Consider the following 1,153,433-nt stretch of genomic DNA (forward strand, 5'->3'; position numbering starts at 1 on the left):
CACGACGAATCCCCTCGGCCGTTATTCTTGGCTTTCTTGACCGGGGCCGGTATCTCACCGTCAGGTAGCTCCTCAATTCTAATCACGTGGGCTGAGTGGACCTCGAACCAGCCCTCAGGTCCAGGTAAAAATCCCTGACCTGGCCGGGAAACGAACCCGGGGCCTCCGGGTAAGAGGCAGGCACGCTACCCCTACACCACGGGGCCGGCGAAATGATATTGGAGAGTGTGAAATATGTCAAGGAAAACCGGAGTACCCGGAGAAGAACCTGTCCCGCCTCCACTTTGTTCAGCACAAACCTCACATGGAGTGACCGCGATTTGAACCACGGAACCCAGCGGTGAGAGGCAGGCGCGCTGCCGCCTGAGCCACGGGCCTCAAGACAATAATAATAATAATAATAATAATAATAATAAAAACCATCGCCAGTTAACACAGTATGTTCAGCCCGTCAGCGCTAACGCTGGTGGGATCCTCAACAGCTTTGCTATCAGCTGTCATAGATGGCCTAGGCATCACTGAAGAGGCGCACTAGGGAAATGAGGAGTAGAGTATTTCCCGTTGCTTTCCTCAACGAGCCAGAGTTGCTATTACATATCAGTCTGCCAAGCCCACTGAAATGCATGCATCAACCGACCCTATGAGCAACATTTTCACACCATTCATAGCGGGGACTGGCTGCATAAGGAACGGCATTACCAGCATCGCTCATACCTCAGTCACTTTCATATCGTCAAAGCCAAGGATCAGACAGAGACAGATCTATGAAAGTAACAAACTATTAAACAATATTTCCATGTTAACTAAGCTTGGCGTTGATATGGACTAAGCAACAAAAGTCTAAATTAATTATTCTATTGTCATAGTCGGTACTGTAGAACTGTATAAGAACTTGTGTTCTCTATAACTTGTGATACAGTATGTAATACATTTCGATAAAACCAATAACACCGGTAGGCTTTTTTTTTTTTAACATTTTTAGGTAACTTCCCCAAAACTACCATTTTATCCAGCGTGAATAAAAATGATTCATAACCTAGCCTGTAGCGCCTTATTCCCAGACTTTATATACCGATTTTCATTACCAAATCCTGTTCTCATTTTCTCGTGGTTAATATGGACTTAGCAAAAGAAAATAAATTCATGAATATCTCTCTTATAATAGCTGGTACGGTAAAAATGTATAAGATATAGCCTAAACGATTGGAAATTTAATTCTATAAAACTTTAGTTATGTAGTATTTATCAATAGGACCATTAATAACATAAATAATTGAAAATTAAATTTTTGGCGTTCCCCTAAACTACCATTTCACTCAGCGTGAATAAAATTATTTATAGACTAGATTGTAGTGCATCATTCTCCGACCTTACATACCGATTTTCATTAAACTATCTTTAGCCATTTTCTCTTGATGCCCGTACATACATACAGACAGAAAGGATGATAAATTAAAAAGTGTATTTCCTTGTTACTGTGTACGCGACCGATACAGAAATACCATTCTTTTTAAATTCTGAGCAATGTACAGACAAAACTCTTGTTTTATGTATATGTCGTAAAACAAGTAAAGCGGTAAACACTGACTACTGAAATTTTATGTACACGAATTGAAAGATAAAATAACACACATACACGCTATTATTTGTAACAATCTTCTTCTTAATCTATTTTCCCTCCAGGGTCGGTTTTTCCCTCGGACTCAGCGAGGGATCCCACCTCTACCACCTGGAGCTTCAGACTCTGGATCGGGGGATACAACTGGGGGGATGACCAGTACCTCGCCCAGGCGGCCTCACCTGCTATGCTGAACACGGGCCTTGTGGAGGGATGGGAAGATTGGATGGGACAGACAAGGAAGAGGGAAGAAAGCGGCCGTGGCCTTAAGTTAGGTAACATCCCGGCATTTGCCTGGAGGAAAAGTAGGAAAACACGAAAAACCACTTGCAGGATGCCTGAGGTGGGAATCGAACCCACCTCTACTCAGTTGACCTCCCGAGGCTGAGTGAACCCCGTTCCAGTCCTCGTACCACTTTTCAAATTTCGTGGCAGACCCGGGAATCGAACCCGGACCTCCGGGAGTGGCAGCTAATCACGCTAACCACTACACCACAGAGGCGGACATTTTTAATAATAACAATAATAATTCTAGGAAACAGCACCGTATTTTAATTTCGAAATCACAAAGTGACTTACATACCACAATGGCCTAACCACGCGGTCTATCATACATCACCAGACACACGAAACGGTCAGCGGTGTTCAGAAGGAAGTCCCTGCAAGCTGTCTTAAATTTTGAATACGTCTTACAGTTCTTGACATCAGCTGGAAGTGTATTCCAAAGTCGCGACCCAGTCACAACGAAGTATTTATTGTACTCAGAAGAGCGGTTTACGAGAATAGCGAGGGAAGAGCCAGATCTAGCAAGTTATTAAGATTACCGAGCTCGATAGCTGCAGTCGCTTAATTGCGGCCAGTATCCAGTATTCGGGAGATAGTAGGTTCGAACCCCACTGTCGGCAGCCCTGAAAATGTTTTTTTCCGTGGTTTCCCATTTTCGCACCAGGCAAATGCTGGGGCTGTACCTTAATTAAGGCCACGGCCGCTTCCTTCCCACTCCTAGCCCTTTCCTGTTCCATCGTCGCCGTAAGACCTATCTGTGTCGGTGCGACGTAAAACAACTAGCAAAAAAAAAAAAGTTATTAAGATTGTAGAATGAGGACATGAAATATAATTTCGAAGGAATATATAGGGGGAGAATTTCATCTAGAGTAGTTCGATATACCGATGTCAGTAACATGCAACTTTCGCAGCCCCTCGGGTTTCAGCCAGGGAAGAGCTTTGTAGCTAGGAGTTACATGAGAAACGTAACTGAAATTGAAAGCAAATGAATCTGCCTTTTATTGTAGTGGAGGATAGTGTTGTGATTGGTGTGTGAATTGCAGGGATGTTAGGGGACAGTACAAAAATTCAGTCCCTGAGTCAGGGGAATTAACCACTTAAGGTTAAAATCTCCGACCCGGTTGGGAATCAAATCCGGGGCCTTCTGAACCTTAGAGGACTATGCTGATCGTTCAGGCAAGGGGTCGGACAACTGCTAACGGTAAAACTTGTCTACAGGAGAACAATGAGATATTTGCCTTTGGGTGGAACGAAAAATCATCTGACTCTGAATAGAAAGACGATTCATAAGCGATAGAAATTACTTTCCACAAAAAAAAAATATCAAAGCAGACTTAACTTGCATCATGAGCAGCGAATGAAGAATTAGACACTGCACGGATTACCACTACTCCTTCGGTGTGGTAAATCAAGTGGGCGCGCGGTTTGGGACACGTAGCTATCAGCTTGCATTCGGGAGATAGTGGATTTGAACCCTACTGTCGGCAGACCTGAAGATGGTTTTCCGTGGTTTCACAATTTCACACCAGGTAAATGTTGGGGCTGTACCTTAATTAAGGCCACGGTCGCTTCCTTCACATTCTTAGCCCTTTGCTATCCCATCGTCGCCATGAAACCTGTGTCGGTGCGACGTAAAGCAAATAGTAAAAAAAAAAAAAAAGAAAGAGTTAAGGGCTACCGGATGAATAAGCACTCTAATAAACGCTTATTTAATCCCCACACTAAGCAGATTAAAAATTAAAACGCCATATTATCAACAAAATTTGGAAGTGGCATTTTCAATCGTGATACAATTAACATGTCACTCTACAGTGTCAGCAGGCTTATTCCTTGAATCGTTAGAACAATGAACCGAAACACTGGTTATTTGACTACTGAAGAAACCTAAAATGCCTCCATATTTCTTTAGGTGATATTCTAAATTGTCCGCCTCTGTGGTGTAGTGGTTAGCGTGATTAGCTGCCACCCCAGGAGGTCCGGGTTCGATTCCCGGCTCTGCCACGAAATTTGGAAAGTGGTACGAGGGCTGGAACGGGGTCCACTCAGCCTCGGGAGGTCAACTGAGTAGATGTGGGTTCGATTCCCACCTCAGCCATCCTGGAAGTGGTTTTCCGTGGTTTCCCATTTCTCCTCCAGGCGAATGCCGGGATGGTACCTAACTTAAGGCCACGGCCGCTTCCTTCCCTCTTCCTTGCCTATCCCTTCCAATCTTCCCATCCCTCCACAAGGCCTCTGTTGAGCATAGCAGGTGAGGCCGCCTGGGCGAGGTACTGGTCATACTCCCCAGTTGTATCCCCCGACCAAGAGTCTGAAGCTCCAGGACACTGCCCTTGAGGCGGTAGAGGTGGGATCCCTCGCTAAGTCCGAGGGAAAAACCGAACCTGGAGGGTAAACAGATGATGATGATGATGATGATATTCTAAATTGACAGAATTAAATAATGTATACCGTAGTCCCTGTGGCTATGAAATGAAATGATGTATGGATTTTAGTGCCGGGATGTCCCAGGACGGGTTCGGCTCGCCAGGTGCAGGTCTTTCTATTTGACTCCCGTAGGCGACCTGCGCGTCGTAATGAAGATGAAAATTATGATGAAGACAGCACATACACCCAGCCCCCGTGCCGTAGGAATTAACCAATTAAGGTTAAAATCCCCGACCCGGCCGGGAATCGGACCCGGGACCCTCTGAACCGAAGGCCAGTACGCTGACCGTTCAGCCAACGAGTCGGACCCTGTGGCTACGTAGATGGACGACATACGGAGCACGACTAGTGCCTCTAAGTCATATGGAAAATATCACCGAGTCAGTCTTGCTGCAATATCACCTTCTGGACCAATGTGGAAAGCAATGGCTAACTACCTCACTCTTCATCCTTCCTAGCAGGCCTCTCGTCGGCGTCACCATCGATTTTTGTATAACCGTATATATAGCCTTTCGAGGTGATATTCGAGAATCCAAACACCGTCGGGCTGATGACCAAACAAACAAACAAGGTGAAGTAAACTCGTGTCCTCATCCCGAGGTGGTGCAGCACTTTCCAGGCACACCGCCAATGGAGGTGAGTTGCATGTACCATTTCAACCACATGCCAGCCCTCCTGCCATTCTTAATTTTTATATCAGTAACGGGAATCGAACCCGGGCCACCGAGGACGGCAGCTAGTAGTGCTAACCGTTACGCTACGGAGGCTGACAACAAACAAGGTGCCAAAAAGACAATAATAGTAATAATAATAATAATAATAATAATAATAATAATAATAATAATAATAATAATAATAATGGTCCGCCTCTGTGGTGTAGTGGTTAGCGTGATTAGCTGCCACCCGGAGGCCCGGGTTCGATTCCCGGCTCTGCCACGAAATTTGAAAAGTGGTACGAGGGCTGGAACGGGGTCCACTCAGCCTCGGGAGGTCAACTGAGTAGAGTTGGGTTCGATTCCCACCTCAGCCATCCTGGAAGTGGTTTTCCGTGGTTTCCCACTTCTCCTCCAGGCGAATGCCGGGATGGTACCTAACTTAAGGCCACGGCCGCTTCCTTCCCTCTTCCTTGCCTATCCCTTCCAATCTTCCCATCCCTCCACAAGGCCCCTGTTCAGCATAGCAGGTGAGGCCGCCTGGGCGAGGTACTGGTCATTCTCCCCAGTTGTATCCCCCGACCAAGAGTCTGAAGCTCCAGGACACTGCCCTCGAGGCGGTAGTGGTGGGATCCCTCGCTGAGCCCGAGGGAAAAGCCGAACCTGGAGGGTAAACAGATGATGATGATGATGATGATAATAATAATAATAATAATAATAATAATAATAATAATAATAATAATTGTTGCGGAGATATCCGTGGAGCAGAAAGAGGTGAAAGAAGGTGCGGGTGTTGAATGGGTCTAACTACGTATCAGAAATTGAGTTAACACATTAAATAAGGGAGCCTACGTGGCTCAGACAGCAGCGCGTCGGCCTCTCACTGCTGGATACTGTGGTTCAAATCCCGCTCACTCCATGTGAGATTTGTACTGGACAAAGTGGAGGCAGAACAGGTTTTTCTCCAGGTACTCCGGTTTTCTTTGTCATCTATCATTCCAGCAACACTCTCCATTATCATTTTATAGCATTTATCAGTCATTAATAATCACCTTGGGAGTGGTGACCCCATTGTAATAATAGCCTATATATGGTTCATTCATTACATCCCTGACCCAGTCAATGACTGGAAAACAGGTTGTAGGTTTTCATTTCACTTTAAATAAACGTTATATTTCTTTCAGAATTTCAAACTTAACAAATTTTCACTCAGTGAAATAATGAGGTTACAAGTATAATGACAATTTCAAAAATTGGAAAAATCAAGATTCAGAACTTTAACAATCCTGGGCTTCTAGCCCCTAGGTTACAAATTTACAATTTCAAAGTGGTATTATTTAGGCAAGGGCAGAAATCCTCCACTTCACGAGCACTTGGCTCCAACAAACTTACTGCCTTCCAGAGGCTCTCCTCAATATTACAGTAAACTAGAAAAGAGCTTACGTGCTCTCCAACACTCATTCAATTTTAACCGCCTGCTGAAGGCAACATTACACAAAACTTCATGATTTCTGGCCTCTCAAGGCAAAATTTACACTTAACAAAGGTAGTACACAGGGGTATCTAGTACCACCCAACCTACTGGGCCTTAGTAGGAAAAGAACAGGTTAAATTAATGGCCCGAAACACAAACTGAATGGAGGCGTACACTTGCACTCCTAAATAATGAAGTATTAAAACCCTAACAGGGCTCTCGGCCCGATGATACAGGGGCTAATCCCAAGCTACTGAGGTGACTCAAATGAAAGTTAATTTAATACATTACAGGAAAGAAAAACAGTACTAAATTGTAGTCACCTCAAACCAAGTTGAAGGGGAACTCGAGAGGGTAACGCACTCTCTATCCCCGATTTACAGTTTTAAGAATTTATAAAATTTTACATGAAAAGGAAGAAGTTTACAACAAACGGTTTACATAGTCAGGAATTCTGACCTTCCCCTCGGACAGCAAGAAAGATAGAATTTGTGTGGCCATTACCTGGCTGATGTTCTTCCTGCCGAAGAATGGGGCGCCTCCCCTCCTGCCTTAATACACACACTCAGAAAGACGACGATCAATGAGACAAGGTAGCCAGAAAAGCCTCAGCTTATATAACCGAGGGGGAGGTTCGAGAGGATTCTGGACTAGTCCGGACACACCCTCTCGTTTTATTGGTAAATTCAAAAGTTACACCCAAAAAACCAAGAAGAAGCATGTGATAGGCTGAAAAATAAGTACAGAAAATTAATGATTGGTCACATTCAAAAATTGCGGAATGAGAGAGAAGTGTTGCAAACCTAGGTTTATATATATTTTCTTTTTAAAGAAAGTTGATTTACTTGAGAAAACCAATAAACACAAAATTTCTTTCCATAACAGCTTCTTTTACCTTGCACCAGAGTGCATGACCATAGTTTTTGGTAGTGACATCTATGGAGAAATATCCAAACTTCTTGAAGTAAACCACGGCCGACTGGATACCTCGCTGCGCTCCTTATACCGGCCTTGACAATCGCTTGTGAAGCCTAGCATAAAGCTGTAATTGGAAAGTTTCACCATAATGCCGCTGGAGCGCTGGCCTACTACCCATTGACAGGATGTTGTATACCGCAAATTGCCGCATTTCCAGTTTTATTTTTTGGTTTTGCTGTCGTAAATGTTAGCAATGTGTTCGCAATGAGGTGCTTGTTGGCTTGATAATGAAATCTGATAGTTATGCGCTAGTGAGTTTATTTTTTATTGTGTAGTGTGGTGATTATATTTTTTAAAATTGTGTTTACAAATCTTGGAATTTGAGAGATTCTTGTGCACCTTTTCGTACTTCGAGCAGAAATTTTATGGAAACAAGACCAAAGTGATTTCTCGCTGTAACTTCGTCCTGAACAAGGATTTTAATTTATGTGCTAAATCGTTTTTTAATGGTGTGTTGATTTGCTTTTCTTTAACTGTGTTAGGAAATATTCGAATATATATTGCTGTGTGCCTTTTTTGTATTCCGAACAGGAAAAGAACAAAGGGACACTATCATTTTACGAATTTTCTGTAGACCAGGACAAAACTACGTCTTAGTTTTCCGTTTCTATGTCGGGTATTTACCTTCGTTCTTTCTTTCTCTTTTCTTACTCTGTTTACCCCTCCAGCGTTGGCTTTTCTCTCGGACTCAGTGAGGGATCCCACCTCTACCACCTCAAGGGTAGTATCGTGGAGCGTGAGACTGCGGGTCGGGGGATACAACTGGGAAGGATGACCAGTACCTCGCCCAGGCGGCCGCAACTTCTATGCTGAACAGGGGCCTTGTGTCGGGGATGGGAAGATTGGAAGGCATATCCAAGGAAGAGCGAAGGCATCAGCCGTGGCCTTAAGTTAGTTACCATCCCGGCATTTGCTTGGAGAAGTGGGAAACTATGGGAAACCACTTCGAGGATGTCTGAGGTGGGAATCGATACCACCCTCTTCACAGTTGACCTCCCAAGGCTGAGTGGACCCCGTTCCAGCCTTCGTACCACTTTTGAAATTTCGTGGCAGGGCCAGGAATCGAACCCGGGCCTCCGTGAGTGGCCGCTAATCATTTTTACCCATGAATTTTCTTTCATAGAATAATCCTTTAGGCGGTGTCGTATTTGCCATATGACAGCAACACAACACATTTTTGTTCAAGATAATCTGAACTTTAACATTTAAACATTGACAAGTAAGAATCACTACTGCTATGACGGTAAGGCCAGCGTATGAAGTGTTGTTACCTGAGCAATGGGGCCGATGACCTAGATGTTAGGCCCCTTTAGACAACAAGCATCATCATCATCATCATCGAGCAGAGAACAGTTTACACTTTATTTACTCAAAATATTTTTCTCTCACTGAATTTTTATTTAAAATTCTTCTTCTTTCGCTATTTGTTTTACGTCGCACCGACACAGATAGATCTTATAACGCCGGTGGAATAGGAAAGGGCTAGCAGTGGGAAGGAATCAGCCGTGGCCTTAATTGAGGTACAGCCTGTTGTGAAAATGGGAAACCACGGAAAACCGTCTCCAGAGCTGCCGACAGTGGGGTTCGAACCCACTATCTCCCGGATGCAAGCTCACAGCTCCACGCCGCGCGGCCAACTTGTTCCACCCTACTGCATTTCAAGTAAAATTTATTTTCTGAATTTAGCATGACCAGGTTGCCCGGTATTTAATATTCTAGTGAAAGGTATGAATGAAATATAATCTGAAACTATATATATTGAAATTAACATTTAAACATGTTTGAGTCAAAATATTTATGTTCTGCATACAACGAATATGGAAAAAGTAAGACTCTTATGTTTTGTCCAGCCCCCTTCCTGAAAGCAGTGCTTTAAGAATTTTAAAACTCTAATTGAACAATGAATCTTAATCTCGATATTAACATCAGAAAACAAAAGCATTGTGGTAAGTTCTACTATGTATCTAAATGCCATGATAATAAAAACGATTACTATTATTCCTCACAATTAAGGAACGTCAGTTGGACTACTCCATCCTCCGCAGTTTCATTTCACGACGTTGTTTTGGCACATATCAATGAAAGTAGCCTTTAGGATTAATCATTTTAACATTATTAGTCAATGTAACATACTATTTTATTCCCTAAATTAAGATACATCGGCAATCAGAGTCAATATCAGAACGTCAGCTGGACTAAGTCATCTCCCCGCAGTTTCATTTCACGACATCATTTTGGCAAATATCAACGAAAGTAACCTTTAAGATTAATCATTTTAACAGTATTAACCCATGTAATATTCTCCATAGCTCTAAATTACGATAAATCGGCAACCAAAGTCAATATATATTCCATAAAGAAGTGTGCATTTCTACCGCAAATAGGTCGGCCGCCAGCGCCACGTGTCGAGTTGTGTAACTACTCCGATTACAGTACGTGGACCCGATTGTCAAGGCCGGTAAGGAGCTAGCTAGAGCGACGCATCAAGTCGGCCGTGAGTAAACAAACACAAAGCAAATAAATCCAGTCAGTTAAGACGTTGCCTACGAGATATACAAGGCCGGGAAGTGTGCGTTAGTTCTGAGCAAAAAACCGTCCCCAACCAGGTTCGCAATACCGCCGCCAGATGTCTCGACATCGTGCTATAGTGTGCATGTGCTGTGGTGTATTAACATATGGAGAAAAGTGTTTTAATGCGTTTACATATAGATTTCACTTATTGTTAATGTTCAAATAAACTGCAAGTAAATTTCATATACTCAATAAAATATGGTATATCGTACTTTAAGTCCAATTCGTCAAAAAAATGGAGAACAATTGGAGTTTTCAATCATTTCCAGCCGATCCAGTTTTAAAGGAGAAGTGGATAATTGCTACATCCGGACAGAGGGGGGGAATTAGGTTCACTTTGGTCGCCTGGGACGTCATCCAGAGTCTGTAATTTACATTTACTTCAGTTTATGGGTTACATATTCATTAGATCACTTCACTGCCTCCGACTACCGCATCAAAAGACACGAATTAGGCCTATGTTGGCTTTTCGAATGAAAAACTAGAATAACATCCCCTCATTAAAGATCCCCCTGTAGGTGGGAGCGGTAGAATAACACCCACGGTATCCCCAGCCTGTCGTAAGAGGTGACTAAAAGGGCCCCAGGGGTCTGAACTTTGGAGCGTGGGTTAGCGACTACGGGGCCCTTAGCTGAGTCCTGGCATTGCTTCGACTTACTTGTGCTAGGCTCTTCACTTTCATCTATCCTAACCGACTTCTCTTGAACAACGTTTTTTTTCGACCCCGACGATATTAGGTTCTCCAGGCCTAGGGAGTCTTTCATTTTCACGTGGTCCTTGTCTTCCTTTGGCCGATATCTTCATTTTTCGAAGTGTCGGATCCGTTCATTTTCCCCCTCAGATTAGTGTTATGTAGCGGACGGTTGCCTGGTTGTATTTCCCCTTAAAACAATAATCACCAACACCACCACCACCACCTCATTGAAGGAAACCTCCATTACGAAGCCATGAATTTGACATGCGTGGAGGAAACGTTAGGATCCCTTATCATAGATGAAATGGCTATCAAGCCCAGAGTACACTATGATCGTAATCCTGATCAGCAACAATTCTGGAAATACTTGATGAGACGCTCGATGGTAAGCTAACTATTTAATTCGCGATGATTCTATTTTCTTTCAGATGTACTATTTTTAATAGGCCTAAAATATCTGAAAGTTTTTATTGCTATTGGTTTTACGTCGCACCGACACAGATAGGTCTTATGGTGACGATGGGATAGGAAAGGGCTAGGAGTGGGAAGGAGTCGGCCGTGGCCTTAATTAATGTACAGCCCCAGCATTTGCCTGGTGTGAAAGTGGAAAACCACGGAAAACCATCTTCAGGGCTGCCGACAGTAGGATTCGAACCCACTATCTCCCGGATGCAAGCTCACAGCTCATGGACCAGCTCGCCCGGTAGTTTTATATTATCTCAGATGCTATTGATATTAATAATGACACGATGCCTTTTCAGAAAAACCTGTCACTCTGGAGTTGCCTTCCTTGGCCATGATATGTGGTTATCTTGTTCGAGTTGTGAAAGAAAATTCCAACTGTGAATCATGTTTGGGACAGATATCCTCGGCCACTACTGACAGTCCATTGATGTGCCTCATTAGGATGAAAGATCGTGGAGTATTACGCTACCCCTCAAATTAATTTGTTTTCTTCCTGAAAAAATATGTTGAATTTTACGCGTCACCCATTACGTTATCTGGGAAATACGAATTTAGTTTAAAAACTTCACGTTTTTGTTGTTCCAAAGTTCATTGAGGCATTCAAATGTGACGAGTGTGATCAGAGAGTACCGACTGCAACTCTCATTACAAAACTTGTAAAACCAATACTCGACAATGAAGCTCATACAATTACAGATGCTTTTGACTTGGAAAAGAACTTCAGGACAAAGCATTTACGTTGTAAGATCTTAAAAATGTAAGTGATACGAGCAGTGATCATGGTAAGTCATTTTTAATGTATTACTTTTATTAATTATCGCACTTGACTTCGCCTAAAGTAATTCCAAAAATCACTTATATGTGCTTTACTTTATATCCAATCACTCGAAATCACATTTAGGTGCTCCTAACTTCATTATTTGTAGATTTTTACGTCTTTAGAAACCAATATGTGCTATTAATTGAATGTATTTCGCGCGAGCAGCATAGCACAATGTCGAGACCTCTAGCGGACGTTCGTAAAACTACTTGCGACCCTCATTTCTATCAGCCCACTTCCCGGTCTTGTATATCTCGTAGGCAACTTCACAATAACACAATTACTTAATACTTCAGTGGTGACATCTTCTGTTTAATGTTCCAACTTCATGTACTAGCAGTTTCACGTTTGGTTAGATAGATAGAGTTCTTTAAGGCGCATCTTTTGAAATCGCGGAGTTGAGGTGTACCTCCCGGTACCATAATAATAATAATAATAATAATAGTCCTTCTTCATCTTAACCCAGTTATTTCTGTGGTCACTGGAGCAAACTACGCTCATTTTTTATTTGGCCGGATGCCCTTTCTGACGCCATGTAATTTTGTAGATGAAAATCCTAGCTAGAATCGACCGGGATTCGAACCTCAACGTTCCATTTAGGAAGCCAGCAACCAATCCACTGAACTAACTACGTCCCCAAATTATAAGAAGAAGAAGATCGTAAAACGTGTTTATTTTTTAAACGGGATTAGATTAGGTAAGGTAAGGGTTATTCTGCCTGAAGGCAGGTCCGAACCTCCGCAGAGGTGTTCCTGAGCCGGAGTTTACGTGCGGTAGGGTGGCCAGTTCCTTTCCGCTCCTCCATTCCCTTACCCACAACCAACAGCGCATGGCAACCCATCCAACTCCTGACCACGCCCAATGTTGCTTAACTTCGCAGATCTCACGGGATCCGGTGTTTCAACACGGCTACGGCGGTTGGCGGTTTAGATTACATCACTTCTAAATATTCTGCAATAACGGATGAAAACAATTAGGATATATTCAAAAAAACTGAAATAGTGTTTGTAAAAGAGCTATTTTCTCTTAGCATTAAAAGGATTTAGGTCCGCCTCTGTGGTGTAGTGGTTAGCGTGATTAGCTGCCACCCCCGGAGGTCCGGGTTCGATTCCCGGCTCTGCCACGAAATTTGAAAAGTGGTACGAGGGCTGGAACGGGGTCCACTCAGCCTCGGGAGGTCAACTGAGTAGAGGTGGGTTCGATTCCCACCTCAGCCATCCTCGAAGTGGTTTTCCGTGGTTTCCCACTTCACCTCCAGGCGAATGCCGGGATGGTACCTAACTTAAGGCCACGGCCGCTTCCTTCCCTCATCCTTGCCTATCCCTTCCAATCTTCCCATCCCCCTACAAGGCCCCTGTTCACCACAGCAGGTGAGGCCGCCTGGGCGAGGCACTGGTCATACTCCCCAGTTGTATCCCCCGACCAAGAGTCTGAAGCTCCAGGACACTGCCCTTGAGGCGGTAGAGGTGGGATCCCTCGCTGAGTCCGAGGGAAAAGCCGAACCTGGAGGGTAAACAGATGATGATGATGATGATTAAAAGGATTTAGACGGATTTTAATTTTGTACACTCGTACTCTCTATCACGCCTAGCACTAAATCACTATAGTCTCGGAGGTCTCATACTTGTTCACAAAATCCTCCGAAAATGCTTCTCGTTGAACAGTCATGGTCATCACTATCATGTTCGTTAGCGTTTGGCCAGCCTATTACTGTATCATGGTATTTAGCAGAAGCAACCATGAAGGTGTCTCCATCTAATTAAATAATCCAAACGGTGCATGAGTAACATAAAGGCCAAAGGCAGGCATTTATACAAGTGGAGGCACATGCTTCCCCTAGCGCAGCGCCACTGCATTGCCGCTTGCAGTGGTGTCTCAACGGCGCTCTAGCCGCCAGCGTCTTGGAAAAGTGTAGCAATCCAACTGATGAGCTCACTGCTCCACCGGGGCGAAACGTTGGTAATTTCACGACTGAAAAAGCCAAAAGAGATTAAATGTTATTGAACGAGTATTTTAGTTCACATACCTTGGGAGCACCATCACAGACCATTTGGACCTTGGAAAAGAGATCAGACGCCGTATTGAGATTTCCAGATCATCTTTCCAAAGGATGTCATTTGTAATGATAGTCTAAACCTCAAACTGAGGCAAAAGCTGTTGAGATGTCATTGACGCGATTCATTACATTTTCATCATTTAGATTGTATTATTAATTTGTTCGACTCTTTATAGTTGAATGGTCAGCCTTGCGGCATTCGGTTCAGTGGGTCCCGCGTTCGATTCTCGGCCTGGTCGGGGATTTTAATCGCTTCTGATTAATTCTTCTTGTTCTTGGACTGGGTGTTTGTGTTTTTCCCAATACTTTCCTCTTCATATTCAGACAACATACTACACTACTAACCACCACAGGAACACGTGATAATGATTACATCCCTCCATATAGAGTTGGCTTCAGGAAGGGCATCCGGTCATAAAACGGGGCCAGATCCACAAGTGCGACGCAGTTCGCACCCGCGACCCCACAGGTGTGAGGAAAGCGGTAGAAGAAGGCTATGTTAGTAATTAGGTGTCATGCATCTCATCTCATTTCATTTAATCGGCAATATTGGAATTCTGTTTGTAATGATTATGTAAAAATAGTGATATCACGACTAGCCCGCCTGGTGGCCATGATCGTTAAGGCGTTGAAGTCTAAACGGTCCGACGGAGAGATTTCCCGGTTCGAGTCCCGTTGGTCAAAAACGTTTTCACCATCAGAATATTGGCCGGCAGGGTGGGGGAGGTGATGGTATACAATTTCTAATCACTAGATTGCGTGCCAAAAGCCTGGATTAAATTCCAAACCTCTCTGCAGTACTCATATGGACTGAGGGCATATGACGCGGTTGATGGTGATTCGTCCGTCGGACGGACGCGTTAAGTCTTGAGCAGACCCCTTGGTGCTATTCGACAGGAGTAGGCTATGTGCCGGCACCGTGTTTCACCCTGTCCCTTCCTACTATCATATATCACGTCATTCATTTAATCTCATTAACTCCTCTGATGAGGTTGACGTCAGGAAGGGCATCCGGTCATTAAATAAATCGCCACGACAGATTCATCTCACTTCATACCCGACCCCGTAGAGCAGCGGTTGGACAAACAGCTATATCACAAACGGCTACCTACTATTAGGGGAAGATGACTACGATTTACAGAAGAAATCACAAGCGGGAGCAGTTACCTTGTAGCGGGAATGCACGACAGAACATCTTATAGTTTGCAGGACAAATTTGATATCATTATCTTGCATGTTCACCACAAGTTATCTTCAGTTTTTGGGTGACTTAATTTGGGGCCCAACGTGGTGAGGGACATTTATTGCTTTAATTAATGTAAATTTGTAATTTTATTTATTTAGCGGGAACTATCTGCCTTCGAATTCATTATTGAATTCTATGTCCGACTCGTTGGCTGAACGGTCAGCGTACTGGCCTTCGGTTCAGAGGGTCCTGGGTTCGATTCCCGGCCGGGTCGGGGATTTTAACCTTAATTGGTTAATTCCAATGGCACGGGGCCTGGGTGTATGTGTTGTCTTCATCATCATTTCATCCTCATCACGACGCGCAGGTCGCCTACGGGAGTCAAATAGAAAGACCTGCACCTGGCGAGCCGAACCCGTCCTGGGATATCCCGGCACTAAAAGCCATATGACATTTCATTTCATTTCATTGAATTCTATTTAGCATTCGCGAATTGTGTTGGAGAATGAAAGTATTTGTAAATTTATCTGAAACATCAAACAGAACTGTTGCATATATCTATCTACACTATGACAGTGGTCAGGACGTTTGAAACGAGAGTAGTTAACTTGCCTGTATATTACAGGTGATTTCGTTAAAGTCTTCATTTCTGAATGTTCACGCAAGTGAACGTGACGACGTCTGGTCATTACACTTGATAAGAAAATAGGTCAAGTTCAGGTACGGAAGCCGATAACAGCACAGCCACAGTCAACAACCGGTACGGATTGTTACAGCATTCGAGTCTACCACAACATCAATGGTCAGCAAGGTAATTCTAGCAACATATATGTTATTCAGGAAAAATATGAAAGAATGAGTATATAGCGGTTTTAAATTCTTATTCACGTATATGCCTACAGCTTCTTAAAATGTTTAATATGTTAATACAGTCGAACTTCGATATCTCGAACCTCCATTAATCGAATTTTCAGTATCTCGAAGTAACTTAAATTTCCCGGCCGTTTGTTCTATTCTTCAAGAATTTCTCTGTTACTCGAAATTCTGTTACATGAATTTCTCGATTTCTCGAAGTAAACATTTCCTCCCTTGAAGCAAAACACTCTGTAACTCGAATTATATGCAAGACGGCATTTGTGGTTTGTGAGGAACAGTTAACAAGTAAAGAAAGCGTTACAGTGATGCTGCGAGCAAATACGACGGGAACCGAAAAACTAAACTTCTAATGATTGGAAAATCGGCGAAGCCTCGCTGTTTCTCGGGTGTGAATTAATTACCGGCCACGTACGAAAGGAACCCCCGAAGATGCGGATGACAATCTCCATTTATTACGAATCCCGGCTGCGTGATAGTGACGAGAAGTTTCAGCGTGAAGGAAGCAAAGGTTAACAGTAACAAGCAGAAGAGACTAACGGATTTTTTTCCAAAGGTGTTAACCGAGATATGTTTCTTGTTTCACTGCTGTATATACTGTGTCCCGTCATGTAAAAAAGTTACCGTAATATAATAAGGGTTATAATTAAGGTGAAGCCATAAAATAGAGTTATCTTGTATATTTTTAAATACTGTTAAAAATAATGTAATCAGTATAAGCCCGTAGATACATATGACTCGATTATGTGCTATACATGCTCAAAAACGGTATTCTCTATATCTTAAAATTTCAATAACTCGAAATAAAATTTAGCTCCCGAGGTGACTCGAGATATAGAGGTACCACTGTAATTGTAACAACAAATCTCACCGCATATAATTTCAGTGAATTAAAGTATTGCAAGATAATTTTGATTTTAAGCATATTCAGGAATTCAGTTGTATTTTATTAATAACAATTAATTCCAATTTCAAGTTTAATCCTCAGTGTAGGAACGCATCCGCAATATATCTATCCTGATCCTTGCCAGTATGTTGTCAGGTGTGTGAGCTTATCCCCTCACGCTTTGAGATTAGTAATAATAAGAGTCATGCTCTACAATTTCGTCACTTAACAAGAGTGGTTGGCGCTCAACCTATTAAATGAGTTAATTTTATTAAAGTGTATAAATGTGATAGTGGTTGGACAACTACAAGCTGAGCGTGGGCTGACAAACATCATCAAAGCCAGGAAAACACCATTTTTACGTCACACCGATACAGATAGGTCTTATGGTGATGATGGGATAGGAAAGGGCTAGAAGTGGGAAGGAAGCGGCCGTTGCCTTAATTAAGGTACAGCACCAGCATTTGCCTGGTGTGAAAATGGAAAACCACTACTCCCATTTTTATGAGGAATCCAAAACACAGGGTCGTGACTTTTCAATTCAAAAATCCAATATGCAATGGCAGGGATTCTAAGAGTGGTCACCTCTCTGAGGATGTACTCGGTTATAACTTATTTTATTTATGGAGTGAGCTATTATTATTTTAACATATCGGTTTGGCCTCTTAGCATCACGGTTAATAACTTGTCAGGTTTTCTGGATTTCCAGTACTCCTTTGTCGTGATGGAACGTTGCCTGCGCTATAATGCAAGGCCTTGAAAACGCATTAATGAAAAAGGGCGGCATCCTAGTTCACCATTCAGCAACTAGGGTCGCGTTCTTGCCGCCTTGTGTCCGCATGGCCGAATATGTCAATAAGAAAATTATACCCTAAATGAAAAGAGCTGAATGTTTTTGCGAGTATTTACAGCACTTTATTTATAGAGCGGTACGTTATTGGATTTAATAGGTCACTAAAGTTTTAAAACTTCCCTACTCAAGGGCTACTTATCAAGTTTCAAAACTCTCTCTTCTACTTGAGTGGCTCGAAGAAAATAAAGGTCTCAGATTTTTTTTACAGTAAAAGAAAGAGGTAGTTTGTCGTCTTTACACTTTCTAAATTTAATTTCACTTTCAGAAAATCGTACATATTTCCAGTAACTGTTATCGGGATAAGTGCTGCACAGCAGAGGTGACAAATTCCGTCGTGCACCTCAGAAGTGCCACAAACAATGATTTCGAGTAGTATCTTGAAAATTAATAAGACACAATGTTAGACTTTCACTAGCTGGACAAGAGATATGTTCTAAACAAAAAAGCCCCGTGACAAATTTTGGGATCGTATGACGTGACTGGGATCAGAACTTAGGAAAAGAGGCATAGTTTCATCAGCTGGATGTCGTATCTCATGCGTAATGCTTCCTCCGCATAATGTTTCGAACATCGAAACATTCGCCTGGGAGTTGTCGGTCACGATTCCAATCACTCTGAAACCACACTCTTCAATAGCATTTAACGCATCCAAGGCTAATTTTGCAAGTTGTGAGCCCGTAAGGGAGGGAGTGAAATATAAAGATACCGGTATTTTGTAATACGTAGAAAGACCCTTGAACAAAATGCAGAGTAGTTTATTGGCCAACCTATCTTCGATTCCAAGAGCGTCAATTTCAATGTCATGTAGTCCAATAAACATATTTAATTTCCGGCCATACATTAGTATCGGCTTTATGGGCACTTCATCTATTATAAGGGAACCAACCTTTTCGTTATCGTTCACTAACGAGAGTTTTTCTGCCAGTAATCGGGCTTTAGTTACCGAAGATATTCCCGTTTCCTCCAACGTACGATTTCATGGTTCTTTGTTGAGGAAGATGCAAAATATCGAGTATTTTGAAAAGCCCGTAACCCGTTGGTGACCTTGAATGTAACAGCACAAAATTTTTAACTGTAGTGTTCTGGTATTTATATTTCTTTTCCAAAGTTCTGAAGTTTCTCTAACAAAAATTTGCTTTCATATTACTCCCTCATCTATATCGTGAATTTTAGAAACTTGACTTGCAAGATTGCCGTGATCCTTTTTTACCTTACTAAGTTATGCTCCAAGTCACGGATTTTTACCCATCTTCGTAATAATGGTTACGTGTTTTCTATCGCTTCTGATCTCCTTCCTCAATTTTCTGCTAATGTATTTTGGTACTGTTGATTTCAGAACAGGAGAAAAGTGTGTGTCTACTGTTGCGGGGCCTACATTTATCAGATCCGATCCTTCAATATTATCAAGCACAGGAGATGTCGACTATTGCGCACATTTTCTCTTATTTTCATTTGCATTTTCACTCTCCGATATTTTAAACTGACTTTTCTTGGGCTCCTTACTACATTTTTAAATAACTTGTTTGTGTTTAGGAAAATCTGTAAAAACTGAAGGGACTTCATTAGGCAGAAGTGTCTTCTTTGAATTGTTTACTACTTACCCTAGATTTTTCTGTTGGAACCCAGAGAAATCGCGGTTTGCCTCCCTCGCGAGAAATAACAACAAGCCACCGTTCTTTTAAAACACAATTCACTAAAAACATCTTCTTCTTCTTCTTCTTCTTCTTCTTCTTCTTCTTCTTCTTGTTAATCTGTTTACCCGCCAGTGTTGGCTTTTCTCTCGGACTCAACGAGGGATCCCACCTCTACCGCCTCAAGGGCAGTGTCCTGGAGCGTGAGACATTGGGTCGGGGGATACAACTGGGGAGAATGACCAGTACCTCTCCCAGGCGGCCTCACCTGCTATGCTGAACAGGGGCCTTGCGGGGGGATTGGAAGATTGGAAGGGATAGACAAGGAAGAGGGAAGGAAGCGGCCGTGGCCTTAAGTTAGGTTACCATCCCGGCATTTGCCTGGAGGAGAAGTGGGAAACCACGGAAAACCATTTCCAGCATGGCTGAGGTGGGAATCGAACCCACCTCTACTCATTTGACCTCCCGAGGCTGAGTAAACCCCGTTCTAGCCCTCGTACCACTTTTCAAATTCCGTGGCAGAGCCGGGAATCGAACCCGGGCCTCCGAGGGTGGCAACTAATCACACTAACCGCTACACCACAGAGGCGGACCACTAGAAACTTGCGAAATGACATTCCACTACACTTAATTTCTCGTGACTGACAAAAAGGAACACAGGAATAAACAATGACAGGAAGTGCGAGTGTTTAACATCAAACGAATACACACATTCACAACCAACTAACTAACTAACTAAAATAAACACGTTTAAATGCGCGAACCTGGTAGACATGGGGCAAAAAAGCGATCCTAGCGGCCCGGCATTGAACTTCTGTGTGACCACTTCGATAGCGTCTTACGGGCTCTATTTCAAGGCCTTGTGTTATAACGTAGGCAACGTGATGGAGAATGCAATTCTTCGCTTTTCGGATCACTCTGCACCAATTCGTATCCTCACTCTTTCCGGAAGATCCTTTATCCCGTGTCCTGAACTACTTCTTTCTTGAACCAGTGTTTCAGAGATCCTCCACTTCAGTTGTCCATGGAGTGCTACATTCGTAAGTCATGAAATGAAAATCCTCATCAAACTTCCAGCCATTCGACCGGGTCAGAAATGGAATGAAAGAAGCTCCCATCTAGCTGCGAGGATAGGAGTTGTGCCGGCTGCCGAAGCCTGTCGCACTTCTCTGAGGATTAATGACTGACAGATGAAATGAAATTATACTGGATAGTGTTGCTGGAATAAAAAATGAACAGGGAAAACCAGAGTACCCGCAGGAAAACCTGTCCCGCCTCCGCTTTGTCCAGCACAGATCTCACATAGAGTAACCGGGATTACCACGGTACCCAGTGGTGAAAGGCCGGCGCGCGGCCACCTGAGTCATGAAATGATGAAGAATTCTTGGAGATATGTGAGACACGTGAACGAAAAACATAAGACTGCGCTTCCCCATAACAAGTAATAACTTTTCAAATTTAGAGTACAGCTCTGTATTTGATCTCAGGCAATATTCGCCCTGAGAATTTAGACGTGAACCTTAGCAGCTTCCTCTCTTTCCTTTAAATCCTCCCTATCACACCGTGGTGAATGTGGGCCAAGCATTCGCAGCATACTACTGCTTCAGGACACACTACTGTGGTGTAGCGGTGGTATTTGGCCTGCCATCAGATACTGTACCTATATCTGGGCCTTGTTTCATAAAACATATTTCACTAATATTACTAGTCTTTCTTTTTTTCTTTCTTTCTTTCTTTCTTTCTTTCTTAATCCGTTTACCCTCCTGGGTAGGTTTATCCCTCGGACTCAGCAAGGGATCCCACCTCTACCGCCTCAAGGGCAGTGTCCTGGAGCGGGAGACTTTAGGTCAGGGGGATAAAACTGGGGAGAAGGACCAGTACCTCACCCAGGTGGCCTCACCTGCTATGCTGAACAAGAAACTTGTAGAGGGATGGAGGGATTGGAAAGGAAGGCAAGGAAGAGGGAAGAAAGCGTCCGTGGCCTTAAAAGTTAGGTTCCATCCCGGCATTTGCCTGGAGGAGAAGTGGGAAACTAAGGAAAACCATCGAGAATGGCTGAGCTGGGAATCGAACCCGCCTCTATTCAGTTGACCTCCCGAGGCTGAGTGGACCCCATTCCAGCCCTCGTACCACTTTTCAAATTACGTGGCAGAGCCGGGAATCGAACCCGGGTCTTCGGGGGTGGCAGCTAATCACACTAACCACTACACCATAGTTGTGGACAAAATTCCCATTAATATTAAATATGTTCAGTATGGTTCAAAAGTCCGGCTCCATGGCTAAATGGTTAGCGTGCTGGCCTTTGGCCCCAGGGGTCCCGGGCCGATTCCCGGCAGAGTCGGGAATTTTAACCATAATTGGTTAATTTCGCTGGCACTGGGGCTGGGTTTATGCGTCGTCTTCATCATCATTTCATCCTGATCACGACGCGCAGGTTGCCTACGGCGTCAAATCAAACGACCTGCATCTGGCGAGCCGAAGTTGTCCTCGCACACTCCCGGCACTAAAAGCCATACGCCATTTCATTTTTCAGTGTGGTTCAAAGACTCTAACAATAGCAGGGAGCAAAGTGAAACTTCGTTAGACTTGTATACTTCGTGTGCATTCTCCGTTGTTAGATAAATAATGTACCGGGCGAGTTGGCCGTGCGCGTAGAGGCGCGCGGCTGCGAGCTTGCATCCGGGAGATAGTAGGTTCGAATCCCACTATCGGCAGCCCTGAAGATGGTTTTCCGTGGTTTCCCATTTTCACACCAGGCAAATGCTGGGGCTGTACCTTAATTAAGGCCACGGCCGCTTCCTTCCAACTCCTAGGCCTTTCCTATCCCATCGTCGCCATAAGACCTATCTGTGTCGGTGCGACGTAAAGCCCCTAGCAAAAAAAAAAAAAGATAAATAATTCATTAAGTAAGTGATTCCTACAGTACGTAAGAGAAGTGTCATTAAAAGCAGACACAGTTTGCCATAAAGTCTCTCATTGTAGAGCAATAAAGACAGCAGAAAAGAGAGTGAGACAGGGAGTACCGGTATTAAGTGTAATGCCAGTATACTTTAAATCTGACGAAGTGAGCTGAAGCTAATGTTGCGTGAAGTGATTTTCTTCTTTTGTTTTATTTCAACTTTGCTTTAGTGCTACAATTATTATTAGGTCCACTATTAAAGTCTTGGAAAGCGCCCTGCTACTCTCTCTCTCTCTCTCTTTCTCTCTCTCTCTCTCTCTTCTTATCATGCATTTTCCATTGGCTTTGGATGATGAGTTAATGTTGCCTTGCCTTATGTACTAAATTATAGCTTCCGTTGAAGAAAGGCTGCTGTACCTAGTAGCTGTTATAGCATATGCCTACTGCAAGACAAGGATGGAGAATCAAGAAAGGATTTGCTTTTAATATGGGCCGCTTTTATCTTAGCACGGAATCTCGAACTCATCACGATGGACGAAAAACTAGTTTTTCTTTTTCGTTTTAAGAATTCTAATCACACTCTGTAAGGGAGGGGCTATTATATATATTTTCAATCCACACGCAATGGAGGAGAATAAGGGGAGCAGACGAAGAAGAATCTAGGTATCAAAAGACAAAAATTACCCCCACTGTAATGATGAAGTTGTAATGCTATAAAGAAATCAACAATGAATGAAAACAGCAACTACTCTTGCTACTTCTTCTGCTTTGTGCGGTATAAAAACACGCTCACACACACACACACACACACACACAGACACACACACCCACACCCGTGGTCAACTGTGCGATCTAACGCTAATCTAATGCCAACCTGCTCACCAGACATCAAACTCGCACTATGAATTTGTTAAAAATGTATTATTATTATTATTATTATTATTATTATTATTATTATTATTATTATTATTATTATTATTATTATTATTATTATTATTATTATCGTATCGTACCGCAGTCCGCTTACCCTCCAGGGTTGGCTTTTCCCTCGGACTCAGCGAGGGATTCCACCTCTACCGCCTCAAGGGCAGTGTCCTGGAGCTTGAGACTTTCGGTCGGGGGATACATCTGGGAAGGTGGACCAGTACCTGGCCCAGGCGGCCGCACCTGCTATGATGAACAGGGGCCTTGTGAGGGGATGGGAAGTTTGGAAGGGATTGACAAGGAAGTGGGAAGGAAGCGGCCGTGGCCGTAAGTTAGGTACCATCCCGGCATTTGCCTGGAGGAGAAGTGGGAAACCACGGAAAACTACTCCCAGGATGGCTGAGGAGGGAATCGAACCCCCTCTACTCAGTTGACCTCCCGAGGCTGAGTGGACCCCGTTCCAGCCCTCGTACCACTTTTCAAATTTCGTGGCAGAGCCGCGAATCGAACCCGACCTCCGGGGGTGGCAGCTAATCACACTAACCATTACACCACAGAGGCCGACTTTATTATTATTATTATTATTATTATTATTATTATTATTATTATTATTATTATTATTATTATTATTATTATTATTATTTCCTAATCCCTGTACCCTCCAGAGTTGGTAGTTCCCTCGGACTCTGCGAGGGATCCCACCTCTACAGCCTCAGGGGCAGTGTCCTCTGGAGTGTGAGACATTGGGTCGGGGGATACAATTGGGAAAGAGGACCAGCTAAAGTGAACAGGGGCCTTGTTGGAGAATGGGAAGATTGGAAGGGATATACGAGTACAAGGAAGAGGGAAGGAAGTGGCTGTTGTCTTAGGTCCCATCCCGGCTATGCCTGGAGAGCAAGAGGGAAACAACGGAAAACCATTTCGAGGATGGCTAAGGAGGGAATCGAACCTCCCTGCTACTCAGTTGACGTCCAGAGGCTGAGTGGACCCCGTTCCAGCACTGGTACCACTTTTTAAATTTTGTAGGTGGGAATCGAACTCTGGCCTCAGGGGGTGGCAGCTAATCACACTAACCGCTACGCCACAAAGGCGGATTATTATTATTATTATTATTATTATTATTATTATTATTAATATTATTATTATTATTAGTTACACCGGGCGAGTTGGCCATGCGGTTATTAGGGGCGCGCGGCTATGAGCTTGCATCCGGGAGATATTAGGTTCGAATCCCACTGTCGGCAGCCCTGAAGATGGTTTTCCGTGGTTTCCCATTTTCACATCAGGCAAATGCCGGAGCTTTACCTTATCAAAGCCACGGCCGCTTCCTTCCAATTCCTAGGCATTTCCTATCCCATCGTCACCATAAGACCTATCTGTGACGGTGCGACTAGCAAACAAAATGTCGTTTCGTCACAACCACCTACAGATTGCGATTGCACAACTTCCAGCACTTTCTCAAGTTCTCTATCTCTTCCCTCTGTCGCCAGTATTCCTTCATCCATTGGTTTATTCGTACTCGCTTTTCCGCCGAGAATACTCTGTTCTTTTTCGTTTTCTCGTCCGACAGATCTTTTATCTTCGCATTTTTTCTTCTAAAGGCTTCTCTGTTTCGTATGTCTTCTGTCCTAATTCCACACTTTTCTAGATCCCGATGGACTTCTTTCACCCATGGGACTTGCGTTTTGCTGTTCTCCATTTCTACGGAGAAAGTCAATCTTCTAATTATTATTATTATTATTATTATTATTATTATTATTATTATTATGTGTCAGGTAATTTTAAAATAGGGTAGGTAGAACTGTCGGTATATTTCTGCAGTCTTCAGATTATTCTACGTCATTATCAGCTAACTGGTCCTAGACAACCAGCTATTTTTCAGGGATTTATTATAAAACTACCGTTAATTTTGCGGGCAAAACGGATATTGACATTAAAGTTAGGATACGCTAACTGATCATTTTTCCAGGTTCCTGAGAAATCCGTATGAAGGGCGAAAATCAACGTTCTTTCTGTGTTAAGTGTTGGTAACTTCACGAGACTGAAGAGCGCATACGTTGACAATAGACCAGTGTGATCGGCAATCGAATCTAACACCGATGGTTTGATTAGAGTAGTTTAGAGATTAGATGTCACATCGCCAAGTCAAGCCGAGAAAAATGGTGTGCCTGTATTAAACTTTGCAGAGGTTAAGCACACTTTAAAGACAATAATTCTAATGTTATGGTTTTACGTCCCACAAACTACTTGCACAGTTTTAGTAGACGCCACAGTTTACAAAGTTTGAGATGATGGCTCAATTCCTATTTACAGTACCAAGTCATGAATGGTTCCTTTCTCGCATACAAGAGCAGATGACCAATATAAGAAATAGACTAAGCCTCAAATCCGTCAAAGGAGTTGTCTTTATTAAAAGGCAAAGTCATCAGCAAAGGCTTCCACGATCCTTCCACTAACTAACCTCGGCACTTGATGGAGTAGAGCGGTTAGCTCTACGCCCGGCCGCCTTTGCCCCCAGGTACTCATTTTTGGTGTAGGCTGGGTGAACCTCAGGGCCATGTGCACCTCCGGAAGTGGAAATCTCGTTTCTTAAATTTCACGACTTCCTGACGGGGATTCGAACCCACGTCCTTCTGGGCGAACCGAGCACGCCTTTACCGCCTCGGCCAGGCAGCTCCTACTTGTCTTTATTAGTGAAATTTAATTTCATGCAAGTTACGTACAAAGGTAGGTTTGGCTATGGGTATAGTAACAAGTAGAGGTGTGACAAACGGTTATTTTTGTGTAACTGCTACAAATGTCACTGCTACAATAAAGTAACTGTGAAAAGTAACAGTTAAAAATTACGTTCAACGTTACTTTTCATTGGTTACAGCTTGGTCACGGCTGCAAGCTTGTCTCCTTTCAGCTGTGTTGCGAAGTCCCATTCATTCACTCGCACATGCGCGCACGCATCACTACACTGCTGAAAGTCGGTGCAGAAAAACACGCATTCCTGTTCGCTATAAAGTTAACGAGAGACAGACAACGGATGAAATGAGAAGACAACATACCGTCTTTTCAGAAACCTAGAAGAGGGAGTTTGACAATGTCCCAATCAGGGATAGAAAACAAGAAAACATGATCTGTCTGCCAAATCTCGACACAAAGCGCTGCAAGAGGATCGATTAAGTAAAAAGAACTAATGTTATGTTATCTATAATATAAATATGGAAAATTAGCACACTAATTTATTTATGGTACAAGAAAAAATATGTCCGCCTCTGTGGTGTAGTGGTTAGCGTGATTAGCTGCCACCCCCGGAGGCCCGGGTTCGATTCCCGGCTCTGCCACGAAATTTGAAAAGTGGTATGAGGGCTGGAACAGGGTCCACTTAGCCTGAGTAGAGGTGGGTTCGATTCCCACCTCAGCCATCCTGGAAGTGGTTTTCCGTGGTTTCCCACTTCTCCTCCAGGCGAATGCCGGGATGGTACCTAACTTAAGGCCACGGTCGCTTCCTTCCCTCTTCCTTGCCTATCCCTTCCAGTCATCCCATCCCTCCACAAGGCCCCTGTTCAGCATAGCAGGTGAGGCCGCCTGGGCGAGGTACTGGTCATTCTCCCCAGTTGTATCCCCGACCAAGTGTCTGAAACTGCAGGACACTGCCCTTGAGGTGGTAGAGGTGGGATCCCTCGCTGAGTCCGAGGGAGAAGCCGAACCTGGAGGGTAAACAGATGATGATGACAAGAAAAATTATATGGGTGAAACTTATAACAATATTATAACGTAGGTAGCCCTGCGCGATGTCTGAGTCAACGATTACCCCTGAGCAGTTGAATATGTCATAACAGTTTACACGTTAGTTACCAGATGACAACAGCAACTTCAACAAATACACTATAGTGAATTTGGCTTAAGGCAATCTCCTACGAACGCGCTCTCACTTTGAAGATATGTGTACTATCTGAACTCTGAAGGTCACATTCTGTGTCTGAAGCTGCTACCAGTGACAGTTCCCACTTCCCAGTTTCTGTTTTCACTAGTAGGTCATTCCGCTGTCGTTACTCGGTAACCTGTTCTTTTTTTGACCACGTTACACATGTAACAGTGACAGGCTTGTAACGGTGACAAAGTAACTGCTACGTTATTTTTCAGCCATATCTTTTTTTTCTTTCTTTTTTTTTTTTTTTCTGTACGTCGCAACGACACAGATAGGTCTTATGGCGACGATGGGACAGGAAAGGCCTAGGAGTGGGAAGGAAGCAGCCGTGGCCTTAATTGAGGTACAGCCCAAGCATTTTCCTGGTGTGAAAATGGGAAACCACAGAAAACCATCTTCAAGGCTGCCGACAGTGGGGTTCGAACCCACTATCTCCCGGATGCAAGCTCACAGCTGCGCGACCCTAACCGCACGGCCAACTCGCCCGGTCAGCCATCTCTAGTAACAAGGAAAAGTTAAGGAAAATTAATTCTAGTGATAACATTTGTGAGAGCAGGGCTGAGTGCCTCAGACGGTTCAGGCGCTGACCTTCTGACCCCAACTTGACAGGTTCAATCCTGGCTCAGTTCGGTGGTATTTGTAAGTGCTCAAATACGTCAGCCTCGTGTCAGTAGATTTACTGGCACTGGTACGTAAAAGAACTCCTGCGCGACTAAACTGCGGCGTCTCCGAAAACCGTCAAAAAGCATTTAGTGGGACGTAAAAACAATAACATTATTATTATTATTATTATTATTATTATTATTATTATTATTATTATTATTATTATTATTATTATTATTATTATTATTATTATTATTATTATTAAAATGTGTGCAAGAGCTGTTAAGTGATATAAATGACGAAGTTGGTACATGGAGTCTTTGGTGAGAGAATTGTGCCAGTACTTTCAATAAAAGATAAACCTACCCAAGGGAGTCTCGTTTTCACGCAATTCATGGCCCTTCTTTTTTCCGATATCTTCATTTTTCCGACACCTTCATTTTTTCGAAGTGTTGCACCTCTTCCATTTCTGTTCTAATGAATATAAAGAGAGAATGCTTGTCCAGGAGTACTTCCTCTTAAAACAATAATGACCACCACCATCACAATCATTTTCCCTCTCAACCATCGAGATGTTTCTTCAGTTGGCAAGTTGCTTCTCTGGTTCATCTTTTATTTCCGCAATTTTCTTTCTAAAGGCTGATCTTTGCTGAACCTCTCCTTCATTGACATCCACTTCTTCTAAATCTTTGTATACCTCCATTAGCTTCCACAAAGACTGGGTTTATTTTTCACTAAGGGTCAGTATTTCGTGCGCCAGTCTCTCTCGCTTCATCCTCTAGTCTCCTTTGCCTCATAATATTTGTTATTTTCTCGGCTTTTTCGAGAAGTTCCTGATTTAACTTCCCAGGACACAACGTTTTTTAAAGAATCTCCTTCCTTTTTATCAAGGACTGTGTCCGTCACCTCTGTTATTGTGTCAAGGTCCGCCTTGTCAATGCAATTCAAAATCTAGTATATATACTAAACAATCAAATACATAAATATATATAAGTACATGTTTCGATAATTAAAATTCTATTCTACAGCTTATAGATTAAAATCACGTGCATGTAAAAGAACTTATTTAAAGCTATTTTATGTCCTAAAATTTACTGGATAAAAACAACAATACAATAAAAATCCAATCAAAATAGCGAGGATGTTCCAGATTGTTCCAAGTACAAACATTCAAAACCTGTTGACGATAAAACTTAAAATCATACACATGAGACGATATAGTAAAGCTTGTTGTTAAAATTCTTCGACAACCGATTTATTTTATTGTGTTGTTCTGTCCTTGTCCTTTTTTAAGCTTTTTCTTGAATATCTTACGGCTGATGATGTCTACAAGTTAGACGAAACATGTCCCGTATTATTTAATAATGTTGTTTAAATAAATAGACAATAAACTTATGGTATTGTAAAGGTGGAATATTGACTTAATCTTAAAGTATACTTTCCTACCAGCATAGACAGGCTATATAATATCCACAAACGTCGTGATTTTTATTAGCTTAGTTAAGACTAGCTGATGTACCCATGCTTCGCTACGGGTTTTCTCAGAAAGACTAACTACAAAATCATCAGTAGGAATGTAGCGATTAAAAGCAATATTATCATATAAAATACTCGATCAAATGAAAAACCGCACATTTTCTCACTTTTAACGAACAGTACTACGGTGCCGATCTAACAGTCCAAAGTTCCAGAGCTGGAATGACCAGGTCGCAGACAGACGTGAACACTCATCTGCCATTATTCCGTTAAAATGCACACTGCTCATTCCAATCAGTGCCTCAATTTAGGGATTGAATAGCTCGAATGCTATGATGAACCAGCGTGTTTCGTACCCGTAGTATCAGAAAATTTATGAACCAGAAATATGGCATGCTAAAGAAAGAAAGTTATCGAACTCCCCAGCTACTTCTCGCCAATATTGAGGCAGGCTGTTACACTCGGTACGACCGGGCTAGTTGGGCGTGTGATTGGGGACGCGCAGCTGTAAGCTTGCATCTGGGGGATAGTGGATTCGAACCCGACTGTCGGCAGCCCTGGAGATGGTATTCCGTGATTTCCCATTTTTATACCAGGCAAATGCTGGGGATGTACCTTAATTAAGGCCAACGCCGCTTCCTTCACACTCCTAGCCCTTTCCTATCCCATCGTCGCTATAAGACCTATCTGTGTCGGTGCGACGTAAAGCAATATTTTTTAAAAACACTCGGTATGCATCAGTAATCCTACCCATCGGAGATGAGTGGCAACAGAAGACAGTCCAAAAAACAAAGGTCAATGTAATGTTATTGTTGATCAATTTTATGAGCCTTCACATTTAGTTTTCTTTCGACTGTGATATACGGGCGCCTTATAAAATTATTTATAGCGTAGACTGTAGTTCTTATTCTCCGACTTTACACACCGATTTTCATTAAATTCTGTTTACCCATTTTCTCGTGACTCGGCGCTGATATGGACTTAGTAACAAAAATCCAAATTCATAAATATATCTGTGATCCTAGACGATACGGTAACAATGTATAAGACATAAATGATCGAAATTTAATACTCTATAACATTAGTTATGTAGTATTAACAATACGACCACTAATAACATAATATTTGAGAATTAAATTTTAGGCCGTCCCCTAAACTGAATTTTCACTCTGAGTGAATACAATTATTTATGGCCTAGATTATAGCGAACTATTCTCCGACTTTGCATACCAATTTGCAATAAGCTAGCTCCACTAATAACAAATATCTGAGAATTAAATTTTAGGCCTTCCCCTAAACTACTAATTCTCTCGGCGTGAATACAAATATTTATAGCCTGGACTGTAGCGGCTTATTCCACGACTTTGCCTACCAATTTTCGTTAAGATAGACCACTAATAACATTATTTGAGAATTAAATTTTAGGCCTTCGCCTAAACTATCATTTCACTCAGCGTGAATATAATTATTTAAGGGCTATAATATAGCGACTTAATTTTCGACTTCGCATACCAATTTTTATTAATATATGGCCACTAATAACATAAATATTCGAGATTTAAATTTTAGACTTTCCCCTAAACTACCATTTCACTCAGCGTGAATACAATTATTTATGGCCTAGATTGTAGCGACGTATTCCCCGACTTTGCATACCGATTTTCAATAACTTCTCTTCAGCTGTTTTCTCGTGATGCGTGAACAGACAGACAGACAGACAGAAATTACGGAAAATTAAAAAGTGCATTTCCTTGTTACTGTGGACATGACTGATACAGAAATACCATCCTTTTTAAATTCTGAGCAATGTACAAACAAAACTCTTATTATATAGATAGATAGATAGATAGATAGATAGATAGATAGGCCTAGATAGATAGATAGATAGATAGATAGATAGATAGATAGATAGATAGATAGATAGATAGATAGATAGATAGATAGATAGATAGATAGATAGATAGATAGATAGATGCACGCGGCCGCTGCAACCTTTCAGTTAGGTGAAGTAGGAGTTAATTGAAAGCTGGTGAGAAACTGAGTTTCATCTCATTTCTTCCTGTTGCATGGATTTGATACGTGTTCTCGGAAACGGATACGCATGGATGATACGGAAGAGAAAAATTCTCGCGTTGCATCGTATCGTAACACCGGATGATACGCAACGGAGATATGATACGGGGATTCGCAACAAGTCTGGTCCTGCATTTACATTTATATACGTCTGTCTCACTGGTTAGTTACATTTAGTGCCAACCAAAGAAACTGTAATAACCTCACACAATGAAAAATATACGTCAGAGCTTTGTGATAAATATAGTTTCAACACGGTATTTCAAAATATACGGGACGGTTCACGAAAAACGGGACAATATGCGTCCCGTACATTTTTCGCTGGGAGAACGGAACACTTTAGAAAATAAGAGACAATCCCGTAAAATAAGGGACGTCTGGTGACCCTAATTTCGAGCCTCTTTTCATTCTCACACGGGGGGGGGGGGGGTGTCGAGAAAGAAGCGGCAGTACTGTAGCATTAATATCATTACTGTACCGGTACCCCGTGGGCCAAGACTTTCACACACGCGTAACGATTTTCGTTTGTTTATTCGCTCGCGGCCTTCTCGGAAAGGATGTTCTCCAGTAGTGCTCATTGCTGCCAACCGCTGTAATTAGGAACTATGTTCCGATACCTGGTGGTGGTGATTACAATACCTGGTGGTGGTGATTATTGTTACAAGCGGCCCTAGGCCTCTAGTTTCGTAAGGCCATGCGGACGGTTAGGATAGGATCTGGACAAGACCATCGGTCTGGACGGTTAGAAGTCGCGAATCGGCCCTCGGCCTCTTTTTTCGTCAGGAAACACGATTGGTCTGGACAGTTAGGATAGAATCTGGACAAGATTCTTGCCGTGCGGACGGTTAGGATAGGATCTGGACAAGACCATTGGTCTGGACGATTAGAAGCCGCGAAGCGGCCCTAGACGCGTTCCCTCCATGTTGTTTCATTATTGATGCAATGACTGCCTGCGGTGGTTGTGTTATCACTTATACTGACTTCGCAATCAAATATCATAGGAATTTAAACCATTTAGTAGAGTTCTATCAAGACCAACTCCAATCCTCAGACCTTAATGCTACTCTCGATCGTTCAAAGATGGCGAATCGAGTAGCCGGAATTGTTGGAAATGTGGGTTTGTTTTGGTTTGTTGTTATCGTATGTAGTCGGTGTAATTTTATGAAATTTGACGATAAATGTTAGTTTCCTTGTAGAATATAGGTGTGCGAGTGTATTTATATGAGTCAGTGGGCACATAGGATCTGTAATTATACGCAGTAATGTGAGAATGTGCTTGTTTTGATAGTGTTTTTACCCATTAAAGAATATGAGTGCGTTAGGTGGACCAGGTTTTAGTCTATGGCAATGCCTCTCATACAACTATTCTTAAGTTTTCTACGGAATAGAACATTAAGAAAGAAATGGATCTGAAATATACATCGTGATTAGTTTGAAGTCCATGACAAAAGTGCAGCGTGCATACATCATTTTGAGAATAAGTCTGTGGTTAGGAAAGCCATTTCTCTACTTCCAAACTATTCGTGTTCCTCGAAAAATATTAATTTAGATAGAATATAATTGATATTGTGTTATTCCGTCAGTGTCTATGTGCTTCAAAGTGTCGAGTGATTTAGATGCAAGCGTATTTTACAATAATCTGTGCTTTGCCTGCGGAAATGTTTGGATGGATCTTGGAGTATAACAAAACTTATAAGTGTGACAGATGGAGCAATCTGTATACTGTTACACAGAAGAAATAGTGACTTAGAGGGATTAGCTGGGTTTGTAACGTAGGGTTTTACATTACCAACACCTTCCGATTCATGCTGTGGTTATCTGTTATCAAGCAGATTGCGCCGAACTGAAGCTCGTCCAATACCAATGTTTAGTCAAAAGTGTTTTTGCACTCATGCTCCCTTGCTTTAATGGGTAAAAACCTATTATATCTTCAGTGTCTGAACGTTTCATTACTAAGGTTACTATCATTGTGTGAAGTGTTGTTATGCCACATGTCAACATTATTTTAACATTAGCAGGGCCGTTCATTGGGTTAACATAATCATTTCGGGTGTACTTGAGCTGAGTGACTCAGACCGTTGAGGCGCTGGCCTTCTGACCCCAAGTTGGCAGTTTCGATCCTGGCTCAGTACGGTGGTATTTGAAGGTGCTCAAATACGTCAGCCTCGTGTCGGTAGATTTACTGGCACGTAAAAGAACTACTGCAGGACTAAATTCCGGCTCTTCGACGTCTCCGAAAACCGTAAAAATGTAGTTAGTGGGACGTAAAGCCAATAACATTATTATTTCGGGTGTACTTCTCATTCACTGGGTGCTGAATTTAAGAAATTGTCCACCACTTCAAAACTAAGGCAACAAATTATGTTTCATAGTTCTCATGAGAGCGAATAAATCGAGGAACTTCGCACCTAAATTTATTTTGAAACATTCAAAATGATGTTACAAATATCATTTTAACAGTTTTATCATGTATTTTCATCTATCCAGCGAAGTGGAATATAACAGAAAACGTTATTTGACGAATTGAAATTCCTAAATAATCAGCTTGTTGGTCTCTTTTTCTAGTAGAATATATGTGATTCTTGTTGATTATATGTAGTGCGTAATCGTTGGCGAAGCGTTTTCATACGTGCAAAAGTGATTTTCTCTATTACGTTACATTTATCATGTTAACTTACCGCTGTTTATATAATATGTACGTGATATTTTCGTGTTCGCCAATACCAGCAATTCGGCTACTTCGGCCCCCATGTTTTATATATATATATATATTACGGTCTGAGGATTGGAGTCGGTCTTGGTTCTATCAACGCCACGGTTTGCTATCGAATAAGACAGTTTGTGAAAAGTGCGGACGTGATGTTCTATTGCGTGTGATTAAGCGTGGCAATAGAAATGAAATAATTGTTTTTCGGTGTCGACGAGTCGAGTGGGGTGTGCAATGTACTTGGAAAGCTAGTGGAAGAACAAATACGTTATTTTAAGGCTCTAATTTGAGCTTATATCAAATTGGTCAGTTTGCTATCCAGTGGTGCCTTTCACCGAAACCCCTGGGTCCAACTGTGAACTTAAGGTACAGACCCAGCATGCGCCTAGTGTGAAAATGGAGGCGGTGGGGTGAGAATACACCATCTCCCGAACGCAAGCTTACAGCTACGGGACCCAAATCACGAAACCAACTCGCTCGTTTTTATTGAAAGAGTAGTCCAGTTCAGTTTAATTCGTAAACATTTATATGTGTGAATAATAGTGTGAATAATAAACTCAAAATAATTAGATTTGTCTACTATTAATTTATCGCGTGCCAGCCATGGGCGCCCATATGACAGTTTGTAAGGGGGAGCCTAGACTTGGGGGTATGTAGTACTTTTAATATTTTGGAATATGAATGGCGATTTTTATTCCGCGCTAGAATAATACCCACGGTATCCCCCGCCTGTTGGATGGGGGCGGTACCACCTCTTCTACGTAATACCGAATTTTAAATCATTTTCTTGAAAGGAAAACACCTGACTACATTAGATTTTTGCCTTCCCCTGAGAGCTAGAGGGGGGCCACGGCCCCCCACCTTGCCCCCTGGCATGGGCGCCCTTGGTGCCAGCTGCTGCTATATTTCCTAAAGTTCAATAACAGCTTTCAATCTGCACGATTGAAAAGAAAAAAAAAGAAACATATTATTCTCTATCCCTGGAATTACACTGTATAAGAGCACCTAACCGGTATAGCTTCCTCACATAGGATCGCGTGTCGCACTTCACGGGGCACGCCACTCCAGAAGGACATTTAAAATTGTAGTTATGAAACATTTCCGGTCTTCTTTTCTGTGTTATTAAAAACTGGTACCTAACACATAAGCTGCTATCAATAATTAGAGTTAGACTGATCTTCACAGCATGCAGTCTGGAGCTTAGGGGAGTGAACATCAAGTTTATGTTTCCTCAAGGTGAATATTCAGCACATTACACTGGTCTAAAAAAACTCTTTGTTTACTACTGAGAAAATTTCAAGTGTTTCATCCTGAAATTGATGCGCTGATTCCAGATCTATGATGATATTCATAAACGGAAAGGATTTTAGTCCCTAATAGGTTAGCACAACGGTTCTCAACCTGGGGGGCGCGATCACTTGGGCAGGCGTTGGAGAATTTCAGAAGTGGCGTAGTGAGCAATGAAAGACACACACGAATTCGCTAAACATAAAAAAGTTATGATAAAGAAAATAATTTACTTAAAAAATTAAATTTACTTAAAAAATTAAATTTACTTAAAAATTAAATTAATACACGTAGAAAAAAAATTCCTAAAATTATTTTATAGTAACTTTGGGGTCCGCCTCTGTGGTGTAATGATAAGCGTGATTAGCTGCCACCCCCGGAGATCCGGGTTCGATTCCCGGCTCTGCCACGAAATTTGAAAACTGCTACGAGGGCTGGAACGGGGTCCACTCAGCCTCGGGAACTCAACTGAGTAGAGGTGGGTTCGATTCCCACCTCAGCCATCCTGGAAGTGGTGTTCCGTGGTTTCCCACTTCTCCTCCAGGCAAATGCCGGGATGGTACCTAACTTACGGCCACGGCCGCTTCCTTCCCCCTTCCTTGCCTGTCCCATCCAATCTTCCCATCCCTCCACAAGGCCCCTGTTCAGCATAACAGGTGAGGCCGCCTGGGCGAGGTACTGGTCATTCTCCCCAATTTTATCCCCAGACCCAAAGTCTGAAGCTCCAGGACACTGCCCTTGAGGCGGTAGAGGTGGGATCCTTCGCTGAGTCCGAGGAAAAAACCGACCCTGGAGGATAAGCAGATTAAGAAGACGAAGGAATTCGTGTTAATGAACTGTGTAATAAAACGTGTAAAAAATTATTAAAATGCAAGAATTGTTATCATGAAGTATAGTAAAACGTTTTGCATTTTTATACAAAGTTTTTCTACTGGATATGTATAATAAATGTAATAAAATGACATAAAAATGAAAATAAAATACGTTTTGCATTTTTATAATCTTTTACACAAACTTTTTCTACTGGATGTGTGTAAGAAATGTAATAAAATGACATAAAAATGAAAATAAAATAACAAATCAACTGATAAATATGAATTGGCATATATGAAAAATTTACAGGAAATACTTGTAACTTTTTTATTTTATTTTCAAACTGTATTGTGCAGTTTCCACCAACACATCTATGTGAATCTCGGTTTTCTACGCTGGCTTACATCAAATCACAATACGGAGCACGGCTAGATGTTGAAAGAGATCTGAGATGTGCACTATCACATTTGGAAACAAACATTAAAAAACCTGTGAAAGAAAAATAGTGTCAGCCCACTCATTAATCATTACTTCTGTTCTTACAAAATCAAATCGAATGAAATGAAATGGTGTATGGCATTTAGTGCCGAGACTGTCCGAGGACAAGTGCGGCTTGTCAGATGCAGGTCTTTTTGATTTGACCTGCGCGTCGTGATGAGGATGAAATGCTGATGAAGACGACACATACACCCAGCCCCCGTGCCAGAGAAATTAACCAATTATGGTTAAAATTACTGACCCTGCCGGGAATCGAACCAGGGATCCCCGTGACCAAAGGCCAGCACGCTATTTAGCCATGGAGCCGGACTATCAAATCAAATGATGTAGTTTGAAATGTTACTTGCAGTGAGTGTAGAATCCTCCTTAATATATTTACTGTCATTTGTTTTATTTCTTGCATTATTCTTTGTGTTATTCGTGACTTTCTTCGTAAAGTGACTGCATTATAATTATTACTTTAAAATGTGTAATATTATGTATAAAGCAATCATAATTAATAATCATAATAAAATCATTATAAAACATTTTTGATATAAATTAGCCCTAACAGGAAAGTAGTTTTGTAAATCAATAATTCATTAGGGGGATGAAATAATTTGTGCATGAAAAGGGGGCGCAGTGGTGGTGGTGGTGGTGATTATTGTTTCAAGAGGAAGTACTACTAGGCAATCATCCTCTATATAACACTAATCTGAGAAAAAAATGGAAGGGATCCGACACGTTGAAAATGAAGTTATCGGCCAAAGAAAGACAAGGGCCACGAAAGGCGTGAAAATGAAGGACTCCCTAGGCCTCGAGTGCTCTAATACCGTCGGGGTCTGAAAAGAGCAAGAGTTGACCAAGGGAGATCGAATAGGATACATGAAAGTGAGGAGCCTGGCATAAGTAAGTGGAAGCAATGTCAGGACTCAGCTGAGGGCCCCGTGGTCGCCAACCCACGCTCCAAAGTTCAGAGCTCCTGGGGCCCCTTTCAATCGCCACGACAGGCAGGGGATACTGTGGGTGTTATTCTACCGCCCCCACCCACAGGGGGACAAAGGGGGCGCAGGCCCACAAAGGTTGAGAACCAATGCGTTAGAATGAAAGCGTATTGGAACAAGGCGCAAGTATCACCTAGTCGCTCTACAGTTATGTAGGTGTGTTGCATACATTTCAGGGGTTCTCATAGTTCAGATCACTAATATTTATGCAAATATCACTACACAACCGTTGTGCGGGCTAGGAGACACTTGCGCCTTGGTTAAATACGTTTACATTCTAACTTATTAGTGCCTAAAAGTCCTTTTCCTATAGCATGTCAGGTGCTTGAGTTATGAGACATTAGTTCTAAATTTTACTATTCAGTATATACCTGTACCGTGAAGTTTGACAGATATCATGTATAAATTGAGCTTAGTTTATGTATTATTTGCAAATGGTTATATTATTGTAAATTCGTCCGATTCCTACGCCAAATGTACAGCGTTGAGATCTTCGATTCAGAGGGTCCCAGGTTCGATTCCCGGCCGTCTCGAGGACTCTTAGTCGCGTCTGATTAATTCTTCTGGCTCGGGGACTGGGTGTTTCTGTTTTCCCAGCATTCCACTCTGCGTATCCAGACAACACACTACCAACCACCACTGAAACTATTGAGATTACTTCCCTCCATATACAGTAGGTTTGGTGTGAGGAAGGGCGTCCAGCTACAAAACAGGGCCAAATCGACAGTTCTTACCCGCGACCCCACAGGTGTGGGCAAAGCGGTAGAATAATGTAGGTATATGTTGGGTATTCAGCCCGAAGGCGGGTTTGATCCTCCGCAGCTCCGCCAACAGCTGTCATAGATAGCCTAGGCGTCACTGAAGAGGCTTACTAGGGAAATGAGGAGTAAAGTAGTTTCCCGTTGCTTTCTTCCTTTCCTCGCCGAGCCAGAAGTTGCTATTACACATCAGTCTGCCAAGCCCACTGAAATGAATGCACCAACCGACCCTATGAGCTATATTTTCACTCCGTTCATAACAGGGACAAGGATTGTTAATACTGTACTAGCATCGCTCATACCTCGGTCATTTTCATATTGTCAACGTCAAGGATGAAAATGAGACAGGTCAATGGCAGTAACAAATTCATTCTAGCCCATGCCAGAAGGTAACAGTGCACTGTAAACACTACATCTCGCCAGCAAAGGCATGGTGGAATAAAAATAAAAAGAATATTGTTGTAAATACATTGATATGAAGATATACCCTTACAGTATGTATAAGCACTAAAAACTCTGATAAAAGTGCTTGAGGCCTTTGCTTTTCCGCTTATGTTGGCATGTGGTTGATCGCTGTAGGTACCAGCAGGTATCACCCATCATGCTCGGACAGTATTGAACTTGGTACCTGGATTCCGTAGTTGATATGTCCTGATGGAGCCCCTCGCCATGCTCGTCAGATGGTGGTGGTGGTCGTGATAATTGTTTTTTAAGAGGAAGCACAACTAGGCAACCAACCTCTATGAAATGAAATGAAATGGCGTATGGCTTTTAGTGCCGGGACTGTCCGAGGACAAGTTCGGCTCGCCAGATGCAGGTCTTTTGATTTGACGCACGTAGGCGACCTGCGTGTCATGATGAGGATGAAATGATGATGAAGACGACACATACACCCAGCCCCCGTGCCAGCGGAATTAACCAATTAAGGTTAAAATTCCCGACCCTGCCGGGAATCGAACCCGGGACCCCTGTGACCAAAGGCCAGCACGCTAACCATTTAGCCATGGAGCCGGACACCAACCTCTATATAACACTAATCAGAGAGAAAAAGTGGAAGGGATCCGACACTTCGAAAAATGAAGGTATCGGCCAAAGGAAGACAAGGCCCACGAAGGGCGTGAAAATAAAAGACTCCCTAGGCCTCGATACCTAATACCGTCGGGGTCAGAAAAGAAGAAGAATTGATCAAGGGACGTCAGATAGGATAGATGAAAGTGAGGAGTCCGGCACAAGTAAGAGGAAGAAATGCCAGGACTCAACTATGGGCCCCCTGGTCGCCAACCGACGCTCACAATTTAAGAGCCCCTGGAGCCCTTTTTAGTCGCCTCTTACGACAGGCAGGGGATACCAAGGGTGTTATTCTACCACCCCCACCCACAGGGGGCCATGCTGGTCATTTACAGCGCCGAGATTTGATGGAAAAAGAAGTCAAGGTGTGAATGCGACAACCGAGTTTCTGAAACGCACTAAGCATGCCATCTACTAGCTCAGCATAATTATCAGCTCGATAACTTCCTAAAAACCTTCTTGACACCAGAAAAAATGTGGCACAGGCTTCGAGTTCAAGAGTACTCAGTTTTGACCTGAACGTAGTGTCACACATCAGCGTAATCATGAAATAAATAAAATGGAACTAAATGTATTAAAAATGTAAAATTATATATTATTTTAAAATTGTGACGTGAAAGAAAAAACAGACTTCAGATATGTAATCACCACATTCAAATTAGGGTTGATACTCTCGTTTCTGTTACGTAGCAAAATCACAATAAAATTAATAAAATGATTATAAATTTATTAAAAATATAAAAATTTTAATTATTTTAAAATTGTGACGTGGTAGGAAAAGCAAACTTCAGATCTGTAATCAAAACGTTCAAATTAGAGTTGGTACACTTGTTCTTTTCAGTACTAAAATAACAATACATAAATAAATAAAATTGATCTAAATATATTTAAAATTTAAAGTGTTATTATTATTTTAAAAGTGTGACGTGATATAAAAAGCGAACTTCAGATCTGTAATCAACACACTCAAATTAGGGTTGGTATACTTGTTTTTGTTCAGTAGCAAAATCACTGTATTAATGCTAAATGGAGGGTAATTATGATGTTCATTCGAGATGACAAAACAAGTTTCTCATCCTCGAACAACCTGGCTATCTGCATGAAGGATCATGAAAAGGGGTAGGGTAAATAAAGGACTCCGTAGGTATCCTGAGCTTAATTCCAACGAGATTGGATAGGAACACGAATTGAACAAGAGACACTGGCGAGGAAAGATGACAGATGCAATAAAATATCATACAAGTAAGACTAAACAATGTCAGACTCAGTGTCAGACCTGCACGGTTGTCTGACACTCTACGTTTGCCTGCACGGCTACGCCATTTACTTCCTCACAACAGTTGCAACCCTTCCCTCTCCGTCGACCGTATGCAAAATCTTCACGATTTTTACCACAACTTTCTAGAGAAAGGTTTCAGAGCTTGCACAGATTGGCTGTCAAAAGCTTCAGTATGGTCTATACCTGTGTGAAGGGCTATTTTTAAAACGAAACTGTGTAAAAGTCAGATCCGTTCTTCCATGCCAGACGTTCACCACAAAAACTGTTTGGAGACTAACCACTGCGCAGGAACTGAATCAAAACATTGAAAGAAAACGTCCAACAACACAGGTGCCTGATGTCTCGAAGCTGCGCCGAATAAATGTGACAAATGCGTCAGTATATACATAGCGTGTCGTTTTGCCTTTTATTTCTTCTTCTTCTTCTCCTTCATTTCCAGGGTTTTGCCCTCGGACTCAGCGAGGGATCCCACCTCTACCGCCTCAAGGGCAGTGTCCAGGAGCTTCAGACTCTGAATCTGGGGGATACAACTGGGGAGGATGACCAGTACCTCGCCCAGGCAGCCTGACCTGCTATGCTGAACAGGGACCATGCGGGGGAATGGGAAGATTGGAAGGGATAGACAAGGAAAGGGAAGGAAGCGGCCGTGGCCTTAAGTTAGGTACCATCCCGGCATTTGAATGGAGGAGAAGTGGGGAAACCACGGAAAAACACTTCCAGGATGACTGAGGTGAGAATCGAACCCATCTCTACTCAGTTGACCTCCCGAGGTTTAGTGGACCCCGTTCCAGCCCGCGTATTTCGTGGCAGAGCCGGGAATCGAACCCGGGCCTCCGGGAGTTTATTAATTCTTTTGGAGTGTAATAGATTCATCAAAATTGTTGAAATATTTGCTCATTATTTTTTATAACGATCAGTGCATTGTTGAAGTGTACGTTACGATATTACGCTAGTTATCTCTCCATCAAAGTAAAGAACTAATCGCCGGGGGACAGACTTGTTCACGACTTTTAACAGTTGTTTAAGAGTTTCAAATAAATTATTGACTTGTAGCTGCCTAAGAAATAGTTGACTCAATTATAAATTACTTTTTCAACAAGTAATCAGTAAGATTACAATTACAATTACTTTACAGACCGCCAGTCTCAAGTAAATCACTGATATGTTTTCATGTAGGGCTGGGATGATGCAAAAGTTTACAAGAAAAGATTGTTTTTTAATCCACAGTCCGTTTCCAATCATTCGACTGGGTTAGAAATGGAATGAGTGAAGTTCCCATCTAGCGGCGAGGATAGGAATTATGCCGGCTGCCAAAGCCTGTCGCACTCCTCTGGGACAATGATTAATGACTGAAGGATGAAATGAAATGATACTGATGAGTGCTGCTGGAATGAAAGATGACAGGGATACCTCAATACCCGGAGAAAAATCTGTCCAGCACAAATCTCACATCGAGCAACCGGGATTTGAACCGCGGAACCCAGTGTTGAGAGGTGGTGGTGGTGGTGGTGGTTATTGTTTTAATAGGAAGCACAACCAGACAACAATTCTCTATATTACACTAATCAGAGAGAAAAAAATGAAAGGGATCCGACACTTCGAAAAATGAAGGTATCGACCAAAGGAAGGCAACGGCCCGAAAGGCGTGATGAAATGTCGTATGGCTTTTAAGGTTGCTTGAAAAGAGCTCTCGAGCTGTGTAAGTCGGTGGGGACCATGGTGACCAACCGTATTTTGTAAATGTCCCGCGCGGGACGTCATTTCTCCCGCAATTGTTTCGTATTCTATCTGAACGAATTTTTACAATACGCAACTGTCCTGCCATCTAGCTTAGACTAAACATAGCGTAAGCGTTTCCAAAGGACGATCTTTGAAAGTCCAAAGGAGCATGTTATAGAATCTTTGGAGAAGCATTCCGGATGCACCTTCCGACTTCCGAGTTGCTGTTAGTCAATGGAATGGCGTGTGCGGCCATTTTGTAGCACGAAGCGCATCAACATAGACGTGTTGTATCCGTGATTGTATTAACTGGAGTTCTCTAAATTCTTGTGATTTTTTAAATGGATTCGGCATCAAATAGTGATAACTGTGCTTCTACTCCGCCCCCCCCCCCAAAGCCATCATTTAAACCCGAGAAGGCAAAAGGGAAAAGTAAACGCATGTGTGCATACAATACAAAGAGGGAAACCAACACGCCGTACTTATCTCATGGTCGAAGTAACGTCCACAAGGTGTTTTGTAAATTTTGCAAGAAGACGTTCAGTTTTTCTCATTGATGAATGGTCTTCAATTCTTCAACCCACAGACTGTAAAATAAGGTGTACAATAAAGATATAATTTCGTGTGTCTATTTCTAGCCGAGTGCGGCCCTTGTAAGGCAGACCCTCCGACGAGGGTGAGCGGCATCTGCCATGTGTAGGTAACTGCGTGTTATTGTGGTGGAGGTTAGTGTTATGTGTGAGTTGCAGGGATATTGGGGACAGCACAAACACCCAGCCCCCGGGCCACTGGAATTAACCAATGAAGGTTAAAATCCTCGACCTGGCCGGGAATCGAACCCGTGACCCTCTGAACCGAAGGCCAGTACTCTGACCATTCAGCCAACGAGTCGGACACAATAAAGAAAATGTATTGTTCTATGTTATTACTTTAATAAGAAAGGGAGGAAAACTGGCAAGTTCTGTTCATTCTCTATTCAGAAATGGACACGACCCACTTGAGATTGTGACATCATTCAAATATCTAGGTATTAGTCTACAGATCATATGCACAACTTATACTCTGCACATAAAAGATAAAGTAGCTGCTGCATCTAAAGCAATGTACTGAATCCCCAAACCACACAACTTCTCATTAGACACTGCCATGGCATTATTCAAGCTTAAAATTGTTCCAGTTGCTACGTACAGTATATACAGTTGGCAAATATAAAAAGACTTGAAAGTGTAAAGGCCACATACCTAAAGCGAATCCTTAAGCTCTCAAAATTTACAGAGAACCGACTCGTATTCATTATAGCAAATGAATATTTCTTCCCAGAAGTTATAAAAAAACACTTATGGACTTCCTGATACTGCCGCATCGATAGTTACCCTGGACGAAAGACGTCATAAAGCCCAGTAGACCCCTGAAGGCTTCTATGTAACAGAAGTAAAGAGAAGCAACGAAAGGAGAAGACCAGAGTACAAGCTAGGCCACGTCCTCACAAGATTTGGGGTCCATGTGTTCCATGAAAGGATATGTGTAAACTCCAGATTCCATGTTCCGGACGAATGATGTATCTGTCGTCTCTGTGGCATGAACTGCTCTAGGTATCAAATAATGAATGGACTGCAGAAAAAGGACACAATCCATCAGCACATTTGCTAAGGATTGATCAAATTCAAATTTAAAATGTAAATATATAAAATATATCTACACAGTGTGTTTAATACGATATTATATATTTAGTAAGAGTCCTCTTGGTCAAAAAAAAAAAAAAAGAGGGAAACTAGCAACACATTTAATGCTTTTGAAAATATTGCAATTTTTTACCTTTACAATTACAGCTAAGATATAGCTGTCCACCAGAATTGTGGAATGTCCCCCCTTTTTGACTGCTTTGTCTCTCATTCCTTCCTTCAACAGTTTGTAGCTCTAGTGGGAATCCAGACTTCAGGCATTGAAATCCACCAGCTGTATCACCGTAGATAGCAAGAGATAGGCTCATTCTTATTTCTAGAGTACTCTCGAAAGTTGTTCATTCTCCTTCGTCTAGGGGGTTCAGTGTGACTGAGTATAGGCAGTCAGAAAAGAGGGGTGAATTTAACTGTACTAGTGATAATCCGCATGGTTTGGACAGCATCAATCTTCAGAACCTGTGAGCTGTTCATCTATACTGTAGAACAGTGCTGCTGAATATACAAGCACAATAGCTGAAGTGCAAGGCGTGAAAGCAGAGGTTCCCCATGTAGAGCCAGCAAATTGATCATAGAGGTTAAGAAAAAAAACGAAGCTGGATTATCTCGGCCACGATATGAACAATGAGCAAAAATATCGGCTCCTGCAAGTCATACTAAAAGGGAAACTAGATGGTGAAAGAGAATCTGGTAGAAGAAGAACTTTCTGGTTGACCAACCTGAGAGAATGGTTCAATCTAAATTCTGTCCAACTCTTCAAAACAGCAAAGAACAAGCGAATGGTAGCCATGATGACAGCCAACATCCGGAACGGACAAAGCAATGGAAGGGTAAGAAGAAGAAATGTTTTTGAAATATTCCGACAATTTGCAGACTAAATAATAATAATAATAATAATAATAATAATAATAATAATAATAATAATAATAATAATAATAATAATAATAATAATAATAATAAAACAAAGTTATCGTAAAACATAAACAATCCCCACAATTTGCCTCCTTTTCAAGGCAAAAACACAAAATATATAATTTATATTAATAAAGGCAGAGAAAGTTTCAATCTAGAGATTAGATAGCTCTGAAGGAGGTAGGATCAGAGTAGACGGCAGTAATATAGGTGGAAAGAGGAAATCTGTCGGAATTGGCTAAGATAGTATTTTACCTATTTTTGTCAAATCAAAGTACAGTATATTGTTAATTATTTTCACCAATAAAATTCATGTTACTACTGAAGTAAATAACAGCAGAAAAAATATAAAAAATACAAGCCCACCTGGGTTTAAGGCGTGGATAGTCGGTTCGAGTCCCGTTGGTCAAAAAAAATTTCACCATCAGAATGCTGGCCAACAGGGTAGGAGATCAGTAGATTGCGTGTCATAAGTCCGAATTCAATTCCAAACCTCTCCGTAGTGGTCATAAGGAGGGAGGGTATATGACGCTGCTGATGGTGATTCGTCCGTCGATTGGGGACGTTAAGCGTTGAGCAGAACCCTTGTTGCTATTCGACAAAAATAGGCTACGTGCCGGCACCGATTTTCACCTTCTCCCTCTACTACCATATATCACGTCATGCATTTTATCTCATTAACTCCTGGGATTAGATTGACGTCAGGAAGGGCATTCGGTCGCAAAACTAGCTACGAAGATTTCTCTCACATCATACCCGACCCGCAGAGAAAAGGGACAAAAGTTGGACATATGTCCAAATATAAGAAATACGGCAAAGCATCCGTGGCTCAGGCGGCAGTGCACTGGACTCTCACTACAGGGTTCCATGGTTCAAATCCCGATCATTCTATGTGAGATTTATGCTGGACAAAGCGGAGGAGGGGAAGGTTTTTCTCCGGAATCCGGTTTTCCTGTCATCTTTCATTCCAGCGACACTTTCCAATATCATTTCATTTCATCTGTCAGTCATTCATCATTGCCCCAGAGGAGTGCGACTGGCTTCCTAGTCGGTGTACATTATTGAAAGCAACATTCTATTTCATAGGATGTGCCAACAGATAGATGGAGAAATCATCCACGGCGAGAACCTCAGAGTCATGTGCACTTCCAGAATTGGAAATCTCATTTCTTAGTTTTTTCAACTTCCTAGCGGGGAATCGAAACCACCTCTTTCCAGGTAAACCGATCGCGCCTTTATCACCTCGGCTAGGCAGCTCATATTAACAACAACAACAACAACAATAATAATAATAATAATAATAATAATAATAATATTAACAATAAATTGTAATTAGCTTATTTTGCATGGAGCTTAGGATCAATCTCTGAATTATCCACAAGGAGTATTTTTATGACTGAGGAATGAGACTTTCTGCGTACATTTTCAGTTACTCCGAGTGTTCAAAAAGCAGGATCTTTCCCTCCAAAACGAGGTCCTGTCTGTGCTAATGATGGCTACTGATCTGTCAAGATAATCTTTCCGGAGCCTCTTAGGAAGTGAGGTATATTATATTTAAAAGTTAAAACAGGAGCGACTGTTGAATATTCCTCGATGTTCTCCGATAGCGAACCACTCGAGCGTTAACAAAATATGCATATGACAAGGTAATTTCAGTTTTGTTACGGAAAAAAAGAAGGCAGTAAACATTGAACTTTGATAGTTCCTAACATTACGGCCACAGGGGAAAGTGAAGCAACTCAAATTACTTGACCATCAGGAGCAGTGATATTATTCTATAACCTCGTAATTTGCTCTGTAGTACTGTATTTTATTCGAGTGTATTGTTCTCCTTTGGACACGTATTATCAGTATACTTTGATGATGAGAAAATGCCAATCTTAAGCTTTTAAGCGGTTGTTGGTACTGAGAAATGCAGAATGATGGTTTCTTTTTCTTTTATTGTCGATGCTACTTCATGTGAGAGGCTTGAGATATCTTGGTCACTAGCTTAATGTGTGTAAAGCTATGTGATAAACTGTATCTGTACCAATATATTGTTTTAGAAGTTATTTACTAGACGTTCCACTACAATGAAGGTTAGACTACTTGCACTATTTTCAGAATATTTCGATATATTATTACATGTAATAAGCAATATCAATCCTCCTCCTTAATCAATGACATTGTTGTACTGTACCTTAAAAATGTAACCAATCTTGGAATCTCCATCAAGGAGAATCTGACCTGGAATGAACACGTAAATAATGTTCAGTATGTAGAAAGGTTCATGCAGCTCTGTATCCCCTGAAACGTCACAATAATTATTTTCCTCAAAAACTTAAAATTAATCCAAGCACTACTATTCCCAATTCCAGACTACTGTGATGTGGTACTAGTCAATCTAAATGCTGAGCAAGCTTTGAGACTTCAACAAGCAAAAAACTCGTGCATACGATAGGCCTATGCCTTCCAACTCATGTTACGCTCATGTTACACCATATTTCAAAACTTTGGGATGGTTACCCATAAATGAGGGAAGGAATTTTCATCTAATGGCACTCGTTTACCCAGTGCTCTCGACGAACATTCCTACTTACCTATCTTCTAATTTTCGTTTCCTTTCCTCATTCCATGAAATTAATATCCGTTCTGGTCCCCTACTTGATCCACTAAATCGAACGAATTCCTTTTTAGTTATTGCATCGAGACTCTGGAATTCACTCCCAGTTGACATTCGGCACATTACTTCCTCTCATAAATTCAAATCTGTCTGCCGAAAGATTTTCCTGGGAATATAACTGAGTTGTGTGAATGTTGTGTGAAAGGGTTTTCTTCATCTATTGTGCATTTCAGTCATTATTCTTATTATTACTATATTTCCTCTTTATATTATTATTAGTAGTAGTATTGTCACACTAATTGCTGCACTGATTTGTAACTTGTATCCGTTCGTAGTATTATTTCTTTATAGAATTACTATGTCTTACTTTTATGTTTACATTTTTAAATTATTATATATCGTCCCTGTTCTGCCAAAACGTCGAATGTAACAATGCTCTTCCTATCCATTATTTCCCTGAAGACTGGTCACGCCTTCCAGCTATATATTGATATGCGGTCCATCAGAACAATTTTCGTTGAATTCATTTTCTTATGCGCGTGTGTAAAGGAAAATGAACCTTAAATACATCACACTCTAGGAGTGGGTAACTGTCATGCAAGCATACATTCCTTCAGTATGGTACAGTAAGGTTCATTTTTCCCCAGTCTCGGATCACCCGGAACTGGGGAAGGGAGTAATCATTTATTGTACTCCGATATAATTCGGTACATGCATATACAACATTATACATTTACATTTAAAATTCTCACAATTTCAATCTATATCTAGATTGCATTTTTTTTAGATTATTTGTTTATTTTGTCCTAGATGTAAACCTCGTTACACAGTCTAGGACCTGCATGTATCTTACGATCCCTAAGTTGTATTAGTGCTTAAATTGTCTGCCTTTTGAATGAATGGAATAACTAGAAGAATGCCTGAGTGCCTATAATTAATTCGCATGCATTTTAATAGTTAAGAAAAAATGAATAGCGACCCTACAACAATTTATATATTGCTACCTTTAATAAAATCTGTACACATATACGTAATTATGCATCTTCTCCTTCTTTATTTTCTCTTATTGCATCCTCTTTTCATTTCTTTTCCCACATTCCTCTTATGATATTACAAAGTTTTGCTGTTTTTCCTGGTACCTTCCATTTTCTGTCTATTAATTTATCAATGGTGTAAAATTCATGTTCATTATCAATTTTACTTTATATCCTTTCCATCTATATATTTCTCTCTTACCTTTCTTGTTTTGTTTATCTTACACTCTTTTAGTGAGTGAAAAACTTCCATGTCGTTATTACATAAAATGCAGAGATTTTCCTCTTTTTTGTCTTAGAGCTTTATTCTTATATATACTCCCATCAGCCACCAAATTATCCCTCTTATTTCCCTTTTTGTTAACATTTCAGTCCTTACTGTCATATTTTCCCTTATTTTACAAAATTCAACCAGTGTTCTCTTGCTGTTACAGTCTGACCTTATCGTTTATATTCCAATGTCTTTAACTCTTTGAACCACCGTAAAACACAATCCCTTGTCAATTTTTAATAGCTTTCTTTCCCAATAGTACCCCATTCCTATGTCATCCAGTATCTTCTTCATTCCATTTACCCAGTAACCTTCATTTTAGTGTTTCATTTGGTGCTGGTATGCTATCCTTAGAATTTCGCCCCCTTCCCCCGTTTTTAGCCTCCACCAGTATTTCCTTATTCGTTTAACAATATCTCCCTCCACACATCTTTCTCCCTCCACTATTTGCGGTGCAGCTTGGCAGTCTCATTATTATTTTGGCAAATTTACTTACAACTATAATATGTAATATTACAATTCCATCATCTACTCCCCATATTTCTGCTCCATACAATAACTTCGTTTTAACTGTTGGATTAACTACCTTTTTCTGAACTCCATATTCAATGTTTGGCATCTTTTTATCCAATATTTTTATGCTACTCAGAGTACTTACTCCGTTCATTTTACCTCTTTTTATCTGTTCTGACCATCGTCCATTGCTGCTTATGATCGTATCTAGGTATTCGATTTTTTTAATCAACTTCTAATTTTGTCTTATCCACCCACTACTGTTCACATTTTGAGAGTTTGTCTCCCCTTTTACATAACTATGGTTTTCTTTGGATTATTTTTATATTCCACTCTTTACAGTAATTTACTATCCCAGTAATACTGTTTTGCATTTTGACAGGGGTTAATGTGAGCAGCAGGAATATCTTGGTTCTCAAGACAAGGAAATGCTCCTTTCTAAAAGCCTTCGGAATGGAAAATGTCATTAATAAATAATAAAAACAATATTGTTGGTAATTTGCAACCTTGTTTGAGACCCAATTTTGAAAAAAACTCTCCCACTACTACCCCATTTTTCACTTTGATCGAACATTTAAATTCCTCATACATATTTTCAGTTGCCCTCATCATCTTCCTTGATATTCCGAAATGGCTCAACTTACAGACGACAGCCCACCAAAAGCTAAATCGATTGCCGTGATGTACAATTTGCCTCTTTTCTTCTTCATGTATTTATCCATTAATGTTTTAACAACAGTTCTGTTGTCACTAGCCCTCACACCCTTCCTAAATCCTAATTGGAGTCTCGACAGGACTCAGCACCCCTCTGACCAATTCATTAGTCTTTTTGCCAGTAATAATAATAATAATAATAATAATAATAATAATAATAATAATAATAATAATAATAATAATAATAATAATAATAATAATAATGTGAAAATTGTATGTATTTACCCACGCTCTAGATACGGTGTACGTGATTCCAACTGCCATTAAGACCATCACCAATCAGTCTTGCGAACCCAATATCTGTGGATTCAACACTAATCTAGATCATTTTAGATTGTTCACTTCATCTCAGCCCCCGTGCCAACGGAGGCTGAACGTGGATTTAAATGGTATCCAAAGTGTCACATTTCATTCCAGCGACAGAAAAGTAATGGATTCAAGATTAACATCGGTTATTTCCCATTATTTTACTCGTTTTTGCAGTGCCTCTTTTTAGTAGGTACGCATGGAGAAAGCAGACACATTGATATGTACAAAATAAATGCATACCAGTATTTGGGAGATAGTAGGTTCGAACTCCACTGTCGGCAACCCTGAAAATGGTTTTCCGTGGTTTTCCATTTTCACACCAGGCAAATGCTGGGGCTGTACCTTAATTAAGGCCACGGTCGCTTCCTTCCCAGTCCTAGCCCTTTCCTGTCCCATCGTCGCCATAAGACATATTTTTGTCGGCGCGACGTAAAGCCAATAGCAAAAAAACGGCACAAACACCCAGCCCTCGAGCCATTTTAATTAATTTTACCCGATTCGTTCGGGAATCGAACCCGGGACCCCAGGGCCACTGGCCAGCACGCTAACCATTTAGCCATGGATCCGGACATTATTATTATTATATTCCCACATCTTAAATGTTGCTATCTCTAGCTACTCCCAGCGGGGTCGGCGGTATTAAATGTGTAGGAATTAGTAATAATAAAACCAAACCAAACCCCATGGCACTATAGCCCTTGGAGGGCCTTGGCCTACTAAGCGACCGCTGCTCAGCCCGAAGGCCTGCAGATTGCGAGATGTCGTGTGGTCAGCACGACGAATCCTCTCGGCCGTTATTCTTGGCTTTCTAGACAGGGGCCGCTATCTCACCGCCAGATAACTCCTCGATTCTAATCACGTAGACTGAGTGGACCTCGAACCAGCCCTCAGGACCTTGTAAAAATCCCTACCTGGCCGGGAATAGAACCCGGGGCCTCCGGCTAAGAGGCAGGCACGCTACCCCTACACCACGGGGCCGGCATTAGTAATAACAGTGTCCGAAGAACGTGTAAATTTTAGCATTGCCGAGCCCTAGTTACAAAAAATAGTATACACAGTTCCTTTATTTGTTTAGATACTTAAAATGAGAGTGATGCTTCTGTTTCTTATAGTACAGTTCACTCTGTTTTTGCTCAAACCCTGAAACTAACCACAACAATGAGGCCAGTTTTTAATGTGTTTGGTATGCGATAGCAGCATGTTTAATAGCATAATTAATGCTAGATATAAGCGATAATAAATATTTCATTACGAACATATTTGAGTTATTGAATAATACAATCTGTCGGTAACGTAGTATGTATTTGTAGTGTTCAGTGAAGCATTGGAAATATTAAGTGTGAAGTTTTTGTGAATAGTATACTTTAATTATTAATGTTATGTGTGAATTAACGGGTCATCCTAAAAAGAAAAGGAGGACTGGGGGTGAACTATCTCCTGAGGAAATGGGAGAACGCCTTGTATGTTAGATTAGGACTATAGCGAATATAACAAATTACTCTTTCTGTTTTGGTGTTTATTCTGTCCGTTAAGTCACTACGTTTCTGTTTTAATTTATTATAGCAATGTGAAGCTTGGTCTGATATTTAGGATTACAAATGTCAGAGCTGAGTGAAAAATCATGTAGATGAGGGAAATTTGGAAATATGATGGGAATTTCAACTCATTCTGGCAACATTGGATGCACTATCGAATCCACTACACGAGAATCAGAAATTTCTGGGCATTGTGACAAGGAACATTAAGAGTTGTCAAACAACTGACACAGTGACATGCAGTCTTAAAAAAGGTTTTTTTTATCTAGATCCTGCGGCAGAAGTATCTGCCGTGTTGAGGACAAATTCTAGGCCTCCCTCTATGAGCGGCTATTGTTACAGAATAACTTACAGCACACATCAAGGAATGACGAAAACTCTAACAGGTACGTATTACTTAACAATAATAAAAATAACAGCAACTCAGGACAATATAGATGAAATACTAGAGCACGAGTGAAGGCTTGCAATATAGAATGAACAAGATTTCTTACACAGCCAGTAATTACATCATTATAACGTATTTTAACTGATAGTAACTACGAATGATACCAGTAGCATTTATACTCTGTCACCTAGACCTACCAACAAATACAAAACAAGCGAGCATCCAGTTTATTCACTCCCGCCAAATCTGTAATATTTTTTTCGAATATCCGACTGTAGTGTTCTGTGTCATACCTCAAATTAATTGCCATCTGTTCAGTGTTAAGTCGACAATGCAGGCGTAGTGCTCACTTAGTAGTATTATTGCACATTGTATTCTCGTCAAGTAGCTCTGTAATATCGTTTCCAGTCTACTGTAGAAATAGTGTAAGATTGTTCAGTCTTCCGTTGTCGTAGTTTCATTATGTAGTGTGAAATGGATAAATAACTTAACCGAGAAATACTTGAGGATTTATAAATACAGGTACAGTGTTATCTTATTTCAGCACATAACTTACATCGTCTACCTGATGTTAAGGGGAGTATGAAAGGCCTATCCTGGTAATGTTAAATTTAGCAGCTTTACATTCCGGTTTCTCTGGAACTGTCCAAGGTAATAAAACAAAATTTTGATAGGATATAGATTCACATCTGTTACATTTACTGGTCCCCTTTCTTGGTTCTGCATTTATTAGAATTTTGTTTTACAAGTTGCTTTACGCCGCACCGCCACAGATAGGTCTTATGGCGACGATTGGTTAGAAATCAAGATATGGATTTTTTTAATGATGTTCTTAATATTTTAATATTTATGATCACACTATGTGTGATACCTCTACCATTGATGATCCATATAAAACTAATGTCGTTAATGAGAGGTAAACATTTCAGACCTCTAGCTTAAGTAGTTTCTTGAGAAAATGGGAAACATTCACACAAAAATGTAGTTTTTCAGAAATCACACTTGAAAGTGTAATGCCATTTACAAAACTTGAATACTACCATGTTTCCTACCACCAAATAGCTTAATATGATAATAGTGGAAACTCTCCTCACTTAGCATCCCCCTGTGGGTCGGGGGCGGTAGAATAACACCCACGGTATCCCCTGCCTGTCGTAAGACGCGACTAAAAGGGGCCTCAGGGGCTCTGAACTTTGGAGCGTGGGTTGGCGACCATGGGGCCCTTAGCTGAGTCCTGGTATTGCTTCCACTTACTTGTGCCAGGCTCCTCACCTTCATCTATCCTATCCGACCTCCCTTGGTCAATTCTTGTTCTTTTCCGACCCCGATGCTATTAGGTTTGCGAGGGCTAGGGAGTCTTTCATTTTCACGCCCTTCGTGGCCCTTGTCTTCCTTTGGCCGATACCTTCATTTTTCGAAGTGTCGGATCCCTTCCATTTTTTCTCTCTGATTAGTGTTGTATAGAGGATGGTTGCCCAGTTGTACTTCATCTTTAAACAATAATCACCACCACCACCACCTAATTTAGCACGCAGAGCAGCGGCGACAGCACGTAGTGCTGCCATCTAGCAGCTCGCAGGAACACTAACATAACGCACTATTCAAACCCTACATATTTCGACTTCCAACCCAACGAAATACAGATTTTAAGACGTTTGCGTCGTTCTTGTAACATAATATAGGGAAGGAAAAAGGTGGATGTTGATCTGAATGAACCAGTGATAAGAATAAAACAAATGTAATATCAAATTAAAACATTAGATCGTCATGTTATGACTAGGGCCTACAGTCTTCAAGAGCAAATCACACATGCAATATCTTTTTAAACTTAGTATTTTTACAGACAATATTTTTCACTGTTGAGTCATTGGTTCTATTCACATATGCCTTTATAAGGACTTTGAAATACTTGTTTGTCAGTCAGTAATTTTACACAATGACAAAAACCTGTCATTTAATTTTCTTCTAATTCCATCTTTGCTTTCTAACAAAAACTTTAAAAAAACCTATCTTCAAATGTTCTTGATATTTTAGCATCTAACTTTCCCCCACAAATATTCGAAAACATAATTTAGAATTGTCATACTTTTTCATTTCTATGTGCAAGTTTCCCATGCTATAATCATTATCATAAGATCATATTAAGCTAGTTGCTACCACATATACAGCAGATAGGAAATGATATTATCATAGCAACCAATGTAGCCAACTTATGCAGCAGGTTGTCTACTATAAATCAACATAAATTACCGCCTTCTACAGCAAATAGTTCCCGAGATGTCTTGTCTTAACTGAACAAGTGCTCACGAAATCTGTAGAAATAGCTAGTGCAGCAGTTTTTTTTTCATTTATAAATACTTGCAGTTATCCAAAATCAATGAAACATGCATCAAATCAAAGAGGAAACTACAAACAACAATTTTCCTAAGAAGCTAAAAATCGACGTTCACCATCGCCGCGTTTTATACTCCCCTTAAGATAAGTGCGATACTTGCTTGAATAACTCTTGTTCTCTTTCGAGCAAGAATCTTTCCTTTTCAAGCCTTTCATATCCCCTCTCTTTCTTTTACCGATACCATAATACATTAAAGGGTCGATTCTATTCCCTTTTCTCCTATAATTACCGTTAAAAGATGTGGGTTTCATTTCGTTTTACTACGCTACAAACTGTGACGTTTGGAAGGAAGTCACGATTTAAGACGAGTCTCAAGAACCGGAATGGAATGCATCGTGTGTACGAATAGCAATGTCATCTTCATACAGATCATGAAGATGCTTAGAGCAGTGGTTTCCACTATCCGTAACCTCAGCACTTTGTGTGGGATAGAGTGATTTCATCTATGTCTAGCTGCCTTTGCCCCACCAGTAATTCATTTTAGGCGTTGGCCAGCGGTTCTCAAATTGTGGTCACAAATGACATCACAAAACTTTTCCTAATCTCAATATCTACGTGTATCTTGGTCAGAAGATTTCTTTTGTTGCTGAATCCTTGTTTGGCAAGCGCTATTCTTCTTCTTATCTCTTTGCTGCAACGGTTATCATTTTTTATTAGACATCCGAGGTAAGGGAAACTGGCGACTTCCACTACTTTGTTAGCAAGCCTGATGTTGGTGTGATTTCGCCAGGATGTTTACTAACAACTAATATTTTTGTCTTCACACTACAACATAAATTAACTACACTACAATGGCATTTATGCACACACATTAACAGGCTATAGCACTGTTTTACATATCACAAGCACAAGTGATAATAACGACATTCATGAAAACAAATAAACAGTGCACTCCCGAATGTATCTCTCCTTGCGTGAGTTTCAAAGCATGAAAACGTATTTAACAATTTGACCAACTTACAAATAGTACCGTCACGTTATGGTTACATTTTGAATCTTTATTTTAACTTCTGTATAGAACTGAATTGTTTAAATAGTCAGTATGATGGAATTCATTGTTTTGTAAAATGTTTTGGAATTAATCTCTAAAAACAATTAATGTAAGACTTGGGGGAAAAGCCTAGGTACGTTGTAAAGCTATTGGCGATGTTGAGGGCTCCACCATTCAGCGCTTACGCCCGCCTGTACTCTTTCTTCCCCTAACAAGCCCATATCGTCCTTCCAGGATACTCCCACACGCTGTACACTTGCTAACTCTAGGGACCTACTGAAGGCTCTGCCGGACAGACCATACATCCGTCTGCACTCTTCCTTCCTCTGACAAGCCCATATACTCCTTCCGGGCTCCTCCCGCATCTCGCACACTTGCAAAGACGATGGACCTACTGAGTCCGAGTGCCTAAGACTAAAGAGAAAACATCGTACTTGCTGGACAGCAGCCACGGTCTGAGAGCCTTTGCCATTTCCTTAAAAATAGAAAAGCAAAATGTTTACAGCCGAAATAATAAAGATGACGTTGTATAACTGAGTAGCACACGACATAAGTTCGACTTCGCTACATGTGTCCATCCCATTATGCAATCAATTACAGAGTGAAATAACGTTAAATGTTTTTGAAAAGGAGACGGGGTGGCGCCCAAGAGCCCTTCATAAACGAGCCGCCACTGAATGTGACAGAAGAATAGTGGTGTTGTTTCAATAAAATATCGAAACTTTAATCTCACTCGAGATCGCAATTTCGAAAATTCAATATATTGCCGAGTTGATAACCCGGGGAATTTCAAAATTTATTTGAGTTTCTTCGGAGTAATAACGTATTTATTTAACGAATCAACGACTTCTCGCAATTACGGGCTGCCACAATTGACAAAGTATACCTTATCACGATACAGAAAATGTTATGTTACAGAAATATAGTGCAAGAACGGTTTTTAAATGACGGAGGTTCGAACAAGTGAGATATTAGAATGTTTACAGATCCACGTATGGTGATGGTAACTTTATGTATGAGTGTCAAATGTTCTTAATTTATCTAAATATGAATTACAATATATAATACGCTAGCCATATGTATATAATATGTTATATGAACACTGTCGATTACAAAGAAACCACGGAGAAACACCTTCAGGGCTGCTGACAGTGGGGTTCGAACCCATTATCTCCTAAATGCAAGTTCTCAGCAGCCCGCCCCTAACCGCTCCGTAAAATGTAAATAAATATATAAAACATACCCAATACATAATTAAATTCAAAGTGATTTGTGCCGGAATTTAACCTTTCAATATTTCACCGTCCCAGTTTGTCCGTCCAGAAGTTGTCAGTTTACAGCATTGTCTCACTCTGAGCCCCCCCACCCCCATTTCCAATAACAACAACAACAACATTGTTACTATATCTAAATCAGTTATCACGGCATTTACGGTTTTTGTCATTTTAAAATGCCGGGCTGAGTAGCTCAGAAGGTTGAGGCACTGGCCTGCTGACCCCAGCTTGGCAGGTTCGATGTTGGCTCATTCCCGAAGTATCTAAAGGTGCTCAAATACGTTATCTTCGTGTCGGTAGATTTACTGGCACATAAAAGAACTCCTCTGGGACTAAATTCCGGCACCTCGGCGTCTCCGAAAACCGTAAAAAGTATTTAATGAGACGTAAAGACAATAATATTATTACTATTGTGTCATTTTAATCGGCCCCCTTTGTCGCACTGACTATGCGTCACCTAGTAATCTATAGGCCTTCGGGCTGAGCAGCGGTCGCTTTGTAGGCCAAAGCCCATCAGGGCTGTAGCGCCATGGTGTTGGTTTGTCCTTTAGCATGCAGAACAATGCTTTCCAGAATGTGTTATTTAATTAGTCGAGTTATTCAATACCAATTCTCCGTTTTTTCTTCTTAAATCCGTTTTATTTTATTTCCACAAAAATATCGCAAGGACTGATCTTGTTTATTTACACCCCCTTAAGGCGGGTACAGACATGCGCGCCTAACTCCGTAACGTAACCACGTCGCGCGCCAAGGTTAAACGGGGCAATGTTACGCACCGCGGTTGCGAGGTAAACTTTTCTACCCCGCGCCGCAGGTCGTAACGCGTAACCTACCAGCGTTCCGCCAGTTGAGACAGTGCAGCTTTGAAAGATGGATTTAGCTGCAGCAGCCTATATTTATTTGCATTATGCAACTAAACGGAAACATAGGCGATGTTGGCAAACTCGGCTATATTCATGTAGAACTACACATGGTGGTTCAAATTTGCTGGCTGACATGAAGTTTCAGACAGTTAGTGGGCATTATAAACATTTTACTTGCTAAACCTGACCGAGGCGTCGTTTCCGTTTCCAACGCTTTGTGTTGATTTTTGTTTTCAAGTTCCGCGCAGGGGTATTATTGCTTAGGCAATCAAGTCGGAGGTTTAAATGTTTCAATATGGGTAGGTTTTTTTTTACAGATAGGTCTTATGGCGACAATGGTATAGGAAAAGCCTACGAGTGGGAAGGAAGCGGCCGTGGCCTTAATTAAGGTACAGCCCCAGCATTTGTCTGGTGTGAAAATGGGAAACCACAGAAAACTATCTTCAGGGCTGCCGAGAGTGGGGTTCGAACTCACTATCTTCCGGATGCAAGCTCACACCTGCACGCCCTTACCGCACGGCTAACTCGCTCGGTAATATGGGTAGTGAAAGCATAGTAAAACAATTATTAAACACGTTTTTCATCAAGTGAAAATAAACAAGTGATTGACTGTAACCGACCCTGCTCAGCGATTTTCAGGCCTGACGACGGTTTTCTGTACTTTAGTTTTACAATATTATATTATTAGAGTATATAAACCAACGGCCGTAGCCGTGTTGAAACACCGGATTCCGTAAGATCTCAGAAGTTAAGCAACATTGGGCGTGGTCAGGAGGTGTTGGTGGGGGGTAAGGGAATGGAGGAGCGGAAAGGAACTGGCCACCCTACCGCACGTAAACTCCGGCTCAGGAACACCTCTGCGGAGGTTCGGACCTGCCTTCGGGCAGAATAACCCTTACCTACAGTATATACGATTTTAGAACGGTGAAGTGACTGAACTTACCGAAATACACATTTCGTCTTTGAAAGAAAGTCGTAATTCTCTGCAGACTTTTCTTTTTCTTTTCCTCTCCATGCCTTTCTATTACATTCAGGAATGTGCAAACTTATAAGTAATTCATAAATTTAATCTATAACAACGCCTGAACTTCTGGGGCAGGAAATACCACTGTCTTATGCGTGTTGTACACCATTACATTTTCCTGTCAGTTCAACATTTCACAAGAAATTTGTCAAATCTTGTCAAAGACTGTTCAACATTGCTGAAGGTTTGATAAGATTTGAATTGATTTGGCAAGGTTTGATAGCATTTCGCTTTAACATAAAGGAAAGGCAAACAGCTGTTGTAGTTGTTGGACTAGCAGCGGGGTACGGTCTTAAAACGAAGAGAAACGCGCAATAAATCACAATTTACATGGGCAAAATATTAATGTAGTTATCTTCAACATAATTTTTGCAATGTATTTACTGCCATAACATCATTTGTAGAGGTTAAGTTATACTTCATAGCTATACTCGCATTAATTGAATAAAAATGACAGCAATGAAACGGAAATACGTATCTTATTACATGAAAACATATTAGAAATTCAATAATAATAATAATAATAATAATAATAATAATACATGTCTTTCCTTCTTTCTTAATCCGTTTACCCTCCAGAGTTGGCTTTTCCCTCAGACTCAGCGAGAGATCCCACCTCATCAATTTGATAAGGCCTAAAGTTGCTAAGAAGGATACCACATTCAGAGAGGCTATCTCGGTGCAAGAGAGACTGGCAGTGACAGTACGATTTCTAGCAACCGGTGATTCAAACACTAGTCTGCAGTATCTTTTCAAAATATCCAAACAGTCGATTAGTGTTATCGTACCGGAATGTGTCAAGCTCTGATTGAAGCACTAAACGAAAATATAAACGTAAGTAAGGAATTTATTGCTGGGATATTCTATGTTTCATACATCAAACATTATCTATTTTAATTGCTTATTCAACACAGAAACACTACTTTGTAAGTCTAATCAAGTCCTGAAAATCCATATCCACATCGTGGGAATTGCTTACTGTATTTCACTCAGTGGACAGACTGGAGTTGGAGTGAGGAGAATTGGGTGTAGTAGTAGTATTCGGCGAGGATAAGGAAGCTGAAGGAGTGGGTGTTGAAACGGTGTAACCTTGAAAATGTGATGGGTTCGGCAGCTGATGAACATTATGTTGTGCAGCATGATGGGGATATTGGGAATATGTAGAGTGAACCGGAGAATGGAGTGGATGGGGAAAGTGGTCATTCCTTAAAATTTTGTTGAAATGCCTGGGATGGCCAGTTAGCCACAACATTTCCTTAGCTCTGTATATTTCAATAAAATGCAGTGTGTTTTGCTCGGTCCACAACATTTTTACTGATCAAGCAGACAGAGGCGAATGTGTGTTACGCGCCGAGGTCCTGTGTACGTCCAAGCTTGCTGTAACTTCCGCGCGCGCAGCTCTTTGATGTGACGCGGGAAAACCGACAAGCAGTGGAACGCAGCGAACCTCGTTCCGTATCGTTCATGTTGCGGGCTAAGGTTGCGCGACGAGGTTACGCAGTACCGTCCAGACAGGAGCGCGACGCGGTTACGTTACGGTGTTCTGTTACAAGTCTGGACGCGCCTTTAAAACAGCAATCACCTCCACACAACACCGAAGCATTCGCCATCTGTGGACTACAGCTGAAAAGTCCTGCATGATAAAGCTAGTTTTGTGCAACCCACGCTACCTACAGAGCATAGCTGATATTACTTGTGGCTGTCCCACCGCCGTCTCAATCTTCTTCACCGCCGTCTCGATCCTCTTAAGAGGCTTTCCTAGTGTGATGCTCTCTATTGAGCAAAGCTGAGAATGTACACAATAACAAACCAGTAAGGCTACACACCACGTGGTACAATATACACAAGATGGTGGCTGTATGGTTTGAGTGAAGTGTCATTTACTGATGAATTGTGAAGCTTGTCCTTTTAATTATTACCTTCTGCAGCACAATGACACCTAAAGAAAAGGTATGATTTTCATGTTATAGGTGTTGTTTTGAATGACTCATATTTCTCACAGATCCATTGATATTATGTACGGTTCATAAGCAAGCCTAGACTTCAGGACATTTCACTTAAGCGTTTTTTGAAATTTCTTGGTTAAACATTAGTATTTTCTTATTATATTATTAAACATAATGAATAACCTCAACTTCTACTTATCCCATGTAAATTAGTTTTATCTTATATTTCTACTGGAGTTGCAATGGATGAAGGTTGTGAGGTTAGGGTCGTATTTGCATCTTCTGTAAATAACGAATATGATCATCATAAATGGAACAAAAAGCACATTATGTGAAATAAACTGAGTATATCTACCTTGATAAATCGATCAGTGTTCTATATGTATATATTTCCGCGCTTATGACTCTTTTATAAACAATTTTCTGACAGAGCTTAATGTTTTAAGGAAATTTGTATCAATATTCTCTTATGGATCCGTACAATCTGATGATTACATACAATATGTATATATTACTCCCTTCAGGTAAGATTCAGGACTTTAAAGTTAACTAAGTAGGCCTAAGATAGATTTTTAGATCCAAATTTAATTTCTTTAACATTGAAAGAAAAGCTTAGAAACTCCTGTAATTAAATCCATGATCATGTGCATAACTCTTGGAGGAATGCTGAGAAACTTCTGAAATTAAATCCGTGATCATGTACATAACTCTTGGAGTTTCAATGAGGTCACGATTAGACATTCAGTGTTTAATGTAGACATCGAGCTTAGTCAACATTTTGTTGAGAAAAAAGAAAGTTGATTTTTAAATTAATGTTGTAGCTTATATCTCTTAAGCTTCATCTATGTAATTATGTCTACTGTAATTAACAAATATAATAATCATAAATGGAATAAAAAGCACATTCATGCATACATCATACATCATCATTAGGCCTATACACCGTTATGCCTTATCAGCGTTCAGTTTGCAAGACTGTGAATTTACTCAATGTCGCCACACTCCTCTATTTGCAACTAGTGCTGTGGCCTCATTTAATTCTATGTCGCTTATCTTTAAATCGTTAGAAATTGAGTCTAACCATCGTAGTCTTGGTTTCCCTCTACTTCTCTTACCCTCTATAACAGAGTCCACTATTCTCCTAGCTAACCTATCCTCCTCCATTCACCTCACATGACCCCACCACCGAAGCCTGTTTATGCGTGCAACTTCATCCATCGAGTTAATTCCTAACTTAGCCTTTACCTCCTCATTCCAAGTAGGCCTACCCTCCTTCCATTGTTCCCACCTGTTTGTACCAGCAATAATTCTCGCTACTTTCATTTCGGTTACTTCTAACTTTTAACTAAGTCCAACCAGCTTTCACTCCCTTAAAGCAAAGTTGGTCTGAAAACAGACCTATGTAAAGATAGTTTTGTCCGGGAGCTGACTTCCTTCTTACAAAATACTGTTGATCGCAACTGTGAGCTCACTGCATTAGCTTTACTATACCTTGATTCAATCTCACTTTATCATCCTGGGAGAACACACATCCTAAATACTTAAAATTATCTACATGTTCCAGCTTTGTATCACCAATCTGACATTCAGTTCTGTTGAATTTCTTACCTACTGACATCAGTTTAGTCTTCAAAAGGCTAATTTTCATACCATAATCATTGCACCTATTTTCAAGTTGTAAGATATTAGACTGCAGGTTTTCGGCACAGTCTGCCATTAGCACCATATCGTCAGCATAGGCCAGACTGAATTCCTCCCTGCCACTTCATACCTTTCAGCAGATGATCCATGTAAATTATGAGCAACAAAGGTGAAAGATTACAGCCTTGTCTAACCCCTGTAAGTACCCTGAACCAAGAACTCATTCTACCATCAATTCTCACTGCAGCACAATTGTCAACATAAATGCCTTTGATTTATTTTAATAATCTACCCTTGATCCCATAGTCCCCCAGTATGGTGAACACCTTTTCCCTCGGTATCCTGTCATACACTTTCTCTAGATCTATGAAACATAAACACAACTGTCTATTCCTCTCGTAGCATTTTTCATTTACCTGCTGCATACTGAAAATCTGATCCTGACAGCCCCTCTGTGGTCCGAAACCATACTTGTTTTCATCCAACTTCCTCTCAACGACTGATCGCACCCTCCCTTCCAAGATGCCAGTGAATACTTTGCCTTGTATACAGATTAATAAGATACTTCGATAGTTGTTACAATCCTGCCTGTTCCCTTGCTTATAGATAGGTGCAATTATTGCTTTTGTCCAGTCTGAAGGTACCTTACCAACACTCCATGCTTATCTTATTATTCTATGAAGCCATTTCATCCCTGCCTTCCCACTATACTTCACAATTTCAGGTCTAATTTCATCTATTCCTGCTGCTTAATGACAGTGGAGTTTATTTACCATCCTTTCCACCTCCTCAAGCGTAATTTCACCAACATCATTTTCCTCCTCCCCATGAGCTCCGTTGTTCACGACACCACCATGAAGATTTTCTTTTACTTTGAAAAGATTTTCAAAATATTCCCTCCACCTGTCCAGTGATTCCCTGGGATCTGTTATGGGCAGTGGCGTGTGCTGAACACATTCGTTACCCCAGCTGGAAATTTTTTTAAAAAATATAAACAATCGTACCCCACTACACTCTCTAAAGTCAACATTACCATACTGCATTTTTCATGGAAAGATCTACCTGAAAAAGGTCTTTCAAGAATATTTTCAACCACAAACTCGCACATATTTCCAAATTGATAATCAGGGCAGGGCAACACCATCATAACTTAATCTATAGCAGATTTTAAACAATGTACTTACAGTTTCGCTCTGTGACACTTTGTGATAGTACAGTACAGTACAGTCATGATTTTCACAAAAATACACTGCGACTATTTGTTTTTAACTTAAAAGGCCTAACTTAAACTGAATCAGCAAAATTTAACTGGTATTTTACCATTTCCAAAGTTTTATAGTTTCACTCGCTTACTGAGTGTACGTGCATCAACGACAAGAGGAAAAATATTCGTCACGTATAACACACGTTATATTCATGACGAATGGCACAGACTCACGGAAACTTCACCTATAATATAAGAGGAACACTAAGAAAATTCACTATATACCACCATCACAGACAACCAAATGCAAAATTCTTTTACATTGCACTTAGCTCTGTGTTCATGCTGGGCAACCTAAATATTTTTCTGCGGCTATCGTAATACATACTGTACATGTGCCATCAATGAATTGCTCAAAGAAACTTTATACACGTCGAAATCCAAGAATAAAATATATTCTTCTATATTACAATTGATTTCATAAACTGGCTCTATTTTTATTAGCAAGACGATGTGCAAGTGACTGTACTATTAGACCTAACATGTTGATATTTTTCTTGTAGTCTCTAGTGTGTGGCGCTGAACATTTTGAGTGTCAAGTATTGAAACTAACATGCCTTTCCCAAGCTAGCTTGGCCTGCTGCCATAAATTGCTATCGGGGGAGGACCCACAGCCCCGTCCCACACCCAGGACAAGGAAGCTTCAAGTGTATGCGTCAACCAAGTGACTTAAAATTCGCTGGGTTAGCTCTTTCGCACTAGCAAGTAAATCCAGCTCGCTGAACTGTGGTAGAGCGAGCGGATTGTCGAGACAGCTGTACTTGGCTTGGCTTAGATGTTCACACTTTGTTAAACTTGATACGTAAAAAGTTTTTAAGGCATAATAAGAAAATGTAAATACAAAGTTATTTACCCCAGCAGCGCTGGGGTAGGTGGGGTTCAGTGCACGCCACTGATTATGAGTTCACCTGAATTACCCAAAAAGACTGTTCATTTCCTTTTTCCCTTCCTTCCTAAGATTCTTTATTACTGTCCAGAGAGGTTTCCCTGCTGCTTGACGTAGCCTTTCCAGGTTATTACCAAAATCTCACCACAACTTCTTTTTGTATTCAACAACTGTTTGTTTGCTCTGTTTCTTTCATCTATGTACAATTCGCTGCCTGCATCAGCCCTTGTTTGGAGCCATTTCTGATAAGCCTTCTTTTTACGTTTACAGGCTGCTCTCACTTCATGATTCCACCTAGATGTTTGCTTTTTCCCATCTTTACACACAGTTGTTCCTAGGCATTCCCTTACTGTTGCTACTACAGCATCCTTGTATGCTACCCATTCTCTTTCTATACCCTGAACTTGCTTACCATCCACTGTTCAGAACTTCTCACTAATTATATCCATGTACTTCTGTCTAATTTCCTCGTCCTGGAGATTTTCTACCCTTATTTGTTTGCAGACAGATTTTACTTTCTCTGTCCTAGGTCTGGAGATACTTAGTTCACTACAGATCAGATAGTGGTCTGTTTCATCGAAAAATCCCTGAAAAACCCGTACATTCCTAACAGATCTCCTGAATTTGAAGTCAGTTAAGATAGAGTCTATTATGGATCTGGTACCCCTACCTTCCCATGTGTAGCCTTGAATAGCCTTATGCTTGAAGAATGTATTCATAACTGCTAAACCCGTACTAGCATAGAAGTCCAGCAGACGCTTCCTATCCTATTAGCTTCCATATCTTCCCCACATTTACCAATCACCCTTTCATATCCTTCAGTTCTATTTCCAACTCTCGCATTTAAATCGCCCATTAGCACTATCCTATCCTTGCTGTTGACCCTGACTGCGATGTCACGCAATGCTTCATAAAACTTGTCAATTTCACCCTCATCTGCACCCTCACATGGTGAATACACTGAGATAATTCTCGTCCTAATTCCTCCAACTTCCAAATCTACCCACATCATTCGCTTGTTTACGTGCCTAATAGAAACTATGTTGCTTGCAATAGTATTCTTGATGAACAGCCGTACCCCAGACTCTGCCCTTCCCTTTTTAACACCCGTCAAGTACACTTTATAATCTTCTATCTCTTCCTCGTTATTTTGCCTTATCCGAATATCACTTACTCCTAGCACATCCCGATGCATCCTCTTTGCTGACTCAGAAAGTTCTACTTTCTTTCTTCCATAAGCCCCATTAATATTGATAGCTCCCCATCGAATTCCATTTCGTTCGCCAAGTTGTTTCCAAGGAGTCCCTCGCTTGTCATATGGGAGTGGGACTCCGTTACTGCCATAGGTCCAGGGCTTGCTTAAAATGTTCCGAGCTCAGTAAATTCATGAAGCAGGATGCTACCCTACTTACACATAGCCCAAGTGAGGGATCTCTCCTCTAACGGGTTATGGACCACCGGTGAATCGTATAGTCCTAGCCGCCTGAGCACAAGGAGGGCCATGACTCAGAATATGTCCGAGATGCCCACTTCCATTCCGTTGCAACTGGTATTCCGACTCTCAGGACCACTTACTAAGCCACTCAGCCATTGCCCATGGTTCACGAACTTGGACTTGACTATAGTAACCCACACCACGAACCACATGATGCACATTATGTGAAATATACTGAGTACTTCGATCTTGATAAATCGATTAGTGCTGTATATGTACATATTCCTGTGCATAGGGCTCTTGTAAAACAACTTTTCGACAGCTTGCTTCGAGTTATTATTTGATTTGATGTCCCAACTTAAAATTAGTGAATAAGATTGCAATGAATATGATTGAGATAACTTATAACTATCCTTCCCAGTGGCATATACTGAGGGCTACCAAGGCTATCGGTGAAGCCCAAACCTCAATTGAGAATGATAAAAGTCTAAACAACATTATAATGTAACCATCTGTCACATTGTTCCATTTACAAAACTTGAAAGCAGCCAGAAAAAACGGCTCACGTATTTCTGAGAGCTAAGTATCGGAGACTGATATCGCATCCCAGACTCTCGTTCCTCTCCCCTCTACTCGCCGCACGTGGCTTGCTACTGTATATCGTATAGGAGCGGGGACCGGGGGAGATAGGTGTGCTAGGCTTTGGTCCGTCAGATCACCACTGCTAACTATCAACCAAGCGTTACTCATCTTATGCACTTCCACTTCCTCATAGGAAGACACTAAAGGGCTGCTGTTATAGCAGTAATATAGTTTTCTTTAATAGGTAGATCTGCTAAAATGGAAAATAATCTTTCAGGTTCCCTTTTGTTGGATGGAATCGAACCCGTGATCATGGGTCGGATACCACCACTGATCTCCCGAGGAAGCTAATTAACCAGTGAACGATGGGTACGACTGCTGTAAAATTCAACATTTTAATTTAATGTTTATGTTGGGTATTCAGCCCGAAGGCTGGTTTGATCCTCTGCAGCTCCGCCAACAGCTGTCATAAATAGCCTAGGCGTCACTGAAGAGGCGTACTAGGGAAATGATGAGTGAGGTAGTTTCCCGTTGCTTTCCTCACTGAGCCAGCCGTTGCTATTACATATCAGTCTGCCAAGCCCACTGAAATGCATGCACCAACCGACCCTATGAGCGATATTTTCACACCATTCATAACAGGGACTCGCTGAATAAGCAATGGTATTACTAGCATCACTCATACCTCAGTCACTTTCATATTGTCAAAGCCAAGGATGAGACTGAGACAGGTCAATGAAAGTAACAAATTTGATATAGCCCATACCAGAAGACATAGTGCACTGTAAACACTACATCTCGCCAGCAAAGGAATAATAATAATAATGGTGCATGGCATCTGTTAGGCTTGGTGTTGTCCTAATGATGATAAAATGAAAGGCGAAGATATCATAAACACCCATTCCCCAAGCCAGAGGAATTAACAGTATGAGGGGGTTGATTCTGAAAATTGATCCGGGGCTTCGGACTAAAGGCAAGCATTCTATCAATTTAGCCACAAAACCGTACTTTAATTTGCTAAATCTTAGGCTACCATCTCCACTGATCAGGTGTAAAGTATTGGTAGTAGCAGAGGCCAGGACAATAGCTTGTGAAGCAGCCTTCACAACACAGCAAGCTTCTCCGTCGCCTATTGGTTGCAGCTCAAAACGCTGAAAGCTTGACGTTTACTAAACCAACCATCGAAAAGGGGTAACCTAAGTCTAGTGGTAGCCCACGTCTTGATCCCAGCATACGCCACTGATCCTTACCCATTTTCTATAAGAGTTATGATGTGTAAGATTAGGATGTAGGAGAGTAATTGGATGATAATGTTAGATTCTGACCTTTGTTTATGTGTTGATTGCTGTTTATAAATAGAATGGAATAATAAGGATTATGTGGTTGAGAATTTGAATTATGAAACTGGATATCTCTTTCATTTGTCACCTGTTTAATTAACTTAGATAGTTTTTGAGTGATGTTGGAGTAGAAGAGTGGTAGGACTGGAAAAGGCATGGCTGTGGTCTTAGTTCAGGTGCAGCACTGGCATTTTTACAGTGAGAAAATAGGAAACCATTGAATATGCTACCTTCCTCAGGGCTGCCAAACTTGGGGTTCCTGTCCAGTCTCGCGAATACAAGCTTACATTTTCATGACCATACAACATAACTAATACATTTAGTCTCCCTTTCATTTAATAATATCCATGATGTTTAGGTAGGATGTGGCAAATATCTTTAAATATGTTCTGGGATGCTGTTCTGTCATAATTTTCAGAGTAGTCATTCTCTGTATCTTTCTGAGCCCTTGTTTTAAACATTACGAATTTTAAGCAAGATTTCTTTTTCACTCTCTTTCATGTTTATCATTACATTATTCCTAACCTGTCCTTTGTTTGTATTTGGTCGCAGTGGCTCAGACGGTTGAGGCACTGGCCTTCTGATCCCAACTTGACAGGTTCGATCCTGGCTCAGTTTGGTGGTATTTGAAGATGCTTTTACTAGCACATAAAAGAACTCCTGTGGGACTAAATTCTGGCACCTTGGTGTCTCCAAAAACCCATAAAAAAGTAGTTAGTGGGACATAACTAACATTATTGTTATTGTTATTATTATTATTATTATTATTATTATTATTATTATTATTATTATTATTATTATTATTATTATTAGGTAGCATATCATATTCAGATTATCTCGGGCACATATCTCCATCAAGCATCTTAATGTCGTAAAGTGTCTAAATCTCATAAAGATTCAGTTGCGGGCACCCAAAATGGGTTAAAAATCTAACATGACACAGGTAGAAGGAATCAGTGTTAGAAAGTTGGAGCCTTAACATACACAACATCACAGTCTATGTTCAAGAGTGGACAAAAGTTGAATTAAACTTGGACAGCAAGCAAAGACAGTGACAAGACCATTCATTGCACGTCAAGCAAAGTGGGTCTGAGGCATAAGTTCCTAAGTTAGAGCTGCAAAACAGACTACAGGCCTCTAGTGCTTACCGGTAGGCCATTGGCCTGATTTGGTTAGACCATTGGTCTGCATAGGTTAGGTCCAGAAATTGACAAACAAATTTTAATATTGGAGATTTTCCTTCATCACAGCTGGCCAATAGGAACACAGAAAATGACTGCATGTGGAACATTTACACAGTCTTGTTCTAATTCTGCTATTGGCTATAAGTAAGAATACTTCTTTGGGTGGATTAGTGGTTCCCTGGCAGGTTTGAAGGAAGGATCTCTATTTTTTGCTACTTCATATTTTACATCATTTTTATATGCTTTTACTGTTTCCAAAATATGGATACCCGCACTCAAATCACTACCCCATATCCAGTCATCTTTCTCTCCATGTGGTCTTACTTTTTGGTTGCTTATAAACTTTGCAGATGTCATCTTTCCTACTCATAAATGTCAGAAATTTTAGATGGAAAGAAATCAGTTATTCAGGGCTGATCAAGTATAAACGGGAATTCTTTTTTAAAATTTATTGCATCAACCAAAAAAAATACACATGTAGAGATCACTTTTCTATATAGTGTCCTGCCTTCGATATACATTTTCCCCATCGGATTGGTAAGTTTTTGATGCCATCCTGATAGAAAGAAGAGGGACGTGTGCTGCGGAGCCAGTTGTGCACAAACTCTTCTACACTTGCATCATCATCGAACCGCTGTCCTCCTAGATCTTGTTTGAGTAGTCCAAACAAATGGTAGTTGCAGGGCAATAAATCTGGACTGTACGGAGGTTGTTCCAGAGGTGTACAGTGAATTTCCTCCTGTTTTTCCCGCGTTAAAGTGGCAGTAATGTGGCCTTGCATTGTCATGGAGAAGAATGATGTTTCGGATTGGTTGCCGGCATCGCTTGTTGCGATAAGCAGCTTTTGCTTCATCCAAAAGGCGACAGTAATAGGCTGCGTTAATTGTCCTTTGTTTGTGAAGAAAATCCACCAGCAAAATGCCTGCGGAGTCCCAGAAAACAGTTTCAAGTACCTCTCCCATCAGATGGGTGTGTTTTGGTCTTGACTGACCTGCTTCGTCTCTTCGCCACCACTCCATGTTTTTTGGCATCATAAGTCACAATACAACGCAAGAAATGCTATCTTTCCTACTCGTACCAATGCAGGAGTCTCTGACAAACTTCCTGACATAAAGTTTCTTGATCCTGGTTGAGGAGACGAGGAACCCACCTGATAGACAATTTTCTGAAATGTAGTTCATCTTGGATGATGGTTTAGACACTTCTGTAACTTATCCCTACGGCCAAAACAATTTGTGAAATTGTTATTCGCTGATCTTCATCAGTAATGTCAGGAATGGCAACAATGTTGTCTGCAGTGATGCTTGTCCATGGTCTCTTTTCATGAGGTTCATTTTCCACAGCTTCTCTTCCTGTCACAAATTTTTTAGCCCACTCATACACTCGACTCTGCAAAACTGTTTCTTTTCCAAACTGTGCGCGAAGCCGTCTAAAAATTTTGGAAAGTTTGTTACCCTCTTTTGCGAGATATTTGATAATGAAGCGTTGCGTAACATGTGTGCACCTCTTGCTCACTTATGGCATACTGTGAAGCAGCCCGGCTCTCCAGCGTCGTTTGCGCACGCAAACCCCTTCTCCAGGCACCCCCACCAACCTCCTGGCAAAGCCCTGCCTCAGAATTATTACTAACAGCAGCGGTACATTGAAATTCCCGTTTATATTTGATCCGCGCTCATAGTTGGTGTGTCTGAGTGAAAGAAATTGAGACAGTGCTACATTGTGTTGCATTCTAGAATTTCTTTATCCATTTGCAGAGATCTCATTTGTACAGAAAAAAATGACCCAGAAATGAGCTGGCCTCTTATAATTTATGTATATATATATTTATGGTGACAGTTCAAAATACCTGATGAGTTGGATGTTTACCACAAGTTAGAAATGCATGGTAAAACTATTTTTTAAGTTTAGCAGTTGAACTGCATGAGGTATCATAGAGCATTATATACTGTACAGTATTCAGAGAAAAATACTGTATCTCATGAACGCCTGTAATGACATGTTGCTGAAATTTCAATTTTTATGTTGAATTTTTGCAGAAAACAAAACATGTTTCGGCAGTTGGGAACTCTTCCTTATCGAGTCATGAGATAGAGAGCCGGTATGGTGTTGCCCTTTCCTAGGTTGTTTAGTTTCAGAATCAAGTTATATGTATTCTCTTTCTTTCATAATAATTTTTCTCTTTCTCAGATTGCTGCTACCAGTTCTGATACAACTACTTCAAGCAACAGTTCATCATCATCTTCCAGTTCATCTTCATCATCCGGAAGTGACTCAAGTTCATCAGACTCCGAGAACTCTTCAACTTCCCAGGGTAGTGCTGCAAAGAGTGGACATGGAACATCAGACTCAGAGTCTCGTAAGACAACCAAAAAGAAACCAGCTTCTGCCAAAGGGAAGAGTGCCAACACTGCAGGTGATGGTGAAACTTCCAAAATGAAGGACAAACCACAGGCAAGTAAATCTCGGCCGAACAAAGCTTCTAAGGAAGCTGCATGTTCGTCGGAATCTGAAGAAGCTGCTGCCGCTAAACCTGCCCCCAAACGTAAACCACCCGCCAAACCAAAAGCATCTGCGACTGTGACACCTGTCACAAAGCAGGGAAAACAGCCACCATCTAAAGCTGGGAATTCTGCAGGACTGAAAGGTGCAGCAGTGAAAGTTAACACTGCTGCCCAGAAAGCTGCAGCAAATACAGAAAAGAATCCACCAGCAAAGGGAGCAACAGCCCCAGCTAACAAGCAAGCTGAAACTGCTGCTCAGAAGAAATTGAAGACCAAAAGCATCTTTAGTCCAGAAAATAGCAGTGAGAGTGATGATCAAAATGCACAGCCTCCTAAGTTAAGCCCCATGAAAAATACTGCTACTAAAGCAATTGCCCAACCAAAGCCAAAACCAAAAGTAACTAAAAAGCCTGAACGTGCAAAATCTCCACCACCACCCAGCAAGTCTAATAGTTCAGCGACTTCTACATCAGGTTCTTCTGTAACGTCAGGTGAGAACTGTGATTTCTATGTAAATCTATTTGCTCTTCTCCTACTCCACTTCCAAGAGCTTACTCTTTTGTATTTGACACTGTTTTCATTATTCTAGATGAAAATTCATAGGCTATCAGTCATAAGTTAAATACGTTATGGTTAGCTGGGGTAATTCTGACCATGTGGTATTTCCTTCTACATTACCTTCCTTTTCACCCTTGCAATATGCATGACTTAATTTGTTCCTACGTGTTCCTTTCCATTACTTATAATGTGTACCAATAAGTTTCTTGAGAACCAGACCCTTGGCCGGATGATGAAATAGCCAGTTAATCAGAAAATATGAAAATAAAGGGCTTCTTAGTATTAAGATATTTCACCAGGTTTTAAATAATATTTCAAAACATATTTGGCTTATGGAGTTAGTTTAATTACAATAGTGTACAGTATTACAAATTATCTGAAAAAATGAAAATCCACAGCTCCTTTCCAGTCATTTAACCGGGTCAAGAATGGAATGAATAAGCCCCCATCTATTGGTGAGGATAGGAATTGTGCTGGCTGCTGAAGCCTGTCGCGGGTTCGAGTCCCACTGTCGGCAGGCTTGAAGATGGTTTTCCGTGGTTTCCCATTTTCACACCAGGCAAATGCCAGGGCTGTTCCATAATTAAGGCCACGGCTGCTTCCTTCCAACTCCTAGGCCTTTCCTATCCCATCGTCACCATAAGACCTATCTGTGTCAGTGCGACGTAAAGCAAAAAAAAAAAGAAGCCTGTCACACTCCTCTGGGGCGATGATTAATGACTGTTAGATGAAATGAAAGTGTTAAGATATTTCACCAGGTTTTAAATAATATTTCAAAACATGCCAAAAATGGAACTAATGAAGCCCCCATCTAGTGGTGAGGATAGGAATTGGCGCCGGCTGCTGAAGCCTGTCGCATGACTGATAGATGAAATGAAATAATATTGAAGAGTGTTGCTGCTCGGAATGAATGATTAGGCCTACAGATAAAACCAGAGTCTGTCTGTTAGGTCATCAGCCCAGAGGCTGGTTGGATCCTCAAATAGCACCACCAAAGGTTATGTGGTTATAAGGAAACCCCAAAAACCAATGGCAGCACCAAAATGAGGCGTACTAGGCAAGATGAGGAGTGAGGTAGTTTGCCATTGCTTTCTTCACTGGGTCAGAAAGTACTATTGCAGCACGACTGACCCTATGAGCAGCACCTTTCATAACAGTCAGGTGCACTAGTCATGCTTGAATGTCATTACTCAGCACTACCCATACCCCAGCAACTTCCATATTGTCACAGCCATGGATGTTGACTGGGACTTCGGTGGAAGCTACACTTTACTCTGGCCTGTGCCAAGAGATGGATGCAAAAGTACTGTATCCATCATCCGGAGAAATATCTGTCCTCCTCCGCTTTGTCCAGCACAAATTTCAAATGGAATGACCAGGATATGAACCATGGAACCCAGTGTTGAGAGGCCAGCATGCTGCCGCCTGAGCCATGGAAGCTCTTATTACAAATTATCTAATCTGTCATTTTACAATCACTAAAATAGTACTCCTGCTTACTGCACTGAATTATTAGCAGACTGACTAAAAATAGCATGTGCTGTTGTAAGCAGAAAGCAGTTTTATCTGCAAGCAGTGCGAGGTGTGAGGCAGTGCAGGCGCTCACAACCATGGGATACCAGAAGCGACATTATTTATTGGGTTGGTTAGAAGGGCAGCCACTGTACTTGTCTTAATGAAATTTTATCTCATCTTTGTATAAGCATTCTCCTTGATCATCAAACCACTGTAGTACCACAGTGTTCATCTGGTCATCGTTAGTAAATTTTGCCCTCCCAAATATTTCGCCAGGGTTCCAAAAAGATGAATAATCATCTCATGGTGTCTTCTGAGTATAATAATATTGATGGCTTTTTGTGCTGATCAATATCAGCCAAGTCTGAGTAACTACCAGCATCACTTCACCATCGTGGACTTGACATTGCATTTCGTTGTTTTACCATGAATATCTGAGAAGTTTGCACTCAGAATTAATCTTAGTTCCTCTGATCTCAAGCTTAGAGTTACATTCCAGCTGACACGCCATTTTGTGTTCTTGCTTTGTTGCGTCCGTTATGACTGTGAAATAAAAGTAGCTCATTCAGAAGGTGTGGATATAAGATCCATGCAATACATCTACCGTACTTATTTAGCAAAATGACATATTTTATTTTTGAATCACCTGTGTATATGAGAACAGTAAAGAGATTTTTTTTTCATATTGGTGACCATTTTCATGAACTTTAGTGTAGGCTTACTCTTCAAACACTACCGTTTACTAATTATGAGATCTTTTCATTTCAGGGCTTGCAACAACATTGTCAACCATCTGTTTATTGGATGTAAAATCAATCTGATTACCTGGATATAGTGCCTGTGCATGAGCTTTTGTAAGTAATTTGATCTAGAATTTGGAAGGAAGTAGCTGTGATCTGTTTTTATGGTACAGTTTGCCTGGTGTTGAAGTTGGGAAATCACTTCTAGGATGACCAAGAGTAAGATTTCACCCATTTTTTTTTCTCCTTTGTATAATAATATTGGTTTTTATGTCCCACTGACTACTTTTACAATTTACGGAGACGTTCTGCTGTAGTTCTTTTACATTCCAATAAATCTACCAACACAAGGCTGGCATATTTGAACATCTTCAAATACCACTGGAATGAGCCTGGATTGAACCTTCTAATGTGAGTAACTTCTACTGTCTGAGCCATTCAGTCTAGTTTCTCCCTTATTTTTTCAGCCTGTGTGCATTTCATTCCTGTAAGGATTTAAATCCTCAGTAGCAGAGCCAAAAATTAAACTTAGGTCAGTCAGATGGGAAGATCACAACAGTGACTAGTTATTCTTAAATTTTTCCTGTGAAGAAATTGAAAATTAGTAAAGTAATCCTAATACTTAAGTGATTTGAAATATAAAAATCTTGTTATTGATCCATGGAATTTCTCTTCTGTTGATCTGTAAGGGAGTAAAGTAAGTTAGTTTCCTTTTACAAACTAAAACAGTGTCTCATCAGTATTTATTGTCCGGCTCCATGACTAAATGGTTAGCGTGCTGGCCTTTGATCACAGGGGCCCCGGGTTCCATTCCTGGCAGGGTTGGAAATTTTAACCATCATTGGTTAATTTTGCCGGCATGGGGGCTGGGTGTGTGTGTTGTCTTCATCATCATTTTCATCCTCATTACGACGCGCAGGTCACCTACGGGAGTCAAATAAAAAAGACCTGCACCTGGCAAGCCGAACATGTCCTCGGACACTCCCGGCACTAAAAGCCATACGCCATTTCATTTCATCAGTATTTATTGCTGTATAAGCAGATTTTTAACATGGAAACTAATTCATCACCTATGGTAAACTAGTCCACATTCTGTTCTTAATTACAGATCAAAAATACTGGTGTTACAGTTGTACTTTTTAGATAGGATTCACAAGTTAACACATATTGCATCTGGTATAATGCTTACTCGGCACGTAAGGCTATACACTGAAAAGCAATTATTGCCCCCCTATTCTCTTTTTTTAATGGCCCATCACTGCTGGCTCTGGTATAAATTTAAGGTTGATTCGAAGAACCGAAATCGGTTACATTCACCTTGGGTAACACAGCGATAAAGAGAATTTGTCATAGAAAAATGAAGTCATATTCTACCATATTGATTAATTAATCTTGTATATTTCTTCTTCCAATCAATACTATTTTATACTCATTAATTATTTAAACATGCATAGTTTTGCTGTGTTTGAAGGCTTCTTCAGTGTATAATTATTTTGATAAATACCATAAATAGTTAAATGTTAAAGCAACTCATACATTAACATAGTTCTTTTGTGTAAAATAATCAATGTACATTCTAATTTTAATGTATAATTGTTTTAACATTTCATTATTTATGGTGTTAATCAAAAGAATTATGCACTGAAGAACAAGGCAAAATATGTATACTTATAAATAATTATTAAATAGCCTAGTATTGACTGGCTGTTAGAATTGTTATTTCATTTAAGATAAAAATAGAAGTTGGTTAGAAATCACATTCTCTGTTATCATAGAAGTGATATTCACCGGTTTCCCTGATAATTGCCAGGGGTAGTACCATACATACAGACCAAGCATGTCTCCTTTCCAATCCTAGCACATATTATTTACAGATATGCTAGTTCAAACACTGCAGATACACAAGTTATCCAACTTACCAACATATAAGCCATTTGAACAAGATATCCTCAGGCTTGTTATATAAAGCAGCATATTTTTAAAATTATTGTTCTCCTATTTTCAACTGATTTTATGTACAAAATTGTGGTTGTGTGGGTTCACCCTTTACTTATCTAAATTACAAGTGCTGCAGCTTCACTATTGTTCGGATAATTTTTACTTGGACCAACATAAACACTTAACACTATTTGAATGTATGATAAACATATTTTCAAATTTAATTGATTTTTTTAGTTTCATATCTTTTATTATTGTATTCAGTACTTCATAGTAAGCAGCAGCAGTTCAGACTCTTAATGTCGTGTTTCTTCTGTAAAAATCATAAGTTTGTTGTTTTATAAATCCCAGCCCTTAAAATTACTGCTTGTTGATAGAAGTATGAGCTTAAAGAATGAAATATAGAGGACAATCACTGTATGTAGATACTCAATAAATCATTGATAAAGTTGATTTTTTCATTAAGAAACACAATATTTACTATAGTGTATCAGATCCTTGTATTTAAGGTTTCTCTGTGTAAATATTCCCATTAGCATTTCATTCATTCATCTTCCAAAGGCTGTGCTTTGTCAATACAACACTCTTTATCTTCTGCTGCTCATTTCATCTTTGTGTAACTTTCATATCACATTCTCTTTCTGATGTCCTCCAGATACTCTCTCTCTCTCTCTCTCCCTACCCCCTGTGGGTGGGGGACACAGACAAAGAATACACCCACAGTATGCCCTTCAACCCACAGAGGGACAAAATATATGTACACATTTAAAAAAGTTCAAACATTTAACACTTGGAGTAATGGTCTTGTGGATTTGAGTTCCAAAAAGAGACTATAGTTGGTCACAGAATTCATGTAACTTGATATTTAAAGATACTTCAATGTAGCTGTATTCATATAGACACTTAATCAAATGAAAGTGACATAAAATGTCATTGTCTAATAATCCCGCAAGAGAATTTTTTAGTTTCATATCTTTTATTATTGTATTCAGTACTTCATAGTAAGCAGCAGCAGTTCAGACTCTTAATGTCATGTTTCTTCTGTAAAAATCATATGTTTGTTGTTTTATAAATCCCAGCCCTTAAAATTACTGCTTGTTGATAGTAGTATGAGGTTAAAGAATAAAATATAGAGGACAAGGCTGTATCTTTTTAAAATGAAATTATCAATACTGTGAATTTTACTGCTGAGTTCTTTTACATGCCATCAAATTAATTATTTATACATTGTTATTTCCCGGGTGGAAATACATTCCAAAAAATATTGTTTTTTCTCAGACTGGAATTTAGCCATTACAGTTCAAAATTGTGGAGCCTCCGTTGCTCAGGCTGCAGCGCGCCGTCCTCTCACCGCTGGGTTCCGTGGTTATAATCCCGGTCACTCCCTGTGAGATTTGTGCTGGACAAAGCGAAGGCGGGACAGGTTTTTCTCTGGGTACTCCAGTTTTCCCTGTCATATTTCATTCCAGCAACACTCTCCAATATCATTTCATTTCAGCTGCCATTCATTAATCATTGGCCCAGAGGAGTGCAACAGGCTTCGGCAGCCGGCACAATTCCCTATCCTCGTCGCTAGATGGGGGCTTCATTCATTCCATTCCTGACCCGGTCAAATGACTGGAAACAGACTGTGGATTTTCATTTTTCAATTCAAAATTGTAGGTGCCTACACACTTCTATTCATCACCACGGCGACTGGATACCTAGGATTTGTCCAGACCTGTGTCAGTGCAGCAGTAAACCACTAGCAAAGAAGGAAGTTAGAGAGAAAGAGAGAGGGGAATAAGAAAGGAACACTTATAATAGACCAGACACAGTGGTAGTTCAGAGTGGGAAGAGGGAGCAATAGGAATAGGAGACGAGGACAAACATGCAAATACAAAAGGACAATCTCCATATCTTCACACACTTCCATCTTCAAATATATAGGTTCTCCCCTCATCAATCCCATTTCTTCTACATCGATCTCTTCTGAGTCCCCGACAAGCTCGTTTCTGATTCCCAGCTTCATCAGGAGGGTGGGCATCACCACTCGTTGAGAGGCCGTCTTGACAGATCTCCAGTCTTCATGTAATAAGAAGAATGCCAGATAGTACAGGAAAACAGAAGGAACATAAGACGTAGACAAATACAGGTGATAAAAGTATAAGAATTTTTTAGTACAAGTCTCCTAATAACTTGATTACTTCCAGACACATTGAGGTATGTTCTCTGTGCTATGATTACTGCTGTGACTTTAGTAAGAGATAACGGTTTAAGGAGCTGCGGTCAGTTAGGGTCAATCATAGGAAGTCACTTGATGGGAAGAAATTAAATAATTAAAATTAAAATATCATTTAATATTTTAATTTATTTAATAATTATTAAATAATTAAGAAGCCTCCATGGCTCAGACGGCAGCGCACCGGCCTCTCACTCCTGGTTCTTTGGTTCAGATCCCGGTCACTCCATGTGAGATTTGTGCTGGACAAAGCGGAGGTGGGACAGGTTTTTCTCTGGGTACTCCGGTTTTCCCTGTCATAATTCATTCTAGGAATACTCTCCAATATCATTTCATTTCATCTGTCAGTCATTAATCATTGCCCCAGAGGAGTGCGACAGGCTTCGGCGGCGAGCATAATTATTATCTTCGCCGCTAGATGGGGCTTCATTCATTCCATTCCTGACCCGGTCGAATGACTGGAAACAGGTTGTGGACTTTCATTTTCAAAAGTATAAGGACACGTACAAGCACAAAAGGAAAAAAGGATCCCAGTGGGATGACAAAAGAAAAATCAAAGAAAAATCCACAGTTCTAGCCCTTCCCGCAGGCAACTCAGAGTTGGAAACATCCTAGGGTATGAGCTACGAATTTTTGGTAAATAAAATATAAATAAGTATGAGAATATATTCTTTATTTATTCCTAAAAATTACAATTTTTTTCTTAATCATCGTAATCCAGTCGATTAGATTAGCAGTTTGCCTTTTTCTACCACTACGAGCACTAATGTGAGTCGATGCAGAGTTTCACTCAAGCCCGTATAATTACATTCGATGTGGACATCTTTAAAAAAATGAACAAACACCATAGGATATTAAACCAAGGAACATATTACAGAAAGAATTATGTTAATAAGTTAATTTGGCTAGGATTTTAATCAAAAAGAAAACCATTAAAGAAACAAGCAATTTTAGGCTGTTTTTCTGGAACTGTATTTAGATCAGAAGTGATTTTCAAAATTTGTTTTTTTTTTTTTTTTTTTTTTTTTTTTTTTTTTTTTTTTTTTTTTTTTTTTTTTTTTTTTTTTTGTTAGAGCTTTCCAACACTCAAAATTTGAAACATTTCATGGCCGTTTAGCCCTTCAACTTTCAGCACAGTTGAGGAAATTGCGCTTAAGTTTACATTTTTCGTAGTATGGGGAACCCTACTTTGTATACTAAGGAATGTTTTCAACATTAAGGAGCAATTGTACTTCGTCACTAAAAATACTTTCTTACTTGATCAATTTCTGTGCCAACTTTCTGTATATTGGTTTTGATTTCACTGACATTCTTTCTTAAAACCCTATACCTTACTTTTCTTTTTTTATTTGGTTTCCATTTCCTTTCTTTTAAGAATGTCAAATGGCTCCTGTAACATTTTGTTCACTTCCTTTTCTGAATCTAAAACTGTTACAATGTCACCTGTAAATCTGATACATTTGCATTGTGATCCAAAAATTCCTGGTTGCAGGTATTAATGAATGGCCTTTCTATCTTTATGTTCATATCAAAGACTAATACTTAATGTTTGGATCTTTAATACCATAGACAGTAGCTCTGACAGTGAATCTTCGGTGGACTCCACTGCAACAACTAAGGCTACTAAGAAGAAGGCACCTCCCGTCAAGAAGAATTCAGCTGCTCCGCCCGGTGTGCGGTCTCGTGTAGAAACTCCTCCTCAGACTAAAGCGCAGAATGAGTCGTGTCCAATGTCAGAAAGTGATGGCGAGGGCTCCAAGCCAGCTGTAGTAACCAGAAAGCTCACCCGATCGTCAAGTGCTCGACGTAGTAAACATCTCATTGGAAAGGCCAGCGACACAGAATCTGAAACAGGTAACGTGCATCTCCCTTAATTTTTTTACAGAAGCTGTCTTGTATTAAGGATTTCATATTCACTAATCTTAAATTTCTCAACCTGTAGTGCAGAACAGTTGGTCTAAAGATAAATTTTAAAATGAATTAAAATTATCTTTATGAAATAGTAGAGGCTGAAACAAATAATAATTGAATAAGAATTACGCGCATGAAAAGGCTGCTAAACAGGCATGAGACTTTTAGAACTGCTCAGTCATTTTCTCCACCTCTATGTTAAAAGTCATTTCCTATTAGAATTATGTTTTATTTATTTATTTATTTATTTATTTATTTATTTATTTATTTATTTATTTATTTATTTATTTATTTATTTATTTATTTATTTATTTATGACTTATTTTACTTGACGCGGTTTACACACACACACACACTGTATATATACACAGGGTGGTCGGAAACAACATGAATGAGATATATCAGTGTTAGAGGATGTTGATAAATAATTTGAAAGAAATAATTCAATATCTCACGCAGTTGTCATTTTATTAACTGCTGAAGTTAGCCAAACAGATCACTTCACAGGCTTTGCACGGCACTGTTGCTAAATTTGTACGTGGACTAAGACTGGCATGATAGTACCAGTCGAAGAATAAAACTTCGTCAGGGTAGGGTTTTGAATACAGACCTTCATGCTGATAGGATCGCGCCAAAGCAAGTACGCTACAGTGACACTGGCTGAAACCAATGGTGTGCTTGTGTTTGGTGCTGATTTCTGCGCTTGGCTCTGATGCAAACTGTATGGCAGTGCATATCATTTTGCTGACAATTTCTAAATAATGATGTGTAATGATTTTCACTCAGATTGGTCTTTCATTCATTTCATACAGTTATTTTGGCTTGTGGTGAGCCGACCCTTGACATTGGTATGAGAGAATGGGTGATATATAAAGAGCATTGAGTCCATATTGCCATAAATCTGACGTGAGACTAACTGGCTCCTTCCTGCAATTAGCGGAAGGAAGGAACAAATGATGACGGTGAATTGTGACTAATCCAAGTATCGGACCGATTTTATTTATGACTTTTGTGATGATTTTATTAACTGCAAGCTGTTTGAATTTATATTTGTGGTATCTTTGAAGAAATATGTCGTTAGTTGTCGCAAGAAGAAATCCCTCATAAATCTGTCACTAGGGAGGTGGGTGTCAGGTATCAGGCCTATTGTATTATGTTAACAGATCTAACTGTTTCAAATATACCATGTAATCCCGAGTACCACCCACCACCAAATAAGACCCGCGCCCTTAATTTGAGATGGCAGAATATGGAAAAAAATAAAATATCAAATAACTTATATACCTATTTAATTTTCTTCAAAGATACCACAAATATAAATTCAAACAGCTTGCAATTAATAAAATCATCACAAAAGTCATAAATAAAATCGGTCCGATACTTGGATTAGTCACAATTCACCGTCATCATCTGAAGTTTCACCAAAGGAACTTTCGTCGCTGGCATCTTTCCACAAATATTCGTCCTCACTACCATCCATTGAATTTGAAATTCCACATTTCTTAAAGCTTTTGGACACTGGATCGTTGGGAATGTGCGCCCATGCAGTCTTGATCCAGCTGCATATTAGTCCCACTTCAGACCTTTTCACTCATTCCCCCTGTGGGTGGGGGTGGTAGAATAACACCCACGGTATCCCCTGCCTGTCATAAGAGGCTACTAAAAGGGGCCTAAGGGGCTCTGAACTTTGTAGCGTGGGTTGGCGACCATGGGGCTCTCAGCTGCACCCTGGCATTGCTTCCACTTACTTGTGCCAGGCTCTTCACTTTCATCTATCCTATCCGACCTCCCTTGGTCAACTCTTGTTCTTTTCAGACCCCGACGGTAATACGTATGGAGGCCTAGGGAGTCTTTCATTTTCATGCCCTTCGTGGCCCTACTCTTCCTTTGGCCGATACCTTTATTTTTTGAAGTAACGGGCTCCTTCAATTTTTTCCCTCAGTTTAATGTTATGTAGAGGATGGTTGCCTAGTTGTACTTCCTTTTAAAACAATAATCATCACCACCACCACTCTTCACTCGTCCGGTTGGTGTTAACGCCTGATCACCATCAGACATCCATTCGGTGAACAACTGTTTCATTGCAGTTTTGAAAGACCGGTTCACGCACACATCCAACGGCTGTAGAATAGAAGTGAGTCTTCTAGGAATTATCGCAAGATAGGCTTTTCCTTTCCTCATCATATCTTTTACAGCGTCAGTTGTATGTCCTCGGTAACTGTCCAACACAAGCAGATTTCATTTTTGTGACAAAGCTCCCGGGGGACGTTGCCAAACGCACTTCACCCAGTCCTCAACTAAGGCACTGTCCATCCAGCCGGACTCGTGTGTTCTAACAATAACACCGGATGGCAAGTTTCCTTTCTGAAGTGTTTTCCTTTTCAGAACCACATATGGAGAGAGTTTGGTTCCATCCACTAATACGCACAACATTACCGTGCATCGTTGCTTTTCGATACCACCTGTTCTGATAGTTTCACTTTTAGAACCCTTCATATCCACTGTATTTTCTAACAGCATTTCAAAATAGACAGGTGTCTGGTCAGTATTCCCAATTTGCAACAGCAAATAAGAATTTTTCATCCTCAAATGAATAATGTTACGCTGAAAGGCCGTTAATTTTTCTTCATACGCCCTCAGGGAGACATTGTGAAATAGACGTACGTAAGTTTTTCCTTCTTCTTCTGCAATCACAAATACACGATTCATCAATATCGTACTTTCTGCCAATGGCACAATTTCCATATATTTCAGCTTTGCTTACAACTTTAATTTTATCACGCACAGTAAATGACTGCGACGCCGTTTCGAATCCATCGCTTACTATCAAGACAGCACTTTCACGGGACAGATACGGAACTCGAATGTGAGCAAGGTAGACTTCCGTAACCAACAGTCTCGACTCTCGCAAAGTACAATATCCCACAAGATCAGCTATTCGCACACCCAGCATGCCAGCAACACTTGTGAAACAAATGACGATTGAGCATCCACAACAGCAGCTTTCGTATTTACTGCATATTTACCCATATTCTTTGATTTACCGTATTTCATTACCTTACACTTCGCGTTTACATGCCACTGTAACCGTATTGAGAAAAATCAATCTTGTTTTCTAGAATGCCTGTTTACATGTGGTATATTGAGTACGGTAACTGTGTTCAAATCTATTTCAATACTCCATGTAAACGTAGTAAATATTTACGAGAATGAACGGCTTGAATATGACCTGCACCCAGGATTTAGAACCAGTATTTTGGGGGGAAAAGTGCCGGTGTTATTTGGGATTATACGGTAGTCAAATAATTGCAATATCTGCGGATAGCCATTCACGGATGTGGGTACTAATGAAGGAAATCTGATGTGGATAATATTTTGTATACCCATGCAGGGCTCTAACAGTAGTCACCACCACCATAGTTAGTAGTTTCTAAATCGTGGACTTGTTGCCTACTGTGCATTGGCTTTAAGAGGAGGACCTCAGAAAGCTTGGAGATTCTTGAAGAGGCTTAATAATGACTTCACTGAAGTCCTGATGTAACTTGTCCCCTTTCGTCAACTTTCGCCAAGTACAGTATAGACAATACAGGACACTTCCGGATTTAACCTAGTTAAAATGGGAGACAATTCGCAAGTGGCGCTCGTAGTGGTGTGAACTGGAAATTCGCGCTGAATTCAAATATGAATGGAAATTCATTTACGGAAATCGATAAATGAATACGTCTAGAAAGACATTGTTGTTAAGATATTAACTTCAAAGTTCCTTAAGCAATTCTGGATAAATGAAAGAACTATTTAAAAACTGAAATTAGACATATATTCAAGATATGAAATGCACTGCTGTGAAAGAGTTTGACCTTTCATTTATGCATTACTTTTTTTGCTTTAGCATTCCTGGCTGAATGTTTACAGTTCCTCATTCCCTCATTTGCAAAACATTGCATCATCTGATGTTTTATGTTTTATGTTTTAGGAGATTCTGTGTTGGTACAGATCCCGGCTTTGATCTGAGAAGAGGGGTGAAAGAAAGAAAAGCATGAAAATGTTGTCGATAGTTATGTTTTGAGGAGTATTTACGTACAATTACAGTAAAAATATAATATACCCTTGGATGTATAGTTGGGAATTTCTAAAGTCGCTTATACTTATTCAAGCGTTTTCTTGTACACCTTATCCAAATTACTTCTCCCACTTTTTAAAACCTACAGAGCACACCAGCATTGAAGGTTAACTGCTGCCTATACAATAAAATAAGCCTATTATATTTTAAGCCAGTTAAAATATGGGTCGCACAGGACAAAAGTTTAGGAAGTACTGTAAAAATCTCTTTGTTACGGGAAGTCACCCTGGACCAGGCCCTAACATACACTGCAGGAATACTGGACAAAATATCTCAGCCTGGAACAGTATCCTTCGTAAACTTTGCTCAACCAAGTGGGGCGCACATCTAACGGTGCTGAAGACATTTACTTTGCCTCTCAGTTTCTCTGTGGCAGAATACCAAAGTCGCGCGTGATTCAGTTCGGCTTGTACAAAGCGGGTGGATGTAGCTTTGAATGAAACCTGCAGAGTAGTTATAGGATGCCTGAAAGCAAGCCCTACTGAGGCTACAGTCACTTCCTTCCCACTCCTAGCTCTTTCCTAACCCATCGTCACCAAAGGACCTATCTGTGTCCGTACAACATAAAGCAAATTGTAAAAAATATATGTACAAGAGGCGTTCAATATAATAATGCAATACATTTTATTTTTCGGTTTAAAAAAGTTAGAATTTTGTTTGGGACATTCTTGAATATTCCCGCTTCCTCTCGTAGAGTTTCATTTATTTCTGATAGGTGGCAGCATAGGTGGCAGCGCTATAACTAGCCTTACAAATTGGGTGTTTAACGGAGGTGCATACCAAACAGACCAGTTATGGAGTTTCTTTTGGCAGAAAACCAGGGCATCACAGATATTCATAGGCGCTTGCAAAATGTCTGCAGAGACCTGGTTGTGGACAAAAGCAAGGTGAGTCGTTGGGTGAGGCGTATTTCACCATCAGGTTGAGCTAACTTCAGTGGACTGTTCTTCCTCATCCACCCTACAGCCCAGATCTCGCACCTTCTGACTTACGTTTGTTTGGCCCAATGAAGAATGGATTCTTCATGAAGCACTACGTGGATGATGGGGAAGTTATCGATGCAGCATGGCGTTGGCTTCGACATTGACCAGTCAAGTGGTATCGTGCATGCATACGGACCCTCACATTACAGTGGCATAAGGCCATAGCATTGAAGGGAGATTATGTTGAAAAGTATAATATTATAGTAAACGGTTTGGGGAATAACATGATGTATTTGAACCATAAATAAAACTAACCTGCTTTTAGAAAAGAAATGTGTTGCATTATGTATTAAACTCCCTTCGTATATGATGAAAAGTGAAGGATCTAAATTTCCATCATGCACAGACTGTAGCACCCTAGCTGAATTCAACACAAACAGTAGGATCTGCAACATTTTTGTGCACTCTGGAGGCATAATAGGGAAAAATGTCAGAACTTTAAGCCCTCTCAGCACTGAGGTGTGTGAGGTACTACACTCCCGTGCTAAGTGTCTAGATGTTTTACGAGGAATAACCTGAAGTCTGGCTCGCCCATCTTCAAGTTTTTCATTAGGTGAGACCCTCTTTTTATAATGCCATTTTCTGTTTAAGACAGATCCAGTTGCATGCCATTTTTTCAAACCAGCTCTAGTGTAGAACTTTCCATAAATAATTTGTAATACTTCCACAGACAGCTATCATACATTTGATATGTTTCAACATATGCTGTACTTTACCAGTGATGGGAAGAGTACAAAATAAAAGTAATTGGGCTGAATTATAATTACCTGACAAATATTTTATTCATTTACGATTACAGATTAATTTTTTGATAAGTAATAAGTATAATTACAATTAAAAACCAGAACCAAACCTCATGGCACAACAGCTCCAAAGGGCCATGGCCTACCGAGCAACCACTGCTCAGCTCAAAGACATGTAGATTACAAGGTGTCTTGTGGTTGTGGCTTTCTTGACCAGGGCCTCTAATCTCACTGTCAGATAGCTCCTCGATTGTAATCACATAGGATGAGTGGACCTCGAACTGGCCCTCAGATCCAGGTAAAATTCCCTGACCTGACTGGGAATCGAACCTGGGGCTTCCGGGTAAGAGACAGGCACACTAAGATGATCTTCCGCCCTTCAAAAATCCGAATATTTCTGTCATGTTTGAACCTCAGGATACAAGAGCAAAACTCTACCATGCTACCCGTACACCACGGGGCTGGCCAAAATTACAATTACTTTACTTCGCCCTAGTCTTAAGGAATTTTGTTAAGAACACCTTACAGTTAATGCTGGAGTGGAGACAAAGTAGGAGATTATTAAGATAAGCTATAGAATTTAAATTCCTAAATATTAAATAAACAGAGATAAACATAAATATTATTTCTAAATATTTGAGTTTGGCTTGATAGAATCTGATGATGATCTTTTAAGAACAAAACATGTCGTTCTTTTTTGCATAATTTTATCCCTTGTTTAATGATGTTTTCTACAGGTATGTTGTAGTAAAATATTTATATTTAACCTATGTGTTTGACAGACTGAAGAGCTTTTAAGTTACATTTACAGGTCTTAAGGAAATCACCGACTTTCTTCTCTCAAAGCTGTAACAATACAAACGTTTGCAAAGAATAGATATTACTTCATTTTGTATGGGATATTTGAGACATTAAGTAGCTATAATCAGTAGATGAGACTAAACTTGATAGCTTGGAACATTCAGAATGATTTTTTTCATCATTTTTATTTTGTTTAATGACTTGTAGCATTTCAAATAATTTGATATTTACTTTAAAATAAAATAATTGGTTCTTACAATTCTCATCGCTAAGCTTTGACCTCTTGGGGGGGAATAAATCTTTGCATTTACTGAAAAGGCACCCTACTTGAACACTTGAAGGGACATCTGTGTTTAATTTTAATTTTAAGATCATCATTGGGACAATGTTCATGTCTTTGGAAGTACCTCCTCCAGATCTGGTGAAGCTACTGTTTCTGCTGTAATAGAACTGAAAAAGTGATGACTTCCCCCCCCCCCGGTTTCTGTTCCCGAATGATGTTACTAGGAAGTAATGGTTACTATAATGTAATGATTACATTTCAAGAAGGTGCTGGAAATTAGTCCCACAGGAGTTACTTTTTGTGCCAGTAAGTCTACCGACACAAGGCTGACATTTTTTGAGCACTTTCAAATACCACCGGACTGAGCCACGATCGAATCTACCAAGTTGCAAGTAATCTGATTATTTTTACTCAATTACTTCCCATCTCTGTACTTCACCTTGATGGATAATTATTTCTGTCCACTTTGTAATCACATTTATCTTAATGGATCAAAATATCCAAGTAGCGCCTTGCTTGTCCCTTGAGTGGGGATATACAGCCTGTCCTTCTTGTCAGCTCAGTATGTTCTAGACACTCTTGTTTGGGGGCCGTTGTATCAGAACCAGGACAGGAGCTTGTATTACAAACAGCACAGTGTAGAAAGAGGGAACATTAGAAAGAAGAGACAAGGACATTCTCCACAATTTTAAATATTGCCATCTTCACACAGAAGGGCTCTTCCCTCATCAATTCTAATGCTTGTACTCTCATTTCATTTCACCCTCTGAGAAGTTCTTTCCTACTTCCCAGCTTCATTAGGAGGTTGGGCATCAACACTTATTGAGGGGTGTCATCTGAACCGTTCTTAGTTTTCCTTTTCAGTTTTCATGTTAGTCCGTGGCTCTTCTTTCCATTCTGACCTGTTATTGTGTTTGTCATCATCATCCAGCTCCTGCCTGGTTGGGATACTTATGGCACCTTTCAATCTTCCTCTATCTGACAGTCATTGTTCCTTCTTAACTGTTTTCCATTTCAGGTTTCTTCTACTTATGGGCCTACTATTCTTGATCATTTTCAACCCCTTAGTCTAGGTCCGCTGATGTGACAGAGAGAGCAGGGCGAGTATGAGAGAGTAGATGTTTCTGTTGCTATCTGTTATCTCTCTTTCTTCCATATAAACAACTTTGCTTTTAGAATTTGCCATTACACGGAGGTAATATGTTTCTGATAGGATAAAAAACCATATTCCAACAAAGGCGTCAGAAAAATCTCACAGTGAATACATTGCAACACAGCGTATGAGTGCTGGCTGCACTGTCTATTTAGACCTGGTTCCTGCCAGCACACATCTCGGTGTTGCCAAGCCATGTGCAGTAACAGACGTAGCACAGAGCTTCAGCTTCAATGCTGGCTTAACGGAAACTTCTCTCGTGAGGGCCAGGCGAGCACTGACTTGCAGTCACTATTTGGCAGCATGGGGTGATCTTCACTTTGATTGGCTTGTGATGAGACACTCCTCTGTGTAGATTGGAAAGCTATTGGTTTTGCATGACCAGTGACAGAGGAGCAGGAGGGAGTTATTTGAAGTTCACATGTCTTGTGAATTTTCACTTGGAGTTGCTGAACTCTAGAGGTGTGTTTTTTTACATCATATTATAAAGAAATGTTGAATTAGGATTACCATTTTGGAGAGGCTCATGGTCCTGAAAGAAGAATTATCAGAACTTGCATAAATAAAAAGTACCGGGTTGAAGGAGTCTGGAGAATCCTCCCCAATGAAACTGTCTATCGAGAGATTGACCCAGTTACCAGCATGATGAAGAAGAAAAGAATCTCTTATTTCTTTCACATCTTACAATTACCAGAGAACAGGATTTTACGACAATTACGTGATGAGAAATCTGGGAAAGAAGACAGGAGAGCATTGGACCAAAGAAATTCAAGAGGATCTCCAAACAGTTCGACTCAAAATTATAGATACAGAGAACAAGAATAAAATTAAGAATCACAAATTTTCTACTGAAATGATGCACAGAAGGCCTGTAGAGATATCAGATGAATTTAGAACACTGCCATCAGAACGAATGAAGAAGTACTGGCAAATAAGAAGAATCAAACAGTATGACCTTCAAAGAAAAAGTGTATATGGAAGACTCAAGTGGTTTAATGTGGCCAATAATGTTAATAATAATAATAATAATAATACATAAGGAGACTGCTTAAGTTCAGGTTCATTCCAGAGGAACTTATTTTTTGCGGGGATAATGTGTACATATAAGCGCAGCGTTCTGCATAATTTCGAGTTACAGAAACATATTTTACGCCTGGGCTTAAAATATTCTCGAGGTATCAAAATATTGGAGTAATTGAACCTTGGGTTATAGAAAATGTATAACATGTAAAATATATAATTTTCTGTCGGAAAACGTTCGAATAATAGAAGTTTCACTGTAGTCATTTATAGACAGAGACAGGAACAGAAAAAGGAACTTATAACAGGACGAATATAATGGCAGGTCAGTGTGAAAAGAAGGAGCAGCAGAAAGAAGTGGCATTGACAAACATGGAAACATAAAAGTAGAACAGTCTGTACATCTTCATACACTGCCTTCTTTAAATAGCTAGGCTCTCTCCTCATCAATTCCAGTTCTTGTACATCCTATCCTATCATACTTTCCTGAGTTCTTGACAGTGGATCGAACCTACTTCCTTTCCAGTGAATCTTTTTTTTAACAATCTGTTTTACGTCACACCAATACATATAGGTCGTACGGTGACAATGGTACTCGTATAGGAAAAGGCCTAGGAACAGGAGGTTCTTGTTTTGTTTTTTTACCCTACGTCGCACTGTCACAGATAGGTCTTATGGCGACAATGTGACTGGAAAGGCCTAGGAGTGAGAAGGAAGCGGCCGTGGCCTTAATTAAGTAACAGACCCAGCATTTGCCTGGTTTGAAAATAGGAAACCACCGAAAAACATCTTCAGGGTTGCCGACAGTAGGGTTCATACTCACTATTTCCCGGATGCGGCCCTAACCGCACGGCCAACTCGCTCGGCTTCAAGCGAATCGAGCACGCCTCTACCACTAAGGCTAGCCAGGCCCAGCAGAATTTTTTTACAGCGTTATGCCCATCTGTGGAGCGCAATAGAACTTAGTTAGCTGATCTTGATCTTTCCTTCTCCCAAAATCTCTTCATCTGGGTGCTGACCATTTTCCTGTCAACCCCCCGCCCAACGAGCTCGTTTCTGCTTTCCAGCTTCATCCGGAGGGCGGGCATCAACACTTGTTGAGGGGCCATCTTGACAGATCTTCATGTAGGATAACAAGCAAGCCATATAAGTAGAGGAGAAAGGAAGAAACATAAGACAAAGATAAATACAGATGGTAAAAGGTTAGGAACACAGGATAAACACAAAAGGAGAAAAGGATCCCAATGGGATATTGTAAGTACTTACATCCAAGTAATATAGGGATAACTATGAATATAATCTGAGAGGAATGTACGAAGGTCGATCAAATATAAACAGGTTTTTTGTTCCTAAACATCAACAGTTGGTAGGACTGACCCTGCGCTTCTGCCATGCGTAGGTGGGACCGTTAGGAATGGGGAGAGCATGCTGTTAGATATTTCCCGCCGTTTCGTTAGGAACACTCATGATGTCGGAGCAACAATTGCGCCTGTCCACTGCGCAACACGTAATTATAAAATTTCTTGCTCGTGAAGGAGTTAAAGCGGCGGAACTTTGCCAGAGATTGACTGCACAGTTTGGTGATCAAACATTGTCAAGGACGCGTGTGTGTAAGGAGTGGTGGAGGAAAAGGGAGGCAGCACCAGTGAAAACCAAGACTCGACTGTCAGCTGGCAAGGTTCTTGCAACCGTTTTTTCGATCGGCGAGGCATTTTGCTGATTGATTTTTGCATGAGCGACGCACAATCAATGCTGCTTACTACTGCGAGCTGTTGAACAAGCCAAGTGCATATCGCCGCAAAAGACAAGACCAACCGATTCGACAATGCACAGCCCCATAGTGCAGCTCTAACTGTCTCCAAGCTACAGGAAATGCACTGGTCTACACTTGATCATCCTCCTTACAGTCCGGACTTATCGCCCTGCGATTTCCATTTGTTTGGACTGCGTAAAGAAGCTCTAAGAGGGGAACAATTTGAAGATGACAAGAGTGTGGAAGACTTTGTGTGCAACTGGCTGGTGACACAACCCTGTTCTTTTTGCGATGATGGCATCAAAAAGCTGTCCATACGCTGGGACAAATGCGTTTCTAATTGCCTTGTGTTTTTCCAAAAATGAATTTAAATAAAACATTAAATCCCATTTATATTTGATGCCCCCTCGTATATTAAGTTTTCTGCACACCTCAGGAACTACTGTGAACCACAGCTATGCAGTTTCTGTGCTACGTTCAGCAACCACTTTCAAGTGATGCTTACATAAGGCCATATGAGAAGTGCATACATTTTCAGACACATCATAATAATACCCTCTTTTACTTCTTTGGATACCTTCATATCATTTGCCTGTTTACTTGTGCATTGATGATGCATGCCCCATAGCATGCATTCTCCCCATTTTTCGTTGATGTATTGTATATACTTTTCCACCCATCATTCCTACAGTCAGGTTGTCCTTTCCATTATATACAGTGTTCTCCCTAGGACCTTCTTGATGGGAGCACCACCCTGCCGTTTATACAGACCGCCCAGCTAACATAACTTAGGAAATTGCTAGTTGCATAATATTCGTACATATTTGAACCACTGGGTGCTCCAAATTAAAATGTACAAACCGTAAAACTGCTTATTTACATGATAAATCTTCATTATTATCAGCATAATTGCCTTGACTGTCACCTAGTGTAATGTTCGAGCAGTGTCCGGATTAACGTGGAATCACATGCGAGCATTCGATTCCGCATGACTTCACAAACCCGTATGGCACTCCGCAGCAACCAAGTGGTAAGCTCCTGTGTTACATGATTATGAATGAGTAGTAGTCGAACCCCACTGTCGGCAGCCCTGAAGATGGTTTTCCTTGGTTTCCCATTTTCACAACAGGCAAATGCTGGGCTGTACCTTAATTAAGGCCACGGCCACTTCCTTCTCACTCCTAGCCCTTTCCTATCCCATTGTCGCCATAAGACCTATCTGTGTCAGTGCGACGTAAAGCAACTTGGGGGAAAAAAGAAAGAAACGTGCATCAGAACACTGTAATTTACAAATAATCAGTTATGTCTTGTTCATTATATTAACACTAAAATACTTATATTTTACAGTTAATATTTACCTATCTGATGTTATTGATAATAATTCCGAGGGGAATAAATTGAAATTTTAGCATATTCATTTCTAATGTATTATTCCCTGCCTGGCTACTTATTCCTGCCACCCAGCTGACAAAAATTTCTGAGGAGAACACTGATATACAGTTTGTTCAGTACTGTCCAACTCGACTTCTCCTTTTATTGTTTAATGCATCCACACAGGCCTGGTGCAGGTCTTTCTATTTGACACCCATGAACGATGTCTGTGTCTGGGTGTGTGATGGTGATGATAACGATACTGAGGTAGGGAGAGGGTGAAACCTGATGTCGGCACATAGACTGCTCCTATCATATAACACCAAGGAATCTGCTTGAGGCTTAACATCCCAATCTGACGGACGAATGACTATTAACAGCACGATATACCCTCACTCCTTATGGATACTATGAAGAGGTTTGGAACGGGACCAGTGCTTTTGGCACACAGTGTAATGGTTAGAAATTGTATTAAGTCTGATAAATACTAAATGCAAGGAACGAACAGTGATTAGAAATCCCAGAGTATCGTGCAGGACTGCCTGCTTGCTAGGGGATTCACTGCTGGATTAAGATGTTGGTTATGGACACGGACTTGTTATTAATCCCTACAGCTGAAATAGTATCAGGAACAAAATCAGCCAAGATTATACGTGTCACTTCAAACAGCTTTTGGTAATGGATTCTTTTTTTAAATAAATGAAGGTGGTGGTTGTTTTGTTTGTTGTTTTTTACCTAACAATATTTTTGAAGATTCAAGAATGTTAGGGCGTATGTCAAGAAAATGACAAGATATCACAGTCTTCTGAATTATGTAAAGACTCTGATGATATTTAACCTTGCCAGTGAAATGAAATGGCGTATGGCTTTTAGTGCCGGGAGTGTCCGGGGACATGTTCAGCTCGCCAGGTGCAGGTCTTTCGATTTGACACCCGTAGGTGACCTGTGCGTCGTGATGAGGGTGAAATGATGATGAAGACGACACATACACCCAGCCCCAGTGCCAGTGAAATTAACCAATGATGGTTAAAATTCCCGACCCTGCCAGGAATCGAACCCGGGACCCCTGTGACCAAAGGCCAGCACGCTAACCATTTAGCCATGGAGCCGGACACCTTGCCAGTAATTTCCTTTTGTAATCTTCTGTGCAGTGACCCCCATTATAATTTATTATCCCCCCTGCCGCTCGCTCTCTCCACTGTGGCTGAGTTAACCTGGTATTTTTCCTTGATGTTGGAGAACATTGACGCTTCTTCTGTTCCTGTCTTGTTGCAGTTCTTATTGAGTCAGAGTATAAACATAATTATGGTCTGTTTGCTTATCAAGAGCTGAGAAACTGGCTTTTTAAGCAGCAACTTAAGAATTGCAGTTGATAGTACACACTTATAGCAGAAGAAATGCACATGGTCCAAAATTAATTTTGGAAAGGGAAAGTTTGCTTTTCTGTCCCTACTGTACTACTGAGATTTTATTTATTTTGTTTTGGTTCCTTGTATTATTCTATTATTAGCTTTCTGCCTGAGAAAAGTTTGTTTAAATTAAATGTACTAGTGATTAACCTAATTTCCATTTTGTTTCTTCTTAATGTTTAGAGAGCAAAACCAGTGCTGCCAGTAAATCTCCTGTAAAGAAGACTGCTGGTCCTAAAGGTCCTCCGCCTAGGAGTAAGACGAAAGCTCGTGCTGGAGGTAACAATGAGCCCTGCCAGAATCCAACCATCATGGAAGAACGAAAATGTCCATTGGAGGGCTGTGATTCCTCGGGTCATCTGGGTGGCAAGCATGATAAACATTTTACAATTGATGCTTGTCCTGTCTATCACAATAAGACTGCTAAGGAATGTGCGGTAAGTCAAGCGTGTGCTCGTAGTGTGTGATTACTGCAGTAGTTTAGTGTAGCTGCTGGTTTTCCACCCAGAGGTTCATATCCCAGTCATTCTTGAGTTGGATATTTCACCTGAAAAACCAGAAAAGGCATTCAGCTTCTAACCCCCAGCCGACACAACTTTAGAAATTACTGAAAAAAGCTGAAGAATGTTTTACTTTTGTCTGATTTCCGGTGCTGTTTTCTTTTCTTTTTTTAATAGTATGAGGGTTGGGGCATGTCATGACAACAATTTTTTCCTCACATTTGCTAGATGGAATGTGACACTGTTGAACTGGTTGCAATTGAAGACTTAAGTGGATAAAGACCACTTTTTACAAAATTGAGTTCTTAACACAGAATAAAACTAGAACGCATGTTCCATCTATTGGTGTGCGAATTGTAATAAAATACTTCATACTGAATGCGTTAGATGGCTCTGCATGTTATCACTTCATAGATGTCCACTTTTCATTGAGGATGAGAAGTGGACAAAGACCAGTCATATCCTGTTCTCACTCTCATTGTGATAGGCAATGTCATAACATAGCGACTTGTAATTGTTCTGAAAACAGTGTTGACGATCCTAGCTACATTGTGACAGGTTCCAGTGATAGTGATGATAATGTTGTTCTGGAATCTCCAATAAAAACCAAGATACAAACTAAAAATGTGGCACTAGGAAAACAGGTCAAAAGAAAACTAAACCTCAATAGTGGACAAGCGTACATGTCAACCAGCAGAAAATTAGTTCCAGAACATATATCTGAGGAATGCCAGTGCAAGAGACAATGCACAAAGAAGTAGCCTATAGATATAACAAAAAGTATTCTCAACAGTTTTAATAACTTGAAAGAAATGAATTTAGAAAATGCATATCTTGTGAGTTGAATGTCAGTGCAGCCTGTTGGAAGTTGTGTATAATAAATATTATTACTAAAGAGGAAAAAGGAGTATGTCTTCATTCCAGAAGATTGGTATTCTCTATTAAGGAATGCCTCAAAAAAATCTGAAGTTTTCATTGAGACTCAAGATCTCATTAAAGTTTCCAAAACTTATTTGACACCATTTTTTAAGAGGACTATAAAAATGATAGCCCTACGTTGACTTGCCAATTCCTCTGCGTTCCTGCAGGTAAAATACCACAGCGATTTTTGGAAGATGCTGATAAACTTGTTAAGAGTACACTAAAGGAGATCTTATCCCTTCCTACTGACACTCCGGATTCTGTGATTTACTCAGATAAACGGTACAAAGGGTTAGATGTTTTTAGGGCAAGCTGGGAAGTATTGATTCAGAATATAAACAGCTGCATCATTCTGAAACGGGAGGGGAACCAATGTATTGAAGCCACCAGAAATCTAGATGAAGAAATTAAAAAGATGCTTAACTGAGTTGAACGTAAATGGTAAAACTGAGGATATGAAGAACAGGCATGGTGACTATGACACCAACGAACTCAGAAATAAATTACGAGAGTGTGAATTTGGGAAATGGTGCCAGTTGAGAAGTAAAGGTCAGGGAGTGTGTCTGCATAAGGAGTTCCCTCCTGCAAACCGCTGGGTTAGAAACGACGATGACCTTTCTAGCACGGAGTGGAGAGATGCGCTGAAAATGGCATGTAACGTTGCACATGTAAGAGCTGTACCAGGAAGGTCCCTTGATGGTAACCGCTGCAGAAGATGTAGTGAAACTGAAACATTACCTCACGTCTTGGGTTCTTGTGCCTTCGGTGAAGCTCTTCGAAACACTAGACATTACAACATCAGCTCATCCATAGCACAGACGCTCCGTGAGAAAGGATTTCAGTTGCATGAGGAAATCAATGACATTGGAGTAAATGGCAGCACGAGAAGGATAAATGTGATCGCAATTATAGGGAAGAAAGGATATATATTAGACCCCACAGTAAGATTTTAAACACACTCCGACCAACCAGACGAAGTGGACCGAGTCTATCTACCTGCCTACAATGCCGTATTATAAGAATAAATACGAACTGGATGACCTAGAAGTGAGGGGTCTCATGATCGGTGCTAGAGGGACAGTCCCTAAGAAGACGGTAGAACTGATGAATACCTTTAACATCAGTACCAAGGAGTTCATCGACTGGGGGCAGAAAGCGCTCAGGGGTTCTCTTTTGATACTCAGACACCACTGAGACATAACTTACTTATTATTTATTTTTTTATTTATTTTTTAATGAAATTGTTTGTGTATCCTTTGTCTTTGGCAGCCTCCAAGTGGAGGAAGATTTTGAAAATGAAAATAAAAAAATTGAAAAAAAATAATAAATGTTTGTATATTCACAGTGTCTGAAACACACAACATACTAGTATTCCATAACTTTGTCAGTACAAAAAAGGAGTACATGCTAACAAAATTAATTTGGATTTAGGTACAAATCTATACAATACAGATTGTTTTCTTTTCTCTTTTAATACTGGTAGTATGAGGGTTGGGGCATGCCATGGCAACAATGTACGCTTGTCCACTTTTGAGGTTTAGTTTTCTTTTGACCAGTTTCCCTTATGCCACATTTTTAGATTATATCTTGGTTTTTATTGGAGATTCCTAAACAACATTATCACTGTCACTGTCACCCCCATAGCTAGAATCATCAAAACTTTCTTCAGAACAATTAGAAGTCGCTATGATGTATCAAAGAAAACAACATCGGAAATCAGACAATCTGAGCCTCTGTGGCTCAGGTGGCAGCGCGCCGGCCTCTTACCGCTGGGTTCCATGGTTCAAATCCTGGTCACACCATGTGAGATTTGTTCTGGACAAAGCGGAGGCGGGACAGGTTTTTCTCCGGGTACTCCGATTTTCCCTGTGATAATTCATTCCAGCAACACTCTCCAGTATCATTTCATTTCATCTGTCATTCATTAATCATTGCCCCAGAGGAGTGCAACAGGCTTCGGCAGCCGGCACAATTCCTATCCTCGCCGCTAAATGGGGGCTTCATTAATTCCATTCTTGACCTGGTCGAATGACTGGAAACAGGCTGTGGAATTTCATTTTCATTAGCTTTAATGTATTTTTGCACATCCAGGCCAATCTCTGTCATGAGAACAGTGGCCCCTTTTGGTCCACACTCCTTTTGAGAGGCTCTTTTCTATCGCCGCAGCGCATACTGTCTAATTTAAAGTTAAAAACTTCATGGTTGGTCCGTATTGTGAACTGAGAATTACAGTAAGATAAGGTAAATTTAAGGGTTCCACCTTTTCAATACAATACAATTATATTGTGCAATGTATCACAACATGTTTAATATGGTACCGGTTTCGACACTATGTTTGTGTCTTCATCAGCCGATCATTAAAAAGAGCTAAAGAACAAAATATACAAGACAATAAACTCACACATGACACACAAAGAACAAGTGTAACACATAAAAGTAAGATACCATATTAAACATGTTGTGATACATTGCACATAGTGTGTGACGCTAGTTTATAAGCATATACGGAGAACGCGCCTAGCGCGTCATGAGACGGGTGCTAGGAAACGTGAATTACAGGCTTCCCGCATGGTAAGAAAGACTCTCCTTGTCATCCCGCATATCGTGTAAGTCCAATCTACCACGAGGTTCATCCGTAGTTAAATTTGCACATGCCTATTCCGTTTCCCGCATATTTCCTCTCACAGTTTTCGTCATACGTTGTCATTCTTTCTGAGATCTTTGAGCAGCAAGACAATTTCAGTGTGAGGTGAGACACAGAATTTTTGTTTATTATTACCTCAAAAGAATTATGAGTGATTCCGCTTTTGAAATGAATTCCACTACTGCAATAAGTTCAGCAAGAGAACTGAACTTGTAGTTGTCACTTATTCTTCCATCATATTCATGAGCCGTGAAAGAACTTGTGACTGAGTCATGATCCTTATGTGACAATTTTATTTATATTTTGTTCAGATGGCCAACAATGCAGTTCCTTCAATATCACGATTTTTACCAAATAAATAGTGCGCTTCAACAGAAGAAATAACTAATTAAATGAAATAAGTTTCATAATGATAGATCCGTATTGAACTGTGATTACAATAGAGTACATTAATGTATTATTTGGGTCCACCTTTTCAATACAAAATGTGAATAGTTTAAATTACATAAATGATGAGGGACTAGTTTCGACCTAGTACTAGGTTATCGTCAGCCTAAAGCAAAATTAAAACACAAAATATCAAAGAAATTAAACAATGTAAAGACACGTACAGTTTCGTAAAAGTACATACCATGTGAGATATTGTGCAGCACTATGTTAAAAAATAAATCTCTGAAAGAGATTCATAATAAGTCCAGTGCATATTAAAAAGATGTTATAGAGAGGAATTCTTGAGTTGCTGGAATATGCTGGCTCCTTTAAGGTGCAGGTATCCAATTGAAGAACCACTGAGCCGAAGTTACGTCGTTTATTTATGAATAAAGTCCAGTGCGCACTAAAAAGATGTTAAAGAAAATAATTCTTGAGTTGCTGGATAAGGAGATTAGAATATGCTGGCTCCTTTAAGATTTTGATATCCAATTGAAGAACCACTGAGCCGAAGTCACGTCGTTTATTTACAATTTGAGACCAGTACGCCGTGTAGCATTAAAAAGTTGATAGGGATGGAAATTTTTCAGTTGTTGGTCAAGGAATTCAACATATGCTGGCTTCTTAAATTTGCTGCTGTATATTTGAAGAACAACTGAGATGAAGTTACGTCGTTTTTTAAGATATTCATAGACGTAAAAAAACATGGATGCAGGAAAGGCTCTTCAGTTTTTTGGAACTTGAAGGAAGGTGATTGTTGCGCGTGGAGGCTTAGGAATCCAGAGATGCGCTATATTATGTTAAAAAAATAGAGATCCATAAAAAGGTCCCGTGCACCGTATAAAAGTAACAAGTTGTAAAAGTAATACTTAAGTTGTTGGTCATGGAAATCGAAAAAGGTTGGCTTTTAAGCAATGCTGCTGTTCATTCAGAGATCAATTGAAATTACAGTACCGTAACAATGTCTTCTCAAGATGTTTATAAACTTGAAATAAATGTCGATGCGAAGTAAGATGCTAGAAGAAAGCTCTTCTGTTTCTAGAATCTTGAAGGACGATGGATGTTACGCGAGGAGGATTAACATATATGGAGTTAAATAAAGGTGGATAGAAATTCGCAGTTCAGTGCGGACCATACATTCGACTCTGAATAAATGACAGCAAGGAAAGAAAGAAAAAAAGGAAGAAAGAAAGAAATTTGGTCAGGTGGAAGAAAATATTTAAATAAAATATGTCATAAGGGAATTAACGCATGTTGTAATACGCTGAAGAGAGAAATGGGGGTATGTGAGGTTCAAAGGAAATCTTGAGGAGGTGAAGGGAGAAAAATAACGGAAGGAGAAGAAAAGGGGGAGGGGGAGAGGGTATTAAGGTGGGGCTGAGGGATGTGAGAATATGGAAGATTGTTTAAGAAAAGTACTATAAATAGAATAAAAAATCAGACCTTTAACATTAGATTTTGATTGTCTGAAAAGCTGAATGAGCAGGTCAAAAAGAATGTTTGATTTTTCGGAAATGTCATTAAGATTCAAGTTTGGATTAAAATATTGGTCTATTTATAAAGCAATTCTCTGTTATGTTAAGGAGGGGTCCTTTATTCATACTTTTGAGAATTACCATATCATGTTTAATGTCTGTAAATTTATGATTATAATCATTCATGTGTTGACCAACTGCAGAAAATTTATTATGTTTTAGGGCATTGACATGTTCCAAGTATCGTATTTTAAAGCTTCTTCCTGTTTGTCCAATATAAGAAAAATTGCAGCTGTTGCATTTGACCCTATATACACCGGATTTTGAAAAACAATCAGTTCTATTAACAGATGATGAGTTGTGTAAGACTTCAGCCTTTATATTGTTGGTTCTGAAGGAGATTTTAACATCAAGTTTTTTAAAAACGTTAGTGAACTTATAAATATCTTTATTGAACGTAAAGGTAGAAAATAAAGAAACTTTTTTTTTTTTTTTCAGAGTGGTTATAGGACGATGTTTGTATTTATTGATTATACCTTCAGTGAAAGAACTATTGTACCCATTGAGTTTAGCAATCATACGGATATTGTTCAATTCTTTTTTAAGATCACTTTCGGTCATTGGGACAGTATAGGCTCGATGAACCATACTATTATAAGCTGCTCTTTTATGGATTTGTGGATGAGAGGAATCTTGACAAATAGTGGAAGATGTTTGGGTAGGCTTTCTGAAGATATTGAATTTTAAGGAATACAGTTGCCTAATGATGGTTAAGTCTAAAAAATTTATTCTTTGTTCAGATTCAGATTCGAACGTAATTTTTATGTGCGGGTCAATGTTATTAATGTTGACAAGAGTGGAAGCAGCGTCTGTTGTGCTTTCATCTAGGATTACTGAAGTATCATCCACATATCTAGCCCAAAAAAGAATATTATTGAAGTTGTTATTATTATCAATTTTAGTATGTTCTAAAAATTCCAAGTAGATTTCAGCTAAGATGCCCGAAGCCGGCGATCCCATGGCCAAACCCTCCTGCTGATAGATAATACCGTCGAAAGTGAAATAGTTATTATTTAAAACCAATTTCAGGATAGACATAAAATCTTGTATTTCCAAAGCACTTAGGTGGCTGTATTTACTTAAATAGTTTTCAATGATAGGGTATAATTTAGAGGTTTGAATACTAGGATACATATTAACAACGTCGAACGAGTGAAGGGAATGGTTAGGTTGGATATGAAATTTATTAAGATTCTCGATCAACTCTGTAGTATTTTTAATATATTTTTTAGATAAAAAATGATAATATCTTCTTAGAAACTTCTGAATGAATTGAGAAGCATTGTAAAGAGGACTTGGTCTATAATTGATGATCGGGCGGATAGGGACGCCAGGTTTGTGTATCTTAGGAAGGGCTTTAGCGGTCGGAAAGCGTGGATTCATGCTAATAAATTTAGTTTTTTCTTGTTCAGTTAAAAGGAATGAAGTATTTTTAAGAGTATGTTTAAGTAGGCGTTGGATTTTTTGAGTAGGGTCTTTTTTAACAACAGTGAACGAACTGTCAGAAAAGAAATCTTTAGTCTTATCAATATATTCGTTTCTTTCCATTATAACGGTGGTATTGCCCTTGTCAGCCTTAGTGACAATAAGATTATTATCAGAAATCTTCTTTTTAAGAGCGCGTAATCGCTTTTGATCAATGTTCGATTCTTTATTGCCGATAGGGATGTTGGGGTTCATACTTGAGTTAAGAATGTCGTTAATTTTACGTTTTACTTCGAACCTAACTTCATCCTGTTCTTCGAGGGGTAATTTACTGATGGCTAGTTCAGATTCTAAGATCATAGTGGTAGAGGTGTCAAGCATATTAAGATTAGGCCAATTGTGATTAGGACCTTTGGCTAAAATTGAATTTTTGTCATCATTCAGAGGAACATTGGATAAATTAATAATTGGTGGATGAAATTGAATCATTGTGCTAGAGGAATTTCTATTATTAATAGCAAGGCTGTTATTAGATTTAGAATCTTTTAGGATACAAAGCTTCTTATCCAAGGTTTTCTGTTTCGTAGCTAATATGTTGAAAAGTCTGTTATCAATTAGAGATTGAAATAAATTCCATTGAACACTTGAAAGTAAATTTGCATCTTACTTCGCATCGACATTTATTTCAAGTTTATAAACATCTTGAGATGACAATGTTATGCTACTGTAATTTCAATTGATCTCTGAATGATCAGCAGCATTGCTTAAAAGCCAACCTTTTTCGATTTCCATGACCAACAACTTAAGTATTACTTTTACAACTTGTTACTTTTATACGACACACGGGTTCAAGTTCCAAAAAACTGAAGAGCCTTTCCAGCATCTATGTGTTTTTACGTCTATGAATATTTTAAAAAACGATGTAACTTCATCTCAGTTGTTCTTCGAATATACAGCAGCAAATTTAAGAAGCCAGCATATGTTGAATTCCTTGACCAACAACTGAAAAATTTCCATCCCTATCAACTTTTTAATGCTACACGCGCACTGGTCTTTAATCGTAAATAAACGACGTGACTTCGGCTCAGTGGTTCTTCAATTGGATACCATTATCTTAAAGGAGCCAGCATATTCTAATCTCCTTATCCAGCAACTCAAGAATTATTTTCTCTAACATCTTTTTAGTGCGCACTGGACTTTATTCATAAATGAATGACGTAACTTCGGCTCAGTGGTTCTTCAATTGGATACCTGCATCTTAAAGGAGCCAGCATATTCCTGCAACTCAAGAATTCCTCTCTATAACATCTTTTTAATATGCACTGGACTTATTATGAATCTCTTTCAGATATATTTTTTTTATCATAGTGCTGCACAATATCTCGCATGGTATGTACTTTTACAAAACCGTACGTGTCTTTACATCGTTTAATTTCTTCGATATTTTGTGTTTTAATTTTGCTTTAGGCTGACGATAACCTAGTACTAGGTCGAAACTAGTCCCTCGTCATTTATGTAATTTAAACTATTTACATTTTGTATTGAAAAGGTGGACCCAAATAATACATTAATTTACTCTATTGTAATCACAGTTCAATACGGATCTATCATTATGAAACTTATTTAATTTCATTACTCGGCAAACCAGGCAATACGTAAAGCCTATTTATACTTAGGTTTAAAAGTTAAAATAGCCAAATTAAGCAAGGATATCGAGTTTCTTAAACAATGTATTAGGTATAATTTGACACCTAATTTTCTCAAAGGCATATTGAAAAAGATTTCGACCTTCACCTCACATTGCTAAGACCCAAATTAAAACGAACAAAATTTGGCTAAGAGAAGAAATTAAATTCCTATATAAGAAAAAATCTTTCTTAAATCATAGATTATATGAAACTCACCTCGTAGCTGCAAATTTACTTTCAAGTGTTCAATGGAATTTATTTCATTCTCTAATTGATAATAGACTTTTTAACATATTAGCTAAGAAACAGAAAACCTTGGATAAGAAGCTTAATATCCTAAAAGGTTCTAAATCTAATAACAGCCTTGCTATTAATAATAGAAATTCCTCTAACACAACGATTCAATTTGATCCATCGATTATTATTTTATCCAATGTTCCTCTGCATGATGACAAAAATTCAATTGTAGCCATAGGTCCTAATCACAATTGGCCTAATCTTAATATGCTTGACACCTCTACTACTATGATCTTAGAATCTGAACTAGCCATCAGTAAATTACCCCTCGAAGAACAGGATGAAGTTAGGTTCAAAGTAAAACATAAAATCAACGACATTCTTAACTCAAGTATGAACCCCAACATCCCTATCGGCAATAAAGAATCAAACATTGATCAAAAGCGATTACGCGCTCTTAAAAAGAAGATTTCTGATAATAATCTTATTGTCACTCAGGCTGACAAGGGCAATACCACCGTTATAATTGAAAGAAACGAATATATTGATAAGACTAAAGATTTCTTTTCTGACAGTTCGTTCACTGTTGTTAAAAAAGACCCTACTCAAAAAATCCAACGCCTACTTAAACATACTCTTAAAAATACTTCATTCCTTTTAACTGAACAAGAAAAAACTAAATTTATTAGCATGAATCCACGCTTTCCGACCGCTAAAGCCCTTCCTAAGATACACAAACCTGGCGTCCCTATCCGCCCGATCATCAATTATAGACCAAGTCCTCTTTACAATGCTTCTCAATTCATTCAGAAGTTTCTAAGAAGATATTATCATTTTTTATCTAAAAAATATATTAAAAATACTACAGAGTTGATCGAGAATCTTAATAAATTTCATATCCAACCTAACCATTCCCTTCACTCGTTCGACGTTGTTAATATGTATCCTAGTATTCAAACCTCTAAATTATACCCTATCATTGAAAACTATTTAAGTAAATACAGCCACCTAAGTGCTTTGGAAATACAAGATTTTATGTCTATCCTGAAATTGGTTTTAAATAATAACTATTTCACTTTCGACGGTATTATCTATCAGCAGGAGGGTTTGGCCATGGGATCGCCGGCTTCGGGCATCTTAGCTGAAATCTACTTGGAATTTTTAGAACATACTAAAATTGATAATAATAACAACTTCAATAATATTCTTTTTTGGGCTAGATATGTGGATGATACTTTAGTAATCCTAGATGAAAGCACAACAGACGCTGCTTCCACTCTTGTCAACATTAATAACATTGACCCGCACATAAAAATTACGTTCGAATCTGAATCTGAACAAAGAATAAATTTTTTAGACTTAACCATCATTAGGCAACTGTATTCCTTAAAATTCAATATCTTCAGAAAGCCTACCCAAACATCTTCCACTATTTGTCAAGATTCCTCTCATCCACAAATCCATAAAAGAGCAGCTTATAATAGTATGGTTCATCGAGCCTATACTGTCCCAATGACCGAAAGTGATCTTAAAAAAGAATTGAACAATATCCGTATGATTGCTAAACTCAATGGGTACAATAGTTCTTTCACTGAAGGTATAATCAATAAATACAAACATCGTCCTATAACCACTCTGAAAAAAAAAAAAAGTTTCTTTATTTTCTACCTTTACGTTCAATAAAGATATTTATAAGTTCACTAACGTTTTTAAAAAACTTGATGTTAAAATCTCCTTCAGAACCAACAATATAAAGGCTGAAGTCTTACACAACTCATCATCTGTTAATAGAACTGATTGTTTTTCAAAATCCGGTGTATATAGGGTCAAATGCAACAGCTGCAATTTTTCTTACATTGGACAAACAGGAAGAAGCTTTAAAATACGATACTTGGAACATGTCAATGCCCTAAAACACAATAAATTTTCTGCAGTTGGTCAACACATGAATGATTATAATCATAAATTTACAGACATTAAACATGATATGGTAATTCTCAAAATTATGAATAAAAGGACCCCTCCTTAACATAACAGAGAATTGCTTTATAAATCTAGACCATTATTTTAATCCAAACTTCAATCTTAATGACATTTCCGAATAATCGAACATTCTTTTTGACCTTCTCATTCAGCTTTTCAGACAACCAAAATCTAATGTTAAAGGTCTGATTTTTTATTCTATTTATAGTACTTTTCTTAAACAATCTTCCATATTCTCACATCCCTCAGCCCCACCTTAATATCCTCTCCCCCTCCCCATTTTCTTCTCCTTCTGTTATTTTTCTCCCTTCACCTCCTCAAAATTTCCTTTGAACCTCACCTACCCCCATTTCTCTCTTCAGCTTATTACAACACGCGTTAATTCCCTTATGACATATTTTATTTAAATATTTTCTTCCACCTGACCAAATTTCTTTCTTTCTTTCTTTCTTTCTTTCTTTCTTTCTTTCTTTCTTTCTTTCTTTCTTTCCTTGCTGTCATTTATTCAGAGTCGAATGTATGGTCCGCATTGAACTGCGAATTTCTATCCACCTTTATTTAACTCCATATATGTTAATCCTCCTCGCGTAACATCCATCGTCCTTCAAGATTCTAGAAACAGAAGAGCTTTCTTCTAGCATCTTACTTCGCATCGACATTTATTTCAAGTTTATAAACCTCTTGAGAAGACAATGTTACGGTACTGTAATTTCAATTGATCTCTGAATGAACAGCAGCATTGCTTAAAAGCCAACCTTTTTCGATTTCCATGACCAACAACTTAAGTATTACTTTTACAACTTGTTACTTTTATACGGTGCACGGGACCTTTTTATGGATCTCTATTTTTTAACATAATATAGCGCATCTCTGGATTCCTAAGCCTCCACGTGCAACAATCACCTTCCTTCAAGTTCCAAAAAACTGAAGAGCCTTTCCAACATCCATGTGTTTTTACGTCTATGAATATCTTAAAAAGCGTCGTAACTTCATCTCAGTTGTTCTTCAAATATACAGCAGCAAATTTAAGAAGCCAGCATATGTTGAATTCCTTGACCAACAACTGAAAAATTTCCATCCCTATCAACTTTTTAATGCTACACAGCGCACTGGTCTTTAATCGTAAGTAAACGACGTGACTTTGGCTCAGTGGTTCTTCAATTGGATATCAGTATCTTAAAGGAGCCAGCATATTCTAATCTCCTTATCCAGCAACTCAAGAATTATTTTGTTTAACATCTTTTTAGTGCGCACTGGACTTTATTCATAAATAAACGACGTAACTTCGGCTCAGTGGTTCTTCAATTGGATACCTGCATCTTAAAGGAGCCAGCATATTCCCGCAACTCAAGAATTCCTCTCTGTAACATCTTTTAAATATGCACTGGACTTATTATGAATCTCTTTCAGAGATTTATTTTTTAACATAGTGCTGCACAATATCTCACATGGTATGTACTTTTACGAAACTGTACGTGTCTTTACATTGTTTAAGTTCTTTGATATTTTGTGTTTTAATTTTGCTTTAGGCTGACGATGACCTAGTACTAGGTCGAAACTAGTCCCTAATCATTTATGTAATTTAAACTATTTACATTTTGTATTGAAAAGGTGGACCCAAATAATACATTAATTTACTCTATTGTAAGAAGAAATAACGCTTTGGCAGTTGGCAGGTTTGCAATGATAACGACATTGTGACATAAAATTGTACGATAAAGAAGTGAAAATATGAATATATTTATGTTTGTAATAATATTTATGCTTTTGTTTGCTATCCATGGTAAATAATGCACAGTAAACTACCCACGCGCGTGATCCGCCCGATGACCAGATACAACTTTTAAAGAGTTCCTCGCAGATATCTTGCTCAGGTTGATGGGTATGTTATGCTCCACAAATATGCAGCGAACATGTTAAATTTACCTTATCTTATTGTGCATACTGCCTGCATGGGAAGAAACAAAAGTATAGCTATATCAAACCAACAGCCGACAGTTGGCAGCAGTGCTATTCTACTCAGCTCTACTAGTGGAAATTTAGGTATTAAACAAAGTACAGTCACTTCGCGTGTGCCACAGAGTTGCCTCGTGGTACTAACATTGCTGAGGGCACTGTGTAGTTTTGCCTTGTCCTTGTCTTTTTATGTTTGTCCTGTCCTCTTTCTATGTTCCCTCTTCCTACACTGAGCTGCCATTGCGTTGTTCCTATTTTGTTTTTGTTTTTTAATGTTCTTATCTCCGTACGACTTGATTTAATGTAGAATAGATGTAATAGTAAATGTAATTCAAATTTTGATACCATATATGTATGTACTGTCACAGTATTTCTTAAAAGAAATTATGAAGGGTATTTTTACAGACATTTATACCGAAATTAAGGAAGAGCAAAAGACTGGAAATCCTAGAAATCCTATATTAATGTTACTTCTTCTTTCAATTACTGTTTTATTTCTACCAAGCATTCACCATTATATTGCTGCTCCTTAACCCTCTTGGAGCCAAGAGCCGATCTGGTCGGCCGCTCCCCATCAGCTGGAAGAGGCCAGAGCTCCGCCTCCACTCTACTGCTGTAAAGTGCCAGGCCGTTTTCTGTGGAAATACATGTATTTTAAAATTCACGTATATCTGCCGGTGTATAGCAAATACCGGCATGAAATTTTCTACATATCGACTACGTAGAATAAGAAACTGGTTTGGAGAGATATAAAGAGTCAAAGACGTTTTATTGTTGATTTATAGTTGTTGATAACGTTTACTTTTAGGAAGAGAAAAATATTTTCGCACTTTCTCTCTCAATATCTACTTTGAAAAAATAATTTACGATACAAAAGAATATACGTAATTATGTATAATGTATTTCTAAATACAATTCTATAGAATAACTAATTTGAACGAGAAAAATAAAAACGTAAAAAGTAAAAATTCAAACATATGTCACTAGTAAAAACAAGGCAATTTTACTCACCGATAAAATTCGCGTGTATGTATCGATGTTCGGCAAATACTGACAACAAATTTTCTACGTGCGGACAACACAGTATTAAAATAAATCTGAATTATTAAATAAAAAATAGTAGTTGATATTACAGTTTTTTGTTTTCAGAAAAAAAGTTTCTTGTTTTCGGTTGTAGTATATATTAGAAAAATAATTTTACAATACAACAGTATTCACGAAATTAAGAAATGTATGGCACTAAAGCCGTGATTTGCTTTGACCTACTAAGCGACCGCTGCTCAGTTCGGTACCTGCAGTTTACGAGGTGAATCATGGTCAGTGGACGAATCCTCTCAGTAATTATTCTTGGTTTTCCAGACCGGGGTCGCCCTCTCACCCTCAGATATCTCCTCAATTGCAATAACTTAGGGTCACTTAGATTGAGTGAACCTCAAACCAACCCTCAGGACCAGGCGAAAATTCTTGACCTGGGCGGGAATCGAACCCATGACCTCCGGGTGAGAGGCAGGCATGCTACACTTGGCCCGCGGAGACCGGAATTTAGGTAATGATAGAGGACTATATGTGACTATAAGGTTTCGCAGAGAGTAAGTGAAAAGTAAATTGAAGTATGATTTGAGCGGAGAATCAGACTGTAGGACATGTTTAGGTCCAAGAACTTCCTTGAAGGAGACAGGAGGTTGAGGAATGTTGTTGGGTTCATTGGGACAAATTTCCACCAAATGTTCTCCAGAGATATTATCATATTCGTTATCATTAGTTTCATCTACCACTATATTCAGAGTAGTGCTGTTAGACACAATTAAACGTCTCTTCTTTAGTTGTGGTAATTCCGCGGACGTGTCCGGTATAATTTCGTCGCTACTCTCTGAACTAAATTCCCTATCGCTATCCGATAAATCATCCGCGTTAACTTCGCAATGTTCCAAATACTGCATTAATTTATTGTCTCAATACCTGCTGAAAAAATATCACGTGAAAAACATGCCATTTTCCTGTCACAAATCCACTCACTGCAAGGAGCAATCTCTTAATGACCGGTCAGCGGTATTTGTAAACACAGGAAACGACTCTTGTGAAAGGTATAACACCCTCTTAGAACTGCCAAAGCAAGGCCAGGCACACAATAACGTGCAGCCCCTTTACTACAGGTTGTAACAAAAGTATGCACATCACTATAGGTTTCCTCAAAATGATGTATATCACAGAATTTTAAGCCGGCCGATGTAATCGGCTCTGGCAACTTCCGACTGGATTGTTAAAGGCCGACCACATCGGCTCTGGCAATTTAAAGGGCGGATGGTCGCGCTACCACCTGGCACCAAGAGAGTTAACTGTGTTCCAGTCTGAGTTCTGTCTTTTTATACTGCTGTTGATCAAGTCCAACCACCTTAGGCTGGGTCCACCTCAAGTTCTGTTTCATTCGTTCCTAGCCTCCGTCATCCTCTTTGGTATTCTTCCCTCTCTCATCCTCTTAATATGTCCAAACCATATCTTTTCCATAGTTGACAGTATCTTTACCCTTATCGTTTTCGTTTTTAATTTCAAAGAGCATTTAGGACACCTGCACAGCTGCTACCTATACGGTACTTGCCTTCATATTAGAATTTTCAAGAGATATTTCTTGCCTTTGGATCTCTCCTGCCTTTACTATGGTAGATGACAACATTCTCCTGACATAGCACAACCTTATATATTTCTACTCCTCTCTCAACCACCTCTGCTTTAAAAGATTTGTTCCATCTGGCTGAATTTATCAACTTTTGTTTACCTTGACATTGGCCTTGATATTTTGAGGGCACAGTTGACAGTTTGGTTCACATCCTACACACCAACAACAAACAATTCCTCCACTATGACAGTGTTTTCAGTTACTACGGTAGTCATTCATTATTTGTAGAACTAAAGGGTTATATCACTAAATTGGCTGTCCATCACACCATATGTACTACGTGTCTGTACACCAGATTTCCGTATGCTTACTTGTCACGAACATTATCTTTAATTCTATAAAGTACCTGAGATTTATTTTTTAAGTTTTGTTTTGGTATAGGTAGAGTAGTCCCTTTATGATAAATGTGATAGTAACTTATATAACAACTCTTACAGGATGCCTACTTGGAAAGGAAGAAACATGACGAAGAACGACGTAAGGCAGCTGCAACGCTCAGCAAAAAGTCACCTAAGGCCCACCTGACAATTGATCAACGTCATTATCAATTAAAAATAAAGGAGCTGAGAGCCAAGAAGCCACAGGCTAGTGATCAGGAGAATGATAGCAGTACACCGGAAGAGAAGGAAAGGGAACCCCGGCTACAGAGCATCGCCCCTGAGTATGACCTCAAGTTGTTCCAGGAAGCACAGGCTATTGCAAGTGAGAAGATTGTAAGTATAGCTCACCGCTTTCAGTCTCTTCTTTATGTGGTTTGTTGTCGTCCATACTTTCTTGGAAGATAGCTCTTTGATAGGGTATTTCCTTTTCTTCCTCAGTTCCTGGGTGAGGTTATGAATCAAGGACCTCCATCATTGTCTCTCTCCACCACTCTTTTCCTGCCTCCAGTTTTCTTCTGTTTCCTCTTCTCTTCTCTATCCTCTCTTCCACTTTATCCATCCACCCTCTGTAGACCTTCCTCGTGGTCACCTTCCTAATAGTTTCTCCATAAATCGGCGGAGACGGCACTTACTCGTTTCCGAGTTTACAGATTTTCTGGCTAATAGCTCACTTCAATTCACAGCAGTTTGTGTTTGAATTTCCGGTGACTGTACAGGCCATTTCTTGCATAGAACATACCTCCACATGTCGCGCAGCTGAGGGACGGGAGAAATCTTGGCTGGGTTTGGCGAAGTTTGCGTGACTGTTGCTTAATATCTTCATGTCCGCGGTGTTCTTGTTCAAAGTGTTGAACTGAGGCACAGACACTTTGTTGCCAAAGTAAACAGTCCTTGACAAGTGTTTCCTAGGTTTGTGGGTTTATTGCTGCCATCTTTAAGGTTTGTTTCAGTTGGTCTTTGAAACGTCTCAGGGGGGCACCACGTGGTCTTGAACTGAAGCGAAGTCACCGTAGAGGATCTGGCGCAGTGGTCTGGTGTCATTCATACGGCGCACATTTCCTGCCCATCTAAGGCAATGGCCATCGACCAAAGCTTCTACACTCTTAGTACATGCTTTCTCAAGAATTTCAAAATTAGAGATGTAGTTTTCCCAAGTTATGTTCATCATTGAGCGTAGTTTTCGCTGGTGAAAGTGCTCCAGCTTTTTGATGTCACGGCAGTATAAGGTCTACGTTTCACAGCCATAGAGAAGTGTAGAGATGACTACAGCCTGGTACACCATTAGTTTTGTGCAAATTGTAAGGTTTTTATTCCAGAAAACTCTGTGATAGTCAGCCAAAGGCCACATGGGCAGCACGAAGCCTGTTTTCCATGTCCTGTTCTGAAGTACAGCTCTTTGACAAGATACTCCCAAAGTAAGTGAAATGGTCTACTTGTTCTAGTTTAGTGTTTGAGATGGTAATGTTAAATTCTGGAATGTTAGTCCCTGCTGCAGGCTGAGTAAGTACCTTTGTTTTTTTGGCATTGATGGTGAGGCCAAAAAGGTCATATGCATCCTTGAAACTGTTGACTGACTGTTGCAATTCCTCAGGTGTAAGACCCGGTGATGCAGTATCATCAGCATACTGCTTTTCAGTTACTCTAGTAACACTGATGTGTCTTCGCGAGTGAACTCTGGCCAAGTTGAAGAGGCCATCATCAAAGCAGTATTTAATCTCTACGCCGGGGTTGTCTGTTGGTTCATAAAGCATGGCCGCCAGGTACAGGGCAAATAAAGTAGGAGCAAGTACGCAACCCTGCTTCAATCCATGTGTGACTGGGAATGGTTCGGAGAAGTTGTTTTGATGGAGAATCTTTCCTGTCATACCATCATGAAGTGCTTGCATCTGGCCCACAAAATGCTCAGGACCGTCAAAGCGTCTCAGAACTGCCCACATAGCAAGTCTTGGAACATTATCAAAGGTCTTTTCCAGGTCATAAAACACAAAATAGAGATGTTTCTGTTCTCTACATTTCTCTTGCAATTGCCTTGCACAAGAAATCATGTCAACAGTACCTCCGGAGGCTCAGAAATCACATTGAGACTCTGGAAGAGTCCTCTCGGAGATGACTTGCAGGCAGCTAAGCAGGATCCTTGCGAGAAGTTTACCTACAATGCATTGCAGAGAAATGCTACGATAGTTGTCACATACACTACGGTCACCTTTCTTGAAAATAGTAATGATATTGGCATTTTTGAGATCACTGCTTACTTTTTATGTTTCCAAAATTGAGAGGATGGGGGTAAAGAGCCTTGTTTTCAGGCATAAGTTTCCACCTTGAATTAGTTGTCTGATCCAGGTGCTTTCGTAGGTTTCAGCCTATGAAGTGCCTCATAGAATTCCTGATAAGTTGGTGGCATCACCATCCATGGTTGAGGGGGGAGTTGTGGCACATTGCGTAGAAAGTCATCGGCAGCAGTGGAGCTTTGGTTTAAAAGAGTGGAGAAGTGTTCCTTCCAATACTCCAGGATGTCTCTACGGTCAGTAAGGGTGTTAGTACCATCAACTGTTTTCAGAGTTCCAATTGAAGAACGAGATAGACTGTAGATCTCTTTTATTCCCGCATAGAAGTTCCGCAGGTCTCTGGCATCAGATAGTCTTTGGAGTTCTAGAGCCTTCTCCTGCCACCAGTTGTTCTTCATTTCTCTTATTTGAGTCTGACATTTCTGTTTCAGATCTTGTAACACAGCTTTCTTCACACTGGATGGATCTTGAAGAAGGGATAGGTGGGCTTCCCGTTTGGCACTGATAAGGTTCAGAATTTCTTCGTTCTTATCCTCGAAACAGTCCTGCCTCTTTCTTTTCTCGTAGCCATAAATAATTCCTTAGAAACTCTTGTCTTCTCCCATACAGATCATGTATCAATGCTATTTCAGCTTGTTTGTTTCTATCCTGTCCTGTAGTTTTGAAACTCCACTCCTCTTTCTGATTCTAATCCTTTCTTGTCGTCCCTACGATTCATCTCGGACACCTGAACTTGTCCATGTACCTGATGCATATGTTAATATTGGTACATCATCATTGTTTTCCAGCTCCATTTTCCCAGGTGCAGTGTACAAGCACTCGCCACTTCTTCCTGTCAAAGTATAGTTTCTGTTCCTCTATGTCCTCCCACTTGAAATTCCTCTTGCTGACCTCCAATTTCACTGTGTCTATCCATCAATTTCTGGGCCTCCCTACTGGCCTTTCCCCTTTTACTTCTTTGTTAAAGTAACTCTTTGCTGTTCTCATTCTGTCCATTCTCATAACGTATCCAAACCATTGTAGCCTTTGTCTTTCTAAAAGCTCAACTCCTTTTTGCTTCATTTCTAATCTTGACTTTCCTGGTCTTTTGATTCATTGTCCTGATGAATTTAGTTTCTCTTGACTGGATTTTACTATTAGCCTTGTTATGTAGGGTACATGTTTTGAGTTCATAGGTGAGAAATGGCATGAATTATGCATCAAATGTAGTTAGGTTTGCCTTCTGGTGTATTTTATCATCCCACAGTAGATTTATCGCTTGAAAATAAAATTGAGAAGCTTTCTGAGCTTGGAAAATGCATGTGAAAACCTACTAATATGCAGAGAACTGATAGTGATATATAGTGCTCCATCCTCACAGACATGCAGGTCACTTATTAGGAGTTAACTCAAAAGATCTGCATCAGGCCTCTTAAGACGCCACATGCCATTATGATTATTATTAGAAAAGTTCCATTTCCAAATCAAGTCAAAGCTTTTTACTTCCTTCTTGACTGAGATGTACCGAGCTCAATAGCTGCAGTCGCTTAAGTGCGGCCAGTATCCAGTATTCGGGAGATAGTAGGTTCGAACCCCACTGTCGGCAGCCCTGAAAATGGTTTTCCATGGTTTCCCATTTTCACACCAGGCAAATGCTGGGGCTGTACCTTAATTAAGGCCACGGCCGCTTCCTTCCCACTCCTAGCCCTTCCTTGTCCCATCGTCGCCATAAGACCTATCTGTGTCAGTGCGACGTAAAGCAACTAGCAAAAAAAAAAAAAAAAAAACTGAGCTGTAAAGAAGTGCCAGATGAAAATATAGCTTGAGTTCATCATCCTTTCTTGTATAATCCTATAGAAGAACTGTTATGGTATAGATTGAGTTAAACAACTATATTGAGGAAGTGCTGTATGTAAATTCATGGAGGCACGTCACGTTATTTGAAACAAAGAGAGCAGAGTCCAACTAGGAAGTTAGTTGTCTATCACCACTTTTCTTCAGTATTATAATGGATGAGGTTATAAAAGGAGTGAAAAAGGAAGGATCCAACAACAAATGTGCTGGTATTTGCTGATATTGCTATGCTAATAGGATGAGACAGAAACAGAAATAGAAGATAAACAAGATCTTTGGCAAAAATAATTTGAAGGAATGGGATTGTTCATCAGGCAAAGTAAAACAGTTCGTTTGGTGTTGAGTCGAAATCTGAAGCTGTCCATCTGTGAATGCAAAATAAAAAAGTAGGTATGATTATTAACTTGAAATACTTAGGGAGCTTTATTTCTTCTTAGAGTACCATAAACCAAGAAATAGGTATTAGCATACTAGCTGCATCAAAATTCTACCACTCTTTCGGCAACTTCTTCAGGATGGCACATTTTCCCAAGCTTCCAAGATTACATGGTACAGAACATATCTTGTACCAATTCTAACATACGGACTGAAAGCAGCAAGTCACCTACAGATGATTGGAATGAAGCTCCTCTCTTCCTGTCTCCAGAAGACAACGAGAGACAAAATAGGGAATGAGAATGCCCAGCAGCAACTTGGATTGGACAATAGGTCAATAGTTGCAGAGTAGGCTTCGGCCTACAACCATGGTTCTACAGCTCTGCAGTCCAGCTGACCAACCGAGCAGAGGAGTGATGGCCGCGGCTCTGCCATAGCTCTATGCCTCAGCATTCAGGAGATGGAGAGGGGCTGGATCCCACCGTTGGCTCTCCTAAGATTGGTTTCAATGGTTTTCCATTCTCTTGCACTAAGGCGAATGGCAGGACAGTTCCTAGTATATGCTGCGGCCGCCAAACCCCTCACCTTCTCCAAACATCTGCTTCACCATATCATATCTCCCTGCCTGTGTTTGTATAATAATGTGAAGCCCTTCTTCCTGTTATGGTACAGATAGTATGTTGGGTATTCAGCCCGAAGGCTGGTTTGATCCTCTGCAGCTCCGCCAACAACTGTCATAAATAGCCTAGGCGTCACTGAAGAGGCATACTAGGAAAATGAGGAGTGAGGTAGTTTTCCGTTGCTTTCCTCACCGAGCCAGCTGCTGCTATTACATATCAGTCTGCCAAGCCCACTGAAATGCATGCACCAACCGACCCTATGAGCGATATCTTCACACCATTCATAACAGGGACTGGCTGCATAAGCAATGGTATTACTAGCAACACTCATACCTCAGTCACTTCAGTTTACTTGTATGCCAGCCCTAAGTCAGTCTTCTTAACACTGATAAAAATATCAATTTTAATTATGTTTTAAACAACAGTTCAGATATCAGCTCTTAATATAATCTTATAAAAATAATTACTGTACCAGAAATGGAGTGCTTAGTGATTGGGACTGTAACGAACCAGTGTTAGAGTGTTAGTATGAACAATTTTTCTCCGAGAAGATCAGGAAATGTGTTTTAGACTGCAATAAGAGATGGAGCTGTTCACATTTTAATGTAGATTTTATATAGACAATTTATTTTTATGCGAATGTTTGTTATGACATTATTAGGTATTGTAGATTTATGTTCTCCTTAGAAATTTTATTAGTAGCTGAAGAAGATAACACATCTGTTATGGAAACATGTAGTGTACAATGTTAGGATGTAGTAAATAAGTAAACGTATACTATTGAATATTGTTTCACAGGTTTGATGAATGTCGCTAGTCAATAGGGATCAATTAGCAACTGCATATGGTCAAGTTCATTAATACTGCCAACAATAATAATGATTATATTTGAAATTATGGTTACATTTACAGTACAGTATTGTGGCTTGGAAAAGAAAGCATGTTATATTAGATCAGAAGCAAGAACTGGAAATTTTAGCAAGTTGGGCCAAAGTTCTTCGCAGAAAGCTATTGCTGCTGAATAATCATGGACATGTCACTGTTTATAATAACAAAGAGAAGGAAAATGATTTTTAACAATAAGTGAGCAAATTGGGCAGAGAGTTGAGGAAACAAAAAGTTTCACAAAAGAGTGAGAACAATCAACTTAATGATACTATGTGCAGTTCTAAGGTATGCTTATAAAGTGTTGGGGTGACAGAACTGCCATCGAACAGGTTTAGAAACTAAAAATTTCGGACATGTTTCCAGTGAGTGATACTCCATGAAGGGCTTGTTAAATAGTTTAAGCTAATTTAAAACATTATTTCAACACCATGGCTTACAACAGACAAATCGATTCCATGGACCATATGCACAAAGGACACTCAAGGACTTAATTTTTCTAATTGTATGAATGCTACATTGTAATATTGGATTTAATAGAGATATTCAACTAAATTTCTCAAAATACTTCACTATTTCGGCACCCCTCTGTGCAGTGAAGGATGGATTAGCAAAGAGTATAGTACAGTATATATTCAAATAAAAATTTCACTCATATATAAATCATTTATATACTGTGTATATTTCACAGTCACACTTAATATTCCTAAGGCACCTAGAGTTCTGTATTAATTTAGGTCAGGCATATATATTTTTATCGATACACTTTCTCAGTTAAACACTATATTTTCGTGGTCCATGGAATTGATGTTTGTTTGTTATATGCCATGGTGTTGAAATCATATTTTAAATTAGCTTAGACTAGCGTTTGTTACATGGCCCATTTGCTTCCTCCATCAGACATTAGAGGTGAGTCTCATAAATAATTTTTCTCCTTTTTAATTTCTTTTCTATATGTTTATTCATTCCTAATTCTGACTACCAGTTCCAGATTTCCTTCTTTGCCTGAGGTCCTAAGTGAACTTTAAGACATCATATCATGACAAGAAGATAACCATAAATTTTGTTATTATATATAATTTAATGTTATAATTATTCCTGCAACATTATCTTTGTCTGTTATACATATATTTTAGTTATCACATAATCTGTTTAATTTTATTTGGCTGAAGATGGCCACTAAGTGGCTGAAACTAGTCCCAAGACTTACGTAAAATCATTTACTTGATATATTGTATTGAAAAGGTGTCAATTTATTCTTATAATAGCACTTCAGTACGGAACAAAAATGAAATTTAGAGCTTATAACCGTTTCTGCATTTTTGTCAAATCACACAAAACCCATCGTGGTGGAATTTTTCTCTTGCCCGGGCATTCCTTCAGAATGTGAAGCACAGTCATATGCACTAATCCGGTGTCTTGGGCCAGTTCACGAATCGTATGGTGTCAATTATTGTCCAGTAACGTGGCAAGAGCATGCATTTCTTCTTCACTGGGACTAGGACGACCTGGCTGACGCATGTCTGCCACATTTTGGCGTCCCTCATTGAAGGCTTTTACCCACCATGCCACTGTTCTGTAAGGCATTGCAGATTCCTCACAAGCCTCTTGAAGTCTTTGAGATGACACTTGTGCTATATGACCTCTGGCACGTTCAATCTTTATCCAACTCTGTGGTTTCTGTTTCGAAAACATTGTGACACCATGTTCAACCACCAGCAAACACGCAGCTTTGTTCCTCTCGCCAGTTCGCATGCGCTTGATGTGGGAAGGGAGAGTCCATGTGGTCTGAGGTAAGGTAGGTATGTGACTAACTTGTGGTATCAGCGACATTATTAGGTTCTATTTCGTGGCGTTTACAGGAATGTTGCCACTATTAAAGTTCCAACCTTCATAATTAATTACACAATTCGCTGGACTTGGGGAAGCTTCATGTTCTAGTTCGGAGGCTTTTAGCCATCTTTAGTTGTATTCATGTTCACTATTTGAAACATTCCAAACTTCTGATGAACTATACTAAATCTTAAGGTCTCAAATTGTTGTGTTCTTCTGTTTCTTCACAGGAAGACGATCTGAAGAGTTTACCGCACGTGAAAGGTACCAAGTATGTTGAGATGGGAAAGTATGAGATGGAAGTGTGGTACCAGAGCCCTTACCCCGAGGAGTACGCTCGTGTTCCAAAGTTGTATATATGCGAATACTGTCTGCGTTACATGAAGAGCAGGACTATACTAAAGAGACATGTTGTCAAGTGCGTGTGGAGACATCCGCCAGGGGAAGAGGTCTATAGGTGGGTAAATTTACTGTAATACCCTAGGAAATAATATTATAATGTCACCACAACAGTTAACAAAACCCTGCATTCTTTCATTTTCAACTGTTTTTTAGCAGAAATTGTTAAAATTGACAGTTTGTGTTGTGCTGCAGTGGGGTGAGAGTAACAGAGTTCATACTAGTGTTGTTATAATGTGTGATTCCCCAAAAGCAAGGAAGAAAAGACTTTCTATTTATTTGAAAAAATGGGAAGATCAGTACAACTGGATTGCGCCCGTTGACAGTAATTGTTTGAAGGCAAGATGTGTTACATGTAATTGGTCAATTGGACATGGAGGTGAAAGTGACTTGAAAGCATCACATTTCGACCGCACTACATAAAAGATTTGTGAAGCAAATAAGCATGGCCTCTAATAACAAAATTTGTTTTAGAGTGTCAGTAGTGTCATTGCTGCTGAATTAGCATTCGGCTACCACAGTGGTTGACATCCTCGAAGCTATAATAGTGTGTCATGATCTGTCCCTTATTGGCATTTCAAAAACCTAGCAACCCCATTAATGACAGGTGGGTAGCGATATTTTAATTGATCATCCTACCCAGTTTCGTTGCAGTCAGTCTGGTGCAACCCAGACAGTTTCCGTGTTAGTGACTGTTGTTTTCTGTCACCCCTCTTTTTAAGTCTTACATCCCCAATGTATTGATGAGAAATACCGTATTTCACGGCATAATCATCGCACTTTTTATACCAAAATTTTCGAAAAAAATTGTAGGGTGCGACCATTATACGATGAATATTTAATACCAGTATTTTTATTACTCAAAAAATGTATTTATAACTAAATTGTATTTGATACAAATTTAAGATGCACGTAATACTCGCGTTTATACATCAAAATAATTAAAATAGTCTAAAACAAAATTCATAATTTTTCGCAACAATTCGGCGAACGTTTTTCCAACCTGAAAATAAAAATGAACGTATTAAGTTAATTTGTCATTAATTTGAGTATTAAAGTTAAAATATTACACTTGCAAAAAATTATCGCTTTGTTGTGAAATGCGGACTTACCGGTACGCAATTTATTCCAAATCTTCGGTGTCGCTATCGCAGGTTTCGCTATCTGATGCGCCGTCCTCGCCTCTGTTAATACCTGTATCAGATTCTTCGTCTCCCTGCCACACTGCGTCATCTTCGGAACCGTCTAGTGCATTCGAAATCCCAGTCCTTTTGAAGCTCTTGGAGACTAGTTCAGGTGGTATAAGATCCCAACTCTTCTTCACCCACGAGCATAACAAGTCCAAGGGTGGACGCCTGATATTTCTGGCGGGCGTCAATTGCTGATCGCCGCTCATCATCCACTCGTTGTAAAATCGACGTAAGTGGTCTTTAAAGGGTTTATTAACACATACGTCTAGTGGCTGCAAAGCAGATGTTAGGCCACCAGGAATGACTATCTGTCGTGTCTTATTTGTAGTGAGAATTTGCTTCACTTCGTTCACGAGGTGACCTCGGAAACTATCTAAAACAAGCAGAGCTGGTTGTTTTAGTAGTGCACCAGGTCTTCTATTCCACACAGTTTTAACCCAGTCCAGCATGAGTTCTACGTCCATCCAACCCTTTGGGTGCACTCGTACATGAATTCCACGGGGAAACTGTATATTCTTAGGCATCGTTTTCCTCTTGAAAATGATGTAAGGCGGCAACTTTCTCCCGTCAGCTGTAATGGCTAGCATTGCCGTGCATCGCAACTTCTCACTACCGCTGGTTTTCATTAATACACTCCGTGATCCTTTTAGCGCAATAGTGCTGTTGCGAGGCATATCAAAAAAGATTGGAGTCTGATCGGCATTACCGATTTGAGAAAGCAAGTACGAAGTTTCCTTGCGCAAACATATGACAAATCGGTGAAAATTTACAATCTTGTCCGTGTAATCAGCAGGCAACTTTTGGCTTAGTGTTGTTCTCCTTCGCACTGACAGATTGTGTCGTCGCATGAACCCCTTAATCCACCCACGAGTCGCCTTAAACTGAGTTACCGGTATGTTGTGTTTGCGCGCTACCTCCTGTCCCTTAATTTGTAACATTTCATATGATACACTGCAGCCATTGTTACGTATTTCACTGACGTACCTAAACACTTCTTCGTCAATTATAGGAAACTTCCCTGTTTTAGGACCTCTAAACGCGCGTCTAGAAGGTTTTGCGCTTTTTAGCTTGTTTTTTACTTTCCGCCAGTCACGCACCAACTTTTCACTCACAGAAAATTTTCTTTCTGCAGCTCTGTTCCCGTGCTGTTCAGCGAAGGCAATTACGCTTAGCTTGAAGCCCGCAGAATAGATTCTATATTTACCCATAATCACTTATAAATGCTTCACACGTTAATGTTTTGCGATATAAATGACTTTCCGTAATTGTTCACTATTAAAACAAATTATTTCTGCAAACACCCAAAACACAAATTAAAAACTTAAATTCTCACGCACACATGTCTACAGTAATCACGTAAATCTGAAACAAATAAATGCATCTGTGATCTGTCCATTCCAGAGCAGCCAATACTGTTAGGCAGCAAGGAAGCATGCAACAATTTATCAGTTTAGCTCGTTGGTTGCGACACACTACTGCGCTTGAGCAAAGCTTGCAAACCGGAGCTCTAGCTAGCGCGGTGTAGATCTACTGTATAGTTGACTGCTCTCTTTGGTTGACTGTATTCCGAGACGTCAGTAACAAACATTCATTTTTTTCAATTTCTTTTAAACATACGGTAATTAGGTTAATATTTCTTCCCAGTTATTGATGATTTTACATTACATTACTGACGAGTTTATAAAATAAAACTTTAATAGCATTGGATAATAATTATCTTGACTACTTGGATAAAAGTGTTCATCCCATGCCCGGACACTTATGACGTAGTAGTAGGATAAGAGTCTAGCGATGACAACTGAGACATCGTAAATAATTCGGCTGAATAATTCCGTGGAAATCTGCGTTATCGTCTTGGATTTCACTTTGTGCGCAATAACACAGGAGCCGGCCCCATGGTGTAGGGGTAGCGTGCTTGCCTCTTACACGGAGGCCTCGGGTTCAATTCACGGCCGGGTCAGGGAATTTTACCTGTATCTGAGGGCTGGTTCGAGGTCCATTCAACCTACCTAGCCGGTATTTCCTGGCGACGTTGCCGATAAGCGATAACTTACAGCCTTACTTATTTCAAATGGGAACTCATAATATGTAGGTGGTGAATAAATAGTACACTGTCTCGCGACCACGTTGTCAAACTGCCGATAGCCTACCGGTAAGCATAATATGTAGGTGGTGAATAAATAGTACACTGTCTCGCGACCACGTTGTCAAACTGCCGATAGTCTACCGGTAAGCCATGCGTCGTACATATACCGGTATTATTTATTTATACGTTGTGCAACATGTCGCAAACGTGACTGTGTTGCCAAATTGCCCATAAACCATACACGTATTTAAATTGCGCATTCATGTGCAACTTACGTTGCAGTTCCATTTACCTTTTAACCAGATTAGTGAACAAAATTTGGACGTGCGACGATTATGTAATTAAATGTTTAAAGTCCGATTTTTGTATTGAAAATAAAGGATGCGACGATTACGCGGTGGCGACGATTTTGCCGTGAAATACGGTATGTATGCCTTTTCTGTGCCAAGAGGAGGACTACTACTTTAGGCTTATTTCTCTCCTAGCTTTTCTCAAGTAACTTCCTAGTAGCAGAGATGACGTCAATAGTGAATTGATCAGGTCTAAATCAGAGTTGTTGCTGTTCTAGATTAGTTTCAACAGTCATCCTCATCTTTTCTTACAGTACGAATTCATTGACCTTTAAGACCTGGGAAAGGAGTTATGCCTCTGTAATTTGACAATTGCTTCCTGTTATTTATTTATATTTATTTATTTACTTATTCATTTATTTATTCATTCATAAATTTTAAATTGTACATGTACAATCTAGAGGTAGTAGATTGTGAAAGGGTAAGTCCCACAAACACGGAAGTGCATCCGTTGCTGGATATTTACGTATGTATAGACAATTTTAAATTTACATATATTCACTCCAAACACTACTCTTAGAGTAATAATTGTCTTCATTTATGCTGTACATGTTAAGAGTAAGAAGACCCCGTCATTTATATCCTCACTCAGGGAGTTGCGGAGTGCACTCGCGCTATGCAGAGACACGGATCCTGGACTGGATAAAATCCACAATCAAATGCCAACAGAATATGGAGTGAGGGTGAGGGTGTGTTTCCATCTCAATGGCACGAGGGAATTGCGATACCAGTTCCCAAGCCAGGTAAAGATCCAAAAATTCTGGGTAGTTATAGGCCAATATGCCTTACAAATGGTCTTTGTAAGCTATTTAAAAGGATGATTAACCAGTGTCTTGTGTGGGCCATGGAAAAGGAAGGTCTCTCATCTAACTACCAGTGTGGGTTTCACTCTCATCGGTCTGCCACTGATCATCTGGTCAGGCTGGAGAGCGCCATTCAGGAGGCCTGTCTCCGGAAGGAACACCTAGTCGCCGGTTTTGGTTTTTTTTTACCTGGAGAAAGCTTACGATACTACCTGGCGATATGGGATTCTCTCCACACTACACCAGTGGGGATCTCGGGGAAATTTGCCAACGTTTATTGAGAACTTCGTGTTCCTCTGGCTCTTTTGAGTCCGAGTAGGGAATGCATTTTCTCAATATTACGTTCAGGAAAATTAAGTACCTCAGGGATCAGTACTGAGTGTCACGCTGTTCGCAATCGCCATCAACTGCATAGTTGCCCCTGCTGGGCTCGCGGTCGTTCCATCGCTGTACTGTATGTATTCAACTGGGTCTCCATTTTGATAAGGGACTAACGTGGCAGCCCCACATCCGTCAGTTGAAGGTTACCTGCATGAAGAGACTTAACATGCTTAAGTTTCTCAGAGGCACTTCATGGGGGGCTGACCATGCGGAGCTGCTACGATTTTACATGGCAACGGTTCTCTCCCAAATTGACTATGGAAGTGCGGATTATGGCTCAGTATCAAAATCTGCGTTGAGCCATTTAGACAGTATTCACCATTGTGGAGTTAGGCTGGCAATGGGAGCTTTCTATACTAGCCCCATTCCCAGCCTACTCGCTGAAGCGGGAGTTTCACCTTTACAGATAAGGAGGCAGCAGTTACGTACTCTGCCAAAATTTGTGAAATGCCACTACATCCTAGCTATCAGTGCATCTTTAGTACCCAATACCACCAGAGGTACCAAGACCAGCCAAATGCCACACGGCCAGTTGGGCTTCGAATTGATAGCTTGTATCATGATTTGAATATAGATATCAGTGGTTGTCTTGAACAAACTTTTAGCAAGGTACCTCCGTGATTAGTTCCGCGACTGGATATGCGTCTAGATCTACTCCTTGGACCCAAGGTGAGCACGGATTCGTCCGTTTATCAGAGGTATTTCCAGGACTTCGTTCACCAATATCCGGATGCGAGACATATCTTCACGGATGGTTCTGAAACCGGAGAAAATGTTGGTTGCTCTTTCGTCACCGATGATATGAGCATGAAGATCTCGCTTCCTGGTGTATGTAGCGTGTATACTGCGGAGCTTTACGCCATCTTAGAAGCTCTGTAGTTTGCACTGGGTGACAAAAGAAGCCACTGTCTTATGAGTACTGACTCGTTAAGCTCTCTGCAGTCTATTGAAGCCTGTTTCTCGCAACACCCATTAGTGTAGCAGATTCATGACCTATTCAGGTTAAGTGATGTGGCACCAGAATCACTATCGCGTTGCTTCCAAGCCATGTTAGGATTGCGGGAAACTAACTTGCAGATGAAGCTGCAAAGGAAGCGGTACTTTTACCTCCAAGACCTATCAGTGTACCTGCTAAAGATATTTGTTCTCAGCTACATTGAACCATCTTGGTGTCCTGGTAATCGGAGTGGCTATCTATCCGAACACCCTATAAGCTGAAAGCAATTAAGAAGACAACTACCATGTGGCGGTCGTCTTTCTGGCCTTCATGGAGAGAGGCCATAGTATTGTGTAGGCTGAGGATAAGTCAAGGACGATCTAAACACTCTTACCTCCTAAAGAGGGAAGACCCCCCCAGTGTGTTCTTGTGGTGCTGACGTCACTGTGACCCACGTCCTCACAGAGTGTGCCGATCTCTCTGGCCTGAGACGGAGCTTCGTCCTGCAGGAAACACTCGAACGCATACTAGCCGATTTAAAGATAAAAATTTCATTGTTCCGTATTGAAAGTATTAACGTTAACCACAATAAGACAAGATTCTTCGCACCCCAAGCTCATAAACGTGCTACTTATAACAGCTTAATTTTTCGTGCTTTCAACACCCCTGTGTCCAAAAAAGATTTAAATAATGAATTAAACACCATCCGCAACATTGCTAAATTCAATGGCTTTAACAACTCCTTCATAAACCGCATCATCAACAAATTCAAACACCGTCCAAAAACCACTTTATCTAAAGACACAATAAAACCAACTGCTTTTTCCACCTTCACTTTCACTCAGGATGCTTATAAAATAACTAATATTTTTAAAAAACATAATATGAAAATTTCTTTTAGAACTAACAATAGAAATCTTGATATCTTACACAACTCTAAATCTTTAAATAAATCTAATGCTTTTTCTAAATGTGGTGTATACAGATTCAAATGCAACAACTGCAATTCCTCCTACGTCGGACAAACTGGCCGCAACTTCAATATCAGGTACTCTGAACATGTCAACGCCATTAAATACAACAGATTCTCTGCCATAGGACAGCACATACAAGACTCCAAGCATAGTTTCACCAGTATTGACAATGACATGAATATACTTAAAATCATTAACAAAGGCCCCCTCTTAAACATTACTGAAAATTGCTTTATCCACCTTGACCAGTACTTCAACCCTAATTTCAATTTAAACGACATTTCTGAAAAACCCAATATCCTTTTTGACTTCCTAATTCTTCTTCTCAAAAATTCCAAATTCCAAAACCCCAATTCTATTTTCCATGCCTTACAAAGTTCCCACCCACATTTTCTATCTCCAATAACCCACCCTAAACTACCCCTCCTTCATTTCCCTATCTTATCCTTCCTCAATACCATCTAACTTCAATTTCTTTTATTCTTTCTCACTCTTCCTCTGTTAATTTATTCTACCTTCTCTATTAAAAAAAAAAAAAAAAAACATCGACCTTCATTTCGGTTCTCCTCTTTCAAATTTTAACTCTTGTCTTGCGCCAACTTCGACTACTTCAATCATGACCTAAAATTTTTTCAATTTAAAAAATAGCGCACTGTGCATATAAGTTTTCATTTGTTTTCCGATATTGCGCTTTTTACTATATTTTTTCTCTTTACAATTGTTTTTTCAAGTCAACTGTTTTCCAAGAACTTAGCAGGAGCACAAGTACTCATTCAATTATACTGATTTGCGTTGTATATTTCTATATACACGTACTTAACTTCCCGCAACCGAGACAAATACTGGACCTTCAGGATATACTCCATTCTACTTTGACGTTCGAGACCGTAGCGCATGACCTTGAATGTGCCGCGCTGATCACCGGGAGCTGGCGGTTTGCGTCTACAAATCTATTTGTCTGCGACTTCAAGTTATTTATGATCTTCGTATATTATTTGATAGTGTTGTGACTTTGTGCCTGACAGAGTATGGAAACTGACCCTTTTGACTGTTCTCCAATATTCATAAACATTGTGAGACTTCACCTATCATTGCGTGTGCCATACTACCATTCTTAATAAGATGAAACAGTACGTAATATTAAGAATCCAGAGTTTAATTAATCTTTTTCTTTTTCTTTTTCATATGCATTGTTTTACATGTTTTTACAGCTGACGATGACCTGGACTAGGGTCGAAACCGGTCCCATTTATATTTACTATTAAATAGAAATGTAATCACTACATTTCTTTCCTATGTATTGAATAGGTTGAACCTCTTTTTCAATTATTTAATACTAGCCGATGACGCGACTACTGCTGATCTCGTCATCCACTTTGCAGTAGATTAATCAAGGGTATGTAAATTACAAGTGTACTGTTACTCAGGGAACACACGTTCCCTTTTGATTGAATAATTTTTTTTTGTTTTATTTTGTACTGCGTTTCCAAATCCTTCGTTGAATAAATCATTTTCTTTTATTATAAATTTCTTTTCCACTAATTTGTTCAGAGAGGATGATAACCTAGTTGTACTTCCTCTTAAAACACAAATCACCACCCCTTATACCCTCACTCCTACCCCATTATACGCACTCTCCGGAGCTCATACTAATTCCTCGCAAACCCGCACACATACACATTCTCCCACATTCAACTGCACTTGCACGCATCATTCTTGAAATTGTAATTTGTACAAATTATATACATCACATATGGGTTTCCATTTACATGTGCATTTTCTTTACTGCTTGGAGGAAGAGGAAGCAGTTTTACTTCAGATGGTAGAAGGTTCCAGAGACGAGCAGACCATGCGTAAAAATTCATTTAAATATGATGTTCTGGCGAGGTGGGGAACAAGAGTAACTCCCTGACCTCTCTTAACGGAGTAGTAATTAAGCTGCATGCAGTGGAAACGGGAGAGATGTTCGTTGTCTGTCAAGGATTTGTTAAGGAAGATTGTGTCTATTTTTTATATAATGAGTTCACTGGTGGCAATCACCTGGCTCTTTTTAGAGGGATGTGTTTGTTTGTTTATTGTATGTTCTTCTTTTAATAAAGAAATTATCAGCTTTACTTATTTAATGGTATTAATTTTATTTTTCAGGAAAGACAAAATCTCAGTGTGGGAAGTTGATGGTAAAAGATACAAGCAATACTGTCAGAACCTCTGCCTCTTAGCCAAGTTCTTCCTCGACCACAAGACACTCTACTATGATGTAGAACCCTTCCTGTTTTATGTGATGACTATTGGAGACACCGAGGGCTGTCATACTGTCGGCTACTTCAGTAAGGTAGGAAGAAGCTTGCATGCCATATACTATCCAACTTAATTGTTCTGCTGTATATGTTTTTTTGATGATGTTTGTTCTGAAACTTGAAAATTATTAATGTTGCTGTTCATATCCATCACCTTGTTAGCAAAGGAATCTTTAAACATAAATTATTGGACAGTAGATGGTATTTAATGCCGGCCCCGTGGTGTAGGGGTAGCGTGCCTGCCTCTCACCCGGAGGCCCCGGGTTCGATTCCCGGCCAGGTCAGGGATTTTTACCTGGACCTGAGGGCTGGTTCGAGGTCCACTCAGCCTACGTGATTAGAATTGAGGAGCTATCTGATGGTGAGATAGCGGCCCCGGTCTAGAAAGCCAAGAATAACAGCCGAGGGGATTCGTCATGCTGACCACACGACACCTCGTAATCTGCAGGCCTTCAGGCTGAGCAGCCGTCGCTTGGTAGGCCAAGGTCCTTCAAGGGCTGTAGTGCCATGGGGTTTGGTTTGGTTTGGTTTTAGATGGTATTTAATTCAAACATTTTGAATTTGTGGATAATTCAAACTTACTCTGCTGTCCCTTGACATTCCGCTAGAACACAGTGTTTAATATTTAATTTGAATATTATATTGTGTAATTCACAGTAAAAATATACCATTTTAGAACTTGCCTATTTTCAAAAAAATGTTATTGAAGAATGAGGGAACACTGCCTGGGTGGAAGGAAAAAGTTTATAGAATCGTGCATGTGCTAGAAACAGCTGTAGTTGTTACAAAGTTAAATAGATTCAAGCTCTTGGCAACATTAGGGCATCTTTGAATCGTGTTGTAGGTAGCAAACTTTGAGTTTAAATAACTGGAAAAGTCTGCTCATTAGACCTAAACACAGAACTCAAGATGGAGTTGATTGAAAACTGTCAACAGATGAAGTGTTACAATCCACTGGCTAGTGAAGGAGGAGGAGCATGGGGACACTTGGTAAAATATCTGTCATTAATTCAAGATGTTTTAAACGACAATGGTTAGGGTTTGCTACTGACCTAAAACTAATTAGGGAATATACACTTTTTTTAAAAGAAAAAGAAAGAAACATGGAAGCTCAGAAAACATGAAGTGCATTACAAGATGGGCAAAGCAACAGACAACATCAATCATGTTTTCCGTACGTCTGACAACAGGCTGAAAAAAGAGATCCTAATACAAGTATGGAATCCTAAAAGTAAACCTAGGTGGCACCATGCAGTGGCTAATGATTTGAGGCTGAGTGAGATAATGGAACAAGATGTCCTAGATAGACACAACGTTAAACAAAAATCCAGGATTGGAGGGTACCCAAAGATGAGGTCAAACCAGTGAAACGGTGTCCCTGGTCAGAGAACAAAAGTAATGCTCATATGAGGGCGAACCAAAAAGTAACTTACACTAGCTCGCCGTGAGTGCACACTGTGTGTCTTGACCGTGGCCAATGCGGAGCGAGCTACAGTAACTGCTGACACGTCCGATAGGAAGGTTGGTGTGGTATCCAGTTGTGTTGTGTGTGCAGAGCGGGCTAGGCTCAATGGCACGTCAACTGGATGTCACTCCAAATTGGAGGTGCGTACAACTATCAGATTTCCATGGGCTAAACGACTCAATTGCATGGACATTTATCGTAAAATCACTGCTGTAAATGGTGAGCGTGTAATTTCTTGCCCAGGTATTGTAAAGTGGTGTAAGCAATTTGACTCCAGGCGCACAGATCTCAAGGACAAATATCGCGAAGGCAGGCCCGTAACGTCCAGTACCATTGCAAATGTTGACCCTGTGGATGGGATCATTGGAGAGAATCGGCACATAACACTGCAGAATATTGCCAGCATGCTGAACATTTCGTATGGCAGTGTGTTCTCCATTGTTCACCAGCACCTTGGATTTCGTAAACTGTGTCAAAGGTGGATCCCATGTCTGCTCACCGATATTCACAAGGGACAACATTTCCAATCATCACTGGCATTTTTGCAAGGGTATTCTGTAGAGGGTAACGAGTTTCTGTGGCGAATCTTCACAGGGAATGAAGCGTGGGTCCACCACTTCACCCCTGAAACAAAGAGAACGATGGAATGGGCACACACCACATCACCACTATAAAAGACGGCCAACATCCAACTTTCAGCGGGAAAGGTAATGGCGACAGTGTTCTTTGATATGGAGGGTGTGTTGCAAATGGAATTTATGCCGAAAGGCATGACAGTCAACTCGGCTTCGTATCATCAAACATTGAACGGGTTGCATAAAGCAATTAAAGAAAATCAGCGGGGAAAATAGAGCGCTGGTATGATTTTGTTGCACGATAACGCAACACCCCACATGGCCCGCCAAACGTCCGAACTGCTGCAGCGATTCAAGTGGGAGGTATAGCAACATCCTCCATACAGTCCAGGCTTAGCAACATGCAATTATCATGTGATCTCTTTGGACGACGATTCCGAAATGATGAGGAGGTGAAAGCAGCGGTCTCCAGGTGGTTACATAGCGCTGGAGGTGATTTCTACGCATTCGGAATCAGAATGTTGGTTGACTGTTCCGAGAAATGTTTAGTGTCTTAGGGACTATGTGGAAAAGTGAACTTGCGTTGTATGTTGTCATAGCCGTGTTTCCTATGTGTAGGTGGTTTCATAAATGGCCATAACTTGGAAGCGTAACTTACTTTTTTTGATTTGCCCACGTACAGTATTAAGAGAATGAAAGACGTGTGGGCAAAGATAAGTAAACATGGTTGGAAACCTAAATAACTGTGTTCCAATGAGGTCGTAAGAATGTTTTTCAGAAAAATGTGCTTGCAGTACAGTGTGCCGTGTCAGGATACCTACTACTATTTTTTAAACAATTTTTTTTTTCCAGTACAGTGTTGAGGCTTGTCTGGTTCACTTAAATAATGTTTGTAGTGTTGTTGTTGATGTGTATTTTTTATGATAAAATGCCTTGTACAGTTTATGGTCTGTCATTGTTTCACCAAATTCTACTGTCAGTGTAACTCAAGGAATCATTGAAAAGTAGGAATCATTTTGAATCGAGACTCAGATAAGTATGGTGTGTGATATTGTTTAATTTGAATTCATGTGTTTGGTTTTCTCCTGGATCTTTCAGGGTTGATTTAACCATGTTCTACAGTATATATCATATCTCTCTGTAATACTTTCCTGACTATTTACTGTATATTGTACAAATGAAAAGGAGATAAGTATTTGATATCCATCCCAAGTAAACATTCAAAGAAGTGTATTTCTCCGTACTTGAATCATGAAATCAAGTGAGACTGCTGATTGATAGGTTTTTTTCCCTAATGATTATCATGTCATCAGCAAAGCCTAGAAGAGAGATGTTAGGTATTCCTGGAACAACTGGATGCCCATACTCTTCAACAATATTACTAATATTCATAGTTCTTGGAGGATACGGTCCGTAGCATGATCATAAATTACTGGAGACTAAGAGGACCCTTGTTTAACTCCACGACGTATGCTAACAGGTTTAATTTTTCTTCCTCTGGATTCTATTTAGAGATTGTATTTCTAACTTATTATATGGAGAACTACTGGTTAACTAATATCTCAGTCATTAGTCTCATGATCAGGGCTAGAAGGACCATTCTTAATCTTCATCCAGTTCTGGCGACAGTTTGGCCTGAGTGGAGAACTTATCAAAGAGATCTAAATCACCTCGCTCAAAGTTGTTATCACCATACTACAGAACCACTTATAGACTCAGTACCACAATCATGAGCTTGGCCTACTGAAACAGTTTGAATTTAGCTTCTCAGTTCAATTAATTTTATGTTTTATTGTGTTATTTCCTATGCTGTTGTATTCATAGTGTGTTACTGTAATATTTGACCCTCCCAATTTTAATTATCCATATGCTGATTTGAGGTTAGCATACTCTGTTCATGATGGCAGCCTCAGTAGTAGAAAGGGGACTGGTATTAATTTTTAAAATGGAAATGTTATAGTACAGACTGAGAATAATTCAGTACTGTTCTGTGAAACAGTGAAAGGTCTGGGGGTAGTCAGCTTTTCATTCAGTCACATACACTGTTTTTAAGATCTAAGTAAGTGTTTGCCAAGTCAGAATTAGCAGACCAAAGCTTTTTGATGAATCTGCTGCAAATGGGTGCACTGTACCACAGAGCGGTGCACAGGGGCATCGACTCCGGGGATGCTATGGTGCTCAAGCACACCCTGTCAATTTTATGAGGGTGTTCAGCTCCCCCCACAAATAGGGAGATGAAAGATAAAGAGATAATAACAAGATAAATAAAGAATGAATGAATGAAAGAAAGAAAGAAGGGGGAATAACAATACCACGGTATTTTTGTCTCGTACATTACCAGCGGCGAGGCCGAGGAGCCCATTAAGAAATTTTTTTTTTTAACTTTTTTCTCAGTCACAAGTGAGGTATATGGATATTTTATTTATTAGATCTGATTCAGTTCAGTTGCTAAAGATCGCTTAACTATCCCCGTGTTTACATGTACATCAGAACGTTCTTTTTTCCACCCTGAGAATATTAAAAACCTTACCTGCACAGTAGCATGACACAAGGAAAATTGAACGACAACGCAATCATGCATGTCCATAATCAAGAAATAAAAAATAAATTGAACCTCAGATCTGTTCCAGTATTAGACATTATAATTTTTCCAGCTAACTCATTCTTGATTGGCAGTGTTTTGCCCCAGTGTGCCAATTAGGGCTCATCAGTTGGTAACTAGCACTCCTACCAAGGTGCATGGTTAGTGCATATACACTAGTGGAGGCTATCTACAAAAGTTTTCATTTCCCTCGTGTAGGGGAAAGGGTGGGCCACCAAAAGGGTAACGCCCTTAGTGGAGGCCACTGCATGGGCTACTTGCAGCTACAGGCACTGCCAATCCACTTTGAGAGCCTTTGTCTCATTTACAAAAATTGATGCCTGCTAGGTCATCAGATGATGTAGATATTGGTTCCCTTAGGCTCCGTGCATATAGCAATGTGCTGCTGCGGGTGGAAATTACGAGAACTACTTAGGGGCAACTTCATCAACAGCTGACCATAAGACGCTGGAATATGTGTGTTTACATACATAAATGTATGCAATAATTTTACAGTGGTCCTCTATCGCTGAATTCCTTTCTGTGTTTTTGTCTAAAGCCATTATTAGAATCTGAGACCACATTTCCTATGTGTTGATCCGGTCATGTTTGTGATGAAGGTAGCCGCAGTGATGGATCACACTTGTGTGAAGAGTAGAACCTTGTGTCCCTGTACATTCTCTATCCCAAGTTTTGTTTTGTTTTGTTTTCGACACAATATATGATACCTACGTATGTTTTTTCAGCTAATTTCTTTTCTTCCCCTCCTTTACTATTCATATATCATCCTTCTTAGTTTTGGCTTTACTCGATAAAACGACAAGTGGCTGGGTATAACGCGAAAGCGGAACCCAATAAATAAAGAACGAGAACAAGTAGAAGAAGAAGAATCAGTTTACAATGCTGTCTTCAGATGATTATTTCTTAATATCGTAATGTTCGGACAGAACTATATGCTTGTTGGCTGCAATAACAGATACTGTGATCCAAAGGTTTTCTTCATGGCCTCATGAAATGCATTTGAACAGACGGTGAATCATAGCGGTAAATCGCAAGAAGTAATTTGGGATTTATATATTTTAATTAATACAAAATAACTCTTTACAGCATGTATTTTAACCATTTTGCATATAGGTTAACAATTAGAAACAAATTATTATAGCAATATTATATTTGCAAAGCAAGCTGCAGAAAGCCATCTTTTTTAGAGCACTTACATCATAATAGATATATATTGTATTACCATAGTCTTAATTATAGCCAGTATAACAATAATAAATAACAATAATGTACTGTACTGTGGTACAGACCAAAGTGTGAAATTTTATAGTATTCCGTTACAACCTAACGAATTGGATTTGGAATGGCAGTAGACAAATATAATTACAAAAATAGGCCTACATTACGCAATATCAGTAGCTCACAGAAATACCGTATTTTACATTCATAAATTCATGTCCTCGTCCCGAGGTGGTGCATTTCTTTTCAAGCACACCCCTAATGCAAATGAGCTGCGTACATCGTTTTAACCACATGCTAGTTTCTGGCGGTGTCAGGATTCAAGCCCGGGCCCCCGAGGAAGATAGCTAATAGTGCCAACCGTTATATTACAGAGTTGGACTTGATCATATTATAAATAGAGACACACAATATAAATAAGCACTTATTGGCAACTTTATGTAATTCTGAACTTTTCTTCTCATGCATAATTTTTGATAGTGTACATGCAGTTTCAGTATCAGGAATTTCAATAGGTCCAACATCAAGCCTGAGCCTTTTTATCAGAAAAAGTTCCTCTACTCTCTTCCCCCTGTTGTAGTTCTCCTTCCCTACGTTTGAGATGCAAGGTGACATTTTGTGAGCAAAGTCCATAAACAACAGCTGAAATATGGTTACATTTCATGGAAACAATTATTCATCTTCATGAAGATTTTTACCAAGACCTTCCTTAGAAAACGTGGTTTTGTTTAAGGTTAATTAAAATTGAAATTAAAAATGGATCGCCTCCCTAGCAGCATTAACCTACGCTAACATGCTATCGTATTAGAAATATATATCAAGGATATTTTTCTGAAAACATCATTGTTGGATGTGTATATGAACACTAATCTCGTTATCACCACTACTAATACATAAATGACCACGTTGTCTCTATTGTGAAATGGTAGGATACCTAGCGAACCAATGTTTCTTTCTGATCACATTTGCAGTTATTGCTCTGTTGCTATTTCCTGTGAACTGTTTTTCTTGTAAATTTATTACATGACCACTTTCTTCAAGTTTGGAATAATGTGGCCAATGGTTCTTGCATAAAACACTGAAATCCCACTGTTATTTAGTCGGCCATGGCAGCATGCGGTGAGGCGACAGCGGATGTGTGCGCGGTGAAACGCATTAACTTGCAATGTTCCCCACTCGCAGCGCAATGGTGCATTTCTCCCATCAGCACACGGAGCCTATAGGGAACCTGAAATGTTTGTCCTGAAAGAGTAAATTCATAATTTGAATGTAAATTGTCCATTATTGGATATTATACATTTTCCAGCTAACTCGTTCGTGGTTGCCAGCGTTTTGCCCTAGTGTGCTAATTTGGGCTCATCAGTTGGTAACTAGCACACCTACCAGGATGTATGGCTAGTTTATACAGTGGAGGCCACTGCATAGGCTACTTGGAGCCATGGGCAGTGCCAATACACTATGAGAGAATTCGTCTCATTTTCAAAAACTGATGCTTACATTCTTAGTGCAGCCTTTTCTGCTTATTGTTTCAAAGGACTTATCTGTTCAGAAAAGATTTATTAATAACAGAATCTAATAGAAAATGACTGGAAAAAATATTTAATTCCACTTTAATGCTGTTATTAAATGTTTTCTTTTCCAGGTATTTTCTAGTGTTTTCTTAACCTTGCATTAGTTTGAACAGATTGAACAAATGTTAACTAAGTTTGAACTGAAAAAACATGGGTTCCACTTTAGCAAAAAAAAAAAGGCAGGGAGGGATGATTTTGCAGAGTTTGACTAGAAGATGAGATATATTGATAGGACACGTTTTGAGACACTCAGAACTTTTTCAGTTGTTTTTTAGTGATAACACCAAGATTGCAGCAAATTACAGATGGATTGGAGTAGATTGGGCTGCAATTGTTACAATTAGAGATGAAAAGATTAGTATAGGATACAGTAGCATGGACAGCTGCATTAAACCAGCCTATGATCTGATGACCTGAACAAAATATAATAACTCTTTTATGCTATGATTCAAATAAGTTATTACCATAATGTAGCTTCAAGAGGCATGGCTTATCTGCAGTTGCATATCCTAACCACCTGGTCAATCAACTGAAACTGGAATTAAGCCGTGTTAACCCCAGTAATTTCTTGGTTATTGCCTGTAATTATCGTCAGTAAATTACAGATCTGAGTCACGTGGTTTAAAAAAGAAATTAATGCCATGCTTTTGTCAAGCTCCAACACTTAGTGGACAAACAGGTTGTTGTGGCCAGTTGTAAAGCAAGTTATTGTGCATGGTGAAAGAAAGTGATACAGGAAATGCAATTAACTGTATGTGAGGCAGTTAGCTTGAAATTAGTGTGTCCGCACCTGTTACCTGCATGTTATAATTTGAACACTTTTGGGAGAATTTTGCTAATGAAGAGGAATTTCCATAGTAGATTACCGAAGAGTAATCACCGGCTTTTTGAAGTGCAGATGCAATTTCTTGGAGAGGAAGAAGGCTTATGTATACAGTAGTTTTCAACCTTTTAATTATTTCTATTAATTGGATTGTCTTAGGCTAAAGAGAAACTTGCTAATCTGTGTAAATAACATTATAATTTTGTGTGTACACTTCAAATCTTGGCCTGATAATTTGTTTTTGTATCAGGATTAGGTGTACAGAACTCGAAAATAGGTTTAGTTCAAGTTTTGTCTGTCTGGACATTTATCTTGAACTTCGTAGGAAAACGGCCTGACAGAATTTAATGAAACTCCGTATTTAAATTAAGGGCTATACTGTGAGTGATTTGTATACAGTAGCATAGCAATATTAAGGGGATCAAAACAAGACAGGTCAAATTTGCCCATTAATACTCTTAGTTTTATTAAAAACTTGTACATTATAAAAGATGAGTTAAATATAATTTCTGATCTCTTATGTTTCATGCACTTCATTTGACGAATAATAATCATAACAACGGAGATATTCGCGATTATTACATTTTTCATGAACTTTCCATATATCTCTGGAAATATTAATTCTATCTCAAAAGCGTACTGTACATTAAACAATGTGGAAAATCTATTTTCAATCCTTTATGTCTGATATAATTTTTACCGTACGAGATAATAATCGTTGACGTGAAAATATTGGCCAGTCTTCATGGTAACGAATCAGCCGGCAATGATGGTTGTTTTATGTAAGCTGAAAACAGCGTAGTCATTATCGTTTATTGATCAGGAAATTGACTATTGAAATGAGAAAAAAACATGAAGGCACGATCACCTGAAGAACGAAGGGGTGAAATAAATTATAAAAGAAGAGGTTAGAAGCCCAGGCCTCGAATGCTTTAATATAGCACTGAACCAGCAGAAACTAAAATGTTAATTCTATGTCAAAAGTGTGCTGTACATAACGACGATGTGAAAACTCTATTTTTCAGTCTTTCATGTTTGATGTATATATACTGTATATACATTTGCTGTACGCGCTATAATAATAGAGATATTCACAAGTGTACGTTTTTATTGCCTAATCCAACGGCGAGCATCGCATATTGTTCAGTCTTCATGGTAACGAACCGACCGACGATGGTGGTTGTTTTTTATAAGCTGAAAACTGCATGGTCATTATCCTTTATTGATCAGGAAGATAATGGAGAGTGAATGAATGTAATGAGAAGAAAAACATGAAGATGCGATCACTTGAAGAATGAAGGGAAAAAAGAAATCATAAAAGAAGTTGGAAGCCCAGGCCTCGAATGCTTTAATACAGGATCTCTCATATAAACCCAGACCGAAGGCATGGTGTTTGTACTCGGCGCTACGGTAGCTGCAGTATGGGAGGCGCGCGCATACATCTTGACATTGCAAGCCGCTTGCACGTGTTCGACCTGGCAAGCATGAGTCGCCAGTCCGAATCTTAGCTGTTCACATGGTGAGACAGTCATCATTGCACCACCGTATTTTCGTATGTAAATCTTAATGATCGTGTGAACAGTCATAACTCTCGCTATTGGTGTGCAGAAAATCTTGATGGTGTTTATGAAGTCCCTCATTGTGATAGGAAGATTGGTGTTTGGTGTGCTGTTAGTGCAAGACGAATGTTTGGGCGTGGGTGGTTTCAACAGGATGTAGCCCCTGCTCATACAGCAGAAGATTCCCTTCTTACAATCTAGAAAATGTTTGCAGACAGAGTGATCAGTGCTGGTCTATTTTTTCCCCTCGTTCTCCAGATCTAACAGTGTGTGATTTTTACTTGTGGGGTAAACTGAAAGAAAAAAGTGTATCGAACAAATCCTCACACATTGGAAGAACTGAAAGAAACATTACGAATGACATCAGAAATCATTCGAAACATTGCAGTGGCCGGCTGAGTGGCTCAGACGGTTGAGGCGCTGACCTTCTAACCTCAACTTGGCATGTTCGATCCTGGCTCAGTCCGGCGGTATTTGAAGGTGCTCAAATACGTCAGCCTCGTGTCGGCAGATTTGCGGGCACGTTAAATAACTCCTGCGGGACTACATTCCGGCACCTCGGCGTCTCCGAAAACCGTAAAAGTAGTTAGTGGGACGTAAAGCCAATAACATTATTAAACATTACCGTGGCAGAACTCACTCGCGTCAGCGAGAATGTGGTTACCAGATGCAATTCCTGTATAATACAGGAAGGAAGACACTTCCAGCATTTTTTAAGGTAAGGTGTTATAAGATTGGATACACGCTTAAAGCAGGGCGGCCACGCGCGACGTTAAGTTCGGCTGAGGCAGCTGCCGTAGCGCAGAGTACAAACACCTCACGTTTCTACTTTGGTAGGTAACAACTTGTTTCCAGGAAATACTAAATTTGCCCCTCCTCGCTTGTACAGTGGTAGTCCATTTGTGTACTTTGCACACACTGCAGACTCCCCGTGGCGAGATTAAGATAAGCTGATTGCGAGGTCTGGATGTCAACATACTCTATCTAGACTTTGCTTCAGGTAAAGTTTACAATTTGCGATGAGGGATAGCGTAATAAATGCGAGCATCTTATCTAGGTTTTAGTGGGTACCAGTGTTTCTGTTTTTAAGTTCCGTAAAACACTTTATGCTGAAAATGAGGTTTTGACAACGCAAACAGAATTTCTCTCTCTACTAACCGATTTTATTAAAACGCACCGTATTTGATTATATGAGAATCTTAGGGTTTTAATACTTCTGTGTCATTTATAATGGAAGCTAAAATACTATGCAGTATGAAATTTTGATCATCTGTTTATAAACGTGAATGCTATTAATAGAATATTTTACTAGGCGACCCGTGCGAGAAATCTCGCATGTTCATAAAGTATGTGGTGGAGTAGCCCCCTGGTGAACTAAAGAATACACACATCAGTACAATATTAGACAGTCTTAATTGCCACTTAATGTAATCTTTGATTTTTAACATTTATGGTATCCACTTGAACGGAAACATTTGCAAGTACATTATTATCCTGACGAAGTAATTTTTGGCTCTACTATCATTATTTTCTTAACTGATAATTACAGCATATTGCAATGACATAAAACAGGTGTTCCAGTGGCCAAAATGTGAAGTGGACAGCAATGATTGCGCGTATTTTCTTACAGCAACAGTATTTGCAAATCGCACACTTAGTACATCTTCGTACATTTTTAAACTCATTGTTCAAAGTAATTGTCGATATTTATGACGTGAGTGCAATTCGTCACTGCTAATGTATATTCTCTTTCTTTTGAATGCGCATTTGTCACGATCGGTTACTTGTGAGCGCCGCAAGAGGGATCTATACTACTGAAATATGTATGATTAGTACAAACGCGAACTTTACCGAAACCCTGTACTTAATCAGTAATGTTCGCGTTCGAATGTCAAGGAAAGGTAATGTTTCTTCCCTGAGGTCGTTTTACCCGAAATCTGAAAAATAACTGTGAATGATGGATCCCTGACCGTGGTTAAAGCAGTTTTATGTTGCATATAATTGCATATTCAGCCGTTTTTTATTGCTTTGATCATATTATGTTTTCTCATTTTAGTGATATAAGGTCACATTTCGTTATATTTTGAGGATTTATATGTAAATGTCTTAATGTTTTAATTGATCCCACATTGTAAGCGAGTGTCAACTACGGGCTTATCCAGGTAAATTGGAAGACTTCCTGTTGCCAACAGCGGAAGCACCACAGTAGATTCAAACGTTGGACATTCAGATATAACAGATAACACTAATGCCTGAAGTGAATCAATGTTGTTTTTTGTTATTGTGTATATATATTGTATATCATCTATATAATTTCCTTGCCATACGCTAATAATAATGATCATGTGATCGGTCTGGTTTGAACTAAACAGTTCGACAATTGCGTAAAACTGTAAGCTTGTTTGTTTGAGAGATGGTTAAGACTTCTGGTAAGATTCATCCAAGATAGGTCTGCTAAGACAGTGATTCGACCTGTAACTCTCTGTGGACTAGAATGTCGTTCTTTGATTATGAAGCAAATCCAGATCCTCCATGTTATGGAGATAAGAATGCTTCGCTAGACACTAGTATTGACTCGTTGGGGTCGTGTTAGCATGTTAGAAATTAACATGTTTGAAGGAACCGTGGTGTGGCACCGATTGTAGAGAAGACAAGGAAGACTCGACTCCAGTGGTATGGCCATATCATTCGTACTTCGGTAACAACAGAAGCTCTCTGACAAGACCCAGGAAGACCTTCAAAGCGATGGTTGGATAACATCCTGGGAGATAATGTAGGCTGATTCAACCCTGAAGATGTCCAATACCGGGCCAAATAGCGAAAATCAAGCAAAGCAGTGGCCCTTGTTTGTCAGGAAAAATGTTAGGAATGAGATATAGGTCTGTTAGGAAAGTCTACAAAGGATAGACTGATTGTGGAAGATTCATGGCTAAGCTCATAGATAAGATATGAAGGAAGAATGGGTATAGATGAGGAAAATCTCGTAAAAATTGTGAGGACTAAGTTTGTAAATGAAACTGTTGCAAGAAAAAATGGGTACCTAAACAGTTACACAAAAGTCGTTATACAACAGTCAAAAATATTTTGTTTTTGTTTTTTTATGTTCCTTTCATCATCAATATAGGAAGAAGCATTTGTATGTGAAGTGAACTGTATACTAGGCTTGCGTTGTCAAAGAAGCCAACGCCTTGCGGGGGTTGTAGCACTGAGAAGGAAGTAAATAGGATACGTTTAAGATGGATGCCCCTATATCATGGTACTACCAGCATTATTTATTTGACAACATGATTGCTGAACCATTGGCAGCTTTTCATGTTGCTGTTATTGTCATTATTCTAGTATATTAACCATTAATAATTTTAATTTATGAGTGTGGCTAGTTCTTTGACTAGCAGGCCTGTTTTGCATACCAAATGAATGACATGCCAGGCTATGTAGATGTTGTGCGCTTGATTAAGGAAATGATTTTGTAATGGGTTATTAACTGTCATGCAACAGGGCTGTTGCATTGTGAGAAGTAAATAGTCGGTCAGGCAGTGAATGAACATGTTAATATTATCCCGGAGAAGATCGAGACTTCGGTTTCTTTGGATTTAAATCATCAGTGATCCGCAAGATATCTGAACAAAATAATGCAAAATAGACAAATTTAACCTTCTGGTGGAATATATTGTGGATGAAGGCTACGTGTGAAGGCTTATCTAAGAATTAAACATCGGGCCAACACACGCAGGTGTTTTTTGACATTGGGATGGGAAAGAGCTGGGACCGCGGTAGAAGCGACTGTAGCCTTAATTAAGATGAAACCCCAGCATTTGCCTGGTGTGAAAATGAAAAACTACGGAAAACCATTTTGAGGACTGCTGACATTGGAGTTCGAACCCACCATCCCCCGAATGAAAATTAATAGCTACATGGCCCAGCCTGTGCTGCTAACTCACTTTGTTCCCTAGATATTTAGGCACAATTATAGCATGCAGCCCCCCCCCCTAAAAAGAGCAATAGATAAGTACTTGAAATAAGAACATTGTGCATTATGGTACATCGTACAAGCGAAAGGTCAACGGACTGGCTAGCTAGCTGGACTTGCGCCATTGGCAGAGCAACGGTTTTTCAACACCATCGTATTCTATGCTTGGGTGGAGAGAAGAGAGGACTTCATTAAGTTAAATTCCAGATTTCAAGTTCCTTTTAGTGTTTAAACCAAAATAAACATAAATGTTTATACATTTCTAAATAGCTGAGTGTGAGTTGATAGAATCGGATGATGTTCTTTCAAGAACGAAATATGTCGTTCTGTTTTAATGAAGTTACTGCTTTTTCAAGTATAATACTGTTACCATATGTTTTATTTTTAGGTAGTTTTTAAATGTCTTACTCAAAATTAGTTTCGGCAGTTATAAACTAACTGTGTCGAATCTGAAAAGAGATGGCTTCAGATATTACAAATTAGGGCACACAGTACAGGTAATAAAAATGACACAAAATTGGAGTATTCAGAACTTTATAACTCTTAAATATAGCTGCCGTAATACTAGGGAAACCACAAAGGTTCAGCCTGCTGATTTATCCATAAGGACAATAAGAAATTAAAATACATTTAATTAAATTTCATTAATTATTAATTAAAGGCACATTCGCTTCATTCCCATTCCTAGCCATGCCCTATCCCATCGTCACCATAAGACCTTTCTGTGTCAGTGTGACGTAAAACAGATAGCATTCAATTTAAGTGAGTATATTGGAGAGATCATTTCCTTCAATGCATTAGAGAAGCAGCTCTTAAATATCAGGCCGAACACATGGTAACAGTTTTTTTTTTTTTACCTCTGCCAACCCACTTATCAGTCCAGGTCTCTCCCAAATACCGCCACTACACCACAGTTGTACGTCCTGAAGCCCTATCTGCCTCTCGAGTGCTTAACCTAATAAAAGAGAGGTTGCCCTTATTCACTGTTGTGAGATGGAAGAGATTCTGATTAAAGAGAGGAAATTCTTAAGAAAGTTCCTCGACGCACGTAAAAACTCTTAGGACGAATATAGTCTGGGGTCAAAATCCTGATCTGTGCTCTAAATTTATACAGGGTGGGGAAAGTAAAATTGGCCAGGAAAATATTTTAAGACTGACGTGGAATTTACCCTTGTTAATGAACAGGAAATGCTGGGAACCGTGATTTCGATGCATCGATCTGTTGCTGTCACGTGTCTGTGCGTGCGCATCTCCCGCATGGTCTGTCCCGAATGCGTCCCTGTGTCCTTACGTGTGACTGAGTGAGAGGAGCAGACGTGTCTCTTGACTAGTTGAATGCAACATAAAGTGGTGCTCACGATAAAACAGCGTGTGTTCGCTGTCGAGTGGAAAATATGTGCGGAACTGTTTGCGCAAGAGTTTAAGTCTGGAAGTATTTTGGCAAAATCTCCAGCGAAGTCTGCAATGCAAAACTTAGAGGCAAAATGGCGCGAAACGGGCTCTGTAGCGCAGTGGTTTAGGGGATGTAACCGGAAAAAAATATTGCAAACATCAACGAAAACAGGCCGTCATTCCAAACTCATTTTTCAACAGAAAACAGACAATGCCAACAGAAAAGTTCATTTAAGTTCTCGCATCCACTAATCCAATGGTCTGTTTCAAAAATATGTCTTGAAATGACGAACACACGACTTCAGTTGTGTAGTTACATTCAGAGTTGGACGTGGTTGTCCTTTATATATAATTCATTCTACGTTTCTCCGTAAAAGAAAGTATACTAAATGGTTCTCTTAAAAATCGTTCGATTACATAATGTTTAGAATTCAGTTCGGATTGCGCGATAGAGACGCTGAACTACTCTCTGATCGGTGTGATGTCATTTCAAAATCGCATCATTCCCGAATTTTCTTTTTTTGATATTTACTCTACAAGCACACGAAACGGAATTTTTTAATGCTATTTGTTTTGGGCGTCGACCTATAGATATCTTTTGCCCCTACTTGCACCATGTGATATGAACCTGCGTGTAATTGGAATGGAGGAAGTGTAGAGTGTTGAATGTGAGGAAAGGAACGTTAAGGACGGCACAAACAACCAGTCCCTAGGCCAGGGATATTAATCATTTACAATCAAAAAACCCTGGCCCAGCCGGGAATCGAACCCGGGGCCGCCGGGTGACAGACGGACGCGTTGCCCCCTACACCGCGGGGCCGGACAATCATTTATATTACTACGACACATATTTGTCATATATTAACATTTATAGCATAAGGAAAGAACCATCCTAATCAAGAACTCCAGTATTTCACGAAATAGCAAATAAATCCCGGCCACACGCGATATACAGGATTCCACTTTGCACCGCCCTCTTGATGGATGTGGCTGTTCGTTACACATTCCAACCCCACGAAATAGATCAACAGCCAAGAAAAGTTCAATGCTTGTGCTGCCATCTCCGGAGCAGTTTGTCAATTAGCAGCAGTCACTAACCATCCACGCTCTTTTCAACTATCTCTGATTATCGATAACTCTGCGTTTGAATTTTATCTAAATAACTTCCATTAAAATATGAACAATGAATATTTATTTTTCATTGAAAATACAAGGGATGTAACACATCAATTGCATGTATGGGTAATTCGCCACTGCTGTAGCGAATAAAAAACGTAACTATGAAAAGAATTCGAACGCTAGAAAACATTGCTCGAGTGAAGGAAAGCCTTGGTCGGTAGATACAGAGTGAGTCTCGGCCCTCAAGTGGCCACGGCTGGTCCGTGGTCCAACAGCTCTGCACTCTGGCGGCCAACCGATCAGAGGAGGGGTAGTCACGGCTCTACCGTGACTCTACGCCTCTGCATTCAGGAGACGGGACAGGGCTGAACCTCACGGCTGGCCCCAACCGTCGGCTGTCCTGAGAATGGTTTTCCGTGGTTTTCCATTCTCCTGCACTAAGGCGAATGCCGGGATAGTTCCTAGTATAGGCCACGGCCGCCAACCCCCTCACCTTCTCCCTGCATCTCCTTCCACGCAACATATCTCCCGGCCTGAGAGACGGCGTCACCGCCTAAGAGGCCCGCCTCCCCCTTCATGGGAGGAATGAAAACGTTTTAGTAGTAGTAAAGCCTGGAACGAAGTACGACAATATCCCAACGCCGTTTATCTGTGCAAGTGGGAATTAAAAGACCGTCGTGTCGAAGCATTATCAAACATTATCCTTACAAATTTACTGTTGTGCATGCGTTAAGGCGTCCAGACGAACCTTCACGTGTTGAGTTCTGTCTGTAGTTCCTGAGTGAGGTGGAGTCAGGACTTTTGGATCCTCAGTTTTTCATGTCTTCAGATGAGGCCATTTTCAGCGTATTCTGTTATGTTCATTAACAAGCGTCAATTCTGCGTCAGTCCTGTTGTAAATATTTTCCGGGCCAGTTTTACTTTGCCCATCCGGTATGAGGAAAGTGCCTTCTCGAGTTTTAAGATCATCTCTCTCGAATGCCTACCCGCAAAATATACGCAAAATACTTAACATTCTCGTGCCTTGCAGCCGTACCACTTCATGGACTACTACAGCCAAGGACGATCTGACCGGTGCATCTGAGACACTGGTTCAAGAAAGAAATAAGTTATGGAGACATGGGTATACGGGATATGGGGTCTTCCGGAAGGAATAAGAAGAAGAACTGGCGTAAAGTGGCCTGAAGAGTTCTTTCTTAACCAAGATGAAGGAGTGCTAGATATTCAGAAAGGATGCGAACAAAACATGGAAGGTGCGCCTACTTTCGTAAAGTTGAGTCGGCGAACGTATCCTCAGGCGGCAGCTTCTGATCCCAAATGTTGCCCGCCCTAGTGATAAGTGTTGTCAGGGGCGCATGTCGTTTAACACGCAAGTAAGCGCTGTCAAGAGCATGATTGTCATATTTTGCGTCGATTGTTTAAACATGTTAGCATTTAATTTTTTTCTGAAGACAAAATATAAAAACCTGATCATGAACCACAGTACAAACCAATATCGCAGAATATTTTGTTTCGTGCATATCCCGTGCGGTTGTCGCAGATGTTAGAAAGAAAGAAGGAAGGAAGGAAGGAAGGAAGGAAGAAGGAAAGAAAGAAAGAAAGAAAGAAAGAAAGAAAGAAAGAAAGAATTGGCAAATGAACTCCACAAAGAATGTACAATTAGCCGTAAATGATCGCCATAAGCTATTTGTACATACAAATAACAGGTCTCCCAAAATACTAAACTTAAATTCATATCAAAGTAGGCCTATAAATATGACTAGTGCTGCTGATATCAGTGCGTCGCTTTCAATAAAGAAAGTAAAAGTATAATTAGGAACTGGAATAATAATATTAATCATGTGATGGGTTTACGTCCCCTTTAACTAATTCAGCTTGGGCGAAAGGCCAGCACGCTAACCATTTAGCCATGGAGCCAGACATAATAATAATAATAATAATAATAATAATAATAATAATAATAATAATAATAAACATCGGAATGTGTTATTCGGACATAAATTAGCCAACAAACTTAGCTATTTTAAAAAATAAAATACAGTATTTACCTTACCTCTATTCATCGTTCTCGTCATTGTCTGCTAGGTGAATCACAAATCTATCTTGATTGCTATCCATGTCGTGTTTCATATACTTCAATCTAAGAGGTGCGTGGCAACAGATCTGTGAGGATTTATGTTGGGGAATGAGAACTTACGCTTTAAAGCCCACTGCCGCCATAAATCTTCCCCTGCTGGGCAAGCTAGGGGCCAGGAGATTAAATGTATACCGTTTTCTTTGGTACCGCCTGAGGATCGGTTGCCCGTCCCAAGGTTGCGGCGTACCAAACTGTCAATCGTATTATGCACGAATGTCCGCTCCGCTCATACTAGAGATCACAGGAAGTTTAATAGCCGTTCCAGTAGGTCAGTCGACTAGACGTGCAGTAATGAACTAGTGTTTTATGTTTGTCAGTCATATCTCTAACGATGTGTCAGTCTCTTGTTGATTATTTACAGTACAATGGTTTCTTTTGTATTTATAATTTTATTTTATTTTTTATTTTCCTGCCTGTCATACGGTAGATTTTAAAAAAGTGTTCAGTCGATTATATATTTTTTAATTTGCTTAACGTCGCGCCGACGCAGATAAGTATTATGACGACGATAGTAGTGAGAAGGAAGCGACCGTGGCCTTAATTAAAGTACATTTGCCTAGTGTGACAATGGGGAACCACGAAAAACCATCTTCAGGGCTGCTGAAAGTTGGGTTCGAACCCAGTATCTCCCGAATGCAAGCTGATAGCTACGTAACACAAGCCGCGCTGCCGCTTGTTCGGTGGAATATTTCTCTGGATACTACGTGAAAGATTTGTCCTTCCTGCTCTTGATAAAGTGATAGCTTTGGCTGAAAAATGGGGATAATTCGTGTTCGAGTCTCGGGGGCGTCCACACACTTCTGTTTAGAAACGACCGCTTTAAGACAACCTTAAGCCATTGCTACCAGTGTACTTACCGTCGTTATACTGCTGACTTAGAGAAAAACAAATGCTTGTAGTATTCAAATAACAAAACAAAATGGAGATATTTCTCGAGCTAGTTATACTCCGCCAATTGCTGTAGAGTAGTTGTAAGCAACGGAGAGACAGGCATAAACTTGAAAGGGGAGAAGGAAATGCTCTTTCTTTCTCTCTCGCTCTCTCTCTCTCACACACACACACACACACACATAAAATGGTATGCACTCACTCGTAATGCATGTTCCGAGAAGTTAAGTGCATTTATCAGGGTGCATAGCACCGTAAGTTGAGGTCACTGCCTCCTTTTTCCACTTCCTTATGGATTACGCTGCAGTAAAGTGTTTAAAGTAATGAGGAAATCTGTTCAACGGTTGAAACAGTTTATTTTTCTTCTTTTTTAATATAATTCTTAGTTCAGATGTGTTCTGTTTTCAAAACTGCTACGACCCGATTCGTAAACTTCCACCATTTGGCGAACTACAGCGTACAGAATATGACCGACTAACAGTGGATGTTTTTACAATTTGCTTTACGTCCGACACACATAGTTGTTTTGGCGACGATGGGGTAGGAAAGGCCTAGGAGTGGGAAGGAAGCGGCCGTGGTCTTAATTAAGGTACAGCCTCCGGCATTTGCCTGGTGTGAAAATGAGAAACCACGGAAAACCATTCTCAGGGCTGTCAACAGTGGGGTTCAAACCCACGATCTCCCGGATGCACGCTCACAGTTGCGCGGCTCTAACCGCACGGCCAACTCGCCCGGTGTTTGTCATATTTGGCGACAACAATCATGATGAATCAAATAATCAGATCATCAAATCATATGAACACATTTTTGTTACCTTCTGAGCCCAAGATGATAGGTTCGATCCCATGTCAGTCTGGTGGTATTTGAAGATTCTTAGATACGTCAGTTTCGTGTCGGTTGATTTACGGGTACGTTAAAGACCACCTGCGTGACAAAATTCCGGCATCTCGGCATAACCGAAAGCCATTAGTTACTGAGACATAAAACCAGTAATTGTGAGAACTGTATTTTACATGTGGACTTACCTGAACATTCTAAAAGATAAACCATTTTTTATTAAAATTATAGAAGAATCGAGCTCTTTGGCTGAATGGTCAGCGTACTGGCTTTCGGTTCAGAAGGCCCCAGATTCGATACCCGGCCGAATCGGACATTTTTTAAGGGTGAACGTTTTAAGTCCTTTGGCGCAAGGACTAGGCTTTTATATGTGTTTCACCACGCGCACACGCGCACACACACACACACACACACACATCAACCACTATAGAAAACGTGATAGTGATTACATCCCTCCACATAGGATTAGCATCAGAAACGGCATTCGGCCGCAAAACTGGTGCAAATCCATACCGAGTGCTGACCCCAAGTAAATAGGAAACGGTCAGGAAGAAGATTTATTATTTAGAATGTTAACTTCTTGTTTAATTGAAGTAATTTTGAGACGAGTATTGTAATTTTGCAAAACATATTCGGACTCGTGACCGAGATTAGCGGCAAATTAAATCAGTCCCTGCGAAACTTTTTCCACAGTAAAGGTCTTGACTCTACGTACGAAACGGTGTCGATTTAAGTATACGGCCAAGGAAGTACTTAACTGTATTATTAAATATGAAAATGCATGTTCCACCTGCTTTTACATATGATATGGAAATAAAAGTTCGGAGTACATTTAAAGTACGCCTCTTTCGGTATTATATTTTATGAATTTTGGCATTTATCATCCACAAACTAAAATTGTTAATTATTAATTAATGTTACTTCTATTGGCTTGTATGGGCTTCAAAGGGTAGCAAAAGTCATACGAAAACAGTTTCCTGAAATATGTCTACCTCTTAGTCTCGTTTCTTGATACGGGGTCTGGGATAAGGCGAGATGAATGTATATGGCATGTTGTTACGGCTGGATGCCCTTCCTGACGGCCTCTTCGCTCGGTCACAGTTTCCGGAACTTCCCTTTACCCGAAACCAGTTCTTACCCGCTGGGTTACATGGATAAGCGCTGCTCTCTTTTATGCTGATAATTTCAGTGAAGTGCTCTACTCGTTGGCTGAATGGTCAGCGTATTGGCCTTCGATTCAGAGGATCCCGAGTTCAATTCTCGGCCGGTTCGGGAATTTTAACATTCATTGGTTAATTCCAGTGGCTCGAGGGCTGGGTGTTTGTGCTGTCCCCAACATCCCTGCAACTCACACACCACACATAACACTATCCTGGCAGATTTCGCCCACCCTCATCGGAGGGTGTACCTTACAAGGGCTGCACTCGGAAATAGCCACACGAAATTATTATTTCAGTGAGGTTAAAGAAGTATTTAAAAAATCTACCCAATGCAATACAAAAACTAGAAAAGTATGGTTTGTCCCTTCATAATTCTTTCGATCCTAGAGAAAATGGAAAGTGAATTTAAGTGATCCCTTCTAAAATATGAACAAATATTGAGTACAAAACTGTGCAATTTATTACAAAGAAACCATGATTTCAATGTTTTATGCTCTGTTAACAATGAATATCTTCCAGGTGACAGTGTACAGCTCCCAGAGTAAATTCCCCCGGAGCTTGATACTGCCTACAAATAGTGCCAAATCACGTCTTTAGATGTTGAGAGGCCCTTCTCTGCATACAAACTGATATCACCCGATAAACGTCATAAATTAACTGCTGAACATTTGAAAAAGGTCATATTTTAAATATGTTTACAGCATAAATGCATGCCTATTTTAGATATCGTTAGTGCATATAAACCCGAAGTCTAAACATAATATACCTGGCATCCCGTTTTATTTAATTTCATTCTGCCACAGCAGATTACCAAAGGACAAAGAATAACAAAAATAAATAACATGCCTAATAATATCTAATAATAACTTACACGAAACAAAAATATTTATGTGTTTAGTTAATATTTCACCGGGAGAGTTGGTCGTGCGGTTAGGGGCGCGCGGCTGTGAGCTTGCATCCGGGTGATAGTGAGTTCGAATCCCACTTTCGGCAGCCCTGAAGATGGTTTCCAGTGAATTCGCATTTTCACACCAGGCAAATGTTGGGGCTGTACCTTAATTAAGGCCACGGCCGCTTTCTTCCAACTCCTAGACCTTTCCTATCCCATCGTCGCCATAAGACCTATCTGTGTCGGTGCGACGTAAAGCCACTAACAAAAAAAAAAAAGAAACTAAACTTAATATTTCCTGTCATCATCAGTTGCGTGTGTACTTATGAAGCAGTTTGTGAAAGTCAATCCGGGACATAATAATAATGCCTAAGTCATATTCATATTTTAAGAAGACAAATGCTGCTTCAAAAGAGGAGTGAATATATTTTAAGATTCAACGTGGTATTTGTTTCGTCTCTTGATATAAATGTATGTATGTATGTATGTATGTATGTATGTATGTATGTATGTATGTATGTATGTATGTATGTATGTATGTATGTATGTATGTATGTATGTATGTATGTATGTTCAGTCCGTCAGCGATGCCGCTGGTGTTATCCTCAACAGCTCTGCCATCAGCTGTCATAGATGGCTTAGGCATCACTGAAGAGGCGTACTAGGGAAATGAGGAGTGAGGTGGTTTCCCGTTGCTTTCCTCTCCGAGTCAGATTTGCTATTACATATCAGTCTGCCAAGCCCACTGAAATGCATACACAAACCGACCCTATGAGCAACATTTTCACACCATTCATAGCAGGGACTGGTTGCATTAGGATTGGCATTACTAGCATCGCTCATACCTCAGTCACTTTCATATTGTCAAAGCCAAGGATAAGACAGAGACAGATCTATGAAAGTAACAAAATTGCACTAGCCTATACCAGAAGACATAGTGCACTGTAAACACTAGGTCCTGCTAGCAAAGGCATTTGATATAAATAATAAAATAATATTAGTTATTGTTCATTCAACTTCGCTAATCGGCCAACTAGGGACCACGATAAGTCTCACTTTATTATTATTATTATTATTATTATTATTATTATTATTATTTACGAATACAGAAAATTTATTGTGTAGTATTTTAGCTATGTTGTTTTTCTCATTTAAAAAATCCCTTATCAGTTTCTCACTGGTTCCTTGCTACTGTATATAAACGTCGGCACAATACATTAGAGCCCTTGTGGATGGGGGCAGTAGAATAATATCAACGGTATGCCCCGCTTGTCGCAGGATGCGACGAAAAGGGGTTCCTAGGGCTCTTAACTTGGGAGTGTGGGTTGGCGTTCACGGGGCCTTCAGCGGAGTCGTGCCATTGTTTTCACTTATGTGCCAAGCTCCTCACTTTCATCTATCCTATCCACCTGGCCGAGTGGCTCAGATGGTTGAGACGCTGGCCTTCTGACACAAACTTGACAGGTTCGATCTTGGCTCCTTCCGGCGGTATTTGAAGGTGCTCAAATACGTTAGCCTCGTGTCGGTAGATTTACTGGCACATGAAAGAACTCCTGCGGGAATAAATTCCGGCACTTCGGCGTCTCGGATAACCTTAAAAGTAGTTACTGGGATATAAAGCCAGCAACATTATTTTTATTATGGTCATCATCATCATCATCATCATCATCTATCCTATTTGACCTCTCTGGGTTTACTCTTGTTGTTTTCCGACCCCAAAGGTATTAGGTTTGCGAGACCTAGGGAGTCTTTCATTTCACGCCCTTCGTGGCCGTTCTATTTCTTTTGCCGATATCTTCATTTTCTAAGTTCCTGGTAACTGATTCACAGAATATTGTTTCTGTTACAATGTTGGTAAGAATTTATATCAAGAGACGAAACAAATACTACGACGAACCTTAAAATATATTTACTCTTGTATCTTTTGAAGCAGCATATTTCTTCTTAAAATATGACGTATGATTTGTGATGTTGTTGTTGATGTTGTGTGATTCATGTCCATAGACTGGTTTGATGCAGCTCTCCATGCCCCTTATCCTGTGCTAGTCTTTTCATTTCTACGTAGCTACTACATCCTACATCTGCTTTAATCTGCTTGTCATTTTATGCCTTGTTCTACCCCTACCGTTCTTACCGCCTACACTTCCCTCAAAAACCAACTGAACAAGTCCGAGGTGTCTTAGGATGTGTCCTATCATTCGATCTATCCATTTCACCTTCCTTATTCTTGTGTACCACCACATTTCAAAAGCGCCCGTTCACTTTATGAGCTAGTTATCGTCCATGTTTCACTTCCATACAATGCCACGCTCCAGACCAAAGTCTTCAAAAACATCTTTTTAATTCCTATGCCAATGTTTGAAGTCAAAGCATTTATTTTCATAAGAAAGCCATTCATTCCTTGCTTGTGCTAGTCTGCATTTTATGCCGTCTTTAGTTCTGCCATCGTTAGTTATTTTACTACCCAAAGTAACAATATGCATCTACTTTCTTTAAGACTTCATTTACTAATGTAATATTTCCTGCATTACTTGACTTCGTTTGACTGTACTCCATTATTTTTGGACTTATTTATGACCTGTAGTCCTTTCCCAAGACTCTCTTCATGCCATTCAGCAACCTCTCCAGATCGTTTGCTAGTCAGACAAAATAACAATATAATCGGCAAACCCCGGGGTTTTGATTTTCTGTCCCTGGACTGTGACTCCTGTTCCAAATTCCTCCTTGATTTCCTTTATCGCTTGTTCTATATAAACATTGTAAAAGAGGAGGGGGGGGGGGGGGACAAAGTGCAACATTGCCTCACTTCTTTCTGGATTATTGATTCTTTTTTTTTTAACCGTCGATTCTTGTCACTGCAGATTAGTACTTTTACAGAGTGTAGATAATTCTTCGTTTACGGTATCTGATCCCGACCACCTTCAGAATCTCAAATAGCTTGGTCCAATCAACATTATCGAATGTCTTTTGTAGATCTGCGAACGCCATGTATGTGAGAATGTCCTTCTTAATTCGGTCCTTTAAGATCAGACGTAAAGTCAAAATTACATGTCTTCTGAAGCCAAATTGATCTAAGCTCACGCCTGCAAATGTTTAACACGTATTATTTACAGAAGAACGGAAGGACAAGTTTAAATTGAGTTGGAAGATCCGTTTGGCTTCAAGAAGAAATGCCACTCAGCAACCTCTCCAGATCTTTTGCAGAGTCAGACAAAATAATATAATCGGCAAACCCCGGGGTTTTGATGGCATGAACAGAGTCTTGGGAAAGGAGTTCAAGAAGAAAATAAGTCCAAAACAAAAATAATGGAGTACAGTCGAAGTCAAGTAAGTAGATGAATATTGTTACTTGGATAGTAAAATAACTAACGATGGCAGAAGTAAAGACGACACAAAATGCTGACTAGCACAAGCAAGGAATGGCTTTCTTAGGAAAATAAATGCTTTGACTTCAAACATTGATATAGGAATTAAAAAAAGATGTTTTTGTACTAAACTAATGGTGCGGTCGTTTTCACATTTGTTAGCACCGGCTTTCTTGGGATTCGTGACGAATGTATTTTTGTATTTGTAATTCTTATCATGCCATATTGTTTTACAAAATGTTCCAAGTTTCTTAGTTTAAAAAATCAAATACCCTGTTTAACAAACATTATTGGAACCTTAATGTACGGTCATTGAAGTCTGGCGAGTCATCCATAGTTATAACATTGGACATTGTGTTGGGTATTAACGTGGGTATTGGCTGTTAAGGACGTGGGAAGAACTGTCGACCTCACTTTAAGTAAACTCTGGCGAGTATTCCCTATCAGTGATTCTTTGTGCAGAATGTATCAGATCGTTAACGTCCAAGGATTTTGATGTGGTACTAATCTATGAGCTTTGATATCGTACGCACTACGGACGAGGGGGATAATATACACGAAATATATGCAGACGGGTCCACAACTATGAACGTGATGTCCCTGTGAATTTGGAATTAGCGTTCCAGTATTCTGGTCAACGCGGATTGCTCTGAGCACCACAGCCAAACATGGCAGGCTGGGAATTATGAAGTTAGATGGAGAAATGGACATTCAAGGGCACTGACTAGAGGTAGGAGGTACTGTTGGGGTAGAGCGAATCCAGAGACCTTCTTTTATCTTTACATAGTGTTTTTTTTTTTAATGGCACCAACGGTGTTGTTTTATGCGCCTTCCGGAAAACGTTATACTTCGTCTAAATGTATCTTATTTTGTAACTAGCTGTTGTATACACTTCATTGACGGATTAGTTTTTGTAATTGCAGCAGTACTGCAATGCCATCCAGGGAAGATGAGTGCCTGTAGAAGATAAAGCACACCTGACCTAACGTCTGCCTCCGAAGGGTAACACTATTAGCTGTTGTCCTCGGTCGATCGGGTTCGATTTCCGGTTCTGCCAGTGATTTAAGAGTGGCAGGATAGCTGGTATGTGGGGGTGGAATGCCTGAAAAGAGCTGTGCTTCCTCGGGACGAGGACACGAGTTTACCTCACCTACCAAGAATAGTCCTTGCTGTGTTCGTATATTTTAGGGGTTTAGGAGGTGGTACTTCCGTTGATCCTTCGCGGGTGAAAAAGCATTATAAAATTGACGTGAAATGATACGTGAAGTAGCATAGAGGAGAGATCCTTTGCGCTTGCCAGGGACCCATCAACTCAGTCCTAAAAGTATTCTTACTCGTATAAAAAAAAAATGTTAACGGATCTTGTGTACGTCTGAGATTTGTGACCATTGGCCGGCTTCTGTCCGCTGTCATGAAAACAAGTTTTCTGCTGTCACCGATGGAACTCGCATCATGTGTTCCCGCAAGGCTGCCACCTTCGTTGAAAATAATACCGCGCAGTTGCAAATTGTCGTGGCGTGGGCCCGTAACCTTATTTATTTTTTGTTACATTTTAGCAGGATTCTAGCTGATGCTAGAGGCTTGCTGACCACTTTGCGACCCCAGTCTCGGGGCTTTGCTTGTCCCCAGCCCAATAATGGTCTTGTCACTGGCCGGACCTAACCAAGCCAGCCCACTGGTCGTGTCACTAGCCGCACCTAATCAGTCCAAGCCACTGGTCTTGTCACTTGTTCGAGTTGGCAGCCTTAAGTAGTACGCTGTGACGTCGTCCGAGACGCGCCACGTTGAATCTTGTAGCCTATCTTTCAGGAAGGGTCGGCGGGGGCTTTACTGCTTACGACTTCGTAGGTCATCATTTTCTTCCGGCTTTTAACTCTTCGTTTTATGATTCCTTTTTCCCTCGCGTTTTTCTCCTTATTTCGATAGTCATCTTTATTATCTTCCTGATCAGTAAGGGCTGATGTTTACGCGATTTTACACCTTATAAAACAATCACTACTGTACCGCCGTCGCTAGTTAATTCGTCACAATGGCGGCTGACCGCTGTTTCAGTGATGCTGGCCGTTGATGGTCTTATCAAAAATTTGTAAATCCATGAATATGATAAAATGTATCTGACATTAAAGAGCGAAATTTTGATTTTTTTTTAAATATTGTTGTGTACACCTTTTCGATAAAACTAATATTTCTGGAGATATTAGAAGTTTGTTAAAAATATAATAATCGGAAATCATCCCTGTTATTGTTATTGAATTTTCTTCTTTATCATTTTTCGTTAAAAATATTTATGAAGATATTTGAAGTTTATTGAAAATATAATAATCTCGAATCATCCCTGTTAACATTCGTCCAAAGATCGGAAATGAAATTTTACACAACTTTGTTTTCATTAGAGGTAATATTAACAGAGAGAATTGACTTTTCTAATTTGGCCCCTTTATTATTGTTACGGCACTGTACACTAATAAAATAATACGCAGCCTCTTACAGCCTGGCTGTCTCTGAACTTAAATATTGAGCTTGGAGAAATTCTGTTCAGCCGTGTTTTCGTGATGGAACAGACAAGGAGACGAAAATTGAACCGACCCTGACAAATTTTCGACAGCTTAGCGTCCGTTAGGACCGTTAGCAGTTAGAACTGACAAATACCGTATTTGTTTTCACGGATTATACTGGTGCAGTTTCGGGACTGACTCCTCCGTAGTGCGCCGTAGCATGGGTCTCCCATCGTACATTAATAATTTACAGATAATTACACAGGTACGGTATAGACACAATGGCTAGGGCCAGGTTCATTTCTACAGTGTTGTCTCTCGCTAATCATTGGATCCTCATGCCAGTGTTGAACTCGTATCTCACAAAATGGAAAATGCCATGGAAAACAGCACGTACAAGTGGATGGTTTAGTCTCCTGAGGCTCAGAACATTTCTCTTTTGGTTAAATGTCATAAATGTATACTTCTTTAACGGTGTCTTGGTGGGAGACAGTGAAGTGAGAAGCATATTACACCAAGGTAAATGAATTCCCAAAAAATGGAACACGAACAAAAGGTAAATTTTTATTTATTTTATTTTTTAAATATTTCTTTTACGGGATATTCTATTTTTAAACAGTATCCTTTTAAAAGGACACCAGGCCCCAGGAGGTTAGATCAAATTTGGCTAAAAGAATGTGCAGAAACTTGGAAATGGTAGTAGTAAGATTTGTTAGAAATAAATCATCCGTCCCTTAATTTTTGTTATTTATCATTTTTCGATAAAAATATTTATGAGGATGTTTGAAGTGTATTGAAAATATAATAATCTCGAATTATCCCTGTTAACATTCTTCCAAATATCGGAAATGATATTTTACACAACTTTTTCGATAAAACATAGTGTACATAAAGGTCTGGAATACATACAGTAAAAAATAATAGCCTATGTAATTATAATAATATTATTATTATTGAAATTGTTCTAAATATTTTTTAAAGGGAAAATTCATCATTAGCCGTAGATTACGATCGCAGGTATAAATGAAACTATAATTTGTAGGGAATGTCTTAAGATTTATAACAAGACTTTTCTACATCATAAAACGGAATTTTCGAATTTTGTAGGGTAGTGGGGCTGTGTTCTTTGGCAGGGTACCTCTGGATCCAAACAGGAGGCATTTGACAACCCATTAAGATGAAAAAAGTTACAGAGTGGAGTTTTCTGAAGTGCAGTAATTTCTGTTTGCCAGTTCCGAGTATTTTGATATTTTTGTTGCTATTGTTGTCTCATCATTATAATCTCTTCAAACCGAATTTTGGTGGGCAACATGGAAGTACTGTTTTGGCTGCCTTCTCTCAGCCTGTTTGATTTCTAGGTAAGAACGTATTTGTTGTTATCGAGGAATGCTGTTCTAGGTCTTCCTCAGGATATCTTGCCTTCAACACATCCATCCAGTAGCGCAGTGCACCAATTGGAGTGTCTCATCAGGTGGTCGTTCAGTTGCGTTGTCCTTTCTCGGTAGTCAACGCGTTTATACTTCTTGTGTGTTAGAAAGAGCACTTCTTCATTCTCAATATCTCAAATGCACTTAGTCTATCCTCTTCAATCCTTCCGAGGGTCTGTATCTGAGGCGTATAGCGACACTCCATACGTATGTTTTTATAAATCTCTTCCGTGCTGTTAGCTACATGGTTTTTGTTAAAATTATTATTGTCTGACAGACCGAGTTGGCCATGCTGTTCCTTGCTTTCGGGAGATGGTGTGTTCGAATTCTACCGTCGGCAGCCCTGAATATGCTCTTCCGTGGTTTCCCGTTTTCACGCCAGGCAAATGTACCTTAATTAATGCCACGGCCGCTTCCTTCGCACTCCTAGCCCTTTCCTGTTCCATCGTCACCATAAGACCTATCTGTGTCGGCGTGGCGTAAAGCAACGTGTAAATTAAAAAAAATTAAAAATAAACTCAACGATCTACAGCATCTATCCCTTGTGATTATGAAGGATTCTTTGTCCATTTTCTCCACACATTTGTATTTTTATTAGTTGCCTTTTAGGTTTAATTTCTTTTTTATATGTAGTTCGTAATGTTCTTCTAAATATTTTAGGAACTCAGGTTAGGTACCTTAGCGTTGTTTCAGTACTCTCTTTTCGATGGAAATAAGTGTGTTTTGTTTTGACTTCCGGATCCATGTGTCCATACACAAGTGCGGTTTGACATCTCTGCTTGGAAAAAATATAGTCTACATATCTGAGTGGAAATATTGATATTTTGATGTGAATTCACTCCGTAGTAAAGTACAACTGGGAAGCTCAAAAACATCCATCCAGTAGCGTGGTGCACCAGTTGGAGTGTCTCATCAGGTGGTCGGTAAGTTGCGGTGTCCTTTCTCGGTAGTCAACGCGATTATACTTCTCGTATTAGAAAAAGCACTTCTTCATTCCTTTTCCTTTCTGTCCAAGTTATTCGCGACAGCCCTTAATATTTATTTAATGTTTTGTCTGTCTATTAGGTCATCAGCCCAGAGGCTGGTTGGATCCTCAAATAGCATCACCAAAGGCTATGCAGTTATAGGGAAACCACAAAAACCAATGGCAGAGCCCAAATGAGGCGTAATAGGCAAAATGAGGAGTGAGGTAGTTTGCCATTGCTTTCCTCACTGGGCCAGACAGTGCTATTGTAGCACAACTAACCCTATGAGCAACACCTTTCAGGACACTCAGACACAGTGGTTGTGCTATGAATGTCGTTAATCAGCACCACCCATACCCCAGCAGCTTCCATACTGTCACAGCCATGGATGAGACTGGGACTTCAGTGGAAGCTACACTTTGCTCTGGCCTGTGCCAAGAGATGGATGCAAAAGTACTGTATCCATCAAGATGACAGCAGGCAGTATTTAATGTTTTATCAGGCTTTATTTTAATTATTATCAGACTCACCTCCCATGTAAATACAAACCCTGTGGGACACCCAGAACAAACATTAGTAGCATACTCCTCCACAGAAAATAAAAAGAAATAAGAAATAAATAAAGTACAATCAACAAACCCTCACACCTCCGTTACCCATCTTCCCCATCCACACATATTTCCCCACCAGCCCGCATTTCCTGGAGAGAGAAAGGGCGTAACCATTTATGTGGCCCGCCTCACCCCCTCAGGGCAAGGAATGAAAACTGTTCAACAACATATCTGTAAGTTCAGTTGTTTCTGGGTAAACTTGCTCAGTACCATTCGCTCATTTTTTTTAAGCGACCGAGTGAGTTGGTCGTGCGGTTAGGGGCGCGCTGCTGAGAGCTTGCCCCACTGTCGGCAGCCCTGAAGAGGGTTTTCTGTGGTTTCCCATTTTCACACCGGGCAACTGCTGGGGCTGTAGCTTAATTAAGGCATGGCCGCTTCCTTCCCACTCCTAGCCCTTTCCTATCCCATCGTCGCCATAAATCCTGTTTTTTTCATTGCGACGTAAAGCCAGTTGTAAAAAAAAAATAGTAACTGTACATTTGTACAAAGTTAAATTTCAAATTTTAGAGTAAAATAAAAGTCGTATTCATACTTCAAATATTTGAGCTTCGAAAAGATTATCACTTCGTAGTAGCTTCACAAGTAAAATTACTGTAACCCTTCCATAATCCTCCCACAGCGAATGGACGAATCGAGACCTCCTCGTGAGATCGATATTATTCGCGAATGGATATGGAGATACCCGCATTGAGAAATGATATGGCGCCGGTCTGGATCACTGACAGTGTACTCAAGAGAGCGGGCGGGGGGAGAGGGCCGCGTGCAACGACAAGTTACGAACGGTACGCTAGTATTGTAGCCAGCGCAATGAGTGACGAGACAGTGTATAAACCGAGCTGCTTCTGCGTACAACGACGGGGGTGGGGCTCATGCCGTACAGTTGTACTCAGCGAGGTCAACAACCCTGGAAGTTCACTGCCCGGCGCCGAGGCTTTGGCATTGGGGTAGGGATACGACACGATCGATATTTAACGTCTGGGTCGAGGACTCTGTGAGACCCGTCTCGCCCCGCCACGGTTCGCTCTGCTGCCGGTCTGTCAGTCGACCGTAGTACGTACGGAAGATGATTTGAATTAGTGTCAGGGTTAGAATCAAGCATTTTAATAAAGGGTAGAGAGAGAAACCGAGTCTGTAAACGTATCGTGAAATGTTTCAAATGAACAATGACGTTAATGTACAAGGGGGCCTAAAAGTAATTACACAACACTGTACTAATACACATCAAGTCCGTTTGGTCTGACACCGTGGTTAACTGGTTCGAGTCCCGTTGATGTAAAGAATAATTCACCATCAGATTGTAGGGCAGAGACAATCACTAGATTGCGTGTCAAAAGCCTGGATTCAATTCCAGACTTTTCCGCAGTGTTCATACCTGAATGAAGGGCATATGCCGCTGTTGATGGTGATTCGTCCGTCGGATGGAGATGTTAAACCTTGATCATACCCCCTTGGAGTTATTCAACAGGAGTAGGCTGTGTGCCGACACCGGGTTCCACCTCTCCGTACCTCATCCTGACGCGCAGGTCGCCCATAGGAGTCATATAGGAACCCCTGCACCAGGGCTGTCCGGACCGGAGGTCACACACCATCGCTGTCTAATCAGTATGCGCGGCTCTATGTTGAAATCAGAATTAAAAATAGTTTTATGCACCGTTGATGACTTTAGTGAACAGCCCAGTAATAATTTACCTGTGATCAACCTCTCTGTTACGTTTCATCTTGCCGAGCTGAATAACTCAGACGGTATAGCTCCTGAGGGTGATAGTTCGATACCAGCTCAGTTCGGTGGTATTTTGAGGTGCTCAGATACGTCAGCTTCAATTCAGTACAGTAGATTTACGGGCACATAAAGGAAGAAGTGTGGGACAACATTCCGGTATCTCGGCGTTTCAAAAAAAAACGTAGTAGTTAGTAGAACGTAAAATAATATTAATTAGGTTTTATCTCTCCCCTCGCTCGCCATAATAATTAGCGTGTGCAAGGTCGTGACCAGGAAACCATACTTTTTTCCAGAACCTCTACTTCTAACAGATTAGGCAGTGTAGGACCTCAGACCTACATTTCCTTTGGCTTCATCCACATTTTCCTTCATTGCTACCGGACGAATTGGCCGTGAGGTTAAGGTCGCGCAGCTGTGAGCTTGCATTCGGGAGATAGTGGGTTCGAACCCCACTGTCGGCAACCCCGAAATTGATTTTCCGTGGTTTCCCCATTTTCACACCAGGCAAATGCTGGGGCTGTACCTTAAGGCCACGGTCGCTTCCTTCCCACTCCTAGGCCTTTCCTATCCCATCGTCGCCATAAGACCTATCTGTGTCGGTACAACGTAAAGCAAATTGTAAAAAAAAAAAAAAAAAAAAAAAAAACTTTATCTCGTGGAGTTATTATGTCTACCCCTTAGTCTCGTTTCCTGATACGGGGTCGGGATGAGGTGAAATGAAATTGTATTGCATGATTTTACGGCCGGATTGTCTTCCTGACGCTAATTTCAGTTGTGAAGCTAATGAAGATTAAACGAATGATGGTGAATGAAATTGGGTAAGGTGGGGGAAGGAATCAGCTGTGGCCTGTGAAAATGGGAAACCACAGAAAACCATTCTCAGGACAGCCGCCGGTGGGGTTCGAACCCACTCATCTCCAGGATGCAGAGTTTGGCTCCATAGCCATAGTGCATTAACGCTCGTGGCCACTCCGCTCAGAAGACTTTCTCTCGTAGAGTGGAAAAATATAATAATTGTTTGACTTGGACCGCTCTTTTTATATTATCATTATCCTTCTGGTCTTTTCCCAATTTCCTGGGGTCAGTAATTTATGGATTTGGCCCTGTTTTACGGCCGGATGCCTTTCCTGACGTCAACCGTATGTGAGGGTAAGTTTTCAGTCTCGTGTGTTTCTGTGGTGGTTTGTAGTTTGATGTGTTGTATGTTAATGAAGATGTGTATTAAGATGAAAACACATCCCAGTCCCCCAGCTAGAGGAATTCAACCATCCGCAGAATGAAGACATGTTCCACTGTTCAGTGGCGGGTTTAAGCTTGGTAGCCTAGCTGCTGGCTTCCCACCATGAGAGCTGTAGTTCGAATATCGGTCGATTCTCGGTTGACATTTTCATCTCAAAAATCACGTGGCGTCAGGAAGGGCATCCGACCTTAAACCCCAGGCCAAAATCGAAATTATCCTTGGTGGTTCCAGTGACCCCGAAAATAACTGGGGTAAGCCGAAGAAAGTTTGGTCCGGCTCCGTGGCAGATCACCGGTTTAGAGCGCCCCAGCTTCGATTCCCGGTCGGGCCAAAGATGTTAACTGCGTATGTTTAATGATCTGGTTGGGCACTGAGTGTTTATGTTCGTCTCAAACACTTCTCTGCATATGTACACAACACACTACACTAATCACCACCACAGAAACACGCAATAACGAACACATTCCTCTTCATAGGATTGGAGTCGGGAGGGGCACCCGGCCGTAAAACTTATCCAAATTAATGTCAAGCGCTGACCCCAGTATTGGAATTAAGACGAGGCAACGTTGAGTGTATGATGATTGAATGAATGAATGAATAAATAAATAAAATACCTAATCAAACAAGCAAACGAAGTAATTACTGCTACATAAACATTGTTGGATGATCGAGAAGCGTACTCGACTAAACGGAGAGATTAGAAATGTATGACTAGGATGATGGAAAATGACCATCAGGTGTGTACCGTCAACTTGGATTACGAAATAACAATCATACAGAGCCTAATTATAAAGGATTCTTTACCCATCAACAACAGTAATTTGTTTTATTTGTTTGTCAGTCAGTTTCCTTCAACCCATTATTGTATTCTTCTAGACTACGCAGTGAACTATGATATGTTGCAACAACTATCGCTCTGAAAAAGGATTTTTTTAAAGTGCCGGTAAATCTTGTGTAAAACGTACGAAATCAACCTCTTTCGATCACATCTTCAGAAAAGACAAATAAATATGATACGACAAATAGCAGAAGGCAAGTTTGAAGGGAAACATATCCGTGGGCGGAGATTACCCTGGGCATAGAACCTCCAAAAGTGGTTCTATATCCACGATACTACTTACATGCGGGAAACACAAAATAATAATAATAAAAAAATACCCCATGTTGATAACCAGTCTTGAAAATATTCATTGTCATTATTAAAATCAGATTGTTTGGATTCGATATCGCAACGTTGTACGTGTAATGAATCAACAAATACTGCAAATACATAAATACATTAATAACCAAACAATAAAAGAAATAATTACTGCTACGTAAATATTGTTGCGAACTGATACCAACCAAGCACACATCTAAGACGGTAAAGAAATACTACTACCCGGCGAGTTGGCCGTGCGGTTAGGAGCGCGCAACTATGAGCTCGCATCCGGGAGATAGTGGGTTCGAATCCTACTGTCGACAGCTCTAGATGGTTTTCTGTGGTTTCCCATTTTCACACCGGGCAATTGCTGGGGCTGTATCTTAGTTGTGGCCACGGCCGCTTCTTTCCAACTCCTAGGCCTTTTCTATCCCATCGTCGCCATAAGACCTATTTGTGTCGGTGCGACGTAAAGCCATTAGCAAACAATAATTAAGAATAAGATATATTTTTGCTTTAATCTAATAAAATTTGTAAAAATAATATGGCCATAGAATTAATTGTGACTTAGGTCTACTTTATTAAAGCGTAATGTTAAAATATGCTATGTTCGTAGAAATCGTGCCATAGGTTCGCCATCACTGCTCTAGACCTACTAGATGGCAGAATGAACCGAATCTCTCTTGGGCGATTACGGCGGAGTTTTAGTGAATTTTGTCGGGTGAACAGCAAATGTGATACCGAAGACCTTTTCATGCCGACATCGTACGACATCGTACGACATGGAATGTCGAATGCTCTTTTTTTCCGCGTCTGCGGGGTTTGAACCCGATATCCTGGGATTCGGAGGCCGACATTCTACCACTGACCCAGATACTGAAGTTGTAAAGTATGGATAGATAGCACTATAGGAGTATGCTGCACGTAAGTGATCCATTCATTTGATTCCTCCATCGACTTCTCTTTCTGTACAGTGTTACATAAAATCCTTCGCTTTGTGTGACTTTAGTTAGCCGAAAATCATTAGTAACCTTGTACGCTTTAGTAAAACTGTTTCTAATGATTCACTGTATCATATGTCGCAGAGGTCCAATGCCGTCCTCAATATGTTGGATGAGTTTCAGAATTAGACCACAACAGACTTTCCCCGTCTAAATGTTGTTTGTTCCGGTATCACTTTATCATCAGTTACTGCCGCTGCTCTTCTACCACCGATCAGGCGTTCGTAAGTTTAATAAAAGTGTCAGAGGAGGGACATCTAAGATGTATGTATGTTCAGTCCTCAGCCCGAAGGCTGGTTGGATCATCAACAGCTCCGCCATCAGCTGTCATAGTTGGCCTAGGTATTACTGAAGAGGCGTACTAGGGAAGTGAGGAGCGAGGTAGTTTCCCGTTGCTTTCTTCACCGAGCCAAAAGTTGCTATTACATATCAGTCTGCCAAGCCCACTGAAATGCATGCAACAACCAATAATACAGTAGAGACAATACGCGACACCTCAGCGAGATGTCGAGGGACAGCTATTAGAGTTCTCTCTAGCGGATTGACCTGAGAACTACTGATTCTGTCATAAGGGCACGTGTATTTGTGTGTGAAGTTTTTGGTGTTATTTTTGCGTTTTCAGTGAGTTGGCATAATTAAATAGTAGCGTGTGTCATTCCTTGATATCTCCTCTCAACATGAGGGGAAAGGTATGTGCTGTGTTTGGCTGCAATAACTATGTAGAAAAGAATGCGAGGTCTTTCTTCCGTTTCCCTCGTGACAAGAAAATGTAAGTAATATTTTGTTTGCATATATATTCTTCCAGTGACAAAGAGATTTTGTACTTTCATAATCTTCTGACCTGCTTGACCCATATTTTAACTGGCTTAAAATATAATACGCATATTTTATTGTACAGTGCAGCAGTTAACCTTCAATACCGATGTGTTGTTGTAGGTGTGATCTGTGGGTTTGATTTAATTCAGGAAAATACATATGCATATGAGTGTGGCTGGTTGTGTTCCAAGTTACCCCATTTGGAATGCCGTAATGCGTTGTCAATCACTGAAGAAAATATGGGTGATTTAAGAAATGTACATATTTTGTTGAAACAATATGGTTATGCTAATTTGCTTTACCCTAATATAAAGGTTTTTCGGCAAGTATTGCTTATAGGGAAAGTTTGAATATTTTTGAGGCTAAATTTATAGATTTTCTTTCTGTTAGTAGGCTTCAAGTTAAAAGGAAAATTGTCCAGCTCTTAAATGTAAATTCATTGAATCATGTGTGTAAGAAATGTGCCGATATTTTTGTTGACAAGTGTTTTAATATGATGATACAATGCTTTTAAATGAGAAAAAAATCTAGCCGTGAACGTTCAGGCAGGAATTCTAAAGCTAAAAAAGTAATGCATAAATGAAAGATCAAGCCCTTTCACAGCAGTCCATTTCACATCTTGATTATATGTCTAATTTTAGTCTTAAATAATAACCTGTTAAATAATTCTTCATTCATTTATCCAGAATTGCTTTAGCAACTTTGAAGTTAATATCTTAGTAACACTTTCTTTCTAGACGTAATTTATTTATCCATTCCCGTATATACATTTCCATTTATATTTGAATTTAGCGCGAATTTTCAGGTCAAGCCACTAGGAGCGCCACTTGCAACTTGTCTCCCATTTTAACAAGGCTAAATCCGGAAGTGTCGCGTATTGTCTCTACTGTATTTTCAACAACTGACCCTATGAGCAACATTTACACACCATTCGTAACAGGGACCAGCTGCATAAGGAGTGGCATTACCAGCATCGCTCATACCTCAGTCACTTTCATATTGGCAAAGCCAAGGATAAGACAGAGACAGATCAATGAAAGTAACAAAATTGCTCTAGCCTATACCAGAAGACTTAGTGCACTGTGAACACTAAGGCCCGGTTTCATCAACACATGTTGAATATATACTAACAAGTAGTTAGTTCATACGGAGTTAAAAATTTAACATCTTGTTAGGTTTCTTGCGTTTCAACAAACTTTTCTTGTGAAATGTTCAGTAATCGACTGTTAACTCTCCTAATATTGCGAACTGGTGCGAATCAAGGAGGCAGTGGTACGAACATGCTGTTTTACAGCGCGCTCCGATGTGCTTTTGTTTGAGTACAGCTGTAAAATATGGCGCGTGAAGTGAAATGGAATCGTAGTTCTAATTTTTCCTCCTTCGAAAAAGAATTGTTAATTGAATTAGTTAGTAAATATATGTATATAAGTTATTGAGTGCAAGCGCACGGATGTCTTGACGATAAAAGAAAAGGACGAGGCGTGGGAGAAAGTCCGCAAGGGTTTCAGTGGGGTTAACATACTTTTCTTAGCGGGTGTCCACTGTCATCTAACAAAATCACTTCGTTAATAAAATTGTCTCCACTTCAGAACTGTGCTCCGATGTGAGAGTTATTAAATATTGTATTGTCGTGAAATATCCCTTCCGATTACGATATATTTCGGCCCAATTGCCCCCAGGTGATTGGATTCTTACATGTGTGCAATGTATTGCACCTAGAACAAAGACCAGGAAAACGGCTTATTTCATAGAAGTCGCGGATAATTTGCTGACGCTCTTCTACTGAAGGGAATGTTATATACCTCCTTCTCATGGATGCTATTGCTGCAGACACTCGACAAACAACTCTACTAACAGTGGCTTTAGAAATTCCAGCATTGTCTCCGACCAATATGTGAAAAGAACCAGTAGCAAAAAATCGTAATATTATCAGTGCCTGCAACATTGGAGAAAGAGGTAAGTTTCTCTTCGTAGGATATTCCAAGCTCACTCGAATTTCGTCAACAACCTTAGCAACGACTATTTTCGATAACCTATATCTATGAAGAAATTCTGCACCCGTCAAATTTTCAAAGTCATTACGTCGATGAACTCTTCTTCGATCAGGATTATTGTGTAAAAATTCTAAATAGAGCAATTCCGCATCTAAAGGGAGATTCATAGCAGCCATTTTGGAACAGGATGCTAAATGCTAATATTAGCTATTTAACTTGGGAAATGGCTGATGTTGACTTTAATACGCAGTTTAACATATGTTAACGTTAACAGTTGTTGATGAAACGCAAATTTTCTCAAATCGTATCTTAAAATGATTTAACACCTTGTTAAGTACTAACATGTGTTGATGAAACCGGGCCTAAGTCCCACCAGCAAAGGCCAACATCTAACATACGGGGTAAAAGTAGTTTGGTATACTTTCATCAAGGGCTGAAAACGTACATCGTGCCAGGATAGGGCTCTCTACTTTTGGAGTTTCAAGTGTTGAGACTAGCAATGCTGGAGTACGAAATGGAGACCTCAAGTAGGAGAAGAAGATGGAGCGCAGCACTGCCGACCGGAAGTGGAGATGCTTCTAAATTCGGGTCAAAGTTAAAAACCCTGCTTTCCCAGTGACCCACCACTTCCTGCTAACATTAGTCATTTTCCCGTAAGTTATTTTAATCGGTCTATACTTAGATCTTCTCAAAGCGCTGGCTCGTGACACCCCTAGGAATTGATTAGTTGGCACTTAACAGAGCCCCCTTGTTTCTCCAGACAGCTCGCTCCAACTGATATTTCCCGGCTGGCAATGTTGACAAACAATGCTATATTTAAACCCGCCGACCTCACTAAATAGAACTGGGGAGTCATTTTTAGAGGAACGTAATGTAACCTACATACCATCCATACACGACGAAAACAACATGTACAGTTAAAAGTGTCACGGCGACATACCATAATAGATATATTCAGTAAGATCTCTTAAAATGAACTTTTAACCGCGGAACACCACACTTCTAAAACTCATACATCGATATCAAAACGTAGTCTGACAAACCCCGTCAGTGTTTAGTGATTAATATCACAACGTGCGACTCATTTCACCTTACTATTGTAGCCATCTACTGTATAGTTAAATGAAAATCCACAGCCTGTTTCCAATCATTCGACCGGCTCAGGAATGGAGTGAATGAAGCTCTTCCTAGCGGCGAGGATAGGAATTATGCCGCCTGCCGATGCCTGTCGCACTCCTCTAGGGCAGTGATTAATGACTAACAGATGAAATTAAGTAATATTGGAGAATGTTGCTGGAATTAAAGATGACAGGGAAAACCGGAGTACCCGGAGAAAAACCTGCCCCGCCTCTGCTGTGTCCAGCACAAATCTCATATTATGTGAGCGGGATTTGAACCACGGAACCCACCGGTGAGTGACCAGCGCCGCGCTGCCGCCTGGGCCATGGAGGCTTGTATAGTTAAATTAAAAAAATGAAAATGCACCAACCTTCTTCCAGCCATTCAACCGGGTGAGGAATGGAATGAATGAAGCCCCCCATCTCGCGGCAAGGATATGAATTGTGCCGGCTTCCGAAGCCTTTCGCACTCCTCTGGGGGCAATGATTAATGACTGACGGATGAAGTGAAATGATATTGGAGAGAGTTGCTAGAATGAAAGATGATAGAGAAAACCAGCGTATCCGGATAAAAACCTGTCCCACTTCCGCGTTGTCCAGCACAAATCTCTCATGGAGTGATCGGAATTTGAACCAGGAACCCAGCGATGAGAGGCCGGCGTGCTGCCGCCTGAGCCACGGAGGCTCTTCTATAGTTTAATAGTTTAATAATACTGGAACGTACATCTTATAGCCCAGTAGATTTGTGTAAATTTTAGGAATGAGACGTATTATTATTATTATTATTATTATTATTATTATTATTATTATTATTATTATTATTATTATTATTATTATTATTTTTAATTCGTTAGGGCCATCTATGGACCACGGTGCTTGTGTTTTAGCTGTTTCTTGAAGTCATCGTCGTTGTTTGCCACAATTGGTGTTCTTAGCGGCTGGTTTGGCAGCTGTTTTCTTGTTGGTACCTCGAGCTTTCCTGATGGCCCAGTAGTCCTTCATTTTCCGGCTAAATTCAATCTTACGTTCCTCAGACCATTTCCTGGTCTCGTCTTTTGGTCTGTGGGTAACTTCTGTGAGGGATGTTACAAAGGATTTAGTTTTAAGAGTTGTATGATAGTTACTCCGATCAGCTATGTCGTTTTGATTTATGTGGAGTTCCGAAAGGTCCTTCTCCACTTGCTTCATCCACACGAACCCAGTAGCTTTGCCCTTGTTAGCAGCCTTGAAGATCCTATGAGATAATCTATTTGAGTCCATTCTGGATAGGTGTCCGTAAAAAGCCAGTCGCCTTCTTCTGATGGCATCTATGAGATTTTCTTGGTGTTTATATAGCTCACGATTTGGTTGATACCATCGGCTTCCATCTGGTAAAATTCTTGGTCCCACTATCCGTCTCAGGAACTTTCTTTCTTGTACCTCGAGGGCTCTTAGTGGGGTCTTCTTAGTTAAATATAGACACTCTGCTGCATAGAGGACTGACGGTCTGATTACTGCATTGTAGTGTCTTAGTTTGACATTCATCGACAGATTTTTTGAAGCATACAGCTTTCTACAGGCATGGTAAGCCTTATCTAGTTTGAGTCTCCTGTGTTCAAGAGCCATTGTTTCGCTGAGGTCCTCTGAGAACCATTCCCCAAGGTATTATTATTATTATTATTATTATTATTATTATTATTATTATTATTATTATTATTATTATTATTATTATTATTATTATTATTGAGTTAGCAGCTGGGTAGGCTGGTTGGCGGCAGTTCTTCACTCCTCGAGCTTCTCTGCTTTCCTTTTCAACCGACTTAATCAGTTACAGTTCATGTCCTCGGTGATCTGACTCACGTAGTTAAAGCGTGGTCTTCCCCGCTAGTTTTTCCCTTCTATTATTCTCTTGACGAAGTGTGTGTCCAATTAGATGGGTTCATTCTTCCTTTTAAGCTTTTCAGCAGTCTTCTTGCCTTCTGTGCTTGTCCGAAAACTTCATCATTAGTTAGCTTTGTTGTCCAGTTGATCTTAAGCATCCTTTTGTAACTTCAAGCGTCAATGGCAAGATGTCTTTTTTTTTTTTTTTTTTTTTTTTTAGCTCCTGTAGTTCAAGATTCATTCCCATATAAAAGCAGACTTTGTTCATAGGTCTTCAGGAAGTTCTTCTTCACATCCAAATTGCAAATTGATATTCCTAGAGTTCAACAGATTCTTCTTTTTCTTGAATGTGTTCTTAACCTGTCCAATTATACTTATTATTTCTTTAGAGCTTCGTCCGTCACTCGTAACCTTACTACTCAGATAAATACATTCTTTTACTTCTTGTAAAATTTCGTTTCCAACTACAATTATTCGCATGCGATTCCTACGTAGACGAAGAATTCACCCACGGTATCCCCTGCCTGTCGTAAGAGGCGACTAAAAGGGGCGACCAAGGGATGATCAAATTAGAACCATGAAACTACTTGTGATTAGTACCACCACGCGGGAACATCATGGGTCGCTTTTACTTGCGCGTAGTACCACTATGTTCGGTACCAAATAGGTTTGTGATTAGTAGCAACCGAGAGCGCGACGGCTTTTACAGTACCTGTGTTTAGTAGCACTATATGAGCGACACCATGGGATGAGGGGATGAGGGAACCCATTGTTCTGACTTGCATATAATTAGTACCCACTGTATGAGGAACACCACGGGGTAGTACGAGTCCCTGTGGTTAGTACTCTTATGTGAGAAACACCATAGGTTTGCGTTGCCTGTCATTGGCGCCGCAATGTGCGAAACAGCGTAGGTCTGTAATACATGTGCGAATTTATTTACCTGTGAGTAGTACCATAATGTGTGGAGTACCGTGAGTCTACGCTACTCTTGATTAATACCTCAACATGACAAATACCATGGTTCTACTTTTCTAGCGGTAAGTACCATTATGAGGGGCAGATGACTTGGATTTTGAACACCTTTCGACTACAAGTATCATCAATTCAGTATTGTGCTATAGAAGGAGTTCCTTGGTCAGTAATACTATTGTTCTACGCCAGCTTCTGTGCATGTGAGGCGCTGTGGGTCGGTTCACTGATCGTTTTAAATTCATTCTTCGTCCTCGCGTTTTGAATTGTGGTCAGTGGATGTTTTTCGGCTTTTAATTTGTCATTTCATTTCGTCTCATTTCGTACCATTAGGGGCCGATGACCTAGATGTTAGGCCTCTTTAAACAACCACCATCATCATTCCTACTCCAGACCAGGGTTCTCTTTCTGTTGATCTTCATGTTATAGGCATACTCATCCGTCAGGACTGCATCCGTTACAATGAGAATCCTCTGTAACTCATCTTCACTCTCAGTTAGCACAGTTATTACCGTCTGCGAATCTTATCATGTCTACTTTTTCTCCGTATATGCTAACCCCAAATTGGATTTCTTCTCGCACTTTGCCATTTCCTGTGAACATACAAGTTGAAGAGGTACGGGGTTAGCGAGCGTCCTTGCCTCACTCCTTGCTTAATACACACGTTTCTTCTTGGCTATTCCCACATCAAATAATAATAATAATAATAATAACACACTAAAGGCTAAGCCTTGTCGCTGCAACCATTCTCCTCTCAATCCTGCTGTTCTTATTCACTTTCTTGTAGTTTTTACATCTCATCAAGTTTCCCACATCCCACATCCTCGAAGTATGTCTTCATTTCTTTCCTAGTATTTTTCCTTCAAGGCGTTTACTGGGAAGTCATTATGTCTCAGGATATGACCCACAAGTTTTATCTTCTTTCTGTCCATTTCCTTTATCAGTCTCCGTTGTCCATTGATTTCCTTTAGAATATCTCGATTCATCTTCCCCCTGTGGGAGGAGGCAGTAGAATAACGCCCACGGTAAAACCCCTGCCTTTCGTAAGGGGCGACTAAAAGGGGCCCCAAGAGCTCTGAATTTTGGAGCGTGGGTTGGCGACCACGGGACCCTTAGCTGAGTCCTTGCATTGCTTCCACGTACTTGTGCCATGCTCCTCGCTTTCATCTATTCTATCCGACCTCCCTTGGTCAACTCTTGTTCTTTTCCGACCCCGACGGTATTACGTATAGAGGCCTAGGAAGTCTTTAATTTTCATGTCCTTCGTGGCCCTTGTCTTCCTTTGGCCGATACCTTCATTTTTCGAAGTGTCGGACCCCTTCCGTTCTTTCTGATTAGTGTTATATAGAGGATGGTGTCCTAGTTGTACTTCCTCTTAAAACAATAATCACCACCACCATCTCGATTCGTCTTTTTTTCTTCAGTCCAGCATATCCTTGTCATTTTCCTCCAAATCCAAATTTCAGTTGCTTCCAATGAATCTCTTTCCTTTTTTCCAATAGTCCAGCTCTCACAACCGTAAGGTAGTACACTCCAGATAAAGGATTTTACAAAAGCCTTTCTTGTTTCTAATCTTATATGGGTGTTTGTTAAAGGACTTCTTTTATTTTGAAGGACCTGTTTAGCAATAACTATTCTTCTTTTGATTTCCTTGGTGTATCTATTGTCTTAAGTGATAATGCTTCCTAAGAAACAGAAATGTTGCACTTGTTCTATTTTGGACTTTCCTATTCGTATGTTTGTATTAATTTTCCTGCCATCTTTGCTCACAACTAAAATTTTGATTTTCTTACTGTTGATTTTTAGTTTGTAATGTTTTAGTGTATCACACAGAACAGTCAAAATTCTATTTAATTCCTTCTCAGAGACACCTACTATGGAAATGCCATCAGCAAATCTAATACTGTGGACTTCCCATTTATCTTTATTCCATTATCCTTTCCTTTAAAACACATACTGCTTCTTCAATAAAAAAAAAATTGAAAAGGTATGGTGAGAGTAGACAACCCTGCCTCACTCCTTTCTTAATTCTTGCACATCCAATCACCATAACATTTGTACACTGGTTCTTGTCAATTTTTCAGATGAGCCTCCTATCTTTCCAGTCAGGTCCTTTCTTCATACATTTAAACAATGGTTCCCAGTTTATCATGTCAAAAGCTTTATTCAAGTCAGTGAATACTATAAACACCTTTCTGTTCATTTCTAACCTTCTTTCCAATAATAATAATGTTATTGGCTTTACGTCCCACAAACTACTTTTACGGTTTTGGAGACGGAATTTAGTCCCGCAGGAGTTCTTTCATGTGCTGGTAAATCTACCGACACGGGGCTGACGTATTTGAGCACCTTCAAATACCACCGGACTGAGCCAGGATCGAACCTGCCAAGTTGGGGACAGAAGACCAGCGCCTCAACCGTCTGAGCCACTCTGCCTGGCCCTCATCGAACAATTCCTGTCTGATCCCTATAGAGACTGTACGATGTTCTTCGATCTTTACATGCAGTTCCTGCTGTTTTAGGATACCAAACAGCTTATCCCAGCTTACTTTGTCGAATGTTTTTCCTATATCCACGAAGGAAATAAACGTTACTATGATGCGAGCAGATTTATTTTCTTAAGAAAGGTTTATTAAATAATATAAACTGCATTATCGGCTGATCATACCCTCAGTGGAGTGGACAGAGACAGATACAGTTTGTAGTGTAAAGGACCTGCTTTTACTGACGAGACCTATTCGGTACACTATATCTTCTGGTAGGGGCTAGAACAAAATTGTTACTTTCATGAACATGATTGGTATGAGCGATGTTAGTAAAGCCATTCCTTATGTCGCTCATAGAGTCGGTTGATGCGTGGGTGGGTTGGACAGACTGATATGTAATTACAACTACTGGCTCAGTGAGGAAAGTAACGGGAAACTACCTCGCTCCACATTTACCTTTCCAGTGATGCCTAGGCCGTCTTTGACAGCCGATGGCGGAGCTGTTGAGGATCAAACCAGCCTTCGGACTGAGAATTCAACATACGTTCATGAAGTTTAAAGAACATCTGCGGAATGTCTCGTAACTGCTGCTGTGAAATGACATGAAAGTGTTTCGTTGTGTAGCCGCTTGGGTTCTGGAACTTTCGTTAATATAGCTCAGGGGTTTCCAAATGGCGGCCCGCGGGCCGCATGTGGCCTGCGAAGCCATTTTTGCTGCCCGCGAAAGCGCTGTAAGAAATAATGTGTAGAAAAGTCACAAAAATATTTATTAGCTCGTTCAGAAACGTGTTAATTTTTATACGCATTATAGACCCAAGTCAGAACTAATTATTCTTTAATACTGGTTCCTCTTGTTCTCAACATATTATTTTTGATTTTAAAACATTTAAAATCCAAATTTGAAGTAATAATGTAATTATTTTGGTGTCCCACTCACTACTTTTGATGGTTTTCGCAGATGCCGATGTTTCGAAATTTTGTCCCACAGGAGTTCTTTGACGTGCCAGTAAATCTACTGACACGAGGCTGACGTATTTGAGCACCTTCAACTACCACCGGACTAAGCCAGAATCAAACATGCCAAGCTGGGGTCAGAAGGCCAGCGCCTCAACCGTTTCAGCCACTCAGCCCGGCTCCAAATTTCACTCTTTTATGTAATTTTAAAATAATGATTTAAGCAACTGATTAAACCCTCATTCCAATTGAATTATGCATATCATTTCATAATGGTGCTTCTGTACTATTTGCAGAATTTTACGAAAATTGGCCTACTCAAGTGCGGCCCGCGAACATGATTAAGGTTTCCAAAATGGCCCTCAAGCCCTTAAAAATTGGAAACCCCTGAATTATAGCTTGTTCTTAGGGTTCTGAAGTTTGTGACCTAAAGAAGTACAAAATATGCAAGCAAATATGCCCTAAAATAGCTAAATATGACCTAAAAACATTTTAGGGATAGGTTGCAAGTATTAGAGTATTACTAACATTAAACGTGTCAAAAAAGTGGATAGCGAAAATACAGCAGACACATTAATTGAATCATCCAGACTGACAGAGCTACAGTGGGTACAGTAAATACTTATTTCAGTATCATAACCCCGAGGCATGCCTTTGCTGGCGAGATGTAGTGTTTACAGTGCACTATGTCTTCTGGTATGGGCTATAAAAAATGTGTTACTTTCATTCACCGTTCTCAGTCTCATCCTTGGCTTTGACAATATGGGAGTGACTGAGGTATGAGTGATGCTAGTACTACCATTGCTTATGCAGCCAGTCCCTGTTAAGAATGGTGTGAAAATATCGCTCATAGGGTCAGTTGGTGCATGCATTTCAATGGGCTTGGCAGACTGATATGTAATAGCAACGGCTGGCTCGCTGAGGAAAGCAACGGGAAACTACATCACTCCTCATTTCCCTAGTACGTCTCTTCAGTGACGTCTAGGCTATTTATGACAGTTGTTGGCGGAGCTGCAGAGGATCAAACCAGCCTTCGGGCTGAATACCCAACACATACAACCCCGAGGCGCAGTTCTCGTTCTATTTTCCTAAAAAGGAACTAAAAATTAAGTATTAGCATGCTTTTTGGTACCTGTCTTTCCCGGAATCACGTCTTCTAAACCTGCTACCATCTTTTTTTTCTGGAAAAGAAAAATATATCTACTGCAGTATTTTGAAATCCTTTATTTAAAAATCGACGCAGATAACATGTACCTTGTTAAAACGGCGATTCATCTTAAACAAAAATACTCAAAATATAACGGAATATGACCTTATATCACTAAAAGAGCAAAGTATGACCAAAGCAATAAAAATGGACGAAATACGTATTTATTATTATTATTATTATTATTGTGGTTTTACGACCGCATTGGATCACTGTAGTCAATTTCTGTCCGGTCTTCTATCATGTTTTATGTTTTTTCTTTTCTGTTCTTCCAGTATTTCTTCATTCTATCTGATCTTCGTTGTCGTTCTCCTTCTGAAAATACCCTTTTAGTTGTTTCTCTTTTATCACATTTTGGTAGGAATCTAATTTTACTATTCTTCAATTTATTTACTTTGTTTGATTTATTCTTTAAATCCTCCAGTGTTGTGTCTAATTCTTTCATGTCTTCTTTTATTTCTTTTATACAGTCAGGTTGTTGTTTTTGTTTCCAAAGCTTTTCCAAAATTCTGCGTATTAACCTGTCTTGAGGTGTTCTCAACAGATGACCAAAGAATAATATCCTCTTCTTTCTTATGAAATCCGTTATAAGTTCTATTTCCTGATACACGGCTGCATTTGGGATGACACGCCATTCTCTTTCTTTTTTACTTTGTATTAAATGCATATTCTTACTATTATTAAAAATGTGCCTTATGTTATTCTATGTGCATTTATAAATGCAATATAAAATTACTTTAAAGGGGGTCAGGGACCCATCATTCAGGTTTATTTTTCAGACTAGCCGATGTACCCGTGCTTCGCTATGGGATTCTCAGAAAGACTGACTTTGTGGTTTTTATAACTGAAGTCAACATAGGTCATTACAAAAACGTCAGTAGGAATTTAGCGATTAAAAGCGATATTATCATATAAAATACTCGATCAAATGTAAAACCGCTCATTTTCTCACTTTTAACGAATAGCACTACGGTGCCGATCTAACAGTCCTAAGTTTTAGAGCTGGAATGACCAGGCCGCAGACTGCCATTACTCCGTTAAATATGCACATCTGTTTTCATTATTATTTTGTTTCTTTTTTCCAGAGCATTAGGCGTGTCGCGTATTTAATACAAGGCTGATTCTTCCTTTCATTGATTCAGGTCAAAAGAGGTGTATACGAATGAATGTAGTAGTAATGGCAAGATTCTTCAATCAGTTAAATCTCCCGTTGTTCTCTTCCCCCCTCCCCCTACACCTCTAACCATTCTTTTTTTAACATAGTATCATGAATAGCATTACTAAGTCAGACGCGCACGTAAATGAAATTCGTAATATGTTTGACGCCCCCATTGTAAATCCACTGATGAGATCTCTTTCTCTCTCTCTTCTTTTTGTAGCCGATAGACTGCCGTAGTGTGTTCTCTGACGTAATATCTGTAGTTAAGATGATGCTGCGCTCTTCCACATCCTTTCCTGATCCTCCTTCACCCGCTACCAGATTCTTCTTCCCTACTCCAGCGGAGAATAAAAACTCTCCAGATAACATTGGCTATACGTTTTTATTTTTATTTTTTACTCCCCTGGAAGCGATCGTATCTTTTGTAAGTAATGGACCATGCATATCTCATGATGTTCATATATTACTCTCCCCATATTATGCATGAATGGACTAGTGGCGATCGCTAGGACCGAGGTGAATCTATGTTGCGATAATTCTGGAATTATATAAGACCTATTTCATCTATTCAGGCTTGTAAGCATTTCGTATTTATTAAAGTCTGCGCTTCTATTTCTTTACAGTAGAACCTCATTAATCCGGACTAATTGAGGCTCTACTTTGTCCGAATTAAACAAAATTGCTTATGAAATGAGCCAACGTACATATTCAAACACTCTGTTCAGTAAACAGAATGTGTACAGTATAGTATTTTAAATTTAAGAAATACAAAGGTTATCTATATTAAAATAACATGGACTGACTGATTGACTGACTGACTGACTGACTGACTGACCGACCGACCGACCGACCGACCGACCGACCGACCGACCGACCGACCGACCGACCGACCGACCGGACATAAAGAAATTAAATTTTGGGGATACATTTATATTACAGTGTAGATGCTCACTAAGGAAGGATTTTTGGATATTCCGCCGCTAAGGGGGTGAAAAGGCGAACGAATTTTAAAATCATTATATCTATATTTCAAGAACTGAACAGTATAAAGGCGTGAAAATTGGTATTTGGAATCTCCTTTAAAAATAAAGAAACATGTATTTTTGTCTTCGTAAAATCCACTTAAAGGAGGGTAAAAAATGAAATGGGTGTTACATCCTCTTTGTGAGGATACTTATATAATGGAATCTCCTTTTAAAATAAGGAAACACATATTTTCTTATTATCGGAAAATACACTTAAGGGGATGAAAAGAAGTGAAAAATGGGATGAATTTTTAAAATTGGTACATCTCAAATACTTAACCTGTTACAGAAGTAGAAATTGGTAGTTGGAATCTCCTTTAAAAATAAAGAAACAGTCATTTTTTCTGTTTTCGGAAAATCCTCTTTAGAGGGTGGGGGTTAAAGAAGTGAAAATGGGCTGAATTTTTAAAATTAGTATGTCTCAAAAACTTAACATGTTACAGACGTAAAACATTTTTAAAAATAAATAAGCCCGTGTGTTTTTGTTTTCGGAAAATCCACTTAAGGGGGAGGGTGGTTTTGAAAAGAATTGAAGGACTTGAATTATTTTTATGAGGTTACTTATATCTTAAAAACTGAACATGTTACATATGTTAAAACTCGTATTTGGAATCTCTTTCAAAATAAACACACATTTTTATTTGGAAAATCCACTTAAAGGGTGGGGGTGGGGTGTTGAAAAGAAGTGAAGAAAGAATTGAATTGTTTTTATGAGGATACTTATATCTCAAAACTGAAGATGTTACAGACGTAAAAATTGGTACATAGAATCTCCTTTAAAAATAAAGGAATGCGTATTTTTATTTTCGGTAAGTCAACTTAATGGTGGTTTGAAAAGTATTGAAGGAGTATAATTATTTTTATGAAGATACATATATCTCAGAACCTGAAGATTTAACAGGCGTGAGAATGGTATTTGGAATCTCCTTTGAATAAAAAAAAAAACTATGTTTTGTTTTGTGAAAATTCACTTAAGGGGTGAAAAGAATTGAGAAAAATGAGTGTATCGCATAAACTTAACATGTTAGAGACGTAAAAATTGGTATTTGGAATCTCCTTTAAAAACAAACGGACGTGTATTTTTTTTTTCGGAAAAGCCACTTATGTGAGGGAGGAGTGATAAATGGTGTGAATTATTTTTGGGGGATACTTATACAGTATGTCAGAAGCTGAAGATGTTACAGACGTGGAAATAGGTATTTGGAATCTCCCTCAGAAATAAAGAAACACGTAATTTTTTGTTTTCGGCTTGAGAGGCGACTGTTTCTCACTCACATGTACAGTTCTACGTCGCATGTTCCAGAGTTAGCTCTGCCAGTAGCCTGGTCACCCAAGGCCCTAAAGGCAATACCACAAACATGGTTTACGAAGAAGTTAATGGGTAAAAGAAACTCAGTTTTTGATGTGTGTGTGTGTGTGTGTGTGTGTGTGTGTGTGTTTTTTTGGAAGCACCGACACAGATAGGTCTTATGGCAACGATGGGATAGGAGAGGGCTAGGTATGGGAAGGAAGCGACCGTAGCCTTAATTAAAGTACAGCCCCAGCATTTGCTTGGTGTCAATATGGGAAACCACGGAAAACCGTCTTCAAGGCATTGGGGTTCGAACCCACTATCTCCCGGATGCAAGCTCACAGCTGCGCACCCCGTACGTGACGGTGCAACGTAAAACAAATTGTTAAAAATAAAAGAAAAAAGGATTTGCAACCTAATACCGTCGGGGTCGAAAAGAACAAGAGTTGGCCAAGGGTCGTCGGATATGATAGATGAAAGTGAAGACCTGGCACAAGTAAGTTGAAGAAATGCCAGGACTCAGTTAAGGGCCCCGTGGTAACCAACCCACTCCGAAGTCGAAGTTGACAAGCAGGGGAAACCGTTGGTGTCATTCTAACGCCACCACCCACAAGGGGTAAAAAATGGGAAACCATGGAAAACAATGTTTATAGGTGTCGATGGGATTCGAACCTACGGAAAGCGTAGAAGAAGAATGAGAAGAAGAAGAAGATTAATATTATCGAGCGAGCGGCCACGTGGTTTGAGTCACATAGCTATCAGCTTGCATTTGGGAGGTAGTGGGTTTGAACCCCACTGTCGGCAGCCCTGAAGATGTTTACCATTTTCACACCAGGCAAATTAAGGCCACGGTCGTTTCTTCCCCACTCTTAGCCCTTTCCTATCCTATCGTCGCCATAAGACCTAACTGTGTCAGAGCGGCATAAAGGAAATTGTAAAAAGATATTATTATTATTATTATTATTGTTATTATTTTGAAACTTCAGAGGGTAATTTCCCAGTGGAGGACACTTGGACAGCCAGCTGAATACAGAACAGGGTGTCTGGAAAGGAGAATTTTGTGTTTGTCGGAAGTGAATGTCAGCTTAACCAGGTCCATTAATACGTTCTCATAACCATTTGTTACTTATATTTTTATATGATTTTAAAAATCATGCACCTACCATTTGATTTGATATAGGCCTAGTTGGAAAGCGAGAAGAACACATAATAATAATAATAATAATGTTGTTAATAATACTCCACCACTTTTTGCCACACCCTGGGAGGTCGCGGTTGCGAACTGTCATACATATGGACTTCGCCCTATTAGGGTCGGATGCCCTTCCTATCCCCAACCCTATGCGGCGGGATGTGTACAATATTGCGTGTTTCTGTGGTAGTTGATATTGTAGTGTGTTGTATGGGTATAAAGAGCTGTGTCCTAAGGAATTAACCTGACGCAGCTAAAATCCCCGATCCGGTCAGGAATAGAACTCTGCACATTCTGAACAGAAGACTGCGATATAGACCATTCATCCAAGGAGCGGGATACTTTTTATCGGCTTTATGTCGAAGATTTTTCGGCGACACAAGATGGGAAAGGGTTAGGATTGGAAAGTTGGCGGCCATGGTCTTACGTGGTGTGAAAATGGGAAACCACGGCAAGCCATCTGCCGATGGTGAGATTCGAACCCTCCATCTCCAGATTGCAAGCTCAGCGCTACGCGATACGAACCACGTAACCAATTCGCTCGGTGATATTATTATTGTCGTCATCATTACCATCATTTCCCTTCAAGAAGTGTCTTTCACTGCCGTCCTTATCCAGTGTAGGCCACGGTAAAGGATGTGTGTGGTTTTGCGGTATACAGTAAGCTTAACGCGGAACAACGGACTTCTCCAGCTACATTCGTATGACTTCTGTTAGGTCGAAGCTTCGTTCACTGCCTGTTCCAACCGTATCAACGTAATTGACAAATCGATACTTTGGCATTGGGAGTGTGGCAAGAGAGAGAGAGAGAGGGGGGGGGGGGGGGTAAAATATTCAGGACCTTCTCGCTACTCTACCAGGATTTATTGTCTTTGACTTCGTGGAGGTTCACACTGAGCCGCTAGCACATAACGCTCGTTGACCTCTGTTATTTTCGATAATCACAACGCGTTTCAAGAAAGAAGTTCAAGGATGAAAGAATTAAAATGGACCGTGATATATAGTAATTAGAAAATGGCATTACTCATTGTTTTACTGCTCAGAAACAAAGGAACGGAGCTTGCACCAACTTACATATCTAATAGTTTCCATTCACACCGGCATAGGGGCAGTTGCAAAATGGTGGAAGTACTGAACAACGAGTGGTTGCGGGAGGAGGTCCGTATAGAGATCCATTTTCTAAAGGGGAAAACACGGAACTTTGAAACATTTAGGCCGCGTGCACACCGAGCGCGCTTCGCCTAGTGTGTCGCGTGTAGCGTGACATGCTATGCATAGCGCAAGGCGTGCTTGCTGTTCACACCGAAAACTCTACGCCATGCTCTCAGCTTAGTTTGGTGCGAGGCGTTTTAGAGTGGTCACAAACTAATGCCGTTATCCAAGTACACTAGAAACAGTTTACTGATGGATAACAGTTACCTAAAATTGAAAATTAGGAAAAAGAATCGAAAGTGGGTTCATGAATTTAATGAAGAACGAATTACGGTACTTTCAGAGAATTCCATCGTTTGCACAGAGATGCAAGACTTTATCGCGATAAATTTTATGATTACTTAAGAATGACAAAAAATACCTTTGACCTTTCAAACCCTGCAACTGAAATGTGGCGTCAAGTAGCAGAGAAGTATTGGGGGAAACTCAATTTTCCGAATTATCTAGGGGCACCGTGCAGCATACACGTGGAAATTAAATTTCCGGCTAAATCACGCTCTTTATATAATAATTATAAATAGTATTTTGCAATATTGTTACAATTAGCATACACAATCATCGTAACAAAAGTGGAGTAAATGTGTGACAAATATAATTAATAAACAGAAATATTTACTTTCAAGCCCACTACTAGCCTGCAGAGTGATATTTTTCATGTTACCACCCTCCATTGGCAAAATTATAAACCGATATGACAGAGTCTGGGAGATTCTATGCACTTTGTCACAAAGTGTCCGGCTACATGGCTAAATGGTTACCGTACTGGCCTTTGGTTACAGAGTCCCGGGTTCGATTCCCGGCAGAGTCGGGAATTGTAATCATAATTAGTAAATTGCATTGGCACGGGGGCTGGGTGTACGTGTGTATTTATAATCATTTCATCCTCATCATGATGCAGGTCATCTACGGGCGTCAATTCAAAAGACCTGCACCTGGCAAGCCGAACTTCTCCTCGGACACTTCCGAGACTAAAATCCATACCCAAATTCATCCTGTCACAATGTTAAGCCCAGTAAAGTGTGACAGTAGAAGTAATATTACTGTATATGTTTATTGCAGGAATGCGATACGACTGTTATAGATACTTAAGTCCACTTATTTTGCAAAACAGTTACATTTTTATAGTTTTTGTGTCTTGGGCTCCATATTTTTTCTCTTTGAAACACTGCATGAATAATTTCTTCTTCCATAGATTCAGAACCAGCTAGGTAACGCTAAGCAATTAACCAACACTGCGCGTTGTCTGGCGCTTCGCTTAGCTGTAAGATAGGCTTTCAGCGCAGCAGAGCGCGGACGGTGTGAACACCTGGATTACGAACAAAGCACTGGTTATGCTTAGCGTGACGCTTAGCGTTGAGCAACACGCGACACACTATGCGAAGCGCGCTCGGTGTACACGCGGCCTTACATTTGTCTGTCCAACAAGTGCGAAAGTCGTCCCATGAATTTGCGGAAGGTCGAACGACTATGAAGAAAAAAGAAACACAGTGGCCTCGTGAGACCAACTGATGAATGCACAGTATGGGAGGCAAAGTACCCCTTCATTAATAATAATAATAATAATAATAATAATAATAATAATAATAATAATAATAATAATAATAATAATCTATAATAACTGTATGTTTGGTTCTCCAAGACGTCGTGGTGCCACAGTTTTGTTCCGCAGGAGCTCTCTTACGTTCCGGCAAATCTACTGACACGCGACTGATTTATTTGAGCACCTTGAAATACCACGAGACTGGGTCGGGATCAAAGTGGAAAGTTGAGCTCAGAAGGCCAGTACTCTACTGTCTGAGCCACTCAGCCCGGCAGACCCGATGAAGAAAGTCAAACGATACGGCTGAGAATGTTGAGACGCTACAATGGAATAACTGCTTACCAGTGGCGTGCGGTGAACATATTCATTACCCCAGCTGCCATTTAAAAAAATATATATAAACAGTCGTAGACCCACTACACACTCTAAAGTCAACATTACCATCTTATAAGGCTGTATTCTTCGTGGAAAGGTCTACCTGAGAAAGATCTTTCAAGAATATTGTCAACTACACGTTCGCACATACTTCCAAATTGGTATTCACGGCAGTGACGACACCATCATAACTTAATATATAGCAGATTTTAAACAATATATTTACAGTTTCATCCGGTGACGCTTCGTGATGTACAGTCCACTGGGACTATTTGTTTTTTTACTTAAAAGGCCTAACCCAAACTAATCAGCAAAATTTAACTGGTGTTTTACCGCCATTGAAGTTTTATAGTTTCACTCGCATACGGAGTGTACGTGCATCAACGTCAAACGAGAGAAAATATTTCTCACGACATATAACACACCTTGTATTCATGAAGAATGCCACAGAACTCGCGAAACCTTCACCTATAATCCAAGAGGAACACTACAAAAATTAGCTATATACCACTATTCGCGCTTAACTCTGTGTTCATGCTGGGCAACCTAAATATTTTTCTGCGGCTATCGGAACACATACTCTACACGTGCCTTCAATGAATTGCTTGGAAAAACTGTATACATGCCGAAATCCAAGACTAAAATATATTCTTCTATAATTACAATTGATTTCATATACTGGCTCTATTTTTATTAGGAAGACGATTTGCAAGTGGCTATACTGTTAAGATGTTGATATTTTTCTTGCAGTCTCTAGTGTGTGGTGCTGAAGACTTCGAGGGGCAAGTATTAAAACTAACACCCCTTACCTAAGCTAGCTAGCCTGTCACCGTAAATTGCTATGGGGGGGGGGGGGCACAGTTCCGCCTCGAGGAAACTTCAAGTGCATGCTTTACCCAAGCGACCTTAAATTCCGCTGGAGGTAGCTCTCTATGCGAAATGCTCGTCGGCACATCCGGGAAGCGGCTAGAAATTCCCCTACCAACGCCCATTCGGACTCTGAGGACGATATCTCTGAACTCCTCAAGTATCTGATTAAACTCAGAAATCGATTTCTATGGAGACCCTGCTGACTAGGCGGAATACAAGGAACTTGCCAAGGTCGTCCGCCAGAGGATGCTGGAAGCAAAGATTGAAAAATGGGAACAACTCTGTTGCACACTTTCCGAAACGCAGTCAGATCGCGACTTCTGGCGTGTTAGCCGCAACTTGACTCGCGCACGAGAACCGCGACGTGCGATTCATGGCCATCACGGACTCATTTTCTCCCCTCTGGAGAAGTCTGAGGCCTTCGCTGACTCAGTTGAGAGCCAGTGCGTAGTACACGACATGCCCTACGACGACGAAGCACATGAGCGACGAATCACCCGTAAGGCCGCAGCTTTCCGACGTACTACGACACCCCATGACGAATCGACCACAATCACACCGGCGGAAGTCCGTCGGTGTATCAAGGACCGAAATGAGAATAAGTCTCCCGGGAAGACGGAGTTTCTGCGAAGAAACTCAAGGCCCTCCTCTATCGTGCATTGGCGTTTCTTGCCTCAATATTTACTACCTGTCTTTCATTTGGCTATTTCCCTGCGGCATGGAAGGTAGCCAAAATTTGTGTTTTACCAAAGCCAGGGAAAAATCGGCTCTTCCCTCAGAATTACCATCCCATCAGTCTTCTTTCGCAGATCTCCAAAGTCTTCGAGAGACAAACGCCTCAATGTTTACCTTACAACCAACCGCATACTGCGATCGGAGCATTTCGGTTTCAGGTCTAAACGATCTGCTCCTCTGCAGTTTTGTGGCTCGTGCAATTTGCAACGAGGTCGTTCAACATGCGGCGCTTCGTGCCAGCGGTATTTTTTGATGTAGAAAAGGCTTTTGACACCGTCTGGCACGACAATCTCATAGTCAGACTTCTGGAACCCTATGAAGTTCCCCACTTTTTGATCAAAATTATCTCTTCTTACTTACGTCACCGGCAGTTTTTGTCACCTGCGATGGTGCACAGTCCACCCCTCGGCAAATCCTTGCGGGCATGCCACAGCTGGCGTTGAGATCCAGAAATACGCAAACGACATCGCAGTTTATTCCGCTGAGCGACGATATTGCGGTGCCCTGCTGGCTCCAGAAATTTCTTTCCTGGTGTGTCCTTAAGAAGGTTAAGGTCAACCCAGAGAGAAGACCCAGGCCATCATTTTCACTCGAAGAGTCCCGAGATTTCGTCCGCTCAAAATTCGTAAGAAAACTATACCATGGACTAATACAGTCAAGTATCTTGGTCTGAAGCTTGATCGCACGCTCACGTGGCGATGGAGTATTGACCAGGCTTTACAGAGAGCTAACGCTCGAGTTGCAGCATTGCGCCCTCTGCTATGCAACAAAACTTTGAGCGATAATATCAAACGGACGCTCTACCTCACTTGCGTCCGCCCGATATTACTCTATGGCTGTGAGGCCTGGTGTTATATTCCGAAGTCGTCGCCTTCAGGTCTTTCAGAACAAGGTTCTATGGCGCATGAGTTATTCTCCAAGGTACAAATCAAATTTGGCCATTCTCCGGGACCTCAGTATCCCAACTTTAAAGCAGCAAATTCAGAAACTTGTTTTTCGAACGAAATCTCGAATCTCGCAAACCCAGTCAACAGATGAGGGTATCGCCCTGTTCAAACGGGTCCTTAGGACCAAGAAGCCAAGTATTCGCTTTAAGTACAGAGGCCCTTAGCTCCTATATCAAATTAATCTCTCGGCAATCATACATTTCCATATACTCAAAATTCTGTTTCTTTGAGGACTAACCCACCTAGTTGTTACCAATGACCCAGCGAGGGGGTTTCAGTTCTGACCTTCAACAATAAGACAGAGCGATTTTTTCCCCACCAGTGTAGTAATCGCGTGCTTTTTCTTTTCATCAGACACTCCCCGGATACTGATGAGTAAGAGGGTATTTTTCGCCCTGGGGCTCCCATCTGTTTGATACCATAGAAGAGAAATCTCTATCGCGCCGGCAAGGAAACCCGGCTCTCTGAAGAAGCTGAACTAGGTAGTGCGAGCGGATTGTCGAGACAGCTGTAGTTGGCTAGGCTGAGATGTTCGCAATTTTTTAAACATTATAAAAAGCGTTCTAAGGAATAATTAGAAGATGTTAATACAAAGTTCCTTACCCCAGCATCCTTACCCCAGCAATGCTGGGGTAAGTGGGGTTCAGTGCATGCCACTGCTGCTGACTGTCTGATTGGGTGAGTCCTTAATGTCAAAAAAACCGCCATAGCGCTACAATCCTGACGGGTCTTCGCGTAGCAAGCGAACGTTGCTCATTCTGAAGGCCTGCAGCTTCCTAGGTGACGCGTGGTCGACGCGATGATTCCTCTCGGTCGGCTTTCTATACCAGGCCCGTCATCTCATCATTAGATAGCTCCTCAGTTGTTCTGCCGTAAGCTGAGTGAACCTCGAACCAGCCCTCATAACCAGGTAAATATCTCTGACTTGGCCGGGAATCGAACCCTGTGCCTCCACGTAAGTAGCAGGCTCGCTACTCCTAGACCGCTGTTCTGTATGATAGTAAGGTAAGGGTTATTCTGCCCGAAGGCAGGTCCGAACCTCCGCAGAGGTGTTCCTGAGCCGGAGTTTACGTGCGGTAGGGTGGCCAGTTCCTTTCCGCTCCTCCATTCCCTTACCCCCCACCAACAGCGCATGGCAACCCATCCAACTCCTGACCACGCCCAATGTTGCTTAACTTCGGAGATCTCACGGGATCCGGTGTTTCAACACGGCTACGGCCGTTGGCATTCTGTATGACACTGCATTTAATTTTTTAATTAAAATATATGTATGTACGTATGCATGTATGTAGGCCTATAGCGATATTTCGAATAGCACTATAGATTTATTAATTGTAACAAAGCAAACACATGTCCATGCTGGCCAGGAAGGCCCTTGAAGAAGTGGTAGGTAAAGGCTTCCTCTATCCATAACCTCGGCACTTATTGGGATAGACTGGTTGGGTCTTTGCCTGGCCGCCTTTGGCCCCAGCAATTAACCTGGTACTCATTTTCGGTGTACTTTAGATCGAGTGGAACCTCAGAGCCATGTGCCTCTCCAGAGGTGAAAATCACCTTTATGAATTTTCGAATCGAACTCGCGTGCTTGCGGATGAACCGAGTACGCCTTCTTTGCCTCGACTAGGCAGCGCCTACTACAGAAATGTAATGGCCGTGGTCTGAGTGAAGCAACAACCAATGTCATTATCGTTTAGCAGTGGTTCTCAAACTGTGGCACGCGTACCCGTAGGGGTTCGCCTGAGACTTTTAGTGGGAAACGCGAGCAGCCTTCAGGGAACAAATGAAGAAAAATTGAAATATGGAAGTAAATAACAAGAAAGTTAAATATATATAGGCAATATGAGCCACGCTTCGCTTGAGAGTTTACCTAGACTACGACACATCAGAAAACTGTGTGACTCCATGCAGGCATATCCCATTAAAATTTTGATGGTTCGCTATGTCTGAATTTCAGAATTAAGATAGACAATTTTTCATTCTTATTTAAAAGTGTTACATTCAGGCTAAAATCTAGCGTTTTGTAAAACTTTCATACAAACAGGGTATCCTTTGTTACTTTATTATCATCGTATTATACTTTATGCAGACACGAATTGTTTTAAATTTCTTGTGATGTGTTATAACATTTTATTTTATTTCACAGTCTCTTCTTATTTACGATGTTTATTTAAAATAATGGTTTATAATCTACTAAAAATACCTCAATAATTAGACAGGTACTCATTTTTTTTAACCTATCATTTTGGGATTTTTTTCGTAGCGGTACATCGAACTTTTAGACATGTGTGAAGGGTAAAATCTCATAATAGTTTGAAAACCTCCGCCTTATAGTTGAATGACCAGTGGTAATGGTGTTTGTAACTGTCGCTTGTTTCCCCATCTTTCCATCTTCAACTGTGGAAGTGTCTCACCACCACCTTATGTTCGCTGTCTTCTCCAGTTTATTTTTATTCTTGTTATATGAAAGCGAACAGAACCGCCGTGGGGACGTAATGCATGCAAGAGAGGGTGGCTGGTTGATCTGCAGTCTTTGGCACCCTCCTTCTCATTCCTCATAGAGAATGAGGAATGCATACTGTCTTGGCGGCGGCTACAGTAATGTACTGACAGCTCCAAAAACATCTTGTCCTGACGAAGTATATTATCTACACGTTTTAAGAATATCGAATGAACCAACTGTGTTCCTGGCCCTGTTGTGATGTGGAAAAGATTGGTCTGTTAAAGATTTTGTATACTTATTCTATAGTTTGGTTTCTAAGTCTCTCTCGGGTTTTAAATGATCGCGGCTTTTCTGTTTGTTAATTGATTTTTATTTGTCAATCGGTAAGTAGCCATGCAGCCAGCAAAACGTGTTCAAATACATAAAATACATAACATAGGAAATATCTCAATACAACAGGGAAAAAACTAGTTTTAATCCTGGCTCAGTCCGGTGGTATACGAAGGCGCTCAGATACGCCATCGTCGTGTCGGTAGATTTACTGGCATGTAAAATAACTGCGGGACAGAATTCCGGCACCTCGGCTTCTCCTAAAGACGTCAAAAGTAGTTAGTGGGACGTAAAAACTATTATTATTATTATTAATAATAATAATAATAATAATAATAATAATAATAATTTTAGTCACTTCGCAACACACGCAAAAAGAACCTTCGGCGGTAATGTCTCATTTAAATCTTCAGATCAGTCATATGTAAAAAAAAAATGGCCAAATGCGAGGTAAATGTTATCAGATCTTCTTAATAAACATGTAGGAAAAGGGGCGTGAATAAGGGCCGGTTTTGTGATGTAACACACTTTGCGCATGTCGATATTTACTGAAACCGAGAATGATGTGATTAAGATCGGCAGTTTCCTCTTGATCCTTGTCGCCATATAGGAGAATCCACTACTCTTAATTCGATGAAGATGATTTGGGTAGTAGCCATGACCGAGACGGATGCGTATAATGGACGTAAGGTCTCTCATACTGAAACGTGATTTATCAAACCAGGATCGTGTTGGTACGTGAGGCTGATGAGCAGCGTAAGTGTCGTCCTTTTCATCTTCTGCGTTATGTTCCAATTATTCGACCAAAAATTGTGAGATTTGCTGCGTAGTAATAGTATGAAGTCCGTATATGGAACCGCAAAAGCGTTATGGGTTCCATCTAAGATGCTCTGCTTTGCCAATCAACTATTTCGTTATTTATTTATGTCTTTATAAAGTGGCCAAGTTTATGGCGATGCTTTATGCCAGCGTTTCCTTTCAGCCAAAGGAACTGTATATCTATGCCAATGATTTTTTGCACTGTATTATTTTCAAAATGTCAAAAAAGTCGTGTTGTCGCTCTAAAACACTTTGGGCATCTGTGAGATATGAATTTTATTTAAACTGCCCTTACCTTGAGGCTTCCTGTGACGGTATTCAAAATTCACCGGCATTGTCGGCGCATTTTCTGAAACGAATTTGTACGTTCAGAACTGCGGTGTAGAATGTAATCTCCTTCTTCTTTAGCGTTTGTCCCGCCTGGTGACAGGGCCCGCTGTGTGGATTCGTTGTCTCCATTTAATTCGGTCTCGGCCCATGTCTGAATGTAGTCTTACTGCTTTCAGGTCGTTGTGCACTGTATCGGTCCATCGCTGTCTTGGTCGTCCCTTGGGCCTCTTTCCAGCGACTTCCAATGTATACGCTGACTTTGCCAATGTATATCTTCTGCACGCAACACATTCTCAAACCAGCGCAGACGGTTTTCCTGAATGTTCTTCTGGATAGGTGCAACGCCAAAACGTTTCCTAATATCGTCGTTTGAAATATGATCCAGTCTAGTGGTGCCAGATGTTCACCTAAGCATCTTCGTCTCCATGACACGTAGTCGACGTTCTACCTCCTTTGTAGCTGGCCAACACTTGGTGCCGTGGAGAGTGACAGGACGTATAACAGTCCGGTATATCTTAGATTTTAGATGGTCCTTCATCCGACGGTCGCAGGTGACGCCCGTTGTCATTCACCACTTCAGCCAGGCTGCGTGTATCTTTGTGTTGACCTCGTCAGTAAGCCGGCCATCGTCAGAGATTGTGGAGCCAAGTTATTTAAATTTCGCTGCTCGTGGTAGATCTTCACCGTCAACGTGGATTGTTCCAACTTCTCATGGATCTAATGTCATGTATTCTGTCTTCTTTTTGTTGAGCTGCAGACCGTATTGCGGTAGTCGGTGTTCCACTCTTCTGTTTGGCGCTGGAGATCGAGCTTATTCTCAGTAGCCAACACGACATTATCAGCATAGAGAAGTGCCCATGGAATTGGCTTGTGCAGGTCTAATGTAACAGTGTCCATCACAAGAATGAACAGCGATGGTGATAAGGCAGAGCCTTGATGGACTCCTACAGTGATGCGGAAATCATCATGCTCCTGCAGCAGCTTGAACATAACTCTTTGGTTCTACGTAGAGCGCTAACCAGATTAGATCATGTGGCACGCGATCAAAGGCCTTCTCAAGATCCAGAAAAGCGAGATGAAGCGGCTTCTTATTTTCACGGTGTTTCTCAACTAACAGCCGTGCGGCGTGGATTGCGTCTGTTGTGCAACAATTTTTCACAAATCCAGCTTGGTTCGGTGTAGTTTGGCTATCTCGCGAATCCTTTCGTCGAGAATACTTTCGAAGACCTTCATCGCGTGGCTCAGAAGTCTGATCGGGCGATAATTAGAACAATCGGCAGGACTTCCCTTCTTCTTGAAGATTGATACGGTAATTCTCCGCCGCCAATCTGGTGGTATTTGACCTTCTTTGGTGATCTGGTTGAAAAGTTGTGTTAGCCATATTGCCGCATCCCATCGTTGAGAGCACCAGAACGTATTGTGTGGGATATCAGTGATACATTGAAGATTGTTGACTCCAGTTCGTGCAAAGCGTTTGGTTTTCTCCGGTACAGCTCCTCCTCCGCCCATATCCACAGAAAGCAGTCGCAGGGTGTTAGGTCTGGTGTGTGAGCAGGCCACGTCTGCAAATCCATCGACCTGAGAAACGGTCATGTAACCAATCGCGACCACTATTTGCGTAATGTGGGGTACATCATCCTGCACAAATTGCAGTTGTGAATTACTGTCCCACTGAATAATTATTGGCCACACACGTTGTTTTTTTCATATTTTGACATCGAGTGTTGCGTGGATTCCACGACGATATCTCCATATTTACACACGTACCGCTGGTCCCCAGACCTCATTTTGAGCCGCTATATTTGTTCGCTCTTCCAAATTTAACATAGGCGCCTTACTTCACCTGCAAAGAGAAAATACATTAAATAAAACGTTGCCCGTCTATTTTAGTTATCAGCTAGAATGGGGATTAAGTTTGGAATCAGGCATGTCGTTGCAGACATTACAGTACTTCGGCAGCGTGTGGAACAAAGCTGCCATCGAAAATGTGCAATGCCTGGAGTATTTGAACGTGCCTGACACACTGACAGTAAATGAAGTGGCGTGTTCAGCCCTGCATTCAGGCGCATGGTGGACATTATGAGGACTTGTCGTATTAGAATGCAGTATCCTCGCTGGTACACCAACATGTTGACAGCTATTCGCTGTAAGATGCGCTACATAAGGCTATTACTAATGAATAGCCTGTATGTCACTTTTATTCGCTCCCAGCTTAAAATATGTGACAATCGCTCCCAGTCCATTAACTGTTTACACATGTGCATGGCTCACTGCCTGGCTGCCGCCTCTGAGACAATGACCGCTCGAAAACCACGGGAAATTTCACAGGATTATCCCTTTCACTCCAAAAATTGCACTTGCCTTCTGGCCCCACTTCTTCTCATTTTCGTTCCGAGTGTCGTAGTGTTCTGGTCATACCTTTTAGTGCATTCCAGTTGTCCTTGATATGGAAGTTTCAACGAAGAGTCGCGGGAAGACCTCACCTTAACCTAACCTAACAAATTGGCCAAGAATCATTTAGTTGTCCTGAACACATATGTTGGACTCGCAGAGTCAGTGTAACACTTTCTCAGTACGTAGCTGACCTGCCGAACATCGCAGGATTTAAATAGTAAAGAGAGGTGGTGAGGAAGATCCTCAGGAATACTCGTTAATGAGAACAGCCCCTTCTGGGGGGCGATTGTCCATGGTGAACAGCTGGACTGGACTGGTGGACTGCGAGCATTGCAACACGTTTTAAACTCGGAGCGATTGACAGGACATCATTACCAATACTTCCGTACAAAGTTGTAAAGTCTGTAACTCGTAAACGATCGACCGTAGGTCATATGTTCATACGTACTGTTTGTGTTGGTTTGAGGTGTAATATCCACCCCTCTATTACTTCCCACATGTTTGGGAACGTGCATGCTAGTAACATAATATTGTGTTAGCACAAATGAGGAAACTGATGGATTCGTGTTCAGAATCACTCATTCTGTCATGCGTAGACAGGCTAAAACGGCAGCGATGTTTTGATGTCTTAATTGACAATCCTATCAAGTTTCTTTGCAGTCTGTCTGGTCCAACCAGATGCGGTTCTACCCTTATGCTTCACGGACATGTGCCCTACCATTCATGAAGCATTTACTTTGTTTTTAATGTGCTTTTTGTTGCGTTTATGTGTTACGCTCCTTTCTCTTTTGTTGGAAGAAGCTTGAAAACATAGCATTGGTCACATTCTAGCTGCAGACTTCGACGATGTAATAAATCTTCCGCATAGTTCATATTGTACTCTAGATGGTGACAGGAACAATTTTGTTAGGTTCTTTTAGAGCAGTGTCGAACGAAATTCACTTGCAGTATTTCCTTTCTGTGTTTTAGAGCGAACCAAAACAGTGGTGCCAACGTAGCAACTTTTCCACTAGACCTAGTTGATTCGAGATGTTTCTAGTAGGGAGAATTAAGAATAAAATGCAATGTTTATGGATAGATTTAGTGATAATTTCAACGTCTTTTAGAGGCATAGAAACATTCCTTTTCATTTGTGATACAGGAATTTTTCGGATTTTCGTTGCGTGCTTGTCGGTTTTCCATACAATTGTGTTGGCCGGGCTGAACTAAATATGACTGATAATCGGGAAGTAAAAACCTGATTACTGTTTACTGTAGTGTGTGGTTATGATGAATGTCGCTGTTCGATACGTTTTAGGGAAGGTTTTTGTGAATATTCAAGTGTTATTTGTGTGTGGCGTGTCAGTTATACGTGAAATGACTCAAGTGAGGACTGATTACTTGCAATGGGATTAGGTCCACCACGACCAAAACTCTGTAGAACGCATGTGTTTAGGTATAAAAATAGAATACAATAACAGGAACGTCAACAAAATTGTGAACGAAAAATAGGAATGGATGGGTAGTTGTCAGTTTACTAACTTTCTATTTCACTTTTCGTGTATTTAGTTGGGTAGGGAAGAAATTAACACTAGCGTAATAAGACCTAAATCATTGTGAACCGCCACGGGGTCCACCCAAAACATTTCCCTCATTATAGTCGTAATATTGAAAGATGAATTCTGACAGCTCTTAGAAAGAGGTCCGTTTACTGCCTGCCTGGGTGGGGAGAAGCGAATAAGGGATATGGTTGCCATGGAAACGTGGGCAGTCCCACTGTGGTTGCCACGGAGATACGCCTGCTGGCCGGCTCTTGTTGCTTGGAGTTGCCAAACCTCTCACTTTTGAGTTCCCTACAACAGAAGACAGCGTCTAAGCGAACGAACAAGTAAGCCGAAAGTGAAGGGAAAGAGAAAGGAATACAGGAATGTGGCAATATCGTGCAATGCTCCTCCCTCCAGCCCTGTGTGTCAAAACGCTTATTTTAATATTACGGGTATAGTGTAAAACATGCCACTATATTTTGTTATTAGTTGCCTTGAGATTATCGGCGTGTAAACTTCTTACTTTATTCCCACTATACTATTGTTCCTATTTATTATTTATGTGTTCTTTTTTCTTCTGCCTGCACTTGAGATGCAAGCTATATTTTCTTTTTCTTTTTTAATTCGTGGTTTGTGATACAAGTCGCTGCAAGCAAGATATCATTATGAATTTATCAAATGTCCCGCCAATCCCCTAGAACCGTCCGGATGTTTGTGTCTGCATTGCCTAAACTGAAATATAATATTACTGTATTTACTGTATACACCCCTGTAGTTGAAACCTATTTCAATGCCTTTCTCCCCTCTTTAGATTGGCGTTTGAACTGTAATAAGAATATATGTGCTTGCCTGTTATAAGAAGCTATTACAAATTGAACCTGAGAGACTCGGGACCTTTATATCTTCCTTACTGTACCCTCCAGCTTCTCCCAACTTGTGAGCGCAGGGTGATGCCAACGAGCCATCTAGCTGAGTCTGGCATTTCTTTCCCAGTCCGGTTTTGCTAGACTTACCTGTCCGTAATGAACTCCTGCGGTACTAAATGCTGATTCCTCGGCGTCTCCGAAAACCACAAAAGTCGTTGGAAGTAATAAACCCATAACATTATTATTATTATTATTATTATTATTATTATTATTATTATCATCATCATTATTTCTTCGTTATGGAATTGAACTTATTTAGCTGATATCGTTGCCTTTTTATTCTCCCAAACTCTCTTCATCTTCGGGCTGTGGCTTTTCTTGCGATCTTCTAACCAGATTTTGTTGGTTGTAGTGCTTGCATGGTGTGTAAAGTTGTGGTTATCGACCACTTTTCTGAACTTGGTTACAGTGTAATCTGTGATGCCTATTTCCTAAAGATCTTCTCCAACTTTGAGCAGCCAGTTGTATTTTACTTTCATTGATAGGGCAAGGTTCAGAATTCTTTTGGTCAATCTCATCCTCAGAACATGTCCGTAAAATTTCAAACGCCATTTCCTAAATTTGTCTGACATTTTCTCTGAGTGTTGCTACAGGTCATGAGATTTCCTTATCATCCAAATTCCTCCTGTACAGACTTCTTCTTCTGCTTCTTCTGTCCTAGCGTTTAGTCCCATATTGGTGCAGGGTTCGCTTTTAAACATGCCATCCTCCACTTCCTGCGGTCAAGGGCGTAAGCATCAGTCATGCCTGCAAGATGCATCTCTTCCCTGCTGCAGTCGAACCATCGCTTCATGGGACGACCTCGGAATCGAGAACCGCCAGGACCAAATTGGAGGGTTGTATGTATCATTGAGTCTGCTGGGCTTTGGACGACATGATCGTACCATCTAAGTCGTGCTTCTCGCATCTTATCTGGGATAGGTGCCACTCCCAGTCGCCTTCGGACAACATTTCTGACATGGTCCAGTCTTGTAAGACCCAGTGACCAACGTAACATTTTCATCCCCATGCCATGTAGAACCTGCTCATGCTTCTTAGATATGGGCCAGCATTCCGACCCATAGAGTGCAACTCGTCGGGCCATGGATTTGTAGACTTTTCCTTTCAGGCGGGTGGGAATTTTCTTGTCACATAGCACGCCAGTGACCTGACGCCACTTCAGCCATGTAGCATTTAGTCGTGCTCGGGTGTCTGGTAATGTATTTCCGTCTGAGGTGGTGAGTGATCCAATGTATTTAAATTGGTTGACTTTAACTAGATCTTGCCCGTCTATACCAATAGTATCAGCAGTCTACAAGCCACATTGCACATATTCGGTTTTAGTGATGTTAAGGCGCGAGCCATATTCCCTTAAACGGTCTTTCCAAATTTGCAGGAGATTTTCCAGATTCCTTCGGGACTGATCCGCAGGGTCGTCAACGTATAAGATGGTCCACGAGTACGGTCTGATGATGATGCTTGTTGTTTTAAGGGGCCTAACATGGAAGGTCATCGGCCCCTAAGTATGGTTTAAATAATAATAATAATAATAATAATAATAATAATAATAATTAGTTGTTGTTGTTGTAGTAAATAATAAAACATTACACATTGGCCTACGTATATACGTATATGCGCCCTTAATGCAAATACCTCGACGAAGGGCTTCTTGCCTAGTCCGCCTCATTTCATCGCCGCCATATTTATTTATTTTTTTATTTCTATTTTATTTTTTTCATTTTGAGGATTTAACCAGCCTCTGGGCTGATAACCAAGCAGGCAGCAATCTCAAGGAGAAAGACGGGTTAAGATGGCTCTGAGGGTCCCACATACCGTCTCGTGCTTCACGCAGATCTGCAGAGAACTTTGTATTGTCAACATGAAACATGTCTTATTTTCGCATTTTGACATATCTGCTTAAAGGCCAACAGTCAGATATGTAGCATCAACGTGTTATATTCCCTCACGCACTCTTCCTTTCACGCTGACTACTCATTGGGCCAGCCATTCATGACGCTGCCTGCTTAAAAGGCTTGTTTTTTCACTGCTACTTCACAGTTTCCGTGAACGGACTTGAGTTCTGTTGACAAACTTTTGCAGAAGAGGTAAGTTTCTCTTCGTCTTTCTTTATTGTCTGTTATCACACACTGCGCAGTCCATTGTATTCTTCTGAATGTTCTACAGCTAGATGAAATTGGCATTCCGTTCAGTGGCTCTTCGTCTGGATAGAAAAACATCAATTCGAAAGACCACGAACTTCATCGACGTGACATTTTATTGTCCAAGAGTTGCTGAAGGCTTAAATGCTGCCACCATTTCACACTAGTCTTAAAATAAGTTCCGACGTACGTACATGTTGTTGATGTTCAGTCTTGATAATGTCCACTTTAGAAGCTGGCGATACGTCGGCATTCGATCCTCATGTGACGTGGCACAATTTTCAAAAGGCTGTAAGTTTGAATAACATAATTCAGTTTTCTATTTCGTCAGAGTTTTGTAGTGATACAGTACGAAGTCTTGAATTTTAGGTACGTAAAAATTGTGAGATTTTGGGTTATAGTCGTGTATTAATCCAAGTCGAATATTATATTAAAGTTCATTATCGCTGGGCTATGTGGCTCAGGTGGTACAGCGCTGGCCTTCTTAGCCCAACTTGGCAGGGTCGATCCTGGCTCAGTCCGTTGGTTTTTGAAAGTGCTTTTATACGTCTACATCGTGTCGGTAGATTTACTGGTACATAAAAGAATTCTGCGGGATAAAATTTCGGTACCTCGGCGTCTTCGAGAAAACAAAAAAATCGTGTCCTCATCCCAGGGTGGTACAGCTTTTTTCAGGTACACGCCCAATGGAGGTGAGCTGCGTATACCTTTTTAACCACGTACTATACAGCTCATATCCATTGGGGAGGTGCACCACTCGAGGAGTACGAGAATACGTATTTACCCATCTTCGCGTCTGTCTTTGATCATTTGCACATCGTCAAGCGCTGTTATTTAATCTTGACGATGTCTACCACAGAAGATGGCGATACGACGGTATGTGATACTCATATGACGCTACACAGTTTTCGAAAGACTCTGAAACTAGTTTTCATAATAATATTATTGGCTTTACGTCCCACTAACTACTTTTATGGTTTTCGGAGACGAGGTGCCGGAATTTTGTCCCGCAGGAGTTCTTTTAGGTGCCAGTAAATATACCGACACGAGGCTGACGGTTTTGAGCACTTCGAAATACCACTGGACTGAGCCAGACTCGAATATGCCAAGTTGGGGTCAGGAGGCCAGCGCCTCAACCGTCTGAACCACTCAGCCCGGCGAATTCAGTTTTCTTTTTATCATATTTGTGTTGTGATTCAGTACGAAATCGGGATTATTAGGTTTTAAAAAATTGGTTGATTTTGGGTTTAATGAGGAATTTTGGTTATATAATGTATCAAACCAAGTTGAATATAAGATTACTGAGCCAAGTATTATATTCCCTTCTCTGTTCGAGCACTTGCTCTTCGTCAAGCGTTGATTCAACCTTGAGAATATCTACCATAGAAGTTGGCGATACATCGCATTTGATACTCTGTGAAACGACGAATTTTCCAAATATCTTCAATAACAATATTCAGTTTATGTGTCATCAGATTTGAATTATGCTTCAGTACCTTAATTTAAGGCTGTAAACATTGTAAGATTTCGTGTTGGATGAAGAATTCTGGTTATAGAAATGTATCAATCCAAGTCGAATATTGGATTACCGAATAAAGTACGAATAATTATATTATCTTCTGTGTTCAATCCTTGCACATCTTCAAACGCTGATATTCAAATTTGATGATGCGCACCTTAGAAACTGTCATACGTCGGCATTTTATACACTCGTTTGACGCGGCACAATTTTCAAAAGACTCTTAAATTTCAGTTTTCTTTTTCGTCAGATTTCTAATATGACACAATACGAAATCGAGATTTTTAGGCATGGGAAATTGTGAGATTTTGGGTTGGGTAAGAAATGTTATTTATAGAGATGTGCCAATCCAAGATGAATGATAGATTACTGAGCAGAGTATTATATTCTCTTCTCTTATGTGTTCGACCACTTGCACATCGTCAAGTGTGAGGTTGGTAGTCCTGATTCTGGCTGCGTGGCAGGCTGGCCTGGCTATGGGTGGAATCGATACCTCCTCTTCTCTCTTCCTGACTAGCGGGGAGAGGGAAAGAGAGGAAGCGAGACAGAGTACACGTGGAAATTTGGGGAAGGAGGCAGCACAGAGCAGCACAGCAGCAACGTAGGAGCGGAAATGCCTATACACCCTACACTGCAGACGCGCAAAAACTTGCAGACCACACATTCCGGTCGCTAGCTCCGCTATGCATGCATTCTCCTATCGTCCCTCTAAGGTCAGCTGTATCTAGAGTATTTTCTATATATTATCTGTCTTGAAACAAATATAATATAAAACAAGTTTTTCAACGGACATCCATTATTATTTTGTAACACTAACAAGGACGTAAAATCTCATTGCCCACTTATTCTGGAGGATAAAATGTTTTGACAAAACGAATCAAAGCCAATATTTATTTCAAACATTTAATAATCAAATTATTTTTCATTTGATAATTATTAAGAATTTTTACTTGTAAATTCTAATCGCCATGAACAGACGTGTTCAATTTGCAAGATTTGAAAAAGTTAGCTGTCTTTTAATAATTCCAACGTGAATATTTAATTTCATATGTTATTGCATATGTGCCCGTAGAATTATATTATTGCGAGTTCTCAGTCAGCATATCAAGATTGTCTGATATAGGTACTATGGGATCGGTCACTGTCCAGAGTGCTCAGTCTTCACAAAACGTAGCTGCTTATTATCACGGGCACATTGGTACTAACGACCGCAAGATGACCGTGGTAAAGTTTTTCTCGTACGGTCACACAGGCTACACGTCCATTTTTAAGTGTTAAGGAAGCGTTATGTGCGATGTTATATCTGACCTGTGTTACTGGAGACTTGCGCGCTAAACGCTTTAATATGAAGAAATGTAGAAGCATTTGGGATGTGGACGTACCGTCGCCTATTGAAAGTTCCGTGGACTGATCGAATGCAGTACGATGTCTTGAAAAGAATGGGGAAATAGAGAGAATTCGTCCTGACAATCAAACACTTACTGAAATCTTATTTTGGCCACATAATTCGGAATCTTTGACTCCTTGCCTGAACGATTAGCGTCGAGGCCTTCAGATCGAAAAGTCCCGGGTTCGATTTTCGCTCGGTTCGGAAATTTTTTCCGTGTCTGGCTAATTTGTCTGATTCGGAGACTGGGTGTTTGTGCTTCTCCCATTACAATAATATAATAATAATAATAGGCTAATGGTATTTGCTTTACGCTCCACTAACTACTTTTGGTTTTCGGAGACGCCGAGATGCCGGAATTTTGTCCCGCAGTTCTTCTTTTACGTTCCAGTAAATCCACTGACACGAGACTGACATATTTGAGCACCTTCAAGTACCACCGGACTGAGCCAGGATCGAACCTGCCAAGTTAGGGTCAGAAGGCCAGTGCCTCAATCGTCTGAGCCACTCAGCCCGACCCTCTCCCATTACACTCCTCTTCGGAAGATGGAGGAGAAGAAGAATGGGAAATCGCAAATATGAAATGCTTCAGTTGGATTCTTCGAGATAAGTTCATTGGCAAAAGAAGCGCAGGATGAAGAAGAATGCCTTGGTTCAAAAATATACAAAATTGCACATCGATGAGAACAGCTGCTGGACTCCTCGATGTAGCATCTGACTGAATGAAACTCCGACGTATGATCACCAGCATCCAGTAATTGATAGGCAGTGGAAGAAGATGATATTTGACTCCTATATTAAGCTATTTAGCCTTCTGTGTATTAAGTAAGATTAGCCTAAAGTTGGAAAGAACAGTGGAGGGAAGGAGAATCAGATTCATGCCCTCCAGAGACAATAGACTTATTTCCATTAATTTCTCGAATATTTTCATCCTTCAGTGGCTTAAAGTCGACTTCGCTCACTTCTGTGGATGTGCATTTTAGGCTTATATAGACATAAATAGTTTCGTATGAGCATTAGTTATTAGTTTGTTGTAACCCATATTGTTTTGATACATCCGTTTTAAATCATCATTATTACAGTGCCTATTCCTACTACATTAACCATTATAATTAAATCTAAGTAGAGGTTTTATACATGTTTTTCACATCATATTTTTTTTCCTCCTAGATGTTAAAAGTGTAACTTATTCTAGGGCAAACATGTGTTTTATCTTCATTAATTACATTAGTGCATACTTAATGTTCTTTGTTTTTCTTCGTCACGTGTTTTTTATTACACAAACTGATTTTCTTGTCATTCCCTTGTTTACTAGTTTGACATCGTGGCACATATCTGTGCCGAAAGAAGCATTTTTGTCTGTTGGGAGGGAAAGGAAACAACTCATAGCTAATTATTTCGATGTTGATGTTATGTTGAGTCGTCCGTTAAAGAAGAAACATCCCACCTAAAAGATGACAAATCGTAAAATGTGTTTCACGACCTTGATGCGGTGTTGGTTTTAGGAAGTACAACTAGGCAACCATCCTTTCTTAGCACTAATCAGAGGGAAAAATGAAAGAGGTATGAAACTTCGAAAAATGAGGGAATTAGGCTAAGGAAAGGGACGGGTCATGAAGGGCGCTCTAACTTTCGCAACTGGAATACCATCGGGGTTAAATGAGAACAAGAATTTACCAAGAGAGGTCAGATAGGTAGAATAAAAGTAAGAAGACTGGCCCACGTTAGACTCGGATAGAGGCTGCATGGTCGTCAACCCATGGTTTCAAGATTGGAGCCGCTGGGGTTTTCCCTTTCAGTCGCAGGGGGTACTGTGGATTTATTCTATCACCCCCACCCACAGGGGGGTTGAATAATAATAATAATAATAATAATAATAATAATAATAATAATAATATCATTAATTGTATTCATAATATGTTCTGTACACCAGTACACATCAAGTGACCATCCGAAGATTATAACTTGAATTATTCGTGGGGGAGTGAAGATCTATTCCAATTAGTCTTCTGCAAATTCAAGAGCCACGGCACCACCATATGTCACTTGCGACGTCGTTACTAACACTTATCCTTGAGTGTTTTCGCAGAGTGAGTCCGTTTCTGAATTGCATTACAGATTGAAGTGAATTCGCGTCGTATACCCTTTTTTTTTTTAAGTTTTTAACTCCACATTGGCTGACTCGTCGAGAGTTCAAGAAATGTATTATCTAATCAGACTAAGTGCTGAGCGGCGATAAAACGAAGTTAGCTTTGGCTCTAATCGAGTAATTCTGCCTGTTGAAGTGCAGCTTTCTAATGGACTAATGTGAAATACTTTTCTTGTTATAGCTGTCGGTAATAATGTAGGCAGCGTGCTTTATTATATTCTCGACCTTACACAGGGAAATTGCCTTCTCCTCTGTAAGGTTGCTGATGGCAACAGAAATCTTTTTTTGTAGGGGGGTGGGGGGTGTCAGAATCGCATAGTTTATAGCGCTAACCTCTAACATGAAAGGCAAGCTGGCATAAAGGCTCGATTACACGGGCAGAGTAGCGAGGCGAGTTGAGTAGATAGTAGAGCTACTAGCATCGTGTAAACAACTGGGATAGTAGCAAGTAGAGTAGAGTAGCTAGTAGGCAGTAGAGTAGAGTGGGTTTCCGCTGTGGTAAGGTAACTGTACATTATCCTTCCCCCTCCACCGGAACCGAACTCCGAGAGCTGGCGGAGAAGGCCGAGGACGCTCGATTTTTCGGTTGGCGCGTCATTCGACTATTTCCATGTGCGTACGGACGGTATTACGTTGCTTAAACTGAGCATCAGTGCGTTTATTTGGCTGCAAAATGAAGTGGACGGAAGAAGAAACATGCAAATTTGTTGAACTTCACCGTGAAAAAAAATCTTTATGTAACATAAACAGCATTATTTATAGAAACAAGAATATGAGACGGGTGGCGAAAGAGGACTTGATTACGAAAATGGGTAAAGATGGTTTTGGTTTAATGGAACTTAAACAGAAAATTTAAAAAAATACGATGTACCTACAACCAAGAACTGATGAAAATTCGTAAATCCAAGAAGGCTGCAGGTGATGTCCCAGACATCTACACTCCATCTCTTAAGTGGTTTACGACAATTGATGCCCTACTAAAGGATGCAAGGAGTAAAAATGAAACTCAGACTATGGCAATTACACTACATTGTTCATACACATCTCGCATTAAGTACAAAACAATAACATTCACTGTGAAGTTTGTCATCCTGAGTAACGAAGGCCTATATTTTGCAAGGTAATACTAAAAGCTAAGTACCTTAGGCCTATTCATCCACAACGTAACGTTATAGCTGAGTGATATTAAGGGGAGGTACACCTATGGAGGTCGAACAAATGCAAGTGTATTGTCCTATAATGGAGAACAGACTTCCCTCTACCTATACATATAATAGTTTCGAAGATGCAACATAAAATATAAACAAGTGTCAGCTGGATTGTCCCTTTAAATGAAGGTTTCTCAAGTTCCATTGTTACACAGCGAGTTCATCATGTGTCTCGACGTGTTTAAGTTAGGCAAGACAATGGTGCAGGACTGTGTACTTTAATCATATTAATAACATACATAGGGATCTTCTGCATATTACTTGCCATTGCCATTAACTTTCGGCAATAACAGTAATTTCCCCAACAAATTGAATAATTTCCACATTTTGTTTGAAATATCCAAAATAATTATTGTTTACATTGCAATGTCAGATCTTAAAGCTTTAGAGCTACACCTAGGCCGTACAAGCAACGAACAAAAAAAAAAAAGATATAAATAGATCAATAATTCGGGTTTATTTATTTAATCGTATGATGATTATAACTACAAATTTATAAGTCCAGATCCAAGTGTTTCAGCCACTCTACAGCACTTTCTGAAAGATGAAACAGGTCGCTGGGTCTTTCGGAGTAGGCATGAAGAGGGCAGCGCAGGATGACATAGTCCATGGTCTGCTCCTCTTCACTGCATTCACTCATTGGAGAATCCATCCTACCCCACTTATGGCGTAAGAAATTGCAGCGTCCATGCCCAGTTCTCAATCTGTTGAGGCGACACCATAGTTTTCTTGGGAGGTCGAATCCCTTCATTTTCTGGGTTGGATTTAGGTCATGAACATTTGTTCCAGATGTTGAAATTGACCACTCATCCCGCCAGCTCTCGTTTAGATTAAAATTATCCCTCAAGATTCGGCCGGCGAGTATACTTGCTGGTCTCCTAGATCGAAGTCGTCGTGGCGATGGGTAACAACATTTCTGGTGAAGTGGTAATGCGGTATATGACCAGATCTTCTTTGCTTCTCACAGCAGAGCTTCCTTTCTTCTCAGGTGGAGTGGTGGAGTATGACTAAGTACGGGTAACCAGTGGCGAGGTGTTGACTTTACAGTACCAGTTATGCAGCGCATGGTATCATTCAGTTTAGTATCCACTTTATTCACATGTGCACATTTCAGCCATACCGGGACACAGTATTCCGCTGCAGAGTAGACAAGACTGATACCCGTTAATCGTAAGCAGTCAGACGAAGCTCCCCAGGAACTGCCACAAAGCTTGTGCAGGATGTTATTCCTTGTAGCAATTTTGTGAGAGAGCTTGGTGAGATGTTCTTTATTGCTCAGAGTTCTGTCCAGTGTGACTCTTAGATATTTCGGGAACGGGTTGTACTTTAGTTTTTCACCAAGGAATAAGACAGATGGCTCGTAGTTTGCGAGTCGGTTGCTGAGATGAAAACATTAAACCTCGGTCTTAGAAGCACTTGGGATCAAACTCCAAGACTTGAAGAATATTGCCATTTTGACCAAGTCTGCTGAAAGAATGCCTTCTCCATCCTCAAAATTTCTGCTTTGAGCTACCAGTGCAATGTCGTCTGCATAGATGAACTTGGTAGCTGTAGTTGGTGGTAAGTCATGGATGTAGAGGTTGAAGAGAACTGGGGCCAATATTGATCCCTGTGGCAGACCGTTATTTAATTTTCTTTTGCGAATTTTAGAATCACCTAGGAATGCTACAAACTCTCTCTCTCATAGAACATGTTGGAAATTAGGTTTGCAATTTCCAAGCAGGGAATTACTTCCAGCACTTTAAGAATTAGTCTATGTCCCCAGACAGTATCATATGCACTTGTCAGATCAATAAAGACAGCTGTTGATTTTAACTTATTTTGGAAGCCTGCCTCGATGTGAGTGGTAAGAGACAAAACTTGATCAGTGCAGCTACGATTTCGTCTGAAACCAGCTTGCTCTGGGGGAATTACAGCGTCAATGAGTGGTGCTATCCTAGTGAGGAGGACTCGTTCCAAGAGTTTATAAGTGCAACTGAGAAGTGCTGTTGGGCGGTAGTTTTCAGGTCCCTGCTCCGACTTTCCAGGTTTAAGAAGGGCGATCACTTTTGACTGTTTAAACTGCTTCGGCAGGTTGTTAGTCTGAAGAATGTAAGTAAAAAGAGAATGATCCAATTTATGCTATGTGGACCCATATTTCGAAGGAATTCGTTGAAGATATTATCAGGGCCAGCAGTCCTACCGGTTTTCAGCAGCTTCAACTTCCTGAATAGAGAATGGTCTAGACAGTTCCTCATTCTTCTCTGTTCCATGTTTGAGCTCGGTGAGCTTACGTTTCACAGTTTTCGTATGACATTTATCTCTCTTGTCTCGGGTGACTTCAACCATTCTATTTGCAGTGGCATCTGGACTCAAGTTAGTGCACTGCTTTTTAGAGTAATGTTTTCCGGTAAGTCGATTTAAGACTCTCCAAGCTTTTCTGCTCGATTTTGCAAAGTCCATGTCTTTCACTGTTGCTTCCCACTTTTCTCTCCTATTCTTGTCTGATGACAGTAGAAGCTGTGAATCTACTTCATGGCTGCCTGTTGTTTGATATTCTTCATACAGGAGCCTCACTTTCTGGATTCCAACCGGGCACATAATATTTTCTGAAACCTCTCGGAATGTTCGATTTGGCAGCTGAAATGACTAAGCTGACGAAGTCATCATAGTTACTAGCAGTTGGTTCTAGATTTGTATCACACAGCTTCTGATCAAGATCTTTAGAGAATTTATCCCAGTTTGCACGATTAAAATTCCACCTAGGCAAAGGTACTGAGGTCTCCAGAGGTATCTTCATACCTGTTTCCAACAGGACTGGTCGATGCTGGCTGTTTGGGAAACTTGACAATATTGTACGTGTAATACTGAGAGGTTGATCAAAGCAATCCTTGGACACACATGTTAGGTCTGGGTTGTAGTCTCTTCTCCAGCGAGCAGAATTGAAAGTGCCCTTGTCTTTCGCATCAAAAACTAGGTGCAGATCGGATATTTCAGCCCACTGAGTTAATGCCTCACCATCTTCATCAACTGTGTCATGTCGCCAGTTAGTATGATGGCTGTTAAAATCTCCAGTGTAAATGGAGGGATGGCTGAAGGTTGGCAAAATGCAAGGAGGCCATCTGATGCTAGGAGTTATACACGTTAACAACAGTTACGTTATTAACCTGTATTACTATAGAGAAAATGAGATCCTTTACACTAGACTCATCAACCCGAACTCCTGTAAGACTGGATTTGGCATAGGTGGCAATTCCATCTTGCTGATGGTGGATAGCGTCAACTAGGGTCTAGCCCAATATTCGTCCTCTTCTATCAAAGTCCTGTTCATCTGTTGTGTGCGTCTCCTGAATGTTGACGATATCAATGCCGAGGTTATTCAGGTTTTCTAAGATATTCACACTTGGCACGACTTAAGCCTTCAATATTTAGTTGGAAAATACGGACTGAAGGTCCTTGTCTAAAGAATCGTTATTTCCAAAAGAATAATTGGGGTATTTGTGTTGAAGAAGCTACTACAATGGCTATTACCAGTGTCCAAGAATTTTAGTCACCTCAAGCTTAACTATCGGTGTTATCGCATCTCTCATCGCTGTGTCGTGTCTTTGAATTTGCGGTGTTACAGCATCGAACAATGTCTGAAAGTTATCAGGCGTCAACCTCATACACTTTCTGTATTCTTCTTTATCCTCTGTCGCAAGTTCTTCCAGAATTAATGCTGATGTCTCGAGTGTATCTCTCCTACTAAGCTTCACTAACCTCTTGCACTAATATGTTTGCAAATGTCTTTAAACACTTCCTTACGATAGCTTACGTCTTGACATGGTGCTACTACTCTACTCCCATATGAACGATACGAGTGTCAGCTGTACCAGACAGTGGTAGAGTAGAGTAACGTATCTACTCTACTCGCCTCGCTACTCTACTCGTGTAAACGAGCCTTAAGCACCGCTCTAGAGACAAGAACAAACGACTACTACCTACTATTATTATCTTCACTGTCAGATATTTTTGGCTTCCAAGCACATGTCCTAAATAGGCAGTTTTTTCACTACATTTAATTGCAGACAAAAAGAGAAATTCACTATTTTGCGCTTCTTAATACATATCTGTTCCCCTCTTCATCAGTCCAGGATATTTTCCACATACTTCGATGGATCCATATTTCAAATGCTTCTAGTGTTTTAATGGTGCTGTCTTTCAATTTCTAGCCTCTACACCATATATATGAGTCGACCAGATGTAAGTTCTGCCTTACGTAGTTTCAGGATTAGGTTCTCATTGTTGGAGAAGAACGACAATTTCTATATATACTCGTGCTACTTCTATGCAACTTCTGATTTCAACGTCTACAACCTACGGTGATTATGCTCCCTAGATAATTCGAAAGTAGAACATGCTCGACTGGAAGACATGATAGTCGAGATTTGCTTGGTCATGATATTGGCAACTGTATGCCATAAATTTCTTAAGAAGGAGGTCATAATTTTCCAGTACGACTCAGTTAAATGTAACTTAAAAGCTTTCCAGTCTGTTGAACGTACAAGTTCGATATAAATATTACCTTGTAGCATACTTGTAAAAAAAAGCACACAATTTTTGCATTTACCATAAATTTGGTCTTATTTTCATTAATATTGAGTGCAAATTCTTCAGATGTTGTGCTGCTATTGACCAGTAAGTTTTAAAGACCCTCACTGCTGTCTCAAAACGTTTGGTGTCCTTAAACAGATATTGACGGGCTGAGTGACTCAGACGGTTGAAGCGCTGGCCTTCTGACCCCAACTTGACAGGTTCGATCCTTGCTGAGTCCGATGGTATTTAAGATGCTTAAATACGCCAGCCTCGTGCCGGTAGATTTACCAGCACGTAAGAAACTGCCGCGGGACAAAATTCTGGCACCTCAGCGTTCCTGAAAACCGGCAGAAGTAGTTCGTGGGACGTAAAAATGTAATTACGAGGATTGGGGCAAAAGTCATGGTATCTATTTTTTTTCTTGTAGATATGTGAACGGATCACAAATGTGTATGTGTCGTGTGGAAGTTCTGCAGGCATAGCGTGTATGCAGAACAATAGATGGCCCTATGATAGCTGGTAGTAGCGCAGCGAGGGCTGTGAAATCAGTCAGTTGGTGAGTGTCGTGCGAGATGGAAGTACCCGTGTTGAGCAGCGCGCTTCCATCAAAATAGCCGTTCTCCGAGGGAGAAATGCAATGGAATGTCACAGTGAATTAGTGGAAGCCCTTGGGAATAATGGCCCACCATACCGTACAGTAGCACGGTGGGTAGGAAAATTTCAGCAAGGACGTGTGTCAGCCAGTCATGAGCAACGTTCGGCACGACCTGTCAGTGTGCGGACCGACGTGGCACGTGCCGTCATCGAGCAGCTCCTGGATGAAGACAGACGATGGACGCTACTGAAGTTAGAGAGGCCAAGTGGCATATCCACAGGATATTGCATAATGAGCTGCAACTGCGCAAAGTTGCATCGCGGTGGGTACCGCATGAACTGACGGAAGTTAAAGGTGGGTGAGCTATGCAATATGCTCCGACCACCTTGCACGCTGGCAACAGAACGGCGATCAATTCTTGTCAGGAATAATTGCCATCGATGAATTTTGGGCCAGGGCATGCGAACCAGGACTGAAACGTCAGTCCGCGGAGTGGTGACATGCTGGATCACCAAGGAGGTAGAAGGTCCGTCAGAATCCTTCCCCAGTCAAATTGATGGTGATCCTCGCGTATGATGTCAGAGGTGTCATTGTTTGCCACTTTGTTCCACATGGCGGAACAGTGGCCGCACAATACTACAGGGACTTCCTGGTGCGACAGGTACGACCCGGCGTTCGGGAGCAACGTCCGGATCTTGTAGACACTGCAATAATCCTGCACGACAATACAAAACCACATAAAGCAGAGTGTGTAGGGCAGCTACTGCGACATTGGGGATGGGAAGAATTGGAGCACCCACCGTACTCTCCCGACATTTCGCTCTGTGACTTTGATCTCATTCGAAAGATTAAGGAACCACTACGTGGTAGGCAGTTTGCAACACGAGAGGACATTGCTAATGCTGTGCGCCAACAGCTGACCCGATTCACGCATGGTGCGTCAAATGCTGAAGCAGATGGTATTCAGCGCCTCCCACATCGTTGGCAGCGTGTGGTGTCAGTAGCAGGGGACTACTTTGAGGGTCTTTAGTCTCAGGTTTGTCATGTCAACTTTATGTGTACTGTGTTGTCATTCTTTTGCACCGGGAAGGCCATATTGCACTGTATACTACCGTAATAAATTAGTGTGTTACGATATTTCAGTGCTATTTCCCATTTTTCAACCGGACTGGTATCTTCAAGAAAAAAATGGTTAACATGACTTTTGCCCCAACCCTCGTATTATTATTATGATTATTAAACATATATTCAACCAATCGGATGTCTTTTGCGTACGGAGGTGGTGGGGGTAGTGGTGACCATTCTTTTAAGCGGGCCGGGTTGAGTAGTTCAGAGGGTTGAGGCGCTGGCCTTCTGACCCCAACTTGGCAGGTTCGATCCTGACTCAGTCCGGTGGTATTTGAAGGTGCTCAAATAACAGCCTCGTGTCGGTAGATTTACTGGCACGTAAAGGAACTCCTGTGAGACAAGATTCCGGCACCTCGGCATCTCCGAATACCGGCAGAAGTAGTTCATGGATATAAAAGAAATAACATTAGTAGTAGTATTAGTAGTAGTAGTAGTAGTAGTAGTAGTAGTAGTAGTATACAGATATTCGACCAATTGGATGTATGTCTTTGTTTCATGCAGAGATGGTGACGATAGTGGTGATCATTCTCTTAAGCAGAAGTGTATACAGGGCAACCATCTCCTCTTAATTCTAATCAGAGCAAAAACGTGGAAGAGTTACAACACTTCGAAGAGCGACGATATCGGCAAGTGAAAGGGCCACGAAGGGCATAAAAATGAAATCATATTTTTTCTGCTAGTGGTTTTGCGTCGCACTAACACATCGAAAGTTTTCGGCGACGCAAGTATGGGAAACAGCGAAGATTGCGAAGGTAGTGGCCGCGGCCTTAATTAAGATACAGCCGCAGCATTTGCACGATGTGAAATGGGGAAACCATGGAATACCATATTCAAGGCTGCGGACGATCGAACTCGAACCCCTCATCTCCCGAATGCATTCTCACAGCTGCGTGATCCTAACCGCATGGCCAACTAGTTCGGTTGGAAGAATCTGTAGGCCTCGCAAATGTATTACCGTCGGAGTCGGAAGGGAGCAAGAGTTGACCAAGGGAGGTCAGATAGGGATGAAAATGAGTAGCCTAACATAAGTAACTGGAATAAATGATAAATTCACCTCGTGGACAGAGGGTCGTTAAATTCGGGAGCCCCTGAGGATTCGTCCGTTTCAGTCTCCTCTTACAACATGAAGGAGATACCGTGTATCTGTGTACAGCGTTATTCGTAAGTCCCACCGTGGTTTGAAACATTGATAGTGGAATAAGTGTGGTAGACACAGCAAAACGACGCATACCAGCAGATACAGAACCTCTCCTAATGTATTATTTATCTTATGGAGATATTCCTTGGTGACAAAACAGACATCACTTATTTATTCCATTTCGTGCTACACACGTTCCAACATCCCACGGTCGATACCAACGAATACATGCGAGATCATTTTTCGCAATTCTGATCAATCGCGTGGCATAGGGGCGACACACGCGCGCGCGCGTGATCTCTGATGTAACCCCACACGGTAACTTCGCATGGAGTTAAGTCAAGCGATCGTGTAGGCCATTTTGGAAGAGAAGAGTCATACTGTATAACGACCTGCAGATTCAACATTGAGGCGATCATGGACAACCGGATGACAATGTATTTAAGGTATTGCAGTACGATATTTTGCAAGAAATCGCCCTTGCACCGTCACATCTTTCACATTCCATAAATTCAAAGACAATAAATTTTCCTGTCCCCAGTGATTGATGCCTTGTTTGTTAATTTCATTATTGACTGCTCTCTGGCGGTTAATGTGCAAACTTACAGCAATTATGTATACTGTGTCTTGATATGAGTAGTTTTGCTGTGTCTGTCGTAGTTATGGGCTGGCGGGGGGTGGGAGGGACAGTGAATAAACCCTGTATGCGGTGTCCTCAGCCCGGAGGGTGGTCGATCCCAGCAGTTCCACCATTACCTGTCATAAAAAGTACTTGACGTCAGTAAAGGGGCTTATGTGTTCTTCAAGGCTTACTTCACAGCATCCGTCACAGGAACTGGCTGTATAAATAATGTAGTTACTGACGTCGCTCATACCTCAATAAGGGTCATATAGTATTTGTATTATCTGTTAACCCCAACTCCGGCAACAGAAATATGGAGAGTCTAGTGAATAACGGCGAGCCTCACGTACATATAAAATGTTTCGGAGACCATTGTTTAAAATGAAATATTCTCAATAATTACATGGTTTATTAGATAGATAAATCAATAGATAGATTAATACAATTTATCACTGAACATTCATCCTCTCAATCAATCAGATCAGTCAATTCCAATCACCCATTCATTCGCTCATTGATGTATTCGTATACTTTCATTCTGCCACCTCTTATTCATTCACCGAACAAGTTGGTTGCGCTGTTTGAGTCGTGTAGCCATGGGCTTGCTTGCGGGATATAGTGGCTTCGAATCCCACTGTTCGCCGTTCTTGAAGATGGTTTTCCGCGGTTTTTCATTTGCATTCCAGACTAACACTAGGGCGGTACGTTATTGGAGGTCACAGCTGCTACCTTCCCAGTCGTAGTCATTTACCGTACTTGCGGTAACGAAAACCTTCTATGTGTTTGTGTGTCGTTAGACCACTTGCAAAAAAGAATTCCACTAATCACTCATTCTCTCCCACACTTACACGGCAATAATTTTTGTTGATGTTTTCTTTATACACAGTTTACCTTTTGGAAGAGGCAAGTTCCTGACATTGCCTGATATATTGTCAAAGGCAAAGATCGGATCTGAGACAAGCGTCCGTTAAGGACATAGCGTGATTCAATTATTGGGCCCAATATGTGCTTTTGCCGGAAAAACCGTTACGAAGTGTGTTTGCGGTCCACATTAACACACGCCCGTACTCTGCCAACGCAACGGTGAACAGTTGTCGTTGCGATCGCTGGGCTCTTGCCGATCACCCGCCTTACTACCAAGATCCTTCCTTGCGACGTTCACGTCTTTTGGTCTGATGAAGAAATCCCTGAAGAGTAAGAGTTTCGCCACCGATCACGCGGTTTCTGATTCTATGAACAGTTGTTCAATATCCAGCGTGCTCCATTATGGAGGATATAGATAAGTTCAGTGTTGGGAAAGATGCCTGAAGGTGGCCATGGTCATCCGATACATACATATAGCGTATGGTTTCAGACACCAGTTTGTGTTTCAATTAAATAACCCTAACACATTAATTTGCAAAAATAATAAAATGCTCACCACGGACGAATCATGGCAAGTCCAACGAAGGTTGCCACACACTATCGCCATAGGCTCAAGTCAACTGCATTTAATACTGATTGCTTGCGCGGAAGTGCCACTAGCGGGCGTACGGCTGCCTTCCTCATTCAGAGATAAAACGCACCGAATAAGGTTTTAGTGGCACTGTGAGTCACAGAGCTAAGATGACTGCACACGCCGCCTGCTTCGACGACACATTCAGCAAGCCTTTATCTACCTGGATGAGTTTGAGAGAGGTAGCATCGTCGGACTAAGAGAGTCGGGTGGGACGTTTCGGCGCATTGCTTGCCACTTGAACCGTTCTGGCTACTATGTGGGTCGGTTTTGGATGCAGTGGGAACGTGAAGATACACACATGCGTCGAGTTGGACTACGGCGAACCACACCAGCATAGAGAATCGTTTCGTCGTTGGGCAGACTTTAAGCACTCCGCGGGAGTTGCTACGTACCATCAAGAGACATATCAGGAGCGTGTGTCAACCAGTAACATATTCAGGCGGCGAACAGAGCTGAATCTGTCGTCATGGCTTCCCTTACGACATCTAACATTATGGCCTTAGCAGCGCTGAGCACTTTTGAACTTCTGCGAGGAACAGGCGGCATGTCAGCTTGCGGATTAGCGACGAGCGGTTTTCAGCGACGAATCGCGGTTCTGTCTGGATACAGACGACCGACGAATTCAAGTGTGGAGACGTACTGGCTAGCGCAGTGGTTCATGCTTCATTGTAGATCAGCACACCATACCAGCGAGACTTGTCGTGTTGTGGAGTATCATTTCCTTCTATTCCTGTTCCCTACTGGTGGTGATTGAAAGAGCCCTGCCGGTGCGGCGATACGTCCAGGAAATTCTGCGGTATTGTGTGCTTCTATTCCTGCAGCACCTCGACAACCTATTTTCCAGCAGGATAATGCCCGGGTTTATATAGGACAGATATCTCTGACGTGTGTTCGTGATGTCAGCATGCTTCCTTGGCCAGCAAAGTCTCCAGACCTTTCGCCCATCGAGAAAGTTGAGACCAGATCGGATGGCAACTACGACATATTTGGTGGGGAAGTTGCGTCAGCTGTGTCACTATCTATCTCAGAAGAACATCCGTTCTGTACGCCTCCACGCCCGACCATACCGCGGTCTGTCTGCGTGCTACGGGTGGTTGCAACAGTGCATCCTGCAAGTGTTTGTTACCCTGCAATAAATTGTGGGTGTGGTACAATATTTTGATGTTTTCTTTATACCACCATGTCTTATGTCTGTACTCAATTATGTGCCCCTCAATTATGATGCAGATTTATTTTTTATCTAGCAAATTAGTATGGGTCTGAGCTTGAAGCTGTATATCGTTATATAGATAACCCTAATAGAATAAAGGTACTGAATGTTTATACGTACATTTTATGCGATACTTATGGAGAATTTATGGTGTGTTCAGAGAGACAGTGGATAATTGAGTGTTCTATTATGTTTTGCTGTGTGACAAGTGTAGCTCTGTGTTTGTTTATTCCTTGCAATTGAGTGGCATTTGTTTGTACAGTTCTGTGTAAGTTGTGCGTTAATATAACCACGGGTGACTAAATCCAAAGCTTCATGCTTACCGTCTGTATACAGCAGCTATTCTAAACTCAAACCTCCCGATAGTCAGGATATCAAATCCGTACATTACATTGTCTGGAGTGAGTTTAAGAATTTACCGGCCTGAGTAGTTCAAGTTCGAAGGCATTGGCCATGTAATTGAACTTGCAAGTGGCTCGAATCTAGCCTACCAGGTGTATGCATAAGTTTTTGCCGGTTTTTGTGGTAAAGAAAACACGTAATTTTCAAGGGAAATTAATTGTGTGTTTATTCGAAATATTGGCCATCGGCTTCTACGCACTTAGCCTATCTTCAGGTAAGTTATGAATACCATGCCAGAAAACCTGCTTGTCTTTTGCGGCAAACCATTCGTCGATCCATTGTCCAACTTCTTCGCAATTGCTGAAGTACTGCTCTACGAGCGCGTGCCCCATTGATGCAAGGAGGTTATAGATGGTGCTAGTTCAAGGTAGTGATGGGACATTCGATTCATTTTACTGAATCGATTCATTTGATTCCGTTTACGTTACTGAATCGATACAGCGATCCGATTCACGGCTCATTGGTCACTGCTCCTACTGCATCTGTGTAGTATGTGCTGGTAAGACAGCAGCAACAGCATTCAGTGCTCGCAGCTGCCATCTGGTCTTCATACTATGAACTCCATTCTTAGAAAAAAATGCTAGTTACTCTACATCGAAGGTTTCCGGCGACGCAGGGTGGGAAAGGTTAGGATTAGGAAGGTAGCAGCCATGGCCTGAATTAAGGTACAGTCCCAGCATTTCCTGGTGTGAAAATGGGGAAACTATGTAAAACCATCTTAACGGCTGCCGACGGTGGGATTCGAACCCACCATCCCCCGAATGCAAGCGCATAGCCACGCGATATTAACCGCAGACAACTCGCTCAGTCATTTTTGAAAATATGTATTTTTCTATCAGCTGAGGATTTTTTTAAATCGTCATATTTTGTATAGGCTACCCGAGATGTACAGTAGCCCGCTGATTTTCTGATTCAACATACTGTTATTGCGTCTGTCCACATATGATTGAAGTCTTGTGCAACGATGTGACATATGGACTGAGAAAATACTGAGCCGTTTTTCCCAATATAAAACAGGTACTTTTGAGTGGTCATGAGCATGACTCATAGTCATAGGGCAGGCTAGAGTCGAGTTTAATTGTCAAATGTCAACTAAGTTATAATACTAAGTTTCATTAAACTAATAAATGGTATAACCTAATAGCCTACCTACTCACTAGCTACTTCAGAATTATGTTGTGGCTACCTTTTTAACACTGCAAATAAATCCATCTATTATTTAAACCTCCCTGTAAGAAGAGGACAGTGAATGCAAATGGGTATTATTTTCAAATGATCTGAGCTCGAGAGTCCATTATAGCATACGATTCTTTCAGTGTAGCATGGCTCACTGTATGTCTCGCTGTAGTGAGCCGATAAGGAGCCATGCGTATCTTGTGTCTCACTGAGCCGGCTCGTTCACGATTCTTTCCGTGTGCCACGGCTCACTGTATGTCTCGCTGCAGCGGAAGCTCGGCTCTACGCGTGTCCAGTGAGCCGATAAGGAGCCGTGTGTATCATGTGTCTCACTGAGCCGCACTCGTTCACGATTCTTTCGATGTGCCATGATTCACTGTCTCGCTGCAGCGGAAGCTCGGCTCCCCGTCAACGTCCAGTGAGTGCGCCACTCAGCACTGTCCGCTGGGAGTAAGCTGAATCGTGTGCCGTGAGCTCGCCGTTCCTGTGAATCGATTCACTCGGACACTTGAATGAATCGATACACTGCTTCGAATCATGCATTCAGTAGCCAACACTAGTTCAAGGCAGTACGGCGGGTGCGGAAGGGTGTCCCATCCAAGCGATTTCAAGGTGTCTTTCACTGGTTTTACTGTGTGAGACGGCGCATTGTCGTGTAACAGAATCACTTGGCCATGTCTTCTGACCCATTCCGGTCGTCTTTCGATCAATGCGTGATTTAAATTAATCATTTGTTGGCGATAGCGTTGTGCATTAACGGTTTCACCGGGCTTCAAGAATTTATAATACACAATACTGCTCTGGTCCCACCCAACACAAAGCATGGTCTTTTTGCCGAAGCGGTTTGGTCTTGGTATTGAAGGACCGGCTTCGCCAGGTGACAGCCACGATTTTCTCCGCTTCAGGTTTTCAGAATAAATCCATTTTTCGTCACCCGTCACAATTCGGTACAGAAATGATTTTCTTTCATGGCGTTGAAGCAGCATTTCACAAGTGACTGTGTGATTTTCCATTTGCCGTTCATTCAAATTGTGTGGGACCCATTTAGTGAGTTCATTGATCTTCCTCATTGCTCGTAAACGTCTGCTGATTTTTTTTTCTTTTTCCAATTGCTGCTGTGTTTGAGTTGCGTCATCTTCCAGTAACGCCTGCAATTGCTTGTCTTCGCACTTTTGTGGTGTACCAGAGCGCACTGTCTTTCACAGTGAAATCGCCACGTTTAAATAGTCAAAACCATGTCTCATATGTTCTAATCGATGGAGCGTGTTCACCATATGTTTCTACCAGCAAACGATGACTTTCCAGAAACTTATTTTATTAAAAAAACAAAACAAAGCGTGCCGCAAATGTTCTTTTTCAGGCACAAACGTCGACATGATCACTGAACGATACAACACAGACGCTAGTAATTGGCGGACTCAACTTGTGTGTGTTCATAGGTGAATGTCAGACGAACAAACTGACGTATATGTCAAATTCATACGCTGCGTACTGTACGCTGGCGCCTTCTTTTAGGCCGCGTTCACACTAAGGCGATATAAGATAAGTGATATATCGTAAGCGATATACGATACGCGACACGCACAGACAGATATTTGAAATCTAAGAGAGGCGATAAAAAAGGTTCACAGCTGCGCGATTGCACAACATATCGCAGGTGACATATCTCTCGAAGTGCAGCTTGCTAGTCTCTTGCTTTCTTCAGCGATTAGTATCGTACGATATTTCGAGCTGTGAACATGACAGGAAGAAGAGAGGACAGTTCTGTAATACCTTTCATTAATTTAGTGGAACTGACTGGTACAATTTGTAAAAATATATGTAAAAAATTATGAAATCAAAACTGCTAAATTTTATTAATACTGCTTTTTTATATTCATATCTACTTACCTTATAGTAATCAGTTTTTTATCTGAAGAAATGGCCTTCTGAAGTGTGTATCTTTTTTTTCAAGGGTTCGTGACACTAGGTTTTTCAGAAAATGAAATTGTTCAGGATTCATTCGATAAAACTCCCTGGATTTTGATTCATGTTGAGACAGCTTTCGAGAAACAACAGCCGTACTATGGTGCAGATTGGTAAGATTGTAGGGATGTACCCAGTATTTCCGTTTTCTGCTCATCCTACGCCTGAACCAATAAGCCACTAGAACGTATTCCTCACTTGAACTCATATTTTTAACTGATGTAGTGAGAATTGTGTTCCCACAAAATTTTTATCGCCCAGATCGGGCCGATTTATCGCCCAGTGTCATGAACCTTCCTAGCAATATCGTCGCAATATATTCCTTACTATATATCACTTATCTTATATCGTCTTAGTGTGAACGGCGCCTTAGTGAAACCGGAAAAGACATGCATACACCTGGTAGATTATAGACATGTGCCCATGATATCGGAGACCGTAGCAATACTCCTGGTTTTAGTTCCCTGTGCCACTAGTAGGCTCTAGTAATATTACGTATACACAAATACACAGACCAGATGACAACGATGTTCTTAATCCATCCGTCAGTAAACTTTAGTCTACTAATATTCGTGTGCATTTGATACGAACACTATATCTGCCTTGTGAAAGTGTTAATAAATCTTTCATTAAGGACATAAATCTTAACTAAAATGTAAATGAGTTGGATAATTTAGTGGTTGATGGGAACATAAAGTTACAAGACTAAAAACATAAGGAAAATCAATGCATTTGGAAGGTGTTGAAGTGGCACACCTAGCGAAGGATTGCGAAGAAACAAGATAAACTAGAGAAAAATATAACCTATAGATGAAAACGAGATATGTAAAATAAAAATAATCGTGGACCTCACACTCTTTGTTAAGTTATTAAATAGAGAATGATAGAGACCAAGGAGAACAACATTAAAAGAAAATGGAAAAATAAATCTGAAGTCTAGTTTCATGACGACGCTAGATTTCGCAACTAATTTCATGAAATTTCATTAAAATAATGGCATGGATGGTTGTCAGCAACAAGTAGAGATGTGGCAGAGATCTTGTTAATGTTATGCAACCTTACTTAAAGAGATAATTGTAGAATATCCTAAAACTATTTAAGAACCTGAAAAGAAAATTCTATATCTTAATGTGATATTTTCGTAACTGTTTTTCTCAGGAAGAAATTAGCAGTGTTGAACTAAGGATTTCTCGGTTTATAATTTTCTTCCTTGCCACTACCGAGCTTAATACTATTCTCTGTTTTCCTCACTATGCGTTCATTCGTGTAGATGTTTGCTTTTGAGTTCATCAGCTGTCAGTTCATCCAAATAAATTTTGCACAAATGCTGGGACTGTTAATTAAGGCCACGTCCGCTTCCTTCCCACTCCTAGCCCTTTCCTGTCCCATCAGCGCCATAAGACTTACCTGTGTCGATGCGACATAAAGCCAGTATTGTAAAAGAAAGAAGAAAACCTTTCAGAACAGATTTAAGTAGTATAGTGCGTTTTACTTTATTTTTAACATTTACTTCGTTAAAAATCCCATAAACACGTGTGAACTGCGTACACGTCGAGATATTTCACTATTACTTCACATTTTTATTCAGTTTTCAAACCAAGTAATGGATCAAATATTTTATAACCTCTAAATTACTAGTTTCACAAAAGGTTCGAAGTAGCCGAAAGGAGCTTGTGTTGTCCTAACTGCAATAGGCCTATGTACATTCAAATAAAATCTAGTGTCGTCGTCTGAACATGGCTTGAGGAAAATGAAAGTAAATAAATAAGAATGCAGGCCAACTGTACGTAGGTGGTTTGAAAAGTTCTCGGAATGTACTAGAATTAAGTCTCTTACCTCGGTGGAACTGCTTTTATTTTTCAACATAGTCTCCCTGTAGACTAATGCATTTGGTCCAGCGATGTTCCAATGCCTTGATCCCATCTCGAAAATGATATTCCTCCAGGCCTGCAAAATACCTCTCCAATTCGGCTGTCAGTTCTTCCCTTCTAGAAAATCTCCGTCCACCGAGGAAAATTTTCAGCTTGGGGAATAGATGAAAGTCTGATGGTGCCAAATCAGGTGAATAAGGTGGATGTGGCAACAATTCGTACCCCAGTTCATGAAGTTTTGCCATGGCAATAACACTTGTGTGCGGCGGAGCGTTGTCCTGATGAAAGATGACCTTTTTCCTTGCCGAACCAGGCCTTGTTTCGCGTATCTTTTCCTGTAGTTGGTCTAGGAGGTTTGCATAGTATTGCCCCGTAATTGTTTGGGCAGTAGGAAGATAATCTTTCAGTAGAATGCCTTTTGCATCCCAGAAAACTGAGGCCATGACCTTTCCGGCCGAACGCACTGCCTTTGCTTTCTTTGGTGGTGGTGAATCAGCATGTTTCCACTGCTTTGACTGCTGTTTTGTTTCTGGGGTATAGTAGTGGACCCAAGTTTCATCTGTAGTCACAAACCGGCGCAAAACCCTTGTTGGTTGCACTGAAAACGGGCCAGACTTTGTTCGGACATTTCCAATCTGGTGCGTTTATTGTCCAATGTCACGAGCCGCGGCACCCATCTTGCGGATAATTTTTTCATACCCAATTCTTCAGTTAAAATATAATACACCCGTTCAGAAGACATCCCTACTGCTTCAGCACTTTCAGTCGACGATCCTCCATGACGATTTTATGCACTTTTGCTATAAATTCTGGGGTCGTAACACTTTTTGGCACCGGGCGAGTTGGCCGTGCGCGTAGAGGCGCGCGGCTGTGAGCTTGCATCCGGGAGATAGTAGGTTCGAATCCAACTATCGGCAGTCCTGAAGATGGTTTTCCGTGGTTTCCCATTTTCACACCAGGCAAATGCTGGGGCTGTACCTTAATTAAGGCCACGGCCGCTTCCTTCCAACTCATAGGTCATTCCCATCCCATCGTCGCCATAAGACCTATCTGTGTCGGTGCGACGTAAAGCCCCTAGCAAAAAAAAAAAAAACACTTTTTGGCCGTCCACTACGCGGATCATCATCCAAGCTCATCTTAGAGTCAGTAACTTAGTTAAAGTCTAGGAAATACCTAAATAGTCTAAGTTTGCATAATTAATGAAGATACGATGCTTCTGAAGTGAAGCATGGACAATAAGAAAATATTGATGCTAATAGCATTACCACTAAGGAGATAAAGTTCATTAGAAGAACATTGAGATATCCTCAATGGGATCATAAAAGAAATGAAACGGTATTGAAAGAACTCAGAACTGAATCATAAATACAATATATACATGTGGTTATCAAGAATGGTGGAAAAATCATCTTCGAAGACTGGATACAAGAAGATTTCCCAGGTAAATTCTCAAGTGTTACCCCAAAGGTACAACATCCATTCGGCCGTCCAGTGAAACTTTGGCAACGTTGCATCGTAACATGTCACTATGTCTAATACGTGAATGGTTGATGATGATGATGATGATCATCATCATGGGATATATACTGTATATACACTGACTGACAGAGCAAATGCAACACCAAGAAGGAGTAGTTCGAAAGGGATGAAAGTTGGGGAAAAAACAGAGACGGCACGGACGAATAATTGATGTTTATTTCAAACCGATATGCAGGTTACACAATGCGCACGGCATCGACTCAGTAGGATGTAGGACCACCGCGAGCGGCGATGCACGCAGAAACACGTCGAGGTACAGAGTCAATAAGAGTGCGGATGGTGTCCGGAGGGATGGTTCTCCATTCTCTGTCAACCATTTGCCACAGTTGGTCGTCCGTACGAGGCTGGGGCAGAGTTTGCAAACGGCGTCCAATGAGATCCCACACGTGTTCGATTGGTGAGAGATCCGGAGAGTACGCTGGCCACGGAAGCTTCTGTACACCTCGTAGAGCCTGTTGGGAGATGCGAGCAGTGTGTGGGCGGGCATTATCCTGCTGAAACAGAGCATTGGGCAGCCCCTGAAGGTACGGGAGTGCCACCGGCCGCAGCACATGCTGCACGTAGCGGTGGGCATTTAACGTGCCTTGAATACGCACTAGAGGTGACGTGGAATCATACGCAATAGCGCCCCAAACCATGATGCCGCGTTGTCTAGCGGTAGGGCGCTCCACAGTTACTGCCGGATTTGACCTTTCTCCACGCCGACGCCACACTCGTCTGCGGTGACTATCACTGACAGAACAGAAGCGTGACTCATCGGAGAACACGACGTTCCGCCATTCCCTCATCCAAGTCGCTCTAGCCCGGCACCATGCCAGGCGTGCACGTCTATGCTGTGGAGTCAATGGTAGTCTTCTGAGCGGACGCCGGGAGTGCAGGCCTCCTTCAACCAATCGACGGGAAATTGTTCTGGTCGATATTGGAACAGCCAGGGTGTCTTGCACATGCTGAAGAATGGCGGTTGACGTGGCGTGCGGGGCTACCACCGCTTGGCGGCGGATGCGCCGATCCTCGCGTGCTGACGTCACTCGGGCTGCGCCTGGACCCCTCGCACGTGCCACATGTCCCTGCGCCAACCATCTTCGCCACAGGCGCTGCACCGTGGACACATCCCTATGGGTATCGGCTGCGATTTGACGAAGCGACCAACCTGCCCTTCTCAGCCCGATCACCATACCCCTCGTAAAGTCGTCTGTCTGCTGGAAATGCCTCCGTTGACGGCGGCCTGGCATTCTTAGCTATACACGTGTCCTGTGGCACACGACAACACGTTCTACAATGACTGTCGGCTGAGAAATCACGGTACGAAGTGGGCCATTCGCCAACGCCGTGTCCCATTTATCGTTCGCTACGTGCGCAGCACAGCGGCGCATTTCACATCATGAGCATACCTCAGTGACGTCAGTCTACCCTGCAATTGGCATAAAGTTCTGACCACTCCTTCTTGGTGTTGCATTTGCTCTGTCAGTCAGTGTATAAGTAAACTGTCTGTTGTACCTATCTTTGACAGGTCGGCCATGTAGGTAATTCAGGTAAATTGAGAAAGGCAGTCTCATTCGCGGCTGTAAACTTCCCATTCCCTATCAGCGCCTCTATAGTAACGATTGCTATGATGGACCAGTGAGTCTAGTATCAGTAGTTATCTGAATTTGTATGACCCAGACGAATGGTAAGATAAAGAAGAATGTTATGTAACTCCTCTGCTCCTCCCTGTCAAGCTGTTCCACTCGACCCGTCAAACTCGCAGCCCGCTTTGGGACAGACAGTACATTCAAGTATCGGAACCGGTAACCTTTTTACTGCGATAAAAATGTGTAAGGCACGGAAAATCAGAATGAACTATTCCTTCTCTCTTTGCTTCTATGGATTATTCGGTAAAATTAACATTAACAACGGTAATATATAAATAATAGCTTGTGGTCTCCGGAGGGGCCTGGTGCAGGTCTTTCTCGAGTTGCCGCCGTATAGGCAACCAGCGTGTCTGTGAGGTTGAGGCTCTGTCTACGATGAATTCAAATGCTGAATACGGCACACAAACCCAGCCTCCGAGCCATCGGAATTAACCAATGAAGGTTAAAATTCCCAACCCGTCCGTGAATTGAACCAAGAGCAAGCTAACCATTTAGCCAGGAGCTGGACAAACTCGGATCCTCGTCCTGAGGTGGTGCAGTTCTTTTCAAGCACACTCCCAGTGGAGGTGAGCTGCATGTACCATTTAACCAAATACCAGCCCTTCTGTCATTCTTCGATTTCTGGCAGTACCGGGAATCGAACCCGCTTCCGAGGACGGCCATCAGTAACGCTAACTGTATACTGTGCATACAAGTAATGTGGAGTGTGGAATATGTAGTTTATGCAATGGCATGTAATACATGGCGGTGGTCAGTGAGCATAAGTAGGTTAGTCAAAATTATTTTAAACAGTTCTTACGTTTCACGAACTCAGTTGTATTTGAACAACTGTGATTTTTTTTTTTTTTGCTAGGGTCTTTACGTCGCGCCGACACAGATAGGTCTTATGGCGACGATGGGATAGGAAAGGCCTAGGAGTTGGAAGGAAGCGGCCGTGGCCTTAATTAAGGTACAGCCCCAGCATTTGCCTGGTGTGAAAATGGGAAACCACGGGAAACCATTTTCAGGGCTGCCGATAGTGGGATTCGAACCTACTATCTCCCGGATGCAAGCTCACAGCCGCGCGCCTCTACGCGCACGGCCAACTCGCCCGGTACTGTGAAAAAAAGGATATAGCTTTGTTGGCATTATTTATTTATTTTACTTACATCATAACAGCCATTGAATTAAAAATGTATTTCACATGCAATTAGAAAATTAAGTTACATTTGTAATATGATTACTCAAAGCATCGTAGTATATTACTATCATGTAATGGGGCATGCTGTGAATAAACGGTAAAAAAGAAAAATCCCGTACATATATTACTGAAATTTAAAAATTGCATGTCCTTCTTATTCCGGACATGGCCAATACTTGTATACCAATTTTTAAAATTCTGACCAAAGTACAGATAAAACCCTTATTATATATATATATGAATTATATTTTAATTGTTTTGTAACATTTTGTTAGTTGAGCGCTTGGGTAATTCACAGAGGCTTGCAGACTCAACGCCAGCAGTGGTCGTTGGGAATTAGAAGTGGTGGTGGTAGGGAATGTACAGGCAAGAAAAAGTACCGTACCCGGGTTTGAGGGATAACGCGAGCGGGGGGTATACACATCGAAACTGGAGAAAAAGCTACAGAATGGTAAGTTTTTGATGATCTTTGAGCGAATTTTGACAGAGAGGTAAAGGTTGAGAGTTTTACCAACTTAATTGCGGAATAATAGATTTTTGGGGGATTTTGATTCAATGCTATACAATAAAACTTTAACCAAAGAAACAATATTACACATGTATTACCATTAAATAGAAGTACGGCGTGATTATACAACTAAAAATAATTTAGTATTCGACTGAGAAACTAACAGACACTGAAGAGACTGCCCGACTGACGAATACGCGTGGCAAGCAGGTGAATCATACCTCAGTGTCCACAAACTTGGCAAAATATATACCACTGCTACCCTTCCTCACAGTATTTGTGAAGGCTTCACTACTTGCTATGGCGCTATACAAATCTGTTAGCCGCGACGAACGACATTTTGTGCGTATTTCCGCTAATAATTTTATTAATAATTAAATTAAGTAAAAGAAAGAATAAGCTGATAGGACAACAGGGCTTGCACAAATTGTTTTTTTTAATAATTCCTAGTTTCAGTCGGCTAAAATGGAATAAAAATGTAATGTTTTCTCCACAAAGTGTTCCCTCGCCACCCTTAATCGCCGCTACTGCTCAACGCTTAAGTCTATATTGAATATGTTTGCTGTATGTTACTTGGAATATGTTTACTATTTTATATTATAAACATCTAATGGGAAGTAGTAATGATCGCAGTTAATGAATACTCTCTCTCCAGTTGCTAGTCGTCTGTGACTGGGAGAGTGGAGTATTCATTCATCCATCCATCTTCCGCTACCTATTCACAACTGCTGTAACTTTTATCTAAATTGCCATCTGCAAATGTTTAGTGACAGATTGCTTGTCGTATATCGTGCATGTATGAAGTATTAAAATCTCTCTATGAGGAATGTTCGGTTTTTTAATCCCTATTCATTTTGGGTTTGTTTATATTAATGGAAAATATTATTTATGTGAATCCCCATAAAGAATATGTAGTTAATATAATGCTGAGGTAATATGTCGCAGTGTTTTATATTGTAGGGTGCAGTGATTTATGACACGTTATTCATACTTCACTCTTTTTTATTTTATACCCAAGTATATACAAGGGCAGAATTGCTCAATTTACCTTCCTCCCTGCTACTTCTTTTACCTTATCCACTGGTGGGTTGGGGTCGCGGGTACGAACTGTGTTTTACGTGAGAACTTGGCCCTGTTTTACGACCGGATACCTTTCCTGACGCCCCTTTACGGAGGGATATATTCACTGTTACATTTTTTTTGTGGTGGTAGGTAGTGCGCTCTGTGGATATGAAGAGGGGTGTGTTGGGACAAATTGACTAATGGCAGTGTCCGGCTCCATGGCTATATGGTTACCGTGCTGGCATTTGGCCGCAGGGGTCCCCTGTTCGATTCCCGGCAGGGTCGGGAATTTTAGCCATAATTGGTTAATTTCGCTGGCACGGGGGCTGGGTGTATGTGTCGTCTTCATCATAATTTCCTCCTCATCACGACGCGCAGGTCGCCTACGGGAGTCAAATCAAAAGACCTGCATCTGACGAGCCGAACTTGTTCTCGGACACTCCCGGCGCTGAAAGCCATACGCCATTTCAACTAATGGCAGTTAGAATCTCCTGCCCGCCTGGGAATCGAACCCAGAACCCTTTGAACCGAAGGCCAGCCACGCTGATCATTCAGGCCAGGAGCAGGATAATTGAGCTTTTTCCGTGCGTTTTCTCGTATTAATGGCCAACAGTCGGAGAAATAGCTCTTGAATGTCTTGCTAAACGGAACTCAATAGATGTAAGTCAACACGAAAGAAAGACACGCATTTTTTGTATTTTCTTAGTATAATATGAATTATTTTATTCTTGAAGTGTTTTAATATTATAGTGATTATAGAGATGTAAGTTGGGATGAAACCTAAGAGAATTGAATGTCAGATAGGGAATAAAAAATTGGAACAGATGGATAATTTGAAGCACCTACTTAGAATGTTTTCTTCCAGGATGGATGATTTTTTTTTATTTATTTTTTTTTTTTACAGTTTGCTTTACTTCGCACCGACACAGATAGATCTTATGTCTTTCTTTTGTGTTGACTTACATCTATTGAGTTTCGTTTAGCAAGACATTCATGAGCTATTTATCCGACTGTTGGCCATTTGTACGAGAAAACGCATGGAAAAAGCTCAACTGCCGTGGGATAGGAATGGGAAGGAAGCGACCATGGCCGAGGTACAGCCTCTGGTGTGAAAGTGGGAAACCACGAGAAACCATCTTCAAGGCTGCTGACAGTGGGGTCCAGACCCACTATCTCCCGAATGCAAACTGATAGCTACGTGACCCAATACTTGTCGGTGATAGTAGAATGGTAAGTGAAATCGAATCTGGATGTAACCTTAGTTGCGATCAGTTCTGTAAGATCTGAGACAAAATTATCTTAGCTGTACGAGATTGAAAGTTCGGTGGACTCAGAATATGTTATTCATAACTTGAAAGGTTTCTTTTATTTATTTATTTATTTATTTATTTATTTATTTATTTATTTATTTATTTATTTATTTATTTATTTATTTTGATTTAACGTCACTCCAACTCTGACAGGCTTTTGGCGACCATGAATAGAAAAGAACTACGGCTACGAAGGGAGTGACCTTGTCTTTAATTAAGGTACAATCCCAGTAAACTTTATTTCGAATACTTTATGCCATTGTTCTCACATGATCGTACCAACAGTCATTTTCGCTACCTTCGTGTCTCTTACTTCCAACCTGAGCGATCTGGTTTTGCAGATCGGGTTGTGTGGCTGTTAGGAGTAGATTAATTCCTGATGGCACAAACCTGTGCGGATACATGGCCTTGGAGACGAAGGAAGGAAGGGAGCTAGTGGAGGGATATAACTTTCGCTGTGCTGCTCACTTGAGATCTTAACCCGGAACACAGTTACAACTCACATGTCCGGCTCCATGACTGAATGGTTAGCGTGCTAGCCGTTGGTTCAAGGGGCCCTGGGTTCGATTCCCGGTCGCATCAGGGATTTTAACCTTAATTGGTTATTTCCATTGGCTCGGGGACTGATTGTGTGTGTCGTCCTTAAATAGAAAAAGAAAACAAAACAAGTAAAGAATGAAAAAACAGGGAAAAATTGAAAAAATAACAAACATAAATAAAAAAGAATCGCCCATTTTGTGCGCAGCTAAGGTTTTGTGTCATCAGTCGGATAGTAATCTACTTTTACACTGCATTCGAGCTGGTTTATATGCATAGCTTCTTCCTCCATCCGATTCAGAATAATAATCTTCTGCTCTTCCTGTCGGATATTGGATTCCTTATCGATCGTACTGAATCTCTAATCGAGCTTTATTGAATACATTAGTTAACGGAAGTGTCAATCATGTACTTAACTTCGGCTGACGGCATATAATTAGAGGCGTGATTTTTTTTTTTTTTCGCATTAACGATAAACGCGATAAGAAATATTTTGAAGCAATTTTGAGATATCTTAACGAATCAAATGATTATGATTAAGAAATTAGTGATTTTTGTTTTCGCGAATTACAGCGAATTAAAGCGTCAAGACCAATTTAAAGCGAAATTTACTTATTTTTCGATAAGTGCGAAACTGCAGTGAAATGCACGGAAAATAACGATCTTGAAATTGTTTTCCAATATCACTCGTGTGAAGGGAAACAGAAGACAGAATAAGGATTTTTTTATTTCACCAGAAGTATCTCTTCGTATTAATATTCTATAAAATCCCTTAATAGTATGGCCAGGTAGGGTGAGAGGGTAATTTGTTACGTAATCTTGGCTAGGGCTATATTATAGTTCTCACCAAGATTACATCAGGAATGATGAATGATTATCAACATTGTTTCTCTTTAGCTATCTTTGACATAAATAATTCACAATCTCACGAATTAAACCTTTTATGAATACTTTTAGGAAATGATTAACGCAAAATTAAAGCAGTGGGGTCAGCCCTATATCGCGAAATAACGCGAATTTTTTTTTTCCTTTTCGCGAAATCGAACATAAATTAATGCGGAAAGTCATGCCCCTATATAATTTTTTGAAGAAAACAGGGTATCCAGTGTGTTTGGACAGTGGACCGCAATCAGAAAATATACATTTTTAAGACCTTGTTTAGTAAGGACTTAGAAGGGCCAAACTTTCCAGTGTTTAGATTTCGCTTGGCACCAGTATTTTAGATAACGAAGTTATTTTACAGTATGCACTGCGTTTGTCCACATGATTTACAATCTTATCCCTTACGGTTGTTTTATGATAATCGCAAACCACCTGGTCTTTGAAGTATTTATTCATTATCGGTCACTGTACGGGCAACTTGATAAGAAATATTGTGGCCTTGTGTAGCGTGTTATCTGTCTTTTCGGAGACGCATACAAAAGTTAACTGGAGTCCTGTAGTGTTCGGTGTCGCACCTTATCAGCTAGCCCAGCGCATTAAAGCAATGGGCATTGCAAGAACAGATGGATATGGGAGATAAGTAGCTTGGAATCAGGGTTTGCCTAGCGGAGGCGGTAAAGATGTGCTCGGTTCACTCTGAAGGACATGGGTTCAATTCCCCGACAGAAAGTTATGAACCGAGTTCGATAGTTGCAGTCGCTTAAGTGCGGCCAGTATTCGGGAGATAGTGGGTTCGAACCCCACTGTCGGCTGCCGTGAAGATGGTTTTCCGTGGTTTCCCATTTTCACACCAGGAAATTGCTGGGGCTGCACCTTAATTAAGGCCACGGCTGCTTCCTTCCCACTCCTAGGCCTTTCCTATCCCATCGTCGCCATAAGACTTATCTGTGTCAGTGCGTCGTAAAACAAGTTGTTTAAAAAAAGAAAGTCGAGAAAGTTGGAAAAGAGAGTTCGTCTTCTGGAGAGACACATGGAGCTGAGGTTCACTCAGCCTGCTACAAAAATGAGTGGAGGTAGAGAGACAAATCTGCGTGGAGTTATGAGATAGGAGCGGAAGAAAGGTAGTGGAGGGGGGTAAGGTAAGGTAAGGGTGTGTTCTGCCCGAAGGCAGGTCCGAACCTCCGCAGACGTGTGCCTGAGCCGGAGTTTACGTGCGGTAGGGTGGGCAGTTCCTTTCCGCTCCTCCATTCCCTTACCCCCCGCCAACAGCGCGTGACAACCAATCCACTTCTCGACCACGCCCAATGTTGCTTAACTTCGGAGATCTCACGGGATCCGGTGTTTCAACACGGCTACGGCCGTTGGCTGGAGGGGGGTAAGGTACATTTTAGTTTTATTTTTTGCTAGTGGTTTAACGTAGTACTAATACATCAAAGGTTTTCAGCGACGTAAGGATAGGATTTGGAAGGTAGCGGCGTTGGCCTTAATTAAGGTACAGTCCCAGCACTTGCCTGGTATGAAAATGGGAAACCACGGAAAATCGTCTTCAGAGCCGCTGACGATGGGATTCGAACCCACCAATTCTCGAATGCAGTCTCACAGCTACGCTCAGTGGTGTAACTGCACTGCTGCTTACTTGAGATTTTAACCCGCAATACAGTTACGATTATTAGGAGCCGACGTGAACACTTCCGTAGCAACTGGCGGAATGAGCGTTCCTCCCCTCTCGCTCCCTACAGCACAAAGACTCGCTCACAAACGAAACTTATTTTGGGCTCAGCTAAGGTTTCGTGCCATTAGATAATAATCTATCTCTACAAGTTAATCCCTGGGAACGAAGGCGGCCGGGCATAGGGCTAACCACTCTGTCCCACTTACTGCCGCTCCTCCAAGGAGCTTCGTGCCATCTGCCATCCTTCAAGGTTATCCCCCCTCATTTGATATTTCAACGTCAATAAAACGTCAAAAAATTGTTGAGATATGATCTTTCAGCCGATGGCTTTGTCATGTTGAATTACCAGATGCTGTTTCCAAGATCGTTGGTTCAAGGCCGGGAGAGGTAATTGTATTTTTGAAAGGCAAGAACAGAGTCTGCTTTGCACTCCATATTGCACGACATCGGCGTGTAAAAGATCTCTGGTGACACATTTTGCGATCACCCGGCAGAATCAATTTAAACACCCAGCCCCAGATCGCCCAATATTTCTCTGCTGTCTGAAAGAAAACGTCAAAATTGACACACAGGCAGCCTAAATGGCGTCAAATCAAAAGTATTTATTATTATTATTATTATTATTATTATTATTATTATTATTATTATTATATCACATGAGATTTCCGAAGTTAAGCAACATCTGACATATCTTCGTGGGTGAGTTGTTCACGAGCTGTTGGGTGGAGAAGGAAGGAACCGTACTAAGTTTAGTCGAATTTGAATTAAGCGTGTAAAAACTGTTCAGATGAAGATGCAAATTTAATTTTACACCTTTTATAGCCTACCTCACTGACTTCATTGGAGTGTTGTGATATTGCATAACCGCAAACATTTATTTCACAGTACAAAATGTAACTAGTTCAGTTTATTTAGCTAAAACTATATCGTTCCCGTCGTATTTCATTGGGGATTTCGAACAACGTCATTGTGTTCGGTATCGGTAAGTAGTTTCTCCATGACTGAACAGGCATTTAATAAAGTTGTTGAAGGTGGAAGGCTGAATATTATTCTGCTTGCTGCTGGCTGCACTTGGACAAAGCTATTTGAGATTCTGAAGGTGATCAGGATCAGATACCGTGAACAAAGAGTTATCTACACTCTGTATAAAAATCAGCCTGCTGTGATAAGAATCGAGGGCTTCGAAAAGAACCATCCAGAAAGGTGTGAGGCAAGGTTGCAGTTTGTCCCTCCCCCTCTTCAGTGTTTATATAGAACAGGCTGTAAAGGAAATGAAGGAGGAATTGGGGAAGAGAATCACAATCCAAGGAGAGGAATTCAAAAACCTGAGAAATGCTGATGATAATTGTTATTGTTATTGTTATTTTATCTGGGACTGCAGAAAATCTGGATAAATTGCCGAATGCTATGAACAGAGTAGTGGGAAAGGCGTACAAGATGAAAATAAATAAGTTCAAAACAAAAGTAATGGAGTGTGTAGTCGAACGAAGTCAGGTGATGCAGGAAGTGAAGCCTTAAAGGAAGTAGATGAATATTGTTACTTGGGTAGTAAAATAACTAACGATGGCAGAAGTAAGGAGGACATAAAATGCAGTCTAGCACAAGCAAAGAAGGCCTTTCTTAAGAAAAGAAGTTTTTGAAGACTTTCGTCTGGAGCGTGGTGTTGTATGGAAGTGAAACATGGACGATGGCTAGCTCAGGAAGAAAGAGAATAGAAGCTTTTGAAATGTGTTATAGAAGAATGCTGAAGGAGAGATGGATATATCGAATCAGGAATGAAGATATACTGAATCGAATTGGTGAGAGGAGATCGATTTGGCTAAATTTGACCAGAAAAAGAGATTGAATGATAGGACACATCTTAAGACACCCGGGATTTGTGCCGTTGGTTTTTGAGCGAAGTGAACGGTAGGGATAGATCAAGGTATGAATATGATAAGCAGATTAGAGCAGATGTAGGGTGCAGCAATTACGTAGAAATGAAAGGGTTACCACAGGATAAGGCGGCATGGAGGGCTGCATCAAACCAGTCTGTAGACTGATAAATCAAATAACAACAGCTGGCTGCACTAGCGTTGTCACGAAATTTGCAAACCTTGGATATCTATAAGCAAATTTCCATTATACCAAGTTTCGTTGAAATTAGTTATCATATAGACTTCTCTGATAGAAAGAAACACATGCTGCACGATATTTTAAATAGTCTAAAAAGAACAAACGCAAAGTGAATACTTAACTGAAGCTCCTTTGTGACAAAACTCACTCTCTAATGTTCACATATTTTAGTACTGTTAAGTAGTTCCGTCGTCTGAACACTTCAGTCATAAACTGTATCTCTGGTATGGGTTATCTCGTCCATCCAACCTGATTTTTGGAGTTTTGTGGCACAAGCTCCTTTTAAAATAAAGCTTTTAAGTTTTATGACAGGATATTGATATTGGATATCTGTTGGGTAGGTGCTAGAGGTTTCTATGGAATTTTACGAACTATTTTTCTGTTCCGTCTTTAGATTACCAGCTCTTTCTTCAAACTTAGAGTAACATTAAACCTTGAGGAGAATATAAGAACTATTGTGTTTGCAATGGAACGGGCACAACTTCCATTATGTTGGAAATGCCTAATATACAACACAGGGCAATCCTATGGTCGCGCAGCTGTGAGATTGCATTCGGGAGATTGTGGATTCGAATCCCACTGTCGGCAGCCCTGTATATGGTTTCCCGTGGTTTCCCATTTTCACACCAGGCAAATTCTGGGGATGTACCTTAATTATGTTCACGGCCGCTTCCTTCCCACTCCTAGGGCTTTCCTATCCCATCGTCGCCATAAGACCTATCTGTGTCGGTGCGACGTAAAGCCAATTATATTTTTTTTAAAAGATTGTAGGAGAGAATTAGTCAAAAATGTCACATTTTGACAGTGTTTCCGGTCCATCTTCTCTCCCACTCACGTTTGCGCTGTTACTCTCGGCATTCTATCCTCGTTGAAAGGTGAAATCAAGCGATCCAGGTTCGCGTCACCTACTGCGTTCCGAAGAATTGCGTTGTTGCTGGTTTTCGTTATACTCTCATGCGGTCATGTTGTTGACCAGAAATAAAAATGCACACGATGGAATACAAGCAGCAGTTATTGCAAACACCGCTATAAACTCCTTAATGATCCTGAAATATTGAACACTAACTTGACGTGGCGTAGAAACAGGTTTCGCTTCTCCGCTAGAATGGTTACTTGCTGTTATCAAAGGCCTGCCGGTCTTTAACAAATATAGTGCATTTACAATGTGTGCTACCGTAGCAGTTAAGATAATTCGGCATGTTCCGAAAAAGTAGATTGAAAAAATGGAGTTAAAAGGTGGACTTTCATTTTAAGAACTGAAATGTTAGTGACTATTAATGACTCTTATTATCGGGATCATAGCCTCGGAGCCTCTAATTTTGCATGGAATCGGAACCACAAGGTGTTACTTTTCATTTCAAAAATTCTATAAATTTGTTGACAGGGATTCGAACAGTGATGCCTTGGTGAGAGTCCTTGATTACGGCACTCGGCTATCGTGCCAAATGAAATCTCTTTACACAGATGCTAGCAAAGGATCCACATAATGAAATAGAGCTACTTCGGTTTCCAATTCAGCAATTGGAAGTCTTGTTTTCTCTCAAAGAGCCAGCTCAACGCACATCGTTTCTTCGAGAGGTTCTTATGTTAATACTCGGTCGCATTTTGTAATCATTGTGTTCGGATAAAAAGTCTGGACCGGCCAGTCCTTAGTCTCGCCGTACATTCAATGGAGCACGCGTGGGATATGTCTGTCATGAAGTACACAACCTCTTAACGTCGACTCTAGAGTAAAGGTCTGCCCGTGGGCCGGATTCGGCCTAAACTTGACAAATGCGTGACGGATTTGGGTTGGACTCAGGCTTAACTTGACTGATGCGTATCGGGCTGGGGCTGGACTCAGGCTTGATATAAAGACGAAGAATTTAATTTACGGCATCTTTTCAATCCGTGAATTATAATTATTTTCAGAAACACACGCTGACGCTTCGAAAATATTTGATACCTTACCCTGCATTGCACTACACTACACAGCATTAAATTACAAATTAGGATTTTAAAAAAAATAAACCGTCCAAATATATACGATTTAACCGTGTTCTGTGACATCGGTAACGCGCACGCGTTTACGCATGAACAGATCATTCATGACTGGCCGATACACTTTCAAACCTAAACGTTTCATCAGAGGGCCCAAAGATCTGCGTTCGTTGCCCAACTCCTAAGACACACTACTTGTTTTACATCTTTGGGCTTTGTAGGCCTGTAAGTTGCTCAACTAGCATTTCATTGTCCGGAGTTATGAAGTGGCGTATGGCTTTTAGTGCCGGGAGTGTCCGAGGACAAGTTCGTCTCGTCAGATGCAGGTCTTTTGATTTGACGCCTGTGGCAGACTTGCACGTCGTGATGAGGATGAACCTGGGACCCCTATGACCAAAGGCCACCACACTAACCATTTAGCCACGGAGCCGGAATAATGACGCTGGTCGACCACTCCCTGGCGCATCACAGATGAAACCTCTAGTATGAAATTTGTCACGTAACTTGTAAGTGGTTAGCTTATATCCATTTAGCCCATTTTTCTATAACTCTTTCGGCATTCTGTGTATTACAATACTGTTTAAAAAATCCTTTTCCGCTGTTCGTGGGTTAATTACTAGCCATGATGGCACAGGGAAATCAATGCAAACAACAACAACAAACGTTACAATATATGGGACAATAGAGGACAGCTTTTGCACTACTCTGTATCCTCTTCAGAGGCAAGACTGGATGAAGCGAAATAAACATTATTTTACTTCCATTCCTAACACGCAACGGTCGAATTAACTCAGATTTACTAGAAAGAGTATTCGCTTCACATGTATTGCAGATGTGTGTACCCCAATATTTATATTAGTTTGTAACATTTTGGGATGTATTATTGAAAAACGAATGTGAAATGAATTCAAGAGGAAGGTGTAGGAAGATAATGGAAGGGCTTTAGAACCGTAAAACACAAAAATGTAAACTGTTTAACGTGGTCAATATTTTCATTCCATCAATCCTTGTGTTTGCTTTGATGTCGGTATTGTTCTTTCGTACAGCCATTACTTTAGTTTTAGTTTTATTCGCTTTTTTTTTTAGATTTTCAGGTAGAACACGTAACATTTTGTTAGTTTCCTTTTCCGAATCTGCTACTATTAGAATATCGTCATAAAGTCTGATGGCAAAAAAGCAGTTAATGGATCAAGAACAGTAGTATTTTCTAAGGTGTTCTCAGTCGTTTACTGGATTTGTACAGGGGCGTAGCCAGGGGGTAGTTACTGGGGATTAGAAACCCCCTCCTTGGAAACTTTACAAAAAGAAAAGAAAAACCTCACAATAAGCAATAAACTAAATAAACATTCAGAGACATAATTTATTGTAGAACCAACAGATCTGTTGTATTTTGTAAGAAGCCTCGAAAGTTGGATTTTAGATTGTAAACTGAACATGCCATTCACTGTAAAACTGTTGACCTTGATCATATTGTTCTTGTTCTGTAATTTAATGTAAGATTTGGTAGTGCACTGAAATCTGAATATCAACATAATTCAACTTGTATCAGTGTCGTTATAATGACAAGTCTTGCATGCGCGCACCACACACGCACAAGCACCTTCATTTGAGTTCTATCATCTTAACTATACCCCCACCCCCAGTTGTCCGATCCTGGCTTCGCTACTGGATTTGTAAGAACGCGTTATCCCATTCCCCAGCCGAAGTGGTTGTATGTGTAGATGTGGAGGCAATGGTTTATAGCAGTGCTTTTGCAATCCAATTCCTATTGACTATTTTCTCTCCATCTCGGTAACAACTTCTTTAGTCTTTAAAAATTGTATCAATCGGGAGATGACTCCGACAATTGGGTGTGTCTGTATTTCACAAAATGAAAATGGAACGTTGGTGGAAGCGAATGGGTGTGTGAGAGTGGGAGAGATGGCATATTATACCTTTTTTTTTATCGTTTTTCCGTGCTTATAGTGCGAGAAAGGACAGGAAAGGCAGTTTAATCACTTTTCCTTCTCGACAGCGATAAAGATTAGAGATGACTCCTAAAAATGACAAGCTCTTGTTTAAAATTGATCCCAGTTGAGAATTTTCGAGACAGCCTTTCACTTCTGGTTCACGTTTATGAACCATCTCAGATATAAGGGAAGCAAGACATCCTCCGGCAGCAAATTGCGATGACAAGGACACTGCTGTATGAAGAAAGAGAAGCCCATCTCCTCATTCAACACCGCAATCAGACGCGCAGTCTTCTTCTCCCCTCCTGCCTACTCCCACGCATCGCCATGTCCTAAACACCAATATAAATGCTAATTCTAAACTTCCACACGTATATAAAAGAACTAGGTATAAAAGAAAATTGATCGTTTTGCATGTCTTTTTTTATTCTTTCTTCATATCTTCGGCTTTATTGCCCCTTCTCTTCCTTGTCCTTATCCCTTTTATTATAAGGTCGAAGACCTATTTTTTTCCACTCTGTTTCATTTCTCTTAAACGGCGGACGCATTCAAGCAGGATGTAACTGAAACAGATTTTTATACAAGCGTTTCGGTACCCCACTACGATAATACGATCTGGCCAATGACAACGTATTCTTTGAATATGGGGTCTCAATCACGCTTTCTTCCCATAATACTCTCGATGTGGTGGGTCTCAAATTTGTTTAGGTTGGTCAGCTGAGTAAGTACTTGCAGTAGCGGCGATTGTGGATGTTTGTGGAGAAAACATTACATTTTATTCCATGTTAGCCGGCTGAAACTAGGAAATATTTTTGAAAAAAAGGCCATTTCTACAAGCCCGTAGTCTTATCAACTAATTCTTTCCTTTATTTTCTTTAATTACCGAGCTCAGTAGCTGCAGTCGCTTAAGTGCGGGCAGTATCCAGTCATCGGGAGATAGTTGGTTCGAACCCCACTGTCGGCAACCCTGAAAATGGTTTTCTGTGGTTTCCCATTTTCACACCAGGCATATCATGGGGCTGTACCTTAATTAAGGCCACGGGCCACTCTTTCCACGTGTATGGGGCAAGGCTATGGAACACTCTCCCTGTCAGTATACGTAATAGCACTTCAATAGTCTCATTTAAACGGTCTTGTCGAGATGTCCTCTTAAATACGTGATCAGCTTGTATGAGTGCAAGTATGATTTAGAGCTATTGTTAGGTGATGTAGCTAGATAAAATTGTCTGTCTGTTAGGTCATCAGCCCAGAGGCTGGTTGGATCCTCAAATAGCACCACCAAAGGCTATGCAGTTATAGGGAAACCACAAAAACCAATGGCAGAGCCCAAATGAGGCGTACTAGGCAAGATGAGGAGTAGGTAGTTTGCCATTGCATTCCTCACTGGGCCAGCCGGTGCTACTGCAGCACGACTGATCCTACGAGCAACACCTTTCATAACACTCAGACACTACTTATGAAGGTTGAGTCAAATGTTCCACCTTTACAACACCAAGATTCCTTTATATCTAATTATTTACAAATCATTTTAAAAAATAGCCTATGACGGGACATGTTTCGTCTAACTTGTAGACATCATCAGCCGCAAGAGTCTTTAAGAGAAAGCAACAAGGACAAGGACTAAGCAACACATTAAAAGCCGAATGCGTCAATTAAAATGGTGAAGAGTGTTCAGGATTGTTCAGAGCACAACACTTAAAAATGTATTGTTGGCATTAAAATTGTCCATATGGGATGATTCAATAAAACTTGGCGTTAAAATTCTTTTTGAAGGTGCTGTGTTGACATACAATATTCTGTTGTGTCGGTGAAAGTTTGATAATGTGGTGCACATTGTTAAATGCAGTTAAATCCACACACGTTATCATGTTCAAATATTCCACCTAACTTCTCAGCAAGAAATGTCAACATCATGCCAATAAGACGACCTAACATCCGCTCACTGGATTCCTTACACATCGTTTTTATGCTACTGGATTTAACATTGTGCACCACATTATCAAACTTTCATCGACACAACAGAATATTGTATGTCAACACAGCACCTTCAAAAGGAAGAATTTTAACGCCAAGTTTTACTGAATTATCCCATATGGACAGTTTTATTGCCAACAATACATTTTTAAGTGTTGTGCTCTGAACAATCCTGAACACTCTTCACCATTTTAATTGACGCATTCGGCTTTTAATTTGTTGCTTTGTCCTTTTCCTTGTTGCTTTCTCTTAAAGACTCTTGCGGCTGATGATGTCTACAAGTTAGACGAAACATGTCCCGTCATATTTTTAAAAATCATTTGTAAATAATTATATAATAAAGAATCTTGGTATTGTAAAGGTGGAACATTTGACTCAACCTTCAAAGTATACTTACGACAATACGGGCTTTACAATGAAGTTCATTTTATGTAACTCAGACACTAGTTGTGCTCCAAATGTCATTACTCAGGACCACCCATACCCCAGGAGCTTCCATATTGTCACAGCCGTGGATGAGACTGGGAATTCGGTGGAAGCTACACTTCGCTCTGGCCTGTGCCAACAGACGGATATAAAAATGCTGTGTTCATCAAGAAATGGCAACAGGCGGCAGATAATATTAATCATTAAAAATAACAATTATAATATTAATCCATTAATTTAGGTAGTTTCTAGAGATTGTTAACAATATTATTTTTCCAAATCATGTGACTATGTACTGTATGCTGTGGTTAAATATAAGGGAGGGCCGTGAGCCCTAACTTCGCCACAATACAAAGCCACACAATAAACAAATAAATACATAAAATATCCCACAAACCCGGGTATTCTTTGTCTGTACATTTTGACCCCCCCCCCACTTCTAATTCCCAGTTGCCGCTACTGAGTATTCGTTGTAGTGCTGCGTAAGTTACGTAGTTCACACCGTTGGTGGAATAATGATAATTCTTAGGATTTGTCACTTAATTGATATTAATGAAACAAATAATAACCTTGAAACGAAGAGATAATCGGTCGCCAAAATGTGCATAGACTTTGTATCAGTCTTGACAGGCTTACAGCGCAGAAAACAAACTAAATATTTGAATTTGTTGGCTGCTTGGAGACACTGCACTTTCTCTCAAGTATGTTGCTTACTCGGTCTTATAGCTCTCTATGTTGATCAGTGGATCCCGAGATCTCAGATTGAAACCCAGCGGAGATATTTGAATTTTTGAAAGTCGGAAAAAAGTACAACCTGTGACGGTAAAGTTCGGTGAATAGTCATGTACTATCACCATAGATGAACAATGCACGACAGTGACCTTACTGTCCTTCGAAATAGTCCCCTCCCATAACTATGCACTGCTGAGATCGGCAATACATGTCCTGGAAACTTTGCAAGAAGACTTCCTATGGGATGGTGTTCAAAAGCCTCGTCACGTTTCGTTAGATGTCAGGAATATCGTCAAATCTCTTCCTTTTCAAAGCGAGTTTGAGTCGTGGGAATAGGAAGAAGTCTGGAGGATTGAGATCTGGCGAGTATGGGGGATGTTCAAGTTGCACCCCCCTTTTTTGCCATGATCTGTTTGACGGGGGTTGTCAGAAACACTTTCCCGGCCTCTTCGAAAACGGGCGAACCACTCGTACACACACTTCAAGGACAGTGCTTAATCTTCGTAAACACGTACGAGCATCGCATGTGTTTCCTTTGGTGTCTTGCCAGGCTTAAAACAAAACTGTACATTGATCTTTTGGTCGTTCATGTTTCCTGTTCGTAGTTCAGAACCAACGCACTAAACACGCACTGTGTCAAACAGGTCTTACACGGCACACACACGATGCTCAACTGAACAACGTTGGGAGCAGGTGGCCAAAACCTGCTGCTACGCAGTTGCAGCGTGCGTGTCCCCAGTGTTGCCGGATCGACCGTTCTGACTTCATTCACCGAACTTTATTGTCACAGGTTGTATATCCGGCACTCCGATGATGGTGATAAATGTTTTAAGAGGAAGTACAACTGGGCAGCCATCCTCTATTAACACTAATCGGAGGGAAAAGGGAAAGATAAAGATATCGGCCAAAGAAAGACAAGTGTCTGGAAGGGCGTGAAAGTGAAATACTCCCTTGCCTTACAAACCTAATACCAATGGGGTTGGAAGAGAACAAGCGTTGACCAACGAAGGTCGTATGGAAAAGCTGAAAGTGAGGAGACTAACGTAAGTGGAAGCAATGCCAGGAATCAGTTAAGCGCTCTGTCAGGATGAGGGCGTCTGGGGGAAGCGGGGGGGGGGTGTCCCCCTTCATTCGCCTCTTACGAAGGCAGGTGATGGTGGTGAGGAAGTACGACTGGGTAATCATCCTCTATTAACATTAGTCAGAGGAAAAGCAGTGGAAGAGGTCCGACACTTCGAAAAATGAAGATATCGGCCAAAAGAAAACAAGGGCTACCAAGGGCGGGAAAACGAAAGATTCCCTGCGTCTCGGAAACCTAATACCGTTAGGGTCGGAAAAGAGTTGGCTAAGAAAAGCCGGATAGGATAGATGAAAGTGAGGAGCCTGGCACAGGTAAGTAGAAGCAGTGCCGGGACTCAGTTAAGGGGTCCGTCCACGAACCTACTACGCTGGCGTAGCAGGGGGAGAGGTGATACTCCCACGTGGCGCGTCCCAGGTGGCGGATAGGGGGTCCTAACCGGCTTGCCAGCGGACTTGAGGGAAATAAAATACCTCTCGCAGACCAAACACACTACCCCCTGTGGGTGGGGGATGCAGATGAAGAATATACCCACGGTATCCCCTGCCTGTCGTAAGAGGCGATTAAAAGGGGCCCAAGGGGCACTCAGCTTGGGAGTGTGGATTGGCGACCACGGGCCCCTTAGCCGAGTCCCGCATTGCTCCCACTTACTTGTGTCAGGCTCCTCACTTTCGTCTATCCTGTCCGACGACCTAGGGAGTCTTTCATTTTCACGCCCTTCGCGGCCCTTGCCTTTCTTCGTCCGTTACTTCATCTTTCGAAGTGACGGATCCCTTCTTTCTTCTTCTTTTCTGTCTCTCTTTACCCCCTGTGGGTGGGGGGCGCAGACGAATAATACACCCACGATATCCACTGCCTGTCATGAGAGGCGACTAAAAGGGGCGACCAAGGGATTATTGAGTTAGAACCATGAAACTACTTTTGATTCGTATCATCATGCGGGGAACACCATGGGTTGCCTGTACTTGCGAGTAGTACCACTAAATTAGGTACGAAATAGGTTTGTGATTAGTATCAGTTAAGAGGCTGGCCTGGGGGTTTCCAGTACCCGTGCGTCGTTCCCATGTGAGCAACACCGCGGGTCTGGGCGTAGCCTGTGAGTTGTATTGCTATATGAGCGACACCGTCGGTCTGCGTTTCCTGTGATTGGTGCCCACTATGTGAGGAACACCATGGGAATACCGCGCGTGAGATTAGTACACCTAGGTGAGGAGCCTCATCGGTTTGCGTTGGCTGTGAGTGACGCCATTGTGTGAGAAACACCATAGGTCTGCGTTCCCTGTACGAAGTACAATACTTGTGAGTAGTACCATCTTGTGTGGAACACCGTGTGTCTTCGCTACTTTTGATTAGTACCCCAACATGACAAATACCATGGTTCTACTTTACTCGCGACATATCCCATTCTGTGGGGCCTTAGACATGGATTTTGCACCCCTTTAGACATCAAGCATCATTGTGCTTTAGAAGTGGTCCCTTGGTCAGTAATACTATTATTTACGATCTTTTTTGAGTCTGATCCACTGTTTTTTGTTTGTGTTTTTTTTTTGGTGTTTTGTTGGGTTCATGTCCATCCATTCATTCTTCATTTTTATTTTATTTTGGTCAGTGGATGAATTTGAACTTTTGGTTATTTCATTTTGTACCATTAGGGGCCGATGACCTCGATGTTAGGCCCCTTTAAACAACAAGCAAAAAAAAAAAAAAAAAGGAAGAAAAGGCTCCGTCGTCGCCAACACACACTCCCGAGTTAAGAACCCTAGGGCTCCTTTTAGTCCACTCTTACGACAGGTAGGGTATACCGTGGATGTATTTTACCACCCCCGTCTACAGGGCGATATGAGGATGTGTTCTGCTGCCCCCACCCACTCCACTCCATATCGCACAATATCGGCATGTAAAACATCTCTAATGACACATTTGGTGTTTACCCGTCAACATTAATTAAAACTCAGTCATAGAACGCCCAACAGAAATCCCTTTCTATGCCAACTGGTGGTGCAAAACGGAACGTCGAAATTGATTTGCAGGCAGCTATTACATTCGCTATAATAACAAAACAACCCCGTGGTGGAATAGCGCAATATGGCATTGGTCTGCCAAGACGACTGCCGCCTGATGGCCTGCAGATATAGAAATGCCAGGTTGGCGTGACAACATCCTCATCCGAATTGTTCGGCTTTGTTGACCGGGTCCGCTGTCTCCCGTATCATGTACAGTAGCTCCTGAGTTGGTCTCACAAGGCTGACAAGGGAACTGTTTGGGTTGTTCCGGGCAGATTTCTATGGAACTTGGACGAATGATTAATTAATATGTCCCAAATTTAATAGTAATAAATATTTTGCCGTAAAATCAGCGATAGTGATATATTTGATTGCTGATACTGTAAATAGATGGGCGGCTCAGAGTCGTTGTCTGGTGGTAGGTTAGAATATCCTTGCCAATACATTGTAGCAGTATACCGACAGTGAACTCCTTGCCATGTAAGCTTGTACACTATGGGTATAACCTTACTCTTTCTCCCCGGTTAATAGTTTTTTTTTTTTCTTTACGTCGCACCGACACGGATAGGTCTTATGGCGAAGATGGGACAGGAAAGGGCTAGGAGTGGGAAGGAAGCGGCCGTGGCCTTAATTAAGGTACAGCCCCAGCATTTGCCTGGTCTGAAGATGGGAAACCACGGAAAACCATTTTTAGGGCTGCCGACAGTGGGGTTCGAACCTACTATCTCCCGAATACTGGATACTGGCCGCACTGAAGCGACTGCAGCTATCGAGCTCGGTGCTGTTAATACTGAAGACACCAGGCGAGTTGGCCGTGCGGTTAGGGTTGCGCAGCTGTGAGCTCGCATCTGGGAGATAGTGGGTTCGAATCCTACTGTCGGCAGCCCTGAAGATGCTTTTCCGTGGTTTCCCATTTTCGCATCACGCAAATGCTGGGGCTGTACCTTAATTATGGCCACGGTCGCTTCCTTCCCATTCCTAGGCCTTTCCTGTCCCATCGTCGCCATAAGATCTATCTGTGTCAGTGTGACGTAAAGACAAATAGCAAAAAAAAAAAAAAAATGCTGAAGATAGTGATTTATTGTTATTTTCTAATTGTTGGGTTCGATTCAGTGTCACTAACCATACCGTTTACGGACCCTACTTGCCGATACGATGTCTTACAGTTACCGTTTGTACTATGTAGTAATGTTTTTTTTTTTTTTTTTCGTGACTTGCGAAATTTACGTATTGCCAAAATCACTAGTGTTACATTTGCGGGTATAAGTAAAGCATATTTTATTTTTCCTGTAGGATTATAAATCTGCTGGGGTAATACCAGGTAAGTAGAATTGTGGCATCTTCGAATAATGCATTAAATAACGCAGTTGGTGTTAAATGACGAACGCAGCATTTTAATAATACGGTCTTATTTCGTCCAGTTCGTATGGTAAGGGTAAGGGTAAGGGTGTATTCTGCCCGAAAGCAGGTCCGAACCTCCGCAGAGGTGTGCCTGAGCCGGAGTTCACGTACGGCAGGGTGGCCAGTTCCTTTCCGCTCCTCCATTCTCTTACCCCCCACCAACAGCGCGTGGCAACCCATCCAAATCTTGACCACGCCCAGTGTTGCTTAACTTCGGAGATCTCACGGGATCCGGTGTTTCAACACGGCTACAGCCGTTGTGTAGAATGCAATTAGGATGCATAAGAAGCAAGAAAAGTCTTCAGGAACACTCCGAAAAGATCCATTCAGTTGAAATGGAAGGAAATTCCGTTATCAACCTAACTCAACCTAACCTTGTCGTATCGCGACTTTGGTACGGTGTGCAGACTTAGCCTTTGTGTATTCTTATTGACTTACGGCATATGCACATATAATATACTGTATTTGCGTGTGTGTATTCATGCAAGTCCGTCAAGTAATAGCAAATTTCAAGAAGGGAGCTGAATCATATTTCACACCAGGCAAACGCCGAAGAATACGATTAGAGTAATGCGTATATCAAATTAAAGGCAGAAATATATAATATTAAATTGAGTGGGAGGGTGAGAGAAGGGATTTGTTTCCTTAATTCCTCACTGAGCTTGAAAACCGACTTAATTATAAATATCTTGATTGATCATTTACTTAGGTAAGAGAACCTCCATTATTAATACACTTTGTTGGGGGTGATGTCCGTTGATTTCAGTATGTAACTAGTCAAGTTGGTAGCAGTGATGAGACATTTAAAAAAAGATAACAGGGCAGTGATATTTGCTTTTTAGTGAGCCTTGCATGACGGGTACTATAATCAGTGGCGGCTGTTCTTTAGGGGCACAGGGTCTCGTGATCCACCCCCACCCCTACCCCCATCCCCAGCCTCCTGCTTTTCAGGTAAAAATTAAAATTAGATCATAATTGAAGCTAAGCTATTTACATCATCATGGCATAAATACAGACACTTACCATATTCTTCTATTATGCTAGTGCCAGTGCTAAATGCAGCAGCCGGGCATAACCCCTATGTAACTGAAGGAGCAATGGATAAGAAAACCTTTACGCTACTTTGTCGCTGGGCATGTGGACGAGGGAGAACACTGCAAGCAGTACAGGAGCCTCGGTCACAAGCTCAGTGTGTCCGGAGCTCACTGCTGGCACTGTGGGGGGGGGGATTGAAGGTTTCTAACGGGTACTGTCTTTTCACCCTGGAGTGCTGTTCGAAGGGTGAAAACTTGCTGTTGTAGTCATTGCGTTAGTAACTGCGAAAGCAAGTGCGAGTGCGGTGTATAATAGTTATACATCAAATAATGTAATCGTTATATTTAGTAGTTTCTTCGGAAGGATGAAAACAGTCCGAATGATGATATTCTCTTTAATTCAGTGTTCATTACTTACTATACAATACATGTAGTGTATTCAGTTGACTATTTACTGTACAACGACCGAGCTCGATAGCTGCAGTCCCTTAAGTGCGGCCAGTATCCAGTATTCGGGAGATAGTAGGTTCGAACCCCACTGTCGGCAGCCCTGAAAATGGTTTTCCATGGTTTCCCATTTTCACACCAGGCAAATGCTGGGGCTGTACCTTAATTAAGGCCACGGCCGCTTCCTTCCCACTCATAGCCCTTTCCTGTCCCATCGTCGCCATAAGACCTATCTGTGTCGGTGCGACGTAAAGCAACTAGCAAAAAAAAAAAAAAAAAATACTGTACAACGTATTCTATTATGTGCATTGCAATTCACTTTTCTGTGTATTCATAACTCTGTTGTAAAGTTAAACGATCCAGAGGATAATAATAATAATAATAATAATAATAATAATAATAATAATAATAACAATAACGTCAGGCTGAACACTTCTCAAATAGTAGAGCGCTGGCCTTCTGAGCTCAAGTTGGCAGATTCGAAGTCGGGTCAGTCCGGTAATATTTCAAGGTGCTCAAATACGTCAACCTCGTGTCTGTAAATTTACTCGTGCGTGAAAGAACTCCTCTAGGACAAAATTCTGGCACTTTGGCGTCTCTAAAAATCGGAAATGTTCACTGGTGCCTAGTGAGGTACGAATTCATTTATTTCTTTATTTAGTTTAGTTCTGCTCTTGTCTGTGTGACCCCCTCAATTCATATTCCACGAGCCGCCAGTGACTGTGAAAATAGTTATTATGTTATGATAATAATTAAATATATGTTGTTATAAACTATCGCGGCTCCTTATGTCCCCAAATTAATTAATAGATTTAGTTCGCCAACAAAGTATACTGTACCTCGTATGTTTACATTGAAGAATGTGTGGTAAAATTAACGATTGGATGTCTCTTTTACAATATCACATTCAAGGTGTTAATAACGAGCACGAGCTTTGGTTATTGTGAACACCCCAGTTAGTGTATTACGTGAAAGGGCTTGTGAATATTGTGGTTGGTTGTACAGCCTAGACTAGACAGTGGAGTTCTGGCCGCTTCCCATCTGCTGCACACTCCATTTAGCTCAAACCGCTCTTTCCAGATTCTTCTTTCAACCGCATTGCACTTAACACTACTCTTGCTTTACTTGGTTACTTTCTTGTTAGATTTTTCTATTTACTTTTCTCCACTTTTGAGAGAGATTTTAGTTTTAGAAGAAGTGTGTTGATACTACATGAATTGATACTAGTACAAGATCCTTTTAAACAGTTAATGCTGAACATGTGTGTGTGTTGATAACATTTCTCACATGTAGATACAACAACTCCAGAATTAAGGGACTTATTTGAACATGATCTCCCTTATTAATCATGCTGTTTACATCACGCTTGAAATATACCGTATTATTTGGAGAGTGTATGCAGACATGAATGTAAGTATTCGTAAAGCCACTAGGAAACAACCAAAGTATTTATTTGTGGAACTTCCAGTACAAACAAACAAACATACATACGTTTGATATACAGTGAGGGTAAAATAAGTATTCGTACATTGCATGTGCAACTTGTCACATATCTTTTAATAAAAATACAAATACTTTATGCTTTAGTAGGTAGGTAAGGATTATTCTGCCCGAAGGCAGGTCCGAACCTCCGCAGAGGCGTTCCTGAGCCGGAGTTTACGTGCAGTAGGGTGGCCAGTTCCTTTCCGCTCCTCCATTCCCTTACCCGCCACCAACAGCGCGTGGCAAGCCATCCAACTCCTGACCACGCCCAATGTTGCTTAACTTCGGAGATCTCACGGGATCCGGTGTTTCAACACGGCTACGGCCGTTGGCTATGCTTTAGTACATGATTTATATTTCTTAATAAGTCTGAAGAACTACCTACGAATAGAAATTATACAGTCTTTGTAACAAAACAAAACGAATCTTCTGTCCCTCAAAATTAATATTCATACCTGTTGAAACACTGTCCTCAAACACATACCCAGTTCTACAATCAGTAGGCCTACTTCATATGCCTTCCGTGGGCATCTATATCTGCTTGAAGCCTTCGTGACATGGAGCTTACAAGGTTTGATGTAGTTTCGGCATCATTTTTCGACTATTCCTTCTTCAGGTGATCAATGAAGTCTTCTTTTGACGAGCATGTCCGTTTCCTTACTCTCCGCTCCAATAATGCCCACAGATTTTCTACGGGTTTTAAGGTGTGGGAACTGTGGAGGCGTTGGAGTTGCTCACGAACATTATAAAGTAGCCATTCTCTTGTTATACGAGCCGTATGCTTGCGATCGTTGTCTTGTTGTAAAACAAACGAGCCCCCAAGATTTAATTTCGCAACACTGGCCAGCAAATTATCACAGAATATGTTCACCTACGCTGCGGCAGTCATATTGCCCTCAACAACAAGTTCTCCAGCCCCAGTGTAGCTCATGCATCCCCACACCATGACAATGACCTCCGCCATGCTTGACAGTTCGTACAATGTTCTTAGGGTCAAATTCTTGATTTGGTTTATGCCACTCATACCTTTGCCCATCAGATCCAAAAAGGTTGAACTTACTCTCATTCGAGAATACAACCTTCTTCAAATATTACTTAGGTTTGTTGAGATATGCGCGAGCAAACTGCAGTCTTTTCGCCCTATTGCGCCGGTTAATGACCGTTTTTTTCTTTCTTTATTGCCGCTCTGCATTTTAAGTCAGCTTTGTGAACGTAATTCCTTACGGTTAGAGGTGTTACTTCTTTGCCAGTTGCTGTTGCGATGTCTTCAGCAAGCATTCGGGTGCTCACGCCCGAGTTCTTGTGCGCTTGTTGTACTACATATAGCGACTCGCGATCCGTTAGAGCTTTGGGACGTCCAGACCTTCGCACATTCGTCGTAGATCTTGTTCAATTGCATTTGTTCACACCATTCTGGATAGTAGCATGCCAGTGTGTTTTCCTTTTTTCTTTTTAGCAATGTTTCGGTAACTTAAGTCCCTCTTACCATGAGGAAACCCTTTCTTTCACTCATCCGATCGACGACCCATTCCGGTACACCAGGTAGGCCTGCTAATACTCACTGTTATACTGGATACACGTTGAGTGATTAGTTTTCAGCCGTCAGTTGGCTACGATCACATACCAAGCATGACTGTGATCTAATTGTATGTGTTACGGAGTTTTCGTGGAACAGAGAGGTGACAGAAGGTGCTGGTTTGAATGGGTCTATCTACGACAGTCAAAGATTAATTTTAAACTTTAAAAATAAAGGATATATTTCTTTTTAGGTATTAAATTTTAACAAAACTATTCGCTAGGCGAAAGAACAAGATTTCAGGTACAGAGCTAGTTTGGTACAAAGTAGGAAAAACAGAAAAACCCAGTAAGGTTACTTACAAAATTTGAGCTTCAAGCTCCCAATTTACAAAATTACTACGTCACTACATTAGCGCTTAGTTTGATACTCAAGGAGATGAATCTCCCTCACACAATTTTCACGAGCACTGTTTGCTCCAAAAGTTACAAGATACGGCCTTCCAAAGGCACCATTCAGTATTTACTCAAATATCTTTTACATTACCAGAAAGAGCCTCTATGCTCTATAATTCTACCAAGGAGACTGCGCTCCCAAACTCTTACAGCCTACTCAAGGCAACTTTTAACTTTTACATTTGTGATTAGAGCGTCTTTGCTCAATAAAATGTACACTTTATGGCCTCTCTAGGCAGAACCTAAATTCAACAAGACCGTATTAGTTGTCTTTTAAGTTTGCATGGAAGAAATAATACAGGGGTATCGAGTACCCATTCTACCGGACCTTTGTGGAAAATAATAGGTTCAATTACTGGCCCAAAAATCAAAATGTATGGAGGCGGAAACTTGCGCTCCTTGAAATCAAAGATTAAAACCCTACTTGGGCTTGTGGCCCGACAATACAGAGGCGAATCCTAAACTACTGAGGTGACTAGATGGACAAGATAAGTTACAATATACTACAGTGAAAACAGTTACAAAATCGTAGTCACCTCAAGATTAATTGAAGGGGAATTCGAGAGGGTAACGCACTCTCTATCCCCGGTTTTCAGTTTAAGTACTTTTGACTTACTGTACTTGAACTTTTACATGGGAAGGAAGAAAGTTTACATTTTAGGAAATTGACTGTTACATATTTAAAGATTGGAAACCTTCCCCTCGAGTCAGCTTGCGGGGATAACTACTGAGATAGAAAAATGGTGGCCATTACCTTAGCTGAAGTTCTGCTTGCCGATGGATGAGGCCTTCGCCTCCTCTCTTAACACACACACTCGGTAACAAGACGATCAATAAGACATGTTAGCTCGAAAAGGCGTCAGCTTTTATACCCGAGAGGAAGGTTCGAGAAGGCTCTGGACTAAAACCGAACACACCCTCTCATTTTATTGGACAATTGAAAAGTATGTAAAAGTTTCAAACAAATTTATTTAAAAACCACCATTCCAGTACTTTAAAATCTCTAAGTCTAAGATACAAATATTACATACAAGTTAAAATGGGACATGTTTCGCTTAGGTTTTGTAAGCATCTTCAGCCATACTTAATCTAAAGCTAAGTCAGGGCCTGAACTGGGTTTCTCAGTAAAGTATAATAATACAAGATAAAACAGTCATAAAATCTAGTTTGTGGAAAAAGCAATACTTAAATGCAAATAAAATTAAATAATGAACTTGTCATAGTATTATATGTACATGGAATAAATAAGTGCAATTGAAAAGTTACAAGAAGCATGTGATTGGCAGAAAAATAAATACATGCATTTTTCTATTGGTTGAGACTCCAAGTTGGCGGGAAGAGCAAGAAGTGTTGCCAACTGTGATACACCAAAAAGAAAAGATATCCAGTCAGTTTAGGAAACCTTAAAATAACACATTACTCTATCACTTTAGTAGTGACATTTGTTGAGCAACGTCCCAACAACTTGCACTAGTTGTTTAAAGTTTTATGTGTTAGATAGCGTTCTTCAAGGCGCACGGGGTTGAGGTGTACCTCCCGGTACAGTATGGAAACGTTCTTTGTGTACCGTTAAACAATACTTTGTTATAAACCTGGGATATAGTGCGTATACCCAATGGAACGTTACAATTAATTACGTCAAAACAGTAGTGCATCGCTAGTGTTAGTATAAATCGCTTACCGATAATTCCCGTTTGTGTTCTGTTTGAAACCATATATGTATTAATACTTAGTTTACTCAGTGTAAATAAGTGTAAGTAATCACTTAAACGTATGGATACAGTAATGATGCAATTTTAACGTTCTTCATTTTTTAAAAAATATGTCTGTACCAGCTCCAAACTGGACAATGCACTCAATCTTCTGTGGTGACGGTTCTTGAGCGCCCTGTTGCCAACGACAGCTAACGTTGTTCTGTTATTTGGGGCCTCCTTATTAAATCGCTCCTCTCACTGTTCTTTGACGTGAAGCAAACTCGGCCCATTCTGACACACCACTCTTTATGACCGGAAATAATGCTCCACAATAAACACCTTCTCCTCTGTTGTGAGAATCATAACTGCAGAAATCAACACACCACTGAATTCGTATTACGTCCAACTATTACAGGGTGGTTCTAAAATACTTTTACAAACTTTGGGGACGAGTTCCGTACGCCAGAACAAGAAATAAAGGTCGTATAAACATATGTCCAATCCTTCGTTTTCGATTTATTTAAGTTCAGAATGTTATTAATAAACATTTTAACGTGATACATTAAATCTGTTTTGACATTGACATTGTCAGCTTGTTAGGAAGTGTTCAACACACAAACTCATATCAAATGCTCGAAATGTCCTCCTTTTGCGTCTAGACAGTCATCCAATCGTCGAATCATGGACTGTCGCATTCTTTCAAATACTCCCTGACCGTGCCGGATGGCTTCGCAGGCTTGCATGACACCTCGATGAAGAGTTTCTTCATCCGGGTTGTCTGCTGCATAAACCAATTGTTTGAGGTGCCCTCTGAGATAAAAATGCAAAGGACTGAAGTTGTGGGGAACGTGCAGGCCATGGTACTGGTCCTCCTGTACATATCCATTTGTGTACATTTAACTAAGTCGACGCTGGAAAGTATGGCTTCCTTCTTACAAATCCATTTGTCATGGTAGACACCAGCCAGTGCATCTGGAACAATGACATTAAAATGTGTTTGAACCCCATCATGCATTCACCACATGTTTCTTATTAGCTGAACCTGGAAAGCTGGGGCGGCTAAAGCGTGCTCGGTTCACCCGGAAGGACGTGGGTTCGATTCCCCGTCAGGAAGTCGAAAAATGTTAAGAAACGAGATTTCCACTTTCGGAGGTGCACAGGGCCCTGAGGTTCACTCAGCCTACACCAAAAATGAGTACCAGGTTAATTCTTGGGGGTAAAAGCGGCCGGGCGTAGAGCTAACCACTCTACCACAAGTGCCGAAGTTACGGATAGTGGAACCTTTACTTTCCACCACTCCAAGGGCCTTGATGGCCTGTACGGAAATTACTTTTTTTTTTGAAAGTTGTTGAACATAAACGTAAACTCTAATTAATAAATTAATTCTCCAAAGTTTGTGAAAGTATTTAGAATCACCTTGTATATACTGAACAATAAATATGCACTTTGTTGCTAGCGAAACGTGGACTGCAGGTGTGCATTAATTTCACTGTAGTTTCTTTTGCCGCATACCGTATCGTGTTAGAAAAATGAGAGTGAGAGTGTTTAGGGAAATTTGTAACATATTGTATCATTTAAAACCGGGCGAGTTGGCCGTGCGGTTAGAGTCGCGTAGCTGTGAGCTTGCATTCGGGAGATAGTGGATTCGAATCCCACTGTCGGCAACCCTGAAGATGGTTTTCCGTGGCTTCCCATTTTCACACCAGGCAAATGCTGGGACTGTACCTTAATTAAGCCCACGGCCGCTTCCTTCCCACTCCTACTAGGCCTTCCCTATCCCATCGTCGCCATAAGACCTATGTGTGTCGGTGCGACGTAAAGCAAATAGTATCATTTAAACTCGTTCTAAAAGCATAGAAGTTCAAAGTATACATAAACCTGCGCGTACTGACTAGTCAATAAATCTCTTATGATAATGTACTCGTTTGTTTCGGTCTTGCTTGTACTCGGGCAATTAGCAGTAATGGACTCGGCCGTGGAGGTTAAGAGAAGCAGAGGACGACCAAGATGATGATGATGATGATGATGATGATGATGATGATGGTGGTGGTGGTGGTTAAATTTAGTTCTTAATTATTTGAAAATGAATGAAGCCACAGGGCTAGTTGCAAATTGAGGATTGTGGAAGCGTTTACAGATTGAACGCTGAAAGAGATAACAATTTTTAATGAAGTATGTACAGTCATCTGTGGTTGCGTGTAGTGGGCACATTGGAATAGTTTTGGTCTATTCGGAAAAGGAGAATCAAAGGCATCATTGAAACGTTAAGATTTCCCTGTCGTTTCACACGGCTTAAATCCAAAAAGATATTTTACTTGTTAAGTCCATAACCTCTTTCTAATAATGTTATTGGTTTTTACGTCCCACTAACTACTTTTATGGTTTTCGGAGAGGCCGAGGTGCCGGAATTTTATTCTTTAGGAGTTATTTTTACGTGCCAGTAAATCTACCGACACGAGGTTAACACCTTGAAATACCACCGGACTGAGTCAGGATCGAACCTGGCCAGTTGGGCTCAGAAGGCCAGCGCTACTCAGCCACTCAGCCTGGCATAACCTTTCTCTTTCTTTTATATGAAGTAGTAAGTTATACAATATTATTCTTATAGTCATATGACCAGTTTATGTTCATCATTATGCAGGACTTCAGGTTTCTTTTTCCCGTTTGTTTAATTGATTAATTAATTACATCCATGGCACTTTTATGTTGGTGGGATAGCAGCCAATTAGAAAGGAGACTGCTCTGTTAATTATAAGGAGCGTTCTTGTTCATGTTCTTGGTAACTCATTTTTATCTCCTGTTTCCACTGTCTTTTTAAAACCTTTCAGTATATTTTTCTGTTACCTCCGAATACGTTTTGTAGCTGTCTAATGCAAGATACGTCATTCTGTTTCTCTCCTTTTTTTAAAAAGTTAGAATACGTCTTTGGTTGCAGTCGTGTTCTGTGCCGCGCGTAGAATTGCGGGCTTCACATGGGAATGTGTTGTAAGATCGTCATCATAACTTTGCAACTACACTGAGTGGCCAAAAGTCACGGCAAGGGGCGTCCCATTAGAAAATGTTCGTTGTATGATCCCGGAGCGTTGCGGCTAGCTGCGGCGCAGCTGAGCAGTCTGTCACAGACACTAGTGTCGTCAAGATGGCAACACGTGAGTTAACGGACTTTGAACGTGGAATGATCATCGGCACACGGCGCATGAGTCATAGTATTGCGGAGATTACACGTGAATTGGGGTTTCCGAGGTCAACAGTGTCAAGGGTGGATCTTCAATATCTCAGAGAGAATGTTACCACCCGCGTAAACCGCCGCACGGGAATACCATAAGTGTTAAACGAACGGACATCACATCGCCTCCGTAGAACCATACTGAGCTCTTGACGGGCTGCTGTGAATCAGATTATCGCCCAGTTGAATGTTGGGCGTCAGGAACCCATTTCTACCAGGACTGTAAAGGAAACAACCGCACCGCATAGGCTTCACCAGCCGACGACCAACTCGTGTCTCTTTGCTGACACCTCGACACAGACCTCAACAACGTGGATTGGCCCGCGAACATCGGCAATGGACCATGGAACAGTGGCGGCGTGTGGTATGGTCAAATGAATCCCGGTTCCAGTTGTATGGAACTGATGGGCGCGTGAGATTGTGGCGTATGCCCCGTGAAGCTATGGATCCTGCGTGTCAACAAGGTTGTGTTCAGGCGGGATGTGGTTTAGGTCTGGTCTAGGTGGAGTTCTCATGGTTGCAGTTAGGCCCCAATGTCTGGTTGCAGGGAGCGCTGACAGGTGCTCGTTATGTGGTCATTCTTTCAGACCATCTGCATCCCTTTCTGTCCCTATTGTACCCTGATGGAGATGCCATGTTTCAACAGGACAATGCACCATGTCACCGCTCTGTAGTAGCACGCAGGTGGTTGGAAGAGCACTCCAGTAAAATTACGACCATGGATAGGACCTCCAGATCCCCGATCTTCATCCAGAGGAGCGTTTTATGGGATGCTGTCGATGCTGGTATACGCTCCATGAACCCCGCACCAACTATACAAGACCAGTTGTGGGTAGCAGTGCGAGATGCGTCGGTCCAGATCCCTCCCGAACGATTCCAACACCTTGTAGAGTCGATCCCTCGCCGTATTGCTGCCGTTCTGAGAGCTCGCGGAGGAACAACTCGTTATTAGGCTAACATTACATTCATGTCTTCTCATGACGTTTGGCCACTCAGTGTATAAATGATATCTAAATGTATTTACATATACGGTTAAAAAGGTAAAGGATGAAAAGATTCTTTGAGACTAGTTTCAATAGGCGGTGACGTCTTGGCAAGAGGCGGGGGCCTCTACCATTTTGTGTTGAAATTGTTGTCGTGATGCATTCAAATTACTATAGCTCGTGACTCTTTGGTACTAGAGTGTTGCAAGTGCTGTCGTTATATTTGCCTCGTAGAACTCTATGCTAGCTACCTCTGGTCACTGTAAATTCTTGACCAGATCAGACGGAAAGTTGAAAATTATTGCTAAAATTTTAAAATGTCTAAATATATTTGCTCTAAATAGATCAGAAAGTACCTTAAGCGCGTTCAGGAAGATAAAGAGAAATCTGAGGTATCGAAGAAGCTCAAGAAATCTGTAGCAAAAATACCAGATATACTGACAGCACAAGAAAATTTGCGCAGCGGGACGTACATCCCAGTACAACTACCGCACATGTGGAACCTGTGGACTGGGAGTTGGCTATAGAAGACGAGCAGCGGAGGATGACCAGAGTCGATCGGCGGAGGCTGTATCTGGAGTTGGGGAAATCCTGGCATCCCGCGGACAAGGAGTGTAAACACAGCCGCTCAGCTAGGCTTCAAACGTGTGCCGGTCGTTAACAAGGAAATTTCAAGAACTATATATACCTCACGTGTTCTTTTGAGACCTCAGTTTTAGTGGTGAACCTCTTGCAGACACTGAGCACGTTAGCTCAGTGCGTTGCGGCACGGCCAGTTCGGTTGCTAGCTCTGTACTCAGGAGACTGATGGGTTCGAATCCCCTGTTGGCCATCACCGAAATGGTTTCCCGTGGTTTCTCATGTCAGCTCCAGGCTAATGCTAGGATGGGTACTTTTCTGAAGGTTACGGCCACTTCTTTCCCATTTCTAGCCCGTACAATTATATTTACACCCACAGACAATACCGTCACAACTCCTCCCTCCCTCCCCCCCCCATCTGCTGTATCGGGATAACCAGTTACAGAACTGGCGATCCGAACTTGTCCTTGAACACTCAAGACACTGAAAGCCATCCGCAAAAAAAAAAAAAAAAAAAGACATATAAAACTTGAACGCACCAGTACCACGTTTGTTGCCGATCATGGTAATAAATGATCATTTACACTGACTGACAGAGCAAATGCAACACCAAGGAGTGGTTCGAAAGGGATGAAATTTGGGGAAAAAACAGAGACGGCACGGACGAATAATTGATGTTTATTTCAAACCGATATGCAGGTTACACAATGCGCACGGCATCGACTCAGTAGGATGTAGGACCACCGCGAGCGGCGATGCACGCAGAAACACGTCGAGGTACAGAGTCAATAAGAGTGCGGATGGTGTCCTGAGGGATGGTTCTCCATTCTCTGTCAACCATTTGCCACAGTTGGTCGTCCGTACGAGGCTGGGGCAGAGTTTGCAAACGGCGTCCAATGAGATACCACACGTGTTCGATTGGTGAGAGATCCGGAGAGTACGCTGGCCACGGAAGCATCTGTACACCTCGTAGAGCCTGTTGGGAGATGCGAGCAGTGTGTGGGCGGGCATTATCCTGCTGAAACAGAGCATTGGGCAGCCCCTGAAGGTACGGGAGTGCCACCGGCCGCAGCACATGCTGCACGTAGCGGTGGGCATTTAACGTGCCTTGAATACGCACTAGAGGTGACGTGGAATCATACGCAATAGCGCCCCAAACCATGATGCCGCGTTGTCTAGCGGTAGGGCGCTCCACAGTTACTGCCGGATTTGACCTTTCTCCACGCCGACGCCACACTCGTCTGCGGTGACTATCACTGACAGAACAGAAGCGTGACTCATCGGAGAACACGACGTTCCGCCATTCCCTCATCCAAGTCGCTCTAGCCCGGCACCATGCCAGGCGTGCACGTCTATGCTGTGGAGTCAATGGTAGTCTTCTGAGCGGACGCCGGGAGTGCAGGCCTCCTTCAACCAATCGACGGGAAATTGTTCTGGTCGATATTGGAACAGCCAGGGTGTCTTGCACATGCTGAAGAATGGCGGTTGACGTGGCGTGCGGGGCTGCCACCGCTTGGCGGCGGATGCGCCGATCCTCGCGTGTTGACGTCACTCGGGCTGCGCCTGGACCCCTCGCACGTGCCACATGTCCCTGCGCCAACCATCTTCGCCACAGGCGCTGCACCGTGGACACATCCCTATGGGTATCGGCTGCGATTTGACGAAGCGACCAACCTGCCCTTCTCAGCCCGATCACCATACCCCTCGTAAAGTCGTCTGTCTGCTGGAAATGCCTCCGTTGACGGCGGCCTGGCATTCTTAGCTATACACGTGTCCTGTGGCACACGACAACACGTTCTACAATGACTGTCGGCTGAGAAATCACGGTACGAAGTGGGCCATTCGCCAACGCCGTGTCCCATTTATCGTTCGCTACGTGCGCAGCACAGCGGCGCATTTCACATCATGAGCATACCTCAGTGACGTCAGTCTACCCTGCAATTGGCATAAAGTTCTGACCACTCCTTCTTGGTGTTGCATTTGCTCTGTCAGTCAGTGTATTTTGCGTTGCAGTTTCTGACGACTGGATAGTCGGTTTGCTGAGGTCGTGGACAAAAGCTAGTCGTGAATAAAACTGTGCAATTTCCCCTAAGGGTGGTATCAGCGTGGCACTTACGACGAGTCCTGGCAAATCGAGTAGCTGGTCGTGCCGTTAATGGATTTTGTTATAGTTCTTAATTTATATTCGTTGCCGAAGTTCATTTTATAGTTCAATTAAATTCGGGTGCAAAGTAAGAGAAGTGTAATGGAGAGGACTGGCTAAGATAGATCTCCTGCAGTCCGCAGTGGTGTAAATCTCTGACCCTCCCGGCATCCTCCACCACTCTATGGCCAGTAGCCAAACCAAGGGACGCTGAAGTCACGCCCTACTGTCTCCTGATTTGTTATAATGTTGTTATGACTGTGAAAATTAGCTTTACCTCGGTCCATAAATTATCCCTGCCGGAATATTGATTTTATCCATTTGAATGTACCACCCAGCAAATGGATTGCTCGATTGTCTATTTAAGATAATCATTCTAGGTACTATCTAATCATTGTCATCTGTTTATATATTGTATTGTAACGTGGAGCTGTTTAATTATTACCCTCAGTGGCAGGTGGAAGTAAAATATTTCCATTTTAAACCTGGCCCGAGAAGAATTAATTCTAAAAGAACAGACATACATTTAAAGAATGGGTTCTTAACACACACATTCATTTCTCTCTCTCTCTCTCTCTCTCTCTCTCTCTGTGTGTGTGTGTGTGTGTGTGTGTGTGTGTGTGTGTGTGTGTGTGTGTGTCACGGACGTCTTTGATTATCTGGTGAAACATGTAAACTTCCATCCCTATAAAAATGAACGTAAGCACACAAACAACACTTTGCAAGCAATGAATAGGTTTTTATTTTATTGATTGCTAATTGCCTCAAACAACGTATGACTTCACAATGTATGAAAAAAATAAACAACCTTCAGCAAAAATTATGTTCTTCAGTAACGAGTGAGTAGGCCGTGCGGTTAGGGGCGTACAGCTGTGAGCTTGCATTCAGGCGATAGTGGGTGCGAGCCCCACTGTCGACAGTTCTGAAGGTGGTTTTCCGTGGCTTCACATTTTCACACTAGGCAAATGCCGGGGCTGAACCTTAATTAAGGCTACGGCCGCTTGCTTCCCTTTCCTGTCAGAGACTTATTGATACTGCTCCACCGTGTTTATTTGAAGTGGAGTTTTCGTGACCCTGCTTGCCTCTGTTGTGAGCAGATTGCATAGGTTTAAAAGCTGTCATGAAGATATGATGTCATTTTGTAATTTGTGTGTTTGTGAAGCACACGCCGGGATTCGAACCTCAGATCTCCGTATGCTCTTTCCGTTTGAACTACGATTCCCGGCCGGATCGGGGGGTTTTAATCGCGTCTGAGATTGGCTAAGATTGACTGAACTTTTCATAGGATTTGCATTACGTTACTCCGTGGTGTGGCCCTTGGAAGGTGTACGATATTATCGAGCTCCCTGTCTAGTCTGACTGACTGGTGACCCAGACGTCTCATGACCCCATTGCGTACCGCGACGCCTCTCTCTACCCTATACTCTCGCCAAATACTACCATTGGATGGTTGGTTGGCTGGTCGTGCCATTCATTCTAAACAATATCTTGATTTCAATCAGCGCACATCTTTAAGACCGTGGAGACTCCGTATTTTCAGGTCTCTTACTGCCGCAATAACACAGTTTAAGATCTCTGAACACTGTATTTCTCTATTCATTAGAGATGGAAACAAAGAGATATTGTAGTTAAGGTAATTTGGTATCCACACGGGAGGTCAAAGGTTCCTACAAACCGTGACGGCACTAGGGGGTAGTAAATTGTTCGTGAGCATCGTCTTTCTGTGACATCGCCACATCCATTGGCGCGTCCTGATTTCAAAGTCGAGATATCTAAGGCAGTGGTATTCAAACTTCTTCTTGGTTGGCGTACCTCCAAAATCCAATTGTTTTACCTTCGTATCCCCGAAATACATATTGCGATTTTACCAGAAATAACAAATGATTGTTGCTGGATGCCAAATAATATTAACTATAATCATCATCATAATCATCATCATCTGTCGCAGCTTATCCCGCTTGCTCAGGGTCCCAGCACGCACTGAAGCATGAACGAATTGTGGCCGGTGATTTAAGATCACTAAAGCCCGGATTTTTATAGGGGTTCTGATGGACCGTACCCCTAATGTCTATGCAGTCCCCATAGCACAATAGTTGTGAAGGTAGACTATACTTGTAACTCGCTTCCGTAAATTTGCATTCTAACCTATTAATGCATAAAAATCCGGGCTCTAAAGATCACATGCCCTTCCTGACAGCAGGAATCAAAACACGGTCGCCAGGATGACAGGCAAGCAGGTAAGCTGCTACACCACCCTATTCCCCATTAATAACAATAATGTATTGTATGTAATCATCGCTGAGCAAAGGAAGCCTCCGTCGGAGAAAAGTTTACAGAAGAAGTCCAAAACTGAGCGGTCAGCGATGGCTGGAGAACTGTTCCTCGCATTTTCATTGTTTGACGACAGCTCAATTATTCGACCATTGGAGTCTTCTGTTCCCTTCTCAGGCAACGCGGCAAGACTTTACAAGACTGATGGAGGAACGTGATTTTCTTGTGAGTGGAATTACAAGGTTTTCATTGCCTAGCAACGATATGTATATAAGAGTATAATCAATAATGCAACATTAATTACTGTCGTACTTTATACACTGCTACTGAAAAAATTAAATGAGTGGATTTCGAAACAAGAAAATTAAAAGGAGCAATGCAGTATGAGTAAACATTTTTACATACCTAGTTAATAGGCCTTCAGACTGACACGTTTTAGAATGAATACTTCGCAAAATGGACTCTGTTGGTAGTAGTAGAAAAAAACACTAAATCAAAACAAGATTTTTTTGAAAATGAGCAGGCTCAACTCTTTTCTGAACTGTCCACTGGAAATAGAAGCTACGATAAATTACCGTACCCCTTTGAGACAGCCCCGTGTACCCGTACTGGCCCACATACCACACTTTGAATACCACTGATCTGAGGCATCTGTTTGTTCAGTCCAGAAGCTGATTAATTCTCAGGTAGCACGACCAGAGGTTGTGCGCTTAAAGGGAAACCATGAAAACCGATGGTGGCGCCAAAATATGGCGTACTGAGTGAAATAATTTCCCATTGTTTTCCTCACAAAGTGTTATTGCAGCACGACTTACCCTATGAGTAACACTTTTTCAACCTACAGGCGCACTAGTCGTTCTCAGCCATATCTCAGCAGCTTCTACAACCAGGGATATGACTAGGATTTCGGTGGAAGCTGCATTTTGCTCTGGTTTGTGGTGCCAAGAGACGGATACACAAAGTACTGCATCCATCTAGAGATCGCAACAAGCGGTACCCCTGTGGGTGGGGGTGGAAGAATACCACCCACAGTAACCCCTGCCTGTCGTAAGAGGCGACTAAAGGGGGCTCCAGGGGCTCTCAACTTGGGAGCGTGGGATGGCGACCATGGGGCCCTCACCTGAGTTCTGGTAATGCTTCGACTTACTTATGCCAGGCTCCTCACTTTCATCTACCATATCCGACCTCCCTTGGTCAGCTCTTGTTCTTTTACGACCCCTACGCTATTAGGTTTCCGAGGCTTAAGGAGTCTCATTTTCACGCCCTTCGCAGCCCTTGTCTTTCTTTGGCCGATACCTTCAGTTTTCGAATTGCCGGATCATTTCCATTTTTTCTCTCTGATTAGTGTTATATAGAGGATGGTTGCCTAGTTGTACTTCCTCTTAAAACAGTAATTACTACCACCACCACTAGCAACAGGCGGTATCTGACATAGACTAATAATAATAATGGTAATAAATAGCTGGCCTGAGTAGCTTGGCAGGTTCGATCCTGGCTCAGTCCGGTAGTATTCGACGATGCTCGGATACGTCAGCTTCGTGTCGGTAGATTTATTAGAACGTTAAAGCGGGGCAAAATTTCGGCACCTCGGCGTCTCCGAAAGCCTTGAAAGTAGTTAGTGGGGTGTAGAAACAAATAACATTATTATTATTATTATTGTTATTATTATTATTATGATTATGATTATTATTATTATTATTATTATTATTATTATTATTATTATTATTTATTATAAATAATAACAGATTGACACAACAGATAGACCTATTCAAGTACCTTTGGGGGAGATAGTGAACAACAAGCTGGATACAATAGGTCAAGAAAGATTTTGAAATAAATAAAATAAGACTAGAGGAAACTATGGAAAGAGAGATTTAAAAAAAGAAAGTTTTAAGAATGGAAGGATTCCAAGGAAGAATGAAAAGGAAACCTGGTCCAAAGAGGTCTGAGGAGAGGAGAATAAAGCATAGTGCAATGATGAAGGAATACTCAGTAGCGGAAGAGGAAACAAGAAGGAAGAATGATTTGAAATTGACACGTGGTCAGCCAATCAGTTTTGACATTACCAACCGAGTTGGCTACACGGTTCGGCCCGTGTTGCTATTATCTTCCATCCAGGAGATTGTGGATTCGACCTCTACTGTCGCCAGCCCTAAGATGGCTTTCCGTGGTTTCTCATTTTCAAACCTGTAAAAGTTGGACTGCTCCTTAGGCCGTTGTCTCTTATTTCCCTGTTATATCCTGTCGATCTGTCGGTATGATGTAAAACCAACAGCAAAAGGGAAGTTTAGACATTCTGATTAAGTGTGGCCTCCGAAGGGGCCTGCTGCAGATCATTCGAGTTGATGCCTTATAAGCGACCTGCGCGTCTGTAAGGATGAGGCCCTACTTGTGATGATTTCTAATACTGAAGACGGCACACACACAGCCCCTCGATCCATCTGAATTATCCAATGAAAGTTAAAATCCCCGACCCGGCTGGGAATCGAACCCGCGGTCCCTTGGACCAAAAGCCAGCACGCTAACCATTTAGCCACGAAGCCGGACAGACATTCTGATTATTCTCTTTCTTAGCAACGAAGGCAGATTTTTTTCTGGGTGGTTTTTATGTCCGAGTTATTTTAATTTCGTCGGATAACACCGAGTTTGCCACCGTAGATCTACAGATTTATTAGATTATGTATTTTAAGAGGAATTACAACTGGGCAACCATCCTAGATCTAGAGATCTTTAACGTGACGAAAGCAGTGACATTGGGTGCAAAAATGTTCGACTATTCAAAAATCGATTACCTAAGGCGGGAGCAAACCCCATGAACTTGGGATCATGAGTCGGAGACACTGCCACTGATTCATCGGGAGGCAGCTTAGCTAAGACATGACAGATCTGGGGAGCCTAAGTCTTCCCCTGTGGGTGGGGGCGGTAGGATAACACCCACGGTATCCCCTGCCTGTCCTAAGAGGCGACTAAAAGGGGCCTCACGGGCTCTGAACTTTGGAGCGTGGGTTGGCAACCACGGGGCCCTCAGCTGAGTCCTGGCATTGCTTCCACTTACTTGTGCCAGGCTCCTCACTTTCATCTATCCTATCTGACTTCCCTTGGTCAGCTCTTGTTCTTTTTCGACCCGACGGTATTACGTATGGAGGCTTAGGGAGTCTTTCATTTTCATGCCCTTCGTGGCCCTTGTCTTTCTTTGGCCGATACCTTCATTTTTCGAAGTGTCGGACCCCTTCCATTTTTCCTCTCTGATTGGTGTTATATAGAGGATGGTGGCCTAGTTGTACTTCCTCTTAAAACAATAATCACCACCACCACCGGAGCCTAAGTCGAGAGGCTCAATCCCAGGTTTTGGTACTTTTAGCGGCAATTCTATTCCCTATATAGCAGGGCCCGGATTTGACGATATATCTTTTACTGGTGCATCATATGCATTGCTAACTTACTATATATATAAATTCTGATTATTGCCCCTGATTATAGAAATGCATATTTATGATGGGTATTTGCATCATTTTTACAATTCTTCCTTTTTATGTCATGTTTTGCCATTTTGCCGCATTATTTCGTCATTTTCAGCGATTCGTTACATTCTTATTTTTAATCCATTTTTTCTGCGTTAATTATTTAGTCAGCATTTGTGTATTTACGATGGATAATAAACATATAAACGAGATATAGATGCTCAGTTATTTTGCTCGTAAGAACTGGTTTTTTTTTAAAAAAAGAGGACTGAAATATTATTCTCTCAGATGGTTCTGTATTTCTTGTTTTTCTTTAGAATTGTCTGTACGTTGCACCAACACAGATAGGTCCTACGGCGACGATGGGGTAGGAAAGGGCTAGGTCTGGGAAGGAAGTGGCCGTTTGCCTGGTGTGAAAATGGGAAACCACGGACAACAATCTTCAAGGCTGCCAACAGTGGGGGTTCAAACCCACTCTCTCCCGAATGCAAGCTCGCAGCTTCGCGCCCCTAACCGCACGGCCAACTCGCTCGGTGTATTTCTTTCTTTTCTTGATTGTGGCCATCTTAGGACCACGTAAAATAACCCACTGCATTCGTTTCCTTCTTTCTCTCTTGCTTAATCTAAAAAGGTCTGGTTTGTGCGCGTCTTCGGGTAGTAAGCCCATTTCTTCGAGGTCTTTCTTAACTTGAACGTACCACGGAATTACAGTTTTTGTACCGAGCTCGATAGCTGCAGTCGCTTATTCGGAAGATAGTAGGTTCGAACCCCACTATCGGCAGCCCTGAAGATTGTTTTCCGTGGTTTCCCATTTTCACACCAGGCAAATGCTGGGGCTGTACCTTACTTAAGGCCACGGCAGCTTCCTTCCCACTCCTAGCCCTTTCCTGACCCACCGTCGCCATAAGACCTATCTGTGTCGGTGCGACGTAAAGCAACTTGCAAAAAAAAGAATACAGTGTTTGGTTATAAGTCGAAAGTGTTAAAAATATTTTTAAAAAAAATCGTTTCGGCCGTCTATGGACCACTTTTGACAGTTTTTGCGGTATTTTTAGCCTTCTCTACCTTCACTCTCTGCCGGTATCTTTTCATTCTTTCTCCAATTTCCTTCTTCTGCTCTTCCGTATACTGTAGGACCTCCGTTTCCTCACCAGCGTTTCCCCAATCTCCTGGAAAGCACGAAAATTTTGACGAGTTGTCGAAATTGATTTCTGTCTATCTTCCGGAACCCCCATCTTCGCCAAGTCCAACCTCACTTCTCGAAACTATTTCAGCTCTGTCTTCTTCTTCCTGAAGAATTCAAAGAATCTCTTCGTCAGTCTGTTACTGTTCATCCTCAACAAGTGTCCTAAGTTTGAAATAACCCTCTGTATTACAAATAGTACTGTGTTGTGTGCTGTAGCTTTATCAATATGTAAAATCACTCTTCAGTTACTGAATTAAAAAGCAGTCATTGGCCCCTCACAAGCCATGCCCCTCGCCTTGCGGTGTCTTCGGGGTCTTCGGAGTCCTATCGCCGCCACTGCCTTCAAGTATGAAATACTTAAAGAAGGAAGTACGATCGTGATTGACTGCTTTTTCACGTGTGCAGGACTGCTTACGCCTAGCTACAGAGGAGTTCTCCCTCGACGCGCGTGAAATTTGGATTAACATTTAAGCTCAAATATCTCATTAAGCTGATGAGTGCTTTAAAAAGATAGTGTATTTATTAAAGCTCTTCGATTTTATGGTGCTCGCATACTTAGAAGAACATACGGCTGGTTCTCACAGTCTTAGAAAGGTGAGGACCCCTTCTTAAATGTAAATGATTGAGTAAGATACATGTCCAAACGGACAGCGGCAGTGAACAGGACTATATTTGACGTGCTGCGTAAGTTAGTAAAAGCAGTGATTTTTCGCTATAGCGATATTATCTGAAATATTTATAACGGCTTGTAGGCCTACTTGTGTACGTTCATTTTCTACGACATATAAACCACTTTTTAATGTGTTTTGAATAGGTGATATAATGCGAACATTCCTCAAAATGCTAAATTTATACTAATATGCTACTTTGAAATAAAACTCTATTTTTTTAAATACAGTATGTTCTGGAAACTTAAATGGAGGAGTTGCTGCACCCATGGAATGTCCTGTAGAATTTTCCCGAGTAATATATTCGAGGTGTAGGTGATAAGGTATGTTTTATGATTTTCTTCAACAGTGTCACTGATTCATGAATATACAGTCGCTTAAGTTAGTTTTTTTCATTAATCTGATTTTGCATCTATATAAATTTGCCCTCTTCGTTTTTCCTATGTAATGCCTCTATCAGTGAAAAATAGACGTAGAATTTAATTACATGTAATGTATATTTATTTTACTATTAGCTCTACACAAATGCGATTTTAATTTCACCGTTAATATTTTCAAAAGTCATCGCCCATTTATCAGAGTTAGTACAAATTCTATATCTTTTTTCTTCAAAACGCTATGCCGGGCTGAGTGGCTCAGACGGTTGAGGCGCTGGCCTTGTGACCCCAATTTGGCAGGTTCGATCCTGGCTCAGTGCGGTGGTATTTGAAGGTGCGTACATACGCCAGCCTCTTCTCGGTAAATTTACTGCCACCTAAAAGAACTTCTGCAGGACTAAATTCCGGCACCTCGGCGTCTCCGAAAACCGTAAAAGTAGTTGGTGGGAAATAAAGCCAAAACATTGTTATTATCAAAACGGTATAAAGTTCTAAATTACGAATGTATAACGCTACAAAATGTTAAATATACGAATCAGAATGCGATTTTTTTCTCTCTTCAAAAGAACATGTTCATAGCTGGAGTGGTGTGATGAAACGTCTCCGTATACTTCTGAAACCAAGAATATGCAGACCCATGCTAAAAGAGGCAAGCACTTCTAAATCCATCCAATTTTACACCATGGAGATGGCAACGGACGTATGTGTGTTCGCGAGCTTGTTGGTGGATTTGTAGAAGAGACATTTCTTGTCAGCCCGAGAGTGGGCAGTAAACTTGTGTGGCTTTGTAATAGAGATCAATACGGCGGGCGAGTCTGTCAGTCACCAGTGTTAGAGATCACTTCTTCTCGCTTTCTCATTCATTCGGAACGTGGGAGTAGCTCGACTTGGCTTTTATTAGCACTCGTCAGTTCTAGTGAATGGGCGTGATCTCTAGTCTGCGCTCATGGCATATGGCCGGCCTTCCATTTCCGGTCGCTTGAATTTCTATAGTGAGGCCAGCGAAAGAATGGATACACATGTTGACACTGTGCTACAGTTTATCCCCAACTGTTTAAAATCCGAATTCCTCGGGTAACTGCATATAACAGATGGGATCCGATGTTTAGAAGACATTTTGGAGCCGCCTTGCGAGACTCACCCCACCCTCCCTACTTCCCACAATTTTGCTCCAGGTTTATTTGGCCGATGTAAAACCAAATTATTGAACGAAGTACCAGAAAATTGTTTTTGATTTAAACTTAAAATTGGGCTAAATCCATAAAAATATGCCGACCCCAAGTAAATGAAAAGAACATGAAGAAGAATTGGTATCTTATTCATTCGACTATAACCTTTTAAGCTTTTTAGTCTATCGAACACAAAATACAAGTTTGCAAGTTTGCCTACGGATGATATAAAAGTGGTTTGATAGAATCTGAGGATACTCTTATAGAACGAAACATGTAATTCTGTTAATAACAAGCCAGGGCCCGGATTTTGATGACATGTATTTTTTGTTTTTACAGTTTGCTTTACGTCGCACCGACACAGACAGATCCATAATAATAATAATAATAATAATAATAATAATAATAATAATAATAATAATAGTAATAATAAACATGTTATTGGCTTTACTAATATTTGTATAATTTTTTGTTTATTTTCCCAAATATGAATGCACTGAGCAGCAAGATCTGTTAGTTACTCCTACATTCACGGAAATCGCTGAGGAATATTTTTTAAGTTATGATTTAAGTATTAATAACTTAACTATAAAATTGCATTGCTTCTAACGTCTAAATGTTATCTACCAGCAATAATTTAATTTTTAAATTTTAGAATGTATGCATAAAAATGCTAAAGTCATTTAACAGAAGGTTAGGTTTTATAAATTGCATTTAGTTTTGCTTTTCCCATATGTCGGTTGAGTTGGTTACTGTACATTTTTATGATTGTTCTGTATCAACAATAAAACGTCTTCTGTTAATCTGTGTAACAAGAAAGTCAAAAGCAGAACTCATCAACAGCTCGGGGAAATGAGTGAAACTACTCATTTATTCTTCGTAGCAGGTACAATTTCGGTTGGGATTTTATTTTCTCATAATGATATCATGCCCTCATACGAAGAAAATGAAAATATTAGTGTATATTTTTTCTCGTATATTTGTATTTTTGCCTAGTACGCACACGTCCTGAGCATTGTGTCAACTGCGAACTTTCACACACACTGTATTTCCACAAAAACGTGGTATACGACAAATAAATTCCACGAGAAGTATTAACTTAAACTATGAGGTCTCATTATCTTAATAACAGATGTTTTACGTAAATCCTGATATGATAATTTTTTTTATTTATTTATTTATTTATTTATTTTTGCTAGTTGCTTTACGTCGCACCGACACAGATAGGTCTTATGGCGACGATGGGACAGGGAAGGGCTAGGAGTTGGAAGGAAGCGGCCGTGGCCTTAATTAAGGAACAGCCCCAGCATTTGCCTGGTGTGAAAATGGGAAACCACGGAAAACCATTTTCAGCGCTGCCGACAGTGGGGTTCGAACCTACTATCTCCCGAATACTGGATACTGGCCGCACTTAAGCGACTGCAGCTATCGAGCTCGGTATGATAAATTTAAAGAACAAACATGCAGTATACTTAAATATAAAGTTCTGTCTTTCACATTCACAACTATCCAAAGAATGCTCGCAATCCTTACGAATTACATTCACAATTACAACTTGTAACATTCACTTAGCTCGCCTCAATTGATTGGTGCGCTTTCTACAGTACGGCATGTATATTACGAAGGCAGTGATGAAGGCTTCACACACAACCTGCCCCCGTGCCAGGGGAATCAACCAATTATGATTAAAATTCCAGACCGTGCCGGGAATCGAACCCGAAACCCGTGTGACCAACGGGCGGCACGCTAACCATTTAGCCATGGAGTCGGACAGAATGCCAGTGATAAAGCCATCTAAAGCTGTTCGTTGAAGGAAAATTATTTCACAATTCGGCGAGGACATTTTTCCATCCCTCCAAGGGCCTTATGGTTAAACATTTTTTCCTTGATATTTTAGATAATTTTCTCGCTGATTTTAATTCTTTTTTAGTATTTTTACATAGACTTACGTTCTTGGACAACGCGTACATTGAAAGAAAAAGTTTAAGACGCTTTTAGTGTTTGGGTAGAACGTGTATATATATTTAACTTACGTTTATGTTTAATGCCTCAATAGAACAGATTTTTTTAAAAATCGAAAACGTAGTTTTCTTTAAATTGCGCTTCAGCGTAAGACAAAATTTGTGCTAAATATGTGACGTCACACGCATAGGCCTACTCTGTTTTAAGATGGCGCTGTGTTGACTCGCGTGCTCAGTTGGAGGTTAGCTGTCGTTGTGAGTTGATTTGATTAGGATTCGGCTTCCAATAAGCTAGTCTATGAAACCCTCAAAACTCTGCGGCCGTTGCAATAGTGACAGCCTACCAGCAATTTTAGGTCATTTAGCGGTCATTTTTCGACATTTATTAGGTCTTCAAAATCCGGGCCCTGGGCTAACAATGTTTTCTGTGCCAGGTACGACCTACCGTGTTTCATAAAATATATTTTGTGTTTGACATGGAAAACTTTAAGGTTATACAGTATAATCTCGATTATCCGCGCTAACGACCGGGGTTAGTGGCACGGATAATCGGAAAATACGGATAATCCAAAAGCATGTGTTTATTGCAAGAAAAATGCTTTCTATAATATTTTTAAATACTGTACCATATAAATAAGGTTATAATACATTTATGAAGATAACTCACACACATTATTGTGCTCTGAGGAAATCTGTAATGGTTTCCTTCTTTTGAAGGACGTACCACGTATTCTGCGTGCGACAAAAATGTCACTATATTCAAACCCCCCTTTTGTCCCATGTAATCCAACAAGGTAGAGCCACAGAGTGAGACATTCATCACTTTCTTTCTCTTCAACCTCAATTAAACTGTCAAATTCAATTACACTATTTTAATTAGGCAAAAACGTACACGGTTAATCCGCAAACCGGATAATCCGCAAACCGGATAATCCGCGCCCGGATAATCGGGAGTGTACTGTATTACCTAATTCGACACTGAAAAGAACGGCTTCCATTTCAAACACGAAGACGTAAAATGATATTTTATCTCAGGTAAACATATAGAAAACAGTGCGTTTATGAAAAGAAAAAAAAAGATGTGTATAGCAAGAGAACATCACATAAACCATAAAAGCAAAGCTTGTTTAACATCCCATTCGCCCAACTTTGTATCACAATAACTTTATTATTATATAAACTGTGCACGAGAGAGCTCTTTTTATGCGTTGTAGATGTAATATTTTTCTATTTGCATGCGATTTCACCACCACGTTGGCTGAGAAGTGCAGAAGGTATCAGCATGTCGCTATTCGAGCTTAATTACATCCACACTCAGGGGAGAAAAAGAGACTATTGAAAATGATATTTTATTCTCTTCGTGTGTACATCATCGCTTTGATATGGAAGATTTATTGAAATATAAGTATGTCGTGAGAAATAATAACGACAGCAGCATGGAATGTCCCTTCACAGTGGCGGTTTCAGCGGGTGGGCTAGGTGGCCCCAGGAAAGTACCTCATGGGTAGTCATGATTTTTTCGCATTAGTTTATGTTCGATTTCGCGAAAAGGAGACAATTTTTCGCGTTATTTCGCGAAAAGGAAACCATTTTTCGCATTATTTCGCGAAATAGGACTGACCTCATCTCTTTAATTTCGCTTTAATCCTTTACTAAAGTTATTCATAAAAAGTGTAATTCCTGAGATTTGTGAATTATTTATGGAAAAGATAGATAAATGAAGAGAAACAATACTGAAAATCATTCATTACTCCTTCTGTAATCTTGATTAGAATTATATTATAGTTCTAATCAAGATTACATAACAAATGATCCTTTCACCCTACATGGCCATAGCTTTCACCCTGTATCGCCGTACCATTGAGGAATTTTATAGAATATTAATACGAAGAGATATTTCTGTCGAAATGAGAAATCCTTATTCTGTCTTTGTTTCCCTTCACACACGTGATATTGGAATGCAATTTCAAGATAGCTATGTTCCAAGATTTCGCTGCGTTTTCACACTTATCACAAAATAAGTAAATGCGAAAAAAGTTATGCCTCTACTCATGGGAATTACCGTAAGTACTTAAATGAAGGAACGATCTTCATTGGGGTAATCACATAAACGGAATTGTAAGTAAATATTACAGATCTCATCATAGGATTATCATGAGGGTATTTAGTGGTTTTGTAGTAAGTATGTAAAGAAGAGTGCATATATTATTTAATTTAATTTCCGGGTTGAACCGTGTTGTAGTTGTCTGTACACCACGTACGGCAAACTGTACGGTTCAACCCGAAAATTAAATTAAATAATTCTTCACACCAGCTTCACTTCTAAGAGTGCATATAAGTCACTGGTAAGACCACAGTTAGAGTACGATTCCATTGTACATGGGATCCATGTCAGAATTACTTGATTAGAGAAGTGAACAAAGTTCAAAGAAAATCCGCATGAATCGTCGCCATAAGACCGATCTGTGTCGTTGCGACGTAAAACAAATTGTAAAAAAAATTAGCACGATTTGTTATGCGTAATTTCGTAAAGAAAAAAACAACAACAGTAGTGTTACGAAAATGTTGCAAACTTTGGGCTGGGAAGACTTGGGAGTAAGGAAAACGAGCTACTCGACTAAGCGGAAAGTTCCGAGCTGTCAGTGGGAAGTTGGCGTGGAATAGCATTAGTAGACTAAGATTAAGTGGTGTTTTTAAAAGTCGGAAATACACTGACTGACAGAGCAAATGCAACACCAAGAAGGAGTGGTCAGAACTTTATGCCAATTGCAGGGAAGACTCACGTCACTGAGGTATGCTCATGATGTGAAATGCGCCGCTGTGCTGCGCACGTAGCGAACGATAAATGGGACACGGCGTTGGCGAATGGCCCACTTCGTACCGTGATTTCTCAGCCGACAGTCATTGTAGAACGTGTTGTCGTGTGCCACAGGACACGTGTATAGCTAAGAATGCCAGGCCGCCGTCAACGGAGGCATTTCCAGCAGACAGACGACTTTACGAGGGGTATGGTGATCGGGCTGAGAAGGGCAGGTTGGTCGCTTCGTCAAATCGCAGCCGATACCCATAGGGATGTGTCCACGGTGCAGCGCCTGTGGCGAAGATGGTTGGCGCAGGGACATGTGGCACGTGCGAGGGGTCCAGGCGCAGCCCGAGTGACGTCAGCACGCGAGGATCGGCGCATCCGCCGCCAAGCGGTGGCAGCCCCGCACGCCACGTCAACCGCCATTCTTCAGCATGTGCAAGACACCCTGGCTGTTCCAATATCGACCAGAACAATTTCCCGTCGATTGGTTGAAGGAGGCCTGCACTCCCGGCGTCCGCTCAGAAGACTACCATTGACTCCACAGCATAGACGTGCACGCCTGGCATGGTGCCGGGCTAGAGCGACTTGGATGAGGGAATGGCGGAACGTCGTGTTCTCCGATGAGTCACGCTTCTGTTCTGTCAGTATAGTCACCGCAGACGAGTGTGGCGTCGGCGTGGAGAAAGGTCAAATCCGGCAGTAACTGTGGAGCGCCCTACCGCTAGACAACGCGGCATCATGGTTTGGGGCGCTATTGCGTATGATTCCACGTCACCTCTAGTGCGTATTCAAGGCACGTTAAATGCCCACCGCTACGTGCAACATGTGCTGCGGCCGGTGGCACTCCCGTACCTTCAGGGGCTGCCCAATGCTCTGTTTCAGCAGGATAATGCCCGCCCACACACTGCTCGCATCTCCCAACAGGCTCTACGAGGTGTACAGATGCTTCTGTGGCCAGCGTACTCTCCCGATCTCTCACCAATCGAACACGTGTGGGATCTCATTGGACGCCGTTTGCAAACTCTGCCCCAGCCTCGTACGGACGACCAACTGTGGCAAATGGTTGACAGAGAATGGAGAACCAACCCTCAGGACACCATCCGCACTCTTATTGACTCTGTACCTCGACGTGTTTCTGCGTGCATCGCCGCTCGCGGTGGTCCTACATCCTACTGAGTCGATGCCGTGCGCATTGTGTAACCTGCATATCGGTTTGAAATAAACATCAATTATTCGTCCGTGCCGTTTCTGTTTTTTCCCCAACTTTCATCCCTTTCGAACCACTCCTTCTTGGTGTTGCATTTGCTTTGTCAGTCAGTGTATGATATGAAGGTAAAGTTAAAATTCAAGAGGAGAAATTAGGGAAAAGGACTTGTTTATAGGAAGGGGAGTTAGGGATTTAAATAATGTGTCAGGGGAAATGCTCTATATTTTTCCAAGCTTTTTTGAACTCAAAGAAAAAGACTAGGTAAACAAACAACTGATGGGGAATCTGCCACCTGGACGATTGCCTTAAACGCAGATCAGTGGTTGATGGATTTGATTGATTCATGTGTGAACCAGAGGCCACAGAAAATCATCTGCGATTTTCACATTTTAGAAAGAAATGTCACTTTTTAAAAGATTGACGATAATAGAAACCAGATAAAGACATGAGCACATTGAGAATGTAATTTCATATTTTTTCGAGATAATATACAATATTCTCCAGAAACGTCTGAAGAGCTCTTGACCAGAATACAGATATACTTCACACCGTGCCTGCTCCTGATCTTTCCTCAAATTTATTCATGAATTTAAAAAAAAGCCTCTGCACCTTTGCTAAATAATATAATCGAAAAACTGAAAATTTTCTTAGAAATTAACAAAATGAAAGGGTGTTTGAAGGAGATGATAGATTTATTAAAAACTGTGCAAATTCTTCCTGTGACTGCTGCCAAGGTAGAGGTTTCTCAACAATGGAACTTATCAAATCATCTTACCAAATTATACCTGAAAACGATTACGACCGGGGAACGCCATTGTAACCTAGCTATTTCAATAGAGAAAGAGAAAAGCTACCAGTTCATGTGTGAACCAGAGGCCATCGTTGACGAATTAGTCTCACAGAAAATCATGCTGACTTCAATTCACCATTAGCATGGGTATCGGAGTGATGAATGTACGAGTATTTCATAATTTTATATGCATTTTTTATGCGTTTCCCAAAATAACGAGGAAATGCATTGTTCAGAAACAACTCGAATTTTGTTGTTTAAATATTCTAAAACCGTGAACGCATTAGTGGCATTTTGGATATTGCGTTTCTTTTGAATTTAACGAAAATGAGCATGCAAGCATTTTTAAGTTTGAACCCACTAAATATATTTACCCTAGAGCTGCCATGATAAAGTGCACAATTTAGGAATGTGTATCTAAAAGATTTTACCTCGTGTAACATGTAGGAGAGAGAAATGTGTTCTTTGTTAATAGTAAAGACCCACCAGCTCGTCCATAGAAATGTATTTCCTTTGACAGCGAAATATTAGTAATCGTGAGACATTGTCCATGTAACCAGAGTGAAGAACGCTGCAATTGGCTGAAATGTACTAAATATGGCGTCACTCCCAGAATTCAACTCAGATTTTACCTCTGAAATGAATCATCAGCTAGAATACTTGTACGAGCAGTATGAAATCACTCTAATTTGTACTTCGTTAAGGGATTAAACGAATCGTTACGTTTCCCAATAGGAGTTTAAATTTCTTATTAGTGTAGATTACTTTTAAAATCATTAGTATTAACAAATTATGCATTCTGGGGCTGAAGAAACAGTTTCACCCTTCGTGGCCCGTCGTGCGTGATAAAAAGAGGCCGGAAAAGCATGCTTGCATCAAATATTCACTTCCTTCCCATGTGCAGATGGACAACAGACCACAGATCTTAACATCTTTCTAGTTAATATTTTGACCATCTTCTTACAATAAAATCTTGAAGACTGACCGGAAATCCAAGTATTAACAAAGGAATGTATAATGAAATCAATTATTAGTACAGCCTGCCTATCTACTTTATTTATATTAGTTTATATCCGTCTTCTGCGGTGTTAACGGTTTGAAAAGAGCTTCTTGAATAACTTCATTCTTCTGTGGGATTTAGAAATACGATGATTCCAGAAGATTGGAAAAGTGCACTAATTCATCCTTTACATAAGAAAGGAGACAGAACAGATGTAAATAACTACAGAGGAATCTCATTGGTATCTGTTGCCTACAAAATTTTATCTCAGTGTCTTCTCGATAGAGCCCAACAGCAACTAGAACCAAAAATTGGAGAATATCAAGCAGGTTTCAGACCAGGCCGTTCATGTCCAGAGCAAATTTTGAACCTAAAGTTAATCCTAAGGCATCAGAGAATTTGTAGCAAAAATGTAGTTTGTACTTTTGTTGATTTCAAAAAGGCCTATGATTCAGTTGATCATCAATCACTGTTTCAGATATTAAAAGAACAGGGTCTAGACCGGAAAACACTCGCAATTGTAAAAGAGACATTGACAGACACAAAATCTAAGGTTAAATTCATGGGGGAAATCTCAGACCCTTTTCCGATCAAAACAGGAGTAAGACAGGGAGATGGGCTCTCTCCACTACTCTTCAACTGCGTCCTTGAAAAGGTAATACAGGAATGGCGCAAACAGAAGTCTGCCCTCAGGATTGACCAACCAATCACTCTTGGTAGGGGCAAATTAGCAGTAGACTGCCTGGCATTTGCGGACGATCTGGCAATCTTAACTCGTGACGTTTCAACAGCCATAAACCAGATCGAACTCCTGAAAGAAACAGCGGAAAAAGTCGGCCTCCAAATATCGTTTGAAAAAACTGAATACATGACCTGCAGCAAAGAAGCCCCTAAATTCATGGAGACAAAATATGGCAAAATAAAACGGGTCCAGCAATTCAAATATCTCGGTGAAATAATTCAGGAGAATGGAATGGAAACAAAAGCCAATGAAGTTAGATGCCAAAAAATGGAAACTGCGTATAGACTCACCCAAAATATCTATAACAAAAAGTGTCTCTCCAAGCATGCTAAACTAAGACACTATAATACAGTTATAAAACCAGAATGCCTCTATGGATCAGAGACACTAATTTTGAACAGGAAAACTGATCTAGAAAATATTCAGAAAAAGGAACGCAAGATCATTAGAAAAATTTTAGGCCCAAAACTCGTAGATGAACAGTACCGCCTTAGAGGGAAACAGGAAATCAAACAATTTTCTAACATTCACAGCGACATCAGAAAACGCAGATTAAGATTCTTTGGACATATAAAAAGGATGAACCCAGATAGACTTACCAAGCAAATAGTTGAATTTTATGAAAACCGAAGTAAAGCTAAAACGGACACAATAAAATGGATTGGCGAAATTAAAACAGATCTCAAACTGGCAGGAATTACACCTGAAGACATCCAAAGCCGGGTTATCTTCAGAACCAAAGTTCATAAGTGGCAAGTTGACCAAGAGGAAAAACCAAAGAAGAAGACCGGAACAACATGGTCTCAAGAGAGAAAAGAAGCACACAGCAAACGAATGAAGGAAGTGTGGGCACAAAGAAAGGCAAATGCCTGTCTCTAAGTACTTTGCGTAGTCCTAATGGGCTCATTCGCAATATATATATAATAATAATTTCAAAGTCATAAAGGCCCTTGGAGGAATGGAAGGTAAAGGCTTCCACTATCCATAACCTCGGCGCTTGTTGGGGTGGAGTGGTTAGCTCTCCGCTCGGCCGCCTTTGCCCCCTCGAATTAACCTGGTACTCATATTTGTTGTAGGCTGAGTGAACCTCAGGGCCATGTGCACCTCCGGATGTGGAAATCCTGTTTCCTAAAAAAAAATTACTTCCTGGCGGAGATTCGAACCAACGACCTTCCGAGTGAACCTAACTAATAATAACTGTTAGCGCCTGCGAGAAATGTGGCATTCCAACTGATGAGTCTGCTACCACACTAGTGCGAAGCGCTGATAATTTTATGATTTAAAATGCCTAAAGAGTAAAAGTTAACGGTAGGCTTGATCAACAATCTGAAGTACGCAGATGACACTGTCATCTTGGCTGACAGTTCTGAAGGTCTTCATCGTAGCAGAAGGGGATAAACTCGGTCTCAAAATTAACACCGACAAGACCAAGATGAGGGCCATTTTCAGAACTCGTAACACGCACATTCTTATGACCATTTATGGGAAACCACTTGAACAAGTGCGGAAGTTTAAGTACTTCGGCAGCTGAATTACTGAGGACTTAGACACGGATTTAGAGAGCCGTGTACGAATAGAAGTGGCTCGTACCATGGTTTTGAAAATGAGGAATCTACTGTCACAGAAACCTCAGCTTGGAGACTCGTCACAGCTTCGTCAGATGCTATGTATATTCACTGCTTCTGTGCGGCGCTGAAACATGGACTCTGAAATGTAATGTCTTCAAGATGTGGGTGTTCCGAAGGATGTTACTGATCTCGTGGACTGACCGCGTCTCTAATGCTGCCGTACTCAGACGCATAAGGAGGGAACGAGTGTTGATGTGTATAATCAAGAAAAGAAAGTCGCATACCTCGGGCATATTATGCTGAATGAAAAGTACAACCTACTTAAATTGAACATGCAGGGAAAAATTGATGGACGTAGAGGTCGCGTTCGAAGGAAACACTCTTGACTGAGGAACTTACGGGATTGGACAGGACTAGACTCGAGTAGACTGATGAGGGCAGACGAATATCGTACAGACTTCGCTGTGATTGTGGCCAACCTTCAATAATGGAGAAGGCACTACAAGACGAATCTTAGATACTTCCAATTCTTGTTGATATATGTAATTGGTTTTCCGTCCCACAACAGAGTTTTACGATTTTCAGATACATCGAAGTGCCGGAATTTCTTCCGCAGTTCTTTAACGTGCCGCTAAATCTGCCGTCAAGTGTCTGGCGTATTATGAACCTTCAAAAACTACCGGACTGAGCAGGTATCGAATCCGCTAATTTGGGCTCAACGAGCCAGCATTTCTACCGGCTCAACCACTTTGGCCGGCTTTAGAAAAAGTTATTAATGTGTGCATCCTCCCCCAACCTCAATATCATCTCGCACCCGGATGCGTAGGTTGCCCATGGATGTCAGATAGAAAGTCCTGCACCAGGCGAGCCTATCATGTCCTCGGACACTTCCATAACTAAAAGCCACAAGCCAAAGAAATAACTTCCATCAAATATTTGTTGAGGTTGCCATCAACATTGACAAGATCTGCATTTTGCTTATTTGAAGTAAGACGAGCAATTAACAGTGAACTAGAACGATATCATACTGATTTTGATAGTAAACAAGTTAACCTCGTTGGAGCGGTTTTTGTCCGGTTTTGTTCGGCCGCTCTCAGCAGCAACTAACTCCCAGGAGAGGAAGACTACAGTATATGTCTTGTGTCTGTTACCAATATTATGGGTAGAAAGGCTTTAGCGTATGACTAGCTATTGTCGCGGCTTCGCTCGGGTATTTTCAGGAATATGCAGGGTGAAACAATAAGGTACAGCCAAATTTTTAGGGCACGTTCCTCACACGTAGAAGAAGAAAATATTTTATATGGACATGGATCCGGGAACGCTTGATTTCCATGTTAGAACTCATTTTCTACAACTACACAGTTCATTAACCATGGGAAACTCGCCGGAAAAGAACGTACTAGAATACCACATGGAACTCTTTCTTACATGAAGTGTTAAAAATGCTTTCTGTTAGCATTGGTATATAGACCAACCCACCGTTGCATTGAAATTTGGATGCGTTGATGAATCCCTGGAATATTCCATACAGTTTCAAAGCCTTCCACAATACGGACACGAAAGACTCTTTGCATCTTGTATCGGGGTTTGATACAAAAGAGCTTCTAAATGCCCCCACAAGTGGGGTTAGGTCCGGAGAGCGCGGAGGCCATTGAAGCGTTTACGAACCCAAGAACCTATAATACATGTTCTATTATGTTCTACGGTTGTGAAATGTGTCCTGAAAGTTTAGCCGTACCTTATTGTTACACTTTCTATAAAAAGCGAACACTTCATACGTCAGCGCTCATTTCTAGACTTATATCGGACCAATTTTAACAAATTTTATGTCGTTTGAAAACAGTTACTAAGCGGATTCCAGAGCAATCTTAGAGTGGTGTTTTTCTCTGAAATCCTACTGATTAAGTGGTAAAACTAATTCGGTGAAAACTTAAGACGTTTGATGTTGAAATGTACAGTATGCGGCAAAACAAACTGTACTGAATATCGCCAGAAACCTTCGACTGCAACGACAATGGATGAAATAAGATTGAGCTACAGTCCATGCATCGAGAGATACATCGAATTTTATAATTTAGGCCCCCTCTAAAAGACCCTTCATGCCGCATTTTTGAACAATTTATAGCTAAAGTCCCACTCGCCCTTATCTTAAACTTTTTCATTAAAATTCCTGTATTCGTTTTCCTGTGATGCTGTAACAAACAGACGAAAATTAAACTGAACCCGACAGAGGCATTATTTGTCCTGGCCGGTATAAAAATCAAGTAGGCCTGGTAAATGTAAGTCACCTTAATGTGTCGTAGAATAAATCACTGTGAGGAGTTGTTGCTGTTTGAGTCTGTCCATAGACTGATTTGATGCAACTCTCCACACCATACTCTCCTGTGCTAACCTTTTCATTTCTGCTTAACTGCTGCATCCTACATCTGCTCTAATCTGCTTGTCATGTTCATACCTTGGTCTACCTCTACCTTTCTTACCACCTACACTTCCCTCAAAAACTAACTGAACAAGTCCTGTGTGTCTTCAGATGTCCTTATCATTATATCTCTTCTTCTCGTCAAATTTAGCCAAATCGATCTCCGCTCACCAATTCGATTCAGTATCTCTTCATTAGTGATTCGATTTATCTATCTCATTCTTTTGTAACACCACATTTCAAAAGCTTCTATCCTCTTTCTGAGCTAGTTATCGTCCATGTTTCACTTCCATACAATGGCACGCTCCAGACGAAAGTCTTCAAAAACATCTAATTCATATATCAATGTTCGAAGTGAGCCCATTTCTTTTCTTAAGAAAAGCCTTCCTTGCTTTAGGGTTAACGTTGGTAAAATATAGTGTATGATCTTCAAACAAATACATTTTTATGAATTAGACATTTATCAGAACACGGCAAATGCTTGTTTTGCAATGATCTTCAAGCAAATACATTTTTAGGAATTCGACTTTTATTAGAACGCAACAGAACAATCACTGGAATATTATACCACATATTTTGTAACAAAGGTCACTAATCGCCAGTGAGTACCAGTAGGTTTTTATTTTCAATTCAGTTAAAGAAAAAGAAAAGGTAGGCCTAAAAAAATATTAGGGTCCTCTAACCCGAGACCACTGCGTAGAAATCTAACACGGTGGCCGCTAGACCAGCCATGCAATATATATTCCCACGGAAATTACCAACGGGTTTGCAGACTGTTAAACGGTTATTTTCTCGTTAAATAGGGGCCATTGGCACAAACCGTCGGACACGGGGTATATTTTTGACATAGAACAACTTCTCAAAAGTTGAACACAATCGGTAACCCAATAGCTGTGGCCTTTCCTGAGGCGGTCTCGAAAACTATTCATCCAGAAGATGCATATTTTAAATTTTCATGAAACGTTGAGGCAGATAATTGAGAAATGCCGCGAGTTCTGTGTCCCTGCGTATATTTGTTTCCTTGATTATAAAAAGGCCTTCGACTATGTCAAATGGGACAAGTTGTGGGAAGTGCTCAATGAATGTGGAGTCCCAAAACACTTAACGTCATTATTGAAAGGTCTTTATAAGTCATAATGCAACCATAAGGGTGGGTGGTGAATGCTCAGAATTTTTCATTGTGACAAATGGAGTCAGACAAGGTTGCATAGTGTCACCCCAACTCTACAATATCTACGCAGAGTATGTAATGAGAAGAGCACTGGATGGCTGGGATAGTGGAATTTCAATCGGTGGTAGGAAAATCAACAATTTATGCTCTGCTGATGATACTACACTCATTGCAGGAAGTGGACAAGAACTTGATGAATTGCTCTCTAGAGTGACAATCATTAGTTCGCATTTTGGTCTAGAAATTAACATGAAAAAGACCAAACTAATGGTTATCAACCGACAAAGTCAAATCCAAATCCAAATAACAGGATGTCTGAAAGATCTGGAGTTGGTGAATGATTGTGTATATCAGGGCTCCATAATCAGTAACACGGGAAATTGTGATAAAGAAATAAAACGACGGATTGTCCTAGGTCGTGCCGCAATGGTTAAACTCACAAAGATCTGGCAGAACCGGGCATTATCCAAAACAGTGAAAATAAGATTGGTGGAATCACTGGTGTTCTCTGTTTTTTTATACGGCTGTGAGACCTGGACTGTGAAGGCTAGTGACAAGAACCGAATAGATGCCTTTGAGATGTGGTGTTGGCGGAGAATGCTCCGTATACCATGGACAGAAAGAAGAACAAATGCCTCCATTATAGAAGATCTGAGCATCACAAAACGTTTATCTTCCCGCGTTAGTGAAAGTTACCTCCAGTTCCTGGGACACATTTTGAGGAGAGGAGACAATTTAGAAGAGACCATTCTGCAAGGCAAAATTGAAGGCACCAGACCAAGAGGCAGAACAACAAGTAGATGGTTAGACCAAGCAAAGAAGATCACCGGTCTACCTCTTCACAATATATTAAGAAGAGCTGAAGACCGCTCAGCATGGAAAAATCTCGTTAAGGATGCAGTTACTAACGAAGTGAAGAAATGAGGTCACGACGCTCAGCAATGAGTAAACCGACTGATGATGATGATGATGTTGGGATTTAGATAAATATCCTTGTTTGTGGAGCAATTAAGCACAAAAGTTAGGGAAGCAAGTTTGAGGTAGTTTGGTTATGTTAAGAAGAGGACTTAAGTTTATGTAGGAAGGATGGTAATAGAGATGGCTGTGGCTGTTAAGAAGAAACAGAAGATGGGTGGACTTTATAAAGGAGGGTATGGCAGAGCTGAACCTACAGGAAGACCTGGTCGCAGACAGTAACAACTGGAGGAAGTTAATCCGCACCATCGACCCCACTGAGCGTAGAAATAATAAAGCTGAAGAACAAGATATCCTTGTATATAAAAATTGACCAAACTTCAAACATTGTATAGGATATGGATAGGATAAAACATATATATTCTATCCCCAGCGTTGGTAGTCTTGAAGATAGTTGTTAGTGGTTTTCCATTTTCATATCAGGCGAATGCAAGGGCTGTAGTCCTACCTTAATATTAAGGCCACGGCTGCTTCTTTCGATTAGAACCTATCTGCTTTAGTAAAAAAAAAAGGGGGGGCAAATTAACTGATGTACTTTACTTTTTAAATATTTTTTCTTTCTAAATTTATCTTGCCGAGGCGCAGAAGGACATAGGTTCGATTCCTCGTCAGAAAGTTGAAACCTGTAGAAACTAGACTTCCTCCTCTGGAGTGACATGTGGCCGTGAGGTCCACTCAGCCTACATCAGAAGTAAGTTCCAGGTTAATTCCTGTTGACGGCAGGACATAGAACTAGTCATTCGAACCCACTTACGGCCGAGATTACGGATAGCGAAAGCCTTGTACTCTGTACTGGCTTCATAACCTTTACGGAAATAACTCTTTTCTACAGTTGTAGAAGGTTCGTCTTAGAGAAGAAATAACGATGTATGCTAATAGAGTTCCAAAGCAAATTCTTTGAATGTGAACATATTTTGAGATCATTTTATCTGCAGAATAATTCGTGTGAAATAAGCAGAATGAATGGTTCTTTAGAATTGCCAGAGATTCGTTTTTAGTGATAGATCAGCAGACGCTCCAAAAAATGAACGCATGGGATTGTGTAAGTTCCTTGCAGATAAAGCTGATGGAGTATTAAATGGGAGGAACATACAATGCCATGAGCTTATTCTCTTTTTTGAGTGACTATACATATTATTGAATATCCAGTACAGCATGGAGCTGTATTTCTCAAGAGTACATTAGGTCTGTAGTTTATAAAAATATTTCAAAACGAAAGATTAAAGGTTCCATTTGTTAAAAGATGTGCTGAATGACTATACATATTCCTAGGAAGCACGTTTCATATCACTTTACGTCACCCACAAAAAGTTCCCCATTTCTGCTGAAGTCTGGACGCATGACTAGATGCAGAACAAGACTATCGTATTATAAATGCATAATTACATAACCTTTATTGCTAACACTTTTTTTTTTTTGCCTCCCCCTGTCTCACTTCCCATGATGCTAGCCGTAGGAGGCCCGAGTCTTCCGTCGGTTTTGCATGGCTGGTGCTGGAGAATAGAGCCCCTTTCTGCTTGAAATACAACCCATTGTGTGTGTATGTATCGACAGTTATAAGGCTGATAACATGCTAGGCTCCACCCACCTCTTTTGTTATACCCTGCCAGATGTGGTGGCCGTTAATAAACTACTGGTATTTTCCAAGAACACCATCTCACCCCGGCCGGGTTTCATTATATTTGCATCAAAATTTTGAAAAGTTATAATCAGATTCCTGTGCGCGATTATAATTTACTTCAGTTCATTGGCACTCTGCCTTCATGTAATATAAATAAGGGTCAATTTAGTAACTATATTATGAACAGTGGAAGCCTTCATGGCTTGTATGGAGATTTCTTTGCTAATAATAATAATAATAATAATAATAATAATAATACTGGAAAATGTTTTTCATTTAACAAAATGTATTATCAGTAGCATGACCGATAGGGATGATGATAGAACATACTGAAGGTGCTGTGCGTGTGTGATGCGCGCATGAACGAGTGTTTATAAGGACATTGATACCAGTGAATTATGTTGATATTCATATTGCAGTACCGGTACACTACAAACTCTTCCCAAAGTCAGCAGTTTTATACAGCGAATGGTATATTCAGAATACGATTTTTTTTTAAATTTGCTTTACGTCGCACCGACACAGAGAGACCTTATGGCGACGATGGGATAGAAAAGGGCTAGGAGTGGGAAGGAAGCGGCTGTGGCTTTAATTAAGGTACGGCCCCAGCTTTTGCCTGGTGTGAAAATGAGAAACCACGGAAAACATCTTTAGGGCTGCCGACAGTGGTGTTCGAACCCACTATCTCCCGGATGCAAGCTCACAGCTGCGCTCCCCTAGCTGCATGGCAAACTCGCTCGGTAGATTACGGTCAAAAATTCAATTTTGGAGGCTTCTTAGAAAATAGAATCAAGAGATATGTTGGTTTTACGATTATGCCTCTGTGAATGTTCAAAAGAGCCAACCCATTGAGTCGACTTTCACTTGTTTATTATATGTTTCTTTTTATATTGTAAAAAATCCTTGGGAGGTTCTAACCCCAATAACTACCCTCTTGGCTACACCCCAAAATATTTTAACAAAAATGCCTCGCCTGGAACTACAAAATCCTACACTATACAACAGTAATCAAACCAGAAGCACTCTTCGCATCAGAGACACTCAAAGACACCAACACTTGTCCCGTTTCTCAATGGGGTCGGGTATGAAGAGAGATAACTCTTTGTATCGAGTTTTTACGACCGGATGCCCTTCGTGACGCCAACCTCATCCGAGGAGTTAATGAGATGAAATGAAAGGCGTTTTACTCAATCTCCAAAATAAAACACTAAAGGAGCAATTAGAAGTTAAATAACGAAAACTCGACAGAAGGATTCTAGGACCAGGAACGAAAGACCGAGTACTTCACCGTAAACCCAATACAGAACAAATCCCCAATCCCCAAAATCACGGGTACAATATGCATGCGAAGAATCGAATCCTGGGACGCCTAGAAAGAATGTATCCAAATAGACCGTCCAACAAAATCCACACTTTCCTGAAAAGCAAGACTACTTGACCAAATTGGTTCAAGCAAACAGAAATAGACTCTAGAATAAGGATCGTCAAATGTACTGGACCCGGGTGCAATCAGAAAAATCACACAGACACGGGGTATCGAAGAAAAAGACCGCACGACATGGTGTGAGCAACGGGAAAACTCCCTCTCGTTGCATATGAAAGAATACTGGGCTAAAAGGAAAGCCAACAGATGTTGATTCCGCGTGGTCCTAAGTGACCCATTCACGAAAAAAGAATTATGTTGAGGATGGAGATGGTTTTCAGACTGTTATGGAATTTATAAATTTAGATGAATCTCCATTCAAACCAAGTTAAAGCCCTATTGTACGTTGACTAGAAGTGAATGTGTCTATGCGGCGGAAACCATGACTTCGGCGTCTGGCGGATCCAGGAATTGTTAGAAAGAGATATATGATTCCTCGTTAAAAATTTAAGTCTAAAGAAGTTCACTAAAGGATTGCCTTACCTTCCTTTTGAGATCAAGTCAGGGGTTTTATTAAAGAGTCGAGGAAGCAACTACTATGAGGGTGGGGTGACTTCAGAACTGGCTGTCGAAGAGGGAAAGAGAACAGCAAAAAGCAGTCTTTAGGAAAAAATCGCAGGAGAGAGGGATGCGCCCGAGATACATCTTGCCAAACCACGAAATATGAGATGTGTTTTGATATTCTGAGACACTCTTGATTGTGTATTTCCGTATCTTATTATATTCATACACGTCTTATGTTATTGTCAGCCACTTAGTGTGATTTTTTCCCCTGCAAATATAAGTACGTGTATTTGCCAATCACAAACTGAATTATATCCTTTTTCTCTGCCCCATATTGGGATATAACCGGTTGAAATATGTTTGCCGTATTGCCATTTTACATTTTTTTAGCTATTGGTTTAACGTCGAGCTAACATGTGGAAGATAGTGGGTTCGAGCCCCACTGTTGGCAACCCTGAAGATGGTTTTCCGTAGTTTCCCATTTTCACACTAGGCAAATGCTGGGGCTGGACCTTTATTAAGGCCACGGCCGCTTCCTTCCCACTCCTAGGCCTTTCCTATCCCATCGTTGTCATAGGACCTGTCGGTGTCGGTGCGACGTAAAACAAATTGTAAAAAAAAAAAAAAAAAAAAAAAGCAAAGTAACCGGCCGTGCCCTTAATTAAGGTACATCCCCTGTATTTGCCTTGTGTGAAAATGGGAAACTACATAACATCATCTTCAGGGCTGGGGTACTGTGGTGTTTTGAGCCCACCTTCTCCCGAATTCAAGCTCACAGCTACGTAACCCGAACCGCACAGCCAACTCGCTCGGTGTATTGCTATTTATACCATTATCTGTCGCTTAGTGAGATGCATCTGTCTCACACAATTCCATATTATTTGGCACTTAGTGAGACACGCTTGACATACCGGTAAACATAACTTAATTATGTTTGTGATTTTTAATTTTATACTTCTAATTTTTCGAAATATTTTTCGTTATATGAGTATTTTCTGTTTAATGTATAGGCTTGTTTAAAGTATAGCTTTTAAATTGTTGTGCATTGTCTATGGCGCATTACATTTGTTTTTTCGTAATCTTCAAAAGCATGGTATTTAAAAAATTTAAAACTGTTTTGAAATGATACCCGGACGCTTTTAAGATTAAAAGTGGCTCGTTCTTCACCTTGTAAAAAAATATTATTTATAAAGCAAACATGCGTTAAATATTAAAGGTGATATAATCATCTTGGAACTCACGCTGTCGCTGGTCGTAGGCAGCTATCATAAAAATGTTTTGAATATTCAGGGGGAACAGTGACATCAAAACAGTTTCAAGGTGTTTTGTAAGTTGTTCAGTGTGAAGTGGCCTCTCAGACTACTTCTTTGATCTTCCTGTGTCTGTGCTTACTCCTGTCTGACTCAAAAGACCACCACGCACAAAATGTGTTATGAAAAAAAGAAGAGTGATGTTATGTTTGTTTTCCGTTTCTATTAGTGTTGGAAGCCTTTACCAGATGAATGAATAAATGAATGAGAAACAAGGCCGTTTTCTGTGTGTTATAAGTTGCTGACGTCTTACAGTAGCATGGCGCCTAAGAGTTAATTATTACTCTTGTACTAATTGAATTCTTCAAAAGAAATATAGCTTCGAAATACTGCCCATTGTTTAAAAATACCTTTTGTAGTCTGTTATGCAAACGTTTTTGACTGTCTTAATACCAATGCTGTTAATCGAATAATTTTCCCTAAACTTCGGAGTTTTGTTACGTAAATGTAGTAAATGAAAGGGCCGTATCTAGAACTTGTGATCAAAATATTTTTAGTGAGAAAGATCTACTCCATCAGTGAATCCTCGTATTTTCAGGAGATGGGATCATTCTTGTCCAAAATAGTTACTTTTGAAAGGCTGGGAAACGTACATGCTTGCGTATACAAATAAAATAATTCGTGCACATTTTGTCCATATATAAAAATTAATTTCACCAAGTTACCCAAAGAGGAAAGATCTGTTAATGATCATAATATTCGACGGGATGCAGGAATTTTGCCCTAAGAGGGGCAGTTTAACGTGCCCGTAAATCTGCTGAGATCAGCGTCTGGCATTTCTTCTTCTTAAGCCGTCGTCTCCAAACGGAGGTAGACGATCCACACGGCCAGCTGCGATCTTGACGTTGCAGCCATGCCATGTAGATTTATTGGAATATCTCTCAGGATCTTTAATGCAGTGGTTTCCCGTTGCCTTCTGCATCCTAATGCCGTTGACCAAACTGGTTCCTCCGCCTTTGGGAACAATTTCTTGTCCCCAGGACAATAGAGTGTCCTTACCCATACCCGCTCATCCACTCTCAAAGAGACTGTTGGCACTTGGTATAGGGGATCTCCTTATACCGGGAGATAATCGGTCCCTTCATTCGTTAGCCGCCTGCATGTAAAATATTATTTTTATATGCAGTCATTGTCCCCTCTCTACCGCGGGGAGGTGAATGTCAGGATTTCACCGTCATTGAAACAAGGACTAAATGGCATTTCCTTGTTTCTCTGGTTCTTTAGAGAGGGTCTGGCATTTAAGTTCCTTAAAAAATACCCAACTCTCTCTGCTGGTATTCGATTCTGAAACTTTCGACAAAGGAAGCCCTCGACCAGTTGCACCACACTGCCGGATTTATTGTTGCAGTTATTAAACAGTGACCTAAAAACATAATGTTCTGCGCCCTTAAAACAGCAGTCATCATCATGAAAAGCTGCTAGAACTGCGACATATTTCTTGAAGCTCCGTCCTTAATTGCAGGTTTATCTGTAAGAACAATATTTTATGCATATTTAAAAAAAAGATAACCGGGTTCTGTTAATAATAATAATAATAATAATAATAATAATAATGTTGTTGGTTTCACGTCCCACTTAATACTTTTATTGTTTTCGGTGACACGGGGGTGCCGAAATTTTTCTCCGCATGAGTTCCTTTACGTGCCAGTAAATCTACCGACACGGGGCTGGCGTATGTGAGCACCTTCAGATACCATCGGACTGAGCCGGAATCGAAATTCAGGTTCTGCAAATAGCTTTTCAGAAGGTTTGAATTTTGAAAATAACGTGTTACGTAAATATAAGGTCTTTGGAAGTTCACGTCTTAAAATACAATTAACCTGATGTTCGCATCTCTATTCTGTCTTCCGTATTTTCCTCGTGCATTTCTTTCTAAAAATCCTTCTCTTTTCTGCTATCTCCCGATCAGTGCATGTGAAACTTACTTCTTCTTCTTCCTCTGTTTTTCGAAAATAAAAATTGTCCAGAAGCTATATTTTTCTGTATTGTGAAACTCAAGTTCAGACTAAGAATTTTCAATCATTCAACATTTTTTATTGAAGAATACAAATACTTGAAGATTAATTAAAAGTAAATTTCCACATCCTTTTCTCCATCTCTCATTTTCTCTGTCTTCACTCTCCTCATTTTCTTTCCTTGCCTTCATTTTCGATGCCCGGCTCCATAGCTAAATGGTTAGCGTGCTGGCCTTTGGTCACAGGGGTCTCGGGTTCGATTCCCGGCAGGGTCGGGAATTTTAACCATCATTGGTTAATTTCACTGGCACTGGGGCTGGGTGTATGTGTCGTTTTCATCATCATTTCATCCTCATCACGACGCGCAGGTCACCTACGGGTGTCAAATCGAAAGACCTGCACCTGGCGAGCCGAACATGTCCTCGGACACTCCCGGCACTAAAAGCCATACGCCATTTCATTTTCGATCATTCTTTGAATGGTATCATTCCGTTTATCTCGTCTCTCCTTGAGACCACCACGTTCTGAAAATGTACTTCAAAATCTACATTCCTATTTCTGTGCACATGTTAGAGGGGTTTTCAAATGCTAGCTTATGAAAATTGAAGGGATGTATTGCAGTTGCTTTTTACTACACTTCACACAAAGTATGTAATGTTGTTTACGGGGGAGCTGGAGAGGCATTGTTTGTGTAGCCTTGAAAGAGGCAAGTGCTCACGCAGACGGACGGGCTGACAGGAAGGCGGGGAGAAGGCGGACGGAACGTATTCTGTAATTGAATTTCGCTGTGACAGGTCGCTACTCCGAAATTTGATTTAGGGACGCGAATTTCAGCCACAAATTGGGGCAAGGCTCTCGTCTAAAGTAAATAATTATTATTGCCGTAAGAAGACTTCGTAATTTGAGAATTACCACAGTGGTGAGTTGGGGGTATATATCACTTTGTAGTAGTGAAATGTTTTCTTCTGCTGGTGATTTATTATTCAGGTATAGCTTACTTCCTTCGTGTACGTAATCACTTTTAGATCATTATATATCACTAGAGCCTCTATTGTGTGGTGAAAACAGATACAGCGGTGGTTATTTAGCAATAAACCGTTGTTGCTTTAACAGTAATAATGGTGGTGGTGATGGTGATGATAATAAAAATAAGTAGTAGTTATAGTGTATTTTTCTTTAATAACTGAACATACATGAACATAACTACAATAAATTTTGCATTCTTTTTATTCTCGCACTTCACATTTTAGCACTAAAATGTAAACACATCATTGTTTCCTGATTATCTCAGCGAAGGCTAGTTCACCTGTCTTTAAGAATCCCTCCGTACGCAGAAAACCCTCTCTGACTGTCTACATTTGTTGTAGAAAACCATATGGCTTCAAGACACTTCACCGCAACTCATAATTATCAGCCAAATCTTCGAGAGCAGCTGCATCACACAGTCATCATTTCCTGTATTTTCAGAGAGAGAGCTTTGGCTTGCATTTATAGTAGAAAAAAATCTTGTTTTGAAAGTTCTTATGTAGATGTTCTGTGGTATTGTTGTCAACTAATTGCATTTAATATGTTAGAAAGGTAGAAAAATGTGCCTATCAGTTGAAATGGACTTCCTGCTAGATCATCTTTGTAGAAGGAACTAAGATCTACGCGCGATCCAAATTTCACGGCATTTATGGTGCATATTTCGCTATTTGTTTACAAAAAATGTCCAGTTCACTTTTGTGATCCATTTCGAAACGTGGTATTATTTCATATTTTGACCAGTTAAATGAAGAGACAACCTGAGAAATGACCAAACATTTCGGAAAAATTGTTAACACCGAAAAAAAAAAAAAGACAGGCTCTTTTTATCACATTTGCGGTGCTTTTGCTAATAACATAAGGCAAAAACTTTTTGGTAACATTGATGAAAGTAACCTATGAAAATAAGTGTTCCTTTTTTTTAAAAACAAGGAAATATATTCTTCTCCTGGTGCTGTCTGTTCACAGATTATTGATCATCGTCATGGAAGCTTTTTTCTTATTTTCCTCCTCCCGTTCGAGTTGCAATATCGTGGACGTCGAATTAATGTTGTACAGTCTGCGCCTATGATCATCATCTCCGCCCACGTCCATGTTTGCGTTCTGTCTTGCCCTCTGATCAGGCGTATTAAAATGTATTTGTCATTTCGAAAGATGTGACCGAAATAGGCTGATTTCCTGGGTTTTGTGCGGGTTAAGACTTCACATGATCTCTCGGCACGACAGAGTACCTCCTCGTTGGTCTAGCCATGGGTCTTCAACATTCTGTGATATAACAACACTTCAAAATCTTCCATTGGGATCATTGACGAAGTCTTTAGTGCCCATCCTTTCAACACCGTAAATCAGAACACACAACGCTTCACGGCACGCTAATGAGGTTTGAATTGGAGGTCTCGGTTATGTACCAGGTGTTTTAATTTCAGAAACTCGTTTCTTGCATTGCCGATGCTGCGTGTTTAGTTTAAAGCCGAAATCATTGTCTGCTTCGTTGATGCTGTTCGAAAGGAATTAAAGGGCTTGTAAATTGCCAGCAAATATGAAGATGCCATCCAACTGCCGTGTAGCAATCCTGTTTCCGGCCTTCACGGAGAGAGCCGTAGTTTTTTTGTAGGCTGAGGGTAAGTCATCGAAAATCTACGCACTATTATCTCCTAATGCAATGCGTTATCGTGGTGCCGAAGTCATCGTGGCGCACATCCTCACAGAGTGTGCGGATCTCTCTTGTCTAAGACAGAACCTCGGCCTGCAGGAGACAATCGATCTCATACTAGCCGATGACGAGAATACTGCTAATTTCGTCATTTGATTTATTGTTTAGAGTGAATTAATTAAAAGCATATAAATTCCGAGTGTTCTTGACGGTTTAATAACATATTTTTGTACAATTTTAATTCATGTTCAAATTCCTCCATTGAATAAATAGTTTTTATCTTAATTTTTGTGTCCATTTAATTTGCTCAAAGAGGATGATCACTTAGTTGTACTTCCTCTTAAAACAAAAATCACCACCGCCACCACCATCAAGATGGCATCTACACAGTGATGTTTAGTATCCTTGTTTCTTAAGTAATGTGATGTCCAATTTTGATATGAGCTGTCTGGTTCCAAGACAGCTTCTTGATGATGTTTACCGTCAAGCCAAAAAATGTTGTCTGCTTAATTCTTACCTGACGTTAACCATCTTATACAACGTACTACTGTATTTTTATGTTCTTAATTTTATTATTTGTCAGAGAGAATCATATTCTGTTCTTGGGATAGATTTTTTAAAAGATCCTGTCCATATACTAAATAGTAATTTGTATAATAGCATATACGGTACTTTTACATTGTTATCCTCGACCTCCATGGCCACCGTAAGTGTAAGGCAGGATCCGTTCTTTTCGGAATAAACACACAGAATGTTCCTGAAAACTACAAAGATGTCTCAGTAGAGAAACTTTTTGTGGGTTTTTTTTCTCATTCAGAATTGCTAATTTTGTGAATTAATATCCATAAATACTGTCATTCCCGGTCACTCCATGTGAGATTTGTGCTGGACAAAGCGCAGGCGGGACAGGTTTTTCTCCGGGTACTCCGGTTTTCCCTGTCATCTTTCATTCCAGCAACACTCTCCATTCTCATTTCATAGCATCTATCAGTCATTAACAAATCGCTTTGGGAGTGGCGACCCCATCGTACGAATAGCCTATATCTGCTTCATTCATTCCATCCCTGACCCGGTCAATGACTGGAAAACGGGTTGTAGGTTTTCATTTTCAAATACTGTCATTGTTCTATCTTGTTCAAGCCTACTCGAAATAAATATAACTGGATAAATTGAAGAAAATAGAAGTAATGGTTAGGATGTAGGCCTATCGATAAATAGGAATTCAACTTAAGAATGTAAAAAAATATGCAAGAGTGTTTTGGTAAAAGTTTGGCAGGAATTATGTATATGATATTAATTCACTGTGCAAATGACACGCATTATGATTAAGCTTTTAGGACAAACTTCTTTTCATGATGCACAGCTTGTTCTACCTTAATACATTTTGTAACTTCTGTAACTCTTTCTAAATATTTGAGATTAGCAAGTTATGGAAGGAAAGGTCAGGTGTCCGAAAAGAAACCCTACAAATATTCAATCCTTTCTGAGCATAATCTGTTGTTACTTCATGAGTTTGGAATATCGTGGTTAACAGCTCCGCTTCCTCTTCTCTTTCTTCTAAGTTTATTTCAGGGACGTTGTTTCGTATTGTGATGTCAGTTCTACTAAGTTACTGTTATCAACAGAAAGCGGTTTTTTTTTTTCTTACTAAGGCCTTTGAAAATGGATCGAGGTGCACGTAAATTCATAGAATTCAGATCTCAGTAGTGTTCTTTCTAAAGACCATTAAATTTTATTAGTTTCTGCAGCTAGAATTACCTTTTTATTGCCCTCCATTAAATGACGCCAACAGTAACATTTGTGAAGCTCCTTTCATTCGTGAGGCTATTTTTGTCTGCTCGGTCGGAACGATGGCTGATTTATCTGTTCCCGTAAACATCCGCATGAAGTGTGGATTCATCAGCTGACACGGTCTTTCATCCAGTGGTTTAAATGATGTTAAATATTCTCAATCAAACTCCTTTTTTTTACCTTGATCCGTTTTTGAAAAATCGCCCCCATGAGGAAGCAACACGCATTTATTTGTTTTAAATTTAATTAATATATCGTACCCTTACCGTTAAACCTCCCAGGGGTTATATCTAATCAGAGCATGAGCGAAAACCATAGGAAATTATACAATGCTTCCATGTTTTACTTGTAAGATACAGGTTTTTGTCTGAACTGAAGTAGAATGAAGTGATATTCATGTTGTTCTTACTCTTTGTGCTTTTTTATTATCCTGATATTGTTTACATTATGTTTAATTATCTCTTTGCCAGAATAATTATAGTTTTTATACTACGAAAAACTTACAATCATTCAAGAATTTCTTTACTTTAGAAAGTTTATGCCTCTCAAATGGACCTGTTCATCGATAAAGTTAATTCGTGTATTACTCCAAACGATTACGATATTTCAGAAAAGCTACCGCCAAAAAGGCTCTCTGCGATGAACAGTCGTAATTGGGATCATTCTTCTCTGACGAGACTTTTTTCTGTTCGACGGAGGTGGGGTCGATTCATGTTTACAGGCCACGGGGAAATATATAGCCGAGTGTTCATGCAGTGGCCGCATATCTGTTTGTATTAGGGGTTGATATCGTCCACTGCGGCTGTAGTGTTTCATCGGATGGATGGCCGTCTCACATCGGAGCAGTGTTTGGACATTCTGAAGAACATTAAGATGCGTACACACTTGCAAGCATGGTAGTGTGAGCGGCTCATCGCAAGATGCTCGCAAGTGTGTACGGGGTACTGAGCGTAAAGCGAGCATGTTGTGAGCCGCTCACTGCGAGCCGACTGGAGTCGGTTTTCTAGGCGAGCAGCACAAAGGGATGTTCGCGTTCAGTGTGGACGGCCAAGGAACGTGCTCGCAAGTGTGTACGGCTAAAGTGAGCATCCCGCGAGCTTGGCGGCCTGGTTGGATGAAGATGCGCTTACGGACACATTCTGTTTTATGGGACCCGAAAAATGGCGATCACTTGACAAAGAATGGCATGGCGGGATATTGGTACAACAATTGGACGACCCGCGGATGAATGTAAGAAGAAAATTATTTCTTTGTTGGGATCACACCGGAAGGAAAGGAGCGAAGAGAAAAGCAGTGACACTACTGTCAAAAGTTACGTTCTCATGTTTAAAAAAAATGAAGCTTGAACTTCCTTTTTGTACCGTACTTGATGTATTTATTTATTATCTTTTTAAAGCAACAATTGTAGTAAACAAGTAATGATGTAATAACCAATAAATATCAAAAGTGAACACAGGTTGCAATTCAATAGGTAGTACCTATACAATACCGTATTCAATCATACATATTTTGTACAATTATTTTTTGTTTTCTTCTTTTAAAGGAGCTACATAAATTTACAAAAGCCGATGGTTTGCGTATGAAGCTTTGGGGTTCCTCAATGAAAGATATAAACCAAGACAGACGCTAAACACAGAGAGTATTTTTCCTTTTCTTTATCTTTTTCAAGCGTACGTATTTTGCCATGGCAGAGCTCCTTCATTCGTGCAATAATCAGCTATTTCATCTCTAATTTTGTTTACGTAAGCAGAAGATCTCATAGGAACATTTCGTAGCTGTCTCATGGAAGTCATCTCTTCATTGTGTTTCCATGTTCCTTCAATAATCTCTCCGTTCGTTTCATGGTCTAGTGAACCGGGTGGTGTGTATAAGTTAGGGGAATGCATCCTCAGGTAATTATGCAAAACTACTACAGACATAGCAATGATTTCGGCTTTGGGGGGCTCCAAAAACATTGGTTTCCTTAAAACTCGAAACACTGAACTTGATATACCAAAGGTATTTTCCACTACTCGTCGAGCTCTGCTCAATCGATAGTTGAAGATTCTCCTGTAAGTTTCAGAGGCATGATCTCCCGGGTATGGTTTCATAACATTTTCGCTGAGTGCAAATGCATTTTCACCTACGAAAAAGTACGGCAACTTCATTTGACGACCCGGCAGTTCTTCTGGTAATGGCAGACATCTATTACATGGAATTCACAGACTGATCCTGCTCGCAAATGGCTCAAGCAGTGCTCGCGAGCCGCAATGAGGTAATACAGTTCGTGCAGTCATGTCGGCTCCGACAAGTTCAAGCCGATGTATACTGGACGAGGTGTTAAGTCAGGACGAACATGATTAAAAGCACAGTGCCAGATTTCGTGATGAATAGAAAATGCACATGTATTTGGTTTAACACAACACACTCACTGTGGGCGGCCCTGAATATAGTTTTCTGTGGTTTCCCATTTTCACACCAGGAAAATGCTGGGGCTGTACCTTAATTAAGGCCACGGCCGCTTCGTTCCAACACCTAGGCCTGTCCCATCCCTCCGTCGTCATAAGACCTATCTGTGTCGGTGGGACGTAAAGCAAAAAAAAAAAAAAAACACACACACACAACACACTAAAAGTGTGTACATGCAGTAATGCGTAGAGTACGACTAGAATCGTGGTTCTCACTTTGACAGGCGGGTACACTTCCTCGGAGCTAACTGGAACTCGCATGAACACGCTTAATATTGAAGGCTATTTCCCGCTGTGCTTGGCACGTAGTATATTTACACCTCTCTAACAGTCCTTCAAGGGGCCAGTATTCGGAGTGGAAATGCAAAGGCTGAACATAATCGATAATACACTACCCATCTCGCCTAATCTCGGAAGCCATAGATCCGGAAGAGGGTATTTTTTAATGCAATCTTACTTTGCGATTCGTACAGTTTACAAAAGTTAATATTCTGTATAAAAACCTGCAGTAAACGCGTAAATATATAATAAGATATCTGGAAAACATCATTAATCAAAATTTAAAATTTAGAAGTGATTTAGATATTAAACAAAGAAAGTGTGTCCCGAAAGGAGTGTTAGAAACATTATTGTAAGACGTGAAACTTCTCGGACGTGCTTATAGAGGTCACAGTATTATCCTTAGTCCCTTCATATCATGTGCGACTCCTGGAATGAATATTAATATTGACTGTCTAAAGAAAACAAATAATATGCAGACTAATAGAACTACGACGATAGATGAAATGAAATGTGTGGCCTCCGGAGAGGCTTGGTGTAGGTCTTTTGATTTGATTCCCATAGACGACCTGCGCGTCGTGATGAGAATAAAATAATGATGATGATGATGATGATGATGATGATGGTGGTGATGACATATATTCACAGTCCCCGTGCCAGGGGAATTAACCTATTATGGTTAAAATTCCCGACGCTGCCGAGAATAGAACCGGGACCCCTGTGACACGACGATAGATTAATGATATGCTGTAACTATAATCTACATGTACATAATATATTAACAGAGTCCTCTAAGAGAAAAAAATTACCTATATCTGTATTGGAACGCTGGATCTCCTGGCTGAAAACCAAGGACCTTTCCCCTGTAAAACTCTGACACGCCGTGTGAAGTGCTTCACATCGAGCTTCACCTGACAAGCATATCCCTCATTTCACTTATTTATTTAGCCATTATGACAGTTTCTCGTCCATTTCATTGTATTCTTTATGTTATTCTGATATGCGGACAGTTGCATTGTTTACCGAGAGCCGCATTTCTTCAGGAACGTATCGTTTGAAAATAAGCGAGTTACATTTTTGTCGTAGCTGGTACTGACTTGCCCGAGGACAATGATACCCGATACAGGACTTTTAAAATTTTTCGTGCGTCAACTTTTGATTATTCAACTGTACATTTACATTCGTCAATTTTTGATTACTCAACTGTACATTTAAATTCTATGTGAATACTGGAAACATAGCCTAAGAGAACGGCCATCTCATCAGTTACATAGATTCAGAACTAAGACACTAATCGCACAGCGTCGAAGTCAGATTTCTGTTTTCGGTAGTTAAAGGGGCAAAACTAGAAGATTATCAGTGTCAGATGCCCGTTTGGTTATAACTAACGAACGTTATCGAGTTCTCGTGTAAATTCTATCCCATCCTTGTGTCCTTCTATAAAATAAACACGATGCACTTCTATAATGCCTTGACTGAGTTCCATGTGAATTTCCCGCATATATGATGACATTGAAGGTTATACAGCACGCTCTTATTTGAACCAGTTTCATTCGCACTTTCTATTTTATTTTTAATTTGGGGATGTTTTTTAAATTCATTTTTATTAATACAACTTCCCCCATGAGGAGGCTGCCACAAGGACGAAGTGTATTGACTACACAGTATTATGTCTTCCAAGTCATTGCTGAATTTGCTAGTGTGCCGAATAGAAATAACGACAGTCACAAGGCTCAGGAATAAGTTTGGAATGTGGCATGATGAACGGTTCGTCAAGCGCGTTTAAATGGTTGCGGAGTATGGTTATTGGACCTCGTTTTGTGGCGACAGTGATGTCGTGAAGTCATGTCCGGTTGAGACCGAGAGAATTCCATAACTGTTCAAGAAATTTAGGGATTGTTCCTCGAGCTCCGATCATGAGTCTATGGACGGAGATGTTGTCTAGGTGGTATTTGCCTTTATAATAGTTTACATTTCATATTTCTTTGGATGTACTTGAACTTTTTCCCCATTGTTCAATAAAGCTACTAGATTAATACAACATTAATTAATACATTTAGAAGTATATCCTGTTAACTTCCTGACAGACTTTTATATCGTGCAAGGACACAGTCTTGAGAAATGATGGGATATCTGATCACTAAAGGAAGGAAAATATCAGATCATTATCCAGTTCATATTTCTGTGCCGACTTCTTTGGATGCAACTTTCCGATTTTATCGAGACCATAAACGTGTTTTTTTTCTTTTTTCTTTTAAAGTGAACCATGTCCTCAGAATAAACTGACCAACCAAGTTTTAATGGCAATAAATACAAGGCACATTCTTCCCCTCCACCGCCACCAACCCCCAAAAAGTTCCTCCTCCATTTCTCCGTTTACTGTGTATAAGTTGATATACTCGCACAAAGTAAGATGAATGGGATCTGTTTTTTATATCTGAACCGTACAGGCAGGAAAAAGGAAAGAGTAGAAGATGAGAAGCAGTGAGACAGGAAACTTGCGGTGATTTTTCCTCTTCGCTTATCACTCACAAGGGAAGGAAATACGTAACAATATGGTTTGTTAAAAAGAGAAAAGAGCCATCCACAATCGCAGACCAGCTCGAATATAAAGTTAGGCTGACAAGGAAGGAATGTTGTATAGTAGTGTAGAATACTTAGTATTCACAACAACTGCACACGAGATTTCAGGCTGGAAATTTACACGTAGATATTTGCAATAGTGCATACAGAATATCAAAAGTCTAGGTAGAGCTTTGGGTGGGAGGAGGGGGAAGTAAGAGAGAAAGTGGGAATATGTTCACGGTATAGCCAGCGATGTAATAGGCCTATTGTAATACTGATTTTTCAACTCAGTTGATATCGTGGAAACTTCTTAAGCAACAACACGACAGATATCGAGCGAAGGTAAAACAGATGAGCGGCATTGTCCAAGAATCAGCTGATTAAAGGCAATTGCTTTCATGCGTTGGTCCACAAAACTCGCTAAATAATAATAGTATAATACGGCCTCCGGAGAGGCGTGCTGAGGGTCTTTCGGGTTAACGCCCATCGGTGACCTGTGCGTCTGTGAGGATGGGGTCCTACTTAGAATGAAACACCGGGCGAGTTGGCCGTGCGGTTAGCTGTGAGCTTGCATCCGGGGCTCGAACCCCCCTGTCGGCAGCCCTGAAGATGGTATTCTGTGGTTTCCCATTTTCATACCAGGCAAATGATAGGGCTGTACCTTAATTACGGCCACGGCCGCTTCTTTCTCACTCCTAGGCCTTTCCTGTCCCATCGTCGTCATAAAACATATCTGTGTCGGTGCGACGTAAAGCAAATAGAAAAAAAACTTAGAATGAATTTTCCACGCACCCAGCCCCAGAACTTAAACTGATGATGAATTAACCAATGAAAGTTAAAATTCCAGAACCGGCTGAAAATCGAACCCAGCTCCCTCTGAACCAGCCAGTACGTTTACCATATAGCCAAGGAGGCGGGCACAAACGTGTGCTTACAGCTGTAGACCGGACATTGTGTTTAATAAAAGCTTAATAATAATAGCGCGTGGCCTCCGGAGAGACCTGGTGCAGGTATTTCGAGTTGACACCTGATAGGCGACCTGCGCCTCTATGAGGATGGGGCCCTATCTATGATGAATTCTAATGTTGATGACGGCACACACACCGAGCTCACGAGCCATCGGAATTAACCAATGAAGGTTAAAATCTCCGACCCAGCCGGGAATCGAAACAGGAACTCCTGTGACCAAAGGCCAGCACGCTTATCGTTTAGCCATCGAGGCAGAAATAATAATAATAAATATAATAATAAATATAATAATAATAATAATAATAATAATAATAATAATAATAATAATAATAATAAAGTTTTACGTCCCACTAATTAATTTTTTGGGGGTCGTCAAAGTGCCAGAATTTTGTTCCGCAGTTCTTATTTTACGTGCCAGTAAATCTACCGACACGAGGCTGACGTATTCGAACACCTTGAAGTATTGAGCCAAGATCGAACCTGCCCAGTTGGTCTCAGAAGGCCAGTGCTCTACCGTCTAAGCTACTCAGCTCGTCTTAATAAAAGCTAGTGTTAAGGAGGTGTAAGGCGTGTTTCGGTTACTTGGTACTAACTAGGACGACGGCACCGGATGTACGAACCCATAAAGCACACGATACATCCATGTGTACAAGCAGTCGTACGTCATACGTTCGTCATAAGTTCGCTAATGGTTCGATTGCGACCCGTTCTTCGTTGAGAAAATTTTGCTTCTCGTCGTGTAAGCCTACGTTCCACAGTTTTGGCTTGCGCCATCACGTTTGATACTCTCTGTATACATTCAGTGAGCTGAGAGCATATAAAATAATTTTATTTATTTATTTATTTATTTATTTATTTATTTATTTATTTATTTATTTATTTATTTATTTATTGTGAACATAACATATCATGAGTCCCAATTAAGAATGTTAACGACGATTATTACTTAGACGTTAAGAAACAAATAAAAACAACGTATAGCTACAATAATATTACACCGAACTCGATAGCTGCAGTCGCTTAAGTGTGGCCAGTGTCCAGTATTCGGGAGGTAGTAGGTTCGAACCCCACTGTCAGCAGCCCTGAAGATGCTTTTCCGTGGTTTCCCATTTTCACACTAGGCGAATGCGGGGCTCTACCTTAATTACGGCCACGGCCGCTTCCTTTCCACTCCTAGCCCTTTCCTGTCCCATCGTCGCCATAAGACCTATCTGTGTCGGTGCGACGTAAAGCAAAACAAAATATTACAATTACTTCCAGTGACACACAAGTCGCATTAAAAACATGAAGTATAATATAAATAATATTGCTGTACATTACAGTACCAATTAATATTCAGAACCGTATAATAACAATTATTATAACAGGAGTTTCACTTGGAATCTAAGACATTTATGGTTTGCAACATTTATACTATTTTTTTCTTTTTTTAATATCTTCGTAATCTATTAAATTATATTCAGAATTACAGTGTTACATGACGAAATGAATATAGATTCCGTCATATTAGTAATATCAACGTAGGGACGAATATTATTGTAATATTGTGGCATTGCTTTAAATCGGGAGTTCTTATGAATTTAAATCTTAGCCTTTCAACAATTATACCAAATCGCATGGCGCAACAACCCCGATGGACCTTGATCTACCAAGCGAACCCTGCTCAGACGGAAGACCTGCAGATTATGAAGATATGCGTGGTCAACGCGACGAATCCTGTCGGCAGTAATTTTTTGCTTTCTAGATCGGGACCGCTATCTCACCATAAGAGAGCTCCTCATTTGTTCTCAGGTAGGCCCAATGGACCTCGTGTCACCCTTCATATTCAGATAAAAGTTTCTGGCCTGACCGGGAATCGACGCAGAGACTAGGGGTAAGAGACAGGCTCGCTACTTCTAGACCGTGGGATCGGTTTCCGTGTCACGTACAGTCACCGAAAGGAACATCCTCATGCATCCCGTGCTTAACACTCAGAATTGCAGTGTTGGTGGTTAGGCTTTCATGGGTTGTGAGGGGGTGGTGATTCCTGTTTTAATAGGAAGTATACTGTTTTAATAGGAAGTACAACTGGGCTACCCTAATCAGAGGGGGAAGAAATTAGAGGGGTTCGACACTTTGAAAAATGAAGGTATCGGTCAACGAAAGAAAAAAGTCACGAAGGGTGTGAAAATGAAAGACTCCCTAGGCCTCGCAACCTAATACCGTCGGGGTCGGAAAAGAACAAGAGTTGGCCAAGGAAGGTCGGATAGGATAGATGAAATTGAGGAGCCCGGCACAAGTGGAAACAATGCCAGGACTCAATTAAGGGCCCCGTGGTCGCCAACCCTGGTTTCCCCTAGTTCAGAGCCCCTGGGGCCCCTTTTAGTCGTCTCATGGATTGTGAGAAAGGAAATGTATTACACTTGCTGATTAACCTCGATTGATCGAGAATCGGATGCTCACACTGATTTATAATTTAAATATGTGTATAATATATTCACTAGACATTCAGTTAGAGTGCACGCATGTAAGTATGGTAGAGATCTCATCTTTCCGGTTGGAACTCCCCGAAAAACGTGGCATATCACCTGCATAGATTGCAAGATGTATGTTGCACTGGCTCGAAAGTTGCATACGCCTTAATTTGCGAAGGACGATAGCCTCATAACGCAATATTTCTAGGCATGGCATTAAAAGTACTTTACAGAAAATCTGTGGCCTGAAATTTGTAAGTTCGTGGATCCATTTAGATTCTTCTCAACAAAGGGGCTCAATTTAAATATTTTGGTTCGTTAGTTAGTGCTGACGATGACACACTACCAGATGTCATGCTTGAGTGAATGCGGCTTGGATGAAGTGGCAGTACACTACTGGAGTTCTCTGTGATCGACGGATACCCAGTCGCCTAAGTCGAAAGTCTACAAGCCTGTCGTTCGACTAATTGCTCCCCACGGCTCCGAATATTGGCCAGCACAGTCAAACTCGAGGAAACGCTTCATGTTATGGAGATGCCCATGCCTTGCTGATCACTTGATCTAATCCGCCTAGACCATGTCAAAAACATTCGGAAAAGGTTGGGCATCATGGACAAAATGCGCGAAGCTAGACTCCGATGGTATAGCCATGTTCTTCGCAGCGAAGAAACATCTGTCACGAAGACGGCGCTGCATCTCTCTATTTCTCGAAATCGATCATACGGTAGGCCCAAGAAACGCTGGCTTGATCGGATACAAGAAGACGAACCCGAATGACATACTGGATAGAATAAAGTCAAATACAGTATCTCTACTGTATTTGATCAGGTGGAGATCGACGAGTCGAATATCGGACCTTGCGCTAATACGGGAAATATGCTAAGTAGAAGAAGAAGAAGAAGTGTGCTATCTTGAACTGCTCGCAATTATTCTCCCTTTTTGTGATCAGCGTGTCTGCTCGTTTTACTTTTCCTTCTTGATAGAGCATGCTTGTTCCTCCAGACATCGGTTGTTATTTTTGATAGGCTCAGATTTAAAATGGTTGATTCCCTGCATACAGACTATTTTGGCGCTCCCTCCTATTGAACTATAAGTGAAACCTAAAGCATAGTAATGCATCCCTATATTTAAGGATTAGAGAGAAATACGAAAGAGATAACTACCCTATAATCAGGGGTACCGCATGGTAACAGCATCATTACGAATTTAATGTGAACAGTATTAATTTATTACTAAAATATTCCATCCTGCAGTAGCGGCTATCCCCAAAAGGAGCATCTTACCTACCATGATTTAACTGCAGAATATGAATAAATGATGATTGACAATCTGCAGTGAGTGTCTTAAGATTTGTAAAGATACTGTGTATGTTGTATGTTGGGTATTCAGCCCGAAGGGTGGTTTGATCCTCTACAGCTCCGCCAACAGCTGTCATAAACAGCCTAGGCATCACTGACGAGGCATACTAGGAAAATGAGGAGTGAGGTAGTTTCCCGTTGCTTTCCTCACCGAGCCAGAAGTTGCTATTACATATCAGTCTGCCAAGCCCACTGAAATGCATGCACCCACTGACCCTATGAGCGATATTTTCACACCATTCATAACAGGGACTGGCTGCATAAGGAATGGTATTACTAGCATCGCTCATACCTCAGTCACTTTCATATTGTCAAAGCCAAGGATGAGACTGAGACAGGTCAATGTAAGTAACAAATTTATTCTAGCACATACCAGAAGACATAGTGCACTGTAAACACTACATCTCGCCAACAAAGGCATAAAGATACTGTATATTCTCAAAATAAACAGTAATGCCTAAACGGAGGAAAAACGTTAAAACCAAATTTTGAAATAGTTTCTCTTGCGCCAAACAACAGTCCAACTATTTTCCAACCATTTTTCCTCCAAGTATCTGAAACATGGCTCGTAGTGTTTCTATTTTCAGAATCTACTTCTGCTGCGTGTGTGTCGCCTCTTTCAAACCTTACCATAGGTCCAGTTACTAAGTCGGTGTTCTGCTTCCTGTTGATCGCTGTCAGCGTGTTTTTTGGAATCTTCAGCCGAGATACATGGAACTTCAAAATACCCGAATCTTTTAGACATTCGGCAATACTAGTTCTGACTTGATGGTGCCTTAACAGTTCCCCTATTGAGCAGGAGATAAGAACATGTAGCATGGTTTCAGACTTGTTGCTACGGTGGCAAGGGTAGTGGATTATTGATCTACAAAATCATTATTTGTGAGGTTACAGTAGATTAAAAGTGAATGGTTAAAAATACTTTTTTTTAAATGGGTATAATAATACATTTTTAGTCTCCGTAAAACTATATATTAAAAAAAGTTTACTACATTACATTTATTTCTAAAGAGTCTATACAGAGCTCACCTCCATCTTACACCCTGTGCTGTTAGTAGTGAGCAAATCAATCTTAACATACAACATACATGTTGTGATAGGTACAGTGATCACTGCCCGGTGGAGCCTGGTGTTTACTATAAATTCGGCGATTGCCAGGAAATCGTGAGGAAACTCACGATAATACTAAGAGTTTGTAATAATATAGATAATAACTCCCTCCTGCAGTGATAACTGCTGGATGGAGCCTGGCTGTTAACAAAAGAATAAACTGTAATAGGGATAGTGGGCCCTCCACGCAATGATCACTGCGCGTTGGAGTCTAATGGTTACCAGATATTCGGCGCTTGCCAGGAATAGCGAGGCTACTCACGATACTAAAGGGATTTTGGAATAATAGGAATAATTGCTCCCGCCAGTAGTACTAACTGCTGGATGGGGCCTGGTGATAAGAATTGTTACGAATCCTGTTTAGGTTACGTAACATGGAGAGGAAAAGATTAAGCAAAAGTTTACTAAAAACAGCTTTGTCCCGTTCGGCCGTTCTATTGGACCGATTTGCTTCATTCTTTTTTTTAATTCTGTCCGCAATTAACCGCCAGTAAATCATCAGACATTGATAGGTATCTAAGTTCAGTCAACTTTGAGTAATCCTAAAATGAAATCACTAAATTACCACTCCAATAATTTCAGGCGAAGGCTTACCCCAGCCCGCAATACATTTTGTACTTAGCGGGTTGCTTAACAGTTAACACTTCCATTAATATTTTGATACACGGTATGTGATTTTCATCCTTAGTAATGCGATTGCATGCAGCTATATTTGACTACTACCTGTCAAGCCAGAGAGTATAGACTTCCTGATCACGGAATAATTATCTGCTAGACACTCTTTGATTCTCTGTCCTTCCCCAGCTTCTAAATATATTCAGCAGATGGCAGAACGTCCCTAGTAACTTACATGCTGCTAAAAGAAAACAGTCGACTTACGCATAGACGGGAAGGTATCACGTCGACTGTCCTTCTGTATAATAAAATATTCAGTCATGGCCAGTTGTATGTTGCACTTGCTCGGGCAAGATCGTTTGAAAATGTTAAGGTCCAGATGCACCCGAATGGTCGAAGCATACTGAATACTGTATGAAAAGAAGTATTATAAACTACATTACAAATAATTCAATTATTATGGACTGGTAATAAATATTCATAAAACTATTGAATAGTGTAGTCAAAACAATATGACTACAACAGTCACATCAAGAGGAGTTATCTGACCTGTTTGTAACGAATGCTGAGAAGTAGTACGGGTCCACTAGTAAATTTTAATATTTAGATCAGTGCTTTCACGGTCCGTAATTGTAGGCATGACAATAAGGTTTGGGCTTTTGTCGTGTTAGAAAACTAGGTGAAATTCTTTACGTTTCGCAGAGATTTTTGCTCCGCGTCTTCAGAAGAAAATGTCGTCTGTTCACGAGCAAGATTTCCCTAATAATGAAGTTTTGAATTTAAGAATGCTTTACCGTTGGTCTGTAGTAAGTAGTACTCTCCTCCATCACTAAATGGTTCACTGTGTGCTAGGCTTCCGAGCTCCAGTTGAAATTTTTCTTGTTCCATCGTATGTGCGTGCGAAGTAAACAGTTAAGGCCATCAGACGAATCAGGAACCAATGTAGCAGAAGAAAAAATAAATTTAAAAAAATAAAAAAAGAGTTCTTAAATTCAAACATTTATTAGTAGGAAAACCCTGCTCGTGGACAGACGGGATTTTCTCCTGAAGACGCGGAGCAAAGTTCTCGGCGAAACGTAAAGAATGTCACCTTCTTTTCTGACACGGCAAAGGCCAAAAAAGATTATTATTATTATTATTATTATTATTATTATTATTATTATTATTATTATTATTATTATTATCATGTCTGTAAATTATAACTTGAAAATTTAATTAACTCATTGACTTGGGAATATCTTCTAGGTCGACTTGTGAGCAGCACAGGAATAGTGTGCGTGGATTGGTGTTGTCACTTGAAAAGCCTTGATGGGCGTCATCATAATAATTGTTCTTTATTTTGATGTTAAAAGTTCATTCTATTTCAGTCCACTCATATTCTAAAAGCTGCGCATTGTCAGTACGACCTCCCTTCTACTGCTCTCTGCATCTTTGTGTAACGTCCTCATTCGATTCTACTGTTGATGCCCTCCAGATACATTTTCTTAGAGCCGGGCTGAGTGGCTCAGACGGTTCAGGCGCCGGCCTTCTGACCCTAATTTGGCATGTTCAGGCCGGTGGTATTTGAAGGAACTCTGATACATCAGCCTCAGGCACGTAAAAAAAGCTCCTGTGGGACTAAATTTCGGCACCTCGTCGTCTTCGAAAACCGTAAAAGTTCTTAGTGGGACATAAAGCCAATAATATTATCATTTTCTTAGGTCGACTAGATACTTTTTCCTACATCACTCTGTAGATCAGTGGTAGAATATCGACCCCTGGATCCCAAGTTCGTAAGTTCAAATCTGGCGTAGGTAGTCGGATTTTTAAAGCACAGAAAAAAGTTCATCGGTACTCCATGTCATACGATGTCGACATGTAAAAGAACTCTAGTGACACTCTTGGTGTTTATTCTTCAAAATTAATTTAATCTCAGCCGTAGATCACCCAACAGAGATCAGTTGCTCTGTCATCTTGATTATTATTATTATTAATACGTCCATAAAGCATTGTGTTCCCTACAAATGAATGACTGTGCAGATGATGTTCATTTTCTTCGCCAGCTAGATTGATTTTGTTTAGAACGATATTATGCAGGTCGCCGTAAGTATTTCATAATAAAAGTGTATACACTATTTAGAAAAAAAAGTGATGGAAACTCTACTAAATGGATCTTCTCGATTTATTGTTCTTTCAATCAGTCATTCATTCATTCTTTCATTCAGTCATTATTTACCACAAACCTTTACAGTATCTATGGAAGGCCAGGGTAAAGGACAGGCCCCCTAAACGTACTGCCCCCTGACCTTTAGAAATAATTACGTAAATCCTAAACTAAGATAGTCATATACACTATTTACAGGTGAAGTAACAAAGTGTAATGTATACATATTTCTCATTTGCACAACCTTTCACTCCCTGGTTCATTCTTCCACACATTCACATACATTTTCTCACCGCATGTGCTTCCTAACATAACATTTAACTATATTTATATTTTGTCAATTTGCGCACTATCCATATTTCCACTGCTTCAAGTTGTTTTTTTTTACCTCGTTTCCTGATGTCCAGCTCTCATTTCCATAAAGCGATGTGCTCCATACAAATGGCTTTGCTACGTATTTCTAAATCTCTATGATAATGTGCTTACTGTCAAAAGACTTTTTTCTTTGCCAGCTAGACTGATCTTGTGCAGGTCTCCGTATGCATTTCAAGCCTTTCCTAATAGTCATGATATAGACTGTTTAGAAATAGACTGTTAGAAATTCTGTGAAATGTATGACCGGGGCTCGGATTTCACAACCAGGCCCTATTTCGTTATCAGTGGCGGCGGTCGGTACCTAAAGCTGGATGTTGAATCAAAAGTTTCAATGTAACAGTTTTATATGAGAAGCTTACAGAAATAACAAGAAACTCAGTTATCGTTAAGTAATACATAGTCTATTGAAAATGAAAATCCTCAGGCTGTTTCCAGTCATTCGATCTGGTCAGAAATGGAATGAATGAAGCCCCCATCTAGCGACGAGGATAGGAATTTTGTGCCGGCTGCCGAAGCCTGTCGTACTCCTCTGGGGCAGTGATTAATAATTGACAGATGAAATGTTATTGGAGAGTGTTGCTAATGAAAGATGACAGGGACAACCGGAATATCCGGAGAAAAACCTGTTACGCCTCCGCTTTGTCCGGCACAGCTCTCTCATACATGGAGGGTGATCGGGATTTGAACCACGGAACCCAGCTGTGAGAGGCCGGCGCGCTGCTGACTGAGCCACGGAGGCTCTACATAGTCTATTAAAACTGAAATATATCCGGCAATTAAAACACAGAAAATAAGATGCTAATTATAGACTACAGTTTAACTAAAGTTATTCTTACCGCTCTTGAATTGAAAATTTGCCCTCCTGTTTTTCATTGATGCAAAATGTTGGTAATATTGCGGGTGGTCTGGTATGACGTACCCTAGAAGGGTGGAAAAGAAATTACCGTTACGAGAGGATAAAAACCAGCAATCAAGTGATACTACTTATTTGTGTAATTTAACGGGGAGATTTGGAATTGTTTCTCGATAGGGGGCTTGCTGGCCTCGTGCAACACCCAGGGACCTATACTGGCGAGCGTGCTACCTAATGCCTACGTACAGGCTTGAGAGTTGCCGTAGGAAAGCAACCCCCCCCCCCCTGAGTGTGATTCGAAACCGGCAGCGTTTATTGGCCCATTACGAATCATTAGTAGGTATAACGAACGGTCAAAGGTGGTTGATTTTAACATATTTTAGAATATATTATGTTAGGTTTATTAAACTAAAAAGTTAGAAGAAACACTGCAACAATGTCACGCACCGCCCCTGATCATTATCGAAAATTGAAGGCGAGACTGAAGCGTGTTGGGGAAGAGGGAAGTACACTGCACGTGCTGGGCGACAAGCCAGAAGAATTGAGATATCACAACACGGACTATAATCGCTGTCCTGGCAGCATTTCGAAATAAACACGACCGTGACACTTAATGATGAAACTCCTCATTTCCTTTTGCCTTTTGTTGCTACAAATTAATGATTAATGTGACTGTATCTCAGAAGAAAACTTGTTTTCCAAATTTTAATGTCCCAGTAGTAAGTGGGGCTTATATGCGAGATTCAAATGGAGGGGTGATAAATTGGCAATGTACAAAGTTATCCGTCCCTTAATCAGCCGTTGAGTAGATTAACTGTTAGCAAAATAAACAGTACATTTTAATAAATAACTTTGCATTCTTTTTTCTAGAAACTGCCTAGCCGAGGGGTGCGTGGTTCACTCAGAAGGGCATGAATTCAGTTCCCCGCTATGAAGTCGAAAAAAATGTATGTGAGATTTCCAATCCTCGACAGGTGCACGCATGCACACAAATGGTGTCCCGATATAAACAAAGCCTGGTATCCCCCCACCACCACCTCGCTTAACGCATTGCTGCAGCTAGACACCTCGCCACAAGACTGTTGTGATTGATATGGGCACATGGGCGGATGTATAGCAATACACACATTGTGCCTTCAATTCTATTATACCTGTTCTTTTCGGTATGGAATGGCCTTCAACACTACCCCTTCACTCACTCCCCTCCCTTTCAGTACTGGAGTGGGCCAATGTTGATTGTTTATGTCGGGACACAGTTTCTGTGTATGCGTGTACACGACCTCGTGGTTCACTCATCGTACATTGAAAAGGAGTACCAGGTTAATTCCTGGAGCAAAAGCGGTTGATCATTAGGGTAATCACTCTATCCCACTTAGTGCCGATGTTATGTATACCTCCCACTCTTCCAAGGGCCTGCATGACCTGTACAGAGGTACAGCAAACGCCTGAAAACAGCCTTACATCTGATATGTTTTTGACATGCTCTATTGGTGAAAAATATCTAATTCCCTCCATGGGAATTTAGAATTTTCCATTCGGAATTGCTAGGCGGGCAATAATTCCATTGTGGAGATTATCAGACTGTGCCTCTTATATAGGGCTTCTGATAAGCTCACCTGCATACACCCAGCGTCAGTGGGTAGGGTCTGACACATGCCACTCTGACGAGTCTAGTGTCGGACCTAAGACGAAACGCTGGTTAATAGAGCAAATGCCTGAAAAGCCTTACATCTGATCTGTACAGAGGTGGCATTGCGGTATTTTTTTTTTTTTTTACTTTGTCCCACTCGCTGCCGAAGTTACGGAGATGACTATGCTTTGCTTTTGTTTTCAGCGTTTCCTCCCCATTTTCTGTCAACTCCCGGATCATCATCACAATTTCACATCACACTTCCTTGCTTGACTAATTTGTGTTTACCGAGTCGTGACAGCAGAGGTAAACCGTTGCATAAGTAGTTCGCCAGAGCACAAGCGCTCGTCTAACATATTATACTGACTGCTATTACAATACCACCAACCGACAGATATCGAATGTAGTGATCTGACATTGCCTGTTTACGGTTGAAAATACGACTAAGCTGTTTCTTTCCTCAACTACCATTCTGCCCAGGTCGTCCGTTGTAATGGATAATTACATCTGTTCATGTCCAGCAAGTTTTAGGTACTCGTAAAATTGACTGTATGTATCCAGATGAACTACAGTTCTGTGTGGGCGCGCAGCTGTGAGCTTGCATTCGGGAGATAGTGGTTTCGATTCCCACTGTCGGCGGTCCTGAAGGTGGTTTTCCGTGGTTTCCCATTTTCGCACTTGGCAGAATGATGGGGTTGTATCTTAAGTAAGGCCACGGCCGCTTCCTTTCCTATCCCATCGTCGCCATAAGACATATCTGTACCGATCCATGATTTAATGTTCAGGGACCAGGCTTAGTGCCTCAGATGATGGATCGCTGGTCTTAGTACCCTAAGTTGGTGGATTCAATCCCGGTTCAGTCCGGAGGTATTTTAAGGTACTCAGATACGTTAGCCTCGTCAGTAGATTTACCGGCACCGGCGAGATAAATTGATTGATTGATTGATTGATTGATTGATTGATTGATTGATTGATTGATTGATTGATTGATTGATTGATTGATTGATCGAGCAGCAACAGCATAACGCCGAATTACAAAGATCCGGGCTATGTACAATAGATATTAATCTAAAATGAAAGATATATAAATATTTCCAAAGGACATAAATATACACAATAAAACTGTACAATCATATATAACACATATCTACTTGATTTTGATTCGAGTAATTTGTGGTAAAAGAAACCGTCCATCTTAACCTTATAATGGGTAAATACCACATCTGCTACAACCATTTATTTATCTTATTGTTTATTTAATTTAAACAAACTGTTTGACACGTATAGCTTCCTAAGAGTCTTGACCTGTCAAGACGACTGCTGTCCAGCCGGATGGCCTGCAGATGTTAGAATGTCGCAATAGTCAAAGTAGAAGTCCTTCGTCGTTTAACTTTTCATTCTTGACTGGAACGAAACATGAGTAGTAGAAGGAATCCCCCCCTTTAGTTGTATCTTTCCTTAAAGCCATTCATTTAAAATAATTCAGAAACCAGTTAGTATTACATCCAACCGTCAGATTGGAGACTGACGCGACACAGCCAGTAGGAGACGACAAAGAGAAAAAGAATCGATACAGTCCGTGTATACCGTGGTATCTTAATAAATATTTTCTCAAGAACCTTGAAGCTGGGGGACTTATGGTCGGTGCCAGCGGCACGATTACATCTTTGTTGTCTTCTGAAACAGACTCAAAATCACCGAAGATGTCAAATATCCCCTTGCCCTCATTTAATTGATATTGAGATATCATCTACATCCGTCCCCACGTGAATGCGATTACGTTGCCCATTTCTGTTGTTTATTTCTGTTTTAAATAAGAAATCATAGTAGTTTGAGGGTAAATCAAGAGTACAATATCATGACCACAAGTAAATATAATTATTAAAACATAAAAATATATCTGTACATTGTAACGTTGTTACGCTGCACACACTACTTTCTTCAGTAGCATTGCACTTTGTCGTCTTTTGTTACCTGTTCCGGTCCAGTGCTGATATAAAACATTGTAGAGTATTATGTCTGGGAAGTCTTAATATCTTTGTCCAGTTACTCTTGTTTTAGCTTCAGACGATTATGATCTTCTAATGTTACATACCCCTAACGTTGGCTAGCCCTGGACCAGTATTACCTGTAATTAGCAAATAATGGCGATATAGTTCCAGTATTTAACAAATTTTGGCTAGTCCTGGACCAGTAGTAAGTGTAATTAACAAATTATGGCGATATAGTTCCAGTAATTAACACATTTAACTAAAGTAAAGAACTTCGTAAGATATAGGCAGTCTGCATCTTACAAACAAAAGACATAATAAAGCGCAGTGACGTACTAAATAAAGTCCTCTGCGATGCACATGTGTATATATTCATATATTAATAAAAATATTGATTAAAGGTCACTATATTTTACTTTTGATTTACACTAAACCCATCATGATCTTATATTTAAGAGACAAATGAATATTCCAGCGATATTCTTGGTCAATATCACCTGTTAACGCACTCAGTGTGCCGCAGATCACAAATCTTTTTCTTTAATATAATATATACTTCAGTTCCTTTATTGATAATTGTTATAGTGTATTAATTTTTAATCTTTCTGTAGTAGTCTGGATCATTATGGCCACCTGTAATTCAGGCAGGTTAATAATATACATAATTTCTTCTTCCATATATTATTTCTTCAATCCTGATATACAGTTAATGAGTTTCTTTGGTTATATGGAAAGGTGATCACGGCAGTTACTGTGTTTAGTTTGTAATGTACCAGAGCAGTTTTCCTTTTTTACAAATGTCATTTCTTACTCGTGATTTATTCCTTTCAAGTTCTCCGAACATCCTGATGTACTTGTTCGTTTGTACGACTGAAATCATTTTCTGCGTCATTAATTCTTGGCTTGTTAAATTAAGACATAGGAAAAGGAAAACAGAATAGTCTTCTTTAACGCTACGAGCAAAAAGAGAGAGAGAGGATTTTTGTTATACTTCGTGATTACTAAGAAGAAGAGCTATACACTACTGCTGTGGTCTATGGAGTAGAAAAATAATTCTAGGAATGACGACAAGTGTAATAAATTGTTTCGTAGAATTGCACCAGAGCAACTACAGTAATGCTAATGTATAACATCTGCAAGTTCATTCACTTCACTTATGATTAGGGTGTCCCAATATACGGTGCACTTAACGAAGCAGAACTCTACCATCGCCACTACTTCTACAATATATGGGACAATACAGTGTTCGAATTACTTATGCCACCCATTATATGAATAAAGAGGGAAGAACGGTAAGTGTAACGATACAGCAAAACACATTTCACTTCCTGCTTAAGATATGGAACTTGGTCTTTGGAGAAACGACAAGAACACTTTGTTACACAGAACGAGCAATAGTTAGTAACTTTTTTCTTGTTTTATTTTACGCTGTTAACAAAAATACTTACATTCTATGCGTTGTGCTATAACTTTCCTGAGACTACCCCCTTTATATGTTTTTTTTTTCTTTACTTAAAGTGTCATTCTCTCACCCCATTCTCCTCTTCCTCCTCTTCATATAAAAACCCATCCTCTTCATGGAAGTGTTTTCTCCTACATGGGGCTTAAGAAATTATTTGTCTCTTTCGCCCTGGTTTCTCCATTACCACAAGCTTGTCTACTGCCAAACCCCACCCCTTTTGTCCTCTGCAAATGTAAACCACTTCTCCACATCCCTCCAAAGTATACATGTACACCTCTGGGAAGATTAATTCATTTTGTTTCTTTTTTATTTCCCCGCGTGGGGCGTCATTGCCATTATTCTTTTGTTTCTCTCTCTTTCCTTCTTTTTTTTTATTCAATTGACTATCTTTGAATTTTCGGCATTGCAAGGAGTGTGTTTCTGGAATGAAAATGTTTCTGGAATGAAAACCTATTTTGTGCAACTATGACCTCCGATTCGAAAATCTTTAAGAAGCGGTACTTTTACCACCGTGATCTATGAATGCACCTGCCAGGCATGTTTGTTCTCGGCTACGTCGAACCATTTTGGCGTCTTGGCAGTTGAAGTGGTGGCCAGCTTATCGGAACTTCCAACATGCTCAGAGCAATAAAGAAAACAACTACCGTGTGGCGGTCCTCTTTCCGGTATTTGCGGAGAAGAGGCCGTAGTTTTGTGCGGGCTGAGGATAGTCTATGGAAAATCTGCGCACTTTTACCTCCTAATGAGAGAGGGACCCCCACCCCGTCAGTGTGTTCTTGTGTTGCCGAATTCACCGTGCCCACATCCTTGCAGATATCGCGGATCTCTCTGACGTAAGACGGAACTTCGGCCTGCAGAAGACACTCGGAATTTCTCTTTGCTTTCATTCTTGATTGGAGATCACTGCTATACTTTTGTTCACATATCGGCATTGTACGTGATTCTCTGACCGTTCCGTCAAATGTGTGTTGTTGATATTCACGTTACTGTAATCGAACTTTTCAGTACTGTAGACGCTTTACTGTCTTGTATTATAACAAGGAGTAAATCATAACGTTTATGATTACTTAAGATGAAGACTTGAATTTTTTTTGTAGCAGCAAAATAAAACAAATAAACTGGCGTGCACTGTCTTTGATCCGTAGCCAAAAGGCCACTAATGATGATGTAAGAATGGGTTTATTGAGTCATTCCTTTACTGTAAGTCTAAAAGAAGTAAATCAATTCTTCTTCTTTTGTCGGTTTTACCACGCCTTGATGGAGTTGTGGGTGTGAAATATGGTGCACATATGGACTTGACCCAGTTTTACGGCCGGATGCCCTTCATCACGCCAACCCTAAGTATAGTGATGTATTCTACTATTACGTGGTTTTGTTGTGCGTGAACGGAGGTGTGTGTGTATTAAGACAAACATCCAGTCTCCGAAATAGAATTAATCAGACGCGGCTTAAAATCCCCGACCCAGCCGGGGAATCGTCCGACTCGTTGGCTGTATGGTCAGCGTACTGGCCTTCGGTTCAGAGGGTCTCGGGTTCGATTCCCATCCGGGTCGGGGATTTTAACCTTCATTGGTTAGTTCCAGTGGCCCGGGGGCTGGGTGTTTGTGCTGTCCCCAACATCCCTGCAACTCACACACCACATATAACACTATCCTCCACCACAATAACACGCAGTTACCTACATATGGCGGATGCCGCCCACCCTCATCGGAGGGTCTGCCTTACAGGGGCTGCACTCGGCTAGAAATAGCCACACGAAATTATTATTATTATTATTATTATTATTATTATTATTATTATTATTATTATTATTATTATTATTATTATTATTATTATTATTATTATAACCGGGGAATCGAACATCGGACCCTCTAAGCCGCAGGGGCTATTACACTGGACATTCAACGAAGAACCGGGCAGAAGAAATACGTTACGTTTCTTAGAAGCAAACGTTACGTGTAGTGCTTTAATAGACCATTCGACTGTATCCCATTGTTCACGAAACAGGACATAACCTACTAACAAACGTCCACCTCTGTAGCGTAAAGGTTAGCACTATTAGCTACCGTCGTCGGAGGGTCGGGTTCGATTCACGGTACTGCCAAAAATTTCAGAATGGCAGGATGGTTGATATATAGTTAAAAAGATACATAGACTACACTTCTTTGGGTGTGAGAGTGAAAAGCGCTGCACCGCTTCGGCATGAGGACACGAGTTAACTTTTTACCTACAAACTGGTTATCATATTGCAAAAAGCTGTTTCAGTGGATCAGTAATCCTAAGTTCACGGGTTCTATCCTGACTGATGTAGTCGATTTTTAAAAGGTGGTCAAAAATCGTACCGCCCCATGTCGTTGCTGTCTGCATGTTAAAGATCTGTGCGCCACAGTCAGTGTCGTATGACAAAATTCAACCTTTCGTTCTGTTCGATAAAGTTCCGCTTTCGCTGGTAGATAGCAGCTCAATCGGAATGTCGACATTGGCAGGCAGGCCGCTTAGGTGGCACCAGTTTAGAAGGTCTGCAACTTGATAGGTGAAGCCATATTATTATTATTATTATTATTATTATTATTATTATTATTATTATTATTATTATTATTATTATTATTATTATTTATTTTCAGATCGTTTTAGACTGTCGATTCTTCTTCCGAACTCTCTTCTATTTTGGATAATCTCTAGTGTAATTCCAACTTCTTCTGGATCCCTCTAGACATCTTCCACCCACTTGAAGGTGGCCTTTAATCCCATGATCTATTTGAAGATCTTTTGTTCAGTCATTACTCATCCATTCGTACTAGGTGTCCGTAGAATTCCAGCCTTTGTTTTCGCATTGTCCGCGATCTTTTCAGTGTACTTGTTGAGCTCCTCATTTCTCCTATTCTTCCAAGTACCATCAGTATTTTCTGCGTCCATAGAATTTTCCAGTGAATCTTTCTCTCCTTCTTCTCGAGCTCTTTCAGCTCTCCTTCTAAATTTAAAATAAAACACTCTGAAGCGTGCGTTTCTTCCGGTTTTATTACTGAGTTATAATGTCGGATTTTTCCCTTGTAGGATATTTGCCCGTTTGTTATACCTGTTCTGTGTTAGGCCAGATGTAATTTTCTGGCTCTTGCATTGTTTGCCTCTTTATCCAGTCCGTTGGGTTGGATCAGTTCTCCCAGGTATTCGAACTCCTATGCCCTTTTTAATCTTCCCACGTTTTACTGCCATGCACCTCTCACTTTGGTGCTTGTACTCCATATATTCTATCTTTTTTTGATAAGAGACTTTAAGGTCCGCTTTTTCGGCGATTTCATGCAAGCGTCTTCTCGGTTGTTGGCTCCGACGGCAAGGTCATTGGCAAAAGCTAAACACTTGTTTTCTAAGTTCTCTCCTTTCTTCCCTAGATGTATTCCACATATTACTTCCAATTTCAAAGCTTCTTTCCAGGTTTTCATTATTTTCTCCAGTACGATGTTGACGAGGATCGGGGAAAATCCGTCTCCTTGTCTGACCCCTGTCGTTATTCCAAACGGATCAGAGATTTCTGCAGAGAAATTTTAATAATAATAATAATAATAATAATGATATTTGTTTTACGTCCCACTAACTACTCTTTTACGGCTTTCGGAGACGCCGAGGTGCTGGAATTTAGTCCCGCAGGAGTTCTTTTACGTGCCAGTAAATCTACCGACACGAGGCTGACGTATTTGAGCACTTTCAAATACCACCGGACTGAGCCAGGATCGAACCTGCCAAGTTGGGGTCAGAAGGCCAGCGCCTTAACCGTCTGAGCCACTCAGCCCGGCGCAGAGAAATTTTATTATTATTATTATTATTATTATTATTATTATTATTATTATTATTATTATTATTATTATTATTATTATTATTATTATATCTTCGTTATGCTGGTATGCCTTTCAACGTTGTCTGCAAGACTCTATGAATTAAACTAAGCGCCTCCACAATCCTCTGCTTGCAACTACAGTAGTGCTGTGGCCTCCTTCAGTCCTACCACTTCTTTTATCATTAAATCATTGAAAACTGGGTCTAAGCATCGTCTCCATGGTAGTCTCTACTTCCACTCTCTACGGCTCAGTCCTTAATTCTCCTTGGTGACCTTACCTCCAGTTATGGGATATTCGATTCATTTTACTGAATCGATTCATTTGATTCCGTTCACGTTACTGAGTTGATACAGTGATCCGATACACGGCACATCAGAGTCACCCTTCTTGGCTGTGTGTACTGGTAGGTAGCAGCAGCAACAACAACAACAACAACAACAACATTAAGTGCTCCCTGCTCCCGTTTGGTCTTCATTATATGAACTGCTTTCCTATGCATCCAGCCATTAGATTCAGGTTTCTCCTTCGCATCAAGTATTGGTGTTACAAGCATTTCCCCCTCATTGACAACTCCATTAAATAAGTGTACAGAATTAGATGTAAAAAGAAATATATGTCCACGTCCAATCGGCGATCTCGTGACTCGATGGTTGAAGTACTGTGCATTGATGCGATATGCGAACTGAGAGAATCACAAATGTAACTGTGTGTGTACTGATTGCATCATCCTGTAATAAATTAGATAGATAAAGCAGACGGTATTTTATTCGTAACAGCATACCATCATAGAAATACGCAATAATGAATACATCCCTTCACAAAGGGTTGTCGTCAAGAAGGGCATCCGACAGTAAAACTGGACCAAATACACCCCAATAGCTGACCCAAATACATTGGGAAAAGTTATTAATAAAATGAATTCCCTCTCTCCGTTTACAATTCTTGGTCTGACAGATATGTGGGAGGGTTTGCTGCACTTGTGGATACATTAGCAGATATAAATTATTTTCGTTGTTGTTACCATTTCCATGTGTGTATTAAGAGACGTTCATGTCGCCTTGCCGTTTGCTTGAAGCTGGCAAGTTATAACTTCATGTATGTCACTGCCTACATTGCAAGTGGACTGCTAAAGAACTTGCACTTGTGTTGCTTTATAAATCTTGTCACGTGACTTGGACTAGAAATGTACACCCTTGTATCCAGGTCATTGGTCTATGTGTGGGTTGTGGTGACGGCTCACATCCTGTTAAGGCAGGTCAGGCCTTGCTCAAGTGTCTCTCTTTCTTTCATTCTCTCTCTCTCTCTCTCTCTCTCTCTCTCTCTCCCCCCCCCCCTCTCTCTCACTCTCTTTCTCTCTCTCTCTCTCTCTCTCTCTCACAGACACACACACTTCTCATTGGTATTCATTAGAATAATATATAGTCTTCTTTTAATTGCACTGATGCAATATGTACTTATATTTCTTTATCCAACGTGTTTGTTTATTTATTTTAGGATTGTGTGCCGTAGTTGTTATTCAGTTCATAAATCTCAGTCTTCCTCTAAGTAAATACCATCGACCGTGGCCATCTTATGCTTCTGACGCAGAATACATCTTATCATTTCGTTCTTGTACTGGGTACTTCGGCAGAAATCCGTGTGTCCCAAAATAGTCCCAGATTTATTTCAGTAATTGAGGAGCTTTCTTGCAAACACCTCTTAAGTCATTTTTAGCACATTTTGTGTTAAACATTCTTGCTAGAGTGATACTGGTATGCTTGCGCGTTTTCAACTTTTAATTGAGCGTGACTTAAATGTTTTTTTTTTTTTGTTTTTTTTTTGTTTTTTTTTTTTTTTTTGCGGCTGACTTTAGGTCGCACCGACACAGATAGGTGTTATGGCGACGATGGGATAGGAAAGTAGAAGAGAAGCAGCCATAGCCTTAATTAAGGTATAGTCCGAGCATTTGCCTGGTGTGACAATGGCAAACCACGGAAAACATATTTAGGGCTGTCGGCAGTGGGGTTCGAACCTACTCTCTCCCGGATGCAAGCTCGCAGGTGTGTGCTCCTAACCACATGGCCATCTCGCCCGGTTTTGCATGGTTTTATACTGACGCACAAACAAGAATTTTAACAAAAAATGGCATTATTATTTGCAAGAAAGCTTCTCAATTTTAAAACTATAAAAGCTAGCAGAAATATAAGGGTTGGGGCATAAGACATGGGAACTATTTTTTTCCTCACATTTGCACTGTGCTACCATACAATGGTCATATGTCCTGCCTGGAAAGCATGGCACTCATAGTACATGGACACGGCACGAGATGGCTATGCCTTGGACGAGTACCACGCACAGGGCGATGGGATTGCAGTGCATAATGGATGTGACGAGGTAAGAAAACACACTGGTCGTTCGCAGGGGTCGTAATGCCGAAGAATGCAATACAGAGTTTGTGGAAGCTATGGGGAATAATATCCTTCCGTACCGAACCGTTGCGAGATGGGTAGCAGTATTTCAGCACGGAGATTGCAAAATTCACACATGTTGAGGCGACTGGTTTCCGCTGTCCCCCGCATCGTTGCCAACGTGTTGTGGGCACTCTAGGTGACTACTTTAGGGATTTATCGTAAAGGTTACTGTACTCTATGTGAATAATCATTATGTAGCACAAGGATGTCATGGCTGGCAGTTTCTTCGCGTTATATCCTGCACGCGGTAAACCTATTCGGCATTATTCATTCGACCCACAGCACCTTACACTTCCCACTCCCAGAAATATTAATGGATCACTTGAATTTTCAAAGGAAAAATCCTATTAAATTGCGAAACTGTTGTTTTATTATTTTTATGAAAAACTATCTAATTAATGTTATCCGTTTGTTATTGTTACCCTTGGATAATTCTTTCAGGAGGTTCGGCTGTAGTTGAGAATATTATGAACATTTCCGAAACGTCACTGTTTCCTTAATTTTAAGAAATCTGCCGTAAAAGAAAACTACTTGAAACAAAAGAGAAACGAACAAGCCCTAGACGTCCGAGACTGGGCGTAAGGGAGTCTATAGATAACGTCAGAAAGCCGAGGCGGCCGAGCGCCATGACCGCAACCGAGTACCCTGAACTTATTGTTCCCGTCTAGCCTGTGGAAATAGATAAACTCAAAAACACCAGAAGACATAATCGAGTCGATCGACATCAGAAATAGTGTGATTTTGCAACATTCGCAAGTGGAGAACCCGTTCAGGGGTGGAAAAGTACGAAACAAACTCTCTAAACCTTACCTCTGCGCATTCACAACTTTGTAACACCCACTCAGTACTCACACAATGTACTATACGCCCAAAAGACCTGCAACGCAGCCCCTGCACATTAAAAAAAAAAAAGCTCCTGCCTCCATATCAAGTAGACTGTTTCTGTTGTTTATTTTTTGCCGGGCTGAGTGGCTCAGACGGTTCAGGCGCTGGCCTTCTAACCCCAACTTGGCAGGTTCGATCCTGGCTCAGTCCGGTGGTATTTGAAGGTGCTCAAATACGACAGCCTCGTGTCGGTAGATTTACTGGCACGTAAAAGAACTCCTGCGGGACTAAATTCCGGCACCCCGGCATCTCCGAAGACCGTAAAAGTAGTTAGTGGGACGTAAAGCATATAACATTATTATTATTTAGTTTGACTTTTTTTTGCAAGGATGACAGTGTTGTTTAGAGAGATAAATCGAATTAGTATGTAGCAAATCAAATGTCGTTCATACTTCTACTATAATTGGTTATTCTATTTCCCAAGTACCAGTTTCCTGTACTTCCTGTGAAACTATTTCTTACCATGATATTTCCTGCATCAGTTGACTTCATTTAACTGCATTCCTATTTTGGTTTTATATTTATTTATTTATTTATTTATTTATTTATTTTATCATTCATCCATTTTTGTTCTGATTGTCACACTCGTCTCAAAAGATGTATGCACCATTATGTATTTTATTTTTTAAACACTTTTATTCACAGCATGCTCCATTACTTGTAGTATAATACTATATGGATCGAGTAATAATTTTTTCATACGTACATTTTTTTTCCATCTCAACACTGAATTCAAACGGTTATGGCTATTCATATTTTATCAATTATTATACCCTAATAGAAAATTGAAATCGTATTCTTCTCTTCTTCCGGTACTTCGTTCTAGGTTATGCTGGATAATACCGCATTGTGGTCAGAGCAGCTCTCTTTTTAATATTATTTTCCAGTTACTGAATGCATTGGTGCCTTAGTTGGTGAAACCTAGTGTTTACAGTGTACTTTGTCTGCGAGTATAGATTAGATCAAATGTGTTACCTTCAATGACCTTTGTCAGTCTCATCTTCTTATGCTTTGTCCGTATGAAAGTGACTGAGGTATAAGCGATGCTAGTAATGCCATTCCTTATGCATTTGTGTATGTTTTATTGTAAATTAGTTTTTAATACACAAATTCATAATCTGCTGACCGCTGTTTATAAATGCGTGAAGTGTGAATCTAGTAGCGCGAAAAGCGGGCGAGTTAGCTGTGAGGTTAGGGGCACGCAGCTGTGAGCTTGCATCCGGGAGATTGAGGGTTCGAATGCCACTGTCGGCAGCCTTGAAGATGGTTTTCCGTGGTTTCCCATTTTCACACCAGGAAAATGCTGGTGCTGTACCTTAATTAAGGCCACGGCCGCTTCCTTCCAACTCATAGCCCTTTCCTATTCCATTGTCGCCATAAGACATATCTGTGTCGGTGTGACGTAAAGCCACTAGCAAAAAAAAAAAGTCGCTCGAAACGTTTGCCGCGATTGGATGTCGAAGTTGACTTGGGTGCTGCCTTGTCAAAGACTATTGCACATTTTAATCTTATTTAGCTACCGAGCAAGTGGCTGTGCGGTTTGGTCATGTACCTATCAGTTTGCATTAGGGTGATAATAGGTTCGAACCCCACTGTCGGCAGCCCTGAAGATTGTTTTCTGTGGTTCCCCATTTTCACACCAGGCAAATGCTGGGGCTGTACCTTAATTAAGGCCACGGCCGCTTCCTTCCAACTCCTAGCCCTTTCCTATCCCACCATTGCCATAAGACCTATCTGTGTCGGTGTGACGAAGAGCAGATTGTAAAAAAAATCGCATTTGGCTGTATTTATGTTGTATTTTATTTGCACTTGATTTTATTTCATTATCATTGTTTTATGGAGTGGCCATTAATTTGTTCGTGATCTTATTCTTCCTGGCCTTTTCCCAGTTACCTGGGGTCAGATGTTTTTGTGGATTCAGCCGAGTTTTACGACTGGATGCATTTCCTGACGGCAAAGCTATGTGGAGGGATGTATTTATTATTCGTGTTTCCCCGGTGGTATGTAATATGATGTGTTGTGTGCAGATGAAGTTGTGTATTAAATCAAATACCCAGTCCCCGAACTAGAGGAATTAACTGTACGCAGTTAAAATTACCCGACGGAATCGGACCTGGGGCCCTGTGAACTGAAGGCCTGTACGCTGACCATTCAGCCAAGGAGGCGGGCTATTTTTTGCATTATAAAGACCGAAACATGTAATATTTTGTTAAGATTACTTACGTGATTCATTCTTTGTATATGCCGTACGCTGTATGAGGCAACCTTTTTACCATAAAATAAATTATATTCGTTGCCTGTAAAATTGTGCTTATGAGCTTTTGGTCATTTCACCAGATTTTCAAAAGGGTCCATGACACAAAATAAGGTTAAGAACCCCTGCCTTAAAGTCTAAGATAAAACGGAGAGTGCCTGTCTGTCCTCGAGTCATATGATTGAATGGAAGACAAAGATACGACCACTCATTCTCCCTATCAGAGTTCTCACTCGTCAGATAGCTGGAATGTTTCTCGTGCTGTTGACTCTGTCATTATCACAGGCATGTGGGAGCCAGCTCACTGCTATTTCTGTCCAATTCCTTTCTTTTATTGCAGCCTCTTAAATACTTACTGCTCTATTAGTCAAGGTGCATACGGAAAGGGGGAATGGAGGAGGGGGGCATGTTTAACAACCTCTGTCCTTATCGAGAAAGGTAATGCACAAGTGAGCAGGCTCCGTTCGCACCGGTCTCACATACTCTGCTGGAATTCTGAATGGTTCACTGACCTCTAGTAAGGAGAGAGCAGTAGCTGTTACCAGTCACAGATATTTGCTCCGAAGTTTTTGTTCGTATCTCGTTACTCGTTTGAGAAATTTGCTCTGTAGCTTGTGTGAGGATAGCGTGCGAACTAGGCTTGGCAGACGTGAGGCTCTAGTAGGAACAGTGTGAAATTTCCCCGTTTTGTTTCATGCACGCTGTAAATCGTAAACCGTACGCCAAATATTTCGATTTTTGACGTAGGGTATGTCTATGCTTTTTACACCCCTCTTAAGCCGGTGAGCGTTTCGAAAATATGGAAGTTTTAAAATCCGAATTGGCTCCGAGAATAAAAATACGGCGTCAATCAATCAGTACTGATCTACATTCAGGGCAGTCGCCCAGGTAGCAGATTCCCTATCTGTTGTTTTCCTAGCCTTTTCTTAAACGATTTTAAAGAAATTGGAAAGTTATTGAACATCTCCCTTGGTAAGTTATTCCAATCCCTAACTCCCCTTCCTATAAACGAACATTTGCTCCAATTTGTCCTCTTGAATTCCAACAGTTCTAAGAAACACAGTCTCGTTTTTGATATTATTCCAACATACGTGAGGGATTTCAACGACCTTAAAAATTTAAACTATATGATGGGTAATACAATGTCTAATAACGGACCAACCTAATTTTTCTTTCGAATTGGCTCCCAAGAAAAACACTTTTGTGTCCAAATTGGCTTCAAAGCACTGCTTCGCCCCTTTCCACCCTCCACCGTGTCCTCCACTCCATCAACAGTTTTTTTCCCAGTTCAGCAGACTGACTATAATACGTACTGCAAGTCTGGTCTTAAATGTTGCTTATTGCAGTTGTGAAGTACTTCAGCCAGTACCTTCGTCTCTTTAGGTGTTGTCTGTTTATGTTATTGCTTCGTACTGTTCCGTTTGATGTCTGGATACCAATTAAAACATCTATGTCACTAGGTAAGGGTTATTCTGTCCGAAGGCAGGTCCGAACCTCCGCAGAGGTGTTCCTGAGCCGGAGTTTACGTGCGGTAGGGTGGCCAGTTCCTTTCCGGTCCTCCATTCCCTTACTCCCCACCAACAGCGCGTGGCAACCCATCCAACTCCTGACCACGCCCAATGTTGCTAAACTTCGGAGATCTCACGAGATCCGGTGTTTCAACACGGCTACGGCTGTTGGCTCAATGTCACTGATATCCTGTTAAAACCAAGGTGATGCTGTCTGTCCATGTAACAGTAAAGTAGCAAGTGGGACGTATAACTTATTATTATTATTATTATTATTATTATTATTATTATTGTTGTTGATTTTTCCAAGTTGCTTTACGTCGCACCGACACAGATAGGTCTTATGGCGACGATGGGGTAGGAAAGGCCTAGGAGTGGGAAGGAAATGTCCGTGGCCTTAATTAAGGTACAGCCCTAGCATTCGCCTGGTGTGGAAATGGAAAACCGCGGAAAACCATCTTCAGGGCTGCCGACAGTGGTGTTCGAACCCACTATCTCCCGGATGCAAGCTCACAGCTGGGGGTCCTAACCCGGTACCTTTCTTCGACAGCAGATTTTTCTAAACCATCTGCCGCGAAATGTCATGCAAAATATCATGGTTAATTATCAAGGTATGGACAATACAAAACAATTCTGGTTAGTGGTCAACAGCTAATACAATTTTACTGAGTAATCAGCAGGTGGGGGAGGGGGCATCGAAAGAATATGTATCTATTCCCAGAAAAGTATACTGATGTAGATAAGTTTAGGTAATATTTCCTTTGTTTCTACACCGTCCACTTGTTAATGTCGAGTAGTGACAAATAATGGAAAACGTGGGCCGTACACCTGCCTGGCTGCCTGCCGGTACCCTGCAGTGACTCAGTGGTTCTGCGGGACTTCCTCTAAGATCAGCAAGAAGATAGCCGTTGAACAAAGCTCACTTTAGGCAATGAGTCTCAGCATATTTCCTTTAAAAAGTCCATTTTGAAGCATTGCTTTAAGATACTGTCGGTTTTCTGTTGAACTGTGTCTTGGTACCGGCTCCTGAAAATGTTTACAAACTCTAGAACTACTGGTATTTGTTTTTGTTGTTGTTTTTCGATATTTTTGTTGAAGGTATGTGTTGTTTAGTTACAAAACAAGGTAGGCCTAAAGCTATTACCTTTCTTTTTTTTCCTAAATTACGGTTCTACTGTTCATTAAATCTTCACAAGATCCTCCACCATCCGAAATACTGAGCTTCATGACGAGTTAGTTCGTAGGTTTTTGACGTGGGAACGTTTTTACATACAAAGGTGTTTTCAAAAAATTGATGAAACGGATTTGAAGTCACAAGTGAAACGCATAGAAAACAGTTACATTGCACATAGAGCTAACATCACGGCATATTTGCAAAGAGGCAGGGCTAAAGGACTCAGCAAAATAGCGAAGTTGTGTTTATGACGTCATGACACGAAACAAGATGGCTGTCAAGATGACTGGTGATTTCCTTTGTTTCATGGGCATTGTAGAGTCGGAACGAGATGGGGTAGGATCGTTAGGAAGGTATGGTTTTGTAGCTAATGGGTCAACGAACAAAGATAGTTGAGAATCCATAAAGGTATAATTGATGATAACCAGAAATTTCAGGCGATAAATGTAAGCATTGTAGAGTTTTGATGACTTGGTGGCAAAACGTCCAAGTGCATGCAGAATAAGCGGGGGATACACACTCCAAGAACGTATCAAACTAAAATCTAACTAGCCAAAAACGGCATCCACCGAGCGAGTATATCGGTTTAGGAAGCGCCGCAAAGTTGAGGCGGCGCGTGCCGGAGACGGTGCGGTGGTAAGTACGTCCAGGACGCGCCCATTATGGAGACAGACGCCATCGATGGCCGAGGAGGCCATAGGACACTCAGAGAATCAATGCTTCATGTAAACCTTACATTTCAAACTTCTCTTGCCATACCCTTGTATTCAACAAGGTATTGATGGATGAGTGAATGAAACGAATGAATGAATTAATTAATTAATTAATGCTCTTCTCTTCCACTCACGGATGACGACCAACTGGGTGGGGGGGTAGTAGGCTATTCGTTTATTCTAATCTAAATTATTACGTGGAGTTAGTAACAAAGTATTGAGGTATAAATGAAAATACTAATGAATTCTTTCACATAACTAACACACCTATGAACGTTTCCATGCGTAACCCCTGAGGCAGTGCTGCCCCTCCCCCTCCCACATTTTTATTCATTGGACAGAAACCCTCCTTGGCATCAAGTGGTTCAAAGGCAAACCGGAAGAGGGACTTTGTCTTTTTCACGGGTGGGGTATAGCAGAAAAGTGAAATTGGCTATTACAAAAATGCTTGTAAGAAGAATGAGAAAGTAGTGGAGTGAACATGGAAAATGAAGATTGCCAAAATATTCCCTGGAAACAATTTTGGCAAATAATAGAAATCTCTCCAAACATTATCACACCATCTGTATACTGCAGATAATTCAAGAAGTTATGGGTTTACAAACAAATCCTATTGACAAAAATCTTACTTCTGAGAAAAAAGAGATGTGTCTTTCGTTGCCAATATGCTGTCTCAGAATAAGAATATTTATCTATTTATTTAGTTAGGGGTTTGTTAGAATATCTAGAATAATTCCGTAGGGTAGAGTGCAAATGTAAAAACGTAAAACTTGACGTGTTTTACTTATAAACCCGCGTTATGTGAAATTGAACATGATCCTCTTAATGACAAAGAAGATCTTATGAACACGATTTCGAAATAGATGAAAATGTTGACTTCTAAGATGTTCCATTGTTGTAATATTCTATTTGCAAAAACAGACAGTTTCTGTTCAGAATGGTAGTTTCTGTTTGTGACATTTACAGATCTTCTTGGCCAGTCTTTTCCATTTAAGGGGCCCGTAATCATTTATATAAAATCTTTCAGCGTTAGAATGCATTCCTTTAGAAATATTCCACGTGAGGAGGAGCAAGGTGAAATTGTTGAAGTGATTTGTGATGGTTCATTGAATACATTTTTCAAACAGCGTACCACGAACCTGCTACGCAGGCTTAGCAGGAGGAGAGGTGATACTCCCACGTGGCGCGTCCCAGGTGGCGGATAGGGGGGTCCTAACCGGCTTGGACCAAACACACACCCCCTGTGGGTGGGGGAGGCAGACGAATAATACACCCACGGTATCCCCTGCCTGTCGCGAGAGGCGACTAAAAGGGGCGACCAAGGGATGATTGTATTAGAACCATGAAACTACTTTTGATTCGTTCCATCACGCGGGGAACACCATGGATCGCCTTTACGTGCGAGTAGTACCACTCTGTTAGGTACTGAATAGTTTGTGATTCGTAGCACTCAAGCGGGGTTCAGTGTGGGTTTCCAGTGCCCGTGAGTCGTACCCATGTGAGCAACACCACGGGTCTGGGCGTTGCCTGTGAGTTGTACCACTATATGAGCGACACCGTGGATCTGCGTTGCCAGTGATTATAGTCCATCTTCGTAGTAAGCGTCTTTCTGGACGACCGGAGGTGTGGCCTGGCCTCGTGTGCGAGGAACTATGGGAGCGTTCGCGCTGGTGGTGGGGGAAGAACTTGAACCTTTCCTCCAGCTGACACAGTCGAGTTCAGGCAGCGGACGTAGCCCTGGGAACTGACTGAAATAGTGTGGAAAGCTTAGGCGCGATACGTTCCCGGGTCGGGGTGGTCATTATGCAATGGCTCATTGGTGTACATACATCACACTAACTCAAAGGTGTAGGAATTACTTAATATGATAAACTAGTGAAAATAAAATAGTACCGTACATTGTACAAATCGAGTCTTATATTTCGATTGTCTGCCTTAAAACCTTGTCAATTAACTACACAGGCCTTTGAGCATAACATTCTAAAATTTCAGTTCTATTCCAGTACGGAAATACTTCGTAACTTTCGTCGTAGATGTTGGTGACGTCAAGAAATCAGAGGGTCATGCCTAAAAGAATTCATATCGGATGATGCTTTCGACCCAACGTGAAATAAATCTCAGTGTATAGTAAAAGTGGAGGTCAATATTTTGGCACTCTGTAGCCTTTAATTTATTCTTATACATTCTTATTATACATTCTTACGAATATGAAATCTGTTATATAAAATTGAAAGGTTTGAACCATTTGGTAGAAAATCAATTGAACATAAGACAGTAACTTGCAACTGGTAATACTGCGAATAAAGGAAGTTCGTTTGAAACTGTACTGTACTGTATACCAAGGAAAGGCGCATCGGTACGCGCTATCAGTTCATCAATCGCCTAACGAATAGGAGGAAGTTGTTTCCACTGACAGCCTGGAGATATAATCTACTTAACGTGATTTCTAGTGAAATACGTATAAAATAGATTAATTAATGCAAATTTGTCGGGAAAATGCAGAGAAGAAGCATTAGTAGAAATACTTCAGCTACTTTCATAATAATATTAACAATGTCTACTTTTCTTGTCCATCAGAAGAAATATAATAATATATAATACTCTTGAATAACCTGCTATTGTTATGACAGAGAACAGGTCTCCTACAGCAACAGCAGCAACAAAAACAACGAAAACAGCAATAAAATGCTCCGGAACAATAGACAATATAAATCTGTCTCATAAAATCAGAGCAAAAATATTATCGGACTTCTTACGTGTTCTATGATCACTTTTGTTTAATATTCGGAGTTCGGGGATCTTACTTAAAAATTATTCAGAATAATCTTCACTCTCGTCTGAATCAGTGTCATCTGAAGTTTCACCGAGGTTGATGTCGGACTGGTCTAATTCTAATTCCTTATGCATGGTGTTGTCACGCTCCCAGTATTCCTGCTCAGTCTTTTACGTGGTCGCAACATTTTTTCCGTTTGTCTTGCGAATACTGTGCAAGCAATATCCGCAAAGAGCTTCCTTTTTGTCGAGTGTGTCTGCTGTCAAGTCACGAGTGATCTATAAGACAGAGAAATATTTCGTACAGAATAAGCATTTTTATTTATATTGGGAATAGGAGCGCGTCATTTATGAACAGTGAAGGCATTAGAGATGCTATGGCACACATTTTTATGCTAAAAAACTAATTATGCTGTATTACTATTAATTGAGATTTTTTTTTCTAGGGGCTTTACGTCGCACCGACACAGATAGGTCTTATGGCGACGATGGGATAGGAAAGGCCTAGGAGTTGGAAGGAAGCGGCCGTGGCCTTAATTAAGGTACAGCCCCAGCATTTGTCTGGTGTGAAAATGGGAAACCACGGAAAACCATCTTCAGGGCTGCCGATAGTGGGATTCGAACCTACTATCTCCCGGATGGAAGCTCACAGCCGCGCGCCTCTACGCGCACGGCCAACTCGCCCGGTGAGATACATTCTTATCACGGACCTCTCCTTTGATATCTCCCCAAACCGACTCAGCGTGATTGAGATCTGGATGATATGTTTCATATGTTCACTCATGGTATAAACACTTTCACGTGCCTAGCCTCGCAGTGGTCTCCCAGATTTAAAAGAGGACCTAGAAGCCATGCTCGTCACTTCAGTAATTTCAACTTAGCCCGCACGTAACAACACGCGCCGCTTGAGAGACGTTTTCACTTCAGCGCTAGCCTGGCGACTGGACCTGCTGTAGGAGTGGGGGGACGATAGCTCCCACCACTGCATGCGCAACCATTTCTCGCGCAGGACGCTTTCAACCAAAACGGACTATAGTACCCACTATGTGAGGAACACCACGGGAATGCCGGCGCCCGTGATTAGTACACCTAGGTGAGGAACCTCATCGGTTTGCGTTGGCTATGAGTGGCGCCATTGTGTGAGAAACACCATAGGTATGTGTTACCTTTACGCCGTACAATACTTGTGAATAGTACCTTAATGTTTGGAACACCCTGAGTTTACGCTACCTACCTTTGATTAGTACCGCAGCTTGAGAAATACCATGGTTCTCCTTTACTAGCGATAAGCGCCATTATGCGGGATCGTTGACGTAGATATTGGCCCATTCACACAAGCTTCAACGATGCAGGATTGGGCATTGGAAGCAGTCCCTTGGTCAGTAATATTGTTTCTGGGAATTTTAGGCATTGCGCGTCTTATCCACTGATTGTTTTAAATTCATATTCATGAATTCATTCCTCATCACCACGTTTTGAATTCGGGTCAGTGGATGAATTTTGTACTTTTAAATTGTAATTCCATTTCGTCTCATTTCGTACCATAGGGGCCGATGATCTAGATGTTAGGCCCCTCTAAACAACAAGTATCATCATCATCATCATCATCATCATCATCATCAAACAGCGTACCTTCATCAGTAATTCTGGGTAAAGGTATTTTCTGATTATAAGAAAGTAGGCAAAAACGTTCTGAAATGTATTTTTCCGCTTAGTTCCACACGTCTTTGTGAGCGAACATTTTCGATACTTTGTGTGTGAAGAACAAACATACAAATCGCCTCCATTTTGATCCTGATTTAAGGTTGAGGGTAGAAATTATAGAACCAGATGATGAAGGAATTGTTCGAAATAGAGAGAGGCATGTTTTCTTCCTAGATATTTAAATGAATAAGTTACGAGTCTGTTCTTGTTAAATTTGTTGTAAATAAAGGTTTGGTGTAAAGTTACACGTTCTTGTTTTTTAAATACGACTGTTAAAAAGTATGGGGCCTGACCACTGTGACAGACCTTCAGAAAATAGTTGAGGGTCTGCAGCTCTTGCCCAACTAGAAACCACTGTTCCCAGCTTTGGCTAACTTTAGTACTATTTGTGACTTTTTAATTGTAAAGTAAGAAAGTATTTTATCCAGGGGCAATTTTTTAAAACCAGGAATTCATAATAATTTTTTTTTTCAAAAATCAAATAGTCCGTATGGCAAGCTCTAAAAGGACATAATATCCCGGAGGGAATACTACATGAAGACCATTGTAGACACGTACTGGGTGGACAGAATAAAACTGGCCGGAAAAATATTTACAATAGGACTGACGTGGGCTGACCCTTGTTAGTGATTGTCACAGATGATGTTGGAAATGTCCTCATCTGAAGAAACGAAAAACGATAAACTGAGGAACCAAAAGTCCTGACCCCACTTCACTCAGAAACCCCCTGTAGAACTCAACACGCGAAGGTTCGTCTGGATGCTTTAATGCATGCACAACAGTCAATTTGTAAGGATACATATGCAGGTCCTTTTTGATAATGTTTCGACACGATGATCTCTTCATTCCCGCTTGCATAGACAAACGGCGTTCAGATTTCGTTGTACTTCGTTCCAAGCTTTCCTTCACTCAAGCAATGTTTTCTTGTGTTCGAACTCTTTCAGGGTAGTTACGGTTTTTGTTCGCTACAGAGCCCGTTTCACGCCATTTAGCCACCAAGTTTTGTATTGCAGACTTTGCTGAAGGTTTTTCCAAAATACTTCCAGTCTCAAACTCTTGCGGAAACAGTTCCACACACATTTTCCAAGAATCGTACTTCGCATAACACTAGACAATGAACACGCGCTGTTTTATCGTGAGCACCATTTTGTGTTGCATTCAACTGGTCACTAAACACGTCTGCTCCTCTCACTCACAAGTAAATGAAATGACATATAACTTTTAGTGCCGGGAGTGTCTGAGGACATGTTCGGCTCGCCAGGTGCAGTTCTTTTGATTTGACGCCCGTAGGGGACTGGCGAGTTGTGATGAAGATGAAATTATGATCAAGACGACACATACATCCAGCCCTCGTGCCAGCGAAATTTACCAGTGATGGTTAAAATTCCCGGCTCTGCCAGGAATCGAACCTGTGGCCAAAGGCCAGCACGCTAACCATTTAGCTTTGGAGCCGGACTCTCGCGTGTAATGACACGGCGACGTACTCGAAAGATACGCACGCGAGACATGTGACAGCAACCGATTGGTGCATCGAAATCGCGGTTTCCAGCATTTCCTGTGATGGGCAGTTCTCCTGTTCATTAACAAGGGTCAATTCCACGTCAGTCTTTTTCGGGACAGTTTTATTTTTCCCGCCCTGTGCATCGATGCCCGTACCTAAGTACGAAGTCCAGCAGGAACATATGTAAGTTTAAATAGCCTGTACTTTTTTGTAGATGACATCGTGTTAATGGCAGAAACTTTACCAAAGTTTCAGGAAAACCTTCAACAGTGGAAGAATGCCCTCGAGCCGAATGGTCTTCGCATACGTTGACCGAAGACAGTATTTATGCCGCATATCTTCAGTGCCCCACCACATCAGCCAGCGATAACTGATGTAACAATAGAAAAATCAAAAATCAATCAATCACTACTGATCTGCATTTAGGGCAGTCGCCCAGCTGGCAGATTCCCTGTCTGTTGATTTCCTAGCCTTTTCTTAAATGATTTCAAAGAAATTGGAAATTTATTGAACATCTCCCTTGGTAAATTATTCCAATCCCTAACTCCCCTTCCTATAAACGCATGTTTGCCCCAATTTGTCCTCTTGAATTCAAACTTTATCTTCGTATTGTGATCTTTCCTACTTTTAAAGACACCACTCAAACTTTTTCGTCTAGTAATGTCATTCCACACCATCTCTCCACTGACAGCTCGGAAGAACAATTAACAAAATAAGACACGGTACATGGGGGCGTGATTAGCTCGAGTCATTACTCTCAAGTGATGGTACCATAAATACGGATGTCACTCACAGAATAAATACAGCCTTGAACAGATGGCACATACTTACTGGGGTGCTATGTGATACCGGAATGCCAATAAGAACGAAAAAAAAACACCACTGTATTAAAAATGTTGTTTGACCGGTCATACTCCACGAAAGTGAATGCTGGATTGGTAAGAAAACACATTAACAGAAAGTCCACAGTGCTGAGATGCGCATGCTACGCTGGTCAGGAGGATATCATTGAAAGATCAAATAAGGAGCGAGTATGCGTGTGGAAGTTTCAAGGTTATACATATTGGTAAAAAGCTAACAGACGCGATTAAGGTGACACGGTCATGTACTAGGTCGCACAGAAGATTTGTATGATCAAGAAGTGCTTTTTGATTGCCATCCGTAAGAAGACGAGGTAGACCTCTTAAAAATACAAGATTGTCAACCGTCCAGAGAGGCATGAGACTTTGGACTCGAAGAAGAAGAAGAAGAAGAAGGAGAAGAAGAAGAAGAAGAAGAAGAAGAGGCAACGGACGGAAAACAGAGTGCCTGATAATGAATGGCCCCGTTTAACGGGAACAAAACTAGGACGTAGAAGAGGTAGTTCGTACCTTTCATTAATATTGGAATGAAACGTTTTTACTTAATCCAGAAAAGTTTTCCTTAACTGGTTCAGCCGTTAATGTATACATTACCATTTTTCAACTTTTAATTAAATTATATTTTCCAGGCCGTGATAATTGGAAAAGCTGCATTTCTGATCTCTCAAGTTAATTTAGTTTGTTGCGTATTAAGCGCGAAGGCTGGTTTGATCCTCAACACCTCCACCAAGAACTGTTATAGATGGCCTTCGCGTCGTTGTTGAGCATGCTAAGAAAATGAGGACTGAGGTAGTTTCCCGTTGCTTTCCTCCCCGAGCCGAGCTTGTTATTGTATATCAGTCTGCCAAGCCCACTGAAATGTACACACCAACCAACGGTACGAGTGACATTTTCACACCGTTCATAACAGGGACTGGTTGCATAAGGAATAGCATTACTAGCATCGTTCATACCTGTCACTTTCATATGGTCAAAGCCAAGGGTGAGACAGGTCAGTGAAAGTAACAAATTTGATCTAGCCCATGCCAGAAGGCAAAGTGCACACTGTCTTGCCAACAAATGCATTCACAAAGATTCTAGTTTTGCAGTTTTGTGTAAATTTAACGATTCGTTGATAAGATCCTCACTTTTATTTTTAAATATTAAGTTCTTTCTGATATTCGTTGTTTTAAATAATGAATGTATAGTGACTTAAGCAACCTCTAATTGGAGAAACATCTCTGTTGGTGGTATGAAATAAATAAATAAATAAATAAATAAATAAATAAATAAATAAATTTGTATCTACAGTAGCTCCGTGGTGTTGTTTAATCTTACACCTCTTATCATTAAACAAGTAAAAACGGAATATAACCATCCTCGCCTTGATCTCCCTTACTTCTCTTACTGTCCATAGCTGAATGCATTATTCTCGTAGGTAACCTGTTATTACGTGTCAATGCGACTGTCGGCTCTCTTGAAGCCCCGTTCGGTAGTTCTTGAAAGGGATGAGTGAGTTAGGCTGGGAAGCTACCGTCCTGCGGGCATTCGACGACCTCTGCTTCTGTTGTCCGTTTCGTCTGGTGTCTCCTTGAATTTGTGAAGGCGAAACTAGAAAATTCTTATTCTGGTTGTACCCCGAAGATACTATAACTTCATCACCAGGTGTATAAAAAGCAGGCTCGCGTCGAAGAAGGGTTGTGTTGTTGTTGTTGTTGTTGTTATTGTTGTTTAGTCAATTACGAGTCGTGATCTGAGGGTTAAGGTTGTGGAGCGGTTGTGCTACTATGGTCGTCTGACGAGACGTTGTGAGCATGCGTGGTAAGTTGTGGGGGAGGGGGGGGGGTAAGCGTGGCGGCTGCGCATGCGCCAATCTCAAGTCTCAAGGTCTTACAATAAACATCGTTTCCGTCCGCGATGATTCTTGCGAACTGGTGCTGCTGTGAAGTTTCAAATTGGTACTGCACTTGTGCTGTAGTCACACATTTACTGTATTTACTGCATTATGAACGGTTCAATAATGAAGACGCATCTCGCGCTGTTTATCACGACTAATATTTGTAGCTTAATGTAGTATCTGTTACTCGTGCCATACCTACAAACTGCCGCGACTTCTCGTGAGACGCAGATAGCAGTTATCGGTGTTGTCTGGAGTCGAGCAAGTGTGTACAGTCATCACACGTTGTAATAGCCAACGGACGTGCGTTCGAACCTGAATATATGGAACTGCTGTGTGAAGCGACTGTGGTACGTTTGTGAAAGTGAAATCTATTTGTCAAGTTCACGAAAAATCGCCTGTTCCAGGTAAAGACTGTCGGCCGAAGACCCACTGTAAGGACATGAGACTTTTATAAATAGCCAGTCATTATTGAAGTGTTGTTATTCATTATTGAGTATAATTTGTGTGCGTGTGTGTGTGTGTGTGTGTGTGTGTGTGTGTGTGTGTGTGTGCTGACTGGGCCATCCTAGATTAAACTGACTGGGTCATGCTAGATTAAATTACATCCATAAAATAGTCAGTGTTTTACACGTAACGCTATCTTCCTCCATTCGCCTCACATGATCTCACCATCAAAGCCTGTTTATACGTACAGCTTCATCCAAGAAGTTTATTCTTAACTTAGCCTTTACCTCCTCATTGCGAGTATCCTCCTGCCATTGTTCCTACCTGGTTTTACCAGCAGTCATTCCCGTTACATTCATATCTGTTACTTCGAACTTATGAAAAAGATCCTAAGCCTATCCAGTCTGAAAACAGACCGTTTTAAGGATAGTTTCGACCGAGTTTTGAGTGCGAGCTCAGTGTATTAGCTTTGCTGTTCCTTGGTTCATTTCTAATTTGCTGAACGCGGTGTATTACCGTCCTGGGGAGGGGAGGAATACACTTCCTAAACATTTGAAAACCGAGCTCGATAGCTGCAGTCGCTTAAGTGCGGCCATTATCCAGTAATCGGGAGATAGTGGTTTCGAACCCCACTGTCAGCAGCCCTGAAGATGGTTTTCCGTGGTTTCCCAACTTCACACTCGGCAAATGTCGGGGCTGTGCTTAATTAATGCCACAGCCGCTTCCTTCCCACTCCTAGCTCCTTCCTGTCCCATGATCGCCATAAGGCCTATCTGTGTAGGTGCGACGTAAAACAACTTGTAAAAAAAATAAAAAACATTTGAAATGGGTTGGAAAAAAATTGACTTTAGTTATAAACTTATAACATACCATTGGAAACCGGATAAATTCTACAATAGTGATTGTGTAGTTTTCAGGTTTCGAAACTCGGTCGTCAGGCTGAAAAGCTGATAGCTAAGTCACTATGCCTTTACGCCCTCAGCCGCGACATTCAGAATTGCACAAGGTGCGACCCATATTGACCCTCAGTATGGATTTGTTCCCGCGAAGATTGGTGTGCAAAAGTGGCGTTAGAGCTGCTCTGGCTGACGTGGGAGCCGGTCGCTACCTTGGAACCCGCGAGATGCACAAAGAAGGTGACTCTACTTTGCGCTGTTCCCTCGCTCCCATGACGTCACGTCTCAGTGAGGTGAGCTCACCGCGTAGGCGGCAGCCTGCCCGTTCGAATCCGGGTCGGTTTCATTGGGTTTCTTCAATGAGTGATTCAATGATCGCCTGAGCTGGTGATTCACCATTTCTGTACGTAGGTGACTGATAATTTATTCCATTCAGTAATTTACGCTGAAGAGATATTGCTTGAAGAAGGCGTGACTGTATAGATAAAGAAAATCCCGACTGTAAATTCCTTAAACCTTATTTTATAAGACATGTTTCTGATGGAGACGAATCCTGCAAAGTATAGCTGCCTCGGTGAATTAGTGGTAGTGTGTCTTGACTGTTGATCCCAAGTTCCCGGGTTCGATCCTGGTTTGAGGTAGTCGATTATTGAACAGTGGTCAAAATCTTGGCACTCAATATCACTGCTGTTGGCATGTTAAAAATAAATGGTGGCGCACCCATTGCCATGAGAACCATCTAGTACATTTCTGCTTTCATTGCTAAAGAGCCGCACAATCGAAATGTGGAAAATGGTTAGCAGGCTGTTCAGATGGCACCACTTCAGAAGGTTTCTAACTCGGTAGCTGCGGCCAACTTTAAGAAAGCAAGTTGAATTTTACACGAATGTCGATATCAGGAGCATCACAGGACGTTCAGTTTAACGTTTATTCCAAACAAAAAATGTAAAAAATGTTTGTGCATTGCCCGACATTCGGACCGCGTCCTCATTATAAGAAGCCAGAGACGATTCCACTCGGCTATCACCGCTCTTCCCTTTCCCTGTAAGTTAATGATAAGAATAACTGAATAGACATGAGGCTTATGACCTCGATGGTCATCCCGAGTCACGTAATTGATGTTTCTTTATACGTAGCGTAGGCCGAATCATTCAGTTCTGTTCTATACAGTTCAGTGAGTTTCTAGACTTCTGGCTTCGGTTACACATAGGTTATTGCTTGACAAAAGAAAACCAAGGGTTCTTGACCGTGGATTTCCTTTCCCTTATTCCATCACGTATCCGGCGCTCCCAAAATACCTGACAATGAGACAAGGCCAAGGCTTGTGTAGCCACTTCCTGTGCCTTTTCCTTGAAAGAGAAGTGAGTAATATGTTCTTACGAATTAAATTATAAGTCCTTAAATTAAATACGTACATTCACACATACATGACTGATATTTATCATTACAAAAGAGCCGTTATGAATACGAGAAGTAATATTTGGACATGAATTTTCCTATTCTGGAGAGACACATGGTCCTTAGGTTCCCTAAGCCTACACCAGAAATTAATTGAATTAGGTTATTTCCTGGAGGTGAAGGCAGTCAGGCATAGAGCAGACCACTCTTATCACACTTACAGACGTGCCTACTCCCCCGATTTAAACGGGAGACTTCCTATTGTTCGTACTTCCTCCCTCTCTCCTGATCCCAGAGGCTTGTCTCCCGATTTTGAGAACAGATGTAATATACCTGTATTTTTTTATAATCCCAAATTTCTCCTAAAACCCATTCAACAAGGCCAGTGCTTTGAGCATAAATCTAGTTCAGAAATGTAAGGCAGTTACAGTGAAGAGTCACGTTTTCTAAAGCTCAGATACGTGCAGTATTTCAGTATTTATAACTAAGTAAATAAATTCATTAATTAATAAAGAAGAGAAATGACATAATTGAGTAGTATAATGTGTTAAATATTCTTCATTGGTACGTCATCAATAATGCGTTGTAATATGTCGGGATATGCCGCAAGAGAATCTGATTTTTGACTTTTGAAAGTTGGCACGTCTGCACTTAGTGCCGAGGTTACGGATAGAGGTCCATAACTTCCACTCCTCCAAAGGCCTTCATGGACAGTTTGAAGATGGCTTTGCCTAAGCAGGACGGCCCATCTGAAATATATTACCTGGTAGAGTAATAGACACGACTGTATAGGGTAACAGAATGTGGATTGAGAGATGATAGTATTTAATGATTACGAAGTGACAAGTGTAAAACTAGGTAAGATAAAAATGCCAGTGACTCAAACACGGGATATTTAATGAATTTAATTCGCTCACAATGGCTTGTTGACTGAATAGATATATACATAGATATACAACGCACAACACGAACATTATACAGTTATAATAATAAACATAACAACAAACGCTACTGCTATGGAGCCAAGTTCTGCATTGAGTGGGTTGAACCCCGCCATCGGGTGTCCAGAGAATGGTTTTTCTAGTTATCCATTTTCACTTTCAGACAAAGGCCGGGACATTTCCTATTCATAGGCCACAGCCGATTCCTTCCACCTCCTTATCCAATTTCATTCACAACCATTCTTCATTAGTCCTCAACTGAGATTGGCAACAGGAAGGGCATCCGGCCGTGAAACACACCATATACTTTGATCTCACCTGATCCCTACCCCGTATTAGGCAGCGGGACTAAGGCGTAGTGATACAATATTAATTCATTCATCATTAGAGATGGTAGATTTCACAATCGTGATAAATATGAAGTATGGCCAAATGCTCGCGCCCGCCTGTCACCCGGCGGCCCCGGGTTCGATTCCCGGCTAGGTCAGGGGTTCATAATTGTAAATTATTAATATCCGTGGCCTGGGGACTGGGTGTTTGTGTCGTCCTTAATGTTCCTTTCCTCACATTCAACACTTTACACTTCCGCCATTTCCAGTATACACGGAGGTTCATACCATATTGTGCAAAGTAAAGATCTTCTTAGGTCGACGCCCCGAATAAATAGGAAATAACAAAAAAAATGGCCGAGTGCTGAAAAAGTAAACGTACTTGACGTTAAAAGGACGAATAAGTGAATCATTGTGTTTTTTTAATGGTTTTTCATTGAAGGTAAAAATGAAATAATTTGTGTTAAACGTTTGATGGGTGTGGTCAAATGACAAACTAAAATTATTTATTGCTTTGAATGTTTGTTAATGTTCTCGATTTCTCTTCAGTTTAATTACTTTCCTGATTTTAAAGTGCAAAAGTCTTGAAAATCCAGCAATTGATGTTTATTTATTTATTTATTTATTTATTTATTTATTTATTTATTTATTTATTTGTTTTTATTTATTTTTCGTATGACGTTTAGTGCCGGAAGTGTCCGAGGACATGTTGCAGAACTTCTTATTTGATACCCTTAGGCGACCTGCGCGTCTGGATGTGGAATGATGTTGGTAATGAGGTAGAGAGAGGATGAAACCCAGTGTCTGCTCGTAGCCTACTCCTGTCTAATAACGCTAAGGTGTCTACTCAAAGCTTTACGTCTCCATCCGACGGGCGAATCACCATCAGCAGCGTCATGTGTCCTCAGGAGAGGAATCAAATCCAGGCGTTTGACACGCAGTGTAGTGATTAGAAATTGTATACCGCCACCTCTCCTAAGAGTCTCCGTGGCTTAGGCGGCAGCACGCTGGCCTCTCACCGCTGGGTTCTGTGGTTCAAATTCCAGTCACTCCATGTGAGATTTGTGCTGGACAAAATGGAAGCGGGACAGGTTTTTCTCCGGGTACTCCGCTTTTCGTTGTCATCTTTCGTTCCAGCAGCACTCTCCAATACCATTTCGTCTGTCATTCATTAATCATTGCCCCAGAGGAGTGCGACAAGCTTTGGCAACCGGGACAATTCCTCTCCTCGCCGCTAGATTGGGGCTTCATCCGTTCCATTCTTGACCCAGTCGAATGACTGGAAACAGTCTGTGGATTTTCATTTTCATACCACCACCTCTCCTACCCTCCCGACTAACATTCTGATCGTGAATATTTTGTCGACCAACGGAACTCGAACCAGTTAACCATGGTGTCAGATCACGTAGACTTGACGTCTTCAGATCATGGTCACTAGGCGGGGTAATTGATACATGCATTAGTTACTTCATTTTTCGTTCGAAAATATCACTTCCATCGTAAAACTCTATAAAATTCTAAATGCTAACATTAATAATGGTGGAGCCGGCCCCGCTATCCGTTGTCTCTCACTCGGGAGCCGTGGTTTCGATTCCCGGCCAGGTCGGGGATTTTTACCTGGACCTGAGAGTTACTTCGAGGTCCACTCAGCCTATGTGACACAATTGAGGAGCTTTCTGAGATGGTGACCTCGGTTTAGAAAACCAAGAACAACGGCCGAGAGGATTCGTCGCAATGACCATGCATTACCTTGGTAATCTGCAGGCCTTCTGGCTGAGCAGCGGTCGCTCTGTAGGCCAAGGTCCATCAAGGCTCTAGCGCCACGGACTTTGTTGGTTTGTTTAATAATGTTAGGAAATATTATTTTTTTATTGCTAAATTTTAATTGTTAAAGTGCTAAAATCTACTATCTTCATTCATAATGCAAGTCAGCTGGATGCACTCGACAATAATTGCTTTCGGCAGCCCATCTTAAATTTCCTATGGGAATGCAGATGTCTAATGTTGGAGGCAGGGTTTTGACTTTGAACGTTAGTAAATGGGTTATTAAATTAGAGATTAAATATCGAAGCTAAAATGCCTGAGGCGCAAAAATGTGAACGTCAGACTGTATTGTTTAACTTGCAATCAGTTGATTGCGCCCTGCTACATTAAGTATATAATTTGAACACTGATGTTTTCCATCATATCCAATTTTTGATTTAAAATGTTTACAAATATGTAGTTATACCATTAGAATCGCTTGGAGATTAACAGAAAACATAGATTTGTTTGTGACTCAGCGAGAGGTGTTCGACTGTAGTGTTGTTTATTGTGGTTAGGTTACTGAATGGTAGGTGAGGTTAACGTGTGTCCATTGTGATCGAGCTTCATTCCCCTTTTATGCATGAACTCTGCCATTGAATCAGAATAAAGAAATACTGCTCCATTGAATAAATAACAGGTGTCGGTAACCAATTCCATTACTTGAATCCTGAATTACTATCCGTCCTATACTGAAGATGGTTCCAAAGTGCTTGATGGTTGATCTGAAGTTCTTGATAACCCAGAAATGTATCTCATTCTTCCTCTTACTCTTCTTCTTCTTTTTTCTTCTTTTTTTCTTCTTCTTCTGTCATATAATAAAACACTAGGAAGATTGAAGTTTTACATGGCTGTTGAAATCGTAATCATAGCCGCGGGACCTCCAGTTTCACGTTGAACCTTAATTAGATGAACGTGGCTTTTCATTTCAAAAGTTCTATGTAGATTGGCCGGAATTCGAACCGTGACTACATCCCTTCTTCTGTCAGTATACGTTTCCTGCCGTGTATTTTCAAAAGTTCTACGTCTACTCCTGGCCTTTGGTCCAGGAGGTCCCAGGTTCGATTCCCGGCTGGGTCGGGGATAACGTTCATTGGTTGATTCCGATGGCTCGGGGACTGGTTGTGTGTGCCGTCTTCGACATTAGAATTGATCATGGATAGGGCCTCATCCCCATAGACGCGCAGATCGCCTACACTATGTCAGTTCGAAAGACCTACACCAGGCCTCTTCGGAGGGCACACACCATTATTAGCTACAGTATGCAAGCATTTTTATCTGAGGCAATTTAGACTACCCGTTAATTTCGACGTTCCGTTTTACTCTACCAGATGGCAGCAAAACAATGGTATGATGGTGAACAGGATGAAAAATCGGGTTGTAAGTTTCACCAGGAGAAAAATCCTCTCAGCTTTAATTACTGTGTTGATGGGACGACGGTAAATCATGGGGATCACTGTGAGGTGATCTTCATTGGGGAAATCACATACACGCGATTGTGAATAAAGATTACAGATCTTATGAGGGCATTAGGGGATTGTAGTAAGGACGTCACTGGTATGATCTCAATGAAAGTATAGTTCTAGTATATGGAACCCTCACCAGGATTACTTGATTCGAGAACTGGACAAGATCCAGGGAAAAGCAGCACGATTTGTTCTGGATGATTCCCGACAAACGAGTAGTGTTACGAAAATGTTGCAGACTAGGGCTGGAAAGACGTGGGATCAAGGAAACTTAACTGCTCGACTAAGCGGCATTTTCGGAACTGTCAGTGGAGGGATGGCGTAGAATGACATTAGTAGACGAATGAGCTTGAGTGGATTTTAGATCATAATAATATGAAGATACAGTTGGAATTCAAGAGGACAAACCAGGGAAAATACTAGTTTATAGGAAGAGGAATTAGGGATTAGAATAATTTACCAAGGGAGATGTTCGATATATTTCCACCTTCTTTGATGTCATTTAAGAAAAATTTTGGTAAACAAACGATAGGGAATCTGCCACATGGGTGACAGCCCTAAATGCAGATAAGTGGTGATTGATTGATTGATTGATTGATTGATTGATTGATTGATTGATTGATTGATTGATTGATTGATTGATTGATTGATTGATTGTTAGGTGATCTACGACTTAGTTTTTTAATTATTATCGGATAAACACCAAATGTGTTACCTGACGTCTTTAACATGCTGACATCGTACGACATTCAGTGTCGAATGGACTTGACTCCGTCCTTCAAAAACTTATTACCTCTGCTGCCAGGTTTTAACCCGTGATCCTAGGATCCGGGAGTCAACACTACTAGTGATTCCTAGCGATAGCTGGTCCCCATTGGTCGCCACCGTTCTGTGAGTAGCACTAGAAGATGTAACAACAGTCATCTACCTGCTCTTAAGACTTTTTTTTTTTTTTTTTGCTAGGGGCTTTACGTCGCACCGACACGGATAGGTCTTATGGCGACGATGGGATAGGAAAGGCCTAGGAGTTGGAAGGAAGCGGCCGTGGCCTTAATTAAGGTACAGCCCCAGCATTTGCCTGGTGTGAAAATGGGAAACCACGGAAAACCATTTTCAGGGCTGCCGATAGTGGGATTCGAACCTACTATCTCCCGGATGCAAGCTCACAGCCGCGCGCCTCTACACGCACGGCCAACTCGCCCGGTCTTAAGACTTTTCCTAGTCCATCCAGCCACCCGGAAATTAAGTTTCCCTATTTCTTTTCTTGTAAAGTAAACGTATTTAGCTCGAGAATATGTGCATGCGTGACAGATCTATGATGTATCGGCCGGACAAGTCCCTCCTAGTGTCAGTTGCGCAGCAGCAGTGGCTCGAAATGGCGGTTCGAATTCTTTCTCCCACCACCTGCGAGGTTCGGTCTGTAATAAAGTTTCTACGGAAATTGCGATGAGCCATTCAAAACAAGAGGCGTGGAATGTTCAGGTGAGGTGTTGTGCTGATCCACGGCAATGCTCGCCCACATACGGCTCGGCGCTCAGCATCTGTTCTGCAGGAGTTCGGCTGGGAGGTGTTCGATCATCCACCGTACAGTCCTGATCTTGCTCCCTGTAATTTTTATCTTTTGTTGCACCTTAAGAAATTCTTATCCTGTCAGCATTTTCACACGGACGAAGAGCTGACGATGAATGTCACACACTGGTCCCATTCCCCGGCAGCAGACTTCTACGACACCGGCTTACAAAAGTTGATCCCACGATGTGACAAGTGTCTGTTCTGGTGGTGATTACGTCGAAAATAGCTCCAACATTGCTGAATCGGGTGCCAATAAAGTTTTTCATGTAACTATGTTGTCTTTAAAAAACAAATAGGAAAACTTAATTTCTGGATGGCCCTCGTATTTTCTGCATCACGACTGCGTTCCATAATGTTTGTTTTAGATTTATTTATTTTCACCGTGTATTCCTCTAAGTCTGCGCCTCTCCGGGGTCTTGGTCGAATAGTCAGCCTAGTGGTCTTCGGTTCAGAGAGCTCGGGTTCGATTACCGGACTGGCCGGGGACTTTAGCATCCGATTGATTGATTGATTGATTGATTGATTGATTGATTGATTGATTGATTGATTGATTGATTGACGTAGTGTAACGGTTCAAATCCCGTTACAAGATGATATCTGTATTTTTATTATTCAATGATGTTATCTGTATTTTATTATTATTATTATTATTATTATTATGTCAGTATTATTATTATGTTATCTGTGATATTGTACTATTATTGTAATTATCCGTTTTATTCAATTTTGCAATTGCCTGTTGCTTGCAAGATTGTACTTAGATGTATACACATATACGTATGTGTAGTATAACACTCAATACCTGTACAGTGAGAATTGTTGTATATATCAGAGATGGGATGTGACGTTGGTGCATTGTGCAATAGTGTTGGCGATTCTGCCAAGTCATCGCCAAGCCATGGCTACGTCATTGTATTTAGTTAGAATATGCGCGCATCGACTCGTCGCCGCGGGGCTATTTCACCACTGTGTGTAATATCTGTCGCGTAGGTGGGAGTATGTCATTGTTATTTTTGGAGATTACGTAGCTGTGTCAACCAAAGTCTATATAAGGTGGGTGCACATTGTAGCGTCAGTCATTACTTATACGGATGCAGTACAGTGAAGTAGTCTACTAGATCAAGAGGCCTTAAGTGGTCAGCCAACCAGTGTGAACGAGAGATGGTGAAGACTCAGTGAGCCATTATTGGTCATTGAGAGAGTGAGACCAAATGGTTGGTCCGTCACTTAGTGGAAGACGCGGACGCAAGGCTTACCAAGGAGTCAGAGAGGGCAACCCTGGACCTACCAAGAGGTCATACCATATTGACTTACAAAGAAGTCAGATGATATGGAGAAGAAGCAGTCTCAAGGATGTATCACCACGTTAGGCGTGACACATCTACAGTAAACACCAGAGCAATGGATTACGTCGTAATTACACCAAAAGTGTTGAAGGTACAGTCAAGTGAATCAGTGAGGGAAATATTTTGTATAAATTGTTAAATGTCCGGTCAAGTAGAATTCAAATTCATGCCTAGTTTCTTTCAGTTGCAATGTCATAATTTCATATTCTCATCTGTTTTATCGCAACAAGACTCACTATTTTTTGATATATTATTTAAAGAATATATATTGTTCTATCAAACGAATTCATAGTTTTATTTCATTGAAAGTAAAATATCTTAACCTCAAAATTAATGGGGAAACCGAACGCCAATCTCCTTTTCCCAGAACTTAAATGGTATGTTGTCAAAAGTAAGCTTATTACCCCACACCTTAGAGATAGTCAAGAGTCTCATTCTATTATTGCTGTACTGAGTGACAGCTGGCGCCCTTCAAATAACGTATGTGTAAGTAAGCAGGTAACAAGTAAGTGTGAGTACAAGGTCCAACAAGTGTGTATTTTATTTAATAAATGCAGATTTTCAGATTTTTCAATATAAATTCAGATTTCCATATTGAATGTAGTTTTACATATGTGTGTAAATTCAGTCAGACAGTTAGGAAGCTCTCAATGTGTCGACGCAACGTGGGACTCGAATAAATTCAGAATTTGTTCTGAATGACAGCATATCATAGGTTCATTTTGGGAGGAGTGTGCGCATTTAAGCCAACGGAAATTATTACCGGTAAATGTCAAGAGTATAATTTTGTGATATATATTTGTATTTTGGGGATATGTCAAGGGATTTGAAGAGGGAAATTAATTTGAGATCGCGTACTATCACTAGTGAACCAAAGATGGACAAGGAAGACAATAACAAGTCATGTGAGGACGAGGTCATTGCTTCTGCGGACATCCAAGGTGAAATTCAGAGTAGGGAGCAGGTGAATACGATGGAAAATTCTGAGGAAATTCAGGAAAGTGCAGAAATTGAGAAGCACACTGAAACTCAAAAGGAAATCGTGGGGGGGATGAACCAAGATATTCTAAATTTGTTGATGGCCAGATTTACCGAGCTCAGTAATGAAAATAAGCAGCTCAGTGAAAAGAATAGTGAAAATAGTAAGGTAGAGATGAAAGAGATGAAAGAATTTTTTAGTACTAATAATGAAAATTGTAATAAACAGATTAACTCTCTAAGTAATAAAATGGAACAAATAATTAGTAGTAACGAAAATAGTAAGGAAGAGATGAAAGAATTAATTAATACTAATAATGAAAATTGTAAGAAACTGATTGAAAATAGTAAGGAAGAGATGAAAGAGATGAAAGAATTCTTTAGTAGTAGTAGTGAAAATAATAAGAAAGAGATGAAAGAATTAATTAGTATTAATAATGAAAATTGTGATAAACAGATTAACTCTCTAAGTAGTAAAATGGAAGAATTAATTGGTAGTAATAAAGAGAATTTTAATGTGATCAATGATAAAATAGATAGGTTAAGTGAATCACTAAATTCCAAAATAGATACTAAGATAGTAGAGGTAACTAGTCAAATATGCAAGTTAGAAAATAAGTTAAACAAAGAGTGTGTTGACCGTAGAGAAGGTGAAATGAAGTTGAATCGGAGCAGTCTTCATATTCAGACCGAGGAAGTCAAAGAAATATGTACAGAGGACAGCAACAAGATCGTACCGGTAATTATTAAGTTGTCAGAAATGTCTAGTAATCGGGAAGAAATTCATGAGGTAGTCGAGAAAAGATTGGACAAAATTTACAATGCAGTTGGGGAAGAGATGGGGGAACAGATTAGTAGAAATGAACAAATTGAAAGCAAACTTGTGGAGGTCACTGAACTACGGAACGAACAGGAAACGCTATCACAGCAGGTGAGAAAGAGAGAGGAAGAATTGCAGGAAGACGTGAGAATAGTGGAAGAGAATGCTGAGAGAGCAGCGGAAGAAGAAGAAGAAGAAGAAGACGTTGAGAACTGCCAGGGAGGGATACGGCAGAAAGGTAGAGGTAAGTCGGCGGGTGAGGTGATAGTAGTGAGTGGTTTGTTCAGTAGGGATCGTGATTTAACCAAGTTTTCTGGAAGACAGTTCAGTACTATAGAATTTGTAAAAGTAGTTGAGAAAACGTTTGCAAGTAAGTTGAGGAATAATGTTATTGAATGGGAATACGTGCTGAAAATCTTGTCGAATGTTTTTATCGGTGAAAGTAGAATATGGTTTCGAGTATACTGGAATAATATGTCTAATTTGGGAGAATTTAGAGAAAATTTCATTGAATGGCTTTGGAAGGAATGTGTGCAAGGGCGCGCGCGAGAGAGAGAGCGCATGATGTCTGGTAAAAGTAGTATAGTAGAGAGAGGGGGAAAAATGTTAGCCGTGTATCAGAGAAGAGGTAGTGATCATGATCCGCAGAGGATTAATAGTTGTGTTGATGGTGATAGTGGTCAGAAGAGTAACGAGAGAGAATCGGAAGATGGGAGGCGTATGGATTTGAGTTGTGAGAGAGAAGGTCAGAAGAGTAATCAGAGAGAATTGGAAGATGGGAGGCGTATGGAATTAAGTTATGAGAGAGAGGGTCAGAGGAGTAACAAGAGTGAATCGGAAGATGGGAGGCGTATGTGTTTGAGTTATGAGAGAGAAGGTCAGAAGAGTAATCAGAGAGAATCGGAAGATGGGAGGCGTACGGATTTGAGTTATCAGAGGGATTATAATAGTCATAATATGAAGGTTATCAAGGTGTCGTTATCGAGCCAGAGTATTTCAGATTCACAGGGAATCGGGTAAGTTAAGTGGACAGGCCGAAGGTAGAAGATGAACTGGTATTTATTATAAGTAGTTATGTAGTGAAAGTAAATTTAAGAGTAGTGTGATTGTGACCTAAGTAATGTTAAGTGAGGTATTTAAGTAGTGCCGTAGTCGTAGATCATGCAGTAATTAATGGTAGCAGTAAGTTAGACGTAAGAAGTGTTCTGGTAAGTGATGTAAGTACTTATAAAATATTGAGAATGTGATGTAAGTAGTAAGGTAATAACTCCGATGATGGAAATTGTGATATGAAGAAGGTAAGAAAAGGTACTACCAGATATTATAACAGCCGTTGGGTAAGTCATAGTGAGTAAATAAGATGATAGCGGTAGTAATCATAATTGAAGATAATTGTAAGTTTCAACTATGCTTTGTTGTACCAGATCTTGTGTATCCAGTGATTTTAGGAGCTGACTTGGTTGCAAATCATGGAAGTAGAATAGACTTTAATTTAGGTAGTGTGTGTTTGTTCTTGGAAGAAAACTAGCAAAGAAGTGCGTGTTAATTATGATGGTCTGAGGTAAGTGTGTTGGTGACGTGTGTTCTTTGAAATATATGAGAGGTAAATGAAGTTGTTCCTAGTGAGAGGAAATGTTAATGTGTGTTACGTGTCTATACGACCAGTATCCGAGGGATTGAGTGAATTACAGGAGGAGTAATTGTGTTCGATGTTAGGTAAGCATCGAGATGTATTTAGTGGTAAGTGAGGAAGAACACGTACATGAACATAAGTTTGTAGTAAGTGACCATAGATCGTTTGTGGGAGGTAAGTACCCCATTCAACTTAAAAATGCTAGTGACGTCTAAGAACAGATAAACATTATGCTGGATTACGGAATAATTGAACCATCTTGTAGCCATAGTGTTGATCCTTTAATTATTGTTGCCAAGGAGGATGTGATCTATTGAGATATGTAAGTTAATGAGGGCAAAATTGATTCAGTTTGAGTGACAGAGTGCTACTCAGAGTTCCATTTCATCATCTGCAGAGGCGGGAAATATGTTGAAGTTATATTTTTTTATCAGGGGTATTTCACTATTGTGAACCGTATCGGGGAGTGTGCATATTCTTATAAATTCAGGAAGAGGATATTGTCGGTATTTGTAGTATTATATATGTAAAGAAGTATTTCACGTGAGATTTGTTGAAATAAGAGTAAGATGATTAAATTTTGTGAGAAACTGGCAAAATAAAACTAACATCTGCGATATGCGTGTGAACCAAGTGTCGTATTGGTGTATTGGAAGAATAAGTGCTACATTGTCATGTACTGTGTGACAAATAAACGGAGAACAGGACATTGGACAGTTATCTGCGATAACGATATGCAAGAAAAGTTCTCATATAAGTAAATTTTCACAAAATGTTTTGATATGTTAAAAAAAAAAGAAGAATGTAGTGTAATCATCTAAAATTATTTGTATGTGTTTAATCAAGTGCTATATACTCTTGTGATTTGTATGAGAGAAAGAGAGAATGGGACACTGGACAGTTATCTACGATGACAATGTGCGAGAAGAATTCTCATATATGTGATGTATTATAAAATGTATGGATGTTGAAAAAGAAAATTATTGTTGTATACTCATTTAAAGTGGTTATATGTGTCAGTGTTATATATATAATTTTGTTCATAAATCAATCGATTCTTTGTTCTTCGATTTATTTATGAGGGAGGCGAATTGTAACGGTTCAAATCCCGTTACAAGATGATATCTGTATTTTTATTATTCAATGATGTTATCTGTATTTTATTATTATTATTATTATTATTATGTCAGTATTATTATTATTATGTTATCTGTGATATTGTACTATTATTGTAATTATCCGTTTTATTCAATTTTGCAATTGCCTGTTGCTTGCAAGATTGTACTTAGATGTATACACATATACGTATGTGTAGTATAACACTCAATACCTGTACAGTGAGAATTGTTGTATATATCAGAGATGGGATGTGACGTTGGTGCATTGTGCAATAGTGTTGGCGATTCTGCCAAGTCATCGCCAAGCCATGGCTACGTCATTGTATTTAGTTAGAATATGCGCGCATCGACTCGTCGCCGCGGGGCTATTTCACCACTGTGTGTAATATCTGTCGCGTAGGTGGGAGTATGTCATTGTTATTTTTGGAGATTACGTAGCTGTGTCAACCAAAGTCTATATAAGGTGGGTGCACATTGTAGCGTCAGTCATTACTTATACGGATGCAGTACAGTGAAGTAGTCTACTAGATCAAGAGGCCTTAAGTGGTCAGCCAACCAGTGTGAACGAGAGATGGTGAAGACTCAGTGAGCCATTATTGGTCATTGAGAGAGTGAGACCAAATGGTTGGTCCGTCGCTTAGTGGAAGACGCGGACGCAAGGCTTACCAAGGAGTCAGAGAGGGCAACCCTGGACCTACCAAGAGGTCATACCATATTGACTTACAAAGAAGTCAGATGATATGGAGAAGAAACAGTCTCAAGGATGTATCACCACGTTAGGCGTGACACATCTACAGTAAACACCAGAGCAATGGATTACGTCGTAATTACACTAAAAGTGTTGAAGGTACAGTCAAGTGAATCAGTGAGGGAAATATTTTGTATAAATTGTTAAATGTCCGGTCAAGTAGAATTCAAATTCATGCCTAGTTTCTTTCAGTTGCAATGTCATAATTTCATATTCTCATCTGTTTTATCGCAACAAGACTCACTATTTTTTGATATATTATTTAAAGAATATATATTGTTCTATCAAACGAATTCATAGTTTTATTTCATTGAAAGTAAAATATCTTAACCTCAAAATTAATGGGGAAACCGAACGCCAATCTCCTTTTCCCAGAACTTAAATGGTATGTTGTCAAAAGTAAGCTTATTACCCCACACCTTAGAGATAGTCAAGAGTCTCATTCTATTATTGCTGTACTGAGTGACAGCTGGCGCCCTTCAAATAACGTATGTGTAAGTAAGCAGGTAACAAGTAAGTGTGAGTACAAGGTCCAACAAGTGTGTATTTTATTTAATAAATGCAGATTTTCAGATTTTTCAATATAAATTCAGATTTCCATATTAAATGTAGTTTTACATATGTGTGTAAATTCAGTCAGACAGTTAGGAAGCTCTCAGTAGCTTGGTGATTTTGTTCGTTCTTAATACACTTCTTCATTTTCATACAACCACACTACAGATCACCACCTAAACATGCAATAGTGAATACACCCTCGACCCAAGGTTGTCGTCAGGAAAGGTAACCGAGCGTAAAGCTGGGCTTAATCCATATGAATTGTCCGCCGTAGGTAATTGGGAGAAGGTTAGGAAGAAAAGACGACTTTTCTTCCCCAAGATTGAGTCCATACCATTCAACAATTTGTCCATACCATTCAACAGTTTGTCCAGAACTTCTGTACTCAGATAAAATATCAATATCAATAATTTTTATTTCTCGCCTTGATCTTTGATTCCTTTCTCAAACTCTTTTTTTGACTTTTAATTGAGCGTTCTTTATGAGCAATGAAATACAGGAGGAAATTATATCGTCGAAATTTGAGCATCGTCCTTTTGTATCACTACGTTACGTGGTTTGGCTTGCAATCAGTTGATTGTGTCCTCCCATGTTATGTAATTTGAACATTGATATTTTCCATCATATTCACTTTTTGTTGCTTATACCGGATACCCATTCAAGTTCTATCATCTTTGCTCATTTTACTGTTTTTCATGCCGTAATTAGTATATTTAAATATTATGAACGTGAATATTCACTAGTATATATTCTATACTTGCTTTACTTTTGTTTCAGGTAGGTGATTACACACTGAATGTTCCTGCATTATTCATCAGCGTTCTCGTTAAGTCTGCAAAAGGTCAGTATTACGAGAGCATATCAAGAAATAACGGGACTCTGTTTTAATGAACAGGTACCATCGTTCGTCATTTTCTGTGGATAGATTTGACCTTCAGTGACACTGTGTGACGAACGTCATTGTTAAGAAATGACGTACTTAGTTAGAAATTACCGCTCCCTTTGGACGCGTTTCTAATAACCTAATAAGTAATGTTATAACTAGGGCCCGAATGTTGAGGATTTTTTTTTTTTTCGACTGTCCGAAGACGAGGCCCAACATAACGTATGCTTATTCTGGGTCATTGTAGGCCAGAAAAATGGTAGGTTCTTTTTTTTTTTTTTGCCTTTATCGGTGTTTTTTGAATTATTGGTCTTTTTTTAGCCTTTTTAGGTCTTAACGGCTTTTATGCATCTTCACGTTCCTTGGACTGCATTTTTACTGCACATTCTTAATCCGATTCATTAGTTCATCCGTCACCTCTTAAACATTTTTTCCTCTAGTAAATAATTATATTTGTGCCATATCTGAAAAGAGAAAATGAAATTGAAACATGGAACTAGTGCTTTAAAAACCAGGGGTATCAAATTATGTGCAAGATAAATTAAATATTGAAGGGAGAAAATGTTGATGTGAGTGTTTTTGAAGAGAAATACATCTCACTTGCTTCAAGTACTGTATGAACCCTTAAAATCCGTTGATGTGGAGAGAAATGTCTCGATGTTTCACAATATGCTGTCTGAAAACCGACGATCCTTCACACCTAAGAACCAGGAGATGACTATTGTGACATACTGCAAAGTCAACTGAGGTAAGGTTTCCGAATTCCAGTTTCTGTAATCCTAGTATGGTTAAGTCAAATATGATTCCAGTTATACTGATTTCAATTTCTTTCTCCAGGATGTCCATTGAGGGTTCGCTGAATTCATTTTAGGTGGGAAAAAAATATTTAATTGTAAATTCTGCAAGTACATTTTTTAGCAAACACAGAATTCCTTTTTTAAAATTATGTTAAACTAAACATATATGTTGTCTGAAAGAAGTATTTCACTCATATTCTTGCACTGTATGCTGCATACCACGAGAATTTGGCATTTTTAAACATTACAATCCTTCATTAAAATATGTAATTAAAACTACAATTATGAATGAACTTGAATCGCTTTTTACGTCCTTTTTTGTCAGTTTTTAGGCCCTTCTTTGGATATTTTAGGTCTTTTTATAGATCTTTTTAGACAATTTATAGGTCTTCAACTTCCGAGACCTAGTCATAATAGTGAGAATCGTAATGTCCACTGTTTTGAATAATTCTAGGGTCTGCTATCAAACAGGAAATGATAGACGCTAACTTGGATCATACTAGGTATTAAAATATAGACAGATTAAAACATAGACAGGTAATTACTGCACTTTTGGTGATGGTGTCTTTAGGTATAAGATGGATGAATTGTGGAGTTCGATATCAATCAATCAATACTGATCTGCATTTAGGGCAGTCGCCCAGGTGGCAGATTCCCTATCTGTTGCTTTCCTAGCCTTTTCCTAAATGATTTCAAAGAAATTGGAAATTTATTGAACGTCTCCCTTGGTAAGTTATTCCAATCCCTAACTCCCCTTCCTATAAATGAATATTTGCCCCAGTTTGTCCTCTTGAATTCCAACTTTATCTTCATATTGTGATCTTCCCTACTTTTATAAACACCATTCAAACTTACTCGTCTACTAATGTCATTCCACGCCATCTCTCCGCTGACAGCTCGGAACATACCACTTAGTCGAGCAGCTCTTCTTCTTTCTCTCAATTCTTCCCAACCCAAACTTTGCAACATTTTTGTAACGCTACTCTTTTGTCGGAACAAATCGAGCTGCTTTTCTTTGGATTTTTTCCAGTTCTTGAATCGGGTAATCCTGGTATAATATAATTTCGTGTGGCTATTTCTAGCCGAGTGCAGCCCTTGTAGGCAGACCCTCCGATGAGGGTGGGTGGCATCTGCCATGTGTAGGTAACTGCGTGTTATTGTGGTGGAGGATAGTGTAATGTGTGGTGTTTGAGTTGCACGGATGTTGGGGACAGCACAAACACCCAGCCCCCGGGCCATTGGAATTAACCATTGAAGGTTAAAATCCCCGACCCGGCCGGGAATCGAACCCGGGACCCTCTGAACCGAAGGCTAGTACTCTGACCATTCAGCCAACGAGTCGGACAGTTAATCCTGGTGAGGGTCCCATACACTCGAACCATACTCTAGTTGGGGTCTACCAGAGACTTATATGCCCTCTCCTTTACATCCTTACTACAACCCCTAAACACCCTCATAACCATGTGCAGAGATCTGTACCCTTTATTTACAATCATCTTTCCTTATATTAACACCTAGATACTTACAATGATCCCTAAAAGGAACTTTCACCACATCAACGCAGTAATTAAAACTGAGAGGACTTTTCTTATTTGTGAAACTCACAACCTGACTTTTAACCCCGTTTATCAACATACCATTGTCTGCTGTCCATCTCACAACATTTTCGAGGTCACGTTGCAGTTGCTCACAATCTTGTAACTTATTTATTACTCTATAGAGAATAACATCATCCGCAAAAAGCCTTACCTCCAATTCCACTCCTTTACTCATATTATTTATATATATAAGAAAACATAAAGGTCCGATAATACTGCCTTGAGGAATTCCCCTCTTAATTATTACAGGGTCAGATAAAGCTTCACCTACTCTAATTCTCTGAGATCTATTTTCTAGAAATACAGCAACCCATTCAGTCACTCTTTTGTCAAGTCCAATTGCACTCATTTTTGCCAGTAGTCTCCCATGATCCACCCTATGAAATGCTTTAGACAGGTCAATCGCGATACAGTCCATTTGACCTGCAGAATCCAAGATATCTGCTATATCTTGCTGGAATCCTACAAGTTGAGCTTCAGTGGAATAACCTTTTCTAAAACCGAATTGCCTTCTATCGAACCAGTTATTAATTTCACAAACATGTCTAATATAATCAGAAGGAACGCCTTCCCAGAGCTTACATACAATACATGTCAAACTTACTGGCCTGTAATTTTCAGCTTTATGTCTATCACGTGCCTTTGCTGGCAGGACGTAGTGTTTACAGTGCACTGTGTCTTCTGGTATGGGCTAGATCAATATTGTTACTTTCATTGATCTGTCTCAGCTTTATCCTTGGCTTTGACAACATGAAAGTGACTGAGGTATGAGCGATGCTAGTAATGCCATTCCTTATGCAGCCAGTCCCTGCTATGAATGGTGTGAAAATGTTGCTTATAGGGTCAGTTGGTGCTTGCATTTCAGTGGGCTTGGCAGACTGATATGTAATAGCAGCTTCTGGCTCGGTGAGGAAAGCAACGGGAAACTACCTCACTCCTCATTTCCCTAGTACGCCTCTTCAGTGATGCCTAGACCATCTATGACAGCTGATGGCGGAGCTGTTGAGGATCCAACCAGCCTTCGGGCTGAGGACTAAACATACATACACATGTCTGTCACCCTTTCCTTTATATACAGGCGCTACTATAGCAACTCTCCATTCATCTGGTATAGCTCCTCCGACCAAACAATAATCAAATAAGTACTTCCGATATGGTACTATATCCCAACCCATTGTCTTTAGTATATCCCCAGAAATCTGATCAATTCCAGCCGCTTTTCTAGTTTTCAACTTTTGTAACTTATTGTAAATGTCATTGTTATCATATGTAAATTTTATTACTTCTTTGGGCTTAGTCTCCTCTATCTCGACATTATCCTTGTAGTCAACAATCTTTACATACTGCTGACTGAATACTTCTGCCTTTTGAAGATCCTCACATACACACTCCCCTTGTTCATTAATTATTCCTGGAATGTCCTTCTTGGAACCTGTTTCTGCCTTAAAATACCTATACATACCCTTCCATTTTTCACTAAAATTTGTATGACTGCCAATTATGCTTGCCATCATGTTATCCTTAGCTGCCTTCTTTGCTAGATTCAATTTTCTAGTAAGTTCCTTCAATTTCTCCTTACTTTAGATGGCAAGTGATGATGTCTGCATGTGTATTGTATGATGGATGAAGGATAAGAGAGGTAGCGAGGCGATAAGGTGTTTTTAAGTGTATTGTAATTGTATGGTATTTATTCAAGTGATAGTGTCTTTAGGTATAAGATGGATTAATTGTGGAGTTCGATAGATGGATGATAAGAGAGGTAGCGAAGTTTAGATGGTATTTATTCAAGTGATGGTGTCTGTATGTGCATTGTAATGGTTAAAGCAAATGTGGCCTGGAATAGAAGTGTCATGATGGATGGAGGATAAGAGAGGTAGCGAGGTGATAAGGTGTTTTTAAGTGTATTGCAATTGTATGGTATTTATTCAAGTGATGGTGTCTTTAGGTATAAGATGGATGAATTGTGGAGTTCGATAGATGGATGATAAGAGAGGTAGCGAAGTTTTGATGGTATTTATTCTAGTAGGAAAGGTGATGATGGATGGATGATAAGAGAGGTAGCGCAGTTTAAATGACATTGGTAAGTGATTTATTAGTTAATGGCGGATCGGTAAGCAAAGTTGGTTGTATATGATTATTTAAATTAGATTAAGCATGGTTGAATAAGACGAGCAGGAACAGATAAGTAGTGCAGTGATAAAGTTGCAACGTGAGCAGAATACGTAGTAGCAGAATGTGAATGCAACGGAAGTATGGAATCAGCAACCCCGAGGGAGTCAAGTAGAGGAAATGTAGGAGGAATGGAATGTGCAAAGTTTTGCGTGTATACTCAGCAGGGGCGTGAAGGTCTGTGTCATTCATAATACCGTTTAAATTGCATATCTGGGGAAGACAATGGAAATATTCAGGAGAGAAGTTGGACGTGACCCATGGGGAGGACGAGGATGACTACCGTGGTGACCTTCATTTGGGGAGTCACGTTTCCGGAGTATCCGAGGGGATCCATGCCATGCCCAAGGAGTATCATTATTTTACTAAATTGTTCTATTCATTTTCTGTTCATTGCGTGTATTATTTTCTTTCTTTTTCTGTACAGTACATGGAGTGTGAATTTTGGCTTAGGCTGGACATTGTTATTTTTCTCTTTTAACGGATCAAATGGGTATTATTACTGTAGATCTGAGAAAAATAATAATAAATCAATAAATCAATACTGCACTTTTGCCATATCCGTATCTCCACCGCTCCTATTTTATGGTTTTATTGTTTTTGTTTTGTTTTTTCGTTTTATCTCTTATTTCATTATACTGACGTACTTCGAACATAAGTCTTGGCACATTTCTTCTTTTTCTAAGTGTCTACATGCTAATGTAGGCCTACTAAATTTGTTTGTAAGAGTAATATTTAAGCTTGGTCCTTTTAACCTTACTGTTTTGCAGCGTTGTCGGATACCTGAAATCAAAATACGGGACAGATGTGCGATCGAGGAAATCAACGGGCTCGTATTTCACAAGTTATAAACTTCGTTTCAGAATGGTACGTTTATTATTATGTTGACATCATAGTACAGTTTATTAATGACTTCCTTAACATTTATACACAGACTGAAACTTACAATACCGAACATGTTGGCCGCGCGGTTTGGGTTCAAAATACGGGACAATTACCGTCCCGGATACAAACTGTCCGGGACGCGGGACATTTAACACGTATATGGTACTCTCCCGTAAAATCCGGGACGTCCGGCAACCCTGCTGTTTTGTCCTTTTGTATTCTTATTTTGAGTCCATATGGCCAGGAAACCGTTTTAAATTTAACTAATAGTTCCGCTGAGGCCGACCGAACTACTCCAACTAGCCTACTGGTATTTATTTATTTATTTATTTATTTATTTATTTAGTTTGTCTTCTTTCAAGCGACAAAGTAAAGCCGCATGGTCCTCTCTTACACTTAACCACACACCACACTTACAATACTTTTCTGCAGATATAAACCAAACCAAACCAGACCAGACCAAACCCCATGGCGCAACAGCCCCGTAGGGCCATGGTCTACCAAGCGACCACTGCTCAGCCCGAAAGTCTGCAGATTTCGAGGTGTCGTGTGATCAGCACAACACATCCTCTCGGCCGTTATTCTTGGCTTTCTAGACCGGGGCCGCCATCTCACCGTCAGATTGCTCCTCAATTGTAATCACGTAGGCTGAGTGGACCTCGAACCAGCCCTTAGATGCAGGTAAAAATCCCTGACATGGCCGGGAATCGAACCCAGGCCCTCCGGGTAAGAGGCAGGCACGCAACCCCTACACCGCGAGGCCGGCTTTCTGCAGATATATTAAGTTATAATTTAGTAGAATTACATTATGCTAACACACACGCTATCACTCTTACATTTATAAAGGAATTAAAATAAATAACCAATATGAAATAATATTGCTCGAACACAGATTAAATGCACATATTACCGAGCTCGATAGCTGCAGTCGCTTAAGTGCGGCCAGTGTCCAGTATTCGGGAGATAGTAGGTTCGAACCCCACTGTCGGCAGCCCTGAAAATGGTTTTCCGTGGTTTCCCATTTTCACACCAGGCAAATGCTGGGGCTGTACCTTAATTAAGGCCACGGCCGCTTCCTTCCCACTCCTAGCCCTCTCCTGTACCATCTTCGCCATAAGACCTATCTGTGTCGGTGCGACGTAAAGCAACTAGCAAAAAAAAAAAAAAAGCACATATTACACAACCATGAACTAGGTCATGCAGGTCATTCAGGGATCTACGCAGTGAACAACATATTATGAAATGCCACACTGGCGAAGTTATTTTATTAATTCAAACGCACAGAAATGCAATCATTGTAAATTAAAACTACTTGAAAGTACATTCAGAGCTCCTCTTGTTAAGGATTGAGGTGTTAAGAAAATGTAAGAGTGGTTAGGGAAAGTTGATCGAATGGAAAATATGAGCCTGTTTTCGGGATATCTACGGTAGTACTACTCTAGCACATCATATACTGACGAAGCGAAGTAATTTTTGAATGAGTTTTTGGCACCCTCTAATCTTATATATTTATATTACTAATAATATCATAAGGAGAAGGTTATACCCTTTCAGTCCTCTCTTAAGTACCCCTGGTTGAGAAACACGGGTTTAGAATATTCGATCCAATCATGTGCCAGTAGGCTTTGACCTCCCTCGCAGGACTTGGTCATCACAGAACAGGTTTCGCACAAAACATGGCCGATGTGCATATTTGCTCCACAAGTGGGGCTTCCGGAGCTCACCTGGCTATGACTGTGGAACATATCTTGTAATGTCCGTTATATCTCTACCAGAGATCACAAGCAGATCTTGTGGCTCAGTGGACTCAGTGTACAGTTGTGAAGCCGTGAACTTTATAATTTCTCTCAACGAGGGTATTTTATCTTTTAGTCTTGTAACCATACACTACTTACTTCTTCTACCGCTTTTCCCACACCTGTGGGGTCGCGGGTGCGAACTGTATAGCACATATGGATTTGGTTCTGTTTTACGGTCGGATGCCCTTCCTGACGCCAAGCCTTTATTGAGGGATGTAATTACTACTGCGTGTTTATCTGGTGGTTAGTAGTGTAGTATGCTATCTGAATATGAAGAGAAAAGTATTGGAACGAGCACAAACACCCAGTTCCCGAGCTAGAAGAATTAATCAGATGCGATTAAAAATCTTCGACCCGGCATGGAATCGAACCCGGGAGCCTCTGTACCGAAGGCCTTATCGCTGACCGTTGAGCCAAGGGTTAGACCTTGTAACCATACACTAAATAAATAAACAAATACAAAAAAATATTAAAAATATTATATACCCTGTCAGAGCAGCTGTTTCTTTGAATGTAGCTGTAGCTGTGCATACACAGGCAGCTTATTTACTTCTTACCAAATTCGAACCTCGACGTACTGTTAACGAGAAAGCAAGATGCTAGTATTTTGGCTAAAAATATTATGTAGCCACCGAGCCGATCTCTGAACCAAATTGCTGGTGCACATAAATCCGGACTGTAATGAGGAGAGCGCACTTAGCTGCATGTTGGAGAAGGTCATGTGCGGTGAGCAACTGGTCAGGAAAGAATGTCTTAAAAAAGACAAAGTACACTCTTATTTCTCCTCCTAGAAGTTAATTACTTGATGAATGACAGGTGTGGGTGGTACTTGGTAGTATACAGGCTGCATCATTAGCAGATTATCTGCACAGCAATCACGGTGGAAGAGGAGGCCTAATTGCAGTGAGTCATTACAAACACATGCACTCTATATGAATGAGCGCATACACATGTAACCAATGACACTGTGATGCAATTAAAAGAACAATGGTTAGTACTATTACAAATTAACGAACATATTGTGTCTAGACTAATTATAAGAGGTCTTTTCCGTTGTTACGGTTTGTAGTTTTCTTTGGAATTTATGAAGAAAGATATGTTTATTTCTTCCTTTACCTGCACGAGTAAGGGCTCTCGTCCATCGGAGCGAAAATAACCTGCGAAAAGCTGCGATAAGGAGTTCGTATGTACACGCACGAAAACGATCGCAGGATCCAAATCTCTGTGGTCAAGTTGGACTGCGTCGATTTATGTACGAGGGTTGTAAATACAGTAGTGGAAATATTGATAGAACGCAATATTTAATGAACTAACAAGTATAATTGCATTACGTTCCTTCAATGTAGTCACTCGCAAAGTCTATTATCTTTTGCCAAATGTCGGGAAGCCGTTGAGGACCGTTGGCAACACGTTCTCTGTTGACGACAGGGACGGAGCGTTCTACTTTGCAGAGCACAGATGCCACGTCAGGAAATCGGCGGCCTCGGAGGGGATTCCTTCAATTTTGGAAACAGGTCGAAGTTGCAAGCACTCATGTCTGGTGAATACGGAGTGTGTTTCAAGATCTCCCAATGCCACCGTTGAAATAAGAGCTTGACATCGTTGGTGATATGAGAACACAATAGGGCGATCGTCTCGCATTAAACGTGGACATTTGCACCGCATAGCGGGACGCAGATGTCGCTCCAGAAATCGGCAATAGTAGACACTGTTGATGGTTTGTCCCTCAGGCACAGCATGCGTAAGAATATCACCCTCACAGTCGTATTCCCCAAACAGCATAAGCTTCACCCGACTGGGTTCCTGTCAAAATTTTTGTGGATGTGGCGAACCTGGATGACGCCATTTATTCGATTGACGCTTTAATTCAGGCTCGTAGGCTCGTGCCCACGTCTCATCAATGCGACAATACGCTGCAGAATGTGTCTCCTTCGTTGTGGTATCTGTCCAGGTGGATGCCAGCCAGTGCATACCGGTACCATTTCTGTACGTCGGTGAGTTGATGTGGATCCCAGCGGGACGGAATTTTCCGCATGTTCGTCAGTATGTGCCACACCGTTTAATAACAGAGACCAACCTCTACGGATAATTCCCGGACAGTCCATGGATGGTCTATGGAAACGGGACCATTCATGATGCCAATCTGATCTTGATCTGGTCTTATCCGATGCAAATCCGCAGTCTCATTCCGACCCGCACGAAACGCCTTGTCTCATCGTGCAATCGCCCTATGCGGTAAGGCATTCTCTCCACGGGTTTAACGTAATCCTCGATAACATTCTGACACTTTTCACTTCAACACCACACAGCAACAACACTCCCAACTGGATGTCCGTCAAATGCACACTACACATCGACAGCAACGCCACCTGACCACTCCCATATCCCATTTGCGCACGCGCGATCTACTGTGAGTGTCTGGACTATGTTCGCATTACTTTATTTACAGCCCTTGTATGACCAGCATTGTTCGTCAGTGAACGCACGAATACCTGCGAAATGCGAAATATTCAGATTGGTTTGGATTTTTCGTACGAAGAGCTGCGTTTTGCCATGGATGTTGAAAAGCTGATACTTTTGATACAACATAGGAAGTATTTATGGGACCAACCAGAGTCTAGTTAGCGCCTACGGAAAATGCAGAAGAAGTTACGGATTTAGATGGCGAAGGAAGCGGATAAACCTGTTAAATTTCATTTATATACTGTATTTTATTTGCTTAACGTCACTTTGTTTCACTTGTTTGAAGATTATTTGCATAAATTTTAAGTGCCAGTACTTCTACTTTCCGGTCTCGGTATTTCACTTTTACATTTGAGGGTTATTTATAAATTAAGTTTTTTTTTTTTGCTAGTTGCTTTACGTCGCGCGAACACAGATAAGTCTTATGGCAACGATGGGGCAGGAAAGGCCTAGGAATGGGAAGGAAGCGGCCATGGCCTTAATTAAGGTACAGCCCCAGCATTTGCCTGGTGTGAAAATGGGAAACCACGGAAAACCATCTTCAGGGCTGCCGACAGTGGGGTTCGAACCCACTATCCCCCGGATGCGAGCTTACAGCTGTGCGCTCCTAACCGCACGGCCAACTCGCCCGGTAAAATTAAGTTTCAAAACTCGCTCTTTCATATGTTACATCACAGGCTGTAGGACCGAGCAAGTGGCTGCACGGTTTGGGTTACGTAGCTGTCAGCTTGAGATAGTGGGTACGAACGATATCCGTAATGCATCTGTCTGGGTTTACCAGGTGTAGTGAGTGTATCTTGTCAGTATGCGTAGGATGATGTTTCTGACCCAAACTTTTACCCGCAGTATTGAGGCACAATTGCCTGAAGAAAAATATGGTCCAGAATGACGTCGAGATATTTGGGTGTCAGAAGCACGGTTCAGACAACCAAACCTAAAACTTGTCATTCACATTTAACACCGATACGAAGGGCTCAAAATGAACATTTGAGTGCTGGATCGCCTCGATCGATGCCCCACACTCCTTATTAGCAGTGAGTTATAACTAGGGCTCGGAAGTTGTCTAAGAAAGATCCAGAAATATCCAAAAATGGACCTAAAACTGACAAAAAGGACGTAAAAATGCGATCCAAGTTCATAGTTTTAGGTATAATTACATATTTAATGAAGGAATATATTGTTTAAAAATGCAAAATTCTGGTGGTATGCTGCATGCAGTGCAAAAATATGAGTGAAATACTTCTTTCAGACATTATATATTTTTAGTTTCACGTAATTAAAAAAAAATACATTTTTGTTTGTTAAAAAAGTATTTTCATCATTTACAATGAAATATTTTTTTCCACCTAGAATGAATTCAGCGAAACCCCAATGGACATCCTGGAGAAATAAATTGAAATTAGTATAACCTTACCTCCAGTTGGCTTTGAGGTATATCACAATAGTCATCTCCAGATTCTTAAGTGTGAAGTGTCGTCGGTTTTCAGACAGCACATTGTGAAACATCTAGACACTTCTCTCCACATCAACGGATTTTAATGGTTCATACCGGGCGAGTTGGCCGTGCGCGTAGAGGCGCGTGGCTGTGAGCTTGCATCCGGGAGATAGTAGGTTCGAATCCCACTATCGGCAGCCCTGAAAATGGTTTTCCGTGGTTTCCCATTTTCACACCAGGCAAATGCTGGGGCTGTACCTTAATTAAGGCCACGGCCGCTTCCTTTCAATTCCTAGGCCTTCCCTATCCCATCGTCGCCATAAGACCTATCTGTGTCGGTGCGACGTAAAGCCCCTAGCAAAAAAAAAAAAAAAAAAAAAAAATTAATGGTTCATACAGTACTTGAAGCAAGTGAGATATACACTGACTGAGCAAATGTCATGGGATAGCGGAGCACTGATGCGCAGGTGTGTTGTCTGCACACCACACGCCCCCTGTGCCAGCGGCAGTTGTATAGGAGACCTTGTGAACAGTGGTTGTGCATGTGACAGGTGTAATATGAAACGTTGTCGTGAGCTGATACCGTTCGAACGGGATATGGTGGTCGGTGCCCGACGGATGGGAAGTGCGATTTCGGAAGTGGTGCGAGAATTCGGCTTCACACGATCAACCATGTCCAGGATGTATCATGAATGGTTGAATGCGGGTGTCACCGTCTTCAACAGACGAACGACCGGCCGTCCAGCCACCCTCGATGACCGTGACATCTGAGACGGATTGTCAATAGTGACAGACGGGCAACCGTGCAACAAATCACGGCTCAATTCAACACAGTCTGTGCTAGACACGTCTCCCAGTGGACAATCCGTAGGAACATGGGTGGTATGGGGTATGGCGCCGCACATGGGTGCCACTGTTAACCTACCGTCATCGGGCACAACGACGCGCATTTGTAGCCAGTCACCAGGGATGGACACTGGAACCATGGCGTGACGTGATGTGGTCGAATCACGATTTCAACTGCACCATGCCGATATGAGGCACCGTGTATGGCGCAGACCACATGAAGCGATGGATCCCGCCTGCCTCGAAGGTGTGGTCCAGGGCGCTGGTGTCTCTGTTATGGTTTGGGGTGCATTTTCCTGGTATGGAATGGCCCCCCTAGTTGTTCTGGAAGAGACTTTGAATGGTACGCGGTATGTTGAGCTGCTCGGAGACCATCTCCACCCATTTTTGGCCTTCCAGCGCCCAGACGGTTCTGCAGTGTTTCAAGATGATAACGCGCCGCCACATCGCTCCCACGTCGCCAGGGAATGGTTCCAGGAACATGCAGCGGATGTCCAACGACTGCCATGGCCACCCAGGAGCCCTGATATTAACCCTATCGAACATATCTGGGATGTCCTGGAACGCAGGCTCCGTGCCATGGATCCTGTACCCACGAACAGACCAGCATTGGCGGCCGCTCTGCAAACGATTTGGTGTCAATTGCGTCCAGAGGACTACCAGGGACTTGTCGACTCACTTCCACGGCGTCTCACTGCAGTTCGCAGGGCCAGAAGAGGCCCCCACATAATTTGATGTCCCTGGATTTTTCAGGCACTAGTTTCATTTTTCGTTTCATTTTCTCTCTCCTCACATATGGTTCAAATATAAGCAAAAATGTTTAAGATGTGACGGATGAACTAACGATGAATCGAATTGAAATCGCGCAGTTTAAATGTACTCAAAAGAAGAATTTGCAAAAAAAAAAAAAAGGCTGAAAGAAAAGGCAAAAAAAAAGGGGGACAAATAAAACCCGCCCTTTTCTGACCTACATTGCCCCAGAATGGGCTTCGTCTTTGGACACTCGAGGAAAAAAAATCACAAAATCAACGTACTGCACCCTTCGCATGATATTATCTGCGATGAGTCGAACTGGGTTCTGCCATGGCTGCTTCCTAAAAATATATATATACTCACCGCAGGTGACTCTTCTTCAGGGATGGTGACGTTCTCTTGACTGTCTGGGTGCTTCATTACAAAGGGGATATTAGGCTACTAGGCTAAACTATACTATTGAAATAAATAAACGACTGGCTCAGACTGAGGTCAAAAATACGTATAATATTTATTGTAAAAGAAAAACTGGTAAATATAATTTGGGTAACACAAGAAAATGTATTATAATAATAATGAACTGAAGTGCGGGTGTGACCAGTATAAATGACGGTAAAATCACCCCAAACACAGAGACGAGTGATTCCATTCCAGATGAATTTGAAGTGTAACAATGAAGGCAAAAAGAATAAAATTTCTCTCACTAATTAAATACACTCGGAAGTAACCTATCAAATGCAAATTTTCTCAATCACGTCTTTTAGAAGTGAATCAATCGTCCCTGTAACTTTAACTCAGTGGCTACTCACTCATCTGAATCCTGCATGAAAACTCTTACTGAAATTGTTCACTTAAAAATCAACATTATTCTTTACCATTTACTATGTATTAATAGCGTTACACATAGAAATCTATAACTCAGAACATTCAATAATTGCCGGGATTCAATGCTCCCCTACAGCAAAAAGTTAAATCACACACTTCTTTACCTGAATTCAAGTGATCTTTAATGGCTGAGTGTGGCCATCGGACATTTAGAAATTTTGCTCAGAACATTACTAGCCAATACAAGATTATATTACGTTTACACATTTACTGCTGACATTACTGTGAAAATCATATGGTAGGAGGTCAATCACCTCAACTTAAATTAACTTAAATTAATTTATCTAATCATCTGAGCTACATTCGACATCTTTATTCATGACACGTTGTTGATCATATTCGATCTCTCAGGGACCCAAATTTAGCGTATCTAGACATGACAAAATATGTCTCACATATCCACTATTTTTGGATCGACTCTGTTTACTTCAACACATAACCAAAAAAATATCATAAGGTACGCTGTTCAGAGATGTCTAAATTATTATGCTTGCCGTTTAATATCTAATCAAAAAGTGACTCTGAGATGTTGTTTAGTTACGTTGACGCGAGCTCTCTTTACCCTAACCTTAAATCAAACACAGCGAAATTTATTCCGTCATAATCACAGAAAAGCTATCTACAACTCTAATCACAGTCAGTCACCACCTACCGTATGCTAAATTAAAATCAAATAAAGAAAATACATCTAAAATTAAAGATAAGAATTTGCAAATATTCTACACTAATTTATATACACTCCAATTCACGCACATAGTCGAAACCAACACAAGATTTGAGTAGACAGTAATTTACATAATTCTACACCGCGTGTTGTTTTCGATATCCATGGATACCTTCATTTAAATCAGCGACGACTATGACCTGTATTTATGTTATTCATGGCTGTCAACTGCTCAAAAAAAAAAAAAAAACTAAAATATCATCTCATGGCAGAATGAAGGGTAATACTCAAAAATCAAACATGGCGCAAGAGAGATCTCGGCCACATCCTAACCTTTCTAAAATTTCAGAAATGGAAACCATTTGATATTATTATAAAACATCATCTTATCTACGCTGCACGTGTCAGTGTGCCTTATTTATCCATCACGCAAATAAATGTTCGATAATTAGTTGTGCTGGCTGATCATTCAAACTTAGGTCCTTTACATCGTAGTATTGAGCATTTTCTTAACTTCCTAATTCCCCCCTTATTTTTATTTATCCTTAATCATATCGTCGAAGACATAAAATTATACTCATTACCTCGAGTACATAAACAATTACGCTATTTCATCATATACAGAGCTCCGCGCATTTTAATACCTTTATTCGTATTATTCCCGGTCTAGAAAGCCAAGAATAACGGCCGAGAGGATTCGTCGTGCTGACCACATGACACCTCGTAATCTGCAGGCCTTCGGGCTGAGCAGCGGTCGCTTGGTAGGCCAAGGCTCTTCAAGGGCTGTAGTGCCATGGGGTTTGGTTTGGTTTTATTCGTATTATTACTTATCTCACAGCTTAGCCACTGGCGAACAAATTATTAATTTCCTCCTTTACTTTCATCTTATATCACTTGTTTCTCAGCTAAGCCGCTGACCTAGAAATATCTCTTTTATTTCTCTCAGGATAAATTCATGACGAATGCTCATAATTCTTCCCCATAACAGACAAAATTAACGTTCAACCATTCACAACCAATTCATCAACTTGGATGTAGCAACAATAGCTTCTTTACTTTTATTATTAAAAGGACGACAAACAATGTCGATTTGTTTCCATGCCTACCATGATCAGTGAAGATCGCGTAAAATATGCTAACATGAATATCACAATCGCAAGTAGCGGGATAGCATACCACAAAAAGAATATCATAACATTAAAAACATCTCCCTGCGCGAAAATAAAATTATCATTATCATCATTTACCTCATTACACCACGAGAATAAAAATTCCTAGAGCTTACCATATTTGAATAAATCATCCAATGGAAAAATCACCATGAAATATACGTTACTCGTAATACAAAATCTGAGTTAAATGCTGGCGTGGAAAAATATCTTCAATACAATACAACCATCGTTATACTTGTGCGCAACGGTAAACAAAGGTATCTACAAGGTAACGACTGCGACGTAATGCTATATGACTACCCTTAAGTAACCATTAAACTACAGATCTAAAATCTTAGACAACTCGCGTCCTGAACAGATTGTATTTACATAATTAAAATAAACAACATCTTAGATTGGTTTCATTTACTGATTGTAGATTTGCCGGCCGTTTCCTCCATCGTCCCAGTGGCTATTTAAGTTTAAGCCATGGCTCTAGAGATGTAGGACGCCGTTATGAACTAGCTGTATTCAGGCATAATTGAGATGTACACTTATTTTACACACACGCACTGGATCAGCCTGAATGCTTGAAAAGTTAATGTTTCCATCACTGTCTATGAGTTAACAGAGCAAATTCGAAGTTAATGTTTCCCATCGCAGTTTATGTTATAGCACAGGCAAATTTAAAGTTTATAACTAACTTACTCAACTGTTGAATAGATTTAGAGTTGGCGAATCACATCGAGCTGATCAACACACCCTGCGCACAGAAGCAACACTGAGACTCTTGAACAACACTGAGATTCTGAGAGAGAATGCGGTAGGCGGGTCTATTTTATATGTTCTGGGCCACCACGGGGCTCGGCTTCCTGCCCTCGGGGGTTTTGCGTACTTGTATCCGTCCGCATTTGCGTGTGGCTTTCTTCAGCAGAAATAATTTTATCATACACGTCGTACACCTATATTTTACAGGTATTGCTGAAGACACAATATTACTGCAAATACTCTGACGGACGTTACATGAAAGATCGATCGTAGAAGGATTAATTGACTTGTAAGCGTCCGTGGCACTATTTTCTTTTGACGATGCGTTGTGGTTGGGCGTAAACTGACAACACGTGATGCAGAGCGTGGGATCTGCTTTTCACCGACGCACTTTCTCAATTAAAATTATTACACGAGTAATTAATCACAAAAATTGCATGGAAAATCCGCTATTTTCTCCTGCTGTCGGGATCACCCTGTTTCTGCTTTTACATTGTCCAGATATACAAGATTGACTAAATTATTTGAGGTGTTGGTTCCAGATGCATATTTTAAAGCGTTCCCATTGGTTGGATTTTTCTTCAGGGTACGTGACGCACTTCTGGATGGACTCAACCACTAGTAGTCAAGGGGTGTTTGGTATCATTCTATCCTACGTGTGAATGTCGCTTCCCTGTCTCGCTTCCTATTGTATCGGAATTAGGTGTGGTTTTATGACAATTGGCTTCCTATTCTCGTGAGAAACTCAGCGATATAAATATGCGGTCGCCGGTATCCCAAGTTTATTAGAGGGCTGTTAGCAAGTGCAATAACTTTAAGACATCCTGGAACGTGCTTTAAGACTAATGACAGAGCTCAAGTTCCAGTTCCTTCCGCAGAAATTATATTGGACCTCGCATGCCGCCTGAGTGAAACCTACGCAGTAATGGCTGTCTTTTCGATCTAACGTTGAATAATTCTGTATTTTATATTAATTCGGGATATGGGTGCAATACGGAGTATTTTTCGAACCTTGTGCATGACTTGGAATATGTATTTATAGTCTCTAAAGCAGGCTTTTTCAACCGGTGCGCCACGAATTTGCCGCTAATGTGTTGCGAGAGAATGAAAACAAAAGTATTAATGATGCAGATCCTCTTTACAAAGTAAAACACGCGCTATAATAGAACAATTTAAGTGACAAAATTAGCTCTTTTCGTGAGGTAGAATTTAGAAACATTATAAAACTGGCATGCTTGAGCTCGCAAAGCCTTGCAAAATTGACACGTCTCGCAATATTCATTTCAGATACTTTGTCTTCATTGCGTAGAAATATTGACAAGTACTTCCCAACCTCGTCGCAGTGTTCATATGGAGTGACAGACCGCCTCGTGGCCAGGATTGTTAAGCGTCCAGTCCCTATGGTCTGATACCGTGGTTAGCTGGTTCGAGTCCTGGTAATGGAAAAGTAATGTAAAAAAAAATAAGTAGGCAGGGTAGGAGAGGTGGTAGAATACAATTTCTGATCATTAGATTGCGTGCCAAAAGCCTGGATTCAATTCCTAACCTATCTTCAGTATTCATATGGAGTGAGTGCATATGGCGAAGTTGATTTGCATTCCTACGTCGGATGGGGACGTTAAGATTAAGCAGGCCCCGTGCTGTTGTTCGACAGGAGTAGGTTATGTGTCGAACCTGGTTTCACCCTCTTCCTACCTCATTATTATTATGATTATTATTATTATCGTCCTCCTCCTCGTCGTCGGCATCATCATCATCTCACTTGTGGCACAAATCCATATGATAAATAAATAAATATGTAAATAACAATCTCCTTTATTTGTGATCGAATATTTTATAAACCCACCCTCATATTATCATCTTCCAGAGTTAACAGATTCGCGTTTTCTTACGCTTTACTGTGTTTATATCATAAATGGGATGTAGAAAACGGAAGTGAACTTCCACAGCGCCTGTAGAAATATTATTTCTGAAGAGAAATCCAGATTGATGGAATGTCTTAACTTTAAGTGCTGGAGTACAAACTTCTGTTCTTCCTGGATATTTAATTCTGCTGACTGAAGAACAGATAAAGCAAAGGGTTTCTCACCTAGTCGAATACATTGCATTTGCCAGCAGGAATAAAATCTGGGCCTAAAAATTGGTTGGACAATTAAGTACTGCGAGGAAATTACAATTAGACGATGGTAGTCATGATACAGGCATCAGTAACAGAGAAAAAAGAAAGGGTAGTATCATCTTCAAATGGCATTATTTTGGACAGTGACATAACTCAAAAGGCAAACCATATTATTTACAATACAATAGTGAAAACCGTAGTTATTTATGGATGAGAAGTATGACAATTAAGGAAGAATAATAGAGAAATTTGAAGTAACAGAAATGGACTTCTGGCGACGGTCTGTTATAAAACCCAGAAGCCAACGAACCCGGCATACAGTTATAGAAAGAATGGATGTGCATAAATCATTAGTAAATTACATTCATACCAAATAGTTGAGATAGTTTGGACGTGTTCGAAGAATGCTAGACGATAGACTGCCCAAAAATGCTCGTAATTGGTACTCCACAGGACGGAGAAGAAAAGAGAAGACCAAGGAGGTAGGAAAGGTATAGAAGGAACGGTGAGTAAAAAAGCTACAAGAAGATCTGTGGAAAGAGAGAGAGAGAGAGAGAGAGACATGGTTATTTGGAATCGGAAGATGTTGAATGTTATGTGCAGATTATCATCATTGTTGGTAATATTATTTTATATCGATGATTTTGAACTGGTTGCTCGTTGGCTCCAGTCAAGTCATTCCCAGAAAGAGAGGTATTTACAAATTGCCAAGAGAGTAAACCAGGTGTTAGAAGTGAAGGGTATGACTTTTCTTTTAAATGCGCACCCTCAGCAGACTTGATTAACGCAGCGTAATTAATCTAATAATTATAGGCGTACATAATTTGTATTTATTTTTAATTAGACATTGCACTTCGAGATGAAACAGATCCTGAAGATCTCTATCTTGACTTATCTATAATTATATTGTCTGAATAATAAGTTTTCCTCTCTCATTAGACATTGTGCTAACAAGTTCTACATGTACTGTACATCCTCGCTGTAATTAGTTATTGTTGCAGAACAAATTGAATTAACTGCATTGCCAGGATGCAGTAAAATGTGTATTGTTTGTATCTCAAGGTTCATTATTATTATCCGACCGCTGTGATCTAAAGGTTAGAATAGTCACTTCCCGTCTGCTCGGCCCGGTTGCCATTCACAGCTCTGTAAAGTGTAATTTACAGGTCGCCACTGACTAGTATGCCAGTTGGACAGTTGTTGGATATGCGACTTGGCGTCCAGCGACTGGAAAGACAAGATTGCCCATCGCCATTTACATGCTGTCAACGATAGCAAAGGCTGTCAAAGGTGAACAAGCTGGCGTCCAGCTGAACCTTGTCATAATAATAATAATAATAATAATAATAATAATAATAATAATAATAATATAAAAAAGTAAACTCGTGTCCTCGTCTCGAGGTGGTGCAGCTCTTTTCAGGCACACCCCCAATGGAGGTGAGCTGCATGTACCATTTTAACCACATACCTGCCCTCCTGCCATTCTTAAATCTCTGGCAGTACCGGGAATCGAACCCGGACCCCCAAGGATGGCGGCTATTAGTTCTAACCTTTACGCTACGGAGGCGGACAGTATAATAATAATAATAATAATAATAATAATAATAATAATAATAATAACGTGATCCTTAGTAGGCCGATACGAACAAAGAAATAATAATAATAATAATATAGTATGTCTCAACTGCTGTGCGCAGGCATTTTATTTGACGTCTGCACGTCAATTTTGATGTTGCATTTTATGGTAGACTAAATCGGATATCTGATGGGCGATCTACGGCCGTGTTTTAATTGATTTTGACGGATAAACTCCAGATGTGTTATCAGAAATCGTATGGACTTTTTTTTTCGCCCTTCCAAAATCTGACTACCGTACCTCTAAGGGGTTTCAACCCGCGACCATTGGATTCGGAGGCCGACACTTAACCACTGATCCACAAGGGAGCTCTTATTGAAATATCCCATGAGAGAAGAGTTGTTATTCAAAATGCAGTAAGATAATTTATTTCATGCTATGACGTAATTGCCTTCTTCCCGCACTCAAAAGAGTACCCCTTGTGTAATGGACGGTGTGAGGAGCTTGGCCAGTGACTTGAATTCATTGCTTAACGAACAATGTACCTGTTTCCAAATCTTGAGTGAATGTGACATGCCAGGCGGAGCTCTGCGCTGTCCACTGGCAGTGGGTATAGAATGTGTGGTCTTGTGTGGCTCGGTCACTGACTTGCTCTTAATTACTTCCTCAACAATAAAGCCTCACCGCGCCGAGTCGAGCCGAGCCGCGCCGCGCCGTTCCTTTCACGGACCATAGATATCCCGGGTGTTTGACCGGGTTTCCAAATCTTCATTCAGGCAGCCATACTGCTAGCGTCTCTTAACGGTATTAATAGACATCCTTTTCGTATCCCTATGAAGTTTGCGTACAGTGGAATTTGTATGAAGACAAGAGGAACATACGTGTTATCTCGGTTTTGTTAACGAATTCATTTATATCGTTTTGTGTGTAAGATCACCTCAAAAGCCATGCCATGTTACTTCTTCTAGGAAATGTGAGCTCCCGGCATCCCTATCAGTAATCCTAATGTCCAGTAGTAGTGTTTGTTTGTCCAGCCCTTGTCCCGTTTCTCTACAGGGTCGGGTATGAGGTGAGATGAATCTGTCGTGGCGGGTTTTTACGACCGGATGCCCTTCCTGACGTCAACCTCATAAAAGGAGTTAATGAGATGAAATGAATGACGTGCTATATGATAGTACGAAAGAAAGCGATGAAACCCGGTGCCGGCACATAGCCTACTCCTGTCGAATAGCACCAAGGGGTCTGCTCAAGGCTTAACGTATCCGTCCGACGGACGAATCACCATCAACAGCGTCATGTGCCCTCACTCCATATGAGCACTGCGGAGAGGTTTGGAATTTAATCCAGGCTTTGGCACGCAATCTAGTAATTAGAAATTGTATACCACCACCTCCCCTACCCTGCCGGCCAACATTCTGATGGTGAGCCTTTTTTCGACCAATGGGACTCGAACCGCTGACCATGGTGTCAGACCGTTTAGACTTTAACGCCTTAATGATCATGGCCACCAGGCGGGTTCTAATGTCCAATAGTATTATTATTATTTTTTTATTTGATTTCGTTAGGGCCATCTATGGACCACGGTGCTTGTGTTTTAGCTGTTTCTTGATGTCATCGTCGTTGTTTGCCACACTTGGTGTTCTTAGCGGTTGGTTTGGCTGCTGTTTTCTTGTTGGTACCTCGAGCTTTTCTGATGGCCCGGTAATCCTTCATTTTCCGGCTAAATTCAATCTTACGTTCCTCAGACCATTTCCTGGTCTCGTCGTTTGGTCTGTGGGTAACTTCTGTGAGGGATGTTACAAAGGATTTAGTTTTAAGAGTTGTATGATAGTTACTCCGATCAGCTATGTCATTTTGATTTATATGGAGTTCCGAAAGGTCCTTCTCCACTTGCTTCATACACACGAATCCAGTAGCTTTGCCCTTGTTAGCATCCTTGAAGATCCTATGGGATAACCTATTTGGATTCAATCATAATAATAATAAAACAATTGGCTTAAAGAAATCAGTGAAGACCTAAATGAAATTGGCATTAATCAAGAAACCACTAAATATAGAATAAAATTCAGAATCTTCATATTCACAAACACAATTTGTCTGTAAAGAGAATACATTATGAACTGAACTACGTAAACAGGAACACAGCGAGAGGATGAAGAGATATTGTGAAGAGAAGAAGAAAGAACATCTGGAATGAGAAGAGGAAAAGACTAGCAAGTGAAAGAATGAAGTGCTGGTGGAGGAAGAAGAATACAGAATGAACTGAACAACGTAAAAAGGAACAGAGCGAGAGAATGAAGAGATATTGAAAAGAGAAGAAGAAAAAACAAAACAGTACTAATAAGTTCAAACGCACTCTTTAGTTGGGCATAAGGAATCAAAATAATAATAATAATAATAATAATAATAATAATAATAATAATAATCTCAAACAAACCAAAGCGCCTATACGCAGCAGAATGCTTGACGATGAATAGGAAAAACAAACTTGAAAATATCAAAAAGAAAGAAATAAAGAAAAGTATTGAGAAAAATCTTAGCTGCACGTAAGAAAGATGTTATTTGCATTAAGAGAAGTAATGAAGAACTATATAGAAAGACTGAGAGAATAACGGATACAATGAGGAAAAAAGGGACTGATATTTTACGGACACTTAGTACGTATGAATGACAGTAGGCTAACCAAAAGATTATCCAACCACTTCAAAAACAACCCACCGGACGAGTTGGCCGTGCGGTTAGGGGTGCGCGGCTGTGAGCTTGTATCCGGGAGGTAGTGGGTTCGAATCCCACTGTCGGCAGCCCTGAAGATGATTTTCCGAGGTTTCTCATTTTCACACCAGGCAATTGCTGGGGCTGTACCTTAATTAAGGCCACGTTCACAGCGTCCTCTATGTACCTGTCAGTCGTAAGTTTGTAATCACCACAAGGTCCGTTCGGCCGTCGAGAGTGATGCACCGAACTTGTCCACTCTCTGGACTGTTGCCTATACGTATCCCTTTCCACGGCGACAATGCATCCGCAAACGTCCATCAATCACACTGCGTTAGGCGAAAGCGCGATTCATCAGTAAACATCACATTGCACCAGTGTCGGAGCAGCCTGTTCCTATGTGCATGCGCAAATCTCAGTCGATCTTTCCTGTTACGATGCGCTAATCGCAGGCTTTTTTTTTTCTTTTTGCTAGGGGCTTTAAGTCGCACCGACATAGATAGGTCTTATGGCGACGATGGGAGAGGAAAGGTCTAGGAGTTGGAAGGAAGCGGCCGTGGCCTTAATTAAGGTACAGCCCCAGCATTTGCCTGGTGTGAAAATGGGAAACCACGGAAAACCATCTTCAGGGCTGCCGATAGTGGGATTCGAACCTACTATCTCCCGGATGCAAGCTCCCAGCCGCACGCCTCTACGCGCACGGCCAACTCGCCCGGTCGCAGGCTTTTATAAGGATTTCGTGACCTTAACGCCTACATCTCACATTCTGTTGCGAATGGTTTGGTCACTGATAATTCCACCAGTTGCTGCCCGCAGATCAATCTGGTGGTCTCGAGCCGCACCAGTACCCCTTCGAAGTGCACAATTGATCACATACCGATCCTCCCTGACCGTAGATTTTCGCTTTCTACCCGGGCCTAGTCTTCTAGAGTACAATCCTGGTTCTATGAATTGTTTCCAGGCCCAATTTATAACAGATTTAGCCACATGAAGTCTTGCAGCCGCTATAAGAATAATCCAGCCTTCCTGCAACAGTGTGACTGCATGAACACTTTCCGCCTCAATTAGGTACCTCATTTTGACTAAGTGCATGCACACGAGTGGGTTCACATGAACTTGCCACGTAGAGACTACGAGCATCGTTGATCATCCATTCTAGTTTTTCGACATAACACAATATATTTCACTGTTTCGTAAAAGGAATAGTCCTGGCGATTCATTTCATAGGCAACTGACGTTTGTAAAGTATGTCGGAAAAAGACAGTACGAACTTTAGTAACTTACACACTAACTGGTTCAATAGTCAATAGTCATAGTCAAAAAAAGAAGATATCTGTAATTTTTTGAGCACTATATTTGATGCCATATAGCCTGCGTACGTGTCAGTTTCGACTTTCCATTTTACTCTACCAGATAATAGAGAATCTGGAACTCTATTGGATGATGTATTGTTAATGTTTACTTAATGTTGTGGAGTTAACACCGAGTGTGGCTCCAGTGATCTTTTACTTGTGCAGCATGGAGTGCGAAATGAATTTCTTTCTGCCGTCCAAAGGATTGTTTACCTCTGTCTATTTATTAGATAAAACAATGAACTAGGTTACATTACTACACTCTCTTCAAGTAACTATAACGAAATTAAAGCGTGTGCGCGAATAAACACCTTTGTTACTTTTTTGTGAAAATGGAACGAAGGTCTACGATATATCCTTGAATAAATGTTCATTCAGATGTGTACTTTAGCAACATTATTTTCAGATAGTAAATAAGTGGATTGAAAAATGTTTACTTAAAATACGGGCCTTTCAAATTAAAACGCTACCGGCGCAGAGCCCTTTTTGTGAGCAAGCTGCTCCTGGTCGACATAGGGACTGGCCTCGGGTACAGGCTGTTCCAGAAGTGTCATTAGGCAGCACTCATCCCTCTTAGCAGCAGCTGATCGCTGTTATGACCGGGAGCTCACTATGAGGCCTCTGCGGCTGGCGGCGTTTTTTTTTTTTTTTTTTTTTTTTGAAAACCCCTGTTTGTGTTCCTTTCTTGTATGTATTCATGTGTGTGTGTGTGTGTACGTGAATGAGCGCACGCGCCTAAATGTTATGTTGCGTGTATGAAACTAAAGTCTATGTTACCTCACACCACGTAGCCACGCTCTGTGGACGTCATTCAACTTCGTTACCGTTTTTTCTCGATACACGCGAAATTTAAAATAGGTATTTTTTGCTGTTATGCTTCTGTTCTGCATATGACTCTTCTCTTAAAGAACAGCGTTAAGCATTGCTCCTACTTGGTCATGATGTCGACGTAATTGGGGACGGGTGTACTCACACAAGTCTTTATAATGCATTCTACAAGTAATCTATTTTGAGGAGACACCACGTAAGTTCCAAACATACAGTTCTATGAAATTTTGATATAGTTCATATCCTCAGAAGACAAGATATTTTCACATTCCAACTACCTTTCACTCGTTATTTCCAACACTAGCAGGCTATTAATGAAAGTGATTATGGTTAACCGAGCTGTTACGGTCACGCAGCTGTGAGCTTGCATTCGGGAGATAGTGAGTTCGAACCCCATTGTCGGCAGTCGTGAAGATGTTTTTCCATCGTTTCTCATTTTTACACCAAGCAAATGCTGGTGCTGTACCACAGTTAAGGCCACGGCCGCTTCCTTCCCACCCCTAGCTCTTTCCTTGCGTTACCTTTCGTTGCCATAAGACCTATCTGTGTCGGCCCAACGTAAAGCAAATTGTAAAAAAAAATTAAAAACGAATTCTTTACACTTCCTGTCCTTTGCTACATACCACGCTACTGAATATCACTATATGATAGGTTAACATCTTTACTAATATATTAATATGAATATTGATATGTTTTCTTTCTTTCTTTCTTTCTTTCTTTCTTTCTTTCTTTCTTTCTTTCTTTCTTTCTTTCTTTCTTTTCTTTCACGTAAAAACTGCTTGATCGACCGAGCTCAAATTTGACAAGTTTCTAGGTGGCACCCTTTGTTAACATATGAGGTTTCTTAAGTGGATCATACAGCGAAAGAGAATGTGCAGCAAGTCGGAGGAAAATGTGTTCACCTGGAACCCTTAAAAGTGAATAGTCTGCCTAGACGGTTAGTCGTGATTCTTGTCAGAAATGGAGCCGATCAGGTGTACTTATAATTCAGTTTCGTATTTTTTTAAATACGGTATGCATTTTCTTCCTAATAGTTTTCCAGGAAAATGTTTTTTTTCTTTGTTTTGGCACATGCTTTATCCGTGAAACCCAAAATAACGAGTAAACTGTTAGTCTTACAAAGAAAAGGAGCATACGCACAGGATTTCTTAGTAACTCATAACCATTTTGTCAAAAAATTGCGCTTTGTTACGTATTTTAGGAGCATTTCGAGTTTGCAACCGAGGGCGCTGAGTCGAGCAACATATACGTAAAATGCATGGACCATTGTAAAAATCTCCGAGAACTTCTGAAAATGAAGTACACAGCAAATAATATAATAACGATCAATAATATAGCTTATAATATGAATGTTCTAGTTGTAGTAACCTCTTAGGCAGTGTTTAAGAAGTCCCACTCACTTCTTCTACTCCAGATTCAGCTCGCTTGTGTGCGGGTAAGGAGGCGAGGTGAGACAGAAATGTATCCGATTCATGATTCTACTTGTGCGAAGATACAGAATGAGTTAAGGACTTCCTCAAATTTGTTTTTGAGTCCGGTCTTTTCCACCAGCTGTGCTCATACCACTGCCATCTGAATCCTGTACATAGGATTAAGACGGTCGTGGATCATACTGACAAGTTTCACATGCTGTTCGCATGGAGCGCTGAAGCACTACAGATGTCTCGCAGGAAAGCAGACGCGAGCTTCTGTTGGTTGAAATTCGTATCAAACTGGAAAGAATTCCACACATGTGAAGCGGCAAGTAAACGCTAGTAAATTAGTAATTTTATTTATGCTTTCGCGGCCTGGAATTCTGGATTTGATCGTTTGAATTACCATCTCAGTTATGTTCCTGTCTATGCTGCATACTCTTTAATTACCAACCGCTCTTGATAGATTTTAAGAGCTACATAGCGCGGCTCTTATTATACGCAGCCGGCGCTGGAATGTGAGATGACAGTAGCGAGACTTTAAAGAGTGAAGCAGTGTGGTTGGTATTTGTCAGGGCAAGAGTGGCTTATGGAGTAATAGATTGATTTACGAGCCGAGCGCTGGAGAGGAATGCTCACTGTTATATTTGTGTATACGAGAGAAAATGGAACTGCGCCAGTGGTAGATCAGAATTTATCATCACTGCAGTCGCTGCCGCCGCCATTGGAGTGAAAGTACTGTATCCTATATAAACTAGTTTTGGGTACGAAGAAGAAAAATCCCTCCCGCCCACGCGCTAAGCTACCCCACGCCCCTTGTTTCACTGGTTGGTTATAAACCAAAGGTATTCACAATGTGTTGTTAGTTAAAACAGTGTGAGGAAGAGCAAGGAGCTCATATAGTCAGTCCCGTATGATCGTAAAGCTGCCAGTCCCGCGTATTTTCACAGTCATTAACCTACCTTTTATTTATACGTTTTTGTGCATGCACGCCATTCGAGGTCTCTTCTCTCTCTAATGTGTGGGTGACGACCCGTGTTGCCAGATCCAAAAATATATTTCGCAAGATAAACTCGAAAAATTTGGAGTATTTGATGAAAATTTCGGAAGAAGTTTATAAATATATTGTAGTATTGATCAGCCCCTGACAAATGTTTTTAAATCTAATAGCCGGCACTCAAACCTAGGAGCCAGGTAATTTTTCTAGTTCTCGCCTCGTTAACTTACTGGCGTCTAGCCTTCTGAAAAATAAACCATGTTAGTAATAGCAATAGGCCCTAGGTATTGTGATTGTATAGACTACAACAGATTACTACAAACTGTAAATACAACAGGACACTGAACTAAATAAGACATGCCATTCTGAATGCAAATTTATGAAACGAATCAATTGTTGCTTACTCATATTTTTGACACTGTTCTAAGAAACTTGTAAATTGTAAAGTGCAAATAGCAAAGTGAATATTGTCGTCAACAACACCAGATTGTACAATTCTTTTGTGTATATTAGTTTGACACCCTTATTGTGCCTTTTGTGTCCATTCATATGTCTAGGAGCTTCGTATACTGTCATACGGAAATACATTCCGCGAGAGTACGTCCTATTTTTTCTTTACAATAACAGCTCTGTTAAAATAATCGATTTAATAGCAAAAGAGATTTTGTTTTGATAGTAGAGGAGAATCGCAGGATATTATTCGTGTCATTTACATTAATAAAGTAAAGCTTAAAACATTATCTACCTATGCAGTGAATTCATTTGCGGTCATTTATTCTAATTTCTCACAAATATTGTGTTTTTTGTCCTAAAGAAACAAAGGTAAGAAATTACAATATATGATATCAAAATAATTTGCATGTAATTCGAAATGTTAATGTTAAATTGAATGTACAATAGAATTATAGTATATAAGAAACCAAAGGCTTATAACTTCTGAAATTTTACATGATGTGTCGCAAGAAAATTGTTTGTAATACGAGGAATGGTAATGGACTGCAGTGACAGAGTTTCAAAACAATGTCGTATATTTTGATATATTTACTAACTGGCATTTGTACCTGTTCTTTTCATGGGAACTTGCAGTGGATCACATGTTTCCTTCATGAATTTATGCGAAGTGTAATACGCCATGTTAAACTGATACCTTTCTCCGAAACCGCGTGGCAGTAACATAAAGTACGATACAGCTGAACAAATACGAGACAGAATGAGGACGCTTTCTGAATTTATTGTACGGATCAGTTCCTGGTCCGAAGTTGTGCGAAATTCTCCCTGCTTCTCAGTTGCATATAGTTTTGTTGATCTGACCACTGACGTGGCGCAATAACTGTAGACTCATGAAACCCATCATTGTGGATACCTCCCTTATTATCTGCTCTATCGAAAAGAGTAAAATTGCCCTTTATTTAACCCACCTCGAAGTGAAATTGCACGAAGTGTTTTGAGGGACTTGGACTAAAATCCAATTTTTCGTCGTTCTATACATACGTATATGGCATAAACTGACGGAAATAACACATTCTTAATCGTTTCTTATAGGCTATACAGTCTTTTGATAGACCTAATGTTAATGAAGACATTTGAGATTAATCTTCCTATAAACCGTCACACCATGCGATGACATTGAAGTCATGTACACCTGATAAAAACAATTCTGAATGAATAGTATTTGGTTTAAATATGTCCAGCATTTTCCAGTTTTAGGAATACAAACAGACAGATAACCAGGCAGACAGGTTGGTACCAAAGGGAAAATCCTTTAGGTGATGAGTATCACGTATGAATCAAATAATTATAATACAATTTTGCTCATATAACGATCGTACAGGCAAGTGAGATTTACGATGTTATGTATGTAGATGATGATGACGATGATAATAACAATAATAATCATCATCATGTTTCTCATCTTTCCTCAGTGTTCAGTTACATTAGGTGAGATCTATATCTAAGCGGAGTGAAATAAAATGTCCTCTGATTTTTTTCCCGTTATAGATCTTCAACTCACTCACTATTCAGCATTTTACTCAAAATACTTAAGGTTTCAATACCCACTATCTTCTGGCAGTTCAAAGTAGATGTTTTACCTGAGATTTAAATAATGAAATGCATAATGTGGCTGGTAGGGAACTTGTTCTGGTTCTCGCACGACTATTTTAACAACGAAAGGGTGTCCGATAAGCAGACACTTTTCCCAATCCATTCCTTCTAACGTATTTAGTTCCTAAAACTGTTGTCCCCAACAAATGTACCCCTCCCGAGTAAGACTTCTCTAAACCTGCTTGTTCCAAATTCAGTAAAATATGATACTATGCCCAGTGGATTTGATGTACACTTTATATTGGTGGAGTTTGGGAAACACTGTTTAAAATATGGGAATCTATAATGTATTGACGACTGAATCGCAATTTCTCCACTGCTTGACCAAGTTGTAGTTGGTTTAGTATTGTTTCAGTGTCTGCGTGTTCATTTCGTAGGTTGATTAAGAACTAATAATGGCATAGATTATGGCATCCCACACAGTTTCATCATTGATCCAACAATTAGATTTGAGACCAACGAAAACCAGCCGGAAGAGGTCGATGCAGAAAAAAAGAAGAATTTATGAAGAAACGGTGGATTTCTATAAGCGAAAGTATAAGCTCTCATCCATCTCTGTAATCGGCTTGATGTTAAGGTGCTCGAGGAACTATACCTACATTTTTTGTCAACTTCTGCAATACCTTTGGGCTGAATAGAGATTTCATATATAACATTGCGATTACCATACTCAATAAGTCCATCATGATCTTCAAGAACCATGCTTGCGGACCTCAAACAAATGTTTGAGATGCCTCACTCGATTGCCTACACGTAACATCATACGATATCCATATATTGTTGTTAAGGTACTTTTTGTCTTTGGGCAACCTGCAGCTGTTGCAGGAAGATTGTACAATAAAAATAATAATAAGGACTAATAAGGGCTTAGATGATGGCATCCCACACAGTTTGTAGGCAATTATACTACTACCCCCCCCCCCCTGGAAAGGTTATTATTCCTCGAAAGTCGCTGCAGAACTGAATCGTATTTGTTCTGTCGTTCTTTTGGATATCGAGGACGACTTGCTTGTTGGCATCCCCTTGTTCTTCTTCTGCGATTGTGAGTAATTTCAAAATATTCACCAATTGAAAGGAATTCCTGTAGATCATCATCATCATCAGGAAAAGTTTTGAAAGTGCTGGAGAATTTCCGATTGAGGCACAATCGCTAAACTACATATAATTTTTTCCTTCTATTTTACTGATAATTACTAGCTGCACTACCCTCATTTATGGGAAGACACTGATTTCCACTCAACGTAGTTAAAATTGATGGACATTTAGAACATGTCATGTACATGCTGAAGAGGTGAAACATCAGGCTCATTGAAGACCCTCTTGTGATATCCTTCTAACGCCGTTCAGAATACTGTCCATCGTTCGCCTTTCATACATGGCGAGCGTCACTTCAGAGACCCCGATAATCCATGCACTACAGTATGCGACTTTTATCAAAGTTGGGAAGGTGTGTGCCATTACATTTTTCTGACATTTCAGCGCTAATGACTTTACGAATGTCGGCAGTTAGTATCCTAACCTCGGTCCGTAACAGGAAAGGCAAACTTCGCATCTGTCACTCAACCGAGGACATAAAACAAAGAGTTTGTCCAAATATTTGAACTTTGTTTAGTAAGTGCATCGGAGCTTTCAGTTTCAAGTGAAATACACGTTATATAATGTGACGATCATTGAGTAACTGTTAAAAGTTTACATCTGTTTAGATACGCGCCCCTTCACTAGTTGTAACTGAGAGCCGTGCAAGCAACTGCTAGGCTCTACCTTCCATCAGAGCGCACGCATACAGGGTCTCTCATATAAACGAAGAACATCGAAGCTAAGTTTTTACTCTGCGATACGTAAGCTGCAGTATGGGAGGCGCGCGCTTAGTTCTTGACCTTGCAAGCAGCCTGTACGTGTTCGACCTGTCAAGCATCAGTCGCCAGTCTGAATATCAGCTGTTAACATGGTGAGACAGTTATCATTGCAATACCGTATTTTCGTATGTAAAAGTTCTAGATTCATCTTAATGGTTGCGTGAACAGTCATAACTCTCGCTATTGGTATGCAGAAAATCGGAAAATCGTAGTGGTGTTTATGAAGTCCCTCATGGCAGGAAGATTGGTGTTGTTGTGCTGTTAGTGCAAAACGAATAATTGGGTCTATTTCTTTCTAGACGAAACTAAATGCAGGGAGGTGCCAAGATGGCATTTTGACGTCGTGCTTCCATCATTTAACGGAAGAAGAAAAATTGGGTGGATGGTTTCAACAAGATCCATGCCCTACTCGTAGAGCAGAAGATTCCCTCCTTACAATCTCGGAAGTGTTAGCAGACAAAAGTGATCAGTGCTGGTCTATTTCCCCCTCGTTCTCTAGATCTGACAATCTCGCACGTTGGAGGAACCGAACGAAAACATTACGAATGAAATTACAGTGACAGAGCTTACTCGCGTCAGTCAGAGTGTGGTTACCAGGTACAATGCCTGTATAACCCAGGAAGGACGACACTTCCAGTATCTTTCATAAGACTTCATATCGGATTGTATGCACGCTTAAAGCAGGGCGGGTGCGCGCGACAAGTTCGGCTGAGGCAGCAGCCGTAGCGCAGAGTACAAACACCGTGCGTTCGGTCTTGGTTTATAAGAGTAAACCACCTACCTACCTATTTACTCTGGATCGGTCGAAACTGGCTAGAAACTGCCAGGAGCTGAAACTGGCCTCTTAGACTAGAGAAACAAAGTGTAAAAGGTATGTCCTCAAAGCAGAGAGACAATAACGTAGAGCAGAGGTCAGTTAAAACGAATAAGGTGTATTAACATAAGCTTAGCGAGAAAATGTTAAGATATGGGCATAGAACAAGTAAAATGGGGGAACACAGGGAGTCGAATACTCACATACATAGTTCGTGAAGATATATCAATCGCAATCGAGTCGTTTGACTCATCAAATTGGATCTCATGAAATTTTACACTGTCGCAACGGAGGAGCCATCATGAAAAGTGATACAATTATATTCAATCATTACCAGACAGTGGTAATTAAAACGTGATCCAAAATATTTCTTTCTTAGAGACAAGACGTCATAAAGAGGTGAAAGTAGCAGCTTTCACAAAGAAGATTATTATCACGGTTCCCTAGATAAAGTCAAGGCTTTTATAAAAAGAAACATGACTCCCAACAATCTCCGTGGTGACTTTATCCCCAGAAATCGAAAACACCAATGAAGCAATGCTGGCGGAAAAGGAAACAAATATGAGAGTAAAAAAATTAGGGTAAAATCCCGAAATAAGCATGTAAATCGGCTGAGTAAACCGGAAACAATGGCGAGATAAAATAAGAATAATGATAAAAGCAAATATCCATAAGATACTGAAAAATAACAGAGGTTCGATAACCGTACTACGCACACACACACACACAGACCAAATATGCGAAGCAGAATGAATAAATAATATATCAAGATACGTTACGATACGAATCGCAAAAGCTTGACAAGAATCAGTCGATGGCTCATGAGCTTGATCTGAGAGCACAGATCATTTATCGGGGTCGCTGCATATAGGCCTGGCTCACCCAGTCGACACCAAAACCAAAATGACTTACACGCAGTTACACGCCGTATTACACGCATTCATATCGCACATCAAGGCGAACATGAATCGTACAGCATCAGCGTTAAACCATATTACAGAACACAAGCTCAATCCAGACGTCGAAGCCGAAGAGAAATAAAAAGTCTCCAATCAGAACCCAAAAACAAACTCATCACACACGGATCAGTGCTACCTTTCGCTCAACGTAGGAACGATATTTAAGCAGACGTGAAGGAAAAGGAAGGACACTGAAATAATTCTGCAACAAATAAACAAAAGAATAATGCACAGAACAGGGATCTCTCTGTAAACAAACCTACCATAACTACTCTGAACTGGTAGTGCCATACCAGGTAAAGTATGAATCTTTTTGAAAATGCCATTTATATGAAATGAAAATCATCTCGTAGACCAACGTCTCAATCTTTTTTATTCGAGCCATTATTGTCCCCAGATCAGAGATCACACGAATCAATGATGAACTAGAAAGAAATGCTTTGGCAATCCTCCGTTACATGAGGTGCCATCTGTCTAATCGGGATGAACTACACGTTAAGTTAGGCATAGATAATATTAACCAATCACAACTGACTGATATATGACATCGTAAGGAATGCGATATCAGTAAAGTAAGATATGAAGGTAATGAGGTGCGGCACAAGAGTGACCCTGTACTCTGCTTGTTGAACCGATTTGTCTTGAGAGCAGTCCACACACAACGGCTTGTCTGTGCAAATCAGATTTTTGCAAACACGACTGTGGAAACCAAATGTGTCCGCATGGTACAGTTATCAGCACCAATTTTACCACTCAGTATTGTGGAGATAATCATGGAAGGAGTTTTACTGTGGTCAGTCTCTTTGTACTTCAGCACCAAAGCTTCATAGGCCTGGTTGCCTTTGTCCCAGTCACTATATCTCTTGATTTAACACGCCACAAGCACAGAAAGCTCTTGTATAAATTAATGAACTCCGAAAGAAACTCACGTGTACATTGGCGAGGACCTTCCATAGTTAAACGGTAATCTGATAGTATTTCACAAAGACTAGGCAAGTTGAACAAGATTTTGTGGCGATGTTTGAACTGGAGTGTCCACATACGACTCCTTGTTTGTTGTTGGTGCAGATGTTTATGCACTTTGTCTCAAATGTCTACTCCAATCTCTGCGCAGTTCTCAGTTTCCGTTTCACACACGACGACTTGTCTGAACGATCTAATTTGCGCAGATATTTACACTGACTGACAGAGCAAATGCAACACCAAAAAGGAGTGGTCAGAACTTTATGCCAATTGCAGGGTAGACTGACATCACTGAGGTATGCTCATGATGTGAAATGCGCCGCTGTGCTGCGCACGTAGCGAACGATAAATGGGACACGGCGTTGGCGAATGGCCCACTTCGTACCGTGATTTCTCAGCCGACAGTCATTGTAGAACGTGTTGTCGTGTGCCACAGGACACGTGTATAGCTAAGAATGCCAGGCCGCCGTCAACGGAGGCATTTCCAGCAGACAGACGACTTTACGAGGGGTATGGTGATCGGGCTGAGAAGGGCAGGTTGGTCGCTTCGTCAGATCGCAGCCGATACCCATAGGGATGTGTCCACGGTGCAGCGCCTGTGGCGAAGGTGGTTGGCGCAGGGACATGTGGCACGTGCGAGGGGTCCAGGCGCAGCCCGAGTGAAGTCAGCACGCGAGGATCGGCGCATCCGCCGCCAAGCCCCGCACGCCACGTCAACCGCCATTCTTCAGCATGTGCAAGAAGACCTGCACTCCCGGCGTCCGCTCAGAAGACTACCATTGACTCCACAGCATAGACGTGCACGCCTGGCATGGTGCCGGGCTAGAGCGACTTGGATGAGGGAATGGCGGAACGTCGTGTTCTCCGATGAGTCACGCTTCTGTTCTGTCAGTGATAGTCACCGCAGACGAGTGTGGCGTCGGCGTGGAGAGAGGTCAAATCCGGCAGTAACTGTAGAGCGCCCTACGCTAGACAACGCGGCATCATGGTTTGGGGCGCTATTGCGTATGATTCCACGTCACCTCTAGTGCGTATTCAAGGCACGTTAAATGCCCACCGCTACGTGCAGCATATGCTGCGGCCGGTGGCACTCCCGTACCTTCAGGGGCTGCCCAGTGCTCTGTTTCAGCAGGATAATGCCCGCCCACACACTGCTCGCATCTCCCAACAGGCTCTACGAGGTGTACAGATGCTTCCGTGGCCAGCGTACTCTCCGGATCTCTCACCAATCGAACACGTGTGGGATCTCATTGGACGCCGTTTGCAAACTCTGCCCCAGCCTCGTACGGACGACCAACTGTGGCAAATGGTTGACAGAGAATGGAGAACCATCCCTCAGGACACCATCCGCACTCTTATTGACTCTGTATCTCGACGTGTTTCTGCGTGCATCGCCGCTCGCGGTGGTCCTACATCCTACTGAGTCGATGCCGTGCGCATTGTGTAACCTGCATATCGGTTTGAAATAAACATCAATTATTCGTCCGTGCCGTCTCTGTTTTTTCCCCAACTTTCATCCCTTTCGAACCACTCCTTCTTGGTGTTGCATTTGCTCTGTCAGTCAGTGTACACAGACAAGTCGTTGCTTATGGACCGGCCTTTAGATGGTCACAACTATTGCGCAGGCAGTATAGGACTGAATATTGTCATATTGCTGCTGTGACAAACACACATCACCAGACTGAATTGTCATTCGCCGATGAATTTCAAGGTGTTTCACGCCTTCATTATTCCGAAACCGAATAACAGATATCTGTTCTTCTTTTGTGCATGTTGGAAGGTGCGCTGGTCCTTTACTGTACTTGTCTGCACTTCGTTGCCGCCTGTTAGATGTTCGTTAAGGCTTTTGTAACAGTACTGCCAATGGATAGAACCGTGGACCGTTTTTAAGGTTTACATTTGACTCGCCCTTGCAAATAATGTTATTAGTTTTACTAACTACTTGCACGGTTTTCGGAGATGCGGGGGTGCCGGAATGTAGTCACGTAGGAATTCTTTTACGGGCTAATTTATAAACCGACATGAAGCTGGCGTATTTAAGCTCCTTTAAATACAGCTGGATTGAACCCGACAAATTGGACGCGGAAGGTCAGCGCGCTGACGTCTGAGTAACTCGGCCTCTCCGGAGAGGGGCATTTGATAAAAAGTTCCCTTCTATGAAATTGTTCATGCACAATGTGACTAGGAGTATAATAGCAGGTGTCGGATTTCTTCAAATCTGCTTCTATATTTTTCTTTGCACTAGGGTAGAAAATCAATGGCTTCCTTCGGCCTTTTACGGTTGGTATGAAGGTGAAATCACCAAACAAGTTGACTTCATGGTTCGGCAGCTATGGAATTGAATACGGGAGATGGAGAGATTCAGTCGCACTATCGACAGCCCTGAAGATCTTTTCCCGTGAATTTCAGTTTTCACACCAGGCAACTACTGGGGCTGTTCCTTAACTAAGGCCACTCACGCTACCTTCCCTTTCCTAGCCCTTCCCCACCCATGCGTCGCCGAAAACCTGCGTGTTAGTGCGACTTTAAACCATTTGCAAAGAAAATTATTTTAAAAAGGGAGGGGTTGTTACTCATTAGTGTCGCTCTTCGCTTTTCGGCCTTTGTTGCCGAGGTTCGAATCCTTGTGATTAAGAAGTATCCTTCACATGAAATCTTACCCAAAATAAGTCAGGCTGCTTCGTGTGTCCACAGAAATGACAGAATTGAGACCAAGAATTGATGGACTGTTGGATTGTTAAGAATCTATTTCTTTAAATATATTTAATTACAAACATTTTACCAGAAAAGTTTATAGAATATCCGTGGATCTCAGAGGAGTGCCAATCTTAAATCTTTGTTATATTTCCCGTTTTTATTTCAGTAATTTAATGTACCAGTTTTTCCAAAGCCCACCATTTTCGTAGGTTTTTTTCTAGTGCCACAGGGATCAGTGTTAAGTCCATTTTGAATTACAGTGGTCTTGGAAAGTCTCAGCGAGCCAGCTGTACATTTAAGGCAGTTCCATATCTCGCGGTGGTAACTCTTATCATAACAGTATTTTTTCTTTTGGTCTTGCTTGTACTTGGGGATTTAAGACATTTTCAGCCAATCACGTTTTGAGACAAGAAGTGTACCTTACCTCATCTGCCCTCTCAGGGCTTTTAGTTTGATATTGTGAAAAATAATTTAAATAACTGCAGTTCCTATGAAGTGGGTGCAAATGGTACTACTGTGTTTCTACCTCAGTATAGCAGTGTGTCATTCACTTTACAAATATTACAGCACAGTTGTTTCTACTCGGTCGTCATGACTGACGTCATACTGTTATCTCTTCCGCGCAAGATAATACTCACGGAGGCCTTGGTAGTGCCTGGCGTTTGGAGATCTGTTGTAACCTATATGGACTTGATGTTTACAATGCTAGTTTGAGCGTGTATTACATGTTATAGGAATAATTGGGTACGCCCTCATAGAGTGTACCGGAAAACAATTTGATTTAAAATAAAACAAATGAATTGTGCAGTCTATTTGTCTTTAGCCTATCTCTAAAACATTCTTTGAAAAATCCAAGGATATTCTCTCAAATAAAGTACGGCAGATAATATTCCTGTGGCCAGGGAACATTTTATTTGACTCTCAAGGACAGACTAACAGACCCCATGGCGTTACGGCCCTTATGGGTCTTGGCCAACGAAGGAACCGCTGCTCGGCCCAAAGGCCTGCAGATTGCTGGGTGAGGCGTGGTCATCGAAACGAATCCTCTCGTCCGTTATTCTTGGGTTTCTAGACCGAGGTCGCTATCTCACCGTCAGATAGTTCCTGCCTATAAGACCTATCAGTGTCAGTGCGACGTAAAGCTGATAGTAATATTTTTTTTTAAATAAAAAGTATGACTTTTGTGTATCGTTGGCTTCTAGCACATTAAAGAACTCCTGCAGGACAGAATTCTGACACCCCGTTTCTGTTAAGACGGTTTGTAAGTTTTAAGCCTTCAGCTCCGAGGCTGGCTAGATTCTCACGAAGCGCCACTAAAGAAACCGCAAAAACTGATTGCGACGTCGGAGTGAGGCGTATAAGGCATGATGTTCGCCATTGCTTTCCTCACTGGGCCATAAAGTGCTTTTGCAGCACTATGAGTAGCACCTTTCATAACATCTGACGCACTGATCATGTTCCGAATGACATTTTTCAGCAAGGTGGACCATATCATGTGTATTTACCCTAGATGGCACCGGATTACTAAACTCGGCGCTGATACGGACTATAGCCTACTGTATGTGCTTTGTCCCCCCGCATTTTACCCACTGATTTACGGTAATTGCTTGGGTAATGCTATTTATCAAGTCCCGGGGCACCTATCCTAGACACCTATCCTAAATCTAGCCTCAAATAATAACTACACACACTACTACAGACTAAGGAATAATTCCAACGCACAGAAGTGTATTAGGTTGAAGATAAAACAAGTCTCTAGGCTTTTATATGAATCCACAACTACAATAAATAATAAATAGTTTGATTTCTTGCTTTTCTAGAATGTTTATGTCTTTTACCTCTGCATGAAGTTGATAAATGAATGTGTACACGAGCTCTGTTTAAGTCTGTAGGTGTTTGTCGAAATGCAGTCACTAAGTAGAAAATTACTATTTCCATGTACACTCCGTCTTACGTCGCAAAATTACTAGCCGTTGCTTGTGGCTAAAATTCAAGACTACCGTCCTGACGAATCGCGGCCGTTCCATTACTTTTCCTGTGTCGAATATGGCAACACTGAGTCGCGGAATCTTATCTGTCCTTATGTCTACAGCACTTCCTGTGTGTGCAATGTCGTCATTAACTTTGAGACAAGATACTCTGAAACTCTCAAGATATTGAAGTAGTTACATGACCCTCGTGGTTCGGTCATGAGGAAAAGTACTGCATGATTGAGTAAGTTTTATAGTGTTCCTTTTATTCTCCCGTTGTAGCGCCTGTAGTTGGGGGGCTGTAAAATACCCACGATATTTCCTGCCTGTCGTAAGAGCCGCATAAAAGGAGAATTCCAGAAGCTGGGAACCACGGAATCCCTAGCTGAGTGTGACATTAAACTTACTTGCGCCATGCTTCCCACCTTCACCTTGCCTATCCGACCTCACATGGTCAACACTTTTTTTCTTCCGGACCCGATGGAATTAGGTTTACGACGCCTGGAGGTTTAATTTTCCCGTCCGTCGTAGCCCTTCCTTTATTATTATTATTATTATTATTTTTTTCGATACCCTGATTCTTAGAAGGGTCGACCTCTTCTATCTTTTCCCTCTTATTAGCGTTAGGAGATAATGGTTGTCCAGTTGTATTTCTGCTAAAAACAAAATCTCCACCACCATAGCTTGTTTTATAAAATTGTATTTTATTATTTATTGAATTTAGTCGCCTGACTATGAGAATGCTCCAGTTTTTGAGCTTATTTAAAGTAAGGTTTGCATTTCATGTAATTTTGGCTATGGTCGTTTCCTTCCCATTTCTTGCCCTTTCCTACACTATCGTTGTCGAATACATATACAAGTTATTGCGTCATTAAACATCTTATACAGAAAATAAAGTTAATTAAATATACTGTTATTAAGGTCCTATGTTAACAGTCGGTAGTTAAAGACTAGATGAGATGAAGATTTTATCAAATTTATATTTTGTTGTTATAGACTTACAAAAAGTTGCGAAAGTAAATGAAAACTAGGCTAAGTCTGAAGTTGATACGGTTATGCTGTCTCTCAGGCCAGGAGATTTGTGGCGGTGATGGAGATGTGTGGAGAAGGTGAGGAAGTTGGTGGCCGTGGCGTGTACAGTACTAGAAACTGTCCCGGCATTCACCTTAGTGCTGGTGAATGAAAAACCAGGGAAAACCATTCTCAGGACAGCCGACTGTGGAGATCAGCCTCTTTCCGTCTCCCGAATGCAGAGCTGTAGAGCCACAGTAGAGCCGTGGCTACCCGTACTTTGCTCGGTTGGTCTGTCGGAGTGCAGAGCTGTCGGACCACGGGCCAGACGTGGCCTCTTGTAGGCAGAAGCCTACTGTGCAGTCACCGACGTAAAAGTAAGAAACTACTGCTAAAATGTTTTCTTTCCTCCCCTAAAGGGGGAGGCGTGCCTCCTAGACGGTGACGCCGTCTCTCACGTCAGATTTGTTGCGGTGAAGGAGATGTGCGAAGTAGTGTCAGTAGCTTTAATTCTCGATACGAACCTCTTCCGTAGCGAAATTTTGGCGCTCCTATGTCGTTTAAAATCAATTGTAGTTGAAGGGATGGTAAACGTAAATAATAATAATAATAATAATAATAATAATAATAATAATAATAATAATAATCATCATCATCATCATTATTGGTTTCGGCTGCTGGGTGTCTCCGCGCCAGTTCCGACATTTAGATTCTACTGCCATCTAGTGGCCAAGCGGAACTCTATTGGACAGTTAAGAGTAACATCGGTAGGACTGCCTCAGCTAGAGATGGGCACTATCGACTGAAAACCGCTATCGACTAGTCGGGCGATAGTCCCTTCGAACTATCGACTAAATAGTCGAATGTTTTCAGTCGAACAAAAGTATTCATTACTTCCTGTCGAGAAGACTGAACAGTCGAATGAAAGTATTCATATAACGCAACTAGTCAGTCCATGAAAAACATTCGAATGTTTCCAGTCGAAACTCTCCGTATCAAAAGTGGAGAGTCGTACTTTTACGAATTCGGCTCATTTTAACGCAATTTACCAATAATTAGAAATCACTTGTATAGACACGCATTAAAATCCGATTTACCCACTCGTTCGTACACGGGGCTAATAGATAGAGAGATGCCCTTAATACGAACCGACATCATACGAATGGCCTTTCTTAGTGCTAAATGGACAGTGAAACGTAGAAAGACGACAATGAGGCTCTATTCCCGAACAATGTTAACAATAATAATATGTAAAACGCGTTGCTGTAGTACACAATCAAGATATACTGTAGATGAGAACAGCCAAACACAATACTACCGTATTTTCTAGATTATTATTATGGTTATTCAGATTATTATTATCATTATTATTATTATTATTATTATTATTATTATTATTATTATACCTATACCTTATATATGAATAGGGCTTAACGTAATTAACATAAACAAATATGCAACGAAATAAAGAGCATATAAACGACAAGAGAAAATCGCCATATATCGTAGGTACCGATACTTCCATTAGCTTCCATGTCGCTGTGACTTGAGTGCGACTGAATTCAGTCGACTTGTTTTGTGCTGACTGGACAGTGAAACGTGGAGAGATGCGTGGCGGGAATGAGACTGAATTCAGTCGACTTGTTTTGTGCTGACTGGACAGTGAAACGTGGAGAGATGCGAAGCGGGAATGCGACTGAATTCAGTGGACTTGTTTTTTAAAGTAGTCGACTGTTACGATAGTTTAAACTATCGACTAGTTCGATAGTTATCAGTCGATAGTGCCCATCTCTAGCCTCAGCTCTACACCAGTGCGCAGTGCGATTGGGTAAACTCCCCTCGTTGCGATTGCGGTGCTGAAATGCAGACCATCAAACAAATCGTGCAGGATTGTCCACTACATACATATATTTCGTGGTTTTCTGGGAGACTTAACATGCATCAACTCCAGAAGCGATCGATCAGTTGGATAGCAATTCTCAAGATATTTGAGATAGTCTAGTCCTAATACCAAAATCTTATACTTATTTATATATATACAACTTAACCCCATGGCACTACAGCCCAGAAGGCCTTAGCCTACCAAGCGACCGCTGCTCAGTCCAAAGGGCTGCAGAGTATGCGGTGTCGTGTGGTCAGCTTTATGGACCGGGGCCGATATCTCACCGTCAGTAGCTCCTGAATTCTAATCACGGAGGCTGAGTGGACCCCGAACCAGCCCTCAGATCCAACTAAAAATCCCTGACCAGATCGCCACTATTTATGTATATGCGCTTGTTAATTTATTTTTGTTATTATTCCTTCTGTAACTAAACACATGTATATTCTGTTAATAAAAATAAGCCATAGCCTACTCACAAAATAAATTTGTAATCATGTTTACAATAGTAAAAAATGGCAATCAGTGGATGCAAAGTATAAATAGAGATATTGCAAAGATAGGAATAACAGCAAATATAATACAGGGCAGAACAACTTTTGGGAGATTGATGCAACTTTTCAAGGGTTTCCAGGAGAAAGAAAAGAAGAAAATATTACAGTGGCGTGCATTGAATCCCAGCTACCCCAGCGCTACTGGGGTAAAGAATTTTGTATTTACATTTTCTTATTATTCTTCAGAACGTTTCTTTATCAAGTTAAAAAATGAAAACAGCTAAGTCAAGGCATGTACAGCTGTTTCGTTAACCCGTTCGCTTTACCGCAGTCCAATTCTCTCCAGTAAGCTGGGTTTCTTTACTAGCGCGAAAGAGAACTACCCCAGCGAAATTCAAGTCGCTTGGTTTGACGCATGAGCTTCAAGCCTCCTCATGGGCTGTTGGGGTGTTGGCTGGTGGCCTCGCTCGAGATTAACAGCATCTTACGGCGGCAGAGCAGCTAACTTGGATACATGTTAGTTGTTATAGTTAACACTCAAAGTGCTCAACGCCACACATCAAGGACTACAAGGAAAAAAAACAGTATAGCCACTTGCAGATCGTCTTGCTAATAAAAATAGCCATTTTATGAAATCAATTGTATTAAAAGTAGTTGTTTTATTTTTGGATTTCGGAATGTATGAAGTTTTTGATAGCAATTCATTAATGCCACGAGTAGAGTATATTTTATGATGCACGCGGAAAAATATTTTAAGTTGCCCAATATTAACACAGAACCAAGCGCGCAGTAAAATAATTTTGTGTTTGTTGCTCTGTACGTGTGGGTTTGCCTGTAATGGTGGTATATTGTGAATTTTTGTAGCGTTTCTCTTGGATTATAGGTTAAGTTTTCGCTAGTTCTGTGGCATTCTTCGTGAATATAGCAGTGGTATACGTCGTCAGGAATATTTCTCCTCGTTTGCCGTTGCTGTACCTACGGTCATTTGCTCATTCACTTTAGGTCAGGCTTTTTAAGTTAAAAAAACAAAGAAGTTAGTCCCCGTATATTTCTGTGAAAACCATGATTATATTATTACGAAGCGCCAGTGTTAAAATATGCTGCAGCTTAAATTATGATGGTACTATCACTACCGTGAATAGCAATTTGGAAATATGTTCGAATATGTGGTTGAAAATATTCTTATTCAAGTGAGTTATAATAAATCTTTAATATATTTATTTATTTATTTATTTATTTATTTATTTATTTATTTATTTATTTATTTATTTATTTATTTATTTATTTATTTATTTATTTCCAGTTAGCGAGTGAGTTTATAACATAATAATGTTGGATTTAGAGAGAGAGGTGGGGCTGCGATTGCTTTTTAAAACAAATTGTAGCTGGGGTAACGAATGTGTTCACCGCACGCCACTGGCAAAATAATTTCTGGACAGAAGAGAGGAGAGAATAACACAGTAAAATAATGAACTATTGGAAAGCAATCAATCATTCATTCACTACTGATCTGAATTTAGGGCAGTCGCCCAGGTGGCAGATTCCCTATCTGTTGTTTTCCTAATCTTTTCTTAAATGATTGCAAATAAATTCGAAATTTATTGAACATCTCCCTTGGTAAGTTATTCCAGTCCCTAACTCCCCTTCCTATAAACGAATATTTGTCCCAATTTCTCCTTTTGAATTCCAACTTTATCTTCATATTGTGATCATTCCTACTTTTAAAGACACCACTCAAACCTATTCGTCTACTAATGTCATTCCACACTACCACGCTACCACTCAGTTGAGCAGCTCGTCTCCTTTCTCCCATGTCTTCCCAGTCCAAACTTTGCAACATTTTTGTAACGCTACTCTTATGTCGGAAATCACCCAGAACAAATCGAAGTGCTTTTATTTCAATTTTTTCCAGTTCTTGAATCAAGTAATCGTGGTGAGGGTCCCATACACTGGGGTCTTACCAGAGACTTATATGCCCTCTCCTTTACATTCTTACTGCAACCCTTTTATACCCTCATAATCATGTGCAGAGGTCTGTATCCCTCATTTACAGTCTCATTTGTGTGATTACCCCAATGAAGATATTTCTTATATTAACACCGAAATTCCTTACAATGATCCCCAAAAGGAATTTTCGCAGCAAGAAAGGAAGTTGGAAACGAACCGAAATAAATACAGTGGGTTATTTTACGTGGTCCTAAGATGGCCAAAATTGATAAAAGGACATTAATATTCTAGGTTCGAGTGTTTTTTTTTTTTTTTTTTTGCTTTACGTCGCACCGACACAGATAGGTCTTATGGGGACGATGGGATAGGAAAGAACTAGGACTGGGAAGGAAGCGTCCGTGGTTTTGATTAAGGTACAGCCCCAGCATTTTCCTGGTGTGAAAATGGGAAACCACGGAAAACCATCTTCAGGGCTGTCGACAGTAGAATTCGAACCCACTATCTCCCGGATGCAAGCTCACAGCTGCGCGACTCTAACCGCACGGTCAGCTCGCCCGGTAGTTCGAGTGTTATTAACTTGCACACAAAAGTTGTGTCTCATGAAGAATGGGTAGTATCTTCCATGAACATTGTATCTAAAATTAGGCGGAAATTTGAATTTTAAAGTGGGATAAGTTGCTATTTGGTTGATGAACTAAGAGAGAGAGGTGGATACATCGATACCGGGCGGACCAGAGACAAATATTGCTGCAGAGGGAGTTATCGTTATATCGAGAATTTCATCGTAATTCGTTCTCATTTCGACAGGTGTACAAATAAAAATGCTAAAATTGAACTACATTAATTACCTCGCAATTCCTAACATTTATTCCGACAAAGACGAGTTTTGAGAGCACAAAACACAAAGAATTCACAAAACTGAAAACTAGAATGACTCCTTGTCAACCTGCAGAAGTGCACTCATATATACTATGTTAACTCATTCTTGTTTTGTTTGATCAAACTTGTTTTTCACATTAGCAAAAAGCTACAATATTCACTGCATAATATTTTTGTTAGCATTGCTCAAAACTACTGCATATATCGGAAATGACAGTCTGTTTCATGTTCTTTACAGACAGGGAACGCGCAAAAGATCTTATTGCATTGCGAGTCACCAAATGAATCTCCGGATCTCTAAAGAAAATTCGTGAGTATTTCAAGGTGCGTACACACTTGCGAGCATCTTGCGAGCCGAGCGGCTCATGGAAAACATTAAATGTCCGAGTCCGAGCGGCTCGCGAGCACTGCTTGAGCCATTTGCTCGCCATTTGCTTGCAGGATCAGTCTGTGAATTCCATGCAAAGATGTCTGCCATTACCAGAAGTACTTCCGGGTCGTCAAATGAAGTTGCCGTACTTTTTCGTAGGTGATCGTGCATTTGCACTCAGCGAAAATGTTATGAAACCGTACCCGGGAAATAATGCCTCTGGAACTCACAAGAGAATCTTCAGCTATCGATTGAGCAGAGCTCGACGAGTAGTGGAAAATACTTTTGGTATATCAAGTTCAGTGTTTCGAGTTTTATGAAAACCAATGCTTTTGGAGGCCCCCAAAGCCGAAATAATTGTTATGTCTGTAGTAGTTTTGCATAATTATCTGAGGATTCATTCCCCTAACTTATACACACCACCAGGTTCACTAGACCGTGAAGCGAACGGAGAGATTATTGAAGGAACATGGAGACACAATGAAGAGATGACTTCCATGAGACAGCTACGAAATATTCCTAGGAGATCTTCTGCTTACGTAAACAAAATTAGAGATGAAATAGCTGACTACTGCACGAAAGAAGTAGCTCTGCCATGGCAAAATACGTACGCTTGAAAAAGATAAAGAAAAGGAAAAATACTCTCTGTGTTCAACGTCTGTCTTGGTTTATATCTTTAATTGAGGAACCTCAAAGCTTCATACGCAAACCATCGGCTTTTGTAAATTTCCGTAGCTCCTTTAAAGAAAAAAATGTACGAAATATGTATAATTGAATACGGTATTGTATCGGTACTACGTATTGAATTGCAACCTGTGTTCACTTTTGATATTTATTGGTTATTGTATTACTTGTTTACTACAGTTGTTGCTGTAAAATGATAATACATGAATCGATCAAGTAAAAAAGGAAGTTCAAGCTTTATTTTATTTAAACACGAGAACTTCCCTTTTTCAGTAGTGCGACTGCTTTTCTCTTTGCTCCTTTCCCTCCGGTATGATCCCAACAAAGAAATCATTTTCTTCTTACATTCATCCGCGGGTCGTCCAATTGTTGTAGCAATATCCCGCCATGCATCATCTTTCACATTCATTGTCAAGTGATTTTTCGGGTCCCATAAAACAGAATGTGTCCGATAAGTGTCTACTAGCGTAAGCACATCATCTGACCAGGCCGCCATGCTCGCGGGATGTCACTTTAGCCGTAATTACGAACCGGGAAAGAGCCAGGAAAACATGACCTTGAAGAGCAAAAATCTGAAAGAACCATCATTATCTCGGCAAAAAACTACTGCGTCTTGTAAAGGTGCGTACACACTTGCGAGCATCTTGCGAACCGAGCGGCTCCGAAAAAGCAGTCGTAATGAAGAGATTTATCGTTATTGAGGGTATCGTTAAATCGAGATTAGTTTTACATTGAATTAATGGAATTGATTCTGGGATCAGAATATTTTATACCGGGTGAGTTGGCCGTGCGGTTGGGGGCGCGCAGCTGTGAGTTTGCATCCGGGAGATAGTAGGTTCGAATCCCACAGTCGGCAGCCCTGAAGATGGTTTTTCGTGGTTTCCCATTCACACCAGGCAAATGCTGATGCTGTACCTTAATTAAGGCCACGGCCGCTTCCTTTCCACTCCTAGCCCTTTGCGATCCCATCGTCGCCATAAGACCTATCTGTGTCGTTGCGACGTAAAGCAAATTGGAATATAGACCTATATTATTGTTATAGAGGTGATTATCGTCGAATCAGTAATCGTTGTATGGAGCTTTCACCGTATACTAACTCGTAAGCTCTAATTGATGTTAAAATGTGATTAAAGTTTACTACCGTGGTAATGAAAGTAATAGTTTCTTAGATATGACCTACAGAATGGGCCTTAACACTTGCATATTCCATGTGTAGGTGGACGTTAAGGCACGTCCGGCTCGGTGTAATAACCTCAATGGATTATCAGATATCGACAATAATATTTACTCCTTTGGTCTTTAAGTTACCGAGTTGAATTGCATACCCATCCCCGGGCTGTGAAATAACAAATTGCCGCTTCACCCTGTGATACGTTCAATCTAATGTCTGCCGGCTGCCGCGGCGGCCAGGAGCTATTCACCCCGTTAGAACGTGTAATTGAAAGTGGTCCCACTTCAATGAAAGAAAGAGAAGAAAAGAAGAAAGTGAGTGGGTATATGACGCAAGAACCGGCTAGTCTAGACCTGGCCCCGGGTGCAGGTCCAGTGGCCCTGGCCTGGCTGATTCACAGCCATGTATCAGTCGAGCACTGCACTGCCACAAATACGGTATATCATCTTGCTTTTAAATATTTGCAACTTTGTTTGTACGTGCGATAGTTTATCAGATAATTCGTCATCCAACAACTGTGAAGCGTGTTAGCCAAGAGGCATTGCCACTGTTTATTCATCAAGGTGGCCGCGCTTCGAATCCCAGCCATTGTATTTGAGATCTGGGATGAAAAGTGATCTCCTGTAGTGCGGATTGCACTTAAACCTTGAGGTCCTTTTGCTACGATCACGATATTAACAGTCCCGATAATGTGCAAGCTCGCTTGCTTTGTCTGCATCACCTGATTTCGTTCGACTGCACTGAGTTACTTTGTTTTGGATTTATTTATTTATTTATTTATTTATTTATTTATTTATTTATTTATTTATTTATGAAAATGAAAATCCTCAGCCTGTTTCCAGTCATTCGACCGGCTCAGGAATGGAATGAATGAAGCCCCCCCCCATCTATCGGCGAGGATAGGAAATGTGCCGGCTGCCGAAGCCTGTCGCACCACTCTGCGGCAATGATAATGACTGACAGATGAAATGAAATGGTAATGGAGTGTGTTGTTGGAATGAAGGTTTACAGGGAAAACCGGTGTACCCGGAGAAAAACCTGTCCCACCTCCGCTTTGTCCAGCACAAATTTCACATGGAGTGACCGGGATTTGAACCACGGTATCCAGCGGTGAGAGCCCGGCGCGCTGCCGCCAGGGCCACAGAGGCTCCTTTTTCATTTATTTATTTATTTATTTATTTATTTATTTTCATCGATTCATATTTTATAATAATTCTAATTAAGTGTTAATTACAAATTGCTTTACGTCACACCAACACAGATAGGTCTTACGGCGACGATAGGACAGGAAAGGCCTAGGAGTGGGAAGAAAGCGGCCGTGGCCTCAACTAAGGTACAGCCCCAGCATTTGCCTGGTGTGAAAATGGGAAACGACGGAAAACCATCTTCAGGGCTGTCGGCTGTGGAGTTCGAACCCACTATCTCCCGGATGCAAGCTCACAGCTGCGTGCCTCTAACCGCACGGCCAACTCGCCCGGTTTCAAATTAAGTCAGTTGAATATTATATGCGATTAACTTACAGTACCATGCATTTATTTTTATTTTTGAGCGACCATACATCATTTATATATCATTCTTGTGATATAGATCCCTTTTGCGACTCTCACAACCAACCCGTCTTAACAAATGAGGGGTCAAAAGAAAGAGAATTTCCAGGAGCAGTGACGATTTGCACTTTCACTTCATAAATATTAACGATTTCTTTAAAAAAAAAAAGTTTCATTTTTGCAAATGTTGACTCCACCTTTGCCGCCGGGAATTCGTAGTTATGCGGGTCTACAGCGACTCTGTATAGACAGCGTGGCCAACGGGTGGTTCATTCTGATTGGCTACGCTGTCTTTTAGCCAAATGTTCCGTCAGCTAATTTAAACATACCGTATGTATTCCGCACAGTGTAAGATCTCTCTTTTTGTAGGGTAATTTCAGTGAAGTCTATGCTACCTATTTTAACTTTAATAGTACCGATAATATATTTTTTAATTAAGCACGGGGGATTATTAGCTGTTATTAATTTTGAAATGTGTGTGGATTTACGTATTTCTGAGGTCTGAGTTTTGAAGAAAAAGCATGCCATGTTGTTCTGTTTATGGATGCACAAGCAGATCCGAAAAGGGTTTTAGAATGAAATTAGACACTTGCTTGTTTTCAGCTCTCAAGGTAGAATATAAGACTGACCTAGCAACGAAAAGAGCTTTCTCATGCATTATAATGATAACGATAATAGCAAAATGAGTTAATTTTAAGGAGGCCTTAGCAGTAAATGTTAAATTTCTCCGTTAATATTAGCGATATTCAAAACCTGTACTTAACGACAGTTGTTTAGAATATAATTTCCGATCTTTTACATTTCGTGCGATTTTACCGGGCGAAGCATTTTTTTTTTTTTTTTTTTTTTTTTTTTTTTTTTTTTGCAGATGTCCAAATATCCTCAAAAATATCTGTTTTATAGTACATAAGAAAAGTTGTAGCCACGTCCAGTTCTGATTAGTTATGTCTCATTCACATTCACTGTATGAGTTATCATGATGGATATATTCTCGAATTCAAGCTTTTATTGCTATTCATCTCTTAAAGGACAGGGTTATAAGTGCTGCTAGCATCGTGTAGGGTTTTCCCATACATTATAATGATATCGATGTAATAGCAGAACTGATAGTAACGAATATAATGTTTAAAATACAGCGAATATCTACCAGTACTAAACGAACAGGGGCACAGTAATAGTCGCACATCACGGGGATCGAACCGCGTGTGGTCGGTCCTGAGCACACGTACCCTGGAGCTAGGACAATTGCTTGTTTTCACTAAGCAACAAGTAGTATTTTCTCAAACTATACTGTAAAGTGATACCGGTATTTAAATGCTTATCGCGGAGATCAAACCGCAGACGTCATTAACAGAGCACTACAGACAGATACACTGGGACCACGACAGTTGCTTGTTTTCACCACTAAAGAGTAGAAGGTTATTGTTAATACTTATATTAGTACCCCGAGTAGAATGATACCGTATATTATGTTATTCTAAATATGGAGGTAGGTAACATAAGATTGTCTACCTATGGGTTAATACAGGCCTAACTTATTATTATCCATGTTCTGCGTAAAATAAGATTATATATGGACCGATAAGGCATAATTATATTTTAAAAAGTAAGTGTATATGTATGGTTATAGTTTGATAATATTGCTTTGTATATTTTGATGTATAAAAACCTTGTAACCAGGAATATGATCATTTTAGATGTTTTTCTTTAAATGCAGGCGAACTTTAAAAAAATATACAAAATTAAGCTTTCATGAATCAGTGACACCGTTGAAGATAATTATAGATCATATCTGAATATTTTGTCCCGTTGTTGGTGTTCTCGTATCAGTTGCAATTAATTGAACTGTATTTACTGAAATATATTTCAGCATCTACAAACTTGGTAGAACCCCAAGCACATTACAGAACTGCTTGGGATGACTCTGGGTATCTGATCTTAACAGCCAACAGCATTTTCAGGCAGTCCAAGGGGACAGGCATCAACTCTTCGGTTTTTTTTTTTTTTTTTTTTGCTTTACGTCGCACCGACACTGATAGGTCTTATGGCGACGATGGGAGAGGAAAGGGCTAGTAGTTGGAAGGAAGCGGCCGTGGCCTTAATTAAGGTACAGCCCCAGCATTTGCCTGGTGTGAAAATGGGAAATCACGGAAAACCATATTCAGGGCTGCCGACAGTGGGATTCGAACTCACAATCTCTCGGATGCAGGCTCACAGTTGCGCGCCAATAACCGCATGGCCAATTCGCCCGGTACTCTTCGGTTTAAGTTTGCAGGAGAACAATTAAAAGAACATTCAATTACCGTAAGTTTTATATGAAAAAGTCGTCGGTTTCGCTTTTATGTCGCGTTTAAGTATATATTTCTCATTTTGAGTACAGCGTTTCCAAAACATACCATGGTCGTGAGACGAGAAGTCGCGTGAATGTGCGGTACGAGGGTTAAGCACGGCTCCCGCGCATGCGCCCATCTCAAGTCTCAAGGCCTGATAGTAAACATCTGTTCCTTCGTCGGTGACTCTTGCGAATTTAGGTGCTGTCGTGAAGTTTCAAAGTGATAGAGCAGTTGTGCTTTCGTTACACATTTACGGTATATACTGCTTAATGAACAGTTTGATAAGGAATATGCATTGCTTGAGAGAGCACGACTGATGTTTGTAGCTAAGAGCGTAGTAATTGTTACTCCTACTGAAGCTGCCGCGACTTCTCATCAGACGCAGATAGTACTAAAAGGGGATTTCACAGGTCGTGAAAAATGAAAGTAAAAAATCACAAACCTCTATAAGCAATAATAATAATAATAATAATAATAATAATAATAATAATAATAATAATAATAATAATAATAATAATAATAATAATAATTGTTTTTCGTCCCACTAACTACTGTACTTCTACGGATTTCGGAGACGCCGAGGTGCCGGAATTTAGTCCCGTAGGAGTTCTTTTACTTGCCAGTAAATCTACCGACATGAGGCTGACGTATTTGGGCACCTTCAAATACAGCCGGACTGAGCCGGGATCGAGCCTGCCAACTTGGGGTCAGAAGGTCAGCGCCTCAACCGTCTGAGCCACTTCATTCCGGCCTCCCCATAAGCATTTCGCGTAATATCGCTCTTGCGATAACACCCCTAGCCATGACCTTACCCCTGGTTTCTAGTTGCACTCACCTTCTCTTGGGTGTGCTGCTGTGCTCATCACGAAATTTTGCAATGTGAAATGAAATAATACCGTAGTTCAAAGACATCCCAGCTATGAATTTACGTGGTGTGTATTTGTATATCAGTCAGTATTTGAATTATCCTTCCGCTACAGTTAACTCTGCCCTTACACTAAGTTACACGTAAACTTGTAACTTATAGCAAAGAAGGGTTCTCAATAAGCGACCTTTGACTCAATATATACTGTTGACACATTGTAGACTCCGTCCTGTTAATTATTATTATAGCGACCGTGGTTAAGCGTATTGAATGAAGACTTGTCAGTAGTGTGCGTAAAGCAGTGTTAAGCCAAGCGCACCGCCGCGCTGTGAGAACAATAATACGAAACGTAATTGACCTCGCAGGTAATGTCTAGCAGGCGGACTGTTTTAGAAAGTGGCTGTCTGTCTTTCTGTCTGGGGCCGGCGATAATGCTGACATAAGTTGAGTTCCCTGCGTTTCACTTTCCGTTACTTTTTATTTTACGTGGTGCCCTCTCACTTGCGTAATTCTTATCAGAGGGACACAAGTACAGTAATAATAATAATTGCTTAGTGTGTGGCATCTGTAGGTTTGTAGTCAAACCACTCCAGCTTAGAGTTGTTTGTTCTTTCAAGAATAATGTCTGTCTCAGGTAGTGGACATCTTTGTTGACAGTGATCTTTGTTCTAAAAGGTAAAACACTGGGATTATCGCCTCTTGGCATTATCATTGACTGAGAAGACGAGTTCGAGCCCCACTATCGGCAGCCTTGAAGATGCTTTTCCGTGGTTCTCTGTTTTCACACCATCATCATAATCACAAATCGATTTATTCATTTCTGAGTGTCGTGATCTCACTGGCTTTGCTGGTTACATCTCTGCTGTAGCTTCGCCATTCCGGACGATTTGCGGTTTTCCTCGGGGCATATTGGAAGGATGAACCGGTGATAATCTTTACTTGTCATATCCATGTAGTTGCAGTCCTTCCCCGTAGTCTACTGCCCTCAGTTATCCTTTCCATGATTAACTTACCTAGATTTTCTGTAGGTCGGCCCGCAATGTGTCCAAAGAACTACAGTATCTTTTCATTGATACAAGAGCAAAGGCGTTTTAAAATCTTTAGCTCCTGAAGAATGGACGCATTGGTTCTTCTTGCGGTCCAAGGCACACGTGGCATTCTACGCCAGCACCACATTTCAAAGGCATCGATGTTATTTCTGTCCCAAGCCTTTACGGTCCAGGTCTCAGAGTCATGTATAAAACATAAAATACATGGGGTTTCATCGAGTTGGATTTTTGTATTATTAGTAATTCAGCCACACTGTACCCTTAACTAAGGCCACGATCGCTTCTTTCCAGTTCCTAGTCCAGTCCTATCCCTTCGTCTCTATAAGACCTGTTTGAGTGTGTTTAATGTAAAACCAACTGCAAAAATAAGTTTTAAAATCGGATGCAACATCGAACAGTCCTGATAAAGTCCAGTATTTCAACTAGTAACTGACTTCGTTAAAGGCGTTCTCAAAATAATAAGGAAATAATCATTTTCACATGGTGTAGGATTAGAGTTCGAACATTTCATCAAATGGATGGTTTTCTGATTGATTATGTTGCGAAGTCAATTGATTTGTAAGGTATTTCTTCTCCTATTTAAAAAAAAAATGAACTTACTTTTATTGAACAGTAAGAATTGTTGTGATAGTGAAATAACGAGGGTGTACCATCAACCAGAGTGCGTAGCGATTAAAAGTGTAAATACCGGGTGAGTTGGCCGTGCGGTTAGGGGCGCACGGCTGTGAGCTTGCATCCGGGAGATAGTGGGTTCGAATCCCACTGTCGGCAGCCCTGAAGATGGTTTTCCGTAGTTTATGATTTTCACACCAGGCAAATGCTGGGTCTGTACCTTAATTAAGGCCACGGCCGCTTCCTTCCAACTCCTAGGCCTTTCCTATCCCATCGTCGCCATAAGACCTATCTGCGTCGGTGCGACGTAAAGCCACTAGCAAAAAAAATGTAGTTACCAGTAGTAGATAATCAATAATACATAATACTGAATCGTAAAAATCAGAGAATTTTAATTCCATACACGAAGTATTATTTGTAGAAAGCTGCATTTTGGAGGTCTCTGTGTTAAATAGTAAGCAATCAATGTAGGAAAGAAAATGAAGGTGGCTGAGTTCAGTTTGATCCCAAGTGTTGAGAAAATAGCCAGTGAAAAACAGCCTCATCCATTCCACCTTGTCGGGGGGGGGGAATGGGTCGGTAGCATATATCTACGGTATTCTGTGGCTGATGTACGAGCCAACGAAACAGGAGGTCCCAGGTGCTCACAGTTTGAGAGCGTGGGTTGGCGACCGTGGGACTCCTAGCTGAGTCTATAACTGCTTCCTTTTTCTTGTGCTGTAAATGTAAATAAAGTAATAAAACATTCGTTTCACAAGCAGAAAGTAATATTGTAGAAAACCTATAAGAAGATGAACATTAATTCTACTTCATTGTATCTGAAAGCTTAGTTTTTCCATATTAACCCAACAAGTCGCTACTCTCAATCAAAACAGTGCTATTTATATCTCCTTAAGTGTGACAAAGCCTAGTCACGCAATAGTTAACCAACTGTTGCAATGAGATGGCCAACTGGCTGCGCCGTGGTTCGAATCCAGGTCGGGGCCACACAGACACAACAAGTCAGAAGAAAGCTCGTTGGCTAATGGAGAACATAAATAGATGTAAAAATAGACGGGGCGGGCAAGAATAATAAAAACAACTCGGCCACCTGGTGCGTCACTCTCCTACTACTGTACATTAAGACGAGAAGGCAGTTAGATACCCAGTTACCGTCAGAGTTCACTGTAGCTAATCCAAACACAGTATTTTCCAATAAATCGTTAACATAATGCACAATGAAAGAAACAACTTACTCTCACGAACGGAGAGATGGTGGTGATTATTGTTCAACTGGGCTACCATGTTCTCTAATTAGAGGAAAAATGGAACAGGTATGACTGTTCGAATAATGAAAGCATTGGTACATAGAGATACATATTTTTAACCATCCATAAAATCGCATCAACTCAACTGAAATCTAGACACCCTCCTCTGCTGCTGGCTCAAAAACTGACAAAAGAAAATTTCTTAAGATTTAAACCCAGAATGAAGAATGGACTGCTAAGGCCTCCAATGAATAGAGATCGATCCAATCCTACGCAGCCTCCGTCCGGATTTCATTTTCCGTGGAGTGGGTGGGTCCCACTAAACAGAGTGCGCACTGGGCACGGAAGAATCGGCTCTGTAATGCATTCTTGGCGCCTACGGCCTTTTCTAAGCTATGACTGCAAGGAAGAAATCCGGACAGTGCGACACATCACCTTCAAATGCCCACACAGAGCCTTTCCCGAACTACCGACGGCCTTCTAAAACCATCAACAACGGCAATTCAGTCAGTGCAACAACTACACATCCTAGTTTAGTTAATGCTTTTCATCTGTTAATTTTTGTGCTACTTAACTTGCACCATTAGCTAAATAAATAAATTAAATACATAAATAAATAACCATTAACACGTGCATAAGGGCGGGTGATTCCAAGTGGACAGCCCCCATGAATGTCGCACGGCAGCCCTGGGCTCTGATGGCTGAGAGCGAGCAGCCCCCAAGGAGAAAGAGAGAGTGGGAGAGAGACTGAGGGAAGTGAGGAATATGAGTGGCATATAATATGAGACATACGAAGAATTCAAGAATGTAAAGAATCAGCCTTTAATAAATTAATACTACAAAATAAAACTGATTTTTTTTTCTGTTTTTAGGACGACACCTAACTTTTATTTCATTCCACCAACTTAGTGATGCCAGGGGAAATTGTTTGAGCAGAATGAAATTGAGGAATAGCATGCCGCAAGAACTTCTGCACGAAAAATTGACGACCGACTGACCCACCCACCCACCCACCCACCAACCAACCAACCAACCAACCAACCAACCAACCAACCAACCAACCAACCAACCAACCAACCAACCAACCAACCAACCAACCAACCAACCAACCTACCTACTTACCTATCAGAACGGCATTCATTACAAACCAACCAACCTACCTATCAGAACGGCATTCATTACATGCGTTTAATATCTGTAGGCGCTACCCTTCTCCTCTGTTTTTCCGTCGCAATTACCTTGATGTCTTTTAATTCGACATTTTAACAGGCCCACATTTTTCCTCCTATATATTTCATTACTTAATGAGATTCGGGTCATCCTGTAGATTTGTATCACGCCGGATATGTATTAGTTGGCATCACGTTCCGCCTTCGTGACTCTTCCGATGAAATTGTTGATAAGCTCGACTTGAGTTCATTAAACAACATATAGACTGTTGTCCCAAAATGAGCGATTAATCTTGAAGATTAATGGCATCCTACTGTATGCCCTTAATACTGTCGTTGCACTATGCGTTTCACTAAATGAGAACTATTAGGAACGAAGTAATCTTCATATTGTGGCATTATGTTATACGCAAAGATTCATGGAAAGCAATGGCAGTTGCCATGTTAATAGGCGCGGCTCCATAATACGATCTGCAGAGCTGCTGTTACATCCAGAGACTAAATGGAATGCACCCACCAGATTTTGTACTCTTTGGTTTTGAGAACAGTTTTGTTTTATACAAGGAAGAATGTGACTTGTGTAACTATCTGACGAATTCCGTTATATAGGGTAGATTTTCGGGTTCGACGTAACATTAGTGGCGACCGTGACAGGACGTGAACAGAACAGTAATTTGAAATGGATAAGTTGACTAAATCGCGAAAACCAATACGTGCGATGTTCACGAAAACATACGATGCGGTGATGGCGGAAACAGACCCCAACAAGGTAAGATTGCATTTTACTAAACTAGAACGACTAGAAAATGAACTGAAGGATGCCGATGAGAAAATATTAGAACTGCTTCTCAACGACAGTGACGAAGAACGATACACAAATGAATACGATTAGAACTGCTTCTCAACGACAGTGACGAAGAACGATACACAAATGAATACGATTAGAACTGCTTCTCAACGACAGTGACGAAGAACGATACACAAATGAATACGATAAAGTGAATGAATATCGTGATAAAGTTGATGAAGCTCGCCACAGAATGGAGTGTGTTGTATTATCACAACGTACAAATGAAGGAAATCAAATATTGAGTGATGGTTTCGTAGGTTTCTCACAGAAAAAGCTCAAACTGCCGAAAATCGAACTTCGAAAATTTTCCGGAGAGGTTAGGGACTGGTTAGGGTTTTGGAGTCAGTTCCGTCGAATTCATGACGACTCAGACAGAAAAAAAAGATAAATTTCAATATTTGATCCAATGTACTGTTGAAGGTAGTAGGGCTAGGGAGGTGGTAACTAGTTTCCCTCCAACAGCAAAAAATTATGATAGTGCAGTTCAATGTCTTAAAAGTAGATTCGGAAAAGAAGAATTACTCGTAGAATTTTATGTTCGCGAACTACTTGGACTTGTGATTCAAAATGTTTCTTCAACACAAAGACTAACTCTCCTAAAGCTCTACGATAGCTTAGAATCCCACCTTCGATCCCTTGAATCTCTGGGCATGACTGCTGACAAGTACGCAGCATTCTTGTTTCCGTTAGATGAGTCATCTCTACCAGAAGACTTGCTGAGAATATGGCTTAGAAATTCTGTCCATCACCCTGTTAGTGACTCTACCGAGGATTTATATTGTGACAAACTCTCGCAACTGATTTTATTCCTCAAGAATGAAGTGGAAGGTGAACAGAGGCTAGCACTTGCCCAAGAAGGATTTAATACAGCAAATCAGAAGCCTACAAAGCAGAAACATAGGTTAAACGAAATGGAAAACATGGCCACTGCTAGTAGTCTGTTCACAGGAGACATTAAAGATCTTCGAAAGGTATGTGTATTCTGCAGAAAATCTCATGAGAGCAAAGAGTGCTTCAAGGCGCAGAAAATGACTCTAGTGGAAAGAAATAATATTTTGATGAAAGCAGGGTGTTGTTTTCAGTGCTTGAGACCTGGTCATTTTGCCAAGATCTGTAGGGGTAATGTAATGTGTCACTTCTGTGGAAATAAACATGTTGTTCTAATGTGCCCAACATTACCTTCAAATATTTCCAAGGAAAATGTGGAAGAAACACAAGACGAAAAGGAAGGTGCCAGTGCTACCTTGGGTAACCAAAACTGTAGTCAGGATGTTCTTCTGCAGACCTTGTTGGTGAAGATCACAGGAAGAAAAGGGGATCGGGTAGTAAGAGCACTCATAGACAGTGGATCAAAACGATCATATATATTAAAGAAACTGGTAGATACCATCGGACTGGAACCGTCAGGATCTGAAAACATGATTCATGCTCTGTTTGGAGGAACTGAATCAAAAGAGTATCTACATTTTAATTATCAAATACAGTTGAGCAGTTTAGATGGCAGGTACACATGTAAGATCCCTGTATTGGATCAACCGATTATTTGTGGTACTGTCCCTAGAATCCAAAGTGGTCCTTGGATGAAAGAACTCGAAGAAAATAGAATCTTTCTCTCTGATTCTGGAGAAGGGACGCCTGAAATTGAACTTCTTTTAGGAGCGGACACCTACGCAACACTTCTCACTGGAAGAATAAAAAACATGGAATGCGGACCAGTGGCTGTTGAGACTCGACTTGGATGGGTTGTTATGGGGAGGCTATCTCTGAACAGTCTCTCAGACTCATCCAGTATGGTGGTATCATCGATGTTGACTTTAAACACTGCAATCACTGATTTATGGAAGTTGGACACCCTGGGAATTAGGGATCCTGCTGAGAAGACATCGAAGAAAGAAATACAAATGGCTACCTTGGATCATTTTAAGAAGACTGTCTCAATCGACGAGGATGGCCGTTACGAAGTCCATCTACCATGGAATGAGGTATCTGAGGAGCTCCGCGACAATTTGGAAATTGCTGAGAAGAGGTGCAGGACGACAACTAATAAACTGTTGAGTGGCAACAAGTATCAGGAATACAATGTTGTGTTTCAGGATTGGCTTCAAGAAGGGGTGATTGAAGAGGTACCCTTTCAAGACCTTGAAAATAAAGGTCACTATTTACCTCACAGAGGTGTATTCAAAGAAAATTCAACCACACCGTTAAGACCCGTATTTGATTCTTGTTGCAGGGGGAAGGAAAGTCCATCTCTGAATGAGTGCCTGGAGAAAGGACCAAATTTGCTAGAACAAATTCCACCTATTCTGATCAGGTTTCGCCGTCGTGTAATTGGAGTAATTTCGGACATAAAAAGGGCCTTTCTGCAAATTTCTGTTGTTCCTTCAGACAGAGATTTCTTGAGGTTCCTATGGTGGGAGGATTCCTCCATGAAAAAATTCAAGATATTCCGACATCGACGAGTTGTATTTGGGCTCAAGTGTAGTCCATTCTTGTTGGGTGCTGTTCTTGATCTCCATTTAGAAAACAGCTCTCCTGAACTGCAAGAAACAGCACAACTATTAAAAAGCTCATTCTATGTCGACAACTGCGTAACATCCCTTGATTCAGAGGAGGAAACGACCCAATTTGTTGAGAAATCTATGAAACTACTTTCAGGAGCCAGATTTGAACTACGTGGCTGGGAATGCACCTCAAGGGGAAAAGATAATACGTTTGAGAAGATTTCTCCTGTTTTTGGATTATTATGGGACAAGGAAGAAGATGTATTGTACTGTGATGTGAGGCCTCAAAATGAGACTGGATGTGTAACATGAAGAAAAATCATGTCATCTGCTCAGAGGATTTTTGATCCCAATGGTTTTTCATGTCCTCTGACCTTACTCCCTAAACTTCTCATTCAGGATAGCTGGAATTCAAAGATGGGGTGGGATGATCCATTGCCAGAGGATGTACAGAAGAAGTTTAGAAAATGGGAAGCTGAAGTTTGGCGACTTTCTGAAGTGAAAATACCGAGACATTTCGTAGTAAGCAGGTCTGAACAAACCTGGGGTTTACATACATTTTGTGATGCCAGCCGGAGTGCTTATGCTGCAGCTGTCTTCATACGAAGCTGTACCGGTACTGAAGAGATTGTTTCTGTTCAGCTGATCATGGCAAAGACAAGAGTTTCACCACTGAAGGAAATTTTGATGCCGCGATTGGAACTCCTGGTATGCTGTATTGGTAGTTGACTAGCAAACTTGGTCAGAGAAAGGCTGAACTTGAACGTCTCCGAGTTTTATTGGACGGACTCTTCAGCGGCATTGTATTGGACCAAGAGAGATGAGTCATGGGGAGTATTTGTGAACAATCGAGTGAAGGAGATTAGATCTCTGACGAGACAAGAAGACTGGAGGCATGTTCCTGGGGAGCAGAATCCAGCTGACCTTCCATCTCGAGGCTGTTCCGTAGAAGTCCTTATAGACTCCAAATGGTGGGAGGGTCCTCACTGTTTGAAGTTGGCAGAAGGGGAATGGCCGACATTAGAGGTCAACGTGGATGATGACATCATCAAACAAGAGAGAAGAAAAATATCTCCATCACTGATCAATTCCTCAGCGGAGAATGGAGGTGCCTGGTACTTAAGAAGATTTTCCAAGTTTTCTCAAATTATCAGGCCCATTCGACGTTTGTACCCACTGGAGATTACTTCATCGCAGGATACCTTACAACTGGAAGATGATGGAGATAATGAGCAAGAAAGTGTTATTTCTGCTGTAAAAGATGAAGTGAAAACGAAAAGTGGACGTTTGGTGAAACTCCCTGTACGATATAAGACTTAAGTTTTGTGATAAGTTCTTGTCATGTTAAAATCGTGTAGGCGAAATGATTGTCAGATTCTTTTATTGGTTCATTTTGGTTTTCTGTTAACAGGGGAATAAAGAAAACCAAAAGGTGGGAGCTATGTTACATCCAGAGACTAAATGGAATGCACCCACCAGATTTTGTACTCTTTGGTTTTGAGAACAGTTTTGTTTTATACAAGAAAGAATGATGTAAATAAAGTTTTAAGTTTGTGGGAAATAATAAAAGTCATCACCTGTGTAACTATCTGACGAATTCCGTTATATCGGGTAGATTTTCGGGTTCGACGTAACAGCTGCAGAACCACCACAATGAAATACAGCGATTAACTATTCCATCCTTCATAATATTGAGTGTTTATATCGAGCCAAAGATCGATACCCATACAGCTGCTGGTGATCTGGCCACCCTGTTTAGATCCGTGAACGACAGAACATTAGGAGAGCACACTTAACTACAGCTTTCTTCCGATAGGTGGCTAAGGGTCGCCCATAAGGTTCTGTGAACTGCACGCCTTGCAGTACGTCTGACCTATTCCCGTGACCATGCAGTTAGTAAATAATACGCTAGAGACAGCGTCGCCGTCCGTGAGAGAATCGCTGCAGCGAGCGAGCATGTTGAAATCTCAGCTGTTTGGGTAAAGCTCCCTCCATTATACTCATCAGTGTAAATGGAGAACTTATAAAACTGTGTGGATATTGATATGGTTTAAAATTCTTACATGTCAACATTCTCAGATACTACAGTATAGTTGTGATGCTTCTTTTCAGTAGAAAGAAAGCCCAAATAGCTTAAATACAGGATAAATGCGTGATAAAATAGGATAGTTGTGATTAAGTAACACAAAATCAATTGACTGTCCAAGTTAAGTCCTCAAACAACGTACCTTATGATTGGGGGCATATATATGTTTCTATCTATCTTTGATGTAAATGACCAGGACTTCAGCAAAATTCTATCCAACGACCGAAAACATTCTCTCTCGTACGAAGCGAATGAGCGAGTTCTTAGGCCTACAAGTAATCATGACTATATTTCTCCGTAATGGTAGTGAATTTTTCCGAGTTAGGTAGTCGTGAAAATGAAAACAGAAACGCTAGTACCATCAGATGATGTTCTCCATCCATTAAGAAAGCCGGCTGCCAAAGATGTATGCTGGTCTCGGCATCTTTGTAAATATGAATGTGTCGATAGGTCAACATTTTTTTCGATAAGCGGAAGAGGGGCTTTTGTAATCTTTTAATTGTTGTCTTTTGTACAAGTCAGTTATTTATATTGTCGATGTCCCTCGAAATCGGGGGTCTTTCAAATTAAGATGAACGTCCACCTGTATTATTTCGGTACATTTTCGAGAACTTCACACTGATAGGACATGGAGTAAAGCGGGGTTGGAGGACGGATTCACACGGGCTCAGCTGACACTTTCCGTATGCATTACGAATTTAGATTTGTCTGTTACACTCACCGCAATGGACTGGGCGTCACAGAGCAGAACTCCCCAACATTATTCAGCACGAGCCGCCGCTGCATGTTAAAAACTTTTATACATAATCACCGTCTCACATTTACCAGCACTGTTTCACAAAGAAGAATATAGTGTGTGAGCAACGTCACAGCCTCACTTATTCACTTATTCACTGCTCTACCATCACGTCACTTTCTGATTATATTTTCCCCTGGCGTATCCTGGATTCCCCACGGAGGCATACAACTAGTAACCATGCCAAATAAAAATAAAATCTATTTGAAAATATATGCAAGTACCAGGCTATGCCACAGTTGCTACGTAAAGAAAAAAAAGCTATGAATTGATAATGGAGAGTGTTGCTGGAATGAAAGATGACAGGGAAAACTGGAGTACCCGGAGAAAAACCTGTCCCGCCTCCGTTTATATATATATAATAATAATTTGCTTTACGTCGCTCCGACACAGATAGGTCTTATGGCGACGATGGGATAGGAGAGGCCTAGGAGTGGGAAGGAAGCGGCCGTGGCCTTAATTAAGGTACAGCCCCAGCATTTGCCTGGTGTGAAAATAGGAAACCACGGAAAACCATCCTCAGGGCTGCCGACAGTAGGGTTCGAACCCACTATCTCCCGAATACTGGATACTGGCCACACTTAAGCGACTGCAGCTATCGATCTCTGTCGCCTCCGTTTTGTCCAGCACAAATCTCACATGGAGTGACCGGGATTTGAACCACGGTGTCCAGCGGTGAGAGGCCGACGCGCTGCCGACTTGACTTGAAACAACCTAAAATTGTACTTCTGATAGTTCATCGCGCTATCGTAACGCATGCAATGATTGCCTTGCATGCAAGGAGAATACGCCCCTGATATTTTCCTTCTTTTATACTGGTTGACTCAACCACGCCCTAGGTTCGCGGCTTGAGAGAACTCCAGCAGAGCCACGTGCCTCTCCAGAAGCGAGTCTCGCAAGAGTTGCCGCCTCTCCTTCAAGCCGCGTGTCGGTAAACGGAAAGCGCGGTCACCGTCGCACAGTTCCCGTACGCCCGTAGAAAACCCATCAATAGGGCTCGGAAGTTGAAGCCTGCCTTAAAAAAGACCTAAAACTATAAAAAAGGACCTATAAACAGGCATAAAAGACGTGAAAATGCAGTTCAAATTCACTCATAATTTTAGTTTTAATTACATATTTAGTGAAGGAATATAATGTTCAAAAATGCAAAATTCTAGTGGTATGCAACATACAGTGCAAAAATATACGAGTGAAATACTTCTTTCAGACATTATATATGTTTAGTTTAACATCATTTAAAAAAAAAGTAATTTACTGTTTGTTAAAAAAAGTACTTGCAGAACTTAGAATGACGTGTTTTTCCCACCTAGAATGAATTCAGCGAACCCGCAATGGACATCCTGGAGAAAGAAATTGAAATTGGTAGAACTGGAATCATATTTGGCTTAACCACACTGGGGTTACAGAAACTGGAATTTGGGAACCTTAACTCACAAGGGGGCATTCGCTACTCGTCACCTCCGATTTTGCCCAAATTTATAGAACATGCAGGGCTTGGCTAGAAATGAAAGTACCCAAAGTGGGAAATCCAAATGGTCAAGCGTATTAAAAATAAAAATGTTGACGCGGCTCTCGCGCCGTATAAGCCACTTATGTTAGCGCGCACGCCGAGCAGTAGTTAGCGAAGCGGTAAGAGCTTTGGACTAATAATTCTATGGTCGTAGGTTCGACACCGCGTGTGGAGAATATTTTTCTCAATTTTTATATTATTAATTTATTTTAAATCATTTTAATTAATTAATTAAAAGGCCTATAGGACGTAATTTTTTAAATGAGCGCACAATTGTACAAAATCTGGAGTTGTGAACTTTCCCGACGTGTTCAAACAGAAATTCTTCTTTTTTTCTCCTTTATTGGCTATCTCCCCTCCTTGGGGAATGTGCCATAAATTGAATAGTCGTTTCGCTGTAGGGTTCGTTTCCACCTGACAAGTGAAGGTTGCTCCTAGCGGTTGTACAAGAACAATAGATTCTTGGCGCAGGCAGAAAAAAGTCTGACAATGAAATCCCAATTTTTTACCTTTTCAATGCCTTTTGCGTATAAATAAATAAATAAAATGAATAATTCACCTCTTTGCTTAATTTGACAATGAATAATATAAAAGTTGACAGAAAAAACAGTCTCCACACGGAGAATCGAACCCACGACCATCGAATTACCAGTTCGAGCTTTTCCCGCTACGCCAACAACTGTTCGGCGTGCGCACTAACGTAAGTGGCTTATACGGTGCCAGAGCCCCGTCAAAATTCTTAATTTTATTTTTATTTTCTATAAGCTTGGCCATCTGGAGTTCCCACTTCCGGTACTTTCATTTCTAGCCAAGCCCTGCATGTTCTATAAGTTTGAGCGAAATCGGTGGTGACGGGTAGGGAATGCCCACTTGTCAGTTTTCTTTGCAGTATATCACAATAGTCATCTCTAGGTGTAAAGGATCATCGGTTTACAGACAGCACGTTGCAAAACAACGAGAAACTAACTTCTCTCTACATCAACGGATGTTAAAGGTTCATACATGAAGCAAGTGAGATCTTCCTCTTCAAAAACACTGGCATCAGAATTTTCTCCTTTTAATATTTCAGTCCTCTTGCACGTAATTTGATACTCCTTTTTTCAAGCATTAATTTCATTTTTCATTTCATTTCATTTGATTTCTATTTCATTTTTTCTCTTACTGCAGAAAAGATGTTTAAGGGGTGATGACTAATGACAATTCGAACTGAGAACGGTCAGTACAAATATAATCCAGAGAAGGTGAAGTTGCAAAAAAAAAGCGTTTAAGACCTATACAAAGGCTAAAAGAGGACCTATAAGCCAAAAAAAAAAAAGTCGTGAAAGGCAAAAATTGACAAATAAAACCCACCATTTTCTGGGCTACAATGACCCAGAATGAACATATTTAACTTCTGAGCCCTGTCCATCAACTTCGATGAATAGAAAATCAGATTGAAGAACACATAGAAAAACAACAATAACAGTCACCCCTTTACAGTACGTGTTCAAAATGATCCTGAAGAGAAGCATTGTAGCGTGTGATGATATTCCCGTTCACTGTTCGCTCTTCCCAATTAGCCTTCTGAACTTTCAGAATTTCGGCGAGAATTACATTTTCAGTTCTTCTAATGGTGCGTGGTTTACACGTATACACTCTTTCATGTTACCCCGTAAATAGAAGTCTCAAGGCGTTAAATCGGGAGAGCGAGCTGGTCATAAATCTGCAGTAATTTATTATTCTACCCTTGAAAACATCACGCGCTGCATTCATTGAACTGCGAGCGGCAAGGTATGTGTGCTGTAGTCCCGTCTTACTGGAAATATCCGAGTGACCTTTCCTGTTCAGTCATTTAAGGAAAAACAACACGTTCAGTATTAATTCTATGAATGGTGTCGTTGATAAACGGGTCTACGCTTCTTTTAGCACTAATAGCGCACCAAACTTCTATTTTTAGGTTATGAATTATTCTTGTACACAACCATGCCAATAAAACCACGCCTCGTCAAAAAACAGCACTAATTCAGGATTGAATTCACCACTGTTGACAGACTGATGAAACCAATTGCAATAATGCTTTCTTTCGGCCGGATCTCTTGGCCTTAAACTTTACACTTCTGTGACTTTGTAAGGGTTAAATTTCAGTTTTCTTCCCGCTCGCCGTGCAGAAGAATACGAAACCTCGCTTTGATGAGTCAGTTTCCTTAAAGATTTTCGGGAGGATCGCTCTAGTCTTTCGCCATTATCCTGAATGTTTTCGTCATTTAAGACAGTCGGTTGTTTAACTCGTTTTCTCTTTGACACTGAATCTACAGGTTTTAATTTATTCACTATTTTCTTAATTCTGTAACGCGTCGGTATGCGCGCTTCTCATTCTCCCTGCAGATTCGTGCTTCAAAAATCTACAACAGAAGAAAATACGTTATTCAACACTTAATTCAGAAGTCATGAAACGCTTAAACCGATCAATTACTGCTGTGTAAGAAGCAGTAACGTTCTACGCTGTACGGAATTTTATCGCAGACTGGCTGAGCCTATGATATCACAGGGTCAGGCGGCTATTGCATCATCCGCCCACCTAGACACGGCTTAGGGAATAACCAGCAACTGGACTGGAGCTCGCATTCTACCTTTCTCGACTTCCTGGCGGGAATTCGAAATTACTTTCCTCGGGCAAACCAAGCTCATTTTACTGCCTCAACTTCTCATTTTACTTACGCAGTTCTCGCTCCTGTTCATGTGCCTTTCACAGGGTGTGGTGGCATGTCATGTGTGGTTACCGAGTTTTTGCCATAATTTTCTATCCCGTGCTAGATGCGTCGCTTGATGTAGAGACCTCCCAGCCAACTCCATCTGGTCAATCCACCTTGTTTGAACTCTTCCTCGGGTCCTTGTTCCTTGCACTTTGCCCTCCACGATCAGCTGTTCCACATCTCCAGTTCTCCTTGATAAGTGGCCAAAGTATCGCAAATAGGTCTGGCTAATCTTCTTCATCAGCCTGTCCTTGATCTTGAGCTCTTCTAGGACAGAAGATTTCGTCCGGTGCTCGATCTAGGATACTCTTAGAACTCGAAGGTACACCCACATTTCCAGCGCTTCAATCTTCTTCCTGTCACGTTATGAATTGTCCAGGTTTCAGCTGCGTATGTGGCGAACGGGAAAACCAGAGTATTTACCAGCCTGAGTTTGGTGTTGCTAGTAATGGCTCTGTCTTTCCAGATCTTCGTCATCTTCGCTGTCACATTGCGTGCAATTGCAAGGCGTCTTCTGACGTTATCTGAGCAGCCCCCTTTGTTCGTTATTAGAGCACCGAGCTAAACGAATCCGCTGAACACCTAAGCCTCCTGTTTGCCTCAGGTGTGGCAAGTTGTTGTTTTGCCCGGTCCACGATCATGACCTTTGTCTTACCAACGTTGATCTCCATTCCACATTCCCGGCTGGCTCTTGTGAGCCGATCCATGATTATTCCAAAACGCCGCTGTTGAAAGCTCACTTGTCACAGATGTCAATAATTTTCAACTGTGCTTTATTGCTATCTTTATTAGTGACGTAACTACAAGTTGTACTTATCTATTTAGCGTCAACGATGATGAGATAGGTTAGGAAGTAGTGAGAATGGTCGTAAGTGTTGTACAACTGTTGCATTTGCCTGGTATGGAAAAGAGAAACCACGGCTGGCGACGGTGATTTCTCCATCCACACAACCTGAACCGTGTAGCCAACTCTCTTAGTCACTCGGTGAACTTGGGTCTTCTCCTTCTTCCGCTTTTCTCACACCTTGGCGAGATCACGAGCACAGTCTGTCTCTCATGTGACCTTATCTCTGTTTTGCAACCGGATGACCTTCCTGACACCAAGTATGTGTGGAAGGATATATGCACTATTGCATGTTTCTGTTTGTTTGTTTGTTTGTTTGTTTGTTTGTTTGTTTGTTTGTTTGTCGAGACAAACTCAAGTACCCCAAACCAAAGGAATTAACTAGACGTAGGTAGCTAAAATCTCACACCTGGCCAGGAATTGGAACTCCCTGAACCGAAGATCACGACGTTGACATACAGCCACGAAACCGAATTAGTTGTGGGCTACCTGAATGAGGCCAATTCTCCTACATCTCCCCTTCATAAACACATACCCATCTCCTTATTCTTTCACGTCTTCCTAACCCCGTCTAATCTCCTGGCCAGAGAGAAGGCGTCACCTTCTAGATGGCCCGCCCCTCCCCTTCGGAGAGGAGAATTAAAACATTCCGTAGGTCCTAGGTGTAATTCTACACTGACTGACAGAGCAAATGCAACACCAAGAAGGAGTGGTTCGAAAGGGATGAAAGTTGGGGAAAAAACAGAGTCGGCACGGACGAATAATTGATGTTTATTTCAAACCAATATGCAGGTTACACAATGCGCACGGCATCGACTCAGTAGGATGTAGGACCACCGCGAGCGGCGATGCACGCAGAAACACGTCGAGGTACAGAGTCAATAAGAGTGCGGATGGTGTCCTGAGGGATGGTTCTCCATTCTCTGTCAACCATTTGCCACAGTTGGTCGTCCGTACGAGGCTGGGGCGGAGTTTGCAAACGGCGTCCAATGAGATCCCACACGTGTTCGATTGGTGAGAGATCCGGAGAGTACGCTGGCCACGGAAGCAGCTGTACACCTCGTAGAGCCTGTTGGGAGATGCGAGCAGAGTGTGGGCGGGCATTATCCTGCTGAAACAGAGCATTGGGCAGCCCCTGAAGGTACGGGAGTGCCACGGCCGCAGCACATGCTGCACGTAGCGGTGGGCATTTAACGTGCCTTGAATACGCACTAGAGGTGACGTGGAATCATACGCAATAGCGCCCCAAACCATGATGCCGCGTTGTCTAGCGGTAGGGCGCTCCACAGTTACTGCCGGATTTGACCTTTCTCCACACCGACGCCACACTCGTCTGCGGTGACTATCACTGACAGAACAGAAGCGTGACTCATGGGAGAACACGACGTTCCGCCATTCCCTCATCCAAGTCGCTCTAGCCCGGCACCATGCCAGGCGTGCACGTCTATGCTGTGGAGTCAATGGTAGTCTTCTGAGCGGACGCCGGGAGTGCAGGCCTCCTTCAACCAATCGACGGGAAATTGTTCTGGTCGATATTGGAACAGCCAGGGTGTCTTGCACATGCTGAAGAATGGCGGTTGACGTGGCGTGCGGGGCTGCCACCGCTTGGCGGCGGATGCGCCGATCCTCGCGTGCTGACGTCACTCGGGCTGCGCCTTGACCCCTCGCACGTGCCACATGTCCCTGCGCCAACCATCTTCGCCACAGGCGCTGCACCGTGGACACATCCCTATGGGTATCGGCTGCGATTTGACGAAGCGACCAACCTGCCCTTCTCAGCCCGATCACCATACCCCTCGTAAAGTCGTCTGTCTGCTGGAAATGCCTCCGTTGACGGCGGCCTGGCATTCTTAGCTATACACGTGTCCTGTGGCACACGACAACACGTTCTACAATGACTGTCGGCTGAGAAATCACGGTATGAAGTGGGCCATTCGCCAACGCCGTGTCCCATTTATCGTTCGCTACGTGCGCAGCACAGCGGCGCATTTCACATCATGAGCATACCTCAGTGACGTCAGTCTACCCTGCAATTGGCATAAAGTTCTGACCACTCCTTCTTGGTGTTGCATTTGCTCTGTCAGTCAGTGTATTTTATAAAATTATTTTCAGATCGATCTTTATTTGTCATTTAACATTTTGAAATTTACATGTATAAATTTAAAAAGTGGCATTGTACAATTTGCGTAGCTGTGAGCTTGCATTCGAGAGGTAGTGGGTTCGAATCCCACTGTCGGCAGTCCTGAAGGTGGTTTCCCGTTTTCACACCAAGCTAATGCTGGGGCTGTACCTTAATTAAGGCCACGATCGCTTCCTTTCCAATACTAGCCCTTTCTTATCCCATCGTCGCCATAAGACGTATCTGCGTCGGTGCAACGTAAAGCAAAATAGTATTAAAACATTATAAAATTATAAAAACTAACACTGCTAACAGATTTCTTTATTCTCTGTTATATGCACTTGTAAACAGGCCCCGCGGTGTGGGGGTAGCATGCTTGCATTTACCCGGATCTGAGTCTGAGAGCTGGTTCGAGGTCTTCTCAACTTACATGATTACACTTGAGGAACTATCTGACGGTGAGATGGCGGCCCGGTTTAGAAAGCTACGAATAATGGCCGAGAGGATTCGTCGTGCATGCCTTCGGACTTGGCAGCGGTCGTTTGGTAAGCGATGGCCCTTCCGGGCTTTTGTACCATGGAGTTTTATATCTGAACAGAACGCAATATTGCATTGTCGTTCATTTTCAGCTACTGTTTGGTTTTACGAAGTCATAAATTACTTTACATTGTAGGGAGAAAGTGGATTTTGTACTCAGTCTGTCCGGAAGAACGAGGTGGTTAATATTTTACACCCGATCATCCCTACCACGTTGTTTCCAATGAGACAAGACAATAAAAGGCTATTAATATTCATTTATTTGCATAACATGGTTTACTTAATCATATTTTATAGGACTTCAGATGGCCATCATAACGTCATGAATTATTGAGATTAAATTGCAGTAAGTATGTTATCTCGTTTGATTTTTAATCGACAGACCATAACAGTGATGGTAGCCATATGTTTGTGGAGTTTCCACGAGCCTTGACGATATGTTGTTGAAAACACCTGCATTTTGATGCGTATACGTTTTTTCCCCCTTCTTGTTGGTGGGCTGTAAAATTTCCATATTCTTATCTATAACCCTATCTTGTACCCTAGTATTTGAAGGTGAGATAAAGTTTCTGTTCTTTTCAGTTAGTTGGTAGTAAAATTAGCATATCTCCATCTCAGATTAAGATATGCATATAGTACGATTTTAAATGCTTATTTTTATATCCCAAGCCGAGGGTGAGATTGAAGTTTTAGGTGCTTGTAACCCGTGGTGATTACTGGATATATCCGGCCGAGCAGCTGCATAGGTTGTGTGTATAAGTACCGGTACCGAAATCATATTAACTGCCCTTACCGCTCCTTTATTACACATAAGTACGTGATTTGTGAATAAGTAGATAATTTTTGACATGATTATTATATATACACACTGTACATACTTCATTATTGACTGTTAGGCACCGAACGAGTCGGCCGTGCGGTTAGGCTCGCGTAGCTGTGAGCTTACGTTCGGGAAATGATGGGTTCGAATCTCACCGTCGCGGTCGGTAGCCCTGAAGTTGGTTTTCTGTGGTTTCCCATTTTCACTCCAGGTAAATGTGGTGGGGCTGTACCTTAATTAAGTTCGCGGCCGCTTCCTTCTCAGTCCTAGCCCTTTCCAATGCTTGCGTCGCCGAAAACATTCAATGTGTTTGTGCGACGTTAAATTACTAGCAAAATAATAAAGAAAAGAAAAAAGACTGTTATGCCTTTCAGCGTTCAGCCTGTATGCCTCTGTGAATTAACTGTCTCCACAATCCTCTGTTTGGAGTTAGCTTTATTGCCCTTTTAAGTTCCTCATCTCTTATCATCGAATCACTAACAACTGAGTCTAACCATCGTTCCCCTTGTTGTGCTCTACTTCTCCTACCCTCCTTGACCGAGTCCGTTATTCTCCTAGGTAACCTACCCTCCTCCATTCGCCTCACATGACCCCACCACCGATGGTGGTTTTTGCATACAGCTTCATCTATCGAGTTTTCCGACTCCATGGCTAAGTGGCTGACATGCTGGCCTTTGGTCCTGGGGTCCCCGGTTCGATTCGCGGCCAGATCGGGGATTTTAACCTTCATTGGTTAATTCCGATGGCTCAGAGGCTGGGTGTGAGTGACGTCCTCATCATTAGAAGTCGTTAGAAGTCACCATCCTCATAGACGCGCAGGTCGCCTATACGGCGTCAACTCGAAAGACCTGCACCAGGCCTCTTCGGAAGCCGCACGCCATTATTTATTTTTATCCATCGAGTTTAACTTAACTTTTATCTCCTCATTCCGAGAACCTTCCTGTCATTGTGCCCACCTATTTGTCCTAGCAATTATTGACACTGCTTTCATGTCTGTTACAGTGTATAACTAGAATATCCCGAGTCTATCCATATTTCACTCCCGTACACCCAAGTCGGTCTGTAAACAGGCCTCTTTCTTAATAAACTGTTGATAGCATCGGCGAGCTCACTGCGTTTAATTTTTTCACACGGTGATGCAATTGTAGTTAATATACAACCATCCTGGGAGAATACACATCCCGAATACTTGAAATGTCCTCCTGTTCCCCTTTTGTATTTCCTACTTGACATTCACTCATCTTGTATTTCTTCCCAATTGATATCACTTAAGTCTTTGAAATGCTAATTATACAAAAATAAAGAAAAATAGAAGAGATGTGAAGACACAGAAGCTGGAACAATAACGTTATTAAATATTCGTCGAGTCGACACTGAAAAAATCATAGCTTCAATAAAGTCATATCACAGATTTTCTTCCAAATGTTTTAGTGAAATGCTACAGGTTAACTAACTGTCTTATACGACAGGAAAAATTATAAAAATGCATAAACTCGAGAGACTTAGGATGACTGTACGGTAAATACTCAAAGACGCAAATGAAGGGTAAACATTTCATTTTCATTAAACAAATTCATCCAGAGTATTCCTTCCTGTAAGATCTGACATGGCTTCTGAGCGGCGTGAGACAGAATTGTTGAACGGTAATGTCAGACTGAGGAGGCATATTGCCATGATATCCCACAAGTGTCGGATCCATAATAATTGGGCCCGTCTTCTTCTTCTTCTTCTTCTTCTTCTACTTTTTAGGACGCCGTCCCCCTATGAAGATTGGCGATCCAATTGATTATAATAACTCGTGAAACAGCGGCTTCAATGGAAGTTCGTCCATACCAGCGTCGCAGGTCTTTGAGCCAGGAAGTTCTCTGTCTCCCCACAGATCGTTTTCTTTCAATTTTCCCATCGATGACGAGTTGGAGAAATTCACATCGTTCACCTCTCATAAAATGAAATATCGTATGGCTTTTAGTGCCGGGATATCCCAGGACGGGTTCGGCTCGCCAGATGCAGGTCTTTCTATTTGACTCCCGTAGGCGACCTGCGCGTCGTGATGAGGATGAAATGATGATGAAGACAACACATACACCCAGCCCCCATGCCATTGGAATTAACCAATTAAGGTTAAAATCCCCGACCCGGCCGGGAATCGAACCCGGGACCCTCTGAACCGAAGGCCAGTACGCTGACCGTTCAGCCAACGAGTCGGACGTTCACCTCTCATGATGTACCTGAACTCTCGTTCCTTGTTGGTTGTTGAAGCTCTTTTTTTTTTTTTTTTTTTTTTTTTCATATTTAACAAGTTGACTTTTTCATTGGTCTTCCTTTCTTATACCCAGGATTTTCGAAGCATTCTTCTGTACAAGTAAATTTCGAAAGTTTCATCCGCCTCTCCAGCAAAGGGCTTAGGCGTCCAGCCTTTAAAACCATGCAGGACAGCGAAAACATAGCATCGCAACATCCGAACTCGGGGCTAAAGGTTGAGATCTGTGAATAGAGCCCTCGTACTTTTGAACAAATTTTTGGCTTGCCCATTCCCGGTTGATTTCATTCTTGGGATCGCAATGCTGTCACTAAAGTTCCAAGATATTTGAAGGATGACATTTGCTGAACAGTTGTGTTGTTGATGTGCAGGGAGGACTGCTTAGGTGTTTTCGAAAATACAACCAGCTTGGACTTGTGGGCAAGAAATTACCGCGACTATCGTTAGCAGGGCAGGGATTTCTGTGTAAATGTATTTTTTTCATTAGCTAGAGTAAAACTTTTGTCGTATCGTAAAGAATTAGGATATTTGAAGCGATGTAAAACATATTTTATGTTCCATATTTGTCCATATTTCCATCCTTAGGGCATGTTTTTACATATTTAAGAAAAACTCCCATATATTTATATAATTTAACGTTTTATTTTAAATTTCAATATTTTATGGTTACAAAGTTATTCCTGCCAGAAAATAATTTTAAATTACTTTTACTTTTGCTAGCATCGATAATTCAAAGCTGGATTTTAATATTTCTATGAAATATGGAAAAAAAGTTCTGCTCTATGCACATTTTTTTCTTTCTTGCTGGCTTTGGCCTTGTCACTCAACTCGTTGTGACCCATATCCTAAAAGGTTAAACTCTTGTTCTGCGACTGTAATTTAAATTCTTATCTTTGTGGCTTTCATGTTTAAGCAATAATTCTTTAACTGTATTCTGTATATAAGGATTATTTGATGCTATGCCTGGCTCCATGGCTAAATGGTTAACGTGCTGGCCTTTGGTCACAGGGTACCCGGTTCTATTCCCGGCAGGGTCGGGAATGTTAACCATCATTGGTTAATTCAGCTGGCACGGAGGCTGGGTGTATGTGTCGTCTTCATCATCATTTCATCCTCATCACGCGCGAGTCGCCTACGGGTGTCAAATCAAGAGACCTGCACCTGGCGAACCGAACATGTCCTCGGACACTCCCGGCCCTAAAAGCCATAGCGATTTCATTTCATTTGATGCTATATAGATATTTTTCACATTTTTATTAAAAAGTCCATATTTCACTCCATTTTTTTTTGTGCCGGACTGAGTGGCTCAGACGGTTGAGCGCGGCCTTCTGACCCCAACTTAGCGGGTTAGATCCTGGCTCAATCCGGTGGTATTTGAAGGTGCTCAAATACGTCAGCTTCGTGTTGGTAGATTTACTGGCACGTAAAAGAACTACTACGGGACTAAATTCTGACACCGTGGCGTCTCCGAAAACCGTAAAAGTAGTTAGTGGGACGTAAAGCCAATAACATTATTAATATTTTTTTAAAGTCTCTTTATTACATATAAATTCTAGTTCTGATCAATACCGTTGCTACTGAGGTTACTCTCAAAGGATTCTGTTAGATTTATCTGTTTTGATGACCTGGCGGTTTCTTTTTTGGCGGCCCGCGTCTGACTTGAGGGATGTTGGCCCACTGTCATCTTCACTGGGCACGTTAACATTGATTTTTAGAAGGCACTAAAAATTCGTTATTTTCTTGATTTCTGAATCCTGCAATCGTCTTGTATGTCTTTTAGTTGCTCCACTTGTTTCATTCCTATTGCCTTACATATAGATACACTCGGAATTATATCAAATACAACATGAAATTTTGTAGAAAGGGAATAAAAGAAACAGTGGCCGCCGGTGGTCTCTCGGGTCGGGGGCGGCCACAGTACTTTTTCCCACAACTCTTTCTTTCTTACTGACCACTACCAGTACCACAGCATTCATTCAAGTCTTCCGCGCGAAAACAAGCTAATTCATTGCAGCCAAACCTTACAAAACGCGGGATGCAAGCCAGAGGCCCAATTTGAATCAAAATTACTGGCCTCAAATGTTACATATAAAAATAATTATTAATCATTTTTCTTCTTAAAATACAAATAATAGGACAAACAAGGTCATACATTATTATTTCATTTTATTGCATGCGACCATGGTGATTTGGTTGGCGCATGCTCGTATAGGGATTCGTGAGGGCATCTTTACTGCTACCCTGCTACGGATTCTGCCCAAGTGAAAACCTCTTCCTGCTCCCTTCTTGCCCGCGATACCGTCCACCAGCGCGTTTCCTCCTTACATCTCAACCCCCTCACCCACACTATATCCTCGGACGGAAACTCGAGAGTCCGTGTCTTATCTTCAACCTGAAAACATTTACCAGCGAACTGCGCGCTGAAAGTCAGTACCTAAATTTGATATTGCCGAACAGTCTTCTTTATTGATGAGAATTTACAGTTTTACAATAAAATGGTATTTTCTTGGCATTACTCGAGTCCAGTAGTTGACTTCAAATGTGGAGAGAAAATAAAAGAACCTTTTCGTTCTCTACGAAAGACACCGTTCGGGAGTCCTTAAGGGCCGGTCACTACTGAAAAGAAACATACTACACAGAGAAGTTGTTGTTCAGGAAACGAATGGAAACTATCGCAGAATAATCGATATGGCCAGTCTACCCACATACTGTTCGGAAAGAAAGACCGCCAAAAGTTATCAGACAGAACTCATTGAAGCTAACCATAAACCGTCGATACTAAACCTCCATAAAGTCCTTAAACCCTTTCCGGACCTAATTATTGAAGACATGGATTTTTGGAAACTGAATATGTTTTTGTAGTGATGGGAGGTGAAGGATTAGGGAACTACATATCCCAATGGCTGTCACCATATTTAAGTGACATAAATTTGGAGCTATAGTTCCCAGTAACCAAACACTTGTACTCTCACAAATCAGCACATAGTATGGGAATATCTTCATCCATTGTATACTACACAGAATTTCTGCTAATTTACACTGAATACAGCTGTAACCAATATTTCAGGTTGAACAAGGTGTTTCTTCTATATTTCTTCAGTTGAAAGATGTTCCACTGATACAAACTAAAAGAAAAGAAAGAGTGTTTATACGAACTGTAGGGTGGGCTGTATGTGTATGAATATGATATGTTTTAACCTGTCTGTAATATTCAGAATAATACTGTAACATAATAAAATTATCTGGAGATGAATAATCATGCTAAGGTGAAGAACGTAGATTTCTGTGTTTTATCACTACATAAATCCTGTTGATGTATCCATACTGCAACTTAAAATGTGCGCTGTCTGAAACTGAAGCACTTCAGAATAATTTATATTAACGTAGGCCTAAATAGTTTCGAAAGTTATAACTAGACCTCAGATTTGTAGATGCTAACATTTTTATTTTATTTTAGGTGCCTAAAATAGGTTCTCAGTTATGAAAATTTCATTCCATCATTGCTACAAGCGTCACAGAATATTATTTTACAATCCGAAATAAAATAGGAGAAAATTCTGTAACCACTGCTTAATTAAAGACGACTTGGAAGTTGCCACTTTTGGCATAATGCACGCACGGACAACGGAAATGTTCTCAGGGAATGAAGTGGAGAGTTTTGTTTCCGACAGGTCAATACACACTGTCTGCCACCTCGTGACGCACAGGGTATGGGCGTGTTTACTGCAGGCTCTTTAGGACTTTCCGGGAGCGTGGTTTACAGCTTCCCGCTTTAAAGATTATGTTTTGAAAAGTAGTTCAAGAATATACTGTTCAAGATACTGAAAACAAATCGGCAAATGTTTCATTTTCTCGTAATAAATTAAAAGCATTTTTAATCGATTAAGTGATAAAATTCAGGGGTTTTAGGAATACAGGCAAATATTGGCCCTAACATCGATTTAGGCATGTTTAGGCACTGTAGGACCACCGTTTCTAACTTTATAAATGGTACATGAAACGTGTAATTACAAATTCACTTTAAATTCTCTCTTCAGGAAAAAATATTCTGGCGGAAAAAATATCCGAACACCATATAATAAGGAATGTAAAATACTGAAATCTTGGCAATAAACTTATATTAGTACAGGTAACATATTTAATTGATTAAAAGTACACGACCACAGGTTAATATCCGCTCGAGAAAAGCCATCGCAAAAGTGCCATGCTGGCCCATTAATAACCGGCGTAAACGCCTGACTGTTGAGTGCAGGCATGCAAACATAAATGCATCATTGTGTCGTACAGGTGCCGGATGTCAGCTTGTGGGATGGAATTCCATGCCTGTTGCACTTGATCGGTCAATACAGGGACGGTTAATGTCGGTTGTGGATGACGCTGGAGTTGTCGCCCAATGATGTCCCATACGTACTCGATTGGGGACAGATCGGGGGATCGAGCAGGCCAAGGCAACATGTCGACACGCTGTAGAGCACATTGGGTTACAACAGCGGCATGGGAGCGTGCATTATCGTGTTGGAAAACACCCCCGGGAATGCTGTTCATGAATGGGAGCACAACAGGTCGAATCACCAGACGGACGTACACATCTGCAGTCAGGGTGCGTGGAATAACCACGAGAGTGCTCTTGCTGTCATAGGAAATTGCTCCCCAGGTAGGTCCAGTGTGTCGACGCCGCAGACAGGTGGAGTGCAGGCGTTCACCTAGCCTCCTAACCAACACACGGCCATCACTGGCACCAAGGCAGAACCGGCTTTCATCGGAAAACACAACGGACCTCCACTCCATCCTCCAATGAGCTCTCGCTTGACACCACTGAAGTCACAGACGGCGGTGGTTTGGGGTAAGTGGAATGCACGCCGCAGGGCGTCTGGCTCGGAGCTGTCCTTCAAGTAACCGATTTCCATCAGTTCTTTGCGTCACTGCGGTGCCAACCGCCGCTCGAATTGCTGCTACAGACGCAGTCCGCTGCGCCACACCCATACGGCGGTCCTCCCTCCCGGTGGTGCCACAGGGACGTCCGGAGCCTGGTCTTCTTGCGAGCGTACCTTCTCGTGACCACTGCTTCTAGCACGCATGCGCAGTGGAGTCATTCCTACCAAGTCGTTCTGCAATAGCGCGGAAGGAAAATCCACCTTCACGTAGCCCTATTATACGGCCTCGTTCAACTGCAGTGAGCTGTTGATACTGGCCCCTTCGTCGTCATCGTAAAGGCATGCTTGACCCATTCACAGTCACTCCGTCCAATCTCACAGGTAACTAACGCTCTCGCACACTACAGTCCGCATTTAAAGCAAACCTGATGTGCAATGTCATGGGGCCGCAGCTAGCGCCACGCTAATGCGATTTGCGAGAAATCTGAATCAGCGTCATCTTTCAGGTGTATAAACACGCCAACCAACGTTCGTTAATCTAGCACAACCCCTTCTTGGTTTTGGATATTTTTCTCTGCCAGTGTATGTTTTTGCCTAAAATCCGTGGTCTACTTATAACCATCTTTCTGGTGCAGAAAATCACTTCACATCTCAAAAGCGCGCGTTCCTGGCAGCCATTACAGTACATGTGTAAGCAAGCACGTCCGCCAACCTAGAAATTCCAAACATTCCAGAGCAGAATTTCTTTTCTAGATTTTCCGATGTCCACACCAAGTAGCAGCACAAATCAAATGTGAAAATCAGGTCACCCAATGACCCAATAGCAGACAAAATTAGTGGGAATTTTCTCACCCACTGGCCACCCTTGATCGTCTTGACCCCATTGCAACGTGGAATTTTGCGGCCAACAGATCCCAGTCTGTAATCGCACACATGCTCTATGGAATGAAAATCCGCGAACCTTATATAACAGGAAAGAAAATACACAAGTTTACATGATATGTGCGGCGTGCGAAAGTGAAGGAGGTGTGCATAATTACTGTCATATAATCGTCTACTTAATATATGTTTCTCCGGATGTCATTATCACTGTACTGCAGTATTTCTCTCTCCTCAGCCCTCCTCTCCTAACAGAACACAGTAACAGTATAATTTCCTAGACGATAAACATGCGTGAAGAAGTGCGGCTGAAGAAGCCAATTGCCACTTTTTCTCATAATCAGCACTAACGACTGTACTTACAACCACAGTTCACTTTAAATTGCCGGTGATGCAGACTACAAGCCATGTTCTCGCCCATTTTGCTCGTTGTAGTCTTCGCGCTGTGAAAAGTAGAATTACTTTCTGAACATCAGTTGTTTGAAGGTGCCTTGGTCGTAGGAACATTGTTTAACAGCTTGTTGGATTACAGAGTGTGACCATTCAGTTTCATGTTTAGAGGTTCACGTTAATTTCAAGACATGGTTGTCACTTCAAGGTATGTTACAGTAGTTACGAGATGATCGTCTTCGACTGAGATTTTACGTACAGAACTCTCATTGTTCGTTTTTTCAGTAAATGTTGCGAGGAGCCGATTTTATCGTAATTTAGTCCTTGTAAACAACAGTCACTACAACTATAGCCTATCACCGATATAATCATATTTCCAAGATGCATGTCGGAGAGGTCTGGCGCTTTGTAGAAAAGTACATTTACGGTATTTCATGCCAAACTTCAGGGACAGAGGAATTTGAATATAAAATTAGATTTTTTTGTACTAATCGTTTTATCACATAGCTTTTCGAAAGCTCCTGTAACTGGTAAAACTTGTCGTATCCGATCCTTCAGGCTTTTTCTATCTTCGTTTGCATCTGTTTCTTATTGCAGGATCAGGCAGATGTCAGCCCACGAAGATTTTTGGGCTTATACTTTTGTTTAGAATAAATAGCCCGCCTGGTGACCATGGTCGTTGATTCTACATGGTCTGCCACCGTGGTTAGCCGGTTCGAGTCCCATTGTTGGTGGGAATAAAGTTCACCATCAGAATGTTGGACGGAAGGGAAGGAGGGTGGCATATAACTTATACTCCCTAGATTGCATGTCCTCTCCCTTGCTACTATCATATTATAACGTCATTCATTTCATCTCATCTCATCAACTTCTCTGATGAGATTGATGTTAGGAAGAGCATCCGGTCTTAAACATCGCTACGAAAATTCATGTAATTTCATACCCGACCCCGTAGAGAAACGGGACAAGGGTTGGACATACATAGACGAACGTTTTTGTTTATATTGCAAACTGTTCAAAATATTTCGATTCCTCTCGCTTCGGGTTCGTTGATATATATATACAGCACATTAATTTCAAGACATGGTTGTCACTTCAAGGCACGTTACAGTAGTTACGAGATGATCGTCTTCGACTGAGATTTTACGTACAGAACTCTCTTCCTCTCTCACCGTCGGCAACCCTGAAGGTGATTTTCCATTGTCTCCCCGTTTTCACTCCGGGAAAATGCCTGGGCTGTACCTTAATTAAGGACACGGCTGCCACCTTCCCACTCGTACCCCTTTCCCATTTTTTCGTCGCCGAAAACCACTAGCAAAAAAAAAAAAAAAAAAAAATCGCAAGGATGAGTTCGAGTGTATTCTGTAGACCGTGGTTCCGTCTTAGGCCAGCAAGATCGGCCAATCTATGAGGATGTGGGCCACGGTGAATTTGGCACCACATGAATACACTGGTAAGTCTCCCCTTCTTAGGAGGGAAGAGTGCTTAGGTCTTCCATGACCTGTCCTCATCCTACACAAAACTACTTTTCTCCGTCAATGGCGGAAAGAGGACCGCCGCACGACAGTTGTACTCTTAATTGCTCACCTCTTGTTGGGAGTTCGGATAGCCAGCCACTCCGATTCCCAGGACGCCAAGATAGTTCGGGGTAGCTAAAGACAAATTTCCCTAGCAGGTACGTTCATAGGTCTAGGTAGTAAAAGTACCGCTGTTTTTCGCAGCTTGATCCGCCAGTTCATTGTCCGCAATCCCTACATAGCGTCGAAGCCAAGTAAAGGTTATTCGGGTGCCAGCATTGCACAACCTTGCTAAAAGGTCATGGCTGTACCAGTGGGGTAACCCCGTTTCTAACTGCCATTCCGTTATTACAAATAGTCCATTCTCACTTGATTAATTAATTAATTAATTAATTTCGTGTGGCTGTTTCTAGCCGAGTGCAGCCCTTGTAAGGCAGACCCTCCGATGAGGGTGGGCGGCATTTGCCATGTGTAGGTAACTGCGTGTTATTGTGGTGAAGGATAGTGTTATGTGTGCTGTGTGAGTTGCAGGGATGTTGGGGACAGCACAAACACCCAGCCCCCGAGCCACTGGAATTAACCAATGAAGGTTAAAATCCCCGAGCCGGCCGGGAATCGAACCCGGGACCCTCTGAACCGAAGGCCAGTACGCTGACCATTCAGCCAACGAGTCGGACTTCTCACTTGATAATAATGTACAAAATCAGCCATATAAAATGGGTGGTTTTAAAAACAGCATATATTTGTTCATACTGCACGGATTCTGGCGTTTTCCTTCTTTTAAATGAAATTGGAACTGTGGAAGTTCTATGAAGTATCCGAGTGATGTCACCATAGTACATACATTTCACAGACATTACGGCCTCCCAGATAACCATACTTCACGCCATCAGATTTTTTTCCTTGTTGGGTTTCCTTAATGATCGAGTTTATCATAATCGGGCAAGAACAATTAATTGACGATTTGAATAAGAATAATGTCACCGAAATCAACAATATGGACCAAGAGGTAGTGCAGCGAACTGCCAGAAACATGCTTACAGGCAGGAGGAGGGATTTTCAGCATCTACTCCGAGGATAAGCTTTTCTCCCACAGATACTATATACTGTACCTCTTAGAAACTTATTGCATGTTTGTAGCTATCAACAAATAGAAATGAAACATTATTAAAAACCATCCACTTTTAGATTAATTACTCTTTAGGTAAATTAGAGGTTTTCAAAATCCACAATAATGCAGTAACTAATGTTAACAAAAGCCAGGGCAAATAATAATTGTCTGTTAAAATAAAATAGTGGCAATGACTATACACACATTGTCAATAGTTATGCAGTCATGTTAATAAAACGCTGTCCGCCTCTGTAGTGTAACGGTTAGCACTGTTAGTTGCCGCCTGGGGAGACCGGGTTCGATTCTCGGTACTGTCAAGAGATTTAAGAATGCCAGGAGGGCTGGTATGTGGTTAAAATGACACATGCAGCTCACCCTCATGGGGGTTGCGCTGGAAAGAGCTGCGCCGCCTCGGGACGAGGACACGAGTTTTATGAAATAGAACGGTAACGTCCGAGCTTGATAGACTGATACTTGGGATTAAGTTCCTCTAAAGACGAGTGAGAAAAGTCTGTAAATATTTTGTTAACAGTTTTCATTAAAAGTATCCTGCGTAGAATATATTTTTATGACACTGTAACAACACAAACATATAAATTAAAAACATTATGGACAATATTTTATTACTGTACTCTGTTGCTGTTCAGGTGTCCCTTAACGTATTCTGCGTTAAAATATAGACAACTTTTTCATGTTTTGGGGGCGTTCAAAAATGATTGACACTTCCCTCCATAATTCCGGAAAAGTGGCAGTTTGAAATGCGTGCTCGGTGTATGTGGGAAGACTTATTATTGTGCTCCCTATGCCCGTCAGGTGACGTTACTACTGCCCACAGATTGAACAATGCAGCGTCATTCGTGCCGGTGTGCGGGAGCTGGAAAACGCTCAGTCGTGGGCAACGGTGGACTATGTGGTTCCTCTGGTGGAAAGGAGTAGCTTGCTTCTCTCATTCAGACGAGATTAGGAGTTATATGTGGGGAAGCATCAAGTCGCAGAACCGTGACAAAACTTAGCCACACGGCAGTCGCCAGACCAATTGCCACCCTGCCTGAGTGCTCTGGGATAAACCGTGCTGCCTCATCCGCCTTACTCTCCGGATCTTGCCTCCCAGCGACTCCGCAGTGAAAAAAGTGCTTACAGGACGGGCTTCAGGCTGTTGTCCCGCGACGATGAAGTTGCATAGACACTTGTCAGGGAATAACTCTGATATAATCTGTATTTATTTTGTTTCAATAAGTTGTTCCTGTGGAAAAAAAAAGTCAATTATGAACGCCCTAAGTATATGTTTGTGTCGTTTCACTGTCATAAAATAAGTATTCTACGAATGTTTTATAAAAGTGTGTATTTTTGTTTTTTAATCTTCCAAGAACACAGAACATCAATGGGAATGGATCGCAAGTTAATGCTGTAAGAATATTAAATTGCCTGGCCATTTTCTAAACTACCGAAGAACACGGAGCTGTTGACCAAGATTACCGTAGCTCCGTACATAAAGCAACAGCAGCAACAGGAGGGTAACAGTAGTAACCTACATGAAGAGGTATCGAGTATTATTGAGTTCAAGTCCTGAAATGTTTGCTTGTGTGGCATATGGTTGAAGGCAGTGTAATGTGAAGTGTTTGTCTGCCTTCCGCTCTCGCCGTGTAGACGTGAGCCAGTGCTGGCCGGGCTTGGTCGCGCTCTGCTGCGGACTGGGGCGGGGATGGGGAGAATGTAGGTCACTTCGTCTAGCGTCTGGCTGGCCCCACGCTGGGTGAACTGTCTGCTCCGCTACGCGCTAAATCTGCCCTTTTCTTCTGTTCTGTTCAAAAACCTGTATAACTGTACTGTAGCTCACGAACAGCTGGGTTCACAAGGAATAGATCTGTATAACGCTTGTTTAAAATGTTTCCGAGGCAGGGTTTTAACTCAATGTAACTTACATAATATATGCATCTTTTGTATCATCGTCGTTGTAATAAATGACACCAACTTGTAATTTAACTGTTTTGAATTAAATGTACTACTTAATCTTAGAGGGGCTGCCTGACCGAGGCAGTAAAGGCGTGCACGGTTCGCCCGGAAGGACGTGGGTTCGAATCCCCGTCAGGAAGTCGTAAAATTTAACAAACGAGATTTTCCACTTCCGGAGGTGCACATGGCCCTGAGTTTCACTCATCCTACACCAAAAATGAGCACCAGGTTAATTCCTGAGGACAAAGGCGGCCGGTCGTAGAGCTAACCACTCTACCCCAACAAGTGCCGAAGTTACGGATAGTGGAAGCTTTCACCTTTCACCCCTCCAAGAGCCTTCGTGGCCTGTACGGAGATGACTTTTGACTTAATCTTAGCTGAAATCGAAGAAAAGCTTTCTAGTGATCTTTAAAAGAAAGTATATCATGTGGTATTTACTGAACAGGGCAGAAAACAAGAGTCATAAATACAGATTACCCTTGTAAAATAAATGTTAATCTTATTTGAGTTACCGGTAACGTTTTCAAAATTAGATTTTTTGTTTAGATATAGGTGATGGTGGTGGTAATTATTGTTTTCAGAGGAAGCACAACTGGGCAACCATCCTCTTTATTAGATATCACTTAAGTGCTGTATTATTATTTTATAAATATATATTTTAACAAATGATTATGTGTTATTTGTATTTGTATGAGAGTGTATTGTTCCATTCTTCTTCTTTGGACGTTCCTATAGGTCAACTTGCGATTTGTGAAATTGGCATCTGAAAATTACCCGGTTTTGGACATCTGCTGGTGTAATTCCTGCCTGTTTCAGATCGGTTTTGATTTCACCAATCCATTTCATTCTGTCTGCTTTGGCTTTATTCCTGGTTTCTTATAATTCGACTATTTGTTTTTTAAGTCTGTCTGGATGCATTCTTTTAATACGTTTATAGAATCTTAACCTGCGTTTCCTAATGTCACAGCGAATATTTGTGTAGTGTTTATTAATTTTCTGTTTGCTGGGCTGAGTGGCTCAGACGGTTGAGGCGCTGGCCTTCTTGGCAGGTTCGATCCTGGCTCAGTCCTGTGGTATTTTAAAGTGCTCAAATACGTCAGCCCCATGTCGGTAGATTTTCTGGCACGTAAAAGAAATCTTGCGGGACAAAATTCCGGCACCTCGGCGTCTCCAAAAACCGTAAAAGTAGTTTGTCGGACGTAAAGCAAGTAGCATTAGTATTATTATTATTATTATTATTATTATTATTATTATTATTATTATTATTATTATTAATTTCCTGTTTGCCCCTGAGTTAGTACTATCCGTCTGCGGATTTTAGGCCTACAATTTTTCTTGTGGTTTTGGTTTCCTTTCTCTCAATGTTTTCAGTGTCTGTTTTCCTGCTCCAAATGAGCGTTTCTAATCCATGCATACATTGTGGTTTAATGACGTATTTGTCTTAGTTTTGTGTGCTTGGAGCTACATTTTGTTGTTATAGATGTTGGGTTAGTCGATACGCAATTTCCATCTTTTGACATTAATACCGTTAGCTTTTGTTCCGTGTCTATCTTCCTTAATTGTTTCACCAATATATTTAAATTGTGATACTCGTTTAATTTCGTCATATTTTGTCTCATGAGTTTTGGTGCTTGCATGATGCAGGCCATATATTCTGTCTTTTCAAAATATATGTGAGGTCAACTTTTTCCTCAGCTTCTTTCAGGACTTCAGTCTGATTTGGGGCTTTTGAAAGATCTCGAGTTAAGATTGCTAGGTCGTCTCCAAATGCACTTATAATAATAATAATAATAATAATAATAATAATAATAATAAATTATGGATCAGAGACGCTCATTTTGAACAGGAAAGCAGACATAGAAAACATTGAGAAAAAGCAACGCAAAATCATAAGAAAAATTCTAGACCCAAAACTCACAAACGACCAATACCAACTTAGAGACAGACAGGAAATCAAACCATACACAAATATTCACAGTGACATAAGAAAACGCAGGTTAAGATTCTATGGTCATATTGAAAGAATCCATCCAGACAGACTTACCAAACAAATAGTTGAATTCTAAAAAAATAGGAGTAAAGCTAAAACAGACACATTGCAATGGATTAGTAAATTTAAAACCGATTTGAAATTGGCAGGAATTATACCAGCAGATGTCCAAAGCGGTCTGAATTTTCACTCCCACCATCGTATTTCTCATAGTTAATTCCACCAGTCGCACCAGCTTTTCTGGTATCTTGAACTCTTGGATATGCTGATGACATAAATTTGATGGGAAGTACAACAAGGACAGTTAAAGAAGCATTTGAAGACTTGAGTAGAGAAGGCAAAGATATTGGACTTAAGATCAATGAACAAAAGACGAAGGTAATGGTGCAGGCTCGGAGGAGGGAGTATACAAATGACCAACTTGTCCCTGAAGGATCCAAAGTAGAGGTGGTGGATGAATTTAAATATCTTGGTGTACATCTAAGCAACAAGAATGAGGAAATGGTGGAAATACAGGCAAGAATTCAAGCTGCCAACAGAGCATACTTCGCAGTACTACCACTTTTCAGAAGTAGAGATATAAACCAGAGCTTAAAAGTTATGCTATACAAAACCCTCATTCGCAGTATAGTGATGTACGGAAGTGATACGTGGACCCTCCCAAAGAAAGCCGTGGAGAAGATAGTTTCCTTCGAAAGGAAAATCCTGAGGAGAATTTATGGACCCGTATGCGTACAAGGGGAATGGAGAATTAGATATAACTATATTCCCTGTATGGGGAGGCATCCCTGTCGTATGCCATTCGAACGAAGAGACTTAAATGGGCAGGTCATCCAATTAGGATGGAAGAACACCGAATCCCAAAGAAGGTATTCTTAAGAGACTTTGGAGGAGGAAGGCCTGTGGGCAGTCCACGTAACAGATGGGAAGATGGTGTACATCAGGACGCAGCACACATCCTCAAGATCCGGAATTGGAGAGTAGCTGCACGAGATCGACAAGTTTGGCGGAGAGCAACTGGGGAGGCCATGACCTGAAAACGGGCCGTCGCGCCATAGGTAAGGTAAAGGTAAGGTAAGATGTCCAAAACAGGGTAATACCGGGTGAGTTGGCCGTGCGGTGTGAGCTTGCATCCGGGAAATAGTGGGTACGAACCCCACTGTCGGCAGCCCTGAAGATGGATTTCCGTGGCTTCCCATTTTCGCACCAGGCAAATGCTGTGGCTGTACCTTAATTAAGGCCACGGCCGCTTCCTTCCCACTCCTAGACACTTCCTATCTCATCGTCGTCATAAGATTATCTGTGTCTGTGCGACGTAAAGTAAATTATTTTAAAAAAAGGGTAATATTCAGATCCGAAATTCACAAAAGGCAAGTTGACTAAGCGGAAAGACCAAAGAAGAAGACTGGAATATCTTGGCCTGAAGACAGAAAGGAAGCCCACAGTAAAGGAATGAAAGAAATATGGGTACAGAGGAAGGCAAATGCACGCCTGTAAGTACTCTGCGTAGTCTTAATGGGCTTATTCGCATATAATTAATAATAATAATAATAATAATAATAATAATAATAATAATAATAATAATAATAATAATTGTACCGGTTGGTACACCTATACGCCGCACATTTGAATTTTCCGCCTTTAAGTACTCCTGTACAGCTGAAACTCTGAACTTTAAAACTAAATTAATTCAACCGTTTATCAGAAGATGTCACTGTGTTAATTTCGAATTGTTTTTGTTTACTAATTATCAAGAAGTGTGGAGAAACCCCAAACCAAATGTCTTTCCTCTATTCTTGATTCTGAGAAGTAAGATTGGTATGCGAATGTTTAGTGGCATGTATGTGTACATTTTTGTAATAATAATAATCGTATGGCCTAGCTACCATGTGATAGTGCACGAACCCTGTTTAGCCTAATCAGCGTTTAAGATTCTTCCTAAACCTTGTTTAAATTAATCTATGGAGCATTATTCCTGATTATTTTTTAAATCCCTAATTAAAAGTTAAACAGTCAAGTTCGAGCGGTTACCGACCATAAATAGTGATTAACAGTGAACGTAAAATGGCTGCCAGATCTGAAGATGAACTGCTGTATCTGGAATATCTGGAACAGAATGAAAATGGGCGCAAAGGAGGGAGGCAATCCTTTTGAAGAGGTATGCGATAGAAAATTTGCGGAAAGTTTTCGTTTTCCTAAACAGATAGTTTCATTTCTTCTAGAAACGGTGCAAAATGACGTACAATTTCTAAAGCGGAGAAATCATCCTGTTTCCTATCAATGTGCGATTTTATTTCGTGTTTCTTGGTGACTATTTTTTTCAATGTCGTCTTTGTATCTGCTAACTAGGCCGAGGATACATAGGCACTAAAAATAAAATACATGGTCAAATATGCACTCAGAAATCACAAAGTAGGCACTAACATGGCAAAAATAGTCACCAAAAACCAACCCGAGTATACCATCTCCTTAGCATTTAAAATTACTCAGCGTATGTGAATCATTCTCAACTAAATGTTTTACGCCAAGGGACAAGTGGTCACCAAAATCAGGAAAAAGTAAAAGTTATTGTTATTGTTCCGAGGTATCTGTGGAACAGCAGAGGTGAAAGAAGGTGCGGGGGTAAACAGGTCTCAAAATACGAAATTAAAGTTAAGATAAAATTTAACAAGGTTATATTTTCTTTTAAAGATTAAGAAATAACAAATGGAACAGGTACTCAGTAGCCGAAACACAATTCGAAAATGTACAATTACAATGATTACAGGATTTGGGCTCCGAGAGCCAGACACCTAATTCTTGAGCAATGAGCCCAACCTTAAGCTATACAAGTTTCAACAAAGGGGCAGAAGACCCCAATCATGCCCAGGAGCTCTTGCTCCCAGTTACACAGCAAAGCCTCCTCGAGGCATACAGAAACAAATCTTAAGAAAGAGCGACCCGCTCTTAAGTTCAGGCCTATCAACGGCCACACCAAACTCCACCTTCAAGCTGTCCTCCAAGGACACATACACAGGGGTAAGAATACCCAACCTACTGAGGCCTATTTAGAAAAGAAACAGAAATATTACATGGCCTCTAAAATACCAACTTGAGAGGAGGCGTTCTTGCACTCCTAATACACTTTATATAAAACCTACTTGGCACTAGGCCGTTACAGCAAGGGCTAATCCCATACTAAAGAGGTGACTTTTAGAAGGAAACAATTTACATTACGTTAAGGAAGAAACGGTTGTGAAAATAAGTTCACCTCAATGCAATATGAGTGGGAGTTCGAGAGGGTTAAGCACTCTCTATCCCAATATGTAGTTTAAAAGATAGAATAGATACTAAGGGTCTTTACATTTTAGGGGAAAAGTTACATGGTGGAAAGGCTTCGGACCTGCCCCGAGAGTTAAACTGCTGAGCTGACAAGAAAAGAAGTTATTAAACGGCCATTACCTGGTGGTTGAACTGCTGCCCGACGAAAGAGGCGCTTCCCGCCCCCTGCTACGTACTTTACACAAAGATAGGTGTTACTGAAGTGGCGCGGAGACCCGAAAATCAGCAGTTTATAAACCCTCGCGGAAAGTTCGAGGCGTTTGAGGAATGAGAACACCCTCCCACAAGAATTTTATTGGCTAAGGTTAAGCAACATATCCAAGTTGAAGAAGATACACCTGATTGGTCATAAATTAATTAAAGAAATTCGGGATTGGCTAAATTCAAACCTGGCGGAAAGAAGGGGTTAATATTGCCAACATAAACAATAACCGAAAGAAATTTAACAAAGAACAAACTTATAAACACAAAATTTCTTCAAAAACATAGTTCTTTCACTTCGCACTAGGGTGCATAATTGTATTTCTTCAGTAGTGCCATCTGGAAGAGAATGTCCACCCTTCTTACTACAGGCAAAACAAAAATACATCGAAAACGACCCAGTTCAGAAACTTCAAAATTTACAAGTAGTGACATCTTCTGAGAAACTAGAAAATTAACACAGTAGATAAAGTTCAGACTTCCTCCAGTTGAGGAGTTTCAACTGGCGCAAAGTTTGAATTAGCGGCGTGGAGGTGTACCACCCGGTACAATTATTATTATTATTATTATTATTATTATTATTATTATTATTATTATTATTATTATTATTATTATTATTATTATTAATTGAACAGTAAAACTTTGCCTGTTGTCGTCTAATATATTTTTAAATTGAGAAAACGACCTTTCCACTTCACATGATGTCAGGGAGTACTATGTAAGAGGAGCTAGCTCTGCTGGGGTGAACCCTAGTGGTGGTGCTACATCTTTCCCTCCGAGAACAGCACCAATGGCCAAAGCATCCTTCCATCCGAGATTCCTCTGCATTATACTGTGAAATTTGGCACAGATCTCATCTCCTATCTCTCCGTTAAGGTTAACAAAGGTCGCCTCCACCTCAAGAACAATCCCTACTGCCTTATCAAGAGGTAATTCTCTCTCTTCCAGCTGCTTTATTTTCAAAGGTAGCTGTTCAAACTTTGGAAGAAGTGTACGTGAGACCGCCGAAAATCTTGGGGTTGGCCAGTACAGGGTGCAAATTCAAGGCCAGCTCGCTCCATGCAGAATCAGAGGACAGAAAGAACGCTGTTGTCCTTTAATCACATTTTAAGTGTGTGTCTTTGGTAGCTACCTGCAAAGGATGTCTGCTTTTAGCGGCTATCTGGTAAAGAAAACTAAGTAGAGATGGGTGGAAAAGTACGATTTAGAAACTTAATATTTTTTTGTTTTAGGTACTTAGCATGCAAATATCTTCAGAATAGGCATCAATACAAGAAATAGGCATTTATTGGCACTATAAAATCCATTATTTCTTTCACAAATCGACTGAAACAGATTTTAGACTTATGAGCCTACAATTTTGGGTTGAGGATAAAAATAGGCATTTATGATTAAATCCTCGCCTTATTGATGCGATAACTAATTCTGCTACAATACCTGTTTCTAAAGCGGAAAAATTAGACGACTTTTTTTCTCTCTTTTGTTCTTCCATGTCGCTAATAGGCCTAAGTACTTTCAGCAATGGAAAAATGAATAATCTTCCGACTCACAAAGGAAACACGAACTCACCGTAGCGCGTTCATAATTCTCCGTCCGCAAGCAAAACTTCATGCTTGTGTTTAACAACATCGCCAACTAAATGTGCTTAACTAATCATTGATTAAGAGTGGTGCTCCAAGATTTCTTGTAACCAGTCCTCAAATTTAAAACACGTTTACGTACACACTGGTTAGCCGAATCTTAAGCAAGGTTGATACACTTGACCATTAGTATTAACTGTTTCTTTCTTCTATTTATTGTGTAGACATTAGAGAGAAGAAACCTCTGTGCATTTGCATTATGTCCAAGAACAGAGACATTTTGAGCTGTTGAGAATGTTGTTCCTCAGCAACACAGGAAAGGAAGCTACTGTATCCATTTCCTGTTCGACTCCATATTCTCAAATTTTTCAACGTTTGTGTTTGCCAAAAATATTTAAGATTTTATAACCTTGTCAAAGAGAACTCTCTCATCCAATTTGCAAGTTATCCGAAGCTGACTTTCAAAACTTTTAAATAACTACAATACGATATCGCAGACTTTCATCTTTTCGTCTCGGATGTTCCTCTTACTGTATAATATCGCGTATTGTCCGTATAATGCGGCAACCCTCGCTGGGAATTGAAACCGGACTACCAAGAACGGCAACACTAACCGTTAAAATTAGGAGGTGGATTTCATGATAGTGAATGCTCGGATACGCCTTAATTTGCCAACTTTGTCAGCTCTGATATATTTAGTTCCATCACTGAAACAATTCGTGTGCACTCGCAGACAGGTCTAGTGTATTGCAGTCCTACCGCACGATTTCGCTTTTCACACAGATACCAACAGCAGGAGAAACTTCCCACGTACCGTAACTTTACTTCTAGCTTGCGTGTTACCATGTTATTCACGGTTCGATTCTCGATGACTTAGTCACTACCGCACTGAAACTTCTCTGTTGTGTACATTGTCTGGAACAAAGGACACCCACTCTTTCGTTTTTTTATTTCTCTCTCTCTCTGTCTCACACACACATACACACACACACACACACATTGAAATGTTGCGTGGATATATATAAATATCAGAGAGGTAATCAAAACGAGACTGTTATTAATAACAAGAGTTTACATGAACGGGTGGAAAGTGCGTAGAGCGAGGAGTGAGAAACACAGTTGTCGACATTTTGAAGATTTTTACACAAAGAGCGGGTTTGTTGTCTGCATATAGTGTGTTTTTCTGAAGCACATGGCATGTGAAACTTATTTAAACAATCTGAATAAAATGTGGTCCATCGTAGGCCTAAACGAAGAAGAAGAATAAGAAGAAGAAGCAGAAGGGGAAGAAGTAAAATCGTAACGACCGTGTGTCTGCACATTGAATATTTTGACGAAATTTTCGTACAGTTATCCGTTTCAGGTCTATTAATGAACCATCTGCATAATTTTTTTTAGCTTTGATATCTGTTTGAGTTCTTATAACTAGAAAACTACTGGATATATTCCTACCAAACTTCGTATTTAGAATCTACCTGATCTTAGGTAGGTTTGAGGGCCAAAATTATTTCTAAATCCCTACACAGACTTGGGGTTTATAGGAGGATCAAAACTGATTTTACACTCCCACAAAATATATATGACCAACCTTAATATATATATCTATTAAATTAGGTCCATCGAAAGACTGTATATTACAAACGTTTAGGTATATGTTATTTCCAATATTTTATGTCATATACGTATTTATCGTACGACGGTAAATAACGGAGACGCTTACGAAAAATCGGATTTTTAGTCGAAGTCCCGAGGAATACTTGGTGCATGTCACTTTAAGGTGGGTTAACGGGAATAACTATAGAGACATTTTACTTTTTTCGACACAACATATAGTAAGGGAGGTTATCATCAACCACTCCAGTGGTCCGAGTAACTACAAAGTGTAACCGAGAAGCAAGGAGAATTTCGCAAATTTCGGGCCAGGAACTGTACTCTCTGATGGTCCTCATTCTTACGTTGTTCATCTTTATCGTACTTCACGTTACTGCCACGTGCTTTCGAAGAAAAATATCAGTTTAACATGCCGTATTAAACGTTTGAGTACAGGCATGTAACTTCGCATAAATTCATGAAGGAAACATGTAATGCATTGAAAATTCCCGTGCGAGAAACGGGTTCAACTGCTGGTTTGTATGTATATATATTTGTGCTGTTTGCTGGTTTTATTCTGACCGGAAACATTTTTGACTCTTCTATCCCGTTCGCATTCTGGGACTGTATCTCGGAGCGTCCAAGTTCTCTTCGGGATACAAATTGTTTCCATCTTCGGTGTTGATCAGTTTTACTCCCTGCTCGGGTTACATAGGCCTACAAAATTGAGCTCATAGAAAATAGTTTGAAATTTTTCAGCTGACTTGTACATAATTTAACATAATTTAGTGTGTGATTTCAGATATGACAAACATTTTCCTCTATCACATGGGGATGTTTCGTACAGTTAATGTGAGAAAATGGGAAAGGAGTATATCGATACCAAATGATGATGATGATGTGATATAATAATTTTTCTGTGGCTAATATTAGCCTAGAGGAGCCCTTGTAAGGTAGACCTTCCGACGATGGTGGACGGAGTCTGTAGTGTGTAGTAAATCACCGTGTTAGTGTGTGGTGGATATAAAGGAGCAGTACAGCACACCAAGTCACAATTGGGAACATGCATCATTTTCAAAAATATTTTTTTTGAAAAGTACACCAATGAAATAGTATGTAAACGTATTACATTGTGGTACGTTGCCTTGTTTTCTACCATTAAAAAAATATTTAATAGTGCCTTTCCGCAAGGCGAGTGAAACGGCCTCTGACGTAAGCGGCGCGCTGTGACGTCACGATCCAGTACCGCATGGAGCTCTACCAGCCGTTGTGCATCAGCCGCTGCTAAAAGCCGATTGTTTTTTATTCATGATCGCAAATAACTTCAACATGACAGAAGGAAGGTTCAAAACAGCACAATCAGACAATCTATCATGTGTAGATGTCATCATTCTTGAAAAATAGTGACTTTTGTGGCCGCAGAATTTCGCGGATAAAAAACAAGTTTGTAAGTGGCATCTTTTATATACGTGCAATGTACTGTAACCCATAGTATTAGGATAACAACCGAACCTGGATAGATATCACATCACTTTCAACATTTCCTTCTAGACTGATTCCCCTATTAAAGAATAACATTACATGTTCGGGCTTTCAGCATTAGTAAAGTAAGAAATCGGATTTCAGCACTAACATAAACATATAGGTAGCATTATAGTACTAGTCCGCTTCTGTGGTGTAGTGGTTAATGTGTGCCACTCCCGGAGGCCCGGTTTCGATTCCCGGCTCTGCCATGAAAGTTGAAAACAAATAGTACGAGGGCTGGAACGGGGTCTACTCAGCCTCGGGAGGTCAACTGAGTAGAAGGGTTTCGAATCCCACCTCAGCCATCCTCGAAGTGGTTTTTCGTATTTTCCTACTTCTCCTCCAGGCACCTAAGGCCACGGCCGTTTCCTTCCCTCTTCCTTGTCTATCCCTTCCGATCCTCCCATCCTCCAACAAGGCCCCTGTTGAGCATAACAGGTGAGGCCGCCTGGGCGAGGTAATGGCCCTCCTCACCAGTTTCATCACCATACTCAAAGTCTCACGTTCCAGGACATTGCCCTTGAAGTGGTAGAGGTGAAATCCCTCGCTGAGTCCGAGAGAAAACCAACCCTGAAGGATAAACTGATTAAGAAAGAAAGAAAGAAGGAAAGAAAGAAAGATCATAGTACTATAGGGCTATAATCTATCATTCCCAAAATAATATATATTTATGGTTGGGACAACTGGCCTACCCACTTCCGGGGCCCATGAAAGAGAATTAAATATCTTTGTGGAGGGAAAAAGTTAAACATGATAAAGGTAAATATGACTTCATCGAGTTTTCATAAGTCGGGCGGAGTGGTTCAGACTGTTGAGGTGCTGGCCTTCTGACCCCAACTTGGCAGGTTCGATCCTGGTTCAGTCCGGTGGTAGTTGAAGGTGCTCAAATACGTCAACCTCGTGTCGGTAGATTTACTGGCACGTAAAATAACTCCTGCAGGACTAAATTCCTGCACATCGGCGTCTCCGAAAATCGTAGAAGTAGTTAGCGGGGCGTGAAGCCAGTAACATTAATTACATTTGGCTTTTAACAAGCTGAGCATATCAGGAAAGAAAAGTGTCCTGGTGACATTTTAGTCGCTCAATACAGGAATGTTTTTGGGTGCTGTGACTTAATTTTTTTTTTTTTTTTTTTTTTTTGCTGTTTGCTTTACGTCACACCGTCACATAATGGCGACGATGGGACAGGAAAGGCCTAGAAATGGGAACAAAGTGGCCGTGGCCTTAGGTACAGCCTCAGCATTTGTCTGGTGTGAAAATGGGAAACCACGGAAAACCATCTTCAGGGCTGCCGGCAGTGGGGTTCAAAACCCGCTACCTCCCGGATGCGAACTCGCAGCTGCGCGCTTCTAACCGCACGGCCAACTCGCGTGGTTTTTTTACCCTTTGTTTTTACCAATTAAGCTCTTCAATAAAGACATACATAACTGTCCCATGCGAAGATATATTGGTAGAATTAGAGCTGTCAAAATGGTTCATAACCCCTTTGATTTATTATCTTGACATGGATCACCCAAAACATAGGTTAGGTTTGGAGAATACTTTAATAATCAGCATTATTTAATGCACCGTTTATTACTTTCATATTCCAAGATGTAATTGAAGCATTTAAATAAAGCATCATACATTAAAATTTAAAGTTTTACCACTAGAACAGCTGACATGGAAAAGTGATTTGAAAATTCAAACAAATTCATCTTACGTTAAAATCTTCAAAAAAATACTGTAGACTTTTCCGATATATCACCAGCATTTCTCCAGCTCGCCAAAATCCATTTCTCCCTAGTTTTAGCGTCTTTGGAACGTTTATAAACAATTTGTTTGGGATGGTATGCGATGTGCTATTGCACATCGGAACTCTACACCATTTATAAGTTTTCTGCCTCACTGTCTGCGCAGGATTCATTTTAAGTCTAAAATATACCACTCAGATTATTATCCAATGTATAGACCTCGAATTTAACCATACTAGACACTAACGTAAAGTAGAAATACGCGAAGTGTATCCTGCTTCTCACAGCACACTACGTGTTATTTCGTTTGCTAATTCAGTCAACCTGTACGATGACGTCAGGCCAATGAGATCGCGTACTTGCGTGACATGACATTTTCGTAGATTTTTATCATGTTTGGAGTTATTATTTGTACATTCTGATCACATTTTTGAATTCTGCATGCAATTTTGTATCAGATTAGCATATTTTTAATTAAAACCCCGGATCATGCACGTTCCCTATTCTTGTATTGTTAAGGAAGCACAAAGACAAGGGTTGTCTATAGTATGAGAATAAAATTTAGTTTCCCATGATATGTCACTCTGTGTAAGTTAGAATTAAATATTTTTCAATGGAATGATGGCATATCCAAATTCCTAGTGACTTTGATGATCTGTGGATAAGGAATACATGCCCATAAATACAAAATGTTTTAAGTGAGTGTAGTCAAAAATGTTTGCTGCGTTGTTGTTAGTGTACGGTACTCCGGTTAACACGATTGAAGAATTGGAGCAGTGATTTGTAAATGCTTGTCAAAAATTTCAAAAACTACGAGTAAGTACTCTGTACAAGCAGCCTCCGCGGCTCAGGCGGCAGCGCGCTGGCCTTTCACTGCTGGATACCGTGGTTCAAATCCCGGTCATTCCATGTGAGATTCGTGCTGGACAAAGCGGAGGCAGGGCAGGTTTTTTCCGGGTACTCCGGTTTTCTCTGTCATCTTTCATTCCAGCAACACTCTTCATTTCATGTCAGCCATTTATCATTGCCCCGGAGGAGTGCGACAGGCTTCGGCAGCCGGCCATTTCCTATCCTCGCCGCTAGATGGGGCTTCATTCATTCCATTCCTGACCCGGTCGAATGTCTGGAAACAGGCTGTGGATTTTCATTTTCAAGTACTATGTGCAGTCATTGTAACATGTAACTGTAACATACTGCAAGTAAGACAGTTTTCTTGTTCATTAAAAGCAACTACACTTCTACCAAATAATCTAATAACTTTTCTTAATGTTGTATCGGTACCTTTCCTAACTAGGAAGACGTTTACACACAATCAAGTCATTGGGAGCTGGTAAGCACAAATTCTAAATTATCTCCCAAATGGCTCGTTTGCGTGCCCATGTTTACTAAGTTTTTTTTTTTTTTTTTTTTTTTTTTTTTTTTTTTTTTTTTTTTTTTTTTTGCTTCTAATACCGTGTACTTATAGCTGTTTCGATTTGCGCTATTAATTATGAAACATCCTGTATATGCATACACACAATCGGCTGTACGTCTCACCGACACAGATTCTGTAGGTCTTATGGCGACGATGGGACAGGAAATGGAAAGGAGTGGGAAGGAAGCGGCCGTGGCCTTAATTAAGGTACAGTCCCAGCATTTGCTTGGTGTCTAAATGAGAAACCACGGAGAACCATCTTCAGGGCTGCTGACAGTGAGTGTTCGAACCCACTATCTCCCGAATGCAAGCTCACAGCTGCGCGTCCCTAACCGCACGGCCAACTCGCTCGGTATTTCGTATATCCTCTTACCACTATATTGATGCACTTAAAATCTTCATTTAAATGGGAAGCCCACTTCGATATTTTACTTGCTAACGCTCCTTCAGATTCATAAGCAGTATCGGTTTTACTTTGCAGTGTCCCCCAGCCCGTTTTACTGGTATTTGGATGGTGTCAGTTTAAAATTAGCTCTGCTCAATTCTGGCTCCTGGTTAACAAGTCCGGAGAAGACGAGGCAAGACGGGATTGTTATATGAGTCATCGTGCATAGATCAGTGTCCCACGCGCCAAGTTGTTAAGTAACTCTGATTGGTGCTGTGAATGGTTATGTCTTACGGTCCTCACACTTGAGCAGGGCTTTGCTGCCCTCTCCAAGGAACTACGGCAGTAACTTGTACATAGAATTTCAAGGAAGAAGAGCAATATTCCCATGTCAGTGAAGCTCGCCGTTGATGGATTTACCACAAAAATCTAAATTCGTGAATAATTCATCTGATATTAAAGACTCGAAATCGCAATTTCTATCATTTTTGTTACATGCCCTTTTTAGATAGACGTAATATTTTTCGGAGATATTTATAACTTTGTGAAATTATTGCAAATATGACATATAACAGCACAGATGGTAAATCACGTCTCAATGTCTTAATAGAATTTGGACTTGATCAAAAAAACAAGAAAGATTATCGAGGAAACCCTCAGTCAGCAACAAAAATGTACTCAAGGATCAATTATTAGATATTAAAGAACGAAAAACTATGAGAAAAATTTTAGGGGCAAGAGTTAAAAGAATTGAATGAATTATTCTAAACCAGTGATTTTGAACTTTTTTTTGAGCCCGTAGCTCCCTCGACCACCAACGTGCTTTCCGCGATTCCCTTGTGGTATAGGCTACCCAGTAAAAACTGTCGATATTTTGACATTTAGTCTAAGAAAAAAGAAATAAAAATCCACAGCCTGTTTCCAGTCATTCGACCTGGTCAGGAATGGAATGAATGAAACCCCATCTAATGGCTAGGGTTGGAATTGTGCCGGCTGCCGAAGCCTGTTGCACTTCTCTGGGACGATGATTAATGACTGACAGATGAAATTAAAGGATACTGGAAAGTTTTGCTGGATTAAAAGATGGAAAACCGGAGTACCCGGAGAAAAACGTGTCCTGTCTCCACTTTGTCCAGCACAAAGCTCATATGAAGTGATAGGAATTTGAACCACGGAACCCGGCAGTGAGAGGCCGGCGCGCTACCGCCTGAGCCACGGAGGGTACTGACATTTACTCTAAGCATATGTGAAAAAATATACTAACCAACGTACAAGAAAAAACACGTACATTCAAATTGCAATATTTAAAAATATTAAATTATAAAATACAGCAGAGTAATGTTCTTCTCTTTCTAATATTTTTGAAAAGTAACAAGTAAAACAAAAATGAAAGGAAAATTATTAAAAAAACTAAATATTATGAATAAGGTTCATTTTCAATTTTCTTTGTAAGTTGACACAGCTAAACTCCACAGCGCCCCTGGAGGTCAGTCAAGTTGCACCACGGCGCACCGGCTGAAAACCTATGTCCTAAACCTAATTGTGAAATATATCAGCGTGTTTCCAAAATCACAGATACGTTGCGACTGCGACGAATCCAATTTACTGGGCATTTCTGAAAAAATGGACTCTACCAGACATTCCCATAAAATTTACAAGTTTCTGCAAAGCAAGGCCGCTAGACCATAGCGTATGGAAAGACCAAAGTGGTATAAACTAATGGAGAAAGACCTTACTGAAACGGGATCACCAAATCTACTAGATCGGAATGAATTCAGAATTATAATCCAAACACGGGGATTTGAGGAACAACAGGAATCTACATGAGGTAAATGGTCAGAGGATCTACAGGAAAGCTTGCACATTCCTTAAGAATGAAGAACTGCTGGGCAAGAAGGAAAGCCGAAAAGATGTTGATTCTGCGTGGTCCTTGGTAACTCGTTCGCGAAGAAGAAGAGAAAGAAGAACCGCAAATATCTTCGTTATTTTCTTGTATGTTAAAAACGCATGACACACAAAGAATCGGAAAATTATATCTTGTACAACTCGTGTTGTACATTTTTTCAGTACAGCTAATATTCACTGAAATTGTACACTAGTGTCCAAAAGTTAAGTTCGAGTTACGAGTAAGCAGGGCAACAGGAAACAGACCGCAAATCGCACGATATATGCACCTACCAACCTTACGTGTTCGCTCTGTATAGGAAAGGAGTGTTCCCTGCTTTGACTAGCGGCGTAACCGCAAGGTAAACACAGCCAGTGCCTGCGCCCCATACTCCCTCAGTCGTGTTTGCCCTGTTAGAGTGTGCGGAGTGTACCCTCGTGGTGAACGTGGCAACATAATGGCACAACGACGCCATTTGGACCCCGTTTTGCAGGGTAGAATACTCGGTCACCTGGAAGCAGGCCAGACACAGACCGAAGTCGCCGTATCCTTGAATGTACCACAAAGTGTCATTTCCAGGCTTTGGAGACGATTTCGAAACACAGGAGATGTTAGTCGTAGGACAGTACCAGGTCGACTAAGGGTAACCACCCCACATCAGGGCCGATAATTGGCCTTAACCGTCCGACGAAATCGGAGTGCATCTGCAAGACAGTTGTCAGCGGAGCTTGCACCCGTCTCAGGGGTTGCCGCTTCCCGGCAAACTGTGTATCGCCGTCTCAGAACAGCAGGGCTGTTTGCCCGACATCCAACGGTGTGCGTCCCGCTAACTCCAGCACAGAGACGGGCCCGTTTACTGTGGAGCCGTCAACATCGAAACTGGACGATGAATGAATGGAGGCATGTGCTCTTCACAGATGAATCCCGCTGCAGTTTGCAGAACGATTCCCGTCGCACATTAATCTAGAGGGAACCGGGTAGCCGATACAACCACAGGAACATCGTGGAACGGGACCAGTATGGTGGTGGTGGTGGTGGTGGTGGTGGTGGTGGTGGTGGTGGCGGCGTCATGGTGTGGAGCGGTATCATGTTGAATGGCCGTACCGACCTGCACATCTTCATAGGTGGTCCGAGGAACACTGTTAACACTCGGAGATACAGGGATGAGGTACTAAGACCATATGTTCGACTCTTCAGATGTGCGGTTGTCCAGACTTCCTCTTAATGGACGATAATGCTCGACCACACCGCGCTGCTCTGGTGGATGAATTTCTGGCTGGGGAAGGCATTCATCGTATGGAATGGCCACTGAGGTCTGCGGATCTGAATCCTATAGAACATGTCTGTGATGCATTGGGGAGGCGAATTGCATTCCGTCAGCCTCCACCAAGGACCCTCCAAGACCTTCGCATTGCCCTTTCGGAGGAATGGGATCGACTTCCACAAGAGCTCTTGGACCATCTGATAGAGAGCATGCCACGTCGCTGCGAAGCATGTGTGGCCGTTAGGGGTAACCATACACCCTATTAACAGCATACTTTGTTGTGAAAGACATTGCCAAGTTTTGTTAATTGTTGTTAAAGTGTACCTTAGCTATCAGAACCTTTCTGACACTGTTTTTTTGACAAGTTGTGTGACATATGGTATGTGATTCAGCTTCCATTTGTTCAGCAATTCGTCTGACATTCCTATCAGGCGGTGTGGCCTCTAGTGTGTTTCCTGCATTGGCCCACTTAATATTGCCATGCAATTGTGTACTAATCAAATAATATTGTTACGAATAAAACTCCATCTGTTTCATTACTCTAATTTATTTCAGGATGACTTAATAAATGCACACACACACATATATACACACACAATTCTAACCAGTTAGAATGGCCACACTTATTAATTACTCTCTATTTACAAATTGCTCTTCCTTATGGCGCAGCAGGCGGTCCAGCCCGTTACTCTACCTGGGGACTGAGGACACTTAATCCCTACTTTCACTTCCCCAAGTTCAGTCAACTCATACACGAGCTGTGTGTAGACAGCTGGATTTGAACACAGTGCCACTGGCTACACAACACACGATGTCTGTTCGTTAGTTCGATTCCACAGACAGTCCAGTAATTCACAGTCACATGCAGTGAACAACTACACAGCGCAACAGTATTCAACAGCAGGACGATACTCACAACAGCGAACATTAACACAGGTCCATTTATTCTCGCACTCACGATAGCGGGTTTCCTCGCTGGTTCACGACGATCCTCAGTCCACAGAAATACACAAGCACACAGTTCTCTCAGGTATTACACGTCTTCCGTTCCGACGTTTCCAGCCCATCTACTCACTGGTATATCCGACATCACAACAACAGTTCCTGGTTCAGAACTCGGTGGGAAACTAGCGACAGCCAGCACCTCTGTCGCCCTCAGCCCAGCCACCGAACCCCAACACATAGATTCACACAACGACTCCACCTCGGAGCCCAAGTGTCACTCACTATCCGCGGCTAGCCTCTCTTTTTATAGCTCGGGCGATTTGAGCCAGAAGAGCCAGAAATTTCGCGATGTCACATTCCCGTTGAATCTTCAAGAAACCCACATTTAAGCGGCCGACGAGAACAATACACGAAAAGGCCGGCCCCACACCACATGCTGGCTGGGAGATCCCAGGTCGTCTGAGTCACCAGCCCCTTCCTGGAAGTACCGAAAGGGGCTACCACGGGGCTGGCACGTAACAAAATATAGCCTAATGGACAACCCGGCTATCCGTGAATTTAAATACCGGGTTTAAAGAAGTTTGTTGAGCCGTTTTCGCGTGACATCGTAACAAAAGAAAATTTAAAAAAAGAACCGAACAAACATACAGACGAAAATGTAACTAAACCTGCTTTCAACTTTTGTACAGTACATGGGACCATACAATATCCTAAGCCCCTAAAAATAAGGAACAATAATATTGCATTAATGACTTCGTGTGGCTACTTTTTTTTTTTTTTGCTAGGGGTTTTACGTCGCACCGACACAGATAGGTCTTATGGCGACGTTAGGATAGGAAAGGCCTGGGAGTTGGAAGGAAGCGGCCGTGGCCTTAATTAAGGTACAGCCCCAGCATTTTCCTGGTATGAAAATGGGAAACCACGGAAAACCATCTTCAGGGCTGCCGATAGTGGGATTCGAACCTACTATCTCCCGGATGCAAGCTCACAGCCGCGCGCCTCTACGCGCACGACCAACTCGCCCGGTATGGCTACTTTTAGCCTGGTGTAGCCCATGTAAGGCAGTCCCTCCGTCGAGGGTGGGTTCATCAGCCGTGTATGAGAAACTGCGTGTTATTGTGGTGGGCGATAGTGTTGTGTGTGATGCATGAATTAAGGACAGTACAAACCCCCAGTCCCTGAACCAAGAGAACTAACCAATGGAGATTTAAATCTCCCACCAGGCCGGGGATCAAACGCGGGGCCCACTGAATCAAAACCGGGCGAGTTGGCCGTGCGGTTAGGGGCGCGCAGCTGTGAGCTCGCATCCGGGAGATAGTGGGTTCGAACCCCACTGTCGGCAGCCCTGAAGGTGGTTTTCCGTGGTTTCCCATTTACACACTGGGCAAATGCTAGGGCTGTACCTTAATTAAGGCCATGGCCGCTTCCTTTCCATTCCTAGGCCTTTCCTGTCTCATCGTCGCCATAAGACCTACCTGTGTCGGTGCGACGTAAAGCAAAAAAAAAATATATATATATATATATATATATATATATATATAGCTGAACCAAAGGCTACTGCGCTGACTATTCAGCCAGGGAGCCGGACAGTATTACAGTTATCAAGTATTGTTTGTTTGTTTATTTATTTATTTATTTATTTATTTATTTATTTATTTATTTATTTATTTATTTATTTATTTATTATTACTGCCTGCTGTCATTTCTTGATGGATACAGTACTTTTGCATCCATCTCTTGGCACAGACCAGAGTAAAGTGTAGCTTCCACCCAAGTCCCAGTCAACATCCATGGCTGCGACAATATGGAAGCTGCTGGGGTATGGGTAGTGCTGAGTAATGACATTCAGAGCACGGCTAGTGTATCTGAGTGTTATGAAAGGTGCTGCTCATAAGGTCAGTCGTGTTGCAATAGTACTTTCTGACCCAGTGAGGAAAGCAATGGCAAACTACCTCACTCCTCATCTTGCCTAGTACGCCTCATTTTGTTGCTGCAATTGGTTTTTGGGGTTTCCTTATAACTGCATAACCTTTGGTGGTGCTATTTGAGGATCCAACCAGCCTCTGGGCTGATGACCTAACAGACAGATTTATTATTATTTATTTATTTATTTATTTATTTATTTATTTATTTATTTATTTATTTATTTATTTATTTATTTATTTATTTATTCATTCATTTATTTAGCACAAGATACAGCTACACTGAGCAAATTTAACTTGCACTGTCGACAGACTATTTAACAAGCGTAAACTTTCATAATAAAATATAACAAACATAACAGAATATAACAAGATCAGGTACACAGCCTACTAATAACAACTGTCCAAATCGAAAACTATGAGAATGTCCATGTTCATAGCCAAGTCGTCGTGGGTCAAGATGGCGGTATAATCCCTTCACATCAACTTATCTTTAAGATATCTTGTTGTTTCACGGGGTGCTCTGTTTAATAATAATGTTGTTTGCTTTACGTCCCACTAACTACTTTTTAAGGTCTTCGGAGACGCCGAGGTGCCGGAATTTAGTCCCGCAGGAGTTCTTTAACGTGTCAGTAAATCTACCGACACGGGGCTGTCGTATTTGAGCAGCTTCAAATACCACCGGACTGAGCCAGGATCGAACCTGCCAAGTTGGGGTTAGAAGGCCAGCGCCTTAACCGTCTGAGCCACTCAGCCCGGCGGGTGCTCTGTTTCTTCTGCTGCAGCTCATCTCTGCTAGATGGCATTCCCGCAGCAATTATACAAAATATAACCCGTCAACGATGAGCACAGTAGTTAGTATATAATACAAATATGAAACACTAAAGAATAATTACAAGACACAATAGAATTTGCTATTGATATTCGAGGCTATCAGCGCAATAGTGGCCTAACCAACTTTTTTTTTGGATGACGTGTGATATCGGCCTATAATAGTCCTTTATGGTTAAACGCAGTGTCTACAGTGGCCAAAGGTGTTTGCCGCCAACATTCACGATGTGGTAGCACAACAACAGGTTTGTGCACCGAATTTCGGTACCATAAATTACTATTACAGACCGATATTGCACCTCACCGGAAGTGTTCATATTCTTGTTTATATGGAAGATGTTAGCAACACTGACCAAACTTCTTTCACATCGGGTCCTGGTTGTGTCCTGAATGCTATTACTCAATACCACCTATAAGCCTGCATCCACAGTTCCATTCTGTCTCACAGTCAGACATGAGACAGACGCCAGTGGAAGTTACATATTATTCTAATCTGTGCCAAAGGACAAATAAAAAAAAAAAAAAAAAACTACCAGGAGATGGCAATAGCCAATTAATTAAACTAAAATTTGCCGAACGCGTAAATGGAGCAAAATGGAGCAAAAGCTTTTTATTTTTGTTTTTAATTCTGAAGTACTAAGATTTTATTGTTAGGGTACGTCAGTATCAAAGTAAAATTCTTCCTCTCATTCTTCTTTTGTTAAAAGACGAACTGTTTATTTCCTTGATTGGGTTGATCCATTGAAGGCAACAGCGGATGTTCTAAAAAAGTAGTTCTTTCTGCATGTTAGTCGCGCCTAAAAGCAGACGGATTTGTTGCGAAATGCAGAACTGCTCCGTCATGGCCACACTGACCTTTGTAACGTGTTATGCGGGTACCGGCACGCAGGTTGCCCACGTTGAATTATAACTTAAGATTTCACACAGTTTCTTACAGACATAGGTTGGGATGTTTCGTAGCGTGTTGTTTGTAAAGATTAGTTGCAAATCGCTGTCACCTCTAATAAGATGGATTAATATAAATTATTTTAATCGATCATTTTCTGTAAAGAAATTACGAGATCAGAAATGATAATCAGCTATATTATTATTATTATTATTATTATTATTATTATTATTATTATTATTATTATTATTATTATTTTGGTTTCAGTCTTTGTGGTTTGTTGTGATCGGTCAATTCCGAGGTCTTCAAGTGGGTCTTACTTTCGCAGTTCTTAATTAAACATCTGCCTCGATATTCTCAACATTACCATTCGACGAACTTGTAGCCAATTCTTCCTTCACTGTTGAATCAACGTCTGTTATGTGAGCTATTTGTAGAGTTTTAGATATGTGTTCGTTTCTTTTCTGATCTAGTGAGCTGTAGCCTGCGGTCTTTTTTTTTAAAAATCCTCTCATTTGTGATGTCTTCGTCCATTTCTAATGGTCCAACCTCCGCTTTCTTTAGTAAGAATTGTTCTGTCTCGCCATGAGTTTTGTGAATTTTAGTTATGTAGTGACTCAGAACGTATGCGGTTTTAAGGATCTGATTCGTTTATTATCTTCAGTGCTGTATTTTAATTTTATATTTTAATCTGCATACCCCAATTTTCTACGTTAGCCATCGTTTACCCTAAATATCTGAAGCGGCACTTTTATGCTAATATTGAATTCCCAACTCAATGTGTTGGTTCATTACTTCCCAAACATTTTATTATTTCCCTCCAAAAAATTAACAAACATTTCACGATATGTAAATAAAATTTGTAACCCGGCTCCTTGGTAGAATGGTCAGCGTAGTGCCCTTCGGTTCGATTCCCAGAAGGGCCGGGGATTTCAACTGCGTATGGTTAAGTCCTCTAGCTCGGGGACTGGGTATACCTATTTATGTTTTGACCTGTCTATTTAGTCACCTGAAATAAGATTTTTAATGCCTAAATATCCTCAGCCTAGCGATTATACATAATGACACCCTATTATGAATAACTGCCTATTAATGATATTTACCGAATATATTTCTTTAGGAGCATTAGGATTCTCTAGTTTAACCTGCTATTTATAGTGAGATCTAACGATGGGGAACGATGGTGGGTGGGTGAGTTTGAATCGTTTCCTCTTTCGGATAAAGGGATTTCACCAGTCGTTTAAGCTTTGTCCGCTGTTGACGTGCTACTTGGTCATGAAGTGACCACGGTGTTGGCTGATATTGACCACAACTCCCGGGTACACGTCATGGTGCATGACATCATGCATGTATCACACGTATCTGAAAGGTTATCTTAATGTGTTGTCAGCAGAGCTATGTCTAAATTCTGTACGCAATGCTATGAATCAAACAGAGAGGTTAAAAAGGATAGTCTGCATAATAATTTTACAAAAAGTGATCGAACATCCTCAGCTAGTCCTTACAGATACCAAGCTTACAAACACGAAGGTAGAACAGGTCACAAAATCCCTTTATCTTGGGAGTATTATCACACAAACAACAATTCATGAGGAGGATAACATCGGCCAAGCAAGCCTTCATCAAAAAAATATATTCAAGTCAGAAAATACTTCACAGAATCGCTTGTCTGAAGCCTGCTGCTCTGTGGTTGCAAATCCAGGGCATTAGTAAACAAGACAGGAAACGACTCGAGCCGTTCGAAATGTGGGTCTGGAAATGAATGCGAGGATTAAACGGAAAAGAGCTCTAATAAAAACTTCGTGAACGAAATCAGGGCAAGAGAGCGTTATTTACGAAAATGTAGAAAAGGATTGCCGAATTAATAGGGCTAGTAGCTTCTTGACCAACCTTACTGAAGGAAGATTTCTGCGAAAGAGAGAGCGAGGATGACCAGAAAGCTGGGATTGTGGATGCGTTGATATTGCATTTGGAAACTAATAAAACCCATATTTGTCGGAAAAGAACACCGAAGATACGTACGAATATTAGATTCTGTATATGAGGAATCAGGATTGTTCTCTCAGTAAAACGGAGCCTTAGATATTTTGTTTAAACGCCATCGTTACATAATTTGCACGAAATATAGAATTCTGTCTTCAAACAGTATTTGAAGAGAAGATCAAGGTTATTAACATTAAAGAAAAAATTGAATTTCTACAGCAGTGACATCGTTCAATTGAAAGAAAAGTGTAATTTCAAAATAGGCTTACATCTGATGTTACTCGAAACAAAGGCTTCATTTTTCGATGGATACGCATGTAGTAGAAAATCAATTCAGCTAGGATAATGTTAGATTAAAATAGTATTTCAACTCAATATGTATAGCATAGAGTTTTTATTGATTGTTTCTAATTTCACGGTTTTTACCTACCTTTCAAGTGGAGTCACCGCACATCATGGAGACGACTGTCTGTGAGAATTATTCTGTAAGTACAAAAGCGAAACCTAATAGCAATTGTATAACAGTGTTTTCCATCCGCACGAACATTTTAAGTTTTTAAACCATAGTGGTTCCATCACTTCGGGATGTTAGGAAGAGTAAACACTTTTCAGTTTGACATGAATAAACAAAAAACGAAAAACTAGAAGGGTTTCGAAATTATTATCCGGGATTGTGAAGTCCTTCATTGAAAATCCGGATTGTGACATAAAACCAGATAATTTAATAACCTTAAGTTTCATATGGGGAGACTTCATTGGAATAAGAGATGTTTGCACATTCTGATCGTTGTTCTCTCCGTCGTGCCATGCGTACAATGAAGTGTCAAATGTTATGGCAACTTAACTCCGTTTGTCTGATTTGGAAATCGAACCGTCATGTAGGCCTACTGTAGCAGTGAATGTTGTTTCAAGAGGAAAGTCTATCGGAATTATCACACACACACCCTCTCGCCTTCCTTTACATATTGTAAATTACGAGAATTTTTTTTTTTTTTTTTTTTTTGTAATTTCTGTCAATATATGAAAGTACTGAGGTAAAATTGTCCGTGTATTTCGAATTCAAAGTATTAAGATCGCAGAGATCATGGTTATGAATTTGATTTCAACGAGTCTGTTATGACTTGAACTGTTAATGTTCTTTTACCAATCCTAGCCCTACCCCCTCATCGCCATAAGTCCTGTTTCAGTCGTTGCGACATAAAACAAATAGCAGAAAGAAATATTTCAGATATTCATTACCATATCCACGTCTCATCTTTATAGTATCAAAGATTTCAAGATTTCTTTCCATAGTCGGAGTTTCCATTTAGTAGGGTGCCTAGTTCGTTTCTACCCCTTCTTCTCACCTCATCTATTCTTCCCTAATTTTGCCTCACCAAAATGTGCTGGGTTTCAGAGGCATTGCGTAATATGGTCTTTCATCATAGTTTTGCCCTTGTTAGCTTTCTTGTACACAAAATCCGTAGTAAAAAAACTGACAGTATTATAACTACGTAGAAGAACTATTTTAAGGATACTGTAGATCGTTTAAATAACTAAACACTTTGACCGCGTATAACCCACGATCTTAGTACAGGTTGTTCGATGAAAGCTGAAGCCCGGTGTAAACAGGTGCACGTGGGGAAATCGTATTCTGATGGCTTGCCGGCTTTGTAGCGTTGTTCAACCAATACTTCTCAATTTATTAAATTTACGGCATCGTTAAAATTAACCGAATGTATTCCAGAATATTATTTTTGTATTATAACCGTAATTCGTTAGTTTTGTGGAAAGAGATTGTTTTGTATGGCAAATAATGCTCTAAGGATTACTGAACGCGCAGCCATGTTTAACAAATAGCTTCGTTGTGTATAAATAATAGTTGTGAAGCATCTATCTGGCAAGCCTCTGAAAACGGTGAAAAACAGTTTGTTATAAACGTGTTCCACACATTCTGTAGAAAGTATCACCACTTAATGGTGACCGAGCGAGTTGGCCGTGCAGTTAAGGGCGCGCAACTGTGAGCTTGCATTCGGGAGATAGTGGGTTCGAATCCCACTGTCTCTGAACCTGAATATGGTTTTCCGTGGTTTCCCATTTTCACACGTGGTGAATGCTGGGACTGTACCTTAATTAAGGCCACGATCGCTTCCTTCCCACTCCTAGCGCTTTCCTGTCTCATCGTCGACATAAGACCAATCTGTGTCAGTGCGACGTAAAGACAGTTGTAAAAATAAACTTAAAGGCGAAAGAAATCGATTCTTTAAAAGCTTAATTTACCACAATATCTGCCTTGTTAATGGCCAAGTAGCGAGGCACAGCACAACTTTAGGTTAAGGGACTTGCATGCCTTTAATAAACGCAGGTCTAACTCAAGTTGAGAAGTGGCAGACGTGGTGAAGGAGAAAGGGAAACCCGTGGAAGTTAGACGGAATCGCTGACTCTGGTGGTTGCCCAACTGATAATTAATGTAAATGTATCGTCGTCGTTGTCGAGTGAAGACGAGGACTCCGACTCGGATTTGGACTGAGTGGAACTGCTGTCGTTCTTTTAGTCTATTTATTTATTTATTTATTCGTTATTTCAGTCTGTTCTTGATGAGTTATTTATTCTGATTTTTTATGAACAATATAAGTTCGGTCGCATGGTCTAGTTTGACGTAATAATTGCATTTAGGAAAATAGTTCCGCTCGTATGAATAATATCATCGAGTGAATATCATTCTTTTCACCCTCTGTAGACTACTTCTGGTAGCGAACGTTTAGTGATGTAGGGGACCTATTTTGGATTTAAATTCAGTGTCCACTCCAAGTGAGTTGGCCATGCAAGTAAGGTCGCGTTGCTATGATCTTGCCTTTGGGAGATGGTGGTTTCAAATGCCACCGTCGGGAGCCCTGAAGATGGTTTTCCATGGTTTCTCATTTTCAGGCCCGGCAAATAATTTGCCTTTACCTTAAAGGCCACGGCCGGTAACTTCCCAATCCTAGCTCTTTCCCGTCCTTGCTTCGCCGAAAACCTTCGATGTGTTAGTGCGACGTTGAAACACTAGTCAATTAAATGAATAAAATAAATAAATAAATAAATAAATAAATAAATAAATAAATAAATCCCTGTACAGCTCTCCACATGGCGTAACATATCTAACCAATCGGGGAGTTTTCCCAGCGAAGGGATACTCTGTGTTTACATTGGGCAACAGAATACACCAAACGGACCATAGCAATTAAAATGTGACATTGCTTGGCAGGCTGGACGTAGCTTCGACTATAGTGAAACGAACTAGTGATAGTAATAATAACAACGCCGTCTCATGTTTTACGGTCGTGCAGAATTATTCGTGATCATCTTATGACTCGGAAATGGACGACTCCTAGGCAAGTGCAGTACAGGAGGATCTGAGGCACTTGTTCAAGAAAAAAAGTACGTAGTACGGTAAGATCAGGACCTGGGTACACGAGATAAAGAATCTTCGGAAAGAGTGGGAAGGAAAAGTGTTGCAAATTGGTCTGAAGAACGAAGAACTGCATTCTTTACCAAGTTGGTGGAGTCCTGGAAATCCAGAAAGGCTGACAAGTGTTGACCGTGGCCGAAACGATCTGTAAAATATTTATATTATTATTATTAATCAAATTGTACAACCTTCAAAGAAAAAGTGTACATGGAAGACTCAAGTGGTTCAATGTGGCCAATAAAGTTATTATTATTATTATTATTATTATTATTATTATTATTATTATTATTATTTACTTCGATTAGGCCATGAAACATCTTTTTCTTATTGTCTTCCCAAAACGTCTTCATCCTTTCTCGGTGTTTTCTTTCTTCCGTCCATTTATTCCCTGCTTTCTTCTCGGCTTTCTCTATCGATTTATCATCAAATATTGCTTTCCTAAATTATTTTCCATTTGCAATTTATTCTTTAATGTTGAGTAGTTCCAAATCTTTCTCGGCTTCTTTGAAAAATGATGGTTTGGTTTTTTATTTGCATAGTGTTCAATTTTTTTGTTAATCTGTGTTTATTCATTCTGTACAAGTGACCAAATAATCCTATTTTTTTTAAAGCATGACCTATTTTTTCTGATGCTTGTATAGATCTTGTTCTGATGTCAATTTGTATATGCCATTCTCCCAAGTGGGTCCCATAATTTTCCTTATTGCTAGGATTCTCGTTTCTGTTTTGTTCATTCTTCCATCTGAGAAGGTATTCAAACACTGTTGCTTATAAAGCTGCTGGAAGGATTGCAGTTTTGTAGTGTCTCTATTTAGCATTCCTGGATACTGACTTTTTGCTGTATTCATCGTTGTTTGATAAGTTTTTTCATTTTGTGATTTCGTGCCTTCCTCTCCTTCTATACCACTGTTACTGTTATTATTTGAATTATTTGGAATTATTTTGAATTATTATTTGAAATATTAATGAGTTATTATTAGAATTTGTTGACTCTTTTATTTCTTTTTTTTGTTGATATTTTAATTTCTGCTCGTGCATTTTTTTTTCATAAGAAACGGGTAATCCTATTTTGGACGCACACTTTTCAAGGTCTTCTAATTTTATCCTTCCTTCTTCCGGGGTTTTTACTATTATTATTATTATATGCGAATAAGCCCGTTAGGACTACTCACAGGACTTAGAGGCGTGCATTTACCTCCCGTTGTGCCCATATTTATTTTATCCTTTTACTGTGGGATTCCTTTCTGTCTTCAGACCAGGTTGTTCCAGTCTTCTTTGGTCTTTCCTGTTGGTCAACTCACCATTTGTGAATTTTGGATCTGAAGATTACCCTGTTTTGGAATATCGGCTGGGGTAATTCCTGCCTGTTTCAAATCGGGTTTGATTTCGCTAATCCATTTCATTGTGTCTGTTTTGGCTTTGCTCCTGTTTTAATAGAATTCGACTACTTGTTTGGTAAGAGTGCCTGGATGCGTTCTTTTAATATGTCCATAGAATCTTAGCCTGCGTATTCTAATGTCACTGTGAATATTTGTGTATTGTTTGATTTCCTGTCTGCCTGTAAGTCGGTATTGTCCGTTGGGCCTAGAATTTATATTACGATTTTGCGTTACTTTTTCTCAGTGTGTTCAGTTTCTGCTTTCCTGTTCAAAACTAGCATTTCTGATCCATAAAGACATGACTGCATTGTAATGTCTTTAGTTTTGTGTGCTTGGAGATACAATTTTCGGTACAGATATCTTGTGTTAGTCGATATGCATTTTCCATCCTTTGACATCTAATTTCATAGGCTTTTGTTTCGATTCCATTTTCCTGAATTGTTTCACTAAGATGAATTGTGATACTCGTTTAATATTGCCATATTTTGTCTCCATGAATTTTGCTGTTTGTTTGTTTGTTTGTTTGTTGCAGGTCATGTATTCTGTCTTTTCAAAATATATTTGAAGGCCTACTTTTTCCGCAGTTTCTTTCAGGGGTTCAGTCGGATTTTGGACTGTTGAAATGTCTCGGGTTAAGATTGCTAGGTCGTCAGCAAATGCTAAGCGATCTATCGCTAGCTTTCCTCTATCTAAATTGATTGATTGGTGAATTTTGAGGACCAATTTCTGTTTGCGCCCTTCTTGTATCACTTTTTCAAGGACTCAGTTGGAGAATAAAGGTCAGAGTCCATCTCCTTCTCTTACTCCCGTTTTGATTTCAAAGTGATCTGAGGTTTCCCCGTTGAATTTAACCTTTAGTATTATTATTATTATTATTATTATTATTATTATTATTATTATTATTATTATTATTATTTATTTATTTATTTAGTTATTTAGTTAGTTGGTTGGTTGGTTGGTTGGTTGGTTGGTTGGTTGGTTGGTTGGTTGGTTGGTTGGTTGGTTGGTTGGTTGGTTGGTTGGTTGGTTGGTTGGTTGGTTGGTTGGTTGGTTGGTTGGTTGGTTGGTTGGTTGGTTGGTTGGTTGGTTGGTTGGTTGGTTGGTTGGTTGGTTGGTTGGTTGGTTGGTTGGTTGGTTGGTTGGTTGGTTGGTTGGTTGGTTGGTTGGTTGGTTGGTTGGTTGGTTGGTTGGTTGGTTGGTTGGTTGGTTGGTTGGTTGGTTGGTTGGTTGGTTGGTTGGTTGGTTGGTTGGTTGGTTGGTTGGTTGGTTGGTTGGTTGGTTGGTTGGTTGGTTGGTTGGTTGGTTGGTTGGTTGGTTGGTTGGTTGGTTGGTTGGTTGGTTGGTTGGTTGGTTGGTTGGTTGGTTGGTTGGTTGGTTGGTTGGTTGGTTGGTTGGTTGGTTGGTTGGTTGGTTGGTTGGTTGGTTGGTTGGTTGGTTGGTTGGTTGGTTGGTTGGTTGGTTGGTTGGTTGGTTGGTTGGTTGGTTGGTTGGTTGGTTGGTTGGTTGGTTGGTTGGTTGGTTGGTTGGTTGGTTGGTTGGTTGGTTGGTTGGTTGGTTGGTTGGTTGGTTGGTTGGTTGGTTGGTTGGTTGGTTGGTTGGTTGGTTGGTTGGTTGGTTGGTTGGTTGGTTGGTTGGTTGGTTGGTTGGTTGGTTGGTTGGTTGGTTGGTTGGTTGGTTGGTTGGTTGGTTGGTTGGTTGGTTGGTTGGTTGGTTGGTTGGTTGGTTGGTTGGTTGGTTGGTTGGTTGGTTGGTTGGTTGGTTGGTTGGTTGGTTGGTTGGTTGGTTGGTTGGTTGGTTGGTTGGTTGGTTGGTTGGTTGGTTGGTTGGTTGGTTGGTTGGTTGGTTGGTTGGTTGGTTGGTTGGTTGGTTGGTTGGTTGGTTGGTTGGTTGGTTGGTTGGTTGGTTGGTTGGTTGGTTGGTTGGTTGGTTGGTTGGTTGGTTGGTTGGTTGGTTGGTTGGTTGGTTGGTTGGTTGGTTGGTTGGTTGGTTGGTTGGTTGGTTGGTTGGTTGGTTGGTTGGTTGGTTGGTTGGTTGGTTGGTTGGTTGGTTGGTTGGTTGGTTGGTTGGTTGGTTGGTTGGTTGGTTGGTTGGTTGGTTGGTTGGTTGGTTGGTTGGTTGGTTGGTTGGTTGGTTGGTTGGTTGGTTGGTTGGTTGGTTGGTTGGTTGGTTGGTTGGTTGGTTGGTTGGTTGGTTGGTTGGTTGGTTGGTTGGTTGGTTGGTTGGTTGGTTGGTTGGTTGGTTGGTTGGTTGGTTGGTTGGTTGGTTGGTTGGTTGGTTGGTTGGTTGGTTGGTTGGTTGGTTGGTTGGTTGGTTGGTTGGTTGGTTGGTTGGTTGGTTGGTTGGTTGGTTGGTTGGTTGGTTGGTTGGTTGGTTGGTTGGTTGGTTGGTTGGTTGGTTGGTTGGTTGGTTGGTTGGTTGGTTGGTTGGTTGGTTGGTTGGTTGGTTGGTTGGTTGGTTGGTTGGTTGGTTGGTTGGTTGGTTGGTTGGTTGGTTGGTTGGTTGGTTGGTTGGTTGGTTGGTTGGTTGGTTGGTTGGTTGGTTGGTTGGTTGGTTGGTTGGTTGGTTGGTTGGTTGGTTGGTTGGTTGGTTGGTTGGTTGGTTGGTTGGTTGGTTGGTTGGTTGGTTGGTTGGTTGGTTGGTTGGTTGGTTGGTTGGTTGGTTGGTTGGTTGGTTGGTTGGTTGGTTGGTTGGTTGGTTGGTTGGTTGGTTGGTTGGTTGGTTGGTTGGTTGGTTGGTTGGTTGGTTGGTTGGTTGGTTGGTTGGTTGGTTGGTTGGTTGGTTGGTTGGTTGGTTGGTTGGTTGGTTGGTTGGTTGGTTGGTTGGTTGGTTGGTTGGTTGGTTGGTTGGTTGGTTGGTTGGTTGTACAAACTTGATTTTCTCCCTCGTATTTGATGCAGTGGAAAGATGCTCAGTTCGCCCATTAGTCAAAACAGTACTACTTGAGACAGTTAAAAAATGGGAAGGAAATCGATGCAAAGACATGTTAGCGGTGGTCATTTCGGAAACCATATTGGCCGCAGTTAACTCCACGTGTCGTGGTGCAAAGAGTGCCGGCAAGAAGATGGAAAGAGCAGGAAGGAATGTGCTGAACTGCTTCCAACGAGGGTAATGACAAACCTCGATACGCAAATGCAACGCGAGTTTCAGATGTTATAACAGTGCCAACATGCAGTGACATACTTATAAAGTCTGCACGCGTACCATTTACTTGATATATGTTTTCCCGGCAGATGTTAGCAAGTGCCTTATTAAATACAATTTTGCAGTTAAACTCAGAAATTCGATATCTTATTCTAGTTCTACTGAAGTTATCAGTTCGTTTGCAGCTACTCGTTTAACACGAGGGGTGCTTGGAGACTAAAGGAATGAGATGTATTTTGTTCAGAAAAATAATTATTTCATTCATTCATTCATTCATTCATTCAGAATGGAATAATGGTTACCTGAAAAAGAGGAGGGCTTGCTTTCTGACACAAATTTGTTGGGTTCGATCCCGCTCAATGCGTTGGTATTTTAAGGTGTAATGTAATACTAATACGGAAAAAAACCCCTGCGCAACGAGCTAGAATAACATAGAGGGGCTTTATGCCTGACATCAGCGCTCCCTGCGGAAGCAAGTTGATAAGGCTCAGCCATATTAACGGTTGTCAAAACAAAGCGAATTGGCGCGAGAACATTATGTTGAGATGACAGGGAGATCGTGCATGCCATTTTAATTTTCTAAGTTTTCGTAAATTTTAAGAAGTGAAGAGATAGATTGTCGCTTTCAAGAATGCCAGCCGTATGCTCAGCGTACGGTTGTACTAATCGGAGTAATAAAACCAAGGATATATCGTATTTTCTACACTTTTTGTCATTCACGGCCCATGCCCCCTTGTTTGCGTGACCACAGGAAACATGGCGGTCGTCCGTTCTATTAGCTTCACGCAGGCAGCGCTTCCGCCTCTCTATGTTATTCTAGCTCGTTGCTCCTGCGGGAAAAAAATCGGACACCGCAGTGTCTCCGAAAAGTGTAGAAGTACTTACGAAGTAGGACATCAAACCATTATTATTTATCTATTTCTTCTTCTTCTTTCTTCGCTTTTGGCTTACTTCATTTCGCTGTGGTTCCTCTTCCTTTCCTCTGACTACATGTTCTTGGACTTTTCATTTTGCTTTTCCTGGAACACCTTGAATTTATCAATTTTAGCTCGAAACATACCTCTATTAAGGATTTCTTTTGGATTGATGCCAGCTTCTTCCATGCCTTTTCTTGTTTCTTCAACCCATTTAGTAGTTTCTTTTAACTTGGTGTAGTTAAAGGTAAGTAGTATAATACAGGGATTCGGCCGCCACCTCCACCTCAGGCTCCCAGTGGCCACCTCCACCTCCACCTCAGCCAGAGGCCTCCCAGATGCCTCCTCCACCTCCACCTCAGCCAGAGGCCTCCCAGAGGTCTCCTCCACCTCCCGCGGGAAATTTGAATTTGTAAACAAAGCCACGTGCTTTTTGACAGCTGTCATCGACAACAACGCATCGCTAACCTCAGTACTGCCATCTTGACGGGCCTAAACCTCAGTAGTGCCAACTTAACCTAACTAGCGCGAGGTAAACAAAGCCACGTGCTTTTTGACAGCTCTCATCAACAACAACGCATCGCAAACCTCAGTACTACCATCTTGACGGGCCTAAACCTCAGTAGTGCCAACTTAACCTAACTAGCATGAGGTAAACAAAGCCACGTGTTTTTTGACAGCCACGTGCTTTTTGACAGATTTGTAAACAAAGCCACGTGCTTTTTGACAGACAACAACGCATCGCTAACCTCAGTACTACCATCTTGACGGGCCTAAACTTCAGTAGTACCAACTTAACCTAACTAGCGCGAGATAAACAAAGCCACGTGCTTTTTGACAGCCACGTGCTTTTTTGACAGCTGTCATCCGCCATCTTTGAGCACCGTGCTGCCCTCTTTCGTCACCTGTCATCGGCAGTGCTGCCATCTTGACGGGCCTAAACCTTAGTGCTACCAACTTAACCTCACTAGCTCGAGATAAACAAATCCACGTGCTTTTTGACAGCTACGTGCTTTTTTGATAGCTGTCATCCGCCATCTTTAATCTATAGAGTACAGTGCTGCCCTCTTTAGCTACTTACCTTTGAAATGTGGTGGCGGATAATTTGAAAAATGCTTTTCGACAAGCAGCCATCTTTAATCCAGAGAGAACAGTGCTGCCCTCTATGTGGTGGCGGCAAATTGAAAAATTCCACGTGCTCTTGTTTGGAAACAAACTCACGTGCTTTTTCGACAGCTACCATCCGCCATCTTTAATCAACAGAGCATAGTGCTGCCCTCTTTAGTTTGAAATGTGATGGCGGCAAATTCCACGTGCTCTTGTTTGGTAAACATAGCCATGTGCTTTTTTGACAGCTGTCATCCGCCATCTTTAATACAGAGAGCACCGTGCTGCCCTCTTTATCGTAGTAGATGTAAATTCGTCACCTGTCATCCGCAGTGCTGCCATCTTTAGCTAGATACCTTTGAAATGTGGTGGCGGATAATTTAAAAAGAAAAATTCTACAGCAGCCCTCTCTCGACGCTAATTGCATAAGATGGCGGCTATACATGACTCCTTAAGGGTGCTTACGCAAGATGGCTGCTATACACAGGTTCTTATGAGACGCCCTTGGGATGCTTGCGCAAGATGGCAGTTATACATGGCTCCTTATGAGATACCCTAGGGATGCTTGCGCAAGATAGCGGCTGATCTTATGGGACGGCTTAAGGGTCCTTGGACAAGATGGCTTGAGACGTCCTAAGGATGCTTGCGCAAGATGGCGGACACAAGATGGCAGCTATACATAACTCCTTATGAGACGCTTTAAGGGTGCTTGCGCAAGATAGTTGCTACTCTTAGCTTAGAGGCTAACGTGTCATGCTAGTTCGATTCATTAAATTTGGGGCTTAAATGCAAAATGTTAAATATATCGAAAACGGTGCACCGTAGAGCAAAACGGACAAAATTTTTCTGCCTAATACCTCGGTTCGCAGTATGAGGAACAAGAAAAACATAGTCTAATGATGAGATCAACGGTTCGGTTCCTACTTAGGCCCTTTGGCATTCACTCTGTTTTAGCTTGTATTGAAGCGAGTCTTCGTAACATGATCAGGTTTAGCTATGGTAGAGAGTATAACGTGCCGTGCAGGTTCGATTCATTAAATTTGGGGCTTAAATGCAAAATGTTAAATATCTCGAAAACGATGCATCGTAGAGCAAAACGGACACAATTTTTCCGCCTAATACGTAGGTTCGTAGTATCAGGAACAAGAAAAAACATAGTCTAATGATGAGATCAACGGTTCGATTCCTACTTAAGCCCTTTGGCATTCGCAGCTATCTATTTCCACAAGATGGTGGCTGCTCTTATGAGAAACAAGATGCCTTGAGACGTCCTAGGGATGCTTACGCAAGATGGCAGACACAAAATGGTGACTATACATAGCTCCTTATGAGACGGCCTAGGGGTGCTCGCACAAGATGGCGGCTACTCTTATGAAGAAAGCTAGCTTAGAGGCTACTGCGCAAGATAACAGCTGCTGTTATGCATGTGGTGGAGGGCAATTTGAAATTCTATGTGCTTAATCAACAGAGCACCCTGCTGCCCTCTTTAGCTGAAATGTGGTGGTGGATAATTTGAAAAATTCTTTTGACAGCTATCATCTTTAAAAACAATGGCGACTATACATAGGCTGTTAAGGCCTTATCATTCTCCTCCTCCTCCTCCTCCTCCTCCTCCCCCTCCTCCTCCTCCTCCTCCTCCCCCTCCTCCTCCCCCTTCTCTACCTCCTCCTCCGCCTCTTATGTCAAGGCATAGCTTTATATCGAACAAGTTTAAACCTGCATCGTGAAGGCAAGCGTGTGCAGCGATAACATTATTGTGCATGTTTAGACTTTCGAAACATAAGAAGAGTAGAATCAAACGCTGTACTCGATACGACATGTGATCAGAACATTGATTGATGCGTTCAGAAAACAAAATAAGTGATCAAGACTAGAATCGAACGATGTACTCAATACATCATGTGTTTAGAATATGTCAGGGGATACGCTTGTTCTAAGAAGATCAGATTGAAACATAACAAGACTAGAATAGAACACTGTAATCGATGTTGTTAACTTCAACATGTGATCAGAACATTGATTGATGTGTTCAGAACACAAAATAAGTGATCATGACTAGAATCGAACACTGTACTCGATACAACATGTGATCAGAACATTGATCGACGTGTACAGAACACGAAATAAGTGATCAAGACTAGAATCGAACACTGTACTCAATACAACATGTGTTTAGAACATGTTAGGGGGTACCCTTGTTATAAGAAGATCAGAATGAAACATAACAAGACTAGAATCGAACACTGTAATCGATGTTGTTAACCTCAACATATGATCAGAACATTATTTGATGTGTTCAGAGCAAAAGTACAATTTTGATGATTTGCTTAGTGTAAAATCAAAAACTATGGAAACACACTGTGCACATATCGCGTAGCTAACTCGCTCAGTAAGCAATATCGCAAAACTACAACTTCAATGATTTGCATAGTGAAAACATCAAAAACACACTGTACCCATACTGCGCAGCTAACTCGCTCGGTAAACGATATAGCCAAAGTATAACTTCAAATTATTTACCTTCCATCATTCGTCTTGTGTGTAAAAATCGAACAAGTTATCGCATAAACATGGCTGAAAAAAAATCGTGATAGGGTATGGAACCCAGGGGTTACATCTTATCAGAAGGGCAAAAAGGATGAAAGGACTCTTCCTCCTCCTTACCGCACATTCCTTGAAGGGCTAATTGGCTGAAGGGCTAATGGGCAAAAGGGCTAAAGGGCTAAAGGGCTAATGGGCTAAAGGGCTAAAGGAGCAACAACCTCGTCGATCGCTATCAACAAGAACGCTTGTACTTTGTTAAGTGTAGAAAATTAATCTTTATTTGTAAATGGTTTCATGTTCAGAACAAGGAATGGAAAATCCCCGAGGTGCGATGAGTTACGTTTTTCGAACTAGTGTTTGGAACACTGAACTTTTCAAGATGATAGCAGAGAGTTTAGCAATGTTCTGTTGTTGGATTTTAAATTCCGCGCTACAACATGCATAAGGTGGTAGCCTTGAGGTTTACCGCCGTAAAGATGGCAAGAGTGAGGTTAACAATGTTCTGTTGTTGGATTTTAAATTCCGCGCTATAACATGCATAAGGTGGCAGCCTTGAGGTTTACCGCCGTAAAGATGGCAGCAGTGAGGTTAGCGACGCTCTGTTGTCCTTCAAAGTGAGGTTAGGGTTCGTCAAGAAGACAGCTGTCAAAAAAGCACGTGGCTATGTTTACCAAACAAGAGCACGTGGCTGTGACGTCACGGTCACGTAATCAATCCTTAGCTCGACGTCGTTAAGAGCAGTATTAGGGTTAGCTATGCTTTAAAGTCTTGGGAACAGAGCAGCAGTATGAATTGCTATGTTTCAAAGCGTGTACACATGACCTATCGATTTTACATGCATCGACCATCGAACTAAACTTCATCCGCTAGATCGTGCTGCTATCTTAGCATAACCTATACCCATAAAATTAAAGTACAATGCATAGCCATGTTTCAAAGCGTGTACACATCACCTATCGATTTTGCACACATCGACTCTCGTACTAAACTTCTTCCGCTAGATTGTGCTGCTATCTTAGCATAACTTATACGCATGAACTTAAAGTACAGAGAATAGCTATGTCTCAAAGCGTGTACACATTACTTATTGATTTTGCATGCAACAAATATCGTACTAAACTTCTTCCTCTAGATTGTACTGCTATCTTTGCATAACTTATACACATGAACTTAAAAGTAGAAAGAATAGCCATGTTTCAAAGCGTGTACACATTACTTATTGATTTTGCATGCATCAAATATCGTACTAAACTCCTTCCGCTAGATTGTGCTGCTATCTTAACACAACCTATACGCATGACCTTAAAGTAAAAATGTGTGTACACATCACCTATCGATTTTGCATGCATCGAATCTCGTACTGAACTTCGTCCGCTAGATTGTGCTGGTATCTTAGCATAACTTATACACATGAACTTAAAAGTACAAAGAATAGCCATGTTTCAAAGCGTGTACACATCAACTATCGAATTTGCATGTATTGACTCTCGTACTAAACTCCTTCCGCTAGATCGTGCTGCTATCTTAGCATAACTAAGATGCATGAACTTAAAGTACAAAGAATAGCCATGTTTCAAAGTGTGTACACATTACCTATCGACTTTGCATGCAACAAATATTGTACTAAACTTCTTCCGCTAGGTTGTGCTGCTATCTTAGCATAACCTGTACGCATGAACTTAAAGTACGAAGAATAGCCATGTTTCAAAGCGTGTACACATTACTTATTGATTTTGCATGCATCAAATCTCGTACTAAATTTATTCCGCTAGATTGTGCTGCTATCTTAGCATAACCTATACCAATGAACTTAAAGTACAATGATTAGTCATGTTTCAAAGCGTGTACACATCAACTATCGAATTTGCATGTATTGACTCTCGTACTAAACTCCTTCCGCTAGATCGTGCTGCTATCTTAGCATAACCAATACGCATGACCTTAAAGTAAAAAGAATAGCCATGTTTCAAAATGTGTACACATTACCTATCGATTTTACAAGCATCGACTCTCGTACTAAACTTCTTCCGCTAGATTGTGCTGGTATCTCAGCATAACCTATACGCATGGCCTTAAGGTACAAAGAATAGCCATGTTTCAAAGCGTGTACACATTACCTATCGATTTTGCATGCATTGACTCTCGTACTAAACTTCTTCCGCTAGATTGTGCTGGCATCTTAGCATAACTTATACACATGAACTTAAAAGTACAAAGAATAGCCATGTTTCAAAGCATGTACACATTACCTATGGATTTTGCATGCATTGACTCTCGTACTAATCTCCTCCCGCTAGATTGTGCTGCTATCCTAGCATAACCTATACGCATGACCTTAAAGTAAAAAGAATAGCCATGTTTCAAAGTGTGTACACATCACCTATCGATTTGCATGCAACAAATATCGTACTAAACTTCTTCCGCTAGATTGTGCTGCTATCTTAGCATAACTAAGATGCATGAACTGAAAGTACGAAGAATAACCATGTTTTAAAGCGTGTACTCATTACTTATCGATTTTACATACATCGACTCTCGTACTAAACTTCTTGCGCTAGATTGTGCCGCTATCTTAGCATAACCTGTACGCATGAACTTAAAGTACAAAGAATAGCCTTGTTTCGAAGCGTTTACACATTACCTAATGATTTTGCACGAAACGACTATCATACTAAACTTTTCCCACTAGATTGTGCTAAAATCATGTAAGTGTGCTGCTATCTTAGCATAACCTATCGATTTTACATGCATCTACTATCGTACTAGACTTCTTCCGCTAGAGCACGTAGCAATCGCTTTTGTGTATCCCTAACCCATGTGCACGAACTTAAAGCATAAAGATGAGCTATGTTCTAAAGCGTGTACACATCACCTATCGATAATGTATGTATCGAATATCGTACTAAACTTCTCCTGCTAGAGCGTACGAGTATCGCTTGTGCGTGCACGAACTTAAAGCATAAGGAATAGCAATGTATAAAAATCTTGTAAACAAAGCAGCAGCATTACGTATAGTCAAGATTAAATGCGTGCACACATCATGTATCCATGACGCACACAGTACTAAACTTATTCCATTAGAATGTACAAAGTTCGCATGTGTTTGTGCTGCTATCTTAGCATAGCCTATGTGAATGAACTTAAAGCATAAAGAATAGTGATGTATAAAAATCTTGTGAACATAGCAGAGTGTTAACTACGTAGGTGTAGACATTGAACTTTGCATGCTGAGGCAGCATACTACGTGACCGTGACGTCACGACCACGTGCTCTTGTTTGGTAAACATAGCCACGTGCTTTTTTGACAGCTGTCTTCTTGACGAACCCTAACCTCACTTTGAAGGACAATGGAGCGTCGCTAACCTCACTGCTGCCATCTTTACAGCGGTAAACCTCAAGGCTGCCACCTTATGCATGTTATAGCGCGGAATTTAAAATCCAACAACAGAACATTGTTAACCTCACTCTTGCCATCTTTACGGCGGTAAACCTCAAGGCTACCACCTTATGCATGTTGTAGCGCGGAATTTAAAATCCAACAACAGAACATTGCTAAACTCTCTGCTATCATCTTGAAAAGTTCAGTGTTCCAAACACTAGTTCGAAAAACGTAACTCATCGCACCTCGGGGATTTTCCATTCCTTGTTCTGAACATGAAACCATTTACAAATAAAGATTAATTTTCTACACTTAACAAAGTACAAGCGTTCTTGTTGATAGCGATCGACGAGGTTGTTGCTCCTTTAGCCCTTTAGCCCATTAGCCCTTTAGCCCTTTTGCCCATTAGCCCTTCAGCCAATTAGCCCTTCAAGGAATGTGCGGTAAGGAGGAGGAAGAGTCCTTTCATCCTTTTTGCCCTTCTGATAAGATGTAACCCCTGGGTTCCATACCCTATCACGATTTTTTTTCAGCCATGTTTATGCGATAACTTGTTCGACTGATTTTTACACACAAGACGAATGATGGAAGGTAAATAATTTGAAGTTATACTTTGGCTATATCGTTTACCGAGCGAGTTAGCTGCGCAGTATGGATACAGTGTGTTTTTGATGTTTTCACTATGCAAATCATTGAAGTTGTAGTTTTGCGATATTGCTTACTGAGCGAGTTAGCTACGCGATATGTGCACAGTGTGTTTCCATAGTTTTTGATTTTACACTAAGCAAATCATCAAAATTGTACTTTTGCTCTGAACACATCAAATAATGTTCTGATCATATGTTGAGGTTAACAACATCGATTACAGTGTTCGATTCTAGTCTTGTTATGTTTCATTCTGATCTTCTTATAACAAGGGTACCCCCTGACATGTTCTAAACACATGTTGTATTGAGTACAGTGTTCGATTCTAGTCTTGATCACTTATTTCGTGTTCTGAACACGTCGATCAATGTTCTGATCACATGTTGTATCGAGTACAGTGTTCGATTCTAGTCATGATCACTTATTTTGTGTTCTGAACACATCAATCAATGTTCTGATCACATGTTGAAGTTAACAACATCGATTACAGTGTTCTATTCTAGTCTTGTTATGTTTCAATCTGATCTTCTTAGAACAAGCGTATCCCCTGACATATTCTAAACACATGATGTATTGAGTACATCGTTCGATTCTAGTCTTGATCACTTATTTTGTTTTCTGAACGCATCAATCAATGTTCTGATCACATGTCGTATCGAGTACAGCGTTTGATTCTACTCTTCTTATGTTTCGAAAGTCTAAACATGCACAATAATGTTATCGCTGCACACGCTTGCCTTCGCGATGCAGGTTTAAACTTGTTCGATATAAAGCTATGCCTTGACATAAGAGGCGGAGGAGGAGGTAGAGAAGGGGGAGGAGGAGGGGGAGGAGGAGGAGGAGGAGGAGGAGGAGGAGAATGATAAGGCCTTAACAGCCTATGTATAGTCGCCATTGTTTTTAAAGATGATAGCTGTCAAAAGAATTTTTCAAATTATCCACCACCACATTTCAGCTAAAGAGGGCAGCAGGGTGCTCTGTTGATTAAGCACATAGAATTTCAAATTGCCCTCCACCACATGCATAACAGCAGCTGTTATCTTGCGCAGTAGCCTCTAAGCTAGCTTTCTTCATAAGAGTAGCCGCCATCTTGTGCGAGCACCCCTAGGCCGTCTCATAAGGAGCTATGTATAGTCACCATTTTGTGTCTGCCATCTTGCGTAAGCATCCCTAGGACGTCTCAAGGCATCTTGTTTCTCATAAGAGCAGCCACCATCTTGTGGAAATAGATAGCTGCGAATGCCAAAGGGCTTAAGTAGGAATCGAACCGTTGATCTCATCATTAGACTATGTTTTTTCTTGTTCCTGATACTACGAACCTACGTATTAGGCGGAAAAATTTTGTCCGTTTTGCTCTACGATGCATCGTTTTCGAGATATTTAACATTTTGCATTTAAGCCCCAAATTTAATGAATCGAACCTGCACGGCACGTTATACTCTCTACCATAGCTAAACCTGATCATGTTACGAAGACTCGCTTCAATACAAGCTAAAACAGAGTGAATGCCAAAGGGCCTAAGTAGGAACCGAACCGTTGATCTCATCATTAGACTATGTTTTTCTTGTTCCTCATACTGCGAACCGAGGTATTAGGCAGAAAAATTTTGTCCGTTTTGCTCTACGGTGCACCGTTTTCGATATATTTAACATTTTGCATTTAAGCCCCAAATTTAATGAATCGAACTAGCATGACACGTTAGCCTCTAAGCTAAGAGTAGCAACTATCTTGCGCAAGCACCCTTAAAGCGTCTCATAAGGAGTTATGTATAGCTGCCATCTTGTGTCCGCCATCTTGCGCAAGCATCCTTAGGACGTCTCAAGCCATCTTGTCCAAGGACCCTTAAGCCGTCCCATAAGATCAGCCGCTATCTTGCGCAAGCATCCCTAGGGTATCTCATAAGGAGCCATGTATAACTGCCATCTTGCGCAAGCATCCCAAGGGCGTCTCATAAGAACCTGTGTATAGCAGCCATCTTGCGTAAGCACCCTTAAGGAGTCATGTATAGCCGCCATCTTATGCAATTAGCGTCGAGAGAGGGCTGCTGTAGAATTTTTCTTTTTAAATTATCCGCCACCACATTTCAAAGGTATCTAGCTAAAGATGGCAGCACTGCGGATGACAGGTGACGAATTTACATCTACTACGATAAAGAGGGCAGCACGGTGCTCTCTGTATTAAAGATGGCGGATGACAGCTGTCAAAAAAGCACATGGCTATGTTTACCAAACAAGAGCACGTGGAATTTGCCGCCATCACATTTCAAACTAAAGAGGGCAGCACTATGCTCTGTTGATTAAAGATGGCGGATGGTAGCTGTCGAAAAAGCACGTGAGTTTGTTTCCAAACAAGAGCACGTGGAATTTTTCAATTTGCCGCCACCACATAGAGGGCAGCACTGTTCTCTCTGGATTAAAGATGGCTGCTTGTCGAAAAGCATTTTTCAAATTATCCGCCACCACATTTCAAAGGTAAGTAGCTAAAGAGGGCAGCACTGTACTCTATAGATTAAAGATGGCGGATGACAGCTATCAAAAAAGCACGTAGCTGTCAAAAAGCACGTGGATTTGTTTATCTCGAGCTAGTGAGGTTAAGTTGGTAGCACTAAGGTTTAGGCCCGTCAAGATGGCAGCACTGCCGATGACAGGTGACGAAAGAGGGCAGCACGGTGCTCAAAGATGGCGGATGACAGCTGTCAAAAAAGCACGTGGCTGTCAAAAAGCACGTGGCTTTGTTTATCTCGCGCTAGTTAGGTTAAGTTGGTACTACTGAGGTTTAGGCCCGTCAAGATGGTAGTACTGAGGTTAGCGATGCGTTGTTGTCTGTCAAAAAGCACGTGGCTTTGTTTACAAATCTGTCAAAAAGCACGTGGCTGTCAAAAAACACGTGGCTTTGTTTACCTCATGCTAGTTAGGTTAAGTTGGCACTACTGAGGTTTAGGCCCGTCAAGATGGTAGTACTGAGGTTTGCGATGCGTTGTTGTTGATGAGAGCTGTCAAAAAGCACGTGGCTTTGTTTACAAATCTGTCAAAAAGCACGTGGCTTTGTTTACCTCGCGCTAGTTAGGTTAAGTTGGCACTACTGAGGTTTAGGCCCGTCAAGATGGCAGTACTGAGGTTAGCGATGCGTTGTTGTCGATGACAGCTGTCAAAAAGCACGTGGCTTTGTTTACAAATTCAAATTTCCCGCGGGAGGTGGAGGAGACCTCTGGGAGGCCTCTGGCTGAGGTGGAGGTGGAGGAGGCATCTGGGAGGCCTCTGGCTGAGGTGGAGGTGGAGGTGGCCACTGGGAGCCTGAGGTGGAGGTGGCGGCCGAATCCCTGTATTATACTACTAAGGTAGACTCTCGTTCATTCTTGTCAGGTGCCCATAAAACTTCAGTCTCCTCTTACGTATGGTGTCTGTGATCTCTGTCCGTCTATATAGATCTCCTTTTCTCCTCTTCCTCCATGTACCACCCTTTCTTTTTTCGGATCCTAAGATTTTTCTTTCTTTCTTCTCTAGCTCATCCATTTCCCCTTTCTTGTACAATATCAGACATTCTGAACTGTAAAGTGCCTCTGGCTTGATAACCGTGGTATAGTGGTATTTACTTCTTTATTTCTTTACTTTTTTTTCGTTAGGGTCTACTATGGACCAGGTTAAGCATCATTCTCTTCTTCTTCTTCTTCTTCTTCTCCTTCTTCTCCTCCTTTAGATCAGCCCGGTATTTCTTCACCCTTTCGGATTGGGCCTCTTTACGGTCTTGCGACCAGGTGTTGCCGGTCCGTTTTCTATTCGTATAATCTTGGTTGATCGTTTGACCCTATCTGTGTCGGTGAGACGGAAAGCAAATTTAAAAAAAAGTGAATGTGTAAACACTTACTGAGATGTATTTTAGAGTGAATACATGTAATGGTTTAAGCTCAGTCATAAAGGGGAACATACCAAATGATGCCGCAGCTCATTTGTCTGAAAAAAAAAAAAAATATTTTCAAGGATAAGCTCACATGCTTTAGATCTAAACCCAATGGACACGCATGTTTGTCGCCTTATTAGCATAATTTCATCACTGTTCTTGAAAATAAGTGTGAATCATGCTGTAAGAGAGTTGAATGGAAACATATCTGACCGTAGATAGGTCTTAACAGGATGGTGATTTTTAAGCATTTGTAAATTGATATACCAATGTTTCTTTTTTAACATTAAAATAAAGGAGGTAATAGATCTAATTAATCAGTATCGTTGTTATTATTTCGATGTGCTTTTAATTATTTTCATTATCTCCTGTCCAATCTTCCCGTTTCGGGTGCTATTTTACATTAATGCATCGGGATAGAGTAGTGACGTAAGATGGCGGCGGCCGCACACTTCCGGCTTCAGAATCCTGCTGCTCATTCCAGTTTAAATCTATATATGTCTGTGGCCAGTACCCACACTGGTCGCATTTCGCAGATACACAGTCCAGGTTTTAATTCTGTACATGTAAGAATACTTTTTGGGCTGGCTTTGTGGGTCCCTGGTGACCAGAAATAAAGGATATCTCCTCTGGTATCGCTTCACATGATTTTGCTACGCTTTTTCTCTTTCGTAGACATGCGTCCCGGGGACGGAAATGCCACTCTCAAGGCAGTGGCGTAGGTAATGGGAGGGTGATAAGGGGATGTATATCCCCCCACCCTCGTGAGGCGCTTGAACTCCTTATTCTAAATAAATACTAAAACATAACAACATAATAAAACATCCATTTGCAAAATCATCGTTTAAAATGTGTTTTCTTATCCACCCCGTAAGAGCCTCAGTGGCTCAGGCGACAGTGCGCCGCTCTCTCACCGCTGGGTTCCGTGGGTCAAATCCCGGTCACTCCAAGTGAGATTTGTGCTGGACAAAACGGAGGCGAGGCAGGTTTCTCTCCGGGTACTCCAGCTTTCCCTGTCATCTTTCATTCCAGTAACACCCTCCAGTATCATTTCATCTGTCATTCATCAACCATTGCCCCAGAGGAGTGCGACAGGCTTCGGCAGCCGGCACAATTCCTATCCTCGCCACTGAAGAAGGGCTTCATTCATTCCATTCCATTCCATTCCATTCCTGACCCCGTTGAAGTTGGAAACAGGCTGTGGATTTTCATTTTTCATCCTCCCTCCGTAAATTGTATTTAAATAGACCCCTGCAAATTTAAAATGCGTTTATTATTATTATTATTATTATTATTATTATTATTATTATTATTATTATTATTATTATTATTATGGTTCGTTTTGGCCTACTAGGTACCACGGATCTCGTCTTAACTCCTCACTATGGTCTTCTGCTTTTTCTGCTTTCGTTTTCTGGCTGTGTGCCTGCTTCTTTCAATCCGTCCACTTAGGTCTGGTATTATTATTATTATTATTATTATTATTATTATTATTATTATTATTATTATTATTATTCACATCGACACACACACAAACCCCCAAGGAATAGTTGTATCTACGCCATAGCTCTGAGGTTCAGATAATCAACTGATTAGTGTTATAGGAGTTAGGGTATTACGCATGAACATGACAGAGAAACTGGAACTCGTTGAACAACCCTAATATCGTGGTTGTCGGAAGAGCTTGTTGAGTAGATGTAATATTGAAATAAACTGGTAGAAAAGTGCTTGTAATACATGTAGGCCTACTTCGGCTTTAAATAATGGTCATCATTGCCTCATTTAAGTATATATATGACCCTCAGATTAAATAATGAACTACTTAAGGGGCCATCAATCCGGCTGCCAAATATATTTATATGGAAAATAGGGAGGAGCAAATGACGTATACCGTGGGCTGAGACTAGAATAGTGAAGGTGTGCGCTGTACTGGTTAGACCACCGTGTCCGGGTCCCCCTTGTAATGAGCACGGTCCCGTGTGTGACTAACGCCAAAAGTAATTTAAGTAATGTTGTAGTAAGGCCAGCGTGTCTAGACATACAGAGGAGAGACCTTGTCGCTCGGACTGGGACTGGACCAGACCGGTGAATCTGGTCAAGGTTCGACACTCCTCATACACGAACTTTTAAATTCTCTTCCTTTCAGGCGTCCTGTTTCATACCCGCTCCAAGTCCAGTTCGACAAGCTGCCCCTTTCTTCTCTCTTCGGTTAACCTGCGTCCCTTGGTCTGGTTACCTAGTGGAAAAAGTTATACGCCCGAAGGTCTGGCTTTCGAATTCTGATGATAACCGAGGCAGTCTTTAAGAGTGGTCTTTCCTACCCACTCTACCTCCTCAATGAAATATATTCCCTCACACTTATTTTAAGGAAGTGTTGTGATCGTACCTTATTTTCTGTTCCAAAGTGTCCTTTTGCAGTCCTGACCCCAGGTTCGTGGTATCATACGGGGTGTTCCGAAAATGCAGAAAATAATCGGAACGTGGATAGCACAACACTAAATGTCACAATAGATATACGTCCTATGGTCGATTCTCTTGTTTTGTTGGTGGAGATTTATGCAAATTCTGGAAAATGTCATTATTTTGGAATTGGAGTCCTAACTCAACCTGCGTATTACTTTCCACTGCCATAAATACATAATTAACATCATAGTTTCATTAACCGCGGAGAGTTGGCCGTGCGGTTAGGGGCGCGCAGCTGTGAGCTTGCATCCGGGAGATAGTTGGTTCGAACTCCACTGTCGGCAGCCCTGAAGATGGTTGTCCATGGTTTCCCATTTTCACACCAGGCAAATGCTGGGGCTGTACTTTCATTAAGACCACAGCCGCTTCCTTCCCACTCCGAGGAAGGGGAAACCGGAGTATCCGGAGAAAAACCTGTCTCGCCTCTGCTTTGTCCAGCACAAATCTCACATGGTGTGATCGGGATTTGAACCACGGAACCCAGCGGTCGGAGGCCGGCGCTTCCGCCTGTGCTCATCGTAATCACTAGGTGGTAAATTTATTTATACGAGACCTTAACCCTCAAGTGATGAGTTGGGGTCGTTTTTGGCACCAATCAGACTGTACACACCTATCATGTTCCTCCCTTTGCTCCCTAACTGTTTCTTTTACTTGTACCTTATCCTCAGACGAAGCCTAATTCTTGCCTGAAGCGGCTGTTCACTAATGTTGTCCGTCTTCGTACTACCCAGTGATGAAATAATAGAGGTGGCATTATTGACCGCACATCGCCGTTTGCGGAAATGTAATGTATTTTACTTTCTTATATATTTACTAATTTGGCGCCATAAACTTCAACTATTCATGCAAATATTGAATCTAGTATGACCTTCAGCTCTCAAGGAAAGGTTTCTATCGCTGATCCCGATTTTCCTGACTTAATGAGCAGTGTACTGAACGATTATTAATATGAGAGCATTGCAAGAGATGGGTGGATAACGATCCTAAGTTTCATTTTGGAAATTCTGAAACAGAATAGGTCAAACTAATATTGCACTTTGTCGCTTGCAGCCGTCCGCAGTGCCAAAGCTGACGTTCCGTTGTTTGTCACGAGTGTCGAGAGAACGTGAAGTATTTTCACCGCTTTCGAAATCGAAGAGAAGTCCAAAAACGTTTCTATATTTTTATACTCTGATAGGATTTGGTATTGATTTCTCAGTAAGAATTTTGTAATCACTTGTTCCTTTAAAGATGAAAAAGTAGTTTTTTTATGATCTTGCCATTCCTTCTTGAGTTTGGTGGAAGAGTATCATTCAGTCCATTTTTCATACGAAATGTATGAACACATTCACATGGGCTATGTACAACACATACGCCTGAGACTGTCGCTGTGAATGTTTCTTTGGTCTTTTCACAAACTTTAGAATATGTACATTTTTGAGACTTTTTTTTTTTAGCCAGTTTTAATCATACCTCACCATTTACGTCCATAATATTTCACTCTCTATTTGAGGGTTTAGACAGAATTCCTGACTGCAGAATTAATAACAAATATCTCCTCTATTCCGCCGGATTACATAAACAGGTATAACTTGTAAGCGCACCTTCCGCACCCCGATTGTTTTCCACATTTTTGGAAACACGCTGTATAACCACCACAAGCACACCGAGAAGGATGACTCACAACTCATGAGACGTGTTGATGACAGCCATTGGAACTCAACTGAATCCCTCATTGCTTTAACTTACTTGTACCAACATCCTCTCTTTCACGTTCCTTGTCGACCTTTCTTGCCCATGCCTTGTTAAACACCAATAGTGTCAGGCTTTCGAGACGTTAAGAATTATTGTGCTTTTTATGGCAGCTCTTTCCTTTTTTTTCTTTTTCTTTCCTTCCTTCCTTCCGTCTTTCTTTCTTTCTTTCTTTCCTCTGAGTGGCTCATACGGTAGAGCACTGGTTTTTTGAGCCCTAGTGGGCGAGTCCGATCCCAGCTGTTTGGTGGTATTCGAAAATGCTCAGATACGCCAGCCTCGTGTCGGCAGATTTACGGCCACATAAAGAAAATCCTGCGGGACAAAGTTAGATTACTAAATTTATACTGTATGATATTCTTTGCCGATTTGGCAACCTCAGTCATTTGAGGAAGAATAACTAAATACAGTAATAATAGAAATAATTATTTTTTTAACCAATGAGAATGTGTTGCATCTTAAAATGTATCATCAGTTAAGTTTGTGTACATACACGTACTTGCTTTAATATTTTTGCACGCAGACCTATTTAGCATATACATAATGCAACAAATCATTACTGAAATTGCAAACACGATCTGAACATCAAAATATATTCCTAGGTAAGTCAGCCGGGCTGAGAGGCTCAGACGCGTTAGGCGCTGGCTTTCTGACCCCAACTTGGCAGGTTCAGTCCTGACTTAGTCCGGTGGTATTTGAAGGTGCTCATATACGTCAGCCTCGTGTTGGTAGATTTACTGGCTCGTAAAAGAACTCCTACGGAACTAAATTCTGGTACCTCGGAGTATCCGAAAACCATAAAAGTAGTTAGTGGGACGTAAAGCCAATAACATTATTATTATTATTATTATTATTATTATTATTATTATTATTATTATTATTATTATGTGGGTCATCTGACCAGAAAACGGATCTTTTAGCATGCCCCGAATTACAAGGGAAGACAGTTATTTTTGGTGTCCTTGCGGTAATCTGTGTTCATCAACATGTTTGACAATCTACAGGACCTTTATGAACATTGCGTAAGACGTAACGGTGCACGTTTTGAACACATGTTGTACCGACCGCAATTAGATACGCGATGCCGTCGTGGCTTCTCATGTTTAATGACGTGTCTTAATGTTCAGAACATGTTCGTAATTTCAGTACCGAGATGTTTGTTTTTCCGCATAGATTACTGTTTTAAAACATGCCTTTTTTGTATGCTTTATATGTTTTTGTACGTGTATATACTGTTTTGTATACATCCTTTTTTGCGTGTTTTATATATTATTTTGCGCGTATTTGAACTTTTAGGTTTTTATAAATCCTACCTCAACTCATCCATTTGTTGAGGTTGTATAGCTTAGGAAAGGTATCTTGTTACTTGAATTGGAACATGGTGCTCACTGGGATCCATTCGGTCGATCCCGTCATGTACACACCTTGTCTTTGTGGCTTTGAGCGGATTAGAGCGGTTTACAGTTGCATTAGCTTATTGGCTCGCGCTTCCGTTCTCCTCGAATTAGTACGAATGCTTCGTTCTCATCTAGTACTGTTTAAACAAGGCTTTTATATGGGGTCAGATTTATCATTCTACCACATGTATGGAAATTCGACTCTCAACTTGTTTATTTATACTTCCCTTAAACGTGGGTTACTTATCATGACAAAGTATATAAAGTCATGTTTTTATGTCAAGTACAAAAGATTAAGAGAGAATTCTAAATAATTCAGTGTATGGGTAAGACTTCTGAAAATGCATTATAAATGCAAATTGATTCAAAATGGAAATAAAAAAGCGGCGTTCATCTAAGGGATTAAATGCTTAATAAGTACCGTAAAAATTGTTCTTGAGTATTTGAATTGGTCCCTTAATAGCCAGTCCAAACAAAACGATTTTGGTACTCCTAGTGAGTTTAAGAAGTTAACAGCGAATCTGTTCCCCGAGTGCCTTTCAACAATCCTATTACTCTAATGTTATTAATTATGTAGATTTTGGGTTTATGCCGTGTAATGAACTATGTAACACTCAACGCGTTTCAAATGGAACCTTGCCTTTCTTCACGAGGAGAAAATAGAAAAATGAAACATGACGCATCAAAGGTTGCTAAGAGAAAGCAACTGGTGCCCTAAGATGTAATAGGGACGCCATTTTAGCCCCATGCTAGAGACAACGAATGGCAGCAGTAAAGCGTCATTTTTTAATGGTTCTGGTAATAGGTAGCCTTGATTCACCGAGGTCGTAGCCTGTAACGCGGTTGAAATTTTAAAATTCCGATTCTTCACTACTCTCGATATGCTTTAAGACACAGTATCACGGACAGCTTCTCACAACTACACTACAGGATCTTTAATTCATTTATATCTGCTCTGAGAAAAAATGCTGACCTGGATCTCAACAGTTCCTTGCAGAAATGTGTAAATTCCTTTTCAGTGGTGTTACTACATGTGCCATAGCACTGTAAATCGTAACACAAGCCAGCTGTTTAAACGCAACTAAAAAGTAAAATATATATTAAGTTAGGTTTAAAGTATATGAATGTAATGTAATGTATTTATTTATTTATTTATTTATTTATTTATTTATTTATTTATTTATTTATTTATTTATTTAATTAAGGTAAAGATTAAATAGTACATAGTTTAGTAAGTAAATGGTTTTATTACTGATTTAGTACAATTACCATTAAATAGTACGTAGTTTAGTAAGTAAATGGTTTTATTACTGATTTAGTACAATTACCGAGCTCGATAGCTGCAGTCGCTTAAGTGCGGCCATTATCCAGTATTCGGGAGATAGTGGATTCGAACCCCACTGTCGACAGCTCTGAAGATGGTTTTCCGTGGTTTCCCATTTTCACACCAGGCAAATGCTGGGGCTGTACCTTAATTAAGGCCACAGTCGCTTACTTCCCACTCCTAGCCCTTTCTTGTCCCATCGTCGCCATACGACCTATCTGTGTCGGTGCGACGTAAAGCAACTTGTAAAAAAGGAAGATTTACTACAATTACCAGTATTCGTAGTTTCTGTATATGATCGAGAGCTGTTTCTCTTTCTTTCTTTCTTTCTTTCTTTCTTTCTTTCTTTCTTCAAAGAGCGCGTTTGAACTTGTTCATTGGCCTGATGGTTTTCGCCTTCTTATCCTCCCAAAATCTCTTCATGAATGCGCTGTGTTGCATCTTGCGGGCCACGTCCTACCAGTTTTCTTTTTAGGTTTCTCCACGGATTTTCGCCTGGTTACTATTGTACAAAAGGCTCCTCGATCTTCTGTGAAGTCCGTGATATTCATTTCGTAAAGGTCTTCCTTAGTTCCTTCTAGCCAGTTTATTTTGACCTTCTTTGAGTTAATTACTTTAACTAATCTTCTGGTGAGTCCGTCGCTGTCCATTCTATAGAAGATATGGTCATGAAATTTCAGGCATCTCTTGCGTACGGCATCAGTGAACGAGAACCTGTCAGTTAATGAGTCAAGGTCTACTGTTCTCTTCGTAATTCACATCCATTTTCTCTCGTGGGACCATACGTTTTCTGGAGAATTTTCTTTTCTTGCTTTTCAATTTCTATTAGAGTGATTTAGAATGACCTCCAAGGGATATTATTATTATTATTATTATTATTATTATTATTATTATTATTATTATTATTATTATTATTATTATTATTATTATTATTATTATTATAACCGGTAGTATTGTTTATTTGGCTCGCAATTTTGGTTCTACTCAACAAAATATACAAGTACAATAGAGTCTCGTTAATCCGAACTAATTGGGACCGGAGTCTGTTCGGATTAACCGGAAAATATTTTCTAATAATAATGTTATTGGTTTTACTTACCGCTAACTATATTTACGGTTTCCGGAGACGCCTAGGTGCCGGGATTGGATTTTCTTCCGCGGGAGTTCTTTTACGTGTCAGTCTACTTACACGACGAGGCTGACGTATTTGAGCACCTTCAAATACCTCCGGACTGAGCCAGGATCGAACCTGCCAAGCTGGGGTCAGAAGGCCTGCGCCTCAACGGTTTGAGGAAAATAGTTTGTACAATACAGTACAGTACATACTGTAATTTGAAATTTCCATTCTTTAGCATTTACATTAATAAAATACTGTATAAAATTACAATAGAGTAGTTAAGAACCCGTAGAGGAAAAAATGACTAAAACGAGGTTGAAACTTGTCTCCTAAAACTGCTAAAATACGGTAATAGGTTACACTTTCGCATTGTGCCCGGGATGCGAAGAGCTGCTTGTGATGTTTATTTAATAGTTCTGCCGCTCTCTCAGTGGTAGCGCTGCAGAACGTGAACCCGTGACTCACTGATTGATGTTTATGAGACGCTGGTTTAACACTGCACCTTCCAGTAGGTTCCAATCACTACGGAAAAAGAAACTAACAGACTTTGTAATGATAAACGACCAGTGATTGGTGGTTTATGATGTGTAATTATGTTTACATTAAGTTATTCTATTAAAATATGACTAATAAAATGCATAAATCTTCATTCTATAATATGTTCTTTCATTTCAATAAGGAGATTTTTTTAAAACATTGAATATTTTAGTTCGGATTAACCGGACTTTCGGATTAACAGGACTCTAGTGTAATTGCATGAAGTAAAAACTTGTGTGAAGGTGCTTTCGGTGCCATTGTCAATAAATGATAGACAATTTGTAGCAAGCCAGGGGTGAAAATAACTTTACTCCCAAATCGTGCAAGCAAGGAAGCAAGCTAGCAAGTGAGCTGTGGCCCGCAGACCGATCTCCCCGAACGTATGATGTAAGTAAGGGCTAATAGCGAAGAGCCCTGGACTGCAGGGTATAGGCTACTTCTTTTTAAAAGTAATTATATAGCAAAACCTGTCTAGAATGGAACTTTTATAAACCGGAAAACTGGCAATATCGGAATATATCTCTGGTCCGGTGAATTGTGGTTTAATATTCATTGTATGTTTACCTGTATTTAGCGGAACCTGTCTGACGCGGAAACGGAAGAAATTTTTGCTACTCTAACGGAAAATATACGTAAAATTTCTTTCTAACCCTCTTCAATACATGTGTATTCTGAACAGATCTAAGATGGTCGAGATAACATTGGGTCAGGAAATTAACTCGGACCCTCGAGTTGTGAAGTGGCAACACTATCTATAGACCATGGCAGGGATGTTCCGTGTTGTTTGGACATCCTTTACTGTAGGAATGCAGATAAACCGAAACTTGGGACAGGGAACTTAGGGACCTCCTTCGTCCCTATCAGCCGTAAAGGGCATTAAGTCTTTTTCGCTGGCTACAAATGACGCGGAATTGATGAACATTATTTTCCGTGCCACATTTTCATTGAGAACAGTGCTTCCAGGGATAGTTGTGCCCAGCGCACATTTCTGGTTTACTGGAAGAAGTAAATGACAGTATTGTAGAGTATTTCTATTGGTGTTATTTCTGTAAAACGTGTGCCGGGCTGAGTGGCTCAAATGGTTGAGGTACTGGCCTTCTGACCCCAACTTGGCAGGTTCGATCCTGGCTCAGTTCGTTGGTATTTGAAGGTGCTCATATGCGTCAGCCTCGTGTCGGTAGATTCACTGGCACGTAAAAGAACTCCTGCGGGACTAAATTCCGGCACTTCGGCGTCTCCGAAAACCGTAAAAGTAGTTAGTGGGACGTAAAGCAAATACAGTACCATTATTATTATTATTATTATTATTATTATTATTATTATTATTATTATTGTTTTAAAACGTGTAAGTAATATGTATTAAATAAGAGTATGCACTGTGAGGAGGTTCTAAGCAAGAACAAATTTGTGTTAATACTGGTGAACTAGCGATGCTAGTGATTGTGATTAATGTCATTATTGTATCTACTTCCTAACAAAATCATATAAATGTACTGCTTGGTTATCCAACGGAGGTACGTACTTATGTTTTTTTATTTTATTTTTAACCAACTTTATGAATCGGAATCCTGTATACAGCGGAAAAAAAATTCGGATCCCTTGGGTTTCCGCAGACGACAAGTTTTACTGTATTAAGTATATTTATTAACTACTTGCTCATATCATGACTTCGTTATCCATACTCGGTTATGATAGATTATTTTTAAATACTTATTGTAGCGACCTATTTGAAACTCAGAGGGCGGATTTCAGTGGCTTGCGGAGAATGTTGCTTCGTGCTGGGAATGCTGTTGGTTTTCTACTCACCCCAGCTCTTCCCTTGCTTCCGTCGTGTCACACCCTGGTGTAGCGGGTGGACCGAAATAATGGCTATGGTACCGTGTTCCTGACCAGCTGAATAGATGCAGTGGAATTGAACAGAAAGAGGTATTTACCAGGCTTGAAGATAGAAGAGGCTGGTATCATTGTTCACTATTATTAGAACATCCCTTCTTTAACAACATTTTAGTGGAGAGGCGTTAAGAGTTGTAAATGAATGAAGGCTCCAAGAGTGGTGGTGGTGGTGGTGGTGGTGGTGGTGGTGATTATTGTTTTAAGACGAAGTACTACTAGGCAATCATCCTCTGTATAACACTAATAAGACAGGAAAAAGAAAGAGATCCGACACTTCGAAAAATGAAGGTATCGGACGAAGAAAGACAAGGGTCACGAAAGGCGTGAAAATGAAAGACTCCCTAGGCTTCGACACGTAATACCGTCGGGGTCGGAAAAGAACAAAAGTTGACCAAGGGAGGTCGGATAGGATAGATGAAAGTGAGGAGCCTCGCACAAGTAAGTGGAGGTAATGCCAGGACTCAGCTTAGTCGCCAACGCACTCTGTAAAGTTCAGGACCCCTGGGGCAAGAGTTCCAACTACAGTATATAACGTATTCATTCCGAGACTGAAGAAATTCTGTTTTCATGAGGATTTTTTTCAGTATGGAGACTGCTTGGCGGAGACAGGCTCGCAGCACAGGCGACCGGGCGAGTGACATTCCCCGTCATAGATAAAATATTTTCCCTGTATCTTGCCTTCTGTGATCATTTGTATCGGGCTGAATTTTTCGTAGCTGAAGATGTGACAAAAATAGGCTGCGTTTTGCGAGGGCGAAGACTTCACACAAGATTGCTCGGCATCACGAAATTGGTGACATGGCTTGCTTGTGGAATCTTGAACATTCTCTTATACATCCACATTTCAGTCTGTTCATTGACAAAGCCTTTATTGCCAATTCCAAGGATTACATTAATTCAAATGAACGTGAAGAATATTACAAACAAATGCGAATGTACGACGAAATGTACAACAAGAAAATGAAAAGAATCGCGCTCGAACTTTTTCTCCGCTACATGGAAAAGCATAGAATCGTGGATATGTTTTTAGGCTTCGAAGACGAGAGCGTGAATACATATCCACAATTCTGTTCTCGAAGTTACGAATTCAGTGGGTTTACCGAGCCGGTGGATCGTCGTAAACAAGTCCTTTTTTTCCGCTGCATCCAGTACTGTATCGAGCTGGGAGTCGAGTTTAGGATTTCGTTCGATACAGCCAAGACGAACTACAATATTATGGTCTTGATGCAGCCAAGACGAACTACAATATTATGGTCTTGATGCAGCCAAGACGAACTACAATATTATGGTCTTGATGCAGCCAAGATCAACTACAATTAGTTGGTCTTGATACAGCCTTCCGTAAACTTCTTGTCTTCTACGTATGATCTTCATTGTCTTGTTGAGGACATGCTCGGGCTTCACTCCGCGCCTGTCTTGCCTACGAATTGCTCTCGTAGCCATCATAATCGGGAGTGACCTGCACGGTTCACCGAGGTAGATACTTGGAAACGAAAGCTCTTCGGCGTGTTCGTCGTACAACAAACTGTTCGGTTTCCGTGCCAGTGCAAGATTACCTTTCCTCCATTCGCATTACAGTGTGTTGCTTAGCGAAAAACAACTCTTGTAAAGATTCTAAGTGAAACTCATACACTAGAGGAAAGCTTGTTTATTTGGAGTCAACAGAAAATATAACCATTACTTTATTTTAGTTTTGGTTCTGATTTAACAAATACACATTTCTCTACTAAGGTACAAAGTAAGTCAACTCCTATTTCTCATACTTACAAAGAAAATTAATGCATTATTCTTAAACATGCATGTAACAGGTCAAAGTAAAACTTATACACCTCAAGTAGTTCCTTGTTGATGATGCTTGTTGTTTAAAGGGGCCTAACATCGAAGGTCATCGGCCCTCAAGTAGTTTCAGAGCGATCTCTAATAACACAATATTTTTAACAGTTAATACTTTGTTGGATACCCTCTAGCACTTTTCACGGCTCTTAAACGGTTAGGCATAGCTTGTACCAACTTTACGCAATAAGATGGATCTATTTTCTTCCATTCTTCACATAAAGCCATTTTCAGACCATCCTTGTACGAAATCCGGTGTTTTCTTACCGCTACTTCCAAGTAATGCTATAGATTTTATATCACATTTAAGTCTGGTGACTGTGGAGGTGTCTCGAATACCTCTGGGTAATTTTACAGCAGCCACATCCGTACTTTATGAGCTTTGTGCTTCAGCCGGTCGTTATCTTGGTAATACTTAAATCGATCAAGTATTCCAAGTTTTTGAGCACTAGGTCGTAAATGTTCTTTCAGTACATTTAGATACACATGTTGTTCCATGGGCCTATCAATAAAAGTAAACTCTCCTGGTCCACTAGCTGACATGCACATCCAGACAGTTACACTACCTCCACCATGTTCGACACTTGGACGTAGATTGCTAGGTTTCAACTCTTCATATGGTTTCTTCCAGACATTAACCTTTCCATTTAATCCGAAGGGATTGTATTTGCTTTCATCTGCAAAAATAACGGCTCATCAGAAGTCAAAATCTTTTTTCTATATACTCCTTAACGAAGCTCAACTTTTTCTTCCTCACGAATGGTTTTTTTTTTCCTAGCTATTCGTCCTTGCCTGTTACTTTTCCTTAGGATAAGTCGAATTGTTTCTGGATGTGCTCTCTTGTTGCTATGTTCCTCAACCATCATAGCCAGTTACGGAGCACTAATCCATTGATTTTTCTTCACTTGTCTTACTATCCAACGTTCCTCCCTGAGGTTGAAATTCTCCCACTCACTTTGTTTTTATTTTCAATACTTTTATATCTATGTATAACGCACTGTACAGTTGCATGTCTCCTGTTTACAAGTTTACCGATTTCTCGAAGTGATTTTCCTCTCTTATGCTGAAAAATCCATCAGTTCTTTCTCCTTTCGAAGATTGTCCTCTTTGACGCCCCATGATAGCACCGGAACATGTCTGTACTTCACAACTCTCCACAACAAACTGAACGTGGTGTCGAAAACACATACTGTACGTACAGCATTTGTACTTCCCTCTTATGTGCCCATGTAGGACTGTATGAGTTTCATTTTGACGTGCCCCAGCAGCATATAGACAAAGAATCTCTTGCATCTTGCTAAGTTAAGGGATTCGCTAACTAGCCTGTGGTGACTTAATAATTTAAGACATTTCCACATATTGTTCCACATATAAAATGCGAACATAAATTATTGTCCATATTTCTATTCATAAACACATACTAGTTACAGTGGTGTATGAGGTTCATTTTGACTCACTGTAGATACTTGGAAATGAAAGCTCTTCGGCGTGTTCGTCGTTCAACAAACTGTTCGGTTTCTGTGCCAGTGCGAGATATAAATACCTTTCCTCCATTCACATAACAGTGTGTTGCTTAGCGAAAAACAACTGTTTCAGAAATCCGCTATTGTCTGGAATCGAACTAAGAGCTTGCGTGTCCGGCCCCGCGGTGTAGGGGGCAACGCGTCCGCCTGTCACCCGGCGGCCCCGGGTTCGATTCCCAGCCAGGTCAGGGTTTTTAATTGTAATGATTAATATCTCTGGCTTGGGGACTGGGTGTTTGTGAAGTCCTTAATCTTCCTTTCCTCACACACAACATTCCACCCTATCGCCCAATTACACTCAGGTTCATGCAATATGGTGCCAGAAGGGGCAAAAGATCCACATGGGTCGACGCAACAAATAGCATTTGCATTTAAAAATAAATAAGAACTCTCGTTCTTATAGCGACGACCCCTTGCGGTTGGGGGACACACATGTAGAATACACCCGCGGTGTCCCCTGCCTGTCGTAAGAGGCGACTAAAAGGGGCGACCAAGGGATGCTGGTACTAGAACCATGAAACTACTATTGATTACTACCATCACGCGGGGAACACCATGGGTCGCCTTTACTTACGAGTAGTACCACTATATTTGGTACACAATAGGTTTGTGATTAGTAGCAGCAGAGAGTGGTTCCCCTGTGGGTTTCCAGCACCCGTGATTAGTAGCATTGTGAGAAACACCACGGGTCTGGGCGTTGCCTGTGAGTTGTACCACTATATGAGCGACACCGTGGGTCTGCGTTGCCTGTGATTAGTACCCACTATGTGAGGAACACCACGGGGCCCGTGGGACCGGCACCCGTGCCTAGTATACCTAGGTGAGGAAACTCATCGGTTTGCATTGGCTGTGAGTGGCGCCATTGTGTGAGAAACGCCATAGGTCTGCATTAACTGTACGAAGTACAATACTTGTGATTAGTACCATCTTATGTGGAACACTGTGAGTCTTCGCTACTTTTGATTAGTACCCCAACATGACAGATAGCATGGTTCTACTTTACTCGCGACATGTACCATGCTGTGGGGCCTTAGACGTGGATTTTGCACCCCTTTAGACATCAAGTATCCTTGATTCAGGATTCTGCTTTATGAGTGGTCCCTTGGTCAGTAATAAATTATATATGATCCTTTCTTTTTAGTTGAATCCACTAATTTTTTTGTTTGCTCGTTTTTTTTTGCTTCATGTCCATCCATTCCTTCTTCATGACGATTTTTTTTCTTTTGGTCAGTGGATGGTTTTGAATTTTTTGTTGTCATTTCATTTCGTACCATTAGGGGCCGATGACCTCGATGTTAGGCCCCTTTAAACAACAAGCATCATCATCATCATCATCATCATCATCATCATCTTATAGCGACGTACAGATGACAGATGACTGACCTAGTATACATAAACGAACACTGGTTGACATGTCTGGAAAATTGTATGTCCAACGCTTGTCGCATTTCTCTGCGGGGTATGGTATGAAGTAAGATGAATCTTCGTTGCGAGTTTTTACGACCTCAACCTCATGAGATGAGTTGATGAGATAGACTGAATGACGTGATACATGATAGTAGGGTGAAACCCGGTGCCGGCACATAGCCTACTTCTGTTGAATAGCACCAAGGGTTGTGCTCAAGGCTTAACGTCTCCATCCGACGGACGAATCCCCGTCACCCGCAACATAAATCCCACTCCATACGAATTCTGTGGAGAGTTTGGGATTTAATCCAGGCTGTTGGCATGCAATCAAGTTATTAGACATTGTCTACCACCTGCCGGCCAACATTCTGATGGTGATTTTTTTTTTCCAACTGGACTCGAACCAGCAAACTATGTATGGACACGACGCCTTAACGATCATGGCCACTAGGCGGGCTTTCAGTGGTGTCGGGAAATTGATGATATCCATATCTAAAAACGTCTTGAAAGTTGTCCATTACGCAATTTATGACAATTGTTTTAAATGTTATCTGAGTGATGCACATAGATAGGACTGTGTAGATAAGAAACGATTCTTTGAAGTTTTGAGTTGCGAGGGCTTCTCCAAACTAATGGCGGAAATGTTGCGCAATGCCGATAATGTCAGAGCAAAGTTGGTGGGAATTTCATGTGGCAGGTCTCAGTGACAGGCCACCATGATGAGTTTCTGATGGCCCTGTGTGATGTCACGTGGGACATATTCCTCTTGACTTCCTCGCGGAAAATGACAACTACTCGTGACAAGGTGTTTGTGCTTCGCTCGTTTCCTGTCGTAAACTATTGAAGCATGAGCGTATGCCTTCTTTCTAATAAGCTTTCAACTAGTTTGAAGTTAAATTTAAAAATCAGATTAGTCCTATATATATATTACATCTTAATCTCGGAGTTTGCTAACGCCGATGGTTGAATGCTTAGCGTGCCTGCTCCTTCTGCTCATGTTCACGAGTTCGATTCAGGCGAGATTGGTGGTGGGTGATTTTTTGTTTGTTTCTTTAGATAGTATGCCATGTCAGCATTTAAAAGAATCGTGATGCACACATTAGGTGTGTATCGAGTAAATTATTTCGGCGCCCCCTTCTTCCGGGTTCCTAGTTTCGCTACTTGGAGCAACAACCGTAGTGTATCTGTTATTTTTTTTTTATTAAAGTAGTTTATAGTCTCTTTAACTCAAAGGTCTTATCGCGACTCTTACAGGTGATTACAGAGTAATAATAATGTAATTATAAGGAAAACATAATATAACTAAATATAATGCAAGTAAATTGATCAGATTTTGGTGTGCAAGCCAGTGTCCTTGAGGAAGTTGGTGATTTGATGACTCAGTGCTAAAGAAGGCAATGTCACTTCCATTTCTTTAGGTATGTTGTGGTGCTGGCGCCAATGCTGATACAGCTGACATTCTGAGATTATATGCTTGACAGTGAGAGAACAGTTACATTTACTGCAGGTGGGCGGTTGTTTCCTTTCTAAGAGGTATTTGTGGGAGATCTTGGTGTGCTCTATCTTTAGTCGGGAGATTAAGACTAGTTCATGTCTGGTGAGGTTTTGGAGAGGATTTATTCTCGTAGATATTTTAATTTTCTGGAGGTTGTTAGTGGAAGTTTAAAGCATTTTCCATCGCGCATATAGTTTGATTTTGATGTGATGATATGAGAATGTGGAGTGGCAATTTGAGGGTCGTTGATTAGAAGACCCTTTTGCAACTTGGATCAGCTGATTCGTTGCCTGGTATACCTCTGTACGAGATAACATTTTTTTCCCTACAGTCTTGATCTTGTGGTACAGCATTTGAATTTCTTTAACAAGGAGGTGTGTTCTTGATGGAGTTTGTATTGAAGTTAATGCACTTTTGGAATCAGAGAATATTATTGACGAAATGTTGAAATTGTTTGCGCATTTGTCTCAAGGAGCATCAACTTAAATTACATGTTTCGGCAGCGGAGGCCATACGATGTTAGGATGGTAATTATTATTATTATTAATATTATTATTATTATTATTATTATTATTATTTTGAGGCGAGGATTCCATTTTGCTAGATATTTGAAAGTTTATTTAGGTACCCTCATCTTCTTGTCTTCCTAGTCTTTCTTACTTTATTTTAAATAATTAATTTAGCTAAATGTACAAATCCATGGAAATTATATAAAAATAATTGTATATGCATATATTTATGTTTTGGTGCATTACACCTTTTCTTTACTTTTGGTCATATTGCACAATTTTGTATCAAGAATGTAGGTCGTCTACTTCAGGAGGTAGCTTGTAGTCCGTTTGTATGTACAACTTTATCCCTTTTGTTTACAGGGTCGTGTATGAAGTGAGATTAATTTTCGTAGGGAGTTTTTACGATTTTACCCTTCCCGACGTCAGTCTTATTGGAGGAGTTAATGAGGTGAAATGATTGACATGATATGATAAGACCGGGCGAGTTGGCCGTGCGCGTAGAGGCGTGCGGCTGTGAGCTTGCATCCGGGAGATCGTAGGTTCGAATCCCACTGTCGGCAGCCCTGAAGATGGTTTTCCGTGGTTTCCCATTTTCACCCTAGGCAAATGCTGGGGCTGTACCTTAATTAAGGCCACGGCCGCTTCCTTCCAACTCCTAGGCCCTTCCTATCCCATCGTCGCCATAAGACCTATCTGTGTCGGTGCGACGTAAAGCCTGTAGCAAAAAAAAAAAAAAAAGACATGATAAGAGGAAGGGAGAGGGTGAAACTCGCTGCCGGCACAGAGCCTACTCCTGTCGAATAGTACCAAGGGATCTGCCGAAGGCTTAACGTCTCCATCCGACGAACGAATCACTATGCCTTTACTCCGTGTGAAAACCGAAGAGAGATTTGGAAGTGAATGCAGGCTTTTGTCACACAATCCAGTGATTAGAAATTGTATTCCACCACCTCGCTCACCCTTCCGGCCAACGTTCTGTTGGTGTAATTTTTTCGATCAATCGGACTCGAACCGGCTAACCACGGCAACAGACAGTATAGACTTGACGCCTTGAGGATCACGGCTACCAGGCGGGCTCACGAATTTATTATTATTATTATTATTATTATTATTATTATTATTGTTATTATTATTATTATTATTATTATTATTATTATTATTATTATTATCGTTACAGATTAAACGAGGTTTTTATTGAAGAAAGAAAGTGAACTAATCGCTCGTAATTCCTGGAGTGGTATGTAGGTATTCTTAATGTTCTTCCAAAACTTAAATTGTCATCGCCACAATTTAGAGGCAGAGGGAGAGAGAAAGAGAGAGAGAGAATCCTGTACTGCTAATTTTCTCCCCGCCTATTTCGTCATCTGGCGAGACAGTACGTTGTAAAGTAGGCCAGTGAGTGCTGTTGAGACATTGCAATTCTAGCGTCCGGCTCGGCTCCAGTTGTCGGAGGTCAGTGTGTCTGGTCTGGTCTGGTCTTGTCTTGTCTTGGGTTCATGTCCTGAGACCTATTGAAGTCATGATATTGACTGTAATGAATCATATCGCCGGTTATAATGAGGTCACTGCAGTTGTAAAATGTAGGTGGGGGGAAGGAGTTTTATAACAAGTTTTCGCAACTGTTTTGTTTCGTCCCTTTTCTTCTTTCTTTATTTCTTTTTAAAACTTAACTGTAAAACGAGTTTTTTGTGTGTGTAGAAGGGAAAGCGAATGTGGGAAATGGCCGTGGGGACAAAAAAGGCATGAAAGAGTAGGAGGTTTAACTTACGCCATCTAGCACCGTATAACCGTTGTAGGAGATGTCTAATTGGCAGTGAAACTTATTAACTGTCCCTTAGTACCGGTAGGACAAGATCAGACACTGCTCAGCTTCATAATACCGTACTGTATTAATGTTTCTGCTCGACTTGAATATCTTTTGTTCTTCAAGTCACCAGGCTCTACCTTAATTAAGGACATGGTCGATAATAATAATAATAATAATAATAATAATAATAATAGTAATAATAATAATAATAATAATGTCATTGGCTTTACGTCCCACTACTTTTACGGTTTTCGGAGACGCTGAGGTTTCGGAATATAGTCCCGCTGGAGTTCTTGTATGTGTCTGTAAATCTACCGTGGACTGACATATTTGAGTCGGACTGCGCCAGGATCGAACCTGCCAAGTTGGGGCCAGAAGGCCAGCGCCTCAAACGCCTCAGCCACTCAGCCCGACCCCTGGTCGTTATGTCCCCCAGTGCTAGCCGAAAACCTGTATTTTTACGACGTCAAACCGCTTCTTCTTCTTCTTCTTCTTCTTCTTCTTCTTCTGCTTCTTCTACTGCCCTCTCCTGTCCGGATCTTGGCGATCATCAAGCCTGTCTGGCTCTCCGCTTCCCAAGCTCGTGGTCCAGGCATCGAATCTCGCCTCGATAGTGTTTTATTTTCTGTTGCTGTTTTCTTCACATCGATGTCTTCTAAGTGTGTGTCCATATATATATTTGCAATTTATTGGGGGCCTGCACGTGATATGGATTTAGCTCAGTCTTACGAGCGGATGCACTTCTACACGCCAATCATATGTGGAGGGATGGATTCAGTTTTACGCGTTCCTGTGGTGCGTTATCCATCCATCCATCCATCCATCCATCCATCCATCCATCCATCCATCCATCCATCCATCCATCCATCCATCCATCCATCCATCCATCCATCCATCCACCCATCCACCCATCCATCCTCATTATAGACTGTTATGGCTTTCAGCATTCAGTCTGCAAACCTCTGTGAATTTACTAACCGCTGCCACATCCTCTATTTGTAGATAGTTCTGTGGCATCATCTGGTTCTATATCTCTTATCTTTAAATAGTTAGTTTAACCATTGTCGTCTTGATCTCTCGCTATTTCTCTTACCCTCCGTAACAGAGTCTATTATTCTCCTAGGTAACCTTTCCTCCATGCACCGCATATGACCCCACCACCGAAGCCGGGGGCTGACTTTCTTCGTACAGAATACTGTTGATCGCAACTGCGAGCTCACTGCATTAGCTTTACTGCACCTTAATTCAGTCTCACTTACTATACTACCGTCCTGGGAGAACACACATCCTAAATACGTGAAATGATCTACCCCTGTTCCAGATTTGTATTGCAGGTCTTTTGATTTGACTCCCGTAGGTGATCTGCGCGTCGTGACTAGGATGAAATTATGATGGAGACGACACATACACCTAGCCCCTGTGCCAGCAAAATTAACTAATTATGGTTAAAATCCCCGACCCTGCCGGGAATCGAACCCTGGAACCCCGCGACCAAAGGCCAGCACGCTAATCATTCAGCCATGGAGCCGGACAGGAAAGTCACCATACGTCTTTTCTCATGTGAAGACTGAGTCAGGGAATTTTCATTGTAATGGCAGGCTCTCTTGTCTACTATCAGTCACAATCGAGTTGGGCAGTTTTCATTATCATGGCAGACACTCACTCTACACATCCTCATAAATGACGTTAGTAGGAATTGCGCGATTGTAAGCAATGCTATCATATGAAATACTCGATCAAATGAAAAACCACATATTTTCTCAATTTTAACGACAGTATTAAATTGCCGACCTAACAATCCAAAGTTCCAGAGCTGGAATGAACAGGCTGCTGTCAGCCGTGAACACTTCTCTGCCATTATTCCTTTAAGGAACATTCATAAACCAGAGGAATGGCATGCTAAAGAGGAAAGTTATCTACTGTAACTCCCCAGCTACTTCTGGTCAGTATTCAGGCAAGCTGTTATACTCGGTATAGCAGTAAATGATCGGAAATGTAATTCTATGTAACTTTAGTTTTGTAGTACTTATCGATAGGACCTGTAATAATATAAACATTTCAGAATTAAATTTTAGGCCTTCCCCTAAATCTCCATTTCACTCAGTGTGAATAAAATTATTTATAGCCTAGATTTTAGCGGTTCATTTCCCGACTTAACATACCGTTTTTCATTAAATTCTCTTCAGCCGTTTTCTCGTGATGCGCGTACATACATACATACATACATACATACATACATACATACATACAGACAGACATACAGACAGACAGACAGACAGATAGACAGAGATGACGGAAATTTAAAAAGTGCATTTCTTTGTTACTGTGGACACAACCGATACAGAAATACCATTCTTTTTAAAAGTTTGAGCGATTTATAGACACAATTCTTATTTATTATGTATAGATTTCCGCTGCTTAACTGTGTTCAACAGTTCTTTGTTGTTACGTTTGGTTTTATGATCAACCCTTAACGTTCTCAGCTGTGTTCTGTATACCCAGTATCCCCATTTCAAATGTGTCAATTTTCATTTCGAGTGGTTGAGTTAGTTTCCTAGATCCAGCTCCCTATAGTAATACCGGGTAAACGTAGCACATTACCATACGAAGTTTGGCGAAGAGGCTCAGTCAGCTCTCTGCATACAGAATGGTGAAGTTAGAACTTGCATTTTCTATTCTAGATTCGATTTTGACACCGTGGGCCCATTGTTCATTGTTCTCAAGTAGATGAAATGTTACGTCTCTAGAACTGAAAAGTGAAAAAGAGCAACGGCAGGCGGTTACTCACAGCGAAGTGATAGAGGCTAGACTAAGGATGAGTACGTTGGATGAAACTATGCACGTGAATCGGTTTCGAATGTGGGGTTATGTGAGGCGAATGCAGGAAGATAGGTTACCTAGGAGACTGATCAACTCGGCCATTGAAGTTAACAGAGCCAGAGGAGTTAGGTAACGACAGATTCTCGATATTTATGCGTCGCTGTAGGAGCATACGAAGCCACAGTTCTAGTTGCAATAAGAGAATCACTGAGACACATAATTCGTTCACACAGGTTTGCAGACTGAATTATGATTTAAATATTTAAATGGCTAGTACAGATGCCTATATGTATTGTATGGATGGACGGGCGGACGATCTGCCTGCCTATCATCGACATAGACAGTTAAACGATACAATGAGGACTATATCAGGAACCATCCAATCCACACCTTTGGATTGGTTACCAGTTCTTTCAAATATTCCACCTCCTCATCTCCGAAGACAAATGGCACTGAAGAAATAATGGGTTAAATGCTGTGACAATCCTCTTCTACCAATACATCAAGACTCCCTACGTGAAGATCTCAGGCTGAAATCTAGGAACCCTTCTTGGTTACTAGGAAAGAGGCTAGCCCAAGATGAATTTCATACTAACACTGCCTGGCGTGATGGGTGGGCAGCTTCAAACCCTGACAGATTAGGTCTAATTTCGGATCCAGTTATGCAACCTCCTGGTTTCAACTTACCCAGAAAAATCTGGTCATCACTTAATCGGATCAGAACTCAACATGGCAAATGCAACTTCTGGAAACACAAGTGGAAGATTACCAGCGATCCTTATTGCGACTGCTCTGACGTGCCTCAGACCGTTCAACATATCGTCACAGAGTGCCCACTCCGAAGATTCAGTGGGACAATAAAGGATATCCACGAGGCCAGTGATGAAGCTGTGAGTTGGCTAACAAAATTGGACATTCAGCTTTAGCAGCAATGCAGACATTGATGAGTTCAAATGTATAAATATAGTTTGTTTATTACGTACTTGTTTTGTGTGTATAGATGAAACTGTTTTTCGTGTAATTGTACACATTTGTTAATAACCAAATTGTAACAATGTATCCTCATGCCATACGAAATATATATATATCGAGCAAGTGGCTATGAGCTTGGGATCATTTAGCTATCAGCTTGCATTCGGGAGATAGTCGGTTCGAACCCCACTATCAGCAGCCCTGAAGGTAGTTTTCTGTGGTTTCCCATTTTCACACCAGACAAATGCTGGGGCTGTACCTCCATTAAGATCACGACCGCTTCTTTCCCACTCCTAGCCTTTTCCTATCATATCATCGCCATAAGACCTATCTGTGTCGGCGGGACGTAAAGCAAATAGTTGTATCTGCCTATCTATGTATTTATCTGTCCATTTTCCTATATTTTTCTTTAGCCGATATCCTCATTATTTGATTTGTAATAAATTATTGTGACTTCTGATTATGGTGTACGAAGCTCCTGAATGAAGCATTGGTTTGCATTCTGTTTCCTTATACAGATAACCTTCACTCTCCCAACACAAGAATAAATAATCGACGCTATATGTTGCGACGAAGCTTCAACAACAGTCTCTTGAATGCCCTCACAGTGTCACGCGTGGCTGTCGCATTAGAAACAATACCATAAATAAACTAGCCAATCAAGTGCGATGGATGATGTCACCGTGTGACGTCATTGGCCGTACATACTCACAGCACATATCATTAAGAGTTGATATTCATCGAAATTAGATACAATATTATTATATCATCGATGGATAAAATATTCATTATCACTAGATCAACCGACCTCAGCGGCGCAGTCGGTTATTCGTTGGTCTTATTTTCTGATGATAAACAGGTCTATTCTGGTTGAGGTTGGTTGCATTTGAAGGTGTTTAAATTTGAAAAATCCTTATCATTGACTTCTAGCAACACAAAGTTCTCATGCGGCAGACAATTCCAAATTTCTCGTAAAATCTGTAGGATTGGAAGGAGCGTGAAACAAAGAATTATTATTATTATTATTATTATTATTATTATTATTATTATTATTATTATTATTATTGCTTTGGTAGTAGAATAACTGTGTTGGAATTAAGAAAGACATAAAATGCAGACTAGCGGGCGAGTTGGCCGTGCGCGTAGAGGCGCGCGGCTGTGAGCTTGCATCCGGGAGATAGTAGGTTCGAATCCCACTATCGGCAGCCCTGAAGATAGTTTTCTGTGGTTTCCCATTTTCACACCAGGCAAATGCTGGGGCTGTACCTTAATTAAGGCCACGGCCGCTTCCTTCCAACTCCTAGGCCTTGCCTATCCCATCGTCGCCATAAGACCTATCTGTGTCGGTGCGACGTAAAGCCCCTAGCAAAAAAAAAATGCAGACTAGAACAACCAAGGGAAGCTTTTATTAACAAAAGAAATGTGTTCACTTCAAACATAGAGATTGCTACGAAAAAAAACCACTATTTTATTCTAATTTATTCTATGATGACCAAGTCATTGCACACACACACACACACGCGCGCACACACACAGAGAGAGAGAGAGAGAGAGAGAGAAAGAAAATGACAGCACTTCACTTACATTACAAAAGTCTCTTGTTCTCCCAGCAAGTCTCTGGCTGGCTGGTATTTATTTGGAACGGGCGAACCTTCCGTTATTTTTATTGTCAGGTCTCACTTTTCTCTTGGCTTCGTTCACTTCACTCAGCAGCTCAATGCAGACAGGTTCGAACATACATCGGTTGACTGTCACAACGCTCGACTCCAGACAAGGCCGATAACTCACACAATCAACTCACACTGAACTGCTCAACACCTATCACTCGGCAAAACAGTAACATAGCAGCAGCTCAACTACCAGTCAACACTAAAAACTCAGTACTCCAACACTGCAACTAACACTTTTACAGCAATCATTACTTAACTATAACTACTCCAAGATTACCAACACTGTATCATGATAACACACTCGCAACTACTGTTCGCGGTGAGCCTGGTATTATATACCTTCTGATGAACTTCTATGTGGTATGTTTCGAACTGTCAGTGGAGAGATGGCGTGGAATTACATTAGTAGACGAATAATTTTGAGCGGAGCTTTTAAAAGTAAGAAAGATCGTAATATGAAGATATAGTTGGAATTCAGGAGGATAAATTGGGGAAGATATTCATTTACAGGACAAGGAGTAAGGGTTTGGAAATCTTATCAAGGGAATTGTTCGATAAATTTCCAAGTTTTTGAAAACGTTTAAGAAAAAGCTAGTTAAACAATTAATTTAACAATTGATAGGGGATCTTTCACCTGGGCGATAGCCCTAAATGCAGATTGATTGATTGATTGGTTCGTTGGTTGATTGATTGATTGATTGATTGATTGATTGATTGATTGATTGATTGATTGATTGATTGATTGATTGATTGATTGATTGATTGATTGATTGATTGATTGATTGATTGATTGATTACCTTTCCGGGTGAGACCGAAATAGGAATATTCTAGTTCCACCTTTCAGAAAATCCACGGAGATACCAGACGAAAAGCGCAGTACAAGTAGAGGCCATCACATGTCCTCAGATCGGCCGGGAAGTCCCTGGGCTGACTTACTCATTTCTTCTAGATAATACCGAAGGCGGCTACAAGGGGGATGACAGTCACATGAGCACATAATAATGTAGATATTAGAAATATGTTCTTTTAAGACGTTCGTGTTATGCGCAGAAAGAAAGAGAATCGAAGCGTATGAAATGTGGTTTTACAAAAGAATAGTGAAGGTGAGATTGGTAGATTGGATTACAAATGAAGAGATACTGAATCGAGTTGTTGTGAGGAAAGATTTGGCGAATTTTATCCAGAAAATTTTTGGTAGGATACGTTTATTTTCAATTTTGTTTTCACTTAAATTTCTCAGAGAAGATGATTACCTAGTTGTACGTCCTCTTAAAACAAAAATCACCAAATCACCACCTGTCTTCAGACTCCCAGGACTCCGAGTTAATTTTTGTGGAAGGTATAAAGGGGTAAGAACGGTATGGGTAGAACAAGGCATGAATTTGATGAACAGTAATATCGTACTGTCGTTCGAAAATGAATGAGTGCATTTAACATTTTATCAGACTTAAATTTAGCTATCAAAATTAAATTCCCATGTAGGTATAAACCATGTTGATACCGATAACAAACATTATATCTGTCGGTCCTATTGTTTCTGAATAACCGTGCGGTTAGGGCCGCGCAGTTTTAAGCTTGCATCCGGGAGATAGTGGGTTCGAACACCAGTGCCGGCAACCCTGAAGATCGTTTTCCGTGGTTTCCCATTCTCACACCAGGCAAATTCTGGGGCTGTACCTTTATTAATGCCACCTCCGATTCCTTCCCACTCCTAGCCCTGTCCTATCACATCGTCGCCATAAGACGTACCTGTGTCGATGCGAAGTAAAGCAACTTGTAAATTGTTTCTGAATAAAATTAACTTATACAGTACTTTGCGCTCTTTTTTTTTTTCTTTAGCGGCTGCACGCTGTAGTAGTTGTGTAGAAACGAAAAGGCTACCGCAAAATAGTGTAGCATGGAGAACTGCACTGATGGACTGATGACCCAAACAGCAGCAACTTCATTATTCCTAGTTACTGTCATCTATAGGCCACGTTTACACAAGCCACTTACCCTCATATCTGGCAGAATTATGCCTTTTTGTTTGCACTCCCACCAAAGATTCTTCTTAAGTCTTGGACTTCTCCTTTCTCACTTTTTCCTCGAGGTGTTTCGTGCCTTGGCAATGGTGTATCTCTCATTTCCGATGTTTTCTTCCTCAAGACCGATCTTTGTTGTCTCTCTCCCTCTGAGAAGTTCGAGTTGGGCCTATGGTCAAAACATTCCTCTGCGGATTATCGTCGATCCTCGAAGGGTCGAGGTTTAGTTACTCCCCTGTTCAGTGGGGTAGGTTTCTCCATTTATTAATGTTCGGCCACTCGTGTTTATTTGAATGTCCTTCTTAATATTAACCAGTATCGAAATTACATTTTAATATCAATTAAAGACATTTATTGAAATTATTACACTCCCTTTAATAATTACCGTAATAACGTCTTAATTAAAATGTCTATTTAGCAAACATGACATAAGGTTAAAGTAATTTAATCTACGATTAAATCATTAATCACTAAACCTGACGTAGTTTTGAGTACGGACTCTACACCGCATTTAAAACTTATTTTAACTGATTTCCAAATCGCATTTTAACTGTATATTTTAACGATTTCCAAAACTTGTGACTACTGGGGGCAGTTTCATGGGGGCAACTGAACATCCCCCCAGTATCTTGTAGCTCACCGTTCATCTTCTTGAAGTGTCCGTTGAAAGCTAGTCACCTCTTCCTCATAGTAGTCGGTGTTTTCTTGACTTATTCATAAAGGTCCTGATTTGCTTTCAGACGGAAGGTGAGGTCTGAAATGCTCCTTCAGTGACCTCTCTGGACTCAGAATTTTCCTACTGAGTCATATTTCTTGTTTTGTCAACTTTTGGATTCGTCAGGCGTCCCTTGTCAGGGTTCCGTCCTATAGGCATATTCCGTTCTGACCACCGTGCAATGAATGCTTTAATTCGGGTTGAATGTTGAAGAACTTGGATTTGGAAGTTCCATGACGTAGTCTGAAAGCCATCAATTATTATTGTTACCAAAACAAACCCAACACTGTGGCGCTACAGCACTGATGGGCCTTGGCCTTCGAAGTGACCGCTGCTCAGCCTGAAGACCTGCAGATTAAGAGGTGGCACGTGGTCATTACGACGAACACACTCGATCGTCATTCTTGGTCAGCACGGCGAATTTTCTCGGCCGTTATTCTTTGCTTGCTAGACCATGGCCGCCATCTCACCGTCAGATAGCTCCTCAGTTGTAATCGCCTAGGCTGAATGGACCTCGAACCAGTCTTCAGATCCAGATAAAAATCCCTGACCTGGCCGGGAATCGAACTCAGAGCCTCCGGGTAAGAGGCAGGCACGTTACCCCTACACCGCGGGTTCGGCTTGGCTTTCTAGGCCTGACTCTAAATTACTATATTGATACTGTTTTGATGTATACCATGAAAATATTTTAGGCTCTTCCATCAAGATGATTATTTCGTAATTCTTCTCTGAACAGCTATCGCTTCCTTCACTTATAGTTCCCGGAATTGTGTCGACACCATACGATAAGCGAGAGTTGACAACATTTTTCCTTGTACTGCGATAGAAGAGGAAGTCTACTTCAGAGAGGAGCTAAAGGTTTCCCCTGTGTAAATTAGCTTTAGTTTTAGTTTATGAGTGATATATCCAGACGACCACATATACCGCGTTCCTCATTTTATTTTGTTAAGGCTCCTTTATACTTTCCTCTGTAACACATTACGATGTAATTTAGCTGGCGTCTGAATAATGTGATTTTTTAGACTTTGAAGAAGAATAGTAGTTAGACAGTCGTACTTGCTCTGTAGACTTTGAGAGTGGAATGGTGATAGTGATTGTGATTAGTATTTTAATGGGAAGTACAGCCAGTGATGATTGTGATCAGTATTTTAATGGGAAGTACAGCCAGTGACACCAGGCAAATGTTGGGGCTGTACCTTAATTAGGGCCACGGCCACTTCCTTTCCACTCCTAGGCCTTTCCTACACTATCGTCACCATAAAACCTATATGTGTCGGTGCGACGTAAAGCAACTTAAAAAAGACTAGTGAACCGTTCCACGTGCAGATGGAATCTGATAACTTGTGAGTAGAGACGGGCATGGTATGTGAAAAATTGGTCAAAATATGAAATGGATATGAAGGATATGAAGAAAAAAAAAGAAAATCAACATATGCCATATCTTCTGTGTATTATGTTTAATTTGAACTTCGTAACCTATAAACACTTGGGTGAGCCATAATACCTGGGGTCTTGTGAAAGGTCTCATTTGAATTGTATCCATTCTTTGTTTGCGGGGAAATTCGTATTTCTTGCAAATTTTGGGCGTTCAGTTATTTACAAACTGGAGGAAACGACCTAGCATACACGTATCTCCGATACTGCCATCTTGAAATTGGTTCAGTTAGCCTACTTCCTCTCGCTACTGCTTGATAGCTCCAGATCTTTAACTTAGTAAATAGCCGAAGGACATTGAGAACTACTCCACTCGACCGTATTGCAGCTTCTATGCATGTGATTTTGGGTTGTGTATGTCATTATGACCAGCACCGCTGGCCGTCAAAGGAAGCGTGGTAGAACTTACTGAAATATACGTTTTTTGTTGTTGTTTGGGTCTTCAGTCCATGGACTGGTTTGATGCAGCTCTCCGTGCCACCCTATCCTGTGCTAACCTGTTCGTTTCTCCATAACTACTACATCTACTCTAATCTGTTTGTCATATTCATACCGTGGTCTGACCCTGTCGTTTTTACCGCCTACACTTCCCTCAAAAATCAACTGAACAAGTCCTGGCTATCTTAAGATCTACCCTATCATTTGTCTCTTCTTCCGGTCATATTTCTCCAAATCGTTCTCCTCTCACCATATCGATTCATTATCCCTTCATTTGTGATCCGATCTACCCATCTCGCCTTCAGCATTCTTCTGTAATACAACATTTCAGAAGCTTCTGTTCTCTTTTTTTTCTGAGCTCACTCTCGTCCATGTTTCACTTCCATATATTGCCACGCTTCAGACGAAAGTCTTAAAAAAAGGTCTAATTCTTGTATCAATGTTCGATGTGAGCAAATTTCTTTTCTTAAGAAAGGCCTTTCTCGCTTGTGGTAGTCTGCATTTTATGTCCTCCGCACTTCTGCCATAATTAATTATACTACTGCCCAAATAACAATATCCATCTACTTGCTTTAAGACTTCATTTCCTAATCTAATATATCCTGCATCACCAGACTTCACTCGACTGCACTCCATTACCATTGTTTTGGACGTATTTATCGTTGTTAAGCAATGAAAACCTCGTAATTGCATTCCGAAGAAAATCACGTTTCTCTGTCTGCCTTGGGAAGGCTTGTCGCGTTACCCGAGAAGGGAACAGAAGACTCCATTGGTGCAATAATTGGGCTATCGTTAAGCAGTGAAAATGCCAGGAACAGATCTCCGGCCATTGTTGACCGCTCAGCTGTGGGCTTCTTCTGTAAATTTTATTCCGAAGGAGTTGCGAGGTTTCTTTTGCCAGGCGACGTTATTTTCGTCTTGTACTCCTTCACCAAGGCTGTGTCCATACCATTCAGCAACCTCTCCAAATCTTCTGCAGACTCAGAATAACAATATCAGCAAATCTCAGAGTTTTGATTTCCTCTCCTGTTAAGTGTTTTAAGATATCAAAGACGCTTACAAACGTCGAGATATGGCGTCGGTAATAATGCATCAAGACACGAAACTGGAAGTGAGGATATATTGCGATGTATGCTCATTGAATGACAGATGAAGTCTTTTTCAGGCATTTCATTATGAAGGAGAGATCGTAATTGGGCATTTCGTAGCGGATGCTGCAGCAATATAATAACAAAATATTTTCTCAGAGTAAATAATAATAATAATAATAATAATAATAATAATAATAATAATAATAATAATAATAATAATAATATTTATTTATTTATTTATTTATTTATTTATTTATTTATTTATTTATTTATTTATTGTTGCATTTTATGCCGTATTTAACAGCAGACCACAACTGAGTAGAGGGGTGTTCGATTCCCACCTCAGCCATCCTCGAAGTGCTTTTCCACTTCTCCCCCAGGCAAATGCCGGGATGGTACCCAACTTACGGCCACGCCGCTTCCTTCCCTCTTCCTTGTCTATCCCTTCCAATCTTCCCATCCCCCCACAAGACCCTTGTTAAGCATAGCCGGTTAGGCCACCTGGGTGAGGTACTGATCCTCCTCCCCACTTGTATCCCTTGATCGAAAGTCTCACGCTCCAGGCAGTAGAGGTAGGATCCCTCGCTAAGTCCGAGGAAAAAGCCAACCCTGGAGGGTAAACAGATTAAGAAACAAAGAAGCTAAATATCTTTGTCCGTAAATCATTTTAGAGCGCAGGTTTAAGTCATTATGTATAAAATAAGCCATTGTAAATAAACTATTGCTTGTATGTTTTTTTACAACTTTCTTTACGTCGCACCGACACAGATAGGTCTTATGGCGACGATGAGACAGGAAAGAGCTAGGAAGGAAGTGGGAAGGAAGTGGCCGTGGTTTTAATTAAGGTACAGCCCCAGCATTTGCCTGGTGTGAAAATGGGAAACCAAGGAAAACCATCTTCAGGACAGCCGACGGTGGGGTTCGAACCCCCTTGTAATTATTAACATGATACGTACTGCAATACAATAAATCACAACAATAATATTATTGTCTTTCAGCATCATAAAACGCCTACAAAATAAATCACTGTTTACTTTAACTGGACTGGATACGGCTGCATCAGATCACCACGGATCACAAAACAGCTAACGAATGTCACGTCACGCTCTGATCATTGTACCTGACGCTCTATGCCCCTGGTTAGTTTGTAGTGGACGACACAGGTGTATTGGGCTGCTTGGAGGAGGTGTTGTCAAACTGCTGTTGGAAAGAGTAATTTGGGTTTTTAAATATGTAAATCTTACAAAATAGTAATATGAAGATTTTCCTTTAATACGGACATTTTACCAAAATATTCTTAAATATGATTTTTTCTCGTCTGATTTGATTTCTACACGCTGCAAATCTTAAACATTAATATTCCCATAGCGTGAGCAGCCTTTTTTTAAAAACAAGTTGCTTTACGTCGCACCGACACAGATAGGTCGTATGACGACGATGGGCCAGGGAAGGGCCAGGAGTGGGAAGGAAGCAACCATGGCCTTAATTAAGGTACAGCCCCAGCATTTTCCTGGTGTGAAAATGGGAAACTACGGGAAATCGCCGACCGTGGGGTTCACTAAGCTCCTGAAAATGAAAACCTACAACCCGTTTTCCAGTCATTGACCGGGTCAGGGATGTAATGAATGAATCATATGTAGGCCCTAGGCTATTAGTACGATGGGGTCGCCACTCCCAGAGTGATTTATTAATGACTGATAGATGCTATGAAATGAGAATGGAGAGTCTTGCTGAAATGAAAGATGACAGAGAAACCGAAGTACCCGGAGAAAAACCTTTCCCGCCTCCGCTTTGTCCAGCACAAATCTTACATGGAGGGACCGGGATTTGAACCACGGTATCCAGCGGTGAGAGGCCGACGCGCTGCCGTCTAAGCCACGGAGGCTCTATACTAAGCTCCTATTTTTGTTTTTCAAATTTCCTATACAACTTCCCTTCGTCATTTCTTGCTCTCTTACGACTTTGACGTTGTTAGGTTTCTTTCGTCTTCAGATTTAGAGAATCGTGTATTTTACGAAGCCTCCAGTTTTACCGTATCACACTTCCTATGAAGTGTTGGCTTATGGCGTAAAATGAAGCTTGTTTGACCCCTTTTGTCACGCCCCTATAGATACAGTACTACCAGCACATGATTGAAGTCTGCCGCTCTAAAATTATCATTCTTATTCTATTAACCATTTCGTTTCGTCAGTTAAGAGTTAAACAAACAAACAAAAAAATTAGAGTGGGAAATAATCTTCGCCTTGCTCTTTCTTATCTTTCCACATTTTTGGCTATTGGAATACAAAAGAGTAGGGGGTTGGTTTCTCACCCTTCTGCGAGCGAACTTTTCTTGTCAAGGACGAGCTAACTTTTAACGATATCCGTATTGCACCAAGGGCTGTTAATACTAACGTAGCATCAAACGACTAGTAAATAGCTAACCGTCATAGTTAATCTGGGGGTAATGTATGTTTAAACGTAACTGCTTTTATTGTTTTTAAATAATCTGGAAAACGTAAACATTTGTTTTATGCTGCCCAGGCAGAGAGTTCATAGTTATTTAGTAGGAACAAGGGGTGTGCGTGGTTCACAAGTCAGATAAGTCAAATGAATAAAATAACTCATTGTTCTGTATCGGTTCGCAATAAAAGAAAGCATGGTGATTCTTTTGAAGTATCTCCTGAACGTGTGAATCAGATGAATGGGAAGAAAACATAGCAAGTACCGATAGATTTACTGCAGTTCAAGGGGGAAACAATTTTGACCATGATGGTCCTGATTTTTGGACATTAACTCAGAAAAATATGACTTTTCCCAGAGAAAAGATTGGCTTTATGCGAAAAATAAAATGCTAGGTTGTAAGGTGTGTCAAGATTTTACAAGTTTAAGACCAGATTAACAGGTGGAAGATAATGTTTTTCGGAGTTGGGCAGTAGTAAAATCAGTATCTTTGAAAGATAAGAAGCTGGTACATCTGGAGATACGAACAAAGTGTGAGATTCAGTTTATGAAGATAGTCGGGTGTGTACCATCACCTTTTTTCTTACAAGAAAAGAAGTACCGATTTAAATTATTTCTTAACAATTTCATTTAGACACGTATTTCACATTAAAGTTTTGTTACAAGTTTTGTTAGAATATAATGAAGGTGCTTGTGCGTGTGTGGTGCGCGCATGCATTATAAGGACACTAATACAGGTGATTTATGTTGATATTCATATTGCAGTACACTACAAAATCGTACGTTAAAATACAGAACAAGAACAATATGATCAAGGTCAAAAGTTTTACAGCGCATGGTATGTTCAGTTTTCAATCAAAAAATAAACTTTCGAGGCTTCTTAGAAAATAGATTCTACAAATTGGTTGGTTTTACAGTTGTGTGTCTGAATATTTATTTACATTTTTTTTTTTTTTTAAAGTTCCGTTTGGGTTTGCTTTGGACCATGTGGTTCTTATCTCTAGCAGCTTTCTTCTTTGAGCAGTACTCCTTCATTCTTGCACTGTGAATGTCTTTTCGCTCCTGAGTCCATTTCACACCTCCTCTCGGACGTACTATTTTTTCTCTTAGTGACTGGAGAGAGTTTGATGTTCTGATCAACGTTCTGTACCTATTCCTGTCATAAATTTTCACTGGGAGCCATGTCCAATTCTTGAAGGTCTTTTCTGACGAGTCTTTCCCACTTGGCATTAGTCGCTTTCCTTCTAGAGATGGTGTGGAAGATTCTGGAGGTGAGCCTCTGATTGTCCATTCTCATGACATGACCATAGAAGTTCAATCTCCTCTTCCTCATAGATGTTGTAATGTTCTCCAATTGTTGGTACATTTCGTTGTTGTGCTTGATTCTGTACTTGCCTTCTTCTTTAATAGGGCCCATGATTTTTATCAGGATCTTCCTTTCCTTCAGCTCGAGATTTCTAAGTTGCCCTTTTCTTACCATGTTTAGGCATTCTGAGGCGTATAGTACTGAGGTCTCACTACAGTAGTGTAATGCCTGATTTTGAGGTTAAGGGAGAGGGATTTGGATTTGTACATACTCTTACATAGGTGTTGGCGCTTTCCAATTTGATGCATCTGCTGTTCATGGCCTGATCTTCATTCATGTTTGGGGTTATCCATTCTCCTAGGTATTTGAAGGAGTTAGTCCTCTGTACTGTTTTGTTTATTGTTAGTTTCTGTTTATTTTCTTTTTTTTTTTTTTTTTTTTTTTTGTAAAAATTTCATGAGGGTCCCCTCCAGTAAACCCCCCTGGTCCTGGACCTTTCTTTCTTTCTTAATCTGTTTACCCTCCAGGGTTGGTTTTTCCCTCGGGCTTGGGGTCGGGGATACAACCGGGGAGGAGGGCCATTACCTCGCCCAGGCGGCCTTACCTGCTATCCTGAACAGGGGCCTAATGGGGGGATGGGAAGATTCGAAGGGATAGACAAGGAAGAGGGAAGGAAGCGGCCATGGCCTTAAGTTGGGTACCATCCCGGCATTTTCCTGGAAGTGGGAAACCACGGAAGACCATTTCGAGGATGGCTGAGGTTGGAATCGAACCCCCCTATACTCAGTTGACCCCCGGAGCTGTGTGGACCCTGTACCAGCCCTCGTACCACTTTTCAAATTTCGTGGCAGAGCCGGGAATCGAACTCGGGCCTCCGGGGACGGCAGCTGATCACGCTAACCACTACATCACAGAGGCGGACCCTGAATATTTACAATTTTAATTTAGCAACCCTAACATTTTTGTGTTTACTGATTTCCGAGCTTCCAGTTCCTATCATGGTTGGGGTATACGCACGCACAGCTATAGATACAGATCTTTCTGATAGCTGAAGTACTTCTTTCGTTCTGCCTGACGAAGGTTTTGGTCTGATTGTGGCAATATAGCATTCAGCTGCGAGTTAGAAAATCAAGTTCACTGTACCTTTTGTACTCCGCTTGTCATTTCCATATGTGTTGTCTGACTGCACACATTGTGTTATATTCTGGGAAGTAGTGTTGTGTGATGCCCATAAAAGGAGGGAATATTACCCAGGCCAGAGCCAGTGAGCACTCACAAGAGAGGAGAGACTGGCTGAGATGACTCAGGAAAGTACGTCATCGCTGAGGAACTCAGGCCGGTTGGTTGGTTACATTCCAACGCTAGCCCACCCAACCCACGTCTCGCACCGTCATGCTATGTCGCTCGCTCATCATCCTCACTTCCGACCCGTCCTACACACATTCTCACGGTTACCGCGGGGCACTTTTCGCCAACCTACTTGCTAAAATGTTCTTTGTTAATAACCATAAATAACCGAATGGAGGATGGACTTCGTTATATTATTCTCTTAGTGTTTTTCAAGTTATGCATAATTTTGTATTCCGGGATCCTATCTCAACGTACCGTTTGGCTGCGAGTTATGAGCCGTGTGGCTGTGACTTCGAATCCCACTCTCGGCAGCAATGAAAATAGTTTTGTATGGTTTCCCCATTTTCGCAGCAGGCAAACGCTGGATTGTTGTTTGCGTCATCGGTCCGCAGATTGGTTCGACGCAGCCCTCAATGCAAACCTTTTCATTTCTACAACATCCAACCGGGTGAGTTGGCCGTGCAGTTAGGGGCGCGCAGCTGTGGGCTCTCCGGCCGGTAGTGGGTTCGAACCCCACTGTCGGCAGCCTTGAAGATGGTTTTCCGTGGTTTACCATTTTCACACCAGGCTGTACCTTAATTAAGGCCACGGCCGCTTCCTTCCCACTCCTAGGTCTATCATATCCCATCGTCGCCATGACACCTATCTGTGTCGATGCGACGTAAAGCAATTGTTAAAAAGAACTACAGCTTGTATCTACTCTGATCTGTTTTTCATATTCATGTCTTGGTCTACCCCTATTATTCTAACCGCCTACACTTCTCCCGACAAGTACTGGAATTGGACAAGTCTTGTGTGTTGCAAGATGTGTGCTACTAATCTATCTCTTCTTCTGGTCGAATTTCACCAAATCGTTCTTCACCAACTCGATGATCCGATCGACCCTTCATCATTATTCTGTAACACCATATTTCAAAGTTTCTGTTTTCCTTTCTCCACCAGTCATTGTCCACACAGTACCACGCAACGTATAAACACCTTCAAAAAAGTTTCTAATGTGTATTTCTGTGTTTGATGTCAGCAGATATATTTTCTTAAATAAGCCTTCCATGCTCCATTTTATTCTCTCTTTACTTTTGCCATCTTAAGTTTTTTTTTTTTTTTTTTCTTTTCATTTGGGTTTACGTCGTACCAACATAGATATATGTATTTTCACGAGAGTTTAATCCTGATGTAAACATGGTATGTCCACGCCTCCGCCTAAGAAAGAGTTGTGATTCGCTGAGCGTGTAGTACCGACCTCCACCCCGTCAACGTCTCGTGTTCGGACGTACAGGGCTGCGCATTACATACAACAGTGCGAAAATCTGAACTTCTGAATAAACGACTAAACCTGGATTCTGTTCGCTTAGTTTATTGAACACATTCACAATGCACTGCCTATGGTCACTTCTGAGCGGTTTTCTTCTTTTGTGCTTCACTACAGGCGATGGTCTTACCTCCTGCTCCATTTCTCTCACTAGAAATACTGACATTATGACTTCTGCTGCAAGATGCAATACCTTATCTCTGCGCTGTACAGCTTGGGACTTTCCCTCACTACAGGAAGACTTCCTGTATTCCTATTCCTTCACTTCTTAATCACTATTTTATTAAAACAAAACCATATATATACTGATATATATGACAACCATATTTTAATTTGATTGCCTACTCTTCCAAACTTTCTAAATACAATAAAATTAATGCGACTTACTACTTTTCTTCGAGCTCACATACAGTCGAGTAAGTGCGGCGGTTGCTTCTCCAATCAACTACGTCCATGTCCACGTGGATAGGCAAGGTGCTCCGCCTATTTGTTTATATCAGGATTAAACTCTCGTGAAAAGCGGTATAGGTCTTATGGCGACGGTGGGACAGGGAAGGTGCTAGGAGTGGGAAGGAAATGTCTGTGGCCTTAATTGAGATACACCCCCAGCATTTACCTGGTGTGGAAATGGTTGTTGTTGGTAGTTGCTTTACGTTGCACCGACACAGATAGCTCTTATGACGACAATGGGACAGGAAAGGGCTAAGAGTGGGAAGGAAGCGGCCGTGGCCTTATTTAAGGTACAGCCCCAGCATTTGCCTGGTGTGAAAATGTGAAACCACGGAATACCATCTTCAGGGCTGCCGACAGTAGGGTTCGAACCTACTATCTCCCGAATACTGGATACTGGCCGCACTTACGCTACTGCAGCTATCGAGCTCGGTACCGTCACTTAATATACCTGTTGTATACGCGTAGTGAAGCTACAGTATATAGACTAGTCTCTGGGCAATTTTGTTGTCAAAGGGCGCGTTCAGTGGGGTCAGCTCCATGGTACGGCAGAACTTCAGGGTACGTCCAAGATGCACGCAGGTTTTCTGAGTCAGACAGTCGGCGCCGAGTCGGCATAAGTATATCCTTTGTTGCTAAACGGGATTGGCCATAATGCACCTGCGCACTGGTAGTCTGACTCAGATGTTTACCGGAATGATTAGTTCATTCTGGTTTCAGACAACCTGCCGCGCAGGCTGTTGATTTTCGTGTTGAGTGTGTTTGACAATTTGAAAAGAGAGTGTTTACTTACCTCAAGGTGACAACCAATCTCTCTTCCGGAAGAATAGGGGTTTTGTGTCAATTCGCCCAGTTCTTCGTAAGCCTGTGTTCAATTTTTAACAAAATAAAATAAAACGCATCCGAACTCATTGAAATATTCGAAAAATCTGTTTTCGTCGGCAAGTAACTGTGGAAAAAGGTATTTGTACTCCCCGTAAATAGATCTTAATTCATTAATTGGATGTATATCACTTCTCATTCGTTTTACCTTGGTTGTAACATTGTCACTTAGAAGCAATATAGATGGGCGATCAGGCTCTGTTTAGGAGCTATGAACTCTTCACCCACGAACGCTCTCTTAGTCGAAGCCATCGAAATGCCACTTTCAATCAGACGACAGATGCTATCAGATATATTCTTCCTACGCCGAGCTACCCAGATCAACCATCCACTTTCTACTAAAGTACTTATCCTCAGTAGATTAATAAATTCATATCAGCACTTACGAAATTGTCGCACTCCACTGCTGGTGACGAGCTACCATGAACTACGGTATATTTTCCCCCTTGTGCTCAAGGGCGCCTCAGTACCTGCCTTTTGCTACGACTATGAGCTCATATCCTCGCCACCGAACACTTTCTCTATATCTGATACAGTGATTGCAGGGACGAATATGAACACTTCAGTCAAGGTACTCTTACAAACAGCTTGGTCAGAGTTCACATGCATCTACACAGACGGCTCCAAAACTTCAGAAGGAGTAGGATATGCTTACTATTGCCCATTAACAGCAGTTACTGAACAACGGTCCCTACCAGAGCCAACTTCCATCTACACAGCGGAAATGCTAGCAATTCAAGCAGCTATAATTTATGGTACCTCACAACAATTCCAGAAAATTCTCATCCTAACAGACTGCTTCAGCGTATTACAACGTTTAAAACAACCTGACTGGACCACAAAGACTAATAAGTACATCCTTGACATTTTGCAATTAGTGAGAAACGCAGAACTCCGAGGAATAACAGTTCACTTTCTATGGATCAAGGGACATGCTGGTATCGAACACAATGAAACAGTAGACCTCCTCGCTAAACAAAGTACAACTGCAACCAACTTACGAGCCATCCAACTCCCTTATACAGACTTTCTCCCCATTATCCGTATGAAAGCTCATAGAAAATGGTCAACGGAATGGAATACACAGGATCTGCACAAAGGACGATATTATGCCGCACTTCAAGCTAATATCCCTAACAAACCATGGTTCGACAGCATCAAACTGGCCAGACGTCACATCACATCCCTCATACGCATGCGACTCGGACACGGATGTTACGCCGACCATCTCTACCGTATAAAAGTGTTGGACTCTCCCACGTGTGAGTATGACCCTCCGTGTGTCGCAGATTTGAATCACGTTGTATTTGTTTGTTCAAAGTACAGTACTGCTCGATCAGTAATGCTCTCAAAATTGATTAAAATTGGATCTCCATTTCCAACCAGTGTGCCAGCTCTTCTTGCTTCTGCCAGCCAGAGAGTATATGCGATTTTAGCCGAATTTCTCAAAAATAGTGATCTAAATATCTAATTAGTGTCCTTTTAATTTTTATTTTTACCTCTCTTAATCAAAAATTTGTAATGGTTTTCGTCATGTTCAGAAAAAAAAAAGTGCAAATCATGAATTGTGAGTGTCAGAATATCCAAGGCATATGTGTGTGAAGGAGACTGTCTCCAACCAGCGTGCCAGTTTTTCCTTCTCCTATCAAACAGAGAATGTAAGTGACTTCAGCACAATTTCTCAAATATAGCGTTTTAAATATATAATTTGTATCTTTTTGACCGCTCTTATTTTACCAGACATTTATATTGATTTTAGTCATGTTTAAAAAAAAAATGTAAATTTCAGAACATCCAGGAGTTTGGGAAGTGAAAGAGACTTTCAGGCGATTTTTCTGTCTGCCATTTATGTCATTTCATTCCTGTGTCTGTCATATGTATATATATTACTGTGTGACTTGTGACTTTGTAATGTTTTTTGCTGGCTGTATGGTCGATGGACCAAAAGCCAAATAAATTTAAAAAAAAAAGCAATATAGCTGCAGCCTGTTCTCCTGTTAGTTCCATGCTACACTGATCAGTTGTATCTCATATCTTTTATTTTGTGGCAGTTCTGTCTGCGCTGACAACCAGCTTTCTTAATGGCCACATCCCACCTGCCGCTCGGAGTCAGACAGTCAGCGCCGACTAGGCTAGATGTAACTCGGCGGCACGGCTGCCGGAAGTGACGCAAGCAGCAGTATTTTGTGGCAGAAGACGATTAGCGTGACGACACTACAGGCGGGAATTCAAGCTGGTGAAGTTTGTCCTAACTTGGTAATTACACAAATTTCAGAAAATTGTGATAGGTAATGTAATGCAGAACGGTACCTTGACCTTCGCACTTCATTGAGCTGCGCGATTTGAGTCAGTTAGCTGTCGACTTAAAGTTGCTAGATGGAAGTACCTGGAACCCCACGAATGACGAATACGAGATAAGAATTAACACGTCTGCCAATCTGATCAGTTGTGGCCGATGGAAGGTTAACATCAGTAGTGGCCACACCGTGCGGCGGCTTCTGCGCCAGTAGTAGACAATGGATATATAAGTGAATACATTAATTGGGAAATCTTTTTTACTTCGCAATACTTCCCACTCTTTCAAGTGGTGCGGATTGTCCTCTCCGAAATATTTTAAAATCATTAGCTGACACTTCGCAGGTAGGCCTAATCAACCGGTCAAGTGGTACGAAATGTCCGGTGGTACAAAATGTCCGTGGTACGAAATGCCCTAGAACCATATGCTGTACCTTAACCCAGGCCACGGTCGCTTCCTTCCCACTCCGTGCATTTTCCTATTGCATCATCGCCATTAGACCTATCTGTGTCAGTGCGACGTCAAGCAAATTGCAAGTTTATTTCGCTTTTTGGACAACTACTGGAACTATTCGTGGAGATTTCTTAAAGATGCATGATTGTAATTAGCTGTAATCAAGAAAACGATTTTATCAAGTTAGGACCATCAAAAATAGATTTCTTTATGGGTACCTGATCAATACTTTAATTTTTTTGTCCCCAACTGGAGGAATTTCTTGAAATTTTCCTCTCTTTGTTCCCTTTTTGGAAATGTTATAATGCTCGTTTATTACGAAATATATGAAATTCATGTAAGTGATCAGCTAGGTGTAACATTGTGAAACAATCAGGAAAGCATGATTCACACGATGATGTTATCACGCGCAAAATAACGTAAATACTGGAAGATACCAGTCTAAAGCTTCACTGCAAAACGGAAAGCAACCATGCAAGTATGAGTTGAGATTCATTAGGTACTCAGTATTCATTAAGTAATAATACCAATTTTAAAAGTAAGTTTGCTATAACTGGGCTCCTTTCGCACTGTTCTGAACTAGAGAAAAATAAATAAACAAATAAAGAAATTCGCCAGGAACTCTGCGCGACAAATTAACTTTCCTGTCTACTTGCTCTCATCGAAACATTTGAGCCGACTCCTTACCTGGTAGAATGACGAGCTCTTGATGATCATGTAGCCTATTTGCATCAAGTTTATGCTATTCTTTTCTTTCCATTACCGGAATGTTAGCCCATGTCCATCTCTAGTGTAATATAGTGTTTACAGCACAGAAATTCTTGGCTATTGACGGTGCTGGGTTCCTTGAACAAGCTTGGAGATTAAGTAGATATATTTCCATCATTCTCCCTCTAAAGTTCGAAGAGCAGTAGGTAGTTTACAACTCGAAATTATAAAGTTATACAAACTTAGATAAATATTTAGCAATTTTAGTCTGTAAATTGTAGGTTTTTAAGGCATTCGTTTGTAGTTAAGTAGCGGTAACACATTGAGTTTTAAGAAAAATGTTTCACAATAATGTATATTTTTATACTCATAGAATGGACCGTGTTACACTATCATTTTACCTCCTTAATATATCGAAAATTTCCTTCAATACTTTTCCGGGGTTTGATTATTACAAGTACCGAACAAGTGGGCCGCGCGGTTTGGTCACGCAGCTATCAGCTTGCGTTCAGGAGATAGTGGGTTCGAACCCCACTGTCGGCAGCCCAGAAGATGGTGGTCCGTCGTTTCTAATTTCCATACCAGGCAAATGCTGGAGCTGTACCTTAATTAAGGCCACGACCGTTTCCTTCCCACTCCTAGTCCTTTCCAGTAAATATTACAAGTACAAACTTTTAAGTCCTCATAAACTGTCATCGCACGTAAATGAACTCTTGTAGGACATAATTCCGGCACCTGGGCGTCTCTTATCACCGTCAAAGTAGTTAGTGGGATGAAACACTATATTATTATTATTATTATTTAGTAAACCGGACAACCTCCATTTTACTCGGTCCTCATTCTTTGGTAACTTCTTCCTTTCTTCACATCTACTACCATTTCAAAGCTTTTCAAGTACATACTCTTTCTTTTTGATTGCCCACGTTGGTGAGACATAAAACACCACTCCACACGAAACACTTGGTAGACCTCTTCCTCAATTCAATTGGAATACTCCTGGCGGTCAGTAAACCATTTATCTTCCAAAAGATACGTCAACCTCGTGTCGGTAGATTTATTGACACGTAAAAGAACTCCTGCGGGACTAAATTCCGGCACCTCGGCGTCTCTGAAAACCGTCAAAAGAGTTAGGTCCTTTGGCGGCGATAGAATACGAAAGAGCTGGGAGTGAGAAGGAAGCGGCCATGACCTTATGTAAGGTACAGCCACAGCATTGCCTGGTGTGAAAATGGAAAACCACGGAAAACCATCTTCGGGACTGCCGACAGCGAGATTCGAGCCACTATCTCCCGAATGCAAGCTCACAGCTGCGCGACCCTAACCGCACGGCCAAATAACTCTATATTATTATTATTATTATTATTATTATTATTATTATTATTATTATTATTATTATTATTGGTCTGGCCTATCTAAAAATCCAGATATGATGTGGCGGTGAGAATAAGCTACCTGTAGTCTTTGTCAGGTGGGAAGCGGTTTCTACTGAGAAGTACTATGTTGTCACGTTATCCCACCCACTGAATGCGTTGCTCTTCGCGAAATATTTCACTGCGTTAAATATTACCTGCGTCAGGTGAAAAACTTCTTTCACAAAAACAATCACAACGGAGTTATTTAGTTTATCTTCCGGGTTGAACTGTGTTGTTGTTATCTGTACTGTGTGATTGCTGCCTGGGAGACTGACTACCTCGGATCGAGTAAGGGTATTTCAGTCGCCTTGAAAAAGAATACTGCAATGTATTCGAAACTTCGGTAAACTGTACGTAATGTACAGATAACCACAACACGGTTCAACCCGGAAAATAAACTAAATAACTCTACACACCATGGAAGCTTCACCTCTAAAATCACAACGGAGATTCCTGTTTGATGCAGACTATCTGAAGGAAAATGGCCACTTGATGTGATCGTTCGGTATAAGGATTGTATTTTGCTAGTTGCTTTACGTCGCACTGACACAGATAGGTCTTATGGCGACGATGGGACAGGAAAGGGCTAGGAGTGGGAAGGAAATAGCCGTGGCCTTAATTAAGGTACAGCCCCAGCATTTGCCTGGTGTGAAAATGGGAAACCACGGAAAACCATTTTCAGGGCTGCCGACAGTGGGGTTCGAACCTACTATCTCCCGAATACTGGATACTGGCCGCACTTAAGCGACTGCAGCTATCGAGCTCGGTATAAGGATTGTATAGGGTTGTATCTACGCGTAGGGACGTTCCGACATAGCAGGATATCGATAGATAATCAAAGTATCCATATGTCGATATTATCAAAACCAAACACCGATATCTCTCGATATCAATTTTTTTTCTTTCCAAAATACAAGGATTTGAAATTATATTGACGTACTCCGAGCAGTTACCATTTGAAAGAGAGCTCTATAGTGGGAGGCGGTGGGCTGTAAACACAAAGCACTTGCCCATCAGTCTTTTCCGCGCTCATCAAACCTCATTCATTTCAAGCTCCCCTCTCGCCTTCACCTCACCTCAAACCACCGCTACACATCTCGTAGCCTCGTTCGCAGATTAAATTCCCTGTTCTTTGTGAATTTCCATCACAAAATTTTTAGAGTTATCTTAGGTTTAACCCTAGCTGTTAACAAATTGCACAGCGTTAGATTTGGGATCATGGCAGTTCCAAGAAAAACAAGATAATTAAGAGAACCAAATGTAATGGTGAACTTATTTTCCTATATTTAGATACAGTACTTCATATCTTTGTTTTAGGGAAATATATAACAATTAATTGTAATTTTGTGCCAATTGTTGCCGACCCAGCGGTGTAGAAGTAGCGTGCCTGCCCCGGGTTCGATTCCCGGCCTGGGCAGGGATTTTAATCTGAATCTGAGGGCTGGTTCGAGGTCCAATCAGCCTTCGTGATTACAATTGAGGAGCTATCTGACGATAACATGGCGGTCATAAAGCCAGAATAACGGCCATGAGGATTCGTCGTGCTGACCACATGACACCTCGTAATCTGCAGGCCTGCCGGCTGAGCAGCGGTCGCTTGCTAGGCCATGGCCCTTCAGGGCTGTTGCGTCATGGGGTTTGGTTTTTACTCATTGTACCCATTGTTAGACGAATACCACTATTCCTTCATTTTCCTAACGATCTTTTTTAATATCAGAATTTATCATTAAATAGTATCGATACCACAAAAGTCCGATTCCTTGGCTGAATGGTCAGCGTTGAAGCCTTCGTAGGGTCCCGGGTTCGATTCCCGGCCAGGTCGGGGATATTAATCGCGTCCGATTAATTCTTATGGCTCGGGGACTGGGTGTTTGTGTTTGTCCCAACACACTCCTCTTCAAATTCAGAGAACACACCGCACTACCAATCACAACAGAAACAGGCAATAGTAATTACATCCTTCCACGTAGGGTTGGCGTCAGAAAGGTCACCCGGCCGTAATAATAATAATAATAATAATAATAATAATAATAATAATAATAATAATAATAATAATAATAATAATAATAATGGCGTGTGGCCTCCGAAGAGGTCTGGTACAGGTCTTTCGAGCTGACGCCGTACAGGCGACCTGCGCGTCTATGAAGATGAAGCCCTACCTGGTATGAATTCTGATGACTAGCAGTAGCATAATCACCGTTGCTACCAATCTCATCTCACAGTTCAATCTTGATTCCACTTTACCTCCTTCACTCCTGGCTGTTTCCTTCTTCCTTCTTCGCTCGCCCCTGCTAACTTCCGACTACCTTATATTGATTCACACCAATCATCTTCCTCTTCACTCCCGTCTTCCTTCTTCCACGCACCGCTCGCACTCCACTTCTTCCTTACCGGCACACCCGACTCAGCACGTCTACTCCTGCTGACTGTCTAGAAGACTGAAATTCTAATGATGAAGACAATACACATACCCAGCCCCTGAGCCATCGGAATTAACCAATGAAGGTTAAAATTCCCAACCTGGTCGGGAATCGAACCCAAGACCCTCTGGACCAAAGGCCACCACGCTAACCATTTAGCAATGGAGTCGGGACATCCGGCCGTAAAACAGGGCCAGATTCACATATGCGACACGGTTCGTACCCGCGACCCCAAAGGTATGGGAAAAGCGATGGAAGAAGAAGAGTATCGGTACCACACTTATATCGATACTGAATGATCGAATATCGATAGAAAAGTATCGATATTTTCTCATCGATAATGTCCCAACATCCCTATGTACGAGACAGACACGGAGAAGGAACGAAGGAGAACACGCAAGGTACGTAGAATACTCTTAACTACCTTGGAGAACACGGAAGAGTGCGTGGTGCAGTGGCGCCCGCAGCTGCCACTCCCGACTATATTTGGATTGCAGGCAGAATGCGGAACTATTGGCGGCAACAATGTCCAACTCGCTTCTTCAGCCAAGTCATTGAAACACCGTCAAGATTCGAGTTCCTTACGGATTTTCTTAATTACCCTTGCTTATGAAGGACATTAGGCTGAAAATTGTTCATGATCTCGCGCTAACTGCGCTAATTTTCTTGATCCCTTGGGGTTTTTTCCCTCCTATGAACCTGTTATAAGATAAACGGTTTTCGTGCAAACATTATGAGTAAAATGATGTATTTTAAACAGTGATGAAACGACACAAACATGTAAGTGAAAAATTTTATCTGCTTTATTCACTCCTTTTTAGAGGAGCTTGCACTTGTCCCGAGCACCAGCCAACAGGGAAGAACGTGTCCGTGCGGTTAGGGTGACGCATCTATGAACTTGCATTGGGAAAATTGTGGGTTCGAACTCCACTTTCAGCAGCCCTGAATATGGTTTTCCGAGTTTTCCCATTCTCACACCAGGTAAATGCTGTGGCTATACCTTTATTAAGGCCACGGCCGCTTCATTCCCACTTCTAGCCCTTTCCTATCCCATCCTTGCCAAAGACCTATCTGTGTCGGTGCGACGTAAAGCAAATAGTTAGTATTGTTTTACTAATTTCAATCAATAAGTCACCACTGATCTGCATTTAGGACTGTCGTCTAGTTGGCAGATTCCCTCTAAGTTGTTTGCCTAGTCTTTTCTTGAATTATTTCAAAGAAATTGGATGCCAGCTTGCATTCGGGAGATAGTGGGTTCGAACTCCACTGTCGGCAGCCCTGAATATGTTCTTCTGTGGTTTCTCATTTTCACATTAGGCAGATACTGGGACTGCACTTTAATTAAGGGCACGGTCGCTTCCCACTCGTAGCCCTTTCCTATCCCAACATCGCCATAAGACCTCTCTGTGGCGGTGCGACATAAAGCAATTTAAAATAAGTCAAACATTATCCCTTGTAAATTATTATAATCCCCAATTCCCCAGTATCCCCCCCCCCAATTTGTCCTGTTAAATGCCAATTTTATCTTTCATTTTCTAAATCTTCACCTTGCGTGTTGGCCGTGCGGTTAGGGTCGCGCAGTTGTGAGCTTGCATCCGGGAGATAGTGGGTTCGAACCCCACCGTCGGCAGCTCTGAAGATGGTTTTCCGTGGTTTCCCATTTTCACATCCGGCACCTGTACCTTAATTAGGCCACGACCGCTTCCTTCCTACTCCTACACAGTTCCTTACCCATCGTCGCCGTAAGACCTATCTGTGTTGGTGCGACGTAAAGCACATTGTAAAAAAAAATCTCTATTCTAACTTATTCGTCTTCTAATGTCATTCCAAGCCATCTTTCCACTGACAGCCCGGAACATTCCGCTTAGTCGAGCTGTTCGTCTCCTTTACATAACTATTTACAGTGTGTTTATAATGACTAATTTTACTGTTTTATTCTGATAGACAATTATTATTTGCGATAACAGTGTTCAAAATGCACAAATAGATAAAGTAATCATGTAAATAGATTTATTTTTCATACTCTGGAATTATTATGGTTTATGGTAACTGTGACCGCGACAGAATACTCGCATGCGCTATGCGGCTGTTGGTAACGCTATACCAAGTAGGTCCTTCTAAAAAGCGTATTCTGCGTAAAAATGCCCGTGTATTACACAAATCTGGATAAAATCCACATACTTTTTTACTCACTTCGGATCAGTGCCCGTTAAGACGCTATTTTGATAATCAGTTCAGCCTGGAGCCTGAACTGTTTTGTGGAGTGTCTCAGATTGATATGCTGCTGGATCATGAATGGGACTAAATTTGCTTAAAGATGAATCATGTTAAGATTTCGGTATTTCTTCACAAAGGTAACAGAAAGCAATAACCTTTATTGTGTTATCGGTATGAACCTGCAAGTGTGATGTTTTATTACAGAGGGGGATCGTACAATTTTGACAAACTTTAATTATTGAAACAGCACTTCTAATTCACATTTGTTTCACAGTCCATTGTTGTTGCAATTTTCAAGAGGCAACCAACGTGCTGTCGTGGTGGCAGATGGTCAGACACACGGCAGAACTGGTTGTATCCGTTCAAGGGTTTATCGATGTTGCGTTGTATGTTTAAAAATCTGTCATATTTGAAGCCATTTCTTTTCAGTTTCGACTCGGTCAATTCACAATTGTCAGGTTCTTCAATCTGCCGAAACTAATTTATCAGTAAATTAAATTTAGAATCTACCTGAAAAAGAAAAACATATGACAGAATTATGAAGAACAATCACCTGTGTCATTTACAGGGAAATGCTCTGGAAGGCTCTCAACTTGGGGTCTACATTAGCATTAACAATCACATTGCTTTCAGTTGAGCCCGGCATTGTTCATTTGTGCATGGCTCCTCACAATCATCTTCCCTATCTGACCGACCACCCTTCGTTAGTTCTCTTCCACCGATGTTATTACATTTGTAAGTTCCAGCGACTCTTTCTTATTTTTTCGCCCTTCCCTTTCTTTTGCCCGTACTTTCATACTGCGGAGGATCAAACTTCTCCCCTTTTCAGTGTTAACATCCATGAAATTGAATCATAATAACATAAGGGATAATATTACAAACATTGTTCGTACAGACTGTTAAATGAACTATCAAACGGAGCTCAGTTTGTACACGAGATCTCTGGGAGATTTCATGTAAATCCTAGGGAGTTCCATTACCGATTAAACTGGTCATGGTCTGGAAAACTGACATCCATACTGAATTAAATTCTCAGGAACCACTTGTATGGATTGGGACAAATGTTCATGAATGATTAAGTTATCATATATCCAACAAGGCAGAGAATTCCACCAGTGTGGAAGAAACCTTGTCTGGAACAAGAAAGCACCAAGGATTGCATGTTATAAGTCTCATTCCGTATTGACAGCTATCACTTTGCAATAGCAAAATCTTTATGTTATCCTCCCTTTCAATACAGAAGTGTCCATCTGTGTTAGACAAATCAGTCCCATTTAACACAGATGGACACTTTTGTATAGAGGAGGAGGATAACATAAAATATTTTTCTATTGTAAAGCACCAAGGAAATATAAGGATATAATGTACAAAATGTATTATGCACCCATATCGACCTCTGCGACTGAGATCTGGGCAATGACGTTTTGGGAGGAGAGTAGAATTCAAGCCAGTGAAATGAAATACCTAAGAAGTATGATAGGAAAGACAAGGAAAGACATGAGAGAAGAGGTAGGAATGGAAAACCTGAATGAGAGAATTGATAGGAAGTAAACTAAGATGGTTTGGATATGTGAAGAGGATGGAAGAAAGAATACCAAAACAGATGCTAGAGATGAAGTTCGAGGGAATGAGAACAAGGTGGATCGATTCAATAAAGAGGAGTAGAAGAACAAGGACACTGGACGGGGACAAAGTGATTGAAGAGGAATGGTGGAAGGAGAGAGGAAGGTGGAGAGGTGTAGTAAATGCCCCGACTCGGCAGGAGATGCATAAGGAGGAAGATGATGATAACCATTATGATATATTTTTCAATAAGGACCTTTTTTGATATAATGTTGTAGGTTTAATTAGTTTTAAAACTGTATTTTATGTAGGTATCAGTGTTTTTAAGTATACTCCGTCCATCAGGGCAGCCTCAGTATTTGTGGGTGTCTTGTAAAGAAATAAAATATCCTCAGGGCAGCCTCGGTATTTGTGGGTGTGGTATAAAGAAATAACATATCATGTGTTCAAATTTAACTTTCAGGGAAGATCCAAGTGTTGTCAGAAATGAAAAGAAGTGGTAAGAGCTCAGCTAATATTGGCCTCAATGGAATATTTTACAAAGACCATGTTCGGCCTTGCAGTAGGGATGGCGCGCGCTGCTACAGCGGGTTTATGATGCAGTTCCGCATAACAGAACTGAAACAGGTTGTTCATCCCACGAAAAGCGAACTAGGCCGTGAAGTTGACGTGGGAGACATATTATTCCCGCAATGTATGGAAATTACTTAGTGCGGAGGAGTTCCACATGACGTCAAAGAAATAACATCATATTCCGAAAAAAGATCTTGACCTAGATTTTTCTTGCAGTAGGTAGTAAGCACTCCATTTTCTTATTTGGCTGGTAGTTCTATTGCCTCGACATAATCGCAGCTTTTCGATATTGTAAACTGACTTAAAATAAATGTTCTACTTATTAGGTCGTATTGAGTACATATTGTCCATGCTGAAGAGGTACAGAACAAAAATTGGGAACCGAACAGTGGTCCGATTTCACATCCGATGCTCTACCGATGGTGGCCTATTCAATTGTAAAGTGAGTTTTAAAGTTGATTAGATCTGTGTAAAATAGGACTCTTTCTCTTGGTCTCCTTGACTCTAATGGGAAAAAGACATCGAATCCACAATTTCTTCAGCTCCTCCGCAAACTCCTATGAGAAAACAATATACAGTATGTATCTTTTTACAATTTGCTTTACGTCGCACCGACACAAATAGGTTTTATGGCAACGGTGAGATAGGAAAGGGCTAGGAGTGGAAAGGAAGCGTACAGCCCCAGCATTTTCCTGGTGTAAAAATGGGAAACCAAGGGAAACCATCTTCAGGGCTGCCGACAGCGGAGTTCAAACCCACTATCTCTCGAATGCAAGCTGAGAGAAAGCAATATGAGCGAAATATGTTAGAGTTTTGATTTCGTCTCGTTAAACTGTGTTTACAGACTGTTCTATATAAAAATAGAAGAGGAGAAAGGGAAAACTGCAATCCTGCTTATTGCAATGCTTGTCACTACAGTTTGATTTTCGTACAGGTTGTAAATAACTCTTCTTTACGGAGGCGAGTTGACTGCGTGCTATAGCTTTCTTTGCTTATCTTCTATCCCATCCTCGATTATCTGAGTGCGACATTTTACCTCCAGAAAAAAAAAAAAAAAAAAAAAACTTCTTTCTCTCTACTCAATCTGATCACCTCCAGAATCTCAAAAGATCAGGACTAACCAACGTTATCAAAGGCCTAACTATAAATCTACAAATGCCATGTATGTGGGCCTGACCTTATCGATTCGGTTATTTATTAAATATTGTCCTTCTGTGTCACATTTAAAACACAATTATTAATCTGACCCTGGTGACCGAGCTCGATAGCTGCAGTCGCTTAAGTGGGGCCAATATCCAGTAATCGGGAGATAGTGGGTTCGAACCCCACTGTCGGCTGCCCTGAAGATGGTTTTCCGTGGTTTCCCGTTTTCACACCAGAAAAATGCTGGGACTATACCTTAATTAAGGCCACGGCCGCTTCCTTCCCATTCCTAGGCCTTTCCCATCCCATCGTCGCCATAAGATATATCTGTGTCGGTGCGACGCAAAAAAAAAAAAAAAAAAAAAAAATCCCTGGTGACGATGTAAGGACTGGCTAGGGAATAACAGTTCGCCGCAACCGTCGAGTTTCAGCTTCGAGTTCCATTTAGGCCTAAGTCCAACCTTTTAGTGAATGTTCAATATTCAAATGCCAATTTGAACTTCAGTGCTTCTGTGAATTATTGTGGAACATTTTCATCCAAAATGAAAGTAACTGTTAATTAAAGAAGATTCTTGACGAAGTTAGATGGCCTTAAAGTTCATTGCCCTGACATTTCTGAGAAAGCCAGACCAGCTAGACGCGTCGCTGGTTATTGCTACCGTTCAAACTAGTGTGCTAATGTGTGAGCGCGTTATGTTTACGATAACGAGGCGTGCATTATCGCTCTTTTCTCTTCCTACCTTTGTCTCAGGGTATGCGGAGTAACTGATTTGTTTCAGGACTTATTAGTACAGTAAACTCTCGAAGGTCACAGGCTTCACAAACACAGTTCACATTATTATTATTATTATTATTATTATTATTATTATTATTATTATTATTATTATTATTATTATTTCCTGTAAGAAGATTCGGATATCCAGATCAATAGGCCCGAGTATGTATGTATAGTTGAAGTCATATTGTAATTGGTCCTTAAATAGCAAATATACTGACGAAGTTGTCTACGAGGTTCGGGTCACGTAGCGGGAGATGGTGGGTTCGGACCACGCCGTTGGCAGCCCTAAAGATTTTTCCATGGTTCTCCATTTTCACTCCAGGTAATGCTGGGGCTATACTTTAATTAAGGCCACGGACGCCACCTTCCCAACCCTAGCCCGTATCCATCTCCATGCGTTAGTGAGACTTAAAATCACTAGCGAAAAAAGAAATTGCACGTTAGGATTTTAAACGGTAACCTCGAAAAACCAATTCTGAACTAGCTGTAGGTAGACATTTTAAATCTATCCTTTCCACAGTTACGTTGCGCGAAGGTGATTGCATTCTGTTGCAGCCTTTCTTAATTTTGTGACAGAGAGAGGAATTCATTCATTCATTCATTCATTCATTCATTCATTCATTCATTCATTCATTCATTCATTCATTCATTCAAAATGTACGCAATTTATGCTGCATTGTGTTTTTAAGGAAATGACATAAAGCAAATGCTAGGACGGCTACTGTACAATGATAGAAATAATCCAATACAAATAAGGGAACGTAGACCTTTATTATTATTATTATTATTATTATTATTATTATTATTATTATTATTATTATTATTATTATTATTATTATTGGCCTCTGTAACAACACAATATTGGAACATTTGCAGACTGAAGGAACTATGGAACTTGAATCATCATTTTCAGGTGCAGAATTTACGTTCTTATTTATACACGTTCACCCTGGATGCTGTCAGAGTGACTGCTGGAGAAATTGGATCTCTGGCCCCGCCGGTGGTGATGGATTTTCCCTGGGGGACGAAATCTAGTCTAAAAGTCTGTTCACAACACCGCTTTCATCCGAAGGTACATCACTTTAAGCTTCGTCGAAAATTTGCCTCAACCTAACAGGCTTAATGACACAAGTAACTGTATTAGTACATTATTCAGTATCACAGGATTATCTTAAAATCTACGGTATTTTCCAATCCTTACGAAACTAAAAAATGGACGAATTTGTAGCCTCTGTACTAACAAAATTATAACTTTTTCTCTCGCAGGGGCTGCGGTCGCTTCCTTCTCACTCTTAGTCCGTTCCTATCCCATCGTCGCCATAAGACCTATCTGTGTTGGTGCGACGTAAAACAAATTCTAAAAATAATACATATATAAGTTTCTCTGTTTAGCCTATGTCAAATTTTTGCCTCATACTGTATTTTGTTTTTATCTTCGATTAGGTTCACAAAAATCGAGAGGTGGTTCATTCAGTGTTTGTTTGTTTGTGACGTCACGGGAAAACTGAAACCGAGTTTATATGTATTAGGAATGTTGTAGTTTTCTCTGTCTGATAGCAAAAAGTTACAGTAGGGACCTTTAGGGATGACGTGTATCTGTGTGAGTTGGCGGGGGGCTTCAAGTAGCTGCGCTAGTAGAAGTGGTGTGATAAATGGGATTTTAAAACGTGTGAGAGGTGAAGGAAACAAGAAGAGAAACGTTGGCTTGTTTAGTTCAAGGCGAGATGAGATGTCTGGCAGATGGCTGCTCGGTTTATATGCCTACCAACATCACAAGCGTTGAGGAGAGGACTGTGTCACACAAAAACGTCCACGAAGGCGAGATTTAATAACAGTGATTTTCTTACCGCGACACTGGAGTCTAGATCAAACGTTGGCTTCCTCTCCAAGGTTAGCACTGCACCCGAAAGGAGACAACAGTTGATGCAGGTCTAAGGATTTTGTTTTTTTAAACTATTTTGCGTGTTAACGTACCTAACCGATGAACTTGGGAATAATGCAGGGTCTATTCTGTACCTAACGGCAATAAGAGTGGGTCATGTTGAGATTTTGGAATTTCGTAGCTTATGGTAGTAACCATCCCCCCGTCTTTTTGTGCTTGAACATCAATTAACGAGTAAGCAAAGCTATCTCTTTGCGAGTCATGAAGGCCCGTGGAGGAGGAGTGGGTTTAAGTGGAATAAGAGTGGTCAGCTAGAGCCTCCGTGGCTCAGGCGGCAGGGTTCCGTGGTTCAAATCCCGGTCACTCCATGTGAGATTTGTGCTGGACAAAGCGGAGGCGGGACAGGCTTTTCTCCGGATACTCCGGTTTTCCCTGGCATCGTTGATTCCAGCAATACGCTCCAATATCATTTCATCTATCAGTCATTCATCATTGCTTCGGCAGCCGGCACAATTCCTGTCCTCGTCGCTAGGTGGGAGCTTCATTCATTCATTCATTCGTGACTAAGTCTAATGACTGGAAACAGGCTGTGGATTTTCAGAGTGGTCAGCTCCTTGCCTGACAGCCCTTCCCCACAGGAAGTAACAAGGTACTCACTCATGTTCGGTGTAGGCTGAGTGAACTTCACGATCATCTCCCGAAGTTAAAACATATTTCTAACTTTTTTGACTTCTTTACGTGGAATCTAACCTACGCCTTTCCGGGTGAACCGAGCAAGATTTTACGGCCTCGGCTGGAAAGCCCCTATGGTTCAAAGAGTATAACTCGAAATTTTTCAAAGGGGAAAGTATTTAATTCGTTTTACTGTACTGTATATAACATTTTGTTAGTTTACTTCGCTTGAATCAGGTAATCTATAGACTATTTCTTTGCAACTACAGTATAATCCCGGTTAACTGAGATAAAGGGGAAACCGTTTCCGATAACGATTTTTTCCGTCAAGCTATGAACATCTAGCATTATTTTTAAAAATCTAATTACATTATGTTGTCATTCTGAAATGTTTTAACTCTTTTTAGGCAACACTTATGTTTTCTATTAAAGTTGAAATGACATTGTTAGGATTACAGTGGATCAATATATATAGTATCGTTTACAAGGTAAGATTTCATGAAAGATTGTATACACGCTTAAAGCAGGGAGGCCGCCCGTGGCTAAGTTCGGCTGAGGCACCTGCCGTGGTGCACAGTACGAGTACAAACACCGTGCGTTCGGTTTAAGTTTATATGAGAGATCCTGTAGTTAGTTTGAAGTACTCATTCAAAAACTCGGTAATTTTTATTTGTTTCTTCCCAACTTTTTCGAACAGCAATGCCTCGCCATTTTTTCATTAGAAGGACGTCAGCTGGGGTCGACTCACTGCTTTGTTCAGGAAACCTTAGGGCAACCGAAATAACAGCCATGTCTGTGTTATTGTTCTTGTGTTACTTGAAAAGAAAAATGTATTAATTTACTGCTGTAGACTACATCTGATACAACAGTCACATTAAAAAAGCAAGGTATTAAATACTGTAAGTAGTGTACCAAGATGGATTCAGAAACAGTGGGTGCTGGATCAGCGCTGCGTCAGCATTTCCCACGAGGTCATTGACCCCTGGCAAGGTCATTGGCCCCTAGCGTACATACATACATACATACATACATACATACATACATACATACATACATACATACATACATACATACATACATACATACATACTGTCCACGGCGGATTTTGCATAAGAGAGCAAACCTAACCTCACAGTCGCCAGATTGGAGGTGCCTAACATCACTTTTACGGACATATGCCCTTCCCGACGGCAACAGCCGCCATCTTGGAGGGGCCTAATCCCACTTTTACGTCCAGATGCCCTTCCCGATGCTATCTTGAGTAGTAGAGCAATGGGGATTCTCGCGACGCCATCTTGAGTAGTAGGGCAATGGGGATTCGTGTAAGAGATCATGCCTCACCTCGTGGAGGGGTGTAACTCCACAGAGCTTAATTATACGGTCAGATGCCACTCCCGGCGCCATTTTGGAGGGGCCTAACTACACCGTCGCCATCTTGGGCCTAGTTTTACGGTCAGATGTCATTCCCGTCGCCATTTTGATCCTCCCACCAGAGGGGGCGCATATGGCCTAATCTAGTTTTATGGCCAGATGCCCTTCCCGACACCATTTTAGAGGGGCCTAACTACACCGTCGCCATCTTGGACACGTTTTACGGTCATATTCCCTCCTCGTCGCCATTTTGGCGGGGCCTAACTACACAGAGCCCAGTTTTACGGACACATGCCCTTTCCATCGCCATTTTGGAGGGGTCTAACTACATAGTCGCTACTTTCTCAGTTCTCTAACCGTTTTCCATCCTTGGCGTCGCCAAAATGCTTCGATGTGTTAGTGCGACGTTCATCGGCTAGAAAAAGAAAATAGTATTGAATGTATATGGTGTCTCTAAAATGTCTGTATTATTAATCGAAACATTCTGTATACAGTGAATAATCCCTATTTGATGGTGATACACATATCGTACTAGAACTGGTCATTTCCTGTTAAAATGAGCACAGAAAATCGAGTGTCATAACAAAACTTGCCTTTTACAATGCACCTGTCATTCCTAAACTGGTCTAATCCAACTGGCCAATCACAGCTCAGCTGGGAGGTCACGTGAGTACCCGGCCGGCAGCCAGTTAGTTGTTGTTCTTTACTGTTTATGTTGTGTTTGAGTAAAGGTATACTGTTGCTTTATTTGATAAAAAGGGGAAAGGTAGGAAGAGGACCGCAGACCCCGTAAACTGGAAGAGAACCATTGCAAAACTCCAAAAGTAACACACTGTTGTTTACTTCAGTACTAGGCCTAAGTTCCTAACTAAACATTACAGTTAAAAGAACAGTTAAAAGCTGCAAAGGATCCTGGTTCTAAATCAGTGGCAATGATTGGTTCACGTGTCATAAATTACGTCCAAAGGCGTTCTTTTCTAAGCTTCAGGACAGTGCAGAAGGAATGCAAATATTTAGTTTTGACTGTTAGAAGAACTTAGTAGTTCCCAAAGTACCAGACCAATGTGCCTACTATTGTAGGCAACTCTACACCTACACCTACAAAAGTTGACTAAAGACAGAGTACACATTTACACTTGGAATGAAAATGAGTATAGCAAGTCATCCAATGAAATAGCTTCTGCAGTCCATGATTGCTTAGTGAAAACTGACCTGTCTGATACCCCTGTAATCAGGCTCTGTGCTGAAGGTTGCGGTGGCCATGATCGCAATTATATATTGCTATTTATGTGTGCTCATTATTTACTAAATAGTGCTCCACAGAATGCGAAGAAAATGGAACTTGTTTTCCAGTTAGAGACCATCCCTTCTTGCCATCAGACAGGATTTTTGGTTTAATTGAAAAGTCACTCAGAAAAATGCTAGTTATCTATGAACCTGATACATATACTGAGGTCTTCAACAAACATGGAACAGTAACAAAACTAAGTGAAGATTGCCAAGTGTCAGACTTGAAAAACTGTGCCACAGCAGTTATGAAAAAACCAGGACAGTGGCATTTCCGGTTTTTCTTGTGCAAACGGTTCATACTTTCACGAACAACATCAATGAATGATGTCCTCATCAGAGGTGAAGTATCGTACAATTCTGACATGAACGTACCAAGGTCAGTTATGAAGAAAGGTAAAACATTAAAAGACGTAGTTGTTAATGAGGTTCCACGAGGTGTTATGGATAAGCCAGCCAAGATCAGTGACGTCAAAAAACTACTTATCAGCCGTTTGATAATCCATCAACGAACTATCTGAATAATGTTCTCAGTACGTATGATGAAGCTGTTGTTGGTGCCAATGAGGACGAGAATGAAGAACCTTACTGTCGTCAGGAAGAAGAAGGTGTAGACGCAATTGTTTAAAATAAAATCATTCAAGGATTAATGAAACACTACTTGATGTATTTTAAAAAAATTATTGACCTTTTATGTATTAATAAATAAATGTTTAAACGTAATTTTCAAAGGTGTTCGATGTAAACAGATATTCAAAGTAATTTTCGGTTGCAGCAAAACTGGTCTTATCCCATCTGTATTGGAGCAAAACTTGCCTTATCCCATCAGTCATGCCAAAACTCGCCTTCTCAATTTTTTTAAACGTAAATAACTCAGTCTCTACAACACATGGTTTATTTACACAATATTTAATGACCTTGGATGATTTCTTTCTTTATTTTAGAATTGTTTTCATAAAAAAACACTAGGCATCTTGTTAGCAATTCGATTTTTGTGTTTCCTGAAAAATGTGTTAGTGTGGAGAAGGCGAGTTTTGGCATGGGACGCCTCAGTTACTGTTTACTCTTGAAATGTGTTCGCCTGTATGTATTGGACAATGAATGGCAGCATGAGTACATTCTTCCGCGTGTGTTGCCTGCTCTTTTGAATAGCCGCTAGTCACGATATACTCTTAATGACAATCTCTCTTGAAGACATTATCTGAAAGGGTATCAACACAGTTTTTTTGCAATTACCGCTTGCGAGTATTAACAGGCGCCGAGAAGGCAGTTAAGCGATCACTACCGCAGGAAATATTACATTACGTACCTGTGTATGTTCACGAAGGTAACTAGGCTAGTTGGTGTTATTTGTCGCCTGTTCAGATTGTATGATTTGACAATAATGGAGATCGACCCATTGGTTCTGCATTTATTGTATTAATCACAGTGGCGTGCACTGAACACCATCTACCCGAGCGCTGCTAGGGTAAAATGACTTAGTATTAATATTTTTATATTAATCCTTAGAACGTTTCTTATAAAGTTTAAAAAACTGCAAATATCTAATCCAAGCCAAGTACAGCTGTCTCGACAATCCGCTCGCACTACCGCAGTTCAGCTTCTTCAGCGAGCTGGGTTTCCTTGCCAGCGCGAAAGAGAGCTACCCCAACGAAATTCAATTCGCTTGGTTGACGCATGCACTTGAAGCTTCTTTGTCCTGGCGGGGCTGTGGGCCCCTTTCTAGACAGCAATTTACGGCGATAGGTCAGCTAGCTTAGGTAAGGGGCGTTCGTTTTATTACTTGACACACAAAGAAGCGTTCAGCGCCACACACTAGAAACTACAAGAAAAATATCAACACGTTAACAGTATAGCCACTTGCATATCGTCTTGCTAATAAAAACAGAGCTAGTTTATGAAATCAATTGTAATATAGATGAATATTTTATTTTTGGATTTCGGCATGTATAACAGTTTTTCGAGCAATCCATTGATGGGCATATGTAGAGTATGTCTACCGATAGCCGCAGAAAAATATTTAGGTTGCCCAGCATGAACACAGAGTTAAGCGCGAAGTAAAATAATTTTTTTATTTGGATTGTAGGTGAAGGTTTCGCGAGTTCTGTGGCATTCTTCATGAACATAACGTACGTTATACGTCGTGACGAATATTTTCCCTCCTTTGTCGTCGATGCACATACACTCAGTGAGTGAGTGAAAATGTAAAATTTCGGCGACGGTAAAATACCAGTTAAATTTTGCTGATTCAGTTTAGGTTAGGCTTTTTAAGTTAAAACAAATAGTCCCTGTGTATTTTTGTGAAAACCATGACTACTATCACGAAGCGTCACCGGGTGAATCTGTAAGTACATTGTTATGATGGTGTCGTTACTATCGTGAACATCAGTTTGGAAATATGTACGAGTGTGTGGTTGAAAATATTCTTGAAAGACCTTTCTCAGGTAGACCTTTCCACGAAACATGCAGGTGTATAAAATGGTAATGTTGACTTTAGAGAGTGTAGTGGGGCTACGACAGCTTATATTTAAATAAAACATTTTTTCATTTGGGGTAACGAATGTGTTCACTGCACGCCACTGATTAATCATGCATTAATTTTTTTTATTTTTATTGAGAGCTGAGACATTGACTCGCACACCGTTTAAAGCTTTCCACTTTTGTAGGGTAAGTGGTAGCCTGGTGACAGTTCATCCTTTGGAACCGTCAGCGGAGTGTTCAGGTCTTTCTTCCACTTAAGAATGTAAGAATGTAAGAATGTAAATAATTAATTAGCAATATCATATCATATTATTATTATTGACTTTGTTGTCCGTTTCCTTGACTGAGTGGTCGGCGTTCTAGTCTTCGATTCAGAGGCTCTCAGGTTCTTCGATTCCGGGTAGGACCGGGGATTTTAGGCGCGTTTGGTGAATTATTCTGGCTCGGGAAATTGGTATTTGTGTTCGTCGTAATACTCACCTCTTCACTTACATACAACACACTCAACTACCGAAAAAAAAATAATCGTAATTCATCTCTCCACTTAAACCGTTATAATTACATTCGGTGCGGACATTTTTTAAAAAACTCAAAGACGCTTGAAGGTATTGAACCAAGGAACACATTACAGAAAGAATTACGTAAATAAGTTAATTTGGCTAGGATTTGAATAAAACAGAAAACGTGTAAAGAAACAAGCGATTTTAGGCTGTTTTCCGGAACTGCATTTAGGCCAGAAGTGATTTTCATTTTTCTTTTTAGTTTGATACTGCTAACTAAGATTTACAATTTGAAACATTTCCGGGCCCTTTAACCCTTCAACTTTCGGCACAATTGTGGAAATTGCTTAATTTTACGTTTGTCATAGTATGGGGACTCCTACTTTGTCTGCTAAGAAAGGTTTTCAACATTAAAAGAAGCGTTCTTCTGTTGTGTTATCTTGAAATTTTCACTTCACGTTTTAGTTCTACGATTGCGGTCATTAAGCGTAAAGGGTGGAACTTTCTATTATAATAATTCATGTTTGTGGAGATTTACTCTTCTTATTGAGTGATTTATGTCTCTCGGAACCGATCATCAGCAGTGTTAAGCGAGGAGCTTGTCACCGTTTTTTGTATGAAACCTAACAGCCACGCGCGTGTGTACGTGCGCGTCCGCTTGTCGCATTTACAGGGGTGCGCAGGCAATGGGTCAAATATGGCCCTACATTTCATTGTGTATTTCCGGCCAGGGAACGAAATTACCTCTAGTCTTCGAGGTAGGTCGGTGGATGCAGAATGGGTCTCGGTCCACAAGTGGCCGCGACTGGTCCGTGGTCCGATAGCTCTGCACTCCGACCGGCCAACCGAGCAGAGGAGGGATGGACACGGCTCTCCGTGGCTCTACGCCTCTGTGTTTCGGGAGACGGAGAAGGGCTGAACCCCACCGTGGCTGTCTTGAGAATGGTTTTCCGTGGTTTTCCATTCTCCTGCACTAAAGCGAATGTCGGGACAGTTCCTCGTATAGTCCATGGCCGCCAACCCTCTCACCTTCTCCACACATCTCCTTCCCCGATACAAATCTGGCCTGAGGCTCGGCGTCACCGTCTCGAGGCCCGTCTCCCCCTTCAGTGGAAAAATGAAAACATTGAGTGGTAATAGTAGTATTCTTTCTTTCAAAAACCTTCGTGGCTGAGACGGCAGCGCGTCGGCCTCTCACCGCTGGATACCGTGGTTCAAATCCCGGTCCCTCCATGTGAGATCTGTGCTGGACAAAGCGGAGGCGGGACAGGTTTTTCTCCGGGTACTCCGGTTTTCCCTGTCATCTTTCATTCCAGCAACACTCTCCAATACCATTTCATAGCATTTATCAGTCATTAATAATCACCTTGGGAGTGGCGACCCCATTGTAATAATAGCCTATATATGGTTCATTCATTACATCCCTGACTCGGTCAAAGACTGGAAAACAGGTTGTAGGTTTTCATTTTCATTCTTCAGTAGCATTCCTGCATTCAGAGAGTATGGAAAAGAAATCAAAAGGAAAACCAACCAACCAACCAACCAACCAAACAAACAAACAAACAAACTGGGTAAATCGTGTATATGAAGTAATTCCATCAGAAATTATTAACTAGCTGATCAGAGCTGTTGGTTGCGCCCCTCTTGTTGCTCAAGGTTCCGGGATCGAAACCATGCACAGTCAGTTAGTATTTACGTGTGTTTAACTGCGAGATTTACAGCCCCTTTCAGACAAAATTCCAACCCTCCAGCGCAGGCCTGTCAGGGACTCCGGCCACTACGAGAGCACTGCGGCAAGCTTGTCAGTCGTGTGGTAAACAGCTGCTTGCGACGTACTTTGCCTTGGGTCAGTGTGCTGTACGTACAGAGCACGGGATATTTAAAAATGAAGGTTCATATTATATGTAAAATTGAAAATATGTTCGTTCACATACGTGTTCTCATTGAAAGAGATTTCACATAATGGCATTACGAAGAAACTCTGACTGATAATTAACATCCGTATTGCACGATGATTTCTTATTCAGAATACTAGTTTTCATGTTCTTGTGGAGAGAAAGAGAGATGGGAAGACGAGAACTTGGGCATTTTTTATTATTTTGTATTTATTTAGGAAACTTTTAAGCCCATGACAACTACAGTATAGGTCATCGCTTTGGTTACGTAGGCCTTATCACTTTGCGTTCTTATGCTGAGCCCCAATTTTGAAAACCTCTACCCCTCCCCTTCCGGCAGCCTGGTCCCCTCAAATAGAATAACAATTAGAACTAAAACGAATAGAGTTAAAACTGAATTTAACTAAATAATTAAGAAACGAAATTCATATTTTAAAACTGACTGACATAAGTTATATTTAAAACTTACGGCGAAACATCAGTATAAAATAAATCAAATAATTATAATCATTAAAATGAATTAATAAGACATATTTAAAGCTTAAATTAAAGAAAAATTAGAACATTCCTTAGGAACAAGCATAAACACACTAATGTAACAAAGTACAGTACTGCAATAGTGAAGAAATTCTAAGAATGAAAATAAATATAAAATAAATAAAAATTATACATAATAATAATAATAATAATAATAATAATAATAATAATAATAATAATAATAATAATGCAAAATGATTTTCTTACAGATATAAGCAACTCTATATTTCTAAAACGACAAACGCACACACACACACACACTCGCACACACACACATATATGATGTTACAAATTCACAATGCACGTAGACCCTACTCTTAAATGAAATAGTTTAATATTCTTTGAAAACAATTGTGTATCAAGTTGAGCAACTATTAAATGTCATCATTTCGCCACCTGACAATGGAGCCTAGACACTGAAATGCGTTGAGGAGCACAACATTTAATAAAAATTGTGAATGGTAACAGTTTTAATCACGATCGAATTTACCTAACTGCAACGCCTCTGGGCCCAAACAATTTTACACCCCCTTCCTTAAACTTGATGAGACAAAATTGCAGTTACTGTTATTTTTATATAATGAATAAAGTAGTTCAGTAGAATGGCTCCAAGGCAAAATGTCAAACATTAATACGATTTAATAATAATAAATAATAATACCAACTGAGAGAGCAGGCGGCTGTCAACTCGGCACAATTCACTATCCCGTCTCTTTTAAACATTAACACTTAATCAGGACGAGAGTGGAAATTCTCGTGATCCGTTAAACACTGATTTCCGTGATTCCAATCATTGAAGCCAGTTGTTGCAAAATGGGATGTCCCTCCAAAAAGTTTACAAGGAGCACAAAAACAGATCGTTGGCTGGAGGAGTAAACAGTATATTCACTTTTATTAATGTCTGCATTTAAAAGCTTTCTTTCAAACAGCACTTTTGTCAGAAATCGCTAATTGTCTGGATACAACCGCATAGAATTACAGAAATTGTCCTGATTCTGTTTCACTCCATTTTTAGCGTTGTAGTCTCTAGTAACATTATTCACAAGCCAAAAGTAAGGGTAATCGTTTGGTTTAAAAATACCTTCTCTTGGTACTAGATCGTCTTCATGATTTTGACTACAGTTCCAACAGCAGCCCAATGGAACGCATCTAAAAGTGGGCGTACACACATCAAAGTTTACTGTGCCGGTACCATCATTTTTATTTTCGTCATTTCATGAGAGGAAGTTGTTTGAGTTACAGTTTGGATCTTGTGGAAAACATGTCTAATTTTGGTGTTTGAGAGAACAATTCACTTTTCCTCCTTTTCTTCTGTTCTGTAATCTGCGGCAATTTGCGCCACTTACCGTAATAGTTTTCAACCATCCATGTTGTTTACGTAACATTAAAAAAAGCACTTCATAAAACTCTCACAAAATTTTTAGAAAATAGCTTTCACTTTTACGGACCTCTCCGGAACTCTGGGTGTTACGGGAAATTAGCGGCCTTCTCAAGTATTCAGCACCACGCTGTTGTCTCTAGGTGGCGTTGATTCGCCGCCCGCTTGATAAACTTGCAGCCCTAAGTCATCTTGATAGCCGTACGAAGAACCAAGAGGGTCGTGTTTTAACATATAATATTATAATAATTGGTATTATAATATATACTATTTATATTTTATAATATTATTACCGACAACTTTCACATAAGCCGAACGATAATTTCGTTATTCATGCCGGGAGCTTTCGTTTTTAAATACTACGAAAGTGCACGCATTCAAAAACTCGCTTTCAAACTATCAGATCTTTTCATTTTGCACCCTGGTCCGGGCCCATAAGGCCCATGCCTAAATAAGGCTTAGGTTTTAATTATTCACAGTCACGGACAAGGCCTACATAAAACATAGTTATGTTAATTATTTTGCATTATTCTATGGGCCCTATTCCCCTGTGGGTGGGGGCGGTAGAATAACACCCTCGGTATCCGCTGCCTGTCGTAAGAGGCGACTGAAAGGGGCCCCAGGTACTCTGAACTTGGGAGCGCGGGTTGGTGACCACGGGGCCCTCAGCTGAGCCCTAGCATTGCTTGCACTTACTTGTGCCAGGCTCCTCAATTTCATCTATCCTATCCGACCTCCCTTGGTCAACTCTTGTTTTTTTCCGACCCCAACGGTATTAAATCACTCGAGGCCTAGGGAGTCTTTCATTTTCACGCCCTTCGTGGACCTTGTCTTCCTTTGGCCGTACCTTCATTTTTTCGAAGTGTCGGATCCCTTCCATTCTCTCTCTCTGATTAATGTTATATAGAGGATGGTTGCCTAGTTGTACTTCCTCTTAAAACAATAACCACCACCACCACCACTATAGGCCCTATACTTTCTTTTATAAATTCTCCTTTGTTTAGTAACTGAAATTTTCTAACATCAGGAGCATAAATATTTTATTTAGCGTACATTTACAAGGTATTTCGAAATGTTTTTTTTTTCTTTACAAGAAATTAATAATAAATAAATTGCCTTCAGTAATTACAAATAAACAATGTTTTACTTTTATTCAGAGTCACATAATAGAAAACGTAGGTAAATATAGATCTTGTAAAAATGAATGAACAAAACAAACATGAAACTAACTCATCCTTTATTGTAATTTTACTTATTTTGTTTCGATTGTTTTGATTCTATATTTCTTTGAATATTTGATTATATATTGATTTAAACGCAGCCGACGCACGCAAGCTACTTTCTTGTAGAGAACCGTGCATTGAGGGAATCTGAGCTCATTTTACTCCCCAGCTTGTTTGGTCAGAGAACGAACCTGCTGCTAGAACGAACAGAGACAGATTCATAAATGAACGAACCAGTCCTATTGCTGCTCAGTCGAAATGGGCGAGATTTGAACAATGAGCTGCGTGAGTCAACCTAAACTCGGAACTCAATAACAGGTTCAGTATACCATACCATTCAATTGTTCAGTCAGTCATTGGGTGATCAAAGTTGCCATGCTTCTTCAGCTTCACGCGTGTGTTTAGGAGTTTTATGTGCAGTGGCTACAGTATATAAGAAAGATGTGCGGAGAACCAGTGCATTTGGTAAGAGTATATCAATGAATAAGTCACTAGAACTTCGAGTTTCCAAGCTACTCGATCTGTCCACGGTCGTTTCCGTTCATTGTGATCAAACGGAATGGACATTCGGTTTTTTTTCTTTCAGTGATATTGAACGCTTTTTCGAGTTTGGTCCTTCCAAACACTCCTTGAACAGGAAGCTGTGAACTAGTCTAGACTCAGTGGGACCTATTTTTTGTAAATTTTGAGCGAGTCTACACGTCGCTTTGCACAGCTCTACCTTCTTGTCCTACCGTTCATTGCGTTGTACAAGCCACTGTAGAACGGTCTGGCATCGGCTGTGGCCATTGCCATCTATAGCTGAATTTGTGATGCCTACTCCAGCATGTAGTGTGATGTGCTGTAAGTGAAGAAATATGTGATAAGACGAACACTTACACCCATTCCCTAAGTCAGAGGAGTAATTAACTAGATGTGACTTAAATCCCTGGTCCGGCCGGGAATCGAACTCGTAACGTATCCACACAGACGCACATGAGATGCTGTCAGTTGGTACAATACTTTTATTCAAAAATTAATATACACATAACCGTAATCACCGTATCACAAAACAAAAACACTTCACTTGTAGAATATCAAAAAGCCGCCACCTTTAAACAGTTGCCATCTGACACCGAATACCACCGAGGTTACACGTTGAAGCACAGTTGAAAACAGATGACTACCGATCAAGTCAACATGGAGACTGCCTAATTCGGCATGTTAGCCACGTGCTACTAAACAATAACCCTCTTCCAGTGGCTTCCAAACCACAACTCAGCAGTAACCAACAGTAACTGACTTCACCGTCAAGATTGTCTCCTTATATGTATCTGGCCAGATTTCCAGAAAGATACGTTACAAAAGAAACTACCTTCTTGAATATTTCGGAGTGTCAATATATAGATTACAATGTATAGAGTATTCTCAAACGTTCTAGTGTCTATACCATTCTGGAAGTTACAGTATGGTTCATGGTGTGGGTTACTGTAGTCATGTCCTAGTTCGTGAACCATGGGCAACGGTGAGTGGCCTAGTAAGTGGTCCTGAGAGTCGGGATACCAGTTGCTATGGAATGGGAGTGAGCATCTCGGACATATTCTGAGTTGTGGCCCTCGTTGTGCCCAGGCCGGCTAGGACTATACAGTCCATCGGTGGTCCCTAACTTGTTAGAGGAGAGATCCTCACTTGGACTATGTGCAAGTAGGGTAGCATCTTGCTTCATGAATTTACCGAGCTCAGGACATTTTAAGCAAGCCTCGGACCTATGGGAGTAACGGAGTCCCACTCCCATTTGACAGGTGAGGGACTCCTTGGAAACAACTTGACGAACGAAATGGAATTCGATGGGGAGCTATCAAAATTAATGGGGCTTATGGGAGAAAGAAGGTAGAACTGGCTGAGTCAGCAAAGAGGATGCATCTGGATGTGCTAGGAGTAAGTGGTATAGGGTAAGGGAAGATAACGAAGAAGAGATAGGAGATTATAAAGTGTACTTGATGGGTGTTAGAAAAGGAAGGGCAGAGTATGGGGTAGGGCTGTTTATCAGGAATACCATTGCACGCAACATAGTTTCTGTTAGGCACGTAAATGAGCGAATGATGTGGGTAGATTTGGCAGTTCGAGAAATTAGGACGAGAATTATCTCAGTGTATTCACCATGTGAGGGTGCAGATGAGGATGAATTTGACAAGTTTTATTAAGCATTGAGTGACGTCGTAGTCAGCGTGAACAGCAAGGATAGGATAGTGCTAATGGGTGATTTCAATCCGAGAGTTGGAAATAGAACTGAAAGATACGAAAGGGAGATTGGTAAATGTGGGGAAAATATGGAAGCTAATGGGAATGGGAAGCGTTTGCTGGAGATCTGTGCTAGTATGGGTTTAGCAGTTACAATTACATTCTTCAAACATAAGGCTATTCACCGCTACACATGGGAGGCTAGGGGTATACCAGATCTATAATAGACTATATCTTAACCGACTTTGAATTCAGGAAGTCTGTTAGGAATGTGCGGGTTTTTCGGGGATTTTTCGATGATACAGACCACTATCATCTGTAGTGAGATAAGTATCTCTAGGCCTAGGGTAGAGAAAGTGAAATCTGTCTGCAAACGAATAAGGGTAGAAAATCTTCAGGACGAGGAAATTAGACAGAAGTACATGGATATGATTAGTGAGAAGTTTAGAACAGTAGACATTAAGCAGGTTCAGGATATAGAAAGTGAATGGGTGGCATACAGGGATGCTGTAGTAGAAACAGCAAAGGAATGCCTAGGAACGCCTGTGTGTAAAGACGGGGAAAAGCGAACATCTTGGTGGAATGATGAAGTGAGAGCAGCCTGTAAACGTAAAAAGAAGGCTTATCAGAAATGGCTCCAAACAGGGGCCGATACAGACAGGGAATTGTACGTAAATCAAAGAAAAAGAGCGAAACAAATAGTTGTTGAATCCGAAAAGAAGTCATGGGAAGATTTTGGTAATGACCTGGAAAGGGTAGGTCAGGCAGCAGGGAAACCTTTCTGGACAGTAATAAAGAATCTTAGGAAGGGAGGGAAAAGGGAAATGAACAGTGTTTTGAATAATTCAGGTGAACTCATAACAGATCCCAGGGAATCACTGGACAGGTGGAGGGAATATTTTGAAAATCTTCTCAACGTAAAAGGAAATCTTCATAGTAGTGTCGTGAACAACCAAGTTCATGGGGAGGAAGAAAATGATGTTGGTGAAATTATGCTTGAGGAAGTGGAAAGGATGGTAAATAAACTTAATTGTCATAAAGTAGCAGGAATAGATGAAATTAGACCTGAAATGGTGAAGTATAGTGGGAAGGCAGGGATGAAATGGCTTCATTAGAGTAGTAAGATTAGCATGGAGTGTTGGTAAGGTACCTTCAGATTGGACAAAAGCAGTAATTGCACCTATTTTTAAAAGCAAGGGAACAGGATGGATTGCAACAATTATCGAGGTATCTCATTGATTAGTATATCAGGCAAAGTATTCACTGGCATCTTGGAAGGGAGGGTCCGATCAGTGGTTGAGAGGAAGTTGGATGAAAACCAGTGTGGTTTCAGACCACAGAGGGGCTGTCAGGATCAGATTTTCAGTTTATGCGATGTAATTGAAAAATGTTACGAGAGGAATAGACAGTTGTGTTTATGTTTCGGAGATCTAGAGAAAGCATATGTTCGCTATACTGGGGGACTATGGAATTAAGGGTAGATTACGGAAATCAATCGAAGGCATTTATGTTGACAATTGAGCTTCAGTGATAATTGATGGTAGAATGAGTTCTTGGTTAAGGGTACTTACAGGGGTTAGACAAGGCTGTAATCTTTCACCTTTGTTGTTCGTAGGTTTTTTTTTTTTTTTTTTTTTTTTTGCGTCCGCACCGACACAGATAGGTCTTATGGCGACGATGGGACAGGGAAGGGATAGGAGTGGGAAGGAAGCGGCCGTGACCTTAATTAAGGTACACCCCCAGCATTTGCCTGGTGTGAAAATGAGAAACCAGAGAAAACTATTTTCAGGGCTGCCGACAGTGGGGTGCGAACCTACTATCTCCCGAATACTGGATACTGGCCGCACTTAAGTGACTGCAGCTATCGAGCTCGGTGTGTTCGTAGTTTACTTGGATCATTTGCTGAAAGGTATAAGGTGGCAGGGAGGGATTCAGTTAGGTGGAAACATAGTAAGCAGTCTGGCCTATGTTGACGACTTAGTCTTAATGGCAGATTGTGCCGAATGCCTGCAGTCTAATAACTTGGAACTTGAAATTAGGTGCAATGAGTATGGTATGAAAATTAGCCTCTCGAAGACTAAATTGATGTCAGTAGGTAAGAAATTCAACAGAATTGAATGTCAGATTGGTGATACAAAGCTGGAACAGGTAGATAATTTCAAGTATTTAGATTGTGTGTTCTCCCAGGATGGTAATATAGTAAGTGAGATTGAATCAAGGTGCTGTAAAGCTAATGCAGTGTTCTGTAAGAAGGAAGTCAGCTCCCGGACGAAACTATCTGTTTTCAGACCAACTTTGCTTTAGGGGAGCGAAAGCTGGGTGGACTCTGGATATCTTATTCATAAGTTAGAAGTAACGGACATGAAAGTACCGAGAATGATTGCTGGTACAAACAGGTGGGAACTATGGCAGTAGGGTACTTGTAATGAGGATAAGCCGGCTTCGGTGGTGGGGTCATGTGAGACGAATGGAGAATAATGGACTGTCTCATGGAGGGTAAGAGGAGTAGAGGGAGAGCGAGACGACGATGGTTAGACTCAGTTTTTAACGATTTAAAGATAGGAGGTATAGAACTAAATGAGGCCACAGCACTAGTTGCAAATAGAGGATTGCGGCGACGTTTAGTAATTCACAGAGGCTTGCAGACTAAACGCTGAAAGGTTGTTTTTTTTGTTTTTTTGCTAGTTGTTTTACGTCGCACCGACACAGATATGTCTTATGGCGACGATGGGACAGGAAGGGGTTAGGAGTGAGAAGGAAGCGGCCGTGGCCTTAATTAAGGTACAGCCCCAGCATTTGCCTGGTGTGAAAATGGGAAACCACGGAAAACCATTTTAAGGGCTGCCGACAGTGGGATTCGAACCTACTATCTCCCGAATACTGGATACTGGCCGCACTAAAGCGACTGCAGCTATCGAGCTCGGTATCGCTGAAAGGCATAATGGTCTATAATGATGTATGTATGTATGTATTTACATTAATTGAACTCGTATGAATATCTATGTACAACATATGTTCCATGACATAACCTCACACACAATACGTAAATAATAGTAATACTAAATGGATGTGACACTTCCCAGCTGTACATACATGTAATAATCATAATAATTCGAGCTCGATATCTACATTAGTTACCCATGGGTGAGAGAATATTGTTTTCAAGTTATACCTGTTATCGCACTTGCGTCACTCGGAACCGTCTGAACCGAAAGACTGCGCTAACCATTCAGCCATGGAGCTTGACCTTGGTTCCGTCTTGTCAATAATAATAATAATAATAATAATAATAATAATAATAATAATAATAACCGCTCTTGCTCATTCTCCTTCCGCGAATACTCTGTTCCCCTTGGCTTCTTTTCAGACAGAACATTTACCTCCACAGTTTTCCTTCTAAACACTTCTATGTCTGCTATGTCTTGCGCTTTGATCCAACACTTTTCTAGATCTTGATGAAATTCTTTCGCGCATGGAAGGTTTAATTCTTTTGACGTGTTAATAGAAAGCCATTCCCTTCTTCTTCATTGAGGTTTAAATATTTTGAAACTTTTCGTATAACTCTTGGTTAGGTCTTCCTTAGAAACTTTGTTTCTTTCTGTGCTGTTTCTGATCATCATTCCTGGCAACTGTAATTTTAAACGTATGTTTTACTATTGAAAGCAGTGTCATGTTCGTTTGTTATGATATACATTAAATTTGAATAAATCCTCCTGGTGTGTTACACACCCCTGCTTATCGAGCTCTCGCTGCAGCAGCAAAATAACGGGAGACGAGTTAGACAGGGTGGTCCTTCCTCCGCCTTCTGGTAGTAGCTGCTGTAAAACACAAAGCGTTAAGAAGTTATTTAATATTCATAAGGAATACTTTGCTATGTGCCTGTGTTTCTAAAATTCAACGAAATATCTCCGAATATTATAAAAAGTCATGTGTGTATATGTTTGTCTTCTCCAGCCTTCTTGACTTTGCCATGTATGCATCTTTAAATTTGAATGGTGATTTGTATGTCCCGCCTTTAAGCCGAATAATAATAATAATAATAATAATAATAATAATAATAATAATAATAATAATAATAATAATAATAATAATTAAACGTTAGCTATATAGGTAGTTTAACTCTTCGCAAACACGCGAGTTGAAAAAATGTATGGGTAGCATCGTAGAATGTAAATCAAGAGTTAGAAAACATCTATAAACTTCTAGCTCCAATAAGCCTCCTTGGCTTAGGCGGCCTGTCACCACTGGTTTCCGTTGTTCAAATCCCGGTCACTCCATGTGAGGTTTGTGCTGGACAAAGTGGAGGCGGGATAGGTTTTTCTACGGGTACTCCGGTTTTCTCTGTCATCTTTCATTCCAGCAACACTCTCCGATATCATTTAATTGCATCTGTCAGTCATTAATCATTGTCCACAGAGGAGTGCGACAGGCTTCGGCAGCCGGTACAATTCCTGTCTTCGCCGCTAGATGGGGTCTTAACTAATTCCATTCCTGACCCGGTCAAATGACTGGAAACAAGATTTGGATTTTCATTTTTTTCTAGTCCCAGTCGTAATGGGGGATGAATAATAAGGTTTCCTACTTATCCTAAAATCGACAGCGGTGTGGATACCTGTAGAAAATAGTAGCATGAAGAGGAGAGTTCAGTTCCAATTTTATAAGTTACAGACATGCATACATCCCATGTTCATTTAGAACTGTATACTTTTCAACATTCAATCTACAAGCGGCTGTGAGTTTGTCCAAGCTGTTTGCAGCCATTTCTGTGGCCTCGTCTCTTGTAATTAAATCATTAATACCTTGAGTCTAACCACTGTCGCCTTGGTCTTCCTCTACTTCTTTTACCCTCTATGACCGAGTCCATTATTCTCGTAGGTAATCTATCCTCCTCCATTTGCCTCGCATGGCGCCACCACCGAAGCCGTTTTATACGTACAGCTTCATGTATGGAGTTCGTTCCTAATTTGGCCTTTACCCCTTATTCCGAATACTACCCTGCCATTATTCCCCATTGTTTCTACCAACATTAATTTTCGTTACATTCTTGTCTGTTATTAATGAATAAGATATCTTGAGTCTACTCAGCTTTCACTCCTGTACAGCAAAGTCACTCTGAAAACAGACCTTTGTAAGGATGATTTCATTCGGGAGCTGTTTTTTATTTTATTTTTACAGAATACCGTTGATTTCAACTGCGAGCGTTACCTTTGCTATACTTTGATTCAATTTCATTTAGTTTATTACCATCGTGGGAGAATGTTGTTGTTTGGGTCATCAGTTCATAGACTCGTTTGATGCAGCCCTCCATCCCACCCTATCCTGTTCTAACCTTTTCATTTCTACGTAACTACTACATCTACTCTAATCTGTTTGTCATATTCATACTTTGGTCTACCCCTACTGTTCTTATCGCCTACACTTCCCTCGAAAACCAACTGAACACATCCTGGGTGTCTTAAGATGTGTCCTCTCATTCTATCTCTTCTTCTGGCCAGATTTTGTCAAATCGTTCTACTCTCACCAATTCAATTCAGTATCTCTTTATTCGTGAATCGATCTACCCATCTCACCTTCAACACTCATCTGTAACCACATTTCAAAAGCTTATATTCTCTTTCATTCTGAGCTAGTTATCGTCCATGTTTCTCTTCTATACAGTGCCACGCCCCAGACGAAAGTATTCAAAAATATATTTCGAATTACTGTATCAATGTTCGGCCGGTCCCGTGGTGTAGGGGTAGCGTGCCTGCCTCTTACTCGGAGGCCCCGGTTTCGATTCCCGGCCAGGCCAGGGATATTTACCTGGATCTGAGGGCTTGTTCGTGGTCCACTCAGCCTGCGTGATTACAATTGAGGAGCTATCTGACGGTGAACTAGCGGCCCCGGTCTCGAGAGCCAAGATTAACGGCCGAGAGGATTCGTCGTACTGACCACACGGCACCTCACAATCTACAGGCCTTCGGCCTGTGCAGCGGTCGCTCGGTAGGCCAAGGCCCTTCATGGACTGTTGCGCCATTGGGTTCGGTTTTGGTATCATTGTTCGAAGTGAGCTAATTTCTTTTCTTAAGAAAGGCCTTCCGTGCATGTACTAATCTGCATTTTACGCCCTTACTTCGTGAGTTACTCTACTGCCCAAGTAACAATATTCATCTACTTCCTTTAAGACTCATTTCCTAATCTAGAATAGATTAGAATAGAATATATTTCTTCACCTACAGGATGTCCCAATTACAGATGATGTAATAGAAAATTAAATAAACAATAAAATAAAATAATTAAATTAAATAAAAAATTAAATTAAATAATATATACAAATACACATTATATATATCTTCACATGTTTTCTACAGATTATTTACATAATTTACAAAAATGTCTAGTTATCCTTCCAGCTGATTTATGGTCCTAAGGGCTTGCATGAACCAAGAATTTTCTTGTGCAACCGTCCTACATTTGGGCAGATGGAATGTACATTTCTGCCTTGTTCGTCTGCTTGGAACATGAAGTGGGATCAGCCCCAGTATAGCCGGACAGCCCACTTTACTCTTCAAGCATTTAATCGCTAACATTGCGTGCGCGCATTTTCGGCGCGTTGCCAGCGTATTCATTCCAAGAATGTTTACAAATTCTTCATACCTGCTTAAAGAGAGTGGCATGCCCAGGAATCCAAAACTAATCCACTTCATAAACCTTATCTGTACTCTCTCGAGATGGCGTATGTGGCGTTTCTGATACGGGCGCCACACCTCACAACCATACTCGAGACAGGTCTCACCAGGGAACAAAACGGTGTTTTGGCACATGCAATATTACTGAAATCTTTACAATTCCTTTTGACAAACCCCGGGAGTCTGAAAGTTTTTTTAATAATACTATCGGTGTGTTTCTCAATGGATAAGCCATTCCTGTTACTTAGAATTACACCTAGATCATTTAACTCCTCCACACGATTTAACCTTTCTCCACTGATTTTATATCTGTAAAATACAGGTGTTAATTTACGAGTAAATGACATGACACCACACTTGAATTTATTCACTTTAAGGGACCACTTATCACACCACTCGCATATTTGCTTAAGATCCTCTTGTAGACAATCGCCATCACTGTCTTCTTCTGTGACTTTGTATAGTTTCAAGTCATCCGCGTACAAGAGACATTCACTGCTCTGAACGACTGTAGTAACATAATTTAGAAACAAAACAAATAGAAAAGGCCCTAACAGTGATCCCTGTGAGACCCTAGATGAAGGTTGATAGGGGTTAGAGATCAAATCCTTGGACTTGACAAAACAATCTAATATTTCCTGCATCACCTGACTGCATCCATTAATAACAGACACGCCAAGACTGCATCTATTCCATTCAGCAATTTCTCCAGATCTTCTGCAGACTCAAATAAAATGACAATATTATCGGCAAATCCCAAAAATTCTGATTTCCTCTCCGTGGATTGTGATTCCATTTCCAAATCCCTCTTTCATTTTCTGTACTGCGTCTACTGTATAAGCATAAAAAATGAGAGGGGACAAAATGCAGCCGTGTCTCACCCGTGAGTGAATACACATTCCAAATGTCTGTCTGTTAGGTCATCAGCCCAGAGGCTGGTTGGATCCTCAAATAGCGCCACCAGAGGTTATGTGGTTATAAGGAAACCCCAAAAACCAATGGCAGTACCAAAATGAGGCGTACTAGGCAAGATGAGGAGTGAGGTAGTTTGCCATTGCTTTCCTCACTGGGTCAGAAAGTACTGTTGCAGCACGACTGACCCTATGAGCAGCACCTTTCATAACACTCAGATGCACTAGTCATGCTCTGAATGTCATTACTCAGCACTACCCATACCCCAGCAACTTACATATTGTCACAGCCATGGATGTTGACTGGGACTTCGGTGGAAGCTACACTTTACTCTGGCCTGTGCCAAGAGATGGATGCAAAAGTACTGTATCCATCAAGAAATGACAGCAGGCAGTACATTCTAAATATGTACTTGGAATGATAAACCTGCTCAAGGTTTGTATACCTGACCTGACATTCAAACTTCTTACGTTTTTCCCTAGTGACAGCACTTTAGTCTAGGAAATGCTAATTTTCATATCACAATCGTTGGACCTCTTTTCAAGCTCCAGTATAGACGGAAAATTAAATAATCGCCAAACTTACCAATTCGTACGCCATGCAAAGGAGTAATTTTCCACCCGTTTAAGAATCCGACTTTCTTTGCCCTAACTGTGATCAATCAAGTGAGCCATAAAGTGAGTCGATGGTCATAAAACTCTCCTTCCACTCTACGGTGTAAAATTGGTTTCCGGTTGATGTGCAACCATCTTTCAGTTTGCCCACAATTCAATTACATCTCTCTGGAAGAATGTTTGGCTAGCTCTTACATCGAAACTGTTATTGCGTGGTATTACAAAATGAAACTGTAATTATGTTTTCACTGCATAATTATGTGAATCATGTTCGATTTCAAGATATGTGTGTTTTCTGTTCTTATTTTTTTGTTTCCCCTGTCTGATCACTGTCTGTGTGAATTTCAAAATTACCATAATATTATGAGACGTGAGAATACTGCTACTACTACTACTACTACTACTACTACTACTACTACTACTAGCTACCTCTGTGAATTAGTGTTACCGAGCTCGATAGCTGCAGTCGCTTAAGTGCGGCCAGTATCCAGTAATCGGGAGATAGTGGGTTCGAGCCCCACTGTCGGCAGCCCTGAAGATGGTTTTCCGTGGTTTCCCATTTACACACCAGGCAAATGCCGGGGCAGTATCTTAATTAAGGCCACGTCGGTGCGACGTAAAGCAAATAGCAAAAAAAAAAAAAAAAAAAATTAGTGGTAGAGTGTCGTCTTCCATATCCTCAGGATCTCCGGTTCAAACGGTCAGATATTTTTGGATTTTTGAAGGTCGGAAGACAGCCTATTCCGCGCTCCATTTCGATCGACGTCGGCGTGTAAAAGGTTTTCGACGGCACATTTGGTGCTTTTAAAAACATAATAATAGCGGGGCTGAGTAGATCAGATGCCAGAGCGCTGGTCTTCCGAGTTCAAGCCGGCGGGTTCGATCCTCATTGTGGTGGTATTTGAAGGTGCTCAAAAAGTCAGTCTTGTGTCCGTAGATTTACCGAAACATAAAGAAGTCCTGCGTAACAAAATTCCAGGGCCACGGTGTCTCCGAAACCATTGAATTAAAAAAAAAATCTCAACCATAAGTCCCCCAACAGAGTTCTGTTTTCTCTACCATCTGGTAGAACAAAATAAAAAGTTGTAATTGACATGCAGACAGATTAAATGACGTCTAAATCAAAATATCTTATTTCATTAGCTGAGGCCTTACGCCATTATTATAGCGACGTATGGCCTCCGGAGAGGCCTGGGTCTTTTTCTCGTAGACGGCCTATTAGGCGACCTGCATGTCTGTGGAGATGACGGCCCTACCTAGGATGATTTCTAATGCTGAATACGTTCACACACACCCAGACCTCGAGCCATTGGAATGAACTAATTAAGGTTAAAATCCCCGACCCGGCCGGGAATCCAACCCGGGACCCTCTGAACCAAAGGCCAGCACGCTAACCATTTAGCCATGGAGCCGGACCATACGCCGCTGATACTATACTAAAAATTGCGCGTCCCTTATATTTAAGTAATCCTTTTTCCTGTAGCTTATGTTCGTAATATTTTTAGTTGTGTAAAGCAGCAAACTACATATTATTATTATTATTATTATGTCCGACTCGTTGGCTGAACGGTCAGCGTACTGGCCTTCTTCGGTTCAGAGGGTCCCCGGTTTGATTCCCGGCCGGGTCGGGGATTTTAACCTTAATTGGTTAATTCCTACGGCACGGGGGCTGGGTGTAGGCCTATGTGTTGTCTTCATCATCATTTCATCCTCATCATTACGCGCAGGTCGCCTACCTGCACCTGGCGAGCCGAACCCGTCCTGGGATATCCCGGCACGAAAAGCCATACGATATTTCATCATTGTTGTTATTATTATTATTATTATTGGTTTTATTTCCTAATTACTACTTTAATGGTTTCGGAGACATTGAGACCCTGGAATTTTGTTACGCAGGAGTTCTTTATGTTTCGGTAAATCTACGGACACAAGACTGGCTGTTTTGAGCACCTTCACATACCACTGCACTAAGGATTGAACCCGCCAGCTTGAACTCGGGAGATCAGCGCTCTGGCATCTGAACTACTCAGCCCCCGGCTATTATCGTGTTTATTTATTTATTTATGTATTTATTTATTTATTTATTTATTATGTAGTTATTTATTTATTTATTTATTTATTTATTTATTTATTTATTTATTTATTTATTTATTTATTTATTTATTTATTTATTTATTTATGCTAGTGGTTCAAAGGCCCGCTAATACATCGAATATTTTCGGGGACGCAAGGATAGGGAAGGCCGTAATTAAAAAGGTACAGCCCCAGACTTTGCCGGGTATAAAAATGGGAAACCGCGGAAAACCATCTTCAGAGCTGCCGACGGTGGAATTCGAGCCCACCATCTCCTGAATGCAAACTCTCAGTTACGCGACCTTAACCGCACGGCCAACTCGCTGGGTATTATCATCATCATCATCGTGGTCATCATCATCATCATCATCGATCCCTCGCTAGGAAGTCGTAAAAGTCAGAGACGACTTCCGCTTTTGGAGAGGCACTTGGCACTGAGGCTCATTCAGGCTGCAAACAAGGTGGCCGGTCATAAAGTTCAACATAACAAAGCTGGTTTTGGTTCGTCATCATCATCATCGCCATCATATCACAGTTACTTTGTACTTCGTTGAGTTACTGTCTTGAAAGAATAGTCCGAGCACACAGCGCAAAGGATACACGTCGTTTATGCTTGAATTGGGTTTAAATCGTTTGGGTGATGTGTTGTATGAAGTATTCCCTGAACAGCACTTCCCAGGAGTATTGTGCTTGAGCCTTTCGATTATTCCAACGGTCGTATTTCTGTCCAGCTTTCAGGTTTTGTTTAAGAAACTTCTATTTCTAATCTCTGTGTAGTTTTTTTTTTACTCTACCCTCAGCCAGACATTTAGGTGTAGGTCACCATCCGCAGTTGATGATAAAGGAGAATTTTGGCATCTCGAGTTACTACGATATTAAAGAGCATGAGAGAAACAGATGTGAACATGAACACTTGACACCTCAGACTGAATTGACAAGAGTAGAAGAAGGAAGGTCGAATACGGAGAGGATGGAGGGAATGGAATTAAGTGGAAACAAAGCTATAATTATCTGGTCGCCTTCACTTCACAATTCGTGAGTCTCTCGAGTATCAACTTCCTTCTCAGTGTGTCATAATACGTTATGTGCTTCTGCTTGTAATATTACGTAATGCACAGTGGCGTATGCTGGGATCAAGACGTGGGCTACCACTAGACTTAGGTTACCCCTTTTCGTTGGTTGATTTAGTGAACGTCAAGGCTTAAGCGCTTTGAGCTTCAGCCAATAGCCAAAGGAGAAGCCTGCTGCGTTGTCAAGGCTGCATCACAAGCGACTGCCCTGGCCGCTGCCACTGCCAATACTCAACACCCGATCAGTCGAAATGGTAGCCTGAGGTTTAGCTAATTGAAGTCCGGCTTTGTGGATAAATGGATAGAATGCTTGCCTTTGGTCCGATGGCCCCGGTTCAGTTTTCAGAATCAACCCCCTCATACTGTTAATTCCGCTGGCTTAGGGACTGGGTGTTCATGACGTCTTCGCCATTCATTTTATCCTCATTAGGTCACAACTAAGCTTATAAGATGCCATGCACCATTATTATTATTATTATTATTATTATTATTATTATTATTATTATTATTATTAACATCATCATTAAATAAAATGTTGAATTTTACAGTGGTCGTACCCATTGTTTACTGGTTAATTAGATTCCTCGGGAGATCAGTGGTGGTGTCCGACCCATGACCACGGGTTCGATTCTAACCAATAAAAGAGAACACTAAACATGAAAGATTGCATTTCATTTTAGCAGATCTACCTATAAAAATAAAACGATATTACTCCTATAACAGTAGCCCTGCAGTATCTTCCTACAAGGATGTAGAGGTAAACGGGAGTGAAGTACCAGCTTTCTGTTATCTATATAATTAAGTCAGAAGGATGAGGTGAGGAAGTACACTCATGTTCATAAAAAAACAGAGCACCTCGAAAGACTAGAGATTGAAAGTTCATATTCACATGACATGTTCTTTAGTATGCCCTGGAGAAACGATTAGCATTTCAGTCACCTAGGTTCAGCATGTGTCCTGTTGCCTAGTAAGCACTGGGTCCTCCGTGGACACTGATAACTTTTTTCATGCGTGATGGCATCGACACGTATAAGGCGCGAATGGCGTCCTTGTGTATAGCCATCCATGCTATATTTGCCTGGTTCCACAGTTCATCTTTGGTGGTTGACATTGTGTCACAGCGCCACACCCGTCGTTTCATCATATCCCACACATTCTCGATTGGCGACAAGTCCGATGATCAGGCCGGCCAGGGCAACAGTATGCCATCCTGTGACAACAAGAAGGCTCTTGTTCGTGCAGCAACATGTAGTCGCGCATTGTCCTGCTGAAATATGGCGTCTGGGGTGTCGTGCAGAAAGGGTATGGCTACGGGTCGCAGGATGTCATTCGCGTAGGTCAGACTGGTTGCATTGCCCTGGACACGCACCAGCTGTGATTTGTGGTTGTACCCAATAGCACCCCACCCCATAAGACCTTGAGTTGGCGCTGTATGTCTTGTGCGAATGCAGTCAATGTGATGCCTCTCCCCCTGTCTGCGGCGAACCAAACTGCGGCCATCATTTTCAAACAAACAGAACCTGGATTCGTCCGAGAACACTGTCTGCTGCCATTTCTGCCACCAGTGACGTCGTTCCATACACCATTGCAGTCTAGCTTGTTTATGCACATTAGTCAAAGGTAGGCGGAGAAGTGGACGACGCGCCGGTAAGCCAGACCGTAATAAACGGCGACGGACTGTCACTCGTGATAGTGTACGATGTGTTCCACTGTTCCACTGTTGCGCCAGAGCCGAGGAGGACACAGATCTGTCCCGCAATGCCATTCGGATGAGGTGTCGATCTTTCGGGGGGTGGTCTGGGTGGTGCGACCAGACCTATTTCGTCGTGTTCTACGGCCTTCTGTGAACCATTGTGTACACACCCGTTGCACTGCCGACACACTTCGTCCCACACGAGCTGCAATTTCCCGGATGGATGTATCACGTTCTCTCATGCCAGTAATGCGCCCTCTTTCAAACTCACTCATTTGACGGTACGGTTCTCGCATATGTGTGGTAGGCATCCTGCACGTCTGTTCAAGTCACACGGATTCATTTCCTTGGGTTTATAGCGACAACGAGAGCCGCAGGTGCATTTTACCAGTCGGTGGTGGTGCGCCGAGATATCGATGTGGACCTTGAACCCGAGGGCCGACGTGGTTCCAACGCTATGAACTTCCTATATCTAGTCTTTCAAGGTGTTCTGGTTGTTATGAACATTAATGTATATACGATGAATAACGCATGGTTGATAGTTAGCAGTGGAGATCTGACTGACCGAAGCCTAGCACACCTATCCCCCCCCCCCCCCCCCGGTCCCGTGCTTATGCGGCATGCAGCAGCAAGCTGCGTGAGGTGAGTCGAGGCTAGAGGGACGAGAGTCTGGGCTGCAATATCAGTCTCCGAAGCCTTGTTCTCAGAAATACGTGTGACGTTTTTTCTCATTGCTTTCAAGGTTTTTAAGTAGAACAATGTGCCAGATGCTTACATTGTAATGTGTTTTAGTTTTCCCTCGTTCGCCTTTGAGGTGTGGGCTTCACTGATAGCCTTGGTAGCCCTCAGTGTAATCTACTGGTAATGCAGGAACTCACAAAAGGCTTCTGATCCAAATTATATTGAGATGTATCATCATATAAACACCATTCCCTCCGCTGGAAGCTCGCAGCTCGTTCAACATGGGGGTGGCGACCATGGAACCTATCTCATCTTTCTGCCTGGTGCTCACAACTTGTGAAGCTTTGATGTGGCAAACAAGGCACTACATTTCTTTTTGCTAGTTGATTTACGTCGCAACGACACAGATATGTCTTATGGCGACGATGGGATCGGAAAGGGCTAGGAATGGAAAGGAAGCGGCCGTTGCCTTAATTGAGGTACAGCCCCAGCATTTGCCTGGTGTGAAAATGGGAAACCACAGAAAACCATTTGCCGACAGTGGGGTTCGAACCTACCATCTCCCGAATACTGGATACTGGCCGCACTTAAGCGACTGCAGCTATCGAGCTCGGTGGCACTACATTTGAGCCTGTTAATGATTACACTTACGGTAGATTGTCCTTTTCTTTCACCCTGCCTTTGCAACCTCTCTTAGTCAGCGTTTATTTTGTGACCTCAATCGTCTTAGATTTTCCAGGACTAAGGAGTCTTTCGATTGGACAAGCCCCTTCCGTTTTCATCCTCGATTAATGTTAAGGAGGAATAGCAACCTCTTTTGTTGGCCCTGAAAACGACAATAACTGGTTGAAGCTGGCGTTGCTTCTACGCCCTGGTGCCAAATTCCTTCCTTTCATCTTTCTTTTCCCACCCCTCTTAGCCAGCTATTGTTCTCTTCTGACCCTGACGGTATTTGAGGCAAAGATAATCTGTTTTCTCTCCTTGTACAGCCTTTCTTTTAAAATCCTCATTCCGGAGTCGTCTGAACCTCGTCCAGTTTTCATCTTCAGTCAATGCTAAGAGGAAAATAATAATAACTCGTTATTCCCTCTACAGCAGACCGCCACGGCCTTCTTGCATTTTTGTACAATCCTTTGTTTGTATGAATATTTGATCAATAACAAAAGAATATCTCCAATTCGTTTAAAATCATAATGATATGGAAGTCCACCGCTGCTGCCAACTGTAGAATTACATTTCTTCAATTGAAATGCATTTTAATCACGAATCAAACTGCGAATATTTCAATTAGTCATACCTGCTGCGATTAACCTGAATACATGTGCTAGTTTAGATCGCTTTATTAGCTAGGCCTAGTATATGGCATGTTGTTTGCTTGAACCATACTATTTCACTAGAAAATAATAGTCTTGCTCTTTGGCTGGCTGAATGTTACCTACTTTTGCGTTGATTTAGTAGTGTACAGATTGTGTAAGCTAATGGTATCAAATTATAAGCATCCCGGTGAGGCTTAGAGCTGCCGGCTTGGATAATAAACGTTACCTCTCTGTGCATATTCTCACGGAGATAGCTTGTATACTGCACCAGGTAGAGTAGGAAAAAAAAATGAAACTGTGGTAAAAAAAAAAAGAAACAGAAAAAGAAAGAAATGAGCAAAATCTCGTTGTGTTGCGCTTGCAAATTCTTAGAAAGTATAGTCTGCTTTTATTCAAGGTTTGTTCTCGTTTTCCCAGCCGGCGTTTTATTGTCTAATGGAAGACGAGTCTCCTAATCGTCCCTGTGGTCTGCCCCAGATATACTGCTATAAAGGTCTGGAGCGGGTTTTGATTCTGCATTGTGAGGGCGGATGACCGTCGAGGAGCTATCGTAACGAAGTGAAGCTATCTGAGTCCATAAAACCGACATTTACCATTGCGACAGTTATTTAGAGGATTGGTGTGTCGTTGGCTTTATTGCTAACTTTATGATCTGTTTAATATGCATTTATGCATATGCATTTATAAAAATAGGAGTAAATTGATTCATGGTACTTTTTGATTTCTCATTCTTCTTCTCCTTCTTGGCGGCCACAGTTGCAATTCCGGCCAGTGCAGGATGGGGTTTTTGAAGTGAAAATTCACGTCTCTGTGGTTCGGATTCCGTGTAAAACTGGAGGTCCCGTTACTACGATCACGATATCAACTTTCATGAGAAACTACGAGCTTTCTTGTCTTCTTCTTCTACCGCTCTTCCCACACTTGTGGGATCGCGGGTGCGAACCAAGTAGCACATGTGAATGAGGTCCTATTTTTCGGGTGGATGCCCTTCCTGACGGCAAACCTATGTGCAGGGTTGAAAGAAGAAAACTGACACTAATTTTAAAGTTTAATATGGTTGTACCGCGGGATTACGGTCGCGTAGCTGTGAGCTTGGATTCGGGAGATAGTGGGTTCTAATTCCACCGTCGGCATCCCTGAATATGGTTTTCAGTGATTTCCCATTTTCACACCAGGCAAATGCTGGGTCTGTACCTGAATTAAAGCCACGGCCGCTACCTTTCCATTCCTAGCCCATTCCCATCCTTGCGTCGCGAAAAACTTCGATGTGTTAGTGCGATGTTGAACAAACAAAACAAAAATGAATGTATTGGTTTGCATTCTTGATGTGTTGATCATTCATTACCAGGAGTTACAGATTTTTAAATCGTGTATTTCAAGACGTTGGTTGAAGAGATTAACCTGGGCGTGGAATTTCCTATAATGGATCAATTCCACGATTTTTTGTACAACTTGTTTTACGTCGCACTGACTTAGATAGGTCTTATGTCGACGATGGGATTGGAAAGGCCTAGGAGTGGAAGGAAGTGGCCGTAGCATTTTTCTGGTGTAAAAATGGGAAACCAAGGAAAACCATCTTCAGTGCTGCCGACAGTGGGGTTCGAACCAACTATCTCCCGGATGCAAACTCACAGCTGCGCTACGGTAACTATCTCTGATACGGAAAACACAAAATAAGATACATTAGTCCATGATGACCGCCAGTCTTCTATGAAGAAACAACAGAAGAAGAAGACTGCACAAATATTGACAGCAATCGCTGCTGCCGTGTTTTTTTTCTCTTTTCTGAAAAGTAGTACCGTCAGGCGTAAGTCACCCTCTTGATGGGTCTTCCTCAGTCCGTCTCCTTGGGTGAATGTTAAACATAATAGTCTGATTTGGAGGGTTCCGAGTTTGATTTCCGGCCTGGTGGGTGTTAAACGGCTTGATTTATCTGTCTCTGGGATTGGGTGTTTGCGTTCGTGTTAATACACATGTTCATCCACATACAACACATCACACTACCAATCACTACAGAAACAGGTAATAGTGAATACATCTCTCTACATAATGTGGCGTCAGGAAGGGCATCTGACCGTAAAACTGGATTTAATCCACAAGTAGTAATAAATAATAATGTTATTGCTTTAACGTGCCACTGTCTATTTTTACGGTTTTCGGACATGCCGAGATGCCGGAATTTCGTCCTGGGGGTGTTCTTTTACGCGCCAGTAAATCTACCGACAAGAGGATGACAGATCTCCAAGTGATTGAGAAACGCCAAGAAGAAGAAGAAGAAGAAGAAGAAAAACCGTTCTCGACCCAGCAACAACAACAATAACAAAAAAGACACCACGGCGAAAAAGACTGCAACCGGATGTGAGTCACTTAGAGGAAATTTTGCTTATAAACCATCATCTTCCTCGTCCAGTAACTGTAAATGTGCGTGCAGTGTGTCGAGATTCTGCGACTGGGTCACTTATGCGTGGTGGTCCTTCCGTTCTCTGCCCATCACTAGTATTAATGACTCCTTTAAATAGCTCGGACACTTCGACCTCAAAATATTTTGTGTTGTAAGTAAAATTGGCCGGAAGTCCAAACTTAAGTGGGTGAGTTTCAAACACGTTGGTATTTAGAGGAATGAATTTATTTTAAGAAAGTTGGTGGTCTTTTTTTTTTTTCATCTACCGTTACTTTTTATCGTATGTACACGCGAGGGTTCAGCAATTTCGTGAACACTCACATTTTAGTTCGTCAGCCTTTTCTTTTTGTGCACGTTTCGTGCGCTTCACAGTGGGTCCTCATGCCATAGGTTATCGAACTCCGGTGAAGATAACGTGCGTAGAGTATTGGGCTCTTTGTTATTCTTATTACATTATTTTATATGAAGCAACTGGTCTCTACACTGCAAATGAAACAAACTGTTAGACCAACGCCATCGTCTGAATTCAAACCGTTCTGTGGGTGGAAGCAGTAGAATAACACCTGCAGTATCCCTGCCTGTCGTAAGAGGCGACTAAAAGGGGCTCCAGGGGCTCTCAACTTGTGAGCGTGGATTGGTGACCACGGGGCCCTTAGATGAGTCCTAGCATGCTTCCAGTTACTTGCGTTTGGCTCCTCACTTTCATCTATCTTATCCGACCTCACTTGGTCAACATTTGTTTTTCTTGTGACCCCAACGGCACTACGTATGGAGGCGTGGGGAGTCTTTCATTTTCATTTTCACGCACGTGGCCCTCCTCTTTCTTTGGTTGATACCTTCATTTTTCGAAGTGTCAGACCCCTGTCATTTTTTCCCCTCCGATTAGTGCTAAAAAAGGATGGTTACCTAGTTGTATTTCCTCTTAAAACAATAATCATCACTACTAGTACAATGGATATAATCACGTTAGTTGATGCGGTGTATGTTATCATGTGAGATATTACAGTACAGCATCATCATCGTCATTATGCACGCCTTCTTAGCTTGCTATTAGCTGCCGTCCTCGGAGGACCGTGTTCGATCTCTGGTTCTGTCAGATATTTTAAGAATGACAGGAGGGCTGATATCGAGCGAGTTGGCCATGCGGTTAGGGTGGCGCAGTTATGAGCTTGCATTCGGGAGATAGTGGGTTCGAACCCCTCTGTTGACAGCCCTGAAAATGGTTTCCCGTGGTTCCCCATTTTCACACCAGGCAAATTATGGGGCTGTACCGGTACCTTAATTAAGACCGTGACGCTTCCTAGTCCTTTCCTATCACATCGTCGCCGTAAGACCTAAGGCCTATATTACACTATCACATTTCTGTGTCACAGAATATGATAAAATCTTTGATCACATGAATGTGATCAAATTTGCTCATTAAAGACTTCTTGAGTATATTACACTATGTCAAAGCTTTTATCATATGTTATCTCACAGTACTGGCTTCGGGGCCAGATGAGATACCTCCGATACTCCTACAGGAAGGACGGGAGATACTCGTCAATACCCTGACGGACCTCTTCAGAGCTAGTCTAGCTTCATGGTCTGAAGCTAAAGTAGTATTCATACGTAAATCTGGAAGGGCAAACTATGCCCAAACCGATGCACACAGACCATTATGTTTAACCTCCTTCACGCTGAAAGCAATGGAGAAAATTCTGGATAAATATATCAGAAGAACGGTGCAACTGAACTCAACGTTATAAAAAGTAATCATAGAAAGAGATGTCAAGATTATAGCACGTTAAGCTTGGTAACACATGCCTCCAAAATTATTACAAGAATTGTTTACCATCGCATGGAGAAAATAATAGAAGAAAATCTCCCAGAGGATCAATTCGGGTTTAGAAATAACAGAGGAACAAGAGAAGCAATTCTGAGCTTTAGAACAATTACTGAACAAGCCCTAAGAATCAATAAGAATGTCCTAATTGCTTTCATTGATATAGAGAAAGCGTTTGATAATGTTAACTGGAATATTATGCTTAAAGCCCTTAGAAGTCTGAAAGTGGACTACAGAGATCGGAAAATCATCTATCAGCTGTACAAGAACCAGACAGCGCTTATAGGAAAGGAGCATATCAACGCGAAAATAAGAAAGGAGTACGGCAAGGATGTGGTCTGTCATCTCTGTTATTCAATGTGTATTTAAAAGAAGCAATGAAAGAGTTTTCAGCCACCTCCACTAATGGAATAAAAATAAATGGCCAACTATACCAAACAATACATTTCGCGGATGATATTGCTCTCATAGCTGAAACTGAGAAAGAGATACAGACCTCACTAAAGAAATTGAATGATCTACTAGTACTAAAGTGTAACATGAATGTTAACAAAACAAAAACCAAGATAATGAAATGTACTCCGGATGGTAAACAGGGTGTTAATGTTTGGTTGGAAGGAGAAAAATTGACTCAAGTAAATCAGTTCAGTTACTTGGGAAGCATCATTACATCTGATCGGAGGTGTGAAAAAGACGTCCCTTCTCGAATAGCCCAGGCTAAAGAAGCTTTCAATAAAAAATAAGTCTGTTGACCTGCAAGGCAATATCCCTACCAGTAAGAAAACATTTCATTAGGAGCTTCATTTGGAGCATTGCGAACTATGGCTCTGAAACCTGGACTCTGTTAAAGGCTGATAAGAAGAGAATAGATGCATTTGAAATGTGGTGCTGACGTCGAATGTTACGAATACCCTGGACTCACAGGCTAACAAATGAAGACGTTCTGAAGAGAGCTGAAGAGACTATCAGTCTAGAGAAAATGATCGCGAAAAGAAGATGTAGTTGGATAGGTAATTTACTCCGGCATCCATCATGGTGCACCACACTGCTTGAAGGGAAACTGGAAGGAAAGACTAGAAGAGGACGACCAAGAGCAGGGTTCCTCGATGGCATTAAAGGGCGACGTCCATATCAACTAATCAAGCAGCTGGCTCAGGATAGAAGGTCGTTGGACGAGGACAGTCATGCTACTCACCAATCATCAGGTTAAGGAGAACGAGTGAGAGAGACAATGTTTTTGTCAATTTTCTGTCTTCTGTTCCTGTTTTTATAATCTTTATGCTGCGAATTGTACAACATTTCATGTGATTCATAATGTGAAATAAGAAGTTTTGTGGTTACCACAGACCATGTGCACTTATTACCCGCCATTTTCTTTCTGCCTTGTCACAGATGTGATCAAAGGTATGATCGTGAGTATAACTTTTATCACACAACTGTGTCACAGCTAGATGTGATCAAAGATGCTGTATTACACTGTAAAATATTTTATCACATAAACATTATCAAACTTCTGTGACACAGAGATGTGATAGTGTAATATAGGCCTAACTGTGTCGGTGTGACGTAAAACAAATTGTAAAAATAAAAGAGGGCCGATAAAGTGGTTAGAAGGGTACATAAGCTCACCGCCGTTGGGGATATGACTGAAAAGAGCTGCATCACCTCGAGGTCACGGGTTTACTTTGTCTGACTCCGTGGCTAGCTAGTTAGCATGCTTGCCTTTACCGAGTGGTCCCGGCTTCGATTCCCGATCGGATCGGGTTTGTTTACTTTCATTGATTAACTCCTACGGCTGGGTGTTTTCGCCGTCTTCAGTATTAGATTTCGTCCTAAGTAGGACCCTATCTCCACAGGCGCGCGCATGGAAGTCAACTCGAAAGATCTGCACCAGGCATGTGTGGAGGCCATACACCATTGTATATCATCACCATCAGTTTGTGTCCGACTCGTTGGCTGAATGATCAGCGTTCTGGCCTTCGGTCCAGAGGGTCCCGGTTTCGATTCCCGGCCGGGTCGGGGATTTTAACCTTCATTGGCTAATTCCAGTGGCCCGGGGGCTGGGTGTTAGTGCTATCCCCAACATCCCTGAAACTCAGACACCACACATAACACTATCCTTCACCACAATAACACGCAGTTACCTACACTTGGCAGATGCCGCCCACCCTCATCGGAGGGTCCGCCTTACAAGGGCTGCAAACGGCAATAAATAGTGACACGAAATTATTATATTTTATCATCAGTTTGTTATAAGTACAGTAAAAATTTTGTCTGTACGCTTCAGATTTTTGCCTCATTCTCTGCCCGTTTTTATCTCGCTTTAGTTTTACAAAAGACGAAAGTGAGTTCGGTTTAATTTATGTCTGTCTGTCTGTCTGTCTGTCTGTCTGTCTGTCTGTCTGTCTGTCTGTCTGTCTGTCTGTCTGTCTGAACATCTCAGGAAAGTGCACTTGGCTATATACAGGGTGAAGCGTAATTCGCGCACTCGGGCGTCGCAGTGCTACTCCTCACATGCCAGCAATAATAAAATGTCTCTTACAAAATTTCGTCTTGCGAGTATATCCGGCAGAAAAACGACGTTGAAGAGTAGCAGTCTGGCAACACTGTAACCACATGTAGGGTAACTACCTCTGTCAGCAGAAGTTAGTCGTACTGTACACTTGGTGCAGTGGATAGCGTTTTGGCTTAGCATGCAGGAGGTCGAGTGGTTGATCCTGGGTTGAGACGTATGTTTTTTATTTCGTAAATGTAGTCCAGGTGGTATGGTATCTAGCATCTTAATCGTCAACAGCGATTGCAGAGGGTCCTCTAGAAACCATTTGCACTTACATACTACGATCCTAGAAATGGACGAACAATCGTTTTCATTGGTCAGCTTTGAAAGGCACCCTTTCCACGTCGTAGGCGTGAATTTATTCGCACCACTTCATCTACTAGATGTGAAACCTGTTTGTTTCAGCTGCCTATTTCTTATTAGTCTAACCAGGTATTTGTTGTTTCAGCGTTACAAAATGTTGTAAATGTAGGATACATGTGACCTCAGAAACGGTGTCTTACTGTATTACAGTAGGTAATGTCAGATGGAAATTAGCAAATAAAAAATGCGCCTCAACCCAGGATCGAACCATCGACCTCCTGCACGCCAACCAAAAACTCCACCCACTGCAGCAACTGTACAGCACAACGAGACTGTGCTGACAGCGGCAGTTACCCTACATATTGTTACAGTGTTGCCAGATTGCTACTCTTCAACGTCCGTTTTCTACCGGATATACTCGCAAGACGAAAATTTGTAAGAGACATTTTTTTTATTGCTGGCATGTGAGGAGTCGCGCTGTGACGCCCGAGTGCGCTAATTACGCTTCACCCTGTATGATTACTTGATTAGTACAGTTCAAACTCGATTATCCGGACGTGAGGACCCTTTATTTTTTGACGGCGATACGTTACCTACCTAAGTTTTGAGGCGTCATCATTGTTCATAAATGTTTTATATACTGTACTATACTTATTGCGTGTTTATTTTATCATATTCAAATTTTGAATTCGATTGTCTGGTCTTCTGCTTACCCGGACGACCCTTGTACCAGTTAGTCCGGATAATCGAGTTCCTACTGTAAACAGGGGCTGAGTCTTTCACATACATCTTCTTTGTAGTCAGTCGGTACATTTTACACCATCCATTTCATTTCCTTCCGTGTGTCACAACGGACCGGTGACCTCGATGATAATAATAATAGTAGTTTATTCGGTACCGATAATTTACATATGTGAATTCAGAAATGATTTATTAATAAAGCTGGAGAGAAATTCAAATTGATAGGCAAGGAATTTATGCCAACAAAGTCAACGAACGAGTCTAGATATGATCCGGCGAGAGATGGAACGAACCCTTCATCGTGGAGCACCATCAGCAGCTAGGGGGTTCCGTCATACTGTGGTCGACGAACTCCTCTAATTTTTATCCAGAATAACATGACTGGTCTGGTATACAGAGACAACATCCTGCAATCTGTAGGTACAAGATTTGTAGTTCCTGTGGGCGAGGACTTTACACTAGTGAATCATAATGCTCAAGCCAGAGTGGTCAGTGTGTTCAGTCTGGCGTGGTCGGCATATTCTGCGGAAATGTGTTCAACTTGAGTGGCATGAACTGAAGAGAGCAATTGACACCGTCCTTATCCTGCTAATATTGAGCAACTGACTGAAGTTTTTATCTAAAAATGGGATAATCTACCTCAATATTCTTTGGTCTTGAATATGCCTCGTCGCGTTCAAGCGTGCCTCAGAGCCCGAAGTGGCTATGCATGATATTGATCTGCCACACAATTTTGTGTTCAGAATCCCACATAACCAGCGTTGTTTCTTTTCTAGCGTTTCTGTTGATAGTTGATTGCTTCTTGTTTTTCATTGTATGTACGTATTGTAATGAATAATGTATGTACTTAAACATAACAAAATAATATGTGTCCTAAAGCAGAATATGCAAAACCGTTTTGAGCGCTATTTCTTGATTTCTTTTTCCACTTCATGCAAAGCATTTTAAAAACATGGTTACAGAATATAAATTAAAAGTTTAAATAATACTTGTGATTAAATCACTCCCTTCACACTTCATACATGGAACACCTAGTTACAAGTTTCGTTTGACCAACGAATATCTTGAGACATTGATTTAATATTATTATGTAGGCCCATTTTTCTTCCTCTGAAGCTGTCTTCTCACAGTAGATTTCTTTTTGTGGATAATTACAGCCCCTAAAATTATTATTTGCCAACATATCTATTTCTTTTTTGAAGTCTGGCTCCTTGTCTGATAGGGTAGCGTACCGGTCTTTGGTTCAGAAGACCCCGGTACGATTCCCGGTCAGGTGGGATATTTTATCTCCGTATGGTAAATTATTCTGGCTTGGGGACTGGGTGTTTGTGTTCGTCTACACACCAGCCACCACAGAAGCACGCTGCATCCGTCCACATAGGGTTGGCGTCCAGAAGGGCATCTGGCCATAAAACTGAGCAAAATCCATATCAAGACGTTGAACCCAATAAGGAAGAAGGCCAGAAAGAAGAAGAATATTTAATTAATTTAGAAATGGATTTCGTACTGTGTTTAATTAGCATTTACTCGTATGGTAATTTAATTAGTTGTCTAATCTGTAATTTGCTATATTGTGGATGTCAAACAGTAATGTAAAGTAATTTATCCCTCGAACCTCGAACTAAGGAGTGTTTAAAAATAACCTTCAAGTTTCTCGTTTACTCACAAAGTTCCAGTCAACTGGAAAAAAAAAAAATCTAAACCTAGCAATCTTGTTCGAAATTAACAAATTTCGTACCGGGCGAGTTGGCCGTGCGCGTAGTGGCGCGCGGCTATGAGCTTGCATCCGGGAGATCGTGGGTTCGAGCCCCACTGTCGGCAGCCCTGAAGATGGTTTTCCGTGGTTTCCCATTTTCACACCAGGCAAATGCTGGGGCTGTACTCCTAGGCCTTTCCCATCCCATCGTCGCCATAAGACCTATCTGTGTCGGTGCGACGTAAAGCAACTAGCAAAAAAAAAATAAAAAAAATTGTGCAATTTAATATTTCTCGCAGTAGGCCATCGCTGAAGGGCTATGCTTGGAGTAGAATTCCAATTGTGATGACATGAATGTGACCTACATACCAGACACAAACATAAACACAACAGACAGAGGACAAAGACATTAATTGCTGAATCAGTGATGGTGAAACAGTTTTCTACACGTGCCAAATAGTTGAATCGGTACGGTATTGTTTGGTGTTGCCAAGGCTAGTCTTGAGATATTTTAAAACACATGCGCGCCGGCATTCTCTCTTCTATTGTGCAAGCTTTAACAAACCAGACGTCTACTCTGAGCTCTGCTTGTAGTCAGGCATACAGCATTACCAACTTCAGGTTTAGATGTGGACAAACTTGTCTTGGATATGAAAACAAATATTAGAAAAGGAAGGGGAAAAACTAGAGCCAATAGTGATTGTAGGAACCAGGATTTAGTTGTAAATAGGTATATTGTAGACGGAAGAGGGCTAATTTTTGCTGTATACCACCTCAGACAAAGTAGTTGTTTGGTTTGCTTCCTTCAGGCTATTCATTTCTCGGATCGCTCATTGTGGATATGGGGGCTTGAAGACTGGGTGCCCTTCCGGGTGCCATTTGATTCTTCGGGTGAAAATTCTGTCCCAGGATCAACTGGGATTCGAACCTCGGGCGTAGCTAGCAACTAAATCCCTGAGCTTATTACGCCCACTACCTCAGGCAAAGATGTATGGTTACGAAATTTGAAACATCAGCTGCATGCTACTATTGTTACAATATTTGCCTAGAATCATTTTTAAAAGGCTAGATATAGAATTTAAGAAATCAGTTGTCAGTTCTTTAATATTTTGAAAATGTTTTATCATCGAATCGCTGAATTTTGGCACTCATTTATTGCGTTGGTAATCTCTTATCTCCTAACAACAAATAATTGAGAGTTTTGAAACGATAATGTGTAGAGGAGTCTAGTTTAAAATACTTTGATTTCAGTAGAAGATATTTCTATTTTTTTAAATTAAAAAGTACACCTTCACATTTCTTCTAATGTGCTTTGCAAGGCTTTCCTATATAATGGGAAATGTATTATAATTGAATGCATAATGAATATTTTTTCAGTAGAAATGTTTTAATGTAAGTAGTCCGTTTTCTTGGAAATTAGTCTGAAGGGGCTAAGAGAACCCTGTTCCAGCCCTCAATCCAGATGTGAATTCGTTGCACTGGCCGGGAATCGAACACGGGGCCTCTAGGTGAGAGGCAAGCAAGCTACTTCTATACAACGGGGCTTGCCTCTCACATCTAAGCGCTTAAATACCAATTGATGACGCCTGGATTCGATCTCGCAACCTTGAGCATAGATAGCAAGCACTATGCAGATGGTCAAGACGAAGCAACAATTCCATTAAAGACAAGAACGGAATTGTTCTCTTTTTTTTTTTCAAGTTCTTTTTTCCTGTCTTGTTTTTTTGTACAAATGCTGTTGTCCATAGAATCGAAGTGGGGACCGCTTTTGCCTCTGTTCGACTGTAGCCACACCCTCACAACATTCCTGGCTGGTGTGCAGTGCAGTGCAGTGCAGTGATCTGGATTCGACGCGAAACACTCACTCACACCCACTCACGGTCGGTCATTGACCTTGTTGGCATAAATCCCTTGCGTATCAACCTGAATTTCTCTCTAACATAACTTTAATAATAAATAATTTCTTAATTCACATATGTAAGTTATCGGGAGCGAGTAAAAGATTATTATTATTATTATTATTATTATTATTATTATTATTATTATTATTATTATTATTATTATTATTATTATTATTATTATTATTATTTCAAGCCGGCCCCGTTGTGTAGGGGTAGCGTGCCTACCTCTTACCCGGATGCCCCAGGTTCGTTTCCCGGCCAGGTCAGGGATTTTTACCCGGACCTGAGGGCTGGTTCGAGGTCAACTCAGCCTACGTGACTAGAATTGAGGAGCTACTTGACGGTGAGATGGCAGCCCCGGTCTAGAAAGCCAAGAATAATGGCCGTGAGGATTCGTCGTGCTGACCACACGACACCTCGTAATCTGCAGGCCTCGGGGCTGAGCAGCGGTCGCTTGGTAGGCCAAGGCCCTTCAAGGGCTGTAGTGCCATGGGGTTATTATTATTTCAAGGGGCTAAAGATCGAGGTCACCGGCCTGTTATGATACGGAATGAAATGAAATGGATGGTGTAAAATGTACCGACTGACTAAAATGAAGATGCATGTAAAATAGAGCACAGAGAAACAATTCCTTGTTTGAATAAAAACTAGTTAAAATATATGACACTTATTAATTGCCATCTAGCTAATAAAAATTTTACCCTAACACAGTATTTATTTCCGAAATACGAAAAGCAAGACTTAAGCGGACGTATCCGGTGTATAGGACGAATCCACTTCTTTTTACATACGTAATACAGGCAAAATGTCTAATAAACACTCTCCAAATACAGTAGTCCTATATGAGATATTAACAAATTATACGGACAGTTTTAAAAAGAAAATGTCATATTGAGTGATTTTTTTTTCTCGTATTCATTGAGATTTTAAAATGAAACACGCTTCCTTGCAGCGATATATAGCAGGCATGTTTATCAAGTCGCATATATTTATTTTCCACCTTCATAAGTGTAACGGTTAGCGCTATTAGCTGATGTTGTCGGAGGTCCGGGTTCATTTCCCGGTACTGCCAGATATTTAAGATAGCCAAGACGACTGGTGTGTGCTTAAAAGATACCTGCAGCTCGCCTCCATTGGGGATGTGCCTGAAAAGAGCTATACCACCTCGAGGAATGTGAGGATATGAATTTACACTATTCCGGCTTCTTGGCGCAGTTGCCTTTGGGTCAGAGGCTACCGGGTTCTATTCCCGGCCGGTTCGTGGAATTTAATCTTAAATAGTTAATTTCTTTTGCTCGGGGACTACCTGTTTGTTCTGCCCCAACATCCCTGCAGCTCATACACCATACACAGCATTATGCTCCACCACAGTAACGGACAGTTTCCCTTACGCGGCAGATTCCGCCCAATCTTTTCGGAAGGTCTGCCTTACTAAGACTGCAACAAGCTAGCTATTATTATTATTATTATTATTATTATTATTATTATTATTATTATTATTATTATTATTATTATTATTATTTATGATGAGGCTTGCTCGGGACCAGGTGTCAACTTCAGTTCATCCTTCCTTGTTCACTGAAGAGGCATACCCGGGAAATGAGGATTGAAGTAGTTTCCCGTTGCTTTCCTCACTGAGCCAGAAGTTGCTATTACATAGCAGTCTGCCAAGCCCACTGAAATGCATGCACAAACCAACCCTATGAGCGACATTTTCGCACCATTCATTACAGGAACTGGCTGCATAAGGAGCGGTGTTACTAACATCGCTCGTACCTCAGTCACTTTTATATTGTCAAAAAAAAGCCAAGGATGAGACTGAGACAGGTCAGTGAAAGTAACAAATTTATTCTACCCCATACCAGAAGACATAGTGCACGGTAAACACTACATCTTGCCAGCAAAGGCATAACTTACTAAAAATAATGTATTTATCTATCTATCTGCACTAAGAATAAAATGTATACGTCAAAATTCAAGCTATAAACGCTAAAACAGTCCACGATGCCTTGTAAAGTCGATGGCTGTTCGTCATCGGTCACATGGTGTTACTTTCGACTAGGTCCGTGCATTCGGAGATGTGTACTATGGTTAGTTGTACGCCAGAAGTACGCACTGGAGGGTCTTCTCTCCTTAACAAGTATGAACGCGTGCTAGTAAAACTATGAAGGGAGGGAGTTAGGACCTCTTACTATACTTTTTAATATCATTTAAAAAACTGTTCATAAGTGAATGACTTTAAGAGCGAGAGAAATAGATGTACGTATGGGAGCAATGATGTTTGCAGTTAACATTTGATGAACCCATTTGATTTATTCCGTGTCCGGCTTGCCCGCAGTTCCTTGGATCTCCTTGATAGAAATCATTTATCATATTCAGTGTTGTTCAAATCAAGGGGTTCGTGATTAACTCAGTGGTTTAGCTGCTGATTTCCCACCCGAAAGACTGAGGTTCGAATCCCGGTCGATCCGGGGATTTTAACTGCGTATGATAATTCCTCTGGTTCGGTGACTGGGATTTGTGTTCGTTAAATTTATAGTATATACATTACACCACCACTATAAAAAAACCGATAATGAATACATCCCTCCACGTAGAGTTGACGCCAGGAAGGGCATCCGGCCGCAAAACGGGGTTAAATCCATATCAAATTCTGACCACAATAAAATTGGTTAAGACGGGCAGGAAGAAGAAGATAATGACGAGCGACGCTCAAAGCGGTTCGGTGCTGCTCCAAATATGGCAGCCGTTATTGAACAATAAGGATCTACCTGAGGGCCTTGATCTCCCTCGAGTAACTTGACTCGGTCTTAGCCGCATTCGAACTGGTTACGGAAGATGTGGGTCGATGCTGCACAAGTGGGGTAGACTATGTGATCGTCCCCGAGCTGTGATTGTGGGGCGGAGAACCAGACTGTTGTTGATGATGATGATGATGATGATGATGATGATGCTTGTTGTGTAACGGGGCCTAACATCTAGGTGGTCATCGGCCAAACCAGACTGTTCAGCATATTTCAGTGAGTGGCCTCGTAGGGCTTGCCTTCATCAGAATGTATGAAGAGGCTTTACAGTGGTTAAGTGATCTGGACGTGGCAAAGTGACGAATCATCACTTACAGTGGAATACTGTACATTCCTTCTCGTCTTCTTTGTAAATTATTAATTAATGTATGTATTTCGTACTATTAGTCCCTTTAGTGTGTGAAGTATATATAGTCATCAGCCGTGAGGCTGGTTGGCAGCAGCTGCCCATTCTTCACGTGTCTCTGCTTTCCTCTTTAGTTCGTAGTTAGGAATCACACATCATGTCGTCTAATATTTTCGTCATGTGCTATAATCTTTGTCATCCTCTGCAACTTTTTTTCCTCTATGGAACCGTCATATTATATTATATTATATTATATTATATTATATTATATTATATTATATTATATTATATTATATTATATTATATTATATTATATTATATTATATTATATTATATTATATTATATTATATTATATACCATAACCTAAATAAATAAATAAATAAATAAATAAATAAATAAATAAACGGGTTAAGGCCAGGACATAAGAAGAAGAAGAAGAATAAGAAGAATAAAATATTCATGTCTGTCTGTTAACTCATAATCCCAGATGCTGGTTGGATGCCCAGTAGTACCATCAAAGGTTATGTGGTTATAAGGAAACCACAACAAGCCATGATAGCTGTAAAATGAGGCGTACTAGGCGAGGAGTGAGGTAGTTTGCCATTGATTTTCTCAATTCAGTATTCGTGTTATTGGCCTAGAAAGGCGCTAAACATTTTCCGGCCCAGCCAATCCATAATTCTCCATGATCTGAATCGTCGTGTTCATGGGCCCAGGCATCGATATTTCCATGTTCTAATGTTATCCGAATATCACAGTGAGTTTCACTGATGAGATGAGCCCATCGGCCAAACCTGTGGGTGGACTGCTCGTTTGCAGTTGGAAGTGGTAGTTGTGGCCTCGGATAGGATGGCACGGATCGCGACGCGACGCGACCTGACGTGATGTGATGAGACGGCTCGCTCAATACCGCTTGCTGCTGCTAGGAAGGGAAGCGTCGTTCTGAATAATGTACCAGTACTCCTCGTCTTTCTCTGGCCCTATAATTAACTTTCTCACTCAACATATCCTTATTGATCAGTAATGTGCAGCATTACTTTTTAACACCGTCACTGCATACTAACAAAAGAAGTTCCTGAAACACTTCGTGCAAAAAATAGTTCTGTCTGGATGAAAAGTCACATTAACTCGTTACGTTTTCTTCCTGGAAAACGATCGACGACCAGAGACAATAACCTGCACCATAGAAGGATACATTGTAGCTAGAGGATCAATAAACAGTGTCCGCAGGGAAGATTAAAAACTCATTGTCTTGCATACATTAGTGTACATATGCATGTTCACGAACGCAGTATGTTGCCATTATGATTCCGCACCATAATAATTGAAAATTTTAAGTTCAGTGGTTAATACAGCACTACCGAATTTCTTATACACTAAAACCTGTCCTCAGCGAGAACCCACGGGACCGGAATTTTTTTCGTCTCTATACAGGATTCTGGTTCATAAAGGTTGTTCAGAAATAACATAAAAATCGTAAGTGTATTCCGGCTGTATATTGATATGATTTTGTGCGCTAGAAGATACAATAATGACTCTAATCACACACACATATAACTTACACTAGTTTATCTGCATTAACACAAATCTGTTCTTACTTAGAACTTCCTCTCAGTGCGCAGTAGTACTGTGTATACACTTATTTACTACACATTACATGTTTTGCAGAAATAACACCTAAAGTAATACCGTACAGTACTGTCATTTACTTCTTCGGTAATCCAGAATTGTACGCTGGACACAAGTATCCCTGGTAGCACGTTTCTCAATTAAAATACGGGTACGGCAAATAACGTCGAACAATTCCGCGTTATTTTTCGTTGGCGAAACAGACTGAATGTTCTTTATGGCTGATACGGCATGTCGGGAAGACTTCACGTTAGATAAACCATCTTCTTTATCGCCTTCATTCTCGTCTTCATCGCCATCAGTTTCTATTCCTTTTCTTGGAGGTGATGGGTGACGAACTCCTCGATGTTTTTTAACGCCGCCTCTGTCTCAACTACTAGATCAATGGCCATGTAATCTTCTGCACTGACATTACCATAATTACACTGGTCGAGAGTTTGTTGCAGCAATCAGTCACTCGGCCTTCTTAGATCCATTTGGAATACACATGTACTGAAAAGGGTTAGGAAGGAAAAATTACATATTTTTTCCGTTATAGTAGCAAAATTTCTTTCCATTTCCGCGTCAGACAGGTTCCGCTAAATACAGGTAAACTTACATGAATATTCGGGACCTGGAAAATTTTCCGTTATGAACAGTTTTCTGGTTCATAAAGGTTCCGCTAAAGGCAGGTTTTACTGTACTAGTTCTTGTTTGGAAGATTGCAAATTTCAAAGTAGGTGTAAATTTGGTGTGGAGATAGATGGTATATTAAACGTTTTAATGTTGCTTTTTGAATGTTGTGGTTGCTAGTCTTCTACGACCTTATTCTTTCGTGAACATTTCGCAGTTACTTGGGATGTCACTCATGTAGATTTTTCCCCTGTTTTACGACCACGTGCCTTTCTAATATGTGCGTGTTCAGACAAATACAAATACTGTGTTCTCGAGTGAGAAGAATAACCAGACGTATGTATGTGTGTATGTATGTATGTATGTATGTATGTATGTATGTATGTATGTATGTATGTATGTATGTATGTTCAGTCCTCAGCCCGAAGCTGGTTGGATTCTCAACAGCTTCACCATCAGCTGTCATAGACAGCCTAGGCTTCACTGAACAGGTGTACTAGACAAATGAGGAGTGAGATAGTTTCCAGTTGCTTTGTTCACTGAGCCAGAAGTTGCTATTACATATGTCTGCCAAGCCCACCGAAATGCAAGCAACAACCAGCCCTATGAGTAACATTTTCACACCATTCATAGCAGGGACTGGCTGCATGAGGCATGACATTTTTAATATCGCTCATACCTCAGTCACTTTCACATTGTCTAAGTCAAGGATAAGACTGAGACAGATCAAGGAAAGTAACAACATTTCTGTAGCCCATACCAGAAACCCACCCGGAGCAGTCTGAACAGAAAATTTTGATGCCAATCATTCACCAAAGAGCTGGACGCGATCTTCACGATATTATCAACCTTAAATCAGTGGACTGGTTTCTCTAATTCCTCCGGCGTGCAGTTGTCAATCCACTTGATATCGTTTTCAAAGCCAGGAAGCATTCATACCTTCCTTGCCCTACCCATGTGGGTGAGGGCGCAGAATACATTCGTGTATTCTCAGCTGTCCTAAGAGATGACTGAAATGGATTACCTCTATGAGAGAAGTCTTTAATGTGTTGCACTTCGATTCCATTCAAAGTTTGCACGAGGGTACCTGAACTAGTGTACATTCCAGAAGTGAAAACTGTACGTGGGCAGATTAATAATGCTGGGTTAGCTGTTTCTGGTATTGATTCCATGTACTTTTGCCAGCCAGTACGCGTTCATCTTTCCTATCCGACCTCACTTGGTCAACGCTTGTTATCTCCATAGTAGACGTCAGATTTGTGAGGCCTACAGAGCCTTTCATTTTTACGCCGTTCTTGGGCCGCTCTTTTCTTTTGCCACTACCCTCGTTCTTTGAAGGGACATATTCTCTTCCCCCCTCCCACCCCCTACTGATTGGCGTTAAAGAGTGCCTAGTTGTACTTCTTAATATACAGTCACCACTGCCCCTTGCTACGTCGATTGATATCCCCAAAAAATCGTAATTTTAATTTCTTTCAGAACAAACTCATACCGGTATTTAACTGCAGTCCACTGAATGAGATGTATTCTCCTGCATGGTGATGTTATAAAGGAAACGGCGTGTCATACATGCGGTTTAGAAAGCCAGTGTCCTACTTCCATAATTATAGAAACTTTGGAAATTAACAGTTAGTGGACAGCCTGCGAATGTCTCCATATCAATATCGAAGAACCGAAAGTGATTTTTTTTTTTTCATGTGTCGACCGTCCTAACATAATTGGTTAATGAACTCCGGGATTTAGGGCTCGCGTTTCGAGGATGTTTATATTTTATTCTGGCTTCTTTTATAAATTTTTTGGTTGAACTTCCCCCTGATTCAGATAGGAAGGGCTGCGAATGAAGCAGCCTTGATCTTAATTAAGGTATTTAGGTACAGCCCCAGCATCTGTCTAATATGAAAATGGGGAAACGATGGAAAAACATCAGCAGGGCTGCAGATAATGAGGTTTGAGCCCACGATCTCGCGAATGTAAGCTTACAGCACGTTCCATGCAGCCCACTCGCTACGTTCTGTCATATATTCTCTTAAGTCAAGTTTTACTGACCAATATTTTTATTTATTGCATTTTACTGAATATATTTTTCACTCTTTAATATCCTCATGAGGCGTACATCCTCTAGTCTATTAATGCTGCGTTTAAGTAAGTAATATTCTAAGAATAGTGACAGCCAACGTTCCTCAGATATTTCCGTCTATTATGAGTCACTGTGAAATCATCGCAAGGACAACGCATCGTTCATTCATGTGTATCCAAACAGTAAACTGTCTCCTCTGAGTCAGCAGACCCTGAAAGCGCGTTTAGAAAGCAGAACGGATCATAACGGTTCTCACATCTTTGTTGTTGGGGACGGATTTTGAGTTCCTCTCCTTTGCTGTTATGTCAGCCGTACCAACATGCTCAGTTTACTAATAACACCGCCCCTTTCTATTCAGAGAAAAGATTGAGTACGCAGATACTGTAAGTGGAGTAACCCAACCATACGGCATAAAATGCTTATTGACAAATCAATTTCTTTAGCAATCCAAGATTTGGAAAATGAAGAACTAGGACACTTCCTTGATTGTACGCAAACTGTAGGGGCCCACTGTTCATTGTTTGGTGTTTAAAGGTATTTGTATTGACTAGGCTGATTATTATCATTAGATAGGCTACTTTCCTTGAAAAGATGAAAAAATATTTTCTTAATATAATATAATTAGCGAATTGTAAGTTTTTCCAACTTCAATTGAGAATTTCAGAACAACTGCATACAGTTAATTTTGAAAAATAATATTATATTGTTCCTTTGTGAAGTAAACTTGGTTTTATCAATTTCCTCAATATTAGCCATTCATGAGGTCAGTAACAATATTAGTTTCAGATAAATTAGCTGATTTGGAGGTCTAAGGGCTAGCATATCTTTCGGAAGAGTGAATAGGTCTCAAAGGTTTTTAATATCAGATGATATCATTTCAAAGAATTGTAGGCAATTAAGGTCTTATCAAAACTTTTCAACAACGAACTTGACTTGGCACTCTACTTGAAATCTGTTTATCTCCTTGGTTCACGAACTGTTTAATTTGTGAGAAAATCTTATCAATAGGAGCTTTTGGAGCAGGGGAACTCAAGTAGAAGGGAAAAAACGGGACATTGTGTGGTCAAATTATTATTTGTAGAGGGAACCGGGATAGAATTCCTAAAAACGGCATGGTTCGGGTGAAACGGGACATCTCGAATCATTGTTTCTTATCGACAGTTAGTAGGTCGTAAAATTCGATTTTAAAGAGATCAATGAAACTTTTAAAATTTATTTTGTGTATTGAAGTTATGTTTGTTGTGTACTCAGTCCGAAGGCTAGTTGGATCTTCGACATTTCCATCAACCATCATATAAAGCACGGGCATCGCTGAAGAGTCATACTGTGGGGATGAGGATTAAGTAGTTTCCTGTTGTTTTCGTCACTGAGCCAGAATGTCCTATTACATGACAATCTGCCGCATTTCTCGCTCTCTGGTGGGGTTGTTGTGGCAATCTTCTTCGCTCATATGTTCTGTATTTGGTCCAGTCCAGTGTAATCGTTTCGTACGTTGCTGAGACGTGGACAGTAAACAGGAGTGACTAGCGAAGAATTGGTTCACTTAATATGTGTTGCTATAGAAAGATGCTACTCATTCCATGAACAGCACATCGCACTAATGACTGTTGCTAAGAGAAATTCTTTGCTTTTTCTAGGCTGTCGTTTTCACAAGCTTTGCACAAGCAGTAAGGGTACGATCTATCATAACCCTTAGAATTTATGTTACTCTCGCTACATTATGGCAGAGGGGGCGGACGATACGTCCTAATAACCAATTTAGTTTGCATTTTAACCTATTACTGTTGATGAATATAACGTCGTTCTGTCATTATGAGAGTAATTGAAAATGTTGCCGCTTGGAATAAGATTTCATTAGTTAAAATGTCTCGACTATCTTGGACCCGGTTACGGTCTTTAATATTCTTCGGAGTATGTAGTCATGACAAGAGCAGAGCACCAAGATTAACGATGAATTTATCGGAATTATCCTTGTGTGTATTTTTTCTGGTGATTTTATTCATGGTTGACACTTTCACCTATTGAATAGCGTACCTTGCCCCAATTCTTTTCTGGCATTTTACACTGGCCCGTACTTTTTGGCAACTTTTGTTACGCTTTTGTCCGAGTTCGAAGATACATTCAGGATTATATTATTGCTGTCTTCCCTTCATCTTCAGTGTCGCTTGGAATATATTATTTAGGAATCAATGACGTAGTGCAGTGGAAACCGTGTACACATGGGGAAGAATAAAATCGGACATCAAAGTGCATTACTTAAATGTCATTTCAGCCCTTAACCAGGCGCGGCTTTAAATCCCCGGCACGGCTGAAAATCAATCTCGCGACCCTCTGAGCCGAAGGCCTCTATGCTGACCATTCAGACAAGGAATCATACAGTTTACCTGCGGAATATTACCTGCTAATCCACAGAAGAATGACGGAAACTTTTCCTTTAGGTAGTGCGAGAGGTATTGGTCTCTGAATAGGTAGATAATAAGCTCACCGGACAGTCACCTCCTGGAGACCTCGTTCTAATACTATGCAATACCGCCTCCAGCTATGATAACCGCCTTGATTCGGCGATCAAGAGAGTCGACAAATTTCTGCATATGCCATATGCAGTTGTGGCGAAATTGCGGGGATGATAATGTCTGCGTTTCACTCGCTATTTCAAATAGTCCCATACATTTTCTATGGGATTAAGATCGGGGGATTTAGCGGCCAAGTCGAGGTGTGACTGGGTTGTGATGTATTCGTCAGACCAGTCACATATGCATACAGCGCTGTGAACACACTTTCGTCTTCTTGGAAAATTGGAGTGTCCATAGCATACTCATCATGAAGATGTTGAATAAACGGCAGCACTTGGTCATCGAGAATGTTTTAATGAACATCCTCGTTCCATGTTCCAGGTGATCTGAATGGGTGGACCCATGTTATAGTACGCAAGACAGCCCTTAAACATCTACCTTCAGACTGAACTACACCCTTCAAAACGCCTCACAGGGCCGTCGGTACACTCGACGCCTTGCGTCATTTGAAAGCAGGCAAAATTGCTACTCTTCGGACCACACGGTACACGCCGACAGTCAGCTACTGTCTACATTCGGTGTTGTTTGGTCCGTCGAAGACGTTCAAATTTGTGTGCCGCTTTGAATAATGGCCTCCTACGAGGTATCCGACTCAAAAGTTCATTGTATGTAGTTCCCTTCGCAATGTTCAGTCGGAAACTGGTTACTATGGACCTTTATTCATTGTCGACAATACTCCTGTCTGGTTGGAAATCGATTTTCATAGACAAGGCGTGACACTCGTCTCCAGTTCCGGTCGGTTAGGATATTTTAACGACCTCAGTTCTTACGCCGTGCTTTATTTTATTGTTCTGAAGCTCACCATGTGTTTTGAATTCCTTAATTGCTTCGTACAGAAATGTAATTTTGTAATTAAAATCCAACGAAATAAAGGATTATTTGTGAAAAGTTTATTTTATTTTACTCTTCAAACTACAGGAACTAAAAGTGTTGTGCAAACAACTTTCAATTTATTGTAACTTTGTAAGCATTGAGAATAGTACACAGGTTTATATAATATTTTTTTGCTTCTCCTCATGAATCACATCGTATTTGTATAAAGAGTAGTGGTTCAACATGCATTCTTCAAGAGTAGTTGCACAGGTGTAGTTAGGCGTTACATGTAAGTCAGTTTTGTGGAAACCTTAATATCGAAGAAACATTTTTGTTCGTATTCAGTTTAGTTTCTTACAGTGTATTCGGAATATGTGTGGGAATCTTTCCTAGAAGACACATAAGTGAAACAACAAAGAATTAGGATGGCTCTTAAAATTGATGTAAAATAACACATACATCAATGAATCTGTAAAGATTCCATGGTTTGCAAAGAATTGTTTGAAAGTGCAGAGGAAGATGAAAAATGTCTTAAATGTTTAAAACAGTTTAAATCATAAAAGAAATAAAATCTGCAGATCTCCTTGTTTCTCGACCATAATATGTTTATCTGAAACTCCGGAAAATTAACCGCCTTGGTACATTTTATAGAAAAAAATTAGTGGCTTGAATTATCAAGACTTACTCTATTTCTTTATGCGAAACTGGGGTCAGGGAAACGGGCAGTGTGAACCGTATCTCGTGCGCGTGTTATCTCTCAGAAATCTACACGGTGGGTTTCGCACGCCATCAGAAAGCGATCTTAACTTTTTTAAAGGCAAGGAATGTTTCCTGCAGCTTTCATAGATAATATCTTGGTCAGGTGAGGGAAATGAAGTTCACTGCGAGGCTCGTACTAGTCAAGAAACTCACTGTAGTCGAGAAATTTGTCTAATATGCTTCCTGGGCCGATGACCTAGATATTAGGCCCCTTCATAACAATCTTCGTCATCAGTATGCTTATTTTTTATATGAGAAAACAGGATATTATGCAATGGCATTTAAGATAAAATTTTATAATTACATTAGAATAAATTATAATACGTGTCATCATGATCATCATAATCCGGATTGATGTTCCAAAAGTGACAGACCATAGTCCTGGGTTACCCTTCCGAAAAGTGTATCACTCTAGCGCCAGCGGCGGTTGATACTAACCTAGCTATGATTCAGACTTGCGATTGTGCGTATAAAATAAGTCACAACTTTGCCCCTTTGTTTTGTCATTGGGTGGGTATTATTTTTAACTTTGAAAACATTTCCGAGAATTTCAAGTCTCCTTGGACACTAGCAGAAAGCTTGTTGCTGCACGTGTTTTTGTGTTGGGTTGAAAGTTCACGATAGCTCAACAGCTGGTAACAGTGAGTCTATTTCTGAAACACAAACACGGGGTCGGAATGTGCCCCATTTCCGGCCCGATCCGCTCTTTATCCCCGCTCCGGAAATGCCTCGCAAAACAAAACTCAAGATCTCGTCCTAGGACGAGCTTTCCAAGAAATGCATCCCCAGTAGACCTTGATAGCTGCTTGCATTGTTGCCAGCGTATTGGAAATTCCATTTAAGGATGATAAATTATGCTCAGTGTGGCGTGGGCCCGAAGGACAGTGTGTCTGTTACCTGGATAGTATTAGGCCCTACGTTTAATTTGAAAATTACTCGATTTGAGCCCTGGATTAATTCGTTACTCCCATATCATTTGATTATGACATGAATGTTTATTTATTTATTTAAAGTAGTGTACAACGCCCACTGGAAAAAGCTGTCAGTGAATTGAGCGGCTGCTTTGATAAATTTTGTTATGCGCTTTTATAACTGGCCACCTATTCATTACGTTTTCAAATCGGCACTTACTTCACTCGTCGTATTTTTTAAATTTTATACATATTCGTATATGACAGATACTATTGCCAATTACAGCAAATCTCTACAGGTTTCTGTATTTTCTGAAGGTACTGAAATCTACGATAAATGTATTTAATTTTCTAGGTTGAAATTGACTGGTTTCAAACTGTTCCAGGCATTCATTCAATCAATCAATCAATCAATCACTACTGATCTGCATTTAGGGCAGTCGCCTTATCTGCTGTTTTCCTAGCCTTTTCTTGAAAGATTGCAAAGAAAACTCTCCTTCCTATAAACGAATATTTGCCCCAATTTGTCCTCTTGAATTCTAGCTTTATCTTCATATTGCGATCTTACCTACTTTTAAAGTCACCACTCAAACTTATTCGTCTATTGATTTCATTCCACGCCATCTCTCCACTGACAGCTGGGAGCATACCACTTAGTCGAGCAGCCCGTCTCCTTTCTCCCAAGTGTTCCCAGCCCAAACCTTGCAAAATTTTTGTAACGCTACTCTTTTGTCGGAAATCACCCATTGTTGTAACAAATAGTTTGTATGGTGACTGTTAACTAATTCTACGTCTAGCTGAGGAGCAGAATTACGTAACCGTGTTTTAAAATACATCTATCAGCGTAATGTATGCGTCAAATAAATTATACACTTAGAGCGAAAATATAATAAAATGTTTTTAAATGTTGGAAGGGATTCTTTAGCGAACAAGTGATAGATCTGTGATCTTGCATTTGGGAGATGGTGGGAAACCACGGCAAACCAACATGGGTTCCCCGAATGCAAGCTGATGACTGCATGACCCAAACCGTGCAGCCACTTGCTCGGTAGAACCTTTTTTCTCGTCTGATTAATGTTAAGAGTGGCTGGTGGCCCAATTGCACAGCCTTTTAAAACAATGATCACCACTACCATCACCACTCGGGAAAATAAGGGCCGTTTTTACTAATGCCACCCCCACCTTCACCTGTATTTTGGACCAGACTCAATTTTACACTCCTTATACAGGGTACGCGTTTTCTGGAAAAATAGAGAAAACGCAGAACATATACAGGGAAAACTCAGGGAAATGACTTTTGTCGCGCAAAAATTAATCTTTGGATCTATAATTGGACCTGAACGGAATGATCGAGTGTGACATACATAGACGCGACGCGAGTCATACGCAGCGCGTAGTACTTAGAGAGATACAGGCAGGTAGAGTGAGCGCGCACGGTAGTGAAGGAAAGTGAATGAAAAAGATAGATATACTTAACGCTAACCGCTCAAAGATGTCAGTACACAAGGCTTACGACGTATCTAGTATTTCATTACTTCGAGTGTAGTGTAGCTTACAATTCACTCTTTAACGATAACGTAATTCCAGGTCTTTACTTTGATAGCAGTATTAAATGTTCGCACATAACAATTTTGCCCAATTAATCTGTAATTGCCTTCTTCTCATTAAACCAAAACTTAAATTAGAATATTATAAATTAAAAGGACAATATCATTTTTTTAAAATTTGCTTTACGTCGCACCGACACAGATAAGTCTTATGGCGACGATGGGATAGGAAAGGCCTAGAGGAGTGGGAAGGAAGCGGCTGTGGCCTTAATTGAAATACATCCCCAGCATTTGCCTGGTGTGTAAATTGGAAAACCACAGAAAAGCATCTTCAGGGCTGCCGACAGTGGGGTTCGAACCCACTATCTCCCGGATGTAAGCTCACAGCTGCGGGCCCCTAATTGCACGGCCAACTCTCCCGGTTATTATTATCTTTTTAATGTTCCTTCTAAAACTCGTGGTGTTTTTTTAAAGGTACTCGTGTAATTTACATAACGTAGAGGTGCTAACTATTATGAATTACCTATAATTATTACGGATTTCACCTCGCTCTTTAACCAGGGACTATTATGGAAAAACGAAATTATCACAGAAAAAAAAGTTCTGCAAAGAAAGGAATGTGTCACTTGTGTTTGTTTCTATTCGAACTACACTTCCACTTGCTACTGGAACTCGGATCTTATTCTTGAGTTTCTGAACACTAACCCATAGGTTTCTGTTACGAGTGTGTTTGGAACTGGCACGCTCACTTATGCACATTTCAAAAATATTTTCCCTGATGAACACGGGCGTTAGTTTGAAGAGTTATTGGTGGTTACAGTGTTTCTTGTAGTGGCTGTATGCGATGGGATTGCTGATAACCTACTTCACAGATTGGCACTTTATGATAAGGTGTAGCTTGTTTGACTAATATTTATTTCAAGTTCTTTAAGCCATTGTAAGTGTTCGTGAAAAATGTGTTTCAAGATGATTCCAGAGTCGTCCGCTTATGTACCATGGCCCTGTAAGTTTAATACAGGGAAGTCGGGAATATCCCAGGCAAAACGGATTTAAGTTACTAGCTGGCGGCACCCTGTTGCCGCAAATCCCCTGCTTCTTCCGAAAAATATGCAGTATTTGTATATAAAATTCATTTAAACCACCTCTGCGTTAATCATGCTCTTACAGTTAAAGATTTTCAACTTTTCAAAATTATCGCATATAAAATCGTCTAAATTACAATAGAGTGACAACGACAGTGAAAATTGTCAGTCGTGGTGGGCCCATTAGATGCGAAGTTAAGCCCTACAGATTTTGTAATAACAAGCTACTACTAAAAGCACGCCACTACTTCAAAAGAAAGTTCACACACATTTCTGAAAGAAAAAAAAGAAAAAAATTGAAAATGAGAACCCAATCCTCGTCCCTCTCGACGGAAACTTAGAAATAAAAATTTATCAATGTCAGAATTAAAATGTACTGGAGCACAAGTAACATACTGATACCAATACCATTAGCAAACGACCCCCCCCCCCTGCCCCCTACGATGGGGAAAAATGGATTTCACGTGCATGCGTTAAGACCTTCAGGTGTGTGTGCAGCATTCCCTCGTATATGGTGTTGTTTCAAAGCGAAATACAATATTTCCAGCATTATTTCATATAATAAATTCCAACTTGTAAGTTTGACAAGTTCCACCTTAGCACCACTTTAAAATCTTCCTATTTTTCTTAGATTAAACATTAATTTATTTTAAAATTAGTCGGTTCGTGTTTCGGTTTTCATAGAAAACATCTCTTCAGCCGTGATCTTGATCTCCAGTTAAAATATGCACAAAAAACAGGTTACATAAGTGCAAAACACTCGTATAAAAAACAACTTGTCCTTGACAAGATGAAAGGTCTAAATATGTCGAGTCTTTGGTTTTTTCTTCAATGCCACAATTTGACATCTCTTACAAGTTGAAATTTTTTATATATAATGACTACCTGATGTACCCGTGCTTCGCTACGGAATTCTACATTGTATACAGAATTCTAGGTTAGGTAGTGTACACGTTGTGAGTAAGATTGTATTAAATTACATAGATCTTAACGTTGCCCTAGAAACGTGACGGGGAAGTCACCAAACGTCTATTTTTTTATGTGAAGTCTGGGTTAGGGAATTTTCATTGCAATGGTAGGCCCTCTTGCCTGCCATCATTCACATTCAAGTTGGGGATTTTTTGTTATTATGGCAGACTCTCACTCTCCACCTGCCTTTTTACATCCTCAGATAGACTGACTGAGTGGATTTCCCAACTGAAATCAACATAGGTCATTAGAATGACGCCAGTGGGAATGCCGCGTTTAAAAGCAATGCTATCATATGAAATACTCGATCAAATGAAAAACCACACATTTTCTCACTTTAAACGAACAGTAGTACGCTGCCTATCTAACAGTCCAAAGTTCCAGAGCTGGAAAGTCCAGGCCGCAGACAGCCGTGAGTCGTAAACATTCTTTTAATTTCGGGCGGAGAGGGGGGTGAAGAGTGGAGAATCCCGGGACAAAATCTATGCCCTTGTACCCGTCTGTTTCCTAGGAGTACCCGATGAGTTGGAAAATCTCAGTTCACGATACTGGCGGGGGTGAGGGGGGGGGGTCTATCTGACTTGGAGGCAAATTTTTCCTCCAAGCCAGAGGAGAAACTCTCTCTTGGCTGCTAATTTGGAATAAAATGAATGTAGAATTTAATGAAAGTGAAGAGGAAAAAGCTTTTCTTAATAAACGGCCCATTTCGGAGTTAAATTTTGAGTTATTTAGTGAATTGTGGTGCTATCATTTGGAATAGGCCAAAATTGTAATTCTAGACCAGGTCATAAGTGCACACTGATCAATCCAAAAATTGTTTTTAGCTTAGAGTGTAGTTTTTTCCCGACTCTGCATACCGATTTTCATTAAATTCTGTTTATCCAGTTTACCATGGCTCGGCGTTGATATGGACTTAGCAATGAACGTACAACTTCATGAATATCTCTTTTGTCATAGCCGGTACGGTAAAAATGTGTAAGACATAAATGATCGGAAATTTAATTCTATATAACTTTAATTATGCAGTATTTATCGACAGGGCCACTAAGAACATAAATATTTGAGAGTTAAATTTTAGGCCTTTCCCTAGACTACCATTTCGCTCAGCATGAATAAAATGATTTAAAGCCTAGATTGTAGTGGCTCATTCTCCGACTGTACATACCGATTTTCATTAAATTCTCTTCAGCCGTTTTCTCGTGATGCGTAGACATACATACATACATACATACATACATACATACATACATACATACATACATACATACATACATACATACATACATACATACATACATACATACATACATACATACATACATACATACATACATACATACAGAAATTACGGAAAAGTAAAAGGTGCGTTTCCTTATTACGGTGGACACAACCTATACAGAAATACCATTATTTTTAAATTCTGAGCAATGTACAGACTTATTATATATATATATATATATTCCACCACGGACCAAGATGAAATTCATTACTTGTAACATTAGTTCTCTCGTTATTGTATGCGACAGCCTTCCCGGACTTATGTTATTGGATCACATTCCCGAACCATGTGAAACACTCCACATTGTGGAATTTTCATTTGGATCTGTGAAGTATTCACAATGGATGTTTATTATCTTCTTCGGATCCAGTTTGCTTCAAAGGAGTCTATCGTAGAAAACGTAAAATTTGTTTAGCATCGACTGCCAATATGATTTCCAGCGGAGAAAGCAACTAATTAGGGAATCCAGTGTTCCTCCTTCCCCTCTCACAGTATCTTCATGGTTGTGAGGGTGTATGTACTGATTGCTTCTTTTTAGGCCAGGACTTTCCCCTACTACAAGCTCTTTGAGACGAAACTGCTCTTGAGATTCTTGCGTCAGGGAGTTAATAAGACATTGTGTTTTTCACTGTATATGGAATACTTAATCGTAGCTCTGTTGTTCCCTCTTCTTAGGATTAGATAAGATAATATGATGTGAAATCTTACAACCTATTATTAAGATGGGTTCGCCACGCCTGAAGTGGCAGGTGAAATAACATGAATGAGGTGTGGATGGAACATTGCCGGAATTCTTAAACAGGATGGGGAATGAGAATGTATTTTTCCTTTATCATTATTTTGTCTAAGGTATCACGTTCGGAACTCGACCGTAGTGACACCGACAGAAAATATGAGGCCTTCTATCACATTTCTTGATATTCAGTGATTAATAATAATAATACGAGAATGGCGCAGACAGAAATCAGTCCAAAAAATTCAGCAGCCAATCACTTTAGACAGAGGAAAATTAGCGATAGGTTGCCTAAAATTTGCAGATGACCTAGCAATCTTAACCCAACATTCCAACAGCCCAAAATCAGATTGAACTCGTCAAATAAATTGCGGAAAATGTCGGCCTTTCAGATATCTTATGAAAAGATAAAATACATGACCTGCAACAAACAAGCACCAAAATTCATGGACACAAAATATAGCAAAATTAAAGGAGTATCACAGTTTTATTATCATGGTGAATCAGCCCAGAAAAATGGACTCGAAACAAAAAGTCAATGCAATTAGATGCCAGAAGATGGAAACTGCAGACAGAACTAAGACATTAAAATACTTTCATTAAACCAGAACGTCTTTATGGGTCCGAAACGCTAATTTTGAACAGGAAAGCAGACTTTGAAAACACTGAGAAAAAGGAACGCAAAATCGTTAACAATTCTAGGCCCAAAACTCGCCAACGGAAAATACCGACTCAGAGGCAGGCAAGAAATCAGGCAATACATAAATATTGACAGTGACATTAGAAAACGCAGGCTAAGTTTCTATGGACATATTAAAAGAATGCATGCAGACAGACTTAAAAGACAAATATTCGAATTCTACGAAAACAGGAGTAAAGCCAAAACAGACTCAATGAAATAAATTGGCGAAATAACCGATTTGAAACAGACAGGAATTACACCAGCAGATGTCCAAAAGAGGGTAATCTTCATATCCACAATTCACAAATGACAAGTTGACCCAGAGGAAAGACCAAAGAAGACTGGAACAGCGTAGTCTAAAGACAGAAAGGAAGTGGACTGTAAAAGAATGAAAGAAGCATGGGCACAACGGAAGGCAAATGCACGCCTCTAAGTACCTTTCCCAGTCCTAATGGCCTTATTCGCATGTATATAATAATAATAATAATAATCATCATCATCATAATTGTTACCGTGGTTGGTGGATCAGCAGAGGTGAAAGAAGGTGACGGGGTGAATGGGTCTAACTACCAAATCAAAGTTAATTTTAAAACTGTAACAAGTTATATTTTCTTTCCTTTTTTAGAATTTAAAACTTAACAATCTTTCACTAAGTGAACACAATAATATATCAGGTACAATGACAAACTAGAAACATGACAAGAAAGATTCCAATTTTAGTGATTTTTACACTCTTGGGCTTCGCGCCCCTAGTTTTACAATTTTGAGCTCTTAGCTCAATTTTACCAAGGCACAAATTTTAAAGCAAGGGCAGAAATCCCCTAATCCCTGGAGCACATGCTCCCCAAAATGTCAGTGTCAAGCCTCCCAGAGGCACCTTTACAACACTTGAAAAGAGCTGACACGCTCTCAGTTTTTCAAGCCTCTTAAAGGCAATACCAGACTTTACAATTAATTGCCATCAAGACACAACTTACAAAAATGACACGGGGGTATCTTGTACCCAACCTACTGGGCCTTAGCGGAAAAAGAACAGGTTAAGTAAATGGTCCTAAATACCAAAATGAATGGAGGCGTAGTCACCTCAAACCAATATGAAGGGGAGCTCGAGAGGGTACAGCACTCTCTATCCCCGATTTACAGTTAAAGATTTTATGAAGTTTCACATAAGCCAGCAAAAATTACATGTTTAGAAAAGTAGGTTACATGGAAAAGTTTCGGACCTATCCCTCGGGTTAAACTGCGGAGCTAGCAAAAGGTGAAGATATTAAGTGGCCATACCTTGTCGAAGTACTGCTGCCTGATGAAAGAGGCACCTCCCGCCTCCTGCTTCACATACACACACTTAGATGTTGATCAAGTGGCCAAGAGACGTGAAAATCCGCAGTTTATAAACCCTCGGGGAAGGTTCGAAACCTTTCCTGAATAATCAAGACATACCCACGGCGTTTTATTGGTTAACATCTAAAATTACACTCAATATGGAAGAAGAAATACAGAAAATTACAGAAATTAGGGATTGGCGGAATTCAAAACTGGCGGAAAGAAAAGATAAATATTGCCAACCCAAAGATGAATGAACAAATTTAGTAAAGAAAAACTTATGAATACAAAATTTCTTCAAAAAAGGTTCTTTCACTTCGCACCAGGGTGCATGATCATAGTTTGTGTAGTGACATCTATGAGTGAATATCCACACTTCTTGATCAATGGAAAACAAAACAAGTTGAAATTCACACAGTACTGGCAACTTCATAATCACAAAATTACGGTAGTGACATCTTCTGAGGAAAAGTTTAAGTAGGTGTAGTTCCAAGTTCAGTGTTTCTCCTGTAGAGGAGTTCTAATTGGCGCAAGAGGTGTACCTCCCTGTACAATAATAATAATAATAATAATAATAATAATAATAATAATAATAATAATAATAATAATAATAATAATAATAATCGTATGACCTCAGCTACCGTGTGCAGGCAGTTTCGTTTGACGCCTTCTAGGATGCCTGTGTGTTAGTGTCAATGTTCCATTTTACTCTGCCAGATGGCAGAGAAACGGATTCCTCTTGGGCGGCCAATGGCTATTTTTAAAATTAATTTTGTCGGGCGAACACCAGATCAGAGATCATTTATATGTCGACATAGTTCGACATGAAATGTCGAGTTTTTTTTTCTGCCTTTCAAAAAATCATCTACGGGTTTGAACCCGCGACGTTGGGATCCGGAATCCGATACTCTACCACTGGGCCTCAGAGGGAGCTATAATAATAATTGATGCATGGTAGAGATTCTGAGACAGTTCAGACTTAGGTATTACAGCAACGTAATGTTGTCTGAGGTGAATGCACCAGTCAAGAGTTACCAGATCTAGAGGATGGCAAAGAATCAAATGACGAGATGTACAAAATTACATGTTGCCTAAAGTGACTAAAAAAGATGGAAGAGAATGTTCATGCACCCACCCCAAATAAGAAAATAAGAAGTGTAATAATGAAATAATAAGTTCACTCAGATTTAGGCACACAAGAACTTCCACACAACTGCTTTATAGCTCTGATATTGTCACGCATTCAATTCAGTTCGCGGGATGTGAACATACTGAAGGAGTTGTCATACAGTCTGTGGTTATGTAAGACTAGGAGGTTGGTATTGCAGGCTCGAGTACTTCTGTCACGATATGAGGAGAGGTACTTAAAGAAAATTCTCTTTTTTTATTTTTTATTTTATTTATTTAATTGACCTTTGTTGGAACAACATTTGGTCATCCTCCATGTACAAGAAGCACTCACAGCACACTTACAAAAATATAAATAGTATGTATACAGTACATATAAGAATGACAACTAAATCGACCACAGTCTTCAAGTAGAGAGAAAATTCTTAGATAGTTGAATTGCGCAGTGTGTGCATAGTATTTTGTGAAGGACATTTAGTGTGTGGCACGTCAAGACGAGGTCGTGACAGTCGAGTAATTGATGGCTGCATAATGGTTAAAATACTGCAAGTAATGCATAGCACACATGCGGTCTACCGGCGTTGCAGTCTGTTCTGTAAGGCCTATCCCAGTGTCCCTGTTTATTTATTTATTTATTTATTTATTTATTTATTTATTTATTTATTTATTTATTTATTTATTTATTTATTTATTTATTTATTTATTTATAAAGTGGTGAAGTTAGGGCTCCTGGCTCTCTTTTACACTTACCCGCATATGATTTTTAGATTTTTAGAGCATTAATTTAAAATATGATAATCAATTTCAGTTAATGAGATAAGACGATTAAATCAGATAAGGAATAACAATAAACAGCCCCGAAGGGCCATGGCCTACCAAACGGCCGCTGCTTAGCCCGAAGGTGTCATGTGGTCAGCACGACGAATCGTCACAGTCGTTGTTCTTGGCTTTCTAGACCGGGGTCGCCATTCACAGTCAGACAGCTCCTCAGTTGTAATCAGTTGTAATCATATAGGCTGAGTGGACCTCGAACCAGCCCTCAGATCCAGGCAAAAATTCCTGACCTGGCCGGAAATCGAACGCGAAGATTCCGGGTAAGAGATCGGTGGATTAACAATAGTATAATTAATTAAAATTACTATTGATGAACAAACAGAAGGATAAATAGGGAGTAGACAATAACAGAAAAATATCAAATTAATAGCTAAAGAATATATCTACTAACTAGTTTAAAGTAAAATTTATTCTAATTTGAGGCAAAATGAAATAAACTGAATATGACTGAGTTACAATCTGAGTTCACTAAAGACCATGTTACTATGTTATCTATTTCTGAGAACAGTGCATAGTCTGGAATGAGAAGAGTAAAAACGTAAATGTGTCGGCCTAAGATACTTAAAATTTAATGCGCAATGTTTTATTTCATTCACACATCACTTACATTCAACATACAGTCAACTGTATGTATTCTGGAGTGAATGGCTGTAGGTATTTGTTCGATGCGGTATGTACGTCAGCGTAATCAAAGTGAAACAGTACTGGTGTTTCAACCATGGTTCTTATAAAACATACTTAAATCTAAGAGTGAAGCGAAGAGAAAACTCGTTTCAATATGCGTGTGGGGTATTTTTTATCACAGAGAACTGTTGGTAGTGAACGAAGTATGGATCATATGCGAGCAGGTAGACGGCCCGTCATAAACGCCTACTTTGTGTATAGCCATGAATTGAGACTTGTACATCACCTTGAGGGGCCATGATGGCGGTTCATATTTCGTTAGTCGGTGTGTGCTAGCAGGCAGACTGCTCGGCAGCTCCTTCAATGTGCTGCTGTCCTATGGAATTTGGCCCGAGGCCTCTCACAGTCTCGCTGAAGGTTCTGAAGGCCGCGCCAGCAGGACAAGGCCGGCCAGCTAGCCTCTACTCGCCGAATTTCCGCGCCTGCCATCTCGCCTCTCACAAACATCCGTCTTATGACATGAATTTGTGTCAACTGAACTCATTTCCAAACCTATCCAGGATGCTCTGGAATAGAGATGACAAACAGGGAATATTTATCGTGGTATGCGATCATTAGTTCTGTTTGTCAAATGATGCACCCCATAAATCCATTAATATTTCTCGACTTTTTAAAGAAAAAACTGTGAATTTTAAAAATAATTTCATGTATCACAAGCAGTGGTCATATTTTGAAAGTGTAAAACACTAATGGAACTCGTTCCGAGAAAATCAGACTATAAGGACAAAATAACACTCAGGTATTGTGTTGAAAAAAGTCTCAGTCACCCTCTGATTCAGTGGCGTATGCTGGGATCAAGACTTAGGTTACTCCTTTTCGATAGTTGGTTTAGTGAACGTCAAGCCTTGAGCTGCAGCCAATAGGCAACGGAGAAGCCTTCTGTGTTGTCCAGACTGCTTCACAAGCTACTGCCCTGGCCTCTGCCACTGCCAGTACTCAACACCTAATCAGTCGAGATGGTAGCCTAAGGTTTACCAGATTGAAGTCCGGCTTTGCGGCTGAATGGATATAATGGTGGTGATTATTGTTTTAAGAGGAAGTACAACTAGGCAACCATCCTCTATATAACACTAATCAGAGGAAAAAATGGAAGGGGTCCGACACTTCGAAAAATGAAGGTGTCGGCCAAAGGAAGACAAGGGCCGCGAAGGGCATGAAAATGAAAGACTCCCTAGCCCTCGTAAACCTAATAGCGTCGGGGTCGGAAAAGAACAAGAGTTGACCAAGGGAGGTCGGATAGGATAGTTGAAAGTGAGGAGCCTGACACAAGTAAGTGGAAGCAATGCCAGGACTCAGCTAAGGGCCCCGTGGTCGCCAACCCACGCTCCAAAGTTCAGAGCCCCTGAGGCTATAATGCTTGCCTTTGGTCCGATGACCCCGATTCAATTTTCAGAATAAACCCCCTCATACGTTAATTCGTCTGTGTTGAGGACTGGGTATTTATATCGTCTTCGCCATTCATTTATCCTCATTAGGTCACCACCAAGCCTATACAGATCCCCTGCATTATTATTATTATTATTATTATTATTATTATTATTATTATTATTATTATTATTATCATCATTAAATAAAAATATTGAATTTTACGGCGGTCGTACCTATCGCTCACTGGTAAGGCATACAGCAGCAAGATGCGGGAGTTGAGTCGAGGGGAGAGGGACGAGAGTCTGGGCTGCAGTATCAGTCTCCGAAGCCTTGTTCTCAGAAATACGTGCGACGTTTTTTCTCCTTGCTTTCAAGGTTTGTAAATGGAACAATGTGTCGGATGCTTACACTAAAATGTGCTATAGATTTCCATCGTTCGCATTTGAGGTTTGAGCTTCACTGATAGCGTTGGTAGCTCTCAGTATACGCCACTGCTCTGATTGAAATCCACACATTAAGTTATCATGAATTTTTCAATGGGGACTTGATTTCAAGTTTTTCATAATGGAAGACCAGAAAAGTGTTGTTTCCTGGAGAATACTATTTTAAAATGTTATAGAGATATGCAAAACATATTCTATGGAACGCCCAGTGAAAGATAACTTCTCAGAAATTCATCGCCTGATCTCGATTAACAAAATAGAGACGAATCCTGTTTAGGTTCCAAGCAGATTTGGAGAGAGAGAGAGAGAGAGACAGAACAGTAGTCTGAGTGACAAAATGGTAAGAAGATGTACAATATTAGAAGGATCCACCTTTCAATACTGAATTGCTACGATATGAATCAATGTTAATTTTTTGCCTGTGTTCAATGTATTAGTTGTTTTAAGATCTTTATATCTTGCCCTACTTTACTATTTGGCTAATGATGACACTTGTAATGTGTCGAAACCGGTCCCAATAAACAAGTTGTGACTTCTTTTTAGTTCAACTTACAACGAAGTATTGAAAGGTGGATCCTTCTAATATTGTACATCTTCGTATTTCTCTATTCAATACGGAGCGATCATGAATGACAAAATGGTAGTGCGAGAGAGATGGGAGGTATAGGAGCCACACCCTTCCATGGCGACTTGAACATTTAGGAACAAACGCTTTTCTCCTCTGTCTCTTAACATAGCCCTCCCAGGGGTATTTTCAAAGCGTTTTCGGTTAGTTATTAATCCGTTATTTATTTAGCGTATGTTTTTGAAATTGAATCCAGGCTTTTGGTATGCGTCTAGTGATTAGAAATATTGTATACCATCATCTTAAAAGATCACCCAACATTCTGATGGCGATTTCTTTTTTCCTCCAATGAGACTCGAACCGCCCTGACCACGGTGTCAAGACCATATAGACTTGACTCCTTAATGGGCTTTTACGAGTTCACTCGGCAGAATAAACCACCTAGCTGGGCTGGCTATTACTTCCTTATACTCTGTGCGAAGGAAGCTAAATAACCAGCAATATCCTCGTGATTTTACCCTTAAGAAAATAATAAGGAGAATTAGTGACTTTTTGGTGACAGTAGATTCAGTGAACCATTGAACTTAATGAACAGCCGTGGCTGGACACAGGTGATGTGGTTTGTGTTGGAAGAGCCAAGCCTCAACCATCTCCGTTACAAGACCCTGGAGAAGGGCAAGGGAAATGTTATATTATCTCATTACTAGGTATTAAATGGCCAGCCCCGTGGTGTAATTTTAGGGTACAGAAAGAAGGATATAAATCAGTCACATTTCGATAAAGAATTTCAGATCATTAAAGAAATTGCAATGAATAGGGCAAGAAGAACCTCACTGACAAATTGGTAACCCTAAATCAGAAGAAATTAAACATTATTTCAGTGTACTCTTCGTTCCATCATGAGATGAAACAATGGAAGTTGTATCATACTACGGTCCAGTTTCTGAAAAACTAACATCTCTTCTACACAGAGTTATTCAGTAGCTTTTAAATGTAACTCTTATTTTTCAAAACAAAATATAACATCAGTAAATAAATTTAAAATGGTATACGTTTATACTGTATATTTCAGTGCGGTGATTGCAACTTCGTTTAGTCGGTCAGACAGGATGAAAGAACATATTAGATCATGGAAATTACATAAGCCTACAGAGTCGCAGTTGCCAAACATCTTATAACAAACAAGTATTTCTTCATTCCGGAGCAGGACTCTTCATACTGAAACCAAAGGATCCATATTAAATTCTCTAGAAATAATGAAATGAAATGGCGTATGGCTTTTAGTGCCGGGAGTGTCGCTAGATGCAGGTCTTTTCATTTGACTCCCGTAGGCGACCTACGCGTCGTGGTGAGGATGAAATTATGATGAAGACTACACATACACCCAGCCCTTGTGCAGTCAAATTAACCAATGATGGTTAAAATTCCCGACCCTGGCGGGAATCGATCCCGGGACCCCTGTGACCAAAGGCCAGCACGTTAACCATTTAGCCATCTAGCCGGAAGAAACCCTGAAGTGTGTTAAAAATAAAAATAAACCTGTATATACATGTATATTTTCACTGCCCGATTTTGCTTTGTATCATGTGTTAAAGTCAAACCTTCACACTGTAGAAAGTATGCCCAAGTTTCTTCTTTCAAATATTCTTTTTCTTATTTTATTACTTATTCTTGTTTATTTATTTATTTATTTATTTATTTATTTATTTATTTATTTATTTATTTATTTATTTATGTATTTATTTATTTATTTATTTATTTATTTATTTATTCTTATTTTATTCTTCTAAATATTACTTTGTAATGCAGGATAGAATCTAAACTTATAAAATGTAATGAAAACACAGCATGTTTTTCTATTGTATTTGCAAGATGAAAATGACCTTCAGGAAGTCGAAACATAAGTTCCTGAATTCGAACCTTTTTTAAAAATCTACGTTAATTTCCCGAACAGTTTGGGTATATACGAATACAGCATACATAATAATATAAACACTGAAACTGTACTTTGAGATAGCACCGCATCGAACAAAAATACCTACAGCCATTCCTTCCTGGTCACTGCTTCGAGGTTATGGATGTTAAAAAGTCTTGCTCTTCTACGAAGTTTAAAACAGTCTACTGTAAATTCCTCTAGAGTACATACAGTTGCCTTTTATGAATGTATGAGTGAATGATGTGTGAATGAAACAAACAAAAATATATTAAATGCAAGTATCTTAGGCTATCTCATTTACGTTTTACTCTTCCCGTTTAAGGCTTTGCGTTGTTCTTAACAGTAGATAACATAGAAACAGTAACATACTAGTAGTGTAGTTTTTAGTGAACTCAGATTGTAACATAGTAATATTCAGTTCATTTAATTTTGCTTCACATTAGAATACGTTCTATAGTTATTAATTTGGCATTTTTCTGATATTATCCACTCCCTATTTATCCTACATATTTTTCAATGAATTTCTGCCTTCGTTTTTGGTATTCCTGTTACGTGTTTAAAAGACGTTTGATTAGATGTTTTACGTAATTCACTGTCAATAGTAAATCGCCATTTATGCGGTATAGGCAATGAAAAATAAAGTATTCTTCTTCGGGGATAGCTGCACAGCAGCGGAATATCAGATTTAAACATTCATTTTATTCTATAAAAAGTGTGAAAATTTGAGTGGCATTACAGTACATAACCGTTACTTCGATGCATGAATAAATGAGTGCGATACCCTTTGTTGTAGGGCAGTTATCCATTGCGGATTTTCTCTCTCTCTCTCTCTCTCTCTCTCTCTCTCTCTCTCTCCAATTAATTATGTTATTGTTCCTCCTTGTCTGACTTACACGTTTTCTCACGACAAGTGTAGGCCTAATTGATTACCACAATATTTTAAATTAATGCTGTGAAAATCTAAAAATTGTATGTGGTTAAGTGTAAGAGAGAGGGCCAAGAGCTTCGATTGAAAATGACATTCTAAGATTTGAAATAATGCAGAATTGAAGCATTTCGTTGAAGTGCTGTGAGATGAAAAGATAATAATAATGTTATTTGCTTTACGTCCCACTAACTACTTTTACGGTTTTCGGAGACGCCGAGATGCCGGAATTTAGTCCCGCAGGAGTTCTTTTACGTGTCAGTAAATCTACAGACACGAAGCTGATGTATTTGAGCACCTTCCAATACCACCGGACTGAGCCAGGATCGAACCTGCCAAGTTGGGATCAGAAAGCCAGCGCCTCAACCGTTTGAGCCACTCAGCCCGGCGAAATGAAAAGACAACTGTAACCACAGAATGCATTGTACTTATCGGCTATTCTTTGGTGGAGAGAGCTGTGGAATGTATCGTAAATAGCTGAGGATCTAAATGCAGGTAAGGACCGGAAGCGCACACACCCATGTTGTAGAGACCCAGTTGCCTGGCGCCAATGTTATTTCGGTGTTAAGATGTTCCATGTGCCACTTTCTGTCCTGCTGATTCCTCTGTTGAGATATGAAGAAGGTACAAAACACTAAACCTACATATACGATTGTATAAATAAAATTGAAGGTTAATTATAATATGTAGAAACCGGACGTTAGGCAAAAAGACACTAAAAAAATTCAACCGTCTTTGAAAACAGCATTAAAACTAAGTGATAGACGTAACTTTTTTTTTCAAATCCTTTCAAAATTAGTATAGTACTTGTTTTTTACGTGACACCGACACAGATAGGACTTACGGCGACGATGTGGGATAGGATGGGATAGAAAAAGCTACGAGTGGGAAAGAAGCGGCCGTGGCCTTGATTAAGGTACAGCCCCAGCATTTGCACGATGTGAAAAATGGGTAAACCACGGCAAACCGTCTTAAGGGCTGCCGAAAGGGGGTTCGTACCCATTAACACCCGAATGCAAGCTCACAGCTGCGCGACCCTAACCGCACGGCGATCTCGCTAGGCGGGCAAGGTGTTCACTGGCATTTTGGAAGGGAGGGTGTGATCGAGGGTTGAGAGTAAGTTGGATGAAAACTAATGTGGTTTCAGACCGCAGAGGGGCTGTCAGAATCAGATTATCAGTATACGCAACGTAATTGAAAAGTACTACCAAAGGAATAGACAATTATGTTTATGTTTCGTAGATTTAGAGAAGGTATATGGCAGAGTAGGGGCTGCCTGGCAGAGGCGATAAAGGCGTGCTCTGTTCGCCCAGAAGGACGTGGGCTTGAAGTCGTAAAATAAGAAACGAAATTTCCACTTCCGGAGGTGCACATGGCCCTGAGGTTCACTCAGCCTACACCAAAAATAAGTACCAGGTTAATTCCTGGGGGCAAAGGCGACCGGGCGTAGAGCTAACCACTCTACCCCATCAAGTGCCGAGGTTACAGGTAGTGGAAGCCTCTACCTTCCACCCCGCCAAGGGCCTTCATGGCCTGTACGGAGATGACTTTGCTTTGCTTTGCTTTGCTTTATATGGCAGAGTACCGAGGGGAAATATGTTAGCCGTACTGGGACGTCATGGTATTAAGGGTAGATTATTAAAATCAATCGAAGGCATTTATGTTGACAATTGGGCTGCAATGAGAATGATGTTAGAATGAGTTCTTTGTTTAAGTATTGCAGCGGTTAGACAAGGCTGTAATCCTTCACCTTTTTCGTTCATAGTTTACATGGATCATCTATTGAAAAGTAAAAAGTGGCAGGGAGGGATTCGGTTAAGTGGAAATGTAGTAAGCATTTTGGCCTGTGCCGACAATTTGGTCCTAATGGCGAATTGTGTTGAAAGCCTGCAGTCTAATATCGTGGAACTTGAAAATAGGTACAGTGAGTATGATATGAAAATTACCCTGTCCAAGACTAAAGCGACGTCAGGAGGGAAGTAATCTAAGAAAACTTAATTTTAGTTTGAGAATACAAAATTGGAACAGGTATATCATTTCGAGTATTTACGCCTGGCTTACTAAAGAGAACGCAATGGCGACATTATACATCATCTTGCACTCTTGAATATTTTAGTCACCCCTACCTATTCAACGATTTATGTTGAAACATGAGTCCGTTAGTCCCATGCAAACTTATAAGGAACACACACAAATGATTTATCACGTTTTAAATTGATTGTCAACATCTCTAGAAATGTTTATACTCTTTGTTTCTTGCACCACCAGGCCGATGTCACTGCCTGTACGGATGTTCCGTGGATACCTACCCAGTCCCTTTAAATGTATCAAAGCAAATTTCACTATCAGGTTCATCATTAACTGAATTTACTTCATTATTTTACATAATCAGCATCAATTAGTCCATCACCACTGATCTGCATGTAGAGCTATCACCCACGTGGCAGATTCCCTATTGGTTGTTTGCCTAGTCTTTTCTTAAATTATAACAAAGAATTTTGAATTCCAACTTCATCTTCATATTATTATTTCTACTTTTAAAAGGGCAGACGAATTTAGTCACGTGTCAATTTTACTGGCTCGAGGACTGGGTATTCGTCAATTTGACCTAAATCTAAAATATCTGATATATCTAGCCAGAATCCTACAAGTTGAGCCTCACGGGAATAACCTTTTCGAAAGCCGAACTGTCTTCCTTAAACCAGTGAGTAATTTCACATACCTAATCAGGAAGAATGTTTGCCGGGCTGAGTGACTCAGACGGTTGAGGCACTGGCCTTCTGACCCCAACTTGGCAGGTTCGATTCTGGCTCAGTTCGGATCAGCCTCGTGTCCGTAGATCTACTGGCACGTAAGCAAACTCCTGCGAGACTAAATTCCGGCACCTCGGTGTCTCCGAAAGAATGTTTTCCCAGACCTTACATGCAAGCTCACTGGCGTGTAATTATCCGAGGACACGTTCGAATTGGGCGCACGGTCAAAACAGTCCCTTGCGGATTACGGTCGATTCTCCAAGGGTCGGAGGTCTAGTTGCGCCCCTGTTCAGTGGAGGTAGGTTTCTCCATTTGTTAATGTTCGGCCGCTCGTTTTTACTTGAATTTGCTTCTTAATATGAACAAGTACCAAAATTACATTTTAATATCAATTAAAGACGATTATTGAAATTATTACGTCCTCATTTAATGATTGCCATAGGCTAATAACGTCTTAATTAAAACATCCTTTTACCAAACATGTTTGCCAGCAAAGGCGTATATCTTTGTTATCATAGGTAAATTTCCGTACTTTGCAAATATTAGTTACTTCCTCTACCTCCACATTATACTTATATCCAATTATCTTTAAATACTACTGACTAAATACTTCTGCCTTCTGTTCATCCTCACATATACATTCCCGTTGGTCATTTATAATTCCCGAACTCAAATCTTGGACACTTTACTTAAAGGTTTGAAGAAGTTATCAATGTTCGCATTCCTCTTCATATTTTCAAATCAAATCACCTTTCAAACGATAACTAAAACGACTCGGCTGCCCACATCCATCTCCGATGAGATGCAGGGTTCTTAATGTAATTGAAAGTGCCGGATTGGTATTGATCTCAAATCTGTGAAGACAGAATGAAACTCTACTGAAATGACTGCAATACCTTACTCTCCATCCACATCATTATAGTCGATTACTGAGTAATTTTCAAGGGTTTTTTGGTGTACATTTATACCTCGTTTCAGTCAGGTTAGTTCTATATCGGGAGAATATTATCTCAATTTTCCAGTTTGTATTGTCTGCTGACCAACGAGATATATCGAAGCAAAAATTAACGCTTTAGGCCCTTAAATGGCTAAATAGGCTCTAGGGGTCCAGATAGGGATTTATAGATACTAAGCAATGTATCCTATTTGTCATAATTTGACATGAGGCGGATTTTTTTACTTTACTTTGAAGGTTTAGCAATTACAGGAACAAACAGGCATTTAGGGAAAAAAAATATCCTCAGCTTACACTTTACCTTATTTTTTGGTGAAATAAAACTGTTGATTTCGGTGTTAAAACTAACACTATTTCGGTAGGTATTTCGTGAAATAAATTGTCATACTGATCGATGTTTCTTGTGAAATATTCCGTACGGTATGGGGTAAATCTAACTAATTTTGTGATTAGGGGTTTTAAAGTGAACACTTGTAATGTATTAAATTGTTATTAAACCTTAGAACAACCAAATATACAAAATGTTATAGAAATAAATACCGGTAGGCCTATATAAATCACTGAAACCTCGAAACGAAGTTAGGCGGAAGTTAGGAATTTATACATAGCCTACGTTTTTTTTGCCGGTCATGTGGTGTAGGGGTTGCGTGCCTGCCTCTTGACGGGAGGCCCCGGGTTCGATTCGCGGCCAGGTCAGGGAATTTTCTCTCGACCTGAGGGCTGGTTCGAGGTCCACTCAGCCTACCTGATTAGAATTGAGGAGCTATCTGACGGTGAGATGGCGGCCCCGGTCTCGAAATCCCAGAATAACGGCCGAGAGGCTGCGTCGTGCTGACCACACGACCCCTCGTAATCTGCAGGCCTTCAGGCTGAGCAGCGGTCACTGGGCAGGCCAAGGCCCTTTCAGGGCGTTAAGTGCCGTGGGGTTTGGTTCGGTTCTACACGTTTTTACATTTTGAATGACTTGTCTCCAAAGTAAAAACTACGCATGGTTTCAACATTATCAGGATTCAGAGTTGTGCGACAGTCAGAAAGTATATTTTTGTAAACAAAGCAGCCCCTTTCACTGACCACATTAGACGTCGGAAACCATAATGCTTGCGAACACTTGGTGCAAATTTACTGTGGTCTTCTATCGAACCTCCTAAAACTTCACTAACAGTGTCTTCTTTCTTCTATTCTATCAGACGTGCTTTCACTGCATTTTGCAAAGCCATATATCCCTGGAGGATATTTATGGATATGCTGGTGCTGCCCGGCCGGGGATGAGTAACTCAGACAGTTAAGGCGTTGGCTTTTTGAGCCCGAGTTGGTAGGTTCAATCCTGGCTCAGTCCGGTGCTCAAATACGTCAGCCCCGTGTTACTAGTTTTATTGGCGCGTAAAGAACTCCTGTGGGACAACATTCCGACATCTCGGCGTCTCCCTGAACCGTAAAAGTAGTTAGTGGGACGTAAAAACAATAACATTATTACAACTCAACCAGGCGATTTTTTTTTTTTTTTACTTTACATCGCACCGACACAGATACGTCTTACGGCGACGATGGGATAGGAAAGGTCTAGGAATTGGAAGGAAGTGGCCGTGGCCTTAATTAAGGTACAGCCCCGGCATTTTCCTGGTGTGAAAATGGGAAACCACGGAAAACCATCTTCAGGGCTGCCGACAGTGCGGCTCGAACCCACTATCTCCCGATTACTGGATACTGGCCGCACTTAAGCGACTGCAGCTGTCGAGCTCGGTGCGATTTATTTACAATAGGCCTACTAATATCGTCTTGTTTTATAATAAAGTCGGTATTATTTACCTTTCCTTTTATATTCATCCATGTCCTCATGCCAGGATTATCCAGTTTTTCTATAGAAATGCTAGTTTACATGAATGCTTTTGTTGTGTCTATTACAAATTGCTCTCTACCACTTTTCAACTCCTTTGCGATGTGTAAAGTATCGCCGATTGTTATTTGCCGCTTAAAATTATGTTCATTTGCTTCATTCTTCTTCTTTTTGTGTGTTTCTGATTCTCTACAGTATTTATCGCACGTGTCTCTTCGTTTTCACGTAATGCGAACATTACAGTACTTACACATTAGAATCTTTCTTGCAGCATCAAATACATAGAAGGCCTCACTGTTGTATTCCTCAGCCCTCGCAAAAACTGTTGTGACTTTAGTTTTCAGCATTTTTGTACTTAAATGCTGGACATTTGCTGGTAAAGTTTCATAAGTTGCGAACTCTCACTGCGAAAGTGTATAATGCCCACTGCTGTATCTACAACCGACCTTGCTACGAACACAACGCCATTTGCTGTAATCGATAACAGATATCGATTTTTAATGATTGCCTTAGAGATCGCGGAACTGAATACACATACCTCCGATACACAGGGCTCATCGCTTTGTGTACATTTGTGTAGAGAATATACAGCGCTATCAATCAACTGAGAAGGAAACTACTATAGTCAAGTTCTCAGCAGCATTTAAACGTTTATTGGAGATTTTTTCCGATACGATTTCGCATTTTTCGTACCAAGTGGGGTATATTTCGTAATTATTTGGGCGATTCGCGTAATAAATCAGATTTCGCGATATTTCGCGAGTTCATTTCGCTAAAATACGTTACGGTACGGTACCTACAAGGTCATATATAGGCTAGAAAGAAGATATGAAAAATTTCGTGCGTATCGCTATAACCAAAAAATACGGCCCCTATAATAATACAATAATAGTAATAATAATAAAAACAAAAGCCATCTCTGTACAGGCCTTGCAGGCCCTTGGATAGGTGGAAGGTAAATGCTTCAACTGGACGTAACCTCAGCGCAGGTGGGGTAGAGTTGTTAGCTCTAAACCCGGCCGCGCTTGCCCCCAGGAACTAAACTGGTACTTTTTTTTTTTTTAGTGAAGGCTGAGTGACCCTCAGGGCTATGGGCACCTTCGGAAGTGGAAATCTTGTTTCTTAAATATTTCAACTTCCTGAGACGGGGATTCGACCCCAACCCACTTCCTTCGGGGAGAAGGAGCACGCCTTTACCGCTTCAGCTTGGCAGCCCCTTAATAATACTGACAAGGGGGCATTCCCTGTTCATCACCACCGATTTCGCTCAAATTTATAGAACATGCAGGGCTTGGCTAGAAATGAAATGAAAGTACCCGAAGTGGGAACTCCAGATGGCCAAGCGTATAGAAAATAAAAATAAAAATGCTGACGCGGCTCTCGCACCGTATAAGCCACTTACTTTAGTGTGCACGCCGAGTAGTTGTTGGAGTAGCGGTAAGAGCTCGGGCTGGTTATTCGATGGTCGTGGGTTCGACTCCCCGTGTGGAGACTGTTTTTTTTCTGTCAACTTTCATATTATTCATTTTCCAATTACGCAAAGAGGTGAATAATTCATTTTATTTATTTATTTATTTATTTATTTATTTATTTATTTATTTATTTATTTATACGAAAAAGGCATAGAAAAGGTAAAAAATTGGGATTTCATTGTCATTGTCTACCTGTGCCAAGAATCTATTGTCTGTGTACAGCAGCCAGGAGCAACCTTCACTTGTCAGGTGAAAACGAATCTTACAGCGAAACGACTATTCACATTTATGGCACATTCCCCAAGGAGGGGAGACAGCCAATAAAGGAGAAAAAAAAAAGAAGAATTTCTGTTTGAACACGTCGGGAAAGTTCGCAACTCCAAATATTCTACAATTGTGCGCACATTAAAAACTGACGTCCTATATGCCTTTCGCATAAAAATAAGTAAAATAAATTAAAATAAATGAATAATATAAAAATTGAGAAAAGTATTCTCCACACGGGGAGTCGAACCCACGACCATCGAATTACTAGTCCAACCTCTTACCGCTACGCCAACTATTGTACGGCGTGCGCACTAACGTAAGTGGCTTATGCGGTGCGAGAGCCGCGTCAACATTTTTATTTTTATTTTTATTTTCTATACTCTTGGCCATCTGGAGTTCCCACTTCGGGTACTTTCATTTCTAGCCAAGCCTTGGATGTTCTATAAATTTGAGCGAAATCGGTGGTGACGAGTAGGGAATGTCTCCTTGTGAGTTTATATTTTGTCGGGTGCTACTGAATGATTCAGCAGAGATTTTAACATGCCAACAGACCATCCTTCAATAATCGAACTACTGTTGTCGGAATGCAAACCAGGACATTGGGATCATGAGTCAGGCTCTCTACCAATGATCCACCGAGGCATCTTTTTTTTTTAATGCTATTTATTCGGGGCGTCGACCTAAGAGGATCTTTTGTTATGAACGTGCGTGTATTTGGAAATGGCGGAAGTGTAAAGTGTTGAATGTGAGTAAAGGAATATTAAGGACGACACAAACAGGGGTATTAATCATTTACAATTAAAAACACCTGGCCCGGCCGGGAATCGAACCCGCGGGGCCGGACACGTAGGCACCTTACTCAGAGATGTTACTAGTATTTACCTTTTACGTCTGAATACGAGTGCAACATTTTAAAAATACACCTAGCGTGTAGAAATATTGTTTGGTGTCGTTATTTGTCCATTTAACACGCAATTGCACTGAAGACCATTTCAAGCTCTATTTCTCTGTCATCATTGGGGTAACTTAACCTGAGCAATGTGTACATTGTTGAGCTGCTGTAATGATGGCTGTGTGGGTAGGTGAGGGCAGGCCAATGAACCCTGCTCGGCTGAGGAAGGAAGAAGTCCTCCTTGCTTGCGCAACTACTTGTGCCAGCATTGCTTCACGTCATGTCAGCTTCCCTCCAGGCATTTCAACATACCTGTCTGCGAGCTAAATACCACATCATTCCCTTTTAAAACTGTTCTTAAGATTGCCTTTCACATGCGTTTCTTTTGTCTAATTGTTTTTCCGCTCTTAACCTTATATTAAAAGTAAGTTTTTGTAAAAAAATCCTTGTGTGTTGAAACACACTCGAAGCAATCTGCGTGCACTGTATATTATTGACTGGCTCTCCTAACCGACGCTTGATTTACGGCGTGGGAAGATATCAAACATCACGAAAACTTTTTTAAATATTAAAAAATGACACATAGTTATGTAAAACAATACTGCACGATTTGGGTCGCGTAGCTATGAGCGTGCATTCAGGAGATAGTGGGTTCTAATCCCACTCTCGCCAGCCGTGATGATGGTTTTCCGTGATTCCCATATTCGCACCAAGTAATCTTACGGCCGGTATCAAAGTGTGTGAACTATAAAATAATGTGTACCTGTGCTCGTACAAATCGCAGTGAGTTTTAAGCAAAAGTTCAACGATGAATGCGTATTACCATTGGAATGGACCATGTTGCAAGTGAACCAGGTGTATAGTGTTCTTCAAATTAAAGGACTAAAGTCATTCAATAAGGTATATATGTATTGTACCCTATACCGGGCTTTGAATGGAAGACCCGCGCATAATAATGCCTCAGCGCAACCTAGTATATAGTTAAGAGCGACCCAAATAGCCAACACGAGCTTCGAACAGCTCCACTCCTACTTTCTGTGCTAGCTTCGGCAACTCGAGCACTTGGAGGGGGGGGGGGGTTACGTTCGAAAGAAGAAAAGGGAAAATACACTTAAGATGGAGTCTTATCTAATGTGAAAGTAGGATTTCTGGGTTCAACTGCCTACTGGATACTGCTTAGCGCTGCTAGAAATGACAAGAATCATGTAATGGTGTCACGAATACTAATTTATTCTGAATTGTGACATAAAAGGAACAACACTACACAATAAATCCTCCGCCTACTGAGGGCATAGCGAAAGAAATACGCACTTCAAAGTAACTCGCCTGAGGGGCGTTCACTGACCTCACTCAGCATCAACTTCATTTAGCAGTAAAAAACTAATATTGAGGTCTGGCGATTAAAAATCATCTGTCGATCACACCGTGTAATTTTAAATGTCCCCTACATAATACACTCTATTCTTAGCAAGTAATTAACCGGTCCCTATGCTACATAATTGACACAGGAAAATATTTACATAACACACAAAGAAACACACAACACTGAGCTCGACTCCCCGGATGATCCCTAATCTAACACCAAGACAGACAACGTCGAACATCGGTTCTGTTTGAACTCGGAACAAATACACACTAAACGCAATCATATGTACACATCATGTATAAATGGGGCCATTCCTGAAAGAAAACCATGGATATCAATTTATTTTGCCCCGGCGAAAGCTTAAGACAAGCTCGCGCAGGCCGGCTTATTCTGACATGGGCTCGAACTGGGCTCCTTCCGACTGAGAGATACATATCTGAAAATCCCTAGATAATCCGTGGCCTCATACTAGAGGATATTGGGGTATATAATTATTTATTAACTGCCATCTAAAGCATCGTGATATTATCACTTAACACAAGTGCTCTTAGCCCGCACCATTGGAAAACAGACAGTATCAGACCCAGGGTCCAGAGCCTTTCACTTCAATAAATATGGTAGGCCGCTCTGCTACTAGGGGAGAAAAAGCGAAAGGGGAGGTCACTCCTCTATTGTGCGCGACTGGGTCAGCCCATTCAGTGGCCGCGCGGGGTTCATGACCCTTCACAATTATAACGGCCAGTCCCCGTTTCAAGGATACACGTATTTCTTGTCCACTTCATTTGTTTATTCCATTTATTTCATCGTACCGCAGTGCATCCGGGAGATAGTGGGTTCGAACCCCACTGTCGTCAGCCCTGAAGATGGTTTTCCGTGGTTTCACTTTTTCACACCAGGCAAATGTTGGGGCTGTACCTTAATTAAGTCCACGGCCGCTTCCTTCCCATTCCTAGGCCTTTTCTATCCCATCGTCTCCATAAGACCTATCTGTGTCGGTGCGACGTAAAGCAAAGAGTAAAAAAAAAAGTCATCTTACCGCAGAATTCCCAAGAAATATTATTAATTTATTCTCTACTCTCTCATTCTTCATGTTGAGCGTCTAATGTGGGGCAACATAACATTCGAATTATCTCATCGTCGACTATCTCATATCACGTATCCTAATTCCTTGGGGCATAGGGCTCTCATTATTCCTCTCTCAACCCTTCATGTTTCTCTTTGCTCATCGCAAAAATTCTGATCACTCCTTCGAGCCTCCGGCACCTCCGCATTTCACACTGGTTACGGACAAAGAACACTCCAGACAAATGCTGGTCGAATAATCAACAATAAAGGGAAATTTGCGTACTGTCCGTAATGTAATACCTAAATAACACAGTTCTGTATCTCTCTCAGTCAGGACTTCTCCTTTCTTGATGTTCATGCCTTAATTGTACGTATCCCTAACTGACCCGTCAGCTCCCCAGCATATGCGATAGCCATGTTGGACATTAAATAACAACCTTTGGACATGGTATCCCTTGCTCATCAACACTACTGTTTCCGCACCGCCTTAAGGGAACTCGAAATACCCTTCTATCCTTGTTTCTCATACTTGCTGGGATATTATTCATATTAGCAGTAACTGCTCCTCACGATAGACTAATCAAAACGAAAGAAATGGTTTGTTCGGAAAGTTAGCTCCCTTGAATTTACGTTATCATGACAAATCACATCCTGTGACCCCGGTTATGCTTTATCATGCTAAGAAGTAAAATGATATCGACTCATCTGTATGGTGGTCGTTTTCCTTCCACGGGAAACTCATGGCAGAATTTTTACTCCATCACCTCGGCGCTGGAGACTAGTGTGTTATCCTTCGACCGCGGTCTGCAACAGTCCGTAATCCTGGTTGGCTCGTTCAGCTGCTACAATCTTAGAGTAATCCAAAGGGGTGTCAACTCCAGAGCTCGTCACACGTTCCTCTGTTTACAACGACATACACACAGAATTTACACCGGATTTTTCCTTATGCAGGCAGGTCATTCTAATCACAAGCGGCACGCATTCACAGAATGACTTTCGGAACCCGGACTCCGAATAGCGGATTATATACCACCAATTTATTGATATCGCGTACTAATTTAGGCAGGCATTGTTCATGGACGACTCCCGCTATTCATTAACAAATAATTCTAGCAGCCTACTTAATTGACACGCGGCACTGAGACACTTGCCTAGGCTCGCTTGGCTATTGTTCGACTTCCTATATACAATCCACAAGATTTTTAGAATTCACGGCCGCGACGAACACAATAACTCTGTCTTTGTAAGCGGTCAATAGACTGGGGCAGCTTGACTGTAAAAAAAACTGCAAAACACTCAACTGCCCTCTATGAACTGCCCTCAGCGAGGGTCGGGCCGGCTTATATTGTCTCCGCGCCAGAAAACTGGGAGTGGAGGCCTTTCACGCTTCATTCAGGATCGGCTCCGTTCATCACGGGAATTCAAGACATTTAAAGGTGCGTAATGTAGCCCTCGACTTCCTCTTTCATTTGAGCCAAGTGTGATCGCAATCCGATCGGCAGTTCTTACGTAATCAGGCTCCCGCCATTAATTATATCACTCGCGTCCACTCGAGGGAGGAGCTATATTTGAGCGCAATTCTCGGCTTGGGAGACGCTCTGCATTCACACGTGTTAGCCTTACATTAAAGCTGGACATCTGATGACCCCAATTCGCCCCGTGAATAAAGTATTTCATATTTTCAGTCTGGGATACGCAGAAAATTCAGTTCTATTCATTGGTGTGCCTCACATTACTTTCCTATGTCTGGATCAAAATATCACATGATTTTACGCGCTAAAATCCGACGTTGGCATCCGTGAAACGTGCATAAAAAACCGGAAGTTCCTTCTGTTAGTGTGGAACCCTGAGAAACTAGGCCACACCTCTGGGCGTATTAGACTATCGTTGGGTCGCCTCGTATCTCCACCTCTGTCTACAACTTGAGAGGGCTTTTTCATGCGGGCTTGGCTTCAGCCCCACCTTTCCTTTGTCTGCCAGGCTAACTTTCACGGGTCGGGTTCTGGCCACACGCCGCTCGACTCCCGGGGATGTTTCGTTTGCCCATCATGCTACAAATAACGCGACTTTTGAAATGATTTTAATAGGGTAAAAATGAAATGTTTTATGGTTTTTAGTGCTGGGATATCCCAGGACGGGTTCGGCTCGCCAGGTGCAGGTCTTTCTATTTTACTCCCGTAGGCGACCTGCCTGTCGTGATGATGAAGACAGCACATACACCCAGCCCCCGTGCCATTGGAATTAACCAATTAAGGTTAAAATCCCCGACCCGGCCGGGAATCGAACCCGGGACCCTCTGAACCGAAGGCCAGTACGCTGACCGTTCAGCTAACGAGTCGGACTTAATAGGGTAGAAAGACACAGATGCTGTCATTGAGCTGTACAAGACACTGTGCGGTTTCAGTGTATGCTGATGAGCAATTGAATTTGAGATACTTGGCTGGTAATGTGTAGGGCTACCTTTCGCGCTGTGATGGTGGCGATGCAGGGTGGCGTGGGCTCGACTAGATACTGGAAACGTTGGGAAGCCATCGCTGTCCACGACCGCTGTACAGCCTTCCCAAAGCACGCAGATGTGTTAGAATAATATTCCTCAACAGCATTCCAGATGTGCTCAAGTGGATTGTTGTCGGGTGACTTTGAGGGCTAGGCAAGCAGCCTCATGCCCATGGAGTGTTAATAGAGGCAATTGGCCACAGTTCGGTTGGCATAAGCGGGTGAATAATCTTGCTGTATGTGTAGATCTCCTGCAGGGTGTTGAAGGCGAAAAAGTGTGTGGATATGGCCTCACAGCAGGTTCCTATATAGCTTGCCGGTGAGGGACACTTGACATATGTATCAGAGGCCACATTCATCTCCCGTGAACAGTCTTCGCACGAGAGTACTACCATCACCAACCTGAACTGTACCCTGCTGACTAGAGGGATCCATTACCTCATGTGCTTGGCGAGACCTTGTCCTTAGCCATTGGCGTGTAGCAACTGGTATCTCGATTCGTCTGTCCAGGCGATCTTCTAACATGATTCGGGAGTTCCTTGTTGTAATCTAGCATTGAATTCACCAGTGATCTACTGCACTGTGACCCCACTATTCTCTTTTTCTATCCGAGTTAGCAGACGGTGACTCCTGTAATCGACACGTTGTGCTCCATGGCAGTTGACTCTGCTGGCGGTGGTTTTCCCGAATCCTCGTACTCACGGTGCTCTTTTGTCACGGTGGCCAGTGGAATGCCCAGTCCCTGCACGACTTCGAAGATGGAATCGCAGATGTATCCGGAACTGACAATCTGGCCGTCAATAATGCGCTGAGATCTCGTGTCTCACCAATCCTGTTACTCGCACGCCCAGTGTTGATGTCTCTGATGGAGCGATCTACAGCCTGCAGTATCTCGGGAACTGTCCGGAAGCGAATGTCACCTTCCATTCCCCCAGACTCCTGTTTATCTATGATTTTGCTGTCTATATATAAAATAAAGAGTTTTGTCTGTACATTGCTCAGAGTATTAAAAGAATGGTATTTCTGTATCGGTCATGTCAGCAGTAACAAGGAAATGCACTTTTTATTTTTCCGTAATTTCTGTCTGTTTGTCTAAAATGTGTGTATGTATGTTCGCGCATCACGAGAAAACGGCTGAAGAGAATTTAATGAAAATCGGTATGTAAAGTCGGGGAATAAGCCGCTACGATCTAGGCCACAAATAATTGTATTCACGCGGAGCGAAATGGTAGTTTAGGGGAGGTCTAAAATTGAATTCTTAAATATTTATGTCATTGGTGGTCCTGTCGATAAATATTACATTTCCTAAAGTTGTGTAGTATTATATTTCTGATAATTTAGTTCTTATACATTTTTACCGTACTGGCTATAACATAAATATTCATGAATGTGTACTTTTATTGTTTGTTAAGTCCATATCAACACCGAACCACGAGAAATTGGGTAAACAAATGAATGAAAATCGGTATGTAAAGTCGGGGAATAAGGAACTGCAGTCTACGTCATAAATAATTTTTATTCTCCCTGGTTGAAATGGTAATTTAGAGGAAGGTGCATAAATTTAATTTTGAAGCGTGAGTGTCTGCCGTTATAATGAAAATTTCCCAACTCGATTATGACTGGCAGTAGACAATTTTTTTTGCTATTTGTTTTACGTCGCACCGACACAGATAGGTCTTATGGCGACGATGGGATAGGAAAAAAAATAGGAATGGGAAGGAAGCGGCCGTGGCCTTTTTAAGGTACAGCCTGGTGTGAACATGGGAAACCACGGAAAACCATAATCAGGGCTGCCGACAGTGGGGTTCGAACCCACTATCTCCCGGATGCAAGCTCACAGCTGCGCGCCCTTAACCGCACGGCCAACTTGCCCGGTAGTAGACTAGTGGGTCTGCTATTACTCTAAAACTATCTTCACGTGAGAAAAGACGTATGATGACTTCCGCATCGCATTTCTGGGATGACGTTCACAGCTATTCAATTTAATACAATGTTGCTCACAACGTGCACACTTCTTAAACTAGAATTCAGTATACAGTGTAGAATTCCGTAGCGAGCACGGGTACATCAACTAGTAATATACTGTAGTAAATATGTTTAAATAGTGGTCACTGTCCGAAGATTGTATACCTTTGATAAGCTATGCTAAGTGACATAACAGCGTATACTTTCACGACCGGTATATCGGTATTTTCTGGACTTGCTGGCCGTTCTACTACTGACTTTCGGAGAGGGCTTTCGGGCTCAGATTCCGACGAAACGTTGGAGCTAGAAACCCAGTACGACCACAAACTATAGGCCCGGAAAATGGCTTCTATCTTCGTATGTTATGGTGACATTCTCATTCAAGAATGTTGTTTTCGTATTGCCAAATCGTTTCTGAACAATTGATTTATTTATGTTGGTTTTATCATGGTTTAACTGGTCTAGAAAATTAAGAAAAGCGGCCGAGAGGATTCGTCACACTGACCATGCGTCACCTCGTAATCTGCAGGCCTTCGGGCTGAGCAGCGGTTGCTTGGTAAACCAAACCTATCAGGGTGTAGCGCTATGGGGTTTGTTTCGGTTTGGTTTTGTATCAAGGTTAAAAGTCAATTAATAGTTGATCCACTAGTCAGTACTTGATAATTTTATTGCAGTATTAAGCATAGATGTACCGGGCGAGTTGGCCGTGCGCGTAGAGGCACGCAGCTGTGAGCTTGCATCCGGGAGATAGTAGGTTCAATCCCACTATCGGCAGCCCTGAAGATGGTTTTCCGTGGTTTCCCATTTTCACACCAGGCAAATGCTGGGGCTGTATCTTAATTAAGGCCACGGCCGCTTCCTTCCAAGTCCTAGGCCTTTCCTATCCCATTGTCGCCATAAGACCTATCTGTGTCGGTGCGACGTAAAGCCCCTAGCAAAAAAAAAAGCATACATGTTTCACCCTCCTTGCTAAGTGTGATTCCTTATATCAGAGTCTTATAAATATTAATTAACAGATACAATAGACAACACATTATGAACATTTCATATGACCTTAAATATTAAAACTTCAAAATTGAAGCTAATATAAAGTAAGATATCAAATTGCTCGTGTGTGGCTTTTATGTCTCTTCAATATCTTGGTCTAGAAACGTTGCACACAATTATTAATCTTAAGCTTAAATGTCTAATTTAAAATTTTAAATATTAATGCCCAGGAATACAATGTCGCACGTGAGAAAGGGCATCAGTTGAACTGATCAAGGTCGATTGACAGATTGAGACTTAGCGGATGATGCTGCGCTTCTGGCCGAAGGTGATAGTCATCTCCAGCAAATCACCACAGATCTCAACCGTGACGCCAGTATGATGAGCGTACCTATCAACACAGATAAGTCGAAACTCATGAAGATTGGTGCTGGAGACATGCAACTTGGAATAAAAAACTGCCCCTCCACCCAGGCACTATCTACACCTTTTCGAAACTTGGAAGATGAAGGCAAGTATTGTTATGAAAATCAACTTGGAAGCAGCTCTGCTAGATTGTCTACTAATTCACCTATGAGGACGAAACACAAACTGATCTCCGAGCTTGCTTTGCAATAGCTGCAGCTATATTCCATCGACTCTAACCTCTCTGGGCGGCATCTTCCATGTCACTAAACAATAAAAAACTGCCCCTCCACCCAGCCACTATCTACACCTTTTCAAAACTTGGAAGATGAAGGCAAGTATTGTTATGAAAATCAACGCTTTCCACCATCCTTGCTAGCGACGGATACTAAAATCCGTTACATCGACCGCATTACTAATGAAGAAATGCTGAGGGCAAGTCGATTCCGGTTAGATGGCCATGCCTTTCTGTACCTATGCTACGACATGGGATACGAGTAGCTATGCACGGACAGGCCTCCCCCGAACATGTGGCGATTTATGAACGACCTGAAGCTTGTTATCCTGGAACGACACTAAAACTCTTTCAGAAAACCGGCAGCAGAGAGCAGATTTCGTCGTTCGATGCGCAAGAACAACTCAGGAGAATATGAGGCATTAGAAATGCTGAGGATTGCGGGGTACACAAAATGTCAGATACGACTATTTACCTTATTAAATAAATACTTCATCATCTCTCTAAACTATGATTTCAAATGAGTTAGGGAGGTAAGCGAGACTTTAACACAGAAATGTCATGTTATCTCTAGGACTACCAGGAGAAACCCAGCGGTTATTTGTTCCGTGATTGATAACATTCCTTCTTATCGAACATGATAACACTTGCCTCTATCGCTTTGTGGAGTAATACACATATGGTTTGTGGAATTTCACAAATAAAAGGTACTGTTGGGGGTTACAAGGAATAGCAGGGTGTATCACATTCACCGATACTGAAGTTTATGCTGGTATATATATATTGTAATAAAATAGAGGTACAGGAAACTTTATTGCGTGTTGATTGTACAAGAATGGACACCTCGATTGACAGTTCTCGGAGTGACTAGAGAACGCAGTGGTTAGTTGGAATGCTCATGTGCTGCTTTCTTAGAGTGAGGAGAGTTTGCTTTATGTGAGATAGATTGTCTTAAACAGAACATGCAAAACAGTTTACTGTATACGTGTGCAAAATTATGCTATTGGATTAACAGAGTTGTGCACATGGAACCTAGAGCAAAGGAATTTTGCAAAGAAGATGAATGCTGTGTTAAAAAAATTGTACAGAATTATTGTTTTAATGTGTACGTATATAAAATATTCGATTACATTTGTACGTATGCAAATTATCCTCAGAATATTAATTAATATGTTCACTTAAATTTGTGGTGTCAATTGTAACTTTACTGATTCTACTTTTAACTCTAAGTGAATGAATGAATAAATAAATAAATAAATAGATAAAATAATTAACTGAAATGTCCGTCATTTTGGCACCAGAATTCACCAAAATGGATTCCTCGAATTTAGAGAAAAAGTAATAATTTTCTCTTCTCTCCTAGGGCGTGCACATGAGGCTGTGTACTGGTCCATCCACTACGGGCCTTACCCAACCCACTGAAAACGATTAAACGGATGTACCTAAGTTCTTCAGTAACTTCTCCACACTAATTTTAAAATAAACTATCGATATTGTGATACAGCCATAATAATCCGTGTATGACACTTCATCGACACACAATAAATAGAAGCTAGCAACACAGTCAATTAACATTAACAAATACTGGAAGATTCACTCCATATTCCAAAAAATCCGGTCCTGTATTAAAAACATTTTGGAAATACAATGAGAAATGAACTAGCATTTGTAGCGAGACTAACGATGAATGAAAATACATACAGTGGCGGGCACAATAATAGAGCCACCTCTATTGACGGGATTAAGAACTAGGACATCTATTAGTTTGCAAAATCTTCATGAGTGCCGTGTTGTCGGTCCTTTTTAGACAATATCAGGGAAGACGTCGCTGCTATCTGTAGTCGTGCGAAAGGAAGCGTTTGAGCTAGACGTGCGAAAAGAGGCATAAAGGTAAGAATCTTATGGGTCAAAATAATAGAGCCGTTTTACAGAAGTCCCGTTCAAATTGATGTTTGTAGTTGTTTTGGGGGCTAGCGATATTATTTGTCAACAAACCTCCACTCAATATTATTTTGTATGTAAGTTGACGTTTATTTTAATTTACATTCTTCTAGTTGGGCAAAGCAAAGTATACAAGTGATGATGAAAGTATAATAATGTTCCGGATGTTCAAAAGTGGGATGTCCATGAATCAAATAGCCAAAGATTTACACGTTTCGCGAAAATGAGTCCAGAATGCCATTAGACTGGCAAAACAAACAAAGCCGCAGGTGCAGAACAGGGACGATCTCGTGTAACTACTCCTCGCGTAGACAGACTCATCACTAGGGAAGTAAAGAAAGACCCATTTTTGTCAACACCACGACTGAGAGCCATTTTGTTTAGCGACAAAAATTATGTTCAACCATCAACCTCAACGATTCAAAGACGACTGAGATCCGCAAAATTGAATGGGCGCATTGCAAGACAGAAGCCACATGTTTCAAAAGTTAATGTTCGGAAAAGGTTGGCCTTCGCCCGGAGAATGAACAAAAACCTAATATTTGGTGGAGGAACATCCTTTGATCCGATGAATCCAAGTATAATATGTTTGCCTCAGACGAAAAAGTCTATGTGCGCCACCCACCAAACCAGGAATTTAATCCAAGTACACTTTAAAAGCTGTGAAATACGGTGGCGGAAGTATTGCGGTATGTGGATGTTTTCCATGGTACGGCATTGGTCCAATACACCGTATCAACGGCATAGTGAACGCAGAAATGTACAAAGACATCTTGGCAAATGTGATGCTGCCTTATGCTGAAGAGGAAATGCCGCTGAAATGGAAGTTTCAGCATGATAACGATCCAAAGCATACTGCAAGGATCATAAGGCAGACTTTTTCAAGATCACCATATCGAAGCAATAGAGTGGTCACCTCAATCCCCTGACGCATCACCCATTGAGAACTTATGGGAGATCCTAGACAAGAGTATTGACCGCTCAAAATCTACATCTTATGATAAACTTTGGGAAGAAATTCAGAGAGCCTGGTATGCGATCAGCAGCGAAGAATGCAGGCGTTTAGTCGACTCTATGGGTGAGAGGTGCAGGCGATCTTCAAAAATAAGGGTTACCCCACGAAGTACTAATGCACTCCTATGCAAAACGACTGTTCCTGTAAATTTCATAAGACTGAGATAAAGTACAAAATATTTGTGTCAATTGGCTCTATTTTTTTGACCCTGTGGTCTGGTATTCTTTTGAATATTATTGATTGTTTTGAGTTGTGTTATCTATATAACTGACTGTGGTACAATGTGACTCTGTTGTAATGGTTCCTGTACAACGTAAAATTTTGTTTCCATCATAGTACAAACATGTCTAGTAATAAATTTGCACTTTATTCCGAACCTTTGACAGGTGGCTCTATTATTTTGACCACCACTGTATATATGGTGCCCTTTACTTGTTTTGTGTATAAACACAATTTCTCCATAGACACTTGATACCCTGAGTTGAATTATGTCACTTAATAGTATATCTCTTTGTATTCACTGATTTTATCACTTGGTTTAATTATACTTTCACTTGAGCGAAAAGACTCTGCTTATCTATGCCTTCGAACCGTTCCATAGATTATCAAGCACTTTTACCTCATACCACGTAGTTGTTACTATCCATACGTTACACACATCATTTTTTTTTTACTTACCTAAGCATGCTGTAGAAAGTTCTGAAAGAATGTACTTGATCTTCTACAACAAGATATGCGATGAAATACAGACAGAACGACGATATAACAACAATATTCACTAGTGACTCTTAATCAGTAATGGAACACTGGACCGCGACCATCCACACCTAATATAAGCCTCCACCTACCTCCTTCCTCCTGGACACCAGGAAAGCACATAACCCATTAGAATTAATTACAGATTGTACCAAATTATCATAAGTTGCACGCTTAAGAGCATACGTTAAAATGGAATTTAGGACTCATTAGTAGGCAATTCCAAGTTTTTCACTCGCTTACACTCATCAAGTGCAAGCAGTCGCAACGCGAGGTTCAGGAGGTTCAACACGGCATGACGTACCGCGCTTGGGCTGTGGCTGTCCAATCCGGAGAGAGAGGTTTACATTGCTTTATCTCCAACATAGATGTCCCGTGAAACCACACCATGCAATATAGGTCTAACTTTTGGGTCCGTAGCTACCGTACTGTCGTCATCCTTCTGACCGAGTTGTTGACGCGGATGAGACTCATACAGTTCTTAATGTTATCACAACCTCTGTAAATAGCTTTGTATTTCCTAAATACTGTACAAAATAAATTATTAAACTTTAAATTTTCGTTTGTGGATAACATTTATGCGTTTCACTTTCTTAAAAGGAAATATTTAGTATTTGAAAAACCACCAAAACTGAGGATAGGCTTCGAGGTAAGTTCAAAGTGCAAAGATGTCTTATGCTTACGAGCGTATGTTATGACTGGGTTGTCGAAGTAGCTGCACAAGCCGACCAGAACGACTGATTTAGACTGCTACCGTCTTGGATGTTGTTCCCAATAAACTACAATATCTAATTGTGCTTTGAAACATCGACGACATATACTTTCTAGCCAAACCAGTTTACAGGTCATAAAGGAAGGGAAATGAATTTCTTAGGACACATATTAAGACAAAGGCAATTTTTGGAAGAGATAATTGAAGGAAGATCGTGATTAAGAGAGAAAGCCCAAGAAAGAAATATGTGGATAACGTAAATAGCAGGATGGGTTTCTAGAGGTACGAAGAATTGAAGAGATGGGTAGTAATAGGAAAGAATGGCTGCAGCGATGGTGATGATGATGATGAGCCATTCTTTTTTTTAAACGTTGGTATTTTCTGTGTTCCGAGACTTATAGCTCCCAATGTTCCTACGATTATCATCCAACCGGCAGAAGACCATGATGATAACAATTATGAAAAAAAACTGAACTTGATATTTCAATATTTATGATGGTTAGGCACGCGACTCCTATGTTCGGCTGCAAATGAATTAGGGAAGGCCGAAAATGAAGACGTTAATATAGGAACAAGGGCAGCGTCAGCGTTACTAAAATGTCATGCTGAGTTGACAAGTTTCTTGATTGCAGGAACGAACGGCATTGGGCTAAGGTGACATTTGAGCAAGTAAGAAAGTGCCTTGTATATCGACAAGTCGCAACTAACTTTAAGCCCCTAATAATCAGCTGTTCACTGGACAGAGTTGTCGTGTTTTGTGGAGCAAGATAACTAACCTTTGTTGCAGTAAATGTATGCCGCAGGACTGAGCGGCTCAGATGGTAGAACGCTGGCCTTGTGAGCTCAAGCCGGCAGGTTCGATCCCGTCTCAGTCATGTGATATTTAAAGGTAGTATAGTATTTACCGACACATAAAATAACACGTGAGGGATACAATTCTAGCATCTCTGTGTCTCTAAAAACCTTAAAAGTAATCAGTGGGACGTAAAACCAATAATATTATTAGTGGTAGTAAATGCACGTGCCAAAGATAAATATTTTGACCCGTTAGTAAATGAACATAGAGGTTAGGAAATGTATGTGTATGTATGTCTGTATGTATGTATGTTGGGTATTCAGCCCGAAGGCTGGTTTGATCCTCCACAGGTCCGCCAACAGCTGTCATAATAATAGCCTAGGCGTCACTGAAGAGGCGTACTAGGGAAATGAGGAGTGAAGTAAGTTTCCCGTTGCTCTCCTCGCCAAGCCAGAAGTTGCTATTGTATATCAGTCTGCCAAGCCCACTGAAATATTTTAACATACTGCTTTATAGAAGTATAAGCTAGATAATAGGAAAATATGAAAAGAAGTAGTGGGGATATTGTTAAAAGAAATGGCAAGCAGGAAAATTAATTTAATGAACATGTCATTATCTTCATCTGCAATATTTTTGAATAAAAAGTGTTAGGAAGAAAGTAATATATGCACCTAAAAATATGTGGAGGCTATCAGAAGGAGAATGGGATGTGAATGTTCTACGAAGATGAATGAGCAACGGAGGATAAAGTAGAGAGTTGTATCGACGAGAAGTAGCCTTTAGAACATGAATGAAGGATGTTTTTTTAGTGCAGTTTATTGTCTACAGATATTATGTTGTTTTTTTCCTGTTCTCAGTTTACAATGTTACTCGGCCGACGTTCGGGAATTTTTCCTTTATTTAATGATGTTTCTTGTTTTTCTCCCCTTTTGATATCGAACAGGACAGATAAAATTGCTGTTAACCGTGATCATCTGAAATCGGAAATCTGTTTTTACCTCTCTTTTACTGATCTACTGTTCCACATCGTTAAGACAGGTCTGTGCCCTTGTGAGGGAGTGAAATCGTTTTGTATCCAGTTCCATGTAAGTTCCTGTCATGTTGTTTTCCATTTAGGTAATTGCTTTTCGTTTCGAGCATGGAAGAGCTCAAGGCTGCTGAAATTCTTAAGAGAGAAGCCTGTTTATATGTTTTGAAGGGCTTACTGGAAATTTATATACAGGGACATATAATATGACTCGTGCCAAGATACACAATTTTTATATTCGTGTCTTAAAGAAATTAGAAGCTGATCAGATTTATGACTGTTTCTTCAAGTTACTTTTGTGTGTAATATACTGTTATTATCTCACGAGAGCTTTAGAGAGAAATATTCGTGTCATGAAATCTTTCCTCACGAATCACAGTGAAGTTAAGACATCTCTTAACTTGTCTTTGGAGACCGGGAGAATTATTTAGCCATTAGTTTCGGGCTTTCTTTTTGTAGGCTGTAAGGAACACATTATGCCTTTACTGGCAAGACCTAGTGTTTACAGTGCACTATGTCTTCTGGTATAGGCTAAAACAATTTTGTTACTTTCATTGACCTGTCTCAGCCTTATCCTTGGCTTTGACAATATGAAAGTGACTGAGGTATGAGTGATGCTAGTAATGCCATTCCTTATGCAGCCAGTCCCTGCTATGAATGATGTGAAAATGTTGCTCATAGGGTCGGTTGATGCATTAATTTAAGTGGGCTTGGCAGACTGATATGTAATAGCAATTTCTGGATTGGTGAGGAAAGCAACGGGAAACTACCTCACTCCTCCTTTCCCTAGTACGCCTCTTCAGTGATGCCTAGGCCATTTATGACAGCTGTTGAGGATCCAACCAACCTTACGGCTGACGACTGAACATACATACATACATACATACATACATACATACATACATACATACATACATACATACATACATACATACATACATACACATACAAGAAATACATACGAGCTTTCATGGAAATGAGCTACGGAAATATTGTTGGTTTATGTAATATCCTCTGATTTTGAACGCCGAGGTTCGATTCGGAGTATTAAGTCTCGTGCAACAGATATTCGATCCTCACAGTGGGAACAGATTGCCGGTATATCTTTCTTCTTCTTTGTCCTCAGTACCAGCGATTGGGAACAGGAAGTGGGGGGGGGGGATATAGTGGGGGAGAGGTAGGGGCGGTTACACATCAAAATGGAATAAAATAGCCATAAAATGGTAAATTTTTTAAGCGAATTTCGATAGAGACAGTTGACAGTCTACCAACTTAATGAAATGAAATGTCGTATGGCTTGTAGTGCTCGGATATCCCAGGAAGGGTTCGGCTCGCCACGTGCAGGTCTTTCTATTTGACCGCCGTAGGCGACCTGCGCGTCGAGATGAGGATGAAATGATGATGAAGACAACACATCCACCCAGCCCCCGTGCCATTGGAATTAACCAATTAAGGTTAAAAACCCCGGTCCGCCCGGGAATCGAACCCGGGACCCTCTGAACCGAAGGCCAGTACGCTGAACGTTCAGCCAACGAGTCGGACACCAACTATACAATAAAACTTGCACCGAAGGAACAATAATTACACATGTATTGCAATTAAATAGAAGTACGGCTTGATTATAGAATTTAAAAAAACTAATTTAGTGTTTGACTACACAATAACAAAGTAACAGACACTAGGCAGAACTGAAGACACATTGAGTGAGACAGCCAGACTAACGAATGCGCGCCGTCCGCGGGTCTCCACTACTTGCTGTGGCGCTGTACAATTTGGTCAGCCGTGACGAACATTTTGTGCGTATTTCCGCTAAGTATTTTTCTTAGTAATTAAAGAAATTAAAGGAAAGAATTAGCTGAAAAGACAACCGATTTTGCACTTTTTTTAATAATTCCTAGTTTCCGGCGGGGACCCCCCTTCGCCCGCCCCCTAATCGCCTCTACTGTTTGTCCTAGCTTCCGTCCTATTTCATTAGAGGTCGGCTCTCTTAGTTTGAATTCGCCAGTTCCTTCTCTACTAGGTTATAATTGGATTCTATTGAATAAAACAAAAAAGAAATAGGCCTAAACATTATATGTTTAATTAATTAATTACCTTTGTTAACACTCGTCATCCTTTGTGGATTTGCAATACTCCTTCATCTTGTTGGAGAATGAGTTCCTTTGAAGCATGTTCCGCTGGTTCTTCTCAAGCTTTTCGGAAGATTCTTTATCCCGTCTACCCAGGTCCTAAACTTTCTTTTCTTTTCACCAGTGTGTCGAGGCACCGATGGAGTGGTACAATTCCATACTGTTATCAAGTTATGTTGATGACTAAATTTGAATTGCCGATCTCAGTGGCATAGCTGGTTAACTACCCTCCGACTTCAATTCTTCTTCTTTGCTGACCTTTTCCAATCTGTCTGGGGTCGGCATTGATGTCATTTAAGCCCAGTTTTATGACCGGATTCCCTTCCTGATGCCAACCGTATTGACGGGATGTATTCACTATTGCGTGGTTCTTTGATTGTTTATGTATGACGTGCGTGAAATGTATGTCGATGAAGGTAAGTTTTAAAACGATCACAAGCATTCAGCCCCCAAGCTAGAGGATTAACCGAACGCGGCTAAAATCCCCGGCCCGGTCGGAAATCGAACCCGGGGCCCTGCAAACCGAAGGCCACTAAGCTGACCATCAATATCTCATAATATGGTAATTTAAATTATCCTTATTGACATTTATATAAATAATAATAATTATTATTATTATAATTCCTGTAATTAATTAGAGACCATCAGCATCTCATAATACGTTAATTGAAATGTATTTATTTCCAAAAATTCTGGTAAATGGGCGCTGTGAGGTCACCAAAGAAATCTTCAGTTTTTGACATAAATAGGCTATGTTTTCTGACTGTGGGTCATTTGAAAATTTATGTAACGTAACTCGACAAAATGTATGATGGAAGTGTAACCGTAGCAACCGTGCAGGCTATATCTTATGGCTGGTTGCCTTCTGAAATTAGCAGTCGTTGATGAATGGCCATGACCGGGAAACATATTTATGATCATTTGATTTTTGCAAAGGGAAAAGTGGTTCCTTTTTTACGACAGTTGGGGTTATCATAATTCATAGCTACTATTTTTTCATTCTCGCACGAATGCGAGATCTACCAGACAAATGGAAATATACAGACGGGAGTGGGGAGCGAAAGATGCTGTGGAATGTATGAATAATGCCGAGTAGATTTACCAGGTGTAGGATATACAATCTTTGTGCTACATAATGTCGGTGGTTTTTTTTTTCTCACAGACTACAGCAACCCTTACGGTGAACCCTTAAAGTGATCCCCTAAATTGTCTACAACACGTTGCCTATAATGCGGGAAACGACGGATACCTGCCGCGTCACCATGTATGCACTCTCATGTTTCACAGCGTTGGAAATGTTTTCTCGTGTTCCAAATCTTCTCCCACGCAAGAGTTCTTTCATTTTGGGGATAAGGTCAAAATCGCACTGAGACAGGTCGGGTAAGCATGGCGTTCAGCGCTGAAGTTGCCTCCATATAGCCTGTGCTGCATGCAGTCTGGCGTTGTCATGGAGAAGGATGACATTGTTGAGAAGATCCGGCCGTTTGTCCCCAAAGGCATGATTTAATTGACTATGCAGGAAGGTTGTGCAGTACGTTGCTGTCACCGCTGTGCCATGTGGAACGAAACAACACGCAATCACGCCTCTGACGTCGTAAGTCACAATGACCATCAGCTTCACGGGGGAAGGATTTTGCCAGAACTTCTGTCTTCGTGGTGTTCCTGTGGACTGGCGTTTGAGCTTTAGTTCATACGCCCTGGCCCAAAATTCATCCACGGTCGCTGTTCACTCCACTATTTGCTCGCCTTCCTGCCGGTAGCGTACCTAGTGATCAGAGTCTACAGGGTGTAGGCAGGGGGGGTGGGGTGGGGGGGTTGAACACCACCGATGGAATTTTTACTTAAATAAAATAAACAGAAACTGGCAATAAACAATAAACTAAATAAATGTTCACATAGACATAATTGTAAAATCTGATCTGCTGAATCTTTCTAAGAAGGCTCAAAAGTTGGATTTTAGATTGTAAACTGAACATATCATTTGCTGTAATACTGTTCACTTTGATCGTATTGTTCTTATTCTGTATTTTAATATAAGATTCTGTCCTGTATTGCAATCTGAATATCAACATAATTCACTTGTATCAGTGTCCTTATAATGACAGTCATGCATGATCGCACCGCACAAGCACCTTCCGCATGTTCTATCACAATTTTGTAACTGTAACCCCCGCCCTCATCGGCCAATCCTGACTACGCTACTGTCAGAGCATATGACATACCGCATATATAATGAACACATTGTTGCACGATATTATGTAACATTGTATATGCTACAAGGAGCCAGACAAGATAGCAGCTTCGATCCCAGTGCATATTTGCCATGATCTGTTGGTTCGTCACGAATGTAAGCCCCTGATGAAAGGTGGGGTCTTATACGACAATCGTAGGCGAAGTATTCAGTGGTTGGAGCTTGATAGAACCTCTCAACAATTTCCAAAAATAAAAATAAAATAAAATGCTGAGTCCACAAAAGTTGTTATTGTTAGTATGTTAGGCACCAATGAATAATGATTACAAGTCCTTTCCTCCTGGTTAAAGCATTGCTGCCCCGTTACAAGGCTTTGCCTCCTGGTGAAACCATACCGCTACCACTTAATGTGACGAATTGACGAAATACACCTCTCTGCAGTGCTTATATGGAATGGTGGCATATGACGCTGTTGATTGTGATTCATCCGTTGGATGGAGACGCTAAGCTTTGAGTAGGACCCCTTGGTGCTATTCGACAGGAGTAGGCTATGTGCCGGCACCGGTTTCACCCTCTTCCTCCGTATCAGACTCATGGGCTCTTAACTTGGGAGCGTGGGTTGGAGACCACGGGACCCTTATCTGAGTCTCCCCATTGCTTCCACATACTTGTGTTAGGCTGCTCACTTTCATCTATCCTGTCCGACCTACCTTGGTCAGTTCTTTTTCTTTTCCGACCCCAACTCTATTAGAGCATTACAGGCCTAGGGAGTCTTTCATTTTCACGCCCTTCATGGACCTTGACTTTCTTTGGTAGACCCCTTAATTATTCAAACGATAAGTGTCGGGACTCCTTCCATTTTTCGTCTCTGATTAGTGAGAGGCTGGTTGCTCACTTGTACTTTCTTTTAAAACAGTCACCACCACTACCACCTCAATGTGTTTGCCTTCTGATGTTAAGAAATTGTTTTATTGTGAGGTCACTATTTAGTGTAAAGAGCAGCCGTCCTTCATCAGCAATTATGATCGTTGTAGACAACACTAAACCCCATGTGACAAAAATATACAAGACAGAAACTAAGTGGCGTGAAGCTGGAATACTCTCGCACCTTTCACATTTGCCTCATTTCACACCAACATACAATCACATGTTTTATGTCTCTATGTGGAAGACATGGTGTTCAAAAGACTGGGATGATCAGAAAGTACCTCCCAGCATCTAATTCCTTCACAGCAGCGATGTTTCTGAGAAGGTTATTTTAAATTAAACTGTTATACAGTATTATCTCAATTCGAACACTCATTGGTAGTGGCAGGTACGAAACCGGTCATTTAGTTCTGAACTGGTTGGCCTATGTTGATTAGTGGCCTAGGAATTCTATGCGGATAGAAATTCTATGCTGATAGATTCCTGATCCAATACAAATAACATTTGAGACCATAGATGTTTCCATATAGGTAAAGTTACAGCAAGGTGTGCAATAATTAGGTTTACTAAAGCTTTTCGCCACGTTGCCTTTCAATCACGAAAGTAGGCTGGGTAAACTACATCATGACTTTTCTCGTATAGAAGCTGAGTAACGTGAAGTATGAAGTTCTTTCGCACCTTCCATATTCACCTGACTTCGTATCAACATACTACCACATGTTTATGCATCGAATTGTATGAAGTGTTTTTGAAGTAACGCTATATTTCTTAACAATATCCATGTGACGGTGCAAAAAGGCAACTGTAAATAAATAACGTGTTCTGATACATTAGAGAAAACATTGCCGAGTCTAAGAAATCACTTACGCCCTGTGGGTGTGGGACGCAGACGAAGAATGCACCCACAGTATCCCCTGCCTGGCGTAAGAGGCGACTACAAGGGACGATCAAGGGATGATTATATTAGAACCATGAAGCTACTTGTGATTAGTACCATCACGCGGGGAACACCATGTGTTGCCTTTACTTGCGAGTAGTAGCCTATCACTATGTTAGGTACACAGCAGGCTTGTGATTAATACTGTAGAAGCAGAGAGTGGCTTCACTTTACAGTGCCTTTGATCAGTACCACTATATGAGCGACACCGCGGGTCTGCGTTGCCTGTGATTAGTACCCACTATGTGAGGAACACCGCGGGAATACCGGGATACCGGCGCCCGTGATTAGTAGCCTACACCTATGCGAGGAACAATATTGGTTTACGTTGCCTATTGAGTGGCGCCATTATGTGAGAAACACCATAGTCTGCGTTACCTGTGCGACGTACGATACTTGTGAGTAGTGCCGTAATGTATGGAACACCGCGATTCTACGCTACTTTTGATTAGTACCGCAGCATGACAAATACCACGGTTCTACTTTACTAGCGATAAGTAGCATTATGAGGGAACGTTGACTTGAATTTTGGCCTCCTTTGAACATTAAGCATCATCGTTTCAAGAATGTGCTTTAGAAGCAGTCCCTTGGTCAGTAATACTGTTGTTTTAAGATAGTTTCTGGGAAGGTGGGGCATTGCGGGTCAGTTCCACTGTTTGTCTTAAATTCATATTCATTCATGCATTCTTCATCATCACGTTTTGAATTCTGGTCATTGGATGATTTTGGGCTAGATGTTAGGTCCCTTTAAACAACAAGCATCATCATCAAGAAATCAGTTTTCTGCGAACAACAAATTAAGAATAAAATATCGTTAAATGGTAAAGGATAAATTTTTGTTACTCCTTTGGTCGAAAGAAAATTGTGTATAATTGTATCAGACTCTCTTCTAACGTGAACAAACTGTGAATTTTTTTAAAATGTCGAGCTAGCTACAGAAATCGTGAACTTCACATTTTCGCGAATTACTGGAGTGGAATACATTAGCACAAGTGGTTTTGCTCGAGGGCAGGAGCTCACCTTTGTATTAACCTCGTATACAGTCGACTGTTTCGGAGACCCAGTTTATTTTAACTTGTTCAAAATCGACATCACGTTCTCGACAAAGAGTTTGCGTGCCTGTTCCCGTATGTGTTCGTCCTTAAACCTACGTCGTAATATGGGTGAACTTCAAATATAACCTTTTATGTTGAATGGGAGAGACATGCATAATGGGAGACTAAATGACCTTGTGCTTTTTGTATGTGATATCTGTGGAAAGCATCCTAAATTGACACTCTTCTGGATACTTATTTCTCTGCTATTTGTCGTGATTCGACGCTCGACGTGTGTCAGTCATAAAGCCTCGTGTTCTTGGTTAAAACTTTCGCCCTTCAAGTATTCCCTTCAGGAAATTACTGTAATTTAAGAAAGTGTAACATCCTGAATATTTGGCCGAAATATTCAGTGTATAAATGTTTGATCTTTGAGGCTATATGCATATCAACAATTAAAAAAAGGGATGTATACAAACCGCAGACACAGTGTTAGAGCAGCTGATACCTTTTCCCTTGGACGATTGGCTGGTTTGATCCTCTGCAGCTCCGCCAACAGCTATCATAAATAGCCTAGCCGTCACTGAAGAGGCGTACTAGGGAAATAAGGAGTGAGGTAGTTTCCCGTTGCTTTCCTCACCAAGCCAGCAGTTGCTATTACATATCAGTCTGCCAAGCCCACTGAAATGCATGCACCAGCCGACCCTATGAGCGATATTTTCACACCATTCATAACAGGGACTGACTGCATAAGGAATGGTAATACTAGCATCTCTCATACCTCAGTCACTTTCATATTGTCAAAGCCAAGGATGAGACTGAAACAGGTCAATGAAAGTAACAAATTTGATATAGCCCATACCAGAAGACATAGTGCACTGTAAACACTACATCTCGCCAGCAAAGGCATTGATGAGTGGTAATAATAATAATAATAATAACACGAGGAGCTGCCTGGCCGAGGCGGTAAAGGCGTGCTCGGTTCGCCCGGAAGGACGTGGGTTCGAATCCCCGCCAGGAAGTCGTAAAAATTTAAGAAACGAGATTTTCACTTCCGGAGGTGCATAAGGCCCTGAGGTTCACTCAGCCTACACCAAAAATGAGTACCAGGTTAATTCCTGGGAGCAAAGGCGGCCGGGCGTAGAGGTAACCACTCTACCCCCATCACGTGCCGAGGTTAACAATGGTGGTAGCCATTACCTTCCACTCCTCCAAGGGCCTTCATGGCCTGTACGGAGGTGACTTTACTTTGATTTGGGGAGACTGATTATCTCGGATCGAATAGGGGCACATCAGTTGCCTTGATACAAAACGTACCGGGCGAGTTGGCCGTGCGGTTAGGGGTGCGATGCTGTGAGCTTGCATCCGGGAGATAGTGGGTTCGAACCCCACTGATGGCAGCCTTGAAGATGGTTTTCCGTGGTTTCTCATTTTCACACCAGGCAAATGCTGGGGCTGTACCTTAATTAAGGCCACGGCCATTTCCTTCCCACTCCCAGCCCTTTCCTATCCCATCCTCGCCATCCGATCTATCTGTGTCGGTGCGACGTAAAACAAATTGCAAAAAAAAGAGATACATAATGTTGCAATGTATTCGAAATGTCGGCATACTACTACTCAAGGTAAAAAAGTAAAAAACACGATCCAGCCCGGAAAATGAACTTAATAGTAATTTAAAAGACTGCGAAAGCTTCACGTCTAAGATAATGTGATATGTTGATGGTAGATTACATATAAATTTCTTATTCTTGACTACTTATCACTAGCCATTTCTCAACGATCTGCATGTTGTGACCGTCAGAGGTAAAGGGTTGTGTATGGATGCATGTTAAAATAGTCTTCTTCTTTTTTTTTTTCATTCTTTGCCTACGTTCCGTTTCGAGCACCAGTACAGAACACTGTATTATATCAGCTGAGACAGTGGGCGGCACTTAACTTGGATATGTGAATGTAGGGTCGGGTCGTGTGTGCGTGATTTGAACCGGTAAGTATTAGCGAATTCACGCGTGATTGTTTTTTATTCATCCGGGTGTGTTCGCATGCAGACATGCAAGGTGCTGGAGGGCTTCTGAGAAGCACTAGTTTCCTTGTACTGTGCTATGGAGTACTGGCGCGACCATATTTGGTTAGTCCACCTCCTACTGCGACGACTTCGACACAACCTGTTCCTTTCTTTTCGTTCTTTCTAAACGAGCCTACGTTATCTATTTGCCACTGTCTGCTAAAGGGTCTCAAAGACGCCCTCGTTTCAAGCCATCTCAAAATATTTTCTCTTATAAAGATATACGGTATAAACTAGCCCACTTCTTGGCGATGATCGTCACAACATCAAGTCCCGTTAGTGAAACAAAATCACCATCATAATGTTTGTAGCAGGGTAGGATCCTGAAGGCTGGTTGGATCCTCAACAGTTCCACCATGAGTTGTCATATATTGCCTAAATATCGCTGAAGAGGCGTACTAGAGAAATGAAGAGTGAGGTAGTTTCCCCGTTGCTTTTTCTCACTGAGCCGCACGTTGCTCTTACATATCACGTAGAGGCATGATTTTTTTTTTTTTTTTTTGCATTAACGATAAACGCGACAAAAGATATGTTGAAGCGATTTTGAAATATCTTAACGAATCATATGATTCTGGTTAAGAAATTAGTGAGTTTGTTTTCGCGAATTACAGCGAATTAAAGCGAGAACGCCAGTCTAAAGCGAAATTTACTTATTTTGGATAAGTGCGAAAATGCAGCGAAGTTCGTGAACAAAATGATCTTGAAATTGTATCCCAATATCACGTATGTCACGGGAAGCAGAAGACGAATAAGGATTTCACATTTCTACAGAAGTATCTCTTCGTATTAATATTCTATAAAATTCCTCAGTGGTATGGCGATATAGGGTGAAAGGGTAATTTGTTATGTAATCTCGATTAGGGATATATTATTCTAATCAAGAATACATAAGGAATAATGCTTGATTATCAATATTGCTTCTCTTTATTTATCTCTCTTTCATATCAATATTTATTTATATATTTATTTATTTATTTATTTATTTATTTATTTATTTATTTATTTATTTAATTCGTGAGATTTGTGAATTATAATTCAGAATCTTACGAATTAAACTCTTTGTGACTAATTTTAGGAAAGGATTAAAGCGATGGGATGAGCCCTGTTTCGCTAAATAACGCGAAAAATTGTTTCCTTTTCGCGAAATCGAACATAAATTCAAGCGAGAAAATCATGCCTCTGTATATCAGTCTGCCGAGCCCACTGAAATGCATGCACCAACCGACCTTTTAAGCAACATTTTCGCACCATTCGTAACATGGACTGTCCATAGTAGTAGCGAAGATCGTTCGTAGCTAGATACTATCATAATAGAAAAGTGCAAACGTCAGATGCGCTGGGGAAATTCATCCAACACTCCAAGTTTCATTAAACCCAGTGGAACTATTCAGAAGTAAAAAAAAAGAAAAAAATACACAACGACATATATATATATAAAGAACACTAACAGGGGAACTGTTTAGCTTGGACCAGACCGATCGTAATAAAACTTGGTTGGATGATTAATTAAGGCGTCAGAACATCGTTCCACGTCTGTCGTTGTAACATAGCCTGTCCACAGCATGACACATTGAGTGATTAGAACAGGAATTCCTCAGTTTCCGTGTTTGTGCTAAGAAAATATTATATTAATATCATATATATTTATGTACAGATGACCGAGGTTTCATACTAATATTTTAACCTCTATTATAAACGACAGGGAAGTATTAAAAACCTTAATATTTTAATATATTCACTTAGTGTACGTGTTCAAAAAATCGATTTGCACAGCGTGAAATTCTGTTCATGTTAAAATCACATTTTCGGTATAAAGCGTTTCATATAGAACTGTCTAGGATGAGTACACAAGGTAAATCATTAGCTTACTGCCCTGAGCCGCTCAACCATCTTTTCAACAATTAATTGTAACACTACCTTTGTTTTGACCCAATTCAATTGATCACTCACCCAAATTTTATTGATATCTGTCTGGTCCAATCCAAATAGTTTCGTTGTGGTTTCAGATTTTCATATTTTTTAAAACAAAATTGCAGATTAAAAATAAAATAGTATGTAACTTATGCATTGTAAAATCAGGTTAAAGAAGGTCGGCCGGATGTACAAGTTTCTTCTGTACAGAATAATCATGGGCTGGACTGTGCTAGTGTGCTAATTAATATTGTGAGCTGCTAAGATATGTCACACCAGGTGAAGATAACGGGTTGGTTATTTTTAGCATCTCTTATTAAGAAACAGGCTGGGTTTCTTGTACTAGGAATGTTTCCTCTTTATTTTAATGGGTCAAAAGCAAAAGCCGAGCCTTACCAGTTTGCTTGTTTTGGTAAACCGTAAGTACAGTTCTTCTCCAAGCGTGCTGTAAGATCAACATGAAGTCAAGGGGACGATTAAATATTCATACACTCCTTAGCCCACAGAATGTTGTTACGGAGGGGTCCCTCAAAAGGTATGATATAATTTTTTTAACCCTCACCCTATTTAAACGAGTTAGAAGGTTATTCCTTAAATATTCCATTACTGAATCAGAGCGTGCTACAGCTTATGTATTTCATTAAATGAACACAAAATTATTTATTTACTGAACTTTATTTTCATTTCATGTTTTAAAGCGTTCACGTGCCCCGTTTTAATGCGAGGACAAATGCGACATTTCAGAATAAAAAAGGTCAGAACAACGCTCGCAAAATTTCCCCGCTCTACAGGTTATCCGAAGTCTACAACAGTGCAGTTCAGAAAAATAATTCATTTGACTTCTGTGTACCTCTAGACTTGTTTCTACAATAATTCACCATCTCCGTGAAAAATATTAGAATAGTTTAGATATTATGTTATTAGACTGATTTGAAACATTGAAAAATAAACACATGTAAACAATTGCCATTGTAATTGGTATTAGAAATCCTGTAGTGCACAGTACATAAATAAATAAATAAATAAATAAATAAACTGGTCCAAACTCTGGCCAGTACACGAAAAGGAAAAATATAGCTTGCCCATATTAAGAATTGACAGCTTTGTAATATAAAGATATCAGTTAATCTGCATAAGACCCGCTGCAAAAAGTTTTCAGGATGAGAAATCTTGGTCTTGTTATTTCAAATTGTTAACAAGAAAGTACGAATTCCTACTTCAAGAAACTCACTCCAGAGATGTTCGTAAGTAATCGCAAATGGCGTTTAATATATCTTTCATGCTAGGGAGTAAGAATATGTCATATTATAATTATCAGGTCTTTATAGTATAAGTTACTGATTTAATTTTCAACATTTAGCAGAAAGAAACAATTATTAACAAATGAAAATACAATTTTCTGAAATATGTTGATATAGGCCAATTCATTTCAAACCTTCTACGATTAATACATACTCTTGTAGTAAAATGCAGCTGCTTTTCACTTAAACTCTTTGTCTCTGGCACGAAAGATATGCAAACGACAAAACATTTTATATTCATTTAAGGTAATAATTCATCAACTGTTTCCTCTTTGATTAAAAGCACAAACTTAAACATTTGCAAACAAATAGATGGAATGTGGATTCATGCCATTCTTTGTGAACTATTATTTTAATACATTAGTGCACATTAAAAAAAGCTTATTTGTAACTGTTTGATATATTTGATACCATTAAAATTAGAATTGTTGGCCAGTTTTAACCTTTACTGATTATAAATGAAAAATTACGTTATGTTTGTTGTATTATGATCATATGACTAGTTGATTCTAACCTGGAATATAAAGAGGGTTTAAGAAACTGATCCATGTTCAGTTACTGCTTAATTGTTATACTTATGTATTCTACTGCAACAACCATTTTCTGCATTGCTTCTTCACGTATTTGGCCGGGCTGAGTGGCTCAGTCGGTTGAGGCGCTTGGCCTTCTGTTCCCAACTTGGCAGGTTCGAACCTGGCTCAGTCCGGTGGTATTTGAAGGTGTTCATATACGTCAGCTTCGTGTCGGTAGATTTACTGGCACGTAAAAGAACTCCCGTGGGACAAAATTCCGGCGCCTCGGCGTCTCCGAAAACGGTAAATGTAGTCAGTGGGACGTAAAGCAAATACCATTATTATTATTATTATTATTATTATTATTATTATTATTATTATTATTATTATTATTATTATTATTATTATGACATATTTGAGCTGCTCGTAATTTCGGCAGGTAGAGTATTCCAGGTGCGGCTTGCAGAGGCAACGGGTTACTTTTATTACATCGTCGGTTTTTGTGAAGGGATTTTACGAATGACTTGGTGTAGTACTGGGCCTCTGCGTCATGACATTTTGAAGCGGAAGCAGCTAACACGCATAATTCTTAAGTGCCTGTCATGTTGTGTGTAGGAAGTCGGCATCCTTTAAGAGCCCATTGCTTGGTCCATGGGTCACGTTAAGAAAGCATTGTATATTCATCATAGAGTATCCTTACTCGACTTCCTCTGTGTATGAAATGATAGAGTATGCACTTTCACTGATGTCAAAATATTTTCTAAAGTGGAACATCGACCATGGGGCATTGAACTCAGCCTGACTCTGACTCAGCCTACTTATACCACTGTCGGATTCAAAAGTATGAATACTCTGATCTTTTAGCTTTTTTAATCGTAACGAAAGGAGAAATTTTTACATGGATGAGGTACTGAATCGAATTGGTGAGAGGAGATCGATTTGGTTAAATTTGACGGGAGGAAGAGATAGAATGATAGGACACATTTTAAGACACCCAGGAATTGTTCAGTTGTTTTTTGAGAAAAGTGTATGCGGTAAGAGCGGTAGGGGTAGACCAAGGTATGAATATGATAAGCAGATTAGAGCAGCTGTAAGATGCAGCAGTTATCGAACCAGTCTATGGACTGACGACACGAACAGCAACAACAGCATTATGTTTTTGGTCTGGGAGTCCATCTATAATTAGCTTGGACAGTTTTGCGTCGATAGTTTTCCGACCATCACGGTAACCATGGCAGCCAGGATGTCATCTGTGTATACTAGGACGAAAAAACATATCCATGCTTATATGCTTCTGCATGTAGCGGAGGCACTTTTAACACTTTGTAAGAAACCAGACCGGACTTTAAACAACTGAATTATTTATTTTTATTCCATCTTATGATAGTCACATAATACCGTATTATAGGAAAATGTCATGACTTCGAGTGCAAGACCGTCTAAACAGTACCGATGAATTTTTCTTCAAAGAATACTTTATTCAGATAAACCAAATTACCTTTCTTTGCTCTTTAAATTCCTCTTCAAATCGTCATACTCTATACCTTTACACCGCACTACCATCTACTAACTCCCTTTCATAATCTTTGCTGCCAGCTCATGGAATTCTCTGGAATGTGATTTCCTGTAAGACATTTAACATGGACTGCCGAAAGTACTTGCTTGATTAATCAGACTAACTTGTGCGATGACCGCGGTATGAATGTGTGACTGAGGTTATAATTATATATTAGAATTAGTTCCAGAGCTGTTGTAAGTGGTGGGATATCATTGTATTTAGATTATAATTCGTCTACCTATTGGGGTTAGTTTAGAGTTACAGAGGTGCCAACTGTTGAAGTGGATTATCAGTAATCACCCTCCGCACCCCAGAGAATTTTCGAGACAAGTCCAAAGCATGCTCTTCCCTTCTCAAAAATTACACCTCCTTTGCCCTTCCCGACAGCAATCTGTTTTAAAGTATATCATATTACACAATAACATTTGCATACTATCTCTTAATTCAGGGATAAAACATTCCTTGTAACTCGTTTCGCACCCAGCAGCTGCTTTTCAAGGTAGGTTTTCTTCAAGCATCCTTCACCCTCTGATCACTTTTTCGTCACCTGAACCATAAGCGATTCCAGTGTAGATGTACTGAATGTAGGTCTCAATTCTTTCTATCAACTGTCCGGTACACTTAATATAGAAATACATTACTTAAGGATTTATAGCAGAGGAGAACGTATGGGTAGCAAAAGGAAGTGACGATAGAATAAGTATCGTTGTCGTCTCACAAGCACTGAAACGACGAGAATTGAGCAGAAATGCCAAAGGATTTAACATTTTTTCTTTTTTCCGTAGAAAATGATTTCGTGTGAATGTCAGCTTTTCCGTAATAATTTCCCCCTTGACTGTAATGCCGTAATCGTGAAGTGAAATCCGTAATAATTATGGACAATCCGTAATAGTTGGTACCTCTGGAGTTATTGTAAATGGTCAGCTATTATTGTTAATAATTTTATAATTATAATTACTATCAGGTGTGTTTTTAATTTTGTAGCATTTTAATGAAATTACGAAACCGTAGTTAAGTATAAGAAAGGGGCCTGAACCCTAACGTCGCCACCACTAAAGACGAAAACTGTCTGTCTTGTCTATTTTGAAGGTGCTCAAATACGTCAGCCTCGTGTCGGTAGATTTATTGACACGTAAAAAAACTCCTGCGGGACTAAATACCGGGACCTCGTGTCTCCGAATACCGTAAATTAAGTTAGTGGAACGTAAAACCAATAACATTATTATTATTATTATTATTATTATTATTATTATTATTATTATTATTATTATTATTGTCTATCTAAAATACAACTCTTTTTACAATTTTTACAGTTTACTTTACGTCGCACCGATACAGGTAGATCTTATATCGTCGATGGAACAGGAAAGGGTTAGGAGTGGGAAGGAAGCGGCCGTGGCCTTAATTATGGTACAGTTCCAGCATTTACCTGGTGTAAAAATGGGAAACCATGGGAAACCATCTTCAGGGCTGCCGACAGTGGGGCTCGAACCCACTATCTCCTGAATGTAAGCTCATAGCTGCGCGACCGCAATCGCGCGGCCAACTCGCCCGGTCTATCTGAAATAGAAACATATCATCTCATGATATTGAAATTTTAATATGTCAAGTGCAGAATTATGGACTTTATTCTTACCTTAACTTGAGTGGCTCAGATAGCTGAGGCGTTGGTTTTCTGACGCGAACTTGGCACGTTCGATCCTGGTTCAGTCCGGTGGTATTTGAAGGTGACAAGATACCGTACGTCAGCCTCGTGTCGGTAGGTTTACTGGCACGTAAAATAATTCCTTCAGGTCCAAATTCCGGTACCTCGGCGTCTCCGAAAACCGTCAAAAAAGTAGTTCGTGGGACGTAAAAACAATACCATTATTCTTACCTTGCTTCACCTTGGGCTGCTCTTGCTTTCTAGGATTTATAATTTTTCCCACATTCTGATTATGCTACTATCTAGCAACGGAAGTGGAATTATTCTGGTCGGATACTAAGGCTGAGTTAATTTAATTTTGTCGCATAACACTTACGTGCTCCACCAGAGATCTTTAACGTGCCAACAAAAGTGACATGGAGTGCCAAGATTGTTGATCGTCCTTAAAAATTCAGCTAACTCGGAACTCGGGACCGTGACTAGGACACTTTACCACGAATCCACCGAGGCAGCCTAGGGGTTTACCTACAATTTAAAAATATATATTGGAAGTAGTTTTATGTCTCACGTACTCAGATAGGTCTTATGGTGACGATGATATAGGACTGAGAAGAAAGTGACCTTGGCCTTATTTAAGGCACAACCCCAGTATTTTCCAGGTGTTAGAATGGGAAACAATAAAAAGCCATCTTCAGCGCTCCTGACAGCGGGATTTGAACCCAGCATCCCTCGAGTGCAAGCTAACAGCTACTAAGGTACGCGGTGAGAACTGCGAGCTCACTCGCACGGTGTATACAGTATATCGTTTCCTTTGAAACATGAATAGTCTGGCCATGCTTACATATTCTCTCACTAAAAAACTCAAAATTAAACCCCTGAAAGGGGCCTTTTGTTAAGAAGGGAGGTTATTCCCTCCACCCGCCACCCTCCTCAACATATCCCGACCTCATAAATTGTATAACTTTCAAAAAGCGAAGAGGTGGGGGGTGGGGGGTTCTTCTCTGACGGGAGGCAAAATACCGCCTCTCAGCCAGATCGATTTCTTCTCCGCCACTGCAGAAAAACAGATTTTTCCGACTCACCGGGCATTCTCGGAAACATGAGTTAAAGGGCATAGTTTTCGCCCTGGGACTCTCATTTGCTTACCGTCAACAACAACATCAACAACAAACATTTAACTATAGAAAACCCACTTATGGTCTTATCCTAGGCATTTCATTTCGAGGGTTGACAGTGGGATTTAAAGCCGGATATCCTACCAATATCCTGCGATTCTTTTAGGTGAGAATTTCAGCTGGGAGTTGACTGCAATATGAACTTCGGCCCGCAGTATGGAAAGTCTGCAGCTAAGGCATTTAGCCATAGAAGACTTGAGTTTGAGAAAATGTTATTTATGAGCGCCAGTTCTCTCTCCCTCCCTTCCTCTCTCTCTTTCGCTCTCCATCCCTTGTTCTCTTTGTGCTGTTCTTATGAAGGTTCATGATGTAATTCCCGCTGTGCGTTAAACAGACTGAATACAATTAAATAAGATCAACTTTTTTGCAAACGCAGGCTTTCTCTTCTTTCAACAATGACCAGCGTTCAAAATATTATTGGGGCAATAAATAAGCAGAACCTTTATTCCACATTATCTCTTATACCTGCACCTCTCCGTCAGTAAGAATAACTAGGAATAAAATGCAGTAGATGAAAACGAAAAGAAAAGAACGTTCCGCGTGCCCTCTTAGTTAACTTACCGTTGTTATACTCTGTAAGAGCTTGCTTTGGAGCTGAGAATCGATTTTTCGGCAGATGTGCACTTTACGTCGTCAAGCTGTTTAGCAGAATGTCTTTCGGATTGCCCGGAAGGTTCCTGCCTTCCTGGGTAAGGTAGCTCTTGGAGCAGGTGGAACACTCTATGCTGTATGTTTTTTTCCCCGTAAGAGTCATTGAACTCCGGGGAGGTTTATAAACGCATTATGTACACAGATGTCTCGGCACTCTTGTATAGGAGGTAAATATCGATCCTCTGATTAGAAGCATTTGGAAGTAGGTAGTTTACAGATACTCGGGAAGGGGTGGTTAAGAACCTCAATTTGTTTGATGATTTTATAGAAAAAATAGCTTAACCTTGATCAGAGATAGAATATATTAGGTTGTTTGATATGTACAGTAATTCGGTAAGCACTTTAATTCAGGTAACTGCAGACATGAACCGAGCGAATTAGCTGTACGATTCTAGTCACGTAGCTATAAGTTTGCATTCGTCAGATGGTGGGTTGAACCCTAACAGCAGCATCCTTTTCCGTGGTTTCCCATTTACACGCTAGGTATTTGCAGGAGCTTTATTTTAAATTAGGCCACTGTTACTTCCTTCGCGGTCCTAACCCTTTCCTATCCCATTGTTGCCGAAAACCTATCCACGTTAATGCACTAGCTGGTTCGAACCGCACTGGTGGCAGCCCTACAGAGGGTTTTACGTAGTTTCCCATTTTAAACCAGGCAAATGCTGGGGCTGTACCTTGGTTAAGGGCACGGCCGCTTCCCTCTCAGCCGTGGTGTACGCAAAATGACAACTTTTCTTTTACAATTTAAATATAAATGGATAGCCATTCTAATCTTCTTCTACCACTTTCCCCACACCTGTGGGGTCGGTGGTGCGATCTCCGTCACACATATGTGGATTTCGCCCTGTTTTACGGCCGGATGCCCTTTCTGACGCCGACCGTATTTGGAGGGATGTAACCACTATTGCCTGTTTCTATGGTGATTGGTGGTGTGGTATGCTGTATGGATATGAAGAGAAAAGTGTTGGGACAAACACAAACACACCCAGTTCCTGAGCCAGGAGAATTAATCGCGATTAAAATCCCCGACCCGGCCGGGAATCGAACACGGGACCCTCTGAACCGAAGGCCTCATTGCTGACCATTCAGCGAAAGAGTTGGACAAAACAATAGTCGCCGGGTTGAGTGGCTCAGACGGTTGAGGCGCTGGCCTTCTGACCCCAACTTGGCAGGTACGATCCTGGCTCCATCCGGTGGTATTTGAAGGTGCTGAAATACGTCAGCCTCGTGTCGGTAGATTTACTGGTACGTAAAAGTACTCCTGCGGGACTAAATTCCGGCACCTCGGCGTCTCCGAAAATCGTAAAAGTAGTTGTTAGTTTCTCACATTCAAAGTAACATCTGCGACCAGAAGTAACAATAGCCTAGTAATATTAATAATAATAATTTATTTTCATGTACTTATCTACAATACATTTGCTAACGTTCAGTAAGGTAGTATACAAAATCTTTATAGTTTATTTCCACCTTCAAAGCACTTACGTGCTTATCTACCGGTGTTGTTACATATTTTTATACGTTGTTACAATCCTTCCTATTTACAACTTTATTAAAATTGTTACATTTTGTAACGGACTCTTCACTTCATCGGCAACTACTGTTATGAAATTCGCCACGCACATAACCTTTTTTCTACGATTAGTATGGACTTACCCTCATCATGATATAACTGCATTTTTTCTCCAACTGGAACTTGCATACTTCTGTGAATTTGCATACTTCATACTTTGCATGAACTCTACTCTATTCATCTTCACCATCTTCGATAAACTAACTTCCTTTTTGCCGGCTGACGTCACGTGACCGCCTGGTTTATTCGCGCATGCTTCACTAATCTCTGGAATCTTCCAGATATATTTCTCATTCTACTCCACACTATAAATACCTGGCCTTCCTCTGGAAATATTGAGATGGACTTAGGCCTGTGTGGAGGGAGCAACATCCTACGTCAACTCGTCCTTAATTACATGTGCCCAGATGTCTTCATTTGCGGGCAGTTCAATTTGCTTCATGATGAGGTATGACAAACTGATTTCTTTACTGTAAATATTTTAAATTGCATTGGGACAGACTTTCCCTGCAAAATTAAACTGGGAGCATGGCATTTCCAGGCCGAAATTTCACTTGCCCCTTTTGTATTTAAAACTTTTCATTGACGACCTTCGTAACAACTTTCTTTTGAAGTGTGCGTGTGGTGTATTGGCAACTGTGCGACTTCTACTGTATACACACTTCTATTCGTTCAGTGCTTCGCGATATTGTGAAAACTGGTTTAATGGAACTACATTGTGGTTATTTGGCTGTAGAACTACGTCACCTAGTGTTAATCTGTGTGATAACGGAAGTGGTGGTGACCTGCATATAGTATTTGCATTTTGCTCAGATAATTTTCTGCTGGTATACTTGAATTTGCTAACTGAACATCTTCCTTTTCTTGTCGTTCTGGGTTTCTCTTTTTATTGCAGTATTCATCCTTTTCTTGTTTGTCCCTTTCCTTTCCTGTGGCATTCTTTCTCTTGGATATCTTATCTCTTTTTTTATATAATGAATTTGTAATCCGTGTAAGTGGTTGGGAAAATATTATATTTGTATAGTCCTCCTTTCATGTAAATTGTCAGAGGTTTGATTTATTATTTCAATATATATATATATTTATTTCAAAATTTTATATTGGTTTCTGATATTTTCACTTATCATGTTCCTTATTCCTCCTTACATTTTTCTTTAACTTTCCAGGTTATGTAGCATCCTTTCCTTTGCCCAATATCTTGTTACTCAGCAATGTTTGTTTGAGATTTTTAAGACCACGGCCTCCATTCTTAATTGGATAGTTACTTCATTGCATAAATCGTACTGCTTGAGGGGAAACTATTCTTAGATTTTCCCTTAGCACTATTTTACATAATATATGTATATTACTCCCATGGGCCCAGTTACAATTTACATTAGCATTATAATATTTTATATATGACCATATCTTTCTGTGTTGTGGGTTTTGTCACCTTAATCGAAATGAATTGCTGAAATGTATAATTCAGTGTAGAGAATTTCCTTTACGGTACATTTTCCATGTATTTAAATTGTAAATTTACTTTCTATGATCCATAGTTTGACTTATTTTTTTAAATTGATATTTTGTTCAGAAGCGTATGATAAGCGTTCAATAATGAACTTCAGCATTCCAAATACATGTGTCTTGGAGTACTGAAAATTTAGAAATGAACCTTTTCGTTTCCCATCGTCGCCCGAAAACCATGGGGTATTAGTACTACGTTAAATCCCTAAGAATAAAAATATAAACAGCTAATAATCGCTACCGATCACCAATCAAATGTCTCACACTCATGATGACGAGTATAACACGTAAATATCAGTCTGTTTTAGGGGTTGGTCAACTCTTGTCTTCAGAAATGAACGGGTTGCTGACCAGTAGCTCCTTGTAGCTCAGTTATGGAACCCAGGAGGGTAGGAATTCACGGATTTACAGGAAGGAATGTTGTTTTATTTCTGCTTCTCAGACATCTTTCTATGATATTCACAATTTAAAGAGGTTTTCCCATGTTTATACTGATAATGTAATATACTCCTCATAGTCAAGTTATCAAGAAATGATGGCACTGAAGAGCACGTCATAATGGCTGTCTTGTATGATCTATTTTGAATAGCCTGTCTCTTCAGCGAGTTCAGACTTTAGTATTTGCTGTTGTTTGCTCTTGAGTGTTCGTCAGCTGTAACTGTGCCAGGTCGTAATCTAATTTCCCGTAACACAAATAGGTCAACGTCTGAAAGTCGTTGTCTCATATACGCTGACGTTGGAGAAACTTTGAATAAACACAAATCTTCCTTTATTCTGTCTGTGAGTAATATTGTTACACACTCGCACGCACTGGAGGAAGTAGAAATTGTCTATAAGCTTTTGACTGACGTAATTTAGACGTTAATAGGCATAGACAGCAATATCTCTTTGTGGCTGTAATACAGTGAGGAAGGGAAAAACAGATCTCTGCTTGTTACGAGAGGAAAGTTGATCTTGTTGCATGCTTGGTTGCTTCGTATTGGGTTCCGTCGCTTCCTAAACCGGCATTCGTTCCTTCTCTTTCGTCCGTCCCTTCTTTCTACTCTACTGACATCAGTTTAGCCAGTGCTCTGTAGGGCAGTGTTACCAAACCATTCCCTCAAGAAGTCCCTAAAACGGCGACCAGACCTGATTTTAAATAATGAAAGATTCGAGACCTGTACGTATCTTTTCATAATTCAGGTTTCTGCAGTGTGTATAGGACAGCTGTTTCCGACCTGTGGTGCGCGTACCCCTAGGGGTTCGCCGGATACGTTTAGTAGGGTACGCGAGCAGCCTTCAAGGGAAAATGTGAACAACAATTAAAATATGGAAAGAAATAAAGTTGAATATACTGTATTTACTTTTAAAACTCACTCATATCGCTGACGGCGTCATCATGTTTGTGATCTGTTAAACTATCCATAGAAGAGCGGGTTTTCATCCATGATGCACCTAAAAATAAATAAGGTACCACAGTAACCTTAATTTGGGGTCATACCTCGCTTGAAAATTTCTCCTGGAAAACCAAACATCAGAAAAACTGTGTCACACCATGCAGATACACCCATCCCATTGAAATTTTGATGATTCGTAATCTCTGATTTCCAGATTAGATTTAAAATATTCATTCTTAGTTATTTTGATATTGAGACTTTTATACAAACAGCGAATGCTGTGTTAATTTACTATAATTGCTTAACACTTGATGCAGACACACATTTCTTGTGATGTGTTGTAAAAATTCTATTGCATTTCACGACCTTGCCTTGTTTACGATGTGTATTTAAAATAACGGTTTTTAATCCATTAAAACTGCATTATTAAATTAGCCAGGTACTGATATTTTTATACCTGTCATTTAGAGATTTTTGTGAGGGTACATTGAAACTTGCATTATGAGTGAGGGGTACAATTTTATAAAAGTTTGAGAAGCTCTGGTATAGGATTTTACTGTTTTCCTGCTTACAAACAATGCTGCCTATAGATATACTGTATGTAATACATTGCTGTCCGACTTCTTGGCTGAACGATCAGCGTCAAGGCCTTCGGTTCAGATGGACCAGCACTCGATTCCCTGTTATATCTGGTTACGTCCTCTAGCTCGGCCGTTCGCACCCGCGATTACACAAGCGTGTGGAGAATGTGGTGGTGGTGGTGGTGGTGCAATGCATTTAAATTTTATTTCCAATTAATAATCATGAAGTTAAGTCCAAAGTCAGATTAAGATATATTACATTCTTAACTGCTTATTTTCATCAGCTGAAATTCTAAGTTTTTTCTTAATAGTCTAATGATTTCGGTAATCCAAGTTATTTTTAAATCTTTATTTTTAAATCTTTCAAATCAGTGTGTTTTATTTATATGCATTACAGTATATCTTTCAAACACTAAATATTGGTGTGAAGTTGGTGTATTCCTCTTCTTCTTCGGATCGGACCATCGAAGGACCATGTAAAGTAACTATTTGCGCTTATATGCGGTATTTAGTTCCTGCTTCTTTTCTTTTCTTTTCATTTCTTTTCTTTTCTTTTCTTTTCTTGCTCGCCAACAGTTCTTCATTCTTTCGCTTTAGTGTTTCCTCGGCGCTTCCATCCAGATGTAACTTCTTTTCTTGTTTTCTTTCCCCTGGAAACGCTTAAAATATCGTATTAACCTTCTAAACGTTGCTCTTCAGTTATCCTAATTTCTCCCATGTCTTTGTTTATCTCTTGGGGGCGGAGCGCAGGAAGATAGTGGATCCGAACCCACCGTCGGCAGCCCTGAAGATGGGTTTTCGGTGGTTTCCCTGTTTCACACCAGGCAAATACTGGGGGTTGTACCTTACTTAAGGCCACAGGCGCTTCTTTCCCACCCCTAGCCCTTTCCTATCCCATCGTCGCCATAAGACCTATCTGTGTGTTTTGCGATATTAAGCAATTTGTAAATAATAAAACAAAACTCTTAACCCCACTGATTCTATTCTTACTCCTGTAAAGTTTAAAAATTTCTTTGGTGGGTGTGTTGTCGTCCATCTTCAGTATGCGGCCAAAAAAATTAACTTTTCCCTTTCTGATTGTATCCGACATCTTTTCGCTTTCTTCACTCTTGTAGATATCAACGTTCTTCCTGTGCCTAAATACTTCTTTTTCCTGTTTTCAGTGGTCCCCAAATTTGTCTCCGAATCGTCCTTTCCCTTTTTCTTTGTCTCTTCAATTTTTTCTGACTTTATGGCGAACATGCATTTCGTAGCATAGAGGCGTTCGGACAATGTTGGTGTATTATTATTATTATTATTATTATTATTATTATACTGCATATTGAGATTTAAAATGAAGGTAATGAATATGATATGAGCATCAATATTTCCAAGACTAAAGTGGTTTCATGATTGAATGTCAGGTGGGGAATACGGAACTTCAAAAGGTGGATCTTTTCAAGTACTGTACTTACGGTTTGTATTCTCCCGGGATGGTGAGTGAAATCGAGGGAAGGTCACTGGTAAGACTAAGGCTCTAGTGTAGGGGAGCCTCACCAGTAATACTTGATACAAGAAATGGAAAAGATTTAAAGGAAGGCAGCACGTTTATTCTTGGTGATTTCCAACAAAAGATTAGTGTTATGAAAATATTGCCAATTTTGGGCCGAGATGATTCGGAAGTACGGAGACGAACAACTTTACTAAGTGGAGAGATGGCTTGGAATGATAGTAGTAGACGAATAAGCTTGAGAGGTGTTTTTACAGGTAGGAAAGATAAAGTGGGAATTCAAGAAAGGACCGGGCGAGTTGGCCGTGCGGTTAGGAGCGCGCAGCTGTGAGCTCACATCCGGGAGATAGTGGGTTCGAACCCCACTGTCGGCAGCCCTGAAGATGGTTTTCCGTGGTTTCCCCATTTTCGCACCTGGCAAATCCTGGGACTGTACCTTAATTAAGGCCACGGCCGCTTCCTTCCCATTCCTAGACCTTTCCTATGCCATCGTCGCCATAAGACCTATCTGTGTCGGAGCGACGTATAGCAACTAGCAAAAAAAAAAAAAAAAAAAAAAAATCAAGAGAGGAATTAGGGATTGAAATATTTTATTAAAGAGAGATGTTTGATAAATTTCTGACGACTTTGAAATCATGTAAGAAAAGACTGGGTCGACTGCCCTAAATACAGATCAGTGGCGATTGATTGATTGATTGGTTGGTTGGTTGATTGGTTGATTGATTGATTGATTGATCGATCGATCGATCGATCGATCGATCGAAGGATAAACTCTACCAAGTTGTATGTATGAATCAACTTCTGTGGTGGAATCATGTGAAGGGATTGGAGGAAGAAATGTTACGGAGGAGAATAATGGACTTGACCATGAAGGGTATGAAAATCAGTGGTACAACGTACAGACAATTGTTAGATTCGGATTGTAATTATTTCAAGATAAGGTAGGAAAAGTGAAGCATACGAGACGCGCAAGAAAGTCAAGCAATACTCTTGAGGATGTTGTTACGGTGACCGCGTAGAACCCTAATATCATCAGTCCATCGGGCTGGGCAGCTGTCGTCTTGTCATGCCGGTGGTTAAGTTTAAGTTAAACCTTCGCCCGTTATCTACTCGCAGGAAGATAGCTGGCCTCAACTTCCTATATAACGCTGTTAACGGTTTCTTTCGTTATGAACTTGTACCATTTTCCCTGCATATCCCAACTCGCAAAACCAGGATAAATCCACGCCTTCATATTCCGTAATCCCGCTTCTCTCTTGTTCAAATAACTTCATTCATTCGCACACCAGCACTCCAGCCCTCCTTAACTCTTTATCTTTTGACAGGAACTTCGACGTTGTTTCTTTGCATGCTTCCTTTAATCGAATCTTCCTTAACTTAACCTAGCTCTCTTCCTTCATCTTTCCTTTTCTTATTTTCTCTCGGTTCTCTCCTCTATTATACATAATGTAATTTTTTTCTGCCCTCTACTGTTCATTCGTTTTGCTTTCAGTCTTTTATTTTCCTGATTCTTCTCATTTGACATTATTTTTATTGTTAATTATTGTTTCCCTACATTTTAATTGCCTTCCGGTACTTTTGTTATCAGTTAATTGTTTTTCTTCGTTGCTCTTTCGTTTATAGATTTTTTTTAAGTTACGTTGTCTCTTCGTTGAAAATATCTGTTTCAGTGCGGAACTGTGTATTTCGACATTTCGCTGTGGGTACGTGAACTAATCGTATCCATGAAATTTCATTATAATTGTTGTCCTAAATGGAAAAAAAAATAATTGCTTTTAAGCATATTAAGTGTAAAATTAGCGATAAATTAATAAATACGATTAGTAGTAGAGAAATATATAAAGCCCGGCTGAGTGGCTCAGACGGTTGAGGCACTGGCCTTGACCCCAACTTGGCAGGTTCGATCCTGGCTCAGTCCGGTGGTATTTGAAAGTGCTCAGATGCGTCAGTCTCGTGTCGGTAGATTTATTGGCACGCAAAAGAACTGCGGGACTAAATTCCGGCACCACGACGTCTCCGAAAACCGTAAAAGTAGTTAGTGGGACGTAATGCAAATAACATTATTAGAAATATATACATTGTTATATTACGACTGTGAATTCTACTACGTCACAGCGCTTCAGTATGTCATTTGTTCATGCAGCACTTTTGTGTGTGAAGTCTTTGTTCACGTAACTTTTTTGAACTTCTTTGCTTTGCTTGATGGTACATGGTGGGGCGAGTTGTTGACTTGTGCTGTAACTCATTATTTAATATAATTATTTTTCTTTCAACAAAAGTCATTTTTGTGTTATTTACTATATTCTTTTCGGCTCCATTTTCCCGTCAGAGCTGCCCACGCTAGTCATGATGGGCAAAGATATTGAGAATTCACAGACACAGCACTTCCATTCATCGGTGCTAGCCCAGGACCTCAGGAAGGAAACAAAAGACGGCACGATGAAGCGGAATGCCACAGAAGAGAGTCGCCGTAGTTACGTATCTGTATTTCTCTAGTAATAATGGTGTTTATTAATTTACCGCTAATGTTACCGTTGATTTGTGTGAAAGCAATTATTATCCTCCATTTAGGACAAAAATTACAATGAAATTTCATGGATACGATTCGTTCACATAACCTTTCGCTGATTTGGTATCCCAAATAAAAAAATAAATACATGCTTTTTTACAATTAGACTGGTAGGAAACCACGGAAAGCCATCTTTAGGACTGCCGACAGCGGGTTCGAACTCACTATCTCCCGGGTGCAAGGTCACAACTGCGCGCCCCTAACCGCACGGCCAACTCGCCCGGTGATAAATAAATAAATAAATAAATAAATAAACAAAAGGTGTATGTGCCGCTGTGCATACTCCTGTTCTTTTTAAATTGCAAAAGTCAAAACTAAACTTTCTTCGATAGTATAGTAGTATAAATATAAACACATTTCTTTGCTGTATCTTTTAAACTCTCATAAATTCCCTTTCCTGCATCTTAACAGCGTGCGTTCCCCTTAGAGTTCCGCACCCAAAATTGTATTTTTGTAAACCTTGTTGTGACAGTTTAGGGGTAGTCCCGAATTCGATTCCCGGCCAGGTCAGATGCACTCAGCTTACGTTGAGAACAATTATTGAAGAGTTATCTGGCGGCGAGATATTGGGCCCGGTCGAGAAAGTCAAGAATAACGAATATAAGGATTCGTTGCGCGGACACACGTCACCTCGAAGTTGGCTGGTCTTCGAACTGAGCAGTGGTAGGTTGATAAGCCACGGCCCGTGAGGGTTGTGTTTTAAATATCGTTGGTTTACAAGCAAAACGTATTAAGTCGGTTTATTATCTTTGGACATTTTCACACTACCCTGTGTGATTTTTCCTCTCGATTTACAGGTGATATTAAGTCGTACGAAGTCGTTGTAGTTGCTGAATTTTTTCTAATGTTCTTTTCCTTGCCAAGTCTTGAGAGAGACCAAGCGAGTTGGCCGTGAGGGTAGAGGTGGCCGGCTGCGAGCTTGCATCCGTAAGATAGTGGGTTCGAATCCCACTGTCGGCAGCCCTGAAGATGGTTTTCCGTGGTTTCCCATTTTTACACCAGGCAAATGCTGGGGTTGTACCTTAATTAAGGCCATGGCCGCTTACTTCCAACTCCTAGCCCTTTCCTATCCCATCGTCGCCATGAGACCTATCTCTGTCAGTGCGACGTAAAGCCCGTAGCCAAAAAAGAAGTCTCAAGAGAGGAATTTCATTTTTATAAAATACAACAATACAGTTTCATTTACACAGCACTTGGTGTAAGAGAAGGCCTAATGGCCTTAACTACTCCAAAAAAGTCGTTTATCTGTCTATTCCAGATAACGTCGTTGAGCCTAGAAAAACCATTATGTGATAATATTTCAGCTTAGAACTCTGACCAGAAAGATTTTGTCATCTAAGGTTCAGTACGACATGAACTATAAGTATCAACGAATTTTCGTTCTGTTACTTGTGCTGCGGGTCAGTATTTCTCCCCTCAACAGTGTCACATGGCGGTATTTCGAGGCGCAACGACGATTTATTCTAACAATTCCGTTGCATAATTTTTAAAGATAAAGATTTTTATTCTGATAGCAGATATTGTCAGTGAAAGACTGAAAACTTTCCAACCTCTTTTTCTCAGAAGTAAAGTGTTAACAATGTGTTTTGCTGGTAAACGTCCCTAAATTCAGCTAATTTCCGCCTAAATTGGCAACACTGCTCAGACACGATTTGACTGGAGAATTATTTCCAAGAAATATTTCTCTCCTCTTATCCCCCTCCCCCAGACTTTGTCAACACGCATGTCGTGCGTGTGCTTCTTGCTTGCGTGTTGTGTTCTCCAGTTCATCCGGTGGTTCCTTATGCCACTCTTGCTTAACAGTTTGCTAGATTTATTACAGTTATTCGGCAGGATACAATAAAGGTCTTCTAATGAGAGCCCGTTGGGAATTCAATCGCTCACCAACTGTTCTGAAAATGGATCGAAGTTGGAATTGATGTCGGTATTTCCCTTGTGTGCAAAAGTAAATCAAGTGAGTGCAATTTTGAGATCGATTCTTATTATCTGCTAGACTTTATACATGGAATCTCACCCCCCAAGGGGCTCACGATTTGGGAGTTATATATGGCGACTCCATTGAAGCCTGGCATTATTTGTGCCTGGCTCCTCTCTTTCATTCTTGTTATCCTCGGACAACTCATTTTGTTATACGACCACGGTAGTAATAACGTTTTAGGCTTAAGGAGTCTTCCACCCCACACTCCGTTCCCCAGTCCAGTAATACTTCTTTCCTTCATCATTCGAGACCCTCGATCTACAAATCAGAACCACTCTTCTTCTTCTTCTTCTTCTTCTTCTTCTTCTTCTACCGGGCGAGTTGGCCGTGCAGTTAGGGACGCGCAGCTGTGAACTTGCATCCGGGAGATAGTGGGTTCGAACTCCACTGTCAGCAGCCCTGAAGATGGTTTTCCGTGGTTTCCCATTTTCACACCAGACGAATGCTGAGGCTGTACCTTAATTATGGCCACGGCCGCCTCTTTCCCACTCCTGGCCTTTTCCTATCCCGTCGTCGCCATAAGACCTATCTGTGTCGGTGCGACGTAAAGCAAGTTGTCAAAAAATCTTCTACGGGTTGTCGACATTAAATTCAGAGTCCTGAGTGTAGCGAAATAACTTGGCATCCTTACATTTACTTACAGAAGGACTGATCTTCCCGTGTTGTGGGGTCGAACAATGACCAGTTGTATCTATCGATCAATGGTAGAGTATCGGGCTTCGGATTTCAAGATCTTGGGTTCAAACCCGGCATAGATAGATCGATCGATCGATCGATCCCTACATTTATCTAGAGAACCAATTTTTAGTCATCTCTCCCTTTCTCTGTTTTTTTTTTATTTTTTAATTTAAATATTTCCTTTCTTGCGCTTCCTCTACCAGGCTTGCCATAACGTTGGTGCCAAACTACCTGCTGTGGTTTCGCGGCCAGCATAATTTCCTTCGCCCTGTCCACGTTTCCCTTCTATCACACCTCCAATGATCAGTTGTATCAGGCTGTATTCGTCATTTACCGAGCGAGTTGGCCGTGCGGTTAGGGGCGCTCGGCTGTGAGCTGGCATTCGGGAGATAGTGGCTCGAACCCCGCTAGTCGGTAGCCCTGACAATGGTTTTCCGCGGTTTCCCATTTTTGCACCAGACGACAGCTGTGGCTGTACCTTAATTAAAGCCACGGCTACTTCCTTCCCACTCCTAGCCCTTTCATATCCCATCGTCGCCATAAGACCTATCTGTGTCGGTGCGACTTAAAGCAACTTTTAAATATATATTTGTCATTTCGGAAGATGTGACCGAAATAGACTGCCCTCGTGCATTTTCGCATGATTTCACGGAAGAACCGGACTACCTCCTCGTTGGTGAGGCGGTCTACCCATGGCATATATACTCCGTACGGCTCTACTTCTAAATTGACGTTTTAGCAGATTTTGGCTCTGTCTGGTGGTTATGCGCTGAAGCATAGACATCCAACCAATCCCAAGCTGCCATTCATATCGATTTATATCGGCAGAGCACGATCTCGAAACCTAGTTGCCAACTCTAATATTTACATTCGCCACGTAGTTAACCTATCTCGCTCAGCGTGTATGGTATTTGGTACGGTTCGCGATCTTTTTGCATTTTCCTTCAATATTTAGTGTGTTTTTCATATTGTTGGAGGGTTCCAGTGACTCTGAGATCAGTAGAGTGTTCCCTTTGTAGGCCATAACCTTCTTTCTGCGCCAGCCATTAGCCGTTAGTGATGTGTTATTTCCTCATTGTCTTTTATTGTTAATAATATATTCTCTTTTAGTCCCAGATATTGTTAGAAAGTGTAGTTCTTGTGAATTTGTTTTCAATCCATATTCATTCGTTTTTCTGAGTAGGGTATTATATTTTACAAGGGCTGTTTACCGCGGTCATATTGCATCAGCTGTTCTCGCAGGCGTAGCGCGCTGGCAACAGAGGGAAGGCGATGCTCATTTGGTTTACGAAACGTCAGTTTAGAAGTAAGGCCGTGCGGAGTATAGTCCCAGTGCCAAGATTGTGAACATTTTTCGAGTACGCAAAGAACCATCTTATTCTATAGGCTAGAAGAGAACAACAGTAACATTGATGCACGTTTAGCCGATCAGTGACTTCCTACCCGGTTGAAGTATCCCAATAGTTTATTTAACATTATAAATTAGATGATCAGGATAAGTTTACGGGCTTTTAGTATATAATTCAGTGGGGTTTGAAGTTCTCAATGTTTCGCTAAAAGTTGCGTTCAACATTATCAGGGCACTCTCCCTCTCCTGTGTCATCAATGATCACAAGGGGTTTCCATTTATAACCCACGTTGACATCTTCTTAGTTGTCGTAAACAGCGGACTCCCTCGTTGAACGCAATTTACGTTAAATCATAGGGAAATTCGAACCGGCTACATTCCCATAAACTTCTTTTATCGTAGTGATACTTCAGCTGTGAAAGCAACAAGGTAACAAAGTTGAGTTGAAAGACAAGTGCTGGAAATATATTGTAGGGAGAGCTAATGCTAATGGTGATTCAGAACACATTTTACAGCATTATTCCAAATTTATGTTTAGGTTTACCATTTATTTATGTTTCTGCCACACCATCAGAGAGTTTCTCTTGTATTTATAGCGAACGTTGTTAGGAATGGCGTATTACTGGGTTATTTTCTTTCTTTTTGCTTGATATGCGTGCTCAGACTTTCTCACCGTTTGGCTCTTTCCAGCACTTTTTAATATCTTTAGTACCTGACTCATCTAACAATAGCTTCACACCGCGCCGCTTATTGGAGATGTTCCAACTTTGAATTGACAAAGGCAGCCACAGCGCTATATAACGTCTCACATTTTAGATTGCCAAGGTTAGGTGTTTTAGGGATTCTCGCTTATACGTTGGAACATATAAAAAAACTGGCAAAGGAAAAAAGAACCTGGATTATGAGTGCTTAATCAGCTAGTCGTTAAATGTTTTTCTTTCTATTTTGGAGATAATGTTGTGGTTCTAAATAGCGTGTCCTTTTCAGTCGGTAGACACGTAAAAATTTAAAGGTGTAAACATGAATAGGAAATTGGTACACTGTATACGATTTTCTGATGATATAAGAATCATAACGGAGACAGGAAAAGTGATGAATCAAACATACAATATGATAGGAAGATGGGATGTGTAAGGGCTAGGACTGGAAAGGAAGTTTTGGTTGTTTTTTTTTTTTCTTTACGTCGCACCGACACAGACAGGTCTTATGGCGACGATGGTACGGGGAAGGGCTAGGAGTGGGAAGGAAGCGGCCGTGGCCTTAATTAAGGTACAGCATTTGCCTGGTGTAAAAATGGGAAACCACGGAAAACCATCTTCAGGGCTGCCGACAGTGGGGTTCGAACCTACTATCTCCCGAATACTGGATACTGGCCGCACTTAAGCGACTGCAGCTATCGAGCTCGGTGGAAAGGAAGAGACCGTGGCCTTAATAAGGTACCACCTGTCATTTGCCTAGTGCGAAAATGAGAAAGCGCGATAAATCATCTTCATGGTTGCCGTCAGGGTTTCGAACCCACCAGGGCTTTTCTTTCAGGGGGAACGTGGGAGTACGCATACCCCTTAAACATTTGAAGACCTTTTAAGAAAAAAATATTGGCAAATTTCTATCTAGTCCGGCAAATATAACTTCCGACTTGAAGGTTCATCGATCATGTTGCGCCAACAACTGGAGAAGATTTAGAGTAACCTTCGATTTAAATCGACCTATCGAATTAGCTCCTCTTGGTTGGCAACTCGGCATTAAGCAAAATAAGTAAAATGATTAGAAATACTGAGAGCAGTTACCATTTTCACATGTTGACCACACATAAAATAGCGTGATCAATTTTTCTATAAACATGTCAGCCCCAAAAGTGATAACCGGACTGTGCAGAATTGCCGAAAATTGTAAGAGCGTGATGTTTTGTCTAGTACAACTATGAGTAAGTTACCCCTTAAAAATTATTTTTTTAAAGCACTGGAACCCACCATATCCCGAATGCAAGCTAGCAGTCAAACAGCCTTAACCACGTAGATAATTCACTCCGTAATCGTCTTTTGGGACTTCCCTTATCAGTTGTGGATGCCAAAGTGGCTGCATCCGAACTGATTCCTTAACGTCCGAAGAATTGTCGGAATTGATTCCCTAACGTCCGAAGGGTTGTCCGAATTGATTCTCTAACGTCCGAAGGATTGTCCAAATTGATCCCCTAACGTCCGAAGGGGTGACAGACTTGATTTTCTAACGTCTGAAGGGTTGTCCGAATTGATTCCCTATCGTCCGAAGGGGTGACCGAATTGATTCTTTAACGTCCGAAGGGTTGTCCGAATTGATCCCTTAACTTCTGAAGGGGTGACCGAATTGATCCTCTAACGTCTGAAGGGTTGTCCGAATTGATTCTCTAACGTCTGAAGGGTTGTCCGAATTGACCCCCTAACGTCCGAAGGAGTGACCAAATTGATTCTCTGACGTCTGAAGGGTTGTCCGAATTGATTCTCTAACGTCTGAAGGGTTGTCCGAATTTACCCCCTAACGTCCGAAGGCGTGACCGAATTGATCCTCTAACGTCTGAAGGGTTGTCCGAATTGATTCTCTAACGTCTGAAGGGTTATCCGAATTGACCCCCTAACGTCCGAAGGGGTGACCGAATTGATTCTCTAACGTCTGATGGGTTGTCCGAATTGATTCTCTAACGTCTGAAGGGTGACCGAATTGATTCTCTAACGTCCGAACCCCATGCGGGTGGAGGCGGTAGAATACACCTGCGGTATCTCCTGCCTGCAACTTAAAAGGATCTCAGAGGCTCTTAACTTGGGAGCGTGATTTGGCGAGCGGGGCCTTAGCTGAGTCCTGGCATTGCTTCCACTTACTTGTGCCAGGGTCTTCACTTTCATCTATCATATCGGACTTCCCTTGCTCAGCTCTTGTTCTTTTCCGATACCAACGGTATTAGATTTCGGAGTCTAGGGAGTCTTTCATTTTCACGACCTTCGTAGCCCTTGTCTTCCTTTTCCCGATACCTCCATTCTTCTTCGTTGTTCACCAGTTTCAGTCACACTAGTTTCATGAAAATCGGTCAGTCTAAGATTAAAATGCTTGGGCGAAACTGAAATTGTAATTGGAGTGTCTTACACAACAACCACTTCACAATTTTTCACGTACCGTTACCTAATCAAGTTTTCTCACTAAAAAATGTTACAGAACAAACGAACGACACCTCGCGGTACGTTCTATCAGGTCGCAGTCCCGAGTTATACTACAGGTTGTTCAATGAGAGAAGGGCTTTAATATTTGAACGCTGCGAGCGCTCCGTCAGTTGTTATTTACCCGCGCCTTCCTACGCGATTCGGCCGCTTTTCTGGTTGCAATGGAAGTGTACATTGTGTTGACTGCTTTCCTTGTTTACTATTTATTATCCCGTATTATTTTTGAGTATTAGAGTAGCGTTATTGTTCCGTTTGTTGTTATACATTTTGTCTTAGTGTATTAATCAGTTAATTTTAATATTTAGGTTATAAGTCGTAATATTCGAGTCCTTTAGCTTTAGTGATAGGTTTTTTATATTTTTTTAAATGTCAATTTTCGTATTGTATTACTTCCGTATGTGTTGTTTGCGCATGTTTGAATCATTCACCTTGGGCTTTCATGTTCAACCCCCTCATGTGACGACAGTGAGGAAGGGAGGAACGGTAGACTACCTGTGGAGGGATGGAAAATAACGTAGAGGGGATCGAACCCATCCTTACTGATTTAAATAAAAAGCAGTCCAAGTGGCAGTCTACTTCAATTACTACTGTTAAATTGATATTAATATAAGTCTAAACCAGACCCTATCCCCCGCCCCCCTCTTTTTTCATACCACCACCACCACCACCACCACCACCACCACCACCACCACCACCCGCATAGCTCCCATAAAAGTTCTAAAACCTAAGCCTTCTAAGCCTTCAAAAGTACTGGAACCAACGAAGCCGAGGCAGGCGCACCGCTAAGGTCGAACTAAATGCTGCAAATTTAAAAACCCAACATCCGAAATTAACTTTATTCACAATAAATTAGCGCAGTATATACGGCACAGCCATGGCATTCTCAAAAGCAGTACCCGGCATGGTTAGTACACGCATGGACTACCACCCATATCTAGTCATATGCTGTATTCTGTGTCAGTCCTGTTAACTTATATTACAACTATTAAGACTAACACAATATCATTAACTACCGAGCTCGTTAGCTGCAGTCGCTTAAGTGCGGCCAGTATCCAGTATTCAGGAGGTAGTAGGTTCGAACCCCACTGTCGGGAGCCCTGAAGATGGTTTTCCGTGCTTTCCCATTTTCACACCAGGCAAATGCTGGGGCTGTACCTTAATTAAGGACACGGCCGCTTCCTTTCCACTCCTAGCTCTTCCCTGTCCGATCGTTGCCATAAGACCTCTCTGTGTCGGTGCGACGTAAAGCCAATAGCAAATAATAATAATAATAATAATAATAATAATAATAATAATAATAATAATAATAATAATAATAATAAATTATTATTAATAATAAATTATTATTATTATTATTATTATTATTATTATTATTATTATTATTATTATTATTATTATTATTATTATTATTATTATACAGTCTTTCACCTGATGGCGCTGATCGCTAAAACTTCAAGTCTTTAATGGTACCGAGAGAGTTGGTCGTTCGGTTAAGTTCACGCAGCTGTGAGCTTGAATTCGGGAGGTAGTGGGTTCGAACCCTACTGTCGGTAGCCTTGAAGATGGTTTTCCGTGGTTTCCCATTTTCACGCCAGGAAAATATGTTGGGGTTGTACTAAATGAAGGCCACGGACGTTTCCTTCCCACTTCTAATCCTTTCCTATCCCATCAACGCTATAAGACCTGTCTGTGGCGGTGCTACGTAAAGCAAGATGAAAAATCTTTTAAATGATCTGACACCGTGGTTAGCCGGTTCGAGTTCCGTTGGTGGAAAAAAGAATACACATCTGAATGTTGGCCGGCTGGATAGGAGAGGTGATGGTATACAATTTCTAATCACTGGATTGCGTACCAAAAGCCTGCATTCATATCCAAACCTCTCCGCAGTGTTCGTGTGGATAGAAATTCGTTTTGGGACAAACTGATTTTTACCGGGAGTCCCAGTGTTGGAACGAAACGATATCTACCTGAAACATTTTCTGCTTTTCTTGTAAAGATTGAAGACAAACCTGCACGTGCAGTGTAAATGGTCTCTCGGGAGTTAGAGCGTGCAAGTGTTGTGGAGGAGATAATACGACTTATCAAGCAGGCAGGTCATGTAGAAGAAGGCTCATATCTCACAAGTACAGGCTATTCCACACGTGGCAAAACTGGAACTCCCTCATGTTCTACCACTTGTTGCGGCGTGACCTTTCTACTTCACACCACTTTGTCAGGTGTAGCGTGCATGAACCCCTTGTGCTGGTTGTTGTTGTTTTTGCTGTTGTAGTAGTGCTGTACCATTCTCGGCACTGCCAGAAATGTAAGAACGGCGTAAAATGGTACGTGCAGCTCACGTCCATCACGAATGAAATACTGTTTTGTTGAACAAATTTGATCGAGGATGGTCCAATTAGTACACACACACATACACAATAATTACTCGTTGATTGACAACACTTCACTAATTACTGGCTATTTAAAAAACTCCTGTCCTCACACTGGGTCTTCTGCTGGCAGTCTTTACCTGGAAGGGGCGATCCGTCCTTAATCTTCTCTGACAGGTTCCAACTTTCACTTCACTTCCTTCTTGACAAACCACAGTCACTGTAAACAACAGTTCCATGTACACGAACGTTGGCACCGAGCAAGTGGCTGCGCGGTTTGGTTATCTGGCTATCAGCTTGCATTCTGGAGATAGTTGGTTCGAACCCCACTGTTGCAGCCCTGAAGATGGTTTTCCGTGGTTTCATATTGACACACCAGGCAACGTTAATTAAGGCCACGGTCGCTTCCTTCACACTCCCAACCCTTTACTGTCCCGTCGCCATAAGACCTATTTATGTCAGTGCGAAGTAAAGCAAATTGTAAAAAAAAAAAAAAAAAAAAAAAAAAAAAAAAAAAAAAAACAACAAACAAACGTTGGCCATCACAACGACTGTACACTTGGCTGGACTCCAGACAAGACCGATAACTCGCGACTGCTTCACGCATTGATGTACTCAACACGTATCACTTGACATGACAACAACACAACATCAACTGCTGCTGTTAGAGGTGAACCTGCTTTTATATAAAGTTAAAAAGTATCTTCGGGGTGCGGCCAGAATACGAGTGTTCTAGTTTTGCCTTCCAGAAAATTCACTGAGACACCAGGCGAAACGGACAGTAGAAGTCGAGGCCGTCACTTGCCTGCGGCTGGCCGGTAGGTGATAATGTCCCCCGAGAAACGCAGGTGTTTATAGGTTGAAGTTCATGACCGGATTGGTCAGTGGAGCACTGTGGTAAATAGTCTCAGTAGTTGCCAGAGTTATTTATTTTTGAGGCTAGTAAAACGTAAATAATAATTGTTACGGGGATACCCGTGGAATGCAGAGGTGAAAGAAGGTGCGGGCTGGAATGGGTCTATCCACAATACCGAGATATGAATTAAAATTTCATTAAAGGATATATTTTCGAAAATAGCAAAACTTAACAATTTTTACATAGAATTTGAAAATTTAACAAATAACAACAAGTCAACAAATAACTGACACTCGGGTCCAAGACCAGGAAAAGCCAAGATTTAGAGACAATTTAACAAGCCGGGCTTCAAACCCCAAGTTTTATAATTTCTGAGCTCCCAGCTCACAAACACATATTACCAAAGGGCAGAAATCCCCTAATTACATGGAGCACTTGCTCCCACCTAGCAATGTCAAGCCTCCTAGAGACACATTTCCAAATACATAAAAGAGCTGACCCGCTCTCAGTTTTCCAAGCCTATTAAAGGCATATCATACCTTACAATCACTTGCCATCAAGGCACAAATTACACCACTGAAACGGGGGTATCTGGTACCCAATCTACTGGGCCTTAGCAGAAAAAGAACAGTTCAAGTTAATGGCCCGCAATACCAAAGGAATGGAGGCGAGTACTTGCACTCCTAAACACACATTTTAAAACCTAAAAGACACTAGGCCGATGAAACAGGGGCTATTCCCAAGCTATGGAGGTGACTCGTATAAGAAAATTTAACACATTAAGGAAGAGTAGAAAATCGGTAACGAAAATGTAGTCACCTCAAATCAAAAATGAAGGGGAGCTCGAGAGGGTAAAGCACTCTCTATCCCCGATTTACAGTTAAAGATAAATGAAGTTTTTACATAAACAGATAGGTTACATGGTAAAGGTTTCGGACCTTCCCCGCGGGTTAAACTGGTGAGCTAGCAAGAAATAAAGATGTTAAGTGGCCGTTACCTTTACTGAAGAACTGCTTGCCTGAAGAAAGAGGCGCTTCCCGCCTCCTGCTACACGTCCATACACTAAGTCAAATGTTGATGATGTGGCCGAGAGACAAGAATATCAGCAGTTTTTATACCCTCGGGGAAGATTCGAGACCTTTCATGAATGATTAAGACACACCCACATTCGTTTATTGGCTAAAGTACACAGTCACACTTAAAATCGAAGAAGAAAGACACGATTGGTCAAAAATTAATTACAGAAATACTTGATTGGCTAACTTCAAAACTGGTGGAAAGAAAAGATTAATATTGCCAACCCACAAATGAAAGAACGAAATTTAGTAATAAGGAAACTTATGAGTACAAAATATCTTGAAAAAAGTTCCTTCACTTCGCACCAGGGTGCATGATCATAGTTTTTTTTTGGTAGAGACATCTATAAGAGAATGTCCACACTTCTTGATCAAATGGAAAGCAAAACAAGTCGAAATCCACACAGTATTGACAACTTCGTAATCACAAAATTTATAGTAGTGACATCTTCTGAGAAACTTATGAGTTGATCCTGTTTTTAACGTTCAGAGTTTATCCAGTAGAGGAGGACTTTAAGGCGGAAAATTCAAATGTGCGGCGTAGAGGTGTACCAGCCGGTACAATAATAATAATAATAATAATAATAATAATAATAATAATAATAATAATAATAATAATAATAACAGGAAGATTACTTTAAAATTTACCACAGTATTCTGATTTCGCATTAATAGTCACTTGCAGTTAATATCTTGACTAACGAAAAAAACTATACAAAACTATGCATTTTTAAAAGACTAGGAAAATAATATTTCTCTAACAACATTATTTTTTGCAAACTTTCACCAGATTCATCATATATTGTGTATAATGTGACCTTAAATCTTTAAAAACTGAGTCCTTGAACCATTCATGGTTGAATCCATTATTCTCCTAGTAAGCGCATCATCCTCCATTAGTCTCCTATGTATTATTTGTTTTTCATGATATTGTTTGGTGTATGTTTGTTATTACTAAATTTGATTTAATTTTACTTCGTTATCGTACTACAGTAAGCAAGCATTGAACCGGCATATCTCCCAATTGCAATGTTTTATTTGCGCATTTTAATTTGTTTGTTTCCTAAATACGTTAAGCAATCATAAGAATTGTATATCTGGGGGAATAAAAAATTACCATGTAATTGATCAACTAATTTATTTAAAACTACATATTTATTATTATGGTGATTAGAGTTTAAATCTCTTTAAAAAATTAACCTCGGCTTCATCCATGTGGAGTACAAAAGTGAAATTGCACTAATTACTCCATTGTTGTACACATTTCTTTATATCTTCGCCAGAATTGTTCTACACCTAAGGGTCAGCTTGTCAATATCACTCGAATTAGAAATAACTTACCTCTTTACTACAAACATGACAAACAATTAATCTCCCATGTGTGAAAAAGTTCGGGTCACTGTTGATCCACTGCTTGTATAAAACAGCTTTCAGTGACTTGTTCTTGGTCATTATAACTAAGAATTGCTTCAAGAACATTTAATTACATTGTGACTTTTGATGGAAACAAAAATACCTTACTCCTGTCTACCGGAGCTTCCACTTTCACCATACCTGTATGCTTGTTTAAGTTAGAAACAAACAGTGGGCGCTATTTCTAAACGATTCCAGAATTATGCGCTAATGGGCAACATGCTGAAGAAAAACCACTCATAATTTTGCGTCTTTGAAAACGAGCATATCCAAATCATTAAAAGACACTAAATTAGGCAATTATACTTCAAATAGGCACTAGCCATTGAAATGGGTAGTTATAGACGCTATAAAACGAACTTAATTTTAAAGCTAATACCTTAAAACGATGTATTAAAACCATACTTTTCTGTGTCAAGGAAACATTTTTTACGCAGATTAGGAAATAATAAGCAAATAGGCAGGATCCGACCCTACTCATGAGGTTCCAGCCCTCAATCCAGGATTTAAATCCAGATGACCAGCAGTTAATGGAGTGCCACGTGGTCGGTGTGACGAAATCCTTCAGCGTATTGCTTGGCCCCTCCTGTTCGTGACAAGGCAAGACTCTTAATGTGCTCTATGTGGCACAGATTTGTTTGTTTATCCATCTTTAACATAAGCCATCTCAAGACAGTGCATTGCTCTAACCCAGCGTTTTTCAGCCAGTAGTACTTGAAATGATGTCCAGTGGAACGCAACAAGGTGACTGGGCAAAATTTTAAAACATGAATAAGATCTTTAAATTTTACTAGTAAGGGTTCTCTTTGGAATAAATGAGTGTTTCGTGGCCTCTAATATTTAATGGGAAATTCTTTATATCTGCCACCTCTTCGTAGTGGCCAGTATATTTATTCCTACTCCTTCAAGGTTTTGTAGAAAAGAATGGACTCCATTTTGATCCTAGTATGGTGGTAGACATAGCAAACCACTGTTACAACCTGGCTACTTCTATGAATATATTGACCGTCAAGCCTGGATCAGGTATCTATTTTCTGATCGAGAAGTTTCGCCAGCAGAATAATTGACAGGCAGAAAGAGTATGTCATTCAACTTTAGCTTAATACTGCTCAGCGACACATGTATTTTTCTAAATATTCTCTTTCTTACTTTGGGATTAAAACACGATATATATTATCCCGAGCCCACCGGTCAAGTCTTTTGTACCCTTTTCGATGACCTATTTGTACAAGCGAAGATGTTTAAGACTTACTGTATGTTCATCAAGGATAAATACCGTACTGCGTTTCGTGGCCGACCTGAGCCTGATATGAATAAACGGGTTTCAATGTCGCAAACTCAAGTATATCACTAGATCATTAGTATTCCACTTTCAGAATACGATTTTTCTTTTTCTTTCCTGGCCATATATATACCCATAAAACTGGCACTCACGTGCTCACGCAGGGTCGGCCCGGCTGACTCGGAGAAGGTATGTACCACGTTCTTGCACTACATCCAGTAGCACTGCACTTTTCCTTAAATAAGCCTCAGTTCGTTTCCACGTTGCCTTAGAAAGCCCTTTTCCTCTCTTCGGCTGTTCAATGGGAAGAACTTCATGTACTACTATAGATGGTGTTCGTCACGTCTTCTGATGTGCCCGTACCAGTGGAGCTGTTTTTCCTCCATCTTGTCGCTGATGGGCACGATTTTAAAATATTCTTGTTCATGCTTATTGCGCGCATTGTTACGCAGAGTGACACACTGTACATTTCAGTTTGTCTGGCATCCGCTTATCACACAGAACAGCAGACCTCTATTTCGTCCAACCAACACTGATGCGGTGCTTGACATCTGCATCGATATGACCATCAGTTGTGATGACTGATCCAAGATATTTGAACTTGTTGGTCATCATCAGCGGTTCTCCAGCAGGGAAAACAGTGTTGTGTGGTTCCGCTTTCCCGGGCTGCGCAAGGATGAAAAATCTGTACTCTGTCTTCTTGCGACTTATTCTCAATGCCTCTAACATTGTTCGTCATCGTTCCAAGACCGCCTCAACCTCATGACTTGATTCACCTACCAAACCACTGCTCCGTGAGGTAGTTGACGACAATTCTGAACAGTGCGGGATTCAATGCCGACCCCTGATGTACATCGACATCAACACGTCAACTGTTTGAAACACCTGTGGTGGTTTTCACCGTAGCAAATGGGTTTAAGTGCATATCTTGGATGATCTTCACATGCACCTTCGACACTTTTTGATGTTTTAGTGCTGCCCAGATAATATCTCCAGAAACACAGTCAATGTCTTTCTCCGGATCGAAAAATAAGTACCATACGGAGGGTTTTTACGTAGGTCACGGTATATTTCAGCCAAGATCCGCGGAGTCTGAATCGCGTCATTTGATGACATACCCGACATGAAATCACCGTCCCGATGGATGTTAATCAAACCCTTAATTCAGTCGCCAATGACGACCTACGATATTTTGAGTTTGTGCGAAGTGAGTCTGACGATTTATTTAAACATTTGTTTTTCTGTATTGTCTTTATAATGTAGGTACTAATGGCACTTAAAAAGAACTGGAACGTGAAAGGTGGTACTTTAGGCAAAAGCTTGGGAAGCACTGCTCTAACCAGTCACTCCCTTAAATACATTCCCTTACAATTTTTAATAAATACAGGCCGTGAAAGTGAGCACCTGTACGAAACGTTTAGACATCGAGCGACATGTAATATTCCTGACCTAGTCGAAGTCATCCTTCTCATACGACAGATCAAACGTTTTATTAGCTGTGTTTACAATTTAAAGAGTCATTCAATGCCGAAAACCTTGCTAAGTCATTAAAATGAACATTGTCGGAGAAAAAGTTGTTGATACACCTATAAGAACCTTCAGTAGGTAATCTAGTCGTCATATGTAGCGTATCTTGACAGACCAATACTTTTTTGAGCCATTGTATAAGAACCTTCAGCAGGTAACCTAGTCCTCACAGTGACTCGCTATTTTGAAACGTTCCACCCTGTGTAGAAATAAGACGTACAATGTACAAATGGTGTTAATGCTCGAGAAGTGCGTGTTTATGAGTGTCGTGTAATATGAACTTGCATTGTCACGTCACTCGGCCAGATCGTGTGAAAGTCTCGATGCTTGATGTTCTGCAATATTGAACCGAGTCTCTTCTGTAATGTACGAAACACGAAGGCCAGTGTAAACATCTTCACTCTTCTCGCGGATCAGTTAATAAGTAGCTACCTGACAACTGGGTTCTGTCTCTTGGCGAATGTAATCTGACTATTGTCATATTGTTCACGTGATAGTTTCTTATGGACAGTTGTAAAGAGTCGATCTTAAAACAATAAGCCTCTCGAGTAAAAAGACTTAAGAACTTGGACCAATTCGAATTATTAATGAGGAAGTGTTGCGGAATACATTTCCAGAATTTTTTGTTGAGTAGGACTCGTTTCCATGTCGATCGAATGCATTTTCGGCAGTTATTGTGAAGGATACTCCATTATCATGCCGATAAAAGTCGCTTCCAGAGGTGGTTGTGAGTAGCCCTCTGTCACCACCCCGATAAAAGATGTTTGCAATGGTTGTTGTAGATAGTGCTTCATTATCATGCTGATAAAAGATGTTCCCAGCGGTTGTTATGGATGGTGCTCCAGTACTATGACGATAAGTGGTTGTTGCGAATGATGCTCCATTATCATGTCGATAAAAGTTGTCTCCAGCTGTTGTTGTAAATGGTGCTTCATTACCATGTAGATGGAAAATATTTCCAGCGGTGGTTGTAAATGGTGCTCCATATGACCATGGCGATATGTCTCCAGTAGTTGCTGTGAATGGTGTGACTACCAGTAGAGACGCTCAGAATCTATCAATCCCGAAAACATGGCAATGCAGTGGCGTACGCAAGTTGGAGATGCCGGGTTTAAATTCCCTCTGGAAACTTCTGTTTCTTTAATTGAAACACGAAACTGTACATATATAGAATATTATTTATTGAATCTCTCTGCTAGTTTCTCAGGGGCTGCCTGGCCGAGGCGGTAAAGGCGTGCTCGGTTCGCCCGGAAGGACGTGGGTTCGAATCCCCGTCAGGAAGTCGTAAAAATTTAAGAAAAGAGATTTCCACTTCAGGAGGTGCGCATGGCCCTGAGGTTCACTCAGCCTACACCAAAAATGAGTACCAGGTAATTCCTGGGGGCAAAGGCGGCCGGGCGTAGAGCTAACCACTCTACCAGTCAAGTGCTGAGGTTACAGATAGTGGAAGCCTTTACCTTCCACCAATCCAAGGGCCTTTATGACCTGTACGGAGACGACTTTGCTTTGCTTTTTGCTCTGCTAGTTTCTCACATTTAAAGTAACACATGCGACTAGTAATAATAATAACAATAGCCTAATAATTATAAATACATTTCAGCATTCCGAGCACATAGATCCTCCGTGGCTCAGACGACAGCGCGCCGGCCTCTCATTGCGTGGTTCCATAGTTCAAATCCCGGTCACTCTATATGAGATTTATGCTGGACAAAGCGGAGGCGGGACAGGTTTTTCTCCGGGTACTCCGGTTTTCCCTGCCATGTTTCATTCCAGTAACACTCTCCAAGTAATTTCATCTATCAGCCATTAATAATTGCCCCAGAGGAATGCAACAGGCTTCGGAAGCTGGCAAAATTCCTATCCTCGCCGCTAAATAGGGGCTTCATTCATTCATTCATTCATTCATTCATTCATTCATTCATTCATTCCGTTTCTGACCCGGTCGAATGACTGGAAACAGGCTGTGGATATTCATATTCCAAACACATGTGTCTTCGAGAACTGGAAATATAAACACGAATTCTTGTAAGTCTTCAGTGTTTAAACATGTATCTGGTTTTAGAGTTATTGCCCATAATTAAAATACTGGTGAATTGCATTCGAATAACAAGTATGAAAAATAACACACACTCTCCTCCCCCGTGATGAAATTCTGCGTGCGCTACTGTTGCAGCTTCGACTAGTATGATTTCGAATTGTATACAAAGTAGGTTATTTATAATTATTACCATAAAGTAAATAATAAATGTCCACAAAACTTTCGCGAATTCCTGAAGCCGAAGGTAGTTACTTATTTGTGATTGTGATCACGTCGCTAGTTGTTTGAGATTGCCTGGTGTTAAAACAGAATCTTAGAAGCACCATCTTCATGTTGTTTTTAACATTTCTCAAATTACACTTCTCTCTTCTAGGGCATCAGAAATCTGAGTAGAAGGCGATGGACCGCGGCATCGTTTAAGAGCACAGAGTAATAGTGTTTGTTTAGAGTGCAAACAGAAAACATGTGGTTGAAACTATCGTTCGTAACTGCCAGTTTGAAAAAGTAGCAAGCCTTCCATACATACAATTTAATTTACCGTTCGAATCACTGCTTCAGCCATGTGGACTGGACCCCTACATGCTGTGATCCTTGAGAAGATTTCTTTGGGAGAAGTGGGCATGATTTCGATTACTGTAGACCGGTGGTTTCCCAACTTCTTCGACTCGGGAACCTGTTGCACAAAAATTTCTGTTGAACGAACCCCTTATTAATACACCTACATTTTTTGTCAACTTCTGCAATACCTTTGGGCTGAATAGAGATTTCAGCTATAATATCGCGATTACCACACTCAAGAAGTCCATCATGATCTTCAAGAACCATGCTTGCGGACCTCAAATAAATGTTTGACATGCCTCACTCAATTGCCTACACTTAACATCATACGATCACATTATCTACTGTATTATCCATATCCATTATTGTTGTTAATGTACTCTTTGTCTTTGGGCAACCTGCAGCTGTTGCAGGAAGATTGTATAATAATAATTTAACAATTTCTAAAGAATCTAAAGTTGTTGAGGTTAATAGGTTTTTCATAGGATTCCCGCCAGAAAATGATGCAACAACGATTAAAATGTTGAAAAAGAGTTCAAATAATTATTCAGTTACTTTATATTTTAAATACTGTTTAAGATAAAAGAAGGTGGCCAACTTCTGCAGACTGCATACCATCATCAGAGGAACAATATACAGGAAGGGGGTACTGGTTAGTCAGAGTGAGAAGTATGCTAGAGAGGTTGAAATTTGGTAACTATTTGTAACTATTGGAAGAAGGATTTCGAGGTGGTTGAGGAATCACTGAGAAAATTTAATATAAGACTTAGGGATGTTCAAAGACAGTGGTTGGTGTCCGAATGTGAGAGCAGAGCGACCTCTCAGAATTCAACAGGATCAGTCAGGGTATGAACATGTCTGTCTGTTAGGTCATCAGTCCAGAGGCTGGTTGGATCCTCAAATAGCACCACCAAAGGCTATGCAGTTATAGGGAAACCACAAAAACCAATGGCAGTACTATGTTAGGCGAGGAGTGAGGTAGTTTGCCATTACTTTCCTCACTGGGCCAGACTGTGCTATTATAGCACAACTAACCCTATGAGCAACACCTTTCATGAAACTCAGATGCACTGGCCGTGCAGTGAATGGTTTTACTCACCAACACCCACACCCCAGCAGCTTCCGTACTGTCACAGCCATGGATGAGACTGGGACTTCGGTGGAAGTTACACTTTGCTCTGGCCTGTGCCATGGGACGGATACAAAAGTACTGTATCCATCAAGAAATGACAGCAGGCAGGGTATGAACGGTGGAAGTCACACTTTGCTCTGGCCTGTGCCATGGGACGGATACAAAAGTACTGTATCCATCAAGAAATGACAGCAGGCAGGGTATGAACATAACCATTGTTAATGTAACTAGAAGAGAAACACGAGGTGTATGATGGAAATGTTTAAAAATAAGGGGACCGGGCGAGTTGGCCGTGCGGTTAGAGGCGCGCGACTGTGAGCTTGCATTCGGGAGATAGTGGATTCGAATCCCACTGTCGGCAGTCTTGAAGATGATTTTCCGTGGTTTCCCATTTTCACACCAGGCAAATGCTGGGGCTGTACTGTACCGTAATTAAGTCCACGGTCGCTCCCTTCCAACTCCTAAGCCTTTCCTATCCCGTTGTCGCCATAAGACCTATCTGTGCCGGTGCGACGTAAAGCCACTAGCAAAAAAAAAAAAAGGATGGATCAGGGAAAAGGATGCAGTAAGATGCCTTCTCCGTGGAGAAAATAGGGAAGAATTTCACTTGCTGTAAGCTTGTAAAGAAAACCTAGTACTTATAAGGAAATGTATCAATAATAATACTAATAATGTTATTTGCTTTACGTCCCACTAACTACTTTTTTACGGTTTTCGGAGACGCCGAGGTGCCGGAATTTTGTCCCACAGTAGTTCTTTTACGTGCCAGTAAATCTACCGACACGAGGCTGACGTATTTGGGGTCAGAAGGCCAGCGCCTCAACCGTCTGAGCCACTCAGCCTGGCAGGAAATGTATCAGTAGTAATGTAAGACATGCATTATGTCTGGGAGAGAATGAGAATAGAGGGTTCGAACCCCTGAAGATGGTTTTCCGTGATTTCCCCCATTTTCACACCAGGCAAATGCTGGAGCTGTACCTTGCTTAAGGCCACGGCCGCTTCCTTCCCAATGCAGAATGATTAACAAAGAGTGGACTAGGCCGTGTAATCTCTGTCAGTTATTACTAGTAATTAGAAATATGTACACAAGGAAATTGCAAGATCTCGAAATACTACATGCAGGGCAGATTAAGGCCAGATAGCTAAGAGTGGGCCATAAAACTATTAAAAATAGAACAGGAAAGAACGGAATAACTGTAATAATTAAAATATTGATTATTATTATTATTATTATTATTATTATTATTATTATTATTATTATTAATGTAATTAATTGCATGTTGATGTTTTAACGTTCCAATAAATTGAATGTTCTCTCATTAGCTGCTGGAGCTTCCTGACTGTAGGCTGAGAACAGTCAATCAATCAATCAATCAATCAATCAATCAATAAATCAATCAGTCAATCAATCAATCAATACTGATCTGCATTTAGGGCAGTCGCCCAGGTGGCAGATTCCCTATCTGTTATTTTCCTAGCGTTTTCTTAAATCATTTCAAAGAAATTGGAAACTTATTGAACATCTCCCATGGTAAGTTATTCCATTCCCTAACTCCCCTTCCTATAACCGAATATTTGCTCGAATTTGTCCTCTTGAATTCCAACTTTATCTCATATTATCATCTTTCCTACTTTTAAAGACACCACTCAAACGTATTCGTTTAAATATGTCATCCCATGCTATCTCTCCGCTGACAGCTCGGAATATACCACTTAGTCGAGCAGCTCGTCTTCTTTCTCCCAAGTCTTTCCACCCCAAACTGCAACATTTTTGTAACGCTACTCTTTTGTCGGAAATCACCTACAACAAATCGAGCTGCTTGTCTTTAAATTCTTTCCAGTTCTTGAATCAAGTAATCGTGGTGAGGGTCCCAAACACTGGAACCATACTCTAGTTGGGGTTCATTCATTCATTCATTACATTACATTAAAAACATTGAAACTGAATTTAAATAGGTAAGTTAATAATAGAGCCTCCGTGGCTCAGGCGGCACCGCGCCGGCCTCTCACCGCTGGGTTCCGTGGTTCAAATCCTGGTCACTTCATGTGAGATTTGTGCTGGACAAAGTGGAGGGGGGACAGGCTTTTCTCCGGGGACTCCGATTTTCCCTGTCATCTTCCATTCCAGCAACACTCTCCAATATCATGTCATTTCATCCGTCAGTCATTAATCATTGCACCATATGAGTGCGACAGGCTTTGGCAGCCGACACAATTCCTATCTTCGCCGCTAGATGGGGGCTTCATTCATTCCATCCCTGATCCGGTCGAATGACTGGAAACAGGCTGTGGAATTTCATTTCAAGTTAATAATACAAGGGCATATTATTGGAGTTCACACATTTTAATTTAAACATACATTGAGAATTACTTTATTGATAGTATTGAAATGTTTTAGGTTAGCAGCAAAATTTCTCTCTTAGGCTAAAAGTTTTCATTATAGAGTCACTCACCTGTTTTGAAATTCATTGACAGGGATGCGCTTTCTTTGGATGGCACAGAGCTTGGTAGTCGGGAACCCAAGAAGTTAAATACATTCTCAGATCTCTTTGAGCACAACGTCTCTTTCTAGATTTAATTTTAGATGGGCGTATGAAAACATTGTCTGATCCATAGTGAAGGGATTATAAGGTGCAGCACCTTTTTAAAAATATAGCTGTTTTCATATAGATATATATGTGGGGACATAAAATGAAGCGAAATATATACAATTGTTTGCACCTTTTGTACCTTCTTGTAAGGTTACGACATTTTACCACCTTTTACCTTCTCTTTGATGTTTCAGCATCTTCTACCTCCTATTTATCAGCGTTTAAAAAAAATAGACTTCTTTTCCTTTCTTGAACAGATTTTTGTTTATTCACAACTCAACACTAGTCAATAAATATTAAAATATAATTTATGGAAACCACCAGTAATTTATATCCCAGCAACACTGGCCAACTTCAGCAAGAATGGCCAATCTACAGCTGTGTATTCAAATTTAAATTTAAACAATGATGTTGCAACAATTTAAACTAAGTTCAGTTAGTACTGGCATGAATTTAACGGTTCCACCTATCTACTGTCTACTATCTTGTTAGTCGTGTTAGTGTTTTACCAGTCCGGACCAGAGTGTGTTTTTCACAGCACAAAATCATGTCGAAGGTTAAGGAGGAGGTTTGGAGGAATTTAGCGACAACCCCGATAGATTTGCTAAAGACAAATTCGCATTAAGTTTGAAGAACAATCCACATGTGGAAACTTTTGCAACTTCGACTGAACTCCCTTTACAAGTGCTGACAAGATATATAAAGATCTACTGAGCTCAAAGCGCCAGGGACTCACTGTCACTGTGTAATCCAATATAGCATGTTCATTCATTAATAGAACCCAGTACATGTGATAAATAAAGTTCATTTAACTGGTTTAAACCTTAATAAAATGATTTCATCAACACATTTTTTTGCACCCTTTTGAATGTATTTTCAGAACCTTTTCTGGCCAAAATTTTGCACCTTAAAATCATCTCTCTACTTATCAACATCGAGTTATAGTTGTTATATTTCGAAACTCCAGACGTAATAATAATAATAATAATAATAATAATAATAATAATAATACCTTAAGAGCAAAACGAAATCTGCCATTATGGAAACATTTTGGTGAACATCTTCCAAAATTTCTTGGAACCCCTGGGTTAACGATGCTGTAGACTGATGTGAGGGGTGGAGACAAACCTAAGAAATTCGTTCTTGTTTATTCTTGAACTCGCCTGTGATCTTACCCTGTTCTCTTCTACCACCTTCCTTTCCTCGTGTTCCCATCAGATTCTGACAAATTCTTATAACTCCAGTTATTAGATTGCTTTTCATTTCCAGCGTAGCTCGTCATCTCATGTTCCTTGACATCCTTATTTTCTCCCTACTGGAGCCCATAACTGATACGACCTGATGTGGTAACCACGAGACACAAATATTGCTTCCACTTCCCTCAGAAACTTCTTTTTAATCTGTTCCGTTCGACTCTTTCGATGCTCTCTTAGGACCCCGATAGTATTAGTCTTTCATTTTCCCGTCTTTCATTGCCTTTTCCTTACTTCAGCCAATGCCCTTTCTTCGAGAAATCAGACTTATCCTTCTCCTAGGAGGAGCTGATTTTCGCAACCTTGGTGAGGTCGTAACACGCAGTAATAAGCTTAATACAAAATGGATATTGTGTTTAGTAGAAATTAACAACTGTAATCACAGTGTGAATTTGTGGCCCCGTATTGAGAAATACGTCCTCTTAAAAACTACCCAAATTATGCATTTACCGTACCAAGTAAAATATTTGAAGTGTAGGTTGCATAAAATGGTTAGTACTTCATTTAGCATTAAATTCTGCCTGATACTAAAAATATTATATAAATAGTTTAGTTAATAATCACCATCTATGATCTCAGCTGAAGTGAGCAGGCATTTTGATTTGAGGCCATCTATGCTTCCTGCGTGGCAATTTTAACGTTCCGTTTTACTCTCCCAGGTGGTGGAGAAACGGATCTCTGTTGGGCGGTCTGTGCCTGAGTTTTACTGAATTTTGTCGAGGAAATACCAAATACCAAAAAAGTTCTTATACATACCGATGACATGGAGTGTCGAATGGACTTCTTTCCGCCCTTCAATAATCCAACTACTGAGCGAGTGGCTGTCACCTGTATGCGGGAGATAGTAGGTTCGAACTCTACTGTCGGCAGCTCTGAAGATGGTTTTCCGTGATTTACAATTTTACCGCAGGCGAATGTTGGGACTGTACCTTCATTAAGGCCACGGTCACTTCCTTCCCACTTCTAGCCCTTTCCTATCCCATCGTCGCCGTAAGACGTATCTATGCCGGTGTGCTGTAAATCAAATTGTAAAACAAAAGAATAAAATAATAAATTAAAATGCAGCTACCTCCGCCGGGTTTGAACCCGCGATCAGGAGGCCGGCACTGAGTGAGCTAATATTCAAACTGTATGTATTAGATACGAAGCAGCTGAACGATACAGCCTTTAAGCTCTTAGTCATCTGTTTTGACCGTTATGACCCTGTAACTGATTTCATATCACATGTTTGTACATTCCTGTTGTAATTTGTAGTTGTGATGCTGTCTTTGATCTTTGGCCCTTGTTCCAGGTCCAAAGTTAGGAATGCGTTCATCTTCGAGCACATGTCATTCCAAATAATGTAATCTGTGTAATTCTTCTTAGAGAAGGTATGTGTACATCCTCTTTGTGCTTACTAAGGAACTCGATAGTGCATAGCGTAATTCGCGTCTCTAGCTTGCAAACCCTTAAAGCGGTGTTTCTGTATAATGCAGGTGAAATAAAGAATGAGAATGAGGAAGAAAGGTTTACATGTTTAATGTTATTATCCATTTTAATCTAGGATTTTTAAATCTAGGTTTTTAAAGGGAGTGGAAAGAAGATTTTGATAATATTACATATCAGCAGGGGGGGATATGCAGATTTTCGTCAACAGGGAGGTTCATTTTTAAGACTGGTTAGGGGCACGCGTGAGCTTGCGTTCGGGGGATATTGGATTCGAACCCCACTGTCGGCAGCCCTGAAAATGGTTTCCCTATTTTCGCAGCATGCAAATGCTGGGGCTGTACTTTAACTAAGGCCCCGGCTGCTTCCATCCCACTCGTAGCCCCTTCCTATTCCATCGTCGCCATAAAACCTATCTGTGTCGGTGCGACGTAAAGCCAATTGTAAAAAAAAAAAAAAATCTGGTTTATTTACATGGAATTTACCAGTATTTGTATTATTTATGACTACTACTACTACTACAGTATGTAATACTAGGTCTGAATTACACGAGAGGATATATTATAAATAATTGTTTGAATTTTTGCTGCTATCATTATAAGATTATTATTATTATTATTATTATTATTATTATTATTATTATTATTATTATTTCTAATTGCAGGTGTATTTTAAATGTAAGAAATTAACGAAGATATTCAATTAACAATATTCATTGTTTCATATTTCAGTTTAGAAAGAAAATTATAAAACGGGAGCGAAGTGGCGAGGGTGGGTGGGGAGGTTAAACCCGGTATTAGCCTCACGCAGGACATTGTCTGTTAATTCTACAGCGTAGGGGTTGGTTGGATCATCAAATAGCATCATCGAAGGTTATGCGGTTGTAGGAGAATTACAAAAATCAATGTTGACGCCATGATGACGCGTACTAGACAGGGTTAAAAGTGAGGTAGTTAGCCTAGCTGTTGCTTTCCTCACTATTTCAGTACGACTGACCCTATGCATTCACACGCATCATCCTTGCTCCGAATGTTAAAGCACAACACCATCCATACCGCAGTAGCTTCTGCACTATCACAGCCAGAAATGACACAGACAATTCGATGAAAGTAACAGGCCTTTCCAGAAGACACTGTGCTCTGCGAATACTATGTCTCGTCAGAGATGACATTGGGTAAACTTTAATAATAATAATAATAATAATAATAATAATAATAATAATAATAATAATAATAATAATAATTCTTAAATTATTATTGGTGGATGATTTTTAATAAAGACGATCGAGAAACAAGAAAGAAAATTCATCAGGAAAGTCTTAGGACCAAAGTGCGAAAATAGAATTTGGATGAAAAGGAAATCACATGAAATCTATCAAGTTATAGAAAAAATCACAGATACAAACAGGAAACGACGATTACAGTTTTATGATCACTTATATATGATGGATAATAACAGGCTCACAAAGAAAATTTTAAACTTAGCCTTAACAATGAAAAATCACAATAATTTTAAAAGAAATTAATGAAGATCTAAATGAAATGGGCATTAATGAAGAAACCGTTCAAAATAGAATAAAATTCAGAACCTTAATTCGCAAATACACCTTTTCTGTAAAGCCCACCCGACTAAATACAGGATGGACTGAACAACATAAAAATGAACACAGCGAGAAGATGAAGTGATATTGGGAAGAGAAGAAGAAAAACCAGAGTGTTAATAAGTTCAAACGCGCTCCTTAGTTGGGCATAGTGAATCAATAATAATAATAATAATTATTATTATTATTATAATTATAATAATGGTATGTGACCTCCGGAGAGGTCTGATGCAAATCTTTCGGGTTGCCTGATAAGGGACCGACGGATCTGTGAAAATAGGATCCATACCTCCGATGAATCTTAATGCTGAAGACAGCACATACACCCAGCCCATGAACCATCCGAATTAAACAATGAAGGTTAAAATCCCCGACGTGGCCGGGAATCGAGCCCGGGACCTTTTGACGAAAGGCTAGCACGTTAACCACTTAGCCATGGAGCCGGATAATAATAATAATAATAATAATAATAATAATAATAATAATAATAATAATAATAAAGGTCTGCCCCTTTGTTACTTTTTCCGGTACGGGGATGAGGTGAGGTAAAAGTATATGCCGTGATTTTACGACCGGATGCCCTCCTGTCGCCAACTTTAAGGAGTGAAGATGAAAAGAGCAGTGGTGAATGAAATTGGGCAAGGAGTTGGAAGGAATCGGCTGTTGCCTTTGAATAGGAACTGCTCTGGCATTTACGTGGAAGTGAAAATGGAAAACAACAGAAAATTATCCTCAGGACAGCCGACGGTGGGGTTCGAACCCACCACTCTCCCAAATTCGGACTTTGGCTCCATAGCCGCGTGTTTCGGTCACTCCGTTCAATAATAATAATAATAATAATAATAATAATAATAATAATAATAATAATAATAATAATAATAATAATAATAATATAGCCGGGTTGTTCGACGCCTTGGAAGAAAGGTCAGCATTGTAGCCCTCGGATGAGAGGGCCCGGGGTTCGCTTTTCGGCCGAGTAGGGAATTTAACCAGTTCTGGTTAATTCCTCTAACTTGGGGTCTGGGTGTTTGTATTCATCCTAATATACATCTTCATTTACATACAGCGCATCGCAGTACCAACCGCCACAGGCACCACTAACCTTCATACTAACACGCAATAGTGAATACATACCTCCACGTAGGGTTGGCGTCAGGAAGGACATCTAGCCGTAAAACTGCTCTTAATCCATACTTAGAACCTAACCCAAGTATAGTAAAAAGGCCAGGAATAATAAGAAGAAGACGAATAGCCGGGCTGAGTAGCCCAGATAGCAGAGTACTGATTTTCTGCGCCGCGACTTGTTTTAACGTTCGATCTAGCTGTTAATGTTCGTAGCGGAGACCACGATATCGTATTTTTTTGCGCACATGAGTTTCTTAATGTCGTCGAAGCCATTGACATAGAGTTGTCGGATTTAAACGCCCTTAAATACCTCCGACCTCAGTCGATATAGAAGCCACGATCTTGGGAATTGGAGGGGAATGCCTCACCCGACAGCGTCACTCAGGTCGGCAGAAATTGGTGTAGAAGTAATAAATATTTTTCAGAGCATTGACGCAGTCTAATCTCAGCTATGCTCGTACTGTATGAATGAAAAGCAACGAGAACATCTGGATGTTATGATGAAGATGTTATTCATAGTGTCAGTCGTGCTGAAATACCACACTTTCTGGTGCAGTGAGGAAAGCAAATGGAATTCTCTGCTGGCAGTGATGTGACTATCTGCAAACACTCTCTTGAAGCTTCATGCAAGGCGACGTTATACGTGGATTTCGTCTGGTGGCAGAGTCAAAAACCAAATTGATTTCCTACTAGTTAGACGACATTGGAGATCATCTAGATTCAAAGACATTTCCTGGAGCAGATTGCGGTAGCGACTATAGTATGTTAGTTATGAAAATGCGCATTAATCTCCTTCTCAATAGGAGTGAGAAGCAGGTAGGACTTACGGATCGCATATCCCTTCAAGAGTTTGGAGAACGTATAAGACCAAATCTGGAGAACGAATAAGACCAAATCTCCGGGAATTTCGTTCAGACGAGATTGAATCAGTATCGCATACTTAGGATAGAATGAATGCAATGGTTTACTCAGCCGCCATAGAGTTCGCAAAGGTTTTGCCACCTTCAAAGCAACCGTGGCTATCGCCCACCACACTGCAGCTCATTGAAGAGAGTAGAACTTCAATGAAAAATGGCATCCAAACCGCTCCACAAGAACAATAAGATCCTGTGTCAGGAGATGCAGCGAAATTGCAGGAGAGACAGGTCACTCTTTCTAAACAATGTGTATGGTGAAATAGAGCAACATCAAAACTCCAGCCAAAGAAGAGAACCATTCAAGGAAGTCTCCAGCATCACTCGGAAGTTTAAACCCCGCATGTGGACGGTTGGTGATGAAAATGGCATACTCTTTCGAGATAAGAAAGCAGCCATTAACAGGTGGAAACAATGTTGTGAAAAGTTATATTCAGAAGGTAATAACAATGCCTCAGGTGAAAGAGCAGTAGAGTACCTTGAAATGGAACCTGCAATTCTACGCAGTAAAATTGAAAATGCCATTAAACATCTAAAGAACAACAAAGTCCCGGGTATTGATAATATCGTAGGAGAGATGATTAAATACATGGGGGAGGATGGCATAGGCGTGTTCCATTCATTGTGTGATAGAATATGGAGTAATGAAGAATGGTCGAAAAACTAGACATCGTCTCTTTTCATTCCACTGCACAAGAAAGGCCCAGTCAGAAACCGATCTAACTATCACACTATTGCACTGATACCACTTCACCGTATACATCTTAATTCAGCGCGTAAGACCTGTACAACCTGAGATATCCAAAGAACAGGCCGGCTTTGTCTCGGGTGAAGAATCACGTGAGCAGATTCTCAATCTTAGGCAAATGATAGAAAAAGCTCGAGAGTTTTGTCTCCCTGTCTTCCTCTGCTTCCTCGACTACAAAAAGGCGTTCGAGTGCGTTGATAAATGTTGCGGCATGTGCTAAATGAATTTAGTGTCCCGCCTCATCTTATTTCACTGATGAAAGGTTTGTATGACTGCAATACTACAGCTATAAAGGTAGATGGTGAGATCTCAGAATACTTCATTGTGTCCCGTGGCGTCAGACAAGGCTGCATCTTGTCCCATGAATTTTACAACGTCTACGGCGAGTATATCATAAGGAAGGCACTTGATGATTGGATTGGAGACATCTCAGTTGGTGGGAGAAAAATTAACCTCTTGTAGTTTGTTGATGACACCACCGTTCTAGCTCACAGGTCGTTTAAAAGAGTTGGATGTTGTGAACTGTCAGTGATACGGGAAATTTCGATAAAGAGATGAGGAGAAGGGCTTTGCTAGGACGAGTGGCTATGATGAAATGAAATAAAATCTGGAACAACAGAATTATACCCGGTTTATCTTCCCAATGTGCCGTGAGGAAAACCGAGGATCGTCCGGTATGGCAACGCTACAGCAGAGATATAACAGCAAAGGCAGTGGGGTCATGACACTCCGAAATGAGTAAATCTATTTGTGATGATGAAGATGTTGAAGAAAGCAAGGACGAACTACCTCACCCCTTCATCCTGTCTGAAAAACGCCTCATTATGGCGTCGCCGTCAGTTTTTGCGGTCTCACTCTATGGGCTATAACTGCACCTTCTATTTGAGGCCTCCGAGCTGTTAACCTGATGATTACTGTTTTTAAGGGATCAAACATCGAGGTTATCGGGCCCGGCCCCTGCCGAGGAGGTCGGGCTTTTAAAGGACAGAAGAAAATCCATTCGATCTATGTCGGCATGTAATAATCATTTGATGTTTACCGGGCAAAGGTAAATAAGACAGCCATAGATCCCGTAACAGAGATCTAGTTTACTCTGCCATCTGATAGAATAAAACAGAACGTCGAAATCGACGCGCAGACAGCCTAGATGGCGTCAAATCAAAATGCCTGTGTATTTTAGCTGAGGCCATACTAATTATTATTATTATTATTATTATTATTATTATTATTATTATTATTATTATTATTATTATTATTATTATTATTATTAATTATTTCCAGGAGACAAAGGCGTACACACATGGCGCACTTTATCCCTCTTAATGCCGAGATTACGATTTGGGGAAGCCTTTACTTTTTTTCGCACCACCACAGATATGTCTTACGGCGCCGATGGGATAATAAGAGTGGGAAGGAAGTGACCACAGCCTTAATTAATGTGGGGAAACCACGGAAAACCATGCAGCTACTTGCTCGGTCCTCTATTGTGAACTACTCCAAGAGGTTTCATCATCTATACGGCGGTGGCTTTGCTTTATGTTCTAACCGACCATTTACTTGGATGCGCAGGGGCGTCGGGTTTTGAAAATTAGTGGGGGTGCTCTAACTCACGGTTTAAGTCTCGCAGCCACCAGCTTGCATTAGGAAGATAGTAGGTTTGAACCCCACTGTCGGCAACCCTAAAGATAGTTTCCCGTGGTTTCTCATTTCCATACCAGGCAAATGATTGGGCTGTACCTCAAGTAAGGCCACGGTCGCTTCGTTCCTACGTTTAGCCCTTTTCTATCCAATCGTCGTCATAAGACCTATCTGCGTCGGTGCGAAGTAAAACAAATCGTAAAAACTCACAGTACAAAAAGGGCAAATTTTGGAAAATGTCGAAATTTAATCCTCACGAAAACGGAGTTTTAAGTGTTATTGAATGGGCAATACTTATTAGGCGCCTTTTCAACAATAATGAATGAGTACAAACGAAAGTCCGCATAAATCCACATACAGTCGACATAAAATTCACATAAAAGGTAGTGGTGTGTTTTAATAATGAAAAAGTAAGAGTTTTGCATTTTAAATATATGTCAATTAAAAGGATGGAAGCTAAAGAAATACAAATTGTCTCTCTAAAATGTTAAACAAAACAAATAAGAGTCTAGTTTTCTCGTAGAATGATAACCAAACCGAGTTTAAAATAAAGTACTTTGGCTCAAATTTGGCATTTATTATTAGTATAACAACAAAAGTGAGACTAAAAGTGTTAATTCTTTAGTACAAAATTTAAAATCTTTGCATAATTTCTAATTCTCACTCATAAAAAAGTGTGTTCCTACGAACAGTCGATCGTTTGATGAAATTGTTCGCCATAGCTTCGAGGTTCAGTGTAGTTTTTGTTTCTTAATTATGGACATGTATGACAGCGTTGTCGTTCAATTTTCCTTGTGTCGTGTTACTGCGAAGGTAAGTTTTAAATCTTTTCAGAGCGGAAAAAGAACGTTCTGATGTACATGTAAAAATGGGTATAGTTAAAGGGATCTTTGGCAAACTTAACCGCTTCTGGAATTAGTTACCCTTTCTGAAGTTTTGGATAAATCAGATCCTTATAACTCACTTTTAATTGAGAATAAAGTAAGCAGAAGGGTCTTAGTGGGCTCCTCAGCCCCCCGTTGGTAATGTAGGGACAAAAATACCTTGGTATTGCTAGGGTTAAGAACTATGACAAAAAATTCCTCATTTTTCTTTCTTTTATTCTGTTAATATCTCGTTTTTAATCTTTCTTCTTTAGGGGTGCATGGGCACCGTAGCACCCCTCTAGATGCGACTTACTTCTAGCTAATTTCATTTTAATTATTTCAAAAGTAGAAAATTGGACGAATCTCCCATTTATCAGCTGTTGGCTCAAGGGCACTGGACCTCAGATTAAAGACCTCTCGTTTAAATGGTTTCTGTCCTTCACTCGATGCCTCTGCAACGAGCATTACTCGTGGGTATGAGACTATGATTAGCTGCGTCATTGTGAACATGGCGTCTGGCGAAGCAGTTTGTCGTGTAAGAGTTTGATTGATACTGGCTTGTTGTGGGGTAATAATTGTTTCCAGGAATTAACATTAGTACTGCCCACCGAAATAGATATAACCTGACTGCATTCTGCACGGCAAGCCGCTATTAGCAATCGACTAGTAAGTTTCTGGCGGTGTACGGTGTATCAAATGGCCGCAATGCTTTGATCTCTTATCGTATCGGCAATCGCTCTGCCTGCGCGCACCAGTCCGTTACGATACACAATGGGCCTGACAGAATGGCACGTTTTAGTGACCACGAAGCAAAGGCTTGAGAATGGAGTATTTATTTTAGTAGTCAGGTGCACGGCACGGAAGCAAAACATATTCTGAACCTTTTTTTAAATTATTTTAATGAAGTAGAGTAATTCTGTAGTTTCAAAAAATAGTAAACACAATGTTTAAAATTTAAAGGTCTCAAAAAGGGCAATATCCTCTCCGGCTTTTTGTCTGAGCGATCAGCATAGTAGCCTTCGGTTCAGAGATTCCAGCCAAGCCGGGTTTTTAAATCATTTTTTCCCTAGCGTTTGGTTGTTTCCTCTAGCGTGGGGACCGGGTATGTGTGATCGTCTTAATACTCAGTTTGGTAGTTGTTTTTTGCCGGGCTGAGTGACTCAGGCAGTTAAAGCGCTGGCCTTATGACCCCAATTTGGCAGGTTCGATCCTGGCTCCGTCCGGTGGTATTTGAAGGTGCTCAGATACGTCAGTCTCGTACTGGTAGACTTAATGGCACGTAAAAGAACTCCTGTGGGGCAAAATTCCGGCACATCGGCGTCTCCGAAGACCATGAAAAGTAGTTAGCAGGACGTAAAGCCAATGTCTGTCTGTTAGGTAATCAGCCCAGAGGCTGGTTGGATCCTCAAATAGCAGCACCAAAGGCTATGCAATTATAGGAAAACCACAAAAACCAATAGCAGTACCTAAATGAGGCGTACTAGGCAAGACGGGGAGTGAGGTAGTTTGCCATTGCTTTTCTCATGGGCCAGGCAGTGCATTACTCAGCACCACCCATACCCCAGCAGCTTCCATATTGTCACAGCCATGGGTGAGACTAGGACTTCAGTGGAAGCTACACTTTGCTCTGGCCTGTGCCAAGGCAAGAAATGACAGCAGGCAGGTAAAGCCAATAACATTTATAATAATAATAATAATAATAATAATAATAATAATAATAATAATAATAATAATTATTATTATTATTATTATTATTATTACGGGCGAGTTAGCCTTGCGGTTAGGGGCGCGGAGCTGTGAGCTTACGTCTCGGAGATAGTGTGGTCGAGCCCCACTGTCGGCAGCCCTGAAGATGGTTTTCCATGGTTTCCCATTTTCGCACCCGGCAAATGCTGTTCCATATTCGCACTTGGTCGTAAGATTTTCCCGAAGATTTTTCTTTCTTGTTTCTCGATCATCTTTATTCCAGATCTGCCACCAATTAAAATAGTTCCAGATGCATAAAGTGCTTCTGTTTACCTACTGTGTTATAATGTCATAATTTTGCCTTTTTTGATATAGTAATTTTATTGAATCTGTTCCAAGTAATTTTGTATGCTCTTTGATGTTTTACAATTCTTTCTTAGTTAGCTTGCTGATTTAACACTGTTGGTTCAATGATTTCACCTAGGCCTAGATACTTACTTAAATTTGTCTACTTGAGCGATATTTCCATATTGGGTGATGATTGGTTGATTGTTGAAACTTGATCTCGTCCCATTTCATAAGAAATTTGGAGTCCTGTTTTGGCTGCTATTTCATGGATTTTTTCTACGGATTGGGTTGCTTCCTGTTTGTTGTTAGATAGGATAGCAATGTCATCAGCAAATGCTAGGCAAGTAAGGTGAATTTTGTTTTGGATACATCTACCAATATTTATATCTTTAGTTTCATTTTGCCATGTCCTAATCACGTTTTCCAGACCGAGCTCGATAGCTGCAGTCGCTTAAGTGCGGCCAGTATCCAGTATTTGGGAGATAGTGGGTTCGAACCCTACTGTCGGCAGCCCTGAAGATGGTTTTCCGTGGTTTCCCATTTTCACATCAGGAAAATGCTGGGGCTGTACCTTAATTAAGGCCACGGCCGCTTCCTTCCCTTTCCTAGCCCTTTCCTGTCCCATCGTCGCCATAAGACCTATCTGTGTCGATGCGACGTAAAGCAACTAGTTTTACTTTTTCCAGAACTAAATTAAATAGTAAGGGAGATAATCTATCCCCTTGTCTGACTCCTGTTTTCATTTCAAATGGCTCTGAAATTTCTCCTAAAAATTTTACTTTCGATGTTGTGTCGGTCAATGTTTGCTTGATCCAGTTCTCTTGTTTTCTTGTCAACATGGATTTTCTTTAGCACGTTAAACACTCTCTGTCGGTCTACGGAGTCGTATTCCTTTTTGAAATCAATAAATGTGACTACTGTTTATCTGGTTTTTCGAATTTTAAGAATGGTTTTAAGGTTGAAAATTTCCTCTACACACGATCTCCCTTTTCGAAATCCTGCCTGATATTCACCAATTAAGTGCTCAGTTTGTTCTTTCAACCTATTGAGCAGGGTTTTAGAGAGGATTTTATAGATGATCGACAGTAGAGAAATTCCTATGTAGTTGTCCATAACTTATCTGTCCCCTTTCTTATGAAGTGGGTGAATTAATGCACATTTCCATTCTTTGGGGATTTTCTCAGTATGCCAGATGTCCTGTAATTATTCATGGAGTATCAGGGCCAATTTATTCCATCTTCGCGTAGTGCTTTGTTGTCTTTTAATTTTCGAATTGTTAGTTAAACCTCTTCCAATGTGGGGGTGCTGAGTCAGAATTTGGTGTGAATTTCTCAAAAGCAAGTGGGTCATTGGGACTTTTACACTTCAGCAACTTCTGAAAGTAGTTTGCAAGGAGTTTGCAGTTTCCTTGTTATTTGTTTCTATTGTTCCATCTGGACGGTTGAAGCATAAGCTGGGGGCACTATAATTGTGAAATTCTTCTGTACATTTCTTATAGTAGTTTCTGGTATTATTTTTCTTGAAGTCTTTATCAATTTCTACCAGTCTGAACAAGTTCGTATTTACGCTTTTCTGTTCTAAAGGTTTTGCACGTTTGTTTTTGAATTTTAAGGAATTCCTGTCTATTGATTTGTGATTTGTGAGAGTTCCATCGTTGCCATGTCTTGAGTTTTTGATCAGTTACTTTGTCACTGGTGTCATTCCACCCTCCGTGTTTCCTTCTTGGTGGCGTGCCAATCTTTTGCGATGCGTGGTGTATTGAATATTTGAAGTCATTCCAATTAGGTGGTATATGTGAGGGTAAATTTTCAAGAAATATATCCGAATGTAATTTAAGGATTTCAGGATCAACTCTTTGTGTTCTGATAGTTCTCATTTTGGCTTTATTTGGTTGAAACCTTATTTTTACTAGTGACAAGTGATGGTATGAATCTATAATTTCTTTTTTTCTTTCTTTTTTTTACTTTAACGTTCATTATTTTTCTCTGATTCTGCCTGGTGACTACCACATGATCAATTTGAAATTGGCCTAGCTAATGTTTGGGGAATATCCAAGTTTTCTTCTTGCTGGGTAGTGCCAGAAAGTGTGTTGACATTAGTTTTAAATCAAACGTTTGGCAAAAGTCAATTAATCTTTCACAATTTTGGTTCGTCCTTTTATGTGCTGGATACAATCCCACTGTTCTCCTAAATTTCTTTTTTGTACCAACTTGTGCATTAAAGTCACCCATGAGCACTTGACGTGATGTCCTGGTATTTTATTTGTTACTTCCTCTCGTAGTTCCCAGAATTCATGTATCTTTTGCGGATCTTTTCTATTATAGTTGTGTGTGGGATTTAATTGAAGGAAGTGAAATTCTTTCGGAAAGAGATGTGAAATTTAGCACGGAATCGGTGATATTCTGACTGCGAATGCTGTACCCAATTGTGGAGGTTCATTGCATGTGGATATTTTCGGCAGTCCTTTGTTGAATCTATAATTTCCTGATTCAAAGTGATCTTGATCTCTGAGTTTCTTGAAATGCCAGAATTCGAATGTCAAGTTTGTACATTACTTCTGTTAATTGTTTAGTTTTCCAATTTTGAGTAATGTTCTGATATTTAAAGTTCCTATGAATTGCTTGCATTTCGGTTTGAGAGATTGGGGAGTTCCGACACGTTCCCACATGATGTTCTCGGCCCCCCATAATCCATTGGCCGAGAAAACCTATTATGTCTACTAGGGCCTGGGGTAGAAGCCTTGTTAGCTGTTTGTTCCATCATGCTAATCAGTTGAAGGTTATGGGGAGATCGACCGTAGTCGCTCTCAAAATGACAACTAAGATTTTGAGCCCTAGCTGTTGTCTCGGCTCTGTGGTTTTTGGCAGTAATTTTTACGACCGGATACCCTACCTGACATCAACCCTCCTTCTTTATCCGGGCTTGGGATCGGCAACAGCAGTTAATGACCTACTTAATCCACTATTATTATTATTATTATTATTATTATTATTATTATTATTATTATTATTATTATTATTATTATCATTATTATTATTATTATTAGACTCAGTTTACGTACAACGCATCACATTAACCACCACCAAGAAAACACGCAATGTAGATACATCCGTCCTTAAAGAACTACCGTTAGGAAGGGCATGCAGCCGTAAAACTGTTATTAGTCCACATTAGTAGCCGATCTCAGATAATTGGCAAAAGGTCAGGGAAGAGGAAAAAGGACAAATTCCTAATGGCCTTCGATGTATAGTAGAATTCTTTAATGGTCATATTTGCCTTCCTTAAGTGCTTTCAAATCCCATGAGGACCTGCACGGAACAGGTACACGCATGCACAGAAATGGTGACCCGACATAAACACTGCCCTGTTCCTGTACTGAAAAGAAGGGTGGTGAAGGGGTAGTGTTCAAGGCCACTCCTGTACCGAAAAGGAGAGATAGGGAGTGAACAGGTAGCGCTGAAGGCACAGTATGTGTATTTATATACATCCACCACTGTTCCCATTTCAGTCGCAACAGACTTGTAGCGGGCTGTCGACCTGCAGCAATGCGTTCTGGGGGGGACGCCATGATGTGTTTATATCCGGACACCATTTCTTTGCACGCGTGTACGTAGGCTAGAATCTCAAATCATCTGGTTTTCAAATTGTCTGTTCTACATCTTAAAGTTGTTGCCACGATCGAGTTTCTTAGTACCAGTGTGCATTAGTTATAAAGTATCGGCCCCGTATCCCAAGATTGTGAGTTCAAACCCTGTAGAGGTACGGTACTCGAAATTTTGAAGAAGAAAAAACCAAACAGACAAAAACCAATCCATTTGTTGCTCCATATCGTAGGATGTTTGCAGGTAAAAGAGCTCTGTTGACACATTTGGTGTTTACCCGACAACATAAAATAAAACTCTGCATAAGGTCGCACAGGGGAGTTCTGATTTTTCTGCCGTCTGGATGAGTAAAAAAGAACGCCGAAATCGAGAGCTTATATGGCGGTAAATATAAATATTTCTGCACATTATAGCTCAGGGGCTGCGTTCTTCTTCTACTGCTTTTACCACCATTAGACCGTAGGTGTTGCGGGTATGAACTGCGGCATATATATATATATATATATATATATATATATATATATATGTATATTTGTATGTATATTTGACCCCGTTTTACGGCCGGATGCCCTTCCTGATGTTAACCCATATGAAGGGATGCAATCACTATTGCGTGCTTCTGTGGTATTTAGTAGTGAGAAGATGTTTTTTATTATGAAGTGGGGAGAGTGTTGGAACAGACACAAACAGCCAGTCCCACAGCCAGAAGAATTAATCAGAAGCGATTACCGAAGTGCAATATGCTGATTATTGAGCCAAAGAGTCAGAGTGTTGTTTTTGTTTTTGCTGTTATTATTATTATTATTATTATTATTATTATTATTATTATTATTATTATTATTATTATTATGGTTTTATGTCGCACTAGCACAGTAACACATGAAAGATTTTTCACGATGAAGGGATGGTAAAGGGCGAGTGTTGGGAAGGAAGTGGCCGAGGCCTTAATTAAGGTACAGCCCCATCAATTGCCTGATGTGAAAATGGTTGGGAAATCATGGAAAACCATCTGCACTGCCAACGGTGAAGTTCGAACCTACTATCTTCCGAATGTCAGCTTACAGCTGCGGGACTTGAACTGCATAGCCAACTCGCTCAGTGTTTAAAAATGTTGTTTTTACGTCCCACTTACTATTTTTACGGTTTTAGGAGGTTTTTTTTCCTTCTAAAATGCTATACTCTTCCTAAATATAAGGCGAGCTAAAACAATAATATTTACAAATTTCTGTAAGTTTTGCTCTTGCCAAAACTTGGGAGGAGTGTCTAAATTTTGTTATCACAAGAGCATCAGCCATTGAATCGTAAATCGTAAATATTTTGTTCAAGGAATAGGCGGTGCCTTATTTTAAAGCCTGATAGACCTTGGCCTACCAAGCGACCAGTGCTCTGCTTGAAGGCCTGGTTAGCGCGACGAATCCTCTCGGCCGTTATTCTTGGCTTTCTCGACTGGAGCCGCTATCTCACCTTGTGATAGCGCCTCGGTTGTTCTCACGTCCAGGTAAAAATTCCTGTCCTGGTCGGAAATCGAACGCGGAGCCTGTATGTAATACGCAGATTCACTATTTGTAGACCGCGGGGCTGGCTCATATCTTATTCTCTCCGTTAAATATTCTTTTATTGTAAAGGAACATAAGCTATTTATTACCCAATATTATGCATAGTAAAATACATTTCCTTTCAATTTCAACATTATTTTACGTTATGTAAATTCAAGAACAATAATTTATTATCACTAAAAATATTGTTGCTTATTTTCCAAACACCTGGTAATGTATCTCCTTGATACACAAGAGATTAAGAAGCTATTGTAATTCGTGGAAGTTTCTTGACGGTCAAACTTGGAGCCGTTGTATAATATTCTCTGAAACTTGCACTAGTTTAGCTCTATAACGTTAGCCGCTCGAGACTTGAGACTCGAAGTCCCACCCTCATCTTCAAAGTTTGTCATGCAACCCGTGTACGCTATTGTTCAGAGCAACTTTCCGCCTTCTGGGTCAGCTTTGGAGGATGTATTACATTCTCTGTCTCACTCTCTCTTTGGTGTCTAGTCAGTAAATGCGATGTGGAGAATACAGATCTGGAGAATTCACTCGAACGGAAAGATCGATGATAAAACGTTTGTTGTGAAATTATTTATACACAATTAACATTCAGCATTCCTCGAATAGCACTGATCACAAATGGGCGATCTGGTATCCACTGTCTACCGGACAATAATTGACTTTTTTAACGCTCAGTCCAAGGGAGTATCCCCATTTCCTGAGGACCTTCTTTGTCTTGTAAAATTTCTAACTCAATACAATTTTGTGTTAAGTGGAATTTTACTTCGTTAAATACCTTCTGGACGAAACCGACTCCTAAGAAACAGTCTCAACATCATCAGTTATAAATATGGCTAATCTACATCATGGTGTTCCCACAATTGAGTCTCATAGTATCATTGTGAATCAGTGCGTGATTGTCAGAATGCATCCTCAGAATGATGATAACATTTCACGTATCAATTTTATGATTTTCGGAGTTGCAGAAGTATCGAAAATTTTCCCCGAAGGATTTCCTTTACATGCCGGTAAAAAGGCTGACGTATTTGAACTCCTTTAAATTCCACCGCCATCGTCATTCTGCTTAATCGAAAGGGTGCAAAACTGTGCATAGCTGGGGCCATCAGTTTACGACGATTGAGATTTTAAGGGCCAAATAAGAAAGTTCGGGCGTCGTTTGTGAAGATGTAGAAGCGATGTGAGTATCATGATCCATCCCACTGATGTAAAATAAGACTAATGGGATGTTATATCTTCCCAGTTCTAATATGCGGAGTTGAGTCGTGGACCTTGACACAAACATCGAGCTAGAAACTGGAAATTATGGTTGTATCGAGCGAGATGGTAATATTTATATTCGTGAGATAGTGGTGGTCGAACCATACTGTCGACAGCCCTAAAGATGGTTTCTCGTTTACACCAGGCAGATGTTGGGGCTGTTCCTTAATTAAGGCCACGGTCGCTTCCTTCCCGGTGTTAACTCTATGCTATGTTATCGACATCGTCACCGTAAGAGCTCTCTAAGTTGGTGCGACGTACACATAAAATTAAAAATCAGATGTGGCTGTATCGTCGGATACTAAAGATTTATCAGAAATGACACTGTTCTGGAAAGAATGAGAAGGCAGAAAGAAATCTCGTAAACTCGAATATTTGCGACATATGATGAGGAAGAAGCGAAGATATGCTTTTATACTATTGATTCTTCACTGGAAAATAAAGGAAATAGAGGACCTCGAAGACGAATTGCTTGGCTGATGAAGTTGAGAACATGGTTCCGTACAAGTTTCGAGCGACTTTCAGAACAGTTACAGATAAATGATGCGTTACCATGTCGATCACCAACATCCGAAACGGATAGGCACCGGAGAAGAAGAGATTACACCAGATTGAGTTGGAATCGAACTCGCTGTCATAATTGTCTTGTTAGAATGATAGCTACATGATTACCATTTGTTGGATCTTTAGAGCATACATGTCGTAGCTTTTGAAAGAAATGTGAATCTCTATATCACCATTTGACATATAGCTCGAATGTTAGGCGGTCGATGTAGTCCAAGATGGTGAAGATCCTGAAAGGCATCATCATCATTATAGACATTCACCCACTGGCGAGTATAATGGTGTCTTTCGGGTGCCGATTATGGATTCTTAAATGGCTACAGAGATCAGTTCTGAAACCACAAGCTATGCCACGATGCTGCCACAAATCTTCTGAAACTCCTTGTTTTTGTAGAACCTGGTGATCATCTTCTCTGATTTTCTCGCTCTTCTCTACGAGCTTTTTTTTTTTTTTTTTTAAATCAAACTCGTGCATTCGTGACTGTTGTTGATAATGTTGTGGAGCATATTAGTCTATAGAACGTGTTTATGCCACTTTTGGTATCCACTCGGATTACGTAGTCGATTCTACAGTCGAACATTAAGTTTGATCATTATCACCTCAGTGCTCATCGTACTGGCAATTTCCAAGACGTGTAAATAGCAAAATCGTAAAATTGTGAATGATATAAATTATTGATCGCGCCTACTTGATATTAGAAAGGCATTAGTAAACACTCGATGTAGATAATATTCAGTTCCGCAGAGTAAACTAAACGGGTCTGATGTTCCGTTTTTAACGGGGTTGCCCCTTCTTTTACTGTCTGTCCCATTGTCCCAAAGAAACCTTAACAGGACATATAATTGTCCCTTATTTTTCTCTCTGCATTGACTGGAGATAAAAATAACATCCAAGTAAAGTCGTGCCAGCCACCACTGATGCATACTGCAATATACAACAAAATAAAATGGTATGCTGCTTCGTAAATACGATAATGATATACCTATTTAGATATTAACAGAAATAATAATGATAAAAGTAATATTATAATGAATTAATAGTTATAATACTATTATAGTGGAGCCTCCGTGCCTCAGCCGGCAGCGTGACGGCCTCTCACCGCTGGGTTCCGTGGATCAAATCCCGGTCAGTCCATGCGAGATTTGTGCTGGACAAAGCGAAAGCAGAGCAGGTTTTTCTCCGTGTATTCCGGTTTTCCCCTGTCATCTTTCGTTCCAGCAACACACTCCAATATAATTTCATTTCATCTGTCAGTCAGAAATCATTGCCCCAGAGGAGTGCGACAGGCTTCGGCAGCCGGTAACATTCCTATCCTCGCCGCTGGATTGGGGCTTCATTCATTCATTCATTCATTCCATTTTATTCCCGACCCGGCCAAATGACCGGAAACAGGCTGTGGATTTTCATTTTCAATGCTATTATAGTATTATTAATAATAATGATAATATTGACGATAATTTATCATTTAATGTTAAAATTAAGGATAAAGATGAGGTAATTGGGGCATATAGCTGAGTACTACTGCTATGATGTATCTTTAATGATGCAATCTTTAATAATTTATATATTTTTATTTATTTATTATGCCTTTGTAGGTAATAAGAAGGGAGAGCAGAGAAAGTGTCGGCCTATATTGAGGCCAACACTACGTTGAGTATCGAGCTATTTCATTTCTCTGTGCGAGGTTGGTAGTCGATACATGTGAATGTTAGCGTTGTTTTGTAGCGTAACGACTGTTGTCATAGGACTGCCACCACGTGGATGTTGCTAACGTGTATAAGAAAAGAAGATTTGCGGAAACAGTTTCCTTTCGTGAAGACCGTCGCTGATGACTGACGAAAAGAACGCACTTCCCGTAAAATCAGTGCTGATTGTGAAATTGTTCTTCCAAATAAAATGTGTAGACACTGTAGGCCCGGGTTCGATTCCCAGTCGCCTACTGCTTAGCGGGAGGGCTGGTATGTTATGAAAAATGTACACGCAGCTCATCTCCTTTGAGGATGTGCCTGAAATGAGCTGCACGACCTCGGATTGCGTACACGAGTTGATTTTTTTTTTGTCTGAAAAATGTGGAAATAAGGAAGAACAATAATTGTGACTTTTTAAAAATTTTCCAACGTTCCATATTTTGATTGATTTTATTTCTATTATAATAAAAAATCTTAAGATGACAGTAAAATGTTTTGTATTTTTGCGATTCCTTTAGAGGCCTCTGGCCTACGCTGTGTTAAAAATTATGAATGTCCCGTATTTTTCAAAAAAAAAAAAGAAGGTATGAAACATCTAACGCTAGCCACACCACGTCCTTCAAGCGAATGGAAGCACATATAGCATGAAAATGTACTGGGTCTGAAGAAAAGTCCAAAATAATTGAAATCACGTGGTCCATGAATTACTTAAATGATGTGGAATATCCGCGTAACGCCCCTGTGTTGCTGGCTTGGTTACTTTTATGTCGGTCTGTCAGGAGTTATTTAAACCTTCAAGTAAGTCTACCGATTCATGTACTTTGCATTTAAACTCTTTTAAATGCCAACCGGCTGTACAGAGATTCAGTTCTGCAACCTTGGATGCAGGCAGTGAGCACCCACTCTGCTGCATCAACGAAGGTATTACATCATGTCCTTGAGGTTTAACACCTAACTTCTTTAGTAATGCACCTCCAAGAATGAAATTGAATATTGATGTTGCCAGCCCGTCCCTCTTGCGTTGTATCTTCTGAGAGCGTAAGTGTCTGTTCGTGAGTTTAAACATCTTTCTCCTTCTCGCCTGACTATTTAAGAGACATCGACACATTGTGATCAGTTTTTATATTATTATTTTTAGTTCTTCATTATCTCTTAATAACGGTGTCCGTAATTACCTCCTGTTAACATACGAGCTACGTGACTGAGTAAATTGCTTATAGTAGGAGAAGCGAACACGGGACCTTGGTTGTCGCGCTAGCCACCTGTCGCCACGTGTAATTGAATAGGGAGAATCCTGTGATTAGAATAAACAAGTTAGCTATGTCCTAAGGCTAACCTGTATGTCATTAGTTATAAACGTACGGACGGATGGACAGATGTCCTGCTTGAGAATGTTGAGATATGAAAATAAGATCTCTGTTGGAGCCAGTTTTAAGTGCATTTTAAACACGGCTGTTTGTGCAGAAATAATCCCCAATTAAAAGTTCATTTGAATTAATTAAAGCCATTAAGAATGATTCAATTTGGTTGGTCCATAACCTGATTAGGTGTGCGGTTCTTTGGCTTGGGATATTGAGAGATAGCGTGACAACTCACAGCCCAGAGAGCGCGAGCCACCTGTTTTAAGACAAGGTTACTTACTTTCCTTTGAATCTGTCCCTTTTGGCTAGGACACAGAAGTTGGTTGACAACTCAAGGATACGTACTGAAATCTGAAATTTCGATATGAGATTTGATTTCTGGTAAATTTCGCATTTATATAAGAAGTTTCGTTGCAGTGTGTATTATGTCCACTGAACGAGATTTTACAAGAGAAACAAAAACTGATTATAGGTAAGTAATGAACGAAGCAGTGAAAGTGTAGTTCTTCGTTACGTGTGGACTCAGGAACCACGGAAAATTAAATAATTCAGAATTGTATTTTACAAAACACTTCGTACCTAATACGATTCACGAAATAATACAGGGTCTCTCAGACCGAACGTGCGGTGTTTTTACTCTGCGCGGCCGCCCTGCTTTAAGCGTGTATACAATCTTATATGACATCTTACCTTATATAAAATATGCTGTAATTGTCGTCCTTCCTGGGTTATACATGCATTGTATCTGGTAACCACACCAAATACTTTAATACACCAATACCGGACAGCTCTATCTCAACAGCATTGAGTGGAGTGCGAACAGCGACGATGGTGACATCTAGCGTGTTGGTGTGAACTGCATACTTGTCTATGCTACAGTCAAGACCAACGGCAGAGGAATGCACTACACTCATTGGAAATATTTTTGTTAAAATAATTGAATAATAATAATAATTGAATAATAATAATAATAATAATGATGATGAAATTTTAATATATGAAATGCCTCATTCATAAACCTCCAAACGAGCATTATGTTAGCCGTGCCTTTCGCTGCCTTAAAAATTATAAAGCAGAATTTGTTTGAGGATCCACCCAGCCTCTGGGGAAAATATTTAACAACTACTCTCTCCTCTTCTTTTTAGCCTTTTCTCAACTACCTAGCGCAGGATTTTGTATGTACTTAGCCTAGTTTTCCGGCCGGATGCCTTTCCTAACAGCAATCGTATGTGGAGGGATATATACCGTACTCACTATCGCGTGTTTTTGTGGTTGTTTTCTGTATGATGTGTTGTATATACTTGAAGATGCGTATGAATACGAACACAAATCCGTAGCCTTCGATCTACAGGAATTAACAGACGCGATTAAAATCTCCGACTCAGCCGGGAATTGTACCAGCGCCCTCTGAACCGAAGGCCAGTACGCTGACTATTCCGTGGTGATGGTTATTTTAAGAGGAAGTACAACTGGCCAGCCATCCTCTATTAACACTAATCAGAAGGGAAATGGAAGATGTCCAACATAGAATTCCTGCGGGACTATATTCCGGCACCTCGGCGTCTCCGCAAAAGTACATAGTGGGACGTAAAAATATATTATTATTATTTTCTTACAGTAAAAAAAGGTGACTGGATTCGAAACTCATGTCCTTCAATTTTCAATTTCAAGACTACCACGATAACCATTACGCTACAGGCCCACAAGTTTCCGATTGTGAAATTTATGGTATTGTTTAACAATGTGGACCCTCAAGTTTGAGTATACTAGAGTTCCATATTTGTTAATATTATTGGTTTTAGGTCCCACTAACATTTCAGTAGAGTATTTGATTGATTTTCTTAATATAAGAAGCATAGAATGTAACCTCAACACAGATGCGACGTCATTACTTTTTTTATTACTTGCGGTCCTTATCAGTTCCCATGCCCATTATCTTGCTGGGTAATTTGTTCAGCGCATAACACTTTTCTTGGAATATAACTGCAATATAAGATTATTTAGTGACAAACACTGATACATTATAAACAACACGGCAGTGCGCTAAGAATCATACAGATAGCAATATGTTTTTGAAGAGTTGGTCACACCAAGCTGTGTAGGTAGCAGCACTATCGACTTTCTCGCTGAAAACAGCAAGCTGTCCCGTATTGTCATATTAAAGTATTTGACCACACTCTGACAGACGCGAATGAGTTCTACCACTGTAATGTTTCTGATTTCATTCGTAATGTGTGAGGATTTTCTCGATTCACTTTTTCTTTCAGTTTACCCCGCGAGTAAAAATCGCACATTGTTAGATCTAGAGAACGAGGGGGGAAATAGACCAGCACTGATCAGCCTTATCTGCTAACATTTCTGAGATTGTAAGAAGGGAATCTTCTGCTCTATGAGCAGGGGATGAATATTGTTGAAACCACCCACCCGATTTTTCTTCTTCCGTTAACTTATGGAAGAACTGCGTCAAGATGTCATTTTGTAATCTCTCTGTATTTACTGTCATCTCGAACAAAAAGGCCCAGTTTTTCACTTTGCACTAACAGCACACCAAACACCAATCTTCCTATCACAATGAGGGACTTCATAAACACCATTAGGATTTGCTGCACACCAATAGCGAGAGTTATGACTGTTCACACGACCATTAAGATGAAACCAGTACTTTTACGTACGAAAATGCGGGGTTGACGACTGAAGCTTGCCACGTCGAATACGTGCAAGCTGCTCGCAAGGTCAAGAAATGTGCGGGCGCCTCCCATACTGCAGCTCTCGTAGCGCAGAGTACAAACACCGTGCGTTCGGTCTGAGTTTATATGACAGACCCAGTATTTGTGTCGAATCACTTAAATTAAATGTAACTGGCGGAAACTTAACGTTTATACAGGAAATATTGATATTAAAGATAAAAACAGGTTTTTGTTTTTTGTTTAGTTCTACCGTACAGTGGCTACTACTACTATTACTAAATGTTTTAATTCCTCCTCTGTAGGGGGAGGCGGGTCTCCTAGACGCTGGCACCGTCTCTCAGGCCAGGAGATTTGTATCGGAGAAGGAGATGTGCGGAGGTGAGAGCTTTGGCGGCCGTAGTCTATACTGGACCATAATATAAAATTCAAGAAAAATGACGCTCTAGCTAGTTGCTTGCTCATTTACGGTGAGAAGCATTCCAACAACTTCAATTGCAAGGAAACACATATGCTCATAAACAGTCTGGCTCCTAGAAATCAGAAACAAGCAACATATTGGCCGCAGTATTATGTTTGCAGAAATGGAACTATCTGGTGAGCAATCATCTTTCTGTCTGCATACAAACAAACAGATCAGTTTCATCTGTCTTGACAAGAGAAGATCCGCCATCCAGGCTAGAGCAGACTCGTTGCTAACACTCATTATCAAAAATCAGACATAACCTGTATTCCGCGACATGACTGTATGTGCAAAATTCATAAAATTTCAGTAAATTAGAGGACATAAAATCCAACAGATAACCCTCATCTTCGGTACCAGATATGAACAGCAATGAAATTATATTCATTGCCATAATTATTTTTCTGTGTGAATTGGTAAGGAGGCTGATCATTTTGATCTCCGAATAGAGGCGGCTGTCTATTGGATAGTCTCTCTCTTTATATATATAAATAATTTATTAACAGCAGGTTCCATTTTAGAAAATAATACTACGTGTTTATATATACACTAGCTGTTACCCGAGGCTTAGCTCGCGTGGTTTTCATAATTTGATCAAAGTAATCGTTCTTCGGTACTGCACTAAGACATTATCTAAAGTATAAAAACTCACCGAAAAATTCATTTTCATTTACCCCAGAACCTCTTTGTAAACCACGTTTGGGGTATTGTCTTTTGGAGTTAAGATGACCAAGTTACTGGCAGAGCTAACTCTGGAACATGCGACATAGAACTGTACATGGGAGAAACAATCCTATCTTAAGTCGAAAAAAATGTGTTCCTTTATTTTTAAAGGTGACTTAAAGTAGGCCTTAACAATCTTCACGTCTGTAACATTTTTAGTTTTTGAGATGTAAGTATCCTCATTAACATAATTCAACTCCTTCATTTATTTTCAACTCCTCCCCCCAATCGATTTTCCGCAAACGAAAAATGTATGTTTCTTTACTTTTAAAGGATTTTCCAAATAACAGTCTTCACGTCTGTATCATGTTAAATTTATGAGATATACTGTAGATATACTCATTTTAAAAATTCGCGTGCTTTTTCAATTCTTTTCACCCTCTGAAATGTATTTTCCGAAAACAAAAAATATGTGTTTAAGGAAAATACCAAATACCAATTTTCACATCTGTAAAATCCTCCGTTTTTCAGATATAAGTATCCTCATAAAAAGAATTCACTTCCTTCTTCACTTCTTTCCACTGCATCCCCTTAAGTCGTCTTTCCGAAAGAAAGAAAAAAGGTGTTTCTTTATTTTTAATGGAGATTACAGATACCAATTTTCACGTCTGTAAGTACTCCAGTTTCAGTTTTTGAGATGTAAGTATCCTCATAAACAGAACTCAACTCCTCCTTCACCCCCCCCCCCCCCCCCATTTAAGTTGATTTTTCGTAAACAAAAAAATAAGTGTTTGTTTGTAAAGGATATTCCAAATACCAATGCTCACGTCTGTAACATGTTAAGTTTATTAGATGTAACTTTTGTTATGTAGTACAGTAGTTTTCGACAGGACCAATACCCATTTTCTGCATGTCATCCCTCCCCAGAGAGTAAGTCGTTTGTGTACCAAGTTTGCTTGAGATCTATGCTTGATCATACACGCATACATCCATAATCTTAGTGGACATTCCGACTGGGGCTGAACTATGACTTAAACGGCATCCAGATTGTCATAGTTCCTCTCGGGGACCTTGAAAACTATGCATTCGACATGGAACATACATACTTTCATCCGTAATCTCCGTCATTTTGGGCATATTCTTTTCCATCCCTTCTCACCGCCGTGCCAATGGGGCTGATCTTGGACTTAAATTATATCTGGAGTGTGACTATTCACCTCAGCGATCTCAAAAACTATGGATTCTACATTAATATATGTCGTTTTCTATTATTTTTATACTTCACACCCTTTTCATCCCCGCCCAAAGGAGTCCTATGAGTGTCTTACACACAGTTTATTTTTTCCAGATAGTAAGTCATATGTGTACCAATTTTGGTTGACAGCTATGCCTAAACGTACATTCATAATCTCGCTGCTGTAGAATCCTGGAGCTGACGTTGCCATGGTTACGGCAGTTCATTTCTTTATCCGATTCGTAGAGCAGGGGTAGTGTAGTGCCAATATCTCCATAACGGTTGGTTTTAGGGCCTTAAAACATGTTTTTTCGGGCCCGTAGGGCCTACCGAGTTTTGTTATTTGCGTCAAGGGGCTTAAAATGAGCTTTGTCTCGTCTTTGTATGACAAATTCGAGATTCCGCCTATATTAGCCTATTATTTTTATATCTCCCCCCGTCGCCCCCCCCCCTGGAATTGTTTTGAAAATAAAATACAGCTCACGTCCCTCAGGGATAATGTATGTTTAAATTGTTAAAATAATTTTTAGAATCGGTTATGATGATTGTTATCAGATTCCCCTTAATTTAATTTTCACCAAGAACTGATGATGACTCCTTGGGAGTCGAAACCGGTCTTCTTATTAATAAATTGTTGTAATGTGTTGAATGGTGGAACATCCCTCAAACTCTATATTATTGGTTAAACGTCAACACGGAAATGAAGATCGTAACTTACGATCGGTCCAGTAGTTCCTGAGATTAGCCATTATATACAAACAAAGTTTACCTCTTTATATATTAGTATAGATAATGACAGTATTAATTAATACTCTATATGCAGTTAATTACTTACGTCTTTTGCAAATATTAACTGCTTGCTCGTTGTAAGATGTCAGAATTTATTTTGTTTACAAATTTAGAAATTCCTTTACTATTTGCTTTACGTCGCACCGACACAAATAGGTCTAATGGTGACGATGTGATAGGAAAGGCCTAGGAGTGGGAAGGAAGCGGCCGTGGCCTTATTTAAGTTTCAGCCCCAGCATTTGTCTGGTGTGAGAATGGGAAACCACGGAAAACCATTTTCAGAGCTGCCGACAGTGGGGTTCGAACCTACTATCTCCCAGATGCCAGCTCACAGCTGCGCGCCCCTAACTGGGCGGCTAACTCGCCTGGTGAAAATTTATTTAGGTTTTTATCCACGAATTCGTGTTTCTGCACCGGCACGTGGCCCACTGAGTTCATAACACTTCTGCAAAGTTTACCTCTCTCGGAGTTGAGTAGCTTATACTCCCAAAGGATATGGTCAACTGTCTGATGATTTCTTTCACTACACACGCACTAGTAGGGTCTTTTGTTTATTTTGAACCTAAAGAAGTATTCAACAAATTTCCCGTGGCCTGTAGTCATAGCTGTCATATTATGACAGGTTTAGTTTAATTTTCGATCTACTCCGTACATTTGGAAAATATGATTTTGTAATGCTTCAGTTTGTAGTATTTTCCCACTCCCTCTCCCACAATCGAATGGTTTCCTCCCTCAGGTCTTGTTTGATTGTATAGATTGTTCGATTGTAAACAGGTTGTTTGCAGCTTTTTTGGCCAAATGGTCTGAATTCGTTTCCTTCATTGCCAAAATGAACCTTGATCCATGTAAAATGTATGATCCAGTTTTCTCGCTGAGGATATCTTAAAACATTTTGTATTTCTATCATTGTATTGTGCCTGCAGTTGTTTTGTAAAAGATCCAAGGTTATTTTACTGTCAGTGTGTATTACAGCAGATTTGTCATGTATATTGTCTATGTATTTTGTGTATGTATGTATGTATGTATGTAAACGAGTGTATGACATTGCTAATGTTTACGATTTTGTTTTCTATGTAGGAGAAGAACTCGTTCCTCAATTACAATGTGTCGTGTATCCTGACTCTTCCGCCTTACCAACGGCAGGGCTATGGTCGACTGCTAATCGATTTCAGTAAGTAGGCATGATTTATATGAGCATGTTCGTGAGAATTCTATGAATGTAAGTGCCTCTTTTCTTTCATTAATCATGTGTTATTTTCTACGAATTATTGCCGTCCAACACTTAGCACGCATTACAAACCATGTAGAATAATAATGCGTGTTTTCTGCTACGGTATTTCACAAAGGTATCTCACAAGTTACTGACAAGTTTTTTAATCAATCGATGTGATTTGTTCGTCACTGGTGACACTAGTGGCGTTACACTTTTCCACTGGTGAACGGGAATAAAACCCTCTAGAGTCGTCAGTTTTCTTAAAAGAGGTACCTGTGAGTATACAATGAACAAGGGAAGGGGGTGAATAGGAAGTGTATTTCCTCGAATACAGTAGAGCTGTCAACGTCCTGTTATTGCCCAGAAGGAGAAAAGTGAGTGTTTTCCGTTTTACTTTACGTCGCATGCGTAGCAAGTGTTGTTACCGCATTTGTATTCGCTACAAACGGGTGACCATCAGACAGCCATGGCACTAGTGTCTGTGGCACACAGTGGTAGTTTGTAATAATAATAATAATAATAATAATAATAATAATAATAATAATAATAATAATGCTATTGGCTTTACGTCCCACTAACTACTTTGTGGGTTTTCGGAGACACCGAGGTGCCGAAATTTTGTCCCGCGGGAGTTATTTTACGTGTCAGTAAATCTACCGACACGAGGCTGACGGTATTTGAGCACCTTCAAACACCACCGGACTGAGCCAGGATCGAACCTGCCAAGATGGGGCCAGAAGGCCGTGATGGTTTGTAAACATCAAGTGGGCGTTGACCTCGGCACAGACAACAGGACATACGATGGTGGAAATGGTGGGAACACCTCCGAATGGACACCGAATTGCTGAGCGCCGAGCCGTATGTGGTCGAGCATAGCCGTGAATCAACACAACACCTGCACTCAGTATTCCATGCCTCTTATTTTGAATGGCCCTTCGCAATTTCCGTAGAAACTTATCACATTCCGAACCTCGCAGGCGGCGGAGGGAGAATACGATCCGCCATTTCGAACCACTGCTGTTGCGCTACTGACACCAGGCGGGACTTGTCCCTTATTAATCACACGTGTTATGGCCTCTGTTAAGGAGCATTTCGAATCGCATGATCACTCGTAAAATAGTTTACCGACATTCTGAAAAGAAAGTTAGGCCCACACGAGTATTATTGAGAGCTGACGGAGGAATTAATATAGATTACTTACTGTACACAACAATTAGTGTAATATATATATATGAATAATTTACCCTCAGTAAAACACAATATCCATGCATCGTCAGAACTGTACGAAATGTATTACAGATTCAAAAGTTGGACATTCAGATATGATAACAGATAACACTAATGCCTAAAGTGAATCAATGTTTTATTATGTATATAATTTCCTTGCCATACGCTGATAATAATAACACGGAAAATATTTTAAAATATTTACGGAATCATCTTTCACCAATATATTTCTAAATATTAACCTAATCAGCTTTCGTAAACCATGAATCATGCGTTATAAAGTGTTAAGTTATTTTTGTGTAGATATTTCGTGCAATTTCAACGTCAGCGATCCGTTAAAAAAAACCTTCAAAAGTATCCTTCACACTATAATTAACGTTATGATGGACTCTAGGTCCTGGAGGTTTGGGATCGGTGGTAGAAATGTGCATTTTCCAGTGAAATTACTTTCAAAGGATTCTTCTCCTCACATGATTTCGTGTGTGAATTGAAATAAACAGAGATAAAGCCAATACTGATGCTTTAGTAATGATTCGATGTCAGATAAATCTGTTACATAGATCGTTTCTGCAGGAATTGGAATGTGCTTTTCTCTATCAGTATTTTCTTTATTCGTCTGCTATACTCCGATTCAGCTCAAGTCCTAAGCAGTCCCTTTGATGTTATAGATGTTACTACGTACATGAAAGCCGCTTACGTTATCCGCCAGATTCAGGAGGAAAACCGAGATGGAGAAGGGAAAAGAGAGAAAATGTTCACACCCCGAAAGATATTTTCCTAAGTTGTTGAGTTGACTACAGGTATTATCCGCTTAGGACTTACGTTGACGCCGACTATAGATTCTGCTGCCTTGGCCAGTTCTCATCCACAATGGCCCTACGGTTTGCCTCACACTGCATCACCCAGACAATGGACGTCGTCTTCTCCGTTGTCAATCTCTCTGATGCCTTTGTCCATGGATGAAGATCAGATCTAGCCACGTGTCCAGCTCCACTTCTCGGAACTTAACAGTCTTTTATACGTCCTTTACTCCAATTTTATGCCTTATTATGGAAGACACCTGAAACAGTTGGCAGAATAACATTAGGGTATAAATGGAAATGAAAAAAATTCTCTGGACGTATTGTCATATATATTTTGCTTGAAATTATGCTCTATTGTGTTAAGGCTAGTACACACCTAGCGACAAAGTCGCTGGACATTGTATGGGGACAGTTGCGAGACACTGTCCCTAGACTGTTGCGATACAATGTCCTGCGTCCACATCTGTATAGTCAGTTGCACCACAGGAATCGGCGCGAAATGGCGCAAGAAATTGCTGTATGTGCTTTTAATGTTGTGAATCTTTTTCTCCATCTCGTGAATGGACACAGTGAACCTTTTAGCCAGAGACTCCTTTGTTTCCCTCCATTTGCCTCCTTTTTTTATACTCGGTAGACATAACATCCCAAAGTCAAGGCAGGGTGTGTAAATCCTCAATGATTTTTAGAGTAGTTTCCCTCGCAAAACAACAGAACACGAAACATAACACCAACACGTGGCGCCTATCAGCACACTGGCATCGGCGTGTCCCGGGACTTTGTCTCGTGACACGTCCAGACTGCATCATGTTGCGCAACGTTTGTATCATGTATCCCATTTCGAATGGGAGACCTGCGACATGCAACTTTTGTATCGCGACAGTCCCAAATACGGAAAAAATGTCGCAGGACATCCCTGGGACTTGTTGCGATACACGTGTTCCGCAACGTTGTCGCTTGGTGTGTACTAGCCTTTATAGCTAGAGCCCTGCACGGATGTGAATATCCGCGAAGTTAGTGTCTTGGTATGGCACTGCGGATAATTTTGCTGATAATTTCTAAATAATGAAGCTTATCGATTTTCACTCAGGTACCCTCTTACTTTTACCTGTGTTTAGGCGACCCTTGAGACTGATATGGGAGAATGGTGATATTCAAATCAAATCACATCAAAATCTCTTTATTTGCAAATGAGGTGTCTACCTCGGTGGCAAATGGTACACTAAAATACATTATTGTCAAGCACTAAATTTTAAATTAACAAGAGAAGAAGAAAATTTTCCTAGAATACAATATTATACAATTTATGCTAACAATTTTTTCTATTAAACACACAGCTCATCCTTAATGAATTTATATTGTTTACAAAATTCTACTTATAACATCCCCTGTACTTACAAACATAGACAACTCATATACAGTATGCGGAATTACTTCAAATAATACTATACAACTGTATAAGATTAAGATTTACATTACTTTTTTTTTTTACCGACTTTGGAACCTAAGTAGCATAACGACCTGCTGCATCTTAACCAGAGCCCCTTTTTGCCACCACTTTTCAGAGCTCCTGAAGGGCCTTCACAGCTACCGTAGCGGTCCCAGAGCCCTCGAAGTCCCCACTGTACTTCACCCCTACAGGCAGTCCCCTACTTCGGCTGTCCAAACTCCATATACCAGGGGATGGAATTAATTTATTCACACACATTTTTTATTTACAATAACCCGCACTGGTCGAATGCCCCCTAACATTTCATTTATTTTCTCTGTTGTTGTTTATTCTCTTTTTGAATATCTGTACAGAATTTGGAAAAGGATTAAACACTACCCCTGGTAAACTGTTCCACTCCTTCACGCCCTTCCTAATGAATGAAAATTTACCCCAATCGCTTCTGCTAAAATTCCTTCTAATTTTATTCGTGAGCCCATAAGCCGTAAATCTGACTTAAGCCTAACTGGCTCCTGTCCGCAATTAGTGGAAGGGAGGAACAAAAGTTCCGAAAGAGAACTGCTGAACATGTCAGTAGTTGTCACTGTAGAGGGTTTGGTGCCAGGTATCAGACCTATTGTGTATGTTAACAGATCTATCCGTTTCAATCCCTTCGGAGTAATATAGTTAAATATTTACAATATCCGCGGATAACCATTCGCGGATGTGGATAAGCATTCGCGGATGCGGAGCGGATGAGGTTAATGTTTTGTTTATCCGCGCAGGGCTCTAGCAATAGTGCAGTACGCGACAGTCTGCGAAATATCGAGGGACAGTGATTGATTAGAGCTCTGTCTAGCGGAGTGACCTGGAGTTACTGATTCTGTCATAAGAGCACGTGCATTTGTTTGTGAAGTTTTTGGCGTTATTTATGCGTTTGCATTAAGCTGACATAAGTAAGTAGTAGCGTGTGTCATTCCTTTATGCCTCCTCTCAATATGAGTGGAAAGATATGTGCTGTGTTTGGCTGCAATAACTATTAAGTGCTGAAGGATTCACGGTCTTTCTTCCGTTTCCGTCGTGACAAGAAAATGTAAGTAAATATTGTGTTTGTATATATATTCTTCCAGTTACAAGAGCATTTTTATAGTACTTCCTAAACTTCTGATCTGCGCGCCCCATATTTTAATTTGCTTAAAATATAATAAGCTTATTTTATTGTATAGTGCAGCAGTTAACCTTCAATACCGATGTGTTGTAGGTGTGATCTGTGGGTTTTGACTTAATTCAGGAAAATGCATATGCATATGTGTGTGGCTGGTTGTGTTCCAAGTTGCGTTGTCAAGTACTGAAGAAAATATGGGTGACTTAAGAAATGTACATATTTTGTTGAAAAAATATGATGATGCAAATTTGCTTTACCCTAATGTAATGACAAGTATTGCTTATAGGGAAATTTGGAATGTTTTTGAGGCTAAATTTATAGATTTTCTTTCTGTTAGTAGGCTTCAAGTTGAGAGGAAAATTGTCCAGCTCAATGTTAATTCATTGAATCATGTGCGTAAGGAATGTGCTGATAATTTTACTGACAAGTGTCTTAATATGATGATACAATTTTTTAAAGTGAGAAAAAATACAAATCTAGCCGTGAAAGTTCAGGCAGGAGTGCTAAAGCTAAAAACGTAATGCGGTTCATTTCACATCTTGATTATATGTCTAATTTCAGTCTTTAAACAAAAACCTGTTAAATAATTCATTCATTTATCCGAAATTGCTTTAGCAACTTTGAAGTTAATTTCTTAATAACACTTTCTTTCTAGACGTAATTTATTTATCCATTTCCGCATATGCTTTTCCATTGATATTTAAATTTAGTGCGAATTTCCAGTTCACGGTACTAGGAGCGCCACTTGCGAATTGTCTCCCATTTCAACAAGGCTAAATCCGGATGTGTCGCGTATTGTCTCTACTGTATTTAACTGTAGTGGGCGCTGTATAGATGCTTGGAACAGTTGGCAAAATAATATTAGGGTTTACATTGAAACGAAAAATGTTCTGTTGGTATATAGGGAAGTAGACCAATGGTGTAACGTGAAGGCAAGTCTGGGGCTTAAGGTGGTCCGCAGAATTCCCCGCAAAAATAAATAAATTTACCGGTATGCCATTCTGGACGGGAAAGGTTATATAACGATGCTTTTGTATAATGGATTGAAAGGGATTGTTTTTACAATTGAATTCGTAAGTAAATATCAGGTGAATGCATCTAGGTGCAATTATTATTATGTTGAGTCTAGCATAGCCGTCTCTCGTAACATGAGCGGCACGCTCTCTCTCACAAAACACACTGAAGAAAAGAAATCACAATGACAACCTCTGTAACTGACTTGACAGAGCTATTAGTAGTAGATAACTCAATTATAGCAGCCCACCATACCAACGCAAATATGGCTGAAGAAATTGAAACTAACTCGTAGACATCTTTCATCTTTAATTAGAATGCGTCTGGGGCATGGATGCTATCCAAGTCATCTACACAGGATCAAGGTCTTCGACAACCCTCACTGCCCAGAAGACCGTGGCGAAATAGCCGACTTGAACCACACCATAATGTCCTGTAAGAAGTACCCCCAATAACAGAACGATCTGTACTCTTCTATGGTGAAGTTAAATACCCCACTGCCAATTTCAGTTGCCATCCTGTTATCTAACCTTCCTCCACAATTTTGCGCTGTAATTTGCCAATATTTATCAGACTGTAATATTAATTTATAACATATGATTTTTCTTTTCAACCACGAAATGTATGTACCACAAATGTATGCTCACTCTGTGAATGCTGGCCGCATGGTCTTCCGAGGCCTAACGTCATTAAATCAAAAAATGCTCAGTTATAGTTGCAAGTGTCCCAGACTTATGCACGGTGTCTTACCATTATCAAGCTCTTCCTGATCCGTTTGTTCCAGCGAAACTAGAAATGATATGACCCAAGACAGACTCACTGAAATCAGACTCTTCCGCATAGATGAAAGGGCAAGATCCACTGATGTCAGTAAAATCATGAATACATTTCATCCCAGAAAGCACGCCGCATGGCCCATTTTCTTTAGACTTTGATGGGAGTACACTAAAGTTTTAAACATATAAAAACAAAAGATAGAAGTTGATGTATTTCAATCCTCACAAAATATTTGATTTTAAAAACAAAATCTGTGAATTAGTTTTGTAATGATACGGTTGGTATTTTGCACATCCTGTACTGTATTCTAGTAATATAGTTTGCATTAAAGTTTTGTTTGTATTTGCTGCAGTTAAATGTATGCTTCATAAAATTTCTTTGAGGGGCTCCTACTATAATTGCTGCAGGCGGACCAGTATCAAATTTGCTATAAGCCGATGTGGAATTAATTAAAGGTGAACACAAACCATTATTAATAACACATTATTTATACTGATTTAATCAGTTCGCTAAACGTTCTTGACCAACATCATGACGACCAGTTGTGTCTGTCTAGTCAAGAGTTCTATTTTAAGCTGCTGAGAATTTATAATACATTATTGTCGTCGCTGTATGTCATCATCACTTAACTCTGCCGTGATTTAAAACTGACCTTGGGTAGATAACTAGTTACAGAGGGCGTCGACTCTCCTCGTCATATCCATTGCGAGGTGGGCTGACAGAATGTTTGCCAGCTCCATGCCAAATGGTAATTAGTAAAGCTGTGAATGAAATAGCGTTAAGATTCCTTGAATTGTTAAGAGAAAAGTTTGTTTTTCAGTGTTTTGTTCGTAATCAAATTAAAAATTAAACTACGTTGGGTACAACTATTTTTTCCGCACTAATGTGGGAGCTACCAGACAAATGGAGATATACAGATGGGAGTGGGAAACGTGGAGTGTATGAATAATGCCGAGTAGGTTTACCAGGTGTAGGATATACAGCAAGGAAACTGTTAACCATGGAAACCTTGTGCTACATATGCCGAGTAGGTTTACCAGGTGTAGGATATACAGCAAGGAAACTGTTAACCATGGAAACCTTGTGCTACATAATGTTTATTAGAGAGTCCAGTAACCTTTACGGTAAACCCTCAGAGTAGTCCCCTAGATTGTCCACAACACGTTGCCACTTGTGCGAGCGACGTTTGATACCAGTCGCCTCACCATATGTGAATTTTGCAGTCTCATATTTCACAGAGTTGGCAATATCCTCTCGTGCCCAAAACCGTCTTCCACGCAGTGGTCCTTAAACGGTTGGGATGAAGCCAAAATATCGCGGAGACAGGTTCGGTAAATATGGCGGGTGTTCCAGTAATTCCCACGCTCAGCGCAGAAGTTGCCTCCGTACAGCCTCCGCTGCATGTAGCGTGGCGTTTTCATGGAGAAGGATGTATGTTTCAGCTTGTGACTCAATTAGTGTCCATCTTCTGTACAGGTCCAAGCTCGTGACACATTGGTGCGGATACTAACAGATCTTCCGAACCGTTGCACGTTGCTACTTGTTTCACGTCCATGCTGAAATACTGATGCCCATCTCGCTGCGGTTCGTTACGGAAGAGCATTATTCTCCACAGCTTCCACAACCTCTCTATGACATTCTTTTGGCATTGCGACCCCGGCGAACGGCCAGTAAGATGTACTCACATTGTTCTTGCCTTGCCACATCCTTTCTGCACAGAGCCTGATTCCTGTCTCACTACTGCAGTCCCATCGCCCTGTGCGTGGTACCTGTCCAACTTACCGGCATCTCGTGCTGTGTCCATGTAGGCCCTACTATGAATATAATGCTTTTCCAGAACTTTACGACTGCTGTATGGTAGCACCGTACAAATGTGGCGGGAAATACAGGGACATTATTTTATCTATTCGGGGGGTTCTCACTTGCCCGGTTGCCTGCGCTGCGAGCCTGTCTCCCGCCAAGCACTTTGCCGTAATGCGGCCAGCGCGTGTTTTCACACAAGATTTCCTGTACTTTATGAAGATATTTTGTATATACGCGCTCGCATAATGAAAATGGCATTGGAACCTTACACTGATAAAGCTCTCAGCAGACTGCATAGGATGTGAGCTTGTGGCGCCGAGAAGCGCATAACGGCAAAATAAAATAAAATAAAATAATGCCCCAGTTATTACCATGACTTACGTCCCACTCCTCGTATATATCGTTGTGGCTGCTAAGCACAATCGTCCAAACATTTAGTAGGTGCTAATCCAACAAATCATGGCCCTAACTTGATAAAAACATAACATTTAAGATAAAGAAGACCGAAGTAATACTAATTACCAAAAATGGTAAAGCACTAAATGCAAACATTACGATTGGAAACATCGAGGATAGAACAAGTGAAGTTAAATTACAGGGAAAAACAAGGAGTACCTATGAAATTAAGAGAAGAATTTATCTGGCAGGAAAGCATTTACAAATAAAAGGAACTTGTTTAGGAGCAGGCACAGTTATACTGATTCTTGTTGTAGAAACCTTTCTCTGGAGCATATATATGGTAGTGAGAGTTGGACGTTGGGGAAAGAGAATGAGACGTAAAAGGAAACATCAGAGATGTCGGTAAGGCAAATGATAACCCTTAGAAGTCGTGCTGAGAGGAAAACAAGTGCAGTGCATCTCACACAATCCACTTAAGAGCTTGAAATGATCCACTTCAAATATTCCTACTTAGTATTTTCTTGTAGCATTTCCAAGCGTTGAAATTCACTGCTTGGCTGAAACGTTATAATGATGCAGGGTTTGCTTTTGCTTGCAGCCTAGTGGTTCCGAAGAGATTATGAGAATTAAGTACTTGGATTTTTTAACATAGTCGATGACCTTTTCTGTTGCTTACGAAAAATGAGATTGTTTTAGTTTATGCAGCATATTATGATAGTTAAAATGGTATATTTAAATGACCACAATTCCTAATAGAATACAAGTTTGTAATTTTGAAGTTTGAGTTCTCAAACCGTAATTGTTTCGCGTGATACTTTCATTGCCTGTCTCTTACCCGGAGGTCCAAGGTTCGATTCCCAGCCTGTTCGGGGGCATTAATGCTGGACTGGAACGGGCTTCATCCAGCCTCGTGAGACCAACTGAGGAGCTGCCTGATACGAGAGGCAGCGCACTCGGTCAAGGAAGCTAAACAATACAGCTGATGATGTCGTGAAACACATCTACAGGCCATCTGATCGATCAGCAGTGGTCTTGGCAGGTCATGGTTCTAACAGCTGTTGCGCCACGGGTTTATGCTGTGTTGTGCGTTCTTTATTTTCAGGAGTTGAATTACCTTTTTAAGATGCAGTATATTAAAGTTGCGCTGAAGGTTAACTGTTTCACCACTTGTAATTTCGTTGTTACAAATTAAACAAATTGCACCACCGCTTCATTCCATGAAGAAATATGAATGAAATAATTTGTTGGCGTGGAAGGGTTTCGTTTTAACAAGTTTTCTTTCCTGACAAAAAGGCGCGCATGTACTTGCCACCATTTTTACTATAAAGACAAACAACGCTTCCGAGTCGGCACCGCGCTGAAACCTGCATGCAGCACCGCGGAAAACGACTTGGTTGTGCCTGGGAGAGGGCAGAGGTATTACACGAGCATTTACGCTGTTTGAATGGGCATTAGAAGGGAATTAGAAGTGTGAGAGCAGGGGGCAAAAAATTTTCAGGCAACAGAAAGTACCCAGGTTTGTGGGATATAGCAGACAGTGCGGGGAGGGGGGGGGGGGGGGAGGGGGTTATATACATCAAAACTGAAAACGAAACCTAGAAACCTACAAAATGGTAATTTTTTTAATTTCGACAGAGAGAGGTAAAGGTTGACAGTTTACCAACTTAAGTGCGGTAAAAAGTTTTTTAGATTTTGATTCAGTGCTATACAATAAAACTACCAGATCTCATAAATAAACCACGCCGCATATTAAATACAATTACTTAACAAACACTACCCATTCCAAATCTATACAGATGGAAGCAAAAGTGAGGCTGGAGTTGGATCTGGAATAATTCTGTACAGTCACTGACCTCCTCAACAATACCAATTCAAATTACGCAATACCTGTTCAGATAATCAAGCGGAACAATACTCAATATTGAAGGCACTGGAGAAATTACAAGACATCAACCACGAAAATAGAGCAGCAATTATTTACACTGATAGTAACAAAAAAAAAAACCCTGAACCTACGCAAACACAATGGAAAAAGCAACAATCTCGTAGAAGAGATCAGAAGGAAGATGAGAGACCTACAACTACAAAACTGGGAAATACACTTCACGTGGGTTAAGGCTCATGTCGGCACAGAAGGCAACGAAACTGCTGATCAATTGGCGAAACAAGCAGCCAACAGGGCAGACCTAGAAGTGACTTTCGATAAAATTCCTGATGGTGCAGTAAAAATGGTATTGCGTGAGAGAAGTTGACAGTTGTGGGAAGAGGAGTGGAGAGAAACTTCCAATGGATCAATAACGAAAACATATTTCCCAAGTGTTAAAGCAAGACTTGACTCAAAAATTATCTTAAGCCACAATATGACGCTTATGATGACAGGGCATGGAAAAATAGGGACCTATCTGCATAGATTTAAAATCCAAGAGCATGCGACGTGTCGGTGTGGCGAAGAAACGCAAAGTGTGGACCACATCCTATATGAGTGTGAATTATTAAAACACGAAAGTATAAAACTAAAGACAAATGTAACCAATTCAGGAGGCCACTGGCCTACAAGCAAGAATGAACTTATAGGTAAATACTTGAAGTTCTTTAAACTGTTCGTGAAAGGTATCAATTTTGATGACCTGGCGTAGGGCATAGTTATGTCAAGAAAGAACACTTTCATTGAAAAAAGAAAACCTGTAACATGATGTTTCTAGGCTAGACACATTACAATCAGACATGTAGGTATAGGTAACATAATTAATAGAAAATGTAATCACGACTACAAAAGAATACTTATGCATGTAGTATTACTTAAATTGTAATGGAGCATGCAGTTAATGAATATGTTAATAAAAAAATAAAAAAAATAACACAAAGAAAGAATTTAGTCCAGTAAAGGGAAGGTTGATATTATCTCCCGTTGAAATTACAATTTCAATTAAATATAAGTATGGAGGTGGATTACACAATTAAAAATCATTTAATGAAAATGAAAACCTACAACCTCTTTTTCAGCCAGTGACCGGGTCAGGGATGGGATAAATGAAGCCCCTATCTTGCGGCGAGGATATGAATTGTGCCGGCTGCCGAAGCCTGTCGCACTCCTCTGGAGCATTGATTAATGACTGACGGATGAAATGAAATGATAGTGGAGAGTGTTGCTGGAATGAAAGATGACAGGGAAAACCGGAGTACCCGGAGAAAAACCTGTCCCGCCTCCGCTTCGTCCAGTACAAATCTCACATAGAGTGACCGGGATTTGAACCACGGAACCCAGCGGTGAGAGGCCGATGCGCTGTCGCCTGAGCCGCGGAGGCTCAGAAAAAATTCATTTATTATTTGACACTAAGAAACTAACGGACACTAAAGAGACTGCCAGACTGACGAATGCCGGCGGACATTCTCCCTTGACCTTGGGGGGAAAAAATATTTAAATACTCCTGCTACCCTTCCTCACAGCACATGCAAAGTCTCCTCTCCACTACTTGCCGTAGCGCTATACAAATCGGTTAGCCGCGACGAATGACATTTTGTGCATATTTCCGCTAATGATTTTGTCAATAATTAAAGAAAATAAAGGAAAGGAATAGCAGATAAGGGCTTGTGCAAATTGCTTAAAGTGTAAAAAAGACGTAATGTTTTCTCTACAGAGTTGGGGATGGGGTGACGGCCCCCTCGCCCCCTCCCCCTACCCAATCACCGGTAGTGTGAATGGGTGGGGGGGGGGGACTCCGAGGGAAATTCACTCTCACTGTAGCCATTATTATCGTTGAAATTAGTATCTCAGATCTACAAACTGTACCGATTCTCAGTCTGCTATTGTGCAGTGGGACGTAAGTTAACCTTTCGTCTTGCGAAGGTGGGAACTGCTCAGAATTCAAAAGTAAATGCGCGTACGATCTGAAATAATTGGAAACACTCGACGACTATAAGATAAATATTAACATGATACTGAATAAAATAAGAAAAATTGGAACGGGTTAATGTGACTCAAAAGATTGTGTAAATACTCAAGTGGAATTTTTGTTGCAATAAAAAATCACGTTCCTGTGGTTCAGATTTTTCGTAAGATTGAAGGTCTCGTGGCTCTGATCATGATATCAACAGTCACATAAAGTACATGCTTGTTTTAGCTTGAGACTGACGTGAATAAGTGAATATATTAAATTTCACTGAGAAATGTTCTGTTTGAAACCTACTTTTTTTTTTTTTTTTTTTTTTTTTTTTTTTTTTTACAATTGCCTTTATTTCGCACCGACACTGATAGGTCTCAATGGTAACGATGAGATAGGAAAGTGCTACAAGTGGGAAGAAAGCGACCGTGGGCTTAACATTGCAATGGAGCCGTCCCTCTTCTGGACATTATGAGAGTCATGAGGTCTTTGAGACCGATATATTATACATACATACATACATACATACATACATACATACATCATTATAGACCGTTATGCCTTTCCGGCGTTCAGCCTGCAAGCCTCTGCGAATTTACTAAACGACGCCACAATCCTCTATTTGCAACTAGTGCTGTGGCCTCATTTAGTTCTATACCTCTATTCTTTAAAAATCGTTAGAAACTGAGTCTAACCATCGTCGTCTCGGTCTCCCTTTACTTCTCTTATCCTCCATAAGAGTCCATTATTCTCCTAGGTAACCTATCCTCCTCCATTCGCCTCACATGACCCCACCACCGAAGCCGGTGTATGCGTACAGCTTCATCCATAAGTCCATTCCTAACTTAGCCTTTATCTCCTCATTCCGAGTACCCTCCTGCCATTGTTTCCACCTATTTGTACCAGCAATCATTCTCGCTACTTTCATGTCCCATTACTTCTAACTTATGAATAAGATATCCTGAGTCCACCCAGCTTTCGTTCCCGTAAAGCTAAGTTGGTCTGAAAACAGGCCGATGTAAAGATAGTTTCGTCCGGGAGCTGACTCCCTTCTTACAGAACACTGTTTTTCGCAACTGCGAGCTCACTGCATTAGCTTTACTACACCTTGATTCAATCTCACTTACTATAATACCAGCCTGGGAGAACACACAATCTAAATACTTGAAATTATCTACCTGTTCCAGCTTTGTATCACCAGTTCGACATTCAATTCTGTGGAATTTCTTACCTACTGACATTAATTTAGTCTTCGAAAGGCTAATTTTCATACCATACTCATTGCACCCATTTTCAAGTTGAACCGGGTCTGGAGCGCGCAGCTGTGAGCTTGCATTCGGGAGATAGTAGGTTCGAACCTCACTGTCAGCAGCCCTAAAGATGGTTTTTCGTGTTTTCCCAGGCAAATGCTGGGACTGTACATTAATTAAGGCCACGGCCGCTTCCTTCCCATTCCAGGCCTTTCCTATCCCATCGTCGCCATAAGACCTATCTGTGTCGGTGCGACGTAAAACAAATAGCAAAAAAAAAAAAAAGTTTCAAGTTGCAAGATATTAGACTGCAGGCTTTTGGCACAATCCGCCATTAAGACCAAGTCGTCAGCATAGGCCAGATTGCTTATTACATATCCACCTAACTGAATTCCTCCCTGCCATTTTATAACTTTCAGCAGATGATCCATGTAAACTACGAACACCAAAGGTGAAAGATTACAGCCTTGCCTAACCCCAGTAAGTACCCTGAACTAAAAACTCATATTACCATCAATTCTCACTGAAGCCCAATTGTCAACATAAATTCCTTTGATTTGATTGATTTGAGTAATCTACCTTTAATTCCATAGGCCCCCAGTCTGGCGAACATCTTTTCCCTCGGTACCCTGTCATATGCTTTCTCTAGATCTACGAAACGTAAACACAACTGCCTATTCCTCTCGTAGCATTTTTCAATTACCTGGCGCATACTGTAAATCTGATCCTGACAGCCCGTCTGTGGTCTGAAACCACACTGGTTTTCATCCAACTTCTTCTCAACGACTGATCGCACCCAGTGGCGAAGCGTGAACCAAGTAAGGAGGTAGACAGAGATTATTTTATTTAATCTATTTTAATCATATTATATATGGAATTTTGTTTTCAACGAATACAGATCTGTATTCGATATTATATTAATGGTTCTGAAACTAAGACGAACCCTATAACAACCTATAACTATGCGTGCATTCGTTTTATTTTTAAATATAGACTAAATAGGCAGCGGGTGTTGTCAAATAACAAAATACTTCTAGAATAAAAGAATAGATTTCCGTACAAGTCACCTTAAACAATATTCTTGTAAATGAGTTCAATCTGCCTGCCCTTCATTTGAGCAAATATATCTGTTACTCTCGTCTTGAAGTCAGGCGTCTTGTTAAGATGCCACAGCAGTTCCTTCTCTATAGCTAGTTCCCAAGTTGGACAGGCTCTGGTTGGTCATCGACTTTCTTAAATAGGTTTTAATTCGTTTGAAGGTACTCATAGCGCATTCACTATAACTATAATAATAATAATAATAATAATAATAATAATAATAATAATAATAATAATAATAATGGCGTGTGGCCTCTGATGGGGCTGGTGCAAGTCTTTCGATTTGACGCCGTATAGGCGACCTGCGCGTCTGTGAGGATAAGGCCGTACATACGATGAATTCTAATGCTGAAGATGGCACATACAACCAGCCCCATAGGCTTTGGAATTAACCAATTAAGGTTTAAATCCCCGATCCGGCCGGTAATCGAACCCGGAACCCTCTGGACCAAAGACCAACGCACTAACCATTTAGCCATGGAGCCGGACAGAGCGTTCCCTAGAAACTGGCGTAAACGGAATATACAGCATTAAGTTAAGCAATTTTGTTTGTTTCCGTATGCGCACTCTGGAGTTCACTTTTAAGAATGTAAGCCAATAGTTGTTGGGGTTATAATACCGTAAATAATATTGGCGGGCAAGAAAATGCATGTACTTGAAGTACTTTGAGTTTTCCTTAACCTACACCACTGCATATATTAGGCGTAAGTTGGTTATACTTCGTATTTGAATATTATTATTTTATTTTAGACGTGTCTTACAATAAAGTAATTTCAAATTAATTACATTAAAACCATGTCTGAGATGGTGGCCATTAAGAGCACCGTTATAACTGAAATCCAAATACTAGCCAATGAGAGCAAGAAGAGACGCTGGTAAGTCTGTCTACTGGGCGGAGAATTCTCGCTATAGGAAAGTCATAGTTCCACAGTCAGCACCTACAGATAGCATTAGTGTTGCTCTATCTGAAAGCTTTGAAAATCAAAGGGAACATACATACACAGAATGGACAGCGTCTACTTTCGCCTACGTGCTTCGTGTAACTGACGCGAGCCCTAGCTTTGCCGAAGTGAGATGAAAATACGTAAAGTGGGGAATACCATAACGTCACGAATGTGGAAATAATTAATGTTCTGAAAAGTAATTGAATTAACTAGAAAATATTTCGTTCACAAAATGTTAAGGGTACACGCTGTCTACCCTGTCTTCTCTGACGCTTCGCCCCTGATCGCACCCTCCCTTCCAAGATGCCAGTGAATACTTTGCCTGGTATACTAATCAGTGAGATACCTTCCTGTTCCATTGCTTATAGATAGGTGCAATTAACTGTCTTTGTCCAATCTAATGGTACCCTACCAACACTCCATGCTAATCTTACTACTCTGTGAAGCCATTTCATCCCTGCATTCCCACTATACTTCACCATTCCAGGTCTAATTTCATCTATTCCTGCTGCTTTATGACAGTGGAGTTTATTTACCATCCTTTCCACTTCCTCAAGCGTAATTTGACGAACTTCTCCTCCCCAAGAGCTTGGGTGTTCGCAACACCGCCAAGAAGATTTCCTTTTACATTGAGAAGATGTTCAAAATATTCCCTCCACCTCTCCAGTGATTCCCTGGGATCTATTATGAGTTCACCTGAATTACTCAAAACACTGCTCATTTCCTTTTTCCCTCCCTTTCTTTATTGCTGTCCAGAAAGTATTCCCTGCTGCTTGACATAGCCTGTCCAGGTTATACCAAAATCTTTCCATGACTTCTTTTCGGATTCAACAACATTTTTTTTCACCCTGTCTCTTTCATCTACGTGCAAGTCCTTGTCTGCCTCAGCCCTTGTCTGGTGCCGTTTCTGATAAGCCTTCTTTTTACGTTTACAAGCTTCTCTCACTTCATCATTCCACCAAGATGTTCGCTTTTTCCCATCTTTACACACAGTTGTTCCAAGGCATTCCCTTGCTATTTCTACTACAGCATCCCTATATGCCACTCATTCTCTTTCTACAGCCGGAACCTGCCCACTGTCTACTGTTCTAAACTTCTCATTGATAATATACATGTACTTCTGTCTAATTTCCTCGTCCTGGAGATTTTCTATTCTTATTCGTTTGCAGACAGATTTCACTTTCTCTATCCTAGGCCTGGAGATACTTAGTTCACTACAGATGAGATAGTGGTCTGTATCATCGAGCAATCCCCGGAAAACTCGTACATTCTTAAAAGACTTCCTGAATTCGAAGTCGGTTAAGATATAGTCTATTATGGATCTGGTACCCCAAGCCTCCCATGTGTAGCGGTGAATAGCCTTATGTTTGAAAAATGTATTCGTAATTGCTAAACCCTTACTAGCACGGAAGACCAGCAAACTCTTCTCATTCCCATTAGCTTCCATATCTTCCCCACATTTACCAATCACCCTTTCGTATCCTTCAGTTCTGTTTCCAACTCTCGCATTGAAATCGTGCATTAGCACTATCCTGTCCTTGCTGTTGACCCTGACTACGATGTCACTCAATGCTTCATAAAACTTGCCAAATTCATCCCCATCTGCACCCTCACATGGTGCATACACTGAGACAATTCTCGTCCTAATTCCTCCAACTGCCAAATCTAACCACATCATTCGCTCATTTACGTGCCTAACAGAAACTATGTTGCGTGCAATGGTATTCCTGATAAACAGCCCTACCCCATACACTGCCCGTCCCGTTCTAACACCCGTCAAGTACACTTTATAATCTCCTATCTCTTCCTCGTTATTTCCCCTAAACCGAATATTACTTACTCCTAGCACAACCAGGTGCATCCTCTTTACTGACTCAGCCAGTTCTACTTACTTTCTCCCATATACCCCATTAATATTGATAGCTCCCCATCGAATTCCATTTCGTTCGCCAAGTTGTTTCCAAGGAGTCCTTCGCCTATCAAATGGGAGTGGGACTCCGTTACTCCCCCATAGGTCCGAGGCTTGCTTAAAATGTTCTGAGCTCGGTAAATTCATGAAGCAGGGTGCTACACTACCTACACATAGTCCAAGTAAGGATCTCTCCTCTAACGAGCTAGGGACCACCAATGAATTGTATAGTCCTAGCTGTCTGAGCACAAAGAGGGCCATGACTCAGAATATGTCCGAAATGCCCACTCCCATTCCATAGCAACTGGTATCCCGACTCTCAGGACCACTTACTAGGCCACTCAGCCGTTGCCCATGGTTCACGAAGTAGGACGTGACAACAGTAACCCACACCATGAACCAATATATTATATATTTGAAAAATAATTTAACTGTATCTTTGAGGTAAAAATATTATTCATGACAATATTAAGTTTTTTTATTTACAGTAATGGATGTCTCTTATACTCATATCAATATTTCTCACATTTCTTGTGTTAATTCTTACGCCGAGAAATAGCTCTCTTTCCGAGAGAACTTTTCAACTGTTACTTTTTAAAATTTAATCAAACCGGACATTACTGTAAATTATTGATATAATGAACACTAACTGCACGTTACTAGACTTACCCGGTATGTGAGACCGGTACGTTCTTATCTACCCATATGTAGCCGCTGAACTATTCACCGTTTGGAGAAACGGGCGAGGGGGCCGAAGGTACTACGCGGAAGAATGGCCATGGCCAAATAAGTTGGCCACAGTAGAATTATCAAATTTACTCCTGGTCTCGCAGTGTTAATTAAGGTAGAGCCCCAGCATTTGCCTGGTATGGAAATGGGAAACCACGGAAAACCTTCTTCAGGGCTGCCGACAGTGGAGTTCGAACCCACTATCTCCCGAACGCAAGCTTACAGCTGCAGGCCCATAACCTCATGGCGAATTATCTTCTTTTTTTTTTGATTTTGTTATATTTATCACTAATTCATGTGTGTGCTAACGAGTGTGCACAGAAGAGTTTTACACGTCGTATACCTTCCTTTGAAATCGTAAGCTTGGTATCTTCCACGAGATAATGCTTAAACAGAGAATTTATCATTGCACCTTTTATTATATCAGTTGGAAATATTTGTCTTAGATAGGGCGAATAGACTCGCCACGTCCGTAACCTACTATAATCATCCCGCTGTTTATGTATTATGAGTTCCATTACGCATTGCTTCCGCTTTTTGCCTAGTAATTTCCATTGTCGCGTTTCTTAGAATCTCACTTTTTTATTCTCTTTTTCCACATGTTTTCTGCATCTGCACCTTGATTGTTTTCCTTTTTTTCTCCCTCGTCTACTTAATTCTGGTGTCTTCCTGCCTCTATCCCGATGGTCTCTTTCTCTCTCGTTTCTGGTCGAGAGAACAGAGAAATTGGTGCTGTGTGGAAGTCAGGTAGAGCATCTGCTAATGTCAGCTCGCGAACTGAACTGCTTTGCTGTCTCTACCTTGTGGCAGGTCTATTAACAAGCTCTTGACGCAAAAATTGCGATAATACGGGCGTATTGTATTTTTTAATATCGAAAACATTAGTTATGTGTGTAATTTACATATCATATGTATTAAAGAAGCAATCAGGCAAGATTAATACAGGATGGTCGGAAACAACGTGAACCGTGCATATGAGCGCTAGAACGTTGGTCCTGCTGATTAATAATCTGAAAGAAATAATTCAGTATCTCGAGCCTTTGACATTCTATCAGGTGCTGAAGTTAGCCAGTCAGATCGCTTCGCGGGCGAATTCAAATGGGCTTTGCGAGGTGGTGTTGCTAGATCTGCACGTGGCTAAAGACCGACTTGAAAACACGAATCAAAGAAGAAATTCGCCAGATGTGGGATTTGAACACGGACCTCCAAGTTGACAGGATCGCGCCGTATCAAGTACACTACGGTGACACCGACCGAATCCCACAGTGTGTTTGTGTTTGATTCTGATTTCTACGCATCCATAGCTGCTAGACGATCGGTCATTTACGGAAATCTTGCACGCATGCAGTGAAATTGTACTCGCATTGCAATATAAGCTTAGTCAGTGTCGGGATCGCCACGCAACGGTTCTCTTATGCAGAGTTTGCTGATATGCATTTAGCTTATGGCACTGCTCAGCAAAGCGGAGCAGAGGCATGGAGGATTTACAGTGAAAGATGTCCTCACCGTGTCATTCCTTGCAGCAACGCATTTCGATCCATTGCATGGTGATGCCGACCACGACTAAGCTTGCGTTGCAATGTGGGTCCAAGTCCACTGTACGCGTGCCAGATATCTGTAAAGGACCGATCACCTAGCAGCTACCGATGCGTAGAAATCAGCATCAAACACAAATACACTGCTGGTTTCAGGTATACTTTGGTAAAAAAAAAAAAAACAAGACGACCTCGGCACACACAACTACTCTCCAGCGGCAGCCCGGTGTCTATTAACGGCTTGTAGTATTTACTACGTCTACTGTAGCCGGAGTTGCCAAATTGTCCATTGCACTCGACACGAAAAACGGGTAAAGACTAGAGAGAGTGTGAAACCCTCCAAGATAATCACGGCCAGGAACTCTCCGCATTCTTACACTTAAAGATGTCCCAAGACCCCTGTGCTTCTGTCCCTCAGCCTGCTACCCTAAACCAGAAGAAGAAGAAGAACCCGAAGAAAAAGACCTTGAAGATACAGAAGAAGAAGAAGAAGAAGAAGAAGAAGAAGAGACATTGGAGGATGGTCCTATATTTTGTGAATGCGGCTCCCAAACTACCTCACCACCGTCCGAACGGACATCAGCACCCAAACCTCACCACTATCCGTAGAAAAGGAAATCCAAACCGATCCTAAAATCACTCAGCCAGCAACCACAGTACCGACCCAAACTGATTTTCCACAGTTTAAAAAATCTCAAAATCCTCAAACCGCTCAACAATTACTGGCCTCGTTACAACCACAAACACCCCCCTCCCCTGTCTGCCAACCTGCATCTACCTAGAATCGAACCCGTACAAACCCGAAACAAGCCTCGCCCACAAACTTCCGTAATTTACATGTGCTACAATTGCCTTCAACTCAACCACTCAGCAGCAAGCTGTCCAATCCAAACCCGCTGCAATAGATGTGGTGATCACCACCATCACACCGTCTGCCCAGTCCCAAGAGAACAGGCCAAGTGTGCCAACTGCAAAGGCAAACACGCCGCCTCTTACCCAGGATGTTCATTCGTCAAAAAAGCAATAAAAGCTCACTACATAGCGAGCAAACACCTCCGCCACCCACAAACAGCTAATCAACTACTCCCGTCCCTACTAAACCTCAACCACAAGCCCTCTCCCACGCACTATCTAAACCGTACATCACAAACTATCCCCACTATAGAACTGCTAAAAAATCTTATCTCCCTACCAACCAGCAGTACATAATCCAACTACCCCAACCCAAGACCTTGTCCCACACAGGAACGCTGCATGCCCCAACAATGAAAAACGCACCCCTTAAATGAATCCCTTCTAAACCTCTCAACGAGCCCAACTGATGGCTAGCACCTTCCAAAGCACAAATAAGTTAGGCTCCTGTTCCTAAGTCGCAAACAACGGCAAGCAACTGCCACCAGCACATTTCAATATCTCCACGTTCGCCACTCCACTACCTTCCCTGAAATACTGGAAATTAAGTACCAAATAAAACCAAAAGTCTACGCTCTAAGAGCCACACGTCAAGTTGAGATTAAGGACCCAATGAGGTCGGGAATCTCGAACAAAACCACAGCAGTCGCTCCGCGAGGCTCAGGCTCAGAAAGTGGTGTGGCAACCTCTCCACACCAAACAAGGATCACTTAGAACTCCTTAACTCAGCAGGGTGCAGGGCGTGATTGATTGCTGGCTTCCAGCTCGCTTCCAGGAACTGAGGCCGTCATGTTTTGTCCCCAAGTATAGTGTACCTGCTATGGCGTGATCCTGTCAACTTGGAGATCCGTGTTCAATTCTCCCACCACTGGCGAATTTTTTCTTCTATTACTGTTCTCAAGCCGGTCTTTAAGCCACGTGCAGATTTAGTAACATCGCCTCGCAAAGCCCATTTGAGTTCGCCCACGAAGCGATTTGATTGGCTAACTTCAGCACCTGATAAAATGACAAAGGCGATACGGAATTGTTTCTTTCAAATTTTTTTATTAGCAGGACCAACACTCCAACGCTTGTATACCGGTTTACGTTGTTTCCGACCACCCTGTATAAATAAAATAAGAATTTTGTCTGTTCACTCAAAAATTTTCCCCGTACTTCGTGTTTATCTTGTATTAGATGTACAGAAGTCGAAAGTAAGTTCAGTGCAATCTTCGATCTGTTCGTCTGTCCGTCTGTCTGTTTGCTTGCTTGTTTAACACGTCACGATGATCTTGTGTCAGCGTATCATATTTACTTCTTTCCAGGATTGAAATAATGTGTTGTTATGGGGGGCCTTCGCTTTAACGAGTTTCCTTCCATGACAAAACGGCGCATATATACTAGCCACCACTTCAGTTATGAGTTCCATTACGCGTTGCTTCCCTTTTTTTGCCTAATAATTTCCACGATCACATTTCTGAAGAGTCTTATTTTTGTACTCTCTTTTGCCCCCTTGTTTTCTGAATTGAAACTGATCCGACCTTCTGTAATTTGTAAGTTATCTACTTACATCTACGATTCATTCTGTCTTCACAGTGTTACCTATAGATAGGAGGTTCAGAGTGTGCAATAAGTAGCTCGTAATAAGAGCAGGTAATCTTTAAAGAAAACAATTACAAATGCTTCCTTAGAAAAAAATAATGTTAGACATTCAAAGGGTTTTGTGTGTAATTAAAGAAATTTGTGGGAGAAAGGCAAATGGTAGTCGAATGCATGCACGAACGTTTTCAATCCAGTTAGTTCTATCCCTATTCAAATGGATGTTGATCCAAATTGAATAAAATTCTATAGGCTTCCTGTTAAGATCGAACTGTCGACTTAGAGTTTATATGAAGGGTTAAGTAAGGGAAATATTCAGTCGTTTTGATTCTCTTTGGGGAAAGGTAGGTTCTATTTGAAGAAATTGCGTATGAAGGGTCAAGGGGAACAACATGCTTAAGTCACATTTTACTAACTTTTGAGAAGAGAATTTGTAAACGTTTGTGACCTTGTCATGCTGGATTAAATCTGTTTATTAGCATTCTGAAAGCTTCAAATTTATTTTGGTTATCTGTAAAAGCTATTTTCTATGGAATTTACCGAATATGTTATGGTAAATGGCCTGAAAAATTAAAGTAATGGACTTGATTCGGTCTTCCCCTGGACTATTCGTATGCCAAACCCCTTGGTGCTCTTTGTTTCTTCTCCCATTTCAGGGGTTTTCATTCCGCTACCATTCTCCTCTTTTGGGCATTCCGGTACGCACAGTCACATGTAAGGATATGTTCTAGGCTTTTGCGTTATTTTATGTTAGCACCAGCGCAAGATCTTTAGCTTTTATGAGTAGGAATCAGTCAGTCTCGGTTCTGCTGGGTTTCTCGCGCAGGTTCTTCAAGACTTACAAGTTAGACTATAAGTACGACAGAGTCAGACGTCCCATAAGATTTCGTGATCCAAGACATTGTTTCTGAAGGAGGCCAAAGCCGGACCTGTGGGTTTTTTTTTTTTTTTTTTTTTTTTTTCCGCTGCTGCTGACACACTCGACCTGTAACAGATCTAACATTGGCTGGTTATACTTCGTTAGGTGCTAGGCACCCGATATTATATTAGGTTTTACTTATAGTAAAACAAGCATATAAATGTCCGGCTCCATGCCTAAATGGTTACCGTGCTGGCCTTTGGTCACAGGGGTCCCGGATTCAATTCACGGCAGGGTCGGGAATTTTAACCATCATTTGTTAATTTCGCTGGCACGGGGGCTGGGTGTATGTGACGTTATCATCATTTCATCCTCATCACGACGCGCAGGTCGCCTACGGGTATCAAATCAAAAGACCTGCACCTGGCGAGCCGAACATGTCCTCGGACACTTCCGGCACTAAAAGCCATACGCCATTTTTTTTCAAACATACATGCATATATTAAATAATTTGCCCGCTGCCATTTCTTGATGGATGCAGTACTTTTGTATCCATCTCTTAGCACAGGCCAGAGTAAAGTGTAGCTTCCACCGAAGTCCCAGTCTCATCCATGGCTGTGACAATATGGAAGCTGCTGGGGTATGGTGCTGAGTAAATTCAGAGTACGACTAGTGCATTTGAGTGTTATGAAAGGTGCTGCTCATAGGGTCAGTCGTGCTGCAATAGCACTTTCTGACCCAGTGAGGAAAGCAATGGCAAACTACCTCACTCCTCGTCTTGCGTAGTACGCCTCATTTTGGTGCTGCCATTGCCTTTTGCGGTTTCCTTATAACCGCATAACCTTTGGTGGTGCTATTTGAGGATCCAACCAGCCTCTGGGCTGATGACCTAACAGACAGACATTAAATAATATGAATGTGTATTCCAGTATGTAATTTCTCTGCGATCATCTTATACTTGAAAAATGGGATAAAGCTCTTATACATTCTCCATATTATCCTTACATGTCATCTTGAAGTTTCGTCTCCTTTCCCCGGTTGAGATAAAGGCTGAAAAGAAGACGGTATAAGGACCTTATAGGTGTCTAAAAGGCCGTGACGGATGAGCTGAAAAGCATATTAGAAACAGTTTACTTAGACTGTTTTCAGAACGTTCCGAGGCTTCTTTAGGGCTATAAGGTCCATCAGCCTGTTTCCAATCATTCGATTGGGTCAGGAATGAAATTAATGAAGCCTCCATTTAGCGGCGAAGATAGGAATTGTGCCGGCTGCCGAAGCCTGTCGCACTCCTCTGGGACAATGATTAATAACTGGCAGGCGACATAAAATTATATTGGAGAGTGTTGCTGGAATGAAAGATGACGGGGAAAACCAAAATTATATTGGAGAGTGTTGCTGGAATGAAAGATGACGGGGAAAACCAGAGTACCCGGAGAAAAACCTGTCCCCAGCCTCCACTTTGTCCAGCACAAATCTCATATGGTGTGTCCGGGATTTGAACCACGGAACCCAGCGGTGAGAGGCCGGCGAGCTGCCGCCTGAGCCGCGGAGGCTTGCGTTAAGGTCCATTAGTTGGTAGTTTGAATATAGTATTTCTCATTGTTGAAAATTAATATTTATGACGACCGGAGCGAGTGGATCAGACGGTCGAGGCGCTGGCTTTCTGACCCCAACTTGACAGGTTCGATCCTGCCTCAGTCCGGTGGTATTTGAAGGTGCTCAAATATGTCAACCTCGTGTCGGTAAATTTACTGGCACGTAAAATAACTCCTGCGGGACTAAATTCCTGCACCTGGGCGTCTCCATAAACCATAAAACTAGTTAGTGGGGCGTCAAACAAATAACATTACCGTATTAATAATAATAATAATAATAATAATAATAATAATAATAATATTTATGTCGACGGTTATGCTTATAGTTCTAACAAAAAATCAAGTCCAGAGGCCATCGCTTAGTTATTTAACCGTTTTTAATGTACTGGTTTAAAAAAATCTGCAACGATTTAGCTCATATGAACCGGTAATATGTGGTGTATGGCCTTGTGGGAGGCGTAATTAAATGAAACCCGATTCACTGGCTTTATTAAGACGAATGAAAAGATATATCAGCAGATGTAGAAGAATTAAACAAAGCAAAATACAAGGAGACAAGAATGCTCTAGAGTTTGTTAGAAGAAGTTGCTGTAGACATTCAGGCACCCGTCCCACGTGTTTGAAAGGTAGCTGATATTGTTCGCCAGGAAGGACTCGGGTTGCATCTTGAACCACGATGTCTGGATCAGAGTACAATTGCACAAGGTCCGTACTTGTTAAGGTTCGGCGCTACCCAGCCAAATTCCGGTCTGAATTTATATTCATTTGTCACTTTTCGCTGTAGCACCAGCTCTCAGACACAGTGTGTCAGTAGCCCTCAACACGTATTCTTCTTCTCAGAAGGTGCACAAAGGACGGTCTCCAAGCCAACAATATTACGGCATTAACCCGAAAGCAAAGGTGATGATTTATCAACACAGTGCGTGCGTCTGTGTGTATACAAAGGTATGCGTACTTGTTGTGTACGCACTCTGTCTTGTGCGGAGTGATTTACATTGCAAATATCATGATGACCTACTTTCGGGCGGAAAGAGAAGACAGGCTTCAACTCCTGCGTAGTAAACAAGTGGCAGATGCTTGTAAAATTGAAGCAAGGACACACTAGCGGCGATAAACGCCAAATTGTATTGTTCAGAAACGGTTCCGTAGGGCAGCGTTGCCAGGCTTAATAGTATCCTCAAAAGAAGTATAGTACTCGCCACAGGCTCACCACTGTTGCCAACTCGACTAGTTACATATTGAAATCACGAGACATAACCATCAACAAACTTACCTCAATATAAGTATCAATGGGGATTCCCTTACCCAAGTAAGTGACAAATAAATGATCAATCAAGGTATTCATAATTAAGTCGATTTTCAAGCTTAATGCGGGGTATAAATATGTTAGTTTCACTGCTGTTTTTCTTACCTAGAAGTGATTCTGGAGGAGAGATGTGTTCATTACGCTTGCCGAGGCCCAACCGACCCGCCCATAAAAGTACATTTACTTTTATAACCTAAAGTGTCCGACTCGTCCCGGCCAGTTCGAGGATTTTAACCTTCATTGGTTAATTCCAGTGGCTCGGGGGCTGGGTGTTTGCGCTGGCCTTCTGACCCCAACTTCGCAGGTTCGATCCTGGCTCAGTCCGGTGGTATTTGAAGGTGCTTAAATACGCCAGCCTCGTGTCGGTAGATTTACTGGCACGTAAAAGAACTCCTGCGGGATTCAGTTCCGGCACCTCGGCGTCTCCGAAAATCGTAAAAGTAGTTAGTGGGACGTAAAGCAGATAATATTAGTATGATTGTGCTGTCCCCAACATCCCTGCAACTCACACATAACACTATCCTCCACCACAATAACACGCAGTTACCTACACATTGCAGATGGCGCCCACCCTTTTCGGAGGGTCTTCCTTACAAGGGCTGCACTCGGCTAGAAATAGCCACACGAAGTTAATTATATATTACCTAAAGTAGTATCCAGTATTCGGGAGATCGTGGGTTCGAGCTCCACTGTCGGCATCCCTGAAGATGGTTTTCCGTGGTTTCCCATTTTCACAACCAGGCAAATGCTGGGGTTGTACCTTAAATAAGGCCACGGCGGCTTCCTTCCCACTCCTAGCCCTTCCCTGTCCCATCATCGCCATAAGACTTAAGTGTGTTGGTGCGACTTAAAGCAACTTGCAAAAAAAAAAAAAAAATCCAGGCGGCATTATCCATTGCTTCTGCCAAGGATCACGGTCAGTGGCCGACGTTACCAACCACTGCAAGAGAAAAAGACTAAAGACTGTTTCCAACCATTCGATTGGGTCAGGAATGAAATGAATGAAGCCCCCATCTAGCGGCGAAGAGGCCCGCGAAATTTGAAAGTTTTATGGCGTCGGACGGTAACCTTACACTTTCTCAATAATTTCCCCTTTAATCTAGGGGCTAACGGCAAGAAGTAAAGGTCATTTATTAGCTTCGGGGCCACACTTCCTTCTAAGGGCTTTATCTATGGCCGCGACGCATATTGTCCACGCGGCAAAAAAAAAAAAAAAAAAAAAAAAAAAAAAAAAAAAAAAAAAAAAAAAAAAAAAAAAAAAAGCCATAACGAACCAACATTTGGCAGCAATGCTGTTCTACTCATCTCTACTTACTTCACCTCACTCAATTTAATTTTATATATTTCTGCCTTTATTTTGATATACGCATTACTATAACCTCGTCCGGAGGCCCCGGGTTCGATTCCCGGCCAGGTCAGGGATTTTTCTCTCGACCTGAGGGCTGGTTCGAAGTCCACTCAGCCTTGGAATTAAGGGGCTATCTGACGGTGAGATGGCGGCTCCGGTCTTAAAAGCCCAGAATGACGGTCGAGAGGATGCGTCGTGCCACTTGTAATCTGCAGGCCTTCGGGCTGAGCAGCGGTTGCTGGGCAGGCCAAAGCCCTTTTAAGGGCGTTAAGTGCCATGTTGTTTGGATTACTATAACCGTATTCTTCGGTGTTTGCCTTGTGTAAATAATGTATCTCCCTTCTTGAAATTTGCTATTACTTGGACTGAAGAGAAAACACGCTGTAATAATTCTTTTTCTACCGCTTTTCCCACACCTGTGGGGTCGCGGGTGATGTAGATTTGTCCCTGTTTCACGGCTGGATGCCCTTCCTGACGCCAACCTATTGCATGTTTCTGTGGTAGTTGGTAGTGTAGTGTGTAGTCTGAATATGAAGAGGAAACACAAACACCCAGTCCCCGAAGCAGAAGAATTAATCAAACACGATTAAAATCCCCGATCCGGTCAGGAACCGGAGGCTTCCACGTTGACCATTCAGCCAATGAAACCACACTGTAATAATATACACAACCAAATATATTACATGTGCATATGCCGTAACCCTGTAAACCGTACCGAAGTCGTGACAAGACAAAAGGTTAAGTTAGGTTAATAACGAAATTTCCTTCCATTTCAAACGAACTTATATTTATAGAGGAGGTAATGTTGCTTTCCTTTCGGAGGAGTTCTTGCAGATTTTTCTTGCTACTTAGACATCGTAATCGAATTCTATACGTAAGTATTGGTCGAAATAAGACCGTATTATTCAAATTCTGTCCGACTCGTTGGCTGAATGGTCAGCGTACTGGCCTTCGGTTCAGAGGGTTCGATTCCCGTCTGGGCCGGGGATTTTAACCTTCATTGGTTAATTCCAATGGCCCTGGGGCTGGGTGTTTGTGCTATCCCCAACATTCCTGCAACTCACATACCACACATAACACTATCCTCCACCACAATAACACGCAGTTACCTACACATGGCAGATGCCGCCCACCCCCATCGGAGGGTCTGCTTTACAAGGGCTGCACTCGGCTAGAAATAGCCACACGAAATTAATTAATTCAAATTCTGCGTTCGTCATTTCGCACCAACTACGTTATTAAATGCATTATTCGAACAAGTCACAGTTCTACTTAACTGGTATTACCCACACGGACTTATAATTCTACAGAAAAAATAAAATGTGCTTTACTTACACTCGCAAATGTAACGCTAGTGATTTTCACAATACGGCAGTGGCAATTCGTAAATCTCACAGGAGGTAAGGGTGTATTCTGCCCGAAGGCAGGTCCGAACCTCCGCAGAGATGCGCCTGACTCGGAGTTTACGTACGGTACGGTGGCCAGTTCCTTTCCGCTCCTCCATTCCCTTACCCCCCAAAAACAGCGCGCGGCAACCCATCCAAATCTTGACCACGCCCAATGTTGCTTAACTTCGGAGATCTTACGGGATCTGGTGATTCAACACGGCTACGGCCGTTGGCTAAATCTCGCAAGTCACGAGAAAAAAAAACACGTGACTTTATAGTGCCAACGTGCAAGATTAACAGTAACTGTCGGACGTATCGGCAAGTGGAGTCCCTAAACTGTATGGTTGGCGACACTGAATCGAACCCAACAGTTAGAATATAACTATAAATCACTGCCTTCAGTATTAAGAGGGGAGAAAGAGTAAGGTTGTACCCTCAGTGTACAGGCTTACGTGCCAGGGACTCTAGAAACGGTTGAGTTACTCTCGAAAACCACTAGATAAGGGTTCTCCTATTTTATATATTTTTATATATTTACATACTGTAGTAGAGTCCTGACTGGTTGTCCTGAGTTCGATTCCTGAAGAGGGATTAGTCGGTCATTTCTCCTCTTCGACTGTAGGCATGATGCCTCAGTGGATCGGAAGTACTGTGGTGTTTAAGCTGCTTTACATAGATCGAGTAGTCGTTCGAGTTACTTGAACAAGTCAAGGAAGCAGGGAACTTGAATGGTACAAAACAGCCAATCAAGTACTTGAAACAGTAGCAAGGCCTGACAAGTGAGTTGAATGGCATTCAACTTACTTGTCCGTGCAGGTTCCCCCTACATCGGTAGTCCTTACTAGAATGAAGGCCGGAAGACCTCATGTAAACACAAAATTTGAACTTGCAATGCTGTCAGTTCTCTTGAAATTCTAGTTCGATAGCCGATTGGTTTTCCTCCCCAATCGCTGCTTATGCTGGCTAACACAAGAATGTAATCCGGATGTTGAATTTAAAACCAGAATCGGTATTGCAATCAGTATGTAAAAACCTTGTATGCAACCACAACCTCCGATTCGAAGTGTCGTGAAGTGTTATGTGTGTCCACACATGCACAGAAATGGTGTCCCAATATGAACAATGCACGGCATCCCCCCACCTCCTCGCTTAACGCATTGTTGCAGGTAGACAGTCCGTTACAGGACTCTTGTGATTGAAATGGACACATTGGTAGACTAGATGTATAGCAATACACACACTGTGCTTTGGGGGCATTACCCGTTCACTCCCTTCCCCTCCTTTTCGGTAATGGAGTGGCCTTCAATACTACCACCTTCATTCCCTCCTTTCCTTTTCAGTACTAGTGTGGAGCAGTGTTGATTGTTTATGCCAGGATACATTTCTGTGCATGCGTGTACCTGTGCTGTTTTTCGATGCTCAAGAATGGATACTAAAGGCTTCGTCAGTGAACTTTCTGTAGGCCTTTGAAATGCACTGTAGATGCCTCGCGGAAGGTTCAAGAACTCGAGGGTAAGACATGTCATCAACGAGCAGGGGACTTCATCTTGCAGGCAAATGAAATCCTAACCGACTTAACACAGAAAAGAAGCCTATTTCGGTCACATCTTCCAAAATTACAAATACAGCCTGATTCAACTGGCCATAAAAGGGAAAAGTGGACACGGGCAAAAAATATTATTCTGAACGCGGAACGTATGATTGGTTCGACGTCCACGATACGGTCAACTCTGAAACGGGAAACACAAATAGGGAAATACTACTCCATGATGTTCAGAAACCTTATCTGAGGAGACGGCACTGCTTAATTATCACTAATAATAATTAATTATTATCATCAACAACAAAACAAAATGCCGTCCCTCGTGGTATGCGCCCATAGTTCGTCAACTGTCACAAGTTATTGTAACTGGTGACTAACTGGTATAATATTTATTTTTAAAAGCTGTTGATTCTGTAAACACATTAACCGAAAAACATCCGTGCGTCACAACACGAGACAAATATTTCAGTCAAGATAACCCAGCCTAAGCCAAGTCATTTCTTAAAATAGACTCACTGACCGTCATTACACGGAATCCAGGTAATACTATCTGTATCGCAAGGTTGTACCATTAGTCGTTGGGGGAAAACCAGTTCTACATGTCAGTAAAGTGACAAACACCCTAGGACAAGATCCTTTCCAACCAAAAACATTGAGGCGAGTTGACTGAGTCAGTCACACACTATCATATGTCATCTCGTTCATTTCTCTCCCGGCTACCATTCTCGACTTCAACACTTTATTAAAAGAACAGACTAATAAATCGTGAGCCTTTTTTTTAAGTCTTCGTGTGACATTCTTGTCTCATAATAACAGACTGTGACATTCGTAACACATGGAGAAGCCGGAGATAAAGAAACTCAATCCTTCATAATGGGAACCGTATTTAAACTTCTTAAAGCTAATATTAGCTGGTCCCTTGCGAATAAACATTGGAGTGTAAGAAAGATAAGGAACTGTAGCTTCAAAATTTCAAAACTCTCCGTAATAAGCCTACTTCAGTGGTGCCGTTGATAAGTCGTCATTCTGTTCCCAACGAAGCAAGTTCAGTTCAGGCTGAAGTTGGTGGCATATTCTTCTTCTTATTATTACCTACGCTTTTATTCCATTGACTCTATTTTAGTTCGTGTTTGTGAATGTTAATGCGTTATTTTAACTTCTAACTTGAATGATATATACCTCTTTACTTCAAGGCAATGCTTTATTCCATTGTAATCTATATTTTCTATAATGTTATTAGAAAATAAGGCATTGCGAATTCGATCTACTGATTATTTTAATTGCATTATCATTTGTTTTAAATTCTAGTCACCGGGCGAGTTGGCCATGCGGTTAGGGGTGCGCGGCTGTGAGCTTGCTTCCGGGAGATAGTGGGTTCGAATCCCACTGTCGGCAGCTCTGAAGATAGTTTTCCGTGGTTTCCCATTTTCACCCCAAGGAAAATGCTGGGGCTGTACCTTAGGCCTCTGCCGGTTCCTTCCCATTCCTAGGCCTTTCCTGTCCCATCGTCGCCATAAGACCTATCTGTGTCGGTGGGACGTAAAGCAACTAGCCAAAAAAAATCTAGTCAGGGGATATATTTTAAAATTTTAATTTTCATGTCGTTTCGTTTCATCTCGTACCATTAGGGGACGATGACCTAGCTGTTAGGCCCCTTCAAACAACAATAATCATCATCATCATCTCTTCTGCTTTCTCTTCACAGAAGGTTGGCGACCATCCTGGAGTAATTATTCGTCTTTGACCCACGATAATCTTCTCCGTTTATCCAAGTGCTTGTCTGAATTATTACTTATTAATTCATTAATTAAGATTATTTATTTATTGCTGGTGGTTTAACGTCGCATTAACACATCAAAGGTTTTCGGTGACGCAAGAATGGGAAGGGCTGGGATTCGGAAGGTAAGCCTGAGGTGAAAATGGGAAACCACGGAAAAGCATCCCTAGGGCTGCCGACGGTGGGATTCGAACCCACCATCTCCCGAATGCAAGCTTATTGCTGTGCGGCTCCAACCGCACGGTCAGTTCGCTCGATGCTGAATGGTTAGCGTAGTGGCCTTCAGTGCATGGAGTCCTGCATTCGATTCCAGCCTAACCGGGTATTTTAGTTGCGTTTGGTAAAATTATTTTGTCTTAACACACATCTTCATTTATATACAGCATTACACTACCAGCACCACAGAAACACGCAATTGTGAATGTTCCCCTCTACATGGGGTTCGTGTAAGTTAAAGCATACGGTTTAGGTCACGTAGCTCTCAGCTTTCATTCCGGAAATAATGGGTTCAAACCCCACTGTCGGCAGCCCTGAAGATGATTTTCCGTGGTTTTCATTTACAGATCAGGCAAATGCTGGGGCTAATTAGGGACACGGTTGCTTCCTTCTCACTTCTAGCACTTTTCTCTCCCATCATCGCCAGAAGACCTGTCTGTGTCGGTGCGAGCTAAAGTAAATTGCAAGAAGCATGTGTCTGTAAAACTGGGGGAAATCCACTGGAGTGTTGACTCCAGATAATTAGTAAACAGGCTTGGAAAACAGAAGATAGTTTTCTCCGCCTGTATCCACGTTTTCTATGACCAGTTCTGTCAGACTCTATTTGTCACTTCGGAAGATATAACCAAAATAGGCTGTTTCCTCTGTGGTTTTTCGACGTTAAGAACTTCTCATGGTTTTCGGACAAGGCAAAATTCCATTCTAGTTTTCGACGCGGCTTATCCATGGGACCTTCAACATTCTGTTCATTTATTCATCCACTTTCCAAGCTTGGCTCGTAATGGGTGGCCAACTTTTACGATATCAGATAATGCTAACATATTCAGATTTTTGGTGACATTGGGATATGAATGAGTTAGAACGAGAAAGGAAGCGGGCGTGTCCTAATTAAGGTACAGTCTCAACATTTGGTACGTGTAAATCTAGAGCAAACCGTCTTCAGGACAGCCGACGGGTGCTTTGCGAACACTAGTGGTCATACGTCGCCTGAACACTGAAAGATTTTCGGCGACAATGGAATGGGGAATATCTAGGGCTGGGAAGGAAGCAGCCGTTGACTTGATTAACGTACAGCCCAAACTTCCGGTTTGCAAACAAGGCTGTTGGAACCCACCATCTCCCAAATGTAAGTGAATTGAGGAGTTCGTGTCCGGCCCTAGAACCATACTCCAATTGGGGTCTTACCAGTGACTTAGACGCCCTCTCTTTTACATCCTTACTACAACCCCTAAATTATGAATATTGTGCATACCTAAAAATGTATAAAATTTAGTTTTTAACAATAAACAGTTGTTGTTTTTAGGTCATTTTGATTAGATTTTAGGACATTGAGAATTTTGTGGTCATTTTTGAGCATTTTTCGGTCTCTGCTCATTAGTTACGTTCAAATCTTCATGGGGCAGTCTGTTTCGAGCTGTACATTTTGTTCCCTAAGAGCCCTAAAGTTCTGCACCTGCATTATTATTCAAATAATCTCCACTATATAGCAACGTCACATGCTGTCGTGAAAGAAATATTCTAATTAAAAACAGAACTAGTTACAAATAGAGGATTGTGGTGGCGTTTAATAAATTCACGTAGGTTTGCAGACTGAAAGTTGAAAGGCATAACGGTCTATGATGAAGATGTATGTATGTATGTATGTATGTATGTATGTATGTATGTATGTATGTATGTATGTATGTATGTATGTATGTGTGTACGTACAGTGATGGTGGGTAATAATGAATCCTAATAGTTTCCTTCGAAACCGTGAGATTTGCCGATGATATTGTTATTTTATCGGAGACTGCAGAAGATCTCGAGATGTTGCTGAATGGAATGGGCTAAGTCTTGGGTAAGAAGTACAAGATGAAAATAAATAAGTCCAAAACAAAAGTAATGGAGTGCAGTCGAACGAAGGCAGGTGATGCAGGTAATATAAGATTACGAAATGACGTCTTAAAGGAAGTAGATGAATATTGTTACTTGGGTAGTAAAATAACTAACGATGGCAGATGTAAGGAGGACATAAAAATGTAGACTAGCACAAGCAAGGAAGAGCTTTCTTAAGAAAATAAATTTTCGCATTTCGAACTTTGATATAGGAATTAGGAAGATGTTTCTGAAGACTTTCATCTGGACGATAACTAGCTGAGAAAGAAAGAGAATAGAAGCTTTTGAAATGTGGTGTTACAGAAGAATGCTGAAGGTGAGACGGATAGATCGAATCACAAATGAAGAGATACTAAATCGAATTGGTGAGAGGAGATCGGTTTGGCTAAATTTGACGAGAAGAAGAGAGAGAATGATAGGACACATCTTGAGACACCCAGGACTTGTTCAGTTGGTTTTTGAAGGAAGTTTAGGCGATATGAACGGTAGGGGTAGACCAAGGTATAAATATGACAAGCAGATTAAAGCAGATGTACGATGTGATAGTTACGTAGAAACTAGAAGGTTAGCACAAGATTGGGTGGCATGGGTCAGCACAAGATAGGGTGCCATGGAGCGCTGCATCAAAACAGTCTGGACTGATGAGCCAAACAACAATAGTTTCTTACGACGTGCTGTTTTGTAGCAGTGTGCTCGGAGGTGAACAGAGATGTTAATCTCATCCCTGACCTGGCCTTCAGCGGGACAGGTTGGTTCGGTCTAAGGTTATTGCAATATGTCTGGGAAGTTTCCGCGACTCCACTCGTAGACAACCTTGGCTTTCCGGGCACCGACTGCGCGACCCATTTGGTAGACACACGGCCTTCGCACTCATGTCTGGGTTAGTTGACCTGCCATTGCCCATTCACTTTAGAAAAAGAAAACTAATAACGGATTTTCCTAAATGTTCATTGTTCCCTATTTGAGATAAATAACTTATATTTGTATTGTCCGCTTGCCAGTGCCAAGACTTGATCAAGTACGTACTGAGTGTTCGACGTGTAAATAAAAAGAGAGGCCATCGACTTAACGATGCAAGCCCAAGGTCATAGATTCGATCCTGGTTCAGTGACATTATTGAGCAGCAGTGCTTCATCAGTCTTGGGAGTTCCATATTAGGACCTGATATAAATGTTCCCTCGCTTTATCCGGACAGTATAGTCTTGTATATCTGCCTTTGTACTCCCATATGCCTTCATCCCATCAGTGGTTGGTAGTTTCTCTGCGTCGTTTTAGTCTGTTAGGATTCGTTCCAGTTGGGTATCTTCCATTTACACTTCTTGCTTCTGAGGTTGGTGGTAGCGATTATTGTTTTAAGAGGAAACATCTTTTCGTACCAAACACTAATTCGAGGAATAATAGACGTGGTCCTCTTTTGAAGAATCAGAGTACCTATTGGCAAAAGAAAGGGAAGGTAAAAGATAAGAGCTCCCTTAACCTCTTCAATACTGAACCCGCATATATAGCTGTACGTTTCTAAGCGCCGTACCTCGTCTGCCAAACCCGTACCTATAAGTTTTGCTGCAGTGCCTACTTCACCGCGCTCAACGCGATATAGTGTCGCGGGGAAATGTTCAAAGAAGTTTTGTATGGCAGATATACCACTCCATTTCGCGAGTTTTGTTACCGATCTGATGTTATTTCGGCTTCTTTAGAGTGAAACATCTTTCCCGCTATTGGGTAGCCATCATCATCATCATCATCATCATCATCACTGGCGTGACAGCCCTTTGTTGGTCTTGGCCTTCCGAAGAAGATTTCCCCATTATTTCCTGTTAAATGCAGAGCTCCTCCAATTCTTGATTCCAATTTCACCCCCTTCTTCCCACCTTAACTTTGAATCAATTCTCAAGTCCTTTGCACGTTCGCGAGGTCGTCGTAAAAAGGTCAGGCCGGCTATTTCTTCTTCAGATTTCGTAACGAGAGTTTTTTACAGATTGGATGATCAGCCCAACGCCAACCCCCAGCAGTCCTGGAGGGCCGATATTTCCTTTCGGGGTTGTCTCCCTTAGCTGGTGGGTCCCCATTTTGAAGCGTCGGGAACTCGTGTACACGCAGTGTATCCGTTGCCCAGGGGCCACGGTGTGGACGTGCATGTATCGGACTTGATAGGAATAAATGGCATTTCCTGTGTTTAATTAGTATACTTCCGCCAGCAAGAGGTGAACCCACAGGACCACATACTACCCCTTCGAACACTGTGTAGCCATCATGGCGTCTTGAAATATACATTCGTCTCTTATTGACGAAGAAATTGAATGTTTCCTCGAAAATACTGATTCCGGAGAGGAATTCATTGATGAAGATGAATATGTAGGGGACGATGTTAATTTAATATAATGCAGCCAATGGCCATGAAATAGATACATACATTTTCAATCAGTGTACAATATGTTGTTCTCTGCGTTAATCACTACACAATTTGGTCAGAGAAACCACTCTTTTTTCCACATTCCTGAAGGTGATAGCGATCACAACGATTCTTGCACAGCCGACACACACAATCCTCCTGCGGACCATGATGTCTCGTATTGTCATAAATTCTGTGATGAATGCCATGCACCGCAAATCGTGCCATTACAAGTCTTAGCTCATAATTTAGTTGATTCCTACCTTGAATCGTCATGGCGTCCGTGGTATAGAACGTATGGGACGATACTGAACTACAAAAAAGTGTTAGACAAAGTGGTAATGATGAATCTGATGAGGAATTGTCACCACCTCCTCAGATAAGTTTTTCTCAAATGTTCATGGTTTTGATAATACCATTTCCGGAATCACCAGTAATAGTATCATTGAGCTGAGTAGCCGTGCGTGTTAACATGCTGCGGCTATATAGCCAAGATCTGCATTTGGGAGACAAGTGGATTCGAACTCAGCCATCGGCTGTCCTGAGAGTGGTTTCCCTTTTTTGGGGTTGGAAAACTTACACGGAGCCCTTCACTCTATCCAACAGTACTTGGTGAGTCAGAAGTAGGATGGTGACATTTGCACGGAGTGACACTTGCACGGAGTCTCGATTTTCATATACTCCGGTATTTACACGTACAGTACTTCCCATAGCCTCGATTGAAGAGCTGACCTACCTCTTCGGTGTAAGTTGTTGAAATTATACTCTCTGGTTTCCTCGCATTTTGGGGAGGGGGGTCTACGGATTTTTTTCTCTTCACCCGCCACTTCATCCGGATTGTAAACATGACTTACCTCTCTAAAACTATATAATTTTTCTTCCTTTACAGCCGGACTGAGTGGCTCAGACGGTTAAGGCGCTGGCTTTCTGAGCCCAAGTTGGTAGGTTCGATCGTGGCTCAGTCCGATGATATTTGAAGGTGCTCAAATACGTCAGCCCCGTGTCGGTACACAATTTTGGGACCTCGGCGACCCAGAAAACCATAAAAGTATTTAGTGGGACGTATTATTTGTATTACTATTATTCCTTTAGGCGTGCATTTACTTATCTTGAAATCTACGCGGTAAGAAGTAGGCTATATTCCACAATGTACTGATATCCGTTGTAAATCATCAAAGGCTTCCCCTTGGTGGTCTTAGTGAACTCCCTAGCTGTAGAACAATTATCACCAGTTCAACACGGAACACTAGTTGTCACCAGATATCAACTGTAGCAATTAAATCTAAAGGCTTCTATCTTCTATCTATCTATCTATCTATCTATCTATCTATCTATCTATCTATCTATCCAAGACCGACTCCAATCCTCAGACCGTAATATTAAAAAACATGGCGGCCGAAGTAGCCGGATTGCTGGTATTGGCTAACACGAAAATATCACGTACCTATTATATAAACGGCGGCAAATTAACATGATAAATGTAATATCATAGGGAAAGTCACTTTAACACGTATGAAAACGCTTCGCCAACAAGAATCACATATATCCTGCTGGAAAATATACCAACAAGCTGATTATTTAGAAATTTCAATTGGTCAAACAACCCTTTTTCTTAGATTTCACTTCGTTATATAGATGAAAATACATTATAAAACTGTTAAAATGATACTTCTAACATCATTTTGAATGTTTCAAAATAAATTAAGGTACGAAATTCCTCGATTTATTCGCGCTCATGAGAACTGTGAAACACAATTGGTTGCCTTAGTTTTAAAGTGGGGGACACTTTCTTAAATTCAGCACCCAACGAATAAGAAGTACTCCCGAAATAATAATGTTATTGGCTTTACGTCCCACTAACTACATTTGTTACGGTTTTCGGAGACGTCCAAGTGCCGAAACTTAGTCCTGCAGTAGTTCTTTTACATGCCAGTAAATCTACCGACACGAGGCTGACGTATTTGAGCACCTTAAAATACCACCGGACTGAGCCAGGATCGAATCTGCCAACTTGGGGTCAGAAGGCCTGCGCCTTAACCGTCGGAGTCACTCAGCCCAGGTACACCCGTAACGATTATGTTAACCCAATGACCGGCCCTGGTAATGTTGACATAAGGCATAACAGCACTTCACACAATGATAGTAACATTAGTAATGAAACGTTCAGACACTAAAGATATAGTAGGTTTTTACCCATTAAAGAACATGAGTGCAAAAACTCTATTGATTAAACATTGATATTTAACCACATGCACGAGCTACAGTTCGGCGCAGTCTGCTTGATAACAGATAACCACAGCATGAATCGGAAGGTGTTAGTAGTGTAAGACCCTACGTTACAAACTCAGCCAATCCCTCTAAGTCACTATTTCTTCTGTGTAACAGTATACAGATTGCTCCAACTGTCACACTTGTAAGTTTTGTTATGCTCCAAGAGCCAGCCAAACATTTCCGCAGGCAAAGCACAAATTACTGTAAAATAAACTTGCATCTAAATCACTCGACACTTTAAAGCACATAGACACTGACGGAATATCACAATATCAATTATATTCTATCTAAATTAATATTTTTCGAGGAACACGAATAGTTTGGAAGTAGAGAAATGGCTTCTCTAACCTCAGACTTATTCTCAAAATGATGTATGCACGCTACAGTTTGGTCACGGACTTCAAAATAACCACGATGTATATTCGTAATCCATTTCTGTCTTAATGTTATATTCCGTAGGAAACTTAAGAATAGTTGTATGAGAGGTATTTCCAAAGTTAAACTAAAACCTGGTCCACCTGGTGCACTCATGTTCTTTAATGGGTAAAAACACGATCAAAACAAGCATATTCTCGAATTACTGCGTATAATTACAGATCGTGTGTATCGACTGACTCATATAAGTACACTCGCACACTTGTATTCTACAAAGAAACTAACATTTATCGTCAAATTTCATAAAATTACACAGACTACGTACGATAACAACAAACCAAAACAAACCCAGATTTCCAACAATTCTTGCTACTCGATTCGCCATCTTTGAACGATCGAGAGTAGCATTAAGGTCTGAGGATTGGAGTCGGTCTTGATCTATCTATCTATCTACTGAATAGGTATTCCCCTCCCCTGCTTCTGATTTCCAACTCTCCTTGGGCCTCCGTGCAAGTGCCAATGTTTGACAATCCGTACCCGTGTTTGGTAATTTCCAGGAATGTTTGGCGTTCCGCGCAAATGTCAACACATTCCATCTCCGTGCAAGTGTCACATGTTCCCCTTTTTCATTTCCAACCAGATGCCAGGACAGTTCCTATTCATAGGCCATATCTGATTCCTTCCACTTCCTCGCCCAGTTTTATTCACCATTATTTCGTCAACTGAAATTGGCATCAAGAAGGGCATCCGGCCGTAAAAACATGTCGTAAGGTAATCATCTCATCTCATCCCTGACCCCGTATCAGGAAACGGGGCTAAGAGGTAGGTAAAAAGGTATGTCATAAAGTGCTTCCCCTTAAAATAACCTTACCCAGAGGATTCGCCTAGTCTTCAAAAGATGGCACTGAAAAGGTTAACCTCGCAATCTAAATACCGTCGGGGTGTTTAAGTAACACTAATCAGAGGGAAAAAGGGAAGGGATCCGACACTTCGAAAAATGAAGATATCTGCCAAAGGAAGACAAGGGCCACGAAGAGCGTGAAAATGAAAAAGCCCTCGTAAACCTAATAGCGTCGGGGTCGGAAAAGAACAAGAGTTGACCAAGGGAGGTCGGATAGGATAGATGAAAGTGAGGAGCCTGGCACAAATAAGTGGAAGCAATGCCAGGACTCAGCTGAGGGCCCTGTGGACGCCAACCCACGCTCCAAGGTTCAGAGCCCCTGGGGCCCCTTTTAGTCGCCTCTTACGACAGGCAGGGGATACCGTGGGTGTTATTCTACTGCCCCCACCCACAGGGGGGAAGTGAGAGAGATTGAAGAGTGGAGCGTGACACTAGTAAGCAGTACCAGATTGAGCTGATGTACTGTGACTGACAAGTTATGTCGCGTCCAGTAGCGCCGACTTGGGGGGGGGGGTGCCCCTCCCCCAAATGATCTTAGGGGACAGAGTGCCATTTTGTACCCCCCAGAAATTCTCCTCCTAGATGTTAAGTCCCCTTAAGATGTGGAGTTTGATAGTTTCGGTCGCTGCTAAGGCGTCAAATCTGGAAAAGTTGGTAGATGGTTTTATATCAAGAAATGAGATTAGAAAGCGGGCATTCCTTCAGAGAACTGCATTTCTCAATGGGGACTGTTCAAGCGGTACATATGGTGGTAGAGCTTTTCACATTTCATATCACGAAATGCATAATATACAGTAGGTAATAGAACAATTATTGAGAAAATGTATTTATGAAGCAAGTTCTAATTGTTTTACTCGCGATAGTTTCGTACTTAGAACATTCCTACAAAATATTTATTAATGCAGTTCTCTTTTGCTGTTTACTTGTGAACATTATTGAAGACTCATTCAAAAATGTATTTGAGAAATGAAAATCCACAGCCTGTTTCCAGTCATTCGACCGGGTCAGGAATGTAATGAATGAAGCCCCCTTCTAGCGGCGAAGATAGGAAAAATGTGCTGGCTGCCGAAGCCTGTCGCACTCCTCTGGACAATGATTAATGACTGACAGATGAAATGTTAATGGAGTGTTGCTGGAATGAAAGATGAAAGGGAAAACCGGGCTACCCGGATTAAAACTTGTCCTGCCTCCGCTTTGTCCAGCACAAATCTCACATGGAGTGACGGGGATTTGAACCACGGTATCCAGCGGTTAGAGGCCGGCGCGCTGTCGCCTGAACCATGGAGGCTCTGTATTTGAGAAACAAGCTCTATTATTGTTCTGTTTTTCTGTTTGTTTGTGAATATTGTTATTATATAGGAATGTTTGCACTAATAGTTGTCCCTCATTTCATATGCTTGTGTTTATGTTAATCATGCCCCTCCACCCTCACATAATTATCCAAAGTCGGCTGGGGGTGGGGTGTTCAGACACTGTGTACTGTGTCATGACGAGGCGTTTTGAATTGCCTGGTAACAATAAAAAGGAAATACAAGGTATATGACCTTGTATTTCGCAGACAGAAGAACAGATGTTGAGTGCACCGACCGAAACAGTTTCTTGAAAAGTCTGTAACGAACGCTTTTGCGAAATACCTCCTTCACGCTTATGGGTACCTGTCGTGTACCCAGATGTTGTAGTTCTTGGAAAGTGGTTGGGTCAGGTCGGTTAACTTTCATTATTCACTGTCGTCTTTCTTGCATGAGTATATTCTTCCGCCTACTTCAGCTTTTTGTGCTGCTTTGTCTGGTCAACCTGCCTTCATGTGAGAAGCCTACCAACAGAATCGTGCTTGCACTCAAGACAACGCTAAAATTGCCCAACCCTACTGCATTTCTGAAACTTAGTCGATTAGTCGTTAAATAAAAACTTGTTATTTTCCTTCGTTATATCGCAGAATACATTTCTGTACGTTCTCATGCAAAGAGAAAAAAATATGACATTTCAACAATATCCGCCCCGTAGTCATTATATGTGACTGACTAGAAAGGTCGCTACCCCAGTGCTTGTACATTCTTACAATTGAACCTTTTACTCTCCTGCCTGTGTTATTTTGTGCCTGTGTCTGACCGAACAAACGGTTCTGTTCGCATGTTCTGTCCACAGCATTGCGTGCGGTCTTGCCCTTCTCTCGGAGCGTGGTCTACACTTTTCCGAGAAATCCATTCAGCACAGATGTTGCGTCGGCACGGTACATCACAAACCGTTGGCAATTTTACGAAATAGGAGTAAATAGCGATGGCTGTTGTTACAGTACCTTGATGTCTCATCATAATATTCTTACAAAGGAACTGTTTGGGCTGGCTGGACCAGCTAGATTTTAATTGAACTTGAGTGAATGATCCATCAAAATATAACATTGAATGTTTAATCTTAATTTTGCAATAACATGAGCGGAAAGGTTCGATTTCGCGAAAAGGAAACATTTTTCGCATTGTTTCGTGAAATAGGATTTTAACCATCGCTTGGATTTCGCTGTAATTAGTTCCTAAAATATTATTCATAAAAATGTTCGTTCATGTGATTTTTATGAAATATTTATCTGAAAGATAGATATATAAACAGAAACCATATAGATAATCATTCATTATTCCTTGTGTAATCAAATTACTCAATAAATGACCCTTTCATCCCTTATGGTCATACCATTAAGGGATTTCCTAACCACGAATTTAGCTTCATTTTCGCGCTTATTCCAAAATAAGTAAATTTCGCTTTAAACTGGTCTTATCGCTTTAATTCGCTGTAATTCCTGAAAACGAAATTACTAATTTCTTAACTAGAATCATATGATTCGTTGAGATATCTCATAATCTCTTGAAATTATGTTTTGTCGCGTTTATCGTTAATGCGAAAAAATCACGCCTTAGTTATAACTAATTGGTGAAAAATAGCTGGGCGGTTCGGAGTAGTAAGCTGATGACGGAATGATCTTGCATTTGCATGTATATTGCAGAAATATTCTGATGCACGTTTTCATCAACGTCCAACTCGTTGGCTGAACGGTCAGCGTACTGGCCTTCGGTTCAGAGGGTCCCGGGTTCGATTCCCGGCCGAGTCGGGGATTTTAACCTTAATTGGTTAATTCCTACGGCACGGGGGCTGGGTGTATGTGTTGTCTCCATCATCATTTCATCCTCATCACGATGCGCAGGTCACTTGCGGGCGTCAAATAGAAAGACCTGCACCTGGCGAGCCGAACCCGTCCTGGGATATCCCGGCACTAAAAGCCATACGACATTTCATTTCATTTTTCATCAACTAATGATTAGTGTTAACACTGCTGTTAAGTAGACTTAATACACAATTTAACAACATTACCGTCCCATCAAGAATTGTTAACACTAACAAATGGTTTGGCAGAGAATGGAAGCACTCGAAGGATCGATATAATTGTCTACAAAGATACCAATCTTCTTCTTCTTCTTCTTCTTCTTCTTCAGCTGTAGAATAACACCCACAGTATCTCCTGCCTGTCGTAAGAGGTGACTGAAAGGGACCCCAGGGGCTCTCAACTTCGGAGCGTGGGTTGGCGACCACGGGGTCCGTAGCTGATTCCTGGCATTGCTTCCTCTTACTTGTGCCAGGTTCCTCACTTTCCTCTATCGCATCCGACCTCCTTTGGCCACCCCGAAGGTATGAGAGCACTGGAGACCTAGAGAGTCTTTCATTTTCCCACCCTTCGTGGCCCTTGCTTTTCTTTGGCCAATACATTTATTTTTTGAAGTATTGGATCCCTTCCATTTTTTCTCTCTGATTAGTGTTAAGGATATAGAGGATGGTTGCCTAGTTGTAAGTCATCTTAAAACGATAATCACCACCACCCCCTATAGCTGTGGGGTCGCGGGTGTGAACTGTGTAGCATATGTGGATTTGGCCCTGTTTTACAACCGGATGCCCTTCTTGACGCCTATCCCATCTGCAGGGATGTGTCCATTATTGCGTGTTTCTGTGGTGGTTGGTAGAATGTTTTGTTGTCTGAATATGAAGGGAAGAGTGATGGGACAAACACAAATACCTACTTCTCAAGCCAGAAGAATTTATCACACGCTTTTAAAATCCCCGACCCGGCCGGAAATCGAACCCGGAACCGAAGGCCTCATCTCTGACCATTCAAGCCAAGGATTCGGATCTACAAAGACACCAATGTAGGATTATAATGATCGATCCAACCGTCCGCTTCGAATCCTCCGCAAGCCGACCTGACGATGGCAATCGTAAGAAAGAAAGGGAATATACGAGCCCGCTATTCCATTCTACAAGGAAGTATGTAACCTAAAGAGGATCGAAGTCATAGGCTTGCTAATCGGGAGTAGGGGAACGATATCTTCTTTTATATTTCAAGCACACTCACTCTCAAATTAAATCTATAACACATTTGTCTCGTATAATTATAATAACGCTTGTGTTGCCTCTTAGCGTTCACATTTATGTCTTAGAAGTCTTCGCTAACCGTAACCTATAATAATCTCAACCAAATGTGACAAAAAAAAAATCCAGTGTGCTTATTATAGTGCTCTGAGCGCTTTGCGTAAAGAATCAAAAGACAATCACTGTCAGTCACGTTCAGAAATCTCACGGAAACGTGTTAATTTGTCTCTCACAATATTGTTTCGTAACAAATGTTGAAGATGTGTTCGTAAAACATTTAACCGAAGTGTTAAATTAATAACTATTGTTAGTTAACGTACCGTATTTTGTTAAGTGAAATTTAACACAGAGTTGAAGAAACCGGGCATGATAGTTTCTCTATACTGGTAATGAGATTTGGACAATAAAAAAATAATTTCGCCTTGCTGAAACCTATCTTGCTAATACGCACAGTGTGTGAATATAGAAAAATATTATAATATCATAGTTTGACATACTGTGAATTTAATATTATGTCGATTTCTGAAATTATGATTCTTACAACAGAGAAGGTGCTTATCGCGGAATATAATTCTACGTAACATTGTCCTTCGTAAGTCTACGTCATTTGTTGTGTCTACGTTAACCTGGGATTTATCAGCCATCTTGCGTGACAGAAACTGCCCGTGTTGTACAATTTAACGAGGTATTTTATCATGTACCCGTTATCTGCAAAGTTCAACTTTCCCACCAACGTTTCCTCGAAAGTACAACAATTTGCAGAACGCAACGTAAAAGCTATCTTCTTTTAATCTCCAACTAAAACTCTTTCTAGTACTTTTAGCACACAGAATCTTATTTCTTTTCTTTTGGTTTTTGCCATTTGTTTTACGTTACACCGGAAGAGACAGGTCTTAATGACGGCGACGGGATGGGAAAGCGCTAGTACTGGACAGGAAGCGACTGTGGTCTTAACTAAGGTACAGTTCCAGCATTTGCCTGGTGTGAAAATCGGAAACCACGGAAAACCATCTTCAGGACTGCCGGCAGCGAGGTTCGAACCCACTATTTCCCGAATGCAAGCAAACTCACAGCTGTGCGCCGCTAACCGTTTATTTATTTATTTATTTATTTATTTATTTATTTATTTATTTATTTATTTATTTATTTATTTATTTATTTATTTATTTATTTATTTATTTATTTATTTATTTATTTATTTATTTATTTATTTATTTATTTATTTATTTATTTATTTATTTATTTATTTATTTATTTATTTATTTATTTATTTATTTATTTATTTATTTATTTATTTATTTATTTATTTATTTATTTATTTATTTATTTATTTATTTATTTATTTATTTATTTATTTATTTATTTATTTATTTATTTATTTATTTATTTATTTATTTATTTATTTATTTATTTATTTATTTATTTATTTATTTATTTATTTATTTATTTATTTATTTATTTATTTATTTATTTATTTATTTATTTATTTATTTATTTATTTATTTATTTATTTATTTATTTATTTATTTATTTATTTATTTGGGAAACCAAAACAGCGAGAAGCCGAATTACAGAGTTCCACATTGAAAAATATATTTGCAATAGAGTAGCACAACGGAAACATAAAAAAAATTAGTGGAATGTTACTTATCACTGCCTACCCATAAAAATGACGTGAATCATTTTGTGCTGCAGTGGGACTCTTTTACGTGTAACTTGTCTGTTTTCAAATAAATTATAGAACACAAGTTATATTTTCTTTAAATTACATCATTGATGATTTATAGCCAATTTAGACTCCTGTAACAATATTACAGTCCAGTGTTGAGAATATTAATTAATTAATTAATGTTATTTGTTTTACGTCCCACTAACTACTTTTTAAGGTCTTCGGAGACGCCGAGGTGCCGGAATTTAGTCCCGCAGGAGTTCTTTTACGTGCCAGTAAATCTACCGACACGGGGCTGTCATATTTGAGCACCTTCAAATACCACCGGACTGAGCCAGGATCGAACCTGCCAAGTTGGGGTTAGAAGGCCAGCGCCTTAACCGTCTGAGCCACTCAGCCCGGCGTTGAGAATATTAATTCCTCTTTTGATTGTAGTTACATAAAATGGAATCATATGAAGTGATTGTGTGCTATTTTGCTTTACTTGGGCGCTGATATGATTCACTGTGCTTTGTACTATTTACTATCGAAACTCCTGGAAACTGATGTTGTACAATTGTCAACAGACCAAACAGAAAGATATAAACTCAACTTAATATTTTAAAAATTACGAATAATGCAGTATTTCACAAATTTTAGTCAGTCGGATTAGTATTTGGCTGAAAGACAGGAAGTCCCATGGTTCAAATTAGAAGGGCAGGTGGAGGCAGAATTTAAAACTAAGGCAATTTTACTTTTTATCTTCTCCTTTGAGTGTGATAATTTTCACACCTTTGTATATGGATTATTAACAAATACAATGCATTTGAGTGACCTCCTGGCGGTGATGCTTTCGTACAGTAACACCAACGAAATAAAAATAACGTGCATTACATAACAACAACGGCCTATAACAAGTGAATTACATGAAAACATCACAAGAAACTGTATCCAACAAACAGAGAATGAGAAGCTGTATTATAGGCGTAATGAAAGAATAGGACTAAATATGTTATTTCTGTGCGTGATTTTAATCATTTGGATTTATGAGAAGAAGGCGACCTTTTCTGCATGTGCTTTGAATTGGGAGAAAAATCAACTCTCTCTCTCTCATTTTAAGTGTGTTTGATCGCTGCTGACATTTGTTTTATGGTTATGTGTTCACTTTTGTCTTTTGTGTGTGTGTACTAAATATGAATAGTCGTTCTCTTAGGATAAATTGCAGCTTTTAAATCACTCCATTTGTGTCGGCGTCATTCTTTTTTAGTCTGTCTTTGTGGACAGGTTATTTTAAAGGAAGGCCTATTAGTAAAGTTCCGGCTTTGAGAAGATGTAAACAAAAGCGACGAAGATGTTAATCTACTGCAAAAGACAGCAGTAAAGACTATTAAAATCTGAGAAAAGGAAACATTTCTTTTTAATTCTTGTAAAGGAGGTCCGCATCTTTTGTGGCACTTACTCGTTTATTTTTCCAAAGGTCGTATTACTGTAGTGTTGCCTGGAAAGAAATGTAGCTCTCTTTTTCCTCAGGAAACGTAGCAGACCTGTCTGTTCTCTGTTGCTACCAGCAGCCAACTTCTTATCGTAGTGATCACCTGGTAACTATCATTAATGGACTGATCATTTGGTTTAAAGCAGTTCAGTTGGAGGCTGTGCTTGTTGCTGTATCTTGAAGGAGGCAGTATTTTTGCATCTGTCCTTTTGGTGGAGGTCAGAGCAAGATGCAGCTTCCTCTGAAGTCTCAGTCCATTTACGGCTGTGACAGTACAGAAGCTGCTAAGGTATGGGTGATGCTGAGTATAATGACATTCAGAGTACGACTGGATTACCGGGCTAGTGGATGTTACGAAAGATGTTACTCATAAGGCCGATCGCGCTGCTGCAGTAGCACTTTCTGGAGCAATGAGGAAAGCAGTGGCAAACTACCTCAGTCCTCGCACCTCAACATGGTGCCTCCAGCAGTTTCTGCGGTGTCCCGATAACCGTTTAAGCATTGGTGTTGCTATTTGAGGATCCAACTAGCATTCCGGCTGATGACTCACGACCGAAAGGAAGAAGCATTCTATCTTACAGTAATATAACGAAAGCTCCAGAACGTATCTTGAGAGAATATCGAGCTCGACTATTATATATTTTGACTATTTAACAAAATACACGGATGTGTATTAAGACGAACACAATCATCCAGCCACCGAGGTAGAGGAATTAACCAGACGCGATTAAAATGCCCAGCCTTGCCCGAAAAAACCCAGGACCCTCTGAAACCAAAGTCAAGTATGCTGGCCATTCAGCCAGTGACCCGGAATCGAGACTGCAATAGTGTTTATTGGCAAAGTGTGTATTGTACAAATGTATATTAAAAAGTAAGGAAAGAAGCGTTGATCAGAGCTCAAGAAAAGTTTTGCTTATTCTCCTTTAGTGCACTTTTTATTTTGCTGTATGAATGTCCGTACATCATATATTGAATATATTTATATGAATATATTATTATTAATATGCAAAAGCAACAGAAACACTACAGAAGCACAAAGTTGGTAATGTGGAATTTTTAACACAAAATTATCGTTCACTGTGTGGGAGATCAGTACCCTGTACAGCCACTTCGGACCCTGAGGGAAGCTTGAACACGACGAGGCATACATACTCAGAACGAAAGAATCAAACTTGTTTTGGGACAGATCATCCCACACTCTTGGACAGCAGCTTCAGCCAGTTGCACTGAGCGAGTTGGGCTTGCGGTTAGGGTCGAGCAGCTGTGTAGGTGCATTCGAGAAATAGTGGGTTCGAATCCCACAATCGGCAGCCCTGAAGATGGGTTTCTGTGGTTTCCCATTTCCACACCAGGCAAATGCTGGAACTGTACCTTAGTTATGGCCACAGTCGCTTCCTTCCCAGTACTAGCCCTTTCTTATCCCGTCGTCGTCATAAGAGCTGTCTCTGTCGATGCAACGTAAAACAAATGCAAATATATATATGTTGGCATTTGTGTATATATATCTTGCTAAAAGTACTAGGCAGAGTTCCCTTTGGAGATTAAAAGAAGAGAGCTTTTACATTGCGTTCAGCGAATTGTTGTACTTTCGAGGAAACGTTGGTGGGGAAAGTTGAATTTTGCAGATAACGGGTACATGACAAAATACCTCGTTAAATTGTACAACACGGGCGGTTTCTGTCAGACAAGATGGCTGATAAATTCCAGGTTAACGTAGACACAACAATTGAAGTAGACTTAAGAAGGACAATGTTACGTAGAATGTCGTATACCACAGCAATAAAGATAAAACTCTTTCACTGTGGCCGTCGGTCGTCACGGAACATAAAGAGGAAGGTACAAGACTATGGTGACAGAAATGTCTTCATTCAGAACTTGCCTTGATGTAACATTGTCTTAGAAATTCATTGCATTTACCGAGCAAGTGGCTGCGAGGCTTGCCTCACGTGGAGATAGTGAGTTCGAACCCCACTATCGGCAGCCCTCAAGATGGTTTTCCGCTTTTTCCCATTTTCACACTAGGCAAATGCTGGGGTTGTGCCTTAATTAAGGCCACGGTCGCTTCCGTTCAGCTCCTAACTCTTTCCTATCCCATCGTCGCCATAAGACCTGTCTGTGGCGCTGCGACGTAGGCTAAAGCAAATTTTTAATTAATGGTATGAAGTTGATGCTAAAAATGCGTTAGTTTTTTATTTATTTGAATTTAGCAGTGGCGAAGTTAAGGCTCGTGGCCCTTGTTACACTTAACCACGTAAATTACAAGATAATACATACAAAAGAAATGCACTAATCTGTTATAAAATCAAAGATAACTAAGATAAATAACAGATTTGGAGAACATATAATGAAAGAAAGAAAGAACGAAAGAACGTAAAGCTCAACAAATAAGATAAAAATAAAAATAAATTCGGAGCATGAAAGTAAAAAAGACGTGAAAAAGTCGTAATGAAACAGTAACATGCAAACTGAAAAAAGTAAGCCAATGCATAAACAGAACACAATACTGTACATAGTATAATGGAATTACAAGTATGGCCATAAACAGTGATATATGTAAGCCTACATGAGTTAAAAGCTAAAAAGCTAAATATTATGTATTTTACAGAATAATAATAATAATAATAATAATAATAATAATAATAATAATAATAATAATAATATTAACCTGATATTAATTATGTACCACTACATTAAGGTTACAAGCCTCGTTTCATATACATCTAAATATAGCTGTGCTCTTGTAATATTCATTTCTTACTCCTCTTCTTTTCGCCTAATGCGAATTAACTGGGATCGGTAATGTGTATGGATTTAACCCAGTTTTACAGTGGAATACTTTCTGACGCCAACCCTTGGTGGAGGGATGTATTTGTTATTGCGTGTTTCTGCGGAGGTTTGTTGTGCAGTTTGTTGTATGTAAATGAAAATGTGTATTAAGACGACAATCACCCAGCCCCTAGCTAGAGGAATTAATCAGACGCAGTTTAAATCCTCGACTCGACCAGGAATCGAACCCAGCGCGTTGTGAACCGAAGGCCATTATGCTATTCATTAGTTGGACGTGCTTTTGTAAAATCCATGTGGTCGAATGTTGCTGTTTGCGCCATCACGCCGGCGCCACGGTGTAGGGATAGCGAGCCTGCCTCATATCTGAGGCCCGGTGTTAGATTCCCTGCCAGGCCAGAGATTAACTAGGATGTTAGGGGTAGTTTGAGGTTCACTCAGCCTACGTGAGACAATTTTTTTACAGTTGGCTTTACGTCGCACCGACACAGATAGGTCTTATGGTGACGGTGGTATAGGAAAGGTCTAGGAGTGGGAAGGAAGCTGCCGTGGCCTTAATTAAAGTACAATCCCAGCACTTTCCTGGTGTGAAAACGGGAAACCAGGAAAAACCATTTTCAGAGCTGTCGATAATGGGGTTCGAACCCACTACCTCCCGATTGCAAGCAGACAGCTACGCGACTCAAACCACTCAGCCATTCGCTCGGTGTGAGACCAATTGAAGAGTTATCTGACAGTTTTTGTCGTGTGACCTCGTTATAATGACTTGAGGGAAAGCAAGAACGTCTAAATTTGGCGCCAGGGCATCTCGGAATAGACAAAGGCCTGTCTTTTCTGGGTCGTTGACTGTGAAGATGGGGAAACTGGCCGTGGCGAAAGTTACACTACCTTTATCGAAGTGCTCAATTGCCTGTCGCAATATCGTTGAACAAGCGATGAGCACCCTCGCCATGGTCGTCAAATAACACCAGGGATGCATAAAACGCTTCCCTCCTGTCAATTTTCTTGTGAATTTCCATTGAAGGGTGATATACGGCATGTGCGGTGTGTAATACTGTCCCTCAGAATGCACGGTAGGTTTCTTTGAAAAGCTAACGACCTAAACATCTTTCTCCGTTGCTGATCTGTTCTGTCTTCAAATAGGAGTGGGAAGTTGTAATGTTCGGAGATCCGAGGATTTAGTCCCGGCGATGACAGTGCTTTTCCTCGATTTATACGCAGACTAGCTGTTGTGCCCGTCTTATAATCATATTATTGGCTTTACGTCCCACTAACTAATGTATGTTTTTCGGAGACGCCAAGGTGTCAGCATTTGGTCCCGCAGGAGTTCGTTTATGTACCTGTAGATCTACCAACACGAGGCTGACGTATTTGAAACACCTTCGAATACCATCGGACTGAGCTAGGATCGAACCTGCCAAGTTGGGGTCAGACGACCCAACGCCACAACCGTCTGAACCACTCAGCCCTGTACTCGTCTTTAACGCGTTACTCTTGGTGCATGGGGGTGGTAGAATAACACCCATGGTACCCCTGCCTGTCGTTTGAGGCGACTAACAGGGTCTCTTAACATGGGAGGGTGGGTTGGCGATCACGGGGGCCTTAGTTGAGACCTAGCATTGCTTCCACACACCCGTGAAACTACCACGAATGAAATAATCAGTTCTCTAGAGTGTGATGCTATGAGGCCTCATTGATCAAAGAGCCTTGTATCTCAGTCGTGATAGTTGGACTTCCTCTTTAAACAATAATCACTAATCACCATCTCCGTATATTTATCGTATCACACGCACTAATATATACATATAAGTGCGAACTGTACAATCAAAAGACAAATATATAACAACATAACAATCATAACATTTAAAAAAAAAGGTCCCAATGTGATAGATCTGGATTATAGTCTGTAGGTGACTTCCTGTCAAGCACGGTGCTTGGAAAAGCAGATGCGGCGTTGGTTCCTTAATATTAAGACTGTCTTTAGAAATGACGAACCGCCATAGAAGGGTCTAAGAAGACCACAGAACATGGTAGAAGAACAAACTTATATGGTTGCTGACCAAGAGTTAGCCACTTTCACGGGCTCAGATGTTGCTTGCTTGAGGTCTTCCCTAGTACGTGAAGTTGGACACAGTTTGCATAGAAGATGAGGCGTTGTCTGTGTCTCAGTCATGACCATCCATCAGTACATCGCATCACAGCTTGCACTGTTGCTAGGTAACATCCCGTCACACACTTTTTATCGCTAATTTCGTGACACACATTTTCAGATGACCCCCCCCCCCCCCAGCTATGAGACTATTTATGTCAGTATTTTAAGGAAATTAAAGCTGTATTCTTATATTCTTTGAAACAGCACCTTTCAAAAAGGCATACTACAAGCACAACCCGCGCTTCGCCCTATGGATATACCGCAGGATATTTAGTACGCCTACTGAGAACAATTGACCGTAGGGCATATGCTCATAGAGGCTTCTTGTGTTGTTTTGAGGTGTACTAAATCCACCCCCGATTACATCCCACATGTTTGGGAACAGCCTGTGTATCTAGAAAGTTTTGTAGATGAGGCTTTAGAGAGGATTTGTACAGTGTGTTCCAGAGGTGTTCGTAGAAGTCTCTTACGTTAGTTTCTGCTGACAAAAGGATAATTGGAGCTTATCATTTATGTTATTATCTTCTGTTTCGTGGAATTGTAGGGACGTGCTAGCCGAGTGGTACAGTCTCTGGCTTCTCATCACAGCGGCCGCGGTTTAATTCCCTGTCAATGTATGTGGGATTTTCGAAATGATAAGTCACATTCCCGTGGGTCGGATTCCACGTAAAACTACTATGCTCGTGATATAAACAGTTAAGCAAAACTACAAGCTTGCCTGTTTATTTCGGCTGTTTATTTCCATTAATGCACGGTGTGTTCTTGGATTCAGAGGTTGGTGGCAAATACAGCGTGGGGATTCTTTACTGTTGCTTGAGAATCAACATTGGTAGCATATTTGTTGTTTGTCTCACGGTTGTCGTTTATCCAGTTTAGAGCCATCCAAATTCCTTGCTCCTTTGCTTGAACGACCGTAAATAACGCTTAATATAAAGTGCTTTCTCTTGAAAATTTTAGATTGATTGCTAACAGCTTAAAATAGAGTAACACGGTAGCCACCAAGCAGTATGTTTGCAGTGTAATATCCATGGATGTGATGGAATTACGAGACAGAAACATACCGGTAATTGGGTAGTATAGTAATTGAGAAGCATGTTTCCAGAAGCCTGTAAAAGATATGATGATGTTATCTAAGAGAGCCATTACCGCAGTTCTGCTACCAGAACCGCCAAGCATTGCGTGGAAACAATGTCCACAGGCATCCAGTGCAGCTAAATGAGAAACGCTCCGACGTTCTAATAACAGGAGAAGCAACTTCCATTACTTTTGAAATTGGCGCTCTTTATTGAATGACAGAGAGTTTGATATTGATCATTTGCTATGGAATATTTCTTAGAATCCCAACTGTGGTAGGGAATGCGTTGTTAGGGCAGTATTTATAAAGTAATTGGAAATCCCAAGTTCTTTCTTTAAAGGAAACTAATACAAACTTATAAAAATACCACGATACACATCCATGTTCTTGTAAATCACCTATAATAACAGAGCAGACTACAATATAAATGACTAGAGGATCTTTTGAACGGGAATTCATTCGACAATTATGGATCATTTATTTAAACTCCATTCCCAAACCCATGGTAAATATTTGAAAATAGGATTTGACACATGGTAATTAGATTAAAATAGTAACTTGATACGCTGTTTTACAACCGGAAATGGGAATGAATATAATTTATCTAGGGTTTGATGATGATAGCTTGATAATTAACACATGTAAAATCCACCTTCACCCTTAACGTAACATTGTCAAGCCTACCATTTATATCTACGTCTTTCTCTTCCAAGTGCTGATAATTTTAGTGTTATTTTATTTCCCATGCTTTTTTTTTTTTTTTTTTTTTTTTTTTGCATATTTCTTATTGGTTTCGTCTCAGTTCCTTTTGCAAATGGCGTTATCCTTGTTGTTTAAATAGAAAGTCAATTTGCACTATCACAATTGATCACTCGCCCAAAGTGGATTTTTTGTTTTTGTTTTTGCATTTTATCCATTTTTGAACGAAAGAAAAGCTTGAACTACAGATACTATGAAAAATGTCTCTAAAACAAACCTTTTCATGCTGAGATGTCTTCAGTGATAAATGGAAGAGAGATTACTGATTAAATGTTTCATAATGGCTAATAATGTATACACATTCGCACATGATCCATACAGTACGTATGTTGGAGACTCTTTCCCATATTTTCAACTGAAGTAATACTCAGATTTTACTGTACTCTCCGTTTTCCACCCTAGTTTGTTAGAACCAATTTATCGTCGTCGGGCCTGCGAAAACTCCTGTGTGAAATATTCCAGCTTCAAACTTTGGCCTACAGTTCTCTCATTTAAGATTCAATACTGTGCGAGTAAATTCAAAGAATTCACGCTGTTGACGATATATATGTGCTGCGGGTCAGTATTTCTTTCACAGTATTATCACATAGCGGTTTTCGCAGGCGCAACGGCGTTTATGTATGTACTTGGCAGTAGAGATTTCTGGGAAGGTTTTGAAATAAGATGCACGTATCAAGTCTTTCATCAAAACAAACTGAGTTATATTTCTAAACAAAAGAGAAATATGTTACCCTCGTGCTGATAAATTTACCGGCACCTGAAAGAACTCCTGTGGGACAAACTTCCAACACCTCAGCGTTTCTGAAAACAGTAAAAGCTGTAAGTAAAACCAATAACATTATTACCAGTCAATCAGTCGCCATTGATCTGCATTTAGTTCTGTCGCCCAGTTGGCAATTTCCCTATCTGTTGTTTACCTAGTCTTTTCTTGAATTCCAAAGAAGTTGGTAAATTTTTCCAATGCCTTGATTCCTATTCTTCTAAACGAGTCTTTGCCCCAATTTGTCCTCTTGAATTCCAACTTCATATTCATATTATGTTTCCTACTACATTATTATTATTTGAATCAGTTTAGGAAGGCTCGGCTTGTGCCGGTAACATAATGGGCTGACTCGGCCTAAGCAAGGAGTCACCCTCTTGATTATGAAACTACAGGTACCTACATATAGTCTATGTACAAATATTTACAACAGAAATAATTACAACATATACATTTATACAATAAATACAAACAACTTCAGACTTCTTATTTCCCCGTTTTGGGAATCTGTTCTTCAGTATTACTGGAACTGCGGCCTGGAACTTCATGCTGTTTGGCGTGAGTCAGAGGAAAAGTCGTTCCTAGGAACTTTCTCACAATGTGGCAAGTGCTCAGGAGGGTGGCTTTCTGTAGTTCTGCGTATGTGTGATGATGCAGGTTTAATGCGGCCAGAGAGCTGTGCAAGCATTTTGGAATAACACCGGTACATGATATTACTATTGGAACTGTGGTGACTGATTCTAGTTTCCACAGGCGTTGTATTTCTATTGCCAGTTCTGTGTATTTTGATATCTTTGTGGCTATTGTTGTTTGCAGATTGGAGGTGTTTGGACAAGCAATTTCTATAAGGGATGCGGATCTTTTTGATTTATCGATTAGAATAATATCTGGCCTATTGTTGCTGAGCGTGACATCGGTTATGACTTCTCGGTCCCATAGTAGTTTATATGAAGAGTTTTCGAGAATGGGTGGAAGTATATATTTCCAATATGCAGTTGATTATTATTATTATTATTATTATTATTATTATTAAACAGGTACTCCTCGACTCGATTAGCGCTCACTGTATCACATTCGATATCGTACCATTTTACCGAGTCCGACTTAATTTTCTCCTTATCTTTGAATATGCCCTTGCCATGTTCCGTGATACTCGAAAATACTTACGAAGTGTTTCGGTAAAAGCATGTGTTTATTATTATTATTATTAATTTTAAAAACTCCACTCAAGTTTACTCGTGTGCTAATGCCATTCCATCTCTCCACTGACAGCTTGGAACATCCAGCATCTTATTAGAAATTCGTTATTTAAACATTAGAAACCTTCAGAATATTATATAGTCAACCATTTTTTAAAACTATGTGTCAATCCAAGTCATATAAAATACAAGCCCTTCTTAATACTTGAATATACCAACATCATCGACAAAATTGTGGACATTCAAGTTCAAAAATTAAAATGTAGTAGGCCTGTGTAGCTCAAGGTTCACGTAAAATGCATATCGGAAGATGTGTTTAGAAACATTGCATTCTCTTCTAAACTAGCGGACAGCATCAGTTACCAATATCAAAAGTTATAACCTATTTCTCGTAGTTATCACTTTGTCCTTCCGGAAATCGTGTACTGGGCTATTTTTTTTTGTCAGACAGGGTGGTGGGACTCCTGTTCTTACTACAGCAGTATGGGTTTGATTAATCTAAAAGGTTTACACATTTGACATTGATAAAATTGAAGTCTTACGATACACCACTCTTAAAGAACCGGACTTAAATTTCTACCTGAGCATTCGTGGCCTTTTATAATGTAAAACTTTCCTTGCAGCTGCTCATGCTTGTTGCATCTTGTTTGGCATTCTGAGTAAACCTACCCTTGTGCAGGTGTCGTAAGGCGGAAGGAAAAAGAAATCGGTTGCCTGCTTGGGTTCCAACTGGTTGAGCAAAGAGGTTCTATTCCTTTCACATTTAATCAAAATAATGTACTTCACCATCTCAAAAAGATTTTAGTAATTCATTGGCTGTCGTACCTGTTGCTGGCGGGGTATGCCGGTGTAATGGAGACCATCATTTTATTTCAATATTTTTTTTTCATCTGGGGTACAATCATTGGCGTTTCCTCTTAGAAATACAAAAATGTCAACGGAGATCGTTGTCTAAAGAAGAAATTCCTATACTAGACAGAATAGGTAATAAAATGAAAATCAAATCTAATCGAAAGTCCTAACGACAAATAACATCAGAATGCCGGTTAAATCTAAAACAGGTACTCCTCGACTCGATTAGCGCTCATTTGTATCACATTCGATATCGTATCGTTTTACCGAGTCCGACTTCATTCTTTGCTGTCTTAGCCTCAGCCAAGATAGCGGGTTCGAACCCGGCAGAGGTAGTCGGATTTTTGAAGGGCGGAAAAAAGTCCATTCGACACTTCATGTCGTACGATGTCGGCATGTAAAAGATCTCTGGTGATACATTTGGTATTTACCCGACAAAATTAATTCAGTCTCAGCCATAGACGCCCAAGAGAGATCCGGTTTACTCTAGGTCCGCTAGATGGCAGACAGAGTAAACCGGAACGTCGAAATTGACGAGCAGACAGCCAGATGGCGTCAAATCGAAATGTCTGCAAAACGGTAGCTGAGGCCATACGATGATGATGATGATGATGATTATTATTATTATTATTATTATTATTATTATTATTATTATTATTATTATTATTATTATTATTATCTTTGAATATGTCCTGCCATGTTCACGTGATACTTGAATATACTTACAAAGTGTTGCGGTAAAAGCATGCAAAAAATTAATCATAAAATAGGGGATGCACTCTAGTGAACATTTGGTGGTACAGAACTTAGGGCCTGAGAAATTAGCTTAAGGAGATATGGGTTTGACCAAGTCTCCCTATTATTGTTTACCGAATTATTTACAGATAATTATATATGCATTTATTTATATTTAGTTTGTACATTATTCTTCTCCTTCTTCCTGGCATCTTTTACCATATATACCGAGCTCGATAGCTGCAGTCGCTTAAGTGCGGCCAGTATCCAGTATTCGGGAGATAGTGGGTTCGAACCCCACTGTCGGCAGCCCTGAAGATGGTTTTCCGTGGTTTCGCATTTTCACACCAAGCAAATGCTAGGGCTGTACCTTAATTAAGGCCACGGGCGCTTCCTTCCCACTCATAGCCCTTTCCTGTTCCATCGTCGCCATAAGACCTATCTGTGTCGGTGCGACGTAAAGCAACTTGCTTTCCCCATATAACTGGAGTCAGTTTTGGCGTAGTTATACGGCCGGATGCCCTCCCTGGACGCCATTCCTACGTGGAGGGATGTATTCACTATTTATTGCATATTTCTGTGGTGGTTGGTCGTGTTGTGTGTAAATGAAGAAATGCGTATTATGACGAATACTAATACCCATTCCCCAAGGTAAAGGAATTAATCATATACAGTTAAACCCCCGACATGGTGAGGAATCGAACGCAGGGCCCTCTGAACTGAAGGCCAGTACGCTGACCATTCAGCCACGGGATCGGACTTCTAGTTTTTACATTATTTATAGTTATTTTACTTACAATTATTTTTACATGTTTTTGTCCGACTCCTTGGGTGAATGGTCAGCATTGAGGCCTTCGGTTAAGAGCATCGCGGGTTCGATTCCTGGCCGCGTCGAAGTTTTTAATCGCGTTTGATTAATTCTTCTGGCTAGGGGACTGGGACTTGTGGTTGTTCCAAGTCTCTTTTCTTCATATTCACACAACACACCACACTAACAAACCAAGACAGAGACACGCAATAGTGATAACATCCCACCATATAGGGTCGGCGTCAGGAAGGGCATCCGTACGTAAAATAGGGTCAGATCCACAGATGTGGGGAAAAGCTGCAGAAGAAGAGGAAGATTTTTACATGTTATTTTCGTTACATTTTACATTAATTACTGTTATAACTGAACTGTACCATAGCAGAATGGTAGAAAATATACCATCATTGACAAAGCTGAATTAATGTGTGATTTTGATGTGGTACTGTACAGTTATAACTGAAATAATATAAAAATATGTAAAAGTTACCTGAAAAATATCTAGAATACAATAATAATGATAGACTTGTTTAGGCTTAAGCTGGGTTCTCAGATACTATTTTATTTTTATTTTTAATATCCCATGCTATTCAGCTTCCATTAGATAGAGGTTGCCCAGTAGACAAAGCCTTCCAAACAAGACGGTAAGTGAGATTTCTATATGTCCGTATGTATACCCAGTAATTGTCCCGTTACACTATGGGGTCGGGTATGAAATGAATTTACATTAATTATTTTAACCATAATTTTCTATTGTCTTAGGTCCGTATTAACTCAAAATTAATCATACATCCACTCATTTATTTAACCATCTTCGTATGTGTTGTTCCACCTTGTCAATAGGCCTACTACAATATTTTAACAGTCTTTATTATGTTACTTAATGGCCGTACATTTTTCGAGAACTTAGAACGTTCTCTTCTTCAGTAGCATAATAATTACCAATCATTCTCTTGGACTTTTTGCATCATGGTTTCCCATTTTGCACAAGGCAGATGCTAGGGCTGTATCTCAAGGCCACGATCGCTTCTTTCGCAGTCGTAAACCTGCCTTATCCCGCCATAAGGCCTTTCTAAATCGGTACGACGTAAAACAAATAGCAGAATTAATTAATAAATAAATGAAAATCCTCAGCCTGTTTCTAATCATTCGACCGGGTCAGGAATGGAATGAATGAAGCCCCCATCTAGCGGCCAATATAGGAATTATGGTGGATGTCGCAGCCTGTTGCACCCCTCAGGGAAATGGTTAATGACTGACAGATGAAATTAAATGATACTGGAGAGTGTTGCGGGAATGAAAATTGATAGAGAAAACCGGAGTACCCGGAGAAAAGCCTGCTACGCCTCCCGCTTTGTCCAGCATAAATCTCACATGGAGTGACCGGGATTTGAACCGTGGAACCCAGCGGCGAGATGCCTGAGCCACGGAGGCTAGCTCTAAAGTCTTCATTTAACTTGGAAATGTGTTTGTTTGTTACTCAAACAAAATCGTTATATTTATAATGTGTAGGCAAAACTTTAATCTTATTTATATGGATTCAAACTGTCTTGTACTGTACATGAACCGTTCTTGCAGAATTTAATGTAGCTTGTGTCTACACAATTGTTCATAGAATGCCCCACGTATGGTGTGGCGACTATCTTCCATAATTAACGTGATGTCTGATAGAGGGAGTCTCATTAGCCTAATCTGATGTGGCACGGTTTTTGTAAATGTTATGCTCAGGTAAAACCTGTAAGACAGGTTTCTAATAAACTGTTAATTTAATTAATTGATTAACTTTGTGTGGTGGATCTGCGAGCGGAAGTGGATGACGTCGTGCAGGAAATGCTTCGCGTGAAATGTGGGCTGTTGTGTGACCGCTGGCTAGAGAAGCATATGAGTGGAGACTCTGGTGCTATAATGAATTATTTCATTCTCATTTGCATATACTTTTTCAGTCTGTGCATTAAGGGCTGTCACAAATACGTCTCACATAGTGGGGGATGAGGAAGACTGCAGCCTGTTACCATCGACCTCTCAAGGGTTCAGTTACTTTGAAGTGTAGGGTAGTAAATTTAGCTTTAGATTGAATAATAATAATAATAATAATAATAATAATAATAATAATAATAATAATAATAATAGATGGACAACCTATGAAAACCCAAAGTCGTAAAATATCCCAAGGGTCTAAATTCTTGGGGCCGATGACCTTCGATGTTAGGCCCCTTTAAACAACAAGCATCATCATCATGGTCTAAATTCAAATACCTGGGAGAAGTCATCCAACCTCCAGAACTGAATCGTAAAGCAAACAAAGAAAGGATCTCTAAACTACACGATGTTTTAACGCTTTGTGATCAATTGTCCATGGAATCTTTAAATATAAATCTACATTTTTCTATTCCAATCCATTGTCTAATCATGATTCTCGTCAAATTAGTTGCTCTGTATCCATAGGTGAGACGTATGTCATCTTATGAATAAATACGTCGGGAAAGAAATTGGTAATTGGTAATAATTTCGTTGAGAAATTCAAAATCCGACAGAAAATTTTAAGTCATTAATATCCTCTTTAGACTCAACTTCCTCGTGCGTAAACAATTCATTTTAACCAATCAAATTTGAATTTCTCATCAACATTATTTATTTTAGTATAATTTCTCAAAGCTGTTTTATAACCTCACCATTACCTTTTGCCTTGGCTGACGGTAGAGCATTGACAATTTCTGGAAGAAACTATAGTAAATTCTGCATGTAAGGGATGGCGATGCTACATACCACAATATGATTATTGTTATGGTTAGCCCTTATTAAGGATTTCTTTGTCATAAAAGTTAACCCTACAATGCATTAATTTTTATTGTGGAATTTAAAAAATATGAAGAAGGGGAAATATGAATAAAATCAAGGATAAATACTAGAAAAATTCTTGACAACTTTTTCTTGATATTTGTATCCTGTTCTAAAATGTACCGAAAGGCTACACTGTGCATTGGGCTATATTATAATGATTACATAAATATGCAGTTTTAAATTAGAAGTAAAGATGTACGAATGTCTTTGATTAAATGGTTAAATAATGGTAGTTTACAACCTGGTATTCTGTTTCTCAGTACTGTTCATAGAGCAAGTATGTATTCTCCTGACAGATGCGATATAACGAGAATCGAGGTATAAAACTTGTCGAAACAAATATGATAGTACTAGTTTCTAGGAACTTTTCTTGTCAGCTGAATTACTATGTTGCCACTGGCACCACTATCAGACAGTTATTAACTTTTTTCATTTCTAAATAGTGTGATGTGGAATATGTAGAACTGACATCTTACATTTGTGTGCAGTAAGGCCACCTCATCACATTCTCCACCATGTTATGCCACGTGTACTCTTTTCCAAGCAATTATTTGAATTCATATTAGATGTAGCTAAAATGCTACACTATGCATTGTAGGGTTAAGGAAACCTACATTGATAAACATCTTTTTTGTGAATCTCTTCTTCCCATAAATGGGGTCAAACTTAGAATGTTAATAAACAAGATGAGCAATATATTTTCTACTGTCTCCGAACATAATTCTGAATATGATTATTAGTTTGTTCGTATAACTAGACCAGAAATGGCAGAGATCTAAGAAACACGGCATGTGGACAAATTATACCTGGTCGTAGCATCTGTAGTGGAACACCATCTGGATCAAGAAGAGAAGCAACATAGTCTCTGTAAACAAAAGAATACTTTGAAGATAAGAAATAAAGAAAAAGATTGAGTGAATGATATTGTATGTTCCTCTCTTTGAATATTTTCATCAGACTTAATTTTAATTGTAATACAAAAAAACAGTTCACCTTCCATGAAGATAAAAACTCTGTGGATACCTACAACCAGGTCCGGTGACAGAATTGTCGGGTCCCTCGGCAACTGAGAGGTCCGGGCGCCTAAATCCTGGCATACTCCACCCCACCTCACCTCACCCCACCTCACCACACCCCACCCCACCCCACCCCACCCCACCCCACCCCACCCCACCCCACCTCCGCTCATTTAATTTACACCACAACTACGCTTGCTGGTTATTTTATAACGAAGATTTGCCTGATTATCAGCCCGTAGTGGCGGAGTTTGCACCAACAATTGGCGTAATAATGATGTAAATTTGGTTCAAAATTTTTAATCGGTGCATACATGGTGTATTTAGACATAACTAATTTGTTGCAGCAGCGACAATGGATGCACCGATTTAACTCCAGTGAAAAATGCACCAAATCTGCACCATAATTACACCACATTTTTTCACATTAATTTACACCATTTTTACAGCAACAAATTTGGTGCAAGAGAAGTGACATTTTAAACCATAGTTACTCTCAAAATGAAGTACATTAATCAGACAATTTCTGCATCAAGTTCGTGCGAAAAAGACACCACAAAGATTTTTTCAACCTTCTTTATTGTCGACTTCCCTGTTGAACCAAATTTGCTTCAAAAATGTTCCAAAGTTACACCACCACCACCACAAACAACAACAACAACAACAACAACAACAACGCTAACGTCATACTACTTCTCTGCTGTATACTGACTCACGTTCTACATTCATTTGTTTTTTCGCTTTTTAACCAAGAAAATTTGTATTCTTATTGGCAGTTACATTTATTAAAACTTTAAATTTGTATGTTTACCGGGTGAACTGGCCGTGCGGTTAGGGGCGTGCAGCTGTGAGCTTGCATCCGGGAGGTAGTGGGTTTGAACCCCACTGTCGGCTGTTCTGAAGGTGGTTTTCCGTGGTTTCCCATTTTCACACCAGGGAAATTCTGGGTCTGTACCTTAATTACGTCCACGGCTGGTTCCTTCCCACTCCCAGCCCTTTTCTCTCCCATCGTCGCCGTAAGATCTATTTGCCTCGGTGCGACGTAAAGCCGATTGTAAAAAAAGAAATGTTTAATTTTGAGGGCATTTGCCCCCTATGTCGCCCCTTGTCGTCTGTCCTGCCCACAACAAACATTATATTCTATTAATTCAATTGTTTCTGAGAAAAATGTACTTGCGAGGAACCACTCATACGCTCATACTTTCTTGAGCGACTGTACGTATGAGGTAATAAATTCAAAGGTTAGAAACAAAGTGCAACAGTGTATCAAGATAGGCTCTTATTGAATACTTTGAGAAATACTACACGCGGGTGAAATTCTGATATCGTATTATTTTCGGATGTCATATCATTTCAGTGTATTTGTGTTTCTTTCCATACTTACTTAATTAATGGGATTTTTCTTTTAAATGATATAGGTGCCGCTGGTGTGTAAACAGCAAAAATTAATGGGTTTCGAAGAGTTTATGACGAGCCGGGCTGAATGGCTCAGACGGTTGAGGCTCTGGCCTTCTAACCCCTACTTGGCAGGTTCGATATTGTTTCAGTCCGGTGGTATGCGATGGTAGTCTACTCAAATACATCACTCTCGTGTCCGTAGATTTACTGGCACGTAAAAGAACTCCCGCGGACAAAATTCCTGCTCCGGAAACCGTCAAAATAGTTAGTAACGAGTTCGATAGCTGCAGTCACTCAAGTGCAGTCGGTATCCAGTATTCGGGAGATAATGGGTTCGAACCCTACTGCCGGCAGCCCTGAAGATGGTTTTCCGTGGTTTCCTGTTTTCACACCAGCCCTTTCCCGTCCCGTCGTCGCCATAAGACCTGTCTGTGTCAGTGCGACGTAAAGAAAATTGTAAAAAACAGTGTAATATAAAAACAAGAACATTAGGGCCTATTATTAGTTTACGACAATCTCTTAATACGTGCATCTTCTTTCTTTCTTTCTTTTTCTACCGCTTTTCTCACATCTGTGGGGTCGCGGGTGCGAACTGTGTCGCACATGTGGATTTGGCTCAGTCTTTCGGCCGGATGCCCTTCCTGACGCCAACCCTATAGTAGGGATGGTATCATTGTTGCGTATTTCTGTGGTGGTTGGTGGTGTAGTGTCTTGTCAGAATATGAAGAGAAAAGTGTTGGGGCAAACACAAACACCCAGTCCCTGGGCCAGAAGAATTAATCAAAAGCGATTAAAATCCCCGACCCGTCCGGGAATCGAACCCGGGACCCTCTGAACTGAAGGCCTCAACGCTGACCATTCAGCCAATGAGTCAGACTCCTCTGCATACGTCCATATATAATATAAAATAATCATGATCCCACGTTATTAGTTTTATTGTAGGACCAGTTTAAAAATCAATTTGAAGAAGTAGTACGCGAAGCACGTATGACCCTTTAAGGACCGTAGCCTTCCAAGAAGACTACTACCCGCTCAGATAGCCTGCAGGTATTAGTGTGTCATATTTGGTGTGGGACGACTACTTCAGCCGTATTACTTAATAATAATACATTAAGAGAACTAGGACTTAACGACAAGATCAACAGGCTGGTGCAAGCAACCTTGCACAATACCACAGCCAGAGTAAAGTTTAGAGGACAACTCTCGGAGAGTTTCGCCATTAAAACAGGGGTGAGACAAGGAGATGGCATCTCATGTATATTATTTAACTGCGTTCTGGAAAAGATAATTAGAGAGTGGATGAGATTCCTTCCAGAGAACACTGGATTACGGATGGGGATTAAAGCAGACAACCTGAGGATACCATGCCTAGCCTTTGCAGACGATCTGACTTTATTGGCAAATGACATACAGGAGGCTACTACTCAGCTCCAAACACTGCACTCAATAGCGGCTAAAACGGGTCTTTTGATCAACATAGGAAAGACCGAGTTTGTTACTAACATCAAAGATGCCCCTGGAAAGATGAGAGTCAGTGATAATATCTACATCAAGAGAGTCAAAAGTGTAAAGTACCTTGGGGAATGGTTCTCAGAGGACCTCAGTGAAACAATGGCTCTTGAACACAGGAGACTCAAACTAGATAAGGCTTACCATGCCTGTAGAAAGCTGTATGCTTCAAAAAATCTGTCGATGAATGTCAAACTAAGACACTACAATGCAGTAATCAGACCGTCAGTCCTCTATGCAGCAGAGTGTCTATATTTAACTAAGAAGACCCCACTAAGAGCCCTCGAGGTACAAGAAAGAAAGTTCCTGAGACGGATAGTGGGACCAAGAATTTTACCAGATGGAAGCCGATGGTATCAACCAAATCGTGAGCTATATAAACACCAAGAAAATCTCATAGATGCCATCAGAAGAAGGCGACTGGCTTTTTACGGACACCTATCCAGAATGGACTCAAATAGATTATCTCATAGGATCTTCAAGGCTGCTAACAAGGGCAAAGCTACTGGGTTCGTGTGGATGAAGCAAGTGGAGAAGGACCTTTCGGAACTCCACATAAATCAAAACGACATAGCTGATCGGAGTAACTATCATACAACTCTTAAAACTAAATCCTTTTTAACATCCCTCACAGAAGTTACCCACAGACCAAAAGACGAGACCAGGAAATGGTCTGAGGAACGTAAGATTGAATTTAGCCGGAAAATGAAGGACTACTGGGCCATCAGGAAAGCTCGAGGTACCAACAAGAAAACAGCTGCCAAACCAGCCGCTAAGAACACCAATTGTGGCAAACAACGACGATGACTTCAAGAAACAGCTAAAACACAAGCACCGTGGTCCATAGATGGCCCTAACGAATTAAAAAAAATAATAATAATAATAATATTTGCTTTACGTCTCACTAACTACTTTTACGGTTTTTCGGAGACGCCGAGATCCCGGAATTTAGTCACGCGGGAGTTCTTTTACGTGCCCTTCTCTCTTGCCTCCTCCTATCAAAACTGATCGTGTTTACTACCAGACCTTTTTTAAATGTAGAGTTATACATAACCATTTTTCTCGTTAAGTTATAAAAACATTGTTATTAATCGTGTCTTATTTTTCATATCAACGGTACGTCTGTTAATAGTGTATTTCCGAAAACATGCAGGGAAGAGTTTGAATGTGGAGCAAAATTACAGTCTGTTGACCGAATAAGAAAAGAAGGACCGGATAAGTAAGCGTTAAAAGAATGAGTGTGGCCTTTTTTTATTCCTTGATAATTAGTAAGACATAATAATGATCTTCAGACACGACTTGTCACTTAAAACTTATTTATGAGTTTATTACACTAATGAATCGATTTAATATGCTGCGCATCCTCTGAGGTTCTTTTTTTTTCTTCGACAACGTATGCAATTATTACATAATTCCACACAGGGCATGTCGTTTTTTGTGTTGGTCTAAGGTCGAAAGATTTGGGGTTTGAAATTTATCGCTTGCGTAATTTACAATAATAAAATCTATTTTTAATTTGCCACAGTGCTTTGAGGAATGTGAAAGAAACATTTCAGTTCTTAGGACAATGGATTTACACGAAGTAGTGTATTTGTATGTATGAACATTTGCGTAACTTTTTGGTGGCAGTTTTTTTTAAGGACATTGGTATAAGGTGATGTTCTTTAAATCTGTGAGTTATTATGCATGAAGGTCAGTTTCTGTTTGGCGTAAAGGTAAGGCTGAACGGCCAAGGACATACGATATTATTATTATTATTATTATTATTATTATTATTATTATTATTATTATTATCAGGAACGACCCTGATACAGTTTAACAGACAAGTTCGACTCACATGAGTGTACGGGACTGATGTCCAAAAAACTCCTTCGTCCATCAAAAAAAAAAAAAAAGAAGAATATGATTCTTAGTAAAGGTGGGTTTAATGCATTACACCTGCCCTGAGTCATATCTGGTTCTGCAATCTCCTCCCTGGCAGTTACTCAGCGGAAGAACATGTTTTAAGTATTCCACTAATTAAGTGACTAACATTGTGAATGTCAAGGAATGAGTTGGCAGCAATTCTCAGTTTTACCATGGACGGGAATCGAGTCTGGGAAGTGGTAATTACCAGACTAATTCTAAGAAATGAGTAATGAGATTTTACTAAGCAAAGGGTTCGATTCTTGGATATGAATGTGCGGTTATATGCTTATTCATTTCATCTGAGTTCTCTGGTCTGATGGACTGTGCGTATTTTATGGAGAGTTTCTATTAAGTACAGTCTCATTCGTAATTAAAATTGAACATTTAATAGAATAACAACGCAAACATATTAGCTAGCGAGAAAACTTTATACTGTTGGTGACAGCTGATTTTAAATGACTGCTTGTTTGTCAGATAGCGATGTCATGCACATGCAAACTGCAGTAGCTAATTTGGCGTAATATATTTAAAAATCGATTAGCTCGGCGTAGGTGATGGCGTGGTAGGTTCACCCCTGAATCAAAGAAGGATTTACCAAGCGGATTTTCGTGACCTGTTGTGAATAATGAGATATGATGATCCGCTGCAATGTTTTTAATACAAGCAGGGATGATTCAGATAAACTTGCAAACAGCCTTTCATCCAACGACGCCATTGTATTAATACGGACATCTGAACGGCAGTACGTTCTGATTGGCTGATTTCTTATGTTCCGCATAAACTTAAACGCGGAAGCTTGGACCGAATTATTACACCCTACCTCATTAAATAAATCAAAATGGACCCTGGAAAGGCCCGTTTCTTGGGTAGTGAGGTTCCCCCTTCCATTTACTAAATTATCATACTACTTTTTCCAAATTCAAATCAGCGAAGAGGAAAATACCGCCTCCAAGCCAGATGGTTTTCTCCCCGCCAGTGTAGTTAAATAGAGGTTTTCTCGACTCGTCGGGTTATTCAAAATTAAAAGTGTTCTTTTCGGCTCAATACAATTCATTTTCAAATTCCTCCATTGTATAAACAGTTTTTATTTTGTCTCCATTTAATTTGTTCAGAGAGGATGATTACGTAGTTGTACTTCATCCTAGGAAACAGACGATTAAGAGGGCATAGTTTTCGTTCAGGGACTCTACATTTACTCGCCCAAAAAAACCACCATCGTGCATGCTTCTTTGTGACGTTTAATTGCCCGTTTATTTTAATTTTGCGTGATCCATTGTGTACCGTTCCACTCTATTATAGCATCTAGTGTTTATGTTATGTTTAAGTTAATTTTCATTGTGAATGGGTTCTAAGTCTATCGAATCGATTAAGTGGAGATACTTACCTCATAAACCCAAGATTGCGAAAAAGAATTCGGACGTAGCCGGAGTTTACAACTGCTTACATTCTATAGACCTGTCAATTGTGTTACCGGTTGGTTCAAAAGACTTGTGCTTGGTGAGCAAGGCCGAGTGACTCATCCATGTCGTTACCCTCACAGCGTTGTGAAGGCCCCCCCAGTGTGATCTTGTGGTGCCGAATTCATCGTGGCACACATCCTCACAGAGTACGCGGATCTCTCTGGCCTACGACAGAACCAAGGCCTGCACGAGACACTCATCTCATAATAGCCGATGACGTGAATACTGCTGATCTCGTCATTCACTTCGAGAGTGGATTAATCAAAATTAAAGTGTTCTTTTCGGCTTAATACAATTCATTTTCAAATTCCTCCATTATATAAACAGTTTTTATTTTGTCTCCGTTTAATTTGTTCAGAGAGGATGATTACGTAGTTGTACTCACCACCACCACCACTATCAGGATATTGAGACACCATTTGCATTCTTCCTCATGTTAACGTATTCAGAAGCCGCAAATTTATGTATTCAGAGCTAGCTGTTACCCGCGGCTTCGCTCGCGAGGATTTCGTAATTTGATAAAAGTAATCTATACTCGGTATTGCACAAAGACATTATCTGAAAATCCCTAAAGTATAAAACTCACCGAATATTGCATTTCATTTACCCCAGAACCTCTGTGTAAACCACGTTTCTGGTGTTGCCTTTTGGGGCTAAGATTACCAGGCTACTGGCAGAGCTAACTCTGGAACATGGGACATGGAACTCTACATGTGAGAAACATTTTTAGAACAGATTCCAGATACCTATATCCTCACTTCTTTTCACCTTCCCCCACCCTTAAGTGGATTTTTTAAAAATGTGTGTTTATTTTTAAAGGTGACTCCAAATATCAATTTTCACGTCTGTAACGTTAAGTTTTTATGATATATTGTAGATATACTTATTTTAAAATATTACCCACTTGTTCAATTCTTTTCACCCCCATAACGGATTTTCCGAAAATAAAACATATGTTTCTTTATTGTCAAAGGAGATTCCATAACATCTTCACTGTTTGAAATATAATTATACTCATAAAAATAATTGAACTCCTTCCTCACTTCTGTTCACTCCCCCCCCAAGTGGATTTTTCTAAAACAAAAAAATACATGTTAGTTTATTTTTAAACGAGATTCCAAATACAAGTTTTCACGTCTGTAACATGTTAGGTTTTTGAAATATATTGTAGACATATACTCATTTTTAAAATGTTCCCCCCTTTTTAAAAATTATTTTCACCACTTAATTGGATATTCCGAAAACAAAACATGTGTGTTTCTTTATTTTTCAAAGGAGATTCCATATACCAATTTTCGTGTCTGTAACATCTTCAGTGTTTGAAATATAAGTATCCTCATAACATGAATTCAACACCTTCCTCACTTCTTTCCTACCTCCCCCTCCCCGCCCTCCCCCCCCCTCCATCAAAGCGTTTTTTTCGAGAGAGAAATGTGTGCTTATTTTTGTAGGAGATTCCGAATACCAATTTTCACGTCCGTAACATTTTCAAGATTTGAGATACTGAGATACATGTATCCTCATAAAAAGAATTCAACCCTCTTTCTCTGTCCCCGCCTTAAGTGATTTTCCGAAAAAAAAATGCGTGTTTATTTTTAAACAAAATTCCAAATACCAATGCTTACGTCTGAAACAAATTAAGTTTTTCAGATATATTCATTTTAAAAATTCACCCCATTTTAACTTTTTTTAACCCCCTTTAAGCGGATTTTCCGAAAACATAAAATGCTTGTTTCTTTATTTAAAAGGAGATTCCAAACACCAACTTTTACGTCTGTAACATGTTAAGTTATAAGATACGCTTATTTTAAAAGTTCACCCCGTTTTTCCCTTTTTTCACCCACCTTAAGTGGATTTCCCGAAAACAGAAAAAATACGTATTTATTTTTAAAGGAGATTCCATGTACCAATTTTCACGTCTGTAAACCCTTCAGTGTTTGAGATATAAGCATCCTCATGAGAGGGATTCAGCCCCATTTTCACTTATTTTTACCCTTTTCAAGTGAATTTTCCGAAAACAAAAAAGTACGTGTTTCTTTATTTTTAAAGGAGATTCCAAACACGAAATTTCACGACATTAAACTGTTCAGGTTTTAAGATATAGACATATACATTTTAAAAATTCACCCCCATTTCACCCTCTTAGTGACAGAATATCCAAAAATCCTTCCTTAGTGAACACCTACACTGTAATATACAGTAAATGTATCCGCAAAATTTAATTTCTTTATGTCTAGTAGTTATGGCTCGGCGATGATGAATCAGTCAGTCAGTCAGTCAGGACATGTTATTTTTTATATATATATAGTGATTTTTTGTATATAGAGTGCTTTGCATATATGCAGCAACAAGAAAGGGAATTACGCTGGTAATATATAGCTTTGTAAACGAAATTATCCATTCCTCCAAAACCATTTGAGGTACAAAGTTGTAATTTTACGAGAAGGATCTTCTTTTATGTCCTAGGTGTAAAATATCGTATACTTCAAAATATTTCTCTCCTAAGGGGGTTAGATGGTGGTTGGCTCTCAAAAACACAAATATCCATTCTTCCGAAACCGTTTCTGGCACGAACATTTTATTTTTTTTAATGAAGGGTGGTCTTCTATATCTTAGATGTTAATAAATATTGTAAAACATTTGCACCTTAGAAAAGTATTAATTCCTCCATTACTGTTCGACATACAAAATTAAAATTTCACAGATTGGTCGCTTTTACATCCTATATGATAAATAAGATAGGGTTTAAAACATTCAAATTCTTCCGTATGGTGTTCAAATGAGTATTAGATCAGAAAATAAATAATCATTTCCCCAAAACCTTTTGACGTACGATCTGAGGGCGTATTTTACAGGCTCAGCTGACAGTGGACTTTCCAAAATGTAAAACTTTGAATACTAACGTTCAGTTTAAAACCGTAGTGAAGCACGGATATCTTGCTAGCTTAAATATATTTGTTATGTAGTGTTCTGTATCCTTGTGGTCACCTGGAAGTTCGGGCAGATTAATAAATAAATACCGGAAAATTAAAAAAATGAAATATCCAGGAAATTTAAGAAATAGTCGAAAGTATATTGTATCTACTGTATCTTCTTCATCGACAGATTCCATTCTGAAATTATACCTTCAGGGGAAACAGACTTATTACTAAATAAATAAATAAATGTTAGTAATCTTAGCTTCCATAGCCAGTATTCCTTGTGCTGAGGCCCCCTATTTACACAAAGAGAATCCACGAAATGTTGAAGAAATCTGACCGGCTAGTTCTTGGATCCATGATTCGATTTGTGATGGACAACGTACCCAAAATTTACCTAAGTAATTTTTGTCCTAGCCGGCCCCGCGGTGTAGGTAGCGTGCCTGCCGCTTACCCGGAGGCTCCATTTTCTGTTGCCGGCCAGGCCATAGATTTTTACATGGGTCTGAGGGCTGGTTCGAGGTCCCCTCAACCTACCTAATTACAATTGAGGAGGTATCTGACGGTGAGATGGCGGCCCCGGTCTAGAAAGCCAAGAATAACAGCGGAGAGGATTCGTCGTGCTGACCATGCGTCAATCTGTTGGCCCTTGGGTTGAGCAGCGGTCGCTTGGTAGGCCAAGGCCCTTCACGAGCTGTTGCGTCATGGGGTTTGGTTTTTTGGAAATTTTGTCCTAGGAAGTACTGTGAAAGCCTAGACCAATGCATTTTTGTTTCTTTTTGCTATATCTCAATTCTTCAACTACAGAATTTAGTCAGGAATGGTCAGCCCAATAAGCCTCCAAAAAAAAATTAAGAATGTTTATGATTGTTAGTAAGATCGTGAAGACAAGCTTTGAGAACACATCCCAAATACAACTTCTGAGAAATGTTGATGACATTATTGGTAGGCAGAGAATGAGAAGTATGATATGTGGAAATGAATTTGAAGACGATATACCATGTTCACAACGTTTTTGCCTCCCGCAGTTGAAAGTACAGCGTCGTCGATTTGCTAAGCTTTGCTATAGTCATGTATCTTCCCTACCACTCCAATTATCACCGGTACTAAATTTTTTGCCGTGCTTCCATAGTTGCTTGCATCTCCTCACCTGGTAGTGTGCATTTCTCTATCTTTTGTCTGTGTTATTTTATGCTTTGCAGGTTACGAGGAATAGGAGTAAGAACGTTGTTTTCTCTGGTTTCAAGACAAAGGTGGTGTCTAGACTATTATTTACAGACTTACAGGATGTTCAGTGGTATCCACATACCCTGGCCTCTATCTTGATGTACTAGTTGGCAATATGGGTTTCCTTCTTGGTTCGCCTTGTGTTGAGTCTCTGCTTTGGGTAACGTAAATCCTCGATCGGCAGAATAATAATAATAATAATAATAATAATAATAATAATAATAATAGAGATACTAGGAACTATAGAAGAAAGAAAGAAAGATCCTCTTTCGGAGGAAGAGGAAAAATCAAGATCTAAACAAAAATGGAGAAGATTACAGACACAATACGCAGGAAAAGATTGAAATCTATGAATACCTCTTCAGAAAGAAAGAAAGAAGGAAAAAAAGAAAGAATGGATGAATTAATTATGTAGATCGAGAAAGAAAATATTAAGTTACATTATTAAACTAAAGGCGACTACAAAATGGGCTAAAGAAACGAAATACATGGAGGAAGTTGGGATCAATCCCCTAAGGCAGGGGTTCTTTATCTGGAGCCCATGGACCCCTTGAGTGTCCGAGGGTGGTCTTCTGGGGGGTGCGCGAAATTCAGATACAATTTTAACATTTACATTTACTACAATTTTAACGCGGACAGCGGAAGGCATATGAATAATTACATTTTTAGCCATGCATAGTTATACGGTAATTATTCAGAATCACAGTTAAATTACATTTGCCACTTCAGTTGCAGCTATGTACCGTTATGAGGCGGGGTTTTCAGCTCTTGTTTCCATAAAAGTAAACAAACTCGAAATCGATTGTGTGTCAAAGATGGCATGTGTGTTGCCTTGTCAAAGGCCATTTTACAGTTTCATTTTATTCATGCCGAACAACATTATCGTTCACACTGAAATGAACGTAATGCTGAATTTTGTTCAGTTTGCTCTTGATGACAGTATTTCTTTCTTTGCATGTAGTGGTTATTGAACTGCGCATGATAAAAACTGAAAAACATGTTTTTTCGTTCCGAATGTTTACTCTGCTCATACTTCGAACATACTATGAGGCAATCAGTTTTCTATAAACTAAAGTATATTCATTGCCTGCATAGTTGTGTTTATGTGATTACAATATGATCATTATAAAAATGAGGGAGTCCATGCGTTTCACCAGATTTTCAAAGGGGCCTGTGACAGACACGCAAAAATAAAAATAAAAGTTAAGAATACCTGCTCTGAGAGAATCTGGGATAGAAAATTGTTTGTGGTGAAGTTAGACGGATTAAGAGTTCCCAGGAAACGAAAAAAGGAGGATCTTCAGCGAAAGAACGAATAAAATCTGGGAAGAGAAGGAAAAGACTACCTGCAAACCAGTTGTCTCTCGTATTTGACGGGAGGCCAAACTCGAAGAAATACATTTTTCTGTTTTAAACTTTTTTTACTCGAGTCAGAAGCTATACAAATGTTAACATTACACGAAAGGACCACTCCTGAAGATAGCCATTTCAGCAAACAAGTGCACAAGGAAGCAATCGGGCTTAACCCGGGTGGGCAACGTCGGAAAATGAATAAACATTTCTTGACGGCTTATTCTTTCTATTCACCGGGCGAGTTGGCCGTGCGGTTAGGGTCGCGCAGCTGTGAGCGTGCATCCGGGAGATAGTGGGTTCGAACCCCACTGTCGGCAGCCCTGAAAATGGTTTTCCGTAGTTTCCCCTGTTCACACCAGGAAAATGCTGGGGCTGTACTTTAATTAAGGCCATGGCCACTTTCTTCCCACTCCTAGGCCTTTCCTGTCCCATCGTCGCCAAAAGACCTATGTGTGTCGCTGCGACGTAAAGCAAATAGCAATATTCTATTTCAGAAGCGATTACTCTAAAAAGTCCTTTTCAAGACCAGTTTTGACAATCATATAATAATAATAATAATAATAATAATAATAATAATAATAATAATAATAACTTGAAATCGCATTGTGTAAGTTGGAACAGGAATGTACGAGGTCTTGTGGGAAAAACTTAGAAGTATATTTACCCCCCCCCCCTTTCTCCTCCTCTCTCTTTCTCTCTCCCTCAGGTAAATGCTGAGAATACCTGAAATTCAGTATACGTCCACTACTATCACGATGTCCGACTCGGCTGAACGGTCAGCGTACTGGCCTTCGGTTCAGAGGGTCCCGGGTTCGATTCCCGGCCGGGTCGGGGATTTTAACCTTAATGGCACGGGGGCTGGGTGTATGTGTTGTCTTCATCATCATTTCATCCTCATCATGACGCGCAGGTCTCCTACGGGAGTCAAATAAAAAGACCTGCACCTGGCGAGCCGAACCCGTCCTGGAATATCCCGGCACAGAAAGCCATACGACATTTCATTTTCACTATCACAATCTTCGCCTCAATTTATTACACAGTACATACTTCGGTCCTGACGCTACGCTCGTAATATAGGCTAAATATCAGACTAATCTCGCTCTGAGTGCACAGGACTGTTCGCCACGTAAAATGAAGCAACTTCAAGTTATAGAACGGTACTTTCTGACACGGATACGTTTAATTCTTTCTTCTGGGTAGGATCTTTTGTTCGTTACTGCCTCCTCCCCTTGTCTCCGGGAAACCCTGAACTCTTTGATGTGTTGTCTTTAATCTCTCCCTAACCGCTATGTCTCCTTTCACCTCGGTCGTGGCCAAATCAGTTCTCACTTCCCTAAACTATTTCACTCTGATTTCTGTCTGAATAATTCAAAAGTTTCGTCTCATCGACCGGTTTCTGTCCATCCTCATTAAGTGTCCATAGAAGTGTTCTCTTCCTCATCATTTCAACCACCTTTTGTCTTCTGGTACCATTCTTTGTTAGATCAGAGTCTCCTCTTCGCATTTAAAACAAATAATTAAATATTGAACGTTGCGAAATATCGAACAGTAAGCGTCGATTCATGAGATACACAGTGTCATTATCTAATATCTCGTTCCGTCTCGTTATTTTTGACGAAAATATTCTTAACTGGACTTCGAAAGTAAAGAAGAACGATCAACGCAGACACAACTAGCCATCGTCACAAGTGTTGTAACGAGTCGCTCTCGCGGTCCGCCAATTTTTAACCATCGTCCTTGGCCTCATTTCGTGTCTGAGATCTTGAAAGGCAAATAAATACTGTGACAAGCTAACGGCCTTGAAGTAGGCTTAGGTCATCCGGCGGCAAGGTTGACGCTCTCTCACCGTTACTGTTATTATTATTATTATTATTATTATTATTATTATTATTATTATTATTATTATTATTCGTTATGCCCAACTAAAGAGCGCATGTGAAGTTATTTAGCACAACGTTTCTTCTTATCTTCCCGAAATCTCTTCATCCTTTCGCTGTGCTTTTTGCGTTCTTCCGTCCATCCTGTAGCTTGTCTTTTAGGTTGATCAGCAAATTTGTGTTTGTTTATGAGATTTCTGATTTTTTCTGTCTTGCAAGATTTCTTCATTTACACCAATTTTTTATTATTATTATTATTATTATTATTATTATTATTATTATTATTATTATTATTATTATTATTATTTTGACATATAGTTTTCGTCTGGCTTTGTTGTGGACATTTATTTTAAATTATTAGACCTGAGTTGTTATGTTAGTTGATTGAAGTTATCTAAAAGTAATTTGAGGAACAGGCCAGGAAATGGTAGTCGAACCTTGACTAATGCTGCCCAGTAGCGTCGGTAACTCATGCTATATATTGCGTGTTCGTACCTTGTATCATCCCGTGCACAATTATTGTATTGAGGAGAAAGAGTGGCGTGTCGGAAAGCACGAACATGAAGAGGATACCGTTGTTTTATGTTCTGTTGAATCACATAAACATATGAGGAACAAGATTGTCCGAGCCCGGGCGTTAAATCACTCAAAGTGAGTTATTTCAAGATCCAGCGAATCTTGGCCGAAATGAATGCAGTTTCTAAGTACATTAGTAGACAGGTTAACAACTACATGTATCACAAGCCTTCGTACGATTCAGCAGTACCATCGGTAAATAATAATAATAATAATAATAATAATAATAATAATAATAATAATCGAAACACTGGCTGTTTTATTGAACTAATGTAAGGGAGGATGACTGAATGGCAACACTTCACTAATTACGAACTATTTACAAACGTCTCTCGTCCTCACAACAAGTCTTCGGTTGGCAGTCTGTACCTGGAACGGTGTGATCTTCCATAATCTTGACTGATAGATCTCACCTTTCACTTCGCTGCACACTCACTACCGGCCACCTCACACAGCTGTTCCATGTAGTCTGGTTCGAATTCACGATCTTGGCTATTACAACGCACGACGACAGAACACTTAGCTCGACTTCAGACAAGACCGATAACTCGGATAATCAACTCACGTGACAGCTACACACACACTGAACTCTCAGCTCACTGTTCGTAACTGACTACTCAACAATACAACAATCAACAACAAGCAATACATCAGCAACAACACGACGACAACTCTTCGAGGCGAGCCTACCTTTATATACTTGGTGATGAAATTCTACTATCGTCGGGATGCGGCCAGAATACGAGTCTTCTAATTTCGCCTTCCAGAAAATTCTCGGAGACGCCAGACGAAACGGACGATAAAAGACTAGATCGTCACCTGCCTGCAGGCCGGATGGTAGATCCCCAGCCTCTCTCAGGAAATACTAAAGGGAGCTTCAACGGGGCTGATATTCGCATTACCTCATAACGGTAATGATATCTCAACATCATTGAAGAAGAGGAGAATTGCTTTCTGTGGACATTTTCAAAGAATACAACCAGAAAGGTTAGCAAACATGATCTTGGCTTTCCAGGAGAACAGAAAGACACTATTTACATGGGTGCAAGATCTCCATGTAGATCTAGAACAGTGTAGCCTAATATCAAAGGGGAAGACATAGAAAACAGAGAAGTGTTCAGAAGGACAATAGCGACTCTAGACAATCTGTCTGAAGAGAGGCCAGGGAGAACAAATAAGGTGTTCTCGGAAGAAGAGCGAGCCAGAAAATAAAGGAATACTGGCGAAAGATTTAAAAAAAATGGAAATTAAAGAAAGATCTTAAGAAAAATTCTTGGCTCAGTTAAAGGCAAAGATGGATATAGACATCAGCATAACCATGAGCTGTATACTCATGTGTAGGCGACCTCTGATGCCATACGGTGAAGGAGAATTCCATTTTATGGCCGCTTGCTAAGAGTGAAACCAACACGATTATCGGACCAGATCTTTTCCTATTTTAAATATAAGAAGACCCAGCCAACTTGGTTCATAGAAGTGGAAAGGGACCTGCAGAAAATGCGGATCACGTATGAAGATATACAAAAACGCAACTCACTCAGGAGGAAACTAACCGAACACCAGGGTTTTGAAGAAAGGCCGAAGTTGAAGACGGGGAAGACGTGGACGGAGGAAAGAAAAGAGCAACAACACCAGCAACCTATGAAGGAGCACCGGGCAAAGATTAAATACCAGAAAAAGACAGCTGAAATAACGTGGTCCTTAGTAGGCCGATAAGAACAAATAATAATAATAATATGATCAGTGTTCTGCCATATGGCAGGTCTTCACATGGTAGCTCTCCACGCAATCCTATCTCTTCACACCCTCTTTGTTTCCTCATACTTCTATTCTATCCTGATACTGTCCAGCATCTGATATCTTCTCCGTCTTCTTTGTCTTTTTCTATTTACCGTTCCTTCTATAGCATCTACAAGCAAGCAATCTGTCCTCATGCAATGACCAATCCAACTGTCCTTTCTCTTCTTGATTACTTTTAATATATTTCTCTCTTCCCCAACTCTTCTCAAGACTTCTTTATTCTTTACTTTTTCTATCCATTGTGTACTTTCCATTCTCCTCTAAATCCACGTCTCAAATGCTTCCAGTCCTCTTTCGTCCTCTTTTCTCAATGTCCATGTTTCAGCTCCAAACAGTGCCACGCTCCATACAAAGCACTTCACGAATCGCTTCCTCAAGTCTCTATCCATGCCCCCACAAAAAGTCTACTCTTCTCATTAAATGCTTCCTTCGCAATCGCAGTACGAGTTTTCATCTCTCGACTGCACCTCATGTCCTCTGTTGTTACACTTCCCAAGTATTTGAAAGCATCCAGCTGTTTTATTATTTCAGCCCTAACTTTATGGTTCTCTTCACTTCTCTTGTGCTTATCACCATACATTTTGTCTTTTTCTTATAAATTCTCATTCCAAATTCTTCACAGACAGCATTTAGATCTGTTAACATCGCCATCATAGCTCGTTCACTCTCTGCCAGTAGGACCATGTCTTCAGCAAATACATTCTATTCTCTTACAACCAACTTTCACTCCTCATTTTCCATTCATGCATTTCTGGATAATCTCTTCCAAATACATGTTTAAAAAGTATAGGGGAGAGTCAGCTGCCTTGTCTTACTTCTCTTCCAGTTGTGGTTTACTCTGTCATCTCATTCCCTATCTGCACTCTTATCTTCTGCTGTAGATACATATTCTTAATCTGACTTCTCTCCTTCCAGTCGACTCCGTTCCTGCTTAGAATGTCCATTAACTTTTTCCACTGTACTCTGTCAAAAACTTTTCCAGGTCAGGGAACACAGCATATATTTCTCTTCCTCTTTCAGTGTATTTCTCACTTAATGTTCTTAACAGTCCAGTTGCATCCCTTGTTCCTCTACCTCTCATGAAGCCATACTGTTCCTCAGAGATACAGTTGTCCAGCCTTCCATGAAGTCTTCTGTTCAGTACTCTCAGTAATACTTCGGTTGCATGTGTGATCAGATTGATGGTTCTAAAATCTTCACATTTCTTTGAATTCTTTTTCTTTTCAATCGGTTCCATTACTACAGAAAGAAAATCATTTGGCCATTCGCCGCTTTCATATATCTTATTAGAGAGACATGTTAGCTCTTTCACTCCTTTATTTCCAAGACTCTTAAAAAGCTATATCGGTAATCCATCAATCCCACTTGCTTTGCGATTCTTAATTTCTTTCAGGGCTTTTTCTACCTCCCCGTACAAAATGCTGTATCCTTTTTCATCTTCTATTACTCTTGTCTCATCTTCTATTTCTATATAATTTGTTCTTTGATCATACTCATATAGGCACTCCACATACTCTTTCCCTTACTTCTTCAGGTTTATACACCAATGTGCCATCATTTCTTTCTATTTCCATACTGGTCCTGCTTTCCCTCCCTTCAGATACCATTTCATATTTCCCTTTCTTTTCTAGTTTCTCTATTTCCTCATATCTCTCTTTCATCCATGTCTTCCTTGCTTGATCTGTTTCTCTCCTTAATTCGTTGTTCAGATTTCTGTACATTTCGTTTCCCTTCCTCTGATCCTATATTCTTCCATTTCCTTCTTTTCTCCCTCTTGCTCTGCATTGTATTTGTGACCCATTCTTTCCTTATTCTTGCAGATGTCCTTTTCCTAACTACTTCTTCTGCAGAATTTGCGAGGTTTTCTCTCATCGTCTTCCATGTCTCATTTGCACTTTCTTCATTAGAACCTCTATTCCATTTTGACATAGATATGTCTTCCAGCTCCTTGTCTTTACCTTTTTCCTTCAGAATTTCTAGGTGAAAATTTTCTCGTGGTTTACCCTTTCTCACTTTTTTCAACCGCATGTACAAATCTCCCACCACCAAGTTGTGGCCTGAATCTATATCTGCTCCGGGGTATGCTTTTGCATTCTTTAGACAGTTTCTGTACCTGTTCTGTATCATGATATAATCAGTTTGATACCTCTCACCATTCAACATTGATGTCCACGTGTAACGCCGTCTCTTGTGATGTTCGAACAAAGTGTTCACCCCTGTTGTTCCTTCTACCCAGTCCGAATTTTCCAACTACTTTTCTTCCTTCACCAACAACTGCATTACAATCCCCCATTACAATAATGCAGCCAATTATCTTCTCCTTTACCATAAGTTCTTCAATCTTTTCATAGTATTCTTCTACTTCGTTATCCTTGTTTTGGCTTATTGGCATGTCAACTTGTATTAGAACAACATCCTTTTTGTCACCCTTTAATCTAATCATCATCAGTCTCTCACATATATATAGTCCACCTTCAATATTTTGTACTTCAGCCGTTTTCCTGTCACAACTTTCACTCCATTACTACTACCAGTTTCATTTTCTGAATAAAACAACCTGTAGTCTCCACTTTCTACCTCACCACAACTTCTCCATTTTACTTCACACATTCCTAATGCGTCCAATCGATTTTTCTTCATCTCCTGTTTCGCATTTTCCAGCTTGCCACCTTGTAGCAGTGTTAGAACATTTCATGTTCCAATCCTTATCTTCTCTTCATTCTTCCTAACCTGCTTTGGCCTTCCTTTCTCATCTTCCTTCAACTTATCTTTCGTTTGTCTCATTGTTATCCCCTCCCGGAGATCCGATTGTGGGGATGTTTTACTTCCGGAATCATTTACACAAAGAGCCATACCATGTGTTTCCTGGGAAATATAATGTGGTAGTACCCCGACTTTCCACACAATAATCACAATAATAATTTTCTTCTGCTTATCCCAGTTATTTCTGGGGTCGCTAAAGCCATTCTGGCTCATTTTTTGTTCCGGCCGATGTTTTAAGGTCGAATACGTCTTCTCCTGATACCACATGATATTTTTTCCAGTGAATTTTTATTTTCCTCAAGATCCACTGGGATTCAAATGTCCGTCATATGTGTAAAATGCGAGGAGTTATGCCGAGGCATCCAGTCATAGGACTAACAGCTCTTTTCCACTTACTGCCGCTCCTCCATGGGGCCTTCGTGGCCTATGGGGAGACGAAATTACTTTGTGTTGCTATATACAGTACATAGAACTATTAATTTATTTCCAGAAAGAATCTAGTTTTGACTAACCAGAATCTCTTACGAAATTTAGTACACCACCTTATACATTTCCCGGCCTCGAAAGCCAAGCAATACAGCTGAGGCTATCGACACGCTGACCCCGTGGAACTCCACAGGGCTGTATGGCTTAGTAATAGTCGTTTTGGCGAACCAAGCCCCTTACTGGGTTTTATAATTGGTAAAAAGGAGAATGAGCATATGGTATTGCATGCTCCTCTGATTTCATATTTTCAAAATTAATTACCATCGAAATATAATTCACCTTCCGTGTAGATATAAATCCTGCGGATATTTACAGCAAACATGTCTATATATTCAGTTGGTTTTGAGGAAAGTGTACCTGCAAGGAACTTATGCTATAATTTGCGCTTTTCTTTTGTTTCATTAAACGCTCACTAACATGTGTCATGTATCCTTCTTTCTTTTACCTTCGTTGAATTTCTTCCTATATACTTCATCGTAATGATGTTATATAATTTTGCCCTTTTCCTTGGCTTATTCTATGCTTTGTATAATGACGTAGTTGTCATAAAAACTCGTCACCATCTGATAGTAAATCTGCTACTCCCATCTTTATTCAACATCTTTACTCACAGTCATATTCTTTTCCATTTCTAATCTTTGTAGTCTGTTATTCCTATCATTTCACACCTCCATGGCTAAGTGGTTAGCGTACTGGCCTTTATTCCAGAAGGTCCCGGGTTCGTCCCTTCGATTGTAATCTTCAATGGTTAATTTCGATGGCTCGGGGACTGAGTGTGTGTGCCGTCTTCATCATTAGAATTCATCACATGTTGGGTCCTATCCTCGTAGACGCGCAGGTCGCCTATACGGCGTCAGCTGAAAGACCTGCCCCAGGGCTCTCCGGAGGCCATATTAATCATTTCACATTTAGACCGGCTCCATGGCTAAATAGTTAGCGTGCTGGCCTTTGGTCACAGGGGTCCCGGGTTCGATTCCCGGCAGGGACGGGAATTTTAACCATCCTTGGTTACTTTCGCTGGCACGCGGACTGGATGTACGTGTGCTCTTCATCATCATTTCATCCTCATCACGACGCGCAGTCGCCTACGGGGGTCAAATGAAAAGACCTGCACCTGGCAAGCCGAACATGTCCTCGGACACTCCCGGCATAAAAGCCACACGCCTTTTCATTTCATTTCATTTCATTTCATTTCATTTCATTTCACATTTAGTTAGAAGTTTGTGCCATTTTAAAATCATTCTTTAGCTAACATTGTCCCGTCCCTTCGCTGAATGTTCATCGTAGTGGTCTTCGTTTCAGAGGACCCAGTATTAGATCCCTAGCCAGGTTGGGGACTGGGTATTTGTGTTCGTCTTATTAAAAATCTCCATTACAGGTTATTGGGATGAGGTCAGAAAGAAGAGAAGTAAGAAATTGTATATGGCTAACACTACAAAATGGTGTTAATTTCTCCTGTTCTTCACTTTATCTTAATCATTTGCTTATCGATGTTTTCTTTATTTTATTTCTTTATTTCTGAACTTTACGTCTCGTTCAGGATAATTCCCCTTCCAGAACTTTCACAACCCATTTCTCAAGTGTCTCCAATTTTGCGCACAGTTTCTATTCTATTACGAGCAATATAATTGTTCGAAATGGCCTTGAGGACAGCTCATTAAGTTTATATTTCTAAATAGGAACGAGCTAACAATGTAGCCAATATGCCTTCGAAATTATAATAGAAATCATCCTTCTTGGTTCCCAAGAGTGGTCACTACGCAAGGACTTATTATTTCCTGCTTATACTGCTTGTACTACGTATGGCATATCTCCTTGAACATCTGCATTCTCTGTCGACCATTAGCACATGTGAATTCCTATTGTAAAAGTTAATTTTTTGGTTGTTCTTTCTGCTATAACTCTTGCTATTTAAAGTTCTTCATAGGGACCACTCCTCTTCTACTGTGTTATTATGCTTTTTTTTTTTTTACTTAAATGACTTGATTAGCATGACTCATATTTGGAGGATGTGTGATAGAAGCATCTGTTGGGTAATCTTATTGCGTGAGATTTTCTGTTTAGATATTTTTAAACCTAGATACGTCTATAGTTTCGAAAGCGTACTTGGACCCGTGAATGTTACAAAAGAACATTCAAATTCGAAATAATGTCTAGACAACTCGTGCGACGATATCAATATATCATTGTTAAGAGGAAGGATCAGTGTACCTAGCAACAAGAGTCTGACGTCGGTGTGGTACTACGTCATTGGAAGATGAGGTACTAAACTCGCCGTGTTGCGCGACTGATAATTATTGTAGCTCTAGACTCCACGCCATTTCTCCACTGACAGCTTGGTACATCCCACTTTGTCGAGTAGTCCGTCACCTTATGCTTTATGCCAGGCTCGTAGTTCTATCACTCCTCGCCTGGTTCATTCTCGTTCTTTTCGGACCCGCACGATATTCGGTTTGTGAGATCAGGAGGCCTTCCAGTTTCGCTTCCTTTATGGCCCTTACCTTTCTTTTGCGAATAAATTCATTCTTCATACGGATTCGGTCAGTTTTCTTTGTCTGAGTAGTACTGTATTTCCTCTTTAAACAACAATGATCATCTCCAATGCAAGATAACCCTCATTTGAAATAAGTTAATTATTTATGCAAAATTTAATTTTATTTATTTATTTATTTTGTTTGTAACGAACACAAAGGATGTGTTCATAACCAAAACAAATAATGTATGAATTACTTTTGCAGCTTCTTATAAATGGTTTATGTATTTCGTCCTTTGTTTTATTATTATTATAGTATTAGAAAGTTCGAGGGTTTTCAGGAAAAAGACAGAAAGCATGCAACTCTCCGGTCGGATGAAAGGAAAGATCACAGTGAATGAAGAAATACTGGAGTGGCCGAACATAAAAAAGGAGACAAAAACACCAGGAAATTATTTTACGTGGTCCATAGATGGCCGAAATTAAAGAAAGAAAAAAATTACGATTCTCTTTTGGCTGAGATAGTATGCACTTTTAATTCTGTTAAAAATCCTAATGCAGTAGGGTAAAAGAAATTTTTAAAGAGTACCTAAATGTAGTCTTGCGATGTGATTTCTTATTATTACTAGACCTCGGATTTTTAGGTGCTCAAATTTGCATTTTATGTGCCGAAAATAATCACTCAAATATGAAAAAAATAGGTTCTGAAAATATATTTTAGGCAGATTCAGTTTGACGTATTTCACTAACCATTCATCAATTAAAATATTGTTATTTTGCTAAATTGACAATAACTCTTTAGTAGAAATATAAAACAAATTGCATTTCACCTCTTTGCTACAAATGTCACAGAATATTATTTTTCAATGCGATGTGAAATGGGGAAACTCCTGTAACCACTGTTTAATAATTAAAGACGACTTGGAAGCTGACACCTTCGGCATAATGAACGCACTAAACAAACGGACAACAGAAACGCTCTCAGAGAATGAAATAGAGTGTTTTGTCTCCAGCAGGTCAATACACAATGTGTCCCACCTCTTGACACACGGACTACGGGTGCGTTTATTGCGGGAGGTTCTTGAAGACTTTCGGGGAGTGTGGTTTTTACACCTTATCGCTTTGAAGATTTTGTTCGAAAAGTAGTTCAAGAATATAAGTCGAACGTCGATATCTCGAACCTCCATTTCTCGAATTTTCAGTATCTCGAAGTAATTTAAATTTCCCGGCCGTTAGTCTTATTCTTCACGTGTATTTATTTCTCTATTACTCGAAATTTGGTTACACGAATTTCTCGATATCTCGAAGCAAACATTTCCTCGCTTGAAGCAAAAAAAAAAAAATACTCTGCAAAACGAATTTTGGTGAAAATTTAAATTGTCATTTATTATGAGTTTCACAATTAATGTACTGTAGTTGATGATTCATTGTCAGTTTGTGCGATAGAAACATCTGTTGGCAAAGGTTCTCACGCGATTTTTCCCCCTCGTTCCTTATAAAGTGAACATGCTATTAAATATGTTGTGGTAGTCCTTGAAATACCAAATGTGAGACTTCATGCTTATGATTCGTTTATTTGAAGTCATTCTCCAAGCTGCTTTGGAGTCAGGAAATTGCTTGAATTGTATACTTCTATCACTTTGTTGTAATAAAGGCCTTTCCTAGAATCCCGGCGATCAATTTCCTCTAATAATTAACAGGAGCCCAATCGATTAGAACCTGCTCTTTGGTCTTGTGCGTTAGAGGGTTTAATTTACTATGGTTCATAAACTACATGCAATGTCTCTCAGTTCTTTTTACCACATTACTAATTTTATGTTTTTGTTTCTTGATTGCCTTCATCCGGCTGCTTGGATGAAAGGCCAACGTCGTGGCCTTCGATTCAGAGTGCCCCAGGTTCGATTCCAGCTCGGGTCCAGGATTTTAGCCTTGACTGGTTAATTCCTCTGTCCTGAGGTCTGGGTCTTTGTGTTTGGCTCAGTACAAATCCCATTACATACACACAACACACCACACTACGACATACAGAGACCGAGCTCGATAGCTGCAGTCGCTCAAGTGCGGCCAGTATCCAGTATCCAGGAGAGAGTTCGTTCAAACCCCACTGTCGGCAGCCCTGAAGATGGTCTTCAGTGGTTTCCCATTTTCACAACAGGCAAATGCTGGAGCTGTACCTTAATTAAGGCCACGGTCTCTATCTTCCCACTCCTAGCCCTTTCCTGTCCCATCGTCGTCATTAGACCCATCTGTGTCAGTGCGACGTAAAACAACTTGTAAAAAACCACATCACACAAATATACAATAGTGAATAAAACCCTCCAAATTGGTGGGATTGACGTCAGGAAGGACATCCGGCCGTAAAACAAGATCAAGTCCGCTTGTACATCCACGACCTCGCACCTCAGCAGAGTGTGGAAAAAGCTATGAAGAAAAATAATAAGTGTCCTGAATACGTCTCCGATTTAATATATAGTAGACTGCTGGTAATGAGGTGTCAGGTTAAATTCCGTTATCTTTACATCGGGAGGCTCATCTCTGTCAGACGAATTCTTCAATTATTTTTATTTCATACTGTGTGGATTTCATAATATGTTAGCATTCTTCAAAATAATGGAGCAAGTGGAACTCACGATACTGAGTTATTTAATGCGCTTGACTTCTAGAACATAGGCCTACTATCAGAAACGTTTTTCAGTGCATGATCGACTGATTCTTAAAAATATCGGTGTCGACTGCTTGAATGGTAGGCCCTGAACTGAGCATAATTGGCTCGTCTTGAACATTATTTAAATAAAAATAAATTCAACCTTGGCTCCTTGGCTGAATAGTCAGCATACTGGACTTCGGTTCGAGGACCGGAGATTTTATTTGCGTCTCCTGGTTCGGGGACTGGGTGTTAAATGTCCTCATGGTACATAAAACACACCATGCTACTAATCACCACGAAACACGTAATAGTGAATATATCCCTCTGCATAAGGCTGCGTCAGGAAGGGCATCGTGCGGGAAACTTGGACTGAATCCACATTAAGTGCTGACCTCAATAAATTGGGTGAAAGGCCAGGATGAAGACGTACCAGCAGACTTTGTTCTATTGAAAAAAAAAAAGATAAAACCTTTTTGTGACCATTGATGGAAGCTCTTCATACCGGTTTGCCGACATTTGTGAGCCCTGCCTGTATTATTATTGTACTGGAGGTACACCCGCCCCGTGCATTTAAATTAAGCGCATTGCAGAATGCCCTCTGAAAATTAAAACTAGCAACAACTAGCGCAAGAAGTTTGAACATTTCTCAACTGATGTCGCTACTATAAACTTATGTTGTGCCCTCTGGTGTGAAGATGAACTATTAAAATAGAGTAATTTCGTATGCAAAGGTTTCCTAAACGGGAATGTTTAGCGTTTGTTTTTTGATTCTCAAAAGTTTACAACACTTGTATCTCTTCCCGCCATCTTAAGATGTTGGCCAATGAAAAATGTTGTACATTTATTTTTCTACCAACCAATATTTGATTATCCAGTGAGAATGGGGGTGTGTCGGGCCTTAGCCCAGAATTTTCTGGAACTTTCCCCTCTTTTGTGATCGCTCCAGTCTACAAAGTGTGTGTTAGTGAAGGAGGCAGGGGCGCCTCGTCCATCTTCGGGAGGTCCACCAGCTCAAGGTAATGGCAGATTTTGTATAACCATTTGGTAGGCTTTGAAGGCTAGTTCGAGGGGAAGGTTTCAAGTCGTTAGTAATGTAACTTTATTTCCTAAAATGTAAATTTCAAATTCTAAATGTACATTTCTAAACTAGTCGAAAGAACAACCGAAATCAGGGAATAGAGAGTGAGGTACCCTCCCGTATTCCTTCTCAACTTGACTTTGAGGTGACTATGACCGTGTAACATTTTCTATCTTGTAATTGCTGCAACTTAAATATTTTTCTCCATCTAGTCACCTCCGTAGAACAGGCTTAGCACCTGTAGCGTCGGGCCACAAGCCCAAATAGGGTTTTATGCATCGAATTTAAATTTTAAGGAGTGCAATTGTCTGCCTCCTCAGCATTTTGATTTTTGGACCAGTAACTTTAACCTTTTGTTTGTTTTGACCAAAGTCCTTGTAGAATGGGTACTCGCTACCCCTGTTAAACTCTATTTCGTTTTATTTCATGGTAAAGGTATCAGACTGTTGAGCATTTAAGACAGTGAATACTCTTTGATTTTGTAAAAAGTAGGTTGTGTCTTTGAGAGACCTGGACATTTTTGAAAATAGATTCTAAGTGTAAATTGATAGAGCAATAACGCTCTTCCTGTTCATGCAAAAAAAAAGAGCAGTTGTTAATTTTTTATTAGTTGATTGTTCTGATTTTCTAAAAGTTGTTTCCTAGCTTGTGAGCTAAATGTTGGTATCTGAATTTGTAAAGTCTAACTTTGAAAAAAAAAAAAGCTCTAATTTTAAAGTTTTAAATTAATCTTTTGACTGTCTTATATCCTCCCATTCAAACCCGCACCTTCTTTCGCCTCTGCGTTCCACACAATTATCGGAATAATAATAATTATTATTATTATATATCTTAATAGATTTTTTTTTGCTACTAGGGAAAGGGCTGGGATTGGGAAGGTAGTGGCTGTGGCCTTATTTAAGGTACAGCCCCAGCATTTGCCTGGTGTGAAAATGAGAAACCACGGAAAATCGGAAACTGTCGACGGTGGGATTCGAGCCAACTATCTCACGAATGCAAGCTCACAGGTCCGCGACCCTAACAACACGGCCAACTCGCTCGGTCATTATTGATTGTGACAAAGTTAGGACTCCTAGCCTCTTTTATACTTACACGTAACAATTCCGATAAACAGTTAATTGTGCACACTTAATATACCGGTATAAATAAGATCAGATTACTGATGATATAAGCAAGACAAAATAAATTCTTGGGAATTTAAGCGGTATGAGATGTGTGAAATAAAATACCTAAATTAAAATGAAAATATCATGCTGAAATATAAATTAGTATATTAATAATAATGGCGTATGGCCTCCGAAAAGGCCTGGAGCGGGTCTTTTTCTCGTAGACGGCCTATTAGGCGACCTGCATGTCTGTGAAGATGAGTGCCTTACCTAGGATGATATCTAATGCTGAATACGCCACACACACCCAGCCCCCGAGCCATTGGAATTAACCAATTAAGGTTAAAATCCCCGGCCCGACCGGGAATCGAACCCGGGACTCTCTGGACCAAAGGCCAGCACGCTAACCATTTAGCCATGGAACCGGACATATAAACTAACTGTACTAACATAATATTTTAAAAATTCCCAAATAATCTAACTTAAACATATTGAAACTTTTTGTACCTAACGTATAAATTCCCGTTAATACACTCTGTAACATGTGACAGTAAGCAGACCATTTTCACTGTCATTCACGCATCCCATGTACAGTCACGTTTACACTGGAAGTGCTCATAAGAGACGCTGACAGAAGACTTTGAATTTTGCTTTAGATGTTGTGTCCTTAATGTCATTGGGGAGTTCATTCCACCAGCTCGTGGCTGTGACCGTGAACGATCTGTTGTATGCTGTGGTTCGATGTACAGGGATTTCCAGAGTGTGGCCTGACCGGGTATTGAACAGGTGTAGGGGAACTAAGGTAGCAAAACTTGGAGGACAGGTAAGTAGAAGTGTTTTCAGGGGGACAGAAGTAGCCGTATGCAGCCTTCGTCTGTCTTCCAGGAATAACCAAGATAACTGTCTAAGAAAGGAAATACGTGTTAAGAGAGAGATATGTCGAATGCGTTTCTGATGCAAACAGTTTTGATACGCATTCTCGTGCCTCGTTCATTATCTATATCAGTTAAAAGCGTATCGCAGTAATTGAGAAGTGGAAACAAAAGTGGCTGAATGACCTTTATTTCCAGAGTCCGAGGAAATATATTTTTGAACCGTCACATGTTGCGACCAGTTTAATGTTTCGCTTATAGCCAGATCAAAATTCCTAGCTGATTTACAGTATGGAATAATGGTAGGCTACTGTTTACTGCTTCAGCAGGAACATCATATTATTTTAATTTTTGAGAATTGCCGATCATTATTGCCTGCGTTTTCAGGGGATTCATTGTAAGGTTATTATTGGATGCATAGTTACTTAAATCTGTGTTAATATGTCGTATAGAACTCCGAATATTGTCAGTTCTTGAGTGGTACTGAATTTACAGATCATCAGTATAATCGCCTAATTTATGAAAACAGCGCGGAAATATTCCTGGTATTTAGATTTTAGCTGGTTCACCCGGTATATAATTCAGTGTTAGCGAGGTGGTCATATTTCTCTTATATCATTGCAACTGAGGTTCGAAATACAAAAGGCTGGGGAAGAGTGAGAGTAACAAGTATCCCGTCGGGCGCCTCCTTGCCTCATCCTCAGCCAAGCCACTTATCTAATTACTGCAAACCCTATCTTCGTCTTTTGTTCTGATTAGCTCTTGTGTGAAAAGTGACCCGGCTCTTACATCGTGATCTCAACTAGCTTTTTTCACCTTGAGCAAGGACAGCTGTGTACATGCTTTTTGAAATACTCTTCATTTTCTTAAGTCAATTTGTAACTAAGCGAACTGATTGAAAATTATATTTTAATTATTTTACGAGATTTTATATAAAATCCTGCAGAACTTTAGACTAGTTTTCTGAAGAATGCACCATCGTCTTTAACCGGGAACTGAAGATTCTTATAATATATAATGATATTGTTTTTACGTCCCAATGACTACTTTTTGACTTTTTTCGGAGACGCCTGACTGCCGGAATTTCGTCCCGCAGGAGTTCTTTTACGTGCCTGACGTATTTGAGCACCTTCAAAATACTACCGGACTGAGTCAGGATCGAACCTGGCAATTGGGGCCAGAAGGCCAGCGGCTCAACCGTCTGAGCCACTCAGCCCGGGTGAAGATTTTTTTTTTTTTTTTTGCTAGTTACTTTACGTCGCACCGATCCAGATAGGTCTTATGGCGACGATGGGATAGGAAAGGCCTTGGAAGTGGAAGGAAGCGGCCGTGGCCTTAATTAAGGTACAGGCCCAGCATTTGTCTGGTGTGAAAATGGGAAACGGAAAACCATCTTCAGGGCTGCCGACAGTGGGATTCGAACCCACTATCTCTGGGATGCAAGCTCACAGCCGCGTGCCCCTGACCGCACGGCCAACTCGCCCTCAGTCACCACTGATCAACCATTTACGGCTGCCGCCCACGTGACAGATTGCCTGTCATTTGTTTACCTTCTCTTTTCTTAAATTATTTCAAAGAACTTGGAAATTTATCAAACACCTCCTTTGGCAAATGATTCCAGTTCCTAATTCCTCTTCCTATAAAATTACTATTTTTCCGCAATTTGTCTACTAATGCCATTCCGAACCGTGTCTCCAATGACAGCTAGAAACATGCCGCTCAGTCGAGCAGCTCGTCTCCTTACTTCCAAGTCTTCCCAGCACAAAGTTTGCGACGTTTTCGTAACATTACTCATTTGTCGGAACACATTTTAACAGAAATATTGTTAATGAACAAGGAATGCACTGAAGCCAGAAATAAAGTACATGTTCATTACTTCAGCTTTTGTAACCTGTATGATTAAGTTTGAAAATAACAACATACACTCCTGCGGGACGAAATTTCGGCAGCTCGGCGTCTCCGAAAATCATAAAAGTGGTTAGCGGGACGTAAAAAACAATAACATTATTATCAGCAACATGCATACGTCATTATAGATCGTTGAGCCTTTCAACGTTCAGTCTGCAAGCCTCCGTGCATTTACAAAACGCCTCTACAATCCTCTGTTTGTAACTATCTCTATGGCATCGTTTATTTCCATTCCTATTACCTTAAATCATTAGAAACTGAGTCTAACCATCTTCTTGGTCTCTCTCTACTTCTCCATAACCACCGAGCTCGATAGCTGCAGTCGCTTAAGTGCGGCCAGTATCCAGTATTCGGGAGATAGTAGGTTCGAACCCCACTGTCGGCAGCCCTGAAAATGGTTTTCCGTGCTTTCCCATTTTCACACCAGGCAAATGCTGGGGCTGTACCTTAATTAAGGCCACGGCCGCTTCCTTCCCACTCCTAGCCCTTTCCTGTCCCATCGTCGCCATAAGACCTATCTGTGTCGGTGCGACGTAAAGCAACTAGCAAAAAAAAAAAAATCTCCATAACCGAGTCTATTATTCTCCTAGGTAACCTATCCTCCTCCCATTCGAACCATCGAAGCCGACTTATGCGTACAGCTTCATCGGTCGAGTTCATTCATAACTTAGCCTTTATCATCTCATTCTGAGTACCCTCCTGCCTTTGTTCCTGTCTGTTTACACCAGCGGTCTTTCTCCCTACTTGAAACTAACAAACTATGGATTAATTTTAATGTCTTAATATCATAACTGCACGCTCTAAGTAGGGGCATATCAGTCGGATCCAAAAATTTCGCACAAATAGAACTAAAATTGCAGAAAATAAATATATGTTTTAGTTGGATATTCCCTTAAATGCTTGTATTGGGCAAGAAAACTGACGAGTTTTCAGAAACATTCCTATTATATTGCTCGCTTTACTAGTTCTATACAGAAGGTTTAATTCGTTTTATTCTGCTCTACAACTTTCATTTACTCAAATGTTACATGGTGTAGAATTTGACGTCCTATGATATCAACTCAACATGGGAGTTTTTAGTACATTCCCAGTCCGTAATGCCTACCTGGCTACACATACTTCATTACTCCAATCAAAATATTTATAGATTACGCATCTTCTGAATGAATGAATGAATGAATGAATGAATGAATGAATGAATGAATGAATAGCCGAAATGTCCCTTGTAGGGCGAAGGCCTCCTGTACAGGGAGTGCCCAAAAAGACCCCTTTACAGGGTTTGTTCGTTTGACTTCGATTGGTGAGAAAGTTTCTGACTTATTGTTAATTTTATTAGCACTGTCTAATTAATCTAATTAACAGTAAAGTTATCTCCTAGACATTATTCCTCCAGTAGCAGTTCATCCTTTCCACCGTAAATCTTAATTACTGTTAAGTTGTGATGTGTAAATGATGGCGTCTTCCGTACGGCCAAACTCCCCGTTGCATTTTTCTTTTTTTTTTTTCTTTTTTTCGTACATGTAGCGACTCATTAGTAATACATCGTACAACTGACGATCGTCCTCTTAGGGGCCAGACCGTTTTCGTGCGCTAGCGACCCGTCAGATGCATGTAGAACAGCTGACGACCGTGCTTAGCGAATAGACCTTCTTCCTGAACCTTGTGATCGATCTGATACATACCGTACAACTAGCGCTTGTGTTCCTTGCGGGCAAATCTTCCTTGTGATACTGGCGACCCTTCACAAGAAGGCCGTGCAGCTACCGATTGGGCCAGATTTGAATATCTCTCAAGAGATTATTAACGATCGATAAATATCTCAAAAGTCACCGAGAATACCAGGAAAATGTTACAAAACGTCAGTACTTCTTTGCGTTAAAACTGAGTTGAAACTTTAGTGACCTGTTTTCAAAATCAGCAGTCTGCATTAATATTTTGTTTTTCCACTTATGTTATCTTTAACTCCTTTTCTGTGTTTATTGTGATTTTTTCGTAATGGTATCGCCTTAAGTTGCCGTTTACCTTTTTTTTTTCCTTGTTACCAACGGAACTGTAATTTCGTGTCTTTAACTTCCTACTAGTTTTCTGCACACATCTTACACATTTCCGTATTCGCTACATGTGGAATTCAAGAATATGCAGATGGTGAATAAAGCTATGATCAAACCTGTGACCTTCTGTCTACTGTAGCACCATGGAAACATCTCTTTAATGTACAGTATACCCATATCAGCGTAGATTCAATTAATCCGTTAGTAACACTGTCAACCTCGTTTCGTCGTCATTTCAATCAGTGGACTCATCCTCCCAAATGACAATGAAAATTCCTTGAACATCTTGATACTTATTTTCGCCTCTCAACTGCCTTCGGGAATGTCAGTCTGAAAACAGAGCCAGCCCTTAATATTTTATTTTATAAATGTTGCACTGAGGCAACTTCGTATTAAGTCCAGTTCCTTGGCCGAATGGTCAGTGTATTGGCCTTCAGTTAAAAACACACACACTCCCGCCGGGCTGAGTGGCTCAGACGGTTGAGATACTGGCCCTCTAACCTCAACTTGCCAGGTTTGATTCTGGCTCATTCCGATGGTATACGTTAAATACGTCAGCCTCGTGTTGGTAGATTTACTGGCATTTAAAAGAACTCCTGCGGGACGAAATTTCGGCACCTCGGTGACTCCGAAAACCGTAAAAGTAGTTAGTGGGTAAAGCCAATAAAATTATTATTATTACTCAATTTACATACTGGCGCATTTTACGTACTCCCGTAAAAAAAAGTTATTTGTCTAACTTCCGTTCTAACTGATAGTGGTCTTTGTAGTCGCAGGGATGTCGGAACCTTATCAAAAGACACTTAACGCATTTCATCATTATTTCCGTCCCTGTTCGATTCCTGGCTCTGACAAGAATTTTAGTCTGTCTTGAGGGCTGAAATGGTTAACAAATTGAGGTAATCTAATTAATCCTACAGCTTTTCTCCATCGCTTTGCACTTCCGTTACAGAATAATAGTTTAACAGGTTTTTTTTTTTTTGCTATTTGTTTTACGTCGCATCGACACAGATAGATCTTATGGCGACGATGGAATATTAAAGGCCTAGAAATGGGAAGGAAGCGGCCGTGGCCTTATTTGAGGTTCAGTCCCAGCATTTGCCTGGTGTGAAAATGGGGAAAACACAAAAAACCATCTCCAGTGGGGTTCGAACCCACTCTCTCCCGGATGCAAGCTCACAGTTGCGCGCTCCTAACCGCACGGCCAACTCGCCCGGTAACAGATCTTTTGTAAGCCAGGGCTGCATCATTGCTATTCCTAGAACCGATTAAATAGAAATTCACTCACCTGTATAGACGGATGCAGCCTCCCATTTCTACAGTTATGACCATTAATGTTTTAGTAATACACACGGTGTGATTCACAGGGAAATTTTGCATTTAAACAATTCATTTGTATGTGCATTTTGAACAAGACATTTTTATTCTGTCTGTACAGAAATTCAATAATTTGAAAATTATTTGTATAACATGTTTGAGCAGTTAAAGAGTTCGGAGTAACAATCAATGGATTTACAATTTTTTCTTTAATTTGATAGTAATCTTAAGCTCAGAATGTGTTGTTAATTCCTTAATAGATGAATATTGACTATTTTTTAAAAAAATCTCAAAAATTCTCTCCCTGCACATTTGTGAGCCACGGGTTAATGTACCAAGAAATTAAGGAATTCACACACAGTTTCAGAATACTGGTCAATTAAAGGAACGGTCAGTTCTGAATTATATATTCGTTATTTTAATTTTACTCCTCAGACTAATCTGATTGGAATGAAACCATGCTTTTCAATTTCAACTTGTTACCAGGGAGAAAATTACTTTCTTTTCAGTCGGTCGAACGTTTTTTGTTTCATATCTTATGTCTTAACGTTTTTCGTTTATAAATTGTGTTTGACCCATTGAAAATAATATTCTTTTTCTGTTTTGTTTCAGTTTTTATTTCTTAACTTGCGCTTTTATATGAACTGTGTTCACCCTATTGAAAAAATATCACTATCTTACTGTTCTTTAAAAATACCTGTACCGAATGAGATGGCCATGCTGTTAGGGTCGCGCAGCTGTGACCTTGCATCGGTAGATAGAGGGTTCGAATCTCACCGTCGGCAACCGGAAGATGGTTGTCCGTGGTTTTCCATTTTCACACCGGGCAAATGATGGGCCTGTAAGTTAATTATGGCCACGGCCGCTACCTTCCCATCCTTCCGTCGCCGAAAATCTTCGATGTGATATTGTGACGTTAAACAAGTAGCAGAAAAATCCTGCATTTTACAAATAAAACAAAACAAACATATTCCAGTTGGTCAAGCATTCTCTTAAATTTCAGCTTTCTGTTCAGATGGAAAAAAATAATCAAATTCCCAAAGCTCTTACAAAAACCTGTGTTTTACAAACAAACAAGCAAAGATCCCAGTTTGTCAAACGCTTTTTTGTTTCAGTTTTTTAGTGTAAAATTTCATGTAGTTTGTAAATTGTGGTAGACAATCATTAAAGAAAACTTTATTTTACAAACAAAACAGGCAAACAAAAATTTCCCGTTGGTTTAAGTTTTTATATTTTCACTTTTCTTTTGTTTTATAAATATTGTTTGACTCATCGAAAAACTTCAAGTTGGTCAAACATATTTTTGATTTTAATTGCAATGTCATTACTTGTCTTTCATAAATAAAGAAAAAAAACAGATTCTCACTGTGCGTAAAGAAACCCGTAGTCTACAAATAACTTTCAGATTAATGGACCTTATTAAATATTAAGAATTAGAGCCCTCTCTGGATGCTAAAAATGTCTTCAGAGTAATATGCCCCGTACATGGTGAATTATGACTTAAAACAAATACCCTTACAACTGCAGTTTTGTGAAGTGGTGCATTACCTTTGGAAGTTGTGACGTACATGTTATTGCTAATTTAACTAAGCCGAGTACTAGATAACTCATTATCGTCGCCATAAGACCTATCTGTGTCGGTGCGACGTAAGGCAACTAGCAAATGAAAAGATAACTCATTTCTGACCATGCAAGGGAAGACGTTGAGTAATTGTAATTATACATTTTTCATGCAATATAGCAGAGTATTAGCAGATATGCATTGTTTTCGTAATGCATAAGATTACCCATTAAACTTAATGCACCACTTCCCATGCATGAGAACGTGTACGTCATGTATTATATTCATGCGAAGCTTCTTCAGCGAAATACCAAGAGACAGGCAGGATTCTAAGAAAATGCGTGTGTGAACTATAATGCTTGAAAAGTTCAGGTTATGTCACTGTGTGTTCCTCTCTTCCCTCTCTGTCGGATATAATGGATTAAAAAAGAATTGAGAAGGTTAAAGAAGGGAAGGGAGGAAGAAAAACGAACGAATACTGTTGTTGTGTGTGTCGTATTGTAGGCTGCATCCGGTTCGTAATGAGTCATGCCAGAGTGGATGGAGCATGCTCGAGAAACACTTATCAGTTGAGATGTATACATTGAACTGCTCTTCTCGGGCTAATTGGGGAATAAGCATCTTTACTAACTAACCTAATTATTGTCTAAGATAGACTTGACTGTTTCTGACATTCGTTTCACTAAGATGCCGTATTTAATATTGAACAGGGCGAGCGTTGAGTTCGAAGCTAAATTCTGTACCAACTATTAAGAGAGACCAAAAATAAAAATAAACCGATAAAGATAGGAGGAACTGACGGAAATAGTATTTTCTTATTAAAAAACTTTCGTTCTCACCCGAGTGCCTTAACTACCGAACCAGCAGCGTTCCATGATATGGTCTTCAAATCCTGACGCTGGTAGGTAAGATTAAAAGAAATAAATCATCCGTCCTCCAGTGAGGATGACCATAAAAGTCCGGAATACATAATTTACAGTTAAAAATGAATTAGTAGCCTATATAATTATAATGAAAATGAAAACCTACAACCTGTTTTCCAGTCATTGACCGGGTCAGGGATGTAATGAATGAATCAGATATAGGCTGTTAGTACGATGGGGTCGCCACTCCAGAAGTGATTTATTAATGACTGATAGATGCTATGAAATGATAATGGAGAGTGTTGCTGGAATGAAAGATGACAGGGAAAACCGGAGTACCCAGAGAAAAACCTGTCCCGCCTCCGCTTTGTCCAGCACAAATCTCACATGAAGTGACCGGGATTTGAACCACGGTATCCAGCGGTGAGAGGCCGACGCGCTGCCGTCTGAGCCACTGAGGCTTATATAATTATAATAATAATAATGAAATTATAGTTAGTAATTTTTTCTGGAAGATTCATCGTTAGTCAGAGATTACGATATCAGTTATAAATGAAACTATAATTTGCAGAGAACCTCTTACGATCTGTAATAAGATTTTGTCTTGAGGAACATTTGTCCTTATTCGCTCCAGGCACTTGTTAGGGTAATACTTTAATTCAAATACCGGAGTACACGTCACAGCCCTGATCCTATATGATTATAACTAGATTTATCCTGTCGAAATTGGACGGGTGTTTTTTAAGTAAATAAACAGGAAATGTGAAATTATAGATATTATTTTTAATATTGTAATTACTTTTTTGTGAATGTAAGTCATGGATCTCGTATTCATAGCATACAACGCTCTTCTTAAAGCACATCTTTTTTAGGCCTACTACATTGATAGTAGTATATCCTTTAGGTACTGTTTGCACTTTTAAATTATTGAAGGACCGCACTCGAGACATGTATTCATACTTCATTTAACTGGCCATGAACAGATATATTGCCTGGGGTTAAGATTTTTTAAATACAGTTCTTAGACGAATATATTTATATTGGTCCACTTGTTTAATACAATACTGATGTAATCCATTTAAAAACTAAATGGTTTGCACACTCATGAAAACCAATGAGTCTAGGAAATGTTTCGACCCCATATGGATCATATTCAGATAGTACACATGGAAACAGGACAACTTAAAATACCCGAAGTGAGAAATGTGGATAAAAGACCATCATTGATGGAAAAGTTTGCTGTGACACATTAAAAGTTTTTAAAACACTGTTTTACAAAGAAGGAGTGGGCTTAGCAGGTCGTGTTGTAGGACGCCTGCCGTCTGGTCGATCACGTCGGAGACAGTGGGTGCATAGTCATCCTCTATACAGTTTCTCGATAGAATATTTTTCACTAGCCGTGTAAAGGATTTCTTCTCTCCTGCGATTTGTTCGAGTTTCATTCTTACTTTCGTTTTGTTGATTGTGTCGAATGCTTTATAGTGATGGTATAGTCAACGAAGATACCGTGTAGCTTCCCGAAGGCCTACAGATTACGAGGTGTCATTTGGTTATTTTTGGCTTTCTAGACCGGGACGGCTATCTCATCGTCAGATAGCTCCTCAGTTCTAATCAAGTAGGCTGAGTGGACCTCGAACCAACTCTCAGATCCAGGTAAACATCCCTGACCTGGCCGGGAATCGCACCCGTGGCCTCTGGGTAAGAGGGTCCGGCATATAAGAATGCTTAATCCCACCGTACATGAAAGAGATGTTAAAGTGAATGCTTTGAAATTGCAAGACGTCGACAAATTGTTGACTAAACATTAAGGTAATCAGTGGAAAACCCCTGACAGCCTCCTGTTTTACTGAAATCATGCATGCATCTCCTCAAGTTACAGATTTCTAATAAATCAGTCTCACCTGTAAAATTGGGCTGATTGGACATTGCCAGGTTTGCTTCTGGGCCCCTCAGTTATTCTTCATAGAAAATAATTTAAAATTTATTTCACTACCATCAATAATTCAAACCCGGATCCTAGTAGAGTATTTATGTGAAATACGAAAAAAAAAAAAAAAAACCTTTTTGTACTCATTTTTTTCTTCTTGCTGGCTTTGGCCTTGTCACTCAGCCTGCTGTGATCCATATCGAAAATGTTAAACTCTTGTTCTGTGACTTTAATTCTTATTTTTGTGGCTTTCATGTTTTAAGCAATACATCTTTAACTGTACTATTTTATAAGCATTAACATTTGGTACAATATTATTCTCTACAAAGTTTTCACCTGCTTTATAAAAACTTAAGTACCGAGCTCGATAGCTGCAGTCGCTTAAGTGCGGCCAGTATCCAGTATTCGGGAGATAGTGGGTTCGAACCCCACTGTCGGCAGCTCTGAAGATGGTTTTCCGTGGTTTCCCATTTTCACACCAGGCAAATGCTGGGGCTGTACCTTAATTAAGGCCACGGCCGCTTCCTTCCCACTCCTAGCCACTTCCTGTCCCATCGTCGCCATAAGACCTGTCCGTGTCGGTGCGACGTAAAGCAAATTGCCAAAAAAACAAAAAAACAAAAAAAAAACAAGTCCATTTTTCACCCCATGTTTTGATAGTTTTAAAGCTCATTATGTAATATTTTAAACCATTTTTGTTACGTTTAAATACTTGCTCTGGCCTTCTGAGTGAACAAAGTAAATTACTGTGTATATCGAGTGATCTTACAGTATTTCGTTCTCAAATGTGAAACGTTAGGCTTATCATATAGAAAAATGTACCTGTGTGTTTTATATCTGCGAAGTGTGCACTCAAGGCAAGCCTTCCGCAGCTCATGAAAGGTGAAATATTTCTTGTGTCAGCTCACGAGACTGATTAAGGCTGTGTGTGCAGTACCGATGGAAAAATTCAACGTATAGTTTACCAGTAGTATAAAGAGATATTCCTCCCTGAATATTTCAAGTCATTACAATCATTATCTGAAAACAAATTCCAAAATTATTTTTCAAAACTTGAACATTAACGTTCACCTTGATGTAATACAAAAGCAAAGTTATTTCTGTACAAGACTTTCTGGCAGGTAATCTAACTCAGTGCTTCAAGGTGAAAGGAATATGCCTGTACTGCCTTCAGTTAGGCAACCCTCACATCTTCATGTCGAGTCGCTTACTGCATTTTTAAATTCACAGCTTATTTTACGTTCTTCGAACAAAATGAGAAAATAAAATAAATGAATACTGTAATTATGTTTATTTTTATTAAGCTGAAGTCATGAAGAAAATTCTTGTTTAATTTAATTACGTCAAGTTTTTTACTTGTTCAGACTTTATTCATTTCGCACGTTAGTTTTAAAAATGTTAAAATTATATTTGTTCTCTGTGTAGGATACAGAACGATCATAGTCCTTTAAAATAAGACAATAATAATAATAATAATAATAATAATAATAATAATAATAAAGAGAATACAAAATTACTCGGAACAGATACAATAAAAGAACCATATCAAAAAAGACAAAATTACGACATAACACAGTGGTTAAAACAGAAGCAATTTATGCATTTGAAACTATTATAATGGGTGGCAAATCTCGAATAAAGATGATCGGAAAACAAGAAAGAAAAATCATCAGGAAAATCTTCGGACCAAAATGCGAAAATGGAATTTGGATGAAAAAGAAATAACACGAAATCTATCAAGTTACAGAAAACATAGATAAGTTACAACCAGGAAACGACGATTACAATTTTATGGTCACTTACATAGAACGGATAATAACAGGCTCACAAAGAAAATTTAAATTTAGCCTTATCAATGAAAAATAACAATAATTGGCCAAAAGAAATCAGTGAAGACCAAAACAAAACTGACATTAATGAAGAAACCATTCAAGATAGAATAAAATTCTGAACCTTAATTCACAAGCACAAATTTTCTGTTAAGCCCACCCGACTAAATACAGGATGGACTGAACAACGTAAAAAAGAACACAGCGAGAAGATGAAGAAATATTGTGGGAAGAAAAGAAGAAAAACCAAACAAAATGCTTATAAGTTCAAACTCTCTCCTTACTTAGGCATAGCGAATCAATAATAATAATAATAATAATAATAATAATAATAATAATAATAATAATAATAATAATAATAATGGGTTGGTTTCCGTCCCACTAGCCACTTCGGTTTTCGGAGACCCCGAAATACCGGAATTTTGTCCCACCGGAGTTCTTGTACGTTCTGGTAGATCTGCCGACACGGGACTGGGGTATTGAAACACCTTATTATACCATCGGACTGGGCCGTGATTTTACCCGCAACTTGCAGTCAGAAGGTCAGTGCTATTCCGCCTGAGCCACTCAGCCCGACGACCGAAGAAAAGCTTTGTCTCTTGTCTGAGTCCATTGCTCCTGTTGTGTAGGGTGGAGCAGGAATGTTTCCACGTCATGGAGTTACATTTATGTGATGTGTTGCAACCGAAGTTTTCGTCACCTATGACGCCTTTTGTCTGGAATCCGGTGGTGTAGTCTACAAACTATCTTGGTGGTCTTCTTTTGAGTTCATTTTCGTGAGTTGCCAGAGGAGCTGTCGTGCTTTTTCATCCTTTTCCCCACAAACCGAGCCCATTTTTGGTGTACATTACCATACGGAGGTGTGTTGCTTTGTTCATTATCCTTCTTTAGACATACTCTGAGAGATACGTGTGTCATCTACCGAAATGATGGGATTGTGTTTGAGGTAATTTTGTAGTTCACTGCGGCTGCTGCTTCTCCCGCCAGACTCACAAAAATGACGTTCTTTTAAATGAAGTGGGCCGATTGCAGAAACAGAATTTAGACGTTGTTTACGGTTAAACAATGCTTGTTGATGATGCTTGTTGTTTATAACATCTAGGTCATCGGCCCGTTAAGCAATGCCGAAGTATGGCTGCCGCATTGCAAATACGTTATTTATCACTTAAACACTGTCTAAAGCCAATGTTTAACACTGCAATGGAGCCATCCCTCTTCTGGACATTATGAGAGCCATCCGATCTGTGAGACCGGCAAATTATATATTAAAAAATCATTTAACTGCAACTTTATTATGTACGTATGTTTTAAATTAAAATATAATTACAGAGAATGCAATCTACAATCACAGAAAATTTCTTTTAAAAATATTATTCGTGACAATTTTTTGTTTTCAGTAATGGATATCTCTCACACTCATATGAATATTTCTCACATTTTACCTCTTAATTCTTAGGCCGAGAAAAAAACTGTCCATGTGTGGCTCTTGCAGAGATACCTTTTTAACCTGTTAATATTTAAAATTTAATCAGTTCATACAGACACTACAGGAAACTGTTGATATAATGCACACTAACTGCACGTTACTAGACAGACCGGTACATTCTTCTCTCTCGATATGTTGTCCGGCTCCATGGCTAAATGGTTAGCGTGCTGGCCTTTGGTCACAGGGGTCCCGGGTTCGATTCCCGGCAGGGTCGAGAATTTTAACCTTATTTGGTTAATTTCTCAGGCACGGGGCTGGGTGTGTGTGTCGTCTTCATCATCATTTCATCCTCATCACGACGCGCAGGTTGCCTACGGGAGTCAAATGAAAAAAGACCTGCACCTGGTGAGCTGAACATGTCCTCGGACATTCCCGGCACTAAAAGCCATACGCCATTTCACTTTTTTTTTTCTCCATATGTTGCCGCTGAACGATTCACCAAAACTAAACAAAGACGAGCGTTTGGTGAAGAGGATGAGGAGGGGTAAAGGTACTGCGCGGAAGAGCGGCCATGACGAATTAGGTTGGCCACTGTAGTTTAGGAATGTATCACGATCAGAGGTTATGTACCATGAAACATAAAATTTGTATTATCATGTTGAGACGATTCCGGGAAAAAAAGGTTAGTTCGACGGACTCCTGTCTGCTGCGAATTCTCAGCAATGTATTTGAAATGTACAGCGAGGTACAGTTTAAAATACGATTTCGCTTTTCAAAAGACAAAATAAGGGACTTGTTTCTTGTGCCTGACACAAGGAGCAATCCGGTAGCTTGTCAACCTGACTACAGTTCTTGCCAACCGATATATAGTTTATTCTTCTCGGGATAATTTCCCTAGAATAATTGGTCACATCGACTACTTCCATGTCACAAGCTTCAGCCGAGAGGGATTCCGTTATATTTACTGTCAAGTAACTGCACATATAATAGTGACACTACAAAGTAGGTTGTGTGTGCGTATTTTTGTTTTTGTTTTTTACCGACCAAGGTGGCCGTGTGGTTAGGGGCGCAGACCTAAAAAGGACTAAACAAGGACCTGTAAGCCTAAAAACGCGTTAAAAGACAAATAAAATCCACTATTTTCTGGCCTACAATGACCCAGAATGAATATAAATTATGTTGGGCCTCATCTTCGGACACTCGAGAAAAAAACGGATTTTTCCTCAACTTCCGAACCCTAATTATGATGTTTCGCTTCCACAGAAGTGATGATCTTATTTGTGGGCAAGTCATGCTCATGTTAAGCCATATTTGTGTAATGTGTAAGACAGAAAACAGCCGATTGACCACCATCCTTGCCAAAAGCGTGCTGTGCTTAACATTGTTATCAAGCCGAGCATGGGAGGATATTATTAAACGGTGAGCTTGAATTCCTAACCAGAACATTCCTAAGCAATGGCTATTCAATGAAACAAATTGACGAAGTGCTACATCCTAAGCCAAAGGACAGATTGTGACGTAATTCTCCTCGTTTGAGTCTGGCCTTCGTGCCATATGTACAATCTCTCACGAATAGGATTGGCAATATTCTCAGAAGGTACAATATCAAGACCATCTTTAAGCCTAATATCACAGGCAGTTGCTTGCGATTTGTTGGTTTATACTGTGGACCTATTTATGTTGGCCAAACATGTAGGTAGGAAACAACGAGTGTTAAGGAACATCACAAGCAGCCAGCCAGAGAAGTCTGCTGTGCCATACATAATGACCACCAAATCATCCGTCATTTGTAAGGGGAATGTTTTTTCACCTAGAATCATTCATGAGGTGATGTATACCCTGCATAGTTCAACATCTTTTCCTTGACCCTGGAGGCCGTGAATGAACTACATCTCTAACGGCGTCCTCCTGTTTTGAGTCTAGTTACTATGAAGTGACAATCGCCATTAACAATTTTTCATTCTGAAGACAGTTTTGGCTGCAAGATCGAAACGCGTCAGTCTAAGAGTCTACAATAATTGTAGCGCGACCTAATATTCACAAAATATTATGAGTGATAAAATGGTTGAGAACCACTGAGCCAACCGATCCATACTGTGTAGCTAACCTGATCTTTGATGACCAATTAAGTCTTTAATTTAATAATTAAATTTAATAGAGAAATGTACACTCAAGTTTGAGCATTAAATAAATTTCACAATTTCAGTCTTTGCTATAGTCTGTTATTGTCCTGGTTCTTTTCGGGCAAGTTATGATGTGGTATCTACTACACTTCTGCCCACACAAAGTGCACTTACAATCTTCGTCTGGCTCATGGAACTTCTGGTTTACGTTTACGCATATCTTGTGGTGAAACTCATGTATGGAGAGTCGTGTTATCACGTGGCGCTGTGTGTTGCACTCTCTAGTCCATCTATCGTCCGTCTTCGCTGGTGGGGTGCAGAAGTCTAGGTCAATTTCACTTTTCTTCCTTTCCCTGATGTTTACTAGTGCCCTGCTTGCTTCCGTTGATTGTAGGTAGAATTGTGATCGTATGTCTTCCATGAAATACGTCTCCCGCATCATTTCGTATACCATCTGGGATGGCGCTGTCTTTCCAACTCGGGTAATCCTCTTCATGAACATTGCTTTTATTCTTTCTATTCTCATCAGGTCTCCGATCTTCAGCTTTTCCCTCACGATCTCAATTCCATATGTTATCACTGGCGCTACTGTCGTCTTGAAAAGTCTCATCGCCGTGCTGATTGATAGGTTTGAAATGTTTTGGATGCTGTATGAGGCTCTGATTGCTGCTGCCGTTCTTTCTTGAATATGTATACCAAAGGACGCCGCCGTTGTCTGTAGTGTTATTCCCGAATATTTGTAATTTCGTACCTTTTGTAGTGGCTTTTGGTGTAATGTTATGTTGTCTTTGGGCGTTGATTTCCCACCTTTTCTGAAGGTCATTTGTACTGTCTTTTCTTCATTTATCTGTAGGCTGTTTTCCTCCGCCCAGGTCTCTAGTCTGTGGACTACCCTTTGCACCTCCTTTTCTTTCGCTCCGATCAGCATGTCATCTGCGTATAGGATCAGCTCTGCTTTTGATCCTTCCTCTAGTATGCGGTTCACATCTGCTGTATAAATGTTGAAAAGTGTGGGAATTAAGTCTTTAATGTTATCAGGTAAAGCAGTGTCACCACCAAGGTCTTTCAAACAATCATATTGAAAATATCATTCTAATACACATGTCCGAATGTCCATGTTGCTATTGTGGAGAGTCTATTTCGAGCCACCCTGTGCCGTGGGGCAGGTCATGCTGGTATGCACGGGAGTAATGAACGGGTAATGCGACGAGAGAGAGACAGAGATGTTGTAGTGCGCAGGCACTGGCTAGCTGCTTGCAGGATGATGCCCCCTCTAACAGCCCACACTACCTTATCCAAATGTCAAACGGTTACTCTCAGTCAGAATAGATCATATAAAATAATCTAAACTGCTAACATTATTTGAAATGTTTGCCATCTGCTGGTAATATAACACTAGAGGGAAATAAATTGGAATAAGTAAAGTAATTCAAATATCTGGGAAGTTTCTTAACATGGAATGGAAGCTGTACAGGGAAAAGAAGCTTTCGGAAAGATGAGAGGGCTTTTGACGTCTAAGGCAATCCCTATTAATTTGTGTGGAATTTGGCGTCATACGGAGCTGAAACATGGACATAAAAAAAGAAACACAAAGTATTGGAAAGTTTTGAAATATGGTTATGGAGAAGAATGGAAAAGTAAAGTGGACAAATAAAATGTGAAATGATGAAGTGCTAAGTAGAGTGTGAGAGAAGAGAAACCTGATGAAAACGATAAAGAAGAGGAAAACATCCTGGTTGGATTACATACTACGCAGAAATTGTCTTCAGAGGGTGATGGAGGGAAAAATAGATAGAGGAAGAAGATGGTTTGAATGTTAACAGATATCAAGCAAAGTAGAAACTATGAACAACTGAAAGAAGATGATGCTCAGGACAGAAAATCATGAAAGATGTCCAGTCTGTCTGAAGAAAGATTGACATACGAGGAAGAAGTTTTAGTACAGTGCAACCCTGAAGGTTAAACGTATCCTTAATAGTTCTACCATCAGCTGTCATAGAATGCTCAGGCGTCCCTGAGAATCGTATTAGGGAAATGTAGACGTTGGTAGTTTCACACTGCTGTTCTCACGAGCCAGAAGATGTTATTACGAACGAGCGAGGTAATGGCGATTGTTGTTATATTGTGTACATCACTGAGGTTATCAGACACAACACACCAGTTTGCCAAGCCCGTTGAGGTGCATTCACCGGTCGACCTTAGTAGCGACAAGTTCGCAACCATTTATCACAGGGACTGGCTTTATAAGGAATCCTATAATAACCTGCGTCCCTCACACCTTTGGTAGTTGTCTGTTGTCTAAGCCAAAATTCGATGAAAGTAACAAACTTTTTTCTAGCTCATACCAGAAGACAGAGTCTCATGAATTCGGTCCCAAACACCCTTACCATATATGAATTCCTCCCTTGAATTTTCATCGCATTCGCAATTTTAACAGATAAACTCGCCCCTAGTCGTCCAGGTAGTAACATTTCCCTCCCAGTTTCAGACTGACTTAGGACTGACAGCACTGGTATTGCTTGTAGTGATGTGCTTATAATTGCGTATACTATGACGTATCGAGTGCGCTGAATATTGTCAAGAGGAATAAAAACAAGGAAGTAAAAGGTACTTCATCCATTGGTATAATTTATAATATTTATTCAAAATAATTCATATAAAAGGGAATGCATAAAATATGACTAATAAGACTATCTAGAATAAGTATGCTTTAATGATTACACCGTATACCAAGGGAATATCTAAAATAGTAGCAGCAGTTCATCTTCATATCGGGAGAAGTTTAAAAAAGCTACGCTTCTAACAAAATAATATCTTGTTATCGTATGTCCTTTATATTCCATAATTTTATTTTCGTGGTTTTCTTGCTTTGCTTCTTACTTTTGGAACTGGTAAAACTGTACGTATCGGAAAGGGAGTTCTTTAAAGCTTCAGTTATTTGGAATATGTGTAAGTGGGGGGATTAAACAATTCGTTAAGCTTAGGATGAAACGCCTCCCAGTTATTTGTAGTCCGGTAGGAGCTTTCTAGATAGTTTGCCCACATTTTAGGAGGAAAAGTGCAGTTTGGCGAAGGACATAGCCACTATCGTTCAAAATTTCCTTTTTACGACATAGAGAAAATCTTATTACAGATCATAAGAGATTCTCTGCAAATTATACAGTTGCATGTATACTTGAAATCGTAATCTTCTTACGATGAATTTTTCAGAAAGATATTTCATTATTATAATGACATACTGTAAGTTATGTATTCCGGAACTTTATGGTCATCCTAACTGGAGGCCGGATGTTTTATTTTTTAATAACTCTTACTACTGTAGTAGGTCTACATAATCAAAGAAAGCTTCAGCGCGTTTGTCATTCGGCATCCTCAGCAGAACTGTACCCCCATTTCTTCTGCTTTTAACAATATTAAAGCAAGGAAGCCCTTGAGGAATATGCTAATTTCAGAGCTGTTATCTTTGAAAGGGTTGCTTAAATTCAATTCCTGATTTTATTCCCCACCAATTGTAAGCTATGTGGAAATGATGCATCCTTTAAGTTTCGGCCCGTATTTAGAGCACTAATACACCATATTTTTTAATACCTTGGAGGATCCTCAAACAAATACCATGTCCACTGTCGGGAGTCCTTAAGGTGAATGCCCGTGGTTTCCCATTTTCACACCAGGCAAATGCTGGGACTGTACCTTAGTTAAGGTCACGGTTGCTTCCTTCCCACTCTTAGTCCTTTCCTATCCCATCGTCGCCATAATATTTACCTGTGTCGATGTGAGGTAAGGCAAATTGTAAAATAATAATAATAATAATAATAATAATAATAATAACAACGAATTCATACATTTTTTCTCCCCTACCACCCCTCAGCGAAACCTAATTAGTTAGAGACCGACGCAGTGTACACCATAAACACTGCATCTCTCAGTAAGTGGATCCATCTTCCTTTATAGTGAACCAAAACATTTCCGAATGAATTGACTACATAATTTAGTGGTATTTTATAAGCTTGAATTCAAGAGATGATGGTTTTGAATCCATTCATCGACACCACCAGAGAATTATTAGCTTGTGTCATGAGTTAGATGTGACTATCGGCGGTTGTCTTGAGCGGACCCATAGCGAAGTATAAACCTCCGTGGCTAGTTCTGCAGCCGGATATACGGACCCAGGGTGAACACGGAGGCCTCTGTTCATCGGAGGTATTTCCAGGACTTCGTTCACCAATATGCGGCTGCGCGGCATGTCTTTACGGATGGTTCTAAGATTGGGGAAAATGTGTCCGATGATATTAGCACGAAGATCTCGCTTCGCAGTGTGTGTAGCGTGTATACTTCGGAGTTTTTCGCCATGTTAGAAGCTCTGCAGTTTGCACTGGGTGATGAAAGAGACGACTTTCTCGTATATACCGACTCGTTAAGTTCTCTGCAGTCTATTGATATGTTTCCCACAACACCCACTTTTACCACCTACACCTATGAACCTACCTGCTACGGATATTAGTTCTCAACTATGACGTACCATCTTGGCGTCCTCGGAATCGGAGTGGCTAGCTATGCGAACTCCCAACAGACAATTAAGAAGACAACTGTTGTGTGGCGGTCCTCTTACCGGTCGTCACGGAGAGAGGCCGTAGTTTTGGGGATAGGTCATGGAAGATCTACGCACTCTTACCTCCTGAAGAAGGAAGGATTTCCCCCCCCCCCCCCCTCCATTGTGTTCTTGTGGTGACGAATTCACCGTGGCCCACATCCTCGCAGTGTGCCTATCTCTCTGGCATAAGTCGGGCTCCACGACTAAATGGTTAGCGTGCTGGCCTTTGGTCACAAGGGTCCCGGGTTCGATTCACGGCAGGGTTGGGAAATGTAATCATCATTGGTTAATTTCGCTGGCATAGGGGCTGGATGTATGTGTCGTCTTCATCATTTCATCCTCATCACGACGCGCAGGTCGCCTACGGATGTCAATCATAAGACCTGCACCTGGCGAGCCGAACATGTCCTCGGACACTCCCGGCACTAAAAGCCATACACCATTTCCATTTCATTTCTGGCCCAAGAAGGACCCTCGGTGCGCAGGAAACACTAGAACTCAAACTAGCCGATGACAGGCATACTGCTGATTTCGTCATTTGTGTGTGAGAATGACTTAATCAAAGGTTTCTAAATTTCAAGTTTTCAGTGCCCTTTTCGCAAAAAATCATGTTATTTTTTAAATTTATTTTCAAATTCCTGTGTTCACTAAATAGTTTTAATTTTTTTTTCCTCGTAATTTGTTCAGAGAGGATGGTTTACCTAGTCGTATTTCCTCTTAAAACCACCACCGCCGCCGCCGCAGCTGTGGAGATTGTTTCCCGTGGTATTGCTGTTATCTCACCAGTGAAAAGTCCGACTCGTTGACTGAACGGTCAGCGTACTGGCCTTCGGCTCAGCGGGTCCCGGGTTCGATTCCCGGCAGGGTCGGGGATTTTAACCTTAATTGGTTAATTCCAATGGCACGGGGGCTGGGTGTATGTGTTGTCTTCATCATCATTTCATCCTCATCACGACGCGCAGGCCGCCTACGGGCCTCAAATAGAAAGACCTGCATCTGGCGAGCCGAACCCGTCCTGGGATATCCCGGCACTAAAAGCCATACATTTCATTTCACCAGTGAAATATCTGAGGAAAAACCTTTAACGTGATATGTAGAAATTCTTCTATAACAGTATTAATAATGCTAATAATACTACTACTGATAATAATAACTTCGCGTAACTATTGTTACAGTAACTTGATGGAGCGCTTGTAAGGGCAGACCCTCCGACGAGGGTGTGGCGGCGTCTTCCATGTATAGGAAGCTACGTGTTAAGCGTGGTGGAGGATAGTGTTGGATATGACTTGCCGGGATTTTGGCGACTACGCGCAAACAGCCGGTACCCAAACCAAGAGAATCAACTCTTTAACCGAAGTTCAAGACGCTGACAACACAGCCATCCATGATCCTGGACATAGCAGTTTATTGATGGATTATTAAGCTCCTATAGTATATTGTGTGTCTATCGAAAGGTTTGAAAATCTAATCATGGCGAATGGTTATCCTCAGGGAGATAAAAGTGAAACTCCGACCGAAAGGAACGTCATAACTTCATTCTGCCAATATCTCTAAATTAGGACAATTAGTTTCTCATAGTGAAATATTGTCTATATCGGATTGTGCACCAATTTTAAAAATTGGAAGTCGAACAACCAGCAGCAATATCAACAGTGTCCAGTTCCGAGTGCCTTCCGGAACAATAGGTTCTAGCTGCGTCGTTGAATAAATAAAATAATGCATTAATGAACTTCATCACCGGGAATCGAACCGTGACAGTTCTGGTGACACTCCAACAGCTTAGTCACTGAGCCATCACACACCTGATTTAATCAGCAATCACTCACCCTCAGTCATCCGTATCAGGCTGTCTGGCATTGGATCAATCATGCTGAAGAGCTTCAAGCACTATTTGTGCTACAGAATTGTAATTTAACCAGTACAGCTCCAACTACACCTTCGTAATAACAAGCAGTGGCCTACTATACACACTATACAGCAAAAGATATTATCAGGCGATCCGATTTTGCAGCCCAAAATTCAGAACACCGTATAAATGATGAGGAAGAAGGAGGTGTTATTAAACTACTGTTTAGGAAGTTGAATGTTGCAATGATTTTCTTGAAGAGGCTCTGTATTTTATAGACCACATTCAAAGTGAGATCGCGGAAGCATGCAAACTGAACGCTAAAAGACCTAATCTATGTACTCTCCATGTACATTATATATACTGGGTGGTAGGAAAAAACGTGATCCGGGTATATGAAGGTTGGTCATGCTGATAAAAATAATTTTAAAGAAATAATTCGGTATCTCATACCGTGGTTGAAGTCCCGGTCACTCCATGTGAGATTTGTGCTGGACAAAGCGGAGGCAGAACAGGTTTTTCTCCGGGTACTCCGGTGGTGGTGGTGGTGGTGGTGGTGATTATTGTTTTAAGAGAAAGTACAACTGGGCAACCATCCTCTATATAACACTAATCAGAGGGAAAAATGGAAAAGGTCCGACACTTCGAAAAATGAAGATATCGGTCAAAGAAAGACAAGGGCAACGAAGGGCGTGAAAATGAAAGACTCCCTAGCCCTCGCAAACCTAGGCCTAATAGCGTCGGGGTCAAAAAAGAACAAGAGTTGACCAAGAGAGGTCGGATAGGATAGATGAAAGTGAGGAGCCTGGCACAAGTAAGTGTAAGCAATGCCAGGACCCAGCTAAGGGCCCCGTGATCGCCAACCCACGCTCCAAAGTTCAGAGCCCCTGGGGCCCCTTTTAGTCGCCTCTTACGACAGGCAGGGGATACCGTGGGTGTTATTCTACCGCCCCCACCCACAGGGGGACGGGTACTCCGGTTTTCCCTGTCATCTTTCATTCCAGCAACACTCTCCAATATCATTTCATTTCATTAATCATTGCCCCAGAGAAGTGCGACAGGCTTCGGCAGCCGGCACATTTCCTCTCCTCGCCGCTAGATTTGGGCTTCATTCATTCCATTCTTGACCTGGTTGAAATACTGGAAACAGGCTATGGATTTTCATTTTCAATTCGGTATCTCACACCGGTGTCATTTTATCAGCTGCTGAAGTTAGCCAATCAGATCGCTTCACGGGCGAATTGAAATGAGCCATGCCGAGAAATCCGCGTCAAACACAAACACACCGTGGGTTTCAGCCAGTGTCACCGTAGCGCACTTGCTATGGCACGATCCTGTCAGCTCGGAGGGGAAGTTTTATTCTTCGGCTGGTGCTCTCCTGCCGGTCTTAAGCCACGTACAGATTTAGCAACATAGCCGCGCAAAGCCCGTTTGTTTTCGCCAAACTTAAGCAGCTAATAAAACGACAACGGTGTGAGATATCGAATTATTTCTTTCAAATTATTTATCAGCATGACCAACCCTCTAACGCTGACATACCCGGATCACGTTTTTTTTTTCTGACCACCCTGAATATAGTTGTGGTTTAAAGTCGCACTAACTCAGCTAGATTTTCGGTGATGGTAGCATAGGAAACGAATCTTCAACACTGCCGATGAGATTTGAACCCACCATCTGCCGCTTGCAAGATAAGACCTACGCATTTTGTACCACTCAGGCAACTCGTTCAGTCATATGTATTGCACCCATAAGCTACAATATGTCACCGGGTGATTCAAAAGGTTGCGCAGAAACCAAAGTAGCCGATAGAGGGGTCGGTGTATAAGTAAAATAACTTTCGAAAAATAATGTACAGTCTGCGACGAAACCATGAGTCAGGGCAACCCAGGGAATATCAGGAATGACATAACGGACAATTTATTATGCAGCATCTATTTGTCCAAAAAGGTAGGATTCCAAGTATCATCTCTTCAGCCACCAGCTCTCCCCAGTTTACGAACGTCCTCGCCTTTCGAGAATGTATAAAATTTAATATTTCTCTGCTGGCCAATTTTTGTGCCGTGGAGTGTACATTCCTAAACAGTTCAGACCACGAACCTGCTACGCAGGCGTAGCAGCGGGAGAGGTGATACTCCTACGTGGCGCGTCCCAGGTGGCGGGTAGGGGGGTCCTAACCGGCTTGCCGGCGGACTTGAGGGAAATAAAATACCTCTCACGGACCAAACACACACCCCCGGCGGGTGGGGGACGCACATGTAGAATACACCCGCAGTATCCCCTGCCTAGAGGCGACTAAAAGGGGCGACCAAGGGATGATTGAATTAAGACTATGAAACTACTCTTGATTCGTACCATCATGCGGGGAGCACCATAGGTTGCCTGTACTTGCGAGTAGTACCACTAAATTAGGTACGAAATAGGTTTGTGATTAGTTTCAGTAAAAAGCCTGGCCTGGTGGTTTCCAGTACCCGTGCGTAGTACCCATGTGAGCAACACCGCGGGTCTGGGCATAGCCTGTGAGTTGTACCGCTATATGAGCGGCACCGTGGGTCAGGGTTGCCTGTGATTAGTACCCACTATATGAAGTATACCACGGGAATACCGGCGCCCATGATTAGTACACCTAGGTGGGGAACCTTATCGGTTTGCGTTGGCTATGAGTGGCGCCATTGTGTGAGAAACACCATAGGTCTGCGTTCCCTGTACGAAGTGCAATACCTGTGAGTAGTACCATATTGTGTGGAATACCGTGAGTCTTCGCTACTTTTGATTAGTACCCCAAAATGACAAATGCCGTGGTTTTACTTTACTCGCGACATGTACCATTCTGTGGGGCCTTAAACGTGGATTTAGCACCCCTTCAGACATCAAGCATCATTGTGCTTTGTAAGTAGTCCCTTGGTCAGTAAGACTCTAATTAACTACCTTCTTTTTGAGTCTGATCCACTGTTTTCTTGTTTGTTTTTGTTTTTTGTTGGATTCATGTCCGTCCATCATTCTTCATGACATTTTTTATTTTATTTTGGTCACTGGATGAAATTGAAATTTTTGTTATTTCATTTCGTACCATTAGGGGCCGATGACCTCGATGTTAGGCCCCTTTAAACAATAAGCATCATCATCATCATCATCAAACAGTTCAGAACTGACCGTCAGTGAAGTGCTAGTCGTTTGTGCACACAGTGAAGTTAGCTACTAGACACCGAATATTGTTTACAAAAGCTGTTTGAACCGTCACATCGGCGTAGTAACCCTTTCTCACTTGAAAACACTTTTGTTTACTTTTACTTACATTTTTGGTATGAGTACTATGCTTGGAAAAGATAAAATTACTAAGGATGTCATTTCCGCCTTGCATGTTCTAGAAAGGCACAATCGTGCTGGTCGGGTGTTTATTGATCAAGTTTTCCCATTATTTTTGGCATAAAAGTAAAATATTTTAACTGATTCATAACTAATTCTTTGAGGAGGGGTTAGCAAATGAAGGCAGCAAATTACACTGCTGACAACTTTTACGAAGGCTGATCAACAAAGACTGAGACATTTGTTTCACAGATGTTTATTGCTCCATTTCAATGTTTACATGATTTTTTTTTTCAAAGTGGCTGTATTTTTTTATAGCGTCGCTGTCAGGCCTTGAACACATGCCGCAGACCATTTGTCAGGAGAATCGCCTCACTTTTCTTGACACTGCTTCAGAATTCTCAAATCGAATGCCCCTAAGCTTTGACCAAAAATATGGGTTCCGATTGAGATGGGAATAAAAAAATATCACGGCGTGTAAGATCAGGGCTATAAGGTGGATGCGGTACACAGGTAATGTTGAATCGAGCCTGAAACTGCACGACTTGATTTGTGACGTGAGGCCGTGCATTGTCATGATGAAGTCGCCACCCAGTCCGAGAAAGCTCTGGTCGTTTCCTTGCAATGTGCTTCCTCAGTGTAGCCAATACTGACGTGTAGTAACAGTAGTGTGAGGGGCAACTGCATGCTGGCCAATCATTCCCTTACAGTCAAAAAATATGATCACCATCACTTTCCCTGCAGATGGAACAACTTTTGCCTTGTTTGGCGATTTCCACACTGTGCTGGCTTGTTTTCCTTCAGGATCATAATCATGCTTCAGCTTTTCGTAAGATTCAGTGGCTGTATGGTTTAAACCACACACATATAGATTTAGACGAGCAATGAGCAGCACTATTTTATTTGTTTCGGCCAGGTCATTTCGCAACATTATACACGAACGGTATATGGAACACTTTAAAGCACTAGTTGTTTTCTTTGGGAAGGCACAAGTAGAGATAACACTCTTGGTTCTACTTTTGCATCAACAAATTTTAGACCGGTCACCTGCTGATCAACCACAGCATCAGAAACAATAGAAACATATTTTGTGAGACCAACACAGTCATTGCAATTCGGGTTGATGTGGCAAAAGCGACTCGTTATCTTACCAGATTTGGAAAAAAAACAAAAAAAAAAACACCCACGATCGTGAGAGTCGGATGGGGAAGGGGTAAACTGTGGTGGAGGTAAGCCTACGGTGTGTTCGAACGACCCATCACTTCAATGAAGGTAATGTATGAATAGGCCTATGCTTAAACTTATCGGTCGAACACTCTACCTATATGAAAACAACTGCAATGAAAAACATATTTGATGTAGAAAAACATCTATATTTGAATGGTGAGGAGGTAATTGCTCAGAAATAGGCAAATTGAATTTTTGCAAACGAAAATAATTTAATGATTTAGAGAAATAACTTATTCGATTTTGAATGGCTTGTATTAAGTAGTTCAGTAATTCTTTAATAACATCACTTATCCAACATTTTGTATTGAATTCGCTTAAGATGACATGTTTGGACTAAAATATATTTATATTGCAAACACAGATATCATTTTCTTGAATGAAAGTGACTTATTTTAGATTTAGTTGAAGAGCAACCGCTTAGATTACTCCAGTGAAATCACTGAAACTTGTTTCGCTTTAGTTTTAAATGAAACATCTTATAAAGATATCACACCATGAACACATGTCGTATATTATACATTTCAACATCCTCTACCAGTGTGCTCGGTCAGATTACAATTCATCCAGATCTCCAAGCTGGAGATCTTCATTTGAATTACTAGCAGATGTCATACTGACAAGAGAACCACTAAAAAGAGTTACAAAAAGTACTACTATAAATTGTTAGTGTCACACGGTAGGAAGGACAAAAAGATATTTACCACAGAGGATTAAACCCTGAGTCAAAAAATGTAATAACTACAGAGGAATATCTTTATTAGCAGTGGCATATAAAATATTTTCCAAAATTTTATTAAACAGAGTAGAAACAACACTAGACAATCATTTAGGTGAATATCAAGGTGGTTTCAGGAAAGGAAGATCATGCTCAGAACAAATATTTAATCTTAAGTCAGTAATTCGCCACAGGTTACTTAATTCAAAGGACATTGTAGTCATGTTTGTAGATTTCAAAAAGGCTTTTGATTCTGTTGACAGAGAAACTATATATAAAATAATTCGAGAATTTGGCATAAAGTCTAAACTGGCAAATCTAATCCGTGAAACACTTACAGACACAGTCTCTAAAGTGAAATTTCTGGGAGAGATATCACAGCCTTTCAAAATAAAAACTGGTGTACGACAAGGCGACGGACTATCCCCAATTCTTTTTAATTGTGTCCTAGAGAAAATAGTGAGAATTTGGAACGAAAAACTTATTGAACTCAACATTTCACCGATAAGGTTAGGAAGAGGAAACAAAAGGATTGAAATAAATTGTCTTGCATTTGCAGATGACTTTGCAATACTTTCTGAAAATGTGACATCTGCTGTAACCCAAGTAAATGTCTTGGAAAGAATCGCCAGCAGAACTGGCTTAAGAATTTCTGCAGAAAAAACAAAATTTTTAACAAATATTTGGGATGCACCAAAATTTCTGAAAACAGATATTGGCCAAATAGAGAGGGTAAAAAAATTCAAATATCTAGGGGAAATAATCCAAGAAAATGGTTTAGAAAAATCTGCAGTAGAGGAGAGGGTACATAAAATGGAGAGAGCTTATGGTGTCACCAAAGATATCTACAATAAAAGATGCCTATCCAAAAATGCAAAAATAAGGCATTACAACACAGTAGTGAAGCCAGAATGCCTATATGCAAGCGAGTGTCTGGCATTAAACTATAATTTAGATAAGCTAGAAATACTAGAAAGGCGAATCATGAGGAAAATATTAGGCCCACAAAACACAGCAGAAGGTTGGAAATTACGAAGTAATGCTGAAATATATAAAAAAATAGAAAATATATCAGATGTAATGAGGAAAAGGAGACTTATGTTTTTTGGACATTTATATCGAATGCAAGATAGTAGATTAACCAGTAAGATTTTCAGATATTTGTGGAGTAAGAAATCAACGACAAGCTGGGTCAACGAAGTAAGAAAGGATTTAGAAAAAAACAATATAACAACAGAAGAAATAAATAATAGAGAAGGCTTTCGGTTAAAAGTATTGAAAATAGAAGGATTCCAAGGTAGGAAAGTAAAAACGACTGGTTCAAAGTGGTCTGAAGACAGAAAGAAGAAACATAGTGAACAGATGAAAGCGTACTGGAAGAAAAGGAAAGAACAAAGAAGAAGGAATTGAAATTGGCACGTGGTCCTCCGGTGGCCCATTCGAAAGAAGAAGAAGAAAGATCTTCAATAAGAACGGTCGTCAGCTAAAAGTTATGTAATCAAATTAACCAACGAATCAATCCTAAATTTCCCAACCATGCTCAAATATGAAACTAAATCTCGAAAAGGGACATATTTACAGATCTTGTTTTGCAACTATCATCGAACTGGTAAAATATTCTCTGAATCGTCTTAATGGAAATGTTCACTACAGGGTTTTTAATTGTCTGAATCTCCGTAGTGTAGCCACTGTCAATCGTATAAACTCTGTGTGCAATACGCTGTTAATGGTCAGGAGAACTTTCTGTTCGTCTCACTATCGAGCTGTGACCTGACAATGATTTACTAATAAAGTTATCCAGTAATTTCAAGGGGAATTGCGATGGTTGTTTAAATTTGTTTTACGTCCCATCAATTCAGAGAGGTCTTATGGTGACGATGGATAGGACTGGAAACGAAGCAACTGTGGCCATAATTAAAGTACAGTACCAGCATTTACCTGGTGTAAAAATGGGAAGCCACTGAAAACAAACCATCTTCAGGGCTGCCGACAGTGGGTGTCGAATCCACCATTTCTCGAATACAAGCTGATGGATACGCGACACGACTCAGCCAACTCCAGATGTTAGAAATAATATAAGGCAGCGTTATCTGGCCGATTGTCCGTCGGGGGCAATCACAAATATGATCTTATCACAATTCTGTTGATTCCCTTCTAAATGCATCCGTGTTGACTATTATGGGTTCTTAGGTGGCTGAAAAGACCAGTTCTTGAACCACAAGCTGTACTGCATGCTGACCCATCAAATATACAAAGGTTCCTCGTTGTTATAGAACCTGACGGTCAGATCATATGTGAGTTTCTTGTTCTTTCCTATCATGTCTGCTATTGGAATCGTGCCTGCGTTGGTATTCAAACTCTCGTGGACAATACATCGCCACCTCGGCCGATCAGACGTTGTATCCTTCCAGTTGCTAAAGTCAATTTGGCTCTTCTTCGTATTACACGTCCTTGTGTGGATGTAAAATGTTGGGTGGAATGGAGACCTCGCCAACATTAGTTGTATGAACTTGCAAATAATTCAGTGCGCATTTTAGTTCCGTTGTTTCTGTTGTCGGTTATGATAGAAGCAGCAAATGCTCTTCGCAGAATTCTATCAACGTGCATTCCTTCTTTCATGTTTAGCATTCTCACAAAATGTACATTCCAGTTTCATCCCATGTGTTTTTGTCTTCAAGAATTATACACGGTAGCTGCAAAAATTAAAGTAATAACAGTTCGTAGGGAGAAACTTTATTTTAAAGGTGGATGGACGTATGGATACACAATAGTAAGGCACTGACACGCATTACTATTCAACATCGTCACCATTCTTGTCCGAGCATGTGTTCCAACGATACACAGGAATCGATTCCGACATCGAAGAAATCTGCATCCAGTCCCTGAAGCCACTTCATGAAAGCAGGCTAAACGATCGTATTGTTGAATCGCTTACCGCTTCATCAATGGTCCGAAGAGATGGCCTAGTTCTGGATCCATACAAATCATCTGAAATCACCTGTACAGTCCTCAGTAATAATGAGGAGAAACTCCACGAAGCCTTCAACTGTTTTTCGTGTATCTTAACATACATATTGTAATGGTATACTTTGTCCGGTTTAGGCAGTCTTCGTGGTAGGAAGTACAAATAAATAAAAATTAGTGGCTTGTAGAAAAGGAGATGATTTATCGAACGGTGTATGCACAGGAGTTGTTCTCTAATTAACACCTCTTGTTGTATTCATCCAGGAAGCAGGTTGTTACGTGTTATTTGAGAGACGTGGTGTTGGCAGAATTCGTAAATCGGTGAAGATCAAAAGTATTACAAACCCGTGATGAGATAGAGCTAGGCTACTTTAAATTACATCCGTTTTCACCCGGCGATGAATGCCAGCGCAATATTTCCTTTTTCATTGTTTTCTACTATAACATGAAAACATTCATCTTATTGGGTGAACTCACTGACTCGTTAATTTATTTAACGTCATTCTCGTAATGATTTTGATGGTTGGGTTTGTGCTGATTTATTTGGCTGCTAATGTTATAGATATATGCTACTGAACATCTGACACTCTACAGTTAACACCGTGGATGTGTTTTTGAGTGTTAGCCTTGTTGGAGCACAACAACGCGTGTTGTATTTGTGTGGCTGATTTCCATTAGCACCGGATCGGGAGCTGAGCTTGTATCGGCTTACAGACTGTGCTGCCTGGCTCCTTCCTTAATCTTAACGACAGTAGGAACACACACCAGCAGCAGCGTCTGTCTGGCCGATAAGAGAAGGGGGCGGCTCAAGTGGTTCACGACCCTTCGTGGTGCAACATTAAGCAAATTCCTGCTTCGGTCTGAATATCCATTTAATTTTCTCGTCAGTTTATTCATCTTTCTTTCATAGTGTACTTTCATGTGCAAATGCTGATTGAACAGCGTTTTCTTTTTTATTTCTCGGACATGCCTCCCAGAAGGAGGCGCAAAGATCAGTGCAGGAAGAGAGGCGACGACGTGTCTGTGATATTAGGCGTCGCCATGTTAATTTTGAGGGTTCCTGTTGATTTTTCTTTATAGTACAGAAATTGAACAGTTAAAGCAGATCAGAAAAGAATCGATGATTTCGAGATGTGGTCATGTAGGAGGATGATAAGGGTATCATGGAGGTAGAAATGAGTAAGGAATTAATTCTCCTTAAACTCTATGTAAAATCTGCAATTCTTTGGTCATATAGTATGTAGGCAAGAAAACAGCCAGGAGAAAACCATTGTTCATGGAAAAGTTTAAGGACAAGATCTCGAGGAAGATGCCAAATGCGATGGATTGACCGTGTGAAAAAGGATAACTAACAGAACTGTGGTTTAGTTAAGCCATAAATTAGAAGATCGGAATCATTAGAGGCAACGGTTGATAGTAAGACATGTTGCATGATAGGTCGCCAACTTCTTCTAGATTACGGTTATTATTATTATTATTACCCTGCTATTTAGCAGGAAATCGGACTTGTACTGGGCGGTTCCTAGGTCTGAGTATTTCATGTTTGGTCGAACACAGAAAGCACCACTAAAGGTTTTTCACATACCTTCAAAGATCGACTACCTCGGCCTGGTTCAAATGCCATTACCTGTCATGAGAAACTTTGCAAATATTTCTGGCTACAAGACTGACTTGAAATTCTTGAATTTTTTCAACCACTTCTTAATATCTTCTTACCAGAAACCTGTCAATCGATTTATGAGGTGACGCACAACGATACTATGGAAACGTGACGCATGACGATAACAGGAAAGTGAAGTAGGTTTAATAACGGGGCTGTCAGACATTTCTGCTTCCCCAAATGCTTCTCGAAAATTTCAAACTTACTCAGGAGTTTAGTTGGACCGGCAATTAATACCAACAGTTCGAAAACTTTCCTGAACTAGTACTGGAAATTTTCACACGACTAAAAGCGTGCTGCTGGATATACGTCTGCCAGTAGATGACGTGGTCTTCCCAACGTGGGTTAACTCGTATTACACGCTCTGCTTTCTGATGAGGAAGCGCACTTCAGAAAGCATATGGAGGAAGTTATGTGTAATTACAAATCATCTCTGTTGGATACATTAATGTTTCAACTTATAACGATCGTGTCTTTCGTAGACTATTTCAGCTTTTCCGCTTCCTTGTCATCTTGTTCTTCCATGAACTAATTCAGATCTTCGCCATCTGATGCTTTCCTTGACTTCGCTGGACGCTTCATTGTTCTGTGCCTTCTTCTTTGTTTCGGTCAATGAAGTTAGCCCTGTGTTGTCTTTTCACTTTGCTTGACTAATAGATCTTTTCGCTATTCAGTGGCAGCTTTGTTGAACGGATCACTCTATGTTATCTATGTCTTAATTGAACTGATAAAACTCTTCACCATCCCATGTTTTCTTTATCTTCGTCATGTAATTCAAGGTTTCACGAATCCATGTTGGTGTTGTTTCATATAAATACTTGGAGTCTTAATGAAGCATTTGATTTTCATTAATATAATTTTTGCCTTGTCCTCGCCGTTTATCGGTCCATCGTGTTGTTGACATCTGTCAAAGCTTACAGATGCTCACTGTTTGTCTTTCTTGCATTGTATCGGTTGTTTCCATCGACATAATTGTCTTGTTTGATATCTTTACATGAACTCACCTAGTTTTGGACCAGATGTGCAGCCATAACTTGAAAACTGGATGTATGCATTCTTGGAAACTGGATTTATGTATTCTTGGAATGTTTCGGGTACATGGATCTTGCCACAGAGAAAGATGTTCTGATTGAACTCTGGGGTCCTCTAGATCGAGTTGGCGAATGAGATCGGTTCCTGTTAACTGTTTAATACACTAGAGAAGTTTTTGTTTCCGCATGGATAACTCCCATGGAATTGTGTCCTCGGAGCACAAGATCCTCAAATTACTTGTTGACGTTCTTGTCTTCTTTTGTCCTTCTCTAGGTATTATTAATTCTGTTTTAAAACACAGTAACTTTTATTTCACATTTCTTTAGTTTTCGCGCGTGATACCATGCTTCGCACCTCTTCAAACGTGTGGTGGTGTAGGGAATCATTGCAGTCCACTTGAAGAGCCATTCGTTGTGAGTAATCTTTTACAAATATTGAATAAAGAGGAAATGAGTTTAAGGACTGGTGGTAACAGCGACACTAGAGGTGATTGGTGCTTGTAGAGGAGGAGGAACGTCCAGCTATATCAAGTTTCTTTAGAAGCCCATGTCTAACATGGAAGGCCGTGCTTGCAGTCCACATATATCGTGGCAGCCATCTGTTTCGTGCCATGAACAAGATTGCATGAGGCTCCACCTAGCCCGAACAGGTTCGTTGTCATGGCGATGGACACTTTACATGCTTGGATGATATCTTCCTCACTCTATTCTGTCTGCTGGACGTTTATAAGTGAAGAAATTGTCATCTGTGTTGGAGAGACAACGAAACATGTATGAAGTTATTGTTAACTTCTCAAGTGAACTCTCGGATTATAGTGTAATGGTTTAACGAAATATTGGATAATAGCGAGATGAAATGGTATAAATTAAAGGTGATGCGCAAGTCTTTAATATGCAGCTCAATCGTAGCGTAACGGTTAGTGTTATTAGCTGCCGTCCTCGGAGGCCCGGGTTCGATTCCCGCTACTGCCAGAAATTTAAGAATGGCAGGAGGACTGGTATGTAGTTAAAATGATACATGCAGCTCACCTCTATTGGGGGTGTGCTTGAAACGAGCTACACCACCTCGGGATGAGACCATGTGTTTACTTAATCGTTTATAATACGTATTTTGTACAAACGTGGTATTTTATAAAACTGATCATTAATTCTCTCACAGCCTTATAGAGGGCTATGGTTTAGTTCCCCGAGTCTCGTAATATTTCACGGTACCCTTGTGTCTTTAGCAGTTGTATCTTTGAGTTTAAAGTGTAGGCCTCAGACGCGTGGGTCGTCCCGTCGAAAAGAACGTCACTTCCGTCTAGAAACAAGCTGTATTCGGGTTTTAGTAATACTGCCCGATAATTTCTCTTAACATTTATATCACCTCTTTTACCAGTTTTCTAAAGACGCGCCACTCTAAGCTACGTGGTTATAAATAAATAGGAGGAGCTGAAAGTTTAGATCAAAGAGATAAAAGCGTATGTAAGGCTAGATAAATTGCATCCGTGCATAGTAATGGTCGTATTTTAAGTTTCGGATTTGCACGCACCGCGGGAAAGAAGATATGGATATTTCCAGCAATTTTTGAAAACAAGACTAAAATAATCATATCCAGTAAAAAATAAAACATTTATAAAAAGGGCAGGGACACATGTTATTGGCAGCGTTTCTTAAAATCTCCAGCAATTGAGAGTCGTTAAGCAAATTATATTCTTAATGGTTCTTTTTACTTTTAAATAATGTTAATGTAATTGACTAATTATGTTGCTATTTTGAGGTAATAGTGATATACCACACACCTCTCATGGGATCGGACAGAGACCTAGCGAAAACACCGCCGTGCACCTGGCCGTCCCGTCGGTGGTGGTGGTGGTGGTGGTCATTATTGCTTTAAGAGGAAGTACAACTAGGCAACCATCCTCTATATAACATTAATCAGAGAGAAAAATGGAAGGGATCCGACACTTCGAAAAATGAAGGTATCGGCCAAAGGAAGACAAGGGCCACGAAGGGCGTGAAAATGAAAGACTCCCTAGGTCTCCATACGTAATACCGTCGGGGTTGGAAAAGAACAAGAGTTGGCCAAGGGAGGTCGGATAGGATAGATGAAAGTGAAGAGCCTGGCACAAGTAAGTGGAAGGAATGTCAGGACTCAGCTAAGGGCCCCGTGGTCGCCTACCCACGCTCTCAAATTCAGATCCCCTGGGGCCCCTTTTAGTCGCCTCTTACGGCAGGTAGGGGATACCGTGGGTGTTATTCTACCGCCCCCACCCACAGGGGGCCGTCCCGTCGCCAGCGATCTCATCTGTGAGCGGTCCAAGCAGTGCAGACCCTCCCTGTATCATGAAATAATTGACTTAAAAATTAATTTAGCAGCACATCCCTCGCAGAGCCCATTTGAATTCACCCGCGAAGCGATCTGATTTTCTAACTTCAGCAGCTGATAAAATGACAACGGCGGGAGATATCGATTATTTTTCATATTATCATTTATCACTGTGACACGCCCTCTAACGCTTATACAGCGGAACGTCGATATCTCGAATCAGCTATGGAGCTAAATTTTATTTCGAGTTACCGAAATTTCGAAATATAGAGAATACCGTTTTTGAGCATGTATAGTACATAATTGAATCATATGTACCTGCGGGCTTATAATGAATACAGTATTTTTTACAAAATTTAGAAATATACTAACAAACTCGTATTTTACGGCATCGCTTTTATTATGACCCTTATTAAAGTTTTATTTTTTATTTTTTGCTAGGGGCTTTACGTTGCACCGACGCAGATAGGTCTTATGGCGACGATGGGATAGGAAAGGCCTAGGAGTTGGAAGGAAGCGGCCGTGGCCTTAATTAAGGTACAGCCCCAGCATTTGCCTGGTGTGAAAATGGGAAACCACGGAAAACCATTTTCAGGGCTGCGGATAGTGGGATTCGAACCTACTATCTCCCGGATGCAAGCTCACAGCCGCGCGCCTCTACGCGCACGGCCAACTCGCCCGGTCCTTATTAAAGTAACTTTTTAGAAGATAGAATACAGTACAGAGAGTAGGGAAACAAACATACCTCCGTTAACACCTTTGTAAAAATTTCATTAGTCTTTTCTGTGTTTTATTGTTAACTTTCTTTTCTTCCACATACTTTTCAACAACATTTATCGCTGTGAGAAACACTGACTTCGTATGTAGGTTCGAAACCACGCAGCCAAGATTCGTAAATGGATCTTGTCATCCACGACTTACAGAGTTGCTTTCGTACGTGACCGGTAATGAATTCACACCCGATAAACAACGAGGGTTCGCCGATTTTCCAATCACTAGAAGTTTGTTTTTCGGTTCCCTTATATTAGCTTCCAGCTTCACTGTAACCCTTTTTTTTTTTTTACTTGTTAACTGTTCCTCACAAACTACAAATGCTGTATTGCACAGTCAATGTTGTACAAAATTCGAGTTGCAGAGTAGTTTTTGCTTCAAGGAAGGAAACGTTTGCTTCGAGAAATCGAGAAATTCGTGTTACCGCTATTCGAGTAATAGAGAAATAAATACACGTGAAGAATAGGACAAACGCTGGCCTTCTGACCCCAACTTGGCAGGTTCAATCCTGGCTCAGTCCGGTGGTATTTCAAGGTCCTTAAATAAGCCATCCTCCTGTCGGTAGATTTACTGACACGTAAAATAATTCCCGCGGGGCTAAATTCCGGAACCTCAGCGTCTCCTAAAACCGTAAAAGTAGTTAGTGGGACATAAAGCCAGTAACATTAATAAAAAATATAACATTGTTTCATAGAGAATAATTTCACAGTAATGTACAAGGCGTGCATCAAAAGCATGGTTATGTTTGAGATTATGGCACTCTTTCAGTGTTCTCAATCTGTACTAGTTGTTGTTTTTGACGAGAAAGTGAGAGTCGGAACGAAGTTATCAAAAGTTTGAGTGTCTTCGGCACAGAATGAACATGGTGCTCTTGTAGGTGGAATGTGCTTGCAGGGGAAACCCAGATGGCCCTCAGTCCTTCGGCTTTATTACGCTCTCAAGAGCTAAGCCAAGTCATATTCTCCTCCTCTGAAGTACAAGGAAGAAAAAAAAGAAATCCAGACTGCATTAAAGATCTCCTAACATGAAACTGGGTTTGCTGCGAACAGAGACGCTACTGTACAGACAAGTCCACCTCATTTTTGATGTTGAATTAGACAGCGAAAGTGAGTGCTAGAAAGTAATGTTCCTCGGATCAGATTGTATCTGTGTCTTAACTGCAGTATGTACACTCAACCGCACACAATTTGGCCGTCGCAAAAGGTAACTTTCTTTCAAAATCTTCTTGTCCAGGTGGTAGGCTTCAAAGTGTTTTCAAAGTGTCTTCACCGAGCTCGATAGCTGCAGTCGCTTAAGTGCGGCCAGTATCCAGTAATCGGGAGATAGTGGGTTCGAGCCCCACTGTCGGCAGCCCTGAAGATGGTTTTCCGTGGTTTCCCATTTTCTCTCCAGGCAAATGCTGGGGCTGCACCTTAATTAAGGCCACGGCCGCTTCCTTCCACTTCCTAGGCCTTTCCTATCCCATCGTCGCCATAATACCTATCTGTGTCGGTGCGGCGTAAAGCAAATAGCATTTAGCCAAAGTGTCTTCGGCCACGGGCTATCCACAGTGGTGGTGGTGGTGTTGGTGGTGGTGGTGGTGATTACTGTTTTAAGAGAGTACAACTAAGCAACCATCCTCTATATGACACTAATCAGACAGGAAAAATGGAAGGGATCTGACACTTTGAAAAATGAAGGTATCGGCCAAAGAAAGATAAGTGCCAGGAAAGGCGTGAACATGAAAGACTCCCTTGCTCTCGGAAACCTAATAGCGTCGGAGTCGGAAAAGAACTAGAGTTGACCAAGGAAGGTTGGATAGGATAGATGAAAGCGAGGAGCCTGGCACAAGTAAGTGTAAGCAATGCCAGGACTCAGCTGAGGGTCCTGTGGTCGCCACCCACGGTCCCAAGTTAAGAGCCCCGAGGCCCTTTTAGTCGCCTCTTACGAAAGACAGGGGATACCGTGGGTGTTATTCTGCCGCCCCCGCCCCCCATCCACAGTTTACGAATATCCTCGCGTTTCAAGAATATATAAAATGAAGTATGTTTTATTAACCGGCCTTTTTTGTGCGGTTGGGTGTATAGGCCTACACTCACTAAATGAATCAAAATTCTGACTTCAGTATTTGTGAATGTACCGGGAAATGTAGATCAGCAGATTGCTTCCAAAGTATAATCTCATAGCCACTTCCTTTGCATTTTGTCCAGACAGTGGTAGAGTGTCGGCGTTCGGATTCGAAGTTGGCGAGTTCAAGACGTGGTCGGGTTTTTGAAGGGCATGCGACACTCATGTCACACGATGTCGGCGTGTAAAAGATCTCTGGTGACAGGTTTGGTGTTAACCCGCCAAAATTATTTTTAATTGGTCATAGATCGCCCAAAAGAGATTTTATCTGCCATATGGTGGAGTAATTAAAAAAAAGGCCTTTGGAAAATCAAATATCGTACCTTGGGAAGAAGAAGATCACACGTGCAAAAATTATACTTCTAAGAAGATTGTAATGTAAGATTTAAAAAGGTCTAGTAAGTGGAAGCACATTTTAAAGTTTTAAATATATTTTTATATCTATATATTAAAAAAGTTTACTAAAAACAGCTTTGGCCCGTCCGTTCTACTGAACCTATTTGCTTCTTTTTTGTTTTATTCTCTACGGAATGCCCTGCCGGTGAATCGTGGGACATTGATAGGTCCGTAAGTTCAGCCAACTTTGAGTAATCATTAAATCAAATCATTAAATGTTCGCTCCAATAATTGCAGGCGAAAGCGTACCCTAACCCGCAATACATTCTGTATTTAGCAGGTTGCTAAGCGACTAACACTTTCATTAATATTCTGATATATTATGATGTATGAAGGTGTGATGAAGCAAGTTGGGAGCAGTGTAGGTACAACGAAGGAATTTCCAGTGAGAGTAGGACTGCATCAAGGATATGCTCTCAGCCCATATCTCTTTGACCTGGTAAGGGATATGCTGGTAAAAGATGTAAAGAAGGCGGAGCCATGAAGTATGATATTTGCCGACGATGTTGTACTCTGCGAACCGACCCGAGGGAAACTACAGGAGAAGTTTAAAGAGTGGAGAAAAGCTCTGGAAGAAAGAGGAATGCGGATCAGCAGGGTGAAAACAGAATATATATGTACTAAAGAAGCACAGGATCTATGTATTAACCTGCAAGAAGAAGAACTACCATTGGGCGGGAAGTTTAAATGCCTGGGTTCATATGTACAAAGTGATGGAGGTCTAGAGGCTGAAATACAACACAGGGTAAATAATGGATGGATGAACTGGAAGAAATTGAGTGGAGTACTGTGTGATAAGGTCAGTTGCAGGATGAAAGGAAAGCCCTATAAATCCGTGGTGAGACCTGCGATGCTTTATACTGTAGTGCGGAAACTTGGCCGATCATAAAAGCCCAAGAGAGAAAGATAGAAGGGGCAGAAATGAGAATGTTAAGATGGATGAGTGGAGTTACAAGAAAGGATAGAGTAAGGAATGATTACATCAGAGGATCAGTGAAAGTGGGACCCATAGGAAAGAAGGTTCAACAAAGTAGGCTAAGATGGTATGGACATGTGCAGAGAAGAGGGGAGGACTGCGTGGGAAAAAGAATTGGAAACCTGGAAATTGAAGGGTCAAGGTCAAGGATGAGAGGAAGACGAAACATTAGATGGAAAGACAAGGTAGAAGGGCATCTAAAAGGAAAAGGTTGGAAGAGAGAAGAAGCATTGGATAGACATTTATGGAAGAGAAGAATCCACCAAAGCAACGCTGACCCTACGTGATGTGGAAAAAGGCTGAGGTAAAGAAGAAGAAAAGTGATTTTAATCCTTAGTAATGTCATTGCATGCAGCCATGTTCGATTATTACCTGTCAGGCCAGAGAGTGTACACTTCCACTGATCATGGAAGAATACTATTATATCGTTGATTCTCTGACTTTCCCAAGCTTCTAAATATACTCAACAGGTGGCAGAACGTTGCAGATGCTGATAAGAGAAAACAGTTGATGTCCGCACAAACGGGAAGGTATCACGTCGACAGGCTTCTGTATGACGGTCAATAATGCTAATGTATGTTAAGATCCAGATTCCCCCGAATAGTGGAAACTCCGTGAATATACGAGGGTCGAGCCGTAAGTCATGGCAACTTTTCTTCCCCGCGAATGACTCCATCATTATGTAGGAAAGTGACAGAACACAGGCCATTTGTAAACATGGTTTTTATTGGTATAGACAGCAGATACACAAGACTACGTACAAAGGACAGGTCTCCACTGGTTACAGACCTTCGAAATAATCACCCAAGGTTTGCACTGTGCGTTGCCATTATCCGCACATCTTTGTCCATGGACACTGGACGGCCTGGGCGAGGCAAGTCGGCAGTTGATACTCTACCTCGTTTGAACATCTCCACCCACCTCGCCACTGTTCTATAGGGCATGGCATGCACACCTAATGCTTCCCGCAGCTCTGCATGACATTGGCGTGCATTTCTGCCGCGGAGAACTGCTATTTTAATATACGATCGTTGCTCCTGCTTGTTGACTTCCATTTTGTAACGCTCTCACTCACACACTGAACTTGGGGGCATGCTTAGACCCACACTGTTGTTTTCATACACCATCTAGTGGCATCATACGCAAGTACATGCCGTACGTTTCCAAATTCATATCTTAGATTTTCCGTGTTGTCTCCTGTTCGCGAGAAAAAATGGTTGCCATGACTTATGACTCGACCTGCGTAGTATGGAAAGAAGTGTTACAAACTACATTACGAATGAGTCCGTCATTATGTACCGGTATTAAATGTTCATAAAACCATTGAAAAGGGCAGGTAAAACAGCATGACAACGACAGGCATTTCAAGACGAGTTATCCGACCTATTTAAAACAAATACTGCGGGGCAGTGCGGGTCCACTAGTATATCTTAAATATATTTTTACATTCTTACATTGCAGTTACCTCAGAAGTGTGATTTCATGCACTTGTGGCCTTCTTCTTCCCAAGGTGCGATGAGTCTTTTAATAAAATATGTGACGTGAAGTATTGATGGATGGTCATGAAATAGAGTTCCACGGCCTATGCAGCTCTCAAGGTACTATTACTAGGTAATATTGCATCACACAGTGTGTTACATGACGCTATTTCGTACACAAATTTTCGGATGATCCCCATCTCTAAGACATTATATCAAAAACAGGGACATCGAAATTGACGGCCTAAATGACGTTAAATCAAAATGCCTGCAAACCGTATTTAAGATCATACGATTACTGCAAATATTATTTTTATCTGGACAAAAATGTATCGAAAAGTAGAAGACACTCGAAGGTACAAGTTGGCATGCAGGTAGCTCATGTTCTCCAAGTGTGCAGGAATAACGTCGTGGCGAAAAATTCCCACGGTGGTTCTAAAAATTGAGGATTTTCGGAAATTCCAAATCTTTTTTTTTTCATTTTCGTAAATAATTCATAAATTACTTGGTATCCATTGGCACTATTTTTAGGAAGTCTATCTGGGCAGTTTAAAATCAAGAATCCACTAGAGGGTGGGGTATTTCTGAATAAGTGAACAAAATGTTCTCGAAGACTTCGAAGGATTCGTCGCACTGACCATGAGTCACCTCGTAATCTGCAGGTCTTCAGGGGTCACTTGGTAGGCCAAGATCCATCAAGGCTGTAGTGCCATGGAATTTGGTTTGTTCTAATTTCATCAGATTCCCAGTGAGCTCTACTTGATTTCCTCTCACAGGTTAGCTTCACAGTTACTGGTGATCACTTATTTAGATGCCGGCTTAAATTTGGCTTCTGACTAGGCATAAATAAATTGAAGTAGGCTTGGTTATCTGTGGGTAGATTACCCGCTTTGCGGATTAACCGCAGTGGTCTGGAAAAAAATGTTTTTAAAATACAAGTTCCAAGCACTAAAAGTTATTGCTCATACTGTACTTCACAACACTACTCTTAAGCCCCTTACCTCTCACCGAGCAATGGCCTAGACCAGTGGTATTCAAACATTTTGGTTGGCGTATCCTCAGAATCCAATTGTTTTACTTCGTACCCCGAAGTACGCGTATATTGCGATTATACCATAAATAACAAGTGATTGTTGCTGGATGCCAAAATGTAGTGATGGTGGTGATTATTGTGATTATTGTTTTAACTACAACTAGGCAACCATCCTCTCTCTAACACTAATCAGAGACAAAAAATGGAAGGGATCCGACACTTCGAAAAATGACGGTATCGGCCAAAGAAAGACATGGGCCACGAACGGCGTGAAAATAAGACTCCCTAAGCCTCGAATGCTCTAATATCATCGGGGTCGGAAAAGAACAAGAGTTGACCAAGGGGATCGGATAGGATAGATGAAAGTGAGGAGTCAGGCACAAGTAAGTGGGCTCAGCTTAGGGCCCCGTGGTCGCCAACCCACGACCCCCCCCAAGTAGAGAGTCCTTAAGGCCCCTTTTAGTCGCCTCTTGCGACAGGCAGGGGATACTGTGGGTGGTATTCTTTCGCCCCCACCCACAGGGGGATCTGGATGCCAAAAAATGTTAACTATAACCATCATCATCATCTTCCGTAGCTAATCCCGCTTGCTTAGGGTCCCTACACGCACTGAGGCATGAAAGAATTGTGGCCGGGGATTTAATGTTGCATGCCCTTCCAGACACTACGCGATATTCAACTGAAAATCCCACCCTAGTAACACCAGGCGGTCGCCGGGATGACAGGCAGCAGCTAAGCTGCTACCCTCTTCTATTCCCCAATAACAACAGTAATGTATTGTATATACGAGGGCTGATCAACAAAGACTGAGACTGATTTTTTCCTGTAGCTTCCGTGATTGTTTCCTATCTGTAACATAAATATTTGAAAAGAGCGGGTTTTTATGTATAATGTCCGCAGGCGGCAGCACTCTCGTATCGGTAGGTTGGTAGTAATGCTCTATTTTGTAGACGCTACGTGCATTTCGCATACCAGACAATGGAGGTAAGGCGGGAGGAGCAGTACAGCGCAATCAAATTCTGTTTTCGTTTAAACTATACTTACGAAAAGCTGAAGGATGATTATGATCGTGAAGGAAAACAAGCCAGCAGAGTGTGGAAATCGCCAAAAAAGGGAAAGTGATGGTGATCACATTTTTATACTGTAATGGAATGATTTACCAGCATGCAGGTCCCCCTCGCACTACTGTTAGTACATGTTAGAGTTGGCTACTCTGAGGAAGGACATTGCAGAGAAACGACCAGAGCTTTCTCGGACTGGGTGGCGACTTCATCATGACAATGCACGGTCTCACGTCGCAAATCAAGTCATGCAGTTTCTGGCTCGATTCATCATTATCTGTCTACCGCATCCACCGTATAGCCCTGATCTTGCACCATGTGATTTTTTATTCCCATCACTAAAGACAAAGTTTAGGAGCATTCGATTTGAGAACTCTGAAGCAGTGTTCAAGAAAAGTGAGGCGATTCTCAAGGACCTGACAAAGAATGGTCTGCAGCATGTGTTCAAGGACTGGTAGAGACCCTATAAAAAGGGCATTGCAATAGGAGGGGACTACTTTGAAAAAGATCATGTAAACATTGAAATGGAGTAATAAACATCTGTGAAAAAAAATTCAGTCTCAGTCTTTGTTGATAAGCCCTCGTATATCGTCGCTGGGCAAAGGAAACCTCGTAACTCCTTCGGAGTAAAGTTTACAGAAGAAATCCAAAACTGAGCGGTCAGCGATGGCCAAAGAACTGTTCCTGGCATTTTCACTGCTTAACGATAGCCCAGTTATTCGCCCATTGCAGTCTTCTGTTCCCTACTCAGGCAGCGCGGCAAGACTTAACAAGACAGATGGAGAAACGTGGTCTTCTCGTCGTTTTCATTGCGTAGCAACGATATATATATATATATATACATACGAGTATTACCAATGCAACAATTACTATTGTACTATATACACTGCTAATATATAAAAAAATGAAGTGCGTGAGTGGATTTCGGAACAAAGGTTTGAAAGAGAGCAATGCAGCGTAAGTAAGCATTTTTACATACCTAGTCAACGAAAGGTACAAACTGATACATATTCACGAAGAAATAGGGTTACGTCGCGCATTCCTATCTACGAAATGTCACTGTAAAAATTGTCACAAATGGAACATAATAATTGCTTTTACACAGTTGAAGTCTAAAATCTGCGGTAAATTAAGAAATATTTCATTTTTGGAGAATATTATTGTACCCTTTAGGTCCATATTGAGGGATACCTACCTTCCTTACCTATCAGCAAAGCTCATGAGATCTGTCTCTTGGGTCGTTTCGGGTTCTTCGTCACTTGCTGAGGTAAAGGTAGGGTTCATTAATTCTAATCTATCTACTGGAATGAAAGGTCTATTTAAACGATTCCTATCTATTCAGGGAAATGAAGTAATTTACTATGTCAACGATGTCATAGTCAATTGTGTCCACTGGACACCACAATCATTTTTACATAAATGGTCAGAACACTGGTGTGAGACTTTAACGTAATTGCCTGATGGGCATTCTTACTAGAAACCATTGTCTCAATTATTAATCATTTAAGAAAGGAAAGTCTGGAAATCCTTAAATTCGGCTTCCATGTGAGACCACATGTACCATCATAGTGATTCGTTATGGTCCAGCCCTCGTAACACGAATTCTGGACTCTGGTTATAATTAAGGCCGTCCAATCGGTGTGTGCCACACAGTGGTTCTACGGCATGGACCCTTAATTGAATCGATGTGACCTGCGTCTATGTCATGGACCGACATCTAATCTTCTAAGTTACTTTAAAGTCATTGTGGATGATGACCGCAAGGAAATGATGCTACAATGGCATATGGCCCTAATCTAAGTCACTGAGGTTGATGACCCCCTGACCATCCAAGTTTCTGAGCTGAAGGCTAAACACAATTAAGTTACATCGGTTGATGACCAAAGTTCCACTTTACTTATCCCCAGCACATTCACTGCTCAATCAATCAAAGTTCAATAATTACAACAACAACAATGCTCACAAACTTTGTGGCAGAAAATCCATTTTCTTCGGATATGTCCCTTTTATCTTTACTTTATTTTTTAATATTCCCCAGACAACAAATTAAAATTTCCAGAATGCATCTCCAAGTTATTCGCTTGATTAAAGTTATTTCAAAATGCGGTTTCACTGAATTTAATAATTTAATAAATTTAAATGATTTAACGAAATATTAACAAACAACAAATTTTATCTCCGCGGACTCTGGTTTCCTCACAAATTTCTACGCAGCTGTGATGTAAAATTCAATATTGCGATGTTTATCTGGCTGGAAAAGAATTTGTTACATCATTCATGTCCAGCTATATATCTCATCTCGTGATATCATGCTCAAAAATCTAATCTAGTCCTAACCGTTATTAACACTTGGATATCCTAATAATCTACGTACAAACCAAACAACTCGCCATATAATTACGATGTCATATCTCGTCATCACTGAATTTTGCACACCCCTCGCAGACAAACCGATCAATCACGACCATCGCTCTATATTTTGGACAACCCTGAAATTGGGTTACTCTGTTCCTTATACTCGAAGTTCATGGTTTCAAATGTTCATTACGTCCCCAATTACAGTATTTCACAATACTTAGATCATTACCGGCTATGAATTTTCAACTAAATCCAGCATTTTAACATATCCCCTGGCCGAGAATACAGTACAATCTCAACTCCACTCCTATTCGCGTTATTATCCCCGCTGTCCGCTTAGGTCTCTCACCCCATGCTCGCTTGGCAGTTACAGGAACCACCTGGTTTATTCACAGATGACTGACTTCTCAAAATGCTCCCTTTAAACTCTGCCGACATGATTCAACAAATACGATATTCTACCCAACAAAATGCACAGATATGCTTCAAGATGCCCACACTAATTATACGCGTCGCCAATTATACCGCTATGGATTTCTATGAATTTCTTTCCATTCCCAACATTATAAAATATTCCTCGGGCTATCATATCCCGGCTTCAATGACAGGACTCTAACCTGATTCGCACATCTCATCTCAACTCATATAAAACATTCCTCGGGCTTCAGTGTCCCGGCTTCAATGACAGGTCCAACCTGATTCACAAAACTAACCTCTGTTTCCCAGCTCCACAATTATCATCGACCAAGAACTGGAATAAAATCCCCGCTAGAAATCCCAACATCTAATATCGCACAATGCATTACTCATGAATAACTTCGCATAAATGATATCGTATTTAATAACTTGATTTTTACGAGAAATGACTGAAACATTCTACTAGATCTTTTATTGTCAGTCAGACACAGTTTAAAATGGGCGTTAAAAAAAAGAACGTTTCTCTCCGTGACCAAATTCATCACCCTTGGCTCTCACCCGACAGCGCGCTTCCACTCGATTGAAAATGAGTGACCATGGATTATTATTATTAACGTCAAATTGCAGACAGAAGAATTTTACATCGAATGAACATCTTACTTCGACATCACAAAATACAGGCAGTACACTCACACGGATGACGATCTACATTGGACGTGATATCACTTCAGAACCCTATTCAATAACTTTTTACAACATTATACGGCCCTCGCAAGACTTCAAAAATTTATCCAAGTGGGAAATAAAACAAATGACTCTTTTAGTCGTACTCTCACATTTACAAAACTTAGTAGGGGTGACCACTGCGTCGTATATCCCCATGCAAAATACACTTTTAGAAATCACGAGATGAGATATAAGAGGTAGTAAGATGGAAAGTCACATTACCTTATGTAGTCACACCATTGTTCGTCCTAGGGCTCACCTGCGACCCTGGCATTTTATTTAGCCATTTTTACATTCATGGCTGTACATATCATTGTGTTTCTTCAGGTTTCCTGGAATAAAGCATAAAAAAAAAGAAAATACCCTTCACTTGTTTGCTGGGCGCACACGATGGACTATAATTATTTCGGCACACGAATTACTTAATCACATTAGAATTTATACAGTACTTTGACCGTCCTATCTGGTAAAATTATTTCACTCAAGAAAACTATCTCCTCATGGAGTCAAGACTTAGCCACAATGGCTAAAATCTGCAGTCGAACTCAGTCTACTTTCGTTGGTTTGATTTCGCAGAGCAGCTCAACAATTTTTTCGTCCGCTTTGTATCACAAATGCCGGAGAAGGAAGCTTCGTCATGGCGTCCCTTCATATTTATAGCAGTTACCCCCTCTCTTCGGATCTCTCCCTTTGCCGCCAAGAAAATTTCTATAAATTTTCTGACTTACCTAAACTGTAATTTCAAGAGTTTTGAAAGTGACTACATGCTTGCTACATTTCTGACGATAGTGTTCATGGACATTTAAAAATTTTACGGGTTCGATTTGTGAGATGATCGACCTCCTTTGATAGGCACTATATTTTTTTGACTTGGCGTGGTCACGCCGTGTACACGCGCTTTGAAATAGTTCATAAAAATGACTTGAGATTCTTCCGCCGTCGACACGTGTGGTTGACGTCACGTACCCCATAGCGTGGGACCGAAGGTAATCACCCCCTCGTCACGTGTCAAATCCATGCTATCAAGAATCCAACTTTAAATTATTTTGTTACATTATGCATAATGTTCTTAGGGCACAAAGGTCATGGGTTCATTATGTACACCTTCTTTACTACTTTACAAGTACTTTTGGTGCTACGCTCACAGTAACACACGTATGTCTTTTGTTTGTCTTACACTTTCAACAATTTCGTGCATGATGTCTGTGTTCATTGAAGTTCTTTGCTTTCGTTCCATTGCTTCAGTTGTCAATGACATCATTTCCTGAATTGTATCGCGATATGCAAGATTTAATAGGCGACAAAAAGCAATGTACATAAGAAGAATTCTGTGGACTAGTGATTTATTGGTCCAGGGATCATGTTATTTTTCTTTCAACAAAAAGCATTTTTGTGGTACCTGCGATGTTTCTCTGTAATGTGCAGCACCAAGTTGTTGAATGCGTCCTTAGTTGTTTTTCCGTAAAGTTCCAGCCACATCACTATAACATGGTCATTTGCCTCATTGAAGAACGAAATAACATCGTGAATGCTGTTGACCTCCATTTTGCTGTTTGAACTGGCCACTCTAGTCATATGGACAAAGCTAATGAGAATCCACAGACATAGCACTCCCATTCCTCGGTGCTAGCCCTGGACTTCAAGAATTAACAAAAGACCGCACCAGTAGCGGAATACGACATAAAGGAGTCCTGTCTGCAGGCCTTAAGTATTTATTCATATTTCTCTAATAACGACGGTATTTCTTAATTTACCGCAGATTTTTCACTTCATTTAAGTAAAAGCAATTATTATGTTCCATTTGTGACAAATTTTACAGTGGCATTTCATAGATAGGAATGCGCGATGTAACCAGAAATAGTTTCCATATCATTGTATAGAGAACCCTAGGATCCATCGGGATTGGAACCTCGGCTATCTATGTGGAAAGCCAGCATCTAGCTACTGTGCTAAAAAGTAAGCAAAGTAAATTTCAGTAGACTCGATTATCCGCGGTAATTGGGGGTATAGAAACCGCGGATAATCCACAAATTAGGTAAAACAGATACTGATAATGCAGTTTGCTTACTTAAATTAAAATGGAGTTAAATAACTTTAAGATGCATTATATAATGGCTAGTTAAAACTCGTTAGCGGGCCGATGACCTTAGATATTAGGCCCCTTTAAACAACAAGCATCATCATCATCAAAACTCGTTAGCCATCCAGATGATGCATAAAATTAGTCTTCAGTCCCTAAGAGATTGATAATTCCTTTTGCTCGTTTCTATTGAAACCATTCGAACATGGCTTTTTCCTGTTTTGCGAAAGTAGACATTGCCTTTCTTCTCTGCTTTGGCAACCGCCGTAAGAGCTGCTCGCGAAACTTATTATTTCGTCTTTGTTTTTCAGGATATCCTGGATTTCTTCCTGGCAAACCTACGGAAATGTTTAAATTAATTAATACACGTATATATCTTGGAATTGTATTTGAGCCTCTGAACTCTACCGAGCGAATGGCTGCGCGGTTTAAGTCACGTAGCTGTCCGCTTGCATTTGAGGTCGGCAGCCCTGAAGATGGTTTACCGTGGTTTCCCATTTTCACACCAAACAAATGCTGGTGGGTCTGTACCTTAATTAAGGCCACGGTAGCTTCCTTCCCCCTCCTATCAATTTACTACCTAATCGTCTTCATGAGAACTATCTTAAGTCGGTAGGACGAAAACCAAATTAAAAACTTAATTATTGTACTATTTTTTAAAGTGAATTATACTTTCTTTATTTTGTATCTTAATGTTTTAAGAATCTGTGTCACTAAAATTTGAAATCAGGTATGTATCGAGCTTGCCATGCCATCCTGATCTGCGCATTGGCAATGCTGCATTTGCCACCGTAGTACCTGCCCTCCGAGTTGTTAAATGACTCAAATCTAGACTGTAGAAGTTAAGAAAGAAAGTGTTAACTTGCTAAAGGACGAACCAATTCCACTTTCCGAAAGTGGTATTAGTTCTGCCTGCAAGAGGAAAAAAGAAGGATGAGGGAAGTTTATCTGTAGGGTATCGCATCTCCCTCCCCCTCTCGATATCTGTGGATGCTGCCACCTACCAATTATCTCTGTATAATTCTGCCCCAGTTTGTACAGAGAATATATGAATGGCGGGCGGGAGATGGAGCAGTGTAGCCTCTCGCTGGAATGCAGACAGGGTGACTGTCCTCCACACACGTGCTGCAGCTAGCCGGCACGCCGACCAGCAAGCATGCGGCCTTCTTCAGCAATAGCTTTTTTAACTTCCTTCTGCTAATGCTATTTCTCTCTCTCTCTCTCTCGCTGAAGGGTTCGTGCCTACTGAGGTTTTCTTTAGTTACTTCTGCAGCTAACACCATCCAGGGGCGTAGCCGGGGGGGAGGGGGTTACTGGGGGTTAGAAACCCCCCCCCCCATTGAACTTTCACAAAAATAAAATAAATAGAAACTGACAGTAAACAATAAACTTCTTTTATGTGATCAAGATAAACTCCCTGCAATCTACTGCTTGTTGAGAGTGTTTGCCACACTACCTGTCACCACTGCAGCCAGTGAGAGATCATTTTCAACATTAAGACGCCTTAAAACCTACCTCAGAAATACCACAAGTGAAAGTCGACTCAACGGGTTGGCTCCCTTGAACATTCACAACGACATAGTTGTAAAACCAACAGATGTGTTAAATTTATTTTCTAGGAAGCCTCGAAAATTAGATTTTAGATTGTAAACTGAACATACCGTTTGAGATAAAACTGCTGACCTCGATCATATTGTTCTTGTTCTGTATTTTAAAGTAAGAATTTTGTAGTGTATTGCAATCTGAATATCACATACAGTAATTCACTCTTGTATCAGTATCCTTATGACAGTCATGCATGCGCGTATCAGACACGCACAAGCACAAGCACTTTCATTATGTTATATCTTAATTTTGTAACTGTAACCCCCCCCCCCCTCCCCATTGGCCGATCCTGGCTACGCTACTGACACCATCATACTGTTAAGGAATCATACCTTGGAGTCATCTGCGTGAAATTAACACCATCACACAGCAATATTTTATCTTTAATTAATAATTTTGATTACTTGTTAGCCTCACAGTTGGGTGTCAGTTGTAATTATTCTATTCTACTTTATGTACTTCACATGACTAAAAATTATTTATAATTTTCCGAAAATGCAGGTAAATCGGTGCCGGAGTTCACCAAAGGATCCCTCAGATTTTGACGATAATAATAACAGTGGTAGAGCATTGAACTTTTGTCTCAGATCGCGTTAAAATGTGAATGTCTGGGATTCTGTTGACTTGGCCCTTACCTGATAACGACAGAAAATTTATAGAAGCATACAAGAAGGCCGCTATGAAATAATTTAACTGATTGATTAGTTAATAATATGTGTATTAAAATAACATGTTACAATATTATTATTAATAACAAAACAAATGCTAGTGATCAAAACAGCCTTGTATTAAACTTGAAAATAATGTCTTCGTTGTATTTTACAACTTACTGTAATTTCTCCTAATAGTTGTTAACCAGCGAGGCCTAGTGATTGTTCTCATCGACTGCAGTGGCATTTCGTTGGGTTCACAAGAGATGGGACACATTGTTTTACTAGATCTTTTGCCTTGTCTTATTCTCTTCCGCACCGAACGAAATACACGGAAAGCAAAATAGTGAGTTAATTGGCAATTACACATCCATTCCCATTCTTCGCACACATACTTGTTGAAATTAATGTTATATGATGTATTTTTATCCTTAAAACATCTGAGTTACACAAAGTTCCGGTAGTGGTGGACCTGATTTCTTTGCAAGTACTCAGTACTCGTAATGTTTTTAGTTTGCAAATATCTTGCCTTATTCATTTCACTTACTTTACTGGCACATCACACACAAATAGCACTTGAGTATTCACAACAACCAACAATAATTTTAAAGAAGTATCTAACGACAGGCACAGTAACCGCACACTACTATACACAATGCCTTTGCTGGTGAGAGTTAGTGTTTACACTGCTCTATGTCTTCTGGCGTGGCCTAGAGCAGTTTTGTTACTTTCATTGACCTGTACAGTGACCATGTGTTTACATCCCGCTTATCACTTGGGTTTGAATTGCATGGATAACCGACAACCACGAAACAAGAATTCGCCAAATTCCTTTATCATAAACGAAAAGGAATGCTCCTATTCTGTTATAAGGAGTTGAAATGACAAATAATTCCCTTCATGAACATGAGATTTTTAATCCTTTTGCTAAAAACATCTCGAACCGCTAGATCTCTTGGAGAAGTTGCTACATTGTCACTACTGATTTGGTTCACTCCAAAACAAGAAAGAGCAAATACTGCACGGTTTAGTTGAAGAAGGGGGTTCTAACTTTCTTGGGGGGGGGGGGAGGAATTTTTGTCGTACTAGACTGCTCTAAAGAAAGGTAACATGACACCATGTCTCCATCTAGGGTACAGAATATCAGTTGTGCAGAAGAGTCCGGTCTCAAAATCATTGTGACCATTGACAGTGGATTTCACTGTAAACCGCCTTTCCTCCACCCGCAGCTCCAAGTGATGGTATGGTGATGGCAAATGAGAGAGGAAGTCCACAGCTAGAATGTGACCATTTCTATGTTCCCAATGTACAGGAAATGAGTGTAACATATAAACTCTACAACAAGCCGTAATTACGTGTTTTTAATGCACGTGATCGTGTGACCTAAGGGCATAACCGCGCCTGATGGATTGCCTTCCTTGGATATTGCTCAGCACAAGGTCCGGATGTACTACTGTCGTCCTTGGTTCAGTTCCCTGCTACGACATCCACATTGCCAGTTCCAATTGTATATCTCTGCTCTTAGGGGGTGCGGTGGGTGGAATCGTAATTTCCAAGTTCCTTGTCGAGATGAACTCCTACTTACTAGTGATAATCAGTCGGTCATGACCTACTAACACCTGACGACTGACCTAGCAACGAAGAGTGCCCAAACATAATTGATACACATTATGATCGATGAAAGAATGATTTAAGACTGGTGCCCCTCACAGCTGGCACTCATTACTATAGACAAAATATTAAGAACCAGTGCCCAAGACAAGTAACACTCTCGAATGAATACAGCATATTATTACGAACAGTACCCATTTTTAATTTAATTTCGTGTGGCTATTTCTAGCCGAGTGCAGCCCTTGTAAGGCAGACCCTCCGATGAGGGTGGGCGGCATCTGCCATGTGTAGGTAACTGCGTGTTATTGTGGTGGAGGATAGTGTTATGTGTGGTGGGTGAGTTGCAGGGATGTTGGGGACAGCACAAACACCCAGCCCCCGGGCCATTGGAATTAACCAATGAAGGTTAAAATCCCCGACCCGACCGGGAATCGAACCCGGGACCCTCTGAACCGAAGGCCAGTACGCTGACCATTCAGCCAACGAGTCGGACACAGTACCCATTACAACTTACATGCACTACCGCCGACGATATAAAGAACACATCCATTTATATACCGTCTTCAAATTCAAATTTGTTTTCGTATACCGAATTATTCATGGAGTAACGATAAAATGTTGTTTCATTTGGAAATATCCTAAACCGTCTCTGCTTCATTCGTCCAATCGCATCCTCTTTACATAACTTTAAATAATTTACGTTTGCAGCTTATGACCTCAGGCAACTATGTACGGTACCTGGAGATTTCTAGCTTAAGGGCTGCGTATCAGAATAACTGGGTGTCTGAAGTATGTCACAATGACTTATAGAGACCGTCTGATCTACGTCGAATATAATTATGCAACCCCCCTGTGGGTGGAGAACGCAGGCGAAGAATACACCAACGGCATCCCCTACCTGTCGTAAGAGGCGACTAAAAGGGGCGACCAAGGGAGACTACTTGTGATTAGTACCATTACGTGAGGAACATCATGGGTCGATTCTGCTTGCGATTAGTACCACCATGTAGGAACATCGTGGGTCTAGGAGCAGTACCATCGTGTGTATCCCACCGAGGTGGGGGAGCGGGCGCTCGCCTGCACAGACTAGTGTCTAGCGGGAGAAGGTGCCGAGCGCTGCGCTTGAATGTGTTGGTTCCACTGTGTTCAGAATGGGTCTGTGTTAGCTATGAGTAGTACCACTACTGTATATGAAGAGCACCATGGGTCTGCGTTTCCTGTGATTATTACCACTATGCGAGGAACACGATGGGTTTGCACATTGCTCGTGATTAGTACCACTATGTAAGGAACACCATGGGTCTGCGTTCCCTGAGAGTAGTACCATTATATGCGGAGCACTTGGGTCTGTGTTGCCTGTGAGGGGGCTGTGAGCTTGCGTCCGGGAGATAGTCGGTTCGAATCCCACTGTCGGCAGCCCTTAAGATGGTTTTCCGTAATTTCTCATTTTCACACCAGGCAAATGCTGGGGCTGTACCTTAATTAAGGCCACGGGAGCTTCCTTCCAACTCCTAGGTCTTTTCTATCCCATCGTCGCCATAAGATCTATTTGTGTCGGCACGACGTAAAGCCACTAGCAAAAAAAAAAAGTTACCTGTGAGTGGTGCCATCATGTGTGACATACCATGGGTCTACATTACTTGTGATTGGTACCATCATGCGAGTAACACCATGAGTCTACGTTACCTGTGATTAGTACCACTATAATAGGGGGAACACCACGGTTCTGCTTGACCAGTGATTAGTACAATTATGAGGGGCGGGTGACCTGGATTTTGGACCCCATTGGAGTACAAATATCATCTCAGAAAATAAGGCATTGTGAATTGGGGTCCACTGATTGTTTTCGGTTCATGATCAATTGTCCACCATCATTCGTTTTAGACTCTAGTCAGTAATGTAACTTATTTGATGGATACTAATAAATAAAATCAATAAAATATCATAAAATATATCATAAATGAAAATATTAAAATACTTCATAAAATTAATAAACATAATGAACCGAAATGTCCGTAGTATGGGCGCCAGAGTTCACTAGAATAGATCCCTCGAATTTAAATAGAGCATGATAAACTTTATATCCCAGGGTGTGTACATAATGCTGTATACTGGTACATCTGCTGCAGGCCTTACCTAACCTCCTGAAAACGACTAAATAGGTAGGAACTGCACCTAGGTTCATCAATAACACTGATTCTAAAATAGCTAACTATATTCTTAACAAAATCCGTGCATGAGCACCTCATCAACATACAACATTATACATATAATACACACATAAAATATTGCTGGAAGACTCCATATTTACAACAACAACAATAATGAAAACCGTGGGAAAACGAAAGCGAGAACTAAGCTACCATTTGTAGATAGTCCGATGAACAATGTACATGTATGAAGATAAATACCCTTCACTGTCTCTATATCAGTTCGACTTACCGATTCTCATAATCGGCAGTTATCACATCACACAGATACTGTACCTTGTAATACTGTGTTCACATATTTTAACACTTGTAAAGATATATACATTTTAGTAACACACGCTTGTCGATTCTCAACATAATTTATGGAAAGTCTGAGATAGCTTTCACCAACATATAATGCTAGACCTCCACAAGTACAACAACACTTAATGCGTACGCCCTCCACAATTTGTTGATCAGTCACTTTCCACGAACATAACAAGACTACGCTCCACGAACGTTTGAAGTCCAGTCCATTGCAGCCGTGTCACTCCAGTACCGTGTATCAGCACTACTTCCTTCTCGTACAGTGCGTCAGTTGTAGTTCTCCTATACAGTGTCACTGGTTGTAGTTATCTTCCTTCTCCTTCCTTTACAATGACCCCTGTTGCCGCCGTATGATCAATCTTTATAGACATCAACATCCCCCTCCTCTCAGATGATACGTCTGGATTGGTGCTTGCCCGCCAATCATGAGTGATCTCTAGTCAAGACCAAGCCCTGAACTTCTCCTTGCTTCCAAGAGATAAACAAACTCTGGGGTTTATTACATGAGTCAGCGAACTTCCCTAATACAACAACAAGCTCATCTCATCAGGCTGGGATATATGCATGACTCATGGAATATCCCGACACAAGTACATCACAACAAACACTGGGGTAGCCACATGACTCATCCAAATTACCAGAGTTATTAAAGCAATGTTTTCCCATTCGTGCCAAACAAATTACTCATACCTACATATGTGGATATCTTCCAGCTTACAAATATATATAGCAAAATATACAAATGAAATACTGATAATAATGATAATAATAAATCGAATACTGACAATAATATCTAACTTCTACATATAATTCGGGGGTGTGATATATGTACTATCACAGTAAATATATTTTGAAGTTTTAAGTATCGTTCCATTTCGTTGCACCTCGTACCATTAAGGGGCCGATGACCTAGCTGTTATGCCACTTTAAACAACAATCATCATCATATAATGTACAAAATAAAGGTAAAATTACATATACGAACATTCAGAAAATTGTGTCATATTTCTCTTCCGAAAAATCAAATTATCATAATCAGTAGCGGCGAATAAGGGGGCGAGATGGGCTGCCCCCCGTACTTTGTGGATAAAACATTACATTTTTATTCCATTAAGGCCAATTAAAACTAGGAATTATAGTTATTATTAAAAAACAAGTGTGCAAGCCCTGTTGTCTTATCAGCTGAACCTTTCCTTTGTTTTATTTAATTATTAACAAAATTATTAGCGGAAATACGCACAAAATGTCGTTCGTCGCGGTTAACCGATCTGTATAGCGCCACAGCAAGTAGCGGAGACTTCGCAAATGTTGTGAAGAAGGGTAGCAAGGGTATATTTTTTGCTAAGGTCATGGACACTGAGGTATGATTCACCCGCTTGCCGCGCGCATTCGTCTGTCTGACAGTCTCTTAAATGCCTATCAGTTTCTTATTGTGTAGTCAAATACTGATTTTTAATTGTATACTCACGCCGTACTTCTATTAAATTGTAATGCATGTGTAATATATTTTCTTTGGTGAAAGTTTTATTGTATAGTATTGAATCAAAATCTCAAAGAAACTGTTATTACCGCACTTAAGTTGGTAATTGTCAACCTCTACCTCTCTGTCAAAATTCGCTCAAAGAGCATTAAAAACTTACCATTTTGTAGCTTTATTTTTTTTTTAAGTTTTGATGTGTATATCCCCCGCCCGCTGTATCCCTCAAACCTGGCTACTTTTTGTTGACTGTACATATTTTGCTCCCCCCCCCCCCTTCTAATTCGCAATCGCCGGTAGTGATCATAATTATATCTTTCAATAAACGAAACTGAAAGTTATAACGATTAATTTATTTGCCTCCAACGAATCGTTTTCGAGATATATCTGTATGGAAATGAAATAAAATGGCGTGTGGCTTTTAGTGCCGGGACATGTTTGGCTCGCCAGGTGGAGGTGTTTTGCTTTGACACCCGTAGGCGACCTGTGCGTCGTGATGAGGATGAAATGATGATGAAGACGACACGTACGCCCAGCCCCTGTGCCAGAGGAATTAACCAATGAAGGTTAAAATTCCCGACCCTGTCGGGAATCGAACCCGGGACCCAAAGGCCAGCACGCTAACAATTTAGCCATGGAGCCGGTCATCTACAGTGGCTCAAAAATGTTTTGGCCGTGGTATGAACGGAACAGTTTAGTACGAATAATGGTACATATAATGGAATTACACGTATGTAGGACAGTCAAGTACATCAGTAGGTTGAATTTGGATCCAAGGAGATTCACGCTGTTTGCAAACGGACCAGTAATACTACGGCGTGCGTCATTACACGCCAAAGAAGTACAGACGTGTGCAAATTATTAGAATAAATGATAAAACTAACAGTAATTCACTTTTAAAGTATAATTATAATAATTTATCAATATACAATGACCTCTTTAGTACTTTGTGTGCATTCCCTTGTTTTTTTATAACCATTTGGATCCTCTTTGACATGATTGACACAAGGTTCTTGCACATTTTCTGAATTTCTTCATCTCGATGCCATATATCTATGATGTTTTCAATGAGGTTATTGTTCTTTTCTTCATTCTTGACTTCACAATTCCCCATAAATTTTCAATTGGGATGCAGTCTGGGCTATTACCAGGCCAAGGCAATGTCTTTATACTGTTTTCCTTCCAAGAATTTCTTAACAGACTTGGCCTTATGGCATGGTGCTGCGTCATGCATAAAAATGCAATCTCCATCAGGAAACTAATACCTGATCTGAGGCAGCAGACGGGTTCGAAGCACCTTCTTGTACTGATTCTGCTCCATCATGCCCTCAACAATGTATAATCTGCCACATCCATGAACTGAAATGCAACTCCATACCATCACTGAAGTTGGATGTTTAACTTTCTGTGTGGTACAGTTTGAAGAAAACGCCTCATCAGGGGTCCTTCTCACATATTGGCTGCTTTCCTCCGACACAGAAAATATGGACTCATCAGAAAAGATTACCTGCAAGATATTAAGCACTTCTTGGAATGGCTTTTTCAACAGAATGTTTTGGAAATATAAGAAAATAAATCAGTACACCTCTGACTGAATTTTTGAAAAAAATCCACTTAACCCATGAGGATGAAGTTACTTCTTAGCAAACAGTAAATTATGGGATATATCATGTGGCTTACCTTTTCCCAATTGTCCTTAAGCTCATTATGCATTGTTTTTGCCCATTCCAGCCGTTTCTTAGCCATGGTAGGTGTTATTTTGGCTTTATTTCTCGGCTTTCTTGCAGGAAGTCCTGCAGCACAAAGACTGCTTCTGACAATTGATGGAGATATTTCAACTCCATAGTTCTTTATTTGATTGCTCAAGTCCTTACTGATGCTTCTTCGATTCATCTTAGCCATTTGAATCAATTTTCGTTGCATATGGGGGCTCATTATCGGTTTTCGACCACATTTCCCCTTGCGTTTGACTGCACGGTTTTCCCCTGATTTCAATGCAGAGCTGATTCTACTAACCGATACTTACGAAAGATTCAATTTCCTAGCAATATCTTTTTGGGAATATCTACCTTCCTTTAATAAACATTCAGTCAATGCCAATTTATGGGGAGAAAGATCTGTTATCTTAAACATGACCTCACTTTTGCAAGAAGATACAACTTCAGTTCACCACTTCAAAAACTCACTAGGAAACAAATCCAAAACCCAACTTTATCCCAAACTTGGATTATACAGACATATATAAACAATATAAAACACTTCTAGGCTTCAATTCTGGCATAGGAACTCAACACTCAACTAGAAAAAGCTATGGAAACCACGTTCAACAATTGCCACAACATTAGCTGATTCGATAAACAGTGTTAGAAACCTCTACAGAGAGGGAAATAATTGTCCCTCAGATATCCCAAAGGGCCATTAGTGGACTGCATGAACCAAAGAATACATAAACAGGTTGAAACATACTTTTATATTCATATGTATAGAGGTTTTTGTACTAAATGAGGGAAGAAACACAAAATTCATGCATTATTCTAATAATTTGCACACGTCTGTATTGGTCTAGTAAACAATATCATCGTGACATCGTGCTGTTTGCCGCAACTCGGGCTCATTATGACTGTGCTGACACGTTGGAAGGTAATAATAATAATAATAATAATAATAATAATAATAATAATAATAATAATAATAATAATTTCATGTGGCTATTTCTAGCCGGGTGCAGCCCTTGTAAAGCAGACCCTCCGTTGAGGGTGGGCGGCATCTGCCACTTGTAGGTAACTGCGTGTTATTGTTGTGGAGGATAGTGTTATGTGTGGTGTGTAAGTTGCAAGGATGTTGGGGACAGCACAAACACCCAGCCCCCGAGCCAATGGAATTAACCAAGTAAGGTTAAAATCTCCGACCCGGCCGGGAATCGAACCCGGGACCCTCCGAACCGGAGGCCAGTACGCTAAGCATTCAGCCAACGAGTCGGACAGTTGGAAGGTAATATTCAGCATTGTTTCCGCGTTCAGCTAGCAGTGGAAAGGAAAATGAAAGAAACGACCGTGGAAGAAAGTACTGCAGTGCGACTATTTCAAAAAGGTAAATCTTTCAAGGACATACGTGAAATTAATGGAAAATCTGTTACAACTGTTAAAAATATTGTGTACAGGTACAAAAGAACAAAGACAATAGAGAATGGACCAAGAAGTGGCCGCCCCTCGGAGTTATCAATACAAGACAAACAGCAAATTGTGCATGACGCGGCCCAAAATCCTCAACTGAGTGCGCCGAAGATAGCTACTGCGTTACAACAAGATGTAGAAGTGCAAGTGTCACCTGAAACGATCCGAAATGTGCTACGCGAAAGAGGATGTGGGCAGAACAGCCCGTAGAAAGCTGTACAGCAGTAAGGCTGACAGGAATAAGATGTTTGCATACGCTAAAGAGCACAAAAATTACAGCTATGAGGATTGGAAGACAGCTGTTTTTACTGATGAGAGTAAATTAACCCTCTTCAGGTCAGACAGACGAGTGACTGTGTGGAGAAAAACGAATTCTGAACTTGAGGAGAATAATCTGACAGCTACTGTGATACATGGAGGTGGTTCCATTGATGGCGTTGGGTTGCATGAGTGCTAATGGTATAGGTGAATTAGCCTTTATTGAAGGGACTGTGGATCACAAATCATATATGAACATCCTCAAAAGACATCCTCCATCAAGTGTACAAAAAATGGGACTCTCAGCAAAGTATACGTTTACGCAAGATAACGACCCCAAACACACAGCCCTGAACACGAAGCTATGGCTGTTACATAATACACCTCGTTGGATAGAAACTCCACCACAATCTCCCGACATCAACCCCATCGAGAATTTGTGGCACTATTTGGAGCAAAATCTGAGAAAGCATGCGATATGAAACAAAGCTGACCTGAAAGAAGCCTTACTCACCAAATGGAATAACATACCCAAGGAAACTACGGAAACCTTGGTACGATCGATGCCAAATAGCTTAAATGATATTATAAAGAGGAAAGGAGAACCTGCCAAGTACTGAAACGTTCTCGAAAGATCAAGAAACTGCGCGATGTTAATTCAGACCAATACTTTTTTGGTGGCAAGTGAAAGTGATTGTTTTAAGTTATGGTGTTTTAGTTATATGGACATGGAAATAATTCTGTCTTTTACAATGCACATGTTTCACGAGATGATAAATAATCAAGGATTCTACTATATGTCAATTTTTATCATCATTCTATTCGATTCCTCATCCTCACATGTAGCATATCTCTACAGACCAATACTTGTTTGAGCCACTGTATATGGAATTTGGAGTCTACAAGTGTCGGATTCAATGCATCGAATGGGGCAAAGTGACTGAGGGCCTATGAAGCTACCACGAATGAAATCATTTCTGTAGAGTATGAAGAGCTGAGGGCTCTTTGATGAAAGAACCTTCTGTAGGTCTCTCCGTCATGCCCATCCATTAATACGTCACATTTATTCTACTTGCCTTCACTTCACATCACAACCTGCAAGATTACCTCGACCTTGTGTACTCCAACGACTAAGCGAGTTGGCTGTGCGCTTACGGTCGCTTAGCTGTGAGCTTGCATTCGAATCTCACCGTACGCAGCCCTGAAGATGGCTTTCCGTTGTTTTCCATTTTCACACCTGGAAAATCCCGGGGTTGTATCTTCTGGCCACTGCCTTCCCAATCCTACTCCTACCTATCTGTGTCGGTGCCGTACAGAGTTCACACCGTAACTCGCAACTGAACACTCCAAGAAACGCATTCGCACTGCAACTATACTGTACTTCACAGTGAAGATACAACATGCCACTGTCTAATGGCGCTAGCAGCCAACTGCTGAGTTTTACATGAAAAAGTCATAGACCACTCATGCATCGTCAAACGGTATAATTCTCTTAGAACGCTGTTTTTGTGATGAATGATCTAAATTCTTAAGCACGATTTCGTGTAATAGTACTCAGCACGTAAGACTAAGCACCTCAAAGCAAAAATCGCCGCCCTATTCTCTTTTTTTAATGACTCATCAGTGCTGCCAGCTTGACTAGTTGCATATTGAAACATCAACAAAATAACCTCAATATAAGTATGAATAACGGAGGTTCCCTTACTCAAGTGAATGATCATCAAGATGATCCAATTCTACTTGCCTTCACTTCACATCACAACCTGCAAGATTACCTCGACCTTGTGTACTCCAACGACTAAGCGAGTTGGCTGTGCGCTTACGGTCGCTTAGCTGTGAGCTTGCATTCGAATCTCACCGTACGCAGCCCTGAAGATGGCTTTCCGTTGTTTTCCATTTTCAAGATCAGTGAGGAATTAAGGAAAAGGAACATAAACACTCTTTCACCCTCACTCAATTTAATGGTACATATTTCTGCCGTTATTTTGATATACGCATTACTACGAGTATAACCGAATTCTTCGCTGTTTGCCTTGTGTAAATAATTCAGCTCCCTTCTTGAAATTTGCTATTACTTGCCGGACTGAAGAGAGACTGCGCTGTAATGAGACGCACAAACAAATATATTACGTTTACATATGCCGAAAGTCAATATGAATACACAAAGGCCAAGTCTGCAAACCGTGACAAAATTCGTTTAGGCTATGTTGATAATGAAATTTCCTTCCATTTCAACTGAACTGATCCTTATAGAGGTGGTAACATTGCTTTCCTTTTCGGAGGAGTTCCTTAAGATTTTTCTTGCTTGTTGTTATACATCCTAGTTGAATTCTCTACATACGAAATTGACGAAATAAGACCGTATTAATAAAATGCTGCGTTCGTCATTTTACACCATAAATGCATTATTCGAAGATGCCACAATTCTACTTACCTGCTATTACCCAAGCAGATTTACAGTCCCACAGAAAAAGAAAATATGTTTTAGTAACACTAGTGATTTTGAAAATACGGCAGTGCCAGTACGGATCGATTCGTGTAATCTCGCATCATCATCCAGGTATTCTGCCTTATGGCAGGTCTTGTCGTGGGATGAACGTCTTCCACTTTTGCCTGTCCTGCGCCAAGTTTTTCATGTCCGAATATTTCTCACCTTTGATATTGTCTAACATTTGATATCTTTTCCTTCCTCTTCCTCGTTTGCTATGCATATAAGTAATTATTTGTAAGGAAGACAGTAACTTTTAATGTAATTAGTTTTATGTTCCACTAACTACTTCTACACTTTTCGCAGACCTTGAAATGTAGAAATCTCGCAAGTCACGAAAACATCATGACTGCATAGTGCCAACATGCTAAATTAACAGTAATTGCAAGTAGGGTCCGTAAACTGTATGGTTAGTGAAACTGAATCGAACCCAACAGTTGGAAAATAACTATAAATCACTACCTTCAGTATTAACAGGGGAGAAATAGTAAGTTTGTACCCTTAGTGTAGAACCTTATATATCCCAGGGACTGGAGTTCAGAGCATTCGAGATGAAGAGTGTCCCTTGTACAGGACGTACAATAGTTAACCATATCCCACTTACAACCGTGGTTACATAATGCAATTTTAATGGCTGCGTATAAGTAATTATTTGTAAGGAAGACAGTAACTTTTAACGTAATTAGTTTTACGTTTCACTAACTACTTGTACAGTTTTCGCAGACCTTGAAATGTAGGAATTTTGATTCGCATTTGAACGTATTTGAGCACCTTCAAATAAGGCGCGATCGATGAGGAGGCCTGCGTTCTAGCGTCCGAGCTATACAGACCGGCGTGTAACGAACACCGCTGAACTTCATTGGGTTAAATGCCAGTTGATTGCACTGGGTTCGATCCCATTACCCAACACAGCAGGTGAGCGCATTACCAATTGCAAATTTATTTTACTTGTTTTGTAACCTGAGTGGTCCATGTTAATTCTGTATTTCCTCTTGGATCGTTTGATCCTTTTAAATACTGATTTACATAAATTGCGCGACAATTAAAAGAGAGTTCTTAGTTGAGTATGAAATTAAGGCATGTAAAAGAGGGAATGTTTTCTCATGCTATTCGAAAGTTTATTAAAAAAGAAAGAAGCACGTCTGGGCTCTTCTCTGTCCCGTCTCGTCTTTTAGCGGCTTTTAAAGCTGGAGGAGTGCTCTCCGTTTCTCTTCTCGCTAACCTCCTTAAGCTGTGTGAGATTTGTAAGATTAATAATGTATGAAGTTTGTTGTAGCCATAATAATAAAATGCCTTGTAATTTTAGACTGTAATGATCTAGCCTCTTATCTGTGAATATTCTAACTCGAAGAAGTGAGATAATGCAGTGCTGACAACCAAACCCTTTTCGGAAGTCCTTGCGCTATAGTCTGATTACAAAGTGAATAACAAAACCTACGGTTTTTAAGTCTTTGATAGTTTGAAAACGTAAGTAGAATATTATCTTTACTTACCCTCAGTCTTTCTGTTTCACTTCTCTAATTGTTTCTTTAAATTTTTATTATGTAAATTGACCATTTCTGAAGCATAAAGAGCTTCGAACACTGTAAGTAATGACGAATTTCACTGTTCCAGAACAAGCATTTTTGTTATATACATTATTTGTGTGTTGAATAGCAATTTCCATTTTCTGAACCATTGAAGCTACTGATTTAATTATGTTGCCATTATTTATTTATTTATTTATTTATTTATTTATTTATTTATTTATTTATTTATTTATTTACGTCGCACCAATACAGATAGGCTTATAGAGCCAATGGGATAGGGCAGGGCTAGGATTGTGTGTGGCCTTAATCAAGATTTAACCCGGTGAGAAAACGGGAAACCACGGAAAACCATCTTTAGACGTGCCGACGGAGGAGTTCGAACCCGTTGGGTGTTGTATAATATCTTGGAGTTTTAAAATAAATGCTGCGAATATTATATGAAAATATAGCATTTCCCAGACTAAAGTGATGACTATAAGGAAGAGACGTAAGAGGATTAAATGCCAGGTATGGAGTACAACTCTGGAACAGGTGTATTATTTCAAATACTTCAGCTATGTATCTCCCAAGATAGTAATCAAGGTATAGCGAACGGTATTCTGTAGGAAAGAGCGAGTTCCCGGACGAAACTATCTTTACGTTGGTCTCTTTTTAGATCGAGTTTGCTGCGTGGGAGTGAATGCTGGGTGGGCTCAGAATATCTTATCAAAAGTTAGAAGTTATAGAAATTAACGTAGCGAGAATTATTGCTGGTACAAACAGGTGAGAACAATGGCAGGAGGGTACCCGAAATGAGGATAAAAGGCTAAGTTAGGAATGAACTCGATGGATGAAGTATTTCTTGCGTGATCGGGATTTACTGTATATCCTTACCGAATTTCAGTTCAGTCGGTTCAGTAGTTTTCGAGCCTGCCCGGAGCAAACAAACAAACAAACAGACACCATCTCTTTTTTGTTTCGGCCTTACGTCGCACCGACACACATAGGTCTTATGGCGACGATGGGATAAAAAAAAGGGCTAGGAGTGGGAAGGAAGCAGCCGTATCCTTAATTAATGCACAGCCCCGGCATTTGCCTGGTATGAAAATAGGGAACCATGAGAAACTATCTTCAGGGCTGTCGAGAGTGGGGTTCGAACTCACTATCTCCCGAATGCAAGCTCACAGCTGCGTGCCCCTAACCGCACGGCCAACTCGCTCGATCTCTTTTTATTTTGTATTAATAGTATAGATCAAGGTTAAGCTTTTCTACCCAACCTCCCCATTTTCTTTTATCGCATGCGCCTCGTTTCAGTTATCATGTAGTTGTACAGCCTAGTATTTAGGTTAAGGATGCCTCTAAACGTATAATAAATTCCACTGAAATATGTCCGGGTCTTTCCGAGTTAGCCTACGTCAGAACACTCGCACAAATAAACACCACTTTTCCATGAACCTACGCCAGCGTAGCAGGGGAAAGGTGATATTCCCACGTGGCGCGTCCCAGGTGGCGGATAGGGGGGTCCTAACCGGCTTGCCGGCGGACTTGAGGGAAATAAAATACCTCTCGCGGACCAAACACACACACCCTGTGGGTGTGGGAGGCAGACGAAGAATTCACCCACGGTATCCCCTGCCTGTCGTAAGGGGTGATCCAATTAGAACCATGAAACTACTTGTAATTAGTACCATCACGCAGGGAACACCATGGGTTGCATTTACTTGCGCTAGTACCACTATGTTAGGTACGCAATAGGTTTGTGATTAGTAGCGACAGTGTGTGAATCAGGATGTGGGTCCTACAGTACCTGTGATTCGTACACCTGTATGAGCGACACCGGTTCTGCTTTACCTATGCTCAGTTCCCACTGTGTGAGGAATTCCACGGGATAGTACGAGTCCCTGTGGTTAGTCCACTTATGTGAGGAACGCCATAGGTTTGCGTTGCCTGCAAATAGCGCTGCAATGTGCGAAACACTATAGGTCTGTGTTACATGTGCGCATTACACTGCCTGTGAATAGTACCATAATGTGTGGAGTACCGCGAGTCTCCGCTACTTTTGATTAGTACCGCAACATTACACATAGCATGGTTCTACTTTCCTAGCGATAAATACCATTATGAGGGGCTGATGACCTGGATTTGGACCCGTTTCGACTATACGCATAATCGATTCAGCATCATGCTATAGAAGCAGTCCCTTGGTCAGTAATACTATTGTTTTGTACCAGCTTCTGTGCATGTGAGGCACTGTGGTTCGATCTACTGATCGTTTTAAATTCATATCCGTCCATCCATTCATTCTTCGTCCTCATGTTTTGAATTTGGTCAGTGGAGGATTTTGGAATTTTAAGTTGTCATTTCGTTTTGTCTTATTTCGTACCATTAGTGACCGATGACCTCGATGTTAGGCCCCTTTAAACAACAAACACCATCATCATCATCATCATCATCAAACACCACTTTTATTATATGGAGGCCTATAGATAGATGGGTAGATACAGACGTATGGGTTTATAAAATTCGAGAGAATTTAAAATGATGTATGTTACAAAATCTCATCAGGTCTCACAACTTGTAGGACTGATTGGCGACTACGGAACCGAGTTGAATCCAGCACTGTCTTCATTTCTGCTTACCTCTCCAGTTGTTGTTTCGCCTATACGAAACGATAGTAACTTGTGAGGCTTCCAGAGGTATTTTTTCTATTTTTCTTTGACCGATGCCCCCATTTCTTCTAAAATTTGAAACTATTTCTCTGCCACTTTCAGCTTGTTGCAAGGAACCTGAAACTTATTTGTACTTGAAAACAACAACCCGTACTCGTCTACTACCAGCCACTGTTGCGTTAAACTACAATGATGTGGTGGTGGTGGTGGTAGTGATTATTGTTTTAAGAGGAAGAACTACTGGCCGACCATCCTGTAACAAAGAACAACTCTTGAGTTAATAGGAAATGGTGGAATTGCTTTGTATGATTATTAATCAAAGCACAATAGCTCTAGTAGTTATACGATCAAGTTACAATGTTAGTTTTAAAAGAGACCGGGCGAGTTGGCCGTGCGTGTTGAGGCGCGCGACTGTGAGCTTGCATCCGGGAGATAGTAGGTTCGAATCCCACTATCGGCAGCCCTGAAAATGGTTTTCCGTGGTTTCCCATTTTCACACCAGACAAATGATGGGGCTGTAGTTTAAATAATACCACGATGACTTCCTCCCAGTCCTGGCTTTTTCTTATCCCATCGTCGCCGAAAATCTATTTGTGTTCGTGCGACATTAAACAAATGGCAAGCTTCTGAGAGAACTGAATTTTGTTCAGTGAATTCACGAACTTTTCTATTACTAGACAATATAGTATTATAAATGTTAGGTTTATAACAGAGTGTTGTAACATTCGTAGTTTCTACTAGGGAGGAGACGTGATGGTCGCGTAGCATCGTAAATGCTGTTTGTCCAAGGCGGATGCAGTTCAAATCCCAACCAATATCCTTTATCCTGTGGTTTGGATTCCACGTGAAATAGGAGGTTCAGTGGCTATGTTCACAATATTAACTACAAGCTTACGTGAGGCTTCGTGACGCCTCGTGAAGTTTGATGTGGGTTCACATACTTTTAAAATATTTAATGATTTGATTTGTAACATTAATAGAGCATTATTCCCATGGATATTAACTTATTTCGTTATAAATTAAACATAAAATCAGTAGAAAAGGAAATAAGCACATACTCGCCTAAGCTAAAACTGTGGAAGTGGATGGTGGTGCTGCTGACTGTTTGTAGCGAAAATACATTTGAGATTTGAATACTCTGTTGTTGTTTGGATCATCAGTCCATTGACTCTCTCCAGTTCTCCATGCCATCCTTTGCTAAACTTTTCATTTCTGTCTACTACATCGTACATCTACTCGAATCTGTTTGCCTTATCTATGTCCTGGTCTACCCCCCTTGCGTTCTTACCGCCTACACTTTCCTCAAAAAACAACTGACCGGGCGAGTTGGCCGTGCGGTTAGAGGCGCGCGGCTGTGAGCTTGCATCAGAGAGATAGTGGGTTCGAACCCCACTGTCGGCAGCCCTGAAGATGGTTTTCCGTGGTTTCCCATTTTGACACCAGGCAAATGTTGGGGCTGTACCTTAGTGAAGGTCACGGCCGCTTCCCTTCCACTCGTGAGCCTTTCCTATCCCATCGTCGCCGTAAGACCTATCTCTGTCGGTGCGACGTAAGGTAAATAAAAAAAAACTGAGCATGTCCTGGGTGTCTTAAAGACGTGTCCTGTCACTGTATTTCTTCATCTAGTAAAATTTCACCAAATTATTCGCCTCTCACCAATTCGATTCGATATATATCTTCATTCGTGATTCGATCTATCCGTCTGACGTTTAACATTCTTTTGTAACATATTTCAAAAGCGTCTATCATTTTGTTTTGTTTTTCTGAGCTGGTTGTTGTCCATGTTTATCTTCCATACAATGACACGTTCCAGAAGAAGGTTACTTCTAATTCCTGTATTAGTGTTCTCTCTTGTGTTAGTTCTCCTTACTTCCGCCATCATTATTTATTCTCTACCCAAGTAACAACATCAGTTTACTTCCTTTGACACTTCATTTCCTAATCTAATATTTCCTGCATCACATGACTTCCTTCGACTCTACTTCACTACATTTGTTTTATATTTATTTATTTTCATCTTGTACTCCTTCCCCAAGACTGTACCCATTCAGTAATTTCTACAAATCTTCTACAGACTCAGGTAAAATAACAATATCATCAGCAAATATAAGAGTTTTGATTTATTATCCTTGCGTTGTGCTTCCCTTTCCAAATTTCTCTTTGATTTTCTCTACCGCCTGTTCTATTGAAAGAGAGAGGGAACAAATTGCAGCCTTGCCTCGCTCCTTTCTGGATTGCTACTTCGTGTTCATAGGCCTCGATTCTTGGTTATAAGTTGCTGTTTGTTTGCTTGTTTTCGAATGAAAGGCTCTACCATTATAAAACACGCGTTTTAGGCTGTTACTGTAACAAGCGTACGTAAAACAGATTCGCAATAACACAAATTTTCACATGTAAGGAGAAATCTGCACTGCACAAAAGCCAACCGTGTAACTGTTAGAGAGAACAATTTTCTTAGAATTACCAGTCTGTTAAGCTTTAACGAAATAGAGACGAGCCCTGCTTTTGTTCCGCTGGTTCCAGGGAAGTTTGGAGAGAGGAGGATAGTATGAGTGATGAGTTGCGTAGTGTGCCACAGCTTGATTGGCGACTTCTGCATTTATTTTTAAGTACGTTTTTCTTATATCTCTCAATACTTTATTGTTTTTACCTCGCCTAGGGCTATTTTAGATGCTTTTGCTGGGTCACTCGACAAAATGAACCGCCCAGTTGGGCTGGCTGGATCTTCCTTTTAGTCTAAGCGAAGAAAGCCAAATAATCACCAGTATCCTCTGTGATTTTACAAGGGGTTCAGTGAACCATTGAACCATTTAATTGTGACTATGGTACATAAAGCAAGACGTTGTAGCACACCACGGCGTCTTCGAAAACCATAAATATATTTAGTGGAATATAACACAAATGTTACAAGACCATTGCTCTGCCACTTAGCCAAAGAGGCTTTCATAACACCAATGACGTCATTAGTCTTCAAAATTACTGATCTTCGGTTTGGATTAAAACTATACAAAGATCTTTAAAATATAAACCATCTTCCTGTTCTACCTTGCATATATAATGGCGTCCTGCTGTAAACGATTACTTTCTTTTACAACTCCTATCTGTGTGAACTGAACACATACCTGTGTTGATTTTCCAGGAGACTTTAAAATTACTGATCTTCGGCTTGAATTATAACGGGTTAAAACTATACACAGATCATGAAAATATAAACCATCTTCCTGTTCTACCTTGCATATATAATGGTGTCCTGCGGTAATTTTTTTTTTTTCTTTTACAACACCCAACTGTGTGAAATGAACACAATGCCTGTGTTGATTTTCCAGGTGATTGTGGACATAACGAACTGTTGAAGGTGACGGCCTATATGCGATATGTTGTGCTCATACTTGTCGCCTAGCTGTTAAATTGGGTTCACATCAAGAGGCCCTCTTAATTTTCAGCTACTTGTCATTTCCTTTCAACACCAGCCTCCCTCTCTTGTACTGCCCGCGCACGCCCTTCCCTCAAGGGCTTTGATCTCTCTCTCTCTCCTTCCATGGACCCTCTTCTACCAACGATCAATATTTTTGCTTTTTTCCCTCCTTTACTCCCCTCCTTCTACCACATCTCTTCTCTCTCTCTCTCTCTGCTTTACCCATTCCTTTATTACAGGGGTGTCAAGTGTTCCGAAACTAAGAGAAGGAAAGTGACGGGAACACGTATTTTGTCACCTCAACGGTCGGGGTATTGAATTACCTGGATGCTTGTTGAACCTAAATGCTTTGCTGTCCCTAAAATTACTAACGAAGAGTAAAAACATGGATACCACCGGATATACAAACAAGCTATAAGAAACGAAGAAAAATTATGGAAACATCTCTAACTCGCGAAGTAATTGCTCAGTCAATCAATTAATCAGTTAAACTATACGTCAGTCAAACGAACAAAAAATAAAGGTACGAGCAAACACAGTAGAGAAACAAACATGCATACGGACACACAATGGATGAGACAAATAAGCAGTCAGAAAAAAAAGAAAGAACGGTGTAATAAAAAGGGTCGAACAATTAAAACAAATGCGAGAACAGAAAGTAAATAAGCAACAAAGCAAGCTAACACACGAAAGATAAGCAAGCAAAATATAAAGCCAAGAAACAAAAGAAGTAATCTTTCAGTCTTTTAATGCTGAAAACGTTTCTTAGCAGACAAAGTGGGGGTCTAATCAGTTTTTCAAATTGTGCCGAAAATTGAAGGGTTAAAGGGCACGGGAAGGTTTCAAATTGTGATTCTTGGATAGCTCTATCAAGTAAAAAAAAAAAAAAAAAAAATTGAAAATCATTTTCGACCTAAATGTCTTCTTCTTCTTTCGGTGCCTATCCGTTTCGGATGTTGGCGATCATGATGGCTATTTTCGTCTTGTTTGTGGCAGAGCGGAACAGTTCAACTGATGACATATTGCACCAGCCTCGAAGATTGTCAAGCCAAGATATTCTTCTTCTTCCAGGACCTCTTTTGCTGTTGATTTTCCCCTGGAGTATTTTTTGGAGTAGGTTGTATCTATCTGTGTTGCGCATTATATGTCCCAGATACTGCAGCTTTCGGCATTTCACTATCTTGATCAACTGAGGTGTTGTGTTCATCCTTCTCATTACTTCCACGTTTGTAATTCTCTGGGTCCAAGATATTCTCAGGATCCGCCTATAAAGCCATGTTTCAAAGGCCTCCAGCTTCTTCTCTGTGTTTTTATTTAAGGTCCATGTCTCTACACCATATAAAAGAACAGAAAATACATAACAGTGCAGAAGTCTGATTTTAGTCCCTAAAGTTAGATTGTGGCTTTTAAACACATTACTCATTTTCTGGAACACACTTCTTGCTTTTCCAATGCGTACCTTGACTTCTTGTGAGCAATCCCAGTCTTCATTTATTATGGTTCCAAGGTATGTATATTGTTTTACAATTTCTATACTCTTTTGATTTATAACCAAGTTTATTCCGGAAATATTTTCCTTACTTATAACCATGAGTTTTGTCTTTGCGGTGTTTATTTCAAGCCCGTATTGGCTGCTGACTCTTACAATTCTATCCATTAGTGATTGTAGCACTTGGATAGTATCAGCAAATACAATTGTATCATCAGCATACCGGATGTTGTTTAATCTCACTCCATTTATCAAATGTCAGTTACGGAAAACTACCTAAAATCGCTTGTTTCTTTACTCGTTTTTTTTTTCAAATCCTAGCCAAATTAACTTATTTACATAATTATTTATGTAATGTATCCCTCAGACGTTTTTTGATATTTTGAAAAATGTCCACACCGAATGTAGTTATAAGTGCTTAAGTGAAACTCTTGCATTAAGTAACGTTAGCGCTCGTAGTGGTGCTGAAGTGAAACAATTCATTAACTCACTTTAGCGCTCGTAGTGGTAGAAAAAGACAAACTGCTAATCTGTTCAGCTGGATAACGGTGATAAAGAAAAGGGTTGTAATTTTTAGTAAAACATAAAGAATATATTCTCATACTTTATGATATTTTATTTATGTAAAATTCTAGCTCATATTCCAAGGATGTTTTCAGTATTGAGTTGCTAACCTGAAGGGCAAGAACTATGTTTTTTTTGTTTTGTTTTTTACCTTTTGTTTTACATTGCACCTACACAGGTAGGAAAAGGCTAGGAGTGGGAAGGAAACGACCGTGACCGTAAGGCACAGCTCCAACATGTGCCTGGTGTGTAGATGAGAAACCACGGAAAACTAGCTTCGGTACTGCTGACATTGCGGCTCGAACCCACTATCTCCTGAATCCAAACAGATAGCTACGTGACCCAAAACCGCGTAGTCATTCGTTTGGTATCATTCAATCCAGTAAGCAAAATATAGAAAACCTAGAAATATATCTAGAAGTATTTAAGTCAAGTAAGCAAAGTATGAAGACTAGAAATAAAACAAGTAGTCCTTACGAAAGCAAAATATGAAGACAAGAAACGAATCAAACAAGCAATTAATCAAGCAAGTGAGCGAAATATGATGACAATAAACAAAACGAGGAATCATTCATTCGCATTAGTAAAATATACAGCAACGAAAAAATCAGTCATGAAGTCAAAGAAGCAAAATATAAAGACAAAACACAAATCAAGCTGTCATTAAGTCAAGTTAGCAAAATATAAAGACAAGACACAAATCAAGCTGTCATTAAGTCAAGTTAGCAAAATATAAAGACAAGAAACAAATCAAGCAGTCATTAAGTCAAGTTAGCAAAATATAAAGACAAGACACAAATCAAGCAGTCATTAAGTCAAGTTAGCAAAATATAAAGACAAGAAACAAATCAAGCAGTCATTAAGTCAAGTTAGCAAAATATAAAGACAAGACACAAATCAAGCAGTCATTAAGTCAAGTTAGCAAAATATAAAGACAAGACACAACAAATCAAGCGAGCAATTAATCTGTCAAGCAGAACATAAAAACAAGAAGCATATCAAGCTATCATTTCATTGGAAAACAAGAAACTAATCGAGGATTCATTAAGTGAAATAGCAAAAAATAAATAAAACAGGAAACAAATCAAGCACCGAGTGAGTTGCCGGCATGGTGTGGGTCGTGCAACTGGAAGTTTGCATTCTGGAGATACAGGGTTCTAGTCCTAGCGTTGGCTGCCCTGCTGATGATTTCCCGTTGTTCCCGCAAGGCAAATGTGAATATGTTCCTTAATTAATGTAAACAAGAAAGAAAAACTTTTTAATAAAGTTTGAAAATATGTTTTATATATGGGAAGAAAATTATCTCAAAAATAAAACAAAGGAAAACTTTCGACCAGATAATGAAACACAAAAAGGAGGCCTAGAATAACTCGCAAGCCAAACTTGGGCGAAAAAATATAGGACAATAGCAAAAAATATGATCAGAAGAAATTAATGAGAAATATTCCTGAAAGAAAAAAAGGAAAAAAAAAAACAGTTCGACTCGAAGAAGAATGACGAAAACACAATATGGGTATTAATAATGAATATTAAACGTATGGCTCCAGATATTGTTTGCGGGCATTTTGATTTAATGCCATTTAGGCTACCTGTGTGTCAATTTTGATAATCTGTTTTACTTTACCGGATAGTAAAAAAAAAGAGAGAATCCTGCTTGGGGACTTGTTCCTGAGTTTTATTTAATTTTGTGTCACCAAAGAATTTTTCCTTCCTAACATTATTCAGCATGTAGTACTGAAGGGATTTTTACACTTCAAAAATCTATCTCGGCCAGTTCATTATGTTACATAATAATATATGCAGCATATATGGAAATTGGAATTATACTTTGGGGATGAAAGACCATTGTAATGTAAGTTCGTGTCCTCATCCCGAGGTAGCACAGCTCTTTTCTGGCATATCCCTGATGGAGGTGATTACCGTGTAATATTTTTAACTACATACCCGTACCGGCAATCAAACCTGGGCCTCCAAGGACAGCACCTAATGACACTACTCGTTGAACTACAGAGGTGAACACCGATCAGTTTTGGCGTCAGTTCTGCGTATTTCATGCCTGCTTATATATTAGCTTGTGTTGTAAAATAAATCTAAATGTTAGGGAAGTTTCCTGTGTTCAGCACGTTTTTGTGAAGAACATTCGTCTTCCTCTAAATCAATGTCATCCTGTCTATAAATCATTGTTGTTAATATATACCACGCATGAGCTGTTAATCTGATGGTACAAGCCTGTTAATTGCTATATTCTTTGCTGTTGACATAATTGCAGTCTTGTTAAGATCTTCACCTGTCTCACGTATCCTCCTCCTCCTCCTCTTCCCTACAGCGCTCGTAGGTTTATAGTGGTTCCAATGGCTGGAGAATTTGGCTTTTAATTTCTTCTTCCATCTTTCTCTATCCTGTGCTTAGGCGATGAGCTTCGCACCAATTATGTGCTTCAGCTGACCATCTCAAGGGGATGGGGGGCTTTTACCACCATGCTTTTCTACAGCTATTGTACATATCATTAAACGATAATCTTTTCTGTATTAGCTGACTGTATTGTCAGTATAGCTTCCTTTGTCGATCAGAGGTTGAGTGCCAGCCTCCGGATCCCAAAATCGTGGGTGCAAATCCGGCAGATGTAGTCGGAATTTTGAAGGACGGAAAACAATCCATTCGGCATTCCATGTCGTACGTTGTCGCTATGTGAAAGATCTCTGGTGATACATTTGGTGTTTATACCGACAAAATTAACTAAAACTCACTGTCGCCCAAAAGAGATTAACTTCTCCGCTCTATGGTAGACTAAAACGGAACGTCGAAATTGACACGCTGGCAGACTAAATTGCACTAAATCAAAATGTCTGCATCTGGTAGCTGAGGCCATTTGATTATTGTTATTATTATTATTACTATTATTATTATTATTATTATTATTATTATTATTATTAATAATATTTTTTTACCCGAGAGATAAATGTATGATTGGTCTATTAATTTCAGTAATTATTAATTAATTAATTAATTAATTAATTAATTAATTAATCGTATGGGACATTTTTACATTTTGTAGAAAACAAAAAAAATAAACAAAGTTAATTACAATCTAAAACTAAAATATTTTTTTTTTTTGCTATTTGCTTTACGTCGCACCGACACAGATAGGCCTTATGGCAACGATGGGGTACGAAAGTCCTAGGAATGGGAAGGAGCAGCCCTGGCCTTAATTAAGGTACAGCCCCAGCATATGCCTGGTGTGAAAATGGGAAACCACGGAAAACAATATCCTGCTGACAGTGGGGTTCGAACCCACTATCTCCCGGATGTATGCTCACAGCTGCGCGCTCCTAACAGCACGGCCAACTCGCAGTTATTATTATTATTATTATTATTATTATTATCATCATCCGACTCCTTGGCTGAACGGTCAGCGTACGGGTCTTCGATTCAGGGGGCTGTGGTTCTATTCTCGGTCGGGCCAAGGAATTTTAGTGCGTATGGTTAATTCCCCTAGTTCGGGGACTGGGTGTTTGTTTTCGTCTAGATACACGCACCATATTACTAACCATCGCAGAAACACGAAATAGTGAATACATCAATCCCTCCGCATATGATTGGCATCGAGAAGGGCATCTAGCCACAAAACTGTGGCAGATCCACACCAGGCGTCGGCCCCAGTAGATTGATAAAAAGAAGCAGGATTATTATTATTATTATTATTATTATTATTATTATTATTATTATTATTATTATTATACATCTTCATTATAGACTTCTATGCCTTTCAGCGTTCAGTCTGCAAGCCTCGGTGAATTTACTAGCCGTATCCGCAATCCTCTATTTGTAACAAGCTCTGTAATTGGAAATTAGTAATTAGAAATTGAGTCTAAAACTGTCGTCGTCTTGGTCTCCCTCTACTTGTCTTACCCTCCATGACCGACTCCGTTATTATCCTGGGTAACCTATCCTCGTCCATTCACCTCATATGACTCCACCATTGAAGTCGATTTATGTGTGCAACTTCGTCTATTGATTTCATTCCTAACTTAGCCTTTATCTCCTCATTCCGAGTAGGCCTACCCTATTATTATTATTATTATTATTATTATTATTATTATTATTATTATTATTATTATTATTATTATATCGTAAACCCAACACATTCGGGGACGGAAAAGAACAATAGTCGATGAAGGAAGATTCAAGAGGAAATATGAAAGAGGAACCTTGGACATAGTTAGTGGTATCAGTTCGAGACGTAATGGGAGACACGTTTGCTGGACAATCTCAGAAATTGTGGGCCCACGATTGAAGGTTCAAAATAATCCTTGATTAGTGGATAGTAAACCAACAGCACAGCTCGAGTTCATTCTCTGGTTGTACGAATGAACGTGTGGTCCAACCTAAGTTGCTGTAGCGTATGAGGAGTATCAGCAGTGAGTATATTGCAGTCGTTGCCAACGCCCTATAAATATGAGAATGGGGCTAGCCGTGTATCGCGACTGCGGCAAGAGGCAAGGCAAGGCTAGGGCGTGGCGTGACGTCAGAGCGTGACGTAGTAGGTAGGGCGCCCGGCGTCTGGTGGCGTCTCGTGGCGACGCGTCGCGGTGCGGTGCGGGGGTTCAATGCGCCTCGCCGACACGGTCTCGCCGTATCGACCACGGCCAACGCCCTCGCCTTCGCCTGCCTACTGCCTGCTGCCTGCCAGACTACTAATAATACTCTGTACTCGGCACACAGCAATCGCTGTATTACCAGGAACTGATAAGTAGGTAGTTATAAAAGTACAGCTCCGAATGTAACTCCCGTTCATCCATATGATGTGGAAATGATGGGAAAAACTGTGTTTCCAAAACACAGCTAAGTCGTAATCGTCGTGTCGTAGAATACTTCGGTCGGTGAGAGTTACTAAAACATGAAAGTTTAAACGTTAAAATAGTAATAATATAGGGCTTAAGTAACCAAGTATCCAGCATTATGAGCCCACAGTTTCTGAGATTGTCCAGCAAACATGTCTCCCATTAAGTCTCGAATTGATACCACTAATTTAAGCCCAAGGATCCTCTTTCATATTTCCTCTCCAACCTTCTTTTATCAGCTCTTGTTCTTTTCCGTCCCCGAATGTGTTAGGTTTACGATATAATAATAATATGGTAGGCCTACTCGGAATGAGGAGATAAAGGCTAAGTTAGGAATGAATTCGATATAACGTAATCGGGTAATGCAATATCGTCATCACCTTAAGTGACTGAAATCGCCGTGCCGTGCGCTAGCAGTTATTGTAAGTCTGGATTCCGGCGTAGTAGAAGATCAGCAAAGTGTCGTCTAATTCGTCTTTTCTACAAGTGTAGGGCGAAAAAGAAATGAAGTTATGAACATTTGACAAACTTTGGGGTGAAGAAGAGCGAAAATGTCTTTCGCAAAATATCGCGGCATATGAACAATAAGTGGTGCTTCAAAACGATGGGAAATGTATTCGAAGGGATGGAATGCCATATGATAATTCCAAAAAGTCCAATATCACCAATATCGGCTGTCAAAAGCCTTATAGGGAGCGTGTCACAGTTAAGGCAGACACGCGTCTTAAGGCGAGATGATTTAGAACTCATGAGTGTGCATACTGATCACCCTGGCGGTGATGAAGAGGCTCTGTTGCGCCCATCAAAGCTCCCAATGCTTTGCGTCCTACAAATATAGATTTTACTTTCCTCCGTAATGTTGACGTCTTATTATGTATGTTACTTCTCATATTACAGCCCGACTGTACATCGACTTCGTCTTGGAGACGTGTAGATCTGTTTAGAAATAATGATGTTTAGGTCATCAGTCTATAAAATAGTTTGATGCAGCGCTCCATGAACCCTATCTTGTGCTAACCTTTACATTTCTTCGTAACTACCACATCCTGCATCTCTAATGTTTGTCATATTGATCCCTACTGTTCTTACCGCCTACGCTTCCCTCAAAAACTAACTGAACATGTCCTGTGTATCATAAGTAGGGCCCGGATTTTATGCAAGTTCCAACAGCTTTTCAATGTTTTCAGGAGTCAATAACTTTCTGTTGTCGGCCAGAGTTAATTTATACGCTGAAAATGATCGTTCTACGTCGACGGACGTAAATGGGTAATACTTTGGCACTGACTGCTCGGTACATTCTTCTAGCAAAAAATGTAGGCATTTTTAGAGTTTAATCAGGTGAAATACTGCAGCAGACGAAGAGCAAGTTAACAGATGAACGCACTTGTTTTAAGCAAATCTAGGGAGGCTACTGTAAGGAGAAGAAAAGAGTAATGTCAGAGAGAAGGAAATAGCTATTGTGAAAAGCGTCATTATCCGTCTACCTGCTTGTATTGCGACACTGAAAGCTTTTTCCTTGATCAGGGAAGGCTTCTCATGTTGCCAAAGGATGTACAATATACAAAGTTCATTAAATTTTTCATTTCGTTCAGAAATCTTAGATAATCGAGCACGCATAAGAGAAAAATATGTCCGTATGTGCATTAACGCTCAAAATATGCAGTAACGTTCAAATTATGCATTTGCATATGCATTTTAAAAATCCGGGCCCTCATCATATCATTCTATCTCCTCTTCATTTCTGATTCGATCTATCCATCTCACCAACAACAAGCTTCTATTCTCTTTCTTTCTGGGCAAGTCCATGTTTCACTTCCATACAGCGCCGCGCTCCAGACGAAAGTATTCAAAATCATCTTTCTAATTCCCATGTCAATATTCGAAGTGAGTCAATTTCTTTTCTTAAGGAAACCCTCCCTTACGTGTGCTAGTCTGTATCTTATATCCTCCTTACTTCTGCAATCATTGATTATTCTACTACCCAATTACCAATATTCATAACTTGGCAGGTTCGATCCTGGCTCAGTCCGGTGGTATTTGAAGGTGCTCAAATACGACAGCCCCGTGTCGGTAGATTTACTGGCACGTAAAAGAACTCCTGCGGGACTAAATTCCGGCACCTCGGCGTCTCCGAAGACCGTAAAAGTAGTTAGTGGGACGTAAAGCAAATAACATTATTATTATTATTACCAATATTCATCTACTTCGTTTCGTAATCTAATATTTCCTGCCTCGCCTGACTTCGTCTGACTGCACTCCATTACCTTTGTTTTAGATTTATTTACATTCAGCTTGTACTCATTTTCCAAGTTTGTTTCATACCATTGAATAATTTATTCAAATCTTCTGCAGGCTCTGATAAAATAAGAATATCATTGAGTTCCTATCCGTGTCATATTCATGCCTTCTTCTACCCTTCTCCTTTTCAAATTCCTTTTTGATTTCCTTTACAGCCTGTTCTGTACAAACGTTGAAAAGGACAGGGGACAAACTGCAGCCTTACCTCACAGCAGTCGACTGATTTTTGTACAGATTTGCAGATAATGCTTCTTTCTCGGTATCTGATCCCGATCACCTTCAGAATCTCAAATAGCTTGCTCCAATCAGCATTATCGAATGCTTGTTATAGATCTACGAATGTCATATGCGTGGGCTTGTCCTTCTTAATTCGATCCTCTAAGATCAGATGTAAAGTTGGGACTGCTTCACGAGTTCCTCAGTTTCCTTTGAAGTCAAACTGATCTTCTCCCATCTCAGCTTCAACTTTTCTTTCCTTCATTCTGTAAATAATATGTGTTAAAATTTTGCAAGCGTGAGATATTAACCTAATGGTGCAATAAAGGTGCAATAAAGTGAAATAACCTATCCAGGCTGGTTTTTTCCTAAGGCTCTGGTATCTTAAGGTGCTCAAATACGCCAGCCTCGTATCGGTAGATTTACCGGTACGTAAAAAAACTCCTGCGGGACAAAATTCCGGCATCTCGGCGTCTCCGAAAACCATTAGAAAAGTACTTAGTGGGACGTAAAGCCAATAACAGTTTTATTATTATTAATACTGAGTCTATCTACTGGATTCGAAAATGATCATTCTAATGGTGGGACATCATCCCATTTCACTGGCGTCTCCCAGAATTTAAAGGAGTAGAAAAGATGTAACAGATACCTTACATACATATCGTGATTTCAGACTGTAATGCGTTCAGTCATCAACCTTCATGTAGCTATAAGCTTGCATTCAGGATATAGTGGGTTTGAACCCCACTGTCGACAGCCCTGAAGATGGTTTTCCGTGGCTTCCGATTTTCACACCAGGCAAATGCTGAGGCTGTATCTCGATTAATTATGGTCACGATCGCTTATTTCCCGCTTCTAGCCCTTTCCTATCCCACCGTCGCCATTAGACCTATCTGTAATATGTATCGGAGAGACGTAAAGCAAATTGTAAAAAAAAAAAAAAAAAAAAAAGTTCAGTCTTTTTTTTTTTTTTTTTTTTTTTTTTTTTTTTTTTTTTTTTTTTTTTTTTTTTTTTTTGCTAGGGGCTTTTCGTCGCTCATCAATCTTCATGTAGCTATAAGCTTGCTTTTGGGAGTTAGTATGTTCATCTTCCACCGTGGGTAGTTCTGAATATGTTTTTATGTGGTTTCCAATTTTCATTCCAAGCAAATATTGGGACTGTACTTTAATAAAGGCGATGGAAGCTTCCATTCCAGCCTTAGTTCTTTCCTTTTTCCATTGTCGCCAAGAAATGTATCTCTGTTAGTGAGATGTTAAACAGATAATTGTGAACCTCGCCGTCTGCATCCTGAGTATGGTTTTCCATAGTTTCCGATTTTCGCTCCAAACAATGCTGGGAGTGTACTTTAATCAACGCCAGCGCCGCTTTCTTCTTAGTCCTAGCCTTTTCCTATCCTCACATCGTTGAAAGATTGTACGTGAAGTTCTAACGACTAATATAATAAGTCGGAAACAGGAGCGAAAACGGAAAGAAAGGGAAGGAAAAAACAAAAATATATCGTAACTTCAGGAATATTCTGTACAATCTGGAACAGAGTCTAACATCGCATTTTATTGCATTCTTTTTACTTATGTTAGCAGAGTCGCTGCTTTGACTTTCCTAGCTGATTTCCTCGGTGACCTCTTTTCGTTCAATCCTAAACACTGTCCGAACAGTCTTGTGTTGGCTATTTTGCGTCTATCATAATACCAAGATAGTTCAACATGGTTGTCCATCATGTTAGTCTTACAAAGTCTTACAAATAATTACCTCAATTTTGTGACAAACATATTAAAACTTTAAGAGTGGGTACACCAACTGGTCCTTGTTGTATTTCTGGAAATTCTTGTATTCACTGTAAAGGTGAAAGGGCCAACGTCATTACAGTACTTCGTTAGTGTTTGAAAGTGGGAAGTCCTTCAGTTAATTGCTTATCCCGCGGCGAAGGAATGTGTCAACATTCCTCTCTGTTATCTCTGTCCATTTTTGGAGACTAACTCAGGTAATTAACTGTGGGGACTGGCTATTTTTGAAATAGGGTGACAAATGGACAGTATCCCTGTTATACTGTGTGCGTATTATATTCAAATATTATTTTATTATAATAGTACAAATTCCACAATGAGAATAGATAGCAGTGCTTATGATTGTGATATATAAAAACCGTGTGACAGAGCACCAAGGAAACATATATTTGTAGAACTCAGGAGTTATGGGTTTAGGGGTAAGTTATTACTGCACTGGCAACCAAAGGCTTTTTTGTTAATCGGACCAGAGTGAAAATTGATGGTAGAATGATTTCTTGGTTGAAAGTAAGCTCACGGGACAAAAAATGAGTCACCTTGTATGAACGCACCGATGGATCATTGAAACTATACAGATGGCGCAGCTAACGAGTCTCGTGCTCAACCGCTCGCGCACTGTCTCTACGTCAGCATAAGGCAGTAGCGATCAGTGAGATATTGATGTTTCAAGCGGACTGTGTACGTCAACACGGGTGGCTGTAAGGATGTAAGGAGCAATCGTGTTTGGCCGTACCCATTACCATACGGTGCGTGAATTTGCTGGATTTGCTGGTGTTTCGCAGCGGACTGTTCAACGTGTCTACAAGCTGTGGTGTAGCCTGCTACACGTGGTCACGAAACACAATGTCAGAATTGTGATCGGAAAAAGATCCTGACTGGGAAGGACCGGAGACGTGTATCACGGCTTGTGAATCAAAATCGCTTCCAAACCCGACAGAAATTGCTGCAGTCAATGAATGAAGGTCCATCCCAATATGTTAGCGAGGGAATATTGCGACGGGAACTGCATGCCAGGAACATTTGGAGTCGGTCACCTCGCAAGAGGCCATTGCTCACACAGGCACAATAGGTTAGAAATCATCGAACGTGAACAGTAACTGACTGGCGGAACGTAATGTGGTCTGACGAATAACGTTTTTGCTTGTATTCCAATGACGCACGTCGTCGAGTTCACCGAAGGTCAAGTGAAGCATTTCATCTTGAATGTGTGCAACCTCAGGTTCAAGCCGGAGGTGGGTCTTATGTTTCGGGGGTGTTTTTTATCCGATGTATTGGGCCCGCTCACTGAGGTGACCACTAACATGAACCAGAAGGTTTATTTAAACGTTCTGGATGATTAGGTGTTCCCTTTCATTCAACATCTGCATGGTGAGTATTCTGTCGATACCCTCATTTTTCAAGATGGCAACAGCAAAGTTCATCGGCTGGTTTTATGAACACTCCCCCACTATATTGCATCTCGATTGGCCTGCGAAATCACCTGACTTGAACCCCGGTAAAAATATGTAGGGCATGTTGGAACAGCGGGTTAAAACGCCAACATCATGATCCCCGCAATGTAGTGGAATTGCGCGATCAAATCCTCAGCAAGTGGTTTAACCTGGATGCGACGTATATGCACAACCTTGTGGTTTTACTTCCTAACCGAATCCAGGCGATTATGAGGTCCAGAGGTGGAGTTGCATGGTATTAAATGATGCACAAGTTAATTTATTTGCTTGCGCTAGGTTGTTCAATAAGCAAATGAAGGCTGTTTTTACTAAGTCATAATCATTATTAAATTCCTTTTTACTGGAATGCTAGGTACTCATAAGTTTTTGTTTAGTTTGTGTTGTATTTCTAACTTGTTCAGTAATTTTCTATGGCTGATGTATAGCCTATATTATTATGTTTTTCATTTGTAGTCATAATTTTAAATTGTGTTCTGCTTATTATTTTCTTCTTTTCCTTCTTCTTGCTATTGTTGTTACTGTTGTTTGTTTCATGTATTTAAAGTTTAAATCCCATGTGTCATGAAGGAACGTAATTGGGCTCAGCCTGTGTGCCTTCGTATTATCAAATAAATAAATAAATAAATAAATAAATTTCTCCGAAGGTGACCTTTTTTTATGCGGTGAGTTTAATTACATGGGTTAAACAAGAATGTAATCTGCCACCTTTATTGTTCATAGTATACATGGATCATTTACTGAAAGGTATAAATTGACAGGGAGGGATCGAATTGGGTGGAAATGTAAACAGTTTGGCCTATGTCGATGACTTGTTCTGGCTGTACTGGAAGTCTACAGTTCAATATATTGTATTTTGTAAAGAGGTGGTGCAAGTGTGGTATGGTGATGGGGTCACGTGAGACGAATGGAGGAGGATATGTTACTTAGGAGAATAACTGGCGCGTTTGGAAAGTAAGAGAAATACGGGGTGATGAAGGTGACGGTGCTTATGAATGAATGAATGAATGAATGAATATAATACTCTAGTAACTGATGACCACCAGCAGGGGGAGTATTTATTTATTGCAATCATAATTATTACACGTAGTTTTTAGGCTTATAAGTATATTTCACAAATATATTGTATATCCCATAAGTACTTCTCGGACGTATATTTAATTAATAATTAGATACACTTAGCCTTTGAGGTACGTTCTAAATGCGTATCCTAACTTCTAGCTACGCGTACATGTTTCTTCTCTGTTTTTACCTCCTTTAGATTTATTTTCCCATATTCCTACATTTCCATTTATTTAGGAACCCCCTCCTATATTTGCAGGCTGCCACTAAGTATAAGGTAAAACATATCAAATTTTCTGTACAGTTCTATTAATTGAAGAAAACTCTCAATTATAAAGAAACTATAATTAGTGCGGCATTTCAGTGCGTTAGCTGTCGAGGATCTTGATGGAACCTCGGAGGACGAGAGTCATAATTTCGGGGATAAGCTTCATTGGAATGTTACATAATTTTGCTATTTCTCCCTGGTGTCGACCATTCTCTGTTTAATAACTTAACAAGAGTTTTAGTTGCGGGTTCATTTTAGACTTTATGTATCTCCTTTCCATTTGTGTATATTTCTCTAGTCTTTCTTGTTTCATTACATTATTTTAGTAGCTGTGCCAATTCCATACCTTCATTGCATAAAATGCATCAATTTTCCTCTTCTTCTTTTTTTTTGACTTTATGGCTTAATTCTTATATAATCCCATCAGTTAACAAATTACCTTTTATCTTCTGTTGCCGGACTGAGTGGCTCAGATGGTTGAGGCGCTGGCCTTCTGACCCCAGCTTGTCAGGTTCTATCCTGGCTCAGTCCGGTGGTATTTGAAGGTGCTCAAATACGTCAGCCTCGTGTCGGTAGATTTACTGGCACGTAAAAGAACTCCTGCGGGACTAAATTCCGGCACTTCGGCGTCTCCGAAAACCGTAAAAGAGTATTTAGTGGGACGTAAAGCCAATACCATTATTATTATTTCTTTTCTGTTATCATTTTTATCCTTATTTTACACAATTCTACAAGTGTTCTCTTACTATTACATTCTATCCTTATTGTTTGTCTTTCCATGTCTTTCCTCCTTCATTCTTACGCAATCCCATATTATCCCTTGATAAATTTCTTTCCCATTGGTACCACATTCCTGCAGTACGTAACGTTGGTTACTCAGTTTATGATTTAATGATAAGAGGTGTGTAAACTTACTGAGTCTACATAACTAGTTGCAGATAGACGTACAACACATCGAAGGTGTTCCGTGACGTAAAGATGGGAAAGGGCTAGGATTTGGAAGGTAATGGTCGTGGCCTTAATTGAGTTACAGCTTTTGAATATAGTTGAGGCGCTTAAATTTATTCTCAAAATATAAGATAAGCTACACTTCTCAGTTGCACTGTCAACAGACTAATTAACAAACGGAAATTTTCGTAATAACATATAACAAACATAAAAAGTGATTAACAAAATCAGATGCAAATAAGTTAAATAAAAACTGTCCAAATTAAAAAAAAACAGTTCGAGAATATCCATGTTCATAACCAAGTCGTCGTTGGTCAAGATGGTGGCGAACCACTTCAGGTAGTGATGGGGATTATTCTTTTAGGAGGAAGTACAACTGGACAGTCCGGCCCCGCGGTGTAGGGGGCAACGTGTCCGTCTGTCACACGGCAGCCCCGGGTTCGATTCCCGGTCGGGTCAGGGGTTGTTAATTGTAAATTATTAATACCCCTGGCCTGGGCACTGGGTGTTTGTGTCGTCCTTAACGTTCTTTTCATCACATTCAACACTTTACACTTCCTCCATTTGCATGATACACGCAGGTTCAAGTAGGGGCAAAAAAATTTAATAGGTCGACGCCCCGAACAAAAATAGCATTTTAAAAAAGCTGGGCAACCATCCTTGAAACCACTTAATATTAACGTATTCGTAACATATTGTTTGCATTCCTCTGAAATATAATTTATTTGATGCTATAAACCACGCTTTTAAAAAATCTTGACGCAGATAGAAGGGGTCAGTGTGATAAGAAAGGGTAGGAGTAGGAAGGAAGCGATCGTGGCGTTTAATTAAGGTACAGCCCCAGCATTTGCCTCGTGTGTAAATGGAAAACCACGGAAAACCATCTTCAGGGCTGTCGTCAGTGGGATTCGAACCCACTACTGTATCTCCCGAATGCAAGCTTACGTGACTCAAACCGCGCGGCCACTTGTTCGATTTCGGTCTTCTTATTAGTACAGTCGAACGTCGATATCTCGAACCTCCATTACTCGAATTTTCAGTATCTCGAAGTAACTTAAATTTCTCGGCCGTTTGTCCTATTCATCACGTTCATTTATTTCTCTATTACTCGAAATTCGGTTACATGAATTTCTCGATTTCTCGAAGCAAATATTTTCTCTCTTGAAACAAAACAACTCTGTAACTCGAATTTTGTGCATCATTAACTGTGCAGTGCGGCATTTTTGGTTTGTCAGGAACAGTTAGCAAGTAAAGAAATGTTTATGTGATGCTGGGGGATAAAATGACAGGAACCGAGAAACTAAAACTTCTAATGATCGGAAAATCGGCGAAGCCTCGCTGTTTCTCCCGTGTGAATTAATTACCGGTCACGTACGAAAGCAACCCCCGAAATCGCGGATGACAAGCTCCCTTTTACGAATCTCGGCTGCGTGGTATTTGACGAGAAATTTCAACGTGAAGGGAGGAAAGATTAACGGTAACAAGTAGAAGAGACTAACGATTTTTTTTCCAAAGGTATTAACCGAGGTATGGTTCTCGTTTCACTCCTGTCTTCTGTAAAGGATACTATAAAAAGGGTTATAATTAAAGTGATGCCGTAAAATAGTTTTTTAAATATTTTTAAGTACTATTAAAAATAATGTATTCGGTATAAGCCCGTAGATGTACTGTGTATGATTCAATTATGTGCTATACATGCTCAAAAACGGTATTCTGTATATTTCGAAATTTTGATTAGTGAAAATAAAATTTAGCTTCCGAGGTGATTCGAGATATCGAGGTACTATTATGACAGGAGATGGATTAAAAAGGATCGTTTTGAGTATTGGGTGCTGAGCGTGGGGAATGTGGAGGAGTATATATCGTATATAATATGTATGTAATCATAATTCTAACTACTATTATAGTGTTACTTGATGTGCAATGCTTGAAATTTCAGGAGCACAGAGTCAGCCCGCCCGGTAGTCATAATCGTTAAGACATGAAGTCGTAGTTAACTGTTCGTCCCAGTGGTCGAAAAAAATTCACCATCAGAATATTGGCCAGCAGGGTAGGAACGATGTTGGTTTACAATTTCTGATCACTAGATTGCGTGCCAAACGTCTCCGCACCGGGCGAGTTGGCCGTGCGGTTAGGAGCGCGCAGTTGTGAGCTCGCATCCGGGAGATAGTGGGTTCGAACCCCACTGTCGGCAGCCCTGAAGATGGTTTTCCGTGGTTTCCCATTTTCACACCAGGCAAATGCTGGGATTGTACCTTAATTAAGGCCACGGCCGCTTCCTTCCCATTCCTAGGCCTTTCCTGTCCCATCGTCGCCATAAGACCTATCTATGTCGGTGCGACGTAAAGCAAATAACAAAAAAAAAAAGTCTCCGCAGAGTTCATATGGAGTGAGGGCATATCGCCGGTCGGATGGAGACGTTAAGCTCTGAGCAGACCTCTTGGTGCTATTCGACAGGAGTTGGTTGTGTGCCTGGCTTACAAATATGCCACGTCATACATTTCATCTTATTAGCACCTCTGATGAGGTTGTCATCAGGAAGGGCTTTCGATCGTAAACACACGCTCCGAAAATTCACCTCAGTTGATGCCCGACTCCGTAGAGAAGCGGACACACACAGGAGCACGGTCTACCACTCACAGAAGAAAGATGTATTATTTGTATGATCTCTTGCCAAATAATGGCGCCGACCTACATGACGTATTTAGACTCTTACCACAAGAAAACGAGGAAGTGGAAGTCAAAAGGTTCAAGAAAACATTGAGAGTAATGTTTGGGATGTAGACCAAGAAAAGAATCGGAAGGTAAACTGAAGTGTTACCAGGATTAGACTAGTAAAATAAAGTTCAGAGACGAGAACAGATGTGTAAGGTTAATATTAAGTCTGTTCGCAGAACGAATCCGTGATAGTTCGATTTATCGTCCATATGCGCTTGTGCGGTTTGCAACTAGTTTGAAACGTGACGAGCTAATTTTCACTACGAACGGAAGTGGTTGGAGACGTCATCTGTTTTGACCAAACGTGTTGTGTATTGTGTGAGCTTCAGAAATTATTTAGGATTTTATTCGTAACTTCAAGTTTAAAAATGGATGAACACGGTCAGATAAGAACGTGAATCACTAAATAGTATTAGTTGAAAGTCTGAAATATAGGCTATATACTTAGACATAAATACAGAAGTGAGGTTATATTTGGTAAATTTTACTTATTTTATAGGTTATTTGAGCAACTAATCACGACATGAAGTAATTCTCAGGTCAGTTATCAAACGAACATAGATTCCATTCAAACATTCTCTGAAACATTCAGGTGAATCCGATAAGAACTCTGACACAAGGAGCATTTTATGCATGGCAAGAAACTAGAAGAAGTTTTAAGGTAGATGAAAGCAATTATTGAAAGTTAAAAAGAAACATACTTGCTTGAAAACGTTCCCTCCCTCAGATGTCTTTTACCGCTTACGCTCAGTGCAGGCCTACTACAGCGGTATTATTGAAATGGTAGTCCGAAAGAAGTTTGAAGCTAATTTTGGCTGACATCTTGAAAGAAAGTGGCGTGGGCTTGCTACCCTTTAAATCCGACATTCAGAGCTTTAAAAATAGCATTAGGAAAAACTGATAGCGGGGTTTGGAAGAGGAAGAATCGGGGAAGTTTTAAGGTTGAAATTGAAAATTAAATCTTTTGATCGAAAATCGCAACATTTCAGTCAAGGCTCCCCTTATCACCTTCAAATATTGAGACAGGTTCGAACCAGCCAATTTGGGCTGAAAAGGCCAGTATTTCTATCCTCTGAGCTACTCAGGCCGGTTATTTGTAAGATTACATTCGATTCAGTGGTATTAAGAATACTTATTATACTTAAAGTAGATTGAGCGGGCGAGTTGGCCGTGCGGTTAGGGGCGCACGGCAGTGAGCTTGCATCCGGGTTCGAATCCCACTGTCGGCAGCCCTAAAGATGATTTTCCATGGTTTCCCATTTTCGCACCAGGCAAATGCTGGGGCTGTACCTTAATTAAGGCCACGGCCGCTACCTTCCAACTCCTAGGCCTTTCCTATCCCATCGTCGCCATAAGACCTATCTCTGTCGGTGCGACGTAAAGCAACTATCAATAAAAATAACGTAGATTGTACCAGTTTTGGACCTAGGAAGTTAAATTCGATTGGTTAGTCCGGCTCGTTCGTTGAATGGTCATTGTAGTGGCCTTCGGTTCGGGAAGGCCCCGGGTTCTATTTCCGACCGGGTCAGAGATTTTATCCGCGTTTGTTTAATTCGTCTTGCTTGGGGGCTGGGTAGTTGCGTTCCTGTTAATTCACGTCTTCATTTACATATAACATGCGCATACTAGAAAGCACCACAGAAATCCGCAGTTGTGAATACATCACCCCGCATAGGGTTGGTGTCGGAAGAGGTATTTGCCTGCGAAAACTGGACTAAATCCATTCAACGAGCCGATCCTAGCTAGGTAATTGGGAAAAGGCTGGGAATAAGAAGAAGAAGGTAATATTAAAAAAAAAAAATTCTTACAAGCTCCTGTACGTCGCACCGACACAGATAGGTTTTACGGCGACGATGCGATAGGAAAGAGCTAGGGACTGTGAAGGAAGCGGCCGTGGCCTTAGTTAAGGTACAGCTCCAGCATTTTCCTGGTGTGAAACTGGGGAAACCCCGCGGTAGAGGGGACAACGTGTTCGCCTGGCACCCGGCGGCCCCGGGCTCGATTCCCGGCCGGGTGAGGGGTTTTTAATTGTACATGATTAATATCCCTGGCCTGGGGATTGGGTGTTTGTGTCGTCCTTAATGTTGCTTTCCTCACATTCAACACTTTACACTTCCGCCATTTCCAAATACACGCAGATTCATAACATATGGTGCAAAGTAGGGGCAAAAGATCTTCTTAGGTCGATGCCCCGAATAAATAGCATTTTTAAAAAAGTCTTCAAGACTGCCGACAGTGGGGATAGAACTCACTATCTGCCGAATGCAAGCTCACAGCTGCGCGCCCCTAATCGCACGGCCAACTTGCTGGGTAAAGGTAAATTCGATTAGTACCAAAGAAAGACTTAAAGATGAAGTTCAATGGTAGCAATGCGAGATTTGTTACATAAATATCAGTGCTCTATATTATTATTATTATTATTATTATTATTATTATTATTATTGCTGTTTCGTAGCGGGCGACTAAAGGTTTTGGTATTTGCTCAGTAATTGCGTATCCTCTGGCTGTTTTGTTCCTTTCTCTCCGATGAAATGTCGTATGGCTTTTAGTGCCGCGATATCCCAGAACGGGTTCGGCTCGCCAAGGTGCAGGTCTTTCTATTTGACTCCCGTAGGCGACCTGCGCGTCGTGATGAGGATGAAATGATGATGAAGACAACACACATACCCAGCCCCCGTGCCGTAGGAATTAACCAATTAAGGTTAAAATCCCCGACCCGGCCGGGAATCGAACCCGGGACCCTCTGAACCGAAGGCCAGTACGCTGACCGTTCAGCCAACGAGTCGGACTTCTCTTCGATGTCTAGAGGGTACCGGTCATCATCATCATCATATTATTATTATTATTATTATTATTATTATTATTATTATTATTATTATTATTATTATTATTATTATTATTATTGGGAACTGAACTCGGATCTCCGAGGACGACAGCTAATAGCGCTAACCGTTATGCTACGAATACGATTATTATTATTATTATTATTATTATTATTATTATTATTATTATCATCATTATTGCGTGGAGTGGCTCCGCTATGGCTACGGGAGACGAGTGGGTTCGAATCCCACCGTCGGCTGTTCTGAGAATGGTTTTCTGGGGTTTCCCATTTTCACTTTCAGGCAAATGCCGGGACAGTTTCCTGTTCATAGGTCACAGCCGATCCCTAGCACCTTCTCACTCAGTTTCATTCACCATCGTTCATTTCATTTTCATTACCTCCTCATCTGAGGTTACCGCCAGGAAGGGCATCCAGCCGTTAAACTTCCCATATTATCTCATCTCACCTTATTCCGACCCCGTATCAGGAAACGGGACAAAGGTATGGGCATTATTATTATTATTATTATTTACTGGTGCTCTAACGTGCTGGTCGTATTGAAATTCGAATCTCTGAGCGTTGTCACCATGAAATGAAATTGATTATCCATGGTTTCTCATTTTCACTCCAGGTAAATGCAGTGATATATATTTTAATTCAATTCACAGTCGCCGCAATCGTAGTCGTAGCCTTTTCCTATCCTATTATACACGCAAGAGTTAGTACATTATTAAATACACACAAGAAAAGAAAAATCAAACTCATTCAAGGAACTGACTGGCTGGACATCGGGTTGGAAGAGGTCAAGTCAACCCATTTTCGCTCCACTGAGCGGGCTTTATTGACAGAAAAGATGAGCTCCCTTTCGTGTTTACCTTGGCGTCATCTGCAGTCGCTTGGATACACCCCAGTGGGTTGCTTGACCAAATCATACTTCTGACAGATGACGAGGAGGGGTGTGAGTAGGAATGTGCTAACGAGATTCCCGCAACGTGGGAGTCGTATGTGTCGACCTGTTGTAGAGAACTGAGATCACTGTTTTATGAGGGGAGTAAGCCATCCAGATTTTTACAATTTTAGACCTGGATTTTATTGACCTAAAAATGTTAATAAAGCACCTATAAAATTATCTTAAAATTCTCAAATAATGTCCTAAAAACCAACATAAAAGACCTAAAACACCAACTGTACACGTCAGTAGAAACCCATATGTGATGTATATAACTTGTATAAATTAGAATTTCAAGAATGATGTGTGCAAGAACGGTTGAATGTGAGCAAATATGTATGCGTGCGGGTGTGGGAGTGGTTGTGAATGAGTGTGTATACAGGGGTAGAGTGAGGATATAAATGACTGGGTCTTCTTACTCTAATATGTAAAGCATAAATCAAGATAATTATTACTCTAAGAGTACAGTGTTTGGAGTGTAAATATGTACGTTTAAATTTGCCTATACATTTGTAAATATTCAGTACAGTTTATGTAACATAATTACGGGGATGGAGGCACTTCCATGTATGTGGGCTTGCCCTCTCTCCATCTCCCACCCCTAGATTGTACATAGTGGGTTCGCGCCCTACTGTCGGCCGCTCTGAAGATGGTTTTCCGTGGTTTCACATTTTCACACCAGGCAAATGCTGGGGTTTTACCTTAATTGAGGCCACGGCCGATTCCTTCCCACTCCTGCCCTTTCCTACCCCATCGTCGCCGTAAGACCTATGTGCGTCGGTGCGACGTAAAGCAAGTTGTAGTTTGTACTTGTACTATTTAAGGAAAATAAATCATAGTATTAATAATAGTAATAACTGTTTATCGTTAAAAAATAAACTACAGTATATACTGTACATCTCTCGGTATGCACAATACTCATAATTTATTCTTTTCGTAATGTTTACATTACAATACTTCCGAGTTTTGTTTTTGAATTTCGGTTTTCTCTTAGAAACAAAATGTGAGAAGATCTGCAGGTCATAATTGTTTTGACACCATCAAATCCTTAAAGGGAAAATGATCCGAAAAGGTAAGTAACTTTCTAGTACGTAGGTAGAGAAACGGGTTGGATGATGACATAAAAGTTGGATAAATACTTAAAAATCACCAATAAGGAAAAAACAAAATGACAAATGGCACAAAAAGCGAAAAAGTCTTAAAAATAAAGAACAAAAATACGCATTTTTGTAACCGGGGGGGGGGGCCATGAATAGGATTTGTATACAGGGTGAAGCGAAATTCGCGCACTCGGGCGTCGCAGCGCGACTCCTCACATGCCAGCAATAAAAAAAATGTCGCTCACAAAAGTTCGTCCTGCGAGTATATCCGGGAGAAAAAGGACGTTGAAGAGTGGCAATCTAGCAACACTGTAACCACATGTAGGGTAACTACCTCTGTCGGCACATATTTGCCGTGCTGTACAGTTGGTGCAGTGGATAGAGTTTTGGGTTAGCATGCAGGAGGTCGAGGAGGTCGATCCTGGTTTGAGGCGTATGTTTTTTATTTCGTAAATGTAGTCCACGTGGTATGGTATCAGGCATCTTAATCGTCAACAGCGCTTGCAACGCGTCCTCTAGAAATAATTTTTACATACTACGATCCTAGAAATGCACGAACATTCGTTTTCATTGGTCAGCTTTGAAAGACGCCCTTTCCACGTCGTGGGCGCGAATTTATTCGCACCACTTCATCTACTAGATGTTTTTCAATGTGTTCAGTGTTACTAAATTTTGTAAATGTAGGATACACATGACCTAAGAAACGGTGTCTTACTGTATTACGGTATGTAATGTCCGATGGAAATTAGCAAATAAAAAAGTGCGCCTCAACCCAGGATCGAACCCTGGACTTTCTGCATACTAACCCAAAACTCTATACACTGCACCAACTGTACAGCATGACTAACAAGTGCTGACAGGAGTAGTTACCCTACATGTGGTTACAGTGTTGCCAGACTGCCACTCTTCGACGTTCTTTTTCTGCCGGATATACTCGTAGGACGAACTTTTGTGAGAGGCATTTTTTTTACTGCTGGCATGTGAGGAGTCACGCTGCTACGCCCGAGTGCGCGAATTTCGCTTCACCCTGTATAGACCCTAAGTTAGCTATAATATATAATGTACCAATTTAAAGATGGCATGTTATTACAATCCGGGCCAAGGTAGGCAGTATACATAAAGTTGAAGTTTTACCTACCGAGAAAGTTGGCCGTACGGTTGGTGGCGCGCCGCTATGAGATAGTGTGTCGAACCCCACTGTCGGCCGCCCAGAATATGGTTTTCCGTGCTTTCACACTTTCACACCAGGTAATTGCTAGCGCTTTACCTTAATTGAGGCCACGGCCGATTCCTTACCACTCCTAGCCCTTTCCAATCCCATCGTCGCCATAAGACCTATGTGTGTCGGTACGGCGTAGAGAAAGTTGAAAAAAGGAAAAGAAGTCTGTCCTGGTCAATAAGACGTTTCAAAAATATATCGTATGTGTATATTCCTGCGACCTGTGTAGCACATGTGGACATGGCCTTGTTTAATGGCCGGTTGCCCTTTCCGACGCCAACCCTATCTGGAAGGATGTAATCGCTATTTCGTGTTTCTATGGTTGTTGTTAGTGTACTGTGTTGTGTGAATATGAAGAGGAGAGTGTTCGGACAAACACTAAAAGCCGGTCTCGGAGGAAGAAGAATTAATCAGACGAGATTAAAATTCCCTACCCGGCCTGGATTCGAATCCGCGACCCTCTGAATCGAAGGCTTCAACGCTGACCATTCGGCCAATGAGTCGGACGCTGCCAGCTAACACTACATTTCCGAAAGTGAATTTTTAAATCTTTAGTTTTCTCAGGTAAACAATCAGACTCAGTGAAATTCTTTGATTGCCTGAATACTGCAAGGAAGACTTATAATATTCCAAAAATTTTAGAACCCATTTTAGTTGAGTAAAATACGTTTTAGTTTCGCTTGTAATTCCTTATTCCTGATATGGAGTCGAGAATGAGGCGAAATTAAAGCAAATGGCATGTTTTACGGCCGGATGCCCTTCCTGACACCAACCTCAGTTGAACAGCTAATGATGGTGAATGAATTGGATAAGGAGGTGGAAGGAATGGGCTGTGGTGGCCTATGAATAGGAACTGTTCCGGCAATTGCCTGGAAGTGAAAACGGCCGACGGTGGGGTTCGAACCCACTCGTCTCCCGAATGCAGAGCTTGGCTCCATATAGCCTTCGCGCGACCTCTCTGCTCGGTTTATGATTCATAAAGTAACTCCGTGAAAATCGTACGTAAAGTTGTGGCGGAAATTTGTATTTTTCAAAAAGTGGGAATTATTTCTCAGTGCATCCCTGTTGATGAACTGAGACAGATAATTGATAGTTGCCCTAGTTGGTGTTGAAAGATGAGGACTTTTTGGTATTCTTGGATCTAACAGTTTCTTGGATACGAACCTACATAGTGGACCTAAAAGAATGCAGGTTCCACGTCCAGGTGAGCAATTAACATTATCTGGAAGAGTGCAGATATACAGTGGGTAATGATCGAAATTACTTGTTCCACGCGATGTATCGCATCTTCTCGTGATGTCCGGACAATTTAAGTGCGAGTGTAAGGAAGTGCGCAGAACTTATTGATTGTTTCTGGTAAGGAGAGATCTCAACTCGGCAAAGGAACGCGGGCTGTAGGGTAACAGCGTTCACGGGGCAGTCTGCAGGCTGGGATCAATACACCAGCATGAGAGGGGCCGGGCCCCCGCCAGCTAATATGTCTAGTCCAGGGCAGGGCAAGTCGTAGTCGAGTGCCTGCCAGGCTGAAGATGAAAAAACAGTCTGGGATGAAAGAGTGGTGGCTGGAACTGAAATGGACCTGATTCTTTTTCGAAATAAAGTACAGCAAAACATGTCCCAAACGAACGAAATAGGAAGCATTTTCGCTTTAGAAAGTGTTTCCGGTTTATACAGGTTTTACTTTCTCGGTTGCTATTTCAATCCCCTTTGATTGAGGGTGATAGAATACATCCGTGATATACGTTTACCTTACCTGTGATAAGAGGTGACTAAAGGGGGCGATCCCAGGGAGCTGTCAACTTGGAACGTGGGGGAGCGACCTAGCAGAGTCTAAGGGGTTTCCATTTACTTGTGCCCGGCTCCTCACTTATCTTTCTTATTCCACCTTCCTTGCTCAACTCTTGTTCTCTTCCGACTCCGAGAATATTAGCTTTGCGAAGCCTAGGATATCTAATTTTCACGCCCTTCGTGGTCTATCTCTTCCTCTTACCGATACCCTCTTTATTCGAAGGGTCGATCGGACCTCTTCCTTTTCCACTCCGATCAGTGTTAAGAGAGGTCGGTTGACCAGTTGTACTTCCTCTTAAAATCATAATCACGACCGCCGTCACATGCTCTTTCAAGTCAGTATGAGAGATGTAGCCAACATCTTAGTCAAGCTGAAACACCAGATTACATGTAAAGTAATGTTTTTAAGTTCATTGATATTTAATTTGTAAAATCTGTGAATTGGAAGTTAAATTAGTTGTAAATCACATGTAATGAGCTTCCATGTGTTTACTGTGATGTTTTAAGTTCATTAGTTGTCTAATTGTAGGATACATTATGTAAATATTAGTTTGAATTACTTGTTAATCCCCCCGTGATAAGTTTCATTTAGCTACCGGGATGTTTTTGACTTGAGCAAATATTAAATAAATACAGATCCCATGAGATGTTCGGAAGTTAAGCAGCATTGGACGTGGTCACTATTTGGATGAGTAGCTCACGTGCTGTTGTCTATACTGAAATTCAAGTTAAGAGCTTAGGAAAAGTATCCTTCCGCATGTGAGCACGTTCCCTGTTCCCTGTTCCCCCTTCCCGTCTCGTCTTGGTTCTTCTCTCCGCCACAACCAGCTTATCATTAACGCCGTGCGTCTATCTGACAAGTACAGTACTTCATTCTGAAATAGTGAAGCATCAAACGAAATCACTGCCTTTCACATAGCTGTACTTTGATTACGTACCATACCTATTTATTCCTTTATTGACCATGTAAAACCTACAGATTACTGACGAATTCCGAGGCAAGAGAAGCAAGAATTATTTTTGTTTCATAATGCGATTTGTGTGAGGCACATGGAGACTTACAACATACGTATACGATTCCGCTCTCGTGCAACGACTGTCAGTGGCAGTTTCTCATAGTTAAAAAAGCTGAAAAACCCACCGGTGAGTGGGATTGCAAAATACAATGCTTCCAGGAATGTTGTAAATATTGTAGTCTCGTCATTCGGAAGGTAAAAACGAACTCATGATCCTCTCATGACAACATTTCTGTAGGTAGAGGGCGGTTGCGAATATAAAGTAAAGTACACATTATTATTATTATTATTATTATCATCGAATACGCCAAAGATCCTATTCCCATACCGTGTTAAGGCCCTTCCTGTTTTATTTACGGCGAGTGCTGAGCTGACACATCGTTCTTTCCCTGGAGACTTGGATTTTCCATTCCAAGCGAACGGCGTAAACACTGTACACAGAAATGCCGATCAGCTGCGCGGACTTTTTCACGTCTTCCACAGTCCACAGTGGATTCTAATCTCGTAGGCTACTGTAAACGTTTAAAACAATTTGGTTTAGATTTTCTACTTTATTTTCTTCTACTTTTGTTAGCTTTAAAGTATTTCACAGGGAACTCAAGCGTCACAGCATCACACACGTCTTGCTCACAGCTGGCAGCCATTATGAATACTGAACACGCTGTTGCAGCCAGTATTGCCAACAGTTTTCTTGGATCCATCTTCAACGTCCCACCTATTATGCGAACTTATCAACAGTGGAATGAACTCGAACAAACTTACTAAGTACACAGTGCAATAAGATATCAATATCATATTAAATTATTATTATTTTGCTACATACACCACTGAGAACAATAACTATTCACAGCCATCTACGTATGAAATATAAGAGTTGGTAACGAACCCGATTAACATACAACCTGTGATATATTTTCCATAGTTATACAGGGCAAAAATTTTAATTCATCAAGTCAGTTCACCAGAATATCTAACCAAACTGAAGGAAGCTCCTGACTTCAGGAACAAATAACAAACCTAGGGAACTATTTGGCGCTGCGGAAGCCTTTTCACCGACCAGAAGTCTGACTAACATCAAAGGGACCGCTAAGGTCTTAAGTTGACTCTCAGTATAGAGGGGGAGTTTACCGGGCACGTTGACCGTGCGGTTAGGGGCGCACAGCTGTGAGCTTGCATCTGGGAGATAGTTGGTTCGAAACCTACTGTCGGCAGCCCTGAAGATAGTTTTCCGTGGTTTCCCATTTTCACACCAGGCAAATGCTGGGGCTGTACCTTAATTAAGGGTACGGCCGCTTCCCACTCCTAGGCCTTTCCTGTCCCATCGTCGCCATAAGACCTATCTGTGTTGGTGCGACGTAAAGCAAATTGAAAGAGGGGGGAGTTGGAAAGAACTGACCATCTTAGAGTAAGTAAGCTCCAGATCAGTGACCTCCATCGTAGGTGGGGACATTGACTAGGTCACCATGCTTGCATTAAGCAGTTTGTTCTGTACCTTCTTCTTCCTGGACTTTTCCAGAATTATCTGACCTAGTTTTACGGTCAAATGCCCATCCTAACGCTAACTCTGGCTGGGTGGGGGGGATGTATTCGTTATTGCATGTGTCTCTGGTTGTTGATAATATGGCGTGCTCTGTGTGATATTATTATTATTATTATTATTATTATTATTATTATTATTATTATTATTATTATTATTATTATTATTATTATTATTATTATTAAAAATCCATCGCAATTGGGAAATATCCCGGTGGCAACGATCACTTACAGTAGACCTCGTGTGATAATAACGTAAAGTTAAAACACACTTAACAACAATAACAACAACTGCTGCTACTATTACTACTACTACTACAATAGTACAGCAAGCGATTCCATGGAAAGAAAATAAGAAATACTGATAGTTTAACATTCTAAATGCAGCATCATCATATACAAATTCACACACAACAGTGCTTAACGAATACAAATACCCAGTTGCCGAGGCAGAGGAATTAACCAGTCGCGGCTGCAATCCCTGACCTGACGGGGAATAAAACCCAGAACCCCTCTGAGAGGGCCAAAGCAAAACCAACCGAGGAGGAGGACATCACTTGGTTTTACATTATGATATGTTGTTAATTATCTGAAAATTAACATGTTTCGTACTGTATGCCAGTTAACTTTACTGTATGCAAAGAAGTACAGTAATGTAATTTCGGGAATCAAGAGATGCACAAAACTCGTTTAACCGAGGGGACGTGATTGCTGAGTAGCATCGTCACTGGCGGTTGAGGTTCGAATAGCAGCCAGTGCATGCAGGATTTTAAAAAGATGTACAGTTTCAGCCCTGTAGTTCGGATTCCACGTAAAACTGGAGGTTCCATGTCTGTGATCTCGATGCCAAACGAACAAACACCATGGCGTTACGGCCCTCATAGGCTTTGGCCTGCAAATTACGAGATGACGCGTGTCCAACGCGCCGAAACCTCCTGGCCGTTATTCTTGCCTCTCTAAACAGTTCTGTCACTTAGATCCTCAGTCGTTCCCACGTAGGCTGAGTGGACTTCGAACCAGCTGTCAGATACACATAAAAATCCATTATCTAGTCGGGAGTCGAAATGAAGCCGGGGCCACCCGATAAGAGGTAGACTGGCTATCCCTAGACCAAGGAACCGACTTAATCTCAATATCAAGTCACGTATCTTCTGTAAAAGCAGGAAATGTGACAGAATATTGGCTGACTTAATCTGGGGTGTAACTACTGTAGATGACTGGATAATAATGGTGATAAGATGATAAAAACAAATAACATATAACATGGACATTTGTTTCTAGAATTAATGATCTAAGGGCTGAGAGTATCAAATACAAATATTCATTAATGGAAATGCTTAATTATTTAATGGTGCTTACAAGCAGTTTCTCTCGTTTCGCAGTCTGTCGAAACTAATGTATGATTAATACAACATTCATAAGCATTGAATATTAAACATTAAAAGAAGGAATAAACATTTAATTAATACAGTAGCCTATACTTGAAAAAGAGAATGATTATTATTCATTCATTCATTCATTCATTCATTCATTCATTCAATTTCGCTTATCGGCCAACTTCGGACCACGATAAGCCTCACTTTACATTCTGGCATTTGTTCATTTTTCGCTTGATCCACCTCGTCTTCATTAGCTCACTGTGTTTAGCACGACATTCTTCTGTCCGTTTAGCACCAGTTTCCCGTTTTTCGTCCCGGAAAGTCCCAAAAGTCTTGATGGCTGCTCTAAAAAGGTTTCGGTCTTGTGCAACTTCTGCTTGTATGTCCAGTTCTTCAAAATCTTTCTTGATATTTACGTACCACGGCATTGCCGTTTTTGGTTTTGAATCAAATATACTGAAGATACGTTTCGTCCATCGAGAGTCGATCACCCGTCGTATATGACCGTAGAAGCGAACTCTGCCTTTACGCATTGAGTCCGTGATCTTTTCCATCTTAGAGTATACTTCTCGCCTGGATTTTCTGATGTAGATGCCATTTTTTTTTTTTTTTTTAGTTTGAGCCAAGTATGATGTGTAGGATGTTTCTTTCTTTCCTCTCTAAATCCGCGAGCAAACATTTCTCGGACAGGATAAGGCATTCAGATGCACACAGCGATACTGGTTTGATGACGAATTTTTGTGTTCAGAGAAAAGCCCTTTTTGTTTGTTGTATATGTTGCGGGTGGTTTGGAAAGTGACTTCCCTTTTCTTGATTCTTGCTGCTATGGCCTCTTTGTCAAGTCCATTTTCTTGGATCCATTCCCTAAGGTATTTAAATTGATTAACGCGGTTTATCGTTCCATATTTGGTGTTTAGTTGTGCCGTATCATCTCTGATGTTCGACATTATTTCTATCGTTTGAAAGGAAGTATGTAAACCTGTTTGTTCTGCTACTTCCTTCAACACATTGATCTGTTCTGTTGCACTTTCGAAATGTACCGTCATCAGGGCTATATTATTATTATTATTATTATTATTATTATTATTCAGCCGTGTATGACTACCCCTTAGTCCCGCTTCCTAATACGGGTCGGGGTTGAGGTGAGATGAAATTATATGGCATGTTTTCTTTACAGCCGGATGCCCTTCCTCAGTTGAGGAGCTAATGAAGATGAAATGAATGTTGGTGCATGAAATTGGTTAAGGTAGTGGAAGAAATCGGCTGTGGCCTATGAGTAGGAACTGTCCCAGCCTGGAAGTGAAAATGGGAAATAACGGACAACTATTTTCCGGACAGCCGGCAGTGGGGTTCGAACCCACACGTTCGCTTCCTTCCCAACGATAAAAAGAAATCCATGTGAGATAAGGTTGCGATTTTTTCAGAGGCAGATTTACGCTAGTTTTATTATACCGGTACCTGTCTAAAATAATCTATGCCGGGCTGAGTGGCTCAGACGGTTGAGGTGCTGGCCTTCTGACCCTGACTTGGCAGGTTCGATCCTGGCTCAGTCCGGTGGTATTTGAAGGTGCTCAAATACGTCAGCCTCGTGTCGGTAGATTTACTGGCACGTAAAAGAACTCCTGCGGGACTAAATTCCGGCACCTCGGCGTCTCCGAAAACCGAAAAGGTAGTTAGCGGGACGTAAAGCCAATAACATTAAATTAAAATAATCTTATAATAATAATAATAATAATGTTATTGGTTTTACGTCCCACTAACTACTTTTGATGTTTTTGGAGGCGCCGAAGGTGCCGGAATGTTGTCCCGCAAGAGTTATTGTACGTTGCAGTAAATATACCGCCACGAGGCTGACGTATTTGAACCGTCAAATACCACAGGACTGAGCCAGAATCGAACATGCCAGAAGACCAGCGCCTCCGTACCGCGTAGCCAACTTGCTGGGTGTTTGATGTTTGAAACATTCTAATTATTTTGAATCAAAATTCACTGTATTGTGTATTTTTTTTTTTCTTTTCGGACAGCCTCTAGGCGGAGGAATATTTGTAATAAAATTAGTCCTATCCAAGGAAATATTTGAACTTGGTTCTCTATCAGTTCATTAAAAGCATTACTTCTTATGTCCGACTCGTTGGCTGAATGGTCAGCGTACTGGCCTTCGGTTCAGAGGGTCCCGGGTTCGATTCCCGGCCGGGTCGGGGATTTTAACCTTCATTGGTTAATTCCAGTGGCCCGGGGGCTGGGTGTTTGTGCTGTCCCCACATAACACTATCCTCCACCACAATAACACGCAGTTACCTACACATGGCAGATGCCGCCCACCCTTATCGGAGGGTCTGCCTTACAAGGGCTGCACTCGGCTAGAAATAGCCACACGAATTATTATTATTATTATTATTATTATTATTATTATTATTATTACTTCTTATAAGAGATATACCTTTAAATTGGCATCGCTTTTCCTGAAATCGTAAACAGTTCTGTGGAAATGCCTTGTACTTAATAATGTGTTCCCATAGCACGAAACTGTTTATTTCATAAGCTGACAGTGCAAAGCCTTTTCTGTAGAGCTAACATCTCATCGCTGCGTGCTTTCGCTTCTTGCTCGTCTTTGTCAATCCGGTAATGAAGCAAAAGTGCTCTTGTCTGGAGGACGGATATAAAACTGCTCGTCTCCAGTAAAAGATGATGTTTATAAAACTTGCAGGAAATGCAGCTGGCCGTAAAGGGGATGGATATCCCTACCTGGTGAACGATGGACGTTGTCTCTTGTTTTTGACATCGGTATCTGTTTATGTTTAAAGAATTAAATTACCTTGTTCCTCATTCAGTTATTTATTTCCCGTTGAGATTAGCAGACCGGCTGCGTAGAACATGCTTGAGGTGGCTGGATTGTATCCCGACACAGTCGGTTGGCATTTAAAGAGTGCTTCAATGGCACTAGACTAAAAGAGGCCTACAGATAGAGATCACTTAAAATTAAATAACACACCGATAGAACAAGTCACGGAATTCTCCTGCTTGGGTAGTGTAATTACCTTTGATAACAAACCCCTTTCAGAAATGAAGGAAACAATAGTGGTAGCAAAACAAGCCATCCAAAATAAGAAAAGCTTATTGCTAAACAACCATCTCAGTTTGGAGACCAGAAAATCATTTCTCAAGACTTTTGTTTGGAGTGAGCTACTGTATGGATGCGAAATCTGGACATTAGGAAAACAGTTAGAAACAAAACTTGAGGCTTCTGAAATGTGGTTTTGGAGAAGAATTACAAAAACAAGTTGGATGGATAAGAAAAACAAATGACCTTGTTGTAAAGAACGTAAAAGAGGATCGATGTTTAGTAAATATGATAGAGAAGAGGAAAACAAAGTTCCTTGGACATGTACTGAGACATGACTCTCTTCTCCAAACCATCAATGAAGGTAAAGTACTGGGAAAAGGGACCCAGGGAACGATCAAGGATGTCATACATCATGAACATCATGAACGGATGGCACGTGGCTCATATAGCAACATGAAGAGGCTAGCAGAAGATCGTCAGATGTGGCTACAGCGACAAGGCATTTCCTTTAGTAGATGATGATCATGATGATGATGAAATGGTGAGAGACCCTTACTTACTAGACACGTTAAAGAATCGCGTTCATACTTCGGAATGTTGTGCCTTCAAGGACATCAGAAGAAGAAACACCATATCAAAGAGATGAAATTGCTACGATGGAGTTGCGGTGTAACACGGAACGATGATATATAGAAAAAAAAGCCTTTGATTCCGTTGATAGAGAAACCCTACATAAAACAATACGGGAATTTGGAGTGAAATCTATAATAGTAAAGCTAATACGGGAAAACTTACAGTTAAAAAGTAACATTTATGGGTGAAATATCAAAACCTACCAAAATAAACACATATGTACGGCAAGGCGATGGCTTATCGCCAATTCTGTTCAACTGTATCATAAAGAAAATTGTGAGAATTTGGAATCCAAAATCAAAAGAACAAAAAAATTCGTCAATAACTTTAGGGAGAAAAAAAGGTGTCGAAATTAATTGGCAGGGGCTGAATCTTGTTGCAACCACCCACGCGACTTTCCTTCTTCCGTTAACTAATGGAAGAACGGCGTCAAAATGTCGTCTTGGTACCTCTCTGCATTTACCGCCGTCTCGAGAGAAAGCCCAATTATTCGTCTTGCACTAACAGCACACCAAACACCAATCTTCCTGTCAAAATGAGGGACTTCATTAGGATTTTCTGCACACCAATAGCGAGAGTTATGGCTGCTCATACGACCATTAAGATGAAATCAGAACTTTTACGTACGAAAATACGGTGTTGCAATGATAACTGTCTCACCATGTTAACAGCTGAGATTCAGACTGGCTACTGATGCTTGCCAGGTCGAACACGTGCAGGCTGCTTGCAAGGTCAAGAACTATGCGCCTCCCGTACTTCACCTTACGTATCGGAGAGTAAAAACGAGCCTTCGACGGTCTTAGTTTATATGAGAGACCCTACATGCGTAAATCCCATTATATAACCCATTTTTAAAAAATCTGACTACTGTGCTGTATTTCCAATTTCCTTATTCACCTCTGGAAGTGGACCTTCCTAAATACTTGGAAACAACCCATCTGTTTCAGTTTTATTTTCGCAACAAGAAACTTGTTCAGTTTTTTAGCGTTGCTTACACAATATTGTAAATGTTACATATACTGTATGCAGATATTTGTTTTACAGTACTAAACAAGCAAATCCCGGGTGCTACAGTCTTGACGAGCCTTGGCCTACCAAACGAGCGCTACTCTGCCGATGGCGTGCAGATTACGAGATGACGCATGGTCATTGCGACGAATCCTGTCGGCTGTTATTCTTGGTTTTCTAGACCGGTGCCGCCAACTCGCCGTCAGTTAGCTCCTCAGTTTATTCACGTAGGCTGAGTGGACCTCGAACCCCAACCCTCAGGTCCATGTAAACATCTCTGAACTAGCCGAGAATCGAACTCGGGGCCTCCGGAGAGAAATAGGCACGCTACCCCTAGACAGTGTTGTGCAACACCGAACGTGTTTGAATAATGGCGTGTGGAGGCCTGGTGCGTCTAAGCGACCTGCGTGTCTACGATTAATTCCAATGCTGAGACGCCACAAACCCTCAGCCCCCAAGACAACGGAATTAAGTAATGAAAGTTAAAATCTCCGACCCATCCGCGAATCGAACTGGCGACGCACCCCTTGGAGCCGGACACTAAAACTGTTAGTGACTATGCTTCATTCTTATGGGGAAAGTACTCATTAATCGTGATCTGTGTCGTACGCGAACCTGAAGAAGGAATAACATTTTCGGTACAATTTACTTGTAAATTTACACTTACTGGCATATCATCGGGAGCTCTGATAGTCTGTTTAACTTATATCGCTGCAAGGGCATCTCCTCGCGTGGGAAACGCTTCAACTGATTCGTCTTCTTCATCCCTTCGTCGTTAGTTGTGACTCCAGCATTTTTTTTTTTTTTCAAGTATTTCTGAAGTGGGTTTAACACTCGTTTTAATCACGCAGGCACTTCAATACACGAAGGACAACGTGAAACTGACAAGCAAATTCTTCAGAATTGAGAAAGGGGAATGCGAGTGAGGGGGAGAGAAGGGGTAACAACACAGCAGTCGCGGTATTGTTCTGTAGAAGTGTATACGATTAAAGAGCGCAGGTTACGGGACCAATACTTCGCAAAACCACCAAGTAAAGAGTGAAATGCTTTACAGATTAATACAGTTATAATGGCGTGAACCTCCGGATAGGTCTGTTGGAGATCTTTCGAGTTGATGCTTGATAGTCGACCTGCGTGTCTGTAAGAATGGGATCCTACCTATGTTGAATGAATGCTGACGATGGCACGCATACTCACTCCCGAACCGTCAGAATTAACAAATGAAAGTTAAAATCCTCGACCCGGCCTGGAATCGAACCCGGGACCGCTAGCAGCAAAGACCAGCACGCTAACCATTTAGCCGTGGAATGGAATGGCGTGTGGCTTTTAGTGCCAGGAGTGTCCGAGGACATATTCGGCTCACCAGCTGCAGGGCTTTTGATTTGACACCCGTGGGCGACCTGCGCGTCGTGATGACGATGAAATGATGATGAGGACGACACCCACACCCAGCCCCCGTGCTAGCGAAGTTAGCCAATGATTGTTAACATTCCTGAGCCTGCCGGGAATCGAATCCGGGACCCCTGTCACCAAAGGCTAGCACGCTAACCATTTAGCCATGGAGCCGGACGAGCTGGGACTTTGCAGATTAATAACCCTAGCTAGAACAAGTAACGAGAATGTAATCTTTCTTCCAAGCATTACTGAAGATGAATTGGAAGTATTCCTCGAATAAAGCGTAATTTGAGTGCTGTATACGGTGTAATTTTTAAAGGCTTTATATAGTGCGTGGCAAAACTGTCTCCGCAGCGAGGTTGGTACGCTAGCAACTCAGTTACATTCAGTTGCGTTGACAACGGATCCCGCTAAACATGGCGACATATATAGGGTATCCCAATAAAACACCGACAACGCTTAGTATGGTGTTCGGGAAGGCAAACAGATCCGTTTTTAAGAAGAAACCCATATCCAGAAACGCACGGCTTGGACGCTGTAGCGCATCGAAGTGTGAGATGCGTGTGCGTTCCGCGTGTCGTCAGTAAATCCAACATGAGTAGCACATCGGGCTCATTACAGACGGGGTTCGAACTGTGTACCTCCTACGTCATCGGTGTTGGTGAGCCTCACGCACATGACCCAATACGTGCGGTTGTCTTTGAAAAAATTCAATCGCTCCGTGGACTCGAGCAATAAGGTCCTCCGCTGACGTTACAGGAGTGTCATACACCACACTCTTCATACTACCAGCGTTGAACTGTCCGGCTTGTTTTAGTCGCCTCTCGATGGCCGCGAACAAGGAATGATGTGGGGTACGTCTGTTTGGAAAACGTTCCGCATACATTCTTGCAGCAGCTCTACCATTGCAATCCGCTTTGCCGTATGTAAGCGCCATGGCAGTCATTTCCGCAGCTGTGAACTGGTACATGTCGCACTGCTGTTAACAATGTTACTGCACTGGCAGTCTACAGTACACAAGTAACGCAATAGGGTGCGCTTCAAGGACTGTGTAGAGAAATATAGTGCATGCGCGGTAATGTTATTAGGCTGAAGTCGTCCGTTGGCAGTACACAGATGGCCAAATGGTTGCATACCTTCCGTATTAAGACACCAAATCGGAACAAATTATTGTCACAACCGTTCTCAGATTTCGACGCTCTCCAGCGCCCAAACCGAGCATTTCCGGACAGGGGCTCCTTCTTAAAAACCGATCAGTTCGCCATCCCGCACAACATACTAAGCCTTGTGGGCCTTTTTTGTGGACACTCTGTATACATTGACGATATTGTAGATATTGTACTTTCTTCTCATGATCTGCTTCGTTTAATTCTGGAACAATTGCAAATTTATAAGGGTGCAATTTAAGTTCCTTTACGCGTAGCTCTGGGTGCTGACCGCACAGGAACATTTATATCGTGTGTTAATTTCTGCATTGATTGAATGGGACTCCTCAGCATTACATCAGCAATTTCATCGAGTTTTGTCTCGGTTAAAATGTTAGGCCTACCGTTTCTCGGAGCGTCGTGTACAGATCCAGTTTCACGAAATACATTATTTCAATCTCTCATGATCATGATTAGGATATATGGAATTTGGAAAAACTTTCAAGAAATTTCCTGAAAATCTTCACGGAAGATGCACTCTGCTAAAAGCACTCTCATTTCAATCGTTAACATGTTGACTTCACAAGCTTAACCGCTTGTTAAAAGCATAACTTTCACACGAAGCTGGAATGCTGTTCAGTTCTAGGATAGTACCTGCTGGAGGTTTCAAGGTCAGTGTTCTGTTGCCTCCTTGTTGCCAACTTATGCACACCCGCTGCGCATCGTGAGTTCACTGCGAGGGCAGTTTTGCCACGGCTGAGGCGTGCAGGAACCCGAGAAAGATCGCGTATTATGCGGGGCGCATTATTGGGCTTTCACTATATTATTATTATTATTATTATTATTATTATTATTATTAAGGAATTTTGTCTACTAAGAGTATTTGAAATCCGAATAATATACGAGGATTGGGGCAAAAATATGGCAACTATTTTTTTCTTGTAGATATGTGAACGGATCACAAACGTACTGTATATGTGTCGTATGGAAGTTCTGCAGGCATAGTGTGTATGCAGAACAACAGATGGCTCTGTGTTAGCTGGTAGTAGCGCAGCGAGGGCTGTGAAATCAGTCAGTTGGTGAGTGTCGTGCGAGATGGAAGTAACCCGTGTTGAGCAGCGCGCTTACATCAAAATAGCCGTTCTCCGAGGGAGAAATGCGATGGAATGTCACAGTGAATTAATGGAAGCCCTTGGGAATAATGCCCTACCATACCGTACAGTAGCACGGTGGGTAGGAAAGTTTCAGCAAGGACGTGTGTCAACCAGTCATGAGCAACGTTCGGGATGACCTGTCAGTGTGCGGACCGACGTGGCACGTGCCGTCATCGAGCAGCTCCTGGATGAAGACAGACGATGGACGCAACTGGAGTTAGAGAGAGCAAGTCGACAAGTGGCATCGAGAAACGCACCGTCAACAGGATGTTGCGTAATGAGCTGCAACTGCGCAAAATCGCATCGCGGTGGGTACCGCATGCACTGATGGAAGTTCAAAGGTGGGTGCGCTATGCAATATGCTCCGACCACCTTGCACGCTGGCAACAGGACGGCGATCAATTCTTGTCACGAATAATCGCCATCGATGAATTTTGGGCCAGGGCATACGACCCAGAACTGAAACGTCAGTCCGCGGAATAGCGACATGCTGGATCACCAAGGAGGCAGAAGGTCCGTCAGAATCCTTCCCCAGTCAAATTGATGGTGATCGTCGCGTATGACGTCAGGGTTGTCATTGTTTGCCACTTTGTTCCACATAGCAGAACAGTGACCGCACAGTACTACAGGGACTTCCTGGTGCGACAGGTACGACGTGGCGTTGGGAGGAAACGTCCGGATCTTGTGGACAGTGCAATAATCCTGCACGACAATGCAAAACCACATAAAGCAGAATGTGTAAGGCAGCTACTGCGACGTTGGGGATGGGAAGAATTGGAGCACCCGCCGTACTCTCCCGACATCTCTACCCTGTGACTTTGATCTCATTCGAAAGATTGAGAAACCACTACGTGGTAGGCGGTTTGCAACACGAGAGGACATTGCTAATGCTGTATGCCAACAGGTGACCCCATTCACACATGGTGCGGCAAATGCTGAGGCAGATGGTATTCAGCGCCTCCCACATCGTTGGCAGCGTGTGGTGGCTGTAGCAGGGGACTACTTTGAGAGTCTTTAGGCCCAGGTTTGTCATGTCAACTTTATGTGTACTGTGTTGTCATTCTTTTGCACCGGGAAGGCCATATTGCCCTGTATACTACCGTAATAAATTAGTGTGTTATGATATTTCAGTGCTATTCATTGTCCACACATGTAGTTAACACCTTGTCCTTTCGTCTGTATATGTCACATTTTCCAACCGGACTGCTATCTTCAAGAAAAAAAAAAAGTTGCCATGACTTTTGCCCCAACCCTCGCATTACAGGCGTACCGGTATTTGAGCAAAACTCTGCAAAGTTTATCAGGTGTGCTGTAGTCGGGAGGAGCTTGTCGAAGTTGAGACAGGCCGTATTTGTTGAGAGCCTCTCTCCCTCCACGTCCTTTCTCCTCCTGCTTCAATGACGTCAAGGAAGCAGAAAGCTGGAAAGATAAGATTGAAAATGTGCAAGTTTCTACGAACAAAATGTGGAATGGGATGGGAAAATTCAATGACATCGTGTGTGCCCCGTCTGCCATCTGCTGGGAGAATGAAACACTTCAAAAATGTAGCTTTGACAGACTTGTAGAGATGAAAATAAATATTTAGTACATCTGATGACATGGGCGGTCTAGTGCTTCAACCAGTAATATAGCTTTGCTTAAAAATAGTGATATTAGCTTAACAGTCATTGTTTTCACACCCTTGGACTAACACAAATTAGAGCTCTACACGATGATTCAGAAGGATTTACTACCACTTACTGTGCACATTTCTGGAGATATATTGAGGAAAAAAAATCACATAAACCTGTTGTCAGTAGTTACTGAGATGTATGTGAAAATTGATTGGACTCCTATTTTCTTCCGTTTGAAAGGTGCAAGAAATTAGAACATTCAAGTTAATGGAAGCACTTTTATACTGATCACTACATGCAATAAATGCAGTTGTGTTGTTAAAAATCGATCCTCGTTTCTGTTCGAAAACTTTGTTGTACAGCTCATTTCAAGATATTTCTGATCCATTCTTTATTTCTAATATACTTGTCAACTCAAACTTTTACAAAATACATTTTTCAAAGAACTTCGAAATAAATTAAATTCTTTCACTTATGAAAATAAGACCCGCCTTTGTATTATCATTCTTTTGTTGCTCAGTGTGTCTTTCGAAATGCGCCCCGTGAGTGGTGGTAACTCCTTCTGAACCAACCTGTACGTATGTACTGTCAGTTCCAATGGTGTGTTCGTGCCTTACAAATATCTACCTTGACCGTGCGAATTGGCCGTGCGGTTAGGGGCGCGCAGCTGTGAGCTTGCATCCGGGAAATAGTGGGTTCGAGCCCTACTGTCGGCAGCCCTGAGGAAGGTTTTCCGTGGTTTCCCATTTTCACACGTGGCAAATTAATTAAGGTCACGGCCGATTCCTCTCCACTCCTAGGCCTTTCCTATCTCTTCATCGCCATAAGACCTGTGTCGTTGCGACATAAAGCAATTTGTAAAAAGAATATATATATTTCTTTGTGTTCTCAGCCAATGTTCTCTTTATATATTTTGCATTCTTTCTTTCTCTCCCTCGTTTTCGATACTTCATGTTTTTAGAAAAGTACGATTACCTTTTCGTACCCATATCCTCCTTATCTGAATATCTGTAGCTCCCTGTCAGGTAGTCTAGATACCACCTTTTACATGGACATAATGCGACCTTATGTTTTTAGAAAAGTACGATTATCTTCTCGGCACCCATAGCCTCATTATCTGAATATCTGTATCTCCCTCTCAGGTTGTCTAGAGACTTCTTTTACGTGGCCATAGTGCTTTGAACGAGCTTTCTGTTGATTAAAAAGAACATTATTTTGCTAACATTTTGCCACCCTCAAAAATGTGCATCTTGTTTTCCCTCCTCGGTTTTATTCGAAGATGCATCCTTGGGTTCATTTTTCTGACGCTCTTTGCTAGTCACTTGTCATGCCTTATTCAAGAGCGCTGATATCTTTCTCATTTTCCCGTTCATTGTCTCTCTTTTCATTGCGAAGGCTCCTGCAGCACGTACTAGTTTCTGAATGAGGTAGCGTTCCTCGTCACTTTTCTGTGGATGCATAATGAGTGGCACTGTTCTCATGTCCCTGAGGCCAGACAGAGTTCCGCTCAATGAAGTTGCTATAGTGTAATGGCCGCGGAGTACGCTAGGGTTGTACTCTTGCGCATGCGCCCATCTTTCTCTCCATCCAGTCATCAGTTCGGGTCGGTATCAATTGATGCAGTCGCTCTTGTCTGCTGTGTAGCCTTGCCCTGGCCCTTTCCGCAGAGCGACGCAGCGCGACGCGACGCTCGAATCTCTCCTTACTCGCAATTTTTCTAGCAAACTTTGAAGACTCGGTCGGTGTAGATGGCCATCATCTCTGAAGGGAGGGGCATGATGATACTTGAATTTTAAATTTGTTCTCTCGAATAACGAAGTAAATTCTGTATAGGAAGCTGGAATAACTAATATCTTGATTCATTCTATACGGACGTTTATAGCCTCCTCCATAATCAAGCAGTCAAAATAATAATAATAATAATAATAACAATAATAATAATAATAATAATAATGTCCACTTCTATGGTGTAGTGGTTACTGTGATTAGGTGCCATCCCCCGAGGCTCGGGCTCGATTCCCGGCTCTCCACGAAACGGCGTCCACTCATCCTTGGGAGGTCAACTGAGTGGAGGTAGGTTCGATCCCCTCCTCAGCCATCCTCGGAATGTTTTTCCGTGGTTTCCCACTTTCCCTCCAGGCAAATGTCGGGATGGTACCTAACTTAAGGCCACGGCCGCTTCCTTCCCCGTTGTTTGCCCATTCCTTCCAATCTTCCCATCCCTCACAAGGCCTCTAGTCAGCATAGTAGGGGAGGCAGCCTGGGCGAGGTACTGGTCCTCCTTTCCAGTTGTATCCCCAGACCAAATATCTCACTCTCCAGGACACTGCCCTTGAGGTAGGGGTGGGATTTTTCGCTGAATCCGGGGGGGGGGGGGGTAAACCAACGCTGAAGGGTAAACGGATTAAATAATAATAATAATAATAATAATAATAATACAAATTTTTATTTATTCATTCTGACACCAATGCGTGTTTAGCAAAGGACACAGAATAGCTCACATGTTCTTCGAAAAAATAATTAAATTGTTTGTTTCGTAAAAGATATATTAGTGTACTCAAGATTATGTTGCCGGGAGGAAATAAAATACTACTTATGTTTTCCATACAAATGGTTCCGGCATTATTGCCACTGAGAATTTTATAATCGTGGTAACAATTTCGTTTTGAATATTTCTGTGCAGTCTGTACGATTGCCGCCATTAAACAACATTTCTGGGGATGGTCCCTCTAGCACCCAGAAGCAGTCCTCTTACTCATATGTTCCTGACGCTGTAGACCTCTGGAAGTAGAGTATTGTAATTTTACTTGGTTCAATTTAGGCTGCCTGTGTATTAATTTCGACGTTCCATTTTACTTTGCCAGATGGCAGAGAAATCAGAACCATTCTGGGCGAAGTATGGCTGAAGCTTACTTAAGTTTGCTGGTAAACAGCAAATGTATTTGCAATCATCTTCGACATTGCGTCATCGTACGGCATACAGTTCGGAAGGAATTTGTCCCGGCCTTCAAAAACCCGACCAAACTCCAACATCCATGAAAAAAGTCTCTCGAAGACTATTTTTAGATGCAAATAATGTAATCGTTATCAGTGGAGTTTCATTTATTGAAAGAACATATTTATGATAATTTGATTTTTCCAAAGGGAAATTTGACACCATTTTTTGTTATATACGAAGTCTCCATTTTTAAGCCACGGTACGTTGCATTATGACTGTGAATAGAAGAATCATGATCAATGAAACGTTTCCTCTATTACTCGTAATTTCATCTATAAATTGCTCTTGGTAATTTCCTCCGTTAAAAATATATTTTTTTCAAATATAGTTATTTTTCTTATATGTTATTCTGAGAACTTAAATCAAGGAGTTTGCGTACCTTTGACCAAGTAGATCAGCAATGTATTTTGAGCCTCCCAACATTCCAGATGCTAAAGGTAGGTTATTTCAAGTCAATATGATTTAGCTGTTAATTTATGGTAGGTGAACATGAACGTAACTTCGGTTAATTTTATATGTATTATTTTCATTATTTTGATTTTACATCAATATAAATTTATTTTTTTCTATGTTTACATTTATCAGCTTAATGTGCATTCGCCAATTGAGGGAAGCCAAATAAATAAATTAAATAAATAAATAAATAAACGTTATCTATGTATCAGAATAAACTCAAATTCTTCGAAAAGCTATAAGAAGCTAAATTACAAATGTAAGAACGTTACAAAATATAGATCAGAATTCAAAATGTCTGATTTAACTATGCTAAGGATCATCACGCCTAAGAATGTCCACTGTTTGGAAACCTTTTTTTCCCTCCGCATATGCCAAGGTATTTTTTCCGGAGAATTTAAAAATTGTCCGTTAACTAGAAGAGTCCACTATTCAGAAGTGTTCGTTAGGAAACGTTTCACTTCTGATGGGGATGTATCAGGTTCTAATTCCGGCTCTACTGAGGAGAGTTTTGGTCAGCTATGAAGTCCTCCCTCCCTATTACCTAAAGTGTCAAAGTTTAGTGAAGGAAGGTCTTGAAGCTGGGTCTAATATTATCTCCAGTTACTGGCATCCCCTCCTCTCATGTCCGCGGTTGCCATAGGCGCCAACTCTCAACAATATATCAGAGCTAGAAGTCACACCCGCTCAGTGTTTACTCTTGTAATTTTCACATCTTGACGTTGGCATTACTAGACCTGTTATAACGACGGTAAACAAATAATAACACAGTTAAGAAATTCGTATGTCTTGTGCTAACTAGGCCATTGTTAACTTGTATTACTCAAAGATCCTCACGTTTCAGACGGTTAAAAGATTATCTGACATCTCTAATCGGACAATGTCTTCCTTCAGTCTATAGCAATTGTCTTGCTCCGTGGCTAACTGGTTAGTATGCTGTCCTTTGGCCAGAAGGGTCACAGTTCGGATTTTTTAACCTCTCGTTCGGGGACTAGGTGTCTGTGCCGTCTTCAACATAACATTTCATCCTAAGTAGGGCCCCATCCTCAGAGAAACGCAAGTCCCCCCATGGACGTCAACTCGAAAGACCTGCATCATGGTCTTCGGAGGCCACTCGCCATTATTATTATTACTATGTATTCATTCATTCGATTAGAACCATCTTAAGACTACATGAAAAAATTTTCTTCTTTTTAGACTTCCCAAAATTTCTTCATCCTTTCTCTGCGGTGGTGTTTTCTTTCTTCCGTCCGTTTGCTGCCCGATTTCTTCGTGCTTTTATCTGGATATTTACCTGAGATATTAGTTTCGTAGATTATTTTCTATTTGCAGTTTGTTCTTTTTTAATGTTGAGTAGTTCCAAATCATCTTCGGCTTCTTTGGAAAATGCTGGTTATAGGTATTATTATATTACCGCCGACATATTTCAAGCTACTTGTATTTAAATGAAATGTACCCTGTGGGTGAGGTAGGTACATCGTCTGAGGCGACTAAAAGGGTCCCCAAGGGTTCTTGACTTAGGTTGGCGACTACGGGCTCCTTACTTGAGATTGTTTCCACTTACTTGTGCCAGCCTCCTCACTTTAACCTATGCTATCCTACCTCTCGTGGTCAACTCTTGTTGTTTTTCGACCTCGACAGTATTAGGTATCGAGCCTCTTCGCGGCCCTTGTCTTTCTTTGGCCGATACCTTCATTTTTAGAAGTGTCGGACTCCTTCCATTTTTCCCTCTAATCAGTGTTAATAGAGGATGGTTGCGTAGTTGTACTTCCTCTTAAGACAGTAATCATCATCACCACTTAAAATAAAATGAAGTGAATCTCCTATATTAAACCAAACCCCATGGCACTACAGCCCTTGAAGGGCCTTGGCCTACCAAGCGACCGCTGCTCAGCCCGAAGGCCTGCAGATTACGAGGTGTCGTGTGGTCAGCACGACGAATCCTCTCGGCCGTTATTCTTGGCTTTCTAGACCGGGGCCGCTATCTCACCGTCAGATAGCTCCTCAATTCTAATCACGTAGGCTGAGTGGACCTCGAACCAGCCCTCAGGTCCAGGTAAAAATCCCTGACCTGGCCGGGAATCGAACCCGGGGCCTCCGGGTGAGAGGCAGGCACGCTACCCCTACACCACGGGGCCGGCGAATCTCCTATATTTCAGTGTAAAATTAATTTCCCACCCCACATAGATGAGTTACAACAGAGCGAGATGGCTGTGCGTGTCGGGCAATGTAGCTGTCAGCTTGGATTCAAAATATAGCGGGTTTGAATCCCTCTGTTGGCAGCCCTGAAGTTAGTTTATGGTTTCTCATTTTCACCCTAAGCTACCATCGTCGTCATAAAATATGTCTGAATTGGTGCGACAACCAACAAAAGAGATTAATTACTAAGATAAGCAGTGAATTGTATATCAGTGAGTTCATCGTTTAACTCTTGTGGTTTGTTATTTTTCAGAGGGGACACCGTCGTTTTGAACATATGTTTATGTCTAAATGAAGCTGCATCATTTTTAAAAAAAAATCTTAAAAATCCAAGTTAACCAACTATTTGAAGGATTCAAACTCAAAAAGTAAGGAAGTGTTATTGGTAGAGGCCACATTAATTTCCTCTTGTCACTACTGGATAGGCCTGTTTTTTATCTTGTATCTAACTTGGTTGTTCATTTTGTTGGAATATAATAGAGAGAAATAGAAGTAAAAAAAGTAATGTGCTAATGATGTGACGTTATAAACATAATCGGATGGAACGGGACGGGCAGGTAATTGTGACAGCATGGCGTATTTCCGCTCAGCGAAGCGAACAGTATGTGGCTCGGCAGGACTTTTCTTCACATCCGTCCTGGAAATCTGTTTGCTTGCATTTCAGTGTCAGAGAAAGAAACTACTTCGGAACAACGGATCCGCGCTGTACATCACGTCCAGTAATAGCAGGCTATGGTTAGAGGGCTCAAAACAATAAATTAAAATGAGGGTAGGAACTAGTGTCTTGCATGACCGAGTACGAAGACCATACGTAGATTAATGAGCTGGGCGCGGATTTTGATGACATGTCATCTTTTAATTGGTACATCATTCACATTGCTAACTTATACATAAATCCTGATCATGGCTCCCTAATTACAGAAATGCGTATTTATTATCATTTTTCTTCTTTTTACTTTTAGGTCTTTTCTTCAATTTTGCCTCATTATTTTGTCATTTTGAGCCACTAATTACTGTGTTTTTAAAGGGGACACGTGCACGAAATCCTTCAAAACTCTGTTCTTGTGTGTGTGTGTGTGTGTGTGTGTGTGTGTGTGTGTGTGTGTGTGTGTGTGTGCTGAAATTGCCAGCTTATTATGTTGGGAATCTAGTCCCAAAAGGATTTTGTCAAATTCAATACCTAATTCCTAATATATGTGCGTCATTTCCGGTTGATCAAATATAGCAATTACCTCGGAAAGTTTGTGTTGATTTGATAGACACATTTTGAGATTTCCTGTTATGAAACGCAATAATTTTTCAGACTTCCTTTTTCCATAACAAATGTAGACCTTTTTCTCTAGAACTACTAAAGGTATCAATCTAAAACTTGGTCGACAGACAGGCCACACATTTTCCTGGAGGAAATTACAAAATATTTCGTTTTATGGACTTTATAGTGTTTAATATATATGCTTTTTGTGTAGTTTTCAAATTAATTATTTTTTAAAAATCGAAATAAGCATGAAATGAAAACGCCCGTAAGCATTACATCAAGTTCTTAGAAGTTAATAAAAAAATTACAAGGTCCAGGACTTCGGTGTTGCTGAGAAAAAAGGGTACATAAATATGACCAAAATTCAAATATGGAAAAAATTCTTTTTTTTTTCAAAAACATTTTATCGAAATTATCTGATTAACGTTAATAGCTAAGAACGATGTACAGTATATTAAATCAATGTGCACATATTGTTCAAGTTACAGAGAATTTAGAAAATGAAATAATTTTCGTGCACGTCTGCCCTTAAGTAATTTTTTTAAATTCTGTTGTACAGTGTTGTCATTTTTATTTATTTACCGTGGTTGATCAACATATCTGAATAATCATCCCAGCTTTGAATAGACAAAAGTACTCGAACAACAGAAGGTTCAGTACTCGGTTCGGAAATGTCGAATAAAGTAACCTTATACAACTCTAACCGCGTTCTTTGGAAACCACATCACTAGAGTGCGATGAGACATTGCTTCTAATCTGGATAGGCTTCCGATGAGAGGGGAAGGTATTATCACTGTAGTAGGTACAAATTCACATTTGTCGTTGAAGAACCCGAGTACTAACATACTGTTACGTGCCAGCCCCGTGGTAGCCCTTTTCAGTACTTCAAGGAAGGGGGTAGTGACACGACCTGGGATTTCCTAGCCGGCTTGTAGGGTGGTGCCGGCCTTTCCGTGTATTGTTCTGGTCGGCCGGCTTACCTGTGAGTTTCAATGAGATTCAACGGGAATGTTTTTCCTCTAGTCAACTCGCGAAAATTCTGGCTCATATCACCCGTGCTATAAAAACGGAGGCTAGCCACGGACAGTTAGTCACAGTTGGGCTTCGTGGTGGAGTCACGGTCAGCGTTGGACTCTGTGTATTAGGGTTTCGGTGGCTGGGCTGAGGGCGACAGAGGTGTTCGCTGTCGCTAGTGTCCCAACGAGGTGTGAACGAGGAACGTTTGTTGTGGTGTCGGAGAGACCAGTGGAGTAGATGGGCTGGAGACGACGGAACGGAAGACGTGTACTACCTGAGAGTACTGTGTGCTTATGTATTTCTGTGGACTGAGGATCGGCGTGAGTCAACGAGGAAACCCGCTATCGTGAGTGTGAGGATAAATGGACCTGTGTTAATGTTCGCTGTTGTGAGCATCGTCCTGCTGTTGAATACTGTTGAGCTGTTCAGTTGTTCGCTGCGTGTGACTGTGTGGAGTCGAACCAACGGACAGTCGTGGTGTATCGAGTGGCCCGTAGCCCTGTGTTCAGATCCAGCCTTCTACACACAGTTGCTGTATGAGATGACTGGACTTGGGGAAGTGTAAGTAAGGATTAAGCGTCCGCAGGTATAGCAACGGGCTGGACCGCCTGCTGTGCCGTAAGGAACAGCAATTTGTAAACAGACAATTATTAGTAAGAGTGGCCATTCATAGCTAATTAGCATTCATAGCATTTATTGGGTCATTCTGAAATAAATTAGAGTAATGAAACAGATAGAGTTTTATTCTTAACAATACATATACGTGCTTGTTAGTTTCATTTTGTACAGGTGCGAATTTTAATTATTTGTGCGTGATTCACTTTAAGTGTTTAGAATGCCAAAGATAAAGCCATCTAAAGCTCTCCACTTCACAATTCGGTGAGGATATTTTTTTTCTTCAGATGGTCAGATACTTTTCTGAAACATATGCGAAGTGAAAGGGGCAGCAGATAAAATATTTACCATTCAGCAACATGTAGGTCACGACAAACAAGTGGTATCCAGAATATCAGCGGATTGCATAATACCCTAAATAATGACGATGTAGACATGCTCACTTATTTTACTTGTAAGAAATGCATTTTAAAATGACTGACATATTATTTTCTCATGTGTTTCTGTACCTATTATTATTATTATTATTATTATTATTATTATTATTATTATTATTATTATTTGATGACTCTTATTAATCGTATTCACTCCATTACGAGTTAAAGGTAATCCTAGAGCCAGTTCATTATATGTACACTTAGCATTGCCAACGTCACAATTTGAGGGTAATCCTGGTAAAGGAATTACGGGACTGATAACGACGATGGCCCAAGACCAGAAAGGAAGCAACACAATCTCTAATTAAAACAGATTTCGAATCTTTATACTGTACATGTTCAGAAGAATTTATCTCCGTACTCGTTGGTTTCTTTCCGATCTCAGGGTTCTCTCCTAGGACCGTTGGAAGTTTCCGATCGACCTACACAGCGCTACTGCGTTTAGCAGGCGGTAGGCAAGCAAAGCAGGCAGACGGTGAGGCTCTGCGAATGCTTTGTCTGTCAAATTTGCCGGAAGTTTTGCAAGCTATGACGCAGTAGTGGTGGGCAGGTGTGAAGTGTCTGGCACATGGCACCTGGCGCCGTATACTACACATGTCGACAAGTTCGTTGCTGCCCTGACGAACCTCAGCATTTGCATACAATTGCTCTCTCACATGGACTACTGTTAGTCTAAATCTATGATGCATAATGTCCCTACATTTTCTCTTTCACCTGTTTGGACCTTGTTACATATTTCAAATACTACAGCTTTTCTGTAGATACTGTTGCCATCAATGTTGAGCATATTTATTTTGTGATGTATTTCCGCTTCTTTGCTTTCCTTATTAAAAATAGAATTGAGTGCCAAATGTACCGTATTGTACTCCCAAATATTTATTTTGCCACTTTGTAACTGATTAGTATGACGAATACAGCAGTGCTTTTAGATTCTCAGTATTCTTTTGAACCACAATTTCGTTGTTTCGAGTTCTTTAAATGAATAATACTGGGAAATCTTAAAAGTGGCAACAGAACATGTCATATTTAATAGTTGAGATAATTGCGTACCCCATTTTTAGCTCTCTCTTTGGGCCAATGGTAGAGTGATAGCCTCCAAGATCGCGAGTTCAAACCCGGGAGAAGTAGCCTAGTCGGATTTTTGAAGGGTGGAAGAAAATTCATTCGATACTCCATGCCGTATGATGTCGGCATGTAAAAGATCTCTGGTGACACATTTGGTGATTATCAGACAAAATTAATTCTCAGCGTTCTTTCGCCCAACGGAGATCTAATATGAACCAGAACTCGAACCTTGGCCGCCTGAATCGCCATTGCACTTATCTCATCCCGCCTCTCCCCCTATCGGAAAAGTGCAATGGACATTATTTGAGTATTCACTTTTAGACCTTCTAAAAATGTATTCTTTCTCCCTCTCTGGTTTTTCTTTGCAATCACTACCCAGGTATTTGGTTTCCCTGCATACTCTCAAGAGATGTGCCTCCTCCATTAATTCTCCATATAACAAACAACAAATTTCATCATTTTTCTTTTTTACGCCCTTATTCTTATAGATACTCATTAGCCACCGCAATATACCTCTTATTCTTGTATTCATAAGTCTTTCTTTATTGGCAGTCCTTTACTAATTTCACAGAATTCCCGTATGTTCCTTTTGGGACTGCATTCTGACATACTCATCTGTTTCTCAATATCTTTCACTCTAATAGTTACTTTGGCCTACAATGTATTTTGTTTCCTTCAAATTAAACATCGAGTTTCTTAAAATGACAGTCAGCTGTTCTTAATTATTGATGACGTCGTATAACCAAACAAACAAACAAACAAACGAACGAATTGACATAAATGCAGCTGACTTTTGTTTTTCTGTTCCGAAATATAAAATGACGTTCACTGTGAAAGTTCGAAGTTTTATGTAAGTATAGACTTTATATTTTCAAAAAGCCTTAAAGCATGTTTTTTTAGAGACAGTTGGTAACTCTCTCTCCATGAAATGATAAAGGTTAATTATGGCTACTGGAACTGAATGGAAATTTGACTACAGGTGACAAAATTGTCGTAATGGTGGCACTAGTTGCTTTCTCTTTGAAGAATCTGACACCCTTCATTGGTGGCTTTTGAGTCTTTAGCCAAGCGGCTTATGTCCAGCCCAAACCTCCCGAAGGACGTGAACTCCGTTCTTAAGGACACCACTTTTCTCCCCTGGACTCACTCATTAGCCTTCCGCCTGCGGCTTAACGCTGAGAGATTCAGGGTGAAGAGGAGGTAAAGACTTACGTCGAGGAAAGAAAAAAAAAAAAACACGAAAGAAAAGCTAACACCCTCTCGTCTTAACTCCGTCTTTACCGCAACACACAAAATCCGCCTAAGACGTTCCGAAAAGATTTTAAAATGAAACTTGGGTGAAACCCTTATTGATCGCAATAACTTGAGACTCATAGTTTGTTGTTTCGTCTTCGGTAATCCCGCCTGGATCGTTGCTTTAATATTACAACTTTTTAAACTCTTGTGATCAATTTCAAGCTGAGTCTCTTTCTTCTTCTTTTTTTCGATTATAGTAAATAATTTAGTGAGATTTATTTCGGCATTAATAGCAGTTTGTAGGAGGAGATGGTGTTGAAAGAGAGCAGCATCTGTATAGAGGAAACTGAAATTAAGATGTTATACAGGGTGGGTTTTAAAGAAAAGGAAAACACACACAAAGCACTAATCCGTTAAGGATATAGAAAACCTGTTTCCACTTTCAGTAATGTTACTAAGGGGCTCATAATCGAAGTTTCAGTGGCAGATGGCGTACGTCTCATTTTCATACAGGAAAAGTCTAATTGCTATTGTGTACAGTCTGGTGTGAGGATGTCTTACTTGCGTACAGATGTAAACAAGTACAGATTTCTTTTTCTTTCACACTTCATCCAGGCTTAGGACCGGCAGAGCATTAAAAATTGTCATTTAAAATTCCGAACTTATAGTCTAAATTAAGAGTTAGTCTAATTTAGCAACGAAGGTTAGATTATTTAATCATTGCTGCAGAATCTTTTTGATTCATAATCATCGAGAATACGGGCAATATTTTTTTCCAACTTAACATAATTCGTCCTTCGTTTCTGCCCTTCCAAAATTTAAATCGGATCTGTGTTGAGATACACTTCATTTTTTTGCCTTTATGGTTATATTTTTAATTAATTCACATGTATGTGGATGCAGGTGGGTTACCAGTTTGTTCCGTTTTGAATTTCATCCTTCAACAATATTGTTCATTTACCTAAAAAATTGAGCTATTTCATCAGTAATTTCGTATCTGGAATTTATCAGACCGAACTTCGAGATAAACGACAACATGTACAAAGTGCCTGTGTAAGATTTATATGTAATTTGAAATTTCCAGATCATGTTACCCAGTCTTACGTCGACCTCGGATGGCTGCAGCCTCGAAGACAGACGCACGCTGCATACCCTGACTTTGCACCGAATCCTTACCTTACAATCTCCAACTTACCTGTATGAACGATTCCTTAGCCTTTCTGAACACCATGATAAAAATACTAGGGCTCTGAGCACGGCATTGCTCGCTTTCCCTAAGCATAAATCCTCAACCTACAACAATTCCTTCACTGTTATAGCCAGCCGTGAATGGAACTTCCTTCCGCAAGACGTCAGAGGGATATCAAACCACAGAAAATTTAAAAGAGGGTGCTCAAAATATCTCCATGAGACGAGCTCATAGTGTGACAGTTTTCTTCTTCTCCTGCTGGTCTTTCTTCTTATTATTCTTATTCTTCTTATCCTTTATTATTATTATTATTATTATTATTATTATTATTATTATTATTCATTGATACTGTTAGAACAGTAGTAGTACTCAGCTATGGTCTCCTGTATAGTAATCCGTATCCCGATCCCCATTTTGTAATGTTTTGAAAACGGAAATTTTCGTCAGTGTGGGAAATTTCTGGAATTGGACGTTAAATTGTGTAATTGAACTTGCGGTCAATATCTACTGAGGCAACGGAACTGTGCTGTGTTCTACACCTATCAATAGAGATATCAGCATTGAAAATTCAGCGGTGCGATTACTTTCAAAATTCGACTAGCACTTCTCAAGAACATGGAATATCTTCAAATGAGCGTCGTTCCTGTTCGAATGAATAGTATCCCTTTAAGAACAGTCGTCACATATGCATTTTTCCTTTAAGTGTGACCTACGACTATATTAAAGGTTTTGAATTGTACCATGTTGTCACAGTGTATTTACTGCCACAGTTGAGCGAATGCTTTCTTGTCAAAATAAGGTGACAACTGTGTACGTAGCGCGTCATTGACTCGAACAGGCAAGATACACGATGGCGATATTTTTTATTTGAGAGATATTTGAAGATTTTGGAAAGAAATACAGAAATCTGAATAAGATTAATATATACGAATTAGTGCAGTTATTTTTTGATTCATGCTGTGCGAGTATCATCTATATAAAAGGAAGATAAAAGGCGGATAAATTACGATAACGATATTATCAAGCCTGTAGCATGATATATTATTATTATTATTATTATTATTATTATTATTATTATTATTATTATTATTATTATTATTATTAGACCAGCCTCGTGGTGTTGGTGTAGCGTTTGTGATTCTTACCCAAAACCACTAGGTTGGATTCCCAACTAATGTGAATATCTTAATCGTGGACTGAGGACTGAAACGAGGTTCATTCAGCCTCATGAACCAAGAGAGGAGCTGTCTGATATAAGAAGCAGTGGACCCGATCAAGAAATACGGTCGAGGAAGTCTTGGCGCTGACAATGTGGTTTCCAATATCTGCATTTACTCCTAACACATCCAGATGCATCCTCTTTGCTGACTCAGCCAGTTCTACCTTCTTTCTTCCATAAGCCCCATTAATATTGATAGCTCCCCATCGAATTCCATTTCGTTCGCCAAATTGTTTCCAAGGAGTCCCTGGGATGTCAAATGGGTGTGGAACTCCGTTACTCCCATAGGTCCGAGGCTTGCTTAAAATGTTTTGAGTTCGGTAAATTCGTGAAGCAGGATGCTACCCTACTTACACATAGTCCAAGTGAGGATCTCTCCTTTAACGGGTTATGGACCACCGGTGGATGGTATAGTTCTGGCCGCCTGAGCACAAGGAGGGCCACGACTCAAAATATGTCCGAGATGCCCACTCCCATTCCGTAGCAACTGGTATCCCGATTCTCAGGACCACTTACTAGGTCACTCAGCCGTTGCCCATGGTTCACGCACTAGGACGTGACTACAGTAACCCGCATCATGAACCATTTATTATTATTATTATTATTATTATTATTATTATTATTATTATTATTATTATTATTATTATTATTATATCCTACAATAATTTTTATGCTCTATACTGCTCCACCAAATATGTTGATTTCAGACACATAAATCTAGTTTCTTTCATTATGTAGGCTTTTAAGTGTTTTTGATTTTGTATGTAACTAGCACATTTGTTCTTAAAATGCAGGCAAATTTCTTGTAGGGATGTCGCACTGCGGATGCATGCCAGATAAGCAGAAGAATAACGACTTCCGCGACACCGTGCGAAACTTGATAGGTATTTGCAAACTAGAAAGCACATACACATACGCACGTGTTCGGTATTTAGCTGAAGAACCTGCTTTGTGGGACAGCTCATCTTTTATTCGTGTTTGAATGTATAAATCATTGAAGCCGTGGGGACACTTTTTAACCCTGCACGAAGGTCAGACTTTTATGTAGGAATGCAATAGTTCGAAGTCTTTGTTCCCCGTGACTCAGTCTTGCAACTTTCAGAAATTTTTGCTTACACTTTCAAAGGCTGTATAGCCGCCAGAATGTGAGAAAGCTAGTAAATGCAAGTGTCTTGTATGAAAAATGCATATTTCACTAGCGGCGTTGCTGTATTGGAATACCGGATACCCTTAAAGTCTCAAGTTACGCAGTATGGTTTGTCGTTAGTACCTGAGTAGGTAGTCACTGAGGTCCGGATATTTATGCTCTAAAAATGCTTCAAATATGCATGCAAGTTTGACCTACAAAGAGGAAAATATGCACAAAAATAAAATAATGTATCAAAAATTAAGTTCCCAGAGGGAAAGCATAATTTAATTTCGTCGATTGCAAATGTTAAACTATTGAGCCGACTGCTACACTGGGGCGAAACGCTGGTAATTTCACGGTTGAAAAACCCGAAGAGCTTATATGTTTGTAAAATAATTTGATTTTATTCTGAGAGTTGATTCACCTGTGATATTTTGATTTCAGCAGTATTTGTCCAGAAATGATCACAGAACTGAGTTATTTGATTTATTCAGTGGAATGTGCGAAGTCTTACAAAAGTCGGCTGAAAATGTATTAACAGAGGACTTATGTTTGACTTGTATATGAAATAGTTCTTGATTATATGTGTCGACCTTCTTTCCTTTCTTTGCCGTAATATGTGTAGTCATTCTTGAATGCTGTTAAGTTGAAATATCTTTTCACGTTCCACTTCATTTGAACAAATTTGAACAAATTTGACAATGCACGATAACACCATCTGCTGAATAGCCACTATTACTCGACACCAGTTGATTTAAGAAATATCTCCTGCTGCTCTTTTCTTTGGGAATTTTCAGCAAATGAACACTTCAAAAATGAGATGAAGACGGCTGCGAAAGATAAAAGTAACACATTGACTGAAGAGACTCCTCACAAGGCTGATTTTTTGGCGTGGTGAAAGGAAATGAGGGATGAGCAAGAAAGTTCTAGCCCCCTTCCTTTCGCTGAAGTGCGTGCCTGTAGTATAAGTAGTAAAATGAAAGTGCCATAACTCAGGAACGGAAAATATCATGTTTTTCTTCTAGCAAGTGATGTCCGAAACACAGTCAATACAGATTTTGTTGGAGATTGTGGAAATGATCCTTAGTTTCAAGTTTTGGTTATGTTTAGAATATGGAATCCAGTAACTCGAAAACCTCTCGAAATATGCATTTGCATTTGCGCATATGCATTTTGAAAAAGTTCGGGCCTTAGTAATCGCATGCTTTGGATATTGCATCACTTGTTGTTCATTGTCTGGTTATTAATATTATCTTAGCTATCACGCATTACCTCGAAAATAAAAATGTGAAGCCTCTCCCGTTTGGGAAGTTCTTTTTAAACTGCCTTTGTGCCTATATGGTAGGTAGATAGAATAGAACTCGCAAGTCAATGTTAGTCATTATACAGGGGCAAGTGGGATGTATGACATATCTCTTTCAAAATATGAGAAGTGTTGATTCCACGAAGCATAGGAAGAACAGTTCATTTGTCGGTATTAAGAGGAAGAAGTTAGATATCTCTTAGGATTCAAAATAATTTAGAGGGCTCGCAGATTGAAATATCTGTAGGTACGACGAAACAGAGTTACATGCACAGCATACAGTTAAGTGAGTGTGTCAAGAAATGGTCCATAATACGGAGGATGTTATGTTAACGACATCCTTGAGATGTCTATCTCTCACGACGCGCTACTTCACTTCACTTCTCATCTTTTGTACAGCATCATGTCGCATTAAACTTCAAGGTTGCCGACTTTAGGCCTGCGACGGAATAAATGGTAGTTCTATATTTTTGAAAGGAGTTTAGCGGCCTCCTTCAAAATTTGATATCAGGTCTTACAATAGTCGTATGCTGGAGATCCTGCTGTTATGCCCCATGTTTAATCCAAGTGATACAGATGTGATGTTCGTGTTAGCTAGTATCGCCTTTTGCAACGTCGTCGTTATATTTTCAATATTACATTAAAAAAGAAATTAATTCCGTCTTATGAATACGTATGGTATCTGCTAAAAAGCCTCTTGATACGCAGACATAAATCTCAGACTTCAGCGGGCCAGACAACACAAGTATTGGACCACCGACCAGTGGAAATCACATTTTGCCATGCTAGGTTGTGAAGTTGACGTTATTTCAAAAATTGGATTAAGGCTCTGTTTTCAAAATATGTTTTATTATTCATGACCACATGTAGAAATGACATTCTTCATATGATTATGTTTGTTCTTTCAGGCTATTTACTGACGCGTGTTGAGCATAAAATCGGCTCTCCTGAGAAACCTCTGTCCGACCTCGGCCTCATTTCGTATCGTAGCTACTGGAAAGATGTTCTCTTGGAATATCTCTGCAAATTCGGCGGCAAAGAACTCTCCATCAAAGGTAAGTGTTTTAATGCTTAGCATGTTAGAATTAATTCGTCTTGCTAGACGTTATAAATGCCTTGAATTGCAAAATCGGTTATAATGTGTTAGGCGAATAGGGAGGCTGTTTTTGAGGACGAAGCACCTTCAAGACACATTTCAGCCATAGGAAGTGTAACAAATGCCTGTCATACCTTCGTTGGGTCCTGGGCTTACACTGATCCCTTCAAATGCACACGCAACTTAGCAGCATTAGAGATGTGTTAATGTTTACCAAATTTTGAAATTAGGGGTTTTTGGTCTCTTCCCTTCACTCGTCACGTAACAACCGTTTGAAAAAGAGTGTGGGAAGATTCTTTCTTTTCTCGCCAAACACGCTACCGGATGATAGTCTTTGTCCTGATCCTAAAGCTGAGTTCGGTGGTATTTTGACAATTCCACGTCGTTAGACGTTTAGGACCTCCCGTGGCACAAAATTCAGACATCCCGGCGTCTCTTAAACATTTACAGGAATTGGAGAGACGTTGTAACATTATTATAACAAATTCGGCGTTACGTTTAATTTTTTTTTTTTCGTGCGATCCATCTTGAGCGATCCTTACAAGTGCGCCTTATATTTTTCTTAATTTGTGCAAAGCTACTTTATTTCCCGTTTCAAATATTTCTGTAGGCGGCCATGGAAAGACCTTTGCGTTCTTTACATCCGATGCTTTTTTTCAGCTTGCTGGGGCATAAATTACAAGTGTACGAGGCGTCTTGGTTCGGCTTAGACTGTGCTACTGTCTGTGGTAACATATTATGCCTCTTTGCACTCAGAATTTAATAGGTTGTTTTTTTTATGGTGTTTTGGTCATGAATATCAAGCAGTACAATTGAGAAGTCGTAATACTGACCATGTGATACTCCAGTATCTACAGATCATTTGGCTAGACCTTGCTGTTCACATTACGTTGAGGATTAATATTAACACAGTTTATGGTCCCCAGTTTGACTAGTTATCACTCTGTGTTACTATTATCACAGAGGGATGTTGTGCAGTAGTTGTAATAGGCGACTGATTTTTCTTGTCAATTTTTATTTGTTTGCTGACATACACCATTAAATCATTTTCTCTTTACGCGAATCTGTAGATCTTTTGTCGTTTCACGGAAAAAAAGTATGTCAGTTGGGGATGGGATCATGTGTTCATTTCTAACGTATTCATATTCTTTATAAGCACTGCTTAAGGTTTCAGTGACTTCTTTTTCCCTTCTTTATATTATTTGATGAATAAAATAAGGAAACAGTAAAGTATACACAAACCAAGTCGCTATATGCAGTGCCTGGAATATAAATGGCCCTTGTGCATGCTAAAACATGCTCTTCCCGCGATTTCTAAAACCTGGCTTAGCGTAGCTGTACTTCGTTTATCATAGCATAGCATAGCAAAACATAGCTCTCTGTTTGTGTCATCCCATTTATACTTTCATTGAGGCGAATTTGTTTACTAGTTCGCTAGGTTTGGCATGGCTTTTTGTGGTCTTTATAGCTAGAGGTTACGCTTGAATAATGTGTTTTATTAGGAACATTTACGCCGGGCTGAGTGGCTCAGACGGTTGAGGCACTGACCTTCTGACCCCAGCTTGGCAGGTTCTATCCTGGCTCAGTCCGGTGGTATTTGACGGTGCTCAAATACATCAGCTTCGTGTCGGTAGATTTACCGGCACATAAAAGAACTCCTGCGGAACTAAAGTTCGACACCCGAGCTTCTCCGAAAACCGTGGAAGTAGTTAGTGGGACGTAAAGCAAATAATATTATTATTGGGAATATTTACTGCTTCTCTCTCTCTCTCTCTCTCTCTCTCTCTCTCTCTTTCTTTCACTCTCTCTTTCTCTCTCTCTAAATGGCTATAGGGCCTACTGTATGCGATTTGTAAAACTTGGCTTAGCGTAGCTGTACTTCCCTTAGCATAATATAGCATAGCAGAGCTGTGCGTTTGTGCCATCCCATTTATACTTTCATTGAAGCGAATTTGTTTACTACAGAGTAGTTCGCTAGGTTTGGCTGGGCTTTTTGTGTCTGATGGTCTTTAAAGCTACAGGTTACGATTTAATAATATGTATTATTAGAAACAGTTTGTTTTCTCTCTCTGTGAATGGTTATACTGTATCTAATGAAATGCAGCTTTCTGTTTGCCATTTCTGAAGGAATCAGACAACTCCCGTCCGTACCATTGGCATCCCGTATGTTAAGAATTCCCGCGGACTAAATTTCGACACGTTGCCATCTCTTAAAATCGATAGCAATTGAAGGGATGTAAAACAGCATTAACACGACCTCCCTTCAGTTCGTCTTCATGCTAAACCAGGGCCTCTCAGGATGCATGCACCAGTGCATTGCGCGGTGCAACGTGCAAAAGGCGACTTCGCTTGGTTGACCAGAGTGCAGACCCCCACTCCTCGATTTGGAGCAATAGCGCTGTCTCTCTATTTCCCCACGCCTGTCTCGCTGGCTCCGCCTATTTTCCTCCTCCTCACTTGCTCCGTAGCGCTCCAGATTCGAGCCGAGTTGAACCGAGCTTAGCCGAGTCACCCCGAGACGTCGCACTGGTCCGAGCCAAGTGGGACCGATGCACTGTGCACAGGACCTCTGCGCCTCAGTTTGAACGCGTGATATTTTGGGCGTTTGAGAGGCCCTGTGCTAAATCAACCCATAATAACTGACAAACGCAGGGAAATGGTTATGACTGCATGACACATATTCCTAACTAACACAACCTCGGGACTTTTCCAGCCCACATCCCTACCTGTGCTATCAAAAGATGTCAGGTTTTACATGTAGGCTCTTTCCGCGTATGTGTTTTTTCCTGACCCTTCATACCACGCCTTAACACTACTTTACCAACACAAACCTCGCCTGGTAACGCGTCTGACGTGCAAACAGGCAGGTACTCCTACAGTACCTTTCCCCTCTTCCTTGCTATCTCTCTCTTCTTAGAAACTAATATCATGTCAGAGGCAATGTAGTTTGAGCTGATTGCCACGCGGGGGGAGCGGACTTCGGGGGCTTCCCCGAAAAAAAAAAATACAGTGCAGTAGATCTCACGCTGCCAGTGGGTTTCTGCTTATGCGTTCACTTTGAAATGCAGTCTTCTCCTATATAAGAAGGTTTCATACAAGTTTTTATCCACCCCTTCTCACAACTCAGGTTCTTGCTTTTTGTTTGATCGTCAACATTGTTAGTGTACTCTTAATGTAGTATACTTCATGCTACGTAAACGAATATTGCTGCGAACTAGTCTCTCATTACACAAGCTCTCTTCTCACACTGCATTTTCTGTACGTTGTGAGTGGTACTGCCTGAGAGAGTATGAGAAGTAGGCCATGGATCTAACTGGCAATGAAATACGAACGGATATAATGGAATCTTGTTCCGTATGTGGAGGGATATCCTCTGGTGGACGGAGCTGTGACATTTCTGAGAACCAAACTTATGTATACACGCGCGCATTCGAGCGAGAGAAAATGGCGAGGAATGTATTTCTGTTCTAGTTGATTTTCGTGGACCATTTATACTAAAAACGTGGTCAAAGATGTTAAAAACCTCCGCATTCTTGAAATGCAATCGGTCAAGCTTCGGTTCCGTGGAATTAAAGAGCACGGTCTTGTATATGGCTTTAGAGTCCGCAATAACGTTATGCGGGGCAGAAGTGATCGTCTTCACTCGACTTTTCACTCATCGGCTTGGGACTGGGTGTGAAATTTTAAAAAAGCCTAGTAATGATCTCGTCAATACAACTTTTTTTTTTTAAATCCTCTGTTGTAATGTTTGTACAAGTATGCAAGCGTATGTAGAATCTTTTCAGGACTGTGCGAGTTGGCCGTGCAATTAGGGGCCCGCAGTTGTGAGCTTGAATTCGGGAGATAGTAGGGTTCGAACCCCATTGTCGGCAGCCCTGAAGGTGGTTTTTCGTGGTTTCTCCATTTTCACACCTTAATTAAGGCCATGGCCGCTTATCTGCTACTTCTAGCCCTTTCCTATCCCATCGTCAACATAAGACCTATCTGTCGGTGCGACGTAAAAGAACTTGTAATGATAACCTTTTCAGGTCTTTTTTGTTTTCAATATACTCTAAGGCTTTCCTTTTCTTTCAATATTACATAGGTCTTTTCCTCCTAAAATTTTGCAAACCTCTTTCATAGGAAAGAAAGAGAAAAAAAAACAAATAGCAGGGCTCAAAAAGTATTGGGAACAAAAGCGAGCATCCAGAAATGAAAATGAAATGGTGTACCGGTATGCCTTTTAGTGCCGGGAGTGTCCGAGGACAAGTTCGGCTCGCCAGATGCAGGTCTTTTGATTTGATTCCCGTAGGCGACCCGCGCGTCGTGATGAGGTTGAAATGATGATGAAGACGACACATATATCCAGCCCCCGTGCCAGGGAAATTAAACAATTGAGGTTAAAATTCGCCACCCTGCCGGGAATCGAACCCGGGACCCCTGTGACCAAAGGCCAGCACGCTAACCATTTAGCCATGGAGCCGGACCGAGCATCCAGAAAGAACTAGTCATAAGCGCTCCCTAGTAGGCTTAAAATCACTAGTAATCTTTTCGTCCTAGGCTCACGTATTTCAGTTGACTTCATGATAAAATTGCTATTGATTGCTTCATCTTTAATTATTTATTATTTACAATTACTCTGCATTTAGGGATGTCACCCAGATGGCACGTTCCCCATCATTTGTTACCTTAGTGTTTCCTTAAATACTTTCAAAGAAGTTGAAAATGTATCGATCTTTTCCCTTGGTAAATTATTCCAGTCTCAATTTCTCTTCCTGTAGACGAATACTTAGCCTAATTAGTCCTCTTGAATTCGAAGTTTATCAGTACAGATTCAAAATCATAGCCCGTCGATTTTAAATCCTGAAGTTCTTTGTAAAAAGAATCTGTTACCTGGTACTGGTTTCTTATATATCTCCAGTTCCTTTTGTATATCAATTTCCGCCACATTGGGAACACACATGTGGTTCTGAAACGATCAGGCCCTCACTGGAAATTCGTACCCTTCCATAACATCCTTCTTCCGTCTCAATGAATGACTTTATTGTAATGTCTTAGTTTTATATGCTTTTGAAGTACCTTGTGCTAATGTCAAACCTTCCCACTGCAGAAGACTGAGGATTACTTTGAATGAAGTCGAAATTAAATTTCATAATAATAATAATAATAATAATAATAATAATAATAATAATAATAATAACGTGCAGCCTCCTAAAAGGTCTGGTGCAGATCTTTCGATTTGACTCCGTATAGGCGACCTGCGCTTCTATGAGAATGGAGACTACCTATGATGAAGGTGGCACAAGCACACCCAGCCTCCGAGCCATCGGAATTAACCATTGAAGGTTGAAATTCCCGACCCGACCGGAAATCTAACCCAGGACTCCCTGAACCAGAGGCTAGCCATGGAGCCGGACACTTAAGTCCCCGAATTGAAGTAATTTGTGGTAAAAACTATATCAATGAGCTCGGTAGCTGCAGTTGCTTAAGCGCAGCCAGTATCCAGTATTCGGGAGATAGTAGGTTCGAATCCCACTGACGGCAGCCCTGAAGATGGTTTTGCGTGGTTCCCTATTTTCACACCAGGCACATTCTGGAGCTGTACCTTAATTAAGGCCACGGCCACTTCCTTCCCACTCCTAGCCATTTCCTACCCCATCGTCGGCATAAGACCTATCTGTACCTGTGCGACGTCAAATAGAACTTGAAAAAAACTATGTCTAAAACTTATCAAAATGTTATTTTCATTTGTTCATTTTATTTACACTTAAGTCTCTGAATTGAATGAATTTGTGGTAAAAACTATACCTAGCCGGGCTGAGTTGCTCAGATGGTTGAGGCGCTGGCCTTCTGACCCCAACTTGGCAGGTTCGATCCTTTCTCAGTCCGGTGGTATTTGAAGGTGTTCAAATACATCAGCCTCGTGTCCGGAGATCTACTAGCACGTACAAGAACTCCTGCGGGACAAAATTCCGGCACCTCGGCGTCTCTGAAAACCGTCAAAAAGTAATTAGTGGGTCTTAAAAACAATAACTTTATTATTAAACTATATGTATTATGATTTTATTCATATTTATTAGTTTCCAGACACAGAATAATACTATCAGCTTCTGTCTTGATAACTTGCGCATTTTGGTTTAATGGTAGATGGCCTTGATATCTCCCTCTGAGCGTGAACCGTAAAGATGGCGGCCGGTATTGCGAGGGTCAGTGTACTGTGTGCCAATGAAATGGCGACAGTGCATGTGCAGCGCAACTCGGCAGTATCCGCATGCCAACCAGGGACTGACTGACCTTGGATGCGTCCCCTTACATAAGCAGTACTACCACAGTCAATGAAACGAGAAAATAAATTATTATTATTATTATTATTATTATTATTATTATTATTATTATTAAATATGTGAAGAGGCCCATTAGGACTACGCAGAGCACTTAGAGGCGTGCATTTGCCTTTCTTTGTGCCCATATTTCTTTCATTATTTTACTTTAGGCTTCCTTTCCGTGTTCAAACCAGGTTGTTCCAGTCTACTTCTTTGGTCTTTCCTCTTCTTCAACTTGGCATTTGTGATTTTTTGGATTTGAATGATGATGGTGGTGGTGGTAGTGATGATAATGATGCTCGTTGTTTAAAGGGGCCTAACAGCTAGGTCATCGGCCCTTTGGATCTGAAGATTAATCTGCCTGTTTTGGATCGGTTTTGATTTCTCCAATCCATTTAATTGTGTCTGTTTTGGCCTAACTCTTGTTTTAATGGAATTTGACGCTGGGCGAGTTGGCCGTGTGGTTAGGGGCGCGCAGCTGTGAGCTTGAATTCGGGAGATAGTGGGTTCGAACCCCACTGTCGGCAGCCCTGAATATGGTTTTCCGTGGTTTCCATGGTGGCATCTATCATTACAATATCACAATAATTAAGTATGAGAAATACGAGGGTATGGATAAGTTTAATTTTCATGCTTAGTGGAAGAAGGGATTGGCGAATTTTGAGAGGGTGAAGTGACGAGTGAATTTTCCTACAGATGCTTGTTATGTGCTTACTCCAATCTAGTGTGTCACTTATGATAATCCCAAGATTGTTTATTATTATATATTTTTTGATTCGTTATGCCCAACTAAGGAGCGCGTGTTAACTTATTTAGCATAATGTTTCTTCTTGTCTTCCCAAAATGTCTTCATTCTTTCGCTGTACTCCTTTTTGCGTTCTTCTGTCCATCCTGTAGCTTGTATCTTAGGTTGATCAGCGAATTTGTGTTTGTTTATGAGATATCGGATTTTTTCTTTCTTGCAAGATTTCTTCATGTATACCAATATCCTGAAGATCTTCGTTTATTTCTGTAAGCCAGTTTTTTTAGAGATAGTGCGAGAATTAGTATTATCTTTGTTAGCCTATTGTTATCCATCCTGATCAGGTGACCATATAATTTTAATCTTTTTCTAATGTGTGAAAATGGGAAACCACGGAAAACCATCTTCAGGGCTGCCGACAGTGGGATTCGAACCCACTATCTCTTCCCGGATGCAAGCTCGCAGCCGCGCACTCCTAACCCCACGGCCAACTCGCCCGGTCATAAAGTTTTTCTACGGACTGAGGTGCTTCTTGTTTGTTATTGGAGAGGATTGCCAAGTCATCTCCAAAGGCGAGGCAATCAAGGTGAATTTTGTTTTTGAGAAGTCTACCACTATTGACCCCTTTAGTTTCATGTTTCCATTCTCGAACCACTTTTTCCAGATCTAGACTGAATAGTAGTGGTGATAATCCATCGCCTTGTCTGACCCCTGTTGTAATGTCGAATGGCTCTGAAATTTCTCCTAAAAATATAACATTCGATGTTGTGCCTGTAGAGTTTGCTTGATCAGTTCCCTTGTTTTTCTGTCGAATTGAAATTCCTCAAGTATGCTAAATAGATTCAGTCGATCTGTTGACTCATAAGCTTTTTGAAGTCAATAAAGGTAATTATTGTTTGTTTTGTTTTACGAATTTGTAAAATAGTTTTTTGGTTTAAGATTTGTTCGATCCATCTCCCAACTATCTTCAACTTTTTAGCATGATGAAAATGTCAGTTGACAAAATTATTATTATTATTATTATTATTATTATTATTATGCCGACTCGTTGGCTGAATGGTAAGCGTACTGGCCTTCGGTTCAGAGGGTCCCGTGTTCGATTCCCGGCAGGGTCAGGAATTTTCACCATCATTGGTTAATATCTCTGGCACGGGGCTGGGTGTATGTGTTGTCTTCATCATCATTTCATCCTCATCATGACGCGCACGTCGCCTACGGGTGTCAAATAAAAAGACCTGCACCTGGCGAGCCGAACCCGTCCTGGGATATCCCGGCACTAAAAGCCATACGACATTTCCATTATTATTATTATTATTATTATTATTATTATTATTATTATTATTATTTCATGCGAAAAAGACCAGAAAACTGATAACGCAAATCTCACTTAGAAGTTGTGCATTTCCTTCTTTCCCAGGCAGCTTTCAATTTTTCCTCTCATCGTGGTTCTTCGTTCTTCCGTCCACTTGACTCCTGTCTTCTTTTAGTGCTTTCTCTCTGACTCTACTTTCCAGTTGCTGATTTTCGTTATGTAGCAGGTTCGGTCTGCGATGTCGGCCACTTTGATTCTTTATTTTTCCAAGTCTTGGTGGATTTCCGATGTTTTCTGTTGCCTCAAGTAAGATTCTTGTCAGTCTGTTTTCTGGAAGGCGTTTGATGTGTCCGTAAAATTTCAAGCGTCTTTTTCTGATTTCGGCAGCAAGGTTTGAGAACTCTTCGGTTTGTGTACGAGATTGCAGTCGGTATCCTTCGTCAGTCAGTTGTGGGCCGAGAAGTTTTGTGATGATTTTAAGTTCCTCTTTCAGGATGTCTTCGAATACTGTTTTTTCTGTGGAGATCCAGTGTTTTACTCGCGTATAGTATTTCAGGTGTGATCACTGTATTGTAATGTCAAATTTTGGTGATGATTGAAAGGCATATTTTGTTGTAAATGTTTTACGTTCGGTCGAGGGTTCTCTTCATTTTCTGGATGCGGTCCTCGAGGGCCTTCTGTTCTTTTCCTGTTGGTACTACAATTTCTCCGAGATATCGGAACTCAGTTACGTTTTCGATTGTGCCAAATTTCGTGTTCAAATTCTGGATGCTGCAGTGGTTGCATATGACCTTGGTTTTTGAGAAGGAGATTTGTAGGCCGAATTTTCCTAAGCATTTCTTGAGGGTTTCGATTTGGCTGATTGCCTGTTGTTCATTTGTTGCGAGGATCGTGAGATCATATGCGAAAGCGAGACAGGAGATTTTTACACGTTTTCTTGTCATACTTAATGGTTGCTACTTTCTTTGAGCTTTTAAAACTTGTTCCCATTCTCTCATGATTTTGTCCAGGGCTATGTTGGAGAGTAGTGGGGAAAGTCCATCTCCTTGTCGGACACTGGTTTTTATCTGAAAATTTTCAGATATATTTCCCATGAATTTTACTTGGGAGGTTGTGTTGGTGAGAGTTGGTCTGGTGATTTTTTGAGTCTTGTTGTCCAGTTCGTATTCACTCAGTGTTTGGAAGAGGGATTGCCGGTCAATGGAGTCGTATGCTTTCTGGAAGTCCACGAAGGTGCAGATTGTGGGTTGTTTTCTGGTGTGTCGTAATTTCAAGACTATTTTCAGATTGAATGTCTGTTCTGCACAGAATCTGTGGGGACTGAAGCCCACTTAGTATTCGCCTATTAGTGGTTCTAGTTGTTCCTGTGTTCTTTGGAGGAGGGCTGCGGAGAAGATTTTGTATGCGACTTGCACCTGGGAAATTCCCGTGTAATTGTTCACATCTGTCGGTTACCTCTTTTGTGAAGTGGAACGAGGAGGGCGTTTTATTATTATTATTATTATTATTATTATTATTATTATTATTATTATTATTATTAATAATTTATTTAATTAATTTAATAATTCATTCATTTCAGTGTTCAATCTGCAAGGCTCTGTGAATTAACTGTGTGGCTCCAAAGCCCTCTGCTAATTCTGTTGCCTCGTTTAGTTCCACACCTCGTATCATTAAATCATTAAAAACTGAATCTAATCAACATCATCTTGGTCTCTCTATGCTTTTCTTACCCTCCATATCCGAGTCCATTATTCTCCTAGGTATTCTATGCTCGTCCATTCGCCTCGCATGATATCACGACTGACGCCGGTTTATGCGTATAGCTTCGTCCATCGAGTTCATTTCTAATTCAGCTTTTATCTCCTCATTTCGCCATTGTCCCCCCCTCCCCATTTTGTACGAACATTAATTCTGTTCCAACTTGTGAGATATCGTGAGTCCATCTAGCTTTCACTCCCGTACAACAAAGTGAAAAGAGAGCTATGTAAGGATAATTTAAAACTTATCTTCTCAACTTTCTCGATTCGGCCGCAATCGAAACGGGTTCGGAATCTAGTGACTTCTTTGGACCTAAGATTTTCCTAAGAATTTTTTTTTTTCCCTCAATGACTGGGTCCGTTGCCCTCGTCATAGTTTCCGCCGCATATAGACACTGTGCTCTGACCATCGTTCAATAATATTTTAATTTTGCTTGGATGGATATGGACTTGGATTTATAAGTTCGATGACTGACATAGTCTGAAAGCCATTTCCATCTTTCCCACGCTTCCATTTATAGCTTCTTTCTCATTTTCATTCGGGGTAAGAATTTCTCCCAAGTACTGATATTTCTGAACACTGTGAATTTTTCCAAATTCGGTTTTGATTCTGTCTGTGAGATCTGTTTTGTCCGAGTCCATATATGCAGTTTTTTTTAATAAAACAGTTTTGGTGCCCACATTGTAATTTCTCTACTTGTTTTTCGGCTGAGTGTACACTAGATTATCCGTTACGAGTACTACATCATCCGCGAAAGCTAGGCAGTCAACTATGATCGCACCTTTTCCTCATCCTATCTTTATCCCGTTCTATTGTTCCCTTTCGGTCATTATTGATCTCCATTCTCTGATGACCTTTACTATTATTATTATTATTATTATTATTATTACTATTATTATTGATTCGTTATGCCCAGGCAAGGTGCGCGTTTGAACTAATTTAGCACAATATTTTAATTTTATTTTCCAATATCTCTTTATTCTGTTATGATTTTCCTTTTGCGGTCTTCTGTCCATCGTGTATAGTTTCTTTTAGGTTTCCGTGCACATTTATGTTTGCTTACTAGGCTTCTAAACTTTCTTCTGTCGTGTATGGTTTCTTCAGTAAAACCGAGTTCTCGTTGATCGTCATTTGCTTCCACTAATCAGTTGTTGCGGTATTTCAGGGATAGTGATTTCCTTATTCTAAATTGAACCTGCGAATTTTCTGTGATTTGATAAATAATTTCCTGGGGTTTCTTTTCCATCCATTTCCGTAATTTCGCCGTAGATATTTTCTACGATTTGATTGTTTTTCGATGTTTTTTATTTGTGACCTGTCGTCATTTACCTGGTTTTGATTGCATAAAGTGTCTGTGGTTTGATTATTGTGTTGTAATTTTGCATATTTTGATAAAGATTTTTGTTGTTTCTGTGCCAGGCGATTTTGTAATATTTTGCAATTCAGCAGTCCTTTCTTTGTTTGCTTCCCTGCTGGTTGAATAATTTCGTCTAGATACTTGAATTTATTTACTTGGAAGATTATTTTCCGAATTTGGTGATTAATGGTTGATTGTCGAATCTTAACATGAGTTCCTTCCATATACTACGTATTTTCAAATGAAATTTGGAGTTCCGATTTTGCCGCTATTTCTTGAAGTTTTTCTTTCTTGTCTGTTGTTGGAAAAAAGATGCAATGCCATCTGAAAAAACTAAGCAGTCAAACAATGTGTAGGGCCTATCTTGTTTTTAAGAAGTCTGCCAATATTTATCCCTTAGTTTCGTTTCTCCATTCACGAATCACTTTTTCCAGAACTAGTTTGAATAGTAGTGGGGATAATCCTTCTCCTTGTCGGACTTCGGTCCTGATTTCGATCAGTTCAGAAATTTATCCTACAAATGTAACATTTGATGTTGTGTTCTTTAGAGTTTGTTTGATGAATTTCCTTGTTTTTCTCTCTACTTGAAAATCCTCCAATGTGTTTAACAGTGTCTGTCTTCACAGTTGCCTGATGTTTACTGTTGAGATAATCGGTGTTTTTTTTTCTTTTTTTTTCTTCAAAAATGGTGTGCACATTGCTTCAAACTGAATTATTTTCAGAAATTTTCTCAAATATTCTTTCACGTTGGGATAAATGCATCAGAATGGGCATTAAAGATATTACGATCTTTGGAATACAGGCCCTATGCTGGTTAATGTTTGCAAATTCCGTATGAATGCGTTGATATATTATTCTTATTCTTATTGTTATTAGGGATCGGAAGTTCATGTATTTGCATATATTCCCCCACCATAGTATTAATATGCTGGTAAATTATTTATGCGAATCATTAATATCTGAACGGGATATGACCACTTTTATTGTGCATAAAAATGCATATTTTGTCGTTTTGTTTAATTAGATGCATCATATTTGGGGTATGCCCTAAAATGACATATTAAAAGGGTATTATCATTTTTTTTTTAATGCTTATATATGAATGTCCTGGCATTTTCTGTTAATGTGTAATTAATTATGTTCCACGAGTACAAGGAATGTGATTGATGACAATGATGGTTCACTGATAAGCTGAAGCTGGATGTCCTGTGTCTATGATGCAATCCCGGTGTTTCCCCGCACACGCTTGGGAATCAGTATTGCCAATCTTGCTATTTTAGACTAAACCAAGTGGTTTTTGGTTATTGTTTAGCTACAAGAAATTGAAAATTCAATACTGCTTGTATAGGGAATTAGCTCACTTGTTGATGACCTTTAGCTACAAAAAATTGATTTATCAGCATTTGTGAATGCCTCTGTCACGTCGTGCAATGTAGAACGGAGTTTTTCGCGCTACAAAGCTTTGCTGAGAGACAACAGACGAAGATTGACCATGTAAAGCATCCCTCACTCCCTAGTTGCTAACTGCAATAGTGAAGAATTGACCGATGATGATACATTATTTATACAGTTTTTGGGCAATGAACATCCGATCCCTAATTATTATTATTCCCTCGGAGGGAAATCACTAATCACGGAGCGTAGAACACCTATTTATGTATCTATATCTATTAACTTCTGTTCCCGACTTCTAAATAATAGGCTAGATTCTTAAGGTTTGTATGTGTGTGTAGTTCTCCAAGTTGGAATGAAACGCACAATTGTATAACTTAGAGAGCAGTAGTAATGTATGTGGCGTGCCTTGGGACAAGTCGGAGAGTCCATTGTACGAGGAGCGAGTGCCTGTAGGAATGTGCCGATTCGCCATTTTTGTTCTTGCAACACCTGCTTGTGAGAAGGGCAGTACTAATAATGGAGAAGGCAATACCTGTTGTTAGGCACGATCGAGATGACTGTAGTTACCAAGTGGAATATGATAGCTTTCTTGGAAACAAGTAGAAAACTTGGGGAGTAATGTTTTCTCTAGTTGAAAGTCATGAGTTTGATTGTCGTATTGCATTTCACGATCGAAGCTTGGTTTACGTGTGTTGGGTTTGAGGGTGAAATAGATCTAACATAACCGCAGAAGGGCATACATTTGTTACCGAGAAGATTTCACGGAAACCCTCTCAGTGTTTTCACAAAACAGCTACCCAACGAATTCGTATGATAGCCAATCTAAAGACATTGGTACCTGATCCTATTTTGCCTTAGTACAGCTATGCCGTTGAGTTCATGTTCGAGAATATTGATGAAATCATTAGCACCAATGTTATTTAAATGACGTAAACTACAAGTAATGTTTAAAACGATCACAGCTGCATATGACCTAACGTTTGTGCAGGAAGTTTCTATTAGGACTTAGAGATTCCATAAATGCCAGTCATACGCCATGGCTCCATAAGTAAGGTGGCTGCATCGCTGCTGTTGCGGGTTTAAAACTACCAGAAAACGGGTTCAATTCGTAGGCTGGGACATGCTTTTTCGCTTTATGGATGTGGTATGGCAACATTCCTACTTGTTCGAGCGAGTGAAATTTTATTTGGTTCAGAAAAGGGCTGTTTTTATCGGATGCCATATTGCCAGGCCTGACTACGACATGATGGTTTGTAGGTAGGAAGTAGAGTACCTTCATTTTCAGCGCAGCAAGTGCTTAAAATTTTGACCACCTTGGTTTATACAGATTTCAGCACGACGTTGTAAAGACATCCTTGCTCGTTGTAACATGTGAGGTGTAACAGCTTGGCATGCCTCGATGATCCGTGGCCCAAGGTGACCGAGATTTTGAGCCTCCTGTGCATACACTACATGTTTTAGTGACCCCACAAGAAGAAATTAATCAAGTGGCGTAAAATCGGGTGATCGAGTGGGCCAGGGAACGGGTCCTTCCCATCCCTTTAGTAGGATGTGATGCATAAAGATGATTCCGGACGAATACTGTTCCGTGAGGGTCTCCATCTCGTTGAAACTCTCTTCGTAATCGGACTCCAGCAACTGTGGGAGTTCGTTTTGAAGAAAATGAAGGTAGCGTGCTCCCATCAGACGGCCGTCAAAGAAATATGGTCCGATTAGGCAGTCGCTCAATATCCCGTACCAGACATTTACTTCCTATTGCACTTGAAATGCTTCCTGTTCTACCCAGTGGGGAACTTCCGCGCTCCAATAGTGCATATTGTTCCGATTCACAGTGCCATTATTATAACATCGTGTTTCATCTGAAACATCAGCATGAGGATTATTCCGGACAGCGTTCAAAACAGCCTCCTCATTTGACCCAGAGGTTATAGGAGCGTTTCTGACGGGTGTAGCTTCCAAGGGTCCCAGTTGACAGCAGTCGTCGTTCAAAGTTTTGTAACATATTGACAGTCCGAGTCGGTAGTCTTCTGCCAGGAAACGGCTCGTTATACAGGTCGTCCCCGTTACTATGGGGTACGATGTACCATTAAAAGAAAAAAGAAATGCATAAGGTTGGATTCGAACCAGTACCTTACCGATATTCAGATATCACAGGTGATCGGCATATTACCGACTCAGCCACAAAGGCAACGTAGTAAGTATTAAACAACAGCCCTTCCACCTGGCAAGTTCATATCCGTGCCAGAATTTTCAGTCATTGTTTGTGGCGTTTATTTAATGTTTTGTCATTACAGATGACGTGGCATAATCTATTAATTCGATCGTATTACGGGTGCATGTGCTATTTCAAGGAGCAATAAATTGCATGTTTGTATAATGGTCCGTAGGATTGGGCGGGGAAATTCTGCGTATTCGTTTTTCTTTTGCTACCGGTACTTCCATAGCTCTTTATGCATTGGTAACTCAAAGCAGGATACGTAGCTAATATCGAAGAGAAATGTAATGTTGGTTGGGTTACGTAATACTGTATAATAAGGTGGTCGGTGATTGTTTGCCGGCCCCGCGGTGTAGACATAGCGTGCCTACCTCTTACCCGGAGGCACCCGATTCGATTCCCCTGCCAGGCAAGGGAATTTTACCTGGATCTGAGAGCTGGTTCGAGGTTCAGTCAGCCTACGTGATTTCAATTGAGGAACTGAAATGAAATGGCGTATGGCTTTTAATGCCGGGAGTGTCCGAGGACAAGTTCGGCTCGCCAGATGCAGGTCTTTTGATTTGACTCCCGTAGGCAACCTGCGCGTCGTGATAAGGATGAAGTAATGATGAAGACGACACATACACCCAGCCCCCGTGCCAGCGAAATTAACCAATTATGGTTAAAATTCCCGACCCTGCCGGGAATCGAACCCGGGACCCCTGTGACCAAAGGCCAGCACGCTAACTATTTAGCCATGGAGCCGGACAATTGAGGAACTATTCGACGGTGAGATGGCGGCCCCGGTCTCGAAAGCCAAGAACAACGGGCGGGAGGATCTATCGTGCTGACCAAACGACACCTCATAAAGCCATCGGGCTGAGCAGCGGTCGATTGTTGCACCATGGGGTGGGGAGTTGGTGGTGATTGTTGTTTTAAGAAGAAGTACAACTAGTTTTTAATAGGTAATCACCCTCTCTTAAACAATAGTGCCGGGCTGAGTGGCTCAGACGGTTGACGCGCTGGCCTTCTGACCCCAACTTGGCAGGTTCGATCCTGGCTCAGTCCCGTGTTATCTGAAGGTGCTCAAATACGTCAGCTTCGTGTTGGTAGATTTACTGGCACGTTAAAGAAGTCCTTGGGGACTAAGTTCCGGCATCTCGGCGTCTCCGAAAATCGCAAAAGTAGTTAGTGGGACGTACAAATAATAACATTATATTAATAATAAGGGTGGGCAGACTACCCGGTATACTTGTAAGATCGATAAGCATATACGAAAAACATACTAAAGGAGTTTACTTGGGATAGGATGACCCATTCCTTTCCACGCTTTTCTCCCCTTCTGTTGATACCTATCCATTCATCCAAGCAAGTATTGACCACGTCCAGTGTTGCTTAATATCTGACACCACATAGAATCTGGTATTATAGCTGGGATTCATTGTTGGCAATTCTGTACTGTTAGGAACATGTATGCCTTTGCTGGCAGGATGTAGTGTTTACAGTGCACTATGCTGGTATGGGCTAGAATAAATTTCTTACTTTCATTGACCTGTCTCAGTCTTATCTTTGGCTTTGACAACATGAAAGTGACCGAGGTATGAGCGATTCTAGTAATACTGTTCCTTATGCAGCCAGTCCTTGTTATGAATGGTGTGAAAATATCGCTCTTAGGGTCGGTTGGTGCATGCGTTTCAGTGGGCTTGGCAGACTGATATGTAATAGCAACTGGCTTACTGAGGAAAGCAACGTAAAACTACCTCACTCCTCATTTCCCTAATATGCCTCTTCAGTGACACCTAGGCTATCTATGACAGCTATTGGTGGAATTGTAGAGGATCAAACCAGCCTTTGGGCTGAATACCCAACATACAACAGGAACATGTTTGATCAAAAATGGTGAGCCCAGCGATTCAAGCTTACTTTTTCGAAAGCTTTCTCAAATATTGAACCAGTTTGGGATAAACGCTTCAGAATGAGCATCAGAGGTGTTACGATCTTCGGAATATAATATGCTAGTTTATGTTCGCAGATTCCATATGAATGCGTTGAGAGTGTCGCCTTTCTTTCGCTACGCCAGAACAAACGAGGAAGCTATTAACGATCTCTTCAGAGGAATGCGGTCAGTCGGACCCGCTCAGATTGGAAAGAGATGGATTTCCTCGAAAATAAGTTACACCCGAAGGTCGAGATAGTCTTGGAACTTAATCTTGCGAATGGCGCGCACTTCTTTTGAACCCAAACGGTCTCCACTATCATATTCCTCCTTTCTATCATTTGACCCATTTTCCTTGATATTGCGTGGTGATAAAAAGAAAAAAAATGACTTCACTCAAAGGAACTAACTCCTGGCCCTATTGAGCCCTGGCCAATTAAGCCTTCTTTGGAGGATGATTATATATCATGTGTTTGATATGACGGATTGAAGAGTCTTCCGAGACCGAGTGAACGTGTCTGTAGATCCTCCCCAATTGGCCTCATGATGCTGATTTGCTCTCCGTTTTAACTTCCCCTGCCGGGGACAAGTCTGAGTAAGTGAAGCGATATACATATATATATATATTTATTTTTTTCCGTTTGTTTCTGAATTTGGCCAACTGTGGACCGTACAGAACTTAAAGCTTCTTGGTCTTTCTTCTCTTCTCTTCCCAAAACCTCTTCATTCGCTTCTCATCTTTCTTTCACGGAAAGCGACCCGTTCGGGCCTCGGATTTAGACTGTCGACTCTTCTTCTGAACTCTTTTCTATGGTGGATCATCTGTAGCGTAAGTCCAACTTCTTCTGCATTCCTCTTGACCTCTTCTACCCACTTGGAGTTGGCCTTTAATCCCAAATGAAGATTTTTTTCAGTCGTTTGTCATCCATTCTTACTTTTAATAATCGAATAAACTTCATCCAGTGGATACCTTCATTTCGAAGTGCGGGACACCTTCCATATTTTCTCTCTGATTAGTATTAATGCAGGATGGTTCCCCAGTTGTGCTATCTCTTGAAACAGTAATCACCACCACCACCTTTCCCACCATTATTTCCACTCCTTCTTGATTTGTTTTGACCATTTACTCATTTTCTTGGCTGGGGAATGAACCATTATCGCAAAATATAATCATCATCATCATCAGCTAGATAATTTCAAAGATAGAGGCTATATGTATTCTCACGAGAGTTTAATCCTGATGTAAACATGGTATGTCCACGCCTCCGCCAAAGAAAGAGTTGTGATTCGCTGAGCGTGTAGTACCGACCTCCACCCCCGTCAACGTCTCGTGTTTGGACATACAGGGCTGCGCATCGCATACGACAACAGTGCGTGGATCTGAACTGAATAAACGACTAAACCTGGATTCCGTTCACTTAGTTTATTGAACACATTCACGATGCACTGCCTATGGTCACTTCTCAGCGGTTTTCCTCTTTTGTGCTTCACTACACGCGATGGTCCCTACCTCTTGCTCCATTTCTCTCACTATGAATACTGACACTGACTGCTACTGCAGGACGCAACACCTTATCTCCACACGGTACAGCTTTGGACTTCCCCCACTATGAGAAGACTTCCTGTATTACACCACGTCTTGTACCTTCATTTCTCGTTATTTAATCACTATTTTATTAAAACAAAACCATATATATACCGGTATATATGACAACCATATTTTAATTTGATTGCGTACTTCCAAACTGAATGTAATAAACTAAAATAAAATAAAATAAAATAAATGCGACTTACTACTTCTCTTCGAGCTCGCATACAGTCGAGTGAGTGCGACGGTTGCTTCTCCAATCAACTACGTCCATGTCCACGTGCATAGGCAAGGTGCTCCGCCTATTTGTTTACATCAGGATTAAACTCTCGTGAAAAGCGGTATAGCGACTTTTAATTTGAATTTATCGCTTGATAAATTGGGTGAGCCAAGTAGTCAACACTTATACTGCACCATTGCGCTTCACGTAATCGCGTGATGCAATATTGATATATGCATTTTAAGTACCGGTAATGACATCTTGAGTGCATGACTCATTCGCACGTGTAGGAACACGAGTTCGTATTATTTTCGGAAGGCGTATCAGAAACAGATCCTCACACCAGCACGCTTCCTGTAAGATGATAGAGATAGGTAATTTTAATTTCCCTAAATGAGATTGATGAGTTGATGACATTTGGATTACTTTTCATTCGATTATTTCGAAAGCATTCACTATTCACTTGGGAATTTCGAAAGACAAATCGAAAAGTGATCGAATAACCGAAAAATAATAGTATAAAATGAAATAACCGAATAAGCGATCATTTTGTATTCGATTATCCCGTTACTGAGTCTGAGACCAGACCCCTCCATGTTACGTTGCAGTAGAAGCTCTTTTAAACGGAACAAAAGTGGGTGCGGTGGTGGGGTCCCGGATAACAAAATTTCGGGTAATAATTCAGGTGTTACAAGGACCATTCCCGAAGTGTCTGGGCGGTACTTACCTTTCTTTTGTAAATAGGCATAAATGATCCACTATAGTCGTAATATTGAAATACGCGGTCTGACAGTTCTTAGAGGGAGGTCCGTTTACTGCCTGCCTGCTTGGGTGGAGAGAAGGGAGTAGGGGGTATGGTTGGCATGGAAACGTGGGCGAGCTCACTGCGGTTGCCATGGAAATAAGCCGGCTCGTGTTGCTTGGAGTTGCCAAACCTCTCACTAGTAAGTTACTATACGTACAACAGAACACAGCGGTCTGAACGAAGGAACAAGTGAGGCAGAACCGAAGGGAATGAGAAAGGATTGTAGGCATGTGGCAAAACCGCGCAATGGCACGTGCAATGCTCCTCCCTCCAACACTATCTCTCAAAACTATTCTTTTAATATTAGGGGTATCGATGGCAGTTACGCGAGTTTTAGCTGCCCATACTGACTCGTTCGCTACATATAAGCAGTTAAAGGTAATCCGTACAGCAGCATGCTGTTGTATCTATTCTCCTGACTCCAAAGTAGTTGTTTACGTTTGTGAGTGTAATTAGTGAATTCTTGAGATTCTGCATTTGTGTTTGTATCTAACACAGTGAGAATTTACGCAAATTAGATATCAGAGGTTTTACACTAGACTGAATTATCGTCTTCAACCGTGAAGTATACTAGGAGGAAAGAGAAATTGCAGTCTGATCAAGAAACTTGAAGACGCCACTGTCACTGAAATCCTGGAGGATGATGAACTGGCACAAATTCCCTAAACTACCGATGTCGAGACTAGTTATGAGCCTTTGAAGGATGGTGTAACTAAAGAGTTTATTCCTTTCGATTATATCAAGAAGGTAATTAAAGCTAAAAATAAAGGATGGTCGTTGAAGGAGAGTCTAGGACAGCAGCTGCCTATCTCGTTATCAAAGATATAATAATGATCGTATCCAAGCGCTCCGGTATGAAGCAGCCACAGCTTTATGTAATGAAGTCTTCAAGTTGGGTTTGCACAGGGCAGTTTGGACTGTGAAATAGATGCTCAGTCGCAGTCGGCATTCTGTGTATAACCCCATCTTTTGAATGTAGCCTTGATTCTAGGCATTCTAGTTCTTATCGTACGCAGGGTCTTCCAGATAGGCCAAGATTATAAATCCAGACCGAGCGCACGGCATTTGTACTCTGCGCTACAGCAGCTGCCTCAGCCCACCTTACGTCGCGCGCGGCCACCTTGCTTTAAGCGTTTATACAATCTTATATAAAATCTTACCTTATAAAAGATGCTGGAAGTGTCATCCTACATAGTGAGGTGCTTCATAAACACCATTCGAATTTCCTGCACACCAAAAGCGAGAGGTATGACTGTACACACGATCACTACGATGAAACCAGGCCTCATCCGAAAAGAACACAATCTGTGGTGATCATTCAATGTTGAAAGATACCACTCACAATATCTCATTCTTGTGGCTGGATCAGCAGGTTTTAAACAATGGTCCCGTGTAAACCTGTGCTGTTTGATGTGTAACAGCTTTGTAGCTCTATAAACCGAAACCCCTACTTGTGTTAATTTAGTGAGTGATTTATTCGGTGACCGTTCAAGATTCACACCAATATCATCTAGCTTTTACTGTGTTAAAACTGTTCGTTTGAGCGCATGTTTTTTATTGATCGCTGAACCACTAGTTTCATATTTATTTACAATTACGTGAATCTGTGTTCATGAAGGCAAATTGTACAAGCCATCTTACCAGCGAATTCTTCACTATACTAGACTTAACTAAAGTTGGCGTCTGACAGGTAAGGTTGGAGGGAGGAGCACTGCACGTGCCATTTCACGATGTTGCCACATTCCAGCATTCCTTTCTACATACTCTTACCCCTCGCTTCCGGCTCACTTGTTCCCTCCATCATTCTGACCGCTGTGATCTGTTGTAGACTACCTGGCCAGGCGGTGTCGTCCCATTTGCGATCACTTTTATACAAACAATCAGGTTCTTATCAGTGACAGTGACAGGTTTGGCAACTCCCAGCAAGACGAGCTGCCCTGAAGTTTTATCTCCATGGCAACCGCAGTCGCCCCACCCTCGTTTCCATGGCAACCACACAGCCACTCCCTTTATCCCGCCTCGGCAGGCAGTAAGCGGACCTCCCTCTAAGAAACGTCAGACGCCAACTCTTATTATTAGCCGTATAGGAAATTGATGAACAAATGCATCGCGTACCCGTCGAGTCGACTCGTACTTAAAATAACTTTTGCATACGACAGTACGGTGTTGTAATGATAACTGTCTCACCATGTTAATAGCTGAGATTCAGACTGGCTATTGATGCTATAGGTCGAACACGTGCATGCTCCTCCCGTACAGCTGCATAAATCTTGGGGAGTAGAAACGCCGCTGGACGGTCTGGGTTTATATGAGAGACCTGCATGTTCAGGAGTTCCATTCCAGTCGGATAGTGTGGACTCTTGCTGCCGGTATTGACTCCAAAGAACACTTGGTGTGGCTGGTGCTCGTGATCGGAGACGCTGTTTTACTACTTCATGATCATAGAGAGTATGACTGTTACCCTCTGTGGGTGGGTTACGCAGACGAAGAATACCTCCACGGTATCCCCTATCTGTCGTAAGAGACTGCTAAAAGGGGAGATCAAGGGATGATGGATTTTGAGCCATGAGATTACCTGTGATTAGTACCTTCACGCGAGGAACATCAAGGGTCGACTTTACTTGCGATTAGTACCACTGTGTGAGGAACACCAGGGGTCTGTGATTAGTATCACCGAGAGTGGATCACTATGGGTTCACAGTACCCGTGATTAGTACCCCTATGTGAGGAAGTAGCAGCGATTAGGGGGGCGGGGCGACCGCCCCCCAGTTTATGGAGAAAACACTACATTTTTATTCCATTTTAGTCGGCTGAAACTAGGAATTTTTAAGAAAGCAAATTGTACAAGCCCTATTATCTTACCAGCGAATTCTTTGCTTTATTTTCTTTAATTATTAACACAATTATTAGCGGAAATACGCACAAAATGTCGTTCGTTGCAGCTAACCGATTTGTATAGCGCCACAGCAAGTAGTGGACATTTTGCACGTGCTGTGAGGAAGGATAGCAGTTTTTTTTTTTTTTTTTTTTCCAACGTCATGGACACTGAGGTATGATTCCGCCCGCCTGCCGCGCGCGTTCCTCAGTCTGGCAGTCTCTTTAGTCTCTGTTAGTTTCGTAGTGTGTAGTCAAATACTAAGTGATTTTAAATTCTATAATCTCGCCGTGCTTCTATTTAACTGTAATACATATGTAATATTGTTCCTTTGGTGAAAGTTTTATTGTAAAGCATTGAATCAAGATCTCAAAAAAAACTATTAGGCTATTACTGCACTTAAGTTGGTAAACTTTCAGCCTTTTCCTATCTGTCGAAATTCGCTCAGAGAACATAAAAACCGTACAATTTTGTAGTTTTTTTAAAATCAGTTTTAATGTATATACCCGCCTCCCACCCCCACCCCCGCTATATCCCGCAAACCCGGATAATTTTTGTTGTCTGTAGATTCTTTGCCCGGCCACTTCTAATTCCCAGTCGCTGCCTCTGATGTAAGCAACACCACAGGTCTCCGAGGAGCCTGTGATTATGAGCGACACCGGCTTGAGAGCCATACCAAGCAATCAACATCAAACACAAAAAACCGTGGGTGTCAACCGGAGTCACCGTAGGTCACGTGCTATGGCGCGATCCTGTCAGCTCGGAGTCACCGTAGGTCACGTGCTATGGCGCGATCCTGTCAGCTCGGAGTTACCCTAGGTCACGTGCTATGGCGCGATCTTGTCAGCTCGGAGTTACCGTAGGTCACATGCTATGGCGCGATCTTGTCAGCTTGGAGTTACCGTAGGTCACGTGCTATGGCGTGATCCTGTCAGTTCGGAGTTACAGTAAGTCACGTGCTATGGCGCGATCCTGTCAGTTCGGAGTTACAGTAAGTCACGTGCTATGGCGCGATCCTGTCAGGTCGGAGTTACCGTAGGTCACGTGCTATGGCGCGATCTTGTCAGCTCGGAGTTACCGTAGGTCACGTGCTATGGCGCGATCCTGTCAGCTCGGAGTCACCGTAGGTCACGTGCTATGGTGCGATCCTGTCAGCTCGGAGTTACCCTAGGTCACGTGCTATGGCGCGATCTTGTCAGCTCGGAGTTACCGTAGGTCACGTGCTATGGCGCGATCCTGTCAGTTCGGAGTTACAGTAAGTCACGTGCTATGGCGCGATCCTGTCAGGTCGTAGTTACCGTAGGTCACGTGCTATGGCACGATCCTGTCAGCTCGGAATTCCGTGTTCATATCACTCCCCTGGATAAATTATTTTTCTTCGACGGGTGTTCTCAAGCCTGTCTTAAGTCACGTTCAGATTTAGCAACACTGCCTCGCAATTTGAATTCGCCCGCGAAGCGATCTGATTGGCTAACTTCAGCGGCTGATAAAATGATAATGGAGCGAAATATTAAAAAATTCAAACTTTTTATCAGTATGACCTACCGTCTAACGCTCATATAGCCGGTTCACATTGTTTCCGACCAACCTGTATACGAGACGTAAGATTCAGTCCATTTTATGAAGATACCGTAATTTTCTTTTCAAATTCTTTCTTTTATAAGCGAGTTATTAAGAAGCGTTCAAGTTTTATTGCATGTTTTAAAATTCGGGCGATCGAATTTGCCATGGGCTGAGAATTTAATGTGATGGAGTTTGATGCAACTACAACTTTATGTCTGTTCTTTTCGACACGCGATCGAATTTGCCATGGGCTGAGAATTTAATGTGATGGAGTTTGATGCAACTACAACTTTATGTCTGTTCTTTTCGACACGTGTTATACTCGTATTTATTCAGTACGATAATAATCTGAAAACTAGATATTCACTTTTTAATTCTTTTTAAACATTTCAGTTGAGTTGGCATTCTTTTGAGAATAGCTTCATTGTTGATTCTGTCGACTCAAGCAATGCTTAACATTCGCCTTTAGTCCACACTTCAAATGAATTGAATTTCTTCGCTAGGTCTTCTTTGAGAGTCCATGCTTCAATTCCAAACAACAGAACTGGGAACTCATAGCAATTCAATATCCTTTCACGCTAACCACTTTGAAAACATGGTAACGACGAAAAAGTTGTGAACTTGGCCACATCAAGCAGAAAGTGGATTCCACTGCTGGAGGGCATACAGCATTTTACAGCGAAGCTCATGGAATAGAAATGCCACATAATATGATGCAGCAGCATTCTCTGTTATAAGTTCTTATCAAGTGTTGCTTGGGGCTGTCAGATCGATGGTGACCTGCAGTAGAATGCTGCAAACCATTTGTGAAGCACACTGATGAATTCAGTCGAAAGAATGGAGTGAGAGGTCATGTGTTCGTCATTGACCTAAGTGCATGAGGTCTTGGATATGGGACCTTAGCAGCTCTGACATCGATCTCTAACAGAGAACACTCTGTTATAAATTACAATCTATCAGGTTGTGAAAAATGTATTTGGAAGGCGGGATGTCATGAGCGTCATGTAGCTGTATACTTGCATTCGAGGCATGGTGGGTTCAAACCCCACTGCCGCAGCCCGGAAGACTTTTCATTTTCATAACAGAAAAACGTAGATACATAAATTCTTGCTTTAGTCATCGTTCCATATGGAAGCTTTGACCTCATCGACTGGACCAAGTGTTTGTTATAATCCAGTGACTGTCTTTTTTTTTTTTTTCAGCGGTAACAAGATAGAAGCTCTTAATAATTAAGTGAGTCCACCTTTACAATATTGTACAATGTTATTCCTTTTTATTTTATTTTAAAAATGGACATGTTTCGCCTCTTCCTTGTGAGACTGAAAATATTATTATTATTATTATTATTATTATTATTATTATTATTATTATTATTATTATTATAATGATATAATATTATAATAAACGCATGATATTCTTGATAAAACTGCAATCAATGACTTATCCCTAAAATGTTTATGAGTCAAGATCACTCAGTCTGTCATATGTAAACACAGTTATAAAAACAGGTCAGTTGTTACAAATTGTCATGTGAACGAATAATTAAATGATAAAAGTTCCACTGAGTTTTGATACTCAAAATAAAAATTAATGTGATGATCACAGTGTTCTAAACGCGGAAATAAACCTTGAATTAGGTTGATTTCATCTCAAGTTTATGGAAACTTGAGTACGTATGTGTCTGGTTAAACAGGGGTTGTTTTCCTAGGTGGAATTTCTCAATATGGTGGTTATGAAGCCGGAGAAATCGTGCGATCCATATGTTGTTGGTATGTGAAAAGTTTTCTCCGCCCTGTTTATCTCTCTCTCTCTTGTCCGGCCGGCTCGTGTGCGGTCCTGTGTGGGACTGCAGCTTACTGTTGAAGCGGTAGGTAACTTACCAGTTAAATTTATCTTTGCTGTGAGAATAATTCAGGTTTATTTTTAGAAGCCAGAGGTCAACAGCCCTTTACTCTCACTCTAGGAGGAACATTTATTACCGAAGTCAGAGATTGTGGTCTCTGAGTATTACGAAAGATATGTTGTAACCGAGTCACTTACCTTGGTGATGAGATAGAGGAGACCGTCTGTCACACTTGCCACTCCTAGGTTATGACACTGTATAGTCTGTAGAAAATCATAACAGAACTGTTTCAGAACAAGCTAACCATTATTTTCTACAGCTATCAAACGAGTCTTTACGTTGGTGTTTCACCATGTTACCTAAACTGTCGATATGTGAACTTACAGAATATTCAGGAATTTTGGTGCAGTTGTTGAACATTCTTAACACAACGATCGCTGTGGTTTAGGTATCCCCTAGAACCGCCGTTGGGTAACAGGTGACCCACCTCTCCCTCTCTCTCTCTCTTTTTTGTCATTATTAAACATGGTGGGAGATAGTGGTTACTAACAAAGAGACTGTTATGTATACTACAGGGCCTCTCTTATAAACCCAGACCGCACGCACGGTGTGTGTACTCTGGGCTACGGCAACTGCAGTATGGGTGGCGTGCGCGCATAGTTCTTGACCTTGCATATGTTCGACCTGGCAAGCATGAGTCGCCAGTCTGAGTCTCAGCTGTTAACATGGTGAGACAGTTATCATTGCAACACCGTATTTTCATATGTAAAAGTTCTGGTTTCATCTTAATGGTTGTGTGAATGGTCGCTATTGCTGTGCAAAAAATCCTAATGGTATTTAAGAAGCCCCTCATTATGATAGGAAGATTGGTGTCTGGTGTGCTGTTAGTGGAAGACAAAGAATTGGGTCTATTTTTTTTAGACGACAGTCAATGCATTGAGGTACTAAGGTGACATTTTGACGCCGTTCTTCCATCAGTTAACGGAAGAAGGAAAGTCGCATGGGTGGTTTCAACAAGATTCATCAGCCCCTGCTCATACAAACAGAAGATTCTCTTCTTACAATCTCGGAAGTGTTTGCAGACAAAGTGAGCAGTGCTGGTCTGTTTCCCCCTCGTTCTCCAGATCTAACAGTGTGTTAATTTTACTTGTGGGGTAACCTGAAAGAAAAAGCGTATCGAACAAATCCTCATACGTTGGAGGAACTGAAAGAAAACATTACGAAGGAAATCAGAAACATTACAGTGGCAGAACTCAATCGCGTCAGCCAGAATGTAGTTACCAGATACAATACCCAGGAAATACGGCACTTCCAGCATATTTTATATGTTAAGATTGTATACACACTTAGCAGGGCGGCCGCGATGGTCCGGATTTAATTCCCGGTACTGCCAGAAATTTAAGAATGGCAGGAGGGCTGGTATGTTGTTGAAATGGCACATCCAGCTCACCTCCATTGGGGGTGTGCCTGAAAAGAGCTGCACGACCGCAGGATGAGGACACGAGTTTACTTTTACCGTCATACAGTACTGCGGTACCGCTATCCGAGAAAATGAAAGCTTTAGCCATCATCTTACGTACGGTAGATAATTCTACTTGGACTTCGTTTTGAAATATCTAGGAATCTGTCCCATATGTGTTGGCCTATATTGTTATCACTTAGAGCACATTTCCTCCTCTTACGTTTGGTCTGACCTCCAAATGACAGGAAATGTGATATGCAGCATACGATTTAAGACGTCTCGTTTTCCTTATGGACAAAACCTCTTGGTATTTTGTCCTTGCATTTGCCGCATTGTAATACCAATGAGAAGAAAGTTTTTCCATGAAATATCTCCAGATGTTAGCCCCGCAGCTCAGTTAAACTTTTGTAATTATACGGAAAGTTAGAGAGGAGAAAGAAAAAAAATACACATGTCAGAGAAAGAAATAAAGACAGAGAAAGTGTTACATTCTTTCTAAATGACTTTCATAACTTTGATGTAGTACTTACGAGGTTGAATCATAGCATGCATACATACATACATACATACATACGTACCGGGCTGAGTGGTTCAGACGGCCGAAGAGCCAACTCGCTCAGTGTTATTATTATTATTATTATTATTATTATTATTATTATTATTATTATTATTATTATTATTATTATGGCTCGGAAGTTAGGGAATTTTTTTTTCTAATGTACGAATACGAGGCCCAACATATGTTCATTCCGAGTCATTGTAGGCCAAAAAAAGGTTTTATTTGTCTATTTTGCCTTTTTTGGGCGGTTTTTTTTGGCTTATAGGTCCTTTTGTTAGTTTTTTGTCTTAACGGTTTTTTCCCCAACTTTCTGCATTTGTACTGCCCATTCTCAGTTCGAATCATCATTAGTTCACCCATTACCTCTTAAAGAACTTTCTCTAGTAAGAGAGGAATTGAAATGGAAAATGAAACTGATGCTCGAAAAATACCAGGGGTATCAAATTGTGTGCAAGGTAAGTGAAGTATTCAAAGGAGAAAATGTTGATGGGAGTGAGCTTCGAAGAGGAAGATCTCATTTGCTTCAAGTATGACCCCTTAACATCCGTTGATGTGGAGGGAAGTTTCTCGATGTTTTGCAACGTGCTGTCTGAAAACCGACGACCCTTCACACCTAAGAACCTGGAGAAGAATATAGTGATATACTGCAAGGCCAACTGAGGTAAGGTTTCCGTATTGCAATTTCTGTAACCCTAGTGTGGTTAAGCCAAATATGATTCCAGTTATCTTCTTTCTTAATCTGCCTACCCTCCAGGGTTGGTTTTTCCCTCGGACTCAGCCAGGGATCCCACCTTTACCGCCTCAGAGGCAGTGTCCTGGAGCGTGAGACATTGGGTCGGGTGTACAACAGGGGAGAATAATCAGTTCCTCACCCAGGCGGTCTCACCTGCTATGCTGAACAGGGGCCTTTGTGGGGGATGGGAAGGTTGGAAGGGATAAGCAAGGGAGAGGGAAGGAAGCGGCCGTTGCCTTGAGTTAGGTACCATCCCGGCATTTGCCTGGAGGAGAAGTGGGAAACCACGAAACTCGAAAAACCACTTCGAGGATGGCTGAGCTGGGAATCAAACCCACCTCTACTCAGTTGACCTCCCGAGGCTGAGTGGACCCCGTTCCAGCCCTCGTACCACTTTTCAAATTTCATGGCAGAGTCGGGAATCGAACCCGGGCCTCCGGGGGAGGCAGCTAATCATACGAACCACTACACCATAGAGGCGACATGATTCCAGTTATACTAATTTCAATTTCTTGCTCTAGGATGTCAGTTGCGCGTTCGCTGAATTCATTTTAGGCGGAAAAAGCATTTCATTCTAAATGTTGCAAGTATTTTTTTAACAAACACGGAATTCTTTTTTGATATTATGTTAATCTAAACATATACAGTAGCCGCCCCCGTGGTGTAGGGGTAGCGTGCCTGCCTCTTACCTGGAGGCCCCCGTTTCGATTCCCGGCCAGGTCAGGGATTTTTACCTGGACCTGAGGGCTGGTTCGAGGTCTACTCAGCCTACGTGATTAGAAGTGAGGAGCTATCTGACGGTGAGATGGCGGCCCCGGTGTAGAAAGCCAAGAATAACGGCCGAAAGGATTCGTCGGGCTGAGCAGCGGTCGCTTGGTAGGCCAAGGCCCTTCAAAAGCTCTAGTGCCATAGGGTTAAAACATATACAGTATGTCTGAAAGAAGAATTATTTCATATATATTTTTTGCACTGTATGTTGTAGGCCACAAGAATTTTGAATTGTTGTCCTTCATTAAATATGTAATTAAAAGTGAAATTATGAATGAATTTGGATCGCATTTTTACGTCCTTTTTGCCAGTTTGTTTGTCTTTATTATATTTTTAGGTATTTTTACAGGTCGTTTTAGACAATTTATAGGTCTTCAGCTCCCGAGCCCTAATTAATGTTGTTGTTATTATTATTATTATTATTATTATTATTATTATTATTATTATTATTATTATTATTATTACGTTAGAAGGAGTAGATTAGTGATATAAAGTAAATGCTGATTCTTTGCTTCATCAGTCATTAGTGTGATCTTTTTACCTCTGTTCAGTAATTTGTACAACATACGTATCTGAGAATAAGATCATCATTTCTGAGTGTCGTGACCCCACTGGCTCTGCTGTAGCTACGCCATCCCGGACGATCTTCTGTTGTCCTCAGGGCACATTGGAAAGATAAACTGGTGAAAGTCTTCACTTTTCCTATTTTTCTGGTTTCAGTCCTTCCTCCTGGTCTACTGCCCTCAACCTTCCCTTCCATGATTAACTTCTCTAGATTTTCTCCAGGTCGTCTCGCAATGTGTCCAAAGAACTGCAGTATTCTTTCATTGATACGAGGACAAAGGCCTTTCGAAATCTTTAGCTCCTGAAGAATTGACGCACTTATTCTTCTTCCGGTCCAAGTAACAGGTAGCATTCTACACCAATACCACATTTCAAAGACATCGATGGTTTGTTGTCCGAAGCCTTTACGGTCCAGGTCTCACATCCATATGCGAAAGCAAACAATACAAAGGTCTCAACACGCCAGATTTTTGCATTATTAGTAATTGCTCTGTTCTTCCTGATCTTAATTAATTTCATCACTGAGACTCGTCCTAGCAAAATCCTTCTCCTTATCACCTTCTCGGAACTTCCGCGATCATTGATAGTTGACCCAAGGTAGATGGCACACACACACACACAGAGAGAGAGAGAGAGAGAGAGAGAGAGAGAGAGAGAGAGAGAGAGAGAGAGAGACGGGCTGAGTGGCTCAGACGGTTGAAGCGCTGGCGTCTGGCCCCAACGTGGCAAGTTCGATCCTGACTCAGTCCGGTGGTATTTGAAAGACCTCAGATACGTCAGCCTAGTGTCGGTAGATTTTACTGGCACGTAAAAGAACTCCTGCGGAACTAAATTCCGGCACCTCGGCGTCTCCGATGGTGATTTTAAAGGAAAATAACCGATAGTACATTAGACAGTAAACAGTTATAAACACGACCTTAACTGACACGCTAGTTGGAAAAGGTTTGTTATTCCTGCTATAGTGTATAGATTTAGTATAAACGTACTTGTAAAGCAAACATTTTATCTATCAACATAGTATATGTATTGCCACCCTATTTTAATATCGTACGTGCCTATTATTTTAACTCTCGAACTATGTACTGAGGAATGGATAGATAAGTATCTGTGTTAGCGTCATGTCACAATATTTCTTTAAAAAAATAATAACCCGCTTTGAAATGAACATTGTACATTTACATAGACATCCACAGCTTTATAATTAGTCATAATATGCGTTTTCAATCTTTTTAGTCTTCCGTCATGTAGTCAAGATGTATCGACCTATGTTATTTCCAGCTACAAAATGTTCAGCAGTAGTAGCGCCTGTTGACCTTCGTAAAACGCAGGGTATTGGGTTATTAAGACATTCTTTGTGGTATTGGTGGAACAAAACAACAAAGAACTGAACGCACCGTGGGTGACGTTTCAAGAAAGAGTTTTGCAGCACGCCATGCAATTGCATTCTCCAACTTAACGGGATGTCATTTTCTTGTTTGAAGATTATTGTTTCTTCATTTTAAATGTGTGGGATATTTTTGTTATGTGTTTTGTGTTGGTGAAAATCTCTAATATATTGTAGTGGATTCTGTAGTAATTTGTGCTTTGAATATGGATTAGATGTTTCGAGGCATAAAGGAAGATCGCACCGCATCATTTCAATATGCATGCATGTTGAGACGTCATTGTGAAGCCTGGTTGGATCCCCAACAGCTACACGATCTGCTATAGGTAGACCAAGCGTCACTGAAAAGGTGTGCCAGGGAAATGAGGAGTAAACTAGTTTCCCATTGCTTTCCTCAAGTACTATTACCTATCAGTGTTTCAAGCCCGCTGAAATGCACGCTCGATCCGAAACTATTTTCTCATATCCTATCTGTTTGTACCAGATGTCCCTATAACTCGTTAAGTTATACACATACAGACATCCCACTCTGTAAAAAATCCACAGTTTTAGCCCTTCAGGTAACTCAATGTTGAAAACACCCTTGGGATATGAGCTACGAATTTTTGGTAAATAAAATATAATAAAGCATGAGAATATTTTATTTGATTATTCCTAAAAAATACAATCCTTTTCTTAATCATTGTTATCCGGTCGATTGGATTTGCAGTTTGCCTTCTTCTACCACTACGAGAATCATTGTTATCCGGTCGATTGCATTTGCAGTTTGCCTTCTTCTTCTACCACTACGAGAATCATCGTTATCAGGTCGATTAGATTTGCAGTTTGCCTTCTACCACTACGAGAATCATTGTTATCCGGTCGATTAGATTTGCAGTTTGCCTTCTTCTACCACTACGTGAATCATTGTTATCCGGTCGATTAGATTTGCAGTTTGCCTTCTTCTACCACTACGAGAATCATTGTTATCCGGTCGATTAGATATGCAGTTTGCCTTCTTCTACCACTACGAGCGCTAATGTGATTCATTGCAGGATTTCACTTAAGCCCTTAAAACTAGCGTACATTCGGTCTGGACACTTTTCAAAATTTAAAAAACGTCCGAGGATGTTGAACAAAGAAACACATTACAGAAATAATTTTGTAAATAAGTTAATTTGGCTAGGATTTAAAGAAAAAAGAAAACGAGTCAAAAAAACAAGTGATTTTATGCTGTTTTTTCCGAAACTGCATTTAGGCCGGAAGTGATTTTCGATTTTTTAAAAAAATAGTTTAATACAGGTATCCAAGACTCACAATTTGAAACTTTTCCGGGCCCTTTAGCCCTTCACGTTTCGGTACAATTGAGGAAATTGCATAATTTTACGTTTTTCTTAGTATGGGGACCACTACTTTGTCTGCTAAGAAATGTTTTCAGCATTAAAAGATGCTTGTACGTGGTATGTGCCTTGAACGATTCATTGACGCTTAATTGCAACTCTGTCCGGCGAAGCAAGCGGCTGTTTGGAAACACCTGCCAGTACCGTCTACGAGCTTCGGGTTCATTCCGAGGAGATTCTCCATAGATTAAAATTAAGCGTGTGTATTCGTTGTTGCTGAACATACCAGCCATTGTCGGTATGTTGGCAGCAACTGTAGTGCTACATGTACTATGCGCTCGCTCGAAAATGAGGTTTACTGAAGCAAGGGGGTGCGTTAGACAGGCAGAGCCCTCCGGCCGTTATATCTTCGTCTTCTGACGTAACTTACGTGCAGACAGGGCATTCGTTACATTTATAAGTGGAAAGTACGGGGCTAGCGGGCCGCAGGAATGCTGGAGAAGATTATATGTATCAGTTTGAGATACGGAACACCCGCCCGAAAACGCTTCAGTCGCATCTTGTACGCCATCGTTGCTTTTCATAGGTTGCAAGTTTGTCAACACGTGTGGGCTCAACATGATGCGTCCCAGCCCACTTTTCACTTGATAATCGAGAACACTTTAATCACACTTTCTCGGAAAAGTGAATAGGTAGAGGATATCCCGTTGCGTGGCCACCTCGTCCGCCTGATCTGATCCCACTTGATTTCTTCTTGTGGAGTTATGGGAAGAGTCTTGTCTGCGAGACACTTGTAGGGACTGAAAACCAGCTCCTGGCAAGAATCCTCGCTACTAGTGATATTGTTAGAACGAAGCCGGGGGTATTCGACCGGATACGCCAGAACAGCCTGAGATGTTGTCATCCCTTCATCGGAGCTGGGGGGCGCTACTATGAACAGCTGTTTTACGTGTCTTCATAGCGTGTGCATGCAGTGTAGGTAAAGAAAGGTATTGTATCGCCACACAAAGATTATTAAGTTTTATTTTAATCCCACATTCGTAAGTTTCTCAAAACATACTTGTTTTATACCCGGCGACTGAGACGTTTCCGAGCCTGGACCTTGTGTTAAATTGATACATGAACCTTCATCCACTGCCCTTTAAAGTTTGCATCTTAATTACACAAACATTCTGTATATAAAATCGTCTTTCTACCCGTACTTTTTTAAATATCAACCTGATACTTGGTTTTTATACCTGACAGGACAAATATAAGCCGATGTAGAGTTTTCTTTGTTAGAGCATTAGGGGAAAATGGGTTGAGGAGATTTCATGAAACGTAGTCTGTACGTTTGGGATAAGGGTGAGTAGGATCTTAGTTATAAGTTGTTCGTGAAAGTTCGGCAGAAGCGGGACTTCAGGCGGGTTTTAAAACAAAAACTCGATGTGTCTCCTTTATAGTTGATTTTACAGCAAAACTGCTCATAACAAAATTGATTTAGAATATTGATTACAGGCTTTTTTTATTCGAATTTTTTTCCGATACAGTGAAAAATAAAAGATATTATTGGCAGTCATTAAAAGTAAGTCCAGGAGCCTATACCTATCTCTATGGAGACCACAACGGCAATATTTGAAATGCTTTATACACATCTCTGTACCTTTTGAATACTAACCTGATACTTGGTTTTCATGCCAGAAGGAAGAGTTCAAACTAAACAAGATGAAACTGCAGAGGGCCGGAGAGAGCCAGGAAATGAGTACGTCACGACAAGCCGCTCACAGGAAGAGTCTGTCCAGCTACGTGACTCAGAATCTCAGGGGTGGATAGAAATGCTGAGTGATAGTTCGGTCAAAGATGGCTACAGCAGATAGTCATTCACAATAGGGACGTGTTGCACAAAGAATGTCGTCACTAACATTGCTTATATTACGTGTTTAAAATACGATTGCACTCGGCCTTGCCAGGAACTACAGACAGATTATTACCTGGTGGTACAAAGCTGCGTGAAACCGAGAGCTTGCAGAGGGGGGTAACTACTGCTGTGCTGATCATTTGAGATCTTAACCGCAAATCAGTTGCTGTTACGAGGAGCCGGCGTGAACACTTCCGTAGCAACTAGCGAAGTGAACGTTCCACCCCTTTCTCTCACGCTGGAGCGCATGGACTTGCTTGCATACAAAGCTCATTTTGTTCGTAACTAAGGTTTTGTGCCATCCGATAGTAATCTATCTCTACATACTGCGTGTATACTTCCGGTGCTTCTTAATCCAGCTCTGTCGCTTGCTGTTCTAGTAGCGCGCAAAATATGACTGTCCAGTTAGTCAGTACCTGGTAATTCAGTGGTTCCTTGCGCTCTGACGTCGCTAGCCCCCATACAGTCAGCATGCATGCCATTCTGATTCTGCACTATTGTTGTTGCATATGTACCACTCACAAAGTCTTCTCTGTAACCCATATTTTTCTGTCGGTAATTTGAGACTCGTAGGAAGACTACTCTGTTCACTGACGTGCCCGCTGTTCGCCCCGTTGTCCTCGACCCAGAGCCATAAACAAACACTAGCGCCGCCTCGCCCAAGTGCAATCGTACTTTGAATAAGTTATGTCTCAGTTATTTTCGTGCTTTAATAGCCAAGGATGAAACAGGTTAATCATCATTACCTTGAATAGTTCCCTGCCTTTGGTCGGGTCTGATGTTGATTCTGGGACAGTGTTTTGCGACCGCATGCCCTTGCTGACACCGACCCTCCATGGGTTCTAAAAGGTCGTTCCTAAACGAACCTGGAGAACAGCGCCCTTTAAGCCGATCCTGACCTTGGGTACAGACGCTACTTGATTGGACCATCCCCCTCTCAAGAGGGCTCCTCTCCCCGAAGCCGTTGGTCCTCTCAGCATAATTTTACAATTTGGTTGGTGTCACACCGACACAGATAGGTCTTTTGGCGACGATGTGACAGGAAAGGGCTAGGAGTAAGAAGGTAGCGGTCGTGGCCTTAATTAAGGTACAGCCCCAGCATTTACGTGGTGTGAAAATGGGAAACCACGGGAAACCATCTTCAGGGCTGCCGACAGTGGGATTCGGACCCACTATCTCCCGGATGCAAGCTCACAGCTGCGCGCCCCTAACCGCACGACCAACTCGCCCGGTGTGTCAGGTTATTTCCCGTCGCTTAAAACACTCGGCGTTGAGTTGCTGGTTGCATGCCCTACTACATTACTACAGCGGGCTCACCTGGCCAGATCATTGTAAGGTACAGATTTGTTCTGCATCCATATCAGCAGCCATAGTGCATTATGAATACCATGTCTCACCTTAATAGATCTGAGCTTCAATAGAAATGGGATAGAATTGGTAAGATTCATTCCTTAGCGTCCAATATTAGGTGGCCAAATGAGACCAAACCCTGATTCACCTTGCCCTGCCAAACAACCGCTGCTTACCATGAAGGTCTGCAGATTACGAGGCGACACGTTGTTAGCGCTACAAATCATTCCGGCCATTTTCTTGGCTTTCTTGACCGAGACCGCTATCTCACCATCATTAGCTCCTCGAACCGGCCCTCAAATCCATGTACAGTAGAATCTTTGACTTACCCGTGAATCGTAAGCAGGGCAGGTCTTTTACCGCTATGGTTTTTACTGGCTATGACGTACGGCGAACATGTTCCCATTACAGAGCGATATCTCTGTTTCTTCGAATACAAACAGGAACTCACTTTTCTTATGGCAGACCATGTATCTCACAGAGGCACGAAGCACCGGTGTGCTCTAAAATCACCCTGTGCTTTTAAACCCGAGATCCCTGGCTATGATAATCAAGCTGCTGCTTTAGTTAAATGCTAATAGCTCGGTAGGTCTCACCTGTTGTATTAGCAGCCGGCTTGGAACGTGTGTGCCTTGTGTATAGTATACAAAATACACACGCTCCTCTGCGAGTGTGAGTCTTTCTTAGAACCTATTACCTTAATTAGACAGACCCAAACCACTGTACACATTTACCTCGTAACCGCATTGCTGTACGTTTTCTATCGTATAATCTCTAAAATGTTTTTGTCCTACCTAAGTGCTCATGACTTTGTGGGATGAAAAGGAACATGAAGGGGTCAGGACTCTTGGGAGATAAGCAGATCGTTCTACCTAATGTGTGGTTTTCATGAAATTTTTAGGGAATGTATTCTAAATAATAGAAAAGGCGCTCCTGAAACCTTAGTAGTCCATGAAAAAAATGAGTTCGTTTGAACATTTCAAATCCATTTTATCGGTAAATTAAATTTTATTCAATTCAAATTAAAGGACCAAAATGCATTAAAAGTATAGTGAATTTCATAATGTCTCTAACAAACTTCTGGGCGGGGAGTGTGGGGAGGGGGATATCAAAACAAGAAAAACATATTCCTTTGAATATATGTCCTACAGTACGTCGGTACAGCCCTTGCACATGGCTACTACCGTACTGAAGTCGTCCGTTTTGTTCACCAAAGAGGTCACATTTGAATGAATGAATGAATGACTGAATGAATACTCTTCTCTCCCAGTCACGGGCACTTTTGGAAGAGATGGTACAGTCGTCGCTAACTCATCAACGGCGCTTTAGACGCAATGTATGTGGTGTGGTATTATCCATGATCATCTGATCGGCCCCGACGACTGAACGGTTCAGGAACACGCTGCCTGTATTACTGGAACATGTGCCCTTAGCAGTGCGCTGCATTATGTGGTGCATGCATGATGGGGTTCCATTGCACTTTAGTTTGCTTGTACACGCCGAATTTTGGGCAATGTCTTCTCACGACAGTGGATCGGGTGTCGAGGTCCTATACATTGGCCTGCCTGGTCTCCTGTCCTTAATTTTACGTCCGGTTAACGACATCAACGACCTAGAAGAGCGTATCAGTAACGCATGTGCAGCTTTTTGGTAAGATCTTCGAGGGGCTTCGCCAGTCCATCGAGGCTGCTCATGACTGACACTTCGATGTAGCCTTTGTACATCCTGTAACTCCGTCGCATGTAACTCGGTAACAACAAATTTTAGCACATAAAATCATACGTTCATGGGGACATTTTTTGTTTTGTTTTGATTGCAGGAACCTCGATCTAACGTTCGTTACAGATGTTTATGTACACCTTGTATATGCACTGGTATATCCCAGTTCTTCTACGTCCACTTCTTCTCAGCCCCCGATGAATTAGTTTCAGCTGTTTCTTCATCTATATATCCTGCTATCATTAGCGTTATCGATACTACCACCCAAGTTTCGAAAAACTACTTTCAAAGAAATATTCTGCTCTGTTTAGGGACTTAGTTACAGTGACAGATCTTGTCAGTTGTATACCGTGTACAAATATGAAGAGGTAGATTTGGAGAGAGAAAAATAATCTTAGAATAACTACCGCTATTCCTAAAATCTATTTAAAAATTGGTTAGATTGTAGATTTGATAATTGAATACATTCTGTCGACTTCTTCTTGTACCATATCCTCATTGTATGTTGGCTGTCATCAGGGCGATCTGGTTCTTGTTCTCAACAAATCGGAAAAGTGTGTGGATACTGAGCGCATAACATTCTCGAAGATTCCGTAGCCAAGATATTCTTCTTCCTCTACTCTTCCTTCCTTCAATTTTACCTTGTAAGATAAGTTGAAGGATTCTATATTTATCACTTCGAATGATATGGCCAAATCACTGTGGAGCGTAAGGGTATTTCCCAGTAATCTCGTCCTTGTCTGGCGGACATCACCAATACAGACAATTTAACATCATAGAGGAGAGTGTATGTGTCTTGTCTTGACCGGTCTAGCTGAATTGGCTAGCACCCATTCGGAGAGTGAGGTTCTGTGCTCAAACGTCGGTCTCTTTTTATAACAACAACACAATGGTTTGTCTGTTTCAGATATCAGCCAAGAGATGGCCATCAACTCGTACGACATCGTCAGCACGCTGCAGGCTCTGGGGATGATGAAGTACTGGAAGGGAAAACACATAATCCTCAAGAAACAGGTAAATTGTTTTTTCATGTATGAATATGATCTCCCGTGTTGTTTATATGCATTGTATGTCTAGCCCTAGCGATGAGTCAGTGTTGCAGAAAATGTTTGTGCGAGTTTATCTGACTCCACGTGACAAATTCCTTTACAATATAGCACATGCTTCTTTTCTTGCTTAGAGATTAATTCAGGCTACGTATTCATAGAGTTGAACAGTAGATATGGATTACAGCTGTTGTATTTATTCGCATGCAGTCTCATTGGATTAAACTCTGATTATCAAAACTAAGTTTTTTCCATAGGTTTCAAAATTGTGTCCGTTTTCAGGAAGTGTTCACTTTTGGACGTTGTTATTTTGTCTTTTACCTCGTTAGGATCTAATTCCAGGGTAGAGATTCTTGAAAGACACAGTATTTAGTTAGTCTTGTCGCAGAACTGCACAAAAATGCATTGGATTATTTGATAAACGGACCAGGAACATTTATTTCATTTAACAATTTGAAATTATTTCGTGCATGCCATCCCTCACGAGAACAAAACTGGGGAGAGGCTCTGCTTCGGAGTTGGCTGGAGATTCCTGCCGCTACGCGATGTTGCTCTTGGAGTCCCACTAGCTGAACGCGCGAGATTCGTATCTGAGATGTTAGAACGCTTATCAACTACTCCATTGCATCGTAACACGCATGTGGTAAGTGTGGTGTATTCACGGAAGTGCCGACCGGAGTAGCTCATATGGTAGAACACTAGCTCCCGGGTCCCTTTCAGCTTACAAACAAGGTATGCCTTCCCATTTAGTCCTTTTGGATTGAACAATAAATACTCGTGGCGGTTTGATCCAACCTCAGTCCCATAAAATTTGAAGGGGCTCAGATACGCCAGCCTCGTTGGTGATAGAATTACCGGCACGTTAAAGAACTTCTTCTTTGTGTCCCATCTTCTATTGAAGTTTGGCGACCATCATAGCTATGTATACGCTGAATATTGCTACACGCAGAAGTTCTGTGTTCTGGTTTCAGTCCGTCAGGTTCTTAAGCTATAAAAGTTTTCCGTTGGTCAGTTCCCCAGTGTCCTTCCATTTTCCCTTGCGTCACCAGTTGTAGGATCCTGTACTTTTCGTTACGCATCACGAGCTGAAATATTCAACCTACGGGACAAAATTTTCGACACCTTGATGTCTCCGAAAACTGTAAAAGTAGTTAGTGGGTCGTAATACTAGTAACATTATTAGTTAGCCGAGCTGGACAAAAGGGATGAGGAATCTCAATCTAATAGCTGTCGTACGTAATATTTATTTTTCTTTCAGGCATTAGGAGGTTGCGTTCGAATTTCAGGAATGTCACGACAGTTCTGTATTGATTTAATCTTTCTTTTTAAGTTTTTTTTCTCTGAAGAGAAAGGAGCTGACTTGTAAATATGGACTGTATTTTTTTCTTCGCCGCAGGACGTGATAGAAGAGTACGAAGAGCGGATGAAGCGACGTGGATCGCAGTACAAAGAAATCGACCCGGCCTACTTGAAGTGGACACCATTTGTGGCGCCCGCCCCCGCGGGGCCCACCTGATACCCGCCACCCGCCGCTCCCGACCACTCAGTATGTGTGTGAAGTGAGCGAGCGAGGGAGCTGAAACATCTCACTACCGTCTAGAAGTTAAATATCATTTATTTTTTAATACAAAGTGCCTTGTCGCCAGGAATGTTTGAGGCAATGGCCTTACAGGTATACAACCAGCGTTCGAGTACAAATTGTTTCGCTTACTGTGTGTCGCAATGAAGTACGGCCAAACTTTCGGGACACTTTCCTTGCACGTAGAATAAGAAAATGTTTTATATGGGCGTGGGTTCGGAAACGCTGCATTTCCATGTTAGGACTTATGAATCGATACGCATCAACCTGGAGGCACTGATATATTTCTGGATTATTGCATATTTCGGGCATTTCATTTAAGAAAGAGTTTCCTGTGATATGCTGGTACATTCTGTCCCTGCGTGTTTCCCATGATTAATGTATTAAGTAGAGTTGTAGAAAATGAATTCTTATATGGAAATAAAGCGTTTCAGGACGCATGTCCATATAACACATTTTCTTCTTCGACGTGTGAGGAATGCGTCCTGGAAGTTTGGCCGTACCATAATGTTTCGTCCTGTACAAAGAGGTACTGCGTTCGAGAGAAGTTCTTCTTTTCAATTTTCAGAGAACATGCTACTATATCGATAGCAAGTTTGTTGAGACAATCAGCGCGCAATGTTAAATTTACCGAACTTTGACGATGTTGCTTTAAACTTACAACTATTTTAGAAATTTACATTTGAAGGAATCATATGCAAAGTAGTAGAAATCTTTGGATGGTCTATTTACTTGCATGATTCGCAGAGGATCGTTTTATGACAACATCCAGTGCGAGGAATTTATTCCAGACTGTTGGCGCAGAGAACATACTCACCTAACAGCCAATTCGACGACTTTCTAAAATTCTGAGATTATGATCCTCATTCAGCATCCACTCTGAGGACTTTCTTAGTGCTGAGAGAATGTTTCCCCAACATCCAGTCCAAGGACTTTCTTCTTGACTCTTCGTGCTGAGAACATAGTCCTCATCCAACATGCAGTCCGAGGGCTTTCTTTTAGAATCTTGTTGCTGAGAACATGGTTCTCGTCCAGCATCCAGGCTGAGGACCCACTTGTTGCTGACAGCATGTGCTTCACGCAACATCCAGTCTGAGGACTTTTTTTTCTAGAGTGTTGATGCTTAGAAATATTCTTCACTCAACTTCCAGTACAAGGACTTTCTCTTAGATTCTTGTTGCCGAGAGCACGATCCTCATTCAGCATCCAGTCCGAAGATATGCAGTTCGTGTTGCTCAGTCTGAGGACTTCCTTAGAGCTGAGATCATGTTCTCCCAAGTCTGGGGACTTTCTTATTGACTCCGTGCTGAGAATTTGGTACTCATCCAACGTTCAGTCTGAGGGCATTCTTCGAGACTCTTAATTCTGACATAAAGGTCCTCATCGAACGTCGAATCCGAGGACTTTGTTCCAGTCTTGGATTGCACATCGTCCTGACCCAAACATCCAGTCCGTTACAGTCTGGGTGGTGAGAACAGGGGCTTCACCAACATCCCATACACGACTGCCAGAAACATGTTTTTGACTAGAATATTGTTCTGAGATATATTAACACATCTCCCATTTGCATCTGATGATTCTGTCGAGAAAGACATTCGAAAATGAAGATATATTAACACATCTCCCATTTCCATCTGATGATTCTGTCGAGAAAGACATTCGAAAATGATCGCTTCATTCTATTGCCGGTGCACTGAATGCCTTACTCTACACGATGTAAAGGGTATTGACCAGTATAGAGCTACCTGAATTGGGTAAACACAAACCTGTGTGTTTTAATGTGTAGCATGTGCTTATATTATCTGAGTGTTCATTGGATTACTTCGGGTAGAGTTGTTCTCATATACATATTGTCAGTTGCAAGCTGGAAGTAGAATCTGTTAACATCAGATCAGAATTTAAATAGTATATTAGGATTTAAGTTTTTAAAACATTTTTATTAAATACGTTTTATATAATCGACCTTTCTAATCTTATCCGTGGTGTGTACACGAAACTCAAATTAATTGAACTAAAATATGTCATATCATAACGTCCGCTTACATGCTTTAAGCCCTGAGCAAGTTAAGTGGAACTAGATCCCTAATATAGTTGTAAGCCAGCTGGACGGTCCTGAGCCTTCTGCAACACACAAACACGCAAAGCGCTTTTTTTGCACGTATGTTTATTTGGTAGTTCTTTACAACAGTGGACGTTTAGTACATTCTTATACCTATTTTGAACAAAAATGTATTCATTAAGATATTTTCGATTCGTGACATTTTTACGTACTTTTTTTACCGTGTAACTTTGGTTAATTTCTATAGTTATATGTAACTTCCTCGATATTTTAATTTCATCTTTATAACTTCCGACGATTATCATTGTGGCTTTTAGAGAGATTCTGAAAGAGAAAGGGCAACAACGTTTACCATATGAAGTTTGAGTTTGAATTTCGTACCAGTACGAGGAAAAAAACTAGGAATATTTTTTTCGAAATTTTTAAGGCAGCTATCAAATTAGAATCGATATTCATCAAATGAGTTGAGTAAATTATTTGATTATAGTAGGATTGAGGACGGTATTAATTGCGGACAGGGTGAACGAGAAAATGTTGTTCAGGGACAAAGGAAGATTAAGACATAAAACTGAGAATAGAACTACCCTCAAACTCGTAATTTCCTAATTCCAGGTCAAATGCGCCAAGATAGGTAAAATATGTGTAGTCTTTTTCTTATATATCTATGAGTTACATCGGTGGACCAGTGGTAGAGCGTCCGACTCATGATCCCAAGGTGGCCATTTCGATCCCAGCTCAGGTGTTGATTTTTGATGGACGGGCAAAACTCTTGGCACTCCATGTTGTTGGCATGTTAGAGACTTAGAGCCACCCGGCATCATTAAATGAGCTCAGCCATATGAACCGTTCAGATGAATTTGACTTTCCCTAGTAGGTAGCAGCACTATCGGAATGTCAAAATTATTATCATCATATGCATATCTATGTCTGTAGGCAAAGTTTCCGTAGGTGAGCTTATGTGATATTTAAAATCTCCTTCATTTTCTTAAATTAAGATAAAATCTAAGACAGTTATATATAACTTGCCTCGCTTAAGGTGAAAGTGTTAGGTGAGAATCCATTCTTATGCAGATTTTCCTTCGTTAAAAACCTTCGTTTATTGGCAGTCATTTTCCGTACATCTTGTGTAGTTTGGCCTTGTCTGTTGATATTTAATCAATTATTATTATTATTATTATTATTATTGTTTATTTGCGTCAGCACTTTTGTTCCAGTATTGTTTCTGCCATCGTCTGTTGGTCACAAAAAGCATTTTTAAAAGAGAATTTATTTTAATATAATTTTCAAAAATAGTGAATTTATAAAAATAAATATTATTATGATCTTTTCAGCTGTAATTCGTTAATGTCTGTAGATTTCAATAGCTTTTCAGTAGCTTTTCCAGGCATTGAAGAAAGGGAAGTAAAAAGTTCAAAAAATAATGTTAATTTCTTGAGTTGTTTTTTTCTTTTATTAAGTTCATTAGTTTCATATATATGAAGTACTGTTAAAATAGAAATTGTACTGGGGGGGGGGGCGTAATAGCCACGTGACATTATCGCCGGCTTCTCACCAAGGCGCCTGTGATTCGAACCCCGATCAATGCAGGTGAGATTTTTAAATGAAATTGCACGTCGCAGTGGTTCGGATTCGACATAAATCTATAGTTTCCGTGGTTATGATCACAATATCAACGGTCGTGTAAGAGTACAAGATTTTTTTAGAAATAATTGATTTCTCATTTGTAAAGTTAAACTTCTTTCTCTTCCTGGGCTTTTTCCCAATTTAATGGGGTCAGAACTTGATGTTAATTTGGCTGAGTTTTACGACCCGATGTTCTTCCTGTCACCAACCTTATGTAGAGAGATTTGTTCACTATCACGTGTTTCTGTGGTGGTTGATAGTGTGGTGTCTTGTCGGTACAGAAAGAGATGTGTATTACGACAAACATCCATGACAACCAAGAATATAAAGAAAAAGCTTTTTTATCTGTTAATTTTAAAATTTATTGGCGATAAGGCACTAGTTGCTACCATTCCAGGTACACTCATAAAAGTACGACTTGTAACACCGCAAAATGCTGTTTTTTATGTATAGTTCTGTTGGTAGTAAAGTGGAGATTGTAGCCAATATGGCTACAAAACTACTAGTTATATAGTCTGTTTTAAGGGAGAATTATTGGTGTGTTCTTGGATGCTAAATGCTTAAGAAACTCATTCATTGCTTCTTTAGTGTTCGAAAGACTTTCGCATAGAGGAGAAAGTGCCGTGACTCTTGTTGTCAATGATTCGTATTCGAAGAGGACGTATTTAGTTATCAAGCTCGTGTGCGAGGAAAATTGTCTGATATTCGTTATTTTGAAACCTGTGAAATAAAGTGAAGTTGTAATTAGTTATATCTAATATTGTTAATGATATCGAACTACTCGAGAATGTTTCAGTTCGAAGATCTGTTATAGAGAAATTTGGCACTGGCCTCTGAAGCCTTCTAACATGGATATGTTTTTGGACTGGGGGTGTTTCTGAAATTATAGTCATCTGTTTGCCGACATCATTGTAACCATAGCAACCAGTATTAGGTCAGTAGCGTCATCTTCTCACTGTGCGCTTTCCTCCTGTTACTAAGAGGTTGGTGGTAGGCTGCCGCTATTGTAATGGCCACAGGATTTTGAGGGTTTCGTAGACTTGTTTATTATTATTATTATTATTATTATTATTATTATTATTATTATTATTATTATTATTATTATTATTATTATTGCGCTTTTACGGCCGCATTGGACCACTGTAGTCAATTCCTGTCCGGTCTTCTATGATGTTTTGTGGCATTTTCCTTTCTGTTCTTCCAATATTTCTTCATTCTCTCTGATCTTCGTTGTCGTTCTTCTTCTGAAAATCCTCTTTTATCAATTTTTGGTAGGAATCTAATTTTACTATACTTCAATTTATTTATATTGTTTGATTTATTCTTTAAGTCCTCCAGTGTTATGTCTAATTCTTTCATGTCTTCTTTTACTTCTTTTATCGAGAGAGGTTCTTGTTTTTGTTTCCAAAGCTTCTCCAAAATTCTGCATATTAACCTGTCTTGAGGTGTTCTCACCAAACAATGATAGTCTACTCTCTTCTTTCTTATGGAATCCGTTATAGGTTCTTCTTCCTGATATACTGCTGCATTTGGGGAGATGCGCCATTCCCCTTCCTTTTGGTACTTCTTATTAATGCATATTCTTACTGTTCTTCTTTCTATTTTTAATAATTTGTCTATCTTATTCTTTTGCCTTAGTTTAAATAATGTTTCACTTTCATAAGTTATTCCAGGTTGGACTACATATTTATAACGTTTCAATTTTGTATTTATTGACAAACATTTCTTGTATATATTTCTGGTTTCTTATTGGGCTCTGGATAATTTATTCGTTCCCTCTGTCCAAGAATTTTTTTCACTTAAGTTGTATGTTATACTTTCTCCAAGGTATTTAAGTTTTGCCATTTCTATTTCATTCCCACATATCATAACATAGACTTAATTATTATAAATAAAAGCTATTATGCTCTTGTCGTTTAATTTCTTTTATTGCTTCATCATTCACTCGTTTCAGCTCTTTCTTTTGCACGTTTTTTGCCGAATCCTTATCAGATCTTTCTATTCCATTATTAAACTTGTTATTATATACAACTGACCACTATGTATTCATAACGACAGCTAACCTCCATCTGAGCGCGCGAGTCAACACAGCGCCATCTTATAACAGAGTATGCGTGTGACGTCACCTATTTAGCACAAATGTTTCTTTGATGCGCCATTACATGAAAACTACGTTTCAGCTTCTTTTTTCAACAGCTAGCCTCCTCTTTTATCCGTCAGACATTAAACATAATCGTAAGTTAAATACCATACACGCGTTCCACCCAAACCCTAAAAGCGCCTGAACATTTTTTTCATTTACCCGTTGTCGAGGAACGTAAGTCTACCTTGAAGTTTTGTATCAAGTGAACCCCACTCTACTTCTCAGTCCATAATTAAAGTCCTTGAACCGGCCAGGGTCTTGGAATAAGAGACAGGCATGGGCATGGTACCTCCACACCAGGGCCTCTCAAACGTCCAAAATCTCACGCGTGCAAAACGAGGCGCAGAGGTTCTGTGCACCGTGCATCGGTCCTACTCGGCTTTGTTCGGACCAGCGTTCTGTCTCTGGGCGACTCGGATTTAGAGCCCTGGAGAGCGAGTGAGGAAGGGAGAAACAGGCGGAGTGAGCGAGACAGGCATAGGGAAAGAGAGAGATAGAGCTATTGCTCGAACTCGAGGAGTGGGGGGTCTGCACTCTGGTCACCCTAGCGAAGTCATCATATGCACCTTGCACCGTGCAATGCACCGGTGCATGCACTCTGACAGGCCTTGCTCTACACCTTGACTCTTTGCTTTTTTTAATGTCCCTATAACAAATTCAAATTGATAAAAAGGCATAAAGGAGCAACAATAAGTGAGAGGAATACAATAACTTCGGAAGAAGAAAAAAACAACTACTTTGCATTCGAGCATTTTCTCTGCTGCACGGAAAAAGCATTGAATCATGTCATAGATGATAAATCTCACAATTTATGAGACAAACCATTCTTTTATAGATACAGTCATGTTCTTTCCATTTATCAGAACTCTATTTCCCCTGTGGGTGGAGCCAAAGGATGCATAATCTGTACCCCCTACTAAGAGGGCAACAAACAAAGAATTTGCACTCACTCTCTGCAAAATCGTATCCATGATTCAGTGGTTTTCCGCGTAGCAGAGAAAATACACGAATGCAAAGTTGTTGTTCTTTTTCTTCCGAAGTTATTGTATTCCTCTCACTTGAATTTGGATTGCAGCTTCATTGTTGCTCCCTTTGAATATGTTATAGGGACATTTAAAGAAAAGCAAAGCCATCTCCGTACAAGGCCCTTGGAGGAGTGTCCTTCACTATCTATAACCTCGACACTAAATGGAATAGAGAGGAATTATAACTTGATACCCATTCTCGTATAGGCTAAGTGAACCTAGGCTCCGGAAGTGGAAATGTCCTTTCTAAATCTTTCAACTTCCTGATGGAGAATCGAGCCCACGTCTATCTGAATGAGTTGAGCAACCCTTTACCGCCTCAACTAGGCTTTAGGATATACGAAAATTGCCTTGATTGTTGAGCGATTATGACGCAGCACAGTACCTTAGAAATGCAACATCCGGACATTATTTTTCTGATGCAGTGTGGGACGACGCTATTGGAATGCAACTTACATAATGTGTAATCCATACAAAACTACCCAGCATTTCACGAACTGGATATTGATTTTGAGTTTATGTCAAAAGTTAATAATGATTGCTGAAGATTTTCCAGCTACAACGTTCATCATTGAAATAAACCTCACCTATTGGTGTTTGAAGTTCAGAATCAACTAGATGCTGTAGCATTTCCAAGAGAAGCTGGTACCAATATCGAAGAATATCCATCGCCTTAACCAGCCAAAATGATGAGGAACTTATTGCCATTTACAGAGAAAAATCAAGGACCATATGCAGTCAGTGCCAGAGTTCAAAACTGATAACAGATCGTCTATATAGAACTCTCCAAATTATTCCTGAATGTCGCCGAATTAAGTAGTTCTCCCACTTTGCAAGGTGTTATGGATTTCATTTTTATGAGTGTACATCGCTGTCATTGTCAAGTGAATTATTTTTTTAAACTTGATAAACTCTGCATACGGTAGGATATATGAGATGTTCAGTAAAAATTAGATATTTCTATCACCTGAACTGTAATTTTTGTATACTTTGTAGTATTATCATTTTGTATGCTTTTATACTTACATGAGGTGCAGTCCATCCACTTCTTGATGTTAATTCACGTCTAAATTGTTATTTCGAACAAAATAACGTTTAGTTTTAAACATTCAATGTGTTTAGTATATCACCGGACTGTTCTTTTATATGCAAATTTTCCCAAGAAAGTTTTATTCCTCAATTGTAGACCTAACTTTCTAAAGGATTGTGCTAGAAACAACTTCTAGAGATATTTATGAAAACCGGATTACTTGATCCGACAGCTAATGTAAAAGCCAACCAGGCATATCATATGTTAAACAAATATCTCAACCTGAAAGTTAAGATCAGCAGTTCAAGAGCAATCAGCATCCTGATTTATTATCTTTCAGGTTTGAGATTAAAGCTGAAGATGCCCTTAAAAAAAGGGAGAAACATGTCTCTATAATTTACTTCATAAGTTTTAATTCTTAATTAAAATTACTCTTTATGTATTGAATAGGTGGAATTTAATAAACATTAATATTTCTTTGACTTTCATGTACAATTCAGTATGAGAATTATAACGTGTAAGCGGTGTATTCCAAGCTGTCAGTGGAGAGATGGTGTGGCATGACATTAGTAGACGAATACGTTTGTATGGAGTTTTTAAAAGTAAGGAAGATCATAATATAAAGATTCGTTTATAGGAAGAGGAGTTAAGGATTAGAATAATTCACCAAGGGAGATTCTCGATAAATGTCCGTACGTTCTTTGAAATTATTTAAGACTAGGTAAACAACTGATAGGGAATCTGCCATCTGGACGACAGTCCCAAATGCAAATCAGTGGAGATTGATTGATTGATTGATTGATTGATTGATTGATTGATTGATTGATTGATTGATTGATTGATTGATTGATTGATTGATTGATTGATTGAACACTGCCAGGTGTCCAGAGATTAATTTTAGTTATTTTGTGTGATAAAACCCGTAATTAAACACAAAAACAAATTGTCATGGACATGGACAGTTTTGACATTCCTTAAAGAAAACCATTTAAAAGGGAACATTTCAGAAGGGGCCAATACATTGTTATTCTATATAATAATAATAATAATAATAATAAAGAATGTATTCTATACTCAGTTAAATATCTTCCAATCACCTTAGGAACAAATTTGCTTCACCACTTCACAAATCAGCATAGAAGTGGGAATGTTCTCGTGGAAGGTATCGCATCATTGCATGTTCAACTTCGTGATGTTTAACACCGTTTCATCTACATCTTGGAAGTTAGTGAAGTTACCCGATGTAATTCTCTATACTTTAAATGGTCTGAAAGCCCGGGATGATGTAATTACTCCTTGAAAATCATCAGCTGTCTTGTGCTTTTCATTTACATCTAAAGTGAAATATCCGTCACGGGCCAAGGAAAAGTAGCCTGATACGAAATATTAATTTATGCGCTGAGAACGTGCACGGACCTATTCAAGCATATGGCTCCAATAGAATGAGGATGCATAATGCGATATGTCATCTGTCAGCGCATGAATGAGTCCCTTAATGTTGATCTATGACAGAGCCCATTTAGTGGGATATGCTCATGTGGATATACTTCCCAAATGCTGACTAAAAACTAATTTGAGAAATCGGCCTTGAGCTTCTTTACAAAGTTAGGTCTGTGTATTTATCAAACCATGTAAATGTTGTTTTGGATCTTATAGTAAGAGAACGAATGATGAAATGTCACATTGAAACAGGAAAAGGAATTTCGTGGATGTGTAACTCGACATGTTACAAAGTAATATACTGTACATGTAGTTGTTTACTACTTAAACTGTCACTGTTGAAGCGTACCATGATCCTCGTTTACAACAGGTAGAAGTAAGGAAGGACTGCATACAAGAAGAAAATATTCAATTGCAGCTATACTGTAACATAGTTTAATGAAGTATATAAAACCTTTATGAATGTGATGCAGTGAATCATCGTCACAATAACGTAATTCTACTGCAATGTTATTACCTAGTACGAAGTTTGGTAAACTTTTTTTAAATGGCAAAATACATGTAGAACGAATATCTACCTAGTAGATCTGTTCTCAGGACTTACTTTCTAACTTTACCATAGATAATTCTTCTCCTCCACGCCATTTAATATTTTTAATTACGTTTTTCTTACAATCATGTACTTTTCCAAAGATGGTTTAATTTTTGTAAAATCTTCGAAAATTATGTCAATAGGATCCTAATATTGATTTCTATTTTGTTTCAGTTATAGTTAATTTTTTGTAATGGTTACATAAAATATTTAAGTAACTAGAGTTGCGTGAATACATCACGTCAACTAAGATTTTTATTATTTGGTACAGTGTGTAGTATTCACCATTAGACATTTTTTCCTATCTTTGAACATTTCTCATTAAGCTAGTTGTATTTATTGATTTTGTTCTTAAATTTTATCTTCATAAAATTGTTTGTTGAAATAGTATTTTAAGGCGGGAGTATGTAAATAGTTGGCTGTACCTCGTTCAGTTTGAATATTTTTCATGTGTTTTCGTAATGAAATATGATTGTTACTAGTCCTCCTTTTTCACAAGCACAAACACTTCCGTAATTCAAAAATTTATTGTTCAAGTAAGTCTTACATTACTTAGATGTACATGGAATATCTATTTTATAATCACAATATTTTTAAAAAATTGCTCATTTTCGCTAATTGGAGTTATGAAATAACTTAAATATTTAAATTCATAATATTTTACATTGAAACTAAAACCTCATATTACTAGAAGTTTGGTACTTGTTCCTATTTAATTCTATTTCAGTCTAAAATGTCGATTTTGTCAGCAGTGGTTTGGTACTAAAATCTCTGAACTAAAAATATGAATAGGTTTAAAAAGGACTTTACAGTGGGATTGTGGTCTTCATTGTTATGCCTTGAGTGCTAGTTGAGATTACTCCAGTTACAGCAATACCTCTACTGTGATTCATGGCTAAAACTAATTTTTCATGCACTGTTAAAATAATAATAATAAAGTGTGACGTAGCCTGGACATGGCTGATTATAAAAATAGGATCTACAAATATAGTATGCGGGGAATTGTTGATATGTTTGTATGGAAGCCATCTAGAATTAGGTACAGGGTAAGGTAGGTTAGAAAGCGTAGTGTTACATCATTAACACAATACTATTGTCTTGTAAAAAATGATGTTAAGGGGCGTGAGATTTGGTTCAATTTCCATATTTTCTGTACATTTCATGGGAATGAAATTCCTATTATCACAAATGTGTGCTCCATGTTGTGACCTTACGGTATTTTTATTATTAATTTGACAGATTTTATGATATTATTGTTTTCAGTGTAACAGTTATCTCCTTTTTCCTCTACTTTTCACAAAAGCAGAAGTAAAGTTTAGAACTTCATGATGAGTTTATAAACTTAGAAAAGTAACAAAACATATTATGTATATGTATTTCAAAAATGACATCAGTTCACAAATTGTGTGAAACCAAAGGGATCCTGAATTCTAATATGGAAATGTTATTATTAAAATGGTATATACAGTACTACTTTATAGAATATCATGAATCACAAAAATATTGTGATTAGTACATATTGGAATCTTTAAAATATGGTGACCTATTCATGATAAAAATGGTAATTATAGATGCTGGTTGAGTCTCTTAATTTGGAATTTGGTCACTGTATATACATACTTCATGGCATTTCGTACTTCAGTTGTAATAACTGACAGTACAAAATTGAAGGCAGGGTGTATTCTATTGCATACATCTTTACCATGTAGAATTCAGGCTCACTTCATCTATTTCCAAGATGGCAATTTTCTTGAGGTTCTGTCGATTGTCAAAGAAGAAAACCTTTCTTTTGGACATTATACATCAAAATTGGTTCAAGTTTGATGTTTCACTTTAATTTCTTCCGATTTACTATTTTTCTTTAAAAAGTTGTATGTTTAGCAGTACTATTTTTAAAATCTAGCCTACCGTTATTGAACTTATTCCCAATAAACAGTAACACTTCATGCAGGAATGCCTGTGAAAGCATGTTCATAAAAAATATTGTCCTCTTCATGTGAACTGATTGCAGGCCATAGTTTGTAAGCAGAGCCATTATGGTGTTTGTTCTGTAAATGAGAATTTAACCTTACATTGATTTAAGAAACATGTTGTATATATCTCAGCTATAACACAGATATATTGTTTCTGTGATAGTCTTTACAGATTTTTATACGACTGTGTAACTATGTCTTGTTAAATTTGAGAGTTGGAAAGAGAAATGTCCATTAGGTAGTTAAGGTGATGCTCGTACAGTAAGAGAACTTTTATTGGTTTTGAGGTAATATGAAAATGTAACACAGTATAGAATGTGAAATGATCTGCGCTGTTGTGCGTAATGTATACCTTCCCCCTCCCCTCTCATGGTTCGTGTTTTCAGTTAAGCTCCAGTATTTGTTTTGTAATTTTGTAATTCCTTTACTAATTTTTTAGTGGCGACTTTAAAATTATAATTTTAGCCTTGTTATTTATTTTTGAAATCTTTTTTTCTTTTTTCCTATCAGTAACTTTATTTAAATTGTTTTTAATTCACATTTTTAAGTTTTGATTCAGTTTGCATCCTGTGCAATTAATTTCTTATAACTTTTAAAATTTTGTCATCTACTATATGTTTGTCCTGGAACACGAGCTTATCATGTTCAGTATGTATTCTTTTCTTCATTACCAGTGTACTTTCTTTTCTCTAAAAACATGAATTTTAAGTTTATTTTCATTTCTTATTCTAGTTGTATTTAACTAAATGTTCAACTTTGTAATTTCAGATCTTTGTCAGAATGTCCTTATGTTCATTCAAATGTTTGATGTATGATTATGGAATTGTATTCTTCTTTTCTTCCTACAGTTCACCAATAAATTTTGTACTGCTTATCATTTATGGTTTGAAATTAAATATATTGAAACTCTCTTGGAATATTGTCTTAATTCTTTGAAGCATCTGAATATAAATTATTTCATGTATTATAATTAAACGTGCATTACCCGTTTCAGGAAACATGACCGTTTTGAAGTGAGGTCGCTAATGAAGTATTTACATTTCAAATGATCTGAATTGGTTCTTGCGGGCTAAGGTGTCGACAAGAAGTAGAAAGGTGATGCGGAAGGCGGGACGTATAATATGACGTGCAGGAGCTTGTAGAAGTAGGGCAGTGAGGCAAGCTAAGAACTTCTTTTTCCTTCTTTTTCTTTCGGGGAGGCCTCCGAACCCACACTCCCCGCGTGATGATCATCTGAAGCTACATCGCCTCTGACATGCTGTTATTTCTAAGAAGAGAAAGAGACAGCAGGGAAGATTGGAGAGAGGTGATACTGTAGGAAGTATCTGCCTGTCCCCAAGTCAAACGTTCTACCAGGCCAGATAAGGTGTTACGAACAGATACCATGCACAAGTCAATAACCCATTCCAAGCCGGTCCAATTATTCGTGGGATCAGTCCTTTTAGGCATTGCTTTTGCTAGTGCGGGCCTTGTCGGTTACCAAACCATGCCGCGAGAAATCCTAAGATCTGCTGCACTGCCTGGACTCCTTGGGATCCCTGGTACCTAGTCTCCGATCCCGGAGAATGTGGCCGGTCGGTAGTCTGAAATTTTTCTTTTACGTTGACGGTTGCGTACAACTTCGCCTTTTCATCGTTTAGCATCCTCCCTGATGAAAACCTGAAATTCTGTAAGAGAAAGCACTAACAAGTGCTGCTAATGCAATGCTCTCTTAGTGCACTTACAAGTGCTCAGGTGCAGATAAATATATGCTCCTGTTATACTGAGAAGTACAGCTCTGGTAGACTGAGAAGTACGAGTCGTCGTGGAAAAAAAAATAGACACCCGAGTTAATAAGACGTTTATCATTTGTTGCATATAGAAGCAAGCTATACCAAAATTTAGCTTATTTTATTCTACGTTTAATTAATTGGAGTAGACACTTTTATCGTAACCAGTTAAACTTTTAATGCAGGTTGAACAAAATAAAAGGCCGGTATTTTCCCCATTTCCAATGGAGGGTTCACTTTGAAAATTCATAACTTTAAAAGTAATGATCTGATAGTTACCAAACATAAATACGTCTTAAGTTAAATTATTGTTGATTCGTATAACAAGTTTTTATTTCATCTGATATTTGTGAAAAAAGGTTGTGAATTTTGTGAAAAATCATTTTCTCAATACTGGCTGATCATAGCCGTAAGAAATTCGGCTTGCTATGAAGCTCATGAGAATGTCAGGCTAAAATTACAACTACTTTTTGCCTGCATTCAATTGTTGATTTTTTATTTAATTGAATGGTTTTGAGAGAAGAAAGCAGCGATTCGCCGAGCGGTGTTGCCCAGTTGACCTTTTTACTGATCTCTCACTGCTTTGTATCAGCTTTGAGTGATGCAGAGCTACTTCGCAGTGAATGTGTTGTGTTGTGGGGTGAGAAAGTGGAATAAGCTAGATTACGAAGAGTGGCATTTTCCCGTATCACCCGGAAGTTTAAAATACAAAACTATTGATATCTTGAAGAGACGATGCACTTCGAATAAGCCCTATCACCTAGCCCCGAGTGAAGATAAATTTCAATGACCTGGCCAATAATCGAACCCGGGACCCTTGTATCTGAAAATCAACACGCTTACCGTTCAACGACGGAGTCTGACAAAGAGTAAAGGATTTTTTGGCACATATTGTAGGGGTTTAAATTTTCCTGCCCGGGAAAAGACAACGATGAAGGATAAACACGCAACCTTTACATTTGTTTCAGAACCGACCTGTGAAGATTCTCACAGTATCTTTCATTTTTCCTGCGATTCTCGTTGTTCACGTAGAAATGAGACATTTTGTAGAAACAATGACTTCTTCTCTACTTCTAAGGAAAGTAAGTTGCCAAATAATTCTATGAAGTGCACTGATGCATTAATAACTTTATCACAAGCCGAAACTTACGGACCGGGCGAGTTGGCCGTGTGGTTAGAGGCGCCCGGCTGTGAGCTTGCATCCGGGAGATAGTGGGTTCGAATCCCACTGTCGGCAGCCCTGAAGATGGTTTTCCGTGGTTTCCCATTTTCACACCAGCAAATGCCGGGGCTGTATCTTAATTAAGGTCACGGCCAGTTCCTTCGTCATAAGACCTATCTGCGTCGGTGCGACGTAAAGCCACTAGGAAAAAAAAAAAGAGAAAGAAACTTACGTCAAAATACGTACGAGATACACTACGTCATTCTACCGTTGATATATCGAGCGCTAGTCCAATAAGGTTTTTAAACAACTGACGAAACAACGAACTTCCACTTATTGTACAGCAGGGAACGGGCAGTTGATGTTCAACCTGGTAACGTTACTAGAATTTCCAGGGCCAAGTGCATTGTTCTCGCCGGCCAGTAGGCTGCTTTCTTCTCACACAACCACCCGGTTAAATATAAATAGATATAAAATCAACAATCGCACACAGGCAAAAAACAGTTTTAATTTTAGCCTGACATTATCAGGCTCCTTGGCTGAATGGTCAGCGTTGAGGCCTTCGGTTCAGAGGGTCCCGGGTTCGATTCCCGGCAGGGTCGGGGATTTTAATCGCGTGTGATTAATTCTTCTGGCTCGGGGACTGGTTGTCTGTGTGTTCATTTATTCACTCAACACACCATACTACCAACCACCACAGGAACATGCAATAGTGATCACATCCCTCCGCATAGGGTTGGCGTCAGGAAGGGCATCTGGCCGTAAAACAGAGTCAAATCCATATGCGCGACACAGGACCCCTCCAGGTGTGAGAAAAGTGGTAGAAGAAGAAGATTATCGTGAGCTTCATAACAAGCCGATTTTTTTACTGAGAAAATGTTGTTTCACAATTTACAACAATAAAAACTTGGTATACAGATCAACAATAAGTTACTTTAAGGCGTATTAAGGTTTGGTAACGATCAGATCAATGCTTTTAAAGTTATGAATTTTCAAAGTGAGCGCGCCGTTGGAAATGGAAAAAAATACCGGCGCTTTTTTTTTGGTTCAACCTGCGTTAAAATGTTTACTGGTTATGATAAAAATTTCTACTCCACATAATTAAACGTACGCTAAATTGTGGTGTAGCTTGTATCTGTGTGCGACAAAGGATTAACGTTTTATTAACGAATTAACTCGGGTCTCCATAATTTATTCCACGACAGTAAGCAGAGGCATGTACGCCCATCTGCTATCATAGTCAGCTTGCTCCTCCAAGAAAGAACTGTATTCGCCATAGATATATAAACACAGATTGGTTGTTTCGGGAGGGGATGGAAGGATGCGCTTCGCCTCTATGTCGCCTTCAAGATTCATGGTCGACACCTGTAAAGATTTACTATAAGAAAGGAGGTAGGCGTTTACACGATACAACTTGCTAATTTGATAGAAATCTCTGTTTAATACTAAACCGTGGAACATAATCCAAACGCTATTACATACAAATAATTATAACGGTAGCCAGCACAACACAGATTATATTACACAGTGTAATCTGTCTAATAACAATAATAATTATTATTCATAAACATTGCAATATGATTAAAATAATCAAAAATCAATAAAATAAAATAAAATAATTAATCGCCTCACGCTTGGGCATCAGTTGTAATCTAATTCAAAATATATGAATAAATACTGACTAAATTAATAATATAATTATTAAAATAAGTTAATAAAAAATTATCTTGCACTACTTGCTAATGATATGGAAGAAGCTAAATTGCAAATAGAAGAACTTGATAACATAGCAAGAAAAGTTGGATTGCAAATTTCATATGAAAAAACAGAAATAATGCCAATCTTCCCTATTACAGCACCAACCATTACCTTAGCCAATACCAAACAAATTAAAATTGTGAATAAGTTTAAATTTCTTGGTGAAATTATAACTTAGAACTCCAATGAAAAATCATCAATAGAAAGCAGAACATATAAGTTTTAAAAAAAGCACAACGAGTTACATGGCCAACGTACAAGAAGAAATCTCTTTCAATAAATGCTAAACTTCAACATTACTGTTCCGTCATTTAACCTGAAGCGACTTATGCTTGTGAAACACTATTTAAATTGAACACCAAAGCAACAACTGATACACTGCAAAAGGTTGACAGAAGGATACTCAGAACAATCATTAATAAAAAACATCAGGTGGATGGACAATGGAGATTATTGCCTAATGCAGTGGCTTATAGGGAAAGTGAATCTATAATAGATACGCTGAGAAAAAGAAGAATTGCCTCTTTCTGTCATATTTCTAGATTAAATGATAATAGGATAATAAAACAACTATTTAATTACTTTTGGAAAAGTAAAACAAAAAATAATTGGTTTAAAGAAGTTCAGAATGATTTAGAAGAGCTGAGTATTACAATGAAGCAAATTGAAAATAGGGAAGAAAAAGGATTCTCAAGCACAAACAAATAAGATTGTCAATGAAAACTGTACAACACAAACAATATGTCATATCTGATGAAAAAAGGGCTGCCAGGTCAGCCAGAATGAAGAGGTTTTGGGAAAGTAAGAAGATGATGCAAGCTAAATCTTCAGTTAATTCTTTGTTAACATAAATGTATTTGGGTTTGATTTAAGTGCTCCAATGTGGGCGTAAACTATGTAAATAAATAAATAAAAAATATTTTGAAATGTCCGTAGTATGAGCGCCAGAGTTCACCAGAATGGATCCCTCGAATTTTCATAGAGCATGATATAACGCTCTCTCCCCCAGGGCGTGTACATAAAACTGCGTACTGGTACATCTGATTCAGGCCTTACCTAACCTTCTAGAGGGTGTATTCTGCCCGGAGGTAGGTCCGAACCTCCGCAGAGGTGTGCCTGAGCCGGAGTTTACGTACGGTAGGGTGGCCAGTTCCTTTCCGCTCCTCCATTCCCTTACCCCCCACCAACAGCGCGTGGCAACCCATCCAGATCTTGATCACGCCCAGTGTTGCTTAACTTCGGAGATCTCACGGGATCCGATATTTCAACACGGCTACGGCCGTTGGCACCTTGTGACGTACCCACTTGGCCCACAGATGAATGACAAAATTATAACGTGGCGGGTCACTTTAATATTAAAATAAATACATGATATGTCATTGTTTCTCCATAAACAATATCCCAAGGGCGCCAGTCTTCAAGCTTATGGCTTGAAAACAAAAGTAGATAGTTAATAATAATAATAATGCGTAATGAGACTCAAAAAACTCCCAGGGGTGAGGTGAACGGAACACAAATCATTAAGTGCACTAACTTGGAATTTAAGGATCATTAATAATCATTTCATAAAATACAAATTAGAACAGCTATTTATTAAGATGAAAAACGTGACGTAACGGCGTTTTAACTACATCTGAACTTACGGAAGCAAAAGAAAAATTGAATGAAATTAAAATTAAAAATGAACTGTTGCGCGAAGACTTGCAGTAACTTATGCCATAAGCTCACCATATGTAGACTCTGTTGTCTTGAAGCTGATGATATGTGGATCTCGTACCGGCTGCCTTCTCTGTTGTTGGATTCCAGTCCTACTTCTACATTTCCTGTCCTTAACACTTCCTACTGTACTCCTTACATAAAGTCGTAATGAGTCCTAATTTTAAGTGCAAAACCACCATGGGTTATGTTCATGGACAGAATACATTCGTATTCTTCCGTATTACGGAACAGTAGCGTAGCTAAATTCATAATAAGAGCTCTCCTGCCCTATACTAGTCAAAGCCGGTCTCCCGTTGACTACCTCTCGTCATTGAGATAACAAGTCCCGATGAGAGTAACTTTTGAGTAGAATATACTCAGATGCGAAGTGAACTAAGTTAAAATCTTCTCCGATGTGTAGACGTAGAATCGTAGTAAGAGTATGAATAAGAATATAAATGAGAAAGTCCGAATCCTCTCTCCAGCCCTTGTCGGTGGTATATATCGGCTCAAAAGTCTCCTTCCATCAGCCATATCACATGGTCCAGTAAGATTCGAGGTCTCATCCCTTCTCCAATGTATTGCTGTGGATCCATCACGTTGCTTCATTACGTTCATTCTCATAGGCTGAACTTTCCCGCTGAAATAAAGCGTCTCGAAGCTGAGTTTGAAAAGTGGGTGTAAATAATGTATCAACTGTCTCTTCATGAGGTGGAGAGGGTAATATCTCTCGTAACCTCGATGACGTACTTTTCCTGGAACTGGGCTGAAATTAGCCTGCTGACTCTGGTCACCTCACAACGGCTATTGGAAAATTTACTGCAAGTTATAAATATGCGTGATGTTGAAATACTTTACCCAATAATTTGTTCGTTCAGAATACGTTATAGCCGCGATACAAAGAAATGAAATGATGATTGAAATGGATGATAAAAACCCTATATATATATATACATATTAATTTAAAAATGACCTATCAGTGATTAAATATATACATCTTATCAATTAAATATATAGTTCAATAATTAAAAACATTCAGTGATGTCCCAAACATCACAACCTAACCTTCTGAAAACGACTAAATAGGCAGGAACTGCACCTAGGTGTAAAAAGCACTATTTTCCCATCCGCTTGTACAAAATAAATTACTCATATCACATATAGAGACCTCCCAGCTTAAAATATTAAGAATAGATTGTAACGGTTCAAATCCCGTTACAAGATGATATCTGTATTTTTATTATTTTATCTGTGATATTATTATTATTATTATTACTATTATTATTATTATTGTATCATTAATATTATTATTATGTCCGTATTGTTATTTTATCTGTGAGATTACTATTATTATATTATCATTCTTATTGAATTCAATTCTGCAATGCTTGTCGCTTGCGTGATTGTAGTTAAATGTATGTATATATACGTGTGTGTAGATTAATACTAAATACATGTACAGTAAAGTGTTGCTGTATGTCAGATGTGGATGTGACATTGTTACATTGTGCAATACTGCTGGAGTAAATGCAGAGTCATGGCTACGTCATCGTGAGCATTTAGCGATGAGCTCAGTTTCTTTGAGTTTCCTAGGGAGCCTCGGGCTATTACACCATTGTAGGTAACACTTGTCGCGAGGTGGGAGTCGATCATAGTTATTTCTGGAGATTACGTAGGTGCGTCAACCAACGTCTATAAAAGGTGGCTGCATCTTGTAGCGTCAGTCATTATTCTACTGGAAGGAGAGGCACAGTTGGCCATTAAGTGAACGAGATGGAGTGGCCTCAGTCAGTCAACGGGAGTCATTAGTTAAACGGAAGGTGAAGAGAGAAGAAGTGGATGGCGAACAGTGATGGAGTCATAGGATACACTTGCAATGTACTCATACCATACAGACTTACAAAGAAGTCATATGATATGAAGAAGAAGCAGTCACATGGATACATCACCAAATTAGGCGTGACACATCTGCAGTAAACACCAGGTCTAAGGAATACGTCGTAATTACACTCAAAGTGTTGAAGGTACAGTCAAGTGAACCAGTGAGGGATATATTTCGTATAAATTGTTAAATGTCCGGTCAAGAAAAATTCAGATTCATGCCTAGTTTCTTTCAGTTGCAATGTCATAATTTCATATTCACATCTGTTTTATCGCAACAAGACTAACTTTTTTTATATACAATTTCAAGAATATATTTTGTTCTATCAAATTAATTTTTCGTTTAATGTAAACAGTAAAATTTCTTAACCTCAAATTTAATGGGGAAACCGAACGCCAATCTCCTTTTCCCAGAACTTATATGGTACGTTGTCAAAAGCAAGCTTATTACCCCACACCCTAGAGATAGTCAAGATTCTCATACTATTATTGCTGCACTGAGTTGTAGCTGGCACCCATCAAATAACGTATGTGTAAGTTAGCAGGTAAGAAGTAAGTGTGAGTACAAGGTTCGACGATTGTGTATTTTATTTAATGAATATTAATTTTCAGATTTTTCAATTAAATTCAGATTTATATGTTTCAAAAGATAGAGAGTTAGGAACAATTACAAGATATACAAATGAAATAATATTTATGGTAATAATACGAATAATGGCAATAATATCTCTTACTTCTGAATACAGTGCGAGGATGTACTTTCACAACAGATGCTTGAAAATAGCTAACCTGTTACATTTTTTACTTATGCTCAGGTTTCACCGCCTGTAACCTGCTTCTTTAAGAGATGAAAACAATTATTGTCGTGGTCCCGGGTACTTCTAGACAGTACTCGGTTTCCGATCACCGCTGTTCGATCCGCGAACAAATTTGTACTCTGGTTCAGTTACTGATAGATGTCCACTATGCTTTAAATATTTTAGTAATTACTATGTATTTTGTTAATAATTTTATAAGGCGTCACTTAACCTACTGCATTAAGAGATGAATAGCAATAACAATTTAATTTCGTGAATATATTCTTCGTTATGGCCTATACAGTAAAAACGCACGAAACATAAATGATCGAATATGGCGGCTTCTGCTGTAATAGTTCCTTTTACTCATCGCACTGCTGGGCGTTAAGTATATTATTATGTATCTGCAGTAGCCTACTTCTCTTTCATTGGGCGTTATTGAAAATGTATTGGTTTTACAGTACTTTATATACGCCATATGAATGATAATTCATCATGCAGGTAAATAGCGCCACAGTTCACAATATGAACCGTCAAATTTTAATAGTAATAATAAGAAAAAGAAAACAGTGGAAGAACATTGAACTTTTATATCGGTCGCGAACATCTGCTGCAAATCTGGTATTCTCGACTTTAGAATCCTTAGGCCATTGAGAAGATAATATGTTTATTGGATAATTAATTTCTGTCAATTATTTATGTATCGTACATACTGTGAACATTACCATTTTTATTTCATTTTTGTAGTGTTATTTCACTCGGGGGAGGGCACAAGCGAGAAAACTTACAGGAAATGATGGTTTTAATTTCTCTTTTCGATGCTCCTCTTATCCACTCCCCCCCATATGTGTTGAGGCACACAGCGCACTCTACTGTATTGCTTGCCAACTGCACAGCACATGTAAACGGCCTATACCTCGCGGTCCTCAGTCAAGCGTTCATGCCTGTACTCCGTTCACTAGAAGAGATTGTAATCATACCCGATGCATTTTCCTTGGGAATTTTGAATGCTAATATTAACACTCCTCACCGCTAACGTTCTGTTGCGAATTCAGTGCACTTCGTTGCAGGTCATACAAGATATGAACCGTGTACCCCTGACAATTAACCAAACGGTTTAGGAAAAATGGATGACGGATCTTCTCTTATATTATTGGGTTTAAATAATAATAAGAATGTTATTTGCTTTACGTCCCACTAACTACTTTTACGAATTTCGGAGACGCCGAGGTGTCGGAATTTAGTGCCACAGGAGTTCTTTTACGTGCCAGTAAATCTACCGACACGAGGCTGATGTACACTGACTGACAGAGCAAATGCAACACCAAAGAGGAGTGGTTCGAAAGGGATGAAAGTTGGGGAAAAAACAGAGACGGCACGGACGAATAATTGATGTTTATTTCAAACCGATATGCAGGTTACACAATGCGCACGGCATCGACTCAGTAGGATGTAGGACCACCGCGAGCGGCGATGCACGCAGAAACACGTCGAGGTACAGAGTCAATAAGAGTGCGGATGGTGTCCTGAGGGATGGTTCTCCATTCTCTGTCAACCATTTGCCACAGTTGGTCGTCCGTACGAGGCTGGGGCAGAGTTTGCAAACGGCGTCCAATGAGATCCCACACGTGTTCGATTGGTGAGAGATCCGGAGAGTACGCTGGCCACGGAAGCATCTGTACACGTCGTAGAGCCTGTTGGGAGATGCGAGCAGTGTGTGGGCGGGCATTGTCCTGCTGAAACAGAGCATTGGGCAGCCCCTGAAGGTACGGGAGTGCCACCGGCCGCAGTACATGCTGCACGTAGCGGTGGGCATTTAACGTGCCTTGAATACGCACTAGAGGTGACGTGGAATCATACGCAATAGCGCCCCAAACCATGATGCCGCGTTGTCTAGCGGTAGGGCGCTCCACAGTTACTGCCGGATTTGACCTTTCTCCACGCCGACGCCACACTCGTCTGCGGTGACTATCACTGACAGAACAGAAGCGTGACTCATCGGAGAACACGACGTTCCGCCATTCCCTCATCCAAGTCGCTCTAGCCCGGCACCATGCCAGGCGTGCACGTCTATGCTGTGGAGTCAATGGTAGTCTTCTGAGCGGACGCCGGGAGTGCAGGCCTCCTTAAACCAATCGACGGGAAATTGTTCTGATCGATGTTGGAACAGCCAGGGTGTCTTGCACATGCTGAAGAATGGCGGTTGACGTGGCATGCGGGGCTGCCACCGCTTGGCGGCGGATGCGCCGATCCTCGCGTGCTGACGTCACTCGGGCTGCGCCTGGACCCCTCGCACGTGCCACATGTCCCTGCGCCAACCATCTTCGCCAGAGGCGCTGCACCGTGGACACATCCCTATGGGTATCGGCTGCGATTTGACGAAGCGACCAACCTGCCCTTCTCAGCCCGATAACCATACCCCTCGTAAAGTCGTCTGTCTGCTGGAAATGCCTCCGTTGACGGCGGCCTGGCATTCTTAGCTATACACGTGTCCTGTGGCACACGACAACACGTTCTACAATGACTGTTGGCTGAGAAATCACGGTACGAAGTGGGCCATTCGCCAACGCCGTGTCCCATTTATCGTTCGCTACGTGCGCAGCACAGCGGCGCATTTCACATCATGAGCATACCTCAGTGACGTCAGTCTACCCTGCAATTGGCATAAAGTTCTGACCACTCCTTCTTGGTGTTGCATTTGCTCTCTCAGTCAGTGTATTTGAGCACTTTCAAATAGCACGGGAGCCAGGTTGGGATCAGAAAGCCAGCGCCTCAACCGTCTGAGCCACCTCAGTCCGGCACATTATTGGGTTTATTATGTCCATAAACTTTCCGTAACTTATTTGCAGACACTTGTTTATAAGTTAGCAATGTGTATGAGCCACCGGTTGATAGATGACATGTCAGAATCCGCGCTCTGCTAATTACAATACACGAGAGAATTTTCAAGTACAATCATAACCGGATATTGCGACATCGCTTTTAACGACGTACTGCATATAACGGTCTCGTGTAAGTCCTATATAAACACTATATTTAAAAATCGCTCTGTTCGACATCGCTTATTACCACGTATCTTATAAAACGGCGTATTTTTAGCTCATATTCGGAGGAATGTATCGAATATAACGTCCGATATTGATTTTTGCTTGTTATGCGTTTGTTACGTGCTGACAACAATGTAAAGCTTATTTTCAAACTCTTGTTTTCAGTAGACTAGATTTCAAATCAGTCTGTTAAAAGAGCCGCTGTGAAGATGTCGCAAAGGAAACAGAAAGTGTTTAAGTCACACATAATATGGCGATTACAGAATGGGAAATCCAACGTCAGCATCGCGAAGGAATTGGGTGTTTCATACTAAACGGTTTCTATAATTTGTAAAGACAGGGACATCTCATTTATTCTTCATATTTCTTTCCTCGCTTATTATTTTGTCTATTGCTGTACGTACTGTGTAAACATTGGAAGAAAAATTTCTCTCGGTCCCACTTCCCAAGTACTGTATAACTTGCCAACTTTCCCGATTTAGGCGGGAGACTCCCGATGTTCGACATTTTTTCCCGCCTCCCGATTTTAGCTTATTTTTTGTTTTCAAATCGCACCATTTCAGCATTGTACGCCAGTGGTCGGAAGTCCTTCGCTTATTGGCCGCTTTCAAATGAAATATCGATGTTTATTAATACGAGAAATGCGCGCGTATGTGCGATGTTTATTGAAACCTGTATATCGCGACGCGCAAATCGATTGTAAATCTCTCGTTCTCGCGTGCTATGTTCGTGTTGCTTTCACATCAGTCTAGTCGATTCTAGAGACTAGTCGCTAGATTTGGAGTCTATTTTAGTAATTTAGTGACAGAATTTCAAAGATAGTGACTTTTCTAGAGATTTTAGGAGCCATTTGGAGATAAGTCTGGCGAATTTTGTAATTTATTACTTGATAAAAGAAATAGCAAAACGCGCATGATGCAATATATTAATCTATGCATTTGCTAAGTAATGGCATCTAGTGCATGACTGACACACGTGTGGAGCATGTGCTCATACCATTTTCGGAAGGCTTATCAGAGACCGTTCATCTCACTCACATAGTTCCTGTGAGGGAATAGAGACGTGCAATTTTTAGCCTTGTAGCCTCGTATACCAACAGTCATGTTTTGAGACAATAAGTTTTATAATATATACCATAGTACTCCCGTATTGCACAAGACATGTAGTTTATTTATTAATACAATTTCCCCCATGAGGAGGCTGCCACAAGGACAAAGTATATCACCTATGCAGTATTTTGTCTTCTAAGTTTGCTAATATGCCAGATAGAAATACCCATCACAAGGCTCAGAAGCAGTTTTGACCATTATTTTTTCCTGATTTCCATATCAAAATATCCTGTTTTTGTTTTGTAAAGTTGGCAGGCATGTATGTTGCAAATTCATTATTTATTTCACTGATGTTTTTTGAAGTTATTCTGTTAATTAAAAACATGTCAGTGTGCAGTCTAAAACTTGCAAATATGACATTTTTTAGCAACAACAAACAATAAGATCGGTTTGAGTGACTATCCCTTATAAAGGAGCATTGATCGGTGGTCCCCTCGGAGTCATTATAACCGGTTTCGACTGTACATAACTCTAGTAACTGTGCCTAGCAGGGCCTACCACGATTTTTATATAGAGAGATTATTTAACCTGTTAAACAGATAATCGTCAGCACAATTTGCTTCATGTATTTCTATTCACAACTCATTGGAACACACAAGCGATATAAAAGGAGGAAGTGTAGTGCCCCTATTTCTTTTTTTACAGTGTTGAAGGCATTATTTTGTAATTTTAAGGATATGGGAACTATTAACAATTTTATATTGCAAATTTTAGAGAGATACTTCACCAGAAAGTGGAGTGGGTCATCAATGCAGCACTTAAAGCATGGGGGAAGGAGATACGAGAGATAAAATCTAATCGTGATTCCAGCTCTTTTGTCCGTGACTTCCCTGTTAATTCCAGATTCAGTGTTACGGAATCAAAACGATGAATCAAGTATGAAGAGCAAGAATGACTGTCTTCATCGTATGCGGGCTGCCTAATATACAAAAGAAGAAGCCGGGTGTGGGCTCCGGTAATGGCTCCAATTGGGCAGCTTTGAGGCGGTCTCGACCCGCCATGACTCACGACTTAATGGAACTATGATTGATTATGTCTACACAGAGGCTGCCCGGAGGGAAAATAACACAACAGGACTTCTCAAGACATTGTCACAGAACCTCTGATGAATTGCGTTGTTTGTTTTGAAAGGTGAAAATGATTTTCCACTCCAATTAAAAAGAAGACTTAAAATTTAATATAGGCTACATGGGAATTACAACGATAATACAAAATCGTAAACGTATTTCAGACTTTTCCTTCTTTCTTCATACTTTCAATATTTATTTATTTATTTTTTTCGTTATGCCCGTTTACAGAGCGCGTTGGAACTAGCTTGATGGTTTTCATTTTTCTTCTCCTCCCAAAATCTCTTCATGAACTTGCTATGCTGTTTCTTGCGTTCTTCCGTCCATTGTTTCCCTGTAGTTCTTTTAGCCTTTTCCGTGAACGTGTGCTTTGCAACCAGATTCCCAAAAGCCTTGCGATCCCTGATGATATCTTCTGTGATGTTCATTTCTGCTTTATTTTCTCAAACCAGCTTATTTTGACCTTCTTTGAATTAATTATACCAAGCAGTCTTTAAGCATATCTAGTGTCGTCCATTCTACAGATGTGGCCATAGAATTTCAATCGTCTCCTGCGTACGGTATCGGTGAACTTGTCGATTGCTTTGTACAAATCTACAGTTTTCCTTTTGATCCATATACCATTTACATGAACGGGGCCATATATTTTCCTCAGAATTTTCCGTTCTTGTTTTTCAATTTCATCAGTTTTAGAGTGGCCTCCTATAGATGTGGTTTCTGAGTCATACAAGGCTTCTGGAAGAAGTTTTGCATTTCGTGACATCACTCTTTTATTGTAGTGGTTCCATGTTATTCGGTATGCTTTCAGGGTTTGGTGGCTCTTTCCTAAGCTTTCCTATCCAATCCGGATGGTACAATGATTTCTCCTAGATATTTGAAGGAAGGGACCTGTGTGATTATTATCTAATTTGTCTGTATTATTATTATTATTATTATTATTATTATTATTATTATTATTATTATTATTATTATTATTATTATTGAATTTCCAATGAAAATAGAAGGGAACCCTATTGTGCAAAAGCATATTATTGCAATAGTTTAACAATTACATACCGGTACAATTTGCAATATATTATAGGGTATAACAATAAGGTAAGCAAAACTTTCAGGACACAGTCCTCACATGTAGAAGAAGAAAATATGTAATTTTGTTATGGGTCCAGAAAAGCTTTATTTCCATACTAACACATAAGTCTGCATTCGATAGTAGAAATGAATAACTATAAGGTAATTGGAAATTCAAAATGCACTATTTATTTATTTATTTATTTATTTATTTATTTATTTATTATCCATGAAAAATCCCTACTTTGTCTAGCATATTAGGGATGTAGGTTATAACTTGTTACCTTAAAAAGTACAAACATATAATACAAAATTTTTGAAGTAAGTGATTCCACACACAAATTAACTAAACTGGGAGAAAAGGAAAAACTATTCTTAATTTTTTCTAAAATAAACTGCATAAACTTAAGCATTTCATTCAAACAACAGATCTTGTGAAATAACTTAAAAATAGGTTTGACTAACATTACTGTACAACAATTTAAGTGTTGTTCCAAAATATATCTAGCTTTGCTGAAGAATGGACAATCAAAAATAAAGTGAGTTGCAGTTTCTTCATCTCCACGAGCACAACTGTTACTACTACTACAATCCTTTAAGTCATGTGATTCAGTACAATTAGAACATCTTAGCTGTTCTTTACAGTCAGAAGAAAAATGACCATAACCAGAACATCTATAACAACGAATCACTATTAATATGTCTTACGAATAAAGTTACACTTTACAGATTTTATCCGGCATTCGAGTGGAATCAAAAAAGGTGTTGTAGTATTTCTTTACAGCCATATTTAGTGCAGTTGTAGTTTGGGGTTGTACTTTGACATATGTGGATCTGAGTAGTCTTGAAAAAGCTACATACAGCTGTTCAAAACGAATGACCATTAACAGCGTCATATGCCCACACTCACTATGAAAACTGCGGAGAGGTTTGAAATTTAATCCAGACTTTTGGCACGCCATCTGGTGATTAGGAATTCTAAAACACTACCTCCCCTAACCTGCCGGCCAACATTCTCATGATAAAAATACACTGATCAGCTAGAACATTATGAGCACCAACCTAACACCCGGCATGTCTGTGAGCCGCCGCCAGCTTCTCTCCTTCCCGCAGTACAGGTGTTAAGGAACTGTTCTCTGGAAGACGACGGATTCACACCCTCCCATCAGCATGATGAAGAAGGTATCGGGATTCATCAGACGATGCACACTCTGCCACTGCGCCAACGTCCAATGACAATGGTCACGTGCCCATTTCAGTTGTAGTTGCCGATGTCGTGGTGTTAACATTGGCACACGCATGGGTCGTCGGCTGCGGAGGTTCACCCTTAGGAGTGTTCGGTGCACTGTGTGTTCAGACACACTTGTACTCTGACCAGCATTAAAGCCTGATGTTAGTTTCGCCTCAGGTCGCCGCCTGTCCTGTTTTACCAGTCTGCCCATCCTACGACATCTGTAATGAGGGGTGGCCGCCCAACCCCACGATGTTTGGACGTAGTTTCACCATGGTTTCGCCACTTGTTGAAGACATTAGCCACAGCACTCCTCGAACACCCGACAAGTCGTGCAGTTTCCGAAATGCATGGGCCGATTCTCCAGGCCATCACAATCTGCCCTCGATCAAACTCAGATAGATCGCGCGCCTTCCCCATTGTACACACGGACAGCTCGCTCGCAGATACTACATGCACCGTGCGTGTGTCTGACTAGCACTCATTCCTCGTCAGGTAAAGCTGCTATCGCCTAGACGGGTTTATATCGATAGTAGCTAGGTGGTCATAATGTTCTGGCTGATCAGTGTATTTTGAACGAACGGGACTCCAACCGGCAGCCATGACGTCAGACCACATAGACTTGAGGCGTTAACAACCATGGTTACCAAGTTGACTGCTCTATCGTGTGCTTACCGAGCTCGATAGCTGCAGTTGCTTAAGTGCGGCCAGTATCCAGTATTCGGGAGATAGTAGGTTCGAACCCAACTGTCGGCAGCCCTGAAAATGGTTTTCCGTGGTTTCCCATTTTCACACCAGGCAAATGCTGGGGCTGTACCTTAATTAAGGCCACGGCCGCTTCCTTCCCACTCCTAGCCCTTTCCTGTCCCATCGTCGCCGTAAGACCTATCTGTGTCGGTGCGACGTAAAACAACTAGCAAATAAAAATATCGTGTGCTTATCGTCAGAGATAAACCACAGAACAGAAAAGAATGATTCATTCATTTCACTGAAAGATAGTATTTTTCACTGAACAGTTGAAGTATGGTGGTCATCATTGCATTGTTCTTGCAGTCGACGAAGGTCGATCAAATATAAACGGTATTTTTGTTCCTGAACGTCAACAGTTGGTAGGACTGGCCCCGCGCTTCTGTTATGCTTTGGCGGGACCGTTAGGAGTGGGGAGAGCTTGCTGTTATATGTTTCCCGCCGTTTCGTCAGTAACGCTCACGATGTCGGAGCAACATGCGCGCCCCTCCTGTGCGTAACGCATAATTGTACAATTTCTTGCTCGTGAAGGAGTTACAGCGGCGGAAATTTGCCAGAGATTGACTGCACAGTTCGGTGATCAAACAGTGTCAAGGACGCGTGTATTTGCCTGGCATGTGGAAAATCAGCAACACGATTGCCGTCCTCGGTCGGACCAGCGTTTTAGACGGAAACATTTGTGCGTTTAAAGACATTGTTGACGACGATCGACGTGCATGAGCGACGCACAATCAATGCTGCTTACTACTGCGAGCTGTTGAACAAGGTGACGGTTGCATATCGCCGCGAAAGACGAGACCAATTCGACAGGCACCCTCCTCCACGACAATGCGCGGCCCCATACTGCAGCTCTGTCTCCAAGCTAGAGGAAATGCACTGGACTACACTTGATCATCCTCCTTACAGCCCGGACATATCGCCCTGCGATTTCCATTTGTTCGGACCGCTTAAAGAAGCTCTAGGAGGGCAACGATTTGAAGATGACGAAAGTGTGGAAGACTTCGTGCGCAACTGGCTGGTGACACGACCCTGTTTTTACGATGAGGGCATCAAAAAGCTGCCCATACGCTGGGACAAATGTATTTCCAAAGCAGGAAATTATATGGAAAAATAAATTGTAATTGCCTTGTGTGTTTCAATAAATGAATTTTTTTTAAAATGAAATCCCGTTTAGATTTGATCCCCCCTCGTATTACTGGTACCAGTTTAAGTCTCTCAGATATATCTGTGGAAGGCAACAGAAACCAGGACGTACGCAGTCCGACATTATGGCAATAGATATAGCTGTGTACCTACGTCATCATGGTGAATATGTGATGATTTCGCTGATAGAAACGTATTTTTCTTTTTTCAAAAAGCACGTAAGTCGTGATCGTGAGAGGTTCATTGTATCTTTATTGCAAAGAACGCATAACAATCTATAACTGGTACCAATTTCAGTGATTGAAACCTTTTTGTTTTCTCAGTATCGCTGCGAATGACAGACAGAATTAGGTATTTTATATAGAGAGATTAGAACTCATTTTCATGACTCTCCATAGTACATTAATCATGGAAAACTCACAGAAACAGAACGTACCACATGAAATGTTCAAAACGCCCTCCGTTAGCATCACCCCGCCGTCGAATTGATGTACTGATGTATCCCTGGAGTATTGCGTATGGTTTGGCAGCCTTCCACAATGCGGGCACGAATCGGGGTTCGATACACAAGAGCTTTCGAACGCCCCCACAAATAAAAGTTGTTGGGTTTAGGTCCGGAGTGTGTGGAGGCTAGGAAATTTGTTCACCTGTACCTATCCATTTGTCACGGAACCTGGTATTTAGAAGCCGGCGGACATACGCAATTGCTGGCAACACAAGGACGTGCTAAGAGTCACAACTAATGTCCGTCCTTACGGAGTGCGTGGATCTGGCTGATGCGAGCCGTAGTCTAAACCGTCCATCCGAGATGACGAACAGTCAACAGACCTCGTCATCCGTTTTATGAGGGATAGTGGCCTCTTTTATCGTGTAGACACGTGAGTTTCCTATCAGTGTTTAATTTGATTTTATTGTTAACTACATGTTATTCTATTGACTCTGTTTTAGTTAGTTTTGTACATCTTAATGTGTTTTTTAAACTTTTAACTTGAATGATATATACACTGTCTGACACACCCAGAAGTAGCGGTTGAAAGTGAATGAACTACATATGCTGAAAGACCATATGCCTTTATTGAACTGGTTACAATATGGGATGAAAGAGACAAGGCCGTTGACAGTTACAGGTGGAATGTTGGCGCCAGGTCAGTAGGGTGTCGTACCCCTCCCCCCACCCACCCACCCCCGGCCGCAATGTATGACCTTATGCGGTTCGGAATGGTGTCAAACAGCCTTTGGATCCTCTCCTCAGGCAAGTTCGTCCACAATTGTTGCAGCTGTCTCTCCAGATCCCCAGGTTGATCCAATGTTATCCTACACGTGTTCAATGAGGGAGAGGTCCGGGGATCTTGCTGGCCATGGGAGGACCTCAGTATTCTCTAGGCAGTCCATAGACACGCGAGCTGTGTGTGGACGTGCATTATCCTGTTCGAGCACTGTCCCAGGGTGCTGTGTCGTAATGGGTAGGACGTGCGGAACCAGAATGTCTATGACGTATCGCTCGTCAAAGTCTGACGAACCACTATTAGAGGTGACCCGAACGCATATCCTATGGCTCCCCACACCATGATGCCAGGGATTACGTCTGTATGTCTTTTCACAAAATGGGCAGGATCTGCCCTCTGCCCTTGACGTCGCCAAACCCGCACACGATCGTCATCGGAGGTTATGGATAAGCGGGTCTCATCACTGAACATGATGCGATGCCAGTTGTCCTCTCTCCACACATCCAAACGCAGGCGTTGGTGTTCTGATGTCAATGGCAACCGATGCAACGGACATCCGGCGTATGTGAGTCGTCCAGACACTGTGCGGGAACTCACAGGATGTTGTAATCTCCAGTACATGTTCGCGGATAGCGGGTGCCGAAGTTATGGGATCCGGCAATGCTTGGTCCTCTCTCGGGGTGGTATTTCTTTGTCGACCCGAACTTGCACGACGTGATTGGATTCCCTCATGTACCCATTCAGTCCAACATCGGGCCACTGTGATATCTGAATGGCCGACATGCCTGGCAATTGCACGATACAACCAACCAGCCTATGCAGTCCCACAACGCTGCGTCTATCAAATGCTGTCAGTTGGTGGATAGGCTGTCTAACATATCCTCAAGGCATCGCGGGTGCATCGTACTGTACGTAGTCTTCCCTGCACTCTTGCTTCACTGCGTGACTCACAGCATTTGACTGGTATAATAATGTCGTGTGGCTATTTCTAGCCGAGTGCAGCCCTCGTAAGGCAGACCTTCCGATGAGGGTGGGCGGCATCTGCCATATGTAGGTAACTGCGTGTTATTGTGGTGGAGGATAGTGTTATGTGTGGTGTGTGAGTTGCAGGGATGTTGGGGACAGCACAAACACCCAGCCCCCGGGCCATTGGAATTAACCAATGAAGGTTAAAATCCCCGACCCGGCTGGGAATCGAACCTGGGACCATCTGAACCGAAGGCCAGTACGCTGACCATTCAGCCAACGAGTCGGACAGTTGACTGGTAACAACTTATCAACAACAGGACGGTGCCATCACGAATACACTCTGTTGGGCGTTCTGCACATTACAGTGCAGATCCCTGTAAATCCAATCATTTACTCACATATCAATGATATGCATGTATACCGAAATGGGATAATATTGGACCACTCCTACTGGGTGCTTAACTTTTTTTGTCAGGCAGTGTATGATTTCACTTCAAGGTAATGCCTTATTCTATTTTAGTCTACTTTTTATCATTTTATAAGAAAATGGCATAACTATAAAGTCCGCCTCGCAATGTTAGTAACACGAAGCACCACTATGGGGCGCACACGAAGAGACTGTCCTTTGTTTAATACTTAGGTAAGTAGAATAGCACTGCTGCCAACTGTTGGTTGTTGGTTTGATATGGCTACAAATTGTGTTCTTGCTGTGCGAACAGTATGCGCCGCGGCGATAGAAAACAGCGTCTCGAAGGAAGTGTGGTCCCGAACGGGCCGCTATTCTCATGATAGAAATTGGCCTGGCTAATAAATGACCATTTATTCTTGCCGTAAGCCCCGAGATTCAAGAAGGAATTGAGAAAGTATAATGTTACGGTCCGGCGCCATGGCACTTTCAAACTTCGCAGGCCTCTTTAGTCTTTTTCTTTTGCAGTGGTTGGTAACATCGGCCAGTGCCCGTGATCCTTGGCAGAAGCAATGGATAATGGCGCCTGGACAACTAATTTAGGTTATAAAAGTAAATATATTTCTAGGGGTTGGATCCTGGCTGGCGTAATGAACACGTTCCTCCAGAATCATTTCTAGGTAAGAATAGCAGCATTGAAACTAACTTATTATGTTCAATCAATCAATACTGATCAATTATTCAACACAGTCGACCAGGTGGCAGATTCCCTATCTGTTGTTTTTCTAGCCTTTTCTTAAAAGATTTCAAAGAAATTGGATGTTTATTGAACATCTCCCTTGGTAAGTTATTCCAATCCCTAACTCCCTTCCTATAAAGGAATTTGCCCCAATTTGTCCTCTTGAATTCCAACCTTATCTTCATATTGTGATATTTTCTACTTTTAAAGACACCACTCAAACTTATTCGTCTACTAATGTCATTCCACGCCATCTCTTCGTTGACAGCTGGAAACATACCACTTAGTCGAGCAGCTCGCCTTCTTTCTGCCAAGTCCTCCCAGCCCAAACTTAGCAACATTTTTATCACGCTACTCTTTTGTCGAAAATCGCCCATTACAAATCGAGCTGCTTTTCTTTGGATTTTTTTTTCCAGTTCTTGAATCAAGTAATCCTGGTGAGGGTCCCATACACTGGCACCATACTCTAGTTTGGGTCTTACCAGAGACTTATATGCCCTCTCCTTTACATCCTTACGACAACCCCTAAACACGCTCATAACCATGTACCATTAGAGGCCAATGACCTAGATGTTAGGCCCCTTGAAACAACAAGTATCATCATTATAAATTTTATTCTGTATTAAACACTTTCCTCTTCTTTTGCGTCATCTTCACAGCGATGCTTGCCTTGACTCCTTAGCGGACAGACTTATTTCAAATAAGCGTTACGTTATAGTCAGCACTCCCCAAATAAGAAACCAAAAAATCAACATTGAACGCAATAGCCGAGACATTTCTCCGAAAATGTGATCAAAATACGTCGTTTTATACGATATAACGTATTAAGCGATGTCGTACTAAGCGAGTTTTAAAATACAGTGTTTATTTATGATTTAGACTGGGATTTGGCCATTATTTCCAATACGTCGTCAAAAGCGAGGTCGCACTGTGTGTATCACACTGACACACTTCTGGCTGGCGAGGTCACTCAGTTGTCAGATTACCACCACACATGTGTGAACTTAATCCGGTCGAATTAGCCTAGCATCAAGTTAAGGATTATGTGAGATTAAACCATATACGACTGGCGACAAGTCCCTGACAAGACTGCAGGAGCTGACCCGGAAGGAATAGGGAGTGTGACTGCAAGCGACTGGCCAATTTCTGCAATTGAGATAGAGGATTCCTATTGGGGAGCTATGGAGGAAGCTATACACGGTTTCGTCATGAAAAAATGATACCAGCAGCAGCGATGAAACTGGCAGCAGTAGCAGAGGAAGCGATACCAGTTATGATAGTGATTCCGAAGATTTGTGCACATTCGTTGCTGCATTCACTCTTCTGTAACCCAGGTGAGAAAATCATCGGATGATCACATTTTTCTTCCTTCTGCTTATCCCATATATCTCTGGGTCGCTGGAGCCATTCAGGCTCATTTTGTTCTTGACCGCGGATTTATGCCCGAATGCCCTTCCTGACGTCATCACGTCCAGGAGACTGGAGTATTATTTTGAATCATATATCGACAACCATGCCTTTGCTGGCAGGATGTAGTGTTTACAGTGCACTATGTTTTATGGTATAGGCTAGATAAATTTTGTTACTTTCACGGACCTGTCTCAGTCATATCCTTGGCTTTGATAATGTCAAAGTGACTGAGGTATGAGCGATGCTAGTAATGCCATTCCTTATACAGCAAGTCCCTGCTATGTGAAAATGTTGCTCATAGAGTCGGTTGATGCATGCATTTCAGTGGGTTCGGCAGACTGATATGTAATAACAACTTCTGGCTCGGTGAGAAAAGCAACTGGAAACTACCTCTCACTCCTCATTTGCCTAGTACGCCTCTTTAGGGATGCCTAGGCCATCGATGACTGCTGATGGCAGTGCTGATGAGGATCCAGCCAGCCTTAGGTCTGAGGACTGAATATGAATACACATATTTATTTATTTATTTATTTATTTATTTATTTATTTATTTATTTAATTTATGTATTTATTTATTTATTTTACTTAAATTGTTCATTTACAATCTAGGGGTGGTGATGGAGAAAGGGCAAGCCCCACATAGCCTACACGGAAGTGCCTCCTTCCCCACATATACGTTTACATAAACTCTATTGAATATTTACATACCGGTATATGTAGACAATTTCAAATTTACATACGGTATTTACACTCCAAACACTGTACTCTTAGAATAATAATTATCTTGACTTATACTATACATATTAGGTAAGACCATCCAGTCATTTATACCCTCATTCATACCCCTGTAAACACACTCATTCACAACCACTCCCACCCTGCACCCATACACATTCGCCCACATTCAGCTGTACTAGCAGACATCGTTCTTGAAATTCTAATTTGTACAAGTTATATTATATACATCACATATAGGTTCCTACTTGCATCTATATTTATTGTTCTGCGTGGAGGAAGTGAGGAAGAGGAAACAGTTTTACTTCAGATGGTAGAAGATTCCAGGGACGAGCAGATCGAGCGTAAAATTCATTTAAATATGAGGTTGTTCTTGCGAGGAGGGGAACAAAAGTTACTCCTTGGCCTATCTTAACAGAGCGGTATCAAGCTGTATTTCACTTCTTCTTCTTCTTCTTCTTCTTATTATTATTATTATTATTATTATTATTATTATTATTAATATTATTATTATTATTATACAGCTTTTCCTACATCTGTGGGGTCGCGGATGTAAACTGTGTCGCAAATGTGGATGTGGCTCTGTTTTATGCCTGGATGCCCTTCCTGACGCTAACCCTGTACGGAGATACGTAATAACTATCGCGTTTTTCTGTGGTGGTTGGTAGCATGGTGTATTTTTCTCTATGAAGAGGAAAGTGTTAGGACAAACAAAAACCACAGTCCCCAAGCCAGAAGAAGTAATCGGACGCGATTAAAATCCCCGACCCGGCCAGGAATTGAACCCGGGACCCTCTGAACCGAAGGCCTCAACGCTGAGTCGGACTTTTTGCACGATTTAACTATGTTACTATATTGAGGTTTGTCCTTGCTGCGTAATGTCACGAGGCAGTCACACATAAACACCATAGTCTACTGCCCACATATGCTCATCACGTTTTACCCAGATTGTAAGGAAACTAATAATCATATCGAAAACATTTTTTCATCATATATATTTCACCCTTTCTGCAAAAAAAATTCCCGCTGAGATATTTTTCGGGCATTAAAAAGACAAATAGAAAATTTCGAATTGGATGTTAAGGAAAAGACATATTTCATTCCGGAGGTCATTTTACCCGAAATCTGAGATATAACTGTGAATGATGCGTGCCTGACCCTGTTTAAAGCAATGTTATGTTGCATATAAATCCATATCTTGGCTCTTTTTATTGCTTTGGTCATATTTTGCTCAGTTGAATGATATATAAGGTCATATTTGGTTATATTTTGAGAAATTCAAATTGAGGCGTCGTTTTTAACCAGGTACATGTTATCTGCGTCGATTTTCAAACACAGGATTTCAAAATACTGTAGTAGATATTGTATTTTATTTCTTTTCCCGGAAGAGATGGGTAGCAGGTTTAGAATACATGGTTCCGAGAAGGAGATGCTGTACGAATGTACGCCGAGAGACACCGTTACTAATAAAACTCCATCTGTTTCATTAATGTAATTTATTTCATTATGACCTAATAAATGCACACACACATATATATATAAACACACACAATTCTAACCAGCTGTGAATGGCCAAATTTACTAATTACTGTATATTTACAAATTGTTCTTCCTTACGGTCCAGCAGGAGGTCCAGCCCGTTACTCTACCAGGAACTGGGGACACTTAATCCTTACTTTCACTTTCTCAAGTCTAGTTAACTCATACAGCAGCTGTGTGTAGACCGCTGGATTTGAACACAATGCCACTGGCTACACAACACACGATGACTGTTCGTTGGTTCGATTCTAAAGACAGTCCAGTAATTCACACAGTCAAATGCAGTGAACAACTAAACAGTATTCAACAGCAGGACGATACTCACAACAGCGAAAATTAACACAGGTGCATTTACTTTCACACTCGCGATAGCGGCTTCCCTCGCTCTGCCTGAGTTCACAGAAATACACGAACACACAGTGCAGCCTTCCGTCCTTTCGTCTCCACCTACGCACTGGTCTCTCCGACACCAAAACAACAGCTCCTGGTTCAGATCTCGGTGAGACAATAGCGATAGCCAGCACCTCTGTTGCCCTTAGCCCAGCCAGCGAACCCCAACACACCGAATCTCACACCGACTCCGCCTCGGAGCCCAACTGTCACTTCGAGTCCAGCATTGACTGACTGTCCGCCTAGGACATAGGAAAGGTTTTTATTCCCCTCCCCGAAGGGGAGGGGCGGGCCAACTAGAAGGTAACGCCTTCTCTCTAGCCAGGAAGGGCCTACCACGGGGCTGGAACGTAACACTACCGAAAAGCCTGCTAATATTTCTTAGGGCTATGATACTGAATGAATGTATAAAGTTTTAACGTACCTACTGCAGCTCTGTCAGTTAAATGTATCTGCTGTATCATCGCTTATCAATCACTTTTTGACACTTTTAATGTTCGTAATACTTGGCTACTTGCTACATGTCCCTAAAATGTTTAGGTCATATTTTACCCTTTCCAGGTCATATTTGCTTGCATGTTATGTACTTCTTTACGTCATAAACTCCCGAACCCTAGTCATCAGTCTATATTTAGGGCTGTTGCTCAGGTGGCAGATTCCCTTTTCCCGAACCTTTTCTGAAATGTCCACCAACCCACACGGATCAGCAAATATATACTCACCACAACACGAATATTTACCTCGTGCACTCGGTAGGAACAGGCTGAAAACTGCCTGGAGCTGAACTCGTGCCTCTCAAATTACGGGGAGGAAGTAATAGAGGCATAATCCCCAGTAAAAGAAAGGGGGTCCAATAAAAGGGTTTATTAACATAAAAATGAAATTAAATGAGATAATGAACAAAAGCTGGGGATACAAATAACTTACATGTTCTGTCCAAGGAATACCACGTGCGTGGGTCAATTTCTTTTCAATTCAGAAAACTGTATCTTTTACACACACTAACAGAGTTGCCATGGAAATGTTGCGATGAGTGAGAATTACATCAATAATAAAACATGCCTTTTCTTGGAACAGTAAATCAAAACACCAATCATCCCTTTTCTCGCCATGAAAAGTAGGACACGCGCGAAAGAAAGTTATCGGGAGTATCTAACAATGTTAGACCTCAACAAACACATCCATTCAAAAGACGTGGGCCACTACACCAATACGCCATTAGTTCCATACAGAATCGCATGAAAAGCACCGAGAAGCAAAACCCCGGCCAAAAAAACAAAACAAACCTAGGAAGATAATAGGTCGCCATAGTTACCGAGATCAATCAATATCTCAAACAATGAAACAGGTTAATTGAAAGAAGAATTTAAAAAAATATTAACTAAGCGGGCGTACAAAGCCGAAAACAAATATAATAAAGAAAATAAGGAAGGCACAAAATAATATTCGTAGATGCGGAAACCAACACAAATCTCATCCATCAATGCACACAGACACACACGCACACACAACCTAGAGACCAATGTGAGCAAATCCATAAAGCATAGGGGTCAAGCTAGGATACGAGAAAGCTCAAACCGCATGACAACCAGAGGATTGTGAGCTTGAACAAGATACCCATATTACAACTGTAATAAGTTGATGACTACTGATAAATAAAATCATGAATAAAATATATAAATAAAATTACTCAAAAACGTAATAAAATTAATAAGCATAATTAACCGAAATGTCCGTAGTATGGGCGCCAGAGTTCACCAGAATGGATCCCTCGAATTTAGATGAGAGCATGATAAACTTTATATCCCAGGGCGTGTACATAATGCTGCGTACTGGTACATCTGCTGCAGGCCTTACCTAACCTCCTGAAAACGACTAATTAGGTAGGAACTGCACCTAGGTTCATCAATAACACTGATTCTAAAATAGCTAACTATATTCTGAACAAATTCCGTGCATGAGCACCTCATCAACATACAACATTATACATATAATACACACATAAAATATTGCTGGAAGACTCCATATTTACAACAACAACAATAATAATGAAAATCGTGGGAAAACAAAAGCGAGAACTAAGTTACCATTTGTAAATAGTCCGATGAACAATGTACATGTATGAAGATAAATACCCTTCACTGTCTCTATATCAATTCGATTTACCGATTCTCATAATCGGCAGTTATCACATCACACAGATACTGTACCTTGTACTACTGTGTTCACATATTTTAACACTTGTTGTAAAGATATATACACACGTCTGTCGATCCTCAACATATAAATTTATGGAAAGTCTGAGATAGCTTTCACCAACATATAATGCTAGGCCGCCACAAGTGCTACAATACTTAATGCGCAAGCACTCTCCACAATCAGCCACTTTCCACAAACATAACAATACTACGCTCCACGAACGTTTGAAGTCCAGTCCATTGCAGCCGTGTCACTCCAGTACCGTGTATCAGCACCACTTCCTTCCCGTACAGTGCGTCAGTTGTAGTTAAAGTTATCTTCCTTCTCGTTCCTATACAATCACCTTCACAATCACCCTTACAATGTTTCTCATACAATCTCTCATACAATCATCTGGTTGCCGCCGTATGACCAACCTTTATAGACATCAACATCCCCCTCCTCTCAGATGAGACGTCTGGATTGGTGCTTGCCAGCCAATCATGAGTGATCTCAAATTAAGACCAAGCCCTGAACTACTTCTTCCTCCCAAGACAATAACAAACTCTGGGGAGTTTTCATGAATCACCAAACTTTCCTGGTACAACAACAAGCTTATCTTATCAGGCTGGGATATATACACGAGTAATGGAATTTCCTGACACAAGTACATCATAACAGACACTGGGGTAGCCAGATGACTCATTCAAATTACCAGAGTTATTACAGCAATGTTTTCCCACTCGTGCAAAACAAATTACTCATACCTACATATGTGGATATCTTCCAGCTTACCAATATAAATGACAAAACATACAAATGAAATACTGATAATAATAATAATAATACTGATAATAATAATAATAATAATAATATCTCTAACTTCTACATATAATTCGGGGGTGTGATATATGTACTATCACATAACGCCCCCTTGGTGAATCGATGATATCATATATTATGATTCACCATAAAACATAACTTCATACATAACCTTATAATGGCATAACTGAACACATAATTTACTGTAATAATGATATATACATTGCGTCTACTGCATTGTATTCGCACACACGAAATACAATTTGTCCAAACAATAATAATAATAATAATAATATGGCTATATACACACAACTCTGATTGTTTCATATAGCATTGAACACAATCCCTTCTTGCTACTGTACACATAACTCATAATTGATAATATACACATCCAAGGTGCAGATCCTATCTCTTATATCTGCGAAGGCTATAGATATTAAATGTCCCAAGAACCTTATTTTCAGCGGTTAGGAGCCTATAAGCACACTTGCCTATTCTAATGTCCACAGTATACGGACCCTGATATAAATGAAAAAACTATACATAAACTTAACATTGGCATCGATAAGCGAGGAATGCGTACCGCAATAAAACTAACTACTTCTTAGAATACACTCTATCTCACACACAAAGTTTCATCCCATCCAGTCACACAAGAATCATACAAACTTTCATTCGGAACATTCATAAAAAGGAAATCCCTCTTTCTGAAATGCGCGGGAATCTCACTACGTTTACTCTTCCACAAAACCATAATTAATGCAAGCAAACAGATCACATACTTTTTCATACATTCCACATCGATATCACTCAGCAAGTCATTCAAATCTTTCACACAACTCTCAGACTTAAATAAAACATTACGCACACGCTTGACAAGACTTTCTTTCATCTCACGCACACTTCCATTCTCACTCACGTTCACTCTATTACTAAAATTCTTACCATAATACACTTTGAAATTGCTGTCATTACTACTTAATGACCCAACAATTAATCCATCTTCACCACCTTCCATATCAGCTCCTACTTGCACCACTTTCATGCCAACAACACTGCTACTCTCGACTCTCTTATCAGAAGTTTCATTAATCTTAAAGTCACCATTTTCACACATAATGGACCTAACTTTACTCTTCTCACGTACAATTAAATCAACAAAAACATCCTCATGATGTATACTCCGTGAACACTCTTCACTCACAAAACAACCTTCATCAACTTCACAAAAAACTTCACTTTCAATCTCAGAAACTTCCACAAGATTATCGATCGCAACACCGCTATTACCATCACCACTAGCACAAAGTAAGACATCCGACACATCTTTCTTACTTTCATCACGCCCCCTATACACAAAATCTCCCTGAACACAAAACACATGGTCATACAATAATTCCTCTTTCACGTCTACCTCGTAACTTACCTGTTTCATCGCGTGAATAGGAATTTCGGTATCGGACTGCCTATCTGACCCAACTAAGAAGTCCGATTCCGGTTTAAATTACTTGACGTGGACTGTTCACTGTTATCATGTCTCTGCACTTGATCTGGAGGTCTTTGATCCGTACGCCCCCTACTTTCTGATTCCCCTTGATTAGGTATTCTGCCAAAATATTCCTGGTGATTAACTCCTTGATTAGACTGTCTGTTTCCCCTTCCGGAATTACCACCCTGATTCCCTTGCCTAGAATGACTGAAATTCTGATTATTCCTATCTCCCCCTAGCTGATTACCTTGTCTCCCATTATCCCCGTAATTCCTACCTTCACTTTGCCTAGTCCTCCCCTGCCCTTCCAAAGCATCAAACCTCTCTAACAGCTGCTCTAATTCCTTGATCGTAACAATATTCTGCATACATGCAGCTAATCCGACCTTCTCAGGAAAATGCCTCAACATCTGGCGGACTGTATCTCTCTCCGATGCTAGACCTTCAATATTCTGGCTGATCAGAACATGCGCTAAGAAATACTCCGTCATAGATACACCTTCCTGAGGTTTATACTTGCCAAATAGCACGCGATCTCTTTCCCTTCCCTGAATAGCATCACTCCAAAATTTAGAACTAAATTTCTCCCTAAATTCCTCCAAACTCGAAATACCCTGTCTATAAACTTGAAACCAGGATCTCGCTTCTCCAACAAATGCAATATCCAACATCTCATCAACCATACTCCACTCGATCAAACCATCGTCAAGATTCTTGGAAAACCGTTTCTCCACCGTTTTCAAGAATTCCATCGGATTAAACTGCCGACCATTAAACTTGGGTAATTCAGAGTCCTTCGTACAAGATACGTACCTATTACATATGCTGCTACCTACTTGGATTTGACTGATCTCCTGCCTTAACTTTACATGACATGCTTTAATTCCTTCTTCAACTACCATTCTGGCATTTCCTTCTACTGACTTGAGGTCTTTCTCCAATTTCTCAGTCTTTTCATCTATTCGCTTCGCTAAAACATTCTGATTGGATTTAATTCTATCTATTTCTTCGACTTTATCTTCCACTATTTTTATTCTCTTATCACATTCCTTGCTGTTTTCAACAAATTCTTTCCTAACTACATTAAATCGGCATTCAATTTTCTCAGTCAATTCCAAGCATTGAGCTTCTACCTTATTATTGACTTCCTGAATTTCCCTGCTTTGATGGTCAAACTTCTGGTTCAATTCATCTATTCTACCATTCACAGCACTACTTAAACTATCAATTTTACTAGACAATTCAACACTCACTAAATTTAACTCCTTACTTTGATTCTCAATCTTACTGGACAATTCCGTACTAACTGAATTTAATTCACTATTAATACTGTATATTTCATTACTTAAAAAACTCAATTCACTCTTCAACTCTTTACTCTGACTATCAATCTTGCTAGACAATTCAACATTATTATTATCAATTTTACTGGACAATTCAACATTATTGTTATCGATTTTACTGGACAATTCACCCTTCAACTCTTCATTTTGGATAAGAATCAACTGTAGCATACTACGAATGGAAGCCTCCTCTAAATCCCCTAAATTCTGAGTTTGAGACGGATTGCTCGGTTCCTCACCCATCGTTGCCAATAGATCCTTCCTACTATCAGCCATTTTGCCACTCTCACTTAAATTAGATAAACTCAATGTGGTGGAATTCTTTTGCCTTCTCTTCTCCTGATTCTTAGTACCAGCAACTTTAACAACCTCTCTACTTCTCAATTTTATAATACTCGACTCGCTATAACATTTCTTCATACTCCAACATACATATCACGTACATATAAAACACTTCACTGACATAGTTTGTAGAATTCCATCTACACCTGACAAGTGCACCTACGCTTATAAGCCTAACAGATGTACCAATCATTCAGCCACACGTTGGGAAGCCAATTGTAACATTTTTGATGACTACTGATAAATAAAATCATGAATAAAATATATAAATAAAATTACTCAAAAACGTAATAAAATTAATAAGCATAATTAACCGAAATGTCCGTAGTATGGGCGCCAGAGTTCACCAGAATGGATCCCTCGAATTTAGATGAGAGCATGATAAACTTTATATCCCAGGGCGTGTACATAATGCTGCGTACTGGTACATCTGCTGCAGGCCTTACCTAACCTCCTGAAAACGACTAATTAGGTAGGAACTGCACCTAGGTTCATCAATAACACTGATTCTAAAATAGCTAACTATATTCTGAACAAATTCCGTGCATGAGCACCTCATCAACATACAACATTATACATATAATACACACATAAAATATTGCTGGAAGACTCCATATTTACAACAACAACAATAATAATGAAAATCGTGGGAAAACAAAAGCGAGAACTAAGTTACCATTTGTAAATAGTCCGATGAACAATGTACATGTATGAAGATAAATACCCTTCACTGTCTCTATATCAATTCGATTTACCGATTCTCATAATCGGCAGTTATCACATCACACAGATACTGTACCTTGTACTACTGTGTTCACATATTTTAACACTTGTTGTAAAGATATATACACACGTCTGTCGATCCTCAACATATAAATTTATGGAAAGTCTGAGATAGCTTTCACCAACATATAATGCTAGGCCGCCACAAGTGCTACAATACTTAATGCGCAAGCACTCTCCACAATCAGCCACTTTCCACAAACATAACAATACTACGCTCCACGAACGTTTGAAGTCCAGTCCATTGCAGCCGTGTCACTCCAGTACCGTGTATCAGCACCACTTCCTTCCCGTACAGTGCGTCAGTTGTAGTTAAAGTTATCTTCCTTCTCGTTCCTATACAATCACCTTCACAATCACCCTTACAATGTTTCTCATACAATCTCTCATACAATCATCTGGTTGCCGCCGTATGACCAACCTTTATAGACATCAACATCCCCCTCCTCTCAGATGAGACGTCTGGATTGGTGCTTGCCAGCCAATCATGAGTGATCTCAAATTAAGACCAAGCCCTGAACTACTTCTTCCTCCCAAGACAATAACAAACTCTGGGGAGTTTTCATGAATCACCAAACTTTCCTGGTACAACAACAAGCTTATCTTATCAGGCTGGGATATATACACGAGTAATGGAATTTCCTGACACAAGTACATCATAACAGACACTGGGGTAGCCAGATGACTCATTCAAATTACCAGAGTTATTACAGCAATGTTTTCCCACTCGTGCAAAACAAATTACTCATACCTACATATGTGGATATCTTCCAGCTTACCAATATAAATGACAAAACATACAAATGAAATACTGATAATAATAATAATAATAATAATACTGATAATAATAATAATAATAATAATAATAATAATAATAATAATAATAAATCGAATACTGACAATAATATCTCTAACTTCTACATATAATTCGGGGGTGTGATATATGTACTATCACACAACGTCGGATGGCCGCACAGTAAACCAGGCTCATCCCAAATACAATCGTGATCCACACATATAACGCACGCTACATTCCATACTCATATCACCTCTCTTTTGGTGAACATGGGATGCCTATCATGAGCGTCAAAACACATCAATGCCGTACAAGCTCAGCCAGTCGTAGACTCGAAGGAAATTAAACAGGGTCTCAAATCAAGGTCACAGGTACACACATAATTTACACAGATCGATGTCACTCTCCCCTCTCGCGTATAATAAAGATATACACGGAACAAGCAATATGTAAATAATAACTTACGAGGTCTGCAGCGGTCAAAAAGAGAGGGGTCTGCAGAATAGAATCTCAGGAACACCAGTTCACAATAACTATGACAAACGCAAAAGAAAAATGTAAATAAAAACCTTAAACCTTTGTAGAATGAAATCTGCATATTATGTAATAATCAATATTACTTCAACGCAGGTAGTTGCGTAGAGCGGATAGAAAATCCACCGTTTAAAATTAAGCATATACATGCATATACAAGGGTAGATGAGAAAATAAGTTGCACTTCCCAGTTATGGCCATTTATTACACCACCTATACAACAGCAACACGACTAAAGCGACATACACTGTAACGTCACTTTTCTATATAATTTCCAAGAGACGAACGCATAACCAACTTGTTGATGCCGGATGCATAGAAATTTCCTCCAGCGTTCTGCAACCACTCGGAGACAGCGGCCTTCACCTCCTCATCGGTCTGGAAACGTCGACAACCGAGCTTACCGAACAAATGAAAGTCACATGGCGCTAGGTCGAGACTGTAGGGTGGATGTTGCCAGACCTCCCACTTGAAACGCTGCAGCAGTTCTCTCGTTTGGCGGGCCTTGTGAGGTGTTGCGTTATCGTGCAACAAAATCACACCGGCGCTCAATTCCCCGCGGCACTTCTCTTTAATCGCTTTACGCAACCGGTTCAACGTTTGACAATACGACGCCGCGTTGATCGTCGTTCCTTTCGGCATGAATTCCACGTGCAGCAAACCCTCCATGTCAAAGAACACTGTCGCCATAACCTTACCGGCTGAAGGTTGAACCTTGGCCTTCTTTCGTTGTGATGATGAGGGGTGCACCCATTCTACTGATGTTCGCTTCGTTTCGGGGGTGAAGTGGTGGACCACGTTTCGTCGCCTGTGACGATTCGCCGCAGAAACCCGTTGCCGTCTGCGGCATAGCGTTGCAAAAATGCCAGGGAGGATTGGAAACGTTGTCCCTTGTGCTCATTGGTGAGAAGACGTGGGACCCATCTTTGACACAGCTTACGATATCCAAGGTCCTCGTGAACAATGGCGAACACACTGCCATACGACATGTTCAGCTGCGTCGCGATTTCTCTCAGTTTAATGCGCCGGTTCTGTCTAATGATCGCATTTACACTATTGACTTTTGCACGAGTCCTGGACGTTGCGGGCCTGCCTTCGCGATGGTTGTCTGTGATATCCGTGCGTCCGGCTTCGAATTGCTGATACCACTTTACGATACCTTGCTGGGAAATGGCCCGCTACCCATACACAGTAATTTCACGATGAATGTCCGTGCAATTCTTCCTTTTGGCCCATAGGAATCGGATTGTCGCACGCACCTCATATTTGGAGTGAACGTCCAGTTGACGCGCCATTGCATTTAGCCGCTATTCGCACAATACTAGACGAGACACCACAGCGACCTGCCTAACAGACGTGTGGGCTGTGTCTGTCCCTTTCTCCGCTGTGCCCACGTTTGCGACACACAGCGCGCTGCTGCGGCGCATTAGTGCAACTAACCTTTTGATCCACCTACGTACAAGCATATACATGCCACCGTTTAACTTATCCATCTTTTCACCAGCAGTCATTGTTGTTGACTCTCTAGCCGAGAGTAAAAGATAAGGAAATTGAAAGAGAGAAATGTTTCGTGCATATTGATGGTCAAAGAGCGCCATCTGTCTTAGGGCCGGTATTATAATAGAAGTTTAAACTGTTGGTTCAGTTTAAACTTCGGTTTATCTGTTTGTCGTATATTATAAAACTTAATCTTAAGTTTAACTAGAGATTAATGTTACTGCCACTCATCTACCGTTTAAACTGTAGTTTAAGAATACATAACCTTACAACATGGCAGAACGAATGGATCTTGAAGATATTTTTGAGGTTTTTGAAGAAATACTAAGCGATGACGAAGAAGTGGTTCAAATTATTGAACGACCACGGGCACTACGAGTTTTCCGAGCAAGGGGACGTCACTTTCATACATGGAATGAAAAATAGTTTTTAAGTAGGTTTAGGCTTACGAAACAGCCTGTCATAACCCTATTTCAGCAAATTGGTGCTAGAATAAAACATGCAACGAAAAGGTAAGTATGTAAAAATGACTTTTTGAACTGTTTGAATGTCAAAAGTGTAAATTTTAGAAAATAAAGTAACTTCTTTCTATTTCAGAAATCATGTTGTAGAACCCCTCAGTCAGCTACTAATAGCATTGCGGTTTTATGCCTCCCGTAGTTCGTTTATTAAAATGGGAGATTTCGGAGGAATTCATAAGGTCACTATTTCACAGATTATATAAATATTTCTGTACTAATTGCACAAACAATTATATTTCCCTACAAGTAAAATTACAACAACGCTTGTTGCTTTTACCCGCCATTTTACCTGCAAGAAGTAAACAAAACATTATCGATACTCATCTTTTATTGCAAGTCACTGCAAAACATTATCGACAGTCATCTTTTTCGCAAGTCACTGCTACCAAGATCGTATATATTCTTCTTCACCTCAGTTTAACTTAGGCCGGCCATTATAAGACTCAACATCGGTTTAAACTCAAGTTACAGTTTAATTCAATCTTCAGTTTAAACCCTCATTATAATACCGGCCCTAAGAGAAGCGAATGTTATATTTGGGCCCACGAGAATTGAAGTCTGACGTTTAGCGCCACCAGCGAGAAAAAGTTGACTAACGCTGCTCGAAAATGGTCTGTTGCTATGGCAACGATAACAGCGATGCTACATTTAAGGATGCTATCGCCACGTGGGTTGGCTTGCTCTCAGTCGTTTTTGTGTTATTATTCGGAGTAGTACTGTGTTAGCTGCGTTAGTTGTTGCTGATTTATGTCATAATTTCAGTGTTTGTTTCCTGAATATTATTTTCGTTGTTAGTTTATTTTTTGTAAGTTAATCAGTGGCTAGTTGTACAGTTCTGTTCTCTATTTAACATGTGCATTTGTCAGTTTAGTGAATATGCAATCTCATATTTATCGTCAATGACGTCTTCTGTCTTAAATGCCGGGATTATTAGCACGAGCTTAGGACCGGATCAAAGCTTATTGAATTGCATTAGGCCAAAATAATCGATTAAATATTCAGTTTGTATGAAAGGGTGATATGCCACAGACTGAGGTAACTATATCAACGCAGCGTACATCGTAGTTACTGCTTTCGCCGCTCAAATGTCAAGACTTCAACTCTCGTGGGCCCAACTGTTAGTCACAGTCGGGAACATGTCATAGACATTCCATGAAGGTGATGATAGAATGGCGCGACACAAGGGAACCTTGGTATGGCACAAATATTTTCAGTGAACTTTGAAATTTATCGAACATTTCCTTCATAATTTATTCCAGTCCGTAATTCCACTTCCTACAAATAAATATTTACCCCAATTTGTCCCCTTGAATTCCAACTTTAATTAAAGCTCCTTTGATGCAGGAAATATTAGATTATCAATTAAAATTGTTGCTTGGATAATAAAATAACTAATGCGGGCAGAGAAAACATGTTATAAAATGGAAACTAGCGCAAGCAAGGAAAGAAGAGAAATTGACTCACACAGGCATATATGATCGTTGTAGGAAGACAAGAAAATAAAAATAAACCCTAGCCAAAGGAACTCTTAACTGCTTGCATTAATATCTTCAACTCCTTCTTCATCCATCTCCTTCCATTATCGCATCTCCCTTAACCCCACCCCCTCTACTTCTAGCCAAAGAGTGGGTGAAACCCATTAGGTAGCCCGCCAACACCTCAGATGGCGAATGAAATCACTAAAATCAATTAAATGAAACTAAAACTTATTTTAGCTACCAGACAAGGGCGCCCATACCCGAGGGCAAGGCGGGGCCGCGGCCCCCCTCTAGCTCTCAGGGAAAGGCAAAAATCTAGTGTAGCCACGTGTTTTTCTTTCAAGAAAATGATTTAAAAGTCATTATTACGTAAAAGCGGTAGTATCGTCCACCACCAACAGGCAGGGGATACCGTGGGTTATTCTACCGCAGAATACAAATCGCCATTTATCTTCCAAAATATTAAAATTACTATGTACCCCCAGGTCAGGGCCCCCCCTCTAGAAACTGTCATATGGGCGCCCATGCTACCAGACATGTGTTTAGTAAATTTGCTTGATTGAAGTGTCGTAGTTTCTTTTCGAATAAGTCGTATCTCCTTGTCTGAATGGTCAATGTACTGGCCTACGGCTCAGCGGGTCCTATGTTCGATTTCCGGGCGTAGGGCTGGAATAGGGTTCACTCAGTCTCGTGAGATCAACGGAGGAGCTTTCTTTCCTAACAATTTAACGCGTCGGACTAACTCAGATATGCTTCTGGGATAGGACAAGTATAGGACTGGAAAAGAACCGATTGTGGTCTTAATTAAGGTACAGCTCCAGGAGCTGTCTGATACGAGGGGCAGTGATCCGGTTAAGAAATTCAAGCGATGCGGCTGAGGATATCGCAACGCTGACCACGTGGAACTCCAGTATCTGCAGGCTATCCAATTGGGCAGCAGTCATCTTGGCAGGCTAAGACCGTAATGATTTGTTTGTTTTCTTCCAGTTTAAAGCACATACTTGTTATTGTCTTGAGAATAGCTGGAAATGAACATAGGAAAATATTCCTTTATGTCAACAATGAAACAGAAACATACGAGAGGTAGTGAATCCTAGCATCTTTCGGTGTAAATGCGAGTCCGACAGTGGCACAATTATTTCCAAGTCAGGGCCTATCTGATCCACTGTCCCCGCGAAATTTCCTACTCCGGGGACTGCACAAAACCATCACACTTCCGTAACATAAGGCGTGCACTTTTCCTGGTGTGGTGTTCTTTCCGCGTGCTCGATGCAGCTCACACGTACACATTGGTACAATCGGATGGTTTCCCTGTACTATTAATAGTTCTGAAGTCTCTCCTAGCACTGCAGATATGAGTCAGTGTCGTTAGACAACACTTAGTGATCGTAAGGGAACGATCGATGACCAAGGACTGGGTGGATATTTTCCTCGTATTTCACACCTAGTTCACTGCAAAGGAAATTATTTGTATAAAATTCAAATAAATTATACATAGAACCCACAAGGAGAGGCCAGATCCTGCGTCCAACCGATTTCAACGAGCTTCAATATACCTGTCGGGGGACATTCAACAGTAACTCGTGGATAAGGGTTTAGGTCAATACGCTTTCGTTTTCTAAAAAAATGAGGTCAAATGTCATGATGCTTCGGACCAAGTGGAGGTGATAGAACACCAAAAGGCGAAGATATTTTACTTAAAAATGTCAGGTCCGCAAACTAATAATTTCCGAAAAATTGACTATTCCCCGATTCCAATGCAACGCATATATACTTGGAGAGGTAAACCGCAGTCAAGCGGAGCGGTGATCGATGACCACCGAACTTGTGAGCGTTCCTCGACGACGTGAGTTCGAATCTCGGTATAGCTATATTTCTTGTACAAAATAAATTAATATTTAAGGGAACATGAAGATAAAAATGCGAATAAATTAATATAGGCTTAAACGTTATCACAGTTACTGCTGGATCTCTCTGTCTATATATATATATACATATACCAGGTGGCTCTCGAACGTCGTACTTTCTACTTATAAATGCCCCGCATGCACAAATGAACGGGATGTCTACCGACTGATTTTCACAGGGGAACTACTGCCAGCGGGCAGGTTACGTCAGAATAAGAAGAGATAAGAAACGGAGTGTCGCTCGCAGCATGTTACTCAGCGCTACCGGTATAATGCACCCCTTGCATTAGTAAACATCGTTTTCGACCGCATAGTTCTAGGCTGGTGTATGGTACAGCCGCACTATATTTACTGTCTGCATATCGGCAATGGCTAGTGTGATCAGCAGCGGTGAATACACAGACCTTAGAGTTCTACAACAGGACAGTATCACGAAGATGAGGCGTGCGAGGAATCGATTTTGCCTAACAGAACCATGGCACGGTAGGTCACAGCCATTCAATGGCGCTGTCTGTGAAAGAACGGTCGCACTCTAAGATAGAATCCCCACTATACTGCACAGATTCAACAAATGAATACACCGCAATGATCGACCTCTCCGTTCCCATCAACCAGTGAATACCGAGCTCGATAGCTGCAGTCGCTTGCGGCCAGTATTCGGGAGATAGTAGGTTCGAACCCCACTGTCGGCAGCCCTGAAAATGGTTTTCCGTGGTTTCCCATTTTCACACCAGGCAAATGCTGGGGCTGTACCTTAATTAAGGCCACGGCCGCTTCCTTTCCACTCCTAGCCCCTCCCTGTCCCATCGTCGCCATAAGACCTATCTGTGTCGGTGCGACGTAAAGCAACTAGCAAAAAAAAAAAAAATATATGTATCGAAGGTTTTCGACGACGTAAGGGTGGGAACAGTAGGATTGGGAACAGTAGCGGCGATAAGGACTCGGCAGACACCGCGGGGCGGGGGCTATGGCTTGTGAGGGGCCCATAACTGTTTTTTAGTTCATTAGCTGAAGAGTAATTTTACATATTGATAAAGCTACAGCAAACAACACAGTATTATTTTTACTCGTATTACCGAGGGTCATTCCAAACTTAGACCGTCGTATTGCGGAACTTCTTTCATCAGTAGGAGTAAGTTACGGTAGTTATTTCTGAAAGAATGTGGGTTTCCCAACCTGTTCCATTAATAACCACCCCTTGCTGCCACTCACAACAATCAACAAGGCTTGTGAAGTAATTAGCCAGTTGTGAGAACCCAGAAGTCAGCGAAGATGCGATAACAAAGACATCCTCCTTATCTAAACTCTAAATACTGAAGTTCCGAGCCTGTTAAGGCTATAACTCTCGGCAGTCAGTGTAGCTAAGCAGGCTTACGATGGACGGTTGAATTGTAAATTATTTGATCCTAGGAACGAGATTATTTCTTAATATTGTGACGGTCAGCGTGTTTTTGTTACTATAATTGGAATACGCAATTCTTGTGTGTGTGTTCGTACCATATAAGTGTATTATTTTAATTCCTTGGGATTTGAAAACTAAATTATGTAATTATTATTACTGTTATCGTTGTGTCGTTGTTCATTGTACAAATATACAATACTGTACTACGAAATAAATTTGCAACTTTATTTATCAGGAATAGAGGGGCCCATTTTCAATTATTGCGGGTGTTCTGCCACTGTAATGTTTCTGATTTCATTCGTAATGTTTTATTTCAGTTCCTCCAACGTGTGAGGATTTGTTCGATACACTTTTTCTTTCAGTTAACCCCACTGTTAGATCTGGATAGGGGGGGGGGGAGCGGGGGAATAGATCACTCTATCTGCAAACACTTGTTTCTATTGATGCTTTTAAATAATCTGAAAGGAATGGTATAGAGGCATGAATTTTTCGCATTAACGATAAGCGCGACAATTATTTATTATTATTATTAATAATAATATTTTTGCTATTTGCTTTACGTCGCACCGATACAGATATGTCTTATGGCGACGATGGGAGAGGAAAGGCCTAGGAAATGGAAGGAAGCGGCCGTGGCCTTAATTAAGGCCTGGTGTGAAAATGGGAAACCACGGAATACCATCTTCAGGGCTGGGGGCTCGAACCCACTATCTCCCGATTACTGGATACTGGCCGCACTTAAGCGACTGCAGCTATCGAGATCGGTAATAAATATTTTGAAGCGATTTTGAGATATCTTAGCGAATCATATTAGTCTGGTTAAGAAATTAGCGATTTTTCGCGAATTAAAGCGAAAATGTGAAATTCGTGGAAAATAATGATCTTGAAATTGTATTCCAGTATCACGTGTGTGAAGGAAAACAGAAGATAGAATAAGGATTTCTTATTTCGACAGAAGTATCTCTACGTATTCTATAAAATCCTTTAATAGTACGGCCATATACGGCGAAAACTACGACCATGTGGGTGAAAGGGTAATTTGTTATGTCATCTTGATTAGGGCTATTTTTATTGTAGTTCTAACCATGATTACATAAGGAATAATGAATGATTATCAATACAGTTTCTCTTTATTTATCTATCACATAAATAATTCACAAATCTCACGAATTAAACTTTTTATGAATAATTTCGGGAAATTATTAAGACGAAATTAAACGATGGGAGCAGCCGTATTTCGCGAAATAACACGAAAAATTGTTTCCTTTTCGCGAAATCGAACATAAATTAATGCCACTACTAGTACTAAAATGTGTTCATTTCTCCCCTGAAAGGAGAGGCGGGCCACTTAGACGGTGAAGCCGTCACTCAGGCCGGGAGATTTGTTACGGTGAATGAGATGCTCGGAGAAGGCAAGGGGGTTGGCGGCCGTGGCCTAAACCGGCATTCGCCTTAGTGCAGGAGAACGGAAAACCATTTTCAGGACAGCCGACGTTTGGGGCCAGCTGTGAGGTCCAGCCCTGTCTCGTCTCCCGAATACAGAGGAGTAGGGCGACTCCAGAGCTGTGGCCACTCCTGTGCTCGTTTGGCCGGTCAGAGTGCAGAGCTCTTGGACCACGGACCAGCCCTGGTCACTTATGGGCCGAGACCCACTTTGCATCTACCGACCTAAATTAATGCGAAAATATCATGCCCCTAGGAATGGCCAATGCCATCTGACTTGGAGAGAAACGAAAAGCGACTGTACCGTTCGTACTGTATATTAGAGCCCACATGTTGTTATCGGACGTTACTTGTACGATATGTGAATTTCCCGCTTGAGTGTTTACTTATGCGGGTGAGTGTGAATAATGTTGGTTGACATTCGAAGTGATTAGGGTGGTCAACAAAATGCACAGTGTTAGCTTATCACGGACGACAAGTAATTACACTCACGCAACTTATACGCAATTAGCACTCGTGTTAGTGTGGGAATTAACTCTGCATTTGGCTTAATAGTTCAAAAAGAGTGTGGTTACATTGCAATGGTGATAATACACTGACTGACAGAGCAAATGCAACACCAAGAAGGAGTGGTTCGAAAGGGATGAAAGTTGGGGGGAAAAACAGAGACGGCACGGACGAATAATTGATGTTTATTTCAAACCGATATGCAGGTTACACAATGCGCACGGCATCGACTCAGTAGGATGTAGGACCACCGCGAGCGGCGATGCACGCAGAAACACGTCGAGGTACAGAGTCAATAAGAGTGCGGATGGTGTCCTGAGGGATGGTTCTCCATTCTCTGTCAACCATTTGCCACAGTTGGTCGTCCGTACGAGGCTGGGGCAGAGTTTGCAAACGGCGTCCAATGAGATCCCACACGTGTTCGATTGGTGAGAGATCCGGAGAGTACGCTGGCCACCTCGTAGAGCCTCTTGGGAGATGCGAGCAGTGTGTGGGCGGGCATTATCCTGCTGAAACAGAGCATTGGGCAGCCCCTGAAGGTACGGGAGTGCCACCAGCCGCAGCACATGCTGCACGTAGCGGTGAGCATTTAACGTGCCTTGAATACGCACTAGAGGTGACGTGGAACCATACGCAATAGCGCCCCAAACCATGATGCCGCGTTGTCTAGCAGTAGGGCGCTCCACAGTTACTGCCGGATTTGACCTTTCTCCACGCCGACGCCACACTCGTCTGCGGTGACTATCACTGACAGAACAGAAGCGTGACTCATCGGAGAACACGACGTTCCGCCATTCCCTCATCCAAGTCGCTCTAGCCCGGCACCATGCCAGGCGTGCACGTCTATGCTGTGGAGTCAATGGTAGTCTTCTGAGCGTACGCCGGGAGTGCAGGCCTCCTTCAACCAATCGATGGGAAATTGTTCTGGTCGATATTGGAACAGCCAGGGTGTCTTGCACATGCTGAAGAATGGCGGTTGACGTGGCGTGCGGGGCTGCCACCGCTTGGCGGCGGATGCGCCGATCCTCGCGTGCTGACGTCACTCGGGCTGCGCCTGGACCCCTCGCACGTGCCACATTTCCCTGCGCCAACCATCTTCGCCACAGGCGCTGCACCGTGGACACATCCCTATGGGTATCGGCTGCGATTTGACGAAGCAACCAACCTGCCCTTCTCAGCCCGATCACCATACCCCTCGTAAAGTCGTCTGTCTGCTGGAAATCCCTCCGTTGACGGCGGCCTGGCATTCTTAGCTATACACGTGTCCTGTGGCACATAACAACACGTTCTACAATGACTGTCGGCTGAGAAATCACGGTACGAAGTGGGCCATTCGCCAACGCCGTGTCCCATTTATCGTTCGCTACGTGCGCAGCACAGCGGCGCATTTCACATCATGAGCATACCTCAGTGACGTCAGTCTACCCTGCAATTGGCATAAAGTTCTGACCACTCCTTCTTGGTGTTGCATTTGCTCTGTCAGTCAGTGTATTCTGTTATTGGAGATTTTTACTGATCTGATCACAATTAAAACCGGTTATCTACTCATTTCGTGCGTAAAGTGATTTTTTTTTAATGACTGGGAAGATTTAAAACCTCGTGCTTAAATTACACGAGAACCAAAATAATCAAGCCACACAAGTTACACACATAATTTTTTCTACTACCATAGCAAAAATATCAATTCTATGGAAAGAAACATATTGAAAGGTGGATCTCCCAGAAATATTTGATTCTTTCTTTTTTAATACGTTTTCCGTCCAGGGTTGGGTTTTCCCTCAGACTCAGCGACGGATCCCACTTCTACCGCCTCAAGGGCAATGTCCCGGAACGTAAGACGTCGGGTCGGAGGATACAACTGGGACCAAGGACCAGTACCTCGCCCAGGTGGCCATACCTCGTATGCTGAACAGGGGCATTGTGGATGGATGGGAAGATCGGAAAGGTTAGACAAGGAAGAAGTAAAGAAGCGGCCGTGGCCTTAAGTACCATCCCGGCATTTGCCTGAAGGAAAAATGGCAAATAGCAGAAAACCACTTTGAGGATGGCTGACATGGGAATCGAAGCCCCCTCTACTCAGTTGACCTCCCGAAACTGAGTGGACCCCATTCCAGCCCTTGTACCTCTTTTCAAATTTTGTGGCAGAGCCGGGAAACGAACCCGGGCCTACGGATGTGGCAGCTAATCACACTAAGCACTACACCACAGAGGCGGACTACTATTTGATACTATGTGCCATATTCGCCTGTGTTTTGAAGCACATGGAGAAAGCTATGCTGTACAGTAAGCCATGAATTGCCTAGACTCTAGAGCAGTGCCTCTCAGGGTGCATGCGCCTGGTGCATGCACTGTGCACGGTGCAAAAGACGACTTCGCTTGGTTGCCCAGAGTCCAGACCCCCACTCTTCGATTTGGAGCAATAACGCTGTCTCTCTTTCCCCACGCCTGTCTCACTCGCACCCCACCCTGTCTCCCCCTTCCTCACTTGCTCCGTAGCGCTCCGAACCCGAGCTGATTTGAGAAGAGTTGAGCCGAGCTAAGCCGAGTAGCCCAGAGACGAAGCGTTAGTCCGAGCCGAGCCGTGTGGAACCGATGCACAGTGTACGGAGCTCTTGCGCCTCGATTTGCACGCGTGAGATTTTGGGTGTTTGAGAGGCCCTGCTCTAGAGAAACAGAAATATTGTGATGTAATACGTCCAATTGTTAACTTTTCTTCAATATACAGGCCTCTTTAAAATGTACTATGTCACATTATAATCTGTTATCTTCTCTTTCCTCTCCTGTGAATCATGGGACCTTACCGCAGTGGGGAGGCTTGTGTGTCCCAGTGAAGCAGATAGCTGAGCCACAGTGCAACCATATCAGAGAGACCGGACAGTTTTATCGAAAGTGGGGTAGCAGCCTTTCGGAAACTGCAAGGGCGGTAGTCTGGGTGATTGACTGACATGACCTTGTAATATTTTTAACATGGCTTAGCTGTGTTGATACTGCTACATGACTGAAAGCAACGGGAAATTACAGCCGTAACTAACTCTCGAGGACATGCACCCCTCTCTGTATGAATGAATGATGGCCTCCTCCCGGGTAAAGCATTCCGGAGGTAAAATAGTTGCCAGTTAGGATCTCCGGGTGGGTCTACATGGGCGGGGGCAATCATCAGGAAGATGAATACTGACATTCTGCAAGTCGGAGCGTGGAATGTTAGAAGTTTGAATCGTTGTGGTAAGTTAGAGAATCTGAAAAGAGCCGGGCTGAGTGGCTCAGTCGGTTAAGGCGCTGGCCTTTTAACCCCAACTTGGCAGGTTCGATCCTGGCTCAGTCCGGTGGTATTTGAAGGTGCTCAAATACGACAGCCCCGTGTCGGTAGATTTACTGGCACGTAAAAGAATTCCTGCGGGACTAAATTCCGGCACCTCGGCGTCACCGAAGACCTTAAAAAGTAGTTAGTGGGATGTAAAGCTAATAACATTATTATTATTATTATTATTATTATTATTATTATTATTATTATTATTATTATTAATCTGAAGAGAAAGATGGATAGACTAAAGTTAGATGTAGTTGGTATAAGTAAAGCACGTTGGCAGGAAGAGCGGGATTTTTGGTCAAGTAATTACGAAATTATCAACACAAAATCAAAAATGGAAAATGTAGGAATTAATTTAATAATGAATAAGAAAATAAGGGCAGCGGATGAGCAACTACGACCAGCATAGCGAACACTAAGCCAATGCCCACCAAAATAGTGCAGGTCTATATGCCTACTACAGTATGAACCAGATAGTTGCTGATATAAGGGCATTGACTCAACAAAATATCCTCGTTTGTCTGTCCTGGGTTCGTGGACACACAGGGTCTACCGGAAATGAAAAGGCAGATTTCGAAGCAAAACAAGTGAAACATCTACGTTGGAAGTTTCGTGCAACAAAGCTCCAATATGTTTCTTGAAGAGGAAGATTAAAGAATACTACTTCTGAGTTAATGATGTCTGGACCGCTACTTCGAAAGGATCCGTTACGACAGAATTATTTTTTTCCTGAAATCATCATTGATTCCAGTGTAAAAATCTTATACCGAACTTTGTGCTTACTCAGTTCCTGTCTGGCCACGGTAAATTTAAGTCATACTTCGAGCGATTTAAGAATAAGACGGCAGATAGTTACTCTTGCTTTTGTGGATCATCTCAAACTGTGCATCTATTTGACTTTACTGTTTTTGGAAGAGCAAGATTTACTCTAGAATGCCATTTAAACTCGTGTAATAATAAACTGGCTAAACCTCTGTATTCTACAGTGTTGTTATTCTCATTTTCACACATTCATTCATTTCGTCTTCACTAAGCTTTCGTGATAATACTTTACTTGTTCATCTATAACCCTAATATCTTACTTAATCTGTTTACCCTCCAGGGTTGGTTTTTCCCTCGGACTCAGCGAGGGATCCCACCTCTACCGCCTCAAGGGCAGTGTCCTGGAGCGTGAGACATTGGGTCGGGGATACAACTGGGGAGAATGACCAATACCTCGCCCAGGCGGCCTCACCTGCTATGCTAAACAGGGGCCTTGGTGGGGGATGGGAACTTTGGAAAGGATAGGCAAGGAAGAGGGAAGGAAGCGGCCGTGGCCTTAAGTTAAGCATCATCCCGGCATTTGCCTGGAGGAGAAGTGGGAAACCACGGAAAACCACTTCCAGGATGGCTGAGGTGGGAATCGAACCCACCTCTACTCAGTTGTACTCACGGGGCTGAGTGGACCCCTTTCCAGCCCTAATACCACTTTTCAAATTTCATGGCAGAGCCGGGAATCGAACCCGGGCCTTCGGGGGTGGGGCAGCTAATCACGCTAACCACTACACCATAGAGGCGGATTATAACCCTAATATACCATGTAAAATACCGTTCTTTTCTGTATGGGAAATTTAATAATAATAATAATAATAATAATAATAATAATAATAAGCCTACTTGTTCAGCAGATGATGGAGAAGTCGGGAGAATATAAGAAGAAGTAGATGAAATATAATATGTAAAAGATGACGGGAATCTAATTGTGATGGGAGACTGGAGTGCAGTGGTAGGCCAAAGAAATGAGAATTCGGATAATTATGTTAACTTTACTTTATTATTACACTGCTGTAAATGACCATTGCCACCGGGACATTTCCCATTTGCAATGTATTTGTTAATAATAATAATAATAATAATAATAATAATAATAATAATAATAATATTGTCGGGGTAGGAAAAGAACAAGAGTTGACCAAGGGAGGTCAGATAGGCTAGATAAATGTGAGGAGCCTGGCACAAGTAAGTGAAAGCAATGCCAGCAATCAGCTAACGGCCCCGTGGTCGCCAAACCTCGATTGCAAGCTGACAGCTACGTGACCCGATACGCGCAGTCATTCGCTCGGTATAAACATGTTTACCAATCAGTTATCTTTAAATTGCTGGTGAAACTGATGTCGTCATTATCTTCTGAGCACTAATTAGCGATTACTATCATCTTCAGGTACGAATACTTGGAATAACTCAGGTCATAGAGAGAATTTGGGAAAACCTAATGATGTCCAGCTGACTTTCACCATTAGCTGCAGGTGTCAAGGACGATTGTGAGTTTGACTAACCTAGCAACAGAGGAGCCAAGCTCTCGACAGATACCCATAAGAATCAATTAACTCTCGACTAGAAAATAACACAGTTAAAATTGAAATAATAAATAAAGAGGTTCAACCTATTCAATACCAAAGAATAAGAAATGCAGTGATTACATTCTTATTTAATAATAAGTAGAAATGGTACCGGTTTCGACTCTAGTCCAGGTCATCATCAGCCGATTAAAACATGAAAAACAATGCATAGGAAAAATAAAATAAAATATCAAGTTCACTCCGGATCAGTAGAAGAGGCGATATAAAAAATGACGGGGTTAGACACTGTAAAATTCAGAAGAAGTAAAATGTAAGTCACTTAAAAGAAACAGTGCGTAATTTTCTCAGCGGCACTTTCGAAATTATACTTACATACCTGCCAGCTTTCCCGATTTAGGTGGGAGACTCCCGATTTTCGACAGTTTTGCCCACCTCCCGATAATTCTATTATTTCTTCCGATTTTAGCTTATTTGTTGGTGAATTTCAAACGTTTGTTTTCAAATCCCGCCATTTCAGCATTGTACACCAGTGGCCGGAAGTTCTTCGCTCATTGCCACTTTCAAATGAAATATCGATGTTTATTAATACGAGAAATACGCGCGAATGTGTGATGTTTATGGAAACGTCTATATCGCGACGCGTATATCGATTGTAAATCGTTCTCGCTTGCTATGTTCGTGTTCGTTCACATCAATCTAGTCGATTCTAGAGACTAGTCGCTAGATTTGGAGTCTATTTTAGTAATTTAGTGACAGAATTTCAGAGACAGCGACTAGTGATTTTTTTCTAGAGATCTTAGGAGCCATTTGGAGACAATTGTGGCGAATTTTAATTTTTTGCTTGATAAAAATAGCGTTGCGCTTCGCATAATCGCGCGGGCGCGAGATGCAGTATATTCGTCTATGCATCTGCTAAGTAATGGCATCTAAGTGCATGACTGATTCACACGTGTGGAGGCGCTCATACTATTTTCGGAAGGCTTATCACAGACCGATCATCTCACTCACACACTTCCTGTGAGGGAATAGAGACGTGCAATTTTTAGCCTTGTCGCCTCGTATAGCAACAGTCGGGGTTTTGAGATAATACGTGTTACAATGTATACCATAGTACTCCTGTATTGCATATGACATGTAGAATAAGCAGTTTTCATCTATTGTATCTCCTGATTTTCATATCAAAATCTCGTGATTTTTAGTTTTGTAAAGTTGGAGGTATGTAAACATTCCAGAGTAACCCTTTGACTTCCCGGTGGATTTTGAAACTTGCTTATATATATTTCCAGGCCTCCATGCAAGGCCGCAGTCACACTGCGGTTGGCCTAACAGAGAAGGTGACCTTGTTCGAAGGAAAATTGGAACAGTGGGAAAAGAAAAAATGTGATTTCTTTCGCGACTTTAAACCTGCTTCTTGAAGACGAAAACATTAAGCTAGAAGAGGTTAAAAAGAGGTGATAATAGGGCATCTACAGAAACTAAAGGCTCTGTTAAACAGGAAGCAGGCTGTGCGCGCGGACTCTGTACACTGTGATATTACGTCATCCTGGTCAAACAGAATGCGGCCTACTGCAGCGGACTGGCGGACAGTTGTAAATTTTCAGAGAGTTCGCGCGGCCAACACTGAACAATCTTTGACGTAATGCGGACAAGTCAGGGGGAACCAGTGTGATAGCAGTCGCGATCAAGTGTGTACCGACTCAATTTCTTTCTTTCTTGAACTGCTGTTATAATTTTGTTGTTTTAATCAAATGTCCACCACCCCCTGTGGGTGGGGACGCAGACGAAGAATACACCCACGGTATCCTCTGCCTGTCGTAAGAGGCGACTAAAAGGGGCGCCCAAGGGATGATGACATTAGAACCATGAGACTACTTGTGATCTTCGTAATCGACGTGCCGTGTGTCGTACAGGTGTTCATAACCGCGCACTACATCAATTATTTTCTCCGTATCTTCTGGAGACATTGTCCAGTGTTGGCCGCGCGAACTCTGTGAAAATTTACAACTGTCCGCCAGTCCGCTGCGAACTAGTCCGGTCCGTTGCGGTAGGCCGCATTCTGTTTGACTACCCCAGTCCGTGACGGCCTGCGATCATTTCGTCGGCGCCCGGACAGTTTGCTTCCTATTTGAAAGAGCCTTAAATCTTGAGTTAGATTATTACATTCCAGAAGATATGGCCAAATACATTTGGGTTCGCAATCCTTTCGATATTGACGTTAAAGGGTTGTCTGAACAATTTTTGGACATTGTTGTTCTCCAGAAAGTCCACAGTGGTGAAGAACTTAGCGTCACAACCGGAATTGTTCGATATTATTTGCCGTGCCCGTATTTTAATTCAGAATCGTGCTACCAGGGACAGCTGTGTTCAGTGCACTATTCTGGATTGCTGGAAGAAGTACAGTCGAACCTCCATTACTGGGAATTTTCAGTATCTCGAAGTAACTTCAATTTTCCTACCGTTTATCCTGCTCTTCGCGAGTATTTATTTCCCTATTACTTGAAATTCGGTTACACGAATTTCTCGAAGCAAACGCTTCCTTTCTTGAAGCCAAAAATACTCCGTAACTCGAATTTTGTAGAACATTAACTGTGCAGTCAGCATTTGTGGTTCGTGAGGAACAGTCTAAAAGTAAAGAAAAGGTTACAGTGATGCTTCGCCGATTTTCCGATAACTAGAAAATGAAAAATTAAAATTTCTAGTTACCGGAAAATGCGCGAAGCCCCGCTGTTCCTCGGGTGTGAATTCATTACCGGTCACGTACAAGAGGAACCCTGGATTTGTTTTCTTTAAGAACACTGAGCCTGTCTCCTTATCAGACACGTGCAGCAGTCCAGCATGTGGTTCCCATGTTTGAAGAATCAGGGGAAGACCCCACAGGCGGAAAATAACAATGTTTATTGCAGGAAAACCTGGCTAAGTAACGATAGCACATGTGAGGATGTGGTATCGATATTTTAGTGCTATGTATTGTGTCATGCACTAATCATATTAAATTCCATAGAATAATTAGTTTCAGAAATAGCACTTTTTACTTTTGACGATATGATAATTATCTATACTATTATATAAAGAGGTAAACTTTGTTTGTATGTAATGGCTAATCTCAGGAACTACTGGACCGATTCTAAAAATTCTTTCACTAATAGAAAGATATGTTATCCCTGAGTGCTATAGGCTATATTTTATTTTCAAAAATGTTTGAGGGTGGGGCGACGTGGGGAAATATAAAAATAATAGGCTAACATAGGCGAAATATCGAATTTGTCGTACAAGGACGAGATAAAGCTCAATTTAAGCCCCTTGACATGAAGAACAAAACTAGTTAAGCCCTACGGACCCGAAAACTATGTTTTAAGGCCCTAAAACCAACCGTTATGGAGATATTGGCACCACACTACCGCTGCCCTAGGAATCGGATATACCGAGCTCGATAGCTGCAGTCGCTTAAGTGCGGCCAGTATCCAGTATTCGGGGAATAGTGGGTTCGAACCCCACTGTCGGCAGCCCTGAAGGTGGTTTTCCGTGGTTTCCCATTTACACACCAGGCAAATGCTGGGGCTGTACCTTCATTAAGGCCACGGCCGCTTCCTTCCCACTCCTAGCCCATCCCTGTCCCATCGTCGCCATATGACCTACCTGTGTCGGTGCGACGTAAAGCAACTAGCAAAAAAAAAAAAAAAAAGGAATCGGATAAAGAACTGAATTGGCGTAACCATGGCAACGTCAGCTCCAGTATTCTTACAGCAGTGGGATAACCTGCAATATATCACAAAAACCTAACATGTTACAGACATGAAAATTGGTATTTTGAATCTTCTTTAAAAATAAAAGAACACAAATTTTTGTTTTTAGAAAATTTTTAGAATATTTTATATGAGGATACATATATCTCAGAAACTGAAGATGTTACAGACGTTAAAACTGGTACTTGGAATCTCTTTTAAAAATAAATGAACACACGGTATTTTTGGAAAATCCACTTAAGGGGGTGAAATAATTAAAAAATCGGGTGAATTTTTAAAATTAGTATCTTATTCTTCTTCTATCGGTTTTCTCACACCTGTGGGGTTGCGGGTGCGAACTGCTTCGCACATGTAGATTTGACGCTGTTTTACGCTGGATGCCCTTCCTGACGCCAACCTTATGTGTAGGGATGTAATTACTATTGCGTATTCCTGTTGTGGTTGGTAATGTGGTTTGTTGAGTGAACAGAAGAGGAGAGTGTTGGGACAAACACAAACAACCTGTCCTCGAGCCAGATGAATTAATCATATGCGATTAAAATCCCCGACCCAGCCTGGAATCGAAACCGGAACCCTATGAATCGAAGGCCTCAACGCTGAACACTCAGCCAAAGAGTGGGGCAGTTTTTAAAATGAGTATATATACAGTATATCTCATAAACATAACATGTTACAGGCGTGAAAATTGGTATTTGGTATCTCCTTTAGAAATAAAGAAACCCTTTTTCTTCCACTTAAAAGAGGACTGTTTCTCACATGTAGAGTTCCATGTCGCATGTCCCAGATTTAGCTCTGCCAGGTCATCTTAGCCGCAAAAGGTAATGCCACAAACGAGGTTAACAAAGAGTTTCTGGGGTAAATGACATGCACCTTTTCGGTGAGTTTTTATACTTGAGGGCTTTTCAGTTAATGACTTAGTGCAGAACCGAGGAACAATAATTTTTATTAAATTACGAAATCTTCGCAAGCGAAGCCGTGGGAAACAGCTAGTGTAGTAATAATTTCGTGATTACAGGTGCGAAGGCTATGCAATTAGAAACTACCTGGTAAAGAAAGTAGTTAATAACAAAATATACCTGTTCAGGTATAAAAAAAAGAAAATACTTAATAACAAAGATGACGATGATGTTTGTTGTTTAAAGGGGCCTAACATCTAGGTCATCGGCCCCTAATGGTACGTGTTGAAGCGCAATAAACTTAAACCTATTGGTGGATCCAACTCGCGATGCCTCACCTTTCGATAAAATAACTTAAAACAATGGTACGAACCGAAAAAGGGACTGCTTCCAAAACAAAATCATACATCAATGATGTTTGTTGTCCAAAGGGGTCCGAAATCAGGCTCACCGGCCCATTATATTTGTACTCCTCATTGTTCCTCATATAGTAGTACTAATCACAGGTAATGTAGACCCATGATGTTCCTCACATAGTAGTACTAATCACAGGTAACGTAGATTCCTGGTGTTCCTCACAGAGTGGTACTACTCACAGGTAACGTAGACTCCTGGTGTTCCTCACAGAGTGGTACTACTCACAGGTAACATGGACCCATGGTGTTCCTCATATAGTAGTACTAATCACAGGTAACATGGACCCATGGTGTTCCTCATATAGTAGTACTAATCACAGGTAACGTAGACTCCTGGTGTTCCTCACAGAGTGGTACTACTCACAGGTAACGTAGACCCATACTGTTCATCATATAGTTGTACTAATCACAGGTAACGTAGACTCCTGGTGTTCCTCACAGAGTGGTACTACTCACAGGTAACGTAGACTCCTGGTGTTCCTCACAGAGTGGTACTACTCACAGGTAACGTAGACTCCTGGTGTTCCTCACAGAGTGGTACTACTCACAGGTAACATGGACCCATGGTGTTCCTCATATAGTAGTACTAATCACAGGTAACATGGACCCATGGTGTTCCTCATATAGTAGTACTAATCACAGGTAACATGGACCCATGGTGTTCCTCATATAGTAGTACTAATCACAGGTAACATGGACCCATGGTGTTCCTCATATAGTAGTACTAATCACAGGTAACATGGACCCATGGTGTTCCTCATATAGTAGTACTAATCACAGGTAACGTACACTCCTGGTGTTCCTCACAGAGTGGTACTACTCACAGGTAACGTAGACCCATACTGTTCATCATATAGTTGTACTACTCACAGGTAACGTAGACCCATAGTGTTCCTCATATAATAGTACTAATCACAGGTAACGTACACTCCTGGTGTTCCTCACAGAGTGGTACTACTCACAGGTAACATGGACCCATGGTGTTCCTCATATAGTAGTACTAATCACAGGTAACGTAGACCCATAGTGTTCCTCATATAATAGTACTAATCACAGGTAACGTAGACTCCTGGTGTTCCTCACAGAGTGGTACTACTCACAGGTAACGTAGACCCATACTGTTCATCATATAGTTGTACTAATCACAGGTAACGTAGATCCATGGTGTTCATCATATAGTTGTACTAATCACAGGTAACGCAGACCCATAGTGTTCCTCATATAATAGTACTAATCACAGGTAACGTACACTCCTGGTGTTCCTCACAGAGTGGTACTACTCACAGGTAACGTAGACCCATACTGTTCATCATATAGTTGTACTACTCACAGGTAACGTAGACCCATAGTGTTCCTCATATAATAGTACTAATCACAGGTAACGTACACTCCTGGTGTTCCTCACAGAGTGGTACTACTCACAGGTAACGTAGACCCATACTGTTCATCATATAGTTGTACTAATCACAGGTAACGTAGATCCATGGTGTTCATCATATAGTTGTACTAATCACAGGTAACGCAGATCCATGGTGTTCATCACATAGTGATACTAATCACAGGTAACGTAGACCCATACTGTTCATCATATAGTTGTACTAATCACAGGTAACGTAGACCCATACTGTTCATCATATAGTTGTACTAATCACAGGTAACGTGAGACCCATACTGTTCATAATATAGTTGTACTAATCACAGGTAACGTAAATCCATACTGTTCATCACATAGTGGTACTAATCACAGGTAACGTAGACCCATACTGTTCATCATATAGTTGTACTAGTCACAGGTAACGTAGATCCATGGTGTTCATCATATAGTTGCACTAATCACAGGTAACGTAGACCCATACTGTTCATCATATAGTTGTACTAATCACAGGTAACGTAGACCCATACTGTTCATCATATAGTTGTACTAATCACAGGTAACATAGATCCATGGTGTTCAACACACAGTAGTACTAATCACAGGTAACGTAGACCCATACTGTTCATCATAAAGTTGCACTAATCACAGGTAACGTAGACCCATACTGTTCATCATATAGTTGTACTAATCACAGGTAACATAGATCCATGGTGTTCATCACACAGTAGTACTAATCACAGGTAACGTAGACCCATACTGTTCATCATAAAGTTGCACTAATCACAGGTAACGTAGACCCATACTGTTCATCATATAGTTGTACTAATCACAGGTAACATAGATCCATGGTGTTCATCACACAGTAGTACTAATCACAGCTAACGTAGACCCATACTGTTCATTATATAGTTGTACTAATCACAGGTAACGTAGATCCGTGGTGTTCATCACATAGTGGCACTAATCCAGTAGCGTATACAGGATTGACCGATTGGGGCGGGGTTTACAGTTACACAATGTTGATAGAACATAATGAAGGTACTAGTAAGTGTGTGGTGCGCACATGCGCGAGTGTCCTTATAAGGACAGTGATAAAAGTTATCTTTGTTCAGATTGCAGTACACTACAAAATCATACATTAAAATACAGAACCAGAACACTATGGTCAAGGTCAACAGTTTTACAGCGAATGGAATGTTCAGATCACCATTCAAAATCTAATTTTTGAGGCTTCTTAGAAAATAGATTCATGAGATCTGTTGGTTTTACAATTATATCTTTGTGAATGTTCAAAAGAGCCAATACATTGAGTTGAGTTTTACTTCTTTATTGTCCGTTTCTGTTTTTTTCCCTTTGTAAAACTTCCAGTCCGCCTCTGTGGTCTAGTGGTTAGTGTGATTAACTGGCACCCCCGGAGGCCCGAGTTCGATTCCCGAATCTGCCACGAATTTTGAAAAGTGGTACGAGGGCTGGAACGGGGTCGACTCAGCCTCGGGAGTTCAACTGAGTAGAGGTGGATTCGATTCCCACCTCAGCCATCCTGGAATTTGTTTTCCATGGTTTCCCACATCTCCTCCAGGCAAATGCCGGGATGGTACCTAACTTAAGGCCACGGCCGCTTCCTTCTCTCTTCCTTGTCTATCCCTTCCAATCTTCCCATCCCCCACCAAGGCCCCTGTTCAGCACAGCAGGTGAGGCCGCATGGGCGAGGCACTGGTCATCCTATCCAGTTGTATCCTCCGGCTAAATGTCTCACGCTCCAGGACACTGCCCTTGAGGCGGCAGAGGTAGGATACCTCGCTGAGTCCGAGGGAAAAGCCAACCCTGGAGGGTAAACGGATTAAGAAAGAAGGAAAGAAACTCTGGAAATGTACAGCCATCAGTTAATAAATCCTTAACACACACTCAATGGTAAAATTGTAAATGAATATTTAGAAACTTAGCTAGTCCGCCTTTCTGGTGTAGTAGTTAGTGTGATTAGCTGCCATCCCCGGAGGCCCGGGTCCGATTCCCGGCTCTACACGAAATTTGAAAAATGGTACGATGGCTGGAACGGGGTCCACTCAGCCTCCGAAGGTCAACTGGGTAGAGGTGGGTTCGATTCCCACCTCAGCCATCCTGGAAGTGGTTTTCCGTGGTTTCCCACTTCTCCTCCAGGCAAATGCCGGGATGGTGCCTAACTTAAGGTCACGGCCGCTTCCTTCCCTCTTTCTTGCCTGTCCCTTCCAATCTTCCCACCCCCACCAGGCCCCTGTTCAACATAGCATGTGAGGCCGCCTGGGTGAGGTACTGGTCATTCTCCCCTGTTGTATCCCCCGACTCAGAGTCTGAAGCTCCAGGACACAGCCCTTGAGGTGGTAGAAGTGGGATCCCTCACTGAGTCCGAGGGAAAATCCAACCATGGAGCTTAAACAAGTGAAGAAGAAGAAGAAGAAGAAGAAGAAAGCTTCCATGGGGCGCTTGTAACCACCAGTAACCCCCCGCCCCCTTGGCTACGCCCCTGAGTCTTATGAATGTTGAAAATGCTTATATAATAGCCCTAATAATGTGCATTTTATTTTATTTACGTATGAAAAATCACCAGTTCTTGCACATCTACTTGAGACGGATCATTGAGCATCAAATATACAAAACTTTCTCACTGTTGTACACACACAAACGAAAGGTATAAAACTGAACATTTTAGAAACTCTAAAAATTTATAGGCATTAATTAATAAATCCTTAACACCGACTCAATGATAAAATTGAAAACGAATATTTAAAAACTAAGCTTCAGCAGCTGAATATTTCTAAGATGACATACACCTATGTTTACCAACTTAAAAACCACTCAGCAAGGTATCGCAACTCTACCGCTTCTAAGGCAGTGTCCTGGAGCGTAGACTTTGGGTCGGGGTGATACGACAGTGGAGGAGGACCAGTAACTCTCCCAGGCGGCCTCAGCCGTAATGCTGAACAGGGGCCTTGTGGAGGATGGGAAAATTGTAAGGGTCAGGCAAGGAAGCGGCCGTGGCCTTACGTTAGGTACCATTCCAGCATTTGCCTGGAGGAGAAGTGAGAAACCACGGAAAACTTCTTCCAGGATGGCTGAGGTGGGAATCGAACCTACCTCTACTCATTTGATCTCCCGAGGCTGAGTGGACCCCGTTCCAGCCCTCGTACCACTTTTCATATTTCGTGTCAGAGCCGGGAATCGAACCCGGACCTCCGGGGGTGGCAGCTAAGTACGCTAACCACTACACCTCAGAGGTGGACATATTTATTTCTGTTTCGATACTTATGAACTCGAAATCTGGAACCTATCTTAATGAAGTCCTCTTTTCTCTCCACTCTAGCTTAGAATGCGAGGTGTTGAAAAACTGTTGCTCTGTCGTTGGTGCGAATCCAGTTGTCTAGTCATTTCTTTGGCCTGCCACGCCAAGCCCTGGTTAGGTCAATGACACGCTCTATTTTACTTTTAGGTGCCCCATTATTATTGTTATTATCATCATCATCATTGTCATTAAAATTATTTTGTAGATTATACAAGGCTTCTTTCTTTCTTAATCTGCTTACCCTCTAGAGTTGGTTTTTCCCTCGGACTCAGCAAGGGATCCCACCTCTACCGCCTCAAGGGCAGTATCTTGGAGCGTGAGACATTGGGTCGGGGGATATAACTGGGGAGGGTGACCAGTACCTCGCCCAGGCGGCCTCACCTGCTATGCTGAACAGGGGTCTTGGTGGGGGATGGGAAGATTGGACGGGATAGACAAGGAAGAGGGAAGGAAGCGGCCGTGGCCTCCCGGGCCTCCGGGGTTGGCAGCTAATCACACTAACTGCTACACCACAGAGGCGGCACAAGGCTTCTTAATTAGCATCTAATGAACTGCCTATTATACCGGTAATTTTCTGTTATGCCATTTACTTTTGGAAGAGTACTTGTAGTTGATTAAATACTGATAGCGAATTAGAACTTCCAAAATATTGTTACTATATTGGAAATAATTTTATCTTATTCAGTTGAGCATCGGGTCTCCGTGGCTCAGCCGGCAGCGCGCCAGCCTCTCACTGCTGGGTTTCGTGGTTCAAATCCCGGTCACTCCATGTGTGATTTGTGCTGGACAAAGCGGAGGCGGGACGGGTTTTTCTCCGGGTACTCCGATTTTCCCTGTCATATTTCATTCCAGCAACACTCTCCACTATCATTTCACCTGTCGGTCATTAAACATTGCCCCAGAGGAGTGCAACAGGCGTCGGCAGCCGGCACAATTTCTATCCTCGTCGCAAGATGGGGGCTTCATTCATTCCATCCCTGACCCGGTCATGACTGGAAAACAGGTTGTAGGTTTTCATTTTCAGTTCAACATGTTATTACAGTGTTGAGCCTACTATACCAAATTCGTTGTACTTGTGTGAATGGTCCTTACTAAGTTCATTCTCTTTTGCATTTCATTACCCAAGATCTCCAGAGCTCGGCGCTACAGTAATGTGTAGTATCGGGGTAAAGCGCTGGTGTGCGGGTGCTGCATGCTCGAGTTCGAATCGCACTGTGGCCGGCAATTTTTATCGAATATTAAATGGATATAGCCTTTAATAAGAAAGTGTCAAGGAAGTGAGTGAAGCAGAGCAACCAATAGGAAGCTAGACGCAAGGGCTGTATAGTTGATGTCATACCATGGATATGCAGGACTGGAGAAACTTGGAAACGCATGTCTGAAATACGACGGATGCCGTGAACACGACGAAACAAGTCTGAAGGAGGGAAGTCCTGGAAATGGCTAGGATGAAATAGGATGTGAGTACAAGACTGTGTTCAAGGGCTAGAGTGAAAGATGCGCCTGTGAGGTAGGCAAACCTCACAGTAGGAGTCAACGACGAAATTTGGATAAACCGGCGTATAGTCCTCCCTGCATTCAAGATAGCTGGGGTCGGACGACAGTTGTCTTTGACGTGTTTCCAACAACTAGCCTGCCCTTATACTTCCACTTACCAGCGCGAATGGATTCTTTAGTTCCCTTCTTTTTCGAACTTCATTTCTCAGTATCTCAGTATCGACGCTCGACAGTGGTGTATGGTCTTGGTGCAACGCACTGCATTGTGAATGTTGAAGGCTGAAGTTCGAAACCCAGTATGGAGGAATTTTTTCTGAATAGTAAATAACTCATTCTTATTTAAGCAAATACATTCATTACGTATATATTTTTACTACATTGCGCCTACTAAATAAAATTCATGGTACTTACACTTGAGTGAATGGATTATTTTAGCTCCCTTCTCTTTAGAACTTCATTACCCAGTATCTCAATGACAACGTCCAACAGCAATGTATGGTCGAGGGGGTAAGGCGCTGGAGTACGAATGCTGAACACGGGAGTTCGAATCCCGATAGGGGGGAGCATTTTTACTGAATAGTAAATAATATAACTTTCAGTAATAGATTACCAAGGTAGTGAAAGGTGCAGAGCTCCCAACAGGAACAGCTGAGTAGAAGGTGTCATGGCGGAGACATGGTTGGCTTCAGAAACTTAGAACCAAATATCTGAAATATGGCGGATGAGAAAATATGAACTACGGAATTCTGAAAGACAGCAATTTGAAGGAAGTGGTTCAGAAGTAGTACGATATGAGTAAGGGAAATTGTTCAAAGGTTAAATTGAAAATGGGGGTAGCGCCTATAAGGTAGGTAATACGCACAGCAGGGGGTCAACGACCTATTTTTAAACAAACCGACATAGAGTCCTCCCTGTATTTTAGACAGCTGGGGTAATGGCTCCGGTTTCCCCACTGGGCTCGGCCGACCGCTGCCTTCGACGTGTTCCCAACCACTAGCCCGCCCTTGGCCCTACATTTATCAACAGACCAGAAATCCAACATTTTGTTCTGGTTACTGATTGGTCGTAAGAGATCACATGCTCACGCATGCGCACTGCTGTATACTTGGACTTCGTTACTCATTGCGAAGTAATTTAAATATGTATCTCGTGTGATCTATATTATTATCGTCGTATTCAACGAGTTATTTACTTTAGTATTTAATGTGTACCCCAGTTATTCGACCGTGGATATACGAGCATGATACTGTAGAAGTTCCTCTTAAGTAATAAGTAGGAGATATTTATTGACTTAGCCGGTATGGTGCAAATGCTTTAGGTTCTCTCTCCTAATAGTTCTCAAGTCTAACCTTGGTGAAAGTTCGCAGTGCATCCGCTACGTTCAGATCCAAATTCTCTTATTTAATTTTTATGATCTGTGCTGCCTTCTTTATAGACTGCCTACGTTTAAGAGTAGGATTTTGATAGCAAGATGCCACTGTCATGAGGGTTTAGTATTATGTACACTATATATTTGCTTAAGAAAATTTGGGCCGTGCTACATTAAAGTTGAAATAATTATTTATATTAGAAGAATTGGCTTCTTTAAAGTGTTCGTTCATTTTAGTTCATCCTGGAGTGCATAAGGACAGAAAGAGAGAGGATAGATGTTACATCATAACTGTAGGGTAGGATAGGCCACAAAGATTGCTTTACTCACACTGGTATTGATGGGACATAGACAGCCAAAAAAACCATAACGAAAATAATAATCAATTTTTAATTTCGACTATAGTAAAGAAGAAATACAAATACATGAAAAGAACTCGGCAGAATTTTGAACAATAATGGAAAACTCAGAACTAAGAAATGAAATGGCAAAGTAGGCCTATCAGAAAAACATTTTCAGCTTAATTTACACCGAATAAAACTAGACATGGGTACGTGAAAATAAATATGCAAGGCTTGAAAACGGATATGTGGAAAGAAATTACAAGGTAAAAGAACAATTTTCCTTTTATTATTATTATTTAATATCCAAAAACAATACAGGAACCCTATGACCATGCACTAAAAATCAATGCCCAAAAATCGCAGTGTATTCTTTTAGCTACCCAAAAAACCCACGCACGACTTACAGACTTCCATACCCACTCAGTAACATTAAGAGGCACTCAGTTACAATTCAAAGACACAGTTAAAAACTTAGGGATGATAATGGATAAAAACCTTAGTTGGAACGATCATGTAACAGGTATATGTCAGCGAGTGTTTTATTCCTTACATTCCCTTAAAAAACTCAGAGATTTACTCCCCCAAAATGTAAGAAAACTGCTTATCCAAAGTATGGTAATGCCACTATTTGACTACTGTGACGTAGTATACAGTAACCTGAATGCCTCACTTTCCAACAAGCTCCAAAAGGCACATAACGCATGCGTTCGATTTATTTCAGATATACCAAGGTTTAGCCATATTTCTCCCGCATTTTCTAGGCTTTCATGGCTACGCTTAAGAGAGCGACGAAATTTACACACTCTTTCCCTGTTACATCGTATACTGAACCTTAACACACCTGAATACCTTGCCACACAATTCCATTACCTAGCATCACCTTCTAGTATTCCTACCAGATCATCATCCACCGCAGTACTAAGCATTCCCATTCACCGCTCAACTGGCTACAGTAGATCATTTATAGTCGCCGCCAGCCGAATTTGGAATTCCCTACCTGCTGAAATTAGGAGCGTGTCAAACCACCTCCGCTTTAAGAAACTCTGTCAAACCTGGTTAATGGATAATAATAATTTCTTATAACATAGTAGGATTAGATCATAGCTAAGTATTACATTAATTAAATCATTTAATTGCTACCTTAAGATATTAAACAGTAGATAATTTAGTGTGTATTTAACTTTTCATGTAGGTGTATGTATGGTCGGACAGAATAGCAGGCTTCATAGCCTGAGTCCCGCCATATAAAACAAGACAATAAATAAATAAATAAATAAATATTTTACCAAAGGTATATTAGGGTTATACATAGTTTAAAATCACAACAAAGAGATGTTCTTATACATTTAGTTTACAAAAAATGTTGTTAATGAATGTGAGATACTGCATATATTAACATTTTCTCTTGAGTACATGATACATTGGTTTAGAAAATTCCAGGTTACAAACATTCAGGTGGCATTGAAATAAATATCTTCTCATTTTAAATACTGGACACTCAATAATATAAAATGATGCACTGTCTAAACTGATCCACAAAAGCATAAGTAGCCGTCTGTAACATTAAACTTAAAGCATTCTAAATACGATTTAAATTTTCCATGACCAGTGAAAAATTGAGTTAAAACAAAGTTCGGCACTAATGCTTTACACCAGGGCCTCTCAGGGTGCATGCGTCTGGTGCTTGCACTGTGCACGGTGCAAAAGACGATTTTGCTTGGTTGACCAGAGTGCAGACCCTCACTCCTCGATTTGGAGCAATAGCGCTGTCTCTCTCCTTCCCCTCGCCTGTCTCGCTCGCTCCCCCTGTCTCCCTCTTCCTCACTTGCTCCGTAGCGCTCCAAATCCGAGCTGAGTTGAGCCGAGCTTGGCCGAGTAGCCCAGAGACGAAGCGTTGGTCCGAGCCGAACCTAGTGGGAGCGATGCACAGTGCACAGGAACTCTGCGCCCCAGATTGCACGCGTGAGATTTTGGGCGTTTGAGAGGCCCTGCTTTACACAATAGTTGATTTTGAACTTCATGAGAAATGGCGGGATTATGGGGTAACAAATACAGTATAGTATTAACTGCGTACTCAACGATCCATGTTGGAAGAGAGGATCCCTGTGTGTATTAGACGATGAATACCGGAATAAAATGGCACCTCAGCAATGAAAAAGGTGTGAATAGAATAGTAGAGGTAAATGTAAGACGTACAGGAGGCAACCCGTCACTCTTCTGTCTATGGCAACCGGTCACTGAATAGAGCGAGGATTGCAAGAACTGACGGGGTGGGGAGGATACATAATACTTTTATTAATTCACTTTCAATAATACTGAAATCCCTTCCTAACAATGCGGAAGCGTGATAATTTAACTTATTATTATTATTATTTCGTGTGGCTATTACTAACCGAGTGCAGCCCTTGTAAGGCAGACCCTCCGATGAGGGTGGACGGCATCTGCCATGTGTAGGTAACTGCGTGTTATTGTGATGGAGGATAGTGTTATGTGTGGTGTGTGAGTTGCGGAGATGTTGGGGACAGCTCAGACACCCAGTCCCCGGGCCATTGGAATTAACCAACGAATGTTAAAATCCCCGACCCGGCCGGGAATCGAACCCGGGACCCTCTGAACCGAAGGCCAGTACGCTGACCATTCAGCCAACGAGTCGGTTATTTAACTAATCAAAAGCTATAATCAATGCTAGTGTTCTGGTATGGAGAAGAGCGTATTGCGGTTCCTGTGGATCACCTCATCCACTACCTTTAGCTAACCCTAGATTCTTTGGAAGCTATCTACTGACCACTACCTCACATGTACTCTGTAGAGATGAGAAGAATGCAAGAATGAAGAATGTGGCCTACAAGCACGAACTTCCTGTTCTGCCCAAACAGATCGGTTCTTATCTGCTACACGAAAACATTGACTCACACTTTGCAGTTTGCTGGATTACAACTGACAAGGGCGAAGAGCTGCCAGTAGAAGATAATAAGAGTCGCCTGGGTAGTAGCGGAGTTGCTATGGTAACCATTGCGTCACTGGCTCTGCTGGTGGAAACCCCTTCGCCTCGTGCCTCCCCGGGCTTGTGCATTCTTCTGATCTCCCAACAATACATCAATAGATTTTAGCCAATCCTTTAAGGACAATAACTCATTGACGTGTTCTTACCTCATCACATCCGGAAAACTCCATATTCGATACAGACTTCCGTGAAGCTTACACTTATCATACAGGTAATCATTGCGAGCACTTATCGAATATTTTAACACACATGCGGCCACGTAATGGCGTTTCTTTTCCTTTTAACGTTCTGCGTTCACAAACGAATATGTACTTTAATTATGATATCTGAAGTTTACACGATAAGAATAATTACTATATGGGCAGAAGATTATAGAAGTAGTGAAATAAAATCTACAATAGGGTGTGATAACGGAAGACGTTTAGACATCACTACGAAGTGACGTCAGCGCGCAAAATTACGGGATGAAAAACATAAAACATACAGGAACTCAAACAAGGAATGTAATGAGGTAGTCTACGAGCGAAAAAATACATACGTGTAGGCATCAGTGAAAATGGAAATGTCAGTCCTGTTTCAAAAGAACATTAGCAAGTTCCAATATCCTTTAGTGCGCATGCCTGAGCATGTGACCGCTTACGATCAATCAGTAACCAGAACAAAATCGTGGATTTCTGGTTTGTTGATACATATAGCACCAAGGGCGGCTAGTGGTTGGGAACACGTCGAAGGCAGCAGTCGGCCAACCGCAGAGGGAAAACCGGAGCCTTTATCCCAGCTGCCTGAAGGACTCTATGTCGGTTTGTTAAAGTGGGTCATTCACCCTTGTTGTGCGGGTTGCCTACCTCACAGGCGCTACCCCCATTTTTAAGTCAACCCTTGAACAACTTACCTTACTCATATCGTACTTCTTCTGGACCATTTCCTTGACATTGTTGTCTTTCAGAAGTCCTTACTTCATATTTTCTCACCCGCCATCTTCAGATATTTGCTTCTAAGTTTCTAAAGCCATCCATGACACCTTCCTATTAGGTGTTCTGAAACTCACACTTCTTTGGTACTCTATTACTGAAAGTTATATTCATACACTATTCAGTAAAAATGCTCCCCCTACTGGGATTCGAACTCCAGTATTCAATACTCCAGTGCGTTACCCCGAGACCACACTTCACTGTCAAGCGTTCACTGTGAAATCACGGGTGATTAATTGCAGTAAATACAAGGCTTAATAAAATCTATTTCTGCAAGCAAAATTATCGTGTATTTTGTTTAGCATGTACCCTACTTTATCAAACATACTGTAAGTGACCTATTACGATCGAATTGTTTTAAATATAGAAATAACAATTGTTAGTAGGCCTAATTTATTTCGTCTCTCTTCCTTATTTCTTAATCCGTTTCCACTCCAGGGTTGGATTTTCCCTCCGACTATCCAAAGGATCTCACCTCTACCGTCTGAAGGGCAGTTTCCTGGAGCGTGAGTCTTTTGGTCGAGGAGATACAACTGCGAGTACGACCAGTACCTTGCTCAGGCAGCTTCACCTGCTATGCTCAACAGGGGCCTTGTGGCGGGATGGGAAGATTGGAAGGTTTACATAAGGAAGAGGGAAAGAAGCAGCCGTGGTCTTAAGTTGGGAGAAGTGGGAAATCACGGAAAACCACTTCAAGGATGGCTGAGAAGGGTATCGAGTCCCCCTCTACTCAGCTGACCTCCCGAGGCTGATTAGACCGCGTTCCAGCCTTCATACCCCTTTTCAAAACATGTTAGCAGAAATGGGATTCGAACTCGGGCCTGCGGGGGTGGCAGCTAATTCCACTAACCACTATACATTAATTACGGTATCTTTTTTCTACATTGTGCCTACAAAATCAAATTCATGGTACTTATACTTGAGGAACAGACTCCCTTCGCTCCCTTCTCTTTGACGAATGTACTTCCTTAGCTCGCTTCTCTTTAGTACTTCATTACCCAGTATTTCAATGACAACGTCCGACAGTGATGTATGGTCTTGGGGTAATGCGCTGGAGTATGAATGCTGAATACTGGAGATCGAAGCCCAATAGGGCGGAGCATGTATACTGAATAGTAAATGAATATAACTTTCAGTTATAGAATACTAAGGAAGTGAGAGGTGTATAACGCGCAATAGAAACAGCTGAGACTGGGCGAGTTGCCGTGCGGTTAGGAGCGCGCAGCGGTGAGCTCGCATCCAGGAGATAGTGGGTTCGAACCCCACTGTCGGCAACCCTGAAAATGGTTCTCCGTGGTTTCCCATTTTCACACCAGGCAAATGCTGGGGCTGTACCTTAATTAAGGCCACGGCCGCTTTTTCCTGTCCCATCGTCGCCATAAGACCTATCTGTGTCGGAGCGACGTAAAGCAACTAGTAAAAAAAACAAAACAAAAAAAAAGAACAGCTGAGTAGAAGGTATCATGGCGGAGACATGGATAGCTTCAGAAACGTAAGAGCAAATATCTAAAATATGCCGGATGAGAAAATATGAACTAAGGAATTCTAAAAACCGACAATGTCAAGGAAATGGTTCAGAAGAAATATGATATGAGTAAATTGTTCAAGGGTTGAACTGAAAATGGAGATAACACCTGTGAGGTGGGCAGCCCACACAGCAGGGGTCAACGACCAACTTTTAAACAAACCGACATAGATTCATCCCTGTATTTTAGACTGCTGGGGTAATGGCTCCGGTTTCCCCTCTGAGGTCGACTGATCTCTGCCTTCGACGTTTCCCCAAGCAGTAGTCCTTCCTTGGCCACACATTTGTCATCAGACCAGAAATCCAAGATTTAGTTCTGGTTACTGACTGGTTGTAAGGGATCACATGCTCACACATGCCCACTACTGTACACTTGGACTTTGCGTTATTCGTTACGAAGTAATTTAAATCTGTATCTCATGCGACGTAGCCTCCGTGGCTCAGGCGGCACCACGCCGGCCTTTCATCGCTGGGTTCTGTGATTCAAATCCTGGTCACTCCATGTGACATTTGTGCTGTGAAAAGCGGAGGCGGGACAGGTTTTTCTCCGGGTACTCCGGTTTTACCTGTCACCATTCATTCCAGCAACACTCTCCAATATCATTTCATATCATCTGTTAGTGTCCGACTCGTTAGCTGAACGGTCAGCGTACTGGCCTTCGGTTTAGAGGGTACCGGGTTCGATTCCCGGCCGGGTCGGGGATTTTAACCTTAATTGGCTAATTCCAATGGCACGGGGGCTGGGTGTATGTGCTGTCTTCATCATCATTTCATCCTCATCACGACGCGGGTCAAATAGAAAGACCTGCACCTGGCGAGCCGAACCCGTCCTAGGATATCCCGGCACTAAAAGCCGTACGACATTCCATTTCATCTGTCAGTCATTGATATTGCCCCAGAGGAGTGCCACAGGCTTCGCCGCTACATGGGGCAAATTCATTCGATTCCTGACCCGGCCGGATGACTGGAAATAGGCTATGGATTTTTTTAAAATTATTAATTTGTGTTACTCGTATTGTGCATGGGTTTCAAAGGGTAGCAGAAATCATACGGGAACAATTTTCTGAAGTATGTCTACCCGTTCCTTGATACGGGGTCGGGAATATGGTGGATGAATTTATAGGCCTATGTCATGTTTTTTACGTCTGGATGCACTTCCTGACGCCAGCCTCATGTATAGTAATCTCTATTGCGCGTTTTGTATGGTTGTTGGTACCGTGATGTGTTATATGTGAATATAACGAGGAGAGTGTTGGGACAATCACAAACACCCAGTCCCCAAGCCAGAAGAATTAATCAGACGCGATTAAAACCGACCGAGAATCGAACCCGGGACCATCTGAATGGAAGGCCTTAACGCTGACCATTCAGCCAAGAAGTCGGCTGAGTGATGGTGAATGGAACTGGGGAAGTAGATGGAAGGAATCGGCTGTGGAGTATGAATAATCCCTATCCCTACATTTGCCTAGGAGTGAAGATGGGAAACCATAAAAATATTTCTCAGGACAGCCGACGATGGAGTGTGAAACCATGCGTCTCCCGAATGCAGAGCGTGGCTTCTCCGCTCGGTGACAGTTTCCTGAAGGAAATGCCTTAATTCCTAGTACCATAAACGATATCAATCTGTACTGATATATTTAGGGCAGTCGCCCAGGTAGCAGATTCACTATCTGTTGTTTTCCTAGCCTTTTCTTAAATTAATTCAGAGACATTGGAAATTTATTGAACATCTCCCTTGGAAAGTTATTCCAATTCCTAAATCTCCTTCCTATAAACATGTTTGCTCCAATTATTTTATCCCCTTAAATTCCAGCTTTATCTTCATATTGTGATCTCTCCTACATTTAAAGACACCCCTCAAACGTATTCGTCTACTAATGCCATTCCACGCCATCTCTCCACTGACAGCTCGGAACATACCTCTTAGTCGAGCAGCTCGTCTTCTTCCTCCCAAGTCTCCCAGCCCAAACTTTGCAATATTTTTGTAACGCTACTCTTTTGTCGGATATCACCCAAGACAATTCGAGCTGCTTTTTCTTTGGATTTTTTCCAGTTCTTGAATCAAGTAATCCTGGCGAGGTTCCCTTACACTGGAACCATATTCTAGTTGGGTACTTACCAGAGACTTATATGCCCTCTCCTTTGCATCCTTACTACAACCCCTAAATACCCTCATAACCATGTGCAGAGATATGTACCCTTTATTAGCAATCATATTTATGTGATTACCCCAATGAGGACCTTTTCTTATATTAACACCTAGGTACTTTCAATGATCCCCAAAAGGAACGTGCACCCCATCAATGCCGTAATTAAAACTGAGAGGACTTTTCCTATTTGTGAAACTCACAACCTGACTTTTAACCCCGTTTACCATCATACCATTGCCTACATCTCACAACATTATCGAGATCATTTTGCAGTTGCTCACAATCTTGTAACTTGTTTATTATTTTGTACGTGTTTGTAAAATCCCTTATTCGAGTAAATGCGGGAACTTCCTTTACCTCCGGAACCAGATCTTACCCCCTGGCTTCCAAGAATAAATGCTGCTCTCTTTTATGCTAATAATTAAGTTAAAGAAGTTATTTGCCCAAGCTTTTGACAGCGTAGACATTGACATATTACTTGTAAAACTGAAGGCTCTACATTTTTCTCAGAGTACGATTGCTTGGATGCATTCCTATCTTCACGGAGTCAACAATGTGTGAAAGGTAATAATGGAATTGTTTCATCGTAGCGTCACGTGAATAGAGGAGTTCCTCAAGGCTCTGTACTTGGACCACTTCTTTTCGCACTCTTTGTGAATGACATATTATCGAATTTAAGACATTGCAAATACCACATGTACGCTGACGACCTACAACTCTACACAGACTCTACAGCACAAGACCTTCCGGAAAATATAGACTTACTAAACATTGACTTACAGATTGTTAGTGAATGGTCTGCTGCCCACGGCCTGCAATTGAACCCTACAAAGTCACAAGTAATCCTTCTTGGCCACCAAAATCAAATGGCAAGTATCAATAAACGTCCATTGCCGAGAGTAATCCTTCAGAATGTTGCAATTCCTTTTGTACCACAAGTGAAGAACCTCGGCGTTATCATGGACGAACGCATGACTTGGTCTGGATATATCTTACATATCTGCCAAAAGGTTTTCTCTGCTCTTCATTCTTTATATAAATATAAATACATATTTCCAATAAAACTTAAGCAGAAATTAATCGAGGCTCTTGTAATGCCACATTTCGACTCTTGCGATGTTGTTTTCAATGATGTGAGGCCACTGCTGTCCCTAAGGCTACAACGCGCTCAAAATGCATATGTGAGGTATATATGCAATCTAAGAAAATATGACCACGTGTCATCATCTTTCCTAGAACTAGAGTGGTCGCGACTCCATGTTCGTCGTAATCATCATACTCTGTCTCTCCTCCACCGAGTCCTTACTACATCTTCCCCAACTTACCTTTGTTCGCGTTTTCATTATTCCTCAAATGTGCATAACAGAGACACACGGGCTCAAACATCAAACCTGCTCATCATTCCTCACCATCGAACTGCAACATATAATAACTCATTTTCTGTGTTTGCCGCCCGAGAATGGAATCGCTTACCGGATGACGTCAGAGGAATACCAACCACCAGGGCATTTAAAAGAACGTTAAGAGGTACAGCAGGATACGAATGAACTGTTCATTTCTAGTCCTTTACTGATGGTGTTAGTACATTATTACTACTAGCTATTATTATTATTATTATTATTATTATTATTATTATTATTATTATTATTATTGCTGTTGTTATTATTATTATTATGGCTATTATTATTGTTGTAAGTATGTTTATCTCACTGGGGTGGAATTTTATTTCTGTTATAAAGTATTTAGATTGTCTTTAACTGTGCTATACTTAGTATTAATTACGGTAGTGTTAACTTTGATTCTATGTACAAATTGGTTTAGTGTAAGAGAAGGCCTAATGGCCTTAACTACGCCAATAAATACATTTATCTATCTATCTATCTATCTATCTATCTATCTATCTATCTATCTATCTATCTATCTATCTATCTATCTATCTATCTGTCTATAATACCGTAAAGGCGCATTAAAAAAATCTACCACATGTAACAGGAAAATTAGAAAAGTGTGGTTTGTCCCTTCGTGATTCTACTTCAATCCTTGAGAAAGTGAAAAGTGAACTTAAGTGTGCCCCTATAAAATATGAAAATATATTGAGTGTAAAACTCTGCAATGTATTAAACAAAGAAATCTCTATTTCAATCTTTTATACTCTGTTAACAAAATATCTTCAAGTTGACAGTGTACAACTTCCAGAGGGACTTCCTCCGGAGCTTGTTAGTCCTCACAAATACTGCCAAATCACGTCTGTAGCTGCCGAGAGGTCCTTTCTTCTCTGCATACAAATTGATATTAACCGATAAAGGTCATAAATTTACTCCTGAACATTTGGACAAGTCATCATTGTATACGCTACCGTAAATTAAATTCGTCTCCAGGGAGGCAAATAAGGAAGATCATACAATGAGAGTAGATACCTATATGTTTAGTACATAATAGCATATTTCAGTACATGTTTGATGAGATATTAACCAGGAGATCTCGAGGATTGTCTGGTTGCCAGTACTCTGTTGCTCACTTAGCACCGGCGGGGGGACACGTGCGGGGTAATTAGAAGGTTAAACCTACGGATATGAGCAAGAGCCATCCAAGTTGTGACTGTGGCGCAGAAAAGCGAACTGTTCACCATGTAGTCAAAGATTGTCCTCAGAGCTTTCCGTGGCAATCCAACAGAGTTTCTGTTTATGACGCAGGGATCAATAGACCTGGATATTAGTTTGTAATTTAAGGCAATTGAAAATATTAATTTTTAGTGATGTAGCCATAGTCCGCCTCTGTGGTGTAGTGGTTAGCGTGATTAGCTGCCACCCCCGGAGGCCCGGGTTCGATTCCCGGCTCTGCCACGAAATTTGAAAAGTGGTACGAGGGCTGGAACGGGGTCCACTCAGGCTCGCAAGGTCGGCTGAGTAGAGGTGGGTTCGATTCCCACCTCAGCCATCCTGGAAGTGGTTTTCCGTGGTTTCCCACTTCTCCTCCAGGCAAATGTCCGGATGGTACCTAACTTAAGGCCACGGCCACTTCCTTCCCTCTTCCTTGCCTGTCCCATCCAATCTTCCCACCCCTCCACAAGTCCCCTGTTCAGCATAACAGGTGAGGCCGCCTGGGCGAGGTACTGGTCATTCTCCCCAGTTGTATATCCCCACCTAAAGTTTGAAGCTCTAGGACACTGCGCTTGAGGCGGTAGAGGTGGGATCCCTCGCTTGAGCCCAGGGGAAAACCGACCCTGGAAGGTAAACAGATTAAAAAGAAGAAGAAGAAGTGATGTAAACATACGCTAAACAAATAAATAAATAAGGGTGGTTGTTTTCAAAATGTTAAACATTATTTTAAGGATTTTGACAGCATAAATGCATGCATATTTTACATATTTTTAGTCCAAATAAATGTGACGTCTATTAATAACTGATTATACCTGTTCAGGTATAAAAAGAAAACATTTAATAACAGATTATATCCGTTCAGGTTTCAAAATAAAAGACTTAATAAGAAATGGCTTCCAGTATAACGAACAGAAATATTCAGTTTTGTGCAGGAAAATCTCTTTTCCAAGAGAGGTACTGTTTCTGCTCCACAGTTCCGTGAAGACGGAATTGAACTGTACTCTCCAGCTAAATGTAGAGAATGTCCTCTCACTCTCGCGGTATTTGATCGGGCTAAACTCTCTGCCGACCAATGAGATAAAAGTTTGATATTAAAATCCACAGTTCTAGCCCTTCAGGCAAGCAACTCAATGTTGAAAACATCCTAGGGATATGAGCTACCAATTTTAGGTAAATAAAAATATAATAAAGAATGAGAATATATATTCTTTATTTACTCCTAAAAATTACAATCCTCTTCTTAATCATCGTTATCCGGTCGATTAGATTAGCAGTTTGCTTTTTTTCTACCACGTCCAGCGCTAATGTGAGTCAAGGCAGAGTTTCACTTAAGCCCTTATATTTACATTCGGTGTGGACATTTTTCAATAAATCAAAAACGCTTGAGGGTATTGAACCAAGGAACACATTATAGAAAGAATTATGTAAATAAGTTAATTTGGCTAGGATATGAATAAAAAAGAATGTGAGTAAAAAAAGAGCGATTTTAGGATTTTTCCGGAATTGCATTTGGGCCCTATTTTATTATTATTATTATTATTATTATTATTATTATTATTATTATTATTATTATTATTGAAAAATAGGGTTCCAGAGAGCAAGAGATCTGTCAGGAGGAACAATACATAGATAATCACCACAATGGTGGATTAACGCGTAAGGTCTAAAAGTGAAAGGGTAATATTAGTGGTTTTACATATGCTTTAAGTATCACTATTTACCTGATGGAGAGGATTATATTAAGTAAGTGGATTATTATAAAAGTAACAATACAAGAGGAACAACTTTTTTGACTTTTAGGGTGTCTTTGGAAATAAAAAAATATAAGAGAAATAACTGTTACACATTTATAGTGCCTAACAGGTACTTCTTAAGCTTATTACGAAATGGAACAGTTTTAGAGATGATTGCTATATTGTCAGGAACGCTGTTATATTAAGATATTAGTAAGTGTTGCACTCCCTAATATAGTTGATGGAATCCATACATAAATTTAATAACCCTGTTTTATAAGACCTCAAAAGTATTTAAGTTATTTTAGGTTGCTTTGCCCCAAATGAAACACAAGTAAGAAAGTCGAGATTGTATCATTGTGAAATAAATTAGACGAAGAGTGTCAACTGTTAGTAGGTATTTAATCTTGCCAATGATACCAACCAAGACAGAGATTTTATTTTTTACGTTTAATATGTGAGATGTCCAAGAGAGTGCACTATCAATTATTAGTCATATATATTTGATTTCTTTAACCCATTGCAACTTCGTCGTGCCAAATAATATATTTGTAGTTGCATTTAGGTCATTTTGTGATTCACGGAACATCATACAGACAGTTGTTGAGTAATTGGCTGTTAGAAGATTTTTTCTCAGCCATTCATCTAAGATATGGCAGTCATGCCGGATATCTACAACTATTTCATCATCAGAATTTGATGAATAGAACAGTGAAGTATCATGTGCCAAAAGTGATATTTTACCCTTAAAAGAACACAGGGCTATGTCATTAATATATATAAGAAACAAAATTGGACCCAATATGGAACCTTGGTACACCACAGGAGATCTTTTCGAAATCTAGGGTTGTTTTTTTTTAGTTTGATAGAGCTATCCAAGACTCACAATTTGAAATCTTTCAGGGCCCTTTATCCCTTCAACTTTCGGCACAATTGAAAAAATTGCTTAATGTTACGTTTTCCATTGCATGGGGACCCCTACTTTGTCGGCTAAGAAATGTTTTCAAGATTAAATCATGGCTTTCCGTCCACAAAAATGGCTTCGTTCTTCCATCCAAATGACGTACACTGGCTACGGTGTCGTTTGTTTGTCGACACAAAGTTGCTTACCCTAAATCCAGTCCAAGAAGCTATCCAGTTAATCTGCAGCATCGTGATCTACGTCCAACAAAATGATCGCTGATTTAGCCGTAGGCCTGGACAAGCCGACACATTTCTGGGCGAACAAAGTAGTTCAGGCAATGGCCGCTTGGCTCGCGTTTATGTTCTGTTGTTCTCATGTTCTGTCTACATCGCAGTATTGAATATTCATACAATAACGCGAAATAATACATTTTGATTATCATTATGCCCGGTATGAATCAGATATAAATATATAAAACAACTTTGAACACACTACACTTCATAGATGTATTTCATTTTGCACTTGTTTATCACACAAGAATAAATAATTGGGAAATAGGCTTAAATAGAAGTACTCACCCGATTTTTTCCTATTTTTGCATTCTTAATTCATCCATACGGACAATGAAGCTGATAGATATAGTAATAGTATTTCTATAATTTCAACACTTTTCCGCTCAGAGGCTTGCTCTTGAATTTGTTTAATAAATCACAGCCATTAGTCACTTTCTTTGCATTATTATCAAGAACAGGCTTGAAAAAATTTGTAAGTATAACGTATGTGATGTCTGCTTGATCACAGTCGCGGCACTGAAACGTCTCTTTAAACTTTGGAGCGGTAAGGAATTTCAGCTTTCGGACAAGGTTACATTTTCCGAGTTATCCTAACGCCCGCGTTGTAAATATTAATACAGTTTTAAGAAGAAGACGAATTTACGTCGGCACTTTGTCGGGGAGCAGAATTCCCCTCACAGTACTTACACTGTAATCTGATTCGACAACGTGCAAGCTACATATTCTGGAGTTATCATTAGGAGCCTAAAGAGATCCTTTTCTGCTGCCCTGTCGAGAAATAGCAAGCCTCCATTTCTCCCGTAAACTCGGATCTTTAGGAAAAAGATGAAAATTTATATTTGTGTATATTTCTTCGCTGTGTCAGATGTGCAGTTAAGCACGCAGCAATAAACCATCTTAACCTAAAGAATGGAAAGAGAAACTTGACGGTAATTGGCCCCAGGGGCTCCGAACTTTCGAGCGGGGGTTGGCGACCACGGGGCTGAGTCCTGGCATTTCTTCCACTTACTGGTGCCAGGCTCCTCACTTTCATCTATCCTATCGAAATTCCCTTGATCAACTCTAGTTCTTTGCCGTCCCCGACGCTATTAGGTTTCCGAGGGCTAGGGAGTCTTTTATTTTCACGCCCTTCGTGGCCCTTGTCTTCCTTTGGCCGATACTTTCATTTTTCGAAATGTCGGGTCCCTTCCAGTTTTTTCTCTCTGATTAGTGTTATATAGAGGATGGTTGCCTAGTTATACTTCCTCTTAAAACAATAATCACCACCACCACCTTGAGGGTAATTTGGAAGCACATAACTAAACAAATGTTAAATGCATCTCAGCAACCATCCATATATTGCAAATCGTGAGGTCAAATAAATTTAAAAAAGACAAAACTCTTCATATTTCATGTTAGATAAGGCCTTACCTTATAAAATGAAGTTTAATATGTTATTTCTTCTCATAAAATATGTTGTAGTAACACACGTTATCATAGAATTCGCGCCAAACAACAGAAGATAAACGCGAACCTAACGGTGGAAAAGAGAAAAACTCTTGCCCCGCTTTTAATGCAAGAAATTGGCTTTCTGTCCAGGCCTTCTAGTATCTAGTAGGCTTTGATTTAAGACACAATTTTGTAGGCACACCAGGTGTATGCATAAGTGTTTTCCGGTTTCACAAAGAGAATGCCCCAGCGAACAGTACGCAGGGTATGAATTTGACACATACATAACTTTGTTCGCCTGATATTAACTCTACCAACACACACAAGTAGAGTCCGCCAAACACTAGCGTCTGTGTTGTATCGTTCAGTGACCATGTCGACGTTTGTGCATGAAAAAGAACATTTGCGGCACGCATTGCTTTTCTTATTTAATCAAAAGAAAAATGCTGTGGAAAGTCATTGTTTGCTGGTAGAAACATATGGTGAACACCCTCCATCGATTAGAACATGTGAGATATGGTTTCGACAATTTAAACGTGGTTATTTCGATGTGCTTTGTGTCTGTAGGACCAGAGCGGTATTGTGTTCAATAAACTCTTGAAGCCCGGCGAAACCGTCAATGCACAACGCTATCGCCAACAAATGATTAATTTTAATCACGCATTGATCGAAAGACGACCGGAATGGGTCAGAAAATATGGCAAAGTGGTTCTGTTACACGACAATGCACCATGAAGCCTCCTTGGCTCAGGCGGCTCGGCCGCTCACCGCTGGGTTCCGTGGTTCAAATTCCGGTCATTCCATGTGAGATTTGCGCTGGACAAAACGGAGGCGAGACAGGTTTTTCTCCGGGTACTCCGGTTTTCCCTGTCGTATTTCATTCCAGCAGCAATCTCCACTATAATTTCGCTTTATTTGTCAGTCATTAATCACTGCCCCAGAAGAGTGCGACAGACTTCGGCAGCCCACACAATTCATATCCTCGCCGCAAGATGGGGGCTTCAGTCATTCCATCCCTGGCCCAGTCACTGACTGGAGAAGAGGTTGTAGGTTTTCATTTTCACAATGCGCCATTTCACACAGCAAAACCAGTGAAAGACACCTTGAAATCACTTGGATGGGCCTCCTTCCGCACCCACCGTACTGCGCCACCTTGGCGCCATCTGACTATAAGTTATATAACGTCTAATGGGGCACACGTTCGCAGAGCAGCACTTCGGCAATTTTGAGGAAATTGGAAAATGTCGCGACGAATGGTTTGCCGTAAAAGACGAGCAGTTTTTCTGGCACTGTATTCATAACTTACGTGAAAGATGGGCGAAGTGTGTAGAAGCCGATGGCTAATATTCTAAATAAACAAAAAAAATGAATTTCCCTTGAAAATTACGTGTTCTCTTTACCACAAAACCGGCAAAAACGTATGCATATACCTGGTAAATATTCGCGAAAAGACAATGTGGAAAATTTACACGAAGAATATGTAAGTAAAAGGTCGTACGTGGTCCTCCGTAGCTAGAAAAAGGGTGAAAGCCTGAACTGGCAGCCGATAACGCGGCCGCTATTGCAGAATAGGAAGAACATGACAGTGAGGCAATGTGAAATATTATCTTGGCGATTCAACTCTCGTAATTGAAACAGATAAAAGATTGTGTCACTTCGCGTAAACTGTGGCTCAAACTAGAGTCAATTTATCAATTGAAGGGGCCCGCGCGGAAGGCGACAGTATTAAAGCAGATCGTGCCTCAAAGAATGAATGAAGATGGAGACGTACGCGACGATTTGCGGACATTTTTCGACGCCGCGGTCAAATTAAATGGTTTGGACGTGGCAATCAACGATGAGTTTTATCCATATTATTTATGTACAGCTTGCCAGTCAGTTCTGAATACTGTCAATGCTCGATAGATAGGTATTAGGCATACATATTGTTGAAGAAAGTGACGCGAGGAGGAATGACCGAAACAACGTGATGCAAAACGGAACCGCTGAACGGAAATACAAGAACAACAATTACAAAAAGCCCACAAGCAATGTGGATAAAGGCGAAAACGGATGATCCACATCTCTTCGTTGCTATCGTTGCAAAAACATAGGTCATAAGGCGAAGGAGTCCAAATCGATTAAAAATGATCATGGTTTTCCATCTTGGATCACTTTAAAGCATACGCTACAGTTTGGCGTTCACTACTTGGTCTTTCCTCTAACAAGGGAACGGTCCATAATGTCGTTTCGAAATCGACAATGAAATTTCGCAGAGACCATGAGGAGACCTATGAAATAGCGATGTACAAAAATATAGCTGCCATTTCGAACTGGAAGGTTTCGAAATCTTGATACAAAATCCATGTGACAACGCAGCTTACTGGACATCCCTTGCTTCTTGCTGGCTCGCGCGGCGCGGCGCACAGCAGAGTGGAATTGCAGTTGTGCTGGAGAGAGAAAGACAACGAACTAGCAGGCTGCCCCGTGCCAAGGTCACTTTATTGTTACGGATCGAATGTGAAACATAAATGAGGTACGTTAATCGCACTATAAAAACACAAATATTTTTGGCACCATGCACAACGAACATGCACCTTAAGGCCACATTGTTCTTCACAGTTTTCTTTACCTGTTTGAAGGCAATATTTCGCAGGCACTTCGAACTCGGGATGTCTCCCCGTTGTATAATTAGTTGCGAACCACGAATATTTAATCATGTCCTTGAACCGTGGGGAAGAAAATTGAAAATGAATGAAGGACTGCATTGAAGGACTGAAAGTCTCCACAAGTCGGCACAACGTCTGTTAAGCGGCGATACAAAGCCTTCCACTGCCGGATGAAAAACTTGTCCAAGAGCTGTATTTTCCCTGTAGTGCTGGGAGGAATCTGGAGAATTTCTATACTATTGCCTGGAGGAATTTCTTCAAGACAGCTCTTATCACTATAAGTAGTCCAGGAATCTAGCAGTAGCAAACACTTCTCTTCCGAAAATGGGAAGAATGATTCTTTAAACCAATATTTAATTCCTTTTTCCCAATTTTCCCTGATTTTGTGGCTGTTACAATCATATTTCTGGCATGAAACAATTCTTTGGAAACTCTAGGACCGAAAGTTCCAGTTTCCATCTGTAGTACAATGAATGATTACGGGAAAACAGTACCGGTTATACTAATTGTAGGCATAACTGTGAACGAATGGGTGAGTGCACTAACTGATTAAGCAACTGTTTCTGTATGTTTCTCACCAACAATCTATAGAGTCCTTTCCGCTTTCATTTGTCGCACGAAACTACTCTGATCGTGATCAGTACTGTATATTGAAGAAGAGGTGTGGTGTAAAAATCGCTCTGTAACTGCTTTCATAAATGTCTTTGCGACTTTATCTTTTTGGCTTCTTCTTGCAGATACGCAAGGGATACAAATTTTCTAATATTTCTACGTTTTATTCTATACGTTTTCTTAAAACGACTCAACCATCTAGCACATGAGCTGAAATTAGTTCGCGCCATTGAAATCTCTTGAAATTTCCTAGGCCTACAGTCGCAGGTCTTCATCGCATACATTCCGCTTCAGTCTTCTTGCTTCTGTAAAGCGAGAACATAGTTATGTATGCATCAATTTCTTGTGTTCAATGGGGCTTACTGATGTAGATTCTAATTGGTTCTTCCACCTGCACAGTTGTCGTGGTGACGTCAACTTACAACAACAGGGTTATTGAAAGCCGCTTCTTAACCCCCTTATTTAACCATAAATTTACAGCTTTTCTCTTGTACGTAAGATCTACAGTTTGTTTCACTTTCTTCTGTGGACTGGAAGCATAGCTTGAACTAGTCGATTTGCTAGGTGACTGCGGTGTCTCTTCACTGGATTGACGGGAATCAGACTCGGGGCTCAAAATCGGATCCGAAACACATCTTGTTCCTGGCAATGGTGTGCTGCTTTCTTCTTCATATAATGAAGATGAGGTGTCGCTGCTTCCACTATCACTTTCACTGTCACTACGGTATTTCTTTCCAGACACGACTCCGAGACGATGTTGGCATCCATTCGATCACATGTCGACCCATCTCCCTTTCTTCCGAATTTATTTCACGGGAAGAGGAGAAACCTTTTTCACGGAAATAACGTAAAGCATACTCTGCTCTTTCAAAGGAACGTGTGTCAACTGGCTAGCGCAGAAAGCTAAAGGTAAGCCGGTCGCTTCAGCTGGTCACCAGGGCTGTCCACGTCCAGCTATACGCTAACACGTACAATTCTATTAGACATTTCCGTATCGATTTCAGGACCTTACAGATCGAAATGGCAGCTGAATTTTTGTACATTTCTTTTTTATTGCTTTCTCATCCTCTCTACCAAATGTATTCTCGATTTAGATATGACGGTATGGACAGTTCCCTTGTAAGCTTTTGGAATTCTGCCAGACAATATCCATATTTTCTAACGGAGATTTGTTCTTGCCTTAAGTTTCGTGATCGCGTTTGGGATTCCGTAAAAGTGGTCCTTGACGTATGCCAGGCCTGTACGAGTGTAAATACGACTAACGCGTAACAAATAATGGGGAGAAATTACATGAAAATGCTGTTTGAGGCATCGACAAACAGAACAGGCACAAAGACATCAAATATTAACATCAACAGGCGCTATAAAAGGGATAGTTATAGACTTGCGGTAGCAGGAAACAGTTTTTTTTTTCTTTTTTGCTATTTGTTCGGGGCGTCAACCTATAGAGATCTTTTGGCCCTAGAAAACAGGTTACGTTTCTGATAAAAGGAATAAAAAAGGCAAACTTATTGATGACTGAAACAGGGCAAAATCCGCTCCCTAATTAATTACTTTTTAAAATTTTGTAGTTAATCACTAAATAGTCAAAATAGCTGCCTCTGTGGATCAGTGGAAGAGTGTTGACCTGCGGATCCCAAGATAGCGGGTTCAAACCGTCAGAGGTAGTCGGATTTTTGAAGAGTGGAAAGAGTCCATGTGACACTCCATGTTGTACGATGTCGGCATGTAGAAGATCTCTGGTCACACATTTGGTGTTAACCGGACAAACTTCATTAAGACTCAGCCATACACGCCCAAGAGGGATTCGGTTTAATCTGCCATCTAGTAGACCTGAAGTAAAACGAAACGTCGAAATTGACGAGAAAACAGCCAGAGGCAGAAAATTAAAATGTCTGCACACGGTAGCTGAGGCTATACAATTTTTTTTCAAAATAAATACAATTCGTCCGATTCGTTGGCTGAATGGGCAACGTTCAGACCTTCGATTCATAGGGTCCCGGGTTCGATCCCCGGCCGGTTTGGGGATATTTTCTCTTTGATTAATTATTTTGGCTCGGGAACTGGGTGTTTGTGTCCGTTCCAACACTCTCCTCTTCACATTCAGGCAACACAACACACTACTAAACACCACAGAAACACGCAATTGTGGTTACATCACTCCATATAGACTTGCGTCAGGAAGGGCATCCGGTCGTAAAACAGGGCCGAATCCACATATGCAACGCAGCTCTCACCCACGACCCCACAGGTGTCAAAATAAAAAAATCGAGCTCCAGATTCTCTCTGGATACATTCTTGAGCTCTCGTAATATTTAGAGTTAGGGAGTAATTGTCCGACTCGTTGGCTGAATGGTCAGCGTACTGGCCTTCGGTTCAGAGGGTCCCGGGTTCGATTCCCGGCCGGGTCGGGGATTTTAACCTTCATTGGTTAATTCCAATGGCCCGGGGGCTGGGTGTTTGTGCTGTCCCCAACATCCCTGCAACTCACACACCACATATAACACTATCCTCCACCACACTAACACGCAGTTACCTACACCTGGCAGATGCCGCCCACCCTCATCGGAGGGTCTGCCTTACAAGGGCTGCACTCGGCTAGAAATAGCCACACGCAATTATTATTATTATTAGGGAGTAATTGAGTAATGGTAGGCCACATCGGATTACTTGTAAATATTACATTTTTAGTATTTTTTATACTCAGCGAGAGAGACATCCGGCCCCAAGTGCGGGTGAGCACAAGGATTTTTACTTGTAATTTACTTCTCGTAATAAAATTGCAAGTGTTTGCAGACAGAGTGATCAGTGCTGGTCTGTTTACCCCTCGTCCTCCAGATCCAACAGCGTGTGATTTGTATTTGTGGGGTAAACTGAAAGAAAAAGTGTATCGAACAAATCGTCACACATTAGAGGAACTGAAAGAAAATATTACGAATAAAATATTAGAAAGATTACAGTGGAAGAACTCACACGCGTCAGCCAGAATGTGGTGCCTGTATAACCTAGGAAGGCTGACATCTTTAATAAGGCAAGATGTCATATGAGACTGTATACACGTTTAACCCTCTACTGCATACTGTTGCCATTAGGCAACAAATAACTTTTCACCTGTATAAATGGATAAATATTATAGACAGGGGTAGTTTTACGGCACACCTTCAACTGTACAGTCAATTAAACACATATCCCATATGCCTTGTTTTTTTTTTACATAACATAAGACAAAACAGCCCTACAGCCAAAGGTACTGTGAAAATGGGAAACCACGGAAAACCATCTTCAGGACTGCCGACAGTGCGGTTCGAACCCACTATCTCCCGAATACTGGATAATGGCCACACTTAAGCGACTGCAGCTATCCAGCTCGGTAAGCACACACTTTTTAGTGATAGTTTTTCGTATATGGGTGAGGAGTAAGGAGGGGGCCCTCCCCATCATATTACCACAGGCTTCAGGAGTACCTCTGGCTCAACCTCAAAGACGTTACCGACCTACGGTCGTGCAAGTATACTTGCGCCCTGCAATACGTACCCATGGCCAGTAGGCAGTAATGTTTGGCAATCCAAATCACATACGAGTGTTAAGCTATTAGGCCCAGTTAAGAATTGCTGGTATATCTAAACCACTGAGTGTATGTTGAACATTAAAGCTTGAAATTATCTTCACCAAACGGAAACGAAAAATAATTCATGCAGTAGAGGGTTAAAGCAGGGCGGCCGCGCGCGACCTAAATTCGGCTGAGGCAGCTGCCGTAACGCAGAGTACAAACACCGTGCGTTCGGTCTGAGTTTATATGGGAGAACCTGTATAGGCCTATACTATCTTTCGTCTCGCAGTTATTTATTTTCGAGAAGATCCTGACATGACTTTAAGCTTGTTCATTGACGTCACGGTTTTTTGCAGCATATTTACGGTTAGGAGGAGAAAAAGTATTAAAAAACGTAAAAGATTTTTTTCGGGGAACCGAAACTTAGGCGTCAGTAACAAAAGCCCAGTCACCGCGTTGACCTGGCGCCTGGAATTTCTGCACCCGTGCTGTAAAGTAATTGTAATTTTTACTCATTACGTATTGAAAAAGTAATTGGTATTTTTTTTTTTTTTTTTTTACAATTGGCTTTACGTCTCACCGACACAGATAGGTCTTATGCCGACGATGGAACAGGGAAGGGCTAAGAGTGGGCCGTGGCCTTAATTAAGGTACAGCCCCAGCATTTGCCTGCTGTGAAAATGGGAAACCACGGAAAACCATCTTCAGGACTGCCGACAGTGCGGTTCGAACCCACTATCTCCTGAATACTGGTTACTGGCCACACTTAAGCGACTGCAGCTATCCAGCTCGGTAAGCACACACTTTTTAGTGATAGGTTTTCGTATATGGGTGAGGAGTAAGGAGGAAGCTCTTCCGGTTCCGGTAGTGCTGCCAACTGAATGGAAATGAAATATGAATTGAATCGATAATATGGCCAATCGTTAAGAATTTTCTAAACCTTTATTATCTTAAGCCAGCAACTGTGTCACACACACACACATTATATACACATTATTTAACATTTCTCGATGTGAATCTTGTTTCTAGCATGCATTCTATAGTTTGGCTTTGCTGTGTAAACAACAACAGTACTAGTACGTAAAGTGTACGCCAGATGTCGCACAGTGATGCATAAGCGATTCATAGTTTGTGTTTCAAAGGTTGCCAATACGAATCTCGAAGATACCCGAGGTCGACCGATTCAGCACTAGGGTGTCCATCTATCACTAAAAAGTGTGCGAGTAATACTTACACTGATATATTTTCTTTTTGCTATTTTGCTTTACGTCGCCCCGATACAGATATGTCTTATGGCGACGATGGGATAGGAAAGGCCTAGGAATTGGAAGGAAGCGGCCGTGGCCTTAATTAAGGTACAGCCCCGGCATTTGTCTGGTGTGAAAATGGGAAACCACGGAAAACCATCTTCAGGGCTGCCGACAGTGGGGCTCGAACCCACTATCTCCCGCTTACACTGATAATAGAATTCCACCAATAACAAGGTATTTAACGAGGAATGAGGAAATACAGAAATGAAATAAGTGGAAATGATTGAGAAAAGCTAGCTGCCTTAGTTGATTTGGACACGTTAAAAGAATGCCACAACTGATGATGGGAAGTCAAATAAGGAAAAAAAGCCAAGGATGACCAAGACAGAGATGGATGCACTTCGTCTAAAAAGATAGTGGAACCTGCATGGGGAGTGGATTATTTATTTATTTATTTATTTATTTATTTATTTATTTATTTATTTATTTATTTATTTATTTATTTATTTATTTATTTATTTATTTATTTATTTAGCTTATGGTGCAAGTTAAGCCGCGCACAAATAAATTGAGAAAGACAGAACATGATTAAAAGCACAATAACATACAAAACAAAATAAATATTAAGAAATGAAAGCTAAAAGCATAGAATAGAAACGGAGATATCTATAATACAGAAAATAGAAAAATACAACTACAAAACAGAAACGAAGCAAAAAAAACATAAATTAAGGTGCGGAAATTTAGTCCTCCAAGAGTTCTCTTACGTGCCAGTAAATCTACCGACACGAGGCTGATGTATTTGAGCACCTTCAAATACCACCGGACTGAGCCAGGATCGAAGCTGCCAAGTTGGGGTCAGCCAACGGCTCGATCGTCTGAGCCGCTCAGCGCGGTGCTTTAATAAATGAAAAATGTGAACTAAACTAGGAAGTCTACTTGTTGCAGCCACTGAATAGCCCGTGTTGAGGCTATCAGAGAGTTGTCGCTAGTCCTGGAGAAGGCTCAGTGCAGGCATCTGAAAGCGAATTGTTCTCCACAGTCACAGCTTGGAGTAGATGCCAAGAACGCATCGCAGAGGCACTTCTTCCGTGCCCAGTGTTCACTCCGCTTAGGGGGACACCATACACTCCGCGGAGAATGAAATCCGGGCGGGGGCTGCGTAGGGCTGAAGATCCATTACCATTCATCGGGGGTCATAACAGTCCATTATTCATTCAAGGTTCGTAATCCAAAGTAATTTTCTTTCACCAGTTTTTGAGCCAGCAGCAGAGGAGGATTTGAGTCCACTTGATGCGATTCTAAGGATGTCTTGGCGAATTGGAAGGGATTTATTGGCCCGTATTGAATTTATTTCTCGGTCAAGATTGTTCATACCGCATGGAAGGATGTGGCTAAGGACTGGAAGCTAGTGCAGTGAGGTGGTTTTTACGACACCGGTGATAATCCGCACCGTCTGATTCAGGACGGTGTCAGTTATCTTGGTGTGGGTGTTGTTCATCTAGACCGATGAACAGTATTGGGAGTGATGGAATTATAAAAGAAAATGGAGAGGAACCATATATGCCCGTAACCGGTCAGAGCTGGAAAATGGGAGATTATGGTGAACAAGGCCATTATTTTCATCAGTTAATCAAGTCTTAGGTGTCATATTCTGGAGGTTCAAGAAACATCAAAAATTGAAAGAGAAATGAAAATAAAACTGAACTCCAATTCAGGACAGGAATGCCAACTTACGAGAATCACAAAACCAATCACCAAAGGTGATAGAAACCCCTGTGGACGGGGACAGTAGAATACATCCACGGTATCTCATGCATGTCGTAAGTAGAAACTAAAAGGCGTACCACAGGTTCTTAACTTGGGAAAGATAGTTGGCGACCACGGCTTTCCTCGTCGAGCCTGGCTTTGCTTCCACTTACTTGTGCCAGGCTCCTCAATTTTATCTTTCCTATTTGGCCTCCCTTGTTCTCCTCTGACCCCAGCTGTATTAGCTTTGCGAGGCCTAGGGAGTCTTTCATTTTTACGTCCTTGATGACCTGACCATTACTTTTCCTTTTGCCGAACTTTCATTTTTTCGAAGTGTTGAACCTCTTCCATTTAACTTCTGATTACTGTTAATAGAGGACGGTTGTCCAGTTGTACTTCCTCTTAAAACTTATCACCATCACCACAAACGTGATAGAAAATTATGAAACGCTGAAAGACATATTAAGAAGGGATTATGCAGATTTACGCGACTGCTGGGTTCATGATAAAGCCATAGGGTCCGTATTTTCAAGCAGGATACAAACAACAGGAGTGTGACATTTCCAGAGTTGGGACGTAATTGTGTAAATGCAATCGGATTACTTGCAATGATGAGCTCGATTTGTTCTGGACGATTTCCGACAAAAGAGTAGTGCCCCCTATTTCCCAGTCAAGCTCAGTCAGCACACGAGAGATCCCAGGTGGACCGTTCGTTTGCAAGCTGTCCTAATTTTAGAGGCATTTAAAGGATAAGGACTGGCGAGAATCCAAAAAAGAACAATTTAAAAATAGGCTTGACATTTATTACCAAACAAGCACAATAACATGAATTTAACAACAAACAATTCTTGCCGGGCGTTACTTTCGAAACTGATGAAGTTACAGTGGATAAGTAAATGCTTAATCAGTTCTCATATCTGGAATAGCGTTGACATACCGGGCTATTCTGTAAAGAATACGAAAAATTAGTCTTCCTTTGGCTACGCAAAATAAAAATTAAGTGAATGAACTCCATCCTAAAACATCCTGAATCTTCGTGATATCTTAAAGCTTGAGCTCAATTCTACCAGTTTAAACACGAACAAAAACATTAAACGTCCATTTAAACTGAGTGGTGGATAACCATGGTATCTCTTTTAACTTAATTTTTACAATATTTACAAAAATACACGCTACTCTCTTTCAGTTAACGATAACTTCTCAAATGACACAAGCTGAGATTATTAACTCAAATATCTGAATTATTAATACTCTTGAAAAATCATTAAATTAATTAATGGAAGTCAGTCATATCGTTACATGAACTTAATCATCGCTAATTTACATTTAGCGTAACAATTCTTTCATTTAATTTTACATTCTTTGCTTATGCTTACTACTGAGAAAATTTATCGATCTTATTCACTTTTCACAAGATCGTGTTATCATAGAATTAAATCTGTCACTAAATTTTTCATAAAAATATTAAATAGCAATCTCAAATAATACGAACAAAACAAAGACAACGCTGGAATAATCTGATCCACTGTGTTGAACACGTGGTCAGACTAAGAACCACATTTCGAGAAACAGCACTGCAAAATATCACTAACTACATCACACACTCACATCATGCACACATAGGATACTCGAATTTTATGTAGAAATTTTACACTCGGATCATAGGCCTCATTTTTAGTTATGATTATTATCATGGAAAGAAGGTTGAATGGCATAGACTGATGACCTTCATTAACTTCAATATGCACATCATTGATGTGATTCGTGATAGAACTCAGATGATCACTAAATTGAACATTATCTTGACCTTACAACGGCGATATCTTCGAAAATCAGAATGTTATTCAGAAGACGGGTAAAAACAATAATCATGCGCATCGCCTGGGTTAACACTGATTAAATTCTCTGACACTGGTCATTGAGTATCGATAAATTGTTATTATTCCTTAAATATTGAAATACATCTCAACACGTGCTCCATATTTATAGGAATGCATTGTAGCCCGTGACATGCTTCCAAAATTCAATAATATGACCCGCAGGCCTTACCATCTTCCAGGTAAAATTACACCATAGTTGAGCACACTTTACGTATTCCACACAAACAATTCTAACATTATTTATCACTCATGATCATTATAATTTCATTTAACCCGATCTTAAATTATTATTATTAGCAATGATTTTTAAATCTACCATCAACATCTGAATTAATATTTAAATAAGATGACGCAATCTGCACTATCACGTGGCAATACAACGGATGAAACACAATCTAAAACTCGTCGCACAATGTTTCATAAAAATTTCAAATGATCATTTTACACTCTTATTTATCCGACAGGACATTGCTTATTAAGCATGATTTTTAATAATTGCACTGAGGTAGAAATATTCTCAGAAGACAAACTACTCTACATCTAATATAATAGAGCCCAAAACACACATTCTCATACTCAAAACTACCCGTACTAAAGCAAAATTAAACGTGAAAATATCACTAAATTACTCGAATCTAATAGAAATATTATTTTCAAGAAGAAGATCGTTAAATTTTCTACAAAGATGGACAGAAAATATTACAGAAAAGTACTTAAAATTTGTGATGGAAGGCTAGGAAAAGAAGAGATAGGTAATCTGCCACCCGTGCGACTGCCCTAAATGTAGATCAGTGATGATTGTTCGATAACATTTTCAGTAATTTTTACTTGTAATCATTACTTTCTAGTAATTGATATACAAAGCACGGAAACAGAAAGTGGGAAAAGCAATTGATGATTAAGAAAACTACTTCAGTTCTACTACAGCAGAACCTTTAGCTTCACCAGTTCTGGACGAGTAGAGACATGATTTTTCCCATTAATTTATGTTCGATTTCGTGAAAAGGAAACAATTTGTCGCGTCATTTCGAGAAATAGGACTGACCCCATCGCTTTAATCCTTTCCTAATGTTATTCATAAAATAATTCATTCGTGAGATTTGTGAAATATTTATGTGAAGGATTGATAAATAAAGAGAAGCAATAATGATAATCACTCATTATTCCTTAAGGAATCTTGATTAGAACTCTAATATAGCCCTGACCAAGATTACATAACAAATTACCCGTTCAACCTACATTACCACAGCGTTCACTATATTGAACCCTTTAAGGTCCATAAAGGATACCTACCTTCCTTACCTATTAGCAATCGGCATGAGATCTTTCTCTTGGGTCGTTTACGGGTTCTTCGTCACTTGCTTAGGTAAGAGGCGGGTTTCAGTAACTTAATCTATCTACTAAATGAGAGGAGTCTAAAAATCGATGTTTATTCAAGTAATTTAAAACAAAGTCGAAGAGACACATGACACTTTAAGAACGAACTCAATCTTGTCTGTTAAAAAAATAACAAGCATAACGCTGACTGAGAGATACTGGCTTTGGATACCTTAACTCAACTGCCTGAGGTGCATCCTTGCTAGAAACCACTGTCCTAAGTTAAGAGTGAGACTGCATGTAGCAGAGATGGCGTGGAATGACATTAGTAGACGAATAAGTTTGAATGGCGTTCATAAAAGTAGGAAAGATCACAATATGAAGATAAAGTTGGAATTCAAGAGGACAAACTGGGGTAAATATTCATTTATAGGAAGGGGAGTTAGGGATTGGAATAACTTACCAACGGAGATATTCAATAAATTTCCAATTTCTTTGAAATAATTTAGGAAAAGGCTAGGAAAGCAACAGATAGGGAATCTGCCACCTGGGCGACTGCCCTAAATGCAGATCAGTATTGATTGATTGATTGATTGATTAATTGATTGATTGATTGATTGATTGATCAATCATAATGAATCGTGATGATACAGCCCCGTAGCACGAGCTCTGGACTCTTAGTATAATTAAGGCAGTCCAATCAGTATGTGCCACACAGTGCTTGTACGGCATGGACCCTTAATTGAATCGATGTGACCTGCGACTATGTCATGGACCGACATCTAACTTTGTAATTTACGTTAAAGTCATTGTGGATGATGACCGCAAGGAAAATGATGTTACGGTGGCATATGGCCATACTCTAAGTCACTGAGGTTAATGACCCCATGACCATCCAAGTTTCTAAACTGAAGGCTAAACACAATTAATTCACATCGGTTGATGACCAAAGTTTCCACTTTAATAAATTCCCAGCACATCTGATACTCAACAAATCAAGATAAAAATATGACAACAACAACAAACGCTCACAACACTTGTGACAGTAAAGTCCTTTGCAGTCGGACATGTCCGCTTAATCGCTACTTTAATAAGTTGAGATTTCCCATCAAAATAAACTAAGATTTCCACAATACATTTTCAAGTTAGTCACTTGGTTTGAGTTAATTCTCAAAATACGACTTCACTGAATTTAATAATTTAATAAATTGAAATAATTTCATAAACCTGATTAACAACAAATTCTATCTACCCGGACAAATGGTTTCTTTAAAAGTCCAGAATTATTTCAATTACATAATTTGATTTGTTTATTTATTGTTCACTTTCTTCGTTGATGCTGGAAACGCGATACATTTATTATTTCCAGTAATATTTATTTATTTCATGACGTCACTCAACAAGCTTACATTAACCTAATATGCATTAATGAACTAGCTTGGATAATCCTAACGTTAAATACTACAATCTGCATAAATTAACACAACGCAAAAATAACCAAACCCATGACACATCGCTTCGTGACACTTAAAATAAGGCTTTGTACACCCCTCGAATAATGGCAAACAATATTACTACAAATTCTCTAATTTTGACATCCCTGAAAAGATTGAATCCAGCATCAGTCTCATTTCCGTCGCTTAAAAAATAAATTCAAATCTCTATCAAACGTGTCTATTCTCCAGAAATGCAATCTGATTCCAAAACACTCACTATAAATGGCAATACAGGTTCCAGTTCGATCATTCTAATAGCGAGCTCCCTTGACTACCAGCTGCTCCAATAATGGGACACCAAATTCTCCCCTCGCTTCTATTATCGTTCGTCGACACACACATGGCTTCATGTCACGTTTTAACTGGCATTTAATGAAACAACAAATCTCGGTCTCGCTGGCAATTCACAAAGATATAATTCTTAACCCACATAGATTATGCGAAGAGATTTACTTTAAGACGTCACTCAAACATTCATTATCCATCATGGTCCAACGGTTTCACGTGGAATCCTAATTATGGTCTGACCCTATTCCAATCTCAATAAATTACACAAAATAACTCCTCGGGTTTCATAAACTGAATATCCCGGCATCAACCCTACAGGATTTCAACAACTTGGTTCACAAATCCTTCTTACTTCCCATTTCAATATACTTAACAAACTTGACACGACATTAATATGGAATATCTACTTCGGGTGACCCACACTGCTGTTACTCAAACACTCTGTGACAATTAACCATCTCTCCCCGCGTATCTTGATCTAATGTTTCCAAAACCGGAATTCACAATCTCTATTACAAACATTTTACTATCATTATCTTCTCATCAATTCTACACAGTTTTAACGGACATTGGAATAGCAATCCCCTGTAACAAAATGTACGGATCTCGCCTCGTAACTTTCCTTCAATAAATTGACATCGCTTAACACGACGCTGTGCCTTCACGCTAGCCTTAAATGAATAACCGTGGATTTCTCTTACATAAATTTCGTCATTACGTCGAACACAATTTTACGATAAATTAATATCTTAACTTGGACAAACCAAAAATAACGACAATAAACGCACGGAAATGATACTCTACTTTTAGACATTATATCGTTTCTCAACCATCAAATATGCTATTCTACAACAATTAACACGCTAGTTTGGCGATTTTTATGATTATCCAAGAAACTAAAACAAATGACATTTTGTCATACTGTAATTCTCTGACATTTTCACGAAATAAAAATGGGTGACCAAAATGCGTCACAGATATACACAGAATATAAAAAACTGTGACATCATGAAACAAATAAAAGCATGTTATAACGGTGATAATTCACATACCTTAGAGTTGTACGTCCCCTGCCATCGGACAGATTCGCCAGCTTTCTCAATCGTTTATATTTAGCCATCTCGACAGCTAGAGCCTTTACAAATATTTTCCTGTGTTTTTCACTTGAAAATAATGTCATAAACAAAAAATACCCTTCACACGCTTTCTTCTTTGCTCGGACCGAACACGTCTGTCGAATACCGACCGCGCACGCAATTATTTACAACACGACAAATATTGTTTATACTTCTATTACAGGATCACGGCATCAGAATGACCGTCTATTATCTGTTCCTGAAAAAATGATGTGATACTTTTAAACCTATCTCCACGGCAACGTCAGGCAAAACCTATCTTCCCTTTTGGGCTTAGTCTTACAAACGCTGGTTTATAGAGTTACTAGGAAACGCGCGGTCTCTCCTCGAATTCAATTGATACTGTACCGGGCGGTACACCTCCACTCCGCTAATTTAAAATGTGCGCCTGTGGAAACTCCTCTGCTGGAGGAAGTCTGAACTTTATTTACCCTATTAATTTTCTAGTTTCTCAGAAGATGTCACCACCTGGAAATTTTTGAGTTTGTGAACTGTGTCATTTTCGACGTGTTTTTGTTTTGCTTGAAGTAAGTAGTGTGAACTTTCTCTTCTAGAGGACACCACTGAAAAACTACAATAGTGCACCCTAGTGGGAAGAAAAATAACTGTTCTTTGGAGAAAATTGTATTTCTAAAGTTTGTTCTTTGTTAAATTTCTTTCTGTTATTGTTTAAGTTGGCTGTATACCCCTCTCTTTCCCCTTGTTTTGCATTTGACCAATCCCGAATTTCTGACCAATCATTGGTATCTTCCCCCAACTTGAATATGTTTCTATACCCTAGCCAATAAAAAGTTTGTGGGAGGGTGTTTTCTTTCCCCTAACACCTAGAACCTTCCGCGAGAGGATATAAACTGCTGATTTTTGGGTCTCCGGGCCACTTCTGTTCCATCTTTCAGTGTATTAAGTACCTAGCTGGAGGCGGGAAGCGCCTCTTTCTTCGGCAGCGGTCAGCAATAAGGTAATGGCCGATTAATAAATTCTTTCTTTGCTAGCTCAGCAGTTTAACTCTCGGGGCGGGTGCGAAGCGTTCTACCATGTAACCTTTCCTTAAATGTAACTACTCTTTTCATCTATTCTCTTGTAAAGCTACATTCTGGGATAGAGAGTGCTAACCCTCTCGAGCTCCCTCTCATATTGTTTTGAGGTGAACTTATTTTTCTCAACCTATTCTTCGTTAATGTAAAACAATTGTTCTCTTCTTAAGTCACCTCTTTAGTATGGGATTAGCCCTTGTATTAACGGCCTAGCGCCAAGTAGGTCTTAATCAAAGTGTATTAGGAGTGCAAGTTCGCCTCCTCCCAAATTGTGATTTTAGAGGTCATTTAATTAACATTCTTTCCGTTTAATAGACCTCAGTAGATTGGGTATTTTACCCCTGTGTTTATGTCCGTTGAGGACAGCTTCAAGGTGGAGTTTGGTGGGGCCTGGGAGAGGCTTAAATTGGAGAGCGAGTGGCTCTTTTAAAAATTGTATGTTGTATGCCTCGAGGAGGCTTTTCAGTGTAATTTGGAGCAAGGGCTCCTAGGTATGAATGGGGTTTTCTGCCCCTCTGTTAAAACTGGTGTTTGGGGTAAAACTGAGCTGATTGCCCAAGCATTGTGAATTCGGGGCGCGAAGCCCAAATTCTGTAAATATTGTAACTACCTTATTTGAATTGCTATTCTGTACCTGCCATGCTTGTTACTTATTTATTTTGAAAAGAAAATATAACCGTATTAAATTTTAAATTTAGTTTACATGCACTATAATTTCGTAGCTTGAGATCCATTCACACCCGCACCTTCTTTCACCTCTACCTACCGCCAAAACACGGTAACAAGTGGTAGCAGAGCGTGGTTGAATGGGTCTCAATTTAGCCCCTTTTGACGGCTAGACATTGTTTTGATCCTAACTCTAACCATTTTCTCAGTTGCTGGAATTTTTTTTTGACTTTTCAAAATTGTTCTGTCATCATGCCCGGCCCTCGCGATGTTCTCCTTCTTAACTATTTGCGCAAGGAGGAGTTGATCTATGAATTAACTATCAGAAATGTGCAATCTGGAGGCACGGTTGCAGTAGACACTAACAAGCTTAGAGAGTCCCTTGATTTGCCCATTTCCATCCCCAATTTGGGAGAGAAAGAAATTGACGATTCTCTTTCCACGATCACGGAGAATGTTACTGGGCTAGCTTCTGTAGTTAGTTTCTTTGATGAAAATGATCCGTCTCCTAATCAAATTAAGCGTGTGCAAGGCAGGCTATATCATTTTTCGAATAGGGTTAACGATCTGTTGTCTCTAAAACTGAATGACGTTCAGAGGAAGGAAGCTAGTACGCTCCTGGAAAATATTTCCGAATTATCTAGTAAGGTCACTCAATTGTTAACTGGGGAAGTTCCTCCCAAATCTGATCAACCCACCATAGTGAATACAGGTAGTGAGGAAGCGCCTCCCAAGGGAGAAGTTAATAGGATAACCGTTGCTGCTCAAACTATCCCTGCCCCATTGGACAACGAATCTGAACGTCGTGCATCATTGAGTAACATCCGTTCTGAATTAACTTCTTTGCCATTGAAACCTTTACCTACTATGTCACCCGGGTTTAGCAGCTTGCCTCATCCATTGGCAATGTTGCTCAGAGGTATTTCTAAGTTTTCCGTTAATACCACCAGTGATGTAATTTCATTTTTAAGATTTCTAGTTGAATTTCAGGATCATGCCCTTGTGTTTTCTCTGTCTCCATGTCAAATTTTGCAAATTATCTATCCGTATGCTATTGGTATTCTCTCAGATAAAATTGTAAGAGCCATTGCCGAGCAATCATCTATTGAGGATTTCCATGCCCACTTGCTAGCTAACTTCATTCCGGCTAGGGCCAGGTCCTCCCTTATTCAGAAGTACTATTATCGTGTACAGCGCTTGGATGAAAACTTGGCTGATTTCATACAGGACATTAAGTTTTATACTAGGGTGTTTGCCCTTCATTTTCCTGAAGATCAGATTGTACAGGCTATTGTAGAGGGAATTTCACCTCCCTATAGGTCATATTTGTGTTTCGCGGCGTGCCCGCAAACTTTCTCTGAACTTGAAGCATTGGCCGTCTCAGCGGAAGGAGTTAGATACGCCGATTCTTTGCGTGTCGCGAAAGAACCCCCGCCTTCCTTTAGTAACACTCGGCCTCCACCTCGCCGACCAGTCAATCCACGTAAATGTTATGCTTGCGGGTCGCCTGACCATCTGCGCAACAAGTGTCCGCTGATCAAGTCAAGTGGGACAAAGAATGGAGCCGGGTCATCACAAGGCTGTTTTAAATGTGGGGCTTTCTCACATATTGCCAAGAATTGTCCCAACTCAAATAGCACCCCCTCCTGCTCAACTTCTGGTGCAAATTCCACCTATGCCAATAATAAAAAGTGACTAGTGGCTTCGGCTGAGTCGACTAATCCATCTTCCCGAGACTCAGCCCCTAGTAAACAGGTTGTAAATGCAGAGAACGATCAGCCTTCAAATTCATCTTTTGAATGCCCTAAAGAATGTCTTAGGATTGCGGCGGATACCCCCGCACCTGTTCCTTTTCTTAAGATTGAGTTAAATAACGAGCCTATAACAGCTCTCTTAGATTCAGGCAGTGTTTGTTCGATTATTTCGGCTGAATGGTATTCTAAATTGAAATCGGTTTGTAAACTTCCTGACTATGTCTCTTCTCCTGTTCAATACGTTTCGGCTAATTCATCTCCATTAGAAATTCTAGGTTCCTTACTGGTCAAGATTCGTATTTTTAAGTTTACATGGAAAATTAAATTGTTTGTGGCCAAGCAATTGTCTTGCCCCATTATATTGGGAGCTGACTTTATTTCTCACACTGGTCTTGTGCTCGATCTCCAGTCTAGGTCGTGCACATTCAAATTTGCTTCTAATTGTAAAATCCCACTATTAAAGTGTAATTCTGTGTCATGTTCTTCTAATTCGCCTACCCAGGATGAGATGTTGTTAGACCTTAGACATCTACCTGAGGAGCAGGCTGATAGTATTCGCAAACTGTGTCAGTCGTTTCCCGAGGTGTTCTCTGATACTCTTGGTGTTACTGACCTTATTGAATACAAAATTGAGGTCACGGATTCGATTCCTGTCCGTTTTCCACCTTATAGGCTATCTCCACCTAAAATGAAGGCTCTGAAAGAAATTATCGATCAGATGTTGAAGGATGGTATTATTAGGCCCTCTAAGTCGGCGTATTCATCGCCTATTTTTCTAGTCCCGAAACCCCAAGGAGGCTTCAGGCCTGTCATTGATTACAGGGCTCTCAATCGGAAGGTGGTGTTGCAATCTGTGCCCCTTCCTGACCTTCATTCTTGTTTTTCATGGTTTCGTAAGGCCAAGTTCTTCACCATCTTGGACTTGAATCAGGCCTATAATCAAATTCCCCTTGCCGAAGAGTCTAAACACCTTACAGCGTTTGCCACGGACTGGAATTTATATGAATACAACCGCGTACCTTTCGGGCTCCCCACGGGGGCAGCTGTGCTCACTAGGCTACTAGATAGGGTCTTCTCCGACATCAAATTCGAGTACTTATATCACTACTTAGATGATGTCGTCGTATTTTCAGAGACTTTTGAAGAACATCTAGATCATCTGCGAGAAGTTCTCGATCGCCTTCGTAAGGCTGGGTTAACTGTTAAGTTGTCCAAGGTTGCCTTTGCTAAGCCCTCTATGTCATTCCTAGGACATATTGTGTCACCCGATGGTGTAGCAGTCGATCATTCTAGAACACAGGCCATCCGTGATTTTAAACCTCCCAAGGACATTAAAGGTATCGCCAGGTTCATTGGTATGGTGAATTTCTTCAGGAAGTTTATTCCTAACTTTGCTAATAGAGCGGCGCCCTTAAACCTTCTTCGTAGGAAAGGCATCAAATTCGAGTGGGGACCTTCTCAACAAGCCGCTTTTGAAGACCTTAAATTAGCTCTCTGTAATGCCCCTGTACTTGCTATGCCTGATTTCTCGAAGAAATTCATCGTCCAAACCGACGCGTCGTCGTCGGCGGTAGCTGCAGTCCTTCTCCAAGAGGCTGAACTAGGGAGGCGCCCCATCGCCTATGCATCTAGGACTCTTTCGGCTCAAGAAGCAAAGTACTCCATATATGAGCTTGAAGGTTTGGCAGTCTTATTCGCCTTAGAAAAGTTCCGTCTCTATCTGGAACACGTCAAATTCGACCTGGAGACAGATAATCAAGCCTTAAGCTGGGTCTTAGGTAGGCCGCGTCGTACTGGTCGTATAGCCCGCTGGGCTATTCGTATTTCCGCCTTCCAGTTTGATGTTAGACATATCAGAGGTACCGAAAATGTTGTTGCTGATGGACTCAGCCGTATGTTTTATAACGACGTCGAGACCCACGAACCGGTCGACAGTTCATCACCTTCCGAGTCCATACTATCTGGTGTTAATGCCATCTTAACAGATGCTCCCATGCTTTTTAGGGATATTGAGAAATACCAACGTGAAGATCCGACGCTGGCTCCGATAATGGAAACCCTTTCTTCTGGGGAACATGTTGTCCCTTATGTTCTGAGGAATGGTGTTCTATGTTGCCCTTCGAGGCATGATAAGATGATGAAAGTTGTTGTTCCAGCGGTTCTTGTACCTATGATCTTCAAGTATTATCATGAGACCCCATTAGGAGGGCATCTTGGTATCTTTAAAACTCGTGAAAAGATTCGTGACATGTTCATCTGGAAAGGTATGGACGGTGAAATCCGTGAACTAGTAAAGGCTTGTAAATCCTGCTTGCTTAGTAAACCGACCATGTCCACCAAGGTAGGCCTCTTGTCTTCTCAGCAAGCGTCGCGCCCCATGGAACGCCTGTATATTGATTATGTAGGACCCTTCCCCCAGTCAAAGGGTAATGCCAACAAGTTCATCTTTGTGTGTGTAGATGGTTTTACCAGATTTTCTTGGTTATTTCCGACTAAGCTGGCTACCGCTCAGTCCACCATTACTTGCTTAAATTCTATTTTTGCTTCTTTTGGTCCGTGCCAATATATTGTATCTGATAATGCTAAGGCTTTTACATCTAATTTATTTCGTAAATTCTGTTTTGACTTATCCATCTCTCATGTAACTACTTCTGCTTATTACCCTCAACCATCTCTGGCTGAACGGGTTAACCGTAATCTCAGGTCCGCACTTATTGCCTATCATCATGAAGATCATTCTAGGTGGGACACGTCCCTGCAATGGTTAGCTTTTGCTTTGAATTCGGCGGTTCATGAATCTCACAAGTTTACTCCAGCTTCTTTGATGTTTAAGTTTGTTCCCAACACGCCGCTCTGGTCTCTGAGTGACATTCTACCCGAGACAATAGATCCGGATAATATCAAAGATCTTTGGAAGAAGGCTAAAGCCAATCTTAAAGTGTCTCATGAAAAGGTTAGGGAAAGGTATGATCGTGGACGGAGACCCACCCCTTTGAAGGTAGGTGACCAGGTTATGGTCAAGAATTTTGTTCCCGCGGGCAAGCTTGCCCCCAGATTTCATGGGCCATGCATCATTCTCGATTTTCTCACGCCGGTTACATTGTTAGTAAGCAATCCAGCCACCGAGAGGATATTTAGGGTTCACCTGTCCCAGGTGAAACCGGTGTAAATTTTGTGTCAACTTGCTTCATATAATTTGATAGGAATATGATGGTTATATATATATATTTTTTTTTTGAGTTCCACTCTTACGGCATTCTGCTCCTTCTATTTTATTTTATATGTAAGCATTTCTTGTAAACCTCCCCCGATTGTTAAACTGCCATCCTGTCCTTGTCACGGCCATTACCACGCTCCCGTCTCCTGCTCCACTACACTCAGTGGCTGGCTTAGATGAAATGCCATGGATATCTGCACGCCGCTGGCCCCTCAATCTCTCTACATGCCTGTGCCCTCAAAAGAAACATGATGGTCCAACACAATTCTGCCGCCTAGCTTAATGTTTCAGTGCCCCCGCAGCCGCGCGGCGCTGTGCCGCGGCTGGGTTCGAGGACGGGCCCCCTCGGCCCCAGCGAGGACGACATGTGCACGGCGAGCCGGAGCTCTCCTCCCGGCCAAGGCTGATGTGCGGCGCACGACCTGCTACTTGCCCGCAGCCTGTATATGTTCACCGCGGGCGCGGCGTGCTTCAACACCTCTGCTCCCCTCATAGTGCGGGCGAGCGGTATCTCAGGGTACTTGAGGGGTCCGAGCGGCTTCCTTTGGACGCAAGCTGTAACGGCCGGTCTGGCCATCCAACTTAGCCTACATCAACTACATAGACATTCCTGTTCAACCTTAATACCGTTTCATGGGAATTCAACAGCAATATTTGGTGGACATTGCAAAATTTTCTTCCCTTTTAAGTATTAAAAGTTTATCTTCAGAATTCAACTATTACAAACAGAAAGACTTTACTTCACCCGCAACAACAAAATTTTGAAACTGAAACCAACCAAATTAAGAAAATCTCATAAATGCTTCTGCAATCTATCTTCATATTCACATCATAACTTGGAACTTGTTTCAAACTGACTTCATGTGTCATCCCTGGAGGAACTTTTGGGGGTGGAGGTCTGTACCGGGCGGTACACCTCCACTCCGCTAATTTAAAATGTGCGCCTGTGGAAACTCCTCTGCTGGAGGAAGTCTGAACTTTATTTACCCTATTAATTTTCTAGTTTCTCAGAAGATGTCACCACCTGGAAATTTTTGAGTTTGTGAACTGTGTCATTTTCGACGTGTTTTTGTTTTGCTTGAAGTAAGTAGTGTGAACTTTCTCTTCTAGAGGACACCACTGAAAAACTACAATAGTGCACCCTAGTGGGAAGAAAAATAACTGTTCTTTGGAGAAAATTGTATTTCTAAAGTTTGTTCTTTGTTAAATTTCTTTCTGTTATTGTTTAAGTTGGCTGTATACCCCTCTCTTTCCCCTTGTTTTGCATTTGACCAATCCCGAATTTCTGACCAATCATTGGTATCTTCCCCCAACTTGAATATGTTTCTATACCCTAGCCAATAAAAAGTTTGTGGGAGGGTGTTTTCTTTCCCCTAACACCTAGAACCTTCCGCGAGAGGATATAAACTGCTGATTTTTGGGTCTCCGGGCCACTTCTGTTCCATCTTTCAGTGTATTAAGTACCTAGCTGGAGGCGGGAAGCGCCTCTTTCTTCGGCAGCGGTCAGCAATAAGGTAATGGCCGATTAATAAATTCTTTCTTTGCTAGCTCAGCAGTTTAACTCTCGGGGCGGGTGCGAAGCGTTCTACCATGTAACCTTTCCTTAAATGTAACTACTCTTTTCATCTATTCTCTTGTAAAGCTACATTCTGGGATAGAGAGTGCTAACCCTCTCGAGCTCCCTCTCATATTGTTTTGAGGTGAACTTATTTTTCTCAACCTATTCTTCGTTAATGTAAAACAATTGTTCTCTTCTTAAGTCACCTCTTTAGTATGGGATTAGCCCTTGTATTAACGGCCTAGCGCCAAGTAGGTCTTAATCAAAGTGTATTAGGAGTGCAAGTTCGCCTCCTCCCAAATTGTGATTTTAGAGGTCATTTAATTAACATTCTTTCCGTTTAATAGACCTCAGTAGATTGGGTATTTTACCCCTGTGTTTATGTCCGTTGAGGACAGCTTCAAGGTGGAGTTTGGTGGGGCCTGGGAGAGGCTTAAATTGGAGAGCGAGTGGCTCTTTTAAAAATTGTATGTTGTATGCCTCGAGGAGGCTTTTCAGTGTAATTTGGAGCAAGGGCTCCTAGGTATGAATGGGGTTTTCTGCCCCTCTGTTAAAACTGGTGTTTGGGGTAAAACTGAGCTGATTGCCCAAGCATTGTGAATTCGGGGCGCGAAGCCCAAATTCTGTAAATATTGTAACTACCTTATTTGAATTGCTATTCTGTACCTGCCATGCTTGTTACTTATTTATTTTGAAAAGAAAATATAACCGTATTAAATTTTAAATTTAGTTTACATGCACTATAATTTCGTAGCTTGAGATCCATTCACACCCGCACCTTCTTTCACCTCTACCTACCGCCAAAACACGGTAACAGATACAATGGGTAATTTCAAGATGGCGCACCATTCCTTGATAGTTTTCTCCCTCACTCTCATGCCGTTTTCACTTGCCGTCAAGAATTTTACACACACTTTTCTACCCACAAAAATGTATTAAAGGCAGGTTTCACTGTAATACATAATTGCTACTTTAGTAGTAATATTATTGGTGAGCATTTAAGAATTTCTCTCAACGAACTGAATTGTTAAATTACCTCATAAGATAGGCACTATATTTTGTTGATGTAACAGAGTTTAAACGAACAGGCGCGTCTTTTGACAAATTTCCTTTTGGAGCTATTTAGCGATCAAAAATCTGTGTCATTAATGACCAAATTGTTTAACAATTTCCTGACATTTATTACGGTAGTTTCGTCGCCAATTCTTTTTACAATGTACCTTTATTAAAACCAATAATCCGCTGTATCCATACTCCTTTTCACGTGCGGGTGATGTAATTTCTCTAGCGTGAGAATGAGAACTACCACCTGTCCTCCACGTGCCGTCTCTGGTCAGAGATAAAAAATGTAGTTAGAACTCCTGACTAGTAATTTATATGGGACCTCATGTAATTACTTTAGGACTCTGATTCCTTATGACACAAAGGTCATGTGTTCAATATATGGTCATACCATTAAGGGATTTTATAGAATATTAATATGAAGAGATACTTCTGTCGAAATGAGAAATCCTTATTCTCTCTCTGTTTCCCTTCACACGCGTGATATTAGAATACAATTTGAAGATAATTATTTTTCATGAATGTCGCTGCATTTTCGCACTTACCGCAAAATAAATAAATTTCGCTTTAAACTGGCCTTGTCGCTGAAATTCGCGAAAACGAAATCACTAATCTCTTGATCAGAATCATATGATTCGTTAAGATATTTCAAAATCGCTTCAAAATATTTTGTCGCGTTTATCGTTAATGCGAAACAATTATGCCTCTACGGATGAGGCACTTTCTTACCCTTCCCGTGCTCTCAAAAGCATCATACTTATCCCAACGATGTTTTAGAATTAAACAGAGGTATTCCTTCAAGTGCCGCCTGTACGGCGTCTTTTTCAGTAAATGCAAAGATGTACTAAGAATTCTAAGAATCGACTATTTTATTTGTAATGTAAATGGCAAATTATTTGACACTCTAAAAGTCATTAACTAAAATAAAAATGATCGAAAAATCATTTCGTAAGTTCCAAAGTGTCCAAGGCATCACCTAGTGATTGGATGCGAAATAAGAAAAAACGGTGGGGGGATAAGGATCATAGGGCTTAACTACTATTGTTTATTTCAGGAAGTACCCCGGGGAGGGGTATTTAATTCCCTGTAAGTAAACAACCCCTCTCCCAGGAAAATGTAAATTCTAGGTACTTTTTTATTTGAATTATCTTATAACAAGAATGATAATTATTGGAAAGTTGTTCCTTGCAGGCAATTATATTTTTTCCGTCCGTCATTATACAGTTGAATAAAAATACTAGTAACAAGTAGGCACTTCGAACTGGGCACAATTTCACTGAATCCCTACGCGTATTCGATGGAAAAAGTCAATGTGAATTTCGGAAGTCTAGGTACTCATCTCTTTCTCTCTCCCTTGAGCACGGCTGGTGGCAGACCTTACGAGTTGCAATGTTGAGGAATAAAATATATCTGCAACAAATGCTGAATCGTTGCACACATTGTGACCATGGAATCCTATAGCGACAAAGGGAGTAGAACTGTAAACAAAATTTAACTTGATAAACTAAATAAAAGGTAAAATGTATAAAAGAGTGTACTAAATATTTTATAGTCCATAATTTTTGTCCTATCTTTGTACCCCATCCCCAAGGTACGAAATATGCCCTCAGAAGACGTTTTCTGAAAGAAATACTGCTAACTACCAGAGCAATAATTTGGAAAATCATAAGTGAAAAAATTAAAACAAAAGCGAATGCATGAAGCGCGTAAGTGACGCTGATGAAAGTAAATTTACCAGCTGGTGAGGCCTATTGCACTCCTCTCGACAATTATAAATTAATGAAAAATGAAGAGACTGTGGAAAGTGTTGCCAGGATGGGAGATGCCAGGAGAAACCGCAATAAACTTGTTCCAGCTCCGCATTGTTCAGCACTAATCTAGCATGGTGTGATCAGAGTTTCAACCACCTGAGCAATGGTGGTAGGCCGACGTTCTACCAACTTCGTCACGGAGGCATCTTGGAAAATATTAAGCAATTTAAAAATTTTAAAATGAAAATGTACATCCATTTTAAAGAAAAGGAAATTATTACAGGGTAAGAAAGAAAATAAAACGAAACTCACCTCAAAGAAAAATTCTGAGGTTGTATTTCTCCTCGCTGCTGCTCTTCAATGAGTAGCGATGATCTGCCAAGTGATCTCCAGAGGTGACCCATTTATCAGCGACGGTAACAGCATCCCACAATCTCAAAGGAGGTCCATTGAGTTTAATAGTCATCATAGCCTGCAAAGTGTTCACCAACAAGCGATTTCTTTCGGTTGTTTTGACTCTATGAGCAACGCTGAAACCTCGTTCACAAGCGGCGTTTGACATGGGCATGGAACGAATTTTTCGCATTAACCCTTTCAAATGAACCAAATCATTTAGGGTTTTAGAGTCTACCTTATACTCCCTCCACTGCGTCCGGCTCCATGGCTAAATGGTTAGCGTGCTGGCCTTTAGTCACGGGGGCCCCGGGTTCGATTCCCGGCAGGGTCGGGAATTTTAACCATCATTGGTTGGGCTGGGTGTATGTGTTGTTTTCATCATTTCATCCTCATCACGACGCGCAGGTCGAATACGGGTGTCAAATCAAAAGACCTGCATCTGGCGAGCCGAACCTCTCCTGGGATCTCCCGGCACTAAAAGCCATACGCCATTTCATTTTCATTTCCCTCCACTGCGATACTACAGTATCACCATCCAAACCAAACAACTCAGCTGCTTTGTATACATCAGAATTGCCATACAAACCACTCATGTCACTACTTGTTTCTTTTTCAAACACTGAAAAGCACTTCAGTACTTCACTTGAAGGAAATCTTCATTCTACAGTACTTCGTCTACTAAGCCCTGAATTATTTGTCCTCTTACTCTGACAAACTCTCTCTTTTCAACCTCCTCAGAATCACATTTGCAATACGTTAAATACTTTTCCTTAGAAAGAGTCAAATAAACATCCTATTTCACGCGCTTTTCTTTAATGTGTCTGTATTGTAGAATTTAATAATAATAATAATAATAATGCTATTTGCTTTATGTCCTACTAACGACTTTTACGGTTTTCGGAGACGCCGCGGTGCCGGAATTTTGTCCGACATGAGTTCTTTTACATGCCAGTAAATCTACCGACACGAGGCTGACGTATTTGAGCACCTTCAAATACCACCGGACTGAGCCAGCATCGAACCTGCCAAACTGGGGTCAGAAGGCCAGCGCCTCAACCGTCTCAGCCACTCAGTCCGGCTGTAGAATTAACCTTGTTTTCGATTTCATCATAAGAAACTGATTTATTTTGCAATGTTTTACTTAGGAAGGACAGTACATACGATACATCTAACAGAAAACCCAACAATAGAATATTCTCTGCGACAATTTTCTGTACAGCCCTGAAAATTTACAATGATCTTTACTCAATGCTTCACTGTTTTCAGATTCACAGATTAGGTACTCCATGATGCAAGGGAAGTCTTTGAAAACTGCCAATAAACAGTCCTTGTCACTTGAAATCCAACGAACATGGAAGAGTTTTTTGACTTTCAAGAACCCTGAAACACTTTTGACTCCGCAATATGTCTCACTTCAGCAGCTGCAGAAGGTCTACTGTAAAGTTTTTAAAGTCCGTCTAGTACGCATTCAAAATTATGAACAGCATTCACAACACTAAAAACTTGTTCTGAAACAAGGTCCATTTTATGAGCCATGCAATGCACGCTGATCAAGTGCGGAGACATGCTCCTTCTGATTCTAGCAGCAACACCTTCATTTCGGCCGGTAAACACTGCAGCTCCGTCCGAACCAAACCCCTCACGTTTATGTCTGAGCATTTCTACATCCATATAATCTTCTGAAAAGGCTTGGGCAATTCTCTCTTTCGGCGAATTAGCATCAGCATTTTGAACAGGTACTATCTTATAGAAACAGCAGCAAGCGTCATTCTGTTCGTCAACGTACGTAATATAAAAAATCAAATGTTTTTCAGAAAACCTATCCGTATACTCATTAATGAACGTGGGTTCTCGTGGCTCATTGTATTAACATAAAGAAATAAATGAACTGGATTAAAGCCACTATATATATATTTATTTAATAATAAAGCCAAGCTTTCAGCCAAATTGCATTGGCCTTCATCAGCGCATGTGAAGTTTTGCCTCCGACAGTGAGCAAAGAAATTCTCCGAAGGAACGTGGAAGTCATGCCCGTACTATCCACGGCCTACCCCCACTAACTGGACTCAAGGATCGTCGCGCTGTGCAGTGGTGGTTGGGAGGGAAGTTACTGATTCACCGCCCGCTGTCGACAGTTTGAGTGCGTCCCGCTGTGCCATGGTGGTGTTATGCATGTATGCAGGTTTTCATGTATTTGATAACTTGAAGCCGTCTTCCCTGTTGATGTTATTTGGGCGCAGCTCTATCTCTATGGCTTCCCTCACAAGACGAGTATAGAAGTCTTTTACAGGCGCGATGACCTTCGCCTGGTCAAAGAGGATTTCATGGTCTGTACTGTAGAAATGTTCTGCTATGGCAGACTGGCTTATAGCGTTCTCCGTGGAGGATGAAAAAGCGACATTCTTTACCGACCTGATGTGCTCTTTCACTCTGGTGCTAACAAACCTTTCTGTCATGCCAATGTATGAACAACCACAACCACATGGAATTTCATATCCGCCCGGTGTTTCAAGATGTGGTTTTTCTTTGACTGGTCGAAACAGTGATTTGAGCTTCCGGTCTGTGGTAAAAACTGGAATTATATTGTGCTTCCTAAAAATGCGCCCTATTCTGTCAGTTATACCTGCCACGTAAGGAAGGAATACTTTTTTCTTTTTGCAGTAGTCCTGGTTGGTACTATCCAAGTTAGGCTCCTTGATCTTCAGAGCTCGTGTTATGTCTCCTGATGTATAGCCGTTTTTCTTCATGGATGTTGTCAGTTCTTTCAATGCACTCGAACGATTATCATCGTCTGCAACATTATTCGCTCTAGTATATAACGTTCGAAGGAGAGCTGCATTTTGGGAGGGGTGGTGATGTGAAGACTTACGGAGGTATCATTCAGAATGTGTAGGTTTCTTGTACATTGCATGGCTAGTGTACCATCGTTCTTCTTGTATACTAACACATCAAGAAAAGGTAATTTACCTTCATTTTCTACTTCCATTGTGAACTTGATCTTACTGTTAATGGAATTTAGGTGCTCTAAAAATTCATTTAATGTTTCCCTTCCATGTGTCCAGACCGAAAATGTGTCATCCACGTAACGATAGAAGCACTTAGGTTTCAATGGCGCTGTTGTTAATGCAGTAGACTCAAAGTGTTCCGTATACTCGTCCACAGAAATTGAAAAACAATCCGTCACTGATAAAATTCACTAATTTTAAACGTAATTGTTCCGCAATAAAATTGTTCACTGCCGCCGCAGTCTTGTCTGTATTAAGATGTTGTGTCCCCATGTCTAAGCCATTTGCGATTTGTAGTTTTATAAGCTCCGGATGATCACGGAAACTCAACTCTCTTTTCGCTGCTACACAAACTGACCTTAACACTTTAACAGTTGTATCTAACTTTTCTTTTCGACTTTCCACGAACAATTCATGAGCACACTCTGAAAATGCTTCTAAAATCTGTTTCTTACACATTTCATCTTGGTGCACACAGTGAGAATGAATTACGCTATTATCGTGTTTATAAACAGCGTCCAGATTCTTCTTTTTATTTTTCCTCATTACATCATACTTCGCCCAAGGTAAATCATTGGATGAAGTTCCTACCATTTTACACACGTGTTGCGAATGTTTAACACACACACACTACACATCATTTCTTGACAGTCTTTCTCATTGGAAGTAAAGACCAACCAGGCCCGATTTTTCTGCCAAGACGTCGAAAACTTCTCGGTTGCCACCAGCATTGATGATCCTGGATTATCTTCATTGCTGCATTCGACATTTGTGCTCGCTGGGTAAAGGACATTCCGCAGTCACCTTATGTAACACTTCATCACATTTAGGTTTTCTATTGGAATTTTTCCGCACATCATCTTCATATGGCACTGATTGAACTTGCGTCATGACTGTATAATAGCATTACCAGTTTTAAAGAAGTTAGTAATTAAACTATTCTTACTGCATTTCACTTCGAGATTCTCGACCTCGACTGTTCATGACCATGTACAAGCTTGCAGCAGTGACGTCAGACAAGTTCATCTAAAATCCAGGTGAGAGGGCTGTTTTACGGACTAAGAGAGAAGTCGATGCAGCGAAGGAGAAAGAAAGAAAATCGGCTGAGAAGTTTTGAGAGACTGTCCTTTTCCTAAGAAAGGCCAGGTGAGGAGCGGTTTGTCCTGATTTATTGCTTTACTAGTGGAAACTTCCTGTACCAGGGCTAAACACTGACTGAACAAATTTGTCAGTTTGTACAGACGTGCACATTAATGGTGTCCCGACATAAACAATCAACACTGCCCCATTCCAGTATTGAAAAGGAGGGGAGAGAGTGAAGTGGTAGTGTCGAAGGCACAATGACTCACCTTCTCGCTTAAAGGTAATCGCCCACTGCAGGGAACCGCGCCGCGCCGCGCGGAACAAGCTTGTGGAACATTCCACGGGACATTTTCCGAGACTTCGCCCATACAGCACACCTCACCGCGCCGCGCCGCCTCTCTCCAGTTGGGGAAGTGCAGCTCACACAGAAATATGAGTTCCATTTCCGAGGAGGACTTATTATTTGCGGTTGCGATACTTGCAAATGAGGAAGAAGAAAAACGCGAAAGAAAAGTTTGGGTCCACAACATTTATGAGAAAAGGGAAACGAACGGAGAGTTTCACCATTTATTTCCTGATCTACTAAGGGACCGAAGTAAATTTTCCCACTGCTTTCGTATGCCCCAAGAAAAATTCTATGAACTATTGAACCTAGTTAAGCCGTGTGTACCGAGCTCGAGAGCTGCAGTCGCTTAAGTGCGGCCAGTATCTAGTGTTCGGGAGATAGTAGGTTCGAACCCCACTGTCGGCAGCACTGAAAAGGGTTTTCCGTGGTTTCCCATTTTCACACCAGGCAAATGCTGGGGCTGTACCTTAATTAAGGCCACGGCCGCTTCCTTCCCACTCCTAGCCCTTTCCTGTCCCATCGTCGCCATAAGACCTATCTGTGTCGGTGCGACGTAAAGCAACTAGCAAATAAAAAAGCCGTATGTTGAGCGAGAAAATATCACCTTTCGCCGAGAAAGGCGTACAGTGCACAATACCACTAACCGCGTGAAGGTACGAGCGTGCTGGCACTAGTCGAGGACTCACGAAGACTGCCGAAACGGCACGAAACCACATTCTTTCCGTTAATCCTTCCTTCTATCCTCGCCCATACAAGCGCGCCGAAAGGAAAAAGTTCCGTTCCAGAAACCTGGGGGCTTCTGGTGCGGAAATTCCACAAGCTTGTTCCGCGCGGCGCGGCGCGGCTCCCTGCAGTGGGCGTTAAGCCATTTCATTTCACAAGAAGCAGACCACGGAAATTTCTTCTCGGCTGCGCTGCGCTGCGCGGCGCGGTGTAGTGGGCGATTACCTTAACGCATTGCTGCATGGACTGCATGCAGACAGCCCGCTGCAAGACTTCGTTGTGATCGAAATGGGCACAGTGGCGGATGTATTGAAGTACAGCATTAGGTTACCTACTCGTCCGGCCCCGCGGTGTATGGGGCAACGCGTCCGGCCGCCCCGGGTTCGATTCCCGGCCGGGTTAGGGGGCTTTAATTGTGAATGATTATATCCCTGGCCTGGGGACTGGGTGTTTGTGTCGTCCTTAACGTTTCTCACATTCAACACTCAACACTTCCGCAATTCCAATTACATGCAGGCTCATATATTGTGCAAGTAGGGGCAAAAGAACTCTATAGGCCGACGCCCCGAACAAATAGTATTTTAACATAAAAAAATTAAAAAGTAACCTACTCTGATAATTACAGTATTAAGAGGTAAAGGAGGTTTTTAACCGAAAAGTATTTTATACTAGTTAGGAATATTTTGTAGCTGAGTTATATCGGGTCTACCAATCCTTCTTCACCTCCTTCTTGCCATATTTCTATCCATCTCCAAACTGTCTTAAGACTGCATGGTATTGCTTGTGCTATTGCTTGTGCTATTGCTTGGGGGACCATGTGAGCCTCCCACATGCCAATAATACGTCCTCGATTCACCTGTGATAGGATAGGAGCCATCTTACTACAATGTTACAGTATAACGCCGGAATACACACACTGTGTATTCAGCACTACCTGTTCACTCCCTTCCCCTCGTTTTCAGTACTGGAGTGGCCTTCAACACTATCCCTTTACTCTCTCCCCTCCTTTTCAGTACTGGAGTGGGGCAGTGTTGATTGTTTATGTCGGGACACCATTAATGTGCGTGCGTGTACACTCCTTAAGTGAATATTGTCCTATTGGCTACCTATCGGAAACATATCCTCTCCAAGAAGTACAGGAGTTGTGAAAGCTCGAGCTACTTATTTTTGCCCGGGTTTCAGAAGAGTGAAGCATGAACAATAAGCTGCAGGTACGGAGTTGCCACCGCTACGTTTCTCTTTATTGCTCAAGGTCTTGGAGTCATTCTATTATTTCTATATTGTGTGCATTATTGTTGATGTTTTTTAAAAAATATGTACAACAAGAATATTAATTTCAGTAATACCGAGCCAGATAGCTGCAGTCGCTTAAGTGCGGCCAGTATCCAGTAATCGGGAGATAGTGGGTTCGAGCCCCACTGTCGGCAGCCCTGAAGATGGTTTTCCGTGGTTTCCCATTTTCACACCATGCAAATGCCGGTGCTGTACCTTAATTAAGGCCACGGCCACTTCCCTCCACTTCCTAGGCCTTTCCTATCCTGTCGTCGGCGTAAGACCTATCTGTATCGGTGCGACGTAAAACAAATAGCAAAAAAAAAAAAATTCAGTAATATATGTGTTCTACATTTTCCTCATTATTTTATAATGAAACATTCCCTCCCCGCCCCCTCGGGCAATTTTAGTGGGGGAACCTTTGAGATAAAATCGTCGGTGGGGGAAAAAACTCTCCCCCCACGATTTTGCACCCTGCCTATAGATCATTCTACGTTAAGAAAACAGTATTGCTCTTATGACCTACAAGGAGTGAACACACCCCCTCTGAGACCCCCATAATCCTCATGATTAAGGAATATTATACTGTACTTTGTAATGTATTATAGAAGATAGATAAAAAGAATGAGGCATTTTTTCCCCGTAAGTTGTTAAGATAACTATATAACATTTTCTTTTCCATAAATACATTCGTAGGGGGGAAGCACAATGGCGGGAACAGCCATCGCTTCGTTGCCTTCCTTCATTTTCCTTCTTTTGTGTTGCTGCGGTACAAGCCTCGTGTAGTCCCTCACTCTGTGAACCGCCGGCAACTCACTTCTGAAGTGAAGTCATCTGCAGTAGGCTATTTGTTGCGTGTGTGTTTTTAGGCCTTAAATCAGTACGTAATTGTCTTGTATTGAGTGAGAGTTTTGCGATACGCCTACATGTGTGATTTCTTTCTCTGACAGTAATACTGTGATGTTTTGTCCAGTCATCTACAGTATTTATTTATTGCGTCTGTTTTCTAGCCATTATTGCCTGGATAAATTTATTAAATGCAATTAAATGCGTCCCTCACCGCTCGAGCCCACAAAAATTATTTGTCTATTTTCTCCTCCAATTTGCCTTGCAGTTCAATTCTGAGGTTTTTTATGTGCCATAGTTTACCTCTGATTTTGTACAAACCAAAAATAGCCCCTGTAAACCCCCTTCCCGTTTAGTTCATAAAAATAATTTGTAGTTTACAGTAGTTTATTCCGCTTTTTGCCTCGAACTTAAAAACTGAATTTTACAAATTTATGTGACGCCACTTTCCCGTGATGGTGTTCAGCAGAGCCGTTCGATATGGCAACCCTGTTGTCATATGAGCAATATTGTTTTCTTAACATGGAATGAGCTATAGTGATGATAGCAAATTAATGTCTCTATGCTCTAAACTCACATAAAATGAAGTTATATCCTTTCCTTGGAAATTTTGTATTGTTACAGCCCCATGAGAAAAAGAAAGAGACGTCAATGATTTTCTTAAGACTACCGTTTTGTTAAGTAATTGTAGTTAATGAAAAAGTAATTGGTTGTTATAACTGAGTAAAATATTTCGCAGGTAACTCCCAATTACGTTTTTCTTGTATTCTAACCATCGCTGGCTATTTTATCATAGACGGCAACTATTGTACCTAAACATTTAATGACACAAAAGAAATTATGTTCCTATAGACTACGTTATGTCAAGATCTGGGAGAGGAAAATTATGGCGACCTGTTTTAAGGGCCAAGAATGTGAATTCATTAGCCCAGAGGCAATAAATAACACAACTAATAACAAGGTCATTAAACGAGGAATGAGGAAATATAGAAAGAAATTAAAGTGGAAAAGTTAAGTGAAAGAGGAAAGCAAGCAGGCTTAGTTGGTTTGGACATGTTAAAAGTATAACGGGTGAAGGAATGCCACAACAGATGATGGAAAGTCAAATGAAGGAGAAAAGAAGCCAAGGATGAGATGGACTTAGTCCATAAAGACAGTGGAAAAGTAAATACATCATAACATAATAATACTTAAGTTGGGGATATTAGATCGCGTAATGATGACAATTTGCTGACGCGTTTTGATCCTGCGACCAGGATCGTCTTCAGAGCAATAACAAATAATGTATTGTCCATAGACACTAGACTCAAGATAGAGAGACCTTGTTAGAAATATAGTTCATTCCAGGGCCTCCAGAGTCAAGGAGAAAGATATTGACGAGTTAATTATGGAGGGTAGCCATGATCTACTCAGTATATAGCCGTCACCTTTGTTAAAATGATTCAGGTGTTCAGCAATTTCAATTACCTCGCGATCTAATATTTTTAATCATTTTCTTCAATTTTGCATAATTATCAGTGAGTCAGAGAGATTTTGAACTCAAACAAGACTTAGAGAGAAACTCATTAAAAAAAATTGTATAAGGTAGTCAAGAGCCGTTAACTACGTAAATAAACACACAATTGAGAAATCAATTACAAATCAAGGTGGCAAGTACTAATCAACAAGCTAATAACGGAAAGGCGCAATATGGAACACCCAGCTGAAAAGGTGGCATTCCCATGAACACCAGAAGTTATCAAAAGAAATAGCATGTATCAATAAATTAGAAATATGGGAAAAGGTAATAGTGAATTGTGAGAAAGAGTCGTTCAGGCTTAATCATTTTTCTTACTTTTCTCTGCTCCTCTGCCTAGCTTCATTTTCTACATGAGGAAGAGAATCGTAAAATGCACGTAGGTCTTTTGGAACTACCTCCTTTAATTATTATAATTGTGCGAACTTTGGAGGTTGAAACTGGGATTGCTTGTCGGTAGAGTGGAGGAACATCATCGTCTTTCGATGGCATTCTCTCCAAGCGTCGTGGTAAGTCAATATATTCTCCAGCATATGTTAATTTTATTTTGCTGTCCTACTCCGGTGGGTACTTAATGCACTTTATTTCTACAACTATAGTCATCAGACGAGTTTTTCATATTCCTCATAAAATGCAGAACTATCGTGAGATGATCAAATTATCATCTACAGGCTGATGAGATACGAAGTCTTCATTACACTGTACACAAATCTCATATTCGGTCAAAAGTGCAGATAGACTCTACAAGGATTTCATGTTAAGGTACCTTTATATCGCAAGGGACAGGCGCGTACCGGGGAATCACCGATCTTACGTAAATTTTGTACACACGTTAAATGAGCCAAGAATAACACAATGGTCCAAATACTTCTTTCAGGAATTAATTCGTGCGACCTACAGAAAGCGTTAAAATTCGTATGTTTGAAATGACGCGCTCGGCTACCCAGTACCGCAACTATTGTTGACATGTACTGTAATCATCCTCTTTGCATAACAGCCAAATTTTGTAAGCTCTTCACCCCCTTAATTTATGTTAGGCTTCTATTGTAAAAAAAAAGTTTACCTGTTTTCATGACCGACAACACTGAGCATTACAGCTTGTATGTTCCTGGACTGCTACTAATATACTGTAAGTAAGGTAATTTATATGTTATTAATTTTATTTAATAGCCTTTGCTGTACTTACATGTTTTTTTATCTTTCATCACCAAGTTCAGTTTTGTAAAAACTATTTTTCTTCTTTGCTAGTGGCTTTACGTCGCACCGACACACAGAGGTCTTATGGCGAGTTTTGTAAAAGGAACTGACCATTTTTGATTCTTAAATGTACGAAAGAGTCATATAGACATATTATTAAAGCTGTTCAGTATTAAGACTCTTAAGAAAACTGAATTCTATTCTTTTTTGCATTTTTAATTGCTTTTCCTAATTATTACGGTATATTACTAATTTCACTTCCAATATGCGCGCCTACAAAAAAGAATATTCATAGAATGTAGGTTAACCAGCGTATTTTTCAAGCATCGTAAGGAATTGGCATAATCTACTATCCACTCGCGCTGGGCCCAGTCGCGTGACGTCACGAATCGTATTGCCAGGGCCCTGTTTCATAAAACATATTTGACTAATATTATTAGTAAGAAACCAATAATATTAACTAATAATATTAGTATTATGTTTCATAAAATGATTAGCTAATAATATTAGTTATTAGTTTATGAGTCAAAATTATTAGTAGATGTTCCTAATAATATTAGTAAATTGTTTCATAGACAACATGACTAATAAAAGTTACTCATATTATTAGGATTATTTCCATGAGTGTATTTTGACTCATAATTAATATTATTAGTGAAACCAAAGTGAGCGACATTTTAATATTTTGGCATAAAATCGTGAAGATCCTGAAATGGTCGACTCTGATTCAAACAGTGATAAGGAACGAGTGTAGGTATTCACCGTTCAATAAATGTTACGTCAAAAACAGCCTGTCCTGGCATATAACAAACATATGAATACAATGGGAGATTTAGGTTAGATTACAGAACTACTAAGTATTTGCTTGATAGGATTCGTAATAGAACGTTCCACTGCAAGGAATGAAGCATAACCTTAAAATAGCAGCTTCGCATTGCACTCCACCGGTTGGTAGTGATACACAGTATCATTGTGTTTCTCTAATGCAGTTCTGCTCTGACACTCCAAGTATCCTTTAAAATCTTGGCTTATATCACAAGTAAACCAAGATGATGCTGGTGATGATTATTGTTTTAAGAGGAAGAAGGCTACAACTGGGCAACCATCATTTATAATAACACTAATAAGATAGAAAAATGGAAAGGATCCGACATTTTGAAAATGAAGCTATCGGCTAAAGAAAGAGAAGGGCTACGAAGGGCGTGAAAATGAAAGACTCTCTCGGCCTCGTAACCTAATACTATCAGGGTCTGAAAAGAACAAGAGTTGAACAAGGAAGGTCAGAAGGGTAGATGAAAAAGAGCCTGGCAGAAGTAAGTTGAAGCAATGGCAGGACTCATCTCAGTGCCCTATGTTCGCCAACACACGCTCACCTCTTACGAGAGGTAGGGGATACCGTGGCTGTTATCCTGCCGCCTCCACCAAAAGAGAGTAAACAAAGATTTTGCTAGTACATCTCAGAGATTTTTAAGAGCTCATGCAATAAAAAAGTAAAAGGAACAAGGGGGGATATAGTGTGCAAAAGGCTGCGAATAGTTGACGTTTTAACTCAATCACTTTCCGCAAAGAAACTTTCTTCTCTCACATTATTTTCACTTCTTTTATCCATTTTCATACGTATCAAATTCACAACAACGAAAATATCAACTGAGCCTTTTGAGCATGTGGATTAATAGTCGGTTGTAGTCAAGCATTTTCCTACTGCTAGGAACAAACCCAAACCAAGAACATATGCAACAGACCGATTCTAACCTTCATTTGTATCAGCTGACTAATGAACTAATATTATTAGTGAAGATATTTTATTAGTCATGTGTAAATCTTTATGAAACAGAATTTGGTTAGCTAATAATTATTTTTATGAGTTCTAATATTATTAGCTAATATTATTAGTTAGTTTTATGAAACAGGGCCCAGGTCTTGTTCTCTAGGAGGTGCTGGCTGGGTACACTCGTCGAGAGGCCGCTACTCCATACCCTACACGCAACTCGTACTATCCAACAGCTGATGTGAGGCCACGCTGATATACGCTTAGAAAGGAAGGCTGTTCAATATTGGAGAAGTGGTAAGCGGGGCCCGCTTTCGTTTCGTCGGCGAAACAAAAGTTCCATCGTGTCAAAAACAAAAAACAAAAAAATATTTGTGGGAAAATCATGTAAAAAACAGTGGGACGCGCCGCGGCAAATTGAGGTCAATAGCACGTACTATCAGAAAAAAATGACTTTTCCCATCAAAATAATGAAATAATTCACAATGTGACCATCCAGGAATGGGCTATGCAAGTTGTTCGTGAATGACAATGCGCGGGGTTTAAAGACTGCCCCACGTGGGTACGTAACTTTAAGAAGCGTAATGGTATTGTGTCGAGGAAAATAACATCTGTAACGACGAAAAAGCAGACTAACAAAGAAGAAACCATGGCAGCAGCAGAAATATTTGTAGACGAAGGAACCAAACATGTGTCGCAGTTCCACGTAGCCAAGCGCGCCAACTGAAACATGCGAACTTAACGCTTTCTGTAGGTCGCATAAGTTAACTTCCGAAAGAAATCTTTTGGCCATTGTGTTATTCTGGGCTAATTTAACGCGTGTGCAAAATTTACGTAAGATCCATGATTCTCCGGTACGCGCCCTTTCCTTGTTAGGTGTTTCGGTACATTATTATTATTATTTAGTGTTACTTATAAACTGTCCGACTCGTTGGCTAAATGGCCAGCGTAGTGGCCTTCGCTTCAGAGGGTCCCGGGTTCGATTCCCGACCGGGTCGAGGATTTTAACCTTTATTGGTTAATTCCAATGGTCCGGGGGCTGGGTGTTTGTACTGTCCCCAACATTCCTGCAACTCACACAGCACACATAACACTAATCTCCACCACAATAACACGCAGTTACCTATACATAGCAGATGCCGCCCACCCTCATCGAAGGTTCTGCCTTACAAGGGCTGCACTCGGCTAGAAATAGCCACACGAAATTATTATTATTATTATTATTATTATTATTATTATTATTATTATTATTATTATTATTATTATTATTACTTATAAACTGTATCCGCACTATGACGAATTAAACGTACACGTTTACTATTTTTACTAGATTGATATTTTCCTTGATATTATGTGGTCATGCTTTCCTCATTTTAATATTTTTGAGAATTTTTAAGTAATTTTATAAGTCATTTTTTGGCAGTTTTAAGGCCGTTAAAGACGGACCCTGCTCAGTCACTTTTGCCGTCCAGGACGGCGTCCTTTCCATTCGTCTCTAATCTTCTCTTAATGTTTGCAATAAAGAGCAACACTCCATTTGGGACAGCGTTTTAGTGGTCAGAATGGTCCTTTTCTTGTTGAATGCCACCTTGGCTTCCGTAATTCTGCTCTTTACATCAGGCGTGCTACGACCATGCAGGCCTACAGTAATTTTGCGCCCCAGATATACTATTCCACTGATAATATGCATTTATCGTCGGGCATTTTTTGTTAAAAATTGCTATTTGTACTAGCATTTAATAATACAAAGAACATGTTTATTTGTGTCTGTTTGGAAGTCCGTCATCCCCTTCCGTTCCTGTCAACTAAAAAGGAAAGCAAGACAATGAGACCTATCACAGAAGTTTTAAGTTACTGACGAAGTAATATTTAGAGACTTTTCAAAGAAAGTGCACAAGAGGGAAGATGATTTGCTTTAGCACGAGGCAAGAACATCAAGGGAAAATATTTTTAATTAAGTTTACATAATAAGGAATGTTTTACTGACAAATAAACAGGAGGCTTTTCTAGATTAAAGCTGCCTTATCCAGGTCCAGTGAGGCTTTCTTTGTGAACAGCACGCGTCTGGGAGGCGGTGATTTACAGGTAAACATGTTGACAAAAAGCTGCTGTAGGAAAGGTTCTCCGCTTTCACGGCTTCCCTCGAGTCTCAGAACTGGATGAAGCAATCCATAAGGTAAATGCCAAACATAGCTGGGCGACTACAAATCATGAATAACCGTAGAAGTTTGGTATACGTGCATTTTTCAATGTTTCAGCAAAGTGAACGTTATGCAATAACGATAAACACTAAGAGAAATACTGTAACAAAAGCTGAGTTGCTCAGTGACCTGAGCTCAGGTTGGAGGGGTTCAGTCCCGGCTCGGTCAGGTAGTGTTTAAAGGTGCTCAAATATACCAATCTCTGATAATTATTATTATTTATTTATTCATTCATTTTCCACAAATTATAGATATAATTCAGGGATGGTGAATGGGGAAAGGGCATAGCCTCACATACACAAAAGTGTCTCCATCCCCACTTAGAATTACAATATTAAAAAATGTAATTATAGGATGAGTCCGCCTATGTGGTGTAGTGGTTAGTGTGATTAGCTGCCACCCGGTCACCAGGAGGCCAGGTTCGATTCCCGGCTCTGCCACGAAATTTGAAAACTGGTACGAGGGCTGGAACGGTGTCTACTCAGCCTCGGGAGGTCAACTGAGTAGAGATCCACCTCAGCCATCCTGGAAGTGGTTTTCCGTGGTTTCCCACTTCTCCTCCAGGCAAATGCCGGGATGGTACCTAACTTAAGGCCACGGCCGCTTCCTTCCCTCTTTCTTATCTATCCCTTCCAATCTTCCCATCCCCATGCAAGGCCCCTGTTCAGCATAGCAGGTGAGGCCGCCTGGGCCCCGATTCAGAGTCTGAAACACCAGGACACTGCCCTTGAGGCGGTAGAGGTGGGATCCCTCGCTGAGTCCGAGGGAAAAACCGACCCTGGAGGGTAAATAGATAAAGAAGAAGAAAAAAATGAAATGAAATGGCGTATGGCTTTTAGTGCCGGGAATGTCCGAGGACATGTTCGGCTCGCCAGATGCAGGTCTTTTGATTTGCCACCTGTAGGTGACCTGACGTGATGAGGATGAAATGATGATGAAGACGACACATACACCCAGCCCCCATGCCAGCGAAATTAACCAATTAAGGTTAAAATTCCCGACCCTACCGGGAATCGAACCCGGGACCCCTGTGACCAAAGGCCAACACGCTAACCATTTAGCCATGGAGCCGGACAGAAGAAGAAGAAGAAGAATTATAGGATATAGGATGTTTTTACACAGGGTGTCCATACGTTAAGATAGTATTGGCAATTCTAAAGCGAAAGCGTTATATGAACATATGCTTTATTTTCAACAATAGTTTCCGACATACAGACCTACTGGGTAATTGTACTAAGGTGGCCATGGTAGCCAAACCGGTTGCCATGGTGACGTTTGTTGATAAAATTGTGTGTTCAACGTAGCTGGCTTAGCAGGAAGTATTATCCGCACACTTTATCTTGGTGCATTTACACCCTAGTGCTGAATCGGTCGACCTCGGCGATCTTCGAGATTCGTACTGGCAACCTTTGAAACACAAATTATGAATCGCTTAAGCATCGTTGTGCGACATCTGGCGTACACTTTACGTACTAGTACTGTTGTTTACACAACAAAGCCAAAGTATAGAATTCATGCTAGGAACAAGATTCGCATCGAGAAATGTTTTATAATGTTATATAATTTGTATGTGACATAGTTATTGGCTTAATATGATAACGGTTTAGAAATTTCATATCGATCGATCATATTCTCGATTCAATTCAGATTTCATTTTCATTCAGTTGGCAGCACTATCGATACCGGGACAGCTCCCTCCTTACTCCTCACCCCGTACACAAATGCACCAAGATAAAGTGTGCGGATAATATCGTATTTCAAAGTTTGTACGTTTCGTTTGTTGTAGTGGTACACAGTATCTCAATCTAATTTATCCTGGACATTGTGTTGCATTGCCACCAAGGTCACACCGCTGGATTATTGTTTCTGGGATTGGTTAAAATCGAAGTCTACGGGGAAAAGAGCAAACAAGGAAGGACTTGGCTTGCTCGCATTTTAAATGCCTGTGCGCACATTAAAGAAGAGAGACATAAGCTCCGATTAGCAACACAGCATCTGTCTGCAGGAGCTTCACAATGCATTGAAATTGGTGGGGGTATTTTTGAGAATAAGTTGTAAAGGGAAATGGACAAATTACACAATTATTACACATGAGTTGCAAAGAGAAATTGGCAATTACATAATACGGTCTGTATCTCGGAATCTATTGAAAATAAAGCATATGTTCATATAATGTTTTCGCTTTAGAATGATCAATACCATCTATCACCGCTTAACGTATGGACCCTTCCTCGCGGGACACTCTGTATATAGTTACCGTATTTTCAGAGACGTATTATTTGCATAATATTCACAGGACCTGTTCAACATTCAAGAAATTCTACTCACACAGACGCGCGCACTTGGATCCTCACATATACTTCAGCTAGGCGGGCTCATTCACACCCACATACAGTTTCACTCACTTCGGATCATATAAACTTTCATCCGTCCTCCCACGCATACTGAATATTCACACAGTAGAAATGTATGTTATGAACAGAAGGTCTCGTTACATATCCATTCTTTTTACCTCTTTACAGAATTTTTCCAGTAGGTAGTTCTTTTGTCTGTGGTGAGAGTTAATTCCATAGCCGAGCAGAACGAATAAAGAAGCCACTTGTCGACAGCTCTACTGGCAGGTAAAATAACTGCTGTTAAGATAAAATTCCGGGACCTCGGCGGCTCTGGAAATCATTTAAGTAGTCTTATTATTTTCTTTTATAATTTGGTTTTTGTCACACCGATACAGATAGGTCTTATGGCAACGATGGCATAGGAAAGGCCTAGGAGTGGGAAGGAAGCGGTCGTGGTATTAATTAAAGGGACAGTCCAAGCATTTGCATGATGTGAAAATGGGAAACCACGGAAATCCATCTTCAGGGCTGTCGATAATGGGGTTCAAACCCACTATCTCTCGGATGCAATCTTATAGCTATGCGCCCCTAACCGCACGGCCAACTGTACGGTATTTAAGTAGTCAGCGGGATGTAAAATCAACGGCATTACGATTAATTTCACTACTTGTACGTAGAGTGAGTTCATGCGGATCTTTTTTTATAAAATCTTGCTTGTTATAGCAAAAGAACAGCTGGTACTGTATTGAAGTTTTTATTCATACCTAACAGCGACATTAGCCCAACAAGTATGTAGAATTCTGATTACACTACGGTACAGACACAAAATGTGGTCCAACAGTCCACTAGAACCTAGGCCTGCCTCGACGACTGCTTCCCAGCTAGATGTGGTGGTGGTGATTATTATTTAAGAGAGAGTGCAACTGGACTACCATCCTCTATTAATACTAACCAGGGGCTGTCTGGCCGAGGCGGTAAAGGCGTGCTCGGTTCGCTGGGAGGGACATAGGTTCGAATCCCCACCAGGAAGATGTAAAGTTTAATAAACGAGATTTCCACTTCCGGAGGTGCACATGGCTCCGAGGTTCACTCAGCCTACACCAAAAGTGAGTACCAGGTTAATTTCTGGGGGCAAAAGCGGCCGGGCGTAGAGCTAACCACTCTGCTCCATCAAGTGCCGAGGTTGCGGGTAGTGGAAGCCTTTACCTTCCACCTCTCCAAGGACATTCATGGCCTGTATGGAGATGACTATGCTTTATTTTTTTTTTTTGTTGCTATTAACACTAATCAGAGGGCATTGCTGCCAGGTCTATAACTAATAATCGGTAGATTGTACGTAAACATTTCGGGAGTTTTAATGAAAATGTCAGTAATTTCTCGAGCACTGAAATCTATATATATAAAATAAGAGTTTTGTCTGTGCATTGCTCAGAATGTAAAAAGAACGGTATTTCTGTATCGGTCATGTCCACGGTAACAAGGAGATGAACGTTTTACTTTTCCGTAATTTCTGTCTGTCTGTATGTATGTATGTATGTACACGCATCACGAGAAAACGGCTGAATTTTGGCACTGCCTTCGTGATGTACAGGCCGTACTGTACCTCCGATGACGTCACACAAAGAGGCGAACTGTTTCCTCCGTCCGACCCATGTAATGCAAGAACATGATGCGCCTGTACCTTTTGTAATAATTAAATATTCACAAATGTTGTATTGATATTACAGGTGAGATCACTAAAACCTGTAATCGCATCATAACTCGTAAGTCTGGTCTATGTAATTTTAGGAGAAGTAAGTTTGAAGTGCGATCTACGCCGACAAAGCTTCAGTGTTTTACTCGTCAATGTACCCACCAAATAATTATTATGCATTCATATAAATACGGAGAAAACAAACGTGCAATAATAAACTTTATTTCCATACCTCTAGAAGGCCATAAATACAGTAGCTTTCTTGGTCTTTTTGTTGTCGTTGTTGGTGTTGTTGACACTCCCGGCACTGTCCTTCGAAGACTTTCTTAAGACCCTTTCTTATATACAAATATTTGTATCATTTTTTGTTTACGAATAGCCCATGTTTTCCCAAATATAAATGCATTGATCAGCCAGATCTAATAGTTACTTCCCACATTCACGGAAACTGCCTAGGAATGGTTTTTACTCGCATTAATTTTGGGGAGAAAAGTCAGCGCGTACTCAACATTTCGAACCCAAGAAATAACCATATGTAGGTTCCATTGGTTACTGTCCACTTTTATACTTGTTCTGTATCAACAATAAAACGCTCTTCTGTAAATCTGTGTAACAAGAAAGTCAAAAGCAGAACTCATCATCAGTTCTGGAAAATGAGTGAAACATACACCTTTTTTCTTCGTAACAGGTATTTTTTTCGGTTGGGTTTTTTCGTTTTTCATAAAGGTAACCTGCCCCCATACGAAGAAAAATGAAAATATTAATGTCTGTTTACTTGTATAGTTGTATTTTCGCCGTGGTACACACAAGTTCTTAGCATTGTGGCAAATGCGAACTTTCACACACTGTATTTAAATTTGTACCAAAACCAAACCAAACCCTATGGCACTACAGCCCTTGAAGGGGCTTGGCCTACTAAGCGACCGCTGCTCAGCCCGAAGGCCTGCAGATTGCGAGGTGTCGTGTGGTCAGCACGATTCCTCTCGGCCGTTATTCTTGGCTTTCGAGACCGGGGCCGCTATCTCACCGTCAGATAGCTCCTCAATTCTAATCACGTGGGCTGAGTGGACATCGAACCAGCCCTCAGGTCCAGGTAAAAATCCCTGTCCTGGCCGGAAATCAAACCCGGGGCCTCCGGGTGAGAGGCAAGCACGCTACCCCCTACACCACGGGGCCGGCACTTAAATTTGTAGCACATTATATTTCCACAAAAACGTGTTATACGATAACAATTAAATGAATAAATTACGAAAGAAGTATTGCGTCCCTTGAATTTACATTACTCACCACGTGAAGATACCATGCCTAACCTAAACTATGAGGTCTCATTATTTTAATAACATATGTTTACGTAAATCCTGATGTGATACATTTTAAAGATAAAACATGCAATATACTTAAATATACATTTTTGGCTCTCAACGGTCACAATTATCCTAAGAATGTCCCCAATCCTTATGGATTACATTTACAAGTACAATTTGTAACATTCGCTTAGCTCGCCTCAATTGATCAGCTGATTGGCTTAGCGTGCTTTCTACAGTACGGCTGTATATTACGAAGGCAGTGATATTGGCGGCAAATAGCTGGGGAGTTGGAAAGCTTTCTTCTTTAGCATGCCATTCCTCTGGTTCATACATTTTCTGATACTGCTGGTACGTAACGAACTGGTTCATCATAGTATTCCAGCTAATCGATCCCTACTCTCACGCGCAGATTGGAATGAGCAGTTGGCACAATTAAGGCAGAGGCTAACTTAGTAGTAGTAGTATGACCTGATCAAGAAATACAATTTCGGCCTATTCCAAATTATAGCACCACTATTCACTAACTCAAAATTCAACCGTGAAAAGAGCCGTTTATTTTTTTAAAAAAAGCTTCTTCTTCTTCACTTTTATTAAATTCTACATTCATTTTATTCCAAATTAACTGCGAAGCGGGGGTGGGGGTGGGGGAGGTTCCTCTAGCTTGGAGGAAAAATCTGCCTTCACATCAGATAGTTTTTTCCCCGCCAGTGTAGTGAATTGAGATTTTCCGACTCTTCGGTTACTCCTAGGAAACAGATTAGTAAAATGGCATAGTTTTTGCCCTGGGACTTTCCACTATTCGACCCCCCCCCCCATCCCCTCGAAAGAAACGAAGAGTGTTCACGGATCACGACTGTCTGCGGCCTGCTCATTCCAGCTCTGGAACTTTGGACTGTTAGATCGGCAACGTAGCACTGTTCCTTAAAAGTGAGAAAAAGTGTGGTTTTTCATTTGAACGAGTATTTCATATGAAAGCATTACTTTTAATCGCACCATCCCTACTGACGTCACTGTAATGTCCTATGTTGATTTCAGTTGGGAAAACCACTAAGGCAGTCTTTCTGAGGATGAAAAAAGGCAGGTGGAGAGTGAGTGTCTGTCATTATAATGAAAACTCTCCAGCCTGATTGTGTAATGATGGTAGGCAAGAGAGCCTACCATTACAATGAAAATCCCCTAACCCAGTCTTCATATGAGAAAACACTTTTGGTGACTTCACCGGCGCGTTTCTGGGGTAACGTTAAGAGCTATGCAATTTAATACAATCTTTCTCACAACGTGTACTCTACCTAAATATAATTATGTATACAATGTAGAATTTCGTAGCGAAGCACGGGTACATCAGCTAGTTTCATAATATAACTAAATTAAAAATGCAATAGTAATGTGAAGTTTTTATGAGAAATATGTACAATGTACTCTCTGGCCGATCTATGCTTCTTCTTCTTCTTCTTTCTCTCCACTCTTCCTGTAGGTGTAATTATTCATCAGGCGTAGACACTGTGTGCCAATTTTGAAGTCGTAGCAGGATGCAGACTTTGTATTCCGTTTTGAATGCAGAAGCCCGGAGATCGTTTGAGTGCTCAGTCTATTTCTGGGTTTTGTTTTCATCCGATTCATAGCAGAAAAAATCCGTTCAACATTGGCAGATGAATGGGGCAAACATAAGAGTGACAACATCAGGACTGATAGCTTAGGAAACATTTATGATCTATCTCCCTTTTTTACTTTACATACTGCATTCAAAAATTCTATTGGATCTGCACTGACAACGTTCACCTCCGTGTTTCTTAATATCCGCCACTCAGTGTCAAGTTCCTGAATATACGAGGTAATTTTTAACACGCAGCTAGAAATGGTCTGATCAGTTGACTGGACTCACTCACTTAACATCCTGATCTGATTATAAGCGGGTCGGGGATTTCCCTTCGAATGATGCAGTGAAAGATGAGTTTTGATTTCAATATGAGGGCAGAGATTTGGTCAATCGAGCCTAAAATGAATGCGGGAAATGATGATGTTATCGATAAAACGTCACACAGTGAGACGAGAAAAGAGTTGTTCAGCACAAATAGCCTATATTATGTACCATTTATCATTATCATTCATTTTTCTTAAATTTGGATTGGAAGGAATTTCGGGAGACCTGGTAACATTTCCAGAGGGTCTACTTAATGTTGTCCCTGAAGCCAGCAACTCCATGGGCTTGAGGCTGAATGTAAAAAAGACTACGTAATTAGGAAATAAGTTGGTATCCGGGGTAGTCTCAAAGCAGGAAAGGACCGGATCGCGAGAGTGGCAACATTTAAATATATTGGTACCTGGGGACAAAACATGACGACCTCGCCTCACACCACTACTCTCCATCGGCAGTCCGGTGTCTATTAGCGGATTTACTACGTCTACTGTAGCCAGAGTAGCCAAATCGTCTACTGCACTCGACACGAAGAAAGTGTAAAGACTGAAGAGAGTGTGGAAGAAACCTCTCCACACCAAACAAGGATCACTTAGAACTTGTTAACTAAGCAGGGTGCAGGGTGTGATTGACTGCTGGCTTCCAGGAAGTGAGGCCGTCATATTTTGTCCCCATTTATACCTGGGATGTCACATTAATGACTAGGACCTTGCTCATGAAATCCTATTCAGAACTGAGCAGGTCAGAACTTCTTTTCAGAAACTTAGAAAACTTTTGACAAGCCGTTACACTACGGACAAGACTACTCCGGTGTTACGTTTTCAGCATCCTACTATACGGCGTTGAGGAGTGGACACTACCTGAGACCATGTGCAAGAGATTGCGAGCGCTTGAAATTCGGACGTACTGAAGGATGCTGAAGATAACCGTTGAGAACATGTTCCTAAGTCGCTGACTTACTTTACAAACATATAAATCTGCATTTATATTGAAAAATCTGAATATCTGCATTTAAAATGGAAATTATGAAAATGAACATTCATTAAATCAAATACACACTTGTTGGACCTTGTACTCACACTTACTTGTTACCTGCTTACTTACACATACGTTATTTGAAGGGCGCCAGCTGTCACTCAGTACAGCAATAATAGACTGAGACTCTTGACTATCTCTAGGGTGTGGGGTAATAAGCTTACTTTTGACAACATACCATATAAGTTCTGGGAAAAGGAGATTGGCGTTCGGTTTCCCCATTAATTTTGAGGTTAAGATATTTTACTTTCATTGAAATAAAACTATGAATTCGTTTGATAGAACAATATATATTCTTTAAATAATATATCAAAAAATAGTGAGTCTTGTTGCGATAAAACAGATGAGAATGTGAAATTATGACATTGCAACTGAAAGAAACTAGGCATGAATTTGAATTCTTCTTGACCGGACATTTAACAATTTATACGAAATATTTCCCTCACTGATTCACTTGACTGTACCTTCAACACTTTGAGTGCAATTACGACGTAATCCATTGATCTGGTGTTTACTGTAGATGTGTCACGCCTAACTTGGTGATACATCCTTGTGACTGCTTCTTCTCCATATCATCTGACTTCTTTGTAAGTCAATATGGTATGACCTCTTGGCAGGTCCTGGGTTGCCCTCTCTGACTTCATGGTAAGCCCTTGCGTCCGTGTCTTCCACTAAGTGACGGACCAACCATTTGGTCTCACTCTCTCAATGACCAATAATGGCTCACTGAGTCTTCACCATCTCTCGTTCACACTGGTTGACTGACCAACTAAGGCCTCTTGATCTAGTAGACTACTTCACTGTACTGCATCCGTATAACTAATTACTGACGCTACAATATGCATCCACCTTATATAGACGTTGGTTGACACAACTACGTAATCTCCAGAAATAACAATGACATACTCCCACCTACGCGACAGATATTACATCCAGTGGTGAAATAGCCCCGCGGCGACTGAGTCCGTGCGCGCATATCTAAATAATACGATGACATAGCCATGAAGCGGCGATGACTTGGCAGAATCGCCACTAATCTTGCACAATGTCCCAACGTCACACTCAATCTCTGATATATACAACAATTCTCACTGTACAGGTATTGAGTGTTATCCTACACATACGAATATATATATATACATCTAAGTACAATCTTGCAAGCAACAGGCAATTGCAAAATCGAATTGAATAAAACGGATAATTACAATAATAGTAACAATATCACAGATAACATAATAATAATACTGACATAATAATAATAATAATAATAATAATAATAATAAAATACAGATAAAATCATACAATAATAAAAATACAGATATCATCTTGTAACGGGATTTGAACCGTTACAATTCGCCTCCCTCATAAATAAATCGAAGAACAAAGAATCGATTGATTTATGAACAACATAATATAAATATAACACTGACACATATAAACACTTTAAATAAGTATTCAACAATAATTTTCTTTTTCAGCATCCATACATTTTATAATACATCACATATGAGAATTTTTCTCGCACATTGCCATCGTAGATAACTGTTCAGTGTCCCATTCTCATACAATTCACAAGAGCATAGCCCTTAATTTAACACACACAAATAATTTTCAATCAATATACAACATTCTTCTCCTTTTTTTTAACATATCAAAATATTTTGTGAAAATTCACTTATATGAGAACTTTTCTCGCACATTATTATCGTAGATAACTGTCCAATGTCCTGTTCTCCGTTTTTTTTGTCACACAGTACATGACAATGTAGCACTTATTCTTCCAATACACCAATACGACACTTGGTTCACACGCAAATCGCAGATGTTAGTTTTATTTTGCCAGTTTCTCACAAAATATAATCATCTTACTCTTATTTCAACAAATCTCACGTGAAATACTTCTTTAAGTTCTTAATGTTGTAAGTACCGACAATCTTCCCTTCCTGATCTTTTAAGGAATATGCACACTTCCCGATACGGCTCACAATAGTGAAATACCCCTGATACAAAAGAAAGAATTTAGACATATTTCCCGCCTCTGCAGATGATGGGAATGGAACTCTAAGTAGCACTCTGTCACTCAAACTGAATCAATTTTGCCCTTATTAACTTACAAATCAATAAATCACATCCTTCTTGGCAACAATAATTAAAGAATCAATACTATGGCTACAAGATGGTTCAATTATTCCGTAATCCAGCACAATGTTTATTTGTTCCTAGACTTCACTAGCATTTTTAAGTTGAATGGGGTACTTACCTCCCACAAACGATCTATGGTCATTTACTACAAATTTATGTTCATATACGTGTTCTTCCTCACTTACCACTAAATACATCTCGATGCTTACCTAACATCGAACACAATTACTCCTCCTGTAATTCACTCAAATTACCTCACGTCACTGCCTCATACCGACTATCCCTCGGATACTGGTCGTTATAGACACGTAACACACCCAACAAAACATTTCGTCTCACTAGGAACAACTTCACTTACCTCTCATATATTTCAAAGAACACACGTCACCAACACACTTTGCAACCAAGTCAGCTCCTATAATAACTGAATACACAAGTTTTGGTATAACAAGGCGTGGCTGAAACTTACAATTATCTTCAATTATGATTGGTACCGCTATCATTTTATTTACTCACTTTGACTCACCCAACGGTTGTTATAAGATCTGATAGTACCTTCACTTTCCTTCTTCATATCACAATTTCCATTATCGGAGTTATTCCCTCACTACTTACATCACATTCTCGGCATTACAAGTACTTACATCACTTAACAGAACACTTCTTACGTCTACCTTACTACTACTATTAATTACTTCATTATCTACGACTACGTCATTACTTAAATATCTCACTTAACATTACTTAGGTCACAATCACACTATACTCTTAAATCTACTTTTACTACATAACTTCTTATACTACATACCTGTTCATCTACTACCTTCAGACTGTTCACTTAATTTACCCGATTCCCTGTGAATTTGGAATACTCTTGCTTGATAACGACACCTTGATAACATTCATATTGAGACTATCATAGTCTCTCTGATAACTCAAACCCGTACGCCTCCCATCTTCCGAGTCTCTCTGATTACCCTTCTGACCTTCTCTCTCATAACTCAAATACATACGCCTCCCATCTTCCGATTCTCTCTGATTACTCTTCCGATCCTCTCTCTCACAAATCAAATCCATACGCCTCCCATCTTCCGATTCTCTCTCGTTACTCTTCTGACCACTATCACCATCAACACAACTATTAATCCTCTGCGGATCATGATCACCCCCTCTCCTCTGATACACGGCTAACATTTTCCCCTCTCTCTCTACGGTACTACTTTCCCCAGACATCATGCGCTCTCTCTCGCACGCGCACCCTAGCACACATTCCTCCCAAAGCCTATCAATGAACACTTTAATCTCTTTTAAATTAGACCTATTATCCCAGTACACTCGAAACCATATTCTACTTTCACAAATAAAAACATTAGACAAAATCTCCAACACGTATTCCCATTCAATAACATTATTCCTCGACTTACTTGCAAATCTTTTCTCAACTAATGTTAGAAATTCCATAGGATTAAATTGTTTTCCAGTAAACTTAGGCAAATCTTGGTCCCTATTGTATAAACCACTCGTTACTACTATTTCTCTTGTAATCTGACCTTCTCTCATTTCTTGCCGTAGTACCCTCTGGCAATTCAAAACTTTTTCTTCCGCCACTTTCTCCACATTCTCTTTCATTATTCTCAGTTCTTCCTGTAATTTTTCCTCTTTCTCGGTAACCTTCTGCGACAAAGTTTCTTGTTTATTCTTTAGTTCTCTGACCTGCCCAAGCTCTTTTTCAAACGTTTCTACCTTACTGACACATTCCTTCATATCTTGCCCCACTGCATTATGGATCTTGTCTAGTCTTTTATCTATGATCTCGTGAATTTCTTCCTGATTACTAGAAATCTTATTACTTAACTCTTTGATATTCTCTGTACAAGTTCCTTTGACATGTTCAATTTGAGTATGAAGATCGCTCCGATTCAAGTCCATTTCACCTCTAAGGTCAACACACTCTTTATTTACCTTATTTTCTAACTTAGATATTTGACTAGTTACCTCTACTATCTTAGTATCTATTTTATAATTTAGTGATTCACTTAAAGCATCTATTTTCTCATTGGTCACATTAAAATTTTCTTTATTACTGCCAATTAATTCTTCCATTTGTTTCTTATTATTTTCATTACTAATATCAATCATTTGTTCCATTTTATTCCTTAGAGAGTTAATCTGTTTATTACAATTTTCATTATTAGTACTAATTAATTCTTTCATCTCTTCCTTACTATTTTCGTTACTACTAATCATTTTCTTACAGTTTTCATTGTTGAGCTCGGTCATTTTGGCCATCAGCAAGTTAAAATGTTGTAAGGCCATTGCCCCTGAGACTTCCTTTTGAGTTTCAGTGTGCTTCTCAATTTCTGCACTTTCCTGAATTATCTCAGAAGCTTCCATCGTATTTACCTGCTCCCTACTCTGAATTTCACCTTGGATGTCCGCAGAAGCACTGACATCGTCCTCACATGACTTGTTATTGTCTTCCTTGTCCATCTTTGGTTCACTAGTGATAGTACGCGATCTCAAATTAATTTCCCTCTTCAAATCCCTTGACATATCCTCAAAATACAAATATATATCACAAAATTATAGTCCTGAAATTTACCGGTAATAATTCCGTTGGCTTAAATGTGCATACTCTTCCCAAATGAACCTATGATATGCTGTCTTTCAGAACAAATTCTGAATTTATTCGAGTCCCACGTTGCGTCGACACATTGAGAACATGTTCCTAAGTCGCTGACTTACTTTACAAACATACAAATCTGCATTTATATTGAAAAATCTGAATATCTGCATTTAAAATGGAAATTATGAAAATTAACATTCATTAAATCAAATACACACTTGTTGGACCTTGTACTCACACTTACTTGTTACCTGCTTACTTACACATACGTTATTTGAAGGGCGCCAGCTGTCACTCAGTACAGCAATAATAGACTGAGACTCTTGACTATCTCTAGGGTGTGGGGTAATAAGCTTACTTTTGACAACATACCATATAAGTTCTGGGAAAAGGAGATTGGCGTTCGGTTTCCCCATTAATTTTGAGGTTAAGATATTTTACTTTCATTGAAATAAAACTATGAATTCGTTTGATAGAACAATATATATTCTTTAAATAATATATCAAAAAATAGTGAGTCTTGTTGCGATAAAACAGATGAGAATATGAAATTATGACATTGCAACTGAAAGAAACTAGGCATGAATTTCAATTCTTCTTGACCGGACATTTAACAATTTATACGAAATATTTCCCTCACTGATTCACTTGACTGTACCTTCAACACTTTGAGTGCAATTACGACGTAATCCATTGATCTGGTGTTTACTGTAGATGTGTCACGCCTAACTTGGTGATACATCCTTGTGACTGCTTCTCCTCCATATCATCTGACTTCTTTGTAAGTCAATATGGTATGACCTCTTGGCAGGTCCTGGGTTGCCCTCTCTGACTTCATGGTAAGCCCTTGCGTCCGTGTCTTCCACTAAGTGACGGACCAACCATTTGGTCTCACTCTCTCAATGACCAATAATGGCTCACTGAGTCTTCACCATCTCTCGTTCACACTGGTTGACTGACCAACTAAGGCCTCTTGATCTAGTAGACTACTTCACTGTACTGCATCCGTATAACTAATGACTGACGCTACAATATGCATCCACCTTATATAGACGTTGGTTGGCACAACTACGTAATCTCCAGAAATAACAATGACATACTCCCACCTACGCGACAGATATTACATCCAGTGGTGAAATAGCCCCGCGGCGACTGAGTCCGTGCGCGCATATCTAAATAAATACGATGACATAGCCATGAAGCGGCGATGACTTGGCAGAATCGCCACTAATCTTGCACAATGTCCCAACGTCACACTCAATCTCTGATATATACAACAATTCTCACTGTACAGGTATTGAGCGTTATCCTACACATACGTATATATATATATATATACATCTAAGTACAATCTTGCAAGCAACAGGCAATTGCAAAATCGAATTAAATAAAACGGATAATTACAATAATAGTAACAATATCACAGATAACATAATAATAATACTGACATAGTAATAATAATAATAATAATAATAATAATAATAATAAAAATACAGATAAAATCATACAATAATAAAAATACAGATATCATCTTGTAACGGGATTTGAACCGTTACACCGTGGTAGTTAAAATGGCCAATATACAAGTTTTGCACCGTATGAACAAAGAGCGAGAATTTCTCACAACCATCAAGAGAATGAAGCTAGAATAATTTGGCTACATGATTTGGAAATTAAATGCCAATTTCCACAAGTAATACTCCAAGGACCGAGCTCGATAGCTGCAGTCGCTTAAGTGCGGCCAGTATCCAGTATTCGGGAGATAGTAGGTTCGAACCCCACTGTCGGCAGCCCTGAAAATGGTTTTCCGTGGTTTCCCATTTTCACACCAGGCAAATGCTGGGGCTGTACCTTAATTAAGGACACGGCCGCTTCCTTCCCACTCCTAGTCCTGCCCTGTCCCATCGTCGCCGTAAGACCTATCTGTGTCGGTGCGACGTAAAGCCACTAGCAAAAAAAACTCCAAGGGAAATTTTTTGCTAGGGGTTTTACGTCGCACCGACACAGATAGGTCTTATGGCGACGATGGGATAGGAATGACCTAGGAGTTGGAAGAAAGTGGCCGTGGCCTTAATTAAGGTACAGCCCCAGCATTTGCCTGGTGTGAAAATGGGAAACCACGGAAAACCATCTTCAGGGCTGCCGATAGTGGGATTCGAACCTACTATCTCCCGGATGCAAGCTCACAGCCGCGCGCCTCTACGCGCACGGCCAACTCGCCCGGTCAAGGGAAAATTAATGGTAAACGTAGTCGGGGGCGAAGTGGGACATCGTGGCTCGGCAGCTCGAGCCAGTGGTTTGTATTGAAGAAGTTTGCTCTATTCAGAACAGCTATCAACAAACAGAAGATAATGATACTGATCGCTAACGTTCTGCGAGGATATGGCACACGAAAAGAAGAAGAGAGAAAATAGAAGAGTCCGACGCTTCGACGAATGAAGATACGGCTGCATTCTCTCATCAATATCTGCACTGTGCACGTAATGAGAAAAGTGCTCGAGGACTGGGAAGGAGTTACTTTGAGTAAAAATATCAGCAAACTAGGATACGCTCACTACACGTCGATCTTGGCTTTATGTAAAAGCTTATTATGTCTACTACCAGGAAATCAACAGAAGACAAAGTTGAATGTCGACAACCATAAAGCCAACTAATACATCATCAGAGAGAACGCTGGTTTCAACACCGCCTAGAAATGTGTCTACTTGGCCCCATGATTTCTAATACACGAGGACTCCGGATGAGATCAAGAGAACAGCCACCGCCAGGGTACCCATCACAAAGCTCAGCAGGATATGGAAGGACCGGACAATTACAAAGAACGCAAAATTGAGGCTGGCTCACCCACTCATAATCTCCATTGCTTGCTATGGGACTGAGACCTCGACAATCAAATAGGCAGATAAGAGTATAATTGAGAACTTTGAGATGTGAGTTTACCAAAGCATTCTCCACATTTCTGGGTCCCATCATCATCATCATCATCATCATCATCATCATCATCATCATAGGTTGTTCTGCCATCCGTCGGTCCAGACATGGCTGTGACCTCCATATCTCTCGAACTTGTGCCCTTTTCTTCATTTCTGCACAATCTTCCTTTCTTTTTCTAATGCTGTCTAATAACTGATATCGTCTCCTTCCCCTTCCTCATTTTCCTGTTATCATCCCTTCAATTGTTACTCGTAGCAAAGTGTTGTGTCCTAGATTATGCCCTATCCAATTTTTCTTCCTATTTTGGATTACGGTCAGCATGCTCCTCACTTCCCCCACTCTCTTCAGAACTTCCTCATTTGATATTTTATCTTTCCAGTTTACTCCTTCAATTCTTCGCCAAATCCACATCCCAAATGCCTCTATTCTTCTCTGTTCTTCCTTCCTTAATGTCCATGTTTCAGCGCCATATAGTCCGACTCGTTGGCTGAACGGTCAGCGTCCTGCCCTTCGGTTCAGAGGGTCCTGGGTTCGATTCCCGGCCGGGTCGGGGATTTTAGCCTTAATTGGTTAATTCCAATGGCCCGGGGGCTGGGTGTTTGTGCTGTCCCCAACATCCCTGCAACTCACACACCACACATAACACTATCCTCCACCACAATAACACGCAGTTACCTACACATGGCAGATGCCGCCCACCCTCATCGGAGGGTCTGCCGTACAAGGGCTGCACTCGGCTAGAAATAGCCACACGAAATTAAAAGCGCCATATAGAGCTATACTCCATACGTAACACCTTGCAAGTCTCTTCCTCAGATCTTTCTCTAGCGGGCCACAACGCATTCTCGACATTTCTTGGTCTGAACACCATAAAATACGTCCGTGTTAAAAGAACTCCACAGCAGACTTTAGGCCAGGCGTAAGTGCGGTACTTCGCGTATATCGGCGGAAGAGAAGGCACCTTGAAGAAGCTTATGATGGAGGGAAAGAGATCTAATCAGATAAGCGAACCAGCTGCAGCACTCGGTGGGGAAATATTTCCAGGAGTAAATAGCAACAGACCGTTAGAATTGGAGCACACAAATTAGGACAGTAAACACGCGAATGCCACCTCTCCTGTCAAGGACAGGATTGAGAAGGAGTACGCCTAATATTGTTTTCTTCATTCACATTTTCCCGTCAAGATGCGGTGTCCGCCATTAATACAGTGACCAAGTGAGTTGGCCGTGCGGTTAGGGACCCGCAGCTGCGAGCGTGCACTCGCGAGATAGTGGGTTCGAACACCACTGTCGGCAGCCCTGAAGATATTTTTCCGTGGTTTCCTATTTTCACATCAGACAAATGCTGGGTCTGTACCTTAATTAAGGCCACGACCCTTCCTTCCCACTCCCAGCCCTTTCCTATTCGTGTCAGTGCGACGAAAAGCAACTTAAAAAAAAAATTAATGCAGTGAAATGTAAGACGGAAAGGGCAATATGATAAAATCCTATACTTAGAAGTGTGTAAATGTCAACATTCTAATTTGGCAGTTAGCAGGGAGATGCGTGGGATATAACTAGGAAGAAACCCTGAAGAAAAAAGCAAACAAACATGTTTTACGACCTGTAAAACGGGGATAAATGATATAGCCTACATATTAAATATTTTTTTTACAGAAAATAATGAAATATACTATATGAAAGTGTGGTCCGGCCCCGCGGTGTAGGGGGCAACGCGTCCGCCTGTCACCCGGCGGCCCCGGTTCGATTCCCGGCCGGGTCAGGGTTTTTTAATTGTAAATGATTAATATCCCTGGCCTGGGGACTGGATGTTTGTGTCATCGTTAAATGTTCCTTTCCTCACATTCAACACACTACACTTCCGCCATTTCCAATATACACGGAGGTTCACTACATATAGTGCAAAGTAGGGGCAAAAGATCTTACGTCGACGCTCCAAATAAATAGCATTTTAATTTTTTTTAAATGAAAGTGTGAAAGCGCTATTACTTTGAAACTTTATTAGTTTTGATAAAGTTCGGTTTTCTAAATTCAGGCATATATCTGGCACCTACATTTTAAACTCTTATCATCGGGAAAAAATGTGAGTAAATAGGCCTACGTATAACTCTCCCATTTACAATGTGTATTTTCTCGTTTCTTTGGTCTCCATGATATGTTCCATCCTTGATATTCAATAAATAGTTGAAAAACTACTACTACGATGGTTGAGAGATAGATATTAATCCACTTCTCAGTCGTGTTCTCGAGGCTATGTGTAACCTGCTCCATGTTTAAACTTGTGTCAGAACTGGAAATCAAACTCGAGACTCTCGAGCGCTAAACAAGCAGGCTGACCACGAATCGATTCACTGTGCGAGGCTCGGGTTAAGCCGGAACACGAAGCGTATTAGAGGTGGCTTGCCTGCCACCCAGAAGTGAGCACGTTATTCTGGGAAATGCACTCTCAGTCGAGTCCTGGTCATGTAATAATATACAGCATAAGCTTATCCCAGGTGATCTTAGCCTAAGAAACCAAAAGTTATGGTGCTATCTTGCAGCCCATTCACCATATTTTAGCCTATTTAAAAGTCATCAAATACCATCATACGATTTACTTTTCATTCTGCCGACAATTTGATAAAGCACATAAGGTAACAAACAGAATAACCCGCTTTCTTTATGCTGATAGCTACTCACTTTAATATTCTTATTAATTTGGTCACTTGCATACCGCTATCAATTTGATCACGAAATAAATTTATCTTACTACAACACCTGCATTTCTGTTCAAGTTCCAAAATTTTTGACACCGGTTGCTCATACAACCGTGTTTTAGGCATACAGACTGCTTACATGAATACTTAAAAGACTTAAACCCCACCCTAGCAATTTGCACCATTCAGACGAAAATAAATACTTCACTTACTCCTGTAATCTCTTCAAACTAACAATTATCTCCAACATATCCTCACTGCAACACTGTTACTGGTTAATAGCCTATACCAGGGGCCTTCAAATGGCGGACACCGGCCCGGCTCCGCACCCCGATGCTTTTCCCCCAGATCTGCATGGTTTATACGATATCAAGAGTAAGAAAAAAGAAAAAAACTACAATTTGAACACCAGACTCCCCTTTTATTGCAATATTACAATCAATCCAGACCCCGGGCAAAAATAATTGAAGACTCCTGGCCTGTACTGCTCTCTGGCAAAACGCACGAATGTGACTGGGGCGATCATAATGAGAATAGTAAGCCAAGAAGTATAATCCAGTACAATGCTACTGTTAATATATCAAAGTTGGAGGAGAAAGGCATCGTGTTGCGTTGTCTCGAGCGTGCTGATGGAAATAGAAGTCACTTCGAGCAAGTGCCGTGACGTCCTTTCTCGCCCGGCTCAGGATAGCCCGAATTACACCAGATGCACTAATCAACAGCCTGCCCACAAATTGCAGTGCGAAAAGTTCTCGTACACACCCACCATTCACAATTACGCTTCTTTGCGTATGTTATTAGTAAACACAGGCACAATGTGAAGAAAATTGTGCGAATATATGAAATTTATCTATATATTTAAAAAATTTATGAAAACTAAAGTCAGTCATTCCGGCCATTCTATCTGGTCGACTTCCTTCATTTTTTAAACTGAAAGGTATTCATGCACAGATTTGTCATCAGGTACTATAAATCACTTAACTTCCGCCTTCTTCAAATTATTTAACTTTTTTAATTTTTGGTCTCTTTGAAGCAATCATATCTTTGGTTCTAATTGAGGTACGGAGTTCGTTTTGGCATAAGAACACTCAGTGGATCAAGCTCTTTCATTTCAGCTCTTAACTATTCAAATTGGTTAGTTCTCAGGAAAGTTATGAGTGCACATTCAATTTGACGTCTCATTTCTTCAACATTTTCCTCATTGAGATACGCAGTTCGTTTTGGTCTAAAACCATTCAGTGGATCAAGCGCTTTCTTTTGATGTAATAACTACTTAAATTGGCAGATTCTGAGAAAAGTTATGAGTACATTTGTCTCTATGACTAAGATCTTTGAAGGACTTTTTAACAGTTCGGCGCGTAGTGTTGTTCCAAGGAACATTTAATTCAATTTCTTTGTGTGATGTATTTTCAAGTGTTTTGTTGACATAATATGACATTCTATTACCACAGAAGATCATGTGCTTTATTTCATTAACTTGAAACTTTGCAAAAACATCCATGAGGATAGTAACGAACAACACCATACTTTGCACACTACGGGCGGAGCCAGCGGGAAATTGCGTCTATATATTAATTTTTTTAATGAAAACTAAAGTCAGTCATTCCGGCCATTCTCTCCGGTCGATTTCCTTCATTATTTTTTAACTGAAAGGTATTGATGCACAGATTTGTCATCAGGTACTATAAATCACTTAACTTCCGCGTTCCTCAAATTATTTGATTTTTTAATTTTTTGTCTCTTTGAAGCAATCATATCTTTGGCTCTAATTGAGGTACGGGGTTAGTTTTGGCCTAAAAACACTCAGTGGATCAAGCTCTTTCATTTCAACTCTTAACTATTCAAAACGGTTGATTCTGAGGAAAGTTATGAGTGCACATTCAATTTGACGTCTCATTTCTTCAACATTTTTTCTCATTGAAGCAATCATATCTTTCGTTCTTATTGAAGTACGCAGTTCGTTTTGGTCTATAAAAACTCAGTGGATCAAGCGCTTTCTTTTGAGGTAATAACTTCTTAAATTGGTAGATTATGAAAAAGTTATGAGTAAATTTGTCTCCATGACGAAAATCTTTGAAGGACTTTTTAACAGTTCGGCGCGTAGTGTTGTTCCAAGGAACGTTTAATTAAATTTCTTTGTGTGATGTATTTTCAAGTGTTTTTTTGACATAATATTACATTCTATTACCACAGCAGATCATGTGCTTTATTTCATTAACTCGAAACTTTGCAAATACATCCGTGGGGATAGTAACGAACAACACAATACTTTGTACATTGTGGGAGGAGCCAGCGGGAAACTGCTAGTTTAGAATAAATATGAAACTATGACAATATATTAAGTAATACATTATTAAATACTATAAATCACAATTTTATCATTTTACATTTTTATTGTATGTAAATCAACATATAAAGGTATTCTATTTACAGTGAGAGAACAAAATAAAACTAGTTAATAGCAAGTTAATAATTCCTGTAATTATAATGTTATATTCTACCTTCCTAGTGTATTCAGCTGTTAGCTCTTTAAATGGGAATTACAATATGATACAAGCAGATTTTCAACAGTTTCTCGCAAACAAGTTGCATTTTCTGTCAGTAAATATTTTTTTGTACAATGAAAAAATCTTCCCTCAGCACATGATGTAATGGGAGCGTACTTGCATCACACTATATTTAGTAGCTTATATTTGCTGGTATTTCACTGGTCTTATCTTCAAGCACCTTACTAATTTGAAGGATAATACTGTACAGTATTATTTTTCGGTAGTAAAGACAATTTCGTATAACTACCTTTCCAGGCGCCTCTGGAACTTGAGCAAGTTCTTCTATCAGGCTTTCTATGTACTGGACTGATGTCAGGAGCGGCAACTTCTTTTTGTTACCAACTTCTCCTTCAAAGTAGGTACTCTGGCTAAATGTGCCTGTATGTACGCTAGGCCTCATTTCGTGGTTTTACTGCGACATTCCTCCTGTACAAGTTTCACACAATTACTTGACTGAGAGTCATAACTACCAATCGCCTGCACAAAGATGAATAAAAATCACAACAAACATAACAAAATATGCATTGAATTATTCCAAGTCTCCAGCATTTGATTCTCCATTGATGTAGGAAAAGTGTCAATAAAGAAAATTTTAATGGTTAATGGAAATATTAACGGAGGAAACAAATTGTGAACCTTGCAAAAGATGAAGCAATACCGAGATTTCCACAGCCATGGTTTAAACAGCTTATGTCAACTCAGAGAAAAACAACTTCGGAGTCAGTTTGCTCCACACTGGTGAGGAACGAGAGCAACTGAGAGAGCATGGAGGGGAAGTGCATGGCGTAATACGTACTGAAGGCCGTTGGGATGCTTGTAATTCTCATACCACAACACGATGTTCAAGCCTATATTTTCTTTCAATAAATGCACGTACCCCAAAAATTACGCTACATAATCGTGAACATTTATTTAATGAGGACATATTGCACAATGCTGTATTTTACCTTTGTCGATGAATAATTTATTTGCCCTGTTATACTCTATAATCTGTGCCTTGTTCGTTCTGCAAGATCTATGCTCCAAATTATTATTATTTTAATTATTTATAATGTAAACGTTATCTCCGCGAGGTTACTACAAGTACTCCCACGGTATGACACCCGCCTGTCCACTGCGGCAGCCAGCCGTCCCGAGCGGTGCAAGTGGCGCCTGCTCCCTACAGCAATAACTTGATGAAGTCCGGTTTACAATATAACATTTCATATCGTGTGCCTGTACCTAGTTATGAGTGTTTCCGAGGACTGACACTTGCTCTAGTACAGTACTGCGCAAACTTAATGCCACACCCCGCTTCTGGAGCATGACATTTCTTGCGCCCCCGTTTACTCTTCCTTCCTTCCTCCTCATTACACTGCACAAAAATCCAGCTCATAACTTCTGTTAATAATAATAATAATAATAATAATAATAATAATAATAAAATGATAATCATTAGTGGCCTGTAAACAGAAAATGATGCATTTGAAAAATGAAATGATGATAATGATAATATTTAATGCAACTCGAAAAAGAATACTTTTATGTGCATTCGTAAAATAAAGTAAATAAAGCACTCCTGGAAGAAAAGAGAAAAACCAGAAACTTCACTTCCAGTAAAATTAAATAGTAGTAGTAGTATAGTATGTATTTAAACATAACAGGCGATTAGCCCCGATACATGTTTACACAGCCCCTTTCCATGCACAGACAACTAACAACCAAAAGAATAGAAACACGAGACTCCTTGGGCATGCCATGGGGCCCGTCACTCCCAAGGGAGTGTCACCACGGCAGTCATCCTCAGTCCCCATGCCACGTCCATCGTCTCCATTTAATATTAAGAAACAAAAATAATAAATACATACAATATAATAATATCAATAATATAAGCTAACTACCTACTACTACTACTACTACTACTACTACTACTACTACTGTCCGGCCGCGCCATCGCCTCTGGTGAGAAAAAGGCCAACCTCCTTGCGATGGCACGACCGACACTACCCGTGGGGCCCAAAAGAGGACTCCCTCTACCAGATGACAGCGCAGTTCTCTCACCATTCCATTTACGGCCGGCCACTTGGGGCTGAAACCGCTCTCGTCCTGTTCCTCTCCTCTCTCACTCCTCATCCCACATTTATCTTCATTATTTTTTGGGGTGGGCCCGTCCCACCCCATCCTCTTACGAGCATGCCTTCCTCTCCCTTACCCATCTACTATACATAAACAGTGAGAAAACCGCACATGCCTTCTTAGCTACAACTAAGTGTCCTCCTGCTACCGTACTACAATTAATAATAAGGGAAAAAATAATAATGAACAATTAATAGTCACAACTAACTACCATACAAATGAAATACTAATTGAATACCTACAATTCCATTCCTAAATAAATCCAGTCTGGTCCTACTCTATCCTTATATTCTACAGGTATCATTTATATCAGGTCATTGTTACAAAATCAGCCAACATCAGGTTTCATCAACTATTAGCAAATGACCTTGCCTGCCTGTCTACTGCGTTCGCAATTCTTGTCCACTGTCCTACTATGGCTGAATTCCAATAAACTGTCAGTCAACAGTTTCACAATCACCTGTCGTATCACGATCCATAGGGCCTCCTACAAAATGAAACAAGCTCCCTACTTAACACATTACACTCACCTTTTTTTTCAATGGCAAACACAGTTCCATCTTTTCAGCCTTTACACATCCACTTATTCTTCCTATGCCTCCTCCTCCCTCGCCTTTCTTTCACATTCCTTTTTTTAATGGCACATAAGTACCTGTTCAACTGCCCCCCACCTTCCCATTGCCTGATAATCCACCTTATAATATTCCTCTCATCCCCTTTTTCTAATAATTCACGTTTCTTTACAATTACTAATTAAATGAAAATCGTCGTTTACTACCCCACATAATACACATACCGTCATACCTCTACCCTTTACCCATCCCTTGTTCTTTTGGAGTCCCATCAACCACCATGCCATTCCACCCCTATTAAGCCTATCAACATACCTAATATTTATCTCCGTTACTTCTAACACTTTATTCAAAACACTAAGGGAACTTCTTAGCCTAATTTCTTCTAATAATCTCTGATTTTGTATATCTCTAATCCTCCTGGAGAGTACCTTCCACCCTCTTGCTTCTGTCTTCGACCAAACCGCATCCCACATGTACCTCAAACCTATCTTCTCCAAATATCCTTTAATTTTCTCTAGCCAACATCCCTTATACATGCTCTTCAGTTGTTGATTGTACGCGGCTTGCAACAATTTCCCGCCCTCTCCTCTTTTCAAAATCATCCAGTATTTAACTATTCTTTTCACACACTCAACTTCTGTATCTTCCCCACATAGTAATTCCACCCTTGCATTAGCTGTGCACTGCGAGAGCCGCATCACCGACTTACCGAAATTACAAATGATTCGTCTTAATTCCACTCTTTTCTCATCCAACCCCCATACATCAGCCCTATACATTACCCTACCAAAAACTACCGATCAAAACTAACCTCAAGGTTTTATAACTGATAACCGAAAATTTAGCCAACAAGTTTTTGACTGATGCTAGGGCGGCAAAACCTTTGCTTCTCGCTCGACTTATTTGATGGCCCCAATCCCTTTTCTGTCAATAATAATAACTCCTAAATATTCCATCTTACTCGTTCCAGCCTTTCTCCCTGCACGACCTATTTCCCATCTTCCTTTGTGTACCTGGGCTACTAGCACTTTCGATTTATTCTCGTTATATTTCAAGGCCCATTTCTTTGCGAAATCCGACACCGCACTTAAGCCCCTCTGCATCCCTCTTGACGTTAGCGTCATCAATATCACATCAACAGTACAAATCAATCCCGGTATCTCCGATCCAATAATCACCGGAACGGCCCAATTGCTTCCCCCATGTCCATCCAGAATATCGTTAATAAATAAAATAAACAATATTGACGATAATTTACACCCTTGCTTTAAACCCACCTTAGACTCTAGTGGTCGTTCAACCTATCGTCACCCAATCTTACACAGCACCTAACCACTTTATATATCGCATCCACTGACCTTAACATCTTTTCCGACACCCCCAACCTACCCAATTTCTCTAATAGAGCCCCTCTATTCACCCTATCAAACGCCTTTTCAAAGTCAATTGTCGCTACATACACCTTACCTCTTGGCAAGCTCATATACGTCTCCAAAACCGTCTTCACTATCATTATATTGTCCACTGTTCTTTTCTTTTTTCTAAACCCCCCTTGGTGATTTGACAATATTTCGTTTCTTTCTGCCCATTCACTTAACCTTTTCGCTAACACCCCTGTATACATTTTACTAAAGTAATCTAGCAGAGATATACCCCTATAGTTATTCATACTGTTTTTACTACCCTTTCTTTATATATTGGGCATACAATTCCTGTCTCCCACTCCCTGGGGTACTTCCCCTCATCCAAAATCTTATTGAATAGTTTAACTATGCCCTCTATCACTGTCTCATTTTCGCTAATTTCCTTCCAAAACTTATTATTGATACCACTGCAAGCCCCCGCCGCCCTGCCCCTAATTCTTCTTATCACTCCCAGTTTCTTCTCTTGTGATTTCCTTGTCTAGTTCGTAAATTGCCACTCTTCTATTCCTCCAAATTTCTTCGTCCCTGGCCTCACTCGACCATACCTCCCCCTTCCCTCCGAGTAATTCCCTAAAGTAGCTAACCCACTGTACATCCTCAATACTCGTTTTCTCTAGACTCCTTCCACCCTTAATTATTCTATTTATCCTTCCCCAAACTTTCTCAGTGTTCAACTTACATTCTTTATTTATGGCTTCTGTCTGTTCCTCTAACCACGCCATTTTTGCCTCACAAATTTTCTTTTTGTAATCTTTCCGTAACTTACATCTCTCTTTCTAAGCTCCTACCTTTTTTTCTATACTCCCCTAACGCTCCCAGCACCCTCTTTCGTATACCTTCACACTCTATATTAAACCATTCTTCTCCCTCTTTCTTTTTTCTTCCTCCACCATTATCTATCTGTGCTATCATCTTTATTGGATGTAGCAGCAATTCCAAGGCTTTATCGATCTTATTCTCCTCTAACGCCCTTTCCCATCCATATTTCAGTAAGTGTACTACTTCTTTTGCTCCCCTGTCCCAATCCCTTTCCACTTTCTCTGTCCATTTGTACTTATTATACCCTCTCCCTAGTTCGTCCTTCATCTTAACTTATATTCTTCTCCTCACCCCTTTTTAACAGAACCCACACTGGCAAATGGTGTGATTCAATCCAGTCTCCTACTTCCATTCTTATAATATCCTCTAACACCCCCTCCGAGCTTAAAACTATATCACACTACCCCCCGTACTGTCACCCTCTTTCCATCCATTCAAAATATATAAATTCCCCGCTGCGCACAACTCTAAGAGTTCTCCCCATAACTGTTTATAGTTTTATCTTCACTTCTACTTCTCAACATGCCACTCCCGTCTTCCCTACTATATACTGGGCTCTGTTTCCCTATTCTCACGTTCCAATCTCCAAATAGCAGCATGTCCTCTTCTTCTGCAAACCTCTCCCTTATCATACTAATCTCCACCAACAGCTCTTCAAAAAGATGCGCATTTGTGTATACGGAACTATAAGGATGACAATACACGAACGCCAGGATTATTCTCTTCATCCTTCCCTCTACCCATCCCATATTAAATATCATCCATATAACTTCCTGATTATCTGTCTCGATAACTTGTACTAGTTCACTAATCTCTTCTTTAATTATCCTGGGGCGCATCCCTTATTCCTCTCCTTTCTTCTATATTTATATTTAATCACAAACCTCTTCCATAAAATCTCTTTCCCTGCTTCCAATCACGTCTCCAAGAGTGCCACAACATCGAAACTTTCTACTTCTCTAACCTTTTAATTTCCTATTTTGTTTCTTATTCCCTCTATATTCACACACCCTAATCTCCAATACAGTTATACCTTATCCTCCCTCCCTTCTAAATTGCCTACCTTATTCTTACTCCTTGTAGCTCTCACGCCCTCATTCCCTGTTTCGATACCTCCTTTTCTTATCATTCTTTACCGTTCCATGCCCTCCGTATCCTCCCCTCCTCCCTTGCACACTTTACCCCACAAGTCTTTTAGGCTCCTACTTCTTCCTCTGTTAACAACATCTTTATCTTTTTGTTGATCACTCTTCTCATGTTCTTTCTTGCTCTCTAAACCACTACACACTGCACTCGCCGGTTCTTGCTGCTCACCATCACTCGCCCCTTCACTGCTCTGTTCTTCTGTATCCACATTGCGTTGCCCACTTCCACATGGGTTGTTCTCCACTCCTTCCTCCACTTCACCCCTAGTTGTTTCCGTTCCTGCCTTCCATCTTGCACTGCCATCACTCCACCCCTCGGAACTGACGTGTTCGTCCATCTCTTTCAGCTTCGCCACTGGGTGCTCCCTAACCCATCTCCCATCCGTCACCACTAGTCTCTGACCTCTTATGCGGGCTTTTAGCCCTTGCTGCCTCGCTCTCCAAAGATGCCTATTCAGAATCTTCATGTTTTCCACACCTTTTCCCATGTCCCTCTTCACCCATACTTTCTGACCCTGCAAGATACTGCCGTTTCTTAGCACAATTTCTGCCATTAGGGCAGAGAAAACTGTACCCTAATTGGTCGCCATCCTTTTGCTTTGCCCACTCTCTCCACATCGTCTATGTCCACTTCACTGAAATTTATCTTAATTCTATCCCGTATGACCTCTGGCACCATATAGATTAAATCAATCTTTCCTTCTTTCTCACCTTCTTCCACACCATATATAAATATTTCTTCATTCTCTCCTGCCTGTACCTCTCTGCTTCCTTCATCATTATCACCTCCCCTTCCAAATGTTTCACCTTCTCTCTTAATAACTCTCTCTTTCTCATTGTTGCACGCTCTCTTATTCGATTCCTCAGTCTTCGTTTCTAACCATTTCTTCATGTCCCCTATCTCCTTTCTCTGTTCTTCCATCATGTCCTTTATTTCTTGCACCTTATCCCATTGACAATTTTCTTCAAATACCTCCTTCACTGCTACCTTCAGTGCTGCCATCTCTTCCATGCTGAATTTGCCACTGGTACTTGGGCCTGGGTTTAATTCCACCCCCCCCCCACCCCAATGACCAGAAGCACAGCTAACACTGCTGCTACCAGCACCGCTTCACCCCATTTTACCTCCTCTTTTCCTTTTGCCAGTCCATTCTTGACCTCCTTCCTCTGCTTCAGCCGCCACCTTCCAATCGCGGCCCGGTACTGCTCGATACCAATCACATTTACGGCACGCACTGTACAAAGCGACCTCGCTCGTCGCTTGCTCAAGCCAGACTCAGTAAAATTAAATAATATTTAAAGCGCTTGAAATTTCACTTTTTCTTTTTTGCTACTTGTTTAACGGTCGCACTAACACATCGAAAGTGTTCGGTGACGGAGGGGTGGGAAAGAGCCAGGATTGGGAACGAGCAGCCGTGGCCTTACTTAAGTTACAACCCGAGCATTTGCGTGGTGTTAAAATGGGAAACCTCGGAAAACAATCTTCGGGGCTGCCGACGGTGGAATTCAAACCTCCCATCTTCCGAACGCAAGCTCCCAGCTGTGCGACCTTAACATCACGGCCAGCTCGCTCGGTTGAAATTTAACTTACTTTGTCAAAAATCATCCATTATTACCAACTTGGTGATTTGAAGGGAAAACACACCTCGTGTTACTCTTATTCAGATTCCTGGCCGAGAATGTGTGTTCACAAGGATATGTAGGGCCAAACCTAGCTGCTAATTTGTATGGCAATGCGTGGATAAGCGGAACTCATTTCTGTTCGAAATTCTAATACAATGCAAGAGTTCCGCCTAGAATATTGTAATACTCATCTTCCAAAACCGTATTACATCGAGACCTTATCAGCTCTCTCTGAAATTTGACTGGTGCATGCTCAAAATTTACAGAAAAAGATGATTGGATCCACACATATTACCATCACACGCCACTTAACTATCTGCACCTACCAAAATATGTTCTAGGACAAAGATGCACAAAACATGGCTATGGGAACAAGAGCATACGTTGACACCCTTCGCCTGCCACTCGTAAACAGTGTTGCCACTTTTAGAGTAATTACCCTGATCTAGGGTAATAGCCTTCGTGACTCAGGCGGCAGCGCGCCGGCCTCTCACCGCTGGCTTCGATGGTTCAAATCCCGGTCACTCCATGTGAGATTTGTGCTGGACAAAGCGGAGGCTGGCAGGTTTTTCTCCGGGTACTCCGGTTTTCACTGTCATCTTTCATTCCAGCAACACTCTGCACTATCATTTCATCCGTCAGTCATTAATCATTGCCCCAGAGGAGTGTGACAGGCTTCGACAGCCGGCACAATTCCTATATTCGCCGCTAGATGGGGGCTTCATTCATTCCATTTCTGACCCGGTCGAATTACTGAAAACAGGCTAAGGATTTTCATTTTCAATGAAAAATATAAAAACTGAATATGGAAAAAATAACTGTTTATTAAAGTATTGTATTAAAAATAACATTAAACTAAGCCAGTTTTATTTCCAATCCTGCTGTAAGTTGTTTTCTTGAGGGTTTAACAGTCCTGAACATCACGTTTGGGATGCATAATTGCATTTATCATGTCTGTTTTAGCTGATTCGTATGGCAATGTTTTATGAGCTTTATGTAACAAGAAGCAGTATTTACTGATGCATTTGAGATATAGCAGCCTTCAAATAAGGATCACCTTTTGGCCTTCAGCTTTTTGTTTTGTTTTGTTTTTTCAGAGGAAGAAACCAATTTACAATAATTTAAAAAAGATCCGGATTTAAACCTAACTATCCACTGCCTCCATTTTCTGTGAGAATTTTGTAATTTTTCACCATGGAAATAATGTGAAAATCGATAAATATCACCTTCAGTGACTTCTTCACATGCCAGGCTGAGCAACTCAGGTGGTAGAGCGCTGGCCTTCTGAGCCTGGTCCCGGCTCAGTCCGGTGGTATTTGACGTGCACAAATAAGTCATCCTCGTGTCAGTACATTTACTATTAAATCAAATATTGCAGGACAAAATTCCAGCAACTCGGCGTCTCCCAAAACTGTAAACATAGTTATTATGAAGTAAAAAACCAATAACATTATCATTCTGACTCAGTACACAAGAGTTTGAGCATCACCTCGTTTAAGCACAATCAAAAAAGAAAGAAATTATGTAGTCTTTTCCAACAGACGTTCAATGTACTGTAGATTGGCTTAGAGAAAATTATACTTTCACCTATTCTTTACTATCTTCCAAGAGCTACCATAACAGGAGTGATTTACAGTCGAACCTCTATCTCGAACCTCCGTTACTCGATATTTCAGAATCTCGAAGTAATTTAAATTTCCCGGCCATTTGTTCTATTCTCTATTACTCAAAATTACACGAATTCCTCGATTTCTCAAAGCAAAAGAATACTCTGTTGTAACTCGAATTTTGTGCAACAAAAACTGTACTCTACGGCACTTGTGGTTTGTGAGGAACAGTTAACAAGTAAAGAAAAGTTTACAGTGATGCTGGGAGCTAATATGACGGAAACTGAAAAACTAAAACTTCTAATGATCGGAAAATCGGCGAAGCCTCGCTGTTTCTCGGGTGTGAATTAATGACCGGTCACGTACGAATGCAACCTCTGAAGTCGTGGATGACAAGCTCCATTTCCGAATCTCTGCTGCGTGGTATTGACGGGAAGTTTCAACGTGAAGGGAGGAAAGATTAACAGTAACAAACAGAAAATACTAACGGATTTTTTCCAAAGGTGTTAACCGAGCTATATTTCTTGTTTCACTACAAGGTAGTTAGAGTAAGAGGTAGGGATCACGCGCAGGTCTCCCCACCACGCTTGGCCGCCGATGACGTCAACCTGAACCCTCAGCGCCTTGTCTTCTGTATGAGGTAGGCAAAGCTAATTCTGTTTTAGCCACAAGTTAGAGATAAGAGAACTTCATTGATATTTTAACATCACCTCACAAAAGGCATTCCACTTCACTATTACAGTAGAGTAATTATAGGAGATCAAATACAGTGTGAATCCAGCAGCGTTTCTGAAGTATTTCGATCTGTATAAATGGTTGTAACAATGCTAAGACTGTGACTGCAGTGGAATGGCTATTCCATTCATGTTCTCAACACCTATGATAACAATAACAAGAGGCTCTAATTGTTACAGACTCGAACATTAAAGCTTGATGCTTGATGACTGCAAGAAATATGTCCGTTGTTACAAGCAATATTGGGAAACTATATACAGTGTCAAAAACACAAACAGCAAATGTTAGGAAACTGTCCACAAAACAAACAGTACAGTAAATGTTCTCTTCCAAGTACCAGGAATTGGCAAATTCCACGTTAACATTTGATAGGCCATATAAATTATGAGCCTGTATATTAACATTGTTAGCACTGGTTTCATATACAACATAATAAATTGCCTTCCATAAAAAATAACAGGTATGTTATAAACAAAGAATAATGCTGATATTTAAAAAAAGAATATCAAACACACTTATCCATAGCATCAGTGGAATTTCTTTGCTTTTGTTCTTTCTTTACCGGTATTGTATTAACTGAAACCCGGTCTCTTGAATGTCTTATTTTTGTGTAAAACGTCCATTCGAAAAAAGAACGGCTTCTCACAAAGCAACTTGCAAGCTCATAAATTCCGGGGAATTTCTTCTTCAGGATATCCGTAAGGTTTGTGATGATGTTAGAACCCTCTTTCAGTTCTTTCCCGTGGTAAAATTGAAACTACCGAGCTCGATAGCTGCAGTCGCTTAAGTGCGGCCAATATCCAGTATTCGGGAGATAGTGGGTTCGAATCCCTCTGTCGGCAGCCCTGAAGATGGTTTTCCGTGGTTTACCATTTTCACACCAAGCAAATGCTGGGGCTGTACCTTAATTAAGGTCACGGACGCTTCCTTCCCACTCCTAGCCTTTTCCTGTTCCATCGTCACCATAAGACCTATCTGTGTCGGTGCGACGTAAAGCAACTTGGAAAAATAAAGGAACTTTTTTTGAAATCTAATTTCCACCCCTTGTAGTTTGACCTGTTTTCTCTCTGTAATTTTATTGCTTTCTATATCGAGGTTCTTCTTCTTTACCCTAAGAGCTACAATATAGCCAGTGAAGTTTTCAAGCAGCTCATCACGATCCTTGGTTTCGCGACTGTCCTCGAGCTGTTTTACTAGCTTTTCAAGGGCTTTAACGAACCCTAGCTCATCCTCCAGTAAAGAATAGGATGTTGTGGGCTAAACGCTGGCCTTGGCACACGATATCCGAATTTTGATTGAGTTCATCAGTAGCATGTAACATATTTGGGCGTAATGTTTCATAATCTTCACGAGAACAGATGGAAATTCTTATCGCCTCGGAAGCATTGAGGCTGAGAAGCAGTGATCTCACCTTTCGCGTCACAGCTGTCGGAAGAGGATGGTCATAAAGCCTTCCGAACCCTCGAAGCTGAGAAAGATGGCTTTCGATAATGACTTGATTACTTCTGTCACCATTTATTTAGGCCAGTGGCTTTAGAGAATACGTGAAAGTGTATGTTTCGTTCCTTCGCATGCCTGCTATGATTTGTGTAGCCTGCAATGGCATGACAAAGCATACTGAAAAGTGGACACTATTACTGCTTTTTACGTTTTATCACATAAAATAACACACACGGTTTCTTATACACCACAGATATGTTACTATCGTGTATTATTAGCACCTAGCTTCTGCGTGTACAGCGATTCTTATTCGAACTACCTCTACCTCATTCAGAGCAGATTCAACGCGAGGGTCCTGCGTGACGTCACAACTCTGCTTTGCTACTGCGCACCTCTCTCGTGATCCCTACCTTGTATTCTACGTACCTTGGTTTCACTACTGTATGTACTGTATCCTGTCTTCTAAAAAGTTACTATAATAAGGGTTAAATATCCTTAATAAGAAGTTAATGCCTTCACTTTTGCTTTGTAGTGTAGCTATACCATTTCAGAAGTCGGTAAAAAAATCTTGGAATTATCATAAGTGACACACTAGATTGGAGTGAGCACATAACAAGCATCTGTAGGAAAATTCACTCGTCACTTCACCCTCTCAAAACTCGCCAATCACTTCTTCCACTAAGCTTGAAAATTAAACTTATCCAGACCCTCATATTTCCCATACTTAATTATTGTGATATTGTAATGATAGATGCCACCATGGAACAGACACTAAAATTACAGAGGGCAATGGACTCGTGCATTAGGTTTATATTTTCAATTAAATTTTCAACTCATATCTCCCCCTATTATGAACTTCTCTCCTGGTTAAAAATCGATAAACTACGATATCTTCACGTTGCTACTCTCGTATTTCGTCTGCTGAATGGATCTAAACCCCAGTATTTATCCTCAAAGTTTAATTTACTCTACTCCTCTCATGAACACAACACACGATCGACTACGACACTCATTTCCTGTGCATCGCTCATCTTCATTTAACCGCTCCTTTCAAGTGTCTGGTGCAAGGCTATGGAATTCCCTTCCAGTTAGTGTTAGGAATTGCACTTCCTTAGCTTCTTTCAAGCGGTCTTGCCGAGATTACCTATTAAATGTATAACCAGCTTGTATGAATGGCAGAATGAATGAGGTTAGGATTTATATTTTGTTATATTATTTTATTATTCTGTTTTATGAAGTTTATTAGAGCCTTAACTTCGCCACAAATGAAGGCATGAAATAAATAAATAATAAATAAAGTGGTGTCTTAAAATAGTTTGTATATTTTTTAAATACTGTTTAATGTATTCATTATGATTCAATTATGTGCTATACATGCTCAAAAACTGTATTCTCTATCTCGAAATAAAATTTAGCTCCCGGGGTGATTCGAGATATCGAGGTTGCACTGTATTTTAATTTTAGGATAAAATTTGGATAATGTTAGGGTAGTTTCATTTGTGCTTGGTGGCAACACTGCTCATAAGACAGGGAAAGTTTAGCAGTCGAGTTAACTTTCTTTCAAGCGGGAAGTAAGCTGACAAACCGTCAACGTAGGTGCCCATTTTCCCATCACGTGACTAACTGACCGAGACGATGAAGGTGTGCTCGGTTCACGCGGAAGGACGTGGGTTCGATTCCGCGTTAGGAAGTGGTAAAATTTAAGACACGAGATTTCCACTTCCGGAAAATTAGTACCAGGTTAATTCCTGGGAGCAAGCAAAGCCGGCTGGGCGTACAGCTAACCATTCTATCCCACCCGGTAGTGGATAAAGGAGACTTTACCTTCCACCCCTCTAAGGGCCTGCATGGCCTGTAATGAAGATAACTTTACTTTGACTAACTTGACTCGCATCACTGTCCGCGTGTAGATATCTAGTTCCATGAAAACTTTGAAAACCATCTACCGACAAGAACTGTTGATTCCCCTGCAGGCTTACTGTTCGATGACCTACGCAGATCTTGCTTAAGAATCCATTCCCTAACCCATTTCCCCTTGGATTACTGTCTTACGCGTTTTAATATCTGACTTATGACAGCGCTACTTATGACCCTAAATTCACTACGGTACCTATTTAATAGTAACTTGGAGACGAGTTTGAGTCTATTACGAGCAACGAAACGACAAAAAATTATCTGTGCACGCCTACCTTGTGTAATCACAACTACTGGTTTCAAATTTAGAGTCTTCAAGTACTTGGCTACTATAAACTTTCCCCTGTCTCAATCAGCAAAAGCTCTCCGCTGTCCCTTCCCTCACACTCCCCATCCTTTTTATTGCCCTAACTCTCGCACGCGAAAGTGTTTTTTTATTTATTTTCGTAATGAAACTTATGAAGCATCCTGGGGACAAATCTTTCTGATGTGTGATTTAACGGGACAGTTCGTGTAATATGTTGACACCCCCTCACATAGATGTTGAAATTAGTTCAGAGAAGCACGAAAAAAGACGTTAAAATGGAAATGTCGGTTTCCCTAGTTAGCAGCACCACTTTTTTTTAACATGTCCGTATATCTACCGACAGGAGGCCGGCCTATTTGATAGTTTTCAATTACCACTAGACTGAGCCTGAATTTGAACCCATCAACTTGGGCATAAAAAGGGCGCTCTGCAACCTCAAGACACTTAGTCCTACCATCCTATTTAATGAATAATTGTCTTCATAACGCAAATTTATGTAGGTGGTGCAACAAGTAAGGTGAGATACCTCACACGCGTGTTGTTCTCTAATCCATCCTAATTTCACGCTAAAGAAAAAGCAGGTATATCACTGCTCCACCTCATGGTCATTAGACCACACCACACCTCACCAAACCATCTCGACGTCAATCTTAAAATGACATGATGGGAGGAAACATGATCAAATAGATTGTTCTCTCCACACCACCACCAGGCCTCATTCAGCCAACTGTACACGTGGGTTGCCATGGCCTGTTCAGACCTAGCACCGACCGAAATCCAACTTATGTTGTTGACCATTGAAGACGCATCCAGGTGAAAAGGAAGGAAGGAAGGAAGGAAGGAAGGAAGGAAGGAAGGAAGGAAGGAAGGAAGGAAGGGGGAAGGAAGGATGGCTAAAGCGAACAGGGGCTCAGTAGTTCCAAATGCCGAAAATCTGGACTTTGGGGACTTTTAAGACCCTAAATAGTTAGGTTGGTACCTGCAGCACTAGAAATGAGCCTTTAAAACGTTCGAAAGAAGCATGCGACTTTCATAAAATGCACAGAATTCTGTTCGAGCGCAGCATGTGGGAAGTCTGCAATTAGCTTAATGTTCGACCGCGTTGAATGTTTGTGCTTGTACGTTACTACCACTGATCTTATAACAGAAAGAACTATTGAAAGTGAGTTGTATATAGTAAACAAAATATCATCAAATGTAACTATTACATTATTTAAACAATTAAAATAGCCTAAAAACTGTCGGTAATCAGTTTCATAATGTATAAGTCAATTGTACCACAATATCCCGCCATAAATTTAATATTCCCTGCATTTGACATTTTTTATGAATTGCACTTTTTACATCAATTTAGTTTGTTTCGATTATCATATATATTAAACATTATGTATATTTTAATAAAATTGATTTTTGATCACTTTTTAAATAAGTTTTAACAAGTAAATGAAAAAGTAATGAATTGAATTTATACTAACCTATATGTTACCAATCCAAATAGTTTAAACATTGATGCATGCTCATTTTTCCAGAAAGTTGTAACAAAAGAGCGACAAATGTCTCAGAAGAAGAGACAAGGTTTACGCCGAAAACAATGTTCTGTTAGAACCGATCGAGAATCGTTTGTCCAATATCAACTAACATCCTTTTACTCTGAGCGACAAATCCAAGGCTGAGTTAAGGAAGTTATTCAACAAATTCAAAACGAAATTACAACATTTGTACAACACAATGCACGATAGATTATTGACAACAAATGGATCGTGGCTTGACATTGTCGTTGCTTTTGCCGAAGTTTCTAATGAGACATTACAAGTGCACAAGTCACAGGACGTCCATCTTCAGAATCAGGGTTAGGATTGGAAAGGAAGCGGCCGTGGCCTTAAGGTACGGCTCCAACATTTGCCTAGTATGAAAATGGGACGCCACGGAGACCCATCTTCAGGGCTGCCGACAGTGTGGTTCGAATCCACTGTCTCCCCAATGCAAGCTCACAGTATAATGCCATTAAAGTACATTATAACCAACAGCAATGATTTCTAAACAATGAAATGGAACCTCGCCAATGCTGACAATGATACAGTCAGCAATTCTAGAAATTCTAAATTAAATTGTTTACACAAATTTACAAGGAATTGAGGATCCCTGGAGCACCTACCATTAATCCCATCACGTTTATGTTCAAGGGAATCATGAAGAGCAGATGAGCAATACTTTCTGTAGCGTTTGTTTTGCCACACATGGTATTAAGCCATTATGTATATGCTCTTCCCATCATTTGCCACCAAAGGGGAGTATATGGTATCTTATACGCACTACGCCCTTCTCTGAAGTTTACACAGTATCTGTGGTTGTAAGGCATACTTTTGTCATGAGGCCTCGTATCTTCGATGACATGAACCATGTCTCCGTATTAATATTACATGTTGCATATATCTAAACAGTGTACTGATACTGACGAATGTTTCTTTGGCATTAGGCCTGCATCATCATCATCATCAGTGTTCTGTCATATGGCAGCTCTCCACGCAATCCTGTATCTTGCCACCTGTTTCCTCATACTTGTATTCTATCCTGATACTGTCCAGTATCTGTTATCTTCTCCGTCCTCTTTGTCTTTTTTCCATTTATTGTTCCTTTTATATCATCTATAAGCAAGAAATCTCTCCTCATCCAATGACCAATCCAATTGTGCTTTCTCCTCTTGATTACTTTTAATATATTTCTCTCTTCCCCAACTTTTCACAAGACTTCATTCTTTACTTTTTCTATCCATTGTATACTTTCCATTCTCCTCCAAATCCACATCTCAAATGCTTCCAGTTTTCTTTCGTCTTCTTTTCTCAATGTCCATGTCTCAGCTTCACAACAGTGCCACAAGGGCGGCTTTTCAGGTGAAGTGCGACTTCACCACTTATTTTTACCATAATGAATTACTTAAATTTATTTTTCTTATGACATTTGTTGGTTTTACGGAAAGAAAATGTTTTATTGTACGGCGTTTGGGGCACCTCATCACCTGATGAGAACCAGGGGAACTCACGAAAGCGCCGGCTGTCGGCCACAGTACGGCGCGCGAGACTGAGTGAAGACGAGAGACTCCGCAGCTGCCTCTACCTCCCTGCCATGACAACTAGGGCTCTCTAAAGACTAGGTATGCTCGTCCGCCATTATGGTTCATTCCTGCACGACGTTGGTTAAGGCAGTTGACCGCCCCAGCCTTATATATTCTCAGTATTACTCAAACGGTTACACAGCATAAATATTAGTGTATTTCGTACATTATTGTGTAATTTTTACTCGAGACGGTGATTGTAAAAACAAGATAGTTGATAATTTGCCTTTTAATAAACAAAAAAACTAGGCATGTACTCTCACTGGAGAAGTATTAGAAAAAATAGCTTACTAATAAATCGTTTTTTTACTATTATATTATTGATAAGTAGACAGGTTGTTCGTAAGCTATGCGCCGCGGTACCGTCTAATGAAATGAACATCGTGGTATTGGACGAGTTAATCGGTCAGTGTCGAAGATATATAAATTGTGGTAGAAGATTTTGATACCACATGATCTCAGTCGGTATCTCATACTTGCGTAAAATTGATTCGGCGCCATTTTCAGTGTTGTCGAAAGAAGAAAAATATTCTTCGAACAAAAATAACTCTGAAATGTGATGTACCTGTCTGCATATAAGCCTACCACCGATCTTGGTTTACAAAAATGCATTTATTGTACTACCACCAACGTTAAACAAATTATTTCTGTCATATGAAGTTAGTTTTGACAAATATTTTAACTACAGTATGGTGTTTGGATGTTGAACTCCTGTTCCCGGACTTTGGGGGCAGAACTGACTATTGAATTATCAATGTGACTGAATTAAGGGGTGTAGTAGTGTCAGTGGGAGCTGGATGCAGGTTTAAGCCTTAATGACAACTGTGACGACACCCGCGTACTTTCCACATAGCGGAATGTGCTATAGTGAAGTTGTCGGAAGAGCGGAATGTTTCGTCTTCCCTGCGTCATCCTGTGTGAAGTACGTGTAGGCCTACTTACGAATCGTGGTTCACTCGTAGTGTTGTGCTGTTTTATTTAAATATGTATCCTATTTATGACAGTGTTCATTTTATTATAAACACCATTTTCACGTTGGAGAAACGATCAGAATGAACGTTTTGATCGCCCTACTGAGTCACTGCAAATTTGTGCTACAAAAGAAGTGATAACATTCCGGTAAATCTTACAATCTTAGTTTCAAACGATCCTGGTTCAAGGAATTTCCATGGTTGTGCTCCTCTCCAGCTCTACAGAAGTTGTTTTGTTGGGCCTGCTTGCCTTTTACCAATAAAAATAACGTTTGGAATAAAGAAGGATTTTCAGCCCTTTTGAACATAACACGTTCTTTACATAAGCACTCAGACTCTGCAGAACATAAAATACGGCAGCTAGATTTCAAGACATTGGAAACAAAGCAAAATACGATCTCTGATGTCCTGAAGGAAAATGCCAGACTGTATATTGTAATTGTACAGTTCAGTGAAAATGTACATTTAAATAGGCTTTTCCTTCAGTTTGTAATTGATGCAGTGCTCTATTTAAGTAAGCAAGAACTAGCTTTTCGTGGTCATGGCGAAACATTAAATTCAATAAATCGTGGTCACGTGCTGGACCCTCCGCCAGTCACAGGTACGAGTACAAAACAACCAAAAACACGTAGTTCCTAAATCTTGTCCTCTGTGGTGTAGTGGTTAGTGTGATTAGCTGCCACCCCGGCGGCCCGGGGTACGAGGGCTGAAACGGGGTCCACTCAGCCTCGGGAGATCAACTGAGTAAAGGTGGGCTCGATTCCCACCGCAGCCATCCTGGAAGTGGTTTTCCGTGGTTTCCCACTTCTCCTTCAGGCAAATGCCGGTATGGTACCTAACTTAAGGCCACGGCCGCTTCCTTCCCTCTTCCTTGTCTATCCCTTCCAATCTTCCCATCTCCCACCAAGGCCCCTGTTCAGCATAGCAGGTGAGGCCGCCTGGGAGAGATACTGGTCATCCTCCCGAGTTGTATCCCCCGACCCAGAGTCTGAAGCTCCAGGACACTGTCCTTGAGGCGGTAGAGGTGGAATCCCTCGCTGAGTCCGAGGGGAAAACCAACCCTGAAGGGTAAGCAGATTAAGAAAGAAAGAAGTTCCTAAATCTGTCGCTCGAAACCCAACGGGTAATAGCTCTTCACCATACTTTACAGCCACGAGCCGCCACTGCAGTTCCACACTCCATACACAGCACTTCACGAATTGCTTCCTCAAGTCTCTTTCCTGCAATCAGCTATGAAGTATATACTCGTAATCGAATGTACTGCGGACCCGCTGCAGGTAATAAACATTTGAAACCATTTGGGCAGCATCTTGTTTGTAGTTCTCCCGGAACAGAAAGTATAACATCATCTACCCACGTGGGTAAGATTTTACAACTTCGCACGAGATCGTTGTATGCAGGAGTTGACAGTGGAGTTCGAACCCACTATCTCCCGGATGCAAGTTCACAGCTGCGCGCCCTAACCACACGCCCGGTCAATAAAATAAGTTACAAGGTTGTGGGCAACTGCAGAAACACATCGACAATGTTGTGAGATGGACAGCACACAATGGTGTTTAAAGTCAGGTTGTGAGTTTCACAAATTGGAAAAGTCGCCCTAGGTTTAGTTACTGTGCTGATAGGGTGAAAGTTTCTCTTTTTTTCTGCTAGTTTGTTTTACGTCGCACCGAAACAGATGGGTCTTATGGGACAGGAAAGGCCTAGGAGTGGGAAGGAAGCGGCCGTGGCCTTAAGGTACAGCACCAGCATTTGCCTGGTGTGAAAATGTAAAACCACGGAAAACTATCTTCAGGGCTGCCGACAGTGAGGTTCGAACCCACTATCTCCCGGATGCCAACTCACAGCTGCGCGACTCTAACCGCACGGCCAACTCGCCCGATGAAAGTTTCTTATGGAGATCATTGTAAGCACGTAGGTGTTAATATAAGGAAATAACTTCTTTGTGGTAATCACACGAATGGGATTGTAAATAAACGGTACAGGTCTCTGCACAGTTATGAGGGTCTTTAGAGGTGGTAGTAAAGATATAAAGGAGCATACATGTAAGTCTCTGGTAAGACCCCAACTAGAGTATGGTTTCAGTATATGGAACCCTCACCAGAATTACTTTATTCGAGAACTGGAAAAAATCCCACGAAAAGCAGCACGATTTCTTCTGGGTGATATCCGACAAAAAAGTAGCATTACAAAAATGTTTCAAAGTTTGAGCTGGGAAGACTTGGGAGGAAGGAAACGAGCTGCTCGACTAAATGGTATGTACCGAGCGGGACTGGAGAGATTGCGTGGAGTTGCCGAATATGTCTGAGTGGTGTTTCTAGAAGTAGGAAAGATCACAATGTGAAGTTGGAATTCAAGAGGACAAACTGGGGCAAATATTCGTTTATAGGAAGGGTAGTTAGGGATTGGAATAATTTTCCAAGGGAGATTTTCAATAAATTTCAAAATTCTTTGCTATCATTTAAGGAAAGGTCAGATAAACAGATAGGGAATCTGCCACCTGGGCGAATGCCCTATATGATTGATCCTTACTGTGCCTTTTGCACATTCCTACGAGCCTCGTATGCTGTCAACACATGGAAATACATTCCGCGTGAATACGTTTATTTCACTTTACAGTAACAGCTCTGTTAAAATAATCTATTTAATAGCAAAAAATGATAGAAAAGGAGCATCGCAGGATATAATTCGTGTCATTTACATGAGAAGTATGCTTGAGTTATTTCTATGTCGGTAATACTTTCTTGCGGTATTTACGTGCCACCTTCTTCAAAGTTAAAGATATATTCGGAGGTATTTGGATGGTTGGAATCTCACTATGAGATCCACGTCAGTAATATAATAATTGCCGGAGATTTTAACATACCATCAATATGCAATAACAAAACATATCTAAATTTAAATAAACAAACACGGGAGCTTAGAAATTTCATAAGCGTACACAATTTGGCTTCGTATAACTCTGTTCCAAATTATGATAGAACTTTGGATTTAGTGTTAATTAGTCGGTCGGTAACAAACATAGCATGCATGAAGAGCGATGATCCCATACTGTCTGAGGACGAGTGATGTGCGCGAGTGACGCTTGGACTCGCGAGAATCGAGTCTGGCGAGTCCAAGCCTCGCCGAGTAACCCGTGCGAAGTACTCGAGTCTCCACTGTGACGTCACGTTCCGTAACTGCGACCTGTTGCCGAACAGTCGAAAGAAATGCCCCAATCATTAAGTACTATTACAACAGCTACGTAAATGATGAACATAACGTGAAACACACGAGTGTAATACCATAACATATTTGTTTCGAAATGCCATTCGTTTAGTTTGTGACACAGTGACATTCTTCCTTTTCTCCTTCGTCTATATTTAGTTGGGCTCCCTCATTACAGCGCCTCTGTAGCGTAACGGGTAGTGTTATTAACTCCTATCCTTGGAAGCCTGGGTTCGATTCCCGGTACCCCCAGAAATTTTAGAATGTCAGGAAGGCTGGTATGTGATTGAAATGGTACATGCAGCTCACCTGCAATGGAGGCTATCCCGAAAGGAGCTGCACCAGGATGAGGATATGAGTTTGCATATTTGCATTATATCGCCCAGTAGGTTAGCCTTTGGTAACTTGAGATACGGAGTGAAGATTAGGAACATAATTTAACTATTCATTGTAGGCTTACTTCCCTCTTCCTTGTCTATCCCTTCCAATCTTCCCATCCCCCACCAAGGTCGTCTGGGCAAGGTACTGGTCATTCTCCCCAGTTGTATTCCCCGACCCAATGTCTCACGCTCCAGGACACTGTCCTTGAGGCGGTAGATGTGGGATCCCTGGCTGAGTCCGAGGGAAAAACCAACCCTGGAGGGTAAGCAGATTAAGAAAGAAAGATAATCTAGCTGTATCCCTATTTCAATATATTAACACAGTCGCTAGTTACGTAGATTCATCTGAACACACTGCAGACAGTTGACAGTGCGAGACGCAAGGTTCGGTAAGGGGCGCAATGTTCACCCAATTGTAGAGATCAGATATACCACACACAGCTTTAAAAGCTTTGCGGTCAGGTATTCTTTGTATAGTCACGAGCGTACAATAATGCCCTTTATAATATAAATAGATTAGTCGAAAATGTATTTTTGTCCTGCCTGATCTCTACAATTCACACTGTGCGCCGGTAAAATGAAATGGCGTATGGCTTTTAGTGCCGGGAGTGTCTGAGGACATGTTCGACTCGCTAGGTGCAGGTCTTTCTATTTGACGCCTATAGGCACCCTGCGCGTCATAATGAGGATGAAATGATGAAAACACACACACTCAGCCCCCGTGTCGGCAAAGTTAACCAATGATGGTTAAAATTCGCGACCCTGCCGCGTTTCGAACCCGCGACCCCTGTGAACAAAGGCCAGCACGCTAACCATTTAGCCACGGAGCCGGACTGTGGTTCATAAGCACCTGTGTCCACACGTTGCGTAGTTTACGTTACAATATGGTTTTGTTTTGTAGGCCTATCCATTCATGTAAATACGGCATAATGTTCATGTTCGGCTGTATATATTGGTGTGCAGTAGAACAACGAATGCCCTAGTTAAACGTCCGCAACGTTCAATTGATTGAAGGAATGCTCTGGGCATTTGGTGAGGAATCCAAGAATAACAATTATATTGTTTCCATCTCCGGTATTTTGTCCTGCCGTATAATATCGTACTTATTTTTCCGGTAAGGTACCGGTACTGCGTGTATGCTTCGGGATTAACGACTGTTTCAAAGGGTGACTGTGTACACACTTCTTTAATATGATGTTAAGTACCGCATCGCAACATCAGTTTGTACATTTTATCACTGTGCATTATTGGGAAACGGGCCCAATACTTGTCCTTCGCCTACCTACAATATTAAACATCGTGTTGTTTCCATACACGGCTCGCAGATAACGCTGCCAGCGTCCTCGGCCTCGAGTACTTCGAGTTTTACGATCCCAGACTCGAGTCTTCGCGAGTCCATTCGCAGCCCATCACTACTGAGGACGCTCACCACCCCGCCAAGGAAGTAGAACTCCAGGTCACTTCAGATCATAAGCTTACAATTTCAAGAAAGCTGACTTTGTACGTCTGTACACTGAGCTAGGAAGTATAAATTGGGGAGCACTACACGTTGTTGCTATTTTGCCTTACGTCGCACCGGCGCAGATAGGTCTTATGGCGTCGATGGGATAGAAAAGTGCTAGGATTGGCAAGGAAGCGGCCGTGGCTTTTAGGTACAGCCCCAGCATTTGCCTGGTGTGAAAATGGGAAACCACGGAAAACCATCTTCAGGGCTGCCGACAGTGGGGTTCGAACCCACTATCTCCCGGATGCAATCTCACAGCTGCGCGCCCCTAACCGCACGGCCAACTCACCCGATAGCACTATATGAATGCACTGCTATCGATAATGCAGTAGCCTGCTTTTACACGAACGTATAATCGGCAATAAACGTATCATAATAATGTTAATGTTATTTGCTTTATGTCCCACTAACTACTTTTCGGAGACGCCGAGGTGCCGGAATTTTGTCCCGCAGGAGTTCTTTTTACATGCCAGTAAATCTACCAACACGAGGCCGACGTATTTGAGCACCTTCAAATACCACCGGACTGAGCCAGGATCGAACCTGCTAAGTTGGGGTCAGAAGGCCAGCGCCTCAACCGTCTGAGCCACTCAGCCTGGCAATAAACGTATCGGTTCCTCGAACATGCCAAGTCTAGGAGTATCTGGTTTGATTTACGGATGACATAATGAAAACAATAAAAGACAAATAATACTTCAGAAAACGAAAGCATACTTCAGAATATTGCAATAGACAATTTAAAATGTTAAGGTCGGAAGTAAAGTCGGCGATAAGATCAGCTTATAAAAGGTATATAGCATCAGTAGAACAAGATATCAGGTAATAAAACATTTTTGGGCTTATGTTAAAAATAAAAGAAAAAAATTGTAATTACAATGCATTCGAGTACGAGGATAAAATATTAGATAACGATTAGAATAGCCTATAGCAGAAGGATTTGCAAAATTCTATTCTGTATATGCTCCAGACATGGCTCAATATATTTGTCCAAGCAATTCATGTCTTAATACAAACGTTTAAATAACAGCGCTATAAACATAAAAGAAGTTTTCAATATTTTAGGCAATCCCTTAGTTGTACGGCAGTGAACGGATAACCGAGCGTCTTCAAAAGGCGCTATTTCCACCCTAGAAATGTGTGGATAAAACTCAAGGTAACATAATAAAAGGTGTATGGAACGTACCCATGATCGGTCATGGTATTACTTTGTTGTGAAATTGAACTGCAGACTTCAGTAGTCCTGAAACAGTGGTCACTGAAGCATGTAGAACTTTAGGATTTGTTGAGTGAAATTTTAGTTTAGGGGAAACCTTAAAACATCATTCTCTAATATGTATGTTATTAGTGGTTCTATCGATAAATACTACATAACTAAACTCATATAGAATTACATTTCTGATTGTTTATGCCTTAAACATGTTTACTGTACTGATTGTGATAACCAAGAAATTCATTAATTTGGATTTTTGTTGCTAAGTCCATATCAACGCCGAGATGTGAGAAAATGGGTGAACAGAATTTAATGAAAATCGGGATGTTAAGTTGGGGAATGGGATGCTACAGTCTAGGCTATAAATAATTTTATACACGCTGCATAAAATGGTAGTTTAGTGTCGTCAAAAAGTAGCTACAACAAAAGTTTTAGAGAATTCAATTTGCGATCATTGAAGTCCTAATACAGTTTTACCACAGTCTAATATAACAGTCGCGAAGCTCTGATTATATTTGTCATCCGAGGCGACTACAGCGCTCCAAGCGGCGAGGTAGAGGCAACTTGCTAGCAGACAACAGGGAACAAATTACCACTACAGTCTAAAATGGTCATAACTTCTGAACCATTCATGCAAATGTCCTGACAAGGTTATTGTAATCCTTATGAAATAGTGGAGGAGGTCAACATTTATTTCGATGAGTTCGAGGATATCAAATATTTAATTAATCTGAAGGAGTTATTTTTCTTTACCGCGGAGTATAACACAAAATCGCTTTTAAAGGGCAACCGGTTCGAAATGAGTATATATGGACTTTTTTTTTTGTAGAGGTTTCTATGCTCTACCATTCGTACGCTTACACTTGGGGTCTATCGTTGACGGCTCAGGCAGCGTAAGCCAAGAAAGCAAGTGACCGACCGACATCGAACCTGCCAAGTTGGTCTAAGAAGGCCAGCGCTCCACCATGGTGGGTCACTTGCTTTCTTGGCTTACACTGCCTGAGCCGTCAACGATAGACCCCAAGTGTAAGCGTACGAATTGTAGAGCATAAAAACCTCTACAAAAAATGTCCGGGATGGTATATACCTATTTCCAACCGGTTGGCCTCTAGAGGCGATTTTATGTTATAGACCGCGGTGAAAAAACCTAACTTCTTAGGATTAAATAAATATTTCGGTATTAGCCTCGAACTCATCAAAATAAATTGTTTGACCTCCTCCACCATTTCATAAGGATTAGAATAACCTTGTCCGGACATTATTTGCATGAATGGTTCAGAAGTTATGACCATTTTAGACTGTGGTGATAATTCGTTCCGTTGTCTGCTAGCAAGTTGCCTCTACCTCGCCGCTAAAAGTGCTAGTGTCGCTCCAGCTGTCAAGTGGATGAACCTTCCTCTTACTAGAGCTTCGCGACTGTATAATATTAGACTGTGGTTTTACTGAACCAACTATAACAGAATTCATGAATTTAGACTTGTTGCTTAGTCCATATCAACGCCGAGCATTGATAACATGGAAGTATTGTTGAATCATGTTAACTGGCAATGGTGTTTGGTTATGATTGTCTTAAGGTGTAAAATCGTGTGGTCATTAGTCCATATCGACAAAGAAAATTGTGAAAAAAATGAGAAAAAATCGCAAAGGAACAATCCCTTGAAGAATAACACAACAGGGAGTCATGAAAGAACTCTGTACATTACATGTTCTAGTATCACCGAGTTGGAAGAAAACAAATGTGAAGGTCTACAATATCGATCATGGTTTATCACAGGATTTCAACTATTTGATCCCTACTCTTAAGCACTCATTGGAATGAGCAGTGTGCAAATTTAACAGAATACGGCAGGAGTGTTCGCGCCTGTCGCATTCTGTAGCGAAGCACGGGCACGTCAGCTAGTGCTTGTACTACCTCACATCATTCAACAGACCAACCAAAACTTAGATACACTAGAGATCACAGGCAAATGACATAAGGAGAGGAAACTAAATGAATGAATGGAAAGTGCCATAAAAATAACTAACCAATTTTTTATTCAATTTATCACAACTACTGCTAGAATGAAAGGCCACAATGCAAAATTGAAATTGTGAAATACCTAAGTATCCCTGTGATATTTTCACGGTGGCGTGCCAGATGCGACCGTGCCGCATGCGACCCGTGCCACTAGCGACCGCATAATCTGTAACCGTGCTGGATGCGACCGGCGTTGACAAGCAAATTGTCATTTGATAAGTTGTGTCATCACCCAAGATAAGGTAAGCTAAACGAAGTGCAATGCCATTTCAGTAAGTCCTATATGCAGCTACTGCCCCTACTTTACATAACACTTCTGGGGGAAACTCGTTTTACAACACGAAACATGGTGATGTGTTTACGTCTTTTCCCACCGGGCGAGTTGGCCATGCGGTTACAGGCGCGCGGCCCTGGGCTTGCATCCGGGAGACAGTGAGTTCGAATCCCACTGTCGGCAGCCCTGAAGATGATTTTCCGTGGTTTACAATTTTCACACCAGGCAAATGCTGGGGCTGTACTTTAATAAAGACCAGGGCCGCTATCTTCCCATTCCTAGCCATTTCCTATCCCATCGTCGCCTTAAAAACCTGTCTGTGTCGGTGCGACGTAATACCACTAGCAATAAAGATCCTAATTCTCTGAAATTATTTATGACTTAGGGCTACTTACTTATCGTGTCCTATTAGTACGATGAGTATCCGAGGACGTGTTCGGCTTGCCTGGTGCAGGTCTTTCTACCTGACGACCTTGGGAGGCCTGCGCGTCTGGATGTGGGATTATGATAATGAAGTAGGAAGAGATGAAACCCGGTTTCGGCACGTAGCCTACTCCTCTCGAATAATACCAAGGGGTCTGCTCAATGATTTACGTCGCCATCCGACGGCCGAATCACCAACAGCATCATATCCCCTCACTCCATTTGAACACTGCGAAAAGGTTTGGATTTGAATCCAGGCTTTTGGCGGTGCAATCTAGTGATTAAAAACTGTCTACCAACCAACTTTCCTACCCTGCCGGCCAACATTCTGATGGTGAATTTTTCTTTCATCCAGGCTAAGTGGCTCAGACGGTTGAGATGCTAGTCTTCCGACTCCAACTTGGCAGGTTCGATCCTGGCTCAGTCCGGTGGTATTTGAACGTGCTCAAATACGTCAGCTTTGTGTCGATGGATTTACTGGTACGTAAAATAAGTCCTGCGGGACTAAATTCCGGCACCTCGGCGTCTCCTTAAACCATAAAAGTAGTTACTGTGACGTAAAGCCAAAACTTTTTTTTTTCGACCAACGGCACTCGAACCTAACAACGGTGTCAGACCTTTAGTTTAGAAAATACCCAGTTAGCTACTTATAAGCAATCTGCCACTTGGTGACGGCCCTTAATGCAGATCCATTGTAAGTGATTGATGGGTCGCATGCGGCACGATGCATATCCGCTCGGTCGCATCTGGCATGTAACCATTTTCACATAGGAGTACGCAAGTTGAAAATAAAGCCAAAACAAAATAATGGAGTGCAGTTGATTTAAGTCAGGTGATGCAGGAGACAGGGTTTTTATTTATGCTTGGAAGGGAGTTTATCGCTCAACAAAAAGGGATGGACAAAGGTATGAATACAACAAACAGATTAGAGTGGATTTAGTAGTTACACAGAAATTAAAAAATAAGCACAGGATAGGGTGGCAAGGATGGCTGCATCAAAACAAGTCTATGGACTTATGACCCAACATCTTCAAGTTTCAAAAACAGGACAAAGGTGCAGCCAAAATGTTCAGTATTATCAGTAACTTAAGGCTTTGATTTCTATGACTCATTACACATTTAAGTTGAATGAAGCACAACTGCAGCTTTTATGAACACAAAGGTTATATTGGTCATGTTACAATTGTTTAAGCAGTTCTCTATCAAAAGGAAGGCACAGCTATAGGTCAGGGATCCCTATCATCTACATCAAACGTGAACGTTCTTATGTTGAACAAAAAATCAACATATGACAGTGAACGTGTTCTAGCGTGTACTTAATCCACGCATTTCCTGACGATGGGCAAAGATCAAGAGATAAAATGAAAAAAAGTCTGGGACAATATATTGATTTGAACTTGGGGTGGCAGATGCCTTCTCAATTTTCTAGTCAAACAAAAGTCTGCTTTTATGGATTCCATCGACCTTTGTTCCAGTTTTCTGATCAAGTCTTCAGTTAACGGACTTCTTTGGAGTATCTCTAATAAATGTGTCAATTTTCCAAAACAATCAGTCAATATACAATATCTTACTGAAAATTTCACAGCTTTGGTATGTTACCTTATTTTATTATTTTGGAACATTTCCTTCCATGGTTGTAGGTATTCCTATCACAGGGGATGGTAGCTGGTCGTCCAAGGGTGAGCCGAACGTGTCCTAGGATACTCCCGGCATTAAATGCCATACAATAAGTACTTCTACCATTCCCTGTGATAGGAATGCCTGATTCACCAGACATACGCCCTAACTCTGAACACCATGGGGAGGTGATGAAACTTTTTTCCCAACAAGTGGGACTAGAACTGGTTAACCATGGTGTCTAACCATATATAGACTTGACCTGTTAACTATCATGGCAACCAGGCAGACTACAGAAACGGCATATTTATGTCAACATATTTTTAACATTTTGTAGATGAATTCAGTAGAGTTATAATTCCCAGAAGTATATTTCTGCTGTATGCTTCCAATGTCAAAACAATTAGGCTGTTAGCCTTCAAGCACAACAGGAACTGAATTTGAGCACAAAACTGACGGTGCTGATCTGACTTTTCAGATGTATAAAGTGGCCCATTACCATCAAGCAATATACTGTAATAAATGGATAGACAAAACAATTAAGCGACATTTCAAAAACCATTCTTTTGACTTCCAAGACAGTAGTAATTACAACTATAGCTATAAAATATAATCAAGCTTAAAACTCACTGTGAGAAGCAATGTCCTCTAAAAGAGGGAGAAAACCAAGTACAAACCTTCAATTTTAACTATAAAATACATAATTGGAAATATAAAGGATAAATACAGCTACGAAGTCTTTAGGTGTCAATATCCTCCTAGGAATATGTCCCTGAAAAAAATACCACATAGCACCAATCTTTAATTTCATAAGTAGTATGTATGCAAGCAATTAGAACAGCAAATTACAGCCATAATTTCCATGTTAAGGCAAAGAACGAATTCAAGAGTACATTAGTGTCCTCGTCCCAAGGTGGCGCAGCCCTTTTTGTGTGCACCCCCAATGGAGGCAAGCTGTATCATTTTTAACTACCTACCAATCAAATTTCTGGCCGTATCAGCAAACGAACACAGGTCTAATGACAGCAGTCAATAGTGATAAGCTTGGCGACTGGGAGAGACCTATGCATGCATGAATTCCGTTCATTCAAGAATGTTGGTGGCTATATAATGGATGTGTATTCATTCATGCATACATTAATACAATCAAATCACTTCAAACATTCATTCATAATGTATTTTGTAAGCTAAGGATAACACTGTTCAGACTCTTGACAAATACTTGCACTAATACAAATTAGTAAGGGTTAAGATACATGTCCTAGACAAAAGTAACGTTTTAAAATGTAAATAGTGATTAGGCATAACATTTCACTCCGGCTGTACGGGATACTTTTCTCGCTCCGCTCTCCAGTCCGCAGACTGCTTGTGACGTGAGAACAGGACAGGCAGTTTTTAAGAAATATTTCATTTGTAATTCATATTCGGTGAAATGCTTAAGACTATTTTTTAGCACTTTTCATCCTACTCGCACAGAAGTTACGATACACGTGTTAAGAACAGCTGAAACTTAACATGCTAGCATTGTTCACTGAACTTTTCAATCCTGAATTAGCTGTGTCAAACATTTCTTCAGGTTCTACTTTTTACAAGTTAGTTCTCTGCTCGGTGGTTCAGGCACCTGATCATTCTCGCCATCTTCACTCGAATCATCTAAGTATGCCGACCTTTTAGACTACGAAGCGGTAACTGAAGTAGGTGTGATTGAGGTCGTTCCGTCACCAGAATCAGATGACAAATCACCATCATTGTCACCTCCTTCAAAGTCACAACCCAATTAGTGAAATTTCGTGGATACGATTCGTTCACATAACGTTGGTAATGAAACAAACCATAGGCAAAGGTGATTCTCACAATAGCAGTATCATCCGAAATACTTATAAGCCACGACCTGTAAACCTCTTACATCTTGAAAACTAAATAAAATGCAAAATAGACTACTTCCACAAATTTTCTTCAGGGAACTTGGAGCAATTTGTGCGCTCTTGGACGGCCTGGAAATTCAGTTAAAACTCCAGAGTTTACCCAGGACTGGAGATACTTAAGATCTTTAGGCAAGACATTTTAATTTTAACTGATAAATCATTTTGTATTGTCGTTCGTGTTTTAAGTGTCACCATTTCATGACTGAATTTTGCAATGTTCTCTTTATTCTGATTTTTCAGTAATTTGTTTCTAGGTTGACATTTCAATTTGAAATGAACTGAAATGCTATACCTCATACATTCTTATTTCACTACTGGGTGAATGAATTCAGAATACTATCAAAACTTGTTACTCTACAAAAAGCTAAATTTCCGATCACTTCCACCTGGGTCATCTATTGTCTGGTCACAGCAAATTAGCTATTGGTAGGCAATTCAGCCTGAGAGCTTTCATGTATTGAATAAAGAGGGTACGTAACGATTTAGCACATTACCGTCGTAATTATGAGAATGTTATAAACTACAATGTCAAATATAGTCCCTTGATAATTTGGTTTAAAAATTGACTGCAGGATGACGCCTCACGGTTTCAAAGCCAGACTTTTCGGTTGAATGGTGAGCGTTACGGCCTTCGGGTTCAGGATCGATTCCCGGCTGGGTTTGGGAGATTTTAGACACGTCTGAGTGTATATATCTCAGTGCACACCTCTATATATAAAACATTACTCTAACTGGAGAAACAATAGTCAATACGACCAACAGAAGTGCCAGCCGAAAATAAATCGGGCCAAGTCCCCATCAGGATGTGCGAAGCGACGGAAGGAATAGATTCAAACAAAAAATTGCCAGTGGTGTCCTCACCATGTGCAATTGCAAGCAACAGGTGTGCATCATCCATCTCTGCATTGCATTTGTGTTCACCCTTGACAGATCATTGCCTTGCTGAATTGTCTTATTTAAAACGCGATAGGATTTTCCTTTTTGAGTGAAAGACAAGGTTACCCAATACCCAGAACAGATCGCAAATTTTTCCGACTCCATGCATTGCGAACATCGTGCGAGTGTTCAATGAAACTATTATATCAGTGTACATGAGAGAATCTGAGCGAGATGCCAAAACTCAGCTTATGCATAAATACTGCTGTATTTATATTAGGGTGACAAGTGTTCCTTCTACCGGAATATATGAAAAATCTATAAATAAAGTAAGTACACTTCAAAATATTGCCTCGTTTAGTTTATTTCGGATTAGGTAAACAAGTCTTAAGGTTGTAAAGAAATTCTGGCATAACTGTTGAAGGGCACCCAGGTCATGTACCCAACAGCATTGTTACAAGAAAAATGAGTTTAGGTGCTGGAATTGTCCCAAAGAGTTCTTTTCGGTGCCGATAAATCTACACACGGTGCCGACCGACATTTGATCACCATGAAATTTAGAGGACTGAGCCGACCTTGGTTCAGAAGAGGTGTATACAGATTTTATGAGGAAAGACTTCAGAACTGGTACCATGCAATAATCCTACATTACTGCTGGAACAAATATTTTAGAACACGATTCAGACTTGTCTATACAGTGACTTCTACCTGCTAATCCTATGAATTCCAACAATCAGTTAATGACAGTACAGTAATTCTGTAATATATCCCACACGGAATTTAGACCAAATTAGGCAAAATGAATGTCTGCGACAGTTTGTACTTTCACACCAGCAGGCACGCACACTTCAGTAATTCTAGCATCACATCAAATACAAGCTTACAGGAGGAAAAAACGTGTACACACAATTTGAGAAAGATATAGACAAACATGAAAAAACTGGAGTGTAGCTTGTAGAAGTGCACCCTCGTAATAATTGCACTCCAACAGGTGCCGGGTTTCTACATATACCAGAGCACCTGATGAAGTACAATGAACATGGGGTACTATAAACAGAACAATCAAGTGATCATAACTGCTTCCATGGCACAGAACAAGACATTCATAAAATCCTGAACAGTACAAAAGGGGCACAAAATTGTAAATGCTCCATTAACGTCTAAAATAATGTACAACAGAATCGAATGTAATAGAATGTATATTGCATACCAACAGCACACCGGTTTACCTGTAAACCAACCATTATCCCTCGAAGAAATCAGCAGAGAATCCTCACATTTGGAAAGAACAGCAATCTGAATTTACTGAAAGTAACCGCAGCACAAAAATATGCCAATATCAAGTAAGACACCCCCAAGCTAGTAATATTTGCCTTAAACACTGCAGCAGAAAATTAAACCCTCCTCCAAAACGTTAAATACGTTAACCATATTCACTCGTGCATTAACTTGCTGGGGTAGTAGACAAAACTTCATTTGATGGATTACTGCAGTACTAACAAAATTACAAGATCGGAACTCGGCAATATTCTAAGATGGAGCAACCGAGTACAATGACATAATTAACCTTAGATCAATAATTCTTCCGGAGTATTGACGAAACAATGCAAATTCCCGCACATTATCACAAAGTTGAGGAAAAACCAGAAACCAATCATGTAACCCTTACCAAAGCACAAAATTTTCCAGGAACAGTGACATGTCTAGTGATTACATAACGTCCCAATACAAGTATCCAGGTAGCGGGTTGTCAAGGGCATCGATACAAGATTAAATGGAGTTTATTCAAATACATGACATGGGTCTCCGAATGCCCGCTCCCCGTCTCAAAACCGCAACCAGTCGCAGCAATTAAGAGATTAAGGACGAAAATTTCAAAATCCTAGAACAGTTTGGAAAATATTGAGGGAACTAGCAATCACGGCTGAAATACGTGGCTTATTCCCAATAATACCATCCCTTCGTATCAGCTGGTGATGGTGACTCAGGATAGGATGTAGAGTAAGCGGTAACTAACACGTCCCTTGCACATGGCAACACGATTGGTCCAGGATTTCCCACCGGATGCGCCGAAGACGGCAACAGCCCAAAACGAGACGTGCCCATCACACTTCCGCTTTTATCTGTTAATATGAACTTCAGACCTAGGGCATTCGAGAATCAAGTCTTCGAACAATACATGACGCGTTTGGAACGAATGAATGAGTCTATAATAACCTTCAAAAATTAGAGTAACGCATGCGCATAGGATGTTCAAAACTAGCTGACGGAACATACAGGAAGTAATGCGAGTCTTCATGGCACACAGAAACCTTCACTAAAACAAATCTTCGACAATTACGCAAAGTAGAGATTAGCAAACAACCGACCACAAGTTCATTGCACCCTTATTTCAGTAAAACTCCGTCAAGTACGCTCTTCATAAAAATCCAGCCAACGCTGTAGTTAATGTAATGCAGTACCGTACGACTTTAAAGACCTTCACCGCAGGTCTACTGCATAACAGCCGCGTTGGCACAGCACAAGATTTGCAAAGTCATACTTCGAGAACCTTTCACACGGCAATGATTCATCAGCCCCTTCCAAAAGCATTTCAAAGGAATGCCAACCAGACAATTACAGCAAAATAAGCATTTGCACACCATTGCACAATCATGAAAATTTTTCGTTCGAAATGCATTATACCTAGAAAATAAAACACTCAAATATTGCAGCCACAATCCAGAAGAAAATAATTTGCCACTGCACACTACGTCGCTAGACCCGAGTCGCTCCGCGCGCTACTTCAGGTACCTGACTGATTTCCACACAGTCACTAGCACCTGATGCAGCACGTGCGAGAAACCAGGACAATCCCAAGATGAAAATCCTCTTCGTGGCACCAACACTGCACCAGTAGCAGAGCTAGAGAATCCTAATGGGGAAAAATCAAACACGTTACAGTCAACATGCACAACAGACAATCCCCATCCACACATCCCAATTTTACAAGTTACGGCAGTGAGGAAATGTTTCATTGAAGGCAATGAGTAAGTCTCACACGAAACAGAACGAAATATTCTACACCATTCAGTGCACGATGTAGACGTAGCCACAGGCTTACGAAAAAAATTCATAAAATTTAGAAAAATCAGGATCTACACAATCACGAAAGAAACATGGTCGAAAATGAAACCCAGTCCTAAAGCATTAGTATTAATTACGCTATTTCACAGAACGTTAACTCCCAAGATAAACCGTAACAAGAATTGTTAAACAGTAATAAGAATTCTTATCTGCAAAGTACCACAAAGGAAAGTAACCCCACTATATAATTTATTCAAAAAGCTAATCGCGGGAATTAAAACATGAATTCCCGAAAATTAAACTTCTACACAGCCCTGTATCAGGTACAATTCTCCAGCGACGCACAACCGGTAGTAATTACGAAGAAACATTAAGGTTCAAATCTGCGTTCTTTCATTAGAAAGAAGGAGGTACTTACAGCAGAGAACACAATATCCTGCATGCCACTTTTACGAACTTGCTACGAACATAAACTCACTTCACACACACAAGAAAGCCAGTACAGAACTACTTCGATAAGTTATCTTCATGCGCTCATTAAAACAGCAGTCGTGGTTGTAATAACTTCCGCTTAATAGTCAACACTCGCAAAGAGAATTCACTCAACTCTTAACAACTGCACTCCGTAACAACCTACGTTGAAATGGAGCCACACACAGGATGCGAAAGCTGTTGTACTGTGTCGAACGAACTGCTTCTGCAGAATGAATCACAAGTCCCGATAACTTCGTAAGGCAGCACTCGAGACAAGTCGCGATGTATTCCAGATAATGCTAGGAACAAAATGAATCACCTACACCAAACCAACCACTGCATAATGCTGCATGGAATAGATCCCACGAATCGCTCGCAGACTCCGCCCACAAGGCACCATACGACTGCAATCAGGACTCCATCACATCACCAACCGCCCAACCGAACCAACCAACCCGCACGACGCACTCCAAATGACTGAACTGACTTGGGAAAGTTTCTAACAAGCTCGCACTCTCCCACCGTCTACCGCTGACGCATGCGCATACGGTTGGCAGCACGGTACTGGCTGGAAGTGCGCATGGTAGGGGAAGAAGAATCCTATATTTACCTATCTTATGTCTTCACGGCGGCGTATCATTGAACTAGGGTATTTTACAATGCGAGAGGGGTTTCTAGGGAAATGTTTCATCATGTACGCTTCGGGAAATTGTGCTGATCTATTGGTTTAGCAAGAAGTACACTTCCCTACGTCACTTTCACCACATGAATCGAGGAATGACGCTTTCTTCACCATAACGTTACTCAGCAGTATCTTGTTAGCTGGTACACAGGGGGGAGGGGCTAAGGCAGCAGGAGACGCGTAGGAACAAGCAACTTCGAAAAATTAATGTTGCACTTCTGATAAGCTTGGGGAAGTAGAAGGAATGCTTTAGACAATTTGAAAGCTGCCCAGATTTCAACGAATTTCCATTATATACCTCCATACTGTGCTCTCTTACTCATATCCGGGCAATGTTCACTATGAATCATCTATCCAAAGTTTATCTGCATTTCTTCCATGAGTAATACTTCCTTTACATTGGGCAACAGTAACCGTTCAGAAGTATGACTGGGAAGCGTTCTGTATGTTCAAATTTGCTAAGAATATTCTGATAACCAATGACTAAGCAGATTTCGAAATATTACCGTCTTCACGTCGCATTTCACTGTAGCTAAGAGCATAGTGAATGTGTGCCCTCTACGTGCTGAAACGAGTTCTAGCGATTAATCATTAGCGAAACAATCTTTATCACCAGTTTATTCTTACGCAGAGCCTCCGTGGCTCAGACGGCAGCGCGTCGGCCTCTCACCGCTGGATACAGTGGTTCAAACCCCGGTCACTCCATGTGAGATTTGTGCTGGACAAAGCGGAGGCGGGACAGGTTTTTCTCCGGGTACTCCGGTTTTCCCTGTCATCTTTCATTCCAGCAACACTCTCCATTCTCATTTCATAGCATCTATCACTCATTAATATAAATCACTTTGGTAGTGGCGACCCCATCGTAATAACAGCCTATATCTGATTCATTCAATACATCCCTGACCCGGTCAAAGACGGGAAAACAGGTTGTAGGTTTTCATTTTCATATTCTTACGCAATCCAGTGAGGCTGTAATCCCGTATTTACAGCATTAGGCCCAAATATACGAAAAATGTTGATGCTGAGTTTCTTTTAAAACAATTAGCATCATAAGGCATTCACTAGCACTTCAAACTGTGGGTAAGAAAACATATTCCGTAGGATTTTAGGTTACATCTTACGATAATATTTACGAGTAAAATAATAATAATAATAATAATAATAATAATAATAATAATAATAATAATAATAATATCATCATATGCGTGATTTATGTACCAATTTTCTTTTACAGACCTATATTAACTGCAGACTGAGTAGGAAAGCCTTCTAACGCTAATGGTTGTGTTAATAAATTTAGTAAGGTATAAAGCTCACTGTAACTGTACTCGTGTAATGTACAAAAGTATACAAATCAATATTTTTGTTGATATTTTGCTTTACAACTAGTTATATTTCGCTACCGATCACACAACGTTTCACCACAAATGCTTGCCTGCAGCTATGAAAACCAAGCGAGAGAATCTTTCTACAACGGAACCACAATTAATTCTAAAAACCACGAAGTAATTTACGAAAAAATACTATTTTTCTAAAGAGTTGGTAATTTTCCCTCGGTCAACTCGGAATATACAGAAAAACGTGATTATGCTTGCTGTTTAAAGAGGCCGAACAAGTAAGGTCATCGGCCCACAGAAAAAGCAACCCCGATGTTACTCTTCTCACGCACTAACCACGCGATTTTCCTTACTCGCCGATCCCGAAGTCCTTTGCTGTCCTGAGGCACATTAGTCTCTTGTATCTGAAAAGTACGAAATGTTGATTTTTTTGTATGAATACTCTGATTTTTAGTATGAATACCTTTATATAACTAGACCAATGTTTCTCAACCGTCGGGCATCAGGCCGGTACCGGGCCAAGAGGTATTTTCGTGGAATTTGTAATTTCCCAGCATTTTAACAATATTTATTTTACGTCCCACTAACTCCTTTTTTACGGTTTTCGGAGACGCCGCGGTGCCGGAATTTTTGTTCCGCAGAAGTTCTTTTACGTGCCAATTAAACTACCGACACAAGGCTGACGATATTATGAGCACCTTCAAATACCACCGGACTGAGGAAGAATCGAATATGCCAAGTTGGGGTCAGAAGGCCAGTGCCTCAACCGCCTGAGCCACTTAGCCCGGGATTCAGCATTTTCACAAATAGGTATTTTATAGTGGTTCTTAGCTCAAACCAATGTCGTCTCTGTACTCTAAATTCTAAAATCCAACTAAACATCTATGTAGCAAATGTCAGCGATCAAGTCCCGTAATTTGATATTATCGGGTATTTTCAAACATAGAAAACTTTAAATATTCTGAGAAGAAAATTCCATTTTTTCTTACAAATTGTACATTTTCTAGGGGGGGGGGGGGTTTGCAGGGAGGGAGTCCGAGAAAATCGGCATAAATTAATAATGTTGGCTTCAGGAAAGTATTGCAACTTTTCATTAATCCAGTGATTGATAATTTGTCAATATGTTACGCCGTTTTTAATAGCGCACTGATAACCATTTTTTGATTCCACAATACTTAATACTCAATACTCCTAGTATGTTAGTCAAATATATGATTTTAAAAAGAAAGAAAACTAACGGAAATGTAAACATGTTGAGACCTGGCACACGTCTTACAGAAAAGAAATATTTTCGCGGACTTCGTTAACCAAATGGGATAAATGCTAACGAGAAAGATGTTCCAGAAACCACACAGTGAAATGTAAAAGCCATGAGTTCGACGAGTTAACGGAACTCCCGTATTTCCAGTCAACATTCAACGTGTGAACGAGCGTAAACATTTTTTCCACACTGCTTAAAAAAAACTTACTATAATTATAATCCTCACAAATGTATTAACTGCGAGGACTGGAGTACAAGCATACCTGGTCGATTTCTCCGCATAAAATGTTAAAAGCACATATTTCACATAGCCACTTATCAGTGGCGGTTGTAGGGTAAATTTGGGCGAGCCTAAACTTAAAATTCCTTTTTTCCATGATTAATGTACTATGTAGACTTGTAAAAAGAAGAAGAAAAAAGGATCTACCGAGCTCGATAGCTGCAGTCGCTTAGGTGCAGCCAGTATCCAGTAATCGGGAGATAGTCTGTTCGAGCCCCACTGTCGGCAGCGCTGAAGATGGTTTTCCGTGGTTTCCCATTTTCACGCCAGGCAAATGCCGGGCTATACCTTAATTAGGGCCACGGCCGCTTCCTTCCAATTCATAGGCCTTTCCTATCCCATCGTCGCCATAAAACATATGTGTCGGTGCGACGTAAAGAAAAAAAGTTTCCTCATATCTATAACATTTAACAAAGTAGATTATTAAATTCATGAATACCTCTAAGGAAGAACCAGCAACAGAAACGATGTGAAGTAATGATGGGATAATCGAATACTTTTAATAATCTAATAAAATAATGGAAAGAGTTTCAAATATCATTCAGTTGTAGTGCTGGCCAATCCAATACTTTTAATGTTCGAATAACCTCCATCCGATTATTTAAATAAATATCAAAATATTCGGATGCGTCATGAATCAATTTTTCGGTTTAAGTGTGTCGGATGGATAATCGATTGAAATAAGCGAATAGATGAACTCGTACGAAAAATAGAAATGCGCATTTTTTCCAAACGTATCTCCAAATGTTGAAACTAAACGAGTGAAATAACTGTCTTAATAACATCTTTTCATTCGATTATTTCGAAAGCGTTCACTACTCAACTGCTTCATTCATTCGAATGCAGTTCCGAATGAGTAATCACAAAAATAATCTAATGAAAAAATTTACTATTCGATTCCTCATTGATTTTAATGGAGTTTCGGATGCATAATCAAAAAATACTGGAATGGCAAAAAATTCGCTATTGGATTGCCTCATTCATTCGAATGAATAATCGAATGGGAAATATAATAAGAGTAATCGAATAACATGAAAAATCGAATAAGCGATTATTTTGTATTCGATTATCCCATCACTAGTGTGAAGAACTGTCTATCTGTACTCTGAGAACAGCTTTTATCCATTTTGTTCAATATTGTTTTCTCTAATATCGATAAATGCGAAAATTACATTATTATATTACCATCATGCTCGTGTCTTTTCTGCCCGGTTTTTTTTATTGCCGTTAATCTTTTCTTAAGTTACAATATTTCGAAATTTGAAAATAGACTTTTGGGTGGTCCTGGACCCAACCGGCCCACCCGCTGAAACTGCTACTGCCACGGCCACACGCAACAGTTCTTTTATGCCAAACTTATCTGTAAGACCGGTCTACGATATGCCAACAACTTAAAGGGAGCCATGAATGAAATTCTTCATTTCTTCCTCCTGAAAATGTTATTACTTTCACCTTACCACTAAGTTTAAAAAGCTCAAAGCGTTAATTTTAACAGAAGATGGTCATGCGTTTAGAAACCATGTTGACGGCTTCAATGGCCGTCATCTATCTTATGCAAACGGCGCCTTGCATTACGTTTTCTATCATACTCCTCCAGGAAATCTTTCAGTAATGCATACGGATTAAAAGCGACCACGTATGGATTCTTGTAATCAAACTGCAATGAACTACTTCCAAATTTTTAAGGAAGGCAAAATTGAATCTTTGTACATCCTGAGTTTTCTGCCTAAAAACAGAACGTAGAGTAACCATTAATGTGTTAAGGACCAGCTGCCCAAATTTCAACTTCAAAATATCGAACAGGGCAATATTGGTGTATGGGCCGCAAGTATTGACGTAAAATACGTACAGTGTGGAAATGAAGCACCGTGTCAGCACGGGTTTGAACACGTGCCGGAATCTCAGTTGGTCGGGTACTGACGTAAAATACGTACTATGTGGAAATGAAGCATCTTATCGGTATGGGTTTGAACACGTGCCGGAATCTCGTTTCGTCAGAGACTGCATGGTGATCACCAAAATGGTTCTCGCTGACGAACAAATTTGTATATGTTTTTGAGCCAAGCCATTTCCTCTTCTTGCTGCACTTCTTATCATGCGATTTCCCTGGAATTTATATTTCAGTGATTTCCCCATTGCTTTCTGGAGAGCTTACAGTTTGCCCTTTCAATAAACTTGCCACCCTTACACCACTTTATGGTTTTCAGAAGCATTTTCTCCAGTGAGTGACCATCATCCCTCCCACCATAAGAACTCATCCGAAAGAAAGCCGTGGACTCCCTTAGGATATCAGATGATGATTATGATAATTATATTATTTTAACAACCGACTTTACGTCACACTAACACAAATAGGTCTTATGGCGACGATGGGATAGGAAAGAGCTTAAGGTATAGCCCCAGTGGTGTCGGCTTATATTTCGACGCTCAAAACTGCGTTTATGCGCTACCTATACAGTGTACACTATTACCGTAGCCGAGTATCCTGGTCAGACAAAATTAAGCACCCTTAAATGCCAGTAACTATTTAAGCAGAGAAGGAAGTGTCTGAGCCAACCACGTAACATTACTGGAAAATATAAAGGAGTAGGATTTTCTAAAATTATATTTCTTACGAATCACACCAGTACCCCCACCCTTTTTTGAACGGGTTCAGTCGCCAGTTTGAGCATTCTGGCCTCTGACGAAGAAAAGAAGACAGTTTTTAAGTCTTAATTGAAAGGCTCGAACGTTGATGACTGCGCCAAGAAAAGTGACGTGTCACACATTCCAGTCGAGACAACGCTCCAAAGGGACTGCGACAGACGTGGGATAGCGCCAAGTCCGTCGAAACAACGAGAATCTATCCGGCCATTAGCAGCACAGTCACCTACAATTAGGCTCTGCGACAGGTAAGTTCACTGAACATCAACAGTACCCTCACTCAGCAGCTTCTATTAGCTATTTGTAACGAGGATGAGGAAATAAATTTGCTTATGTTTCGCCTCAGGTTCGGTTCCCGGTTGGGTCGGCTGGTTAATTCATGTAGCTCGGGGACCGGGGTGTGTGGTTTTCTTAATACAAATCTTCATTAACATATACTGCAAACCATCACAGAAACACACAACAATGAATACATACCTCTGCATAAGGTTGGCGTCACGTGAGGCTTTCGGCCCTTAAACTAGGCTAAATCCATATTAAGTGCTGAACCCAGGTAAACGTCCAGAAAGAAGAAAAAAATGCTGATGTTTCCTTTAGGATTTGACGATTGTAGGACCTCAAGGCCCGGTAGCTTAAAACGTCAGGTTGTATTTCGACTACTACTACTACTACTACTACTACTACTACTACTACTATTATTATTATTATTATTATTATTTTACGGCCTCGTTGGACCATTCAGTCGGTCATTTTCTGGGTATCTTCTTCGGTAAGTTTTCTTTTCGAATTGCCCAGTAGCTTTTCATTCGTTCTAATCTTTTCTGTCGTTCCTCATCTGTACATACTCTTTTCATTGCATGACGTTTGTCTTTTTTTGGTTTAAAATCATATTTTTATGTTTTTCAGTTTCTTTGCATTTTCTGTTTTGTTTAGCAAATCGTCCAGAGTTATTTCTAGTTCTTCCATATCCTCTCCAATTTCTTTAATCCATCCTACTTGTTGCTTCAGATTCCCGAGTTTCTCTATATAACGAAGGGTTTCACGATTACATCTTTCTTAGTCTACTTCCGTAACAAATTCAGAGTCGGCAAAGATGGTCATCAGTGGCGTAGCCTTCAAAGCACTGAAGGGATATCAAGACAACATGTACATCCATCCTCATGTTAATGCACTCGGTGCGCTGCAAAGCACTATTTATTTATTTATTTATTTATTTATTTATTGCTAGTGCTTCAACGTCGCACTAACCCATGTTTTCAGTGAAGCAATGAGGGAGAAGGGCTGCTAGAACTGGGATAGTAGTGGTCTTAACCACAGAAAACTTATCTCCAGGGTTGCCAAAGGCGGAATTCGAACCCACCATCTCCCGAATGCAAGCTCACAGCTACGAAACCCGTTGGTCGAAAAAAAAATCACCATCAGAATGCCTGATAGGGCTGGTACCAGACTGCGTACCAAAAGACTGGATTAAATTCCAAACCTCTCCGCAGTGTTCATATGGAGCGAGGGCACACGACTGTTGATAGTGATTCGTCCGTCGGATGGAACCATTAAGCCTTGAGCACAACCCTTGGTGCAATTCGACAGGAGTAGGCTATGTGCCGGTTTTACCTTCCCCTTTCCTACTGCCATATATCACATTTGATATTAACTCCTCTGAGAAAGGGCATCCAGCCGCAAAATCTAGCTACGGAGATTTATCTCACTCGATACCCGACCCCGTAGAGAAACGGGACAATGGTTGGACATACATTACAACCTAGCCCTTGTGTTCGCCTGTAATATCAGACAGATGTCCGGCTCCATGGCTAAATGGTTAACGTGCCGACCATCGCCACAGAGGTCCCGGGTTCGATCTCCGACACGGTCGGGAATTTTAACCATAATTGGTTAATTCCATTGGCACGGGGACTGGGTGTATGTGTCGCCCTACACCTGTAGAACTCACGAGGACGAATCGAAGGACACCTCACATGGCGTGCTACCACTCCGTATTAGTCCAGAGCTACACTAAATTTTTAGCCGCATAGCACGGCGATTGTAGTACCTCAAGATGGCAGCGTTGCATCACTCGATGCCGTCGTACCAAGATAAGACTCTTTTGCTGGACACATGGGTCCTTCCTCTTTATAATGAGATGCTGGGTACTGTCGTCACACGTGCTGGGTTCCTTTAAAGTCTCCCATCACAGGTGAGCCATATAACCTTGTCATTCATGGCAGCCTGTTAGTACAGAAGGTTGGCCTAAACATATATCAGGATCCTCGTGATCATCTTCTGTGGACGAAGTGATGTCTTTTTTAATAAATCCCATACATTCAATCCGGGCAGTTGCGAATCTAGTCAATTTTGACAACTTTACAAAAATGATTAATTGAAAACTCTCATAGCATTCGGCATTATATCAGTTATGTCAGAAAATATCTTTCTCTATTTATTTATTTATTTATTTATATATTTATTTATTTATTTATTTATTTATTTGCTAAGCGACGTTTCTGGGCAACGGCTAGGAATGGGAAAGAAGTGGCCGTAGCCTTAAATGGGGGTACAGTTTCAGCATTTGCCTGGTGTAAAAAAAGGAAAACTACGGAAAACTATTTTTCAGGGCTATTGATGGTGAAGTTCTAACTCTTCATGTCTCGAATGCAAACTTTCAGCTACGTGGCACGTACCACGCAGCCAACTCGCTCAGTTTCTCCATATTCCGAAGAGAAAAATCTTACAGCTGCGATTTATGTCATCGCTTCACAAAGAACGAGTTACAAAATGTTTGACGAAAGTCGCGCAGTCTTTCACCCTACACTAACAGCGGGTCTGTTCAAATGCACTCATTTTAATGGCGGCTTGTCCTAAAAGGGTTCACGTTATCACAGTTCATCAATTACATGCACTCAACGAGCACCTTCTGAATGTATCACTGCACCCCCAGAACTGATTGGTGTGTATGTAGAAGAAAAAGAAGACGTTTGTATTAGGATTATTACACTTTCCCAATTATATCCTAGATTGAGTAAGCCGTTCTCGGGACAACTTCTGCAACATACAGGAGAAAGAAAAGATTTAAATTATTTTTTAAACTTCTTTACGTCGAATCTACACAGGATTTACGGCGACGAAAGGACAGGAGATGTCTAGGAGTGGTAAGGAATCGACCGTGGCCTTAATTAAGGTACAATCCCAGCATCTGCCTGATGTGAAAAATGTTGTCTGAGGTATACAGTAAAACGTGCTCAAAGCGTAGTTTGAATAAAGCGGACACTTGTCCACTACGGAATATTTTCTCGTTCCCGGCGAAGCTTACGGCGTTATAATGTTCTTACTTTTGTATCATGCAGAATCTCCTCAACGCGGAAACGTAAACTACAAATTAGAGAATTCTTTAAAATCTACTTGTGCAATGCGAAAAATATTAGGAACTAATGTAGTCCTGCGTAGAATTTTTTTTTGAGAGTGATAATACGGATGGTGGAATAGGCAATATCCAACTTGTATCATCAAACAAGAAACGTTCCCTGCGAGGGTGAGAACTTCATTCGAAGTGATGGAACAACTTGACACACCACATTTTCGAATCAGCTACAGCCCTTCTAGTGGTAGAAAAGGCCGAGAAAGAGGAGACGAACAAAAAGATCAAAACAAGATTCGAACCCACGAACAGACCCACACTGCTTTTGTGACTTAAAGCAATTTGCCATTACATAATATAACTCTTCCACTTATTTTTGAGCTAATGTACTCAGCTCAAGACTGCATTCAGAAAGACATGATTATAGAGAATAAGAAACAAGTTTCTTTGTTTGATCAGTGGAAGAAAGCTTCGTGTTGTGAAGTACGATGGAAATAAGTTTAAGGAGTGTATATCCAATGTTCTGAAACAGTGTAATACAGTGTTGTGATATTGTCAAAATGATATTGTGTATTAGGCTGTAGGTAATAATAAAGCATAATAATAGTAATACTAATAATAAATCGATGTACACAGTACTACGTACTGTGCATCAATCGGAATAGCCGAACATCATAAGTAGGCAGGTACAGATAAGCTCTAAATAATATTAAGGAATACTGTATTATGATTTTTTGTGTAATGGTGATGGTGATTGGTGTTTTAAGGAAAAAAAAGTGCAATGCGAAAACTTGTCTAATTGTTTGGTCAGTTGCGATTCCGCTTTGAACAAGTTTTACTACAGTACGGAAATATCTTATCACAACAATTAATATCGGTTATCTTTATGTCAATATAATATATTTAGAACCAGGGAAGAACATATTTATAACCAATGAATTAGCCAAACAAAATTTCGACACGGCAATATTTTTTTGTATAGTGTGGAATGTTCTAAGCGTTTTTGGCAGATGTAAGTTATTGCCGAGTATACGTAGTTCTACAGCTTGAAAACACATTACAGTACTGTACATGTTGCAACCATTTTCAAGGTGACACTTGATGGCGTCTATTAGTGAAATCCCCTCGAGATCAACAGAATAATTTCTTGTAGAGTTTCGAGTACATGTGGGATGCAACTCGTGTACGTTTCAGAGGACGTCTACAGGATATCCACGCAAGAAGGTTTATATTCTGATAGGATTTCCAATTCGGATGGGTGCGGTAGGCTGTTTGAAGTTGGAGATCTATCACTAGTACATTCAACAGAAACAAAGATCTTTCTCATTTCAAGTGAACTATATCCTACTTTCACGGAGGGAATACTTTTATTTATTTTTTTACAATTTTCTTACGTAGCACCGACACAGACAAGTCTTATGGCGACGATGGGATAGGAAAGGGCTAGGGGAGTTGGAAGGAAGCGTCCGTGGCCTTAATTAAAGTACAGCCCAACCATTTTCCTGGTGTGAAAATGTGAAGGCACAGAAAACCATCTTCAGGGCTGCTGACTGAGGAAATTATTTGTATTCGAACGCTCTAAATTGCGTAAACATTTATAGGAAAGCTCAAATATGGTCGCTGAGAACAGCTGTAGGGTTCTTTTCCGCGTAAAAGTATGCATTTGATCAAACGAGTAGCATCAAGTAGCTGCGGTTAGAAATATTATGCTACGACGTTCGGATAAAACATCCAACGTTTTCATTTCTTTGAATTGAGAAAACT

General features: G+C 40.7%; 1 protein-coding gene across 1 annotated transcript; it reads left to right on the forward strand.

Moving 5' to 3' along the window:
• Window positions 1-60,827: 60,827 nt before the first annotated feature.
• Window positions 60,828-956,723, forward strand: chm (chameau). Its single transcript, XM_067153506.2, has 11 exons — window positions 60,828-60,927; window positions 71,443-72,247; window positions 80,298-80,582; window positions 94,459-94,712; window positions 110,705-110,980; window positions 118,709-118,935; window positions 127,744-127,930; window positions 700,006-700,099; window positions 916,322-916,468; window positions 955,062-955,168; window positions 956,597-956,723. The coding sequence occupies exons 1-11, from the start codon at window positions 60,910-60,912 to the stop codon at window positions 956,714-956,716; spliced, it is 2,520 nt and encodes an 839-aa protein (XP_067009607.2). The 5' UTR covers window positions 60,828-60,909; the 3' UTR covers window positions 956,717-956,723.
• The last annotated feature ends 196,710 nt before the right edge of the window (window positions 956,724-1,153,433 follow it).

This window comes from Anabrus simplex, chromosome 9 (genome assembly GCF_040414725.1).
Source record: "Anabrus simplex isolate iqAnaSimp1 chromosome 9, ASM4041472v1, whole genome shotgun sequence".
NCBI classification, from domain to species: Eukaryota; Metazoa; Arthropoda; class Insecta; order Orthoptera; family Tettigoniidae; genus Anabrus; species Anabrus simplex.

Coding starts and splice junctions, on each gene's coding strand:
- chm (XM_067153506.2), top strand. Junction 110,981..118,708: donor CTATTGCAAGTGAGAAGATT/GTAAGTATAGCT, acceptor GTTTCTTCACAG/GAAGACGATCTGAAGAGTTT. Junction 700,100..916,321: donor TCGACTGCTAATCGATTTCA/GTAAGTAGGCAT, acceptor TTGTTCTTTCAG/GCTATTTACTGACGCGTGTT.